The sequence below is a fragment of the Callithrix jacchus genome, chromosome 4, assembly GCF_049354715.1.
Source record: "Callithrix jacchus isolate 240 chromosome 4, calJac240_pri, whole genome shotgun sequence".
NCBI lineage: Eukaryota > Metazoa > Chordata > Mammalia > Primates > Cebidae > Callithrix > Callithrix jacchus.
Genome location: NC_133505.1, coordinates 64,592,743 through 65,692,976, shown reverse-complemented (window position 1 = coordinate 65,692,976; position 1,100,234 = coordinate 64,592,743). Strand labels below are relative to the sequence as shown.

At 38.6% G+C, this 1,100,234-nt stretch overlaps 9 protein-coding genes, 1 non-coding gene and 6 pseudogenes across 72 annotated transcripts; 6 read left to right on the top strand and 10 right to left on the bottom strand.

Annotated features, from left to right (window-relative positions):
- Positions 1 to 100,873: 100,873 nt before the first annotated feature.
- On the top strand, positions 100,874 to 135,608 carry RAB23 (RAB23, member RAS oncogene family). 3 transcript variants are annotated; one of them, XM_008994614.4, is made up of 7 exons: positions 100,874 to 101,152; positions 111,984 to 112,203; positions 115,309 to 115,394; positions 126,066 to 126,222; positions 127,849 to 127,931; positions 128,760 to 128,852; positions 132,093 to 135,608. In XM_008994614.4, the coding sequence occupies exons 2-7, from the start codon at positions 112,049 to 112,051 to the stop codon at positions 132,230 to 132,232; spliced, it is 714 nt and encodes a 237-aa protein (XP_008992862.1). In that variant the 5' UTR covers positions 100,874 to 101,152; positions 111,984 to 112,048; the 3' UTR covers positions 132,233 to 135,608. The 3 variants fall into 3 exon arrangements, with proteins under 3 accessions (XP_008992862.1, XP_008992863.1, XP_054110115.1); XM_008994615.4 differs by having other exon boundaries at positions 100,874 to 101,452; XM_054254140.2 differs by lacking the exon at positions 100,874 to 101,152 and adding an exon at positions 101,502 to 101,614.
- Positions 135,609 to 137,489: 1,881 nt separating this feature from the next.
- Positions 137,490 to 150,909, bottom strand: BAG2 (BAG cochaperone 2). The gene is made up of 3 exons (XM_002746675.6): positions 150,425 to 150,909; positions 141,049 to 141,158; positions 137,490 to 139,145 (listed from the first exon to the last, which is right to left on the bottom strand). The coding sequence occupies exons 1-3, from the start codon at positions 150,535 to 150,537 to the stop codon at positions 138,733 to 138,735; spliced, it is 636 nt and encodes a 211-aa protein (XP_002746721.1). The 5' UTR covers positions 150,538 to 150,909; the 3' UTR covers positions 137,490 to 138,732.
- Positions 150,910 to 152,895: 1,986 nt separating this feature from the next.
- Positions 152,896 to 273,689, bottom strand: ZNF451 (zinc finger protein 451). 11 transcript variants are annotated; one of them, XM_078369468.1, is made up of 16 exons: positions 273,470 to 273,689; positions 270,643 to 270,762; positions 231,724 to 231,807; positions 223,214 to 223,294; positions 199,450 to 199,575; positions 194,996 to 195,107; positions 189,373 to 189,523; positions 187,756 to 187,882; positions 180,166 to 180,319; positions 179,531 to 179,678; positions 174,384 to 175,987; positions 172,231 to 172,374; positions 171,046 to 171,176; positions 169,270 to 169,456; positions 162,304 to 162,372; positions 152,896 to 154,675 (listed from the first exon to the last, which is right to left on the bottom strand). In XM_078369468.1, the coding sequence occupies exons 6-16, from the start codon at positions 195,000 to 195,002 to the stop codon at positions 154,629 to 154,631; spliced, it is 2,769 nt and encodes a 922-aa protein (XP_078225594.1). In that variant the 5' UTR covers positions 195,003 to 195,107; positions 199,450 to 199,575; positions 223,214 to 223,294; positions 231,724 to 231,807; positions 270,643 to 270,762; positions 273,470 to 273,689; the 3' UTR covers positions 152,896 to 154,628. The 11 variants fall into 11 exon arrangements, with proteins under 11 accessions (XP_078225594.1, XP_078225588.1, XP_078225595.1 ...); XM_078369462.1 differs by lacking the exons at positions 270,643 to 270,762; positions 273,470 to 273,689 and adding exons at positions 223,768 to 223,845; positions 232,322 to 232,584; XM_078369469.1 differs by lacking the exons at positions 270,643 to 270,762; positions 273,470 to 273,689 and adding exons at positions 208,292 to 208,346; positions 232,322 to 232,584.
- LOC144582158 (cyclin-dependent kinase 4 pseudogene) lies at positions 255,351 to 256,551 on the bottom strand (annotated as a pseudogene).
- Positions 260,593 to 262,487, bottom strand: LOC144576419 (ezrin pseudogene; annotated as a pseudogene).
- On the bottom strand, positions 271,495 to 280,530 carry KIAA1586 (KIAA1586 ortholog). Its single transcript, XM_078369471.1, is given in 8 exon segments — positions 271,495 to 271,868; positions 271,871 to 271,894; positions 271,897 to 273,445; positions 273,447 to 273,730; positions 273,733 to 273,751; positions 276,274 to 276,354; positions 279,681 to 279,764; positions 280,279 to 280,530. Coding segments are annotated over 8 exon segments (2,379 nt in total). The 5' UTR covers positions 280,300 to 280,530; the 3' UTR covers positions 271,495 to 271,551.
- Positions 280,531 to 288,516: 7,986 nt separating this feature from the next.
- On the top strand, positions 288,517 to 289,773 carry LOC103792478 (transgelin-2 pseudogene; annotated as a pseudogene).
- Positions 289,774 to 296,158: 6,385 nt separating this feature from the next.
- BEND6 (BEN domain containing 6) lies at positions 296,159 to 345,070 on the bottom strand. Its single transcript, XM_035295985.3, has 6 exons — positions 344,853 to 345,070; positions 333,850 to 334,027; positions 310,028 to 310,248; positions 308,298 to 308,490; positions 307,331 to 307,467; positions 296,159 to 297,403 (listed from the first exon to the last, which is right to left on the bottom strand). The coding sequence occupies exons 1-5, from the start codon at positions 344,970 to 344,972 to the stop codon at positions 307,340 to 307,342; spliced, it is 840 nt and encodes a 279-aa protein (XP_035151876.1). The 5' UTR covers positions 344,973 to 345,070; the 3' UTR covers positions 296,159 to 297,403; positions 307,331 to 307,339.
- On the bottom strand, positions 344,931 to 369,209 carry LOC144582402 (uncharacterized). Its single transcript, XM_078370891.1, has 4 exons — positions 369,031 to 369,209; positions 368,338 to 368,985; positions 358,790 to 358,825; positions 344,931 to 345,071 (listed from the first exon to the last, which is right to left on the bottom strand). Coding segments are annotated over exons 1-4 (864 nt in total). The 3' UTR covers positions 344,931 to 345,070.
- Positions 369,127 to 874,554, top strand: DST (dystonin). Of its 50 annotated transcripts, none has more exons than XM_035295949.3 (104): positions 369,127 to 369,388; positions 369,968 to 370,002; positions 431,776 to 431,976; positions 487,376 to 487,583; positions 597,308 to 597,369; positions 629,730 to 629,819; positions 630,353 to 630,451; positions 632,112 to 632,189; positions 634,331 to 634,423; positions 663,381 to 663,547; positions 682,370 to 682,482; positions 682,582 to 682,688; positions 685,148 to 685,267; positions 687,620 to 687,715; positions 687,805 to 687,932; positions 691,179 to 691,272; positions 691,583 to 691,737; positions 693,132 to 693,594; positions 693,678 to 693,806; positions 693,962 to 694,039; positions 694,124 to 694,285; positions 694,375 to 694,479; positions 697,373 to 697,468; positions 698,366 to 698,491; positions 699,145 to 699,297; positions 699,486 to 699,640; positions 699,847 to 699,973; positions 700,432 to 700,615; positions 701,758 to 701,915; positions 702,441 to 702,619; positions 703,167 to 703,305; positions 704,098 to 704,291; positions 705,382 to 705,544; positions 706,314 to 706,397; positions 708,319 to 708,426; positions 708,937 to 709,035; positions 718,781 to 718,909; positions 721,669 to 721,757; positions 722,694 to 722,829; positions 723,923 to 729,343; positions 729,467 to 729,616; positions 729,758 to 729,973; positions 730,623 to 730,772; positions 732,356 to 732,589; positions 733,805 to 733,957; positions 735,343 to 735,576; positions 736,058 to 736,324; positions 739,508 to 740,053; positions 741,045 to 741,221; positions 748,009 to 748,132; positions 753,318 to 753,526; positions 754,138 to 754,455; positions 754,935 to 755,101; positions 757,263 to 757,419; positions 758,369 to 758,495; positions 767,933 to 767,995; positions 768,567 to 768,808; positions 769,692 to 769,821; positions 772,652 to 772,851; positions 774,305 to 774,800; positions 776,150 to 777,621; positions 792,863 to 793,024; positions 794,491 to 794,661; positions 800,906 to 801,072; positions 803,269 to 803,428; positions 803,628 to 803,954; positions 804,476 to 804,560; positions 805,642 to 805,883; positions 806,807 to 807,013; positions 816,340 to 816,459; positions 816,660 to 816,767; positions 818,189 to 818,407; positions 822,656 to 822,859; positions 824,182 to 824,413; positions 825,320 to 825,546; positions 827,302 to 827,424; positions 827,547 to 827,648; positions 828,933 to 829,034; positions 831,323 to 831,496; positions 831,787 to 831,942; positions 835,262 to 835,459; positions 835,806 to 835,934; positions 838,519 to 838,689; positions 839,631 to 839,786; positions 840,299 to 840,505; positions 843,164 to 843,283; positions 845,931 to 846,100; positions 847,406 to 847,565; positions 849,958 to 850,152; positions 850,711 to 850,839; positions 855,634 to 855,777; positions 856,790 to 856,978; positions 858,680 to 858,809; positions 860,446 to 860,609; positions 861,401 to 861,563; positions 862,389 to 862,543; positions 862,712 to 862,786; positions 863,663 to 863,680; positions 866,451 to 866,568; positions 867,875 to 867,946; positions 868,834 to 869,033; positions 869,447 to 869,557; positions 872,321 to 872,444; positions 873,304 to 874,554. In XM_035295949.3, exons 1-104 carry the CDS (start codon positions 369,208 to 369,210, stop codon positions 873,564 to 873,566), a joined length of 23,385 nt encoding a protein of 7,794 aa, XP_035151840.2. In that variant the 5' UTR covers positions 369,127 to 369,207; the 3' UTR covers positions 873,567 to 874,554. The 50 variants fall into 50 exon arrangements, with proteins under 50 accessions (XP_035151840.2, XP_078225559.1, XP_035151841.2 ...); XM_078369433.1 differs by having other exon boundaries at positions 702,441 to 702,655; XM_035295950.3 differs by having other exon boundaries at positions 369,968 to 370,029; positions 630,353 to 630,388.
- On the bottom strand, positions 378,377 to 378,483 carry LOC118153263 (U6 spliceosomal RNA). Its single transcript, XR_004742520.1, has one exon. It is a non-coding gene; the product is annotated as a U6 spliceosomal RNA (small nuclear RNA).
- Positions 419,515 to 421,511, bottom strand: LOC103792474 (mitochondrial import inner membrane translocase subunit TIM44 pseudogene; annotated as a pseudogene).
- On the top strand, positions 452,962 to 453,877 carry LOC144582156 (small ribosomal subunit protein eS1 pseudogene; annotated as a pseudogene).
- On the bottom strand, positions 457,859 to 458,670 carry LOC108591208 (large ribosomal subunit protein uL30 pseudogene; annotated as a pseudogene). The gene has a single exon (XR_013534305.1). The product of XR_013534305.1 is annotated as a large ribosomal subunit protein uL30 pseudogene (transcript).
- On the top strand, positions 531,858 to 532,357 carry LOC108591209 (large ribosomal subunit protein eL37-like). The gene has a single exon (XM_035295988.3). It carries the CDS (start codon positions 531,886 to 531,888, stop codon positions 532,177 to 532,179), a length of 294 nt encoding a protein of 97 aa, XP_035151879.1. The 5' UTR covers positions 531,858 to 531,885; the 3' UTR covers positions 532,180 to 532,357.
- Positions 788,222 to 789,607, top strand: LOC144582157 (uncharacterized). Its single transcript, XM_078369460.1, has one exon. It carries the CDS (start codon positions 788,237 to 788,239, stop codon positions 789,581 to 789,583), a length of 1,347 nt encoding a protein of 448 aa, XP_078225586.1. The 5' UTR covers positions 788,222 to 788,236; the 3' UTR covers positions 789,584 to 789,607.
- Positions 874,555 to 1,100,234: the final 225,680 nt, after the last annotated feature.

Below are 1,100,234 nucleotides of genomic sequence, written 5' to 3'. Positions count from 1 at the left end.
GTGTCTCGCTTACAAATGTGCTGGGATGAGGTTCTGGTAACCGTAGTCCTTTGGAGATCAAATAAACGCTTTGAAATGTTCACGTTTTTAGAAATGCAGAGTATATTAAAACAATATCAAGCTTCAAAGCACCTACCCAGCCTAGACTAAACTGTAGCTGGCACTGACTTTATACCAGGACCCGTTCTAAGTGGTTTACATATCAACTCATTTTATTCTCATAACTATATAAGGTAGATTATTTACCCCCACCCCCACCCCCGCGCGACAGATTCTTGTTCTGTCGCCCAAGATAGAGTGCAGTGTCGCGATCTCACCTCACTGCAACCTCTGCCCTCGTGGTTCAAGCTATTCTCCTGCCTCAGCCTCCCGACTAGCTGGGATTACAGGTGCTAGCCACCACACTCTACTAATTTTTGTATTTCTAGTAGAGATAGGGTTTCACCATGTTGGCCAGGCTGGTCTCGAACTCTTGACCTCAAGGGATCCACCCACCTAGGCTTCCCAAAGGTTATTTTATGAAACCTATTTTCTAGATACGGAAACTGATGAACAGAGAAGTTAATTGAAGTCGAAAGGACACATTATGTCACAGCCATGTTCAAACCCAGGGAAACTCTCGAGGCCCCACAGTGCTAACCATCTCACGATACCAATTCCAGTAATGTGGCAGTAATGAGGCAGAGGTTGCAGTGAGCCAAGACTGTGCCACTGCACTACAGCCTAAATAGCGAGTCTCTGTCTAAAAAAAAAAAAAAAATTAAAATTAAAAAATAAAAATAAATGACAAAGTAGCCTATGTCATTTTATGACCATCTCAAAGAAAACTGGAAATATAGGTTCATGCTTAACATACCAACCTCTTTTCTTCCTCTCTCTATCAAATACATAATGATAATTATTATCAGGTAATTATTATCTCCTGGAGCAGGTGCTAATCACCAGCTCTAGAGAAGACAACTGAAAGCATGTAAACTGCCTGAAAAAACCTGCAGCACAGACCATAAGAATACTTAAATGAATATCTGATCTCTGCATACCAAATTTAAATATTATAAATTACAAAAAATATATAAAAACTTGACCATAAAAATATAAAATTATGCAACTAAAAAATTCCTAAAAGTATTTTACAGTCATCAAACTAGGCCTTTTCAGCCTACCAAAAGTATTAACATCAAAAGGGTTAATGCCATCAGGATACAAAGAAGTTAATTCATTAGAAAAAAATCCTAAGACACAAACTGAAAAATGGGAAAAGAAGAGGAACATGTAACTCATTAAAAAATAACTACTGTTAAATATGAAACATGTTTTTATCACTGGCAGCAAAGAAATTTTCTCCTGCGAAATTGGCAAGGATTTTATAAAGAGACTACTCGATGTTGCCACCTGTTTTGCTCCTCATTGAAATCCCCGAGGCTCTTTATGATTCCCATATGGTGTAGTTCTTTAAATAATTATAGCCCTCTGCTACTGAAGTTCATTATCTTTTGGAAGATTAAGATTAAGAAATTCTGTAGTAGAGGGATGTAATTATGTCTATGAACCACTGGACAATTTGATGAAAGCTCTCCTCAGAAAAATGCACCTATAATGGATGTATACTATTTCAAGAGGTTCAAGATCACCATATGTGGCTGATTAAGAATTCCAGCACTACTAGGTTTTAAGCTTTCTTTGGATGAGCCCTTTTTTCATCTCTGTGATTCCCTAAAGTGCTTGCTACAATAATCGGCCCAATTAAAAGATGAAGTAAGCCAGGCGCAGTGGCTCACACCTGTAATCCCAGGTCTTTGGGAGGCCAAGGTGGGTGGATTACGAGGTCAGGAGTTTGAGCCTGGCCAACATGGTGAAACCCCGTCTCTACCAGAAATGCAAAAATTAGCCAGATGTGGTGGTGGGTGCCTATAATCCTAGCTATTTGTAAGGCTGAGGCAGGAAAATCGCTTGAACAGGGGAGGTGGAAGTTGCAGTGAGCCGAGATCATGCCACTACACTCCAGCCTGGCAACAAAGTGAGACACTGTCTCAAAGAATATATAAAAATAAAATGAAAAGACGAGGCCAGGCACGGTGGCTCATGCCTGTAATCCCAGCACTTTGGGAGGCCAAGACGGGCAGATCGCGAGGTCAGGAGATCAAGACCATCCTGGCTAACATGGTGAAACTCCATGTCTACTAAAAATACAAAAATTAGCATGCTATGGTGGTGGATACCTATAATCCCAGCTACTTGGGAGGCCAAGGCAGGAGAATCACTTGAATCCGGGAGGCAGAGGTTGCAGTGAGCCAAGACTGTGCCACTGCACTACAGCCTAAATAGCGAGTCTCTGTCTAAAAAAAAAAAAAAAAAATTAAAATTAAAAAATAAAAATAAATGACAAAGTAGCCTATGTCATTTTATGACCATCTCAAAGAAAACTGGAAATATAGGTTCATGCTTAACATACCAACATCTTACTAGCTACGTCACGTAATAGCTGCCTTTTCATCATATTAAAAACTGGTTTTAAGCCTCGGGGAACAAAATAGCCTGTGTTGGTCAGCTATTCCAGCATTTTTATTGTTTCCTAATGCCTCAGTTTTGGTCACTACCTCACTGTGAAAAGATTTTTCTGAATCCAGAGTCAATTGCAAAATAAACCTAAATATCACAGTAGCAGTAATTCACAATAATGTTAAACATTTCACTACCCATATTCAGTAAAATCACTGTGAGCTCTTTCATGTATTCACTTCATCTACAAAAATGGATTGACACAATGCTCAGCCCTGGCAACCAACATTCTTGTAAATTACAGACATTGACCTCACAATCATGGGGAGGAAAACATACATAAACACCTAAGTTTTACTTCCACTGAGCCATAGCATCTCAAAAACTAAGATGATTCATTCATTTCTGTGACCCCGGTGCCTGGCACTCCATGGGCCCTCAACAAATACTTATGACATGGAATTGCTGAATACTGTGAGAGATATATGAAAAAAATGCTAGGTTCAGCTTCCCCTTAAACAGACGGTTTGAATCAAATGTGACTCCAACCTATAAAACTTCAAGTTCTCATCTGAAAACTTTATACACATTCCTTCCAGAATGAGTTGGCTTCCTAGTTTAGCCTGTAATAAAGCACAGAGTACCTTCTCTGGCAGAATTTCCATGAATCATCACTGCTAAGTTCAGTGCCTGCCCTGGGCATTACCCAGCTACAGACAGACTGCCCCAGATGGCATTTATCCTGAGGTAACTCCTCCACAGCTCCAGAACTTCTGTCCCAGAAAGTGTCACACTTACATTTAAGAATTTAGTCGCCATGGTAAATCTAAATGAGTGTTCATTCCTCCTCTGCGCGGGGTGTTTCACCCTAAAAACCAAAGGTGTGGTAAGCTTCTTTACCAAGGAAGCATGCTATAAACTAAACCCCGCCAGCTGTGTTTGCCATGAAAAGCAGAGAACAGGAGGCATTTCCAGCAAGATATTGGGCCCATAAAAGCTAATGCAGAGTTAGCCAACCTCTGGCCCTCCATCCTCCCCTTTCACTGCCTACCTCTAGGAGTTAGCTGATAACCTAAAGAAAGCATTTTATTTTTTTCTCCATTTGCTTTAGATTGCTTTTGTTAGTTAAAATCAAGGAGCAGGAGAATGGAGAGAAAGCACATTTGTAAAGGGTAGTACCCTTCCTTATATTGACATTATTTGATTTGTTCCAGAAATAGTAATAAAACACTTACTAAGTGCCAGGCAGTGTTTCTATGCTGGGGATACAAGAATGATGAGAGAGACAAAAATTCCTGCCCTCATAAACTTTCTAGTGGGAAAGAGAAACAATAAACAAGTTAAAGACATAAATCATATGTTAGACAAACACTAAACAGAAAAAAAAATAATAATCAGAAAATGTGGAAAGTAGAAAAGTTCCTTTTTAAAGTTTCCTTTTTTGTTAAAGAATAAATCATAAGTGTGCTAATTACTTTGTTAAGCTGTATCCTGTGTAGCTGTTAAATATGTCATGCTTATAGGCACATGGTACATTCTGTGTCTTTGTACTTTAACCAAGGTATCTGTGCTGAACGTGCTCACAGGCATGTCTCTGCTCTCTGTTGCTTTTATCTGTTTAAAAATAGTTTTAAGTGGCCGGCGCAGTGGCTCACGCCTATTATCCCAGCACTTTGGGAGGCCAAGGCGGGTGGATCACGAGGTCAAGAGATCGACACCATCCTGGTCAAAGAGGTGAAACACCATCTCTACTAAAAATACAAAAATTAGCTGGGTAACAACAGCAGAACTCTGTCTCAAAAAAAAAAAAAAAATACAAAAATTACCTGGGCACGGTGGCGCGCGCCTGTAGTCCCAGCTACTCTGGAGGCTGAGGCAGGAGAATTGCTTGAACCCAGGAGGTGGAGGTTGCGGTGAGCCGAGATCACGCCATTGCACTCAAGCCTGGGTAACAAGAGCAAAACTCCATCTCAAAAAAAAAAAGAAAAGAAAAGAAAAAGAAAAAGTTTTAAGTTGTGAGCCAATCGGGTTTTAGTTTAAATTGTAAGGTCTGGCTCCAGCTAATGGACATCAGACACAGCAGTAAGAACAACCCCGAAATGTGTAAGAAATAAATGTGTGTGTTTCCCTTTGTTCATTGTACTCTTGTGGCAAGATGACTAGTGAGAGTACCCTTCCTGCAGTCCAGGAAGTAAAAGTTGTGTTGCTAAAAGATCCTTTGTCTCGGTGCTAATTTTTTTCTCTGGCACCAAGCATCTATTTCCAACAGAAAAGAAGGATGTAAAGTTTTTTTGTTTGTTTTGTTTTTTTAAAGACAGTGTTTCACCATGTTGGTCAGGCTGGTCTTGAACTACTGACATCAGGTGATCCGCCTCAGCCTCCCAGAGTGCTAGGATTATAGGAGTGAGCCCCCACGCCCGGCCTGGATATAAAGTTTTTAAAGGAGATATGGAAATTTTAGAAAGGATAGCCAGGAAAGGCCAGCTAAGAATATGGCCACGAAACAGAGACTAGAAGAAAACTTGGGATTTAGTCATGTGTATCTTTAGGAGAAAAGCATTTTAGGTAGATGGAAGGCTAGTCTTAATTCCATAGTATTTAAGACATCACGATACTGGTCCAAGAATAAAGTCATCAATCAACAGAACAGAATATAAAACACAAACATGGTCCCACACCTATGAGGAAACTTAGTATATGACAGATCCACTGTACAAATCAATGGAAGAAAAAGTAATGGACAATTCTAAATTGTGCAGGGACAATTGGCTATCTATAGGGAGGAAAAACGTATTCCCCACCTCTCGCTATATAAAAAAATCAATTCCAGATGATTTAAGAATTTGCATATGAAAGGCAAAATTTTAAGAATTTAAAACAAATATATAGACAGTCTTTATGGTCTTGATGGTTCAAAGAATTTATTAAGCAGGACATTAAGAAAAAGCATAACCAGTTCTGGAGATGGATAATGGTGATGGTTGCACAATAAAGTGAATGTAGTTCATGCCACTGAATTGTACACTTACAAATGGCTAAAATGGTAAATTTTGTATTATGTATATTTTAAACTTTTTTTAAAAAGGTAAAAAGACAAAGACTGATAATTTTAACTACATTAAAATTAAGAACTTAAGGGATTTTACACGGGGCGGGAGTTTCTGTTCATTTGTTTTTTTAAGACAGGGTTTGATTCTGTTGCCCAGGCTGGAGTGCAGTGATGCAGTCATCGCCCACTGCAGCCTCTACCTCCTAGGCTCAAGTGATTTTCCCACCTGTGCCTCCCAAATGGTTAGGGCTGCTGGCACATTCCACCAAGATTGGCTGTTTTTTTCTTATTTTTTGTAGAGATGGGGTCTCACTATGTTGCCCAGGCTGGTCTTGAACTTCAGGGCTCAAGCCATCCTCTTGCTTTCAGCCTCCCAAAGTGCTGAGATCACAGGCATAAGCCACCATGCTGGACTTTTTTAAAAGTACATAAAAGTTTTTAAAGTACATAAAGTTACAGTTTTTTAGTGATCCACAAATTGAGAGATGATAAAATTAACACAGACTCAAGGAACGATCCAAGATGGCCGATCGATAACAGCTCGGGATTGCAGCTCTCAGTCGAAGCGCAGAGAACTAGAGGACGCCACACTTTCAGACAAATTCTGGTTGCTCACGGAGCAGAAGATCCCCAGTGGAGGAATCACACGGGTCGCCATCCGACTCTTGTGGCCGGCGCAGCGGTTTCGCCGGCACCTGCGGCAGCTCTCAGAGCAGAGTAAACAGGGCTGGCTACCCTTCTGACCGAGGTTTAGAGGACCCACACGGGTCCCCAGCACGACTCCTGAGGCCGGCGCAGCGGCTGTGACGGCACCTCAGCGCGGGAGCTCTCAGCGCAGAGTAAACGAGACTGGTTCCCCTTCTGACTGAGGTTTGGAGCCCCGGGAAGGCAGAGTCGCCCATTACGGACACAAGAAGGAAGCCAGACAGGAGAATCCTGGGCAGAAAAGCACCATCAGTCTTAACGCCGCTGTTCTGGCCCTAGGAACTAACAACTTGGACGTCCACTCAAAAGACCTAATCTGAAAGTTGGTAATTTCAAAGATGACAGGAGGATAAATTTACAATTATGGGAAGAAACCAGCGTAAAAAGGCTGAGAATACTCAAAATCAGAACGCCTCTCCCTCTAAAGATGATCACAGTTCCACATCAACAATGGAACAAGGCTTGACAGAGAACGAGCGCATCCCAATGACAGAATCACTCTTCAAGGAATGGATAATAAGAAACTTCTGTGAGTTAAAAGAACATGTTGTAGCCCAACGTAAAGAAACTAGGAACTTTGAAAAAAGGTTTGATGAAATCCTATTGAGAATAGACAACTTAGAGAAGAATATAAGTGAATTAATGGAACTGAAGAATACAATACAGGAACTCCGAGAAGTATGCACAGGTTTAAACACTCGAATTGTTCAAGCAGAAGAAAGGATAACAGAGGTCAAAGTCCAACTTAATGAAAGAAAACAAGAAGACAAGATTAGAGATAAAAGGATAAAAAGGAATGAGTAAAGTCTCCAAGAAATGAGGAACCATGTGAAAAGACCAAATTTACATTTGATAGGTGTACCTGAATGTGACGGAGAGAATGAATCCAAGCTGGAAAATACCCTTCAGGATATTTTTCAGGAAAATTTTTCTGAACTAGCAAAGCAGGTCAATATTCAATCCCAGGTAATACAGAGAACACCACAGAGATATTCCTCAAGAAGAGCAACCCCAAGGCACATAATTGTTAGATTCACCAGGGTTGAAACGAAGGAGAAAATACTAAGGGCAGCCAGAGAGAAAGGTCATGTTACCCACAAAGGCAAGCCTATCAGACTTACAGCAGATCTCTCAGCAGAAACTCTACAAGCCAGAAGAGAGTGGGGGGCCAATATTCAACATCCTCAAAGAACAGAACCTTCAGCCCAGAATTTCATATCCAGCCAAACTAAGCTTCACAACTGAAGGAAAAATAAAATCTTTTATGAACAAGCAAGTACTCAGAGATTTTATTACCACCAGGCCTGCTTTATGAGAGCTTCTGAAAGAGGCATTACACACAGAGAGAAACAACCAGTATTAGCCTTACTAAAAATATACCAAAAAGTAAAGAGCACCAACATAAAGAAGAATTTACATCAACGAATGGATCAAACAGCCAGTTAACATCAAATGGCAGTAACCCTAAATTTAAATCGACTAAATCCCCCAATCAAAAGACGCAGCCAAAACCCAACGGCATGTTACATCCAGACCTGTTTCACATGTAAGGATACACAAAGACTCAAAACAAAGGAATGGAGAAAGATTTACCAACCAAATGGAGAGCAAAAATAAATAAATAAATAAAAAGCAGGAGTTGCAATTCTCGTAGCGGATAAAATAGATTTTAAAGCAACAAAGATATAGTGGTAAAAGGATCAATGCAACAACAAGAGCTAACGATCCTAACACCCAGATACATAGAGACTTAGATTCAATGAGACAGAAAATTAATAAGGATATCAAGGACTCGAACTCAGATCCAGAACAAGTAAACTTAATAAATATTTATAGAGCTCTCCACTTCAAATACATAAAATATACATTCTTGTCAATACCACATCACACCTACTCATAGGTTTAAATGAAGCATTGATTGGCCATTATTAATACCCCTTTTTTTTTCAGAATAAAGCAATATTTCCGTTCACCCTCTCTCTCTCTCTTCCTCTTTCTTTCTCTCCTTTACTCATTTTTTTTTTCTTTCCTTCTCTCAAAAAAAGAAATCAACTTGTAAACCTCTAGATCCAGGTCAGCAATGTCTCTCTCATTGCTTGAATTCCTTCCTTCCCTTCCCTCCCTCCCTCCCCCACTTCCTCCCTTCCTTCCTTCATTCCTTCCTTCCTCCCTCCCTTCCTCCTTCCGTCCCTTCCTGCCTTCCTCCCTTCCTCCTTCCCTCCCTAAAAAAAAAAAAAATTAACACAGAATCAGTATTAGTATAAAGATATAAATAAGAAAAAAATTAAAACAGTAGAAAAGAGAAAGAGAACCTGAACAAGTATTTCATGATGAAGGAAGTATAAATGACCAATAAATATATGGAAATATGTTTAATTACTTTACTAATTGAAAAAATGCATATTAAAACCACAATGAGATAATATTCTACAGGCTCCAGATGGATAAAAGTTTCAAAGTTTGAAAATATTGCATGATGACTAGGAACTCATATGCTATAGGTAAATGAGTTAATTGACACAACTACTTTGAAAAATGTGGCATCACCTGGTAAATTTGAAAGCATGATCCTTTGTCCCACTATCTGATTCTAGACTAAGTATATTCTCTAGAGAAAGTTTTGAGCATAGACACCAAAAAATATGAACAAGAACATTCATGGAAATATCAAAATAGTGAAACATTGGAAACCATCCATCATCAGCAATGGATAAATTGAGCCAGGAACAGTGGCTCATACCTGTAATTCCAACACTATGGGAAGCTGAGGAGGATGGAACACGAGCCCAGGAGTTTGAGACCAGCCTGAGCAACATGGAAAAATCCTTTCTCTACAAAAAATACGAAAATATTAGCTGGATGTGGTGGTGTGAGCCTGTAGTCCCAGCTACTCTGGAGGCTGAGATGGGAGGCCAGGAGGCTGCAGTGAGCCATGATCCTGGAACTGCACTCCAGCTGGGAGACAGAGCGAGACCTTGTCCAAAGAAAAGAAGGGACGGGAAGGGAAAGGAAGGGGAGGGAGAGAGAGAGAGAGAGAGAGAGAGAGAGAGAGAGAGAGAGAGAGAGAGAGAGAGAGAAAGAGAGAAGAATAAATTCTGGTGTATTCATACAGTGGAATTTTTAAGTGAAAAATTAATGAACTACTACAACTACAGTAAGCACATCAACATAGATAAATCATAGAAATACAATGTCAACTAAAAAAGCAAGTGATAGGACAGTACTGTATATGATGGATATATTGCATTTCTCACCCCATCACCTAAAACTGCTCTAGCCCCTTCCCCTGCTCTCTGTTCCTGACTAATGGACCATTTAAACAGTTTTCTGTGCTTTCTGCTTCCAGTTAGGTTTAGTCAATTGGAAGCCCCAAAAGGAAATAGGAAGAAGAGAAGAAAGTGAGATCAATATATTTATCCCCACAGCTGCCTCCCTGCAAGTCTGCCTGTGTCCCTCAACCTGTCATGCTTCTCTCAAGGTGGTGGACTCTAAAGGACTCCCTCACTTTAGGTCTGGTAACTGCTCCTTTTCTACCTTTTGGGCCTAGAGACAGTAACATATTGACTTCTAGGAAGCCCTCCTTAATTGCACTATCTATCCTTTGTGGTTCCTTACTCCCATGCCTTGGTAAATAATCTCTGCAAAAAGCCATTCTTGATTAGCTTTTTTTTAAAAAAAAAAAACTGAGTCTTACTCTGTCACACAGGCTGGAGTACAGTGGAATAATCTCGGCTCACTGCAAGCTCCGACTCCTGGGTTCAAGCAATTCTCCTGCCTCAACCTCCCGAGTAGCTGGGATTACAGGCACACACCACCATGCCTGGCTAATTTTTAGTAGAGACAGGGTTTCATCGTGTTGGTCAGTGTGGTCTTGAACTTCTGACGTCATGATCCACAAGCCTCAGCCTCCCAAAGTGCTGGGGTTACAGGCATGAGCCCTTGCACCCAGCCAAATTAGGCTATTTTGAGTATGCCATCTGTTCCTTGTTGAACCATGACTGGTACAATTCAGCATTTATATAAAAGTTTTTTTGAAAGTGGAATAATACATACTGGAGTACATACCGAAGGTGGGAAATGATCAAATACAAGATAGTGGTTAACTCTGGGAAGAAGAAAGAGGATACAGGTAGGGACGTTTCTGCCCTCTCTTTTCTCTCCCTGTTAGACCCAAGACAGAGCTAATATTATAATAGGGACTGAGGTTTCAGGGCATGGACTGCTGATGGCTCCTGCGGAGCAAATATGCTTGTTAGGTCACCTGACACTCTTGTGCATAGAGTGGAAGGGCGCGAACGCTGACAATAAGGTTCCTCTTCTTTATCTCTCTCCCTTGTCTCTGAAATTCTCTGGTGCCAAGATGCAAAGGTCTTTTTACTGAGTCAGCACCCACACCTAAATGCTTACCACAACTTGACAGTAAAATTCGTCTCTTGCAGTAATGACATGGTCCAGAGTCACCTGAACCTCCCAGACAGAATTCATCCTACCTAGAGCTTCACAGCATCCCACATGCATCTGAGAGATGGTAGTGGAAAGCATTTGGATGTACTAGTCTGGCCCTCTCACTTGGGGTAGCACAGTGGGGAGCTGAGTCTGGGCCTGGGATGGAAGGAAGAGACACACAGGATAGGAACCATATGGAGTTTAATCCAATATCTTTGCTTTGAGTTTATCCATATGGTGAGTGAGGTTAGTGGGGGTATGAAGTGACATGAATCTCACCCTGAACACAGTATTCAGCAAAACTATTCACTCTTGGTGCTATTTATAGATGCAGAGGACTAAAAAAGAGTGCAGAAAAAAAAATCTGACCTTGGTTTAGCCATGGGGAAATAATTTTCAATACCGGTATTTATGACTACCATTTGTCATTCATGGATAATGACTCCATGATCCACAGCTTCAGGCATTTCATTGCTCTATAACAGATTAACTTTTTGGCAGAACTTATTTTATTACAGTACTAATTATTCATGCCAGTTAGAGCATTCGAAGATTATAAGAAATATTTATTTTTAGTAAGAACATGACACAATTTTTTGCCTAACAATTTAGTAGAATATCCCTGATTGTTCTTTCCCTATTTGAATTCAAGCTAAACTAAAATCTGTTTGAAGACTCGCCTACCTAGAATCATCTTATTTGTGTTTAAAGGAATTGAATTAAAGAAAGGAGCCTGTTAAGAATATAAGTAACAAAGAAACTACCTTCAAATGCAATTTCACTTTATGCTCTATAATTGATGGCACTTTTCAATGTTCTGTTCTAAAATGACTTAGTTATTTCGCATGAATCCATCTTGACCCTGGCAACATCAGTTGCTCTCTGTTTGAGCTGAAACAATTCTGAATATTTGAGTTTTTAACATGGGACTGATTATTTGATCATGAGCTCCTTGAGACCAAGCAGACTATCTTACCCATTTCTGCACCCCTGCGTCAACCATAGTCCCTGACACAGACCGGACATGCCAAAGCTGTCAGCTGAACTGAATTGAATTTCTCTGTTCTTATCCCTAATTCCAGATGGTCTCCCATATACTTTATGATGTCATCCTTCAAGAAGATGTGTTTTCACTCTAGATTTTGGCTTTCCCATTGAAATTCCTGATCACAATATTTTCTCTCAGTTGGCTGTTTTTTGGAAACTGCAGTAGGTGTAAATATGATCCTGTTATGATGCCAAGATTGAATTCCAACTTGATAGGCTGATAATCACATCCAAAAGTTCGAATTCTCAGTGAGAAAACAATACTAACATTTCAGAAAATGGAAATTAGAGAATAATAATAAATCTACCTTTCTCTGACTAATCAATACTTGAAGATCAATGTTGAGAGCTATTCCTAAAGAGAGGAAAGGGACTTTCCTGATGTGTGTGGAATCACTTTCTCTGCATTTTCTTCTCTTGAAGCAACAAAATATAATCTATCACTTAGGAAACAAGTAGTAAAAACTTTCTCTTTCTAAAGGGAACATGATTTTTTCCTATGAGGTTAGTTATTTTAGGGTCAGTGCCCCAGGAGCAGTTGCGTATGTGGTTGGGACTCCACCCTGGACTTCTCACCTACTCTGCTACTCACCTAGGCATCTCCCCTACTCCTTACTTTCCAGGCATCTCTGCCCCACAAGGCCCCAGGTAATGGTCCCAAATCAAACGCTTCAGTTTCTTTCACAGGGAAGGGGTCCTTTCCCCTCCCCACTCAACAGCTCCTCCTCCTCCTCACCTAACTCACACACATAACCAGGCCACACAAGCAACTCTTAGAATCCAGGTCAGTCTTCCCCAGAGTACAGTTATGAAACGATTATGTTGTTTTGTGCTTTCTCAAGTGCAGTGATATTGTTTTTCTAGAAACTCTGATTAATGACTTTCACTGTGGGAGTTTTCTGTTTGCTGTGTAGAGTTAATCCATTTTTTTTTATTGTCTAGTTAACTCCAGATTTTTCCAATTATATTCGTTTCCTAATAAGAATAAGAATACAGTATTGGCACTTGTAAAGCACACTATAGTTTTCAAAGCAATTTGATGTATATGATTTAACCCAGGATTTCCCCAACCAATTAATTATCTGGGGTCTCTATTTTATTATAATTTCCTCTTTATTCTTTCCATTTTTTTCCATCCATTTTTATGACAAGTTTCATAAAAAGCATATCCTAGGTCATCTGGAAGACTGTTATTTCCAAATAGTACCACATATACCAGTCACTGCATGTAACCTCAGTGGGATTGGTGACACATGTGATCATCTGAAATGACACAGTTTGGCTTAGAATGTTTTGGCAAGCATAACTAGCTAGCTGATTGAAGAACTGCAGGTTCTAAAGTAAAAATGTCAACCATCACCTTGCATCATTATTGCTTTCAGTTTGGATTTTCCTCTCAACAATTATAAAGACAAAAATAGCCTGGGTGTAGAGGCTCGGGCCTATAATCTCAGCACTTTGGGAGGCTTAGGTAGGAGGATCACTTGAGGTCAGGTGTTCGAAGCCAGCCTGGCCGACATGGTGAAACCCTGCCTCTAGTGAAAATACAAAAAATGCAAAACAAAACAAAACGAAAAACCCAAAAAACACTAGCCCGGCATGGTGGCAGGTGCCTATTATTGCAGTTACTTGGGAGGCTGAGGCAGGAGAATCACTTGAACCCAGGAAGCAGAGCTTGCAGTGAGCTGAGATTGTGCCACTGCACACCAGCCAGGGCAACAGAGGGAGACTTCGTCTCAAAACAAATGAAAAATAATTTTTAAAAAATTGTTTTAAGACATAAGTGGGGTTGCCCAGGTTTTCCAGCCAGTGCTTTAATGGTATCACAAGGGAAAGTATTACTCTGATTCTGTCTCTGTATGTGCCAAATTACAATGGTATGCAAGTAGTATCCATTAAAATAAATATATTATCCAACGAAGGATTTTCCAGTCAGATTTTCTCTCTTGCATTTTGGAGTGAACAATTAAATTGGCCCACCAATCAATCGTAATGGCTCAGAACAAAATCATTTTTAAAATCTAAATAAGTAACTATGATGATGACAGTGATTCAGATGATAATCTATTGCACTAAAAAAAATCATCCCCCCCCCCGCCGCTCCCCTCCCCGGGGTGCGGGGGGAAGGGGCGGGTGGGGGGCGGCGGCGGCGGCGGCGGGGCCCGGTCCCCCGCGGGGGGGGGTGGGGGCGGTGCCCGGGCACCCAGGGGGCCGGCGGCAGCAGCGACTCTGGACGCGAGGTGGGCCCTTCCCGTGGATCGCCCCAGCTGCGGCGGCCGTCGCGGCCGCCCAGCTAGCTCCGCAGTCGCGCCTCCGCGGGCGGCGAGCGGGCGGGCGGCGGTGTCGGCGGGCAGCAGGCCCGGGTCCGTCCCCCGCCTCCCCACCGCCCGTCCGCCCCCTGTTCCCCACTCTCCTCGCTATTTTTTAAATTTTTAAAAAATTAAAAAAAAAATCATGGAAAAAAATGTGACTAAATCTTCCTATTATTAACCTCAACATATGCTCTTCAATTTCAGCAAAGCATCCTCTAACAAATAAAATTAATATTGTCAATTTTATATTTGGTTTTTATCATTTGTCTTGTATTTAATACGTAAATGTATTTGGCTTTTATGTGTCTATCTTAGCTATAACATAAAAACATAACAATGACATAAAAATCATATACATCGCCGGACTCGGTGGCTCACGCCTGTAATCCCAGCACTTTGGGAAGCTGAAGCGGGCGGATCACCTGAGATCAGGAGTTTGAGACCAGCCTCACCAATATGGTGAAACCTCGTCTTTAAAAAAAAATCATATACATCAATTATGTGTATTCTAGTAATCTATTTTCTTCTTTTTAAGGGCTTTTATACATTACTTTACATTACTCAAGTTTGAAAATGAGAATTACAAGTCTAATCCTAAAATAGGTTAACAGGAAATCTTTTGATTTATAATGCTACTCATAGAATAAATGCACCTTCAGGAACTTAAAATGGTTTTTGACAAATTTAGAAAACTTAGAAAACTATCTTCTTTTAAAAATCAATTACTACTTTCCACTTCAACAGTCATTTTATTTGAATAATGGACTCTCATTCTTGACTGAGTTATTTCAAGAATGCCCTGGCTTAGGGAGAGAAGTACTAGGCCTTTAGAGTATTTATTCTATGGAAGATAAACAATGTGTTACATAAGGCACTCTTCCAAATAGCTTAAGGTTGTTTAGAACATCCATTAACCCCAATGGAGTTACAAAATATTAGGGCAGAAAAATATGCTTTAGTAGTTATGCCTTTGAGAGGCTAGAGTCTAAATATACAAAATGTCTTAGTGATGATGTGTTATATATTTATTTCTTAACCATATGTGGATAACCACATAATTTTTTCATATCTGTTGGACACCTAATTTTAATGTACAATTTAAAACTCAGCAACTACCTTAAAATCAATTAAACCCATGGAAAAGTGCTGGGGGAAACAATGAAAAATCAAAAATGCCTTCAAATGATTCAAGTGTGTATTTAAGTGCACTTAAAGCGTCAACAGTTAAATAACCTGGAATAACTCTATCTATCTATCTATCTCTCTCTCTATCTCTCTATCTATCTCTCTATCCATATTCTTTTATATATTTTTTCAAATGTAACTCTGCTCAAAAACTAAATTAATAACAAACTTACTTGGCAGATATTAATATTTAAAAGTTTCTTTTCCTAAAATATTTCATATTTTCAGCATAAAAGGCCCAGGTGAGGCAGTATTTTATATTTGGGGGCTCAAATTTGGAAGCAAAACAGTTTAAAGTTGAAAGCAAGACGCCTGTGCGGCAAGACCGAAAGTTCTGTCTTGGCTTCTGGCCTCCCAGCCAGTAAGTAGGAATGTCTTCTGAAGTGCCATGGAGAAAGCAAAGAAAAGCGGAACCAGAATTACATCACATTCAGTCTGAACTCTTCTTGACTTCAGTACTCATAGAATCAATAATCTACAGGTTTATTGTCAAGTATATTTCTCCCATTCTGTTGTTTTTGTTGTTGTTGTTGCTGTTGCTGTTGTAACAGAGTCTTGCCCTGTCGCCCAGGCTGGAGTACAGTAGAGCAATTTTGGTTCACTGTAACCTCAACCTCCTAGGTTCAAGTGATTCTTGTGCCTCTGCCACCAAGTAGCTATGATTATAGTCATGCACCACCATGCCGTGCTAATTTGTTTTTTAGTGTGTATTTTTGGTAAAGATGGGGTTTCACCATGTTGGCCAGGCTGGTCTCATTACCTCTGCAGGTAATCCATGAGTCCCACACATTGGTGTGCCAGAATGTAGGGATCCATGAGCCCCATGTTTGGTGCCAAAATGTAGGCAGCCAGACCTACATCACCCGTGGGTACCCCAAGTTTGGTGATGACAAAGGAATGAGAGAAAGACAGATTAAGAGAAAAAGTGGGACCAGGGGACCATCACTTCATCACTCTGGAGGTGATAGTGAAGGCCCGAGCTCTGATCATCCACACTATTTATCAATTACAATCACTTTTATCTATAAGGTGGGGTGGAGTGATGGTGGGATGAATCGGTGAGCTGGAACTAGTGTGTCACCCTAAGGACTGAAGTGGTAGTTTTATCTAAAGTGGTGGTTTTAGATAAAAACAAAGAGGGATATGTTGGGAAAAACAGCAATGGAGAAAGGACTTACAGAGTGCCTACAGAGGTCTGGGTCTCAAACTCCAGACCTTAAGTGATTCATCTGCCTTAGCCTCCCAAAGTGCTGGGATTACAGGCATGGGCCACCGCTAGCTTCTCCCATTCTTAAGACTACCATAACTGACTACGATTTGAGCTCAGGGCCAACCTGGGTTTGAGCTCTGACAACAGTCTTTCCAAAGAGAGGTAGGAAGGATCACAAAAGAAGAAAAAATATCTTGTCCACACTAGGTGCTGAAGCAGTGTTATCCTGTGCTTAGGATACTCATATCTTACTTTTGTTTTTGCAACAAAGACCCGTAAGCAAAAATAAATCGTCCTAAAGCATCACGTGTTTCAAATCAGTTACCTATTTCTCCAAATCTTCTTCTCTCAAACCAACATTAATAGTAGGATGGAAAATTTAACTGGCAACTTTCCCTATCCCTTTATGATAAGAAGAAAATCTTTTGAATCAAGATACTTTAATAAAGAAATAAAGGTACATCTTGACCTACCTGTGTTGGCCTCCCAAAGTGCTGGGATTACAGGTGTGAGCCACTGCACCCAGCTGGAGACTGTAGTTTTTAAAGGACAAACCAGAACTATGCAAGTAGAGAAAATGGCAACCCAAGTTTAAACTATGGTTTATTAAAGAAAAATTAATGTCTAATTTGAAAAATGTGCTCATTAAAGTCAAATAATAAAGAAGCCAACAGCCTCATTACTCTTACCTATGGGAAGATTGAACTCAAACTAGAAGGCACACAGTAAACCATACTCAAGGGTCTGCAGCCCATCCACTACCCAGTTTTCAGATCTCTCAACATGCACACACACACACACACACACACACACGTGCATGCACACACACGAGCTCACACAGGCACATGAGACAGGACAAAAATAAATAGCAAGTACCCTTGCTCACTCAGAGCTAAAGCCCAGGGTATTATTCTATTCTAGATCTCCTCTCATGCAGAGGGGCTGAAGGTTCTCAAGAGGGGCTAAAGCTCCTGAGCTAAGATACCTAAAGCCCCAGGTGCTCGTGAGGACAGAAGGAGCATAGTGTGCAGATGCAACTAACAGAGCTGAAAAGCCAATCCAAATGGACAATGCATCTGCAGGCCTTGACCCCCGATGTAGGGAAAGTCCAACAAGGTTTAAACTTCAACACTTGTCCCTCCCATATTGTGAGCTCTTTTTGAAATTACCCTTACCCTTCAGTAAAGAACTTCATAGAGATATATAGGTGAACACAGTGATGAAAAGTTGGGGGGTCAGATGGGACGGTGTCTGCTCCATTTCTCTCTCCCTAGGTTTTAGCAGAGAAAGAACATCAACCCTTCTCTGGATCTGCCAAGTGGTGCCTATCAAAAGAAAGAGACTCATATGCTAAACCACCACCTCCATTGCCTGCAAAATAAACTAAACCTCTCTGCCCCTGAGAAGTACCTCTCCAGCAAGGTTCTGCTACGTTAGAGACACACCCTTGACTTAGGTAAAATAACTGAACAGTAGATCAGAACACAAAGAGAAAAGAGGTGGAAAACAATCTCAGCTCTCTTCTCTATATCCAAATATGAGCATCCTGGCTCATCTGTCTCCTATATCTCCTCCCTTTAATTAACTGCAAAAGAATCCGGTTCATTTTTTCACTGGGCTTAAAATATGTATCTATTCATTCATTCATTCATTTAACAAAAAATTGTTGGATGCCAAACATGGAGTAGAATGGAAAAGAAGGCAAGATAGGGATACAAGGAGCTCAAAACGTTGTCACTTTGGACATTTTAGTCCAGGTCAATTCCTAAATGCTGACCCTAGAATCGGATGGCATGGGGTCAGTCTGCTTGAAATGAGAAAAATAAAGACCATGAGTATAGAAATATAACTCAGTTCAAGGTTGGGAAAGATTGTGTTTTTTTCTGATAATAAGTCCTTTTTTTGTTAAAACATCCATTTTTTTATTAATATGAAATGGTCTAGTACGGGAATTTTTTATCAAGTTGAAAATTCTATCAGTTAATCAAACCTTTTACTTTGATAAAATCATAAAATTTGGAAACCACTCATCAAAATAATACACATTAAACCCCCAAGTAAACCTTAGCATTTTATAACAGATTATAGTTTATAAAGGGCTTTCATGTGCATTATCTCACTGGACTCTTACCTTCCCCTCAAACACACACACACACATACAGAAAAAGAGAGAGACACACAGAGAGAGAGCGAGAGATAGAGAGAGAAATTCAGGCACAGAGAGAATCGTCCACAGCAGTAGGGCCAGTAAGTACAAAGGAAAAATGAAAACTCGGGCCTTTAGATTTGAATCCTAGTGTAAGAAATAGTGTGGAGTTATAGTCGGCAGGGCCTGGTGACAGGCTGAATAAGGGAGAATAGGGTGGGGGCAGCAGGAAAAGCAAGGTGGGTAGAGAGGAGAATGAAGAATCAAAATGATTCAGGTTTTGTTTGCTTTAGGATTGGTTCTAAAGCAATTGCTTTAGAATGAATTGCTTCATTCTAAAATGCATTTTCTTTATATTATTTTAAATTATGTAGCAGTACATTCTTTTGGGCTTGAGAGTCACCTTACACAAATGAAAATAAATTCATAAAATGGTAATTTTTATTATTTATAAAAGAAGCAAATGTTTCTCATAATTTGGTGGGAGAGGGGAATGAAGGGACAGCCACTACTTTATATGAGAGTCCAATTTTGTAGCTGTTAAAACTTTGCTCTCCAGTGTGACATGCAACCCCCTTCTTTCTGCCCCGAGCCTTGCTTCCCAGGGCCGTCCCCCTGAAAGCCCAGCCTGTGCCGAGCCTTCTCAAGCTTCCATTACTCATTTCTTTGTTCTCATCATTCCCTTAGCACAGTCTGCAAATTGATATCTTTTTTAAAGCACCAATGTCGAAAATTGTTGGTGTTTTTCTGTTTGTTTTTTATTTTTGTTTTTGTTTTGAGACAGACTGTTGTTCTGCCACCACACTGGAGTGCAGTGGCACAATCTCAGCTCACTACAACCTCCACCTCCCAGTTCAAGCAATTCTCCTGCCTCAGCCTCCCAAGTAGCTGGGATTAAAAGTGTGTACCACCACATCTGGCTACTGTTTTGTATTTTTAGTAGAGACAGGATTTCACCATATTGGCAAGGCTGGTCTTGAACTTCTGAGTTTGTGATCCACTCGCCTCTGCCTCCCAGAGTGCTGGGACTACAGGCATGAGCCACCACGCCAGGCAGAATGTCTAAAGGTTTGTTATTTTTCACTTCAGAATAATAAGTGTATAAAAGGTGAAAAGTAGTTTGGGAGGTCTAGGTGGGTGGATCACAAGGTCAGGAGTTGTTCAAGACCAGCCTGGCCAAGATGGCGAAATACCACCTCTACTAAAACTACAAAATTAGCCAAGCATAGTAACAGGCACCTGTAATCCCAGCTACCAGCAAGGCTGAGGCAGGAGAATTGTTTGAAACCAGGTGGCAGAGACTGCAGTGAGCTGAGATCATGCCACTGTACTCCAGACTGGGAAACAGACAGAGTGAGACTCCATCTCAAAAAAAAAAAAAAAAAAAGTGAGAAATGACATCAAAAATTATCTACCGACCTTCAGCTATCCCCAGAGACGTCGTCCCACTGATGTCTTTTTCTGATCCATGAGCCGGGGTTGAGTTTGGTTGTCATGGTTTCTTAGTCTCCTTTAACTGGGGTAGTTCTTGAGCCTTGCTTTGCCTTTCATGCCCTTGCTATGTTTGAAGATTAGTAGCCAGTTATTCGGTAGACTGCCTATGTTTCCTCATGATTAAATTCAGACTGTGCATTTTTGACAGAATTATGTTTTTCCAAGAGAATATCTTGTGTCTTTCTCTGTACATGTATTAGGAGACATATGGTGCTGGAACATCTCACTACTGATAACAATAACTTTTGTCATTTGGTTAAGATGCTGTCTCCCAGGTTTCTCCAGTGAAAAGTTATTATTTTTCCATTTATAATTTGTGATGATCTTGAAGGGACATATTCAAGACTACGTAAACATCCTATTTCTCATCATGTGTTAGCATTATGTTAGTAGCCATTAGTGATTCTTGCTTGAAACAATTATTAATGTGACATTTGCCAAATGATATTTTTCTGTTTCCTTTTTTTTTTTTTTTTTTTTGACAGAGTCTCACTCTATTACCCAGGCTTAAGTGCAATAGCATGATCTTGATCTCGGCTCATTGCAACCTCTGCCTCCCAGGTTCAAGCAATTCTCCTGCCTCAGTCTCCCAAGTAGTTGAGACTACAGGCATGCGCCACACGCCTGACTACTTTTTGTATTTTTAGTAGAGACAGGGTTTCACCATGCTGACCAGAATGGTCTTGATATTTTGACCTTGTGATCCACCTGCCTTGGCCTCCCAAAGTGCTGTGATTACAGGCATGAACCATCCCACCTGGACTATTTATTCATTTTTGACTTCTTTCTCCAGCAATGATCCCTGGCTTTCAGGAATTATTTACAGACCTTCTTTGTCTTTTAAAATCTAAATTAGTTTGCTCAATCCTATAATACATATAAAGTAGGTTCAGAATTGCCATTTCATACCCCTGTTAAAAATAATCTTAATAACTAAAGTACAATATTTGTATGTAATTCTTTGTATACAGTTGTATTTATGTGCATTTCTATTTGTGCACAGCTTTTTGTCTTTTAGACATACATCATATAGTGAAAATATTATTTTCAAAAGTTATTGAGGTTTGTTCTTTTTCTTCTCCACAACGTTCAGAGTGGTTGTTATTCATTTGTAATATGGTTAGGTTCATTTGTTCTTGTTAGTATTCCTTTTCAGGTCCCCCCTCCCCACCCATCCCATTGGTTTCATTTATTGAATGTATGAAACATTGATATGGTTATAAAAGTCACAAAATGCTTGTGACTATGGTTTAAAAAGTCACAAAAAATGCCATTCACTCCTTCATGCCTTCCATCCTATTCCCATTCCTCTGTTCTTTTCATTCAAACTTAGAGGTAATTTTAATCTGGGTGATGGGGAGGATGGTTTTGCTCTTAGATATATTAGAAAACTAAGGAAAATGTGGAAGATTTGTGGGAAGAAGATGATACAGTCAATTTGTAAATAAGGTGCCTGTGTAGCTGTTCAAGTGGAGATAAGCATCAGCAATTGGTACTTAAGATTTGGCACTCAGGAGGGATTTAAAACAAGGAGTAAAACAGGCCCTCCTTTAGTACCTAAGAAATTTGTGTTTTCTATTACCTCCATACATTTTCTTTTTATTTCTCTAAATCAGTCCGTTGTCAAAAACAAAGCTAAAAATTATGCTTCTAACTCATTAAATCACAACACGTTGTCAAGCAAATATACAAGCGGCCTTTTTTCATGCTAAATATCTCCTTTGGCAGGAGACTCTTTCCAGAGAATCAATGCAGACTGATTCACTCCAAAATAAACCAGTGGTCAGATATTTTCAATAGAAATCGTTTATTTTTCTCTTTTTTATCAAATTCAATTCGTGCTGTTAAGAGATAATTTTACACCCATATGTAGAAGTCATTATTGGCACCAAAAACATTGGCAGTATTTTCTCCCATCAGCTGTGGGGGGAAAAACCCTTGAACAGATGACTTTTTGGGTGAAGTTTTTTAAAACAAAAAAAAAGAGGTTCCTTTTTCTGATTCTAAAAGTAATATATCCTTATTATGAAAAACAAAGTTTGTATCAAAAATGTTACAAAATATGGCTGGGCATTGTGGCTCACGCCTGTAACTCCAGCATTTTGGGAGGCTGAGGTCAGGAGTTGGAGACCAGCCTAGCCAACATGGTGAAACTCCATCTCTACTAAAATACAAAAATTTGCCGGGTGTGGCGGTGCACCTGTAATCCCAGCTACTCGGGAGGTTGAGACAGCAGAACCCCTTGAAACCTGGGAGGTGGAGGTTGCAGTGAGCCGAGATCACACCACTGCACTCCAAACTGGGCGACAGAGTGAGGCTGTCTCAAAAAAAAAAGTTATAAAATGAGTAAAAAATATGGATATTATATTATTTAAAAATAACTGCTATGAACATTTGTGTATTTTTCTCCATGTACTTTTTCAATCAATATACATAAATGCTTAAAGTATATTATTTATGTGTATGTATGTTTATATATGTGCTTAAATATATACATACACATGTATGTATAACATACATTTATTTAAATACATATATACACATATGTACTTATACATATTCATGTATATTTGTATAAATTTAATAAATGTATATAAATAATTATATATTTATTAAATACATATATACTTATACATATATGCATGTATAAATATATACATACACATGTATTTTACTATATAAACTTTTTTTGTTTTGGTTTGGTTTGGTTTCAGGTTTGTTTCTGTTTTTTGTTTTTTTTTTGAGATGGAGTCTCACTCTGTTCCCCAGGCTGGAGTTCAGTGGTACAATCTCAGCTCAAGCCAACCTCCTCCTCCTGGGTTCTAGTAATTCTCCTGCCTCTGCCTCCTGAGTAGCTGGGATTACAGGTGCACAGCACCACACCCTGCTAATTTTTTGTATTTCTAGGTAGAGATGAGGTTTCACCATGTTGGCCAGGCTGGTCTCAAACTCCTGGCCTCATGAGATCCACCCTGCTAGGCCTCCCAAAATGCTGAGATTACAGGCATAAGCCACCACACCCCACCTATAGAAACCATTAGGAATCTACTTTTGTTCATTTCAGGACATATTTGGACTTCCCACCACATCAATTAAATACAATACTACATCATCATAAAAAATTAGCTGGGTTTGGTGATGCATATGCATAGTCCCAGCTATTCAGGAGGCTGAGGCAGGAGGATCACTTCAGCCCGGGAGTTCGAGGCTGCAGTGAGCCGTGATTGTGCCACTGCTCCAAATTGGGCAACAGGGTGAGACCCTGTCTCAAAAAAAAAAGAAAAAAAAAAGCTGTAGTATTCCATTGCATGACTATACCATAATATATTTAACCAGTTTCTAATCATGAGACATTAAACTATGTCTAGATTTTCACTATCACAAACTATATTGCAATGAATATCTTTTTTTTTTTAATTTTACTTTAAGTTCTGGCATACATGTGCTGAATGTGCAGGTTTGTTACATAGAATACACGTGTGCCATGGTGGTTTGCTGCACCTATCAACTCGTCATCTAGGTTTTAAGCCTCACATGCAGAGGTATTTGTCCTAATGCTCTCCCTCTTCTTGCCCCCGACCCCTAACAGGCTCCAGTGTGTGATATTCCCCTCCCTGTGTCCATGCGCTCTCATTGTTCAACTGCCACTTATGAGTGACAACATGCAGTTTGGTTTTCTGATCCTGTGTTAGTTTGTTCAGGATGATGGTTTCCAGCTTCATCCTTGTCCCTGTAAAGGACATGAACTCATCGTTCTTTTTTAGGGTTGCATAGTATTCCATAGTGTATATATGCCACATTTTCTTTATCCATTCTGTTATCGATGGGCATTTCGGTTGATTCCAAGTCTTTGCTGTTGTAAATGTGCTGCAATAAACATATGTGTGCATGTGTGTTTATAGTAGAATAATTTAAATCCTTTGCATATATACCCAGTAATGGGATTGCTGGGTCAAATGGTATTTCTAGTTCTAGAACCTTGAGGAATCACCACACTGTCTTCCACAATGGCTCTACTAATTTACACTCCCACCAACAGTGTAAAAGCATTCCTATTTCTCTGCATTCTCACCAGTACCTGTTTCCAGACTTTTTCATTAACACCACTCTAACTGGCGTGATGAGCTTTTTTTCATATGTTTGTTGGCCACATAAATGACTTCTTTGAGAAAGTCTGTTCTTATCCTTTGCCCAATTTTGATGGAGTTGTTTTTCTCTTGCAAATTTGTTTAAGTTCCTTGTGGATTCTGGATATTAGATCTTTGTCAGATGGATAGAGTGCAAAAATGTTTTCCCATTCTGTAATTTGCCTGTTCACTCTGATTGTTTTTTGTTTTTTGTTTTGTTTTTTGCTGATCAAAAGCTTATTAGTTTAATTAGATTCCATTTGTCAATTTTAGCTTTTGTTGCAATTGCTTTTGGCATTTCAGTCATGAAGTCTTTACCCATGCCTATGTCCTGAATGGTATTGCCTAGGTTTTCTTCTAGAGTTTTTACAGTTTTAGGTTTTACATTTAAGTCTTTAACCCATCTTGAGTTAATTTTCATATAAGTTGTAAGGAAGGGGTCCATTTTCTGTTTTTTGCATATGGCTAGCCAGTTTTCCCAGCACTACTTATTAAATAGGGAATCTTTTCCCCTTCGCTTGTTTTTGTCAGGTTTGTCAAAGATGAGATAGTTGTAGATATGTGGTCTTATTTCTGAGGCCTCTGTTCTGTTCTGTTAGTCTGTATATCTGTTTTGGTACCAGTACCATGCTGTTTTGGTTACTGTACACTTCTAATACAGTTTTAAGTCAGGTAGCATGGTGCCTCCAGCTTTGTTCTTTTTGCTTAGGATTGTCTCAGCTATACGGGCTCTTTTTTGGTCCCATATGAAATTTAAAGTAGTTTTTTCTAGTTCTGTGAAGAAAGTCAATGGTATCTTGATGAGGATAGCATTGAATCTATAAATTACTTTGGGAAGTATGGCCATTTTTACGATATTGATTCATTCTATACATGAGCATGGAATGTTTTTCCACCTGTTTGTGTTGTCTCTTATTTCCTTGAGCAGTGGTTTGTAGTTCTCCTTGAAGAGTTCTTCACATCCCTTGTAAGTTGTATTCCTAGGTATTTTATTCTCTTTGTAGCAATTGTGAATGGGAGTTCACTCATGATTGGCTCTCTGTTTGTCTATTACTGTTGTATAGGAATGCTTGTGAGTTTTACACATTAATTTTGTATCCTGAGACTTTTCTAAAGCTGTTTATCAGCTTAAGGAGCTTTTGGGCTGAGGTGATGGGGTTTACTAAATACACAATCATGACATCTGCATATAGAGACAATTTGACTTCCTCTTCCTATTTCAATACCCTTTATTTCTTTCTCTTGCCTGATTGCTCTGGCCAGAACTGCCAATACTATATTGAATAGGAGTGGTGAGAGAGGGCATCCTTGTCTTGTGCTGGTTTTCAAAGGAATGCTTCCAGCTTTAGCCTATTCAGTATGATACTGACTATGGTTTTGTCATAAATAGCTCTTATTATTTTGAATATGTTCCAACAACACCTAGTTTATTGAGAATTTTTAGGAATGAAGGGGTATTGAATTTTATCAAAGGCCTTTTCTGCATCTGTTGAGATAATCATGTGGTTTTTATCATTGGTTCTGTTTACGTGATGGATTACATTTATTGACTTGTGTATGTTGAACCAGCCTTGCATCCCAAGGATGAAGCTGACTTGATAGTAGTGGGCAAGCTTTTTGATGTGCTCCTGGATTTGGTTTACCAGTATTTTATCGAGGGTTTTTGAACTGATGTTCCTCAGGGATATTGGCCTAAAATTTTCTTTTTTAGTTGTGTCTCTGCCAAGTTTCAGAATCAGGATGATGCTGGCCTGATAAATGTGAGTTAGGGAGGAGTCTCTCTTTTTCTATTGCTTGGAATAGTTTCAGAAGTAATAGTACCAGCTCCTCTTTATACCTCTGGTAGAATTCAGCTGTGAATCCGTGGGGTCCTGGGCTTTTTTTGTTTTTTCTTTTTTTGGCTGGTAGGCTATTAATTGCTGCCTCAATTTCAGAACTTGTTATTGGTCTATTCAGGGATTCAACTTCTTCCTGGTTTAGTCTTGGGACTCTTCTACATTTTCTAGTTCATTTGCGTAAAGGTGTTTATAGTATTATCTCATGGTAGTTTGTATTTCCTTTTTTTTTTTTTTCTTTTTGACACAGAGTCTCGCTCTCTCACCAGCTGGAGTGCAGTGGTGCGATCTTGGCTCGCTGCAACCTCCAGCTCCCTGGCTCAAGCTATTCTCCTGCCTCAGCCTCCCAAGTAGCTGGGATTACAGGCATGCACCACCATGCCCAGCTGATTTTTAGTAGAGATGGGGTTTCATCATGTTGGCCAGGATGGTCTCAATCTCCTAACCTCATGATCTGCCTGCCTCATCCTCTCAAAGTGCTGGGATTATAGGCATGAACTACTGCACCTGGCCAGTAATTTGTATTTTTGTGGGGTCAGTGGTGATATTCCCTTTATCATAATGTATTATGTCTATGTGATTCTTCTCTCTTTTCTTTATTAGTCTGGCTAGTGGTCTATCTATTTTCTTAATCTTTTCAAAAAATCAGCTCCAAGTTTGCAGTGAATACTTTAATATGTATATTTTTCTATGCTTGTCCCATTATTTCTATGAATTGAAATTACTGAGTCAAAAAATGTGTTTGACATTTTGATGTATTTTGACAAATTTTCTTCCAGAAAGGTGGACTATTTATTACAAATTAGTAATTTGTTACTTTTACGGAATGTCTTCATATTTACAATTTATTCATATTCAATATTTATTTTGTGTTGTTCTGGTTAAAATTAGTTTACATATGGAAAACAGATTAGGTGAATGAGGGGTGAGTGATAAGGGAGAGAGAGAGACATTTTTCAATCTATATATTTTGATATAATTTTAACTTGACAATAAAACTATGTATGTTGAGTACGTATTGCATAACTATGTACTACATGAGTAATAAAAACTGTTACGGATCAGAATGTAGACTACATCTTCAACTTTTAACAACACAGTTTAACAGTTTGATTAATAGATTTGTTTTTCTTTGTTTTGATTTGTTTGGTTTGGTTTTGCTCTTTGAGATTGAGTCTTGCTTTGTTGCCCAGGCTGGAGTGCAGTGGCACAGTCTCAGCTCACTGCAACCTCCACCTCCTGAGTTCATGCAATTCTCTTCTCAGCCTCCTGAGTAGCTGGGATTGCAGGCGCACGCCACCACACCCAGGTAATTTTTGTATTTTTAGTAGAGACAGGGTTTAACCTTGTTGGTCAGGCTGGTCTTGAACTCCTGACCTCATGATCCACCTGCTTCAGCCTCCCAGAGTGCTGAATTACAGATGTGAGCCACTGTGCCTGGCCTGATTAATAGCTTTTTGACCTGAATAGCATATAAGCACATCTGCCAAAAGTTAAACTCTAAGACCGAACTTGGCAGTTGGAGTGCAATGTAGCTGGTTTGTCTTATCTTCCATCCAAACATTTAAGTACAATAAATTTTACGCACAGGCTTAAAAGTCTCCATTAGCTGAAATAATTTTCCCAAGTAGAACTCTTACTTTTGGACACAATTCTCTCTTTTTCATGCTTTTCTTTCCCACAGAAAAAGTTTGCTCTACATCCTTTTTACCTTCATAAAACACATTTCTGTGGTTCTGTTTAAGCAGGGATATTTATGGGGAGAGTGACTGTATCATGTGTTGTCCAAATAAGCACACTTTTGAGAGTGAGAAGGATACTATAATAACGATGCTGAGATTACAAGAGTAAGCTAGAACCAAGTCATGCAAAATTAACTTAATAATCATCCTACTTAAAAGGCTTTTCACGTACTGTGATTTAAGGGGTTAGCTTTAAAAAAAATCAGTATTAAACAATGACTAGGTACTTGAAGAGTCAGAAAGAATATATGACTTATGATCTGCGTCCCGAAGGAGTTTGTCAAGCACTTGGGAAGACAGGATTAGTGGCAATAAGAGACAATATGGGAAGCATCAAGAAGGTCAAACTCAACAAATAATACCAAATACTGCTTTGTAGATGCCTTACAAATCTTTCACATACTTAAGCTATTTTTCTTGATAATGCTCAAGTGAAGTCACATATTTTTATCTCCACTTTAGTGTTGTGGCTGAAAAAAAGTGTTAGCACTTTCCCAAAGCTACCAAATTAATAAAAAATCTGACACTAAACAAAAAACTCTAACTTAACGTTACATTAGTCTTCAGTATCTGCCACCTATGTATGTGGTATAATTACATGGAAAAGTGCTTCTTTGAAATCAGAGGGTATTTAATGTTATTCTAATATTTTAAACTGTAACTGGAGTAGGAACAGAGCAGAGAGATGGATTTGGAGGTTGAGATTAGGGAAGTCAAGAACATATGCCAAGTTCAGAAATACAGATGATATAAGAGGTCAACAGGAAGGCATGTAGTTACATGTCTAGATCCACAAATCACCAGGCCCCAGGGAAGAGAAGAAAGGCCACTCCTAACAGAGGCAAGAATATGGGCAAAGATATGGTTGAGTTGTCAATCATTTCATGTGAGTGGCACTCAGACAGCATGCAAGAGTATATTATAACAGATAAATTAGATACTGAAATCTGTGTAAAACTATATTTGAGGAAAATGTGTTAAGGCTATGAAATAAGAATCAAAACTGAGGTAGACTAAATTAATAGCTGCTTATTTAAAAAAAAAAAGCAAAACAATTATCGAGTGATGATGAGAGGAGTGAGAGTGCTAGAAAAAAAGACTTTCAGATTGTTATGCCTGAGAGGATGCTGGTAAGGGACAGAAATGTGGAGGTGCATTGGGAAAGTCAGCTTATAATTCAGGTAAAGGAAGTATATTAGTTTTGTAGGACTGACATAACAAAGATTGGGTGGTTTAAACGACAGAAATTTATTTTCCTATGGTTCTGGAGGCCAGAAGTTCAAAGTCAAAGTGTTTGCAGCTTTGGTTTCTTTTGCACCCTCCTCGTTAGCTTACAGATGGCTGTCTTCTCTCTTGTATCTGCACATGGTCTTCCACCTGTGTGTGTGTGTCCTAATATCCTCTTTGCATAAGGACAGTTAGCCATATTGAATTAGGTCCCATCCACAGGACCCCGTTTTACCTTTACCTTAACTACCTCTTTAAAGATCCTATCTTCAAACATGGTCACATTCTGAGGTACTGGGAGTTAGGAATTCAATATATGAATTTGGTTGGGGGAACAGAGAGACACAATTCAGCTGGAGAGACTGAGAGGGAGGGATTGTTTCAGTGTTAGACTTTCGGAATTAGCAATGAAAGTAGGTTATTGGGTAGAACCATTTAGGAAGCAGTTTGAGATACCCAACAGATTTTACATAATAAAAGATATTAGCTGAAGCTATGAGACTCCATGACACCTCCAAAGAAAAAGCACAGAGAATTAGTAAATTCAAATGAACCAATATTTGTTTAGAGTGGGATAGTAAGGTGCTATGATCACTACTGTGAAATACATGAGAAGGGCGAAGATATTCACAAGAAATGTACAATATAATGAGAAATAAACACAGACACAACTACACAAATGGCAGAGAAGGAAAAAGGCCCCGAAACAGCACAGATGAGTGCTAAGAGTACTAGAGAAAGAGGAGGTCACATGGATGGTGAAAAGGATCAAGCAGAGGGGCTAGGACTGAGCCTTGGGGATAATTTGTTTCTCTCATTAATGGTGACCTTTGCCAGCACATGATATTTTCTTTGGACAATCTGAGAGAACTAAGTGATTCGACCCAGGACTTTAGAATCAAGCATAAATCATTTAGTACTGGCTTTGGTCAATGTCAATAAATGCTGGATCAGACTTAGGGTTAAAACTGGTCAAAATCATAAACAAATAAAAAACAAACAAAAAATAATAATAAAAACGGGTCAAAATCACAAAGAAACTCAGTTGTATGTTTTATAAACAAAAGGAGAAATGTGTGCAGATCACTTATCAATATCTTAGTGAGTGAGAGTTCGTCCGGAAGTGGTACACACAAGCTGCCCCCGCATGCAGACTGCTGTGGAGTCCTGAAAGTCCCATCTGCCCAGGAGCACCTCTCTGTGTAGAATGCTACTTTTGTCCAGGATTCCCACTCCTCCAGGGTAATGCACTCTGACTACAGGAGGCTCTTGTTCAAGTAGTGTTTCAGGTTGGGAATGTCTACGAACTCATAGTACTGTGGGGTCAGTTTTCCAGTGTAGTTAGTGGTCATTTTAAAGTATCAATGGGCCGGGCACGGTGGCTCATGCCTATAATCCCAGCACTTTGGGAGGCCGAGGCGGGTGGATCACGAGGTCAAGAGATCGAGACCATCCTGGTCAACAAGGTGAAACCCCGTCTCTACTAAAAATACAAAAATTAGCTGGGCATGGTGGTGCGCACTTGTAGTCCCAGCTACTCGGGAGGCTGAGGCAGGAGAATTACTTGAACCCAGAAGGCAGAGGTTGCGGTGAGCCGAGATGGCACCATTGCACTCCAGTCTGGGTAACAGGAGCGAAACTCCGTCTCAAAAAAAAAAAAAAGTATCAATGAAAATATGATAAAGGTAAATATATTTTGACAGAGTGATGGGAAAGAAAGCATGTAGTTAGATGCTATTGAGGATGTGGAGAAAAGGGAAACCCCCTTCACTACTGGTGGGAATGTAAACTAGTACAGTCACTGTGCAGAACAGTGTGGAGTTTCCTCAAAACACTAAAAACTAAAAATAGAACATGATCCAGAAATTCCACTACTGGGTATATATCCAAAAGAAAGGAAATACATGTATCCAAGAGATATCTGCAGTCCTATGTTTATTCACAATAGCCAGGGTATGGAATCAACCAAAGTACTCATCAATGAATGGATAGATAAAAGAAAACTATTACATATTGAATGTTACTCATGTAACATATTGAATGTTATTCATAGAAAAGAACGAAATCTTGGCATTTGCAGCAACTGCAAAATTTGCATTTGGAACTGGAGGCCATGGTGTTAAGTGAAATAAACCAAGCACAGAAAGACATTTCGCATGTTCTCACTCATATGCAGGAACTAAAAAAGTGGATCTCATGAAGATAGAGAGTAGACTGATGGTTAGCAGAGGCCAGGAGGGATGAGGGAAGAATGAGATAAAAGGGAAAAAAGAATATAAATGTATCTAATAACACTAAAATGTACACCTAAAAATGGTAAAGATGGTAAATTATATGCGGATATTTTACCTCAATATAATACCCAATATAATAAATTATATATGGATAGTTACCTCAACAACAACAAAAAATTTTTTGTAACAGTCTCACTCTGTTGCCAGGCTGGAGTGCAATGGCACAATCTTGGCTCACCGCAACCTCTACATCCCAGGTTCAAGCGATTCTCCTGCCTCAGCCTCCCGAGTAGCAGGTGTGCGCTACCACATCCAGCTAATTTTTGTGTTTTTAGTAGAGACAGGGTTTCACCATGTTGGCCAGGATGGTCCCGATCCCTTGACATCATGATCTGCCCACCTTGGCCTCCCAAAGTACTGGGATTACAAGTGTGAGCCACCACACCCAGCCAGAAAGAATTTTTTTTTTTTTTTTTTAATAAGAAAGTACATGGTTAACATCTTGGAAGCTGGGGGAAGGGCCTACAGGAACTCTCTGCATTGTCTTTGTAACTCTTCTGTTAGTCTAAAATTATTTCAAAATCACAAGTTTATTTTTTTAAAAAAAGAATACAAAGTAAGGAAATGCCCAGGAAAGAATGTTAATGAAAAAAGCAAATGTAAAGTTGTATAAAGAAAGTGACCGCAAACATATAAAAGTATGTATACCAAATATACCAAAATTGGCAGTGGTTATCTCTGTGTGGAAAAATTAAAGGTGATTTTTTTTCTTTATGCCTTTCTGTCACCTCCAAATTTTCTCCCATGAGAATTTTTTAAGTTTATAGGAGAAAGAATAAAAACAAAAACAAAAACCATTTGAAAATGCTCACTTCCTTCCCCAAGCTCCCTCAGTGTCCCTACAGACTGTTGAGGAGGCTGTTCAGATTTCTTAGCGTGGTAGGGCAAGGGGCCTCAGAACATCTGACTCTATCTCCCTCTTTGGCCTCATCTCATGCCCTCTTCACTTCTCATTGTTAAGAACTACTCACAGGCCCCAAACTTACCCCACGGTGTAGGCTGTCTTCAATCTGGAAATTCCTCCCCCAAATTTTCCCCTTGTTAAGGACTATCCCTTGTTAAGGACTCAGCCACAGGGTCAACCAGGAGGACTTCCCTGCCTCCTCTCTACCTCGTGCTACCATAGTACCAGACTTCGGCTGCTTTTTGCATTTATCACACATTGATCTGTCTCACCCACTTGTCTGTGATCCCCTTGAGCACAGGGTCTCTGTGTTATGTATTATCCAGGCTTTGGAGCCTGGCACAGTGCTAGCACATAGTAGAACCTCTACCACTTTTTGAATGAGATGAATTTCATTCACTATGTTCATTGTTTCTACTGTAGCGCCATCATCACCACTTACCCCAAACATCCCTAGATACAAAGAGAAACTTGCCATAATCTAGTCATATAGTTCTCCAAAAAGAGGGTGACCGGAGCCTGCCTAGGATAGATGGTTCCAGCAGTCATGAGTTCCTGGAAATTCTCCCAAGGACACTGCATTTACTGATCCACACAAGGTTTCTCTGTTCAAAAAGCTGAGAGAAGCTTCCCTAGTAGTAGCTCCGGAAGCTGGTGCCGTACAGCGTAAAAGCAGACTACTCCATGTGAGAATTCAAAAGGGTGTGAAGCAGAAACTTCCTTTTCCTCCCAGACTTAGGGAATGCAGTTTCCATAAGTTAAAAAAAGAAAAAAGCAGTAAAGTAAGCTGTAAAATTTTCCAGCTCTAATGTGTGGTTTCCCTCATATAAACTTTCATAAGCTCAAGTCCTTCCTTAAGACAGGACTTGGAAACATGATTTTGGAAGCCAAACTTCTAGTACCATGCCCTCAATGAACTGAGTTTAGGGTTTCACAGACCATAAATTCACCCAATTGGGTAGAAGAATGAACACCATAAACAGTCACAATCTACTGCCTTTCATGGGCGCTTCAGAGACTGTACCTCTATTATCTATCACAGTGTCATAAAATAAGCATAACATAATATTTGAATGAATAAATAGTCTTTTTTTTTTCTTATTTGCTTCATTGTTTCAGTATAAAACTGTTCCACTGATTTCCAGAGTAATGTTGATGGGAAAGATCTCCTAGTCTGTATCTTTTCTTCCCCCTTGTCTGTAGCTTTGTTCATAAACATTAGACTCGCTTTTACCTCCTCAACTGCTGGACACGCTTTCCCTCGTCCTTCATGGATTCTTTCCTGGCTGAAGGCTCTCCCTCATCCATGACTCCTCTCTTCTCTACTGTACTCTTCATGCCTTGGAAAACATGAAAAAGAAAAAAATAAAACCTAGACACATTGTGTCCTGATTGTGTTTTACATTGTGTCTCTCAGAATGTCACAGATATTTCGGTGTTTTTATCAACAAGATATTTTGGGACATAGCTCTTGTCAAAACATTAAAGTTGCAAATTTGATTATAAGAATTGTATTTCTTTTTTTTTTTTTTTGAGACGGAGTTTCGCTCTTGTTACCCAGGCTGGAGTGCAATGGCGCGATCTCGGCTCACTGCAACCTCCGCCTCCTGGGTTCAGGCAATTCTCCTGCCTCAGCCGCCTGAGTAGCTGGGATTACAGGCATGTGCCATCTACATACAGCTAATTTTTTGTATTTTTAGTAGAGACGGGGTTTCACCATGTTAACCAGGATGGTCTCGATCTCTTGACCTCGTGATCCACCCGCCTCGGCCTCCCAAAGTGCTGGGATTACAGACTTGAGCCACTGGGCCCGGCAAGAATTGTATTTCTAAAATACTTTTCAATAGAATAGTGTGTTATTCAAAATAATAAAATAGAGGCAATGAAATGAATTTCTAATAGCAACCTACTGATGGTGGGAGGACACGCAGGAGAGAAGAGGGATGGTTTTGGATAACAGACATTGCAGTGCCCCAGAGCATAAGGCTAACTTTAGGTATATGCTTCAAAGGTAGATTTTTTTTTTTTCTTTCTGACTCAGTCTCTTGCTGTCACCCAGGCTGGCGTGCAGAGGTGCAATCTCAGCTGACTACAATCTCCGCCTCCCAGGATCAAGTGATTCTCCTGCCTCAGCCTCCCGAACAGATGAGATTACATGTGCCCGCTACCACACCCAACTAATTTTTGTATTTTTAGTAAAGACAGGGTTTCACCATGTTGGTCAGCCTGGTCTTGAACTTTTGACTTGAAGTGATCTGCCCATTTTGGCTTCCCAAAGTGCTGGGATTACAGGCGTGAACCCCCGCACCCGGCCAAAACACAGAATCTTTATGCTAATGAACTGACACTGATTCTGAATTCGCATCATGGTTCTCTGAAATCAACTCACTTTCCAAGCAGAAGCAGGCTCCAACCCTTCCCACCACTCCATGGCTTCTGCTGTGTTCCCAAATTACTCTGCTTGCCTCCAAAACATTTAACTTTAAATGCCTAACTGCATATAAGGCTTTTCCCACTGAATTGTAAGATTATTGAAGACAGGGACTCATTCCACATTCCCAGCATCCAGCATTGTTTGACATAAATGAAGTGCTCAATTTGGATGTGTAGAGTAAATAAATCTCTGTCCTTCCTGAATGTCTAGCTGGGAAGTTCACACAAACAGGCTGGACACAGAAAGAATTTGCTTGCCAGACACCTAAGCTCAAGAGGGCAGATTTTGGGCTGATTTGTTCACTGTTGTGTCCTAGCACAGTGCAGAGCACATATAGTTATACGCTGAATGAATGGATGGATCTGCCCCTTTTGAAAGGATACCTTCCCATCCCATGTCATCTGATTTTCTAGCAGACACACTCTCTGACCTCTGGGTCAGCCTCTCAGCACTTCCTCTTCTTGTATTGAGTCTCGGTGATGGTGACTTCTTGTCCAAAACCGACACCCACTGGAACTCACAGATCTGTTGGTTTCTATTCTTTGTCCTTCTAAGTTGGTCTTCTCCTTCTTCCTTTTCTTCCCTCTTCTCCTCCTCCTCTTCCTCCTCTTCTTTTTTTCTTCTCCCCCATGCTTCTCTGACTTTTTTCAGACATGCAAAAAAGTATCTTGCATATTATATATCATTATATCTTTTTTTTTTTTTTGAGACAGGGTGTCACTTGGTCTCCCAGGCTGGAGTGCAGTGGCATGACCTTGGCTCACTGCAGCCTTGACCTCCTGGGCTCAAGCCATCCTCCCGCCTGAGCACCCCAAGTATCTGGGACCACATACATGCACCACCATGCCCAGCTAATTTTTTTTTTTAAAGATGGTTTTCATCATGTTGTCCAGACTGGTCTTGAACTTCTGAGCTCAAACAATTCACCTGTTTTGGCCTCCCAAATATATTATTATGTTTTAATGATCATTTCTTCATCTATCATTCAGCTTACAAATTAAGATATTACCATTATAATTGAAGCTCTTATGTATGTCTTTCCACCCATGCTTTTCCCTTCCTAAAAGTAACCACTACTATCTTTTCTTTTTGACTATTATACATGTATATATGTGTATATGGTATTGTTAGACAATTTTTATTCATTTATTTTATCTTATTTTATTATTTTTGAGACAGTCTAGCTCTGTCGCCCAGGTTATAGTGCAGTGGTGTGATCTGGGCTCACTGCAACCTCCGCCTCCCAGGTTCAAGCAATTATCTGCCCCAACCTCCCGAGTAGCTGGGATTACAGGGGCCTGCCACCATGCCCAGCTAATTTTTGTATTTTTAGTAGAGACACGCTGGTCTTGAACTTCTTGGCCAGGCTGGTCTTGAACTCCTGACCTCATGATCCACCTGTCTCAGCCTCCCAAAGTGCTGGGATTACAGGCATGAACCACCATGCCCGGCCTATTTTATTATACTTATTTTATGTTATTTAAGACAGAGTCTCACTCTGTTGCCCAGGCTGGAGTACAGTGGCACAATCTCGGCTCACTGTAACCCTCCGTGTCCCAGGTTCCTGTGATTCTCATGCCTCAGCCTCCCGAGTAGCTCGGATTACAGACATGAGCCACCACACCTGGCTAATTTTGTATTTTTAGTAGAGACGGGGTTTCACCATGTTGGTCAGGCTGGTCTTCAGCTCCTGACCTCAGCTGATTCATCCACCTTAGCCTCCCAAAGTGCTGGGATTACAGGTGTAAGCCACTGTACCTGGCCCAGTTTTTAACTTTCTATTAATTATATAATATTCTAGCATGCTACTGCTACTTGCTTATTTCTTTTCTTTGTTCAGTTTTATATTTTGGAGATTTAACCATGTGGAAACATGGAGCTCCAGTTCCTTCTTCATCACTGCTATACAATATTTCACTATATAAGATATAACAGTTGATTAATTCATTTTGCTACTAATTGATGTGTAGGCAGTTTTGCATTTTTGCTATTGCAAACACCATTGCTATGGACATTTTTGTTACCCTTTTGGTGAGAGTGAAGAGGTTCTAGTTGACCCACTGGGAAAAAATCGAATTATACTTTTTCATGAGGACTCCAACAGAGCTAGCACTCTTCAGCCACCATAGTCCCAAGAACTCAATGGCTCAAGAGTCAGCTGTGTTGGGGTAGCAATGAAAGAGGAGAGAAATGCATTTAAGTTACTATGTTTCCAGAAATTCTGTCCAAAGTCTTAACTTAAAGATGGCACAAAATTCCTCTTATGTTTCTCTAGCAGCCTGGAATCCAAGTATAGGGCTAAAGAAAGCAAATATTTGGATTCATTGAGTAGTAACTGTCCAGTGATAACATACTAACCTTTTTTTTTTGAACAGTCTTGCTCTGTTGCCCAGGCTGGAGTGCAGTGGTGCCATCTCACTGAAACCTCTGCCTCTTGAGTTCAAGTAATTCTCGTGCCTCAGCCTCCTGAGTAGCTGGGATTACAGGTGTGTGCCACCACGACTCGCTAATTTTTTTTTGTATTTTTAGTAGAGACAGGGTCTCACTCCTGGCCTTATGTGATTTGCCCACCTTGGCCTCCCAAAGTGCTGGAATTACAGGCCTGAGCCACCTCACCCAGCCAGAGTCTACTTTGAATTCTCATCTTGCTTTCTTACCTCAAAAATTGTTATTTCATCTGCTTGCATTTTTTGCACTGTTTTTGACAGAACTTTTCATCTACATCTTATCCATTCTGGGATGGTATTTGAAGACATCGCATGTATAAATGAGGGGAGGGAGTTACTATATATATATATATATATATCAACTGTAATGCCCTGAAAATCCCTGTAATGCCCGAGAACCTACTGCATTCGTGTTCTTTTTAAATGGAGAAAATATTGAATGTGATCTATTTTTCTCCAAGAATGTTATCCTTGACTCTGAGGTAGCATTTTTTTTCACCTCTTATGCATAGACATTTTGATACCATGTGATATTTTAAAAGCCATATTAGTTCTCTCAATATGAAGTCTTTACCTCTTGAGGCTCAAGTTATAGAATATTTTCTGACTTTTTAGCTCCAACATTTAATTTTCTTATCTCCTACAAGAGGTCACAAAATGTTATACAGTAAAGTAATTGGAGCACCACCTAGTGGCCATTCTGGTTACATTCCTGCTTGAAAGGAACAAAACGTGGTTTTTTGAGACATGGAGGAATATGACTAGGAAGACGTGTCCCCTCCCTTCCGCTGGAGACTGAAGTAACAATCACGTAACTCATAGAACCTTCCAGCCACCCAACACTTTAGGAATGTGCTTGGAGCTCTTCTAAATCCATCTCACTTGAACCGCAAAGCCAGAAACAACTGCCATTATTCTTTTAAAGCCCACAAAATGCTGAGTAGATTAAAAGGATTATATCTCTGCTCCCACATGCTCAATGCCCATAGTTCAACAACCTTTGTTTTCAAACAGCCCAAGCACAATTTCATTTTGAATGAATCCATGATCTTGTCTGCAACATAGTTAAAGGTAACCAGGCCAGGACGGTGGCTCACCCTTGTAATCCAAGCACTTTAGGAGACTGAGACAGGAGGGTCATTTGAGGCCAGGTGTTCCTAGACCAGCATGTGCCACCATGCCTAGCTAATTTTAAAATTTTTTATAGAGATGGAGTCTCGCAATGTTGCCCAGGCTGGTCTTTAACTCGTGGCCTCAAATGATCCTCCCACCTCCATCCCCCAAAGTGCTGGGATTGCAGGTATAAGCCACCACGCATGGTCAACCATTCTTTTTTTTTTTTTTTTTTTTTTTTTCTGAGAAGGAGTTTCGCTCTTGTTACCCAGGCTGGAGTGCAATGGTGCGATCTTGGCTCACTGCAACCTCTGCCTCCTAGGTTCAGGCAACTCTCTGGCCTCAGCCTCCTGAGTAGCTGGGATTACAGGCACGTGCCACCATGCCCAGCTAATTTTTTTTTTTGTATTTTTAGTAGAGACGGGGTTTCACCATGTTGACCAGGATGGTCTCGATCTGTTGACCTCGTGATCCACCCGCCTCAGCCTCCCAAAGTGCTGGGATTACAGGCTTGAGCCACCGCGCCTGGCCTTTTTTTTTTTTCAAGATGGGGTTTCACCATGTTGGTCAGGCTGGTCTTGAACTCCCAACCTTAGGTGATCCACCCGCCTTGACCTCAAAAGTGCTTGGATTACAGGCCTGAGCCACCACAACCAGCCGTGGTCGACCGTTCTTTTTTTTTTTTTTTTTTTTGAGACGGAGTTTCGCTCTTGTTACCCAGGCTGGAGTGCAATGGCGCGATCTCGGCTCACCGCAACCTCCGCCTCCTAGGTTCAAGCAATTCTCCCACCTCAGCCTCCTGAGTAGCTGGAATTACAGGCACACGCCACCATGCCCAGATAATTTTTTGTATTTTTAGTAGAGACAGGGTTTTACCAAGTTGACCAGGATGGTCTCGATCTCTTGACTCGTGATCCACCGGCCTCGGCCTCCCAAAATGCTGGGATTATAGGCTTGAGCCACCCCGCCCGGCCAGCGACCGTTCTTATTTATTTTGCTTTTTATTTTCCTGGCTTCTCTTCAGCACTCTCGACCATTCGTTATAGCAATGCTCTCCAAACTTTTTCATGCAGTAATGCTCATAGAAAGTAATAATATTAGTACAGTACTGGACTAAATGGATGAGATTGCTCAAAGCCAACAGGTTTTATGGAGTCTCTCAAAGAGATGCCACTGAGACTGAGCTCACTTGCCCATGACAGTAACATGCTTATAATTTATCTTTTAATGGTGTTCCACTTTTGCCAGTCTTACTTGCCCACTCCCTAATCATGCCTCCTGGGATTACCTCCCAAGTAAAGTACTTGTACCCAAATTCTTATTCCATCACAGTAAATAAGGAATACCAAAAAAAAAAAAAATGGCAAAATGACAACGAAAGTAATAACAAAGCAAAGTGAACCTTTGTGCATCAAGCTTTGCTCTAAAACATATATCAACCAATTAGGTAAAGCAGTGCAATGATGAATTAATAAAGGTAATTACTTGCCTATAATCCCAGCACTTTGGGAGGCCAAGGCGGGTGGATCACAAGGTCAAGAGATCGAGACCATCCTGGTCAACAAGGTGAAACCCCGTCTCTACTAAAAATACAAAAATTAGCTGGGCATGGTGGTGTGCACCTGTAGTCCCAGCTACTTGGGAGGCTGAGGCAGGAGAATTGCTTGAACCCAGGAGGCGGAGGTTGGAGTAAGCCGAGATCGTGCCATTGCACTCCAGCCTGGGTAACAACAGCGAAACTCCATCTCAAAAAAAAAAAAAGTAATTGCTTAAATTCTCTGCTTCACTTTGCATGTGGAAGTACTGTGTGCATTTTATTTTTTGCTTAGAATTGACTTGGCTATGCCGGCTCTCTTTTGGTTCCATATGAAGTTTAAGGTGGTTTTTTCCAGTTCTGTGAAGAAGGTCACCGGTAGCTTGATGGGGATAGCATTGAATCTATAAATTACTTTGTGCAGTATGGGCATTTTCACAATATTGATTCTTCCTAACCATGAGCATGAAATGTTTCTCTGTCTGTGTCCTCTCTTATTTCGTTGAGCAGTGGTTTGTAGTTCTCCTTGAAGAGGTCCTTTACATCCTTTGTTAGTTGTATTCCTAGGTATTTTATTCTCTTTGTAGCAATTGTGAATGGGAGTTTGCTCTTGATTTGGATTTCTTTAAGTCCGTTATTGGTGTATAGGAATGCTTGTGATTTTTGCACATTGATTTTGTATCCTGTGACTTTGCTGAAGTTGCTTATCAGTTTTAGGAGATTTTGGGCTGAGTCGACGGGGTCTTCTAAATATAGAATCATGTCATCTGCAAATAGAGACAATTTGGCTTCCTCCTTTCCTATTTGAATACCCTTTATTTCTTTTTCTTGCCTGATTGCTCTGGCTAGAACTTCCAATACTATATTGAACAGGAGTGGTGCACTGTATGCATTTTAAGAACATTCTCAGACTTATATCAAGACATTTGTCTTTCATACCTAAAGAACTAAGCTATAAAAGCTTTAATGACTTCCAGGGTCACATCTTTCACAGTAAAAGTGAAAATAGTTAAAATTCATCTAGCATGCACTATATGCCAGATCCTGTGTGAAGTGTTTTTCACCATTCCACTAATTAACAACTTTATATTATGCTAGATGTTAAGATACCCACTCCACAAATGAGGGAATTGAGCTAAAATAGATTGGTTCCAGTTGGCACCTATCAAAAACTAAAGAGAAAGCTTTGAACTAGCAAGTAGAAAGAAGCTGTGGCAACATAAACTATTTTTACCCTACAAAATATTATTCTAATAAAGTCTACATATACACTCAAAGTGAAGTAGAAGATCAGGACAGGTAATCAGATAATTCAAATGCAGCAAATTACTCATTTTCACAGCAATTCATGAAGAACATATTTGGCTGGATTATCCACATGGTTAGATGAAATCTGCACTATATATTATGTGTTAAACCTCGGACTTGGTCTTAAATAAATTGTCATTTTGGTCAGTCTTATAAGGAACTGTGGTTGCAAAAAAATTATCAAGCTGATTATTTGATTAGGCAAAACTGAAAACTCTGATATTTTTAGAGTTAACATTAACATTTCAGTAAAATGAGTTCTTCAGTCTTGACTCTGTAGGCTGTCTGGGTTGTTTCTTAGAGACAGAGATGAAATTTGCACCAAAACTCTAAATTCAGAGAAATAATCTCAAGCAAATGGCCAAGTTTTCACGTTGAGATGCTTAAACACATGAAGCTGCCCACATGAAACTGCTGTCGTCTTCCATAAAGACTTGGTTTCTGGGTTTTATTTATGTTGACTCACATTGCAGATTCTTTATATTTAGAGTAAAATGGAAATTCTTCTGTATTCTATTTAAAGTCAAGCAAATTGCAGATTTTCCTTTTGTTTCTGGGTGTCTTACTTGTTCAGGCTCTTTATCAATAGTCCTGAGCTTGGAAATTAGTTAGGTTTGGCTGTTTTTTCATTCTCCTTTTCTTACAGTATAAAAATCAGATTGTCTGACTTCATTCTGCTTTCATAAGAGAGGGCAAGAAGCTCGTTTCCTGTTAATGATGAGGTGACCGTATTTTGACAGTACATTAAAGAATAGTCGGATACTGGCAGGGGAATGTCAATTGAGGAAAAAGTGTACTCAGATTTGGAAAATGAGTCAGTGTCTAGGAACCAACTGCATTTAACACACAAAATTTGCTCCAAATGAGCAGACTGAAAATCCCTTAAGAGAAGCTACATCATAAATATGTCTAGAGTTGTCAGGCAGGGAATTCTTTATTAAAAATTCTGTTTAATTGAAGAGATACCAATTTCTGGACTATCTCTAGGAAAAATTAATAGTTTTCTAAACAAAAATACATAAATCAAATCGCTAAATGCATTCAGAACTCTTCTCTAGAACTGTCAAAGTCTACATGCCTAAGTGTGTTCTAGTAAGTGGTTGAGAGTCTACCGTAAACCAAAGCATATGGAAAAATAATCCAAACCTTTGGAGGAACAAAATTAAAATGGCACATACCAACATGACAAGCTACCAAGAGATGCACCAGAGAGACTTTATATTGAAGAGCCGACTTGAAAAAGATATTCAAGAAATCAAGATTTCTCCACTTCTTCAGCTGAATAATTAAAGTCATAGTGTCCCTTCTCCTCCACAAAAAGAAGGTAAGAATAGAATCAAAGAGGCTAACACAGACAACCTGATGGCCTTGAAAATGCTGCATAATAGCCTGAGCATTTGCCCAAATGGTTCAGTAAAAAGGTCATGTATTCACCAGAGATTAAGCTGCTTCCCCATGGACACCCAGGTCAAAAGCAATCAGGACTATTAACAGTATAGTTGTTACTAATGATAACTTTTATAAACATTTTACAGCACTGTACAGCTTACAAATTGCTTTACCATATATTAATCATATGAAAGTCATAATCTTATCAAGTAGTTAGAACAATGTATTATTATGACTACTACTATCTTACAGAAGACACCACCATCCGATTCTCTAGACAGCCCAGTTTCTCTCCTCCACCCATTACTGAGTCTTAGTCTCCAAACTGTACATCCTTAAAAGTTTTTGACTTTTACAAGCCTAAGTCATCCTTACCACATTGGTATTAGAGGGGCTGCAACTGTTTACCAGTTTATTCAACAATAAAATGATGGGGCTGGCTCTGTCATTATACTTTGTGAAATAATGGGTTGAGTATTTAAAGTGATGATGAGCACTCCAGGAGCAATGAAAAGCAGAAGAAAAATCAGTGTGATAAACCAGGAGGCCAAAATAAATGTACATCACTCCCTTGATGACAACCAGTTATTAGGCAAGAAAACTATCACAAAAATAAAATTCATGGCTTGGTGTCATTATAAATACAAACTAAAGAAGGCCTCAGGTACTGTACCACCTAGCACTGCAGAAACACTAAAATACTTCCATAGCAACTATCACTAAGGACATCATTAAGATGCTGAAAATGTAAAAGAGGAAAAAAGAGCCAATAAATGGGGACAAACAAGATTATTTCCCTGGTAGACTGAAGCCCATTGTTCACTCTCAGAAGACATAAATATTTAACCACCCGAGGCAGGCTATAACCAGCTATTTCAGCTAGCCAAACCCATCTTCCTGATATACAGTGTTTAAAAAAAAAATGTTCAACGAAGGAGTTGAAAATGCAAGGAACTCACAAGCGCATGCTCTAATCTAAAGGACTGTTTGTTAGTCAGAAGGGGAGGGTGCAAGCCTCAGCCTGGTCACTTATTACCTATAAAACTTATTTTGGGACAGGTATATATTGTCAGGAACACAAAAGTAAATGAGAAATAGATTCTGTTCTTGGACTGTTCAGTGTTGTAGAGAGAGATAAAAGATAGATTACTATAAAAGAAGCTAGATGTGACAGATGTCAGAAGAAAAATCAGATTGCTGCTGTTCAATTTTAGAATCTATCTTATTGTAGGGTGTTGTGGGTGGAACTGCATCCCCCAAGAAGGTATGTTGAAATCCCAACTCTCGGTACCCCAGAACGTGACCTTATTTGGAAATAGGGTCTTTGCAGATATAATCAAGTTAAATGAGGTTACTAGAATGGGCCTTAATCCACTATGACTGATGGCCTATTAAGAGAGGAGAATGTCACATGGAAACAGAGACACACAGGGAGAAGATGACTGTGCAACAACAGAGGCAGAGATTAGAGTGAGACAGCTTTAAGCCAGGGAACACCAAGGATTGCCGAGATCTGCCAGAAGCTAGGAAGGGGCAAGGAAGGACTCTCCCTACAGCCTTCGGAGAGACGATGGCTCTGCCAATGTCTTGATTTCAAACTTCCAGCCTCTAGAACTGTGAGAGAATGAATTTTTGTTATTTTAAGCCAGATCTTGGTACCTGATAACCACAGCCCTAAGAAGCAAATACAGAGGCAAAGAGTAACTTTATCCTACTGGGATTAGGGCCAGGTTTCTGGTAAGAGATAACATATAAATTGAACTTTGAAGAACTTAGAGCATCTAAATGGTAGAAAATGTGGTTTCCCATTTACATGATAAAAGCATTCATAATCCATTGAGAATCTACGTGTACCAGGTATTGCACTAGGAGTCATTCATACATAAACAGATTGAACTCTGGCTCATAAACAGAAGTCATCTAGACCTCACCTCCCTCCTTGACCCTCCCCCTTCTATCCCACAGTGGTTGATATGTATAAAATGTTTAGTTTAGTAAATGGAAGAGGACGATGGGTTTGGGGGTTGGGAGAGCTGTGGAAGGGAGAGGGAAAAAGGATGAAGCAGAGGGGAAAGCAGCTGTTCCCTTTCGGACCTCCTTCTAGAGAGACAATGGAAGCAGGCTCCAGAATCTCTGTGAGTTGTTTTGTTTTCATGTGAAACTAGCTAAGGAAATAGTCAAAGAGACTCTCAGAGGCACTAGGCACAAGCCCAGCGTATTTGGGGCTGAGCCAGGGAAGGCCATTCTCCTCTCTGCACCACAGAAGCCATATGGAGGCTTCCCAAAGAGCAGACTCTTTGGGAACACTAAGAGGCAACACCCTTGGCATGAGCTATGCTCTCATGATGGACAGTGACGCTGGAAGAGTTTCAGCCTTGGCAAAACCTCAGCAAGCAGCCCTACAAGCAGAAGCTGGACATGTGGGAGCTGGGACAGAGGCAAAATAACAGGGCAGAAGACTATGGCAATTGCAAAACAAAGACTGGTGAGCAAGGAAACTTCTTTGGAAACTTCTAGAAATAACTGGAAATAATTTAAAGGGAGTTCATTTCTTTCAGTCAAGTAGGAAAGGGATTTATGCCATAAAAATCGGTATGTAAAAAAAGACAACTGGCAGATGAGGCCTGGAACACATGGGTCAGGCACAGATTTCTAATATATCCAACTGAAATTCATCATTATCCCCACTTTCCACTTCACCAGCAAGAAAACAGAAGCTCGGGAGGTTAAATAACTTTCCAGACAGTAACTCGGTAAGTGATTGAATCAGAAATAAAAGCATGTTTGTCTACCAGTAAGGCCAGTACTCTTTCTACTATACCACACTGATGATCTGGGCAACAGTGGAGAAAATATGACACTTGCAAGGAACTTGGGAAAGTACACAGTAGGTCAGGGTACTAGCCAGGGTCCTGGCAGAAAACAGAACTCAAGGCAAATTGTTCAAATGAAGGGACTTTAACAAAGACACTCCTGACATAGCTGTGGGCAGGATTAAGGGAATTAGCAAGGGATATTGAGACACCCAGAGACCAGCAACAGAAGGAAACCACTCCTAGAGAGACCTAGTGAGAGCTGGTGAGACCTGGAGCCAGCAAGACAGGCCACCAGCAGGATCTAGCCTGCCAGAGAGGTGGCTCCAAAGCAGGGAGGGAGTGGGGAAAAATAAGCCAACCTTTCCTTTTACCTCCCAGTCTCCTGCTGCCATGCATTGGCTATGCCCACCTAGAAACGAGCTATCAAGGGAGCCTGGGGCAATAGGTGGCAGGAATCAGAGACTCCTGGAAACAGAAGAGGAGGAAGACATTTCCATGGAGAGAAGACAAGCTGAGGCCATGTGCTAGTCTTGTCCTGTTTTGCTCTTAGATTTATTCCCTGCCCCCATTCTACCCTGTTCTGTATCATGAGAATTACTTTTCTCTGGTTCCTTTGCCCTCTGGTTTGTGGGTCAGTTCAGACATTGGATGGCCCTGAAGAGAGAGCACAAAGGGAGAAGCTGGGGTATTTCTCCCCACTTCTCAGCTTCAGGTATTGTCTCTGGCAGCGGCCATCTCTTCTATGGATGCGCTCTTGCTCCAAGAGCTGCTGTGGTTCCAGCATCTTCCTGCATGGCCTGACTCATTATGTCCTTTAAGCTTTAGGCAGTGATAGCAGCTTCCTGCTCCTGACAATCTCAAGGATGCCCTACTCTCCCACTTTAGGCTTCTTACCTTTGTCATCTCCTGGTATTAAATCTCCTCTTTAAAATATCAAGAATATTTAGAATCCTGACCGGTAGAGGAAACTCTCACATTGGAGAGTGTCAATCTTCCCAGAAAGCATGAGGGAAATGAACATATACATCCTAGTATATCATAAATATGGAAAACTTCCATTGAATCTGTCACTGCTGTGTGCCTATTCCCTCCTCTCACTGGGGCCTCCAGTTCCTCAACCACCAGTGTTCTGGTCCACTTTTTGGCCTGGCTGGTCCTCCACACACCAGGAGATCATAAACAGTTATATCAGCAATATTAGAATTCTTGATTTTCCTGCTGACTTGTCCTTCTGCTGTAACTATTTTATCAATCCCTATCCCTGAGTACAGTAATTATTTATTTTCTTTCTTTCTGCTTTTTTTTTACCAGACAAAAGAACACTATCTGGCCAAAATGTCTTCTCCTGGATGTTTGCCTGTTCTGTTACTTATCCATTTCTTTTTTTTTTTTGCAATGGGATTTCACCGTGATGGCCAGGCTGGTCTTGAACTCCTGACCTCAGGTGCTTCACCCACCTCAGCCTCCCAAAGTGCTAGGATTACAGGCATGAGCCACTGCACCTGGCCCCATTGTATCCATTTCAAACAACCATGCCCCAACAGCTTTACCCAGAGTCCCTTGAATCTTTTCAGGTTCATGTAAACTTAAGATTGATGCAAAGGAAATCTAAGGATTGGAGACCAAAAAATAAATGTATGACATTATGCTATAATTTCACATAGATAGAATTATTTTTAAAATGAAATGGGTTCATAAAAATGAAATAAATTGCTGATAGGTAAAACCCGGCATAGAAAAATCAATATGTTATTAAAATGATTATTTGTAAAATAATTCACTGCATTTTTCACTTTAGAATACCAGACTCCCACCATGCATTTGGAATTTAATTCAATTTACAAAACTTCCATTTGCCCACAACTCTTCAGGACCTCAAGCCTTTTCCAACTCAAATATATTTCAAGGTCCAGTATCAATAGTTTAGATACAATTTAGAACATGTCAGATGAGATTTGATGTTTGCTCCACTAAACGCTTTTGTTTTTGAAGCTGGGATTCAGTTTAATCTACTTGTTAAATGCAAAGATGTGGTAGTTTGCATTATTGGTTCTGATTCTTTGTTATACTGTATCTGTGTCCTTTGCCATTGACTTCGGAGTCCCTCTCATGTTGAAGGTTAGATTTCACGGAGTAATTATCGATTAATGCTGTTGGAAACAGCCCATTTTAAGGGAGGATGAAAGAAAGATAGGACAGAGAGAAGAATTGGACTAATTTAGTTGTAACCTAGGCCTCAGCCAATCCTGTGGGAAGCTCTGGATCTATGACAGCCCTTCAGGAACATCTGAAATTGAGGCAAGGGGTCACACCTTATACTCACATCTGACCCATCACTGGATGTGGGTTGACCATGGGGGCACCCTTCGGCAAAGCAGGGCCCTTCAGCTGAGGACAATTCCTGGTGGGCAGTGAGACAGGGAATCCAAGGTGAGGGTGGAGGTGAGAGGATGGGAGTCAGTGGATTTGGTGAGCCATCATCAACAAGCAATATTCCTAGCAGCTGAGAAAGTAAGCGCCTTGGTTCTGGGAAGGGACCAGGAAGTACACCTTGGCATCCACTATATCCCACAAAGGTGAAGTATATCTCAGTTGGGCACAGTGGTGCACACTTGTAGTCCCAGCAACACAGGATGATCCCTTGAGTCCAGGTGTTTGAGGACAACCTGGTCAACAGTGAGATCCTTATCTCTTTTTAAAAAATGAGGTATGTCCCTTTGCTCTTTGACATTAGGCTCAGCCTTGTAACTTGCCTTGACCAACAGGATGAGGTAGAAATTAGTGTGCCAGTTCCAAGCCTAGGCCTTAAGAGACTTTGCATATTTCCAGTTTCCTTCTTTTACATGTCCAGGGTAACCTACTGTCCCAGAAGGAAGATGAGAGGTATATAGAGCAGAGCTATAGCCACCTAGCCCAGCCCAGATTAGATCAGCCAACCCCCCAGATGACCCACAGATACTATTGGTTTTGTGTAATGTGGTTTGTTATGCATTGATAGCAAGTCAATACAATAGGTGCTGACTCAAAAGTCAGGTCTATTCCACTGCTGTGGACTTCTGGCTTGTGACCTACTTGAAACCTTGAACGATTTTCCCAACCTTTCTTCTAAACCTCAGATTTACCCTTGATATAGAAATAATCATGTCTGCTTTATAATGTTGCTATAATATATCCATGTGTTTAGCATGGTACATGGCAACTTAGAAGCACTGAATTACTATAAGGTATAGTCATTGTTTTTATATTTTATTTTTAGGCACAAAAATCCTGTAACTAGAAGATATTGGTGGCAACGGGAAATAGCAAAGGATAGGTCAGTCCCCATTGCTTTCCAATCCTTGTGGTTGCTCCCGTCCTGCTCTCTGCCCTCCAAGAATCTAGGTTCTGTGAGCGGAGGAGATGATAGAAGTGGGTCTAGCAACTCTAGGGTAAATTGGAGTATCAGCCCTCTGAGTTCTAGGACTATTGAGCCAAAAACAGTATCGGATGGAAGACGGAAAAAAGAACAGGGGATAGATGCCTCTTAGTCTTACACTGGTTTTTTTCTGTGGGTTCTAGGCTCTTAGACTTTCTTAACTTTGCATTAGATGGTGTCCTAACATGTCAAGAATGGCCTGCAGCGGAGGAATGGGGGAATTGGGGCTGGGGCTGGGGCTGGGGGGCCCTCACTGTGCAACCACTTCAAACGTTACTGTAGGTGGAGAATTTTCACTCACTGAAATTCTACTGCCAAGTTCTGGCAGTGTGCTTGGCTTTTTTTCCTTTCCTTTTAAAGCTGACAAGGAAAAACAAAGTGCAGAAATAGTGTTAACCAAATAAAGAGACGCTATGCTTTTTTATTAACCTCATTTGCGTCAGAAAATGCATTCCCAGATGAGCCATAACTAGATGAGTGTGCACATATCCCACATCTTACAAGAGAAAGTTTTATGTTCAGCCCTCATATTTTATGACCAGTGGGTTCAGGCCATGGATCTAAAGGGACTTGAGACTGAAAATCTTCATGTCTCTACCTCCAGAATCTTCACGGTAGCACACTACTTCCAATTATGAGGTTATTTCATTTTAAACATGGGTGAAACTCACAGTCAAACCACTTGTTTCTTCACTTCCCAAATTCCTAAAACAGCCACTCTTTGTTTTTAATGGTGCTGGGGAAAAAAGAGAGAGAGAGAAGAGAAAAAGGAAAACTGCATTCCTGAAACATTACAAAAGACCAGCAGATGAGAATCAAGTGCAGCATACTGGAGAGAATCCTGGGGAAAGACTAAGGCAGGGCTGCTCAGACTTTTGCTCTGAGACAACTTAACAAAAGAGGAGAACAAAGGAATAACCCTCGGGCTATCTAGAAATATAAATGAAAATGAAAATAGCTAACATTAGGGGGCATTCACTACGAGCCACCCACTGTTCCAATATTTAACATATACTGCTCACTTCTCATGATAACTCTATGAGGCAGGTGATATTATTCCCATTTTACAAATGAGAAACTGAAACACCAAAAGGCTAAGCAACTTGCCCCAGGGCACACAGTTAGAAAAGGGAGGAGCTAGGTTCAGTCTTGCCCCAAAGCCTATGGTTTCAACCACAGGTTGCCGTGAGTAGTTTACCACCAGTTGAAAATTCCGTTAAAGTTGTACCTTAAAAATGCCTAACCTAGGGGAGGGTCAGCAGGGCAGGGTGGGGGAGTGGGGGAGGGATAACATGGGGAGAATTGCCAGATATAGGTGATGGATATGGAGGCAGCAAACCACATTGCCATGTATGTACCTATGCAACAATCCTGCATGTTCTTCACATGTACCCCAAAACCTAAAATGCAATAAAATATATTTTTTAAAAAAAAGCATTCCTGGAACTTTGCCTATACTGCTTAAAGCTCTTGCTTAACAGTTTCTTCCCATAAAGAGAAAAAAAATGCCTAAAGATATTTTATTCTGTTCCATAATATTTTCTTTTTTCTTTTAAGATAAAAAATAATTCTTTCAAAGATTTTCATCTACATTTTTCAGTGTCTTGCTTCCACTTTCTCTTGCTTTAAGGAGACACACCAGTTGTCTTCTATGCCCAAACTGAGAAGCACTGGCCCAGGGTGGCTAGCTGGCCCAAGAAAAATAAAAATAACGATGTTACATCTGTCAGAATTGATTTGGTCAATTAACGAAACAGGGTTTTTTTTATCTCAGTGTCAATGCAACTGAAACTAAAGGGTTATGGCTAAAATGGAATTGAACAAAATATGCTAATTGAGTAACTTGGCAGTAGGAAGGAGACCAGACTAGCATACCAGTTAGACAGATGAAGTTCACCATGGCTACACTCAAAATAAGCATAAGGCTTGAAAACAACGCAGAGCATCTGATGAGCAAGATATTTTTAGTTTGGACTAAGATGTAAGAACATCTGTGTGTGTGTGTGTGTGTGTGTGTGTGTGTGTGTATTTTATCATATACCCAGTTATTTTATCAGGTTTAAAACGCCAAAAATTATAACATTCATACAAATTTCAAAGATTTTAAGTATTTTTAAATTTGATCTTATAATGGAAGAAATACAATAACTACTCCCAATTACAAAACGAAGATAATACATGATAGAGCCCTGCAGGGTGATGGTGAGGGGTAAATGAGGTAGCATATGCCTGACATATGGTAGGGCCTCAGGAAACACAAGTATTATTATTTCTACCACCTTTGGCCAAAAGCAAGTTAATTGCCTTTTCCCCCCAAATATTTTATTTCTGCTGTTTTGCTGAACAATTTACATTACAAAAGGGGCAGGCATTTACCTAATCACAACTGTAATAATCAGTATGCTGATGGATAAAGCAAGACAGTATTTATACTAATGTTAAAACGTGTGGGCTGAATGAAGAGACCTCCCAAACAGGCTTTGTGTGAGCAACGCGGCTGTTTATTCACCCAGGTGTGGGCGGACTGACTCCAAAAAGAGAGTCAGCAGAGGGTGGTGGGATAGGAGTTGGTTTCAGAGGTTTGGGGTAGGCAGTGGAAAGTTATAAGAGTTACAGTTAGCCTGGCACGGTGGCTCACGCCTGTAATCTCAGCAGTTTGGGAGGCCGAGGTGGGCAGATCACGAGGTCAAGAGATGGAGACCATCCTGGCCAACATGGTGAAACCCCGTCTCTGTTAAAAAAAATACAAAAATTAGCTGGGCATGGTGGCGTGTGCCTGTAGTCCCAGCTACTCAGGAGGCTGAGGCAGGAGAATTGCTTGAACCCAGGAGGTGGAGGTTGCAGTGAGCTGAGATCACACCACTGCACTCCAGCCTGGTGCCTGGTGACAGAGCAAGACTCTGTCTCAAAAAAAAAAAAAAAAAAGGGTTACAGTTTAGAGCAGTTTTTGCAAGCTGGGAGGGTGTCGTAGGGTCTGGAATCAGGAGGTTGACCAAGGTCAGTTACAAAGTCCAATTGCCTTATCAATTGAGGTGGGAATAAGGAACAATGGAGAATGTCTCAAGTTAATTAGGTGCCACAGGGGTTGATCATTCTTCCCTTTTGTGGTTTTCCAGTTACTTCAGACTTTCTATTTCCAGGAACTCATCTGGAGTATACATGCAGGTCACAGAGGTTACCATGGCATAGTCCATGGCGCTGTCAGTCGGACTAAAAGGCCTTACATTCCTGTCTTTTTATATTAGTAATATAAAGGAAAAAGAAATGAAGAGTGGAGGGCAGTGGAACCTTAGGAAGGCCGGCACAGAGGGGTGGTGGGGGATGTTTCTCAGGGCTTCTTCTTGGGGGCCTGGGGACAGCGGGGAAACCTAAAAATGGGAAAGCATTTAGACTGCTGAGAGATATGGGGCAAAGGGTGATATTGTGGGTTTGCTAGAAGGAGCATTTGTCATATTGACTGATTGGTTATCATTTGTATATGATTTTGTAGGAATTGAGAGATTAACTGGAAAACACAGGTCCAAATAAGAGAAGGAGAAAGATAGGTTATCGGAGGACCAAGGATTGGAAGAAACCATGACTGCCAGTTCCAGAGTGTCCAGCCAGTCCAGCCAGCTCCAGAATAACCTTTTGCCTGATTAGCAGCTTTTGGGCTCTGTCTTTTATCTACTGATGGCATCATATATGAGCCCAGACTGGTTTACATAAAAACAACATTCTTTATTTAGGAACAGGTGAAGACCTCCTTTTCAGCAGTCAGTAAATCAAGACCTCTGCAGTTTGGGAGGACAGCTGCAGCTAGGGAATTTACTTGAGCTGGAAGAAGGGATAGTGATTGAGTTAATTCTGCAGCGCCAGCAGAGAAATCATTGGAGAGGCTATGGAAGGTGATGACTGACGTGGTAAGGCCAGCTATGCCTGTGCCAAGTGCAGTAGTAATTCCTAACCCTACAAGTAAGGGGATCAGTGGAATGACCCGCTTGTGTCATGTCAGGACCACAAGGGGAACAGGGAGGCTTTAGTCTTTGTTGGCAAACTGAATTTTGGGAGTAACGAAAACTAGGGTACAAGCGTCTGTCCATTTGGTAGGAAGGCAGATGTAAGCAGAAGAACAACAGAGGAAAAAAGTTCTTGGCTTAATCAGAACTGCAAGTATAAACTGAAAAGGAGGAAATCGGATGGAAATATAGGGATGCAAGTAAATTGAGTAATTCTACTAATCAACTATGGATTCCAAGCCGTATAGAGGAGGCCTTGAAGCCAAGAAGCGATCAAAGGAATCGAGGTGACCAAACGATTTCCAGACCAAACCGAGGGTCAGGCTGCTTATTCTCGCGGTCCAGCAATGAGATGCAGATGAACTGTGAAACAAGAGAGTTTATTTCTGTAACCGGGTACAGGGAGAAGGCCTGGAAAATATCACCAGACCAACTCCAAGTTACAAAGTTTTCCAGAGCTGATACACCTTTTTTTTAATACATATTACATATACTTTTTATTTATTTTTTTAATTGCATTTTAGGTTTTGGGGTACATGTGCAGAATATGCAAGATAGTTGCATAGGTACGTACACACATGGCAGTGTGTTTTGCTGCCTTCCTCCCCTTCACCCACATTTAGCATTTCTCCCCAGGCTATCTCTCCCAGCTCCCCGCCCCGCTGTCCCTCCCCTATTCCCCCCAATAGACCCCATTGTATAGTACTCCCTTCCCTGTGTCCATGTGTTCTCATTTTTCCTCACCCGCCTATGAGTGAGAATATGCGGTATTTCATTTTCTGTTCTTGTGTCAGTTTGCTGAGAATGATGTTCTCCAGATTCATCCATGTCCCTACAAAGGACACGAACTCATCATTTTTGATTGCTGCATAATATTCCATGGTGTATATGTGCCACATTTTCCCAGTACAGTCTATCATCGATGGGCATTTGGGTTGGTTCCAGGTCTTTGCTATTGTAAACAGTGCTGCAGTGAACATTCGTGGGCATGTGTCCTTATAGTAGAACGATTTATAGTCCTTTGGATATATACCCAGTAATGGGATTGCTGGGTCAAATGGAATTTCTATTTCTAAGGCCTTGAGGAATCGCCACACTGTCTTCCACAATGGTTGCACTAACTTACACTCCCACCAACAGTGTAAAAGTGTTCCTATTTCTCCACATCCTCTCCAGCATCTGTCGTCTCCAGATTTCTTAATGATCACCATTCTAACTGGCATGAGATGGTATCTCAATGTGGTTTTGATTTGCATCTCTCTAATGACAAGTAATGATGAGCATTTTTTCATATGATTGTTGGCCTCATATATGTCTTCTTTTGTAAAGTGTCTGTTCATATCCTTTGCCCAATTTTGAATGCGCTTGTTTGTTTTTTTCCTGTAAATCTGTTTGAGTTCTTTGTAAATTCTGGATATCAGCCCTTTGTCAGATGGGTAAACTGCAAAAATTTTTTCCCATTCTGTTGGTTGCCGATTCACTCTAGTGACTGTTTCTTTTGCCGTGCAGAAGCTGTGGAGTTTCATTAGGTCCCATTTGTCTATTTTGGCTTTTGTTGCCAATGCTTTTGGTGTTTTGGTCATGAAGTCCTTGCCTACTCCTATGTCCTGAATGGTTTTGCCTAGATTTTCTTCTAGGGTTTGTATGGTGCCAGGTCTTATGTTTAAGTCTTTAATCCATCTGGAGTTAATTTTAGTGTAAGGTGTCAGGAAGGGGTCCAGTTTCTGCTTTCTGCACATGGCTAGCCAGTTTTCCCAACACCATTTATTAAACAGGGAGTCCTTTCCCCATTGCTTGTTTTTTGTCAGGTTTATCAAAGATTGTATGGTTGTAGATATGTTGTGTTGCCTCCGATGCCTCCATTGGTCTATATCTCTGTTTTGGTACCAGTACCATGCTGTTTTGATTACTGTAGCCTTGTAGTATAGTTTGAAGTCCGGGAGTGTGATGCCCCCCGCTGTGTTCTTTTTGCTTAGAATTGACTTGGCTATGCGGGCTCTCTTTTGGTTCCATATGAAGTTCATGGTGGTTTTTTCCAGTTCTGTGAAGAAACTCAATGGTAGTTTGATGGGGATAGCATTGATTCTGTAAATTACTTTGGGCAGTATAGCCATTTTCACGATATTGATTCTTCCTAACCATGAACATGGAATGTTTCTCCATCTGTTTGTGTCCTCTCTTATTTCATTGAGCAGTGGTTTGTAGTTCTCCTTGAAGAGGTCCCTTATGTTCCTTGTAAGTTGTATTCCTAGGTATTTTATTCTTTTTGTAGCAATTGTGAATGGCAGTTCGTTCTTGATTTGGCTCTCTTTAAGTCTGTTATTGGTGTATAGGAATGCTTGTGATTTTTGCACATTGATTTTAAATCCTGAGACTTTGCTGAAGTTGCTCATCAGTTTCAGGAGTTTTTGGGCTGAGGCGATGGGGTCTTTTAGGTATACTATCATGTCGTCTGCAAATAGAGACAATTTGGCTTCCACCTTTCCTATTTCAATACCCTTTATTTCTTTTTCTTGCCTGATTGCTCTGGCTAGAACTTCCAGTACTGTATTGAATAGGAGTAGTGAGAGAGGGCATCCTTGTCTAGTGCCGGATTTCAAAGGGAATGCTTCCAGTTTTTGCCCATTCAGTATGATATTGGCTGTTGGTTTGTCGTAAATAGCTTTTATTACTTTGAGATACATTCCATCAATACCGAGTTTATTGAGGGTTTTTAGCATAAAGGGCTGCTGAATTTTGTCAAATGCCTTCTCTGCATCAATTGAGATAATCATGTGGTTTTTGTTTTTGGTTTTGTTTATGTGGTGAATTACGTTTATAGACTTGTGTATGTTGAACCAGCCTTGCATCCCCGGGATGAATCCTACTTGACCATGATGGATAAGTTTTTTGATGTGCTGTTGCAATCGGTTTGCCAGTATTTTATTGAAGATTTTTGCATCTATGTTCATCATGGATATTGGCCTGAAGTTTTCTTTTCTTATTGAGTCTCTGCCGGGTTTTGGTATCAGGATGATATTGGTCTCATAAAATGATCTGAGAAGAATTCTCTCCTTTTGGATTATTTGGAATAGTTTCAGAGGGAATGGTACCAGCTCCTCTTTGTGTGTCTGGTAGAATTCAGCTGTGAACCCATCTGGACCTGGGCTTTTTTTGTGTGGTAGGCTCTTAATTGCTGCCTTGACTTGTTATTGATCTATTCATAGTTTCGGCTTCCTCCTGGTTTAGGCTTGGGAGGACACAGGTGTCCAGGAATTTATCCATTTCTTCCAGGTTTACTAGTTTATGTGCATAGAGTTGTTTGTAATATTCTCTGATGATGGTTTGAATTTCTGTGGAGTCTGTGGTGATTTCCCCTTTATCGTTTTTTATTGCATCTATTTGGTTGTTCTCTCTTTTCTTTTTTATCAGTATGGCTAGTGGTCTGTCTATTTTGTTGATCTTTTCAAAAAAACAGCTCTTGGATTTATTAATTTTTTTGAAGGGTTTTTCGTGTCTTTATCTCCTTAGGTTCTGCTCTGATCTTAGTTATTTCTTGTCTTCTGCTAGGTTTTTTTTTTATCTTGCTCCTCTAGCCCAGAGCTTATACACCTTCTAAGCAATATGTTTATGTGTTACTGTGCATTCATCTAAAGACATAAGTGATTAACTTCTAATCTATAACTAAGATCTGAATCCTGAAGACCTTCCTCTGGAGCTTCAGTAAATTTACTTAATCCTAATGGGTGCAGGTGCTGGGGTGATTACCCTTGTCTCCTGCTAAATCATAGTGGTTTGGGGAGTTTCTTCAGATTCCCAATAAACTTGTTTGTGGAGGTCTGGGGAATTTCTTCAGATCCCCAATAAAACTTGTTTAATCCTAAACAGGTCCTGTTAAGAATTCCTTTATCATCTTGTCACACTTCACAATCCAGGAAAGGCCTGGGCAAAACTCTTGGTGGGCTTTTGCTACTTTCCAGACTTTGTTTAAAGGCACTAGCTCTACCAGCTTTTAATATTTAACTTAGCCACTCGGTCAGCACTGAAACAGTTGTCACAGAGGCCTGTGTTAGTGAGACCTGGCTTGCCACGAAACTGTCCTTGTGCTCAAAGAGAAGGTGATGTGGTGAGGAAGTGTGAGCACTGGAAGGATCGGAAGTTAGGGTAACAGAGAAGATGGAGTAGCAACGGAAACAGTGGACTTGTTGCCATAATACAGTCCAAAAGTGTATATATGTGGTAACTGGGCTGTTAGAGAGTGCATGGTATAGGTCATTGTCAAGGGTTGCAAAGGAAGTTGAGCATTTTCATCAGGGTAAAGAGTATTGATGTAGAACAATGATTCTCAATGTGTGGCTGCCAGGTGAGCAGCATGAAAGTCACCTAGGAACTTGTTAGAAATCCAAATTCTAGGCTCTACCCTAAACCCACTGAATCAGAAATGAGGACAGAGCTCAGAAATCTGTGTTTTAAGAAGCCTTCCAAATAATGATGTTCACTAAAGTTGGACAGCTGCTGGTTTAGAAGCTGTAGTGCTGACAGCTGAACAACAGCTCACCACCTACCCATCATCATCATCACAGCAACATCGTCACAACAATGTCTTTGGTAACCTGTGAGACTGGGATTTCAGTTAAAGCCAAAAAGTAGGAGGAGCATTAAAGTGAAAGGCTGGAGGAACACAGAAATCTATTTACAGCAGCACAGGGGTTCAGAGGCAGCCCTGAATATTGACTCTCCTCCTATCCTAGCCTTTGTGTGGGCTCAGTCTTCCTTGATAGAAACTAGAGCCAAGCACAGTGGCTCACGCTTGTAATCCCAGCACTCTGGGACGCCGAGGCAGGCAGATCTCGAGGTTAGGAGATTGAGACCATCCTGACTAACACGGTGAAACCCTGTCTCTACTAAAAATACAAAAAATTAGCTGGGCGTGGGTGGCAGGCACTGTAGTCCCAGCTACTTGAGAGGCTGAGACAGGGAATCACTTAAACCCAGGAGGTGGAGGATGCAGTGAGCCAAGATCATGCCACTGCACTCCAACCTGGGCAAGAGAGCGAGACTCTGTCTCAAAAAAAAAAAAAAAAAAAAAGAAACTAGAGACAGGAGAATATAGGGAAATAAGTTGGATTGATAATTATAATATCAATATTTCATAATAACCATGATTACACTATTGATAGCTATTTATAACTATATATACATATATATAATTAGTAACTATTAATCCAGGTTCAATCATAAAAACCACCAAGAGAATGAGTTCCATGACCTCAGTGCTGAAGGGTGGGAGCAGCCCTCTGCACAACTACAGTACCAAGTGGAACAGATACAGACACACAGACAATGATTTTCCAGTTTATCCTTAGACTTAACTAAAATTAAGCCAGTAGCATATTAACAAGTCCACAGTACCCAAGAAGCATTAAAGTTTATGAATTTAGTATAAACTTTCTGATTTACAGACCATAGTTTGTAGTCTTGCACTCATGATCTCCTCCTCTGCTCTGATCCAAACCCTTCTGAAACTGCCTCTGAGATCATTCTCTAAATGGAGCTACCATTTAGAGATACCACCGATCATGTTAGCCCTAATTTCACAGGTTACTTTGCCCCTAACTACGGTTTCATTTTTGTTTTTAACTTGCATGTTGTTTTTCTTAGGAAATTGAGGGGAGACCCCGAAGCTCAAACAACTGGGAAGGGTGCCTACAAAGTTTAATTGCAGTTGAACACTCTACTTTCCCTGGCTCAACTTCAGATTTGTTCTTGGCTCTCTGCACTCTTGAGTCACAGGAATGTAAGCACTGGGGAACCTCATCCTCTTTATCTTGTCTGCTTCTTTAAATGTTGCTCTTATTCTAATATTCTATTTCTAATAACTATGAAACCCAATACCTTTCTTTCTTTCAACAAATAGATCTCCTTTCTGATCTATACAACCCACAGTGAAAAAGGCAACAGGATAGGATGAGGCATCCATAAGGAGAGGTTTCAGGATTGAAAAAGAACACAGCTGTGGTGAGAAGGCCAGTTTGGCCAATTTGTTAACATGCATATCAGTACAGAGTTGCAGTTAAGAAGGGAAGAGCAAATCCGGGTGCAGTGGCTCATGCCTGTAATCCCAGCACTTTGGGAGGCTGAGGCGGACAGATCACCTGAGGTCAGGAGTTCGAGACCAGCCTGGCCAATATGGCAAAACCTCCTCTCTACTAGAAATACAAAAGAATAGCCAGGCATGGTGGCATGCGCCTGTAATACCAACTACTTGGGAGGCTGAGGCAGGAGAATTGCTTGAACCCGGGAGGCAGGGGTTGCAGTAAGCCAAGATCACAGTACTGCACTCCAGCCTCGGCAACAAAGTGAGACTGTCTCAAAAAGAAAAAAAAGAAAAGGCAAGAGCTTAGAAACTCAAGAGACTAAACTTCAAGAATTAGATGAACTGTGTAATCCTGGAAATACTAATAGTAACTATCTCACAGGCTTGTTGTGAGATTAAATAATTCATCTAAGAGTGGATAGCAGAGTTCCCAGTATACAGTGGGCCTCAATAAATGGTAACTTGGAGATTGCATTTCTTGTGAGTAAATGACACATTCTGTAGACCAATTAAGGACAGTGCTTATCACAGAATCAAGAGATAAATTAAGATTTCCTCTTATAAATGTAAACATATTCCTGAGGAAGGAGAGATTATTAAGTTTTGGAATAGGTTTAAAGAAGGAATAGAGTCAGCATTATATTGTGATTAATTCAAAGGGCAAATAAGACGTGGTCTTCATCCTCAATGGGGCAAGATATGAAGTTGGAAAAGCTGGAAATTAATGCTAGGCTACCATACAAGCAAGGTTAAAGTTTGCTTGATTGGATGAATCAAGGATGCAGAAATTCAGAACTCTAGAATAATTAAACAGTGTAGTTAATTAAGGACGTCTTCACCAAACGGGTGAAATTGGAAGGAAGTTTACAGTTGAATTTTAGACAGAGAGTTGATGAGCTATTATAATAACCTGGATGTTGTCCCTAAGAAAGCGGGAAATAGGCATTCTGATAAGAAAACAATAAGGCTCGTGGGAAAGAAGACGACTGGATAATTTTCTTCCAATATATGAATATCTAGTATATGAAGTAAAAATGTCTACCTAAATAACACATCTTTTGAAGGGATCTGCTCAAGTCATTTCCCCTTCTGTATAAATGGCCCCAACCAACAAAAATGGCTACTGCACACATGTTTGATGTACATACCTCTCCCTAGTTTCAAGAGAGCCAAGGGAAATCATCTGATCCAAGCTGGCCATTCAGATTTTGTCTTCTAGAAATTTGAAACTGATTCAACAAAGGAGTCAAAAACCTAGGGGATGACTGACCCACTGAATGGAAGAGACCTGAGCCACCAAATGACTGCACAGGCCGGGAATATCCCTGCCAAACTGCATTAGACTGCCACAGTAAGAAATGAACCTTATTGTGGAAAGCCACTGAGATTTGCGGGTTGTTTGTAACTGTGGTTCACCTACCTCAACTAATACAGTAAGTTAGAATATATGTCACCTCTAAGTATCTCTTCAAACGCTTAGATTTATTGATAAAAGTAAGGTTTTTAAAAATTTTTATCTATAATTTATCTGTAAATAGATCAACAAGAGAAAGAAAATTTATAACTCAGTTATAAATCTGACACAGAAATTTAGCTTCAACATAATAGGAGCCTGAGTTTGGGGGTAGGGAAGGAACAGAAAAGAAGACATGGGCTGGGAGGAAGATAATAAGAGAGAAATAAAAACAACAACAGGTTGAGTATCCCTCATTTGGAATGCTTGGGACAAGAAGCGTTTCAGATCTATGATTTTTTTCAGATTTTGGAATATTTGCATTTTCTTAGTTGAGTATCGCAAATCTCAAAACACAAAATTTGACATGCTGCAGTGAGCATTTCCTTTGGATGTCATATCAGAGCTCAAAATATTCTAAATTTTGGAGCATTTAGGATTTGGGGTTTTAAGATTTGGGATGCTCCACGTGTATTCGATGTGATGAATGAGAAGGGGAAAGAGTCAAATACTACTTCATCTTCTATCACTCTTTCCTTGTCCACCAAGTTCCAGTTGCTTTAGTGTCTTGAACACACTGAGCCATCTCCCACCTCAGGATATTTATGCACGCCCTTCCTTCTGTCTGCAGTTATTATACCCCTTCTTTTATATGGCTAATTCTTGCCTATTCTGTGGTCTCTGTACAAATGTCCCTTTCAGAAAGTTTCCTTCCTTAACTCCTCAAGCTAAATTATGTTATTTTTTATACCCCCCTGATTTTTCTCATTTTTAAAATGTATTATAAATGTATTATTATTATTAAAATGTATTATAAATTACTGCTTAATCTGTATTTATAATACATTTTAATAATAATAAATAATATATATATATGTAGGCATTTGTTTATTTGAAGTCAATTCATTCCCTTAGATTATAAGTATCATGAGACCAGGCACGGTGGCTCATGCCTGTAATCCCAGCACTTTGGGAGGCTGAGGCAGGCAGATTATGAGGTCAAGAGATCAAGACCATCCTGGCCAACATGATGAAACCCCATCTCTACTAAAAAATACAAAAATCAGCTGGGCATGGTGGCGTGCGCCTGTAATCCCAGCTACTCAGGAGGCTGAAGCAGGAGAATTGCTTGAACTCGGGAGGTGGAAATTGCAGTGAGCCAAGATTGCACCACTGCACTCGTCTGGCACCTGGCAACATCGCAAGACTCTGTCTCAAAAAAAAAAAAAAAGGTATCATGAGGATGTGGTCATGTTTCTTTTATTTTACTTTTATACCCAATTCCCAGCACAGTATCTGACACTAGTAAATACCTAACACATATATGCTGAGTAAGCGAATGAAAAAACTCCTAGATTTCAAATCTGAAGCACTAGAAAAATGACACATATTGTCTGAATCATTGTTCACATCTTGAAGAAATAGCAATACATGTAAAACCAAATAATTAAAGACTTAGGGGATGAAAAAACCAGTCAAGGAATAGCAATTGCCTCGTGCAGTGTCCAGGCACACAAGAATAGGTCAACAAACAAACACTTTTTCCATTCCTTCATCTGTTAGGATGTGTGCTCCAAACCACTAGATGAAAAATTAAAGTCACAGTGGAACTTGCACTAACACAGGAAGATGGACATTTACATACTGGTCTTCCTAACAGCAGGAAGGTCAAGAACTTGTTCGAGCAGGGTGTAGTAATGAGAGGGGTGTCAGGCTCATGGTAGAGCAGCACCCCCACCTCGCAGTCACAATATTCCATTTAAATTCTTCCCTCAGGTCTAGGTTCTTTTTTTTTGAGATGGAGTTTTTTTGCTCTTGTTACCCAGGCTGGAGTGCAATGGCGTGATCTCAGCTCACCGCAACCTCTGCCTCCTGGGTTCAGGCAATTCTCCTGCCTCAGCCTCCTGAGTAGCTGGGATTACAGGCACATGCCATCATGCCCAGCTAATTTTTTTGTATTTTTTGTATTTTTAGTAGAAACAGGGTTTTACCAGGTTGACCAGGATGGTCTTGATCTCTTGATCTTGTGATCCACCTGCCTCAGCCTCCCAAAGTGCTGGGATTACAGGCTTGAGCCACTGCGCCCGGCCAGGTCTAGGTTCTTAAACTCAGTGTGCCATCTCCAGTGTCCATCCAAAGGCATACAAAGGTTTGTCGCTCCAAGCCTTTGACTAGCACGTTAACCTGGGTGTTCCTTTTTTTTTTTTTTTCCTTTCCGAATTTCTCTCTTTACCCAGCTGGAGTGCAATGGCATAATCTTGGCTCACTACAACCTCCACCTCCCAGGTTCAAGCCATTCTCCTACCTCACCCTCCTGAGTAGCTGGGATTACAAGCGTACACCACCATACCCAACTAATTTTTGTTTTTTGGTAAAGAAGGGGTTTCACCATGTTGGTCAGGCTGGTCTTGAACTCCCAACTTCAAGTGATCCACCTGCCTCGGCCTCCCAAAGTGTGGATTACAGGCGCGAGCCATCACACCCAGCCTAACCTGGGTATTCTTTATGTCACATTACATAACCTATAACTCATCTTGGCAAACCTGGCCCTACTCAGACTGGGTGGTTTTAAGCTATTCATACCCTTAATCTAAGTTATTCATACCCTTAATCTAAGTCGGATTACTTGAAACAAGTAATCTGACTAGAAAAAGTCTTTTTTCTTCCACAACTGACCTAATATTTATAATAAAGAAAAATTGCCAAGCAAATATGTAGGGGAAAATATGCTCTTTACAGAAGCAGGGAAGGAAAGGAAAAGCCAGTTTAGGTTTTCTCTCTTTACAAAATGTTCACATTATTACATCCAAGCATGTAACATCCTAGATGCAAATGTTTCTGGAGAACAATTATTTTAAAAATTTGTGGTGTCATAGTCTAGCCTTTCAAATTCGCATGTTTTCATAATTGTCCTTTGATCAAGGTTCAAAGCTAACTGAATCTGTTTCCCCAGTATATTAACGTGGTTTCAAAAGTGTGGAAATGAGGTGGCCAGTGGTTCTGCAGAGAACAACGTGCTGAGTAAATAGACATGTGTATTGTTCGATAAATTCTGTTATTTTGAAGTAATACATTAAGGATATTAAACAGAAATCACTAACACACTGTAAGGTACCTTTCAAACACTGCATTTTATCTTAAATGGCTATTGAGGCAGGAGAATAGGATCAGGAGGCAGACAGCTCAAGGCTGATTCATGCTGACTCGGTAGCAGAGGCTACTCCCTTTTCAACTCCTCTTTCTGATGGGCAGTTGAAAAATGAAAATACCTCTGATTGGTCCCCACCTGCCTCGCAGGCCTACTGTTCATTCTTTTTTTTTTTTTTTTTTTAATAGCAAAAGTAACCAATTCATGCCTTTGCTTGCTTTAAGCTTTCTACTGTTTATTCTGATTGGCCCCCTACCGCAATCAGACTGCTGGTGAGCCACTACTTTATTTGCATAGAGTGAACCAATGGAAAACCTCTAGACGGTATTTAACCCCCAGAAAATTCTGTAACCTATGCTACTGAGCCACTTGCTCAATCCCCCTCCCACCCTTTAGAGTGTACTTCCATTTAAAATAAATCTCACGGGCCGGGCACAGTGGCTGACGCCTGTAATCCCAGCACTTTGGGAGGCTGAGGCAGTGGATCATGAGGTCAAGAGATGGAGACCATCCTGGCCAACATAGTGAAACCCCGTCTCTACTAAAAAAATACAAAAATTAAAAAACAAAAAAATGAATAAAAGACAAAAAAGATTTAAAAAAATTTTTAAAAATACAAAAATTAACCAGGCGTGGTGGTGTTCATCTGTAGTCCCAGCTACTCGGGAGGCTGAGGCAGGAGAATTGCTTGAACCCTGGAGGCAGAGGTTTCAGTGAGCCGAGATCACTGCACTCCAGCCTGGTGCCTGGTAAGGGAGTGAGACTCTGTCTCAAAAAAAAAGAAAGAAAGAAAAAGAAAAAAAAAAGAAACTCTGTCTCAAAAGAAAGAAAGAAAGAAAAATGAAATAAATCTCTGCTTTTGCTGCCTTGCTTTGTTTGTGCGTTTTGTTCAGTTATTTGTTCAAAGCACCAAGAACCTGGGCAACTAACGTCAATTGGCAAAACTTAAATGAAAGTTAAAGAACTATAAGACTAAATCTAATATTGCTCGCTAAAGACAATTAAGTAAGTTAATAGGTGTGCTTTATTGCTCTGTATAGATAGCAAAATGAACTTGAAGATCTCTTCATCATTTAAAGAAACTGGCTCAGTTTCAAACTGCTCCTACCATCTGTTTCCAGTGTTAACTCGCTAGGTGCCAAGGTACTATTATTCCCTGACCAACACTGCCATAATAATTCAAAGTCACATGTAAATACACCGGGATACATTTGGTCATGCCACATGACTATGTAACATGTAATCCAAGATCTTATGTACATTCCTTAATTCCCCCACCTGGTCTCATTTTGATCATTAGCACCTGATACAATTATTTTCTGGCTAAATTGAAAATTCTAAAGCAAAGATTGAATTATATGCTATGTTAACTAATGTACTGTACTCAGTGTCTTGACTTCTTTAGTCTCATTACTCTTTCTGGATTTCAGAATGAAACTCATGCTCACCCACTAGCCAGAGCTACAAATGTATCCAGAATGGCAGAGTTTATTTTTAAAAGCCCAAATAGTAGGATTCTCTTCTAGGGGAAATCCTTTGAGTCATACAGAAATTAGTTGCCAAAGGTTTCTAGGCCATGCAAAAGGAAGCCTCGAGATTCTTTAAATTACTACTTGAAATTTTTTAGTGTCCACAATGACCACCTAAGATAGGATTTTGATAGTCCCATGAAATACTTCCTCACACAGCCCAGCCACATAGAGCACATTTTCATCTTGTCTGCAACAGCTATAAATGTGGATTTTTACTATTTCAGCAGTTTTTGCTATTTTTCATGGATGCCTTTGACATTTATCTAGTGCTCAAAATACACCAAAAATAATTTTGCTCTGAATAAGCCTCAATTATAACTCCATAATTTATTTCATAATACTTTTTTATCTTCCTTCAAAGCTTACTCATTGATGGATAATTATTAAGCACTTTTCAAATTCCCAAAATTATGTGTGGTATGAAACAGAGCCTTGAAATTTGACAAGCCCTAAAACTCATTACAATCTATCTAGGCCAGAGAAATCATGAATAATCATATACAACTCAGTGAATGTCGCCCCTAGATGTGATGGCAATAAAGGAGGGCTAGCCTGAAAGGAATAAACCTAGTTGCCCAGCAATGTAGGAGAGATGATGGATATCCTAGGTGCAGGCAATCAAGAAACCAAGTCCAGGGAGATCATCTGGGACAGGAAGGAGCATATGAGTACTCTATGGGTGGATGCAGAAACTGACAGGTGAAAGAATCAGCAGCCAGCAGAAATGGTTATCTTGATAGACATCTGCTCAGCTCTCCTTTCAATGGTGGGCTGCCCCTCCCTGCTCAAGCTGGTTAGTTATCACAGTGTTGTCTCTTCTCTCACCATTCCCCATTCGCCTGTGTACAGGCACGGAGTTATTTAACAGACTTAGTAAGTCATAATAGCTTACACCCTGATTAGTGCTCTAGGGCTTTGAATTGTTGCAACACCATCCTGTCTTTCACTCCTGCTCCTCCCCGATCACAGATAGGATAGCTTATTTCCTGCAAATGGGAGAGGAGCTATTGGTAAGAGTTGGGCCAAAGAAAACTGAGCCAGTTACTTTCTCTTCTCAGCTGAAGCACTTCTCCAGCTGTATTTCACTAACATCCTAGGAAACTTTGACACTAGTGTAGGTAGAATAGTATTATCTCTAGTTTCATAGTTATTCTCTGTTGGCCTCTGGGAGTCTTTCACTTCAAATGTAAATAGTTATACAGGGACAAAGAGAGTTGATTCCTTTGAAACACAGACCAAGGAAATATAGTATCTTCTCACCCATAAATGGCCTGCAGAACGAATAAGACAGGTTTCTATAACATAGTTTGTTAACATTTAAATACATTGTGGGAAGAAAGCTTAGAATAAGAGAAAATAAAATAATAATTTATAAGGAACTGAAGTTTTTTACAGTGTGGAGATATATGTAGATCTGTAGATAAATAGATAGCTAGAGATGGATATGATACAGTAAGAGAGCAAGCACGAAAATAATACGACTCGGCACAAAATCAGAATTAGATTCGTATGTTTTCTACAACCAGAGCGACAATAATCATCTAATCTTTCGCAACAATTTGAAAACTGTAACTTTATATTAAAAATTCAATATACTACCATTTATAATCAGGTAATCCCAGTGCATTCTCATTCCCCAAACCCCATCCCCTGCACTACCCCACCATCATGCCCTCCACCTCCGAACTCTGGCATCAGAACCTTTACATCTGCAGGGATTCCTGATCTGATAATTAAGTTCTCACTGAGCTACTGTACGATCTCTTCCTTTCCAGAGAAGAGGAGGTATTTCTGAGTGAACAGCAATTATACAAGACCAGGAGCTTAGACTATCAAAATCCTATCTTAGGTTGTGCTCTGTCTCTAAGAGATGGAGAAAGAGATTCCAGGCTTAAAACCTACCAAACTGAAACCTGGAAGAGGGAAGACAGCAAGGCCTAAGGGGATGAAAGGTGGACAGGAGTTGCAGTTCCCTGAGCTAACTTGGCAATTTGGTTACCAAACCTCAGGCAAAGGCTGCCTTGTGAGTTTACTGGCATCTCTAGAGATGGGAAATATAACTAACCCATAAAGCATGTAAGAGATAGGCAGGGAGTGCTTCATGGGTGTATCATCAGTTCATTCTCACAAAGTCTTGAACTCAGAAAGACCTACACTATCTTGGGATAACTAATAACTTTATCTTTGATCTTGCATTTTTAGCTTAATATGACAGGATGATGAAGCATGCTCAAGAGCAGCATGGAAGTCATCGAGCAACCTGGCATCCTGGTGACTGGGCCTGGTAGCATGTCTTGGGGCAGTCCTAGGCACCATAGGCCTCCAAGGTAGGTAGGCCTGCACTCAGCCTAGACTGATGGGGGCAAATGCAGCAGCAGAAACAGTGGAGAGAGGAGGGCCTCAACGTGGGGCAGTGTTGGGATGTGTGGAGGGAGGGCAGCTCTTCCCAACCGGGAGCCATCCCTGGAGCCTATACCTGAGTCATCTGCACACATATTAACTGACTCACTAACCTGAGCAGTAACAGGAGCTGCCTGTGCTCAGGAAGTAACTTAGCAAATGTGTTTAATAATTATTACAAAATAAAAGCATATAGACAAGGCAACAAAGCATTTCAGGGAGTTTTTAGAATTCCTCAAGGAGTTCAGAATCTTTGGTTTTGAAAACTGCTTCCCTGTTGTAGAGCAAATACTCATGGGTGTAAAAATAGAAATTAAATAATTTTTTTTTTTTGAGACAGAGTTTCATTCTTGTTGTCCAGGCAGTAGTGCAATGCTGTGATCTTGGCTCACTGTAACCTCTGACTCCCAGGTTCAAGTGATTCTCCTGCCTCAGCCTCCCTAGTAGCTGGGATTACAGGCATATGCCACCATACCCAGCTAATTTTGTATTTTTAGTAGAGACCAAAACGTCAGGTGATCCACCTGCTTCAGCCTCTCAAAGTGTTGAGATTACAGGTGTGAGCCACCACACCCGGCCAACACAATTGTATTCAATGGAAAAGAACACTATTTTCATATAAAGCTTTAACTGAACCAATTATTAATGAGGAAGATAATTTTAAAAATAATTTTCCCTTATGTGAATAAAAGTTCTCTGAAGGACCAGTGCAGTGGCTCAGGCTTGTAATCCCAGCACTTTGGGAGGCCAATGTGGGCGAATCACCTGAAGTTGAGAGTTTGAGAATAGCCTGGCCAACATGGCGAAACCCTGTCTCTATTTTTAAAAAAAGTAAAAGAAAAGTTCTCTGAAAAGGAATTTGAAATAAAGAGACTTTATTCCAATGATCAGTTTGCAAACTGGGGAGACACAACCTTTGGTGAAAAATGAAGGTGCATTCCATTGAACAAAGAGAGGGTTCAAGTTCCCACCCAGGTTCCACTAAATAAAGGAGTCAAACTTGCTTAGTTCTGATTGGTTGGTGCAACCAAGTTCTGATTGGCCAATATGCCTGGTCTCTGATTGGCTGGGGCAAGTGAGTTCTGATTGGTTATTTTCTAAGCCCAAACCTAGAAGTCTCTGGCTTAATTGCAGAAAGGGAGGTCCTTGTGATACTTTTACATCTTTCTGAGAACAGAATATGTTACTGCTTCCTCATCCAGCTATGGCTGCATAATTCTGTTTTTGAGCACCTCAGTCATGAGGAGAGCATTCTATCTGTTGGCCAGGGATATACTTTAGCATGTATAATTAAAGATATGGCAATAAAATGCATACTTAGGCCTTTTGAGTTATATACAAGTCATGAAGCTACTTTCAGTTTCTCCCACAACCTCAGCGAGTTATAGGAAATGTTGGAAGAATCTTTCAAATGGCATGGCATAAATACATTTTAACTGAAAATTAAATTCAACTCAGACTTACACAAACAGATTTGTATGAAAAGCTAAATCTTGGCCAGGTGCAGTGGCTCCCACCTGTAATCCCAGCACTTTGGGAGCCCAGGCAGGAGGATCACCTGAGGTCAGGAGTTCAAGACCAGCCTGGCCAACATGGTGAAACCCTGTCTATACTGAAAATACAAAAATTAGCTGGGTGTGGTGGTGAATGCCTATAATCCCAGACACTGGGGAGGCTGAGGCAGGAGAATCACTTGAACCCGAGACGTGGAGGTTGCAGTGAGCCAAGATCATGTCATTGCACTCCAGCCTGGGTGACAAAGCAAGACTCCATCTCATTTAAAAAAAAAAAAAGCTAAATCTTTCTAGAAAAATGTTCCATGAGAATCATCAGCTGTAGATGTACTAAATTTTATATTTCAAAGTAATGACAAATTTATCCCAATGCTGTCATATTCTATGAAATACTCTTAAGGGCTTCTGTAACAGTCACATCAGCAGATCTCAAAATTCCAAAGTATTAAAAAAAACCTTTTGGGCTCTTGCATTTGCCAAGTGTTACTGGCATTACTTTCAGTTATATCAATAGAAAATAACCTTGCTAAAAGTATAAGTTTTGATAATTTAATGAATTAATTTGCAGAAATCTGAGCCAGAAAATTCTTATAATCAGCAAAGATATCACACTTATCAAGTATTATTTACTGTATTATATAAAATTATGACATCAAAAATATTATTTTGGCCAGGCGTGGTGCCTCATGCCTGTAATCCAGCACTTTGGGAGGTTGAGATGGACAGATCACTTGAGGTCAGGAGTTTAAGACCAGCCTGGCCAACATAGTGAAACTCTGTCTCTATCAAAAATACAAAAATTAACCAGGCATAGTGGTGCACGCCTATAATCCCAGCTACTCTTGAGGCTGAGGCAGGAGAATGGCTTGAACCTAGGAGGCAGAGGCTGCAGTGAGCCGAGATAGTGCCACTGCATTTCAGCCAGGGTGACAGAGTAAGACTTTGTTCAAAACACACACACACACACACACACACACACACACATATGCTGGGCACGGTGGCTCATGCCTGTAATCCCAGCACTTTAGGAGGCTGAGGCAGGTGGATCATTTGAGTTCAGGAGTTCAAGACCAGGCTGGCCAACATGGTGAAAACTCGTCTCTACTAAAAATACAAAAAAAAAAGCCGGGCACAGTGGCTTACACCTATAATCCCAGCACTTTGGGAGGCCGAGGCGGGTGGATCATGAGGTCAAGTGATCGAGACCATCCTGGTCAACATGGTGAAACCCCGTCTCTACTGAAAATACAAAAATTAGCTGGACATGGTGGTGTGTGCCTGTAGTTCCAGCTACTCGGGAGGCTGAGGCAGGAGAATTGCTTGAACCCAGAAGGCGGAGGTTGCGGTGAGCCGAGATAGTGCCATTGCACTCCAGTCTGGGTAACAACAGCGAAACTCCGTCTCAAAAAAAAAAAAAATGCAGGCGTGGTGGCACATGCCTATAGTCTCAGCCACTCAGGAGACTAAGGCAGAAGAATTGCTTGAACCCAGGAGGCGGAGGTTGCAGTGAGCCAAGATCTCACCACTGCACTCCAGCCTGGGCAACAGAGAGAGACTCTGTCTCAAGAAAAAAAAAAAAAAAAAAAAAAAAATATATATATATATATATATATATATATATAATTTTGCCATTTTAAAGTTTCTGTTGTTACTCCTGTATATCTCTACTAGTCCTAATACGTTTAACAGGTACTTAAAACATTTTTAAAGGAAAACGTTTATATTTTAGTTTCTGTAATGGCATGTTTCCCATGCTTTTTTAAAGAGGGATTCTACAGTTTTATTTTGTACCAGGTCCTACCAATTAGGTAGCCAGCTTGGAGGTAGGGCTAAGACCAGGGACTGGCCCTCTAACAATTTAATTGTCCACAGCAGCCCAGAATGTGGGAGTAATTTTGGTTTTTCTCTGGAAAATGTTAGAACAGAAAATCCTTCAGAGTGTTTCTAAAGTCATCATAAAAATGACTAAACACCAACTCTGCTTATTCATAAGTCCATCTTTGGTGACCTTATTCATATCTGTGACTAAAACAAAAACCAGAAATTAATATTCAAAATCTGAAAGTAATTAATCAAGTCAATTATACTTTGGTTTTCACAGATATTATGAAACTCAATTATTTAATTCAACAAAGTAAATAGTGTCACTGTGTCAAAGGTGTGTGAAAAATAAGGTAAAATTTGAAAATAAAAAGGATGCCGTATGGTTTAGTATGAATTTGGAGAACCACAGGTGCTTCTACTTAAGCTTTCCTAGCTTGCAAGTACCAGTAAGTAAGCTCGAAAACAGGACACCCTAAGGGACAATTATTCAGTATCAGTTTTTTGTTTTTTGTTTTTTTTGAGAGAGTATGGCTCTTTTGCCCAGGCTAGAGTGCTGTGGCCCCATCTCAGCTCACTGCAACTTCTGCCTCCCGGGTTCTTTTCTTGCTACTACAAAATTGAAACTAATTATCTACCATAACATCAAAAAAGGGTCAAGAATTTTTTTCCCTTATACTGGCTCCTAGAAATCTTATAAAGTTTCATTGTGGTAACTATATTGGTTTGATATATTTTCTTTTTTTGGGGTTTTTTTGTTTTTTTTTTTTTTTGAGACGGAGTTTCGCTCTTCTCACTCAGGCTGGAGTGCAGTGGAGCCGTCTAGGCTTACTGCAACCTCCACCTCCCCAGTTCAAGCGATTACTGTGTGTCAGCCTCCTGAGTAGCTGATATTACAGGCTGTGCCACCACACCCAGCTTATTTTTTGTATTTTCAGTAGAGATGGGGTTTTACCATGTTGGCCAGGCTGGTCTCAAACTCCTAATCTCAGGTGATTCACTCCTGAGTGAATTCACTCAGCCTCTTCCTCCCAAAGTGCTGAAATTAAAGGTGTGAACCACCATGCCTGCTGTTTTGATAGATTCTCTGTCCTGATTTTAATGTTTACCATTCTCGTTTTATCGATTTGTATATATTGTTAAATATTAAGTATTTTCATCTTTTTTGGAAGATGTAGAGGACATGTGATGTTTCTGTCTGCTCAGTATCCCTCCCCTTGCCTTATCCTTTCTTTAACAAACTGAGCCTCCCCTAGCAGTGCTGTACTGGTAAATGGTCCCCAGCTGATTTTCTGAAAGTAAAGAAAGCGTGGGCCGGGCACGGTGGCTCATCCTGTAACTCCAGCACTTTGGGAGGTTGAGGTGGGCAGATCACTTGAAGTCAGGGGTTTGAGACCACCTGGCCAACATGGTGAAACACGGTCTCCATTTAAAATACAGGCCAGGTGCGGTGGCTCAGGCCTGTAATCCCAGGTACTTGTGAGGCCGAAGCAGGAGAATCTCTTGAACTGGGAGATGGAGGTTGCAGTGAGCCAAGATCGCGCCACTGCATTTCCAACCTGTATGACAGAGCAAGACTCCCCTCAAAAAAAATAGAGAAAGCCTGATTTGTAGTATTTGTTAATTTCCAAGGTGTAAATATTCCCAATATTGCTGCTTTCAAACCGACATAAATGAACAGAGTTAGGAAAAGATGCACACAATCTGCTCTCCTGAGTACATGGAGCTGGCTCCCGCACAGCACTGTCCCTGCTTCACGTAGCTGTGGAGGGGCTGCCATGACTAGATTCTGCACCCTGTATATGTGGAAGAAAGACACAAGACAGAATTTTAAAACAAAACTTTATAGGAACTGAATTGTGTAAAGGAAGGAAGAGAGCGCTTACTTCCGAGGTTGGAGCTGGGAACCTCCCTGTCTCCCGACACACCAGAATTATGCTGGAATGTGCATTCTACTCTTGCAAGAGTTGTGGAGTGTCAGTGGGGAAGCTGCGACTGCGGGTGGAAGGGTGTAGTTGGTCCAGAACCAACAGGGAAAGGAAGATGAGCGGGCAGTGCTCTGCAGCGGGGAGAGAGTGGACCTTATGATCTTAAGTTAGCAAACTTCAAAAGGCTGTAATGAAAAGGGTGCTGATAACACGCATTTAAAAGCAGTCATGGAGTATTAGTCCAATTAAATCTACAAAAGGGCATTCAATTTTATAGAAAGGAGTAAAATATTAAGATCTATAAAAAAATCACAGTGTTTGTCCAGGAGAGTTAAGCATTTAGGACCTTTTTTGTTAAAAGAATTTTAACCTCAGAAGCATGTGACATAAAGCTTTGATGTAGATAGAAACTAATTTCTTCATCGCCTCCTGATATCAGTGGGCAGACAAGGTGAGTCAAAGTAGGCCAAGTAAATTCTCTCTGCCATGAATACAAATCCTAAGAGATTTTAAAGAATCTGAAGCCGGGCACGGTGGCTCAGGCCTGTAATCCCAGCACTTTGGGAGGCCAAGGCGGGCGGATCATGAGGTCAAGGGATCGAGAACATTCTGGCCAACATGGTGAAACCCTGTCCCTACTAAAAATACAAAAATTAGCTGGGCTTGGTGGTGTGCGCCTGTAGTCCCAGCTACTCCGGAGGCTGAGGCAGGAGAATTGCTTGAACCCAGGAGGCGGAGGTTGCAGTGAGCCAAGATTGTGCCACTGCACCCCAGCCTGGCACCTGAGCAAGACTCTGTGTCAAAAAAAAAAAAATCTGAAAAGCAGAATTGAGACAAAGTATCATTCCATATTATTTTTCACAAAAACAAAGAGGAAATGCCACGTTAAACATTGATGGGTTTGCTACATGGACACAGGGAGGGGAACAACACACACTGGGGCCTGTAAGGTGGGGGGCAGGAGAGAAAGCATCAGGTAAATAGCTAATACAAGCAGGACTTAATATCTAGGTAATGGGTTGATCTGTGCAGCAAACCACACATTCACCTATGTAACAAATCTGCACATTCTGCACATGTATTCCAGAACATAAAATTAAATACAATTAAAACAAAACAAAACATCTATGGGTTTTCTTTGCAAAGACTCTTTTAAAAAGTCATTTAAGAGCTAGTGAAAAGACAGAGTAAATCTATGATATTGTCTATCTTTCCCTTTAGAAAAGATTATTGTGATGTCATCATCAGACGGGCAGCTACAAACTGATTGTTTAAGTTTGGCAGTTTCATGATAAACTATGAGTAATACTCTGAAAATGTTCAATAGCAGAATCAGTAACTTCTTGTTAACCGTAGACAACTGGCCAAAAAATGCTGTTATTACAACCTAAACAATATAGGAATCTTGAAGGGATGTTTCTTTCCCATGTGTTAGCACTCTTCCATGTGACTTCCTCAGTCTTGTCTTCATTCATGTATTCTGAACATTTTTTTTTTTTTGAGACAGAGTCTCATTCTGTTGAAAGGCACCAGGCTGGAGTACAATGGCACAATCTTGGCTCACTGCAACCTCTACCTTCCAGGTTCAAGCAATTCTCCTGCCTCAGCCTCCCAAGTAGCTGAGACTATAGGGGAACACCACCATGCCCAGCTAATTTTTGCATTTTTAGTAGAGATGGGGTTTCACCATGTTGGCCTGGATGGTCTTGATCTCTTGACCTCATGATCCGCCCACTTTGGCCTCCCAAAGTGCTGGGATTACAGCGTAAGCCACCATGCCCAGCATATTCTGTACATTTTATTCTAGTTCTTGGTTCTCTCCTTTTATTTACATTTTAGTTAATCCAGATTGACATGCTATAAATGGATTTTCCATTTTTTTTGTCCTTAGAGTATCTGTCCTGCTTCTAGCCTCTGGAAGATTTATTTCAAATGTGATTATTATTTCAAATAATCTCAGTAAAAATGCCTCTCTCCTACAAAATCAGATACATAATTTTTGAAGTATTAGCCAACACCAAAACTTTGAAAAACTCTCCTTATCAGCTAAATGTTTACCTCATGGACGGACCATGCATAGTGACAAGAAAGCTAAAAATACAAATGTTTATGATGTATTAATTATATTAATAATATTAATTATACACTAGTAATTGTATAGATTCATTCTGTTTTCTTACTACATTTCTTTTTCTTACTACAAATGTGACTTCTATGACAGATATTTCAGTGGTTGTTATTTATAAAATAAAACAAAACCAAAAGCTTCATTGCATTCCCAATTAAATGGAAACAAATCCATTTAAACAGGGTGTCATCACCTTCATGCCATGCTGTTTAAAGATCACTCCTTAGCATCACCTTCCTAGCTAGAAAGACAGTGTTAATTGAATGCTTTGTGTCATGGAGCAAATAGAATTTGACTTTCTGTTGCAGGATGAAGGGAAAAATGTCACACAAAGTGGCCTCATTCCCTGTGTTACTGAAAATTGATCCAATTCATCAGAAAGTTTCCAAGACATCTGCAGATGTTGGCCAGGTCAGCTGTCAGAGCCACAGGAGTACAGATAAGGTGGAACCTTTGATGCACTAACTTTTGTTGCTAGCTAAGTGAATCTGTTCTGATGGGGCATTGAGCCTGTTCTGTTCCATAATCTGGTGACATTTCTCTTTTCACCAGTATTTGATACTGTCAGTCATTTCCTCCCTCTGAAACTATTTCAGTGGCTTCTGGGAATCTTGAGATGTGAAACCAGCATTCACCAGGCTCTCCTAGTTTTCCTCCAATCTCAATTTGATGCTTATTTACAGTCCTTTGCTGTTTTCCTCTCTTGTCCACAAGAACTGAACTCCATGCTAGACTGCCTTCTTTATCTATACACACTCGTTAGGTGATCTTTATGTAGCACCTACACAATAATGAGTCTCAAAAATACTTCCTACCCCCTACCTCTCTTCTGAGCCCCAGACTCACATATCCAGACTCAATATCACATATTCAATAACTCTTCTTTTTTGGGGGGCAGGGGGGAAGGAAGGGATGAAGGAAGGAAGGAAGGAAGGAAGCAGGGAGGAAGGGAGGGAAGGGAAGGAAGGAAATCAAGCAATGAGAGAGACATTGCCGACCTGGATCCAGAGGTTTACAAGCTGATTTCTTTTTTTTTTTTTTTTTTTTTGAGAAAAGGAAAGAAAAAAAAATGAGTAAAGGAGAGGAAGAAAGAGAAAGAGAAAGAGGGAGGGTGAACGGAAATATTGCTTTATTCTGAAAAAAAATGGGTATTAATAATGGCTAATCAATGTTTCATTTAAACCTACGAGTAGGTGTGACATGGTATTGACAAGAATGTATATTTTATGTATTTGAAGTGGAGAGCTCTATAAATATTTATTAAGTTTACTTGTTCCGGATCTGAGTTCGAGTCCTTGATATCCTTATTAATTTTCTGTCTCATTTAATCTAAGTCTCTATGTATCTGGGTGTTAGGATCGTTAGCTCTTGTTGTTGTATTGATTCTTTTACCACTATATCTTTGTTGCTTTAAAATCTATTTTATCCACTACGAGAATTGCAACTCCTGCTTTTTATTTATTTATTTATTTATTTTTGCTCTCCATTTGGTTGGTAAATCTTTCTCCATCCCTTTGTTGTAAATCCTTGTGTCTTTGTGTATCCTTGCATGTGAAACAGGTCTGGATGTAACATGCCGTTGGGTTTTGGCTGCGTCTTTTGATTGGGGGATTTAGTCGATTTAAATTTAGGGTTACTGCCATTTGACGTTAACTGGCTCTTTGATCCATTCGTTGATGAAAATTCTTCTTTATGTTGGTGCTCTTTACTTTTTGATATATTTTTAGAACGGCTAATACTGGTTGTTTCTTTCTGTGTGTAATGCTTCTTTCAGAAGCTCTTGTAAAGCAGGCCTGGTGGTAATAAAATCTCTGAGTACTTGCTTGTTCGTAAAAGATTTTATTTTTCCTTCAGTTGTGAAGCTTAGTTTGGCTGGATATGAAATTCTGGGCTGAAGGTTCTGTTCTTTGCGGATGTTGAAAATTGGCCCCCACTCTCTTCTGGCTTGTAGAGTTTCTGCCGAGAGATCTGCTGTAAGTCTGATAGGCTTGCCTTTGTGGGTAACCTGACCTTTCTCTCTGGCTGCCCTTAGTATTTTCTCCTTCGTTTCAACCCTGGTGAATCTAACAATTATGTGCCTTGGGGTTGCTCTTCTTGAGGAATATCTTTGTGGTGTTCTCTGTATTACTACCTGGGGTTGAATATTGACCTGCTTTGCTAGTTTAGGAAAATTTTCCTGAATAATATCCTGAAGGGTATTTTCCAGCTTGGATTCATTCTCTTCATCACATTCAGGTACACCTATCAAACGTAAATTTGGTCTTTTCACATAGTCCCACGTTTCTTGTAGACTTTGCTCATTCCTTTTTATCCTTTGTTCTCTAATCTTGTCTTCTTGTTTTATTTCATTAAGTTGGACTTTGACCTCTGATATCCTTTCTTCTGCTTGAACAATTCGAGTGTTTAAACCTGTGCATACTTCTCGGAGTTCCTGTATTGTATTCTTCAGTTCCATTAATTCACTTATATTTTTCTCTAAGTTGTCTATTCTCAATAGGATTTCATCAAACCTTTTTTCAAAGTTCTTAGTTTCTTTACGTTGGGCTACAACATGTTCTTTTAACTCACAGAAGTTTCTTATTATCCATTCCTTGAAGCGTGATTCTGTTATGGGATGTGCTCATTCTCCATCAAGCCTTGTTCCATTGTTGATGTGGAACTGTGATCATCTTTAGAGGGAGAGGCGTTCTGATTTTGAGTATTCTCAGCCTTTTTACGCTGGTTTCTTCCCATGATAGTAAATTTATCCTCCTGTCATCTTTGAAATTACCAACTTTCAGATTAGGTCTCTTGAGTGGACGTCCAAGTTGTTAGTTCCCAGGGCCAGAACAGAGGCATTAAGACTGATGGTGCTTTTCTGCCCAGGATTCTCCTGTCTGGCTTCCTTCTTGTGTCCGTAATGGGCGACTCTACCTTCCCGGGGCTCCAAACCTCGGTCAGAAGGGGAACCAGTCTCGTTTACTCTGTGCCAAGAGCTCCCGCGCCAAGGTGCCGTCACAGCCGCTGCGCCGGCTTCAGGAGTCGTGCTGGGGACCCGTGTGGGTCCTCCAAACCTCGGTCGGAAGGGGAGCCAGCCCTGTTTACTCTGCTCCTAGAGCTGCCGCACCGAGGTGCCGGCGAAACTGCTGCTCCGGCCACAAGAGTCGCGCTGGCAACCCGTGTGACTTCTCCACTGGGGTTCTTCTGCTCCGTGAGTGACCAGAATTTGACTGAAAGTGTCGCGCCCTCTAGTTCTCTGCGCTTCCACTGAGAGCTGCACTCCCGAGATGTTAGCGATCAGCCATCTTGGATCGTTCCTCAATAACTCTTCTTGAATTTCTAATATGTGTCTCAACCCCAGGTGCTGTACCAGAATGGGTAAAGACAGAATCTTGACTGGTCATGGTGGTGAATTTAATTTGCCCTGTAAATTCCTCAACAGAGATGCTGAGGAGTAGGTCAGAGTGTTGTCTAAGACAGGTTGTATTTGTATGAAGCTTATTCCATAATTATTTTTGTGTTTGAAAAACCTTCTCAGGATTTACGAGATTTGAACAGAATATGATACTGGGAGCAGGAGTTTCTAGTAACTTGTTTCTCAGGCTAACACAGATTCCTCTGTGTTCTCAGTGCAGCAGGGCTCCAAATGCTGGCTCTTACGGGGCACCCTGGTGAGTTCTTTGTAGGATTCTCAGTGGGTCTCCAGCTGCAGAATTCCCAGATATGTGAGGTCTAGCTCCAGCTTAGCATCCCCCACCAGTCATAAACTGTACAGTCCCTGCAGCCCCCGGCTGCTACAGTCCTCTTACCAATAAGCTCCCCTCCAGTGGTGTGGTGGGTGGTACAGGGGACAGGGGACCAGCACAATGGCTGCAGTTCAGCCATCTTTGGCAGTGTCCACTTGACCTGTGGTTCACTCATGCATCCTTGCAACACTAAATGCTTTGAGTGAGGGCTGTGGCCTCTGCTATTCCCTCTCTCCTCCACTAACTCATCTCCACTTCCTTTCTTCATTCAAGTAGGCACAGGGTCTCCTCTCCTTGTAGTCCCCTCAGTCTTTCTGATAATGGTTAGAGCTCCCACATTTGGTTTTGGAGAGATGGTAAGCAGCCCCTCCCCTGCCACGGAAGAGGTACCCACGGGATGGAATGCTCACTGTGGACCTCACTCTCACTGGGCTGCCACCCCTGGCCCCAGTGGCTCTCTTCCTTCTCCCAGCCTTCTGTTCATATGGGCTGGAGCAAAGTGAGGTAACTGGTTGTCATTGTGATGGTGCCTAGTAAGAAGGGGTACATATATCACACCCTAGTTGTGAAAATTCCCTCTAGGATGTGGGGTACTTAGCACCTTTTGTATTGGGCAATGGGCCTTATGCTATTTCTGGAGTGACAAGAAAATCCCATTTGTTATCCTCGTCATCCTGTACACAATTATTTCACTGAAGTGCACCAACCAAAAGTTGACCCCACTCTGCTCTGTGGCAAACGTTCGTTTTGGCAAGTGAGTCCAAAGTCATTATATGTGGCTTTTTTTGTTGAGACGGAATTTTGCTCTTGTTGCCCAGGCTGGAGGGCAATAGCGTGATCTCTGCTCACTGCAACCTCCATCTCCTGGGTTCAAGCGATTCTCCTGTCTCGGCCTCCCAAAATGCTGTGATTACAGATGTGAGCCACTGTGCCTGGCCTATCTGTGGCTTTTTAGTGGTAGAATCTCTTTGTTGTTGGTTTGGTTTTTTTGTTTGTTTGTTTGTTTTGTTTTGTTTTGTTTTGTTTTCATAACAGTGAGTTTCGTTGGGGTAAGGCGACTTTTCCAAATAAAATACATTCGTCTTGCTTCATTCAATAATTATTTGTGGAGAATCTACTCAGCTGTAGGCGTATTGCCAATCATTGGGATACAACTGTGAGCCAAAAACCACAGGGGCTTCTCCACTCTCCTTGTTTTTTTTTTTTAAATTAATTAATTAATTAATTATTTTTAAGTCAAGGTCTCGCTCTGTCACCCAGTTTGGACTGCAGTGGCACAATCATAGCTCACAGCAGCCTCCAACTCCTGGGATCACGTGATCCTCAAGTGATCCTCACATCTCAGCCTCCTCAGTAGCTAGGACTACAGGCATGTGCTACCACACCTGGCTTTTAAAAATTATTATTATATTAATTCGAGACCAGCCTGGCCAACACAATGAAACCCCATTTCTACTAAAAATATATTTAAAAAACAGCCGGGCATGGTGGCGTGCACCTGTAGCCCCAGCTCCTTAGGAGGCTGAGACAGGAGAATCACTTGAACTCAAGAAGCGGAGGTTTCAATGAGCCAAGATCACACCACTGTGCTCTAGCCTGGGCAACAGAGTGAGACTCTGCCTCAAATAAACAAACAAACAAACAAAATAGGATTTAACCTCTTCATCTGTTCCAATATTCCAATTAACATGACCTCTTAATCTTTATCTTAGAAGATCAACACCATTCCTTTCCTCTTCTTTCTTCCCCCTTTCCCATATGTACACAGCCTCCCATACTATATTCAGGCTCTCAATAGCCAAGGACCATCATTAACAAACAAACACCCCTCATCCTTGTCCTTTCCCCGTTAAAGCTTTCTTTTCCAGATCCCAGGCAGTTACTGAGGGGAAAGGGTTAGGTGGCCAATGGCCATCATCATTGGTACCTTTTTTGCCATTTGCATTCAAAGAGCCTATGCAATATTGACATTCAGAATGTGTGAAGATGTGAATGAAGAATTACAGATTGCAGATGAGTGCAGATTGAACAATAGGAACCTTCTAGGAACCACTTATCCTTCACAGGCGGCTGACCTTGGTAGATGGTATCGATAGTTTATATCAAATTGGAAAACATGGGTTTTGAAACAAGTCATATCTCATTGTTTGAGAACATCTGTGAAATTCACAAAAGATATTTAAAACATAATTTCTAGAAAATTCTTTTCCACGAGGAATTTTTCCATGTGCTTTACTCCTAAAACACAAAACTCAAGCAAACATCACTGTGAAACTGCCTGTGATTGCATCAGATACAAATCCAGATCAGATTACATCATTGCTTAATTCTAGTGTAAGGAGCCTGGACTTTTCAAGCCTCTGAATAAAGTCCAGATAGCAACATTGGTTAAAAAAAAAAAAAAGGAAAAGAAAAAAAGGAGGCACATGATATGTTACTAATCTTCCTCTGAGAGTTAAGGAAATACACACCCTGAGATGTCATACAGTAAGAACTTTAAAATTGTTTTTACCATATTAGGAGAAAAGCTTACCCTATGATTAACTAGCATGTTTTCCTTCTGATTTGGTAACCATCATATCGGTTTGGAAAACCGTGAAGCAATTTAAGTCCATCATAAGTTACCGTATTTCTGTTTTGTAGCCACAAAACATAATTTTTTTTAGTTTTAAATTATTGTTCTTAAAAATAACCCAATTCAAATCACAATAATTCCCTCACAAAACATTTTTAGTAGATAGAAAAATCAAAGCGGCTCACTGTATTCTGTTTTATTTATTTAAAAGCAATTTTTAAACACAACATAGTTTACAATTTACTGGCAGAAAATTTTTAATGCTTTATTGGAAGGTTTTAATGTGTTTTAATATTTGGGAAGTTTTTAGGTGCTTTTATTTAAAGATACTGGAAGAAAAAAGAATTATTTACTGAGCATTTGCTATATGTCAAGCTGTGTTCCAGATATTGATGCGTGTTCCAGATATTACCTCATACCAAAATATTGTACCAAACTAACTAAAGAAAAAATTTATTATTGTTAGTATCATTAATAATAGTGAGACTTTATCGGTCACTTTATGGTTTACACAGAAAATGTCAATGCAATATTGTCTTTATTTACATATTCATAGTTTAAAAAATTAAATAGTTCTGCATAGTTTATTATTAAAAGAGTAAGCTAGTAATTCCATGCCCCTCCCTGTAATTAGTTTCCAAAGATTTTCAACCTGGTTTTCTGTTTCTTTTGGTATTTACAGCCATTTCTATTCTTGTTAATGCTATTTTTTAAAATTTCTTTTTCTGTTTGCCATTCCTTCAGCAGTTTCCTGAAAACGTGTTCAGTTTTACATGTCTATCAACTTCCTATCATGATGATGAGAATCTGCTTTTTAAGAAAACAAACAAAAAATACGATCTAACTCTGTCATCCAGGCTGGAGTGAAATGATGTGATCACAGCTCACTATAACCTCAAACTCCTGGGTTCAAGCGATCCTCCAGCCTCAGCCTCCTGACTAACTGAGACCACAAGTGTGTGCCACCACATTCAACTAATTTTTCTATTTTTAGTAGAGATGGGGTCTTGTTGTGTTGCCCAGGCTGGTCTTCAACTCTTGGGTTGAGGGGATCCTCCTGCCTCAGCCTCCCAAAGCGTTGAGATTACAGGTGTGAGCCACTATGCCCAGCTTGGTGTTTTGTTATTTGCTTAGCTTTCTATCTTATATTAATTTACCATAAACTCTGCTCTAGAAATGTAAATCTTTTCTCAACATGTTTTTCAAATATATTATATATTCTATCAATTATCTCTCCTTGGAGACAGCCATTCAGGGGCCTTCTACCTCTTCTACCAATCAGGACTTGTTGCTTTCTCTGTCCCACACAGCTGCTGCCCTGGGACTTCCCTCTACCTCTCACCTGTGCTGGTCTTCTGTTTCCTGGGTCCTGCCTATTCCTCTTTCTTTGTGTACGTTCTCATTTTATCTTGTCCAGTAGCTTCCCATTAGGATCAACATCGTCTCCTTCCTGAATGCAAGCTGCTTATGGTCTGCTGGGGAGACAGAAAAGTCTAAGCCTAAAGATCCTTGATCCCCTAGATCTTCCTCCTAATACCCATCATATAACTTATACCCCTTTTATGGAGTACTTGTAATTATGTTCTTTTTGTTTTTGTTTTTGTTTTTTTTTGTTTTGCGGGGGGAGGAAGGCAGGAAGGAAGGGAATAAGGACGGTAGGGAGGAAGGAAGGGATGAAGGAAGGAAGGAAAGGAGGAAGCGGGGAGGGAGGGAGGGCGGGAGGGAGGGAAGGGAAGAAAGGAAATCAAGCAATGAAAGAGACATTGCCGACCTGGATCTAGAGGTTTACAAGTTGATTTCTTTTTTTTTGAGAGAAGAAAAGAAAAAAAAAAATTAAAAAAAAAATAAGTAAAGGAGAGGAAGAAAGAGGAAGAGAAAGAGGGAGAGTAAATGGAAATATTGCTTTATTTTGAAAAAAATTGGGTATTAATAATGGCCAATCAATGTTTCATTTAAACTAATGGGTGGGTGTGATGTGGTATTGACAAGAATGTATATTTTGTGTATTTGAAGTGGAGAGCTCTATAAATATTTATTAAGTTTACTTGTTCTGGATCTGAGTTCGAGTCCTTGATATCCTTATTAATTTTCTGTCTCATTGTATCTAAGTCTCCTATCTGGGTGTTAGGATCGTTAGCTCTTGTTGTTGCATTGATCCTTTTACCACTATATCTTTGTTGCTTTAAAATCTATTTTATCCGATACAAGAATTGCAACTCCTGCTTTTTATTTATTTATTATTTATTTTTGCTCTCCATTTGGTTGGTAAATCTTTCTCCATCCCTTTGTTTTGAGTCTTTGTGTATCCTTGCATGTGAAACAGGTCTGGATGTAACATGCCGTTGGGTTTTGGCTGTGTCTTTTGATTGGGAATTCAGTCAATTTAAATTTAGGGTTACTGCCATTTGATGTTGACTGACTGTTTTATCCATTTGTTGGTGTAAATTCTTCTTTATGTTGGTGCTCTTTACTTTTTGGTGTATTTTTAGAAAGGCTAATACTGATTGTTTCTTTCTGTGTGTAATGCTTCTTTCAGAAGCTCTTGTAAAGCAGGCCTGGTGGTAATAACATCTCTGAGTTCTTGCTTGTTCGTAAAAGATTTTATTTTTCCTTCAGTTGTGAAGCTTAATTTGGCTGGATATGAAATTCTGGGCTGAAGGTTCTGTTCTTTGAGGATGTTGAATATTGGCCCCCACTCTCTTCTGGCCTGTAGAGTTTCTGCCGAGAGATCTGCTGTAAGTCTGACAGGCTTGCCTTTGTGGGTAATCTGACCTTTCTCTCTGGCTGCCCTTAGTATCCTCTCCTTCGTTTCAACCCTGGTGAATCTAATGATTATGTGCCTTGGGGTTGCTCTTCTTGAGGAATATCTTTGTGGTGTTCTCTGTATTACCTGGGGTTGAATGCTGACCTGCTTTGCTAGTTTAGGAAAATTTTCCTGAATAATATCCTGAAGGGTATTTTCCAGCTTGGATTCATTCTCTCCGTCGCATTCAGGTACACCTATCAAACGTAAATTTGGTCTTTTCACATAGTCCCACATTTCTTGTAGACTTTGCTCATTCCTTTTTATCCTTTTTTCTCTAATCTTTTCTTCACGTTTTATTTCATTAAGTTGGACTTTGACCTCTGATATCCCTTCTTCTGCTTGAACAATTCGAGTGCTTAAACCTGTGCATACTTCTCGAAGTTCCTGTATTGTATTCTTTAGTTCCATTAATTCACTCATACTCCTCTCTAAGTTGTCTATTCTCAATAGGATTTCATCAAACCTTTTTTCAAAGTTCCTAGTTTCTTTACCTTGGGCTACAACATGTTCTTTTAACTCACCGAAGTTTGTTATTATCCATTCCTTGAAGAGTGATTCTGTCATCAGGAGGCGCTCGTTCTCCATCAAGCCTTGTTCCATTGATCCATTCCTTGAAGAGTGATTCTGTCATCAGGAGGCGCTCGTTCTCCATCAAGCCTTGTTCCATTGTTGATGTGGAACTGTGATCATCTTTAGAGGGAGAGGCGTTCTGACTTTGAGTATTCTCAGCTTTTTTACGCTGGTTTCTTCCCGTCATTGTAAATTTATCCTCCTGTTGTCTTTGAAATTACCAACTTTCAGATTAGGTCTCTTGAGTGGACGTCCAGGTTGTTAGTTCCCAGGGCCAGAGCAGCGGCGTTAAAACTGATGGTGCTTTTCTGCCCAGGATTCTCCTGTCGGGCTTCCTTCTTGTGTCGGTAGTAGGCGACTCTGCCTTCCCCGGGCTCCAAACCTCGGTCAGAAGGGAAACCGGTCCCATTTACTCTGCGCCGAGCGCTGCCACGTCGAGGTGCCAGCGGAACTGCTGCGCCGACCATGAGAGTCGCGCTGGCGACTCGTGTGTTTCCACCACTGGGGGATCTTCTGCTCCGTGAGCGACCAGACTTTGTCTGAAAGTGTGGCGTCCTCTAGTTCTCCGCGCCTTCCCTGAGAGCTGCAATCCCGGATGTTAGCGATCGGCCATCTTGGATTGTTCTCTGTAATTATGTTCTTAATGTCTGTCTTCCCTGCAGTCTCTGAGCTGTATGAGAGCAAGAATGCTGTCTTTTTTGATTGCCATTTTATGAGTTAGAGTTAGCATAGTGCATAACATTGTAGTTGTTCAAAAATATTAGTTATTTGAAGCAGCCCAAAATTTACATTGCAGATTGAGAAGTAATATAATCATGGCACTAGAAGATAACAAGTGAAGGCACTTAAGGGAGGGCTCCCTGTGGATGGTGGCATTTAAAAAAATTCCTTTTTGTTGTTGTTATTTGAAAAAAGGTCTTGCTCCATTGCCGAGGCTGGAGTGAAGTGCCGCAATCTTGGCTCAATGCAGCCTCAACCCTCTCAGGCTCAGGTGATCCTCCCCCAACCTGAGCCTCCTGAGTAGCAGGAACTACAGGCATGCACCACCACACCCTGCTAATTTTTGTATTTTTTGTAGAGATGGGGTTTGGGGTCTTGCCATGTTGCCCAAGCTGGTCTTGAATTCCTGAGCTCAAGTGATCCATCCACCTTGGCCTCTCAAAGTGCTGGGATTATAGGCATGCACACTATACCTGGCCTCAGCAAATTCTTAAAAAATATAAAAGAGGTAGTAAAATTAGGAAGAAGGAGAGAAAAAATTCCAGAAAAGAAAATAGCATGATTGGCTGGTCCAAAGGCAGTGAGTTATCTCAATTGATTGTTCACAGTCAGTTCCAGACCAAACTCCTTGCCCTACTCTTTCCCCACTTCTCACTACTACACTTGACTAGTCTTAAAAAAAAAAAAAAAGAAAGAAAGAAAAAGAAACAGCATGATCAAAGGCATGGAGACATTAAATAGCATGATACATAGTGGGAACTACAAGATCAATGTAGCAGAATAACAGGGAACACGCAGGGCACAGTGGCTCATGCCTATAATCCTAGCACTTTGAGAGGCCAAAGCACACAGATCACCTGAGGTCAGGGGTTCAAAACCAGCTTGGTCCACATGGTGAAACCCCATCTCTTCTAAAAATACAAACATTAGCCAGGGGTGGTGGTATGCACCTGTAGTCCCAGCTACTCAGAAGGCTGAGGCAGGAGAACTGCTCAAACCCATGAGGCAGAAGTTGCAGTGGGTTGAGATCATGCCACTGTACTCCATCATGGATGACAGAGTGAGACCCTCATCTCAAAAAAAAAAAAAAAAAAAAGAATAACAGGGAATAAGGGAATATATTGTGGGAAATAGAGAGACGTGAGACTAGAGGGCAAGACAAAGGCAACGTCATACCAAAAAGCTTGACAATAATATAGCAAAGAAGAGTTATTCAAGGCTCTTAAGCAGAAAATCTAGCAATTTAGAAAGATCATTCTGGCAGCAGCGTGTAGGACAAATAAGAGGTGGAGGCTAGAGGCCAAAAAAAAAAAACCCAAATTGGGAAGCTATTACACACTTGTCTAGATGAGTGAAGAGAAGATGACCAGCGAGCTACAGGGAAGGAAGAATGACGGATCAGATTTGGACATGAATTGTGAGAGTAGTGTCAAGGATGACTCCTAGGTATCTGACTTTAGCCATCAGAATTAGGTGGATTTGCCAAGTCAGTAAAGCAAGGAAAAGAGATAGATTTTATCGTAGGAGACATATTGAATTCGGGATAGGATATAATCTCCTATTGTACTATAACCATTACCATAAACTTAGTGTCTAAGACAACATGAATTCATTACTTTATCATGCTAAAGGTCAGAAGTCCAAAATCAGCCTCTCTGGCCTAAAATCAAAATGGAATTAGGGCTGCTTCTTTCTGGAGGCTCTAGAGGAGAATCCCTGTGCTTGTCTCTTCCAGCTTGTGGAAGCCACCTGCATTCCTTGGCTTGTAGCCCCCTTCTCCATCTTGAAAGCCAGCAGCACAGCATCTTCAAATCTCTCTCTCTCCCCAACTCCTGTTTCTGATCTCTGCTTCTTTGTCACATCTACTCCCCTGGCTCTGACCCTCTTGCTTCCTTCCCTCTTATAAAGACTCTTTATGATTACACAGGGCCCACCTGGATAATCCAGCACAATCTTCCCATCTCACGATTCTTAATGTAACCACATCTGCAAAGTCCTTTTTGCCATGCAAGGTACATCATAATCACAGGTTTCAAGGATAAGATGTGGACAACTTTGGGGTGGTAGAAGAGATTGGGGCATTATTTTGCCTATCACAGACACTAACGTGGCACTATGTTTGGATGAAGCACAATTGTCTTTGAATTTCATTAATCCAGTCCTACATGTAAACATTTTTTTCACTTTGTTTTTTCTCTCTCTCTCTTTTTTTTTTTTTTTTTTTTGAGATAGAGTTTTGCTCTTGTTGCCCAGGCTGGAGTGTAGTGATGCGCTCTTGGCTCACTACAATCTCAGTCTCCCAGGTTCCACTGATTCTCCTGCCTCAACCTCCCAAATAGCTGAGGTTACACGCATGCGCCGGAACGCCTGCTTAATTTTTTTGTACTTTTAGTGGAGTTGGGGTTTCACCATGTTGGCCAGGCTGGTCTCAAGCTCCTGACCTCAGGTGATCCGCCCACCTGGGCCTCCCAAAGTGCAGGGATTACAGGGGTGAGTCACCACGCCCGGCCTTTCACTTTGTTTTTGTTTGGTTTTTGAGAAGGGTCTCATTCGGTCACCCAGGCACTATAACTGATCACTGCAGCTTTGACCTCCAGGGCTTAAGTGATCCTCCCACCTCAGACTCCCGAGTTGCAATGTGTCATCACATTTAGCTATTTTTTTTTTAGAGATGGGGGTCTCATTACGTTGCCCAGGCTGGTCTCAAACGCCTTGGCTCTTACAATCCTCTGGCCTCAGCCTTTCAAAGTGCTGAGATTACAGGCATAAACCACTATGACTGGCCTTCACTTTATTTTGAGTGGATACCCATTAGTTACAGATCAAATTCATTGATTTCTAAAAAAGTAATAAAACACATCAGATACAAGTTACTAAAATTATTATTAAAGCCATAAAATTAATAATCCTCAGTTAGTAGCTATTATCTTCAACTTTTCTAATCTGGAGTTTAATTAGTATCTCACACACTGGAGAATACCAACAGTGATGCTGGTGCAATGACAATACTAAATGTGCTCTGTGTACAAAGAACTAGTATTGAAAACTTGAAAATAACACAACTTTGAGTAGAGACCCTTTTGTGTTTAATAGGTTAGGTCTATACAAGAAGAAATATATAACTACACATCTATTTTTCATTGTTTTTGCCCTTTTACAATTTTTTTTACCGTATTATCATTGAAATTCAGTAAATCCAGACACATAGCAGAGACCTTAGACCAGCCCTTACCTCCATTCCTGCCTAATGACTTTTCATCTAAACTTTCAAGGCTTAGCTGGGCGAGGTGGTACATGCCTGTAATCCTAGCTACTCAGGAGGCTGAGGCAGGAGAATTGCTTTAACCTGGGAGGCTTGAATCCTGGAGGCGGAGGTTGCAGTGAGCTGAGATCACACAACTGCACTCCAACCTGGGCAGCAAGAGAGAAACTCCATTGAGCAAAAAAAAAAGATTTAAGGCTGTGTTTGAAATAAATTTGGTCTATTCTTCCAGATATTGAGAATTACTTACCACATATGGATGTATGTAGCATTTGGCAGAAAATCATATATATATTTATTTGTACACAAAAAAATTCTGGAAGTATACATAAGAAATTGTTAGCATGGTGGCTTATGTATGTAATTCCAGTACTTTGGGAGACCAAGGTGGGAGGATCACTTGAGCCCAGGAGTTTGAGACCAGCCTGGGCAACATTGTGAGAGCCTGTCTGTACAAGAAATAGCAACATTTTTTTTTGAGACAGGGTCTCCTTCTGTCATCCAGGCTGGAGTGCAGTGGCACGATCTCAGCTCACTGCAATCTCCACTTCTCGGGTTCAGGTGATTCTCCTGCCTCAGCCTACTGAGTAGCTGGGATTACAGGTGTGCACTGCCACTCTTGGCTTTTTCTTTTTTTTTTTTTTTTTTGGTATTTTTAGTAGAGACAGAGTTTCACCATGTCGGTCAGGCTGGTCTCGAATACCTGACCTTGTGATCTGCCCGCCTCAGTCTCCCAAAGTGCTGGGATTATAGGCGTGAGCCACCGTGCCTGGCTATAAAAAATAATGATCATTTTAAAAATTAGTTGTGGTGTAGTGCTGCACACCCATGGTCCTAGCTACTAGGAAGGCTGAAGCAGAAGGATGGAATCACTTGAGCCCATGTGTTTGAGGTTACAGTGAGCTATGATGGCACAACTGCACTCCAGCTTGGGCAATGGAGTGAGCCCCTGTTAAGGGAGGAAGGGAGGAAGGAAGGAAGGGAGGGAGGGAAGAAAGAAAAGAAAGGAAAAGTGGGAGAGGAAGGGAGAAAGGGAGGGGGAAGAGGGAGGGAGGGAGGGAGGGAAGAAGGGAAGGAAGAAAAATTATTAACAAGATATTACCTCTAGGAGTGGAACAGGCATGAGGTAAGTACATATGGAGAGGGTAGACATTTACTCTTCATTTTATGCCATTTTGTGTAGAGGTTGAAGTTTCACCAGTTGCAAGTTGTAACTTTTAGAATTATAAAAGCTAGTTTAATTTTTAGAATATCACATAGTCTAGATAAAACCCAAAGATTACATATGTTCAGGAACAATGTTTTATGTATCTTTGTATCATTCATAAAGCTTGATAAATTATGGCACTCAATATGTGTTGGATGAATAAATGAAAATAAAATTCTTACTTTCAAGAATGGGAAAGAAGTAATATAAAATACATGACATTAGCCCATTTATGGAAACTCATCCCAGAAAACTTCCCTGAGACAAAATTTCAGTAAGGCCAGAACATATCTGAAATTCTTGCTGGAGATATCAATTCAAAACATAAATGCAAAATAGGCTATGACCAAGCTCCAACATGTCTGTGGTGTATGATTTCAAACAGAGGAATATGATGGTTTGCATGGAAACTAGAAAAATAAGAATTAGAAAATACATCTTTGCTAGTATTTCTCCTGCACTGGCCAGAGAAAGAGTATTCTGATTCCTGATCTGTGGCCAGCTTTTTAGGAAGAAATGCCTCTAAAATGTGGAAGAACAATTTTTTAGTACTCCTCAGTTTGCTGGAAATCTATCCCAAAAACATCCAATTCCATTTGTTTTAACTTTGTGCTCACCCGATAGCTTTTTGACTTAAAATTTTGTGTCCTAAGTGCATGCATACACCAAAAAGAAAGCATTCAGCAAAGAACAGGGAGCAGGCAAAAAGGAGGTTCTGCTGTTTGTAAGAAAGAGAAGGTGTTTTGTGACAAGTTTAAATCTGGCTATCTTGCTTGGTATATCCTATTACAGGTTAATAAACTAGCATTCTGATATATGTATATAAGCCTCTTGAAAACAGTTGGTTTCCCAGTACCTAACCATCCCTTGGTAAAATTTTAGTTTTTAAGCTTACAAATTTGAAGAACAGAATCTGGACTCTTTAATATGGCTCTGAGACTCAACATCTGTAACCATCATTAATGCAACAACGGAACAGTTGTTTTGCTTTGCAGAACTTGTTTTGTCTTGAGTTCATTCTGTCTTCCTTAAATAATGTCTCGTGAGTAAAAGAATCTTTGGAAGAAACTCAAGACAGATTATCTTCTTTAATGGAAGAATTTCTGAATCTCTGAAGACGTGGTAATGTCAAGGTTTAGCTTTCATATTTGGAAAGAACCAACTATAGCTTAGGATGAAAAGAAGAAGAGCATTTAATGCTTTGCTCAGACCACAAGTTCCATATCCATTTTCCCTAGTATTTGGCATAACTAAGTTCATTGTACTAGTGGATTTTTTTTTTCTTTTTCTGGGATTATGCTTGGAATATACTAATATTTTTAAACACTCATAGAAAATGGTGTAAATAAAATTGTTGCACATGGAAATACACATTCATAATTTTGATATATTTTGCCAAATTGCTCTCTAAAAGGGTTGATTCCATTTCCATTTCAACAAAGTATTTCCCACATCTTTCCTCTTTAAAATATTAACCTGTTCAATTTCATCAATCAGATACAAGCAAAATTGTATCCTTATTGTTTAATTTGCATTTTCTGAATTGTGATGATATTAAATACACTCGTGTGTCAATAAGCTATTATCTTTCATTTCAGTATCTGAATATGAGTGGCTTTTGCCTATTTGTTGCTTATTGACTTGTACGAGATCTTTGTATATTAAAGAAATATAGCCCTTTATCTGTTATATGTTGAGAGTATTTTTTCTCAGTTGTGATTTGTCTCTTGCACCATTATTTGTAATTCAAGGTGCATTTTTGAGATAAGTATTTACCAAGTAGAATAAAGTAATCCTTTTCCCCTCCCTACCACAGGAAGAGAAATCTAACATTGTATTTCTAATAAGGTCTGAGCTCATTATACCTTACCTAGGGGAAAAAGGAAAAAACTTTTTTAAGTACGGTCTTTCCAAGAGGATTAAGTTGGACTTTCCCATGGATGGATGGAACAGACAATGTTTTTCAAAGAAAAGTCTCCAGTGGCCTTTCTGGAAAGCTTCATTGGATATCCCCGATTTCTAGGCACTAAATAACAATAGTATACTCCAGTCATTAAGATAACCTAAAAATGTACTGACACATTTCAAATGTCCTCACCATTCTGCTCAAGAGGTGGATCCTTAGGACTAAAAAAAATTGAATTGGCAGGGCATGGTGGCTCACTCCTGTAATCCAAGCACTTTGGAGGCCAAGGCAGGCGGATCACATGAGGTCGGGAGTTCAAGACTAGCCTGACCAACATAGTGAAACCCCGTCTTAAAAAAAAAAAAAAAATTGAATTCATTTCCTAGGGATTGATTGGGGGTAGCAGGTTCCAAAAACTATAGGTATCTTTGCCTGGCTTTACCAGGGGATACAGTAGAGCCTCTGAAGGTTCTTCAGCTTCTTGGTGGTGGATACATGAACACTAACCTCCACAACCCCGGGAGTTCAGGTAAAAGATACCTATGACCAAACTGGGCATAAAGGATGTATATTTATTCAAATAGACTCAATGTACATGGGCAATTCACATCACAGTGATGATCACAACTGAGTACCAGGGGTCTTTGCCTAAGTTTTCCAAACTATGCAAGCCTCTGAAAACTCTTGTGCAACTGTGGAAAAGGGAAGGAAATCTTTAAAGACTGATATTGAGTATCTTAAAATCCCTGGTAAGTGATGTCTCAGATCTGAATTAATTTGCCATAGAAAATAAATCAAGATTCCCTGTTCCTGTAATGATGCTAACTGAACTGATAAAAACCCTCCCACCATATATGCACAGGCTTGATAAGTTTGGATAAACAGATACACTAAGGTAAACTGTAACAACAACAAAGAATACAATAGCCTAAATTGAAACAAAGAAAGGTGATGCCCCAGGGATCTTGACAGGTCAAGAAAGTGCCCTACCTGAGGGTCAAAACAGAAGGTTGAATGCTCCCAAGGGATTGAAGAGATGTCCTGCTCTAGATGAAAGAGAAGGCTGGAAGTGAGACACTGACATTAAAAACAAGGCCCTAGAATAGGTACCAATTCAGTGAAAAGGGAGCTAGAAAAATTTTGTCAAGGAGAATAGGGAAGCAGCAAGGAAGCCTACCAACCCCCAGGATTCTGAATGGGGAAATGTTTCTGGGAGGATTCAAAACCCAAAACCTATACCATGGGTGGGCATGTTTTCTGAATTTACACTACCTATGTGATGTGGGTGTTCCAAGCTAAGAATTAAAACAGCTTAATATAAAAGCTGTTCCCATATCCTTGAACATTCTGAAGCCCTGGCTTTGACAAAAGCGAATATCAAAGGCAGATATCAAGCCATTGTACAGGGGTTACACATATAGAAGTTCCACAGAAAACGCAGCCCTTGTGAAGATGACTTCACATTCCTAAATGAAAAACCACAAAAGGAGGCATGATAAGGGAGAGTCCTTGAGCACAACAAAAAAGAATTGGATATAATGGAAGAATAGCAAAGGGACTAAGATAATTAATTACGTTCAATAGAATTAAAGCAATGCAAAAAAAGATTTAAAAGCCTAGTGAATAAAATAATTTGACTACAGGAGAAAACAAATTTTAACAAAACAGAGAACATGTGGAAAATATCAAATGTAGGCCATTAGGATTATAAACTCAATGGATAAATTTAAACTGTAGAATAGAAATAGATGGAGAAGAAATTAGTAAACTGGAAGATTGCCCATTACACATAATAAAGCCAGAAAGATAGTGATATGAAAATTTTTAGAGGGGTTTAGGGTCAGCCTCTCTTAATAGGAGTTCAAGAAAAAGAAAATAGAATGGGTTAGAGGCAATATTGAAGATATAGGCCGAGAATTTTCCAGAACTGAAGAAAGACATTATTAAAGTAGCACATTAAATACTGTAGATAAAATAAAAACAATCCATACTTGGACACTGCAGAGCAGTAAAGCTGAAGGAAAACTCTAGCAAGGAGGAAAAAAAGATATATCATTGGCAATGCCATTGGCATTTCACCACTTAGAGATGAGTCAATTTGCAGATATTTCTATGCATTCCATTCCCATATAACTAGTGACTTTCAAATACTACTAATACTTTTACTAACTTTTTTTTGAGGGCTTACACTCTTCTCAGTGCTTTCACATATACTAATTCATTAAATTCCTCTAATAACCTCGGGAAGTACTTATTATCTTCATTTTACAAGTAAGGAAAACTGAGGCACTGAGAGATATAAATAACTTGTCTAAGGTAATGCAGCTAGTAAATGGTAGAGCTGGAATTCAAATACAGGGATTCTGGCTCCAAAGCCTGAGTTGTAAGAGCCCGATAACATAGGCTGGATGACTGTAAGTCACATGCCAGCTCCTATCTACCTGGGACCCTCCAATACCCCACAAAGTGCCTGTACATCATTATCACACATGTCCCATCTTTAAATCAATTCCCTGCTCTTTCCAACTACTCCCTGCCCTCAATCCATTTCTTTGGTCCCTCAGGTTGATGGCAACTCAATGTTTAAAATAGATGTTCATGAGTTCTTTCTATTTATGAGTAAATGAAATCAGAATTCAGCTGTGACAAGGGGACATCCAGTCCTAGGAGGGACTAAATTCATCTGAGAAACTGCATCTCAAACTGCCTTACACATTTCAAAGGAAAGGACTTTGTGATTTGCAAGTACATCGAACTATTCAGCCATAATTGATGCACATGTACGCTCTACAACATTATTTCCATGACCTACGAACTTCATGAAAGTAGTGAGTTTATACAACTTAATTACTGAAAAAAAATCATCATTAATACAGAACATTTTTACTTATCACCACCTGAAACTTCTTTCTGGCCTCTAACTCTAGATTTGTTAATCTTGATTCATCAATATTTAAAGTGTTTTATATATTTGTTGAGTAGAAGTGGTTAAAAAATTAAGAATTAGTCCTCTTTGCAAAAAAAATTACTTTAAGCACAAAACCTCAATTACTGATTAATGTTGAAAGGATTATATTTAAGAGGAAAAAATATTCTGTTGTGAGTATCAAGTATTTGATTATTGGCACAAGCAGAACATTTCCTCACCACTTTTTTGTGACTTAATAATTGCAAATCCAGGGAATGGGCAAGTGGATGTGTTTGAATTTATAATTATTACGAGAATTAGATTACTGTATCAAACCCACCTGTAAGGTATGTGACCTTTACCTACTTTATTTATATGTATGAATAAGGTTAATCATACAGTCCCTCCACTTATGTTCTGAAAGCACTGAGAATTATTTATTTATTTATTTTTGAAACAGAGTATCACCCTGTCTCAGCCTCCCTAGTAGCTGAGATTACAGGTATGCGCCACCACACTTGGCTAATTTTTGTATTTTTAGTAGAGACGGGCTTTCACCATGTTGGTCAGGCTGGTCTTGAACTCCTGACCTAAGGTGATCCTCCCACCTCGGCCTCCCAAAGTGCTGGGATTATAGACATGAGCCACCTTGCCCAACCTACTGAGAAGAATTTAAATTAAGGAACGGATAACAAAACATTGATTGTGAATAAGCTCTTGAAAATGCATTAACTACCAGATCACTGAAGTAAAGTGAACAAATATTCCAACAGAAGTGTGAGGAAGAATATCACACAGATGTTTCCTTATTTACTATGAGTTAAGTTCTCAAAAGTCAGAAAGCTGTCCAGACCTTTCCATTAGAAAGCCGATCTCGGTATACTAAGAGTATTTCTTTTTTTTTTTTTTTAATTTATTTTTTATTCTTTATTTTATTTTATTTTTTTAAAGACGGGGTTTCACCATATTGGTCAGGCTGGTCTTGAACTCCCAACCTCAGGTAATCTGCCCACCTTGGCCTCCAAAGTGCTTGGATTACAGGCGTGAGCCACTACACCCAGCCTACTAAGAGTATTCCAACAGAGTAAATATATATATATATATATATATATATATATGAAAAATACTTAGGCAGTTAAAAAAAAAGATTTTTGTTTTCTAATTATTCTTTGTTAGTAAGGGCCCTAAATCTAGAAGTGTATATGCTGGTACAGACTAGACCATGAGACGAGAACAATCTAGGACAAAACAAAAAGGAAGCCATAAAGAACAGATTATTCCCCAACTCACATTGTGAGGTGTTATAATTAGTTTCTTAGTGACCAATCTCAGCAAGGCAGTCATTGAAGAAACCTGTGAGTAACTCTTGACATTTCCTCTTTTTCCTATACATAGCCAAACCCTATAAGTTCTACTTCCAATATTAAAAACAAATGCACTTTTCTGTATCATGCGTGTAACCACTTCAGTCTAACTGTCCGTCATCTCTTGCCTGGACCAGCCTTCCATTGCTCTCCCATTTTCCTCTACTCTATGTTTTCCCTGGATAGCAGCCAGAGGAATTTTTAAAAACTGTCCAGTGGATCTCATAATCCTTGCACTAAAAAAATCCTTCAGTGGCTTCCCAATACACTTGAGATATAATCCAAATTCCTAACATGACCTTCAAAGTCTCCATGACCTGGCCCCTGCCTCCCTTACTACTGTTCTTTATATACTGCTTTCTACCTTTCTTCTGCACACTGGCTCTTTTTCAATTCTTCAAACCCACAGAATTGTTTGTTGCCTCAGGCCATGGTACCTGCTGCTCTCTCTGCTTAAAGTCATTTTCTGTCTATTCTTTATCTAACTCATTTATCTTTCAGATAACAGCCCAAAAATCACTATATCAGAAAGGTCTTCCCTTGGTTCTCCAACATAAATTCGGGCTCCCTCTATCACGCTTCCATCTTACCAGTTATTTACTTTCACATAATATCTAAGGGTATGTAATTACTTATTTGTGTATATGTGTGCATATGTGTGTATTCGTATACTTTTTTGGTCTCTCTTAACACATTATATGCTCCCAGAGACACAAACCATCTCCTTTTTGTCTATTACTGAGTACCCAATGTTCAGCACAGTACTTAGCACAAGAAATTTTTTTGAATGGATATATGACCTTATAAGGTGAGTAACTCCTTACTAGAGATGAGGATACTAAGACCCAAGCAACCTTTTTTTTTTTTTTGAGACAGAGTCTCACTCTGTCACCCAGGCTGCAGTACAGTGGTGCCATCTCAGCTCACTGAAACCTTCGCCTCCTGGGCTCAAGTGATTCTCCTGCCTCCTGAGTAGCTGGGATTACAGGTGTGCCCCAACATGCCCAGCTAATTTGTATATTATTAGTAGAGACGGGGTTTCACCATTGTTGGTCAGGCGAGTCTCCAACTCCTTTCCTCATGATCTGCTCACCTCGGCATCCCAAAGTACTGGGATTACAGGCATGAGCCACCGCACCCAGTCCCCAAGCAACTTTTAAGAACTGCATCAGTATTCTAATGTCTGGCTAGAAAGTACTAGAAAAAAATTTTTTTCCAGCATGTCTGTTTGATTCTGAAGAATATGGTGGTAGATTAATACTGTCTAGACAAATATGATTTCTACTAGGTTTTTTTTCAGATGCCCACATAGGCATTCACATGTATATGCAGACATATTCTAAATGGTAAAATTTTCAAGGCTTTCTTTCTTGGAAGAAAATATTTTCTGATTTTTATTTTATGGCTTTTTTCTCCACTCAGCTACAATTCATGACCATTGGACACTATTCAGCTCATTGTTCTTTCACTAAGTCAGACACAGTGAAAGAACAAGCAAGGGACCAAATGGACATTTTTTGCTGGGTCAGTGGAGGTGCTAGATTCAAACAATCATTTAATGACTACATAACTAACTTTTCAGAATGTTCTCCCTAAAATAATTTTGTGAAACTCATTTCTAGTTACCGCAAGTAAAATTTCTTTCAAAACCTTTTATGTTAATTTTTTTGCTATTTCTTCTACAGCACAGCCACATGATTTAAAAGGCCAGGTTTCCGCAGGCTTTCATTATTTCACTGCCTTCAGTGAGAGCATGAGAATCTGCTGCATCCTTGAGAGCAGCCTCAAGTCAAACAAAAAGTAGACCTTAATTGCGCTGAGCATTTCTGTTAGGGATGATAAACATTTTTTCTCCCCTCTTGTAAGTTCAGTAACAGAGGCCGGCAAATTAAATTGGCAAATGACAGATAAACAGGAGAAAAGGTTTATTTCATATGCATATGGTGGGAGGGGGGCTCCCAGAAAAGAAGTGAAAACCCAGAAAACCAGTTAGGCCTGAGAGCTTATATATCATTTTTTTTTTAAGGGTGATAAATTGTGGAGAAGTGATAAGACACAGGACAAGGGGTGGGGCTTGTGAAGGTGGTAAATTGTGAGTAAGTAAACTATTTGAGGGAAGCTACTGGAAGACAAGGGTTATTTTGCAAGGTTTGCCATAATGACTCAAGACTCTCCGTCTAGAAAGGGATGGGGAGGAGAAACGACTTCACAAAGGGAAATTTATTTCCTGCTTTTAGGCAGAAATTGGAAGAGCAGAGTGTTTCTTTTGCTCTGCTGTTTCTTAATTGCCTTCAGCTCAAAATAATCCTTATGCCAAAGTGGCATATTTTGGCGTGGCATATTCTGGATCTTCTTCAATGTCCAACAATCCCAAGGAAATGGAAAAGTGGGGAGGAAAGAAATGATTTTGGAGGAAACCCCTTTTCAGGAACTTCTTCTCAAATTGGATCGCAGAAGTATTCTGAGACCCTCTAGGATTTTCCTTTTTTCCCCCCATTTGTGTACAATATACACAAAACATAAAATTTACCATTTTAGCCATTTTTAAGTATAAACTTCAAGAATATCAAGTATATTCATATTGTCGTGCAACCATCACCACCATCTATCTCCAGACTATTTTCATCTTGCAAAGCTAAAACTACATGCATAAAACACTAAGACCCCGTTCACCACCGCCCTTCCTTCCCCACAACCACTCCCCAACCCCCAACAGTCTCTATGAATTTGACTACACTATGTATCTTATATAAGTTGCATCATACAGCATTTATCCTTTTATGACTGGCTTATTTTACTAGGTGTAATGTCTTCAAGCTTCATTTATACTGTAACGTGTCAGAATTTCCCTCTCTCTTTTATTTTTGAGACAGGATTTGCCCAGGATGGTCTTGAACTCCTGGATTCAAGTGATTCTCACAAATCAGCCCCCTAAGTAGCTGGGATTACAGGGATACATTGCCATGGCTGGGTCCCTCAATTTTTAAGGCTGGATAATATTTTATTACATGTATATACCACATTTTGTTCATCCATTCATCCATTAATGGACACTTGAGTTGTTTCTACCCTTTGGCTATTGTGAATAATGCTGTTATAAACATGGTTGTACAAATGTCTTTTTTGAATCCTTGTTTTCAATTCTTTTGGATATATACTCAGAAATAGAATTACTTAATCATACAATAATTCTTAGTATTTTGCTGTACCAACCATTTTACATTCCCACCAGCAGCACACAAAGGTTATGATTTTTCCACATCCTTGCCAACACTCATTATTTTCTGTTCTGATTTGATTATAATCATCATTCTAATAAGTGCGAAGCGGTATCTCAATCTCATGGTTTTGATTTGCATTTCCCTGATGATTAGTGATCTTGGGTCTCTTTGCATGTGCTCACTGCCCATTAGTAGATCTTCTTTGGAGAAATGTCTATTCAAGTCATTTGCCAACTTTTTAATTCTTTTTTTTTTTTTCCTTTTCTCAGAAAGGGCATCAGTACATTACTTAAGTTTAAGAGAAACTGCCAACCAAATCCTAGAGATAAATCTGTTAGGTACTTGATATTTCTTACAAATACTACTTGATATTTCTTACAAAAACTATTGCTATTATAGGTAAAACAATCTCCACTTAATTTTTAAATTTAAAAATTTTAATTTTTAAAATTATTAAGTGTGAAGTATAATTCACATACAGAAAAATATGCATAAGAGTACAGCTTGAATTTTCACAAACGGACACACATTTATAACTAGTGCCAAAATCAACAGAGAGAACCTTAGTGGTTGCTAACTGGAAGCCCATCTTCCAGTCGTTATCTCCTTGCAGTCACTATCCCCACCCACTAGGGTAGCTATTATGCTAACTTTTAGCAGCTTAGTTCTTCTGCTTTTGTACTTTATAAAAATGGACTTAATGTCACGTGCACTTTTGTTGTCTTTTTACGCTGGGAGTTAGGTTTCTGCAGTTGATCCATGTCGTTGCTTGTAATTGCAGATGGTTCTTTGCGTTGCTGTATAGTGTTTCATTACATGAACCCGGTGCAAATTCTTTCATTTATTCTATTGTTGATGGTCTTTTGGCTTAGTCTCATTTAGGGATTATTACAATAAATGCAGCTATGAACATTCTGATTCCTGCCTGTCGGTGCACCCTAAGTATTGGTTTCTGTTTGCTGTGTATGGATGCGTGGAACCGCGGGGCCATAGGGTATGCACCTTTTGCAGACAAAGCCTTTTGTTCAAAGGAGTTGTTCCAGTTTACATTCCAGCAGCAGAGAAGAATGCAGTTACTGTACATCCTGGCCAACACTTGGTATTTTACACTTTTTTTTTCTATTCTATTTTGAAATATAAAAACATATCGGCCGGGCGCGGTGGCTCAAGCCTGTAATCCCAGCACTTTGGGAGGCCGAGGCGGGTGGATCACGAGGTCAAGAGATTGAGACCATCCGGGTCAACATGGTTAAACCCCGTCTCTACTAAAAATACAAAAAATTAGCTGGGCATGGTGGTGCGTACCTGTAATCCCAGCTACTCAGGAGGCTGAGGCAGGAGAATTGCCTGAACCCAGGAGGCAGAGGTTGCGGTGAGCCGAGATCGTGCCATTGCACTCCAGCCTGGGTAACAAGAGCGAAACTCCATCTCAAAAGAAAAAAAAAGAAAGAAAGAAATATAAAAACAACTGCAGCAAAGTTGAGATTACTTTTACGGGACCTTTCCGTTTTTGGTTTGCTTCTATGAATAATTAACCATCTCAGGCTTCTATTTTGTCCAACCAATTCCTGCAGGCTGTGAGTGCGTTTTCGACTTTGCTCGACATTTTTTGCTCACTCGGCCACTTAAGATGTCATTTGGTCAAGAAAATAAGGTATGTGTCCGAAGCGGGGCAAACCCTTTGAGGACTCTGGAAGTCTGATTACTCTGTAGGCGAAACTCATACGGACAGTCTTCGGCCGATTTCTCTTTTCTAGAGTTCACGGTCTGGGAGATCCTGCTCGCCTGTGGTCCACCCGCTGCCCTCCCCGGCTCCCCTGAAGGCATCTGGAAAGCCGAGCAGCAGCCCGCCACCCGCCACCCGCCAGAACAGGGGCGGGGCGGGGCAGCGGGTCCGCACAGAGCATGCGCAGACGAAGTCCGGCGCATGCTCAGCAGCGCGGCGAGTCCACAGATGAGGGGAGTCGAGACTCTCGCGCCCCACCGCCCCCGGTGGAGCTGCTGCTGAGCCGCTCAGTCTGAGCCCTGGCTACGAATAAAGTTCGTTAAAAAATCATAATCATTCTTAAGAGAGCGAAAGACAGTGCGAGCCAGTCGCGCGGCACCGCCGGGAGAGCTGGCGCGTCGGGAGGAGGCAGTGGCGGCAGCGGTTGCGCCGCGACCAGGAGGAGCCGGTGGCGCCGGGCAGCGGGTCCGCGGCCGGCGGGGGACGGTGAGTAGCGGCTCGCGCTGCGGTGCAGCGGCGCTGCGCTCACTTCACTCGCCCTCTCCAGAGGGATGGGGATTCGTCCGGCTTCGCTGGGGAAGAGCTCGCTTCTCCCCGGGGTCCTGGGCTGTGCCTTACTCTCTGAGTGGCCAGGGGTATCGGGGGCAGGGGCCTCCAGGCCTGGCTCCCATCCCCTAGTTTTGATCGCCTAGCTCCCGCTCTCCCGCCCCTGAGCACGGATCCCAAGTTCCAGCTGGAGAAAGTGGGCGGCCGCGCCAGCCCGGCGCCCCCTCCCCGCTCCCAGCGGTCGGTACCTGGGATTGCCCCATGGGCGGGAAAGGGGTGGAGCGGGGGCGGTGCTGCGTCCCCAGTCTGGCCGAGCGTTCGGCTTTTCGCCTGCCCCCAGTCCCGAATGGGGTAGGGGCGACCCAGGCCGGCGAGAAACTAGGAAGGGCGTGAAGTGCTCAGGTTAGGTTTGACGGCGAAGAGGGTCCTCAGCCCCACCTTGGCATTTAGACTCCTCTTCTCCCTGCAGTGGGACCCCTCTTTACCCGCGACCCCACCCTTCCCTAGTTTCTTGCTTAGAGAGTGCAGGAATACGAATGAGCCAAATTGCACTATTCTATTGACACTGGTTGCTACAGTATTAACTTTACTCGGAGATCCGAGGAGCCATCGGCTTTTGCCAGGAGTAATAACTTCATTATCAGGAGCTAGTGAAGTGGCAGTAGGGCCTGAAAAGGGGTGTTAACTTCTCTAGGTCTTTATATAACTCCTAACATCTAGGTAATTTCATTGACCCTAGGAAGTTTTTCAGTATTTTTACAAATATAACCGTACTTCTTAAAGGCTGTTATGAGAACACCTTTTTATTAGTGAGTTAACTCACCCTTTTCTAATTTATTAAACTGCATTAGCAAAATTTAAAAAGTTTTGGGAAAAGGGTGTTTATATAAAGCATTACTGTCGAGGTTTTTAATTGTACTCAGAATTATGCTTATTTCTAGGAAAGTAATTGTTTTGATCTAGTGGTTTAAGTCTATAGTTTCTGAAAAGCAAAAGTCCATCTACCTGTTAAAATTTAATTTGGTTTTTTTCTTTAAATTTAAGGAAATCAATTTATTATTAAAAAATGATATGTTAAAATTTATCTTTTTTTGGCATACAGTTCTGCGAATTTTAGACTCATCTAACCACTACAAAAAGGATGTAGAACAACTCCATCAACCCCCCCACACACAAAAACCAAATGTGATCCCTTTATATCATACTCCTTACCCCTGGCAATTACTTATTTTTTTCTAGAAATAGAATCATAACAGTTGGTAATCTTTTCATATTACCTTTTTTTTTCACTCAGCGTAATGTCTTTAAGATTTATCCAAGTTTTTTCATGTATGGATAATTTTTTTATTTTTGAGTACTGTTTTATTATGTGGATATGCCACAGTTTGTTTCTACATCTGCCCATTGAAGGACGTTTAGGTTTTCAGTTTTCTGTGATTGTGAATCGATCTGCTATAAATACCATGTACAGATTTTTATATGAACATGTTTTCATTTCTCTAGGGTACTTCCAGGAGTGGCTTGCAGGGTCATATGGTAAATGTATGTTTAACTTCTGAAAGACAAACTGTTTTCTGGAGTGTGTGTCATTTTGCATTCCCACAAGCAACACGTGAGAGTTCTAGTTGCTCCACTTACTCCCAGCCTTTGCACCTACTCCCGTTTGGTAGTGTCAGTATTTTTAAATTTAGCCATTCTAATAGGTATGTAGTGGTATCTCATTGTGGTTTTAATGTGCCTTTAACTAATGGCCACAGATGTTGAATATTTTTTCATGTGTTCACTTGCCACATGGATTCTTTGGTGAAGTATCTGGCAAGTCTTTTGCCCATATTAAATTGGGCTGTTGTCTTATGTTGAGTTTTGAGGGTTCTTTATATGTTTTGGATACAAATTATATGTCAGATACTTGTTTTTCAGATATTTCGTTCCAGTCTGTCTTGTCTTTCCATTATCTTAACAGGGTGTTTCAGACAGCAGTGTTTTTAATTTTGGTGAAGTCCAGTTTATCAGTTTTTCCTTTTGTGGATCTTCTAAGTGTCATGTCTAAGAACTTTGCTCAACCCCAGGTCAGGATTTTCTCCTTCTAAAAAATGTCTTGTTAAAGTTTTCCGTTTAGGTCTGTGATCCCTTTGAATTAATTGTGTAAGGTGTGAAGGCTTACTTTTTTGCATATGGATGTCTAGTTGTTCCATCACCATTTGTTGAAAAGACTGTCTTTTCTCCATTGAATTGCTTTTGCACTTTTGTTAAAAATCAATTGGCTTTATTTGTGAGAGTCTATTTTGGGCCTCTTTTGTTCCATTGATTTACTTAGCTCTCTCCCTTTGCCATTATCACACTTTGTTAATTTAGCATTATAATGTCTTAAAACTGGGTAGGGTAATTTCCTCCAGTTTTATTCTTTTTTCAAAATTACTTGAGCTATTTTTGATTCTTTTTTTGTTTTGCTTTGTTAATCAATGAGAGCTTGTTATGTTGCTCAGGTTGGCCTTGAACTCATAGCCTCATCTCCTTAAGCGCCAGGACAACTGGCCGGAGCCACCGTGGCTCCCAGCTATTTTGATTCTTTTACTTTTCTGTGTAAAGTTTAGAATCAGCTTGTGGATACAGAAAAATTTTGCGGTGCTTTGACTGAAATTGTATTAAACCCATAGATCAATTTAGGGAGAATTGCTATGTTTACTTTGTTGAGTCTCCCAGTCCATGAACATGATATGATATGTCTTTCCATTTATTTCAGTCTTTGATTTGTTTAGTGTTTTATAGTTTTCAGCATACAGATTATGTACATGTTTTGTTACATTTATACCTAAGTATTTAATATTTTGGAGCTATTATAAATTTCATTTTAAAAAGTATTGGTTTCAAATTGTACATTGTTTGTACATAGAAATACAATTGAATTTTGTGTGTTATAAATATGTCCTCTGACTTTGCTAAACTCATTAGTTCAGAGTTTGGTTTTTAAATTTTTGGTAGATTCCTTGGGTTTTTCTACAGAGATAATCATGTCACTTGTGAAAAGAGAAAGTTTTGTTTATTTTTTTCCTAATCTGTGTTTTATTTTTTTGTTTGTTTGTTTCCTATTTCACTGACTAGAACTTCATGTATCGTGAATAGGAGTAGTAAGAATAGATAACCTTACACTGTTCCCAACCTGAAGGGAGAGCAATCTGTCTTCCAGAATTTTTATGTTACAGATGCCTTTTTTTTTTTGTTTGTTTGTGGCAGAATCTCACTCTGTCACCCAGGCTGGAGTGCAGTGGCACAATCTCAGCTCACTGCAATCTCCACCTCCCAAGTTCAGGCAATTCTTATGCCTCAGTCTCCTGAGTAGCTGGGATTACAGGCAAGCAATCCTGCACCCAGTTAATTTTTTGTATTTTTAGTGGAGATGGAGTTTTGTCATGTTGTTCTGGCCGGTCTTGAACTCCTGAACTCAGGCAGTCTCCCGGCTGAGGCCTCCCAGAGTGCTTCCTTGGCCTTATTCTACTTCTAGTTTGCTCAGAGTTTTCTCACAAATAGATGTTGAATTCGGGCGCGGTGGCTCACGCCTGTAATCCCAGCACTTTGGGAGGCTGAGACGGGTGGATCACAAGGTCAAGAGATTGAGACCATCCAGGTCAACATGGTGAAACCCCGTCTCTACTAAAAATACAAAAAATTAGCTAGGCATGGTGGCGCATGCCTGTAATCCCAGCTACTCGGGAGGCTGAGGCAGGAGAATTGCCTGAGCCCAGGAGGCGGAGGTTGCGGTGAGCCGAGATTGCGCCATTGCACTCCAGCCTGGGTAACAAGAGCGAAACTCCGTCTCAAAAAAAAAAAAAAAAAAAATATATATATATTTCTTCTACATCAATTGATACTACGTTGTGTTTTTTTTCTTGAGTTTATTAATATGGTAGATTGTACTGATTGCTTTTTGAGTATTTAGCCTTGCATTCCCAGAATAAAGTCCACTTGGTTGCAGTGTATTATTGTTTTAAACATTGCTGAATTCAGTTTATTAATACTTTGCTGAAGATTTTTACGTCTTAGTTCAGAGAGTTTATTTGTTTAATTTTCTTTTTTGTAGTGTCCTTTTTGTGGTTTGTTATCAAGATAACGCTGCCTTCATAAAAAGAGTTGGGAAGTGTTTCCTTGTCTCTTCTGGAGGAAATTGTGTACATTGGTGTTAATTTTTTAATGTTTGGTAGAATTTTTCAGTGAAACTGCCTGTCCCTGTAGATTTCTTTTTGAGTTTTTACATTACAAATTCAGTTTCCTTCATAGTTATAGGAGTATTCCAATCACCTATGTTATGTTGGGTGAATTATGGTAGTTTATGCTTTTCAAGAATTTGGTTCATTTTGTCTATGTTGTGACATTTATGTGTATAGGGTTGTTATGTTATCCTTTTGAGTCTGCAGAGTCTATGTTGCTATCCCCTGTTTCATTCCCGGTGTTGGGTATTTGTATCTTTTCTCTTCTTGGTATTAATCTCACTAAAGTTTTGTTAAATTTATTGATCTCCTCAGAAAGCCAGCTTTTTGTTTAATCAGTTTTTCTGTTTTCAATTTCACTTATTTCTGTCCTTTTTTAGTATCTTCTTCCTTGTTTACTTGCTTTGGGTTTATTTTGCTCTTCTAGTTCTTGAGGTGAGTGCTTAGATTACTGAGTTGAAACTTTTCTCCTTTTTTAAGGTAAGCATTTAGTGCTCTAAATTTTCATATTTCAGGCTGGGCACAGTGGCTCGTACCTGTAATCCCAGCAGTGTGGGAGGCCCAGGTGAGCAGATCACTTGAGGCCAGGAGTTAGAGACCATCCTGGCCAACATGGTGAAATCCTCTCTGCTAAAAATAGAAAAATTTGGGAGGCCGAGGTGGGTGGATCACGAGGTCAAGAGATGGAGACCATCCTGGTCAACATGGTGAAACCCCGTCTCTACTAAAAATACAAAAAATTAGCTGGGCTTGGTGGCGCGTGCCTGTAATCCCAGCTACTCAGGAGGCTGAGGCAGGAGAAATACCTGAACCCAGGAGGCGGAGGTTGCGGCGAGCCAAGATTGTGCCATTGCACTCCAGCCTGGGTAACAAGAGCGAAACTCCGTCTCAAAAAAAAAATAGAAAAATTAGCTCAACATGATGGTGGATGCCTGTAGTCCCAGCTATTCGGGAGGCTGAGACAGGAGAATTGCTTGAACCTGGGAGGCCAAGGTTGCAGTGAGCCAAGATCACGCCACTTCACTCCAGTCTATGTGACTGAATGAGACTCTGTCTCAAAAATATATTTTCCCATTTCAGCACTACTTTAGCTGTGCCCCACAAACTTTCACATGTATTTACATTTTCATTTAATTAGGTTTTTTTGTTTGTTTGTTTGAGACGGAGTTTCGCTCTTGTTACCCAGGCTGGAGTGCAATGGCACGATCTCAGCTCACCGCAACCTCCGCCTCCTGGGTTCATTCAATTCTCCTGCCTCAGCCTCCCGAGTAGCTGGGACTACAGGCATGCGCCACCACGCCCAGCTAATCTTTGTATTTTTAGTAGAGACGGGGTTTCACCATGTTGGCCAGGATGGTCTTGATCTCTTGACCTCATGATCTGCCCACCTTAGCCTCCCAAAGTGCTGGGATTACAGGCTTGAGCCACCGCGCCCGGCCTTTTTTAACTTTCTTTGTGACTATTTCTTTGACCCTTGGATTGTTTTAAAGTGTGTGCTTTTAGTTTCTGTCTGTAGATTTACCTGTTTTATCTTTCTGTTACTGAGTTTTAGTTTGATTCCATTGTGATCAGTGAACACATTCTATATGATTTTCATTATTTTAAGTATGCTTGAGACAGGAGTTGAGTAGATCCGGTTCCACAAGATACAAATCTTAAAGACGCCCACCGACAAAACAAGATGCATTAAAGAAGATGGTCATGCAAGTCACCTCTGGTTGTCCTCGCTGCTCATTATATGCTAACTATAATACTATATATAATAAAAGTAACTACCACCAGCACCATGATGATTTATAAATGCCATGGCAAAGTCTGAAGTTACCTTTTATGGTCTGAAAGGGAAAGGAACCCTCAGTTGTGGGAATTCTCCATCCCTTTCCCAGAAAACTCAAGAATAATCCACCCCTTGTATAGCATATATATAAAAAAAACCAAAAACATAAAAATAAGCAATCACCACCCCCTCCGGGCTGCTCTGTTTATGGAGTAGCCACTCTTTTATTCCTTTTACTTTCTTAATAAACTTGCTTTCACTTCACTCTGTCAGCTCACTCTGAATTCCTTCTGCACAAAGCCAGAAACCCACGTGGCCTCCTGGGCTGAACTCCAGTTTTGGGGTTTGCCCTGTGACATGTTGATGTTTGTTTTATGGCCCAGAATATGTTCTATCTGGGTACTTTAAAGGAAGTATAATGTGCTGCTGTATAGACAGTTCTACAAATATCAATTAAATTCTGATTTTATTGTGTTTTTAGAATTTCATTTTGATTTATCTAGTGTTTTTGAGTGTACCTGTTTGTATTGCTGTTTTAGTGGTTGTTCTTGGTATTACGTTATATACAGTCATGCATTGGTTAATGTTGGGGATGCACGTTGTGGTTTTGTCATTGTGGGAACATTCTAAAATGTACTTACACTAACTTAGATGGTATAGCCTACTACACATCTAGGCTGTATGCTATAGCTTATTGCTGCTAAGCCACAAACCTGTATACTGTTACTGTATTGAATACTTTAAGTACCTGTAACACATTGGTAAATATTTGTGTATCTAAATATATTTAAACATAAAAAAGGCACAGTAAATATATGGAATTGTAATATTAAGGGACCACTGTTATACATGCAATCCATCATTGACCAAAATGTTGGTATGTGGCACATGACTGTATATGTGATTTATCACAGTAATTTATCATTGCAGTCAATATTTTACGAATTCAAGTGAAGTGCAGAACCCTTACCTCCCTTTATATAGTCCTTTATCCTTCCGCATTTATAATTAATTGTCTTAAACATTCTCCCTATGTATATTGAACACTACCTTGGAGAGTTGTATAATTTTTTTCCAACTATGAAACATAATTTAGAACACTCAAGAGGAGAAGGGAAGTCTATTGCATTTAACAGTATTTTTGCTCTTACCATGTTCTTTCTTTTGTTCTGATATTCCAAGTTTTTCTTTTAAAAATTATTTTCTTTCTGCTTGAGAACTTCCTTTAGCTGTTCTTTTGCATTGGCCTGCTGTCAACTAATGCTCTCAGTTTTCCCTCATCAGAGATTACCTTGATTTCCTTTTCATTCCTAGAGGATATTTTCGTTGGATATATAATTTTGAGTTGACAGTTCTTTTCTTTCAACACTCAAAAAATGGCGTGCCACTTCCTTCTGGCCTCCATGGCTTCTGAGGGGAAATTCACTGCCATTCAAATTACCTTTCCCCTAAAGGTAATGCATTCTTTTTCTCTGGCTGCTTTCAAAATGTTTTGTCTTTAGTTTTCATAAGTTTGACTTTGATTTGTTTAGGTCTAGATTTTGTTTGGTTTATCCTGTTTGGGATTTACTCAGCTTTTGAATCTGTAACTTTGTCTTTTTCCATATTTGGGAAGTTTTCAGTCATTATTTCTTCAAGTTCTTTTTTATCCCTATCTTCTTTGTCGTCTCCTCCTGGAACTCCAATGACAGAAATATGTGATGTTTTGTGGTTAGTTCCACAAGTCCTGAAGCCTCTGTCCTTTATTTCAGTCTGTTTATTTGGCTTGGCTCAGATTGTTCTATGTTCAAGTTCAGTTAATTCTTTCCTCTGTCCTCTCTATTCTGCTGTTGAACCTGTCATTGAGGGTTTTTTTTTATTATGGTTATTATAATTTTCAGTTCTACTTTCCATTTTTTAATTCTTTATATCTTCTGTTTCTTTGATGAGACTCTGATTTTTTACATTTGTTCAAGTATATCTGTAATTGCTCACTGACTGCCAGTTAACTTTTTATTTTTAAAATCCTTATTAGATAAATCTAATGTCTGCCATCTCATTGCTGGTTTCATTGATTGTCTTTTGCATTCAAGTTAAGATTTTCCTGGTTCTTGGTGTGCAGAGTGATTTTTGATGAAATCAGGACATTGGGAGTGTTATGTTGTGATTCTCTGGTCTCATTTACATTCTCTTTTAGCTTGCTTCCTTTGATGTGCTCCAAAAATGGGAATGGTGGGGCACTATCTCTTTACTACCAGGTGAAGATAAAACTCCAGGTTTCCTGCTTGTCTTCCCATTGAAATTGAGTGGGCTAGGCGAGGTGGCTCCTGCCTGTAATCCCAGCACATTGGGAGGCCAAGACAGGCAGATCACTTGAACCCAGGAGTTTGAAATGCCTGGCCAAAATGGCAAAACCTGGTCTCTACAAAAAATGCAAAAATTAGCCAGGCTTGGTGGTGTGCGCCTATAGTCCCAGCTGAGGTGGGAGGATTGCTTTTGCCCAGGAAGTTGAGGTTGCAGTGAGCTGTGTTCACACCACTGCACTGCAGCCAGGACTGTAGAATGTGGCCCTGTCTCAAAAAAAAAAAAAAAAAAAGAAAAGAAAGAAAGAAACTGAGAGCGGGAAGAGCTTCTCTTACTACTGGTCACAATGACTCTCCACCGGGGCCGGCTGATACTACCTGGCTGGGAGGAGGAGTGGTACCTTGTGGTTCCCATTGAAACTGTAAGGAGTCAGCAGATGGCCTTATTACCTATGAGAGATAGTAGAAGTCCTGACTTTCTAACAGGTTTCATCTGACACCACCCCAGCAAGAAAGTGGATTACTGAATTGCTGGATGGGGTAGAAATTTTGGCTCCCACATGGTCTCCAGGGATGCCTTGGTGGTGGTTGGGCGGGGTGGGGAATGCTTTCATTTCTTCCCAGTGAGGATGAAAGTCCTCCTCAGTTGGTTTTCTCTGACACACCCCATAGAGGGAGTTGGGGTGCATCAGTATAGCCCTCACAAGGGTATAGGTGTTTTCTGTCTTTCCACTTGCTAGGCTGCCCCTTTCCTGGTCTTCTGACTCAAGAGAGTGTAGGCTTTTATGGGTTTTTGGGTTTTTTTTGTTGTTGTTGTTGGTGGTGATCTTTCCTGGTTACCAGCTTCTCTATAATCTAGTTTGGGATATATGAGGTAAAAAGAACTCAAGGAAAACTCATTACCATGTTGTTCTTTGTGTCCTGTGGTACTTTTCCACTTTTCAGTGTTTAACGTTTGTTTATATATAATGTCCAAAATGTTTAGTTATACATAGAGGAAGAAATAGGGAAAAATGTCTATCATTTCAGAAGCAAAAGTGTCTGAAGTATATATCTTTAAAAGGATAAAATGTAATAAGATTTTTGTTGTTGCCTTTTTTTGAACCTAGCAGTCTTCTTGGGTGAAGAATTGTTTAGATAGAGAACGGAAGTTGCTTTTTAGGAACTGAACCAGTGTGAGATACAGCTATCCTGGTCAGAATTTTGTATTTGACCCTGTGTTCTAGAGATTACATCTTGTGTAGGGTAGAAGGATGGTGATACTTGATGTCTAGATTGTACCCTAGACCAGGGGTCCCCACTTCCCAGGCTATGGACTGGTAACTGTTCTGTGGCCTGTTAGGAACTGGGCTGCACGGCAAGAGGTGAGTGGCTGTGAGCATTACCCCACCTGAGCCTCCGCCTCCTATTGTGAACTGTGCATGTGAGGGATCTAGGTTGCAGCATTCCTTATATCCTTATGAGAACTAATGCCTGATGATTTGAGGTAGAACAGTTTTATCCCCAAACCATCCCTCCACACCCCTCCCCCCCACCCAACCTCCTATCTGTGGAAGCTGTCTTCCTCCAAAACCAGTCCCTGATGCCAAAATGGTTTGGAACCACTGTCCTACATCATCAGATCATATACTCAGAGGATAAGATGCAGGCATCAGGCATCAGGTGTTGGTGTTTTTGTTTTTGTTTTGTTTTTTTGAGACAGGGTCTTGCTGTGTCACCTAAGCTGAAGTGCACTGGTGCAGTCATAGCTCACTGCAGCCTTGAACTCCTGGGCTCAAACAGTCCTCCTGCCTTATCTTCCTGGGTAGCTGGAACTACAGGCTTGTGGCACCATGCCTAGCTAATTTTTTTTTTTTTTTGTAGAGACAGGGTCTCACATGGTGCCGAGGCTGATCTGGTCTCACATGGTGCCCAGGCTGATCTTGAACTCTTGGCCTCAAGCAGTCCTCCTGCCTCAGCCTCCCAAAGCACTGGGATTACAGGTGTGAGCCACTGCCCCCCAGCCAAGTATTTTTTATAAGTTTTCTAGATGATTCCTAGGTATAGCCAAAATTGAGAATCACTAGCCTAGGGTAATGGCTCTTGACATTTATCTGACTATAAAATTACTTGGGATGTCTATCCATTTGGGTTTTCCAGGAAGCAAATATCAAGATGGAATTAGAAGTGTAAGAGATTTATTGGGGGAGATTCCTGAGAAGGACAAAGTAAGTGGCACCTTTAAATAATCAGGTCTCAAATCTAATGACCCTACTCATCACCTGGATGAAAGCAGATCTAGGTATTTATTGATACTTGCATGCCATGCATTGTGCTATTGATGAGGATTCATTCAAAAACGAATTGTTTTATTGTTGTACCTTTCAAAGAATTTACATTATCTAAAAAGAGTGGGAGGGGCCTCATTTATGAAAACACATCCTTACAATGCAATGTGATGATTTCTTGATAAGACAGTTTATTTTGTATATTTTTGTGTTATGAAAAAATTTCATTTTAAACCACAGATTTGCACGGGAAGATCTGATCAGCTGGAATTAGAGTTGGTACAGAAACCAATTCATCTCCAAAAATGTTGGAGGAAGATATGGAAGTTGCCATAAAGATGGTGGTTGTAGGGAATGGAGCAGTTGGAAAATCAAGTATGATTCAGCGATACTGCAAAGGCATTTTTACAAAAGACTACAAGAAAACCATTGGAGTAGATTTTTTGGAGCGACAAATTCAGTATGTACTTGGCCATTTTATTCCTTTGGCTTTGATTTGTGAACAACATCCAGGAGTCATTGGAGTAATAGTTAATTACAGTACCTTTCGAGGTGTGGCAACTAGTGGTAGTTCTCATGTGACAGTGATGGTGGTTTTCAGTTACTCATTACATATGTAACTTTATCCTTTTTTTCTTCTTTCATCTATTCCCTTCCTCTTTCATTTTTTTTTCTTTTTCTACCCCCTTCCCATTTTTTTTTTCTGTCTCATATGTGTTTTATATTTATTGGTGACATCTTGGGCACATCTTAAAAACAAATTGATGCTTGACTCCAGTGAAATTTCCAATTGCTATTTTCTTTGGAATGAAGTTATATTATGGGCTCTTTTTTTATTAGAATGTCTCTTCTCTTTTTGAAACTGGGCAAGACTATATGGAAGTTACAGAATTAATAGTTTGCTTTTACTCTAAAGAAATAAGACAAAACAGATTTGGGAGGACTAAATTTGCCTATGAAAAGGAAATCCTGCCTGCTACAGTGGCTCACGCCTGTAATCCCAGCACTTTGGGAGGCTGAGGTGGGTGGATCACCTGATGTCAGGAGTTTGAGACCAGCTTGGCCAACAGGGTGAAACTCTGTCATTACTAAAAATAGAAAAATTAGCTGGGCATGGTGGCTCATGACTGTAATCCTAGCTGCTTGGAAGGCTGAGGCAGGAGAATCACTTGAACCCAAGAGGTGGAGGTTGCAGTGAACTGAGATCAGGCCATTGCACTCCAGCCTGGTGACAAGAGGGAATCTCTGTCTCAAAAAAAAAAAAAAAAAGAAATAAAAGGAAATCCTACTTTAGGAAATTCATTTGGATTCTAAAACACATTCAGGGTAATATTTTTTTATCATTAGTCCTGAGAACTTATAAGGATATTTTAAATTGTAGCAAACTAAAATGTATTACGCAAATAAGAAGCATCACAAACCTGACTTACTGGCCGAACTTTCACATCAACAGTAATTGTGTTTATCATTTTAAAGATTAATTTCTGTTTGTATTCTATTACTCTCTTTTTAAAATTATTTCCATATTTGCTTTCTCTCTTAGAGCATATTTTAAGAACAAGTATTTTAAGTCTTGATAATGTTTGCTTTTTGTACTTATTATCTGAAACCAAATAAATATTTTAAGTATATAGTTGATCTTTATTATTTTTAGATTCTGCATATTGAAATTCACCCACTTGGTAATATTTATTTGTAATCCCAGAATCAGTATTTGGAGTACACTTGTGGTCATTTATGGACATACATAGAGCAGCAAAAAATTTAAGTTGCCCAGCATGCACTTTCCCAGCTGAGGTCATCAAACAAGTCTGCTTTCCTGTTTCAGCCCCTCATACAGTAAACACATGTCCTTTGTGTGTTCTGTTTAATGCCACATTTTTTACATGTTGTGCTTTTTCTTGGTTATTTTGCTGTTTAAGAAGGCTCCTAAGTGTCATCTGAAGTGCTGTCTAGCATTCCTATATACAGAAAGGTTATGATGTGCCTTGTGGAGAAAATGGATACCTTAGATAAGCTTTGTTCAGACATTAGTTACAGTGCTGTTGGTCGTGAATCCACTGTTAATGAATTAACAATATATATCAATAAGGTGTCTTTAAACAGAAACACACATAAAACAAGGTTACATATTGAGCAGTTGATGAAAATGTAACCAGGGATTCTCAAGAACCTAACCCTGTATTTCCCTTAGGAGCAGTGGTCAGTATTTACTAATTCAGTGTTCATATTGACATTACAGAACATAACTACTCTGAATAATGAGAATTGACTGTATGATAAAATAAAATTAAGTTTAAGGGCAACCAGGGAGCCCGGGAAGTAAATGCAATTTCTTTTTTTGAGACAGAGTTTTGCTCTGTAGCCCAGGCTGGAGTGCAGTGGCGCAATCCTGGCTCACTGCAATTTCTGCCTCCCAGGTCCCAGTTCCAACAATTTTCCTGCCTCAGCCTCCTGAGTAGCTGGGATTACAGGCCCGTGCCACAATGCCCAATTAATTTTTGTATTTTTAGTAGGGACAGGGTCTCACCGTGTTGGCCAGGCTGGTGTTGAACTCCTGATCTCGTGATCCGCCCGCCTTTACCTTCCAAAGTGCTGGGATTACAGGCGTGAGCCACCGTGCCTGGTCTTTTGGCTTTTATTTTTGAGACACAGTTTCACTCTTTCTCCCAGGCTGGAGTGCCAGGCTCAAGCGATTCTCCCTCCTCAACCTCCTGAGTAGCTGGGACTACAGGCATGTACCACCACACATGGCTAACTTTTGTATTTTTGGTAGAGACAGGGTTTCACCATATTGGCCAGGCTGGTACTCAACTCCTGGCCTCGAGTAAGCTGCCCACCTTGGCCTCACAAAGTGCTGGGATTACAGGCGTGAGCCACCACGATTGGCAGTAAATTGCTTTTTTGCCTTCTTAATCTCATTTTACACAAAGGCACCAGAACCCTTTAGAATGATGTAGGGAAAGAAGAGCAAGCATTGACCTAAGGGAATTCCCCTCCCCAAAAACGTTAGTCTTAGACCACTACTACCTATGACTGTGTCACAGAAAAAAACATGGCAGATAAATCTGAATCATATGGGGAGCTATAGCTTTGGGGGAATATTTTTTACTGTTTTACTGTTGGTAATAATATCAACCTCTTATAGAGTTTTTCAGGGTGAAACTGACAGTGTACATGTGGTTCCCTGACTTATGATGGTTTGACTTACAATTTTTCCAACTTTAGCATGGGTTTATTGAGACATAGCCCCATCATAAGTTGAGGAGCATAAGGATTTATAATAGTTCAGTTTATGTTTTTTGACTTTACAGTGGTTTGATGGGGTGTTAAATGCATTTTTGACTTAAGGATATATTTGACTACAATACTTTCAACTTACAGTGGCCTTACCAGGAGTTATAGTGCTTGTCAACCAATGGGTTTATTGGGACATAACCCATCGTAAGTCAAGAAACATTTGTGGTTTTAATATCTTTGGATTTGAAAACGAAAAATATACACAAAGCTATATTACCAAAAACATTTTCCTTTACATGTGAAATAAATGCATCTCTTGTTTTAGAGTTAATGATGAAGATGTCAGACTAATGTTATGGGACACTGCAGGTCAAGAGGAATTTGACGCAATTACAAAGGCCTACTATCGAGGTAAAACACAGGATTGATTGATTTATTTTGTTTGGGCACATCATTTTGGCTAAATAACTAACTTTGCTTTCTTTGTTTCCCACATAAGGGTTTCTCTTGAAGAATCGTTAAAATAATTTCAAAGTATTTTTTAAAACCCCAGTTCATTATTCTTTTAAAGATTTTGTATAGTGGGAAATAACACCTGGTACCATAAACAGTTTGTCTGTGCCTTAGAATTATGACTTATGTAGGCATTCCCAGACCAAATCAGGAAGAAACTGTCAAATGCCTACTTTGAACCCAAGAAAATGACTGTATAGTCAGAGAGTGGAAGCTAACATATGAAAAAGTAAAGCCCCAGCAAATAAGATGGCATATTCTTAGGACACGTGAAATGGCATGGTAAAGCCTTTTCAGTGCTATAGGAGTTCAGAGAAGTATGAGATACCTGTGAAAGGAAGGAACCATGAGTGAAGAATTTAAGGCTCCAAAATGTGGGCTGAAATTTCTTAAAAGGCTAAATGAAACTCCTGAATGGAACTTAAAAGTTTTCCTTTAACATTTTCCTATAAAATTTTGCCCTTTTCTTTTGGAATTTAAACACCATTTTCAGTGTTCCTGTAACTCAGCTGCCAATAGTGATTGAAGTGAGAGAACACAATAACAAAATCTTGATGGAATACCATATAGCATTATAGCCTGTTGATGCCAAGTAAATATTAATTGATCATTCATATTGACAAGTATTTAATACCTTGCATTTCACAGATGCTGGGGGAGATACAAAGGCACAGCCGGTATACTGATTATCCCTTCTATGACGTCCCTCTTTTCTGAACTTTTCACTGTGTTGTAATTAAAACTTGCTCCTAAAGACACAATTTCCCCTGCCACCTTCTCTAAGGGAGGCTTTTTACCCCTATTCCTGCCTACTCACATTCTATAGGACTTAAAGGATGTTGGGCAGAGAGTATCTTGTTTCTCACTACTGCTTCCAAACCATTCCTCCTCTTTTCTCCTTCAAAAACCTGGGCACCTTGCAAGTCCAGGTCATGAGATTTTTACCCACCACTAATGCCCCTGCTTGCCATGGTCCATCGACTTCCTTTATAGTCCATCACCTCCTTTCTGATAACACTGGCCTCTGGCTCAGTTTCTTCACTAAAATTGTTCGGGTTACTTTTTCAAAATTCATCCTGTTTCTTATTTCCGTGTTGTTTTCAAGGCCAACAGTTGTTTCATTACTCCAAAATCTAAACCTCTGTAGTCTCCCACTCACTGACCACTACTGCCTATGCTTGTGCTTGCTAATTTTAATACCCAAACTCTGTCTTGAAACCATCAAGAGCTTCTCTGTTCATTGACCCTACCACTTTTTAAATATGACCTTCCACATGGCTTTACTTCTTCCCTTCCTCAACTTAGTTTTTCTAGTCCTGTAAGCATTTGCTTGCAAGGACCTTTAACCCCCTGACCTGAGCTCTCTGCATAATACTTGCTCAGCAAAATGCCCAACCCAGTTAAACCCAACTGTCTACCAATCTGCATCCAAGCACCTGAACCATATAGAGAATATCAGACAACCATTAAGACTAAACTTTGAAGCTACCAGCACATGAGTGTGTACTGCTGCCAGACACTCTCAGTATTCTTTACTCAAGTCTCTGTCATTTTCCAAAAGACCTCTTTTGTGTTTTCTCTTGCCTTAACTTTGGGGATTCCTTCCTCCTCTCTACTCTCTGCTGATTTCTTTGCTTCACTCTTCTTTGAGAAAATAGATGAAATCAGTGAAAACTGTTTTAACCTTCTCATTACTAAATCACTTTCTTGGTTAAAACTCTTCAGCATCACATACACAGGACTTTACAACAGTGTTTCTCCTTGTCTGCCTAGCATCATCTGCTGATTCTTCACTTGTACCTCACCCTTGAGAAATCCCCCAATTATTTCTTTCCTTTTACACTGCCTGGAATGCTTTCTTGTCTTCCTTGACCTTCTTTCTACCTTCAAGCTTAACAGCTCAGAAGTCTCCGTGAAACTTTTTGTGGCTCTCATCCCTGAAAAGTTAATAATTTTTTAAGCTAATTCAGTATGTTTATTGCATTTATCACTCTGTAGTATTTGCATATTTATTTTCCCTAACAAATTATGAGTTACTTTAGCTTCTGGCTTATGGAGTAGTAGGGTTTTTGTCTTTGTCTCCCCAGCCCCATTGCATAGCATCTGTTGGCTCATGTGAATTCAGTTGTCTCTTAGGAGACAGTATCATTTTAGATAATTTTTTTATAAAGTAAAATTTTACTGGTTCATCACACAGTCTCATTTTACTTATCAGATGCTATAACTTTATTTGTGACCTTAAGTAATGGGTGAAATTTTGTGTGTGTGTGTGTGTGTGTGTGTGTGTGTATGGCTTCTTTGTCTTAACTTGTATTTCTATTGATATAACATTTCTTGAAAACATATCTGAAAAGTTTCCTTTAAGATAATTATCTTTTTTACTTCTTAAATACACACACACACACACACATACATTTAATACACATTTGCTGAATAAAACTTCAAATCTAGAGAAACAGTCATGGGGGCAACCATAAACACAGTAGATCCTACTTTCCTGAGGCTTCCGGTTCAGAGAGCAAATATCTTTAAGTGAAATAATTTATAAATGTGTGTGTGTATAGATAGATAGATAAGTGTATATATACATATATGTTTATATTTATAAATATGTGTATATAAACACATACACATATATATTTGTATTTATAAATATATATATAAGTTATTTCACTTAAAGATATTTGCTCTCTGAACTGGAAGCCCCAGGAAAATGGGATCTGCCTTGTTTATTGTTGCCCAGATGACTGTTTCTCTAGATTTCCAGTTTTATTCAGCAAATGTGTATTAAGTGTCTCTGTTGTTCTAGGGATATAATAAACATAGTAAACCTTGCCCTGGCTTCTTTGTCTTAACTTGTATTTATATTTATATAATAACACTTCTTGGAAATATATCTGAAAGTTTCCTTTAAGATAATTATCTTTGTTACTTCTTAAATCTCCTTTTGTTTTCCCCTTTTAAATCTACTCTTTGGTATCATAAAAATTAAAATATATTCTATCTTAGTACTTAGAATGCTAGTAGTTGAATGCTAAACAGTGCTAAAGAACAGATGATATGGAAGCAGTTATGAATTATTTTTTCAAAATCTCTTTAAACATCCTGTATTGAAAGATACAGGTTTAATGAACTGAAATAAAACGTATACCATGGAAATTCTTCTGACTTCTTCATGGAAGTCTTCTTTAATATGTCACTTTATCCAACTTGAAAGGGAATCTATGTTTGTGTGTCCTGGATTATCTGAGAAGCAATACGTGAGAATAGAACAGATATATTGAATAGCAGTACAACAGTATATGTCTCTTGAAGAAATCTATATATATGAAAGTTCCAAGTGACCATGTTAATGAATTTTTAGTACAGTTTCATATAAACACAATTTCTTCTTTTAGACAGGATTTACTACTGATTTTATTGAACCAGCTTGCTTCTTTACTGTATTTGCAAATTTATACCATATATACTTGAGAAACAGTGTGACTTTTTGAATATATATTCAAAAGTAACTTTTGAATATATAGCCTATTTTTTTCACTTTTGAAAATGTGGGATTTATTATAACAATGGCAACTAAGGTTTAATAATTATATTAACATATAAATGATCAAATAAGTTGCCTTTCTGAATTGGTATCAAGGGAACTTAACTTCCATTGCCTGCTGTAAAAAACATTTTGGTTTCTTGCTACCACTACTTACAACTGTGTTTACTGTGTACTTTAAGGCTTCCCATCCACAGTAGCTTTGGTTATTTTCTGTGGCTGGCAGTTTGGATCCTGAGCACCTGTATCATGGTGTAAGGTGGAGAATTACGTTTTTACTACCCCAAACCCTTAGAATAGATGGTATTGTTTTTTCTCCCAAAGCTCTGTCACTCAAGTAGATGGTATTTTTATCAAATTATGAATTTCATCAGCGTGGACACTGTTGATTAACAGGTCCTAAATGTACAGTTTTATTCTTGAGTAAAGATTATTTGTATTTTTTTAATGGGGTTATTACTCTACCTTCCCCACACGCTAAAAGTAAATAAATAAATATACATAACACCTAGGTGGAAACACCAAAAAGAAGTAGGATTACTTGAGATTTTTGTTATTTTCTTTTTATCTGCTGAACTTTATCCTCTAAATTCTCTGCATGAAATGTCTGTTCATTTTTTTTTTTTTTTTTTTTTTTTGAGGAAATAGAGAGGCTGGGATACTCCTTTCCAAGCTTTTGACAGTTTGATGTGGCAGTATTACTTTTTAACCAATAGGGTTATTTTTAGAGAATATATTTGACATTATGTATCTATAATTTAAAAGGCAAAACCGGCTAGGCGCAGTGGCTCATGCCTGTAATTCCAGCACTTTGGGAGCCTGAGGCAGGCAGATCACCTGCCTCAAACCAGAGTTTGAGACCAGTCTGGCCAATATAGTGAAACCATATCTACTAAAAATACAAAAAGTAGCTAGGTATGGTGGTGCACACCTGTAATCTCAGTCCTGGGGAGGGTGAGGCATGAGAATAGCTTGAACCTCGGAGGCAGAGGTTGCACTGAGCCGAGATCATGCCATTGCACTCTAGCCTGGGCAAAAGAGCAAGACTGTCCAAAAAAAAAAAAGAGCGTATCTTAGTAATTTAACTTGTTTTTAGCCAACTATATTAAAATGGCAAAGAGGGTGTGAGATACTGAGATAGGTCCTCAGTTTCAGCTTCTTTTTCTAAATGGTAAAAAATAAACATCACAATACAGTATGATTTAAGGAAGAAACAGCAATTACACATAACTCTGAAAAACAGTATATTTAACATTCTTTTATGTTTTCCCTTTGGGGTTCCATTGGAATGCTTTTGGTTGCAGACAAGAGAAAAGGAATTTCAAACTGGCTTAAACTATATAGATGGACTGATTTGACAGAAAAGTCTGGAAATAACATCCCTTTTAGTTGTTTGTTCAGCCTGTAACCTTAGTGATTCTCCTGGCCATGTCTCCTCCTTGTGTAGGGTATCTCCTCACGTTGATTTCCCTTTGGGTTGCAAGATTGTCACCAGGAGCAATGAAAGCCACATGTTTGTTTACATCCTTGGGGAGAAAGGGTTACTTCCCACAGCAGTGGTTCAGATGTCCTGAGCTTTTCTCTGATTAGACCACCCTTGATCTGATTGCAATAATGAAAGGAATGTGATTAATTGACTTGGATCACATAGTGCTCCTCACCACCACAACTCCCACCTCCAGCAGAGGATAGGTTTAGTCTACCTAAACTACATGGCTACTATACAGTGGGGGAAAGGTGTTTTTAGGGAGAGATGCCACTTAGGCAATCAGACAATATCTGCTGCTAGTACAGATTTAGATAGTACAGATTTAGGCAGTGATGTAAATAAAAGTAGGAAGAGAGGGTAGGGGCTAGAAAAAATGAAATAAGACGCAAATTTGGTGGTAGAAACACTATGCCATGGCTCACTGATTTAAATCCTAGAAATTTATTATTAATGATGCATAAAAATCAAAATTTTTAAAAGAAAAATTTTATTGTAATTCATTTAAAAGACCTATTATTCCAATGCCATTACTCAGAGGTATTATTATGGACTTGGAATGCTGGCTTAATTGTATAGTGAGACATGTTGAAACAAGACTGTCTTGTAAATAGGTTACAAAAGAACACAGATTAGGAAGCCTCCGGGATCCCAACTGACTTCTCTAAAGCTTTTTAGAACGTCTACTCCAGGCAGTAGGAAACAATGCTTTTAGTTAGTACAGAAAAATACAGACAACATAAAATAGATTTTTGTCACAGTTTTTTACTGTGACTTTGGTTTGTAGGAGAGGAAAAATACCTTTTTTCTGCTACTCTTTTGGTCCTTGATTGGGTCTCTAACAAAAAACAGATTAACAAGAGAAAAGCATGTGAATTTATTTAATATAAGCCTTCATAAAGAAATGAAGACCCAAAGAAACAGTTAAACCTGAGCATTTTTATACCAAGTTTTTAGGAAGAGTGCAAAGTCTTTGAAGAATGTGATAGGACAAAGCTAAGAGCAGTAAACTGGGGGAAACTGAGCAAGATTCACCAGCAGAGGTTCATTCAGATTCCTTTTGGTGTCCCTCTCTCTTCAGAAATGAGGATGCTCCTTTCCTCTGGGTATAGGGAGGTCACCTCTCATCTGAAGGGCTTAATGACCTCCTTCAGGTAAAAGTCAGAAAATCCTTCCTTTGGGAGGCCAACTTGGGCAAATTACTTGAGGTCAGGAGTTCAAGACCAGGCTGGTCAACGTGGTGAAAACCCATCTCTACTAAAAGTATAGAAAAATTAGTTGGACATGGTGGTGGGTGCCTATAATCCCAACTAACCAGGAGGCAGAGGCTGCAGTGAGGCAAGATCATGCCACTGCACTCTAGCCTGGACAACAGAGCAAGACTGTCTCTCAAAAAAAAAAATACAAATCAGAAAATCCTTCCTTTTATAACCTGCTTCAGAGGAGAAGGGGCTGGGGGGAGATCAAAGTGGCCCTCCTCTTTTGCTGTTTTCTCAAATTCCTTTAGCTTAAAATATTCAGTACGTCAAGGTGCCATATTTTAGGGTAGCACATCCAGAGCCCTATTACTGGTATCTCTTGGATGCGGTTCATCTTTGCCCCTATGAAATGCATGAGCATCCCTCACCCTGCCATTGAGGGAAGCACAGTTCCTTCCTGATATGGCTGTCTGCTTTTTGTCTGTTGGTTTTGATTTTTCACTCTCACTTTCAGTTATTGCATATTTCTCATGCCTGAATCAATGCACCACTAATCCAAAATGTCTCCCAGTTGCTGGAAATACATAACAGCTTCCTTAATTGGTCTTGTTGATGCCCATTCTTTAAAGTTTAAGATGAAAGAGGTGGTGACAGCACCCTCATCCATCCTACCGCACCTTTTCACAGGATAGAGCGTTTGGAGTACAGTACTTCTAAAGAAATTCTTGGCCGGGCGCAGTGGCTCACACCTGTAATCCCAGCACTTTGAGAGGCCAAGGCGTGTGGATCATGAGGTCAAGAGATCGAGACCATCCTAGTCAACATGGTGAAACCCCGTCTCTATTAAAAATACAAAAAAAAAAAAAAATTAGCTGGGCATGGTGGCGCATGCCTGTAATCCCAGCTACTCAGGAGGCTGAGGCAGGAGAATTGCCTGAACCCAGGAGGCGGAGGTTGCGGTGAGCCGAGATCGCGTCATTGCATTCCAGCCTGGGTAACGAGCGAAACTCCGTCTCAAAAAAAAAAAAAAAAAAGAAATTCTTTACAGATCCTCTTTCTTTCCAACCCCCTTCTCATATTAAAAAAAAAAAAAAAAACCTTGACGTGCTTGAGGGAGTTCGAGTTGTGTAGCAGGATTACAACCATTTGCTTTCTAAATTCTGCAAATAATCATCTGTCTCGTAAATCTTAGAATCTGGTATTTGTTACATGCTTTATTGGTACCTCAGTCAAAAAAAATTTTTTTTAAGGGGTTGGGGGGAAGTGATCATCTTTTGAGCTTTTTAAAATAAATATTAGAAACGGCTTTTTGGTCATTAGGATTTTTCCAGACATAGAAGAATCATGAGGAATCACAGTTTGACAAAGGACTTTATCTGTATGGATGGACTTTATCTGTATGATATTCAGTTAGGGGAAATGGAAACAAGCGATTATCCAACATTTGTCAGAATTACTGTAGCCATAAAAGTAATCCATAAAAAGTAATACAGTTGATTTTGGTTTCCATTTTAGTAATATATTTAGGTTAAATCAGAAAGGTGTTACAGCATTTGATATAAAGGCTTGGTATCAGGTAAACCATCCTGCTTTGGAGATTTGTATACCATTCTTTCTAGAGATTATAATTTATCTTCTTAGGACTTATTTTTGCAATTTTATTTCAGATTTTTTTATTTCCTGCAGTTCTTGTTTTTTGATTTTGTTCTTTATACTGCATAAATCTGTTTTTCTCCTGTGGTTTAATATTCATACATTCTCTTATTCTTAAGTTGAATTGCCTTTAACTTAAGCCACTTACTGTCTTAGTTTGAGCCTCTCCCTCTCCTTCCACTGTCCCACGTGGGTGGGGGTGGCTTATTTGGGACATGGTCCCAGGAAGTAGAGTGAAAGACTAGGAAAATGAGGCAAGGAAGGGAGAAAACCAATAAAGGGTTATAAATATCACTGTGGGTCACCGGGGCTCAGTTTCCCTGAGAGGCCTCAGAAGCACACCAAGGGAGGCTGAGGTATTAATCCCACCCCCCAGAGGCATTAGTCCCCCCTTGGGGATGCATCAAGACAGCCCCCAGCAGAACAGCAGACCCCCCTGCAGCATAGGCTGGAGGTAGGGCAGTAACACCTGGCACAGGAACTGCACTCCAAAGCTGCACTGAAGCGACCAAGAGGACGAGGGGAGGAGGGGATGTACATGCAGCCACAGGCATCTGTTCCAGGGTTTATTTACCTCCCTTGATTATATAAACATCTTCCCTTCTTCACACAAGCACTTTGGCACATTCCCACATTTCTTTGATCTCTCCCATTCTGTCTCCTCCTAAATAATTTTGGGATTGTTATGGACATACTTTATCTTTTGGTCTTTTATTTTTTAACTAACATTGAGCTTTTCTTAACCCTTCTTACTGCACATATCTCTGACACTGTCTGCTTGTTTGTTTTCCATCGCATATACTTCCTCTAAGAGGTTTTTTTGGTTAACTGTCTGAGACCTTGAACACTTGGAAATACCCTATTGTGCCCTCAAATTTAAATGGCAGTTAGCTGGACCTAAAGCTGTAGGCTTAAAGCTAATACATTGAGTTTTATAATAAAGAACAATTTCTTTTTTTTGAGACACAGTCTCATTCTTTTGCCTATGCTGGAGTGCAGTGGCACAGTCACAGCTCACTGCAGCCTCGTCCTTGCAGGCTCAAGCAATCCTCCCACCTCAGTCACCTGAGTAGCTGGGACTACAGCCATATGCCACCACACCTGGCTGATTTTTGTATATTTTGTAGAGATGGTATTGCCCAGGCTGGTCTCTGAGCTCAAGCGATTCATCTGCCTCGGCCTCCCAAAGTGCTAGAATTAAAGGTATGAGCCACCGTGTCCAGCACAGTTTCTTAAAATATGATTATATAATGATTTTTTATTTGTAGTAAATACAAGTTTATTTTTCAGTATACTCATGTGATCTCTTCAGTTTTATTTTTCCTTGAATTCTGACAAGGTCTCAGGGTGTCTTTGTCTCTCTCTTTCTATATTTTGCATAATTAATTATTTGGATTAAAACCTGTTTTTAGGTCAGGCACAGTTACTCACATCTGTAATTCCAGCACCTTGGGAGGCTGAGATGGACAGATAATCTGGAGCTGAGGAGTTTGAGACCAACTTGGGCAACACTGGAAGACCCCATCTCTACCAAAAAAAAAAAAAAAAATTAGCCATGCATGATAGCGTGCGCCTGTAGTCCCAGTTACTCAGGAGGCTGAAGTGGGAGGACTGATTGAGTCCAGGAGGTTGAGGCTGCAGTGAGCCATGATTGTGCCACTGCACTTCAGTTTGGGCAACAGAGTGAGACCTTGTCTCAAAAAAAAAAGCACAACAACAAAAATGAACCTTCTTTTTTTACAGTAATAGCAAACTGCTGTTTTATTCTGTGATCTTTTGCTTTCTACAGTATTCCCTCTGGTAATATGTAGATATACAGACTATTTTTGGCTCTGGAGTGTCTTAGATAGCCCAGGCACATCTTGAGTCTTAGTAGAAAACTCTTATACCAGAGGGATCTGTAAGGAAGGAATAATGGTAAGAAAATATGCCTTGATTTCAGGAAATCCTCTTGACCCCCAGGATGATATCCTCTTGTTTACATGTTTCTTTTTATCACAATACTATCTGAATCAATAGCTAATAATTTATAAAACTCCTTCTTCTAACAGGTTTAGTTTTTGATATTATCAGCCTAAAGTGACAGTTGATGGTTAAAATACTGTCAATGGATAACAGTATGGCTAGAAATTATACAGTTAAACAGGGTAAAAACTAAGTCCCCCCCCATTTTATATATATATATTTTACTCTTGGAATTGGCTCTCAAATTATGTTCCTTAGGATCACTGGTATTCTATAGAAATAAAATAATACAATTTATTTAAAAAGTGAATTGAATGAGCAAATTATGATTTCTTCTCATAAATTTTTCTTAAATCCGTGCTGAAAGAAATTAAGAAGCAAACTAACAAGAATTTGGCAACACCTAATCATTTTTAGTTTGCCATTCTCTCTAGCTTTTATAATGGAATTAAATCAGTATTTTATGGTATTCCAAAAAGAATGTGTATGGTTTTAAGGCTACTGTGACAGGTGAACATGTTTGAGATCCATTGTTTTTGGTAAAAACTGGCTGAGTTAGAAAATACAGTGTATAAGGTGAAAAGTAAAGAAGGGTGGTAGAAAGATGAGTTTAGCATTTAATTTACATAAAAGTTGTTTTGAATGGATAAAAGTTGTCCCCATTTAGCATGAGATTGTTTTATTAATGTAAATAACATTTTTATTTTGGGAACTTACAGGAGCCCAGGCTTGTGTGCTCGTGTTTTCTACCACAGATAGGGAATCTTTTGAAGCAGTTTCCAGTTGGAGAGAGAAAGTAGTAGCTGAAGTTGGAGATATACCAACTGTACTGGTGCAAAACAAGATTGATCTCTTGGATGATTCTTGTATAAAGAAGTAAGATGGCTACTTTTGGGGGAGGAGGGACAGTAATTCTATAAAGTTAAGACATTATAATTTTTGCCTAGTTTTACAGCATCTAAGAAAATTTCTATACTTAACATTTTGAAGGTTTTAAATTACTTAAAAGATTTCAATTAAAATTTCTGTTAGCTTTTCTGTGTGACTGGTTTGAGTTAAAAGATTCATTCTGATTCATAAGTAGAGAAAACTGAAGGAATAAAATTTGAAGGCTCTTTTAGAATTCTAATCTCAAGTCTTTGCACAATAAATCCAATTCTTCATGTTAAGTCAAGTCAAACCTTAATATAGTAAGAATGTTAAGAAAAGCATTCCTAGATTTTATAATATCCATAATAAATAGCTATCCTTTATTGATGAATTTTAATTAAGGGTTCAGATTCATATTGTTTTGTATAGTTAGAACTCTTAGGCTCAAATTTGTGAACAGAATTTGGCATCCAGATAATTTGTTTATAAATATTTACTTATTGCAATTATTAATATTTTTGCTAGCTTTGAAAGTTTTTGGTTTTTACCTTTTTTTTTTTGGTCTTCTGTTAGTTGTTTGTTACTGTATAACAAATTAGCCCAAAACTTTGTCTTAAAACAACAAACATCTATTATATCACAGTTTCTGTAGGCCAGGAATTTGGGAGTGGCTTAGCTGGTGGTTTTTCATGAAGCTGCAGTCAAGATGTTGGCTAGCCCTGTTCTCACAGAAAGGCTTCACTGGAGCTGGACCATCCATTTCTATGATGGCTTATTCACTCAGCAGGAAGCCTTAGTTCCTTGCCAGATGGGCCTCTCCTTGGCGCCGCTTAAGTATTCTCACAACATGGCGGCTGTTTCTGCCAGAGTGGGTAATCCAAGAAAGAGCAAGACAGAAGCCACAGTGTTTCTTATGACCCAGTCTTAGAAGTCACATACTGCCCCTTGCATTGTACATTATTGGACTCCCAAGACCAACCTTGATTATAGTGTGGGAGGAGAGTACACAAGAGGCTGAAGACAAGAAGCCAGGGAAATAGTGGAGCCTATTCCCACGGTTACTACAGGCTCTAATGATGTTAATATCAGGAGTCCACAACCAGGAATCCTGATTATCACTGAAAATAGGAGTACAATTGGAGATACTGTCATTAATATACTGACTTTGGCTTTAGGTAGCAAAACTGTTTCATGAACAGTAAGAATAAAATAAGAATTCACTGTAAGATTTTCAGAGTGTAATTAAATACAGTGTTCTTAGGCAGAGAGAAAATTAAAGTATCATAAAGAAAAGTGATATTTTCTTATTTTAGGGCTAGAGATTAATGACTATAGAAAAAATCTTCTGTTTACACATAGAGTATAATAGCTGGTGTTGATTTCTCAAGAGTAGTGAAGACTAAAAATTAGTTCAGCACTAAGTGAAAATGTAGCTTTCAACTGGTTTTACTTAACTGAGCATTGATAATCAAGCTCCTTTAAAAAGAAATACGAAAATTTTCTGAAAATCTGATCCACCTTCCCTCCCTGCCCTGCCAAACTCTATTCAGTAAATGTAATTAAAAGTGATTTTTTTTAAAAAAGCTATCAGAAGGTACCTTTGTAAAGCATTTTTCTTTAATTGCTATGCAGTGAGGAAGCTGAGGCACTGGCAAAAAGGTTAAAGTTAAGATTCTACAGAACATCAGTGAAAGAAGATCTAAATGTGAATGAAGGTAAATTGCCTTTAAAAGATATATATTGCAAAAAGAAATTTTATTCCTATGCTTTAAAAATTGTGTTTAAAAATTATATTTATAACTAGAACAAGATTTTTTTATTGGCTAACATCAAGTAGAATTTAAAGCCTTTCTACTTCTTTTTGTTAGTCCTTAATTATTTACTAATGCCCTTGAATACTTTTCATCCTGGTGAGGTTTTCCATTTTTATTATTATCGTTGAAAAATCTAAGCTATATATGTGTCAGAGTATATGCATATATGTTTTTTGTTGATAGCTGTTAAAAATAACTCAGTTGTTCTAGACCTTCATGGTAGTCGATATTCCACTAGTTACAATGACTTTAAGTTGTTTAATAATATTTCCTAATGTAAGAAAGTGAAATTAGAGAAAGATGTTCAATTAGTTTTTTCATTCTAGAATTGCTACTTATTAGGTTGCAACTAGATTTTCTCTTGGATCTCTATTTTGGATACTTTTCTTCACCTAAAGAAAGTAGACATATTTTCAAGACTGAGTCTCTTTAGCATTGTTCAGTATTAATCACTATTCGGTTACTTAAAATAGAAGAACCTATTACTGTAAGTATTATTTCACTTATTTACTAATAAAATACCATGTAATTTGTTAATATTATCATTCTAATTCTCAGATATTGCCCAAATAATTTTTAAATGTTGACTTTTTAACTAGATTATATGCTTCTAATTCTAATTTAACTTTAAATTTGTTTAGTAAGTATAAATAATATAAATTATGTGAAATAACATATTTACATGCATAAATAATTGACGTAGTTTTGGGCATTTTCTTTTTATTCCAGTTTTTAAGTATTTGGCTGAAAAATACCTTCAGAAACTCAAACAACAAATAGCTGAGGATCCAGAACTAACGCATTCAAGTAGTAATAAAATTGGTAAGTACCTAGGAAATTTTAGCCCATGTTTATTTGGTAAATTTGTTTTCCATTCATTATTATTTACTTTTTAAAAAATAAAATGTGCTCATTTCTTTCAGAAATGTGATTTAAAAGTAATTATTAAACTGACGAGTCAGTGATTATTAAACTGATAAGTGTCAGTCTCTTGTTAAAAGGTATATTGAATTAATGGGGTTTTTTTGGCCATTAAATTTTATAAATTCATTTGACAGATTAAACACAGCAGAGATAAAGACTTTTTATAAAGAGCTGTCCTTTATAAAAAGGAGCTTTATGACACTTGTTCTTCTGAATCTATACTTATACTGGCTCTTACCTTTTTCCTTTCTTACCGTCTTGCTTATTACCCATTACTGATTTTGCTTTTTCTCATGTTAAATGCTAGCAAAACTTTAGCACTCCCTGAAGAACAAGTGTGTTATGTTCTCTTTCACAGTAACTGCCTGACCGTGTTTCCCCATCTTACTTTGGATTCCAGGAAAATGACAGCCTTGCTGCCTCTAAATCTTTTGTACATTCTCTTAAAGAATTCATATCTTTCTTCCATTCCCCTTCACTACATATATATAAACAAACACATTATTTTCTGGACCTGTTTTAACTAGATTTTTTTCTGAGATCTGGCTTTTTTCCTGACTTGGCCATTTTCATTGCATAATTCCTTGCCATCAGAGAACTCAAATGCCTTGTGAACACAGGACACCTGGTGTGGTCTCCTTGACCCCACTCTTGTCTTCTTCATATCTACTGTTAAAGCTGTATCGAATAAGACTCATTGTGGAACAAAGTAAATGCAGAGTCTCTTCATTCAAACATTTAAAGATGGTTTTGCCCTTCCTTTGTATAGCCTTCTGCCCCACCATTACATATATGTATACTCCATTTACTGGTTCTCTCAGAGGTCTTGATCTTCCCTGAGTATGCCCCGTGGTTGCTTGCTTCTTCACTGTTGGTTATTTTGTTTCTTCTGTTGAGAATGACCTCTTTCCCATCTTCTGTCAAGGAACAATTCATTCCTTGAGGCCTTTTAGAAAGCTCTCAGTTGTATATCTGCCTGCCTGAAGACAGCCTCTTACTCTTATTCTGTTTTTTTAAAGAAACAGGGTCTCACTATGTTGCCCAGGCTGGTCTTGAACTCCTGGGCTCAAGTGATCCTCCTGCCTCAGCTTCCCAGTGTTGGGATTACAGGTGTGAGCCACTGCCCAGCCTCCATCTTCTCCTAAAAGAATAGACAGCTAAGTCTAGGGCATTGCCAACTGTCCAGTTCTCCCTTCTTCATGTGGTTTTTCCTTTCTGATGTATCAGATGCAATGTGTCCTTCCTTTGAACCTTCTGTAGGATTTTGTGTCTCTTTTAGACTCTTAACATGTAATGTCATATGGCATTACTTGTTTACTGTCCTATTACATTGTAAACTTCTTATGGGCGAAAATTGGTCTTAGTCACCTTTGTATCCGACAGTATCTCTGCCCTGGAATTTTGTGTGTCAGGCATGCTAAATCATTCATAAATTGGAGATTACATTTTGTGAATAGCACAGTTCAAAATGGAAACTATAAAGTTCTTTTAGCTACTCATCACTTTTATCTGTGGGCCACTTTATTACTGTTTTACTGTAAGTAGGAAAAAACCTATCTTACTACTATTAACACAATCTCATAAATAGCTGGTGTGGTGGCTTGTGCTTATAATCCCAGCTATTTGGGAGACTGAAGCAGGATTGCTTGAGGCCAAGAGTTTGAGACCAGTTTAGACAACATAGCAATAGCCTGTCTCTTAAAAACAAAAGAAAAATTAGCCAGTGGCACATTCTTGTGCCTGTAGTCCCAGTTACTCAGGAGGCTGAGGCAGGAGGACTGCTGGAGCCCAGGAATTCAAGGCTGCATTAAGCTATGATTGCACCGCTGCACTCCAGCCTGGTGACAGAGCAAGACCCCATCTCTTAAATTAAAAAAAAAAAAAAAACAAAAAAAACCCCACACAGCTCACAAATACTGTTACTGTTAACTAAGTTAGGTATTCTTGAGACAGTGATATGATGTGAAGTTAATAAGTTATTAAAATTACCATATTTACTGATTCCAGATTTCAAAAATAAATTGTCATAAGATGCAGAACAGTGTATACAATACGCCACAACTTAGGTAGAAAAGAGAATATATATGCATTTTAGCCTGTATATGCATGAACTATATCTGGAAGGATAAGAAGGAAAAGTGGTAACACATGTACCCTTAGGGGAGGAAAACTGGCAAGGGGTGAAAGTCCCGGAGAAAAAGAGCCTTAATTTGACCTCTTTTCTTGGAGTGGGGGGCACGGAATTTTGCTGTTTTGCCCAGGCTGGAGTGCAGTGGTGCGATCTTGGCTCCCTGCAACCTCTGCCTCCCTGGTTAAAGCGATTCTCCTGCTTCAGCCTGCCAAGTAGCTGGGATTACAGGCATGTGCCATCACACCTGGCTAATTTTTGTATTTTTAGTAGAGACGGGGTTTCACCATGTTGGCCATGATGGTCTGGAACTCCTGACCTCGTGATCCGTCCACCTCAGCCTCGCCAAGTGCTGGGATTACAGGTGTGAGCCACCACACCCAGCCAGGGTGACCTCTTTTATAGCCATGTGTATTAGCTATTAAATACCATGTCTATTAGCTATTAAAAATAAAAATAAAACTAAAAGCTTTAAAATCATAAATCTGTGTCCATTGACATATGAATGGATAAGCAAAACATGTTATATACCTAAAATGTAGTAGTATTTATTTACCCTTAAAAAGGAAGGAAATGCTGCAGTATTCTATGTTGGATGAACCTTGAAGACATTATACTAAGTGAAATAAGTCGGTCACAAACACTGTATTATTCAATTTATATAAGGTAGAGTAGTTAAAATCATAGAGACAAAAGATAGAATGGTGGTTGCTAAGGTCTACAGGGAGGGGGAATGGAGAGTTATTGTTTAATGGGTATCGAGTTTCAGTTTTAAAGATGAAAAGAGTTATGGAGATTGATGGTGGTAATCATTCCACAACATTGCACATGTATTTAATACCACTGAACCATATGCTTAAAAACAGATAAGATGGTGAGTTTTGTTGTATTTTAAAATTTAAAAAACTGTAAGTATTTGAAAATACTACTGATTTTACTAACAAGCTGGATGCAACAAGTGACTCTGAGGCATGTCAGTGCCAATCACTGTTTTCCCTCAATTTATACAGGTGTCTTTAATACATCTGGTGGAAGTCACTCGGGTCATAATTCAAGTACCCTCAATGGTGGAGATGTCATCAATCTTAGACCCAACAAACAAAGGACCAAGAAAAACAGAAATCCTTTTAACAGCTGTAGCATACCCTAAAATGTTTTGAGAGGAAAAAAATTGAATTTACATTGTGCAATTTAGTAAGAAACTCATCCAGCTGTCATGGTATGTTACAAGGTTTTCAGCAGTCTTTGCACCTAATGGCTCTCTGAAAGTGACAGACTTAAATATTGCTCTGCAGTGCTTTTGAGAATGTAGAGTGAGACCTTTGGTGGAAAAATTACTGCCCTGTGGAGTCCTTTAATTTTTTTTTTACATTAGATGAAGCTTCTCCAATTTTAAGAAATTTCAAAATGGGTTTTGCTAAATTTTAAATGCTGGAAAACATAAATGAAATGCCTAAATATATTATAGATTTTAATACTGTGGATCAGGAAAGATAGCAAGCATTCTTTTCCTCAAATTGGTCATCTGGCTTTTCTGCAAAATAGCATTGGATCTGAATACTTTCACAAAAGTAATACTGAAAGATTAAATCTTGCCAGACTGCATTAGTATTTTAGTACTTGTGCAATATCTGTGTCATGTAGACTGTGAGGTGTGCATGCAGATGTCTGGTACTGGAGTCAGCTGAAGGTAAGTGCAGTATTTAAGAAAATATACATTCTAATTCACTTTAAAAACCATTTACATATTATGTATATGTTTTTATTTTCAAAACTCTAGACATATATTTTGCAAAACGAGCTTGGGTTTAAAAAGTGCTTTGTGCCAAAAAATACCATACCTAATTTTTATAGTGCTTTACTATTGTTTATTGTATCTTTTAAAAGCAGTAAGCAGTTTTCCTCTGTGACAGCATAGATAAAAGAGGAGTCTAGGAATTTTAATGCTAGAGCAATCTCCTTGGTGAGCCCTTATTGCAAAATCTGTGGCATCATCACCCGTAAGTATAGTGAGCTCCTGCTGTCATTAGATCAGCCAAAGCCCCTTAAGAAGGTACACAGCACATCTGCAGTCATTCAGGAGGTCCTGTGAAGTGTGGTGCTGCATCTAACACCTTTTGCTGCTCACTAACCCAGCTTTGCACTTACAAGATTATACTAACCATTTTTTAAATGCACACAAATATTATTATTACTCTTAACCCAGATTACAGATTTTACAGTGCCCTGCAACTCAAAACCATTCTGTTTATACTTTTACATGGTACTTTAAGATGATCACTTCCAAATTTCTCTAACCTTCAGTTTCTAGAGCACTGTCTGAAGAACTGTCAGTCCCACATACGAAATCATTTCTTTTACAAAATCATTTCATATGTAATCATGTGTCAAGGCATAAATTTTGTCAGTTGAGACAGTAGCTTTCCAGCTAAGATAATTGCATGCACTCTGTTAAAACCTATTATCATTCATCAATGGCTTTATTTTTAACCTTATGAATAACCCCTTTCAATATACCTGGTTTTTATAGCATTTCAAAATATGTAAAAATAACTTCTGTTATTAGAAAATGAGTCATGAAGTCATTTTTCATTATTTGTACTAAAAAATGTTTTATGTATTCCTTTTGTGTTTTGTTTTTTAAGTCTTCCATCTGCACCCCCCTCATCCTCCTAATGCTGAGAAAATCAAATTTTCTGGGTGTGTCCTTGTTAAGTGATCAAAAGTAAATGTTCTCTTTGCCATTTTAGATTGAAAAATAAAAATATTAAAAAGTAAATTTTCGCTTTTCATTATATTGGAATGATCTGGCACCATCTATTTCACAGTAATATAAAATGTTTTTCTGTCACTGGTTGTCACCACTCGCATTGCTGACAGTGGGATAGGTGTCGGGGGCAAAACCCAGTTCTTAACAGTGGATACTGCTAATCATTCATCTTTTCCACTCTCTTCAGATGATAGTCTCTTTAATTCTTGCACAAATTAATACTTTGCAGCAAACAGTCCTTTGGTCTTTATTGGCAGAAGAATCACTTGTTATATGTGTTCTGGTTATTTTTCATATTAGTTGTGTGGATAAAAGTATGTTACCTTTCTATATTAATCTGAGGATAGCTGCAGTTACTCTAATATTTGTAATATAATTTTATGTACTTAGTTTTATTTTTTTAAACAAGAACTGAGAGTGATCTGTTATACATTTGAATTTTTAATTTGCACCGCTGTATTTTAGACCTAACCATACTCATTTAAAATAATTAAGTAGGCCTGAAAGTCAGCCACATGTTAATTACTCAATTTAATCAATTTTTAAAGCCTTCACAAATTCATAAGTTTTTTCCAACACCCTTCATTCTCTTAAATAATTTTGACCTTATGAAACCATATGTACTAAAGAAAAACTTTTTCAAGATTCCAGGTTACTGTGCATTTGTGCTGTAATCTACTTTTTCAACATTACAGCTACTCTTTTGCATACAGACATATCACTGCGGAATAACTGCCATATTTCAGAGTTCCTCAGGTTTCCTTTTCCTTTTTCAGTCTCTGTCTATGAATTAAATAGTATACAGAATAGCCCATATAAAGCAATATAGTTAAATAAAACCAGGTTAAATGATTTCCTTTGTATCTGCCCAAAGTTGATAGCACACATGTACTTTTACAAAATAAACTAAAACTACCAAAAAGAGGATGAAAACTTTCCTCATTGTGGAGTGGAGTTTTAGGTGATTGCTTTAGAAGTTGGTAATGTCGTGCTCAGAAAGAACTCTCAGTAACACATACTCCTTGGACTTGCGAGTTTTAGGAAATCGGACCTTTTCTGAAGATCTTAGAATGGGGAGTTGGCCTTAGGACCTAACCAAGTTGGTGTTGGACCCTTTTAATAGAAGATATTGTTAATTATTAACATCTTTTTCAAAACCTTTGAAATAGTTACTGGTAACCTGGTAAAATGTTCCCATTAATCTATCATTACTCTGTTTCTCTGAAAAGAAAATTAACTGATGAGGCGAAAGCTAGTTCCACGGGGCACCTACCTAATGAACAGGACTTACTCAGTTTTAGAATGTCATGTGTATTATAGTCACTCCTTAGGATTTTAGTTATAAAACACCTAAGTCTATCATCACACAGATGAATTTATTTGCTAACAAATATTTAAAGCCACAGTAGACTCTGAAATATCCAACCATCAAAATCCTGGGTAACTGGATGATTTGGCTATAATAATCTTTATTAGGTAGTGCTTCCTTTCATCTCTCTCTTGAAATGTCTACAGGAGGATGTTAGTAAATGATCTTTTAAAAATAAAAAATTTGGAATAAAAGGAAAACTGAATTTCTTCTATATTTTTGTTACTAATAAATAATGCTTTTGTAAATTTGAATGGAAAAACCACTTGTATGTATTATTTGGTTGCAATTATGTTGTCGAGCTTAATTTAAAATACAGTACTCAATAAAAATTTCATGAAGGATGAATTCCAATAATCAAAAAATAAATGCATTTCAAAGCTAAAATTTTGTGTGATATGTATGACTGTATCAACAGGATGAAACTAAATACTAAAATATATAATGTAACTTCTTTAAAGATCAAAGCGACCTAAAAATATTTCATATACTCTGCCAATATTTAATACCCTCCCTTTTACTGAAAGCAGTGTTAACAAGGAATGGCAGGACTACCTTAAAATTGTATATTACATTCTAGAAATGGTATAGAATTGAGATAGAGCAATACATACTCTATATCCACTTAATCTGTAGAAATGACAGCAGTTTAAATGAGGGTAAAAATGTGACCCAGGAGATTCATTATCATTTGAAAATAAATTATACTCCCCCCCCCATTTTTTTTGAGACAGTCTTGCTTTGTTGCTAGGTGCCAGACTAGAGTGCAGTGGTGTGACCTCAGCTCACTGCAACCTCCGCCTCCCAGGTTCAAGCAATTCTCCTGCCTCAGCCTCCCAAGTAGCTGGGACTACAGGCATGCACCACCACGCCCAGCTAATTTTTGTGTTTTAGTAGAGAAGGGGTTTCACCATGTTGGCCAGGATGGTCTTAATCTCTTGACCTTTCTATCTTCCCACCACAGCCTCCCAAAGTGCTGGGATTATAGGCATGAGCCACTGCGCCCAGCCTTACTCCTCTCATTCTTGGAAATAAAAATACACGTTAAGAATCAACACGCTGGCCAGGTGTGGTGGCTTACGCCTATAATCCCAGCACTTTGGGAGGCCGAGGTGGGCAAATCACAAGGTCAGGAATTTAAGACCAGCCTGGCCAATACGGTAAAACCCTCTCTACTAAAAATACAAATATTATCCGAGCATGGGTGGTGGGCACCTGTAATCCCAGCTACTCAGGAGGCTGAGGCAGGAGAATCACTTGAACAAGGGAGGTGGAGGATGCAGTGAGCCGAGATCACACCACTGTATTCCAGCCTGAGTAACAAAGTAAGACTTCCTCTCAAAAAAAAAAAAAAACCACACTGAGATTTCCTGCCCCTTGGATTTGGCTTTAGGTACAGAGTGCTTGGAGACACTGCAGACCAGGGACCCCAAGCAGCTTGGAAATGTGGATCATAGCTCTTCAAGTCTGTGATCAGAAATGAGTGGCCTCCAATAAAAACTCCATTGCAAAAAAATGGGAAAAACAATGCTAAGAACACCAAGGTCAAGGAGGCAGAGCCAGAGTAATTTATGGTAGAAAAAGTCCTGGACTAATGGGGAGCTGGGAGCACTAGCATTTCCCAGAGTGGAGGGGATTTGCAGATGCTGACAATATTTGAGAACTTGAAAACTTGACCATTCATTTAATTTTCAAAAAGCTGGTCAAGAAAAAAATGATGCACACAAAAAATCATTTCAGCCTGATGACAGCAAATCAGTCCGCGAACAAACCAAGTGGCTTTGCCATAGATAGAATTAATGTTTCTCATGAAATGGAAAGATTTAAATAAGGCAGAGCTGGAGCTGGCAAAGGAAGTAACATGAATGTCTTCCGATTGTAACTGCTTTTTATAAAGAGACTTAACTTGGCATTTTTGTAGAGAAAATGAAGTTCAATATTGCTTGCATTGAGAGATACATATATAAAATCAATCTGGATCCTGATTTTGTTTTTCAGTATGAATACCTACATTCAAATAAAAACTGCTGTGTTCATTTTAAAATAGTATCTGGAGAAGTGGTTGAGGTTTTTGTATATCAATAGCACTAATTACTTTGAACAAGTAAGTGTTCTTTAGTTGCCTCACTTTATCCCAAATAAAAGAAGAATCAACACACTGGTGAACCTTTTTAACAGAATGCAAAGTAAAGTGTTGATACTCCATGCTGAAAAGATTCTAGTGAAATAGCTACATTTTAATTACTGAAAAAAGTATAAAAACTGCTATAACCTTTATAAAATTTTAATACCTGTGAGGCCATTAAAACATATATACTCTTTAACCGAATATAATTCACTCCTGGGCCTTTACACAGAGAAAATCAGAAACAAAAGAAGGAAAAAGTCCTGTGTACAAAAGTATACTGCAGTAATAGCAACAAGTAGGGAACAACCTACATGTTCATAAAAGGGGAATGGATAAAGATATAACTACATAAAATAGAGCTAAGTTGGCAATTAAACAGACTTTATATCAGTATCTAACTTTTTTAAAAAGGCAAGGTACAACGTAGGAATTTTAGAGAATTGATGCATTTGAGAAAAGATGAAGCAGATATATAATTGTTCACAGTGGTAAGTTATAGGTGATTTTCTCACATTTTATGTCATAGTTTCTCATGTATCAAAAACTACATTCATATTGAGACACATAAATATATCCAGAATAATTTGGTATAGATGCCTTAACATTGCTAAATGAGACAACTCTGGAAAGATTCTTGTTTTGTGATTCCTTTTATCCTAAGCACAGTGCTTTGTTAACACTGTGTGTGTGCTGCTTGGGGTAAAGAATTTCTAGACCAGGCACTGTGGCTCCTGCCTGTAATCCCAGCACTTTGGGAGGCCAAGGTGGGTGGATCATGAGGTCAGGAGATTGAGACTATCCTGGCCAACATGGTGAAACCCTGCCTCTACTAGAAATACAAAAAAAAATAGCTGTGTGTGGTGGTACGTGCCTGAAATCCCAGCTACTCGGGAGGCTGAGGCATGAAAATAACCTGAACCCGGGAGGTGGAGGCTGCAGTGAGCTGAGATCTGCACTCCATCCGGGTGACAGAGCGACACTCCGTCTCAAAAAAAAAAAAAAAATTTCTAGTCAGCTAAATGCCCCAGGTGACTGCATGATTCCACGCTAGACCAAGTACAGGAAAAAGCAGTGATGATGTTCTTATCCCTAGCTGAGCACTTGTTTTCCCCGACAAACTGTATTCATCCACAGAATAGTGAAATAAGCTAGATCCTAGTACGAGACAAGAATTCAATCTAAAAACTCTCTAGATAGATAATTAAAATATTGCTAGTTTTGTTATTCACAAAACTGAAGATACTTGATGGAATATTTTCCTCATCTCAGACAACTTTCCGTATCAACTAAGTGGCTATACCTAACACAAAGAACTAGTTATCAATTAAAATAGTATTGTACCATTTTTACACCACTATGTGTAAATGCTCTCGGGTTTGAAGACTAATTGAATCTGCTTTCAGCATTTTGTTGCAGAGTTTTGGAACTAGCTCCTTTAGAATGCTCTAACAGCTTGATGGCCTTGTCAGAGTTTTCAATGTTTCTAAGCAGAGTCTCTAATCTCCTCTTAATTTTCTTCTGATCTTCAAGAGCACAGCCAATGACTATGGATTGAAACTTCTGATCAACTGGCCCATGTGGCACCTCAGACGAACATGCACTGTAAAGCGACATTAAATGACTCTTGGCATTTCCCAAATCATCCAGAAACTTATTGACCACCTCATCGATAATCCTTGTGGCATGCTTTAGGGATTCTTGCTGCTGGGGGTTTCTAATTGTTTCTACTGAAACTTCAACGGTGAGAGTTCTTCCCATCAAACGGTTTGCAGTCAGATTTAATTCTTCTCTTTCTCCTAAAATACGAATCAATATGAGACATAAGCTTATCCATGTCAAGAACATTAAGGCATTTGTGACTAAATTTATCAAGTACCTCTGCTATGCAATTTTTTTAAAGATAAAAACTAAAACTATAGCATATAAGATTAACTGGTGAAATGTATTAGATTACCCAAAGAGGTTGAAGAATACCATTTCCTAACAATCTTTATACATGGGATCCCAGAAGACTTCCCAAATTGGCATGTTTGCAGAAGAATTGGCAGGTATGTATTTGTAACTAGGATGGAGATCAAGTCTTAACACCGTGAGGAGTAAGCATATATAGGGTTTGTGCTGGGTAGAGCGAGGTCAGATGTCCTAGATCTCTCCATTGATCAGAATACACTGCCCCAAATTTTGGTTGAGAAAATGCAGCCATGATAGAAGATAAGCTGGCCTCAATACAGGCACTGACTTCATCTTTCTCCAGACAGAAGCAGGACAGGAGTAAGTCTTGGCCAGCACAAGGAGGAGCTCTACCAACATTTCATTATTTATATGAAAAAGTCAGCAGTCTCCTGCTTGTTCTGTTTTGTAACTTCCTAACTCATTAATCTGTGGGCAGGATAGTGTAGAGAGACTAGATCACGACCCACCACAGATGTGCCACAGTTTTGATCTGGACTTAGATTGCTTAGTATCTCACCAGCCACTCGGCTCACTAATGAAGCCTGTGGCACCAAAGGAGCCCGAGTAGGAAGTACAATGCCAATTAAAGGAAATCAAAGTGACCTATTTCAACACAGCCAGTCATGTTCTTCACATGAAAATGACAGCACAGGCCAGGTGCGGTGGCTCACGCCTGTAATCCCAGCACTTTGGGAGGCTGAGGTGGGCGGATCACCTGAGGTCAGGAGTGCCAGACCAGCCTGGCCAACATGGTGAAACCCTGTCTCTACTAAAAATGCAAAAATTAGCCGAACATGGCAGCGGACACCTCTAATTTCAGCTACTCAGGAGGCGGAGGCAAGAGAATCGCCTGAACCCGAGAGGCGGAGGTTGCAGTGATCCACGATCGCACCATTGCACTCTAGCCTGGGCAACAAGAATTAAACTACCGACTCAAAAAAACAAACAAAGAAAAGGCCGGGCGCGGTGGCTCAAGCCTGTAATCCCAGCACTTTGGGAGGCCGAGGTGTGTGGATCACGAGGTCAAGAGATCGAGACCATCCTGGTCAACATGGTGAAACCCCATCTCTACTAAAAATACAAAAAATTAGCTGGGCACGGTGGCGCATGCCTGTAATCCCAGCTACTCAGGAGGCTGAGGCAGGAGAATTGCCTGAACCCAGGAGGCGGAGGTTGCGGTGAGCCGAGATCGCGCCATTGCACTCCAGCCTGGGTAACAAGAACGAAACTCTGCCTCAAAAAAAAAAAAAAAAAAAAGCACATTTTTACGTTCATGCCTTTACGTTCATGAGGACAAGTGTCCTCATTTCCTCTACATTTTCTTTCCTGTCTTTATTTTATGCCTCAATTCATCTTTTCTTGTCTCTACTTCTCTGCTTCCACTCTCTCACCCTTTTCCTCCACTTTTCAATGTCTTGCAGTCCAGTAACTTGTAAAGAACTGAAGTTATGAGTGTGAACCTGGGATAAAACACATGGCCTTACTGCTTGGGGCCAGCTCTTCTAAGCTTGCAGGCTTTTCCCTCTCTCCCAGCTATGGGCTTGGGGTAGGGAGCATACTGCAAGAAATCTCTGAGTAAGTGGCTGTTGTAATAAACTGACAGCTGCAGCTGCTCTCTGCGGCTCACATTAAATGCTGTGGCCTAGAGCACACATACCAAAAGTCAAGCAAAAATTTACCCACACTTATCACAAACTCTTTAAAGCAGTGTAAAAGACGAGCCCCTTCTGTGGAGATGACTCTCACCGTCACTGATCTGCCTCATGTCCTGGCTGTTTTGGATACTGTGGATCATTTCCAGAAGGATTTCTTTCTCTTGCTCAACAGCAGTTGCTGCTTCTCTCAAAGCTTCAACCCTATGGAAATTGGGGAAAAAAAACCAGTTACTGTATGGAGGATGTTCTTCCTGTTAATTTTCTTTCTCTCTCATTTCAGCCCAAATCAAGTTTAAAGATCACCACTTTTCAAAAATTCTTCATTCTTGCTTTAAAATTCTTTTTCTATTTTTATCCATTTGTCTTTCTCCCATTTCCTCTCAGCTCATAAGGTAATCATTCTCTTTACTGTTTGTCTAATAGCACTTATTTTTTTTATTAGATCTGTATCATTTGTATATTTTGAATTTATATCTCATTCTGTTTTTGCTTTTTTTCACTTTGCATCCAGGTTCTTATGAGTACTTTTTTTTTGAGACAGAGTCTTGCTTTGTCACCCAGCTGGAGCACACTGACACGATCTCACTGCATCCTCCACCCGCTGGGTTTAAGTGATTCTTGTGCCTCAGCCTCCAGGCCCGGCTAATTTTTGTATTTTTACTAGAGACGGGATTTCACCATGTTGGCCAGGCTGGTCTCAAACTCCTGAACTCAAATGATCTGCCCGTTGCAGACTTCCAAAGTGCTGGGATTCAGGTGTGAGCCACCGCACCCAGCCCCCATGTGAACTTCTAATCAGTTGCTTCTAATTGCTGTATAATACCCCATGCGTACACCTACCTGATTTTTCCTCTCCACTCTCCCAGAGATGTACAATCAGGTTGTCTACCAGATTCTCATTACACTATAAATAACACTTCTATGAATAAACATCCCTTTTGGACCTTGGTGAGGATTTCCTTAGGACATATACCAGGGCAGCATTGCTGAGACACGGGGTATATGTACTATGCTTCTAACTTAGTACTACGATTATTCTGCAGAATACCTGTATTCTTCATCCACTCTCCACAGCAAAGCACAGGAGTCCTCGTATCCTTACCAGCACTCCACATTTTCCAACTTACTACCAGTCTAATAGAAATACACTGATATGTCAGTGTTAACGTGCATTTTCCTAATAATTTCAGACATCTTTTTGTATCGTTAGCCTGTTCATAGACTTTTCCTATTTTGTTTTTCTATTTGTAAACAGGAGTTACTGTCCCCTTGTTGATATGTATACTCAAGAGATTCTTATTGGACACAGATATTGCAACCATCTCTCATCCTCTCATATAGGCCCCATGTCTGGGATGTCTTACACTAAAGAGAGACATTTATTTTGAGGTGATCAAATCCATTTTTTTTTTTTTTTTTTGCTTTAAGGCTTATGCTTTCGAAGTTTTGACCTAAGGTCTTCCCCCACCCCTTGGTCATATTTTCCTACTATTAACTTTCTAGTTCTACCTTCCTTATATTTATGTCTTTAATCCACCTAGAATCAACCCTTGTATGTAGTAGTTCGGTAAGGATGTTGTTTTATTTTTTTTTCCCAAATAGCCATTTTCCCCAACATTATTTACCAAACAATCCATCTTTCCCCTAGCAAATGTATATTAAGTTTATCTCTAAAATCTCTATCTCATGCATTAGTATATTTAACTGTTCTTATACCAGTGCCCAGTTTTTTTTTTTTTAATAGCACCAGCCTCATACTACATTTTACTATTTGGTAGAGCAGGCCCCTCAATCTTCTTTAAAGATAACTTAGCTATTTATGGACTTTTATATCTCCATATAAACTCTAGGCTAAATTTATTGTGTTTCTCAAAAATCAAGAGAAATTAGACATCTTTATAACATCATTCTGTTAAAGGGCGTGATCTATGTCTCTTCATTTATTCAGATCGTCTATAGAGTTCTGATGTATTCTTCATAGTAATCTTTGTGGATATTGTTGCTGTTGTGAATTTATATTTTCTAGTTGATTTTTACTGGTTTGAGAAGTGCTGGTTTTGTAGGTTTATCTCGTCGCTGACGACCTTAATTTACATATACTCATTTTAGTGTTCAGTCTATTGATTCTGTTGGTTCTTCTGGGTTAATGATCGTATCATCTGCAGTAGTTTTTATTTCTTCCTTCCCAATCCTATTACCTTTTTTTTTTTTAAGAAAAGGTCCTCCAGTCTTCCAGTACTGTATTAAACAGTGGCAATGATGGAAGTGTCTTTGTCTTTTCCCAAGTTTAAGGGAAAGTCCCTGTGGTTTTTTTGTGTGTTAAGTCCTGTTCAAACTATAGAAGCACTACTTTCTCCACCTCCCTCAACTGCACACACATGCACTCACTATACATACACATGAATATACCCAGTCACTAAAAAGCTAAGCTGTGGAATCATGGGAGCAACATAAAAATACACATATTGTATATTTAACCTGTTCTGTACTTCCAGGGCACCTTCTTATTATGAATTACAGTAACTAAGTCACCAACTTTTGCAAAATGAAATAGTGACAGACCTATCCCCAGTATTTGGATGGTCTGAGAAAATACAAGGTCATAAAGATCTAATCCTAATTGCTGTCTTAAGTGTGCACAGAAAGAACAACTTCACCAATGTTTTAGCATGTTCAATTCCATAAAAGGATCCTCCCCTACCCCAAGCACACACATGCCTTTTCCCCCTTTGGTTACCCACCTATTATACCCCAAAATAGTACTGACAGGCTGTAAAATCACAAGGTATCTTTATTCTTCAAGATATTAAACACATGTCAATCAATGAGAGCTTGTTATGTTGCTCAGGTTGGCCTTGAACTCATGGCCTCGCCTCCTCAAGTGCCAGGACAACTGGGCGGAGCCACCGCGGCCCCCAAAACTCATGTCAAACTTTGTGTTTATAAGAGCCAGTAAAAGCAAAGAACTGGGAAGAATCTCGTGACAAATTTGGCTAGAGAACACACTCAAATTACAATATTCTACAGAGTAATAGTAATGCAAGTATCAGGCCCTATTACAGGACTATTCCCTATTTACTTAAACATTTTACATTAGCAGTCTTTCAGAAAGATAAACTAGGGCCCAGAATGTAAGAAAGAGACCGAGTTGGCAATGAATACTTATACTAAAAGCACAAATCATGACCCCAATAAGTATTTAGACAAATGACACAGGTAAATCATGTGACTGGTAAAGAGAAGATGCTGAAAGAAGAGATTAATTTTTCAACACTTTTTTGGTTTGTATTCAATTGTAAGATGACAAAGAGAGAACAATGTTATTCTGAAAAGGAAAGTTTCATTTACTAGTTATAGCAGTCAGATCATGTTGTTAACAAAATAAGATAAAAAAGACATTCTAGGAAAAAAAATAAGCCTGTCATATGAAGAAAATATTTTATCATTAAATGAGACCAAATAATTAGATGAAACTTCTAAATTTTGTGTTTTTTGGACCCTCCCCCCACCCCCAAAGGCTTTCTTTAAATATATAATAGAAATTACCAGGGCATTATCCCTATGAAAAACAGATTTCATCATTTATAGAACTTCTTATATACATTTTTATGCATACCTTTTTCATTTCATGAAAAGGCAAAATGTCATTCTTCAGAATGTAAACATCTCAGGGTTTATTTGGCAGCATGGGTTTTTCACGTCCTAGTCCCTCTTCAGGTAGCCTTCTTTCTCCCTGCCCCTTGTCTACTGGGTGATCCTTCTTCAAAACCCAATCCCTTTGGCAGGAATTGTTTCCTTAGCTTCTCCCTTCCTTTCCCATATGACAATTCATGCTTCCTTTGGCCCTGTACATTCATTTATTCTACGGACTACCTCATATCTTACATTTTTTCTTTTAAAAAGCTGAATCTAGATCTCTAGTTAATTTAAGTAACATTTGTACTGTTCATCTGCCATTGCTATCCTTAAACTCATTACGTGTCTTTTGTCTACACTTTACAATTTTCCCATTAGTTCTAGAAAATTCTTAGACGTTCTATCTTTGAATATTCCCTGACTCCCATTCTATTATTTTCTTCTGGAACTCTGGTTAGAGAAATGTTGGACCATCTCACTTTATCCTTCATGTTTCTTAATATCTCATCTGACAACACTTCTCTTGGCGGAGAGGGGCAGTTCTGTTTTTACTAACAGATCCTGGAAGCAGCTACAACTCCAAATTGGGAAAGAAGTTATCCTCACATCAAGGCTGGCCTGGGCTGGGCTCCTGGAAAACTCATGAAATCACAACTAAGTAGGCTTTGACAAAAAGAAATTTTAGTCAGAATACTCAGGAAGACAAAACCGGAGCGCAGGCATCCTCAGATAGCCCCCAAGTCTTGGGCACCTCATGAACCTCAGTATCAAAACAGAAAACTGCTGGGAGCCTTAGGAGGAGTACAACAGAAATTTTGCCCAAACTGTGGCTACTGTTAATATGTCCGCTAATAGAGAATGCAGTGAAAACTGCCGGCGCCACCACTACTAGCTGTGCAAATGGGTCAGTCGCCTATGAAACAGGATAATAAGGGAACAGTGCTTGTGACTCAATGAAGTAAAGCAGGTAGAGTTTAACAGTGACTGATAGCACTGACTAAAAACAATTACACACACAAGTTAATATGTATAATGTGTCTAGAATTGGCACTGGCAAGTATTTATAGTATGATAGCCATTATATTCTTACCATTATGAATGTGGGCTTATTAATGATGAGAATTTGTGCTTTCATAAAAAAAAGGAAAAATGGCATTTGCTCATATTGTGATTTGAAAGAAATCATTTCTAAAACAGTTTTTCTCCCCCCACAAGATGGAATCTCCCTCTGTTGTCCATGCTGGAGTGCAGTGGTGTGATCTTGGCTTACTGTAACCTCCACCTCCTGGATTCAAGCAATTCTCCTGCCTTAGCCTCCTGAGTAGCGGGGACTATAGGCTCCTGCCACCAAGCCCAGCTAATTTTTGTATTTTTAGTAGAGACGGGGTTTCACCATGTTGGCCAGGCTGTTCTCAAACTCCTGACCTCAGGTGGTCTGACCACCTCAGCCTCCCACAGTGCTAGGAGTGAGCCATTATGCCCTGCCGTTTACAGGTTCTTAAACTCAGAGTTCTGTCTCTTATTCCATACTCCTGTATCAAAAGAATGCTATAATGATCACTTTTAGGCAATGTAAAATTCTGAAGGTTTTTCCTAATCATCACCAAAGTATTACATTACATTTACTGTCAAGACACTTTGGTGTAAAGAAGGGACTGGTGTTTTTAGTGCGAAGAGCCACTCTTCAGTAGTATGTCCTTAGGCAAGCCACTTCCATCCTTATGGACCTCACTTCCCTCATTTCTAGGAGAGCCTTCCACCTACCTCAAAGGGTTTTTAAAGCTTCAAATAACAATGTATATGAAAGATGTTCTTTTCAATTACAGGCTATTATACAATATTAACTATGATGCCATCTTGTTTTGTGACTCCTGGAACACTGGCACACCCTAACATGAAACTTTAAAGCCAGACAAATGACCCTTATCACCCCAACCCCAGTTCTTCACTACCTGGGTGCAGGTTAAGCCACAGCGAATGGCTGACAGGAAGGCGGAAGGACCTGTGATGTGGTAAGTTGCGGGAAATATGTGAACACCCAATATCCCAGTCCTGACATTTTCCCCTCTGCCAGTCTCCAAAACCCACCCCACAAACATCTTCATTACCATCTTGAACTTTCTAGGAGTTACACAATGCCTAGCACATAGTATGTGTTCAGTAGACACTGAATTAAAGGCCAATTTAAACTGAATTTTTATCTCTTTCAGGAAACTCATATATTCATCGATATATCATTCCTACATTTTGAAATGTGACATTACTTAACTTCAAGAAAATTCAGGCATTAAGTATTAGAGCTTGGAAAGCCAGGCTTCCTGGCTTCAGATTTGGAGTTTACTACTCTCCAGTTGTGTGACTTTGGACAAGTCATTTAAGCTGCTAAGCCTCAATTTCTCTATCTGTAGAATGGTGATAATAGTAACTTCCACAAAGACATGGGGCCTGGCACATAATATGTGTTCATTAAATGAATAAGCATTAGCAGGTGTTTTAGAAAAAACTCTCACACTGTGTTTTTCTTCTGCTGTCACACTAACAACACAGAAGACTACTGTGAGCAAGTATGTGGGGGATTTTCCCCACCAACAAGCAGCGGACACCAGCTAAATATCCTCCAACTCAGCTCCAACACTATCTACCTGGAGACAGTGTCAGACCCCACAGATTGAAAGCTCAGTCCCCAAGACCCTACCCCCACCCCCAAAAGTTGCAAGTCTAGGCCTCCAGAACTTCTGACCCACTGGCTTCAAATTGGGGTTCCCATGTCCCCTCTTTTGGTTTAACTTCCTGGAGCAGCTCACAGAATTCAGGGAAACACTTACATTTACTGGTTTATTATAAAGAGTGTTACAAAGGATATGGATGAAAAGATGTATAAGGTGACGTACAGGGGAAGGGGCACAAAGCTTCCATGCCGTCCCTGGGCATACCACCTTCTAGGAGCTTCCACATGTCCCAGCTATCTGGAAGCTCTCCAAACCACGTCCTTTTGGGTTCTTATGGAGGCTTGCTTCATTAAATAAGCATGAATGACAACCATGTAGAAATGTGACTGGACAAAAAGGGTATGCTCTCACACTAACAGACCAAATGGGGAAACCTAGCAAGCCCTGTCTATTCAGATTCTTCCTGGCCTCCCCGTTGTCAACTCCTTCCTCCAGGGCATGGGGCAGGACCCTCTCTGGAATGAGGGTCTTTTGACCCACAATCAGACAAGGCAGGTGAAAGAAGGTCAGAGAGAGATTCTTTTCCCTGACGCCTAAAGCACCCCGACATTATAACATAAGACAGTAACAAGGGTTATGGGAGTTATTAGCCAGGAACTGTCATAGCATTTTTTATAAATTACAATAATTGTTTAAAAGTACCAATAAGTAAGATGGTTTGAGCCGATGAGGAATGCAAAACTCAGAATCTATTGAGAATTGATCATAAAAACCGAGAAAAGGGAATCACCTTTAGAAGGAAGAAATACAGAAGACAAAATGCAGTCCAAAGAAAAAAGGCTAGTGTTTAGATAAATTCCATTAGAGATAAATAAAAACCTTTAACAGTTAGTAGAACTGCTGTCAAACATTTTAAATATCATGTAGGTCAGTTCATACTCCAGGTCACAAAACATTTGGCATAATCCTATTTTCAGTTTCATAGGGAAGAAATTTCTTACTCAATTGATAGGACCAATGTGGTTAGGGAACGTTAAGTGCACACAGCTAAGTACAAACTGTAAGGTTTTATTCTACCCAGTTACACTACTTTATTACTCAACATACAATCAAACTACTAGAGCAAAATTACATAAGAGTTTCCTAGTTTCTTTTAAAAATCAACCTTGTTGTACTCATGATTCTCGTTTTAATAGTGTAGTGTTCTGTGCCATTGCCCATGTGGTTTCAAAAAAACTTTAATAGGATCAGTATTAGCATTTTTTCTCTATTTTTGCTTACCTTCAGAAATCCTTTTCAGCCAGTACTACTTTTTTAAAAAGAAGAAAAAAAGCCTACAAAAGTCTAGAACTACTAAAAAAAAAAGGCCTTGAAACAAACAGCCACATATTAATCAGACTTTTCTCAACTCAAATATTAAGCAAGTTGTAATTTAATCAGTGATGTGCAGTAATCAGAATTCATTTTACATTAATCAAACATTAGAATATAATAATCTTCAAAACCTGAGGCTTTATTTTAAAGAGGAGCACTTCAGAGTGCTTTTGTACCTACCACATGTGAGGCATTTCAAGTTGGAGGACAATGACTCCGCTTGAAGGAAGGCAGGGTGGAGTAGCATCCTCCCTATTCCTTTAGGAAAAAATCTTTTCTTTCTAAGGGAGAGCCAGAGTGAAGTGGTTGAGAACATGCCCTTAACATTCTTAAGATATGGAGAAGTGTGGGTTACTTGTTACGTGGCTCCCTAAGGAGAAACATTATCAGTTGGAGGGACTTCAAGTAACTGAAGCCACTAATTTCTGCTTTCGCTCTACTTTTCCTGGGAGTGGAATGGGTCAGGTTTGCTAGTACATAGAAAATCCATGAGGAAGCATTACTTCTCTCTTCCACTTGCCTAATTCTGAGTGGAACCCCAAAACCCGGCGTAGGGCTGAGGTTTCTCTGCTGCCATCCATGAAATTATCGTGAGTGGAGAATCTCTCCCTCTCTGGCTCTTTTCTCCCAGTAGTAACAGTAACAGTGCCTCACTAGTTAAGAGATACCGTGGTTATTGAAGTATTTTCTCGGCAAACGGACACTTCATGCTTGGGTATACTAATGGAGGGAGATAAAGACACACACAGAGTGTTTCCCCAACTTTTTGGCTCACATGCCTCTGCTCATGCACAACCTAGAGAAAAAGATGGAACCAACTCCTGTGTACAGATTCAGGGGATTGCAGGTGCCTAACACGATTTTCTTTTAACTACACTTGTTCACAAAAATTTCACAGGAACTTGAAACAAACATTCAACAGGAAGTATATAAAACTTTTCAATACACCGTTAAAGTCCTTCCATAAATCTATTAACATTAAATTGTTTCGAAATTCTACGCACGTCTACTTCTATATTACCTAATAAAATCTTAAGCAAGAAAAGGAGAAAACTACCTTTTCATGCTTTCAGGCCAGAGACTATCACTTAGTCTTCCATGCAGGGAGGTGCCCAGTACGGAGAAACTAACGGAGCGGCTGAATACCGCCAGCGAGGTTAGGGGAGACAGGGGAGGCAGCAACGTCTTCACTGCACTAAACACCCAGTAACCCTACCACCCACCCCTCACCCCTCTCTAATCTGCTCTCAATGGATCGCGGGGTTGGTTTTGTTTTTTTCCATTTTTGCTCCGAAGTGCTCTGAAGCAGGGAAACTTAATTTCACGTGAAGGGCCACTGTAAACTGCTGCCTCCTTTAAAAACGCATACGGGAAAAGAGTAAGTTAAAAACATCTGGGGCCACACAGAAGGTTCTAGAAGTTCTGCAGACCCCGGCTGCCACAGTCCTTAATCGCATGGAATCTCACCGGGACTTTTATATCCTCTGATTTTTTTTCCCACTCTCCAACACCCAGGTAAGTCAGAGTGTGGCCACTGATTACGCCCTCACAGGTTTAGCTTAAATCGAACGCGTCCTCTGTCGGACTAGGGGAGAAAATCCGAGAAACAAAACTGCTCCACGTCCATCCACCACAAATCTCAACAGGAAACTTCTGCGGCCGCCGCCTCACTGTGCCCCAGACCCCGGCCAGCCACACACGGCCTCCGTCCGCGAACCGCGGCGCAGCTAGCAGGACGCCCGAGACCGCCCGCCCGTCAGCCCGCTAGCCCGCCAGCCCGCCGCTCACCTGAGCTCCAGCTGGTCCAGGCTCTCCAACAGGCGGCTGGAGCGGTCGGCCATGGAGGAGGAGCGGCAGAAGCGCCCCTCGTTGGCTTTAGCGTTAATCTTCGCTTGAGCCATCTAAGCTTCTGACGTGGGGCAGCCGAGAGGTCACCGGCCCCTCCGGCGGCGGCGAATGGAGCGCTCCTGCGGCTGCAAGCGCTGCCGTCACTACGCGGGAGCCCGCCCTCCCCGCCTCTGACGCCCGCGGGAGCAACCCTAGAGGACCCGCTAACACCGCGGCTGCCGCGTGGCCAAACAAGGGCAGGCGCGGCGCCCGCGGGGCTCGGGGATGCCGGGCCAGCGAGGGAGCAGCCGCGGCCGGAGGAAGAGGTGCGCGGACCACGAGCGCAAGGCTCTGAGGCGCCAGGAGGGGCGCACGCAGAGACGTAGCGCTTAATGTGGTCTGCCGGGTCTGCCGCTTGTCTCGTCAGCTCCTCAGACCCAGGAACTACCCGAAGCGCGCGCGGACCCACAGACCACCCCCAGCTCCGCCCTGCGAGGCCCCGCCTCTCCGTGCAGACTAAAAGTAACCAACTCCCCCCACGCGAAGGTTCCTATCGGTCGATGGGCTGTGGGTGTATTGCTCAGTAATGGGTTCGTTTAGTTTCTCCCAGCACCCATAATTCAAAGCAAGAACAACGACATTTGAGTCCTGTGATATGGGGAGAAAACGGCCTTATGTAAAACACAAGGCAGTACAGCTTCTAGGCAGACTACACGCACCTGACCTTCCTATTACCACTCTTTCCTGAGATGAGTAATGAAAGCACCTACAGCAACTGAAGCTTTGAAAAAGAAAAAGCTATTCCATCTCTCCTTGTCTAGCTAGATGTGGGAAGCAAGGTGAATATATTTCATTTTTACCATTCTATTTTGAATTTGAGACTGGGTCTGTCACCCAGGTTGGAGTACAGTGGCACGATCACGACTTAGTGCAGCCCTGACCTCCTGGGTTCCATCGGTCCACCCACCTCAGCCTCCCAAAGTGCTGGATTACACGCTGGGCTTAATGAAGGGGTTTTTAATTTTTGCTATTAAAATTATGCCTGTTAAGTGAACCAAGATCTCGCCAACTGCTTCACACCAGCCAGGGCGACAGGGCGAGACTTTGTCTCAAAAAATAATAATGATAATACTTCTGAGTGAAATAATTGGTATTAAGGAGTCTTCAACTTTTAAAAATCTTCTGTTAACAAAAAGATGCAGAAGGCCTCTAGGTCAGGCATGAGCTGTAGTTGACAAAAGATGGAGTAGAGCTGAGAGTATAAAGACTGGACTACTTAAAAAGTGAGGCTTTGGTCCCTCTCCTGATAGCTCTATGCCTCTCATTGCAAGGATGAAAATCTACAAGGCACAGAAAATGATAGATAATAATAGTTTAAAGTTGAACCACCACCTTTAATCAAAGAGATCAAAGCAGTTTAAATACTTGAACAGAGTTGAAGCCCTTAAGGCTGGATCCCAATTCCCTCTGAACTCATTCTAAATCCTAATTAACTATTGGGGTAGGGGATTATTTGACCTTATTAAAAATACTCTGTCATGACACAAACGAAATCAAAACACATTTTGTGAGTGGTCTGAAAGCCTATCAAGTGACTTTGGAATCATCCTGAACTCTTTTTCTCTCATAGCCTACCTAGATCCAGCCTATTAGTAAATCCCATCAATTTTACCTTCAGAATCTATCTAGATTCTTCCCAATTATACCCCACCATTCTGGTTCAAGCTACCTGGTAAGATTGCACTTGGAGTACTACAATAACTTCCTCTCTGGTCTCCCTGCTTCTACTCTTGTCTCTCATGTACATATTATCTCAGTGCAGCAATTACAGCAATCCTAAATAAGGGAGATCATACCATTTATTCTCAGAAACTCTCAATGGCTCCTCACCTCAGAGTAAAAGCCAAGGTAATCAGAAAAACCTCAAGGAGTTCATTTCATATTACTCTCCTAACTCATCCTGCTTCAGCCATACTGGCCTTCCTGCTTTTCCTTTAACATGCTAAGCTCCTGTCTGCACCTTACTCTCTTCCACCTGGAACTCTCTTCCCTATATGTATTTTCATCCTCACTCCCTCCCTTCTTCAGGTCTTTGCTTAAGTTTACTTATCAGTGGGATCTTTCCTGATCACCCTATTAAAAATAGCAAGCCTCCCCTCAACTCCCTGTCCCTGCACTATGTATTCCCTTCCCTTATTTTCCTTCAGTACACATAATGCCATCAGATACGCAGTTTCATTTATTTGCTTACTACCATTGTACAACCCCTCCTTCTCCACCAGTGTGTGCTCCACAGAGGGGTAAGGGCTTTGTTTTGCTTACTGGTATATTCCAAGTTCTTAGAACAACTGCTGGCACATGGTGGGTACTCAATAAATATTTTGTGATTGAATGAATTAATGAGTGAATGATGTAATGAAAAGATAAGCATCTTTGTCAATGTTATAAGCATTTACTTTTGATGATAATTCATATAATTTTCTCTGTTACAGAGATTACATCTCCTTGTGTCTAAATTAAGGTCAAAGTATGAATTTTAAGATGATTTTTAATTATTTAACAAGTAAAAATACAATCAGTGACAATTATCAATTAAAACATTAAACAACCCAGTTACCTTTTCTTAAGAGTCATGATGATCAAACCTCTATGTACAATCTCTGGCAACAAGGTGCTGTTTCCTCTTGCCCTGCCCTGAATCTGCTTAACCACTCATCTTTCTGGGATGCCCCTTCTGCTCCTCAGTATTGTGAGCTCCTGCAGATGTGTTTAAGGTCCAGCTCAGTGACTACCTCCTAGAGCCTTGCTTGACCACTTAAACATACAAATTAAAAAGCACAATGTGGTCATTTTGGAAAGATCATTGATACATTCTGAAGCAACAATGTCTATTTAAAAAAATGCAAGCAGGGAGAAACAGAAGTGACAGATCAAGAAATTAAAAACACAAATTGTGGATGAAGACTATAAGAATAAAAAAATTCAATTTCACACTAAAATATACAGTGTTACAGAGAAGGAACAAAACTCTAGCCATGGTATCTTTTTGTCTTAAATATAAAGAAAAGCTCTATATTTATAGAAATGTTTTTAAGTTTGGTAAATAATTACTACTCAAAATTCTTAGAGATAAGACATTTCTGGTCAAATGACATGAAGCATATATACAAAGATAATATGACAAGCCCTTCTTAGTCTTCTACTTATGTAGTATTTTTTATTACTCACAATGGGGCCTCAATATTTAAAAATTAAATATGTAACACGAAATGAAGGAAACAGAATTCAGTGAATAACTAAACTGAAGATACTCCATATGAAATAAAAATTTTAAAGAGTTAAGGAAGATTATTCCTGAGCAGGCTTTCAACATTATTTCTTGAAGAGTATTATCTTTACACAAATATATAAAAAAGGACAAATATGAAAAATAGTTTTATGCAAATATTTGACACCATTCCCTTTAAACAGGAGCTCATACAAGTCACATAAAAGTCTAAGCAGGTAAAAGGAATGGAAATTGTTTCATTTAAATTATTTCTTAAAAATTAAGGTGTATTTTTTATTTTAGCAATGTGCTGCTCTAATTAAAGCAATAATTTACATCTGCACGGCACCCACAAAGAACACTGCTGATAAAATTTTAAATGTTTCTATGATCAGTTTTCATTACCCTCTTCTAATAAACATAAAGATCTCAAAGGTATAATAGGGCCACATGAGAAGTAGAATTTATGGAAAACTTGACCTATGTCATCTTTTTAATATTCATTTTCACTCCTAAAAAAATAAACTAGAATCATTTGTATAGCACAAATAAAAAGAACCAATGCTATTTGGGAAACAGCTGTCAAGAGCTTTCCTTTTTTTAAAATCCTTTAAATTCTAAATATATAAATTCAAAGTTAACTGGGAAATTGTTGCACCTATATTAGAATACATGACTTATATTTGCATGAACATGTATTCTATTCCTTCTGTACATTTTTGCACATTTAGCACAAAAATACAAAACAAAGATCAGATTTTGAACATATGAAAGCAAAAACATGTTTTCAAATACATTTGTGATAGTGGATTTCTGGTCTCCTTTAGAAAACAAACTCAAGAATTCATTATCTGAGTCTCTTCAAGGCCACTTGATGTTGTGTGGTAATATCTTTAATTACATTTCCTCAAGACTTCTTCTAATAGCTTCTTCTAATTCCACATCTGCATTAAAAAACATAGAATTTTAACACAGGGCAGAAAACTACTCAACATGTGCTTTATTTATGTAAGTTTCATCAACTGTATTCATCTTTTCAAGAAGGAAGGTAAAATCAAAATAGAAAAACACAGGCTAACTTGGCAGTTTCTCTACTAAAAAATTGAGTATTTTGAAATATGAAAATCTAGATATGATCTTGAACTTTATAACATGAACTCAGTGTGCTAAGGAACTTGCAAGTTAATTCCACTTTTAATGTACAAAGTCAACAAACTTTTAGAATTACTGACAGGTAACTGCTTGTTTCAACATTTAAAAAAAAAAATCTCTATCATTTATTTCCTAAAAGACTTGAAGTGATACATATAAGACTTTAAACTGAAACAGAAAGGCAACTCCGTGAAATGGCAAAATGTCACAGGCCATTAAAAATTTAGTTTGATTTTTAATTATACCTCAATAAAGCTGGGGGAAAATTAGCTTTAAACATCCTAGCATCTAAGATAAATAGTGAAAACTCATAGCCACATAAATGTCATCGGATAAGCATATAATATATGCTGTATGCAGATGTATGTAAACTCATTTGCAAATATTAATTAAATGCCTATTATATACCAGGAACAGCAATGTAATAGTGAACAAGACAGACATTATTGGGTTCACAATAGTTGGGTTCCATCTCCTCCCTGGGAATGATGTTAAATTCAAGAGGGTGAAATTTGGTGTCAATTTGCTTGGCTTTCATTAGCTTCTCACACCAGATTTATCGCGTCCATCTCATCCCATCTGGTCCACAGCTGCTCAGAGGCTATTTGGCTACAGGAAACAGTGATCTCTCTAAGATGCAATTGCATACTCCTCTGAATGGGGGCACAAGTGTTATGTTGTCTGTAATTTAAAGTGCTACAAGCTAGCATGAACTATCAAGTTAAATCTACACTCTAGGATCAGTTAAGTTGCCCCTAAGATGAATTAAAAGGGATAAGGAAATGCAAAGAAAAGCCAAGACACTCTTACCAAAGAAAAACAAGGGGACTACACTTGTCTAAGATATGAACACTTACTATAAAGTTACAGTAATTAATAATGTGGTACTAGTGCAAGAATAAATAGACCAAAGGAACAGCACAGTTAAGAAACAGACACTGGATTTGTAACAAAGGTAGCACTGCAGAATGACAGGGAAAGGTCTTATTAATAAACAGTAGTAGGTTAACTGATAGACCATATGGAAAAAAACATAAAATTTTACCTTTAACTGAAGGAATACACAAAAATAAGTTTGATATATATACAGATAGATATACATATATACACACATACGAAATCATCTAATACAATGTCTGTTTCACAATTAAAGTTATAAAAATTTTTGAACTAAAATTTGAAATTTGAAGTATGGTTTATAATAAATGCATATCACTTTCACATCATTATGAAGTCAAAAAATCATAAATCAAACCACTGTTAAGTACAGCAACATCTATACAAATATACCAATACATACAGTGAGCTTATATGGATTAAACTTGCCAGCTGAAAGACTCTAAAAAACAAAAACCAAGTATAATAATGTGCTGCGTTACAATGGACCACATATCCAACAGTGGTCCCATAAGATTATACTAGACCTAAAAAATTCCTGTTGCCTAGTGATGTCATAGGCATCTTCATGTTGCAGCACAACACATTACTCATGTGTTTCTGGTGATGCTGGTATAAACAAATACACTATGTTGCCAGTTGTATAAAAGTATAGTACATACAATTATGTATAGTACATACAATTATGTACAGTACATAACACTTGAAAATGATAATAAACCCTGGTACTGGTTTATGTATTTAGTATACTTTTTATTATTATTTCAGAGTGTGCTCCTACTTATATAAGTGATATTGATGATCCTGACTCTGTAGGTCTAAGCTAATATATGTGTTTGTGTCTTAGCTTTTAACAAAAAAGTTTTAAAAACAATAAAACAATTTAAAAGTAGGGAAAAGCTTATAGAATAAGGATATAAAGAAAATGTTTCTGTATAGCTGTACATAGTGTTTGTGTTTTAAGTGTTATAATAGAGTAAAAAAGTTCAACATTTTAAAGTTTATGAAGTTACAGTACACTAAGGTGAACTATTGAAAAAAGAAAATGTTAAAAAAAAGTAGTATAGCCTATTTGTACAGTATTTATAAAATCTACAGTAGGGTTCAGTAATGTCCCAGAACTTCACATTTACTCACCACTCACTCACTGACTCACCCAGAGCAACTTCCCCATCCTGTAAGCTCCATTCAGGGTAAGTACCTTCTACAGGTGTACCATTTTTAATGTATTTTTACTTCTCTGTTTAGATACACAAATATTTACCATTATGTTACAATGTCTACAGTATTCAGCACAGTAAGATGCTATACAGGTTTGTAGACTAGGAGCAACAGGCTACACGATATAGCATAGGTGACAGAGACTTTAAGCGAACTTCTTACATATGTTCAAATAGCTAAAGGAAACCAGGTAAACAATGTATGAACAAAATTAAGAATATCAGGAAAGAGAAAGAATTGTCAAAAGCCCATCAAAAAGAAACTGAGGACCTGAAAAGTACAGTAACTAAAATGAAGAATCTTTACAGGGGCTTAACAAATTTGAGCACACAAAAGAAAGAGTCAGTAAATTTAAAGATAGGACAATTTAAATTATCCAGTGTGTGTCTTGGTCTAAACAATCAACCAATCATCCAGTGTTAGGAATAGAAAGAAAAAAGAAAAATAAAGAAAAGTAAACAGAGTCCAAGGGACCTGTGGGACACCATTAAGTGAACTGACATATGCATTATAGCAGTCTAAAGAGGGGAAGTGAAATAGGACCAGAAAGAATATTTTAAGAACTAATGGTTGAAAAACTCCCACATTTGATTAAAGAGGTGAATCTACATATCCAAGAAGCTCAATGAACTATAAAGTGACCCACACTGAGACATGTTATAGGCAACTGTCAAAAGCCAAAGACAATAAAAGCAACAAGAGAGAAGCAGTTCATCACAAACAAGAGTCTTAAAAAAATTACTAGCTGATTTCTTTTTAAACAAACAAACAAACATGGAGACAAGAAGAAAATAAGAATGTCAATCAAGAATTCTGTATCTGACAAAACTATTCTTAAAGAAATTCTCAGATAAACAAAAGCTACAGAATTTACTAGGAGACCTGCCCTACAAGAAATGCTAAAGAGAATCTCTCAGATTGAAACTAAAGGACATCAGACAGTAATTTGAAGCCATATGAAAAAAATAAAGACCACCTGTGAAAAATCTTTGTTTTTTCTGTTCTGTGGCTAGGTCTATGTTTCTCTCACCTTCCTTTCTTTCTGCCTTAATTTCATTTACTTTGAGAACAGTAATTATGGCAAACAAACAAACTAAAACAACCAGTAGTAGGAGTTAGAAGACACAGGCTGGGGGCCGTGGCTCATGCCTGTAATCCCAACACTTTGGGAGACCGAGGTGGGTGGATCACAAGGTCAGATCTAGACCATCCTGGCCAACATGATGAAACACCGTCTCTACTAAAAATGCAAAAATTAGCTGAGCGAGGTGGCAGATGCCTGTAATCCCAGCTATTCAGGATGCTGAGACAAGAGAACCGCTTGGACCCGGGAGATAGAGATTATAGTGAGCTGAGATCGTGCCACTGCACTCCAGCCTGGCAACAGAGTGAGACTCTGTCTTAAAAAAAAAAAAAAAGAAGAAGAAGACATATAGAAATGGTGCCCCAATCATTTTATAACTGTAGATGTAAGGCCAAATTACTTAATGCTTAAAACACCTCAGTTTTCATATAAAAGGAAGAGAACAGTCTGACTCTCACAAGTTGTTAAGATTAAGAGCAGTTTTGACTACTCTTAATTGAAGGAATTCTTAGAGTAAGGCATATTGCTAACATTTACAGAAAGACGGTTTTGCATGGGCAATTATTTGTGTAATGCTGTCCTCTGTTTCTTCCAGCAATTTGAGTCAGAATACCTCTAGTTAGTAGGCATACCTCTAGAGTAGACCTTAGACACAGATAGAAGTGAATAATGATGATCATAATCCCATTAACAGTAGCAGCAACCAATATATACTATTTATGATATGCCATATTATTCTAGTACGGTAGGTATACTAATATTCCCTTATTTATAAGGAGGAAGCTTTAGTACAGTGAAGTTAAGTGACTTGTCCAATATTATACAACTTGTAAGCAGCAGAGCAGAGTTTTAACTTAGGTAGTATGAATCCAAAGACTGTACTTTTCACCACCACATAATGTGGCATCTGTTTCCTCTGTCAAGTATAGGAAATAGATTATATAGGATTGTTATCACTAGCCTTTGTGGTCAGAATTTGATACTGGTCTACGGGAAACAAAAAAGAATAAGACAAATCACAGCAGGAGGGGAATTACCCTAAGGCAAAAAGCCATAAGCAAATTTATCCTGTCTTCTGCCACTATTTCTCAGGTATTTATGCTGTTGTACTGGGAAAGGAAGGAATAAAAAGAGACTTAAGAGGTTGTTTAAATTTTTTTTTTTTTTTTTTTAATTTTGTTATCAGGTCTAGACTAGAACGTTATTTTGCTTCTGTGGTTCAGGATCGAACACAACATGCTATAAGAAAACAGCCTCTATCTTAATTTCCCTTATCCAGTTATAGGGAAATGGGTCCTGGTGGATCTAACACATTTTAAGTCGGTTAAAACTTTATTCATTTAACAAGCAATCATTTTGTGCCAAACACTGTGCTAGGTGCTGCTGAATTAAAGATAAATAAAACATGATCCTATTCCCCAAGAAGCTTAGTCAGTGGAGATGAAAGATGTAGAGAGAAGTATTTTAAATATTTTAAATCTACTTGATATGGTACAGGGGGATCCCAGAATAGGCAGTGGGTTGGCTGTGTCTAAAGATGGACACTCTAGGAAAGGCACTGACCACACAGTAGTGCCTACAAAAATGGCAATTCTATATGGTTCAATCTAAGAGATGAAACTCAAGTTAGCTCTTCTGGGGTGATAAGGAGGGGAAAAAAAGAAGGGTGTCAGAGAAAAGTACAAAGGAGCCCATGCTCCTTAACTTATGTGAAACACCGTGTGCTTCTCACACTTACTTTACATAAAGCAACAGGATACCAAACACAAACACACTCCTTTGTTTTTTCTTGGGATTAAAGGATTTTATCCCCACCTCTATTTTAACTATGAAAACTAGTTACAGGTTTTAAAGTATCTTTTCTTGAATCCTTTAACAATAATTCTTTTTCCAAACCAAATAGTCACAAAAATGTAACATCTCTACCTCCAAACCATAAAATGCATTACAGAGATAATATCTGGTACATATCCAGTTACATAAATCTCATATTTCCTAGGTTAGTTAGGAGCCCACAAAACTGTGACGGCTTATAACTATTTAAAGTTAGAATTTTGCCTGGCATTTTCCATGGGATGAGTCATGAGTGTCAAATAAAAGTCGCAAAATCTAAACTCTTTAGATGTTCAGCAGTGTTTATCTTTTAGTGGCCTTGATAAACAACTTAATTGGCAGTTTTTGTTCAAAACTCACAAAAATTCTTTCATTTGTTTAATTCATCATTATGTGGCTGCTAAGCATTGTGCTAGACCTTGAAAGACGAAGCTGGGAAAACAAGTTGGTCAAAAAACTTGCTTCCTTCCAATCAGGTGTAGATTTATTCCCAATTTTATTTAACCAATGAATTTGGCTGTAAGGCAGAAAGATTAGAGCCATCTACGTCATCTAATGGATGAATAATTTCTACTGCCAGACCCCATTTCCCAAACTATTAACAGCATAAAACTCTAGTATGCTCTTAGTCAAACTAATCACATTATGTGAGATCAAGGAAATGCAAACAAAACATATCAGTTGGGCCATTCTGTCTGTGTGTTTTAGTCACATTTCCGTCCCTACTTTCCAGCCTCCACATTCCCACCCTAAAATCTCCAATCATAAACACTGTATTGGAATGTACATCAACAGTCCTACTGTTTTTCTTTAATGTCAAAGATGCTAATATAATATTTTCAACTTCTCCAGTGAAGCTCAAAGTATTTTCTAAGATCTATTATCTCTTATCTCCCCAGGTTATCAAAAAGTGCAGTCTGTTATAGAAAAACCAAAGAATGGTTACAAGACACAACCAAATAACAGTACAGCTAGCAAATGATTTGAGGCCAAGTGACCCAAAAACTTCTCTTTAACCTATGGAAGGAAAGAGCTTTTCCTTTAAGAAGAGTAAAAAAGGCTGGGCGCGGTGGCTCACGCCTATAATCCCAGCACTTTGGGAGGCTGAGGCGGGTGGATCACGAAGTCAAGAGATCGAGACCATCCTGGTCAACAAGGTGAAATCCTGTCTCTACTAAAAATACAAAAATTAGCTGGGTAGGGTGGTGCGTGCCTTGTAGTCCCAGCTACTCGGGAGGCTGAGGCAGGAGAATTGCCTGAACCCAGGAGGTGGAGGTTGCGGTGAGCCGAGATCATGCCATTGCACTCCAGTCTGAGTAACAACAGCGAAACTCCATCAAAAAAAAAAAAAAAGAGTAAAAAAGAATTTTAATTTTTAGCTGGGTGTAGTGGCTCACGCCTATAATCCCAACTACTCAGGAGGCTGAGGCACAAGAATCACCTGAACCTAGGAGGCAGACGTTGCAGTGAGCTGAGACGCTCAGTGAGTACTACTGCACTCCAATCTGGGCGACAGAGCGAGACTCTGTGTGAAGAAAAAAAAAGAAAAAAACCAACTTAAAAAAAATTTATTTAAAAAGCTCATTTATATTTAGATGTAAGTGCTTGCTTTTAGAGTTCCACTGCCTACCTTTTTTTAAGACACAGTCTTGTTCTGTCAGCAGGCTGGAATGCAGTGGTGCAATCTCGGCTCACTGCAACCTCCACCTCCCCAGTTCAAGCGATTCTCCTACCTCACCCTCTTGAGTAGCTGGGACTACCGGTGTGTGCCACCATGCCCAGATAATTTTTGTATTTTTTGTACAGACGGGGGTTCACCATGTTGGCCAGGATGATCTCGATCTCCTGACCTTGTGATCTGCTCGCCTTGGCCTCCCAAAGGGCTGGAATTATAGGGATGAGCCACCGCGCCTGGCCATCCACTACCTATCTTTTAATATTCTTACTACTCAAGATAAATAAACATTAGGACATAAAAATCGTCTCCTAGCCCAGGGGTTAGCAACCTTTTTCTTTTTAAAGGGTTAGAAAGTAGTTATTTGAGGGGGGCAGGGATGGAGGGGCTATACTGTCTGCACCACACCTACTTAACCTTGCAGTTGTGGTACAAAAGCAACAGCATAAGACAATACTTAAAGAGTATGGCTGTGTTCCTAAAGATAGTGGACTGGATTTGGCCCAAGGGCCATAACTGGCTGACCCATTCTAGCCTTAAACTAGTATTATCCCAAAGTCATCTTACATGGAAAATGTAAAGCTATCCTTCAAATTGAGAAACGTTTTTAACTTGGGGGTAGAAGGGATTAAGAGGGGTGAATGGGTGAAAGACAGAGGGAAAAAAATATACACAGTCAAGTAGAAAAGAGATTAACTCTATTAGGTTACCTTCTGTGGATATAAATTCTTCTCCTATTGCAGTATTTTTGGTACCCATGTTATCATCACTGTCACATTCTGTAAAGAAGAATCAATATATGCAATTATTGTGCCATAATTTATATATTCTCAAATATTATTTACAGTAACTTCTTATACCCAAGCTTATTAATTATAATACAGTTCATTAGTGTTACACTACTTTCCCACAAAAGGTTTTTTCCAATGCTTACTAAATATTAAAAATGGTGACAAATTCTCCTGTATTTTGAAAATCATAGGCATTCACGTCTATGAAGATAACATTGGTTTTAATTAACAATGCCTCTTGCACAGCACAAACTAACTTACCTGCTGTCTTACATGCCTTCATATTGAGAGACTGAAGGCTTTATAATATGACTGAAAAGGCCCTGCAAAACTCACTTAAAATTTGAACCATGGAGCCTAAGGAGATTAATGACTAAATGTCATGTGGGATCCCCAACGAGGTCCTGGGGCAGAAAAAGGATACTGAGGCTGGGCATGGTTGTTCACACCTGTAATTTCAGCATTTTGGGAGGCCGAGGTGGGTGGATCACCTGAGCTCAAGAGTTAGAGACCAGCCTGGGCAACATGGCAAAACCCTGTCTCTACCAAAAATACAAAAAATTAGCCAGCCATGATGGCTCTCTCCTATAATCCCAGCTACTCGGGAAGGTGAGGGAGAGAATCACTTGAACCTGGGAGGTGGAGGTTGCAGTGAGCCACGACTGTGCCACTGCACTCCAACCTGAGTGACAGAGTGGGATCCTGTCTCAAAAAAAGAAAAGAAAAAGGTCACTGGGGAAAACTAAAGGTTGGAATTAGTAATAATGTTCCAATATTGGTCCATTAGTTATGACAAATGTATCACATTTAATATATAGTGCTAATAAGGGAAACAATATGGATACATGGAAACACTCTACTATCTTTTTTGTAAATTCTGAACTATTCTGAAAAATAAAGTTCACCTTTAAAAAATCTGAAACATGGTACTATCAATGACATAATACTTAGTCTGTCAATTTAACTACATTTAAATCAATATATATTGGTTTATATCAATATAATTATACAAATATACATAGATATGCATCTATATATATGTGACTTGAATCAGCACTTAAATAACTACAAGTTGTATAGACATACTTGTTTCTATGCCAACTTAAAATATACATTAAAAACAAGACCCATAAGTATCTACAAGTAAAAATTAAATCACTATATTTCACTATATTCTTCTGCTATAGAAATTTGTTGTTACAAATCATCTTTGCTATTAATTCCAGCAAAATACTTCAAATACTACAAGCAATGTTTTAGGTAAATAAAACATTACATTTATAAATTGAAGAACAAAATTAAACCTCTAAACCAGGGGTGTCCAATCTTGGGCTTGCTTGGGCCACATTGGAAGAAGACTGTCTTGGGCCACACACAAAATACACTAACACTAATGACAGCCAATGAGCTTAAAAAAAAAAAAAAAATCGCAAAAAAATAATCTCACAATGTTTTAAGGAAGTTTAGAAATTTGTGTTAGGCCACATTCAAAGCTGAACTAGGCTACATGTGGCACTGGGACTGCAGGTTGGACAAGCTTGCTCTAAACATTAAGAACAAAAGGAAAATGCCCAGGGGTTTCTGTTATTACAATTTAAAGTCAAGGTCAGTCAAAAGCAGCATGTTATAACTCATCCAAACAATTCATCAATGCATGCAATGCCTATGGCTAATCTACGAGTTTGAATAATGATAAATCCTTGATTTGTTAAGGATTAACTTGACACGAGGTTACAAATATTATTATAAAAGGTTTCTTTTGCCTTAACCCCATCAGAACAGAGAAAATCAAAAACATTCTTTCTTATTTTCAATACCTTTGCAGGGAATTAATTTTATCAGAGATTTTGATAACGGTGTCCAAAGAAACAACCTATAGCTTGATTAACAGGCTGAGGAAACAACAGGCCGACTTTTAGAATTAAGTTCAACAATTATTTTAGGTAATGCCTATTCTACAGGCCATGATGCTGCTTCAATCAGCTATACTTTCACAGCACCTAGGTTAATATTTATGCTCTATATGTACGATGGATTTAAAAATCTGCAGACACCAACCACACTTACTGCTTCTAAACCATTCATCCACAATGAAGCCACAATTAAACTGATATAAAAGTTTCAGGCTTATAAACAAGACCATCTAAGGAGCGTACAGATTCAAGAAACATTATCTTACAGTAATATCTTTTTCATTATATGTAATTTTCAAGGGAGCAAATACTGGCCCATGTAAGAAAACACTGAAAATGTTAGCTTCTATATACCGTGAAACATTTACACCGATTAAGGGAAAGGCAGAGGAAGCAATGGGAGGTGGATTTCTAGTGAATTTCTTTGAACCTGCATGTTGCAGTACTCAAATAAGCTCACTGTGGTGCTTGTACTTCTAGTGCGGACTTCTTGAGGAGCCTGTAAAGATGATGCTTACTGGTTTAATTATGAAACAAAAGATCCTAGGGAAATTGGAATGCTAATTGCCTTCCTTGGCTATGTTCAGCATATAATCACTTTACTTTTTAAAGCACCAGAACCCACAACCAAATCATTTTATCTTCTGACCCAAAAAAAGCACCTTCTTCCTATTAAAAAAAATAAATAAGTAACTTGTTTGGTACCTTTATATATACTCTGCAATGTCACTATACTGCAGCAGAACATCTCTCATTATCATCATTCTTCAAGGGCATAATTAGAGCCAGTAATTCATGCTGGGTGGCCAGCTCTACATCATGCAATCAGGTATTTGTGTCAGTGAAAGTCTCACCCACCACAGTCGTTGATACTGACGAAAAGTACTTGCTATGAGGCTGCAGGTAGATTATTTAACCTTTCTGAACCTTCCTCACTTATAAAATGGGCTAATCCAAACATTCTACTTCATAGCTTGCAAAGGGGATTAAAAAGCATGTGGAAGAAGTTCTTTGAACATATTTAAACATTTTTACACACTACAAACATAAAAAGCTGTTAGCATGGTGGCTGGCACATAGTAGGTCTTCAATAAACTACAATAAACTTTTTTCAATAAAAAAGTTCACCTTTTTCTTCTTTCAACATTTAAGTGACAAGTTATATCTGCATCTCTGAAACATGAGGCTTGAGTTGGAGAAAAGAAGTATTTGGGAATAAAATGCAGATGGTCTAAGAAAGTCTATCTGGATTCTCCGATAAGGATTACCAGAAAGGATCCATGTATCTTAAGTGTTAAGAAAGTGAGGATAAGTATAATATAAAGTAGAAATGATAAAGGATAAGAAGACCAAAAGCAGGGGGTGGGAAGGGTGGAAATTAAAGTTAACAGACTTTTTAAATGTTTCTACAAGAATATATACATATATCATAGTACAATTAAAACATTCATGTTGAAACCCTGATGCTTAGAATGAGAGAGAATTAATAGGGCAAAATCCATGACATATTTAAACCTCAAACTTAATCTAAATGTTCACCTCACTACAAGGAGTAACTTTTACCCTAACCAAGTCAAGAGACTTTTTAGTACCAGTAATAAAGCTACTTAACCTTTCTCCTCCCTACCACACAAAAACAATGCTTTAGGGCGTAATGACTGGACACTGATATACAGAACCAACAACTCTGAATATCTGTATTTCTACTGAAATAAGTACCTCCTGAAAGACTTTCAATTAACAGAGAAATCGGCAAAGACTAATTTCTCCAAGTATGAGATACCATATGATCACTGATTCTGTTTACACTACTCAAAAGATTCTTCCTATTTATACAGCAATCTTCAGTCTAATAAAAAACACTTTTTAGTCCTGCTAATAATAAATTTCTGAAAATTTACCATTATTTAAAAAATAGGAAGGAACATCATGCTTAGCTATGTGCAAGGAGTTATCCTGACATTCTTTAGTAACCAAAATTACTGAAGGCCCAACAAAAATATTTTAAAAATTATTATTAGTAGACATTGAGAGATTTACTGCATCCCATTATATATTAAATACCATTCCTTAATAGAAACTATTACTCAACTATTCACAAAGCTATCTGTTAGGAAAGGAAATGGAATAAAATGTTATCCAAGAAAATGATGTTTTTTAAATTTCGATAAAGTTCACTACAGGCAATTTGATGGTTTTAAGTCTTCCGTGAAGAAAAAATTTGGTCACCGGACACGGTGGCTCATGCCTGTAATCCCAACACTTTGCGAGGCCAAGGTGGGTGGATCATCTGAGGTCAGGAGTTCAAGATCAGCCTGACCAACATGGTGAAACTCCGTCTCTACTAAAAATACAAAAATTAGCCAGGCATGGTGGCAGGCACCTGTAATCTCAGCTACCCTTCAGGCTGAGGCAGGAGAATCCTTGAATGTGGGAGGCAGAGGTTGCAGTGAGCCAAGATCGTGCCACTGCACTTCGGCCTGGGCAACAAGAGCGGAACTCCATCTCAAAAAAAAAAGAAAGAAAAAATAATTTGGTTTTAAATCTGATAACTAAGTCTGAACTTACTATGATTCAGTGTAACATTAAAAATGTAGTGCCTAGGAATCATATTTTCTTTTTATGGTAGTAATAAAAAATAGCTATTATTTATTAAATAGCTAAAGTGCTTCATATACTATGCTAGACACTTTACATACATCACTATTACAACCATATACAAAAAAAAAATGAGGCTCCAAAAAAGTAACATGTCTGAAATCACACTGCTAGGAAACAGCAAAGTTAGCATTTGAACCAAAGCCCATATCGTTCCTCATGCAGTGCATAATCTCTGTATGTCACAAAAATTACGAAATAAAGTACGCATGTGCCTGCAAATAGTAAGTTCAAATGAGTACTGGCTATGAGTGATTAAAAAAAAAAATACCTAGGCTGGGCGTGGTGGCTCAAACCTGTAATCCCAGCCCTTTGGGAGGCCGAGGTGTGTGGATCACAAGGTCAAGAGATCGAGACCATCCTGGTCAACATGGTGAAACCCCGTCTCTACTAAAAATACAAAAAATTAGCTGGGCATGGTGGCGTGTGCCTGTAATCCCAGCTACTCAGGAGGCTGAGGCAGGAGAATTGCCTGGACCCAGGAGGCGGAGGTTGTGGTGAGCCGAGATCGCGCCATTGCACTCCAGCCTGGGTAACAAGAGCGAAACTCCATCTCAAAAAAAAAAAAAAAAAAAAATACCTAGAACGTAAGAGGCATTTGGAAGGGCATAATCAGCAGAAATTAATAACCTATATCCTACCTCCAACCTTAATATACCCATGCAAGCCTACACATATTTAGCTCTCATTCCAAACAGAATTGAAACAGAGGCAAAACCATAATTGGTTTCACATCTGGAGTTATAAAAGAAATATTCCCAAAAGCAGAAGCATAAGAGAAGGAAAGAGAGGTTGGCCTTGTGTGACAAAGGTAAAACTTTTATCTTACAGGATATGAAGCAGATGTTGAGGCCTGGGAAAGGGATGGCAAGAGTAGAAGAAAAGACAATGTTTTGTTTCTTGTGTGTTTTTTTTTTAAGTCACAGATAGAAAAAGCAAGTGAAAACAAAAATTACAGAACAGGAAGATTATACTCGATACTAAGGCATGACATAAAGACGTAAGAGTTCATTTTCCTTTTTTTTTTTTTTTTTTTGAGACAGAGTCTCAACTCTGTTGCCCAGGCTGGAGTGCAATCTCCGCTCACCACCATCTCTGCCTTTCGGGTTTAAGTGATTCGCCTTGACTCAGCCTCTTGAGTAGCTGGGACTACAGGCTCACACCACCATGCCCAGCTAATTTTTGTATTTTTAGTAGAGACGAGGGTTTACTATGTTGGCCAGGCTGGTCTCAAACTCCTGACCTTGTGAGCCGGCTGTCTCAGCCTCCCAAAGTGTTGGGATTACAGGCGTGAGCCTCTGCTCCTGGCCATCATTTCCTGTATAATCCTCCATCATGACTCTGTTTTAAAGAGTAGAAAGAGCACAGATTACTGATTCCTAACTTTGCAGAAGTGAATTGATCCACTGTAACCAGTGATCAGAGCAAAATTCTTCAGAATGGGTTTTCAATCAAAATGTGCTTCCAAATATATTGAAAGAAAAAAGTATCTAGGAGGAAAGCAGAGTTGAACAATTTAAAGGCACACAATAAAAATGCCAAAAGCCACTATTTTTCATTAAGGTAATTCATTAATATCTTCAAACCTTATTCATGAATTTAAGTTATTAGGATATTTAAACATTAATCTTTCTATCCATATTTCTTCAGAGATTATAAAAAATGGGGGTATAGCTCATTGGTAGAGCAACTGACTCAGAAATTATGAAAAACAAAAAACAAAACTTCTGAATCCTTAGAATTACATCTTTTCTTAAATACTAGGAAGTGAAACTAGACATCAGCACTCCTTTCACTGAACAATCTCACAAAGGTACAGAATAAAGTGCAAGTCCCAGCCATAAGATAGGATGTACCCACTTCTCTAAGGACCTAAAGACCTATCAGGGTTTCATTTTGTCACTGTCACCCTCTTAAATGATTGCCTTTTTCATTGCTTTCTCTGGTTTTCACCTATAATCACACTGCTTTCTAAAAAACTGAAGGTCATTTGGAATTTCAGAAACTAAGTGAAGATCTGAATTCTGAGCTTTCAAAATTGTAGTAACATACATGAATATATATTTTATATACATCAATATAGATTTTATCTACTAGATCAAAAAAAGCCTCCAGAAAATTATGATGAATTCCTCCTCCTTCTAAAACACTAAAGACTGAAAGTGAGATTTTTAAAAAGATAAGACAGAAGTAAGAGAACATGATGGTTTAGTAAGCAGGCAACAATTTACTAATGGACAGCAGTTTATTGGTTTCTCTCAGCAGTGAAGTCTCCTCCTCTTGGGCGGTTTGCACTGTGACTGCAGCTGCATACCTTTGGTGGTATCGGATATGCTATTTAACAAGGCACACATCATATCTCCCTCTAAGTGGTGAGGGTTTAATATATGAGCTGGCCTCTGAGTCTTCTTAAATTGATTCTCTAGCTCCAGAAAACCTTGATCTCCTGAGAGGATGGTGAAAGGAATTTGCTTGGGTAGTTGTTCATCTAGACGGCCAGCCTAAGTTAGAACAAATGGCACAGGTTGATAAAAAAATCAGCATGAGTTTCAAACCAACTTATCTCTATTTCACAATGAACACATACCGAGGAAGGTATATTAAGCTTGTTCCCTAGTCCCTACTAAAGTATGACATAAAGTTCTCCTTCAGCTGCGCACAGTGGTTCACGCCTGTAATCCCAACACTTTGGGAGGCAGAGGCAGGCAGATCACCTGAGGTCAGGAGTTTGAGACCATTCTGGCCAACATGGAGAAATCCTGTCTCTACTAAAAAATGCAAAAATTAGCTAGGTGTGGTGGCACGCGCCTGTAATCCCAGCTACTTGGGATCCTCCAGGCTGAGGCTAGAGAATTGCTTGAACCCAGGAGGCAAAGGTTGTAGCTGAGACTGCACCACTGCACCCCCAGCCTGGGTGACAGAGCGAGACTCCATCTCAAAAAGAAAAAAGAAAGAAACATCTCCTTCATAAATGAAATACCCCACATTTAATCAAATATAAGATGCCTTCAAATGATATGATACACAATTTTATGTGCCATGAAAAGAAAAAGCCAAAATGGAAGTCTAACAGAAGGACCTCACATAAAGTTGGAATGCTAAAGGGCCAACATATACACAATGTAAGGGTAAATAAGAAATAAATCTGCCATAGAGAAAAGGTAAGCAAGACAATTTGCATGATTCAATCTTGGCTCTAGATACAGGGAAAAAGAAATCTTTTGTTGTTTAAACCATAACCTACAGTCAACAAGTTTGGAGAGTAAATTTACATTATCAGTGTGACATGTAAGTCCTAAGCAGAGAATTTAAAGTGAGTCTCAGTTCGGTAGTTTCTCTAGGTAACTGGCAGAGGCAGAGGCAAATGCAAATTACATCTAGGCCAACAGTGATAGTTAAGGTGTCTCTTAATTTTAGAGATATCAAAATATGAAAGGGTCTTAACACATAACAAATACAGTATCAAACATATATCAAACACATATATCAAATCAGCAGGGATCAGTGGCTCATGCCTATAATCCAGCACTTTGGGAGGCCTAGGTGGGCAGATCACTTGAGGCCAGGAGTTCAAGACCAGCCTGGCTAACATGGAGAAACCCCGTCTCTACTAAAAATACAAATATTAGCTTGGCATGGTCGTGCGGGCATATAGTCCCAGATAATCAGGAGGCTGAGGCATGAGAACCATCTGAGCCCAAGGGGCAGAGGTTGCAGTGAGCCAAGATTACGCCACTGCACTCCAGCCTGGGCAACAGAGCGAGACTCTGTCTCAAAATCAAAAACAAAACAAAAAAACAGTATCATGTCTGCATTTATCCCACAAATAGTTGAGGATCCATTTTGGATAGCTGAAGGTTTGCTAGAAGTTGGGGATAAACCAATAAAAATATGCTATGGGCTCCTACACTCATAATGGTCATATGTAGAACCTGACCATTATGAGTGTAGGAGCCCATAGCATACCTAGTCATAGGTAGAACCTGAAGTACTGAAGAATGCTCTGTAACTCTCACTACAATTCAATTGGGAAAAAAAATGCAAGTGGGTCTGAGATTCACATTAGATTCTGAATAAAGCAATGACTCACATGCATACATATGGCAAAATCAGCAGCATCTTTTCTTTTACTACAGCGAGGATGAAGGAAGAAGCATCCAATCCTGTTCAGGTAATTATAAATCTTACAGTTGAGTGGAGGCTTCCAATTGGTGTTTCCTCCTATTAATTTTAGAAAAGGCAAAATTGATAATCAAACAGCGGAGGAAAGGCCAAAAATTTTACCAAGAAAAAACACATACTAGGAAAAAATTTTTCTGGAGACAAAGTACTAGATTAGCACGTGGAAGAACTCCATCCTAACATAAGCATCATCATCTTGTTGCTTTACAATCTTAAGAAAGGAGACCAACTTCCCTGAATCTGTCAACTCATCTTAAAACTCACATGGATATTAAGCAAAATCAAAAGTAATGTGTGTAAAAATTATTTGGATGGCCTTATTCTGTAAGTGTAAGCATAAGTGGTTTTTACAAATATGTCACCACCGTTCAGTACACAGAAATGTTGAGCAATCACGAAAGCTCAACTTACTAAAACAATTACACTGGTGAACTTATCCAGGTCTGTAGGTTTCCTATCTTTAATCCCAATCTTTCTCTTTACATCCTATTTCCCATCAAACAGGAACAATAGCAGATGCTCACTATACTCTGTAATCCTCTGTAAACCAAAGAAGTCTCTCCACTAGGTTTGGTCAACAATTTGTAAAGAGGTTTAGATGAAGCTGAACACTTAAGAACAGCAAGGATGAACCAAAGATGCAGTTATGCATGTTGAAAATAACATTAGTCCTGTAAGCTGAGAGGCCACATTTCGAAAGTTAACTTTGCTATTTATTAGTTTTAAAACTTCAGGGGAAAAAAATAAAAACAAAAACAAAACATCTGCTTCTTTGTATTTTAAAAGGGATAAAACCATAATAATCAGTAACCATGTTAGTATAAAGCCATAGTTCCTGACACATTTTAGGTGCTGAATAAAGGCTTTTTCAATCTCTATCAAAAGATCCACAAACTTTCAGACACCAAATAGAGTTAACATTTACCACAGAGGCATGCAGAGAAAACTATTCTAGCAGAGTAACTATAACACAAAATATTCCAATTATGTTCCTATATTCTATCCAGAAAGGTTTAAGAGAAGCCTTTTAAACTGAACTATATTCTAAGGGGTGGAAAAAAGGGTTTTCTTGTGTTTTTCTTATTAACCATACCTTGAAAGCCCCAAATAAATGTTCCTTGGTTTAGATGCCCTGGTAGATGACCAAAAAAGTTTGACCAGTTATCAAAATCTACAAAGACTATATGAGTCATGGTTCGCAGGTAATCCAAATCTGGAAGCTCAACAATTTCTTCCTCTGAGAAGACAGAAATATCAACATGAATTCAGTAAGAATTTGCTAAAATCAATCTGATTTCAAATGCAAAAGATATTAGAAGTCTAATATTAAAAAAATACTAATCTTGAATGTTACTCATTTCTATCTAAACCTTTTTGTGAAATCCAAATCTGCACATGACACTGTTTAGACTTAAATCAGATAAAAATATTCTGAACATTTCACAAATTTGATTATATATACTTCTTGCAAATATTTGCCATGGTTTCAAAGGCTTGTTAAAAAGAAGAACTAGAAAACGAAGAAAAACTAGAAGAACTAGAAAACCAAGTTTTAAGGCTTAATAAGCAAAAACTAACACCATCTATATAAAATTTCAAGGTAACCTATTAAGAACATTCTCACCACCAGAATTTGGTTCTTTTCCCAATCTAGACTGACTTATTAGTAGCCCTCTAGCTCTACTATTAAACACCCTAGAGAGCAGAAATAAGATAATCTGGAACCCTGCTGCCATAAAGTCATGCTAGAAATAGATGCCAGTGGCACAGTGACACCTCTCCCCACAAACATATCTTATTGGTTCTCTCAGATTCTTCTTTCACCTCCCGCCATGCCCTAACTCTCATTCTTTCTCCCCTTTGCATTGTTTCATACTTTTCCACTTTGACAAGGCCTTACGTTTCCTGTGGTAGCAATGCAAACTTTAAAATGTTATACTATTTTTAAAATGAATCGTTTCTACTCTAGTAGTTCCCTCAAATATACCACTGCCATTCCCTTCCACTTCTCCAAGCTACCTTACATCTTTTCTCTAACTTCTCAGTAATTGTAGATTTAGATATTCCATTTTCTATCCAATGCAGACTAACACAAATTCCTAAAAAAAAGTAAAGAAAAGAGCAAAAGAAAGGCCTAAGAAAACATAAAATGGTACAACCGTGTTTCACTATCTAGAGTAGAGTTGACTAGGCAGCTCATGATTTAATTCTTTATCACTGAAAACATGTCATGACTTAAGGTGATGTTGAGATCTACATATACTACAGAGAAAGCCTGTAAAAGTTCACTAGTTAACAGAAACATATTACCGGCCAAAATTTTCACATATTCTCATTGTACCAAAATACACTACACTGTATAACTCACTAAGAGTTAATATTTATTTAAAATAATACAGACTTCAGTCAGGTGTGGTGGCTCACATCTGTAATTCCAGCACTTTGGAAGGCTGAAATGGGAGGACTGCTTGAGGCCAGGAGCTCAAAACCAGCCTGAGCAATATAGTAAGACTTCATCTCAATAAAAAAATTTAAAAAATAAAAGAATGTGCACTTAAAGTTATACTCTAAACAAAACGAATTATACTTCTAAACAACAAGAAAAAAAACACGTAATGCTTGCCTAGACTAACTTAATCCTATCATACCGAAGAAAGTAAGTCTAGAGTATGCACAAACCAGAAAATCATATTTCAATTTTCCCCCTGGTTTCTTGCAACCACTTTAACTCTACTTCTAATTGCTATTTTAACTATATGTTAAAGCTTTGCTTCCAAGTTAATCATAACAAAAACATGTAAATGCTGAAATGATCTTCAAAATTTCTCATACTAAAAAATATAGCCAAATAGAAACAAAAATAATTCACAATTTATCTTTTTGTGAACTCAAATATTATAAGAAAAACCTAAATGACAGTAATATCTAGGATAACTTTCAAATCTAACTTTCGGAAAGACTATCAACTTCCTTCATCTTCAAAATCTCCAAACCTTTTGTAAAAGAAAACAAAATGATATCTAAAATATGTATTATTTAAAGCCAACATATACTCTTTATCTCCTTAAGTTTAGAAGTGGATAAATGTAGTAATTGGAATACAAATCCCTAAAATGTATAGTAGTAATTAACATATCCTCAAAAAGTTATCCTGTTTCTTGCTTCGAAATTGAAATGAGGTGGGTACATTGTATGTAAGTTTCAATATACTAATATGAAGTTTTGCAAAGAGCTATAAAGCCATACCTATATTCTGATAGCTTAGGTCATTCTCAACTCCTTTCTCCATGTCTAAACTTTTTGAATAGTTTACTGCCTGTTTCAGTTTTCTCTCTGCCTGTGAGGCACCAACAGAAAACTTGTACAGGCTTGATTTTTCAGATCCAAAATGAGCCACACTGGGTTTCTGCAAGAAGCAATGTTTTCTATGGAAATGCTGCTGCGCACTCTCAGGATCGTGAAATGCTTTGGTGCAGGTGCCACATTTGATTACATAATGCTGCTCCTCCTCACCACTCTTTTCTTTGTGCACTTGCTGGATATGAGTGTTCATGTCGGTTACATTCTGTCCTGTTGCTGAACATAAACTGCAGCGAAACCACAGTTTTCCTTTCTCCAACATGATTTGGAGACATCTACTATAATCTGCTTTTCTGTTGACTTTACAGATGTAACTCTCACGGCAACCACAGGTTAACTGGTTACTGGTCTCCATTACTGGAAAATCATCTTCAGTTTTAATTGAAGTTTCAGTTTTTTCTGACACAAATACATAATCTGTGCTGTGGTGCTCCTCATAATGACTCAAAAATGCTTCTTCCTCATTAAAGATAAGATCACAAAGCCCACAGAAGTATTTAATCTTTATCTCATTACCATGCTCATCTCGGCAATGTCGGTACAATGTTTCTATCTTATGAAAAGGCTTTCTGCAGTGAGCACAGCTGTATCTATGAAACTTGTGGCTTGCCAAAGACAGGCAGTGCTGTTTTACATATTCTTGGGAATCAAACATATCTTCACAAATCCGGCATTGCCATTTGCCCCTTGGAGAACTATTTGTTGGAGAATGATCAATAATAGTAATAGTTGATAAAGGCTGGTTAGCAGTCAAATGACCCAATGTTGTAGAGGATGATGGCAAAGTTTCATCTTCTACCTCATCCATCTCATAAAAATATCTGTGTCCATTATGAAATTCAGTCACATGTGCCATGATAGTATCTTTCCTTGGTAACTCCTTTTTGCATGTTCGACACCAGAAAAGAAAGTTATTTAAATGTGCCCCTCCATGAATCCGGCTCATATGTAAACGAATGACCCCTGAATCATCACACACCTTTGCACAGACCACACACTTATAACCCATTGTGTTTGCTGAGAAAACATGTTTTTCTACTGCATCTTCACTTGGGAATCGTTGATTGCATTCACAGAACCAGGTTTTAACTACTGACTTTTCTTTCTGGACACAAGCAACACCTTCATGGCTTTTATCTTTTAAATTCATCTTCTTTTTTGGAATGGCAATGCACTCCTGTGAGCTAGATTCTTTAATAGACATAGTTCTTTTAAGTGATGAAAATTTTGATTGATCCAACAATAAATGCAAGTCAGAAGAAGGATCCTTATTCCCTTCACTGCTGTGGCAATAAAGTAAGACTGATTCTTCCACCGAGTTAATGACTCGGATTTTGTGTCCTGAATTCCGCTTATGATTTTGGGTGCTGGTTTCATCCACAAAGACTTGATTGCAATCTGGACAATAACCTCTTAATATGAATTTCTCTGCAACCTGGGTAATGCTCTTCTCAGCTACGGCTACAGGACCAGCATTTCGACAACGAACTCTAAATTAGATAAAAAGAAATAGAAACTCTTTCAGAAGTATTTTCTAAATATACCATTGCTGCATTTTATTGAAAGAATTACAAAATAACCAACATATAAGTAAGCACTAAATGATATTTTTCAATAAAGATGCAGATGACATAATGATGTTTTATCATCTCAAAATATTTGAGTATTATTTACATTTTATCTATTTTTAGTTAAAATACAAAAGGCTGAAACTAGATTCAAAATTTTTTAAATTCGGGCAAATTTTAGAAAACTAAAATCAGTATCAAAAGCACTGACAGAGGACCTTATTAAACATGCAAATTATTAGACTCTCCATGGAAATTAAAATGTATGAAAGAACACTATGGTAAAATTCTAGACAACCCAGTACCTATTCTTTACGAACTGATCAATGTTGATACAAGGGTTTCGTAACCAAAACAACATGCACTGGCATAAAAACTGACACAAAGATCAATGGAACAGAACAGAGAGTCCAGCAATAAAGCCACATATCCACAAACTACTGATCTTTAACAAAAGTAAGAAAAATAAACACTGTGAAAAGGACACCTTATTTAATAAATGGTGCTGAAAAAACTGAATAGCCATAAGTATTAGAATAAAACTGAACCCATATCTCTCATCATATACGAAAATTAAGATGGATTAAAGACTAAGACTTGAAACTATAAAAATTCTAGAAGAAAACCCCTTCTGGACACTGGCCTTGGCAAAAAATTTATGAATAAGTCCTCAAACTCAAATGCAACAAAACCCAAAAATAGACAAATAGGATTAAAAAGATTAAGCATAGCAAAATAAATAATCAAGAAGCAAACAGCCTACAGAATGGGAGAAAGTATCTGTAAACTATGCATCTGACAAAGGACGAATATTCAGAATCGACTAGAAAGAAGTGGACAAAGGACATCAAGAAGTGGACAAAGGACATGAATAGCCATTTCTCAAAAGAAGACATACAACTGACCCATGAATACATGCAAAAAATACTTAACATTATTAATCATCAGAGAACTTCAAATTAAAACAACAATGCATTACACCACCTTACACCAGTTAGAATGGCTGTTATTAAAAAGTCAAAAAACAACTGACATTGGCAAGGATACAGAGAAAAGCCAACACTTACACACTGTTGGTCGGAAAGTAAATTAGTACAACCTCTATGGAAAACAATATGGAGATTTCTCAAAAAACTAAAAAGAGACCCACCCTTTGATCCAGCAGTCTCACTACTGATACCTACCTAAAGAAAAAGCAAGCATTACATCAAAAAGACACCTACACTTGTACATTTACCACAACACTATTCGCAATAGCAATAATGAATGGAATCAACCTGTTTCCATCCACGGATTATGAATAAAGAAAATATGGTATATATGCCATGGAATACTACTCAACAATAAAAAGAATGAAATCATGCCTTTTGCAGCAATGTGTATGGAACTGGAGGCCATTATACTAAGTGAAATAACTCAGAATGCCAAATACTGTACATTTTCAGTTCTAAGTGAAAGTTAAACAATGGGTACACATGGCTATAGAGAGTGGAATAATAAATAGACCTGAAAACTCCAAAAGGTGGGAGGTTGGGAAGTGGGTAAGGGTTGAAAAATAACCTATTGGGTACAATGTTCACTATTTGGATGACAGGTACATTAAAAAGCCCAGATATCACTTCACAATAAATATGTAACAAAACTGCACTCGTACCCCCTAAATCTACAAATAAAGAAATAAACATAAATAACAGATTAGTTTTATGTCAGGCAAATGTCATGACCTTAGGTACTTTTGCATTGAAGAACTAGGCTCAATAAAACCACACAGTATTTCACAAATTCACTCAAAATAAATCAACCTCTCTAGCAAAATAAAAAAATAGAACTGTGTTTCAACTGTCTCCCCTTCACTACTAAACTCCAGAGAGAACAGACCTGCTACCATTTTATACATTTAATCTATTTCAAAAGAAAAAAAATTATACAAAATATGTTCTCTAATTATTGTGAAATTAAATTGGAAATGAGGAATAATAAAAATCCCTAAATATTCATAAATTAGATACCTAAATGTAACATCTATAAACCTTTAGAAGTTAAGCAATACATATCTTTTTTGTTAGTGTGTTTCAAGACAGAGAATCTTTCTGTCACCCAGGCTGGAGTGCAGTGGCACGATCTTGGCTCACTGCAACCTCTGCCTCCCAGGTTCAAGTCATTCTCTGGCCTCACCCAACAAGTAGCTGGGATTACAGGCGTGTACCACCATACCCAGTTAATTTTTTTGTATTTTTGGTAGAGATGGGGTTTCAGCATGTTAGCCAGGCTAGTCTGGTCTTGAACTCCTGAGATCACACCACTGCACTCCAGCCTGGGCGACAAAGCAATACTCCATTTCAAGAAAAGAAGAAGAAGAAAATCAACAAATTACACTTACTGCAAAAAAAAGCTTCTGTTCATGAAAAGTTTTAATTAAAAATGTGAATATGCAAAATCAGAGCTAGGAAAATATACTCATAAATATCTGTATATTCTAGAAATTCCTATATTCTAGAATCTGACAAAAGATTCGTATCTAGAATATACAAAGAACCCCAACTCACTATTAAGAAAGCAAACAATTTAATGTTTTAAATTGGCAAAAGACTTGAACAGAGATTTCACAAAGGTAAACAGCCCATAAGCACATGAAAAAGTGCCCAACATCACTGTTCATCAAGAAAATGCATACAATAAACTGAGACACAAGAATAGGTAAAATGAAAAAGAGTGACAATATCAAATGTTAGCAAGGATGAAAAGTAACTAGAACTTTCATACCTTACCTGTAGGAATATAAACTAGTACAACTAACTTTGGATATTTAGCAGATTCTCAAGTTAAATATACATCTACTTTTGAACCAACAATTCCACTTTTCAATGTCCATCCAAGAAAAATGGAAACATATGCCCATGAAAAGACTTGTAAAAAATATTCAAAGCAGCTTTATTCATAAAAGCTATAAACTGTAAAAGCTATTAAGATGGGAATGGATGAACAAATTTTACTATATTCACACAATACTACTTTACCAATAAAAAGGAACAATGTACTAAAAACTCTAAATAAATCTCACAGATACCATGGCAATAATAAATCATACTGGAACCTTTCTTGGTTACTTGATAAATTTGGCCTTTCAATGAGATTTAATCTTTCACATGTATATGAGTTTCCATTCCAGTTAACTTAAAGCAAACATTCTACTTTAACCCTTTCCTCTCCTACTCACAGAAAACACACAGAAAAACAAACACAAAACTCAGAACTGTTAGCTTGCTTTACATTCACAGCAGTACCAACATATTCATGCTTCCAGATCTCTAACGTCTCTCAAAATGCTAAATTTGGTTAATTTCCAGGCAACTGTACATTCTCATTTTAAAAGGAGAGAAACATGGGATAGAAAATGTATTTGCTGAATCTTCTCACTGGGAAAAGCTTACCGGTATTCCTTTACAGCCCCAGACCTACACAAACCTGAAATGGGCAGTGAGCTCCATGTGGGAACGCAGTGTCTGGTGGCAGGCCACACACTTAACTTGAAATGGAACATCTTTGCACAGAGAGATTAAAAGTTTCTTTGCAAAAGATGGAAAAGATATTGGTTGTGCAATTCCTTTGTTATCTGAAAGACAAAAAAACTTAAAGTTGCAAAATATTTGAGTATAGAGTAACTCAACCTTCCTCCCCTTAGCCCCTCTCAACATTAGTTGGAGTAAGCAAAAGAAGACAGTTACTTTGGCAATAAAAATATAAGGGAAGCCACTTTTCAGCCTTAAATACAAAGAATGCCTTACTCATACTCAAATTAAAATTTGAGTCTTAAATGCCAAGAAAAAGAAAACTTCCAAAATATCATATTACAAAAACATTATCCTGAATAAATATTTGCTTCCCACGTTTCTCTTCACTCTTTAAAGTTAGCATGAATACTCATATGTATAAATAAATATTATGAATCTTTGTTTTTAAATAAGAATTCAGTCTTTTATTTTCATAGTTCTAAAACTAAGATGAGGATAAGTAATCTCAAGAATGATCTGAGAAGTATGATAAATCAGCAAAGATTAAAGTAGTTTAATAATTTTCAGCAGATGAGAATATTAACATACCACCCAGTTTGAAACTCTGATGGAAATGATTCTTTCCAGACATATGCTTCAAACACTCATCCTTGCTGCTAAAAAGAAGGAAGCAATTTGGACATGCAAAACACTGAATAATCTGAGGAAGAAGGTTGTTGTTATGTCCATCATCTGTGGCTTCCTAAAACATAAGACAAAGCTGTATTATGGACAACTAAAATCAATACTCAATTTCTTAAAACCAACTTTCAAAATTCCCTATTTATCATTTATTTGCAATATCCTGTATCAATTTTTAACATGTAAGATGTTCTTCTCTGAGTGTGAATTATGGAACTTTTATTATCACTGAGGTCCCAAATGTAAAAGGTTTAGTTTTTATCCTCAAAACCAAATTATGGCCATCTGTTGTAGTAATAAATATAGAAGAACATTTGCTTTCTATATATTTTTCATTTTTTACATACACGTTCACATGTAATATATAAATGCATAAATGTGATCACACCACACATACTTTGCCTAAAGTTGCCTTCTTCACTCTACCCTGCATTATGTATTCTTCCATAAATTTCTCCATGCTTAATCAGCTACAAAGATACATAGAAATAAGCAAGGGAAATGTCATTGTTTTATCAAATATTATTTTATAGAGTCTTCTGCCTATTAGTTTTCTCATTCCATATTATCTAAAGGAAATCTCTAAAAATCAGCTGGTACATCTGTAATTAATGCCTCTTAATGGTTGTAAACTATGCCATGGTGTGGATCTATTCAACTTAGTCAACATTTATTTCCAGTTATATTTTTAGTTTTATTGTTTTTCCCTCATTAGAAACAAGGATCTTGTAAACATCCTAAATACATATCCTTACTGGTAGGTGCTTTTTTCTCATCCTCAAGAGTGGCCCTATAGGGCTAAAGGGTATATATTGAATATTAAAAGACATTGTATGACTGGTTTTAAAAACGCTCTACCAATTCACGTATCCCCTAGTACTCAATGAGTCTGGCAATAATATATATTGCAAATCTTTTTCATTTTTGTCAGGTTAGTTTTTGTATTTTTGGTAGAGATGGCGTTTCCCCATGTTGCCCAGGCTGGTCTTGAACTTCTGGGTTTAACTGATCCACCTGCCTTGGCCTCCCAAAGTCCTGGGATTAGACGCATGAGCCACCATACTTGGCCTCCATTGCTACTTTAATTTTCATTTCCTATCCTATCTGTGAATTTGAGCATTTATTCATACATTTGTTAGCTATGTGTTCTTATGTGAATTTTTTATTTATATTCTTTAGCTTTATCTTTCAATTGTTTTGTTTTCTCTCCTTCTGATCAATTTGTATCAGTCCTTTGTTATTGAAATTAATTCTCTACCTCATGTTCCATTTTGGAAATACTTTTCCAGTATCTGTTTTGTTTATAGTCTTTCTTTCATATTTATTTATTTATTTATTTATTTTTGAGACAAGAGCTTATCCTGTCACCCAGGCTGGAGTGCAGTGATGCAATCATGGCTCACTGCACCCTTGACATCCGGGGCTCAAGCAATCCTCCTATCCCAGCCTCCCAAGAAGCTGGGACCACAGGCATGCACCAATATATCCAGCTAATTTCTTTTTATTTTTTGTAAAGCAAGGTCTTTCCACATTGCCCAGGCTGATATCTAACTCCTGAATTCTAGAGATCCTCTTGCCCTGGCCTCCCAAAGTGCTGAGATTACAGGTGTAAGCCATTACTTGGCCTATGGTCAATTTGTAAATTTGACATAGTCAAATAGGTATGTCTATTCTAGCATCTAAGTTTCTAAACCTGGTTAAGAGCCTCCTCTATGTTAAAATAGGAAATTTTAAAAGTGTAAGTATATGTATATTTGTGTGTGATTGTTATAATTTCAATTCTTGTTAATCTTTATAGTAATAGCCTTAAAAACTGTATTGTGCCTTATATTTACTATCAACACTAGAAACATCAGAATAGTTTGTGTAGTGCTTATGCAACCAGAAGAGAGATAAAAAATTTGTATTTACTTAATCCTCGTAATAACCCCATGAGGTACCACCTTCATTATTCAGAAATGAGAAAATTAAAATTTTGATAAGTGAACCAACTTATCCCTCCTATCAAGTTGTACCCCTCCCTAGAAAAGACAAACTTCCATTTAAACCCAGCTTTACAAACTTGGTTATGAATTCTATGGGGGTTTCACTAATCCCTCCCTACCACACTCCCCTTCAGTTTTAATTTGATGAGTGCCACACAGAAAAATAACACCAAGGAGGACATTTCATTCCAATTTGAAGATTCTAAATGATGAGAGCAATAAAGGCATTTACTAACCACCAATTTATACATATTTCTCCTACTCGAAGAATCCTAAATTCATAAAACCATTTTTGTTTAATTGTGAGTTATAAATGAACACACATAAAGTTGTTTAAATGACTTGCTCAACAGAACCAAAATGTGAATTCTATATAAAATTTTATTAGAATGTACCTATTCCAAAAATATCGTATTCTTGGCCAGAAGCAGTGGCTCACACCTCTAATCTCAGCACTTTGGGAGGCTGAGGTGGGCGGACTGCTTGAGCCCAGGAATTTGACACCAGCCTGGGCAACATAGTAGGACCCCATTTCTCTCTCTTAAAAAAAAAATTTATACATATATGGCATACCTGCAAATACGTTCTACAAATTGGGAGAAAAAAATGGAAAATAAGACATGGGATAAAGTGCTCAATTCCTTTTTACCTTATTTCTGGTTACATTAAAAGACCCCATATAAATTTGTACTATAAAAAAAAGTAGGGCCAGGCACGGTGGCTCATGCCTGTAATCCCAGAAGTTTGGGAGGCCGAGACAGGTGGATCATCATAACCAGCCTGGCCAACGTGGTAAAACCCCGCCTCTACTAAAAAATACAAAAAATTAGGCAGGTGCCTGTAATCCCAGCTACTTGGGAGGCTGAGGCAGCAGAATCATTTGAACCCCGGAGGCAGAGGTTGCAGTGAGCCAAGACTGCCACTGCCTGGGCAGTGAGAATCCATCTCAAAAAAACAAAAAAGAAGTAAAACCAAAAATACCACTTCACATCCACTAGAATGGCTAAGTTTTAAAAGACAGGAGTAAGTGTGGATAAGATGTGGAGAAACTGAAACCCACAAACACAGCTGGTGGGAAAGTAAAATGGTGCTGTGCATTAGACAGCAGTTTGGCAGTTCTTCAAAAAAAATTAAAAAGGTGCCATATGACCTAGCAATTTAACTCGTTAGAGGAGTTAAAACGTATGTTTACACAAAGACTTGGAAATTTGTTTACAGAAGCATTGTTCATAGTAGCAAAAAGGCAGAAACAACCCAAACGTCCATCAATTAATGAACGGTTCACTAAAATGTGGCATATATCCATACAATGAAATACTATTTGGCAATAAAAAATGAAGTACTGATACATGCTACAATATAAATAAGCCTTGAAAACATTATGGCAAATGAAAGAATCTAGTCACAAAGTCTGCATATTGTTTGATTCCTTTTATATAAAATATCCAGAATAGATAAATCCATGGAGACACAAAGTAGTTTAGTGGGTATGTAGGGATGGGGAAGATGGGTTACCAAAGGAGAAAAGTCACCTTATATATGATACAGTAGCCCTAGAAACAAAATAATGAGTGGTAGCTCCAACCAACTCACAAACGACACTGAGGTAACAAAGGAGCTTACAGTAATATATCTATGACTACTATCACAAAAGAGGGAGAAAAGCAGGATGCTGTCTGGTGATATAATAGCCATTTAATGGCTTTCATGTCAAAAGCCACTAGAAACTTACTACTCAAAGTATAATTCAATGAATGACAGCAATGGCATCACCTAAAAGCTTGTTAGAAATATGAATCTAAGGCTTCACCTGGGACATCCTGAATCAGAATCTGTATTTTAACAAAATTCCAAAGTGATTTGTGTGTACATTAAAGTTTGAGAAGGCCTAGTCTAGAGGGAAGAAATTGAAGATCAAAGAAAAAGGGGAAGGAAGCAAGGAAAACAATGCAAGTTGTGAATAATCTGACTTTCTTTCATTGGAGACTGTCATTTTACAAAACAGAATTCATACCTATAAAAAACAGCGAGGCTTAAACAATCTTCTAGTGACCTCTTCTGGTTGATTTAAAAGAAGCAATTACAACCCCCAATGCATACTAGTTTCCTTTAGGGTCCTGGTGGTGACCCAAATGCCAAGGAATAAGCAATCATTGATGGTTACAGGTCAGGCCTGAAGTGCTTTATAGAGTATTAGATTTTCTCTTAACAACTTCATACGTTAAGTATAAGGATACTATTTTGGGGATGAAGAAACTAAACTCACAGATTCAGTAACTTGTTAAGAACATGAAGCTAATAAAAGTAACAGTGGAACCCAGGTCTGTCTGACACCAAAGCCTTTGCTCTTTCTGTTACCACACTGCTTTTCACAAGGCTGAAGGTCATAAATCTACTTCCTAGAGGGAAGGCAGAAAGGAGTTCAAAACAGCATGGAATGTGTGGCTCTGAGAAAAAAGAAAAAAACAAATTAATGAAATTTGGGGAAACGAATTAGTAAAATAATTAATGTTCAAGTTAAATTACCTTCTCAATTTTACTAAAGAAAAAAGACATATACTCATTATAGCAGAGAAAACACTCAGTACATGGAATAGGGAAATGTGTCCTCAAAGAACTCTAGTTCTGAAAAAGGCAGAACATCAGTAACCTACTGCAAACACTAAAATATGAAACGCAGTTCTCTTTCACCCTTTTTTCCTTCTTTCCCCAAATCTTCCGTTTGTCATGAAAATAGATAACCCTATCATTTCTTTCTTCAACATGTCTTTTGGCTTCACTTTAAGGTCTTCATTCTGAATGCCATTACCTAAGTCAAACAATTCTCTCAGAGCTAAATTATTGCAGAAGTCATCTAAACTCGTCTCTTTGTCCGCATCTCTCAATCCATTCTGAACAATACTGATATTTTAATGCCACTCAGTTTCTTCAGTGTCTCTAAAAATAGGGGAGGAACTGGGCTCTAAAACTGAAAGTCCTTCTAGCTCTAAAAGAATAATGTGGTATTTTTATCATGTCACTGTTCTGTAACAGTTCCTTCTTGCCAATATCAAGTTTAAAATCTTGTGCCTTTATGATCATGTTACTATTTATTTTTGTTAGGAATCCCCAAGACTATCCTAAGGTTCGATGGTTTGTTAGGAGGACTCACTAGACACAGCATTTGGTGTACTCACAGCTATGATTTATTACAGTGAAAGGATACAAAGTAAAACAATAGAGGAAAAAAACTCAAAGGGCAAAAGTACAGACGAAACCAGGTACAAGGTTCCAAGAAACCTTCCCAAAGGAGTCACAAAGGACACATTTAATTCCTCTAGCAATGAGTTGTGACAACACATGTAAACTACTGTCTACTAGGAAGCTTATTAGAGATTCAGAGTTGAGAGTGTTTACTGGGGTCTGGTCATATAGGAAATCTCTGCCTAGCATGTACCCAAATTCCAGACTCCCATAAGGAAAGCAGGTATTGGGCATAAACCACACTGTACAGTATTACTGTTTGCACAGTAGGTGACTCGTATCAAGAGAATGAAAGAAAACTCTCCCAAAATCCAAGTTTTCATACACCAGCCAAGAACCAACACTGCAAGCAAGACTTTGTAAAAATAGTAGCTCAGACCTGCCATGTTAACTCTTTTCTGTACACTATCTACTCCTGCAGTCACTATTCTGTTTAGGTTCTGCAATTTTACCTAGATTTCTATCATTTTTATTTTCCATCTATCCAAATCCAATCCTGGAGAATCTCCTCTGTTCCATAAAGCTTTGCCAAATTCTCTGATACTTCTCTCTCCCTTTCTCTGAACTCCTATTTCACTTATATTGTACCACTAAGGCTTGTTCATTCTAGAGCACAAGCTCCTTGTGTTTAAGAACTATAGTTCTCCTGTACTACAGTGCCTAGTCAATGTTGAACAAGATGCAGGCTCTCAAAAACTAATGAGTGAGTGTAAAATAAAATCTGCTTCAAGATGCACATCTGTTCTAGGAATGTTCTCTAGTGCCAGAAAGAGAGGGGAGGGCTACAGAATTCAATTAGATATACTTAGAATGAAAGCTTTAATTCTCTACTGTGAACCTACACAGAATCCAAGCTACTCCCCACATTACTTTCCAGGTATAGCTCTACATAGAAGCAAATTCTGAAAACATGTTTTCTGTTTGAAAAAAACCCACTGATATCTGAAACAAATGTTTTACTATTTCAAAACCTAGTATTTACTCAGTAAATCCAATTTGATATTTACTCAACTGTCCAAATATGGATATTCTTAAGGGTTTTTATCAGAATATTTAATATGATATTATTTTTAATAACAGCAAACAGCCGAGGCGCGCCATTACACTCCAGCCTGGGTAACAAGAGCGAAACTCTGTCTAAAAAAAAAAAAAATAGCAAACAATACAGCCAACAAAAAATTTATTAAATTGATTAATTAAATACTATATTCATACAGAAGAGAACTATTCACTCATTTCAAATGTAGAAATGTATGCATTGATTCAACAAGTATTTAAGCTTTTATGTTTCCGACACACTGCTTTAAATCACAAAACAACTTAAAAACCATATCTTAAGCAAAAGCATTTATCTATATATGGAGAAATACTAAAAACACATATATCAAAATATTAACAGTGCTTATCTCTGTGAGATTAAGGGTGATTTCTTGTCTTTTTGTTAATATGATTACGAGGTCAAGAGATCGAGACCATTCTGGTCAACATGGTGAAACCCCGTCTCTACTAAAAATATAAAAAATTGGCTGGGCATGGTGGCGCGTGCCTGTAATCCTAGCTACTCAGGAGGCTGAGGCAGGAGAATTGCTTGAACCCAGGAGACGGAGGTTGCAGTGAGCCGAGATCGTGCCATTGCACTCCAGCCTGGGTAACAACAGCGAAACTCCGCCTCAAAAAAAAAAAAAATTTCCACAATGAACATACATAACTTCTGCAATATTAATAAGTCATTAAAGATATCTGCTATCAAATATGGTAAAAACCCATGAGTGTTCTGTATTACATAGATTTGCATATCCATAAATCAATTCATGCCCCTTAAGATCTAAAACTTAACTAGAATTATATAACACAGCTTTTAAAATACTAGTTATATTCCTTAAAACTAGCATTAATAAATAACTTGTCATTTACTGTATGACTCCAGCATTTCAACGAGCAGTGAAAGATAATGAACTTAAGATTAGGGTTCTGGTTCTCATCAAGTAACAACTCAGAGTCTTTAAACGAGGTAATTTAATTTCACAGAGCCACTCCATGAAAGGAAACACTTTGATGATAATCTCTAGGACTGCTGACTTTAAGGTATCAAGTTTACCTGCCTATAATAACTAAGTGGTCCAAATCATTTTATTTTCAATCAACAATCACCGTTTTGACACTTACGTATATCACTGGTAATTGCAAGCTTAAGAGCAGCATGAAAAAACCTACACTCAACTCCATGGCTATCTAGAAAAATAATACTCAATTTAGGACATGCTCTTACCTTATCAAAAAGGTGATCTCTATATTGCTGTTGAGTAACAAACTTTTTATAACATACTACACAAGCAAAGGAGCTGATGAAAGGTCCATGCAGTGAAATTGTTGGATCACATGGAGAATGATCAAACCTACTCAGCAAAAGAGAGGCAACATTAAATCCACATTCTAGGGAAACAACTATGTCACTTCATTTGTGAAGCTAAACACATAAATGCACACACTCAGAACTTTGCACTTTTCTACTAATACGAAGTAATATTCTTCATATTCAATAAATATCAAGTGGTTCCCATATGCTCAGCAATTCCCTCAGATAGTGACCAACAGTTAGCTCAAGATTTCATATGCACTAAATACCCAGTAACATATATTTAGGCATTTCTTACCAAACTGGTAAACTTCTCATTTGAAAAAATCCAGCATCTTTTACTTCTTGCCTTGGTTACCATAAGACTCACAACTAACTTTAAATTAATCACTGCAATAATAATCTCATGCTAAGATTTCTAGTACACTTGTTTCCCATAATGGCTTTTAATCCTTTTAGTGTTCATTTTTACCATTTAATAAATCTGATTATAAAGTACCTGGAGCACTTTAGTTAAGATACAGTATGCCACCATGTTCTGTTACTTCTCCTACCCCAGATCTAGCTTGGACTTCACTTAATTTTCTACAGAATGCTCCAACTCCCTCTAGAAGCTTTCTTGATAAGGTAAGACATAACTAGGGTGAGACATATTTGTAAAAGACAATGGCTTAGAGCCCCAAACTCTCAATTTCCCATCCTTCAACTATGAGAAAGGGAGGCTATGGGGATTCAAATGTTTAATACAATGTTCCCTTGATATCTACATTCTCAAGCTCCACTATTCAAAAACTCAGTAAATTGGCTAGGAGCGGTGGCTCATGCCTGTAACCCCAGCACTGTGGAAGGCTGAGGCAGGCAGATTGCAGAGACATGGCTTTGCAAAAATTAGTGGGGTGTGGTGGCGCACACCTGCAGTCCCAGCTACTCAGGAGGCTCAGGTGGGAGGATCCCTTGATCCTGAGAGGTGGAAGTTGTCGTGGACTGAGATTGCCACCAGTGCATTCCAGCCTGGGTGACAGAGCGAGATCCTGTCTCAAAAAAAAGAAAAAGAAAAACCCAAAGACCAAAACACAGCAAACTGATAAAATGGGTTTCAATAAATAGAATATTTATTATAAATTTTGCTTACATCAGTTTGCTTTTAACAGTTATTTTGTAATGCGCTATTACCTTTCTTCAGGCTAGACCAAGTATCTGTAAGTGCTTCCTGACTCTTGAAATGTACATTTATGGGCTGGATTTCTTTAAAACTAATTTATCTGAATTTTGATGTAAAAAGTCTGTTTAGAACTTTATGAGCCATATCAGGGAAAAAATAAACATTTAAAACCTATACTCATAAAGAGAGCATATCACTATAAGAATCTGACTTTACCAATGATGAAAAAATTACAAGGGCACAAAATAATTTCAGTTTGGAATATAAAGCTATGATCACAATGGCAAAAGCATATACACTTTCATTTCACAAAATCACTTCGTAGCTCATGAGACACTCAGATCCACTATTCTGAATATCCTACTTACCTTTTCAAATGTCCTAAGAGAAGGTGCCCATTGTCAAACTCCTTGTTACAGTGCATTATAGGACATAAAATTGGTTTCCCAGACAACCGCATTTGGCCTCCTCTTCGGAATGAACTTTTTGTTCCAGAATTAATTGTGCCTGTTTTGAGTCCTGCATCATCAGAATATAAGTTCTTAGGTTATTATTTCAGATACTTGTCCTTTGGGCTAGGGATCAAAATTAGGACAAGACAAAGAAAATTATAAATAGCATCAACTGGATAATCCTGTTTACGACCTCTCTTAAAAAAGCTATAATAACTTAAAAATAAATAAGTTGTGACCAAAGAAAGCCCTTAATGTTTCCAAGTAGCATTCTCTCTCTCTCTCTCTCTTTTTTTTTTTTTTGAGATGGGCATCTTGCTATATTTCCCAGGCTCAATCAATCCTCCTGCTGTCGCTCAAACTACAGGAACATACCACCATGCCCAGCTCCAAGTAGCACTCTCTAGAAGGAAAAAAAATCCTTTTCTTGAAGCTCAACAGCTAAGAAATGTTAAAGACCAAATGCATTAGAAAGTTAAGACCCTACTCCCTTATTTTTGAGCAGGTGGGACTATAGGCACATGCCACCATGCCCAGCTAATATTTTTATTTTTTGTAGAGACAAGGTCTCCCAATGTTTCCTGGGCTGGCCTCAAACTCCTGGCTTGAAGGGATCCTCCCACCTTGGCCTCCCGAAGTGCTGGGATTACAGACATGAAACACTGTGCCCAGTCAGATCTTTTCCTCTAATTCTTATTTTCTCTTTTAACTATTTTAACTGTGTTATAAATTTAGCTATATTATAGAGGGCCTGAGCTCTATGAAAATTATATGAAACAATGTAACTGGGGTAGAGAAGATAGAGTGAAGAAAGTAGGGAGGCAAGGAGGATAAGTGTGTTATTTTCTTTCTTTTTTTTTTGAGACAGAGTCTCACTCCATCACCAGGCGCCAGGCTGGAGTGTAGTGGCACGACCTCGGCTCACTGCAACCTCCGCCTCCCAGGTTCAAGCAATCCTTCTGCCTCAGCCTCCAGAGTAGCTGGGACTACAGGCGCGCGCCACCACGCCCAGCTAATTTTTTTGTATTTTTTTTTTTGTAGAGACAGGGTTTCACCATGTTGGCCAGGATGGTCTCGATCTCTTGACCTCATGATCTGCCCGCCTCGGCCTCCCAAAGTGCTGGGATTATAGGCGTGAGCCACCGCGCCCGGCCCTCTTTTTATTTATTTATTTATTTATTTTAAGAGACAGGGTTTCACCATGTGGGTCAGGCTGGTCTCGAACTCCCGATCTCAGGTGATCCGCCTGCCTCAGCCTCCCAAAGTGCTGGGATTACAGGCATTAGCCACCGCGCCCGGCAAAGTGTGTTATTTTCTGAGGAATCAAACCACTGATCAATCAGCTCCAACCTAGACATTAAGTAATACAAGTGTGAGGAATAACAAATTTATAGAACACAAAGCAGAGATTTACTTACTGTTGATACCTCTCCCCTTTCTAGTCAATCTATTTTGTCTCTTCTCTTTTTCCCTTTAAAAAGCCAATTAGGAAATAGTTTGTCTACCATTTTCTTCTCCTAATTAATTAATCCCCCACTACCCTGGTCCATTCTTCATCCTTTTCTTTCTTTATAATTTTTATCTTAAAGTCACACAACTTGTAGATGAATCCCCCAGTCAAATGCTCTCAGGGAAACTCCCAACACATGATATATGATGAAAAATTTAAAGAGTTGTATAAAAAACAATTGCAAAACAACCACAAGTATTCTGATTCACAGACAGTATTATTACTCCCTCTTTTATTACTACCTCTTGTGGACTATTTCACTCAAATGCTTTGAATATTTCATACAACAAAAACTAAATATTTATCTTTATTGAATTTTCTACAAAGCCCCTAAGCATTTAAATAGAATTATTCCTTTAGGGCAATATGACTTTTAAATCCCAAAATGGTTATATATGATTAAGGTTTTAACTGCTTTTCCCTCTTTTAGTCTTTATTGAGGAATACCTCTATCAAACTGTCAAAAAAAGTTTATAAATATGTTCTGACAACAAATAATGGACAGCATGGAATTAATCATATTTTAGTCTTAACACGACAATATACTTTTTTATCTTTAATATTCTTAATGCAGTCAGAATTATGACAACTTTTTTTTTTTTTTGAGACGGAGTTTCGCTTTTGTTAGCCAGGTTGGAGTGCAATGGTGCGATCTTGGCTTACCGCAACCTCTGCCTCCTGGGTTCAGGCAATTCTCCCGCCTCCGCCTCCTGAGTAGCTGGGATTACAGGCACGCGCCACCACGCCCAGCTAATTTTTTATATTTTTAGTAGAGACGGGGTTTCACCATGTTGACCAGGATGGTCTCAACCTCTTGACCTCGTGATCCACCCACCTCAGCCTCCCAAAGTGCTGGGATTATAGGCGTGAGCCACCACGCCCAGCCGACAACTTTTATAATTGTCCATCCACATTCCAGATGTTCCCTATTAGGACTTTTATTCAGCTATAAATAGTGGCTCTGGATAAAAATAAAGTTGGAGAAGACAATTCTTGGGTGGGGGGGGAAGTAGGCTTCGCCTACTGGAAAGGCAAAAATATGGAAATTTAAATAGCTTTTTTCCTTTTTTTTGAGACGGAGTCTCGCTCTGTTGCCTAGGCTGGAGTGCAGTGGTACAATCTTGGCTCACTGCCACCTCCAGCTCCCGGGTTCAAGTGATTCTCCTGTCTCAGCCTCCCAAGTGGCCAAGACTACAGGTGCCCACAATGCCTGGCTAATTTTTGTATTTTTAGTACAGACAGGGTTTTACTATGTTGTCCAGACTGGTCTTGAACTCCTGCCCTTGTGATCCCCTCGCCTCGGCCTCCAGAAGTGCTGGGATTGCAGGTATTAGCCACTGTGCCCAGCCAGCTTTTTTCTCATATAGTACAGATAACATTGTTTTAAAATTATAATACTAAGCATTCAAATTTATGCAAACTGGCCCAACTCTAAAGATCCATAAAGAATGGACTGTCCAACATTAGAATAATTATAAATTAGGTACTTAAATACTTCTAATTTAAAAACTGGATTATAAAAGCTTAGTATTGTATTTTGAAATAGACTAAGTCCTTTAATGCTACTGAGTAGTAGAATCTCACTCTCTATAATTAAAGAGAACAGTGATTCCTCTCTCTTTTCCCCAGCTATACTCTCTTCAAGGATCACAGCACTCTCTAAAGCCCATTTATAGAAAAGCACCATACCAAATATAGCCCAATACTACAGCAGCTGTTCAAGCAATAGATTCCAAACTTTATTTTTACATTGCCTCAGAGACCAAGCAAAAAACGCAACCTATCACACAAAAAAGAGCATACCTACAGACCTTAACTATAGGCTTAAGCTTATCAGCCATCAAAAAGCCAGGACTGAAAGGCAGAGAAAACACTAATCTTGAAAGTACCGTAAAGACACAGTTAAATAATTCAGTTGTTCCCACTTGACCTACTAAGGGAAATACATAAACAGATGCTCAATTCAATATATAATGCATTACAATATTCTGACAATCTAGAAGTCAGATAATAACCTTAAAGCGGCATATTACTGGCCCAACTACCATTCTATACAGGACTTGAAAGTGTCAGACTCATGAGATAATTTTTAGAAGAGATCTTAGAGATGATAAAGTCTTCTAGTTCTAGCCCAATTTCCTATTCACCTAGGTATCTTTCCCCAAAAGTACAGATGTCCTAGAAGAATCTCTGGAGATGATGAGGTGTAATTATCTAGGCATCTGTTTAAAGTTCCCAGAATATTCTGTTGCAGTAAAGATGACACCATTGAGCTAGTCATTAACTTCTTCCACTGAAAACTGAATGTACATGAAGAGGGATTTTTGTGCCTGAGCCTCCTGAATAGCTGGGACTACAGGCGCCCGTCACCACGCCTGGCTGATTTTTGTTATTTTGGGCTACTATGTTGGCCAGAGTAGTCTCGAACTCCTGACCTTGTGATCTACCTGCAGCAGCCTCCCAAAGTGCTGGGATTATAGGCGTGCGCCACCGTGCCCAGCCAATGAAGAGGGATTTTTAAAAACTATAAGCTTTCAATAATCACCCCAAGAGGTAAAACCATCTACCACATTTTCTATGAATCTTTTGCCAAAGTAGGTCTGGAATGCTATATAATTTTTTTGTTTAACTTAGTAACAGTCAGATTTGGAACCCAAGTTCTAGGCTTCCCTTCTGTGCTCATTATGCAAATATTTATAGCACATCTATAAAAATTCAACCAACATTTATTGAGCATCTCTATGCTGAGCATTCTTTTAAGGAATTGACATTAAAAAAGGATTAGTAAGATTTGGTCTCTGTCCCCAAGAAGTATATAGCCTGGTGGAAGACATGGATATATAAACACATCAATCCAACATAATAAATACTGTATTAGTGAAATGAATAAAGTACTGAGATCACAGATGGCTGAGCAACCAAACTTATATGGAATATAGATAGGCTTGTCACATAACTGGACATGATATACCATAACCATATTAACTCAGCAGTCCCTAATACTGTATTATTTGTTGGCCATGTATGAATCCCACAGGCAAGTAAGAAGAAAACAAAAAGGTTTTTGAGGGCAGGATGGGAGTTTGAGAAGCACAAGTGGGCTGTTAAGGAGAAAATACAGTTTCAGGGGGCGGCCAAGTGTCAAAAACATCAATTGTGTCAGGTATCAAATGGAATGAACTGCTACATACCGATAAATATACATTATTAGAATTATTTTATAAGTGGCAATTTGATTCTATTCAAAGGAAAGCCCTTGAAAAATAACTTTGGAATCCAAGATATCTAGGTTCAACAAAGTTAAGCATTACAAGCAAAGATATTTCTGATGACTTTTTGCAAGTAAACTATGTTGGATTAAATCCACAGCTAAGGTGTCTCGTGGATATCCTAACTCTTTAAAGGCTCAGTAGATATTCTTTAAGACAAGACAGAAAAGTTGTCATGGCGGTACTCTCCTACTGGCTCTTGAAAATTCTACCAAATTATCTGATGGAGGAAGTAATGTTCCACAGTAACTCTGCAAGGAATCTCAGGTCTGCAAAGAGTTAGTAATGAAGAAGCTATTCAATGCTTTGACAAAGTCTCCTATGAGGATGCTTCCTTATTAAATATCCAGATAGCCGGCACTGATGAATAAATAAGTAAACATTAATCTTCCAGATCTCACTTTAAATACCATTTCCTTAGAGAAGCTTTTTCTGACCTCAAATAATCTGTTATACACCCTCCCATGGACATATGTACTACTTCAAGCAATAACTATTAAATATATAAATGAATAAATGAGTAATTCTAATGAGCTCAGGTATGACCTCTATTGCTTATACTCAAATATACTTGTGCCAAAGAAGAAAGACAGTGGACAAAGTAGGCCATTATAAACTAGGCCATTATGAGGAGATATTAGTATCACTAAAACAAAATCTCAATACCTTATATGCTTATTAGCAACAGAATAAAACAGACTACTTTCTGCCTTAAGGCTTTGGGGAAGCTAGGTAACTTAGTGTAAGTTTTAAAGAATACCTGGCATTTTTAGCCACTGGTCCACACACAGTCTTGCTGCTTCTGTATCAGAATGTCCTCGAATAAATTCCAATTCTTGTAACCCATGAGCATGCTGAAAATCAATTTTTTCCTGAAGACATTAAGAAGAAACTCAATTAAAGTTACTACTGTTTTCCTTGAGAAAAGAATTTTTTTACACATCAGTGATCAAAAAATGCAGATAACTCTTTATCCCCATAACTCCCCATCTAGAAATTTATGCCAAAGAAACACATCAAAATAAAAATGCATGCTCTAAGATATGTATACCAATGTTATTGCACAAAATTCACTGCAACCTAAATCCCTAACAATAGGATATTGTTTAAGTAAATTATGGTATGTACATTTGATGGAAGTCATTAAAAACATTATCCAAAATTTTTCAAAGGTGTGGGATATACTTTTGAAATCAAGTCACCAAATTGCATTAAACAAATGAAGCAAAATATAAACAAAGAATAATTTCAATCCATATGCAACTATACCTGCAGAGTAAAAAAAGCCTGAAAACAGATGTATTGAAAGTTATTAAGGCTCCCTCTGGTAATTTCCATGTAAGGGATTATTTTCGTTTTTCAACTTTTATTTTTTCAAATTTTCCATATTTAATCTGAAACATACAGAAGGAGCCTAATAAATATTTGTTCACTCAGTAATACTAATAACATAACTCATTAGCACCTAATATGTGCCAGTATAAAGTATTTGTTGCCATCTAGACTAAGGGTTGGTGAACTTTTCCACAAAGGGCTAGTTAATATTTCATCATGTCTTTGCAGGCCAGAGAGTCTTTACTGCCTCTACTCAACTCTGCCATTGCAGCAAGAGAGCAGCCACAGACAACATATAAACAAATAAGCGTAGCAGTGTTCCAATAAATCTTTATTTATAGCAGGCAGCAGGCCGATGACAATGCTGAACTAGACGCTCTGTATCGCTAAAAGCCTAAATCTTTCTAGTATGTTATCCATAAAACTATTTGTATATTCTCTAATCATAATGTATATTAAAATTAATACTGGCCTCTAACCATGTGTAAGACAGTTTAAAAAAGATTTTAGATATTATTGTTCCCATTTTATGATGAAAAACCTGAGGTCAAATAAATTACCCAAGGATATATAACAATGTCAGAATTCAAACTTGGAGGCAGTCTGATTCTTGAATTCATGTGCTAATGAGTATAATCATACTGTCCCTCAAAAAGATTTACATGTACTTCAAAAGAAATCAGAGTCAGAAACACTGTATTTGTAAGATATAAACCATAATAATGTATGGCCTAGTTAGATGAAACAGGGTTTTCTACAAGAAGGATAAGTGGGGGGAAGGTGTGGATCAATATTTTAATCTGAAGAAAATCTACATAGTACAAAGTTCAAAGCACAGTCATGGAATACTACTTCTCATGAACGTTAATATGCATTACATACATTTTTTTAATTCTCTGTAATCAAATTAATTAAGTATAGAAACACTGGTTTTAAAAAAATTTTAAAGGTTACTTTCATGTAGGACTACTGAAGCCCTAACGTGCTAACTGTATTTTTCATACAAAGAATATGCAGTATTCCAACTTCATAAATCACCAAATACTTTTTCAAAGTGTATCCTACAGGATCACTATACTGAATAACATGCATTAAGAAACAAATAATAATAAAATCAAAGTTAGCCTATCCAAAGATAGCAATAGCCCTAATACCCTAAGACATCTTATGCATTAAATTGAACCGTTTTATTAAAGTTCCTTACAAGAATCCATTATAATAAAACCCTTCAATTAAAGTAATATAATTGAGATTAAATATTACTACATACCAACTACTAGCATACTTATTTTAACAATTTCCAATAATTAAAATCCAACTTTTTTTTTCAAGTTCTCTGGCCTTTCTTACAATAGAATTTGAACTCTATCAACATGAATAGTTCATGCTGCCAAAACACTTATTGAAATTATCCTAAAATTAGCCACCCTTTTTCTCTGTCACAAGCAACTTTCAAAAACTTTAGGGTTACAGCCCTTCTTGTAAGTCGTCTTAACTTGCAGAATATCAATACACAAAGCTGGCAGCTAGTCAAATGGTACAGAACATGATCTCTGAAAGTTAAGTATCAAGTGAAGATTTTGTTTTTGTTTTTGTTCTGTCTTTCTGAGACAGAGTCTCACTCTGTCGCTCAGGCTGGAGTGCAGCAGCACAATCTTGGCTTACTGCAACCTGTGCCTCCTGGGTTCAAGCATTTCTCCTCCCTCAGCCTTCCAAGCAGCTCGGACTGCAGGCATGTGCTACCATGACTGGCTAATTTTTTAAATTTTTAGTAGAGATGGGGTTTCACCACATTGGCCAAGCTGGTCTCTAACTCCTGACCTCACAGGTGATCTTGTCCACCTCATCCTCCCAAAGTGCTGGGATTATAGGCATGAGATTTTCCTTTTTTTCTTTGAAAACTCTCCATCACAAAAGATAACTTACTGCAATAATGAAGACACCAACAATTCACAAAGGCCTACAACAATTGAAAAACATTTTCTATGGTATCTAGTTCTAGCCAGAATCATCATTCACTAGAATTCTTCAAAAATTATTTCTATTTCAGTTTCATTATCTTTCTTTCCGGTTGGCTTTTTTTGTTGTTTTTTGTCATCCAGTTTAAAAAAATAAGTAATCCATAAAGGGAGTCGAGTAAGAAAAACTAAATTATGGCTGGACAGCAAGTCATCTTTTTCCTTAAAGAATGAAATCTAGGGCCGGGCACAGTGGCTCAAGCCTGTAATCCCAGCACTTTGGGGGGCCGAGGCGGGTGGATCACAAGGTCAACAGATTGAGACCATCCTGGTCAACATGGTGAAACCCCGTCTCTACTAAAAATACAAAAAATTAGCTGGGCATGGTGGCGCGTGCCTGTAATCCCGGCCACTCCGGAGGCTGAGGCAGGAGAATTGCCTGAACCCAGGAGGCAGAGGTTGCAGTGAGCCGAGATCGCACCACTGCACTCCAGCCTGGGTAACAAGAGTGAAACTCCGTCTCAAAAAAAAGGATGAAATCTAGACAAATTTATTCTTTACAACTGGTTAAACAAAAAATTTTAAATTTCAAAAAAAATATTTTCAATGTAAAGTATTACATGGGTAGAGGCCAAAGCTACCCTTGAGAAAAAACTTAGTTGTCATAATGACTATACAAGATTCTGGGCTCTAAGGAGCCGTTAAGACTGCCTGGGAAAAGAAGCTGTATCACTCAGGAAATCTGAGGGAAAGTAAGACAGTTTGCAAATGATTTCTTTGTCAAAGAGATTTGACCCATTTAAAAAACCAAACAATATGATTACAATTCTGGGTGGAGGAAAACTTCCTTAAAACTGAACAGTATTTCTGCCAGGATAAAAATAATATTGTCTGTGTATGTGTACGTGTGCGTGTGTGTGTTTGTGTGTCTATGCAATAAGCATTTTAAACATACAATTAGAATAACATAGTCTAATTTAATTGATATTACATCATAAAGTAAAAGCCCTATTTCTAAATTTAAAGACCATTTTATACCAGATTAGGAAATATCAGATAAGACGCTATACACAAATTACTTTATAATAACCAATGGAATAAGGAATCAAAAACATGCATGCTAAAATTATAAAATCATAGTGTTTATTCTGACCTGGGAGATCATCTCTGAACTGTCCATCCACAGAATAAAACCCTAAGTCCAAAACTAAGTGATCTGCTGAAATCTAAATAGCTGCTGGCCAGAGACATGATTTAAATTTCCATTTTTTTTTACTTTAAGTGTGGAGTTGTTTTACCCAATGTATCAACATTTTACTCCTAAAAGACATTTGTCAGTACTGAGGGAATTCTTTAAGTAATTTCATGTGGGGCCTTTTAAAGCAAATCAAGGTAAAAAATTACATCGTACAAGATTCTAAAATGGCTTCATTTACCACATAGCAGGTCTTCTACAAACCTGCTTCAAATTTTTTCCAAAATTTAGTAATGGATTTAATTTGGAAAGATAAGCTGAAGTTTGAGAAAGCAGTCTGGCTATATCTGGGAGAAAATAATCTTTCAACAGCTGATATCTATAAAAGCCCTGATAAACCCTTTTTCACTCTTATGATAAAAATAACCAGAAACCTGTTAATTGCTCATCTGCTTTGAGAAATCCATAATTTTTAATTATCAAAAATGAAGTACACTCAGTTAATTCTATTTTTTCCTCTTTTCTTATATAGATAGGGTAAGAATAGAACAAACTAAAAACAGATGTAAAAAGCTATTATGCATTACTATTAAATTCATGAGCTATCTAGCGTACATGCTGAGCTTTGATTAAACAATACCTTTTTTGATTAAAGGTTTCTCTTTACCAACTTTATTATAAATAATTCTTTAATTTAATAAAATGCCAGTTAAAATAGCAACATACTCTGAATGCTCTATTCTTCTCTTCTTTCTGCTGTTTCTCCACTTCAACATGGCGGGCTAGACGAGCCAGAGTTAAAGCAACTTTATCCTTCTGATGATCAATATGGTCTTTACGTTTAACATTCTTCTATAAGGGAAAAATAATTTTCATTCCTTAATTAACGAAATTAGCATTTGGATAACACACATTCATCAAACAGCTACTATACTAAAGAACCATTTACTTTAGTTATATCTATAAGAACGTATTTTGTGTATTGTGTTTTATGTGGTGTTTTGTAGGTCTGTCAGTTATCCACCAGGATCTTTGGTTTTCAAGAAGTTAGACAAACGAGTTTCTAGAACATTTATCATCTTTATTTCCTTAAAAGTTGAAGAATGAACTCTTAGATCTGTCAGAGAAGTAGGGTCATCAGGCAAAGTGCTAACCCCCAAAATTGGAGAGAGAGAGGTCAATAAAGAACATCAACTTACTAAAGCAGAAACCTTCTAGTAGGAACCTCCATAGGAAACTAAACTAATGGATGCTTGGCATGGACAAGCCTGAGATTTAAAAACTCCAGGGCCCCTCACATATGATCCCATATTAATAGATGCAGAAAAACCATTTAACAAAATCCAGCCCCCATTCATGATAAAAACTCTCAGAAAAGTAAGAATAAAAGGGAACTTTCCCTACTTTATAAAGATCATCTACAAAAAACCTGTAGCTAACGACACACTTGATGAGAAACAAAGTCTTCAGGCTAAGATACCAAACAAGGCAAGGATATCCCCTCTTGCCACCCCCAGCATTGTACTAGAATTCCTAGCTAATGAAGTAAGATGAGAAAAAGAAATAAAAGGCATACAGATTGAAAAGGAAGAAATAAACTCTTTGTTTGCATCCACGTAGAAAATCCAATATAATTAACAAAACCATTCCTACAACTAATAAGCAATTATAGCAAGGTTGCAGGATACAAGGTTAATGTCAATTGATTTCCTATGTGTCAGCCATGAACAAGTGGAATCTGAAGTTAAAAAACTACCACTTACCTTGGTACTCCCCACTAAATGAAATAGGTATAAATATAACAAAATATGCATATCTGTATGCAGAAAACTATAAAACTGATGAAAGAAATCAAAAAACTTTGTTTTATTTTAATTTTATATTCAAGAGTACATGTGTAGGTTAATTACAAGTGTACACTGCATGGTGCCAAAGTCTGGACTTCTACTGATCCCATTACCCAAACAGTGAACACAGTATTCAACAGGAAGTTTTTCAGGCCTTGTCCCTTTACCTTCTCTCTCTCCTTTTGGAGTCCCAGTGTTTATTGTTCCCAACTTACTCTCCAAGTGAACCCAAGATTTAGCTCCCACTCATAAATGAGAATATGTGATACTTGTTCTTCTGTTTCTGCATTAGTTTGCTTAGGGTAGCAGCTTCCAGCTTCATCCACGTTGCTGCACCTTTGCAGAATTTCATTCTTTATTACGGTTGTGTAATATTCTGCGGTGTACATGTACCACATTTTCTTTATCCAACCACTGATGATGGGCTCACAGGTAGATTCCATATCTTTGCTATTGTGAATAGTGCTGCTATGAACGTACAAGTACATGGTGTCTTTCTGGTGGAATGATTTCTTACTTATTTTTAAGACAGTGTCTCACTTCAACACTCAGCCTGAAGTGCAGTGGCACAATCACAACTCAATGTAGGCTTGACCTACGAGGCTCAAGGAATCCTCCCATCTTAGCCTCCTGAGTAGCTGGGACTACAGGTACACACCACCACACCTGGGTAACTTAATTTGCAGAGATGAAAGCTTGGTATGTTGCTTAAACTGGTATCAAACTGCTAGGCCCAAGTGATCCTCCTGCCTCAGTTTCTCAAAATGCTGGGATTACAAGTGTGAGCCACTATGCCCAGCATTTTCCTTTGGATACCTACCCAGTAATGGGACTGCTAGGTGGAATTGTAGTTCTATTTTTGTTTTTCTGAGAAATCTCTGAACTGCTTTCCAGAGGAGATGAACTAATTTGCATTTCCACCAACAGTGTATCAATGTTTCCTTTTCTCTACAACCTTGCCAGCATCTGTTACTTTTTCACTTTTTAGAAACAGCCATTTTGACTCATGTGAGATGGTATCTCATTGTGGTTTTGATTTGCATCTCTCTGATGATTAGTTATGTTGAGCATTTTTTCATGTTTCTTGGCTGCTTGTATGTTATCTCTTTTGAGAAGTGTCTGTTCATGGCCTTGGCCCACTTTTTAATTAAACTGTTTGATTTTTGTTGTTGTTGATTAAGTTCCTTACAGATTCTGGGTATTAGTCCTTTGCAAATATTTTCTCCCATTCTGTAGGTTGTCTCATAGCTCTGTTGATAGTTTCCTTAGCTGTGCAGAAGCTCTTTTATTTAATTAAGTCCCATTTTTCTATTTTTAATTCTGTTTTAATTGCTTTTGGGGTCTGCATCATAAACTCTTTGCCTAGGCCAACGTCTAGAGGGGTATTTCCTAGGTTTTATTCTAGAATTTTTATAGTTTCAGATCTTACATTTAAGTACTTAATCCCCTTGAGTTAATTTTTATACATGGTGACAGGTACAATTTTACACTTCTGCATGTGGTTAGCCACTTTCCCAGCATAATTTATTGAATAGAGTATCCTTTCTCAATTGTTTATTTCTGTCAAGTTTGTTGAAGATGAGTTGCTGAGTTGGTTGTGCCTGTGCTGCTTTATTCCTGGGTTCCCTAATTTATTCCATTGGCCTGTGTGCCTATTTTTATATTGGTGCCAAGCTGTTTTGGTAGCCCTGTAGTATAATTTGACATTAGGTAATGTGATGTCTCTGGCTTTGTTCTTTTTGCTTAGGAATGTCTTAACTATTCAGGCTTTTTGGTTACATATAACTTTTAGAATAGTTTTTTTTCTACTTCTGTGAAAAACAACATTGGTAGTTTGATATGAACCGTGTTAAACCTATAGGATGCTTTGGGCGGAATGGCCATTTTAAGATATTGGGTCTTCCCACCTATAGGCATAGAATTTTTTTCCATTTGTTTGTCATTTATGATTTCTTTCAGCAGTGGTTTTGTAGTTTTCCTCATAGAGATCTTCCACACCTTGGTTAGATGTATTGTTAGGTATTCAATTTTTTTGTGTGGCTATTGTAAACAGAGGTGTAGTCTCCATTCGGCTTTCAGTTTGACTGCTATTGGCATATAGAAATGATACTGACTTTTTTAGTTGATTTTGTATCAAAGAACTTCTCAAGAAGTAGACAGATACTTCATGTTCATGGACAGGAGACTCACTATTGTCAAGATGTCAATTCTCCTAACTTGATCTATATATTCAATGCAATCACAATCAAAATAGTAACAGATTTTGTGGATAACAACAAACACATTCTGAAGTATATATGCTAAGTCAAAAAATTCCTATTAGTCAACTCAGTACTGAAGGAGAACAAAGTCATAGGACTGACACAATCTGACTTCAAAACTTACTATAAAGCTACAGTAATCAAGACTGTGTGGTACTGTCAAAAGAAGGGACAAACAGTCCAGAAACAGACCCACATAAATAAAGCCAACTGCTCAATTTTGTGGTGATCTTAAAACTGCTCTTTTAAAAAAGTCTATTTTAAGAAAAGAAAAAAAAATAGATCTTCTCTGGGTTTTTTTTTTTTTTCTTTAGCTGGAGTCTTGCTTTGTGGCCCAGGCTGGAGTGGAGTGGCATGATCTTGGCTCACGGCAACCTCCATCTCCTGAGTTCAAATGATTCTCCTGCCTCAGCCTCTGAGTAGTTGAGATTACAGGTGCATGCCACCACCCACCTAATTTTTGTATTTTTAGTAGAGATGAAGTTTTCTCCATATTGGTCAGGCCGTTCTCAAACTCCTGCCCTCAGGTGATCCACCCCCTTCAGCCTCCCAAAGTGCTAGGATTACAAGCGTGAGCCACTAGGCCCGGCCTTCCCTGTATTTTTCTACCATGATGATTGGTTACAAATAAAACATCACTCTCTGGCCAATTCAGTCACATATGTACAACCCAATTTTTATCTGAAGTGGGATAGTGGTACATCAGCCAAGTCAAACAGCAGGTATGACTTCCAGAAGTAGACAGAAGTCATACTGAAGTAAGCATATATAAAAAGGCCAAATTAGTATTTTCAGTACGAGGCTACACCTTTGCAGTAGGGAATGTTTATAGGACCACTTTGGGTAGAATTAACCCCAGCTCACTTTCTGACTACTTGGACAGCGTACAGTCTTGCACCCAGGTAGTAGGTGACATTCTACTAACTTCAAAATATCTTTTTACAAGTTACAGGGCAATGAAAGTCCTTAGAAACAGCAGTCACATGAAGTTATTTTTCTAAACTTTGACCCGTTAGTACAAGCAAATCTGTCTTAAGAGCATATTAATGGTCGAGCATAGTGGCTCACATTTGTACTCCCAGCACTTTGGGAGCTAAGGCAGGATTGCTTGAGCCCAGGAGTTGGAGACCAGCCTGGCTAACAATGCAAGACCTCATCTCTACAAAAAAAGTAAAAGCTTAGCTGGGCATGGTGGCATATGCCTACAGTCTCAGCTACTTAAGCCCAGGAGTTTGAGGCTGCAATGTGCTATATGATCCAGCTGGCACTCCATCCTGGGTGACAACAAAGTGACCCTGTCTTCTAAAAAAAAGGGGGAGGGAAGGGCACATTAAATTTACTCCTTGCAAAAACAACAAAATGTAGGTACTACCTTGAAAAGGAAATTTAGTGTAGATCATAAATAAAAATTTTAAAGATGTTAGTAAAATTTTTAAATGGGCAGAGTGTGTTAACTTTCTTGACAGAGATAATACTTTTTAGGTTTTAAACTTTAACAAAAGTCATGCTTGAAAGTCCTGGTAAACTAAAAGGTCACATTAACAAACAGGTAAAGTAGACAAGGTATAAATAAATTACTGTTTACCTACCAAAACAAAAACAAACAAAAGTGACAGTAATGACAATTCTCCTACAAGGTTAAAAGAAGGGTTGACATTCCTAAATGTGCCTAAATTTGTCTGGAGACTAGAAGCTGCAGAAAACTCATCAAGCTATTATTTCAAGTTGCTACCCTTACACCAAACAAAATTATTACCTACCAAAACATTAAGTCACTTATGTAGTCATGTGGGTGTGAGGATAAAATATCAAGGGATTTTTTTGGTCCCTCTGTAATTTCATGTCACAACAACAATGTGAATATCCTAGGGACAGGAAGAAGGCCATGTTTTGGATAAATTTAGGTAATCCTAACTCAGGAAGAATTACCCTTGAATTGATGTTTCTACTATTATTTTATTTTCTCCTAGGCCATAAGAAAACAACCATTTAAAATTACTTTTGAAGTTAGTCATTCAGGAAATTGCATAATTATTCTTCTTCACGTTTACTTTAAAGCATACTTAATGATTCTGATGCAATACTTTTCATTGACCTTTCCATATACTCTTGATGCAAAGGTCAACGAAAATTAAATTCAGAAACATGGCAATGACATATCCAGTAGGAAAAAATTTCAGTAATCCACTAGTCACACAAGTATGTTCTTAAAACTTTACTCCCTTCGAATTATACTCATGTGCTATCAAAACACACGCACAATACTAGGAAGATAAGCTGTTTAGCCATTTAAACATTCATTTGGATCTCTTCAACTTTACTCTAAAATCAACCTGTAGCCTTACCATCACCTTCTGGAGGTCAAGTAAAATCTGTCGTTATTTACTACAATTATTTTTCTTATTTAGTTATTAGTCTACATATTTTATTTAACTACAAGTTGAGCTTCCCTAATCCAAAAATCTGAAAAATTGCTCCAAAATCCAAAACTCTTTGAGTGCCTGTATGAAACTCAAAGGAAACATTCCTTGGAGCATTTCAGATTTCAGATTTTCATATCAGCAATGTTCAACCAACAGCTGTAATGTAAATATTCCAAAATCCAAAAATATCTAAAATCCAAACACTTCTGTTTCCAAGCATTTCGGATAAAGGACACTCATCTTGTATATGGTTATGTCTCAATGAATTGCCTGTTATTCCCTGCTAATTCTGCCGAACTGTTTATTCTCTTTCATAACACTGAAGGGCTGAAAAAACCCACAAGCCCTAATGCTGAAAACAAAGACATCTTAGAATTGACTCTGCGCTGTCTTCTTCCATCTGACGAGAAAGTTTCTCCTATTTTTGTTCCTTCTTTAGAGCCAGGGTCTTCTGGCTGGACTCAAATCCTGGGCTTAAGCAATCCTCCCACTTCATCCTAGAGTAGCTGGGATTATAGGTACATGCAACCATGCCCACTTCTATTTTATTCTTAAAAAGGAAGAAAAAAAGGAACTCTGGCTACCAACATTGAAAGCAGATTTGGAAGAAATCTGCTAGGAATAGAGGAAAAGGAATGGTAGTAGAGAAAGCAAGGGCTTCAACTCTGAAATCTTTGCCAATTTTGAAGCTAGCACTTTAAAACTGAGAAAACAGATATATTTTTAAAAAGATGTTTTAAACTGGGAAAAGATTAGGTATATGAAGCAGACTCTATTAGTCATATAAAATTTTTCCTTTTTTTTTTTTTGGAGATGGAGCCTCGTTCTGTCACCCAGGCTAGAGTGCAGTGGTGTGATCTCAGCTTACTACAACCTTTGCCTTCCAGATTCAAGCAATTCTCCTGCCTCAGTCTCTCAAGTAGCTGGGATTACAAGTGTCCACCACCACATCCAGCTAACTTCTGTATTTTTAGTAGAGATGGGGTTTCGCCATGTTGGTCAGGCTGGTCTCAAACTCTGACCTCGAGTGATCCACCAGCCTCAGCCTTTCAAAGTGCTGGGATTACAGGCATCAACCACAGCACCCAGCCCATACAATATTTTTCCATTACAAATCTTGGGTTTAGGGGTAAAGGTTGCTGGTTAAAGGGGCCCTGAATTCTTAGCACTGAGAATTTCTACCACTCCCCTAATGCCATGATGCTGAAAGTATAATTTAATGTGAAATTATAAAATTCCAGAACTGCTTTTCTTAGACTGGATTTGTCATCTCCTATAAAGACTATAACTTGAGTTATCGCTTAGGTCTTTGGAGCTTTTCTAAGAAAGATCAGGCTTTGCCAGGCATGGTGCCTCATGCCTGCAATCCTAGCACTTTGGGAGGCTGAGGTGGGTGGATCACGAGGTCAGGAGTTCGAGACCAGTCTGGCCAATATGGCAAGACCATGTTGGCTTCTACTAAAATCTACTAAAAATACAAAAATTAGCTTGGGCGTGGTGGTGTGTGCCTGCATTCCTAGCTACTCAGGAGGATGAGACAGAATAGCTTGAATCCAGGAGGCAGAGGTTGCAGAGAGCTGAAATCACACCACTGCACTTCAGCCTGGGCAATACACAGACTCCGTCTCAAAAACGACAAAAAGAAAGGTCAGGCTTTCAGACATGACTTGAATTAACTTCTCAAGCTAGAATTCAATTGGCTCTGAATCTATGGCAAAAATAACGGGCTTTTAAGTTTCACTGTGAATAATAGCTATCCTCCTTGAAGAACTTCCTATGGTCACCTGGACTAATGTCTTTAAATAAAACACCTAATATTAAAGAGTCCATACCGACAGTAAATAAGTTATCAATGCTGGCCAATCAGTGTTGGGAAGAAGCACAGGAAAGCCTTAGGAAAAATATTGGGGAAATTGGGAGTCCTTTGTTTGCCAATATTTAGATCAATCTTTGCACCAGCAGTTTTCTTCCATACCCAGAATTGCACAGAATTAAGGAGAATGTAAAGCCAGAATAAGCTTAGACGGATTCTGGTTCAGTCATTATGAAATTCTTACATTCTTGAATATACTTGTTTACATTTTTATCCAAAATTTTACGTAAAACATTCACAGAACCAATTTCGGTCGTACCTAGAAATGATAGCCATATTCAGGATACTGGTTACACCTAAGGACACATTTCCATGAAAGTTAAGCATATTCAGGTAAAGCAACAATGCTAGAGAACAACGTTTATCTCTTATGTGTATCCAGGTAGAGTTATAGCAGAAAGTCCAAGTCTAGAAATGACAACCTGACACAAAACCCCTTCATCAATGAAATGATCACGTTAAACTTTACATTTCAATATCTCTTCCCTATTAGTACTTCTATATATAGGCTATATATCGGGGTGTGTGTGTGTGTGTGTGTGTGTGTGTATATATATACACACACGAATTGATAGATCTATTAGATTAGATAATTTTTTTCTGACAGGATCTCGCTTTGTCACCCAGGCTAGATAGCAATGGTGTGACCATAGCTCACTGCAGCCTCAACCTCCTGGGCTCACTTAAGTGATCCTCCCACTTCTGCCTCCTGAGCAGCTGGGCCTACAGGCATGTAGCAACATGCCCAGCTAGCTTTTTTTTTTTTTTTTTTCCATAAAGACAGTCTTGCAGTATTCCCAAGCTGTTGAACTCTTGGCCTCAAGCGATCCTCCCACCAAGGCGTCCCAAAGTGCTAGGATTATAGGCATAAGCCACTGTGCCAAGCAACACTCTTATTTTTTAAGTAAAAATGATCCTGTAAATATATATAAATAAAATCTAGAAGGCTATGTAAACCAAAACGTTAAGTAGTGGTTATTTCTGTCTAGACGGTTTTTTCCTTTTCTGTACCTATTCTCTAATTTTTCTACAATCAGCATATGTAATAAAATTGTTAACAAATTTTAATAATTAATGAAAAAGACTATATGAAGACGAAAATGTTAAGGATCTCAATCTTTTGTTTGGGAATATAATGAATTTGGTTTAAATCACTAATTTTACCTTATAAAAATATGTTTAATATCCATCCTCCACAATATAGACAGAAATGCTGCATCTAGAAGGAACATAATCTATTAGTAAATTGTATGTGCTTCTCTGATTTTTGTCCCTAGATGTATAATGACTGCGTTACCTTATTTTCCAAATCCAACAGAAACATATTAATCAAGAATTAAGGAAAGTCACTTTCAGTTCAACAAGCTTAATGGCTATCGGGAAAATATTTTTACACACATTTGAAGCCAAATACCATTACCATTTTAAAGCGAAAAACATTTAGCTAAAACACAAACTTGTATTATTTTTATTTACTTAAGTATATGATTTTCCTAAAAGCATGTTTGATTTTGTATTTTAAAATGTATTCAAACTACTGACGAAAGTACACTTAGTCAAATTAAAAGTTGAAACCTAAAAATACATGCTTATTCAGCTCACACAGACCTGACCTTCCTCTATTCTTGTTTGGAATGTAAATATAGAAAGTAGGATTCTTAGTTTTTCCAGTTACAAAGATAAGTTCTCTTAATTGAGTTTGACTAATTTGTTCAAGAAGAAGCTAATTAAACACTAAAATTAATTTAGCTAAATTTCTACTTGAGAAACTTCAGATGAACGCTCATAACTTCACAGGCGAACTTTCTTTTAAAATTTATCTACAAATGCCTATTTCTTGAACAATTCACTCTCGATCCTGAAAATGTCATACGGTTTAGGGAGCTCAATGCCAGGCAAAACTAACTCTGAGCTATTTATTAAAAACTTTTCTTAAAAGAGCCATGAATATATTTTTTACAAATAGTAAATTCAGGCAGATCTTTCACTTTATTCTTCATACATCACTCACCATAAAGCTGAGCCTCTGAGTAACTTCTTACTGTGCTAACTACCTAAATCAGTACATAGAAATGTTTGCAAAGATCAAATCAAAGGAAATGCAGAATTAATGGAGTGATTTTGCTTTTGCAAAGCAATTTCTAGAACACAATATTAAAAAGCAGGACTAGGTAGAGAAAATATAGTACATACACACCATGGACTACTATATGGCCAAAAAAGAATGAGATCATATCCTCTGCAGGAACATGGATGGAGCTGGAGGGCTTAGTGAACTAACACAGGAACAGAAAACCAAATATGCATGTTCTCACTTATAAGTGGGAGCTAAATAATGAGAACCAATGGGCACAAATAGGGGAACAGCAGACACTGGGCCTACTTGAGGGAGGAGAGTGGGAGAAGGGAGAAGACCAGAAAAACAATTACTATCAGTTACCTTCCTAATACCTAGGTGACAAATTAATCTGTACCCCAAACCCCCGAGACACAAGTATACCTATAAAACCAAACAAACCTGTACATGTACCCCTGAACCCAAAATAAAGGCTTAAAAAAAAAAAAAGAACAAAGAACAAAAAGCAGGGCTTCATAGAACAACTTATTTTATAATGGTTCTTAGCACTGTACTACTTTGCAGCTTAATGCTAAACAAATGACTTGTAAATCATGATTACTAATTTCTAAAAAGCACTTTAGTTCTTAACGAACCAAAAAGCTTCCAGTTTATGTTTTCTACAAAATTACTTTAACGGAAAATGAATATATTATCAATATTAAATCACTAGACCTCTCTGTGAAATGAATAATTTTGCTGCATCTACACACACATGGTGATATAACCTAGGAAGAAAGCACTCTACAAGAACATTACTACCCTGTGAAGTGACCACAACAATCCAGTTTCCTATCTGACTCACCATAGGCATATTCTAGCTACTGAAAAAGTCAGTAATAAGAAAAGATGGAATTTGTAGGAGGGAGGAAGGTAAAGAATAAGGTGAGGGTATATACACAAAACAATCCAAGGCAGAGGTTTATTTATGATCATAATATCTTCCTGAACATGAGCTGGCATAGATAATACAGAGGAGCACTAACTGGAGACTATTTCTTTCATAATCTCTACCTTCTATGTAAGGGACTCCAAGTTCAAAGAAAACTCAAAGCAACAACCAGCTGCGAAAGAATTAACTTTGCACATCATCAAAGTATCTGACTAGTGCATTTGGTTTGAACAGAATTCCTGCAACGAATGGATTACTTCACAGAAACTCAATTTCAAAGTCTGCTTATGATGACTGCCAATCCTAAAACTTCAATCCATAGTTTGGTCTGAAATTTGCACTCCGCAAAAGTTCTGTTTACCAGAAGCCCCTTCTACCCAACTTATATTCTACCCAAACCGTATCCCAAATAACACTTTGAAAAGCAATGGTTTTTCCTCAAGAATTTCATATCCAAATACGGATAAAGCAGAAGAGATAAACACAGCAAAACTGTGCAATATTTATTTACTGTCTCCAGCAGCAAAGCTTTAGAACCAGGAAAGCAGCTTTTAACAAAGCAATCTCCTTCCCACCCCAACTAGTTGTTTACAAAGTACACAGATCTTCTTTATATGAACAACTCTTAAAACATACATATAGATATACCCCATTCTGTAAAGTACCTTATTCAGTTAAGAAGGCTAGTCCCAGCAAACCTGTTAAAAAAGATTTTCCTATATTAACATTTGAGTAAATTGCCAACATCTATTTCTATAAAAATCCTTTTAGGAAAATGACTTTCATCTTCCTTCAATACAAGACCAAAAATAACAATAATAATAATAATAATACAACTTTGGAACTTATGAGAATTTTAAAATATATGACCAGGTGCAGTGGCTCATACCTACAATCCCTGCACTTTGGGAGGCTGAGGCGGGTGGATCACCTGAGGTGGGTAGATCACTTGAGGTTAGGAGTTCAAAACCAGCCTAGCCAACATGATGAAATCTCGTTATCTACTAAAAATATAAAAATTAGTCGAGCGTGGTGGTGGGTGCCTGCAGTTCCAGCTACTCGGGAGGCTAAGGCAGGAGAATCACTTGAACCTGGGAGGCGGAGGATGCAGTGAGGCGAGATCACACCACTGTACTCTAACCTGGGTGACAGAGCGAGACTTGGTCTCCAAAATAAAACAAAACATTAACTCTGAATATGAAGTGTGACAAAGCCAAAGGGAGTTACAATTTCTTTACCCTGAGTGGCACTGTTCTGCCACTGACACAGAAGGAAAAAAAAAAAGATGAACTATAGAGAAGATAAAAGTAAAAAAGGGAGTGGGGCCTGGTGTGGTTGTGGCTCACACCTGTAATCCCAGCACTCTGAGAGGCCGAGGCCGAGGATCACTTGTAGTCAGGCGTTTGAGACCAGCCTGGCCAACATGGCGAAACCGCCCCCCTCCATCTCTACTAAAAATACAAAAAATTAGCCAGGCATGGTGGCACATGCCTGTAATCCTAGCTACTTGGAAGGCTGAGGCAGGAGAATCACTTGAACCCAGGAGGCAGACGTTGCAGTCAGCCGAGATTGCACCACTACACTTAGCCTGGGCACCACAGTGAGACTTTTTTTCTTTTTTTAAGGCAAAGGTGGCCAACGGCAAGGAAAGAAACTTAAGAGAAAAAAACAAATGGGAAGTTGACAAAATGTGTTGGAGCTGCTAGAGATATTACTGGCATAAGGTCTACAACCTGGTTTCCTATCTTTATCATCTAAAGAGGATTCTGGTGATTATGAACACACTTCCAATACAACACCTCCAAATGCCAATGAAGCAATATTTTTCTAAGTATCTTTATTTTCCCCAAGTCTACCTAGAAATCATCTGTAAATCAAAACACAGGGCAATTAACTACTTTTAGCTACCGTGGAGGACACCTTTCCAGAGGTGACTGTGAACTATGCAACCATTTAACAATGAAGTGATACCACATTCCACTTCAGAGGCATTACCCTGCTAATCCTCGGAGTTGTTTTCTACCAGAACCTCAGTTCTTTCTGATTGCTTGAGCTGCCCGAGTCAGAGGTGAACTGCTGAAAGCCCTTCGTGGGCTCAGTTCTGGGAAAGAATTGTTCTGGATGTACATACTGGACTATAGTACAAAGTAACCCCTAGACAGATAACTTCTAGAGCCTTACAAGTAATGGCTACACAAACTTAGCACACTTTGAATATGTAGGAACTAATACATATTCATGGATAATTTATCACCTTTCTTTCTGTTTAGTCTCCTTCATTTCTGTTCTCCCTAAACACTATTTCTTATCATTCTGAAATCAGACACACCCCATTATGTTCACCACACTGTTGCACACTCCTGTTCCTCCACCTGAATGCCTGGCTCCTGTTTCTCTACCAGGCCAACTAACTTTTGCTTAATCATCCTCCAAAACTCAGCTCATGAACTTGGTAAGAAAAGCTTCCCTCACCCCCCTATATGGCCTTTTTTGTTCCATCACCACAGGCATTCTTCCAAACAGGACAGCTGCTCTTATACTTTATTGGTATTTATTTCTCTTGAGAATATACCATCTCTTATTAACCCTCAGTATTCTCAGACCTCTCTCAGTACCTGCCTGCGCATAGCAGGTACTGTAAAAGATGTTTGACAAAGATTGTTTTCAACAGATATAAAGTAACAAAATACCATCTATCAAAAATCATATACACATACATATACACTCTAGTTCTTCATTCTACATTCTCTTATTATTGTTTATTATGAGCATTTCTTAGCTTGTACTTGAGAAAAGAGACTATTTTACTTTAAATATATCTTTTAATGACTTAGTACACTGTTAGGCTTGTAAGATAGCCTTAAAAAACATAAAAGGGGGAATATGATAACATGGCATGAAATAAACATTTACATGCTGTCAAATACATTTTAAAATATATGTATCTATATCCAATACCATCCTACAGTTACAAGAAATCTATAAATATGAATAGAAACAGTACAATTACTTAAAAAAGGAAATCTACATCAGGCTTTAGTGTTTTCAAAGTACTTTTGGATATTACCTCATTTAAGAGTAGGAAAACTGAGGCTAAGAGAATAAGTGACTTGCTAATACTGAGGATCAAGGCCTTTGGAATTCAAATACCATGTGCTTTATACCATTCAATTTTCCTTCCATTAAACCAATAACCTCAAAATGGCAGTTTAAGAAAAAAAAAAAAGGTAAGTATATATATGAAACAAAATGAATGTAATAAGTCAGAACAAAGAAAAAACACAAGCAATAGGGTTAACATAGTGCTGAAAATGAATGGAAACAGAAACCAGTGACTATGAATCAATAATAAACAGTCCAGCACAGTGAAACCTCAGTAGAAGAACTAACAGGATAAGGTTCCTGATATGACAAGTGAAATAATCAGGATTCAGTTAATATAAGACATCAAATACTAATGGGGTGACAGTAAAGCCATAAACAAAGTTCTGAAAAGAACAAGATTGTTTATGTAAAATTAATTTACCATAGAAGATTTAAATGGGGTTTTGAAAAACACATGGAGGCAGCCTAGTATAATGTCAAATTGAGATTGGAAAAAGTCTGTATTTAAAGTCTGTATTAAAGTCAGTTCCACCACCTGAGCAAGTTGCTTAATAACTCTTTTAAGTTTCAGTTCTTCATCTGCAAAGTAACAATGAATTTCTCTCTCAAGAGTGCCTTGTAACCAGCACAGAGCCTGTACTATAGGCTATGCAAATGTAGATTCTTTCTTCTACTGTCTTTCCAGGCAGGAAGATGACAATTAGACACAAGGCTATAAACATGCTTCCAAGACCTGTTAGAATACATAGAAGTTGTTCTAAGCCATTAAAGAAAGATCAATATACAAGCCACTCTGTCTGTGCCAAGAATCTAAATGAAACTACTTATATAACTATACTCTACTGAAGGCAGAAAGGAATGGGCTGAATACCTAACAGTAGTTAAATGTAAATTAATATGTAAAAAAAATGAATTGAAAACTGTGTTTAGTGACTTGGGTAAATGTTTTTATTATTTTATCTCATCATCCACATCACTGTTACCCCACCAATCAAAAGAGGTGTTAAGGGACCACAACATGATAATTATTTAACACATTACTACGTTTATAAATCAAGGTAGTGTGAAACATAGCCATCACAAATAAAAGTAGGAGTTAACAAGAGGTCTATCAAACTGTAGCCCTTAAAAGTGAATGCCGTGATAGAGCCACTCTTATAGGTAATGAAAGAAAAAAGTACTATGATAGCTCATGGAGAAAAGATAGCATACGAAAGTTAAGTCTTACAAAAGGATTCCTAACTAAACCTATAACATAATACTTGAAGCAGTTAAGGTCAAAGTAGAATTTTTAAAAGTATCACCAAATATAAGCTATTTACTTTCATTAACCAAAGGAATATACTCAGGAATACAAGAAAACACCACCACTTGAAAGATCTCCAAAGTCCTAAAAGAAAATACAGACAACCTGAAAATTCTTATTGAATTCTTGACAAAGTATCAAAACACCCAATAGACCATTTGAAATAGTTACCTCAACCTGTAAAGCCCTTAAAACCTAGAGAAAATGGGTAAACTTTAAAATACAATATATCACAGCTATACTATAATAAATCCGTGGCGATGGGCTTCAAAATTTTACAAGATGCATATGACTCTAAACTATATATAACAAATTTGTGTGAACATGTAGAAATGAGAAAGTAATACTACCATTAAGCAAGGCAGCACTAAAAGTTGATTTAAGTTCAAAAACCAAAGTACAGTTTGAGATATTGGACTGGCTATATTTTTTTGAAAAGGGACATTAGAAGAAACTAGAAAATCTCTTCTAACAATGTTTAAGACATGGTATTTAAATATACAATACAAAGCCACATCAAAATCTTGCCTAATATACACTGATAGAATAAAAAATATAATCTACATCGAAGAGATTATGGGAAGATCAGACATTCTTTCAGAAAGAGGTGCTGAATACGGGAGAAGAAAAGGTCAAAACAAAGAATAACTGATATGCTAACAACATCAAAAGGACATGGTTGGGCTGTGACCACTTCCAGATATATCCCACAGGAAGCAAACAAAATTTCCAGTAATAAGTTATCTCAATGGTACCAAACACTTCTAAAGTTTCCATTACAACAAAAATCAAGTAAATGAAAAGACAAAGAAGTACAAATATCTCCCACTAATAAGATAAGATTTAATAAAACAATATTCTCTTCATCCAGGAAGGGAAATTTCATAAAATAATTTTTAATGGTTTATAAAACTCAATATATCTGGAAAAATAAAAAGATTTACATTCAATACAATAATCATGTTTACTAATAACTTCTACCTATATATTTTCTTAGTAAAAAATAAAGACTGGTTTGTGTATCTACTATGATAAACCATACAGAATTGATCTAGTCAATTGAATCACATGCATAAGATGCATACAGATGAGACAATCAATTACTGGACTAGCCACTAACATTAAGTACAGAATGGTAAATTCCAAAAGACAAGAGAACCTAAACAGTGCAAGACTGCGGCAAAATATGCCTCACATAAAAAAAAGATTTCACAGCCAGGCACAGTGGCTCATGCCTGCAATCCCAGCACTTTGGGAGGCCGAGGAGGGACGATCACCTGAGGTCAGGAGTTTGAAACCAGTCTGACCAACATGGAGAAACCCTGTCTCTACCAAAAATATAAAATTAGCCAGGCATGGTGCACATGCCTGTAATCCCAGTTACTCAGAAGGCTGAAGCAGAAGAATTGCTTGAACCCGGGAGGTGGAGGTTGCAGTGAGCACTCCACTGCACTCCAGCCTGGGCAAGAGTGAAATTCCATTTCAAACAAAAACAAAAACAAAAACAAACAAAAAAAAAAGGTTTCATTTATTGCAATCTTTAAACAATTTCTACAAAGATCTAATCCACAATATCAAGTCTTCATCAGAATCCTAGTCAACTAGTTGTATCTTCAAGAATAATGAACATCATGTCCATCCACCTTGGTACCCAATTTTACCAGACAATGGAATTCTGGAATGTCTTTTTCAACCTCCTTGTTTACATTACCTGAGAGGTTATCCTGGATGTATCAGGTCCTTAAGGACATTATCAATCAGGTCACTTAGGTATCACTCAGTAAATTATTAGTGTAGTATTAATACAGCATACTAAACAGTGTCCAAGTAGCCTGAAAGAGTTTATGCTCCCTTCAAAATGTCATTTTGAGGGCTAAGTAAATAAATGGAATTATACTGATAAAGAAGCTGCCACACAGTTAAAAAAAAAAAGTTTAAATGTAATTATACTGATAAGGAAGCTGTCATTCAGTCTTTTAAAAAAAAAAAGATAAAGTGTCAGTAAATTTACTGCTTTTTAAAAATGTCCTTGCTTATTCTAACCAAGTAAACACATCCACTTATCAAATATAAGTTGTGTTACCATGGCTAAAAACAAGGTTAGATATGAGACAATCAGAAAACCTAGAACATATCTACAGAAAACAAAGCTGCCTTAAGGCCCCCCCAGAATTGGCCACTCACTAATAACGAAAAGAAACTACTGTCTAGTTAGTTAAATAAGGGGGAGGAAGGTATTCTACAACCTTCTGAAATGAATCAACAGTGCTATAAAGAAAACAAATTAACATTCAGAAGGGAGTACATTTAGATAGTGCAATTGTACAAATGACACAGTAATAAAGTACAAGATTAAATCACTGTACAAAACTCACATAAATATCACCAGCAATATATGTAAGACATCAAAGTTTAAGATTTAAAGAAAAGGGTAGAATTTAAAAAGGCACTTCATATAAAAATGGAAACAGTACTTCTCTATACACAGTAACCACAAGAAACTATATTGTCTCTGTATACATTTTATATCTAATCAAGAAATAACATTTTGAAGGAAAAAGATCATTAGATACATCCTTTTTGAGAATACCAGATCATTAAACTTGCAACGATTCCGAGGCCTCCTAGAAAACCTAGAGGTATTTAAACATTAGAGGCGGGCCTAGTAGAGAATTTTGTTGCAGGCTCTGCACATGGCAGGCATAATATGAATATTTATTAACTGACTAATTAAGAGTTTCTGATTGTATTGGGGTCATCTCCCTAGACCAAATCCCCACTTTAAGTTTTATAACATTATCATCATTCAAGTATGCCAGAGATTTTTAAATAATAAAAAATAAACACATTAAGGGTATTTCTTTTGCAGTCAAGAAACTAATCTGTAGCTAAAAACTCCTCCTAATCTGCATTCTGTCCCCAACCCTATTAAACTTATCAAATCCTTTCAGAACTTGTTGGTCACCAATTTGATGTTTTCCCAATACCTTTACACTTTGAGTAAAACAGAGTATTCAGAGATACTTGGGCATATCAGTGAGAGTAACTAAGAAAGGATACTTTTACTTAATTACTGAGCAACATAAATATCACAAGAGGAAAAGAGAACAGCAACATCTTCTTACCAATATTTGAGAACTGAGGAACTGTGCAACAATGTGAATAGTCAACACTACCATAGGCTTAAAAAATGGTTAAGGTGCTAAACTTTACGTGTCTTTTTTTTTTTTTAACCACAATTTAAAAGGCGAAGGGGAGGAGAAGCACATTAAAGGGAAGTGCCAAAATAGTTTCAGACAATCACATTTTCAGGCATAACTTATTTTGGTTTAGTCTAAGGTCTGAAATAAGGGTATTTCAAAAACCACCAAGTTTATGACACAGCATCTAATTCACGGAAGGAAAAGGGGAGAAATGGAAAGTAAAGAGTCTGAAGTAGCCTTAGCTAGTAGGGAACTTGTTAGTGGCAAATCCTCTAAGATAAAACTACAGTGCCAATATCGAGAGCATATGAGATTGCTTGATTGGTGGAGTACACATAAGCTACAAAAATCTATGTATGATTTCTCAGGCCTTTGTTTCTTTTCAGGTAACCAATATTCTTCTAGAATTTGGTTTGAAAGACAGTTTGTAGAGAACATTGGCATGGACCTATTTCCACAGAAGTAGAAATAAAACTTTGTGTAAAATACAAAAGAAAATAAGGTAAATATTAACTCTTTATATGACTGGGCTAAATTTGCAAAATGACATCCTCTTTATTAAGAAAAGTTCAAGTTTAACCTACAAATAGGACAAACAAGACCAGTATCCTGAAGTTATCTGACAAAATAATTTCTTCCAAGTAGGAAAATTTATGCCTTCAACCACTGTAGCACAAATAAGGAAGAAAAGCAGATTTAAAAATGGATGCTGAATATGATTACAATGAGGCAGTAGGAATGAGCTTCCAATAAACTATTAAAAAGTATGGCACCAGAGAAAATGTCAATTACCACTGTGCAAGAACTATGGCAAGAAAAGAAACCACATAAACCATAAAATAGTGCCATATTCCATTAGTAGTATACACAAAATGTCTTGATCAAGATGAAAAAAATGCAGAAGTTACAGTATTTAAGTCTGTCAATGAAAAGAAAAACAACTGTTTTTGGCTGCAAAGTAAATAATACTAGGTGATATATTCAGACCCCTCAAACTTGACATATTCTCCTTTCTTGATGTCATACTGTGATGACATGGATCTAAGGGCTGATATATCATACATCCACTACCTTGAGTCTAAAGATAAGATACTGTGGGACATATAATTGAGGTATCTGCTGCCAGTTCCAGTACGGTGAAAAACTATTACTAGGACCAATTGGGAGCAAAAAGATAAGCCATCTATTACAGTAGGAGTCTGACTAAATTAACCAATTAACCAAGAATGTATCGCTTAAGTCTTGATTTCAGCCTTTCAAATCAATGGATATCATCACTTAGATATCCAGAAACAGAACTGTGTGGCTTGTTCTCTTCACTACATCCACAGCTATGCTTTAAATCTTAAGGATTCTCAATAAAATCTAGATGGATGGTATCCCTCTTTATTACAGTAAGAGGACAAGATTGTCAGGCATGTTTGGAATTCTTGCTCTTAAGAGTTCAGATCTGCATGCCTGGATGGTGTGTGTAACATCCTTTATTTCCAGGGCACTGATGTGCATAACTTTTTTGTACTTAGGAGTGTGATACACTATCAAGCTCAAAAGAATTACATGTTTAGAAGGTAGGTTGTTTAAGAAGGCCATCTTGGTGAAAGGCCCAGCTTATAGTGAGACTACCATGACTCAGTCATACAGCTTGATATGAGAGCTTGATAGGTCAAAGATTATTAGGATTGATGACAACGAAGAATTCTCTCACATATAGCTTTATGAGTAGTGATGGTATGGTGGCCATCAAAGTCTTGATGAAGATACTGTGCGATTTCTACAGAGATGTTACAGGTAGAAGTCTTTTTCCGATTGGTGTCCATAGTAGACCTGTGACATCTAGACATTCCAAAGGGAAGCAAATTGGATCTGGCAAAATTTGATTTGAATTCTAGTTGACCCAAAGCTTCATGGCTAATTCTGAAGTCTCACAGAGCTTGATAGTAGTATGAACTCTTGGTGAGTTGACCATCTTGACATAAAGACATTGTAACAGATGTGTCATTTTGTGAAGATCTGTCAAACTGAAGCCTAAACAAGGAAGCACTGATAACCTAAAAATGAAGGATTTACTTCTGGTCTCAGTAAACAGAGATCTAGTATTAGATTATTTCTAGATTCAAAATCTGCTAGTCCTCAGCTTACAAATAAGATTTTCCTGAGGAACAAATCTTTACATTTTTCTTTAATCACAAGAGGATTCAGATTCCTGAGTGGTCCTCCTCCAAACTTATTTTGGACCAGAAATAACGGATTAACATCTGGTCAACCCTCCTTTCAAGAAAGTCTCCACTGCTCACTTGGCCAATAAATCATGAGTTTATTATAATATTTCATTTCAAAAGTCTAGAATTCAAACATCAGCTGTGATCATTCCAGACATGCATTTAGTTTTTGAGATGATTTCCTATCTGTAGATCCTGTTTGTACAGGAGGAACAAGTAAAATAGTTAAGATCTTGGATGACTATCCTGCTGAACACAAAACAGGTTATTAATTCTTATACCCATGGCGTTCTGGAGACTCTCCCTTCTTTCTGTATCTATAGGGGTGGTTTCGAGGTTTGTACCAATCCCCTTTGGAGTATCCTCTATTGTGATAATGTGCTTTCTGATCATGACTATAAAAGTATCGATGCTGATTATAGTATTTATTGTGATCTTTATAGTCATTTTCTTTTATACTGCTCTCTTCTGCAACAACAGCTTTTACATCTTGTCCAAAAAGGGAAGTACCATCAAAGGGCAAGTGGGAGATCTTCTCCTGGGTTTTCTTGGTGAGAGATGTAAGTCGAAGCCAGGCCTGCCTTCTGTAGTCTATGGCCATGGCCATAACTCTGACTACAGAGTCCATTATGTCCCTAGTAGTACAAAGTTGCCAAAGGCCTGCATCCATACCATCAGATATAATACATCTTGCTTTTCCACGATCAAACTCTGGGTCATGAACCAGATCTTCCATGTCTTCCCAGAGTTTACGCTGATACTGAGTCATATAAGCCATGTAGCTAGCAGCTCGAGCTGCAATTGAGGCAGCATGGTAAAATCTACAACCCATGACTTCCATTTCTTTTGAGGTAGAATCTAGAGGGGATGTTGTGTTTCCTCTTTTGCTGTGTTCTAATGCTTCTACAATGGGGCCTTCAGCTGGTGGGTTTGGTTGAAAAGGAGAGGTGTCCTTGGCCACAGGATATACTCTATGTCCCATGAAGGAAGAAGGATGACAATCAGCAGGGTCTTTAAAAACCTCAGTGGTGGCAATTCTCAGAAGAGGATGTAATGGAGGAACCAAACGTTTTTTAGAGTTCACACAATCAGGTTTCCCTTCACATGATTCCGCTTCTGATTGTAATGTCACCCTTTTTATAACACCTCTTTGTTCCATTCTCTTCAAAAGACCTGTGAAACTAGATTGGCTGGGGTCAGATGGCTGCCCTTTGTCATCAGTTGTTGGTGATTTGTAATCAGTTTCTTCTTCAACTGTGGATAAACTTTCCTCCTTAGAGGTGGAGATGTCCCAAGGAACTGAGGAATTCTCATTTGGCCTAGAATGATGAAATCTAAAACAGCTCCTGGACTGCAGATCACGTATGACTCGGGACATCTCAGCTACTTGTGTCTGGAGATAGAGGATGGCATCCTGTCCATGCTGTGAAGCTGAAGAAGAATCTATATATAAATTCTCTTTGACCTCAGAAGAGGACAAAGATTCCTGGGGGACCAGAAGTGGAGATGAAGGCAGAGTGTGAAAATTCTGTGATGATTTAAGGGTCTGTGTCTCAGAGATCTTAGTATCTGAATTATTTTGATCATTTTTCTGGTTCTCCAATGGGTTCTCAACAGAGGAAGTTTGAGAAACTATCCTTTCTGGACTGCTGGAACAACTCCCAGAGAAGGAGCTGCTATCTCCAATGGGAAGAGGAACATTGCAGCTAGAGCACATTTCTGGGCGATGATTCTCAGAGGATGGCACCTTAGATTCAGGCATTCTCTGGGTTATCCACATGAACAAGAAAACCAAGGAAGAAAAAAAATATGCTTTTAATATGTTAACTTTCAAGTGCAGAGATTCATGTCCAGTAAGTAGAACTCAATTTTTTAATTATTATAATTAACAATGAAAGGTACAATCCACTCAACGTCAGCAAAAGGAATCAGAGAAGTCAAATCCACAAGCTTCACTACCCCAAAGACCCAATATGCCAATATCAACTATTGGAATTAATCTGGGACTCTGTTTACAAGAAAGGAGAGTGTAAAAACAAGCTCAGCTCATGTGGTGCTACCCTGGCCTGCCGTTTGGTCCCGTGTTAGTATAAGAATAAGTGCTGAGACCACTCATAAGAATAAAAGGAAAAAACATTCCATTCAAGATATGTAAGTTCTATTCAAAATACGCAAGAAGCTAATGATGGCAGAGAGAACTTAAGGAAAGTTCCACTGAGAAGAAAAAAAAATCTACAACTCCCCATTAGAGTCATTTTTAAGCCCCTTTGAAAATTTTGCCATTCATTCTACATGAATAACAAAATTTTCCAGTTGTAAAGTTCTACTTTATGGTGGGTACTTAAACGGAGTTATAATTTGTTACCTCATTTCACCCTCACAACAACCCTGTGAGGTAGGTATTATTCTTATTTGATTAAAAAACGGAGATTAAAAGGTTACTTAATTTATCCAAAGTCGCAGAATTTGTAAGTAAAGCTGGGACTCAAACCCAGATATTCTGATTCCAAGTCCAGGTCTCAATCCCCTGTATCACAGAGCAAGAAGCTTTGTGGCCACCTTGAACAATAAGAGATCACTAATCCAACAAGAAAACAGCCCATTAACAGAAGTTTGAGCTAAAACAAGGACAAATGAAAGGCAAGACTGTTACAAAGGGCTCAACTAGTTCAATTCTCAGAGCAAGGGAAGTATTGGTCCTAGGGTCAAACCCACAACCAGTACGTCACAGGTAAGATAACTCCAAATATGTGGGGCACAGACAAGGTTAAAGGGATGACAACTGAAGTCATATATCTCCTATAAACCCTTCTCACACTTTCCATTGCTTAAAGGATCTTTACATATCCTTTTTCCTAAGATAAAACAAATTTTCTGTGGTCATGTGGCTCTGGAACAAAAGAATCCAGTTCTATAGGGCACCTGAGGAAGAGTACAGGAAAAGAGAAGGGAAAGAGGAATCAATAAGCTTGCAGTTTTTATTCCATTTCCCTTTTATCAGATATCACCTCTAAGCCGTACCAGTTCCCAGTCATATTATCATTTTTTCATATCCTCACCCAAAGTAGAGGAAAAAAACTGGAAGTAGGAGATCTGGGCAAAGGACTCCTTTGACTACCTATTTTAGCTCATTCTAATAGAACTCACTATTTCTAAATGGCCATCACTGATTTGATAACTCTCTTTACAGAATCCCTCTTAAAAGACACAACGGAAGAAACGCAAATCAAATGTAATGTACTTACATCTGTATGAGAGGTGCTAGGCTCTTCATCATCACTGCTGACTAGATCAATGTATTCAAGAACAGGTCGTAATGGTCCTTCCTATAAAGGATCAAGCAAATTTACAAGTCATGAACAGTTATTCAAACCAAACTAGCATTTAAAACTCTAGTGTTTTTTGGTTGAGACTGCCAAGAATTACTCTGAAGAGGCAGATTTATAGATAGCAGAAAATAACCAGAACAAAAGCAGCAGAGGAAAATACGCAAAATACATAAATGTAAAATGATGACAAGGAAGGACCTAAGCCCCTGTAGAATGTGGCAGGAGAATAGCTTAAACCCGGGAGGCAGAGGCAGAGACGCTATTTCAAAAATAAAAATGGGGGCCATGTCAATTACTTAAGAAAGAAAAATTAATACAGAAACAGTACTACAAGGATACAAATATTATAATCCAGTGCTTTACACCTAGAATGGGTATCCAAAGTCTGTTAATAAGTCAAATAATTCATTTTTGAACTTGGACAAACAGCTGATCTTCATCACCCACCATTGCAGAGTCAAGCATCAAACCTGAATTCTTCTCCATTCTTTCTTTCCATCCATGCCAATTTCTTCACTGACCAGGCCTTGAATGTCAGGCTTACAAGCCTAGATTTTATTCAAAAGGCAAAGAAAATCAAAAATAATAAGAGAATAGCATAAGAACTGTGTTTCAAGAAGATCAATCACACAGAGGAGTATGGAGAACAGGGAAAGCCAGATAATTAATTAGTAAAGGCACAGGATAATGTAGAACTAATGTGATGATAGCAAGAAGAGTATGGTAGTAGACATATAAGAGAATACAAGTAAAATGGAAAACTAAAAAAGACTGATTAATTAGGCCATGTCCAGTGGCTCACACCTGTAATCCCGGCATTCTGGGAGGCCAAGGCGGAAAATCATCTGAGGTTAGGAGTTCGAGACCAGCCTGGCCAATACAGTGAAACGTCATCTCTATTAAAAATTCAAAAATTAGCCAGGAGTGGCGGTGCATGCCTGTAGTTCCAGCTACTCAGAAGGCTGTGGCAGGAGAATAGCTTAAACCCAGGAGGCAGAGGCAGAGACGCTATTTCAAAAATAATAATAAAAATAAATAAAGATTATTTAAAAAAACAAAAAACAAGGAGTCAGTTATCTGTAAGGTTTTAAGCTCAGGTGTCTACAAGAATAGTAATGCCATTAGTATAACTCTGGAAACCAGAAACAGAAAGCTGACATTCCTATGGGCTGAAGTAACAGTGGTACACAGGGGTACCTAGCAGACAGATGGAAATGCAGGCCTCTAATCTGGGAAGTACGAACATACCTGGAAATAAAAATTTGAGGGCTTTTCCCCCAGAAGACTATAAACTCTAGAACTAAACTGAACTATCATATCGTCTCAATAAAAAGCTGTCAATGTTAAATGTGGCCAGAAACACAGCAACAAGAAAATGCCACTGAATGTGGCAACCGGGTATTTTTTTAAATGTCTTTGAGAGCGCAACTTTCAAGAAAGTAGTGAGCATAGAAGTCTGGCTCTAAAACATTAGAGAATGCAGTAGAAAAGGCCATATTCTTTTGAGAAATCCAATATGTTAGAAACAAGAGAAAGGAACATGGGAGAAGAAATAACGGCTGAGGAAAGGATTTTGTAGGATTGTAGAAAGCTGACTGTTGGAGACAGAAGCTGAGATTTAGGTAATGATCTTCTTCCCTATAAGAGGCATCCAGTCTTAAAGATAGCTTCTTTCTCCCCTAGGCTATGACTTCTGCTCAACCAAGAAACTGCCATCTTTTGAGTACTAATTCAGACACCAAGATAAAACAAGAGGGCAAAATTGGGCAGAAATCTGTAACAAAAGAATTGGAATTTTTACTCCAACTGTAAAGACAGAAGCAAAAAATAAAGGATCTGACAAACCAATACTCTCCAACATATGGTCAAAAGAGCTGAATCACCTGCTTTAAAACTAAAATCTATATGTGGTAAGAATGTCAGCTGGACACAGTGGCTCACCCCTGCAGTCCCAGCACCTTGGGAGGCCAAGGCGGGTGGATGACTTGAGGTCAGGAGTTTAAGACAAGCCTGGCCAACATGGTGAAACCCGTCTCCACTAAAACTAGGACAATAAGCCGGGTATGGTGGTGGGCGCCCATAGTCCTAGCTACCCAAGAGGCTGAGGCAGAAAAATCGCTGGAGCCCAGCAGGCAGAGATTGCAGTGACTGAGATGGTGCCATGGCACTCCAGCCTGGACAACAAAGCAAGACTCTGTTATCAGAAAACAAAAAAATGAAATTGTATGTTCAATCCAAGAAGAAAATAGAGGAGATTAAAATATGACAGCTTTTCCCATTGATACAATCACCTTACTTTGTTCTCTTCAAGAAATATCCATTAGGAACCTTCATTATGGGCCCACAGAAATAGCAAATCACAAAAGTCCCCAGGGAACCAGAAATACAGAGGCAGAGTTACCATGCACAGAAAGTAAAGAGGAAATGAAAAATGACAGGATGCTATATATAAAAAGTAAAATGGACCAGAAAAAAATAAGAAAAATGGGCTAGACACAGTAGCTCACACCTGTAATCTCAGCACTTTGAGAGGCCGAGGCAGGCAAATCACATGAGGTCAAGAGTTCAAGACCAACCTGGCCAACATGGTGAAACCCCGTCTCTACCAAAAATACAAAAAATTAGCCAGGTGTGGTGGTGGGCACCTGTAATTCCAGTTACTCAGGAGACTGAGGCAGGAGAATCACTTGAATCTGGGAGGCAGAGGTTGCAGTGAGCCAAGATCGCACCACTGCACTCCAGCCTGGGTGACAAGAGCGAACCTCCATCTCAAAAAAAAAAAAAAAATGAAAAAAAGTGATCAAAAATATAATTTAAAATTAGCTACAGACCAGGTGCAATGGCTTATGTCTGTAAGCACTTTGAGAGGCCGAGGTGAGCAGATAGATCACATGAGGCCATGAGTGCGAGACCAGCTGGGCTAACATGGCAAAACCCTGTCTCTATTAAAAATACAAAAATTACGCTGGGTGTGGTGGCTCATGCCTATAATTCCAGCTGGGAGGAATGAAGTGGGTGGATCATGAGGTCAAGAGATCGAGAACATCCTGGCCAACCTGGTGAAACGCCATCTCTACTAAAAATACAAAAATTAGCTGGGCTTGGTGGTGTGCGCCTGTAGTCCTAGCTACTCAGGAGGCTGAGGCAGGAAAATTGCTTGAACCCGGCAGGCAGAAGTTGCAGGGAGCTGAGATCACACCAGTGCACTCCAGCCTAGGTGACAGAGGGGGACTCTGTCTCAAAAAAAAAAAAAAAAGCTGCAGTAGTATTCAAAGGGCAGGAGTAAGGACAGATAAGCTTATCAGAAATTTATTTTTGCGGTGAACCATTAAACTGATATGCAAACATTTTTTAACTACCAAAGAACAATAATTTCAGGATTCACACTAATTAAGAGAAAAGGAAAATATGAATAGAAAATACAGACAGGCATGGTAGTTCATGCCTATAATCCCAGCACTTTGGGAGGCCAAAGAGGGAGGATCACTTGAGTCCAGGAGTCTGGCATCACCTTAGGCAAACAAGTCAGACCTCAACTCTACAATAAAAGTTAGCTGGGAACAGTAGCGTGTGCCTGTAGTCCCAGCTATTTGGGAAACTGTGGCGGCAGAACTGCTTGAGCCTTGGAGTTCAAGAATGTAGTGAGCTATGATTATGGCACTGCACTCCAGCCTAAGCAACAGAGTGAGACCCTATCTCCTAAAAAAAAGTATCACAGAAAATCCAGCATTGAGAGAAAAAGCGTTAAGTCATTTACAATACTTATATATTCAACAAATAAATTACTGAGCTTTAAGTGACAGAGTAGAATGAAAAGAGGAATCATGCTAAAAATCACTAAAATGGCAAAAAGACTGAGTGGAAAAATAAGGACAGACATGTACTCCAAAGGAAAAGATTACTTATACACAAATAGTGTAAACTTTTAGCTAATTTTCACAGTGGATATAAAAAAACTTCCAGGAAAATGAGTGTATGGAAGTAAAACATTCAGTACTCCATTTATTTTACTAAGAATCTATAGTATTTATTGAGCCCTGTACCATGCCTTGTGCAAAGCTTTTCACGCACATTGTTTCACTTAATCTCGAAATTGCTTTGCAAGGTGAGATACTGAATTATTGCTATTATTCCATTTAACAGATGGAAAAACTGAGTGAGTTACACTTGTTTCTCTAAACGCAACTGGCTGTATAGTCACTATAATTGTGAGGTAGTTCAAAGCATAAAGATAATTTTTAAACCAATGTTTATACCTGTTTCTGAAATAACACATTTTTTCTTTCTTAAGATAAAATGGACCTCTATTGCCCCATCTCTGAATACTTTGTAACAATAATCAAAAATTACCAATTTCTCAAAAGAAGTTATGTTTACAATAAAAATATCAAGTAAAAATAATTTCTTATAATATTTATAATTACTACTTATATCTTTAACAACCATAACTGCACATGGTCCTTTAATTACAAGGTATTTCTATTTGCATTTGTTCTGTCCATCAACTAGTAAATCATCATTCTCATCCCCTGTTGTACCACTAACAAAAATTAAAGGATTCTAAACTGGGCATGGTGGAGTGCACCTGTAGTTCTAGCTACTCAGGAGGCTGAGGCAGGAGGGTTGCTTAAATTCATGACTTTGAGACTGCAGTAAGCTATGATCACAACACTGCACTCCAGCCTGGGAAAGAGTGAGACCCTGTCTCTAAGATAAAAATTAAAAATTAAATAAAAATAGAATTAAAAAGTTAAAGGATGCTATTCCAAATACCACACAACATAGGAACAGAGGCATATGTAGAAGCATGGCAAAACAGTTTAGAAAAAGTTAATCTAATATTCTTAGTTTTGAAATATTTTTAATGAAATAAAAAGCTTTCATTCCTATTATCAGAAAACTGATTCTCTAAGCCAAAACACCAATCTCCTCCTAACTGGAAAGACATGTCAATACACCAAAATATGGTCTATTATAAAAGCAGTTTACTACAACCAAAGGTTTCTCTAACACAAAGAATATGGATTTGAGCATAAATCTAAAACCCTAAATAAGTCATCATGTTTTTCCCATATAGAGAAGTTAGGTACACAGCTTACTTGCCTGACAGGCAACATTTCAAATAGTTTCCAATTGTGCCTATTTTATAGTTCAAATTTAATCCAGTATTTAAGATCTATACCATCTGGCCCATACCTCCTTCTCCCACTTTAAAAGAACAAACAAAAAAATCTTTCAGAACCACACATAATGTTCTCTGCCTTCCCATTCTAATGCCTTTCCTTGTTTCTTCTACTCAAAATGTCCTTTTAAACACATATAAATACCACTATTTATTACTACTACTAACTACTACAACGATAAACTGCAAGTCTTACGTCCTTTTTTTTAACATTACTATGTACTTTTTGTAAAATAACTTTCTAGTATCTCAAAGTACTATTTACATACTTCTCACCTCTTATTTGATCATTCATACTTAAATACTGATCCTTAAGGGTAGAATGTATAATCTTTGTAGTTCCAAGGAACTTAACCCATGGCTTTGCATATTATGAGCTTCAACACTATTTTTATCTATTGAACCAATTATAGCCCCAGGACACCCAGTGAAATAATCCTATTTTCTGCCTGACTCCCTTCTACTGCAGCTAAAGTATTAATACTCTACCCATGCAGTACTGAAGCTATTTAGGGAATTATATCCTGATTTCACGATTTTGAAATTTCCAATAATTCTATACTATATCAATAATCTTAGCTGAAACCTGAATCTCTTGTATTGTTTTGTTATCAAAATTAGGATACGTTCCCTTAGCAGTTTTTATACCTTTTTATCTAGAATAGCTCTGTGAACTATCACATAATCAGCTATTCGTTTTTTAGAAATAAATCAGATGGCCAGGTGCGGTGGCTCAAGCCTGTAATCCCAGCACTTTGGGAGGCCGAGGCGTGTGGATCATGAGGTCAAGAGATTGAGACTATCCTGGTCAACATGGTGAAACCCCATCTCAACTAAAAATACAGAAAATTAGCTGGGCATGGTGGTGCATGCCTGAAATCCCAGCTACTCAGGAGGCTGAAGCAGGAGAATTGTCTGAACCCAGGAGGCGGAGGTTGCGGTGAGCCGAGATCGCGCACCATTGCACTCCAGCCTGGGTAACAAGAGCGAAACTCCGTCAGTCAATCAATCAATCAATCAATCAATCAGATAAAATGTCTGCAATTTCAAGGAAAGACATAAAAATAGTAGTTGAATAAAGGGTATCACTAAACAGAAATAAGAACAAAAGACCTAAATGAGAAGTTTTTGTTATGGCAGCATTATGTTTCTTGATTTAGGTACTCTTTACACAGGTATACAGGCTTTGCAAAAATTTACCAAAAAAGTAGACTTATGAATTGTGCACTTTTATGTATATTTCAATAAAATTTAAATGAGAGGGCCCATTTTTCCACCTCCCCTCCATATCTATATCACTCCTTTCCTTCAGCATGTTGTGTTTAGTTCAGATTCTGTATTCTGCACCAAGTGGATTAAAAGTTGGAAAATTAGATTAGTAACAGCTATGAAATCCAAACTGTAAAAATGAAGAGGTGAATCACAACACTCACTTTTTATCTGAAGAACTCAAACTTTTTCACCTTTACTGAATAAGCATTGCTGACTGGAGGAGTCACATATAAGACAGGATTTCAAGAGAAGATTCTGTCTCTGAATATTACTTTGAAATATAATTAAGCTATTACTGTTATTTAAGTGGTGCCACTTAAATGTAAAGGGAAAATTTTTAACAGGCTTCTTTTAGTATTGTAATTGCACTTAAAACATATAATTCACTTCTCCATGTGGAGCTGTCAAACCTTTGAACCTTTATTTGGGAACAAGAGTAAGAAGCTGCATCAGCTGCATCATGTTGGATACTCAACGACTGTACATTCTTTATTCCTGCTGCAACGACATACGTGATAGTCTACATTCAAAATAAAATTTTAAATAAAAAACTCCTTTAAACCAAAGCGGAACTCAAGCCTACATTAACAAGTCACAAGCTACACTGTAATTCATTACATAAAATATTTTTCAAATCTTAGAGATTCTACTTGTGTTTCTCAAAGGGCCACAGTTCATAAAGAAGTACGTCATTCCTAGTATTATTTCTACTAAACACTATGAGATAAACACAGTTCACAAATATACCAAGGTTCAGGAAGAACCTGAAATATTTGTCCTAAAGAGCCATGCAATCTTGTTATTAAACATACTTCAGCCCATGGTGAAGGAAAGGGCAGGATATAATTCATCCCCATCCTCTACCTAAAATCTGTATAAGTTCAAAATGTAAAGGAGTACAATATACACTGGTAAAGGGAAAGAAATTCAAGAAAAGAATCTCGTGAAAGACTCCTAAACAACCCTATTAAAACACCATACAAAAATGAATTACTAAAATGGGCCTAATGCTGGGGAAGAAACTTTTAATAACCAGTTTTACATGGTTTCCCAACATCCACCACAAATGCACATCAGACACACAAAGGAAAATTCTACAGCTTAAATACCAAACTGTAACTAACTACCGCATTCCAAAAGGAGTTTAGGACAGAAGCATTTTCTGCCTAGCGAGCTGAGATACCACTTTACGCAGAGCTTTTCTAAAACTCCAATCATTATGCATGAAAATCACCCCAAAATATATCACAAAACACTCCCTTCTGCTTCAGAAACCAATGCTTTACAAAGTGTGCTCAGAAACCCGTCTGTCCCTGCATTTGTCCGAAAATGAAGATTCCTAGGCCACACCTTGAAACTCTGATTCGGTAGGTCTGCAGTGGGGTCCAGGAATCTGCCTGGTTACATTTACTAAGGCTTAAAAACTACTGTCCCAAAGGGAAGAAACTCAGAAAAATAAAGCATGTTCCCAGTGATGCAGGATTCTGCCTTATGAGCATCAATCGTACTATGCTGTAACATGATGATCTCAGAGCTCAGTGAGATCTTCAAGCTATTTGCCTTCATGTTAGCAGCATCATAACGCTAAGACTCTGGACTCTGGCAACCATTCCTGTTCTCTCTGTTTTTGCTCATCATTAGCAGCTCCTTCCTCCATGTCGCCTTTAGAAGTTACTCTTGCTTCATTTCAAAACAGCGTCTTAGAGGCCAGCATTTTATCTTAAATCTACATGAAAGGCAGGGGCGAGATTAAGTGTACAGCACGTTCTTTAGGCCATGCTCTTTGTGATGGCTGCGGGGGTGGCTCAGATACCTCTTTTGGTAAATTTCCCAATCCTGTGCCATGCTCCATAGTGTCTAGTATGTATTAGACACTCAAACATTAGTTAAATGACCAGGTGAGGTAAACTTACATGATGGCCCACCATAGTCTTTAACTCTGGGAAAAACCCAATCATCAGTTGCTACTTACACTGACAAACTGAATGTCGTCCTCAGTTTCATCCGTTTTTGACTCAGATGCCTCAGGGCCAGCTGGAGGGGCAGATTCTATTATCTATAAAAACAAGCCAAAACACGCTTATCTATTCAGCCACATAATTAGAAGAGAGCTTTTCCGAAAGGAACAATTAAAAACAAAGAGCTCTCGAGGAAAACGAATTTTCCTGAGCACAATTTCATGCAAACCCCGGTAGGAGCAGAACTCGGAGTCGGCTCTGGCCACAGCGTGTGCGGAGCTGCAGGGACCGAACGCCGAAAACGCGTTACCAGCCTCTCAGAATTCCCCTTATCAACTCCAGGAGGAGGAACGCAAGCTCACTACCGCAGGGCAATCCTGCCTTAAAACGTCGCTCAACGAACGCCGGGGCCCGTGCGGGGGGCCGGGCGGCCATTGTTGCTGCGGGTTCCTCGTTCAGACATGCACCAGGCCCCAGAGCAGGGCTCGGCCCAAGACGCTGAAGAGGTATCGCCCCGAGGCTGCGGCGGAGCACCAGGCCTCAGACCGCAGAGAACACAAACCCTTAGCGGTTCACCTCTGAGAACGCCAGGGCCCTCACTCGACTACTCACCTCCGACCCCGGGTCTCCCATTTCTCCGACGGCCGCGCTGACAGCACCACCGCGCCTGCTGTCCCTGCCGCCGTCGCCGCTGCCGCTGTCCCTGCCGCCCCGGCCGCCACGACTCCCCTTCCCGCCCTGCACTGCCTCGCGCTACCGGGACCCGCCCCTGCGTGAGCGCCGACGCCACCGGCGGAAAAAGACGCAAAACCGCTTCAAAGGAGGAGCGGCCCTCACTGGCCCGCTATCCCCCGGAGCCTCTTTCTCTCATTCTCAGGCTTCCTTCCCCGCGCCGCGCAGGATGCTGGGAATTGTAGTTCGGGTCGGCCCTGAGACCGCCCCGCGGTAAAGAACCTAGAGGTTAGGCGCATGCGTTGCGCCTAGAAGATGCCAGCTGCGGTGGCGCGAAGCCGGGGCCGCTGGGTTCTGTGGGACGGAGAAGCGCAGGGAAGATGTGGGAGGATATGAGGGTGGGTTTGAGTTGGTATTGGTTTGTTTTGGTATGGTTGTGGAGCGCAGCGCACTGATTTTTCAGTTTTAGCCCTGAAGGTGGGTGGTGGGAACGGACGCTTATTTTTTAATTTATATATTTATTCACTTTTGAGGAGAGGGGCTATGTGGAGGTTTAGCAGAATTTTAAGATCAGGAAAGAATCTGAAGTGTCCTTTCATTACTCACCTCTTCCCTAGCGTCAGTCTCCCAGGCCCTGCCAGTATTAATATACCTGAGGAAGAAAACAGGGATGATGGGAAGTCCAGGGCCAAATAGGAAAGGGAACTGAGAATCTACCTAACCTTATCACTAAACCCTAGCAGTGATATTGAAATGTGCTTTTTCAGTATTCTCAGATACACTGAGAGAATAGGAGAGATCTATTTTATAGAGGGCTGCAAGGTTAACCTTTTAACCTTTTGTGTGTTCACAGTCTATAAAATAGATCTTTCCTATTCAACTATGCATTTAATCTTTTCTCAGATAATACCTTACCAAAACACACACAGACACACGCACACCAGTCATTGTCAATAAAGTTTATGAAAAGAATTAAGTGAGAACATTATTTTAGGTGAGGCAGGTTCGCGTACCCTGGGAGGCCTCGGCGGCCTGTTCACTTAAGCCCAGGAGTTGGACACCAGCCTGAGCAACACAGGGGAACCCCGTCTCTACAAAAAATACAAAAATTAGCTGGGCGCAGTGGTCCTAGCCTGTAGTCCTAGCTGCTTAGGAGGTTTAGGTAGGATGATTGCTTGAGGCCGGGAGGTTGAAATCCAGGCTGCAGAGAGCCTAATTCATGTCACTGCACTGCAGCCTCGGTGACAGAGACGCTGTATCAAAAAAAATTAAAAAAAATTAACATCTTAGATTCCTGTTTTTGTTTGTATGCAAAACTACCATCTCATTGCCTAAGCCTGTAGTAATTATTGTTTAATATTTGATATTTCCTGCATTTCTACCAAGTGCTTTGTGACTTTACTTTCTACCTAGTAAGCTTGAGACGTGAGGAGGCCAGTTGAGAATAAGAGATCTGCATGGGTAGTTCTTCAAATGCTGTATGCAAATTAAATATTTTTAAAATGTTAATCTGTAGGCACAACTTGTATTTAAAAGATTTTCCTAGTGAGCTGTTGAGAGTTTGCTCTAATATTTAATTGGCTGAGGTAGGTGTTAATTGGTAAAATCCTTTTTTTTTTTTTTTTTTTGAGACAGAGTCTTGCTCTGCGGCCAGACGTCAGGCTGGAATACAGTGGTGTGATCTCATCTCACTGCAACCTCCGCCTCCCAGATTCAAGCAATCCTCCTGCCTCAGCCTCTCGAGTAGCTGGGACTACAGGCATGCACCACCACACCCAGCTAATTTTTGTATTTTTTAGTAGAGATGGGATTTCACCATGTTGGCAAGGATGGTCTCCATCTCTTGACCTGGTGATCCACCCGCTTCAGTCTCCCAAAGTGCTGGGATTACAGGCGTGAGCCACTGCGACCAGCCAGTAAAATTCTTGGAAAACAAACAAAAAGATGTGGCTAGACTCAAAAACGTCTCATACCATACAACTCAGTAACTGTAGTTGCAGGGATTATTCTGAAGATACATCACAGGTTTGTTTACAACAGCAAAAAGTGGAAAATATCTAAATGTCTAATAATTTGGGAATGTAATATTTAAATTTTGGTCTGTACTCTCTCAAGATAACATTATATTGTTTTATCTCCACTGAAAATGTTTACCTAATGTTTCTCAAAGCATATTTTTCAAAAATTCAAGAAATATATAGGATAATTAGAATCATGTTGTATTCATTCTTGCATTGCTATAAGAACCACCTGAAACTGGTAGTTCTTATAAAGGAAAGAGGTTTAATTAGCTCACAGTTCCACAGACTGTACAGGAAGCATGGTTGGGGAGGTCTTGGGAAACTTAAATCATGGCAAAAGGTGAAGAGGAAAGAGGAACATCTTCACATAGCCAGAGAAGGAGAAAGAAAGGAAAGCCGGCAGGTGCTACACACTTTTAAATAACCAGATATGGGAACTCACTATCAGAGAACAGCAAGGGGAAAGTCCACCCCCAGATCCAATCACCTCCCACTGGCCCCTCTCCCAACATTGGGGATTATAATTCGACCTGAGATTTGGGTGGTGACACAAATCCAAACCATATCACATGTCAAGCCATCAAGAAAAGCATCTCCGAAAGAGGAAACCTACTTAAACAGGAATAGTAATTTATTCTTTTCTGGGTGTCTGGACTATGTGTTTATAAGAAAATCCTGGCTGGGGTGGTGGTTCACACCTATAATCCTAGCACTTTGGGAGACTGGAGGATTGCTTGAGCCTAAGGGTTCAAGACCAGCCTAGGTAACTTAGTGAGACCCTGCCTCTGCAAAAAAATTTAAAATTAACCAGGCGTGGTGGTACATGATTGTGGTCCCAATTGCTCAGGAGGCTGGAGTGGGAGGACCAATTGAGCCCAAGAGGTCAAGGCTTCAGTGAACCTTGATCTCACCACTGCACTCCAACCTGGGTAACAAAGTGAGATCCTGTTTCAAAAAAAGAAAATCCTTTGAAACCCACTAAGAGAAAATCAGAGACATCCCTGTAGTTCCCAAAAGCCAGGTTTATTTAGCTTGATGTAGCAAAAGAGGAAAAAACAAACAAACAAAAAAAAAACACCAGAGGCAAAATTTAGGAATCTCCTAATCTTAGAAAGTTAAGAAGGGATTGGGTTGGGTGAATTTAAGCCAATCTTGGGAAGTGAGGGAACCAGTTAGAACTGGAAGAAGCATGGTTGTTTGCTGACTGGTTCAAGGTTCAAAATGGAGACTTTTAAACTTTCTGTGATTGAGGAATTTTTTTTGTTTTGTTTTACTTGAGCTGTGGTGAATCCATTATTTTGCTATAAGTCAAGATCTTGAAGAGGGCCCATCATTGGGTTGACAACCCTCCTAAATTTAATACTTTTAGACTTTCTCCCAAATGACATCATAGATTTCTAGATCTATATCAGTGACATTTTGTTGATAGTCTTCCTTCAACTCATCATCATAATGTTTCATGTAAGTCTAGTTTTGTTTTCAAAACTAAAATTTTTCATTAAATCTCCATTGACTTTCTTGCTGTTTGTATTGAATGGTAATAAAGAACCATCTGTCAGAACATTGGCTGCTAACAACATTTAAGACTCTAGAGACTGTGTTCTTGGCCAAGGGTATGACACCAAGAGGCAAATTAAATGCATCAATGTTTGGAACCCCTGATTAGAAACATTATCTTGGGGGCTGGGCGCGGTGGCTCACGCCTGTAATCCCAGCACTTTGGGAGGCCGAGGCAGGTGGATCATGAGGTCAAAAGATCGAGGCCATCCTGGTCAACATAGTGAAACCCCGTTCCTACTAAAAATGCAAAAAATTAGCTGGGCATGGTGGCACGTGCCTGTAATCCCAGCTACTCAGGAGGCTGAGGCAGGAGAATTGCCTGAACCCAGGAGGCGGAGGTTGCGGTGAGCCGAGATCGCGCCATTGCACTCCAGCCTGGGTAAACTCCGTCTCAAAAAAAAAAGAGACATTATCTGATACTCATAAATTTCAAAAAAGGGAAAGTTTCAGGGTTGATGTTTCCATCCTGACTAGCATGAGCCTCTAATTTATTTAAGTTGCATTCAACATGGACAGAAGAGTTCATGTATATACAGCACCAAATTTTACTATGGTTTAATAAAGCACAGATACTTCCAATGTAATTCTATTATTAAGAACCATATTTGGTTTGGATTAAATGCTCAGGTTTTAAGATGTAGAACTGGAATATTCTCATTAACAATTTCTGATAAAGTAGGAAATAGATTTGTAGGCATTTTAAAAGAGAATATTCTTCAGGGAAGAAAACGGCTCTTAGTAACCTGGTGTCATAGGCATTGCCTGGAAGTTATGGGAGCAAAATAAAGAGCATTTGATTCTGAAAAAGTATAAAGGACTAGAGCATAAGAAAAAAAAGCCTGTTGGAACATAGGACAAAAGAGAGGGTGGCACCTTTCTGTCATTGGTTCATAAGTACAAACTGCTTGACTCATTTAGAGCAAGCTATCATAATTCATTTAGAATATGGACATTTTCCCTTTCAAGCAAAATGTATTTACCTTATGAGTAAACTGATGACAGTTGTTTTTGGTGTTAGCACTAAACATTGTTGAGTAGTTTGCTACATATCCTATTCTCTTTCTAGAAAGATTTGGAGGATCACAGTTCACTATATTTGGATCATATTAATAGTATTATTCCATGTCAGACTACTGAACAAAACTGATAGTTTAACTTGTGGTAGTTAACAAGGGGTTTGAAAACACCATAGACAACCAAAAATATTAGAACCAAATTGTATTCATTAAAGGAATTGGTCTGTAGTGCAGTACGTAGGCATAATTGTAACAGTCTTATTAGAAGGTTATATCGTCTGAACTCTTTTACAATAATCTACCTGTTAAAATCATTGTCAAAACTGATTTACTGAAGAGCAACTGAGGAGGAATTTAAGACACGTATGACTAACACTTGTTACTTCCTACAAGCTAAAGGAGAGTGAAAAATACTAATAAGAAGCAAGACATCTCGGTATGATTTCACAACTGTAGAAAAGTTGCAAGAATAATATTTGTTTACCATAATTTCTGTCTGTGTACATATACAGAGACATATGTTTACATATTACTTTTTCTGAATCATTGGCAAGTAGGTTTCATGTATCATGCCTCCTTATCCCTTAATATTTCAGTATATGTTTCCTAAGAACCAGGATTTTCTTTGACATAAACAGTACTATTACCAAAATCTGGAAGTTAACTTTGATAAAATACTTTTTAAAAATCTATAGTCCTTATCACATTTTGTCAGTTGTCCAAATTCAATGTCTAGTCTAGGATCACATAATGCATTCAGATGTTATATCTTTTTATTCTTTAATTTAGAATAATTTTTCAGCCACTGTCTTTATGATATTGATGTTTTTGAAGAACCAAGGCCACTTTTTTTATAATATGTTCCTTAATTTTGCTTTGTCAGATGTTCCCTCATGATTAGATACAGGTTAGACCAGAAAAAATACTATCAGTGACATTAAATTGTTTTTTTATTATTACATGTTGAGGCACATGATGGCTATCTGCCCCTCACTGAGGATATTAATTTTAGCCAACTGGTTAAGGTGTCATCTAGTATGACCACTATGTAATTACTATTTTTCCCCTTACAACTAGTAAGTAATCTGTAAGGATATACTTTCAGGCCACACAAACATCATGTTCCTTATGAAACTTTTCCCTTAGATATATCATCCTCTGATGATTTTTGCCTGTATCAGTTTTTACTATGATGGCTTCAAGTGGTAACTGTCCAATACTACTGTTTTCTCAATGATTTCAATTGGCATTTTTCTGTAAGAAAGGCTTACCTTTTCCCTTTTTAAAATTTATTAAATATGGACTCATCAATTTCCTTTTTAACTTTTTATTATGTGATTTGACAGCATTTGTAGTGTAGATACACAGAATAACACCAATATCCTTCATTGTACATAGCTAGCAATCACTTTGCAGATATCCGTGGTTCAGAATATCAATGATAACAACTTTTCTTGTGGGTCTACTTTTTCCACCATGAGACCTATCCTACTTGTTTAAGATGTAGTTTTGCCATGCTGTATATTTATGTTCTGATTCCTTTCTTTTTCTTAAATTTCCTTTTGTAATAATTTTAGATTCACATGTAGTTATAATAACTAATAGTACTGGCCAGGCATGGTCCGCACTTTGGGAAGCCAAGATAGGCAGATCACCTGAGGCCAGAAGTTGGTGACCAGCCTGGTCAACATGGTGAAACCCTGTCTCTACTAAAAATACAAAAAATTAGCTGGGCATGGTGGCAGGTGCCTGTAATTCCAGCTACTCAGGAGGCTGAGGCAGGAGAATTGCCTGAACCCAGGAGGCAGAGGTTGTGGTGAGCCGAGATTGCGCCATTGCACTCCAGCCTGGGTAACAAGAGTGAAACTCTGTCTCAAAAAAAATATATATATACAAAAAATTTAGGGGAGGGGAGAAAGAAAGAAAGAGAGAAAGAGAGGAAGGAAGGAAGAGAAAGAAAGAATGAAGGAACAAAAGAAGAAAGAAAGAAAAAGAAAGAAAGAAAAAGAAAGAAAGAAAGAAAAGAAAGAAAGAAAGAAAGAAAGAAAGAAAGAAAGAAAGAAAGAAAGAAAGAAAGAAAGAAAGAAAGTAGGACTGTAGTACTTCTGGCTTGACAGTATGAGGAGTTCCACTGGCCTGCTCCCATGTGAAACTGATAAAAAATATTTTTAAAAATCATTTAAAGCCTATGGAAATAGTCCTAACAGGAAACAGAAAATGAAGAAACATATATCAAAGAAAGTCTGAAAATTCTGTAAGAAAGAAGAGTCTGTAGTATGTAAACCAAGAGCACTTCTTCCCACCCACTTCCCAGCTCAGCAAGACAGGGTTCACTCTAGACTGATACATATCAAGAACACAGGCCCCCTCTCTGCATTATCGCCCTTCCTCAACTTCCACATGGAGGGCCTCTTCCTGTAAAGAGCAAAACATCATTGTTTCTCATCCTGTTTTCAGCTACCTATTGCTGAAGCTAAGCATTAGGCTAATGCATTTGAGAAGTAGGGGCTCTCCTCTTCCACTGGGACAGAGGCTCTACCTTCAACTCAGCACATAGAGAATACTGAGGGCCTTAGGACCCTTGCCCAACCTGGAAAAATGATGGTTCCATGCCTTACCAGGAAAGGAAAGGCAAGAGGACCTCAGACTGCTGCTCTCAATCCTCTGCCAAGCAGTCAGCTTCCAGAGCTCCCCAAAAGAGAAGTTTAACATTGTTCCCACTTGCAACTGCAAGCTGTCCAGAGGATGCTCACTTAGATTCAAAGACACAAATAGACTAAAAGAACGGAAAAAGGCAACATCATGCAAACAGTAACCATAAGAAAGCTGGAGTGACAATACTAATGTGAGATAAAATAGGCTTTAAAACCAAAAAAGTTACTAGAAATGAAGAGAATTTTTATTTTATTTTATTCATTTTATTTTATTCATTTTGAAACAGGGTCTCTCTGCTGCAGGGCAGTGACACAATCTTGGCTTACTGCAACCTGTGCCTCCTGGGCTCAAGTCTCAATCCTCCCACCTCAGTCTCCAAAGTCACTGAGACTACAAGTGCATATCACCATGCCCAGCTAATTTTTGAATATTTTTTGGTAGATATGGGGTTTCACCATGTTGTCCAGGCTGGTCTCAAATTCCTGAGCTCAAGCAGTCTGCCCACCTTGGCCTCCCAAAATGATGGAATTACAGGTGTGAGCCACCAGACCTAGCTGAGAGTCATTTTGTAATAATGAAACAATTAACTCATCAGAAGATACACTGATTTGCACTTAGAGCACTAAAATACATGACACAAGGACTGACAGGAAGTAAGGGAGAAACAAATAATTCAACAATCATAGTTGAAGACTTTAAGAACTTATTCTCAATATAGATAGCAGCTCAGCTAGGAAACAGAAAACAAACAACACAATAAACTAACTAAAACTAATAGACATCTATAGAACACTCCACCCAGCAACACAATATACATTGTCCTCGAATGCACATGGAACGTTCTCCAGGATAGATCAAATGCTAGACCACAAAATAACAAATTTTAAAAAATAAAATCATACAGAATAGATTCTTTGACCAAAAGGGAATGAACTTAGAAATCAATACTGGGAAAGAGTTTGGGAATCTCACAAATATGTGAAAATTAAATAACATACTTCTAAATAACAAATGGCTCAAAGAAGAAAGCAAAAGAAGAATAAAAATATTCTGAGATGAATGAAAATAAAGACATAACAAAACTGATGAGATGTAGCTAAAGCAGCACTTAGAGAAAAATTTATAACTATATTAAGCATGCCTATATTAAGCATGACAAAAGTATGTGAATATACATATCAGCTTCATTTAGCCTTTCTACAACATATGTATTTCAAATGTCATATTGTACACCATAAATATATGCAATCTTTGTCAATTTAAAAATAAATAACTTTTTTAAAAGACAAAAGATCTTGAGGCTGGGTGTGGTGGCTTATGCCTGTAATCCCAGCACTTTGGGAGGTCAAGGTAGATGGATTGCTTGAGCTCAGGAGTTTGAAACCACTTTGGGCAAGATAGTAAAACTCTGTCTCTACCAAAAAAAAAACCACAAAAATTAGTCAGGCATGATGGTGCATGCCTGTAGTCCCAGCTATTCAGGAGGCTGAGGTGGGAGGGTCATTTGAGCCCAAGAGGTTGAGGTTGTACTGAGCCGAGATTGCACCACTGCACTCTAGCCGGGGCGACAGAGAGAGACCCTGTCTTAATAATAAATAAACACAAGAATAAAAGACAGAAGGTCTCCAATCAATAACCTAACATTCCAATAACCCTACAGGAGGTGGGCGAACAGAAAACTAAACCCAAAGCAAACAGGAGGAAGGGGATAGTAGAGAATACAGCAAAATTTAATAAAATAGAGAATAGGAAAGTAACAGAGAAAATCAATGATATCAAAAGCTGTCTCTTTAAAAAAATCAACAAATAGACAAAACTTTATCTGACATTGACCAAGAAGAAAAGAAGACTGAAATTACTAGATCAGACATGAAAGAGGATTCATTTCTACCAACCTTGCAGAAACAAAAAAAGATTATAAAATATACAATGAACAACTATACACCAACAATTAGAAAACTTAGACAAGATGGACAAATTCCTGGAAAGACACAAACTACAAAAACTGACTCAAGAAGAAATAGAAACTTTCATAGAGCTATCACAAGTAGAGATTCTATCAGTAATCAAAAACTTACCTATGAAGAAAAGCTGAGGCCCAGGTGGCTTCACTAATGAATTCTACCAAACATGTAACAAAAAATTAATACAAATTCTTCACAAGCTTTTCCAAAAAGCAGAAGAGCAGAAATATTTCCCAATTTTCTTTTCTTGTGATATCCTTTTCTGGTTTTGGAAGTAATGTAATACTGACTTCATTTTAACGAAGTCATTGTATTTCAAAACATCATACTGTACACCATAAATATATGCAATTTATTAATTTATGTATAAAATAAAGTAAATATTACAGTAATGACAAAACTAGAAAACGATACCACAAAAAAAAGAAAATTACAAACCAATATCTCTTCTAAACATAGGCATGAAAATCCTCAGCAAAATACTACAAAACCAAATCCAGCAAAACATACAAAACATTATAAGCCATGACCAAGTGAGAATTTTCCCAGGAATGCAATGCTGGTTTAGCATCCAGAAATCAATTAATGTAATACATTCTATCAATTAAAAATTAAAATCACATGATCATCTTAATAGATGTGGATAAAGTATTTGGCAAACTCCAACACCATTTCATGATCAAAACAGTCAATAAACTAGGAAGAGAAGGAAACTTCCTCAACCTGATAAAGGACATCTATGAAAAACCCACAGGTACCATCATATTTAATAATTAAATGCTTTCCCCCAGGATCAGGAACAAGGCAAATATGTCCTGATGCTTCTATTCAACAATGAATTGGAGGTTCTAGAAAGGGCAATTAGGCACTAAGAAGATATAAAAGGCAGTGGGGTACAGTGGTTCATGCCTGAAATCCCAGCACTTTGGGAGGCCAAAGTGGGTGGATCACCTGAGGTCAGGAGTTGGAGAGCAACCCGGCCAAAATGGTGAAAACCTGTCTCTACTAAAAATACAAAAAGAATTAGCCAGGTGTGGTGGTGGGTGCCTGTAATCCCAGCTACTTGTGAGGCTGAAACAAGAGAATCCCTTGAACCTGGGAGGCTGAGGTTGCAGTGAGCCGAGATCATACCATTGCTCTCCAGCCTGGGCAAAAAGAATGAGACTCCATCTCAAAAAAAAAAAAAAGAAAAGATATGAAAGGAAACCATATTTAAAAGTAAAACTATTCATATAAGACCTAAAAACAAGCTTCACAAGGCTGCAGGATATAAGACTAATTTATGAAAATTGGCAGGGTGTAGTGACTCACGCCTGTAATAGCAGCACTTTGGGAGGCTGAGGCAGGTGGATCACTTGAGGTCAGGAGTTCAAGACCAGCCTTTAACTCATGGTGAAATCCCATCTCTACTAAAAATACAAAAATTAGGCAGGTGCGGTGGCATGTCCCTGTAACCCAGCTACTCGGGAGGCTGAGGCAGGAGAATTGCTTGAACCCTGGAGGCTGAGGTTGCAATGGCCCAATATTGTGCCACTCTACTCCAGCCTGGGCAACAGAGTGAGACGCTGTGTCCAAAGGAAAAAGAAAAGACTAATATATGAAAATCAGATGTATTTCCATACAGTCACAATGAATAATCCAGAAGTGAAATTAAGAAAACAATTCCATTTTTAATACCATCAAAATAAATTTAAGAAAAACGCTAAATTTATACTCTGAAAAACTACAAAACATTGTTGAAAGAAATTAAAGATCTAAATAACTGGAAAAACATCTTATGTTCATGTGTCAGAGGATTTAACATCATTATATGACAATATTCTGCACAATGATCTAGAAATTCAGTGTCATCCCTATCCAAATCCCTATCAGAATAACTTCTTCATAGATATTGACAAACTGGTTCTAAAATTTATATGGAACTGAAGGGGACCCAGAATGGCCAAGACAATGTAAAATATAAAGTTGGAGGACTCACCAGTTTTAAAACTTAACTACAAAGCAATGGCAACCAAAACAGTGGTACTGACACAAGAACAGACATATATATCAATGTAATACAACTGAGGGTCTAGATATAAATCCATACATCCATGATCAACTCATTTTTAGCAAGGATGCCAAGACCATCCAATGGGAAAGAATAGTCTTTTCAACAAATGATGCTGGGAAAGCTGGACAGCCACATGCAAATGAATGAAGCTGGACCTTAGCTCACACCATATACAAAAATTATCTCAAAATGGATCAAGGACCTAAATCTAAGGGGTGAAAACTATAAAATAAAACTCTTTGAGAAAACATAGAAACATCTTCATGACATTGAATTTGGGAAATAATTTTTAGATAGGACACGAAAAGCACAAGCAACCAAAGAATAAATAAATTGCACTTCATCAAGATTTAAAACTTCTGTGCTAGCCAGGCACAGTGGCTCATGCCTCTAATCCCAAAACTTTGGGAGGCCAACGCAGGCAGATTGCTTGAGTGTAGGATTCAAGACCAGCCTGGGCAACATGGTGAAACCTTGTCTCTACAAAAAATAGCCAGGCATGGTGGTGCATACTTGTATTCCCACCTACTCAGGAAGCTGAGGTGAGATGATAACCTGAGCCTGGGGAGGTCAAGGCTGAAGTGAGCTATCATTGTGCCACTGCACTCCAGCCTGGGTGGCAAAGTGAGTCTCTGTCTCAAAAACAAAACAAAAAAACAAAGAAAAAAAACTTCTGTACTTCAAAGGATACCATCAATAAAAAAAAAAGACAACGGAGACATTATATAAAGAGACTTGTATCCAGAATATAAATAACTCTTACAACTCAATAATAAAAAGACAACCCAATTTAAAAATGGGCAAATTATCTGAATAGATATTTCTGCACAGAAGATATACAAATAGCCAATAAGCACATGGAAATATGTTCAATATCATTAGTCACTGGATAAATGCAAATCAAAACCACTATGAAATACCTCTTCACAACCACAAGGATAGCTAGAATTTAAAAATCAGGTAATCACTGGAGTTAACAAGAATGTGGAGAAATAGTAAACCTAACACACTGCTGGTGGCAATATAAAAGGGTACAGCCATTGTGGAATGCTGTTTGGCAGTTCCTCAACTGATTAAACATAGAGTTACCATATGACCTAGCAATTCACTCTAGATATATACAACATGTTCACCCAAAAATTGGTCTGTGGGCTGGATGCGGTGGCTCAAGCCTGTAATCCCAGCACTTTGGGAGGCCAAGGTGGGTGAATCACAAGGTCAAGAGATCGAGACCATCCTGGTCAATATGGTGAAACCCTGTCTCAACCAAAAAAAAAAAGAAAATTAGCTGGGCGTGGTGGCGCGTGCCTGTAATCCCAGCTACTCAGGAGGCTGAGGCAGGAGAATTGCCTGAACCCAGGAAGGGGAGGTTGCAGTGAGCCAAGATTGCATGATTGTACTCCAGCCTGGGTAACGAGCGAAACTCCATCTCAAAAAAAAAAAAACAAAAAAAAATTGGTCTGTGAATGTTTATTACAGCATTATTCATAATTGCCAGTAGGTGGAAACAACTCAAATGTCGATTAACTGATGAATAGGTAAATAAAATGTTGTATGTTCATACACAATAAAGTATTATTGAGCCTTAAAAAAGAATGAAGCCAAACTTTGGGGGGAAGATGGAGCTGTAGGACCAACTCAGGATTGCAGCTCCCAGTGAATCTGCAGAGGGTGAGTGGACGCCACATTTCCATATGGATCTTTATTGCCCACAGACCAGGAGATTCCCAGGTGTAAGAGCCCCACGGGCCACCAGCGCAGCAGTTTGGGCCGGCGTGGCTGTTTGGGCCGGCACAGCTGTTTGGGCCGAGACTGCAGCGCAGCGACACTCTGTACAAAATACACTGGTTTGGTTGCCCTGTTAAACTGGCAATTGGAGATTTCGGAAGGCAGATTAGCACATTCATCTGATTAAACGGGACTTAAACAGAAAGCCAGGCCAGGAGATTCTCGGGCAGCAACGTGGTTTGAGCTGGCGCAGTGAGTCGCTGCATGGGAAATCACACAGATCCTGGCACCCTTGCAGCAGGCAACTGGAACACCTGGGAGAGAGTCAACCATTCAACTTAAAAAAAAAAAAAAAGGCTCTGAGGCAGGGAGCCAGGTGATCAGGCTCGGCGGGTCCCACCCCCCACAAAAACAAACAAAACAGCAATTGGAAACGCTTGGGGGTTGAGAGTTTCACGGCAAGCACAGCTGAACCCAGGACAGAACAGCTCGGTGGGGGAGGGGCGTCCGCCACTACCAAGGCACGCGACCCCTACGGAGGTACTCTGCCATTGCTGACGCAGCCTGCCATTGCCGAGGCAACCCACCATAACAGAGAGAGTCCGCCACTACAGAGGTGGGCCACCATCGCCACTGCAGTTCTAACCACACCCATATAAACAGGACTACAGGGAATTACACACTGCAGCAGGGTGGAGCCCATGGCAGTGGAGCAGAGCCCACAGCAACAGGGTGGAGCCCATGGCAACAGGGTGGAGCCCACAGCAGCTCATGATAGCCACTACAGACAGGCAGTGACTAGACTGCCTCCTTGCTGGGCAGGAAAGTGCAACAGATACTCATAAATAAAGCCCTAACTCCCCGGGACAGAGCACCTGAGGGAAAAAAAAGGGGGCTTTATGAGTTCTGCTGCAGCAGACTTAAACGTACCTGCCTAATAGCCCTGAATGAACATCAGAGCTCACAGCTCAGCACTAGAGCTCCTATAAAGTACAGACTGTCTCCTCAAAGAGCTCCCTGACCCCCGTATATCCAAAGAGTCACCTCACAAAGGACTGATCAGACCGACATTCAGCAGGCATCATTCAGGGAGAAAGATAGCAGAAGAAGAATCTGGTAGCAACCCTCACGGTTCCACAGCTGCTATAGGAGTTCCCCAGGCAAGCAGGGCCTAGAGTGGACCGCAGCAGTCCTACAGCAGTGGGGCCAGACTGTTAGAAGGAAAACTAAGAAACAGAAATACTTCATCATCAACAATCTGGACGTCCACTCAGAGACCCAATCAGAAAATCAGCAACCACTCAGAAGACAGGTGGATAAATCCACAAAGATGGGAAGAAACCAGTGCAAAAAGGAGGAAAACACCCAAAATCAGAACACCTCGCCTCCTACAAAGGACCAAAACTCCTCATCAGTAAGGGAACAAAGCTGGACGGAGAATGAGTGTGATGAAATGACAGAATCAGACTTCAGAAGGTGGGTAATGAGAAACTTCCGTGAGCTAGAAGAACACGTTCTAACTCAATGCAAAGAAACGAAGAACCTTGAAAAAAGATTTGAGGAAATGATAACAAGAATGGACAACTTAGAAAGGAATATGAGTGAATTGAAGGAGCTGAAAAACACAACATGAGAACTTTGCGAAGCTTGCACAAGTTTCAACAGCCAAATCGACCAAGCAGAAAAAAGGATATCAGAAGTTGAAGATCAACTCAATGAAATAAAACAAGAAGCCAAGATTAGAGAAAAAAAGTGCAAAAAGGAATGAACAAAGTCTCCAGGAAATGTGGGACTATGTGAAGAGACCTAATCTACATTTGATAGGTGTACCTGAATGTGATGAAGAGAATGAATCCAAGCTGGAAAATACCTTCAGGATATTATCCAGGAAAATTTCCCCAACCTAGCAAGGCAGGCCAATATTCAAGTCCAGGAAATACAGAGAACACCACAAAGATATTCCACAAAAAGAGCAACCCCAAGGAACATAATCGTCAGATTCACCAGGGTTGAAATAAAGGAGAAAATGCTAAGGGCAGCCAGAGAGAAAGGTCAGGTTCAACCCAGAATTTCATATCCAGCCAAACTGAGCTTCATAAGTGAAGGAAAAATAAAATCCTTTGCAAACAAGCAAGCACTCAGAGATTTTGTCACCACCAGGCCTGCTTTACAAGAGCTCCTGAAAGAGGCACTATACATAGAAAGGAACAACCAGTACCAGCCATTCCAAAAACATACCACATGCTAAAGAGCATCAACAAAATGAAGAACCTGCATCAACTAACGGGCAAAACACCAAGCTAGCATCAAAATGGCAGTATCAAATTCACACATAACAATATTAACCCTAAATGTAAATGGGCTAAATGCACCAATCAAAAGACACAGGCTGGCAAATTGGATAAAAAGCCAAAATCCATCGGTGTGCTGTATCCAGGAAACCCATCTCACATGCAAGGATACACAAAGGCTCAAAATAAAGGGATGGAAGAAGATTTACCAAGCAACTGGAGAGAAAAAAAAAAAAAAAAAAAAGCAGGAGTTGCAATTCTCATCTCTGATAAAATAGACTTTAAAGCAACAAAGATCAAAAGAGACAAAGAAGGACATTACATAATGGTAAAAGGATCAATACAACAAGAAGAGCTAACGATCCTAAATATATATGGACCCAATACAGGAGCACCCAGATATATAAGGCAAGTTCTTAATGACTTACAAAGAGACTTAGACTCCCACACAATAATAGTGGGAGACTTTAACACTCCACTGTCAATATTAGACAGATCAACCAGATAGAAAATTAACAAGGATATCCAGGGCTTGAACTCAGACCTCGAACAAGCAAACCTGATAGACATTTACAGAACTCTCCACCCCAAATCCACAGAATATACATTCTTCTCAGCACCACATCACACCTACTCAAAAATTGACCACATAATTGGAAGTAAAGCACTCCTCAGCAAATGCAAAACAACTGAAATCATAACAAACAGTCTCTCAGACCATAGTGCAATCAAGTTAGAACTCAGAATTCAGAAACTAACTCAGAACCACACAGCTTCATGGAAACTGAACAAGTGGCTCTTGAATGGTGACTGGATAAACAATGAAATGAAGGCAGAAATAAAGAAGTGCTTCGAAACCAACGAGAACGAAGACACAACATACCAGAATCTCTGGGACACATTTAAAGCAGTCTCTAAAAGAAAATATATAGCAATAAGTGCCCACATGAGAAGAGTGGAGAGATCCAAAATTGACACCCTATTGTCAAAATTGAAAGGGCTAGAGAGCAAGATCAAATAAAACACAAAACCTAGCAGAAGACAAGAAATAACTAAGATCAGAGCAGAACTGAAGGAGATAGAGACACGAAAAACCCTTCAAAAAAATCAATAAATCCAAGAGCTGGTTATTTGAAAAGATCAACAAAATAGACCACTAGCCAGATTGATAAAAAAGAAAAAGAGAGAATAACCAAATAGATGTGATAAAAAACGATAAAGGGGAAATCACCACAGATTCCACAGAAATTCAAACCATCATCAGAGAATATTACAAACAACTTTATGCACATAAACTAGTAAACCTGAAAGAAATGGATAAATTCCTGGACACTTGTGTCCTCCCAAGCCTAAACCAGGAGGAAGCCAAAACTATGAATAGACCAATAACAAGGTCTGAAGTCGAGGCAGCAATTAAGAGCCTATCACACAAAAAAAGCCCAGGTCCACATGGGTTTACAGCCGAATTCTACCAGACACACAAAGAGGAGCTGGTACCATTCCTTCTGAAACTATTCCAAATAATTCAAAAAGAGGGAATCCTTCCCAAATCATTTTGTGAGACCAACATCATCCTAATACCAAAACCTGGCAGAGACTCAACAAGAAAAGAAAACTTCAGGCCAATATCCATGATGAACATAGATGCAAAAATCTTCTATAAAATACTGGCAAGTTGATTGCAACAGCACATCAAAAAGCTTATCCATCATGATCAAGTAGGATTCACCCCAGGGATGCAAGGCTGGTTCAACATACACAAGTCTATAAACGTAATTCACCACATAAACAGAACCAAAGACAAAAACCACATGGTGATCTCCATTGATGCAGAGAAGGCCTTTGACAAAATTCAACAGCCCTTTTTGCTAAAAACCCTCAATAAACTCAGTATTGATGGAACGTATCTCAAAATAATAAAAGCTATTTATGACAAACCAACAGCCAATATCATACTGAATGGGCAAAAACTGGAAGCATTCCCTTTGAAATCTGGCACTAGACAAGGATGCCCTCTCTTACCACTCCTATTCAATATAGTATTGGAAGTTCCAGCCAGAGCAATCAGGCAAGAAAAAGAAATAAAGGGTATTCAGGTAGGAAAGGAGGAAGCCAAATTGTCTCTATTTGCAGACGACATGATTGTATATCTAGAAGACCCCATCGTATCAGCCCAAAATCTCCTGAAACTGATAAGCAACTTCAGCAAAGTCTCAGGATACAAAATCAATGTGCAAAAATCACAAGCATTCCTCTATACCAATAACAGACTTAAAGAGAGTCAAATCAAGAACGACTGCCATTCACAATTGCTACAAAGAGAATAAAATACCTAGGAATACAACTAACAAGGCACGTAAAGGACCTCTTCAAGGTCCTTAAACTACAAACCACTGCTCAATGAAATAAGAGAGGACACAAACAGATGGAGAAACATTCCATGTTCACGGTTAGGAAGAATCAATATCATGAAAATGGCCATACTATTTTATGGCCCAAAGTAATTTACATATTCAACGCTATCCCCATCAAGCTACTGATGATCTTCTTCACAGAATGGGAAAAAAAAAAAACACCTTAAACTTCATATAGAACCAAAAGAGAGCCTACATAGCCAAGTCAATTCTAAGCAAAAAGAACAAAGCAGGAGGCATCACACTACCAGACTTCAAACTATACTATAAGGCTACAGTAATCAAAACAGCATGGTACTGGTACCAAAACAGAGATATAGACCAATGGAGCAGAACAGAGGCCTCAGAGGCAACACAACACATCTACAACCATCTGATCTTTGACAAACCTGACAAAAACAAGCAATGGGGAAAGGATTCCCTGTTTGATAATTGGGGTTGGGAAAACTGGCTAGCCATGTGCAGAAAGCAGAAACTGGACCCCTTCCTGATACCTTACAGTAAAATTAACTCCAGATGGATTAAAGACTTAAACATAAGACCTAACACCATAAAAACTCTAGAAGAAAATCTAGGCAAAACCATTCAGGATGTAGGGGTAGGCAAGGACTTCATGACCAAAACACCAAAAGCATTGGCAACAAAAGCCAAAATAGACAAACGAGACCTAATCAAACCCCACAGCTTCTGTACGGCAAAAGAAACAGTCATTAGAGTTAATCGGCAACCAACAGAATGGAAAAAATTTTTCGGTCTACCCATCTGACAAAGGGCTGATATCCAGAATCTACAAAGAACTAAAACAGATTTACAAGAAAAAAACCAGCCCATTCAAAAGTGGGTGAAGGATACGAACAGACGCTTTACAAAAGAAGACATACATGAGGCCAACAAATATATGAAAAAATGCTCATCATCACTGGTCATCAGAGAAATGCAAATCAAAACTACATTGAGATACCATCTCATGCCAGTTAGAATGGCAATTACTAAAAAATCTGGAGACATCGCCTCTCGGCCTTTTGGCTAAGATCAAGTGTAAAAATCTGGAGACAACAGATGCTGGAGAAGATGTAGAGAAATAGGAACACTTTTACACTGTTGGTGGGAATGTAAAGTAGTTCAACCATTGTGGAAGACAGTGTGGCGATTCCTCAAGGACCTAGAAATTCCATTTGACCTAGCAATCCCATGGGTATATATCCAAAGGATTATAAATCTTTCTACTATAAGGACAAATGCACGCAAATGTTCATTGCAGCACTGTTTACAATAGCAAAGACCTGGAACCAACCCAAATGCCCATCAACGATAGACTGGACAGGGAAAATGTGGCACATATACACCATGGAATATTATGCAGCCATCAAAAATGATAAGTTTGCGTCCTTTGTAGGGACATGGATGAACCTGGAAACCATCATTCTCTGCAAACTGACACAAGAACAGAAAATCAAACAACGCATGTTCTCACTCATAGGTTGGTGTTGAACAACGATAACACATGGACACAGGGAGGGGAGCATCACAAACCAGGGTCTGTTGGCGGGGAAACAGGGGAGGGACAGCGGTGGGTGGGGAGTTGGGGAGAGATAGCATGGGGAGAAATGCCAGATATAGGTGATGGGGAGGAAGGCAGCAAATCACACTGCCATGTGTGGACCTATGCAACAATCTTGCATGTTCTTCATATGTACCCCAAAACCTAAAATGCAATAAAAAAAAAAGAAAAAAAATCAGGTGGACATACTTGTATGGGTCTATTTCGGGGTTTTGTATTGTGTTTAACTGATCTCTATGTCTATATCCCCACAATACCACACAGTCTTGAGTACTGTAGCTATATGATGTCTTGAAATTGGGTAGATTGATTACTCCCACTATATTCTTCTCTTTAAAAATTGTTTCAGACCAAGCTCACTGGAAAATTATCATATTGTACACTTACAACTCATATTTCTTGTATGTGTATTTCAAGAAAATATTTGTAAATAAAGCAGCTTTAAATAGACATATGCACTCACCTTTAAGATACATTCTTACCAAAAAGAAGCAAAGTTCAGAAGTGTATATAAAATCTTACCATTTGTGAAAAATTTATGTATATAGTTATATATATAATATATACAATCTGGAAATATACATAGAAAAGTGATAGGAGTGGTTTTCTCTGGTGAGTGTCTGGGGTAGTGATGAGGGACAAACCGTTTTTCAATGTGTAACCATTTGGATTTTTTATTTTTAAAGACAGGGTCTCACTCTGCTACCCAGGCTGGAATGCAGTGGTGCCATCAGAGGTCACTGTAACCCCAAACTCCTAGGCTCAAGTGATCCTCCCACCTCAGCTTCCTGAGTAGCTGGGGCTATTAGGCACGTGCTACCAAACCCACCTAATCAAAAAAAAAAAAAAGATTTCGTCAAGACAGGGTCTTGCTATGTTGCCCAGGCTGATCTGGCATTCCTGGCCTCAAGAGATCCTCCTGCCTCCATCTCCCAAAGTTCTGGGATTGCAAGCATCAGCCACAATGCCTGGTCTACATTTTTAAAATACTTCACTATGTGCATGTATTACCCATTCAAAATTAATTAATTAGTTAAAATAATAAATTTTTATTAGCCAGCTGTGAGCCAAAATAATTTTATCAGTACATAAAAATTACTCTGAACTACTCATGGGTGTTATACTCAAATCCTATAACATACCCTATTTATTCTTTAGATTTAGTGACATGAAACAGGTTTATCGCATAACTGAGTCTGAGATGACCAGAAGCAGCAGATTAGTAGATAGGGGAGGTTTACTGGAAGCAAGTATACTCAAAGTTGCAGGAAAAGATAACAGCTGGAAAATGCGGGGTAGAAAACAAATATTTGAAACAGAAGTAATAGTCAGGCCTGTTTGGTATGGGAGCAAACAGTCCCACCTATTCAATAACTTTTGAATCTATGATACAGCAATCACTGTTCACAAGTTCAGCTTAATTCATACTAATAGAATAAAATAATGCCAAGTAAATTTTTTTAAATCATGGGGTACAGTTTCCACACTAGTGTGATCATAAAATGGAATCATGTAGAAAGCAAATGAACCTGAACATGGTACCAGGAATTTGTGCCACATAATTCCAAAGATACAGAATTTTTTGTTTCCTTTCCTCTTCTTTTCGCCTCTGGATCCTGCCACTTTTAAATCCAAGTGTCCATTTTTTTGTTCCTCTGAGGATAGAGCTTGATTGTCTACCACAAAGTTCCCAGATATTAGAATCTCAAATAACTGCCTTCTTTTTATGAGTGTATTATGAGACTTGTATGTGTGAGAGAAATGTGTGTGTGTACTTCCTGGGACATTCTAGCTTAAAGCAGCAAAAGCAAAACACAAGTCAGTGGGAAACTTGTTTAAAGAATGTCTTATATGCAGTCAACAAGTGTCAGACATAACAACCTTAAAGGCATTCCTATTCAAGTGAAGGACAAAATAAACATATTTATAACCACTACTTCTGAAGTCTACTATTTTTGAAGTAATAAGCAATGCTATGAGTTAAGAAAAAGAATACTAGTCATAAATATTAGAAAGAGAAGGTAAAATGATCATTATTTGAAAAAGAAACTTTTTCCCCTACCCAAAAAACCTACTTGAATCAAAAAAGTAACTTGGACATTTAAAAAGAAATACATAAATATATTTTTTTCTATAAAGTAATAGTCAAAAATAAAAATAATGTCCCATTTATAGTAGCAACATGTAAAATGTGAACATATAAAATACATAGAAATTAAATTAGTATGTAGGGTCTACATGAAAAAAATGCAAATATTTACTGAGGAGGAAGAAAAAGTGTATGTTAAGCTGACCTTGTTCTTGGATTGAAAAAATAAGTTTTATAAATATGTAACTTCTCCCCAGATTTGAAAATTACTTAAGTATAATTGTAATCAAAATCTTAGGAGTATTTTAAGGGTGAAGGAGATTAGAGAAAACCAGTCAAAATGACTGTAAAACTCTTCTGGACTGAGGTATGAAAACAGTCAAAATATTCTTAAAAAATAATATTGAATAATGATTAACTATCAGACGTTATAATTTATCACAAACTTCTAACAAGATACTGTAATGGCAGGATTAAAGCATGAATTTATTTCATTTCTCTCAATTTTTTATTTTGCTAAAATGAATACAAATAAATTAGTAATTCCACAAAAACAGCAGTAGAGATTTTATTGGCATCACTACCCAGGTAATTAATATGACCAGGACTGTCTGGGATATTGAGAAATTGTATAATACTAATAACTACCATTTATAGAATGATTACTCCATGCTAGGTGCTGTGCTATGCATATTACATATATAAATTCATTTAATCTACACAACAGCTTTGTAAGGTATTATGTAGTATTATCTCCATTAGACAGTTGAAGAAGTTTGGGAGACAAAAGTAGGTGGAGAAGTAGTTAATTTATTTCAGAGGGCAAAGGCAAGAAACCAGTCTGCCCCAGGGAACCCAGGAAGGACTCAGAACTATGACACCACATGCACTGAATGATGAAGGTAAGGTGCCACTTAACAAAAAGGTTGAAAAACTGCATACGCACATCTCCACATTTCTACTCACAAGACATTCTCTGCATTAAGTTCAAAGGATTCACCCATGGCCCAGGACATCATGTGCAGTTGTGAGCATGAGTGACAGAATTCATTATAAGTCTATTTTTAACAGTTCCAGCCCCCTTTTGTCTGTCTTCTGTGCAAACATTATCAGCCAGAAGAACCAAGGAAACTTGTGGAGAAACACTTAGCATAAACTATAAGACACAGTATCAGACTGATATGTAGCTATCCCAACAAAACAAATGCCCTTCTACCCAGTGACTCCCAGTGAAGCTACCCAGTAACAGGTTAAATATGAAAGAACATCCAAGGATAAAAGAGAAAGGCGTCAGAGAGGAAAGCAAATTTCAGATAACAAGAGAAAGAGATCTTAAGGGAAACAAATAATGCCCAGAAAATAATAGTTTTTAATAAAATTATTATTCTCAGAGGATAAATCAAAGGCTTCCAGAGATAAGCATAGTATTAAATGATACAATCAGAAAACAAGAAACAGCTCTTTGAAGTTAGAATTTTTTTTCTTTATTTTGTTTTTCCTGTATTAAAAAAGACCCCCAATATAAAGGTAGAGAAAGGGACACAAGGGAACATACCCCTTAGTGTTGAGAAATAGGGGGCAGAAGGAGAGGCCTCAGAAGGAGAGGTAGGAGGGGAATGTCATTAAGGCAGCAAAGTAATCTCTGTAGAAAGGTGGAGGTGGAGCCTCCACAGGCTCAGAGACGAAGGCAGTGCCGTCTCAGTGTCCAGAAGAGAAACAGCAGCTTTTCTTCCTTCCATGGCAGCCAATTCATTGCTCACTCCAGATTACCTTCCTCCTTATGTAGATAAGAGTGCTGCAGACCTCGAAAGGCAGAGATTCGCTTGTGTGGGTTAAAAGTCAGCATTTCCAGCAGCAGATGTGCTCCCAACTCCTCCATCTTAGGTACCACTGACTGCACTGGGTGGGGCCCTCTGGGGTGAAAGGCTCCACGGGGCAGAGATACATCTCGAGGCCAGTCATCCTCTGGAGGCAGTCCAATCAGGTCAGAGATTTTGCCCAACTGGTCAGCTTCAGAGTTTCTGCAGAAGAGAGGCTTTCAACGAAACCTCTCAGCAAAGATACAGCCAACAAGCCACATGTCCACAGGTGTTGCATATGTGGACTGCAGAAGAACTTCGGGAGCTCGGTACCAGAGTGTAACAACCATGGGTATAAGTGCCATCTGGTAGCTGTAGATTCTGGCCAGGCCAAAGCCAGCCAGCTTGACTGTTCTACCACTTGTCACCAGAATGTTCGCTGGCTTCAGATCTCGGTGACCGATGCAATTGGCATGAAAAAAATCTACGCCTCTTAGAAACTGTCGCATCAGATCCTTGACGGTCTCGGCTGGCAAGCCAAGTGAGGGTGCCTTGTCCAGATATGTCCTTAGATCTTGGTTCACATGCTCAAACACCAGGGTTACCTTGATCTCTTGGTCAGTTCAGGATGTGGCACAGACATCCATCAGCCGGACAACGTTGGGATGTTCAAAAGCCTCCAGTCGCCTCAGTAAGGCCACCTCACGAACTGTGCTGATGGGAAGGCCTCCTCCAGCTCCTCCATTGGGGACTCTCACACTCCTGAGGGCCACAAAGTGGCCACTGTGGCGATCACAGGTCTTGTACATTGTCCCATAGGCACCGACATCAATTTCAGCCACCTGCTCATATCGAGAGGTAGCCATTCTCATATCAAGGGAGACCCTCACGCCAGGCTGGGGTGCTGCGGGGGTGGCCCGTTATTGGGGCCACGGAGCCGGTTTCTGTGGCCCCATACACCCGAGCTCAGTCCCTGGCAGCTGGACGCAAAGGGCCTGACCATAGACACAGGCTGCAGACTAGAGAGCTAGAATTTTCTTTTTTTTTTTAACATAGGAGTCTCAATGTTGACCGCAAGCTGGAGCTGGAGTACAGTATTGAGATCTTGGCTCACTGCAACCTCCACCTCCTGGAGGTTCAAGCAATTCTCCCACTTCAGCCTCCTGAGTAGCTGAGATTACAGGCATGTACCACCACCCCTGGCTATTTTTTTTTTAAGTAGAGACAGGGTTTTACTATGTTGGCCAGGCTGGTATTGAACTTCGGACCTCAACTGATGCACCCACCTCAGCCTCCCGAAGTGTTGAGATTACAGGTGTGAGCCACCATACCCAGACAGAAATTCGAATTTAATGGCTACAATTTTAAAAGGCTGGAATTTATACGTTGAAGGAAATTTCCCAGAAACTGAAAAAAGAAATATGCATGGATTTTCATGGTAGAGAAAAGATAAGACATGTATTCAATCCATAACTGAATTCCCAGAATAACTGAAATTCAAAGATGAAAACTAGGGAGGAGAAAATCATGTAGAAACTACATAAAAATAAAATTTCTCTGAATTGAAGAATACAGGTATTCAGTTTGAAAGGGTCCATTATGTACTCAGCACAATTAATGAAAAAGATGCACAACCAGGATGGGCAATGTAGCAAGACTCCATCTCTACCAAAAAATAAAATGTTAGTCAGATGTGCCAGTGTGAGCCTGTAGTCCCAGCTACAGGGAGGCAGAGGTAGAAGGATTGCTTGAGCCCAGGAGGTCGAGGCTGCAGTGAACTGTGATCATGCCACTGCACTCCAGCCTGAGTGACAGAGCAAGACCCCAACTCAAAAAAAAAAACTCAACAGGCATTTTCATCAAATTCTAGTATATCAGATGAAAACATTGAAACAGCCTCGAGGAGCCTGGAGAGACAGCTTTTGAATAAAATGAGAATCAAAGTTGCATTAGGCTTCTGATTACCAACACTGGATATACATCTTTGTTACGAGCACATTGGTAGGTAGCCTTTCCCTCTTTCTCCTCCTCTGAGACAGTAAACAATGCAACAAAGAAAAATTAGGAACAAAATATAGAAGATTTTTTAAAATTGCCCCATTTTTTCAGCAAGTAGGTCACATAAATTCTGCAGTCAAAAGGAAAAACAATTAAAATTAAGAAAGTACAAAGAAAATATCAAAGTCCTTTATGAATAGCAAATCTGAGAGCATCAGCAAAACGATACTTCCCGAAAAGGAGGAACTTACCGAGAAATGCAAAATCTTCAATCCAAAAACCTAACAACTGAGTGAGCACAGAGCTGCAGAAGCTGAGCTTCACCAGAAGTCACGAGGTTGGAATGCAGAAAGAAAAGCACAGAGAACAGAGGGCTCTTAGCAGTACATCTCAGAAAGGTCCAGCAAAAACATACTCCCTGAGGTGAAAGGCTCACATGAAGCTGCAGGTGCTGAAGGGCCTGGGGAGTGCAGGGCTTGTGACAGACACTCTTCCAGATTCATCTCAGATCAAAGAACCAGAGAGAGCAGGGACACACACAAAAAAATTTCCCAGAAAAGCCACACCTGTCAGAATCAGTGGTCTCTATGACAATAAAGAGAAGGCCTTTGGAACATTTATAAATCCTGGAAGAAAACTCCGGGGCCTCCCACCATCCAGGAATCCATTTGCAAACTGCTGGCCCAGAAAACTGCATGCCACTAAAATATATGTTCAAGAAATGCTACAGCACAGGATCAATATAAATATTTTATAAGAAAAATTGTGAGAAAGCTGCAAAATTGACAAATGCATGAAAAACATTCACAAGAAAAACGTTGTTATAGAACAGATGAAAATGCTGACCATACATCTACCACAGAGTAAAATTCTTAATAAAATGTTCACAGGCAGAATTCATGCATTGGCTAAGGTCTGTTGGAGCACTCTGGCTTCACTACCTTTGGATTGAAAATATTCTTCCCATTCAGAGAACACAAAAATAATCATTAGTTTATTTTTATTTTATGACTTCAATTTTTCCTCTTTATTCCATCTTTAATCTTTTCTAGAATTGGTTTGAGGTAGGAATATAACACATTTTTCTCATATACCAACTATATATTTTAGAATGGGGAAATACATATCCTCAAATAAACCACTATGCATGCTTAATTGACTGGTAGAAATTCTCGGGTTTGATGCATCATTGTTATCTATATCAGCTTCTTCAGCAAGCCTGTTGCTCCCTTCGGAGAGCCCAGCAATGTTACTGATGTCTTACATAGTGCATGTCTCTGGATGCTCACCGCCAAAGTTACAGATTCTCCCACAAAATCCAACGCTATATTTAGAACTCAAGATGCTTTTTTTTCAGGTACATATAGTATCTTAAAAAGCAATTTTAAAAAAAGGGCCAATTCATAGTATTGTATTATAGTATTTGAAATATTTGTAAGTTATTTTGGGACTAGGGGGTTTTGCTTAAAAATAAAAATTGTTAATAATAGCTATTATTACTTAGAAATAACATAATCTGCATATAGGGGTGGCTCACGCCTATAATCCCAGCACTTTGGGAGGCTGAGGCAGGCGGATCACTTCAGGTTCGGAGTTTGAGACCAGCCTGACCAACGTGGTGAAATCCTGTCTCAACTAAAAATACAAAAATTAACCAAGTGCAGTAGAGCGCACCTGTAATCCAAGTTACTCAGGAGGCTGAGACAGAATAACTGCTTGAATGTGGAGAAAGAGGTTGCAATGAGCAGAGATCATGCCACTGCACTCCAGCCTGGGCAACAGAGTGAGACTCCAATTCAAAAAAAAAAAAAGAAAGAAGAAAGAAAGAAAGAAAAAGAAAGAAAAGAAAAGAAAGAAAGAAAGAAAGAAAGAGAAAGGAAGGAAGGAAGGAAGGAAGGAAGGAAGGAAGGAAGGAAGGAAGGAAGGAAGGAAAAGAATCTATATAGAGGATTCCAGCATACAAAAATGTTAAATTATTTTACATTTATCTCATGTGATTTTAAAAATACTTTTACTGGGAAAATTTATTTATTTATTTATTTGCCTTTGCAAAGCTTTTATTTCATGCCTGCAGCATGGAATCCACCTGTTCATGGCGTCTTAACTGCAAAGGAGAAAGCAGTGCACAAGAAGGAATGAAGAGTGGGCAGAAGGAACGACCTTCCAAAGCTGCTTCCCTGCAGCCTGCCAAGGCCATGGCAGAGATGGAAACAGACACGCATGAGCGAACAGTCTCATGGCTGGAGTCTAAATGGTCACAGTGGCATGTGTATATCTGACAAAATTAAAAGTGTGCATAGTCTGTTACATGCATAAAACACTAACAATAAAAATCCTGTTTACAAGTGACTGCAGCAGGCAGGTGACTCACGACTGCCCTGCCACATCACATCAAATGCCATGGTTAGAGGGTTTTCCATATGTAATTCTTATTCTGTAAAAGGTAACAAAATATACAGAACAAAACTTTCCCTTTTTAAAACTAATGTTACAAATCTGTATTATCACTTGTACATAAATACTATATAGCTGATCAATCAGGTGTATAAGTACAACAATGTAGTTTTCTAACTGTTAAGCAAAAAACCAACAAAACTAAAAATTTATCCAGGTGTCCTCCTCTGCTGCTCATGCTGATGACCACTGTGATTTCTGCCAGCTGCATGGAGTGACAGGAGGAGGGAATCGTTGTGTGTGCGAGTGCTTGTCTCATTTCTGAAATAATTTTCAACGCTCAAAGCATGTAAATATACAAAGATGGATCCTTCACAGAAATTAAAATCAAAAACCAATTTGAGCTAGTTTCAAATGCAGAGGAAGTATGGCACAGATGGAAGCCACGCCGCAGTTTCCTTTAGTGATACAGAATCTTGTGTCACACAGGCCAGCATAAAGTTTCTTACTCAGACTTTACAGGCATTTTCCGTAATTCAATCAGTCCTGCTCTCAGCACAACACAGGAGGTGATTTGAAAATAATCTCAAGAATCAGGCCTGCTTGGCACTATGATACAACTGGGGAAAACCAACCAGGGTGCCTCCCTGGTTCCCAGCCCAGAATGGTTCTGTTGGGTAATGCTTTTTACAGGAACTGGGATCTGATGAGGGAGTTCCTAGACTTGGGAGTACTAAAGACACAAGCATGACGAGGCTGGCAGCGTTGACAGCAGCGCCAACTGTGAGCGCCCCTCTGCCCACGGTCCTGGCCTGGCCACTACATGGCCTCGAACTCGTCAATGCGCTGCTTGGTGTTGCCCCGCCGGATCTGCCGCAGCGTCTTGTACTTGTCCCGGCCTTGCCTCATGTTCTCATTGTGGATGATGTCATTGTGGGTCCTCTTATTCTCATCTGGGGCCTGGGACAGCTCGCTGCTCAGCGTCAGCAGCTGCCGCTGCACACGCTCATTCTTCTCCGCTTCGGTAATACGCTTCTCCTTGTTGCGGTCATCCCGGATGCCCTCACCAGACAGCTCTGTGCTGTAGCCCATGGGCTCCACACCCTCATCCTGCAAGCTCTCCTGGACATGGTAGCTCACTGGCTCGTACACGGGGTGGTGGGGGCAGGGGTGCCATCATCACCAGGTACAGCTCCTCCTTGGTCCTCACCAGGTCATCCTGGGCTTCTTTGGCCCTGTGCTGCCACTCTTCAACCTCATCCTCCTTGCACCTCTGCGCCTCTTCCAGGAGGGCAATCTTGGCAGTGTACTCCGCAAGCTCCGCAGCCAGCTGCTCCTGGCTCTTTATCTGATCCACCGTCTGACTCTCCAGCTCCTTAGCTCGCAGTGCAGCCATGCGGTCAGCCTCTAGGTGCTCGGCCTCCTCCTGTGCCCGCTTCCTCTCCTCCTCCAGCTGCAGGGCCCTCTGAATCTGTTCTGAGAGCTCTCTCTCTGCCTTCTTGGTCTTCTCATAGTCCTGCAGCCACAGCATCAGCTCCTCCTTCTCACGCAGCATCTGCTCTTTCTCTCTCTCCAGTTTCTCTCCTTTTCTTCTCTGTTTCCAGCTGTTGCCATTCCAGCTGCTTCTGATGCTTCTCCTCCCGGGCCTGGGCCTTCATCTGACTGCACCTCGATGGTGTCGGGCTTCCTGTGGCGCATGTACAGATCATGGTTGCCCATGCAGAGCTGCAGGATCCACTTGTTAATTCTCAGGCAGGGGGCATAAAACACAAAGTCAGGTGCCTTCTTGTCTATGGGTTTAATGAAACTTTTTGTCATTGAAAGAGATGTTCCTGATTTCACTCCAAGGGAAGCCAATCTTTGGAGTTAACTTATCATCTTTTTCATAAATATTCAGTCCAAGGGCATCAACTCCAAGCCAAATGTCTGTTCCTTTCTTGTTTTTTATCTCAAAATAGTTGATTCCACACATTTCCAGGTCCTGAGCAATCTTCAGGTATTCCAACATAGCGTTATCTTTGAGCATCCCACAGTGTTCCGCATGCCACACCTGGATCCGGTCTTCCCACTGGTCCCTGGTAAGTTTGTGCTGGTCCATGACTCTTTGAGGGATCAGCCGCTCATAGCTGAGGTACCCAGACTTGTGCAAATCTTTGTTGTAGTCCCCAAACTTGGCCTGCACAGCATAGGACCCCAGGAGCACGGCAGTCTCAGGAGGGCAGTAGATCTCGTCACTAAGGATCCCTTCCTTCACTTGGAGGAAGAAAAGTTTCTGGGTGATGTCCTGGATGAGCTCCTCAGCCACATCTTCAGGGTAGAACTTGGCCTGGAACTTGAACTGGAGGGGATTCTCCTTCCTGACCTCCTGGGCAGACACCTTCTTATCCAGCTTCAGCCAGGTAGGAAATCCTTTATTATCCACATACTGGAGGCCAAAGTATCACACTTCCCAGAGACCTATAGTCTTCACCACCTGATCAGAAAGCTGTTTTCCAGTTGTATTTGGCTGGATTGCAAACTCCAGCTCTGCATCCATGGTGGTAACTCGGACATTGATTGGTTTAAGTATTTTCAGTTCTTGCTGAGTATCCTCGATGCCCGGAAACACGACTCTCCAAAAGCAGCAAAGACGCTGTCCTAACCCAGCACCTGCAGTGCTCAGTGAGCTCCCCTATTGGGAAAATTTTAAACACAAAGTAAAGCCAGGCATGGTGGCAAGTGCCAATAGTCCCAGCTACTCGGGAGGCTGAGGTGGGAGGATTGCTTGAGCCCAGTAGTTCTGGGCTGTAGTGTACTATGCCCAATCAGGTGTCTGCACTAAGTTCAGAATCAATATGGTGACCTCCTGGGAGTGGGGAACCACCAGGTTGCCTAGGTGTGAACGGGCCCAGGTCAGAAACAGAGCAGGTCAAAACTCCCAAGCTGATCAGTAGTGAAATTGCGCCTGTGAATGGCCACTGCACTCCAGCCTGGGCAACATAGCGAGACCCCCCATCTCTAAAAAAAAGAGAAAAAAGAAAAAAGCCCCTCCCTCCCCCATACCCATACTCAACAACCAGCTTAAAAAATTATCCACAATTCTTTCATTTTTCTGGTAATATTTGTTGATTACGTATTAAGCATCTAAGAATTTCTCAAGTCTGCTTTACCTCATTCAAGAATCCAAAACACTAGAAGAGGTAAGTCAAAGGCAGAGTAACTGTGAAACTTACTAATGGGTACCTTCCAAAAAAGGACCCAAGTAATATCTCTTCACATTTATATATTTTTGTTAAATTTGCAAAAAAATTTTTTTGGAGACGGAGTGTCGCTCTTCAGCCCAGGCTGGAGTGCAGTGGTGCAATCTCAGCTCACTGCAACTTCCACCTCCTTGGTTCAAGGGATTCTCTTGCCTCATTCTCTCGAGTAGCTACGACTACAGGCACATACCACCACACCCAGCTAATTTTTTGTATTTTAGTAGAGACTGTTTCGCCATGTTGCCCAGGCTGGTCTCGAACTCCTTAGCTCAGGTAATCCACCTGCCTTGACCTTCCAAAGTGCTAGGATTACAGACATGAGCCACCCCGCCCTGCCACAGAAATATTTTTACCATAATCAGTTAAGACTACTGTCTCCTTCCATTTCACCTGCACCTTCTGTGTACTTTCCCTTCCTGTTGTAACCATGTAGTGGCAGCAGACATTTCTGAGATCTTGTTAATGAGTGACTGGGATGTATTTGTATACTCTGAAATCTCTTCCATGTGTAAACTATTGCTGTCCATCTCAGTTGGGAAGTCTTCTAAGAATACTTTGGTCAATTGAAACAATATTAAGAGCAGTCACTTCACAAAAAATTGAAATGCTCTGAAATCTTGTAGTTCAGAGGTGACTCTTAAAAGAAGTTACCCGGTCGGGCGCAGTGGCTTACGCCTGTAATCCCAGCACTTTGGGAGGTCAAGGTGGGCAGATCACGAGGTCAAAAGATCGAGACCATCCTGGCCAACATGGTGAAACCCCATCTCTACTAAAAAAAATACACAAGGCTGGGCGCCGTGGCTTACGCCTGTAATCCCAGCACTTTGGGAGGCCGAGGTGGGCGAATCATGAGGTCAAGAGATGAAGACCACCCTGGCCAACATGGTGAAACTCTGTCTTACTAAACATACAAAAAAATTATCTGGGCGTGGTGGCGTGCGCCTGTAGTCCCAGCTACTGGGGAGGCTGAGGCAGGAGAATTGCTTGAACCTGGGAGGCGGAGGTTGAACCTGGGAGGCAGCAAGCCGAGGTCGTGCCACTGCACTCCAGCCTAGCACCTGGTGACGGCGTGAGACTCTGTCTTAAAAAAAAAAAAAATTAGCTGGGTGTGGTGGCGTGCCTGTAGTCCCAACTATTTGGGACGCTGAGGCAAGAGAATTGCTTGAATCTGGGAGGCGGAGGTTGCAGCGAGCCGAGATTGCACCACTGCACCCAACCTGGTGCCTGGTAACAGAGGGAGACACTGTCTCAAAAAAAAAAAAAAAAAAAAAGAAGTTTCCCTACATGTGATAATAATCCTAAAAAATTACACTGTATTAGTCATAGTTGAGAATTTGAAAGAAACCTATGTAAACTGTCAAAAATAAAAAAATCAAATTTCCATTAACTAAGCTAGAGGATACTCTAAATTATCCTTCTATTCCTCTATAGAAAATGCCATTACAGAACTGTCAGATGGAGACAATCAATGCATATATAACCAAAAGAAAACTCAGGGCCAGGCACAGTGGCTCAGCCCTGTAATCCTAGAACTTGGGGAGGCCAAGGTAGGTGGATTCCTAGAGCTCAGGAGTTCCAGACTAGCCCGAGCAACATGGTGAAACCCTGTCTCCACAAAAACATATAAAAATTGGCCCAATGTGGTGGCACGTGACTGTGGTCCCAGCTACTCAGAAGACTGAGGTGGAGGTTGCAGTAAGCTGAGATCGTGCCACTGCACTTCAGCCTTGGTGACAGAATGAGACCCTGTCTCAAAACAAACCAACCAACCAACCTAGAAAAAAATAATTATAGAGCTGTAATTAATAAAAACATCATGCCTTTTTCACATCTATATTTTGTGATATTGTTAACTTTTAAATATTGTGAAGATTACAGTGATTTCTTTCTTTTTTTTGAGACAGAGTTTCGCTGTTGTTACCCAGACTGGAGTACAATGGCATGATCTCGGCTCACCGCAACTTCCACCTCCTGGGTTCAAGCAATTCTCCTGCCTCAGCCTCCTGAGTAGCTGGGACTACAGGCGCGCACCACCATGCCCAGCTAATTTTTGTATTTTTAGTAGAGACGGGGTTTCACCTTGTTGACCAGGATGGTCTCGATCTCTTGACCTCGTGATCTACCCGCCTCGGCCTCCCCAAGTACTGGGATTATAGGCGTGAGCCACCATGCCCAGCCGTGATTTATTTTCTTAATCTAAATATTTCAAATAATTTCTAATGGTGTATTCACAATTTTGTGGGATTATTTTTCTTAGAGTGTGCCAAATTCAGTAATCAACAGGGCCCACAAAACCTGAAACTAGGCTAGGTGTGGCTCACGCCTGTAATCTCAGCATTTGGGGAGGCTGAGGTAGGATCATCACTTGAGCCTAGGAGTTCGAGACCAACCTGGACAACAGAAGAAGACCCCTGTCTCTACAAATAATTTTAAAATTAGCTGGGGATGGTGGTGCATGCCTACAGTCCTAGCTACTTGGGAGGTTGAAGTAGGAGGACTGCCCATGTCTGGGAGGTCAAGGCTGCAGTGAGCCGTGACTGTGCCACTGTACTCCAGCCTGGGCAACAGAGTGAGAACTTGTCTCAATAAATAAATACATACACACATACATGGAACCATTCAATATGCAATTATTATCCTTGCTGAAAGACAGATAAATTAACACTCAGAGACATTAATTAACTCTTCCAGGCCATCCTCATATTAAAAGGTGGAACATAATTTAAAATCACATTTTTCAGGCCAGGTGCAGTGGTTCATGCCTGTAATCCCAGCACTTTGGGAGGTCAAGGCAGGAGGATCACTTGACGCCAGGAGTTCAAGACAAGCCTGGGCAACATGGCAAGACCCAGTCTTTATAATAAAAATAAATAAACAAATCAAATTTTCAGTTCCCAAAACATTCAATAGTAATTTTGGTTATCTGTTCATAACAAACTATGACCCTGGCAATTAACTAAACCTCTTGAAATATCAATTTTACTATCTACAAAACACAGAGACCCTATTAGATCATCTTTAAATTGCCCTTTCATAACCAGGCCAGTGAGTGCTACCTTGAGTTCAGTACCAGATGGAGGGCACAGACTCATTATAACCTTAAACTATCCTGAACAAAGTGGGGAGCCAGTAAAAGCTTTTCAGTAGAGGAAAAATATGTTAGACTTCATAGACCAGCTAATCAACCACCCATTCCCAATTATTTCTCCCTTGCCTACTTCTAATACAAAAGCTATGAAAGGTAAAAGCTCACATTCCAACTTTCCCTTGCAACGAGTATGGCCATGCTGACACAGTTAAGGCCAGTGAAATATAAGTCTGCTTAGTAACGCTTCTGACAGAGCTTCTGACTTCCTGATGAATATGCAGGGTCTGACCCAGCCCTTGCCATGTTGCTTTACATTGAGCATCCCTGAAATTGTGCCAGGCATCCTGCAATTATGAGAGAAAGACCTAAATCTCTCCAGATAACACAACAATGACACTTCAGCTACTCAAGCAAAGATTGTAGCCATCCCAGATTTGCTATACAAGATTATAAATCTGTTTAAGTGATTTGAGTTTCTTGTCTAAATGTCTTCTCAATAATTTATATAAGAATAAATGTGTACTTTAGAATAGTTAATCCTTAGTATAAAGAATATGTAATATTAACAAGGGCTAAGAATGAGGGCAGAGAGACTTATTACAAAGTTATTATATTACTCTAAGCAAGAAAAATGGCAACTTAAACCAAGATAACTACAGGAAGAGAGGTGGAAGAGACAAGGCAAGGTAGATGAAGAAAAGGTTTCAAATATCTTCGACATTTCTAGTTTAGCATCAAGGGAAATGGTTGGACCATTTCTCAAAACAGGTATGATGACAGATGAATAAATTCAACTTTGGACCTATTCATTTGGTTGTGAAACTGAAGAAAAGACAGTTCACCACAGATCCTGAAGTCAAAAGTAAGGTCTAGATTGCTGAAACTTGGCTTTAAGAGTAACTATCACATAGGGTAGTGCTATCTAATACAACTACACTGCAAGCCACATATGTAATTCTAAAATAGAAATACAAGGCCAGGCGCAGTGGCTCACGCCTGTAATCCCAGCATTTTGGGAGGCTGAGGTGGGTGGATCACGAGGTCAAGAGATCAAGACCATCCTGGTCAACATGGTGAAACCCCGTCTCTACTATAAATAAAAAAATTAGCTGGGCATGCTGGCACGCGCCTGTAGTCCCAGCTACTTGGGAGGCTGAGGCAGGAGAATTGCCTGAACCCAGGAGGCAGAGGTTGTGGTGAGCTGAGATCGCGCCATTGCACTCCAGCCTGGGTAACAAGAGCAAAACTCCGTCTCAAAAAAAATAAAAATAAAATAAAATAGAAATACAGTGATAAATCACAGGCGACAAAGTAGACTCAAATATTCAAATTGTTCCAAACATAATTATCATTTTCTTTTATTTCTCATATCCACACTGAAAAAAAATCCCATTCGTCTTTTTCAAAATAATTGATTTGTCTTCAGACCAAAAGCATATCAGTTTGAAAACATTTGCCTAAGTTAGGTAAATTCAATAAATCTTATGTAAGCTCAGTTTACTGTTAACACTGAATTCAGAGTTACTGAGTATACTGAAAAGCAACCCTAAATCTAATCGATAGAGCAGTTTAAAAATTTTTCTTAGTTTTTACAGTAAATTTACATGACACTATCAAATACAATTAAAACTTCAAGCATATTGACTTATGTTAGAAAAATGAATACAATTAATCTCACTGATTTGTATTTTTAGAAGTTTTGATTTCAATATAAACTCTAGTACTTGTCTAGGTCAGGCACAAGTAAGCTTTTTCCTATCCTTGGAGCTTCAAATTTAGATCATTCATATGCCATGGGATATTGGGTAGAAAAATTAAACTGCAATTTTTGGTCTTTGATTATTAAATATTTGGCCAACATTCCTGTTACAGAAGAAAATCTTGGACTTAACAGTACAGTAAGTTTTGTAGAGCTCTTCTACAATATGACCAACTGACTGACAGGGTATATAAGATCACTAAATTCATCTCTTAATTCTTTACAGAATCCTATAAGTTGGTATTGATTTGTACCATGTATACTTACATAATGGGCACTTAACTGTACCCAACAAGTGACAATTTGTTGTAGAAACCATTTCAAAACACTGAGCAGATTTTCAAACCGTAACATTTAGTAGAATGAAGAAATAACAGAAACATCAAGTTTGTTAAAAAATTCCAATGAAATCTGACTTTTTTAACCTAACTTAGCTGGAGCATCATTTATTGTGGCAGAAAATAGTTTTTTTTCTCCACCAGCTTAAACTGTTCTAAGTAGAGATTTTAAAATAGCTGCAGTGTGTGCAGTGCTATTTTAACGTGTGCAGTGGCTCACACCTGTAATCTCAGCATTTTGGGAGGCTAAGGTGGGTGGATCATTTAAACCAGGGAGTTCAAGGCTAGCCTGGGCAATATGGGGAAATCCTGTTTCTACCAAAAATACAAAAACTAGCCAGTTATGGTCATGTCTGCCTGTAATCCCTGCTACTTGGGAAGCTGAGGTGGGAGGATGGCTTGAGGCTGGAAGCAGACGTTGCAGTGAGCCATGATCACACCACTACGGGGGCGACAAAGCAAGACTCTCCCTCAAAAAAAAATTAATTAAAAAAAAATTTTTTAAGCTACATAATTTTGACTTTTTTGTTTTTTTGAGATGAAGTCTTGCTCTGTTGCCCAGATGTGGTGCGATTTTGGCTCACTGCAACTTCCACCTCCCGGGTTCAAGCAATTCTCCTGCAAGTAGCTGGAAATACAGGTGCCTGCCATCACACGCAGCTAATTTTTGTATTTTACGAAAATACAAAAGGGTTCACTTTCTTGGTCGGGCTGGTCTCGAACCCCTGAACTCAGGTTATCCACCCCGTCTAGCCTCCCAAAGTGCTGGGATTACATGTGTGAGCCACCGTGCCTGGCCATAAATTTGATTTATGAGGCCATGAATTGAAATTATTTCTTCCACCGGGCGCGGTGGCTCAAGCCTGTAATCCCAGCACTTTGGGAGGCCGAGGTGGGTGGATCATGAGGTCAAGAGATCAAGACCATCCTGGTCAACAAGGTGAAACCCCGTCTCTACTAAAAATACAAAAATTAGCTGGGCATGCTGGCATGTGCCTGTAATCCCAGCTACTCAGGAGGCTGAGGCAGGAGAATTGTCTGAACCCAGGAGGAGGAGGTTGCGGTGAGCCGAGATCGCGCCATTGCACTCCAGCCTGGGTAACAAGAGCGAAACTCTGTCTCAAAAAAAAAAAAAAAAAGAAATTATTTCTTCAAAATTTTTAAGTCCTATGAGACACAATGTAGTGTGTTAGTGGGTAGTTTTTCATATTATAAAACTGTTTTAAAACTACAGAAGTGTACTTCTAATTTCTCAGATTTACAATCAATCTTTAATATTGCTAGGTCCTGTATTTTATAAGCAGTTGTTTGGTGCTTAACTAAAGGCCTTGTACTTTTTTTTTTTTTGAGATGGACTCTCGGTCTATCGCCAGGCTGGAGTGCAGTGGTGCAATTTCTGCTCACTGCAACCTCCACCTCCCGGGTTCAGGCAATTCTCCTGCCTCAGGCTCCCGAGCAGCAGGGACTACAGGCGTGTGCCTCCACGCCCAGCTAATTTTCTTGTATCTTAGTAGAAATGGTGTTTCACCATGTTGGCCAGGATGGTCTCGATCTCCTGACCTCCTGATCCACCCACCTCAGCCTCCCAAAGTGCTGGGATTATGAACATGAGCCACTCCGCCTGGCCAAGACCCTGTACATTTTAATAAACATCTTATTTAGGCTGGTACTCATAATTTTCTAACAATTTCCTCAACCAAAATAATTTATTTCACATTTATACATTTAAAACTAGTTCTCAGTCAGTCATGGTGGCCCATGCCTACCATCCCAGCACTTTGGGAGGCCAAGGCAGGAGGACTGCTTGAGCCCAGGAGTTCAGTACCAACCTGGGCAACACAGCAAAACCCCGTCTGTACAAAAACTAGCTGGGTGTGGTGGCATGTACCTGTATTCCCAGCTACTCAGGAGGCTGAGGTGGGAGGACTGCTTGACCCAAGAGAAAGAGGCTGCAGCAAGTGACTACAGTCCAATCTGGGTGACAGAGGAAGACCCTCCCCTCTCCCACCCACTCAAAAAAACCTAATTCTTTCATGTATGAATCTCAGATATTTTTTATCTGGCCAAACTTATAACCTTAGTTTCTTCTAAAATTGTTTTTAAAATTTTTTATTAACTCTAATTTCAGGTGACTAAATTTCATGATTATTTTTGGCATAAGAAATGTAATTTACCTAAATTCATTTTGCTCCTGCTGAAGTCTCAATTTTCCTCCTTCAATTGTTTCTTAAATAACAGCTTGTTTTGCTCTGCCACAGCAAACTGCAATTGCCATTGTCAAATCCACAACATACCTTCTTTGAGTCTGTTTGTTTACTGTTCCAGTTGTTGTACTAGGTTCTGCATCTCCACTTGATTCTTTTTCAGTATGCCTTCATTTTAAATTTAAAAATTTGCTCATATTCATGTATAAACTAGAAAAATAATTTAATCATGATTAAAATAAGTATTTCAATTGCCAGTTACAATTTACACAGGAATCACTGTAATTCCTGTTGTCTGCATAAAATATTCAGATAAACATGATGTTACATCAATTCATAGAAAAAATAATTTGCACTGAATCCATCTGCTGACAGAGGTATAATATCTATCAGCAGTAAGTTTATATTCAGTATTGGATATGACACACAAGTTTGACAGGCACACTACAACAACCAAACCTTATGCAAGGTAACAGAGTAAAATGTATTTCTGAAAAACAGCAAAGCTAAGCAAAAAAAAATTTTACATTTTCAGTTTTTATATTTAATTAAAATTAAGTAAATTAAATTTTACTTTTAGTCCTACTGAGCTGATTAGCCACATGTGGCTAGTAATTACCATACTAGATAGCACAGATATGGAAATGAGAAAAGAGCCAAAAGGCGTACAGTTTTGATTCCATTTCTCTTTTATTTGATGTAACCTCCAGGACTTAGAACTTATCTGAATCCTGTTATTTTTTTTGCATCCTTACTTAAAGTAAAACAGTACAAAATTATAAATGGTGTTTGTTCTGCACAGAACTTCATGGAATATGTATTATGACCCACTCTAGCAAACATGGGCCAATCTCTAAAAAACTATAGCTCCTAAAACCAATCTTCGAGGTTATCTTGTTAAACGCTTTTAAACAGCAACATGCTGATAAAAGTTTAACTGGCTTTCCAAAACAACAAAAAAACCCTTTATATATATATAAAGGATGTATAGTACATAATTTACAGATGATAAAAAACACATAAAATATTATATTGTAAGTTCCATATAGCCAATTGATTCTCACGGAAGACTTTTGTTGCCTTTTGCCGAACTCTTGTATCTGTAGCCAACCTGTGGTTGCAATTTGACCAAGATTTTACAAATGGTGTTGCATCCCAATCTGCTAATTCCTTCCCCAATAAATTTATTGTCATTAAATCTGATACATGATCTCTTGTTAAACTACTTCTCACCCTTGTACAAATTATGTTCATTAAATTGAAACCTCTTTCAGTTTCAGCACTATTGATTGCAATGGTGCTCTTTCTAGCTTTTGTATAGTTGTAGGAATTGAAACATTGATTTTGTATCGTCGTTTACAAATTCCCGAAAATCATTCAAATCAACTTCATATTTTAAAATTTCACACAAATGAAATAATTTTTTTGCACCAGCTATCCATGGTGAAGTTATTTCTTCATAAGGCCATGTAGAAGGTTCTAGCAAATCAAGGTAATTAAAAATACTTTCATCATGGTTTTGCTCAGATAAAAGGCATAGATTCATGTGCTGAATTATATTGTCTAGTAAGATATTCCTAGGAAGAGCATTACATTTATTGTTTTTATTAAATGGAATATCTTTAAACTTATTTGACTTGATTAAAGCTTCAATTTGAGATTCATACTTTCCAGTATGAATTTTTAAGTTTTCCAAAGCTCTTATGGTACATTTGATCAATTTTTGTGCTTTCTGAATATTAGTTGATCTTGACTGTAATGCAGTAGAAAGTACTGAAAATTCTTCAAGGATGTCAATCATTAAACCAAGGTCTTGTAAGAAATTAACGTTAGCTAATCTCTTTGCCAAACCAGAGTAAGAATGAGAAAAATGCATGTATAATACAGGATACGCATGCCATACAGCAGTAGCAGCTTGTAAACTACATGCTGCCCATTTTGGTCCCATAACCAGACCAATTTTAATAATTTCAGTTTCAAGTTCTTTAGCTACAGTTCCTAGAAGCTTGGTTTGATTTTTATTAGGTTGATGATAAATAGAATAAATTTTATCAAGAAATATTTTTAAATGATTAATTTGTTTTATTTCAGATATAGAATCATCAAGTGAGAATTGCAATCGATGATTTAAACAGTTCCAAATGATGATTTCAGGAAAAATTTCTAACAATTTTGTAGTTACTCCAGACTTTCTTCCCAGAATTGTATTAGCACCATCAGAACAAAATGCAATTAGATTTGCTTTCAAATAATCATTTGTAAAACCACAATCATTTAAAGTAGTCACTAATGTATTGAAAATATACTCTGCTGTAGTTGACACCAATTCTTTTAAAGCAACAAATAACATAGCAGGTGCAGAAGCTGACTGAATTGTGCACTGGAGATAAATCACTAGGGTGCTTTTCTTTGAAACTGTAGATGTCTCATCAATTATGATACAGATTTTGGCATTCTCTTCGATAATATTCTTAAATATCTTCATTTTCATTTCTTTTGCAATATGTTCTGCTATTCTTGTTGCACTGTAACATGTATTTAAACAATTTACCTCTGCATTTTTTTCCTGTAATTCCATTGCTCCCTCAATATCAGATAAAGGTCTATTATGTTTTACTAAACTGTAAACAGTATTGAAAACTTTTACAGTAGCATCAATGTTTTTATTATTTTGTTTATGTACGAAATTGGAAATTGAATCATTAGCTGATTCCTTTAACAAATCCTGAATTTTACCATGAGCTTTAGAAACATCATGTTCCCTAATTTTTTTTTGCAGAGAAGCTTGTCTAGTAGTTTTATTACTGCCATTAGGGGTTACTAAATATGCAATCCATTCCTTGGACACATGAATATGCTTTTCTGCTTTTGATCCTAAATGCCGAACTGTTGAAACAATCTTTACATCCTAATTTACCTTCTTTTATTTCAAGCCATTTGTACTGTTCTGTAAACATAAATGCTTGTTTTTCATTCCAACAATCTGGAAGCACAAGATTATCTATTTCTTCCTTTGATGAACATGATGGTTTTTCTTCAATGAATGGCTGTTCAATATACTGGAAATGTAGTTCCTTTGCCTTAGACAATCCGCAATGATTTTTCCCCACTTCATTATTTTCTGTGTCTGTTTTCACCTTCTTCACTTTTAAAAAATGCAAAAAATCACCCTGTCGTTTGGCATTTTAGGAAACAGAATCTGAAAAATAATTTCATATATATGTAAGTAAAATTCATAACATTTTAAGGGTCAATGTAAAAAGTTAACTTAATGAATCTTTATCTAATTTTGGAAATACATTTTAAACTTAAATATTTAACCTGATTTTCAGCTTGTATCTATAACATCAATATGATGTGGGTGGGTGTGGTGGCTCACGCATATAATCCCAGCACTTTGGAAGGCTGAGGTGGGCAGATCATGAGGTGAGGAGTTCAAGACCAGCCTGGCCAACCCCATCTCTACTAAAAATACAAAAATTCGCCAGGTGTGGTGGCATGTACCTGTAGTCCCAGCTACTCAGGAGGCTGAGGCAGCAGAATCACTTCAATATCAGGAGGTGGAGGCTGCAGGAGCTGAGATCACACCACTGCACTCCAGCCTGGGAGACACAGCGAGACTCCATCTCAAGAAAAAAAAAAATTATTTATATAAATAAATATATAAATATGTATATTTTATATATACATATATATTTATATTTATTTTAAATATGTATATATAAACATACATATTTTAAATGTATATATATATATACATATTTTTATATATATATGACTTGCTATTTCTTAAAAAACCCACTATCAGTTTTTAAAATTCTACAGCCAATAGTTTCACAAAATCTGACTATGAATTATCATTCAATTCAGCAAAAACGTTGGTCATGAGATCTGCAAATGAGTATATTATCTGCACCTCTTCATACCAAAATCCTCCCATGCTCAAGTCCCTTGTATAAAATAAGGTATTTGCACTCAACCTATGAATATGCTCCTATATACTTTAAGTCATTTCTAGATTATTTTTAATACCTAATATAATGTAAATGCCATAAAATAGTTTTTGTAATGTGTAGTTTGTTAATGTACATTATTTTTTATTATTGTACTTATTATTTAAAAAATATTTGCCATCTGCAGTTGGCTGTATCCACAGATATGGAACCCACAGGATGTGAAGGGCTGACTGAAGTAGCAATATAAAATTTGGATAATATCTTCAATTACATTAATGAATAAGATGAAAGTGAAACAATACAGGCATATATTAGAGTTTCACTCATTCATCAATAACATCAACATCTTTCTGAACTAATAAAGAGTTTCGAATTTTTTTTTTTTGAGACAGAGTCTCACTCTGTTGCCCAGGCTATAGTGCAGCGGTGCAATCTTGGCCCACTGCAATCTCTGCCTCCCAGGTTCAAGTGATTCTCCTGCCTCAGCCTCTCAAGTAGTTGGGACTACAGGAATGCACCACCACACCCAGTTAATTTTTGTATCTTTGGAAAAGATAGGGTTTCACTATATTGGGCAAGCTGGACTCGAACTCCTGACCTCAAGTGATCCACCAGCCTTGGCCTCCTGAAGTGAGGGGATTACAGGTACGAACCACCTTGCCTGACCGAGTTTTGGAATACTGCAAACCAACTTCCTCAATTTTTTGTATTTTATATAGTCTAGCAGAGACACATCATACATTGAAATTTAATCTGCATTAAGATTTTATCCTTCACTTCAAGTTTAATCAACAAATAATAAAATAAACTCTGGTTCGTATTTTATTGATCTTGATGGGGTATGTTCTTTTTTTTTGAGACGGAGTTTCGCTCTTGTTACCCAGGCTGGAGTGCAATGGCGTGATCTCGGCTCACCGCAACCTCCGCCTCCTGGGTTCAGGCAATTCTCCTGCCTCAGCCTCCTGAGTAGCTGGGATTACAGGCACACGCCACCATGCCCAGATAATTTTTTTTGTATTTTTAGTAGAGACGGAGTTTTACCATGTTGACCAGGATGGTCTCCATCTCTTGACCTCGTGATCCACCGGCCTCGGCCTCCCAAAGTGCTGGGATTACAGGCGTGAGCCACCGTGCCGGGCAGGGTATGTTCTATCATCACGCTGCAGCAGCACACTAGTATGTATTAATAGTATTTCTACCAGCAGATGCAAATAACCTCAAGTGCACAGATAGTAGGAAATAATACTATTAAGTATTACCTTAAATATAATGATCATTTATGTACTTGTGTGTTTATATACTTTAATTTTTAATAACTGCTATGTTTATAATCAGCTCACAAAATTCCTCAAAGTTTAACAATTAGTGTTGGTTTTTAGCCTTTTTTTTTTTTTGTGAGATGAAGTCTTGCTCTGTTGCTTAGGCTGGAGTGCAATGGCATGATCTTGGCTCACTGTAACCTCCACCTCCCAGGTTCAAGCAATTCTCCTGCCTCAGCCTCCCAAGTAGCTGGGATTATAGGCACATGCCACCACGCATGGCTAATTTTTTGTACTTTTAATAAAGACGGGGTTTTGCCACGTTGGCCAAGCTGGTCTCAAACTCCTGACCTCCGGTGATCCAACTGCCTTAGCCTCCCAAAGTGCTGGGATTACAGGCGTAAGCCACGGCACCTGGCCAGTTCTTATGATCCAGTTCAAGCCACCTCCAACACATTATTGCACTTAATAAGAAAACTGAAAAAATAGAAATATAATGTTCTTACATCACTATGATAGGTGGTAGGCTTTTCATCATCACCACAGGCCAGATCAATGTATTCAAGAACGGGTCTCGACAGTCCTTCCTAAAAAGGAAGTGGGTAAATTTACAAGTCATGAACAATCGTTTAAAGTAAAATTATATTAACAATCAGTGGGAGATTTTTTTAGTTGGAATTGGCAAAGATTCCTGAGAAAATCTTGCAAGTGGCACAGAATAATTAGAACCAAAAGCGGCATGGGGCTGGGAGCAGTGGCTCACACCTTAATCCTAGCACATTGGAGGCCAAGGCAGGAGGATCACTTGAGCCCAGAAGTTCAAGACCAGCCTGGGCAACATAATGAGACCCCGACTCTAAAAAAAAAAAAAAAATTACATGGGTGCAATGGCTCACACCTGTAATCCCAGCTACTTGGGAGGCTGAAGTGAGAGGATCACTTAAACCCAGGAAGTTGGGACCACAGCGAGCTATAATTATGACATCCCATTCCAGCATAGATGAAAAAGCAAGACTGTCTCAAAAAAGAAAAAAAAAGAGGCATGGGAAAAGATTCAGAGTACATGAATATGTAATAATATTCTTGCTAGTAAAAAGTAAAAAAAAAAAAAAAAAAAAAAAAGAATATGCAATAATGACAAAACCCAAAGAGCCTAAATCTATATAGAGGAATAAAACCATGTAGATTCCTTTCAAAATGGGAAATAGCACAGACATTGTATTAAAAAGATAATAGGTTTCAGCTAGGCACAGTGCCAGCCTCAGCTGCTCAGGAGGCTAAGGCAGGAGGATCACTTGAGCCCAGGAGTTCAAGTCCAGCCTGGGCAACATAGTGAAAAACTCACCCACTGGCCCTACCTCACACAAAAAAAGAAAAGATACAGATTTCATTGTACAATTTTTGTTTAACTGAAATGGTTATCAGTGATCTCTTAGATATCTGAGTTCAAAACAATGGAGTTCTTTGATAACCATGCTTTATCCTCTATATCACTATACAGCCAGACATCAAACTCTGAATCTTCTTCATCCTTTCTTACACACACACTACCCTCATCATAGATCAGGCCATAAATGCCCTAGTCAAAAGCCTAGATTTCATTCTATAGGTCAAGGAATCAATAAATAACATCAAGATGGGAACATTATTACAGCTGTTTCAAGGTTAACAACATATGAGAGTATGTGGGAAAATGCAAACAAGACAATCAATCTAGACAAATAGTAATGTGGTACAAAAACAGAGTCATGGCAAAGAGAAAGTAAATTTCTCTGTATGTGTACTGTATTTTAATAGAATTTACATCAAGATAAGAGCTCTTTTTGTACTCCCAAATCTTTTTTCATTGCTTTCTTTCAGCGTATTGTTTATTTTGGAGGCTAGGTATGTGATGAAACACAAAGAGGATTCTGTGCCACATGCAGAATGAAGGCAGGATAATCAAGATTCATATGAAAAGGCTAAGGAATCCAAACCAGAATATATTAAGAAGTAACAAACTTTTTAAAAAAAAATCTGAAGAACTGACAGAGACCTATACCCAGCAGCATTGCATTTTTTATTGGATGGTACTATAAAAAACAAAGAGAAATAAGCATATCCTGGTAGAGCCCAGTACAGGTTGGGGTTACAAAGGAAAATTGTCTCTGAATGTATGTTAAAGTAGAATTGTTATCATTGTCTTTTATGTGGCATCATTGAAATGCAACAGGGATGTTTTACTACATTCTTTCTTGTACTGCAATTACACTGTCAGCATGTAATTCACTTCTCCATATAAAAGCTGTCAAACCTTCGATCCTCTACTTTGAACAGGGTTAAAGGGTTCTATCACACTGGATATACAAAACATTGTATGAACTGATGTAGAAAGATCTCTACATTTAAAATACAATTTAAAGTAACAGTTTTAAACCTCAGCTAAACACAAGCCTATATATTAACACAGAACTTAAAATATAATGATTTATTCCTCAGGATATTACAGAAACCTATACTGATTTACTTTTCCAAACTTAATTTTGTAGATCCCTTCTATATTGCTCAATGGCACATGCATCATGAATCAGACATATGTCACTTCTACATACAGTTGCACAAAAAACTCAAGATCATCCCAATCATTCCTGTTTTTATACCAGTTAAGAGAAACCAAAATTATTTTTCCTAAAGACCCATGAAATTCTCTTCCCAAATGTTTCTTGTTACAAAAACAGACATTGCTCTTCGATTTTGAGTTATGTTGCTTACTCATCACAACAGTGCAGGCAGAGTCAGCATACAACCTCCCCTGGTACCATCAATATTTATAAAGGTTCCAAATGCCAGGAACAAAATATACACACACTATTAATGGGGAAGAATATCCAGAAAGTGACAATGTAAAGAAATTCTACACAAAACAAGAAAAACAACTTTGTTAACCAGACAATGTTTAGGGAGGAAATTTTAATTTAAAAAACAAGTAACTAACAAAGTCATCCTAAACCTACAAAAACCAAGAAACACAAAAACATTAGACACCATTAAAGAAAAATCCTACAGCTTGAATACCAAACTGTAACTAACTACCGCATTCCAAAAGAGGAGTTTAGGACAGAAGCATTTTCTGCCTAGCGAGCTGAGATACCACTTTACGCTTTTCTAAAACTCCAATCATTATGCATGAAAATCACCCCAAAATATATCACAAAACACTCCCTTCTGCTTCAGAAACCAATGCTTTACAAGTGTGCTCAGAAATCCGTCTGTCCCTGCATTTGTCCGAAAATGAAGATTCCTAGGCCACACCTTGAAACTCTGATTCGGTAGGTCTGCAGTGGGGTCCAGGAATCTGCCTGGTTACATTTACTAAGGCTTAAAAACTACTGTCCCAAAGGGAAGAAACTCAGAAAAATAAAGCATGTTCCCAGTGATGCAGGATTCTGCCTTATGAGCATCAATCGTACTATGCTGTAACATGATGATCTCAGAGCTCAGTGAGATCTTCAAGCTATTTGCCTTCATGTTAGCAGCATCATAACGCTAAGACTCTGGACTCTGGCAACCATTCCTGTTCTCTCTGTTTTTGCTCATCATTAGCAGCTCCTTCCTCCATGTCGCCTTTAGAAGTTACTCTTGCTTCATTTCAAAACAGCGTCTTAGAGGCCAGCATTTTATCTTAAATCTACATGAAAGGCAGGGGCGAGATTAAGTGTACAGCACGTTCTTTAGGCCATGCTCTTTGTGATGGCTGCGGGGGTGGCTCAGATACCTCTTTTGGTAAATTTCCCAATCCTGTGCCATGCTCCATAGTGTCTAGTATGTATTAGACACTCAAACATTAGTTAAATGACCAGGTGAGGTAAACTTACATGATGGCCCACCATAGTCTTTAACTCTGGGAAAAACCCAATCATCAGTTGCTACTTACACTGACAAACTGAATGTCGTCCTCAGTTTCATCCGTTTTTGACTCAGATGCCTCAGGGCCAGCTGGAGGGGCAGATTCTATTATCTATAAAAACAAGCCAAAACACGCTTATCTATTCAGCCACATAATTAGAAGAGAGCTTTTCCGAAAGGAACAATTAAAAACAAAGAGCTCTCGAGGAAAACGAATTTTCCTGAGCACAATTTCATGCAAACCCCGGTAGGAGCAGAACTCGGAGTCGGCTCTGGCCACAGCGTGTGCGGAGCTGCAGGGACCGAACGCCGAAAACGCGTTACCAGCCTCTCAGAATTCCCCTTATCAACTCCAGGAGGAGGAACGCAAGCTCACTACCGCAGGGCAATCCTGCCTTAAAACGTCGCTCAACGAACGCCGGGGCCCGTGCGGGGGGCCGGGCGGCCATTGTTGCTGCGGGTTCCTCGTTCAGACATGCACCAGGCCCCAGAGCAGGGCTCGGCCCAAGACGCTGAAGAGGTATCGCCCCGAGGCTGCGGCGGAGCACCAGGCCTCAGACCGCAGAGAACACAAACCCTTAGCGGTTCACCTCTGAGAACGCCAGGGCCCTCACTCGACTACTCACCTCCGACCCCGGATCTCCCATTTCTCCGACGGCCGCGCTGACAGCACCACCGCTGCCGCTGTCCCTGCCGCCGCTGCAGCCACGACTCCCGTTCACGCCCTGCACCGCCTCGCGCTACCCGGACCTGACCCTGAGTGAGCGCCGACGCCACCGCGTAAAGAGAAAACAGCTTCATAGGAGCAACGGCCCTCCCTGGCCCGCTATCCCCCAGAGCCTCTTTCTCCCATTCCCGGGCTTCCTTCCCCGCGCCGCGCAGGATGCTGGGATAGTAGTCCCGATCCTCCGCGGGACCGCCACGCGCTAAATGAAGAATGGAAAAGGACTCTGAGCTACAGTGCAGGGGTCTCTCTTCGCTGTTGCTCTAAAATGAAATAGCAGAGTTCTTTCTCTTACCTTTTTCACAGCCAAATATTAGTCTATGTAATAAATCAATGGTGATTTTAAAAAATTGTGTGATTTGCTCAGAAAATGCCCTACCAAACTCGTGGCTCAAACTTTTATTTTAATATATATACACATATGATTTTAAACATGAAGTTTATGAAGGCAAATTTGAACAGAGAACATTCTTTTAAAGGTTTTCTTTTTTTACATCAGACTAGGACCACCTGTTATTGACAAATCTGTAGTCCCAGAAAATCACCTTTATGGTTTTGACCCTGACCTACAGTGCACAAAATTATACTGCAGAGGAGCTATGAGGCATCTAACTACACAAAGGAAAACACAGACTAAGATTTTAAGGAATGGTAGAATTGGTAAAATTTAAGTGAAGCAGTGTTTTGATAGGTTCAAAACTGTATATGGCTGTGTGTAAAGGGTTCAGCATCACATATGGACTGCACAGCGAGCCAAAGTTCTTGTTAACTTCAAAACTACAAGGTTAACACATACAGAATGTTGTGCTCAGAAACCCCTCCCTATGTGTAGCTGTGCACTATGTGTGTGGATTTATTTCTGGGTACTGTATTCTGTTCCATTGGTCTATGTATCTGTTTTTATACCAGTACGATGCTGTTTTGGTTACTATAGCTCTGTAGTAGAATTTGAAGTCAGGTAATGTGATTCCTCCAGTTTTGTTATTTTTGCTTAGGTTAGCTTTTGCTATTATTATTATTGGTCTTTTGTGGTTCCACATAAATTTTAGAATTGTTTCTTCTATTGTAATAACCTACCCTGGGCTAGCATAACGGACTCCATTTTACCTGTAAACTCCAACGTGGCTTCCCCCTCCTTACTACAGCTCCTTTGGGTGCATAACTGGGTCATGCTGCACTTAGAAGCATTGAAGCCTACTGTTCCTAACACTTGTAACCATTGTAACCGCATCCTGCTTGGCATACCTCCTCCCTGTTATTATAAGAAAAAAGTTTCCCTTTGATCATTGTGTAGAAGAAGCCTGATTGCCCCCCACTTCTTGGATCACCTGGGCTGGAAGCCCCTTCCTCTAACCTGCTTTTCTGTTTCTGTAAAATTCTGCTTCAGCTAGTTACTCCCCTCCCCTACCTAAATCAAGGTATAAAAGATAATCAGGCCCTTTCCTCGGTGCTGAGAGAATTTTGAGTGTTAGCCATCTCTCAGTCACTGGCTAATAAAGGACTCTTAATTTGGAACTCAGAGTGTGGCGCGTTCCTTCTAACTCGCTCGGTTACGACACTATTTCTGTGAAGAATGTCACTGGAATATTTATGGGGATTGGATTGAATCTGTAGATTGTTTTGGGTAGTATGAGCATTTTTTTTTCTTTTTTATACAACTTTATTTTTTATTTTAGTAGGTTTTTAGGAAGCAGGTGGTGTTTGGTTACATGCATAAGTTCTTTAGTGGGGGTTTCTGAGATTTTGGTGCACCCATAACCCAAGCAGTGTACAATGTACCCAACAGCTTTAATCCCTCACCCTTTCCCACCCCTTCCCCTGAGTCCCCAACGTCCTATGTATCATTCTTATGCCTTTGTGTCCTCATAGCTTAGCTTCCACTTATGAGTGAGAACATATGATATTTGGTTTTCCATTCCTGAGTTACATCACTTAGAATAATAGTCTCCAGTTCCATCCAGGTTGCTGTGAATGGCCTTATTTTGCTCCTTTTTATGGCTAAGTATACACACACACATATTTATATATACTGATGATTGGGTTTTTTCCCAGAGTTAAAGACTATGGTGGGCCATTATATAATTTTACCTCACCTGGTCATTTAACTAATGTTTGAGTGTCTAATACATACTGGACACTATGGAATATGGCACAGGATTGGGAAATTTACCAAAAGAGGTATCTGAGCCACCCCCTAGCCATCACAAAGAGCATGACCTAAAGAACGTGCTGTACACTTAACCTCTTCCCCCACCTTTCATGTAGACTTAAGATAAAATGCTGGCCTCTAAAACGCTGTTTTGAAATGGAGCATGAGTAACTTCTAAAGACGAAGTCTTGCTCTGTCGCCCAGGCTGGAGTTCAGAGGTGCAATCTCGGCTCACTGCAAGCTCCATCTCCCAGGTTCAAGTGATTCTCCTGCCTCAGCCTCCTGAGTAGCTGGGATTACAGGCACCCGCCATCACACATGGCTAATTTTTGTATTTTTAGTGGAGACAGGATTTTGCCATGCTGGCCAGGCTGGTCTTGAACTCCTGACCTCAAACTATCCACCCACCTTGGCCTCCCAGAGTGCTGAGATTACAGGTGTGAACCACCACACCCGGCCCCTTTAGATAAACTTTCTATCCCTGTCTGTCTCTTTAGCTTTTCTTTAAGGCCAATACCTCTTAGATGTGCACTTTTGAGGCTATTTTCTAGATCTTGTAGGTGTGCTTCATTCTTTTTTATTCTTTTTCTTTTGGCTTCTCCAACCATATATTTTCATGGAATCTGTCTTCAAGTTCACTTTTTCTTTCTTCTGCTTGATCAATTCTTCTACTAAGAGACTCTGATGAATTCTTCGGTATGTCAATTGCATTTTTCAATTCCTGAATTTCTGCTGGATTCTATTTAATTCTTTCAGTGTCTTTTTTAAATTTACCTGATAGAATTCTGAATTCCTTCTCTGTGTCAGCTTGAATTTCATTCCTGAATTTCTGCTGGATTCTATTTAATTCTTTCAGTGTCTTTTTTAAATTTACCTGATAGAATTCTGAATTCCTTCTCTGTGTCAGCTTGAATTTCTTTGAGTTTTCTCAAAACAGCTATTTTGAATTCTCTGTCTGAGAGGTCGCATATCTCTGTCTCTCTGGGATTGGCACTTGCTGCCTTATTTAGTTTATTTGGTGAGGCTGTGTTTTCCAAAATATCTTGATGTTTGTTTATGTTCATTGCTGTCTTAGCATCAAAGAGTTGGGTATTTATTCTTGTCTTTGCAGTTTGGGCTTGTTTGTACACATCCATCTTGAAAAGGCTTTCCAAGTATTTGAAGGGACTTGGGTGTTGTAATCTAAGGTTTTGGTCGTTGCAGCCATATCTACATTAAGAGCCACCCCAAGACCAGCAACACTGTAGTTCTTGCGGACTCATAGAGGTACCACCTTGGTGATATTGAATAAGATCTGGAAAAATTATCTGGATTACTATACAAAGACTCTTACTCTCTTCCCTTGCTTTCTCCCAAATAAACTGAGTCTCTCCCTCTGTGCTGAACTGCCTGAAGCTGGATGAGGGATGACATAGGCAGGGCTGTGATCACCCCTGTTGGGACTGGGCTGGGTCAAACCTGAAGCAAGCAGAGTACTGAGTCTTACCTACAGCATACTGTAACCACTATATAGCTGCCTCCTATATTTACTGAAGTCTCCAGTGCTCTGTAATCAACAAGTAGTGAAGGCAGCCAGTCTTGTGTCCTTCCCTTCAGGGTGGCAAGTTCCCCTGAGCCCCACATGGATCCAGAGATGATGTCTGGGACCCAGGGACTAGATTTAGAAACCTTAGAAATATACCTGGTGGGTATTCTACTACAGCCACACTGGCACTGAAACCACAAGATTAAGTCTTTCCCACTCGTACCTCTCTTTTTCCCAGGCAGAGGAGCCTCTCCCTGTGTCCACCACCACAACGTGCCCACAGGGAGTGCTGCCAGAGTGCCACCAATGTTCCTTTAATACCCAAGGGCTCTTCAGTCAGCTTGTGGTGAATCCTGCCAGGCCTGGAACTCATCCTTTAGAGCATTGGATTCCCCTCTAGCCCAGGGCAGGTCCATCCCTGAGCTAGATATATCACCCACAAGCCAAGGCCTAGAAATGGGGACCCATGAGCCTACTTGGTGCTCTTCCTTACTGTCGTCGAGCTGGTACCTAAGCTGCAAGACAAAGTACCCTATACACTTTTCTCTCCTTTTCTCTGGGAGAAGAAGTTTCTCACTGTAGCCACCACAGCTGTGAATATGCTGGGTCACACCTGAAGCCAGCACCTCTCAGAGTCTCACCCAAGGCCCACAGCATGTACTATTTGGTTACCACTACTCACTATTCAGGGCCCAAGAGCTCTTTAGTCAGCAGGTGATGAATCTTGCCAGGACTGAGTTCTTTCTTTCAAGGCAGTGGGTCTTCTTCTGGACCAGGGTGTGTCTAGAAATTTTGTCCAGGAGCTAGGGCCTGGAATGGGGGCCTCACGACTTATACCCACTACCCTATCCTACTGTGGCTGAGCTGGTATCCAAGTTGCAAAGCAAAGTCCTCCTCACTTTTCCCTCTTCTCTCCTCATACAGAACAAAGGGGTCTCTTTTGGAGCTGCAAGCTGTGCTGCCTAGGGTTGGGGCAGGGATGATGCGAGCACTCCCTTAGCTGACCCCAGTGGTGTCTGACTTGGTCAGGTGTCCCTTAAATCCACTGGCTCCAAGCCCAGCAGAGCTCCACAATTTACCTAGAAGTTTCTGTCCTTGTGGCCTGGACAAACTTTCAAGTTTATTTAGGACTCCAGAGCACATTAGCCTGCAGCTGCGAGGCCAACCAAGGCTCAGTTCCAACTGCTGGGGTGGGTGAATACCCTCTTGCTAGGGCTTTTAAAAATGCTCGCTCTGTGGGTGCAGGCTGAGTTCTGCCACGTGTTGGCAGTGCTGAGTTCCAATGCAAAGTCCCCCAATTGCTGTGCTCTCCCTCCCCTTAAATTCGTAATTCTCTATGCCATGTAGCTGCTGCTGGTGGACGGGAAGGGCTGGTGTCAGTAATTCAAGACTGTCTTTTCTATCCACTTCTGTGCCTCTTTCAGTGATGTGAAGTGAAAACCATTTACTGTGATCATCTACCTTATTTCTGCTTCTTATGAAAGTGCTTTTTTTGTGTAGATTGGTGTAAAATTTGGTATTCCTGCAGGAAGGTAAATTGGCAGAAGCTTCTATTTGCCCATCTTGCTCCACCTGCCCCCAGATAGTATTTTTGTTTCTTCAGGAGGAGAAGGCTTCCACAGGCAGTTCTTAAAAACCAAACAAATCATTATTTCTTCCCCCCCTTTATCTCTCTCCCCCGCCACTTTTTCTGGAGTCTAAAATTTACCTCTTTGGGTACCAAAGTTTTTGTTCTTCCTTCATTATTACAAAATCTGTGTGTCCATTTCAGTAACTATAACCTCATATTTTTTCCCAATTATTTCCTCAGAGCTTTTGTCAAGAGGATGTGGGTGTTAAAGGGAGAAAAATATTTTCATAGAAAAGCATTTTTAGACAACTTAACCAGAATTAAGCCTGATATCTCCTAGGCTACCTTAAGCCAGGCTGCAGGAAAAAGAATAATGGAAAAAGAACAATGGAAAAAGAACAATGCACGAAGCCAGGTCAAAGCAAGATCCTGAACGTTCAAAATTTCAAAATAGATTTGTATAATTTCCCAAACCTTTTGTTCCAGTCATATTCAGTAACAGCCTAATAAAAATAATCCCATTATGAGGACACCTCATTATAATCACATTGTGGGGACACCAATCAAACTACTGAGAAGTATATAATAGGAAAAAGTAACAGAGTCATGTGATCAGCTCACTGTTAAGTAACTTCTGTCATAAAAGGTACAAATTGTCAGACTGCAAATAGTCTAGAAAGCGAAACACAAAAATCCAATAGCAATAGTGTATCTTCAAGAGGTGGTTGAAAGTCTGATGATTTTCAGTCAGTGAAAAATGGGGACAGATGGGAATGGCAGGGAAGGACTCCAAGCCATGTGTCCTTTCCCACCTGAAGCTTTCAGTAGGAATCAAATGTGTCAGGCAGTTATCCTCTGAAATCTGAGCAGTGTTTGCTCTTGCTTGGATGTTTTCCTCCCATACGTGTGCTGATCAGACTCAACGGCAAGACAGACCCTCTGCAGATGCCTGGTGTTCTTTAGTGTCTCTTCTCTGGTGGTCTTCTCTGTGTGCTCTAGCTACCTTGGCTTCCCTGGACTCTTAAGCCCATCTCCTTAATTTAGGGAGACCACCAGCCTATTCCTGGGTTTCTCTTCCTTTCTTCTTGGCTTAGAAACTTCCTCCAAGAAAAAGCTGGGTCAATTTTAAGGTTTTCTGTCTTCTGAGGATCACTGTCCTGCAATGTTTGACATGCAATATGTTGAGGGCTGCTATGTCATATATTTTACATAGTGTTTTAGTTCTTTCAGTTGGGAGGGTAAATCCAGTCCTTAATACTTCATCTTGATCCAAATCCAAACTCTTAGTTTGATAGTTTTCTGCCTGGAAATGAGTACTTCTTTCCTTCCGGTAGGCCTTTACTGTGTGGAGCTGAGCCAGTCTAATTAGGAGGAGGGTGAGGTGTGGAATGCATTGCAGTCATGCTTTTCTCACTGCACATCAGGCTTCAGATTTCTCTGTGCTTAGGCTGGGGGCTGGCTTACTAGAGGGTTTATCTCAACATCTACTCCAACCTCAAACTTCAGGTCTTCTCTTTTTGGTGTTCCTTAGAAGGGGCCTCTCCCCCAAATTCTTGCCCCTCTCCTAGCAGTCCAGGGGTAGATTGCCCTTATCTGTTATTTGATGCTATGTTTTTAAAGACAGGGTTTTGCTCTGTCCCCTAGGATGGAGTGCAGTGGCATCACAGCTAACTGCAGCCTTAACCACCCAGCCACAATTGATTTCTCCCACCTCAGCCTTCCAAGAAGCTAGGACCATGCCATCATGCATGACTAATTTTTGTATTTTTTAATAGAGACAGAGTTTCGCCACATTGCCCAGGCTGGTCTTGAACTCTTGAGCTCAAGGATCTGCCCACCTTGGCCTCCCAAACTGCTGAGATTACAGGGATGAGTCACCACACGTGGCTGACAGGTGGCATTCTCTATACCAATTAAGACTCTCTCAAGCAATCTGTCCCTGAGTCTCAGGGTAAAGACTTTCCTGTGATCCAGTTTGCCCCTAGCTGTAGCTATGAGTCTAACAAATGTCCTATTTCCCTACAGGGTAATTGTTTTTTCTTTTTCTCTTTCCTGCAATGGAGTTTCACCAGGGCTCTGAAGAGTGACTGAGTTTCATGCCCTTTTTCCAGCAGCTAAAGATACTTGTTTCATAGAGATACAGGGAAGACGGATCCATTGGAGGGGCTTCTTTCCTTTTGTACGGCAGCTTCTATTCTCTCCCTCTCCCAACCTTGTTTACCACTCTCCCGCCCCACCCCATCTGCTCCATAAGAGATGCTTCCTCAGCACTATCACTGCCTCCAAGAAAAGGAAAAGCAGAGCTTAGATGACAGTATGTTTGTTTACAGAAGTGTTTTCTAAATATTTTAAGTCCACTGTTGAGACTTATTGCTCAGATATAAAGATTTCTTACAAAATATTACTGCTCAATACTGATAATGCACCTGGTTATCTAAGAGCTCTTAGAAAGATGTAGAAAAAGATTAGTGTTATTTTCATGCCTGCTAAAACAGCATCTGTTCTTTAGCTCATGAATCAAGGAGTAACTTTGACTTTCAAGCCTTACTATTTAAGAAATACATTTCCAGCTGGGCGCAGTTGCTCGTGCCTGTAATCCCAGCACTTTGGGAGGCCTAGGCAGGTGCATCACTTGAGGTCAGACATTCAAGACCAGCCCGGCCAACATGGTGAAACCCCACCTCTACTGAAAATACAATAATTAGCTGGGTGAGGTGGTGGGTGCCTGTAATCCCAGCTGCTCAGGAGGCTGAGGCAGGAGAATCACTTGAACCTAGGAGGCAGAGGTTGCCATGAGCCGAGATTATGCCATTGCACTCTAGCCTGGGCGACAAGAGCGAAACTCAGTCTAAGAAAGAGAGAGAAAGAGAGAGAGAAAGAAGGAAAGAAAGAAAGAGACTTGCAGCTGCAGCCCCTGCGTTGAGTGAGTGCGCAGCTCTCCAGCCCACTTGAACGCTCCCCACAGCCACCACCAGCCATTGGAATGGCCAACAGGGGACCTGCATATAGCCTGAGCTGAGAGGTGCAGCAGAAGATTGAAAAGCAATATGACGCAGACCTGGAGCAGATCCTGATCCGTGGATCACCACCCAGTGCCGAAAGGATGTGGGCCGGCCCCAGCCTGAACGGGAGAACTTCCAGAACTGGCTCAAGGATGGCACGGTGCTATGTGAGCTCATTAATGCACTGTACCCCGAGGGGCAGGCCCCTGTAAAGAAGATCCAGGCCTCCACCATGGCCTTCAAGCAGATGGAGCAGATATCTCAGATCCTGCAGGCAGCTGAGCGCTATGGCATTAACACCACTGACATCTTCCAAACCGTGGACCTCTGGGAAGGAACGAACATGGCCTGTGTGTAGCAGACGCTGATGAATCTGGGTGGGCAGGCAGTAGCCCGGGATGATGGGCTCTTCTCTGGAGATCCCAATTGGTTCCCTAAGAAATTCAAGGAGAATCTTCAGAACTTCTCGGACAACCAGCTGCAAGAGGGCAGGAACAGGATCGGGTTACAGATGGGCACCAACCGCAGGGAGTCTCAGGCAGGTATGACCAGCTATGGGATGCCACGCCAGATCCTCTGATCCCGCCCCAGGCCTTGCACCTGCCCTCCCACGAATGGTTAATATATATGTAAATATATATTTTAGCAGTGACATTCCCAGAGAGCCCCAGAGCTCTCAAGCTCCCTTCTGTTAGGGTGCGGGTTCAGCCTGTCCTGTCACCTCTGGGGTGCCTGTTGGCAGCCCCTCCCCCCAGCTTACTGATACATTCCCTACCCCATACCCATCAAAACTGGACCAACTGGGCTCTTCTTTTCCCCTGGGACCAAAATGTAGGGGCCTCAGCACCCCCACCACCATGCCTCTCCTCTCTCCTGGCCTGCTCTGTCCCTGAGCTCTGTGACCTCCATCCATCCATAGATGGGTGTCAGTGATGCTGCCTTTGCTTTTTGATGCTGGACTCGCCCTGCTTCTACAAGCATGCTTCTCCCGCAGCTGTGGCTGGCTGCAGAAACTTAATTTATAGGGAGGAGCCTGTGGCAGCTGCTGTCCCAGCCACAGCTGCACTGACTGTGCTCACTACACATCTGTGGCAGCCTTCCCTGGCAGAGGCCCTCACGGCTTCTCATTTTCCATTCCCGTCACTGTGGCTAAGGGGTGGGGTGAGGGGATGGGGAGGGAGGGCTGTCTACCATGGTCTGGGGCTTGAGGAAGATGAGTGTGTTGATTTAAATAAAGAATTTGTCTTTTTTGAAAAAAGAAAGAGGCCGGGCGTGGTGGCTCATGCCTGTAATCCCAGTACTTTGGGAGGCCGAGGCGGGTGGATCACAAGGTCAAGAGATCGAAACCATCCTGGTCAACAAGGTGAAACCCCGTCTCTACTAAAAATACAAAAATTAGCTGGGCATGGTGGTGCGCACCTGTAGTCCCAGCTACTCTGGAGGCTGAGGCAGGAGAATTGCTTGAACCCAGAAGGCGGAGGTTGAGGTGAGCCGAGAGTGCCACTGCACTCCAGTCTGGGTAACAACAGCGAAACTCTGTCTCAGAAAAAAGAAGCAAAGAAACAAAGAAAGAAGGAAAGAAAGAAATACATTGTATAAGACTATAGCTACCATCAAGAGTGATTCCTTTGATGGATCTGGGCAAAATAAACTGAAAACCTTCTCAAAAAGATTCACTATTCTAGATACCATTATCATATGTAATTTATGGGAGAAGGTCAAAATATCAACATCAACAAGAGCTGACCCGAACCCTCATGGGTGAGTTTGAGGGTTTGGGACTTCAGCGAAGGAAGTCTCTGAAGATGTGGAGGAAATAGCAAAAGTTAAATTAATTCTAGAGTTAATTGTAATTTAGTTCTAATCTTAGTTAGAATTAGATATGGAGCCTGAAGATGGGACTGAATTGCTGTAATCTCATGATAAACCCTGAACAAATGAGTTCCTTCTTATGCATAAGCAAAGAAAGCAGTTTTTTGAGATCAAATCTATTCCTGTTGAAAATGCTGTGAACATTGTTGAAATGACAACAAATGATTCAGAATATTATATAAACTTAGCAAATGAAGCCATGTCAGAGTTTAAGAGGATTGACTCTGATTTAGAAGTAAGTCCCACTATGGTTAAAAAACTATCAAACAACGTCACATGCCATAGAGAAATCTTCCATGAAATAGTCCATCAATGTGGCAAACTTCATTGCTGTCTTATTTTGAAAAATTGCCACAGATACGTTAACCTTCTGTAACCAACATTTTGATCAGTCAGCAGCCATCAATATAGAGACAAGCCCACACACCAGCAAAAAGATTACAACTCATTGAAAGCTCTGAAAATTGTTATCACTTGTAAGCAATAAAGTTTTTTGTTTGTTTGTTTGTAGAAACAGGATCAGGATCTCATTTTGTTGTCCAGGCTGGTCTCAAACTCCTGGCTTCAAGTGATTCTCCCACCTTGGTCTCCCAAAGTGTTGAGATTATAGGTGTAAGTCACTGCACCCAGTTGCAATAAAGTATTTTTAAGTTAAGATATGTACTTTTAAAAGACATAATTTATTGCACTACAGTATAGTGTAAACATAAATTTTATTTGCACCGGGAAGCCAAAACATTCATGTGGCTTGCTTTATGGTGATATTTGCTGCATTACTGAGGTCAGTAACTAAACCTGCAATATCTCCGAGGTATGTCTGTGTTCTTCAGATGTATCATTCTCTAGAGAACCCACATCATTTTCTGGCCTTCTCTGTTTCCTTTTTGTAATCAAGTGCTTGCTCCTGAGGGGCATATAAATAAATGCACAAATTGGCTTAAATCAAGGAGTCTGAGACTTTGAGTCTCAGACGCAGTGGCTCATGCCTGTAATCTTAGCACTTTGGGAGGCCAAAGCAGGTGGGTTGCCTGAGCTAAGGAGTTCGAGACCAGCTTGGGCAACATGGTGAAATCCCATCTCTACTAAAAATACAAAAAATTAACCAGGCATGGTGGCATGTGCCTGTATTCCCAGCTATTCATGAGGCTGAGGCAGGAGAATTGCTGGAACCTGAGAGGTGGAGGTTGCAGTGAGCCAAGATCATGCCACTGCACTCCAGCCTGGGTGACAAAGTGAGACTCCACTCCACCCACCAAAAAAAACAAAAAAAAAAAAAAAGGAAAGGAAAATATGAGTGAGCAGAAGACCCACGGAATCATTTTGGAGAAACATTCAGTCCCAATGAAAGATTGTCAGTATATAATCGCTTCTTGGCCTTTTGGCTAAGATCAAGTGAAAGATTGTCAGTATAAGCTTATCTATATGGATATCGCAACAAAATAGCTGGCTTCCTATCTAATGATCCATCAGACAAAAGAAAAAACAAAAATTATAGCTATTATAGTAAGAGTGTCATGAGGAAACAGACACCAAAATAATAATAATAATAAGGAATCTTGGGTGAAACAGAGATTCAGTATGGAAAATATCTCAAAAAGCAGGACAGCAGTAATAAAAATTTTCAGAGAGTTACAGGTAATTATCTTGGTCAGCTTGAGCTACTATAACAGAATATTATAGCCTGGATGGCATATAAACAACAGAAATTTATCTTTCATTGTCCTGGAGGCCTAAGAAGTTCAAGGTCAAGTGCCAGCAGATGCAGTGTCTGGTGAGGGCCTGCTTCCTGATTTGTAGACAGCTGTTTTTTTGCTGCGTTCTCCATGGCAGAAAAGATGAGGGACCTTTCTGGGGTTTCTTTTGTAAGGGCACTAATTCCATCCACGAGGGCAAAGCCTCTTAAGGACCCCACCTCCAGATAACCCCAATTTAGGAATTATATTTTAAAGTATAAATTTGCAGAGGGATGGGGGGTGGAACACAAGCATCCAGTCTATAGCAATACAGCATGTACATATACACCTATTATTTTATGATAAAGAATAATCACTGAACAAGAAACAACCCTTGGAAGTTAGAATTTTGATGGTAAATTAAATAATTTAATAGATGGGCTTGAAAATATATAAAATGTCTGTATCTGTATCTCTATATGTCCCTGGAATTAAAGGACATAAGTATCCCATTTGAAAGGGTTCATGATGTGCCCAGTGCAATTAATAAAAAAGGATATGCAACAAAGCACAATTCCATCAAATTCTGCTATGTTGGGGGAGAGAAAATTTAAGGAGCCTCAGAAAGAATAAGGAAACATTTTCTGAATAAAACAGTGAGAATTAGAATGACGTTAGTCTTCATCATACCATAGGGTTTCCAGATTTAGTAAATAAAAGAATAGGACACCCAGTTAAATTTGAATTTCGTGTGAATATTGATTGAGTATAAGGTTGTGCCAAATATGACATGAGATATACTTATAATGAGAAATACTCATTTTTCATCTGATTCTAATTGAGCTGAGCAGTCATCTTTACCAGCAATCCTGCAGTAGCAACACTGGATCTAACTTTTCCATATGAATATGCAATTAGACTTTCATCTAAGAAATAAGAAAAAAACAACAGACGGATCACGAGGTCAAGAGATCGAGACCATCCTGGGCAATATGGTGAAACCCTGACTCTACTAAAAATACAAAAATTAGCTGGGTGCGCGCCTGTAGTCCCAGCTACTCAGGAGGCAGGGGCAGGAGTATTGCTTGAACCCGGGAGGCGGAGGTTGCGGTGAGCCGAGATCGCACCACTGCACTCCAGCCTGGCAAGACTCCATCTCCAAAAATAAAAATAAACAATGAAACTTACAAGTTTTACCTCAGAAACTCAAATTTAACTCAATCACAACATCTATATTAACCAGTATAGTAGTTTCTTTGCAAGCTGCTGCCGATATTTCTTCTTTTGGAAATCAGGAGTATATAAATAAACTCATACAGACATGAACACAGTCAAACACTATCAGAGGAATTGATATACACATAATGCTACTGAATACTAGTTGAAAAAGTGGTAAGTGCCAAAAGATAGGTTTGGATACATTGTCACGATATTAAAGATGGGAAGAGGTGAATTTGGTTTCTCAAGTTGCCCACTTAGCCCTCTTCCAAGTTGTATTTTCTTTCTTTCCTTTCCTTCCTCTCCTTACTGTTCTAAACAAAGCTTTTTAATAACTTGCACTCCTGCTCTGAAACTTGCCTTGGTCTCTTCTGCTTTATGACCCTCAGTCAGTCTTTCTTCTGAGGAGGCAAAAATTGAGGTTACTGCAGACCCCTATGGATTCACCGGTAGCAATTCTGAAAATTCCTGTGTATACAAGTTTAATAAATTTGCATGCTTTTTCTACTATTGACCAATCTGCCTCACGTTAGTGATGTAACTGCCCAGTGGGTTCACCTCGCCTGCTGCCTAGACAGAGCCGATTTGTCAAGACACGGGAATTGCTATGGCCAATGAGTAGTTCATGCAGAGCCTGCTGTGTGGGAGACCAGAGTTTTATTATTACTCAAATCAGTCTCCCTAAGCCTTTGTGATCATTTAAAGATAATTTGGCAGGTATGGGCTCAGAAAGTGAAGAGTGCCCGATGGTCAGGTTGAAGATGAAATCTTTAGGGGTCAAAGTGAGTTCTTGCTGACTGACTGGTTGAGCCAGATTGTTGGTCTGGGTGGTGTCATCTGCTGCAATGTAATGCAGGGTCTGCAAAATATCTCAACTCTGATCTTAGGTTTTGCAACAGTGATGTTATTCCCAGAAGCAATTTGGGGAGGTTCAGACTCTTGCAGCCAGAGGCTGCGTGGCCCCTAAACTGTAATTTCTAATCTTGTAGCTAATTTGTTAGTCCTACAAAAGCAGACTGGTCAACAGGCAAGAAGGGGTTTTTCAGGAAAGGACTATTATCAATTTTGTTACAGAGTTTAAACTATAAATTATTTCCCAAGTTTAGTTCGGCCTTTGCCCAGGAAAGAACAAAGACAGTTTAGAGGTTACAAGCAAGATGGGGTCAGTTAGGTCTAATCTCTTTCACTGTCATAATTTCCTCAGTTATGATTTTTGCAAAGGCAGTTTCAGTGATTTTTAGCAAATCTTTATGGGGCCAAAAACCCATGACATCCATAATAACTCACTGCAGCCTTGACCTTCTGGGCTCAAGTGATCCTCCCTACTCAGCTTCCCAAGTAGCTGAGACTACAGACATAGGCCACCATGCCCAGCTAACTTTTAGATTTTTATTTTATTTTATTTTTAAGTAAAGACAGGTCTTATGATGTTGCATGCCCAGCCAAGGGTTTTGCCCTTTGTTTATAGGTCTGAAAAAGCCTGGAATGTACAGGGCTGGGGACAGAAACCCTTCCACATTCAGCTTGGATCAGAGAACTAGAGGAAGCAGGACTGCACAAAAAAAATTCCCAGAAAACCCAGTCAAGATCACTGGTCTCTGTGACAGCAAAGAAAGGGCCTTTGCAAGGTTTAAAGCCCAGAAGAAAACCCTGGAGCCTCCTACCATCCATGAAACTTCCTGTACATTGCTGGTCCAGGAAAAATTATGTCATTAAACAATAACTGTTCAAGAAAGACTATAGCACAGCATCAATGCAAAGATTTTATAATAAAAAAATTGATAAAGCTGGAAAAATGGATAAATGCACGAAAACATTCACAAGAAAGATGATGTCACAGAACTAATGAGAATGCTGACCATGTCATATATCCATAGAGGGTAAAGTTTTTACTGAAATGATCACCTCTGTGTAGGAAAATCACAGACACACATGTAGAAACTCATGTGTTAGCACTTTTTTTCTTTGGCATTTTGGCTGTGCTACCTTTGGATTGAAAATATATTTCTTCTTCAGAAAACATAAATATATTCTTATATTTGACATTTTTTCATCTGAGTCCATTTTTTGCTTTTCATTAATCAGAAAGTTTCTATGTAATATGGTTTGAAGTAGGGATATAACAATTTTTTCCATTTATTACTTGTCTCAGTATCATTGAATAAACCTTCCTTTCCCTACTTATTAAAGATTCTGCTTTAATTATATTCTTGTCTTATACATGTGAATACATTTTACATATATATATATATATATAGAGAGAGAGAGAGAGAGAGACATGTATATGAGTTGCTTGCTGGGCACTCTCTTGGGTTTTATTAGTTTTCTCATTTTGTAACTCATTTAGAACCAATATGCAAAGATGAATCAAAAATACGTTTATTCTATTACCTATAAAGATATCACATATTTCAAAATCTGTAAGAAAAGACCATACAAGTTCCAGTTGAATGATACAGTTACATTTTGCAAAGGTAATTTTATTTACCTTTAGTCAGTAAAACTTACATTATCAAGTATCATTTTTAAGAAAGCAAATAAGATACATCTTAGTAAGATTATCCTTTTTCAATAAAAATATTAAATGTATTGACTTTTCTGGATGTTGTCTATATATCCTACGTAGCATGGCTCTTTACAAGAAAAATTAACCAGTGCTACATAGTCAAATTGTAATGGTAATGCCTTAATGCATGAGTGAAAAAGTCACCAGCCTAGAAAAAGAATTTTCCCTAATTTTTACACATTAATAAAGAAGCAAAAAAAGAATACCTTTTGTCTTTTCAATGTGATTTATTTATGCTTAAGTAAAAGTAGCAAATGTTCCTTAGGAACATGTGTTTTGTACAGTCACATTGTTAACAAGCAAGACTTATGGAACGTTTCCTGGGTCCACAATACTGAACTTTGAAACTATTGTAGCATCCTCTTTTCCAAGTTTACACATGACTTTGTGCACTGAAGAAGCATGGCTTCACATTGCAGAGTGGTCACATGTGACAATCTGACACCAAGTGAGAAGCCTTTGGATGAAGAATGTTCTATCTTTTGTTGAGTTACAAAATGGTATTTTCGTATGTGTGATTATCAAACCCATATAATTTTTTCAATTCGTTTTTCTTCTGCTACAATGAAAATAAACCAGTTAAAACTAAGCAGTATAGCAATGTAATCGACTATCTATCACATTATAAATATAGGATGTTTTAGATGATACTGACGGTTTATATTACACATCTGTATTTAACATAATTTGGGCAATACAAAGTTAGAACATATCTGGTAAATAAACAAACAAAAATAATTCCCTGAAAACTGATGCATTGTTTTAACAGTCACCAGAATTTTGGTTTATTCTTCAGAAGTGTGGTGGAACTGTCTAACATTAAAATAAAAAAATCTTGCTGTTGTCATTTTTTCATATTCCTACTTTATACATTTTTAGATAACAGACTAAATCTGTAATTTTATTGCTAAAACATTATTACTTGGTTAGACATGATTATTAGATTTTGGGCTGACTTTGTTGTTCTCATATTTGTCAACATTAATTATTTTGCTGTTTACTGTTACAAACACATGCTTATGCTGAAGATCCAAAAACTATAATGGGAAGTTATTGGTAATAATAAATGTATGGGCTGATAATAATAAATCTTATGGGCTGAAGTTTTGGCTGCAATGATAAGAGGTCTGACTACTTTGTTAAATTAACTGTACAGAGGGGTATTTGGGGATTGCGAAATGCTTATTTCCAAAGAAACCATATTGCATGCTTATTTGACTGGCAGAAATTCTCTGGTTTGATGCATCACTAGTTCTGAGGGTGGACTCTACATGCAGCTTCTTCAGCAAGCTTGTTGGTCCCTTAGGAGAGTTCGGCAATGTTACATATGTCTTACAGCCTGTCACTGCACATGTCTGTCTTTGCTCACTGCCAGGAAGTTTGCAGATTCTCCAACAAAATCCAATGTTAGATTTAGAACTGAAGGTGCTTTGTTTCAGATACCCATAATACCTATAAAAAGCAAATTTCAAAGAAATACAAATTTATGTTAACATTATCATAGTATTTTAACAGTTGTATGAGTTAATCATTTTTGTATTTACTATAAATTTGTATTAAAAATACAAATTGTTGAGGGACTTCTGGTTCTCAGATACCAGCGTAGAGGCAAGCTGGCTTCTCCTCATCACAGAAAACCTAAAACAAACATACAGTGCCAAGATTATCACCAGCAATATTCCAGAACTCAAATAAGAAGATGAGACTGTTTCCAGGACCAAAGAGAGAAAACACACACACACACACACACACACACACACACACTCCAAGCAGGTGGTGAGAGATTCAGGCTTCCTTATCCATAATATTCTCCCCGCTAGTATCCCTAGCGTCAAGCACAAGGAAATTTGCTTTCTGACTCACAGTTTCTACGCTGCAAAAAGTGAGATCAAGGTGGACAGTGAGTTTCCTCATCATCTTAAGGCACCAAATCAGAGTGCCTGTTCAGCAGCACCACACTGCAGGAGGTTTATTCCATAGGTCCCCTTAGCATGGAACCCTAGCTAGCCTTTTTACATTACCAGGATATCCTCTTTGGGACATCCCCCATTCAGGTTAGGCAGCACTCTGATTGTTGGCTAGAACTGAGGCAAACCTGGGCTTAAGGCACCAGCTAGTACCAAAAAGGAGGCAGTGACCTAGTTGGGAAAAAAGACAGAAAATCAACTGGTATATTACAAATAATCTCTAAGCAAACATATCCAATAAAAACCAAAACAAACCAGACCACAGCCTGAAATGAATAACTAGTCTTCAATGCAAAGTCATAGATGTAGATGCACAAGAAATAATAGCAAACAGGTCAAAAATATGACCTCTTCAGACAAAGCAAGAAATCAGTGACTGACCTTACTGAGATGGTCATATACGAACTCTCTGACCAAGAATTCAAAATCACAATTTTAGGGAAACTATGTGACCTCCAAGAGAACAGAAAAGCAATTCATAAATTTATCAAAGATATTTAACAAAGAGATAGGAATAATTTTAAAAATCAAACAGAAATCTTGAAATTGAGAATCATATTTGCTGAACTGAAAAATTCATTAGAGGCTCTCAACAGCAGACTATATCAAGTGGAGAAAATAATCTGTGAAATCAAAGACAGCCTCTTTGAAAGTATATAGTCAGAGGAGCAAAAAGAAATAAGCATGAAGAGGAATGAAGGTCACCTTCAAGATACAGAAATCTAACTCAAAAGACCAAATCTAAGAATTATTATTGTTCATGAGGGAATCATGCAAGAGCAAGAAGTAGAATGCTCTTTTTAAAAAATAGTAACAGAAAACTTATCAAACTTGAGGAAGAGCTAAATATCCAGGTACAGGAAGGCCAGAGAACACCAAACACATTCAAACTAAATAAGACTACTCAAAGGAAAATAATTAATTCTCAAACATCAAGGGCAAAGAAGGATTCTAAGAGTAGCCAGAGAAAAGAAGCAACTAACATTTGAAGGAACTCAAATTCATCTGGCAATAGACTTCTCAGCAGAAACCACACAGGCCAGAAGGAAGTGAAACAACAATAGTTTCAAAGTGCTCAAAGAAAAAACACTGTCATCCAAAAAAGTCATCTTTCAAATATGAAGGATATATAAAATATTTACCAGAAAAAACAAAAGCTGAGCGAATTCACCACCAACAGTCTTATCTTATATGAAATCTAAAGAGAGCCCTTCAGTCTGAAAGAGAAAAATGCTAATGTACAAGAACAAAACATCACTGGTAAAATTAACTATACAGACAAACTTAAAATTCTCTAACACTGTATTTGTGGTTTACAATCCACTTACAACACTACTACAAAGCTCAAAAGACAAATCTATCAAAACAATAATATCTACAGCAACCTATTAAAAGATAGGCAATATAGGATCGGCGTGGTGGTTCACACCTGTAATCCAAGCACTTTGGAGGCCAAGGCAGGCAGATCACCTGAGGTCAGGAGTTCAAGACCAGCATGACCAACATGGTGAAACCCCATCTTTGTAAAAAAAAAAAATAGGCAATATAAAAATATGTCTATTGAGGCAACATAAAGTCAAAATGTGAGGTGAATGGAATTAAACTGTAGACCTAAGAAAACCTTTATAAAGCTTTTTAGAACTTCTCTGTAATAAAAATTTTCATCTGTTAAAAATAATTTATGTCTATATTTTTTATAAGCTTTATAGTAACCACAATGTGAAAACCTATAATAGATTTGCTAAAAATAAAAAGCAAAAAAATTACAACATATCATCTGAGAAAATGATTTAACTGCAAAGAAAGGTAGTAAGAAAGGAAGAGAGGAGTTATAAAATAAATAAGCTATAAAATAGCAGTAGTAAGTCCTGATTAATAATACTGAGCCTGGGCCAACATAGTGAGATCCTAGTTTACTAGGTAGGTGTGGTGGAATGTGCCTGTAGTCCCAGATACTCAGAAAGCTGAGTTAGGAAGATCACTTGAGCCCAGGAAGTTGAGGCTGCAGTGAGCCATGATCACACCACTGCCTACAGAAGAATGAGACCCTGCCTTGAAGAAAAATAATAACACTGAATGTAAATGGACTCAGTTTTCCAATTAAAAGGCACAGGATGGTTGAATGGCAAAGAAAAAAGATCCAACTACATGTTGCCTATGAGAAAGCCACTTCACCTATAAAGACAACATAGATTGAAAGTGAAGGTATAGAAATAGATATGCTATACAACTGGAAACCAAAAAAGAGCAGGAGCAGTTATATCAGGTAAAACAGGCTACAAGTCAAAGACTGTAAAAAGAGACACAGGAGGTCACCATACAATGATAAAGGAGTCATTTCAGCAAGAGGATATAATAGTTAAAAATGTTAAATTCAGGCCGGGCGCAGTGGCTCACGCCTATAATCCCAGCACTTTGGGAGGCCGAGGCAGGTGGATCACGAGGTCAAGAGATCGAGACCATCCTAATCAACGAGGTGAAACCCTGTCTCTACAAAAAATACAAAAATTAACTGGGCATGGTGGTGCGTGCCTGTAGTCCCAGCTACTTGGGAGGCTGAGGCAGGAGAATTGCTTGAACCCAGAAGGCGGAGGTTGCGGTGAGCCGAGATTGTGCCATTGCACTCCAGTCTGGGTAACAACAGCAAAACTCCGTCTCAAAAAAAAACAAAATGTTAAATTCATACAACACAAGAGCGCCCAAGTATATAAAGCAAACATTCATATATCTAAAGGGAGAGACAGACTGCAATATAATAATATTGGGAAATTTAAACACCTCACTCTCAGTAATGGACAGATCATCCAGACAGAAAATCGACAAGGAAACATTTGGAGTTAAACTACACAATAGATCACGTAGGTCAAACTGATATTGACAGAATATTTCACCCAACTGCTATAAAACACAGAAAACTTTAGCACATGGCACGTTCTCAAGAACAGGCCATATTTAGGCCACAAAACCTCTCTCAATAAATTTGAAACAATAGAAATCATATCAAGTATTTTTTATGACCACAACGGAATGACACTAGAAACAGATAACACAAGGATTTCAGAAAATACACAAACACATGGAGATTAAACAACACACTCTTGAATGACCAGTGAAGTAATTAAGGAGAAAAGTTTAAAATTTCTTGAAACAAATGTAAACAGAAACACAACATTCCCAAATCTATAGAATATAGCAAAAGAAGTACTAAGAAGGAATTTTGTAGCAATGAACACCTATATCAAAAAAGTAGCAAGACTTCAAATAAACAACCTAATAGTGTACCTCAAAGAACTAGGAAAGCAAGAACAAACAAAACCCAAATTAGTAGAAAGAAATAATAAGGAGCAGAGCAGAAATAAACAAAATTGAGATTTTAAAAACCAGATCAATGAAACCAAAAGTTGGTATTTTCAGAAGGCAAGAAAATAAACAAACCATTAGCTAGACTAAGAAATTAAAAAGAGAAGTCCAAATAAATAAAATCAGAAATGGAAAAGGAGACATAATAACTGAGACCACTCAAATACAAAGAATCATTAGAGACTATTATGAAAAACTCTATGCCAACAAATTTGAAAACCTAGAAGAAATTGTTAAATTCCTGGACACACACAACCTAGCAAGACTGAACCATGAAGAAACAGAAAACCTCAACAAATCAACAGGGAGTAAAAAGTTCAAAATTATAACAAAAAGTCTTCCATCAAAGAAAAGCCTGAATCTACCAAACATTTGAAAAGACAGTAATACCAATTCTACTGTAATTATACAAAAAAAATTGAAGAGGAAGGAATACTTCCAAACTCGTTCTACAAAGTAGTATTACCGTGACACCAAAACCACAGAAGGGCACAACGAAAAAAAGAAAACTACAGGCCAATATAATTGATGAACCTGGATCCAAAAATTCTCAACAAAATACCAGCAAACCAAATTCAAAAACACATTGAAAAGATCATTCACCATGATTAAGTGGGATTCATCCCAGGAATGCAAAGATGGTTCAACACACACAAATCAATAAGCAGGATACATCACATTAACAGAACCAAGAACAAAAACCACAGGAGCAGTTCAGTAGATGCTGAAAAACATTCTATAAAATTAAACATTCCTTTATGATAACCCCCCAATAAATTGGGCATACAAGGAACATACATCAAAATAATAAAGGCCATATGTGACAAACCCACAGCTCACATTGTACTGAGTGGGAAAAATTTGAAAGTTGAAAGCCTTTCATCTAAGATCTGGAACAAGACAAAGATGCCCACTTTCACCAGTTTGATTCAACATAATGCTAGAAATCTGGCCAGAGAAATTTGTTAAGAGAAAGAAATAAAGGGTATCCAAATCGAAAAGGAAGAAGTTAAATGAGCCTTGTTTGTAGATGGTGGTTGTATACATAGAAAAACCTTAAGACTCCACCAAAAAACTGTTAGAATTGATAGACAAACTCAGTAAAATTGCAGGATACATAATCAACATACAAAGATTGATAGCATTTAGGCAGGGGTGGTGGTTCAAGCCTGTAATTCCAGAGATTTGAGAGACTGAAGCAGGTGGACTGCTTAAGGTGATGAGTTCCAGAGCAGCCTGGCCAACAAGATGAAACCCCAACTCTATTAAAAATACACAAATTGGGCCGGGCACGGTGGCTCACACCTGTAATCCCAGCACTTTGGGAGGCCGAGGCGGGTGGATCACGAGGTCAACAGATCGAGACCATCCTGGTCACCATGGTGAAACCCCGTCTCTACTAAAAATACAAAAAAATTAGCTAGGCAAAGTGGCGCGTGCCTGTAATCCCAGCTACTCAGGAGGCTGAGGCAGGAGAATTGCCTGAACCCAGGAGGCGGAGGTTGCGGCGAGATCGCGCCATTGCACTCCAGCCTGGGTAAACAAGAGCGAAACTCCGTCTCAAAAACAAAACAAAACAAAACAAAAACAAACAAACAAAAAATACACAAATTAGCTGGGTGTGGTGGCAGGTGCCTATAATCATCCCAGCTACTCAGGAGGCTGAGGCAGTAGAATCGCTTGAACCCTGGAGGAAGAGGCTGCAGTGAGCCAAGATTGCGCCATCGCCCTCCAGCCTGGGTGACAATAGCGAACCTCCATCCCCGACCCAACCCTGGTCCTCAAAAATCAATAGCATTTATATACACCAACTGAAAAAGAAATCAAGAAAGCAATCCAATTAATAATAGCTACAAAAATATATAAAAACACTAGAAATCAATTAGACCAAATAAGGAAATCATATTAGACCACGTTTTCTCAACCTCAATGCTACTGACATTTTGGGTTGGGTAATTCTTTGTTGTGAGGGAGCTTTTCCATACGTTGTAGGATGTTTAGCAGCATCCCTGGCCTCTGACCACTGGATTTCAGAAGTACCACCAGTTGTGACAATCAAAAATATCTCCAGACGTTCCTAAATACTCTGTGTTGGAGGAAGGTGGCTAAATCACACCTCCCTCCCTGTTGTCCCCACCATTTGAGTACCACTGTATTAGAACACCTATAAGTTATAATACATGTTATGTATTATATTATGCCAGAGATTATATACACTAAGGCCGCTTTGGAAATTTCAGGAGAAGGCTGTTTGGTCACTTCGTTGGATGTTATAGAGGTGATTTAATATTCCGTAAATCTCATAAATAAATTTTTCTTCAACACCTGCAAGAAAGAAGTGAAAAATGGAGACAGCCTGGAAAAAAATCAAGCTCTTGGCATGTGAGAGGTACGGGCAACTTCAGGGCAGCCATGGAAAAAAGAGAATAGATGAGAAAAGGAAGAAGGGAGGAGTTTAGGTCTTACCCTCATAGACCTAAGCCATAGCTGGGAAACGGTTGCCCTTTTAAATCTAAGCCACCAGTGACAACCTGAGCTCAGTACTGAGTGGAGGGCACAGTCTACCACAGGGACCATGCTAGAAAAGTGATTTTTCCAAAGAATAATTTTGGTAGCACGGCAGGGTGTGGGTGTGGCTTGCCTCAAACATAGTAGTCACCTTTAGGCTCATGTGAATTAAATGACTCAGAAGAGAAAAATATAGCAGCATTCCACTAGATGGTGCTGTATCTGATTAATTCATTCAGCATGTCCAAACTAGGTCGTACATGACCCTGTCTTTTCCAGCATATTTTCCTCAGTCCTTTTGCAATAATTTGACATCAGCCATACTTAAAATGAAAGACATCTGCAAATTAAAAAAATTCCATTCTAGCTAATCTCCATTACTGATTCAAAATATATGCATTTCTAGTCTAAACAAGTTGCACTGTTAAGCCAGGCTCAAGTCCAAAAGGTACAAGGTTCATAGCAAAATGTCTGTTCCTCATTTCAGTTTTAATTGAATGCCATAGCTAAGGGATATAATAACACTTCCAGTGTTAAGTACAAGCCAAACTGATATAAAAATGTCTTAACTTTCATTTCTTTAACATTTTGCTGGCTGATATAGCCAGAGATGAGTTTTGTGCCTCTCCTTAGAAGTCAGAAACATTGAAAAACAAGAGGTTAGGATATTAAAATGCTTTACAGAGCTCTGAAATATAACAGTGTGTGCCAAAAGTTAGCCACTGGGCTTGGAGGTCTGGTAACATAGCATTCAAAAAAGGAACTTGCGGCGGGGCATGATGGCTCACATCTGTAATCCCAGCACTCTGGGGGGCTGAGGAGGACAGATCATGAGATCAGGAGTTCAAGACCAGTCTGGCCAACATGGTGAAACCCCGAATCTACTAAAAAATACAAAAAGTAGCTGGGCATGGTGGCTTGCGCCTGTAATCCCAGTTACTTAGGAGGCTGAGGTAGGAGAACTGCTTGAACCCGGACCCGAGAGGTGGAGGTTGCAGTGAGCTAAGATTGTGCCACTGTACTTCAACCTGGACTACAGAGCAAGACTCCATCTCAGAAAAAAAAAGGGAATTTGCTGGTCACTGTGGGTCATGCCTATAATCCCAGCACTTTGAGAGGTGGTGGTGGGCAGATCACTTGAGATCAGGAGTTCAAGACCAGCCTGGCCAGAATGGTAAAACTCCATTTCTACTAAAAATACACTAACTAGCTGGGTATGGTAGCTGGGTATGGTAGCCGGGTATGGTGGCACGAGCCTGCAGTTCCAGCAACCCAGGAGGCTGAGGTGGGAGGATCATTTGAATCCAGGAGGTGGAGGTTGCAGTGAGCACAGATTGCACCACTACACTACTGGGCTACAGAGCAAGACTCCGTTTCAAAAAGAAAAGAAAAGGAACTTAGTTGCTGGGTGGAGTGCTTTCTGACACTTGGGGAGGCCACGGTAGGAGGACTGCTTGAGCCTGTGAGTTCAAAAGCAGCTCGGGCAATAAAGCAAGAACCCTGTCTCAAAAAAAAAAAAGGAGAACTTGGTCATTATACATCAAGGTGACTGGGTGGGTAGCCTCATGTCAAAATGGGAAGCACTAAGGGCATATTTAAGCTATTGTCTAATAATTGAAAAGTTGTGAGATCACAATCTACTGAAATTTACTATCAATTGGGAAAAAAAAGATACGGGTAACTTTATCTTCTTATTTTTTATAATTTTTTTTTTTTTTTTTTGGGAAAACAAGGCCTCACTCTGTCCCCCAGGCTGGAGCACAGTGGAACGATCACAGCTCACTGCAGCCTCAAACTCCCTCCCACCTCAGCCTCCCAGGTTACTGGGACTGCAGGTGTGCACTACCACACCAGGCTAACTTTTTTTTTTCCTGTATTTTGTACAGACAGGGTCTCGCCATGTTGGCCAGGCTGGTCTCAAACTCCTGGGCTCAACTATCTGTCGGCCTCATCCTCCCAGACCATTGGGATTATGGCAATGTGCCTCCACACCCAGCCATGTTTTCTTACTTTTAAAGTCTATCTAATAGTATGTGTGAGCCAAAGGAAAGAATTTTACTGCAGTTGTTACAAGTAGTAGTTCTTTTGTTTTTGTTTCAGGAAGATGGACATTGTTGACTCTCAGCAGAGCTGGTCTTGGTTGTGTACCAAAATAAGGGACTCTCAGGGGAGAATGCAGTGGTAGTCAGAAACGGGTAGGATGTTGGGGGCAGGGGATTACTGCATTACATTCAGCTCCACATCTCATTTAAACATGGTCAGAAGAGATGAAGGCAAGTAAAATGGTCTCAACAGTAGCTTGAGTTAGGCAGAGGACAGGCAAAATACAAGTCAAAGACAGAGGTCAAGAAAATGGAAAGAAAAGAGGGATATCCGTGGTGGGCCTTACCCTCATGTGTTACCCACATACCTCTATTAATCAATGAAAATATTAATGCAGTCATACACATGGTTTCACATATTTTCCATCAAAATGGTAGAGAGAGAGGAGGGGTAAGTACAAGTGAGCTGGCCAGGACAGTGGCTGGCAAAATTCCATTTCACAGCTTTGCCTGGGTCAAGGCCTGAATAGAAAGTGTATTTACTGCAGAAATCTCACCCCCAAAACTATTATTTTTCTTAGTATGGTGCAAGCATCTTGGTATAAATCCTTATTAAACAATAACAACTAATTTAAAAAATTAAAGGCCTGACAGGCACAGTGGATCCTGCCTGTACTCCCATCACTTTGAGGGGCCGAGGTGGGTGTATCACTACATCAGGAGTTCAAGACCAGCCTGACCAAGATGGTAAAACACTGTCTCTACTAAAAATACAAAAATTAGCTGGGCATGGTGGCATGTACCTGTAATCCCAGCTACTCAGGAGGCTAAGGCAGGGAATTGCTTGAACTTGGGAGGCGGAGGTTGCAGTGAGCCGAGATAAACCCAGTGCCCTTTAGCCTGGGTGACAGAGTGATACTCCATCTCAAAAAAAAAAAAAAAATTTAAAGACCATGAGAAGCAACATGTAGGATAGTGGAGAAGAATCCTCCATACTTCAGCCAATAGTTTGTGCAAATGTCAGAGACCATTGTTATTTGAGTTGTAAATTAGATCTCATCGACGTACCTCAGAGATTTCCCAAGGGTTTAAATCTCCTCTGTTCTAGAGAGAAATACTTCCTAAATTGTCAGGTGTCCTTCCTTTAGCTCCTTTCTATCCCCACCAAGTTAACAGGAGTTCCGTGCAGAAAATTTCCTCAGTAGAGCACATTTGGAAAACACGACATATTATATCCCTTTCTTAGAGATTTTCGTGCAAATGGGCATGTTAAAAGTGTATCAACATATCTGAGAGGTTCTGAGAAAGAAAAACTGAACCTAGCGTTTTCCAAATTTAAGCCCCGCTCCCAGTTCCCCGATTTTGCCACCAGGAATACGTCTTAGCCTTTCACAGGTCACTAGTATCTTCTAGTAGAGTAATTGGAAAATGCTATTCCACAGATAAAAGTATTACAACATTTTCTTGCCACACTGAAAGCAATGAAGATTTAAAAGACTTACCAAAAGGATCTATTTAATATCCTGAGAATTAAGATTTTTGCTTAAATTTGGCTTCTTGGTACAGTTATTTAGCTTTTGCCCTATCATTCTCCTGATTGAAACATCATCCGTATTGGGAAATAATTGTTTTGTTACTCCTGTAAAAAACCAACAGTAACACACAAGAAACTTGATGAGTCCTTTACATCTTAGGGTATGAACTGAGGTAAAACATCAAGTATTTTACATTATAATTTTGTTTCCATTTTACAAAAGCAGCCCAATCACCCATCCCATGAGATATTTAAACAGATGAGTATATAGGCAGGTTTTTCTAAGTAAAGCAGGGGCTATCAGAAGGTCTATATTATCGACTGACATTCTATGGTAGCAATTACTTCTAAGCCTCCTACTTGGTTTAAACTCTAAGTCTTCCTGCTCTAAAATGTGAGGAATGTATTTTGATCCATTTCCAGCATTAGTTGAAACAACTAAACTCTGATTGATCTTTTTCCAACTAAGAAATGACATATATAAGACTGGGATTCAGAGAATCTATATTTGTTGGATGTTGTAAAAAAATTAATTGGATAATCTATATTATATTTAAGGAGATTCATTAACTTAAAAACTATAAATAGGATAGTCAAATTAGCCTTTATCTTTCTAGAATAAAAGAAAAGAAATATAACAAAAGCAACATAGAAATTGTTATTGAAACTTTACTTTAAAAGATTGTGAAAATTTACCTTTCCAAAGCTATAAATTGTATGAATTCAAACTTTTTGGTGATATAAAACTTAGTTTTATTTTAATAACCATTTTTAGTGTAAAGTTTTTCTATAAAATTTTCCACATTTAACAAGAGCTTTAGACTATCCTGAGATTTTTTCGTTCCTAGAAAAAAGGACCATGAAAGGCTATCTTGACCTTGAGTAGTAACATGGTTTAAAATTCATATGACAATGTAATGTAATCATAGTATCACCTATAATTTCTTGAACTTCGTTCTGATTCATAGCTGGTTTTACGGCTTTGTCCCTTGAAGTAGAGGATTTTGCCCCTGTCAGGCTGTGAGTGGCCATGTATTCATTTGTGTAAAGTACTTGCATTAAATCATTAATAAACTTCTGAGGCTTGCTCTTATTACAACGGGCAATCTGCCATTTTTCAATCTGGAACTAAAAAGATAAGAAAGAGCTGAAGTTGGAAAGAGATAATGCCATATGGAAAAATACATTACTGATTGAGTTAAGGCATAAAACAATGTCAACATTTTTAAAGGTAATGTATTATATATATTTTAATATATATTTTACATTTTAATTTAATATATAGTTTACATGTCAGGGATTAGAGTTAAATGTTATCTTTGTGATACTCTTCACTATTTATGAGGCATTTGTTCCAGGGTGTATACAAATTCTTGTCACATTCAGTACAGATGTGAGCCTTTAATGCTGAAAACAAAAATTGTCACGTAAACTGGATTTGGTCCTTTCAGGCTTAGTCCCATTTAAGTGCTTCATCATAAATGTAGAAGGCAGAATAATGGCTCTCTGAAGGGTCACATCCTAATTCCTGAAACCTGTAACAGGTTGCCTCACAGGGCAAAAACAGTTCTGTAGATGTGATTAAAGTTAAGTACCCTGAGATGGGAGATTATCCTGGATTATCTAGGTGGGCTCAATCTAATCACATGAGTTCTTAAAAGCAGAAGGAAACAGAAGGGTAGATCAGAAAAAACGGAAGAAGCAGGAAAGATCTGAAGTGTGAGAGCTGTTGCTGGCTTTGAAGATGGCAGAAGTGGGCTGTGAACCAAGGGATGTGATTGCCTCTAGAAGTGGGAATGGCTTTCAGTTTACACCCAGCAAGCAAATGGGAAACTCAGTTTTACAACTACAAGAAACTGAATTCTACTAGAGCCTGGATGAGGAGGAAACAGATCCTAGAGCTTCCAGAAAGAAATGCACCTGCTAACACCTTGACTTTAGTCTAGTGAGACCTGTACCAGAATTCCGATCTATAGAACTCTAAGATAATAAATTTGGGTCATTTGAAATCATGAAATTTGTGATAATTTGTTACATAGCAATAGGTAACTGATACACTAAGATTCAAATATTTTCAGTGTTAGATTGTTAGTTAACACTTACTATTTTTGATGATATACTTTCTAAGGCTACCTGATTATAACAAACCTTGTCTTTTTAGCTTTTGTGTCTTGATTAAGTAGAAAAGTAGAGAAAGAAATATGTTCAGCCAGCATGCTGAGGCTGAAATTTACCTGTCAATGATATAAAATATATAACCCTGAATGCACAGGTGTCCTTCTGTCACTGGTTTAAGAATTTTAAAGTTTAATAACTTTATCTTTGTCCCTAATTTGCCTTTAGTTTTCTAAACTGGGTATTTGTTTCACAAATAATTAGTTTTTACTATAAAAAGACAACAGTTTGATGCCTTTGGTTCTCAGACCGATCTTGACTTCCTCAGAGAAGACCTTCTTGCTCCTCCAAAGTCAAGCCCTCCCTTTCACCAGGCTTGTTCAAGCATCTTATGCCTCTTCTTTGTGGTACTTAAGAATTTTAATACTCTTATTGCACAAAATCATTTCATCCAATAGTTATCTGATAAAACAATGATCATTTTCTACCCCTATTTAATTTTTTATTTAATCATATTCCAAAGAACAATAAGGCAAGTATCGCAACTCACCTGTTTCTCATCAGCCTGATGCTCTTCCTCAGGCTTTAAGGAAACTGGTGAACTGGAATTCGAATTAGAATTACTACACGTTGAAGCAAATGAATCTGGTGAGAAGTTGTTTGTTGCTCTCCAGAGGGTGGATGCAGATGTAGACATGGTTCCTCCACCCTTAAGCAGAGCCTCAGCCATACCAACCAGTTCTTCAAACTGCGTGACTGCTTGTGGTAACACTAAAATGACAAGAAAAAGTAAACTTTACAAATACCATCTATATTAGGTGCATATGTACATATTTTTTGTTGAGTGTATGTGCATAGAAATATGGAAACAAACTGTTGGGCCGGTGCGGTGGCTTATGCCTGTAATCTCAGCACTTTGGGAAGCCGAAGTGGGTGGATCACAAGGTCAGGAGATCAAGACCATCTTGCCCAACATGGTGAAACCTCGTCTCTGCTACAAATACAAAAATTAGCTGAGTGTGGCAGTGCGCATCTGTAATCCCAGCTACTTGGGAGGCTGAGGCAGGAGAATCGCTTGAATCCAGTAGGTGGAGGTTGCAGTGAGCCCAGATAGTGCCATTGCACTCCAGCTTGGCAACAGAGTGAGACTCTGTCTCAAATTAAAAGAAAGAAAAGAAAGAAAGAAAGAAAGAAAGAACACTGTTAACATTTGCTATCTTTGGAAAATAAACACGGCAGGAAAAGTGTTTAGAACATATTTACTTTTATTATTAAATAATTTAATAATTGCTTAATAATAACAAAGCAATGAAAAAACATTTGGTTATTGCACTTAAATATATATGCATTACTTTGTAACTAAAAAGAATGTTTTAAAAGTTGATTCCTTTTTCTAGTTGTTAGGGGTTTTATTTGAAGGTGTTGAGTTGAATCTGTTCTTTGGAGCTAGTACTGATTCTATTATCAATCACCTTCTAGAAGCTCACATTAGGCCTGTTTATGTGCCAAGATAAAACTAGCCAGTTCTCACAGATTATAATAAATTTTCTAGGACCTTCGTGTATGGTTTACAAGGGAGTCAAATTTCATCAAATTATTAAAAATGCACTGCCACAGTTCAAACCTATACTGTGAATAAAGATGAATTTTGGTAATCAGTGGATTATTTTATCTGTTCCTTTTTTAAAATGGAAATTTACACATTCAGAGGGTTCATGCCCTGTTGTTGGAGTTGGAAGAGGTCTAATTCAATTCCTCACTATATGGTTGAGGGCACAGCCTGCTGGAGAGGTGAAAAGACTCTGAAACTTTTTTAATGCTTTTCTTAAGCATATTATTGAGATATAATTTTATATTAATTAACGATGTGCAAATCAGTACATCTGGTACTATATTAAAGGTAAATCTACTAAAGAAGAAAATCTTATTTTCTGTTCTTTCAAAAACATTTATTAAGCACCTTTCATGTGCCAGACACTTATTCCATCAGTAATTACTTATTGAGCATTTAATAATATTAAATATTTATCTGGTTTCTTTTTCTCTGTGCCAGGCACTATTCTGAGATCTTAACTGATGTTCTTTCATCCAATACTCACTGTAACTTTCTGAAATAGGCATTTTCTTTACCACTAATTTCCAGATGTAGTCAACAAGAAATAACTTGTCCAGAGTCACACAGTTAGTGAAGAGAAGAGCCAAGATTCAAATTCAGACTGGCTGCCTCCCAAATCCATGTTATGCAGATTCTCAGTATTTGCCTACCACTATGCTAGGTGTGAGGGATAAAACTGGGAGCAAAACCAGATGTGGTCCACGTCCTTTTGGAGCTTACAGTGAGGTGTGAAGGGAAGACTTATTTACAAACCAGGCTGTATAGCAAGAACTTTGTCCTGCTCAAAGAATGATCTGGCCTTTGTCCCAGTTCCTGAGAAGTAACTCTTAAATTCTTGGAATTTCCTGACTGATAGGAGTGTCTTCCCCACTCACTGTGAGCTCTTGGGCCATACACTATAGTTTATGCTAATGAGCTGACTGAGGGTGGGGACAAATCACACGCAATAGCCTTAGGGTGGCAGTTGGCCACAGCCTGAAATCCCAAAAGATCAACCATATGATTTAGAGACCGGGTTCAACCACATGGGCACTCAATCAATGGTGCCTACATTAGGAAGCTTCAATAAAAAGTTTGGATAGCAGAGCTCTGGTGAGCTTCCTGGATAGACAATACTTTATGTCTATTGCCACATATAGACGCTATAGGCATAAGGCATCCTGAGACAACCAAAACCTCACACAAATGGAAACCTCCCAGACTCTGCCCTCTTTCTTTAGCTGATTCTAATTTGTATCCTTTCCTTGTTCAAGTGTTCTGTGAGTTTTTCTATTATATCAAATTACTGAATATGAGAGTGGTTTTGGGAAACTCCTGAATGTGTAGTTGGTGTCGGAAATCTTAGGCACATTTGGCAGTCTGGAAGACATGCCCTTAACTTTGCAGGGTGGTTTACTTCAGGTATATGCAAAAAAATAAAAAATCACAATTCTTAAGTGCCGAAAAGAAGAGGCATAGGTGCTTGACCCAGCCTGGGGAACGGAAGGTCTTGACGTGGGTGGGGCAAGAAGGGCTTCTCTGAGCAAGTCAAGATCGATCTGACAACTTAAGGCTGAGCAGGAATTAAATTGCTGAAGAGAATGAGGGGTCATTAGAGACATAGGAATAGCAGCTTTTTTCATATGAGGAACTGAAAGGAGGTCAAATCTACAATGTAAGATGAAAAGGGAATTTGGTATGAAGTGGAACTACAAGAATATTTACTATTTTTTTGAATTATGTTGGTACATGTTCATTGGCATACATCATTCTTGTCATTTCTGCCTGTATATCTCTATTTTTATTAATGTATTTTCTTTTACATAATTAGAACCATGCTGTATATATTGAATTGTATCATGGCTCTTTTTTTCCCAATTAAAATGATAAAGTGAATATTTTGCCCGTTTATTAAATCTTTTTAGAAAATATGAGTGTTTAAGGTCTAATTTACATATAGTCAAAGGCAAAATCTTACATGAAGTATGAGCAGAAATTATATAGGTAAAGGGTACGAGTTTGACAAGTGGATCCACTGATTTAAAACACACCTAATCAAGATATAGGACATTTCCATCCTCCCAGAATGTTCCTTTACATTTTGTCTAAATCAATCTCTGGACTTAACTCAGAGGCAATCACTAATCTGACTTCTTTAGCTGTAAATAAATTTTACTTGTTTTAGAATTCCATATAAATAAACTCAAACAGTATTTTCTCCTTTTTTTGTCTTTTTTCTCTGCATAATATTTTAAGATATTTGTGCTGTGTATACCATAATTCATTCATTTTTATTGCTAACATTCCATTACTTTATATTTAGTGTATCCATTCACCTGTTGATGGGTTATTTCCCTATAAGATACTCATGTTTGGTAACTTATTTATTTATATATTTTGAGATGGAGTCTCACTCTGTCACGCCTGCTGGAGTGTAGTGGCATGATCTCTGCTCACTGAAACCTCCGACTCCCAGGTTAAAGCGATCCTCCGGCCTCAGCCTCCCGAGTAGCTGGAATTACAGGTGTGCACCACCACACCTGGCTAACTTTTGTATTTTTGGTAGACATGGGGTTTCACCATGTTGGCCAGGCTGCTTGAACTTCTGACCTCAAATGATCCACCCACCTTGGCCGCCCAAAGTGCTGGGATTACAGGGGTAAGCCACCATGACAGGTCCTGTAACTTCTTTAAATGCTCCTTTCTATACTTGGAAATTAGGTTGCTTCCCATTCTTTTTTTCTTTTCTTTCTTTCTTTTTTTTTTTTTTTGAGACAGGGCCCTGCTGTCACCCAGGCTGGAGTAGCGTGGTGTGATCACAGCTTACTGCAGCCTTGACTTCCCAGGCTCAAACAAACCTCCCACCACAGTCTCCTGAGTAGCTGGGACTACAGGTGTGTGCTGCTGTGCCTGGCTAATATTTTTATTTTTTGTAGAAATAGGGTCTCTTTATGTTGCCCAGGTTGATCTTGAACTCCTGGGCTCAAGTGATCCTTCTAAAGCACTAGGATTACAGTGGGGAGCCACTATGCTAGGACCAATTTTTCTTTATTACAAACAAAGCTTTGATGAACCTTCTTGCATCTACATCTTCAAATGCACCTCTGATCATGTCAATGCTATAAATTCCCAAGAGCATAGTAATAGCATTAAGGGGTATAAATGCTTTCAAGATGCAATTGCTCTCTAGAAAAAATTTTCCAACTTACACTCCCACCAGCATATAAGAAATTGACCATTTCACTGCACTACCAATAACAGGTGTTAATCGGTAACAACAATCTTCATTTGTATGATAGGTTAAAATCTTTGTACGTTTTAAATTATCATTATTTATTTATTGTGAAGTTAAATATAATTTGTTTATTGATTACTTGAATTTCTTCTATCAATCATTTATTGGAGCATGGGATATTGTCACTTTTTCTATTTTATAAGAACCAAATCATTTTTTTAAAGTGGTTACAAGAGTGCCTAGCACATTATAAGCAGAATGTATTAGCTTTATTATTAACTCCCTTATATATTAAGCTTTTTTTTTTTGAAACAGAGTCTCACTCTATTGCCAGGTTGGGGTGCAGTGGCATGATCTTGGATCACTGCAACCTCCGCCTCCTGGGTTCAAGTGATTTTCCTGCCTCAGCCTCCCGAATAGTTGGGACTACAGGAGTGCACCACCACACCCAGCTAATTTTGTATTTTTAGTAGAGACGGGTTTCACCATTTTGGCCAGGATGGTCTCGATCTCTCGATCTTGTGATCCCCCCGCCTCAGCCTGCCAAAGTTCTGGAATTACAGGCGTGAGCCACCGTGCCAGGCCTATATTAAGCATTTTAACCTTTCATTTTTCTTGAGTTGCAAATAATTTTCTCAAATTGTTTATCTTTTAATTTTATGACATTTTAAACACACAGTTTAAATTTTCATTTTAGTTGAAAGTAGCAGTCCATTCATTTAGTATACTATCCATTCATTTTATACTTAGAAAGTCATTCATGATTCAGATCAGTTAAATATTCACCAATAATTTTGTATAGTTTAAATATCTTTTCACAAGTAAGCTGTTTTGCAGTATATATATTTTAAACTTTTAATGAAAATTTTAAACAGAAACAAAAATAGCAAACTATCCCATTTCAATTCATGGCAAGTCTCATTCCACTTATACTCTGACCACCCTTCTTCCCCAAATTATCTGATGCAAAGCACAGGCATCATCTCATTTTTATCTGTAAATATTTCTATAGGCATCTCTAAAAGGTATATTTAAAAATATAACTGTTAACACCACTACTGCAGCCAGAAATAGTTAACAATAGTCTTTAATATCATTTAAAAAAAAACCCTAGTCAATGTTCAAATTTCTCTGGTGGTCTTATTTTTTAACTGTTTGAATCAAGATTCAGCAAGGACTATACATTACAATCAGTTGCTGTCTCCTTCATATGAACTGTAGGTTTCCTCTCCCTTCCTGGTTTTTTCCCTTGCAATTTATTAATAGTAAAAACTGGGTCATTTGTCCTGGAGAATTTCCTATAGTTAGATTTTGCTGTGATTGCACCCTTAGGTGGTATTTAACATAATTCTCCTGTTGGCTGTATTTGATGTAGCTTGTAGTTAGATCTGAAGGCTAGATCGGATTCAGATAGTGTTTTAACTTCCATCAGGTGACATTTAGTGCCTGGTTAGCTTTTTTGTGATCTTAGCAGCTACAGATGATCATTGTGTAGATGATTCATTATGTCACAGTGGGCTGTAAAATATTGATATTCTAATTCTTTTTTTTTTTGAGACAGAGTTTCGCTCTTGTTACCCAGGCTGGAGTACAATGGCGCGATCTCGGCTCACTGCAACCTCCGCCTCCTGGGTTCAGGCAATTCTCCTGCCTCAGCCTCCTGAGTAGCTGGAATTACAGGCACACGCCACGATGCCCAGCTAATTTTTTGTATTTTTAGTAGAGACGGGTTTCAGCATGTTGACCAGGATGGTCTCGATCTGTTGACCTCGTGATCCACCCCCCTCGGCCTCCCAAAGTGCTGGGATTACAGGCTTGAGGCACCGCGAATTCTTTTCTTCTTCATTTACTAGCTGGAGTTCTACAAGGGGAAACTTCCTCTCATCAACTATTTGGTTACCCGGAAGTTCATTTCATATAGTAATGGCAAGATATGCTTGATTTTGGTTTGTATCTGCCAGTTTTCAAAATTACAACTTGGTTGTTTTCGGATGACCATTATGTTTTCTTTTTTCTTTTATTTTTTTGAGACAGAGTCGTGCTCCGTTGCCCAGGCTAGAGTTCAGTGGCACGATCTCGACTCACTGGTTCAAGCAATTCTCCTGCCTCAGCCTCCCGAGTAGCTGGGATTACAGGCGCCTACCACCGCACTCGGTTAATTTTTTGTATTTTTTAGTAGAGATGGGGTTTCACCATCTTGACCAGGCTGGCCTCGAACATCTGACCTCATGATCCACCCGCCTTGGCCTCCCAAGGTGCTGAGATTACAGGCATGAGCCACTGTGTCTGGCCACGTTTTCTTCTTTTTTGGATACGACTATGAACTCATGCATTTAAACATATATTAATACAATATGGTTCTATCTATTGTGGTTGTCATTCTTACTGATGCTCAAACTGTTCCATCTTTGGCTTGTGGGAAGCTCTTCTAGCTGATAAGTCTGCATAGTCTAACTTCGTTGCTTTCTGATATGACAAGACATTCCTGTACATTTCCTGCTCAAGCTTCTTGAGAAGTCTCATTTTGTACATTTCCTATGCAAGACATGGAGTCAGGCATTTATCCAAGGAGCCGTAGTTCCCTTTAATGGGAAACAATATTACAAGGCTGAGTCTAATTGCTAGGAGTGCTCTTGGCTATTGAGCTGTTGCTAGACCTACTCACGGACAATATTAGGAAAGACTTTTTTAAAATTTGATTTTATTTAATATTTTAATTTTTAAAAATTGGCAAATAATAATGTTTTGATACATATAATACACAGTGATCATATCAGAGCAAATAATCATATCCATTACCACAAACATTTATCATTTCTTCATGTTGGGAACATTCAAAATCCTTTCTAACTACTTGAAAATATATACTATTGTGAACTATAGCAATCCCACAGGGGTATTGAACATCAGAATTTATTCTTCTTATGTAGCTGCAATATTGTATCCTTTGATACATCTCTTCCTATCCCTCCCTTCCCCCACCCTTCCCCTTTCCAGCCTCTTGTAGCCTCTGTTCTAGCTTTTACGAGATTAATCTTTTTTAGCTTATACAAATGAGAACATGCAGTGTTTAACTTTCTCTTCCTAGCTTATTTCACTTAACATAATGATCATCCATGTTGCCAAAAATCACAGAATTTCATTCTGTTTTATGGATGAATAATACTCCATTGTGTATATATACCACATTTTCTTTATTCATCTGTTGTTGGACACTTAAGTTGAATCACAATGTTGTCTACTGTGAACAGTGCTGTCTCCATTGTGGCTGTACTAGTTTACATTCCCACCCCCAGTGTTTAAGAGTTTGCTTTTCTCCACATCCTCACCAGAATTTGTTATTTTTTTGTCTTTTTGATTATAGCCATCCTTCCCCGGGTGAGATGCTATCTCACTTTGGTTTTGATATGCATTTCCCCGGTGATTAGTAATGTTGAGCATTTTTTTCATATATGTCTTATATCATTGGTATGTCTTTGTGATCATAGCAGCCATGGATATTGAGAAATATCTGTTCAGATTGTTTGCCTATTGTTTTCTTTTTTAAGAGACAGTGTCTCAATCTGTCGCCTAGGCTGAAGTGAAGTTGTGGCAGGCCAATTCTCTCTGACAATCGCACAGATAAGCCAACGTGACAGTCACCCGGACAGGCCTGCATAGCCCTCCAGTGACACAGACAGATTTCCATAGCACTGCCTTGACACTGAGCAAATAGTTAAACCTAGGGAAATCAATGCCCAGACATCAAAGCTAGAAATGAAACATGTGATCAGTAGGAGCCTTGCATGGGCTGCTCCCTAATCTGGAGCAAGCCAAAATAATGGAGAGTCTTTGATTCCTAGTGCCAGGACCTGTATCTGGTATGAGTCAAGGTAACAGAGGCAGCTTTTTGAATAGATTCATTGGAGAGTCTTAGGCAGCTCTCTGTACCAAGCTGTAAAGGAGGTAAAATAGAAATAATCACTCCAGTACCACAGTAGACAGGCCTTGAAGTTACTGGGATCCTTTTAATCGGACTTAGCAAGCATTTTTGTCTCTATCCTTCCACTTAAAACAAAATTAGTTACCAGTAGACTTAGGCGAATGCTATATTGCACATAGGTTCGTAACCCCAACCTACAGAAGCACTAAGAAAATTGTAACACTTTGAGTTGATCTGGTGGAATTATCTCCAGCCTTCTCACTGTATCTGGTTATAGCAATAAATTCCCTTCTTTCCTAGTTTGTCTGCTTCTTGCCATTGGGCCTCAAGAAAATGCAGCCAGACCTGCCTTGGTTCTCGGAACAAAGTGACATGATCACAGTTCACTGTGAGCTCAGCAAACTCCTGGACCCAAGCTATCTTCCCTCCTCAGACTCCTGAGTAGCTGGGATTACAGGCATGAAACACTATACCCAGCTAATTAAAAAAAATTTTTTTTTTTGGTACAGATGAGGTCTTGCTATGTTGCCCATGCTGGTCTCTTACTCCTGGTCTCAAGAGATCCTCCAGTCTTGGCCATTTTTAAATCAGATTAGTTGTTTATTTTTATTTTTGCTTTTGTTGCCTGTGCTTTTGAGGTCCTATTCACAAAATCTTTTCCCAGACCAATGTCCTAGAGTGTCTCCTCAGTGTTTTCTTATAGTCGTTTTATTGTTTGGGGTCTTATATTTAGGTCTTTGATACATTTTGAATTGATTTTTTCCATAGGATGAGACATGGGATCTAGTTTCATTCTGCAAATAATTATCGAGTTTTCCCAGCACCATTTTTTTTTTTTAATTTGAGACATGGTCTCACTCCATCTCCCAGGCTGGAATGCAATGCTGTGATCATGGCTCACTGCAGCCTAAACCTCTGGGACTCAAGCAATCCTGCCACCTAGCCTCCTGAGTAGTTGAGAACACAGGTGTGTGCCACCACACAAGGCTCATTTTAACAGTTTTTGTAGAGATGGGTCTCCCTATGTTGCTCAGCGGGTCACGTGATCTTCCCCTCTCGGCCTCCCAAACTGTTAGGATTACAGGTGTGACCCACTCTACCTGGCTCCAGCACCATTTTTTGAAGAGACTATTATTTCCCCAGCCAATGTTCTATAGTGTCTTTGTAAAAAAATCAATTGACTATTGGTATATGGATTAATTTCTGAGTTCTCTATTCTGTCTCATCGGTCCATGTGTCTGTTTTTATGCCAATACCATGCAGCTTTGGCTACTCCAGCTTTGTAGTATATTTTGAGGTTGACACAGTGATACCTCCAGCTTTGTTCTTTCTGCTCAGGAATGCTTTGACTATTCAGGGTCTTTAGTGATTCCATACAAACTATAAAAAATGTTTTTTCTGTTTCTGTGAAGAATGTCATTGGTATTTTGATAGGAATTGCACTGATTCTGTAGATTGCTTTGGGTAGTAACTATAACTTTTTAAAGACAAAATTTATTATGTGTTCAAACCATTCCTTCCCATTCAAAATTAGAACATGGAGTTTTAATTTAAACTGTATAGTCGTGTTCATAGTGAGCCACTTGGTGTGAAATGAGAACGTAGCTTGGAATATCAATTTTCCCAACATGTTGTTGAGTAATTTATCCTTTTCCTGATTGACTGGCAGGACTCATTACATGACTACATAGTTTGCAGGGCCCAATACAAATTAAAAATTCAGGGCTCATTGTTCAAAACATCTAAATAATTTTAAGACGACGACAGCAGAGTCTTTAACCAATATGTGGGCCCTTCTAAGAGCAGGGCTTTGTATAACTGCAGGTCACACACCCATGAAGCTGGGACTTGTGATAGTAAACATTGTAACAGCAAATACTTGCTATGTACCAGGCTCTGTTCTGAATGCTTTACCTGTCACTCAGGTGAGTACGTTTATTATTTCCATTTTAGAGAAGAAAAAATGGAGGCACAGAGTGGTTAAACAATTTGCACAAGATACTAGGGGGTAGAGCAGGACTTGAACTCAGGTGCTTTGTTTCTCCAAATCTTTACGTTTTTCCCCAAATCTTTATGTCTTTACCCCTAGGCCATACTGCTTCTAGGATAGTTTCTTAATCATATATTAGGTTCTGTTTGGAGGATATACATTCTGTTCCATTGATCTGCTGATGCTTGCATTAGCCAGGCACTTTTAATTACTGGAACTTGATATAATTGAATATTGACAGGTTTGGCACTCATATTCTTTTTAAGAATGTTCTGCCGGGTGCGGTGGCTCAGGCCTATGATCCCAGCACTTTGGGAGGCCAAGGCGGGTGGATCACAAGGTCAAGAGATCGAGACCATCCTGGTCAACATGATGAAACCCCGTCTCTACTAAAAATACAAAAATTAGCTGGGCATGGTGGCGTGTGCCTGTAGTCCCAGCTACTCAGGAGGCTGAGGCAGGAGAATTGCTTGAACCCAGGAGACGGAGGTTGCGGTGAGCCGAGATCGTGCCATTGCACTCCAGCAACTGGGTAAAAATAGCAAAAGTCCGTCTCAAAAAAAAAAAAATGTTCTTAATTATCTTGCCCATTTATTCCTTCAGGTCAATTTTAGGATATTCGTGTCAACTTATTTAAAAAAGCAAAAACAAAAGGATCATTGGTATTTTGATTAGGATTACATTCAAATTATTGGTTACCGTGGGGATGAACTGGCATCTTCTCTTCCCATTTGTAAGTGTAACAGGTCTTTGTTTTTTTTTTTTTTTGAGACCAAGTCTTGTTCTCTCACCCAGGTTGCAGTGCAGTGGTACCATCTCAGCTCACTGCAAACACCACCCCTTGGGTTCAAGTGATTCTCCTGCCTCAACTGCCCAAGCAGCTGGGATTACAAGTGCCTGCCACCATGCCTGACTAATCTTATTTTTTGCATTTTTAGTAGAGATGGAGTTTCACCATGTTGGCCAGGCTGGTCTTGAACTCCTAATCTCAGGTGATCGATCTGCCTGCCTCAGATTCCCAAAGTGCTGGGATTACAGGGGTGAGCCACTGCGCCCAGCCCACAAGTCTTTCTATTTATTTAGGTTTGTAAATTTCTCGGTTGAGTTTTATATTTTTATTCACAGAAATAACACATTTTTTGTTGGGGGAGTTAGTAGATATTTTATAATTGCAATTAATGTGAATGATTTTTTTTTCTTTCAGGAATATAACTGGCAATTTCTTAAAGAAATTACTTATTTTAAAAAATTGGTAGCTACTAAATATTGGGCACCTATTATGTGCCAGGGATTTATTATTTTATGAGAAAAATAAGGCTTTTAGTGAAAAACATCAGCTCTTTGTCCTATTTCTCACCACCCTGATTACCTATCCAGAGGCCTCCACTTCTAATTCATTTACCTGTTCCTTCCTATTTATCTTATTGTCTTAATAATGTGCAATATACAACCATTTCTTAATCCTTTTCAGATTCTGGTAATTATTGACTTTCAACTACATAATCTGACAATGTAGCTCTCTTTCAGCTCCTTCTCCAGCCACTCAGAAACACACACACACAGAGCTCACATGTAAACATATACACAATTTTCTCCTTTTCCACCATCCTACTATAACAGAATTGCTAGTTCAAGAAATATTGTGCTTATATTATTATAGGGAGATAAATATTATTCATAATTTCTTTCCTTTAAAATATGATATTTTTCTTGGAGTTAATACTTACATCATTTTAAAAATTTTAATACTTTTTAAAAAAACGTTCTTTCAGCAATGTATCTCTAAACTTCCTGCCAGAGGTATAAAATCTATTTTTGGTATGTTTGGATATAGCATGTCATCTATCAGTTTCAAATTTTTCTTAAAAATCTCTCTCCTGGCACCCTCCATACCTGGACTAGCTTCTCCCAGGCACCATATATTGTCATTCTGGGCTTCCCATCACTATTGTTCCATGGATCCCTCTTGTCTCTCTGCTGAAATGGATCACCTGTTTTCTGGGTACCATGTCTTTCTCTTTAAAGATTTACTCTCTCATTTTGGAGGAGCACATCCTCCATTGGCTTTTGAAAAAGAAAGCATGGGAAGAACATTTTTGAAACGTTGTAAGGGTGAAATATTATTATTCTACCCTTACACTTGGTTGATAATTTCACTGGGTATAGAATTTTAGGTTTAGATTATTTCCCTCCAGAATTTTGAAGGCATTGCTAATTATCTTAGAGCTTTGAGCATTGCTGGTGAAAAGTCTCATGCCATTCTGATCCTAATCCTTATCATGTGGCGTGCTTGTTCTGAAAGCTATTGGATCTTCCCTGTGCTTCTGGGGCTCTGAAATTTCACAGTATTATGCCTTAGACAAGTCATTTTTCATTCATTATCCTGGGCTTTTGGTAGTATCTTTTTTAAAAAAAGAAACTTTTGACAGTATATTTGATACATTTAGACATAAAGGCTGATTCACTATACCTAATAATTCCTAATATTTATAATTTCGAATCACTATATATAAGTAAGGTATTTACATTGTTTTCTTGTCTCTACTGATTGCTTTTATGCTAAGCTCTTGCCTCAAAAAATAGAAAGAAAAAAGTGGTAACTATGTGAGATGATGGATACGTTAATTTGTTTGACTGTAGCAACCATTTCATTATCTATATGTATTTGAAAACATATTATAGTATACCTTATATATACGCAATAAAATTCATTTAAAAGTTTTAAACACTTAGCAAATAAATTTATCTGCATTTTAATGGTATCAATCTGGAAATTTGTGCCCTTCAGTTCTAGAAATTTAGAGTATTAATTTTAATTTTAATTTTTTGAGACAGAATCTCACTGTTGCCTAGGCTAGAGGGCAGTGGCACAATCTCAGCTCATTGCAACCTCTGCTTCCTGGGCTCAAGTGATTCTCCTGCCTCAGGCTCCTGAGTAGCTGGGATTACAGGCACGCACCACCATGCCCAGCTAACTTTTGTGTTTTTAGTAGAGATGGGGTGTCACCATGTTGGCCAGGCTGGTCTTGAACTCCTGATCTCAAGTGATTCCCCCCACATCAGCCTCCCAAAGTGTTGGGATTACAGGCGTGAGCCACCACATCCAGCTGAATATTTCTGTTTAAAACTACCCTACTCTTTTTTTCATGAATGCAGTATTTTTTCTCAGTGGAGTTTTCTTCTACTCCCTGCTTTATCTCTGTTTCTTCAGAGTTTATTTTCTTGTTTGTTTCTTTTTATCTCTGTTTTCCATGTTAGGGAATTTTCTCAAATAATCACACTCCTTCCCTCAGCTGTTTCCAGTGTCCCTGAGTTCATAGCTTTGATTCAACCTCTCCTGAGAGAAAACTTCTGGCTTCTGCTGTGACGAAGGAGTGACAATTGTAGGCTATATTGGAAGAATGTATTTGTGAATTTGTAGTCTGAAAGGGTCTTTTTCTTTTGAAATATGATCTCACTCTGTCACCCAGGCTGAAGTGTAATGGTACGATCATGGCGCATTGCAGCCATGACCTCCTGGGCGCAGGCGATCCTCCCAAGTCAGCCTTCCAAGAACTGTAGAGACCAAATCTCTACAGTTTTTACTCCCTGCATAGACAGTCTCACTATATTGCCCAGGCTGGTCTCAAACTCCTGGCGTCAAGCAAAGCTCCCGCCTTGGCCTCCCAAAGTGCCAGGATCACAAGATTGAGCCATTGTGCCTGGCTTGAAAGTGTCTTCCTGTAGGTTTTTCAATGAGTTTTCCTGTTTTCACACTACCAGTACTACCATCATCCCTTTCTCAGGTTCAGTTCCTGAAAGCTTTTGCTCTTGATGTGATTTAGCTTATTTCTTTTTAACTTCTCTCCCTGTCTCCTGCCCACATCCATCACAAATACTGAATGTTCAACTTTTTTCAGATTGTTAAGTCAGTCACCACACAGTCATCTGCTTTTCGGCTTCTAAAATGTTACTGGCATCTTTTATCTGGTGTGGTCTTGAGTCTTCTTGATCCTTGTGGTTTTATGGATTTTACTATTTATTTCTCCTACCTAACTGTAATTTTGTACCTGTTGACCAACCTCTTCCTATCTCCCTTTCCCTTACTCCTCCTGGCCTCTGGTAACCATTATTCTACTATTTCTGGATCAATCTTTTTAGGTTTCATGTATCAGTGATATCATGCAGTATTCATCTTTCTGTACTTGGCTTATTTCACTTAATGTAATGTCTTTGAGGTTCATCCATGTTGCTGCAAATGATAGGATTTCATTCCTTCTTATGGCTGAATAGTATTCCACTGTATATATATATACGACATTTTCTCCGTCCATTCATCCACTGATGGACATGTGGATTCCACATCTTGGCTATTGTGAAAAGTGCTGCAACAAACATGGGGATGCAGATATCTCTTATACATAATGATTTCCTTTACCTTGCATAAATTCCCAGTAGTAAGATTGCTAGATCATATGGTAGTTCTATTATTACTATTATTATTTTGAGACAGGGTCTTGCTCTGTCACCATGCTGGAGTGCATTGGCAGGATCACTGCAGTGTCAACCTCCCAGACCCAAGCAATCCTCCTGCCTCACCCTCCTGCGTAGTTGGGACTATAAGCATAAACCACTGTGCCTGGCTAATTTTTTACTCTTTATACTGGAGATGAGGTCTCGCCTTGTTGCCCAGACTAGTCTCCAAGTCCTGAGCTCAGGCAGTCCCCCTGCCTTGGCCTCCTTGGGCTGGATTATCACGCTCAGCCCTATTTTTAATATTTAAGAATATTAAATATACTGTTGTCACTATATTTATGGACATATTGTTGTCCATAATGGCTGTACTAATTTATATCCCATCAAGTGTATATTTCCCTTTCTCCATACCCTTGTCAGCATTTGCTATTTTCTGTCTTTTTAGTAATGGTCATTCTAACTGGGGTAAGGTGATATCTTACTGTGGGTTTCATTTGCATTTCCCTAATTATGAGTGATGTTGAGCATTTTAAAATATACTTGTTGGCCAGTTTTGTGTCTTTTTTTTTTTTTAATAGAGATGAAATCCTGCTCTGTCACCCAGGCTGGAGTGCAGTGGCGTGATCTCGGCTCATTACCAACCTCCACTGCCTGGTTCAAGCAATTCTCTTGCCTCAGCCTCCCAAGTAGCTGGGACTACAGGCTCGCTATTTTTTTGTGTGTTTGTAGTAGAGATGGGATTTCACCATGTTGGCCAGGCTGTTCCCGAATTCCTGATCTCAGGTGATCCGCCTGTCTTGGTCTCCCAAAGTTCTAAGACTATAGGTGTGAGCCATGGTGCCCAGCCTTCTGTGTCTTCTTCTTCTTTTTTTTTTTTTCTTTTATAAAGACGGCGTTTCACCATGTTGGTCAGGCTGGTCTTGAACTCCCGACCTCAGGTGATCCGCCCCCCTTGGCCTCCAAAGTGCTTGGATTACAGGCGTGAGCCACCATGCCTGGCCCTGTGTCTTCTTTTGAGAAATATTTATTCAGATCGTTTGCCCACTTTTTTTTTTTTTTGAAACAAAGTCTCACTGTTAACTCCCACTTTTAAGTGAGAACCTATGGTATTTAGTTTTCTGTTACTATGTCAATTCACTTTAGAGAATGGCCTCCAGCTCTAACCATGTTGCTGCAAAGGACATGGCTTTGTTCTTTTTTTATGACTGCATAGTATTCCATGGTGTATATGCAGCACACTTTCTTCATCCAATTCACCATTGATGGGCACCTAGGTTGATTCATGTCTCTGCTATTGTGAATTGCACTGTGATGAACATGAGAGTGCATGTATCTTTTGATAGAATGATTTATTTTCATTTGAATATATACCCAGTGATGGCATTGCTGGATTGAATGGTAGTTCTATTTTCAGTTCTTTGAGAAGTCTTCAAATTGCTTTCCTTAGTGACTGAACTAATTTACATGTCCACTGAAGTGTGTATGCATTCCCTTTTCTCCACAGCCTTGCCAGCATCTGCTGTTTTTCAAGTTTCTAATAGTAGCCGTTCTAACTGGTGTGAGATGGTATCTCACTGTGCTTTTGATTTTATTTCTCTGATGATTACTGATGTGGAGCAGTTTTTCACATGTTTGTTGGCCACTTGTATGTATTCTTTTGAGAAATGTCTGTTCATGTCTTTTGCCCATTTTAAATGGGATTATTTGTTTTTTGCTTGTTCAATTGTTTAAGTTCCTTATAGATTCTGGACGTTAGACCTTTGTCAAATGTGTAGTTTGCAAATATTTTCTCCCATTCTGCATGTTTTCTGTTTACTCTGTTGACATTTTCTTTTGACATGCAGAAGCTTTTTTTTTTTTTTTTAACTTTAGGTTCTGGGATACATGTGCAGATCATGCAGGATTGTTGCATAGGTACACACATGGCAATGTGGTTTGCTGCCCTCATCCCCCCAGTCACCTACATCTGGCATTTCTCCCCACATTATCTCTCCCCGATGTCCCCACCCCCGACTGTCCCTCCTTTGCCCCCCCAACAGACCCCACTGTGTAATGCTGCTCTCCCTGTGTCCATGTGTTCTCATTGTTCAACACCTGCCCATGAATGAGAAAATGTGGTATTTGATTTTCTGTTCTTGTGCCAGTTTGCTGAGAATGATGGTTTCCAGATCCATCCATGTCCCTACATAGGACACAAACTCATCATTTTTTATGGCTGCATAGTATTCCATGGTGAATATATGCCACATTTCCCTTGTCCAGTCTATTGTCGATGGGCATTTGGGTTGGTTCCAGGTCTTTGCTATTGTAAACAGTGCCACTATGAACATACATGTGCCTGTGTCTTTATAATAGAATGATTTATAATCCTTTGGGTATATACTCAGTAATGGGATTGCTGGGTCAAATGGAATTTCTATTTCTAGGTCCTTGAGGAAGCACTACACTGTCTTCCACAATGGTTGAACTATAATTTACACTCCCACCGACAGTGTAAAAGGGTTCCTATTTCTTCACATCCTCTCTAGCATCTGTTGTCTACAGATTTTTTAATGATTGCCATTGTAACTGGCGTGAGGTGGTATCTCAATGTGGTTTTGATTTGCATTTCTCTAATAATTAGTGATGATGAACATTTTTTCATATGTTTGTTGCCCTCATGTATGTCTTTTTTTGAAAAGTGTCTCTTCATATCCTTTGCCCACTTTTGGATGGTTTTTTTTTTCTTATAAATCTGTTTTAGTTCTTTGTAGATTCTGGATATTAGCCCTTTGTCAGATGGGTAGATTGCAAAAATTTTTTCCCATTCTATTGGTTGCCAGTTCACTCTAATGGGTGAACCATGTCCTCAGGGGAGTGGGCTGATACACCCAGCAATTTTCTTGCCCGTTTTAAAAAAATAGTTATTTGAGTTTTTGCTATTTGTTTGTCTGAGTTACCTATATTTTCTGGATATTAACCTCATGTCAAATACTGAGTTTGCAAAGATTTTCTCCATTTCATAGGTTGTCTCTTCACTCTGTTGATTGTTTCCTTTGTTGTGTAGAAGCTTTCTGGTTTGATGTAATTCTATTTGTCTATTTTTGCTTTTGTTGCCTATGCTTTTTAGGTCTTATTAAAAAAAAATCCTTTCCCAGACCAATGTCACAAACCATTGACCAGTGTCACAAACCATTTCCCAATGTTTTCTTCTAGAAGTTTCACAGTTTCTGATCTTATGTTTGTCTTTTCAGTGGATATTTAGGGTCTTAAAACATTGATTTTTCATTCTTTACTAAAGTGCTCATTACTTTTAAGAGTCAAGTAGCTTTGTTTTTCCTAGGTGTATACATGATAAATATTGATAATGTAATACCTTTTTCTTCTTCTTTTTTTTTTTTAATAGAGATGGGGCTTTACCATGTTGGCCAGGCTGGTCTTGAACTTCTAACCTCAAACAATCCACCAGTCTTGGCCTCCCAAAGTTCTGGGATTACAGGCGTGAGCCACCGTGCCCGGCCGACCTTGCTATATACTAGATATATCACTTATTTTCTTTCACAGCCTATTGTCTTGGGCAGCTGTGGTGCACAAGATCTGTATTAAATGCTTAACACATACACACAGATAGCACACACAAATGTTTGCCATCCTGAATGTCTAAAATAGCATATTCCTGCTGCCATTTTTCTTAGTTAGCAGGCTTTATAAACATAGAAACAACCCTGATTTTTAAAGAATTAGGAACATTATTGCAAACAAAGTAAATGACCAGCATGTTGTCTTCCTTTAGACCCCTTTCTTAATAGTATTATACAAGAAATTTCAACTTTCTGGTATCTTCCTAGTTCCCAACTGCAGCTTTACAAGGACACCTGCTATGATCATGCCATTAAAATTGTAAACCACTCCCTCTCCCTCAAAATATAATCCTTTTTTGCAACGTCTATTTTTTCCATAGCACCTTTTACCATCTAACATATTACACAATTTAGTTGATTATCATTTTTTATGGTTTTTAACCATCCCCTTTACACACACACACACACACTTTCTCTCTCTCTCTCTCTCTCTCTCTCTCTCTCTCTCTCTCTCCCTCCCTCCCTCCCTCCCTCCCTCCCTCCTTGAAAGCAGGAATCTTTGCCTGTTTTGTCCATTGATTTTCCTAGGTACTTAGAATAGTGCCTTTCACATGGTAGGGACTTTATAAATATTTACTAAATGAATAAATGCATCAACGAACACTGCGGTGGCCGTAGGCAGTTCTTGACTTTTTCTGTTGCCTGAAGTCGAGTCAATTGCCAACTTTACTACTTCATTTCTGGAGTTAAATTCTAGTATGTGTTTATATGGTGGGGAGATGGGGAGGTGGACAATATTAAATGCATAGTAGATTACATAGAGTTGCAAGTGCCAAAAAGGAAACAAAACACTGGAGAACAAAAACCGGGAGATGAGAGGCTAACATTTTAGATGAGAGGAAGATCAGGTAAAAGATGAATTAGCAGTGAAAATCTGAAAGAAGTGGAGGTTCAAGGCATATGGATACCTGGAGGAAGAACATTCTAGGCAGAAGGGATGGAAAGCACAGACACTGAAGATGAGATCATGTCTGATGTTTTTGGAGGAAAAGCAAGTGGTCCGGTGTGTCTGAATCACAGAGAAGGAGAGGATGGGGAGAAGAAAACAAGGCCAGAGAAGTAAATGGAGGGGAGGTGGCCAGATCATGTAAGGAAGCAAAGATCACAAAAGAACTTTAGTTTTTATCCTAAGTGAGGTACGAATCCACTGGAGAATTTTAAGCACAGGAGGACATGAACTGATTTACATTTAACAGAATCATTCTCACTGAGGTTTTGAGAACAGACAGCATAGGAACAAGAATAGAAGCAGGGATGTGGCTGGGTACAGTGGCTCACACTTGTAATCTCAGCACTTTGAGAGGTCAAGCTGGGCAGATCACAAGGTCAGGAGTTCAAGATCAGCCTGATCAATCTGGTGAAATCCTGTTTCCATCTCAAACAAACAAACAAACAAAACAACAGTAGGGATGCAAGTTATGATGCCACCTTTGTTATACAGATGAGAAGTAATGGTGGCTAGGACCAGAGTAGCAGCAATAGGGGTGGTAAAAGGTACTGAGTTTCAGAAATATTTTGAAGGAAAAGCTAGTGGGATTTGCTAATGGACTAAGTGTGTGGTGTAAAATAAATACAGAAATAGAAGATAACATGAAGATAACATCATAGTTTCTGGCTTAAGTAACTTGAACAACAAAGTGAGCACTAGCTAAGATGAGGAAGAAAGAAACAGATTGAGGGGGATGAGGAATGTGGTTTGAAACATTTTAGCCTATCAGTCATGTCAAGTATGTAGTTAGACAATGAGTTGGAGAGTCCTAGGCAGGAGACAGAAATCTGACAATCATAGTTCATTGAGTTTTTGTTTTTTCTTTGACAGAGTCTCACTATGTCACTCAGGCTAGAATGCAGTGGTGCAATCTCAGTTCACTACAACATCCACCTCCCAGCTTCAAGTAATTCTCTTGCCTCAGCCTCCCGGGTAGCTGGGACCATATGCATGCACCACCATGCCTGCCTAATTTTTGTAGTTTGAGTAGAGATGAAGTTTCGCCATATTGCGCAGGTTGGTCTCAAACTCCTGGCCTCAAGTGATCCACCCTCTTTGGCTTCCCAAAGTGCTGGATTACAGATGCGAGCCACTGTGCCTGGCTTCATTGATGGATTTTAACACCATATTATTGGAAAGGGAACATCTAGAGAACGAAGCACATCAAAAAGAGAAAAGTCCAAGTACTGAGCCAGGGGAATCATCAAATATTTAGAGGATGAGATGATGAATCAGCTAAATGGAATAAGATGGAAAGACCAGCAATACAGGAAGAAAGCTGGTGAACGTGGTATCCTGGAAAGTGGGTAAATAACCTTTTTCAAGGATGGAGAATTGTCCAAACGTGTAAAAATGCTGGTAACAGGATGTTTAAGATGATAATTGAGAAATGACTATTGAGGTTAGCAATGCAGAATATCATAATTGAACTGTGTCCCCATAAAAAGATGTGTTGGAAGACTAACTCCTATTACCTCAGAATGTGACTTTATTTAAACACAGGGTTTTTACAAATGTAATCAAATTGAAATGAGGTCATTAGGGTGGACCCCAGTATAATACGACTGGTCTTATAAAAAGGGAGAAGTTTAGGCACACAGAGAGAAGCACACAAGGGGAACACCCTGTGAAGATTGAGGTTATGCTGACTTATCCAAGGAACAATCAGGAATTAGGACGGAAACCTGAACAGATTCTTCCTAGAACCTGCAGGGGAAGCATGGCCCTGCTGACACCTTGATTTCGTAATTCCAACCTCCAGACCTGTGAGAGAATAAATTTCTGTGTTTTAGCCACCTAGTTTGTGGTACTTTGTCACTGCAGCCCTAGCAAGCTAATACATGGAGATAAATGATTGTCATGAGAAGAAAAATTACAATAAAATTAAAAGGATCTAATTGGAGAGGGATCCAGAGAGAATAACAAGGAGGAAGCTGAATAGAGTGTGTATAATCAAGACTTTTAAGGTGTTTTTTCCATAAAACGAAGGAGAAAAATAGAAGAAGGCAGAAAAGCAAATGGTCTGAAAGAGCAGTTTTTTGTTTTTTAAGTGAGTGAAATAATAGTATGTTTGATACTAATGGGAATGATTCATTAGAGAAGGAAAATTTGAACTTGCAGGAGATGGGGTAGATCTGTCTGCACGGAAGGAGACTGAGACTCACAAGGATAGGTTACTCACGAACAATAGGAAGTAAAAAGGGTACAGAAGCACAGGTGCAGGGAGATGGCAGTGGCTTCATATCCTCCCACTGCTCAGAGAAGTAAGAAATAAAGCCATCAACTGAGAGTTACAAAAACTGGAAATTGGTAGAAAGTGAAGAAAATGAAATGGCAATTTGGGAGTGTGGGAAAGAGCAGAAACTGGTCGTAGTAAGTGACAATTTTCATATGCTATTGAAACTGATTGGCACACTTTATTTAAAATTTTCTCATCTACATTTATAATCAAAATTAGCCTACAGTTTTTTGGGGGATGGGTTATGTGTCAGTACTGGGTTAAAGCATTTCTACTAATTAGCTCATTCATTTCTCATAGTAACAAGGAAATCATATATGCCTTCCTCTGCTTTTTTTTTTTTTTTTGAGACAGTCTCACTCTGTTGCCAGACTGCAGTGCAGTGGTGTGATCTCGGCTCACTGCAACTTCCGCCTCCCGGGTTCAAGCGATTCTCCTGCCTCAGGCTCCTGAGTAGCTGGGATTACAGGTACGCACCATCACACCTGGCTAATTTTTGTATTTTAGTAGAGACAGTGTTTCACCTTGATGGTCAGACTGGTCTTGAACCCCTGACCTCTTGATCCGCCTCCCAAAGTGCTGGGATCATAAGCATGAGCCACCGCACCTGGCCACTTCCTCTGCTTTTTGGATGAGGAAATTGCAGTGGGGGATAAGGACACAGTGAAGTAAGAGTTTTAAAACAAAGTTGGGATTCACACCAAGGTCTATAGCTCCAAGATTAATGCTTTTAACCAGCAATTCATGCTAACTTTATAAACTAGCTTTTCAACCTATGTTAAGTTCTAGAAGAGGTGATATAAAAATGGGAATTATCTATTCTTTGGAAATCACAAAAAACTCACTAAAAGAAAACATCAGTTTTAAAAATACAATATTTAAAATGAAGAAATAAGGCAGGTACGGTGGCTCACACCTGTAATCCCAGCACTTTGGGAGGCCAAAGCAGGAGGATGGCTTGAGGCCAGGAGTTTGAAATCATCCTGAGTAACACAGTGAGACCCTCATCTCCACAAAAAATTTAAAAAACTAGTCAGGTGTGATGGTGCACACTTATAGTCCTAACTACTCAGGAGTCTGAGGCAGGAGGATTGCTTAGGCCTAGGAGTTTGAGGTTGCAGTAAGCTATGATCTTACCATTGCACTCCATCCTGGGCAACAGAGCGAGACCCTGTCTCTATAAAACAAGTAAACAAACAAACGAAAATGAAATGAAGAAATAAAGAGGTAATGGCTTGTTAATTGAATAAACATCTTTCTATTTACATGTGGCTATTTCTACTTAAAAGAATGAAGCCTTTAATTTAATAAATATTCTTAGGAAAAGATGTGAATGATTACTATCAACCTCATTCATCACCATGTTCTATCTGTCTCTTATCACTGTTCTGTCTCCAAATACATTGCAAACCACTCTCTTTATTTTCATAAGCCATCTTTCTTAGGGTAGGCTGCCACTACACATGACTGGACTATTGCATGGCCTTTCTGTTGGTTCTGCCTCACTTTCCTGTACCGCGTGTACTCATTCTGTACACAGCAACTGGAAGAACTTATTTTCTGTGTATTTACTATTTTACAACTGAGTGCTGCCAACAAAGTAGCCTAATTATAAAATATTCAGCTGTATATAATAATGTATAGTGCTTAATTACAAATGGAAAGCATAATTTTTGAAAAATGAACACTTGAACATAACATAGGATCCTATAAAAAGGCATTAAGCCAAGTGGTTTTTAATTTGCTTATGCTGACATTTCTCCTTTTATCCTTTTTTTTTTTTCCAGCCACTGGAGTATTTCATGATCTTTCTTCTTTATATGTTTCCAGTGGAATTATTTTCCCAAGTCACTCTTCCCAACAGAAAAAAACTAAAATGTACTAAATGAACTCTAATTCCAGTAATTTCATGAAAAATCACAACAAGCTCCATTTGCCAGAGATTTCCCTAGCAGAGAGAGGTGACCTAAGTACATCATGAGCACCTTGACATATTTGTTCTTAATAATCTTTTCTCTCTAGGGCTTAGCAGTATGAGTGGCATATATTAAATGCTCACTAAATATATCTTAAACACTATTAAATGAGTACAACATTTAATATTTTGTAAGAGAGTCTAAAATTTTTTGAGCCATAAACGGGATGCTCCGATAGAGTGCTTCTGTATTTCAATTATATAATCATGTGATTTTTTTTTTCGTAAAACTATGAGTTTTGAGCTCTCTGAGGTACACATTTTCTTTTTCATTCTTGACAGCTAATTTGTAATACTTTCCACTGGTCACATACTTGCCCTTTTATCTAAAATGTCAAGTTTCTCAAAGTTTACCTTGAAGCATGACCAAAGACTGTCGAAGTCGGCTGTTTTCTTTCCGGGTGTTTGTTAGTTTTTCTTTCAGGCTTTTTATTTTGGTGCACAATTCTTCCTTTGACAATTCTGCTAAAGGCTCCTCATCCTCACTGGAGCTTTCACCAGGCAGAAAGGCATTTCCTGAATATGGGTCTCTCTAAAATAGAAGGCAGGCACAACAAAAGAAGCCTCATAGCATCTTTAATGGTTTATCCCAGGTTAACCATTGCATGTTGTTGGGACTTCATCAGACCCACGAATTTCTTGTTCTCACAGGCACCTCCTGCTACTGAGCATGAAGTGGATGTGCTGGAGGCGCCCCACAACCATGCTCCCCCAACATCCACCGTGATCCACATCCGCAGCGAGACCTCCGTGCCTGACCATGCCATCTGGTCCCTGTTCAACACCCTCCTCATGAACTCCTGCTGCCTGGACTTTATAGCGTTCTCCCACTCCGTGAAGTCTATGGACAGGAAGATGGTTGGCGACCTGACCGGGGCCCAGGCCTATGCCTCCACCGCCAAGTGCCTGAACGTCTGGGTCCTGACCGTGGACATCATCATGACCATTCTGCTTATCATCATCCCAATACTGATTTTGCAAGACTATCAATAGATCAAGAGGAATCATCTTGGCCAGGGAACCTGCTCTGCTCGTGACCTGTCTCCCACGTACTCAACCTTCCATTCCTCACCCTGCTCCGGAGCTGAGTCCTTTATCTGCCCTTTATCCTCACACACTTTTCTACAGTGGCATTCAATACAGTGCATGTGTTCCTGGTTAAAAAAAAGAAAGTAAAAACTAAAAAAAAAAAAAAAAATTTCCAGAAAGTAAAATTTTGTAGCTTCTCTTACAGTTTTCAATTCCTAGAGCCTAAATATTCTGTATTTATGTTTAAATCCTGAGAACTGATGTCATTAATATGCAACAAAAGATGTGCAAGATCCATATGAGGGAAGCAAAAAAAAAAATTGACTGAAAGATAATCTAAATTAATGTAGAGAGAATCATGTTGAAAGATAAGAAGGCTTAATTAATTTGCCATTTGTTCAATTATCAGTTTATTGTGAAACTATAATTGTGGTTCATTATTTACAAGTAATATTGTTTTTATTAGATTGCAACATTATTGGTGAAAATGGTAAAAAGTATTTGTTGAGGGTACATCAGGCATTTAGTGGTGGTGTAGGTACTTTATCTGTACCTTTATATGAAATGCCCACTTTACAAATGAGAGAATAGATTCAGAGATATTGTCATTTGTTAAAGGTCACACATCTAGTAAACACTGGAGCATGGAAGAGATCTCAAGATTGGCTCCTGTAGAATCCTTAATTTAAAAAAATGTTGATTATCCCAAAATTGAGCCATAGAATTAATATGATTTCAATAAAAATCTAACAAGATATTTTGGTAACCTAATAAATTGGTTCTAAAATTTATATGGAAGAACAAAAGGCCAAAAATATCCAAAGCAATGCTAAAGAAGTATAAGAAGAAGGGTCTTTCTTCACAAATAAAAAGGCTTATTAAAAATCTAGAGCAATTAAAACAGTAGGCTGCTGGTTCAGGGATAGACAACATGACCAAGAAATAGAAGACAGTGACCCGAGACTGGGCATGGTGGTTCATGCCTGTACTCCCAGTACTCTGGGAGGCTGAGGCAGCACGATCTGTTAAGCCCAGAAGTTCAAGGCCAGCCTAGGCAATGTGACAAAACCATGTTTCTACAAAAAATACAGTAATTATCCAGGCATGGTGGTGCACACCTGTAGTCCTGGTTACTTGGGATACTGAGATGGAAGGATTGCTTGAACTTGGTAGGTTGAGGCTGTGGTGAGCCATGATCACATCACAGACTGGAAGACAGAGCAAAACCCCGTCTAAAAAAAAAAAAAAAGAGAGAGTGCCCCAAAATAGATGCACACAGATAAAGAACTTCGACATGATAGAGGTGGCATGGCAGCTTACTGCAGAAATGGGATCTGTTCAACAAATAAAGCTTAGAAAAATTGGTTAACCATTTGGAAAAAAAAATAAAGGAAATGGATCTCTTATTACACACACACACACGCACAACTTCAGATGGGTTAAGAATGTAAACATCAAGAACAGAACTTTAAGTTTTGCAAGAAAATGAAGTGCAGGTATTTTGAACTTGGGGCAGGAAAGAATTTCTTAGGCATAAAAATCATTGATCATAATTAGAAAGATTAATACAGTCAGTTAAATGAAAATTAAGAACTTTTGTTCATTAAGGCACATTAAAGAAAGTGAAAAGACACATCACAACTTGTGGATATTTGCAATACTGTTAAGTGGCAAATCAGTAAGGAAAAAGAAGCCAGCAACTCAATGGAAAAATAGGCAAAAGACACAAACAATTTACAGAACAAAAAACCCATAGGGCTTATAAATATACAAAGGGATGCTCAACCTCATTAACAATCAGGGAAAAGATGATCCAGATGACAATGAGATATCATTTGGGGCAAAAAAAAAAAAAAAAAAAGAATGAGCTTGACAAGAGCATGGAGTAGACACAGATCAATGGAATTTCCTCATATTGCTGGTGGGAATGTAAATTGGCAAAACTACGCTGGAAAACATTTGACATTATCTTGTAAAGTTTAACATTCACCTACCCTCTGATCTTGTAATTGATTTATAGGTCTATACATAAGGGACACTTTCAACATTTGTATACAAGGAAATATGTCCAAGACTTTCAATAACAGTGTTGCTCATAATATCGAAAACCTGAAAACAGCCCAAATTCCCATTGATAGGACAATGGGCAAAGAAGTTGTGTTAGTTACAAGTTGGGATATTATACAACATTGATAGTGAATAAATTATAGCCAAAATGAACTACTCTGGTAAAATGTAGAGTGAGAAATGCAAGTTCCAGAAGTAAACATAATATGGTACACTTTTTGTAAAGTTTGAGAACAGGTAAAACTAATGATATATTATCTAGATAAATATATGATATATAATCCATAATATATATGTTTAAATAGAAATGGGTAATGAGACTACATTACAGGTGTGTATGTATATTTTTATAACACTATTTTTGTTATTATTTATTTATTTATTTACTTTTTGAGTTGGAGTCTCTGTCTCCCAGGCTGGAGTGCTGGAGTGCAGTGGCATGATCTCAACTCACTGCAACCTCCACCTCCCGGGTTCAAGTGATTCTTCTGCCTCAGCCCTCCAAGTAGCTGGGATTTCAGGCATGTGCCACCATGTCCAGCTATTTTTTTCTTTTGGTACATTTTGTAGAGACAAGGTTTTGCCATATTGCCAAAGCTGGTTTCAAACTCGTGATGTTAAGTGATCTGCTCACCTCAGCCTCCCAATGTGCTGGGATTACAGGCATGAGCCCCCACACCCAGACTATAAAGCTTTTAAAACACAAGTAAATTAAGCAAAATTGAATATGATTGCCTTTAGAATAAGGCAGGCAGGGGATGGGGTAGGCGAGGAGTCTGTAGGAAGTTATGAGTTATAATAATGTTTTAGGTCTTGGGATGGGCAGCAGATTTATTGGAGCACATAGTATTTTTTAAGTAAAAAATGAAAGCTCACTTGAGGCAATATATAGAGAATATCTATCATATCGCATTGCACATAGTAAACATTCAATAGTCATTTTTTTGGCTGTTTGCTGTGGCTCATGCCTGCAATCCCAGTACTTGGGAAGGCCAAGGCAGGTGGATCACTTGAAGTCAGGAGTTCAACACCAGCCTAGCCAATGTAGTGAAACCTTGCTTCTACTAAAAGTACAAAAAAATTAGCCAGGCATGGTGGCATGCGCCTGTAATCCCAGCTACTCTCGAGGCTGAGGCACGAGAATCACTTGGACCCGGGAGGTGGAGACTAGTCAGCCGAGATCGCGCCACTGCACTCCAGCCTGGCAACAGAGTAAGACTCTGTCTCAAAAAAAAAAAAAATCATTTTTATTGTGTTAGTATACAACATTATTTCTTTCTCTGTAATTAATCTCCTTTCTCCATTTCCATTCATATTTCCCATTTATAACCTTCTGATTGAGACTATGCTATAAGGAGGTCTCAATTTGGGGGATTATTGAATCAGAGAAGGTAGAGAACAGATTCAGTCAAAGAAAAGCATTCACATTTACCTTTTAGTTTAAAACATAGTCTTAAAGGTCAATAGCAAGACAATTATTTGAAAACATGCTTTTAAGTTGTAACATTCAAGCTGCGCTGAGAGAAAAAGATTTTCTCAAACTACCAAACTGGCATATAAATATATATATACACACACACACACATACATGCATGTATATATATACATACATATATATATATCTACAAATCTGGAAATTGAGTACAGAGTGGAATTTATAAGGATACAAACCTAGAAGTTTGTTGTATAAAATGTTAAAAATTTAACATGAGTGTAGAAGAGGTAAAAGCATGACATAAAGAAAGCCTCTACTGCCCAGGAAAAGAAAAGACCTGGTGCATAGAGGTGGAACCTGGGGAATGAGAACTTAATTGGCATGAAATCTGATTTAAATGTCTTTGCTCTTCCTGCCCTGCCCTTTAGGGGGAAAGACAATGAATTTCAGGGGTTGGGGGTATACGATAGAGACATATGGATAAACGGGCAATCCCAGAACAGCAGGCTGGTTCCTTGCTTAGTGCATTCGTAAGTTCTCTAAGGAGCCCTCATGTTCAGCATCAAGGCAACATGGTGTCTCTCTGGGCCATAGACTGGAAATGACCAAATTGGTGTCCAGACAAATGGCCCAGAGACTGCATCCAGATTTCCCAGAGGTCATAAAAACAGCTGGAGAATCCAAATGGTGCTTGTGCCCTAGTTAGGGGATAGGTAAGTTCTGGGGCAACTAATGAAATATAAACAGCTGGCCAGGCATGGTGGCTCACATTGTAATCCCAGCACTTTGGGAGGCCAAGGCAGGCAGATCACTTGAAGTCAAGAGTTTGAGACCAGCCTGGCCAAAAGGTGAAATGTGTCTCTACTGAAAATACAAAAAAATTATTAAAAAAAAATAATAAAAATTTTAAAAAGCCGGGCATGCTGGCTCATGCCTGTAATCCAAGCACTTTGGAGGCCAAGGCAGGCAGATTACCTGAGGTCGGGAGTTCAAGACCAGCCTGACCAACATGGTGAAACCCCATCTTTATTAAAAATAAATAAATAAATAAAATTTTAAAAAATAAAAAAATAAAAATTAGCTGGGTGTGGTGGCTCACGCCTGTAATCACAGCTACCTGGGAGGCTGAGGCATGAGAATCATTTGAACCCAGGAGGTGGAGGTTGCAGTGAGCAGACATCATTCTACTGCACTCCAGCCAAGGTGGCAGAGCGAGACTCCATCTCAAAAAAGAAAAACAAAAGAGAATACGAACAGCTTAATAGCTAGACAGAGAGGCCACAAGGTGTTAGAACATTATAGAGGGTGGCAGTGTGAGCTGGGATGGCAAACTTCAGCAGCAGCTACCAGTAGAATCCCCAATGGACCTGTAAGGATTGGCTCAGTGGTAACACCAAGGGATACCCTGTAACAAGGCAGGAAAATTAAAACCTCAGTAAAAGATCAAGTATCTTTCCCCAGAGGCTGAAGGTAAGACTTTGAAAAACTTGGTTCACTTCCCAAGAAAAGAAGTACAAAGTGGAAGAAGGGAAGAATTCAGAATTCATTGAGACTTAAATCCTGAAGTGACTTAAATAATAATAGCTCAGAAAGATTGTTTTACACTAGAAAATGAATAAACAAGTTTAAGCTTTTTCTTGTCTTATCAATCAATAACGGAGAATTGAAAGCCAGATGAGATCGGTTACAGAAAATACAATTAGATTTTTATATGATTTGTAGCATTTCCATTCAACCTTTAGTTTATTTTGTTTATTTAGATTTTTATATGATTTGTAGCATTTCCATTCAACCTTTAGTTTATTTATTTATTATTATTATTATTATTATTTTCTGGAAGCAGGGTCTTGCTCTGTTGCCCGGGCTGGAGTGCAGTGACACAATTTTAGCTCATATGTATATGTTTATATATTTCATTGTTATATATGTATTTGCATATATATATACATGTGCAATAATACATCTTATAGTGATGCAAATTACTAACATATGTAGACAAATAGCTAATGTACTCACATTAAATGTATAAATCCTAAAGAAAAAATGACATATTGATTAAATAGAAATAAGAAACTCTTAAAAACTGAAGACAGCCTATTGAGACCATAATCCTATGAGCAGTAATTACAATCTATGGTCTAGTTTTTGTTAGCAAGTTTTAGCAAGTTGCTACAAGAAGGACATAAGGCGAAAGCCAATCCATTTGTAAGCATCAGTGGAAGGAAATAAAGTTAATAGACTCATATTAGATTGGAAGACTATATTTATAATATCTCAAACCATAAGAGACAAATTTCTATAATAGATAACATATTTGTGCAAATCAATAAGAATTGACAGAACAGGAAATCCACCGGAATAAACCGAGAAAACAAACAGAAAACAAAAAATAGAAAAATGGACAGTGCAGAGACTGCTATCTATCTCCAGGTATCTGTTCTTCCATTCTTGTATAGTACACTAAATGTTTTTAGCTGGGCTCAAGTTGTCAGCTAAAGACTTCATTTCCCTGACTCCCAAGCAGCTCAGTGTGACTATATGACTAAGTTCCCTCCAATAGGATATGAGCAAGAGTGTTGTGGACCACTGACTTATTCATAATCTTAAAGGAACAGGCATGGCTTCTTCTGTTGGCAGAGGGGAAGGCATGATGAGAGAGTGATGATGGTCATCTTAGAGCCAGAGATAGAGGCTGTGTGTTGAGGGAGGTAGATCAACAAGGTAAGAGGGACCCTCAACATGCGGAGCTGCTATAGCACACCTAAACTGCTCGTACTATGAGGTAAGAGGGAAATAAACTTCATCCTGTATAAGCCATTTATATGTTATTTGGGTCTTTTTTACAGCCTGTGCAACATATATCACAACTAGTCCAAAACTTAGTACCCAGAAGTAGGAATATCTAAAACCTGAAATACATTTGAATTACTGAGGTCAGGTGGTAGGCACACTAGATAGCAGTTGATTCTTGGTAGACTTTGGGGCATATTTGGTACAACAGTCACCTGGAATACCTTTAAATGCAGAGCACACGCTTACTGAACCTGGAAGAATGCTGGTGTGTATCAGCTACTCCTTTTCAGTGCTGGTCAGCTTGCAAGCAGACATGGAAGGCTCTTTTAGTGCAGTATGCAATTCAAATGAACGGAAAGTACAATGATGTTCAATCTTCAACTTTTGAAAAAGCCAATTACTTTTATGTCTAAATAGCAGGAGGTAAGACTGTATCCTCGAAGCTTTCTCAAGAGTTTTCTTTAAATGTTCTTGCCAGATAATGAAATCCAGCCCAGATGTAAGCTTCAGATGCAGGGTGTTACCTTCAAGCTTTTTGTTTTGTATGGTTGTTTAGATAAATTGGAGAGAAAAGAGGCTGAACACAGATGCCATAATTGAAGAGAACAGTTTTCAGGCTTACAATCTATGATCAAATAAAATCTCTGGCTATAGTGAATTTCAATGGAACAAAAAAGAAATAAGTGGTTTAGAAAGCTATTAAGTTTTTGCTAAAGAAGTCTCAATACTGGTCTGTAAGAGCATGTGACTGTTTTACCTCTCAAGCAATCCTTGAGTTCCCCCAAACCTGCACCAGGAGATTAAAACAATGAGGTATCATTTTTGCCCATCAATTTGGCAAAAATTAGAAATCTGGATATTAATGCTAATGGTTAGGAAAGTACAAATATAGGAACCTCTTAAACACTGATGCTGGGCATGCAGACTGATATGAACACTCTTGAAAGTAATCTTATAATATCTAGTCAAGTGAACTAGAAATAAACATATACCTTAAAAGGTATAAATCACTCTCCCATGTATTATCCCAGATAAATTGTCACACAGTTTTTTTTTTTTTTCCTTTTGAGACAAGGTCTGACCCTGTCACCCAGCCTGAAGTGCAGTGGTGGGAACGCAGCTCAATGTAGCCTCAAACTCTTGGGCTCAAGCAATCCTCTCACCTCGGCTTCCCAAGTAGCTGGGACTACAGGTGTGAGTGATTGCACCTAGTTAATTATTTTTTTTTTGGTAGAGACAGAGTCTCTCTGTGTTGCCCAGGTTGGTCTTAAACTCCTGGGCTCAAGTGATCCTCCCGCCTTGGCCTTCCAAAGTGCTGGGACTATAGGCATGAGCCACCGACCCAGCCTTACACATTTTCTTAAAAGGACATGTATAAGGATATTTACTTTGTCACTTTTTGTGGTAGCAAGATGCTGGAGGTAACCTGGGTATTCATGACTGAGGAAACGATAAATAAAACATGGTACTATTCAGCAGCTAGAAGCAAGGGATCGGATGTATACATAGTAATACAGATAGATATTAAAAACAGTGCTAATTGTGTGAAAGCAAGCAAAGTGTCCATCAATGAATGAATGGATAAAGAAACTGTAGTATTAATATATTTATAAGCCCTAAAAAGGAATGAATTATCACTATTTGCCACAAAGTAGATGAGCCTGGAGGATGTTATGTTAGGTGAAATAAACCACAAACAGAAAGAAAATTATTGCATGATCTCACTTATATCTGGAATCTAAAACAAACTTTCAAATATACAGAGCTAGAGAACAAAACAGTAATTACCAGGGCAGATGGGGCTTACAGGAGAGAAAATGGGGAGATGTAAGTCAGAGGATACGAAGTAGCAGATATACAGAACAAACAAGTTTAGAGATCTAATGTACAACAGGAGGACCATAGGTAATAAAATTGTATTGTGTTTGGGATTCATGCTACATGTATAGATTTTATCTGTTCTTGTCACAAAAATTTTAAATGGGCAACTATGAGAGTGATGGATATGTTTCATTATAGTAACCTTTTACTGTCTGTATGTTTCCAATAATATGTTGTATACCTGAAATACACACAATAAAATTTATTAAAAAAAAACAGTGCTGATTGAAAATCCGAAACAGATTAAGGTCTATAACACTACTGTACTACCAAACGATGTACACATAAGGTGTTGTGTGGTTTGTATTAAATAATAAGAAAAAGATTGAAAACAACCTATATCTATCACAGGAAACCAGTTATATAAAGGATGGTGAATACACACAGTGTAACAACATGGAGCTGTAAAAGCGACAAAGCACTTTATATAATAATGAAAATATCTTCAAAATATATTAAGTAAAAAAGCAAAGTATAAAGAAATATATATGTTTAGTTAATTTTTTGCCAAAGGTGGGGCTAAGAATATACATTCATATTTGATTTATTTGAACAAAGAAACACTAGAAAGATAAACAAGAAAGCAGTAAGTGTAATTACTTGTATTGGGAGGCTGGCGGCAGGAACGGGGTAGGTGGGAGACAGGGATGTGAGGGAGACTTTTCACTGTTCACCTTTAAAAAACATTTTAAACTATAAGAATGTAAGATTTATTTAAATAATTAAGGATACATGAAATAAAACACTATATTACAGAGACATACACAAATATATGTATTACAAAAACACACAAAAAGATACAGAAATAAATATACTGATTGGCTGTCCAAAGCATAGGTGGGTAATGGAAGTGGGGAATTCAGATTTAAAAGGAAAAAATGAATAAATAAAAATAGGAGAGATGCCCTGACCAAACCAGTGATAAGGACAGGCCACAAACTGAGGTCTAAAAAGAAAAACAAAGAGTCTTAAAGATGAGGCATTGGCTGGGCACGGTGACTGATGCCTGTAATCCCAGCACTTTGGGAAGCCAAGGTAGAAGGATCACGAGATCAAGAGATCGAGACCATCCTGGCCAACATAATGAAATACCATCTCCACTAAAAATACAAAAATTGCCGGGCGCGGTGGCTCAAGCCTGTAATCCCAGCACTTTGGGAGGCTGAGGCGGGTGGATCACGAGGCCAACAGATCGAGACCATCCTGGTCAACATGGCGAAACCCCGTCTCTACTAGAAATACGAAAAATTAGCTGGGCATGGTGGCGCGTGCCTGTAATCCCAGCTACTCCGGAGGCTAAGGCAGGAGAATTGCCTGAACCCAGGAGGTGGAGGTTGTGGTGAGCCGAGATCGCGCCATTGCACTCCAGCCTGGGTAACAAGAGTGAAACTCTGTCTCAAAAAAAAACCAAAAATACAAAAATTAGCTGGGTGTGGTGGCAGGAGCCTGTAGTCCTGCCACCACACCCTACTTGGGAGGCTGAGGAAGGAGAATCACTTGAACCTGGGAGGTGGAGGTTGCAATGAGCTAAGATCATGCCACTGCACTCCAGCCTGAGGGAGACTCCGTCTAAAAAAAAAAGAGGGATTCTAATTTCTTCAGTATTTGGGGAGGAAAAATATTTTCTGACAGTTTGCTGATCTTTAATTTCTTAGACTGTTATTGAATAATAGAAGCAGGTAAATTGTCTGTTGACTATGTTTCTAATTCAACACTTCAACATTTAAAAAAAAAGAACATAAGATGGTCCAGTGGCTTACACCTGTAATGTCAGCACTTTGAGAGGCTAAGGTTGAAGGATCACTTAAACCCAGGAATTTGAGACCAGCCCAGGCAACATAGGGAGACTCTGTCTCTACAAAACATTTTTAAAAATAGAAAAAAAAGGGTGAAGGGGTGAAAGCAAACAAAACACACTGCCATGTGTGTACCTATGCAACTGTATTGCATGCTCTGCACATGTACCCCAAAACCTAAAATGCAATAAAAAAATAAGAAAAAAAAATAGGATTATATTTCCTCCATTGAATAAAAAAATAAAAAGAAGAATGAAATAATAGAAGAGGGAGAAGCACTAATAAATTATGAAAGAAATCATAAAATTATGATTGAGCCAGATAATAAAGTTGAATCAAGGTAACAAAAAACCAACCTGTCCTTTATCCATGTCACTATTTCCATTTTCTGAGTCCATTGTCTCTGTCCTTTTCCTCTTTCCTTTTCTAAAAGCTTGTGTATTGGTAATTTCATCTGTCTGCAAGATCTTCTGCATTTTCTCAATTAGTTATCAAAGGTTTTCTGATATCCTAGGAGTAGGGAATAAGCATGTAGATGATGCTATTCTGGACGTAGCTCAAAAGTTAATGTTTCCCTTAAAAACAAAAACAAAAACAGGACACATAACTTATTCACAACTGTATGTTTCGTAATGGCACTAACCACTCAGATAAACCACCTTTATTAATGTTTCCTATTCCTTCTTCCACTGATAAATTTAGTACACATTTTCATTTGATGCAAAAATCTTTCAATTTCATCATCACAAAGATTTTCATATTTTCATGACAGAGTTGTCATTTACAAAATCAAACATTGTAACATTTTTTCATCTTTTTAAGTCTTTTCTTGTCAGTAATATTATGAGGAGTCTAAAAAACAGATTAGAAACATTACAAATTTATAGAAACAATATCTCAGAGGACTGACCTTATATGTCTTTAGGAAAAAGATGTTAATAATAGATTTCATGAGAATCAAAGACTAAAATATTCCGGAGAAATCAATAACAATTTCTTGAAAGGCGTTTTCCCTGCTAAAAGTTCTTAAGTCTTGAAATGCAAGATTTTCCTTGATACAAACTGAAGAATTCTGCCATAAAAAATGGGGAAAAAAATCTCAAAGGCAATAGTACATTACATGAAGATTTTAAGGAATAATCATTTCTCAAAATCTGATAAAGTAGGCTGGGAGAGGTGGCTCACACCTGTAATCCCAGCACTTTGGAGGCTGAGGTGGGAAGACTGACCCCAGGAATTGAAGATCAGCCTGGGAAACATGGCAAAACCCCATCTCTACAAAAAATACAAAAAGTTGCTAGGTGTGATGAGTGACGTTAAATGATGAAATTTAACTTTTGCTATGTACAAATGATGCAGCATGTTAGGTCTCAGCATCCTTACTACTTATATATATTGGTTTGTTTCCATGAAAAAATATTTAATTATAGATAATAAAGCTTTAGAGAAAGGACAGAGCTTAGAAGTCTTCAAGAAATATGTAGACTGTTGGTGCCGGGCGCGGTGGCTTAAGCCTGTAATCCCAGCACTTTGGGAGGCCGAGGCGGGTGGATCACGAGGTCAAGAGATCGAGACTATCTTGGTCAACATGGTGAAACCCCGTCTCTACTAAAAGTACCAAAAAATTAGCTAGGCACTGTGGCGCGTGCCTGTAATCCCAGCTACTCAGGAGGCTGAGGCAGGAGAATTGCCTGAACCCAGGAGGCGGAGGTTGCGGTGAGCCGAGATCGCGCCATTGCACTCCAGCCTTGGTAACAAGAGCGAAACTCCAACTCAAAAAAAAAAAAAAAAAAAAGAAATACGTAGACTGTTGAACAGATAGTAACATATACTCCTTACCAAATTACACTGTTATTATTTTAGAAAATATAGTTATTTGCCTATTTTAAGTGAAAGTCATTATGATCTACTCTAAGCATAAAATATTTGGATGGTCTTACCAAAAATGCTTGTTGTGACTCTTCTTTGAAAACTTACTTGAGCCGTTCAAATACATGAACAGTGCTTGAGCTAACACAGGATTGTACTGTAAACCTCACTCACAAATATCAGACAGCCTGCCTAGTATCTATCTTTACAAATAATTTCAAAGATAGAAGCAATCAAGCCAGGTGCTGTGGCTCACCTGTAACCCTAGCACTTTGGGAGGCCCAGGTGGGCAGATTGCCTTAGCTCAAAAATTCAAGACCAGCCTGGGCAACATGGTGAAACCCCCATCACTACTAAAATACAAAAAATTAGCCGGGCATGGTGGCCCATGCCTGTTTCTCAGCTTCCAGCTACTCTGGAGGCTGAGAAACAAGAATTGCTTAAATCTGGAAGGTGGAGGTTGCAGTGAATCGAGATTGTGCCACTGCACTCCAGCCAGGGCGACAGAGGGAGACTGTCTCCAAAAAAGAAAACAAAAACAGACAAACAAAGAAACAAACAAAACCCCACAAAAGCAAAATAAAAAGCAATCAAGAGGCACAGGCAAAGTAGGAAGAGATCCAGGGAATCCCTGCCAGCTTCCTAGTTCCTTCCTTCTCTCACCATGCACTCTGTGAGGTCTCTAAATTAATGTAGAGGCCTCTAAATTAATGTAGCAGGTTACTTCACACTGTGAGAATGTCTGAGTTGTGATATATCTCTATTTTATATTTCAGAGCTGTGTAGCTTGCATGACACTCTCTAGGAAGGTATAAATCCAGATTCTAGGTATGTTTGCCATAAGCAATCCCTAACCAAGAATATACTCTTAACAGCATTCCATAAATACAACAGTAGTTGTACAATAATAGATACAATAGTAAATAGTAAATAAAATAGTAAATACATTAGTCTATTTGCAAAAACAGGGTTAATAAACTTTTTCTGCAAAGGGCTAGACAGTAAATATTTTAAGCACTGCAAGCCAGTAGGCCAAATGTAGGATATTACACAGGTATTTACATACCAAGAGAAGACGAATTTTCACAAAATTCAAAATCTAACAACTGAGTACAACTTTTTGTAAGCTAAGTTTATTAATGAAAAGAATGGAATTAACAAAAACCATCTTGCTTAACTGGGGTTCAGAGTTAGTGTTCCCTATCAACAAAATCAATTCCAAATGCTCATCTGACCTGTAATGAAATTTTACATATTTCCTCTTTGAAAATGTCTTTCACACTGATAGCTACTGGCATATATTCCATGAACTTATAATTTTCTTAATTGAAGTAAAGTTTACACAACATATAAATTCACCATTTTAACCATTTAAAAGTGTGTACATCCATTTAAAGTTCAATGATTTTTAGTAGGCTTATTATATAGTATAACCATCACCAAGAAATGCCATACGTCCCAGAATGAGCTTATAATTTTAGTTGAGCATATTAACTTATTAGAAGACTTTCAAGGAATTTATTAGATTCTTCTCTTGATATTTGCCTTTTAGCATGTCATACTTTGAAGACTAATTACTCCCAATCAAAGGTTAGGTGGAAGAGCCTCAAATTCCACAATAAAATGGATTTTGAAATATGGAAATTTATCTTGAATTTGCATTGAGATCTGAGAGGCAGTGCTGGAACTGTAATTTGAACTCAAAAACATAGCCACTGCAAGCTGAGTGCAGATGAAGATCTCATGTTTTGTTTTAACTTTTGACAATAGGGGAAGTATATAAAGTAGTTTGACATCACTTATGCATCATAAATTAGTCATTGTTAAAAGGATTTTACTTTGTCTTAAGTTTTGCTATAAGTGCTTGTTTTTATATAATTTTGTCTTCTCATTTCTTAACAATTCACTTAAGAAACATTACTAAGTCTACAACGAAAGCTTATTTAAAAAGCCATAGGAGTATGGAACAGCAGTCTCTTTCACAAAAATTTCAATCTTGGCCCCAGTGCAAATATTTGCAGTAAAACTTTGCCACTGCTAAGCTATCAAAATGCTGGGTAGTAGGGCAAGTCAGAATATTCAACTTCTATTTGAAGTTCCATGAAAAAATTCATGGAATTCAAGATAGTCAAGTCCACAAGAATGAATATTCACTGTTGACATTACTGGTTCAATAATACATGATATTTTCAGAATTGCCAAGGTGATCTCAAAATTTGGATGAAAATGTAAGAGACTCAGAATGGCCAAAACAATCTTGAAGAAGAATTGTCAAATTTATACAGGCAGAAAATAGATAAGTGATTTCTTAGGGTGAGGAGTAGGTTGGGGAGAGGCAATTGGTATAGCATTTCTTTTCTTTTTTTTAAAGATGGGGTTTCACCATGATGGCCAGGCTGGTCTTGAGCTCCTGATACATTTCTATAGCAAAATGGGGTGTCAGTTTTCTACTGAGAATCTAAGTGCTTAGAGTACTGTAGAAAGTGACATAATTGAAAAATTTATCTTCTTTTTATGTGAAAGGCAGTAACGCTCCTTACAAAAGTAAAAGATCACACATAGTGTATGAAATAAAAGTATAAAAGTCTAAAAAAAAAGTATGAAAGTCTTCCTTTCAATCTTTTTTTTTCTTTTAACATACATAATTTTTAAGAGTTATACTTCGGCCGGGTGCGGTGGCTCAAGCCTGTAATCCCAGCACTTTGGGAGGCCAAGGCGGGTGGATCACGAGGTCAACAGATCGAGACCATCCTGGTCAACATGGTGAAACCCCGTCTCTACTAAAAATACAAGAAAAGTTAGCTGGGCATGGTGGCGCGTGCCTGTAATCCCAGCTACTCAGGAGGCTGAGGCAGGAGAATTGCCTGAACCCAGGAGGCGGAGGTTGCGGTGAGCCGAGATCATGCCATTGCACTCCAGCCTGGGTAACAACAGCAAAACTCCGTCTCAAAATAAATAAATAAACAAATAAATAAATAAATAATAAATTTTTCACAACGAAACATATGGTGGCTAGGTGCCGTGGCTCACACCTGTAATCCCAGCATTTTGGGAGGCTGAGATGGGTGGACCACTTGAGCTCAGAGGTTGGAGACCAGCCTGGCCAACATGGGGAAACTGTCTCTACTTAAAAAAAAAATTAGTCAGGCCTGGTGGCACACACCGTTAGTCTCAGTCACTCAGGAAGCTGAGGCAGGAGAATCACTTGAATACAGGAGGGGGAAGTTGTTGTGAGCTGAGATCAGGTAACTGCACTCCAGCCTGGGTGATAGAGTAAGACCCTGGAGTTAAAAAAAAAAAAAGAAAGGAAAGAAAAGGAAAACAAAAAAACATATGGCAGAAGCTTTATGCCACTGGATTTTTCAAAGATTTCTTGGCTATGATACCAAAGGGCATAGGCAATAAAACAAAAAAATAGGAATATTGGACTTCATGCAAATTAAAGTTTTGTGCATCAGAAGTCACTATGGACAGAGTTAAAAAGGCAACCCATAGAATGTGAGAAAATATTCTCAAATCATGTATTTAATAAGAGATTAATAACCAGAATGCATAGAATTCTTAAAACTTAAAAAAATGATTCAAAAATGGGCAAACGACTTTTTTCCATAGAAGATATACAAACGGCCAATATCACATAGAAAGGTGCTCAGCATCACTAATCATTGGGAAATGCAAATCAAAAGTACAAGGAGAAACTACCTCATAGCCATTAGGATGGCTACAAACAAAAATACAAAATCCTAAGAATTGGTAAGGATACAGAGTAACTGGAACCCTGTGCACTATTGGCGGTAACGTAAAATGGTGTACCCACTGGTAGAAAACAGTATGACAGCTTCTTGAAAAATTAAAAATACAATTAACATATGATCCAGCAATTCTACTTCAATTCTACTTCTGGATATATACTGAAAAGAATTAAAGCACAGTCTTGAAGAGATACCTGCACACCCATGTTCATAGCAGCATTATTCACAATAGCTAAAAGGGGAAGCAACCCATGTCCATCGAAAGACAATAAATAAGCAAAATGGGACATATACATATAATGTAATAGCATTCAACCTTAAAAAGGAAGGAAATTTTTTAAAAATTAAAAAAAAAAAGGAAGGAAATTCTGATGTGCTACAACACGGATTTACCTTGAGACCATTATGCTAAGTGAAATATGCCAGTTCCAAAAATATAAATATTATATGATTCCATTTACATGAGATACCAGAATAGTCAAATTCATAGAGATGGAAAGAAGAATGGTGGTTGCTAGGGGTTGGGGGAAGTGAGGTAATAGGAATTATTATTTAAGGAGCACAGAGCTTCAGTTTTGCAAGATGAAAAGTATCCTAGAGATGGATGGTAGTGATGGCTGCACAATAATACAAAGGTATTTAATGTCACTGAACCAAACAGTTAAGGGTTGTTAAGATGGTAAATTTTATGTTATGTGTGTTTTACCACAACAAAAAACTTGGACAAAAACAAATTAGTTTACAAAAACATGGTTTTTGTATTATCCCTAGTTGTATTAAACTTTTCTCCTGCAGATATGATTTGGTTAAAGAGCAAACCCTCAAGTTTCTTCACAAACACACAATTCACTCAAGACCAACCAGATATAGACATATCAGACCTTATTTAGAATGTCTACTTTCCAGTAGATTTCAGGTCAATATGATGTTATAAATTCCATAAACGGGTGATCCAATATTAATGTTAGCTGTCAATTAGTAAATTCAGAAGGAATATTATGAATATGGCTATGTAATAGGTAGTAAAAAAATTCACTATGTGGCTATCTGCCCCCAATTTATTTATTTATTTACTAAAAGAATGCATCCTATTAATTCTCTAGATAGTTGCAGGAGATGAGATGAAACATAAACACAGCCATGATAACACTTAAAATATGTGGTTGGGGCATGGTGTGGTGGTTCACGCCTGTAATCCCAGCACTTTGGGAGGCCAAGGTGGGCGGATCACCTGAGTTCAGGAGTTTGAGACCAGCCCAGCCAACATGGTGAAACCCTGTCTTTACTAAAAACACAAAAAGTAGCCAGGCATGGTGGTGTGTGCCTGCAAACCCAGCTACTGGGGAGGCTGAGGCATGAGAATCGTTTCAAACCGGGAGGCAGAGGTTGTAGTGAGCTGAGATCACACCACTGCACTCCAGCCTGGGTGACAGAGTGAGACTCTGTCTCAAAAAAAGAAAAGATGTGGTTGGAGGAATAATATAAGCCAATGGCTTTAATTTTTTTTTGACTGTTACAGTAAAAAATACACTTTGATCTAGAAAACACACACACACACAACTAAAAATTTTAAGAAACATATTTACTCTCACTACATGCAATGCACTCTCTCAGTTTCTATTCTGTCTGTTCTGTCATTTAAAAAAGTGCTGGTCTTAGCACATTCAACTGATTTCACAACCCATTAATGGATTATAATCCACAATTTGAAAAACAATGTCCTAAGCAACATCCAAATTATGAAAAACACAGTATCTCAGATTTAAAACCTAGAAAAAGGGGAATTTTGTAACTAATGAAAGCAAATCAAAACATAAATTCTTGATGCCTTTATTTTTAATTTTAACAAATCAATCACACACCTAACACAGGAATTCAAAAGCCATCTCTGAAATACTAAAAAACAAAAGTCTGGCTCATGCCTGTAATCCCAGAACTTTGGGAGGCCGAGGTGGGTGGATCACGAGGTCAGGAGTTCAAGATCAGCCTGACCAACATGATGAAACCCCATCTCTACCAAAAAAAAAAAAAGAAAATAAAAGTCACCAAACTTAAGGAAACTAAATTAATATCAAAATATAATACAGGTGTCTCATCTGCCTTTGTATTTAAATATAAGTTCTCTATTATGAACTCAATTAAAAATTCTGAAAGGCAAGTATGGCACTACAATAAAACCTAAGTACCCTTTCATAGGTTTCAAAAGTTTTGGATTACTTTATACATATATTAGTTTTGAAATGTATAAACATAAAAGACCCCTTGAGGTACTCGGGTCAGAATATGAACTGACAACTCCCTCCTAAATGAATTTCAAAGTGGCAGGAAATTCCTGCCAATGTAATTCTAAATATCCAGTGGCTGGCTTAATGATTTCTATAAAATGGACTAGTAGCTTCTGTCCAGCTGCTTAGCAAGATGTGGTATGGAGGAGGGAAACATCTACGTTATTTCTTTTTAGTTATATATGTTCTAGAGGAAAAGAAATCAAGATTGAAATGGCTGTAAATGGCTGGGTGCATTGTGAGCACTCTAACTCTCAGACAACACTCTGCTGAGCAAAACAATGCATGGATGGCTTTCTCACCAAAGTGTTCTGATTTCCAGAGGAAAAACTACTAGGTTTTATTAATGTTCATTACATAGCATTTCACCTTACTGCTTTTACTTCATCATTTTCAAGTAACATAAATATATTCAATTTCCAAGTTGTTCTGGCAATATCATGATTAAAAACATGGTCAATATGCTTTGGGATGCTTCAATGGTGCTGCCAAACTATTATGGCATAACTTGGACTGGATTAGAGATTATGCAGGAGCCTAAGAAACATGTTTGGGCCGAGTGCAGTGGCTCATGCCTGTAATCCCAGCGATTTGGGGGGAGGCCGAGGTAGGAGGATTGCTTCAGCCCAGGAGTTTGAGATCAACCCCTAAGCAGCATCATGAGAATCCATTTCTACAAAAAATAAAAAAAATTAGCATGGCATGGTGGGACACACCTATAGTCCCAGCTACTTGGGAGGCTGAGGTGGGAGGATCACTTGAGGCCGGGAGTTTGAGCCTGCAGCAAGCTGTGTTCCTGCCACTGCACTCCAGCATGGGTACCCAGACAGAGTGAAATCCGGTCTCCAAAAAATAAAAATAAAAAAAAAAAAAGAAAAACAGAAAAAAGTAAAGAAACATTATATTTATTATTTTTGAGGCGCTATAGACCTGAATCATTTTATATTTTCCATGATGGGAAAGGAAAGAAAAACATTCTCATGTTTCTGGAGTTTGTGGATGTATTTTTACTGAAGCTAATTGAAATGAATAAGCAGTGATATCACGTGTTTTCATATGTGTAACCATTATTCAGAAAAAGAATCAATTTAGCTCCCTGTACTGCCCTATATGACATCCTCAGATCTCTCCAATCCCGCCTCTTTCACTTAATAATAAAAACATAGCTAACATTTATGAGTATTTAATATGTATAAGGTGCTATTCTATGCATTTAACCTGTACTAACTCATTTAATCCTCACAGACACCCTCTGAAGTAGGAACAGGTATTATTCACACTTTACAGATGAGGGAGCTGAGGTCCCCAGTGGAACCTGGCAACCATGCCTAGTTGGTAACCCATAAGCAGGCTGAAGAAGGGCTCAAGCCAGAACTTCGAAACTAATCATCAAGTCAGCTTTGCAACAGGCTATCAATTCCATTAATAAGATTTTGCTTTTTTCACTTCAAGAAGTCCCTTACAGGGGGCCCTCCTTGCTTAAATTTCTGCCCCGTAATACTATTCCCCCAGAGACTGGAGTCTGGCTTGCTCATCAGTGTTTATTAGACTACAGTCCGCTTAAACGCTAGAGAAGGTGATCCTTTTTCTGCCCCTCCAGATCCTTTCCCTAGCTGTCTCTATCCCGCTCTCTGAGTCTGGAGCTGGACCTGTTTGGGTTCCCTTGCTCTCTTTCCAGCTGAGTTCAGCCAATGAGTGTCCGGGCATGAGATCAGAGGGAGAGGGGAGAGTGAGTCAGGAGAATGTATCCTCCTGGCTCCCTTCCTGTGGGGTCACCTCAGATTTCATGTGCCTTTCTCCTTTCCAGTTGCAATAGCCATGCCTTTTCTCTCCTTTTGGTCCAGGGCTGGTAACATTTCCACTATGACCAGCCCTGAGGTACAACATGATCCATCATGGTTTCCCTTCACTCAGCCCATACTTACTTAAATAGTCCCTTAGTTAATAAAGTCTTTTCAAATCATGCTAATTTTAGTGGGCCATCTATTTCTTGCCAGAACTCTGACTGATACAACATGGCAGGGCTCCTCATGCCTCCTGACTGCCTGTGTGCCTATTTATTGCCAGCCAGTAGATTCCTTCTGTCGCCAGTACGTCCACCTGTTATTACCCTAAGGACATCTGATGCTGACAATGTACCTGATGTACACTTATTTGTTTACTGGGTTTTTACCATTTTATTGGATTCGGCTGGTATTTCTAATTTCCATGTTCTGACATGATCCAGTCTACCACTGACCAAGCTCTCTTTCCAGGGGAAAGGGGTTTAGAGTAAAGGAGAAAAGCTCTTCTTTTTTTGCTCTTTTCCTCATGCATGCTCTTATCTGCATTACTAGATCAATATCCCTAGCATTGCTGGTATCATTGGTTCCACATGTTAGCTTCATCATCTATACCAGAGTCTCTCTGTTGCTCCTGACCTGGCAAGAGAACCACGTGCTAAATGACTCAGTCTTTTTCTTATCGGAAATTAAAGTGTGGCTGGTTTACTTTCATCTTGATGTGTTCATGAAGAAGACTATAGCACAGAGTTAATAGCACAGAAATAAGAGGCTGGGAAAAGTGGAAGGCAATCTTCACCTACTCGACAGTGTCACTTATCCCAATCAACTGTCAATAAAAAGCCTGCAGCCACAGGTAGAACTATCTGAAAACATGCACGAGAAAGTAAATGCAAAATTCAGAGGGACTTTAAAACTTTCCTGTGGTTCTAGGGCACCTGAACATTTTCTCCTTGGCTACTATTGTGTTACTACTTGTCCCCCCAATAATTATGTGCCTTTCCCCACATTTATAAAACAAACAGGCCGGGCACGGTGGCTCATGCCTGTAATCCCAGCAGCAGTTTGGGAGGCTGAGGCAGGCAGATCACAAGGTCAGGAGTTCAAGACCAGCTGGGCCAAGACACCACCCTGGCCAATATGATGAAACCCTGTCTCTACTAAAAATGCAAAAATTAGCCCAGCGTTATGGCGGGCACCTGTAATCCCAGCTACTCGGGAGGCTGAGGCAGGAGAATTGCTTGAACTCTGGAGGTGGAGGTTGCAGTCAGATGAGATCAGGCCATTGCACTCCAGTCTGAGCGACAGAGTGAAACTCTGTGGGTCAAGACGGCCAGGGGGAGAACTATGTTAATTCTATCTAAATAATTACAAGCTTGCTTGGCTCAGAGTACACTTAAGTTTATACACCGAACTAAACTATATTATCAGTGCAGTTAATTAGAAATCAAGCAGCAACAGGAGGCCTAAGGTAAAGACCAACCAAGAGTGCAGTAACACCGGGGAACACCTCGGGGTGGTTGCAGAGCAGGGAATACTGCTCTGGTCCCACAAATGCCTTCTCAACATGGAGATCCCAGGAGGGCCTTGTAAAGAGGTTCTCAGAATATGGAGTGATTTTAATTGCTCTATGTCTTCAATGCTCAGGAGATAAAAGCCCCTTGATGCATTGGGTGTGGTCAGACCCCTTGGCTCCCCACCCGCTATACTTCTGATGTAGCCACACCCTGATAACAATCGGTGATAAACTCAGAGTACTAGCTTAGCATATCTTAGAAGGATTTTGAGTGCGGTTAAATGCTCAGGGCACTAGTTTAGCAAGTCTTAGAAGGATCTTCAAGTGCTCTCCTCCTGGCTGTCTTGCCTACTCCTTTACCATCCCCTTCCAAACCCCTAAGATCAATGAGATTATGCACATGATAAAAGTGGAGCCCAGAGCTCAGGCCGATGCAGTTCCCATGTGGTACATTCTACTCTTGTGTCTCTGTCCTTTTCTCAATCCCTCGTCACCGCTGGGACTAAGGGCACCCACGAATGGAACTGGGCTGGTATCCAAAAGACTCCAACTTGGAAAAATAAAAAACCAGGCCAGGCACAGTGGCTCAATCTGTAATTCCAGCACTTTGGGAGGCTGAGGCAGGCAGATCACCTGAGGTCAGGAGTTCAAGACCAGACCGGTCAACATGGTGAAAAGCCGTCTCTACCAAAATAAAAAAATTAGCAGGGCTTGGAGGCGAGTGCCTGTAATCCCAGCTACTCAGGATGCTGAGGCCGGAGAATTGCTTGAACCTGGGAGGCGGAGGTTGCAGTGAGCCAAGATAATGCCACTACACTACAGCTTGGGTGACAAAGCAAGACTTGGTCTCAAAAAAAAAAAAACCACAGGTGCAGAGTTTAGCCTAAAGAAGAGTAAAATCAATTAAAAGTTCTATTTCAGGAGGACTATAAGTCATATAAACCGTTTTCCATTTCACATTTTTTTGATTAATGTGAAACTTTCTATTCATCTTGAAAGGTGAGAGCAAAATGAGATTATGCTTCTTGCTTTAAATGAATGTATTCTACGATGTTAATAACTTTTAGACCAATTTTTAAAATTCACAAAATGTAATATGTAATTCCAATCCAAGAATCAATGCTTATGCATAAAAATCAGTAGTAATTCAACTCTCAAATATTAATCTAATCTCATATAATGTGAAAAGATGAGATAATTTCTTTTTGAAATATCTATCCCATTATACACTATGTTAATATTATATATCATATATATAAATTTTTTTTGCGTGACAGGATCTCAATTTGTCACAGAGGCTGGAATGCAGTGGCATTATCAAGGCTGACTGCAGCCTTGAACTCCTAGGCTCAAAAGATCCTCTGATTTTATAATGCATTTTTCTCTCTCACTGAAACTCCTAGCTCCTAACAACATCAACATATCTATTTGCTATATAATATTTCTGAACAGTTTTTTGACACAAGTCCTAGTGTTACAGGTATGAGCCACCATGCCTGGCCTAATATTGTATATTAATGAAATAACTGGTTACCATTCACTAATGTCTCCATTAACTTTGTACTTTTATACTATCAAAAGTTTAGGTCAAAATATAATCAATGTCCTGAGTCACATATTTTAGATAATTTACTTAACAAGTCATCTTAAGTGGTTTCCCTCTTGTTACTAATCATTTCTCTTCTTACTCTGATATTCTTTCTTACCACCTTGAGCATGCAACATTATAATTTTAAAAAAACAAATGATTGCCAGGTGCAGTGGCTCACGCCTGTAATCCCAGCACTTTTGGGAGGCCGAGGCGGGTGGATCACGAGGTCAAGAGATCGAGACCATCCTGGTCAACATGGTGAAACCGCGTATCTACTAAAAATACAAAAAAATTAGCTGGGCTTGGTGGCGCGTGCCTCTAATCCCAGCTACTCAGGAGGCTGAGGCAGGAGAATTGCCTGAACCCAGGAGGTGGAGGTTGCCGTGAGCCGAGATTGTGCCATTGCACTCCAGCCTGGGTAACAAGAGCGAAACTCCGTCTCAAAAAAAAAAAAAAAAAATGATCAGCTACATTACACATTTTATCAAGTTATTCCCCTATCCCTATGAAGGTCACTTAGAAAAATACATTCATATATATATTTATGAGTGACAGTGCCATCAGTAAACTCGTAGAGTAATAAAAATGGAAAGGAATGTAAAAGGCCATCTTCTTTTGGTGTATTGGCAAGTCTGGGTGTGGTTAGCCTTAGGGCAAGTCAGAACTAAGAAACCAGTTAAGGATGGAGACCGCAAGTGTTGATCAAAGAAGAAAGCTCAAGGAAATGGAATGAACCTCTCTAAGCCAGCTGAGGCCCAAGAAGCTACATTAAAGCAAGGATGGATAGATGTGTAGAGTGAGATCGAAGTATGCAACCAAACTGTGAAGTTCAGAAGTGTGAAAGACGAGAGGAGACCAGGTGAGGAGGCTCACACCTGTAATCCCAATACTTGGGAGGCAGAGGTGGGAGGATTGTTTGAAACCAAGAATCACCAGCCTGAGTAACATAGTGAGACTTCATCTCTACTAAAAAAAAATTAGCCAGGTATGGTGGTGCCCGCCTGTAGCCTCAGCTACTTGAGAGGCTGTGCCAGGAGGATTGCTTGAGCCTGGCAGACGGAGGCTACAGTAAGCTATGATCAGGCCATTACACTCCAATGTGGGTGATAGAGCAAGCCTTCATCTCAAAAAAAAAAGACAAAAAGACAGAGGAACAGGGGACTTAGCAGGGATGGCATTTTGAGACAGTGTTGTCAGTCCTTGATTCTATGGTAGAGAAGTTGTTAGAACAGTCAGCAGGACACAGAAGCTTGGGCAAATGTACATCCTGTTCACAGACGAGGGAAAGACTAAACTTGTCCTTCTATGAAGAGATACAAAGCTTAGTGAGATACTCTTTTTTTTTGGTAGAGGTACAGTTTTGCTATGTAGTTAGTTCAAGACAATCTTCCAGTCTGAAACCCTTCCAAATGTATTAGATGGTGAAGCAGATCACATAAGTATTTACAATCGTAAGTTCTACAACCAAATTGTCTGATCCATAACTCTCCAATACTTACTACCCATGTAATCTTTCTGTGCTTCTGTTTCTCCATCTGTGAAATGGAAATAATAAAGTACCCCATTATGAATTGACATGTTAGGTATATGATAATATATATTAATTATTATTAATTATAATATTAGTTGTAATAATATAACTACTACATTATTATTTTATAAGTATTTATGTTAATTATGATTATATTAATATAATTATTACCAAAATTATAATATTTTATAATTAATTTTATTAATATTGTAATTATATTAATCTATTAATAGTGGTATTTTATACCACTACTATTATATTACATTATAATAGATTACTTTAATGGTAATAAATTATGTTAATTTATTAATAGTAATATTTTTATTATTATGAAGCAAACTGAACCAGATTACCCCCAGGCAAGCTTAGGTGAAACATGTTAGAGTTGGAGAGGTGTTTGTAGTGCTGAGGGCAGGGGAGGGCTTCAAGAAACCTAGCTTATTAACCTTGAGGCTTATGTTTCTATGTTAGACCTCAATCTTTTGAAAAATATAAAGAAAAAAATGATTATAGCTTCCCGTTTTATAAAGGACAGCCATGTGGTCTCCCATAGAGCCATTTTCCCCAAGTAGGAGTCAGCCTGGACCCCCTAAGCTTCTTCAGCTTTCTGGAGATGCTGGGTCAAATTTACCCAAGTGATAGTGATTGACACATGGCAATGAAATGGTAAGGGTGAAACTACAATTTTTGAATACAAGGAGTCTTGTGAAATTGTTGGATTAGGGGGAGCGGCCTAGGTAAATTCCTCACAGGCTAAATGAGAGGACCACAGCTCTTCTGTACAAGGAAACATCTGATGTTCTGCTAAAGTGTTGGGTTGGCCTTCATAATCTGGGTAGGGGTAGCCTACGAAGAGTCAGAAGATAGAAAGAGCTGCTCAGCAAGCTCCAGCTGAAGTTTCCTTTAGGGGAAGAGCTGCAGTGCAAACGAGGCAGGGAAGCAGTGCAAATGAAAAACATGCAACAGCAATGGTTTGTGAAGTGCTGAAGAATTTTATGCCACTTGCTAGGTGTGTGGTCTTCAGGCAGTTCCTTACATCTCTAAGCCCCGAGGTTCTCATCTATGAAATAGGAATAAGAATAGTACCTACTCAGGGTTGCTGTGAGGATTGAATGAGTAAATGCACGTAAAGCACTTAGCAAAGAGTAGATACTCAATACATGCTAGCTATTACTACAAATAACTAGGTGGTATGCATTAAGGTAGCCATTTAGTAATGAGGATGACCAGTACCTGCTGTCCCACGCCTTTTGGGGAAAGGAGATAGGTGAATAATGATCATACCAATCAACTCTCAGGGTGCTGTTGGTGCCCCTTAATCTAGGCACTAAGACCTAGATTTATAACAGCTCACCAGATGGCAGCCCACCAGGACGTCTGATACACTAACTACAATCCTGCAGTGTCTTCTCAAGGTAGATTCCTGCCTCGTTACAAATGACCACAGACTGAAAGTGTGCAAAGAACAGTGCCCACTAGGCCCAGAGTGGGTCTGAGGCACCCAGGGAATTGTATTGATCTAAGGTCTGTTTCTGTGCAGAATGTTGTCACCAAACCCTTCAAGCCTAGAGGGTCAGAAGAGAAGGAATTAGAACTAACCAGACTGAGAGATCAGGATACCTCAGGAAACTGGACTTGCTCACTGGAGTGAGACAGTCACATAATGAAACAACCAGCTTCATACTGTGACAATATGTCATCACGATGATGTGTCATGGAGACCCAGTATCCTGGAAATATGGTGGTAAGGAGGGAGTTGAGGTCCACAAATATGGCAAGAGTGGTGTCATAGTCTGTTTTGTGCTGTTACAACAGAATACCACAGGCTTAGTAATTCATAATGAACAGAAATTTATTGGCTCAGTACTGGAGGCTGGGAAGTCCAATAACAAGGTGTTAGCATCTGGTGAGGGCCTTGCTGTGTCATCACATGGTGAAAGATGAAGATATGAGAGAGAGAGAGAGAGAGACGCGCGCACACACACACACACACACACACACACAGAGAGAGAGAGAGAGAGAGAGAGAGAGAGAGAGAGAGAGGGCTGAACTAGCTCTTTTATAACAAATCCACTCCTAAAGTAGCAGCATTAATCCATTCATCTCATGGCCTAATCACCTCTCAAAGGTCCCACCTCCCAATACTGTTACAACAATAATCAACTTTCGACATGAGTTTTTGCAGAGGAAAAATCTAAACTACAGCATTCCACTCCTGGTGGGAAGCTAGAAATAATGAGTAGGTGAAACTGAATAGTTGGAAGGCCGGTCTTCCCACCAGAGTACAGAATCACCCTGGTGGGATCAAGGACACCAGTTACCAGGTCTGCAGACTCCACAGCAGACTGTTGAGTGTGGGCATGGGGAAGGATTTAGGAAGAGTGGCTATATTTACCAGAATGTCTACAAGTTGCTTATGGGAACTTAATACTAATTCCTTTTGTCCTTCTTTTAGGCCTTAAGACTACAGCAATTTCTACAGACTCTGAACCAAGACCAGCTTTTAGAACTAGTGCTGTTGGCTTGGAATGGGCTTTATCCATTCAAATATCTAGCGATCAATTGGGTAGTTAATGCGTATGAAGACAGCTTAGGAATCAAGTTAGGTTTTCTTTTTTTTTTTTTTTTTTTTTTGAGACAGAGTTTCGCTCTTGTTACCCAGGCTGGAATGCAATGGCGCGATCTCGGCTCACTGCAATCTCCGCCTCCTGGGTTCAGGCAATTCTCCTGCCTCAGCCTCCTGAGTAGCTGGGATTACAGGCACGCACCACCATGCCCAGCTAATTTTTTGTATTTTCAGTAGAGACGGGGTTTCACCATGTTGACCAGGATGGTCTCGATCTCTTGACCTTGTGATCCACCCGCCTCAGCCTCCCAAAGTGTTGGGATTACAGGCGTGAGCCACCGCGCCCGGCTCAAGTTAGGTTTTCTTACCACAACAAAGGTCTATGGAAGTGGTCCTCAATTGTTAACAGTCTTCTTCTCTTGGGGTTATAAGTGACATCCCAGTGGGAGTAAGTTTAGGGGACTCATTTGTCTCTCTCCCAATATGTTTTAAAGTTGCCAGAAGACAAAGAAACTCACATCACACCATCTCCATTTAGTCTTCAGGTGGCAGCATTTACGTGCACTTGGGAGACTTACCTAAACTTTTATAGTTAAGAACAGAAAATTTCCTTTGCTAACCATAGACTGATAGTCCCCGAGACATTTCTTACAGTCTCAGGGGTACCTAGGTGCTGCTAATGTTGACAGATCAAATGATTTATACTGCGTTCAGAAGCCTCAGTACCTGTGTGGATTTGTATGATTCTGATGATTCTCACTGGGGGAAGACTCATTAAGAATCTAACGAAAGGTATGGATCATGTCCTCAAAATGAGACACAAGTTTTTACATGTAATTTCAGTCTCTAGAAAGCTATTCATGAATTCCAGTTTGAACTTCTACAGCAGAGACAGGACAGGCAAGAACAGGCTTTAGGTTTATGGCTTTCTTCCTTGAAATATAAACTCTACTATACTACATTTTAGTGTGTTTTCTCTTTGTTGCCCTGTTTTACTCCATAAAGTATTTGTGGCTACAAAGGCATTTTTAAGATGTACTTTTCTTTCTGTCCCTAGATTCATGGGACGTCCTTACATTGAGGTATCAATAACCTCTGGAAGCATATATTATTAAAACATCTTTTATTTATTTATTTATTTGGAGGCGGAGTCTTACTCTGTCGCCAGGCTGGAGTGCAGTGGCGCAATCTTGGCTCACTGCAACCTACGCCTGGGTTCAAGCGATTCTTCTGCCACAGCCTCCCGAGTAGCTGGGACCACAGGTGCGTGCCACCACGCCCGGCTAATTTTTGTATTTTTAGTAGAGACGGGGTTTCACCATGGCCAGGATGGTCTCGATCTCTTGACCTCGTGATCCGCCCGCCTCGGCCTCCCAAAGTGCTGGGATTACAGGGGTGAGCCACCGCGCCCGGCCAAAAACATCTTTTATTAATCATCAGTTACTCATCACAATTACTCATCACTCATCACTACTCTCCTAGTGACATTATTTTTTCAGGCTATGAGTGCATTGATGCATTAGCATACAACTCTATTAGCACAGAATATTTAATGCAAAAGTCCTAAATGCCAAAGAATTATTGTAAGAAATAGGGGAAATCTAGCTATGCATTGTTGCTGTAGTTTTATTATCAACACAACCTAGAACTTAATTCATAACTAATGACCAAAGTTTTATTCATCTTTTAACATTTGCTATGCAATGATAAAGTTCTTATTTTTTTCTTTTTGCTTAAGAAGTGTAGAAGTTTCAGATGTAGAATGTTTGTAACTTACACGGCAAGTATCATCTTGGATCTAGAAGGCAATACCTTCAGCTTTCAAATTTGCTTTGTAAATTGCCCATTCTTAGAAATGGTGGAAATATTTTACACCATCTGAATAATAATGAACAATATTGCTCAGTGAATTATAACTCTAGGAGCTTTATAATTTGATTTATTAACAGCTCTCAAATTTTCCATTGGGAGTTCATACAACTATGAGTAAATTTTCTGGCCAAATGACTCAGTATTTTGCTGCATGACTAATCCCACACTCAATGTGGAAACCATATAAATGAATTCTATTTGCTTGAGGATAATAAATGAGTACTTTCCAAAAACTGTCTGCAAAGCATTATATAGTAGATGAATTCAATTATATTGATATTTTTAAGCTCCCAAACTCAGCTGACTTTTTTGAAAAGTCTGTATTGCTCACATACACAAAAAGAACTCCCCCAAACCTCCCAGAATTATGGCTTCTGCAGTTTAGTAACCTGTAGAATAACAAAACCTAATTAGACTCTAAAACAGCTAAAATGTTAAAAGAACAATCTGAAATGATTCCATTTGCAATCTTTTCCTTTTGAGTATACTTCTAAATTAGTTTAAAAGTTTTTATTATGGTAAAATAAAGCTCTTTCCCCGCAAAAATTTGCTGAAAATAATATCTGGTATCACTGCAAATTATATTATTTTCCTTCCAAAAACTCAACTGTTAAGAAGAAAACAGTAATCCATCCACATGATGGTTTCCTGGATTCTGGTGGCTGGAAATCACCTCCAAATTTATTTTGGGTGAAGTACGTTCTTCCAGATGATATAGCTCTTTTACCTTTTAATACAAACACATGTAAAACTTCACCTAGAAACAAGGAGGTTACCAATCCAAAATCCGTGTGCTTTATTTCTAATAATTTATTGCTAGAGCCATTCTTACCTAAACTTCTTGTTTTCAAGGGGGTAATATTTCAATACAATGTCCTTGTGTGATTACCAACTGGGTAACTTACTCACTTCCATGTAACTTGGTAATAATCACAGACAACCTAGGCTATATTCCAAGACATTCCTTATCTTTCCCTAAAAGTCACTATGAACTTTTATAATGACTGTTTTTTTTAACACTGTGAAACCTGGTCTCTACTAAAAATACAAAAATTAGCTAGGCATGGTGGTATGCACCTGGAGTCCCAGCTACTTGGGAGGCTGAGGCAGGAGAATTGCTTGAACCCGGGAGGCGGAGGTTGCAGTGAGCTGAGATCGTGCCATTGCCCTCCAGCCTGGTGACAGAGCAACACTCTTTCTCAAAAAAAAAATAAATAAAAAAAATAAAAATCATTATTCAAGTCTGAGTATTAGTAGCCAGATTTGAGGGGAAGAAACCATAAGCACAAAGCCTCCTACCTGTTCAGGTTCAATTTTAACTCTGCAGAGTCCAAAGCAACCTGAGAGCGGAAAGAGCCCGTCTGTGAGGGGACTCAAGGTATTTTGATCAAACTGCTAAATCACATATACCCCGGAGAAAGTTCTCTTCTCCCTTATCTTTAATTATTTCTCTCCCTCTTCTGGTTCCATCTCCCAAGTTCCCTAGAAACTTATTCAAATATTCCTAGCCTGACAAAATAATCACTATTGGTCTTTATTCAAGATTTAATTGCTTTCCTATTCATCCCCTTTAGAGTTAAATTTCTGCAAAGATTGTAGACAATGGCTATCTTCTCTTTTTCATTTCTCATTCCCCCTTTAACTCATTAAAGTCTACTTTTAGCCTCTTCTGCCATGATGAATCAGTTCTCTGAAAGGTTTCCAGAGGTCTCCTAGTCACCAGTCCTCAGTCTTTGCCTTCCTTAGAGCCTCCCTTTTGCGCATCTGTTCTAAAAAGCTGCTAAACTGGAGCACTTGGCTTCGACCACTTTACTATCCTCCAGTTCACAAAAGGAGGCCGTCTCCAAAGTTCTGATAATGATTTTCTCTTTAGCATCTCCTCCTTAGTCATTTCCTCTCTTTGCATTACTCCAACTACAATGTTGATGACTCCGTATCTGTTTTCGGTTCTGACCTCTCCAGATTTCCATGGGCTTGCTGGATATTTCCACACTGATGTCCTTCTGATGCTTCCACCTCAGTGGGTATAAAATGCAGTTATCTACTTCTTCTAAATTATTCCTCTACCCTAGCTCAAAACCTGAGTTATTTTCAGTTCCTCCCTTTTTCTCAACTGGTTGCTACACAGCTTAGGGTGGAAACTTTTCTTTCTGATGTTTCTTCCTGAACCATACATTAGGAACTTGTGCCACAACTTTTTGCCTCTAGGGAAGTACTGAGGAAGATGTTTCTGCACCTTACTCACTGTTACCTTGGGGAACGGAAAGATGTCATAATGGAAAAACTGGGAGGGCCTGCTAGCCATCAGTGGGCAAGACTGACATATAAACTTCCCTTCTCACACATGGGCCTGTCTGTTGCTCACGCATGCTGTGTGCCTTATGGATTGTAAAGTGTCAGGCTCTCCTTTGCCTTTTTAGTGTTTATGCCGGAATTTGAACAGGTTGGGTTCCTTCCAGCCCTAATGTTGGGGAGGCCTGTCATACTTCAACTGTGACTGGGTGGGCATGCTGAGTGAGGAAAAGGAGTGAGAGGCCCCATTTTGGCCTTGAGGCTAAGCTGTGTTCTTCAATCTGACTTTAACTTGATAGAGTTAACACAGTATTTTAATTTCCTTATGGTTCCTTGTGTCTATTCCCAATTCGTTTGAGAATCTGAAGGGAAGAAGGACTGCATAATGCACCATCTTATACACAGGTGGTATCAGACTCTCTTAGCTACTTCCCCAACGCTTTTGTCTTCTTTTGGGTGACAATGGTAACTTACTCTCATAAAAACGTTACGAAATTATACATCTTTTCCATTACGAATTTTCATTTTTTGTATGAGATTTTGGCCATGGCTCTCCCACTCCATCCGTACCCTCAAACTTAACAATTTTTTTGTGACTTTTATACAATATTAATTATTCTTTTTTTAAAAAGCAAAAACCTACCAGGAAGAAAAGGTATAATTTTTCCTAAATTAAGTTCCAAAAAGCACTGCTTGGCTGATTTAATATTTATTGAGTTCCACAATGCATTAGGCACCATATAAACACAAAGAAAGAAGCAATTAATAATATGTATGCAATTAATAATTTGAAAAAACGATAAATTAGCAACAAACAAATCAGAAAATAACAATGGAATCAAATACTAACTTCTTTCAAGGATTTGGTTTGCTTATTATTAGTATTTTTAAAACAACAGATGGAAAGAACAGAAATGAATGCATCTAAAAAGAAATATCTATAATCCCATGGCATGGCAGTTAAGCATTTGCCTGCCAAGAGAGATAAATGACGTTCTTGTGTGCATTTGAAACTTATAAATGGCTGCAGCAAGACGCAGGATAACAACTGTGCTAAAGTAATAGCTCGGAAAACCATAATTGCTATTTAGTTGCTTTTTGTTGTTAAAAAATATAGTGTTTGTGGCAATTTGAATACTATGCTGTGTGTCTGTGTCTTTGACATGTTTCTGTTCAAGAATATGTAGGCTGTTTCAGCTCACTTACAAATTTCAGTCAATGAGAAGCATGAAGATGAGCTTCCAAAATTCTGTTAGTTATTTCCCCCAATATTTGCACAAGGTTAGTTCAGTTTTGTTGTTGTTTAAAATTACTCCACCATGCCATTGTTGAGTCAATCCGGTGGAGCATATTTCCTTTCCTCATGTGCCACGCATTGCAAGCTCTCACGATTCTCTTCAATAACCCCTGCATAATTGTTGATACACTTTCTCACTACAGTGGGCTGCGGTATCAGGAAACCTTTAGCCATATGCACATGATGCAGTGCTACCTGTCACCCCCTCTGAGTGCTAGGGACTCATGAAGCCTATGCCAGCATGAAGAGCAGCCTACATGATTCCCACCTTACACATTCAAGATTCCCACTTTACACAGTGTCTCCAAGCAAGGTCCCTTCTGTGTTCAATCTAAAACGACTGAATGAATGAGATGCAACATGTCAACAATACGAATGTTTATTTTGTTTTAGGAAACCAGCTGCAAACAAAACATCCATTGTTTTCCATGCTTATGAATTTTGGCACTAAGAGACTGCATTAAGCAATGCCTTTTTAGGTTCAATACTTAAAATATATTTAAGTAATATGTAATTACTTACTTAACGGTAATATGTTACTGGCCTTAAGGACATCAATGATTAAGCTTTTATGCAGAGTTATACAACTGGTTTTGTATAGTTAGAAAACAACACTGATTTTGAGATTACTACAAGCAAATGAAACTTTTATTCTTCCCAATTCTTTACCTGCTTTTCAAAATTTTATAATTTTTTATGACACAATTTCTTTGGTCTATTAAATATCCCCCCAAAAGAGGCTAATGCAGTCGTTATGAGAAACTCCACGAATGCAGTAAAATGTTACCTTGTCACTATAATTGCAGTTTTCTTTATGCGAGTAAATGAAACAAACAATCCAGCCCCACACGGGGAAAGCCAGCATTGCCTTGGGGGCAGCAGAACGCGGCACAGCACCCGCAAGGCCGCAAGATGCCGCAGACTGACTGCTGCAGCAGCCGCTTCCAGACCAGGTGGCCGTCCGCAGCAATTCACACTGCAGCGCTCTCCCCATACCTTCCAGGCTGGCACTGCATCAGTGATAAGTCCCCCCGCCACCAACTACTTTTGCTGGTTATGAAGAAACGTGGGGAGGGGACAAAGGGGAGACAGAGTGTGCCCGCAAGGGTGAGAGATCACTATTGCCTCACAGTCCCTAAAAAATTTCTTCCTCAAATATTTATAAGCCAAGTCCCAACTTACTTCATCTGGCAGGTCCCTAAATCTGAAATCGCCTCGCCCTTCAAATGCACTAAATGAGTCAGAGTTTTAGGGCAAACCCAGGTATACAAGATCTAAAGTGCCCAATTCTCAGTTGCGAAATAAGCACCAAGTTTGGGGCGGAAGAGTTCACCTCTGCAGACCAGAGCGTTCTACCTCGGAGCTCTCCTAGTTTAGGGACGCTTGGAGAGTGGGCCTCCCGTTCCTGGAGGATCCCAATTCCCAGAGAAGGCCTTTCCCGCTGCTCGCGCTTCAGCGCGCGAGGAACCCCCCGCAAGCAATAGCTCACCCGGCTGCATCCTTCAAAGCCCCAACCTCCGGGCGGGGCGTAGGGAGGTGGGAGGTGGGGGTAGCACCTCCGGGAGGCTCCTGCCAGCGCCTCACCGTTTTCCCCTGGCTCCTTGGCGCCCCCTGACGAGGGCTCCGCAGCAATTTGGCCAAGGGAGGCTGGTTAGGTGGAAGCCCTGGGTGTCCGGGAAGCGAGAGTCGCCCGGCCAGAGCACCCGCGGACGGCGCGGGCTGGCGGGCGGCCCCGCGGGAGGGCGCTGGGCTCTCAGGCCCTGGCGCAGCCCGCGGCCGCCGCCGAAACCGCCGCAGCCATGTCCGCGCGCCCGCGCTGCCGCAGCCCGGCCGTGATGTCATCAGCCGAGCCCCCGCCGCGGCACCCCATTCCCGCCCCCCGCGGGCCGCCGCGGCTGCAGCAGGTGCGCCTCGTCCCCGCCCCGACCCACGTGCGCCCGGCTTCTGGGATGCTGAGGTCGGCGGCGGCCGCAGGACGATGCGCGGGGCCGGGGCGGCCGCGGCGGCGGCGCTGCTCCTCCCCACTCGCCGCGTCCCCGGCGGGGCTGCGCCCGGGGGCTGCGCACGGACGGGGGCGGGGGCGCCTGGGGAGGGAGGGGAGAGGATCCCAGCCGCGGAGTCGCAGCCTCGTCGCTGTCTGCTGAGTCATGGCAAGCGCTACCCGCAGCCCTGGATCACTCGCGTAGCGCGGCTGGCGCGGGGTGCGCAGCCATTGGGCTGGGCGCGGGGCCGCGAGCGCCGGGCATGACGCGCTGAGCCGCGCTCTCCCGTGCCCGCCGTCCCGGCGTGCGCCCCGCGCGGGTGCCTGTGCCGCCGCCCTCCAGCCCCGCCGTCGAGTCGCCCCCGCCTCGCCCGCACCATGATCGCTGCGGCTTTCCTCGTCTTGCTGAGACCCTACAGCATCCAATGTGCCCTCTTCCTCTTGTTGCTTCTGCTGGGCACAGTCGCCACCATCGTCTTCTTCTGCTGCTGGCACCGCAAGCTCCAGAAAGGGAGGCATCCGATGAAATCGGTCTTTTCGGGTCGTTCTAGAAGCCGAGGTAAGACACGCCGCCACGGGTTTCTGCGGGCTACCAGCAACATTTAAGCCGATTTGGAGAGTGAAGCGCGGCTCCCTCCCTTTTCCTCGGCCTCCCCAGCCCTATCATTGCCCACTTCCCAGGCTGAGTACGTTTCTTTATTTAACACCCCTTGCCCTTTTTTGCCCTCACCTCCGCCCTCCAGTCTCCCAGATTTGAATAACCACGGCGCTGCGGAGGGCCGGGAGGGGAGGAACGAACTCAAATTTTCAGTCAGTTTGCTAAAGCCTTAGGGTAATTTGAGCGTAGTCCAGGGCTGCGGCAGCCTCGCCTTCACCCATCCTTCGCTGAGGTAAGAAAGTAAGGCATGGAAAGTTCGGGGTTCCACAACTCCCCCAAAACTTTAATGCAAACTTCTCGCGGAGAAATTACCTAGATACCGTTGGCCCAGTACTCCTCCTCCCTCCCCCAAGATGTCCCACCAAATTTGCGGCATCTGCGATGCTTTCCCGACCCTGGTCTCCCAGGTAAAACAAGAATCACTCGGCAGGTGAAGAACAAGGAGTTAAATGAAGTCTCATTTCTCTTTTTTCTCCCCAGATGCTGTTTTGAGATCGCACCACTTTCGTTCTGAGGTAATTTATTTAGCGCGCACGCTCAAGGTCAGAAGAAGTTCTCTTTCCTGAGTACCAATATTATATGCGTGTTAAGAATGACGAGTTAAGAATGACATTGAGTGACGAGCATGCTGTCCCCTAGCCGAAAGTGGCATATTTCCTTTAAGTGATTCCGTATTAGTGCCCAGCGAAGGGTTTTAGCAAATTTCTTGTGTAATGGAGCTGTTTGTTGTAGGGGACAAGGCAAACCCTGGGAGCGCTGCAGACCTTAAAAAACTTACCCACGGGGTGGATGTCACTTGAGTTGACAATTGGTAATTTGCTGGTGGAAGTGTTTTCTGGGAGCTGTCAGCTGACTGTGGTTGTACCCTTGGATAAACGAAGATGTTAGTGCAGAACAATTTGATCCATTTTCAATTTTGAAGTTTACATTTCTGTTCTCTCATAAAGCTATCCATGTTTTATTGGAGACCATCTGATGATTTTTGCAAAGCGATGATGGTAGCGTGTGATTCGTGCTTGTGCTAGTCTCCACTCTCAAAACGTGGAACATCCCTCTAGGGCAATTAACCTAATCACCGCACCCGGAACCAGCTCCTCTGAAGGAACACAAGCTCTCCCTGACCCAGCATTTCTTTAGGAGTTTTCAGGCCAACCTCCACTTATCCTAAGATAATTTTCCCTCTTTTTAGGAAAGTTGCACGTTGCCAGACTTGGAGGTTGCTGCTGGGTGCAGTTTACTCAGGTTGGCAAAGACTTCATAGTTAAATACTCTCCATTTACCTGAAGTTTTCTTACCTTTCAATAATCAGATATTTTATGGTATGCTAGATGTTTTATTGGGTTGTAGTTGCTTAACAACTTTAACTGTATTATTGAAAAATCATTAAAGTGTTTCACAGGGAGTAACTGCCTATAGCCCTGGAAGGTGAGAACTTTATTCCGTTTAAGATTCTTGAGAGGAGAAGTTAACCAGTCAGATAATCAGAGGTTCCATTCCTGGCTTTACATTAACTAACTGTTTGGTACGTCTTGGTGTCTCAGTTTACCTATATGTAAGATAGGGTCATTAGTACCTTGCAGGGTTATGGGAGGGTGGGGGAAATTACAATAAATTCTGTAAAGAAAAATCCCACTTAGTTCATAATAAGTATTCAGTATTTGGTAGCTATCATTATATTTTGTAAAGTTGAATTTTAAAATGTATAAAAATAAAAGTTAATGTTTGCAAATTTTCAAGTCTTTACTAAATTAATTAATTCAAGGTTATGGAAAACAACAAAAACTGGTACTATTGTAAAGCAACAATTTTTGAATATGTGATTTATTCAATAGAGCAACCCATTCAGATGTGATGAGAAGTAAATAATCGTCAGAGTGCAAACACCAAAATATGGAATTTTGATTTAAAAAGAGATAACCTTGGAAACGAGGCACTGGAATATTTTCAAAAAAAAAAAAAAAGGAAAAAAATGAACAAGAAAAAAAAAGAGAGATAACCAGTTCCACACATGTACATGATAGAATCAGAATAATAATCCTGTTATAGATCATTATACTAACCATCAGGGATTTCAGCTAAAGCACAAACAAAAAATGAGATACAACTATGTCTTGTTTAGTTGAATGTTTTTGTCCTGAGCTTGCTTTTGGTTAGGAAAGCTGGGGGTAGTTGTTTAATGCCTTAACTCACTTCAGAAGATTCCTGGTATAGTTTGACATCTTTGTGTGATATTTGCCTTGTTTACTAGACTGTAAGCTCCTTGAGGGCAGGACCATATCTTTTTTGTTTAGGGCTGTATCCCCACTGCTTGGCTCAGTGCCTTGTATACAGTAGGTTATTAATGAATAAATAAATATTTATTTATTTATTAAGGTGGGTTTTCACCATGATGGCCAGGCTGGTCTTGAACTCCTGACCTCAGGTGATCCACCCACCTTGGCCTCCCAAAGTGCTAGGATTACAGGGGTGAGCCACTGCGCCAGGCCCCAATAAATATTTATTGAATGAATGAATGAAAAGAAAAATCTCCTAGTGGGTAGTAGTTTTTGAAATTGGGCAAATAGAACTCAAGAATTGGGCAGAAAAGAAAAATGCACATTCTCAGGATATCACTCAGAATTCAATATTTGCTAAATCTCAACTCTTATTGGCTCTTTCCAGGCTATTAAAAACTGCCCTGGAATTTGTGCTATAAAAATATAAGTCATTAATGGAAACAAAATGGATTTGGTTTGAATTTTTTTTCTGAAAAAATTAAATGCAATATTAGTTCAATTTGTTGATGGGTTACCCATCAGCAAACTATTTTGATAAAACACTCAATGCCATTTTATAATTGAAAATTCTGGGACTGTGTTGCAAAAGAATGTCATATTTCATCACTACTTTGCTTAACACAAATGAAATATTCTCCCTTAAGGAAAACATGGGGAATATTTTTCTTTTCCCTTTTCTATCAAGATGCTGTTTTCTGCAACATTTTCTCTTTGAGAAATAGCTCTGAATTTACGTGGGTTTCAGCATATTTAAAAAAATAGAATTTGTGCAGCATAATGAATATTCTTGTTGCTTTTTATCAGTAGCTGCTGCAAAATAGTTATCCAAGAATATACTTTGATTTCTGACAAATCATAGTCATATCGAACTAAGAACTTAGTACTTTCTGTTTCTCCTTCCATTCTTGATAAGTAGATAATTCACTTTCAGCATTTCTACAATGGTCGAAGGAGGAAAATTAGTTTAAGATCTGCTGACTCACTTTAAATCATGAAAAGGCTTTGGGCTAGCCCTTGTACAGATGAAGAAGTTCAGTGAGCACTTTGCTGCTTTACTTGGCAGAAGGTATTGCTTCTGGTAAGGAAGCAGTCCAATTATACGGGAAGTTTTAGCCAGTTCCCTTTCAGGTAATCAGAGTCATACTCCTAGAGAAAAATCATGGCACCAGGACTCAGTTTGCTTTGGGGAAGTTCTACAGTGGGGAAAAAGCCACCTTCCTCGTCTGAGGAGCTCCAGCTGTTTTCTCCTCACTGAGTATATAATAAACCACATTTCTTCAGTTTCTTCCTTATGAAGCTACAAATAATGTAGATGTTTATAAGATGTTTTGGAACCATAACTGCCAACCCTTTTTATTTTCATATACTTGCAAACTTTACTACTTTGTAGTAGTCCTCAACATGTTAATATATAGCATATGAGAATGTGAATTTATTAATGCATCTAGCAAGGCCTGAACAGTGAAACTTCATTTCAGTAATAGACAGAAATATGTGTTTACTGTATGCATATTAAACACTTATATAGTGTTTTTGTTCTTGTTCTAAACAGCTAATGATGAGAAGTGATTTCATATTGATATGTAGGATAGTCTAGAAACCAAGTGTTCATTCTGGTTTCTAGAATCCAGTCATCTGGCCGGGCGTGGTGGCTGAAGCCTGTAATCCCAGCACTTTGGGAGGCCGAGGCAGGTGGATCACGAGGTCAGGAGATCAAGACCATCCTGGTCAACATGGTGAAACACCGTCTCTACTAAAAACACAAAAAATTAGCTGGGCATGGTGGTGCGTGCCTATAATCCCAGCTACTCAGGAGGCTGAGGCAGGAGAATTGCCTGAACCCAGGAGGCGGAGGTTGCGGTGAGCCGAGATCGCGCCATTGCACTCCAGCCTGGGTAACAAGAGCGAAACTCCATCTCAAAAAAAAAAAAAAGAATCCAGTTATCTAGGAAGTGGACTTTTCCTGAGGATTGATAATGCTTTATGCCATGACTTTGAACAATGGTAAACTGTTACCCTATATTCCTGTGGTGAAAAGCTGTGACAATCCTGATTTTAAGGAAATTTCAGAAAGTGATATGGGTAATTGAGGTGCCATTAGATTATAAAAAAGTGTCTTGGGAGTTCTTCAGTAGAATGGAGACAATTATAATGCCCTTTGAGACTATCCAGAGTGAATAGTGGTAAATAATCCCTATTCATGAATTCAGTGGAATAAGGGAAGCCTTGTTTGACATAAGGAAGGAGAAGAGTGTGTTCTGTATCTACCAGTTCTTGAATAAATATCTCTACTTCCTGTTTCAGGCAAATGAACCCAAAGAGTTAAGTTAAGCAGTTCCCAAAGAGTCACATAACAAGATAAGGACTGAGTAACACAATAATTCTCTGGCTACGTATCGTGTATCCTGTGGTGTTGAATCGTGTCACTCATGGCCCAGAGAATAAGATAACCAAAATTTTAACTGAAAGAAATTGAGTTTTTAGTTGATGTTTCTCGTAATACTAAATTGGCAATCCTTTAGTTTCTTTCCATTGATTATGTAAGTTATCCTCAATGAAACAATGGTCCACCCAAGCCCTCTTGTCCTCATTATGTTCCTCGAGTGTCCCTACATCAAATCAATGGAGAATGGCCAGCAAAAAAACAAATTTCACAGCATCTCATTAAATTTGCGTCTTTCATTAAGAAGTACCTAATTTAGTAGACTAGGAAAGTGATAGTTTATTATTGAGTGATTTTTTGCAATTAGGTTATCTTTATAAATAAATTCTTTGTCTGGAGTTAAGTTTTAGGTCCAAATTAATTTATACTAATTTAGTCAGCCATAACTTGTAACTGTACATATGATATAGTGTTCATTGAGTGTCATCAATTATTTTCCAAATAAACACATTTATTTTCTCTTTCTGTCTGAGGTACTATGTTAAACAACAGGGCTAACAGAGGGTTGGAGATGGAGCCCCTGCCCTTGACAGTTACTTCTAGGTCACTCCCAGTATCAGTGCTGAAATTTTATAGTTACTGGTTTTTTCTGTTATGGTAACTGAACTGTGCCGTTTCCAGCTATGAATCACAAACGTTATGAGAGCATCGGAGGCTGCTGTGTAAAAGTGTACAGCCAATACATGTGTAAAAAAGACAAATTAATCCTATTCACAGAGTTTATCATCCCAGAGTCAACAGTGCCATATAATTAACCCTTACTTGCTGACAAAATAGAAAAACAAAAAACAAAAGAAAAAACTCCCACTTTCTTTTTCACACATCCAAGCCAATTAAATTCATCTAGATTAGAATTGAAACAAAATATTTTCCAGAGAAGTTTGCATCTTTGTGTAATCTTAAGGCTCAAGTATGACTCTCTTTGAGATCTGGATGGCAAAATAGAACTAGGGTAATAACAATAAGTATTGGCATAATGTAAGGATTATAAGAATAGGAGTTCAAGGCTGGGCTTACTGGCTCCCATCTGTAATCCTAGCACTTTGGGAGGCTGAGGCAGGCGGACCATGCGGCCAGGAGCTCCAGACCAACCTGGCCAATATGGTGAAACCCAATCTTCTACTAAAAAATACAAAAATTAGCCATGCATGGTGGTGGGCACCTATAGTCCCAGCTACTCAGGAGGCTGAAGTGGAAGAATCACTTGAACCCAGGACGTGGAGGTTGCAGTGAGCTGAGATCATGCCACTGTACTCCAGCCTGGGTGACAGAGTGAGACTCCATCTCAAAAAAAAAAAAAAAAAAAAATTCAAAATCCTGGTTTTGGGTTCTAGCTCTACCACGAACTAACTGTGTCACCTTGGTCAAGTCTCTTTTGTTGTTGAGACTTAGATTTTGTATTATGACTGGTAATGTGAGGATGATCTCTGAAGCCCCTTGCAGAAGTAATAGGCCAAGTATCTACTACATACAAAGTGTCGTGCTGTAAAGGCACCAGGAAGACATCATTCTTGTCTTCTAGGTGCTTAAGGCAGGAAAAGTAAAAAATATTATTAGCATAAATACCAAATAACAAATCACATATAGAAAAGGAATGGTTGGAATAGTTCTGGTGAAATGGTTGCTTCTAGCTCAAGGGATAGGGAAGCCTTCCAAGAGGAGTGGTATTTATGCTGAAGCCTGAAGATTGTATGGTAAGTACGGTAGTCCCCTTTTATGTGTGGTTTTGCTTTCCGTGATTTCAGTTGCCCATGGCCAATTGTGATCTCAAAATATTAAGTGGAAAATTACAGAAATAAGCAATTTGTAAGTTTGAAATTGCATGCCACCCTGAGTAGCTCGATGGAACCCTGAGCTGCCCTACTACAATCCCACTTTGTCCTTCCCAACATGGGATTATGCCTTTGTCTAGCATATCCCTACTTTATACTCTGGCCTCTCAGTTGTTGGATTGACTGTATTGCCATGCTTATGTTCAAGTCACCCTTATTTTACATAATAATGGCCCCATAGAGCAAGAGTAGTGATCTGGCAATTCAGATACGCCAAAGAGAAGCCGTAAAATGTTTCCTTAAAGTGAAAAGGTAGAAGTTGTTGACTTAGTAAGGAAGGAAGAAAAATCATAAGCTGAAGTTTCTAAGATAAACCATAAGAATCAATCTTCTATCTGTGAAATTGTCAAGAAGGAAAAAGAAATTAATGACAGTTTTACTGTCATACTTTTAACTGTGCATGGTAGGTGCTTAGTTAAGATAGAAAAGACACTAAATTTGTGGGTGGAAGAGATGAATCGAAAACATATTCTGTTTGATGGCAATGTGTTACATCAGCTTTACTTAATTAAATTATACTTTATCATAGTTATGTATGTATAGGAAAAAACATAGTATGTATAGGGTTCAGTACTATTTGTGGTTTAAGGCATCTACTGGGGTCTTGGAATGGATCTGTGGGATAAGTGGGGTCTACTGTACCTGAGTAGATTCACAGAGAATGAGAGCAAAACCCCAGGTTGGTATAAGGACATGAGAATAGACAAGATTTAGGAAAGCACATACCTATTTTCAGAGCTTGGTGTACACCAATATGGTTAGAGAGAGGGACTCTTGAGTTTGCATAAAGGAATGTAGAGCTGGAGGTATACGTAGGTGTCAGCTACAATAAAAATGATTTTTGTATACACATGATAGTTGACAAAAGGCTTTGACATAACATTATTTTGTTTGAACACTTTAGAAGGGGACCTGCTATGATCGCTCTTAAGAGAAGCAAAAAATCACCTTTTGATCTCTTTTCCAGCAACCATAAGAAAACAGCCCAATTGCTCTTCTTTCACTCAGGGAGAACAAAGTGTTGTGGCCTCTGTTGCAAAAGGCCTTGGAAAATGGCCAGTTGGGGACCTTTCTGGTGACCCTGAGGCTGAGCTTTTGAAGGGTACCATGTTTTTGAGGTCCAAGGATCAGCGTCACTGGGTTATATTCTGACTGCAGACACCATCTGTCCAAGGATTTATGGCAACTTGCTTGTGTGTTTAGTGTGATCATTACAAATTTTAATACAAAGTATAATAAATTTGCAGGTAATTCATTATTGACCTTTTTATTGACTATGAAATACATTAAAGTTTAAGTATTTGAAATGTATGTAGGAACTTTTCAACTTCTTTCTTGAAAACTCCTCTCCTATAATAATTATTCCTGAATGTTTACCCCCAACTCAAGTCCTCAAATCCACTCCCTCACCTTCAGCCAGTGACCATTTATCTCCTGACCCACAAAGAATATTAATGCATCAAGTAATAGCTCCTTAAACTTCTTGTACCTACGAACTAACTGGCATCTTTGCCTTCCCTCCCGGTCCAATGAAAAATTTATCTGTTATCCACACCGATATTTCATGCTTATGTTGTGAATTCTTTTCTTCCCATCTCTTTGGGGATATTCTATTAGTCATCCCCTCTATCCTCAGTCGCTCCTTCTGTGCTGGCTCCTTTCCCTTACCTACAAACATTGTACGTGCTTCCTATTGGAAATAACAGCAATAGCACAAAACCTCCCTTTGCCACTGGTTCTTCTCTTGGCAGGAAAAGTTTCCTGAAAAAGCTTCTTTATTTGTTACCTTCTATTCCTCACCTCTCATTTATTCCTCAACTTAATATAATCTGGCTTCTGCTGCTGCTATTTAGATCACTCATACTTAGCTCACCAGTGATTTCCAAATTGCTAAATTGATTGTTTCAGTTTTTAATTTAGTTGATCTATCTAGTATTGATTCCATTGGCTACTGATTCCTTCTTGAAACTTTCTTGTTGGTTTCCAGACAACATCCTGTTAATCCCCCACCCCTTTCTGGCCCTGGCTCTCTCTGTTTCTATACTGGATCCTCTTCCTACTTAGAACTTGGTATTTCCTGTCTTGGGCCTACTTAAAAGAAGAAAACAGCTTTATCGAGATATAATTTACATACCATACGGTTCACCCATTTAAAGTGTATAATTAAGTGGTTTTCAGTATATTCACAAGGTTTTGCAACCATCATTACAATTTAATTTTAGAACATTGTCATCATCCCCAAAATAAACCTATACCCATTAGCAATTTTTCCCTATTCCCCTGCTTTCTTCACCCTTTAACTGTTGCCAGCCAGCCAGCCACTAATCTTTCTTTCTTTTTTAATGTGGAATGCTTCAGAAATTTGTGTTTCATCCTTGTGCAGGGGCCATGCTAATCTTCTCTGTATCTTTCTAATTTTAATATAGATGCTGCCTAACCAAGTACTGCTTTCTGTCTTAATAGATTTGCTGGGCTCCATTTTTGCCTATTCAGATTTTACTTGGGGAATCTCACCATACTCACTGTTTTAGTTTACCCTCATGTCATGGTTACTCTGAAATCTATCAAATTTAGACCTCACTCTTGATCTCTAGGTTCAGAGTCACCTACTTTTTCCTCATTTTCCCTGCAGATGTCCCATTGGCATCTCAAACTGAACATGTTTAGAACTGAACTCATCAGTCCTTTACCGTATCTTATGCACCTATTCTGGAGAATGGCAGTATTCTCACATCCAGTCTCCAAACCCCTGTAGTTTTTGAAACTAGGAATATCGAAGATAGAATAGATGGCTCCCTCATTCATCCTGCCCCATCTGTCTTCTCTTATTTATTTATTTATTTATTTATTTATTTATTATTTTAAAAATATTTTTCTTTTTCCAGGGAGTTTTGCTCTTACTGCCAGGCTGGAGTGCAGTGGCATGATCTCACCTCACTGCAACCTCCAGCTCCCAGGTTCAAGCAGTTCTCCTGCCTCAGCCTCCCAAGTCGCTGGGATTACAGGCATGTGCCACCACGCCCAGGTGATTTTGTATTTTTAGTAGAGATGGGGTTTCTCCGTGTTGGTCAGGTTGGTCTCAAACTCCTGACCTCAGGTGATCTGCCTGCCTTGGCCTCCCAAAGTGCTGGGATTATAGGCATGAGCCACCATGCCTGGCCTGTCTTCTCTTTTAAATATCTCTGGACTCTGCCTTAGTATTCTCATTGCTGTTTCTTTGGTTCAAGCCCTATGATAAGGCTCTGAACAGGTCTCTCTGCATCCCCTTCCCCAACCCATCCACACCAATTTAATAAAGATAATTCAAAAATACAAATTAGTTATTGAAACTTCTATCAGTTATGGAGACATTCAGATTTAAGTAATAGAAAACCCAACTGAAAATGGGTTATTAATAAACAGGGATTTCTAGTCTCTCATAACCAGAAAGCTAGAGATGGCCACAGGCTTTGCTTGAGTGGTTCTTCCATGTCATTTTTGGTATATTTGGGATAATCTGGTCATTGTCTCATGGTTGCAGGACGGTTGGTACCGTTACAGATACGGTGTCTAAACTCAAGGATGGGAGGAGGCGAAGGGGCAGAGCCAGCCATGGATATTTATCAGAAAATCTGAATATTTACCAGAAGACTCTTCAGTTAGTTTTCTACTTACCCTTCACCGGCCAGAACTGTCGCAGGCCATCTCTCACAGTAAAGGAGGCTTGGGATGTGAGGTTTTATCTTTCCTAGTGTCTGTAGTGGAGGTAGGCAAGGGAGAGTTGGGTAAGCCATATTTCTCTCCTACTTAAAGTCCTTGAGTAGCTTCCCACTTCTTTCAAGATCACAAAGTTCATTCTTAATATAACATCAAAGCGTTTCTTGTACTTATGTCCTGTGATAGGTCTAGTCTACCATTGTCCACACTTATAATTCTTCCCTTGGACCATGATCTTTTAGGATTATTGTTTTTGTCCATGTTATTTCCAACCAAGAAAGCCTCTTTCTATTTCTTTCCTCTCTTTTCCCATACACCTCCAACAAAAACAAAAATGCTCAAGCAAAAAAGGCTACCTCTTTCTTGAAAGTTGAGTTCATAAGTTATCTCCTTAAGGAAACTTTCCTGACTCCCGCCTCATAGTAACAATTTAGTATTTTTTTGTTTTGTTTTGTTATTGTGAGAGTCTTAAAGGCAGTCTAAAACCCCAGCTCTTAGTTTAGAATCGGACACATGGTGAAGCTCAGTAAATGCTGGATGAATGAATGAATATTTGAAGTTTTCTACAAGTCAGTTTAATTCTCAATTCTTATGGATTTGCTAACTTCCCCAAATATCCTTTTTCCCTCTTTTCCTTAAAGGGAAAGAGACAGATGCTTTTCACATATAATTAAATTAATTTAATTTAATTTATTTATTTGAGACAGAGTCTCTATCTGTCACCCAGGCTGGAGTGCAGTGGCACAATCTCAGCTCACTGCAACCTCCGCCTCCTATGTTCAAGTGAGTCTCCTTCCTCAGCCTTCCGAGTAGCTGGGATTATAGGCACTCACCACCATGCCCAGCTAATTTTTATATTTTCAGTAGAGACAGGATTTCACTATGTTGTCCAGGCTGGTCTGGAACTCCTGACCTCAGGTGATCCACCTGCCTCGGCCTTCCAAAGTGCTGGGATTACATGTGTAACACACTGTGCCTAGCCCCATATTTTATTTTAGACATATGGTTTTACCTTAGTTATGCCTTACCCTGTGTTTACTTCATGGACACACAGATTCAGACACTTTAGAAAAATAAAATACCCTGACTTATTTTTTAATTAAAGGGACTTTCATCCTTTGAGAGTTTTAAATTGAAGTTATTTCATGTTTTTATTTCAATTTGTAATCTAAAAATAATTCTGAATTATTTTATAACCATATTACCTTATAACCAGTACTGTCATCCAATTCCAGTTCCTGAATTTGTGTTTTACTTAGAGTCACATTAGTGCCAAGTGTTATTGCTTTAACTGTCATAAGCTTAAAAGGAAAGATCTGAGACAATTTTTATGTGGAATTTATGCCTTCATGCAAGATGAGAGTTAAATGCTGTGCTTTGGTAATCTGTTTAACTAATTTTGAGAAATGTGGTGGTATATTTGAATAAAGAGCATCAGAAATGGCAAATATTGGGCCAGGTATGGCAGCTCATTCCTGTAATCCCAGCACTTTGGGAGGATGAGGAGGGGAAATTGCTTGAGCCCAGGAATTCAAGACCAGCCAATATAGCAAGACCTTGTCTATAAAAAAAAAATTTTTTTTAATTTGGCGGGCATGGTGATGTGCTCCCGTAGTCCTGCCTACCTGGGAGGCAGAGGCGGCTGATTGCTTAAGCCCAGGAGTTCGAGGCTACAGTGAGCCATGATCATGCCACTGTACTCTAGCCTGGGCAACAGAGCAAGACCCTGTCTCTTTAAAAAAAAAAAAAAGGCAAATATTAAGGTAAATATAGAGCTCAAATTATAACATTGTCTTGTAGGATGTATAAAATATATAGATGTTTGACACCTTTAGTGTAAAGAATGGCAGGGGAGTAATGGAATTCCTATACATTTGCAAGGTTTCTACATTTTATATGAAGTGGCATATTAACTTAGGTAGAATGAAAAGTTAAGGATGCATATTTGAATTCTCAGAGCAACTAATTTAAAAAAGCAAACCCAAGAGATGAATTCAACTAGAACTTCTAAAAAATATCCAGTGACCTGAAGAAGGCAAGAAAGAGGAAATACAGGGGAAAAAAAAAACAGAAGAGATAGACTGAAAATAAATAATAAAAGTATAGGCCTACATCCAACAATGTCAATAATTACATTAAATATTAATGGACTAAACACTCCATTTATGAGACAGAGATGACCAGAATTGATAAGTAGCAGGGCCTAACTGTATGCTATTTATAAGAAATTCACTTCGAGTATAAAGACATAGACTGAAAGTGAATGGATGGAAAAAATATAAATGATGCAAATAATAATCATAAGAAGATTAGCTTGGCTATATTATATTAGGTAAAATAGATATCAAGGCAAACAGTATTAAGAGATAAAGAGGGATGTTTCACAATGAAAGGACCAATCATTCTGGAAGACATCATTATAAATGTGTATCTACCTAATATAAACATAACCTCAAAATGTATGACATAATCATTGCAAGAGTAAAGGCAGAATTAGACAATTCTGTAATCATTGTTCGTAATCAGCAAAGATTATAAGTATACCTCTCTCAGCAATTGATAGAACATCCACACAGAAAATCAGTAAAAATGTAGGTAAAGATCTAAACAACTCTACCAATTATCTTTTTTTTTCTTTTCTAGAGAGGGAGTCTTACTTTGTTGCCCAGGCTGGAGTGCAGTGGCGGGATCTCAGATCACTGCAACCTATGCCTCCCAGGTTCTAGCAATTTTCCTGCTTTAGCCTCTGGAGTAGCCAGGATTATAGGCGCATGCCACCATGCCAGGCTAATTTTTGGTATTTTAGGAGAGATGGGGTTTCGCCATGTTGCCCAGGCTGGTCTTGAACTCCTGAGCTCAGGCAGTCCACCCACCTAAGCCTCCCAAAGTGCTAGGATTACAGGCGTGAGCCACTACACCCAGCCCCAACTATCTTGACCTAACTGATACTTCTAGAAACACCACACTCATTGGCCAGGTGTGGTGGCTTAGGCCTATAATCCTAACACTTTGGGAGGCTGAGGTGGTAGGATCACTTGAGCTCAGGAGTTTGAGAACAGCCTAGGCAACATGGCAAAACCCTGTCTCTACCAAAAAAAAAAAAAAAAAAAAAATACAAAAATTAGCCAAGCTTGGTTACATACACCTGCAGTCCTAACTACTTGGGAGACTGAGGTGAGATGGTTGATTAAGTCTGGGTGGCTGAAGTTATGGTGAACCATGATAGCACCACTGCACTCCAGCCTGGGCGACAGAGCAAGACCAGCCCGGGTAACATGAATGAATTTAATTATTCATTCTCAAAATGAATAAATAAATATTTGTAAAGAAACACCACATTCACACAACTAATTCACAAAGACAGACTATATTCTGGGTCACAGTACAAGTCACAATCAATTTAAAGGACTGAAATAATACAGATAATATAAAAATCAGTAATATCTCTTAAGAAAACCTTGAATATTTATAAATTAAATAACATGCTTCTAAATAATTCATGTATCAAAAAAGAAACCATAAAGGAAATTAAAAAAAAATTTTTTTTATTTCACCTAGATTGTTTCTCAGGAGGAAATTTTTTTTTTTTTTTTTTTTTTAAATAAAAGATGGGGGTTCACCATGTTGGTCAGGCTGGTCTTGAACTCCTGACCTCTGGTGATCTGCCAGCCTCGGCCTCCCAGAGTGCTGGGATTACAGGCGTGAGCCACCGCACCCAGCCTCTCAGGAGGAAATTTAAAAATATTTTTAACTGAATGATAATGAAAATGCAGTATCTCAAAATTATGAGGTACAGCCAAAGCAGTGCTCAGAGGAAAACATATAGCTTTAACTGCTTATCTTAGAAAAGAAGGAAAGTGTAGGCCGGGCGCGGTGGCTCACGCCTATAATCCTAGCACTTTGGGAGGCTGAGGCGGGTGGATCACGAGGTCAAGAGATGGAGACCATCCTGGTCAACGAGGTGAAACCCCGTCTCTACTAAAAATAGAAAAAATTAGCTGTGCATGGTGGCGCATGCCTGTAATCCCAGCTACTCAGGAGGCTGAGGCAGGAGAATTGCTTGAACCCAGAAGGCGGAGGTTGCAGTGAGCCGAGATCGTGCCATTGCACTCTAGTCTGGGTAACAACAGCGAAACTCCGTCTCAAAAAAAAAAAAAAAAAAAGAAGGAAAGTGTAAAATCAATCAACAAAGCTTAACCTTCAGAAGCTAGGGGGAAAAAAAGCAAAGTAAGCACAAAATAAGCAGAAAGAAGGAAATAATAAAGGTAAGAGCAGACATGGATATAATTGAGAAAAGAAAACCAAATTAGACTCTTGAGTAGATCTACAAAGTTTATAAACTTCTAGATTGATCAAATCACTGGTATGACAAATGAAAGAGGGTATAACAATGGAACCCACAGTCATTAGATGGGTAAGAAAACTGGGTGCAGTGGTGCATGCCTCTGATCTCATCATTTTGGGAGGTTGAGGTAGGAGGATCACTTGAGCCCAGGAGGTGAAGACCAGTCTTGGCAACACAATGAGATCCCAACTCTCCAAAACGATAAAAAATTAGCTGGGCATGGTGGCTTCCGCCTGCAGTCCCAGCTACTCCAGAGGCTGAGGTGGGGAGGATCTTGAGTCCAGCAGTTCAAGGCTACAAAGAGCTGTGATTATGCCACTGCATGCCACCCTGGATGATAGCAAGACCCTGTCTCAAAGTAAATGAAATGAAAAAAAAAAAAGGATAAGAGAATATACTCTACAACTTTATGCCCACAGAAGGGACAAATTAGATGAAATGGATTTTTTTTTAAATATAACATTAAAATTGATAAAAAATATCAAACTAAGATGGCTTATTTTTATGAAAATAGTTCTTTTCTAGCCGGGTGCAGTGGCTCACGCCTATAATCCCAGCACTTTGGGAGGCCGAGGCAGGAAGATCTTGAGGTCAAGAGATCGAGACCATCCTGGTCAACATGGTGAAACCCCATCTCCAGTAAAAATACAAAAAATTAGCTGGGCATGGTGGTGCGTGCCTGTAATCCCAGCTACTCAGGAGGCTGAGGCAGGAGAATTGCCTGAACCCAGGAGGCGAGGTTGCGGTGAGCGGAGATCGCGCCATTGCACTCCAGCCTGGGTAGCAAGAGCAAAACTCCCTCTCAAAAAAAAAAAAGTTCTTTTCTTTGTGGACTCCTAACAGTCTTGTGGACTCCAGAGGTTTATGGACCACATTTTGAGAATTGCTGCTTTAGATGGGTACAGTTGATTGTATGTACTTTATATCACAGTGAAGTTGGTTAAGAAATATATACATAAGGCCGGGCGCGGTGGCTCACGCCTATAATCCCAGCACTTTGGGAGGCCGAGGCGGGTGGATCACGAGGTCAAGAGATCGAGACCATCCTGGTCAACAAGGTGAAACCCCGTCTCTACTAAAAATAGAAAAAATTAGCTGGGCATGGTGGTGCACACCTGTAGTCCCAGCTACTCGGGAGGCTGAGGCAGGAGAATTGCTTGAACCCAGAAGGCGTAGGTTGTGGTGAGCGGAGATCGTGCCATTGCACTCCATTCTGGGTAACAACAGCGAAACTCTATCTCAAAACAAAACAAAACAAATACATATTTATATATATACATATATTTTTATGCATATAATATATATGTGTGTATATATATATATGGGGGCACTGTGGAATTTTTTTTACTTTAAGAAATTTCTATCATTTTCAGTGTATAAAACACTGCTTGACAGTATATTGAAGACTGGCATTTTTGATAGTATGAGTAAAACATTTTTTATTCCATTTCTGCTACACTTACTTAGATAATTTTTTTTTTTGAGACAGAGTCTTACTCTGTTGCCCAGGCTGGAGTGTAGTGACGTGATCTCGGTTTACTGCAACTTCAACCTCCTGGGTTCAAAGTGATTCTCCTGCCTCAGCCTCCCAAGTAGCTGGGATTATAGACATCGCCACCACACTCGGCTAATCTTTTGTATTTTTAGTAGAGATGGGGTTTCACCATGTTGGCCAGGCTGGTCTTGAACTCCTGGCCTCAAGTGATCCACCTGTATAGGCCTCCAAAAAGCGCTGGGATTACAGGCATGAGCCACTGCACCCAGCCACTTATTTATATAATTTTTATTGTGAGAGTGATCTATACACATCTATAAAAGTAAGATAAATATTTAAAAAATGCAAACAAAATGCAAAAATAGTGAAAATGGTTTGACCAACTTATAAGGACAGCAGAAAATTTATAAGGAAAGCCTAGATATAAGGGGAACTTTCTAATCTTTATGTATGTAATTTTTCTTATCTATTTATATTTATATTTATCTACAGCTTTTTATCTACCCACCCATCTGTTCATTCACTCATCCATTCATTCATGCAACCATCCTTCCTTCTTGTGCATATTGCATCATGCCTTAGAACTACAGTCATACTAAGATCTTGAATTCTGACATGTCCTTCTCTGATCACACCCCCTTCTGTCTCTGCACCTTTTTGTGAGCTCTTAATGTGTTCCCTTCTTACCTTTGTCAGGACCAAAATCTTCTCTATGGGTCAGCCTGTCATTACCTTCTTATTTAATGTCACTTGCCAGTCTGCTCACTATAGACCCTTGGACCACCAGTTTTGAGAAACAGTTATTCTCACTTCACTCATGCAATTAATTAGTCCTTTTGCCAAACAGTGACTTTGCCAACTCCCAGACTTGGGTGAACCACATGGACTGCTTTTCTATTCTTGTGCCTGGGAGGCATATCCTCATTAGACAACTTCACAAAACACAGCCATTTGATTCCTTGTGCTGTCTAGCAGTCATCACTGCCCTTTTGTAGTGTATCATTTAGCTGCTTCCTAGTAACAAACTATTTAAAGCTTAGTAACTTAGATATTAATAATTTAGCTCACAAATCTGTGGGTTGGCGATTTGAGCTATGCCCAGTTGGGCACTTGGTCTGGTCTGAGTCAGGCCCGGCTCAGACAGCTGGAAGTCACTCATGTGTCTTTGATGAGGTCTGGCTGACTCATGGTTTTCCTCTACATGGTCTCTCCTCTTCCAGTAAGCCAACCTGGGTTGCTTCATATGTGGTTAAATTTGGATTCCAAAAGCAGCAAGAGTGGAAGTCCATGAGACCTCTTGAAGTCTGGTCTCTGGGCTACTATAGTGCCTCTACTAACATACTGTTTTGGCTAAAGCAAGTCATAGCAGGTAGAGAAGCTGAGTGCTGATGGGAGGAGTTGCCTAGTATTGTGGCCACTTTTGCAATCTACCATAGGTAATCTTTTGATTTATTTTTGGTTTGCTGCTGTCTGCTATCCCTAAAGTATTCATGGTAAGCTTCTTCTATTCTTTTCTCTGGACAGTCTTTTCTAATTTCTTGGCTTTAATATGTGTGGAAATTACTTCTATCAGACATTTTTAGCCTTAGTTTTTCTTTCTTTCTTTCTTTTTTTTGTTCGTACAAACTGTAAGAAATGGCATTAATAGGCCTTAGTTTTTCAAAAATTTCAGACTGGGTGTTGTGGCTTGTACTTGTAATCCCAGGGCTTTGGGAGGCCGACACAGGCAGGTTGCTTGAGGACAGGAGTTCAAGACCAGGCTGGGCAACATAATGAAACAAAAAATAAAAAAATTAGCTGGACATGGTGGCATGTCCCTATTGTCCCAGTTACTTGGGAGGCTGAGATAAGGAGGATCACTTGAGCCCAGGAATTTGAGGCTGCAGTGAGCTATGATCATGCCACTGCATTCGCATAGGCAACAGAGCAAGAACCTGTCTCAAAAAAAGAGAAAAAAATTGAGGTGTTTAATTTCTAGTTTTAGAATATTTTTCATCTTCCCCCAAAGATTTCTCATGCCTGTTTGCAGTCGATCTCTGTTTCAATCCCTAACCCTATGCTGCTTTCAGTATCTGTAGATAGGGCCTTTCCTGGACATTGCATATAAGCAGAATCACATAATATGTAGTCTTTCCCATCTGGCTTCTTTCATGTAGCTGAATGTTTTTGAGGTTTATCTGTGTTGTACTATGTATCAGCAGTTTGTTCATTTGTATTGCTTAATAGTATTTCATTCTGTGAATATACCGGGCGTGGTGTTAAAGGCATGTACCACCATGCCTAGCTAATTTTTTGTATTTTTAGTAGAGACAGAGTTTCTCTGTCTCTGTGTTAGCCAGGATGGTTTCTATCTCCTGACTTCATGATCCACCTCCCAAAGTGCTGGGATTACAGGTATGAGCCACCGTGCCCGGTCAACTTCTTTCCTTTTTATATGCCTATTCAGATTTTTTTTTCTTCATGAGTCACTTTGGTAATTTGTGCCTTTCTACAAATGGTTCATTTCATCTAAGTTTTCTAGTTTGCTGGTGTAAAGTTGTTTATGGTATTCTCTTTTGCTCCTTTTAATTTCTGTAGGGTTGATATTACTTTCAGATTGCCTTTTTGTTTGTCTAGCCAAAAAGTTGGGGTTTTTGTTACCCTGCCCTGTTGCACGCTTCTATGACTGCGCTTGCATCCCACAGGAAGATAAAAACCAAACATAAAGGGATAGGAGTTTGCCCTGGCTGTGGGATTGTTTAGGGGCTGTGAGAAAAGGAAAAAAATGAGTGATTTCTGCATTTTCTCTGAGTCTTTTTTTTTTTTTTTTTTTTGAGACGGAGTTTCACTCTTGTTACCCAGGCTGGAGTGCAATGGCGCGATCTCGGCTCACCGCAACCTCCGCCTCCTGGGTTCAGGCAATTCTCCTGCCTCAGCCTCCTGAGTAGCTGGGATTACAGGCTCGCGCCACCATGCCCAGCTAATTTTTTGCATTTTTAGTAGAGACAGGGTTTCACCAAATTGACCAGGATGGTCTCGATCTTTTGACCTCATGATCCACCCGCCTCGGCCTCCCAAAGTGCTGGGATTACAGGCTTGAGCCACCGCACCCGGCCTTCTCTGAGTCTTAAGAATTCCCCTTCTCACCTCTCTAGCCAGAATTACGGCACTTTTTCTGGAGTTCTATCTGCATCTCAGTAGCCATTTCTCGGTTTCAGGCTGCATTGCTGCGTTGCATTCAGTCTGGGGAATGCTGGAGGTCAAAAACGGCAGACTCACCCCTGGTTTTGATATACTTTGAATTCTGGCCTTTTTACTTCAGTTGGCCTGCTGCTGTTTACGTTTCTGAATCCTCAAGTAGCTGCTCAATGCATCCTGTTCAGTTTTACAGCTCCGTTCAATGACAGACCTGCTTATTCTACTTTATTGTAATTGGAACCATGAACTGACTTTAATTAGTCTGTCCTTTAACCACTTCAAGCCTGTTGCTTTTCTCTTTTTATTTATTTACCATTTAGAAAATCTTGTGGGATTTTGACAGTAAAATGGTAAATAAATAAATGGTAAATAAATAAAAAGAGATGGTAGAGATGTGTATTGCTATATATAACACATGAAATACCAAAGACTCCATTTATTTTACCATCATACAAATTTTCTAGGAATCAAACATCAATAGATTTTTCATTTGGAAAAGTTTCTCTTTTCTTTTTTCGTCCAGTCTCATTATTCTTTATATCTGCATTTCCCTCCAACTTCTGAACATAAAATAGATTAAGATTAAAGAACTACTTGCAGATTTTAAAGAAAACAATATGTATCTCTTCATGTTTACTGATGAGTTTACAATGAGCAGAAATTTCACATTAAGCAGTAATTAAGCAGAAGCAATAGACCATTAACAAGTTTTAAATAACTAAGTGACCTTCTTTGAAGAATCATTAAAAGAACGTTAAATAGGTATATTCCTGCTACTGCCCACTCTGCAGTGAGCTAAACACAGCAGGCAGCAGGCAGTTGCGAGAATTTCAGACTGATATAGAGTGTGACTGCCTCTTGTTTTAAAAATGGTTGTGGGGGCATCCCAAAGTGAATCCCAAATACATTCTTAACTGTTTAGACTGTCTTGAAATATTTGGATTACCTAGCTGTATGTCTGAATCATCAGCTCTTCTGGGTGGGAGATAAAATTGGGAAATTTTGGCTGGCTACTGCTATATTACAATTTCTCTAGAAACCTCAGTAAATAATGGACTCAAGCATGCCTTGAGCTGTTCTCTGAGAAACTATGGCAACGGGCCTTTTAATTAAAGCTGAAGTAGAGTGTGTAGCTTAGGAAAACAGAGATACTGCCAATTGATAGGGTGACAATATGGGAATCATCCATGAAGCTAACAAGAATTTCTTTTTTCTATTTAGTTAACCCTTTGTTACCTATGTTGTTCGAAGAAACACTAGGTAACTTTTTTAGTGGATATCAATATTTGGCTTTGGAATATGTTACAATATTTTTTAAGCAATGTATAGCTTCCTAATATTTTTTTAAGAATAATGTTAAAATTATTTTGTGTTTTTTGAATATATGTTAAAGAGACAGTTGGAAATTACTGAAAGGGTCAGCCTAGAGGCATCCTCAGTGTCAGAGGTGGGCCAATCTGGGACAGTCCACAAAAACAATGATCTCTCTATTTTGATGATGGAGACATTAGTGTGCATTCGTTCTCTCTTTCCATGTCATTCTCTCTCTCTCTCTCTCTCTCTCTCCGTGTGTGTGTATATATGTGTGAGTGTGTGTGTGTGTGTGTATGTGTGTATGTATATAGAAAAGTGTACTAGTGGGCTGATGATTGACAAATTGGTAAACTGTCTCCCTCTTGAGCTGATGCATTCACAGGCAGTGTGCTAGAATTTACAAGCCTAGACTATAACAAAAAGTTACTTACTATTGCTAGCTTTCAAAATTAAAAAAAAAAAACTAAGTGGAAAAGCAAGAGTTGTCATTTTTCCAGGGTCAAAGTATGTGTTATGCTAACAACCCCCAGTGATGGGCAGATTCTATCATCCCATTGGTGGGGGCTGAGGAGGGGGAGAATTTGAGTTTATGTCTGTTTTTTTAACATCCCATCTGGTTACTGTTCTCCTTCAGTCTTAAAAAGTGTCCCTGTTTGGAGGATATATTGCAGTCACCTGGTGAAGGCAATAGCTGGAAAGATGAGTAGCATCTAATTAAATAAAATGTTCTACTAGGGAGGCTGAGGCAGGAAGATTTTTAGGAGCCAGGAGTTTGTGACCAGCCTGAGCCACATAGTGAGACCCCCATATCTACAAAATAAAATAAAATGTAACTGTGACAAATGTAAAAGCCCCTAAGCCAGAGACAGCATAGGATCTGGCTCTTACAAAAGCCTGTTATCCGGTTTCCTTGGCTCTGGGTTTCAGTTCACTTTTTATTATACTGTTGGCAGAGTAAGCTATCTAAAATCAGATCTCATCTTCCACTCCTTTTGCTTAATGGCCTTTCCTTGCTTAATGGCTTCCTGTTGCTTACAGGATAAGCACACCCTTTCTTGGTATCAGCTTCCACATACCTCTAATGTTTACTCTAAACTCAAAGGAGACCCAGCTGTTTGGTCCCCTGACCCATTCTGTTTTCATGCCATTGCTCATGCTGGAATCCCTCTATTCTACTTTTGTTGTTGTTGCGGCAAACTCCCATTTCTACTTAAAAATGAGGATTAAACATCATTTTCTTCCTTTATCGCATATTCCTCCCTTAGTCTTCCTGGACATTCTCCCCTCTTGTTATGGAACTGAACTGGGGCCTGCTCACATTGTGCGGTAAGGCACACTGAAGTTTGCAGTGGAAGAAAGGAGGGCATTTATTGAATATTTAAGAAAGGGTGCCAAGCAAGGAGAATAGGGCAGCTTATGCTTAGGGACCCAACCTCCTCAAGTCCAGTTCTTAAAAGGCATGGTGAAATTTTAGGAAAGCGGAAGTTACAGACAAAATCATAAATCAATATGTGGAGGTTACACATTGGTTTGGCCTAAAAAGGGTGGGATATCTTGAATTGGGGGCAGGTCATAGGTTGGTTCAAAGATTTTCTGATTTGCAATTGGTTAAGGAAATTTGTTTAAGATTTGGGCCAGCAGAAAAGATTGTTAGCTCTAGTTTGTGGTGTGACTTCTTCCACACCCATCAGGAAGAAATTTAGAGCAAAGAGAAGTGGTCAGAGATCAGTCCTCAGTTTCCCCTTATCTGAGTGAGACGTTGATCACCACCTGTGGAGGTCTGTCCTGCAGACCCTGACTTAATGACTGGATGAATGAATGCACTCACACACACTAGAATACAGTGAATCTGAGTGGGCTAGGGATGATCGTCAGCTACTTTCAGAGGGCGATTGCAGCTAACTGACCACCACTTGCTGCTGCTCCTCACATTTATGCAGTATAGATTTAATAACAGAGGTTCTAAGTCAACATGCTTGTGGATAATTAACATGGTTAAAAGTGTAGTTTTACGAATGATAAAAGGTCTTGGTCCAGGGTCCCAAAATAAACACCATTAATTCCCCTTTGATCTCTCCGTGAGAGGACCATCCAGCACAAAGTTTACGTGAGTAACAAATTAGAATGGGACAAAGGAATGAGGGGTAAACAGACTTAACTGGGGAAGCTTTATTATCCTAATCTCACCTTATGACTTAAAATTCTAACATAATGAACTGGCTGCCTTCAGCTAGTTCCATTAAAACCTTTCAACCTTCCAAAAGGTTTGAGACTATAATCTTCTAACTTTCCCTACTACTTCTGTGATATTTTGCCAGCCACGAGTGAATCTCAACATCTGAGCTCTACATGCTGTTTGGTGAGGGTCGAGGTTTCTGAAAAATAACTCAGGAACATATGTTAAGATTCAGGGAGAGCTAGGTGCCTGGAAATTCCCTTGAAGGAACTAAAGATTTTCCGTTATTTCTATGCTTGGGATCCACAGACCCCTAAGAAATGTCCCTGCTCCATCTCACTCTGGGACTGGATGAGGGCACCAGATGTGGGGACTTACACACCAAGGCAGGTAGTATGTCATTTTTGTCTTGTTTGGCATCTGGCATGGAATAGGCACTTACTATTTGTTGAATATTTGACATTGGCTAAATATTTGATGTGTATAGGAATGGAATTCAAGTGAGTAAACTAATTAGAGTCACCAGGCATATCTGAGAAAACACAAAGTAGTTGAACTTTAATTCTGCTTTTTTCCTTCCTCCTTCTCTCCCACCCTTTTCTTGCCTCCCAGCTGCCCGTTCCTCCCATGCCTGTTCTGTGGCTTCCCAGAAGACCTTGGTCAAAGTATTACTTAGGTTTGCCCTTCCCTTAAATGCCCCTGTATTGTCCATTTTCATGCTACTGATAAAGACAAACTTGAGACTGGGTTTAGAAGAGTTTTTCTGGAATAAAAAGAGGTTTAATTGGACTTAAAGTTCACATGGCTAGAGAGGCCTCAGAATCATGGCAGGAGGAGAAAGGTACTTACATGGTGGTGGCAAGAGAAAATGAGAGAGAAGCAAAAGGGGAAACCCCTGATAAGACCATCAGATCTCATGAAACTTATTTACTACCATGAGAATAATCTGAGGGAAACCATCCCCATGATTCAAATTATCTCCCACTGGGTCCCTCCCACAACATGTAGGATTTATGAGAGTATAATTCAAGATGAGATTTGGGGACACAGAGCCAAACCATATCATTCCACCCCTGGCCCCTCCAAATCTCATGTCCTCACATTTCAAAACCATGCATTTCCAACAGTTCCCCAAAGCCTTAACTCATTTCAGCATGAACCCAAAAGTCTACAGTCCAAAGTCTCATCTGAGACAAGGCAAGTTTCTTCTGTCTATGAGCCTGTAAAATCAAAAACAAGCTAGTTACTTCTTAGATACAATGGGGGTACAGGTATTGTGTAAATACAGTACTTCCAAATGGGAGGAATTGGCCAAAACAAAGTTGTTACAAGGGCCCAGGCAAGTCCGAAATCCAGCAGGGCAGTCAAATTTTAAAGCTCCAAAATGATCTCCTTTGACTCAATTTCAGGTCATGCTGATGCACAGGGTGGGTTCCAATGGTCTTGGGCAGCTCCACCCCTGTGGCTTTGAAGGGCATAGTCTCCTTCCCAGCTGCTTTCACAGGCTGGCTTGTGTCTGTGGCTTTTCCAGGCAAACAGTGTAGGCAGTCAGTATCTACCATTATGGGGTCTGGAGGTCGGTGGCCCTCTTCTCACAGCTTCACTAGTTGGTGCTCCAGTAGGGACTCTTTGTGGGGGCTCCAACCCCACATTTCCCCTCTTCACTGCCCTAGCAGAGGTTCTCCATGAGTACCCTGCCCCTGCGGCAAACTTCTGCCTGGCATCAAGGCATTTCCATGTATCTTCTGAAATCTAGGCAGAGGTTTCCCAACCCCAATTCTCGACTTCTGTGCACTTGCAGGCTCAATACCATGTGGAAGCTGCCAAGGCTTGGAGCTTGCACCCTCTGAAGACACAACCTGAGCTCTATGTTGGCCCCTTTCAGCTGGAGCACCTGGGATGTTAGGGCACCAAGTCCCTAGGCTGCATACAGCATGTGAAACCATTTTCTCCTAGGGCCTGTGATGGGTGGGGCTGCCGTGAAGACCTCTGACATAGCCTGGAGACGTTTTTTCCATTGTCTTGGTGATTAACAAAAATTTTTTCAGCTGGCTTGAATTTCCCTCAGAAAATGGGTTTTTCTATACTATCACATTGTCAGGCTGCAAATTTTCTGAACTTTTATGCTCTGCCTCCCTTATAAAACTGAATGTCTTTAACAGCACCCAGATTACCTCTTGAATGCCTTGCTGCTTAGAAATTTCTTGGTCCAGATACCCTAAATCAACTCCCTCAGGTTCAAAGTTTCACCAACCTCTAGGGCAGGGGAAAAATGCTGCCAGTCTCTTTGCTAAAACATAACAAGAGTCACCTTTGCTCCGGTTCCCAACAAGTGTCTCATCTCCATCTGAGACCACCTCAGCCTGGACCTTATTGTCCATATCAGTATCAAGCTTTTGGTCAAAGCTATTCAGCAAGTGTCTAGGAAGTTTTAAACTTTCTCACATTTTCCTGTCTTCTCCTGAGCCCTCCAAACTGTTCCAACCTCTGCTTGTTACCCAGTTCCAAAGTCGCTTCCACATTTTCAGGTATCTTTTCAGCAATGCCCCACTGTACTGGTACCAATTTACTGTATTAGTCCATTTTCATACTGCTGATAAAGACATACCCAAGACAGGGAAGAAAAAGAGGTTTAACTGGACTTACAATTCCACATGGCTGAGGAGGCCTCAGAATCATGGTGGGAGGCGAAAGACACTTCTTACATGGTGGCAGCAAGAGAAAAATGAGGAAGATGCAAAAGCAGAAATCCCTGATAAAACCATCAGATCTAGTGAGACTTATTCACTCCCAGAGAATGGTCTGGGAGAAACCACCCCCATGATTCAAATTATCTCTCACTGGGTCTCTTTCACAACACCTGGGAATTAGGGGAGTACAATTCAAGATGAGATTTGGGTGGGAACACAGAGCCAAACCATATCAGCCCCTGAGCTTCCAAAATATCCTTTACCTTTCTTTCCCAAACTTCTACCCTCAACTCCAATCAAAATACCATTTCTATACTGAGAAAAGCAGTTAGATATAATTAGGGGATTATCACTTCAACCTAATTTATGCCAGGCTATATAAATGAAAGTGAGGCAGCGTGAAGTGTTTGTATTTTAAATTCCACAATATAAGTGAGTGATTTGGTGTTCAAATTTCTGACTGTGTGTATAACTTCTCTTTCACATAGTATATTAATGCCATTCTAAACATGTTTTCATGCAAGGGTTTTAGATTATGTCATGCATTCATGACAAAGGAATATTCTGCAAGCTGACTGCCTGGAACTGGTTTCAGCAACATTGCTGTCTTTGTTCAGCAGCATTTGTGCAATTATTTTAGTATTTTATTGCTTTTTCATATCTTTCTTATACAAATGAATGAACACTAGAAAAATTACTGCTAATGCTGGTATGGGAAATTAGGTCTCATACAGCTATTCACTTCACATAAAGATATTAAAAATCAGATAAGCCAGAAAGAGGAAATTTCCTAGCTTCAAGTGGATACTTTCTGAGTTTAAGCTCATCTAGAATCTGTTTCATTGGTAGGAAAACAAGGAAAAGCAAGGAACTGTATGGAATTCTGGAACTCTGTTATTGAATATTATACATAAAAAGGAAGACAAAACTAAAGATTTCTAATCTTATATTTTAGTTTCTGGGCCCTGACATCCAGTTTCTCATGAGATTCCTGTACATTTCATCGTGTGTGTGTGTGTGTGTGTGTTTTGCTTGTTTGTTGTTATTTTTGAGATGGAGTCTCACTCTGTTGCCCAGGCTGGAGTGCAGCGGCTTGATCTCAGCTTGATGCAACCTCCACCTCCCAGGTTCAAGCGGTTCTCCTGCCTCAGCCTCCCGAGTAGCTGGGACAACAGGCATCCGCCACCATGCCTGGCTAATTTTTGTATTTTTAGTAGAGGCAGGGTTTCACTGTATTAGCCAGGATAGTCTCGATCTCATGATCCACCTGCCTCAGTCTCCTAAAGTGCTGGGATTATAGATGTGAGCCACCTCGCCCGGCCTTTTTTGTGTGTTTTTAAGAAGACAGTTTATGCATAAGACAGGCTGCTGGTAAAAAGTGAGGAAAAATGCCTGAGTTTCCTTCAGGCTGTCCCTTCTTCGATGTTATTAATTCTTGCCTTAGATCTTTTCAACAGCTTGAATCTAGGTACTATCTTTGCTGCAACTATTTTAAAATAGTAGATCTCAGTTAGGGCCCTAAAAAAACAAAATATGGCATAGGCCTATGGACTAGGCACTGAGATCTGTAAGATAAGGCCAGAGGCCTGCAAACCATCATCACCTGCCTTACCTGTTGGTGTCCTTACCCATACACAACTACCAGATCCTGGAGGCCAGCTCACTTTGGGCCCTTAGTTCTGAAGGGCATGGTTGTATTAATCCAACTGAGAGGAGCTTCTGTCAGAAACTTAAACGGAATACAATCAAGTTGAATAAGACTTGTCTCTACCTTTGAGGAGTTCTCTTTTCAATTCCTTTATCTTACAGTGATGGGTGATCAGATAAGAACTGAGTCATTCATTGAATTTAGTGTTGATGCTTCTCTTCTCTTGATGCTTCTTTTCTTCTCTTCTTCTCTTGATACTTCTTTTTTTCTCTTCTTTGGCTATACCTGCATTTATCCGAGAGTTTTCTATGCGTTTTATATAGAATTAAAGGTAAATTGGGTTTATTAACATTTTATGTATGTTTTGTGTAGAATGAAAGGGTAAATTGGGAGATTAAAAATTTAGTGTGGCAGCCTTTGCTGTTATTGTTTTTATTTGTTTGATTTTTGAAAAGATAAAACATTTACATGATTCAAAAATCAAAGCATATAAAAGTATTAAAGTATATCAGTGAGAATTCTTTATTTTATTCTTGTTTTTCATTTTTGGAACAAGAAATCTCCTAAGTAATGACTATTCTTAGTTTCTCGTAAATTTTTTCATTATTTATTTTTTCATACACAAGGAAATAAAAATATATTTTATTTTCCCCTTTTTATACGGTTAGTAGTATATTGTGTACATTGTTTCGCATCTTGTTTTATTCACTTCATGTATCTTGAAGAACTTTCCATATAGAATGTTCTACTTCATTTTATAGGTACATAGTATTCCATTGGATGCATGAACATAATCAAGCTAACCACCCACCTATTAATGTATTTGGGATTTTTCTAATTTTTTATTATTACTATCAATGCTGAAATGTAAAACCTTAGCCTTTTACATGTGTGCAAATGTTATCTGTGGGATGAATTCCCAGAAGGAGAATTATGAAATCAAATGTTTACATATTTCAATTTTGGTAAATATTGTCACATGACCATTTATAATGGTTTATTCTAATTATTGAGGCTTTGTAATATGTTCTAGTCCTCCCTTATTGGTATACTCTTTTAGCTGTGTTCTTTTTATTCCCATGTGGATATTCAAATTGGGTCGTCTAATTTCCAAGGAAAAAAAGTCAGTATTTTTATTGAACATGGTAAATGTGAAAAAGGATAAATAGAATATTTATTTTATTTTTTATTTATTTTCTTTATTTTGGGAAAGGCAGCCAGTAAAAAATGGAATATTTATGATTTTGAGTTTTCATATCAGTAGGTATACTTTTCTGTTAGTTTAACTTTTCTTTTTTGGTAAAGTTCTCTCATGTATTTTCTTGCACATTTCTTGTAAAGGTTATATCTAGGATATAAAAGGTTATATCTATTTTATTTGGTTGTGATTAAAACGGGTCTTTTTAAAAATTATGTCTTCTGTTTGTAGTTTCTATATGTGAAGCTATTGGTTTCATTATCTAAAGCTTATAATCTGCTAACTTATGTTACTGTTTGTTGCGGGTTTTATTTTAGTAGAATCTCTTGGGTTTTCCAAGTATACTAACATAACATCTGCAAATAATGATTATCATATATGCTCCTTTCCAACTTTTGCCTTTTATTTATTTCTCTTGTATAATTGTGTTGGCTAGGACATCCAGCAAAATGTTAAATAATAGAAATTAGAGTGAGTACCTTTTTCTTGTTCCTGACTTTATTGGGAATATCTCTGGTGTTTCCTTAATGAACATTAAATGGGCTTTTGGCTTGAGATAAATCTGTGCTGGTCATTTAGTCTTGGTCTTCTGGCTTCACCTCCCGCTTCTATTCTATACTCCCTAGTGTTGGGGCTGGAACTCTGCAGACTACGGTTCCCAGACTCTTTTGACAGCATTCTCTGGTGTGCTCTGTCTGTAGGGGGTGCTAGAGGGAGCCCTTGGAAAGGGGAGGGAGGGAGAAGCACTTCCTGTCTCCCTTGCTCTTCCTATCAGAGGTGCCCCAGTAGGAGTATCTTACCCCTCAGCTCTATGTATGTGTTTTTCTAGATTACCAGAGCCAGCCTCATCACTCCACCTTGTAGGTACAAGCAGCAGCTAGGCAGTGTCCCCACCTCAGTGGTATGAGGCCTAGCTTAGAGGCCCTTTCCTCCTCTGAGCTCCTAAAGAACTAATAGCAGCTGAGCAGTGTCCCCTCACAGGTCTGAGCCTCAGCTTTGTGGGGCCCTTCCTTTGAGCTCCCATGATCTTGTAACCTAATCTCTTCCCTTTCAAAAAAGGAACTAGAGGTGGCAGCTGCTTCCTTGCATTTATTGTCTGTAGGTTCCTCAGTGTCCTAGTTTTGCTGTTCTAGTTCTCTAATACTGGTTGAAACAATTCCCTTTATTAAATCCCCTCTGTTGAAATATCCGATGTTCTTTCTGTTTTCCTGAAAGGACCCAATCCTGAATGACTCATGCAATCCTATTTTATTAAACATTTTTATCAAGATCATTTTGCTCATTTTTTCCTAATGTTTTTCTGTGTCAAAGGGGGTGATTGTATGGTTTTTCTTTTTAGAGTTATGAAATATAATAGGAACTTTTCTAACCTTAGACACTTCTATAATTTCTATAACAAATCTCCCTTCATTATATTGTGTTCTTTTAATCTGCTATGGATTCTACTTGCTGATATTGTAATTAGAATTTTTGTATTAATATTTATACCTGAGATTGGTCTTAATTTTTCTTTTTTGGGGAAATCCATGTCAGGTTTCTCTTTCAATGTTGTATTTGCTTTATAAAACCTTTGGATTTTACATATTTTTGCTCATCTCTGGAACAGTTCAAATAGCATTTGGCATTTAACATTTGCAGGCTTTTGTTGTTGTTTTGTCTTGTTTTTATTTTTTTAAGATTTGGTAGCATTGCTTTATGAGACTCTGGGACTGGTACTAGTTTGGTATCATGTAATGGGAAACCTATTTCATCAAACAAATACAGAAATGACTAAGATAAAATGATGTTCGCGTGTCCTGCATCAGCTGGGCTACTTCGAAAAAGCTTTTGTGGCTACCAGCATTAGTTCAGACCAAACTGTGAAATAGGCAGCATGTCTCTGGTGCCCTTTTTATCCTTTAATTATTGTACATAAGTGTCTAATTAATTCTCCCTCTTTCCTCTCCTATTCTGTTGCCAGTCTCTGCTGAAGTTACCTACTGATACTGTTTTTGGAGGTATAACTCTGCAAATAAATATTTGCATTTTCATAGCAGAATTATGAATATGCTCTTGGCAGAGTCTTGGGTCCTGATACTGTTTTGTGTCCCTTCTGCCTTCTAATTTCTTCAAGTACATGTATTCCTGAGGTGAAGCATAAGCATACCAGCTTGAGGAGAGCATATCCTCCCATTGACATACACAGACTTAATACACGCAACGCTTGGGAACCTTAGGGAGCCTCCAGCCTTCCTCTTAAAAAAAAAAAAGAGGGTCGGCTGGGAGCGGTGGCTCACGCCTATAATCCCAGCACTTTGGGAGGCCGAGGCGGGTGGATCACGAGGTCAAGAGACCGAGACCATCCTGGTCAACATAGTGAAACCCCGTCTTTACTAAAAATACAAAAATTAGCTGGGCATGGTGGTGTGCACCTGTAGTCCCAGCTACTCGGGAGGCTGAGGCAGGAGAATTACTTCAACCCAGAAGGCGGAGGTTGTGGTGAGCCGAGATTGCGCCATTGCCCTCCAGCCTGGGTAACAAGAGTGAAACTCCATCTCAAAAAAACAAAAACAAAAACAAAAAAAGAGGGTCACTAGCTAACTACCTTTAGTGTGAGTAAAAGAAAAGGTGGAATAACACCTTGTTATTGTGAACTTATCTCTAGCTGCCTAGCTCATCATTCATTTTCAGTGCCTTCATGCATCCTCCTCTCTCTGGCCAGCAAGTCTTGCCTTGACTTTGTCCCTGTTGAATCCTCACTGGTTTTAGAAGCGATGGCCTTGGCTTCCCTCACACAGTGGTTCCTCCTTCCCCTCATGAACTGACCACCTTCTCAATTTCCCCTGTCTCCTGAGCTTACTTCCATCATGTTACCATCATTACATTATTTACTTAAAAGCCTGTCTCCGTCACCAGGCTGGTTGCTACTCAGGGTGAATTGCATGTTTATTCTCTTTTGTTTCTAATGCTTAGCTCAATGCTGTATACATAATAGGTTTCAAAATATATTCGTTGAATGATTGAATAAATGAGACCCAACAAAAAGTGGAGAGAAAGAAAGATGAGTGGCAAATGGATAAATGGACTCTGTAGGAACTATGGTACCATGCTCCAGGCATGTTCAGATGCTAAAAAGTTTTTTTTAAATCCAATTATAGTATATGAAAAGTAAACATAGTGTTTTCATTCAGAGTGAACCTAATTTATATTTGATTTATGTTCACATTGTGGATGCTTTTCTGGCAATACACTTTCTAAATCTGCTTACTCAGGAGACCTGCATCAGAATAAGTTAGAAAGACAGTTGTCAAGGCTATGAAAGTCTAAAATCCTCTGATAGTTTTATAGCAATTCAGCTTTAGGGTCAGAAAATTTGGGTTTATTCTTCCTGCATCAGGAAATTATGTCCTGCTTTAGGAGATGATGATAGTAGAGATAAGGGAATCAAAGGGATTAATGAAGGATGCTAAAAATAGATTCGTTGAGAGATAAGATGACCTGAAAGCAGAGGATTAAATTGAGGGGGCTGAGGGAAATAAAGCCTATTTCCATGATGCTTCCACTTGAAAAGTATAAATATAAAAAGAGCTTGGGATTATGTTTAGCTTGAATGTTTTCCCATCTTAAGCTGCTGGAAAAATTTTAATTGGCAAGCTGTGTTTGGAAGACAAAGAGGAATTTAGAATTCTTTGGAACTGCTTTAGCCACCAAAATTATTCTGAACTATATAAACATTGTGATCCTTTTCCTACTCAAAATGTAGAGATAAAGGAAGGCCAATTTTTACCTGTAAGTCAATATGGGTGCCTATCTCTTTTCCCTGTTTCTGCCATCTCTGCCAGGGGCAGAAGGTGCATTAATTCCTGACTACTGACTTTGCCAATCTCCAGAGGGTCTAGGTGAGAAAAGTCATATACTTCCTATTAATGTTATTTTGACTGTATGTTTTTAAAAAATAATTGATTGGCCTAGCATTATTATGCTAAGAAAGCTTTTTAAATGGGCTGACCATGGAGGTACTCAAATAGATGATTTTTAATCCCCATGGAAAAAAAAAAACAACACTAATGTGATGTTAGCCAATTCCATCAAAATTTGGCATGAGATGGAATGTCCTGATCCTCTTCCTCCTATCTTATTAAAGAAATACTTTTTTTAAAGCAAGCATTTGTGGTCGGGCATGGTGGCCCACGCCTGTAATCCTAGCACTTTGGGAGGCTGAGGTGGGTGGATCACCTCACGCCTGTAATCCTAGCACTTTGGGAGGCTGAGGTGGGTGGATCACCTGAGGTCAGGAGTTCAAGACCAGCCTGGCCATCATGGTGAAACCCCATCTTAAGAAATATATATATATTTCAAAAGAAAAAAAAAGAAGTATGGACTTCTTTTGAAAGAAGAAATTAGAAATTAGAAATGATAAAAATTAGAAATGATGACTTTGTATGTTTTTAGTACCAGAAAAGACTAGCTCTCTATATATGCTTAATTTACTACCTTAGTAAAATTTTCCTCATCACAAGAGAGTATTAGTAGAAATCTAAGATGACCAAAGCTGAGAAGAAACCAATATAATTGCTTGTATCAGCAAGATACCATGCTCTCAGATTTTCTTAAGAGTATTAAAACTGTCCTCAGGCTATCTTTGAACACAGAAAAGCTGAACTGTGTGTGTATGTATATATACATACAGATAAGCATAAATATAAATATTAAAAAATATGTAACATCAGTCTCCATCCATTGGTGAGCTGGAGCTGGGTATAGATATGCATATAACTGGTTCTCTTGGGAGAGCTATCTGATAGGAAGCTGTATCAGCTAGGGATGGCCAGTTACATGCTTATCTTTCCAACTCTGCATTCAGTGATATCATGGCCACGATGGGGAGTGTTTACACCACGAATTTTGAATCTTGGCAAGCACTATGTGATGGTTAATTTTATGTGTCAACTTGGCTGGGCCATGGCGTACTGTCGCCCAGGCTGGAGTGCAATGGTGTGATCTCGGCTCACTTCAACCTCCACCTCCTGGGCTCAGGTGATTCAGTTGCCTCAGCCTCCCAAGTAGCTGGGACTACGGGCATGTACTACCACACCCTGCTAATTTTTGTATCTTTAGTAGAGATGGGGTTTTGCCATGTAGGCCAGGCTGGTCTCCAACTCCTGACCTCAAGTGATCCTCCACCTTGCCTCCCAAAGTGTAGGGATTATAGGCATGAGCCACTGCTCCTGGCCATAGGGAGGGTGTTTTGGGATGAGATTAACATTTAAATTGGTGGATTTGAGTAAAGTAGATTGCCTTCCATAATGTGGCTGGATTTTATCCAATCTGATGAAGGCCTTAATAAAATAAAAATACTGACCTTCCCCTGAGTAAGGGAGAATTTTATACTTGGTGCCTTCAGACCTCAACTGGAACATTGGATCTTCCTGCCCAATGGCCTTTGGACTAAAACATTGGCTCTACTTGTAACTCCTGAACCACTGGCCCATCCTATAGATTTGGATTAGCCAGCCTCCAGATTGTCTGACCCAGGTCCTTATCTGCTTTGTTTCTCTGGAGAACTTTAATACACTCTACATCAGGAATTTTTTTTTTCCAGAGAACCGGTTTACCAGCATCTACTGTCTCCATCTAATCTAGGAAAAAAATAAAGAACTACCCGAAAATGTACTTTCTGATCACTGTCTCTGTCAGTGATCAGAAAAGCTAAGGAAAAAAAATCAACAAGTCCCAGAAAAGAAATTCCTGTTAGGTAATCTTTTAAAGATTCAGGCAATTTCCTTCTATTCTTATTTTACTTAATTTTAAAATCAATACTTTCTCCTGAATTTAATTGAATTTTTAAAATTTAAAGGAATTTTTGATGTACCTTTCTATATAATTATTTCTCCTTTAATTTATAACTGAATTACAGTAATGAGTTCCCTATTGAATCAGCCTTGGTTTCTTGGAATATTATTATTTTAACTTACTGTGATAATTTTGGCAAGATTTTATTTCGGACTTTAAAACATGTTAGATTGATGCATAGTTTCTTTACTTGAATTTATCAAGTTTTGTTTTTAGGTTGTGCTGTCATCTTAACATGAATCTATAGGTGTTTTTGGCTTCTGGATATTAATTTTAATTACTTTGAAACAGTGAAATTTAGTAAATGCTTAACAAGCACCCACTATAATTTTTAAACTGTGAAATTAGCATTATATGTATCTGACCAGCTATACAAAACTCATCCATTTTTCTTTCAACAAAAGGTAGTAAAAATCCCAAACAATAAAGAAGAAACTACTTATTAAAAGTCATATTTACTAATCTAGCACCATAATTCCAGTCATAAAACCCCTTACACAGCTGAAAGGAGGACATGGAAGAGGTGAGGATATTGAAAATGGAAGGGTACTTCTCATATTAGGGCCCCATTTTGCTTGCTCTAAGGCAAAAAAAAAGAGGGTCTAGCAAAAAAGAAAGTCATTGAGGCTACAGATGAAAACAAAAGCTTTTGGTACAGATGCTAATGGAGGCAAGCATCAAGAACAGCAAATCAGTGTATGTATGAGGCGGTGCCTCATGAACTAGGCTCCAACCTTCTTGGCATGCAAGTCCTTTTTAATTTCAAGTTTTTTAGCCAGGTGTGGTATGGTATGCCATAGGTCTGAGCTAGATACATTCCAACCACATTGCCCAAACTAAATCAAGGCAAGAACTGAACCATGACGTAGGTAAGGTGAGGAGGGCATGAAGGGTGCTGCAGCTCCATGGCTGGCCTGATGAGAATTTTTTAAAAATCTTTTTCTATTTCTTAGAATAATCTGAAAAATATAGGAATGACCTGTTGTGGGTTAGATAGAACTTAACAGTACCCACACAGCCCTTTTTAACATAAGGAATATACTTCTGGAAATGGGTGTGCGAACTAAATCAGTGCATGGGAAAACAGAGATTTTAATAGTTAATGGGAATGGGAACTTACATATATATTTTAATGGGAGATATCTATATATATGGAGAAAGGATACATATTTATGTATATGTATATATTTAAGGAAATAGTTTCATAAATGAACAGCAATATAGTAATAATTCAGTGCTGTGGTGCAGCATTTAATGGTGGCTATGTGTCCAGAGTCTCTGTGCCTAGAACCTTTTTTCATGTTATATCTTTCTCCTACCCTCTTTTGTATCTTCTATGATTACAGTCCATTTAGATTTTTCTTCCTCTTTTATGTGTCGAAGATAAATATACGTAATAACAAAAGGATTTTTTTCTGCCAGTGGTCTTCACATTTTTGATTGCACACCCGCCAGTAAAATAAACTTAAGTATGGACACTCAAATATATATATATGTATTTATATATCAATTATATATATATACCTATTCTGAAATATTATGTAAAACAAATTTCAACATAAGAAAAATGTAGTTAAACATGCTTCATTATTTTTTTAAAAAATTGTTTAACACTATGTGACTTAGTAATTCAATGTCTGGTTTTAAGGTCAGTTTATTTTGATATTTGTTTATAGTCATTGCTATCTCAAAAAAGATTCAAATGGAAGAAACGCATTGATAATTACCCTTCCTAATCACGACATTTGTTTTTCAAGTTTATCCATTGATTATGCGAAGTTATTCAAAAATAAAATTTACTAGCAAATTTTTATCTTTCTTGGTGTCAATTGGTTTTCTTTCTTTTTTTTTTTTTTTTTTAAGATGGAGTTTCGCTCTTGTTACCCAGGCTGGAGTGCAATGGCGCGATCTCGGCTCACCGCAACCTCCGCCTCCTGGGTTCAGGCAATTCTCCTGCCTCAGCCTCCTGAGTAGCTGGGATTACAGGCACGCGCCACCATGCCCAGCTAATTTTTTATATTTTTAGTAGAGACGGGGTTTCACCATGTTGACCAGGATGGTCTCGATCTGTTGACCTTGTGAGCCACCGCGCCCGGCCAATCCCATCTCTTGAGCAGAGGAGTTCCAGATCAACTTGGGCAACATGGGGAAACGCTGTCTTTATGGAAAAAAAAAAAAAAAAGTAGCTGGGTGTGGTTGTGTGTTCCTGTGGTCCCAGCTACTCTGCAGGCTGAGGTAGGAAAATCACTTGATCCCAGGAGGTGGAGGCTGCAGTGATTGGTGATAGTGCTACTGCACTGTAGCCTGGGTGACAGACCAAGACCCTGTCTCAAAAAAAAGAAAAAAAAGAAAAAGAAAAGAAAGAAAGAAAGAAAAAGAAAAGAAAAATGCTGCTGATGGCATCTTGCTGTTACTGAAAGTTAGTAATTTTGGAAGTCTTGTCTTTCTATAAAATAAAGCTGCATAATTCCCTTTTAAATTTGGCAGTGCTTTGAAGTACTTTTTATAGACAACCAATGAAACTCTGTGATCCAAAAAATTTTTAACGGTTGCTCACTGTAGTAGAGACTATGAATTTCTTCTAAGGATTATTCTTTTCTTCTTTTTGTAATAAAAATGCCCTGGTTGTAGCTGGGCACATGGTGAGCAAGGTAGAGACTTCATTTCCCAGCTTTTCATGCACCTATGTGTGACTCTATGGCTAAGTTGTGGTTGACTGGATATAAGAGGAGGTGATATATACATATTCTAGGTCAAGTACTTAAAAGAGAGCAGCGTGCCTTCCACAGCCCCTTTCTTCTCATGCCTGGGAAGGAATGGTGGTGGTAAGCTAGCTTCAACCCTGTGGGCAAGTAATACTGGCAGGGAAGACTGAGCAGTGATACAATCGGATCTTGGGTTCTTGGATCCTTTGGATCCTGGGTTCTTTATCTTATTTGAATAGCTGTCCTTTTGGATCTCTTTGTTACAGTAGCCAGCCTGTATCTTACTATACTTTTTACCTCTGTACAATGCAGTGTAAAGAGTCTATATTTTTGTTGTTTTAATCAAAATTTTTATGTGTTTATATAATTGCTGTAAAAATAGCCACATTGATTAAGTGGTTCAGAGCAGAGTGTTTAGATATATATATCCTTTTTTTTTTTTCCTGGAGACAGAGTCTCACTCCATCACCCAGGCTGTAGTGCAGGAGTGCAATGGTATGAGCTCAGCTCACTGTAACTTCTATCTCCCAGGTTCAAGCAATAGTCCTGCCTTTGTCTCCCAGATAGCTGGGATTACAGGTGCATGCCACCATGCCTGGCTAATTTTTGTATTTTGGTAGAGATGGGTTTTCACCATATTGGCCAGGCTGGTCTCGAACTCCTGGGCTCAAGTAATCTGCCTGCCTCGGCCTCTCCAAGTGCTGGGATTACAGGTGTGAGACACCTTGTCTGGTTCAAATATATATATCTCTAAATATATGTAGGAGTTTAGTAAATGATAAAGATGGGCATTTGAAATTAATAGGCACTGATAGTTGTTAAAGTTGGGTGATGGGTACTTAGGGTTCTTTTTAAAATCTTTCTATATTTAGGAATTTTCTGTAATAAAAAGTTAACACATTCAAAAATAAAAATAAGAGTAAAATAGATTCACTGGAGAAAGGATAGTTCAATAGATGATGTCACCCATTTGGCAGGACATAAAATTAGTCGTGTCTCTCACACTGTACTTAAAAATTAATTCCAGTTAGATTAAAATGTACATATAATTAATTCCAGATGGATTGTAAGTGTACATTGAATGGATTTAAAAAAGAAATAGAAGGTATAGGAGAATGTTTTATAATTTTGCAGTTGGGAGAAGCTTTCTAGGACAAACAAAAATTTTAAAGTCAATAAGGAAAAGATTGGCAGGTTTGAATAAAAGAATTCTAAAATTATTTGCAACAAAATGAAAAGACAGATTGCAAAAGACCTGGGCAAAAATGCTTGCTGCATATATAGCAAATAAATTTTATTCATATTATATGAAAACTTCTCAAATCAATAATACATATAAGTTGTACAAAAATGAGCAAAGGATATGAACAGACAATTAAGAGAAGAAAAAAATGCCTTATAAAAACATAAAATGATTTCTAACCTTACAAATAAATAATGCAAATTAAAACTAGTTTTTGCCAATCACATAGGCAACAGATATTAAGATTTATATTATCCAGTGTTGATGGAGATAATAGAATTAAAAAGTCACTTTCATAGTGTTGCTAGAAATGTAATTTGGTACATTTTTATTTATTTACTTTTTGAGATAGAGTTTCGTTCTTGTTGCCCTGGCTGAAGTGCAATGGCATAATCTCGGCTCACCGCAACCTCCGCCTCCTGGGTGATTCTCCTGCCTCAGCCTTCCGAGTAGCTAGGACTATAGGCATGAGCCACCACGCCTGACTAATTTTGTATTTTTGGTAGAGATGGGGTTTCTCCATGTTGGCCAGGCTGGTCTCAAACTCCCGATCTCAGGTGATCTGCCCACCTTGGCCTTCCAAAGTACTGGGATTACAGGCATAAAAGCCAATGCACCTGGCCAGTTTGGTACATTTTTAGAGACAAATTTGATACCTCTAGTATCTCTCAAACTTTTTCCTATGGACTGGAAATACCACTTCTAAGAAAAGAAGATTTAGTTGAAGATATTTTGTTCATTCCACTGTTTATACTGGAAAAAAATTAAAATGTCCTAATTGCAGTCAGTAGAATAGTTAACTAAAGTATGATATATGCATAAATTGGAAAATTATTCAGTTGTAAAAAAGAGGTTGCGGTGGCTCACACCTGTAATCCCGGCACTTTGGGAGGTCGAGGTGAGTGGGTCACTTGAGGTCGGGAGTTTGAGACCAGCCTGGCCAACATGGTGAAATCCTGTCTCTACTAAAAATACAAAAATTAGCCTGTCATGGTGGCGCATGCCTGTTATCTTAACTACTCAGGAGGTTGAGGCAGGAGAATCACTTGAACCCAGGAGGTAGAGGTTGGAATGAGCCAAGATAGCGCCATGCCCTCCAGCCTGGATGACAGAGCAAGACTCCATCTCAAAAAAAAAAAAAGAATGCACTTCTAAAATGTTACAAAAAGAGTAAAGTAGAAAACATATATGTAACAATATCCCCCTTTTGTTAAATTATTTTTATAGAAGTCAGTATGATAGGCGCTAATGTCACAGTGGTTACTCTAGAGGGGTGTATTTGAAGGTACAAAACAAGGACATTCACACTTATTTATGGGGTTCAAAAGAGGGTTGTAATTATAGGTGGATTTAAGTTTCTAGTTTGTGTTTTCTGAAAATTTCAGACAAGTAGATCTTTAAAAAGGAAAAATCAAACCCAAAGCATATTGAGAATCTATTTTGTGCTCAAACACAAGTAGGAGCAATGAAGGACACAAAGAAGAAAAAGAAGCATGTCCCTTCCCTTCATATCCATGATAAGTCAAATTGTGATAAATGCTATAAAAAAGCCACATTGAAATAAACTTCTTTTAAATCAGTCTACTGGGAAAAGTCAACAGGAATCATATGATCCAGGTTAAAAAGTTAATAGCTTTTTCCTAAATAATTGCAAGAGGGTCATAGAAGGTAACAGAAATCTCTTCAAAGCTTTTAGCTATTGATCTAGATTCAATAACGTCATCTTAGGGAAAGGAGTCAATAGAAGGTGACTTCTAATGCACAGTTTATGCAGATATCCATGTAATGCATTGCCAAAGATAGAGCAGAAATGAACAGTGAAAAACGCTATAGCCACCACAAAATAGACTAGCCACAAACATTTCTCACAAACCTTTGATTAACCATCTTTGTTTAAAACCTGCATCTGTTGACTTTCCCTGCTGCCCTTTCTGTCTTTATTCAGTATAAATTATCAGAAGATTTTAGGTCATGAGAATTTGTTTTCTCCTTTCTTGCTAAGTGTGTCTTCAGAGTAAGCAGATTTTGAGAGAGAATGTGCTGCCAGAAAAGCATTTAAGACTTGAACACAGACCAAATACACATTTGATTTCTTCAAGGGCAAAGGCTTAGCCCCCAGACAGCGGGCAAGTGGGCAGAAGTGATCAGTCCTTTTTGCTGCATGTATCCTCGGTGGGCTGTTTCTGTTTCTGAGAAATATCTGGTCAGAGCAGTGTGTGCTAGGAGCCTCTGCATGTTTTTTTGTTGTTTGTTTTTTTTAGCATGCCTGGGGATTGATGCTGAGTCTTGGCAACCATCCATTTCCTGACTGCTGGTGTGGGGGCCTGGCAAATGCTGCTTCCCTACCTCAGTAATGTAGCTCACCTTTGGGACTTGAAATTCTGCCTGGAACTCCAGCCCAAAGCCTGAATAGCATTTTGTGTCTCTGTGTGAGAGACAGGATCTTGTCTCAGGGCTGGAGTGCAGTGGCCCGATCATGGCTCACTGCAGCTTGACCTCCCAGGCTCAGGAGATCCTCCTGCCTCAGCCTCCTAGGTATCTGGGACTACAGATGTGCACCACCATAGCCAGCTAAGTTTTTGTATTTTTTTGTAGTGACAGGGTCTCACTATGTTGCCCAGGCTGGTCTCGAACTCCTGGGCTCAAGCAATTGGCTCGCCTTGGCCTCCCAAAGTGCTAGGATTATAGGCATGAGCCACTGCACCAAGGCCCTGAATAGCTTTTGTTAAATTCATGCACTGGCAGGGGTGATGCTCAAAATATTTAACAATTAGTAGAAAGTGGGCACCGACCAGTCAGAACAGATGCCAACTGAAGGGCCAGTACTTTGTAGTTTCTAGATCCTGGGGGAGGTTCAGGAACTCTGGGGAGGGGGCATGCAACAGGAGGACACTCAGGGGTCTTAAGGTCTCTACCCCTTATGGCTGCCCAGGTCTTGCTCTGCTTGAACTAATCACCTAGTGTCCTAATGCTCTTGTCAGCCTGGCTTTGAGTATTTGATTCATGGGTCTTCTCATGGCTGTGTTGATGTATGAGCTCTTGGCTGTACATATTCATGGCGCTTAGCCAACTTGTCTTGTTACTTCTTCCCTATCACCTATCTGCCTGAACGATCTGAATTATCTGAACCATCTAAACTATCTGTCTTCTCCCCATCTTCCTTATGGGAGCCTACCTGAGTCATGTTAGGATTGGCTTCAATGCAGGACATTCTCAAAGAAACAGTGTTAGGATTAGTTGTACCTGAAGACAAAGATATTACTTGAGAATAGTTTACTGGAGATGCTATTGATATAGTTATAGTAAGATTAGGTTAACCACTCATTATTCCCTTGTGTAAAGTGTTAACAGTTGAGTTTACATATACATTTGGGTCTTTATTCTGTCTTCTTGTCCTCTCCTATGTCTTGAATTGTTTCTGATATACTGCCTGATACATTGACTCTTGTCTCCAAAGACTGATTTTGTAGTGGTATTGAAAGTTACTTAAGGGCCAGGCGCGGTGGCTCAAGCCTGTAATCCAGCACTTGGGAGGCTGAGGCAGGTGGATCACGAGGTCAAGAGATCGAGACCATCCTGGTCAACATGGTGAAACCCCATCTCTACTAAAAATACAAAAATTAGCTGGGCATGGTGGCGCGTGCCTGTAATCCCAGCTACTCAGGAGGCGGAGGCAGGAGAATTGCCTGAACCCAGGAGGCGGAGGTTGCGGTGAGCGGAGATCGCGCCATTGCACTCCAGCCTGGGTAACAAGAGCGAAATTTCGTCTCAAAAAAAAAAAAGAAAGTTACTTAAGGTTGCCCTTGAAATAGACTCAGTCGCCAGGCGTGGTGGCTCATGCCTGTAATCCTAGCACTTTGTGAGGTTGATGCAGGCGGATCACCTGAGGCTGGGAGTTCAAGAGCAGTCTTAACAACTCAAAATAAAAAAAATTAGCCAGGCGTGGGGGCCATGCCTGTAATCCCAGGTACTCAGGAGGCTGAGGCAGGAGAATCACTTAAACCTGGGAGGCGGAGATTGCAGTGAGCCGAGATCTTGTCACTGCACTCTAGCCTGGGCAACAAGAGCGAAACTTAGTCTTAAAAAAAAAAAAAAAAAAAATAGACTCAGCTAGGACTTTGCTGTGACTTATTGCACATTAGCACATATTTTTTTCCTTTCTTTTTTCATCTTGTTTCTTATCTTTCTTTGTTCCCTGTCTTCACTTCCTACCCACATATTTTTTGCTGCACACCCAGTGGGCTACACAGGCTCACCTGTCTCAGTAGATTTTCCTTCCTGAGTTCTTTTAGAAGCCCCTCTCATTATGATAAGAACAAAAAGGGCCTCTAAAGAGCTCAGGAAGGAAAATCAACTGAGACAGGTGCCTTCTATCTAGGCACCTTCTTATGATTAGTCTTCCTGGCCTTTGCTTAGCGTGACCATTTACTGCTTCAGAAATCTTGCTGTTTGGGCGGTATTTGGCGTCTCAGAATTTGCAGTTGGGAAGTTGTAAATGCCCCATAAAACATGCCTTTTTAATTTTATACATTCTAGCTTCTTGTCTTGAGAAGGATGTTGTCGTAGATATACATATTTTTAAACCTTGACTTTATTTGTAGACATGGTCACTAGCGATAATGTCCGTGAGTAGTATCTCAGAAAAGGCTGCATGCAGACAGATTGTGCTCACATTTAAAAAATCATCTGTAAAATCCCTTGGTCTATAATTATGAAGGCTGGGTTATGATTTGCTGGTTGCACAGCTATTTCTAGAGTCTGTCATTGCGCATGACTGTCTGTGCCTGGGGCTGTGGGCCCGTTGCTGAGAGGAGCTGAGCTCTGGCTGCCGCAAGAGCAGATTGCACTGACTGCTGCTCCTGTTTCTCAGTCAGCCTTCCTCACTTGTCCTCCTTAGCTTTGAATGGAGCTTGTTTCTCTCTAGAACTCTTGTCTATTCCCACTTTGCTTTTTCATATGGTTACTGCTGCCTGTTTTGGATGTGTATATTGCACAGTGTTTTGCCATTAACTCTCATTTTGTTTTGTATTGATGGATTTCCTGTCCTCTGGAAGCTCTTTGTTGCTGAATCTTTCTTGTCATTGAATGTTAAATATGCTTCATAAGTTATTGATGGCACTATGTAGGAAATCAGACTGTGTTTGTTTCAGGTCAGCTTCCCAGGAAAATACTTTGAGATGGAGACTACATGCAGGAGATTTACTGAGGAGTGCCCTCGGGAAAAACACTCTTAAGAGAGTGAGGGAAGCAGGACTGGGTCAGGGAGAAGTTGAATTATATTGCATATGCAGATGGCCTCAAGATCCCATGGGAAGTTTCAGAGTTATACCTAGTTGAAGCAAGCACTAGCCCTTTCCTATTGACCAGCATTGGCCTGGGGGATGGGATGTGACGGCTAGCTCTTAGGCCGGAGGACAATTCCTAGCTAAAAGCCATGCTGTTACCTTCTCAGCAACTGGCTCAAGGAATGGGGGAAAGTGTGGGGAATGCCTCATATTATCCAGACTTGTCATAGTTTTGCATATAGTGTAATTTCTACCTTACCTTTTTTTTTCTACCCTACTTTTAATTTAATTTTAATATGGATGCAATGTTGGTTCCATGCTTAATATGGGTACATGGTTGGTTCCATAAATATGCCTACAAGCAAGCCAAGCATATTTATTTTCTTTTTATGGTTCATTTTGGTACAAAACATGAAGTTGATGAATTCAGTCTAAGGATATTAGACCAATTTCAACAGAATAAACCCTGCCTTACTGAACAGCCACTGTCCATAAAAATCTGCTGTCACTCAGTGGGTGATGACTTCATCCCTAAAAACCAAAACTGACAATGGGAAGGATAAAGGGTTGAACCCTATTGTACCAAAAGCAGTAGGGTTGATTAAAATTTGTGCAGACTTTTGCCTGGCAGTTACAGTCTAAATATAAAAAAAATCATCAGATTAGAAAAATAATCCAAGTGCATCATCTATGTGTTTGCTGAAACAACGTAACAGATGCTGTTTGATCTGCTTAGAAACTACAAACAGATGGAGTAGACATGGCTGCCAGAAGGAACTTAGACTGACCTGATATTTCACAGACTAGGTTGTTGACTGAGAGTACAGATTAGCAGACCAAAACATCAAGTCAAAATTACTTTTCAGTCTGTGTTAGAAACAGAGTGTTCAGCTGGGTGCGGTGGCTCACGCCTGTAATCCCAGCACTTTGGGAGGCCGAGGTGGGCGATCGCCTGAGCTTCCCTTGCAACTTGGTGATGACCTTGTGACTGAGTTCTAGTTGATGAAATGTAAGAAATGATGTGTGCCATTTACAGGTCTGGTGTACTGAAACCATGCACATAATCCTGGCTCTATCTTCCATAAACCAGCAGAGTGGAGAGGACACTGAGGACCTAAAGAGCCATAGATGGAAGGTGCCTGGTGTTCTAAATGACTTTGTGGAACAGAGCACCACTCCTACTTGCTTATCTATGCATGACATGAGTGAGGCATGTCATGCATAGATCAGCATGATATTGCTGTGGTGTTGCTTGCTCTAGCAGTTAGTCTGCTGAGAGTTATAGTCAACCATTACCAATTTTAGGTATATGGATAAAGGCTAAGGTTTCAGCTCTGAGAGGTGAAAGGAGTGCTGTTCAGGAGAACTTTCTGTGAGAACACAACTGTTTTACCTGCATCATTCAGTAGGGTCTTTTGTTTGTTTTTGTTTTTCTGTGAATTTCACTTCTGTATAGTAGGGTCTTTACTAGCCAGATATGGTAAGAGTACTTAGAATATGGCTGGCATGCCTGAGAAGCTGAATTTTTAATTTAATTTTAGTTAATTAAAATTTAAATAAAAATATGTGGCTAGTAGCTACTCTGTTAGACAGGTCAGGATTAGAGACTGGGAAATGTCTCAGCAGTGTGCTGCGCCCCACCGCAAGCCTCCATAATAATTCCAAAGGGCCAGAGACTGTGGCTGGACTGCTGTTCTAATGGTGGAGTGAGCAGAAAGGGCTGCCCTGGAAACAGCCTGCTCTCCCAGAATTTTTGGGACAGAGGATCCATGAGTATTATGTCTGTCTTGGGAGAAAGAGCCTGGAGTCACTTTGAACCTTGTCTAGAAGGAAACCAGAAGGAGTGATGTGACCTCATTGGAATGGTATGCTTTTGTGACTAGAAGTGGTTGGGGAGACTTTTTAATTATCTGAGAATGACCAGAAAAATTATAGGATCTACACAAAATCTTACGTAGTGTTGAGAGAAAAGGCATGCCTCATTGTGGATTTCAGAGGTCAACCAGGAAAAGGAAATGTGGTTGTTTTTTGAGTGTACGCTATGATCTCTGCTTGGGCTAATCTAACATTTGTAATTAAAAAGCACTTTAAGCTGTTTTTTTTTTTTTTTTGAGTCTTACTCTGCTGCCAGGCTAGAGTGCAGTGGTGCAATCTCAGTTCACTGCAATCTCTGACTTCCTGGTTCAAGGGATTCTCCTGCCTCAGCCTCCTGAGTAGCTGGGATTACAGGCACACACCACCACCCAGCTAATTTTTATTATTATTAGAGATTTATTATTATTATTAGAGAAAGGGTTTCATTAGTGGGTCAGGATGGTCTCAATCTCCTGACGTTGTGATCCACCCTCCTTGGCCTCCCAAACTGTTGGGATTACAGGTTTGAGCCACCGCACCCAGAGCACTTCAAGCTCTTTAAAGGAGAAGATGCTGTATGTCAAGCAGCCTTAACTTCATAGTCTTCATTTAGTCTTTTCCCCACCCCCATCCAAGACTGTGTTTAGTGTCTTAGGCTTATTTGGATGCAGAATCAGAGACATACTATATTTTAAGGCATGTTGTATGTATAATTTAATAGAAATCAAAGAAAAAGATCCATACAAGGGTCTGGCTTTACATGCATAAAACTAGAAATTGATTATGGATTCAAGACCTCGCTCCTTGGGTTTCTGTTGCTGTGAGATTAAAATTAAAAAATTAAGGCCAGGCGCGGTGGCTCACACCTATAATCCCAGCACTTTGGGAGGCTGAGGCAGATGGATCATGAGGTTGAGAGATCGAGACCATCCTGGTCAACAAGGTGAAACCCCATCTCTACTAAAAATACAAAAATTAGCTGGGCATGGTGGTGCGCACCTGTAGTCCTAGCTACTCAGGAGGCTGAGACAGGAGAATTGCTTGAACCCAGAAGGCGGAGGTTGCGGTGAGCCGAGATCGTGCCATTGCACTCCAGTCTGGGTGTGCAATGCGAAACTCTATCTCAAAAAATAAATAAATAAAATTTAAAAATTAAAAATAAAGGAAAAAAGATAAACAAAAAACAACAACGAAAAACCTCATTCCTTGCACTTGTGAGATGCCATAGGAATGACCCTGTTCTACTCCACTAGCTGCTTCTTTTCTTTTAGTTCCCTTCACTTATGATTTCTGTACCCTGATACCCTCACCTGTACCAGGGCACACGGTTTCCAGAGTCCTTCTACGTCTTTGTTACTCAAAGTCTGGGCTGCAGACCAGCAACATCAGAATACCCTGGGAGCCAGTTAGAAATGCAAAATCTCAGGCCCCACCCAGACCCATTGCATTAGAATCTGCATTTTAATAGGATTTCCAGGTGATCCATGGTCATATTAAAGTTTGAGAAGCACTGATCTACAGGGTTAATTTCCTTCCTTCCTCCCTCCCTTTCTCCCTTGCATCCTCTGTGCTAAGCAGCCCAGGCTCTCAGTTTTTCTCAAAATCTCAAAGGAAAAACTCTGATAGACACAGCCTAAGTGTCAAGACCCAGCCACTATAACTGGAGGGGTGTGAGGCTATGGTACAAAACATACTTCCTAAGGCAGGACTGTGGGTAGAGACTTTTAAGAAGGAATGCTTGACATAATTAAGAGATTTTAAAATATTTTCATTTACAAAACTGCACTCAAGTTGTTGTTCACTTGCAATTTAGAAAATATCAAGTCTCTCTGCAAGTCAGAGCTTCCTACCAGCAGGGACTAATAAGCAGTTGATATAAATATCAGTCAATATGAAAGAAAGACTATATTACCAACCTGTGAAACTTTATTTAAAATAAATGTACAGGACAAGCACGGTGGCGCCTGTAATCCCAGCACTTTGGGAGACTGAGGTGGCTGGATCATTTGAGGTCAGGAGTTCAAGACCAGCCTGGCCAACATGGTGAACCCTCATCTCTACTAAAAATACAAAAATTAGCTGGATGTGGTGGTACTGTTGTACTGGCGCGAGCATAGAAAGTCAACACCAAGACAAAAGTATGCCAAAGTGCAGGGTCTTTATTGCCGGCGGCCACAGAGGACTCACCTCTCTCCAACCCGTAGCCCCGAAAGGAGGGCGTCAAGACCTTTTATACCCCTAAAACCACCTTGGGGGTGAGAGTGAGGGGCAGGGGTTAGGGGTGAGGGGCTTCAGACGTTCTGAGGGCCAGTGGATTCCATAAATCACCTCCTGGGCAGAGATGAGGGCGAGGGGCTCCGGATATTCTGAGGGCCAGGGGACTTCTGTCACTCCGATTGTTACCTAAGTGGTTCACAGAAGTCAAGATAAGCATTAGTTTACACATTGTCTGGGTAGGGTGGAAATCACAGACCTTAATTACTTATTACAAGTCGCAGGGGCCAAGATGGCGTGGGTTTGGACTGCTTGCCTGTCACATTAGGGGTCACAGAGAGCCGTTTCAACAGAAAGCCGAGGTATGGTTGAGGTATGCAGTTTATGGGGCTTTTACCATGTCACAGTATATGCCTGTAATCCCAGCTACTTGGGAGGCTGAGGCAGAATGGCTTGAACTCGGGACGTCGAGGTTGCAGTGAGCTGATATTGCACCACTGCACTCCAGCCTGGGCGATGGAGTGAGACTCCATCTCAAAATGAATAAATAAATAAAATAAATATACAGTTCAGCTGGGCACAGTGGCTTATACCTGTAATCCCAGCACTTTGGGAAGCCCAGGTGGGAGGATTTCTTGAGGCCAGGAGTTCGAGACCAGCCTGGGCAACATAGTGAGATCTTGTCTCTTTAAAATATTAAGTGGATGTAGTGGTGCACACCTGTGTTCCTAGCTGCTTGGGAGGTTGAGGAGGTCACTTAAGCCCAGGAGTTCTAGACTACAGTGAGATATGATCACACCACTCTTCTCTAGCCTGGGAAACTGAGTGAGACTTCATCTCTGTAAAATAATAAATAAAAAGAAATGTACAGTTCCATAGACTTTTCCAAAACAGACTTTTTATTGTCATCATACCTCCAGGAACCAATGTTCTATACCAAACAATGACTAGTCATTAGAAAAGATTTAAAAAGGTAATGTTTTGCCCTACTTTTCTTTATTTGCCAGGGAATACATTCTCTCTGAAAACAAAAAGATAGCTCCTAGATATATTATTATTTTTCCTAGCTGATAAAGTGGCTTCCAGGACCAATCTTTTAATGTGGGGTTATTAAAATCACAAAGGGCTAAATTGCTCTAATACTGAGGGTCCCCATGCCTATAGCACAATGGGATACAGTATTATTATGCCCAAAACTACTCACTCACCACACAGTAAGTGGCAGGACCTTTGGTTTCTTAGAGTGTACTCACGAGATGGTGGCATCAACATCGCTGGGGGATTTGTTAGGAATGCAAATTCTTAGCCCTATCTCCTACTTACTGAATCAGAAACTCTGAGGGTGTGGCCCAAAGTTTGTGTTTTAATGAGCCTTCCAGGTGGTTCTGATGCTTAGTGAAGTTTGAGAACCAGTGAGTCAGGGTAGTGCAAATTCCTATAGCAAATATATACTCATTGGCTCAAACAAAATACAAATATATTTGTTGTTGATTTAAAGGTACAGGTGTAGCTAATCAGGTTGGCAGAGTGGCCTCTTTCATGTAGTTATTTAGGAACTCGGGCTGATGGAGGCACTGCCATCTTCAATGTGTGGCTTTCATGGTTGCTTCAAAGGTCAGGCCAGTCAAAAGAGAAGAGCATGGAGAAGTGGCTGTGGGAAGTGTTTATATGCATATATGTCCAGAAATGGCTTACATATGTCCACATTTCATTGGCTAGATCTCAGTCACATGGCCTTACCTAACTGCAAGGGAGGCTAGTGTGACATGGTAAAAGCCCCATAAAACTGCATACCATACCTCGGCTTTCTAGTGAAACTGCTCTCTGTAACCCAAATGCGACAGGCAAGCAGTCCAAACCCATGCCATCTTGGCCCCTGCGACTTGTAATAAGTAATTAAGGACTGCGATTTCCACCCTACCCAGACAATGTGTAAACTAATGCTTATCTTGACTTTTGTGAACCACTTAAGTAACAACCAGAATGTCGAAAAGTCCCCTGGCCCTTGGAGTGTCCGGAGCCCCCACCCTCATCTCCGCCCAGGAATCCACTGAAATGTCCAGAGCCCCTCACCCTCATCTCCACCCAGGAGGTGATTGACAGAAACCACTAGCCTCAGAACGTCTAAAACCCCTCACCCCCACCCCCGCCCCTCACCCTCACTCCCAAGATGATTTTAGGGGTATAAAAGGTCTTGACACCCTCCTTTCGGGGCTACGGGTTGGAGAGACGTGAGTCCTCCGTGGCCGCTGGCAATAAAGACCCTGGAATTTGGCATACTTTTGTCTTGGTGTTGACTTTCTATGCTCAGCCAGGACAACACTAGGAAATGTAGTCTAGCTTGTGACCAAGAGAAAAAGGCAAACGGATGAAAGAGAATTATAAAAGAAGCCAATTATATTGAAATATAAATTATTAAAAATATTTTTGACAGCTGTAGAGGTACTTTCTAATTAATGCATTGAATAACAAGATCTAGTGGTTACAGGAAAGGAGTCCTGATTGAGACCCCAGAGAGGGTTCTTCAATCTCCCACAAGAAAGATACCACGGTGAGTCCACAGAGTAAAATGAAAGTAAGTTTATTAAGAAAGTAAAGGAGTAAAAGATTGGCTACTCCATAGAGGAGCCCCAAGGGCTACTGGTTACCCATTTTTATGCTTGTTTCTTGATTTTCTTTTTTCTGCACTTTGGTGTTTTATTCTTTCCAAGTCTCAGGCTTATGCACAGGTTGGAAGAGCATTGTTAAAATAAAAAATGGACCTAAAGTGGCTTGGCTGAGATGGCCAGTGGACCACTGAGTGGTGGGGTCCAGGTCCCACCCTGCTGCTGGGGGAGTCCCTGGAGCCTCTTGGCACTACGTGGCCTGTGTGCAGCCCGGGTGCCCAGGTCCCGGACCCCTGCAGGGCAGAGCGACAGGGCAGGGGCCGGCCCTGGGGGGAGTGTCTCCAGTCACAGGGAGAGTATCTCCAGCAGCCATCCACCACCCACTCCCCAGCCAGCTGGTCTTGCAGCTGTTCTGACAGAGCTGGGGGCAGAGCCTGCAGTCTTGTTCCCAGAGGTCTGGAGTTGCCGCAGGTGGTATCACGGTGCCTCTGCGCCTGATGACCCAGCCTGGGGTTCCCTGGCTTCTGGGCCATACTCAAGAGGATCTGCTCTGTGCTGGAGGCTGAGATGTCCAGGAGCTGCCAGGCAGCGTGGGGGTTGAGCTTGTCCTGGTCTCGGCAGAGTGCCCACACATACAGCATCCACAGCACATTGTCCGGGTTGCCCTCCACCACCTCACCTTTGGGGTTCCTGACCAGCATCACCAGCTGCGCCTGAAAGGTGATGATCAGCACCGGCCCTTGCTCCATCATCTTGCCCATGGCCAGATCAACTTTGTCGATATCTAGGATGCGAGAATGGAACTGGAGGCCCAGCGCCTTGGCCTGCTGGATGGGGTGGGCCAGCTGGCTGTAAGTAGCTTCATAGCACCAGAATGTCAGCTCTCCAGAAATCATAGCCTCCAAGACACTGGGGATGATATCATTCTCATATTGCTTCAGAAACTGGTCCTTGACGAAGGCCAGGTCCACCCGGAGGATCTCCATGAGTACCTCAGACATCTCAGTTTTTGAGAACAGGCCCCCCAGCAGGTCGGTGACCTTGTCCATCAGGGCCATGGACGCCTGGATGAGCGCATTGTCGCTTTCATCGAACTTCATCTTCATCTCGAAGAACCGGTTGAACATCAGGTTGTTCTCCTTGAAGTCCTTCCACTGCTGGTACCACCTGGAGTCCTTGTGCAGAACGACTCCCAGGGCCTCCCTCGTTTGGTTCAAACACTTTCTCTTCCTTGAACTTCCCTCCTGCAAACTCTGTCCTCTTCCGGAGTCGCTAGGGCCTTCAGTAGGGCCCTTTCTGCCCCAAGACATTGTAGTCAATTTCCTTCTTCAAGGACTCCACCCCCTGGGAGAGGGCTCTGAAGGTCGCCGTCCTGCCCAGCTTCTTCCCGCCTTTGGACATCGACTTGGCTGACTGCTTGGCGGTCTTGGCCACTTCCTCCACACCCTCCTTGATTTTCCGGCCAAGATCACTTTTACTGACTTCATGCAGGCTCTCCTTCATGGTGCCTGTCAGCTCCCCAAGCTTCTTCCGTAGCCTCTCACTTGTCCGCACGGTTTCTGACTCCATGGTTTTGTATTTCCTTCTGGCCTCCTGGAGCGTGTCTGATTCTTCCGGACTCCTGGCCTCATCTGGAATTTTTTTATACTTTCTTTCATTTCTTTGTTTTTGGCTAATTCTTGTTTGATATTATCTAGCAAGCCGGACAGAAAGCCTTTTCTGTTTCCAGAAGAATATGATTTGGACAGTGGCAGCTCTCCGTCCGGCTGGCGCATCTTATAGGTCAACCCATGGGGTAGGCTTTGGCTGGAAAGAAACTGGATTCCACCGCTGAGGCATCTCCGCCGACAGCGGCACCAGCCACTCCGCAGCGCCGCCGCCGCCATCATGTCGAAGGACGGTGTGACCTTCTCGCCGTGGGGGCCAGATTGTGTCATCTCTGTTTCTTGATTATATGCTAAACAAGAGGTGGATTATTCATGCGTTCCCCTTTAAGACCACATAAGGTAACTTCCTGACATTGCCGTGGCCTCTGTAAACTGTCATGGCGGTGGTGTGAGTGTAGCAGTGAGGATGACTGTGAGGATGACCATAGGTCACTCTCATTGTCATCTTGATTTTGGTGGGCTTTAGCCAGCTTCTTTGCCTCAAGCTGTTTTGTCGGGAAGGTTTTTATGACCCATATCTTGTGCTGACCTCCTGTCTCATCTTGTGACTTAGAATGCCTTAACCGTCTGGGAATGCAGCCCAGTAGGTCTCAGCCTCATTTTACCCAGCTCCTATTTAAGGTGGAGTTGCTGTACTTCAAATGCCTCTGAGATTGGCACATTTACTAACTACTGTGATTTTGAAGTAACAAGTATAAATAGTATTTCAAGAGATCTGCGCCACTAACAACTTTTGTATTTAAATCTATGATTACTTTTGGTGGCACAAGTCACAGGCACTACTAATGATACCAGGTTTATGGACTACATTCATAATTGAACCATATATTAATTTTCAATTGTAAGTTATTGAAAATAAAGGCATATTTTTTCTCTATCCAAGTTAATTGACTGCCTTCTTCATCTCCCTTAAATTTCATCTGTGGGTTGAAGAGCCTCTGCTGTACACCTTATTTCTAGCCTGTGATGAGGGGAACCTTTTTTTTTTTGAGACAGAGTTTTGGTCTTATTGCCCAGGCTGAAGTGCTACGGCTCAATTTCAGCTCATGGTATCCTCTGCCTCCTGGGTTCAAGCGATTCTCCTGCTTCAGCTTCCAGAATAGCTGGGATTACAGGCATGCACCACCATACCTGGCTAATTTTGTATTTTTAGTAGAGATGGGGGTTTCACCATATTGGCCAGGCTGGTCTTGAACTCCTAACCTAAGGTGATCCACCCACCTCAGCCTCCCAAAGTGCTGGGGTTACAAGCATGTGCCACTGTGCCCCGCTGTCATTTGATTTTTTTTTTTTTTTTTTTTTTGAGACAGAGTCTTGCTGTCACCTGGCTGGAGTGCAGTGGTGCAATTTCAGCTCACTGCAACCTCCGCCTCCTGAGCAGCTGGAACCACAGGCTCATGCCACCACCCCCGGCTAATTTTTTTGTATTTTTAGCAGAGACAGGGTTTCACCTTGTTGGCCAGGATGGTCTTGATCTCTTGACCTCGTGATCCACCTGCCTCAGCTTCCCAAAGTGCTGGAATTACAGGCATGGTCCATTGTGCCCAGCCATCATTTGATTTTTTTTTAATGGCATATTATATGCTTTATAAGCAGCAGTTTATTGAGCTTTATAATATTTACATATGGTAAATTTATGTCTTGTTTAATGATACACCTTAGTTCTTCACATATGATACAAAAGTAATATATATATATATACATATATGCAGATATATATGTATTTTCTTTTTTTTTAGACAAAGTCTCACTCTGTTCCCCAGGCTGGACTTCAGTAGCACAATCTCTGCTCACTGCAACCTCCGCCTCCTGGGCTCAAGCAATTCACTTGCTTCAGCCTTCCAAATAGCTGGGATTATAGGTGTGTGCTACCACACCCAGCTAAGTTTTGTGTGTTTTTTTTTTTTTGAGACGGAGTTTCGTTCTTGTTACCCAGGCTGGAGTGCAATGGCGCGACCTCGGCTCACCGCAACCTCCGCCTCCTGAGTAGCTGGGATTACAGACACACGCCACCATGCCCAGCTAATTTTTTTTGCATTTTTAGTAGAGACGGGGTTTCACCATGTTGACCAGGATGGTCTTGATCTCTTGACCTCGTGATCCACCCGCTTTGGCCTCCCAAAGTGCTGGGATTACAGGCTTGAGCCACCGCGCCCGGCCAAGTTTTGTATTTTTAATGGAGATGGAGTTTCAGCATGTTGCCCACGCTGAAAAGTAATTCTGTATTGATGCTCAATGGGTCAATGTGTTAATTTTCCATCTTTTCAGATACATCATCAACTTGACAGTAGTTTGACCTTATAAAGTAATAATGCTTACCCTAAAATGTTATTTTTTAAAATTTCTGCCTCATTCATCTGAATTGTTGATAAACATTTTCTTGTTTTAATCAGTCAACATATATTCCTGAGCACTTCCGGTCCCGTGGATATATGTAGAATATTAATTCTGAATGCATTACTGCTTTATAATCTCTTTACATAAGAGCAGAGTGGTGAAGGGCACTGGTGGAGTTAGATAAACCTGGGTTCTAATCTGGACTCTTCTAATTGCAACTTTTTGGTTTTAAGCAGATTACTTAACCCCGAAAAGCTTTCTGCAAGGCGTATACAGGTTTAGTGCCTACATGGTGCTTAGTAAATTGTTGCTATTAATATTTCCTCCCTTTTTATGCCCATCTACTCATACACAGCCAAACAGCCTGATTAAGTTGAGTATTCAACCTCCAGGGAAAATAGCTAACCACCTGCAAGCTTTAACAGAAAGTGCATGCATTAGAGATTGTTGTTTGTAGGTGACAGGACCTGACTCTGTCTGACTTAAGCCAAAGGATAATTTAATACAACTAGATTATGGAACTCACCATCAAGACCGCATGTCTGGTTAGAACAGACAAAACCAGGCAGCTTCAGAAGGTCTTTTGTGTAGCCGTTGGACCTAATGAACTCTTACTGATCTCAGTCTTTTCCTGCCTCCATGTAATATGCACAGTCCAAGCAGAGAGACTTGAATTCAGAGTCTTGCCTATGGGCCTACCCCTGAGATGTACTGGGTTATTAAGAGGGAAGATCTAGAGTGGGCTCTGGAACATCTTGATGTAACTGTGTCTGAAGACATTACTCATCACCAGGAAATGCAAATAAAAGCTACAGTGAGATATCACCTCACATCTGTTAGGATGGTTGTCATCAATAAGGCACAAGATAAAAATTGTGGATGAGGAAGTGAAGTGACTGTGTCTTCTGGGGTAAATACCTGGGTTCATTGTCTTGCGTCAAGAAAATTTAGAGCTCGGACACACTGGAGGAGTTTAGGAGCGGAGGTTTAATAGGCAAAAGGAAGAGAAAGAAAGAAAAATCTCTCTCTCTCTCTCTCTCTAGTAAGAGAGAGGGGACTTCCCAGAGGAAAAGGCTGGCAGGTGGTGGATGCGCGGAATTTTAGAGTCTGGCTTGAGGAGGTGGTGTCTGATTTTCGTAGGGCTCACAGATTGGTTTGATCAGGTGTGATGTTTACCTAGCTGCTGGGAGGGCTGGTCTCCCTACCCTAATCTTATTATGCAAATGAACTCTTTCCTTGGCCGCCGCCAGTTTGTCTGCTCCTTACTGTACACGTGGCTGGCAGAGAAGGGAAGATGGAGCCATCATTTTGAACACGTCTGGTCCAACCCAGGTAGTTCTTTTCTGCTGGCATCCACCTGCGAAAGCTCTCAGCTTGTCTATGGCTGCTGCTCGACTTTACAGGCTGCTCTTTGTTGGAAAATAATTTGGGGCTGCTTCTTATTAAAGGGAAAACCTTACTTAGGACTCTCATACCCTTACTATCTGACTAGTAATTTCTTCTTAACTCTGGTATCAGAAGGATATGGAGAAAATGGAACCCTTGTACCCTGTAGGAGGGAATGTAAAATGGTGTAGCCACTGTGCAAAACCGTATGGTGGGTTCTTATTGGAAATGGGTTTATGATGTTGGGAAAAGTCTACACAGAGGCAATGGATTACTCAGCAAGGCTTGTTTACCTCCTGCAGGAAGGGTGCAACTCTTGCCACAAGAGCACAGCTGAACAAAGACAGGGGCATTAGTTACTTTCATATAACCTGACGCAATTGCCCTACTGCTGAGTCCAGTTTCTGTTGGCCAGAACGGGACCTCACATTCTATGCTTGACCCGATTGGCTAAAAACTTGGAAATTTTCTAAAGAAGTGAAGGCAGAGGAGAACAAAGGAAAAGAGAAAGTAATTTGAGGAATTCTTAGAGAAGCGATAACATTTCCAAATAAGGAAGAGGACAATGTCTGACCTAAGACTTGCCTGGGCTTGTCCAGGCATGCCTGGGCAATTATCTAGGTTAAAGTGTAAGAACTAAGAACACGGCATGCACTTACTTCTTTATTATAGCTAACAGCTACTTTATTAGCAAAAGCTTTAAAGTAAATTAATCTTTGAAGAAACTATTATTTATTCGTAATAAACTAAGAGGAAAGCTTTGAAGAGGAACCTTTTATTTATTCTTATTTCCTACATTTCTCAAAAAGTTAAAACTAGAATTACCATATGATCCAACAATTTGCATTTCTGGCTATAAGTACAAAGGAGTTGAAGTCAGGATCTTGGGTCCAGGTGAGGTGGCTCACGCCTGTAATCCCAGCACTTTGGGAGGCCGAGGCGGGCTGATCACGAGGTCAAGACCAACGCCTGTAATCCCAGCACCTTGGGAGGCCGAGGCGGGCTGAATGGTCAAGACCAGCCTGACCAATATGGTGAAACCCTGTCTCTACTTAAAAAAAAAAAAATTACCCAGGCATGATGACAGGTGCCTGTAATCCCAGCTACTCAGGAGGCTGAGGCAGGGGAATTGCTTAAACCTGGGAAGGGGAGGTTGTAGTGAGTCGAGATCATAGCTGGTGTCGTGGCACTGCAGCCTGGGTGACAGAGTGAGATTCTGTCAGAAATAGAAAGAGAGAGAGAGAGAGAAGGGAGGAAGGAAAGAAGGAAGGAGTCAGGATCTTGAAGAGTTATACATGCTCCTATGTTCCTTGCAGCATTTTTGACAGTAGCCAATATATGGAAACAATCTAAATGTCCATGGAGAGATGAGTGGATAGAGAAAATGCAATATATATACACACAACAGAATAGTACTCAGCCTTAAAAGTGAGAGAAATCCTGGCATATGCAACAGTATGGATGAACCTGGAGAACATTATGTTAAGTGCAATAACTCAGTCACGAAAGATAAATACTGCATGATTCCACTTGTATAAGGTATCTAAGTTAGTCAAATTCATAAAATCAAAGAATAAAATGGTAGTTGCCGGGTGCTGGAGGGAAGGAGAGATAGGAAGTTGCTGTCCAGTGGGTATACAGTTTCAGTTATGCAAGCTGAGTGAGTTCTAAAGATCTGCTATACAACATTGTGCCTAGAGTTAATACTGTATTGTGCACCTAAAGGTTGAAGAGAGTAGATCTTATGATAAATGTTCCACACACACACGCGCGCGCGCGCGCACGCGCACACACACACACACACACACACACACACACACACACAAACACACTCTCATGACTGGACATCTTGAGAAATGATTATCCAAAAGGTGCGATAAATTGGGGTGGCCTAAAAATGATAGAAGTCCACTACTCAGTCTTCCAAGTGTCTATGCCCTAATAAAGAGTAACTCTTATTAGCACCTGGAAGAGCTTATAGCACCACCTACTGTTTCAAGCTAAAATTTCCTCTGTGAAAAGGCATGGCTTATTTTATATATTACTTAGGACAAGAAAGTGGCATAAATCAAGGAGCTGTAATTCTTTGTTGTTATTTAGAGAAATAAAGGTGAACACTCATTGATGAGTCCATGTTGTTTATTGGGTTTGTAATCATAGCCGTGAACTGCTGATTTGTAAATTGTTGCTGCAAGATCCAGGAAGTAAAGCAGTAGTAATAACGATAATAATATATTAAGTTCTTTTTCTATGCTGTGTACTGTTCTGAGTACCTAATGCTAATTGTCTCATTTAAACACCATCATTACTCTACAACAGATGTATTGTTATATGCATTTGACAAATTAAAAAAAAAAGCAAGGTACAGAGAAGTAATTTAGCCAAGATCACACACTTAGTAAATAATAGAGCTGGTATTAGATTTGAGCCCAGGTAATTTGACTCACTGGAGAGTAACAAACAACTCTCTCCTAATGATCGGTACCTCACATGTGTCTGTTTTCAAGACACACCAACACTGTGACTCATTTTTCTATTTCTATTTGATTTCCTTTCTGACTAGTATGAATAATACACTATGGTGTTCAAGAATATATTTTATTCACACAAGTAATATACATAGTAATTATAGTGAATGCTTATGTACTATTACATGCTAGGGACTCTTTGAAGTACTTCACCTGCATTAATTTATTCTTTTCAGTAACCCTATGATGTATTATTTTAATCCTCACTTTACAGGTGAGGAAATCATTAAATAACTGTGCAAGATCACACAACTAGGAAGTGACAAAGGCAGTATGAGAAAGCAGATCAGGGCTGGAGTCTTTGTAGTATACTACACTGCTTATAAAAAGTTATTTTAAAGGCTGGGCATGGTGGCTCACACCTGTAATCCAAGCACTTTGGAGGCCAAGGCAGGCGAATCACCTGAGGTCGGCAGTTCAAGACCAGCATGACCAACATGGTGAAACCCTGTCTTTATAAAAAAAAAAAGGTTATTTAAAAATAGTTCAAGTAAATTTGGGTATGACAGAAATCACTGAGGCAGTGCTCAGATCTGGAGAAAAAAATGTTAAGGTGGAATGAAGATGACTGAAGTTTAGGAAAGGCTGATTTAAGTGGTTTAAAATTTTTGGCCAGTGAGCTCATAAATGGACCAGAAACCTGAATTTTTTTAAAAAGGGGGAAAAAAAACTTAAAAAATATAAATTTTTTTTTGGCTAGGTGTGATGGATTCCACCTGTAATCCCAGCACTTTGGGAGACCAAGGTGGGTGGATCATGAGGTCAGGAGTTTGAGACCAGCCTAGCCAACATGGTGAAACCCCATCTCTACTAAAAATACAAAAATTAGCTGGGCGTGGTGGCACATGCCTGTAATGCCAGCTATTCAGGAGGTTGAGGCAGGAGAATCGTTTGAACCCAGGAGGGGGAGGTTGCAGTGAGCTGAGATCGCACCACTGCACTCCAGTCTGGGCGACAGAGCAAGCATCCGTCTCAAAAAAATTTTTTATATCAGAAATAATTCTTCATTGAATATCTTCCTGGGCACTCTTGGTAGAATTTCTCTAGGGTAGATACTGGGATGTGAATTCACTGAGTTATTGCTCTGCAGAATGGCTGTGCCAACATGTTTTAATCTCTGTCATTTGGTTACTTTAGGGAAGTTTTACGCAGTTTTCCTCCCTGTTTCTAGAATTTGTAGACCACTGAGGAATACTGGTCATAATACTGGTTAGGCAAGATCTGATTGCTTATTACTCATAAGAGGAGAATCTGAATTCTTACAAGAGAAATGTACTTGACTTACTCCACTATTACAGAAGCTAATATATCATCAAATATTTTGTTCATTCTACCAGAACACTGAATTTCTGAATTACAAAGAATGCCGGGGCTGTGGGAGATAATGCCACCTAGTGGCCAGACTAAATTCTGGTTCTTTAAAGTTCTTAGTCTTCAAAGTATAGAAAAATTATCAGAGAAGCTTATTAAAAAATGAGATTCTTGGTCTCACCCATAGTGGGTGTAATTCAGAAGGGAAGAGAGAGAGAGAGAGAGAGAGAGAGAGAGAGAGAGAGAGAGAAAGAAAGAATATGAATGTGTGTGTGGGGTGGAGGGGATGGGTGGTAGTGGGGAGGAGGAGGGGGACGGGCCGGAGATGGGGAATGTCCAGTAACCTGCGTATTTAAAAAGCAGCCTGTATGGTTGTTGGTTTTGATGTATGTGTCTAAACTACCCTAGAATTCAGTTCAGCATTTGGCCCAGTTCCCTCTTCTCCTTAATCCTCTTCTCCAGCAGCTGCTGTAGTACCTTCTGGGTTACGTGGGAGTGGTGGGGATGTTCTGGGACTATTCTGGGTTGAGGAGGACCAGCTGAGCTTGCACACAGGGGCGGGATGAGAACAACACTAATGTATTTGGGGATGGATTTGAAAAGCCCAAACAATGGTCATGGTTTTGCCAAATCCATTTGCATTATTTCTTCACCGATTGCTGTTGACCTCGTTGCTCCTTTTGACTCTGTGAGAAACCCCCTCCTTTTAGAAAACTCTCTCCTTCGTATCCTTCAGCCTTGTGTACAGGGTCTCCATAATTGGACTGTAGCCCATCTTCTGGCTTCCTCACTGAGAATCCCACTGTACACATTAATCTTTCACTATCCCACAGAATCATTATTATGCTTTTTCTCATACTGCTTCACCCTCTGAAATTCTTACTCCTTATTTTTTATGCCTTTACTGCAACCTTTAAGCCTTTTACAAATCTTTAAAAATTCAGAAGACACACAAACTCAGAGAAGCCCTTCTTGGAGCAGTTACTGTTTATCTCTCACTAACTTCCCACCATATTTAGTTTGTACCCTCATACCAGCACATTATCAAATAATGTTTCTTTCTTTTTTTTTTTTTTGAGATGCAGTTTCGCTCTTGTTACCCAGGCTGGAGTGCAACGGCGCTATCTCGGCTCACCGCAACCTCCGCCTCCTGGGTTCAGGCAATTCTCCTGCCTCAGCCTCCTGAGTATCTGGGATTACAGGCACGCGCCACCGTGCCCAGCTAATTTTTTGTATTTTTAGTAGAGACGGGGTCTCACCATGTTGACCAGGATGGTCTCGATCTCTTGACCTTGTGATCCACCCGCCTCGGCCTCCCAAAGTGCTGGGATTACAGGCGTAAGTCACCGCGCCCGGCCCAAATAATGTTTCTTACTGTAAATACCCCATCCATCCGCCTATCATCTGTCTATTATTTATTCATTTCTTATGTTGTTTCCTTTGCCTTCAATGTAAATTCAGTTCATTCTTCAAATACCACCCACTCAACTAAGCCAAATGTAACTCTTCTCAGTTTCATTCATTGATTTCCTTCTCTGAGATCTACTAGCACTGAGAGTCTAATGCTTTAACCACTTTAAGCCTTAATTACACATTCCCATGTGTTCATGAACTTTGTGTTAGATTTCTCTTTCTGCTCTCCAGTAGATTGTAAGCCATGAGGACCAAGACTATTTTACATAATTATTGATATTTTCCAAAATTGCATGGTTCTTCAACTGCATAATATGGCTTAGCTGAACTTGTTTCCCTGAGTTGTCCTTATACTCATCTTGCTCTAAAAGAAGAGGAAAATGACAATTTTATTGAGCACTTCCTATGTGTCAGATACCATAGTTGGAATTTTACATATGTATGTAAAATTAAAATAATTTTAAAATAGAAAAATTTTAAATAAAAAATAAAAAAATATACACATATATAGTATGTATGTTTATACCCAAATATATGTGTGTGTGTGTATATATATAGATATATATACATATATATATATTTATATATTTATTTTTTAGATGAAGTCTTGTTCTGTCGCCTGGGCTGGAGTTCAGTGGTGTGATCTTGGCTCACTGCAACCTCCACCTCCCAAGTTCAAGCAATTCTCCTGCCTCAGCCTCCCAAATAGCTGGGATTACAGGCACCTGCTACCACACCCAGCTAATTTTTGTATTATTATTATTATTTTCTTCTTTTTTTAAATTTTTATTTTAATTTTTGTATTTTTACTAGACACAGGGTTTCACCATGTTGCCCACGCTGGTCTCATCTCGAACTCATGACCTGAGGTGATCCACCCACCTAAGCCTCCCAGAGTGCTGGTATTATAGGCATGGGCCACCATGCTCGGCTGGAATTTTACATGTATTTATGTTATTTAAAACTTAAAAGCTCTGTGAGTGGAATGTTACATGTTTTATAGGTTAGAACAGTTGGACTCAGAAATATTTAATACATTCTATAGCTATAATTAAGAAGGTAGCATTGGGACCCAGGTTCAGCTGATGCCCAAATCCATACCCTTTGTTCCACCACATTAGCTCCATTTGAGTTTGGAATCCTCACTTTGTGGTGTTTTGTGGTGATGCTCTGCATTCCTGCTTTCCTTCTGCAGAAGGAGTCTCTCAGGAATGTAAAGTAGCACTTTACCCTGGAGTCATATCCCTTGCTTCTTCCTACACTCCACTTCAGGCCAAACTGGAAACACCCTTCTTCACTCACACTCTGCCTGATGCTTGGGTCAAGCAGTGTGCCCACCTGCCTTTTTTTCCTCCTTTTTTTTGGGACTGGCTTTACTCAATTCAAAATGTTTCTTAATGTAGAATAACTCTGGGCCCTGAAATAGTGGGGTGCTTTAAAGAACACTTGTGGGGAAACCTTGCTTGCATGTTGAGCCTCCTCCATGCTCACTTTGGGGGTGCACATGATCTCACTGAACAGAGTGACTTTTGGAACTCTTTGTGTAATTAGCCCTGGAGAACTTCCAAACTAACTCAGTACAAATCTGAATTTGCTTGGTTGTGTTTTCTGCCACAGGGATTCAGAGCGAGCCCTCGGCATATTAGAAGACGAGTCGCAGCGGCTGCAGCTGCCCGTCTGGAAGAAGTGAAGCCCGTGGTGGAAGTTCACCATCAGAGCGAGCAAGAAACTTCAGTGAGGAAGCGAAGAATCAAGAAGAGCAGCCGAGTCCAGCCAGAATTTTATCACTCTGTTCAAGGTGCTTCAATCAGGAGGCCTGTAAGTAGAGAACTGTCATTTATAAAAATATTAAATTCGCTGTCAAATTGTGTGGTTCTTCTTTTAGTTTAAAAACATGATCAGATTAACTTTGAATAATTGGGAGGTTATATCGTTGTCATTCCCAACAAGTGACAGTGTACTCACATGAGTTCCAGCAAGGAATATGGTTTCATAGAAGGTTCTAGGGTGGCTAGATAGCTGACAAAGAGGCAAGAGTTAGTCAGTGTCAGGCAGCTGATATGAAAGCTGGTGAGTTCCCAGCCAGGCTGGAGCTGGGGATCTAGAATGAGGATGGGGACCTAGAGTCAACAAATCTAGATGTGGTAATGAGAAAATCAGAATTGGTGAAGAGGATGACAAAAAAACCAATGTAGGGATAGGAGAAGCAGTGAAGGAAGGTGGGGCGGGAGTCTTGGGCATTAACAGTGACTGAACTCCTCCTGGAAGCTCTTGAGTTGGTAAGGCCTGTGCATTCCTCCACAGCCAGCCCAGGCTTCCGCTGTAAGTGTCTTGGCCTTATCAGGTGTGGCCTTTATATCGTTATAAGGCAGCATCATTGTCCGTTGTTAACCTTACGCCCTGTGTTTCTGTTGGCCACAATATTGCCTTTCATCAGAAGTTCAGGGCTCAACTGGGAGTTGGTCTTCACCTCCTTCTTACATCCCGAGCACACTGTTCTAAGTGCTCTGATTTTTCTTTCCTTGGTTCTGGCCCATGGGCTTTTTGCCAAGGCTGGGGTTAAGAAAATGCCATTTTAAAACTTGTAAAGTTATTTTATGACTGCAATAATTTTATGTTGCTTTGGGATTAGAAAAAAGTGCCTGTATGGTTCATCCCTATGCTGTGGGGAACCTGCTGTTCTTTCTTGTGCCAACCTAGGGAGCCGTCAAGATTTGACTTGAAAATGTTTTTGTAAATTATTGAAACAGAACTTGCCCTTCTGTGGGGGTAACTATGTGGCAGGCACATGTGGAGATTGTGAGAAGGCGAGGAGAATGTCTGACTCAGTAACCAGGCCAATGACCATGGAAAGAAGTTTAAATGCTTTTACAGAAAAGGACCTGTTAATCATAACCAATTGAAGAAAAAGTACCTCTTTAGAAATGAGACTTTATTTTTAATGATTCAATAAAACAAAGGCTCAGTAGAATTTGGTATCTACGTAGAGAATTATAAAAGGGTAGGAAAATTTATTCATTCAACAAACATGCTTTTTATACAGGAAATCAGGGACATATAGACATATGTTAACTAACAGTTACTGAGGGCTTCATGTGTAACAGGTATTATTTTATGTCACTCATTTAACAATTCTGTAAGGTAGATGTTATTACTATTTTTTTTTTTATTCTTACTACTTTTTTTGAGACAGAGTCTTGCTCTGTCACCCAGGCTGGTGTGCAATGGCACAATCTTGGGTCACTGCAACCTTCTGCCTCCTGAGCTCAAGTGATTCTCCAGCCTCAGCCTCCCAAGTAGCTGGGATTTTGGTCACCTGCCACCATGCCTGGCTAATTTTTGTATTTTCAGTAGACATGGGATTTCGCCATGTTGGCCAGGCTGGTCTCGAACTCCTGACATCTGGTGATTCTCCTGTCTCAGCCTTGCAAAGTGCTGGGGTTACAGGCGTGAGCCACCACGCCCAGCCAAGGTAGATGTTATTATTCCCATTTTATGGATAATGAAACTGAGCCCCAGAGATGATATATAACTTGCCTGAGGTTACATAGTTCTAGGTGGCCTGCCACCAGAACTCAAGCACGTACCTCTATAGTCTGTTACTTCCTGTAGTACCTGGTCGCTAAGAAATCACAGTCAAAAAAGCCGGGCGTGATGGCTCACGCCTGTAATTCCAGCACTTTTGGAGGCTGAGGTGGGTGGATCACCTGAGGTCAGGAGTTCGAGACCAGCCTGACCAATATAGTGAAACCCCATCTTTAAAAAATAAAAACTAATTAAAAAAAAAAGAAATCGCAGTCAAGTCAATCTACAGACATGCACACAAGCAATTATAATGCATGTTCTATGCTTTGAAAGTACTGTTCTAGAGTTATACACAAGGCATTATGGAATCATCTTGGATCTCCAGAAATATTTATAGATAAGCAGATACCTGAGATGAGTCCTGAGAGACAAGGAGGAATTTACCAAGTACAAAGTGGAAATAGGTATCTTGATGAGAAGAACATATGTAAAAGTGCAGACACACAGAAGGGTATGGCATTCTCAGTGACCAGCTTGAGGTGGTGCTGACAGATGAGACTGGTGGGTTGGGTAGAGGCCAGATTAGAAAGGAATTGTATATGTGTAGGTATGTGTGTGTGTGTGTGTGTGTGCGTGTGCGCGTGTGTGTATATGTATATATATACACACACACGCACACGCACACACACATATATATATACACACACACACACACACACACACATATATATATATACTTTTTTTTTTTTAGATGGAATCTTGCTCTGTCACCAAGGCTGGAGTGCAATGGCATGATCTTGACTCATTGCAACCTCCGCCTCCCGGGTTCAGATGATTCTCCTGTCTCAGCTTCCTGAGTAGTTGGGATTACAGGTGTGTGTCACTATGCCTGGCTAATTTTTGTATTTTTAGTAGAGACATGGTTTCACCGTGTTGCCCAGTATGGCCTCAAACTCCTGAGCTCAGGCAATCCACCCGCCTCAGCCTCCCAAAATGCTGGGATTATAGATGTGAGCCACCACACCCAGCCGGTAGGCTTTTATATTATGCTAAATAGTTGAACTTATTTTCTGTAATAGGGATCAATTGAAGGTAGGGAATAAGTGAATTGTTTTTCTTGCTTAGAGTCTAGCTAATTCTTGGCTTCTTCTAATCTCCTCACATGGATTGAGAAATAAGTGATTATCATCAAAGTTTAGAAACTCTCGACCATCATTATTCTCTCACAAGCCCTCTACATAACTGCCTTGGTTAATGAGACATAGTCTTTATGCCTCTGTGACTTGGAACCTGCCATCTACTTTGCCCTTGAATGTTTATCCTCATTCTTTGTTTGCCTGGTAAACTTCAGCTCACCTTTGAGACTGACTCATGCTCAGATGAGTCAGCTGAAGTCTTTAGTGATTGCTCAGATGAGTCAGGTGAAGTCTTTTCTGATCCTTCCTAGTCCTTCCTGAGTGAGGCGCCCTTAGTTTTGATCCTCAGCACTAAGTAAAAACCTCCACCAAAAAAAGAGGTCTCTGTAGTAAGACCCACGTGGGTTCAAATCCTGCACTGTGTATCTGCAGGAAACAGCACACTAAGAGGGTTTAACTGAAGAGAGTTTAATGAAGGGACAATTAACAGAAATATAGGCAGGGCTCAGGTGCTTTATCAGCCTTCAGGTGGAGACTACCTGCTTCCCACTCCTGCTTAAGGGGCAGCAGAGGGCAGTGGTCTTAATGGATCCTCGTGGGAAGAGCTGGAGCCATGCAAGAGCCCTTCCACAGGGGCAGGGCTGAGGAATGCAGCCATTGCCACAACCTAGTGAGTCAGGAGGGAGCATGGTGAATAAATATACTGCTTTCTTAGCTCCTGCTCCCAGTGGTACCTCCTGTTGATCCAACCTACCTAGAAGCCAGAAGGCAAAGGAACTTGGGTGATGCGGATCACAGCCATTAGTTTCCAGGGACTGAGCAAGGAAGGAATGGACGTATAATCCGAAAGAGTGACAGGGACAGCAGAGAATAAAAACATATCTACCTTGTGGCTGAGCGTGGTGGCTCACTCCTATAATCCTAGCAGTTTGGGAGACAGGTGGGTGGATCACTTGAGGCCAGGAATTTGAGACTAGCTTAGCCAACAGGGCAAAACCCTCACTCCAGCCTTGGTGATACAGTGAGACTGCGTCTCAAAAAACAAACAAACAAAGAAACCTGGTATTCTTTGTTAAGTTATTTCAATTATCTGAGAATCAGTATCCTCATTATAAAGTGAAATAAGAGAAAGGACACCCTTTTCAACAAATGGAAAAGGTTGGGCTAGCCACATGTAGGAGAATGAATCTGGATTTTCATCTCTCACCTTGCACAAAAATCAACTCGATATAGATTAAGGACTTAAACTTAAGTCCTGAAACCATAAAAATTCTAGTAGATAACATTGGAAAAACCCTCCTAGACATTGGCTTTGGCAAGGATTTCATGACCAAGAACCCGAAAGCAAATGCAGTAAAAACAAAGATGAATAGTTGGGACTTAATTCAACTAAAGAGTTTTTGCATGGCAAAAGGAGCAGTCGGCAGAGTAAACTGGCAACCCACAGAGTGGGAGAAAATCTTCACAATCTGTACGTCTGACAGAGGGCTAATATCCAGAATCTACAGCTAACTCAAACAGAGCAGTAAGAAGAAAACAATGCATCCCATCAAAAAGTGGGCTAAGGATATGGATAGACAATTCTCAAAAGAAGATGACACAGAAATGGCCAGCAAACATATGAAAAATGCACATCACTAATGATCAGGGAAATGCAAATCAAAACCACAACACGATACCACCCTGCTCCTGCAAGAATGGCCATAATCAAAATATCAGAAAACAGTAGATGTTGGCGTGGATGCGGTGATGAGGGAACTCTTCTACACTCCTGGTGGGAATGTAAGTTAGTACAGCCACTGTATTAGTCTGTTCTATGCTGCTGATAAAGACATACACAAGACTGGGAAGAAAAAGAAGATTTAATTGGAATTACAGTTTCACGTGGCTGGGGAGGCCTCAGAATCATGGTGAGACGTGAAAGGCACTTCTTACATGGTGGTGGCAAGAGAAAATGAGGAAGAAGCAAAAGCAGAAACCCCTGATAAATCCATCAGATCTCATGAGACTTATTCACTATCATGAGAATAGCACAGGAAAGACCAACCCCTGTGATTTAATTACCTCCCCTTGGGTCTCTCCCACAATACATGGGAATTCTGGGAGATAAAATTCAAGTTGAGATTTTGTGGGGACACAGCCAAACCATATCAGCCACTATGGGTAACAATGTGGAGATTCCTTAAAGAACTGAAAGTAGGACTACAATTTGATCCAGCAATCCCACTAATGGGCATTTACCCAGAGGAAAAGCAGTCATTATAGAAAAAACATACTTGTACATGCATGTTTATAGCAGCACAATTCACAATTGCAAAATCATGAAACCAACCCAAATGCCCATCAATCAAAGAGTGGATAAAGAAACTGTGGTGTATATATACGATGGAATACTACTCAGCCATAAAAAGGAATGAATTAATAGCATTTGCAGTGACCTGAATAAGATGGGAGACTATTATTCTAAGTGAAGTAGCTCAGGAATGGAAAACCAAACATGATATGTTCTCACTGACATGTGGGAGCTAAGCTGTGAGGACACAAAATCATACGAATGAGATAATGGGCTGTGGGGACTTGGAGAGGAAGAGTGTGAGGGGAGTGAGGGATAAAAGACAATGTGAGCCTGTGCGGTGGCTCATGCCTGTAATCCCAGCACTTTGGGAGGCCGAGCTGGGTGGATCACGAGGTCAAGAGATCGAGACCATCCTGGTCAATATGGTGAAACCCTGTCTCTACTAAAAATACAAAAAATTAGCTGGGCATGGTGGTGCGTGCCTGTAATCCCAGCTACTCAGGAGGCTGAGTCAAGAGAATTGCCTGAACCCAGGAGGCGGAGGTTGCGGTGAGCCGAGATCGCGCCATTGCACTCCAGCCTGGGTAGCAAGAGCAAAACTCTGTCTCAAAAAAAAAAAAAAGACAACAATGTGGTGCAGTGTGTACTGCTTGGGTGATGGGCGCACCAGGATCTCACAAATCACCGCTAAAGAACTTGTGTAACCAAATACCACCTGTACCCCAATAACTTACGGAAAAATAAAAAATAAAGTAATAACAGTAGCTACAACATAGAGTTGTGGGAATGAACTGAGCTGACATATACAAAGAGATTGCATGGTGATGACCTGCTTAGAATAAACAATAATTAGTAGTTTCTACCTTTTTTCCCTCCTCCTCTAGACCTTGAATTCTTTGAGGCCCATATCAAGGGGTCTAGAATATCTCCTGGCATCTGTCATTTGGCATCTCAGTGAATACTATTGACTAAGTGAGTGAACGATATATGAAATATAGCTTATGATGAGTGGTACAATTAGTGAGCATTATAGAAATTCAGAGAACAAAGAGGGTGCCCCACCCCTAAATAGGTTGGTTAGGGCATAACTATTTTATGGAAGAGTTGGTATTGAGTTGGGCTTTAAAATATGGGTAGCTAAGCCGGGCGTGGGGCTCATGCCTGTAATCCCAGCACTTTGGGACACTGAGGTGGGAGGATCACTTGAGCTCAAGAGCTTGAGACCACCCTGGGCAACATGGAGAGACCCTGTCTCTACTAAAAATTAAAAACAAATTAGCCAGGCATGGTGGTGCATGCCTGTATATTCCCAGCTACTTGAGAGGCTGAGGTGGAAGAATTGCTTGAGACCAGAGTTCCAGGCTGTATTGGGCCATGATCATGCCCTTGTATACCAGCTTAAGTGACAAAGTAAGACCCTGTCTGGAAAAAAAAAGAAAAGAAAAGGGTAGGAACTGGCTGGGCAGCAGATGCTGGGGCCAGGAAGTAGAATAAACAAAAGTGCTGAGAACTGACTGGATGTGGGGATTCATATGAGAGAAATATAAGATAAAGCTGGAAAAGTGGATTGGGGTCAACATAGATTTCAGACGACCACTGGTTTAAGCTTTCTTTTCTGTGCTTCTGAAGACACTGTAATAGGTGAATGGTGTGATCATAGCATGATTTTAGGAAGGTTAAGCATGTGCAGCATGCATCAGGAGAGCAGAACAGTTAGGTGGCTGCAGCAGCCTAGGAATGAGGTGCTTGTAACCTGAATTTGGGCCCAGTCCATGGCGCTCTGCTAACATCTGCTGATGACTGCTGGTGGGGAATCTGAGGATGGCCTCATCTTCTCCCCTGTAGGATCTGTTGGAGGAGAGAGAGATCAGAGGGCAGCAAATAGCAGTGGAGACTACTCAGTTGCTTGGGGCAGAAAACCATTCTGGGGAGTGTTCTTTTTTTTGAGACAGTTTTGCTCTGTCGCCCAGGCTGGAGTGTAGTTGCGCAGTCATAGCTTACTGCAGCCTCAACCTCCTGGGCTCAACCTTCCCACCTCAGCCTCCTAAGTAGCTTGGACTACAGGCATGTGCTAGCATGACTGGCTAATTTTAACTTTTTTTGTAGAGATGGAGTCTGTCTGTGTTGCTCTGTGTGGTCTTGAACTCCGGGCTCAAGAGAACACCTTGGCTTCTCGAAGTGCTGGGATTACAGGCATGAGCCGTCACACTCAGCTGGCATTGTTTTCCAGGGCAGATAAGGCTGACTTTCACCATGTTACTGCATCTCCTGTCACTAGTTGTCTGAGAGACTGGACATTGTCAGAGTTAGAAGTGAGAAGACTGTTGGCTTCTTGTCTCACACAATGCCTATGCAGGCTTCTAGAACCTTATGGCCTCTGCCTACATTTCTCTACTTTTAATGCTATAGATGAACTTGAACTGAGGCTTTGTGTCCTCTTCTGGATTTGGTTAGGTACAACCATTAGTGTCTGCTAGAGCCACCCTATTCAACATGTGTCCAAAGCCTATGTCTTTTCTAAACTTACTCGTTTAGAGAAAATCAGTGTAACGACATGTTGCCATGAAAGCATCTCTGATTATCACTTGGAGTTGGAGTAAAAATAAATCAGTTTTGGTGATTCAGGATTACTTGAATGACTTTATATGAAGCACTCCTGGCATGTCTAGTGGGAATCTGAATAAGAAATATGCCTGTGAGTGAGACAGACTGAAAACAGAAGTAGCTGCAAAGGAGATGAGTCAGAAAGCGTGACTACTATTTTAGCTACGTTCAGTCAGACCGTTCTCTTCAAGTGTTGTGTGGAATGCAAATACTTTAGCATCTTAGCTGTTTTAACCTATTTACTTATCCTAAATTTGTAGGTTATACCCAAATATACCTATGAGAATTTGTAATGGGGATCACTAATAAAAACTTAATAATATCTACATTTTATTTTACTCCTTGTTTTAGTTGTTTCCAAGAGTGAATAAACTAAAAATTTATCCTGATTACGTCTCGGTACATATGTATTTGGATTTATACTGTACATTAAATGTCACTAGGATGTTTAGGATGTTTTTTACCACCTTAAAACAGAAAAGATTATTAGATCCAGATCTCCATTTCTTCCTTAATATTTTCACATTGCAAAGCATTTTGTTTTGTTTCTGAATCCCAGGATTTTTAAACATCATCATCATCATCACCATCATCACAAGAACTCTTGTATTCCTGCATGTTTACCTCACTGGCAATACGTGAGCATTGTTCTCTGTACTCTTCTCTGTTTTTCTCTCATTTTGTCTGCTCAGCGATTCTCTGGGGTAGATGCTCACTTTCCTGGAGGAAACGTGTTGAAGCCGTACCGCTGGTAGATAATGGAGTTAACATTTAAATCTAGACACTTTCAACTTGAGCAGTTTTTGAGTAGGGAATGGAGAATTCCCCATAATCACGATTCTAGAGCTAGACATTTATCCTCATCAACCTTCCTCCAGTATTTTAATTACTTTGAGTCTCAATTTTCTAACTGCATAGATGATAGATATAGATGAAATCTGTGAGTTTTTAAACTATTAGCGTCAGTTAGAATCTTTCTTAAAAATGGTAAAACCGTAGGTAAACCTCAAATATGATTTTTTCCATCATTTTATTGGCCCTCTCTTTCTGTAGCAGAGCACCTAGGAGGTAGCAAGGGTCCTTTTGTCCTAGTGCCTACTCACATGAACCTGTTGATGTACAATTCTCAGGCCCGAGAAGTATTTATGTGTTCAAGATTACAGGTGGGTATGGGGAAATAACAGTTTTAGAGCATTAGGAAATAATCAAACATACTGACTCTATTTCTGTTACATCTCACTAATTCCAATTTTTTTGCACACTGCAATAGCATTACCTGCATTTCCTGGTGACTTAGGATCTCTAAGACTTTCTCACTGAGCTGAAAAAGTCTGATGAAAAATTGCTAGTGTTTCCAGGTTATTGCCCAAGTTGCAGCTTGTTCTCCCTGCTGGCAAAATCTTAGCCTGTGAGCATCTGATTTCTTGCTTTTGGGATCCCATCACCGTCAAGCAATGGGGATATTTGAGCCTGACTGTTTTGACTCAGGAGTTGGAGGACATATATTGTGTGATCCTGTTTTCTGAAATGGTAAGCACAAAGGAAGAGGCACGTTTGGATTGAGGGCTGGAAATAAAAGTTTCTGATTTGGACACATGAAGTTTGAAATATCTGTTAGATATTCCTAAGTCTGGATTTCGTGGAAGATGTGGGAATTATTTGTACGTAGGTGTTATTTTAAAAATTATTTTATTTTATATTTTTGAGACGGAGTTTCGTTTTTGTTACCCAGGCTGGAGTGCAATGGCACGATCTTGGCTCACCACAACCTCCGCCTCCTGGGTTCAAGCAGTTCGCCTGCCTCAGCCTCCCGAGTAGCTGGGACTACAGGAGCGCACCACCATGCCCAGCTAATTTTTGTATTTTTAGTAGAGACGGGGTTTCACCTTGTTGACCAGGATGGTCTCGATCTCTTGACCTCGTGATTCACCTGCCTCAGCCTCTCAAAGTGCTGGGATTATAGGCGTGAGCCACCGTGCCCGGCCCATAGGTATTATTAAATCTCTAAGACTGGGTGGGATGACCCGGAAAATGAATTTGTTAGAGGAGAAGCCAGTTGAGGTCTGAGCCTTAGAGTCTGACCAGTGGTGAGAATTTGGGAAGAGGACAGGGGTTCCCTCAAAACTTCCTACTCGTCTCTCAGAAATATAAATGCCTCAAACAGAGACGGGTCCAGGGCTCTTGACTTTCATTTGTGGATATTCGTTTTAGGCCAAGACTAGGCCACTCAAGTAGAGACTAGAGAAAATAGCAGGAAATGAAGTCCCAGACGTGCTCATGAGGTTTTCCCTTCCCTGACCTCTCTTCTACTAAACCACCACTTCTTTGACCTCGCCTTTCTTTTCCTTTTCTTGTGGGTTTCTGTTTTTCAGTCTTGAGGAAATTTTCTGTTTTTCTGGTTACAGCTTAGGTTTTTGTAAGGCTGCAGTATATTTTAGAACATTATATATTTTAATTTTTAATAATTAATATTAACCAGATTTTGTCATATTTGTAGTTGGGAACTTTCTGTGGTATAGGAAAGATTTAAACATGTATCCTTGATCTCACCGAAAATATAGCAGGGTGTTTCTGTGTTCCTTTCCTGCTTAGATTTTTAAAATGGTCTTCCTTTTCCCTTTCCTTTTCAAATATGTAGGACCAGGCAGCTTTATTTGCATAACCTCAGGACGTTTCCCCTTCTGTGGAAGGCATAACTGTACAACTCATACATTACTTTGGCTAATTAACTAGCAAATCCAAAGCTCTTAGAGGAAAGATTTGTTTCCTTTTCCCCTTCAGAATTTGAGAGAATGAATTGATTAATAAAGTCAAATTTCTTTTGCTAATTATCGGAAAAGAATTTTTTTGAATGACACCCGTTCAATGTACTACACATTGCTGTACCTCCCTTTTTAGGTTCATAACTAATGGAATTTTATAAAATATTTCATTATCAAGGTTTGCTATAATAAATTATAGTAAGGTACAGGAATAATTAATGCATGGGAATGTGCAAGATTGGTAGACTTTATTGAATGAAGAGTTTAGTCTCTATAAACAACTCACGAAACCAAGATTAACTTGGTAAAGGGATTCATGTTCTGCTTGAAGAGAAGTAAGTATGTCTTTATAACTCATGCTTCTTTTTTGAGGTCAGTATTTTGACTGAAACAAGACCTGCTGCCATTCTTATTATGTCTTTCTTGTATGTGATGGCAACCTGTTGTCTAAACAAACCAGCCAACCAAACAAACAAACAAAATCCTTAAATTCTTTAAGCTCCAAGCAAAGGAAACTTAAAACATTTAGAAAGTCACTTATACTTTGAAAATTTTCATGGACAACTGTGGATCAAAGGACTGAAAAGAAAGTCCCTTCATAGATGGTCTAGTTTATTATTTCACCTCTAAGCAATGCTTAAATTGTTCTGGTAAGATGGGTGTAGCTTCCTTTATTTTAAAGAACAGAGCCATAGCTTCCCTCATAATTCTGTTTGGAATTTAACACCCATCTCTGCCTGAAACAACTCCTTTGATCTTTGCCCTAAATCCCATGGCTTACACTTTAAGACCATTTCTTATTGTGGTATCCTCTGTGGAGAGGATGAAGCATAGCCACCTGCTACTGTGTCACTATCAGTCTTTGTGAATCAAAGAATGTTAAAGCTTGAGGGGATCTTAGAGCTTATCTGACTTAACAGTTTTTGTAATGCTAGATTCCTCTCTGCTTCAGTACTTTTAGTGATACAGTCTCCTACCATTACATAGGTCTAATGAGCAGCTAGTTAATTGTACTTGAAAATCAATAAGTTGTTTCTTTTCTAGGCTCATGATTCCATCTCTCCAAACATTTTCTCCTAAGTCGAATTCTTAATTTTTTCAAACATCACCTTTGTTTTACTCTTCTAAACCACCTCCAGGTGAGTGATAAGGGTCTGTCTGATTTATCTCAATATTCTCTCTCTCTCTCTTTATTTATTTTAGTTGTGAGATGATGAGTGTGGCTCAAAAAAAAGCAGTCTATGGGACTTGAACAAAATTTAATTTGTGCCTTGGGAGAGGAGAATTCAGTTCTGGAAATGACAGTAATGTTTCAGGAAAATTATAGCTTTGGAGTAGTACTACTTTGTAGCTATGCTTTCAAAGAATGCTTATATTCCTTATCCCATTTAATCTGAACAGACACCCTGTATGTTGAGCATGGCATATATTATTGATCCAGTTTGACAAAACTAAACCTCAGTGAGTAAGTGATTGGCTCAAGTTATATAAGGTCAGATAGAAGCAGACATCTCTCATGCTTGCAGTCTGTTGTCTTCTGTGTTTACCCTGTGTTTATTTAGTCTCTGTCTCAGTCTGTACTTAGAGAATTGGGTGAACACTTTTAGGGAGAAGAATATAAATTCCATTTGATTGGAGGAACTATTCATGGTCCCAATGTGACTCATTCCCAGGGAGTAGCTTTACATCTTTGAGTCTGCTCACAGCCTGCATTATCTGTGTTGGCCATCCTAGGGTACCAGTGTATTTGCAAGTCCACTTTGGTCTCATACTATCAAGCACATGCTACAGCCTCCACACATCCTATTCAATTACCAACTGGTAAAGTAGATAATCAACTCTGATGCTGGGGAATACTACGGGCTAATTGGCATTAACCCTTGTTACATGCAGCTCAGTATTACTAAGATGGATGAGGATCAGATACTGTCTTAGACCATCTGTGTTGCTCTTACAGAATACCTGAGACTGGGTAATTTATAAAGAATATAAATTTACTTTCCCACTGTTCTGGAAGCTAGGAAGCTCAAGATCAAGGCATCGGCAGGTTTGGTGTTTGGTGAGGTGTCATTCCTCATTGATGACACCTTGTTTCCTGCATCGTCACCTGATGGAAAGTGGGAGGCAAAAATGGCAAGAGAGAGCAAGGGAGCTCTTTGAAGAGTTTTTTTATAGTGGCATTAACCCATTCATGATGGTGAGCACCCATGACTTAATCACTTCCCAAAAGCCCCTCCTCTTAACATGGTCACATTAGGAATTAAATTTCAACACATGAATTTTGGGTGGGATGCAACATTCAAACCAAAGCAGATACCTAAGCTAATATGGTTAAAATTAAGTTTACCCACCCTCGTGCACTCCTGGTGAGAATGTAAAATGGTTTAACTGCTATAGAAAACAGTATGGCTAGGCGCGGTGGCTCACGCCTGTAATCCCAGCACTTTGGGAGGCCAAGGCGGGTGGATCACGAGGTCAAAAGATCAAGACCATCCTGGTCAACATGGTGAAACCCCATCTCTACTAAAAATACAAAAAAATTAGCTGGGCATGGTGGCGCATGCCTGTAATCCCAGCTACTCAGGAGGCTGAGGCAGGAGAATTGCCTGAACCCAGGAGGCGGAGGTTGCGGTGAGCCGAGATGGCGCCATTGCACTCCAGCCTGGGTAACAAGAGCGAAACTCCATCTCAAAAAAAAAAAAGAAAAAGAAACAGTATGGTAGGTCTTTAAAAAGTAAAAAAATAGCATTACCATATGAGCCAACAATTCCACTTCTGAATATTGAGCTCTGGCACATGAATTGTACTGCAGTTAGTCTCAACTTGAAGCAAGCCTTTTGTCCCTCACCTCGGTCATTCACTGGTTATGGGCTGCTAGGGCTGGGGGTGTGAGGAAGCTTTAGGCTAGATGAGTTGCTGAAGGAGAGGGTGGCTATGAGCCATTAGCAGCCATCACTCACAGTAGCTTATATGTGAGTCTGTTGGCCAGGTGGAAGGGATGCAGGCAGGATACCATAGAAACCATCAATCACAAGCTAGTTGGAGAAATGGCTGATTCCAGATCTGAAACAGAAAATATGGAATGAGCTTGGCATGTCTTGTCAATCCATAAAGCAAGGAAGCATCAAAGACTACTGGGATCATGTCAGGACCAGGAGTAAACTTGGAGAGGCTCCTACTGCTCAATCAATGAGAATAATGATCACGGCAGGTTGAAATACATCCATATATTGAAAATCTATGAATCTATGATATTTTTAAAAACGATTTTATTGGTGACTTTTGGAGAGTGCTAGGAAACAAACTCACTTCTAAAAAGTGGTAAAGGGAAAGAAGCAAGCATTTTCCTGTCTTTGCTTCATGGATTATTCTATATGGTAATCAAATCATTGTTGAGGGAGGAAGGAATGATGAAATTATAGTCTCACCATCTTGCAAGCCCTAATAAAATAATGAACCTAGACATTGAATACATTGCCAACACAGATGGACTAAGGCAGTATCTGATTTTCATCCATCTTAGTAATACTGAGCTGCATGTAACAAGGGTCAATGCCAATTAGCCAGCTGGTATTCCCCAGCATCAGAGTTGATTATCTACTTCACCAGTTGATAATTGAATAGGATGTGTGGAGGCTGCAGCATGGGCTTGATAGTATTAGAGCAAAGTGGACTCGCCAATACACTGGTACCCTAGGGTGGCCAATGACTGCTAACACATGAAAGAGAGACAACCACACGTATGTGCCTCCTGATGAAAGTACACAAAAGTACTTATGAAGCATTCTTTTTTTTTTTTTTTTTTTTTTTGAGACAGAGTCTCGCTCTATCGCCAGGCTGGAGTGCAGTGGCACGATCCCAGCTCACTGCAACTTCCGTTTTCCGGTTTCAAGCAATTCTTCTGCCTTGGCCTCCTGAGTAGCTGGGACCACCGGCATGCACCACCACGTCCGGCTAATTTTTTGTACTTTTAGTAGAGACAGGGTTTCACCATGTTGACCGGGATGGTCTCGATCTATTGACTTCTTGATCTGCCCACCTCGGCCTCCCAAAGTGCTGGGATTACAGGCGTGAGCCACCGCGCCGGCCAAAGTATTCTTGCTAAAAAAATTGAACCTAGGGCCGGGCGCGGTGGCTCAAGCCTGTAATCCCAGCACTTTGGGAGGCCAAGGCGGGTGGATCACGAGGTCAACAGATCGAGACCATCCCGGTCAACATGGTAAAACCCCGTCTCTACTAAAAATTACAAAAAATTAGCTGGGCACGGTGGCGCGTGCCTGTAATCCCAGCTGCTCAGGAGGCTGAGGTAGGAGAATTGCCTGAACCCAGGGGGCGGAGGTTGCGGTGAGCCGAGATTGCGCCATTGCACTCCAGCCTGGGTAACAAGAGCGAAACTCCGTCTCAAAAAAAAAAAAAAAAAATTGAACCTAAATCAGATCAAATTGCTAGTTCTAATTATAGATTTACATAAAATATAGGTGACAGAGGAATATGTTAAATGATAAGGGAAAGATAGTGAAGATACATTTAGGAAAGTTGAGGTGTGGGAAACAGTAGAACAAATACCTCCCGTTTCTTTGACAAATTATAAGAAAAAATGTGGGAATGATAGTCTGTACATGAAACAAGACTTAAAAGACCTACCAACCAAATATAACATGTATGCCTTATTTGGGTGAATAAACTGAATATAAAAAAAAGAGAAAGTGGGGGAAATTTGAACAATGAATTTTTTTTTGAGACAAGTTCTCTGTCACCCAGGCTCAAGTGCAGTGGCACAATCATGGCTGACTGCATCCTCAGCCTTCTGGACTCAGGTGATCCTCCTGCCTCAGTCTCCTGAGAAGGTGGGACTACAGGTGTGTGCCACCATGCCTGGCTAATTTTATAATTTTTTTTTGAAGAAAGACGGTCTTACTTTGTTGCCCAGGCTTGGATATTTGATAATATTAAGACACTTATAAAAACATTTTAGACTGGTAATGGTATTTTGATATTATTAAAAATAATCCCTATCTTTTAGAGATGAATATTAAAATATTAAATAATGAGGTAAAATACCTTGGATTGGCTTTAAACTCATCTGGTGGTGTAGGGGAGAAAATGTGGATGGGGTATAGTTGAAATAGCACTGACCAGGAGATGGTGATTGTTAAAGCTGGGTGTGTAAATGGCAGTTCTCTATCCTTTTCCTTTGTTGTATAAGCATAAAATTTTTCCATAATGCAAGGTTTAAGACATTAGACAAAAGAACCTTTACTTGGAAGTTTGCATCATCAACACTTTGTTTCATTAAGTCCCTCTTCTGACTCTTGTTTTCCATAGAGTAAGCCTAAATTTTTGTTAATAACAATTTGAGATTTTAGATATTTATTGTTAAAAGGTTTTTAGAAAGGCAGAGGTGGAAATATTATGCCTGTGGCCATCTTCTGATTTCTTTTTACTTCTTTTTTCCTTTTAACAAAGAACTATTTGCTTATTTGTTGGCTTTTTACTTAGAACATTTAACAAATCATATTAGTGAATGGCGTATAAAATGTGCTTATTATTTAAAACTTAAATAATATAAAATAGACAGGGATTATATAAGCATATTCTTCTGTTTTAGTATCTAGAACTGATTTTGTTCCCCCTGAGACTGCTGTTTTTGTTCTTTGCTGATTTATTGATCTGAGACTAGAATCATTGAAACAAAACTGACCTTAAAGGCAACATGCTATCACATTGCTTGACTTTGTGAAATTTTCTAGCTGCAATTCAAATGAGAGCTGGTCTAACACTTTTTTCTTAGTAGTAAAATTCTTACATTTCAGCATTACTTTATTCCAGCAAATTGCACATATATCTTTTCACAGAGCTCATGAAATTTTGATGATGGCTAAAACACAAGATATTGAGTTGCTTAATCAATCTGAGTTAATCTTTAATATTGACATCACATGCCATTATGTGACTCTCTGCTCAGGAGACGGCTTTCCACTGGTAGATTATTTGCTTTCATTTTGCTGCTCATACTTCTAATTTTCTATTGCTAAATAGGGAGGCAAGCCAGGGATTTATACATTTCTAACTCTGTACATAGCTTAATTAAGAAAGGTTGAAACTATCATTAAGATGCTTTAGAATTATCTGAAAATTTTATTTATATATTAGCCCTATTAGAAATAGGCATTATTAATTGAGAATGGAGTATAATTTTTAGCTACTTTGCCAAACACAATAAAAATAACCTATTTACTTTTTCCAAAACTGGGTAGTTGGATGTGGATATCTTTCAGAAGCAATGGGGTCCTTACAGGACGTGTGCTTTCATGCTACTAATTTTCATGACTTGCAGCCACAGAAAAATAATTATTTTTAAGTGGCCAGCATTCATGTTGGAAAATGAGCCCATTTTTCTTGGCCATCAGAATAACCATTTCCCTTGAACTGTGATAATCAGTTCTGACATACTGCTTTGAGCCTTTTCTTCTTCTGCATTTCAAGAAGGTTAAACATTATTGAGCATAAACCTTTCTCCCAGGAGTTCAGAAAGGCAAAAATTATACATTCAACCTGAACATATGCTTTAAAGTGGATTTCTGTATTCATTCAGCTCTTGGAGTTTTAACAAAGAGGTATCTGAAAAATCATTAGCCAAGTTTCTTGCACACGAGCCTCCACCTCCCTTTGCTTGGTGTTTTTTTGATCTCTGTGAAATTAAACATTAGCCACCCATTTAATAAAATGTGAATGAATTAGGCAAGCTTGATTTCTTCCACTGATGGCAAATATAGAAATTGGGATTTTTACCAATAAAGAGAAACCACTTGGATCAAATTTTCACATTGTTGATCTTCTGAGTTGCACTATTTCCTGTCTTTAAGAGTAAAAGGCTGAATATGGTTGGAGTGTTTTAGAATTCTGCAGTCTATGGCATGTTCTTGAAAACCTGGGCTTTTTAAAAGTAAAAAAAAAAAATAAACTTTTAAGTTAAAGTGGGAAATGGAGTGAAGATCAGTCAGTTGGATGTCAGGCATTGTCTGATTCTTCTGTCAGTTACTTGCTTTATATTCTAATTTTAACTTGTTTTTTATTTTTTTCTTTTTGAGACAGAGTCTTCCTCTGTCACCCAGGCTGGAGTGCCGTGGCATGATCTCGGCTTATTGCAACCTCCTCCTTCCAGGTTCAAGCGATTCTCCTGCCTCAGGCTCCCAAGTAGATGGGATTACAGGCATGCACCACCACACCTGGCTAATTTTTGTATTTTTAGTAGAGATGGGGTTTTACAATGTTGGCCAGGCTGGTCTTCAACTCCTGACCTAAGCAATCTGCCCATCTTGGCTTCCCAAAGTGGTGGGGTTACAGGCATGAGCAACGGCACCTGGCCTAATAGTTCTGCTTTCTAAGAAACACAGTAAAATTGTTCCTCCAAAGTAATTTCTTCATTTTAGTTCCTCTCTTTTTTTTTTTTTTGAGACGGAGTTTCGCTCTTGTTACCCAGGCTGGAGTGCAATGGCGCGATCTCGGCTCACCGCAACCTCCGCCTCCTGGGTTCAGGCAATTCTCCTGCCTCAGCCTCCTGAGTAGCTGGGATTACAGGCAGGTGCCACCATGCCCAGCTAATTTTTTTGTATTTGTTTTTAGTAGAGATGGGGTTTCACCATGTTGACCAGGATGGTCTTGATCTTTTGACCTCGTGATCCACCCGCCTTGGCCTCCCAAAGTGCTGGGATTACAGGCTTGAGCCACCGTGCCCGGCCGTTTTAGTTCTATCTCTTATTCTAACTTTAATAATGAGAGGAGTTATATCACTTTAGAGGAAAGAAACTGTGCTTTGTGTTCTAAACCTTAGCCCAGGGAATTGCAAAATTTCAATACATTTTTAATAATGAATCTCTAGACTATTTTTCTGAAGAGTTACTGCTTAACTTTATCTAAGAGAAAATGTAAAGTGAGAAGTCAGAGTGAAGAATGGATAAAAGGAAAATCACAGGTTCAGTTATTGTGATGAATTAACAAATTGGGTTGTATGTTACGTATCCAAAGTAACGTTCTTGATGGTCTTTTGAAAGTTATCTAGTCATTATGGGAATAGAAAGTTTAAAAATGTCTTTATTAGGCCGGGCGCGGTGGCTCACGCCTATAATCCCAGCACTTTGGGAGGCTGAGGCGGGCGGATCACGAGGTCAAGAGATGGAGACCATCTTGGTCAACGAGGTGAAACCCCATCTGTACTAAAAATACAAAAATTAGCTGGGCGTGGTGGTGCGTGCCTGTAGTCCCAGCTATTCGGGAGGCTGAGGCAGGAGAATTGCTTGAACCCAGAAGGCGGAGGTTGCGGTGAGCCGAGATGGTGCCATTGCACTCCAGTCTCCAGTCTGGGTAACAACAGTGAAACTCTGTCTCAAAAAAAAAAAAAAAGTCTTTACCATATGTTATAATAGCACCTACTTTAGCAGTGGGCTAGGTCCAGTTTAATTGTTCTTGAGCTAAGACTTAAACCTTTAGTAAACATAAACACTATCTGGGAGGGGCTAAGGGTGGGTATTCTGGAACTATACAGCCTAATGTGAATTTAAATTCTGGCTTCAGCACTTAACAGCTCAGTGCCTTTGGGCAAGTGAGTTGTTACTTAGTTTCTCGTGGCTCAGGTTCCTCCACTTTAGAATGGGGGTCATGACTTCATAGTGTTATTGTGTGGATTAATCTATTTACAGATTTGAATAAGCAAGAAAATTTAATCATGGTACACTACTTAATTCAGGAGTGAATAATATTAAGATGTAATTAACCATAATATCACTGGATATGGATTTTTGTAAAAATTCTGTAAGAAAGATACAGTCTTTATCTTAATAGGACTGAATAGATGATAACTACAATGAATAAACCTAGAAGTACCACTCTATGCATATTACTTGGAACTATTAAGACAAGATATGTAGAAAGTTGAAAGTGGTTGTCTCTGAGAAGGTGGGAGGAAAAGCAAGGGGACCACAATTTTTGTGTATAATCTATTTATTTATTTGAGTGCAAAGAGAAGGCAAACGTATTCTCTCTCACCAGTCACCATTTAACTGACTCTCTACTCCTAAGGAAAAATTCAAGGCAGGTTCTACAACTTTACTGGTCATTTTTAGATAATGGAAAGTTATTGGGTCACTGTCAATCATTAAAAATTTTAGCTCTATCTTATAATAATATAACTCCAGGCCTGGCGTGGTGGCTCATGCCTATAATCCCAGCACTTTGGGAGGCCAAGGTGTGCGGATCACAACATCAAGAGATCAATACTATCCTGGCCAACATGGTGAAACGCTGTTCCTCCTAAAAAAAAATGCAAATATTAGCTGAGTGTGGTGGCATGTGTCTGTAGTCCCAGCTACTCTGGAGGCTGAAACAAGAGAATTGCATGAACCCAAGAGGCGGAAGTTGCAGCGAGCCGAGATTGCGCCACTGCACTACAGCCTGGGCAACAAGAGCGGAACTGTGTTTCTCTCCAGTCTGGCCTTGTGACTTATTACAACTTCATATTCAATGTTAATATTTTTTCCCTTCTCTCAGCTTGAGGGAGATTCAGGCTGCAGTGGCAAAGGGCATGGTTGGATTTTTTTCTCTTCTTTCCTCATTTTCTCCTATCCCTCCCGTTGTTGCTTCTGACTGCTCTAGGATTGGCCAAGGAGAGAGGGGATTAGGGGACAAGGGCCTAGTTTTGTGCAGCCCATATAGTTATAACCTGGCAGCTGGTGTCCTCTGAATGTGTTGTGGTTCCTTTCATCTGGGAAAAGTCTTTTCTTTGCCTGTGTATTCCTGCCTTGGCCCTCTGAGCTTCTGACGGTTCATCCTCTCTGTTTGGTCCCTCCTTCCATCCATCCACAACTTCCTCTTGGATAGGATCCCTTTGAATATGAGCTTAAACTAGCTCCCTCTGTCTCTCTGGATTCATAACTGGCCTCCCAAAAGCATGTGCCGTGGAGGGGCAGCTCGATGCCAAGCAGGCCTTTTATTCTGGCCACAGTCTTCACCTTTAGAGTCTTTTGGTAAGAATCATATTCTAGTCACATGTTCCTTAAACTCCAGGAGAGACATGTTTGCATTTTAAGGCATCTCGTTGAACCACTCTGCCTTGGTTTAAGGGATAGGATATGCACACCAACCTCTCTTCTAGGTGAAATGCTCAAGGCATCATTAGCTTTCTCCAAAACAATCTCTCCTGCTAGTTTCTGGCTTTGTCTTCCTCTCATAGAGTGGTGATGGACTTATGTTGCTCTAACCTGTGTCACACTCACCTAACATGGTCCTCATAGATGGCTTAGCACAGGGCATTTCATACATTTATTGGAAAGGTTTTGTTTGTTTGTTTGTTTTTTTTAAACTTCCAATTCATTACAGGTCTATACCCGGCCCTTTATTGCATGACTGGTCTTCAGTTCACATCACGCTAGTGACGTATTATGTGAGTTCAACAGCACCTGAAAAATAGTCTGTTTGCACTTCTGCCCTTTTGGCTTTCTGAGCAGCACCATGGCGGTTGGCAAAAACAAGCGCCTTATGAAAGGTGGCAGAAAGGGAGCCAAGAAGAAAGTGGTTGATCCATTTTCTAAGAAAGATTGGTATGATGTGAAAGCACCCTCTATGTTCAATATAAGAAATATTGGAAAGACGCTAGTCACTGGGACCCAAGGAACCAAAATTGCATCTGATGGCCTCAAGGGTCGAGTGTTTGAAGTTAGTCTTGCTGATTTGCAGAATGATGAAGTTGCATTTAGGAAATTCAAGCTGATTACTGAAGATGTTCAGGGCAAAAACTGCCTGACTAACTTCATGGCATGGCTCTTACCTGTGACAAAATGTGTTCCATGGTCAAAAAATGGCAGACAATAATTGAAGCTCATGTTGATGTCAAGACTACCGTTGGTTACTTGCTTCGTCTGTTCTGTGTTGGTTTTACTAAAAAACGTAACAATCAGATACGGAAGACCTCTTATGCTCAGCACCAACAAGTCCGCCAAATCCGGAAGAAGATGATGGAAATCATGACCCGAGAAGTGCAGACAAATGACTTGAAAGAAGTGGTCAATAAATTGATTCCAGATAGCGTTGGGAAAGACATAGAAAGGGCTCGCCAATCCATTTATCCTCTCCATGATGTCTTCATCAGAAAAGTAAAAATGCTGAAGAAGCCCAAGTTTGAATTGGGAAAACTCATGGAGCTTCATGGTGAAGGCAGTAGTTCTGGAAAAGCCACTGGGGATGAGACAGGTGCTAAAGTTGAATGAGCTGATGGATATGAACCAGCAGTCCAAGAATCTGTTTAAAGTTCAGACTTATAATAGTGGCAAATAAAAAGTCTTATTTGTGCCCGGGCGTGGTGGCTCACGCCTGTAATCCTAGCACTTTGGGAGGCTGAGGTGGGTGGATCCCCTGAAGTCAGGAGTTCAGAACCAGCCTGGTTATCATGGTGAAAGCCCATCTTTATTTTTAAAAATAAAATAAAAAGTTAAAAAAAAATAGTCTGTTCAACAAGACAAGTCTATTGACCAGTTGTACTTCCAAAGCAATGTCAAGTTATTCTAAAAGTCTCTAAATACTTCCAATTTCTGTATTTATCTTCTAGCAACCCAGTAAAAACAGTTCTCAGACTGGCACTTGTCCATGGGCATATTCTGAGTTGTACTGTTTCAACACTTTCCTTTAGGATTTGGGGATAGTGGCATTCATTGTGTTGTTCCCAGCCTGTGGGATATCAGTTGAAACTGACTAAAAACTTCTAATTTGATATCCTGTTATAATTAGAATAGATTTTCATTAATTCCATGTTTATTAAGCATTTGCTACAGATCCCATAAAAACAAAAACAAATAACTTTATTTATTTACTTATTTGTTTAGAGATGGAGCCTTGCTGTGTCACCCAGGCTGGAGTGCAGCAGTGCAATCTTGGCTCACTGCAACCTCCACCTTCCAGGTTCAAGTGATTCTCCTGGCTCAACCTCCTGAGTAGTTGGGATTGCAGGTGGCTACCATCACGCCCAGCTAATCATTTGTATTTTTTTAGTAGAGACGGGGTTTCATCGTGTTGGTCAGGCTGATCTTGAACTCCTGACCTCAAGTGATCCACTCACTTTGGCCCCCAAAATGCTGGAATTACAGGCGTGAGGCACTGCACCTGGCCAAATAACTAAATATATATTGTGCTAGGAGGTGATAAGTGGTATGAAAAAAATGCTTCTGGTAAGGGGGAAGATAGTGTTGGGGTGGGATGATGGGTTTACATTGTGCAGTCAGGGAGCATTCTTTTGATAAGGTGACGTCTGATCAGAACCAGGTATCTGGGTTAGAGCCTTTTAGGCCCAAAGTTTTTTAGCATTATTTGCTTCTTTTTTTTTTTTTTTTTGAGACGAAGTTTCACTCTTGTTGCCCAGGCTGGAGTGCAATGGTGCGATCTCGGCTCACCACAACTTCTGCCTCCCAGTTCAAGTGATTCTCCTGCCTCGGCCTCCAGAGTGGCTGGGATTACAGGCATGGGCCACCGGCCTTGACTAATTTTGTATTTTTAGTAGAGACAGGATTTCTCCATGTTGGTCAGGCTGGTTTTGAACTCCTGTGACCTTAGGTGATTTGCCGATCTTGACCTCCCAAAGTGTTGGGATTACCGGCGTGAATTGGCCATTATTTGCTTCTTAATTAGTAGGCATGTTTTACTTTGATACAAATACAAGTCAATTTAAAAATGAAAGGGGAAAAATGACGGGGAGATAAAGACATGTAAAGAGCATTTGTAAATTACCCTTTAAAGCAGTTTGCCTAAGAAGAGACTAAGGAATTTAGGCAGTAAGCCAGGGAGGTCCTAGGATTCAGAAAGGTCTTTGTAAGATGAGAGACATTTGAGATATTTTAGGAAGAAGAAAAGGGGCCTTTCCTGGGCCTGGACCGAATGCAGGTGAGGGTAAGGGTAGAAGTGGATACATTTGGGGATAGCTAGAAGTTGTTACAGAAAAATAGTGCTCAGAACCCAGTTGCTGTTTGATGGTTGGACATTTGTTGAGGGATTAAGCTGCTTGGTTGAGTAGTGTTGTCAAAGCATGTTCCAGCCATTTAGAATTGGGAGTTAATGTGAATGTTTCAGCTGATCCAAGATAGAGGGTAGAATTGATAGCTCTAGAGGAGGCGGCTGGGATATTGATGTCAAGAGAATGCTTGAAATGATGCATCATGAGGCTTGAGGAGGAAGGACAGGAAATCTTAATGGCAGTCATGGTCTGACCAGGAACAGAGCATTAGAGGTCTGGATTAGTTTGAAGAGGAGTGAGAGAGCTGGAGAGCCAGAAGTTGGCAGTCACAGTGTTGGATTACAATGAGAGTTCTCAGAATTGGTTTAGTACCAGGTGATGTCATCATCCACAATGGGACCATGGCATGCTGCGAGAGAGAAGATGAAGATTATTTGAGCTCTTGAGCTCAGGAAGTGAGAACTTTTGTGGCTGAGGTGTTGGCTGGCTCATCCATATGTACGTGGAAATCTTCCAGATGACTACACTCAAAGTGGAGAAGAAGCAATAAGTCAGGTTCCAAAGTCCTCAGCAAATGAGGGGGTGTGGCCAGAGGTCAGACAGTGACAATTCAGGAAAAGGAAGACAGTAGCGTTGGATGATGGTTCCCCCTCACAGAGGAACAGGATTTCGATGAGACCTGCAGGAGAAGCAGCAGCCTTTGCTGGAGCGATGCAGAGGTATGGAGAGCAGGCACTTAACAAATACACGTGGAATGACTGAGGTAAGACACGCAGTGGAGATGGCACTTTTGTGAGGAGTTAGAGCTTCCTGACAATGAAATGAAGGTTCCAAAGGGCACCTAGAAAAGAGTTGACTAGGAGGGCAGCAGTGGATAAGCTACAGAGTAGCAAAAGGATTATAGTCTTTGAGAAGAGAGTTGCCCACAGGTCTTGAATTTGGGGTAGTGTACAAGCATGGTAGGGAGAAGTGGTATGGTGGATGAGTTCACCTGTGCTGAGATTCCAGCAGCTCTCGGGATGGAGCCAAGGGTAGCCACAGACAGCCCTCTGCCATTGACACCAATAGTCTGTAGCCTTTGCTCCTAGCTGGATGGTGTGTCCATTAGACACTTATCTGTCCTTAGGGTCCATGAGCTCTTCAAAGGCTTTTTGAGATCACTGGGACCTAAACATAAATTACTGATTCCAAAATAAGAAGCTTGGAACCTAAATTTAAAAACCATCTTTAATTAAACGACTAGTCGTAATTTCAACTGCCCAGTTGCAATTCAACTTTTATATAATTGTGCATAAGTGAAATTTAAAACTACACAAAAATGACTTTTAACAAAATATATTTTTCAAATAATAAAAGCCCTTTCAAACATTTAATGGAAAATTTATTGAACATGTCTGAGTATATGTGTAATGTGATGGGTCTTGAGTATATGTGTTATGTGATGGGACCTGTAAAAGAAATCCTATGAGAAGCTTCTTTTTCTTTTTTTTTTTTGAGACGATTCTCGTTCTGTCACTAGGCTGAAGTGCAGTGGTGGATCTCGGCTCACTGCAATCTCCACCTCCATAGTTGAAGCGATTCTCCTGCCTCAGCCTCCTTAGTAGCTGGGACTCCAGGCGCCTGCCACCACAATGAGCTAATTTTTGTATTTATTAGTAGAGTTGGAGTTTCACCATGTTGGCCAGGACGATCTCTTTACCTCATGATTTGCCTGCCTCGGTCTCCCAAAGTGTTGGTCTGTGAGTGTCTGAAAACATCTCTGGCTTAGGTTCCAAACGGAAGGTCAGTCAGAAGTTGTTCAGAAGGTATGTGTTTGTGTACGATTGAAGATGGTATTAGTAAAGATAACCAGGTCTGTAATATGACCTTGCTTAGGTGGCTGAGAAAGGGATCCACTAGTCTGAGGAATCTCTCCTTTTAAGGGTGTTAGTTTTGGCATCTACTTTTGATGATTTGGTGGCCTAATTTTATTATTTCTTCAAGAGCTCTTAAATATCACATGATTTGAGATGCATGTGGAGAAATTAGAAAGGATAGAAACTTTTCATGTGGGAAAGAAGGTAGAATTTAGAGTTGAAGAACTGGATTTAAACTGGAATAATCACTTACCTCTTTTAGCTATCATTTTCCCTTACATAGAATTAGAATGATAGCAGTGTACACTTTGTAAGATTGTTGCAGGGATTAAATGAGATACTGTTTTTGACAAGTTTTATGAGCTATTAAATGCACTACACATGTAGTTATGGTTGACAGTGGTTTTAGGTGGTGATAAGAGGGATGAAAAGAAAGTAAGACGGTGGGTTCGTGACCCCCATAGGCTCATGTGCCACCTTCATTTATTTATTTATATAAAATTGTTTTTTTGTTTTTTTTTTTTCAATTGAGAGCAGATACTGTTTATTAACTGACCAGCTTAGAAAAATAATCATGGAAGACACCTTAGTTCATTCTTCTAATAAGCCTGTTGATCTGATCCTCCCTGTTGCCTGCATCTCCACCTTCTACAAAATGGGTGGTCTTTTTCTTCATTCCGCCCCGTGGGGAAGATAATTTAAAGGGCCACAGGAAGTTATTTGCTTCTTTGAAGCGTTTTCCAACAGTATAGATCTCATGAATCAGATCCTCCATGCAGATGATGCCATATTTTCCAAGAGATCAAGCAATCAGAGCGTTATCTGTCAAAGCAATTCGCTTCTTTTTGATCTTGCCATAACCACGTTTGTAGATTAGTTCATTTACTGACTTCAGATTTGGGTACCCCCATGCAATATATGGCTCTACAATCCTCAGCATGATAATTGAAGCCTTGTTGAGCTTCACAAAGGTTCCATTGTAGATTTGACGAAGGCGAAGAAGCTGCAACACCTTTCGGACCTTTGGGCTCACACCATTGATACCTCTGATCCTGATGACAAATGCCAGTTTGGGTTCTGCAGGTACATAGAAGTTGCCAGCTTTCCTTGCCATCCTCGCCATTCGAATTTCAGTTCTGTACATCTGCCTATATTCCTTGTGATAATGCTTCTCTTTTTCATAGATAAGCTTCCGCCTTGCCTTTTGAAGCATCTTTTGGGCAAACTTCTTTCTCAAGCGCTTGATCTTCAGCTCTGCGAAATTCCTTCGCTTTTTCTTAAGGGTTTCTGGCACAGCAGGAACCTTCTTCTTCTTCTCTTCTACACCCTCCATGGTTCCAGCTGGAAAAAGAGATAAAATTGTTTTTAATTGTTTTTTTAAGAGACGTAATCTCACTCTGACACCCATGCTGGAGTGCAGTGGTGAACTCATGGCCCTCTGCAAACTTGAACTCCTGGGGTCAAGTGATCCTCTCACCCTGGCCTCTCTAATTACTGGGATTGTAAGTGTGACCCACAAGATGCAACCTTATTTTAAATTTTTATGGATACTAATAGTTGTACATATTTATGGGGTACATGTTTAAAAATTTTTTAAAATTTTTCAACAGTTGCAAGTTTAGAAGATGTTTATTTTAAGAGACAGGGTCTCTCTGTGTTGCCCAGGCTAGAGTGCAGTGGTTATTCACAGGTGTAAAGTACGCTACCACCTTGTACTCCTAGGTTCTAGTGATCTTCCCACCTCAGTCTCCCAAGTGGTAGGACTATAGGTATGCACCACGGAGCCTGGCTTACTGTGGTATTTTGAGACAGGCATAGTGTGTAATGATCAAATCACAACTGTGATATTCATCACCTCAAACATTTAGCATTCCTTTGTGCTGGTAGACATTCTACACCTTCTCGTCTAGCTAGTTTGAACTATACAATGAAGTATTAACTATAGCTGTCCTATATTGCTACCACACACTGGATCTTTTTCCTTCTGAGTGTATTTTTGTACTCATTAACCAATCTCTCTTCATCTCCCCACTGTGCCCAACCGTCCCAACTTATGGTAAACACCTTTCTATTTTCTATCTTCATGAGATCCACTATTTTAACTCCAACATGAGTGAGAACAGGCAATATTTTTTGCTTTGTGCTTTGCTTACTTCACTTAATACCTTCCAGTTCCATCTATGTTGCTGTAAATGACAGAATTTCATTCTTCCTTATGGCTGAATAATATTCCATTGTGTATATATATCACAATTTTTTTATCATTTCATCCATTGGTGGACCCTTAGGTTGATTTTTGTATCTTGCTATTGAAATGCCTCAGTACATTGGTCTGGACAGATTTCTTCAGTAAGACCTCAAAAGCACAGGAAACCAGAGCAGACTGACAAATGGGATTACATCAAGCTAAAAAACTTCAGAGGAAACAATCAACAAAGAGAAGAGACAGTCCACGGAATGGGAAGAAAAACATTTGCTAGCTATTCATCTGACAAGTGATTAATAACCAGAATATATGAGGAACAAAAAGAACTCAAGAGCAAAATAACAAATAATCTTACTAAAAAATGGGCAAAAGACCTAAATAAATATTTCCCTAAAGAAGACATAAAAATACCAACAGGCATATGAAAAGATGCTCAATATCACTAATTGTCAAGGAAATGCAAATTAAAACTATAATGGGATATTATCGTACCCTGATTAAAATGGCTATTATCAAAAAGATAATAAATGCTAGGGAGAGATTCAGGGAAAGGAGAATGCTCACTGGTGGAATGTAAATTAGTACAGCCACTATGGAAAGCTGTGCCTAGCTTAAAAAGTTTAAATTTTAAAATTCTAGTTATTTTTAACTTAATAAAAAAGTCATCATACTTTATGTAATTATTTGAAACTTGCTTTTATCACTTAATGTGTTGTTGCTAATATTTAACTATATTGTTCACTATAGTTTATTTGTTTTGACTTTTGTATGACTATACCACAGTTTGCTCATTTGCTCTCTTGTAAGTGGACATGTGTTTTCAGGCCTGTACTGTATGAGTGCCTCTCTGAGTTTTCTTGTACATGCCCCTTACTGTTCATGTGCAGTTTTTCTTGTATATATGCTTAGTGGAATTGCTGGATCATAGGGTATAGATGAAAGTTCAACTTTCGGAGATAATGCTAAACTCTTTTTCAAAATGCCTGCACCAATTTATACTTTCCTCAGCTATGTCTAAGTGAGCATGAGGAGCCATGTTATTTTCAACACATAGTAATATTAGTGTAAAAATTTTTTTCCAGTTGAACACATGCAATCTGTTAATCTCATTGTGGGCTTGATTTGCTTTACCCTGATTGTTAATGATGCCACACATCTTTTCTTTTCTTTCTTTTACTTTCTTTTTTCTTTTTTTAAATTTTTTTATTATTTAAACATTTTTTTTTCTCTCTGCACCCCCAACCCTTTCTTTTACTCTTTTTTTATTTTTTGAGACGAAGTTTCGCTGTTGTTACCCAGACTGGAGTGCAATGGCACGATCTCGGCTCACCGCAACCTCCACCTTCTGGGTTCAAGCAATTCTCCTGCCTCAGCCTCCCGAGTAGCTGGGACTACAGGTGCGCACCACCATGCCCAGCTAATTTTTGTATTTTTAGTAGAGACAGGGTTTCACCTTGTTGACCAGGATGGTGTCGATCTCTTGACCTTGTGATCCACCTGCCTCGGGCTCCCAAAGTGCTGGGATTATAGGCCTGAGCCACCGCGCCCGGCCTTATTTTACTTTTAATTGCATTTATTTTAATGCTAAATTTACTCCTGTGCCATAAGTTTTCGTTTATTCAGTTTCTTTGGGGATATCTTTTTCTTCTCGGCAATCTCCTCTTCTGGTTTAGGAAGAATTTCTTCCTTTTCAGTAAAGATCATCTCGGTGTGGCAGGGAGAGTTTATGTATGGGTTAATCCGACCATGAGCTCTGTAGGTCCAGCAGCATGTCTTAGGTGCTTTATTCACTTGGATATGCTCAATGACCAGAGACTCTACCTCTAAACCCTTACAGCATTACTCTCTGCACTTTTAAACATGTGCAGCAAAAATTCGGCACTCTTTTTGGGCCACCAAACTTGTGTCCAGCCCCATGGCTTGGCCTGGACACATCTACCAGCTCTGCCATTGAAAGGTCGAAATGTTATATACTGTTTCTGTAAAGTGATATCTTTCAGATACTTCACGGTTTTCATATATGCCTACCTTTGGGAGCCTGGGGAGTTTCATGAGTGTTCTTAAATTGAACATGAAGATTTGAACCTCTTGATTTGCATGATTTTGTGGGGTTCTCTGGGACAAATGGATAGTGAACCATTTTCACAGATTACCTCAGGCCACTTAGAGAAAGAGGAAAGAGCCCCACACATCTTTTCATATGTTCATATCTTTTCGTGTGTTTGTTAGCCATATGTGTTTTCTCTTCTGCAAAATGTCTGTCCATTTCATTCACTTTTTATATTGTTCAACACTCACCTATGAGTGAGAAAATGTGGTGTTTGATTCTCTGTTCTTATGTCAGTTTGCTGAGAATACTGGTTTCCAGATTCATCAGTGTTTCCTACAAAGGACACAAACTCATTGTTTTTTATGGCTGTATAGTATTCATTGGCATATATGTGCCACATTTTCTTTGTCTAGTCTATCATTCATGGGCATTTGGGTTGGTTCTAGGTCTTTGCTATTGTAAACAGTGCCGCAATGAACTACGTGTGCATGTGTCTTTATAATAGAATGATTTATAATCCTTTGGGTGTATATCCAGTAATGGGATTGATTGGACAAATGAAATTTCTGTTTCTAGTTCTTTGAGGAATCGCCACACTGTCTTCTACAATGTTTGAACTAATTTACACTCCCACCAACAGTGTAAAAGTGTTCCTATTTCCCCACATCCTTTCCAGCATCTATTTTCTCCATATTTTTTTAATGATCGCCATTCTAATTGGCGTGAGATAGTATCTCTCAATGTGGTTTTGATTTGCATTTCTCTAATGACCAGTGATGATGAGCACTTTTTATATGTTTGTTGGCCTCATAGATGTCTTCTTTTGTAAAGTGTCTGTTCATATCCTTCACCCACTTTTGAATGGGTTTGTTTGTTTTTTTCTTGTAAATCTGTTTAAGTTCTTTGTAGATTCTGGATATTAGCCCTTTGTCAGATGAGTAGATTCTAAAAATTTTTTCCCATTCTGTTGGTTGCCTAATGATTGTTTCTTTTGCTGTACAGAAGCTCTGGAGTTTAATTGGATTCCATTTGTCTATTTTGGCTTTTGTTGCCCATGCTTTTGGTGTTTTTTTTTTTTTTTTTTTTTTTTGAGACGGAGTTTCACTCTTGTTAGCCAGGCTGGAGTGCAATGGCATGATCTCGGCTCACCGCAACCTCCGCCTCCTGGGTTCAGGCAATTCTCCTGCCTCAGCCTCCCGAGTAGCTGGGATTACAGGCACGCGCCACCATGCCCAGCTAATTTTTTGTATTTTAGTAGGGACAGGGTTTCACCATGTTGACCAGGTTGGTCTCGATCTCTCGACCTCGTGATCCACCTGCCTCGGCCTCCCAAAGTGCTGGGATTACAGGCTTGAGCCACCGCGCCCGGCCGCTTTTGGTGTTTTAGCCATGAAGTCCTTGCCTTTGCCTATGTCATGAATGGCTTTGCCTAGGTTTTGTTCTAGGGTTTTCATGGCGTTACGTCTTATGTTTAAGTCTTTAATCCATCTGGAGTTAATTTTAATGTCAGGTGTCAGAAAGGGGTCCAGTTTTTGCTCTCTGCACATGGCTAGCCAGTTTTCCTAGCACCATTTATTAAACAGGGAATCCTTTCCACATTGCTTGTTTTTGTCAGGTTTGCAAAAGACCAGATGGTTGTAGATGTGTGGCATTTCCTCTGAGGTTTCTGTTCTGTTCTATTGGTCTATATCTCTGTTTTGGTACCAGTACCATGCTGTTTTGATTACTGTAGCCTGGTAGTGTAGTTTGAATTTAGGTAGCGTGATGCCTCCAGCTTTGTTCTTTTTGCTTAGGATTGTCTTGGCTATGTGGGCTCTCTTTTGGTTCCATAAGAAGTTTAAGGTGGTTTTTCCCAGATCTGTGAAGAAGGTCATTGGTAGCTTGATGGGGATAGCATTGAATCTATAAATTACTTTGGGCAGTATGGCCATTTTCACGATACTGATTAGGAATGTTTTTCCATCTGTTTGTGTCCTCTCCTATTTCCTTGAGCAGTGGTTTGTAGTTCTTGAAGAGGTCCTTTACATCCTTTGTTAGTTGTATTCCTAAGTATTTTTTTCTCTTTGCAGCACATGTGATGAGAGTTTGCTCTTGAGTTGGCTCTCCATTCGTCTGTTTAGGAATGCTTGTGGTTTCTGCACATTAATTTTTTTATCCTGAGACTTTGCTGAAGTTGCTTATCAGTTTAAGGAGATTTTGGGCTGAGATGATGGGGTCTTCTAAATATATAGTCATGTCATCTGCAAATAGAGACAATTTGACTTCCTCCTTTTCTAATGGAATACCCTTTATTTCTTGTTCTTGCCTGATTGCTCTAGCTAAAACTTCTAGTACTGTAATAAATAGAAATGGTGAGAGAGGGCGCCCTTGTCTAGTGCCAGATTTTAAAGGGAATGGTTCCAGTTTTTGCCCATTTAGTATGATATTGGATGTGGATTTGTTGTAAAGAGCTTTTATTATTTTGAGATATGTTCTGTTGCTACCTAGTTTATTAAGAGTTTTTAGCATAAATGGCTGCTCAATTTTGTCGAAGGCCTTCTCTCCATCTATTGAGATAATCATGTGCTTTTTGTTTTTGATTCTGTTTATGTGGTGGATTACATTTATAGACTTGCGTATGTTGAACCAGGCTTGCATCCCCAGGATGAAGCCTACTTGATCGTGATGGATAAGCTTTTTGATTTGCTGTTGCAATTGGTTTGCCAGTATTTTATTGAAGATTTTGGCATCTGTGTACATCATGGATATTGGCCTGAAGTTTTCTTTTTTTGTTGAGTCTCTGCTGGGTTTTGGATCAGGATGATGTTGGTCTCATAAAATGATTTGGGAAGGATTCCCTCTTTTTTTTGTTTGTTTGTTTTTTGAGATGAGTTTCACTCTTGTTACCCAGGCTGGAGTGCAATGGCATGATCTCGGCTCACTGCAACCTCCACCTCCTGGGTTCAGGCAATTCTCCTGCCTCAGCCTCCAGAGTAGCTGGGATTACAGGCATGTGCCACCATGCCCAGCTAATTTTTTGTATTTTTAGTAGAGACGGGGTTTCACCATTTGACCAGGATGGTCTCGATCTCTTGACCTCATGATCCACCCACCTTGGCCTCCCAAAGTGCTGGGATTACAGGCTTGAGCCACTGCGCCCAGACGGATTCCCTCTTTTTATATTGTTTGGAATAGTTTCAGAAGGAATGGTACCAGCTCCTGTTTGTACGTCTGGTAGAATTCAGCTGTGAACCCAACTGGACCTGGACTTTTTTTGGGTGGCAGGCTATTAATTGCTGCTTCAACTTTAGCCCTTGTTCTTGGTCTATTCAGGGCTTCAACTTCTTCCTGGTTTAGGGTTGGGAGGGTGCAAGTTTCCAGGAATTTATAAATTTCTTCCAGAGTTATTGGTTTATGTGCTTAGAGTTGTTTGTAGTAATCGCTGATGGTAGTTTGTATTTCTGTGGAATCTGCGGTGATATCCTTTATCGTTTTTTATTGCATCTATTTGATTCTTCTCTCTTTTCTTTTTTATTAATCTGGCTAGTGGTCTATTTTGTTGATCTTTTCAAAAAACCAGCTCCTGGATTTGTTGATTTTTTGAAGTGTTTTTTGTGTCTCTATCTCCTTCAGTTCTGCTCTGATCTTAGTTATTTCTTGTCTTCTGCTAGGTTTTGAGTTTTTTTGATCTTGCTCCTCCAGCTCTTTCAATTTTGATGATAGGGTGTCAATTTTAGATCTTTTCTCACTTCTCATGTGGGCATTTATTGCTATAAATTTCCCTCTAGACACTGCTTTAAATGTGTCCCAGAGATTCTGGTACGTTGTGTCTTTGTTCTTCTTGGTTTCAAAGAACATCTTTATTTCTGCCTTCATTTCATTATTGTGTGGGAGTCTAAGTCTCTTTGTAGGTTGTTAAGAACTTGCTTTATGTATCTGGGTGCTCCTGTATTGGGTGCATATATATTTAGGATTGTTAGCTCTTCTTGTTGCATTGATCCTTTTACCTTTATGTAGTGCCCTTCTTTGTCTCTTTTGATCTTTGTTGGTTTAAAGTCCATTTTATCAGAGACTAGGATTGCAACTCCTGCTTTTTTTGCTCCATTTGCTTGGTAAATCTTCCTCCATCCCTTTATTTTGAGCCTATGTTTGTCCTTGCAAGTGAATTGGGTTTCCTGAATACAGCACACTGATGGGTCTTGACTTTTTATCCAATTTGCCAGTCTGTGTCTTTTGATTGGGGCATTTAGCCCTTTTACATTTACGGTTAATATTGTTATATGTGAATTTGATCCTGGCATTTTGATGCTAGCTGGTTGTTTTGTCTGTTAGTTGATGTAGTTTCTTCATTGTGTCAGTGCTCTTTACCATTTTGTACATGTTTGGAGTGGCTGATACTGGTTGTTCCTTTCCATGTTTAGTGCTTCTTTCAGGTGCTCTTATAAGGCAGGCCTGGTGTTGACAAAAATCTCTCAGCAATTGCTTATCTGTAATGGATTTTATTTCTCCTTTGCTTATGAAGCTTAGTTTGGCTGGATATGCAAATTCTAGGTTGAAAGTTCTTTTCTTTAAGGATGTTGAATATTGGCCCCCAACTCTCTTCTGGCTTGTAGGGTTTCTGCTGAGAGATCTGCTGTGAGTGTGATGGCCTTCCCTTTGTTGGTAACCCAGCCTTTCTCTCTGGCTGCCCTTAGCATTTTTTCTTTCATTTCAACCATGGTGAATCTGACAATTATGTGCCTTGGGGTTGGTCTTCTTGAGGAATATCTTTGTGGTGTTCTCTGTGTTTCCTGGACTTGAATGCTGGCTTGCCTTGCTAAGATGGGAAGTTCTCCTGGATAATATCCCGAAGAGTGTTTTCCAGCTTGGATTGATTCTCTCTGTCACATTCAGGTATGCCTATCAAACATACATCTTTTCACATAATCCCATATTCTTGGAGGTTTTGTTCATTTTTTTTCATGTTTTTTTCTCTAATCTTGCCTTCTTGTTTTATTTCATTGAGTTGATCTTCAATCTCTGATATTCTTTCTTCTGCTTGGTCGATTTGGCTATTGAAACTTGTATATGTTTCATAAAGTTCTCATGCTGTGTTTTTCAGCTCCATCAATTCATTTATATTCTTCTCTAAGCCGTTTATTCTTGTTAGCATTTCATCTAACCTTTTTTCAAGGTTCTTAGTTTCTTTGCATTGAATTAGAACATGTTCTTTTAGCTCAGAGAAGTTTGTTATTAACCACCTTCTGAAGCCTGTTTCTATCAATTCATCAGACTCTCCATCCAGCTTTGTTCCCTTGCTGGTGAGGAGTTGTGATCCCTTTGGGGAGGAGAGGCATTCTGGTTTTGGGTGTTTTCATCCTTTTTGCATGGGTTTCTTCCCATCTTTGTGGATTTATCTACCTGTGGTCTTTGTAGCTGGTGACTTTCAGATGGGGTCTCTGAGTGGACGTTCTTTTTGTTGATGTTGAAGCTATTTCTTTCAGTTTTTTAATTTTCCTTCCAACAGTCAGGCCCCTCTGCTGCAGGACTGCTGGAGGTCCACTCCAGACCCTGCTTGCCTGGGGATCACCTGTGGGGGCTGCAGAATAGTAAGGGTTGCTGCCAGTTTCTTCTTCTGGTATCTTTGGCCCAGAAGGGTAACCGCCAGATGTAAGATTGAGCTCCCCTTTATGAGGTGTCTCTTTGGATATAGGGGGGTCAGGGAGCTGTTTGAGGAAATAGTCTGTCCCTTATAGGAGCTCAAGTGCTGTGCTATGAGCTCCATTGTTTTGTTCAGAGCTGCTGTGCAGGTACATTTCAGTCTGCTGCAGCAGAACTCATAACCACTTCTTTTCCCAGATGCTCTGACCTGGGAAAGTGGAGCTTTCTTTATAAGTTCCTGACATGCTGCTACCTTTTTTCAGAGATGCCCTGCCCAGCAAGGAGGTAGTCTAGTCACAGTCTGCCAGCAGAGATGTTGCTGAGCTGCCATGGGCTCTGTCCAGCTGCAGTGTAAACTTCCTTGTGGTTTTGTTTACAGAGGTGCAATTAGAACTGCCTTGATAATGGCAAACTGCCTCAGTAACAGCGGACTGCCTTGGTAGTGGCAGACTGCCTCAGTAATGGCAGACGCCCTTTACCGTACCAAGCTGGACCATCCTGGGTCCAGCTGCGCTTGCTGTGAAATTCTCAGTTCAGAGTGTTTCAGATTGCTGGTCTTTGTGGGGATGGGACCCACTGAGCCAGATCACCTGGCTCCCTGTTTCAGCCCCTTCTTTTTCATTTGAGTGGGCGGCTTTTCTCCCTGGCATTCCAGGCACCAGTTGAAATGGCTGCCCAGATCTTTGTGAGTTTTTATGCAGAGACCTGCTGTGCTGGCTGAAACAGCTGTGCTGGAAACTTGTGGTGCTTTTTGGCCTGGGTATCTCCTGGTCTTTGGGCAGTAAAAACTTGTTTGAAAATGTGGTAATCACTCACCCTCTGCTTTCTCTCTGGGGGCTGCACTCCAGAGCTGTTCCTATTCAGCCATCTTGGATCTCCTCGAGTGGTTCTTTATATATTTTGTTCACTGAATTTTAATTTATATTATTTTATTTTTCATTGCTTGGCATTTTTGATATCCTCTTATTCCTAACTTCTACTTTTGCTACTCCTTTCCCTTTATTTAAACATAAAAAATATGTTTATTTTATATGTAATATCTGATAATTAACATACCTGAAGTTTTTCCCTATAGGTTTGTCTGTTGTTTCTATAGTTTCATCAGTAGGGCCTTGTTTCATTGTATGTTTTGTGACTTTCTTGTTGCCTAGGCTGCAGTGCAGTGGCATAATCTTGGCTCACTGCAACCTCCACATCCCAGTTCAAGCAATTCTCCTGACTCATCCTCTCGAGTAGCTGGGATTACAGGCATCTGCCACCACACCTGGCTAATTTTTGTATTTTTAGTAGAGACAGGTTTTTGCCATGTTGACTAGGCTGGTCTTGAACTCCTGACAGGTGATCTGCCCGCTTCGGCTTCCCAAAGTGCTGGGATTACAGGTGTGAGCCACCCCTTCCAGCTGCTTTGTGACTTTTTATTATGAGCTTATGTTTGACTGAACTTTATCTGCAGTAATTTTAGAGGCTTGAAATGAAGGTACATTTCTCCAGAGAGAATAGTCTCTTATTTTTGCCAGGGAAATTAAAAAAAAATCTCCACTGAGTGCAGGTGGCTCACACCTGTAATCCCAGCACTTTGGGAGGCCGAGGCAGGCAGATCTCTTGAGCTTAGGAGTTTGAGACTAGCCTGGGCAACATAACAAGATGTCCTCTCTACTAAAAATCTAAAAAATTAACTGGGCGTGGTGGCGCCACCTGCCTGTAGTATTAGCTACTCGGGAGACTGAGGTGGGAGGCTCATTTGAGCCTTGGAGGTCGAGGCTGAGATTATGCCACTGCACTTCAGCCTGGGTGATAGAGCGAGACCCTGTCTCAAAAAAAAAATAAAAATAAAAATAAAATCTCAGTTTCACAGTTTTTCATACTGCATAGATTGTGTGAACTTGGGCCATAAAGTGCACAGGAGAATCAGCTTGTGGTTATGAAGTCTTTTATTCTACTCTGTCCAGCCACAAGCTTGACATGAGCAAATGTCTTTGCAATCTCAGGGTATCTTTGTTTGGTTTTTCTGGTTCATGCTTTCCCTGGCTTCATTTGTTTCTGGTTTTATTTTTGTTTTTTTTCACCAAGACCCTTTGGCGTTGTCTTCCGTCCTTTGCCTTCCGCCTTCTGTCTACTCTTTTGGCTTGGTGGTCAAATGAAACTTTAGATGAGAGGGAATCAGCCCAACATTTCTGCATTTGTGTTTTTGCTTTTCTATTGCTCTAGCCTCTGAGAATTTTTCTTATTTTCCTGCCCCTTGGCTGATACATTTAAAAATATTTTATCTGGCCAGGCGCATGGCTCATCCCTATAATCCCAGCACTTTGGGAGGCCGAGGTGGGCGGATCATGATATCAGGAGTTTGAGACCATCCTGGTTAACATGGTGAAACCTCATCTCTACTAAAAAGACAAAGAGGTAGCCGGTGGTACACGCCTGTAGTCCCAGCTATTTGAGAGGCTAAGGCAGGAGAATCATTTGAACCCGGGATTTGGAGGTTGCAGTGAGCTGAGATCGTGCCACTGCACTTCAACCTGGGCAACAGAGTGAGACTCTGTCTCAAAAATATATATATATATATTTTTATCCAGCATTTTTAGCTACTGTACAGCAGGAAGGTTTGCTAGAATGTCAAGTCTGCAATATATCTGAGAAACCCTTGCTTGTTTTTCTATGACTAAGGAGTCTCCTCAAAATAGGTCCCCTCAAGTCAGAGGCATATGTATCCCACAGTTCTAGCATTCATCCCTAGAGCCACCAAAAGTTAAAAAAAAGAATCTGTACATCATTGTCAAAGTACACCAGCCATTGTCTGCCAAGACATAGCTTTTACTCCTTACTTCTAGTATAATTTCATTTCTGCGTAGGGCTCTGCAGTACATTTAGCCAATTGTTTCTCATCTCTTGATCTTAAAGCAGATGACATAGGACCTTCATTTCCTATAGCGGGTAGAATTCATGTTTACATAGCATATTGAGATGTGCTGTAGTGACTCACTTATTTCAAGTCTCAAATTTCAGTAAATATTTGTCATTTCTGTTAAGCCAGATCAACTTCTAATTTCACAATATTTTGTTATAATTTGGAGTTGAACGTAAAACCTCAGTAGAGAAAATGTTGATGTAATATTTTTATGATAAAATCAGATAAATTATTAAATAACAGTTGTTATTGTCAAATTATTTTATTTTATTGTTGATTTATCATTGATTTTTATTTGTTGTTATTGGTAATTGACGACATTCTAAAAAAAGGTTGTAGTCTGAAATACGCTTTTATTTTTGAGAGGACAGTGAGTTATGCTATTAGGAGAAGGTGTTTTCCATCTTCATACATGTGCTAATCAATATGCAATATCTCTGACTTATTAGCATTTAAACTTAGTTCAGGGTAACTATATAAAGAGGCTCTTTAGAAGTTTGAAAATGAAACAGTAAAGATATGGAATTTGGATATCAAAAAAGCTTTAGAGATGATGGATTCATGGACAATTTAGGAGTATCGAAAGTCATCCAGCCTGAGTTGTCATTTTGAGGGAACAAGGCCCAGAACAGTGATCTGAGATGCCAAACTTTCAGAACCATGATTAGAAGCAAGACCTCATAGTTAAGAACACTCTCTTTAATGCTGCATTGTTTCCCTGTTTATAGGCCATGTTTAGCTAAGCATGTATGTTTTTATACTTACAAACTAAACAAAAATTATTTCTACTTACGTGTTTTGTAAAATGAACTGACATACCCCCATGTTTAAAATTGGTTTAGGAAACCCAGACATTTAATGTTTTTTAAAAAGCTATTTAATAATATTTGGAATTTATGGGAGTATTAAGCAGGCAACATAGCTTTCTCAAGTTTATTTCTAGAACGCAAGTAATCACCATGACTCCAGACAAACCCGTCTGTTTATTAAAGCAAAAGAATCAGGAAGTCTGAGATGTGGACGTTTCAGGACGCTAGGGAAGTGAAATGAGAGCCCTGCTTTTTATAAACAAATGACAATCGTTATTTCCTGTTTTTAAATCATTTAAAAACTGTTTTGGAACTTTATCGGCTCCCTGTAAATCCAGTGATAACCATAAATGAGACTGTAAAAGAAAGGAAGTTATAAAGACAGGCATTTCGTATCAACAGCATTTTTACTGATGCTGATCAACGATATTAACAGTAGTGGGCATTTCTGAAGCACTTCCTGTGAGTCAGGCTCTGTGCTTGGCGATGGGCATTAGGTCATTTAATCCTAACAGTAACCCTGAGAGGTAGGTATTCTTTATCAGTAAGAAAGCCAAAGCTCAAGTTTAAGTAGCTTATCTAAAGTCCTGTAGTAAAGCTGGGTCAGGAGGCACAGAGTTCTGCCAGGCTTCAGGGCCAGGTCTAACCTCAGTTCTCTGTTATTATCTCCATAGTTAGCTTGCTGAGAGCAATCTCATTTCTGATTTATGCTTAGGAGGGTTAACTGTGGGGTGTGAGACTATGTTGTGCATTAGATCTCTTGTTCTATAACAAGCTTCAGGGCAAGTATTGCAGGCAATGGTAAGTAAGATACATAAGAAACAAGGATAAATATGAAAAAACTCATATTTATTGCAGGATATTGGTACTTATTGAGCACACACATACTATGTGCTCGTTAGTACAGGTGCTTTGGCAGAATTCTTTCACTATTCATTTTTCCATTCCACAGATATTTTCTGAGCACCTGCAATGGGTTTTCCACCATGCTAGGTACTAGGGTCACAGCATGAATGAAACAAAGAACTTACTTTCCAATGGGGGAGACAGACAACAAGCAGATTAACAAGTAGTCAGATGGTAATAAGTGCTATGGGGGAAAGTGAAGCAGGGGAAGGGGCATAGAATAATTGGGGGAAGGGTAAAGTTACATAAGGCTTTTAGGGGAAGAACTTTCTTTAAAAGGGTGGCATTTGAGCAGAGACCTAATTGCACATCAAGAGGCCTTGTAGGTCCTGGTGCAGGCTTTGGATTTTACCCTGAGGGAAGTAGAAAGCCACAGAAGGGTTTTGAGCACAGGCACGATGTACTCTGATTTAGGTTTTTTAAGACTCGATCTAGCTTCTGTCTGGAGAATAGATTGTTGAGGACAAGGAGACAAGTAAGATCAGTTGGATGATATTTTGCAGTAATTGTTCAGGCAATTCCACATGTGATTTGGAATAAACTTGGTGTGGTGGTTCATACCTGTAATCTCAGCACTTTGGGAGGCCGAGGCAGGCGGATCATCTGCGGTTAGGAGTTCAAGACCAGCCTGGCCAACATAGTGAAACCCCATCTCTACTAAAAATACAAAAAAATTAGCCAGGTATGGCGGCATGCACCTATAGTCCCAGCTACTCAGGTGGTGGAGGCAGGACAATCACTGGAACCTGGGAGGCGGAGGTTGCAGTAAGTGAGATTGCACCACTGCATTCTGCACTCTAGGCTGGGCAACAGAGTGAGACTCCATCTCAAAAAAAAAAAAAAAAAAAAAAAAGGAACAACATAGCTGTAATTTATTGAATGCCTACTATGTACTTTTATTATATCATTTCAGTAATCCAGTTGAATTTAGTTATTCTTGTGTTTTAGAAGATGATAAAACTCAAAATCTCTCAGTGGCTTAGAAATGCTCTAACAGAAGCATATCAGACATTGTGGCAGCAGTTTTTGATGGCAGATCTTCGGACTCCCCTCAGGTCACATCAAAGATTATCTTCTACCCAGAGAGTCAGGAAAGCAGGTGAGAAGGTAAGGCCATCTGTCTCTATGACTCAACAGAGCGGTAATGATTAGCTTTTACTTCCATCTAGGGAAACAAGGCTGAGCATGGTGGCTCATGCCTGTAATTCCAGCACTTTGGGAGGCTGAGGTGGGAGGAGTGCTTGAGCCCAAGAGTTCCAGACCAGCCTGAGCAACATAGTGAGATAATCCCCCAGCCACTCTTCTCCCGTCTCTTCAAAAAATAAAAAAATTAGCCAGGTGTGGGTGGCACACCTGTAGCCCAGCTACTTGGGAGGCTGAGGTGGGAGAATTGCTTGAGCCTGGAAGGTCAAAGCTGCAGTGAGCTGGGATCTTACCACCACACTCCAGCCTGGGTGACAGAGCAAGACATTCTCTGTCTCTGTCTCTCTCTCGACACACACACACACACACACACACACACACAGTTCAGGAAGAGAATGAAGGATGACACAAGGGAACAGTCATATGTTCTATGGTATGCTTGTTTTTAGTGATAGAATTCATCATATTGTTTATTGTCGGAGGTAGCACACATACACACACACCACTAGGGAAGCAGAGAGGTGGATTGTCACAATTAAAGTGTTCCAGGCCATATTTCTCTTGAGCGATATTCTGAATTGGGCTAGGCTGTTTCTGTTAGGACAGACTCATTTGACTTCTTGAATTTCTGTCTCTGTGATTGTCAGAAATGGCTTCAGGAAAAATCATGAAGTAGGCAGCTTATCTTACTTCTAGGATCTTCAGTGTTCCCTTTTCATTTTATCAAAACACTTCTGTAGGGTGTACTCTGGTAGCCTTATTCATACTGAAGTATAAATGACTGATACTGTGCCACTTAGTATTTTTCTTCCACGGGTAGTTTGATTAGAAATAAAAAGCTTTAAACCAAAAGAATAGATCTGTTACTAGAAATTTAGGTGACGGTATGCAGGTGATGTGAAGGGAAGCAGATATTTTTTTTCAAGTCCTCAAAATGATATATTTTTGGTCATATAGCTATAATCATTACAATTCTAAGTACTTGATACCTAGTTTTCATTTTATCTTTTTATCTTATAATGCTATGGAAATGTATTAAGCAGTATGTGTTGAGCAGGCATCATATTACAGGATTTACATATATCATTTCATTTTAATACTCATGTCTAGTGAAGTATGTTTGATTATTCGTGTTTAGAATATCAGCAAATTAGAGAGGTTAAGTAACTTTCTTGGGTAGTACTATGGCTAGTTAATTATGCAGCTGAGTGAAGTACTCTGGCTTCTTAACTCAGCGTGGTAAATAGAAGTCCTGCATACTTTTTCCTTCCATAAAACTGTAAAGTGTGAATTATGGCAGGTGTTTCTACTTCCCTGAAATGTAGTAAAGGTGAGTGATAAGTCTTTTATCCGGTAATATGATAAGACAATTGTATTAGTTAGGACTCCCCAGAAACAGATCAATAGGATATATTAGTTACACATACACACACATACACACACACACACACACACACACACACAGAGAGAGAGAGAGAGAGAGAGAGAGAGAGAGGTTTGCTTTAAGGAATTAGCTCGGGAGATCTAAAATCTGTAGCTGATATTGCAGTCTTGAGTCCAAATTCTGAGGGCATCAGGCTGGAAACTCAGGCAAGGTCTCTACATTGTAGTCTTGAGGAAAATTCTTTCTTTGGGAAACCATGTTCTTTGCTCTTAAGGCCCTCCACTGATTGGAAAAGGCTCACCCACTATATGGAGGATAATCTGCTTTACTTGAAGTCTACTGATTTAAATGTTAATCACATTTAAAAAAATATATCTTCACAACATCTAGACTGATCTTTTACCAAAAACTGGGTACCATGGCCTAGCCAAGTTTGCACATAAAATTAACCATCACATCAGTAGCCAGGGATTTTCACTGAATAGACTTTTAAAGGTACATGGAATCTCCACCTGCCAGTTCTCTAGCTGGTTCCTGTGCTGTGGACGCAAATGCAAGGCCAGTTCAGGAAGAGAATGAAGGATGGCACAAGGAAACAGAATGTGTTCTCGTAGAACAAACCGTATGTTCTACGGTATGCTTGTTTTGTGATAGAATTCATCATGTTCTTTTATAGACACAGATGTACATTTAAAAAAATTCTTTGCTTTATTATTGTTGGAGGAAGCTGTTAGGCTGGCTTGGAAATCCCCAGTTAAGAAAGGGAGTAGAAAAAAATCCCAAGCAGTATTTCACAGTCAGGAGGGCAGCTGCAAAGGGGGGAGGAAGGTCAGGGGACTGGAATTCACAGAAATCCTAAGTGTATGTGATGACTAAGGAAGAGAGGGGTGTGGGCTGCAAAGCTGGATTACAGGCTTCTCACTGCCCTGTGATGGGCACTGTGAAAGAATGAGTGAATTTACTTCATAAATGCAGGGAACAGGTTTTACTTACAGACAATTGGAAGTCAGAAGAAATAGGGGTATTGTTATTTTTGTGTTTTTAAGTAGAACATCATGGCTCATAAAATGTTATAAGAAATATGTATAAATGGCATGATCATTATGTTCTCCAGAACAACTCCTGTGTGAAAGTAGGCAGTGCACAAGATGGTTTATATACTCTTGCTCTCTGTGTATATAAAGAAAAAGGACAAATAAAGAATGGAGTGGCTCCTTAACGCTTCATTACCAGCATGTTACCATCTAAGCAGTCCCTTGCATGATGCCGGCCAGTTGCAGCTTCTCTAAGGGGCAGGTTTCTACCAGTCACTCATGGCAGTGCTAGGAGCCAGAGCTGTAGCTGGAAGAAAATGCAGGTCTCTTGGAGGTTGGTGTCGAGCCAGCCTTGTATCTTAAACCAATTTGAGTCACCACAACTAGGAGGCTTATCAGAAAGAGCATCATCATCTCGAGCTCTCCTTGTGTGACTTGACCGGGACCCACTGATTTTCCTACTGCTATTCTCTGGCTCCCCACTGGTGTGGTTTTGCTTGACTTTTCACCTTCTCATTCCCACATGGTAAGCTACTGTCACTTCTTACCCTAGCAGCCACAGCCCTACCTTCCTCTAGCCTTGCTTTTTTTTCTTGTCTCTAAATATTTCTCAAATTCATCCTCTCCTTTCCACCCCCAATTTCAATGATTTAGTTCAGGCTCTCATCATTGATTGCTGAACTAGTACAATAACTGCCCACTATTCTGGTCTGAGTTTGAGCCCTCTACAGTCCAGGAATCATGCAGTTTTATGGGCAAACACTTATAACTCTTCAGCAACAATCCAGCTCCTACAACATGAAGTCTGGGCCCCATTGTCACACACAAGCCCTGCTGTGATCTTCATCCATCACCTGCTTTCCAGCCGCCTCTGCTGCCACTTCCACTTGATGCTCTCAGAGCACCTTGTCGTTTTCTCCCTTCTCATTCTGGGATACTAGTTGGATAACTGGAAGGCCCTAACATCTTCTCTGCCCAGACACTACCTTCTTTTCTTACCTGATGTAGAATAAGGTGGCAATGAGCAAGCAAGGAAATACATTTCTTTCTTCCCTGTATCTAGAATAATTCAAAGCAGCCTTAAAATGAGAAATGATGCTGGAGGAATGAAGTAGCTGCTGTGTTGACCCTGTTGGTGGGCTGTGTGTGTGTGTGTGTGTGTGTGTGTGTATGTGAGAGAGAGAGACAGACAGACAGACAGACAGACAGACAAAGTCGACAGACAGACACCAGACACTTGGGGCATTTTTAGCCTTGGTTGTGGCAGATCTTTCTTTCTGAATTTCTACTTATATGGGACCAAGCTCCCAAGCCAATAAATTCACCCAGCAGACATTCATCAGGGGCTCACTCCTAAGACCTGGGATTCTGAAGTACATAAGGAACAGTTGCTGCCCACACAGTGAGTTTGAATCTCAGTCTAAATACTCTGGGGTAAGATGTGTCCCTTTCTTTTTTTTTTTCAACTCATCTCAGGTTCTGACTCCCAGATCTCCATGAGGCCAGGCCTGTGCTCCCCATTTCCCCCACTTCAGAACTGTGTTAAGGTTGTGGGGTCCTGTGAGATGCATGGCAGGGTTTCGGGGAATGGGAGGGAAGATTTAGGCTTGTGGAAAAGAAAAGTCAGGTATTCTTGCAGGCTGTTTCTGCTTCCTGTCCTGCCATGTAGTTTCCTCCAGGGATAAAGCAAGGAAGTGACAAGCCCAGAGCACCTTGGGAAAGAGAGATCTATTGCAAAGATAAAATGAAATCTACCATGGCCTTTAGTGCAGATGTGGGGGCTTTGAGCCACACAATTATTCCAGGTGGATCTCAGGTGTTCTAAGACCAGGATGTACAAAAGATGTCAGGGAAAGCCAAATATTACTATGGACATTTGGAATGAACTTAGCATTTATTCCTGAGAAGAGGCTTGGTTGGATTGGTTTGCTACCATGTAATATGAAGTATCCCACCTGAGCAGAGTTCTCCACCAAGCCAGCTCAGAGGGATCAGGGAATGATCCCCAGTTCCAATCAGATGTGGCTTAAGGTAGCAGCAAAATCGTTTTTCCTTAATATACATAGAATAGCTCTGCTTTCCTCAGAAGAGGGCAGTGGGAGCGCCAGTCACTTCAAGTTTCATAGAGTTTGTTTCTGTGCAATAATAAAAGCTTTTGTTTTTAATGAAAAAGTAATTATTTCACTTAAGTAGCTACTGTTTGAAATAAAAGAGTAAGTGTGTAAAAGCTATTATCAAAAGCAATTTTCTGAAGTCTCATTAATAGAGACAGGTAATGAAAATGGAAGGCTAAAGAATAAAGGTAACTTTGCTTGTGTGTCAGTAGGGAAGAACTGAATATCTCTAATTGCTTTTTTTTTACACTAACATGTTTGTCTAAGTTTTTATTGTCTCCGGCAATGGAGACAATGAATTTACAAGAAAAAAAACCTTCTGAATTAAAAAAAGGTATGTGTTTGAAAGATACAGGGACATCTCAAATACTTGAAGGTTTAACAACCAGCTTGGGAAGGATAGATATGAAACTCATGGATTTTGTATTACAAGAGCTGTGATTAAAGTGACCCAGTTGCAATAACTTCTAGTCTCTGTCTTTGTTGTTTCATATTTCCTGAAGTGACAATTTTTTTGGCTTAGTCATCTACCTCCACATCAAACCAGTGTAAATAGACAATATCACCTAATAGCCAAAATTTATTAATGCTTCCTACATGTTGACCAAGGGTAGGTACAGGAGCAAAAACCAGCAGGGAGTCATCAGCAGTAGTGATGGGTAGGTGGGTCCAGCTCTTAGATTTGTGGAGATCCTGGGTCAGCATCTCCATGAGTCATAGAGCTTTCTTCCATTTCCTGGGCATTGGAAATGTTAACCAGGGTGTTTGGGGATAGAATAGAATGAAGTAAACACTTGGATGTCAGTAGAAACATGGAATGATCTATTTTTCTTTGTTGTCCATTTAACTGAAATATTTTGAAAGGTTTCTCTTTGTTTTGTTTTATCCCCTCTCCTCCAGTTTTCTTATTTTTAAAAATTTCATCCCTATTCTATCAATTACCGCAATCCCTACCTCTCCTCTATCTTTTCCTTTACTCAGTACAGCAATGTCATCCATCACTTAATTCTTGCCAGGGACCCTAAAGTCATATGTCTCCAGGGATCAGGTATCATACCTGTAAGGACTGTGTCAAATTGAAAATCACAGGTCCTTTACGTGTCCTTTCTTAAACCAATAGGGCCAATATTCCACATTTGATTTTTCATGTGAAATTTCCCAATTTTTACGTGTTTGTTGTTAATTTGTTTTTTAAAATGAGGTCAGCCACAGTGCATCTACAGTGATAACTCTATCAGCAGTGGATAGTTTTGGTTAGGATACTCTTAGAAGAGTGAAGTGAGGGAGCTGGGGAACTGCATCTCCAACCTGGCTTCTGAAGGGACTGCAGAGGCTTGATTTGATTTAACTTCTCTCTCCTAATTGACTTTATACTATGAACCATATTTTTGTTTATGTATTTATTACTATTCCACCAGAAGACATATTTTTAAGCCTAATAAGTGATGATAAGATGATTGATATTTAATTATAAATTGGCTACTTTGTCACTTCTGCTCTCCTAGTTAGATTTCAGGCCCTTCTTCTTTTTTTTTTTTGAGACAGAGTCTCTGTCTGTTGCTCAGGCTGGAGTGCAGTGGCACAATCTCTGCTCACCGCAGCCTTCGCCTCCCCGGTTCAAGTGATTATCCTGTCTCCGCCTCCTGAGTAGCTGGGATTACAGGTGCCCCCCATGCCTGGCTAATTTTTGTATTTTTAGTAGAGGGGGTTTCACCATGTTGGTCAGGCTGGTCTTGAACTCCTTACCTTGTGATCCGTCTACCTCAGCCTCCCAGAGTGCTGGAATTACAGAGTGAGCCACTGCACCTGGCCGAGATTTCAGGCCCTTCTATGGAAGAGGCCTATGGGTACTTAAAACATATATGTATATATATATATATATATATATATTTTTTTTTTTTTTCTTGCTTTTTCCTTCTGCTTTTAAAGGCAAGGACATATTTTTAATTAACTGACATAAACATCCATTTTAAAATTTAAGATTAAGTATTTTCTAGTATGTTTTTGGTATTTGAGTTTGTCTTCCTAATATATTTGTTTTGAGGGGCTATTTTCAGAGATGTGTTTGGTTTTCTTTTAGACAAGTTATTTAAAATGTTCTTTCTTTGGTCGGAAAGACTATTTGTAGATACTCAAATGCAAACTAGTTCTGATGTCTCTATTTCTATAATTTTAATATGATTGAATTTAGGTGGACTTGCAAAAAAAAAGTATGAAATTTTTTGAATTTTTTTTTTACATTTTTAGAAAAATTTTGTGTTTGGATACTTTGCATACTTTTTATTTTATTTGTGATCTGTTTGTGATGATTTATGGAGGTGTGGGAGCACATAGGACCAAAGAATCCTTGGGAAGAGAACACAGAGTAAGCGAAGCCTTGCCCCTTTGGAATAGGAGAGTGCTCGCTATACAAAAAGCAGTTTGGGAGTACTATAGTTGTACGTTTTTGAATGATTTTTCTTCATTGTGAGAGAGACCACACAGTTAAAGGAAAATGATGTTGAAAATTTTCTCCCTCCTCTGTCCCATCAGCAAGCTTAGTTTCCCTAGAAATACAGTACTAAGTAACAGTAACATTGTAATAGTACAATGACTATACCCTAGAAAGAGTTTGTGTTCTAAATTCCATTGTTCTTTCATAGGCTGATGAACTGGGTCTTTCCACCTAGAAAGAAACCTTTGACTTCCTTAACTCTGCCTGAAGCTTCTTCCCTTGAGTCAGAACTTAGCAGTAATCTTCCTGCTTCTTCTCCCTCCTATCCCCCTTCCTCTCACCAACACCCAGGCTCTTCTGCCTCCTGTAATTAAGGGCTCCTGCATACCTCCCCTAAAAGAAAAGAGAGCCAGCTAATGGCATCACCACTAGACCCCCTCCATGTCACTTATCACCTAAAGGTGGTTTCCAGGTGAGACTGAGAGCTATTTATTTGATAAAAGGTTTAATACCTTAATTGTTCAACAGGTTTTGAAAATTATTAACTAAAGCAAGCACAAGGTGCCCCAAATTTACCATATTTCATTTTGTCTTCAAGGAGTTAGGTACAAGTTCTTGCATCTTCCTTCACTGTTATCTTCTTCAGCCATTTATTTGTGGTAGAGGTTGTTTTCCTTGGGATCTCTAAAATTGGATAATGTCATCTTGCTTTGTGACTTACTTCTAAATAAAAAACTAGTCATATAAGGATAGTCTTGGGCCATACAATATACTTTTATACAACATCGAGGAAGTTAGTATTTGTACCTGCTTACCTAAGGGAATTTTAAAGAAAATTGTATCTTTGACTTTCCAAATTTTGGAGAAAAAGTTTTCCATTTTTGTTTATGTAAAATATCAAAATTATGTGATACTGGCCAGGCTCATGCCTGTAATCCTAGCACTTTGGGAGGCTGAGGTGGGTGGATTGCGTGAGCTCAGGAGTTCAAGACCAGCCTGGGCAACATGGTAAAACCTCGTCTCTACTAAAATACAAAAAATTAGCTGGGCATGGCAGCATGCACCTGTAGTCCCAGCTACTTGGGAGGCTGAGGCAGAATTGCTTGAACACAGGAGATGGAGGTTGCAGTGAACTGAGATCATGCCACTGCACTGTAGCTTGGGTGACAGAGCGAGACTCCATCTCAAAAAAAAAAAAGTAATGTGATACTGAATCTATCTTATATTTACTATATTGTATATTATTAATAAATGAATAGCAGAGGAATTTATTATTATTAATGTTATTTTGGGATGGAGTTTTGCTCTTGTTGCCCCAGCTGGAGTGCAATGGTGTGATCTTGGCTCACTGCAACATCTGCTTCCCAGGTTCAAGTCATTCTCCTGACTCAGCCTCCCTAGTAGTTGGGACTACAGGTGCTAATTTTTTGTATTTTTAGTAGAGAGGGGGTTTCACCGTGTTAGTCAAGATGGTTTTGATCTCCTGACCTCGTGATCCACCCGCCTCGGCCTCCCGAAGTGCTGGATTACAGGTGTGAGCCACCATGACCGGCCCTCTTTTATATTTTTCTGTCTAAAATTATGTTTAGGACTAAGACAAGCAGATCATCTTTCCTGTTGACACAGGCCACTGCCTCTAGTGCTTCTCTAAGTGTTTATGAAGAAATGTTAGGAGAAATTTCTTAGATCAAAACTACTTCGTCCTTGCAACCTGTACATGTTGATCTTGTGAGCATAGGAAGACTAAGTAACACTGAAACACATCGAAAAAGTCTTTGCTGTGGGCTGGGTGCAGTGGTTCACGCTTGTTATCCCAGACTTTGAAAGGCCAAGGCGGAAAGATTGCTTGAGACCAGGAGTTTGAGAGCAGCCTGGTCAACATAGCAAGACCACGTCTCTATAAAAATATTGAAAAATAAGACTAGCCAGGTATGGTAGCCTGTAGACCCAGCTACTCAAGAGGTTGAGGTGGGAGGATCTCTTGAGCCCAGGAGTTAAAGGCTGCAGGGAGCTATGATCATGTTTCTGCACTCCAGCCTGGGCAATAGAGCAAGACCTTATCTCTTAAAAAAAAAGAAAGACCTTGCTATTTCCCCTCAATTTTTCATTTTGAAAATATTCAGATTTACAGAAAAGTTGAAAGAGTAGACCAATGAATACTTGTTGTTAGCCTATTATCAAATTTAATAGTTTTCTTTGTTTTTATGGAAACAATAAAAATAAGTGCAGACATCTTGAGTTTCCTCAGCCTGCATCTCCTATGGATAAGGACACTTTCCTGCATATCCACAATACTATTATCGCATCTTAGAAAACTAACAAGTATTTCCTTATGTTGTCTAATAAACAATCCATGTTCCATGTTCAGATTTCCCCAAAATGTCTTTTTAGCTTTCAAAAAAGAATCCAGAATCCAGCTGAGGTTCATGAATTGGTTGTATCTCTTTTGTCTTTGTAAATCTAGAACAACTCCTCCTTTTTGGGTGTGTATGTTTCATGTATTGATCTTTTTGAAGGATCTAGGACAGTTGTCTTGTAGAATGCTTCACAATCAGAATCAGGATTGGTCTGTTTCCTCATGTGCCTTCTATTTTTTGGGGATTTTTTTGGTGAATATTTTGAAATATACATACAGAAATGCGCCTAAGTTATATGTATGTGGGTTTGTGAAAGTTTACTTTTCAGCCTCTGGGATTTTAAATTTTTGGCTGCTTTGCAAACCCTGATCTCTGCACTTGTTTCTCCATTGCCTGTAGAGAATGCTTATTGCCAAGACAATTTCCTGGCACTTTTCTACAGATCAGGGTGTTAAGGCTGGGCGGCATCCAGTTTAGGCAGTTCCATTGTGCTTATCTCAGATCCCCCACTGGGGTTTCAATTAAAGAAGTTATTGTTCAGTTCCCCTTCTAAAAATGTTGCATTATGTAATTATCCTGGCTTTAGGAGATTTGGGTTGTTTTTATACCATGTGAATGAATTGGCTATTAGGAAAGTCATTTTAAAGCTTTTGGTGATCTAATTTAATTGTGGAAACTGCTTTAATAACTAGGTTGTAGAAGACACAATGTAGCATGTCCTTGAATAATGTTTTGTTCAATATCTTTTTGTTATAATGTAGATGAGAAAAAAATCAGTTCCTGGATGGGGCTGCTGTCTGTGGAGTTTGCACTTTCTCCCTATGCCAGCACGTGTTTTCTCTGGATGCCGCGGTTTGCTCCCACATTCCAAGGATGTGCACATGAGGTTAATTGGTCCCAGTCTGAGTGACTATGGGCATTGATTATGAGTGCACCCTGCCATGAGATGGTGTCCTGTCTTATCCCCTGAGCTGCTGGGATGGGTTCTGGCCACTCTTGATCCTAAACTGTAATAAGCAGGTTGGAAAAGAAATGAATGACAAAATACAAATTATTGCAAAATAAACATTTGTAAGGTGTACAGTGATCCTACAAATGCATGACAATAAATGATGTGGTATGAAAGTGCTCAGTGGGTCCACTATATCTGTGATTGGTTTTGAACTGCATGGCGGTAGGAGGTACTCTATATTTTTTACTTTGCAAACGTTTATTCTTTGTTTTAATCTACCGCCCCAATGACTGCCATCATTTACTGATTCACAAAAATTTGGTAAATTTTGGTAAAAATCTTACTTGTTTTTATTAATCTTCTGTAAATATATGTATAGCTCACATTTATTTCAATGTTTAATATTAGGAGTGTTTTGGTCTTTATTTAGAAGTTTTGGTGATATTTTTGTGACCAGAAATATTATCTGCTGTAAGAACTTAACTCTTGTTTATATTCGCCTATGTAAAATTGGTTTCGTTATATATCATTTCACTTAAAGCAGCAGTTTCCAAGAACCTACTGATGATGTTGGGGTTTTAATTTGTAACTACCTAGTGCTTTTTTGGTTGTAGAGATCCAGCATCAGTTCAGAAGTGGCTCATGGTCATTTATGAAAAAGGACAACTGTTCAAATGTATTATGACCTAGGCCAGCTTTATCTTCACTGTCCTATTGCTCTGCCCCCTTGTTGGTATGGTCACTCCACAGTTCTTTCATGTATCTCTTGTTTTCAGCAACATGCCAAATGGAGATAACAAATAATGGTGTGAATAGGGGTCTTAACCTGGGGTCAGTGGGTCAGTGAATCCCATAAAATGATATGCAAAGTTTGTGTGTATTTACTCTTGTACTTTGTTCTGGAGAGAGGTCTTCATAGATTTCATTAACCTTTCAGGGGTGTCCATGAGCCCAAAAATGTTAAAAACACTGACTTAGTTACTTCTTCATAGAGTTTTCCATATTTTCTCTAACCCTTGACATAAATTCTTTTTGCTTTTGGTAATCTTTTTATGTATTTGTATTGGATTAAAATATTATAAGGAATAAAATTAAATTCATTTGGAATCTTAGTCATCACCCAAAGATAATCGCTATTTACATATGGGTAACTATTACCTGTACATGCATATGCACATATTTTAAGAAATCATTCTCTATGAATTACTTCTTTACTAAATATAGATCATAAGATTTTTGTTTAATTGCTATAGAGTAGACTGTGGTATCCATGTAACTATTATTTAATCAGTCCCCTCTTGATGGACATAGCTACCGTATTTGTATTTTAGTAGGAATCAAACCTTAGGCAACAATAGTAGAATACTAGATACAAACCTGGGGCTTTTGTTGGTTACAGGAGCCCTCGTCCTTTGTCCTACCTTTCCAAGCCCCACATCAAAGATTAGGCTCTGGCCTTTGGGTGAGAGAACATATTTGCTTTTCTCAAAACGAAAGGGAAGTGTAGTTCCACATTTTGCTCTAGCCCCCAAAATAGTAACATGATTTGGCCAGTCATTTCAAATCAATAAAGAATATAATAGGTTTTTTTTTTTTTTTTAGGATCAATCTACTTTAAAGCAGCTCCATTTAAATCTGTTCTCAATTTTCAGGGTTCAAGTGGTCCTACTTTTGTATAGTTCACCTTATATTTTAAAAAAGTGTTCATGAAAATTTTTGTGGGAAAAAATCCAGTACTTTAATTGTTAAGATACTTGGAACACGTAGCCTGGGAGAGGCTTTACCACATAAAAATATGTATGATTTCCCTCAGTTTTTTTGTGTATGTGCACGTGTGTGGTCTGTGTTTTCCTTTGATATATTGCTGAAAGAAGTGTTGTTGATTATCTTTTCCTCTTTTTCTTTCCTATCTGTTTACCAATGACACTACCAGATTAGAGCTTGCACCAGTCAACACCCATGGGTCCAGGGGTGATAACTGTTCCCATCTGGCTATGAGTGATTAATGGTGTTTAAGTCATGGCATAAATCACATTTCGTTGTTCAATCAGCTGAGACTCAGGCCATTAAAAAAATTTACTCTATAAAAATCAATAACCAGTGGTTTTTGGAAAGGAGCAATTCTTTAACAGTTACTCTCCAAGTCTGTCTGTTAAGATAAATAATCAAATTACTATACTCACTAAAATAGTACAGGTAACAAGAAATATAATCTCGCAGATAAAGGATGACCTTAAGTAAGGACAGATAGGAAGCCATTTTTAGGAAGACAGAAAGCAGCCAAAGAAATCCAATACCCTCTTAAAAGTCTTTAAGAATGTCACCCTTTTTTATTTCACAGAGCCAGCCAACAACAAAAGCTCAGAAAGCTCAAGATGAATTTTCAGAAAAGCATGGAAAATAAATTGGGTTGATAATAGCAGACTGTGACTGACTTAATGCCACTCACAACTCCCTATGGATTGTAGCTACAATACAGAAAATCAATTTTATTTACTTTTGCCTCAAGTTTGCCTAACACTTTATTGTCATTAGAAAAATATACATATTCTAAATAAATAAATTAGCCAAGATGATGAAATTTTATGTAAAATAAAATGGAAGATAGCTTTTTTGGGGGAAAGAATAGAAAGCTAAGTCTTAACATACCTTACTTTGCGGGAAATGTTACATGAACTTCTATGATAATGGGGTTTACACCTACTATGTACCCACAAAAAAGAAAAAAATAAAACAATGGTATTAACCATGCATAGCCACATGCCTGAACAGACTGAGATAAGGTCAGTAGTCCTGATGCAATTAGAGTTTATTTCACGTACCTTGGGTAAGTGTTTTGGGATGTGGCTCACACAGGCTGTTTGTGCTGCAGTTCCCACTGCTTTTGTGGGAAGCCCAGTGTTTTTGCTCAAATTGGAGCATGCCTCACTGATTTCTGCCTGCAACTTGCTTCTTAGGAATCCATGGCTGCAAGTTACATTTCAGGAATTTGAGTTACACCAGTTTTGCATCTTTACTGTGAGTCTCAGGGAAGTAGAATTCTCAGTAGGAAAGTTAAGACTTCCTTTTGATATATTATTATATTTATAATTTTGCAGCAGAGATAGTCAACATCCTTGTTTCATTAGTAAGCCCGTGGCTTTCTAAATAATCACAAACATAACCCAGCAAAGAAGGAAGGAATCACATCTTGTGCCTTTTCCCTCTGTGGAAGATATAACACTTTTATGCAAGACAGGACCCTGCAGATTCACTCCAGCTAGATGAAGGGAGGACTAACCTTCAGGCAAAGTGCTTTAGTAAAAGCATCATGTTTCTCATTTCACTGTGTAATGACCAGGAGCTGAGAAGAGCTCTGTTTCCTGTCACTGCACTGCATCATTCTCATTTACATTATTGGCAGCTGTTACTTTGCTGGAAGTTTAAATTATCTCAAGAACTCTAAACCGAGTTCAGATGTTTGTTTATTGGAGCTGCCATAGGCTTCTGAAAACAGTCTTTTGTGTTCTCCCAGTCTTAAGAAAAGGCTCTTCTCAGAATCAGCTCTTCCTCCCTCCTTGCTCTTTTCTGGGAACCTGCTTCAGTCTCATGAAGAAAATTAAATAAAGAGGACAGGGGCTTAAAACTGGTCGGAACGGAGTCCCCAGTGATGAGGCGACTTGCAGCGGAAAGGAGTTGGGACCCAACATCCTGCATTTGTGCTTTGTTTTCGAAACTTCGAGTTAGTTGCATTAATGAATTAACCAGCAGGCTAGTGATGGAAAATGTTTCTCCTGTCCTGCTGGGGGAGCCAAATACTATAGATTTGTAACAGGAAGGCTGTTGATTCTGGCTTCATTGTTGGGCCAGTCATTTGTGAGCTGGTGGCCGGACCACAGGCCACACACTTCTTCGGTGCAAATCTTCATGTATTGGAACTGCCTGGGTATTGTTTTTACGATTGGAATCTTGGCCAAGAAAAGATGGTGAGCCCCGGGTTTCATATTTTTGGTTTCTGTATATCCCCTCAGCCCTGAGGATGGTGTAGGATACCAGAGCTAGTTTGGGGGCAGGGAGGGCGGGGGACGTTTAAATCGACAGGCGTTTGTGAGTATTTTGCTCTTAATGCTTTCTCTGTGTCGTTCTCTGTAGAGTTCCGGGAACGCGTCCTATCGCTGCTCCATGTCTTCCTCTGCGGATTTTTCCGATGAGGATGATTTCAGCCAGAAATCTGGTTCCGCATCCCCAGCTCCAGGAGACACCTTACCCTGGAATTTGCCTAAACATGAGAGATCGAAAAGAAAGATTCAAGGGGGCTCAGTGCTGGACCCTGCCGAGAGGGCAGTGCTTAGGATAGCAGGTAAGAGCATCGGGAAGGGGATGGAGCGGGGAAGAGAGTTGCGGAAATTCACCCATCTGCCCCCTGAGGGGCCATAGCGAGGGAGCTGATGCACTGGGCAGGAATCTGTGCACAAGGTGGGGGAGGATGATGACCGTGTTTACTTTATGCCTTGTTTTACCGATAGAGCCATTTGCCCTGCCTGCTGGTGACTAAGCTGTTTGGCCCTGCCTTCTGGTTGGATGAATCGATTCCTTTGAAATGCAAGGAAATATTTACAGACATTTGGACTAAACTTTCCTATTTACTGCAGTAGTTACAGTAACATTCTGAAAGTATTAACTCCAGGGATTCCCAGTATATTTGCGGGAAGCTGGAAATGAGCAGCCTTTATTTTCATTTTTGCCCAGGGGCACTGAGCTACGCAGCTTTAACTCAAGAAGATTCTCGGTTTTTGGTACCCAGGATTGCAAAGCATATTCCAGCAACTTGGATGTTGCTTTTCTTTAAATGTAGCATCATCGTATCCATAGCAGCTTTTTGTCCTTAGTGCTTTTGAGGGTTTAGCCATCATGTATTAATTAATACATGAGACGTGGCCAGTGTTTCTGCTCTGTGTTACCCGGTGTTCCCTTGCATTGGCCCTAAAAGCTGAAGCAGAAGTGATGGCTTGTTTTACCCAGCCGAAAGATGAGAACACTGTGGAAAGCAAGCCTCCAACTCCTGCGTGGTTTGTCTGTCTGTTTCCCGTGCTTCCAGGGGTGGTTGTTCCTTTCTTCCCTCAATAGTTGGTTTTTTTTTTTTTCCTTCTTAAAAATGGTAACAGGGCAGGATGGAGTGTGTCCTTGGGGACTGTCTTGCAAAAAGGCCAGGTGTTAACTTTAAGTTTGTTTCTGCAGCCAGTGGTTCAGGGTTCCTTTCCTTCTCTCTCTTCCGCTCTTAATTCTGGGGGTCCCTTTCCACAGATTTTTTTTTTTTGCCTCCTATACTATATTGCAAAGTTGGTACTTTCTCTTCCTCCAAGGGGGCTGGAAGGCACCAGCCCAGATTCCAATCATCAAGGCAGTTGAGAACCCCCTTTTTGTCCCCCCAGTGGGATTTTCTGATTAGGGGAAAAACAAACAGCATCCAGCCTGCCGTTCTCTAGTCAGGGTTTCTGGGGCAACAGCCTTGAGCTTCTTCTGGCTTCCGCTGTGAGATGCTGGCTGGCCTCACCCAGGCCTTTGAAGAGCAAGGGATGGAGTGAGAAAGGGGAGGTGGAGGGAGGATGGAGACTGTGAGAGTGAGCAGGGGTAGCCTTGGAGAGTCAAGGCAGACCAGAAAATGTTTAGTCACTGAGGCCTGCCTCCTTGCCCTGTTGAGAACTTTCCTGCAGGTCTGAGGCTCAAGGGAGACGACTGCCTATACAGATGACACAGCCCATACCAGATGTTTGACTCAGCGGAAAGGGAAGATAGAGGAAAGGAGGGTGTGAGTGAGACGTTTCTGGGGACAGGTGGTCCACTAGGGTATCAAAATGGGATGCCTGTTCTATGTAATTTTTGGAAGGCAGAAGGTACTTCTGGACTGAGAGTTTTGGTAGTAGTGGCAGAAATGGATGTTTTGCTTTCAGTAATGAAGGAAGGAGTTACGACAGAAGGACAGGGCAGGTGTTTGTTAGGGGGAATGAGATTATATAAATTGGGAAAGACTCTATTGGGTGGGAAGTTGAGAAATTGGTGGTCCTAACCATCAGTGTACACTGCAGGTAGGAAGTAATTGAAGAACTGGATATTCTGATGCAGTGTACACAAAGGTGCTGATGCCGTTAGTAGATTGTGATTGTGGACTCACTGAGACAGGGGCTGTCGCTTGTTAATTGTAAAATGTTCACTGAGTTTGTAGGGGTAAGTGTGAAGTTGGTGGCAGTTGATGCACTGGGGACATCAAAATTCTATACTTTAAAAATTACAGCCTGGGCTTGGGGGCTCACGCCTGTAATTCCAGCTCTTTGGGAGGCTGAGGTGGGTGGATCATGAGGTCAAGAGATCAAGACCAGTCTGGTCAACATGGTGAAACCCCGCCTCTACTAAAAATACAAAAATTAGCTGGGCGTGGTGGTGTGCACCTGTAGTCCCAGCTACTTGGGAGGTTGAGGCAGGAGAATCACTTGAACCTGGGAGGTGGAGGTTGCAGTGAGCCAAGGTTACACCACTGCACTCCAGCCTGGTGATAGAGTGAGACTCTGTCTCAAAACAAACGAACAAACAAAAAAAATGAATTCTTAAAAAACAGAAAAAAATAAAATGAAACAATAAACAGTAGGGAATCGTATTATTTTTAATTAATTAATTAATTTATTTATTTATTTATTTTGAGTTGTATTCTCACTCTGTCACCCCCAGACTGGAGTGCAGTGGTGTGATCTTGGTTTACTGCAACCTCCACCTCCCAGGTTCAAGTGGTTCTCCTGCCTTAGCCTCCCAAGTAGCTGGGACCACAGGCATGTGCCACTGCACCCGGCTAATTTTTTTTGTATCTTTAGTAGAGATAGCATTTTACCATGTTGGCCAGGCTAGTCTTGAATTCCTGACCTCAAGAGATCCACACACTTGGACCTCCCAAAATGCTAGGATTACAGGCATGAGCCACCACGCCTGGCCTACGATTGTATTTTAAATAAATATTGGTAAATTGGCTTTTTCTAGGCAAATATAAACAATATTCATAGATGGAGGACAGACTTGGGGGGCCAGTCCACAAATATCTGTTTAACTTATAATGTGGCTAAATTATGAAATTCAGATGTATTACGAGTTAAATTGGCCATTGATCACCCAGTGTCAGGATGAGGGTACAGGTTATCTAGTGGAATTTGGTGCTGTGGATAGTATGAAAACATGATTGACATTTCCACTAATAATTTTATTATACATTTTCATATTGGTCCTGAAACTTACCCTCTCCCTGAAATTCATCCCTTTTAGGAAAAGAGGTGTAATTCAGAAATGGTGTGAGGTTGTCTGTAGTGGTCATTACTTAGTATAAAAGAGCTGAGAGTTTAATATTTTTATTTGTTTTTAAGGTCATAAAGATAGATTTGGTTGTGAAATTGTCTGTTGAGTCAAAAAGACGATGTGGTCTATGGGATACCTTAATTCACTCACAGTTAGCAGCTACTTATTGAGCCCCTGCATTAAAATGAAGATTAGTACACAGTTCTGCCTTTAAAAAGTCATAGTTTCAAGAGAGGTTGGTGAATGGATACAAACTTACAATTAAAAGAAATAAGTCCTAATATTCCATAGCAGAGTAGGATTTCTATAGTTAGCAATAATATATTGTGTAATTCAAAATAGCTAGAAGGAAGGACTTGAAATGTTACCAATATATAGAAATGATAAATGCTCAAGGGTTACATCAAATACTCTGACTTGATCATTACATATTCTATGCATGTAAAAAATACTTATGGGTGCCATCATTAATATGTAAAATATGTATCAATAAAAGAGAAAAGAATAAGCTGGAAAAGAAAGGTCATAGTCTAATATGACAAATGGATTTAGACAGTTACAATGTACTGTAATTATTAGTTGTTACAGAGATTAGTTATGATGGCTATAAGCGCCTAAAATTAAAAGAACCCAGAGGAAGTGTAATTAACTTGGGGGAAGAAGAGAGGCATGGGAGGTTCCTGAAAGGCTTCTGAGAGGAAGTACCACTTGAACTCAGATTTAAAGAGCTTGATAGAATTCTGGTGAAAGGGAAGCCCACTTTAGAGGGGTGGAACTACAAGAACAAAGGTAGGGACATGGGTTTAAATGGGAACTGCAAGTAATTTGTGTAGCTAAGTACAGGATTTGAAAGGAAAAGGCAGAAACTGTAAAGATGCTTGTGTGCAATCCTGAGCAATTGAACTGTTTATGTTGTAAGTACTAGAGAACCACTGAAAGATTTTTAAGCAGTCGAGTGGCATAATCAGGTTTACGGTTTGGAAAGTCATTGATGGTGTCACATGTCAAATACTTATTTGTTTATTTAAAATTTATTTATGAATTGAGAGTTTGCTCTGTTGCCCAGGATGGAGTGCAGTGGCGTGATTATAGCTCACTGCCACATCTAACTCCTGGACTCAAGGGATCCTCCCATTTTACCCTTCCCAGTAGATAGGACTACAGGTGTGTACCACCATGCTTGGTTTATTTAAAAAGTTTTTTTTTTAAATAGAGATGGGTTCTCATTGTGTTGCCCAGGCTGGAACCGAACTCCTGGGCTCAAGTGATCCTTCTGCCAACTTTGCTTTTTTTGTTTTTTTTGAGGCAGGGTCTTCCTCTGTTCCTCAATCTGGATTGCAGTGGTATGATCTCAGCTCACTGCAACCTCTACCTCTAGGGCTCAAGTGATCCTCCTACCTTACCCTCCCAAGTAGCTGGGACTAAAGGTCCCACTATGCCTGGCTAATTTTTGCATTTTTGTAGAGACAAGGTTCTGCCATGTTGCCCAGGCTGGTCTCCAAGTCCTGCACTCGAGCCATCTGGCCACCTTGTTCTCTCAAAGTACTAGCATTATGGGGCGGGAGCCACCATGTGAGTGCTTTTGTATTTGTTGTGGTTTCATCATATTAAAATCTGAGACACTAGTATGTTTACTTCTTATCTCCCAGGGTCAATGTGAGACTAGAACAATGAAATGTAAGGAAAGCGGCTTTTAAACACCCATTGTATAAAGGCTTTTTACATATGAACAATACAGATCTGCTTTTCTTAGCTGCAGGATATTGTAAGTTGGGTTTTTCAGTCATAAACTACCTGTACACATACATGGTTTGTCAGTGATAATGCTATTTTAAGAAAAGGATTTTTGTCCTATCCAAATTCTTTGAAGTTGGAATTGAAGGATCAAAGTAGAATTAGACTTGGAACTCAGGCAAACTTGGGTTTTAATTCCTCCTGTGTCCCTGACTAGCTGGGTTTACTTGGACAATTTACTGAACTTTTCTTAGCTCCAGTTTCTTTATCAAAGGGTCATGGTTGTGGTGATTAAACATAACAGTGAATGCAAACAATTTTGCAAACTCCTTGGCACATCAAATGCTCTATAAATGATAGCTTACTAATGCCCAGATGTTCTAAGCACTTAATATGGTATCCTGTTTAGACCTCCCAAGAATCCCATGAAGTAAGTACTATGCTTTTCTCCATTTTTCAGTTCATATCTGCTGAGAAAGGAAGAGAAATTTGCCAAGGTCTTAGTGTCAAGAAGTAGCAGAGCTGGGATCTGAATTCATGCAGTCTTGACTCCAAAGTCCAGGCTATTTACTGCTATGCTTTTGCTGCTTCTCTGTGGAATACACTATTATTATTAGCATATTGACTCAATGTTATGCTTCCAAGAATGCATGGGGTAAAGGCTGTTTTTAAAAACAACCCAAATGCTGTTTCTACTCATTTTGACTGGTTCCTTAAATGGATGATTTCAATTACTGTGTGTGTGCTGACTATATTCATGAAACTGGGTGCTACTGGGAGTCAGTCTCTGATGAAAGCTCAGATGTGCCTTCAGTGACTTTACTCACTGTAAAGGAGACATTTTTGAGAGACCTATGTCTCTATATGTGTGGTCCATAAATGAATGACTTTTTGGGATCTAATTGCTAACCCTTTTATTTCAAAGACAGTGTCCCATATGACACCTGGTTGTTACTTCATGAACTAATGTGCACATAAATGCATATCAAGCTGTAAGAAAACTCTGGTAACCTTAAAGAGTTGCTGGGACAAGGGTTCAAACTCAGATTATAAACCAGTGGTCAGGATAGAAAAAAGAGATGTGGTCTTGCTTTGTTTGGAATAACAAAAGTAGACCAATTGCTGACTAAGAATTAAGTGCTCCAGTTCTATCTCAAGTCAGTTTTTTTTTTTGAGTAAATAATTTTTTTTCAAGAGGAACTTATCCCCATCTAAGCATTAATGGAAAATGGTCCATATTTCACAACACCCAACGCTAAAAAAGAAATTAAAAAAATCATGGAGGGCAAAAGGTCAATATATATGAAAGGAGGAAATAGGCAAGGTAGATTTGGGTAAGAGATGAAGTTGACATAGGTCAGACCGCAACAATCAGCTGGTTTATCTAATAATAGTAGTAGCAGTGAGGTATCATCCTGTCACTGTAGTCCAGCCTGGGCGACAGGGTGAGACCCCACCTCCTAAATAAAGTAGCAGATGCAGCAGCTAATCCTTCATTTACTAAACAACTTTATGAGTTAGGCTCTGTCATCGCTGTTTTACTGATGAAGAGGGGCTCAGAGAGGATAAGTAATTTGCCCATGTGACACAGTAAGGCGTCAAGATCCTATCTACAGCAGGCTGACTTCAGTCATTACTCTTAAACACATCCATTTGCAAGCCTGGGTATCAGTTGGTTCCTCCATGGGCCCTTAAACTCACCCATTTAGTATGATACACATACATCAAATTTAAGGGAAGTGTATCCATTTTACTCAGTTTAATGGATACTAGTACTATGTGGAATGAATAAGCAGAGAGAAAGAGGAGGGTGACAAAGTAATATGAGGCTGCTGTGAAATGACAGGCCCGCCGCGGAGCTCAGCGGCAGATGCGCCGGCGGGCTCTGGGGGGCAGAAGGGAGGGACCGCAGGCTGGTCCTTGGCAGCCCCGGGGGTGGCGGGCGCTCAGGCGCAGGCGCAGGCGCGGCCCGGCTGTCAGACGCTGATGGCGTGGGGCCACCTGCAGAGGCGTCCTCACCCCGTCCCCGGGATGTCCCCTGGACTCGGACCCCCGTGCCCTCCCTGCCCTGTGCTGTCACAGACTGACCTAAATCCTCCCTTGCCAAAAAAATGGGTTGAAGAAAATATTTCCAGCCCTCGTCCCGATCATCCCTTTCCCAGGGAGAGCCGCTGGCCCCTCAGCAGGGGGCTGCGCACGGTGGTGGCTGCGAGCTGCGGCTTTGTTTCTCAGGCACCTGTTGTGGGTCCCAAATAGAAACATCGCCCTTGGGGATCCGGGACCGGGCAGCCCGTGTCCGGGGGTGGGCGTGCTTGGCTGTACCGTCCACCCGGGTGGGCGGTCCTGGGGTGGGGGCCCGGGGCGCCGTGGCTCTGCTTGGGAAGGAGGGGCCGAGCTGCGCCCGGGCCAGAGCCGAGCCAGCCGGGGCGCTGACCGCCGCGCTCGCCCCCTCCCTTCCGCCCTCCGCCCTCCTCCCTCCCTCTCTCCCCGGCGCGGGCGAGTGTCTGCAGCGCGGCGGCCAGGAAATGCCGCAGATGCGCCGCGCAGCATCCCCGGCGGAGGCAGCGCGCCGGTCCTCCCGCACCGCCGCCGCGGCCTCGGCTCGGCCCGGAGCAGACGCCCCGTGCAGGGCCAGGAGAGCGGCCAGCGCGGCCGCAGAGGGTCCGGACGCCCGCCGGCACCCGCCCGCCCTCGCCGCACTCCCGGCTCCTCCGCTTGGCGTGGCGCTGCCCGTCGCCGCCCCTACGCTCGCTGAGATTTGCCGCTGCTGAAACCCGAGAGGGACTCGGGCTCCCGGAGCCGGGCGGCCCACCCTTGGCCCGCCAGGAGGCCTGGGCGTTTCCTCTGCCGGCCCCGGCGCCTGCCGCCCCCTGCGTCCCCGCTCTGCGTCTTCGGCTTCCGCGATCTTCCCCAGCCTGCTGCTCCTTCCTCTTTTCCTGTTCCCAAGGCTGCGTCTTAAGCAGGATACTGTCCGGGGGTTACGAGGGGGACAGGGGAATTGGCCAGTCATCGCTTAGATAAACTTCAGCATGGCGGGTTACCTCTCCCCTGCTGCTTACCTGTACGTGGAGGAGCAGGAGTACCTCCAGGCCTACGAGGATGTCCTGGAGAGGTACAAAGGTATGTGGTCCCTGCCCTGGGGCTGGAGAGCTTGGCGCGGATCAGAGAGGCAACCGCTACTTTTCCTTAACCAGAGCCACCACTGCTTGGGCATGAGTAAACAGGTGTCTGGACCAGTCTTGGGAATGGACCAGGTCTTTCCGCATGGGATTTAGTACCCCTAGCCAGGGAGGATGGTGGGGTGGGCGGCAGTCTGGAGACGCCCTTAGATGAGCACTAGAGAGAGGGGAAAGGGGTTTGGTTTCCAAGAAGCACATTGCGTTTTCTCTCTCTTGTAAAAGCTCTTAAGCAGTACGCATAATCATAATTCTTCCTGGGAGGGTGGATACCGATTAATTCTTTATGGGATTACTAAGGCATTGCTGCTCCTGCTTGCCTGGGGTATTGGTTGGCTCTGTAAAAAAGGTTCAGCATCACTACATCATTTTCCTTAAAATGATCTTATTTGAAAAAGTTTGTGCCTATATACTTATTCTGATGTATTGTAAAATTTATTTTATAGCGTGATAGATAAAAGATTTTAGTTAGTGAATTCTTTGTAAATTTAAATGTAAAGAATATATTTTGAGTTTTTTTTCTGCCCATCCTTTATGTTCAGGAAATTCTATGCCAACCTGGTATTTATGTTTTAGTATAATGTTTACTTTGACTTTATAATTAAATATAATGACTAAATAGAACTTGCAGCTGTCCATTTTACAAGAGTCTTTTTGTCTCTGGAAATGTATTTTAAGTGTGTATATATTGTCTCCTTATTGTGACTGCCGGAACACTCCGCACTCAAGGGCAGTTTACAGAGGCTTAACGTATTTATAGTGAATAGTGGCCCGTTTCATAGGTTGGATTCAAATGGCTTTTTATCCTTTCAATATTGCTTTGGGTTTAGTAACCCAATGTCTGTACATTCAGTGGTATTATATGGTTAACAATGCATGTAGTTTTCTATTAGTGAAAAGTAGAAATATAAAACATTGAACTAAGCAATAAAATTCCAAATCCCCAGAAAGCTCAAATCCATTCACAGTTGTTTTCTTCTTTGTAGAATATGTTTTGTAACTGAAATTCTTGTAATCTATGTAGAATTTTGTAAACAGTGCAATGAAAATTCCTTTGTGCTAAGACTCTTATTGTGTATAATACTGCCACTGAGTGAGTGCAATGATATTTTAGGCCAAAGCACATTTGTGGCATTTGTGTGTGTGTGGGTAATAGACTCATGTTTACTTTCATCTCTCCATTTTAAAATAAGGTTTGTAATTAGTTGTCTTCAGAATTTTAAAAAGGAGAAATATTGTAATATAAACTAACAAACCTTATTGAGGAAATACATCTGTGCACTATAAAGTCAGAAACAAAAAAATCGGAAAGTTCTAAAGTACATACATTTTATACTTTTGAAAAAATTATAGCTGAATGAATTTTTGTCACATGAAGTTTTACCTAAGTGACTTGGGTGATTTCAGGTGACTGAGCATGTAAGTGCTGATTTTACTTGTCTTAAAGAAACGTATTGTTTAAGAGCTTGTCTTTGTCTTTGGAAATAAAAGAGAGTTAAAGATCTGAAGGCCAGTGTATAACACTCAGTACTGCCCTTAAACATATACATCTTCAAACATGTTGTTCAGATGTTACTGAAAAAGTGATGGGAATTTTCCTCATTTTACTTGTGGTTTTAAAATGCTTAGTTCATCAATTTGTACTTGGCTTTATAGTTGTTCTATGTTTCATTTAGTTTTGGAAAGGAAAGTAGAAGTATCGGGCAGTGTATTCCATGAAAAGCTGGAGACCTGGGAAACTTATTGTCTTCTGATGTGTTTTGAAGCCAGTTATGATTTCCCATCAGTATCCAGTACGATGACTTCACTACAGTGCTTATTATCCTGATGACTTGCTGTGGGGACTGACCTAATCAGAAAAGAATTGTAGGCTTGAATAGGGAGTGTCAGAGTACAGTTGCTCACTTTCTGAAATCATGCATTGTTCAAAACATTTTATGTTCCCATTTAAACTTGAGAGGTTATTTTGATTTTTATTTCTGACTGAGTTCCTTGGTTACAGAATTAATTTGCATACATCTAGAATATTATCAGGTTGCCAAGTTATCATATGCCTCAGCTGTTGAGTAGTGTAAGTGCTGGAGTCAGCTGGAACCAATTCAAAATCTGCCTGTTGTCAGAAATGCAGAATTGTCATAATCTATAATGTTAGGAATTATGAGCATTAGGTTTAGAAGTCGAGAGTGTTGTTAGGCCTAGTCTTCAGACCGCCTTGGGAGGACTTAAAATCAGACTCCCGGTAGAAAAACAAGAGTAGTGGAGAGTGAGCGCTAATTATTTATGGTGTAGTCAGTCTATTCTTGTGTCTTGCTTTGGTCTTTTACTTCTGGGCAAAAATAGGCAACTGTTTGCTGAATTAGAATAACACAGAAAGAGCTATTTGCTACAGAGAAGGGTGCAGTGTTCTGATTCATATTCTAGTCCTGTCACTTGTAAAATTTATTCATAGAATATTCAGGGCCATCTGATTAAAGAAAAAACATTATATTTCTTCAGCTGATACCAAACTTCAGCTGAATAAAGGCATTTATTTTTGAGTAAAACATAATTCTTTATTATCGTTTATGCTAGAAATTGTCTATGTCATAGTGGCTCTCTTTTGTATCTCTAGTAAATTATCCAGTGTATATACTGTGTAATACAAAACGTTCTTAGTAGGTTAGCTTAAAAGATATAGTAGTATCTTATTTTTCTTCTTAAGTATAAGGAGACTAACCCATATGCTGTTATCATAAATGATTAATTAGCTCTCATCTTATGAAATTCTGCTGTTAGTGTATCATTGGAAGATTTTGTTTTCCCAACACATTGTTACTTTGTAGTATAATGTTAAGTGAAAAAATGAGATAATATATGAACTCAATACATCTTATTCTATACCTCATGGATATAATTTTAAAATGTTACATTATTTTGGTCCACCAAAATGGTTATTTTTCTATTGATCTGACACTAATGAAAGTGTTGCATTTATCATTTTCTTTATGAAAGCTGAATGGGTGTTTTGATTACTTACCTATAATATCACTAACCCCTGAAAACTGCTCTTTAGGCAAAGGCAAAGTTTTCTCTGTTTTTTTTTACAAATTGCTTTAGTTTATTCTCTCATTAAGGCTATAAAATCTGCTTATGTGCATGGTGACAAAAGGAAGTACGACTACCATAATTCTTATTTTCAGTTCGGGTTTATTGCCTTTATTGATAGATGATTAGTAAAAATTCTGTCATTTTACTCTGTAAATCAGCTCTGATACTCAGTTGAGTTGAAATTGGAGTATGCAGGTTTCAGGGAATTTCTCTGCAGCATGTAATGGTCTAGCTCAGTGGTTTTCATTTGGCTTCTAGGATTCTGTAAAAACTTGATTTCACATTTTTCTGCTCATGCTGTATTCACAGGTTAACAGTTATATAATAAATGAACTTTAACTGTGCTGCATCATGATAATGTTGTATTATAGCTAGCCATAATAGTGTAAGTCTGGGATTTTTGTTTTCTTTTCAAAGTGAAACAGGCTGAATTTGCTGAGTGTTAGTTAAGATTATGTGTGACTGTTTGTAATAGGAAACAAGTGATCATGCTTAACCAAATAGATGTTTTCTTTTTCTCAGGTACTGAGAGGTCCTAAGTAGGCAGAACTAGGTCATAGGGTACCTCCATTTGCCAATAGACACTCAGATTCCTTTATTTCTGTGTAGCTATTTATAGGGTATCTTGTGGTTGTTTTGTGATCCCAAGATGACTGCTCCTCCTCCAGCCCTTGTGTCTCCATTCCAGGGGACAGCTGTTCCAGGGGCCATCTCTATCTGCAGGTAGCCTAGGAAATGTAAATTTTTAAGCTGGCTTCATTTAGTGCCTGAACAAAATTGAAGTTTTGTTTGTAAAGAATATGGAAAGACTTGCAGCTGGTTTTGCAACCAGCAGTGTCTGGCACATGGAGGGCAAAGTGTCCAAGTTAAAATTGGAAACTTAAAATTTGAATACACATTAACAATCATCACACAATATATTTGACTTCACTAAAGTTTGAGGAATATCTGAGAGCTCCATAAGGTTTCTGAGTATTTTCAAAATGATGCAGTTGAATGTTTTATGTTACAACAAGGGTTTGAAAAGTAATTTTCACCAAATAATTAGGATTAAATTGTGTTTATTGCCTCACACAATAAGGAGCATATATCAGTTCAGGAATATGGGAAATTTTAAGATATTGTTAGTGAAGTTAATTTTAAACTTCTACTGATTTTTCAGTTTATTTTGTTCTGACTTAGAGAGTTATCTCAACATTTATTTAGCCAGAGTCTTTAAAAAGAAGGCTTATGCTTTTTAAAACTTTTAATTTCTTTTCTTTTGTATTTCAACAATTTGGAGATGCTTAACTTCTGGCTTAGTAACAGTTTTAGGTAATCAATGTAAGGACAGGTGGTGAGAACAATTCATTGTCGTACTTCTATCTTGTAGTTTGACAAAGAAGTGCTTGTATTTCTGCCTTTGAGTCATATGTGTCTCAGGATCCTGGCTCTGTGGGGAGCTAGAATATTTGATCAACGCGTCTTCATGCAATTGGAGATTATGAAAATATCTGAAGCTATACAAGTGACAATAAGATGAAATATCTAGGCTGTCATGTTCATTTCTGTTTTACTTCCACAACTGAGTATAAAAGTACACAAGAATGTACCCAAATCATGTGACCTGGTGACTAATTGGGAAGAGAAGATGATTTGTAGTTTAGAATGTTTGTTATTTCATATTAATTAAACACAGATGCTTCTGTTTCACGGAAGTCTCCTCTCTATAATGACTTTGAAGAAAAAAAACAGGAAAGATTTCCTTGTCCATTTTTTATCTCTTAATATGTTAGGGATTACATTCTACTTACTTCCAAGGAGGAATTTCAGGCAATTTTTTGCTAAAGTATGTCATTGTTTCTGTAAGTGATCAGATATGACCCTTTTTTCTTATTCTTTTTTTTTTTTTTTGCTTGTCCTTTAATGCAATTTTGTTAGCTTTTGTTTTCTGACCTACCTCATCTCTCCCAAAAGAAGAAGCAAATAATTCTGCTTAGGTTGTGTGTTGCGGAAAGCTTCGTATTTAGGGTCAAATGGGATTTTACCCTGTGAGAAGGTGAAAAGTACCAGGGAGGAAAACTCCAAGAGGAGACACTAATGTGACTTTTCCATTTCATTGACATAATCACCAAAATCATTTTGATCGTTGGCTGAAATTCACGGTATGTTTCAGGTAAAGGATTGGATAGAATTTGTAGGAAGATGGATGAATGATGGATAGTTACACTGTACCAAACTGAAAACAGTCTTGAGTGCCATACCCAGGACTGAGTTTGGGCTTTATTCTTTAGGCAGTGAGAGTGACCCTTTATGATCCCTAGCAGGAAGTTAGATAGATTTTAGAGAGAGCACTCTGGCAGCAGTGTGGAAGACTGAGTTAAAAGGGAAGACTCAGGCAGGGAGACAGGTTAAATGGGTACTGTAAAATTATAGTGGTTGGAATAGAAGGTTGATTCTAGAGAAATTTTAGGAATTGTCAGGATGGCTGTAGTTGGTTCTGCATGTGGGGGCAGGAGGTGGGTGCAGCAACTTTTGTTGTTGAGGTTATGTCCAAAAAGCTTGAGGTGTTTCCTTTGTAAGTTTAAAAAAAATCTGTAGTATGTATTTATTAGAAAAGGTGTTTTTAAAATGTTTTTATTATTAGTCACCATTAGACCGTTCCTGGTAGTTAAATGGAACGAAAGCTATTTTGCTTGACCTTGGAAATACAGCAAATAGTATGCCCTAGAAAACTGCAATGCTCTCTTTAATGTAGAGGTCTCTAACACCTTATCAGTCTGCTTGTTGTGAATCCTTTGAGCATGATTAGTAGCATCTTAAAGCAGTGGACCTGTTTTCCCTAAGCAAATAAAATAATTGAATTTATATCCTTTTAAAAGATAAATATACATGATGAAAAACTTGCAATTTTTTTTTTTTTTTTTTTTTGAGACAGAGTCTCATTCCATTACCCAGGCTGGAGTATAGTGGTATGATCTTGGCTCCCTGCAACCCACACCTCCTAGATTCAAGCAATTTTTCTGTCTCAGCCTCCTGAGTAGCTGGGACTACAGGTGCCTGCCACCACACCCAGCTAATTTTTGTATTTTTAGTAGAGATGGGGGTCTCACCTTGTTGGTCAGTTTGGTCTTAAACTCCTGACCTCAGGTGATTCACCTGCCTCAGCCTCCCAAAGTGCTGGGGTTACAGGCGTGAGCCACTGCACCTGACCATATTTCAATAGTTTAAAAAATCTGTTTTTATTTCAGAAATCATCTTAATTTACTCAATGTTTATTTTCTATATAAAGTCCAGCAAATATGTAGAGTTAGTTTGGTTTTGTGTATAAAAATTTCAGTGGTTTTATGTTCATTTAAGTTCTCAGCTATCCTGCAATTTGAGCATTAAGCCTTACATTTTTAATTTCAAATTGCAAAACAGTAACAACCATTTATATGTCGACCTATGCATATGCCTGGCATGGTGCTGGGTATTGCATGTGAAATACACATATGTATATATATGTAAGTTTAAAGAATCACATAGCTATAAGTGGTAGAAATGGTATTTGAACATAAGTGTATATTTGTCTTAAACTATATATTTTGAGTATCATTATATTGACTGGGAGATGTTATAGAAATAGTTACTAAAAATATATTTATTAAGATTCTGATTTTGATTAATATTACAACTTTGTGAGATACATTAAATGAATGCATGAAATTAAGGTTAATAGTTTATAGATTTATAGATACTACTTTTGTTCAAATATGAATAGATTTTGGAAGTCAAACTATTGTTTCTTAGTTGTATTATAAATTCTAATGACTCAATAGTTATAAAAAGAAAATAAAATTTTAATATGAGCATTTCCATTGTGTATTTGGGTTGAGAAGATTTTGAAAAGAACTGTTTTTGTAAATGTCACCAATGAATATGGCCTCTTTCATACATGCCTGAAATGTTTCCTGGAAAGAATTGTCAAAGAGAGTTGACAAAGTCTTGATTTTACTCTAGTGGGTGAAAATATTTCCCAGTGAATCCTGGTATTAAAGATATTATACAAACATTTTATTGTTCTAGTGAATTAAAAATGTGCCCCTGTACTCAGTGTTATGGTTCTCCATGCTGGCCATGCCAGTGTAATGATTTGTTTTGGTGTGAAATAATACTACTTCTAGTGGGGTAGACACTGGGTTAATAAAGGTGGGATAAAATAGGGCATATGGAATATTCTTAGCAGTAGAGATTATGTAGGTAGTCAATGCATTAGGTAGACATAAGAAGTCAAGTACTGTGGCTCTTCCTACACCAGTAGGCTTTTTAAAAAATGCACACATTATTTTTTAAGAGCAGTTTTAGGTTTACAGTAAAATTGAGCAGAATGACATAGTTCCCATATACTCCCTCTTCTTCTCCCATAGTTTCTCCTATTTACATCTGGTAAATGGATCTCCTATTTACATTTGATGTGGTACATTTGTTGTAATTGATGTATTGGTAAATTGGTTAATCAGTTACATAGTTGATTACAAGATTAATAGTTTACATTGGGGTTTCCTTTGTTGTACAGTTCTATGAGTTTTGACAAATGTATAATATCATGCATCTATTGTTACAGTATCATACAGAAGAGTTTTACTGCTCTCAAATCCTCTGTGTTTGACCTGTTTGTTCCTATTCAGCTCCAGAACCCCTGACAACCACTGATCTTTTTGCTCTCTCTATATTTTATGTTTTTATAGAGTGTCATATAGTTGGAATCCTACAGTATATAGACTTTTCTCACTAGCTTCTTTCATTTAACACTATGCATTTAAGGTTCCTCCATGTCTTGTCGTGGCTTGATAGCTTATCTCTCTTTTTATTGCTAAGTATTAGTTTATTGTCTGGAAGAACCAAAGTTTACTTATCCATTCACCTACTGAAGGACATCTTGGTTACTCCTAAGTGTTGACTCGTAGGTTATGAATAGGACTGCTCTAAACAGCCGGGTGCATATTTTTGTATGGACATGTTTTCAAGTCATTTGTGTAAAGGAGTATGATTGCTGGATTGTATGGTATGTTTAGCTTAGTGAGAAACTGCTAACTTGTCTTTCAAAGTGGGTATACTGTTTTTTATTTCCACCAACAATAGGTGAGAGTTCCTGTTGCTCCACATCTTATCAGCATTTGGTATTGTCACTGTTTTATATTTTAGCCATTCAGGTAGATGTGTAGTTGTATTTCATTATTGTTTTAATTTGTAATTCCCTAAATGACATTTGGTGGTATCTTTTTATATGCTTCTCACCTGTGTATTTCCTTTGGTGAGATGTCTGTTTAGATCTTTTGCCCACTTTAAAAATTTTTTTATTTTGAGACAGGGTTTCACTTTGTTGCCCAGACTGGATACAGTGATAAAATCATAACTTACTTAACCATGAACCCCTGTCTCAGCAGATCCTCCTGCCTCATTCTCCCAAGTATCTGGGAGTACAGGCATGTACCACCATGTTGGGCCAATATTTTTATGTTATATAAAGACAGGGTCTTGATATATTGCCCAGGCTGGTCATGAATTCCTGGGCTGTAGTGATCCGCCTGCCTTGGCTTTCTCAAGTGCTGGGATTTACAGGTGTGAGCCATCATGTCTGGCCCTTTTGCCCTTTTGCCCACTTTTAAAGTGTGTGTGTGTGTGTGTGTGTGTTTTATTGTTGAGTTTTTGGAGTTTTTTTGTATATTTTGATACAGTCCTTTATCAGATATGTTTTGCAAATGATCGGTAACCTTTTTATACTATGACCTCCTTTAGACGTCTTTGAGCCCCACTGCATATTATAGGCATTGTTTAAATAAATAAGGACCTGATTACTTCCTTTCATATGTTCATAGCATTCGTAAGTACTATTTTGTTTTAGCTAAGTACACTATTTATTGTACCTGGTTTATAGAGTTGTATGTGGTGACTCTGAGTTCAGCAATCTGACAGTTTGCTTTGGTGTATCTAATATGCTGCTGCAGCTGCAATTCAGGTATCCAGTTGGTTGGCAGCTATGATGCTTTATAACACTTGAGTCTAAAATTAGTTGAACTGTTCTATTTTAAGGGTAGACTGAAATTGGTAGGCTGTGTCCTGTAAAACATGTGAAAGTTAGAAATTCTTAGGATATTGAATTACTTCTTTAGAAATGTAATCAGAAGTGGAGTTGGGTAGAAAGTTAGTTTGTGTTCATTTTTAAGAAGGTTTTGTTAGGATAATTTGATTATGGCCTGGATGTAGTGCTATGTGATTACAGTATCCACGAACACACATTTTCACTGTTGCCTCTTAGAGGTAAGATAGTGCTTTCATGTAAATGATTACATGTGATTTTAAAAATATGAGTTGAGTTAGAGCATGAACATTTGATTTTTTTCTGTTAGTGTATTTTAGAAGAGTTGCAGTTCCTAAATGTTTAGAATTTTGGAACACCATCGACTGCCTTTGGTAGAAAAAAGAGCGATTAAAGGAGTACTTGGTTATTTTTCTTATGGTCTTGCGATAACCTTACTTGTGTAACAGAAACTAGAGATTGTTGAAAATAAGGCCAGGTGTGGTGGCTCACGCCTGTAATCCCAGCACTTAATGGAGGCCAAGGTAGTTTGAACACATGAGGTCAGGAGTTCAAGATCAGCTTGGCCAACATGGTGAAACCCCATCTCTACTAAAAATACAAAAATCGGGCTGGGTGTGGTGGCTCACGCCTATAATCTGAGCGTTTTGGGAGGCTGATGCAGGAGAATTGCTTGAACCTAGGAGGTAGAGGTTGCAGTAAGCCTAGATCGCATCATTACACTCCAGCTTGAGCAACAAGAGCGAAACTCTGTCTCAAAAAACAAAACTAAACAAAAACAAAAACAGATTAGCTGGATGTGGTAATGGACACCTGTAATCCCTGCTGCTCAGAAGGCTGAGGCAGGAGATTCACTTGAACCTGGGAGGCAGAGGTTGCATTGAGCCGAGATTGTGCCATTGTACTCCAGGCTAGACAATAAGAGTAAAACTCTGACTTAAAAAGAAAATAAAGCATGTTGAAAACAGTAGATAAAAAGCAGAGTGATTCAAATCAAGAGTTTTATTTTTCATATAATAAGAATTTTATACCTCTTGAAGCAATATTTTATGCTATAGAGGCAGTTTTTTTATAGTGTTATTTGAAAATGTCTGTATTAGTCCATTTTCACACTACTGATAAAGACATATTTGAGACTGGGCTGTTTACAAAATAAAGAGGTTTAATTGGACTCACAGTTCCACGTGGCTGGGGAAACCTCACAATCATGGTGGAAGGCCAGCAGGAGCAAGTCATGTCTTACATGGATGGCAACAGGCAAAGAGAGAGAACTTGTGCAGGGGAACTCCTCTTTTTAAAACCGTCAGATCTTCTGAGACTTATTTACTATCATGAGAACATCATGGGAAAGACTCGACCCCATGATTCAATTACTTCCCACTGGGTCCCTCCTACAACACATGGAAATTCAAGATGAGATTTGGCCAAACTGTATCAGTGTCCTTCAAGCAGTCTCAGAAGCTATAACAATTTAGGAACTATATATAATATATAGTCTTTTTTTTCTTTTTGTTTTTTTTTTTTTAAGATGGAGTCATGCTCTGTCACCCAGGCTGGGGTGCAGTGGCGTGATCTTGGCTGACTGCAACCTCCGCCTCCTGGGTTCAAGCTGTTCTTCTGCCTCAGCCTCCTGAGTAGCTGGGATTATAGGTGCACACAACCACAGCTGGCTAATTTTTTAGTAGAGATGGGGTTTCACCATCTTGGCCAGGCTGGTCTTGAACACATGACCTCGTAATTTGCCTGGCTCAGCCAATGTATAGTCTTTACTTTTTCTTTGAACCTTTTTGGAAGGTCTAAAGCAGAATTGAAGGATTCTAAACCACAGAAAGCAAGATGCAAGTATGCTTTAGTTTTCTTGTGGAAAAAGAAATGTACTTATAATATCTATCCCTTTTAAAAAACTATATAGAAATTTAGATTTGTGCTTTAGTAGAAATAAAATACTGTAAATGGAATGAAATACTTTTATAATTAGCATTTTTTGAAAGCATTCAGGCAGCATTGTTCCCAACCTTTCTTATATTTCTAGTCAGAAATTAATTGGTCATATGCTTCAAGTGAACAGATTACCATCTAATATATTTTCTACTCCCTCATTCCTATCACGTTTTGTGCTCAGTCTTTACCTAGAAAAACTGGGAAGAGATGAAGTGTTTCGGACCAGGAGAAGCAGATCTTCACAATTTTGGAACATGTGGTTTAATTCCACATACTTATTGATCTTGTACATTAAAATATGCTAAGGAATCAGGGCTTACAGGAGGAAGAGGAACACAGGTTCATAGCCTCTCAAAGAGCACAGTTTGGTGAGGAAAGTGGACCAGCTCCACTCATTCATTATATGTGAGTGCTACAAAAGAAGAGTGATCTGATCATCCAGGGTTTTCACAAGCAGGGTTGGCATTTGAAGGAAGGCAGAATTAAAATGGGAGACTGGGGAGGGGAGAGGCTTTGTACTATGTGTGGGTGGATGGTGTAGACAGAGGTTTTTCTTGGGGCCACCATGCCATTTGGACAATCTGACCTTGTATTTCACCTTTTGCTTTGTAGGAAAAGTATTATCACAATAATTTAATTAGTACTTTAATATAAACAAGACAGATTTTGCTTATAGGCAATCAGTGTTTAGTTGAAGATTTTATTCTCCATTTTTAAGAACTCTGCTCTATCATGCAGATATTACAAAACCTGAGGGTTTAGTAGTGAGAAATATGTTTTGGGTATGGCTCGGCAAATGTAAAGATTGGATGTGACATGCTCTTTTAGACGGAGTCTCGCTTTGTCGCTAGGCTGTAGTACAGTGGTACAATCTTAGGTCACTGCAACTTCCACCTCCCAGGTTCAAGAGATTCTCCTGCCTTTATCTTGTGAGTAGCTGGGACTGCAGGCACACACGACTACATCCAGCTAATTTTTGTATTTTTAGTAGGGACAGGGTTTCACCATGTTGGCCAGGATGGTCTTGATCTCTTGACCTCATGATCTGCCTGCCTTGGCCTCCCGAAGTGCTGGGATTACAGGCGTGAGCCACTGCATCTGGCCAATGTGACACTCTTAATATGGTGTAGGAAACTCTCAATTAGATTGATGATCATAATTTTAGCACTTTATACTTTTTTTTACATATATGATACAATTTGATTCTTATAACGTTTCTCTGAGATAAGCAACATAAGTGTGCCAGTGCCCTTATTTTATAGGCAAGGAAATCAGGCTTCTATGATTGCATTGACAGGTGGTGGACTGGGGCTAGAATTCTGGTCTTCTGATAGCCAGTCTAGAGAACACTCTACTGTAGGTAATTGTGGCCCATCCTTATATGCAGTCAAAGTTATTCATAATATGGACCATAGGTAATATATGTGGTGAGAGGTAAATAGACTCTGTTTAAGTAAATAGCAATTGAATATTGCTATTGTTCTGGAATTACAGCCCATATTTAGGAAGAGATAAGGCTTACGTTTTGTTTAATGTGGTTTTAGGTTATCTTGTCCATAAATTTGGTGAAAAGTTCTATTTCTGACTGTAGAGGATTTAGTTACTTGAGGGAAAAACTCCATTATTATCTCTCGTTTTTGTTAATTGAAGCAGCTCTTAAAAATAGAGGGTTATACATTTAGACAGCAAAACTATCCCATTTACTAAAGATGTAATTTCTGTAGTACTCAGTGACAAAGGAGGAACCATGTAAGTACTTGGGGAAAACATGGAAAGAAAGCTTATGTCACATACTTGCTAACAGTTTTGGAAAATAAAGGAATGGACAAAAGTAGACAAAATGAGTAAAACTCTGTAGTTCCGTTATCTGTATATATTAATTTTATGACATACGTCCTTTTCCATTTATTTTTTCTCCATAATATATGACATTTAAAAATTGGGACCACTGTGTGTATAGCTCTATACCCCGCTGGTTCACTTAATATATTACAGCATTTTTTAATGCCATAAAATATTATTTCAAACCATTTTAATGACAATACATGCGTTCTTCTATATGTGGTAAATAATCTGAGAAAACATTTAAGCAATTTTGTATCCTGATAGTTTTTGGTTAATATTATTACGTTGGTATTTTTACATCTAATTCCAAGCTTCAGAGACACAGTTTTTCAACATAAGAAAGAAGTTATATGGATTATATAAGCCAATTAGCAGTTAAATATTTATAAGATAGTACCTAATTCATGATTGAGTAGATTCTTGAGTTACATATCCAATTAAGAAATTCTAATCACTCTGAATTCTAGAAATTCAACAATAAAGGAAGCAATTACTAATACTCAGGAGATCTGATTTTCATTTCTGTCTCATGCTAACTAGCTAGTCTTGGATGGCTCATAGATGAAAATGAATGATTGCCAAGGTTCTTCATCATCCTGTTATATCTCCCTTAATTAATTAATCCATTATTTATTTATTTCTGAGTGTTCTTATGTGCCAACAGCTATGTTTGGTCCATGGGGTGCTAAACCTAAAAAAATTAGTTGTCTTTTAAATTTTTTTGTTGAGTTATGAATGTATCACTTTATACTGATATGATCTGTTTGGTTACTCTTGACATCATTTTCTGACATACTTTCCATTTACTGTTTATGGCATACATCTCATTTTTTATTTTGGAAATGAACACTGTATTCACCATGTTGATGGTTTTAATTTTTTGTAGAAACTATTATTGATTCCATTTGAAAACCCTTTTAAAATGCCTTCCAGTGTTGTGATATCGTTTGCTGTCATTTTTTGCATTTGTATCACATTACTTGTACTAGGCTTCAAGACTGTATTATTTATTAATGGTATTCAATCAAGGACTATGGGGCATTGATATAACTGTAACATTAAAGTCAAACTTTGGAGGAAACTCACACTTTAAAAGTTTTTTAACTCTCCTTACATGCATTAATGATATGCAAACTTTGAGTGTGTGCAAATGGCCTCTTTTGGGAAATTTCAAAGTTGTTACCTATTTTATCACTAAGTGTTGTTCTTGCATGTCTAGGTCAGTGTTTCTTTTGTGTTTGGCTAAATGATCACCATATACATGCAGTTTTCAGGAAAGGCCTAAATGTTGTTCCCTCCAAGACTCCTTTTTCCATCTCCAGTTAATGGAAGATTTTTTAATAGCACTTTTAGTTCCACTTTAGTAGTGAACTTGAACAAACTGTTTTCTGGTTGGCCATTTCTTTCTCCAAGATTTTTAGTTTAATTTTTTTTTTGAGACAGAGTTTCGCTCTTGTTACCCAGGCTGGAGTGCAGTGGCGCGATCTCGGCTCATCGCAACCTCCGCCTCCTGGGTTCAGGCAGTTCTCCTGCCTCAGCCTCCCGAGTAGCTGGGATTACAGGCACGCGCCACCATGCCCAGCTAATTTTTTGTATCTTTAGTAGAGACGGGGTTTCACCACGTTGACCAGGATGGTCTCGATCTCTTAACCTCGTGATCCACCCGCCTCGGCCTCCCAAAGTGCTGGGATTATGGGCTTGAGCCACCGTGCCCGGCCTGATTTTTAAACCAGTGCTCTGAGTCTTGGGGGAGCTACAGCCTCAAGCTGAAGATTGTGGTCTTCAGCTTTGAAGTGGCTTCATTCGGGGGGATTAGTGAAGCTGTTTAGATTTGTTTTCCTTTCTCTTATCCTATCCGCCTCCTCTTCCCCATTAACAGAACTATAGGATACTGTTGGGTAAAAGACTATAGAACTACTCTTGGGTGGTTGTTTTTAAACCTGATTCTGCTCTCCTACCTGCCCAGCCTTTGAGAATTACCATGGCCTGTAGGGAAAAGATGTCAGCATTGTGCGTGTTGATTCTCATTCATTTCATTTTTTCCTCCAGAAAACTCAAGTCCAGAAAAGAAGGGTCAGTAAAGGAAAAAGCAAGCTCTAAACTGAGGTATCCTGATTTTTAGTTCTTCACATTGCCAAGTCTCCTTTGTTTCTCACTGGCCTATAGAAGGGGTGCGTTCACTGGCTATATGCAAGTCAATGAGAAGAAAAGGCAAGAATCTAGAAGTGAGTGGAAAAAGTGAAACAATAGCAAAGACAGAAGTAGTGATGTCGGTGTTATTCTTCACATTCAGTAAGAGGAATGCTGAGGTGTCAGTGTTACCATTGATGTTTCTGTATTTTAGGGCCATGCGTTATGATGGTGATGGTAAATTGCACACAGCAGGCTATCAGTGTTCTGAGGCTTTAAGAAATAGATTCAGACTAATATAAATTGGGATTATAACATGAAACTAAAATGTTTCCCACCTTGAAGGGTTGAATGAGGTCTGGTCGGATGTCGGGCCACATCTCCACAGCAGCCCTACTCTACGGCATATGACCCTGCAGGCGCCCCTGCCCCCTGGAACATTGAGAAGATGGAGGAGGAAGAAGCCCCGTTGTCACCACTGTTGCATGACCTTGGATTAGTGTGTTGCTATCTGACTATTTACTAGTTAACCATAAGGTCCAGGCTCCGGGCAGGCTGATCTAGACCACTAACAACCCCAGCCATCTCCCCTCCCCAAGGCCTGCATTTTGAGAATCTGCTGGATCTGGATCCTTCTCTTCCTGTCTGTTCATTCCTGCTCTGGATCAGGACTGAAAAAAGGAGAATGTGACACTATGTGCATCAGTTCTAACACAACTAGAGAGTAGATGCATCAGTGAAAGGCATGAAAGGTTTGATTTGCTCTCACCCCAAATGGGCATATGGTAGGTCTCTTTGTATGTGTATGGGTGTGAGGGATGGTGCAAAGAAGGAAAGGGGTGGTGAAAAAGGGAAGGGAAACGTATTTCATGCTGTTTCTGAGAGTTTGGGACATAGAAGCTTTTAGATGAGTTACCATTCATCTAAAATGGAGCCCAGCTAAAGAAATGGAGCCCAACTCCATTTCTCATCGTATGGGTCTTCACACATACATTTTATACTCCCCCCAACTCTTCCTCCCCTGCTCAGTTCTGTTTCTTCTGGCTGTCCCGTTGTCCTCAGTTCCCTCTATGCTAGCAGCAGGCAAATACATGGTTGGGAAGGATGTGATTTGGAAACTGTGTTTCTAATATAAACATGCCTACTGTTTATATTTATTAAATATACTTTTTATATAGCTCCAATGTTCTATATTCAATTTTTATTTTAGATTGCCTACAAAATGTCAATATATATTTTACATTGATAATGTTGTTGCTGTTTTACCATTTTTTAAATTAAAAATATAGCTGTACATTAGCCTGGATGACTAACCTTCACTTAAACAGCATTTTTAAGAGAAAATATATTATAAATTGGTTGTTTGGAACTGACAAGTGCATTTCTATAGCACAGGCCATTGGCTAATTGGAGATAAATTTTTGACAGTGGACAAATAGAAGAGATTTAAAGAATTTTTAAAAACTAGGAATAATTTTTTTTTTAAAGTTAGAAACTACTTTTCCTGTTACAATCTTCTAAAAGCATTTATTATAACATCCAGCACTGGCAAGAACATGGGGAAACAGTACTCTCCTGCACTGCTTTTGAGAGTGTGTCTTTGGAGAAAGGACATTGCTGAAGGCACATCTACTTTTTGACTCATCAGTATTTTATAATCTTTCCTGTAGGTAGAACTATAGTGCATAGATATTTATTGTGACATTGTTTATAACTGCAAAATACTGGAAACATCCTGAATGACCAGGAGTAGGGACAGTTGAATAAATTTTGATACTCAGATATTAAGCAACTGATAAGCAGTACGAGTTAAATCTCTAAATATTGACTTCTGATATCTCTGTCATATATTTTAAAGAAAAATTAAAAGGCAGATGATTATGTGTTTGGCACTCTTGTAAAAAAGAAAAAAAAATTATATGCAAACAGACAGCTATAAAAATAGAGAAACCAAATCATTAAGAGTGAATAGCTCCGGGCTGGGCGTGGTGGCTGATGCCTGTAATCCAAGCACTTTGGAAGCCAAGGTGGGTGGATCACCTGAGGTTGGGAGTTCAAGACTAGCCTGACCAACATGGTGAGACCCCGTCTTTAAAAAAAAAAAAAAAAAAAAAAGAGTGAATAGCTCCCAAGAACAAGTTTTCTTTTCATCTCTGAATCTGACATTTTAAAACAGATGTTTTTTACTTCTATAATAAATATAAATACCACCACAAATAAAGTAGCAAGTTTAAAATAATTAAATTATTAAATATTTTCATGCATATAAAATATTGCCAGTTTTTGAGAAAAGCTTCATCCATGTGATTCTGACAGATATAGTTTATAAGCAACATTGTGGGTATTAAGTGACATTGACTTAATAGACCATCTGGTACTTTCATAAACAATTTAGAGACTTAGTGTTTCTGTGGTCATTTATGGCTGAGGTAGTCCATTATGGCCCTAGCTATTATTTTCAGTATCTGATTTGATCATACACTTGCAGTCTGTCTTCCTAGGCATAGTACAATGGGACGAGAAGACACTGTGTTGAATAAGTCAGACGTGTAATGTTGGTCTCTAAGAAGTGCCATTCTAAGCCAGAGAATTCGTTAGTTTTGTTTCTTATCTAACTTTACTTTTTTTCATTCATTTATGTAATAAATTATATAAAATGTTATTGAGTACCCATGATATGTACAAAGATGTAAAAAGGTGATCTTGCTTTTCTTTAGGAGATCTCATTCTGTTGGGGAAAGCCAGCAAGGTGATCATGGGACAGTTAAGCTGCTGTATACGCAGTATGAATGAAGTACTCTAAGAGCATCTTTCTTAAACCCTTTACCTGGTGAGACCAGTGTGTTCTGTACCCATTATCTGGTTTCATAGTTTTAATTCTCCAACACTAGGGATAAATACATTTTAGTAGAGTACTGTTATAGGACAACTTCTTTTTCTGCAAATTGTAATGGAAATTAATCCCACAGCTGTAAGGAAATACCTGATACTAAGAGATGATATAGAAATAGTAGGGAGATTAGAGAAAAGCAAGTTGCATATTTGTTTATAGTATTATCAAATAGCAGAAGATGGAATACTTTTGATGTTTACAAAAGCAAGTTGGAAAACTACACAAAATATTTTTTATTTAAGTCTTTTTAATACATCTGCTGCTTATCATGGTGCTTGGCATATTTTAAATGCTCAATAATTATTTTTTTAAAAAGGTTGAATGAATGAATTTCTGCTGAGGGTTTTGGGCTGTAAGATTTTTCTGAATTCAGTTTCTTTTTTTTTTTTTTCATAAAGGCATTTTTATGGTTGGCTTATTCTGAATTCAGTTTCTTAACTAAGCTAACTCTAGAGAGTAGTTTCAGTCAAGTACACTACCTTAACTAATGTTCTCACAGCAGTTTAAAAACTGCCAAGCAGATGAAGTTTGAAGTAAGTTTTATAATTTTCAAGAAGTATACAAATTACCTTTCTTCATGCTACATAATTTCTTTATGCAGGAAGATAGGCATAATGAACTGTTGCCATAGTGAAAGACAAAAGAAATTCTGGGGAGAAGATAAGATTCAATTTAGATAAAAGTAACATAGTGTTGGAACATGTGGAGCAAAAATACTAAGGGGAAGCTCAGAATAGGAGTATGCCTTCAGACAGCAGTGGCAAAATTCACAGACAGACTTACTTAGACATTTGTTGGGAACTCAGAGAATAGTGTTGTCCTGGAGTGTTCTTTGTTTACTTTAGAGGTAGTGTAGGTGTATCACCTGTAGTCCCAGCACTTTGGGAGGTTGAGGCAGGTGGATCACTTAAGGCAGGAGTTGGAGACCAGTCTGGCCAGCATGGCGAAACCCTGTCTCTACTAAAAATACAAAAATAATTAGCCATGTGTGGTGGTGGGCACCTGTAGTCCTAGCTACTCGGGAGGCTGAGGCAGGAGAATTGCTTGAACTTGGGGCGCATAGGTTGCAGTGAGCTGAGATTGCGCCGCTGCACTTTGGGCTCTGTGACACAGCAAGACTCCTTAAAAAAAAAAAAAAAAAAAATTAAAAAATAAATAAGTGATAGTGTAGCATTTTTTTTTTCTTTTCTTTTCTTTTTTTTAGCCAGAGTTCTTTTGGCTATAGTGTAGCATCTTAAAAGTAGCTGTATATAGTTCTAGAACCTGTAAATATAAAAGGCCTAGAGATATACTGCTAGGGTCAGCATACATATAGCACCTTCAGGTAACAAGAAGTTTAATGTTACCTAGTCTCCCATTTTAATGATTTATTTGAGGATCTGGGAAATTTTTGATGCTATTAACTTTTGCTTTTTACTTCAGAGGCAATACTCTCTTGATTCTACCTACTCCTTTCTGATGGTTCTTCACCTGGCCTCATACAGTTTCCTTACATGTAATTATGTAGCACTCAGATAAGAATGGAACCCCTTGCAGATCTCTGGGATTTGCTTTTGTGCAGTCTCTTTTGGCTCTGCAAATTCTAGTTATCTTAACCTCCTCAGAGGAACTGTCTCTTCACCTGAGGGAAAACTGCTGCCTCCCTCTGGGTCCTATATCCTCCCTGGTTTGCCCTTCCTGTACTGTATCCTGGAAACTCTCCAGGCAGTAAGCTCACCTTGTCTGTTTCTCTTTTCTCAGATATGACATTCCCCTGTGCTGCCTATTGTTTAATGGCTCAAAACTGTGATTTCATAAATTTGTGGTAGAGAATAAATGTCAATATGATGCCCAGAGGTAGATTGTCGTCCTTTTCTCTTTAAATGAGACTCATAACGTACATAAAATTCCCCCTCAGTTTTCTTTAGAATTAGATAGGCTATAGAAATGTTGTGGACTTACAATCTGCAAAGGCTTTAATATACTCTCTATCCACATCTCTCTTAACAAACATGTGGATAAAGTGTATATTAAAGACTTTGATGAAAATCTTTGATGGAAGACTTTGATGGAAGTTCTGAACTGAGCTTGATGATGGTATAGCAGGGAATAAAGTGTGGTCTGAGTTCATGTATTTGCCTTTGTTTTAGGCTAACCCTAAAATATTAAAGTTGGTGTGTAGCTGGAGAATTAAGTCATGATAGGTCAGATTTCTATATTTTCTTACTAATGTGAATGTTTCTATTTATGTGATATTTAAATTTGGGCAGTTTAGTAACATTGTTATCATAGGACAGTTGGAGGAAAGATTCTTTTTGTAGTAAAAGTACATTTATTCTGAATAATAATAGGGCAGAATCATAATGCCAAGATTGTATAATTTAGCTCCTGCATTTTATTTCTGAGAAGAATTAGGCTAAGAGAGATTCAGCTCATAGAACTAGTTAGTACCAGAGTTGGAGCTGGAGCCCAGGTAGTCTCATTTCTGGTTTAACGCTTTTTCCACTTAATCATGTTGCCAGAGAAAGTCCTTGTACTCTTTAAGCCCCCATACATATGCACTATACTTCTACCTCTTGGTACTGAACATGCAGGGTGAGTCTTGAGGCCCAGCCAGCTTGCTTCTTTTCAAGCTTCATTCTGTGCTGTGTAAACATTGCCACACGTTTGATATGAATCAAAGTATTTAGCTGATCCCTCTGAACACATTATTTATGCCATATATTGTCCTAGATGCCAACAGAAGACATGCAATGAGCAATCGGAGTACTTGACCATTATTCTGAAAGTTAATATTTGTGTTTCAGCTAGAGGGATTGTGGGCCTGTTTGATATTGACTTGAGTTGTTAAGTAAAGTCAGAAGGTCAAAACAATTTTAAAAGATGTGTGGACTGTATCTGATGACAGTTTGGCACTTAGCTTTTGTCTTCTTAAGGTAGCCTCCATATTGAACCATGGCAGATTCGCCTTGTTATTTAAAAAGAATACTGAATCTGTTGGGCCTTGAAAGTTGGGAAAAGGCAAGGCCACTGTGTGGTGTAATTATAGACAAAGGTATATGGTTCTATAGGGACACATTTTGAAAGGGAATCTCAGTTTGGCAGTCCATATATAGTTTCCATATAGGAAGAAGAAGTAAAGATAACTGAAATTTAGATTTGAAACCTGTCCCCACCTTTTTTTTTTTTTTAACTGTGTAAAAGAAACTAAAAGTAAAACAAATTACAGATAATTTGTTGTAATAACCACTATAATAATAGGCAATAATGTACTGGTAAGTATTTGGCAACTAGCTATCCAGGAAAAAAAGTCTTGATTTATATTACTTGTTCATTTCCTGGTGTGAATAATTTATGGCTGATTTCAAATAACCAAGTTGATGTCACTGATTGCAGAGTTGGGAAGATATCTGCAATAGCATATCTATATCATATAGTATTTCCACTGTATGGATGGACTAGATGTAAATAAACTCAAGCAAAGATAATCATAAATGTAATAAAGAAATTAGTAAGTGATGAGTTTGAATATTTATTATCTTTGTTGTTGGTGTAATTTATTTAATTGAAGGCTTATGTAATTTAATTTTTTTTTTTTTTTTTTTTTGAGACGGAGTTTTGCTCTTGTTACCCAGGCTGGAGTGCAATGGCGCAATCTCGGCTCACTGCAACCTCCGCCCCCTGGGTTCAGGCAATTCTCCTGCCTCAACCTCCTGAGTAGCTGGGATTACAGGCACACGCCACTGTGCCCAGCTAATTTTTTGTAATTTTAAGTAGAGACGGGGTTTCACCATGTTGACCAGGTTGGTCTCGATCTGCCGACCTCGTGATCCACCTGCCTCGGCCTCCCAAAGTGCTGGGATTACAGGCTTGAGCCACCGCGCCCGGCCTGTAATTTAATTTTTAATGATGGCTTTGTTTAACAATTGGCTAACACAATTCTAAAAAGTCAACAATCCACTCTCCAGTTGTTCTGAGTTTGCTCTGGCATACTACTGAAAACAGGTAACACTTAACAGAGCATGTATGGTGCCGGCCAAGCATAGTGTAAGTGTTTTCTGTGAATTATGTCATCCTCAAAGTAATGACTTGGAGTAGGTACCTAAGTATCCTTATTTTGCAGTTGCTAAAATTGAATCACATAGTAGTTAAATAACTTGTCCGAGGTTACAGTTTGAAAGTGGCAGAGTTGGGATTCTAAACCAAGCCATCTGTTTCTAGAGCCTGTGGTCTTAACCACCTTGCCATTCTGCCTGTTGAGGTTACAGATATTCTTGAATGTGAGGCAGTAGCAGCTATGATACATTTTAAGTAAATTACTCATGCTTCAGAATTATTTTATGACTTGCTTCAATAATTGTTTGCATTTTATTTGAATTTTATTTATGACAAAATGTTACTATCCTTAATATATGAATGCTTATATAAATCAACAAGAAAAGCTATTGTCTCTTCAGTAGAAGAACAGAGCAGAGACTTCAATAGGCAGTTCATAAGAGAAGAACTAACAATGGCCAGTAAACATTGAAGGCAAGGACAGTGTCCATTTTGTTCATTGCAATATTAACCCAACCCTTGCAGAGTGCCTGACACATAGCAGGGCTCTATAAGTGACGTTTAGTACCTGTTAATTTTTTATACATTTTAGTAAAGCATTTATAAAGTTTTTTTGTCCTTTTGCTTATACTAAGCTATTTTCTAATGTTGCTTTTAAATAATTGAATTTTTAAAGAAAGTGTTTCTGATTATATGGTTAGAGACATTTTGTTATTAAAACCCCCAAGTTCAAACAAGGATGAAGAGGCCTACTAAATTATTTTTTTCTTAATTAAGAATGAGTGTATGCCATTTAGTATAATTTCACTAAGTAAAATGGATATTCTTAAACTTAAGAGAGCTCCTGAAATTATGAAAAATTTTTGTGTCATTTCTAGAACCTTTAAATTCCAAATAGTGATGTTTTAATGCATTGAGCTGTTTTATCTACAAACCTTGTTGAAGAAGTGTACCCTGTACCCAGAATTTAGAGACTAATGTTTTTCGTTTGTGGCTTTTCCCAGTTTGCCATCTCTTTCTCCTCTCTGGTAGAGATGTTTTAGCCATGTGAGAGCTCAAATATATTTCTTTCTTTCTTTCTTTTTTTTTTTTAAAGTGGGGTTTCACCATTATGGCCAGGCTGGTCTTGAACTCCTGACCTCAGGTGATCCACCCACCTCGGCCTCCCAAAGTGCTAGGATTACAGGTGTGAGCCACTGCACCTGGCCGCTCAAATATACTTCTGATGGATGTTGTGAATTATTTTGAGACATAATAAAATATATTAAAAACAGTATTTTTGTTGGAGATTAGGAATTAGAAATTTCTGAATTGGTTGGAAAGATGTGTTTTAGTTGCATTACTAGACTTGTCTTCCTTGGTATAGATAAGCAGGATCTTGCTGTAGTACTTTTTTTCTGAAGATGGAAAAGTCAATAAGGATAAAGGTGGGAAAAATGGACAAACATTAATGGAATGATGACCCAGGGTCAGACCCAGTGCTAAATGTATACATGTATTATTCATCAAAGTAAAAGCTTTCTTATTCAGCAGTTTGGAAAGAGCACTTGATGGGTGTGATAGGGAACGAGTTCCTATGGAAAATATGCAGTCCACTAAAAGGAATCATATTGCTTGAAGACATTGGTTACATATCAGAGTACTTTGAAACCTTTGGGGTCAGAACCCTTTTCTGTATTTTGGAAACATCTCAAATAAAGTTGGCCAGAAATATAAGTTCTGTTTTTGTCTGAAGTTATATTAACTTACTCTGAGTTTTATGTTGATCAGCATATATCTGACAATGCAGTATGTCTTGTACTAATTAAAAAGGAAAATCAATTATTATATATTATGTTTAGTCCATTTGGGAGATGACACACTCTTCAAATCATTGGAGCTATGAAGGATGGAGCATGAGATAGAGTAAAAGGGGTGTTTTCTATTGTAATGGTTGATGATTGTTGCCCCATTTGGTCTGTCTTATGACTTCTCATGCCATCACAGATCAATCTGTTATAAAAGATACAAGCGCTGTGCTTTACCCATGTTATAAATACTCCTGTTTCCTTTGCTGAGCCTCCAGGAGGCAGAAACCTTTCCTTCCGAACCTCAGTTTCCTCCTGCTTTCCCTCCTTCCCTTCATGATAGCAGTGGCCCTTGTTTTTAAAAAAAACTGGCATTTTTCCCCAGAAGGAAATTATATTAGTTTCCTTTGTTGGTATAACAAATAATCACAAACTTAGTAGCTGAAAAAACACATGTATTATCTTACAGTTTTGGAGGTCATTAGTTCAAAATGGACCTTACAGTTATCAGCAAAATTGTGTTCTTTCTGGAAGTTGTACGGGGATATTCATTTCCTTGCCTTTTCAGACGGGCTTCATTCCTTGGCTCATGGCCATGTCACTTCCACCACTGCTTCATTGTGCCATCTTCTGTCACTCTGATTCCCCAGTTCCCTCTGTTGGTAACCCTTGTGATTACATTGAGTCCACTTGGATAATCCAGGATAGTGCCCCCATCTCAAGATCCTTAGCTTAATTGTATTTGCAGGGTCCCATTTGCCACGTAGGGGAGTGTATTCAAAGGTTCTAAGATTAGGATATGAACATCTTTGGGGAACTGTTACGCCACTTGCCACAGAAAATTTTAGAACTTTAAGGTAAAATACCAGGTAGCACAACTTTTCCTGTATTAGTTTATCATAATGCAGACCAGAGATGGTGTCTGCAACCTTTATAAAAATCATCATGGTTTCCTTTAACACATAAAAGTATTATTTCATCAAAAATGAAGAATGACAAGTTTGGCTAATTATACTGTTTTGAATAAAAAGGGAGGGAATACTCAAAGGAAATATGACTTGACATTTTGCCATAGAGTTTTGTAATAAAATGCTAAGGCTATTGAAGCAAAACAAAACATTTTTTTCCCTTCAGAAGTATCCCATCAGAAGTCTTATTTTCATAAATTGCTTTCCCAACATCCAACCTGCATATATAAAGAACATCTTTTGTCTTCTTCATCTGAAAAGTAAGATAAAGTCATATGGCCCTTAGATTCTTTTAGAAAGGCTATATTATTTTCTTAGTTGATTTAAGTCATGAAGTTGCTTTTATTAATTGAACTTTCTATTCTTACTCATTTAAGAAAATTATAATATTAGATCAATAAGGTTATCTGAAGAAAGGCTATCATTAGAAAGGGGCATGCCAGAATGAAAAGTAATGGTCCTTGTTAATTTATTTTATAACTATTTTTAGTTCTCTCTTCCCCACATTAAAAAAAATTTGTGTGTGTGTGTGTGTGAGCACACACATGCGTGCATGTGTTTAAATGGCTTCAAACTACACCTGTTTATTATCTCACTACTTCCATGGTTCAAGAGTCTGGGCATTCCTCTGGGTGAGTTCTCTGACCAGGGTCTCACAAAGGCTGCATTTGTACTTGGTTTTTAGAACATTGTGAAATTATAATCTAGCAGGGACTACAAAGATCCTTAGTAGCAGAGAATTTTAAAATTAAATATGAACATTATTGCTACCAAGCTGTACTTGTATATGGTAGGAAGATTCTGAAGAGCGTAGAAGAAGCAAAAAAAAAAAAAAAAATTCAGCCTATTTAAAATAGCTGTCTCCTTGTACTTAGAATATATTTGTGAACATAGGAAATTTAAAATTAAAGGAAACATAGACTAACCAGAGTGCAAACTCTGAGGCTTGTTGAGTATCTCCTGCTAACTACCATCACCTCAGTCCTGCACATGATAGGGGATTCCTTTGGTGCTGTTTATTTAATAGATAAGGCTTCTTAATAAACTGCCAGGATGCTTATAATGAGCAACCAGAGCAATTACAGAAGAGTGTTGTTGCTATGCAATTGAACCATAGGCCTATAATAATACACTAGGGACAAAGATAAGTGTGCTTACACATGACAGCTTTGGGTGCTCTGCTAAATCTCTTTATTGGCTGAATCTGCATGAAGTGGATGAAGCCTATTCTTTGTGCAAAACAGGATATATTAAAGGGGCTATAAACAGATCTCACTATTCTCCTCAAAGAGTATTGAACTTCTTTTTGCATTAGTTTGGCTTTACAGGAAGCTAAAAATAAAAATACCAGGTAAGCAGCTTGCCAAGGTTCTTAAATTTTCGTCAGCTTATTAAGCCCTGTGACTTTAGATTTACCTCCTGTTACTGAACTGACTTCATTAAAGGGGGATATAAAATTGGAATTAAGTCAGCAGGCAGTTTTAGGGGAGAGATTGTGATATTAATGAGTTGAGGGAGTACCCCCTTCAGGGTATTTATTTTTCTACCCTCGAGTTAGTTGCCCCTTTGAGCAAATCTCAGAGATGAGGCATTTATTGCTAGAACAGACATTTATTGCTAGAACCCTAAAATCTCATGGAGAATGGAGGAAGAAAGAAAAGCAGAATAAATTACTCAATCTTAATTTTTTTCAGAGTCAGGGCATGAGACCGTGATCTTTCATCATTTTGTTATCAAATACCCAAATTGTATGAAGTCATCTTTGTGTTCTGAATGCCTAATGTCTATTTAGATGCTAGCAAATATTTAATAGCATCTAATGTCTATTTAGATGCTAGCAAATATTTAATAGCATCTAATGTCTATTTAGATGCTAGCAAATATTTAATAGCATCTAATGTCTATTTAGATGCTAGCAAATATTTAATAGTTGCTAATAGTAGAAACACATTTTATTTAATAGTGTTGCAGTGTTTTTCATTTAGTATAGTTGCTATTGATTGGGTCATTATTGGCTAAAATATTTCAATTAGAGTGGGAAACCAGATATTTACAATATTTTATAATCTTACAGGGTCAGCTCTTCTAGTTTAACCTTAGTTGCTACACTCCTGGTGTCCTCTGAAATGGCTCAAGCTCTGAACTTAGGGGAGGCAGAGGTGCTGGGACTTGGGCTTCAGAGGTATCTCATTATTGGGATCATCTTTAAAGGGCATGTGCACAGACCTTTCACCCAGTTCTAAAAGCGGAGTCCTTCTGTGATTTAAAAATTGCTTGAATTGGTCATAGTCCTTTTTGGAAAAAGGTGACAAACTCAAGCCAGATAAAGAAGGTGCCTAATTAATTTGCTCAGTGTGGTCATGATAGACTAAAGCTGTCCTGGCCTAGAAAAATGGAGTGGTTATAAATGCCTCAAATTTAAAATTTGTGTTTGTATACCTTTGTGTGACAGGCAACTATGAAAAGAAAAGTCTTTTGTATATACTGCACATTATAGGAGGCTGTGTGCATTGACCTTATTTATAGCTCGATTTTCTTTTATACCCTATTCTCCTCTATACTTTTCTCTTTCAGGCTTTCTGCTTGCCAGATACTCTTCTAAATGCTTTACATATGTTAAATTAATCTGCATAGTAACTCCATGAAGTAAGCATTATAGTTTTTATTCTATGGATGAGGAAATGGATGCACAGAGAGGCTGAGTGACTTGCCCAGGACCACACCAGGGGATTATAGTGAGTGGCAGAACCGTGATTCTAACCTCGGCTGTGTGGCTCTGCAGTCTTTGCCCCCTCAGGGCTTAACTACACTGTGCTGTCTCTGCCACCGTCCTGCCTCTAATTTATCTTGCTGTAATTTTGTGAGTGACTTCAAATCATTTTTCAAACATGGTGGGAGTACCACTGAATAAACGGATAAAAGCTTTCAGTGTATATTTTGCCTCTAACTCTTTTAGTTCAATAACATTTTGATTCAGCAATTAAACTTTAAAGATATCGTTAGTTATTTTGGACCAAATACACCTCTAGAGTTACCTTTGGAGTCTTCTGCCAAACATCTTAAGAGTAGGGAGTTCATTTTCATTTTTCAGGGTTCGCTTTTAATAGTTCCGTTGTGTGGTGCAATTAAGCTTTTCTTTGCTGAAGGCACAGCTGTAACTTGCTGTGACAAATGCTGTTGAAGGAAACTGCCACATTGTGAACAGGGTGAAAAAAAAGAGATGCTTCAAATTAACTGTTTTCTCTGGTCTGCCATAGACTTATTAGGAGGTTAAATCCTCCTCTGCAGGACTGTTTGTGGCAGGTGCTATTTCTGTCACCAGGACAGTCTCTGCTAATTTTTAAGGCAGCGACATCCCCAAATAGAAGCATTCTGTCATTCTCTCAGTCCTTCCATTTGTGGAAGGATTTTGATCAAAGAGTGCTTTTGCTTTTTATTTATTTAGTGAGCAGTAGCATCATATGTCATACAAAAATACCTTGTGTAATAGTAAAGTAAAATTTAATGAAGTGAAATAGTTTGTTTTCTTTGCTCATTTTCCATATACATACATTTTTTATTTTAAAAATGAAATAATATAGAAATATGTCTTCATCATGTGAACCTATATTGGTTTGTATAATAAATGTAACAGAAATAATGTATAATTCTGTTTGAATGTTGAGAACATCACAATTGCTGCATTCTTGTTTTTATTTTCTCTTTAAGAATCAGTGTATTTTTAAGTTACTGATAACAAAAAGCATGTGTAGACTTAGGAATCTCTTTACATGAGTAATGAAAGTTGCAAATTTTTATTTTATTTGACTACCTGGTAACTTTTTTTTTTTGTCATGCTTAAAATAAGATAGGTCTGTTTTAAACCTACAAGGTTCTTAATGATTGAAGTTTTAATCTCTTGGGGCATATAATCTTGGATCCCAAAGAACAGCATCATAATGAAACTCTAGTATAATAGATTAGAAAAATTTCCACAGAAAAAATAGACCTGTAAAAGCAAACAGTAAAATATTACCAACCACAAAAACTTCATTTGATTTTTGAATTTTCATTTCCCCTGCCTTTCTTATAGCATTAAGAACTGTTTTTCTGAAAGTGGGCTGGCTTAAAAGAATGTTTTTCTGAAAAGTGCATCTCAAATTTGTATTTTAATTATTTTTCGAGTAGTAGGAAACTAGTTTTTTTATTTATACTTGTTTTATTTGTATTGAAAAAGAGTAACTGTTGGTAGATAAAAGAACTCAAATATTTTTATATTTCTTTATAGTTTCTTTAGGCAAATTTGTATTTCTTAAATAACATGAGAATTGAATATGTTAAAATAGAATTTTAAAAAATATTTGCTTTGTAAGTGAACATTTTAAATTAAATGAGAATATTTACATCTAGGGTTTGTAATATGTAATATGTAAAAACATATTCTGAGGTTTGATACTCAAGACTATTTCATTTCAGTGTTTTATGGCAGAATTTGAGATTTTTAATAATGTCCCACATTTAAAACATTTGTCTGCTTCATTTAGCACAAATCTTTCAGAATATTAAAAGCTGATTTATAGTAGTTTTGATCTCTCATTCGAAATATTTTACCCCATATAAGATTTACCTTGGGTGGTTTTTTCTTCCTGTAGAATACAGTTTATGTTTCAGGGTTACTATTTTTAGATGTTTTTTTCTGAAAATTTTTATTTTAAATTTATTAGTAAATTTTCATCTTTATTAGAATTAGTTATGACCTGATTAAGACATTTCTTTAGCTACTGTCTTTTTAAGCAGCTAGAAAATCATTTGAGTTTATTTTTAAGGGAGTAATTTCAGTTTCAAACAAACAACAAGAAAAGCCTAATATAAAACTAAGTAAGCTGTTTAAAAGACATGATACCCACATTATAGAACTGTGAAGAATTTTCGTTAGATTTATATCAGTTACCATAGAATATTTGCTTCTTTTTTTTCCTTTCTTTCTTTTTGAGATAGAGTCTCTTTCTGTCACCCAGGCTGGAGTGCAGTGGTGCCATCTGGGCTCACTGCAACTTTCCCCGTCTGGGTTCAAGCAATTCTTGTTCCTCAGCCTCCTGAGTAGCTGGGACTATAGGTATTACAGGTATGCCCCACCATGCCTGGCATTTATTTATTTATTTATTGTAGAGATGAGGTTTCACCACATTGGCCAGGCTGGTCTCAAACACCTGACCTCAAGTGATCCACCCGCCTCGGTCTCCCAAAGTGCTGGGATTACAGGTGTGAGCCACTGTGCCTGGCCTGCTTTTGTCTTATCAAGGAACTTATATTTCTAATCACATTATCTTTTAGTAAAAAAAAAATGAGTGCTTTCTCTTGTTTTCAATGTGACCTTGACATTGATATATCAGATTGTGGCTGGTGAAAATGAGAAAGACCTTTGGCAGGACACCATGTGCTTACAAGGCAAGTGGGAAAATAAGGCTGACACAGTTGCATCATCAGCTGGTAGTTAACTTTAAGATTTGGCTTTTTCTTCTCCATTTTAAATGAAAGACAGTATCCAATTTACAAAAATGGATTTGCTTCAGAGTTTCTTTTTAAATGGACTTAAATAGACTTCATGTTAGCATATTTCCTTAACATGTTCTGTTAGGAAACCAAGGCATAATATTGATGACAATTTAGCATCCCGTGGTTTTACTTCATTCCATTCAGAAAGTCCAGAGCTGGATCCATGGCACACTTCCTTCTGGTAGCATGGGGAGAGGACCTGGCTTTTCTCTGGATCCCTCCCTGGTGTCAGCCAAGAGACTTTCCTGGCTTATTCTTTTCTCCACTGTCAGGGGCCTAGTACCTCCTGCTTCATCCCTCAGTTTGGGGCTGGGAACATGCTCCCCATCCTACCTTTTGTTGTTGTTGTTTTTGAGACAAGTCTCACTCTGTCACCCAGGCTGGAGTGCAGTGGTATGATCTCAGCTCACTGCAACTTCTGCCTCCTGGGTTCAAGCAGTTCTTCTACCTCAGCCTCCCAAGTAGCTGGCTAATTTTGTAGTTTTTGTAGAAATGGGGATCTGGGGTTTCAACATGTTGGCCAGCCTGGTCTTGAACTCCTGAACTTAGGTAATCCACCCGCCTCGGCCTCCCAAAGTGTGAGGATTACAGATGTGAGCCACCACACCTGGTCTTTTAATTAATTTATTTATTTTTGAGACAGGGTCTCGCTCTGTTGCCCAGGCTGGAGTGCAGTGGCACAGTCACAGGTCACTGCAGCCTTGACCTCCCAGGCTCAAATGATCCTCACACCTCAGCCTCCCAAGTAGCTGGGACTATGGGCGCATGCCACCATACCTGGCTAATTTTTGTAGTTTTTGTAGAAATGAGGATCTCACTATGTTGCCCAGGCTGGTTTTAAACTCCTGGACTTAAGTGATCCTCCTGCCTCTGCCTCCCAGAGTGCTGGTATAATAGGTAAGAGTCACCATACCCAGCTTCCTGTTCTTTTTTTCTCTCAGGCTTTTTGCTGGTCAGAACTCCTTGGAAACCTTAGGTGTTCCAGCCTGAAAGGAGGCTGTATCTTGGTTATTTATTTTTTTTTTTTTTAAATGAAGACAACATGATGTAGCAGGAGGAATAAAGCACACTTGGAGTCAGGATACCTAGAGTTATCCTGATGCTGCTTTTTTTTTTTTTTTTTTTTGCTATGAGACCTTGAGCAAATCACTTGCCTTTTAATTTTGGTAGGAATGGTGGGAATTTAGTGTATCTGATGTGTAGTTTGCATTGTTACATCTGATGTCCCTTACTGCTTTAACATTATATGAATGATCACATATTTCAGAAGGGGATTTGCAAATTATTAGGTTCTTAAAAGGTAAGAACATGTATTTTTTACATAGAATATGCAAATTTTTACACATGGTTGAACAAGAAACTCCTTAGAATTAACATGTTTATAGTTGGGTGTGTTATGAATAGCTGACGTAGCCTCAGTGTATTGCTATAAAATGCCACCATTTCTGGAAGGGTGGTAGCATGTTGTATATTAATATAATACATACATATTTTTTTGAGACGGAGTCTTGCTCTGTTGCCCAGGCTGGAGTGCTGTGGTCCGATCTCAGCTCATTGCAACCTCTGCTTCCTGGGTTCAAGTGATTCCTGCCTCAGCCTTCTGAGTACTGGGATAACAGGCACACGCCACCACACCCGGCTAATTTTTGTATTTTTAATGGAGTCCCGGTTTCATCTGTGTTGATCAGGCTGGTCTCGAACTCCTGACCTCGTGATCTGCATGCCTTGGCCTCCCAAAGTGCTGGGATTACAGGCTTGATACATATATTTTTTAAGAGATTGGTGTCATGCTCTGTCACCCAAACTGGATTGCAGTGGCACAGTCATAGCTCACTGCAGCCTTAAACTCCTGGACTCAAGCGATCTCTCCATCTCAGCCTCCCAAGAAGCTGCAACTTGCCACCATGCCTGGCTAATTTTTAAAATTTTTGTAGAGATTGAGTCTTGCTGTTTTGTCCAGGCTGATCTCAAACTTCTGGCTTGAAGCATTCTTCTACCTTGGGCTCCCAAAGTGCTGGGATTACAGGTGTGAGCCACTGCAGCTGGCCCATAAATATATTAACATTATAACTAAAATGTACTCTTTATCTGTTTACTGAAAGTACAGGTTGTCATCCTTTTATTTTTTTATAGGCTAAAACATTTAGTGCTACTAGAAGACAAAAATAACAAAGTAAAGTAATACTGATAAGTAAAAATGCTATATTTAAAATTCCTAAACATTTGCATATCAAAATTTAAATTGTTCGTATCATTTCTTAGGAGAAAATGAAGCAGAAAGATTATTTAAAAGTTATGCTCTTGTGATTGAAAATCTGTCTGAAATATATCAGTTTCTTTTCTTGTCCTAGTTCAAGGTGATAAGCATAATTAAGCTTTATTGAGTATCTTGCCACAGAGTGAATCATGAATAGTTATGTTTACTACGATTTTATCAGTGATCTGTGTGGAAGGTGGGAGATTAAATTAAATGTGTGCAAGCGCCAGTCAATGATTTATTAAATATTTTAATGCTTTGCATGTTTTCTTTCAAGTAGAATTATGAGGGATAGTATATTGCAGGCTCTAATTTCTTTTTCTTTTTTTTCCTGAGACAGAGTCTCACTCTGTCACCAGGCGCCAGGCTAGAGTGCAGTGACATGACCTCGGCTCACTGCAGCCTCTGCCTCCGGGGTTCAAGCAGTTCTCCTGGCAGGCTCTAGTTTCTTTGGTTTCTAATGTTTGACTATATAAAAATATAATCATTGTAAGATGGCAGTATTCATTATGAAATTTAATTTATGCTACCACTCAAATGGTTAGATTGTGAAATAAGGTTGCTGATGGTGTTCGAAAGTTTTGTATACCCCTTGAGACTCTAGATAGCACCCTGACTGATGCCCTAACAGAAAAAGATGCTTGGAGCATTCAGAAGTTATGCCTCAGGGAGGGGCAGCTGAGAATTGTTCCCTGATACCAGGCCCATTCCTTGAATACTTGTGACTGAGGGGATTGACTTTAGAGTGGGAGAGAGAGAAGGAATTTGGGGTGTGGTAGTATCTTGGAAGCTTAAGGAGAGTACCAGGAAGCAAATTGTAGGGCAGAAGAGGGATGAGTGCCTTTCAAGAGAGGGTGGGGAGGTTTGGGAGAAGTGAGCCGGTAGTGTAGAGAGTCCTCACACTATCCTGCCTCCCAGCTGTTCCCTTTGCCATCAGATGCTGAGTGATTTGACATTGCAGCCGACCATGGAGGGCAGCATGGGTGATTAGGGAGTCTGCACAGCCCTATGGGATTCACATTAGGCAGTCCAGTATAAGCCAGACTTAAACCAGGCCCACGCGACAAATTTGCCCACTAGCCATTATTCACAATTTACTGGTTATCACTGACTGATAAATACAGAATACCAGCAGGTGGGAGGAAATGTTGTCTAATTTCTATTATTAGCTTGTGCTCCATCTGCTGATTATAAAAGTATCACTGGTTCATGTATTTTAACCTCTCAGTTGAAGCTTACTATAGGAAAACAAATTGTAGAATACATCTTACTAGTCGTGGGAAATCAAATTTAATTTGAATAGCAATTAGTAAATAGAATGATACTTTATGCTGAACCTAAGTAGCTATGTCTATAGTTTATTAAAGAAATGTTGGTTTAACTCAATTGTGGATAATTTTATTATTTTCATTTAGGAAATAATCACAATATGTTAAGTAAATGGTAGATCATTTTTTGCCCTTTCTTCTCCATGACTTTAAAAATGAGAATAGAAAACATGAATTTTACATTTTTTCCCCACTGTATTAGGTTTTTTTAATGAATTACTGTGGTACATTTTTATTTCAAACCATTCATGTCTCTGAACCCTTTTTGTTCTCAGACTTTTTGCTGGAGTGTTTAATAACAAATATTAACTATTCCTATAGACTTTTGTATTTTTGAGAAAAAAGTAGCAGCATGGACAATTTCAGTCAATTTTTTTTTTAACAAAATACTGTTTTTCACAAGAAACCATAACAAACAGTTGCCGGACTTCATTAGGGCCTGGGTATGTGGCCCAGAAGTCATTGAGGTGTAACTTGGATGAAGTCATCATACCTCAGGGTCTGGTTCTTAGCCCAGGGAGACTCGCCCTTTCTAGGTAAACAAACAGCGAGTTACCTGATGTGTAAACCGGAACTTCAGTTTATTAACATATAATGAAAAGAATACAACAGCCAGGTAGTTTGGACATTCATGTTGGATAGAAGACTAGTGCATTTTTTTTCTATTAGAAAAGCTGTATGAGAAGCCATAGTGTGCATGGAAATGGGAGCATAGGGATTGTATTTTGACCAGCAAAAAGTTTTGTTTGGATGAAGTCCAGCTTACCAGTTTTTTTCTTTTGTGGTTCATACTTTTGACGTCATCTCTAAGAAGTTGTTGCCTAACCCAAGATTATAAAGATATGCACCTACATTTTTTTCTAGAAGTTTTGTGGTTTTATCCCTTACATTTAGGATTATCCTCTGTTTTGAATTAACTTTTGTATGTGACGCTAGGTACATATGTTAGTTATGTATGAATGTCTACTTGTTCCAGCACTATTTGTTGAAAAGACTGTCCTTTCTTCCACTGATTTACCTTGGCACCTCTGTTAAGAATCTGTTGACCTTATATTGCTGGGTCTGTCTGGACCCTATTCAGTTCCATTGATTCATGTGTTTAATTTTATGCTATTACCACACCATCTTGATGATGGTAGCTTTAAATGTTGCAATCAGATAATGTGAGTCCCGTTTTGTCCTTTTACATAATTGTTTTGGCCAGTCTATTCCTTTATATTTCCATGTAAATTTTAAAATCAGTTTTTTTTTTATCAGTTTCTATAAAAATATTTGCCATGATTTTGACTATATTTGTGTCGAGTCTAAAGATCAGTTGGGAGGCTGGACGCAGTGGCTTACACCTGTAATCCCAACACTTTGGGATGCCAACGTGAGTGGATCGCTTGAGCCCAGTAGTTCAAGACTAATCTGGACAACATGGCAAAACCCTGTCTCTACAAAAAACACTCATCTGTAGTCCCGGCTATTTGGGAGGCTGAGGTGATGGGGAACTGCTTGAGCCTGGGAAGTGGAGGTTGCAGTGAGCTGAGATTCTGCCACTTGCACTCCAGCCTGGGGGACAGAGCAAGGGAAGACCCTATCTCAAAAAAAAAAAAAAAAAAAGAAAGAAAAATCATTTGGGGAGAAATTCACAAGTAATAATATTGAGTCATTTAATCTGTGAACAAAGTATATATTTAGGTTTCCTTTAAATTTCTCTCAGCCATCTCTACAGGTATATTATATACAGTTATAGGTATATTATATAGACTCATCTCTGGGTTCAAATCATGGTTCTGCCACTTATGAAGTGACCTTGGGCAAGTTTCTTAGCTTCTCTGAGCCTCTTCTTCCTTGTCTATAAAATAGGGGTAATATCTCATTGATTTTGTCTAAGGGTTAAGTGAATTGATGTATGTTAAAGGCCTAATGTTACGCCTGGCAAAAAGTTTACTGCGCAATCCAAGTTAGTAGTTGTTATGATTATCATCATTGTCATCTTTACCATCAAGTAATGATGGCCTGTTGCACCCACGTCTGCCAAATAGTTATTCTTACCCACAATCAGATGGTTAGTAGCAGCTGCTCAGGGCTCCCTTTATGGTCAGCATCGCTGATGAACACTGCCAAACGCTTGCTCCTAGGGGCTGTCTTTTCTCTATGCCACACGGCCAGTCTCCAGCTGTAGCTGTTTACACATTATTCCTTTGGATTATGTTAATACCATTGATTAGGCCACAGCTTTCCTTTGCATTTAGTTCAGTCTTCCTTTGATTTTTCCAATATTGCTTGGAAAAGTTTGCTCTAACTTTTTGTCTGTCACTGTCTGAATCTCTCCTACTATGTGTTTATGAGTTTAATTTTCAGAGTTTTGGGCTAGCTCATAATCACCCCATTTTCCACTTGAGTATTTTGTAGATTGGGCATAACTTAAGTTTATTAAAATAACTTAAAGTGCTACACAGAATATGTATTTTAAATTTTTTCCTCATTTATGGGAAAGTGGGGGAGAAAACAGGATTTCTATTTAAAACTTTTTAGCTTTCTGGTCCCTGTCGCAGAAGCAGGATGACGAAGGGAACGTCATTGTTTGGGAAGCGTCGTAATAAGATGCACATGTTGTGCCGCCGCTGCGGCTCTAAGGCCTACCACCTTCAGAAGTCGACTTGCGGCAAATGTGGCTACCCCGCCAAGCGCAAGAGAAAGAATAACTGGAGTGCCAAGGCTAAAAGACGAAATACTACCGGGACTGGTCGAATGAGGCATCTAAAAATTGTATACCGCAGATTCGGGCATGGATTCCGTGAAGGAACAACACCTAAACCCAAGAGGGCAGCTGTTGCAGCATCCAGTTCATCTTAAGAATTTCACCGATTTAGTCATGCAATAAATATTCTGGTTTTAAAAATTAAAAAAAAAAAAAAAATTTTTTAGAAGATGAGATTTGAAAATAATTTGCTATTGACTAAATCAGATTGTTGTTACACTGTTAGTCTTAGATGGATTCAGAAAGTCCATTGTTTTGAAATCAGAACTTTGTCACTATCCCCGTCCTGATGAGGTTTTCGAGTCAGCACTCTCAGGGTCCTTCAGGGAAATCAAAGCGATTTCTCATGGAGGGATTTGGGACATCTGTGTCTATGTGGTGTCTGCATTTTTGTACAGTCATGATTTAACTTCAGAAAGAGTCTGTATTTGGGACTAAATATTCTACTCTTTTCTGAATCATCAAATTATCATTACATTATATTCGATATTGGTTTTAGAACAAAATATGCCACTTCCCAACTGTTTAAATCTGGGCAAAGCATGTATCTCATCTGTCCATCAATTTCCATATCTCCGAAATGGGAATATTTATCTGTTTTGAGGATTAATTTGAGTTATGCTCTTAGAATTGTGCCTGTAGGCACGTGGTAGATAATACATGTTAGCAGCTTATTCTAGTTCTTTGAAGAGTGACATCTCATGCTTGCTTTATTCAATAAAAGTAATTTAGCCAAATTGATGGTTTAACCAGTTGTTTTGTTATTTAATCATTCTGCTTAACTAGGAAATACTGAAGGGTTCCGCCCCCCGCCCCAAAATGTGAATCTGCTTGTTTTTACTTAAGAGCTGGTATAACTACTGTAGTAGTTCTGGGATAGTATTTTTGACTCCATGGTGATATTAATTTAAAATTTGGGGTAATAGTAAGTTCTGTTTTATTTTTTAAGATAACATGGAAATTTTGTCTTCCAATAGTGAATGTGATTTTCTAAAGACCTTGTATTTTACCTTGTTTCTACATAAACTAACTCAATCATAAGGAAGGTATTTGTTTTGCTGACAGCCACATAGGAAATCAAAACTCTTGGCTGCATCATTTGTTTCCCCAGTCCCAGATGATTCAGTTTTCTTAGAAACTGCATCATGTTCATGATTTATGAATTACGTATCAAGTTAGCTTAAGAACTCTGTCAGTTGTTTAGACCTTGTTTTAAAAGACAGAAATAATCTGAGTAATATTAATGAATAAATGATGATTTGTAGAATAAGTATATATTTAAATGTTTAAAAATAAATATGAAATTTAAAATATGGAAATGGTCTTTATATAATCAAAACAGTCATAATTTTGTGCCCTAAAGGAAATTTAACAAAGAATTCAGAATTAAAAGGCATATAACTTTTACTTCTTGTAAAGTGAATTCAAAATCACTTAAGCAGCCTCAGCTTGAAATGACACTACAGTAGCAAAACTCGCTGATTCTACTTTTTATGAATCAGTCATGAGTGAGAAGTGTTCTTGTTTGTAAGGGATTACTGATAATTATTATCAACAGAATAAAGGCTTACCCTAACAAGATCTGGGGAGGATTACAGTTTGGTTTAATACAGTTATGTACATTTCCTCTGTGGAAATGTATTTAATGGAACTGCTTTAATATGGTCGTTACAGCATTGTCTCTTCTAAGATGTGGTCTTAAAAAAATGTACTATTGCGGTGGAATTTTAGGTAACTCTGTATTGAGCTTCAGCAGATTTGAATTGTCAAAAAAAGACTAAGATATATTAAGATTTCCTTGGAGCAAGCAATATAATATTTCATGTTATTTCTTTCTCTTTAAATCAGTATATAGTATCAATAATAAATTTAAATAATATCAAAACAGTTATCTCTGTGAAACTAGGGTCATAATTATCTTAAAATTTTTTAGCATTTATTTTTAGTCTTATTTAATGACATATTTTCCTAGAACTGTATTTCAAAGTCATTGCAATAACCTGGTTTTCAGATTTGGAAATTGTCTAAATCCTTCTGATTGTGGAGTCACAGATGATCTGTCTGATTACCACGCATTCAATCCTTACGGGAAAAATCTAATTGTAGTTGGAGCCATTGGGGTGTTTTACTAATTATGTAATATACACACCTTAGTGTATCCTGCATCTTGGTAGTTTGATTTTGTAAATGAAATCTATGATTTAAACAGTATATTCAGATTTACACAGTAAAGATACCCAGCTAAATTGTCAACAGTTTGGAAGACTGAATTTGGTCACATGTTTGGTATTGAGGACTTTAGATTCAGTGAAATGATGTCATGACCCTTGACCTTTGTTCTTTGCTTTCATTTATCTGATGGGAAAGCTGCCTTCATTTCTAGCACTGTAATTCCCATTTTTGGAGATTTGGTTACAAAGAAATTGTTATCTGTGCTTTTCAGATTTTTCCATGAACTGTAGAAATTCCTGTGGCACTGGCTCTTCGGGAATTGTTTAAGCTTTAATGTAAGGCATCTTAGAATAATGTAAAAGGTCAGGGTCACCACAGTATTGAAGTATTTGAGCTCTTGGTCTGTCAGGATGGGAGTTGACTTTGTTAACCAGCTTGGTGCCTGTAAGATTCATATTCGGGGTTGTGGGAGTTGGAAAAGTGTCTCCTCATATCTTTCTTACTGAAATGGAGCTCTGCCTCTGACTGTGCAGAAAATGATTGCATGAAAAGTTTGATAATTATATCAAAAGAAAATGGTGGTGGTTAGGTTAAATGGAAGATGCTTGTACTCACCTTGTTCTGTTAAAGGTTATCCTATTTTTCTTTTTCATATTTTCAGTCTTCTTAACACTTAAGAATCTGAGGGTGTATTTAATCAATAGTGTCACTACTATAGATATTAAGAAAGAAAAAACCACTACCTATAGAAAACTAAGCAAAGTATCAAGTAAGATTGCAGCATAAATTTAAAAAGTGATTTCCCAAGGAGTAGGCTATATCCAAACACTTGGCTAATATGGTTGCCCTTGTTCTAGAGTTAATGGTAGGTATGCTATAGTGTTTTAGGAGCCCAAGGGTTTTACAATCTTGGTTCTGCCAGTTAACCTCTCTAAGATTGACTTTCCTCACCTGCAAAATATGGATAATGTCCATTTACCTGATTTTTGCGAGAATCAAATTGGATGATTTATGTAAAGCGTTTAGCTCAATGCTTAACACATTAAAAACAGCCCCCAAATGGCAGCTGTTATTGTGTAGATTTTTATCTCAGCTACGTATTTTGGATTATTTGTCAGTACTGTACTGTCTTTTAATGTATGCTATGTTCTGGGCCTTCTTAAAGTATAATGATTTCCCATTTCTCAAATTGAATTTGACCTTTTCAAAAGACTGGAATTTACTGAAGACAAGGAATTATCCAGTGCTTTATGAATGGGGATGTTTATATTGGATTGGCTGGCTGCCAGGTGGCAAACAACATTCAAAAGCAGACATAAATTTTTCCCTTCCAAGAGGCCACATGGTGCTTCTTTCCTGCGTCAGGCTCCCATGATTATCAATGGGTGTAATGTGTATAGAGCAAGGGAAAGGTCTTGCTACTAAGAAGTAGGGCACTGTGCTATATCAGATAAATTAGTACGTTCCCATGAGCTCATGCTTTGTCCTAAAAGATGTCTTTGTCTTGAGGTCCTGTTAGAATCTAGCTGGTAGTTAAGAGTCAGTATTTAATATAATTCTCAGTGGTTGAATCCTACTAGGATGTTTGTAAAAAAAAAAAAACAAAAAAAAACCAAACAAACCTAGTAGCATTAAAGCCCAAACAAAAATATTTATTAAAATCTTACATACTACACTTTGTTAAAGTGTTACTGGCTGAGTTTCCTGTTACCAAATTTAAAAGGTTGGCTTATAATTTTTCACTAAGTTTTAAGAAAAGTGGTGCTTAAATTTATAGCTAAGAAAATTTTTGCTCATTGTCCATGGATATCAGAGAATGTAATTTTTATTGTTTATAGAATTATATTATAAAAGTTATTTATTTTTCTTTTTTCTTTTTCTTTTATTTTTTTGGTCTTTTTTCTTTATATATATTATAAAATTTAAATGGGATGCTCATGTTGTTAATTCCATGTTATCGTTCATTCTCTTTATAATGCTCAGTTTTCAAGCCTGTTTTCAGATTATTTCTAAAATGTAAAAATTAAATAGATGAACGAAAAAACAAATAAGAAGTAGAAATGGTAGTAGATATTAAGGAATTAGAAATTGGCTTAAATTTCTCCCTTATTAACTGTTACATGGACAGCTGAGCGTGGTGGCTCGTGCCTGTAATCCCAGCACTTTGGGAGGCCAAGGTGGGCAGATCACCTGAGATCAGGCATTCAAGACCAGCCTGGCCAACATGGCGAAACCCCTCCTATACCAAAAATACAAAAATTACCTTTGTGTGGTGGCACGTGCCTGTAATCCCAGCTACTCAGGAGGCTGAGTCAAGAGAATTGCTTGAACCTGGGAGGTGGAGGTTGCAATAAGCTGAGATCATGCCCTTGCACTCCAGCTTAGGTGACAGAGCAAGACTCTGTCTCAAAAAAAAAGAATTATATGACTTTTATTAATAAGATTAGAACATTAAATAAATTTTATATTATCATTTCTTTAGTCTTACATTATGATTTTTTCCTTAGAGCTTCTCAAGCATCTTACTATATGTAAGTCCTTTATGAACATGTCAAGAGTCTTTGGGTTCTCCATGTAAATATAAAGATGAAGTTGTATATTTGGTGGGGTGTGGGGATGGGGAAGATAATTTTAATTCTCTCTGGACATTTTATAAGAGAAGACATTTCTGATCCTTGACTAGCTTGCGAATAATACACATTAAGCAAATATATACTCCCAGTATGAAAATAGTTTATAAGACCCTTTCATATTGTTATCTTATTAGATATTCTCAGATAGTGGTATTTCCTCATTCTATAGCAAACAGACCTGAGGATCAGAGAAGTTAAAGTTTTTGCTTAAGTTTATACAAATGACAGTCCTTAAACAAGTATCTCCTGAGTGTAAGTGAAAAACAGCCTTTGAGACTGGGGAGATAAGACAACTAAATGCATTGTAACAAAAAGAGGGTATTAATGAAAAATGGGTGAAATCCATATAAAGTCTTGAATTTTTGTTTTAAAAACATGGAAAATATTAATAATTCTTTGGGGGAACATAAAAAGTTTGAAGACAACCAAACAGATTAAAATTTTGCACGTGTGTGAGTAGATAGGAGGATTTTTTTTTTCCCTGAGACAATGTGGAGTGCATTAGTGTGATCATGGCTTATTACAGCTTTGACTTCCTGGGATCAGGTGATCCTCCTACCTCAGCCTCCTGAGTTTCTGGGGCTAAAAGATATGAGCCATCATGCATGGCTAATTTTTTGTATTTTTTTGTAGAGGTGGGGTTTCACCATGTTGCCCAGGCTGCTCTCGAACTTTTGGGCTCAACCAATCCTCCCTCCTCAGCCTCCTAAAGTGCTGGGATTATAGGCGTGAGCCACCATGCCCAGCCTTAGATAGAGTTTTATTTGTTTTTTGTTTTTTTTATCAAGTTGTTGCTATATCCATGGCATTGTAACTGTTACACTTTTGAAAACGCTTCTCTACAACTTTTTGAAACTTGCTGAGTTCCTTGAATCTTCTACAAGACAAAACTTAATTTTATATTCTAGAGAAAGGTAGCTTCTTTTTGCTGGGGATATTCTCATCCTGAGATATCAGAGGTGCCATGGAGATTGGAGATAGGAGTTTTTCATTGTACTATTGCTTTTAGTAGAGAAACTTCAAAAATAACCTGAATGTTTATCAATATTATAATAGATAAGTTTTTTTGTTTTTTTTTTTGAGATGGAGTTTTGCTCTTGTTGCCCAGGCTGGAGTGCAATGGCATGATCTCAGCTCACTGCAACCTCTGCCTCTTGGGTTCAAGCGATTTTCCTGCCACAGCCTCCTGAGTAGCTGAGATTACAGGCATGTGCCACCATGCCTGGCTAATTTTTTATATTTTTAGTAGAGATGTGGTTTCTCCATGTTGATCAGGCTGGTCTCAAACTCCTGACCTCATGATCCACCCACCTTGGCCTTCCAAAGTGCTGGGATTACAGGTGTGAGCCACCACACCTGGCCTGTAATATATAAGTTAATGATTGTATAGTTGGGCAGTTATTACTATGTACAGTTAAGAAAATGAACTAGAATTATATCAACAGCGTTAATGCAAAAAAAAAAAAATTGTAAGTAAAGTAGGTTGCCAGTTAAAAACAAACCTTTGAATACTTTTCTAAAAACGTTAACATTATACTATATGTACATGATTACAAAATCAAACAGAACAGAAGGATTTATAATGAAAATGAAGTGTTTCAATTCCTCTTCTTCCCTTTCTCTACTTAGTTCCTATGATCTATTGAAATCATGTTTAAGTGTGTCTGGTGGTTACAGGCATACCTTGGAGATACTGTGAGTTCAGTTCCAGACCTCCACAATAAAGCAGGTATTGCAATAAGTCAAGTCAGAAATTTTTTTGATTCTTCATACATATAAAATTATGTTTGTACTATACTGTAGTCTATTACATGTGCAACAGCATTATATCTAAAAGAACAATATATACACCTTAATTAAAAAGACCTTATTGTCTGGGCACGGTGGCTCATGCCAATCCCAGCATTTTGGGAGGTGGAGGCAGGCAGATTACTTGAGGTCAGGAGTTCGAGACCAGCCTGGCCAACATGGTGAAACCCTGTCTCTACTAAGAAAGTACAAAAATTAGCTGGGCATGGTGGCATATGCCTGTAATCCCAGCTACTTGGGAGGCCAAGGCAGGAGAATTGCTTGAACCCAAGAGGCAGAGGTTGCAGTGAGCAGGGATTGTGCCACTGCACTCCAGCGTAGGTGACAGAGCAAGACTCTGTCTCAAAAACAAGAAATAAATTTTAAAAACACAGAAAAGGCCTTATTTCTAAAAAAAAAAAAAAAAAAAAAAAAAAAAAAAAAGCACTAAACTTATCTGAGCCTTCATCGAGCCGTAATCTTTCATACTGGTAGAGGGTCTTGCCGCGATGTTGATGGCTGCTGACTGATCAGGGTGGTGGTTGCTGAAGATTTAGGTAGCTGTGGCAATTTCTTAAAATAAGACAACTATAAAGTTTACCATTTTAATTGACTTCTTTTTTCAAAAGTGCAGTAGCACAATCATAGCTCACTACTGCTCAGAACTCCTGGACTCAAGCAGTCCTTCTGCCTCAGCTTCTGGAGTAGCTACGATTATAGGTGCAAGCCACTGGAGCCAACCTGAGATGCTGTTTGATAGCATTTTATCCACAGTAGAACTTCTTTCAAAATTGGTGTTAATCGTCTCAAACTCTTGTGCTGCTTTATCAACTAAGTCTATATAATATTCTGAATCTTTGTTGGCATTTCAATAGTGTTTACAATGTCTTCACCAGCAGTAGATTCTGTCTCAAGAAACCACTTGCTTTGCTGATCCATAAGAAGCAGCTCCATGCTCTCCCCCTCCCTTCCCCCTCCTTTATTAAAAAAAAAAAAAAAAAAAAGAAGCAGCTCCTCATTCATTCAAATTTGCTCAGGAGATTGCAGCAATTCAGTCACATCTTCATGCTTTGCTTAGAATTCTAATTCTCTTGCTGTTACTACCACATCCGCAGATACTTCCTGAACTGAAGTCCTGAACCCTTCAAAGTCATCCATTGGGGTTTGGAGTCAGCTTCTTCCAAACTCCTGTTAAGGTTGATATTTTGACTTTCTTCCATAAATCATGAATGTTCTTAATGGTATCTAGAATGATGAATCCTTTCCAAAATATTTTCAATTGGCTTACCCAGATCCATCAGAGGAATCACTGTTGATGGCAGCTGCAGCCTTACAGATCTATTTTTTCTTTCCTTCTTGCTTGCCTGCCTGCCTTCCCTCCTTCCTTCCTTCCCTCCCTCCCTCCCTTCTTCCTTTCCTCCCCTTCCCCTTCCCCTTCCCCTTCCCCTTTCCCTTCCCCTTCCCTTTCCTTTTTTTTGATGGAGTCTCACTCTGTCACCCAGGCTGGAGTGCAATGGCGTGATCTTGGCTCACTGCAACCTCCGCCTCCCAGATTCAAGTGATTCTCCTGCCTCAGCCTCCTGAGTAGCTGCATGCCACCACGCCTAGCTAATTTTTGTATTTTTAGTAGAGACGGGGTTTCAACATCTTGGCCAGGCTCGTCTCGAATTCCTTACCTTGTGATCCACCCGCCTCGGCCTCCCAAAGTGCTGGGATTACAGGCATGAGCCACTGTGCCCGGCCCAGAATATACTTCTTAAATAATAAGACTTGAAAGTTGAAATTACTCCTTGTTCCATGGGCTACAGAATGGATGTTATGCTATTAGGAATGAAAACAACATTAATTTTCTTGTATCTGTCCATCAGAGCTCTTGGGTGACTAGGTGCATTGTCAATTGTAATATTTTTGAAAGAAATCTTTTATTCTGAGCAATCTCAATAGTGGGCTTAAAATAGTCAATAAATTATTCTGTAAACAGATAAACTGTCATCCAGGCATTGTTGTTCTATTTATAGTGCCTGGGAAGAGTAGTTTAGCCTAATTTTTTTTTTTTTTTTTTTTAGACAGAGTCTAGCTCAGTTGTCAGGCTGGAGTGCAGTGGTGCGATCTCAGCTCACTGCAACCTCCACTTCCTGGGTTCAGGCCATTCTCCTGCCTCAGCCTCTTGAGTAGCTTAGACAACAGGGGTACATCACCACACCCAGCTAATTTCTTGTATTTTTGGTAGAGATGGGGTTTACCATGTTGACTAGGATAATCTCGATCTCTTGACCTTGTGATCTGCCCACCTTGGCCTCCCAAATTTCTATTTTCAGAATGGCAAATGAGCATCAACTTCAACTTCAGCTGTATTAGCCCCTAATAAGAGGGTCATCCAGTTTTTTGAAGCTTTATAGCCAGGCTTTGCCTTCTATCCAACTATGAAAGTCCTATGTGGCATCTCCAATAAAGAGGCTTATGTTGTATAGTCTTCTGTTAGAAGACTTTGTCCACATTGATAATCTGTTGCTTAGATTTACCTTCCTCAGTGGTTTTAGACAGATTTTCTGAATAACTTGCTGCAACTTCTCTATCAGCAATTGTTGCTTCACCTGGAATCACGTTATGAGATGTCTTCTTTTCTTGAATCTTATGGACCTACCTCTGCTAGCTTCAAACATTTCTCCTTAGCTTTGTCACCTCTAGCCTCCATAGAATTAAAGAGAGTTAGGACCCTGCTCTGGGTTAGGCTTTGATTAAGGGAATATTGTGGCTGGTTTGGTCTGTCTAGACCACTGAAACTTTATCCATGTCAACAGTAAGGCTGTTTCTTATCATTTATGTATTCACTGGATTTGAATTTTTTTTTTTTTTTTTTTTTTTTGAGACGAAGTTTCGCTCTTGTTGCCCAGGCTGGAGTGTAATGGCACAATCTTGGCTCACCGAACTCCTGCCTCTGGGTTCAAGCGATTTTTCTGCCTCACTGGGATTACAGACACCTGCCACCACTTGATAAAGCCAAGTACAGTAAAATGAGATATGCCTTTACTTCTGTGTCTCTAAATGAAATGCTTATACTGTGATTTTTTAGAAAATATGTGAACTGCAGACATTTGCTGTTAATTCCTATTAAAATAGATGAGGATTTACTCTGCTGATAGTCCCCTCCCTCCCTTTCTCTCTCCTTCCTTGTTGTATTACTATAAGATATAAGAGTATTTAATTTTTTAAAATTTAAACCAGGTTGCTTATGAACATAGTGTAAAAGTGAAATAATTCTACAAAGTTTATTATGAAAATCTGCAGTTGGTTCTGTAGCCGTTCACCCCCACCACTCCCAACCATTGCTTGCATCCTAGAGACAAGCATTTCACACTGTTGGCTGTTTCTTTTGATATTTAAATCATATCACTAGATAACATATTTTTGGATCTACTTCTTGATTTTCTGTTTTATGTCCTCCCTATTAGATTTCCTCTCTGGAAGGAGAGCATTTAGCTCACTCTCACCCCTTCTACCACTAGACAGGTCATACTCTGCATTTTCTGCCTCCCAATGTAGTTACCACATTAATTTCTCTAGATCACTATTCTCTGTCACGTTATTGCAACTTAGTGAATGCTATTCGCAGCTGTGGCATGTGTAAATTATAATAATGAGTGTTTCTTGTATGACTTTCTGTGTTTGTGCTTTGTAGTTAATAACTGTCTTGCCTCTTTGCTTAGTTTTCTATGTACTTATCATAAATATATCCCAGTTGTTAAAATTTTCTCTCCAAACATTCAGACACATCAGGTATTGCATCTTTTTGGTCTTACTTGCACAGAGTCTTGTGAGCTATTCTGTTTCATTCTGTATGGTTGCCCTGTATCCCTGGGGCATAGGGAACCATCCCTCTGGGGATGCCATTGGCCTCTTTCTGTGTGAGATCCCTCTGCTGGATCCTGTGGTCTCCTCTTGGATTACAACTTGTTTTCACAATCTTCTCTAGTAGCACCATGAGGAAAGATACATGAAAGAGAAATTTTGTGTGTCCTGGAAAATTTTTTATTCATGCTCTTATACTTAATTGATACTATCTAGGTTGGAAAAAATTTTTCCTTCAGAATTTTGAAAGCACTGATTGATCTGTTGTCTTCTGGGCTTTCACTATTGCTATTACAAAATCTCACTGATCATTCTCCCTCCTCTTTCCCTCCCCATTCTTTCTTGACATTCTAAGATTGTGATTCTAAACCCTTGCCTCACTTTAGAATTACCTGGGGACTTTGGCCAAATCTTGGTATGAGAATTTCTGAAGTAATTGGTCTGGAATGGAGACCAGACATAAATATTTCTGAAAAGCTCTCTAGGTAATTCTAAGATGTAGCCAGAGTTGTGAGCCACTGTTTTAGTGTCTTGTCTTTGTCTCTAATTGCTGAAATTTGTATGAAGTGGGTCTCTTTTCATTCGTTGTGCTAGCTACTTGATTTTTCCATTAATCTGGAGCTTTATGTTAATTTTGGTAATCAAAAGATTTTACTGGATGGGTGTGGTGGCTCACACCTGTAATCCTAGCACTTTGGGAGTCCGAGGCAGGCAGAACACAAGGTCAGGAGTTCAAGACCAGCCTGACCAACATGATGAAACCCTGTATCTGCTAAAAATACAAAAATCAGCCAGGTGTGGTGGCACGTGCCTGTAATTCCAGCTGCTCGGGAGGTTGAGGCAGGACAGTTGCTTGAACCTGGGAGGCGAAGGTTGCGGTGAGCTGAGATCATGCCATTACACTCCAGCCTGGGCAACAGAGCGAGACTCCGTCTCAAAAAAAAATTATTTTCTCCAATTCTTCTAATTTATTACTTTAAAAATTTTCTATTAGTTTAAGTCCTTCTGCTTGTCTGTCTTCTGATTTTCTATAATTTTTTCCTTTTGTTTACGGAGTGAATTCCTCAGTTTGATCTTCCAACCCTTTCACTGAGTTTTTCTGTTTTATAATCCTATTTTAGTTTTTCTGAGAATTCATTTTTTTATACTCTATTTTGCTTTTATGGCATCCTGTTTATATTTAAGGATGCAGTATTTTCCCTCCTTTCTAAAGATATTAGTAATTTTTCGTTAAATTTTTATCTCTGTTCCTTGGTCTGAAATCTATTATTTGTTTTAGTCTCCTGGTTTCCTGTAAGGGGCTTTGCTCGGAAGTTCTTGGTTGCATACCTATTTAAGTTTATAAGCTAATTATGTGCATGCTATCTGTGTAGTGGACTTGTCAACCTTAGCCTTTACCATAGGATGATCAAGCTGGGTCATTGCAGTGGGGGAATCCCTGGGATCAGAATCTGAGCATCGTTTCTCTTGGGCTGGTCATATTCTTTAGGGGATGCTCTTTTCAACTCTACCTTTGGGAGCTGATTAGGCAGGAGATGGTTGGAGGATAAGTTTTAGGATGGGAAGGCATGCTTAATTTGCCTTTTCATTTGTGTCTCTTGTCTTGCAGATTAGAGGCACTCTCTCTTTTACTCTCTCCAGAGACTAAACCTCCAGCTTTCTAGAGGTTGGGCAGTCAATTAAGAGAGAGGACTCTCTTTCTTAAACTTTTCCTTTCTGTGTCAAGGCCCACTTCCCCATAGCTTCCATGGCTACCTGCTGCTGTCCTTTTCTGGTGGGGTTTTTGAGGGGTTTCAAGGTGTGAATCACATTGCTTCTCTTAGGTTTCCTGGTTGCTGGCTTAGGGGTCACCTCTCTGTTGAGTCAGGTACAATTCATTCTTTGGCTTTCCAGCTACCAAATGTTGTTCTCAAACTCCTTTTTCTTTCTCCTGTTGGTAAGTGCATATCCTAAACACAGATTTCATTACTGTGAATGTAATGTGTTTTCAGGAGAGAGTAGAGGTGAACTACAGTTCATCTGCTCTGTATAATCAGAACTGAATAATGTGATTGTGGTAAATAAAAATAAAGAGATGGTAAAAGACCTCAGATTGTCATAATGATGCTATTTTGCATGTCAGCTCTGAGGTTCAGTCAGAATACTTGGTGTGGATAATGTCTGCAGAAACCTAGTAATAACTCATGCTTGGTGTTCTTGGGTTGGTGGCAGATAATGCTGCAATCCTTTGGACCGAAAAGTTATTTAAACTCTCCTGTTGCAAAGTGGACAACCTGTATTAAAATAAAATGTTTGGTTTAGAAACCCTAAAAACATTGTGTTGGTTTCAACCAAAAAAGCTTGACTTTTCTCCTTAAATCAGTCATGACTATATTAACATTTAAAATATTGTTTTCTTGGTACCATTTACACCTCAGTGATGTCACAGAGAAAATTGAGAAATTATAACTCATTTCACTCTTTTATTCTGCATTAAAACATCGAGTTTATATTTTAAGATCTTTAATGTTTTATTTTAAGATCATTTTCTTCCTCTAGGGAATTGATAATATAACACTTTAAGGAACTTGTAATAAAAACACAGTTTTTGGATCAATTGAATATCATTACTTATTATCAGAGATAATATGTACCTTCTTCACTGCATGTTCATGTAAATTTGGAAAGCCAGTCTGAAATTTGTGTATATTTGCTGCACTAAGAGAAAACCAGATTAAAAGTTTTTATTCTACCAGAAGCGATCTTTGAAAAAATATTGCTTTTCTTTTCAAAAGTATAGTGTTCTTGTCTGTCTTAGGACCTCTTTTGTTGTTAGAATTCTCTGTGGGTTGTTTAAGAGAACGAGATTTTATTTTGAAAAACTTAAAATCTACAGAAAAGTTGAGAGAATAGTTATATAAACTTTATGTATACCCTTTGCCTTGGTTCACTGAGTGTTAACATTTTGCTGAATTTGTGTTCTCAGTTATTTTTACCATTAAAATTTAAGTTTAGATATCATGACATTTTTTCTCTAAATAAGTATTTGTGTTGTCAGAGTAAGTACATTCTCTTTACATAATCATAATACCATTTTCAACTCTAAGAAACATTCTATGATACCGTCTAATATATGATATACATTCCTCCTGGATTTTCCCCAGCCTTTAACTTCTAGCTCTTCCCCGCCCTCCAGGACTCAAGATGCAAATAAGGATTGCCAGAACGGTGCCTTATCCTGACTTTATTTATTTATTTTTTTTGAGACAAGGTCTCACTCTGTCATCCAGACTGGAGTGCAGTGGTACGATCATGGGCTCACTGCAGCTCAAGAGATGCTTCCTCCTCAGCCTCTGAGTAGCTGGGACTACAGGTGCATGCCACCATGCCTGGCCACATTTTTGTATTTTTTTGTAGAGATGGAGTTTCACCATGTTGCCTAGGCTGGTCTCAAACTCCTGAGCTCAAGCAATCTACCTGGTTTGGCCTCCCAAAGTGTTGGGACTATAGATGTGAGCCCCACACCCAGCCAACCATTTGTCTTATAGGATGTCCCACAATCTGGGTTTGTCTTATTATTTCCTTATGATTGGATTCAAGTTAGAACATTTGTGGCGAAATTATTACAGCAGTGATAGTGATTACTTCTTGTTGCAGCCTATCAGGAAGCACATATTAGTGTATTCCGTTAATAAAAGTATTGGATTTGATCACTTAGCCGGGTGTGGTGGTGTACTCTCTATTCCCAGCTACTGGGTATATTGAGGTGGAAGGATTATTTGAGCCCAGGAGTTATAGGCTAGCCTGGACAACATAGTGAGACCCTATCTCTTAAAAAAAAAATCGATTATTTAATTGAGTTGCTATCTGCTAGATCTCTTCTTTGTAAAAGAACCTGTTTTAGTATTTTTCCTCTCTTGTGATTAATGGTTAAGGTGGGAAATTTGTACAGGTTATGTTCCCCCAAAACCTTTTACCTAATAGTATTCCTTGATCCTTACCTAAATAAGTTATTAATATTTAATTGCAAAAATTGTGATCATTTCTTTCTTATTAGCTGGCATTCTTCCACAAAGAAGAGCTTTCCCTAATCTCCTCCTTTTCTCTTCTTAACTGTTATTGTTGACTCTTAAAAAAAAAAAAAAACTCAGTGTGTTAGAATTCATTATCATTGCTATTATATTTGATGTTTAAATTGTCCCAAGTTTGGCTAGTGGTAGCCTCTTGAAACTGGCTTCTGTGTCCTTTTGTCATATTCTCAGTAATCTTTAAATATTTCCTTTGCTTTTTGGTACAACAAGCTGTTTCAGGCTCACTTTGTTCTTTTCCTGCCTCAGATTTGGAATAGGTGATTTCTGTAATAATTCAGTTTTTTTTCCAGTGGTTCTTCATATTTATAAATAAAGATTTGGGCACTAGATATGTTTATTGCTGCTAATTATGACTACATCTAGGCCCTTTCAATAAGAATACCTAGGAAATAGATAGCTTTTTCTTTTGTTGTTGTTTTTTTTTTTTTTTTTTTGAGACAGGGTCTCACTCTGTTGCTCAAACTGCAGTGTAGTGATGTGATCGTCGCTCACTGCAGCCTTGACTCCTGGGCTCAGGTGATCCTCCTACCTCAGTCTCCTGAGTAGCTGGGATGAGGGGCTTGTGCCACCACATTTGGCTAATTTTAAATTATTTGTAGAGATGGATCTTCCCATGTTGCCCAGGCTGGTCTTGAACTTCTGGACTCAAGTGATCTTCCCACCTTGGCCTCCCAAAGTGTGGGGATTACAGGTATAAGCCACCATACTTGGCTAGATAGCTAATTTTTAGACCATAAATTTATTACTGATATTCCCTATTTAAATTTGATACTGTAGGGTTCTTTTTTGTTTTTGTTTTTTTTAAACCTTCTCCCATTTTATTTCCCTGGTTCTCAGCAGTGAGAACTTTGGTTCACAACTTTAATGTATTTACCTAATTGCTGTCACCTACAATATACACAATATAGTGTCTCAGTTACTATACCTATACCTTCACCAGTCTTGTTTGTTTGTTTTTTGAGATCCACCTACCTCGGCCTCTCGAAGTGCTGGGATTTCAGGTGTAAGCCACTGTGCCTGGCCCTACCAGTCTTATTTGGATTCAAAATATAGAGATTCATTCAGGCTACTGGAAAGTGATAAAAGGATAAAGGATTCATGGAAGGATACATAGTAGCTTGGATGTAAGGTAGCTGGCATCAGCTACTCTTATTCACTCACTCTCTTGGCCTTTTTTGTTGGCTTCTCTTTTTCATTCCATGTGTCTCTGCATCTTATCTCTCACCTTCAACCTTCCTAAGTGGGAAGGAGTTTATTAGGTTGATTATTCACCCTCTAAGTAGCATTTCTGTTGGACAGCTTCTGATCCAGGTATCTTGGTCTTCTTGGCCAAAGTGTGGGCAATGGGAACTTCTTCTTTTTTTTTAAGGCAGAGCCTTGCTCTGTTGCCCAGGCTGGAGTGCAGTGGTGCGATGTTGGCTCACTGCAGCCTCTACCTCCAGATTCAAGTGATTCTCCTGCCTCAGCCTCCCAAGTAGCAGCTGGGACTACAGGTGCATGCCACCATGCCTGGCTAATTTTTTGTATTTTTAGTAGAGATGGGGTTTCACTATGTTTGCCAGGATGTATTGATCTGCTGACCTTGTGATCTGCCCACCCTAGCTTCCCAAAGTACTAGGATTGCAGCCATGAGCCACTGCACCCGGCCCCAGAACTTCTTTTGTTAAAAACAACTATAAGCTTTCTTTTATTTGATCAGTATAATCTTTGGGCACGTTTAGGTTTTTATGGTCCAGTACAAACTGGTTTTCATTTTTCTTAGTACAGTGGTAGATTTCCTCTACCCTGGCATGTTTAAGGTTCATGAAGAATTTTGAAAATAAGGCAGCAAAATATATTTAACTTCCAACTGCCAGCCAGAAAACTGTGGCCTCTTTCTGAACAAATGAAACTCAGTACACATATATAGTGATTGATGACACATTCTTAGAGGAAGCCTGAAAGGAGGAAGAAGGTGTGTTTTCTCTCTGGGCTCTGAATGAGAAGATAAAGTATACAAAGTACGTAACCTGATATTTTGAGAAGAATAATAGGCTTTATGTGGGGTAGATGTTAGTAACTGAGAATTAACAAGACAGTTTTTAAAATGTAGCATGCATAGTGAAAAGAACACAAACTTTCAAATATGACAGACTTAAGGTCCGCATTTGGCTCGACTCGTTCAAACTCTGTGATACTCAACATACTCCGAGACTCAGTCTCCTCTTTTGTAAAATGGGGATGATAAGACTTACTATCTATCAACCAGGCGCGGTGGCTCACACCTGTAATCCCAGCACTTTGGGAGGCTGAGGCAAGTGGATCACCTGAGGTCGGGAGTTTGAGGCCAGGCTAACCAACATGGAGAAATCCCATCTTTATTAATAATACAAAATTAGCCAGGTGTTGTGGTACATGCCTATAATCCCAGCTAATCAGGAGGCTGAGGCTGGAGAATCTCTTGAACTCAGGAGGCAGATGTTGTGGTGAGCCAAGATTGCACCATTGCACTCCAGCCTGGGCAACGGGAGTGAAACTCCGTCTCAAAAAAAAAAAAGACTATCTGTCATAGTAAATAGTAATATAAACGAGAAATCACAGATGATTGGACAGTTAAAAAAAAAAAATATATATATATATATATATTTTACTTTCTGGCAAGACAGAAATTCCAGCTCTAGAGAAATAATGGGAGAGTCCTCAGTGTCAGCAAACAAAAGCATGTCCAGGAAGAGTAACAGAAGGAGAAGTATGACTTGAAAACCAGGGAGCAGTATATTCATGAAGATAAATGAGGGTATCCTTATCTGGAGGTGGATTGCTGAGCCTCCATGGTAGAGGCTAGAGTCTGAAATCTCATGAGGTCAGACCAGGAAGAGTTCCTGCTATGTGTGAATATTTGTAAATAAGCACAGATATTGTATATAGCAGCATTATTCACAATGGCCAATAGGTGGAAGCTAAGTGTCCATTGATGGGTGAATGGAAAACAAAATGTCATATGTACACATGATGGAGTGTCTTCTGCCTTATAAAAGAAAGGGAACTTGGATACAAGGTACAGTGTGGATGAACCTTGAGGACATTATGCTAAGTGAAATAAGCCAGTTACAAAAAGACAAATATTGTATGATTCCACTTACATGAAGCATCTAGAGTAGTCATATTCATAGAAACAGACAGTTAAAGTGGTAGTTCCCAGGGGTTAGGGGAGAAGGAATTTGAGAGTTGTTGTTTAACGAATATGGAGTTTTAGTTTTATAAGATGCAAAACATCTAGAGATTGATTGCATAATAATGTGAGTATTATAAATATACTTAATGCTAATAAACTATATTTAGAAATGGTTAAGATGGTATATTTTATGTTATGATTGTTTTACTAAAATATAAAAATCAGTGCAGAAGTTCAAAAGATATCATTTGTATAATAGAAGCGTATGCATGTGCAAATATAACTGTATATTTTTTTATTTTTTATTTTATTTATTTATTTAGGGGCAGGGTCTCACTGTGTTGCCCAGGTTGGAGTGCAGTAGTGCAATTGTAGCTCACTGTCACCTTGAACCCCTGGGCTCAAGTGTTCCTCTTTCCTCAGCCTCCCATGTAGTGGGGATACAGGTGTGCATGACAATACCTGGCTAATGTGAAAATTTTGTTTTTATAGAAACAGGGTCTGACTATGTTGCCCAGACTAGTCTCAATGATTCTCCATCCTTGGCCTTCCAAAGTGCTGGGATCATAGCTGTGAACCACTGTACCACTATATATTAATGGTTATAAAATACAAATATTTAAAAATTATTAATGTATTTTTTTTAACATGAGTGAGGATTTTAGGAATCAATGTCATGTATTTGTTGTATATTGCACCGTTTAAAACAATGTTTCTACTAAGACTAAAAATCATACAGCCTCTCTTCAGGACAAGGTACAGATTCATATTGACTCTGAAATTCCACTTTCAGGAATTATAAGGAAGCATGTGTACAAAAGTTTAACAAGTTGTGGGGGTGCAGTGGGTCATGCCTGTAATACCAGCACTTTGGGAGGCTGAAGTGGCAGATCACAAGGTCAGGAAATCGAGACCAGCCTGGCCAACATGGTGAAACCCTGTCTCTACTAAAAATACATAAATTAGCTGGGCATGGTGGCAGGCACCTGTAGTCCCAGCTGCTGGGTAGGCTGAGGCAGGAGAATCACTTGAATCAAGGAGGTGGAGGTTGCAGTGAGCCAAGATGGTGCTACTGAATTCCAGCCTGGTGACAGAGCAAGACTCCGTCTCAAAAAAAAAAAAAAGCCACGTTGGGAGGCCGAGGCGGGTGGATCGCGAGGTCAAGAGATCAAGACCATCTTGGTCAACATGGTGAAACCCTGTCTCTACTAAAAATAAAAAAAAAAAATTAGCTGGGCATGGTGGTGCGCACCTGTAATCCCAGCTACTCGGGAGGCTGAGGCAGGAGAATTGCCTGAACCCAGGAGGCGGAGGTTGCAGTGAGCTGAGATCGCAGCATTGCACTCCAGCCTGGTTAACAAGAGCGAAACTCCGTCTCAAAAAAAAAAAAAAGCTTAATAAGTTTAATATAAGCATGCGTATAAAAGTTTAACAAATGATTCACAGTACTATTTGTAGTAATAGCAAAAAGTTGGAAGCAATCATAATTGCTCAGTACTGGAGAATTAAATAGGTTATGGTGTATTTGTCAATTCATTGGAATAGAGTATTGCAGAAATATATCTTGACATTAAAAAATATCTAGACCTTTTTTTTCTTTCTTTCTTTTTTTTTTTTTGAGACGGAATTTCGCTCTTGTTACCCAGGCTGGAGTGCAATGGCGCGATCTCGGCTCACTGCAACCTCCGCCTCCTGGGTTCAGGCAATTCTCCTGCCTCAGCCTCCTGAGTAGCAGGGATTACAGGCACGCGCCACCATACCCAGCTAAATTTTTTTTTGTATTTTTAGTAGAGACGGGGTTTCACCATGTTGACCAGGATGTTCTCGATCTCTTGACCTCGTGATCCACCCACCTCGGCCTCCCAAAGTGCTGAGATTACAGGCATGAGCCGAAAAAAAGTAGCTTGCATGTATAAATAACAGAACTCATTTCTTAACTTTACGTATTATGCTGTAGCCACTGTACCAAAATGTTTCTCTTTAATTGTGCTATTTTTGTTACTTACATAATTTTGTTACTTATATAATTTGGTATTTTATAAGCTTTTGATCTTCAGAGTACTTCATGATAAATAACTTAATACTTAGGCTGGGCGAGGTGGCTCACCTCTGTAATCGAAGCACTTTTAGTTGAGGTGCTATCTGCTAGATCTCTGCATTCCAGCCTAGGTGATAGAGCGAGGTTAAGGTCAGCAGATCGCTTGAGTTTAGGAGTTTGAGACCAGCCTGACTAACATGGTGAAACCCCAACTCTACTAAAAAAAATTCAAAAATTAGTTGCTTGTGGTGGTGCACACCTATAGTCCCAGCTACTCGGAGGCTGAGGTTGGAGAATTACTGGAACTTGGGAGGCGGAGGCTGCAGTGAGACAAGATTTTGCCACTGTACTCCATCCAGCCTGAGTGACAGAGCAAGACTGTCTCAAAATAAATAAATAAATAAATAAATAAACCTTAATACTTTTTATACTTGTTATAATTAAATTTAAATGTTTTCAAAGTCTGATTTTTAAGAGTATGTACTTCATGAGGTTGTATTTTTCTTACCTAATATTCTTTTAATCAAGTTAACATTATAGTACTTACTTTCATAGAAGAAGTTATTAAACGATTTCATGTTAGAATCTAATAGCCATGGTTGTTTTAAAACAAAGTTTGGCATTTAATTGGTTATTAATCACTCAGACATAATGATTAATTACTAACTATGGTTACTGTACTTCTCAGTAAGTTTTGATATTAATTCCAAAGGATAGAAGTCTACACATTATGTTTTGCACTTTGTGTTACAATTTCATATTTGTCCATGCCAACCCTGGTGAGAATTGCAGCCTGTCTTAGCTGTTGAAGTGCTTCAGCCCATAAAATACTTCAAGCTATTTTGTATCATTTTGTATAGTGTCTAGGAATGTAGACTATTTAGTCTAGTTTGTTGGACTCAATCCTGTACTTCCAAGTGAAGTCAGGTTTCTGTTTGAGTGGTCCTGGCTGAATTACTTCATCTCTCTGAGCTTCACTTTACTTATCTGAAATAAGAGAAGAGAGGATAATAAATAGACACATCCTTATTTTTTGTGAATAGAGTATTATTCATTCCATTGTAGTGCACTTCACTATACCTGCTCAGCATGCAGAGTCTATCCTACTGACTCATGCTCTGAAGAGAGCGTAAGAATTCCCATTCCCTCATTGGTTCTCAGTTCTCTCATCCTCTGATATTTGACCATTTTTTGTGCCTCCAGTTCCTCATGTTTAAAATGAGAACAATGATTGTGCCTACTTTGTAGGGTTATTGTGAGATGAAATTATTTGCTGCATGTAAATTTGTTGAAACAGTTCCTGGCACATGGTGACTAATAATTCAGTTAATATTAGTTACTGCTATTACCTTGGTTCAGAGTATGTGATGCATGAATTTTAAAAAGGAACCACATGGCCCACATTCAGGTGATGGATGATTTTCTATCCCCTCATTGATGGACTCTCAGTATCTTTTACTCGGCACTTCCTAGGTTCATCTTGGGTTAAAAAGATACTGGGGCTGGGCGCGGTGGCTCATACCTGTAATCCCAGCACTTTGGGAGGCTGAGGCAGGCAGATCACTTGAGGTCAGGAGTTCGAGATCAACACTTGAAACCCCGTTTCTACTAAAAATATAAAAATTAGCTGGCTGTGGTGGCGGGTTCCTGTAATCCCAGCTACTTGGGAGGTTGAGGCAGGAAAATCACTTGAACCCAGGAGACAGAGGTTGCAGTGAGTCCAGATCATGCCACTGCATTCCAGCCTGGGTGACAGAGCGAGATTCCATTTCAAAAACAAACAAAACAAAACAAAACGATATTGGGACTGGGATGTCAGGAGCCTGATAGCAAGGGAAGTAATAATCAGCAAATGTAGGGCTTGGTGATAAACACATAGAAAACAGCAAGTAGGTCTTAGGGTATTGTTGTCATGAGGTGATCAGAAAGTCAAACCTTGTAAATGGGCAGGCAGATTAGTGTACAGTTCTGAAGAATGCAGGCTTACTGTCTGCTGGTAGAACAAACACACATCTATCAAATACAAGGGATGTCTAAGAAATGGGTGAACCCAAAAGCAATAAAGATTACATCTTGTACCAATTCAAGATGGAGATGAGGGAATGGATCATTGCTGGAAATAGACTGTTTTTCTTTCCCCTCAACCTCCCAAGTAGCTGGGACTACGCACACGTGCACGTATGTGGATGCACACACTAACACACATAGTTTGACTGATTACTGGCAGCTTCTCAGTTAGGTGCTGGGGACATGAAGATGTCTCCTCAGAGAGTTAACTATAATACAATGATAGTTTAATAGAATGATGATACTGATTTGTGAATGTAGATGTGATAATGTTGATATGTGAATATAGATAGAGCCTATACCTGCTCAGCTTCCCTCAAGTGTAAGGAAACAGTTATAAACAGGATCAAAAATGAGGAAGACTCTGGGCACCAGTAGGGCCTTGGACTTGTAATCCTCTTGTAATATTTCTGCCTCAATTCAGTACCATGATAACCTGGACAATTTGGATTTGTTGTTTTTTTGTTTTGTTTTGAGTTGGAGTCTCTCCCTGTTGCCCAAGCTGGACTGCAGTAGCACGATCTTGGCTCACCACAACCTCTGCCTCCTGGGTTCAAATGATTCTCCTGCCTCAGCCTCCTGAGTAGCTGGGATTGCAGGAGCATGCTACCATACCCAGGTCATTTTTGTATTTTTAGTAGAGATGGGATTTCACCATGTTGGTTAGGCTGGTCTCGACCTCATGATTTGCCCACCTTGGCCTCCCAAAGTGCTGGGATTATAGGTGTGAGCCACCGTGCCTGGCCTTAATTTATTTTTATCCTATCATGGTGTTGCTTAGGGAGACAGAGATGAATGAAAGGCTCCCAATTCCTTGATTTCATTTATGCTGCTGGCTTAAAGAGCTGTCTAGTAGAAGCACTCCTTGGATTTACTCAATCTTTGTGCGTGCGCATCATATAAAAAATTTGTAATAGTGGATAACTGAAACAAGGAATATTCACATTTAAGTTTTCTTAGACCTTCTTTGGCATTTAAAAATATTCCTTATAGGCAGGGCGCAGTGGCTCATGCCTGTGATTTCAGCACTTTGGGAGGCCAAGGTGGGTGAATGGCTTGAGCTCAGGAGTTTGAGACCAGCATGGGCAACATGGTGAAACCCCATCTCTATAAAAATGAAAAACAAAAACACCCCCAAATTAGCCAGGTGTGGTGGCATGCACCTGTAGTCCCAGCTACTTGGGAAGTGAGGTGGGAGGATGGCTTGGGCCCAGGAGGTCAAGACAGTGAGCTGTGATCATGCCATTGCACTCCAGTCTGGGCAACAAAGCAAGACTCTCTTTTTTTTTTTTTTAGACAGAGTCACGCTCCATCGCCAGGCACCAGGCTGGAGTACAGTGATGTGATCTCAGCTCACTGCAACCTCTGCCTCCTGGGTTCAAGCAATTCTCCTGCCTCAACCTCCCAAGTAGCTGGGACTACAGGCACACGCCACCACGCCCAGCTGATTGTTGTATTTTTAGTAGAGACGGTGTTTCACCATGTTGGCCAGGATGGTCTTGATCTCTTGATCTTGTGATCCACATGCCTTGGCCTCCCAAAGTGCTGGGATTACAGGCATGAGCCACTGTGCCCGGCCAACCCTGTCTTAATAGAAAATCTGGCTGGGCGTGGTGGCTCATGCCTGTAATCCCAGCATTTTGGGAGGCCAAGGTAGGCGAATCACCTGAGGTTGGAAGTTTGAGACCATCCTGACCAACCTGGAGAAACCCTGTATCTACTAAAAATTCAAAATTAGCCGGGTATACTGGCACATGTCTGTAATTCCAGCTACTCAGGAGGCTGAGGTGGAGAATCACTTGAACCCAGGAGGTGGAGTTTGCAGGGAGCCAAGATCGTGCCATTTCACTCCAGCCTGGGCAACAAGAGCCAAACTACAAACTATGTCTCAGAAAAAAAAAAAAAAAGAATTCTATGGGGGAAATGGTTCTTTCCTATTTCTAATGGTTGACTTCATATGACGGAGACCCTATATGACAGGTAATACTTATGTGTTCCTTTAGAAGTGACTGAATCTGATTGGTGAGTTTGAAATTAGAAAGTGGGTTTATTTGGATAACCCACTTTTGTCTCTTTCTTTTATGAGCAAGCTACCTGTGATTTAGACTGTTTCATCATACTTGAAGTTTTTCAGGGTCAGGCTGTCCCACTTGGATGACACTGAACTGCCTGTGACTGGGAGGGTAAGTCTTCAATTATGGGGCTTAGTGTTTGGAAACCACCTGTTGCCTATAGTAAGTAATATTCTCTAAGCTAGGTTATGTTGGTAGTAAAGTAATGTTTTGCTCCTTCATTTGCCTTTGTATTTCTCTTATCCATCTATCTAACTTATTTCTCTTATCTATTTTATCTCACTTCTCAGTTGATTCAGAGTTTGTTCAGAAATAGGGTTTCCTATTTGATGGATCTCCTTAAGCATAAATGTCTTGTACTTCCTTAGATAAAACAGAGTTAATTCAAGTGTTAAGAGCCACTGCCAAGTAAAGAATAATCAGCAGTAAAGATAAGCATTTTTATCTCTGCATGAAGAGATAAAATTATTCATTCTTATTTTCTAGCCAATTAATCTATAAAACATAATGGGCCCTGTTAGGATGACCAAACAGTATTCATGTGTATATTCCATTACTATAATTGTTAACATTTCAAATTAAGCTGTCACAATGTCTGTCTCTTCAAAAATCACTTTTCTCCCTGGCATGTTGGTGAGATTCAAGTCTTGATTTGATTGTGATGTATAAACAATTTGCTTTTGTAATGCTATTCAAAATAAAATCTCTGGCTATGATGAAGGTAGTTTAGTGCCAAAACGTTTTTTAAAGATATTTCCAAAATAAAAATAAATAATTTTGGTGTAGAGTTTGCCTTTTAAAAAATATTTTTTATTATGAATCTTAATAAGTCTGAAGTCCTGTTTTTCACACAGGAACGTTTTCAAATATGTGACCCTTTTGAAATTAAAAAAAAATTAATGACCTTTTAATTTTAGAATAGTATTAAATAGTAATGGATTTAAATTTAGGATAGATTTAAGATCTTTGCAACAGAAAAGTTGCAAAAATATTACAGATAGTTCCTGAACACTCTGTGTCCAATTTTTCCTGTTGTTAGCAACTTAAATTAGTATGTACATGTATCATAACTAATGCACCAATGTTGGTCTTATCTTTAACTGAATTCCATACTTGATTTGAGTTTTTCCCTAATGTCCTTTTTTTTTTTTCCTTCTGGCATCCTATCCAGGATACCACATTACATTTCACTGTCATGTCTCTAGTTTTCTCTGGTCTGTGACATTTTCTTAGACTTTCCTTGTTTGTGATGATCTTGCTGGGGGATGGGGGGATGGGGGATAGGGGGTTGGTTTTGAGACAGAGTCTCATTCTGTCACCCAGGCTGGAGTACAGTGACATGATCTCGGCTCACTGCAACCGCGCCTCCCAGGTTCAAGCAGTTCTCCTGACTCAGCCTCCTGAGCAGCTGGTACTATAGGCGTGCACCACCACGCCTGGCTATTTTTGTATGTTTAGTATTTACGGGGTTTCGCCATATTAGATAGGCTGGTCTCAAACTCCTGACCTCGTGATCTGCCCACCTCGGCCTCCCAAAGGGCTGAGATTATAGGCGTGAGCCACTGCACCCGGCTGATCTTGACAGTTTTGAGGAGTAGTGGTCAGGTAGTTTTGTAGAATGTCCTTCAATTTCGGTTTATCTGATGTTTTTCCTATGGTTAGATTGAGGTTATGGGTTTTTGCAAGGAAGACCAGAGAGGTGAAGTGACATTATTAACGTATCAATTAACATATCTTTTTAAATTTTATTTTATTATTATTATTATTGTTATTTTGTTTGTTTTTTCTTTTTGCTCACCTTCAGCTGTCTTGACAGAGTTATACAATTCACATATCTTATCAAGGGTAGGTGCCACCCACATGACTTGTCACTGTGATGTTAATATCCTTGATTACCTGACTGTGGTAAAGTTTGCCAGGTTTCTTTCCTTTCCCATCCTTACTTACATTATTCTTTGGAAGCAAAGCACTAAGTGCAGTCCACACTCGGGGGATGGGGAATTAAGTTTCACATCCTTGAGAGGAGAATATCTATATAAATTATTTGGATTCTTGTGCAAAGGAAATTTCTGTCTTCTCTATTTTTTTAAATTCATTCAATCACTTATGTATGCCAATATGGACTTGTGGATTTTTATACTTTGGATTATAATCCAATGTTATGTTATGATACACAAGGTTAAATCAACAAAGCAGCCTAAAATTTTGTGGATGGTAATATTTGGTTTGGTTTTAAGCTATGGGTAGGGCATGGATGGGGCAAGTTGGCTGGAACATTGTGGGTGGGAAATGACTTTTTTTAGAATGTTGGATAGGCCTCTCTGCTGTAACAGAACATTTTAATAGAGACCGTGAGGCTGAAGAGGTAAGTTTGGGTCATATGAATTCTATGTATTTTCTTTTTGAGACAGAGTCTCACTCTGTTGCTCAGGCTGGAGTGCAGTGGCACCATCTCAGCTCACTGGAACCTCCACCTCCTGGTTCAAGCAGTTCTCCTGCCTCAGCTTCCCAAGTAGCAGGGATTATAGGTGCATGCCACCACACCTGGCTATTTACAGTGTCTCACCATGTTGGCCAACCTGGTGGTGAACTCATTACCTCAAATGATCCACCTGCCTCAGCCTCCCAAAGTGCTGGGATTACAGGCATGAGCCACTGTGCCTGGCCTGAGAGAAATTCTAGAAGGATTGATCTAGGGTAGAGATGGGAAATTGGTGGCTCACAGACTGAGTCCAGACAGTAGATACATATTTTGTTCAATACAATAACAATTTTAAGCCAATATTAAAAAATTGATAAATATCATAAAAGTAGAGTTTAGGGTCTTCGTGGAAAAGCAGGTGATCTGGCAACACTGGGCCCACATACTCACATGGCAGCAGTTGGTCGGCGCTGAGCAGAAGACAGCACCCTAAGAAGGCACATTTGATATTCACCGCTGTCTTCAGCCTCCCATTGCCTCATGCTTAGTCCACTTGACATTGCCTGAACATCTCATATATATTTGAATTTGGGACTCTTTTTTTTTTTTTTTTTTGAGGCAGAGTCTGGCTCTATTGCCAGGCTGGAGTGCAGTGGTGCGATCCCAGCTAACTGAAACTTCTGTTTTCCGGTTTCCTGCCTCAGATTCCCGAGTAGCTGGGACTACAGGCATGCACCACGACACCCAGCTAATTTTTTGTGCTTTTAGTAGAGACGGGGTTTCACCATGTTGGCCAGTATGGTCCCGATCTCTTGACCTCGTGATCCTCCCGCCGTGGCCTCCCAAAGTGGGATTACAGGTGTGAGCCACCGATTACAGGTGTGTGCCAGGCCTGAACTTGGGATTCTTGACTTAGAGATATAGCGTGCAGACTTTGTGATATTTGTAACAGTAAGATACAGGGACCCAACTCTGGCTGGTTGCAGAGGAAATGAAAAAAGTGTGTGTATAGGGAGTGGTTATGTAAGATGCAGGGTGAAAGAAGAACTAAGTAAATCTGGACCAATAACTTATAAGGGTCCAAGAGGCTAAAAAAATAAAAAACTAAAAGATGACTGTATCAGTTACCTATTGCTGTGTAGCAAATTACCCCAAAACCTATTAGGTTAAAACAAGAAATATTTACTCTATCACAGTTTCTGAGGGTCAGGAATCTAGGAGTTGCTCAGCTGTGTGTTTTGGGCTCGGGGTCTCCCATCAGGTGGGAGTCAGGGTGGTGTAGTCACCTCGAGGCTCAGCTGAGATAGTGAATCTCTTTCCAGACTTACTCATATGCTTGTTGGTCCACCTCAGTTCCTTGCTTGCTGTTGGCCGGAAGCCACAGCATGCTCACCACATGACAGCATGCTTTCCCCAAAACAAGAAATCAAGAGCAAGGGAGAGTAGGCACCCAAGCCAAAGACTTTTGTCGTTTATAATACAGTCTTGAAAGTAACATCATTTTTGCTGTATAGTTGGTCACAGTGACAACCTGGTGCACTGTGAGAGGTGACTATGTAAGGATGTGCATAACAGAAAGTGAAATTCCCGGGAGTCCTCCTGGAGGCTGTCTACTGCAATGACTCTGAAGGAAGAAAATATCTGTGGCAGCAGCCTTCCTGAGGCATTTTTGCTCATGTATGAGCTTCTGTGGGATATCCTCTAATGAAAACTACTTGTGATTTTAATTGTTCTCCACTAATTGGCCCTGACTCTTGTTTACTTTTGATGTACTCTTAGATAACTTTAGAATAAAAAAATTAGCAGTTTTAAAGGTCATATAGTTCATTCCATTAACTTCATAGGCTTTAAAAATTGGGATTCCCCAAAGGTAATGACTTGATTGGAGTCACATGGGTAATCAGTTGCAGTTCTAGGAGCAGAAGGAAGAGACTTGAATCAGTGAGTGCCATTTCTGCTCTGCTATGCAGCCTCCTGCCCTGTGCTCCTCCTGTATGGGCAGTATCATCACATGAAAACATCACTTTAAGAAGCTTCTGCCTCTGATTCAGCTAATAAGTAACATGTATTTTTAATTCTTATTTTCCGTCACATGAAATACTTGAGATATTATGTTGAAACTTTATGTTTTTTATATATAAACTTGACATTTGGTTTTACCAAACGATTAAGCACTTATATAACCAAAGCCCGTGAAAGAAGCCTAAAAATACACCTGTTTTAAAAGTTGAGATTTTGACATGTCAGCTTTCTCAGCATTACTCAATCCTCATGTCTAAAATAGCCTGGACCCCACATGCTAGGGTGTTACTCTTCCATACTCTTATTTCAGTTTCCCTTTTGGAGAACCTTTTATAAGTAATGCTGGTATTCTTTTATTTTTTTCACTGGAGTATTAAAACTTTGTGTATAAGTCATTGTGCCAGTGTCTCAGAGGCCAAAGTAGTCTTAGAGGCCAATGCACATGTCTAGTGACTCTTCAATGCAATATTATAATGGGATTTTTCTCCTGGTTAGAAGTTTTTGGGCTGAGGTAAAAGGTCAGGCACTAAGTCTGTAGGTACAGTTTTGTGTACACGTACTATGTGCATTTAGAGGAAAAGCCCACAGGGTTCACCAAATTCTTGCAGAAAGCTATGATCCAAAACTGTTAATGATTTCTAGTGTTTGATGCCATTTTTTTCCCTGTAGTTGTGATTGATTTTGCCCTTCCACATGTGTACTTTGTATTCACGGCAAGCAATGTCCAGGTATTTCCAATTTTTTACATAGGAAAATGGAGCCTCATCATCTTGTCCATAAATAGTCAATAATAAAATATATACCTAAATATTTGATCCAAGTCATTTGTGTACATTTGGTGATGATTTCTGCATTTAGAAATGTTAGAAAAAATAATATTATAGCAAATTTTAATACTCTGCATTCAGTACAGGAAATTATAGTGTCTCCTTAAATGACACCACATTCTTTAACTATTATGTTACGGACAGATCCAGAATGTCAGTTGGACAACTGGTCTTTGCAGACAATTTTAGTTACATACTAGTGTGAGGATTATCATTAGCTTAAATTGGGGGCCCTGTATTAAAGAATTTATGAACTTCTAAAGTAATACTCAGGTTTCTAAGGTAATGTTTATGATTCCATTCCCTTTTAAAGAGACTTTCATAAAGGGAATAGATAAGATTACTCCTAATAATTGTATAAGCCGAGCTTTTTTTTTTTTTAAGATAAATTATTTTGGGATGTGGTAGCTCTAATGCTGTGTTTATATTGACCATAAGAGATATGACATAAATAGAGGTTTTCTTTTCTCAAACTCCTACCTTACTCCTTGATAATTTAGGTTCCTTGCTGGATTTTTCTTTGTTTTTTTTTTTTTTGTGACCGAGTTTCCTTCTTGTTGCTCAGGCTGGAGTGCAATGGTACAATCTCAGCTCACTGCAACCTCCACCTCCCGGGTTCAAGTGTTTCTCCTGCCTCAGCCTCCCGAGTATCTGGGATTACAGGCATGTGCTACCATGTCCGGCTAATTTTGTTTGTTTAATAGAGACGGAGCTTCTCCATGTTGGTCAAGCTGGTCTTGACCTCCCGACCTCAGGTGATCCATGCACCTCGGCCTCCCAAAATGCTGGGATTACAGGCGTAAGCCACCACACCTGGCCCCTTGGTTTTCATTTTTAAAGGAAGCAGGTTTTACTCTAAGAGTCCCATTTTTAAAGGTGTAGCAAAGACTAGTCTGGGAAAAATCCTGGTTCATCATTTCGAACCCTTATTATGTTACAGCACTCAGATAAATTGACTGAAGATGACAAGTTTTGGTTTATACAGTAGTGAACCTAAGCCCCCAACTCTGGGGTGGATGAATGGAATAAAATATGGCATCCCTGCTGGGCGCAGTGGCTCACGCCTATAATCCCAGCACTTTGGGAGGCCGAGGTGGGGGGATCACGAGGTCAAGAGATGAAGACCATCTTGGTCAACAAGGTGAAACCCCATCTCTACTAAAAATACAAAAGATTAGCTGGGCATGGTGGTGCGTGCCTGTAGTCCCAGCTCCTAGGGAGGCTGAGGCAGGAGAATTGCTTGAACCCAGGAGGCGGAGGTTGCGGTGAGCCGAGATCGCACCATTGCACTCCAGTCTGGGTAACAAGAGTGAAACTCCGTCTCAAAAAAAAAAAATAGGGTATCCCACACTCTGGGTTTTATTGTATTAACAGGGTTTGAAATAGGAACAATTATGATATTTTTGATTAAGTTCAGCTGATTTTCAGCTTAACTAAGTTATTTTTATTGAGTCACTGCTTTTTACAACTTGAAGATAAAATTAGGTACAAAAATTGTGTCATCCTTTATGGTGTAACACCAAGATCATGAGGCCTGGAAGTCAAACAGGCCTGGGAGTCAAATAGACCAAATGTTGAAGTCCTGGCTAAACCATTTTTAAGTGGGGACTCATGATTTGTCCTCTGTTTTTTTTTTGCCAAATTGATGGTCTCCTGGGTTCCATTGCATCATTAAACTTGCTTATCTGCTCTTTAGGAGTCTGATGTGGGGGCAGACGTTGGTTAGGTTGTAACACCGGAATGGATGCTCTGAAGGACAGATTCACATGCAATGAGAGCATATAGTGATGCTTGACTTGAAGACAGTCAGCAAAGGAACATTGATAAATAACTCTTTATCCAAAAGTTTGATGTAGCTATATTGATTTCCTTACACATGATTTTTGATTTTATTTCTACTTTTAGTATCCTTTTTGTATTTGTTATCTTAACTTCATTTTGGAAGTGGGCAGAATATGGATAATATAGTAATAAAAGTATAAGCTTTTTGAGGACAGGAATACATTTTTTTTTTCTTTTGATACAGGGTCTAAACTGGCAACTCCATTTGTCCAGGCTGGAGTGCAGTGGCATGATCTTGGTTTACGGAAGCCTTGACTTCCTGGGCTCAGGTGATTCTCCTGCCTCAGTTTCCCGAGTACCTGGGACTACAGGTGCCCACCACTATGCACGACTAGTTTTTGTGTTTTTTTGTAGAGATGGGGTTTTGTCATGTTGCCCAGGCTGGTCCTAAACTCCTGGAATGAATTAATCCACCTGCTTTGGCCTCCCAAAGTACGGGAATTACAGATATGAGCCTGACCTAATTTTTTAATTAATAGACTTTTATAGCCGTCTTGGGTTTAGAGAAAAATTAGGGAGAAAGTACAGAGTTTCTGTATCCTTCCTCTTCTCCCGTCATTTGGGTTAATGCCTTGAAGTGTAATTGCTGAATTATATGGTAAGACTATGTTCAGCTTTGTAAGAAACTACTAAAAGTGGCTGTATTGTTTAGCATTTCCACCATTAACTGAAGACAGTGTCTGTTGCTCCACCTTCTTGCCAGCATTTGGTGTTACAATCTTTTTGGATTTTAGCCATTCCAATAGATGCATTAGAGGTATCTCATAGTTGTTTTAATTTGCAGTTCTCTAATAACATATGGTGTTGAGCATCTTTTTATATGCTTATTTGCTAACTGTATACTTCCTTTAGTAAACTGTCTGTTCATATCTTTTGTCCACTTTTAAACTGAGTTGTTTGCTTTCTTATTATTTATTTTTAAGATTTCTTTGTATATTTTGGATACTAGTTCTTTATCATATATGTGATTTGCAAATATTTTCTCTCAGTCTGTGGCTTATCTTTCATTTTCTTACCAGAGTCTTTTGCAGAGTAGAGGTTTCTAATTTTAATGAAGTCCAACCTACCACTTTTTTCTTTTATGATCATAGTATTGGTATTGTAGGTAAAAATTCATCACCAAATTCAAGGTCATCTAGATTTTCTCTTATGTTATCTTCCCAAAGTTTTATAATTTTGATTCTTACATTTAATCTATGATTCATTTTGACTTAACTTTTGTGAAAGGGGTACAGTCTGTGCCTAAATTTGTATATTTTTGCATATGGATGTCCAGTTGTTCCAGCACCATTTGTTGAAAAGATTATCCATTCTCTGTTGAATTGCTTTTGCTTCTTCTTCAAAGATCACTTTACTAAATTTGTGTGGGTCTATTTCTGGGCCCTCTGTTCTGTTCCTTTGGTCAACTTGACTTTTTTTGCCAAAACCACACTGTCTTGACAACTGTAGCTTTATAATAGGTATTGAAATGGGTAGTATTAGTCCTTCAACTTGTTACTTTCCAGCATCGTGTTGTCTATTCTAGGTTGGAATAATTTTTTATACCTTTGAAATAAGCTCTTGGTAAATATACTGTGTTAAGAATCCTTTTTTCAGTACACAACAGTTATCTTTTTTTTTTTTCTTTTTGACAGAGTCTTGCTCTGTTGCCAGTCTGGAGTGCAGTGGCGTGATCTTGGCTCACTGCAATCTCTGACTCTTGGTTCAAGTGATTCTCCTGCCTCAGCCTCTAGAGTAGCTGGGATTACAGGCATGTACTACCACACCCAGCTAATTTTGTGTATTTTTAGTAGCGACAGGATTTCACCATGTTGGCCAGGATGGTCTTAATCTGCTGACTCGTGATTTGCCTGCCTTGGCCTCCGAACTGCTGGGATTACAGGCATGAGCTGTCACGTCCGGCCTCACAATAGTTATCTTTTAAAACATAAGTCGGATCTGTTATTCTTTTGCCTCAGATCCCTCCACTGGCTTCCTATTTTACTGAGAATCAAACTGAAGGCCTTCGAAATGGCCTATATGGTCCTATGGTACCTGCCTCTTCTGTTACCTCTTTAGCTTTATCTCTTAATATTCTTTTTCTTGGTCTCTTCATTTCATACCTACTGGCCTCCTTGCTCTTGTCTGAGTACACCAGGCATATCCTATCTTAGGTATGTAGCAGTGGTTGTTGGCTCTATCTCAGTGTCTTTCTTCCAGGCATCTGTATGTCTAACTCCTTCATCTCTTTGAAGTCTTATTCAAATGCCACCTTCTCAAGGGGGACTCTCTGATCATTTTATTTAAAATTCTATCTTGCCTCTCACCTGTCCCTCAACCTCCACACTCTCAATTTCTCTTAACCCGCTCTGTTTTCTTTCATAGCCATCATTACCTTGAACATCTTATAATACTTGTTATATTTATTTATTTGAGACAGAGTCTCACTCTGACACCCAGGCTGGAGTACAGTGGTGTGATCTCAGCTCACTGCAACTTCCGCCTCTTGGGTTCAAGTGATTCTCGTGCCTCAGCTTCCCAAGTAGCTAGGGTTACAGACACGCACCACCATGCCCTGCTAATTTGTGTATTTTTAGTAGAGACAGGATTTCACCACTTTGGCCAGGCTGGTCTTGAACTGACCTCAAGTGATCTGCTCACCTTGGTCTCCCAAAGTGTTAGGATTACAGGTATAAGCCACAACTCCTGGCCTACTTGTTATATTTATAATTATTGCTTGCTGTTTCTCTTTTTGTTAGAATTTAATTCCACATTGACAGGGCTCTTGTTTTGTTTACCAGTTTATCTTCAGTTCATAAAGCATAGTAGGTTTTCAATAAATAATTAATAAAATAAGTATGAATGTATAAGTTGAGACTGATAGAGCATTAGTTGTGTGAAAGAATGCTGATTCATTAGATCTTACCAGATCTTTAGCTGATGACCTTATAAGATGAACTGAAAATTGAAACCAAGCCAAGGAAATGTTTTTAGAAAATTCATTGATTTTGACAAGCTGCAGCTGCTAGTGGTAGTATAAATAGGTTTCCTTACTGTGTTATTTATGAGTAGCTTAAGGGCATCAGCCAAGTCAAAATAGAAAAAAAAGCACCGACTCATTAGATTTTTAAAGCATAGGTTGTCCACTTGTGTTTCTAGGTTAAGAGAATTGGGGTTTCCCCATATAATCAGAACTATTAAAGGTACTACAAGGCTGGGTGTAGTAGCTCATGCTTATAATCCCAGCACTTTGGGAGGTCAAGGCGAGCGGATTACCTGAGGTCAGGAGTTCAAGACTAGCCTGGCCAACATGGCAAAACCTCGTCTCTACTAAAAATACAAAAATTAGCTGGGCTGGTGGTACGTGCCTATAATCCTGGCTACTCGGGAAGCTGAGGTGGGAGGCAGAGGTTTCAGTGAGCCAGTATCATGCCACTGCACACCAACCTAGGTGACAGAGCAAGACTCAGTCTCAAAAATAAAAATAAAAAGATACTGCAAGAATTGTAGAGAAAGGCCTTGTATGTCTGATGAGAGACTGCTAGCTTTAGAAAGACAGCAGTGTTGTCTTCCCAAACAACATGATAGCCAGCATGTCAAAGCCAGATCTGTTTTACACATCTCTGTATCTAAGCACCTAGCCTGGTTAGTACTTGGCATGCAGTAGGTCCTCAGGAACTGCTTGCTGAAAGAATGCATTGTCAGTGAACAGTGGTCGCATTCATAATCTGGAAATGTGGAACATGGGAGCAAGTATACTCATGTGTTCTTGTTTTATAAGAACATGCTTTTTAAACTGTATCATAGAAATTATATTAAGCAAAGTGACTTGGATTTAAAGTCTCAGGCATGTAAGTTTTCTACAGAATATGTGTCCGTGCTTCAATTAATGAATCTTTGAAAAATAAAGCTCAGCTTTCACAGTTCGCGTGGATGCATTGGGTTTTTGGTCCCATGAGGCTGTAGTGTAAGCATCCTAAGTTGTGCGTATCACTAGCTAAGTAGGACAAATCCTTTTGCTCACATTCTCTTTGCCCACATACAGTTCGAATAAACACAGTGAACCCAAAACCAAATTTGGTAAGTCCAGGAGGAAATGCTACTTAGGTGTTTTTAGAATGTTTAGAATTTTTGAGTTTTTGTAAGGTAGAGATGCCTTTTTTTCCTGCTTAGGAAAGTGGAAGAAAAGGCTGTCATAACTCCATTCCTGATACTTGTCAGGGACCAATAACTGAAGTCTCAGTAAAATCTTTGGAGTCTTCTTCCAGATCCTAGTAATTGCTTTAACTTGGGTCTGTCTGGCAGTACCTCAAGATCTCTGTTATATCTCATAACTCATACTTCTCCATTCATCTTAACATCTCTGTTCTCTAAGCACAGATTGTGTTCTGCTGACTTTCATCACCTCTACCTCAAGACAGACCAGAAATCTCTTGAATATCTCACCTCTGTTTTTTTTACAGTCTTCTCCTTAATTATATCCTGGCATGCATATGTTTCCTGCCTTATTTCTACTGTGGTTGATTGGAATTCATTCTCTTCATTGGCAGTTCTAGTTTCTACCTAATTTCTTCCTTCAGTGACTTCTTATCATAATTCTAGATAGTAATTTGATAACACTTGCAGGTTCTTTTACTGCAGTTCGGTATTTGTTATGAAACTCAAAATATTTCAAAACATAAAATTAGGGGGCAAATGACATCTGCAGAAACTGGTAAAGAAGGTAGAGGCTTTTGAAAATATCATTGAAAGTGGTTGTTTGACATGGTGACTTTCACAAGCATGGTAGACTTTGTATAAAACCATAGGATATTAGAATTTACAGGTTATGGGGTCTCAGAGACTATAGTAAGTAATCTTACAGATAAAGAAACTGGGCCCAGTGAATAAGTTATTTCTACTCTTATGGCCATTAAGTAGCAGGCAATTATATACAGATTTCCTGAGCCTGAAGTTAGTGCCTATGGCTTCTTCCTTTTCCTGTCTCCTTTCTAATTCCTTCCTTCCTTCCTTCCTTCCTTCCTTCCTTCCTTCCTTCCTTCCTTCCTTCCTTCCTTCCTTCCTTCCTTCCTTCCTTCCCTCCCTCCCTCCCTCCCTCCCTCCCTCCCTCCCTCTCTTCTTCCCTTCCTGCTCGCTGGCTCGCTATCGCTCTTGCTCAGGCTGAAGTGTAATGGCGTGATCTCGGCTCACTGCAACTCCGCCTCTCTGGTTCAAGGGATTCTCCTGCCTCAGCCTCCTGGGTAGCTGGCATTAGAGGCATCTGCCATCATGCCCGGTTACTTTTTGTGTTTTTGTAGAGATGTTATGTCACCATGTTGGCCAGGCTGGTCTTGAACTCCTGACCTCAGGTGTTCTGCCTGCCTCAGCCTCCAAAAGTGCTAGGATTACAGGCATGCGTCACTGTGCCCAGCCTAACATCCTTCTTTGTAATGTTCTGCCCACTCCTTCTTTTTGTAGTTTTCTTTTTTCTTTCCATAAATATTTGAATGTCTTCTCTCAGGTAGACAGTGTGTTTACTGCTGGAAATACAAAGATACATGAAACAAGGTCATTGCTCTCAAGTTGTGCCATGAGTAGTTAGAGGCTAGATGAGTAAACAGACATGACCCTGCAGCCAGGGGATCCTAGGCCACTAGTGAAAAGGGATTGTAGAAAGTCAAGCAGCATATCCTGGGGCTCCAGAAATTGAAGAATATTGAAAGTGACCAAAGGAAGTGGAAAAAAAAAAAAGGATACCAACCAAGCAGAATAGCATATGTTATTTGCTGTTACAGTGGTTTGAAGGGAAAAAGTTTTGGAGAATCTACTTGTTGCTTTACTTGTTTGTGACTTGCATTTTTCAGTTTAGGGGAGCCACTGGGGAGCATAGGAAAACTGGGCAGAGAGGTTCACTGAGGCCCTTGTCTAGATAGAAGTGGTCAGACCAGGGCTCGTATCTCTTACAGAGGCATCTGAGTGTGTGTGTGTGCATGCGCGTGTGTGCATGTGCACACTGGGAAAAGGTTTTGACTGAGGAAGGGGGCTCAGAAACAGGTAGATGAATTTTGGCTGGAGACAATACTATACTTTTTATTTTAATTTTTAAATTTTTTTTAATTTTTATTTTTTTAAAGATGGGGTTTCACTATGATGGCCAGGCTGGTCTTGAACTCCTGACCTCGGGTGATCCACCCACCTCGACCTCCCAAAGTGCTAGGATTACAGGCGTGAGCCACTGTGCCCGGCCCAACAATACTATATTTAATTATTGGACTATTACTACTGACAGGTTGGACCATTGCACATTAGTCTATATATTTATAGTATGTAGTTTCATTACAGGGAACTCTCCACACTAGAGAATAGAGATATTTTAAAACCTTAGGTCATTGTGTATTTAGTCTAAGTACATTCTTAAACTGAAAACTGTAGGTGATGTAGGACTAGAGTTGCTTGTGGTATTGGACCAGCATTCCTTAAGACAAATGCTAATTTGCTAGGCACATCCTTTAGTTTTCTCCCCCCACCCCTACCCATCCATATATTTATTTACTTATTATTATTATTTTTTGAGAGAAGTCTCATTCTGTTGCCCAGGCTGGCATACAGTGACGTGATGTCAGCTCACTGCAACCTCTGCCTCCCAGGTTCAAGCAATTCTTATGCTTCAGCCTCCTTACTAGCTGGGTCTACAGGTGTGTGTGCCACCATGCCTGGCTATTTTTTGTATTTTTAGTAGAGATGACATTTTACCATGTTGGCCAAGCTGGTCTCAAACTCCTGACCTCAGGTGATCCACCTGCCTCGGCATCCTAAAAGGCTGAGATTACAGGTGTGAATCACTGCGCCTGGCCCATCCCTATGTTTTAAGAATTAATTAATCACAGAGAAAAGCTAGGGCATGCTGGACTTGATCCAGGCATAAAGAAGCATCACTTCGACTTATTAGGTATGTGATCAGGAAGACGAGGCATGAATTAATGCTTATGTGTACATGCCTGGAATATGTAAGGAGAAAACTAGAACACATGGCCATGTATGCCAAATCCTTGAGGCAAACAAGGAGAAAATACTTTCTATGAAGGTGTTTTAGCTGGGTGCAATGGCTCATGCCTGACCAACATGGTGAAACCCCATCTCTACTAAAGGTACAAAAATTAGCCGGGCATGGTGGCACCTGCGTGTAATCCCAGCTGCGGTGGGAGAATTGCTTGAACCTGGGAGGCAGAGGTTGCGGTGAGCTGAGATTGTGCCACTGCACTCCAGCCTGGGTAACGAAAGCAAAACTCCATCTCAAAAAAAAAAAAAGCGTGGTGTTTTTGTAAATTTGTTTTACCATAGTGTAGTACCCAGTGGATGTTAAAATAAGTTCTTATTGAATGAGCGCAATAAACTAATCAAGCAAAATTCACATTTTGAAATCCAAAATTATGTGTAGAGATAAAGAAAAAGATGGGGGAAAGAAATTGTTCCTTATTTACATTGTCCTTATTTCCAATAAGGAAGTTAGTGATGCATCAGGGGATGCATCACTAACTGTGAGTGCAGGCAGCTGTTCACAGTCTCCAGATAGCAACACTGGGGCTGGACTCTGGAGGAGGAGCTGCTTTTGAAGCCTACCTCTGCTTTGTAAATTTTTTGTTGGTCCTGGGCGAAGGCAGGTAGCCCATTCTGAGATGATTTCTGTAGCCCCTTCTCACTTTCAAGTTATGTGAAACTGTTTTAAAATTTCTAGATTCTTGCTGGGCATGGTGGCTTATGCCTATAATTCTAGCACTTTGGGAGGTTGAGGCAGGCAGATCACCTGAATCACCTGAGGTCAGGAGTTCAAGACCAGCCTGACCAACATGGAGAAACCTCGTATCTATTAAAAATACAAAAATTCGCGGGGCGTGGTGGCACGTGCCTGTAATCCCAGCTACTTGGGGGGCTGAGCTAGGAGAATTGCTTGAACCCGGGAGGCCTTGAATTGCTGTGAGCCAAGGTTGCACCATTCCACTTCAGCCTGGGTAACAAAAGCAAAACTGAGGCAGAAGATTGGTTAACTAATAGAAATTACTTTTGGGGTTTTGGATACTCAGCTATAAGGTGCACTAAATAACTGCTAATGTGTACTGAAAGCAAAAGCTGTATTCAGATTCATAAATCAAGTTTTTAAATACAATTATTTGGTAAAAAAGAGATTGTGAGGTAAGTTCTTCTTTTTTGACTTGAAGTATCAAGTGAATAGAAAATCTTTATCTCAGTTGTCTGAAGGAAATTTGAGCACTGTTGTGAAAATTCAAGCTTATTATTTATTTTTGTAGGTTTTTAACCTGGGGTTAAGATGCTAGGACCCAACCCTAGTCCTGTTTACTCTTTGAGGATGAGCCCCATCATCTGTAAAAAGTTGTACAAATGATTTTAATGTTGAGAAGGTCTGAGAACCACTCTACTATGCTTGTTCAATTTGTGTAGCTGAAATTTGGAGATATTTGTGGTGTTTAGAAAAATTATAGCTTGGTTAAATTTCTGTTATGAGTGATAAAAACCACAGTTACTTTTGCACCAACATAATATATGGAATGCGTTTACCTGAACACGTAGCAGCTTTCAGTAGCAGACTGCTCGGGTTTGATCCTGGCTCAGCCACTTGTTAGCTATGCTAGTTATTTCTGGCCTTATAACAATTTACACCCCCTGTCCCCAACTTAGCAGCTAAATCAGTACACTTTTAATAATTCTTTCTGTGGGCCAGGAATTTGGGAATGGCGTAGGTAGAGTAAGGTTAAAGTTAAGGTGTTGCCCAGGGCTTCGGTCCTCTGAAGACTTGACTGAGGCTGGAGGATCTGCTTCCAAGATGGTTCACTCACTGGTGGAGGGCAGGAGGGCCTCCCTTGCCACGTGGGCCCCTCCACAATGCTGTTAATAAGTGCCTTCAAGACATGGCAACTGGCTTCCCCTAGAGCAAGTGATCTAGAGAGCAAGAAGGAAGCCACACTGCTTTTTATGACCTAGTCTCAGCAGTCTAATACAGTTACTTCAGTTATATTTCATTAGTTAGAGTCCCTACATGCACAGTGATTGGAATTAGCTCTTGAGGGGAGAAGTTTCCATGTGTGGACCACCACATGAGTTGTCTGTGCAGTTTCGTTACACTTTTTTTTGTTTTTTTAATCTCAGTCTCATCCTTAAAAGGGAGATTTAATTATAATATCGACTTTATGTTGTTATTTAGGGATTTGATGACTTTAATACATGAAAAGTACTCAAAACAGGTCCTGCTATATAATAAGTGCTCAGCAAATGCTACCTTTTATTATTTTAAAGAATGTCTAATAGTATTCAAGGTAGTAATTCCTATATTGGAAGAATAAGGGAAAAATCAAGGCTGTGTTTTCAGCTACCTTCTGGGCATGAGCTGGGGGCAAATATAATACTTGCTATATTCATGATTACCTTGGCACCCAATGCCTTTATCTATGGCCTGATCAGCTTGCTTTTTACCTAACCAAATTCTGGCCAAAGGATCTGAGCTCATGAATGTCTGAAAGCTGGTACACATTAGAGTTTAAAAAGGAAGAGGATTAAGCATCATTACACAATGAGCCTTATTGGAATTTAGTGGCTGATACAGATGGAGAGACATGCAAAAAATAAAATAGGATTAAGGGATGCTGGAAACTAGTTTTAAATAAGATATATTAAAAGGCATGTTTTAATCATTTATTCTCAAAGTTGTATAATGTCCTTACCCATATTATACCAAAACATGGCTTAATCCTGTGGCATTTCTTAACAGTTCCCTCCATGGATTTACTATTAAATTATTTGCCTCTAGGTGCATATTTCGAAGTTAGATATGAGTCTTCAAATGTATTTAGAAATGTTCAGACTTGCACAGTTTTCTTTTAAACTTGTATGCTGTCAAACTTATTTTCTTTTTTGCTTTGGGGGAACATGGAGGAACCAAAGTGCACTTTACATGTTTTTCAACATTTTTTCAGTGGATATCCTATTATTTATTAATTTTAAAAATAAAAGGATTTTGACATATGCAATGCATACTATATGGTTAGACCACAAAATGATTCTATGAAACAATTAGATTTTTCAAATTTACTTAGAAACAAGAATGGTTGGTGGAAGGAGTGCTTTGCCTTGCCTAGAGTGGTATCTTTAATAGGGAGTAGCTGTTTCATTAGCGGCTTTAGGGCACACCCAGTCAGATTCACACTGTGCATCTGGAACTCTTTGTTTTCAGGCTGCAGTTCCTTGGCTGTGTCAGCATCTTTATTGTCTGAGCTCAGAAATCCCCTAGTATACCAAACCAGGAAGGGAAACTGGCAGCAGGCAAATGACTGACAAAGGGATTGTAATATATTAGAGATCTCTGATCGTCATTAAAAATTTTGAATGGAAAAAATATGCCAGAAGCTGATAATATCAAATGAATTATAGCTATAAGCTCATTCTAGTAGTTGTAAAACTAGTTTCTTGAGATAGATATTTGTGCTACTTATTGTGGTTTATTAATTAATTAATTAATTATTGGGATGGAGTCTCTCACTCTGTCACTGAGGCTGGAGTGCAGTGTTGTGATCTTGGCTCACTGCAGCCTCCGCCTCCTGGGTTCAAGTGATTCTCCTGTGTCAGATTCCTGAGTAGCCGGGACTACAGGCATGTGCCACTATGCCTGGGTAATTTTTTGTCTTTTTAGCAGAGACAGGGTTTCACCATGTTGGTCAGACTGGTCTCAAACTCCTGTCCTCAAGTGATCCACTCACCTTGGCCTCTCAAAGTGCTGGGATTACAGGCATGAGCCACTGAGCCTGGCCTGATTTGTTTTTAAGTATTGGGGCATGTAAGTATTCTTTATAAATCTGCTACAGTCACCCACAATAATAGTGGCTTAAAATGATCATTTGTATTTTCACTTAATGTAGCAGTCTGGAGGTGGGGAATACAGGATGATATGTAGCTCAGCTTCGTAAGGTCAGACAGGGCTGGTGTGATGCTCAGGGTCAGGTGCTATATGAGTTTTCAAACGTGTGTGCATTTTCTTTTCCGCTCTTCCCATTGTGCACTCTGGTTGAATTGTTTGGGCACCTGGCTCTCTTGTAACCAGTAAAATGTAGGATTGGTTGATACCACATGACTTTCATGGTTACGTCAGGGAAGGTGATGCAGCCTCTGACTCCTTGCTGGGACTGCTGCTTTTAGAACCTTAAATTACTATAGAAGTAGTTTTACTACCTTGAGGCTGTCATTCAGTGTGAAAGTCAGGCCACATGTAGATGACACCTGTGGGTGTTCTGCTTGACTGTTTCAAATGAGGCTCCAGCCAGTAGTTAGCATCAACCACCAGCCATGTAAGTGAGGATGCCTCCAGATGATTCCAGTCCCCAGTGGTCAAGCCACCCCAGCTGTTGAGTGTTACCAGTTGAGGCCCAGACATCATGAAACAGAGGCAAGCTGTCCCCCTTGTACCTGGTTTGAATTTCTGGCTTACAGAATGCTTGATATTAAAAAAGTGGTTGTTTTTCATATTTGAATTCTAGGGTAGTTTGTCACATAGCAATATTAACTGGAACAGGGACCCAGCTTCCTTTTGTCACATTGCTTTGCCATCTAGGTTGTTACTCGTAACATGTTTTTTAAGATGTTTCACCACCACATCTGCATTGCAGCCATCTGGATTGAAGAAGTCCAAAAAAAGGCACTGTATTCCCTTCAAGGGCCCTCCTGCTTCTGTTCTCATCTCAGTGGCCACACGTATTTGGAACATGGCCACATCTAGCTCAAGGAAGGCGGGGAAATGTGTATTTATTCCTTGCGTATTTGTACCTAGCTAAAAATTAGGGAATTTGTTTCTTTGAGAAAGAAGGATACAAGGATATGGGGAAAAGTCATAGTTCTGCTACAGTTGTATGACCTTGATTATACAAAGTTCTTTATTTTGTGCTGTATTAATGGTAACTGTTTCTCTTCTGGGAAATTTTCCATTTCAAAGAGCTCTCAGTAGCAGATCTGCTGGAAAACACTGTGTTTGTGGGTAGGATTAGGTTGACTGATATTGGTCCTATTTTGCAGATGAAAATGAAAGAACAGTGACTTGAAGGTTTACTTTTCTCTCATGTGAAAGAAGTCCAGCAGGAGGCAGTCCAGGACTGGCATGATTACAGCCACCTTTCTTAGAGGCTCCTTACTTCTTGCTCCTGCAGACTTAGGCTGCAGCTTTGTGGTCCTAGATGGCTGCTTGAGCCATATCCACTGGGTCTGTGTCCCCAGCCAGTAGAAAGGATGAGGGAAAGGGGTAAGGGTCTCACGCCAGTTACCTTTCACAGAAAGTTTCTAGAAGCTGCCAGATAATACCTTAGCTTTTATTTCATTTATTGGAACTTTGTTACTAAAAATAAGGCTGGGGAGATGTTTTGTTCCAGGCTTGAAACATTTAATTTATGATTGAATTTGGAAATGCAGAGAAAATATTTTATTTTATGGCTTATCTAGTCATCTTTATGAGTTTCACCTTCTGATGAGTGAGAAAATGTACTAAAATTGAATCTGATAATCTGATGTGGCAGATTGAACAGTCTCCTTAGATCTTTGTTCTGTCTTAGATAAAAATGCTTGGTTGTTGAAGGCAGCCCCTCCCTCTCTTTTTCTCTGGTTATCTAGAGGGATACTTGTAGCTTCTGCAACCTTGCATCTGCCCCATCAGAATCAGGGTTTCTATCACTAGGAAATATAGCACATCTCACAGCTGTGAGTCTACAGCTCACATCATATTCCTTACACTATCAATGTGGAAAGAGCTAAGCGGTTTGCCAGAACTTGGGCCACATTGTATATAGCACCTTAATCAGGATGGTTAGAAACTGCTCATTTAAGAATGTGATTTACGTTTGTGTTCACATATAACTTCAGCTATTCTTTCCCCATTATTATAAATACTTGGGTTTGTAGGGACATCTGATGTTTACTGGCAGATGAGATGCTGTGTACAGACTGTCATTGTTTTAGCCTCAACTCTCAAAGGCTTTCCTGAAAAAAATAAATCCCATTTCCAGTATATACATAATAGGGCCATCTGTCACTGTTTCTCAGTTGTTTAAAGTCACATTGTTCGAAGTCCTGCTTTTCTAAAAGTGTCCTTTTTTTTTTCTTCCTGGAACCATTTCTGTTCCTCTGCTTTAGAATGAAAATAGTCTGAATGAGTATTTTAGCCCTTTCTGGAATGAGACTGAGCTTGCTGCAAGGCATCTATTTATCCAGCATCACATAGAGTTGCTGAGAGCTTTTGTCTTATTAATACCTCTCTTGAGGAAAAACTATGACTCTTTGTTGTTCTCTATATGAAACCCACTTTTCTGCCCTGTGTAGTAGGCTTGAAAGATTTAATTCGTGATTGAATTTGGAAATGCAGAGGAAATATTTCCTTTTATTTTATGGCTGAGCTAGTCATCTTTATGAGTTTCACCTTCTGATGATTGAGAAAATGTACTAAAATTGAATCTGTTTCAAAGCATAGTCTGATGTGGCAAATGGAACAGTCTCCTCTGATTTGTTCTGTCTTAGATAAAAATGCTTGGTTGTTGAAGATAGCCTCCCCTCCCTCTCTTTTTCTCTGGGTATCTAGAGGGGGAGATGTGGCTTCTACAACCTTGCATTTCTGGGGAAAACACTGTGCTCATTCCTGCCAGCATATTTATCCTGACTTTTAGGACCCCTGCTTGCTGGGTGATTTGTACCCCTTTTCTGTCTTGGATGTCTGGCACGTTGTGGGTCAGCACAGTGATTCTTAAGTCAGCCACCAGTGAACTCTGGCACATTCTTGTGACTCAGGCCATGTCCCACATTGATTTGACTTCACCTTGGCTTGCCACTAGTGCTCTACACCCATCTGCAGTCTTTCTGGGATGCTTGATTGTTCCTGGCTCATGTGATCTTCTCTGCATCCCTTGCTAGAGATCCCCCTCTCCCTGCTAGGATGGCCCCTTTGGGAGGTGTCCCAGCCAGACTCACAGATACTTCTGTGTCTGGTCTGTACAAAGCAGAACCAAGGTTGGCCTTCTTTCCAGGGTACCATATAGGGAGTGGGACAAGAGCACCCTGTGCCTTCCCCTTTACTCCTTACTCACTGAATGTACCTCCTCCTCTCAGAGCCAAAGCCTGAACTGGGGAAATTGGTTTAGCTTCTTGACTCCCTGTCTTTTTCCTACATATACTGTATCATATCCTCCTTTCAGCTAGCCCTGTGGCTCTGCTGTCATCACTGGAAGTGGGTTATCTTTTCTACCCTGGAGAAGAGCTAGGTCAGGCCCCTGGTTAAAAGGAGGGAGGGAGGGGAGAAAGAAATAAAAGCAATTGGGAAAAATCCCTCCAGATAATAGTATGGCTAGCAAGGCTATGTGTCTTACTGAATAATCTGATTTTATAAACCAGAAATGGTTGTTCCTTTTTTTTTGTAGAATTTCTATAATCTCTTTTTTTAAGGCTGACAAACATGTCATGCCAAAAGGCAAAAGAGAAAATAGAAATAAATTTCAAAATATTATTTTATAATGCTTGCCTTAAGGTCTGCCAAAATTTTTGTCTTCTTAAAGTTTACATTATCAAAGTCAGTCTCTGAGCTAGTAGTGTTTAGCAAAAATAGGGGATTTGGTAATCAGAAGACCTGTGTTATGAGATCAGCGATAAGGATAAGCTGCCTTCATTGAGTAGAACCTTAGTTTCTTCATCTTTAAATGTGAATATCTGCCTTACTTACAGAGTATATGTGAGTGTAAAGTGGGGTGATTACATGAAAGTATTTTGCCAATGCAATGTGATTTTATTAATACTGTTTCCTTTTCTCACATTACGCTCATTTCCATTTATGTACTTCTGCTGCTGCTACCTACATTGTCTTCTTAAACTTTACATCATCAAAGTCAGTCTCTGAGCTTCCAGCTACCCACAACTGTACAACTCCTCCTCCGTGCCCACAGGTCTGTTACGAGTACTCAGGGTTACACTGGGAACTCTTCTCTCAGTCCTTATTCTGCATATAGCCAACCAGTTTCCTATTTAGTGTCTATAATATCTTGTTTTATTTTCTTCATTAGATTTGAAATGACTTGATGGCAAGGAATATACTTCATATATGTTTTATATATTTCAGACATTTTCTGGTATTTTTTACAGTCCCAGAGCCTACCTTGGAGCTGAAAAAAAAAAAAAAAAAGAAAAGAAATAGACGTTACCTGGTATTACTATAAGCTAGTGAAATAGAAGGGATTACATTTTCTTTATAATCCTTTTTTTTTTAAAAAAAATCTTATTTCTTTCTGATTCTGAAGAGTACCTAACTTCTGAATAACTTGTACTAACAGAAATCATTCAGGACTTAAAAACTAAAGAACATATATTTAATTTAAATACTTTATTTATATCTAGATTTGACTGTTAGAAAATATTTTTAGGTTTTACAAATTTATCTTGGAACCATGAAGTGATTTTTTTAACCACACTAAAATATTCATGGTTCAAAGATTTAATTTTTTAATTTTTTTTAACAGTTGGTTTGTTTGACTCCATCTCTAATATATGTAACATTTTTATTTTAGTGGCCACATTTACATTTACATAGCTCTTGGATCCTCTCAGGGGCTATATCTTCAGTTTCTGTAATAAAGCAGATTTTGTCTATATTTTGTTAATAAATATTTATCAGGCTGCCATGTGGGAGAAACTAGTGATAATGAAAATGTCAAATGAGCACATTTACTCTCAAGGACCTGTGGTAGATGGCATGCTAAAGTAGATTAAATTAAGTCTGGATCTCTCAGTTAAGAGTATAGAATTTAAAAAGAATCAGCCCCACAGACCCCATGGCAGAAATAAAATTCACAGAAACATTGTATAAATGCAGACAAAACTCTGCTTTTATTATGAATGTTACTTTGTTTACACTTATTAAAAGGTTAACTAAGTTACATTTTTCTTTTGTTGAATTGATTTCCTTTTATAAGTTGTACTGTCTAAGTAAGTTACTGTAAGAGATCACTTGGAATGGCATCTTTCACTATATAATTCTTCAGCTTCTTTCTCCTTCTGATTGCTAAAAGAAACAGAAAGCCATTTCTTTTGTAATTGAAAATTTCATTATCAATGGTATGAAGTGAATCTCCAAAATGACTCATGTAAACAAAAATTTCCATTTTAAGAAGCATCAATGTGTTCTTTGTTCTAGGCTACAGTTTGGAACTATGGGCATTTCACTGCCTATGCTATTAGGCTGTTACTCTAACTGGATAATTGGTTGTGTTTTAAGGGTAGAAATAACTATGACCAAGTGTCCAGTTGATGAATATGCCTCCGTGATACATGTTCTGTTGCCACTTTCAAACCTCATTTTGTTAACTTATGCTTACTCTTTTCGTTTTTTTTCCCAAATATTTTCTCTATAGAACTTTATTAACTTAATTTAAAACAATAGGTTTCTTGGAGTCCCATTGATGATTCTGTGGTTACTAAAGTAGACTGAGATTAGCAGAGACCAGAAGGATGCTTCTGATGTTGCCATTACTTAGATTCCAGGGAATATTTGAGATCAGTGCATTTAAGTCCATCAGATGGCACTAAGAAGAACTGCAGTTTTATGTTAAACATTCTCTTAGGTGTATAACATTCATCATTACCTTTCAGCCTCTAGGCAAGTGTTTGAAATGGGTACTACTACCCATATTTTACATATGATGGAAGTAAATCTTAGGGGTCTTATTAACTTGCTGTAGCCAACAGTTAGTAGCAGAGTGGGGATTTGAGGGTCTGGTATTTCTGCCTTTGAAGTTGGTGCTCTCTAAGCTGAGTTTGTAAGGAAAATGCTTCTATGCAGCCATGTGAATGTTCTGTTCACTGTTCTCTGTTGCCTTCCTGATAGACTGCCAGTTTTTTAGCATGGCGTATCTTTGTGGGCGTTTTATTCTAGTGTAGCCATTCATGACTCTGTATGCATTGCATACTACATCCATGCTTAATCACTTGAATTCTCTCACAGTTATGCCTTCTTCTACCTTATACTCCCCATATCACTGCCCTCTACATAAAACCACAAAAATACAAATCAAAGAGATGAAACAAATAGGATAAACTCAGTCTTGTTTGTAGTAAGACAAACTGCTATTATATTGGAAGGTGCCCAAACAGCCTTAGTAGGTGAGTGAATAAACAAACTGGTAAGTCCATGCAGTCAAATACCTCTCAGTAATCACAAAGAACAAATCACTGGTACATGTAACAGTGTGGATGAATCTCAAATAGATCATCCGGAGTGAAAGAAGCTAGATCCAAATGATTTCATACTTCTATTTATGTGAAACATTAGAACAAGCATAGCTAATCTATAGTGTTAGAAATCAGATTGCCTGTGGGAAAGGGATGGGTATTGATGGCAAAGAGGCATAAGATAACTTTCTTGGGGGATGAAAATGTTTTTTACCTTGTTTTGGGTGCTGGTTACAGGATGCAAACAATTGTCAAAACTTTTTGAACTGAACACTTACAATTTATTTATTTTATCTTAATTGTACCTTGATTTTTTAAAAAACAACATAAAAGCAAGCTAAGCTCCTTTTGCATAGTTTTGCACATTCTGGCTTCCTAGTCTGTCTCCCTTTGGACTAAGACAGGATGACTCATCATACTTTTTTGTGTTGCCAGTGCTTACCATTTGCCTGGTGCTTAGTGGGTTCTCAGGAGATGCTGACTGAAAGGAATGCTACCTTCTTAAAAAGGCTGGCTGTTTTTTTTTTTTTTTTAAAGAATAGTTTAGAAATACTGGAGACCCACTTGTGTGCTTGATACAGTCTTTAGAAGCATGGAAATCTAAGCTTCATAAGAGTTGTAATTCAAGCCGTTATTAACAGTTATAGAGATTTGTATGCAAAAAGTGTAGACTGAGTTTGTGTATTTTTAGTGATTTGCTTTGAGCTTTTCTAGTCAGGTGTCAGACAATGCCTGAAGTTTAAAATTCCATGATTTCCCTATTCTACCCTCCTCTCTCCTCTTTTATTTTGGAATAATTTTGGCCTGTAGCAGATCCCTGAGTCACATCTGTGACTTTTGGAGTCTTGAAAGTACTTGATTATGGAAATAAATTTTAGTTTCTAAGTTTAATCTCATAGTTAGACAGAAGCTGCTGAATGCTCACTTGGTCTATAGGTAATGGGACACATGTGGTTCCCTATTCTCTGAGGGAATCCAGTGGCTTATTATCTCTTAGGAAAAATTCCATAGCATTTTAAATGGCTGCCTGAATCTGGGACTTCAGCATTAACCCCATATGTTCAAGATGACACCAGTAGTAGAGTCATACATTTAAAAATGTGTTATACAAATTGAGAGCTTCTCAAAACAAAAATATCACAAGAATGACTGGGCTGTAAAAAAAAAAGTAGATATCTTTGAAGAAAAATTGGAAGAAAAAAGATGAAAATACAAATTACTGATAATCTTACCACCTACATTTAATTGCTAATATTATATTGGCATGTTTTCTTATAATCTTTTTTCCTAAGCATTTCCAAGCATTTTTTCCCTATTGGTGATGTCTGTTTAATCAATGCATAATCTTTTTTTTGTGGCTCTATCATAACTGACTTGATAATTTTTCTATTCTTGGATGTTTAGGTTATTTCATGTTTTTTGAATAGCTAATAATAATAGTTGAAAATATCGACTATTAACAGGCATGACTTGTATTTAATGTTAAAATAAATATTTTCTTGATTTAATCTTTGTCTGACATTGGATGTTTTTAGATTCCAGAGCCTGAAGCATTGAGGGTTAAGAGCATGGATTCTGGAGCCAAATGCCTGGGTTTAAATCCCAGGTTCTCCACTTATTTTCTGACCTTGAACAAATTACTTAACCTCTCAATGCTTCTTTTCTTAGTCTGTTACAAAGGAATAATAACCATCTGCTGTTGTGAAAAATGTAAATGCTTGGGACAGGGCCTGGCATATTGTAAGTGCTATATAAATATGAGACATTGTATTAATAGAACAGAAAACATTATGAACACTTTTAAAGCTTTTGCTGAACGTTGCCAAATTCTGGAAAGGTTTTACCAGTGGAGTCTTCCATCAGTGCTATCTCAGGGTGACTGTTTTTCCCACACAGATTAGCAAAACCTCCTCAGTATGTGTCTGTTGTTATTGGCACATCACCATTCAATCTTTCTTCTTTTTTTTTTTGTTTCACCGTATAGAATTCTGCCAGACAGTCTTTCTTCTTTATTCTGCTACCCTTGATTTTTGTTAGATAATATATCTACTCATTAATAAAAGTGTAGAAACAAAGAAAAATGCATTTCCTCTTCTTTTGCACCTTTTCTTTCTTTCTTTTTTATCTTGGGGACTAGAAGGCGACCGTGTTACTTTCTCATGAAGATAGAGAGGAGATACTGTGGAATTTGAAAGTCTGAGACAACTGTTCTCATAGTAGATAATAAAGAAGCATAGAGTATTTTTAAAATGTCTGTAAGGAGATCTGAGAAGAGTGTCCACTTCTTCAAAGTTTGCCTTTGGTTTCCAGGAAAAGCAAGTGGACAAGGCAAGAGTTTGCTAGAAAGTTGAGGTATGGAGATGGTCAACCCAAGCTGATATTTTCCCAGGGGCTAACCTGGGGGAAGTCTTTTCTCTTCTGACTACAACCAGGGCTACTTTATCTCTGTCTGTTTTACATGTTGTGTTTTGGGTAAGTATTCACTGGGAGAATGAGTCCCTATCAAAACAGGTTTGAAAATCTTTTCCCCAAGAGGAAATATGCCTCATAGAGAAGACTGGGGGCACTCCAGACACTTAACATTTAATGTGTGCTTTTCCTCTTGCTCATCTGTGCTGCTGGTGTGGCTGCAGTGAGAGGGGTGCAGTGATGGCGGTGGTAGCAGCAGAGCCCTTCTGGGATGGTGTTGGGTTACCTGGAGTGTGGTTCCTAAAGCCCACTGTGGCATGCATGGTGAGCCTGTAACTAAAGCAGTTGTCTACACCAGCTGTAAACTACACTTAAATAAGAAACTTTAAGTGGGAGGCTGTGTAATTATGAACAAACCCAGAATGAAAATTTTTTTCCAGTGGTTCAGGACAGTTGTCTTTGGTGTTCCCCACCCGTATTCCTGCTGCTGACTCACTCTGTGACTGGCCCTGTTCTATTACAGGAGTGAAAAGTGTTACGCATGTGAATCATACCTGTAATTTCCATTGCCTTAAAAAATGTGTCCTCACAACCTGAGAAAATGCTTTTAAACTTCCTGGTCAAATTAAAGAGACCAGTGATATGAAAGTAGTTACTAAGAATTCTAGATCACCTTTTTTCATGAAAAATGGAACTTCTTATATAAGTATTGGCCATGTATTAAGGTATATCTGATTTTATTCCTTAGGCCATATTCATGGTACCAGTCAATACTTACCAAGAAAGACTCTGATTATATTCAGGGTAAACAGAATTAGAGCCTTCCACTGTGTAGTAATGTAAGTGTCAGAGGAAGACAAGAACTCCCAAGCTCTTATTTTTTTTATTTTTTTGAGACAGAGTCTTGCTCTGTCATGCAGGCTTGTGTGCAGTGTCACCCAGGCTGGAGCACAGTGGCCTGATCTTGGCTCACTGCAACCTCTGCCTCCTGGGTTCAAGTGATTCTCCTGCTTCAGTCTCCCATGTAACTGGGACTACAGGTGCACGCCACCATGCCTGGCTAATTTTTTGTATCTTTGGTAGATACGGGTTCGCCATGTTGCCCAGGCTGGTCTGAAACTCCTGACCCGAAGTGATCTGCCTGCTTTAGCCTCCTCAAGTGCTGGGATTACAGGTTTGAGCCACTGTGCCTGGCCCAATCTCTTATTTTGACCTTGATTGATTTATACCATCACCTTGAGAAGAATGAAAATTTCTCTGTACCTTTTTAAATTTACAATATAGGAGACTTTTATGCAGTTTATTTAGTGAAGGGCTTGATTCCTTAACAGCCAAGGACATTTCATTTCGGTTTTTCTTTTTCTGGAATTGGTATAGTAGGAAATCACATCTGTTTATCTCATGTCCTGTCCTAGTTCCTTGATGTTGGAGACTATATGCGTTTGATTCACTGTTACCTCTTAATTTTGTGTAGTGGAAAGGCTGTTAGAATATCTGAGCCAAATGCCAGCTTTGCTGTTTCCTTGCATACAGAAACCTTGGGCCAGGTTATAGTCTTTGAAATTTAGTTAAAAAAAAATCAGTAAGAAGAGGATAATGATCCATAAATACAGCAGTAAGAGTGTTGTGAGTTGATGTGAAATTCTGTAGTGCAGTGCTTTGACTTTGATGTTTATTGCAGGTGCTTTATATGAATTTGCTGATTTAATTAAAGTGACTAGGAAGCCAGTATATTTCTTGAGAGCCTACTACATTATCTTAATAATACTGTATGAGCATATTTGGTGCTTATAACAGTACCGTGTGAATATGATTGTATTTTATAGATGAGAAAACTTGAGTTGCACAGAAGTTAAATGATTTTCCCAAGCTGAAATTGCTAGGCAGTGTTGATGCTCATATTTGAACTCAGGTTTATGCAGATTCCTTGCCTCCTACTGATTCTTAAGTCTTGTTTTTGTCCTTACCATAGCTGCCTACCAAAGTCTACCAAATGCAGTCTAGTGAAACCATATACAGGGTATGCAACCATATAAACCATAACCATATATGCAACCATATACAGGAATATATTTTCTTTAATATTTTGAAGTCTAAAGGCACCTACTTATTTAATGAACTTATGTAGGCATATGTTGTCCAGGTAGGCTATTGGTTGGGACAGAAAATAGCATAAAGGTAAGAAGAAAAAGGATTCTCTCAGAAACCAGTAAGTCATAAAATTTCAAAGAAACTTGAAAAACTGTATGTATTCCCTGTAATTTGTCGATTATATTTTTATCTGAGTTACTAGAGGTCCTGTTTTGATAATTTTTGAAGGTATCTTGTATGAATTTGATTTTTAAGGTGAACTGTTCTTTTTTCTTTACATATATGTAGTAGTTTTAATTATAAAAGTTTTCAGAACTGAAGATTTTAAATCCCAAAATTACTTAAGGTCTTCATTATATAATGGATTTACCTTACATATAAATAATGTAGAAATGATGCTTATTTAATTTATTTCAGCAAATTACATATCTGTATGCTTTGGGGAATATTCTTATTTAGATCTCTGGATCTAGAAAGAAAGGCTGATAGTTTTCTTAAGGTTAGCACTTTACAGATTAAGAGTCGCAGATGCTTTCTGTCCTTTATCAGTGACTCAGATCAGAAGTTAGATTATATATAATACTTAAATGTTGTAGCAGTATAACTGTAATTAGAAGTCTCTTTATGCTCATATGTTTTTAGGATGCTCAAGTTGAAGAAGGTAGATTCTAGGAGTTTTATATTCAATTCTTAGCCAATTGTGAGACCAGATACCAGTAAATTCCTTGTCAGAGCAGAACCTGATACTCTAGATTCCAGCCAACAACACTATTGAACCTCAGCTGCTCAGGGACTGCACTGACAGGAAGGCAGGGATCTGATGTTTGGGAGAGCAGGTATTGGCCGAGGAGGAGATACGCAACAAAGCATAGCATTTGTATAGAGAGATTTATAGCATCTACAGTTTACATCTCAGCCTACCTCGCATGTTCTACCATTCTACTCTTGTCATGTGTCTGGATTCATGACAAATGCCGACAAAACCATTTGTTTTTTTCTGTGGCAGTTAAACTTTGAACAAGTAGACTCTTCATGGAGTATAATTTCTGACTATATTCTCAGTAACTGATTCTCCTTTCAGAGACTTCCTGTGGCCTCACTATTTTGTATCTCAGATTGGGCAGCCATCCTCTGAAAAAGGTATCACCAGTTATACCTACACCTTTGCTCCACAACTCTCACCCCTCCCTTTTCTTCTCCCCTCTGCCTTCCCTCCTGCAGCCATGAGCCTAAGAGCAAGTCCAGGCCCACCTGGAATGCTTAACTCTGTCTTCAGATCAGAATCGGGTACTCTGGTCTGTCTGTGTCTCAGAATTTTTTCTATATCTTCCATAGAGTCCACCAGAATATGTAATATATAAATGAGTAAAATAATTTGAAAGACAATTTCCCCTCACAGTTATTAACAGTAACAAACAAATAAACCCTCTTTGTAACATAACCAGGCACTCAATCTAGAAATATGTAGAATGAAGCATGAAAGATACCGTCTACCAACCCCTCTCCTTACAGCTTCCTCTCTCTTCTATTGATGAAACTGCTCTTCCTCATGATATACACCTTTTACATATAGTTATTATTTTTCATTTTTCACTTATCTTGGAAACCTCTTTTATGTTACTATGTACATATTTTCCTTTATTAAAATTTTATAGGATAAGTGAAAGATGAGCTATCATTCATTCATGTAGTCTCCTGATGACTGATATTTAAATTGTTTCAAATATTTTGCTATGGTCAGCTTCTTTGTATGCTAATCATAAGCAAGTATTTGTTTCCTACAAGTAGAGTTATTGGTTCCGAAAGTATATGCATTTTAAGTTGTAATGGACCCTACTAAATTGCCCTCAAAAAAGTGTTTGTGGCCAGGCATGGAGGCTCATGCCTCTTATCCCAGCACTTTGGAAGCCAAGGCAAAAAGATTGTTTGAAGCCAGGAGTTAGAGACCAGTCTGGACAAAAAAGGGAGATCCGATCTCTAAGAAACATTAAAAAATTAGCTGGGCATGGTGGGTTCAGCCTGTAGATCCAGCTACTTCGGAGGCTGAGGTGAGTGGATCACTTGAGCCCAGGAAATTGAGTCTGCAGTGAGCTATGATCATGCCGCTGCACTGTAGCTGGATGACAGAGTGAAACCCTGTCTAGCTGGAAAAAAAATAAAAGTCTTCGCCATTTTACACACCCACATTACAGTAGCTTGGGACTACCCATTTCTTGGCATTCAGCATTATCATTCTTACAAATTTATGCCAATAAGAAATCATTTTATCTGCATTTCCTGATTACAAAGATGCTTTAGTATGACTCCATATTTATGTTGGCCATTTGCATTTCTTCTATGAATTGTATGGTCACATCATTTGTAATTTAGGAGGAGCTGTTCTTCTTTTTTCGTACTAATTAAGAAGAGTTACTACTCTATTTGGATATTCTTGATGTACGTTATATATATAACAGGTATTTTCTTCTAGTGAGTTTTTAAACGTCTGCATTGTCTGCTGTTATATCAGTGGTTTGTTAAATTTGATAGTTTTGTTTAGTTTTTTTTGGTTCATAACTTGTTTTGAAATATTCTTCCCACCAAACTATTTTAAAATTATTATTTTCTCTATTTTTAAATGGTTTTGTTTTAAAAATTGTCTTATTTCTAATATTATATAATTTCTTCATGTACTGCCAGGTAGTATAAATCCAAATATTTTACTGTAGCTGTATGTGGGACTTGTTATTTCCGTACTTCTCTGGAAATGTGCAAGAAGAAAGCTTTTCGCAAGCAGCGCCTTACAATATTTCTTTGTACATGCAGCAACATGAAATTTTTCCATTGCCAAAACAGAGGCAGACAATATTTGTTATTATGAGATCGACTGTAAGCCTTATGTATATGGGATTTTGCAGTCATGGCTAAGCTAAGATATTACTGGGAAATAACAGCATTCATATGCTTTCACCCATGGAGTCCTAAAGTATTTTGCAAACTTTTTCTTAATGATGAATAATTTCATGTGATAGTGTTGGTAGAATTTTCCTGCTAAGAACCTTCCTTTTAACAAAAGTAGGGTGGAGGGGTGAGTGGATGGGGAGTGGACTGTGGCTAAGGCTCCGAGTTATTAAATAGCTTCCTTTAAGTTTGTCCTCACACAGAGGTGTCACAGACCAGTGGATGAAAGTTGGATTGACTAGAACATGAACTTCAGTTGTAGGTCTATAAAATGGAAATAAACCATAATGATGTTTGTATGGGTAATGAATATTTGGTAAGATTTTTGAGAGTGGGAATTTTTTCCTGTTACCCATTTCAATATGTGGCAGCTACAACCTCCAGTCACCAAGTAATGTTGGCTGGGATTTCTGTGGTTGAAGGTCAGGTGAGGTAGGCAAGGGAGGTGTCATTCACTAGAGTGAGGTAGTGCTGTCAGCTAATGATTGGGTGTGAGTTGATAGCTCACAGGTCCTTTGAGATGGGATTCTACAGGGGATTGGGTGGTGATATGCAGCATCTTTGATTTGTTCTCAGCCAGCTCCCTTTTTGCCAGCTATCCATTGTTCATCTTTTTCAGGAACTGATCTTTTCAGTGATCCCAACTATTCCTTCCTTCTTTCTTCTGTAATATCAACAATCTTACAGCTGTTCACTTGCAACATTTTTACTGTATTGTACCACAGAGCTCTTTCGAAGCAGTGGTGGGGAAACTGACTGATTTTTTTTCTTCTCCCTCCATATTATTTCTACACAGCTTCAACACTTCATGTTTACATTTTTATTTTTTCAGATAGAGCCTTTTGCAAAGTATTTCTCCATCTTTTAAAATTTACCTCTGATTCTTAAACTCAGAAATCTCGTACCTGCCTTAAATTCTGATGTAACTTCTTGGTAAAGCATTGCCACTCCCCTCCCTCCACTCTTTAGAATCATTAAGCTATGGAAGGTAAATTTCATCTTCTGTGGATTCCCACCATTGACAATTGGGTCAAACCTTACTTTTTACTTTTTTTTTGTTTGACTCTTTTTTTTTAAAGTTAGAATTTTATTTTCCAAGTATGAAATTATAATATTGGGTATGCTTTTACACACTGCATTCCCTGCTTTTGGTAGCTTTCTGATCCTGGGCCGGTTGTTTAACCTGTAAGTGCCTCAATTTCTTCATCTGTAAATGGAGATAATCTCCATGGGTTGTTATGAGCATAACATATAGCATATGTGTGTTATATGTGTGTGTAACTGAGAATAACACCTGGCAAATAATTGTTCTCTAAATGTTTGCTCTTATTATTATAATCCTGGTTTCACTAAAATAGACTCAATCTTTGCTGTAGCAGAGGCAAGCGCTCTAAAGATAATTGGGAAAGGAGAGATAGGAAGAGAAGGGCTATTTAAGCAGGTACTTTGAACTTCTCAGTAGGAGCTGGTACAATTTATTCATTTACGGTATATTTAGAATAGGGTTAGAAAATCATATGAGGATATTTCAAAGCATCTTGGCAACTATTAATCCAGCAGTATTGTGTGGGTATGATTGAATGCTGGTTCTCTTTTGCTGAAATAATTAGTGATCATTTTTGTTGGTTGTTTTGGAGTTAACTGTGGGTACAGTTTCTATTCAGGAAGGTCTGTTGGTCACATGTTTCACACAAACATAGGAATGCCGAAGATAGTTGGGCTTTTGCTTGTTTAGAACAGGCATTCTCATTTCTTGACTTTTCATTATTCATTTATTCATACCTAGAAGTGGAGTGCTCCTAAACTGGAGGCACCCTGCTTTTATTGCATTATTAGATTAGGAGTTCTATTGTTTGAGGACATAAACGGTTTGGAATCACACTTAAGATCCCACTGTGGCTGTTGAATTTTAGGCTAGATTCTTTTTTTTTTTTTTTTGAGACGGAGTCTTGCTCTTGTTAACCAGGCTGGAGTGCAATGGCGCGATCTCGGCTCACTGCAACCTCCGCCTCCTGGGTTCAGGCAATTCTCCCGCCTCAGCCTCCTGAGTAGCTGGGATTACAGGCACGCACCACCATGCCCAGCTAATTTTTTGTATTTTCAGTAGAGACAGGGTTTCACCTTGTTGACCAGGATGGTCTCGATCTCTTGACCTGGTGATCCACCCGCCTCGGCCTCCCAAAGTGCTGGGATTACAGGCTTGAGCCACCGCGCCTGGCCCGGCTAGATTCTGAATCTCTACAACTTTCATTTTCACAGCTTTGAAGTGAGAACAGTGCTACCCATCTCAGAATTGTTGTGAAATCCAAATGAAAATTTATCTATAAAGTATACATAAAGAAATGCCCAAGAGTGGGTTACTTCCAGAAGGATGTGTGCCGAGCCTACAAAAGTGATCCTTCCAAATCCTGTTCCTGGCTGATGTATCAGGAATAAGTTAAACAAGTTAGGCTGGATTTTTTTTTTTTAAATTGTGGGGGAATTCTGCCTGGGGTGTTAGAAGAGAGAATGTGATGAGTTAGTTCAGCTGTGAAATCTAACATCCTATTGGTTTGCCTCATTGCAAAACATAAAAAGGGAATTACAACTCTCTTCTTTTAAAAGACTTCTTATGAACAGCTTTAAAATGAAAAGAAGAAATAGACAATTTAGTTTCTTTTTAGTAATAGCTGTATATATCCCCTGCAAAAATAACAGAGGAGTCTGGCTTTGCTAATGTTTGTTTAAAAGGAGGTGTTGACCAGTTTTCAGCTTGCAAGGAGTGTCTAGTCAGTGTTTTCTTTTCTACGTAGAAAGTTAACAGGACTCTGACACATCAGAGTTTGTACGGAGAGAGATTAGGGAAGTGCCGCACAGATTTCCTGCAGAATGATGGGGCAGCTCATGAAAAATGGTCAAGATTGGAACGCAAAGCTGGTGGGACTGATGTGCTGTATGGGTTAGTAGTATCACGTATAGTATCACTTTCATGTTTTCAGAACTGGGAAGGGAAAGTTGCACTACTTGCTTTGGTTTACATGGCGATAGCTTAGCTGACTATGGGGCACCTTTCGAAAACCTGTACTGAAATCAGGACAACTTCTGAGGCTCCCTGGAGAGAACTCCCCCACATTGTTGTCCAGAGAATGTGTATTTATATAATCTTAATACTTACTGTGTGTGTGGTACTCAGTGAGTTTAGCTTTGTTTGGATTTCACTGAAAACCAGTCAATATAGATTATAATAATCAGTGCTCTTTCTTCATTTATTTGCCCCCCCATTCTGTTATTCTCCGTCTTCAGCAGCGTTACATATTTTCAGCTGCTACACTTTATAAGGGGGATATAAATATATGTTTTTATTTAAAACTTAATCTATAAGTGAAATAATTTTCAAATAGAGGATTGTTATAAAAGTTCATTCAAAATTATTGTTCTGTTGGTTTTATAGAATTGTTTAAAATGACAGGAATGATTTTCCCTTTTTGCTACCATAGTAACATTGCCCTAAATATAAATCTCAGTGTTAGACATCTCTAACTGAAATGAAATAAAGAACCATCATGAGACTTGTAATTGGAAAATTAGATGGTGTAATCTGGAATACTCCCTTTTGAAATAACTCCCTTTTGAAATAATGTGTATGGAAAGTAGTGTGATTTAGAAAGTCTCCCCAGACTTAACTTATTCTCTGACTCTAGGCTCTCTTGAAGAAAGTTGAAGTCTTTAAAATTCACATGAACTCTTTTCTCATTACTGTAGCATTGTGGAACCTTCTCATGTTAAAAGGCTTACTTTGGTATTTGAATGGGATTCGGTTAAGTTGATCATGGTTTAAAAGAAAAGGTGTAGGTTGTAAACAGCAGCCTACACCTTTTCTTTTAAACCACGATAAATTCTGAAAACAGCATCGGAATTTATGAATTATGTGTGTTATTTAGCTTTAGTCTTTGTATCTTATGTACTTCGGTACAGATAAAAATTCCTAGATATTACCTCAGTAGTACCTACCAAATACCATGTTATTAGCAGTGCTTTTGAGCCTCTAGCATAACAACAACAACAAGAACACCTCATTGATCAAAAGAATCTTTGTTATATTATTTAAGTGAATTTATCTTCTGTACTTAGAGGTAAATCATTTGACTAAATCAGCTTTCTTAACATACCACTTGGGTAAGTAATTAGTTAATTTATCTATAGAATCTGTGTTTTACTTTATGTTCCTTGAACTGTAGGACCAGTTTTTATTCATTTAGAAAAAAAGAAATCTATTTTGTTAACCCTTTTGTACCAAAGAGGAAAAGGGTTTATATAATACACATAATACATTAAATTTATTTTGTGACTTGATATGGAGGCTCTCTTCTTGAATTATAAAGATTTTTAATGCATTATTAAAATTTTTTTTTCTTGAGGATTTAGCATCAGGGCCTTGGTTGTTAATTAATGGGAATAACATGGGTATTACCTAGGAAGCAATTTTTTTTTGTTGTTTACTCTGTTTTCTTTTTGCTGGATGCTTGGAAAAGCACTGCTGAAAATGTGATATGAGTGCTTGACTTTGGCACAGAATTTTCATTGTTTGCAACCACTTGTCCAAAGTTCACATCACATCACACAGCCAGATTTCCCAGCTCCCTGTCTGTGACTGAGATGTGGTCAGCACTTCCATTTGAAAATGACAGTGTCTTAGGGATAGTGGAAGCAACTCTGTAGGGAATCATGAGTTGGATCCTAACCAAGGCTCTCTCAATTTATATGATTAAGTCAGGGTTTCTTTTTGGTGGAGAAATTCACACATGTCTGGCTTCTGTCTTGCTGTGCTACTTGCTCTCCTTTAAGCCCTACCTGACTGCCCTGGATGAGGTTGCTTCTTCTCTTTTGTACTTGCATGCATGGTGAGTGCCATGTACTTCTCTTAGTTGGCATGCTTATCACACTGCCTTCCGTCAGGTGTCCTCTCCAGGTGATGAGTTTCAGAGACCAAAACCAGTGCTTTCTCTGCAGCCTGTTACAGGACAGTGTTACAGGACAGGGGTCCATATCCAGACCCCAAGAGAAGGTTCTTGGATCTCACGCCAGAGAGAATTCAGGGCGAGTCCATAGAGTAAAGTGAAAGCAAGTTTATTAAGAAAGTAGGCTGGGTGTGGTGGCTCATTCCTATAATCCCAGTGCTTTGGGAGGCCAAGACAGGAGGATTACCTGAGGTCAGGAGTTCAAGACCAGCCTGGCTAACATGGCGAAACCCTGTCTTTACTAAAAATACAAAACTTAGCTGGATATGGTGGTGCATGCCTGTGATCCCAGCTACTCGGGAGACTGAGGCAGGAGAATTGCTTGAACCTGGGAGGCGGAGGTTGCAGTGAGCCAAGAATAAAGAATGACTACTCCATCCACGGAGCAGCCCTGAGGGCTGCTGGTTGCTCATTTTTATGATTATTTCTTGATGATATGCTAAACAATGGGTGGATTATTCATGCCTGCCCTTGTTAGACCATATAGGGTGACTTCCTGATGTTGCCATGGCATTTGTAAACTGTCATGGCACTGGTGGGAGTGTCTTAGTGAGGATGACCAGAGGTCACTCTCATCGCCATCTTGGTTTTGGTGGGTTTTAGCCAGCTTCTTTACAGTAATCCATTTTATTAGCAAGGTCTTTATGACCTATATCTTGGGCTGACCTCTTATCTCAACCTGTGACTTAGAATGTCTTCACCATCTGAGAATGCAATGCAGTAGGTCTCAGTGTCCTTTCACCAGCTCCTATTCAAGATGGAGTTGCTCTGGTTCACACCCCTCTGATACCAGCACCACCATGGCACTAGACCCATTAAATGACCAGACAGATGCTAGGATGAAGAGTGAGTAAATGAGGGAAGTACAGAATCTGCACTTATCAGTGAAGAGGGGCTAGTTTCTGTTTCCTTGTTCTTGCTTTATGTACAAATTGGTAATTTAGGTTCATTTGGAACTGTTTAGGAATAGCAAGGTTGAAAGACATTAACGACACCGTTATTGCTTAAAGAGATGTAGTTGTATGTACTATTGTATATATGTATACAAATAAATCTACATTGTTTTCCTGAGTTGGATTGTCTTTCCTGAAATAAGATTATTTCACACAATGGGCGTCTGTTTGTTGAGTGCGTAGAGGCATTGCAGCATAGAAGCACTATGGCATCTAGTACATGGTAGACTGTACTAGATGAGGTATAGATGATACCCCTAAGGGTATCAAAATGAATGAGGTATAAATGATACCCCTAAGGGGCCACAGAGGAATTAAGAAATATTTTGGGTAATATTATTGGTTCAAAATTATAATATCATTGCTTTTGACAGCAGTTATAAGCAAAGTGCCTGGGGGTTTTACATTTGGAATCAGGTAAATATAACAATTTTAGGGTCAGGCACAGTGGCTCACCCCTGTAATCCCAGCACTCTGGGAGGCCAAGGTTGGTGGATGGCATGAGCTCAGGTGTTCGAGACGAGCCTGGGCAACATAGGGAAACCCCATCTGCAAAAAATACAAAAATTTGCCAGGTGTGGTGATGTGCGCCTGTAGTCCCAGCTCCTTGGAAGGCTGAGGTGGGAGGATCACTTGAGCCCAGGGAGGTGGAGGTTGCAGTGAGCCAAGATTGTGCCACTGCAGTCTAGCCTGGGCAACAGAGTGAGACTCTGTCTCAAGCAAAACAAAACAAAAAAAAGAAACAATTTTAGTATAAATTCTGAGCACTTATATTCAGAATTAGCAAACTTCTTTCTGGGGATGCTTTCTGCAGCCCTTTCTCCAATATTTAAATACTCAATGTTAACAAGTAGATTAGAAGTTTGGGGCACTGAAAAGGTGTTACAGACAGAATCAAAAGATAGGCTGTATATAAGTACCTTTTGTTTCTCCCTGACAGTGGTAGGAAATGGAAGGGGTTTCTTGGAGGTACTTTGGAGAAGAAATGCCTATGAAGTAAAAACTGTTATATGCCCCTCCAGCCCCGCTTCGTATTAGCATTCAAGTAGGAGAACTCACAGTGACAGTGCTGTCGCTGAGTAGTTTTACAATGAGTTGAATCTGAACAATCCATTGTATCGCTTTACTAAAATTTCTTTATTTCCTTATCTTGGACATTTGAGTTTTTTCAGAATTTTTATTTTCCTATTGTAAACGCTCTGATTTATATTCTCATAGTTACATTTTGTACATACTGTCATTATAACTTCAGCATATATTTTAGAAGTAGATTTGCTGGGAAAGGTTTTAGATATTTTGGGGGCTTTTTCTGTATAGCCACCAATTGTTGCCTAGCAATGTTGTCCGGTGGAGCTTTGTTTTAGAGCAGCGCTGTCTGACAGATATTTCTGTGATGATGGCATTATTCTATATCAAATTATTCTAAAACAGTGCTGTCCAGTAGAGCTTTGTTCTGGAGCAGTCCTGTCTGATAGAAATTTCTGTGATAATTGGAGTGTTCTGTTGGTGTGCTTTTCAATATGTTAGCCGTTAGCGACGTGACTGTCAAGCACTTGAATTGTGACTAGTGCCACAAAAAAACGGTTTAAACTTAAATAGGCATATGTGACTAGTGGATACAGTACTGAACAATGCAGGTCTAGAAAGTTTAAATTTAATTATATTTTCCTTAGCAATATGTATGTCTATTTCCTGTGTCCTTTTCAATGTGAAATTAAAAAATAAAATAAAATCTTGGCAATTAGATAGGTGAGAAAGCTTTACCTGTTATTTTATATTATTATTATTTGTTAGTGAGTTTGAGTACCTATGTGCATTATATTTTTATTGTCATTTTATTTATTTATTTTTGAGATAAGGTCTTCCTGTGTCACCTAGGCTGGAGTACAGTGGCGCCATCATGGCTCACTGCAGCCTTGACCACCTGGGCTCAAATGACCTGCTCACCCCAGTCTCTCAGGTAACTGGGACTACATGTGCATGCCACCATGTCTGGCTAATTTATTTTTTTTTGTAAATATGGATTTCATCATCTTGCCCAGGCAAGTCTCCAGCTCCTGGGTTCAATCTGCCTGCATTGGCCCCCCCCAAAGTGCTGAGATTACAGGTGTAAGCCACCGCACCTGACCCTTGGGCATTAATTTTTTAAAAATTGATTAACTGTCTGCTTTTGCCCACTTATGTATTAAGATGTTAATCTTTTTCTTTCTTATTGCTGTTTTATTTTTGTAATAACATTAGTAACATCTGTCTCATGTTGGGCATATTTTCCCCAGTTGATACATACTTTTGTTTGCATTCAAATTATTCTAGAGAACACAAATACTTTTAATAAATAAGATGAACATTTTTAAAGAAACTTGAGTTATATTATAATCGTTAATGGGGGGTTAGGGATGAAGAATGAGAAAAAGAGGCAAAGAAAGAGACCAAGATATAGCTTAACCCCAGGGAAAGGATGGAGAACATCTGAGTTGTGGTGGGAGAGGAAAGAAGACCACCAGGGAAGGAGAAAAAGGTAGCCCTGGAGGCAGGAAGGAGAGAAGGAGGAAATAAGAAAGTAAGGAATTGCTGTCTGGAGGTAGGGAGGAGGAAGGTCGTATAGTTTTGAATGCTAACTCTAGGTGTTGGATGATTATCATTCTCCTTTGAAATAATAACTTGATGAACCACAGCATTCCAATTGCTCTTTCTCCTTAAATCAGAAGAAAACTTCTCTTATTCTTGTTCGTACTATCTGTAGTAACCAGGGCAGGATAGCACTGTCCACAGTGAAGCTACATTGGGGCATTTCTTTGTTATCACACAATGCAATACAGGAATCTAGGAAAGAAATAGCATAGGCTGGGTGTGGTGGCTCATGCCTGTAATCCCAGCACTTTGGGAAGCTGAGGTGGGCAGATCACCTGAGGTCAGGAGTCCACGATCAGCCTGGCCAACATGGCAAAACCCTTATTAGCTGGGCAGGGTGGCACACACCTGTAGTCCCAGCTACTTCGGAGGCTGAGGCAGGAGAATCACTTGAGCCCAGGAGGCAGAGGCGGAGGTTGCAATGAGGCATATGTTGCAGTGAGCCGAGATCACACCACTCCACTCCAGCCTGGGTGACAGAGTGAGACTCTATATATTAAAAAAAAAAAAAAAAGCATAGTGATTCCACTGAATAATTAAGCAGAATAATTAATATTCAGCCAGAATCTACTTGTTGAGACTTTAAAGTATTTGCTGGGTAATCATGAACAAGTCTTTTATCCTTGTTAAGTCTTGGTTTCTTATTCTACAAAATGGGAGTAACACTTCCTACCCTCCCTCTTATGGCTATGAGGAGCAAATGAGGTGTACATGTGTTAAAGTGCTTTGGGAAATTCAGTGCAAGGACAAGGCTTAGGTTAGAAAACTCCATGGTGGTGGTGATGAGGCGTTATGGTACAGAGGGGCAGTTTAATGGAAGAATACTGGTAAATGCAGTACTGGGAAGAGACCAACCTGACAAACAGCTCTTTTAACACTTTCTTACAGATAGCCTGAAGTTGCCAAAATTTAACAAGAAATGTTGAATGTACTGAACCGTATCTTTTAAATATCTAATTTTTGTTTGTATTCATGATCATAAAGTTATCTATTCACATATTTTACCAAACTTATCTTCATATATATTTTTTCTTCCAGATGAACGGGACAAAGTTCAGAAGAAAACATTTACGAAATGGATAAATCAGCATCTCATGAAGGTCAGTTTTTATTTCTTTCACTTCTTGGAATTGTTCTGAATACTGCAGTTTATTTTGCAGTAATTGATTATATAGTTCTGAAGCACAGCTTTTGCATATCAGCTTGCAAGTTTAAATTCTAGAGCATTTTACATGCTTTTTAGGCATCTATAATTATTTGGGGTGTGGATTGTGGGTAATAATGGAGGTGAAAAGATATCTATGCAGTGATTACAGTGCATTCTGTGACATTAGTAAAACCTGTTATTATTGAAATCTCTAAAATCTCAGCAATTTCAGAAATCTGTAAATATTTATGTTAGTGCATGGAAAAGCTACGTTTCTTAGTAAGATTCTTTTTCTCTGTCAAGATTCAAACCAAGTTCTGGCATCAGATTTATGTGGATGACAGAAGGTTAGATGAGAATAAAGATATTGTAGGGACAGAAGTCTAGACTAACTTTACTTTTTATACTTAATTTAATCCAGTGATTGGTGCTTATGTCTAACTTTGTCTATGAAGCAGTTAGTAGTTGTGGTTCTTAAATTAATATTTGTGTACCATGGGTAATTTTGAGAATGTAAACTATCCAGAAAATAGAGACACACAAAATTGGCATATAATTTCATGGAGTTATTGGACCCCATTTAAACCCTTCTGTGGGGCCGGGTGCGGTGGCTCACGCCTGTAATCCCAGCACTTTGGGAGGCTGAGGTGGGTGGATCATGAGGTCAAGAGATCGAGACCATCCTGGTCAACATGGTGAAACCCCGTTGCTACTAAAAGTACGAAAAATTAGCTGGGCATGGTGGTGTGCACCTGTAATCCCAGCTACACAGGAGGCTGAGGCAGGAGAATTGCCTGAACCCAGGAGGCGGAGGTTGCAGTGAGCCGAAATCCCACCATTGCACTCCAGCTTGCATAACAAGAGTGAAACTCCGTCTCAAAAAAAAGAAACCCTTCTGTAAATCTTGGGTAAGGAACCCTTAGGATTTCACAGTTAACTATTGGTCACTTCCCCTCTGTCCCGCCTTTTATGGAGAGCTCTAAAGTTGAAATAGGTCATATTTCTATTTGAAGTTTTCTCATACAGAAAGATGATTTTTTATTATTACTTTTTCCTTTAAAACAATTTTTTTTACTTGATAGTAGTTTTCAAGGAATATTATTACTTTAAAAAAATTTTTTTTTTGTTTGTTTTTTTATAGAAACAGGGTTTCACCATGTTGGTCAGGCTGGTCTCAAACTCCTGACGTCAGGTGATGCACCTGCCTCAGCCTCCCAAAGATGCTAGGATTACAGGTGTGAGCCACCACACCTGACCCGAAACATTATTTTAAACATGTTTATATTCTTTTTTTTTTTTCAATTTTAATTTAAACGTGGTTATATTATTAAGCTAGCCAACAAATTTTATTTAAGCAATTATGTAGCTTAAGAGTGGTACCAATATTGTTAATAGTGTCTAATCATCTTCTATAAAAGTGATTTTTATTTCAGGGGCCTATCAGAATTACCTTAGAGGTGTGTCAGTCCTGTCTCTCTCACCACTTGACAGAACCTTTTTCTCAAATTCTGGTAATATCCCTCAAGGAGGGCAGATCACCCACTCCCTGGTTGAGAATCACAAGTGATGAAAGGCTGAGATTCTCTGCTTTAAGAGGAAATATACTGTGAATTCTGGTGCAGCATGTGGCAGTTCATCTGTCTACTCCTAGGCTTTTTTTTCATCCTGCACATACTGCCTGGGAGAGGGTCTCTTCCCTGCAGGCTAGGACAGAGGTGGATTGGGGTCAAGTTTGGGGTGTGACCTTTGGACCTTTGGAGCTGAAGACTCCAATGGGATTTTCCTGTCTCTGAGGTGGCTTTAAGGGAAACAAGCTCTTTGAAGAGGTGCCTCTTGGCTGTTGCTGACCTAAGCAGTCTTTGTAGCTGTGGAGATCTAGGGGTGGGCCTGTGAAGGGAAGCAAAGAGAGTTGCTTCATATCTTCCGTAACTGCTAAAGTTCCAGGTTGCTAATCAAGTCACAGATGCTGGCAGTGGTCACCAACGAAAAGTAGAAACATAAATGAAAATGACTCATGAGAACCATAGCTCTGGCACTAGACATATCTTTTGGGGGCCTACTGTGGGCCAAGCATGTCGCACTTGGCCGTTCATTGTATGAATGGTTCATAAATTAGATGATGGAGTATAAGGAGACTGCCTTTGCTAAATGCGTCAGAATACTACTAGTTGAGCTGTTTGAGGACAGAGGCTGTATTACTTATTCTGAGGGCCCATCATAATGCCTGGCAAGGATATTCTTGCTATGTCTGATATACATTGCATACATTAAATTGTTGAGTCCTTCCCACAACCCTTCAAGGAGGCTTAATTTAGTGATTAAATGTACATAGTCTTTAAAATCAGACAGCAAGTGATCAAATCTTGATTTTCCCGGAATATGTACCCCCCCCTTTTTTTTTTTTTTTGCAAAATGACAGCTCTCCAAGATAATAAGACTTAATTCTGCTGCAACATACTAAGAATTGGGAAAATAAGTATTTTAGTCACAGTAGCCAATAGATAGATATAAGCCAGTCTAACTGCTTAGGGTTGTAATCAAGTTAGTTTATTTCCTGAAGTCTATTATGGGTCAGAATTTAAAATTAGCTCTTATTAGATGAGGAACCACTTAAGGGAGGGAGAAAGCTGGACAATGTGATCTTGGCTAACTCACACTGCCAATTAGCTGCTTCGGTTCTGGTTCTGTTTTGTTTTAGCATCAGCTCAAGGTGAGATTTTCGTTTAATCCTGAGTTGTGCACCGAAATTTCTAATAGAGAGCTCAGGTGGGTCAGAACATAGCTTCTTATCTTTTTTTTATGTCTAGAAGTTATAGCATTAACCTCAAGTGAAGAAAAATGATTAACTATCCCAAAACTTTTTGGGGGTACCAGGCTGCTAAGGTTCATGTTGTTATTTGTTAATCAGAGAAAATTCAGTTTTTATGTGAGCTTTTCTATATTGGACCTAAAATTGATGAAAGGAATGTTGCACTAGGCGGTCAGCTTCATTTTGTCTCACTAAGAGGATTGTTGAACATTTTTGTTTTGGATGGCCGTTTGGTCATAATGCAATTAGAGGGAAATGTAAAGTAAGTTTATGAATTTTGGATAGAACATCTTAATATTAGGAGAATATTTCTTCTCTATTGGTTTTCTTATATTCTTTAGTTAGAAGTTGAATATATTCAGGGTGAAACAGGGAAAGATGAGCAGTAGGTCCTATATCTTTCTTGCTGTACCATATGCCTTTCCACATAATGATAAATATGTTATTTGAAGAGCTTTTAATAAAATGAGATCATGTTATATAAATGTTAAGGGAAAGGATGACCATGAAAAAATAAGTTGATAAAATAAAGGACTTATTGATGAATAAGGAGAGAAGAAATGGGAATAGGAGCATTCAGATTCAATCTGAATATTTCTATGTAAATTTTTATTTTGTCTTTTTAAACTGTAGGTGTAAGTAATCTTTAAATCATACGGCAGAGAAGGGAGAGGCAGGGAGATTTGGAGATGCGCACTGGATGGCCCTTAAGGAGCCCAGGGTCTGGAGACCCTTTGTTCTTAACCTTGGCTTTGTATACTCTAATAAGTTGCCTGGAGTGCTGACTCAGGCTAGCAAAATGTGTTCTCTATCTTTTAAATAATTCTTAAAAGTTTTTACCTTTTCTAAACTTTTATTTTATTTGTTAATTTAAATTTAATATCATTCACTTATTTCCCTTTGTGTTTTTTTCACCCCTGTCATGACTCCAAGAACTATTCTTGTTTGTTCTGCTCCTTTGGACAGTGAGGTGCTTGAGAGGTCAGTCCCCAAATAGGCCTTTCTTTACTGGATTTTTTTTTCATATCATAAAATGTGTATTGTGTTAATTTTGAACAAATTATCTTTGAAAGGAAAGCATCGTTTTCAGGGTTATCAGTCTGTGACATGTACACCAAACAGATGCTCAGAAGAAGCCTCACTTTTGAGGTCAGGTAAATGGGGGTGTGTCCAGGTTTTGCAATTCATTATTTGTGTAAACTTAGCCTTCTTATGCCCCCATCTGTAAAATGGTGGCAGTGCCAGGTTGGTGTAAGGATTTAAATGAGAGATTCTATCTAAGCATAAAGCATAGGACTTGGCATATCCTTAGGTACTCTATAAATGACAGCTTATGGTGTGGAAGGGTGGATTGACTTGGATGGCGTCATACAAAATTGTGAAGTTGCTTTTGGTGTCCGTCTACTTCCCTTATCTTTATCTCCTTTTATTACATCAAGTACCTTTCCTTTTAGTTTATTCATTTTAGAAAAAGATACAGTTTGGAGTTCAGAATCTTTTTGAGGAGATAGATAGATGTGTTGCCTCTCTACCTTAGAATCCTGCCGGGTCACTGAAGAATGGTTTACCTGTGGTAATCCTGTTAGCTGTGCCCTCCTTGTCCCCTGCCTACCCCTCCGCAGATTTTTAAAGCTTGATTTGGGGGCCCGGAGTCCTTTTCCTTTTTTTTTCTCCCACACATTATTCTCACAGAAAGGGAGTATGAACACTCATCATACTTCTAAAAGGTTGACAGCTTTCAGACCTCAGAGTTAATTTTACTTAGAGTCACACTTAGAGGGCATCTTCCAAATCTTCTGGTTCATTTCCCTCATTGAAAAGTAGCGGAAACTACTTTTATATACTGTCCTTAAACTGACTGTTCTGTTAAGAATGTTTTCCTTTTGATTCATCATTCTTCAGAGTACTTTTAGAAATAAAGTGCAGTTAACACACAGATTATTTACCTTGCAAATCATGGTTTCTAGGTAAATTATTGGTGTTAGAAGCATTTATGTATTATTCCTCATTGTAATTTAAACTGCAGAACTAGATAAGAGCTGGTTGTTATTGGAGTTATCTGTGTCTTCACTTAGCTAAATTTTACCTGGAGAATTGTTCCAAAATGTAAAATTGATGATATTCTCCTGTCATTTACAGCATTTATTTCTGCCTTTTCTATCTGTGACACTAGGTACTCCCTCTTTATATTAGAGGGTTTCACATAACTACTTGTTGTTACTCATCATGTGCAATTTGCTGTCTAGAAATTCATAGGACAACAATATGAGAAATGGTACCTAAGATATAAGTACTCATTTAGCTTTTGCTTTTCTCAGGGAATGGGGTGGAGGACAGAGAAAGGAAGTACTTTATTTTCTGAAGTATGTTAACAGTTATCATTAGAAGATTCCCTTCAGTCACTTAGTGGGTCTGGAATTAGAACGTGAGCCTTGACTGAGAGACTGTGTTTAGGAGGAGTAATTTAAAGGGATGAATGATTTTTAGGAGAAGATTGGAGTCCAGAGAAGTCCATATAATGTAGTTTCCTTACATAGGATCCATCTAATTGGCAATTTATGGTGGAAATATATTCTTCAATACTGATCAGCTATTTATTCCTTAATATTTGTAATAGGATATTTGGTCTAAATGTTTTTTCTTTTTTAAATTTTAATTTATTGACACGTAAATTGATTTGGAGAGGAAGAGGCCCTAGATGCCACTGTCGGACACACCCTTGTTAGTCATCTACTTGGTTACTGTGTGGGAGACACCCAACTATCACAGATTTTATCACTGTTTCATCATGACTTTGGAAAGCTTAATTTACTCATGGCATAGATATCCTTTGCCCACATAGTAAAGTCAGTGACTTCATGACTCCACCAAATCAATCACACTATTCTTTGTTTTCTGATTTGGTGGCGAGAGGAAAATGTAAATCCTCAAGTTGAGAACAAACACAGTGATATCTTTTAGACAGTAGGGGAAAAAAACCCTCTATTTTCTCTGTGTTTTGGACCAGAGGAAAACCTTGATTTTGCAATTTTACATCTGTGGGCTCAGATGAAATAGGGGAATTTTCTTTTTTTTTTTTGAGACAGAGTTTGACATTTGTTGCCCAGGCTGGAGTGCCATGACTGGTGCGATCTCGGTTCACTGCAACCTCCGCCTACCGGGTTCAAGCAATTCTCCTGCCTCAGCCTCCCGAGTAGCTGGGATTACTGGCGCCTGCCACCACACCTGGCTAATTTTGTATTTTTCATAGAGACGGGGTTTCTCCATGTCGGTCAGGCTGGTCTTGAATTCTCAACCTCAGGTGATCCACCCGCCTTAGCCTCCCAAAGTGCTGGGATTACAGTTGTGAGCCATGACGTGGGCCGAAATAGGGGAATTTTTGAAGCATCCACTTTATAAAGGACTAATGAAAAATACTGCATATTAGTATACAGTGCTGTGGGTTCTTAAAGCCTACAAATAAGGTATTTTTTTTCCAGACCTTAGATTTATGTTAGTAGTTCCTAAACTTTAGCCTTATCAAAGTCACTTGGAGGGCTTGTTAAGATTTCTGGGCCCCATCCCAAGAGCTTCTGATTCACTAGGTCTGGGATAAGGCCTAAAAACTGGCATTTCTAACAAGTTCCAGGAATTTGTATTTCTAACAAAGAGCTGATGCTGCTGAGTGGGGGCCGTATTTTGAGAATCCTGTCATAGATAAATGATATAAACACATAAATAAACATCTATTCCATTTAGCATAACCAATAAGTATTCTAATATAGTATAGACACTAATAGTAGCTGTCTTTCATTGATCCCGTACTGTATGCCCAGTTCTTTACAACACAGCTAATGTTTTGAGAGCTGACCAGGATCTGTCACTTTCATGACTGTTGTTTAATTTTCACAGCAGTCCTATGGACAGGTCCTAATTATTGTTATCCCTGTGTGGCTGATGACAAAACTGATACATAGTTTCCATAATTTCCCAAGGGCACACAGCTAGTAATTCCCAAGGCTGCTATGGAAAATAAGGCTAAGAGAGATTACCTAACTTCCCAGAGGCTGGACGGAAGTCTATTGATTAGCCTCAGTCTCCTTGACTCCAGATTTTTTGTTCTTTCTGTTATACTGAATTCTTGAGAATAGTTTTTAGTTGAGCAGGTAAAGATAAAAAAACAGAAGCTGAACTTGACATTTGGACATTGGTCTGATTCCTTTACAAATAGGACTTCACATTTAAATTATGTCTGTTATACTATAAGGATAACAGTGTATGTAGTTAAGGAAAGGTTGAATGGGTTTTGAAGACATGTCTGATTAAAGTCCCAAAGTATAAACTTAGGGGCAAATCTTGCAAATCAGGTTTTTATAAATGTGAAAAAGTAGTGGACAGCTTCAAGATTGTAAGAGATATATGAAAGAGCATGAAAGATTTTTTTTAAGATAAGTAGCAGATTGGGATTAAGAAATTAGGAATTTTTTGTTGTCATGAAAACTAATGATTTAATGGTGCTAGATTCCTTAATTTAAAAAAAGTTGAGAATAACACTGTGCTTACTTTCAACAGGGCTGTATGCTGAACTTCTAGTATAACCAGGGCTGTATTTGAAATACAGTTTTTAAGAAGTTCTCTGTTTTCATGCAGCTTGCCATTTGTTGGAGATATTAAATATATACGTGTGAAACTATTAAACAGTCATGTACAGTAGCATATGATAAAGTGCCAGAATGAGTAGGCAGACAGGGTTTTAAGAGATCAGACCCTGGAGACTTGGGGTGACTCTGAGTAGTTTGGGACTGTGTCAGGGCAGGGAGGTTGACTTAAGCTAGGTGCAGAAGAGGGTGGGGGTCATAGGGAGGCAGGTGTGCTGGACTGCTAAGGCTTGCTAGAAGGCTGTCAGGTTGGACAGAAAAAGGTGAAGACAGGTAAGAAACAGATATGATTGATTAGCCAAGGATACTATTGGAAGTTTTTGAGGACAAGAGTGAAGAATCCTACATTTCATACACAGGCATTAGGGATCTAAACTATATTGTGAATTCCATGACATGTCTGGAAAGACTGTCTTTATTTATCGACATGGGAGCTCAGTAAGTTTTCACTGGATGAGAAATCTCTAGGGAGGTGACTACTAGCTTAGTCCAGGGAATGAACTCTTCATCTTCCCTCTGCTTTGTAGCAGACTCTTGAATGAAATCAGGGAAGGCACACTTAATCAGATCTACAGACAGGAAGAATATCCTTTATAATAGATCAATGAAATTCATCCTCAGTGTAATTATAAAAGTTGGGCCTCTGGTCTCACCAAAAGGACAACATTTAGCTAAGAAAAATATAAAGTTCTGCTCAAAGGTTGAAATACCCACCTGTAGGATGCAGAAGGGCTGTCATAGCAGTAATTCATGTAATAAGACTAGGGTTTGGTTGACTTCAGATTTACAACAGTGGTGCTGCTGAATGCTGTCTTAGGCTGTGTTAATAGAGCTGAGGGTTCATAGCTCTTTTGCTATATGTAATTATGATGCCATTTTATATTAAGGACTTGAGCATCTGTGGATTTTGATATCCTCGGAGGATCCTGGAACCAATTCCCCACAGATACTGAGGGACAATGGTAGTACTAGTTTCCTGTGACTTCTGTGACACATTTACACAAACTTGTAATCTTTTTCAAATAAGGTGTAACATTCATAGTTTCCAGGGATTAGGACTTGGTATGTTTGGAGCTGCCATTCAGCTTACCATATGTATGAATAGTTACAATGACCTAACATGAAACCCTCACCAGTAGCTTCATGGGACAGGGCACTCCCTAGTCATCGTGGGATTGCCACCAAAATCATGTGGACCTTGAGTTATAATCTGCCAGAAATGAAAAAGAAATGATTGGTGTGTTGTTAGGAAGGTGAACTAGGTGGTATCTAATATAATCTTCCAAGAGCAAGATTATATCATCAAATGACAATTTTGGATGACAAGATATGTGAAAGACTACTAAGTAGGGAAAGACTAGAGATTTATTTTTGCATTTTAAACTATTTGTTTGGAAATATTTTAAACTTTAAAAAGTTGCAAACATGAAGTAGTACAAGGAACACTGATATACTCTTTACCCAGATTGAGCTCTTGTTAATGTTTTACCATGTTTGCTTTATTATTCTTTCTTCCCAACTCTGTGTGTCTGTGTGTATGTGTGTGTGTGTCTGTGTGTGCTTTTTTATGTGAACAATTTGAGGGTAAGTTATATATACCATGATCCTTTACTTCTAAATACTTCAGTATGTATTTCCTAAGAATAGGGTTATTCTCTTTTGGACCACACAGTTAGCAATTTCATTAATTTATATTGGTATAATATTTTAATGTCTATATTTCAGTTTGGTTGGTTGATCTTTTACGTAATCCTCTCTTCTTCCAGGGCAAAGACCAGTTCAGGGTCAGGTATTACATTTAGGTGTAATGTCTCTTTAACTTGTTTTATTTATTTAATTTTTTTTTTTTGAGACAGAACCTTGCTCTGTCACCCATCCTGGAGTACAGTGGCATGATTTTGGCTCCCTGCAACCTCCCTCCCGGATTCAGGTGATTCTTGTGCCTCAGCCTCCTGAACAGCTGGGATTACAGGGATAAGCCACCACGCCCAGCTAATTTTTTACATTTTTTAATAGAGATGAGGTTTCTATATATTGGCCAGGCTGGTCTTCAACTCCTGTTCTTAAATGATCTGCCTGCCTTGGTCTCCCTAAGTGTTGAGATTACAGGTGTGAGCCACCATGCTTGGCCAACCTGCTTTAATTGGGAACAGTTTTATAGCCTTTTGGAAGACTTTTATGAAACTGACATTTTTGAAGAATGCAGAACACAAATTTATTTATATAGAATGGAAAATGGATTAATGGCAAAATGTCCTTTGAACTTAAAGTTATTTAATGACAAGAAGACATACTTGTCCTTTTTTCTTAGGAGGGTCACTTAACTCATTACAGGTGATTTTAGTGTTTACTGATAAAATTGTGAACTGTGTTTTCAAATTAAGAACACCAAAATTTTATTAGTAATTTCATCCAATAACTTTAGTTTTATCTTGTGGTTAGTTTATAGTTTTCCTTTTTCTTATTCCTTATTATAATTATTACTGCCACCACTATCAATACCATTTATTGAGTGCTTATTATGTGTTTGACCCTGCACTAGATATATTACATGTATTATCTGATTTAATCCTTATTTCCAGAGAGAAAACTGAGCCTTGGGAAGGATAAATTATCTGCCCAATATGAAGTAGCTAAAATGTTGGCAGAGCTGACATTTAGTCCTTTGTCCTTCCTGGCTCCACAGAAGAAGTATAGCATGCCATTGCATTATGCCACAGTAGGAAGACACAGACTCTTGAATCATCAAGAAGTAATGGAGACAGAGAAGTAGAAAGAAAGCAATATGCCAGGGCACATGGCCTCTTTGCTTTGCTCTAATTTCTTTCAGCATTCCCTCATATACTCTGTCTTGGCTGGTATGCCCTGGCCTTCTTATGTAGCCATAAATTTCTATTTGCATTCTTCTTTAATGAATACACTATGCAAGTATTTAGAGATACAGATAAAACTATGCAAAGAAGCCAAGCAGCATTCCTGAAGGTCATGGTTTTAGCTGAAAAAGGGTAATTACTAAGGCATTTTCAAAAAAGAAAAAAAAATTACACTTTGTTCAGTGGTGCCAACATACTCTAAATCATGTTGTACAAATCTTCACATTGGAAGGGTATGCATTCTGTGAACCCAGAAAATCTGAGACAGGTCTCAGTTAACTTAGTTTGTTTTGCCAAGGTTGAGGACGTGTACCCATGACACAGCCTCAGGTGGCCCTGACGACGTATGCCCAAGGCGGTTGGGGCACAGCTTGGTTTTATACATTTTAGGGAGACATCAGACGTCGATCAATATGTGTAAGATGTACATTGGTTCAGTCCATAGAGGTGAGACCACTGAAAGTGGGGAGGTGGTTTCCAGGTTATAGGTAGATAAGAGACAAATGATTGCATTCCTTTGAGTTTCTGATTAGCCTTTGCAAAGGAGGCAATGAGATATGCGTCTATCTCAGTGAGCGGAGGGGTGACTTTGAAAGAATGGAAGTCAGGTTTGCCTTAAACAGTTCCCAGCTTCCTTTCCCTTTAGCTTTGTGGTTTGGGGGCCCGAAGATTTATTTTTGTTTTACAGTTCTGTGGTAGGAGAATTAAGGCAGAAGACTTGGTTTGTTTTTTAAAACTAACCTCTAAGCTGCCTGAGGACAGGGTTATATCTGTTATAAGAAACAATGCATCCTCAGCAACTAGCATATTGTCTGATACACTGCTGTTTTCCTCAGACCTTACTAAGGAATTTGATGTGTAATTAATGATTATGAAACTAAATAAAATTTTTTCCCCTCTCATGTAATATATAACTTCTCTGACCAAGAATTGAAAGGCTTGCTTTGGTAGGAGTGAGATAAACATTAGTCTGCAGAAAAAGAGAAATAACCTTATTGGTGACTTTATTCTTTTAAAGCTGAAAAGGCCTATTTAATTATAGAAACTGAGGCCCCAAGTCCAACAGGTTGACCAGTGGGGCCCAAGTTAGGATTCATTCTTCTGACTGCTTTCTGTGTTCTGTCCACTGGATAAACTAGTTTCTCCATTTATAGCTAGGTAGTAGGGAATTTACTCATATTCATAAGTGAGATTAATTTATTTGTCTAAAGTTGCTAATTAACTTTGCTGTACTTAATCGTTGTCCTACTGTAGATGTAGCCAGGTTTCTTTGAAGGTCTAAGATATTATTTTCTGCAGAATACAATATAAAACCCCATTTCCAGGCTCTAGTGAGGGTTTACCATATTGCAAACCTGAGGGAGAATTCAGAGACTAGTTTTGAAAAGGGCTAACAGAGGAAGACAAATAGCAAAGGAAATGAAACCTGTAATTCGAGAGGTAGAAGGCCATTTTTTCCAGGGAAGGAGCTGGACTTGCTGAGGAGTTTGGAAGTAGAGTCATTTGATCTTAATATAATATAGAAGAAATTACTGTGTTGTGAACATTTAAGAGGGCTGGCTGACTTCTAAGGGAGGCCACTGAAGCTGGGAAAACAACTGCATACTTCTAAAAGCATTGAAATTCATACCAGACTGGATGGCACAGTGCCGTTGATGTACAGTGTTAATATATTCTGATAATGTGGCTTGCTTAAATAAATTTCTATTAAAAAAATTCAAGAACTCGTGTTTGTGATATAAAAAAAAAAAACTCAGGAGGCTGAGGCAGGAGAATTGCTTGAACCTGGGAGGCGGAGTTTGCAGTGAGCTGAGATTGAGTCATTGCACTGCAGCCTGGGCAACAAGAGCAAAACTCCATCTCTTAAAAAAAAAAAAAAAAGAAAAAAAAAGTCAGTTTTGGCTGCTATATATGTACAGAGTTCTTAACATATGAATGGGAGCTTTCATAAGTCATTTTTAGAGGCCTGAAATTACATTTCCCTACATGGGTGAAACATGTTGCAATGCAGCACAAGAACTGGTCTTGTTCCCAGGCTAGCCCTCTAGATCTTATTTAATGTGTATCCTAGCTTATAGATGTCAAATTAAGTGCTTAAGAAGCCATATACTGGCCGGGCGTGGTGGCTCACGCCCATAATCCTAGCACTTTGGGAGGCTGAGACAGGTGGATCATGAGGTCAAGAGGTCGAGACCATCCTGGTCAACATGGTGAAACCTACTAAAAATATAAAAAAATAGCTGGGCATGGTGGCACGTGCCTGTAATCCCAGCTACCCAGGAGGCTGAGGCAGGAGAATTGCCTGAACCCAGGAGGCAGGGGTTGCGGTGAGCCGAGATGGCGCCATTGCACTCTAGCCTGGGTAACGAGCAAAACTCCGTCTCAAAAAAAAAAAGAAGCCATATACTGGCCAGGGCGGGCACAGTGGCTCAAGCCTGTAATCTCAGCACTTTGGGAGGCCAAGGTGGGGAGTTTGAGACCAGCCTGACCAACATGGAGAAACCCCGGAAACCCCATCTCTACTAAAAATAAAAAATTAGCCGAGCATGGTGGTGCATACTGTAATCCCTGCTACTCGGGAGGCTGAGTCAAGAGAATCTCTTGAACCCAGGAGGCGGAGATTGTGATGAGCTGAGATTCCACCACCGTTGCACTCCAACCTGGGCAACAAGAGTGAAACTTGATCTCACCAAAAAAAAGAAAAAAGGAATCCTTACACTAGAGGAGAAAGAGTGGTTCCCTCCTTTCATTCCCAAATAGATTTGAATTTCAAACCACCTAACTGCTTTTCTTTGTTCATTCCTTAAAATCACTGTCTTCTACCCCGGGACCGTGGATGTGTGTGTCCTCCTGAGGCACTCTCTTTTCCAGAGTGTTCATGTTTCATCTTGGACTCCCAGAACAGCTGATTTTAGCTAGGGCCATGAAGAAAGACTGATCGGACCCTCATTCACTGTAGTCTATGAATAATAGAGCACATTAGCTATCCCAGTGGAAAATAAATCTCCAGTGGAATGTCAAATAGAGTCCAGAAGAAAAGTCAGCTGTACATAGGAAGGTAAACAGTGTAGGAAGCTAGTCACACCTGGAGTCAGCCTCAGTGGTTAGTTATTCTAAGATATTCCTACTTTTTGCAACATCTTCTCTCGTTGTACTTTGGGACCCAGGGTAGGTGGCACAGTGTGGTGGCTAAGAGCACAGGCTCTGGACTGAGTTGCTTAGACTCACATCTTTCTTCAACTGTTTTCTAGTGGTATGCCTTTGAACCTTTCTAGGCCTTAGTTTTCTCATTTGTGAAACAGAAAAGAATAGTGCTCTCTTCCTAGGGTTATGATAGATATTACATGCAATAATGTACATACAATTTTGAACACAGTGCCTGTATTACACAGTGTGTGTGTGTGTGTATGTAACACAGGCTGTTATGTATCTTCATAGACCCTTAAGATTGTCTAAAAGCTTCAGATTTGTTCCTGTCTTCTGTACAGTAGTTGTGGTCCTGATTGCTTTTTTATGTGTTTGAGCCGTGATACTGCCTATAGATTGAAAAGAGAAGAACCCCTGTGATATGCAGCCCTGTTGGTTTTATAGTGACGTTACAATGATGCATGCCAGTTAACCAGTGAGCTCTAAATAAGGAATGTATTTTCCATGGTCTGGCCAAGAACCACTCTAACACCGGTTTTCCCCCCTTTCATGGATATGACAGTGTGAGGTGAGATGCTGTGAGTGCATGGCAGACAACCATTTGGATTATTTGTGAGCCATTGTATCACTAGTTGAGTTTAGCCTAGATAAGATAATTTGCAGAGCGGTAGCCCAATAGAGTCACAGCCGCAACATAGCATTTCAGCCTCCTGCCTGAGCCGAGATTCTAGCACTAAGGTTTTCTACAAGAGCATTAGCAGCCTTCCAGTTTTATTATTATTTTTAAACCAACAAACTCAGCAGTTTGAATCTCCAAACACCAATACTACTTATTGAATTCTTGGAAAACAGTGTAAAAATTTCTGATCTTAGGTTTCAGTACAGTTATACCAGAAGGACGTAGCCTCAGTATCCATGCATATTCTTTTTTTTTTTTTTTTCTGAGACAGAGTTTCACTCTTTTTACCCAGGCTGGAGTGCAATGGTGCGATCTCGGCTCACCGCAACCTCCACCTCCTGGTTTCAGGCAATTCTCCTGCCTCAGCCTCCTGAGTAGCTGGGATTACAGGCAGGCGCCACCATGCCCAGCTAATTTTTTGTATTTTTAGTAGAGACGGGGTTTCACCATGTTGACCAGGATGGTCTCGATCTCTTGACCTTGTGATCCACCCACCTTGGCCTCCCAAAGTGCTGGGATTACAGGCTTGAGCCACCACGCCTGGCTATCCATGCATATTCTAAAAGTAGAAATGATGCCTGTAGAGCTGTTGTCTGAGTTAATGAGTTTTAATATTATCCTTTCTTTTACCTCAGTTTGTTATTGCTCCCAAATGTCTTTTAAAAATTTTTTTTTGAGATGAAGTTTCACTCTTATTACCCAGGCTGGAGTGCAGTTGCACAATCTTGGCTCACTGCAACCCCTGCCTCCTGGGTTCAAGTGATTCTCCTGCCTCAGCCTCCTGAGTAGCTAGGATTACAGGCATGTGCCACCATGCCCTGCTAAGTTTGTATTTTTAGTCGAGATGGGGTTTCTCCATGTTGGTCAGCCTCATCTCAAACTCCCAATCTCAGGTGATCTGCCTGCCTTGGCCTCCCAAAGTGCCGGGATTACAGGCATGAGCCACCTCGCCCAGCCTCCCAAATGTCTTAAAAATCTAACTTTAATTTTTTTTTTTTTTTTTTTTTGAGATGGAGTCTCACTCTGTCGCCAAGTTGTAGTACAGTGGCACAATCTTGGCTCACTGCAACCTCTGCCTCCTGGGTTCAAGCGATTCTCCTGCCTCAGCCTCCTGAGTAGCTGGGACTCCAGGCATCTGCCAACACACCTGGCTAATATCTAACTTTAATTTTACATTAACTTAAAAAACTAAAGAAACCACATTTATGCATACTTTGATTTTACTGAGCAGTATATACAATAGAGCAGTTTTAACATGTCTTCCAGGTTGCTAAATATAATTCAAATTTAATTTCTGATTAATACTTTCTTAATCTTAAAATTAATTTTCCAGTGTTGACAAGATGAAATAAAAACATGTTTTTTAGATGAAAAACAGCGGTTTTCAAATCAGGTTCCCAGGAACACCAGTGTCGTGGGATACCCTGGGTTGGGGGAGCAGGGGAGGAAGGTTTCATTTGCCAAAAGAGTTCGGAAGGTAACATTTCCTGATTGAAGAGATTTATGGTACACATTAGCATATTAAAAGAGAAAATTCTGTGGGAGAGAACCCTGTTTATTCCAGTGCTTCCCAATTCACTTGATTTTGGATTCTTTTGTCAAAGAATGTCTATTAAGTTCCCTTTGGGAAATCCTGCAGTAGGGTTTTAAAGTGAGTGCTTTCAGGCAAATTTAATTAATTTTGTATTAATTCGAGTTACAGATCTGGATGAGGCCTAGTTAATTTGGTGGTCATTGCAAAACTGTTTTCACATAGCCCTTCTTACAGGTCAGTTCTTTTCTTTTTTTTTTGGAGTTTCAATATTCTTGCCCAAGTGCAACGGTGCAGTCTTGGCTCACTGCAACCTCTGTTCTGCCTCCTGGGTTCAAGCAATTCCCCTGCCTCAGCCTCCCAAGTAGCTGGGATTACAGGCATGCATGACCATACCGGCCTAATTTTGTAGTTTTAATAGAGACAGGGTTTCTCCATGTTGGTCAGGCTGGTCTTGAACTCCCGACCTCAGGTGATGCATCCGCCTTGATCTCCTAAAGTGCTGCAATTACAGGTGTGAGCCACCCCAGCCAATTATTTTCTAATTTAGGAAAGACTTACTCTTTCCATTCACTTGAATTATAACTGAGCTATTTCTTTAATTGTCTAAAATGTTTGTACCTGTTTATGTTGGGCCAGTCCTCCAGAATGATATAAGATGTATATGGCAGCTCTTAAATACCTGAAGATACTATTTTGTCCTTCTTCATTGCTTTTTTCTTTTGACTTGTCAGTCAGATAGTTCCATTTCCTTTATTTTAGTCTCATGTGATAAGATTTTCAATTGGCTGGGCATGGTGGCTCACGCCTGTAATCCAAGCACTTTGGAGGCCAAGGTGGGCGGATCTCCTGAGGTTGGGAGTTCAAGACTAGCCTGACCAACATGGTGAAACCCCATCTTTAAAAAAAAAGATTTTCCATCGTACATTTCTTTTTCTAACGTATTCTCTTTCAGTTTTTAAGTTTGAAATTATTAAGTCTATTGAGTTGAAGACAGAAAATGAGAAGCAAAGTCTACTGTGTAATCAGAGCTATACAATGCCCAGAGCATGGACAAAAGTTACCTGTTATGATCTCAACTATGTTTGCATTATCTTTTACCTTTCACCGCCATACCTTTATACATGTTCAGCTATTTACCTATTTACTTACCTTTACAGTGGCTTTTTGTTTCTACATTGTAGGATAATTCCTTTAGTCTTAACTACTTTAAAGTTTTTTTCTTAAAACATGTACTACTTTTATTGTAAAAAAAGAACAAGGTAATGTTACTTTGTAAAAACTTAGTCCTTCCCACTCTTAATTCGCCAGGGCAAGGCAATTGGATAATTCATCTCTTTTAAAGGAGTTAAAGACTGGTAATGACTAATGTGCTAACTCCTCCTAAGCGTATTTGCATCCTAACTAAGGAGCCTTTGTCTACAAACTATGGCAGGTGGACCAAACCCAGCCAGTTTTTTTTTTTTGGTACCGTCCTTGAGCTAAGAATATGTTTTACATTTTTAAGTAATTGAAACCAAAAGAAGAATATTTTGTACCACCTGAAAATTATATGAAACCAAAAATTCAGTGATCATAAAATTGTATTGACTCAGCCACACCCATTCATTTATGTGTGGTTACATACTATACGGCCCTCCAAGCCAAAAATACTGTCTGGCCTTGTATTGAAAAAGTTTTCTGACCTCTGCTTTAGAGTGAGGTTTTCTATATGTTTAAGGGAAAGTTTTGTGTATGTTCATCTTGAGTGGTGAAGACAGGATGGCCTTCTGTATTTTCTCTGAAGGCATTTATGACAGTGGCTTTCCTTTTCTGTGATTTTGTCCCATAACTGCTTTTCTGAATGAGCTTTTCTCTTTGGTTTATTTAACAAAATGGTGTTTGAATGGGCCAGTTCAGTATATTGCTTTACTACTTAGGCGAAATTTTATTTCTGTGATAATTCTCTTCCAGGAAAGATGTGGTCGTGAGTGATGCTCTCATTGTAAATGTGACTTCCAGATAAGAGTTGACTTACCTGTGTGTCAAGGTCGAAGCCTATGCTAATGTAAAACTGAGGAAATGTTTCCTTTATCCCTCAAATTGATCTGTTTCCTAACTAGACCACTTGGTAATCTTTTACATGTGACTTTCCATTTGCTTTTTGCTCTCTTTAAATATAACCTCCGCTTTGGTCTAGATAAAGGGTTTCATAGTGGTTCACACGGACAGATTTTCCTTATTTATTAGTATTCTGATCAGTCCTTTCACTTAATTATTTTTGATGATCTTTAGAACTATTTTTCAATAAATACAAATTATACATCCCTGTAAGTGTATTTGATTTGTATGTACTGACCCATATTGAATAGTCTAACATTCTGTCTTATATTTTGGGAACCATTATTAATTCTTGTTGAATTTTGACAGATACAAACATTTTTTCATGTGTGAACGTTGCTGCCACTCCATTTTTCAAAAGGAGTGTGTCTAAAATATTTTTTTAAATCTCAGCTTTATTGAGATAATTTACATATTATGAAATTCATTTAAGTGTTTAATTGAACAATTTTTAGTAAATTTACAGAATTGTGCAACTGTTACCATGTCCTAATTTTAGAACGTTTTCCTCATTCCAAAAAGAAACCTTGTACCCATTTGTCCTGTTTCTCCCCTATTCTCAGCTGTAGACAACAACTGATAATGTTTCCGTATCAATGGATTTGTCTTTTCTGGATATTTCACATAAACAGAGTTATATATGTTATTTTCTGTCTGATTTCTTTTACTTAGCATAATGATTTTTGTGATTCATCCACGCAGTGGTATGTCTCTTCATTCATTCCCTTTTTTGTCAAGTAGTATTCCATTCTATAGCTAGATCACATTTTGTGTATCCACTCAACAGTTGATGGCCCTCTGGGTTTTTTCTGCTGTGTGACTCGTGTGAACAATGCTGCTGTGAGCTGCATGTGCAAGACTTTGTTTAGATACATGTTTTTATTTCTTTTGCACATTTCCCTAGAAATGGAATTGTTGGGTCATATTGTAGATCTAGTTTAACATTTTAAGAAATTACCAAACTATTTTCCAAAGTGATTGCATCATTTCACCTTTGCACTAGCAATGTGTAAGGATTCTGATTTCTTTACATTCTTGTTAACACTTGACATTGTCTGTCTTTGATTAGTGCTAGCTCATTGTAATTTTAATTTTGCCGATGACTAATAATGTTGCGTTTCTTTTCATCTGCTTTTTGGCCATTTGTGCACATTCTTTGGTGAATGTCTGTTCAGATCTTTGACTATTTTTATTTTTTATTTTTTGAGATGAGGTGTTGCTCTGTCACCTAGAATATAGTGGCATGATTATAGCTCATTGCAGCCTCAAACTCCCACTATAGCCTCCCAAGTAGTTAGAGCTACAGGCACACACCGTCACGCCCTACTATTAAAATTTTTTTTTTTTTAAAGACAAGGTTTCACTATGTTGCCCAGGCTGGTCTCAAACTTGTCTCAAACAGTTCTCCCACCTTAGCCTCCTGAGTGTAACTGCCCAGTGGACTCTTCTTGCTTGCTGCCTAGATTGAGCCTATTTATAAAGGCAGGGGAATTGCAATAGAGAAAGAGTTTTATACATATAGAGCCAGTGAAACAGAAGACTGGTGTTTTATTATTACTCAAATCAGTCTTTCCCAAAATTCAGAGGCTTGGGGTTTTCAAGGATAGCTTGGGAGAAGAGAAGGAGTTGGATAGGCAATAGTTGCTTGCTGCTGCTTTGCTGAAGGGCTATCATAGGGCTGTCGGAAATGGTCCTTATGAACCTGTGAACCTGTGTGACTTCTGGCTGGAGCCACAGTAGTAATTGGTGGGTTCAGGTGGAGCCAGCAGTTGTCAGATATGCAAAAAGCCTGAAAAGACATCTGAAAAGGCCATCTTAGGTTCTGCAATAGTGAAGCTATTTGCAGGAGTAATTGGGGAAGCTGTATATCTTGTATCCTCTGGAATAATGGTGGGTAATCATTTATGTCTGTACCTTAGCAGAATTTAGGCTCTTCTCATTCCTAAGTCTGGTGGTCTCCTTTAGCTTTACAGAGGCAATTGGATTTGGGGGAATGGCTATTATCGCCTAAACCAGGGGTCCCCAACCCCTGGGCCACAGAGTAGTTTTGGTCTATGGCTTTTTAGGAACCAGGGCCACAAAAGAGGAAGTGAGTAGTGGGCAAACAAGCATTTTCACCTGAGCTCCACCTCCTGTCAGATCTGCAGTGCCATTCGATTCTCCTAAGAGTGTGAACCCTATTATGAACTGCACTTAAAAGGGATCTAGGTTGCAAGCTCCTTAGGAGAATCTAATACCTGATGATCTTAGGTGGAACAGTTTCATCCTGAAACCATCCCCCATTCTATGGAAAAATTGTCTCCCATGAAATCAGTCCCAGGCGTCAAAACTGTAGGGGACCGCTGATTTAAACTGTAAACTAAATGTCTCCCAAAGTTAGCTTGGTCCAAGTTCAGGAATAATTAAGGGCAGTTTGAAAGCTGGTCTGCCTAGTTTGGTGGGGATTGGTTAGATCAGATCTCTTCTACTACTATATTTTCTCACTCATACAGTTTTCCCAAAGGCAGTTTCATGAGTAGCTGGGATTACAGTTGTGAGCCATCACCCCTGGTTCTCTTTGCCTATGTTTAGATTGGGTTTAAATGCTCTTATTGTTGAGTTTTTAAAAAATCACATATGCTTTTGCTATCGTATATTAGAAATCTCTGTGGAACCCAAGGTCATAAAGATTTACTGCCATGATTTTATCTAACAATTGTGTAGTTTTGGCTGTTACCTCTAAGTCTGTGATTCATTTTGTGGAAAAGGTTCATACCAATGCTTTTGCCTGAGGGTATTCAGTTTCCCCAGCAATATTTGCTTAAAAAACTATCCTTCTTTTATCAAATACCAGCTGTCCATAAATGTATGGATCTATTTCTGGACTCTCTGTTATGTTCCATTGCTCTATATATTTATTTTTATTGAAAGTGTTTTGTTTTATGATTCATTATTAAGTCTTGAAATTTGATTTATTTAGACACTTCCCAGCCAGTCATTTACCAAACTAATTAGATGGGTAAGGGTTGTAGGGGTGGAGGGCAAGCTTCTGTTTTGCCCTCTTTGAAGATTTGCTGAAATGCTGACAACAGACAGATTCACAGGAGAAAAAGGCATACAGATTTATTTACACATGCATAGACTTGAAAAATCCAGCAAATATGAGGCTCAAAGAAGGGCTAAATGGTTGGGGCTTATGTACCCTCTTCACAGATTAGAGGGAAGTGGGGAGGTTGTAGGAAATTTTAGAAGGGCAACAAATGGTTTTCGGGGGAAATGGATGAGCCCAAAGAACAATGGCCTGGGACAAAGTTCCTCTGAGCTCTGGGGGAGCTGCTAGGAAGGTGAAGGGCAAAACTTGACTGTGAATAACATTTGTTTGGTTATTTCGATAAAGACTTTTAGGTAGTCTGTCTAAGCAGCCCTCAGAAGAGTAGATGAAAAGTCTGTCTGGGCATGGTGATGACTTTTTAATCTCATCTCTTTTCTGTGGTTAATCTATCCTGTTATTTGTTGAAACTCCTAGAGAGAGGTCTTAAAGCAATTGCATTTCTTTTGGACAGAAATTTCCCTAATCAGATAAGGAAAAATTCTAGAGAGCCTCCCTCCCTGCCCTTGGTGAGAAGTGGGAGAGAAACAAGAGAAGGTTAGAAAGTTAGGCACTGTGTAAGGACTTCCAATTTCTTCTGTTCAACGTGCTCAGCATGCCAGAGTACCATACTTTGGAGGTGTCATTCTCTGCACCCTAATAGGGGAAATACTTAGGAGGTTTGGCATGCAGAAGTGGACATTTCTTTTCAATGTGTTCGTCATTCAGAAGCAGTTTATTTAGCTCCAACTGTGTGGCAGGACCTGATGCCAGGCACTAAGTCCCATAGATGCCATGATGGGCCTTGGGGCAAAAACAAATCCCCTGCTAGGAAGTCATTTGATGGGATTTGTGAATCCATTTCCTGAGTTTCTGTTTTTCCCCATGATCGGGCAGGCATTCAGGAGCCTACAGCTGAGTGCATGGCTAAGGTCAAATGCAAAGTGTAGGTGACTAATCTTTTATTTATTTAGCAAAAGTTCTTTGAATATCTACTATATGAAAGGCATTGTGCCAGGCATAAGCATTTGCAGTGTATACCTAAGACAGAGCTCTGTCTTTTTGAGGGAATTATTAATACGTTTAGGTATATTGTCTACATAAAACTATTCTATAAGTAAAATGATGATTGGTGTACTGGTGGTGTAATCCACTCTGTAGTGCAGAGGAGGGAAACCATCACTGCCTGGTTGACATTAGAACTTGACCTAGGCGGAAAAATAAGATTTCAGTAACTAGAGGAAGAATGGGGCCAGGAAAGCATTTCAGGTAGAAGGAATACTGAGTATCAACAAAGTAATATGACAGCAGAGGTTTTAGAATGTGACCTCAAGTATTCAGCAGACATTTTGTTTCAAAATCTCTCTTAGCCTTCAGGAATGGACATGAAGCCCTGGTTCTCTGGGACCTGAGCATCTTGTAGTAAACCCGAAGCTGTCATGTGGCTCACTTTCAGAAGTGTGGCCTCTGATTTGCTAGGTGTTACTTGGCTCTACCCTGCTCTTGGTGAAACTTGTTACTTTAAAAGAGCTCAGATGGGCTGGAGAGAAAATAACTTCCACTTAGATTTAAGCTTCAGTAAGAGACATAAATGCAGTTCCTCTTTTGTGACACCGGGCTTTTACAACTGGGAAAACTAGTTTTTGAGTATTTGTGGTCCAGAGATCTCTGTTGCGTAGACTAGAATCTGGAAATTTGACAAACTTATGATGTCATTTAGGAAGTAATCACTTTGAAACTTTTAATCCTCCTACAGAAAGTATATTTCTGTTGCAGATTAATTTAACAAGAGTATATATGGCATCTGTCAAATTTTTAAATTAAGCAATTAAAATAAAAGAATAAACCTGTATTTATAATTCCATTCCAAACATATCAGTTCCCCAGATGTGATTTTGAGTGTTTTTATTTTAGAAAAATATGAATCCTGGTACTGGGGACCTGGAGTGTCATCTGGATATAAGGAAACATTCTTTGACAGGGAAGAGGTGTTAAGCATCAGAATGGATTGTAGCAGAGGCAGTGGTATCTCATCATCTGGGGGTGTCTTTAAAAATAGTGTTAGTGTTCCTCTCCTTGTGTCAGTTGTCTCGATCATAATCCTGGGTTATTTCAAAGGTTTAATGAGGAGGATGTAACCAGTTGTTTTCAGTTGTTTATTTGCAAGGACTGGAGAAAATGGGCCTATGTTTAAAGAGGAGTGAATTAGTTTGCATATGAAGTATCTGAAAGTATCAGAGTATTGTGAAAAACCTTAAAACTATAAAATATGCTGTGAAGAGATCCCTAGATTTTCCAAACCTTGAGACTTGAAAAAAAGAGATGAAGTAACCACTTGTGTCATGCCTATCCTAATCTGTCACCCTAGCAAATAATGCTATGAAAGGGACACCAGGAAGTGCTCATGATGGCATGACCAGAAGGTATCTGCACTCCTTGCTGGCGGCACCTTTCCTGGAGCTGTATCTATCAGTGGATTCTGTAGCTTGCCCAGCACTAACCCCGCTCCATGAGGTCCTTGCTTCCTCCCGAGTCTTTAGCCTGACTTATGTTGTAACCAGTCCAGCAAGTGGCTTACTGATTGGGTGAGGACAGAGCCGTGTAAGACATCATCCAGGAAGTAGATGAAGTTAATTTTTTTTTTTTTTTCTTTTTTGAGACGGAGTTTCGCTCTTGTTACCCAGGCTGGAGTGCAATGGCGCGATCTCGGCTTACTGCAACCTTCGCCTCCTGGGTTCAGGCAATTCTCCTGCCTCAGCCTCTGGAGTAGCTGGGATTACAGGCACGTGCCACCATGCCCAGCTAATTTTTTGTACTTTTTTTTAGTAGAGACGGGGTTTCACCATGTTGACCAGGATGGTTTCGATCTCTTGACCTCATGATCCACCTGCCTCGGCCTCCCAAAGTGCTGGGATTACAGGCTTGAGCCACCGTGCCTGGCTGAAGTTAATTTTTGAGGTTTAGGTAGTCCTTATGTGTGTGTGTGTGTGTGTTGACATTATAGCTATTTTTTCTTTTCTTTTTTTTTTTCTGAGGTGGAGTCTCTCTCTGTCCCCCAGGCTGTAGTCCAGTGGCACGATCTTGGCTCACTACAACCTCCACCTCCTGAGTTCAGGCTATTCTCTTGCCTCAGCCTCTGAAGTAGCTGGGATTACAGGCCTACGCCATCTTGCCCAGCTAATTTTTGTGTTTTTAGTAGAGACGGGGTTTCACTGTGTTGGTCAGGCTGGTCTTGAACTCCTGACCTTGTGATCTGCCCTCCCCGTGATCCGTTCACCTATGCCTCCCAAATTGCTGGGATTACAGGTGTGAGCCACCGTGCCTGGCCCTATGCCTATTTTTTCTATCAACAGCTGTGTTGTAAAAAGTCAGTAGTTTAAGTGATGCTAGTAGGGGAGAAAACAGTTCTTATTTGGGGCAGATATCTATTAAATTGTTGAACGACGGTGTTAAAGGTCAGGCATTGACAACCTATAGCTCATTTGACCTATAGCCCCAAAAGGGATGATTCAGCTCAGAAGTATTCAGGGCAATTGCCACAACCAGCACTTTAATCAGAATTGCAAAGTAGTTGAAATTTTTATTTGCCATGTCCTTATATACCTTTTCTGACGCTTCTCTACCCACTCACCAGCTGCTCAGGGTCTTTGGACTGCCTTTTACCTGGAATCATACCATGCCCTGCACTGCAGTGCTACTCCCCTACATGTTTTTCCATCTTACCATCAACCATGATTAAGATTTCTTTGAAACCAATGATAGGTAGGTATAAAGAGGAAAGTTAGTCTGGTAAAGTGACCTTGTTAGAAGCAGATGGCTTGAGGGCTTGCTGTGTCTGTCTTTGGAGCTGTCTTTTGTTGTTGTTGTTTCAAAGAAGAACAGAATGTTTTTACTTAAATACATTGCTAATTTACAATGATCAACTTCTAATTTACAATAATTCTGATGTATGAATTTGGTATAAGAGAGTTACAAGAGAGTCATTAGATGGGAGGATTTGATGAGGAAATACACACTTTCTGAACAAGTGTGAATTTTGTTCACAGGTGTAATTTAAATAAAACTAATTTAAAATTCTTTAACCTTTGCACAGTTTTAAAAATCTACAGGTTCAGGGGAAAATATGGGCAAAAATAGATTTTTTTTCCTGTTTCTTGCTAATAAAAGGGAAGATTTGAAAGGAAAGACAGAGACCTAAACCCAGACCAAACCAGAAGCAACCAACCCAAACCTCTGTTACAGAAAGAGTTACATACTTAAAAATATTTAAAAATTAAAATAGCTTTTAAAAAAGCTTTCTTGAAACCATGGTGAAACTGTATAGAAGAGAATAAAAAAGTACCTAGGTAAAATAGTGACTAAAATACTCCAAATGTTAAAGTATTTATCTGTAATATATTCATAAACGTGTTTATTTTATTTGACTACCTAGTTCCACCTTGTGGTGAGAGACTAGAAAAGGCCAGTTTTTACATTTTAATTGATTATAGGTTGACCCAAAAGCTTAAAAGAGAAGCCTTCTTTGTCAAAGAGCCAATCAGGTCCAAAGAAGTAGACACATTATTTGTACCACCTAGTGCCAATGTGAATTTTTAAAAAACTCTCTGTTATTTTATCCACTAATACCTTAAGATGTATAACTAATATCTTTATGTCATAATTTTTTTTTTTTTTTAAGATGGGGTTTCACCATGATGGCCAGGCCGTCTTGAACTCCTGACCTCAGGTGATCCACCTACCTTAGCCTCCCAAAGTGCTAGGATTACAGGCGTGAGCCACCGCGCCCCACCTATTTCATAGTTTAAAAATAACCTAAAGGAGATGAATTCTGTATGACCTTAATGTTGACTTACCATAGCACTTTAAAAAAGCATAACCACCTTTTTATCATGCCAAAGAAGATTTAGAATTTATATAGAATCTGAATTGTAGTTTTATTCTTTCATAATTCTCGAAGAAGTAGTAATGAAATAAATTTGTAATGAAAAAACAACTTTAGATAAGGCAGCTACCTAAGAGAATACAATGTTTTTGAACATGTTTTGGTGTATTTTAAAAGCATTAATTTTCTTATCAATAATCAATATGTTCATATGTTGATATTTATGTTACCTTTATTTTTTCAATTAGGCCGTCTAAAGAGGTCTCCTAGGAGAACCTGATAGCTTATTTTTCATGAACATACTTGTTTGATCTAAAAAAGAATTGCATAGAAAAATATTTTAATTCATAATTTTCACTAATGCAAACTATCCTTTTTCTCTTCACCCAATTAGTACAAGCCAGTGAGGCGATCTCATTTGGGACAAACCTTCTTTTATTATTTATGTTTCTTTCTAAAGATAGCTGATTGTTTTCCAGAATACTGTGTCCTTTAGATATAGACCTTCTTTAAGAGAGGACTGTGAACCCTTTGTGTGGCTGATGTGTTGCTCGCTGCTACAGAGCTCACTAGACGGCATGCATTTTACCCAATATTCATTAATGCAACATCTCTTCCAGTTTCCTTTTTTCCTGAGGGACCATTCCTCCATTATTGTGTACAGGTTAGGCCCTCGATTTTACCTGTGATTGATTTGTTTTTGCTTAAGATAATAGTTTATAGGGAAGCTTTTATATTGGTCAGATATTATGTCCTAATTCTGCTTAAAATTCAATAGTTTTCTTTGCTTAGGAAAAGCTCAAGCTTCTTAACCCGGCATATAAAGCCATCATGTCCTCCAGCCCATCGTTCCAGCCTTATCTTCCACTTCATGCTTCACTGAACTTTACCACTGCCTTCCTTCCTTGCAACTCACATATAGTTTTTTGTGTCCTTGCCTTTTCCTTTGTGCTTGGTCCTCCCTCCACCTGGAACATTCCCATCTTCTCTGCTGGGAGGACCACAGATTGGGTTAAAGCTCCTTATAACTTTCTGAGTATGCTCTGAATGCATTCACTTTATACTGCAATTTATTTCCTCTCAGATTATAGGCTTCAAGAGGTGGCACCGTCATTATTGATCTTTGTACCTATAGAAGTTAAAGGATACCCTGCCGTATGACAGATGGATGCTCAATAAATACATTGTGACTTGAACTGAATTGCAGCGAAACGATAATGATATGGTTAAATAATGGAAAGTAACATTTCTGGGGAATTTGTCTAGATTGACATCCACCACTGTAATATCAGATTTTTTAAAAATAAAGTTTAAATATTAAGTAAGCAGCTATATGATGATTCTCTTTTCTTCAAAGCTGAATTTGATATAGCCTACATAAAACCACACAATTATAGTTTAACAAAAGGGAAATTTTCAGTGTAGTATTTTGGATCAGTTAAGCCATTCAGGTAATACAGATCTGGTGTGATCTACTCTGTTCTCAATGCAAAATAAATTTGAAGTATTGTCCATGTCATCACCAGCATCTTGTTTAGAATTTTTGTTGCCCATAGAATGTTTTCTTTCTTGGGATATTCTTTTTTTTTTTTTTTTTTAAATTTTTTATTGGATTTTAGGTTTTGGGGTACATGAGCAGAGCATGCAAGACAGTTGCATAGGAACACACATTGGGATATTCTTTTAAGTTAAAGATTAGTGCCCCCTAGAGGTAAATTCTAGATGCAATGCTGTATACATATTTTTTTTGAAGTACTGCAAAATTCTAAGAATTGTGTGAAATACAGAAAATGCTGTATCACCCTTGTTATGTAATTCAGGTTATGTAAGTTAATCCCAGAGTATTTTATAGTGCTTTTACTTTGCTCATCACTTCCTCTAGCACTACTTATTCAGACAGTCTTTTGTCCCATAGGGAGAAAATATCCAAAAAGAGAAGAAGGAATGCTTTACTAAAAACTGAAAGTAGAATATTAGGGATAATGGCAGTTAGTGTATTCATCTGTGAAGGACAGTTACCAGGCCAAATGTCCGTGACTCACACTTGGGGTCAAAGAAAAGCTTTTCTATGTAGGCTTAACTGTTTCCTTTCCTTTCTTTTCTTTTACTTACATTTCTCAGTAGATCAGATTGAAACCCCAATTCTTTCCCCTCAGTTCATTCACGACGACCCCTGATGCGTAATGTTGATTTAAAAATTTTTAATAGCATCCTCTTTTGTTCCATTAATTTGTGCTGACGAAACTGACCCAGTATTCTAAAGCACTTAGCACAAGGTTAGGCATCTAGTAGTGACTCACAGTATGTATATTTCTGTTGATTATTGTTAGTAACGTTTACTTTTCAAAGAATGGTATCTTACATTTTCATATACAGCATTTCCGTGGACCCTCAGAATAATCAACTGAGACAGGAAAAACAGGCACTATCACGGGATAGCCAGTGTCTCTGGATTTTTTTCACGAATTATAGAAGTTAAATTAGTTTATCACTGCATTTTTTTTTCTAAAATTATTAAGAAATTAAGCCGTAAGTCTTAAGAATAGCTTTTATTTTGTACATTTTCTAAGTTGACAGGTCATTGATTTTGTTTTTTAAATGATGATAATTTGATTTAAAGATTATTGACTTTTTGTTTTCTAGGTTGATCTAGTTCTGTTTTCCAGCCTTTATTTTGCAGATAAAAAAACTGAAGCCTAGAGAGTTTAGACTGTTGGTGCAAATTCATTCATAAGGCCAGGGGCTTAATGCGTTTTGTTTTACCACAGCTTTTCTCTTTTCCTAATTTAGATTTGCATGGCATAGTATTGTTATTTCCCTTCTCTAAACATGTCTTTTAATTTTTCTTTGTACGATGGTAACAAATGACACCATCAAATGGTTTTGGAAAGTTTCCCTTGTATGGAGAGTTTTGTTCAGTATGGAAAGCAAGTTGTGAGATTGCCTTCCTATGAGATAAGTGTTCAGAATCACACCCCATCTTTAACTGTCCTGGAGTGAGAAGGACACAAGAAGTAGAATATAGAGTGCAATGTGAGTCTGGTAGGGTGTTGCATAGTAGGCCAGGGGCACAGAATTCTCAGCACTGTTAAGTCCTGGAAGGCCCTAACCCAATCATGTGCTTGGATTCTGCTGTCCTTCTGTGTACGAAGAATATCAGACATGCACAATAAAGTTATCTATTTTGAGAAATCAAGCAGGTGGCTGAGAATCAGGAGCTGCATAATATTGTTTATATAAATATAATCTTTTCGTGTTCCCATTCAGGCTCTTTTAGAGTTAGGATGCTTTCTGTTTCTTTTGGAGATACACTGAGAAGTACATATATTTAGATGCATTAATGTACATAACATTCACAAGCTTAGCTTTTCAGCCTTGTTTTGAAGTAGACCTTAGCCTTATAAATTCAAGCTTGTATCTTGGAATGAGACTGGGTGAATTCTTAGAGTACACTAATATAGGAGTCCCCAACCCCAAGACCACAGACAGGCAATGGTCCAGTCCGTGACCTGTTAGGAACTGGGCTGCAGCATTTCCACCTGAGCTCCGCCTCCTGTCAGATCAGTGGTGGCATATGATTCTCATAGGAGCACAAACTTTGTTTTCTTTTCTTTTTCTTTTTTTTGAGATGGAATCTCACTCTGTTGCCTAGGCTGAAGTGCAGTGGCATGATCTCAGTTCACTGCAACCTCCGCCTTATGGGTTCAAGTGATTCTCTTGTCTCAGCCTTCCAAGTAGCTGGGAGTACAGGTACCCACCATGCCCAGCTAATTGTTTTTGTATTTTTAGTAAAGACTGGGTTTTGCCGTGTTGGCCAGGCTGGTCTCGAAATCCTGACCTCAAGTTATCCACCCATCTCTGCCTCCCAAAGTGCTGGGGATTACAGGTATGAGCCACTGTGCCAGGCCGTGAACCCTATTGTGAACTGTGTGTGAGGGATCTATGGTGTGCTCTCCTTATGAGAATCCAATGCCTGGTGATCTGAGGTAGAACAGTTTCTTCCCAAAACTACCGTCTCCTGCATCTGTGGAAAAATTGTCTTCCATGAATTGATCTGTGAGTAGAAAATTGCAGTATTAGTACTCATTTCACTAAATGCTTATCTGTTTGTGTACATGTCATGCATGTAGTAGATATCTTCTGAAAAGGCCCTTGAAAATTGATTAATCTCTGAAATGTAGTTGAGAAGTTGAGGGAGTTATCCTTTCGTGGTATCCCAACATAGATATTCTAACTGAATGGATACTTCCTTTGTAACGTATTTGGTTATTTATAGGGTGTGTGTGTGTGTGTGTGTGTGTGTGTTTGTTTGTTTAAGATGGAGTCTCACTCTGTTGCCCAGGCACTCTGTGCCCAGTCTCACTCTGTTGCCCAGGCTCGAGCAGTGGCTCGATCTCAGCTCAGTGCAACCTCTCCCTCCTGGATTCAAATGATTCTCCTGTCTCAGCCTCCCAAGTAGCCGGGATTACAGGCACATACCACCATGCCCGGCTAATTTTTGTGTTTTTAGTAGAGACGGGTTTCACCGTGTTGGCTAGGCTGGTCTTGAACTCCTGACCTCAGGTGATCCATCCACGTCAGCCTCCCAAAGTGCTGGGATTACAGGTGTAAGCCACCGGTCCTGGCTTGTATTTACAGGTTTTTCTTAAGAAGGATTGCTTAAAGATGTTACAACATTTTTTGGGGGGAAATAAAATATTTTTAAACTTCATCTTAGTGTGATATTATCTCGTGACACCAGAGATTCAATTGCTATTCCTTGGGAATTAGAAAATCAAAATAAAATGTCAATTTGTAAACATGGAGATCTAGTTAAAAGTAATTTGACTTGCCTTTGGTTTTACTGTCATTTCAAAGGTACTATTGACATGAACAGTTACTTTGTGGTAGAGTAACTGAGCCTAAGCTAAGTACTCCTATTATTTGTAGTTAATAATGCCTAGAGGGATAATTAAATATTAAAAGGTTCTGTGACTTAGGTTAACTGTGCTAGAACACTGTCTGTAAAAGCTGGTAAATTTGATATGCAATTCCTAAGGGAACTTTTTCTTTGTCAGTCAAAAATATTTTCTGACACTAACAGAAGATACTGTAAAATGTATATATAGAGAGAGAGTCAACTAAGATAATAAGGTTTTATGGGATTTAAACTATTTTTTTGGACCGAGAGACTTATCATAAAAGTTTGCTTCCAGTTTACATTAGGTCTCTTCTTGTGCTTGTGTAGTTAAATAGTTTTGATCATAAGTTTAGATCTTTTCATTACTTTGTGCTATATGCTCACTTGACATATTGGAAGTGCAAAGGAGTTGGATTCATTTGTATACAGGGCTTGTGCCATGGGTGACTTAGGTGGGATTCTGGTTCCTGCTTCTTTCTGGCCCACTTCTTTGGCTCCTTTCATGCGAGCAGCCCCAAATCCCTAAAAGGCGAGAAAATGGAAATATGCCAGCCCACTGTGGAACAACCATCTCAATAGTCTGCTTTGACATTTGTCTGTCCAACACAAACCTTGTAGTGGCACACATGGTTACTAGAGCTATCCCTACTTGGCAGGCTGAAAAAAGCTTTTGAGAAATCTTTGATGGTTTGGGTTCTAAAATCACAGACTTTTAAATCAGACCTCTGGAATGCGGGAAGCTATTGTAGGTTGAATGTTAATTTCGTGCTAGTGCTATTAAGTTTTGAAAATCATCCATGATAAGGCCGAGCGCGGTGGCTCACACCTGCAACCTAGCACTTAGCGAGGCTGTGGTGTTCGGATCATGAGGTCAAGAGATCGAGACTATTCTGGCCAACATGGTGAAACCCCGTTCTACTAAAAATACAAAAATTAGCTGGGCGTGGTGGCACATGCTTGTAGTACCAGCTACTTGGGAGGCTGAGGCAAGAGAATTGCTTGAACCCGGTAGGTGTAGGTTGTAGTGAGCCGAGATTGTACCACTGTACTCCAGCCTGGCTACAGAGGGAGACTCCGTCCCCCTAAAAATCTTCCGTTATAGGAAGACTACTGTTGTGCAGAGGAGGGTTTGGACAGAGACCTTCTAACCTGACATGTATGGATTTAAAAAAAAATTTTGTAATAATTTTAGGCTTATAGGATGTTGCCAAAATAATATATAGAGTCTCATGTACCCATCACCCAGCTCACAACTATGAATTTTAAAAAATGTTCCTCTGTGTCCTTGATCCTGTTTTGGGCTGTAAGATCAACTGCAGGGGTGAAAACTCTACCCCCTTGTTAAGGTGGCTCTGGTCGCCATATTGGGAATCCTGAGTAAAGTCAAGGCATTGACTGTGTTTGAAGAATTGTAACCCAATGTAGTAGTCCAGGCTTATGTTTGTTCTGGTGTCTTAAAAATGTAATGATTTGAATTGTCTTTATGAATTATTAATCTGAAATTTACTGTTTTTAGTTTTTAAATTAAATTCAGTTTTTCAGTAATAAGAGAGTTTTAAAAAGTAAAAAATAGGTGCATGAATGAATACCATGTGAGGAATGTTTTTTACTTGTCTCCTTTTTATGTTTAAGGATGTTAAGGAAGATTCTGAGTTCTAGGACCCAAAATTTTGCTTTTGTCTTTGCAGGTTCGAAAACATGTGAATGATCTCTATGAAGACTTAAGGGATGGACACAATTTGATTTCTCTTTTAGAGGTTCTTTCAGGAGATACCTTGGTAAGTTTTAGCTTTCTTATTTATTTCGAAGAACGTGTAATCTTTTCTGCATATGACCAGTGTGTTTTCAATGCAGACTGTTTAGATTTTTGCAACATTCATCTTTTGAGTTGTGAATTCTGCCTGAAAAAGAAGTTCTGGTTAGATTCCTAAGCATTTTCAAACCTCAACTGATGTGAATTTGAGAGACTGAATCTGTTTGATTACTTCACTTATATAATCAGTTCTGTAATTAAAATACTGTTTTTGTTCTTGCTTCTTTTTTACCTTTGGGTTTTTTTTTTTTTTGCTTAGCAGAAGTTGGATGCATAATATAACCACATATTAAAAGACTTACAAATAGCAAGAAAATAAACATTGCTTTCTGAAAAATGGTCTAACCCATTCCGCAGGTGTCATTTCTTTTTTGTGAACATTACTTCCCCTTCTTGGTTACCTGTTCTCCTTCATTACGTTCTGTTCATGCTCTTCTTTTCATTTCTGGTCTGTCTTGTGTCTTTGCTGTCCTATCTTCTGTCTGTTATATTCATTAGCCAAGGGAGCGAGATTTTTTGAAGACCTTACGATTGGTGAGTGCAACAGAAGCATGCGAATATGAACAGCATGAGGATGTGGAGGATGAGGATAAGGGGGTAGGTGTCGCCCCCATAACTTGACTAACCTAGCCGTTCCCATGCGGTGAGCGCTAACGAAGTAACTCCTGGGTTCAGGCTCCTTTTTAGAAAAGTATAGAAAGGACCAAAACCCACAGTAAGGTGGATGTGTATGTACCAAAAAATTGGACAAAGGAAATATTTTCTCTTTTAAATTCTCTTCAGAGAGCTAAAATGATTGAATTGTTTATACATTACTGTGCACCGCATGGTAATTAAGCAGACTTAAAGTACATGATGGCATTTAAGTTAAACGATTTCATATATGTTGTATATAAACATGGAAATTTTACACCCAGTCTGCTAATTTTTGTGCAAATTCATTCAGTTTCTGAAAGTGATATTTCAAACATGGCAAAATTTATTGCTTTTTATTAAAGAACTTAAGGAAATTTTATTTAGTATTTAAGTTTCTGCTTTAAACCACACCTATTAGCAATAGGTATTTGATGGACATTTTTTACCTCTCTAATATGTCTCAAGGTATTTAAAAGGGAGATTTAAAAATCCAGTATCCCGATAGGACTCACAGAGCTGTTTAATCTCCATGGCGCTTAGTTGACTGAAGCCACCTTTGCAAGACAGACATGCTTCTTTTGTCTTCTACATACCTAGTGCTCCTCGGTTTTATTGGAAATTGTGCTTTTGTTGGATCCAGTGGGTAAATTTATCAACATTGTTTCTACTTGTTATGCAGAGCTTATTTTTCCTTCTGTGGTGTGCTGTCTGTTTTATTATGGCACCTTTGGTTTCAGCAACCTATGCGTATTGAAGAAGCCAAGCTGTCAATTGTCTTTTTTCTTTTTTCCCTTTGGAAGATTTTATGTGATAAATTTCAGCTCCATTCTTTGTATTTTTGTTAAGCATTTCTCAGCTCTGTTTCCTTATGTTTTCCTTTATGCTAACTTGTAACGTTTCTTGAGGGAAACGGCATTAAGGAAAATAGTTCTCCTTTGTCACTTTTCCTGAGACTGAGAAAATAATTGTGTCCATCCCCAAGTAGTGTAAAACGAGTATAGAGTCCTTTCTGAGGATTGTAGTGTCCAATTTTGTGAAAATGCTAAAATAAAATAAAGAGGAAATATGTATTTTTAATTGGTTTTCTCTCCTTATCATGGCTAAATAAACCTTCTCTGTCTTTCTCCTTCTTGGTGATTTTTATACTAACTGCATGCTACTTTATCTCATTTTCATTAATATGCCATATGTATGTATGTGTGTGTATATACAATTATAAAAACCCTCTTGCTAATAGTGTTCAGTAAGAAGGTAAAATGATGAACGATATTTACTTATTTTTGTGCCTCCATAGCTAAGTAATTGTAGGCTAGAATAGTTTTATTACCAAATATGAAAAGTCTGTATATTCTGTGACATTTTCTCTTTTCCTTTTGTTTAAATAAAAAATTTGTAATAAAGTACATGCTTAAATAAAATATATTTGGAAAAAAATCCCTAGTAGTTTTACATTCAATCTCAGACAATATAAGGAAATTGAAAACTTCTTAGAAAATCTTATAATGTTACCAAAACAGTAAATACTGTTGTGATATATTAAGATGAACAGAAAGTATATTAAAATTAGCATGGTCTGTGATAACAGAAACTGTTTTTTATACCTGCATTTTTCTATTCTTAGCCCAGAGAAAAAGGTCGGATGCGTTTTCACAGACTACAGAATGTACAAATTGCACTTGACTATTTGAAAAGACGCCAGGTATGATGTTTTTAAAAGACTATAATCATATAAACATATGTTACTAATACATCTATGTAGAAACATGTCAGGGAGTGACAAGGTTAAATTTACCTGTGAATTATAACCAGTAAACTTGTGCTTTGGTGAAGCAATATTTAAAAATGTGTTTAAACATTTGCTCCCAAGAAAAGGAAATTGATACTATGGATAAGCCCAGAGTAATTACAAGTGACGACATTTCCATCGGTATAAGAACTTCTGATTTTCTTTCTGTTTGATCTGGATTGCATTTGCCTAGGAAGTTAATGACATTTTAGTAGCCACAGAATATTAAGAATGCCTATGAACAGTTCTTAGTTGTGGGGAAGATTATATTTTACACTTAGTATATAAAAATACTTAATTTTCATAAAAATACTTTATATAATACTTTTAGTGTAAGCATTTTTCATACTTAGTGATAAGGCAACATTTGTTTTTTTTATAAGTAGATAATACTGGATAATGTGTGAGTAGTTAAAGATACAACAGCATATTTCTGACAATAGCCCCCAACTTAGTTGAGGTATCAGGAGAAATCTTGGAAAAGAATTAATAATATATTAGACATGATCTTGATTTGGTGGTGCTATGTATTATAGTGTCATAAGCCAAAATAGTAGTAATTTGTCAGTTACTAGAAAAAAGAAAAACAATGTAGGAGAGTTGAAAATTACTGAAGACAGTGAGAGTCGGGGGGCAACAATTTTGTTTTTTAATAGTTTGAAAAAAAGGAAGAGGCTGGATGTGGTGGCTCATGCCTGTAATCCCAGCACTTTGGGAGGCTGAGGAGGGAGGATCACTTGAGCCCAGGAAGTTGAAGATGTGGTGAGCCATGATTGCACTATTGCACTCCAGCCTGGGTAACAGAATGAGACCCTGTCTCAAAAAAGAAAAAAAAAAAAGGCAAGAGAAAAAGGGGGAGAGGTGAACACTAGCTTTTATTATTTCTTTATTATTCTTTTTCAATATTATGAACATTAAAATGCTTTTTGCTATTAAACCCTAGTAAATCATCAGTGCTTAAATATTTTAAATGTATTGGTGTTTGCTCATTATTCATCTTTCTAGTGAAAGTTTCCAGAAGGATACTTCTGAAATGTTTTCTGGCAGTATTTTGTTCAAGAAGTAAAATGTTACATATCATAGTATATAATTCTCAGTATTTAATTCATGATATTAAATTATTTTGTCCAGGAAGTGAATGTTAAAGATCATTGCATTTATTTACCTGAATGTACAGTTGGACAGTTGATAAACTTTATATATGAGTATTATATTATTTTAGAATATCTGAACAGCCTTCCGAATGCCCAGTGACTTATGTATTTATTTATGGCATATTGATAGCAAAATAATGCTTGTTATTTTAAAATATTGTAACAGAAGTTTGAGAAAGTTGTTAGAATAGTTTTAAATTTAATGGTAAGAGTAAAATAAAGTTTATTTTTAAAAGACAAAATTATTTCTAATTTTAAGATGTCACGTATTTAAGACCTCTCACTTGAGGAGTTGTATTTTTGTATTGACAAGTGAGTGCTTTTAGTACTGGCTCTAGAACAGCAGTTCCCAACCTTTTGGGCAACAGGGACTGGTTTCGTGAAAGACTATTATTCCATGAGGTCGGTGGTGGGGCAAGTGGGGGTTGTTTCAGCATGAAACTGTTTCACCTCAGATCATCAGGCATTAGATTTTTATAAGGAGTGTGCAGCCTAGATTCCTCAACTGTGCAATTCACAAATAGGGTTTGCACTCCTATAGGAAGCTCATGCTGTGGCTGATCTGACAGGAGGCAGAGCTCAGGTGGTAATACTGCCTTGCCCACTGCACATCTTCTACTGAGCAGCCCAGTCCCTATTGTATAGGTTGAGGGTTGGGTTGGGACCTCTGCTGTAGAAGACGAGACTGCAACAATACCTTCTTTTTCTTTGTTGTTATTCAATAATTTGTAAATATAAAATGATTGAGAATAAGGGTAAAACAGTATTTGGGTGACTACTGGCATTAAAATTATTCAATTTTTTTCTTTGTATAATTTAGAATTGCTTTTATGTAGGTAAAGATAACTTGTTCAGGTTTAATAAACAGTTGATTTTCTCTCTTCTTCACTTACAAAACAGGTGAAATTAGTGAATATTAGAAATGATGATATAACGGATGGAAATCCCAAATTGACTTTGGGATTAATCTGGACAATTATTTTGCACTTTCAGGTAAGCCCAGATTTTCTTAATTTCAGTATCTAATTGCTAGTTTTCAGGTGGTTCATATGAAGGGTGAATTATGCATTCATGTTCTGTGAAAGAAAAATAAATTTCAAGTTTCTTTCCTTAAATAATATATTTGAATTGTTCTTTTAAGCACCATGCTGCTTGTGAATCTGACACCTAGTTTCCTGTTCTCGATAAGCTTAGTTGTAGTTTTAAAGACAAAGTTTGTAATTTCAGAGTTGGAAGACATATTTCTTTTTATTGACTGGAGACACTTTTTTTGCTCATTGGAAAGTATTACCTGTTTTAGATACTTAAATGTTTCATCATTGGCTGGGCGCGGTAGCTCACATGTGTAATCCCAGCACTTTGGGAGGCCGAGGTGGGTAGATCACAAGGTCAGGAGTTTGAGACCAGTCTGGTCAACATGGTGAAACCCCGTCTCTACTAAAAGTGCAAAAATTAGCTGGGTGTGGTAAGAAATATAATAAAAAATTTTTAAAAAGTTTCATGATTAGTCCTTATTTAGAATGTTTTTTATTGATAGTTTCTTAGTTATGTCAATGATTTCCTTCTTTGGTAGACACTAGATGGCAGTATAATTATCCTAAAGTGATGTGAAGTGGAAGGAAAGTATTCATCTTTTATGCTGAGCTGTGCTTTCTCTCTTGAGATTTGAGGAAAGTGCATATTTATTGACTATGAATTTATTTAATAAATCTGAGCCAGTTGAGGGCCGATTTTGATTCAGTTATGGGGAAATGATACATTAAAAAAGTCTTCATTTGATTTAATGCGACTCCGAACTTTAGAACTTTCTTTAGTTTATTGACTGTTGGTCTGCTCAAGAAATGTTCTGCTACTAGAGGCTGCAGAGGGGGGAAAAGGGTGTGGGCTGAAAAATTACCTTTTGGGTAATGTGCTCACTATCTGGGTGATGGGATTATGTGTACCCCAAACCTCAACATCACGTAATATACCCAGGTAATAAACCTACACTTGTGCTCCCTGAATCTAAAATAAAAGTTCAAATTATAAAAGAAAAAAACAAAACCCAGAAATGTTCTGTGTACAGCACAGAGCGGCACTCAGTTGGCACTCAGTACATCTTACTGATTGATTACTGTACAGTGGATCTTGAAGGAGGAAAAGATAGCTTGCCAGCTTCAGAAAGGACCTGGGGCACTTTTGAAACAAGTCTGGTAAAGATTAAGAATTAAAAAAAATTAATTGGCTGAAATACAGGTTTCGTAGACAAATGGTGGAGAATAATGTACCTGGGGGTCATTGGGACTGGATAGATTTGACAGGTACTAAGAGCTATAGGAAGCAGAGTCTAGGTAGGTCTAGGACCTGAACAGGCAGTTGAATAGTTTCAGCAGAAAGACATTCATGGATACCCAGGTAATAAAAGGAAAAGATGTTAGCCAGCCAGACTACAGGGCAGCTAATACAGGTGAGTGTCCACTTAGGTGGGCTGTTAATGTCAAGAGAAGCCAGTAACCAGAACTGGAAGCCAGGACCTCAAAGGACTGAGGGTCCCCATTACTGGGGGACTCTATCATTAGGGGATCAAAGATATTGAACCTAAATGAAGGCAACAATTTGGCTTGAAGCACAAAACCAGACCTTGTTATCAAAATTGGGTAAAGTATAAGTAGAACTGGTCAAAAAGCTGATTTCATATGGAGTGCTCCAGTGGTTTTGTTGGGAATCCTTTAATTAGCCCTAAGTGGATCAGATCCTAGAGCTTTTAGTAGGGTTGAAACTGCAGGAACCCCAGATGAGAAAGTCACCAGCTGGTGAGGTAGGCTGTGTCTGAATTTTGAATGTTAAACCAAGTATCAGTGGGGAGATGGAAAGCATGCAGGCTTTGGAGGGAGGCAGAATTAAGTTTTGTTCTTGGCTCTTATTATTTATTGTTTGTTGTTTTACCAGTGGATAAGTCATCTTACTACTCTGAGCTTAAAAAAATGTGTTTCTGTTCATCACTTTCCTTTTTCTGCCCATAAATCATTTTCAATGACAGGATATGTGCTGGAGTTTCTCTGAATCCATTCTGGTTTGTAGGTGGCTCGATTCCCAAATTGATTTTTGCTCAATTAAATTTTGGTAAATTAAACAGATGCGTTTTAAGAAATAGATGCGTTTTAAGAAACAACATCTATTAATTCTATGTAAAATAGTTAGAAATGAGCAGAGTCCACAGTGAGAGAGATAAGCTATGAAGCTGAGGTGGTGATCTCAGAGTGACGTGATAAAGGTCAGGACTCAGTTGGGGATGCAAAATTGAATAGAAGAGATCACACTTTGAAGGAAGAGAGAAAGGGACTTGGACATAGGGCACAGAGGGTGAAAGAAAGACATTTGTTAAAGGTAACAAAAGTTTTTAGCCTGAGAGATTAAGAAACAGTAGACTACTGAGAGACATGGGAGTGATGGTAAGGGGAAAACCAATGATCTTCTGGGTGGCCTTGATGGGCTGGTGGGATATCCTGTGCATCTGTCTGCTGAGCAGTTGGAGGCATGAGTGGAGCTGAGAAGTCAGAGGTACAGATACAAACCTGGGGGAGTTATCACTACACAAGTGATCACTGATTTTATCAGAAAGAAGAGATCTTCAGAGGATCCAAGAGAAGAGCACAAATGGAGAATAGATGAGAGCTAAGAATAGAAATTTGGGGAAGGCCCATGGTCATGGGTGCAGGAGAAGATTCTGCTGAGAAAACAGAAAAGGAGCATTTGAAGAGTTGAATGAAGTAACAGGAAAATATACTGATGAAACCAAGGGAAGAGAATTTCAAGTAGAAAGAATGGTGAACAGTATGAAATGCCACTAGAGACTGCAAGAAAATTAAGATGGAGTACAGGTCAATAGTTTTGTTTAGAAAGAGGACATTGGAGATCCAAGCTCCTGGGAGCAGAGACTAGGAAATAACAAGCCAAAATTTGGAGAAGTGTTGGGAGATAGAAGCAGTGTATTTAGAGCTGAGTTTGAGAAAGTTTAAAGCAAAAGGCGTTCAAGAAGGAATTATACTAAAGGAGCCCTTTGGGGTTCAGCTGCCTTTGGAGGAGTGAGGAAAACTAGCCACAGAAGTACCAAAAGAAGTTTTGCTGGCCAGGCGTGGCCTGTAATCTCAGCACTTTGGGAGGCTGAGGTGGGCGGATCCCCTGATATCAGGAGTTCAAGAACAGTCTGACCAACATGGGGAAACCCTGTCTCTATTAAAAATACAAAATTAACTGGGTGTGATGGCACATGCCTGTAATTCCAGCTACTCCCGAGGCTGAGGCAGGAGAATCACTTGAACCTGGTAGTTGGAGGTTGCGGTGAGCTGAGATTACACCATTGCACTTCAGCCTGGGCAACAAGAGAGAAACTGTCTCAAAAAAAAAAAAGAAGTTTTGCTTTTAATATCCTGTGGCATAATGTTCTAGAATCTATTGTATTTTAGGGCTTTAATTATAAGATGATATAACAAATTATCACCAATATTTATAAATTAGACCAAGATCTATTTGGAATGGAACACATCTATGTTTTGGTTAAATGGAAATGTTATCTCTTATTTAAATGACTTTTTTGAGTACTACAGTACCTTGAGATAGAATTGTTTTGGTTATGCCAAGATACAAAGATTTAAACAGTGGTAATCATCCTCAGAGTGATTGAGCATTTTTCTCTATATCCTACATAAATAATGGAAGCTATTTCAAAAGACCAATTTGTTTTATTTTAACAATATTTGTTATAGCATCATGAATGGAATCTTATTTTTCAGTCAGGCTTTCTGAAGTAAGTATTCCTATATCATTAGCCATCATATGCCAGATCCAGAGATACTAAGGTAATGAAGTTAATTGTTCTGTTTATTGAGAGAGTGTACATGAAATTAACTACAACATAGGGCGATTAATATTATTGGTGATATAAATAAAAACAGAAATGTTTGGGAAAGGAGCATCATAGTGGGATTGGGATGGCTTTAGAGAATATGGGAAATTTTCACAGATATTAGAGATAGGCTTTGAAAGACTAATGCTGGTTACCAGGCGGAGACTAAGTTGGGCTATTTCTGGGAGAGGTCGCAGGGTATACGGCCTAGAAATGGACAGCTGCTTAGTTTGGCGGGTGTATGAGTTCATTTTATATTGCTGTAAAGGCATAACTGAGTCTGAATAGTTTATAAAGAACAGAAAAGAGGTTTATTGGGATTATCGTGGTTCTGCAGTCTGTACAAGAGACATGGTCCTGGCATCTGCTTCTGGTAAGGTCTCAGGAAATTTTTTAGTCCTGGTGGAAGGCAAAGTGGGAGCAGGATTGTCACATGGTGAGAGAGAGAGAGGAAGATGAAGAAGAAGGAGGAGGAGGGGGAAGGGGAGGGGTTACCAGGCTTTTTAAATGACTATTTTATTTTTTTGAGACAGAGTCTTGCTCTGTTGCCCAGGCTGGAGTGCAGTGACACAATTTCAGCTCACTGCAACCTCTGCCTCCCAGGTTCAAGTGATTCTTCTGCCTCAGCCTCCCAGGTAGCTTGGATTACAGGCATGCACCACCAAGCCCAGCTAATTTTTGTATTTTTAGTAGAGGTGGGGTTTCACCATGTTGGCCAGCTGGTCTTGAACTCCTGACCTCAGGCCATCCGCCCATCTCGGCCTCCCTAAGTGCTGGGATTACAGGTATAAGCCACATGCCTTGCCTCAAATGACTAACTCTTAAGTGGGTGAGAACTCATTACTGTGGGGATGGCACAAAGCCATTCATGAGGGAGCTGCCCCTGTGACCCAGACACCCCCACTAGGCCCATCTTCCACATTGGGAGTCACAGTTTCCACATGAGATTTGGACGGGGCAAACATCTAAACTTCATCAGCAGAGATGGAGGGAAGGATTGGGGGAGTGCAGATCACTGGTTGTCCCTCCATCTTATTAGTACAAATACCAGCCATTATACATTTATATTCTCTTGAATAATGTACTATTCATTGCCTTTGAATACACTGAAAATCAGCTTAAAAACCAAAAAAATCTGAGACCTTATTTTTACCAGTCTGTCTTCAAGGACATTCAGTTTTTGCTACTGGAGAATGTCTTCTTTTTAAATGATTAAGGAAAATTTCACAATGGAGGATTTGTTATTGATCATCTGCATTATCATTGCTAACTTGTCTATTTAATTGAATATTTTTACTTAGTAAAATAATAATGTGTTCCACCTTTTGATCAGTCTAAAGACTACCTAGTGAAACAAAATTATAATTTTTTTAGTAGTGAAATGATTTCTGCTTATGTGTAAGTCCATTTCATGCCTTCCTGTTTTTTTTTAAACCGTATCTATGACTCAGTGTTAGAAATATGCACACCTTCGATAATCAGTTTCATACTGATTTTATTTTTCCAGCAAGGCCCTCATAAAAACTGTATAATATTTAACTAGAGTATAATTGTAAAAGTCATATATAAAGTTTAACTGCCTTTTTATATATATGAATGAATGCACATGTATCTCCTTTTGCTCAGTGTTTCATGGTTTAAATTATATAATTTGTCTATTTGCTCATATTAAAGTCCTAATAATAAGGTGATGGCTTAGAAATTTGTATTATTTGAAAAGTATTATAAACTATTTTAAAAGATTGATTTTAGAGACAATTTTATTAGAGAATTCTAAGTTTTACTATGTCTCCTTCTGCCAGCTATTGAATCATCCTATTATTTTTTATGGCTTATTTTGAATAAGAGTCTTAATATAATTTACGGAGATTTTTGAGCTTTTGGTTTGTTTCTTTGTGTGCAAGTACCAAAATTAGTTGGTATTTCTTAAGAAAAAAAATTATATGGTGAAGGGTAGAGAGTGTCTGAAATTCAATTTGAAAGGCACTTTGAAAGTAAATTTGAAGGGCACTTTCCCAAATATCTCCTGACGGATATTTGCTTTCTGTTTGCTCTGATTTGTTGAACCACCAAGTTTCAAAGGTTAAGTGCAGACTTTGGTAGTGTATCTGCATTTCAGTAAACTGAAAGTTAAAAACAGTCATAATCTTCTCATACAGTAAAGCTAAGGGTTTGCCTTGAGAGCTCATCAGTGTTGTAATATGACAGTGAGCAGTAATGTTTGTTTAAGAGGATTGGTGGCCAGAAATAAGCCACGGAGTCTAATGAGACACAGGGACCGGCTGGGCAGGATGCCACAGCATTTCTTGTGTGTGCCTTTCTCATAAGCAAAATGGCCTCAGACTGAAGAGGATGGTCATGAAGTCTGTGAGAAACAGACGTCAGAGTGGAATTTTCAGATTTAATGAAGAGGATCTAAGTAAGCCCTGGATTTTGAAATGAGTGAATTTGTGGAGCTGTGATCACCTACAAATCAAATGGGGAATGTCTGTGGATGTGTAAGAGCTGAGAAAGAAGAACAATATGTAGATCCTGCCAAAACTCCTTTGAACCCTGAAAAATACTCTCCCGGAAGAAAATATTTCAGAAGAAAACCGATCAAGAAAACTGGCAGTGACAAAGAGTCAGTTGAGGAAAACAATGAAAATGAAGGCAAGAAAAGGAGCAGCAGTCAGCCTTCAAAAGAACAGCCAGCTCCTTCATCCAGGGGACTGGTACAACAGGAATCTGTTACCCCAAACTCTGCACTGGGAGATGGTATTCAGCAAAAGAAGACAGAAGTTAGAGCTGACAGTGTTAAACAGAAACTTCTGCCGAGTGCTGTAAGCAGTTGGTCTGACCATGTGAAAACTTCTCCTGCTAAAGACAGTGACATAGAAGTAAAAGTTGGTGAACTGGATGAGAGGATTTCAGAAGACAGCACTTCATATTGCACAAAGGGGAAGAAACATTTAGATGATGGCAACACAAGCGAAATAACATTCCAGGAAAAAATTGATGTTCTTTCTTTTCGAAAGGCAGCCAGCTTAAGCTCTATTCCCTCTGGTATAGCAATATCACTAGAAAAAAGTGGGTTTGCAGAAGACACATCAGAAAGTTATAGCAGTATTCAAGAAAGGCAAAACATTGAGCGATTTTGCCCTCACGAAACAGAGCATTTTCAGTTTAAAAAAAGGAGATGCCATTCCCTCTGTACTAGTGTGTTCTCTGCTTCTAAGAACACTGATGGGAATGAGGTAAGTGCAATGTGGAGTCTGAGTTCAAGTAAGTAAGTTTTCCAGGTGCTCACATCAGACTCATATCTAATTTGTTTTTTATAAAGTTATTTTTATATTATTTATGTAAAAGCTGCAGAGTTTTTGTTGCATTTTATTTATAGCCTTAGGTTTGATTCTTACGATTTTATTTTTATACTGTGCACATTATTCGATCACACATTAATCTCAAAATCCTGTACATTTTCATTATTGGTGGAAGACTTTAAAAAACACTACATTAAGAGAGTGCATATCTTTTGAATTTTTCTAGTTCGTGATTCTTGACTTTGCCTGTGGAATAGCCTGTGGAAACTTAGTTTGACTGTAGGTAAAAGTTCAGTTAGAAAATAGTCATGAGAAGACAATAGCTTTGTAACATATAATAGGATACTGTAAAATTATCAGTCAATACCGACTCACTGATTCATAAGTTTGAAAAGCCAGATTCTGTTGATTTTCATGTGCAAAAACATTCACATAATTGCTGTCAATTCTGTGCATATGTTTTGAGGGTTAGGACTCATCTTCTCTCTTCCTTTGTTAAGTTATTCTCCATCCCCAGTCTAAAATCAGAAATTGTTAGGGTAGCATGCCATAGGAATTTGAATATGACACAGACTATCAGGAAGTTGAGATCTTTTTTCTAACACTGATATTTAGCTTTAGACAAGTTACTTCTCTGGGGTCTTTAAAATATAATTAGATAGGTATTTACTTGCTTACGAAGTGTATTGCCCAAATAACCTCTATCTGTTACTACTCAGGAGTTGATGGCTTTTTCTTTAAGCTATTCCTAACTTTATCTTTTAATAAAAAATCTGAGCATAAAGAATATTTGTGATGTTAAACATTCTTGGCAAGGTCATTGTATCAATGAGCAGAGATCATTTGCATAATGATAGAATGAAGTTTTATGAGGGTTAGTGAGTGCCATCATCACTGACCTTGGTGGCTGAGTTCTCCTGAAGGTGTCCTGTTTATATACACTGCTACTCCTTGCCAGTATTATGTCATCAGTTCTGTTTATATTTTACAGTGGTTATATTTTAAAAAGAAAGCATTCAGTCTGTGTCGTTATCTATGTAGCTTGGCACAAAAGCCAGTGCAAAAGAAAACTACTTGACTACTATGTGTTAATGAATATAAGCACTTGGTTTAATTTCACATGTGTTTTCAACTGTTTTTTTTTTTTTGCATAATTTGGCTTCAATTCAGCTGTACATTTTTTCATTCATGGAAATTTTTATAATCTGTTTCCTTAGTGGTACATTAACCTTTCCTTCACTGGAAAATATATGTGGAAATAACTCATAAACTGGCCAGTCAGATTTGTTAACTGTGATGCAATGTACATAAAACCTGACATCTTCTAAGGCAAAGCCGAATGGGTAGTCATTATTTTATCTGAAGGGTTTGGCATCTCATATCCCTGCAGTTTAAATGAAGACTGTTTATTCTGTGGCACACAAGGAGTCAGAATCAACAGTTAGCTATTCCTCTTTGGACATTCTTCCTGTTACCTTGGAGGTGTTTGACTCTGTTTGCTTAATTATCTTTGGTGGGAAACTTCTGCAGAGCTCTTTATCTTGCATTGGATTCTACATTTTTCATTGGAGAATTAGTTGCAAATGAGAGCTCTCAGCCCCTTTACTGGCATTTCATCTTGGAAATGGCCCATTAACCAACATTTCTTTTATTTGTTCTTTTTCCTATCTTCTCTATGGGATCAGCTTTTGCTCTTGAGTTGTATGAAGGGTTGGACTCAACTTTTGAGTTAATTTCTAAGTAGAATAGTGTACACTTTTTTGACTTGCTCTCCCCAGTCCTGTGACAGTCATCATTCTCAGCCTACCTCCACTTCGAGTCGTTGCAGCAACATGCTGACCTAGAGTGGTCTTCCTGGCTCAAAGGCTCTGTGGAGGCCGCTCATCCAGCCCCAACTGCTGCATATAAATGTTGCATCTTTATTAGGATAAGTAGGTCAAAAAGGAGTATCTTACATTTGGGTACTGCTTGGGAATTAGAAAAATGGTTTCAAACACATTTTATCATTTGATCATCCCAACAACTGTATGAAATAGGCTAAACAGACTATGCCTCATATACAGAATGAAAAAAACAGAAACCCAAGGAGGTTAAATAAATCCTTAAGGCAACATGGTAAGTGAGATTACCTGAGTTAAATTATAGCACAGCATCCCACTTGTTTTACCTGTCAATGAAATTTAAGGGACATTGCTAAAAAGAGCAGGAATTGATGTTTTTAGTGTTATCTGTGAAGGATGTGTTATAAACAGAGGCTGCAGAAGGTGAATCATTTTGGGAGACAAGGAGTAATGAGCTCAGTGTCTGTACCTTTTTCTGGGATCTTCTGTTTGTCTAAGACTCACCTTGTACCTTATGACAAGTTTTCCTACCTTTGTCCTTGAGTTCTTTCCACAAACCTTTCTTTTTTCTTTAGTTTCACAAATCCCACCTCTTCCCAGTCTTGTTAAATTGATATTAGCAAAGATGGTTGTTTTCATCATGTATAGACTGTGGGTTCTCTAACCTGACCATATACATATAAGAGTCATCTGGAGAGATTTCAAAAAAGATAGATTCCTGGATGTCACCCATAGTTATTCTAATGTGACACATAAGGGTGAGTGCTCTGTAGGTGATTCTAAGGGTCAGGACTTCGGAGAGGGAGCTTTTTACTATTCTTATTCTACAGCAGTACTTCTCAAAACCTAGCCCCAGGGTCCCTGCAGGAGAATCCTCTAGATTGCTTATTGAAAACACCTTGCTTGAGATTTAATTTAATTTAATACTGTCATGAGACAGTATTGTATATATTTTAGGCACCTGCTTGTGTGTTTTTAGAAACACACCAAATTTAGAGAATCAGCATCACCTTAGCTTAACATTTGCCATCACATTTTCTTCTTAATGTAGGTTTTCTGATAAGCAGCGTGTCTTTTGGGCCTGGAGGACAGAAGATCCAAGTTCTTCTAGTCAGGCTTTGTCACCAGACAGCTGTGTGACTTAGGCAGTCTTCTTTATTTCTCTAGGTCTCAGTTTCGTTTTCTATAAAAGGAGGATACTGGACTAAGTGATGATTCCACTGCCAATAATAATGCTATTTGTTGAGTCCTACTATATTCCAAGCACTCCGCAACTACATTAATCTTTAGAGCAGGTCTCTGGAGTTCTGTTATGAGCTCCATCTTTATAGATGAGGAAACTGATTCTCAGGAAAGTTAAGTAGCTTGCTCAACTCACTTAAACAGTGAGTGGTACAGCTTTGATCTGACCCAAAAGTTGTCTGCTGAGCTGAGCTCTTACCCGATGCAATTTACCCTCCTTTTCCGACATACATCTCTTCCAGCTTTACATTTCTGTGAATTCATATAAATAAGTGTGTACCTTTTTGTTTGTTCAGTGTTATTACTCTTCTCTCTCTTTCCCTCTCTTCCTTTATTTCTTTATCAAACATTTATTATGTATTGAACCCAAATTAGGCACTCTGAGATAAGTAAAACATAGCTCCTTTCCTTGCACATTATATCTCATTGTTTGTTTATAAAAAATGTCAGGGACCATGGCTGTAAACTTAGTCATCTGAGAATTAGTCATCTGGGTTGATGATCAAAAATAAGTTTAACTTCTCAGCAAACCATGTGGTGGCTCTGTTAACTAATGAAAATGGAACTACATTTCTGTTCCTTTCCATCCTTTGGTGCATTGCTAATGATTAGTGCAGTGGCCTAAAGTAAAGAAGCTGAAGAGAGAAGGTTAAGAAGTGAGTGTGGCTGTTGTACACAATATGTTATCAGTCTCTGAATAAAGAAGAGTTGAATATTTTTATTACATTGGCTTTTGTATTTAAAAAGCTTTGAAAAAAAATGAAGAACCATCTCAGAATGTGAGAGGAATTACTTTCAACCTCCCTGAAATATATTTATTCATTATTTTTTTCTCTTACCAATTCTTGTATGAAGCTTAGACTATAGAATTTATGATTGGAATTCAAGGACTAGGATAAAATCTGAACGTTTTTAGCCTCGCTCCACAGATCTTGAAGGCAAAGGTCATTCATTCTATAATAGACTAATTAACTCATTTCTTGCTGAACCATTTTATCTCTTTCTTTACAAATGAAAACTCATTTATTGATTTCTCTTGACTATTTCTAGTCATTTAGATTTTATAACCGGTCTGCGAAAATAGTTTCAGAATAATTCTGTAGAATTTGGGTTCCTATCAGCATTATGTTGCCTTTCTCTGCCCTTTAAGTTAAATGAAGGACATGCACATGCTTTACAAAAAATGGTGGTTTTTTATTTTTCCTATTTAAATAAGTAAATGAGAATTTTTTCAAAGTAATCATCAATTTAGAGCATTAGCACTTGGACTTTATCAACTTTTTAATTACTTTTGTTTTCCATTTAACTCTTCCTTTTATGTAGGCAGTTTGTAACCAGTTAAACTTTTAAAAATGTGTGTGCCATCTTTGCAGTTAAAAATATTTTGTAAAGCATTTTCACATTATTTTTTTTTAAACTTGGAACAGATGCTAAAAATGTGTTGATTACATTTGTTTCTGCCAAAATAGTTTAAACGTTTTTAAGGAACTCGTCCTTGGAAACAAACATCTTGGCTTGTAAATATTTGCCTGTGTTGACAAGTTCAATATGGAATTTGCTTTTGCCTGACTGTAGTGTCAAGTGAGGTGGATAAAAGAGTTTTAGAATTATCATAACCTCTTACATACCTCCATTCACTGTGGAGCAGGCACCGTTCTCAGCTCTGTGTATGTATCTCTTAGTCTCTCACACCAAGAAGGTCCTATTATTATGCTCATTTTATAAAAGAAGAAACTGAGGTCCAAAGAAGTTACAGGGCTAGAAAATAGTTGGAACAGGAACTGAATGCCAGTTGCTGCCATCCACAGCTTTGCACCAGTCTTCCTCCCAATATTAAGCTTTTACTCTTGGAATAATGTGAGACTCGTGAGGTAGGAGAAGAATCCTGAGCTTCACCTTTTCCGACTTGCTGCTTTCATTCTTACTCATACCTGCACTCTCTCAAATAGAATGTAGTCCTTATTTTATTTTAAAAGAAACATATGAAAGGATTGAATTTTCATTTGGTAACGTTTTTGTAGCTAAACCTCTAAATCAATTGGATTTTGTGTTCTGCACAGAAGAACATTTGCCTATCATTTCTACATCCACTATGTATCCCACAAGTCAGTTTCTGCTTCTGTAGAAGCAGGTTGTCCATGGATAGGTAAAGCTCCCTCAGCAGTGTTGTGGGGAGTCACTTAGCTTGCTGGAGTAGGGGAAAGAGAACCTACAAGATGTTGAGTCAGAAGGCTTACATTTAATGCAGATCTTATTATTCCCATCCTTAAAATTGGGGTAGTTTCTTGTTTTGAGAATTAAACAAGATCACATGTGAAAAATACTTAGGAGACTGTAAAGTGCTTTATAAGTTACATCCTTTGGTCTTCTGCTTCTGGAGAAAAGAGGAAATATTTTGTGACTATCCTTTAAATAGAAATAGTTCTGTAAATTTTCAAAACTTTTTTTCTTTGAGCCAGAGTTTCATTCTTGTTGGCTAGTCTGGAGTGCAATGGTGCAATCACAGCTCACCACAACCTCTGCCTCCAGGGTTCAAGTGATTCTCCTGCCTCAGCCTTGGAGTAGCTGGGATTACAGGCATGTGCCATCACACCTGGTTAATTTTTTTTTTTTTTAAAGATGGGGTTTCACCATGTTGGCCAGGTTGGTCTTGAACTCCCAACCTCAGATGATCTGCCTGCCTTGGCCTCCAAAGTGCTTGGATTACAGGCGTGAGCCACCATGCCTGGCCAATTTTTGTATTTTTAGTAGAGACGGGGTTTCTCCATGTTGGTCACACTGGTCTCAAACTCCTGGCCTCAGGTGATCCGCCTGCCTCGGCTTCCCAAAGTGCTGGGATTACAGGCATAAGCCACTGCACCTAGCCAGTTTTCAAAACTTTTAACAGGACACTTCTTTCTTTCCTTTGATATGGAACATTCTGTATAACAAGAGTAGGCTGCCACCTTCCCTCCCACTGTGATCTTACCTCCATTCATCCTCTCATTTCTTTAGCAAATATTTACTGAGTATCTGTTATATGTCATACAGTCTGCTGACTATATTCTTCAAATTCCGTAGTTAGCTTAAAACTTTGTCAGCCCTCGTAGACAAGTAGCATGAAACTAAAATAAAAATAAAAACAAAACAACAGAAATAAAAGCCCTGTCAATCTGTTGGAATAGAAATACCCTTGCAAGAAACCATTTAAAAATATATTTAAGATTCAGTGGGTACATGTGTAGATATGTTACATGGGTTTATAGAATAATGCTGACATTAGAGCTTTCAACCTCAAATCACTTAGAATAATGGCCTCCAACTGCATCATGTTTTTGCAAAGGACATGATTTTGTTCTTTTTTCTATATTTTTTATTTTTTTGAGACAGAGTCTCATCCTGTTGCCCAGGCTGGAGTGCAATGGCATGATCTCAGCTCACTGTAACCTCCACCTCCCAGGTTCAAGCGATTCTCCTGCCTCAGCCTCCCAAGTAGCTGGGATTACAGGTGTCTGCCACCATGCCCGGCTAATTTTTTGTATTTTTTGTAGAGATGGGGTTTTATCGTGTTGGCCAGGCTGATCTTGAACTCCTGACCTCGTGGTCCTCCCACCTCAGCATCCCAAAGTGCTGGGATTACAGGCGTGAGCCACTGCGCCCGGCCTTCTTTTTCTTTTTCTTTTTAAATGGCTGTGTAGTATTCTGTGTATGGCTGTCTGTACCGCATTTTCTTTATCCAGTCCAATGTTGACAGACACCTAGGTTGATTTCCTTGTCTTTCGTATTGTGACTAGTGCTGTGATAAATATATGAGTGTACATTCTTTGTGGAAGAATGATTTATTTTCCTCTGGTTATATACCTGGTAATGGGACTGCTGGATTGAATGGTAGTTTGGCTTATAGTCCTTTGAGAAATCTCCAAACTGCATTCCACAGGGGCTGAACTAATTTGCATTTCCACTAACAGTGTATAATCATCCCTTTTTCTCTGCAACCTCACCAACATCTATTTTTTTTTTTTTGACTTTTTAAAAAATTTTTATTTTTTTGAGATGGAGTCTCACTCTGTTGCCCAGGCTGTGGTTCAGTGGCACAGTCTCGGCTCACTACATCCTCTTCAAGTGATTCTCCTTTCTCAGCCAACTGAGTAGCTGGGATTGCAGACATCCACTACTATGCCTGGCTAATTTTTGCATTTTTAGTAGAGATGGGGTTTCATCATGCTGGCCAGGCATCAAACCCCTGACCTCTGGTGATCCACCTGCCTTGACCTTCCTAAGTGCTGAGATTACAGGCATGAGCCATATAATTGACTTTTTAATAATAATTATTCTGACTGGTGTGAGACAGTATTTCATCGTGGTTCTGACTTGCATCTCTTTAAGGATCAGTGATAATTGAGCATTTTTTCATATATTTGTTGGCCACTGGTATGTCTTCTTTTGAGAAGTGTCAGCTTCATTAAAAAGTGGGCAGTGGACATGAACAGAAGTGTCATTTGCTTTTTCCTTGATTCGTTTAAGATCCTTATAGATTCTGGATATTAGTTCTTTTTCAGAAGCATAGTCTGCAAATGTTTTTTCCATTTTGAAAGTAGATTGTTAACTCTGTTGATGGTTTCTTTTGCTGTGCAGAAGCTCTTAACTAGGTCTGGAACCAATTCTTGAAGCTCATTTTGGTTATTTACACTTTGCTAGTACAGATACATTTCAAAGGCGTTATTGAGAGTAACTGATGTGAGAGAGGAAGAGAACATAATGTTAAAGGCAACTCTGTTCTTCTGTGTGGGGTAGGGGGTGGGTGGGAGCTGTTGCTTAAGGAGGTGTGGCTGGTCTAGTGAGGAAAACTTCGATGGATCCTGATATCCAGGTCATGTGAGAGATCCAGGACTGCATCTTCCTCTGAAAATGTGTAGTGTTCTTTTTATCAGCTCATTTGCCAATATTGAGGCCTAGAGGCTCCACTGAAAAGGGTTTGCCTTTAGGAGTGAGGCAAAGCCAGGGCATTCCCTTTCATGGCAATGCACACCTATCTGTATGCAGCCATTTTCCTGGCAGTAGGTGCACTGAGAGGAAGCTGGATTACCATGGCTACTGAAACAGGAAAAATTAGTCTGACTTGTAAGGGTAGATTTCTTTTCTAAACATGAAGGAGAAATGCCACTCTTATAAATCCTGTACCAGAATTTAGAAGACCTGGGTTCATAGCCTAGGCCTCCTACTAGCATGCTGTGAGACCCTGGGCAAATTACATTACCTCTTTTAGTCTCAGCTTGTTCAGTAGTGAGGCGAGGCATCTACCAAATACCTCTGCTTTCCTTCAGTTTGAATCCCCATGATTTCTTAAGCTTCATTATATACCTTTCTTTAAGTTAAATATCTGTTTCCTTAACTTAGAGATGTTGCTGTTTCTACTATTGACATAAATTATTTCGATAGTTAATTTGGTAGCACTTTGAATTATACAGTTATTTAAAAATATTTAAAAATAAAAACTGCATTATTTTCTTTGTACTGAATAATAAAATACATACTTTTTTTAAAAAGCAAATAAGCTTTTAGGGAATATCCAGGTCAACTTTGGAGTTGGCTGTTCTTGTGTACTCGGTGCATGCCATAACCATGATAGCATCTGTAAAAATAGGGTGCTTCTGTTGCCCAGTTGTCTGGTGGCATTGACTTTGCTCACAGGACTTTCACATTTACAGATTCAGCTGACTAACACGGGTGAGGCTGTTGCAATTCATTTAGCAGTAACTGGGTCATTTAGTAATAAGCTGTGAATGAAATCAATGTGCTATAAGATGAGATATGTTGGCTTGTTTTTGAAAAGACATTTTGAAGCTATATACGATGTCAAGTTCATGCAATTTTTTTAGAGAAATGATTCAGATAAACCTTAGCTTTCTTACTCAACATTAGGTTCTAATTGAGTGGTCTATAGGCTTGTGTTCCCTGTTGGACACTTTTGTGCATTGGTAAGGGTATTCTGTTATTACTGGAAAGTGAGGTTAATTGGAAACCTTTTAATTTTCTGAAATGACACAGTTTACATGGCAGGTTAAAACTCATTCATACAAAATGAAAATATGAAACGTCTGTTTCTGATTTTCTGAAATGACAAAGTTTACATGGCAGGTTAAAACTCATTCATACAAAATGAAAACATGAAACATCTGTTTCTGATCTTTCATATTTTTTCAGTTTTTAATTCTTCCTTCTTTCCTGCTCTCCTGAGTCTCCTGCTCTCCATTTATTCAGTAGATAGTTATTGAGCACCTAATACGTGCCATGTCAGGTTGAGTATGGGGAGAATGTTCCAAGGGGAGAAGTAGCTTTAACAAACTACCCTAGGAAAGAGGAACCATATGGTTCATATAGCTTGATGTCAATATGATTTGATCATAGAAGAGGAGAACTGCTTGAATCTGGATTACTGCAGAGTAAAGAACACACCATTCTGGGAATGAGAGTACAATAATCTTTGGAACTAGTTAGGAGGCTAGTTAGGAGGCTGTTGCTAATCCAGACACCGAGGCTTAGTTCCAGAAGAAGGTAGAAGAAGCCCAATATTAATCTAGGTGTATCACAACGGTGTTTCAAAACATGTTGTTGGTATTGACATTGAAGACAAGTGGTAACAATCCAGACTAGCGATAATGGTTGCTTTGACTCAAGTTTATAGTGGCAAGAGAGAAAATGGAGATATAAGACCCCATTCTTCCTATAAAAATCAATCTTAGGACAGTTAATATATCCATATTATTAGATGCGTGGATAGGTTGCCATTAAAAGTAACGGCAAAAACTGCAAATACTTTTGCATCACCTTAGTATCTTCCTTAGGGGGTGTGAGAAACTAGCAGTTGAGTGTTTTGTAGGATGAGCCAGCAAACATAAGGACATGAGGAAGATTCAGAAAAGTTGGGTTAACTCATCCTTTTATACTTTGAGAGTTCCAGTACTGGTTCCCAGACTGCAGAAGCAAAATGTCTGCTTGTTCTCTCATATTTACTGTGTCCTTTAGCTGTTTTTTGAGACTGTGGCTCACATTGCCTGATCATGCTTCATGAGGCACTTGGGCAGACCTGCACAGGGAAACAAAGCTTCTGTTGTTTTACATTGCTGACCGACCATGAGCAGGCATGTGTCTGGTGGTAGCACAGGTGGAACTATGTGAAATGGGGTCAAGTTTTCTTCCTTGGTTTGAACTTTGCCTGTCCAAATTCCCTCCCCGCAGATTCTCACCCACAGCCTCTGCACCTTCTTTTAGTTCTAATTATTGGTGTTTCAGTCATTGACTGTTGTCTAGGCTCTATCCAGAGGGAGAAGGGAAAACATGGGGTAAAGTATCAGTCTTGTGTGTAAGAGTAGAGGTAATGTGGGAAAAAGAGAAGCAGATGTAAGAAAGAGTATGAGTGTTTTTTGGTTGTTGGTAGTGATGTTTTTTAGGCTGAGCTTGTCAATATTTTTATTTCAGTTTTTGAGCTTACTTATGTGAAGTGAAAAGGTAAAATAGGCCAGGTACGGTGTTTCATGTCTGTAATCTCAGCCCTTTGGGAGGCCAAGGTAGGAGGACCGCTTGAGCCTGGGAGATACAGGCTACTGTGAGCCATGATGGTGCCATTGCACTCCAGTCTGGGTGGTACGGTGAGACTCTGTCTCAAAATAAACAAACAAAAAGATAAAGTAGAAGTGATGACTTCTTGATTGTCAAGGCCCAGAATGAGTTCACTTGGATTTATGACATAAGATGTTTTATGTATGCATGTTGACCTCCCATTATATTCTCTTTGAACTTGTAGGACAAACGCTAGGTTTTGGTTGTTTTTACACAGTGCCAAAGTAAGTGTTTTAAAAAATGTTATCAGACATGTCTTTTGTATTTTGGAAATAAGCAAACAAAATACATTTGGTTGAGTGACATTTTTATAGGTGGATTGGTTGGGGGCTGCATATCCACTCTAGGTAATAAAGCCTCTTCTCTCCCTGTGAGACCTGGAAATACATGATAAAGCAGAAGTCCTCAAGAGAATCCTGGTCTCCTTAATGAATTAATGCAGACTTTCAAGGAGTCCGACTCAATCATAAAGTTATTTGTCCAATGGATATTTTTAATGTGCCAAGTATTTTAATATGCCAAGTATATTTTTAATGTACCAAGTATCTTTAATGTGCCAAGCACTGCCCTAGTTAGACACTATAATACTAAGGTGAATAAGACATTATCTTTCAGGATGTACTGCTCACATGTTAGAGGGGTAGAAGATCTAATAACAGACAATAATGACACACAAGAGTTACTGCTATTATACAAGTATGTGTGGAGTACTTTCAAAAGCACAGAAGATGGTCAGGTGCCTTACACAGACCCCTGAAGCAGAATCAGCTGAGGTTTCCTCAAGGAGAAGGATGAGTGGAGGAGTAGCATGGAATCGGAGTTGGTGAGGTCTTTCTCTGGGTAGAGTGTCATTCATATAAATGGATTGTATCTTGTTGAAGTGCATCCTTATTGAGGGAACTAGAAGTTGTTCAGTGTGGCTGGGGCATGAGGAGTGTTTTGGGGTGGCTGTTAGAGGTCAGGGAAGGGAGATGAGCCTGCAGAGTACTGTGCTACCAACTGGATATGGGCACAGAGGTTGAAGAGGCATCAAGGATGACTCCACTGGTTTCTTTTATGTAGGGGAAACTGGATAAATGGTGGAGCCATTCTCTGAGCTAGGAATGCAGAAGGAAATATAGGAAGGAAAAAGAGAAATTAAGTTCCCAATACATTGAGTTTGAAGAGGTTGTGAGATATAGCACAGTGGTTAAGAGTATCAGCTTTGTAGCCAGAAAGATTCAACTTCAAATTTGACTTCTACCTATTAGTAATTTGGGTGAAGTTGAGCAAGTCATATCATTATTTATGTCTCTTTGTCATTTGTAAAATGATATTGTGTACTGTAAAGATTATAAGAGGTAATTTTTAATGAAGAGCTTAAGCACAGTGTCTGGGTCATGTAAGTGGTCAATACATGGTTAGTTTTACTGTTGCAGCAGAAGTGTATGGTAGGGAATTGGGTTTAGGGGGAAGGTTTGGGATGAGATACAGGGATGTGGGAGTCAACCATGTGAAGGTGTCAGTAAAAGTCATGTGGTAGAGATTATCCACGGAGAGTGAGGAGAGTGGAAGAAAGAGGCCTGAGACCTATGCCACGGGGAATAACATTAAAGGTTGAGTAACAGAGGAGTCTCTAATGAAGACTGAGAAGGATTGGCTAGAGATGCTGGAGGAAAGTCGAAGGGGCGCCGTCATGGAAGCCAAAGAAGAAAGACTGCCAATGACAGATGCCTCAGCGAGATCAGGATTAGAAAATCAAAGGATGGGAAAACAACCCTTGATCTCATCTCCATGGTGTATTTCTGTCATTGGACTGTAAGCTCCATGAGGATAGTTGTATAACCAACGCCTAGTCATGGTACAAATGGATATTTATGAGTGTTTGATGAATGAATGACTGTGAAGGAAGAGGTGATAGATGATCTCTTATAATACCATTCAACTTGTCAGCATCCCCCTACCCATTACTTGTATTAGGTTAACCATCTAATTTTCTTCTTTGTTGGAAAAATAGAGGTATGAACAAGAACTCCCTCAATTTGTCTGGTCATCTTTACTCAGACAAATTGAGGGAGTTTTACTGGAATGTTAAGAAAAAGGCCAAATCAAAATTGGCAGAAGTGTGAAGATAATAAAAACAAGAAAGTATAGATTACTTTTTAAGGTGGCTTTCCTAAGAAGAAAATGGGAGGGATGGTGATGAGTAACCAGGGAACTGAGTTCATGAAGATTATTTTTATTTTAGGATGGAAGAGACTTGGGTATTTTAAATACTGAGAGACCCACGTGAGAGGAGATTATTGATGGAATAAGATCGCTAGGAAGTAGGAGGTGAAAGGATTTAAAGCCAAAGAGGAAAGGAGGTCATGTGGGAGCAAAGTCTGTGGGTAGCAGGACAGAAGGGGGCTCTTACTTATGTGGCTGTTTTCTCAATAAAGAAGGGGATAAAGATGTGATTGTTTGCTAAACATGAAAACATAAAAGTAGAGGTGGTAGGGTAGGGAGTTTTAGACAAATAATGAAGAATTTTTATTTTTGGAGATGGAGTCTTACTGTCACTCAGGCAGGAGTGCAGTGTCATAATCATGGCTCACTGCAATCTTGACCTCCTGGCTCAGGTGGTCCTCCCACCTCAGGGGCCTGAGGAAACTGGGACTGCAGCACATGGCACCATGCCCACATTTTTTTTTTTTTAAATAGAGACAGAGTCTTCCTATGTTGCCCAGCTGGTCTTGAACTTCTGGGTTCAAGTGATCCTCTTGCCTTGGCCTCCCACAATGTTGGGATGACATGTGTGAGCCACCTCACCCAGCCAAATAGTAAAGAATTGAAAGCAGTATTGTGAGGGGTGAAAGAATTGGCCAGTTAGGACACCAGCAAGAATTGGCACATTTCTTTGAGTACCTAGCTGAGGTCGCAGACCTGGAATATGTGGTGGTAGGAGTCCACGTGGTGGTATGCTTTTCTCTGGTAGAAGTTTATAGCTTCGGGTGAAAGCCGAGAAGACAAGCAGCTGGACTGATCAGAATTAAGGTTTGGTGGTGGAGTGGTTGCAGGGTAAGGACAAAGATGTGAGGGACTTAATTAGCAAAGAAGTGATGGAAATAATAAATAATATAGTGTAAGACACACAGAGAAAGATGTCAAGATAGAAGAGAGAGCTGTAGAGGAAGAAAAATAATTTTCCTCAACCCTCATAAATTCTTAGCTGGAATGGATGCCTACAACAAAATACAGATTAGTAAGAGAGAGACAGTTCATTAACATGTATGTTTCATACATAGATGGGAGAGCCCAGGGAATGAGCAGTTCTCAGAGGTGGCTTTGAATTCCATTTTATGTAGCATCTTCAACAAAGCAGTAGAGTTTTAGAGAAATGACAAAAGAAAAATTTGAGTCTCTGGGGTCAGCAACTTGTGGAAAGGGAAAGAAATGGCAGACAAAGGCCAGTTAGTAAAGCTTGTTCATATAGATTTTTCTGTTTCTGTCTCCAGGCCTGTAACAGTCTAAAGTTACCTTCATTGGTTAACATTTGTTCTCTCTGGTAGAGGAGGTCGGGATATCTTTTGTCTTTGTAAATCTATGTTCTGCTTTTAGGCAAATGGAGGGCAGAGAGCTTTCCTGCATCAGCTGCTACTTAATTGCCTTCAGCTCAACAACCCTTTATATTTTGATGTAGCATCTTTTGGACTCCCACAGCCTACCCGTTCCTCAGTATATTTGAATTATACATAACAATAATCTTTGGTCTGTTTTTCTCTTGTTAATCTATCTTTTGTTACAGGGGTCTGTTCCAATTAATAATTTATGAGAGCTGAGGAAAACATTATTTTTCTTCCTCTACAGTTCATAGATTGGAAGAAAATGGGCATGTTAAGGAATGTGAGATGTTGATGAAGCCAGATAATTGGCTTAGCTAGAATTAGCAAAGGAAAGTGCTGAAAGAATGGGAAACTGCTGTTAGATGTTAAATACCTGAGGTAGACTAGTTCCAGTTCAAGGCAATGAGAACCAGGATGTAGGGCTATGATTGGCTGAAATGAAGAGACACAGCACTGCAGTGGGTGCTACATGGAGATGGCATTTGGATGTCCAGGCACACAACCAGGAGGCACATCTTTGGGGCACATGAGCATTGTGTTTAAGGAGAGGAAGGAGGAGAGCAGAGAGCAAGAGTGGCCTATAATGTAAAAGTGATTGTTTTGTACTTATAGATAATGATTTGAAAACCACTGGTTTTGCATCACTGGAGGAATTATAATTCACCTGTCCTGCCTGTGGGCCTAGTGGAGTCTGGGACTTGGCTGAATTATAGTTATTGTAGTGGGGGATTCTTGGGGTTCAGTAAAAAGTTAAAAACAGTTCAAGGTATTGAAGACATGAGACTTTGTTCGCCACGGGGTAGATATTTCTGGAAGTTTGGAAATGATAGCAAGCTGGGTCAGGAGAGACGAAGCCCAGATCAAATATGGGCAGCAGAGGCTCAGTGACAGGAAGAACTTGAATTTGGGCAGTAGCCAACAATGACCAGGATGCGAGGCATGAAGGCTTCAAGTTTCTGAAAGGATTTCTGGTATAAAGTATTTTGTTTGTTTTGGTTCTAGCTGACTGTTGGTGAGAAGCTGTAAGTAGCAATACTACTGCAGGTAATAAAATTGTGGTGGGGCCAGGTGCAGTGGTTCATGCCTGTAATCCCAGCACTTTGGGAGGCCAATGTGGGAGGATCATTTGAAACCAGGAGTTTATGGACAACAAAAAGACACCCCTGTCTTATAAAAAATTTGAAAGAATTACCCAGACATAATGGCACATGCTGGTAGTCCCAGCTGTTTGAGAGGCTGAGGTGGGAGGATCAGTTGAGCCCAGGAGTTTGAGAGTTTGAGGCTGCGGTAAGCTATGATCTTGCCACTGCACTTCAGCCTGGGCACAGAGTGAGACTCATCATAGATAGATAGATGATAGATAGATAGATAGATAGATAGATAGTGGTGGGAAAAGCTAACGGTTATAGAAGTGTCTATGTGGCAGGCGCTGTGATAAGTGCTTGATATGACTTTTTATTTAATCTTTAGAACCACCCATGGAGGACATTATTGTATCATCATTTACATTTTTTAAATTAATAAAAATTATATAGTTGTCATGTACCACATCTTATGAAATTCAAATAATTATTATATGTTACTTCAGTACTTACATTTTTATGGTGAAAACACTTAAAATCTACTCTTTTAGCAATTTAAAAGAATGCAATATATTGTTATTAACTATAGTCACCATGTTATATAAGAGAAACTTATTTCTCTTAATTGAAATTTTGCATCCTTTGATTGATAGCGCCCCAATCACTCCCAACCCAACCACTGCAGCCTCTGGTAACCACCATTCTACTCTCCACTTCTATGAGTTCAACTTTTTTAGATTCCACATATAAGTGAGATCATCCAATATTTGTCTTTATGTGCCTGGTTTATTTTGCTTAACATGCCCTCCATGTTCATTCATATTGTTGTTAATGATTAGATTTTTTGTTTTGTATTTTTTTTAAAGTCTGAACAGTACTTTATTGTATATATATATCACATTTTAAAAATTCATTTTTCAGTTGATGGACACCTAGACTGATTGCTTACCTTGGCCATTGTGAATAATCCTGCATTATATATGAGAGTGCAAGTATTTCTGTGATATACAGATTTCCTTTGGATATATACCCAGTAGTGGGATTGCTGGATTATATGGTAGCTCTATTTTTAAGTTTTTGGGCACCTCTATACTGTTTTCTACAATGGTTATACTAACTTACATTTACACCAACAGTGCAAAAGTTCCTTATTCTCCATATTCTCATCAACACATTTATCGGGTAGGCACAGTGGCTCATACCTGTAATCCCAGCACTTTGGGAGGCTGAGGCAGGTGGATCGCCTGAGGTCAGGAGTTCAAGACCAGCCTGGCCAATATGGCAAAACTTCATCTCTACTAAAAATACAAAAAATTAGCCAGGCATGGTGGCGGGTGCCTGTCGTTTCAGTCACTTGGGAGGCTGAGGCAGGAGAATCACTTGAACCCAGGAGGTGGAGCTTGCAGTGAGCCGAGATTGCCCCACTGCACTCCAGCCTGAGTGACAGAGCAAGACTCTGTCTCAAAAAACAAAAAACAAAAAAAAACCCACTTATTTTCTTCATTTTAGACTAGCCATGCTTACAGGTGTGAGGTGATGTCTCATTGTGGTTTTAATTTGCATTTCTTTGATGCTTAGTGATGTTGAGTATTTTTTCATATACCTGTTATCCATTTGTATGCTTTTTTAAAAGAAATGTCTATTATAATATCCTTTGTTTATTTTAAATTGAGTGTTTTGTTTTCTTATTATTGAGTTGTTTCAGTTCTTTATGTATTTTGAATATTAATTCATTATCAGATGAATGGTTTGCACATACTTTCTCCTGTTCTGCAGTTTGTCTCTTTGTTGATTGTTTCTTTGGCTGCACAGAAGCTTTGGTTTGCTATAATCTCGTTTTTCTGTCTTTGCTTTTGTTACTTCTGCTTTTGGAGTCATATCCAAAAAATCATTGCCTAGTCCAAAGTCAAAAAACTTTTTCTTATATTTTCTTTAGTAGCTTTGCAATATTAGGTCTTACATGTAAGTCTTTAATCCAGTTTGAGTTGATTTTTATATATGGTGTGAGATAAGGATCTAATACCATTCTTCTTCATGTGGATATCCAGTTTTTCAGACATTTTTATTGAAGAGACTGTTCTTTCCCCATTGTGTGTTATTGGCATTTTTGTCAAATATCAATTGACCATAAATGCATGGTTTATTTCTGGGCTCTCCATTGTTCCATTGCTCTATCTATCTGTTTTCATGTCAGTACCATGCTGTTTTCATTACTGTAGTTATGTAGTATATTTTGAAGTCGGGTAGTGTGATGCTTCCAGCTTAGTTCATTTTGTTCAAGATTGCTTTAACTATTTGGGGTCTTTTGTGGTTCCATTCAAACTGAAGGATTGTTTCTTCTATTTCTGTGCAAAGTGTCATGAGAATTTTGGTAAGAAATGCATTGAATCTATAGATTGCTTTGGCTAGTATGGACATATTTTAACAGTGTTAATTCTTCTAATTCATGAAAATGGATATCTTCCCATTTATTTATGACTTCTTCAATTTCTTTCATCAATATTTTCTTTTATCTCCTTGATTAAATTTATTACTAAGTCTTTTTTTAAAAGCTATTGTTAATGGGATTGCTTTCTTGATTTTCTTTTTGGATAGGTTGTTGTTATTATTTAAGTTTTAAAGGTAAAGAAAATGAGGCCAGACACAGTGGCTTACTCCCAAACTCCCAGTTTGGGAGGCTGAGGCAGGTGAGTCACTTGAGGTCAGGAGTTCAAGACCTAGTTGGCCAACATGGTGAAACCCTGTCTCTATTAAAAATACAAAAATTGCTGGATGTGGTGGCACACACCTGTAGTCCCAACTACTTGGGAGGCTGAGTCAGGAGGATCACTTGAACCTGGGAGGTGGAGGTTGCAGTGAGCCAAGATCCTTCCACTGCACTCTAGCCTGAGCAACAGAGTGAGATTCTGTCTCAAAAAAAAAAAAAGGGGAAAGTGGATTTTAGGAGATTATGTGAGTAGTTCGGGTCATTCATTTCATTAACTGTTAGAATTAAGATTTAAACTAAGGCAGCACGAATTAAAACCCTCTCTGATTATCACTACATTGCCTCAAGGTTTTGAAGGGAGGTGCCTTGATTACTTTCTAGAATAACCTTAATGTGGAACCACCATTAACCTGTCATTGGTGGAAGATTCAGGCTGTTTTGCTGAACATACAGATTTCACATCAGGGATTATGAATGACAACTGAAGCCTTAAACAATTTTTAGCATTTAACTCACTTTCCCTTTTAGTTTTGGTTGCAGAGTATCATGAAAAGTCTGATATTACTAGTGGCTAATGGTAACAGTCTTTTAAAAAATACCTTAAATTGCTGTAATAGGATGATGCTCAGTTTATTGGAAATAGCAGGAAAGCTGAAAATGGAGGAGTTAGAATTCAACTACTCTGCTTGTGGGCCTAGTGGAGTCTTGGACTTGGCTTAATCTTTGATATGATAAAGCTTGGTTCATAACATTTGAGTATGCATTATAGAATTATATGAATATACTTTTGAATATGCATTTTAAAAATTATAGCTTTTTAATAGTGTGAGTATGTATAACAGTCTGAAATTTTGTTTGTAACAATCTGGAATTCATCTACTGGAAACTTATTTAACAAGAAGACGTTATTTTCTCTTGTTATTTAGGCCATTTTCAGACCTCTAAATTCCTTTAACTTCCTTCCTCTGGTAAACTACTATGTAGCACTTGTACCTACTAAGCTGGTACCTTGTAGTTGAGCTTTGCTGACTTTCCTAGTTAATAGGTAATACTTTTGTAACTGACTGGTGTGGAATTGGTAGAAAACAGTCCTCGACATCCCCAGCTATCTACCTGTTTTGTCACTCTACATAGAATCTATGTGTCTCTTGAATTGTAAGGGTTCCCTAAAGCAGTTGATTTTATAATTTTTAAAGGCTTATAGAGACAAGAGGCTCAACTTTTTCTTTCCTTTTTTTGGTTTTTAAAGGGCTTTGATCTGTTGCCCAGGCTGAAGTGCAATGGCATGATCATGGCTCACTACAGCCTTCACCTGCTAGACTCAAACGATCTGCCTCAGATTCCCTAGTCACTGGGACTATGGGCACATGCTCTCATGGCAGGCTAATTTTTTTTTTTTTTTTAGTAGAAATGGGATCTCATTATGTTGCCCAGCCCAGTCTTGAACACCTGGGCTCAAGTGATCCTCTCATCTTGGCCGCCCAATGTTCTGGGATTACAGGCATGAGCCACTGTGCCCGGCGTCAACTTTTTCATTTACAGTTTCCTAGATTAGCTTCTCTCAACCCTTGTGATCATAAATATTTATTAGTTTAAGGCAGCAAATTTCAAAAACTTACTCTTTTATTCCTCTTTATTGGAAGAGAGTTAAGAAAATAATAAAGTCAAAGTTTTACTTCTCCCTTTTTCAAAAAGAGTAACAATAACTACAACCATAACATGGCTCACCTGTATTGAGCATGTACTGACTATGAGCCAGGCATTACACTGTGCTAATGTTGTTGAATTCTCACAACAGAGTATAATTATCATCATCATTTAACAAGTAAGGGAAAGGGCTTAAAGCAGTTAAGTAACGTGAGCATGTAAATAGTTGAGATGGGATTTAAACTCTTGGGATGTGCCAGAAAGGTACTGCAGCATAATTTTAGACCAGCATATCACTGGAACTTGGGCCAAAGAATATTGGTAAATTTTATCCTGTTTTTTTTTTTTTCCACATCCAAAAAAAATTTTTTTTCCTGTGTATACTATATGATGTGTTTATGTACAGAGCTCTTTTCCATGCTCTGGAGATTGACACAGATCCCTAGCAAAAATTATTAAAATTGAGACAGTTTGTTCCACTTTTAAATCCTGGCCATTAGTCAAGCAGAGTGTCTTAGACTGTGGATGAGAGTGAAGCTCCATGGGGCATGGCAGCCTCTGCTGAACACTAGAGAAGGAGAAGGAGTGTGTGAGCACATGCCGGTCCCCCCCCAACCCCCGCCGTCATTTCCAACAAGCGAAGTTGTCAGGAGCTGCCAGGCCTGGCAAGGGCTTTCACTGCCACAGCCTTCCTGCCCTGGGTCCTTGGGTTGGCCGTGCCTCTGGCTCTGTGGCAGCTGGGAGGAATAAAGGGCTTCCTGTTTGAGCCTGGCACTACCACATGTAAAAGGTTTACTTTGGAGTTTTTTTTTTAGCATGACTCTGCCTATTGTGACCTCTGATTTTTGTGTTGAGTTCATAGTCTGTTAGTAAAACTTTAGACTGAAAAGAGTCCTAAACATTATCTGCTTCTGCCTCCTTCTCATTTTATAAATAAGGAAGTTGACTCACAAACATGAAATGAATTATTCAAAGCTACTGGACTAGGGATCGGGTCTAGAAGCCTGTCTCATGACTCTATAGTCTAGTGATATTTTCCCTGTTACAGAATGATTTGTTTCTCCTATGTCTTGCTTCCCATCTCTGACTTGCTCATCCTGACCCTGGCGTGCCACCTGTCTTCTTGATCCCTTGACTGCGTCTTGCACTGATTGAGGGAACAGTTGTTGGTGGTGTTAATCCCAGCTTTGGAATTACTGTGTGACCCCTAATAAAGTCACTTTGTGCCTTAACATAATTATCAGCAGATTAAGTAGGACCCTTATCAAAGAGGTGCTCTTGGGAGAATGTAAATCATGGAAACTGGTGACCTGTTTTATCATTGTTCAGTGGAAAAGAGTTTTAGAAAATTTCATGAAAACAAAATAGAGGAGAAAAAAATCAGTCGGTAAAGGTTTCAGGTTGAGCAAGCCAAGCTAGGACTGAGAGACTTAGTGAGTTCTGGCCAAAGTATTATGTAACATAGTTAATAGGAAAGAATACTATTTCTTTCTTTGTTCTTTACCTGGTATTCCTATTGGAGCAAATTCTGCTCTGCAGGTGGTAGTGTATTCTATAGGTTTTACTGCTGATCCATTTGAACTTGGAAAAACATCTCCTTAAGTTGTTGTAGCAAATCTGATTAGGGAAGAAGAATATAGAATTTTTAATGCTGTAGAGTTTTGGTTTAGTAAAAATAGAATAGATGCTTTTAAATTGAGCACGAGTTAAATCTGACTTTTTCAATCTGTTGTTAACCCCTTGAAACTCAAATTTCCTTCATGTAAAATGGAGAAAATTTATTTTCTATATATAAAATGGGGGAAATTTATAAGGGAGAGATATGAGGGCTGAATAAAAATTATAACATAGAATAGCTAATTGTTTGATAACTTTCTATATGTAGGGCATTCTCTTAAGTCCTATACACATGTTATCTCATTCAGATTTCCCAACAACCTCATAAAGCAGGAATTGTTATATCCTAATTTTACATTTGGAAAGTGCTTGGCACATAGTAGGTTCTTAGTCTGAGTTAGTTTCCTTCCTTCCTAAAGGTTTAACACTTTCTGTTATATCTAGATATCTGATATCCATGTTACTGGAGAGTCAGAGGATATGTCTGCAAAAGAGAGATTGCTACTCTGGACGCAGCAGGCAACGGAGGGTTATGCTGGAATTCGGTGTGAAAATTTCACTACCTGCTGGAGGGATGGAAAATTATTTAACGCCATCATTCATAAATACAGGTATGGACTTTGTGGATTTTTTTCCTTATCCAACTGTAAGACTCATTTCTTTCATTTCTGAATGTTAAAAAAACCTTTTATTTTTATAGAAGCAAAAGCATGGCAAAAAATTAGAAAATACAGAAAAATTAAACTAAAAAATTGGCTGCGTGCGGAAGCCCATGCATGTAATCCCAGGAATTTGGGAAGTTGAAATGGGTGGATTGCTTGAGCCTAGGAGTTCGAGAACAGCCTTGGCATAAGGGTATACCCTCTCTGTACAAAAAATTAGCTCTGCATAGTGGCAGGCACCTGTAGTTCCAGCTACTCCAGAGGTCAAGGCTGCAGTGAGCCATGATCATGTGACTGTACTGCAGTCTGGGTGACAGGGTGAGACTCTGACTTAAGAAAATAAAAAAAAAAAATTAAAAATCACATTTCCACTACTTAGAGGCCATCATTCTGAATTGTATTGTACACACACACACACACACACACACACACACACACACACGGCTGTAATACCTCTTCAGATTTTTGCAGTAGCTCAGCAGATTGCAAACTTTGATGTGTAGAATCTGCAGGTAGATGATCAAGATTTTTACCTGTAAGGAACTGCTGAGTATGAAGTTTAGAGTTTAGTTCAGACTCGTAGCTCACAAGTTTTCAATTCATATCTCCGAGTCTAATTACTCTAGTGAGTGGGCTTAACAAATGCCAGTTTTGTGGTAAACAGTGTCCTCGTGAGAATTATAACCAACTGAATCCACATTAATACTTAATGTAGCACTTACTAAGTGCCAGGCGCTTTTCTAAGCAGTTTACATATATTAATTCATCTACTCCTCACAACATCCCTGTTGTAATCCCAGTAAACAGACAGAAACCAATACACAGTAAATACTTGCTTGCAGTCTTACGACCAGCGAGTGCAGACTTGGAACTCAAACCTAGGTGATCTGGCTCTTGAGTTCTTGTTCTTATTGCCTTATAAGAAGGTAAATTCTCAGAAAGTATTTATTGCAAAATACACTCTCTCTCTCTCTCTCTCTCTCTCTCTCTCTCTCTCTCTCTCTCTCTCTCTCTCTCTCTCTCTCTGGAGATGAAGTCTTGCTTTGTCACCCAGGCTGGAGTGCAGTGGCATGATCTTGGCTCACTGCAACCTCTACCTCCCAGGTTCAAGCAATTCTTCTGCCTCACCCTCCCAAGTAGCTGGGACTACAGGTGCGTGCCACCACACCCGACTAATTTTTGTATTTTTAATAGAGACAGGGTTTCACCACGTTGGTCAGGCTGGTCTCAAACTCCTGATCTCAGGAGATATGCCTGCCTCGGCCCCACAAAGTGCTGGGATTACAGGCTGAAAACTATACATTTCTTGATCTCAGTCATTTATTTATTTATTTTTGTTTGTTTTACAAATATTGTGTCATGTTGTTGAATAACTGGCTATATTCCTAAAGCTATGAACTCATTAAATATATAAACTATAACGTCATTAAACTAACCAATTTGATTACAGTAAAATAATTATATAGGCTAGTTAATGGTTTAATAACCTACATTGTGTTAAATGCTATACGCATGTTACCTCATTCAAATTTCCTAACAATGTCATAAAGCAGGAATTGTTATTATCCAAATTTTACAGATTAGGAACCTTAGGTTTACCAAGTTTAAACTAATAAGTTAGAGAGCTAAGACTCAAAGCCAGCTCTGTTTGACTTGACATCCCATTCTCTTCCTTTTTCTTCTTTCTTCCTTCCTTTCACTTCTCTTTCTCTCCCCTTTGTTTTTCTCTCTTTTTATTTTGGAAATTTCAACGTCTAAAGAACTATAATGACTCCTCCACATACGCACACTCAGGAGTCCCTATTTTTATTTTATTTTTTTTGAGATGGAGTTTCGTTCTTGTTGCTTAGGCTGCAGTGCGGTGGTGCAGTCTCAGCTCACTGCCACCTCCGTCTCCTGGGTTCATGCGATTCTCCTGCCTCAGTCTCCCAAGTAGCGGGGATTACAAGCACCTGATACTATGCCTGGCATTTGTGTGTGTGTGTGTGTGTGTGTGTGTGTGTTTGTGTTTAGTAGAGACGGGGTTTCACCATGTTGGCCAGGCTGGTCTCGAACTCCTGACCTCAGGTGATCCACCAGCCTCTGCCTCCCAAAATGCTAGGATTACAGATGTGAGCCACCATGCCTGGCCCATATTTTTAAACACTATATTGTATCCCTCCTTTGTGGAACAACATTTAAATAGAAGTGGGTATAGGTTGCTGAATTGAAAACAAAAACAAAAACAGAATCAACTTGCTTACACTTGTTTAAAGCACCAGGTCTTCTTGAGTGAAGGTTTAGTGATTGCAGACACAGCCATCATCATACTGCACTTTCCAGGTGACTTAAAATAATAGGCCATGAGTAGGCTTTGCTTGAAATGATAGAATCTTTGTGGCCTTTGAATTAAAAAATTTCAGTTGTGATACCTAAAGTATTTATAACAGTGTATCTTTGAAGGTGTGGTCTTCTCTCTCCTTTTAAGTTTTTTAGACAGAAGCAAAATATAGAAGCCTGCTATTCTTCTAAAATAACGTGCTTTTGGCAGGGAGGCTGAGGCAGGAGGATTGCTTGAGGCCGGGAGTTTGAGACCAGCCTGATAGTTAGACCCCATCTCTACAAAAATTAGATAGATTAGAAAAACCCCTACTTTTGAAAACAGTGGCCTCTTGGCATTGCCTCTTTGGTACTCATGAAGAATCATGCGTACAAATTGGTATGTATATGCTGTGCATTTTTTCTCCTAAGTACTTAAATATTACATTGTGTGTGTCAGAGATCCTAAAATTTCCTACAAAAGTTTCATGTCATAGAGCTCTCATTGCTTTAGGTGAGAATTTGAGCCTTTGAATTAGTTATTTGTTTTGAACTTTTATTTTGGCAGAGATATCTTTTTAGAACAATGTTTAGTTTTAACTTAGAACTTTGGTTTTCCTAGTTAATTTTCCTTTGTTAAGATTTGTGGTTAAAATACCATATATCAGGTTTGTTTGTTTGTTTGTTTATTTATTTATTTGAGACAGAGTTTTGCTCTTGTTACCCAGGCTGGAGTGCAATGGCGCCATCTCGGCTCACCGCAACCTCCGCCTCCTGGGTTCAAGTAATTCTCCTGCCTCAGCCTCCCAAGTAGCTGGGACTACAGGCATGAGCCACCATGCCCAGCTAATTTTTGTATTTTTAGTGGAGACAGGGTTTCACCATGTTGAACAGGATGGTCTTGATCTCTTGACCTTGTGATCCACCCGCCTCAGCCTCCCAAAGTGCTGGGATTACAGGCGTGAGCCACCGCGCCCTGCCCATATATCAGGTTTAAATGCTTACAGGATTTCTTTGTTGCTGAAATTCTGTTGTCGTTCTGTGGCTTGTAAAATATTATTGTGGTTTCTTTCACTAGAAGAAACTGCCATCTGTAGAACTTCATTTTTAGTTGACATCGTCGAGCCTTTCTTTACTTAAAAAAATACTGAGTACTTACCTTTGAGCATGTGAAAGAATGAAATGAATAGAGTTGAATTGCATGTATTTCTCACTGTTGACTGCCTTTACTCCAAAAGAAAAAAATAGACAAAATTATAAACAATCAAAAAATATCACCATGAGCAAATTTTTTTTTGGTATTGGACAATAATAATCACATTTAGAGAGCAGTGTCTTGACTGGGTGCCATGGCTCACGCCTGTAATCCCAGCACTTTTGGAGGCTAATGCAGGAGGATTGCTGGAGTTCAGGAGTTGGAGACAACCCTGGGCAGCATATCAAGACCCCATCTCTACAAAAAGTTTAAATGCTAGCCAGGCGTGGTGATGCACACCTATAGTTCCAGCTTCTTGGGAGTCTGAGGTGGGCAGATAGCTTGAGTCCAGAAGGTCGAGGCTGCAGTGAGTTATGACTGTGCCACTGCACTCTAGGCTGGGCGACAGGGCAAGACCCTGTCTCAGAAAAAAATGGTAGTGTACTTACTTAATATTTGTTTTTACTTTATAACTATTGCCAGAAGTTTTGTGGTGTTTTTGGATTTGTTGTGGAAACATGTCCATTAATTTGGCTTTATTTTTTGTATTTAGATCAAATATTTATAGGGATTTTACTTGGCTTTGGCAATAAAAATTATTTGAGGTGGCACAGTGGGTTTGGTTTCTCTTGGTTGCTGCAGTGGATGGAAAGAGGGATGTGGTTTTCCTTATGCAGCAGATTTGCATACTCAAACAGAATAGAAAATTTTTCTCCAGAGATTAGAAGGAAAATATATTCTTTACTTAAAAGCGAACCAGTATTATTTGTATAGATGACTTAGTAAGTTTTTTTGTGCACATCTTCTAAAGATTTAGAAACACTGATGTGAAATAGGAACAGAGTAATCACATCCTTCACATTTTGTTTTAATATAAATTATACTCTTATAAGTTATTAATCAAGTATATTAATTTGGATTGTCCAGCACATTTTTATTAGTGATTCCATATAGAATATGACTCTTGAAAAAAAAAAGAATGTTTGTTAATCCTGTAGAGTGTTTGTTTTCTAACAATTCAGTATCCTAAAATTTTCTATAGAAAATATAATTTTCTAATTTTCCTGTTTTTTGAGAGAATTAATATATGAAATAACAAGGAATTGAAATTGTTATAATAAGTGTAATTTATAGTTGTTACAGAATAAAAATGATCCATAAGGTAAAAAGTAAGTAACAATCATAAAGTAGTTAACTAAGAAATGTATGTATAATGTTGGCCATGTGTCAGTTTCTGTGTTAGCTGGTTTTTAATGTGTTAGCCTTGAAAATTGCCACAATCCTGTGTACTAGATTGTGACTCCATTCTTAAAATAATTTCAACTTTTATTTTAGATTCTAGGGGTACATGTTCAGGTTTGTTACTTGCGTGATGCTGAGGTTTAGGGTACAACTGATGCTATCACCTAGGTAGTGAGCATCATACCCAGTAGGTAGTTTTTCAGCCCTTGCCCCTGACTCCATAGTAGTTCCCAGTATCTCTATGGCGTGACTCCATTTTTATCAATAAAGAAACAGGCTCAAGGAGTAACTCATATTTTTGACATCATATACTTTTTACATAATGGAGGTGATTGCTCTAAATTCTCATTTTCATATACTTATATGTAACTACTTACATAATTTCCTTTAGGCAAACTAGATTTCAAGAAATGGAAAACTGTTGACCAGAACAATTCTGATAGTCCATTCTTGAAGATCAGTGATATTTTCAGCAAAGATATATGAAAATTATCGATGAACTCAAGAAATGACTAAATGAATAGTACCATATACAACTGACAACTAAGATCTTTGCCCCTTGTAAGAAACTAATGAGGGACAGCATTAGTTGTTTAACTTAGAGTTAGCTGTCTATGAAAATAGCATCAGCAACTCATAAGGAAAATTATAGGTAATAAAAGAACACTAAGACACTTAGAATGAGTGAGAGCAAAATCACAGTGGAACTGTTAAGTGTTTTAGTATGTCACATTATCTTAAAGAGGACGAAGAGCCTGGATTATGCAGTGGTGTAATAAGAATGATAAAGTTACATGATTCAGTGGAGCAGATTGCATGGGATGGTTCTATAGCTTCTGTTTAAATAGGTCACTGATAAATATATTATGTCTTTCTATTAAATCTCTTAGGAAATTCTGTTCATAATTTCTTCTAGGAACTTCTGTGTGTTATGTTCAGTTTTTAATGAAAAAGGTTCAAATAATAAAAAATATCACCTGTACTAGTTTCTGCTTGTTCTGTTTGTATACTTGAATTTTTTTTAGAATTTAATGCAACATTTTTTGCTAAAAAACCACAACTGGTAAGAGATCTTGGATAAATATGCCTTGCTATTGCCCCTAATCATAATTTTCAATGAAAAGACTAACAAAGAATACTGGATTTAATGAGCTTAGATCAAAAGAATGTCACAAAAACATCTGGTGTGTAAGTAGATTAAAAGCAAGAGAGGATAAAGTAGAATTAACCAAGAGCCAGTAGGCAAGGGATCCTATGAGTATCCTTTAAACACTAGCGGATTAATAAGTCACCAAGAGTTAGGGTTAATACAGAGGAGTGAAATCCCTGATGGTAGTGATTGTTTTTTTCTTCGGAAGTAGGTGTTACAAGCAGAGGGTTCAACTCTCTTTTTATTTAAGGGTTTGCTGAGGCATCAGAGCAAAATTGACTTGCTTCTTTTTGGGAGAGATAAAGCTCTCACTTCCAGCCTGAAATTTAGTCTCTGACTTGTCTGGCTTCTCTCATTCTCTCCACGTGGATAATCTGCCCTAGAACATTAATGAAAGCCAAATTCCAAAACAACAGTGCCTAACATTGCTCAGTGTGAAAACAAGTCTGCCTGAGCAGGCATGAACATGAATATGTACCTAAAGGCCAGAGAGAACAGTGCAAAATGTGCGGGAGAGCCTTGCGAATCTGAGGTGGCCCTATGGAAAGTCACTAAGTTTGACAAGACTAAAACTAGGACCGTGTGTGTTTGAAGAGATTATTTCTGCTTACTGGTTTCTGCCTGTCTTACTCTTGTCTTTCATTTGTCTCATTCATTTATTTAATTTGCCTTAAAAAAAATAAAAGTAAGAAAGCTAAATATAAATAAATAAATAATTTGCCTTTTAATGCCCCTGGCAGTCTTTTCATAGGTTTGTTTTAAATATATTAGCCAAGTGAGACTCAAAATTTTGGGAATAGGTTATATGCAGGAGCAAAGCAGTGAAATGTTTTCTAATTAAGTAGCCAGGAACTTTTCACTTGTCTGAATATGTAGTTGGATAACAATTATTTTGTCCATTGTTAGCATTTTGAATGAGAATATAATAGGGCCATCCTATTTCATTATATTAAAGGTTAAAGATGCTGTAATTGGTAAGGTTAGACTATAAAGCTGTGTCCAGAGTCATCTTGTTTAATTGTATGACCTGCAGGCTGATGATTTAGTCACATGCTTAAATTCAATCACACTTTAGAAGCTAAACTGGATTCGACTGGTTTAATACTGGGAGGAGGCCCTTTAGGGTTTGAAATGTTCCCATAGGAAGTTGGCTTAGTGTTGAGTAGGTGGTTCTTTTCCTTTAGCCTTTAGGCTGCAGAATCCAGAGGTTTGAGGGTGTGTGTATGTGTGTGTGCATACCTGGCCATGGGCTGTAGTTTGTGTGGCCACAAGCCAGACACACTAGAGCCTGAAAGTTATCAATTTTCCCAGTAATCCAGCTTGTGTAGAAAAAGTCACATTGCTTATTTACATCACCAAATGAACTCAAAATGATTGAACTCTGAGAGCAGAAATGGATGACTTCTAACCATTATCTCGTTTTTAAATTCTTGAAGAGCCAATGTACACTGCTTATAATGTAATGCATCTGTATCCAAGTGAGGTGTAAAAGTTAGTGTCTGCCTCTGGTGAACGCTTTTATTGTGTCTGTATGGTTTAACATACAATTTGGGGGATGTAATTTGGTATGTAAATATTTAGAGGAAATACCTGAATATATTACTTTCCTTTTATGTTTCTGGCCTTCTTGTCTAGATTAATTTACAGAAATTATCTGTAATATGAAGCCTCTCATTACTGCATGAAATAGACACCCCCCCCCCCAACCAAGACGGAATCTTGCTGTGTCACCCAGGCTGGAGTGCAGTGGCATGATCTTGGCTCACTGCAACCTCCACCTCCTGGGTTCAAGCAATTCTCCTCCCTCAGTTGCCTGAGTAGTTGGGATTACAGGCATGCGCCACCATGCTGTGCTAATTTTCTCTGTATTTTTAGTAGAGATGGGGTTTTACCATGTTGGTCAGTCTGGTCTCAAACTCCGGAACTCAAATGATTTACCTCCCTCAGCCTCCCAAAGTGTTGGGATTACAGGCATGAGCCACCATGCCTGGCTGAAGTAGATCTTTATAGCTGTGATAGAAGGTATAGCCCACATTCTCCTACCTTCATTTTTGAGGCAGAAAACTGAACAAGTGACACAGCCACAGTAGGAAGATGGCTTATCTGGTTGTCCTCTTCATGGGAGCCTGACAAACCTGGTTGCAGTTTTTACAGCAGGCACTTGTTACCCACAGTCCTACTTTTTCTTGTATCTGTGATTTAAAAAAAAGATTCCATATAGTATTCTATTATATGCATGTAACATTTTATTTAGAGTACCTCATTGATGGATATTATGTTGTTTCTTGCTTTTAAAACTGTCGTATTGAACTTTTTATGTGTGTTTGTGCAGGCGTGTGAATATGTCTGTAGAATAAGGTCCTGGAAGTGGAATTGCTGGGACAAAGGGAATTACCTTTAAACATTTGAGACGTACTTCTGAATTGTCTACCAAAAGAGTTGTATTGATGCATACCCCCTCTACACTGTTTCCCCTCAATGATGCCTTTGAGAAAGAAACACTTCTTAACCTGTTAATAACCTTTTAGCAGGTCTAAGCCCCATTCTTTTTTTTCTATTCTTTCTTTTACTTTGTCCTTTCATTCATAAAATTATTTTTTTTCAGCTTTTAAAGATGTGCCAGAAATGAAATGGCAGGCTCATGTTTCACTGTTTGATGTGCAAGCTGTTAGTCTAAACATGCATGTGTTATGAGTTTAGGGGGAAAAAATGACTAAGTTGACAAATTTCAGTGATGTGATTATTGAAAAGTTAGACTATCGGCTGGGCACAGTGGCTCACGCCTATAATCCCAGCACGGTGGGAGGCCGAGGCAGGTGGATCACCTGAGGTCAGGAGTGTGAGACCATCCTGGCCCACGTGGAGAAATGGCAGCTCTACTAAAAATACAAAAATTAGCCGGGCCTGGTGGCAGGTGCCTATAATCTCAGCCACTTGGGAGGCTGAGGCAGGAAAATCACTTGAACACGGGAGGTGGAGGTTATAGTGAGCCAAGATCAGGCCATTGCACTCCATCCTGGGCAACAAGAGTGAAACTCTGTCTCAAAAAAAAAAAAAAGAAGGAAAAGAAGAGTTAGAGTGGGGCTGTCTTGAAGTAGCATATGAGAGAGTGGCTATCACTATCCCAGAGATTTAGGAAGTGTGTAATAAACATGAGTTTCCCCTCCCCCAACATGCTGTCACAGATCTGCTAACAACAGGGCACTGACTGTAAAGCTTAAGGGAAGGCGGGTTTGATCAAGACTCTCCTTGCTTAGAAACTTGACAAGTCCTGCCTTATCGTGTTTCCCTTTAGCATTCTCTTCTTACCTTTCACAGGAAGATTTCTTTTACATTACAGGAGCAGCTGGTTGGTATATGTAACTCCATCTGTTTTTCTTTGATAGGTTCTTCTATTCATTTCAACACTTCTTGTATTTTGATTTGATTATTCACATTCTCATCTTAGTCTGTGAGATAAAGTAGTTTGAGATTTAGTTTTCTATCATAATAAAAATAAATTGATTTCCACTACCCCCCTTTTGGGGAGGGTATATTTATCCTTTAGTCACTAAATTTACTTAAATTTTACTTTTATTAGTTCACTAAAATAGAGCCACTGGAGGACTTACTTATCTGTCAACATCAATATACCATTCTCTGTATTCATTAAAATTTAGGCTGTTATGCGATCTGTTGTTCTTTGTGAAGCGAGAAAGCCATAATTCATTAGGTATCTTTAATTATAGAAGTTGTTAGATTGTAACCTCGAAGTACTAACAAAGCTTGCTATAAATATACTGTTTCTCATTTTTGCTGTTTACCTTGTTAATGGAGAGTCACTTTGTAGAAAAAAAAGAGTATTTGAAAAAACTCAGGCACCTAGTTTTAAGAACAAGGGAAAATTACTTTCATAGCTTGTTGCTACCTTAGGGTTCTTAATCTATGCCCAAATATGAGCATAAAGGGATATCTACACCGAGTTATGCAACTATGCATGAGTCTTCCGCAAGTGCGTATTTACTTGCTAGGGAAGAATGGAGGAACATATTACAGGGTTTTTTTTTTTTGGGCAACTGCAAGGTGAGGTGCTTTTTGCATCAATAAGAACAGTAAGGACATGCCAAGCCTGAACATGATTTAATCAAAACAGTCATCTTCAGGAATTTGTTATGGCAACTTCTCTGCTGTCATAGGATAAGTGAGGCATATTGAATGTATATTTTTATTGTGATCTTTTGAAGAGCAGATGTTAAGTGGCATGTGTATGTTCAGTCACCTCTGCGTGGGTTGTTCTGTAGTATAGAGGGTGTTCTGAAAATGGTCTCTAGGTAAATGGAGTGAGGTTTGTTTTTGTTTTGTTTTGTTTTACACTTCCACACAGTCCCTTTTCAGTTCCTTGCAAACTGCTGAGTATGTACTATTTTGCCAGCAAAGGCTGAGCCTGTAGGAACCCAGCCATGTGCTTTGTCTGTGCATGTCCCCACACAGGGAAGCACACCAGAGAAGGCCATACTTCAGGGTAGATTGATTTCATTAGAACTTCATCATCACCAGCCTCAAATGATTCTGGCCAGCAGTCCTTTTCTATCTGTGTGATTAACCCTTCTCTTCCTCACAGCACCTCCTCCCACCACCTTTTCTCACCGTTAACAGGTAGTCTAGACTCTTCCTCTCAGAGAAAATTGAAGCCAGCAAGTAGAAAGTCTGTTTTGCTGCTGACACAAACCTATCTTCATTTGCATCCATCCTCAACCTCCTGCTTCCTTTCAACACAGGAGTCCTCTCTCCGCCTATCCAAAGCCTGTCCCCTCCTGCTGTGCCCTGGATCTTATCTCTGACATTGCCTTAGAAACGCTTCTTGTATATATTCAGCTTTTTCCTTCAATACGTCTTTCTTATTGGATTTTAAGCATGCTGCAGCCTATTCTGTTAATAAAACAACAATTAACAAAAACATCTTCCCTTAACTGCAATCTTTATTGCAGCTACTACTTTATATTACTCCTTTCCTTCAAGGCCAAAGTCCTCAGAAGACTTAGCGATATCCTCCATTATCATTTCTTCGCTTTATACTCATTCCCTAACACATACTAATCTAGATTCTTACCCCATAATTTGTTAAAACACTTATTTTTGGGTCATCTGTGTAGCTGAATCCAGTGGATATTTTTCACGCCTCATCTTCCTTACATTTTAGTACTTCACCCTATTAAGCATTCTTTTCTTCTTGAAATACTCTTTTGTTTAGCTTTTATGACGCTGTACTCCCTGGTTTTTCTCCCACTTCTTGGCTGCTCCTGCTCGGTTCCCTCCGTAGACTTGGCCTCTTTCACAAGGCCAGTAAACACTAGCGTTTTTCAAGATTGCATGTTGGACTTTTTCTTTTCTCTCCGTGTTGTCTCTCATCCATGCTTACAGTCTTAATTACTGTAACCAGTGTCGTACTATAACCAGTTCTGTAGATTTGACTTTCTAAGTATCTCCTGACCTGGCCACTTTTTTTTCCACTGCTGCCACATTCTTTACAAGCCACCATGGCCACTTACCTGGATTCTGAGAGTTCTTTGACCATTTTAAATTTTTTCTCTGGCTGCCCCCAGATCTGATTATTTAATCTCTTCTAATCCTCCTTAATGCATTTTGATGGCTTCTCATAGCTCTTAGGAAAAAAGTTTACAGTCCTTTAAGGTGTTCAGGAGAGTCTGCATCATCGTGGCCCTTTGCCACACATCTAGCCCCATATCTCACCATGTTCCCCTGGCCACTGGCTTCCTGCCTTTGCACTGCTTTCCTTGTAGTCATGTGCCCTTCAACCACAGAACTCTGTATGTCTTTTTTCATCACCTGGGTGCTCTTCCACCAGGTTTTTTCCTGACCTCCCTTTGGAGCTCTGAGCTCTCCATACGCACGGTGGCTGTTCTCAGTGGCTTATTCTCTTGTAGATGGTAAATACATATTAAATATTGAGTGAATGAATAAATGAATTAACTTGCCAGTTTTTTGACTGGGAAGAATTATTTCTATGAGGCATACCTAAGATCCAAGTAGTCTTCTCTGATTACCCTTTTATGACGTTTTTATGCCAATAGATACATCTTGGTAACTCGTGCACATTGTTCTTTATGCTTAGTTTGACAGCTACTTTCACATAAATCTCTTGAGATCTTGGGTAAATCAGTTGAGTTCTTTGAACCTTATGCTACCACCAGCCCATAATGCCCTCCCTCCCATAGTCATACACATTTCCAGATGCTCCCTAGGTGATTTTTGTTCTAACTTCTGTAATTCTTGATACTCATTTTCTGCAGAAAGAACTGAGACACAGGTTGCAGGATGTCCAGAGTCAGAGCAAATTAGGACTAAATTACAGGACACCTGACTCACAGCTGTGTGCCTCATGTGGTTGTTTAGTCTTTTCTCTCAATTTAGCCTTTTCTCTCAAATATGTAGAAGTTGTCTTTAAAACATTTTAAGAATTCCCAGCTACTCAGGAGGCTGATGCAGGAGAATTGCTTGAATCCAGGAGGCGGAGGTTGCAGTGAGCTGAGATCTCATCACTGCACTCCATCCTGGGCAACAGAGCGAGACTCTGTTTCAAAAAAAAGAAAACAAAAATTTAAAGAATTATGACTGAACACAGTGGCTCACGCCTGTAATCCTAGCACTTTGGGAGGCTGAGGCAAGCAGATCACCTGAGGTCAGGGGTTCGAGACTAGCCTGGCCAACATGGCAAAAACCTGTCTCTACTAAAAACACAAAAATTAGCTGGGCATGGTGGCACATGCCTGTAATCCCAGCTACTCAGGAGGCTGAGGCAGGAGAATTGCCAGAACCCAGGAGGTGGAGGTTTCAGTGAGCCGAAACTGTGCCACTGCACTCCAGCCTAGGAGACAGAGCGAGACTCCATCTCCAAAAAAAAAAAAAGATTGTGATAAGATGCATATAAAATAAAATTTACCATCTTAGCCAGTTATAAGTTGATAGTTAAACAGCATTAAGTGTGTTCATTTGTTGTATAGCCATCACCACCATTCATCTCCAGAGCTCTTTTCATCTAGCATAACTGAAACTCTACACCCATGAAACAGTAACTCCCCATTTCTGTCTCCCCCCACCCTTTTACAACCACCATTCTTCTCTATCTTGTCTTTCCTTTTTAAGTTGAGCAACGAAACTGTGGCCCAGTGTTTTTTCGAGTCATCAGATATCTCAAATCACAAAATTTAGGTGGGTTTTTAAATCTGATTAAGGAAAAAGAATATGTGACCAAATGCTATCTTTTTCCAGGGCTTCATTATTTTACAGTGTACTCCAGAGTTGGGCCAGCATAAAATGACACACCCACCCTCCCACTTTGCTAGCACTAAATGTGTTCTTTTCCTGTATATTTAATAAAAATAAACACTGAAAAAGAGTTAAAAGGTTCACTCTCTCCTGCCGAGAGGATAAGGCAGTCGCATGTTTCTGCTTGTGGGTGCTTTTGTTTGTGGTGTTATATAATGCCTGATGACACTGTGGAACTTTTTTCCCAATACAAAATGCTTATAATCTTGAAGGAAAATTAAATAATTGTTAGAAAGAAGGGTTTTAACATTGTTTAGTTATCAAACTTGCCTAATAAGAATCACCTGATACAGGGGCGAGAAAGCTGTTAAAATGCAGATAACCAGGCCTTTATTTTTAGTCTTAATCTGGATTAGGACCCAAGTGTGGGAAACATTGGTATAGTATACATTGATGAATTCTGTTTTGGTAATAATCTGCAAGTTCATCATATTTCTTATGGTTTATTTTTTCTGAGTATGTCAAAACACACACACACACATACATACATACATACATATTACTGTGTTTCTTTATGGGGGTTACCAACATCATTATCGTTTTGCCCAGTAGTAGAAGTATAATCTGTTATGTATTTTCTTTGTTTTGTATTCTCAGCTTCATATTGGGTGTTACTGTTTAGTTCTCAGTTTATAATGCCAGGATATTGCAGAGAAATCAGGCCCTGTAGTCAGACCTGTGTTCAAACCCTGACTGCTACTTACCAGATTTGTGTTCTTGGTCAAGTTATGTAACTTACTTATGCTTTGGTTTTTTTTCCATCTGTAAGTTCAGGATAATAATACAACTTACTGCTTAGGGTCACTGAGATGATTGAGATAATGCATTAAGTCCTTTAAAGCATTGCCTGCCACAAAGTCGGTATCAGTATTTATTAGTCCCCGTTGTTTTTTGATTAATACTTTATAAGTTATCCCATCTGGCAACATTATTAGAAGCTGAAGTTGAGGGCACATGAGAGCATAAAAAGGGAGGGGACCTAGAAGCAGCAACTTCAGCTTTTATATTTCACGCCTGTTTGTTGTCCTCACTCTGTGCCTACTTTCCAAATGATTTTTTAGGAGAGAAAAGCCTTTAGGAAACCTTGAAAGGGTGTGTGCTTGTTTAGGATATGGAGAAGCTATGACATTGTAAATTTCAATGGTCCATGTAAATTTCAACAAGGTTTTGAAAACTTGAAGCCATAGATGATAGTTTTTTCAGTAGAAATTAGTGAAAAGAATAAAAACAAGCATAGGATGGAAAATATCTCCAGGAATTTGAAACACTGGTATGTCTCAGCCCCATAGCTCATTTATTTCTTTATTATTTATTTACTCCTCAAAAGTTCATGTTTTAAGTATTATGCTAGATATTGAGGATATAAACATGGACAACACGGGCTCTGCTTCAGAAAGCTCATGGTCCAATATGAGATATAGGCAAATGTATAGTTATGAAACATATGGTAAATACAGAAATGCAGGTAGCAGACAGCATTTGGGAACAGAGGAAAGTACTTCCTGGAGGAAATGATGGTGGAACAGAGTCTGCAGAAAGAATCTGAGTTGGAGGTGAGGTATGCAGTGGACATTTCTTGAGCAAAGAAACGAGGCAGGAAAAACCTGATATGTTTCTGTTTTTCTGCTGGGAAATGGGCTTTGCGCCTCTCCTTATCCCTAAGACTTATGAAAGAAAAATTTCTCAAACATAGGAAAGCAGATGCAGGGTAGCCAAAACCTTACTGTTTGTATCCACATCAATGATTATTGAGTGCCTGTTGAGAGCCAACACAATCTAACAGCCTCCATGAATTTAAATCACTTAATATTTTCATCCTTACAAAAAAAAATCCTGATTTGGACCGTGGCCATTGATATTTCCTATATCTGTTTTTTCAGCTCTTGTCACATTTTTGGTTCAGGATTTGGTAACGTTGTGTCTGCACTAAAGTAGTCTTCTCATTGCTGACATTTTTCCCTTTCTCTTAGCTGACTTTAATTAGTGTCCCCTCTGCCATATTTTAAGTACTTCTAAGTAGTTCCTTCCCAAGTATTTTGACATTGTTTCACGTTCCTTGCAGTTGAGTGTATTGGTGTTTATCATGATAAAATGTGGAAGCCTTAGGTAGTCTGTTGTGTTAATTTTTTTTTTTTTTGAGAGAGAGTCTTGCTCTGTAACCCAGGCTGGAGTGCAGTGGCACAGTCTTGGCTCACTGCAACTTCTGACTCCAGGGTTCAAGCACTTCTCCTGCCTCAGCCTCCTGAGTAGTTGGGGTTACAGGCACCTGCTACCACTGCCAACTAATTTTTGTATTTTTAGTAGAGAGGGGGTTTCACCATCTTGCCCAGGCTAGTCTCGAATCCCTGACCTCAGGTGATCTGCTTGTCTTGGCCTCCCAAAGTGCTGGGATACGCGTGTAAGCCACCACGCCCGGCATGAGTTGCAATTTTTAGTCACACTTTCAATGTCATTTTAAGGCCTTTTCTTGGTTTTATACTTCTGATTTAAATTTTATACTATCTTGTATTTTCTTTCTAAGCTACTTTTAATTGCTTATGAAAGAAAAGCTGGGATATAAATATGTTTAGAGAATTATAATTTATGATAGGGTCATTTTGCAAAGGTATTATCATAGGATGATAAAAAAGTAAAAGAACGGCTTTATTTTTTTTTCATAAAAAGACTAGCATTTATTACTTTACATGGAAAAGTAATTATATGATTGTGAAAGGTTTCCATAAAGCAGGCAAGTTACAATAGTTAATGTTCAACTATCTGAAATGTAACATGGGAACATGGTCTAATGCTCTTTGGTTAGTCAAACCTAAGATGGAAATGGAACTTCCTGTTAACGTTGTTCCCCCAAAAGAGTTACAAAGAAATAAAACCTTTAGAACAAAAGTATCTTCTATATGTGAAAAATAAATGAAGGTTTTAAGGTTGTGTTATCCCAGTGAGACTATGAAGAATGAAGGTGGTAGATAGGACACACACAGCAAAGGCCTCTTCTGGATGCTTCAGGCCGATAGAGGAAAGACTGATTTGAAAGACAAAGAGACCACCACATTGTTAGGAGGTTAGCTAGGGGAGAAATAGCACTTTGAAGATTACAGCTTATTAATACTCTCTCATAGTGTTTTTTGTTTTTTCTTTGAGAAGGAGTTTCACTCTGGTTGCTCAGGCTGGTGTGCAATGGCGAGATCTAGGCTCACTGCAACCTCTACGTCCCGGGTTCAAGCGATTCTCAGCCTCCCAAGTAGCTGGGATTACAGGCACCTGCCACCACGCCCAGCTAATTTTTGTGTTTTTAGTAGAGACAAGAGTTTTACCGTGTTGGTAAGGCTGGTCTCAGACTCCTGACCTCAGGTGATCTTCCTGCTTCAGCCCCCCAAAGTACTGGGATTATAGGCGTGAGACACTGTACCCAGCTTCATAGTGGTTGTAAAATTTTTCCCTTCTCCCTTTTTCACTTAACTAATTTTCTTTATCTGCTGTCTTTTAGTGGAGGAAAGCCATTCAGTTTTTGTTCCATTAAAGTGTTAAACTTCATGATAAAAGAGATGACTTACTCAGACTCATTGTATTCTACAGCTGCTTTTGTGTTGAAATGACTATGTCATTCTGAAGGAAGTTTTATGTTGTATTCTCTTAGTTGAAAAACTTGATTCTTCAATGACTTTATTCATTCTTTCTGGGATTACTCAGTGTTTACTTTCTTTGCTGATGACAGGGTTCTCATAATAACATGCCATGTCTTGTTCTGAGATCTGGCAGACTTAGAAAGGCTGTTTTTTATTTCCCCCAAAATGTGCAAACTTTATGGAAACAAAACAATTTTTTGATGAAAGAACTTTAGGTATTTGTTTTTGTCTAGACTGCTATACATACCTGGTTAATGATCTTGAGGTTGGCAGATTCTTCAGTATGTTTCTATGTGAATTAAAATGTTATTTTTAGAGATCTGTCATTTACCTCCATTGTTGTTAGTGGATTTATTGTTCCTATAGTAAATGGTAGGATCACTTTTGAGTGATCGTATTGGTGGCATGTTGGAAACATTAAATGATTTCCTAATATATTCCTGTAATATGAGCATTTAGGTGATGGTAACCACATTTCCAGGTTATGAACAGTGCAAAGTGATATAAAAGTGTACAATTTTCTTGAGAGGTCTGTTTGCTCACCTTAAAAAAGAGTACAAATTGCCGTTTATCTTTCTAATTAGTGATATATTTTCAAACAGCTTTTCATGAGCCGCCTGCCAAGTAGTATACAAAATAATTTGTATTTTATTTCTCCCACACTACCTTTGAGCCCTCCTACTCTTTCTGTGGTTCCTCAAATGATTATTTTGAGCAAAAAAGAATGCCTGTGGAGATTGTAGAGAGCCTTTCTTTGTAAGCTGATCAACAGGTTCTTACTCTGATTTTTTTGGGTGGTGAGTACCACTCTTTGAAGGCTTTGCTCTTTCCACATTGTTCCTGTATTCTTTTAATGCCTTGTTTTAGAGATCGAAGTTTATTGGCTGGCTTCTAGCCTTGAGTGAAGTCTCCAATGACCATATTTTGGCACTTTCTCTACAAGAAGTATTTGAGGACTCTTTTCCTTTCTCACGTAGATAGAGTGGGCTTCAAAGTTTCTGCTTCAAAGTTTGGGTGTTATGTAAGTTTCACAAATTAGAAAAATATGAAGTCTGATATGTGTGACTGTGTGTGTATGTGTGTGGGTACATGCACACATGCGTGCTTGTGAAAATATAAACTAATGCTTATTTTAGCCAGTCATTTAGGATTCAGAATACTAAGGAAGCAACCTACTTACCAACTTATGAGTAGATATTTGTTGAGGGTCTACTATACACCATTCTTTATTTCAGTAGAAGGATAAAATACAAAACTTTCTTAATACATGGTACTTGCTATCTTGGAGTTGACAGTTTGGGAGAAACGACATGTACACAGAACAGTGAATTAATAGAGCAAGGAAGTCTCAGATTATCCTAAGTGCCGCAGTGTGTGGTATAAGCTGGAAGTATGAGTTCAGGGAACAGAGACGGAAATAAGGGATAGGAAGATGAGCCAGGCCCCACAGAGGAGATGGAGCTTGATCTCTCCTTGGAAGAATGAATAGGATTATAGAAGACAAAGGTGATGTAAAAGGTTGTGGTGCAATGGGGATGCCATGCACACATCATTGAACTAAGCTACAAGCTTTTTGTCTTTGGGGGAAAAATAGTGACAGGATGCTACTTGGATTGGAAATAGGCTGTTGGAGTAGTGTAGCTTAAATCAGTTGGACGGGACAGATACTCATCTGTATTCTGGCTATGAGGTATTTGTAGACTTGTTGAAATTTATATATGTTCAAATTTTTATATTTTCCTTGTTATATTTGCTTTCAACAGAAAAGTTTCTGAGATAAGTGAGCAATGTTAAATGTTTGATGAAAGTCTCTGCATTTTAACACAGGCTTGTTTTTAATTTGAGCAGAAGTTGTTTTGTAAATGGAAACATACATAAATATAATGTTGAGCTGGTGCATGAGAAAACCTAATTAACGGAGTGAATTTTTTTCCTAGGCCGGACCTGATAGATATGAATACTGTTGCTGTTCAAAGCAACCTTGCAAATTTAGAGCATGCTTTTTATGTAGCAGAAAAAATTGGTGTTATAAGACTTCTGGACCCTGAAGGTGAGTTGTTTTCTTGATTATATGTGTATTGGCATGAAAGTCTGATCAAAAGTAGTTTACCAACATTGTGAAATGATTAATTTATGTTGCTGTTTTTAGATGTTGATGTCTCCTCACCTGATGAAAAATCAGTAATAACTTATGTTTCATCTCTCTATGATGCATTTCCTAAAGTCCCTGAAGGTGGGGAAGGCATTGGTGCAAACGTGAGTATTGATTTTTTCACACTCGAAGCTGTTGATTCAGTAATGACTAGTTGACTGCATTTATCGATAGTAATTTTTGCAGGTTTTGAATGTTGAATATGTATTTTTTTCTTTTCTTTCTTCTTCTTCTTTTTTTTTTTTTAAAGAGACAGGGTTTCACCATGTTGGCCAGGCTGGTCTCGATCTCTTGACCTTGTGATCCACCCACCTCGGCCTCCCAAAGTGCTGGGATTACAGGCTGAGCCACTTTGCCCAGCCTTGAATGTTGAATATATTTTAAAGAATTGGAGTTAATACGCTATTTGATAAATTGATAGTCTTTGTATTTCATGACATTCTACCATTAAATTTAAAGTATAACTCATTAAAAATTTTGTTTTGTTTCACAAATAAAAGAGGCTATTTATAGTTACTGGTCATTTTATAAATAAAAGCTATAACTTTCTGAAATTTAGACTTTTCCATTTTTAGCGAGGTGCTGTTTTACACTGCCATATTTCCTATCCTATAGGTATAGAATATCTCACTTTTGAAAACAATTTCAAATTTGCTACCTCATACTATCTTATGAAATAAGTTGGCTAGATAATATTTCTATGATTTAAAAGTGGGCTCCAGAGGAAAGTTATTGGATTTGGCCAAAATAGCAGAGCTACTTAATAAGCAGGGAAGGTCTCTGACACATAGCTTTGGGCTCTTTATTAGTCTACTATTTCTTAAAGGTTTGTGTAAGTCACTTCAATGACGCATTTTTTGGTGGTTATGCTAAGAAGTGCTTATGCATTTCTGGAAGAGAACAGGAAACCCTGTTTGTGTCACATATTTAGGGATGATCCCCTTCACTTGGATTTCTGCCTAGGCAAATACCTTTTTTCCCTACCTTATTTTGAAGATTTAGGAGCGTATCTTGGATTAGCTCCCTTGGATTAGGAGCTCCCTTTTCTGATCATTTCTGTCAGTTCCGTGTGCTGTTTCTAGACCTGTTTCCGTGTTCTTCCTCAGGTTCTTCTTTTCAAAGGTTTTATGCTCTTTGGATCCCTGAGTAGCCTGTTCCCGTGCTCACCACTGACGATTCATTCAGTGTTGAGCGTTGCTTCAGAATGTTTCTTTTGGCCCTCTCTTGCTTCTTCTCACTGCCTCCTTGCTGATCTGCTGCCTATCCCTACAGAGCTAGGCTGATAGCTTTCTCACAGGTTTCCATCTTCATTTTTTTCTCTTCCCACCACCTCTGTACACTGTTGCCACGTTAATCTGCCTAGAACCCGAGGTCTTTTGCTTGAAAACTTTCAGTGGCTTCATATTCCTTGCAAGGTTAAATGCAGTCTAGATATTCTAATGTTCAAAACTGCATAATTTAATTTGTTTACCTACATTTTTTAGCTAGGATTTCCCAATGTGAACTGTTTACTGGTGGTGAGGGTATTTCCATGTCATTGTCTTGACTCACATGGGACTCTCCTTTTATCCACTTTCTTGGTGCTTTTGGATTGATTTGTTTGTAAAACCTTAAGTAATGCTATAATAATTTGGTAATTTTAGAAGTTCAACACAAGTTGTCCTTGGAAAGCCCCCACTCATCTCCCCCTGTCTATAATTACTTATTGGTCATTGCAGAACTTCTCAGATACCGCCTTTCCCAGGAAGCTTCATAAACTATTTCAAGGCACAGATAGGCTTGTCTGATTCTTATCTCAACTAGCATATACTACCTGTTTCAGTTATTTCAACACTTAATTAAATACTGCTTTTCATTTTGCCTGTTTATATTATGTATCTCTCTTGCCTCCACATTTAGACAGTAACTCCTTGACAATAGGTATTATGTCTTAAAGGATTTTTTTATTATAATACTCAGCTCAACCTTTGAACATAATAAGCATTCATCAAATACTAAATTAAACAGACAACTGGCAGCCTTCCAGTTTCCTCCATTTTTAAAAAGTTTGCCTATTGAGTCCCTGGATAATCCCACCATATACATTTCCTGTAGTTTGCATACATATCTGGATTTCTACTTATTGGACAAGTCTTTTGAGGTTCAGATACACAGTGGATTTAGATCTAAAATAGTTTGCAAAGATGGCAATTAACTTGGCTTACACAAGTTGTTAGTCCCCCATCTTGAGCTCTGCTAAACACCCAAATTGACTTTGGATTTTTTCTGCTTGCTTAGATTGAGACTCAGAAGCCTTCTAAATACAGTACCCTAGGCAGCCACTTTCTTTGGATGAGAATTGGCACTCATTAAGTTAGTGTTAGTGCCCAAATGTTGATAGCATCTTTTTAAAGGTGTTTATGTGACAGGGATTGGGGCTAGGTGAAAGTAAGAAAACATTTAGCTGGTTCTCTCTGTTAGGCTTCAAATAAGTAAATTCACACATGACTTCTGACTAAATTGTCTTAGATATGAATGTTGTTTTCTATAGACATGAACCTTTTCTATCATTTGATTGTTCTAGGATGTTGAAGTCAAATGGATTGAATACCAGAATATGGTGAACTACCTCATCCAATGGATTCGACACCATGTGACCACAATGTCTGAGAGAACATTTCCTAATAATCCTATAGAACTGAAGGTCAGTGTCACTAAAGAAATTACATAGGATTGATTTGATTATAAACCCTTAAGTAATGCTGGAATAATTCAGTAATTTTAGAAGTTGAATGGCCTTGGAAAGTCATTAATAAGTAGGTAAAATTTTCATTTACTCATTTCTCTGTAATGGAGGTAGAACATTAACAATTAGAACAGAGGAACTGTAGTCTCTCAGTTTTGATTGACTGAGAGGTTAAAGGTTTAATTTGAGAGAGCCTCTGAAACTGACATTGTCAAATTGATTTTAGTACACGGGAAGTGCTTGGAGCCCCTCTTATGGCTAAGGTAGGAGGGCCCCTGGGAAGTACACACAAGTGTGGTACTGGTTGGGGAGTGTGCCTGTGGTTGAGTCCTGTTAAAAGCTGCTTCAGAGGCATCTTTTGTGCAGGAAGAGGTATATATTGTATTTTACCATGAATTTGAAAATACACGTCTGACTTCCAGTATAAGTGAATTCATGGTTTAGTAAAACATTTGCTAATACTGAAAAACTTAGGGCAAGCTCTTTGAGGCAAAGGCATTACAGTTATAAAATCCATTGTAAATATGTAAACTTATTAAAGAATAAGTTGTCTTGTTTGCATATTTGGTTTTATAATAGCAAAGTGGGCTACTTTATATCTAGAAGCTGGTAATGTGAATATTGCCTACATAGCCTTAATTTCTTGGTTTGTAGGCTTTATTTTCATTACCAGTCTGTGATAGAAAAAATTATCATAGTCCAGGGTGGGCCCTATTAGACCTATTCATTATGCTCCCGCATCTATACAGAACATCTGTGGAATGGCTTTTTCATTCCCATTGCTGCAGGGAGTTTGTCCTTGGGATGAAGTTACTTGGCATGAGATGATATGATAGCTTTTATGTGTTCTCAAGCTGTTTGTGTGATGCTTCCCTACATGGACATGAAATTTTTCAGGGCAGGAAAACTTTTCCCTACGACTACCATGTGGTGCCATGAACACTGTTTAGCACTTAGGAGCATTTGGTGCTTAATGACCAACAGACATCCTGAAACATTGCATTTTGATTTCAAAACAATTTTCAGATTTCATGTTCAAATACACTTACTTCGAAATGGATTTCTGCTGCCCAGACCCTTGGGTGAATTGTCTCATTATTGTAGATTATTAGTTACAGAAGAAGTGGTCACACAGATTACTTGCTCATGCCTAGGACAAAACATAGATTAAGAAAATACATCATTTGGAAATGCCAAATAATTGCATTAGCAGAAATTTGAATGGAATCCTTCAGAAATGTGTCATCCTTAAGACTTACAGGGTCAGCTGGGCACAGTGGCTTGTGCCTGTAATCTTAGCACTTTGGGAGACCAAGATGGGAGGATCACAGGGTCAGGAGTTCGAGACTAGCCTGGCCAATATGGTGAAACCCCATCTCTATTAAAAATTCAAAAATTAGCTTGGTGTGGTGGCAGGTGCCTCTAGTTCCAGCTACTCTGGAGGCTGAGGCAGGAGAATCACTTGAACTCGGAAGGTGGAGGTTGCAGTAAGCCAAGATTGCACCTTTGCACTCCAGCCTGGGTGACAGAGTGAGACTCCATCTCAAAAAAGAAAAATAAGATTTACAGGGTCTTGTTTTATAGCTGCATGAATTAGGGTGAAATAATTAGTACATGATTATTAAATATGAAGATGCATTATCTATATAATTTTTATGGAGGTCCCTTTTAATAAATACATTATATTTAAGAGGTTCCCAAATTAGTACATACAAACTAGATAATAATTTAATTATATGGTTGAAACTTCTGTCATAATAGCCCCATCAACTAATAGCATCTACCTTCATTAGTTTAAAAAAAAATCGTTTTAAATTGGCCAATGGGACATTGAAACCAAATGTTAGTGCTTTCTGCTAAGAAGTTTGTTTTGAAGGATAGAACCATGTAATAGAAGAGAGTGGTTTTATTTATTTCTTTTTTTTTTTTAATGGGAATTGCTTCAAATTATTTTTCCAAAGACTGAAAGCTAAAGTGCAGCCTTTGGGAAGTGCATCTTTTAAAGGGTATGTTTTCTTGTTTGGAGGATGAGAGATTTTTTAGTAGAGCACTAGTAAACACTGCATGGTTTATTATTATCCAGATCCCTCTGTGGCACTCAGTCATTGCTCACATCAATAATTACACCCTCATCAAATCTTAGATGACCCAGGTCACCAACTGGCTGGAAATTGGTATGTTTTTGTCAGTTTAACAAGGGAATCCTACTGAACGCATATGATACAGTAAATGATAAAGTGGTGGCTTAGTGAGATAGTGAAGACACAGCTTTTAAATTTGGCCCTTAATTTCTTGTCCTTTTTATTTTAGGCACTTTATAATCAGTATTTACAGTTTAAAGAAACAGAAATTCCACCAAAGGAGACAGAAAAATCAAAAATTAAACGTCTGTATAAATTATTAGAGGTAAGCTCACATTTACTTTGTATCATCAAGCATAATCTTTGTTTCATTTTTATTTTTGCTTCACATTAAAGTTTTTCTGTTTTCTCAAGATTTGGATAGAATTTGGACGCATCAAGCTCCTTCAAGGTTATCATCCAAATGACATAGAAAAAGAGTGGGGGAAACTCATTATTGCCATGCTTGAGAGGGAGAAGGCACTCCGTCCAGAAGTAGAAAGGTAGGCCAGAGGTGTTTTCTACCATGAATATAAAGTGGGGAGGGGCCTCTGTGTTCTTGTGGAAGAACTTAAACTTCTGTTTACTTGACCTTGGATAAGTTTAAATAGTTTTAAATGGTCAGTCAGTGAAGTAAGTTATATAAATGACGTAGTAGGCTGGATTGGTATGTGAAATCTCATCTAATGAGGCTTTACAGTTTTAAAACCAGCCAGAATTATCTGTAGTTTCTCATGTTGGCCTTAAGTCACCAGGGCCTGGATCTGAAAGCTTGTAGGTCAACAATGAACTGATTTTATTTCTTGTTACAATTTTGCTGTAGTACTCTTTCCATGAGGCAGTGGAAACCAAAGTCTAACTTGCCTCCATTTTAATTGTGATGGACGGCGTCTAGAACACACTCAGTAAATGTTAACTCAGGTTCCCTTTCTGCCACACTACTACAAGTGCATATACTCCATGAAATCATCACTAGCTCTTTGTTATTTTGTCTTTCACTACACCCAGTTGCCTGGAAAGGTACCCTTCAGTCTTCAGGAAATGTCTGTTGGATGACTTTGTCTTCATTACAGTCTTAACCTGGTACCTGGGAATTATGATTTGTGTTCTTCATTAGCCATGAGGTCTGTAGAACCTAGACCTTGCAGGGTCTATTAGTCCATTCTCACACTGCTAATAAAGACATACCCAAGACTAGGTAATTTATAAAGGAAAAGAGATTTAATTGACCCACAGTTCCATATGGCTGGAGAGGCCTCACAATCATGGCAGAAGGTGAATGAGGAGCAAAATCACATTTTACATGGCAGTAGGCTAGAGAGCTTGTACAGGGGAACTCCCATTTATAAAACCATCAGATCTCGTGAGACTTATTCACCACCATGAGAACAGTGTGGGGGCAATTGCTCCTATGATTCAGTTATCTCCATCTGGCCCCACCCTTGACACATGGGGATTATTACAATTCAAGGTGAGGTTTGGGTGGGGACACAGCCAAACCATATCACAGGGTAAGGCCTGTGTGGTCAGAGACACCTCTCCAGCCCCCTTGCTCTCTGCAGAGCAACCAGCTGGCTGCTTTACACCTAAACATTCTCAGATCTCTAACATTACTTTCTCAAGAAACTTTCCACAGTCTCCTAGGCTAGTTCAGATATCTTGCCTAGAACTCTCATATTTATGTGTATTGCTCTTTTATAGTGCTTATCTTGGTTGTATTTTTATATTTATTTCTGTGATTGCTTAAGGGTTGCCTGTTCCACAGATAGGAGCTCCAAGAATGTGGAGAGAAACACCTGTTTTTGCTGTCCCTTGCATTGCCAATGCTTTACACAGTGCCAGACACACAGTAGAGGTGCTCAGTATTGTCTTGTTTTCTGTGCCTCACACACTGACTTAAACATTCAACACTGTGAAATAATGCATAAAATAAATATATGAGAGCAAGTCTAACCTGTCAGTCCTTTATTAAATTGCTGATTACATTTATGTTAAAGTAGAATAATATGCCTACATAACTGGATTATTAAAACCAAAACAAGCCAGAAACATACAGGATACAGCTTTTATGGAAGAAGTAATTCTGGATGATTGAAATGAGATATTATATTAATCATCTGAAATAATGGAAGAGTATTCCAGAGGATACAGAGTAGATTTTTAGTCATTAGAACAATAGCTGAATTTTAAGATATGTTAATAAAGGAGAGTGATTGAGAGTTTGGGGCCCAGACGCCACTCAATTTTAAATGAGATTATTAGCTCAGCTTGCAAGCCGTATGATCTTAGACAAGTTATTTAACTGTCTAAGCCGCAGTTCCCTCATTTGTAAATAGGAGGTGATAGTACCTACCACATTGGGTGGTTATGAGTACCAGATGAGTTACATATCTAAAATGATTAATTTCCTGCACATAATAATTACTTAATAAATGCTAGGTGCCACTGTTACTGTTTTGAGCTCTTCTGTTCACTGACTGTATTTGATGTGGCACTCCGAAATTTCCCCTTTCTTGACCCCTCAAAAGAAAAATACCTACTCTTAGAGTGGAGATGTAACAGTAATATTGGAGGTAGGAAAATATGTAGGAGCCTGGTTGGATAAATGCCTTCATGTTTCTTCATGCACATTTTTTGGGATTGTCTATGTATTGCAAATAATAGCTATGTGGCATGGGAGTGTGTGAAAAACAAATGGGAAAGAGAGTCAGTGTTCTTATGCCATGTAATATCCCATAGAATGGAAAAACAAGCACAGACAAGTTAAATTTGGAAGCATTGCATCAGTATTCTACTGGGCACTTTATAGTAGGTTTAGAAATAACAATTCTGGGAGCATGTCATATAAAGAAAGGTAAATGGATACTTTTTCAGTTACATTAACCTAATAAACAAATGACATGGTGGTTAAAATGGAAGTGTACTTTGTTTCTCATCAAATTCAGTTGTTTTTAGGTACTTCATAATTTCTAGCTGTTTGTCTTCCTTATGTTATTCAGCACAGACCTGGTCTTTTGCAGAAGTCAGGCTATGATAGAATATTTGTGTTCTTTTAGCTAATGATTGCTATTGCCAGAATAATCTTTACTAGTTGTCCTGGGCTTCTGTAAGGCATTTGAGTTGTTTTTTAGTTGGTTGCAATTGGATGACTCTTAGTGCAAATATTTGGCATATCCTTTCCAGTGACACGCCCAATCTGCCTGCTTTGTTCGTACTTGCAGGGTTTTAATACAGGATACAAAAGGCAAACCTCAGCTAGCAAATGAATGGCTTTAGGCGAGATTTTTTTGAATAGTTATCAGCATATTATTTGCTGTGTGTTACATATGCATGTTGAAACATATTTAAGGAGCCATTAAAAGCTGTAATATTCAGCTGCCACTTTTCACCATTAGAAGTAGAGCTTCTTCCAAACCTTCTACCTTTTAGTCTGCTTTAAATGGTCAAAGGAAGAACACCGCTTCAGGAATAAAAATGCACAGTAGTTATAGTTACCGTAGCAGTGATTCTGTGTTTAGTAATACTACCAGCACTCGAACCAGTCTTGATTCGAATGAAAATCTTCTCTCGGTTCATTGTGGCCCAACACTGATCAACTCTTGCATTAGCTTCGGCAATGAATCCTTTGATGGACACAGGTATTGAATCATTGGTGTGGGATTGTGTTTTATTTTTTGATGGGAAGCATTTTTCAGAAATGGTGAGCTCTTTGACTTCACAGTTTTATTTTATTTCGTCTCATCTTTTAGGTTGGAAATGTTGCAACAGATTGCCAGCCGAGTTCAGAGGGACAGTGTCATCTGTGAAGACAAACTAATACTTGCTCGAAATGCTCTTCAGTCTGTAAGTTAATTTTAGGAGCCACTGGGGTTGTGGTAGAGGAGTCACTGTGATTTGGATGCAGTAAAACTTTTGTATAATGTTTGGTTGATTCTTAGTATGTATTCTCCTCTGAAACTTAAAGTTTGCTGAAGATCATGATTGGTATTTGCTCTCTGAGAGGCAACAAGCAGAGGGAAAACATATTTTTGAGCCAACAAGGAAAACTAAAGAAAGCCCGAGTAGGCTTCTGTTCCAATATTTGAAGTTTTGTAATTGAGGTCATCTTGAAACTTGTTTCACAGAATTAATACTGAGTTCTTTTAAAATACAGGATTCTAAGAGATTAGAATCAGGAGTGCAGTTTCAGAATGAAGCAGAAATTGCTGGGTATATACTTGAATGTGAGAACCTTTTACGCCAGCATGTAATTGATGTACAGATTCTTATTGATGGAAAATACTACCAGGCAGATCAGTTGGTACAGAGGTAAGAGTGCTACTTATTCTTTCTCTGCCCTTTTTTTGTATAACTGTTTTTCATGGGCATTTGAAATAGGAATGTAGAGTATGAAAATTTTATGAAATCTATTTTTAGCTCTTTTTTAGTTGAAAATATGTGTCACATTCTTAAATATTTTGGTGTTTTAAGTAGGTATTTGTTTTTTAAAGATTAGCAACAGAAAAAATATGTTATGGTACGCATAATACTGCTGTGGGTGCCAACTCGTTAAAATGAATACAATAAATGTATGTGTGTTACATACATCATTTACATATATTTAAAGTATTCATGAGATGTTTGAAAGATAAAAAAATGTAAGAAAATTTTTTTTTTTTTTTTTGAGATGGAGTCTTGCTCTGTAACCCAGGCTGGAGTGTAGTGGCGTGATCTCGGCTTACTGCAACCTCTGCTTCCTGGGTTCAGGCGATTCTCATGTCTCAGCTTCCCTAGTAGCTGGGATTACAGTGCCCACCACCATGTCTGGCTAATTTTTTGTATTTTTAGTGGAGATGGGGTTTTGCTGTGTTTGCCAGGCTGGTCTTGTACTCTTGACCTTAAGTAATACACTTTCCGCAGCCTCCCAAAATGCTGGGGTTATAGGCGTGAGCCACCACACCCAGCTAAAAAGTGTCCATTTATAATTCAGTTTTTAATTTTTCTGCTTATCCTATTATGAAAATGTTCATAACAAAATCTTTAAAGAAACTATGTGTATAAAAACCTTTATCACTGTGAAGTATGTGTTTGGGAATAGGTATGGAATATTTCCGGCTATGGTTTCTCTCTCTCTTTCTATCTCTGTATAAACATATAAATTCAAAACTTTTAAATTTTTGACTCAGTAATTGCACTTTTAGGAATTTATAGTAATTCTAAATATGAAAAATATATACGTAAATGTAGAAAAAAGCTTTACATTCATTTCATACGTATTTTATAATGACCAAATTTTAGAACTATCCTAATGCCAAATAACAGGAAAATGGTCATATTATGCTATAGTCATTGTATTCATTATAAATGTAGTTATAAAGACAAATGAGATTGAAAGTCCTCATAGTACAATTCTCATTGAAAAAAATCATGTTGCAGAATTTTACCCATATGATTATAATGACCTCCTCGTTTTTCTTCTTTATATTTTTTTGCAGTTTAGGCATACTGAAAGACTCAGTGAAAAATAGAGTTCCCGTATGCCCCCTTATACTTCCCTCTTCCCCTATTACTAACATCTTGCATTAGTGTGGCACATTTGCTAAAACTGATAAGCCAATATTGATACATCATTATTAACTAAAGCCTATAATTTACATTAGAGTTCACTCTTTTTAACAGGTGGCTTTTATATTGCACCTTATCCCTTTGGATTTTCTTTTCAGGGTTGCAAAACTGCGTGATGAAATTATGGCTCTAAGGAACGAATGCTCTTCTGTGTACAGCAAAGGACGCATGCTGACAACAGAACAGACGAAGCTTATGATATCAGGAATCACTCAAAGTTTGAACTCAGGATTTGCACAGACCTTACACCCTAGTCTGAGCTCTGGGCTGACCCAGAGTTTAACACCTTCCCTAACCTCTTCTAGTATAACTTCTGGCCTTTCGTCAGGGATGACTTCCCGCCTGACTCCATCTGTCACTCCAGCTTATACACCTGGTTTCCCATCAGGATTAGTTCCAAATTTCAGTTCAGGAGTGGAGCCAAATTCATTGCAAACTCTGAAGTTGATGCAGATCCGAAAACCCCTTCTAAAGTCTTCTTTGCTGGATCAAAATTTAACAGAAGAGGAAATCAACATGAAATTTGTTCAGGATCTTCTGAATTGGGTTGATGAGATGCAGGTACAAAATGTTTACTTTACCTGAGTGTTTCAGTCTTTATTGCTATCAATTTCTTTTTTAAACTTAGTATTTACTGTTTGAAGGTACAACTGGACCGCACTGAATGGGGCTCAGATTTGCCAAGTGTTGAAAGCCACTTAGAAAATCATAAAAATGTTCACAGAGCTATTGAAGAATTTGAATCTAGCCTCAAAGAAGCTAAAATCAGTGAGGTATTTGAATTTAAAATTTGTATATATTTTGTTTTAGTTTACTCTTGTTTTGCTTCTTACATAAAGACTCTGTAAATCAATAATAGATACATCAAGTGTGAGTTAGAATTCCTTCAGATTACTAACGGGAGTGTCTTTTTAATCTCATGTTATAGATTCAAATGACAGCACCTCTTAAATTAACTTATGCAGAAAAGTTGCACAGATTAGAGAGTCAGTACGCAAAACTCTTGGTAAGTTTTGTTTTTTTGATCTTCTGCTTCCCTTATCTATATTTGGCAAAAACCTGATTCTTACGATGATTTTCCTTACTAAAGAATACATCCAGGAATCAAGAACGGCACCTTGTTACACTCCATAACTTTGTAAGTCGTGCGACTAATGAACTTATTTGGTTGAATGAAAAAGAAGAGGAGGAAGTTGCTTATGACTGGAGTGAGAGAAACACCAACATAGCTCGCAAAAAAGATTATCATGCTGTAAGTGTGGTACCCTTTGTACTTGCATACTAAGGTTGCATTTTAGGGTTATATATTTTTCTAACACGCTTCTTAATTCTTTGTTGAAGGAATTAATGAGAGAACTTGATCAAAAGGAAGAAAATATTAAATCAGTTCAGGAGATAGCAGAGCAGCTACTTTTAGAAAATCATCCAGCCCGGTTAACTATTGAGGTAAGCCAGAAAGTGTGATGGTGTTGGTTAAATATTGATATGATTATTTCCCTTCAGATTCTTTTATTGCTGAGAAGTTGAAAATTATAAGCCATCAAACTTTATTTAAAACCTGCCTCAAAAATAATGTTTCTGGCAAATTGTACTTACTGCCTTCCATTCCCTGGCCCTAAGTATGTCACCCATCACTTGGAATAAAGATACCCTAGTTAGCCTCTGTGGCTGAGCAGGTGTGTTGCTGTAAATATAAAGGACCTTCTCTGTACAAGCATTGCCATGTTATTTGTTTCTGATTCTGTAATGTTGCATAAGTGACATAGTGTTGCTAAGCCTCATTTTCCTACCAAAAATGGAAGAAATTTCCTCTACTCCATAGAGTTATGATGATAAGAAGGAAATAATTTACTTTTACTGCCTAGTATAATTGTTGGTACATTATTTGTTCTAAAGAAAAGTACCAGCTATTACAGTTTAATTTAATATTTTATTTAAGCTCCGGTTTTGTGAAGTATATTGGGGCAGCATCCTGACAAGGCTTCATAATGTGCAGTGAACATTTGAAATTCAGAAGTGGAAAATTGAGATGGGATTTATCAGGTTCCCTGTGCAGTTGGGATAGTGTTTTTAATGATAAACTAGACAGAGTTAGCGACTTTCTGAATTGAGGATGGGCGTGTTATATAAGAAAGGACGTATTATCACACATTGGCAGTCAGTTGTATTATTTTGCCAGAGGGGGAAAAAATGATGCTTGTCCTTAGAGTTGTTATGCTTCAGATTCACTATTGAGGAAAGGAATCTGTTAGATTCACTGAAATCATAATAATGTGAAAGATTAGTACAATTCTAGGCTCATCAGGAAGTTTTGGGGATGTTATGTATGATCATCTTTTATATAAAATATGGTTTTGCAGCTACGTGAAATGTTACATAAGAATGTTAAAAACATAGAAGAGTAGGGGACCTCTAGGGAAAGAAAAGTAGAGTAATGGAGGGCCTGGGATGTGGTTTTGTACACTAATAAACTAAAAATAGAGTATTTCTTAGGTTAGAGAGATGAAATATGATTATAAGCCAAGAACTGTGATGGGAACCAAAATGGGAATGTCACTCTGATCACCTTTATGTAGAAATTATAATTTAATTAATGAAAAATTTCTTAAGAAGTAAAATGAAACCGTAGTCATCTTTGTGGTCCCATTGGCCTATCCAGTGTCTTGTTTGGGTACATGGATAATACTTAGTTAATTACCAACATTTTTTCATATTTTTTATGAAAAAAGAAAGCAGTAATCTAATGATGTACTAGGATACATCTTTTATAGCCAGTTTACTGAAATTAACTTAACTTGAGGTAGAATATGATCATGATATGTTGCCAGATTTTCAGTGCTACGTCATACATTCCATTCGGAAAGCCTGCCTAAGCATAGCACAGCAGGAATGAACTTTTCCAAAAGGAGGAAAAATGACACTTACTTAAAAGTCATTAAAGCATCTCGAGTGCCCTCTCCTGGAAGTCAGTGAATTGCAGCTTAAATAGAAAAGAGTATTTCATGTTTCCTTAAGGAAGTAGGTATCCTTTCTAAAATATTGTTTACCCTCATGAAAGATACACTCTGTATTAAATTAAAAGTTCAAGAAACACATTTTTAAAATAAAAGTTGCTGCTATTATCATTATAATTCCAGAATTATGCTCATTTGGGAGTATACACATTTCCTTTTCCACTCTCCCCAAACCTTTCCCCAGCAAAAAAAAAAAAAAAAAAAAGAGAAAACTACATAACCATATATTTTTGTGTTAGAAAGTATATTTTATGATCTAACACCATAAAAAATTCAGAGAAAGGAGAGATAAATGTTTCATGAAAGGAAACATATTAGAGGATTCCACAAAGCAGATGTAAGAGTTGGTGGCAAAGGAGTTAAGCGTTAGTTTTGTATAAAGGAGGGATAGCTTGTGTTTATTTTAATTGTTAAATATTTTCTCCCATAGCCAGAGTTAATTTTTTCCTTATATTTTAAGAAGACATTTCAAGAAGTTTAAAACTGAAATCAACTGGAGTAATTTAAAAATTTATATTTAAACTTTAAGACTGACTTTATACAAGTGAGAAGTATTAGATAAGAGGAGAATTTTTCCCAGCACTTTGGGAGGCCGAGGTGGGTGGATCACGAGGTCAACAGATCGAGACCATCCTGGTCAACATGGTGAAACCCCGTCTCTACTAAAAATACAAAAAAAAATTAGCTGGGCACGGTGGCGTGTGCCTGTAATCCCAGCTACTCGGGAGGCTGAGGCAGGAGAATTGCCTGAACCCAGGAGGCGGAGGTTGCAGTGAGCCGAGATCGCGCCATTGCACTCCAGCCTGGGTAACAAGAGCGAAACTCCGTCTCAAAAAAAAAAAAAAAAAAAAAGAGGAGAATTTTACTGCCTCTGCCCTGATTTCTTTTTTTTGTTTTTTTTCTTTTTTTTTGAGTTGTAGTTTCACTCTTTTTGCCCAGGCTGGAGCGCAATGGCACAATCTTGGCTCACTGCAACCTCTGCCTTGCGGATTCAAGTGATTCTCCTGCCTTGGTCTCCTTAGTTGCTGGGATTTCAGGCATGTGCCACCAGGCCTGACTAATTTTTATATTTTTAGTAGAGACAGGGTTTCATCATGTTGTCCGGGTTGGTCAGGTGATCTGCCTACCTTGGCCTCCCAAAGTGCTGGGACTATGGTCGTGAGCCACCATGCTAAGCCACTGCCCTGACTTTCGAGTCTTATTCTGCTAAAACAATTGGTCATCTATTTAGATAGCGGAGTCAGCATTTAGAAGGATCAATATCAAAAGTTATGTGTGCCTTATTTCTCTCCAGTCAGTTGTGATGCCTTCGTTTTATCTTTAAGGCCTACAGAGCAGCAATGCAGACACAGTGGAGCTGGATCTTACAGCTCTGCCAGTGTGTGGAGCAGCACATAAAGGAGAACACAGCATATTTCGAGGTATGTAAGTAGAATCATAACTTTATAGATGGTATTGTGATTTTGGCTAACTTGCAGAAATCTTTTTTATAATTTATTGTTAGGATAATAATATGCATCTGTATATATGTGTGTACACACACACACATATATATATAGATTTATATATTTATATATATAGATTTATATTGTTATCCTAACAATAAATTATGTGTGTACACACATATAGATGCATATTGTTATCCTAACAATTATGAAATGCACATTATTTTATATATAAATATATAACATATTATATAGTATGTATATAATATTTTATGTTATATATATATATATAATATAAAATAATGTGAGTTGTTTTCTTTGTAGGCCGGAAGAGTTAGTTTTGTCTTGTAAGATAGATTGAATTATTCTGTTATGCAGGAATCCTTTAAAAATCTCTTTAAGATACCATAAAATCTTTATACTATTCTACAAATGCCTCTCTTATTTAGGAACTTTTTTTTTAAAGTTTTTCCAAATCTCACCTTGAATTGTATGAAACTGTTTTCATATAGAGAATCAATCATCTATAACCATTAAACTTCTAAAAATACAGAAATTTTTAACTATTCTTGGAATTTCACTCCGACTTAAATACTATTTAAATCCTAATTTAAAACAGACCTTCAGTCAAAATTATATAGAGCCAAAACATCATATACACATAAGCTTTGAACACTTAGTATTCATTCATAACCATCCAACTTCAAGGATTTTTCTTGGTCCAAGGAAGGATGTGACTATTAAGCTATCTTGTGCATTTATTCTGTTCTCACTTACGACGGGTACACACAGGATCTTGGTATCAGACCATGACAACTGTTTGCTTTAATGGTATTTAACATACTTTAACTGCTAGGTTTCATCTTTCCTTAGTTTTTTAATGATGCCAAAGAAGCTACTGATTACTTAAGGAATCTAAAAGATGCCATTCAGCGGAAGTACAGCTGTGACAGATCAAGCAGCATTCACAAGCTGGAAGACCTTGTTCAGGAATCAATGGTACTAATACAAAACCTATGCATTTTATAAGGATGCATGAGGGATTAGATTAGTGTTTGATATGAGCAGAACTTTGTATTTTATTGCCACTCTTGATAGTTCCCACTAATTTAATTACACATTTGCACATTGAGTTTTAGTTTTCCTTTGGTATCAAATATAACAAAAGTGTTTTTTATGTGATGGATTTGATATTTTAAGATGCTTTTATAGTGCCTAATTTGTGAGTGTATCTCTGTGTTTGTGTGTGCGTGCGCATGCACCCGTGTGTTTAGTCATTCATTTCGCAAATACTTTTAAAGTTATTAATATCTTGGGCACTGTTTTAGGTTCTAGAGATACAGCAGTGAATAAAGCAGACAAGAATCTCTACCCTTGTGGTACTTACATGCTAGAGAGGGAGTTAGACAATAAACAGGATAAATAAGTAAAATTTATATAGTATGCTAGATACTGAAATGCTAAAAGGAAAAAGAAACCAAACAAACCAATGAAAGGAAGAGAGCTACAAGAGGGGTAGAGGGGGAGGATTGAAAATTTAGCTTCGGTAGTCAGAGAAGACTTTTCTGGTGAAGTTTCATTTGTGTAAAGTGCTGAAGGCATGGAGAGTACAAGTCTTTTACTTCTTAAAATTCACTGTATTTATTACTTAGGAAGAGAAAGAAGAACTTCTGCAGTACAAAAGCACTGTAGCAAGCCTGATGGGAAAAGCAAAAACAGTAATTCAACTGAAGCCAAGGAATTCTGACTGTCCGCTCAAAACTTCTATTCCAATCAAAGCTATCTGTGACTACAGACAAATTGAGGTACCTGTAACTCCTAGAAACATACCAGTTTCTGTCATTATTCATATACTTTATAAATGAGATCATGTTGCTAACTAGTGATCAAGATTTCCCCCCTCATAAACAAACAAAAAATAATCCCAGGATTGAGTGTGGAAAACAGTTAACAGTGATCTCATTGAGTTATTCTGCTCTTTATTTAAAACCAGATAACCATTTACAAAGACGATGAATGTGTTTTGGCGAATAACTCTCATCGTGCTAAATGGAAGGTCATTAGTCCTACTGGGAATGAGGCTATGGTTCCATCTGTGTGCTTCACCGTTCCTCCACCAAACAAAGAAGCAGTGGACTTTGCCAACAGGTTTGTATATTATTAGCTAAAAACATTGAGCTAGTTTTGGGGGCTCTCTGAAGGTTGAAGAAATAATCAGTATTTTGTCAAGGCCCCACAGGATCAGAAGTCTCTAGAACTACTAAACATGGGATATTTTACACAAAAAGAAAAATTGCATTGTGTTTTCAGAGGAAGTAAAAAGGATAATCTGAGTTCTCTTTCATGTATTTCAGAATTGAGCAACAGTATCAGAATGTCCTGACTCTTTGGCATGAGTCTCACATAAACATGAAGAGTGTAGTATCCTGGCATTATCTCATCAATGAAATTGATAGAATTCGAGCTAGCAATGTGGCTTCAGTAAGTATGAATCCATATGTCAACCTGGTGTGTCCAAAAATATGCGAGCATTTTTATATGTGCAGTAGAGTTTGTATTTCTTTAGAATAAGATGGAGTCCAGCAAATCCATGCTAATATTCATTCAGTGGATATTTGTTATATGCCCACAGTATGTAAAGCACTTTTTAAGAATTGAGGAAATCTGGAAATATAGATTTCATTCAATGTTTACTGGTAGATAGGGAGACAGACTGTAGTTCTTGTGGGTATAGTTGATTTCATATATTGAGTTTTGGAGACTTGTTTTTCTTTGTCTCTAAAACCTAAAATTGTTAATGAAAAAGATGGTTAATTTCAAATGTTTCTATTTATAATTATTCATGTAGAGTGGCATATGCCATACGACCAATTTGAAGTATATTCCATTCAAATCTAACTATTAATCACTTAATTACATGGATCTTTGGTCTTCTTTAGATAAAGACGATGCTACCTGGTGAACATCAGCAAGTTCTGAGTAATCTACAGTCTCGTTTTGAAGATTTTCTGGAAGATAGCCAGGAATCCCAAATCTTTTCAGGCTCAGATATAACACAACTGGAAAAGGAGGTTAATGTATGTAAGCAGTATTATCAAGAACTTCTTAAATCTGCAGAAAGAGGTAAAGCATGGGGATCCTGTCTTCTTTTTTCCTATAGGTATTTAGTTCTGGCTGTGTTTTGCTCTCACTGGGAATCTCAGTCTTGGGTATATTGTGTCACTCAGCCTATAAGATGTAGACACAATTGTTGGAACAGTAAAAGCATGCTTGAGGTAGGAAGATGCAAGAAGGTATTCATTTGTTTCCAAATGACAAATTAATAAAAGGTGCCAGCCATCTAGTACGACAAACAACAAATTCTTTTAAACATTTTCAGTATTTTGCAATGTAATGTTCAGATTGATGGCCTTTCAGTTTCAGGAAGGATTATTTTCTCATTTACCAAACTTGGATTTTATACAAGGGTTAAAGCAAAAGGTTTTTGCCTGGTTAACTTTTGTTAAATATAAAATTTATTCTGAACTTTTCTGATTTTAATTAGAGACAATTTTATTAGTAATATTCTATTTTTAAAAAATCTTAACCATTAAGACCAGACGCAGTGGCTCATGCCTGTAATCCCAGCACTTTAGGAGGCCTAGGCGGGTGGATTACAAGGTCAGGAAATCAAGACCATCCTGGCCAGCATGGCGAATCCCTGTCTCTACCAAAATACAAAAAATTGTATTTTTTGTACAATAAAAATACCGGCATGGTGGCATGCACCTGTAGTCCCAGGTACTCGGGAGGCTGAGGCAGGGGAATCGCTTGAACTCGGGAAGCAGTGGTTGTAGTGAGCCGAGCTGACGCCACTGCAGTCCAGCCTGGTGATAGCGCGAGACTCCATCTTAAAAAAAAAAAAAGAAAATCTTAAACCTTAAATATTATTTACCTACTTTTTACTTAGAAGAATTTTTATTAGATTTTTGTAATTAATTTGCAGCTAATATAATTCACATTTTTGTGAATGTGAAATAGCACTATATTACTCTGGACATCATTTAATCAGAAATTGATACTTCAGATGGCATTTGGGCATTTTTATTAATTCTTCTTCAATTTTAAGATTTATATCCTTAGAATGGGTTTGTGTTGAAGACAGGAAGCATTTGCTTGACTAGCTGTGTCCCAGTAATAATAACATTGTTATATTAAAACATGAACAGGGGCTTCTGAAAGATTGGAAACAAGGTATTTTCTAAACATTATATTTATTTTCACAGAGGAGCAAGAGGAATCAGTTTATAATCTCTACATCTCCGAAGTTCGAAATATCAGACTTCGGTTAGAGAACTGTGAAGATCGGCTGATTAGACAGATTCGAACTCCCCTGGAAAGAGATGATTTGCATGAAAGTGTATTCAGAATCACAGAACAGGAGGTGAGAGTTATAAATATATTGGGAAAAAAGATTAACTCTCTTAATGACCTTGTATATCAACTCTTGTGGCTTCTTACATGTCCAGTTTTGCAGGCTGGTCACTTTGTGAGGTCTAATTATATAATTACTGCTGATTGTAAACTAGGATTCAGTCTAGCTCTGACTCATGTAAACATGGGAATATGTACACTGTCACCCAGGTAAACATGAGAATATGTACGTGCTCACCTTTGTGATGAAGGATATAAGGACTTGTAACAAACGTCATTATACACCTGCTATGTGCAAAAGTACTAAGTTAGATGTTGAGGCTAACGAGATGGACAGTAAGGGACTTATTGATTGTAAAACTTGAATGCCACGGCTTAAGCAAGGAATATGTAGATTTCTTTGATAAAAAGCAAAGAATATGTAGATTTCTAAGTCATTGGTCATAAAGTGAAATGTGTGTTTTTAAACTGGTTTAAGAGAAACACCTCATCTCAGGCGATGGCCTGATGCCTTTGTTTGTTCTCCATTTTATAGAAACTAAAGAAAGAGCTGGAACGACTTAAAGATGATTTGGGAACAATCACAAATAAGTGTGAAGAGTTTTTCAGTCAAGCAGCAGCCTCTTCATCAGTTCCCATGCTACGATCTGAGCTTAATGTGGTCCTTCAGAACATGAACCAAGTGTATTCTATGTCTTCCACTTACATAGATAAGTATGTAACCTCTTTGTCTTCCACTTACATAGATAAGTATGTAACTGCTCTCTCAATATATAAATTGCTTAATACAGCTCTTTTATGTACTATTAATTTAAAATTTTATTTTTATTAGTGTAAATATTAAATTTTTTTGTCTTAAGAAATACATTATTTTTATTGATTGATGACACTTCTCTATGTTGATAGTTGATGTGCCTCAGAGATTAGTGAGTAATGCATGGTCTTTTCACATTTTGCATGTAATTTGGGTAGCTCAGCTGTTGTTAGCCAATGGATTTTCATCTCATACTTAAACAAGATTAGACAGAAACCATCTTATCTTGTAATCTTTTGCTGAATACCATTTGTGGGTCGGGGATGGACTGGAGTACATGCTGTCTATTAAGAAGAAAGCCAGAAAAATGTTAATTTCATAGTAAATGTGTCAGTGTTCCAAGGTGAAGAACATGTTATGTCATTTGTCATAATGGTGCTTCAAGACTATGTTATACAAAAATAAACGTTTAACAATAGATGGCTATTGTTTAATTTCCTTTTTAAGGTTGAAAACTGTTAACTTGGTGTTAAAAAACACTCAAGCTGCAGAAGCCCTTGTAAAACTCTATGAAACTAAACTGTGTGAAGAAGAAGCAGTTATAGCTGACAAGAATAATATTCAGAATCTAATAAGTACTTTAAAGGTATGAGCTTCACTTTTGGCTATTTTTAAAGATCATATTCTACAAATATTTATGTAGCACTTAGCTCAGATCTCCAAACATCACTAAATATCTTGGGTTTCTGAATGGATTCATTCCGTTTGTGTCTCTATGATCTCACAGCTTACTCTAAATAAGAATGTTCAATCATTTTAGTTGGAGCAGAGTTCTTATTTGAATTTTGAACCATTTTGACAGTAGCTTTTGATAGTCATTTCATGTTGGTAGCAAGAGGAGTCAAAGCTAAAAACTAAATTATTAGTAATAGATTCACTTGCTGAAGAAGTTATTTTAAGATATCAAGGAAGTAAATAGAGAAATTAAGAAAGGAAAAAGACTTGTAATTCATCTCATCTATTTATGTATTTCTTTAGCAAGTGGTAAAACTATTGCAAAGCAGTTATTAAAAGTTATCTCAGTGATTTTTAACGCATGTATTCCTTTTTAACAATAGAATTAGTAGGCACGTAAAAACAAAATGAAAAAGACTTACTAATGGAGGTAGCAAACTTACTTGTGGAATATATTTTATTTTGTTGATATGTAAATTGTAGTAGGCTGAACTTTATAAAATTGTCATTAAAAAATCAAAGTATGGTCAAATATTGATAATTTCTTAAGGTTTGAACTAATATAACATTTTGTATATGAAGGACATTCTTTGTCTTATTTTCTACCTGTCATTTGTAAATAATTTGTGAAATTAGGTAAATAATGTATTTACCCATTGAGTGGTTAACTTTTTTATAACTTTTACCTATTAATGTATTTTAGCAATGGAGATCTGAAGTAGATGAAAAGAGACAGGTATTCCATGCATTAGAGGATGAGTTGCAGAAAGCTAAAGCCATCAGTGATGAAATGTTTAAAACATATAAAGAACGGGACCTTGATTTTGACTGGCACAAAGAAAAAGCAGATCAATTAGTTGAAAGGTGGCAAAATGTTCATGTGCAGATTGACAACAGGTTAGTATCCTTTTTTGTCCTGTTTTGGCACAGATTTAATGCCTGTGTATGGTAAATGAGTAAAATCTAAATATATGAGGCTATATTTTTTAATTCCATAGTTAATTTGTTAATTACAATACCTCTACTTAGCTATATTTCTTTCTTACTTAGAGGACTTTAGTAAGATATTGAATTTCAAAATAAGCATTTTTCAACTCTGTTACTATTCATGTATTCTAGCATTTATGTAGTTAATCTGCTTGCCTTTTCTGAAGAAAAAAAAGCAATGTAGTTCTATAATTATTAACAGCTTATAATATTCAAATAACCATGACTTAGTAAGAGCATGAAACATGCATGTGATGGGGCTGTGTGTAGCATCTATACTGGACCTAAGAAATGCAAATAAATGGAAATGCCCTGATGTTTATTTTAATTGAAGATACAAGAATGTCAAAATCATTTATTTGCTCAGTGACTGAATTAAAAAAGGTTTTAGGGTTCATCTTGAAATAAATGAATTCTTGTCCTTTCTCATTCATTTTCATGCTTATATTAATGCAAATGCTTTTTGATACAGTACCATTCTTGAAAGTAATGTTCAAATATGTATTATCTCTGTAACAAATATGATACATAGGTTTAATGTAGTTTTTAAAGTCATAGAGACAGGTATGTAATCACACCTCCTAGAAAATACTCTCTGAGACCATGTTGAACCATTCATTGGACTACCTTCTTGTTATTTGAAAATTGAACTGCCATTTGGTACAAGCCTTAGCTATTCAAGACACCGTAATTGATAATAATTATGGTTAATTTTCTACATTTCTTGTTTTTTAACTTTAGCCCCTTGGTCTTGTCTTTAGAGTAATCACTGTCACTAAATTGCACAACTCAAAGAGCAGAATATTTATGTTCAACCCAAAGCCAATAAGGAGTTTCCTTGGAGGTGTGCCTCAGGGTGCTGCAGCCTTGAGTTCTGTATGCATACCCCTCTTGTGCTTAGTGCATTGTTGTCCAGTTATTTTGTCTCTCCATTGTCTACATCTTCTACCTTCCTGATGGATATTGTTGGACACTGACTATTTTGTTACTATTCTTTTAGGTTACGGGACTTAGAGGGCATTGGCAAATCACTGAAGTACTACAGAGATACTTACCACCCTTTAGATGACTGGATCCAGCAGGTTGAAACTAATCAGAGAAAGATTCAGGAAAATCAGCCTGAAAATAGTAAAACCCTGGCCACACAGTTGAATCAACAGAAAGTATGTAAAAATAATTCCCTCTACTGAAGTTGTGTCTGCACTTCTTCAGTCATGCTCCTCATCTTCCTTTCTATGTTGAATGAAAAAGTCACCAACTCTTTAGAGGAAGTATATCATAAATATTAAAATCATGCAACCCACACCTACATACATGACTTATTTTTATTTCTTGCAGGTAATTTTTGAAAGCATGGGTAATCAGAAAGTGGAGTGTTGGAGTGGTTTTCAAATTCCTAATGATAATTTATTTAATCATAAGTATAGATATCTCTTTGATACTCTGCTGACTGCAATAGTTTTCTGGGTTTCTAAATAAATAAAAATGGTTAGCAATGGAAAATCGAATATCACATTTGACAGAAAATTGAATGCTTTGAGATTTTTGTTCTGTCTTTAGTAGCCAGTCATTTCTAGCTCTATTTTTAGGAATAGGTGGTGGCCAAGGGCATCAAGTCTGCTTTTGAATAATTCCTCAGGAGTTTAGTATTTTCTACTTTGAAAGCTACATTGGGTTGGAATTTAGAAACTACTAAATTCCTCAGGAGTTCAGTAGTTTCTGCTTTGAAAAGCCACACGTTGGTCACTTCTGTGGTTTAATCTGAAAGTTTGTAATTTATTTATCCATAAGACAATTTGCATATTAAGTGCAAAGGGCTAAAGAGCTATACTGTGAAGTGGTGTAGTAGATATGTCTTAGTTCCTGAGCATCTTATGTAGTAGAATAGCTGAATTTCTTGTCGTTTTTCTTCTAAACTATGTATGTTTATAGATGCTGGTGTCTGAAATAGAAATGAAACAGAGCAAAATGGACGAGTGTCAAAAATATGCAGAACAGTACTCGGCTACAGTGAAGGTAGGATGATTCATTAACTTTAGTAAAATTTAATATTCAGGTGTGTGATTCTATAATGTACTTTTAAAGCCATGCAAGTCATTTCACTCAGTGTTAAAAAGTAAAAGGAATCTTCATTTGAACTCTTTTGATACTTATCTAACAATTCTTTGTGAAATCAGTCACATGACAGTCCCCCGATTCATACATCTTATCTCTCACATGTACATGCACCTCATACCACCCCCTCAGCCACCAGAATACATGTAGTTGGTTTCTTACTGCTTTTCTCACGCTCTTTTTTCTTTAATGTTGTTAGGGCATTCCATGGGAGAACTTCCAACTTTCTCACCTAGGGGACATTTTTGATGCTTTTCAGGTTATCACTGACGACTTATCAGTTTTAGCCTTCCAGATCCATGGTTCCATTGCTTAGTGGAGGAAAGGGGGGCTTCATAGGGCTACTGTATTGTTACATATATTTTCATGAGTTTCCAAACAGACTTGGGAAATTACCTGACCACCCTACATGTTTCTGATTTTGTCCCCACCTTGGAAGCATCTCCAGGATTGGATAGATTCCTAAAAATGTAATTTTGCAATGCAATCATATGTTGCTTAACAAAGGGGATATGCTCCGAGAAATGTGTTGTTAGGTGATTTTTCCGTTGTGCGAATATCGTAGAGTATACTTACATAAACTTAGATGTTACAGCTTTCTACACGATTAGGCTATATGGTACAGCCTCTGCTCCTAGACTGTAAAACTCTATAGTATGTTACTGTACTGAATAGTGTAGACAACTGTAACATAATGCTATCTATTTGTATATCTAAACATAGAAAAGGTACAATAAAAATAGGGAATAAAACCTAAAAAGTGGTGCATCTGTATAGAGCACCTATCATGAATGGAGCTTGCAGGACTGCAAGTTGTTCTGGGTGCGGTGAGTGAAGGGAAAGGCCTAGGATATTACTGTACACCTCTGTAGACTTTATAAACACTGTGCACTTAGGCTACACTAATTTATAAAAAAATTTCTTCAATAATAAATTAACATTAAATTACTATAACTTTTTTACATTATAAACTTGTAAAATTTTTTTAACTTTTTGACTCCTGCCGTAGCACTTAGCTTAAAACACATACACCTTGTACAGCCATGCAACAAAGTATTTTCTTTCTTTATATCTGTAATCTGTAAGCTTTTTTCTATTTTTAATTTTTGTTTTTTTTTAACTTTTTAAACATCTTTGTTAAAGCCTAAGACACAAACATGCACATTAGCTTGGGCCTGTGTAGAGTCAAGATCATCAATATCTCTGTCTTACACCTCCAAATCCCACGGGAAGGTCTTCAGGGCAATCACATGCATGGAGCTGTCATCTCCTGTGATAACAATGCCTTCTTCTGGAATACTTCTGAAGGACCGGTCTGAAACTTTTTTACAGTTACCTTTTTTTAGTAGTACTCTCTAAAATAACAATGAAAAGTATAGTGTGGTAAATAATTAAACCAGTAACATAGTCATTTATTATCATTATCAAGTATCATGTATTGAACATAATTGTATGTGCTATAGATCTTTGTGACTGGCAGCATAGTAGGTTTCTTTATACCAGCATCACCACAAACACCTGAGTGATGCATTATGCTATGTCATCACTAGGCAATAGGTATTTTTCAGCTCCATTATAATTTTATGGGACTACCATCATATATACACGGTCTGTCCTGGACTGAAATGTTCCCATGTGACACATGACTGTATTTTCTTTACTTGAACTTTATTTAGTGAATCTAGGTTCTAATTATTTGTATTAAATCGCTAAAATTAATTTAGTGAATCTAGGTTCTAATTATCTGTGTTAAATTATTATAGAATGAAACTCTAGTGCTTTGCTTTGCTTCCTTTTTTATCTTATTGGCTCCTTTATGCAGGACTATGAATTACAAACAATGACCTACCGGGCTATGGTAGATTCACAACAAAAATCTCCAGTGAAACGCCGAAGAATGCAGAGTTCAGCAGATCTCATTATTCAAGAGGTAATAAAAGTATGAGAGGAAGAGGGGAAGGGGCATAAGAGGAAGAACAATTTCTTTTTAAATTTTATTTTTTATTGTGGTAAAACATACATAGTATAAAACTTACCATTTTAACAATTTAAATGTGCAGTTTAGTGGCATTGCAGTATATCACTATATTGTGTAACTGACACAACTGTTTATTTGCAGAACCTTTCATCATCCCAAACAGAAAGTCTACACCCAGAGCAATATATTCTATTAAGGGGTTTTAAAAACTCTTTAAAATTTCTTATTCAGGATTAATTATTAACTGTAGAGATAAATGTACTTCATGGTGAAATTTAAAAGAGATTTATCATTTACTCTGATTTTCACAATAGTAATAAGCTCATTCCTATCATTTATTATGGGGAGTTGTGTGGTTTGCTGTCTGAAAGCCTAGTTAATATTGTAAGTATTATTCAAAGTTCATTCAACTTAGTAAGAGTAACTGGAGGTAATGCTTTTGTTATTTTTTCCTTACTGCAGTTCATGGACCTAAGGACTCGGTATACTGCCCTGGTCACTCTCATGACACAATATATTAAATTTGCTGGTGATTCATTGAAGAGGCTGGAAGAGGAAGAGGTAATCATTAGCAGTGAGCAGCCTGTAAATATAAAGGTGCTGGAGATGAGCAGGAACTACACTATAGTTTGGGAAAGCAAAACATGTTTCATGATATATTTATGTGGCTGGTAGCAGATGTACAAATAATTACTGAATTACAAAATTATAACGAAAATGACTGAAGACCTAGGATTTTTGTTTGTCTTTAACATTTACTCAAATAAAAAGTCATTCACTTCAGGACTCTACATTTTCACTTCAGGACTCTACTGTGGTAGGGTTAATGTCTAAATAAATGATGAAATTTTGGCAGTTGGGCAGACGTTTTTTCAGCTTTCTCACAACTGAGAAGTATACTTCTGAAGTGCAGTTACTGCTGTTATGTTGTCTACAGGAATATCATGTGAACACACTTGTCTTATGCATTTTAAATTAATTTGTATCTCAAGAAGTTAAAATTATTATGCATAATGTAAAGATGCTAAAGTTAGTAGATGTTTTTACAAAATGATGATATTTTTTAAGAATTTTGGAGTTTTGGGTTTTCTTTTTGTTTTTGCAAAAAGATGTAGCGCATGACATTTAAAAAGACTATTTAAATGCCATTCTGATTTGGAAAATTTCCACAGCTTTGATTCTTCATTTAAAAGTTATATTCAGAAATAGGAAGAGTGAGGAGTTATTTATAAAAGTCAATGGTCACCATAGGCTCTTGTAACTGATCTAAAAGGGAGTATGCTATGCTTTGTTATCTTGATGTACTTTCTGTTCCCTAGAACAGACAAAAATAGTAGAATGACTGTTAAAATGAATAAATGGTGGGACATTAGCCATTTTGAATTGGACTGTTGTTGAAATTCTGAAGGTGATTATGCTTAATGTAACTGTTCATATGAGAACTGGAACAGTAGTAAATATCTATTGGATGTTACTTTCTAGTTTCCTTAAAATGTGACTACTTTTTAAAACTATTTTAGTCTGTTCAGAGTTAACAGTTTTCTGCAGCTAAATCACTAACATAGCTAATTGCGAGACTTTATAACCATCTTCTTTTGTGCTTAGAAGGAGACCCAGAATACTTGTGACCATCTTCATTGCATGCATCTCTCATCTATGAAACCACATCCATAATTTTCTTATATTTTTAGTTTTTGAGAGATTTTTTCCATTTTAAATGGTATGCAAATCTTTTAAATTGTATATGCAGTAGTTAAATATAAAATAAAATAATTTAAGTTTTTATAGTACATATCTGATTATACATATATGGGTCAATTTATATGATGAAGTAGAATACTAGCAAGTGATAAAAAATATTTCAGAATGCCTACATTGTATACAAGTTATTATTGTCATCCTTTCAAATGTCAAAGATTTATGTTTAATTGAAACCAGCAAATACAGTTATGGAAGAACATGCAAAGACTATAATTTAAAATAGGTAAAAAAAAAAAAAATAACCTGCCACTTAAGATTACATTAATGGAATGTCATGTAAAAGATATATAGCTCAATTTTTAGACTGAAAAGAGTAGGGTTTCTGAAACTGAGTTTTGAAGACCTGTATGAGAAGCCTTGGTCTAAAAGCAGAATTTTCCATAATAAAAATAAAATCAAATATGGATACAAGTTAATTTCGGAAGTAATACTGATTTAGTTAAAAGGAACGTTAGTAGAATATCTGAATAGATATTAGATATGAGAGAGAGATTCTTTAATCTGTGCTGAGAACAAAACATGCTAAATATTAATCACCGTGATTAAAGGGCAAGATTGAGGAAGATTTAGAGAAAACTTAAGGAAGTTATTTTTATGTGAATAACTTTGAGATCCACAAGAAAGCAAATCAGCAATTGGACTAAGTTGTTTCCAGTAATTTTTCTCACATTCGCTAAAAAACTCAGGAGTTATCCAGGCAACATGAGATTCTTAACAAATCACTGCATTGACTCTAATTAAAACACTGAGGGTTCAACAACAGATTTTTTTTTTTTTCCTGAGGGAGTTTTTAGTTTGTTTTTAAATCTGAGCATGACCAAGAAAAAGGAATGGCTCAGAATTTTTCAGCAATAGCTAAGTTTCAGAGGAGCTTTGATAAGGAATTAAGACTCTCTTAGAAATAACCTCCTCAAGAAATATTGAAAACTTAGTATTTAAATAGATAAAATGCTGGTATGTCACAGGGTTTACCCTGATACCAAAATAAAGAAAATAGAGCGCCGAAGATAATGGATTATGAGATTTGTTTTCATCTGAATTATTATTAGAAACCTTATTTAGGCTAGCAAAGGAGACAACTGAAATTCTCATCAAAATTACTGGAGATCAAGAAATTAGAGGAAGCAAAATAAGATGTATGGTCTGTAATAGAAATTAAATTCTTGAAATTCACCAAAGCTACTCAATGAAAACAAATCTGTCTAAAAGAATTTCTCTGTTCGTGTTTACATTATTTTAATTTGGTGATCTTGAGTTGATGATACAAAACTAACAGTGTTAGAGTATTAATAAAGAGAAATTAAATTGTAATTATAAACTAATCCTGAGCATGCACTTCTATAATCAATGTAAAGTGTACTCTTCCCAGCTGACATTGATTCTGTAACTAGTAGAATAAAAAGTTTTTCTTACAGCTTTTTCTATACCTTGGAGCTAAATCCCTAACTATATATTTAAAAGCTATTATATTTAACAAATATCTTTGTATTTGTGGAGTATCTAAAGGTACTTGTCACAGTGGATTCATATGAGGCATGTCATTAACAACAGCAACAAAATCTGTGAGTATATGAAGCACATCTTTTCCAGAGCTGTCAGGACTGTAGCTGCCTTTGCATTAGCAATTCTGATTATTATAATTGTCATAATATGGCAAGTATAAACAAGTAAAGGATCCGACTTTAGAAATCTCAAGCTTTTAAATAATTTTCCTTCTTCCTAACAAGTGTTATTTCCTAACTTGTCTCTTTGTTCTAAAGTTCTGCGCTTTGCTTTTTTAACCGTAAGACATGAGAATGTAAGTATCATTTTTAATTTGTCAGGCTAGAAAATGAAATTCTTTAGCATCATTTGGTTCCTATGTGCTGGGTTTTCTTCCTTCCTCATAGGATTATGTTGCATGCAAGAGATGAGAGGGCACTGTTGTGAGAGTTTTATTTCCCACTTTGTCCCTCCCTCAATGTGAGTTTGTAAATATCTAACCTCCTTGTATCTCCCTTTCCTCTTCTGCTGTACGGTCCCTTCTTGCTATAAAATTTTAAGGTAGTTAATTTTTAAAATAAAATTATCCCTGAAGGACAAAAAGAGATTCTTCAGAAAACCTGTCATGAAGGGTTTTTTGTCCTCTCCTGCTGACTTTCTGAAGCTTTCTCTCTGAAAAAGGCGGTGGTGCTGGTGGCGGTGATAGCGCTTGTTCTGCATTTGGGTTCATCTGGTTTTGTAAGTACTTTCATGAACATTGATTCGTACTTTGTAAGATATTTTGAACAGAATGGGCTTGACACTTTCAAAACATCTTTCGTAGATTAAAAAGTATAAGGAGACTTCCGAACATGGGGCATATTCAGATCTCCTTCAACGTCAGAAGGCAACAATGCTTGAGAATAGCAAACTTACTGGAAAGATACGTGAGCTGGAAAGAATGCTGGCCGAACTGAAGAAACAAAAGTCCCGAGTAGAGGAAGAACTTCCGAAGGTCAGGGAGGCTGCAGAAAATGAATTGAGAAGGCAGCAGAGAAATGTAGAAGATATGTCTCTGCAGAAGATAAGGGCTGAAAGTGAAGCCAAGCAGTACCGCAGGGAACTTGAGACCATTGTGAGAGAGAAAGAAGCTGCCGAGAGGGAACTGGAGCGGGTGAGGCAACTCACCATAGAGGCCGAGGCCAAAAGAGCTGCCGTGGAAGAGAACCTCCTGAATTTTCGGAATCAGCTGGAGGAAAACACCTTTACCAGAAGAACACTGGAAGATCATCTTAAAAGAAAAGATTTAAGTCTTAATGATTTGGAGCAACAAAAAAATAAATTAATGGAAGAATTAAGAAGAAAGAGAGACAATGAGGAAGAACTCTTGAAGCTGGTAAAGCAGATGGAAAAAGACCTTGCTTTTCAAAAACAGGTAGCAGAGAAAGAGTTGAAAGAAAAGCAGAGAATTGAATTGGAAGCAAGAAGAAGAATAACTGGAACTCAGTATTCATGTAGAGAAAATGCATTGCCAATGTGTGGAGTCACACCGGCTACGTCATGCAGGGCAGTGACAGGCCTTCAGCAAGAACATGACAAACAGAAAGCGGAAGAACTCAAACAGCAGGTAGATGAACTAACAGCTGCCAATAGAAAGGCTGAACAGGACATGAGAGAGCTGACATATGAACTTAGTGCCCTCCAGCTTGAAAAATCATCATCTGAGGAAAAGGCCCGTTTGCTAAAAGATAAACTAGATGAAACAAATAATACACTCAGGTGCCTTAAACTGGAGTTGGAAAGGAAGGATCAGGCAGAGAAAGGGTATTCTCAACAACTCAGAGAGCTTGGTAGGCAGTTGAACCAAACCACAGGTAAAGCTGAGGAAGCCATGCAGGAAGCTAACGATCTCAAGAAAATAAAGCACAATTATCAGTTAGAATTAGAGTCTCTTCATCATGAAAAAGGGAAACTGCAAAGAGAAGTAGACAGAGTTACAAGGGCACATGCTGCGGCTGAGAAGAATATTCAGCATTTAAATTCACAAATTCATTTTTTTAAGGATGAGAAGGAATTAGAACGACTACGAATCTGCCAGAGAAAATCAGATCATTTAAAGGAACAATTTGAGAAAAGCCATGAGCAGTTGCTTCAAAATATCAAAGCTGAAAAAGAAAATAATGATAAAATCCAGAGGCTTAATGAAGAATTGGAGAAAAGTAATGAGTGTGCAGAGATGCTAAAACAAAAAGTAGAGGAGCTTACTAGGCAGAACAACGAAACCAAATTAATGATGCAGAAAATTCAGGCAGAATCAGAAAATATAGCTTTAGAGAAACAAACTATCCAGCAAAGATGTGAAGCACTGAAAATTCAGGCAGATGGTTTTAAAGATCAGCTACGCAACACCAATGAACACTTGCATAAACAGACAAAAACAGAGCAGGATTTTCAAAGAAAAATTAAATGCCTAGAAGAAGACCTGGCAAAAAGTCAAAATTTAGTAAGTGAATTTAAGCAAAAGTGTGACCAACAGAACATTATCATCCAGAATACTGAAAAAGAAGTTAGAAATCTGAATGCAGAGCTGAATGCTTCCAAGGAAGAGAAGCGACGCGGGGAGCAGAAAGTTCAGCTACAACAAGCTCAGGTGCAAGAGTTAAATAACAGGTTGAAAAAAGTACAAGACGAATTGCACTTAAAGACTATAGAGGAGCAGATGACCCACAGAAAGATGGTTCTCTTTCAGGAAGAATCTGCTAAATTCAAACAGTCAGCAGAGGAGTTTCGCAAGAAGATGGAAAAGTTAATGGAGTCCAAAGTCATCACTGAAAATGATATTTCAGGTATTAAGCTTGACTTTGTGTCTCTTCAACAAGAAAACTGCAGAGCTCAAGAGAATGCTAAGCTTTGTGAAACAAACATTAAAGAACTTGAAAGACAGCTTCAACAGTATCGTGAACAAATGCAACAAGGGCAGCACGTGGAAGCAAATCATTACCAAAAATGTCGGAAACTGGAGGATGAGCTGATAGCCCAGAAGTGTGAAGTTGAAAACCTGAAGCAAAAAATGGACCAGCAGATCAAAGAGCATGAACATCAGTTAGTGTTGCTCCAATGTGAAATTCAAAAAAAGAACATGGCCAAAGACTGTACCTTCAAACCAGATTTTGAGATGACAGTGAAGGAGTGCCAACACTCCGGAGAGGTGTCCTCTAGAAACACTGGACACATTCACCCAACACCCAGATCCCCTCTGTTGAGATGGACTCAAGAACCTCAGCCATTGGAAGAGAAGTGGCAACATCGGGTTGAACAAATACCAAAAGAAGTCCAATTCCAGCCACCAGGGGCTCCACTTGAGAAAGAGAAAAGCCAGCAGTGTTACTCTGAGTACTTTTCTCAGACAAGCACTGAGTTACAGATAACTTTTGATGAGACGAACCCTGTTACAAGACTCTCTGAAATTGAGAAGATAAGAGACCAAGCCCTGAACCATTCTAGACCACCTGTGAGGTATCAAGATAACGCATGTGAAATGGAACTGGTGAAGCTTTTGACACCCTTAGAGGTATACTCTGTTCTGAGACCTTATCAGTTACCTAATGCCAAGTTTCCTCATTTGCTTCCTTTCTCTCCTAGACTAAATTTTTAAAAAAAATTTGAATGTGATTGGCTCTTTGTAGTTCTAACAGGAAAATAATACTGTACTTTTTCTGGTAACTTACTTGAATCTTTATTATAATTTAGCCCTCTTTAATCTTTGAATGTTTGAGATTAAACATACAGATGTAATAGATACACTGTTATATCTGTGAAGATGTATTTTGAAAAATGTAACTATCAAAAAAGCTAGAAGAACCAAGCAGTTACCTTTAACTTCTAACATATTTTGTGGCTAGATTTTGTCTTAGTCTTTTTTAAAGATATAATTTTAATACCTTTATTGCCATTGAAAAATACAATTCAGACTCTGAAAATGATATTATAATACTCCCAAACCCTCCTTGGTTTGAATTTTTTTTCTTTTTGCAAATCTCATCTTTGTAGTTCAAATAATTATGTTTGGATTGAGAATGGGTAAAGTGACATAATGTTTTTGAGGTGACTTTTAATGTTTTATAAATTCCTGTTACAGATAGCTAAGAACAAGCAGTATGATATGCATACAGAAGTCACAACATTAAAACAAGAAAAGAACCCAGTTCCCAGTGCTGAAGAATGGATGCTTGAAGGGTGCAGAGCATCTGGTGGACTCAAGAAAGGGGATTTACTTAAGAAGGGCTTAGAACCAGAGACCTTCCAGAACATTGATGGTGATCATGCAAGTTCAGTCAGGGATGATGAATTTAAATTCCAAGGGCTTAGGCACACTGTGACTGCCAGGCAGTTGGTGGAAGCTAAGCTTCTGGACATGAGAACAATTGAGCAGCTACGACTCGGTCTTAAGACGGTTGAAGAAGTTCAGAAAACTCTTAACAAGTTTCTGACGAAAGCCACCTCAATTGCAGGGCTTTACCTAGAATCTACAAAAGAAAAGGTTTCATTTGCCTCAGCGGCCAAGAGAATCATAATAGACAAAATGATGGCTTTGGCATTTTTAGAAGCTCAGGCTGCAACAGGCTTTATAATTGATCCCATTTCAGGTCAGACGTATTCTGTTGAAGATGCAGTTCTTAAAGGAGTTGTTGACCCCGAATTCAGAATTAGGCTTCTTGAGGCAGAGAAGGCAGCTGTGGGATATTCATATTCTTCTAAGACATTGTCAGTGTTTCAAGCTATGGAAAATAGAATGCTTGACAGACAAAAGGGTAAACATATCTTGGAAACCCAGATTGCCAGTGGGGGTATCATTGACCCTGTGAGAGGCATTCGTGTTCCTCCAGAAATTGCTCTGCAGCAGGGGTTGTTGAATAACGCCATTTTACAGTTTTTACATGAGCCATCCAGCAACACAAGAGTTTTCCCTAATCCCAACAACAAGCAAGCTCTGTATTACTCAGAATTACTGCGAATGTGTGTATTTGATGTAAAGTCCCAATGCTTTCTGTTGCCATTTGGGGAGAGGAACATTTCTAATCTCAATGTCGAGAAAACTCATAGAATTTCTGTAGTAGATACTAAAACAGGGGCAGAATTGACTGCATATGAGGCTTTCCAGAGAAACCTGATTGAGAAAAGTATGTATCTTGAACTTTCAGGTCAGCAATATCAGTGGAAGGAAGCTACATTTTTTGAATCCTATGGGCATTCTTCCCATATGCTGACTGATACTAAAACGGGATTACACTTCAATATTAATGAGGCTATAGAGCAGGGAACAATTGACAAATCCTTGGTCAGGAAGTATCAGGAAGGCCTCATCACACTTACAGAACTTGCTGATGCCTTGCTGAGCCGGTTAGTTCCCAAGAAAGATTTGCACAGTCCTATTGCAGGGTATTGGCTGACTGCTAGTGGGGAAAGGATCTCCGTTCTCAAAGCCTCCCGTAGAAATTTGGTTGATCGGATTACTGCCCTCAGATGCCTTGAAGCCCAAGTCAGTACAGGGGGCATAATTGATCCTCTTACTGGCAAAAAGTACCGGGTGGCCGAAGCTTTGCATAGAGGCCTGGTTGATGAGGGGTTTGCCCAGCAGCTGCGACAGTGTGAATTAGTGATCACAGGGATTGGTCATCCCATCACTAACAAAATGATGTCAGTGGTGGAAGCTGTGAATGCAAATATTATAAATAAGGAAATGGGAATCCGATGTTTGGAATTTCAGTACTTGACAGGAGGATTGATAGAGCCGCAGGTTCACTCTCGGTTGTCAATAGAAGAGGCTCTCCAAGTAGGTATGATAGATGTCCTCATTGCTACAAAACTCAAAGATCAAAAGTCGTATGTCAGAAATATAATATGTCCTCAGACAAAAAGAAAGTTGACTTACAAAGAAGCCTTAGAAAAAGCTGATTTTGATTTCCACACAGGACTTAAACTGTTAGAAGTATCTGAGCCCTTGATGACAGGAATTTCTAGCCTCTACTATTCTTCCTAATAGGACATGTTTAAATAACTGTGCAAGGGGTGATGCTGGCTGGTTCATGCCACTTTTTCAGAGTATGATGGTGTTGGCTACATAGGCAGTGTGTGAATTGTGTAACATATGCTATTTCTTGAGGACCACAAATCTCTGAGTGTTCAAAATAGAGTAAGTTTTAAATGGAAAATTACAAATGATGTAATGCCCTTCAAATGGTTTCATTTAGCCTTGAGAATGGGTTTTTGAAACTTGCCCACACTAGAATTTTTTGACATAAAATATGGAATAAACTTGATGAACTCCAAGTTTATAGCATAATTTCTTCAGAACTCCCCTTGACTGAATAGATTTAAACTCGTGTTAGTTTCCATTTATTAAGTGAGAACATGCACTCACTGAAAGAGCATATCATGAAGCATTGTGGAACCAAAGAGAAAGGTGCAAATTCCTTCCGACATCCTTCAAGCTGCAGTGTTTCAGATTGCTTCAAAAAATGAAAAAGTTTTGCCTTTTTCTGTATATAGTGACCTTCTTTGCATATTAAAATGTTTACCACAATCTCTCATTTCTAGTTAAGTCTTTGCACTTGAAAGCTAACATTATGAATATGTTATGTGTTAGAGAAGGAGATGGATTTTTCTTCATTCTCTGTATTTATGTGTATAGTAGACATTCTGTATTCTGTCAGCTTTCTGTTATCTGATACCTTTCTGTCAGGACAATTATGATTGTAATGCTAATGCAAAGGCAGCAATTCAAGGATCTTCTAGTGCCTCATGAATAAAGTTGAGATTTAAAATTTGTGACATTGATGGAACAGCTGGGAAAGTAGACCATTCATTAAGGAATGTATGCCATAGCTTTCTTTGCTACCATAAACATTTTGGAGGTGCATCTGCTATGTGACATGGTAAATATGGTTAAGTGAATGAATACAATGTTTTAGTAACCTGTGTGTGATGGAAAAACATTTTTACATTCTTGTTTGCTATGGAGAGGTCAGTTTCATAGCTAAGTCATTTACTGGGTTGTGTATTTTTCTTACCACTCAACTGTCAGAAGTCACTGGAAGAAGAAAAGAAAGAGCATGTTGAAAAAGCCAAAGAATTGCAAAAATGGGTATCAAATATCAACAAGACCTTGAAAGATGGAGAGAAGGCTGGAAAACCTCCCTTCTCTAAGCAAAAGGTATTCACAGAAGTCCTGGTTTAATAATAATATCAACAGGGATGTTAACTGAGTTGACACAGTTTACCTAGCACAATGTTTAATTCTTTACCTTAATTTTCCCATTGTTATAGGCCACTATAATGCAGATCAGAAAGATGCTCAAGAAACTTGCTCAAGAAATCAAAATTAGTATGTGGCAGAAGAAGCTGTTTCATTCCAAAGAACAATATATATTGTCCTATTTTTAGTAAAGAAGTATGGTATGCTGCTTTTTCTAATAGTTAGGTCTGATTCCTGATTATTTTTGTGAGAATAGCTCAAGAGCAGTCATTCTGTTTTATGTATAGAATAAATCCATGCACTCTGCGGCATAAAGACATGCCATCTTATTCTTACAGATGTAAACAAAAAGTTTGAAGAACAATGAAAATACAAGCTAGAATATTAAGATTCTTGATTATTGACTTTAGTTGTACTTTTCTGGGTGTTTTTTTTTAAATCTCATAAGGAAGTGTCTACAGTCAACCACTGGAAATTCTAGGCACTATCTCTTATCCTAGTGAATTATTTAGTCTTATGGGCTATCTTCTGTATCCCAACTGCTTAGCATTAGTTGGATGGCTGCAGCTTGGAAGATGTTTGGGGTATCTATTGGACTGCACCACTTAAAGCTCTTAGGATGTTGGTAATTGAGGTCTAAATTTTAATAGTGCTGCCACTGGTGATAGCAGTGGGATTGCTGCTGTATTGTAAACATAAACTTCCACTAAGATAAGAAGCATTTTTCTCAAGGAATGCTTTCCCGTACTACCCTCCTACTCTTGCCTGACATTTGGAAATTTTGGGGGCTATCATCCAATCTTACATTTAGCTCCCTCTTCTAGCTCTGCATTAGTCCTCACTTGTCAGCTATTAAAATAGACATTGTTGACATGATTAAATAGGGGATAACATCAGTGTCTTATTTTGCCTGTGTTATGAGGCAAGTGTTTCTTCTTTGAGGTTCTTCCTTGGAGCAGTGTACAGAGCAGAGTATATGCTTGAAATACTGCTCAATTGAAATAAAGTTGTATTCACTCATAGTCTTACATACTGTGTGTCATATAGTGTGGAACAAACAAGATGTGGGAAAGCACTTGTATTTGATGCTTTATACCAAAAAGCTTCAAAGTGATTTCAATACATATATTTCATTTAAAATATCCTTCCCCCCCCCCTCCGCCCCGTTAAGTAGACAACCAAAATGGGGACATAAATCTTAACAAAGATTCCTTGGGAGAATAAGTTTCTTTTGAGAAATATGGATTATAAACCCTTGGTATTTTTATGTTCTGTAGTTTTATTTTCATTTTTTTAATTTAAGACAGGGACTGGACTTGCTCAGTCACCCAGGCTGGAGTGCAGTGGCATGATCACAACTCACTGCAGCTGTGACCTCCTGAGCTCAAGTGATCGTCCCCCCTCAGCCTCCCAAGTAGCTGGGACTACAGACACATGCCACCACACCTGGCTAATTAAAAAAAATTTTTTTTGTAGGCATTCTTTAGTTCTAAATTCTCTAAAACATTACTAAGGCATATTTAGACCTGGTACCCTAGATACATTTTTAATGCAGATAATGGTGTTAATTACAACTATCTAAGGACAGTTGATGGTCTCTCTATTGAAGGAAATTTTTGTTAGTGTGTCCTTCAAAAATCAATGTGGCCTCATGATTATGGCCATGAAAAGTAAACTTTAAATGGACTCTAAATAGACTTCATGGGGGAAAATATATCTTCATTGGCTCATTTCCTCTTATTTCTGCTCATTTAAAAGAATGGCAATTTCTGAAATCAGGGATTTGGAAGTGATGCACTGAGAGATTAGGAGAAAGTGTTGAGACTTCTTGCTTTTCCCCAAACAGATCAATTTTATTTCTCTGACAGATGACAGTCAGAGATGACTTTTAGAAAGTGGGTTTTAAGATTAGAAATTATTTATTTTTTAACGGTTAATTTTTTTTTTTTTTTTTAGGCAGGATCTTACCCTGTCCTTTATGTGGGAGTACAGTGGTGCAGTCTCAGCTAAGTGCACTTTTCCTTCCCACGCTCAGGCAATTCTCTTGCCTTAGTCTTCCAAGTAGCTGGGACTACAGGCAGGAGCTACCAATGCTTGGATAATTTTTGTATTTTTTGTAGAGACAAGATTTCACCTTGTTGCCCAGGCTGGTCTCAAACTCCTGAGCTCAAAGCAATCTGCCCGTCTTGGCCTCCCATAGTGCTGGGATGACAGACATAAGCCACCACTGTGAGCAAGAAATTCTTTATTCTTCATCTGCATACATATAGATTATTACTTTCACCCTATATTTTTCGGAAGGGTCATTGTATCTAGGAGCGTGGAGGAAGGAAGATGCCCTTTGGAAGTAGTGTCCCACATTCATGTGTCTTTTTGAGTACTGCAGTGCACAAGGATGACACTGGGCCAGTTCTGAGTGCCCACCTGTGGGTGGAGGCCACCTTTATCCACGGCGGGGCTAGGACAGATGCAGGAACCATATAATCTATCATTTTCTGATGAAAACAACAGCATTAAGGATAGAGAAGCTTTCTTTATGCATTATAAATAAAATATTCTCATCTAGGCCTACAGACTGCTAATAACTGATAGGTTATTCACGTGGGTCACTCAGAAAATAGACTTTGGCCTTGACTAAACGTTGATTAATTTAAAAAATATACTGTTGTTTACTCCTTTTGGAGGAAGAGTTTGAATGTGGCTTCTTTACCTTACAGATTTCCAGTGAAGAAATATCAACCAAGAAGGAACAGTTGTCTGAAGCACTTCAAACTATGCAGCTTTTTTTGGCAAAACATGGAGACAAGTATGTTAGTTGCCATTAGCTCTTTTATCCTAAGTGGGGAAGTGCTCTTAAAAACATTCAGCAAGACAGAAGTGGTAAATTTTAATTGCAGTTTTAAAAATGGGACTCGAACTAGTCATAATTAATGTAGTAATCTAAAGAGTATCAACTTAGTAATTGTCACTTTTAGCCTTTATTCCAACTTTGAAATGGGCCTATTATTCCCATGCATTACTGGTAAACGGGCTCAGAGAGGTTAAGAATTAATAGCTAGTGAGAGGTATAGTACAGACTCCATGTCAAGTCTTAAATCGAAGTAGTACTCTGAGACTTATTTTTGGAAAATATGTATAAATATCATCTTCATTTTCTTAGCTGAGACCTCTGACAGCCTCATTTCTCATATTTTGTCCCTACTTTGTGCAACAAGGCACTTTATATATTTTAATAAATGCTTTACTCAGGGACGGAATCCACCCTTTCTTTAAACCCTTTTTGGATGTCCTCCTTAGTATTACTTCATAATGACTTTATAGTATACCTTAGCAAATCAGGTTAATCCCCTTTTAAATTTCCTCTTTATTTATGCTTTAGTCTAAACAAGTTTCATCTTGAGAAATGGTACCTTTTTGTTCCTTTTCCACGTTGGGATTGACAACGAGATCTTTGCCTCAGTCAGATAACAGCAATTGCTATTTTGGAACTTTGTCTATTAAATAAGTGTCAATACATTAGTTTACACCCTTTCCTTCAGTCTTTTTCTCAGGCAAGGGAAGGATCCTTAGATATTTTTAAGGCCATTCTTATTATCATATATGGTCATACTGAGACCTGAGCAATATGTATGTGAGGCTATATTTTATTTTATGATCATGTGAGAAAGTTACTGAACCTAATACGTCATATTTATCTCTTGAGGACTTGGATTACTCTTTTTCTTGCTTCTGGTTATTTTAGAATGACAGATGAAGAAAGAAACGAATTGGAAAAACAGGTGAAAAATCTTCAAGAAAGTTATAATTTATTATTCAGTGAATCTCTGAAACAGCTACAAGAATCACAAACCACGGGAGATCTAAAGGTAGAGGAGAAGGTAATATTATTTGTTTAAACATAAGGCTGTTTCTAGAAGCTTAGTTTGATTGCATGGCTGTGAAAATCTATGTCAATAATAAAGAAATGACCCTGAATTTTGTACATAGTTAAAACGTGGATTGAGTTTATTTAAATGTTTGGAGATTCCAGTGTTGTTTATTAAATGCAATCTTACACGTGCTGATCATCAGTTTCTGTGACATCTTAATCTCTGCCTTGCATGGTAAAAGAAAAGGATCATTCATTCTTCTAACTCTTCTCTTTAAAAGCCATTCTTCTAGTATGTATAATAGGTATTTTATTATATAATATGTTGTAAAAGAGCCCGTGGGTCATCTCTAAAGGTGGCATTGATGTGTTATGGAGTTTGCTTGATTTTCAGAGATATCCATGAGACTTATTTGAGTATTACAAGGCCATACATTATAGTGAGGATGCCCTAGCATCTTCTTAAAGTGTAAGAGAAATCATTTAGAATTTGGCTGCTACTTAAACTTTTAAAACTTGACAGTGTATATCAACATGCCCAACATAATATTTAGTATTCAAAAAGTTATCTTTATATTAATTCCATTACTACTGGGAATACTTTCCACATAACTTGTCACATTTGTGGGGTATGTAACAATTTTTCTAGTTTCTTAGTTTTTGACTGTCTTCGAAGAAGTCTGTATGCTGTAAACATCAATAGCATGGGGTTTGATACACTCTTTCATGCTGCTAGACTCTAATCTCACCTAAATGCAGAAAGCATGGTTTGCCTTCTAGATATGTGTTCTGTTTTCTCACTGTCATCATCTACTTTCTTGTGTCCTCACTAACCTTGTCAATATACACGATATTAAGTTTTCAATTCACAGATGCATGTTGTTTTCAAAGCTTTTATCACATCCTGTGCTGTTGAATAGATCACTGACATAGATCACTTGTGCATTTGAACTGCCTAACATTCACAGCATTGCTACGCCTTGGTAAGTAGAGGATTTTTATGTTGAAATGTATTATTTATTTCTTAAAAAACCTAAGTTGCATGAAATTCTGCCCACCCTTGTGTAACAGACTGACCTGAGATTTTTGCATTTTTATTTCAGCTGGATAAAGTGATTGCAGGCACCATTGATCAGACAACTGGAGAAGTCCTTTCTGTCTTTCAAGCAGTTTTAAGAGGCCTCATTGACTATGACACAGGACTTAGGTTGCTCGAGACACAGCTAATGATTTCTGGTCTAATTTCACCAGAATTGAGGAAATGCTTCGACCTTAAAGATGCCAAAAGTCATGGCCTTATTGATGAACAAATTCTGTGCCAACTCAAAGACCTAAATAAAGCTAAAGAGATTATTTCTGTTGCATCACCTACCACAATTCCAGTACTGGATGCTTTGGCTCAAAGCATGATATCAGAATCCATGGCCATCAAAGTTCTTGAGATACTGCTTTCTAAAGGCTCTCTGGTTATTCCAGCCACAGGAGAACAGCTGACCCTACAGAATGCTTTTCAACAGAACTTGGTTTCCTCAGCATTATTTTCTAAAGTCCTGGACAGGCAAAATATGTGCAAAGATCTTATTGACCCCTGTACCTCTGAGAAGGTTTCTTTAATAGATATGGTACAAAGAAGTATTTTACAGGAAAACACGGGGATGTGGCTTCTACCTGTGAGACCACAAGAAGGAGGTAGAATAACATTAAAATGTGGAAGAAACATAAGCATTTTAAGAGCAGCTCATGAAGGTCTCATAGACCGTGAAACCATGTTTAGGTTGTTAAGTGCACAGCTTCTTTCTGGAGGTCTGATCAATTCTGACTCTGGCCAAAGAATGACTGTTGAAGAAGCTGTAAGAGAAGGAGTGATTGACAGGGACACTGCCAGCAGTATCCTCACATATCAGGTTCAAACTGGTGGAATCATCCAGTCAAACCCTGCCAAGCGTTTAACTGTGGACGAAGCAGTCCAGTGTGATTTAATAACTTCCAGCAGTGCTCTTCTGGTACTGGAAGCTCAGAGAGGCTATGTTGGACTCATTTGGCCCCATTCTGGTGAAATATTTCCCACATCATCTTCCTTGCAGCAAGAGTTGATTACAAGTGAATTGGCCTACAAAATCCTGAATGGCAGGCAGAAAATAGCTGCTCTTTATATTCCAGAAAGTTCTCAGGTCATTGGTTTGGATGCTGCTAAACAGCTAGGGATTATAGACAATAACACAGCATCAATTTTAAAAAATATAATACTGCCTGATAAAATGCCAGATTTAGGAGATTTAGAAGCTTGTAAAAATGCCAGAAGATGGCTCTCTTTTTGTAAATTCCAACCCACCACAGTTCATGATTATAGACAAGAAGAGGATGTTTTTGATGGAGAAGAACCTGTTGCTACTCAGAGCTCAGAAGAAACTAAAAAAATATTTCTATCTTATTTAATGATAAATAGCTATATGGATGCAAACACAGGGCAAAGGCTTTTGCTGTTTGATGGAGACTTAGATGAGGCTGTTGGCATGCTACTGGAAGGCTGTCATGCAGAATTTGAGGGAGACACAGCCACAAAAGAATGTCTTGATGTCTTAAGCTCCTCTGGTGTATTTCTTAATAATGCTTCAGGCAAAGAAAAGGATGTATGTATAGCTACACCAAGTAGTTTCAATAAATGTCATTGTGGAGAACCTGAACATGAAAAGACTCCTGAAAATAGGAAGTGTGCTACAGATGAAGAGTGTCATGAAATGGGAAACAGTGTTATCAGTAGTGCATTTTCTCAGTCAGAAACACTGGCAAATACAATGTCAGTTGATCCTAAAGTTAACAGTTCATCCATTGTGCGTGTTTCTAATCCCATATCATATTTAACGCAGACTGAACTTGTAGACATTAGCATGCTTAGAAGTGACTCTGAAAACAGACTTACAAACTGTAAAAATCAAGGTCGAGTGGAAACAAATGATCGTGCAAATGAATGTAGTCATTCTAAAGACATTCAAAACGTTCCAAGTGATTTTATAGAGAATCCTATTGTGAAATCAAAAAGGAGTAAATTTTGTGGTATGAATGAAACAGAGAATGAAGCTAATACAAACAGGAATCCACCTATCTTTGACTATTCCCCCAGGCTAAGTGCCTTGTTAAGTCATGATAAATTGAGGCACAGTCAGGGAAGTTTTAATGATACACACACCCCAGACAGCAATGGAAATAAATGTGAATCCCCTACATTATCATTCAGTGACAAAACCATGTTATCAGATCAAATAATGGGAGAAAAATTTCAAGACCAGTTTTTGGGAATTGCAGCTATTAACATCAGTTTACCAGGAGAGCAGTCTGGACAGAAATCTTTAAATATTATTTCTAGTAATCCTCAAGTACAGTATCACAATGATAAATACATTTCAAATACTTCTGGTGAGGATGAGAAAACACATCCTCTTTTTCAGCAGACACCTGAAGACAAGGAAAAGGAGTCTGAAATAGAAGAGTACTCCTGTGCTATGACTCCAGGGGGTAATACTGATAATGCCAGTGCATCTGTTATGTGTGCTACACCATTGCTTGATGAAACCATCAGTGCCAGTGACTATGAAACATCACTGCTGAATGATCAGCAGAGTGACACAGGAACAGACACTGAGAGTGATGATGATTTTTACGATACTCCCTTGTTCGAAGATGATGACCATGATTCTCTGCTTCTTGATGGTGACGATCGTGATGGTCTGCACCCTGAGGACTATGACACACTGCAAAAGGAAAATGATGAGATGACTCCTCCTGCTGATGTTTTTTATGATGTCTCAAAAGAGAATGAAAATTTCATGGTTCCCCATGGGGTACTAGGTGGTAGCTTAAGTGTGAAAGGCAAAGCACAGTGTCTTCAGGATTTTCTCAGAGATGCTGAGAAAGATGAATTAGATTCTGGTGAAAAAATGCATTTTAATACAGTTGGCTCAGATAAGGTGAATGGATTGTCACTGGGAACTGTATCAGAAAGGGAATGTGCAAATAACCTTGAAGGTAATGAATCTGACTCATTGACTGATTATGATATTGTAGGAGGAGAAGAGAGCTTCAGTGCATCGTTAAAATATGAGGACAGTGGCAGTTGGAGAGGAAGAAGGGAAGAGTATGTGACTGGACAGGAATTTCAATCTGATACTGATCATTTAGATTCTGTGCAAAGTGAAGAAAGTTATGGGGATTATATATGTGACAGTAATGATCAGGATGATGATGATGATGATGGCATTGATGAAGGAGAAGGAGGTATAGGACATGAGAATGGAAAGCCCAGGTGCCAAGATGTGGCTGAAGATACAGATATCCAGTTATGTGCCTCTATTGTAAGTGAAAACAGTGATGAAAATTTTTCGCCTAGTGAAATTAGCTTAGTTACTGAAAGAAGCAACCTTCCAGAATATACAACTGAGATTGTTGGAAAAAGCAAAGAAAATCTGTTGAATCATGAGATGGCACTTAAGGATGTATTGCTGCCTATCATTGAAGACACTGAATCTGAAAAAACTTTTGGCCCTGCAAGTATTTCACATAATAATAATATCAGTTCAACTTCTGAGTTAGGTAATGATCTACCAAACACAAAGGTTGAGTTGATTCAAGGGTCAGAATTGCCAGGATTGACTGACTCTGTGAAAGGTGAAGATCAGTATTTTAAGAATATGGCACCAAAAGTTGACTCATCTCTTGATCACATCATTTGTACTGAGCCTGATTTAATAGGAAAGCCTTCTGAGGAAAGCCATTTGTCATTGATAGGCTCTGTAACTGACAAAGATACTCAAGGAAATGGAAGTGATCTCATTAAAGGGAGAGATAGCAAAAGTGATATACTAATGGAAGACGAAACATCAATTCAGAAAATGTACGTGAGTGAAGGAGAAATGCTTGTAGAAGGTCTAGTTGAAGAAGAAAATAGGGATCTCAAATTTTTGCCTGGTAAAAATACAAGGGATAGTTTCAAATTAATTAATAGTCAGTTTCCATTTCCACAAATCACAAACAATGAAGAACTTAATCAGAAAGGAAGCCTTAAAAAAGCAACTGTAACTCTTAAAGATGAACCAAGTAGTCTACAAATGATAGTTAGTAAAAGTCCCGTTCAATCTGAGACTCTTGAAGAAATTTTTGACACATCAGTTTCCAAAGAGATTAGTGGTGGTATTACTTCAAACATTGCATTGTGGGAAGGGTATACACGTATTGAGAAAGATTTATTCACTGATGGACCTGAGAAAGAGCTTGATTTGTTTACTTATTTAAAACATTGTGCTAAAAATGTAAAAGCAAAAGATGGAGCCAAACCAAATGAAGATGCCCCAAGCCATGTTCTAATAACTGCCCCTCCCATGAAAGAACATTTACAATTAGGAGTTAATAATACAAAGGAGAAGTACACTATTACCCAAGAAGACTCACCTCCTAATGAAATGATCCAAAGTCATGATCTTTGTAGTGAAGATGGCAGCTCAGGAGGAGGAACAGAAATTTCTCAGTTCACACCAGAAAGTATTGAAGCCACACTTTCAATATTGCCTCTTAAACATTTAGAAGATGTTAGGAAAAATGACTTTCTGCAGTTGGAGCCGTTTACAAGTGGATTAGGAAATGACAACTCCAGTAACACTTTAAATACTGACTATTCATTGTTAGAAATTAATAATGAGAAAGAAAGAATTGAGCAACAGCTACCAGAAGAGCAAGCCATGTCTCGAAGACCCCAAGAAAAGGAGGTTCAAATTCCTGAATTGTCTCAGGTATTTGTTGAGGATGTAAAGGATATTTTAGACAGCAGATTGAAAGAAGGTCATATGAACCCACAAGAGGTTGAAGAACCTTCAGCCTGTGCAGACACTAAAATTTTAATTCAAAATTTAATTAAAAGGGATACCACATCACAGTTGGTAAATGAAGCATCTACTGTGCCCTGCTACTCTCAGATGAGTGACTCTTCTGGAGTTTTTCCTGTGAGTAACTCATCAGAACTAAAGGCAGAAAGTAGAGATGATCCTTTCTGTATTGAAAATCTTAAGTCTGAGCTCCTCCTTAATATATTGAAGCAAGATCAACATAGCCAAAAAATTACAGGAGTATTGGAATTGATGAGAGAATTAACTCACATGGAGTATGACCTAGAGAAAAGAGGCATTACATCTAAAGTACTTCCATTGCAACTTGAGAATATTTTCTACGAGCTACTTGCTGATAGATATTCAGAAAAAATAGAACATGTTGGAGACTTGAATCAAAAAGCATGTTCTACATCTGAGATGAAGGAAGAAAAGTCACACATTCTTGGTGATATTAAAAGCAAAGAAGGAAACCACCATTCCCCTAATTTACAAACTGTAAAAGAAATTGGACTAGAAGGCTCTACTGTGTGTGCATCAGCATTGCCAACAGATGAGAAGCTCAAGGCTTCATGTAATGATTTCCCAAACCATTTGGATTGTATTTCAGGGCCAAAAGAAATGGCTTCTGGAGATAGCTCAACTGAACAAGTAAGTTGGCTTATACATTTTATACAGAAATAGCTGCATGAACCACTGTGGAATAATCCTATACGTTTGTTTTTAAAATCTGTGTAAAGGTTATTGAGTTAAAATGTCCAAATTTGTTTTTAGTTTTCCAATGAATTACAGCAATGCTTACAGCACACTGAAAAAATGCATGAGTATTTGACATTGCTTCAAGATATGCAACCCCCCTTAGACAAGCAGGAATCTCTGGATAACAATCTGGAAGCTCTGAAGAATCAACTTAGACAGTTGGAGGTAAGAATTGTCTACTGCCTGTACAGATGGTGGTCAGCTGCTGCATGATTGGGGAAAAGAAGCAGAGCACTTCTATGTCTCATGTTCATATTTGTGTTTTTCACTAAATAGTCAATAGATCTGGGATATATTTCTTTGCAGGCATTTGAATTTGGATTGGCTCCAATTGCCGTTATTTTAAGAAAAGATATGAAGTTGGCAGAAGAATTTTTAAAGTCTCTTCCCGGTGACTTTCCCAGAGGACATCTGGAAGAATTGAGTATAAGCCACCAGAGTTTGCAGACCGCCTTCTCTTCCCTCAGCAATGTGTCTTCTGAAAAAACGAAACAAGTCATGCTTGCGATTAACTCTGAAATGGTAGGCCTAAGATGTCAAACTTTTGATTTATGAAGAAAATTTTTTTATTCGAGGATTTAGTCATAAGATGCAGTATTTTATTTTTAGAGTGTTAAACCATTAAACCAGACTCTTTTTTTTTTTTTCAAGACAGAGTCTTGCTCTGTCATCAGGCTGGAGTGCAGTGGTGCAATCTCGGCTCACTACAGCCTCTGCCTCCTGGGTTCAGGCGATTCTTCCACCCCAACCTCCTGAGTAGCTGGGACCACAGGCGCATGCCACCATGCCTGGCTAATTTTTTTGTATTTTTTTTTTTTTTTTGAGACAGAGTTTCGCTCTTGTTACCCAGGCTGGAGTGCAATGGCGCGATCTCGGCTCACCGCAACCTCCGCCTCCTGGGTTCAGGCAATTCTCCTGCCTCAGCCTCCTGAGTAGCTGGGATTACAGGCACACACCACCGTGCCCAGCTAATTTTTTGTATTTTTAGTAGAGACGGGGTTTCACCATGTTGGCCAGGATGTTCTCGATCTCTTGACCTCATGATCCGCCCGCCTCAGCCTCCCAAAGTGCTGGGATTACAGGCCTGAGTCACTGTGCCTGGCCCAGACTCATTATTTTTAAGAATTTGACACTTTTGGGAAAGACAACTGACTGTACAATTTTTTTCTAGTCTAAACTGGCAGTTTCCCATGAAGAATTTTTGCATAAACTTAAGTCATTCTCAGATTGGATATCAGAGAAGGGTAAATCTGTGAAGGATATTGAGATTGTGAATGTTCAAGATTCTGAACATGTGAAGAAACGTTTGGAGTTTCTCAAGGCAAGTATCAAAACAAAGATGACAAAGTGTATTTTAAAACCTGTGGCTTTAATATAACAAGTGTTTAGAAAATATGACTTTGCTAAGGCTACAAAGGATTATTTCCTTTCTTTGTCTCTAGAGATTTTTTTTAATTGTGTCTAACTTTTTTTATTGTACTTTGGGCTCTGGGGTACATGTGCATGTCCTGCATCCTGCAGGATTGTTGCATAGGTACATACATGCCATGGTGGTTTGCTGTCTTCATCCCCCCCATACCCTGTCGCCTATATAGGCATTTCTCCCAGTGTTATCCCTTCCCATCCTCCCCACCACTACCCCGCCTATTCTCCCTCCCCTCCCCTCCCTGCTACCTAGCCCAGTGAGTGTTGTCCGCTTCCCTGTTCCCATGTGTTCTCATTGTTCATCACCCACCTATGAGTGAAAACATGCAGTGTTTGGTTTTCTGTTCTTGTGTCAGTTTACTAGAATGATGGTTTCTAGATTTATCCATAGAGATGTTTTTTTCCTAGTTGACACAACTATAAAATAATCACAACTTTAAGGATACCATTCTGATGCTATCCCAAATGCCTTATCAAACTCTTATACCACTCACATGTTGAGGTTTTTATTTATGCATTTATTTATTTATTTATTAGTCACATAAGTATACAATAGCATAAATTAGCCATGTAAAAATCCTCATGTAAATACATAATAATATATGTAGTACAGTTAGGCATCACTTAATGATGAAGATACATTCTGAGAAATGCATTGTTAGGTGATGTTGTGTTTTGCAAACGACAAAGAGTGTTCTTACACAGAGCTGGATGGTATCCCTTATACACACCTAGGCTCTATGATACACCTGTTGCTCCTAGGCTACAAATCTGTGCAGCATGTTACTGTACTGACTACTGTAGGCATTTGTAGCATAATGGTAAGTATTTGTGTATCTAAACATAGAAAAAGTACAGGGAAACATGGCATTGTAATCTTACGGGACCATCATTGTATATGTGACCTGTCGTATGTGGCTTATGACTTCCACGTTAGTCACTTTTGGCATGCTTTTTTTTCTTTTTCCCCCCCAAATTCTTAATTTGAACAGTATTCCTCATGAACAATGATTAGGCTCCTGGCCTGAGAGTCAGAAAACTGAAATTCTGGTGTATTTCATTCATACTTCAAATCCCCCATAGTCTTATTTGTATGTTACCACAATTACATGGATGTTTTAAATGTTGGCAAGTAATATTTTAAGGTAGATATTTCTCTTCAGTGTGCTAAATATACCTAAGTTAGGCCTTTGTCTTTCATCAGAGTTACATTTTAAGTACAATGTGACAGGAAAAGATAAAATATTTTTAGAGGGGTTGTTTATCTTTTTATATAATACTAACTACCACGGTATTTAAATAATTTATCATTTATTACTAGATGATAAATAGATTTTTGATTAATAGTAAACAAATTCCATAAAACTTTCAGTCCCTGATATAAGAAGTGCATTTAAAAATATAAATAAATGTTATTATTAATATAAATGTTATCATGGCTTAGCTCTCCATTGGTAACTTGTACTGCTTTTTTCACAGAATGTATCGAAAGACCTTGGACATACCAAAATGCAGCTGGAGACGACTGCCTTTGATGTGCAGTTCTTCATTTCTGAATATGCACAGGATCTGTCTCCCAACCAAAGCAAGCAACTGCTGAGGCTCTTAAATACAACTCAGAAGGGTTTTCTTGATGTACAGGAATTAGTAACTACCCAGTTGGAACGTTTAGAGACTCAGTTACATCTAGAACAAGATCTTGATGACCAGAAGGTTTGCCTTTCTTTGTGGAGTTGTCATTCTTTGTTTTTAGTGTGAAACCATAATGTAGATACCCAACGAGTATAGTGTGACAGAAAAGATTTTCCGGAAAGGCATTAATGAATAAGATACAGTGTACATACAAATCCTACAGTGTATAACAATATTGTTTTCACTAATGATGCTATAATTTAGTTGATTTTAATTTTGATGACTCTCAGAAATACTTATTTCAAGTGAGAGTCTTGATTGCCCCCTCCCCAATAAGACTAGGATATTTGAATGCACTCAGAAATGCATTGATGAACATGTGGCTAAAGAAGGTTAAGAGTTTCGTTTTCCTGTGGGAAGCAGTACACCACAGCGATTCAGAACATGGGCTCTGGAGCTAGACTGCCTGATTTCGCATCCCAGCTATACCACTCACTCATTCTGTGAACTAGTGCAAGTCACTTAACCTCAGTTTAATCATTGCTAGATTGGAAATAACAATAGTGCTTACCTGCTGGTGTCATGAGCATTGACAAGAAAAATGTATATAAAACACTTAGTACCTTGCCTAGCACATATTAGGCTCTTAGTAAACATGATTTATCGCTATAAGATGAATAATTACTGTACGTATAGTAGGAAAATGAAAGGTACGAGTAATTAGTGTTGACTTCTTAATCTTTAAGAGGAATTAGTGAATTATATGAGTGCTATATCTAATAGCAATAATGAGCAAAGAGGTGAGAATGCACATAGACACAGTGATTAAGTAAAAATATTGCATGCGATGTTCCTTTTATTATTTCTTGAAGCACCATTGTCTCTAGCATGATAACCCATATACACATGTCAAATATGTTATCCTACAAATCACAACTAACTTCTCTTTTGATGTCCTTTTGCAGAATTAATTCTGTGTGTCGCAGGTTTCGGGAGTTTAAGAAAATGGGATGTTTCTTCCTGTTGGTCAGAAGTTCCATCTCTTACAAATATGCATGGCCAGTATTCTGTTGAGCAGTTTCATCTACACATGGTCACTTTCTTTGTATATGGGATATGCTCATATGTTCTGTCTCACCTTGCTCAGTTTGTACCCTACTGCTATCATGTTTACAGCATACTTATAAAAGCTTATTAGATGAAACTTGAAAAATGTGTTCTAATAAGAAGCTATCGCAATAGCGATTTTGCGAACACCACACATTTTTAAGATGTTTTGGATTTTCTTCACTTTAGATTGTGGCAGAGCGTCAGCAGGAGTATAAAGAGAAGCTTCAAGGGATATGTGATCTTCTTACCCAAACTGAAAACCGCCTGATTGGTCACCAAGAAGCCTTCATGATTGGTGATGGCACAGTTGAGTTAAAGAAATACCAGTCTAAGCAAGAGGTAGAATTTGGTTTTCTATCAGCAGCTCTGTGTTGATGTTAGGTTCGATTACTATCATTTGGAAATCAGTGAGGATTATTGAAAAATACCAATAATTTTAGCTGTTTAGAAGCAAGGCATACCCAGATGCCTTGGGCTTGAGCTTTAAACTGTATACTAAAAGTTAGAGTTCCAGCTTCAAGCAAGCTAGATAATTCTTTTGACTTTTTTATTTTTTGGTAAGAGATATTAAGTGGAGGAAATATTAAAGGGGGTTTGATAATGAAAATACCTGTGTGATGAATTACAATTTGGATCCCTTTAAGGCCAACGTACTTATGACTTGCAAATCAGAGGGAATAGCGATCAGTTTGGGTTCTTTTTCTTTCTTAGCTCCTTCTTACTCCATCTTTCTTGAAATTTGTTCCTTTTTACTGAAGGAAAGGGAAAAAATAAAAGTAACAACAGATAAAGATATCTTTGTTTTGGTGTCAGGAGAGAGAACATTGTCATTGTAACTAGACAGCTCTTGGTTCAGATTACAGACTTTATACATTGTTAGCTTTATAACAATCTCTCAGAGCCTCAGTTTCTTCATAGGTCATACTTTCATTATTATAAACGTTACATTATTATAAACGTTAAGTATTATATGTTAAGTCACACTAGCACAGTGAAGATCACATAGTAATGGCTCAATTAATGGGATTTCTTTCATTCAACTGCTTCTCAGACAAATTTGAAGAGGATTAAAGTATGGAAAAAACAATATTAAAACTCAAACAGTGTAATATAGATAATGAAAACTCATGATAAAAGAGGAAAAGAAGAGGAAAACTACATGGAGAAATCTAGATAAGATAAAAGCCATAATTACTGAGGAGGGATCTTAATCTTGAGCTACCTAGCAGGCAGGCAAAGAAGCAAACATTACATGTTATAGAGTTTGGTGTTTAGAAAAAGAAAGTATCTTAGTTCACTAGGAAAATTATTTCACTTTTATCCTGAGCAGTAAACACATACTTAAAAATAAAAGTTTAGGAACTGTAAATATTACCATGTATTTACAAGCCTTTGTACATGTGTTCATATAATATATAAAAATTTGGTATGTGCAAATTCGTATAGATTATATACTGAATACTTACTTGTTTTCAGTGTTTCACAGACTGCATTCGTTCATTAAACATGAAAATCCATGCTTTTCTTTAATAGCGTTTGAGTTTCAAATTATATTAAGTATTGTGATTAAAATAAATCAACTCAAATTAACATACTGAATATGTGTAATCAAACCACATCTACTAGACTCTGTCTGTACTTACCCTGTCTTTTAGAATTACAACTCTGGAAGAGCTAAATAGGTAATAATTAATAAAATACATTTTTTTCTTTTGTGTTACAAGGAGTTACAGAAAGATATGGAAGGAAGTGCACAGGCATTGGCAGAAGTAGTAAAAAACACAGAGAACTTCTTAAAAGAGAATGGTGAAAAGCTGTCACGGGAAGATAAGGCTTTGATTGAGCAGAAACTGAATGAAGCTAAGATGAAGTGTGAACAGCTTAATTTAAAAGCAGAACAGTCCAAAAAGGAGCTGGATAAAGTTGTGACAACAGCAATCAAGGAAGAAACTGAAAAGGTCCTTATTCAAATATATGGTGCACTATTCCTGTATCAAAAATCATTAGCTTAACAGCTACTTGATTTATTATTAAGTGACACCTGGTGGTAGTAAGTAAGGATTATCACTAAGGACTATTGTAAGATTCTGGGTTTCCATGTACATAACTGACCAAATACTACAAAAGATTTGAAGAGTTGGCTTTGCTTATCTTTTTCTTAATATTTAAGTGAGGTTATGAAACTTCCTCTCTGTGAAATGTGTGATCACTCGTCAATTCTAGTTAAAATTTTGGAATGTATTTTTAAGAACAATGAAAACTTAAAAGTAACTGCCTGTTGCTCTAAAGTTTAATTTCAGTATGTTAAATTTTCAGTGTGTATCGGTTTTTAGTACCCTCATTCTAATTTAAAATGATCTAAGTATTTACTTTTGGAATGTCTTAAAACTATGCCTTGGCCCACGTTCTGAATTCCTCCTGTGACCTTTCCCTGCCCAGGTTGCAGCAGTGAAGCAGCTGGAAGAGAGCAAAACCAAAATAGAAAACCTTTTGGACTGGTTGTCAAATGTTGACAAAGACTCAGAAATGGCAGGGACAAAACACAAACAGATCATTGAACAGAATGGGACCCATTTTCGAGAAGGTGATGGCAAGTCAGCAATTGGAGAAGAGGATGAAGTTAATGGTAACTTGCTGGAGACTGATATTGATGGGCAAGTTGGAACTACCCAGGAGAATCTGAATCAGCAATATCAGAAAGTTAAGGTGTGTTGTTGTAAAATCGTTCAGTTCTATTTCCGGGTCGGTGAAGAGAGAAATATACCTAGCACGTGAGTTATTTTCAAACCTTAATGATGAAAGAGATTTTTTTCCTCCTTTAATCATATCAGATAGAAATTATTATGAGAGTTCTAAGCAAGTCAAAAATAATGAGAAATAATTTGTTAGGCATTCTTCATATACGTGAAGTAGAATTATTACAAAGATTTAATAAAAATAATAGTTAACATTTGTAGAACAGTTAAACTGGGCATTCATTCTAAGTTCTTTTCATTTTAACTCATTCATCTTCCCAGTTACTCTTTGGGGTTTTTATTTTCATTTTATAGATGAGGAAACTGTAACTGACAGTTATTAAAGCAGCTTTCTCAAGTTACACATCTAGAAAGGGCTGGAATTTGGATTTAAAACTAGGCCATATGCTCACTCTGCTAAATTTGAATCTGTGTTCTAAGAGAACACCTTTTTTTGAGACAAGGTCTCACCCTGTTCCCCAGGTTAGAGTACAAGCATGGCTCACTGCAGCCTCAGACTCCCTGGCCCAGTTGATCCTCCCACCTCAGCCTCCTGAGTAGCCGGGGCTTCAGGTTTATGCTGCCATGCCTGGCTAATTTTTGTATTTTTTTGTAGTGATAGGACAACTGTAGGTTACCCAGGCTGTTTGCGAAGTGCGGGGCTCAAGCAATCTGCCTCTGTCCTCCCAAAGTGCTGAGAGTACAAGCATGAGCTACTGTGCCTGGCTGAAATTGAGCTCACTTAAGTTCTTTCTGAGCCCAGCTCATCTATTCAGTTAAGGCTATTGTTGAAAAGAGATATAAAAGCCTTTCTACAAATTTACTGCATGACATAAATTAAAGCGAACATTAATGCTGCTATAGAAGCTGAGGTGACTTCTGTAGAACCACTTTTAAAGTGTCAGTGATTTTACTTCAGTATTTGGCTTTTGACAGTTAGATGAGTGGCCATCAGAAACTTTTGCAGGTCTATTTATTTTCCTCCCACTCTTTGTCTTTGGAATCACTGGAATAGGATACTCCCTATGAGGTTCTTATAGAAAATACAAATTAAACCAGAAGAAGAATGAGAGTATTTACTGGTCACAATTTTAAGGGGCTGTTATAGGACCTTATTATGAAAAATAAGGTCTCAAAATGAAAATTCTAGTGAATTCCTAAAGGAACATTGTGAGTCAGTTACAAAGAAGTCAGGAAAGGTTAAGTTGACCAAGGTAGTGAAAAACACAGGTAGGCAGATTTAAATATAAAAATGTCACACAGGAATGCCCTTGGTTTTAGGCACAGCATGGTGTTTTCCATCTGATAATTTTACCTCAAAGAATATGGGATTCTGTGCTTTGGAAAGTCAATCTGGTAGTGTGGAGAGAGGGCCAAAGGGCCTGAGCCAAAAACTTCTGGCTTTCAGTAGTTGCCCCAAATGTCCTGGGCCAAGTCAGCCTGAGACTCCTCATCTGTAGGGAGGAAAGGATGGATCTGATCATTTACATGGTGTTCTATATGTCTGTCCATCCTATTTTGTGCAAAGCCCTTCTGGGGCGGGGGGTAGCATATTAATGTATTTCAAATACCAAAAATGCAGTCTATGGGAAGTTATTTAGTAAAAAATATTTACCATGTGCCCAAAAGGTGGTAGGCATTGTTACAGACAGTGAGGATGCCGGTGTTAATGAGCCAGTTCTGCGCTAATTGGAATCAGACTTACAAGTGAATGGCTGCCCCATAGCAGTGCTTCTAAAGAAGTCTGTTTCACAGCATAGAGTAATTTTCACTCAGCTCCTGTGTGCCAGCACTGTTGTAGGTACTTGGAATTCCACAGTGAGCAAAATAAATTCTGTGTGCCTGCCTTGCACACTAGGGAGTGAGAATGTTAGAGCAGAAATGAACTAAGTTATATGGTATGTTAGAAGTCAGTGAGCACTAAGGGAGAAGAGAAGTTAGGTAAGGGTGGTTGAGTGTGGGGTGGGGGACCCGTTTTCAGCGTTTGGAGAGGACTCAGTGGAGACAGGCACAATTAGCCAAGCAGATATCTGATGAAAGAGCTGTAGCTAGACAAAGAGCAACAGGAGGAAAAGGTCCTAAAGTGTTTACAGTGGTGGGGAGGATGGAGGTAAGTGTGGGAGCAGCAAAGAATCTGGAGGTAATAAAAAGCTCTTCAGTAATGGGACCCTGGGACCGGGTCACTGGGCTCCATGTAAGCTGTTATAAGAAATGTGGGAAATTGCTCACAAGTATTAGTATCCTTTTTGCCACACTTGTATGGCATATTGGTGTGAATGAAAGAAGATGCTTATGGCTGGAGGGACAGGGACTCCACCTCCCTGATGCCTCCCTGTTTACCTGAAGACTTTGGGAATCAGTAGCTCTGTACCCCTGTGACCTGCCTGAAGCACACCTGCCTGGGAGCCCTGCCTTCCTGTCTTCAGAGTAGATTTGAATTTCTGGCACTAAGTCGTCTCTGTAGGAAGTACTTTACATACTTGATGTCCTGTACTCCTTAAAAGCAAATCTGTGATGCGTAGGAGTTATTGTCTCCATTTTCACATGCAGGAAACTGAGGCCCAGTGAAGCTGAGTAGCTCTAGGATTCTCTTTTATTATATCTGTTTCTTTAACGTCCATTGGACTTTTCTGAATGTACAATGTTCTTGCCTAGTTATTTTTGAAATGTTTTTAAAGCCTATAAGTTACAGATTCTTTTTCCCTATTCAAAAGTGTTTCCAGGATCATTTCATAATAAAACATATTGTACTTATTTGCCCCCAAATTAGGTAAAGACATTCTTTTTTGGGTAGTTGTGAGAAAGCAGTGAATCAAATGAGATCAGATTATAGACACTTCTTGGTTAGAATTGGAATAGAAATTTGTTACATTTTTCCAAACTTCCAAAAAATGGTGTCTGTCCTATCTGATTAAGTACATAGACAAGATTGGAAATTTTCTTGAAAATAATATTAGCGTGCTCCAAATGCCTTGCTATTCTGAAATTCACCAATAAAAGGGAGGATGGTAGAACTTGAAATGGGGAATGAGAAGCAAGTTGTAGCCCTGCAGATCATTGAAACCTGTCAGTCCTGAGGTGGCAAGGAGCTCCCTGCAGCCTTGGTGTAACCCTGTTACTGACTGAAGATTACGATCAATTTGTTTTCACATAGGCCCAACACGAGGAGATAATCTCTCAGCACCAAGCAGTCATCATAGCCACTCAGTCTGCACAAGTGCTGCTTGAGAAACAGGGTCAGTATCTCTCTCCTGAAGAAAAAGAGAAACTTCAAAAGAACATGAAGGAACTGAAAGCGCACTATGAAACTGCACTGGCTGAGTCAGAGAAGAAAATGAAGTTAACTCACTCCCTGCAGGAAGAATTAGAGAAGTTTGATGCTGACTATACTGAGTTTGAGCACTGGCTACAGCAGTCAGAACAAGAACTTGAAAACCTGGAGGCAGGTGCAGATGACTTCAGTGGTTTAATGACCAAACTGAAGAGGCAGAAGAGTTTCTCAGAAGATGTTATTTCTCACAAAGGTGACTTGAGATACATCACAATTTCTGGAAACAGAGTGTTAGAAGCTGCCAAATCTTGCAGCAAGAGAGATGGTGGCAAGGTTGACAAGGATAATATTGACACTTCTGCAACCCACAGAGAAGTGCAGCACAAACTGGATCATGCTACTGATCGGTTCAGGTCTCTCTACTCTAAGGTACTGTTATTTTGGTTTTTTAAGAGGAAGGTTAATCTGTGATTATAGTTTTTACTTGGTCCTCTTTTGTTTTGGAACAAGAGACAAGAAACCTAAAATATAAAACAGGGGGGAATAGTGGTTTTAGCCTACTTCTCTCTATCTTACTAACCTGCTTTATTTCTGAACAATGTGTTTAAAGATTAGAAACTTAAAGTTACTTTAGTTTTGAGAGCATGATTTCCAGAAGGCCCAGCTCTCAAGTGCTCTAATATTCAATGTGACCACCAGATGGCGGTTGTGCATTGACTCTAAGTAGAAACAGATGCTTGCGGCCTCCCAAGTTTGGGAACTGGTTTCATCTCAGATTATCCTCTTCACAAATACTGCAGGTGTTTGTCTTATATATTTGACCAGTATATTATTTTAATATTTAATGAATAATAGACTGCGTTGCTTCTGTGGTCAAGTAAAAAGGTTTTGTTTTTTTGAAAAAAATCTAAAAGTATTTCCTGGTTTGTAATATAATCCGAACAGACTTGCCAAGTTGCATAAATGATTTAAAGACTATCATTGGTTCGTGGACTTTGCTCCATTCTAATATAGGCTCTTTGTCTTCCTTTTGGTAATTAATCTTGTGCAACATATAGAAATAATTTATTAAGCACCTTTAAACTCTTCCATCAAATTCATATCTATACACATGATGTATCAAAATCTCCTTCCTCTGATGATTGATATGTTTATTCTTCATTCCACATTAAGACTCAGCTATTGTAAATATGTTTTTGAATTGTCATAAATCCAGAACTATCTATTTTATGGTTGCTTCTTGATTCTTAGAGGGTACGTTTTCATATAAAGGAAAAAAATCTTAGTCCTACAAAGTTTTTTTAACTTTGGTGAATATCTTTTTTTTCCAGTGTACATATTTTGTATGTCCTAAGAATATTTGATGCATGAGAAAATAATGGGTTTTAATCTCCTGCCCCTTTTCTCTTTTGACTTTTAGTGCAGTGTTCTTGGAAATAATCTTAAAGATCTGGTGGATAAATACCAACACTATGAAGATGCTTCATGTGGACTTCTTTCTGGACTCCAGGCCTGTGAGGCCATGGCCTGCAAACACTTATCTGAACCTATTGCAGTGGACCCCAAAAATCTACAAAGACAATTAGAAGAGACCAAGGTAAAAAAGGAGACAGAGATCCAAATCTCCAGTAGTCTTACTGAAAGTCTTCTAATTTCCCACACTTTTGTGATAGTTTCAGCTAAGAGAGAGGAACAAATGATGTGAAAAGTATACTTCTCCCTGCAGAGGGAGTTATGACTCTATTTCTCCATAATACATTCATTTTTTTCACTGATTTTTTTTTTTTTTTGAGATGGAGTCTCACTCCATTGCACAGGCTGGAGTGCAATGGCGTGATCTTGGCTTACTGCAACCTCTGCCTCCTGGGTTCAAGTAATTTTCCTGCCTCAGCCTCCCAAGTAGCCGGGACTATAGGTGCCTACCACCACAGCTGCCTTATTTTTTGTATTTTTAGTAGAGATGGGGTTTTGCCACTTTGGCCAGGCTGATCTTGGACTCCTGACCTCAGGTAATCCACCTGCCTTGGCCTTCCAAAGTGCTGGGATTACAGGTGTGAGCCACCACACCCCACCCTCCTCATGTTTTTTTAACAGGTTTAACATTGCTGTTATAGCTTGTGACTTGTGTTCCAATGCCTCCACTCCCCAAAGAAAACTCCATATTGTCCCGGCCATTTATTTATCTTTGTACTTACCTTGTTCATTATTTTTTCCTCCATTAGAATTAAGCTCCACAAGAACAGGTGTTTTTGTCTGTTTTATTCATTGCTGTGTTCCCAGCACCTAGAATATTACCTGGCCCAAAGTTGGTACTCAATAAATATTTGTTAAAGAGTGGAGAGGTAGAAGGGAAGAAGGGATGCTACTATCACATTCAGTGTTTCTAAGGATCAGGTTTTGGGTTCTTAATGAATATTTACATGATTCACAGAGATAAACTTTAATAATTACTCCACACAGTTCTCAAAAAGTCCACCTGCTCTTACAGAAATATAGGCTCAATGTCAAAACCTCATAACTGTGGGACTTTCAGTCATACTCACACTGGCAGAGAGTCTTGAATCTGTTTTTAAAATCTGAAACATATTTTAAAATTCTAAAGTAAGGGATGAGAACTTTTGAAATATTTTATCATTATTCAATGTGACCGGTAATTTTGAGTTTAAAAGTTTCATTTCATCAGTCTGTTCTATGAGTTGATTTAGCAGGTTAATAATAGTAGGTTATTGCTGCCATAGCTGGAAAATAAACACAGAATTGCCAATTAGACAACTATCTTTCAGAATTTAATTGCATGTTATTTACAGAGTCAAAAATTGTCACTGTGCTGTAGACAAGGGAAACCGGTACCCTGATGAGCAAGCTTAAAATTAGGTATTGCCTGAGATTGACAACTTTTGGAAAGCTAGGGAAAGCTAAGTCATACCTGGGTGAAATGTGGCAGGTTAATGTCGGGCAGAGAGAAGGCCTATAAACGGGTGGGAAGCATAGGTTGAGAGCAGGGAAGGTGACAGTCGGGAGGTCAGGAGGGTGGAGGTACTGCTTCTTTCCCAGGCTGAAGAGTTTATCCAGCCCTTCACTGGACACCAGGGAGATGCCATGGGCCAGGTCAGCATCCCCAGGTCCATGCAGCCTCCCCAGGGGTTGTTTTGTTTTTTCAAATGTGCATTTTCAGTCCTGTTTTTTTTTTCTTTCTCTTTTCCACAGGGACAAGAACAAATCTATTTTGATTAAGTTTTCAGTTCCCAATTTATTATATATTCAAGGACAAGATATGTGGTGGGGCAGAGGAGTTTCTTTGATATTGAGGTCATTATTTTAGTAGGAAATGCAAATCATTTAAAATAATTATTGATTGCATATATATCATTTAATTAGGAAGTTTATTATTTTAAGTATAGAAAATACATAAAATAGAAATAACACATTTTAAGTTATATCTATGTTTGTAAAGATTATATTTCATATAAAATAATTTTTATATAACTAGAGCAAAAAAAGAAAAACCCAAAAGAATGCATTGTTCTTTTAATTAAACAGATACATGGATAAATTTTAAAATGGAAAAACCTATTTGATAATTGCTGCAGAAGAAGACTCTTTTAATCTTAAGGCAGTTAAAGAAATATGAAAAGGAAAGAGAAATCTCTAAGGAGAATGAGTTCTAATTAAGTCATAGCATAATTTTAAAAAATTAAATGTACAATTAAAATTGTTGCTGGCAATGCACATATTTTTCTCTCAGAAGGTTTCAGAATGTATCAAGGATAAATTTTTATGAGCATTAGGTAGCTTCCATTTCTTTTATGTTTATTAATATTTTGCCATTACTTTTAGCTATAATATAAACCCATGAGACTACTACAAAAAATTAGTCTTTTTATGTTTAATATATTATCTTCTACTTATATTCTTTTGTATCATAAATGTAATTTGGGGACACCCACTTCATTCATTGCATTTGAAATATTTTTGGCCAATAGCATGTTGTTATCAGCATTATTATTCAAAGAACTGTTAACTGTGTTGTCAACAGTCTGATGCTACTAGGCCATAATAACACTCCTCAAGATCCCCTTCCAGGGAAATTAGAGGATAAAATAAGATTTTAGCCCCAGAAAAAGTGTAGAAAACAGGATTTGGGGACCAGTCTCAAGTCCTGGATTTGGAACCAGCAATGGGGCCAGATAACATTGACTGACAGTGTCAGCCTTCCAGACTTGCACTGATCTCTGGGGTGATGTTAAGTCAGGAAACTTTTATGAATTGGACAAATGCCCATAAGTTTATGGACTTCGCTGTCTTCTGGTCCCAACTGGTATTCTCTTGTCGCAGATCCTTCTTTCATGTTTTAATTTCCTTGAAATCCGCTCAGAACATATAAGGTATGCATTTGAATACTGGGATGAACAATTTTGTTCCAAAATAGCACTATAAACAACTATTATTGTTAAATTAGGACCTTGATACATGCTAGGAATTAAAAATGATTACCTCTTGAATATAATTGTCAAGATTAAAGGCATGGGATATTTTGACAAGAAGAGGTAAAGAAGACATGCTTCTTTTTTAATTTGCTTCTAAGTTTTAAGCTGGTAGACAGGGCCATCTTTGGTATTGGATGTTTTAATAGAACCATGATCACTTCTACATGTATTTATTTATTCAGTAAACATTTGTATGCTGGGCTTTATGAAGGCACAAAGATGTTAAAACTCTGTCCTTGCCCTTAGTAAACTCACACCCTAAAAAAAATTTTCAGAGGGAACCCTTCACTTACTTCATCTCCTAAGTAACTATGTTGTGTGAATAAGCCGTCCCTGTGGTCTAGAATTCAGTCTGGTCACAGGTAAAAAGTTCATGTCTTGAGGAACTTTTTATACTTTCTATAATTAAACTGCTAGGATAATTTTTCCAAGAGATCCACTCTGATGAAGATTCTTTGGCATCTTGAAACTGTAGGTTCTGGTATTCTAGATCCCATGTCGGTCATGGTTTGGTGGGCCTTTTAACATATACACAGACTGCTCATATGTCATCTCAGTTTCTTGGATTATGAAGATTATTTGAGGAAATTTTTGCCATTAGCTTTAGGCATTTCAATAATGATAATAAATAGTACTGAAATAGAAGAGAACCATTTTAGATCTTACACATGATATGTTCATTTATTTACATAGTTGCTCATTTATTCCAGAAAAAAATTTTATGGAGCCTGCTATGTGTCAGGCACTGATCTAGGCACTAGTAATAGAAAGCCGAAAGGGATGACTTCTTAGTTCTCAAGAAGGCACAGATGAATCCAATATAGTCACAGGGTATTTATGGGAGTTCCTGTGGGGTATACTTACCAAAGCTAAGAGTGAGTAGAGACTTAGGGAAGGTTTTCCAGCTTAGTATTAAAGGGTGAATAAGAGCCAGGTTCGGGATGATGGAGGTAGGTTGCACAAAAAAGCTGATATGTAGAAAGGCTAAGACATTGGGTCCAGCATGAATAAATAGGTAAGAAATAGCTGTACTGTATATTTCTGGAACAGAAAGTTGAGATTGAAGATAGAATTAGGGAATAGATTTCATTGGACCTTTTATAGCATGCTCAAGTCTTGGCCTTTATTGTGAAGGGAGACTACTAAGGAATTTTTAATGGGGGTTATATTTGGCTGTTCTTGTGTTGCTGTAAAGAAATACTTGAGACGGGGTAAATTATAAGAAAAGAGATTTAATTGACTGATGATTCTACAGGCTCTACAAGGATGGCACTGACCTTGCTCAGCTTTTACTCATGGAGCAAGGCAAAGCAGGAACAGGCATGTGATATGGCAAAAGCAGAAGCAAGTAAGCCAGAGAGAGAAGTGGGGGAGGGAGGGAGAGAGGGAGAGGGAGAGGTGGGACAGTGGGGCGGTGGGGAAGTGCTACATACTTTTTAATGACCAGATCTTGCTAGAATTCACACGCTAGCAAGGGCAGCACCAAGACAATGAGGCTAAACCATTCATGAGAAATCACCTCCTACCAGGTTCTACCTTAAACATTGAGGATTAGGAGGCTGAGGCAGGAGAATTGCCTGAACCCAGGGGGCGGAGGTTGCGGTGAGCTGAGATGGTGCCATTGCACTCCAGCCTGGGTAACAAGAGCGAAACTCCGTCTCAAAAACAAAAAAAAACCATTGAGGATTGCATTTCAACATGAGATTTGGGTGGGGACAAATATCCAAACTATATCAGGGTAATATATGGTCAGATATATATTTTAGATAGAACACATTAGGAGCTAAATTAGAGAAGTGATTGGAGGCAGAAACACAGGATTCTTATTTTAGAAATCCAAGTGAGACATTATCCTGTAATGATCGAGAAATATGGAGCAAAAGTTGACTTTTAAAAAATATTAAGCAGGTAAAATTGTTGATTGATTTCTGTGTGTGGAAAAAAGCTTTAAATGGTTGATTTGCATGTGGAAAAGAAGCCTTAGGATGGAATCTAGGAGGAACTTCAGGTTTGCTACTTGGGTAGTTAAGATATACCCCAGGAGAAAGTGTAGGTACAGAGAATGAGATGATGAGTTCAGATTTAGCTTTTTTGAGGTAAAGGTGACTGCATATACTCAGATGGAAATATTCAAGAGGCAGTTGGAAAGCTAGGCCCATGACCAAGGATGAATTCACATCTACAATTGGAAATTTGGGCTTTGAAATTCCAATACAAAAGAGCAGAAGAGGAGCTTGAGTCGCTTAAGAGAAATTAAAGCCAGGCAGAGGCCTATGTAGCCAGGCAGCCCACTTTTGCAGAGATCTGTCAGAGCTGTTAGAAGTGCAGGGCCAAACTTCTGGAAGACATATCTATGGCTCCAGCTTCTACCTTTTTTTTCCTCCTTCCCATTGTTGAGCCACATCTGTTCACTCAGAGATACGCAGGGACCTCCATTCATTAAATTCAAGGACTCATTAGTCTTTCGGTTTACATTATCCTTTCCAAAGCAATGGACACTGTTAATCTTTTCCACTTCCCTCTTCCTTTAATCTTGGGGGACAGAATTATTCTGGGCCCATTTCCACCTCACCAATTAAATTTTTTTCTTCTTCTCCCCATCACTTATATATAAATATTCTCCATGATTCTTTATAATCTCCTTCTCTGACATTGCTGTGCTTCCTCGTTTAGGAGTCACATCATGTGTCTTGACTTCCAGCTCTCTATATCTATTTCCAGTTTGTATTCCAAGTCTCTGCCATTTCCCATTTTGCCATTTCTTTCTGTAGGAGGGTCCCAAAAGCACTTTGGACTCATAAATTCCAAAAAAGGCATTCCTTTACTCTAAGCTTGCTCTCACTTTTGTTTATAAATGCCACTTATTGGCTGGGAGCATTGGCTTATTCCTGTTATCTCAGCACTTTGGAAAAATCCATGCGGTGCTACAAATTTAGCCTTTCTATTGGACAGCCCTGAGCGTATGAACTCCTTACCCAGAAGCCCTGCGTAACTCCCCATTGATACGGGATAAAGTGTAAATTTCTTAGCCTGATGTATGAGGCCTTTCCAGGCCTATTTCTGTTTACTCACCCATATGCATTTTCAAACTGGATGGGACGCTCCCCTTCTACAGTGATTTTTCTGTCCTCATGTTTGTGTCTTTGGTTTGTTCTGCAGGGAGTTGTTTTCCCAAATCCACACTCCTTTAGGGCCTACTCAGTGTCACTACCATTGAGGTAGCTCTCATTTCCCTCTTATTTTGTTTTGTTTTGTCCTGCCAACTTCCAATAGCATTTTTTCATACTCACCTTTGGTATTTGCCACTTCCTGTCTCAGACTGTAAAACCCCTGAGTGTAAGCTTCGTGTTCGTTTTCATTTTAGTATGTTCACAAAATGTAGCAAGGCTTTTTGAACTTGTTATATTTTTAGTAACTTTTATTGAATTAGCAGAAATGAAAATGACTCAGTATTGAGTCAGGATCTACTGATTTGGGTGAGCTAATTAATCTCTTTACCTGGAGTCAGAAATGGTCTCAAATGTTTTCTGTTTTTTGTTTTGGTAGTAGTTAAAGTATTATACAAAGCCTAGAAGTAGGGGTGAAGGGGTAACTCAGGGTATAAAGTTAGCGGGTTGTATGATCAGGAACCAGGGAAATTATTATGAACATGTATATGTTCAAGGGTTTATTTCAAGACTGAATTTGTACTATCCAGACTGGCTCATGCTTTTGCTAATGCTACTTCATAACTGGCCTTATTCTAAGAACTCTGGAGTCAGTTGATGATGAAAGTTGATACGAAGAAAAGTTCATTCTGTCCAATTTTACTTTATCTTATTGCAGATTATTTTGTCCACATTAGAAATCTGTCATTTAGTCCTAATGAGTCTAATTGAAAAACATTTAATCTTACAGGCTCTGCAAGGACAGATATCAAACCAGCAGGTTGCTGTAGAGAAATTGAAAAAAACAGCTGAAGTACTTTTAGATGCCAGGGGATCTTTACTTCCAGCCAAGAATGATATCCAGAGAACACTTGGTAAGATAGTCATGTAGTTTCTTCCTGTCTCACAGGTACATTCTAAAGAAAGGTGTCCTGACAATATGGAGAAGAATGTGCACTAGTTGTAGATTTTGTTCTATGTGTTCTTTGTCTGTGAAATGGTGTTCCTGAATCTGGGAAAAGGCATGCCTTCTTTGGCAGGTATATGAGAATCTTAAGGGCAGAGGCTGTGTATCTTGAAAAGAGTGTATTTACATTTAAATTTGGTATTTAGAAAAGGTAACAGAAACTCACTATGTAATGTCCACCACAGGAAGTAGAACATCACAAAATTTTCTTGGTCGATGGGATTGGGCAGAGGTAGGCTTTCAACTGAAGGCCAAAATAGACTCTGGCTGGGATCTTTAACAATAGTGGGAACATGGGCTTAAGAGGTTGAGAGATATGCTTAATTAATTAATTTATTTTTAGAGACAGGGGTCACTCTGTTGCCCAGGCTGAGTGCAGGGGTGCATTCACATCTCACTGCAGCCTTGACTTCCTGGGTTCAAGCAATCTTCCCCATCTCAGCTTCTGGAGAAGTGAGGATTATGGGAATGCTCTGTCATGTGCAGCTAATTTTTAAACATTTTTTGTGGATATGGGTCTCACTATGTAGTCCAGGCTAGTCTCTGACTCCTGGGCTTAAATGATCCTCTCAAAATGTTGAGATTACAGGTGTGAGTTTCTGTACCCAGCCTGAGAGATGTGCTTTGAGAAGTCTTCCCACTTCTCTGTGTTCTAGAAGTTTTTTAGTGGCCTCACTCAAATTGAGGGTTCCAGTTACCCAGTTATCTTTAGTGATACTAGAAACTTGATTGCAGGTGTAGTGGTACTTTTGTGCCCTCATGCGTTAGATTAATGTGTTTGTTGAGAAAAGAGCTATTGTATATTGTCTTCATATCCACCCACAGTATTTAGTTTATACCAAATGTGCAGTGGATTTTCAATATACATTTTTTACTATCTTATATATGTATTTTTTGTTTTCACTGCTCTGCTTTTCATAATATTTAATGTTATTGTGTATTTCTGTGGGTGAATATGTGAAGTAAAAATATTTCACAATAGATGACTAGACATATGTTTTACCCTAAATAGAGCATGAATTAAAATCTGAGTAGGAATTTTATTTGAAGAGAGGAATGGAACTTAGCTCTTTTAGGACCACTCTCTAGAAGGGAAACTCTGTCTTTCATTCTTACATATATCCAGATGTTTTTGATTATGTGCCCCTGTCAAAATGATCTTTAGTGTGTATCTCCACGTATGCAGATATATTTATAAGTCATATGAACATGTTACTATATTATTATATATATTATCATTATAAAATATAAATGTATTGAGTTTAAAGTGTAAAATGAAAGTAGGAATGGAATTTCTAACATTTTGTTCCCCTGCAGCATCTTGTATATCCACATTAGATACCATTGCTCTGAGGACTTAAGTATAAGCATATAAAGAAGAAAGAAAGACTACCTTATTTGTATTTCTGTTATTTGAAGAGGGATTTTGATAATTTTTTTCCCATTGTTAAGTGTACATAGTTTCACGTTTGGTTGCTTAAAATACATTTGTTACATTATTTTAAGACTAAAACCTCTGACATACTTTTCTAGGAATATGTGAAACTATTTAAAGTATAGAGGAGTTTCTCTTAAGATCTTAAGGGCGCGGTGACTCACGCCTGTTATCCCAGCACTTTGGGAGGCCAAGGCGGATGGATCACGAGGTCAAGAGATTGAGACCATCCTGGTCAACATGCTGAAACCCCGTCTCTACTAAAAATACAAAAAATTAGCTGGGCATGGTGGTGCGTACCTGTAATCCCAGCTACTCAGGAGGCTGAGGCAGGAGAATTGCCTGAACCCTGGAGGCGGAGGTTGCGGTGAGCCAAGATCGCGCGATTGCACTCCAGCCTGGGCAACAGGAATGAAACTCTGTCTCAAAAAAAAAAAAGATCTTTCTGACTTCTAAGAAAACCAGTGATTTTAAAAAAACATTCTTATGGTCTATTTTTTTTACCTTTTCTAAAATAATTTTTAGTTACTAAAATCAAGAATTTACTTCAGTGACAATGTTTTATTACCAAGAAGTACAAACTAAACAGTGTCTTGGTTAGGCTATGATATCAAAAATACCATCGGCTGGGTAGCTTAAACAACAGACATTTATTTCCCATAGTTCTGGAGGCTGGAAGGCTGCGATCAGGGCGCCAGTATGGTCTGGTTCTGGGGAGGGCCCTTTTCCTGGCTTACAGATGGCCCCTATCTGGCTGGTAGAGAGCGAGGGAGAGACATCATTTCTCTCCTGTTTCTTCTAAGGGCGCTAACGCCATTCGCAAGGGCTCTACCCTTATGATCTAATTACCTCCTTAGAGAGATAGAAAAAACCTGAGTGTTTTTGCTACTTTCACACACCATTAATCAACACACAGGACACTTCTGTGACCAGATCTGTGTGAATTTCTCTCCATACATCAAACAATTATCTAGCGATACCAGCTGGATGTCCTATAATTCAGTTCAATTCAATTCAATTCAATTCTGACACTGTCTACCTGGAATTAGCTTCAGACCCTACAGGTTAAGGGGTCAGTCTCATAATGCTGCCCCCACTTCAGATACCAATCACAAGTCCCAAATTGTGACCTGGATTTCAGACTGATCAGCTATAAATTGGGGTTCCCATGACCCTCCTCAGGTTCTATTAATTTCCTAGAGTGACTTACAGAACTCAGAGAAAGACTTCACTTTCATTTACCTGTGTATTGTAAAGAATATTACAAAGGTTACAGATGAACAGCCAGATGAAAGAGATACACAGGGTGAGGTATGGGAGAAGGGGAGCAGAACGTTTATGCCCTCTGGGCATGCCACCCCCAGGACTCCATGTGTTCAGCTATCTGGAAACTCCCCAAACCAAACCTATAGGGTTTTGATGGCAGCTTCATTACATAGGCATGACTGATTACATCATTGGCCATGGGTAGCAACTGAACCTTCAGCCCTGCTTTCCTCCTCAGAGGTTGAGGAGGTGACAGTTCCAACTGTCTAATCACATGGTTGGTTCCTTGGCAACATCTCCCACTCCCCCCTGCTTCCCCTACCCTAAGACTATCCAAGAGGCCACCAGGCATCACCTTGTTTGAACAAAAAAGACCCCTCACTCAGGAAATCCCAAGGGATTTAGGAGCTCTGTCATATACTCCTATCACTCAGGAAATCACAAAGGTCTTAGGAGCTCTGTGTCAGGAACTGGGGTCAATGACCAGATACCAGAACAAGAGATTCTCTTAGTGTCTGTATTACTGAGGAAATCAGAAGGGTTTTAGGAACTCTATGTCAAGAGCTATGGTCAGAGACCAAATATTTCTTATTATATAATAATATCACATCTTCCAAAGTTCCCACCTCCAAACACCATCACATTAGGACTTAGGCTTCAATATATGAATTTTGGGGGACACAACCATTTAGTCTATAGCAAACAGTAACTCTTAAATATGTTAATTATATGAAAATAGCTGGCTTTCCTTGGGAAGTCACTTATTATGGCTGGACAGATCACTGATCTTAACTTACCCTGTTGATGCACAGTTGCCAAGTTGAGAATTTGCTAACCTGCCAACCTCAAGCTGCCATTCAGATCCTGTGCTCTTGTGACTTTCCAAATTAGAGCTCATTTTTTTCCTTCAACTTTTATTTTAGAATCAGAGGGTACATATGCAGGTTTCTTATGAAGGTATATTGTGTGATGCTGAGGTTTGGCATATGATTGAAACCACCACCCAGGCAATGAGCATAGTCTCCAATGGGGAGTTTTTCAGCCCTTACCCTCCCACCACTCTCCCCCAACTACTAGTCTCCAGTGGCTATTGTTTAGAGCTTATTTTTGAGCCCACTGCCTGTTTCCTCTGCTGATAGCATTTGGGTGCATATTAAATGCTATCTCCCTCCCCACTCAGTCTGCTGATGGGCTTCATAGTGTTTTAGTAAGAGGAGCATGATTTTCTCTTTAAATCATCTACACTTCACCTCTCACTCCAGGGAAAATTTTCAAGCTGTTTTCTCATGATGTAGCGTTAGAACAATTATATTGTTTTGTTGTATGAATTATGCTTCATGGGCCAAACACAAGCCTGTGAGAGATTTCATTTTATAGAGATGTTGCAGGACCCACAGCTTTCCTCTACCAAAGCTTTCTACAATGTATGAGACTAAAGAATTCAGAAATAATTAAAACATTTTTTTAAATTCTTGGATAATAAGTGATAAATTCACCATTTAAAACACTATTTTCCAGAGAGAAAGAGATGAATACATTAAAAACTATTGTAATTCAAACTTTTCATTGGTCTACAATATAGAATGTAGGATGTTATAATGTAGGGCTTTAGTCAAGTGGAAACTAGACCAGAAAGGGGTTTCCTTCTTTAGTGTCTTATCTTTAGAATTGAAGGTAAAGTTTATCCTCATATGAGATAGGTTAGCCTGTTAAGTTTATTTTTCTCTTTGTCTACTGTTGAACTTCTAAATATAATTAGTGTGTATTTTAGAAGCATAATCTCAACTTTAAGTGGTTTTCATTGTTGCCTATTTCTCAGTGTGTTTGCATCTGCCAGTTTCTCTGCCTTTGAGTGATTTGCTTCAATTGAGAAGTATGACAAAAGCTTTGTGTGTGTATGAGGAAGGGAGAGAGAGTAATAATTTTTATATGTAAAACTTAATTCTTCATAAATGTTTGTGACTGTGTATTGTTTTGAGAATAGCTATATGTGACTCACCTTTTTCCCTGTAAGTAATCATCAATAAGTATGGCTAATGTGAAATGTCAGATTGAGAACCAGTATTTATTTCAAAGATTTGCTGTTTGGACCACTCTTTCATCTCTCGGGGACAATTCAAATATTTATGCATCCAAAAAAATATCTTTTCAAATGCAGATGGGATAAATATTAACTTTAAAAAAATTTCAATTTTCATTTTCCATTGAACTCTTTTCCTTCTTTGTATTTTAACATTTTAGGTGGTGTTTTGATTATGCATTAGGAATTTATCATTGAACTTATTTTTAAAATTCTTGTGTAGAAATTGCATGATTCACCTTCATGTGTTTTTGAAAAGGGATAGGGCAAAGAGAACTTTGTGGTTAATATTTCCTGATGTGTTTGGAGTAGATGACATTGTTGGAAGATATGAGGATCTGTCCAAGTCTGTTAATGACCGAAATGAAAAACTCCAGATAACCTTGACCCGTTCACTGAGTGTGCAGGATGGCTTGGATGAAATGTTGGACTGGATGGGAAGTGTGGAAAGTTCTCTACAAGAACAAGGTCAAGTGCCCTTAAACTCTGCTGCTCTTCAGGATATCATCAGTAAAAACATTGTAAGTGACTTTAAAAAAAGTCCCACTTACAGTTTTTTTAAAAAACACTTTTATAAGCTCAAAGTATAGTTAGTTTAAGATAAATTTAGGGATACAAAAAAGAGGCATTTGCTGAATGTGAGTGTGGAAAGTAATGCTTGCACAAAATCGAGTGTGTAAAAGATTTTTCTGGAAAGAAGTGTAGGAAGGGCTTTGTGTACTTTTTCTTGAATATAATTCATTATGGAGGGCTTATGCATACATGGAGTCTTATCTTGTTTATCATTGTTTCAGCCAGCTGCACATGAGGTTAATCAGATCAGTCTTGTCTAGTCTTTTAAGAATTAGGGCCATGGCTAATCCCCAGGCTCCATTAGATCGTAGGGGTTGCTGAGTAGCAGCAGCCTCCTGCCTCATTTGAGCAACTAGCCAGCTGTTCTTTACTCTCCTTTGGAGAGATTTAAGATGGCATTTCTCCAGGGACAGTTCAAACGTGTCATTCAGTTTCAACTGTTAACCTCTGTAGTCACAGGTTATGCAAGCTTATATTGTTATGAATAGTCATTTAAAAAAATTGTCACATTATTTATAAACATCATTATAAAGCATATGCACTATTTGGTTTGTTTTAGATGTTGGAACAGGATATTGCAGGTCGTCAGAGCAGTGTAAATGCCATGAATGAAAAAGTGAAGAAATTTATGGAAACAACAGATCCATCCACTGCATCCTCACTGCAAGCCAAAATGAAGGACTTGTCTGCTCGCTTTTCAGAAGCAAGTCATAAACACAAAGAAAAACTTGCCAAAATGGAGGAGCTAAAAACCAAAGTGGAACTGTTTGAGAACCTCTCAGAAAAGCTCCAAACATTTTTAGAAACAAAAACTCAGGCTCTTACTGAAGTAGATGTGCCAGGAAAAGATGTTACTGAATTGTCTCAGTATATGCAGGTATGTTTTCCTCACTATGCAGGAGGCTAATCGAGTAGATTAATAGTTAAGGCAAACTCATGTACTTATTGCCGGAATTATAATTGGCAGTCATCATTTTAATAATTGCTTATGGGTTAGTAAAGATCTATGTTTTCCTCCTTTAAAAATCTCAAACCTCATCTTTTCCTTGAAGGCTTTGCTGATTGATTAGAAAGAAATACCATTCATCACACATATGATGATGGTATAAGTATCATCTTACATACCAGAAGCCACAAAGAGACGAAATGTAGAATGCATTTTAAATTACATAAGGTTTACTGTGTTCTTTTTCAAATAGCCTATTTGCATGTTTATTATCTTTAAAGTACTGGCCATAGTCCGACTTATGTGAAATTATGAATAGAGTCATTCTGATCCCATACAGACCTCTGAGTGGAATGCCATTTGAAGATCTAGCAATATTCATATTGACTAAATATCTAAATGCTTTGTAGGAATCAACTTCTGAATTTTTAGAACACAAGAAAGATCTTGAAGTTTTGCATAGTCTCTTGAAGGAGATATCCAGCCATGGCTTACCAGGTGATAAGGCTCTGGTTTTTGAAAAAACAAATAATTTGTCAAAGAAATTCAAGGAAATGGAGGATACCATCAAAGAAAAGTAAGTACCACTTTAAAAATTGTATTTTATTATATTTATATTAATTAGAGTGAGATACTTATGTAGATAACTGAACCAATTTTATAAACTTGAGAATAAACATAGAGCTACTTTATAAATGTTTTGTTATTGATTTTTGTGCTGTTAAACTTAAATACATTATTTGGTTTAATATTTAGGAGGAAAATTCAATACTTCTTACATAAAAGTGGAAAATATTGCACAAGAAAAATGATGGTGGGTAGTATATTACTGAAAATGATCTAAACTTGCTGTATTCTCTAAAGCCTTGGGCAAATATCACATTTTTATTTGCAAAGGCAGAAATAACCTTGAACAACAGCTCATGATTCTTTGCTTTCTGAGCTCAATTCAGAAACGATGTGCGATTTCCATGTGGCCCTTTAAATATAATAGTTTATTTTTTAAAAAGCAATAGATGAGATCTGAACCTGTGAAAAAACAAGAAAGAAGTGAAAGAATCTATGTTGAGCTAAAAAGCTGTGCAGGGCCTTGTGATTGAGCTTTTGTATTTCTGATCTTATGTTAGTTTAGAATATGCATCAGATTTTGCTACAGTTTATCTACAAAAGCCTCAAAACTTAGAAAAGTGATTTCTCTTCCAGTTACTCTCCTTTATTTCTTCAGAGTTCTCTACCTAAAATGTTTGAGTGCTGTCTGTACTTCTCACAGAGCTGTATGTTCCATCCTGTCATATGGTTTTTAATTCACATTGCATAGAAGAAATATTCTTGGTTTTCTTAGGTGATCTCTAGGTTGTTTCTTCTTTAAAATGGGTCCAACTTTAAAATAATGTAGTCGTCAGTAATTAGTCCAGCTGCATTTCATTCTTATCTGCCAGTGTTCTGTATGCTTGCACATTCACATGTGTCACCCACATACCAAATGTCACCATCCTCACAGTTGTTTATGAGCTGGGGATGTGCACTGCCTCCATGGGGCCAAGCATACAGAACAATCCATACAGTTCACTGTGGAGCTTCCTGAGTCATACATGAAAACTCTCCAGTCACTAGATTTCATCTCATTTTGAGAGACTTAAATCTGGACTGCCTGAAGCAGTTTATCCATCACTATGGAGCTTCCTGAGTCATATGAAAACCCTCCAGTCACTAGGTTTCATCTCATTTTGAGAGACTTAAATCTGGACTGCCTGAAGCGGTTTATCCATCCGTAAACGTGACTGTAGTATAGTGTAGGAACCACTAGGTGGCATTATGTTTTCCTCGTGTCAATGATTGTAAACCTTTCCCTTCTGATTCTGTGCCTGCTGGCATTCAGCATCACATAAAGTGGACAGATCAAAGCTCATTGAATCTAAATAATGTTAAAACTGTTTGTGTATTCTTAGAGTTTATGTAGCATTATAGAGAGTGCCATTCCATATGGGCTACAGATTTCTTGACTGGCTCCTACCTTTATCTATGAACCTTGCCTGAGAAATAGACCAATAGTTGTTTAGCTCAGGGTTCTCCTAACCCCTGAGGTACCTACCAGTCCATGACATGTTATGAACTGGGCCACATGGTAGGAGGTGAGTTGTAGCAGCAAAGCTTCATCTATATTTACAGCCGCTCTCCATCACTCACATGACTGCCTGAGCTCTGCCTCCTGTCAGATCAGCAGACGCTTTAGATTCTCATAGGACCACGAACCCTATTGTGAACTGCATGCAAGGGATCTAGGGTGCACACTCCTTATGAGAATCTAATGCCTGATGATCTGCCACTATCTCCCATCACCCCCAGATGGGACTGCCTCATTTCAGGAAAATAAGCTCAGGGCTCCCACTGATTCTACCTTATAGTGAGTCACATAATTATTTTACTACATATTGCAGTGTAATAATAATAGAAATAAAGCACACAATAAATGTAATGCACTTTAATTATCCCAAAACCATCTCCCCTACCCAGTTTGTGGAAAAATTGTCTTCCACAAAACCAGTCCTTGTTGCCTACAAGGTTGGGGACTACTGATTTAGCTGATTTCACTTGTCACGTATGAAACCTTTCCTCCTGTATCAAAGGGTTGGAGTACACATGGGAGATGTTTCTTAACATTCAGTGTAACATGAGAATAATTATTTATTTATTCTTCTTGCTGTGACTTAAATTCTTGTGTGATTTTCATTATTTAGAAAAGAAGCTGTAACTTCTTGTCAAGAGCAGTTGGATGCTTTCCAAGTTCTTGTTAAATCGTTGAAGTCATGGATGAAAGAAACAACAAAAAGGGTTCCCATTGTGCAGCCTTCGTTTGGTGCAGAGGATTTAGGAAAATCTTTGGAAGACACTAAGGTGAATCATTGTTATCTAATACTAATTTTTCATTTATCTGTGTCAGTAATGAAAGATTAAAAGACTAATGGTGGTTTTCTTTGATCTAATATCATCTAAGTTAGATCCTCATATATGTACTGTATATTTTGTTGACCTTTGGAAATCATGGCATGAGGCTTAACTAATTCATCTGAAGAAGGACATAAAGTTTTAGTTGATTTGCTTTTTTTAAAAAAAAAGATGTGCTTATGAGTTGCTGACTATTCTAGTAACCAAGTTTACTTTTCTACCAAATTTCTACTTAGTTTCAGTAATTTTTTATACCATTTCTCATCATATTAAGTAAAACATCCTCTTCACTCAGCCTTTCTAGCTTGTATATATTACTATAATGAGTATTTGGAGATAGAAGTTACTTGAATCTCCTGCATAAATAGTGCACAAGTCTTTTGTCATCTGATTCAAGTCATAGCACCTATGACCAGTATGGCACCTTTTTCCACTCCAAATCTGTGGATTTTGAAAAGTAATTGAAATGTATAAGATTAAAATACTCTGTAAAATGGAATTCTGAATTCCTATTTATTTTTATTGTTCCTGGTACCTTTTATCCTGTGACTGGTCTGTTACCTAGTACAGACTTACAGTTTTACAGACTTACAGTTGACAGTGATTTTGGAACCCATAGCAGCCAGGAATAGCCTGACTCCCACTGTGGCTAGGATTTCACTTGCCACCTATGAAACCTTTAAGGGCAGAATGGGCCATACATACCCCACTGTTAACTGAGTTAACAGTCATCTGGGCTGTGGGAACAAATAGGAATGGTGCCTTTTTCTTTCATTGACTCCCTCACAAATCAGGGTCCACAGTTATTACTCCTTTAAGATCTGTTTAAGAAATTGAATTATAATGTGCAACTTTGAAAGTATTAAGATGGCAAAATAATGTGTTTTTATATATCAAGAAATTACAAGAAGAGTGGAGTTTAAAAACACCAGAGATTCAGAAAGTAAACAACAGTGGGATCTCACTATGTAACCTAGTAAGTGCTGTGACCACCCCTGCGAAGGCAATAGCAGCAGTTAAATCAGGTATGAGCTTTATTTACATTTACGACAAAAACTGTAAGATTTGGGTTTACTCATGTCAATTTTGTATATGTTATTTTTTAAATTAATGCATAAGGTAACCTCAGAAATACAAAGTAAAAGTGACAAGAATCATGGCATCTGTAAGCACATTGCATTGGGAATGTATCTGTACTCATCAAGTTTCAAATCTTTCTTATGTTTTATTTAATTAGACTATAATTAAAATATAGCCAAATTAATATGTAACAATAAGGAATGTTGTATTGGGGAAGGGAACAGATTTTATTCAAGTCTGTTTACTTTTTACCTTAATTAAATGGAGAAATTCTATATAAATATTTAATTGTAATATTGGGTAAAGAAATGAGTCTGGGCAGCTGGGAAAGAAGTGAGGGAAGGAAACAGCTCTTTTCTATAGAGGGACACTCTCTTATTTTATTCCGTGTATTTTATTCTGTACATCATTCCCAAAGAAAACAATTATGCAGCATGTGAGCCAGCATATCTGTATCACAATCTACATCATGCTTGAGCCACTTTTCTCAATAAAATGGGAAAGTCATGTGGAAATGTTGATTCTAAAATTAATTTAAGCAAGTTATGGGTATAGTTTTTAGTTTGACACATACAGTAACAAGTTTAAAAAATAATAATAGGTGGCCGGGCGCGGTGGCTCAGGCCTGTAATCCCAGCACTTTGGGAGGCCGAGGCGAATGGATCACGAGGTCAAGAGATCGAGACCATCCTGGCCAACATGGTGAAACCCCGTCTCTACTAAAAATACAAAAAAAATTAGTTGGGCATGGTGGCACGTGCCTGTAATCCCAGCTACTCGGGAGGCTGAGGCAGGAGAATTGCTTAAACCCGGGAGGCGGAGGTTGCAGTGAGCCGAGGTGGTGCCACTGCACTCCAGCCTGGTGCCTGTTGATGGAGCGAGACTCTGTCTCGAAGAGAAAAAAATAAAAAATAATAGGCAGAAGGCAGGTCTGATATCTTTCTTCTGAGAGTTCTGAGTATCCTCTGTGGGGTATCTAGTCTGACCAGCCCCCAGCTGTACCTATTCTGATACTGATGTTCCAGCTGGGACTTTCTCAGCCAACCATTTATTCCACTCTATTAATCCTATTTCAGGGACTACCCATATTATAATGGTGTGATGATTTCTCCTTTTTCTTCTAATCAGATTTCCTGAGATACCAAGTTTTTTTTTTTTTTAGAAGAGGAAATCTATTGTGCTTTAGTTATTTTAGCTCTCCATGTCCCCTTTATATTTGCCATAAATATCAAGTGGTTTTTGTTGTTGTTGTTTTGTTTTGTTTTGCGTTTTTTTTTTTTTTTTTTTTTTTGACTCTTGGTAATTACCAAGCATGGTAGGAATTAGTCCTGAGCATCTACAGGATATTTACACTTCCATCTGAAATGCCATTGTGTTTAATTTTTTTTAAAGGGACAAACTTAAGATTCAGATACTTTAATGTTTCTGTTTAGACTTGTTCGTAAGTGGTTGATCTGAGAAATGTCTTTATGTTGTAGCAAACAGTATAACTGATATTTTAATATTCTGATTAAGGAAAAAGTACCAATGCTAGATTGTTATGTAATGAACCTAAGCAAAGGACCTTTGGTTCCCACAGTGATATTTAGTTCCCACAGTTAGATATTATTATTCCCATCAGTTTGGCTGATGCATTTGTCCAGCCGCCTGGCTAGTAATTAATGGGGCTGGAGTTTAAATTCAGGTAAGATATACAGCAAGACCTAGGTGCTGCTAATGACCGTGCTCTCTCTTAGTGTTGATATAATATGGGTTTAATAATTGATTTGTTTATTTTCATTTTCACTTTCAATGTCTTTTTTATGTCTTTAAAAAAAGTATTCTGCCTCCATTAAACTCATGACACTATGTAACTGCACCAGACAATTTTCAATCCTTAAGTAAGATAGACACTCCTTTGTCAGCCATGTATGTATTTTTCAACACTCTTATATACTGAGTACCTTCTGTGCTTCAGAACCTTTATCATTAAGATAATTATAGCAATAAAGTGAGAAGTGGCTGGCAAGATGGCTGAATAGAAACAGCTCTGGTGTGCAGCTCCCAGCGAGATCAATGCAGAATGACAGTGATTTCTGTGTTTCCAACTGAGGGACCCAGCTCATCTCACCAGTTAGACAGTGGGTGCAGCACACCAAGGGTGAGCAGAAGCAGGGTGGGGTGTCACCTCACCTGGGAAGCACAGGGGTTGGGGAACTCCCTGCCCTAGCCAAGGGAACTGAGGAGGGGCTGTGCCATGAGCAATGGTGAATTCTGGCCCAGATACTGTGCTTTTCCCATATTCTTTGCAACCCATAGACCCAGACCAGGAGATTTCCTCAGGTGCCTATACCACCAGGGCCCTGGGTTTGAAACACAAAACTGGGCAGCTGTTTGGGCAGACACTGAGCAAGCTGCAGGAGGAGTTTTTCATACTGCAGTGACACATGGAACACCAGCAAGACAGAATTGTTCACTCCCCTAGAAAGGGGGCTGACGACAGGGAGCTAAGCAGTCTAGCCCAGTGGATCCCACCCCCACAGAGCCCAGCAAGCTAAGATCCGCTCACTTGAAATTCTTGCCAGCAAAGCAGTCTGACGTTAACCTGGGTTGCTTGAGCTTGGTGGGGAGAGGGGTGTTCACCATTACTGAGGCATGAGTAGGTGGTTTTCCCCTCACAGTATAAACAAAACTCCAGGGATTTCAAACTGGCTGGAGTCCACTGAAGCTTGGCAAAGCCGCTGTAACCAGACTACCTCTCTAGATTCATTCTCTCTGTGCAGGGCATCTCTGAAAGAAAGGGAGCAGCCCCAGTCAGGAACTTATAGATAAAACTCCCATCTCCTTGGGACAGAGCACCTGGGGGAAGAGGTAGCTTTGGTGCAGCTTCAGCAGACTTAAACGATCCTGACTGCCAGCTCTGAAGAGAGCAGCAGATCTCCCAGCACAGTGCTCAAGCTCTACTAAGGGGACAGACTGCATTCTCCAGTGGGTTCCTGTGCCCCATGCCTCCTGACTGGGAGATACATCCCAGCATGGGTCGACAGACACTTCATACAGGAGATCTCTGGCTGGCATCTGGCAGGTACCCTTCTGGGACAGAGCTTCTAGAGGAAGGAACAGGCAGCAATCTCTGCTGTTCTGCAGCCTCCACTGGTGATATCCAGGCAAACACGGTTTGGAGTGGACCTCCAGCAAACTCCAGCAGACCTGCAGCAAAGGGGTCTGACTATTAGAAGGAAAACTAACAAACAGAAGAAACTAGCATCAACATCAACAAAAAGAACGTACACACAAAAACCCCATCCAATGTGTAGCAACATCAAAGATCAAAGATAGATAGTCCATGAAGATGAGGAAAAACCAGTGCAAAAAGGTTGAAAATTCCAGAAGCCAGAATGCATCTTCTCCTCCAAAGGATCACAACTGTTCACCAACAAGGGAACAAAACTGCATGGAGAATGAATTTGATGGACTGACAGAAGTAGGCTTCAGAGAGTGGGTAATAACAAACTCCTTCGAGCTAAAGGAATATGTTCTAACCCAATGCAAGGAAGGTAAGAACCTTAAAAAAAAGGTTAGAGGAATTGCTAACTAGAATAATCAGTTTAGAGAAGAACATAAATGACCTGATGGAGCTGAAAAACACAACATGAGAACTTTGTGAAGCATACGCAAGTATCAATACCAAATTGATCAAGCAGAATAAAGGATATCAGAGATTGAAGATCAACTTAATAAAATAAAGCATGAAGACAAGATTAGAGAAAAAACAATAAAAAAGAATGAACAAAGCCTCCAAGAAATATGAGACTATGTGAAAAGACCAAATCTACATTCGATTGGTGTACCTGAAAGTGATGGGGAGAATGGAACCAAGTTGGAAAACACTCTTCAGGATATTAACCAGGAGAACTTATCTGACATAGCAAAACAGGCCAAAATTCAAATTCAGGAAATGCACCAAACACCTCAAAGATACTCCTCGAGAATAGCAACCCCAAGGCACATAACCGTTGATTCACCAAGTTCGAAATGAAGGAAAAAATGCTAAGGGCAGCCAGAGAGAAAGGTTGGGTTATGCACAAAGGGAAGGTCATCAGACTAACAGCAGATCTCTCTGTAGAAACCCTACAAGCCAGAAGAGAGTGGGGCCAATATTCAGCATTCTTAAAGAATAGAATTTTCAACCCAGAATTTCATATCCATCCAAACTAAGCTTCATAAGCAAAAGAGAAATAAAATCCTTTACAGGCAAGCAAATGCTGAGAAATTTTGTCACCACCAGGCCTGCCTTACAAGAGCTCCTTAAGAAAACAGTAAATTTGGAAAGGAAAAACTGGTACTAGCCACTGCAAAAACATACCAAGCAGTAAAGACCATTGACACTATGAAGAAACTGCATCAGCTAATGGGCAAAATATCCAGCTAGCATTATAATGACAGGATCAAATTCACACATAACAATATTAACCTTAAACAGGCAAAATGCCCCAATTAAAAGAAATAGGTTGGCAAATTGGATAAAGAGTCAAGACCCATTGGTGTGCTGTATTCAGGAGACCCATTTCACATGTAAAGACATACATAGGCTCAAAGTAAAGGGATGGAGGAATATTTATCAAGCAAATGGAAAGAAAAAGAAAAAAAAAGCAGGGGTTGCTAACCTAGTCTCTGATAAAACAGACTTTAAACCAATAAAGATGAAAAAGACAAGGGCATTACGTAATGATAAAGGGATCAATGCAACAAGAAAGGCTAATTATCCTAAATATATATGCACCCAATATAGACCACCACACAATATTAGTGGGAGATTTTAACACCCCACTGTCAATATTAGACAAATTAATGAGACAGAAAATTAACAAGAATATTCAGGACTTGAACTCAGCTCTGGACCAGGTGGACCTAATAGACATCTACAGAACTGTCCACCCCAAATCAACAGAATATACATTCTTCTCAGCACCACATCACACTTATTCTACAGTTGACTACGTAATTGGAGGTAAAACACTCCTCAGCAAATGCAAAAGAATGGAAATTGTAACAGTCTCTCAGACCACAGTGCAATCAAATTAGAACTCAGGATTAAGAAACTCACTGAAAACCACACAGCTACATGGAAACTGAACAACCTGTTCCTGAATGACTACTGGGTAAATAACGAAATTAATCCAGAAATAAGTAAGTTCTTTGAAACCAGTAAAAACAAAGACACAACATACTGGAATCTCTGGGACACAGCTAAAGCAGTGTTTAGAGGGAAATTGGTAGCACTAAATGCCCACAGGAGAAAGTGAGAAAGATCTAAAATTGACACCCTAACATCACAATTAAAATAACTGCTAGAGAAACAAGGGCAAACAAATTGAAAAGCTAGCAGAAGACAGAAAATAACTAAGATCAGAGCAGAACTAAAGGAGATAGACACATGAAGAACCCTTAAAAAAAATCAATGAATTGGCTGGGTGTGGTAGCTCATGTCTGTAATCCCAACAATTTGGGAGTCCAAGGTGGGTGAGAATTATGAGATCAGGAGTTCAAGACCAGCCTGAACAACATAGTGAAACCTTGTCTCTGCTAAAAATACAAAAATTAGCTGGGCGTGGTGGTGCATGCCTGTAATCCCAGCTACTTAGGAGGCTGATGCAGGAGAATTGCTTGAACCCAGTAGGGGGAGGTTACAGTGAGTCAAGATCACGCCACTGCACTCCAGCCTGGACAACAGAGTGAGATTCTGTCTCAAGAAAAAAAAAATCCAGAAGCTGGTTTTTTGAAAAGATTAACAAAACAGATAGACTGCTACCAGACTAATAAAGAAGAAAATAGAGAAGAATCAAATAGACACAATAAAAAAATGATAAAGGGGGTAACACCACTGATGCCACAGAAATGCAAACTACCATCAGAGAGTACTATAAATACCTGTACTCAAATAAACTAGAAAATATAGAAGAAATGGATAAATTCCTGGACAAATACACTCTCCCAAGACTAAACTAGGAAGAAGTTGAATCTCTGAATAGACCAATAACAAGTTCTGAAGTTGAAGCAGCAATTATTAGCCTACCAACCAAAAAAAGCCCAGGACCAGATGGATTCATGGTCAAATACTACCAGAGATGCAAAGAGGAGCTGGTACAATTCTTTCTGAAACTATTCCAAACAACAGAAAAAGAGAGACTTCTCCTTAATTCATATTTTGAGGCCAGCATTATCCTGATACCAAAACCTGGCAGAGACACACACAAAAAAGAAAATTTGGGGCCAATATCCCTGATGAGCATCTATGCAAAAATCTTCAATAAAATATTGGTAAACTGAATCTAGCAGCACATCAAAAAGCTTATCTACCATGATCAAGTTGGCTTCATTTTGGGGGTGCAAGGCTAGTTCAACATATACAAATCAATAAATGTAATCCATCATATAACCAGAACCAATGACAAAAACCGCATGACTATCTCAGTAGATGCAGAAAAGGTCTTTGATAAAATCCAACACCCCTTCATGCTAAAAGCTCTCCATAAACTAAGTATTGCTGGAACATATGTTAAAATAATAAGGGCTATTTATGAAAAATGAACAGCCAATATCATACTGAATGGGCAAAAGCTGGAAGCATTTTCTTTGAAAACTGGCACAAGAGAAGGATGCCCTCTCTCACCACTCCTATTCAATATAGTATTGGAAATTTGGCAGGGACACTCAGGCAAGAAAAAGAAATAAAGGGTATTCAAACAGGAAGAGAGGAAGTAAGATTGTCACTGTTTGCAGATGACTTGATTGTATATTTAGAAGACCCCATCATCTCAGCCCAAAGTCTCCTTAATCTGATAAGCAACTCCAGCAAATTTCTCAGGATACAAAGTCAATGTGCAAAAATGTCAAGCATTCCTATACACCAGACAGAAAGCCAAATCATGAGTGAATTCTCATTCACAATTGCTACAAAGAGAATAAAATACCTAGGAATACCACTAACAAGGGATGTAAAGGACCTCTTCAAGGAGAACTACAAACCACTGCTCAAGGAAATAAGAGAGGATACAAACAAATGGAAAAACATTCCATGCTCATGGATAGAAAGAATCAGTATCGTGAAAATGGTCACACTGCCCAAAGTAATTTATAGATTTCATGCTATCCCCATCAAGCTTACCACTACCTTTCTTCATAGAATTAGAAAAACACTACTTTGAATTTCATATGAAACCAAAAAAGAGCCTGTATAGCCAAGACAATCCTAAGCAAAAAGAACAAAGCTGGAGGCATCATGCTATCTGACTTCAAACTATAGTACAAGGCTACAGTATCCCAAACAGCACTGTACTGGTACCATATATATAGACAGACCAATGGAACAGAACATAGGCCTCAGAAATAACACTGTACATCTACAACCATTTGATCTTTGACAAACTTGAAAAAAATAAACAATGGGGAAAGGATTCCCTATTCAATAAATGATGTTGGGAAAACTGGCTAGCCATATGTAGAAAACTGAAACTGGACCTCTTCCTTTCACCTTAGACAAAAATTAAGTCGAGTTGTATTAAAGACTTAAACATAAGACCTAAAACCATAAAAACCCTAGAAGAAAACCTAGGCAGTACCATTCAGGACAGAGGCATGGGCAAGGACTTCATGACTAACAGCCAAAAGCAATGACAACAAAAACCAAAACTGACAAATGAGATCTCTCTAAACTAAAGAGCTTCTGCACAGCAAAAGAAATTCACCAGAATGAGCAGGAATCCCACAGAATGGGAGAAAAATTTTGCAATCTATCCATCTAACAAAGGGCCAATATCCAGAATCTTCAAGGAGCTTAAACAAATTTACAAGAAAAAAAACGCCATTAAGAAGTGGGCAAAGGACATGGATAGACACTTCTCAAAAGAAGACATTTATGTGGCTCACAAACATGAAAAAAAGCTCATCATCACTGGTCATTAGAGAAATGCAAATCAAAACCACAATGAGTTGCCATCTCACACCAGTTAGAGTTGTCACCATTAAAAAGTCAGGAAACAACAGATGCTGGTGAGGATGTAGAGAAATAGGAACACTTTTACACTGTTGGTGGGAGTGTAAATTAGTTCAACCATTGTGGAAGACAGTGTGGTGATTCCTCAAGGATCTAGCACCAGAAATACTATTTCACCCAGCAATCCCATTGCTGGGTATATACCCAAAGGATTACAAATCATTCTGCTATAAAGACACATGCACACATATGTTTATTGTGGCACTATTCACGATAGCAAAGACTTGGAACCAACCCAAATGGATATCAATGATAGACTGGATAAAGAAAGTGTGGGACATATACACCATGGAAAACTATGCAGCCATAAAAAAGGATGAGTTTCCTGTCCTTTGCAGGGATATGGATGAAGCTGGAAACCATCATTCTCAGCAAACTAACACAAGAACAGAAAACCAAACACCAAATGTTCTCACTCATAAGTGGGAGTTGAACAATGAGGACATGTGGACACAGGGAAGGGATATCACATACCAGGGCCTTTTTGAATGTGGGGTGGGTAGGGAAGGGATAACATTAGGAGAAATACCTAATGTAGATAATGGGTTAATGGGTACAGCAAACCTCCATGGCACATACATACCTATGTAACAGACCTGCACATTATGCACATTTATCCCAGAACTTAAACTATAATAAAATAAATAAATAATTAAAATTTTTTTAAAAGAACCACTAAGGCTCCACTTACTGCTTTAAAATATAATTTACTAAATATTAGTCTTCCTAGAATAAAAGGAATTTATTATAAAAAACAAAGCAGGCTGGGTGCGGTGGCTCACGCCTGTAATCCCAGCACTTTGGGAGGCCGAGGCGGGTGGATCACGAGGTCAACAGATCGAGACCATCCTGGTCAACATGGTGAAACCCCGTCTCTACTAAAAATACAAAAAATTAGCTGGGCACGGTGGCGTGTGCCTGTAATCCCAGCTACTCAGGAGGCTGAGGCAGGAGAATTGCCTGAACCCAGGAGGCGGAGGTTGCGGTGAGCCGAGATCGCGCCATTGCACTCCAGCCTGGGTAACAAGAGCGAAACTCCGTTTCGCAAAAAAAACAAAGCAACTTCACAAAAATTTTTATATTTATATGATATAAACATTGAAATGGTAGTGTTGAAGACAATCATGTTACTTTAAGAATACATTTTACATAGAAGAGAGGATATTGTTTGATGTTTAAATTTTGGACCTTTATTTGATTTTGAAATGGAGTTAGTACTTTACATTTCCAAATAGCAATAACATATTTAAATGATTACTGTTTATGGGGTTTGCTTTAATGCCATCTACTATTGATGTATAGAAATACTATGAACCTCTAATTATTTTAGTGTTAATATTTTTGCAGGTGGAGCAATATTAAATGGTGAAGGAACAGCCACAAATACTGAGGAATTTTGGGCAAATAAAGGTGAATAATAATTTTAATTTGTTATCGATTAATGTAATTTGGTATGTTTTTTTTAATGAGAGAAAATCTTAGATGCAAATAGTAATTATACTGAAATTTCAAACCTGAATTACAATGGTATTTGATCTAGTAGTCACAGTCTCCATGAATATTGTATTTATATAATGTTTTATGTAGTTTTGTTTATTTGAAATTAGTAACACCAAGTTTTTAAGTTTGACCCTAGGTTTTGTTTTTTATTTTTGGTTAACGAGATATTTTATCACTTGATGTAACATTATTTAACCTAATTTGTTGAGTTTGATGCTTGAGATATTGCTAAGTAACATTTTCTGGTTTGTGTTTTTTATTACACTGGTATTATGCAATTTTCTTGAATTGTTTGTGATTAAATAGCAATGTAAGGTGATCTAGCCTTTTAGTTCTAAAAAGTTTATGACTTTATCATACTAGGCTTAATAGTGACAAAGGAGAAGTGACAAAATACTGTGTAAAACAAACTTTTTATTTCTAGACCTCTGCTCTGAATGTCCTGAAAATGTGTCAGTTTAGATGTTTTTCTTATTCCTAGGTTTAACATCCATTAAAAAGGACATGACTGATGTAAGTCATGGTTATGAAGATCTTGGCCTCTTACTCAAGGACAAAATAGCGGAACTGAACGCTAAGCTCTCCAAATTGCAAAAGGCTCAGGAAGAATCAAGTGCAATGATGCAGTGGTTACAGAAAATGAACAAAACTGCCACAAAATGGCATCAGACTCCTGCGCCTACAGATACTGAAGCTGTGAAGACTCAAGTTGAGCAGAATAAGGTACATTCTGTGGGTGCACCAATGGAAGACATGAAAGAGAATGGATTAGCATTTGGAATGGAGTTTGATAGTCAGAAGCTCTGTTCTGTTTTCTAGCTCTATAACCTTCAGCACCTAATTTGACATTTTGGTTAATGTGCCTTTCTATAGAGATTGATGATAATAGTTACTTTAACAAATTTTTTTTTGTCACAGCCACTTTATAGATTAGCAAACTGTTGGGTGTAAGCAAGTTTGCCACATTTAAATGAGTTTAAGCTTGGAGTGTTAACCAATCAACTATTGGAAAATATTTATTTAAGGGCTAAATGTATGAGGGATCTGTTCTCTGTAGTATAAAAATATGGTAGCTAATGCTTTTCTTTTCTTTAATAGATGGTATTTCTTTCTATAGCTGCCAAGGTTGGGAAAATGGCTTTATATGGTGGCAGTGATGGCAAAATTTCTACAAATTACCAACCTATGTTTGAATTCTATGTGCTGCCCCCAAAAATTGCTTCTTCACTGGTATATTATCTACTTCTGGCAGCCTTTATTAAGACTGATTTTCTTACTAATTACAGTTTAACTGATGTCATCTTGCTTTTTTCCAAAGTGGCTTGTTTGAGAATATGAAATTCTTTTTTACTAATGGGGACAAGAGTCATTATCTCCATAGTCACAGTGTTCCTCTGTGGGGATTCCTTTATCACACAGTTGAACACTAGCTAAGAAGAGAAAAGGAAAATAATTAATTACAAAATCCAGGCCCTCACCCACCACAGCATTTAACAGTAGACTTTTTTCCTCTTTTGTTCATTCTAGAGAAAAAATAATGCTCAATTGTTATTGTATTTTTGTGTTTTGCTGTTCACGTAGTTTATTATTATTTTTTCCTTTTTAGTTGTTTGAGGCAGAACTGAAGCAGAATGTAAACAAAGTACAGGAGTTGAAAGACAAATTGACAGAGCTGTTGGAGGAGAACCCGGATACTCCTGAGGCCCCCAGATGGAAACAGATGTTGACAGAAATAGGTATGTTGCATTACTTAGATGAACACCTATGAAGAAAAGTACAATCATTTTTCATTTTTATCATAATATTTATCAGAAAACAACAGGCAGAGTCACTGATTCTTGGATTTGCATTAATGTTTTAGAACCCATTTTTTGCATAAAGTGTCATTTCAAGTTATATTGTGCAGAAAATTGGCATATCTTAGGTTTTTTATGGTAAACACAGTAACTAAATTTATTTTTATGAAGAAGGTAGATACTAGTTAATGAAGTGCTGTGCATTGAGTACCTGTTTTCATTAATGTTTCTTTACTTTTTACTAGCTTTCTGGTGCTTTGTGCTTTATATATTTTTAAGCTGTATTATATTTTAAATATTCCTTTCATTCATCTGGGAAAGGTATGATCCCTTCTCCTTCATGGAGTTACTTCTGCGAGCCCTCCTGCTCCATACTTTATACTCTTCTCTTCCCAATCAACTTTTTTATCCAAAGTTATCCTCCCACCCACATCCCATCCCTGTATAAACAGGAGTATAAACTGCTCCTCATAAGTACTGCATTTTCTTTACAAGCCCTATTACCTTACCAAGTTTTATTACTACAGTGATGTAGAAAATTAGTATAAAAGGGGTAGGAAAAAAAAATAAGCATAAGAGAACAGTAATAATTTGCCCTACTTCATAGTTTGATTTGAAGAATTCAATAAGTTAATGTAAATGGCTCAAACAAATAGTACCTGACATACATTAAGTGCTATATAAGTATAGATTATGATCATAATAATTATTTTACTTTCAACTGTTTTATTATATTTATCTAAATACTGTCCTTCTTTAGCATCAGGTGTGCTATGATAAATGTAGAAATCTCTAACTACATTTTAGTTTGAAAAAGGTTACCCTAAGGGATCTTCATGTTCAAAGATACGTTTAATCCAACCATAGAGATTCCTATCAAGTTGTAATTAATTTGCCCCTAATTCAGTGGCTCTCCTCTAGGTTATTAGAATTACCTAGGGAGAGTATTAGCAAGATATTTTAGTATAGGAGTGGGAATTAGGAATATGTAGTTCAAAAAAGCTTCTTGATTTTTTGTGTTTTTCCCTCTTGATTTGTCGCTTTAATTATTTTGTTGTCAGATTGTGTTTTACCAGAAAATGTCATATAGAATGATGTTATTAGATAAGGTTTCACTGATTGTGTTCTACTATAAAGTTGTCACTTTAGTGTGTTATATTAAATGAAAACTCAAATCAACTGATCGTACCGTCAGTGAATATTTATTGAGTGACTGTGTTGAATTGCTGGAAGAAGTGCTCTGATCAGTAACTCTTAACTGCAGGGAGCTTACTGTCCTGAGGATGGAGAGAGCAGAAAAAGCTTCCTAGCAGAGGGTAAATCCAGTGGAATATAAAGGAAGGACAGGGTTGTGGTATATGGAGAAGAGGTATAGCATTGTAGGCACAGGGCGTGTGTGAGCAAAAGTCTCTTTGGACTATAAGGGTGAAATCAACAGGGCTTGATTAGAGAATTCATCTCAGAGTACAAATCCTCAAAGATTGTGGGAGGCTTCGAATGTCAGGGAAAGGTCTTCAGATTTTATCATATAGGTGATGAGGAGTTAGTTATTAAAGCATTTGAGCAGGGAAGTGACAGTTTAAAAAGTGACTTTTTTTAGGGAAATTGTTTTAGAAACAAGCGATTGCAGCTGAGAACACTAATAACAGGGATACCAGCTAGAAGACTGCTAATCTAGGTCAGTAGTTCTCCAAGTAGCAACACTTTCAACAACTTTTCCAAGTGTTACTACCTGGAGAACTACTGCTGCTACCGATCCCAGTAGTGCTCCTGGGATCAGTAGCAGCAGAATCACCTGGGAATTTTTTTTTAGAAATGCAGAATTTCAGATACTACTCCAGACATATTGAATCAAAAACTCAGGGCAGAGTCCAGAAATCTGTATTAAAGATGCCTCCAGGTGATTCTTATGTAGCTCAAGTGTGAGAACTACTGGTCTAGGTAAACCATGATGATGTTACCTCATCACCTGGATGGACTGTGTTAAATTATCACGTGACCTCTGAAAATATGTACATTTATTAGATATCAATTTAAAAATTAAAAATACTTTAAAATAACACATGATGAAGGCCAAAATGGAGTTATGGCATTGAGACTGTAAAGGAAGGCTTTAAGGTTTTATGATCAAGGATATAAGAGAGTTAGGAAGCTCATAAAAGAATTTTCTGAATTATTGCATCTTTATGACATGGGAGAGAAGATAAACTTTGAAAGAAATCTAAAAGTCATAAAACTCCACCAGTTTTGAGAGGAATATAATGAATTTTATTTTTTTAATGTTGAATTTAATTGTTGAGGCTTCCTACTGGAACTTTCCAGCAAGCTGGTTGTTAATGTGTAATTTGAATGGGAAAGAATAATTGGGGATATACAAATTTGGGAGCAATTTGCCTAGAATGGATAAGTGAAGAGTTGATATTAAAAGGATTATTGTTCATTGTCCTAGTAGGTCAGTTATAGTTTAATAAACTATAACTATAGAAGGAATGAGAGATCTCAGAATCCTGTCTGCTTTAATGAATATTCCATATTCTACAATATTTTCTAAAATCAGATTCAAAGTTTATTTTCCCTATACTTCAGTTGGCATACAACCATCAGCTTATAAAATCTTAGGTTAGACCTTTAATTAGCTATGTAACAAGAGTCATAAAAATGGAATTATAGCCATTAGATATCATTTTTGAATCATGTCATACAGTCCTCATAGATATAGTCATGTTAAATGCAAAAAAATCAAACACCAGTTTTATTTTTTTTCTTTTAGATTCTAAGTGGCAAGAACTCAATCAACTAACAATTGATAGACAACAAAAACTGGAAGAATCCTCCAACAATCTAACCCAATTCCAGACCGTAGAGGCTCAATTGAAACAGTGGCTTGTGGAAAAAGAACTTATGGTCAGTGTTCTTGGGCCCTTGTCAATTGACCCAAATATGCTAAACACACAAAGGCAGCAGGTGCAGGTGAGTATTACCTAATAACCTATCTCTTGTGCACAGCAATTTGACTTACTGAGACCAATGTTTTCATTATAAATATATTAGCGTTGGTCGTTATGTATTTTATGTAACTGCTTTGAACTATATATGTAATGTTTCAGATGCCCATGAGACACTGTCCTGATATTAGTGGGAATCCCCCAGAGAACTAAAGCTATGAGGCATTCCAGAGGCCTCCTCGAAGCCCATGAATGGGCCAAGTTTCCTGATAATTGAGTCATATTGTGGGTGGTACAGATCCTGGTAAAAGGGCCTTCTTTGAAGTATTAATGCAATTAAGTAATATCTTTATAAGAAACTAGTATATAGTTTTTACTGTTAGAAATTACTCTTTTGAGGTTTTATTTATTTTGATTGTGCTGGTAGATAATGAAACTTGTAAAACTCATGCAGTTGAGTCCTGATGGAGGGAGAGAGAACAAGAAGAGGACATAGAATAAGGGAAGCAGAGAGGGAACCCTGAAACCCAGGGTGTTTGTTAGAATAGTTACAAAGCAAATAAATCCAGATGGGGAAAAAAAAATCCAAAAATTGAGTTTCATTTTTTAATGTTAATGTTTTTATAGTCAGGTATAATAGCAGAAGCTCTGTGGTGGTTTCAGTTAGTTTTTTTTTTAATGTATGAGTACTGCGTTTAGAGCAGTGAGGCTGTTTTATAAGCTGTAAATTCAAATAAGTTTTTGTAAAAGTCAGTTGTTTGAGTTCATATCTGTTCATAATCCAAAGACAATAAAAATAAAAGATGAAAGTTGATATCTGGGGAGAAATAATTGTCACTAGTCTTGGTAGTCTTCCAGAGATAGCTAGATAAATAAAATACAGAGAAAATATGATACTAAAAGAATGAAATTTTTGGATCATTCATTTTATGAGTCAGGTTGAGCCTATACATTCTGACCGGCATGATTTGTTGGCTAAAACCTGTATAATATGGACTGTAAAATAAATCTTATATTACAAAAACTTTTGCAAATCAATGCATCATGAGTTAATATATTCTAACACCTTTATCGCTATGCATTTTCTTTCATGTAAAATTTTATAGGGTATTCCAAAAATCCTACAATGACAGAAAGATGAGTGGGTAAAAACAAATTTGGTGTAAGTGCTGTGTGAACTTGTTCAACAGCAGTGTTTCTCTTTTTATATGAAAATTTACACATGAATTTTTGTTCGTTTTGTCCAGATTTTCCCTTTAGGAGGATAGGATTAGTTTAGACAGGATATCTCTGCAAAGCACCATAGCTCTTTGGATTGAAGATAATTGCACTGGCCTGTAAGCAAAAAGTAGGAAAGTGATAACTACAAAACAAAAACTAGAGAAATAATTAACATTTCTGTCTGTTTGGACACTAAATCTATGTTTTCTACAATCAATTATGTAATACTTTGTGTTTATTTACCCTTGGTACCTTAGATTCTGCTGCAAGAATTTGCCACTCGGAAACCTCAATATGAACAGCTCACAGCAGCTGGTCAGGGCATTCTGAGCAGACCTGGAGAAGACCCTTCTTTACATGGAATTGTAAAAGAGCAACTGGCAGCTGTGACCCAAAAATGGGATAGCCTAACAGGGCAATTGAGTGACAGATGTGACTGGATTGACCAAGCCATTGTTAAAAGCACACAGTATCAAAGCCTGCTGAGAAGCCTTTCTGATAAACTGAATGACTTGGATAATAAACTCAGCAGCAGTCTGGCTGTGAGCACGCACCCTGATGCTATGAACCAACAGTTGGAATCAGCCCAAAAAATGAAGCAGGAAATACAGCAGGAAAGGAAGCAGATAAAAGTGGCCCAGACACTCTGTGAGGATTTGTCAGCACTGGTTAAAGAAGAGTACTTGAAAGCAGAACTTAGTAGGCAACTAGAAAGCATCTTAAAATCATTTAAAGATATTGAACAGAAAGCAGGTTTGTTTACTTTTAATACATGTATTTCCTGGACAGAAATAGATGTCATATATTGCCTATTTCCAAGATATTGCCAATAATCTAGGACCCCAAAGAGACTCTGCCCCACTGTGAACATCAGTGAAGAGGAGGATGAACACAGGAGTGCAGAGAACAGTTTTGTGTTCATAGGCACATGCAGTGTTATGGTCATTCTGCACACGTAATCTGTTGGCAAAATTGACCTCCTCAAGGCCTTTTAAAATCTCAAGTATCCCAACTGGTTTTTAAAAGATGTAAATGCTTTTTGCTGTGTGTCAGTCTCATTTTGCCAGTAAAAACATGACTAGTTAGTAAAAGGCTTTGCATCATCTTCTCATCTGCTGTTACTTTGTCTATCCTGTCATAAAAAGCTTTTCTAAAGAAATGTGTGAAAGAGACGCATTTGTCACTGTTTTCCTCTCTCACCGTGGCTGTAATTCTGTGGCAGATGTGTTGATATTTGTCAGAGGTAGCAGTGAGTTATCAGAATTCAGAAAGCCCTGTGAAAAAAGGTACATTTTGTTGTTAAATTTGTTCTGTTTGAAAAGTTTCTAGTTTCTTGCACCTAGTAAATACTCAGGTTATGTGTTTCAATTGATTGAATTTACTGATCACAGCAACTGTTTCAGACTTACTCCTTTATTTAACACGATATTAGCAATAGTAAATATCAGCTATTATCATTATTTTTAATGGTATGAACACTTTTGTGTTATAGGTATTAAACTATGAACTCCACATGTACTATAATTTAATCTGTGCAACACCGACTATTAATATTGTCAATTTACAGTTGTAGAAATTAGGCTTAGAGATTTGCCTGGGGTCTTCCAGCTCTGAAGAGGTTAAACCAAGATAGAAATTCTTGTGGTTTTCATGTGCTACATTATGTTGCCTCCACAATATGGAAAAGACATAGATATGAAAAAGTCATATTGATAAGAGATGGATTGTTTATCACCGTAACTGAGAACTTTGCTGTTGTCACTTCTCCGTACTGGAATGGAGATGACACTAGCATAGCAGGCAATGTGTGGCATGACCCCTCCCTGAACCTTGATGCATTTTTACTTATTCTTTGTTTTCCCCTCTCACCTATCTCCTACATCTTTTCTTGATTGCTTATTTTCTTGTTGTGCCTACCTCTTGCTTCTTTTCCCCTTTGTCAGTAACTTAGGTTCACTCATAGTTCTTATAGTCACTGCTAAAAGCCCTTGCTTGCTTTTCAATGATACTATTTATTCATTCAGACATTTTTCTTTTGGCTTTTCATAGACTAAATTAACATTTTGATATAAAATAAACGTATCTTGTGATTTTATTTCCAGAGAATCATGTCCAGCACCTTCAGTCAGCCTGTGCAAGCTCTCATCAATTTCAGCAAATGTCTAGAGATTTTCAAGCTTGGCTGGATACAAAGAAAGAAGAGGAAAACAAGTCTCATCCAATATCTGCCAAAGTAGATGTCTTGGAATCATTAATTAAAGATCATAAAGACTTCAGTAAAACTTTGACTGCCCAGTCTCACATTTATGAAAAAACCATTGCAGACGGTGAAAATCTGTTACTAAAAACACAAGGGTCTGAGAAGGCAGCCTTACAGTCACAGCTTAATATGATTAAAACCAATTGGGATACGTTTAATAAGCAGGTGAAAGAAAGAGAAAACAGGTTAAAAGATTCATTGGAAAAAGCCCTTAAGTATAAAGAGCAAGTGGAGACTCTCCGGCCATGGATAGACAAATGCCAAAACAACCTGGAGGAAATAAAATTTTGCTTGGATCCTGCTGAAGGAGAGAATTCTATTGCCAAGTTAAAGTCTCTGCAGAAGGAAATGGACCAACACTTTGGTATGGTAGAATTACTGAACAACACAGCCAATAGCTTGCTCAGTGTCTGTGAGGTGGATAAAGAAGTTGTTACAGATGAGAATAAGTCACTGATCCAGAAGGTAGACATGGTCACTGAGCAACTTCACAGTAAGAAATTGTCCCTGGAGAACATGGCTCAGAAGTTTAAAGAATTTCAAGAAGTTTCCAAAGAATCTAAGAGACAGCTTCAGTGTGCTAAGGAGCAGCTAGATGTCCATGATTCCCTGGGACCCCAGGCTTACAGTAACAAATACCTGACCATGTTGCAAACTCAGCAGAAATCACTTCAGGCCTTGAAGCATCAGGTAGATTTGGCTAAAAGACTTGCACAGGACCTTGTGGTAGAGGCCTCAGACTCAAAGGGGACCTCTGATATTTTATTACAAGTGGAAACCATAGCTCAAGAGCACAGTGAACTAAGTCAGCAGGTTGATGAAAAGTGTTCATTCTTAGAAACCAAACTTCAGGGTATTGGGCATTTCCAGAATACCATTCGAGAAATGTTTTCTCAGTTTGCAGAGTTTGATGATGAACTGGATAGCATGGCCCCAGTGGGGAGAGATGCAGAAACATTGCAAAAGCAAAAGGAAACTATAAAAGCCTTTCTAAAGAAACTAGAAGCCCTCATAGCAAGCAACGACAATGCCAATAAAACCTGCAAGATGATGTTGGCCACGGAAGAAACCTCTCCTGACCTTGTTGGAATCAAAAGGGACTTGGAGGCGTTAAGCAAACAATGCAACAAGTTACTGGACCGAGCCCAAGCCAGAGAAGAGCAGGTTGAAGGGACAATTACGCGTCTTGAAGAATTTTACAGCAAATTGAAAGAGTTTTCTGCTCTGCTCCAGAAAGCTGAAGAACATGAAGAGTCACAGGGTCCTGTTGGTATGGAAACAGAGACAATTAATCAGCAGCTTGACGTGTTCAAGGTAGGGAATTCTTCATTTTTACCAAGTGTTTCTATTGTCATTGAAGTTTCTAATTGGTATAGAAAGGAGATTGCCTATTTCATAGAACCTTGTAATAATGATTGTCATATAATATTTGAGCCAGAATGAGCATATATGGGGGTAACACACAGGCATGTGGGGCAGTTACAAGCTTACTGGAGATTTGGGCCTTTGTAGTATGAGGCCTGAGATAAAATAAGGGAGTCAAAGAGTGCTTGACAGCGTTCCAGGCAAGCCAGAAACAGACATCACAGGGTCCATTTCCGATACCATTCACAGCTGCCATCCATGGTGACCGCAGCCCTGGTTTGAACTCTACTGCAGATGTTTATCTCCCAGCATTTCCTTCAGTGGTGAATTTTCATCTTTTCTCCCCTTTCTTTTTATATTGTCTTCCCATCCTTCTTGATTTAATTTCTTCCACAGACTTTTTTCTTCTAAAAACTCCTATTTTTAAAGGCAGTATGGAGTTCCATGTTATAATCTGTGTTTCATTAAACAAAGAGCATGGGTTCGTGCCCCAGAGGATTAGAAGTTAATTATTTTTTTATTGGATGATATAAGCTCCTCAGTGCCAAGAAATAACTGCCACTCAACAGTGCTCAGTGACACTTAATGAATGAAATATTTGATAAAAATAGTGAGCCAGTTTCTGTGTCATTGGATTTGGCCTTATTTATTATAGTAAGAACAGAAGTCACATCATTATAGGGGACAAAGACAGGTTGATCTCTGGAAACAAAGGGTCCTAAATAACAAGCAATTTTCTATATGGGGCTGATATAAACCTTTAGGGTTTCCACAGCTCCTGTTATATTTATGAGGTGTGTTTTCCTGGCAAAGATATATTGCACCATTAGTGCATAAAGAATAAACTAAGAGCAAATAAAAACAATTTATAAAACCATAAATTATTTTCTTTGAGAAATGAATATGAATCAAATGGACTTCCAAATTCTATGCAGTTATATTTGATATACTCTTTCATTTGCTTATCTTTAATAACATTATTTAGGTGACTGAATGTTGAAAAATACCTTCTTTTTCTTTGTATTGTCTGTTACGGTTATTTGCGGTTTATTAAATGCCTTTGAAGCCCAGTTCCGTCAAGGCTCACAAATCTGTGTTTCCGTATTTATTTCCTGATTCTTGAAGGTGAAGGAAACGTCCTTCTGTTGACTTAACCTCCTTTATTGCTCTGTCAAATTTTTGTATTTCTGATTGGCAAAATAAAGATTTCATATGAGAGAATCCTGTATTAGAAAAACATGGTTCTGTGGCAATTGCTGCATCAAAGACTGGGAGAGATCTTGGGAGCAACTCTTCCTTTATTAGGAAAGTTTGGAATTTTCTATAGAACCCTGTCAGCATCTTAAAGATTAAATGACAGTAATCAAGCAGTGTTTATACAAAGGAAATTTAACCACATTAAGTGTTTTTGTGAGACGTAATGATTTCTCTCGGTTTCCTGTGCATTTGTGTGGAAAAAAGACCTTCATTTATCTTTGCTGCTTCTATGTAAAACAGTGGACAAAAGTAATAATACTGGTGCTGCCACTTGTGGGTGCCTTCCCCTTGGTGTTCCCAAGTACAGTGAAAAACCTGGCTCTTCAGGGTAAGAATTGAAAGGAAGAAAAAGCAAGAGATAGAAGGAACTTTCTCACCATTGTACTGAAAGTGTTTTGCAAACTGAAAAGCCCAAATAAGTAACATTACCATTAATTGCTGCAGAGATTGTCTTATTTGATTGTGAAGAAATATAGAGTGATAATTTCTCCTCAAATAAACCATTTAGCATGCTGTGTTTGTTTGCTTTCAGATTATTTGGAAAGAGTTGATTGATTTTATTGAAATTTAGCAGTAAAGAATATCATGGCCTATGTTCAGTGTCTTGAAACCCAGTGACTTTTAAAAAAAGTTTTAAACAGACAATCTGCATTTAGTATATTCCAGTGCCATAGGTAAAAAAGGACAAGAATATGATTATGGTAGCTCACATAACCACTAATTCCATTTATCTGTGTATGTGCCTGTGTATTCTTTAAAAATAGTAATTACTGCAGTTAACATTTATTGTAGGCTTACTATGTGTCAAGCACTATTTTAATTTATCTTTAATCCTGTAAAGAGTCATGAGAAGTAGATGGTACTATTATTCCCCATCTTATTATGAAGAACTAAGGCTTAAGGAGGTTAAGTGATTTGTCCAAGGTCACACAGGTAGTGTCAGAACCTGATTGTTTTGATGAAAATGACTTAATACTTTGTGTAAACTTTGTCACCCATGTTTCACATCTGGTATTTTCTCTGGGGAATTTTCTAATCATCTTTGCTGTAGCCTAATTTAGCCTGAATAGCCAGCCATTGCATTTTAATCCAAAATACCAGGAACACCCACTTCAGGAACATGTTCTATAAAACTGGATGCTATGAGACATATGAGATAAACATGTAAAACAGTCTTAGAAACTGATGTTATATAGGGGCTGTGACACAATAAGGGTGATGATGATGATGTCGATGGTGGTGATTCCAGTGATCACCACTACTGCTGCTACTGAGATGGAGCCAGATATTTCATTGCTTTAGTGATTATATCTTTCTTGGTTAAAGTAGTACATTGACTTGTTTACAATTCAGTACTTTATTTAGTTTTTGTTGGGCGTTAGGCTTTTGCTAAATATTAGTTTTAACACAATTTTTGGTAAGTTTTTTTAACTTTTTAAATGGAATGATTTTTTTTGAGTGAAAAGCTAGTTATATTTCCTAAAAGTGACACAGGAAAGAAGTGAAGGACTGAGTCTGTTTTCGTTATTGACTTTGAAATATAATCTAATTCGGCATTAATCTATCTGGTAGCTTTAGTTTAACCTAATGTCACAGATAAAATCCTATAATAGTTTTTCTTAATGCAAAATAAAGTGCCTTGTGAGCAGAACTGAGAATAATAGCTATTACCCAATTACTCAGCAGGGGATGCCTTATATTCACTGGGCCCATAATAGAGGATTTTAAACAGGTTTGATAGACTTCCCTGATTCTGTTCTTCTTTCTATAGTTTAAGAAATAGCTATTAATAGTTACTTGAGGTTTCCTAGTAAGGACAAGAACAAAATTCATTCATTCATGTTCATACCAACTCGAACATAATAATTAAAGCAAATGCTATTGTAAAGCAAATGTCCTAACTCACTCAGTGAAAACTTTTCTGAGATTTTAAAAGTAGATTGGTGTTATCTTTGTGTTAGTTAGCTTGATGTTTTAGAACTATTTTGATTGTATATAAGTTCTGTTGTACATAAGTTTTTCTACTTCCAAATAATAGTCATTGAACTAACATGTCTGAAGAGTGAGGTGTTTTCTATTCTGTTGGTTAAGTTAGAGTACGATTTTCTGCTTCCACCTCTCTGTGATTGCAGTTAAATTCTGTGCACACTGTTATAAATGGGTGGAATGAATGGCAGAGTGATTCTGTTTGTCTCTAGGTAGGAAGAAAGAAGCCCCTTTGGTGTTCCCTCAATCCCTACCTCCTATCTGAAGATTCCTAGCTCAAGATTATCTTCAAATCTAAACCACATTAAGTAATATTAACATTTCCACATTATTATTTATCAAAGGCATATATAACTGGCTGTATACAAGGAAGGCATCCCAGTGATTCCCATTATGTGATTAACAGCCAAGCAGGTCTTCTGATCATCATGAAGTAACCATTATCATCATATTGAATTGATTTAATTTCAATGAAGATCAAAGAAACTTGATGCTTTAATGAGTCCTAGCTAAATCTGTATCCTCCTCACCTCTGTCTAGGCCAAGCTAGTCCAACCCATGGCCATGAGCCACCTGTGGCCCAGGATGGCTTTGAATGTGGCCCAACACAAATTCATAAACTTTCTTAAATAACATTATGAAATTTTTTTAAAGCTCATCAGCTGCCATTGCTGTTAGTGTATTTTATGGGTGGCCTAAGACAACTCTTCTTCCATTGTGGCCCAGGGAAGCCAAAAGACTGGACACCCTTGATCTAGACCATTCTGAAAAAAATGTCTTACCTCAGACCCTGCTTACTGTTTATTTTTGGACACTCTGTTGCTGCCATAGTTTTAATTCATTTTTTCCCCACAAATGAATGAATACATCTCCAGTACAAGTCTCTCTGAAGATTTCTTTTTATTTTCAAATGGACATAGAATTAATTGAGCAGAGGATTTTTAAGCCATGCTGAAACCAGAGACAAAGAGAGGACATATGCCTAATTATACTGTAATAAATTTTCTCTGGTGCAGGTGAAGGCATTGTTTAACCCAGGCATCATTATATGAGTATTAGGTAAACTAAAATGCCAAGTAGCATGTGGCTAAGGAAGACAAGCAGTTTGAGCAGAAATTCTTATTATGGTGTTTATCAAATGATCTAAAAACAACCTCTATGATATCACTATATTTAAAATGAAATTGTCCAAAAATGCTTTAATAGTACTTTAGCCAACGACAAATTATTCTCCATTTTTTATTGACAATGAGGAAATTAGATAAAGCTGTTGCAGAAGAGGTTTTTGTAAGGGAAAATTCCTTCATAGATTGGATTTTTGTTAATGAAGCTATATTAGCAAAGGGGTTGCATGATACCTCTCTCTGGTTTTTTTAATGGTGAAAATATTTCCACTATAGACACTGTAACTAGATGCATGGCTTTTATAGGAAGGTCACATTGTTTAACAAACCCACAGCAAAGTGGCATTTAACAATTTTGGGAAGAAGGAATTCTCCATATGCTGGTCAAGAGAGAAGCCCTATTGAGGCAGAGACCACGCCTAGCTATGAAGAGATGGAGCTGATCTGCTGTGTGGTATTACTAACCCCTCTGATTTTTATCCACACAAACGAGGCATAACAGGTGGATGCCCTCTTTTTCATATAACACAAGAAATATACCATACTTCTCAGAAAGGGCTGTCAAAGGAGAACTTTGCAACAGTGGTTCTTTTTCAGTTTTGCTGCTTTCATTCCTTCATTTAAGAGTGGGTTGTCCTGAAGGCAGTTCCAGCCAGAGATTTTATAATGAAGGATTTTTTTGGTAGTTGTTATTTTGTTTTGCTTTTACCTTGATAAACCTATATTACCATTTTAGAGTGATCCAACAAAAGAACCAAACTGTGGTATTTACTGTCATTATTATAGTCCTTCCTTTGATAAAAAGAGAACTTCATAATGTATTTTATCAATATGGAAAGTTGCTTAAAGGTGTGTGTGAGAGCAAGAGACAGAGAAGAACTTGCCTTGTTGTTATGAAATTGTATATTGATTTCTTGAAAAGAATATTTGACTGGTAAATGCTTTAAAAAATATCTAGGTCTCCATTCATTAATAACAGTGTGTGATAAGGAAATGCTGTGATTTTAAATTAAGAGAAAAGCTTCTGGTGCTGCTCAAGAATTGGATACAACAAGAAAATGTCTGTGCTCAACAGATCCTATTCTCACATATCTCCAGTTGTCTTCATTTCAAGCTTAGTTTATTTCTTTTGTCAGTATTTTAATATGAAAAGTATTTCCAGATTTTGTTTGGTTTTGTTTCTCTGATGAAAACTGAATAGGGCCATTATATGTGTGCATTGCTTTTGCTTGCTGGGTAGCTTTTCTTTAAATGAACTGTTTGACATTTTATATATAAACAGAATAAATGTGAAATTTTATATATATAGAGAGAGAAATTTTATATATATATATATATATAGAGAGAGAGAGAGAGAGAGAGAGAGATCAGTTAATAAGATATATATATATATATATATAAAATCATCGCCTGTTACATAGAAGTTTTTTTCACTGTCACCAGAAAACCTCACTGAAGATATGGGAAAGGCATAGTCTTACCATTGTAGTAACTTACAGGAAGAACAGCAAGTGCTCATGAAAGAGAATAATTAAGGTTCACATCATGATAAACTCCTGTCAAGATCAGTCAGTGAATCTCTTAAGTGTTTCTAAATTGGTTTATTTTGTGGTGGGGTCAGAATATTCTACTTTCTTCTAAATATATAAACTATATTTCCATGAAATAAATAGTTATTGCATATTCATTTGATGCCTATCTTTGGAAACCTTTAGCCATTTATGTAAAGAAATTTAATAGTTTGAAACGAAAAACATAGTATGCTTTCAGTTTTCATTTGCTAATGGCTTATTTATTTTAGAAAGAACAATTGTTGCTCTTACTGACCGTTTTTGTACTTGTAGCCAACCACATATCCATGTTTGACTTCTAATCCTGATTTCAAGAGCTATCAGGCCAAGAGTTATTCATGGATAACAGTGCATTTACTTACAGACATTCTTCACTTACTGCACATTGAACTTAACCTCCAATCCTTCAACCCCAAAAACTCTGTTTCAGCTGATAAAATTGCTCTTTTCTATGAGTAAATCTAGAAATAATAAATGTGAATGATAAAATTTTCATTGTTGCACTTAGTGGGAACATTTTTCAGGGACTTTTCTTTTAAAAGATTTAATTAAACTTTAGGAATATAAAATGAGAAAATGTAATTGTTTTGCTTACAATTCAGTTATTAGTTGTACTTTTCTGAAATCATCTGCTTTAGTAGATAGTTTAGCTGGATTATATCTAATAGGCTGCATAAAGTAAGTAAAGCTACATTTTGAAAACAGCATTATGATTTCTGTATTATGAAATAATAGTGTTGCCTATTTTCAGGTCAAGGCTGCAGTGAGCTGTGATCACACCACTGCATTTCAGCCTGGGCAACAGAGCAGGACCCTGTCTCCAAAAAAAAGAAAATGTGAGGGATGGGATGTTGTGATTAATATTTAACATGGTGTAATGTATCTTGATTTTATTAACATTAGAGACTGTAACATTTATAGTAGCCGTCTAAACCAATTTTTTGGGGAAAAAAATAAACCAGTCTGGTTCTGCTCTCTATATGTGAGCTCTTACATGTTATCCAGATAAAAGACTTTGGAATGTGATTTCAAGTAAGAAAGATATATGTAAATTATTGTCACACATTTTAATTTAATGTTAACAGTACAAATTTTAACCTGAATCAGAATATAAATAAAAATCAGTTCAATAAAAAAGGAACAGTTATTAAATAAATGATACATACTTGAACATAATTAACTAGGGAATATTTTCCCATAGCACTGTTTACTTCCAAACGGACACAACCATTTTCTCATTCACATTCCCACTCTAGTGTAAGTGGTAGAAGGACAGTGGTGGCTGTGTCTTCACACCATCATTTTTCCAGTGCAAACCATGTTGTTTGGCAGACAGTGAGCACTATTTTTTTTAACCATTTAATTTATGAATGAATTATCTGTGCAGTTTTAAAAATGTACTGCCCACCTCAAATGTGAGGTTATGTGTTGCTCCTCTTAGCATTTCATAAGCCTAGAATAATATTGTGCTAATGATTCAGAGTTAGAGTCTTAAGGTGGACTGAATTAGAGCCATTCTTTATTATGAAAAGTTCTGTGAGGATTTTAGAGTGTTTAGAGAAAGGCACTCATACAGATTTCAAGGGAACTTTATTATTCATATTGCCATGAGGAAGTAGTTTTCTAGGCTTACTTATCAAGAGAGCTGCAGTTGGGAGTAAAACTCTTGGTCTCTACTATTTCTCAGCCTAGCGCCCAATCCACTGTTCAAGGATGGTAACTATGAGAACATTTTTCTTTCTCTCTTTTTTTTTTTTTTTCCTTTTTTTTTGAGACGGAGTTTCGCTCTTGTTACCCAGGCTGGAGCGCAATAGCGTGATCTCGGCTCACCGCAACCTCCGCCTCCTGGGTTCAGGCAATACTCCTGCCTCAGCCTCCTGAGTAGCTGGGATTACAGGCACACGCCACTGTGCCCAGCTAATTTTTTGTATTTTTAGTAGAGACCGGGTTTCACCATGTTGACCAGGATGATCTCCATCTGTTGACCTCGTGATCCACCCGCCTCAGCATCCCAAAGTGCTGGGATTACAGGCTTGAGCCACCGCGCCCGGCACATTTTTCTTTCTCTTATCAATGCCTCATTACAACCTGTGTGCTTGAACACCACAGAATCAGGTGCTTGTTGAAATATTTCACGTCTTGAACATGAAAAATGGGCATTGATATAGAGATGTTGATGGATATTTTGAAGTCTCTCTTTTTCTTTACAGTCATATACAGTCAACTTAATGATGGCCACATACTGAGTTGCATCTAATAATCTAATAATTGTTGAATGATTGAGTTACCAATAAAGAGTTTTAATTATGAAAAGATTTTTTTTTGAAAAAGATTTAACTCTTAGGTTTGTAGAATTAATATTGAGATGTTTTCTCATTAAAGGCACAAAAGTTTCCTCCCGCATCTTTTCTGTAAAATTATCAAAAAAGTATAAAGTTGTTTTTACTAAAACTGCCTTCTTTATTTGGAGAGAGCACATTTTTGTTAATATTCAAATGATTATTTTGTGAGATTGAAGACAGACCACTTACCTTCATTTGTAACTGTGTGTGATACTCTGATGTTTATTTTGTAAAATAGAGAATGTTTAGATTGTATTTAAATAAAACTATTAATTTTCCTACAAAGACAAAGAGTTGGCTTGCTGAATTTATTTTCAAACAGCATTTTAAAAAGGTTGTTCCATAGATAAAAATCTGTGGAGGTGATTTTGTTTATTAAATGCCTGGAGTCAGTGAGTGCCCTTGGGCCTTGTGTTAACCTCAAGAGTACTGCATGGTTATTAGTAACTACTAATATTCATGTCAGCAGTGCTGAGAGCCTCTTGCTGGTAGGAATACTTTTACTCTGGAAAACAGTTAGATTTGAACTTGGGCTTCAAACGGGAACTGCAGAACACTTTCTACTTCCAAGTGATCTGCACTTTGCATCACAGATACTGCTGAAACATCAGATTCTTCAGTGTAAAAGCGTGGTTTCAACTGAAAGATAGGGACCTATGTAGCCCCCCTCCTCCTTTCCCATTTACTATTCAAATGAGTGAGGTCTCTGGACCTTCACAAAATAATTTCTTAGTGGATCTCCCTGTGCCAGGTTCTGGCTCCACAAGCCCAAGGATCCCTTCCCATTTTGAAGTAGTCGGCCGGGTTTCCGCGGTCTTTGAACCCGAGCTGCCCCCCTCCCCAGTCGCCGGACTCGGCCTGCTTTGCGCTGATGTCACCACCTCTCGGCTTCGAGGTACCTCCCACTGAAACCGCTCGCCGGCTCCCGGGAAGAAGCGAGTAGTCAGAGGAAAGATGACTGCGAAGTTAAGTCACGGGAGGGCGTAGCACCGAAGTGGTAGAGAGAGCTGCGGCTCCCGAGCGCCCGGCAGGCCCGGGGACGCAGCAGATGGTGCCTGAAGAGAGAGGGCGTTGCAGGAAGCGCCCTGGCTGGAGAGGATGCCTGCCCGGCACCGTGCTGCCCTAAGGAGCCGCGGACAGCGCCGGAGTTCCCGGCCGGAGTTCACTTTCTGCTGCCTCCACCACCGCCTTCTCTTCTGCCCCAGCTGAAATGAAGGCCACATTGCGGCTACAGAAGTTGGTCAGTTTCAAAGGCTAGCGTACTCCCTGGGTTTTCTGCTGAATGGGAATTACGCTGCCTGTGCCTTAAAGGAAGCTGCGGAGCTCGTCGTTGTTGCATTTGCCTCAGGTGGAATAAGCCTTCCTACGGAGGACCAGATAAGAATCTTTGGAAATGGCTTTTTTTTTTTTTTTTTTTTTTTCCTGAGCGAAGCTTAATAGTACACCATGCTTTCTGTTTACTTTAAACGGTTGCTGGATTGTACTGCCCTGGGTGTCTAAAAGTCTGTCTTTTTTTTTCTTCCTTTGAGTAGTTCTGACTAGCATTGAAGAAGCTTAAAACAGGAAGAAAACCTGCCTTTTCAATCAAGTTTATTTATAGCTACTCCTCCAGAAAAAAAAGAGTAAAAGAAAAATGTAACTTTCTCATAACGTTAGGCTTAACTTATTTTCTCTGAAGATTTGTTCTGTGCCTTGATGTGAACAATACCAGGTCCCTGTGTTTGTCTTTTAAATTTCTAGAGCATGGTTTATTTACTAGAAAGATGGAGTTTTGCATGCCATCTTTAAGTGGATTACAGTTAACCAGAGCTCTGCCGAAATTAACATTCAGCCTGTTTTAACATTTTCAAATGCTTGCTCATTTGAAAATTTTAATCTGGAAATATCAGACTAAAAAGGGAAATGGACTGACGATGGAATGTTCTGAGTGTTTGAGCCACTGTTAAGTGTGTGTTTGTGTTTTTCTGTGTTTTGGAGTGTGTGAAAGGGAACTTTGGGAGGTGGGAAAGGTGGACAAAGGAGCTTTTGTTCTCTGTTATTGATGCACTTTATTGTTTAGAATCATCCTAAAATCAACCAGGTAAAAGGATAGTTGCATTTATACTGATGCACTGCTGATGACCTTAAACACCTCATATGTATATTATGACATATTGGAGCATGTGTCTTTATGCTGAAGACACTTTGTAGCTCTGTTCAGAAGTATAATTTCTTGAAAGATGCTTTATCTTATTTCTTATTTCCTGTGTCAAGAGCTGCAATATTTGTTTTAACTATCTGCAATATGGGGAAGCCACTCAGCAGACCAGACTGTTTACGTCAGAATCCCCCGTGTGTAGGGAAAGGTGAAGAAGAGGAGGACCTGAATATCGAAGACTGCTACGTCCCACAGCGGTCAATCTATGATACTGTTAGACTAAATGAACAGATAGACTCTGGTTCAAAAGGTAGCCTGTCTTCCAGGCATTTTACAGATCGAACTTTACCCTACAGTCACAGAACACTGGATGTTAGTTCTTTATGCTCTAATGGTGCCCTTACTTCTTCCAGTGTATTTGAGCTGAGAGGTCGGGAAGCTAACAAACTAGATGAAAAGATGATCTTTGATGCACTCAAACTAAATAGTGATATCATCCGAACCACAGGATTACCTAAAGCCAAATCTCATGCAGAAAAGAAAGAGCATAGACGGTCATGGCGAATGTTTGTTCCTGCCAATTTTATGGATTATGCAAACAAAAGTGAAAGCTCTTTTGTTGAACCTACTGATATGTCAGATACTGTTACCAAGGCCAGCAAGTGCAGATGGGGTACTAATTCTCTCACTTCGGAGGAGGATGACTCTGGTTTATGTAGCCCTCCAGCAGAGACGGAAGAAAAACAGGGCATTTTAACTGGAGACCAGTCACGATTTAGAAGTTTGTCTTCTGCTGAAGATATTCATGTAACAGAGCCATATAGACCATTTTTTTCTGTTAATTCCATTAGCGAACAGAAAATCCCACTACTTTCATGTCGAAGTGCCCACCCTGATGAAAACTTCAAAATGATTTTACATGATGTTTCTCCACTAGAGGAAGCAAAGCGTGTAAATGGTCAAAGGGAAATCCATGATGAAAATTGTTGCCTGCAGAATAATTTGAAAGAGAAGCCTGTGAAGTGTGACCCATTACTTACGCCAACAAATGGAGAATGTGAGCATATTTTTAACCTTGGAGAAGAGGAGAAAACATACGGACCAGGAGAATCCCAGATCACAGAACAAAGTAGGGAACTTACAAAGGATGCCCCTCAAGATTTAGATCTCTCTCACACAGATCTTGGGGAGAGTGATGTAGATTGTGGTAGCACCAGGGTAGTAGAAAATGTGACACTTTTGACACAATATGATTCAGGAGAATCTAACATTGCATCTAAAGAGGAAGTGGAGGCTCCTCTTTCTCCCCAGGAGAGGGAAATGCTCCGTATGAAGTACTCCCTGAAATTCATAGCAGCAAGAAAGAAAGCAGCACCCAGAAAAACAGGGGCCCAGGCAGGAATATTGGACACAGTCTACAATGGCTTTCAGTTGGTTCAGGTAATTCATGGAAATGTGAAACTCTGCAGTGTCAAAAGTTTGCGGTTCTGCTAAAAGTTTGTGGTTCTGTTTCAAAGTGGTCACTAGTGTTTCTAATAATAATCAAATCAACACTTTTGTTTTGCGGGTTTGACTAGCACCCTGCAAGATGCCACAGATTGATAAATTGACCATTATAACAAATTAGCCAGGGACTGTTTTTGAGAAGAATTGTTGTTCCCAGCTGTTCAGGGTCCTCTTATTGATTGTGCAGATGGTGGCCATTCCCCTTTATTTCGAAGGCCTCCACCGTGAATACACGTTAATATTAGGCTTTTACACAGATTGTGGTAGAGACAGTGCCATTTAAGGGCTGTTATATTGGATTTATTAAGCTTGAACAGGCTTGGTCATGAAGGTGCAAACATAGTATTTTATTGTTGTGGCCTGCAAACTACTCTATCCACATTAAGGACCTTTTTTAAATATTTGAAAAATTTCTCTCAGGAGCTCTGCATATGAGAGTAGAGTTACCCTGCTGTACTTTGCACGCGTTATAGCTCCCAACTTTTTGTGAGTGGTGAATGAGGTAAGAAAGTAGAGGGTGCAGCCTTGTAATAAGTAGAGGTTGTTTGCCAAGCCTGTAATTTTTTTCTTCCCACTCAGATTGAAGTTCAGCTATTTTGGTACTTTTACTGAACTCTTCTGGTAAACTTTGCCTCAGAGGTAATTTTATTTTATTTTAAGCTTCTCTTCATGCCTGTGTGCTATGGATTAGATTAGGGGGAAAGTCTCTCTTCGTAGGTATGCTGTTAACATTGAGAGATAAGGAATTTAGACAATACCAGAATGGTTTCTCTTCTCTATGAAATAATTGTTCTTGTTAGTTTTGCCCATTTTTTAGGCATGCAGTAACTGGCATGATAATTTAAAAGATTAGCAAATTAATTTTTTTCTGTAAAGGATATTTCAGTTTATTTGTAGAAAACAAATCTTAGTGGAGTGTATACTCTTTCATAGTTACCTTTTTAAATCCTTAGTGTATTTTGGTGGCACTTTAGAAAATTATCAGATTTACCTAGATCTGCTCTATACATACCCCTGAAATTAAAACCAATTTCAGAGGTTAAGGCAATTTAATAGAACATTATTATTACCTTTTTGTCCTGAAAACTATATAAGAGGGAAAAGAAAATATTTCCTTGAATCTTTATTTATAAGTTCCTGGAATTTAAAATGTGGCAGTTTTTGTATACCCCTCACCTCCTGTCCCCACTTTTTGGTAAGTAGTAGAACATATCCAAAGCTATTAGTCCTAGAGTTATAACTTAGAAGGTGGTATAGAAATGAAATAGAATTATAATGCCGAATTCTTTCTTCAACACTTTGTTGCAAGTTTCTGTTTACATGTTTGGCAAATTATATCTTTTTGCAAAACGATGGAGACTTCCTAAGTTTTTCCTCAATGATTTGGGTGAATCTTATAATTCATTTGATTATGTGTAATTGATTTTTTAAATATTTATTGTTGTTATATATAAACACCCAGTATGGAAATTGTCTATATGTACCTTCTGTGGAAAAGGCAGTATGAGTTTTTAGCTAGGGGGAGATTTTAGAGAAAATGATCATTCATTTGTTTGCTGTTCTCTAATTTACTCACTTATACAGTAACACAGGAGTATCCTGTATGCTAGGCCTTAGACCAGAGTCCGGAGGATTTGTCTCCTGCAGCCTTTACATCTTTCAAAGTTTTTTTTCATACTGTGTCTGTGATTTTTTCTTAAGTGCTATTTTAATATGTGCCTTTATTATGTTTCCATGTATTGTGATTAACTGTCCAATCATTGGTATATTTATATAGTGCCATTCAAGATAGTGACTCAGAATCTTAAACTGTGTTTCACCTTAATATCTATGTAAAACTTTCCTTCCTTAGTTCCAATAATTGATTTTCCTCATGGCGTCCTCCAAGACCTGTATTAAAAGCATATTATCTATCAAGAAGTTGAGCTAGACACGGTGGCTCACACCTGTAATCCCAGCACTTTGCAAGGCTGAGGCAGGAGGGTTGCTCAAGTCCAGGAGTTTGAGACCAGCCTGAGCAACATAATGGGACCCTGTCTCTACCAAAAAACAAACAAAAAAATTTTTTTTTATATCTAGCTGGGTATGATGACATGCACCTGTGGTCACAGCTACTGGGGAAGCTGAGGTGGGAGGATCGCTTGAGTCTGGGAGACAGAGGTTGCAGTGAGCCGTGATTGCACCACTGCCCTCCAGCATGGGTGACAGAGTGAGGCCCTGTCTCAAAAAATAATAATAATATTGATGTGTCTACTCCCAGTATCATCTGTTAAGGGGTTGATGTCATCTACCTAAGATAGAAATATAAATTTCCTTATTGATATTAATTTGGCAGATAAATATTGGATACATATTACAGGCTAGGTACCATAGTAGGCCCAGGTCATAGAACTACTGTAAGGAAAATAGAAATTTCTGCTTTCATGGAACTTGTATTTTAATCTAACACATTAAATGCTTTGCCAGTCACAGGCAACTGGGGGACTATAAGTGAGATGGGATAGGCAAGGAGGGAGAGATTGCTAGGAAATCCCTGACAGTGCAGGTATGGGTGACACTGACCATGGAGTAGCCAGCATTGCTGTGCTAGTGATGTGTGTGATCGGATCCATGGGATGAGGTCTTTGTACTTCTTGAGAGTCCACTGGCCGCTTCGCAGACATTGAGGAAGTTATTTGTGTAGGGATCCATATTATTGCAGCACATGCCTGTGTATTTTTCCTTTTCCTATCTTTTCATTTTGGCCCTCCTGCCAAGCTGTGTTTTGGCCACTTGGCTCACCTCATCCTGTCTATGATTTTCCATTTCCAACGTGAGTCTCAAGCTTCAGTTGTCAGCTAGCAGCAGCCATTCTTAGGAGAGCCTATTAGGATTGCTTTGATGATTTTGTTCTTATTTTATGTTTTTGCTCTTTAGCATTTTTTGTAAATCTTTTGCTAGAGTTAAATTGGGACAACAGAAAAGTTCTCATCCTATGATAATGAAGCAATAAAGAAAGGAGACAGGTACTGTCTTCTTGTTTTATAAGTAACTTGATTAAGTGTACTCAGAATATCATTATTTAGTATCCTCAAATGTTTTTGATATGCTAAGGATTTATATTTAGTTTCTTTCTGTTCTTCAGAAGGTAGCTATGACCTATGACTAGACAACAACAAAAATTATTTTTACCTCTGTAATAATTGATAATTTCCACAGCCCAATGCCTAAAGAAATGGTGGTTGACAGGTAATATAACTCATATAATTATTGATCTTTTAACTGCAGGTATTCCAGAAAGAAGAGATTGAACCCTTGCAAGGTAAACAGCAAGATGTAAATTGGTTAGGTCAAGGTCTTATTCAGAGTGCTGCTAAAAGCACTAGCACTCAGGGCTTAGAGCATGACCTGGATGATGTCAATGCACGGTGGAAGACTCTCAATAAGAAGGTAATTTTCTCATTCCCTACGTTGCTATTTTCGCTGATTATTATTCATGAGCATTTGTTGTGACCATGAATCATATTTATAGTAGCCAAACTTTCCTAAACATGTTTACTCTTCTATACTAACGTAAACTGGATGACTGAAACTCAGATGCCTACTGGAGATAGGTAGGGAATCTAAATGAGAGGAAGCAAACTGGGTAAGACAGCCTCTGCCTGCTGTTATCTCAGCTTTGATCAAGACATGGTCACAGATCCAACAGTGCAGGTGTGATGGGCACATGCATCTATAAGAGTACAGGTCACTACTTAGTTTCAGCAGATCATTGACATGTGGGGATATAGGCCCACTGTTGACAGATATTCTGTTTACTTTCAAAATAACCTGGAAATCTCTCTATGTGAAGCCTTTCTATTTTCAAATATTGGCAACTAATTTCACATTGTGCAAACAAAAGAAGCTATCTTTTTGTCTGTCCTGGACTAAGTCCTGCCACCCTCGTTATAGACCATCAACTTTAAATTACTTATAAGCTGTAGATCCAGGCTTTTTCTAAATTCCCATGAGAGAAAACACTAGAAATAATGCTCTGATATCTTAGGGAGATAATGCAGGCAGCTCTTATACATTGACATAAATTACCAGAATATTATTATGGGATGGCGGTGCGTATCTGGTGGTGGCAATGGTAGTTACTCTTTTTGTTTTCTTTTCATTGAAATCTTAAGCAGGTGCCAGGTCTTGAAACTACATTCCTCATTCTTTAAAGTCTGATACATATTGTAGTGCACCTTAAACTCAATTGGAATACAGTGTCAGGTAAAAATATAATCATAGCACTTATAATATCTTGCCAACTACTTTTTTCAGTCCCAAAGGAAAATATCTGTGAGACAAGCAATAGGATATCTCCATTTAGGACACAGAGACTCCATTTACTAGAAGACAAAGGACCTGGTTTGTTGAAAAAAGACTCCAGAGCTTGGAGTTAGCAGAACTTAATTGGACACTTTTGTTATTCTTGCCTACCAAAATGTATTTCTCATTCTCTCTGCTATAATAGTTCCTTTTATTCTTAGTCTTTGAAAAATTGTCTCTGATATTTATCAGAAGGAAATAAAAAGTGATACTGATAAAATGACTACTGTGTTATTCTTAAAATAACTCTAAATATTTGAATCATGCATTGCTAATCATGAATGTATTAGACAATTTGAAAATCTCAAAGATCAAATGTTCTGTGTTCACTATTTGTGATGGTAACCTTATTTTCATGCTGTCTTGCTTAAGTTTTGTCTGCTTTTCACTCCTATCCTGCCTACTATCAATATTTTGGGTAAATTTTAAGTGAAAAGGAAAAGAAAATTTGTGACCACATGGGAAAATAAGCATGTAAAGTTGTGGGCTGTGTGCAGATTTCATTATTTTGTGAAACAAGTAAATAGGTGGAAACAATTGGTGCTTTGCAGGTCGCTCAGCGAGCAGCCCAGCTGCAGGAGGCCTTGCTGCACTGTGGGAGGTTCCAGGATGCCCTGGAGTCCCTGCTCAGCTGGATGGCAGACACTGAGGAGCTTGTGGCCAATCAGAAGCCCCCGTCCGCAGAGTTCAAAGTGGTAAAGGCCCAGATACAAGAACAAAAGGTAAGTTAGTGATGCTTTTGTATTGTATTTCATATTAAATCTTATTAACAAGAGAAAAAATGCACCTTGTGACTGTTTTAATTAATAGGATAACCTAGTTAACTGGTTATTGCTACTGTAGACATTATTTTGTTAGTCATTCAACAAATGTTTATTGAACATCTCATGGGCCAGGCCTTGTTCCAGATGCTGGGAATATATCCCTGAATAAAAAAGATGAAAATTTCTCACTAAGTTCAAAGTCAAGTGGGAAGGGCATCGCAAGACTGAAAGTCAATAAGTAAAGTAAATAAGTGAATTGTGGTAAGTTGTTAAGTGATAAGTAAAGCAGGGATGGTGGAGAGGAAATCAGGAAGTAATAGAGCAGTGCTGAGGGACCCAAAGCACTTAAATGGAGGGAGGGAGGAGGTGTGTCTAATTTTGAACAGAGTCTTCAAAGAAGGTCTCACTGACAAGATGGCATTTGTATGGAAATATCATTGTTCCCTTATATATTAGGTTGATTCGTATGAAATTGTCTTTTTATGGATTAAATATTGACAGTTTCTTATGATTCAACCCATTACTGAAGAGGCAAATAATTTGATGCATATATGCTGAGGAATGTGCCATTGTGTCTTTTGACGCTACTAAAATGGGGCCAAGATGGGAAAATAAGGTCTTCAGAGGGATAATATGTACCTAAGACTGACCACGTGATGGTTTTTGTGTCCCTGATGGCAGTAGTCAGGTCTGAAGCATTTAATACCACTTTCAGTAGTAGTCAGCCAGCCATGACTTGAGATGACATGTGGGAAGGATCCTAGAGCATGGTGTACTGGGAAGTTTTCTCCCCTTTAAAACTTTAAAAAGAAGAAGGTGGATCATGTAATTAATTTAAAACTTAAAGTAATTTTTACAAATTTTACATTTTTTTTAATTTATAAGAAAGATACATTTTAAATCAACCAGACAGAAAATCAACAAGGATACCCAGGGCTTGAACTCAGACCTGGAGCAAGCAAACCTGGTGGACATTTACAGAACTCTCCACCCCAAATCCACAGAATACACATTCTTCTCAGCACCACATCACACCTACTCTAAAATTGACCACATAATTGGAAGTAAAGCACTGCTCAACAAATGCAAAACAACTGAAATCATAACAAACAGCCTCTCAGACCATAGTGCAATCAAGTTAGAACTCAGAATTCAGAAACCGACCCAGAACCGCACAGCTTCATGGAAACTGAACAACTGGCTCTTGAATGTTGACTGGATAAACAACGAAATGAAGGCAGAAATAAAGAAGTTCTTCGAAACCAATGAGAACGAAGACACAACGTGCCAGAACCTCTGGGACACATTTAAAGCAGTCTCTAGAGGAAAGTATATAGCAAGAAGTGCCCATATGAGGAGAATGGAGAGATCCAAAATTGACACCCTATCGTCAAAATTGAAAGAGCTAGAGGAGCAAGATCAAAAAAACTCAAAACCCAGCAGAAGACAAGAAATTACTAAGATCAGAGCTGAGCTGAAGGAGATTGAGACACGAAAAACCCTTCAAAAAATCAATAAATCCAAGAGCTGGTTTTTTGAAAAGATCAACAAAATAGACAGACCACTAGCCAGATTGATTAAAAAGAAAAGAGAGAACAACCAAATAGATGCAATAAAAAATGATAAAGGGGAAATCACCACAGATTCCACAGAAATTCAAACCATCATCAGAGAATATTACAAACAACTCTATGCACATAAACTAGTAAACCTGGAAGAAATGGATAAATTCCTGGACTCCTGTGTCCTCCCAAGCCTAAACCAGGAGGAAGCTGAAACTATGAATAGACCAATAACAAGGTCTGAAGTTGAGGCAGCAATTAAGAGCCTACCTCACAAAAAAAGCCCAGGTCCAGATGGGTTCACAGCCGAATTCTACCAGACACACAAGGAGGAGCTGGTACCATTCCTTCTAAAACTATTTCAAACAATCCAAAAAGAGGGAATCCTTCCCAAATCATTTTATGAGACCAACATCATCCTGATACCAAAACCCGGCAGAGACCCAACGAGAAAAGAAAACTTCAGGCCAATATCCATGATGAACATAGATGCAAAAATCTTCAATAAAATATTGGCAAGCCGATTGCAACAGCAAATCAAAAAACTTATTCATCATGATCAAGTAGGATTCATCCCAGGGATGCAAGGCTGGTTCAACATACGCAAGTCTATCAACGTAATTCACCACATAAACAGAACCAAAAACAAAAACCACATGATTATCTCAATTGACGCAGAGAAGGCATTTGACAAAATTCAACAGCCCTTTATGCTAAAAACCCTCAATAAACTCGGTATCGATGGAACGTATCTCAAAGTAATAAAAGCTATTTATGACAAACCAACAGCCAATATCATACTGAATGGGCAAAAACTGGAAGCATTCCCTTTGAAATCTGGTACTAGACAAGGATGCCCTCTCTCACCACTCCTATTCAATATAGTACTGGAAGTTCTAGCCAGAGCAATCAGGCAAGAAAAAGAAATAAAGGGTATTCAAATAGGAAAGGTGGAAGCCAAATTGTCTCTATTTGCAGACGACATGATAGTATACCTAGAAGACCCCATCGCCTCAGCCCAAAAACTCCTGAAACTGATAAACAACTTCAGCAAAGTCTCAGGATATAAAATCAATGTGCAAAAATCACAAGCATTCGTCTACACCAATAACAGACTTAAAGAAAGCCAAATCAAGAGCGAACTGCCATTCACAATTGCTACAAAAAGAATAAAATACCTTGGAATACAACTCACAAGGAATGTAAGGGACCTCTTCAAGGAGAACTACAAACCACTGCTCAACGAAATCAGAGAGGACACAAACAGATGGAGAAACATTCCATGTTCATGGTTAGGAAGAATTAATATCGTGAAAATGGCTATACTGCCCAAAGTAATTTACAGAATCAACGCTATCCCCATCAAGCTACCATTGACTTTCTTCACAGAACTGGAAAAAACCACCATGAACTTCATATGGAACCAAAAGAGAGCCCGCATAGCCAAGTCAATTCTAAGCAAAAAGAACACAGCGGGGGGCATCACACTACCGGATTTCAAACTATACTACAAGGCTACAGTAATGAAAACAGCATGGTACTGGTACCAAAACAGAGATATAGACCAATGGAACAAAACAGAGGCACCGGAGGCAACACAACATACATACAACTATACAATCTTTGATAAACCTGACAAAAACAAGCAATGGGGCAAGGATTCCATGTTTAACAAATGGTGTTGGGAAAACTGGCTAGCCATGTGCAGAAAGCAGAAACTGGACCCCTTCCTGACACCTTACACTAAAATTAACTCCAGATGGATTAAAGACTTAAACATAAGACCTGGCACCATAAAAACCCTAGAAGGAAATCTAGGCAAAACTATCCAGGACATAGGAGTAGGCAAGGACTTCATGAACAAAACACCAAGAGCATTGGCAACAAAAGCCAAAATAGACAAATGGGACCTAATGAAACTCCACAGCTTCTGCACGGCAAAAGAAACAGTCACTAGAGTGGATCGGCAACCAACAGAATGGGAAAAAATTTTCGCAGTCTACCCATCTGACAAAGGGCTGATATCCAGAATTTACAAACAACTCAAGCAGATTTACAGGAAAAAAACAAACAAGCCCATTCAAAAGTGGGCAAAGGATATGAACAGATACTTTACGAAAGAAGACATATATGAGGCCAACAATCATATGAAAAAATGCTCATCGTCACTGGTCATCAGAGAGATGCAAATCAAAACCACATTGAGATACCATCTCACGCCAGTTAGAATGGCGATCATTAAAAAATCTGGAGACAACAGATGCTGGAGAGGATGTGGAGAAAAAGGAACACTTTTACACTGTTGGTGGGAGTGTAAATTAGTTCAACCATTGTGGAAGACAGTGTGGCGATTCCTCAAGGCCTTAGAAATAGAAATTCCATTTGACCCAGCAATCCCATTACTGGGTATATATCCAAAAGACTATAAATCGTTCTACTATAAGGACACATGTACACGAATGTTCATTGCAGCACTGTTTACAATAGCAAAGACCTGGAATCAACCCAAATGCCCATTGATAATAGACTGGATTGGAAAAATGTGGCACATATACACCATGGAATATTATGCAGCAATCAGAAATGATGAGTTCGTGTCGTTTGTAGGGACATGGATGAATCTGGAAAACATCATCCTCAGCAAACTGACACAAGAACAGAAAATGAAACACCGCATATTCTCACTCATAGGTGGGTGATGAAAAATGAGAACACATGGACACAGAAAGGGGAGTACTAAACACTGGGGTCTATTGGGGGGAAAAGGGGAGGGCCAGTGGGAGGGGGTGGTGGGGAGGGATAGCCTGGGGAGAAATGCCAAATGTGGGTGAAGGGGAGAAGAAAAGCAAAGCACACTGCCATGTGTGTACCTACGCAACTGTCTTGCATGCTCTGCTCATGTACCCCAAAACCTATAATCCAATAAAAAATTAAAAAAAAAAAAAAAAAAAAAAAAAAAAAAAAAAAAAAGAAAGATACATTTTAAGTTTCCCTTTCTGTGCCTGGCTTATTTTACTTAGCATAGCTAATAATAATGTACTGTATATTTCAAAGTTGCTAAAAGAATAGATTTTAAAGGTCTTCACCACAAAAAAATGGTGAGTAGGTGGGGTGATGGATATGTTAATCAGGTTGATTTAATCATTCCACAGGGTTTACATATATCAAAGCATCAAATTGCATCCCATAAATTCAATTATTATTCATAATTAAAAATGGAAAAAACAAAAAATTCTGCACTTACCCTTAATTTTTTTTATATTTAAAACTTACTGCTTACTTTGATTTCTACATTTAATACTATCTCTCTAAAAGTTCTTTGAAAACTTCAGCATATTGGGAAGTTATACCAATTAGAAATAGGTTTAGAGGTGAGGATTAAGAAAACATAACTGGAAACACATCGCATTTGTGTGATTTTTGCATAATACAGTGTCTGCTGTTCACAGTTTAAAGTTAACTCCAGAGTAATGATGCCTAGCTAACAAAGCCTATTAATTGATTTTGCTTTTTCTCCTACAAGCTTTGTTATTAAAATGTATCAAAGTAATTAGTTCTCCTTGCTGCCAAAGCACTTGTTGTACTTTGATTATATCATGACTTTAATATATAAAAACCAGTGTCAACAGTTTGTCCTACCCTCCTCTTTAAATAAGTTCCTCTTACCTCTTGCCTTGGTGGTCTTGATCTCGAAATACCCTTCTAGCTTTTTACTTCTGGGTTACTGTCATATCATTAATCCTTAATTATCAGTCCAGATCATTAAGGAAGCAGTGAAGTACAGTGTTTCATACACTTATGCCTTCCTCATTGCTGTTAGCACAGTGGTTGTGCACAGCAGTTGCTCATGAGCAATTTGTTTGATTAGATTAGAGCCAGGTAATCCTCCATTCAGGCTTCTTAGCTTCTTATAGTGAACATTCCATTTTAGGTGCCTTGAAATGTTTAATTAGAATCAAATTGAATTTTGTTTCTGGTGGTAAATCCTGAAACATTAGTCTTATTTAGCCAGCTTTGGAGATTCTGACATCTTCCACCCTCTCTTCCTGTTAGCAATGATGTGTAAAGGCTGTTTTTGTCTGCATCCTCACACAGATTTTAGGAGCCAGTCCCACCTAGTAAAAGGAGCCAAGAGCCTCTTGTTTTAGCCTTGTTAACTTGTGAACTTGGGTTGAGTCTTAACTTCCTTGTCTATAACGGATTGTTTAACGTGGGAAAGGGTTTTGAAAACAGTAATGATTTATGGGAACCTTTTGTATTTTTACAGGGCATATAGTTGTTGAATGTTGAAGGCATTCTTATTTCATTACAATAATGATGATTTTGCACTTTTTTCTTAATTCATTGGAGTTTTCCTAAGCAGCACCTTCTACTGTATTATGCTCTATTAAAAAATTAATAATGAGTTTAGTGGCCTTACCAGTATCAGTTTTGTCCACTATGAAAAGCCCCTGCCACAATAATAATGAATCATTAAACAAATCAGTTACCTTTAAAATCCCACTTTTCAGATTCTTTCATATGTGTATACATACAAAATATATTTCTGTCATATTTAAATGTACTTAGAATACATTTTACTTTATATTCACACATTTATTCTCTTGCTCTTTAAAATATATTTACTGTTTTGTCTCAAGCTTCTCCAAAGATTATTGGATGACCGCAAATCTACGGTGGAGGTAATCAAACGAGAAGGAGAAAAAATTGCTACAACAGCAGAGCCTGCAGATAAAGTGAAGATTTTGAAACAGCTCAGTCTCTTGGATAGTAGATGGGAGGCATTGCTTAATAAAGCTGAAACAAGGTAACTTACATACTTCCAGTTCTTTCGAAAGAGTGGCAGTGGCCTCGGTCTACAAACTGACCTCTTGTATTTTGGTTATACTTTCCTTCAAATCATGATTTTCCTATGTTTATCATGTATATGAACAGGGATAGCAAAGATTGTAATGGTTCTTTCCTCATTCCTCTAGTGGTAATGACTCGTTATCGATATTTCCCAACTTTTTAAGAAAAGCATTTCCCTTGGGGGTGATTAATTCATTTATTTATTACATAGTTACTGCCTGTTTACCATGCATCAGGCACAGAGTTAGGTCTTATGTTATCGGGGTGAGCTGGGCAGATCATCTCTGCCATCAGATAGGGTATGGTCTAAGAGGGTTTATAGACATTGAGAAGTAATGATAAATGTGATGTCTCAAAGTAGAAATACAGGTTGCTGTGGGAGCATACGACAGGAAGAACCTAGTCTAGGGGTGGAAAATGACAGTTAAGTTTTACAGCTGAATGGGAGCTAGCTAGGAAACAAAGAAGGTAGAAGGGTGTGCTAACTTTGTGAAGGCTAGGAAGCCTAGAGCCTGGCTCCACTGGGTGTTTGTTTTCAACGATTTTATTACAAAAGCCCAAACCATATTTCAATACCTGCATTGATGCCACATTGATTAGCCATAGTAGTAGCTATGTTGAAGAGTAGTCATCTAGGCTGGTTGGGTTGAAAATAGAAACACTGACATGAATGAGTATGTTATATAAATTCTCACCTTTGGGAAGTGAAGAGAAGGATTTGTCTAAACTTCAAATACAGAGTATAATTAATTATGGTTTTAGGAACCATAGAATGAAATGCTCTCAAAGAGGTGAAAAGGCTCATATTGTCCTTTAATATGTTTCAACAGATTAACCCTTCTGTGTAGTGCCCTTGGAGCTGTGCCCTGGCTGCCATGGGACATACTCTTAGTAATTGTAAAAGAATAACTGAGTGAATATCTAGATCTCTGCTTTACTACAATCACTGGTCTTCTTTTCCTAAAACATTTTTCACAGACATATTACATTGAGGGATATTGGTAATAGTTATGATTCACACCTGGATTTATTGTGGACAGTTTAAATCATAGTAAATGAAATCCCATCACAGAATAGTTATTTCCACTGATTTTAGGTGATTGGATATTTGAATTTAGATAAAAGATCACAGATGGTGATAATCCAGAAGTAATTATGAATATAGTAATTTTATTCATTTTTTAGACTCAAATGTATCAACTGAAAGTTTTTAAAAATATATGTGTGTATATTGTGGTATGTTACAGAAATTATATTTAATAGTTCATGCCAATTTTCTATAATTCTCTTCTTCCTTATAGAAAGCTAATTTCTCAAAACATGTAATTCCCTGAAAATTAAACATTATAAGAAATTAAGGCAACAATATTTCTCTATCTCAGCCCTCTATGTATACAGGATTTGATACTGAATCAGGTACTCTGTATACAGACCAGCACAATAGCTTGCCCTAGATAAATACTGGGGATGGTAGAAACAGCTTTTAACTTCCTTTAGTCCTCTGCAACTGAGGGAGCATGTATCTCCAAAGTATTTTAAACTACCAGTAAAAGTCCAATGAATACTTCTCCTCTATTCATGATATTTTAAACCAAAAAATATTAATATTGATTTTTGGAAGTAAACCTGACACTAGCTTTTATAAAATAGGAATCACTATTAATTCTACTAAGCAGGGGAGGAGGAAGCTATGTATGCTCTTCAAAATTTGAAACCAATTTTGACCATTTGATTAAAAGCAATCTCAGTATCTCGTGCTTCAATTGAAATTAATATATAAAGCACTTAAAATGAGGCCTGGCACAGAATATGTGTTCAATAAATTTTACCTATTTTGTTGTTACTATTGCTGCTGTTGTTATTTTAACATTGCTGTCATTATTATAATTATAATTATTGGAAGTATGATTACAAATGACTACTTCAGACTTTCATGAGATTCAGGAACTTGAGGATGATCTGCTGTTCAACTTTAATTTTTTTTTAAACTGTTCTAACATGGTCTTTAAATGTTAAGAGATTTAAATTTTAACCTTAGATAGTTCCTATAGAAAATGTTTAGAATAGATTGCAGGAGCATGACAGAAGATTTTTCCTGAACATTTCACACATTCTTCATGCCGAAATGACCTCTATCTTGGCACGTTTATAGGAATCGTCAGTTGGAAGGTATCTCGGTGGTAGCACAACAATTCCATGAAACCTTAGAACCACTGAACGAGTGGCTTACGACCATAGAAAAGAGACTGGTGAATTGTGAACCCATAGGAACCCAAGCATCTAAACTTGAGGAACAAATTGCACAGCACAAAGTAAGATGTAAATCACACTTTAGCGAGGTTCAGTTTTTATTATGTAGTTTTGTGACATAAATTTGAGTCATGTACTATTGTTTTGTTTAATTGCAAACTAAATCCATTTCATATGTCATGCTTTAGTTATATGCATGTTTTCATTTTTATTTGTCCATTCTTTTTGTTTTTCTTGTTTGTTTTTTCAAACTTTGTTTAGGCCTTAGAAGATGACATCATCAATCACAATAAACATTTACACCAGGCTGTTAGCATTGGCCAGTCCTTAAAGGTTTTGAGCTCCAGGGAGGATAAAGATATGGTGCAGAGTAAATTAGACTTCTCTCAAGTGTGGTACATTGAGATTCAAGAGAAAAGTCACAGCAGGTCTGAGCTCCTCCAGCAGGCCTTATGTAATGCTAAGATTTTTGGGGAAGATGAAGTTGAGCTGATGAACTGGCTGAATGAAGTGCATGACAAACTGAGCAAGCTCTCAGTCCAGGATTACAGCACTGAGGGGCTATGGAAGCAGCAGTCTGAACTTCGGGTATTTTGATTTATTTTTATTTTATTTTATCTTATTTTTTCATTTCAATTGTCATTATTTCTGAGTCCTTATTTCTGTGCAATTTTATGTTTATGATGATTTTGATGAATTACTGTACTCAAAAAGACTTTGTTTATACAGATTACTTTTAATGAAGTCATTTTAAAAAAGAGATTGAATCTAATTAGCTGGATATTTCACTTTGTTATTTTATTGTACAAATTTATGAAGACCTATATTAGCCAGTACTTTAGTACATCCACAACGCCCATTTTCATAGGGCCTTAAGTGATTTTTGAAAAGGAATATGCTGTGAATTATTGTAAATGAACATAGGACATGGGGCACAGTGGTGAAAAGAAGAGGTCTAAACATGGAACCAGTAAGAATATGTGAAGATGTGAGATATTTACTCAAATATGTCTCTGTGAAATCTAATTAAAGTTCTCTGAGATTAACTAATGTTAATGCTGACTTAAATGTTTTTCCACCCCACATAAAAATGGTACCTGTGTTTTTAGGTTCTGCAAGAGGACATCTTACTCAGGAAACAAAATGTAGATCAGGCTTTACTAAATGGTTTAGAACTACTTAAACAAACCACAGGTGAGATATCTTTCAAACCAAATAATCATGTGGTCAGCATTTTACATTGTTTTCAAAATATTTTAGGGATGGGAAAAATCTAAAGCGCTTTATAATTTTTGGTCCATTCCAAGACTTTTATTCTGGAAAATACTTTGAAGACCAATCAAGGGGGTGGTTAGGATATGATCTCACTTTTTTCTCATGATCTCACTTGAGTTTTTGATGGAAGTTGTGTGTATTACTCATAACATAAAGTGCTTTGGCACAGGAGCTCATCAGAGAAGCCCAGGACAGAGTTACATTACATTTTCCACTTGTAGAAGGCAGATGAAAACGTAGGTTGTAGACAGTTTCTTTTTAAGATAGATTGCATTGCAGTGACACACAGTGTGGCTATATGCATAGGTATACACAGGCTTCATTTCTTCATGTCTGAATCACTAAGAAAACTGATACATAGTTTAGTATCTATATGAATTTTAGGACGACTCAGACAAACTAGTTTTAATGATTTCTTTGGCCGTAGGAATTTCACTATACCTATATCCAGTTCAGCAATATGTATATTTTGAGAGCAAGTACTATTCATTATGTGTTGAAGAAATTAAAAGTAGAATCAAGACCCTTGAGCTAGAAGTCTGAAGCCCAGGACACAGTTTTTCTGTGTGTCACAAAATGAGGTAGAGGCAAGTAAAGATCTGTTAGAATAGTGCAGATGAGTAATGATGAGTAACTAAGAGCAGAGAGGCTAAGTATCTTGCCCGAAGTAACCCAGCTTTTAAGCTATGTGTGAAGTCAGTATCTGAAGTCAAGCAGTTTTTAACCCATCTGCTTTGAAAACAAAGTCTTATGTAAACAGACACAAAAATACTGCTTTCCACATAACTAAAGACACTTAGCCCTTTCCAGTTTCTACATTTGTATTCAGATTTGCCTGAAATATTGGGAAAGATTAAAATCTAGAAAAGGGTTTATCCTAAGATTATCTTGAGAAAAATGTCACCTTTTGTTCCCTAGAAAATTTTTCCATAATATCTGAAGAAACCCTCCCCCACCTTTTTTTTCTTTCATAAGAAATAACGTGACTTTGAAATTTTAGGTGATGAAGTTTTAATAATTCAAGATAAATTGGAAGCCATTAAAGCAAGGTACAAAGACATTACTAAATTGAGCGCTGATGTGGCCAAGACTCTGGAACAGGCGCTGCAGCTTGCAAGGCGGCTGCACTCCACACACGAAGAGCTATGCACCTGGCTGGACAAGGTGGAGGTGGAATTACTTTCGTATGAAACTCAGGTTCTGAAAGGAGAGGCAGCAAGTCAAGCACAAGTGAGACAAAAAGTAAGCTCTGATTTCTGCATTTTTGATTAGTCTTTTATCTTTTAGGGAGTCTTACTCACACAAGAATAATACTATGTTTGTCTTATGTCATTACATATGCTGAAGGATGCCTTGGTGGGTAGAGACCCAACAGAAATTGGCAGCAGATGAACTATTTAAACTTTTAGGAGCCCAGAGATGAAAACGGTGTGTTATAATTGTTTCAAGAGTATTGTATTTGGGAGTATAGTTTATTACCCAAAGGACAGAATGATGAAAACAGAAAAAAAAGAAAAGTGATCATTTTTTCAAAGACACACATAATTTGGTTGAAATACCAATATTTCTGTAAGATAACATGGGGTGGGTTTTCTAATTATATCACAAAAGTGGCATACTGCCATGGTAATCATTCTTCTTTTCAAAAATACCAGCCTCTGTTTTTATCATCCTTGAAGTATGATCAGATGTGGGTAAAAGGGAGTTGGTGAGGTCAGGCTCACTGAGCCTGTAATGATTCTGCTGTCATGATTTAAAGCCAGTTTGTCTTCATTTTGAGGGTTACTTAATTCTGGCTTGGAATGTCTTCTTTATTTTACTTTTCTGTTACCTGATTACTTAGATATTCCCAGAAAGCGAAGAATAATACATGTTAACTTGCTTGTTTTTGCTTCTGAAATTTTAAATATTTATATTAAATTTCAAAGATAAAATCTTGCCATGTCGACAAATGAATTGTTCTTTGAACTTCTCAGGAAACACTTTTCTTTTTGCAAAATAGCTTGAAATAAAAAAGGGTTATTTAACTCAACTGAAACTAAGGGAGGGGGGAGTGGGGCAAGGCATCACATTCTTCGCCTGAAAAGGGCTTGAGCTCCAAGAACAGTTAAAGGAAAAGTCTGTTGAAGCTCTTAAGTGTCACTCACTCATTTGTATGTTTTCAGGAACTGAAAAAGGAAGCTAAGAGCCACAAAGCCATACTGGACTCCCTGAACGAAGTGAGCAGTGCTTTGCTGGAACTGGTACCATGGAGGGCAAGAGAAGGACTTGAGAAAATGGTAGCTGAGGACAATGAGCGCTACCGATTAGTGAGCGACACCATCACTCAGAAGGTAGAGGAGATCGATGCTGCGATTCTGAGATCACAGCAGGTAGGGAAAAATGGTTTGTTGTCTAGGCAATAAATTTTCTCCAGCTGTTCCCAGAGCCTTTACCTGAACAAAGATGCTGGTTAATACTGTTTCCATTCATTTGCTATGCTTCCAGAACGGAAGGGTGGATTTGAAAAGAAGTGGACTGGGCTCCTTCGACGTCTGAGCACCAGGGCAAGGCTAATCTGTACATTGTTAACAGCCATCTGCCTCATTGTTTCAGATTTATCCTTCCCGAGTCAGACATTGCGAAGATCAGCCCTACTTTCCAAACAAAATGGTTTTGTCTACACTTGTGCATATTACCGATATTAATTTTTATGTATTGACTAACTCTAATCAGTATGTGAGTAAATACTATGAATTGTTATGTAAGTCAGTATTAACTGTTCATTTACAGAAAACTGTGGCAAAGAGAACTTTTTTTTTATTAAAAGGAAGCAGTTTTATTCATAATATGAAGTCTTTTTCAGAAAATGACAGAAGAGGGAAAGATGATAGGTTCCAATTTGTCTATAACTCCTGCAGAATGTATACTCCAGAAGTTTTATAGGCATTCAGCCCTTAGCCATAGCTCCCTGGGAAGACTGTGGGCAATGAATGGGGTCCTAGAAATAGAAGTTTGCAATGTGTTGATTAACTTTAGTTGTAATTTCTGTGAATATTTACAATAAGTCATCAGACTTACTACGGAGTTTATGTGTGGGAGTAGTATGATATGGCAGTGTACTTTAGAGCAGAGCTCAGGATGGTGTACAACTAAGCTTTTACTATTACGAGCCAAAAACAAGAAGCATAAATCAAGCAGATTCTGTGGGAGCATTCAAAATTAATTTTCTAATGTTGCCATAAAAATGGAATTTATATAGTTAGTTCTAAAGCACAATGTTCCCCTTCTCGTTTTAGTGCAATGCTCTAGAATGACAACAACTGATGAAATGCAGTGATAGCAAAAGCCCTGCCTAAGAAATTTTTGTGAAGGAGGGCATTCGTGCTTGAGGAATGTATTTGCGTGACTCTTTAAACAGAGGAGTTTTATGCCTCATTATTAAAGGAAAATGAGTGTGTTTATTTGTGAAGTTTATTCAGCTATTGAAAAATATTGTATTTTTTAAATGAAATTCATTTGAACATTTCAGAACTGGCACTAAAGTCTTCTCTAAATAGCAAGAAAATTATTCTGTACTCTTGGGAGTAAGATTTTCTTGAGAAGTTGAGTATGGTTGGTTAGTTCAGTAAAGTGGGACAGTAATAAGGGCACTGTCATTGATTGAGTTTTCATTGGTTAGTCATCTCTGGTATGTGCCAAGGTCATTAACTGTGGCCAGGTTCTTCAAGGTTTTGCAGATGTTTTCCAAAGGCTTGGGGGAAAGTAAGTCAGTGTTAAGTCTTCCAGAATCCAAGACACAGATCCTTTAGGAAAATAATGATTTGGGTTTTTTTCCCCCCTCATAAAATCAATCCTTATTTAAAATTTCAAGATTTTCTCAAAGAATACAGAAAACTTCATGAAAGAAAGAGTATGTAAGCAATTTGGTCTGTATCCTTCCAGCCTTTCTCTTGAGAAAGTAGGACAATGTATATAGTAACATCCTTTTGAGAGAGAAAGGCAATGTATATAGTAAAAGTTTTACTACCAGTAGATTACACATATTAACACCATTAATATCTTCTGGTTGTTTATGTGTGTAATTTTGTCTTCATTTCCTTGAAATACCTGTAAGTGTGTCCAATGAAAATAACTCCAGTAAGCCTACATAGACACACAGGTATTTAGAGCTGCGAGGAACATGCATAGCATGCATGGGGTAAAGTGACTTGCCTGTGGTCTCACAAGCAGGAAGTGGCAAAGTAGCAACTCAAATTTCATCCTTAGCTCATTCTCCCTCACTGCTGTGCCTCTTCATAAATTATATAGAGAGGAAAACCCTCGAGGGTAGTGAACCATTTTTTTCTAAACTTCTTTAGTAATCTGAAGGTTCCATTATTACAGCAAAATAGAGGAATATAATGAGCATATTTCCAGCTATAAAGACTGTGGGGGATGCGAATGCAACACTAAAAGGATCATAAAACATGACTGTGTAGGGAAGCCTAAGAATAGAGTAGTGGATACCTGTCTTTCTGGTGTGGTAGAGACTTTGCACTTAAAAGTTTCTAAACTCATAATTTTCAAGTTTATAAAGGAGCTAATATATCACTGAAATATTTTATAAGGTTGCCCACTTATAGATGTTTGGAATTAGGACCAGAGTACAGTTTGATAAAAATGTTTGTTTTCTGTTTTACCCAATAACAATACATCCATGAAATATAAAAAGAGTGGTGAAAAAAACATATCTTTAGACCTGGATATTAGCCACATATTTTGGACTATCTGTTTTATATTGTTTAAACAAATTACCATTCTGAATCTGTTTTCCGTATGAAATATGGACATGATATGACCTGAGCTCATCTTTTTAGGCACACCTTTAGTCATATGCAATTTGTTTTATTAACTGTGACTCTTCCCAGAGACCCTTGCCCCAGCCTACCAACATCCACAAGTGATGGAGTAAGAACATGTGCCTTGAATAACACTTCACAATTTTAAAATTTATGGTTTTAATGATTTGTCCCACTTAAACCAGGAAGAGTTAAATTAGATTTCAAATGACTAGGTGCTCGTTTTCTGAGCAGAAATACCTCTTAAGATATTTCATATATTTTTTTTTTTTTGAGACAGAGTTTCGCTCTTGTTACCCAGGCTGGAGTGCAATGGCGCGATCTCGGCTCACTGCAACCTCTGCCTCCTGGGTTCAAACAATTCTCCTGCCTCAGCCTCCCAAGTAGCTGGGACTACAGGCGTGCGCCACCACGCCCAGCTAATTTTTCTGTATTTTTAATAGAGACGGGGTTTCATCATGTTGACCAGTATGGTCTCGATCTCTTGACCTCGTGATCCACCCGCCTCGGCGTCCTAATTAAGATATTTCATATTTTTTCCCAGTTTTAAGGTTGCATATATACAGATATGCATCCTTTATAATATCAACCTACTTTTTGTAATTTAACAAAAGCATAAGCATTTTGTGAATGGTCAAGCCACAATCACAGAGTGTATTGACTTTTAAACATCCGGAAGGAGATGTCAAGAAAAACATGGAAAATAATTAAAAGTGCGAAGGGGGAACAGAAGGGAACATACAGATATCTTCTAAGTAGCATATACTTTGTAACCACCTTGTGTAAATTTAGGTTTTTAAAAAATTTTGATTTGACAGGGTTAGATTTTCTTGTTAATCCTATATCACAATAACAGTTTTGAAAAGATATGCTGTTGAACTTTTATAACATGGATGTGAAGGTTCTATTTGTTATTATTTGAGAAAAATTGAACAGCCTCAGTAATGGGTGATGAGTGAGAACTTGTACCTTTGCTGATACCACCCACCAAGCCCCCAAATCTGACTCCAGATTTGCAGGCATTGATAATCTGAGAAGGATATTATTTTGTAGAATAATTGGGCTCATTCATTACTTTTAGGAAGAATCTGAATGGGACAAGGTAGCTTCGTAAATAATGATGTTGAGCTAAACTGCCTCCTTGTCATAATACATGCCATTATCCGAGTTAGAAAGTATGTATTTCTGCATTTTAAACCTACACAGAGTAGCATATCTCTGTTACTTTCTTTCTACAAGCCCTGTGGAAATGGCGAAAGACACTTTTGCTTGAAAGATGGTACAGACTTGGGTTTTGAATTCAGACTACCTTGATTCTTAAAGCCTCAGAGCAATTCATCATCCTTTGCTTCTTATAATGTACAATTATCAGTAGTTGCTAAAATATGTGTATCTCACAGGGTTTGGGAATCCCAGACATTCTTCAGCAGTTCTAATTGCTTGGCTTATGTAAGCAGGCCCGTAATAATCCTGTTATAAAGGCCCTTGGATTGGTGGTTTGGGTGCAGTTAATTCAAACAACTCATTGGGTCATTAGAAATCAGCCTGGAGAAAAATACCACCTGTTTATTTCTTTTAAAGGACCAGAAGAAAACATCTCCTACGGAAATGAGATTTGTTTAGTCCCTCCCGGTGTTGTGGATGGGAAAATATGGGCTGTGTTATAAATAATGAGAGGCAAAGTGAAAGGAAATGCTAATCAAAATAATGAGATAAGCGCCCTAGTCAGGGGAAGGGAGTAAAAAGGATGTCCTTGAGGTTAAGGTTTGCTCATCACTTTGCCTTAAACCTCTGTTAAAACCCATTATGTATTGACCGTTGTGGTAATATGTAATACTCAGGTGGTAAATGCTGAGCCTGAGATTCTAATGAAGGTGGTCTGACTTCTGGACCACCAAAGTCAGACCACCTTCGTTAGAATCTCAGGCTCAGCATTTACCACCTGAGTAATCTTTGGTAAGTTAGTTAACTTCCCTTTACCTTATTTTTCTAAACTGGAAATGGAGTTCATGGCAGTACTCACATGATACAGTTGTCAGGAATGAAGGAGGTATTGTGTATTAAGCAATTAGAACGATGTGCTCAGTGGGATGCTGGCTGTTACTGTTTTAGAGAGTGTTTTTCAGGCATATTTAGATGTAGGTACTTAAAATGTCTTGCACTCGCTTTTAGAAAATTCCTGAAATGCTAATTCAACTATAATAGATGGTAACTAGAGTTGGTGGTTAGACTCCTCTGATGCTATTAAAGTATTTCCCCAAATGCAATTATGGATGCCAAGATTATCAACATTTTATGTTGTCAGATTTTACTTCCTGTATGAGCAGTAAATAAGTTCATTAAAATTTGGCCTAGTATATTGTTTTCCATGTTGCTTACATGTAAAATGAACCATTTTTATGGTCCATTAGAAATACACATGTTAACCAGTCATTTGAGTGAGTCATAGACCTAAAATGCCTCTCCTTACTATAACTTACTTAATGTAGACTTAATGTAGATCCTGTAGCTACTCCATTTGTTGCTTAACAATATTTGCTGCTTAATAAGAAATTTCTCAAATGGCAGAAGGATAATTTCTGCTTGAAGTCTTTTTTATTTTAAAGCAAATACCCATGATCAAAGAAACATTGTTTGGGTTTCAGCTTTCCTTTTTTGGCAACTTAGAGGTTATCACCATACTGTTTACTGCTGGAAAGTTTTTTTTTTTTTTTTTTTTAATAGGGGAGACATAGTGTTAAACTAATATTAATACTTAACAGCCTGACTTTCTTTATGAGGACTCTGATATAAATACTGTCAGACTAAACACAAACAATAGGAGTGGGTGTCACTTTATTTATTTATTTTATTATTTATTTACTTTATTATTTATCAGTAGAAGAAAAAAAATCATAATCTTTAAATTTTATTCAGGTATCTTGCAGCATTTACACTCAGGTAGAAAAGCCTGGACTGTTTTTCTCAGTCTTATATTCTTTAAGTAAATCACCTCAGTTTTTACCTATAACTTCATTGTATATGCTGTCGAAAGTAACAATCCTCACAGAAGACTCTTTCACTTCTTTTTCATGGGGATTCTTTCTCCACACCCGAAGCTGCTGAATTGGTTGATGAAATGTTATTCTTTTGTTTTCATATTGATCAATAATTGCTAATGAATAACTCCATTTGAAATTAAATAACATCATAGAAATTATTGAACCAGATTAAGGTAGTTTTTTTTTTCAAATGGTTTCTTGGTTTTCTTACAATTACAGAAAGTCTGCCCATAAGCTTGACAATATTAAATTGTCAATATTAAAAAATAAATTATACCCCATGTTGATGAAGTTATAGCAAAACACTGCTTGTGGGAGTATATATTAATACATTCTATCTGAAGGGCAGTTTGGCAGTATATATCTTAAGAGAGAAAACACAAATAGGAACTTACAGGTGAGAGGTTACCCATAGAGTTGTTTTCCTTTCTTTAAAAAAAAAATTTATTTAATATATTTTCATTTAATTTTTAATTTTTATGGGCACATAGTAGAAATATATATGAGGTACATAAGTTATTTCGATACAGGCATACAATGTCTTTTTAAAATTAAACTTGTTTTAAGATCATTGTAAATTCACCTGCAGTTGTAGGAAATAATACAGAGAAATCCCATTGGATTCTTTAGTCAATTTCTTCAGTGGTAACATCTTTACAGTGAAATATCACAAGCAGGATACTGATATTGATACAGTCAAGATACAGAATATTTCCCTCACCACAAGAATCCTTCATGCTGCTCTGTGAGCCATACCCATTCCATCCCACTCTATCCTCCCTAACTTCTGTCAGCCACAAAGCTATTCTCTATTTCTATAATGTTATCTCAAGAATGTTCAAGTGTTTTTTTAGTCACAACCTCTTTCTCTTCTCCTTCTGGGACTCTGATAACATGAATATTAGGACTTTTGTGGTAGTCCCACAGGTACCTGCAGCTCTGTTTATTTTTTAATTTATTTTCTATTATTCCAGTCTGGGTAATTTCTTTTCCTTCACTGATTCTTTCTTTTGTCCCCTTCATTGAGCTCATCCACTGACATTTTTATTTCATTTATGTCTTTCAGTTCTACATTTTCATTTGGTTCTTCTTTATACTGCATATTCTTTTTATTTGCTGAGATATTCTATGTTGTTGATGAAGCCTTCTAATTTTTTGTTTCAACTATGAACATTCAGAAGTACTCATTGAAGCTTTTTTATCTTGGCTGCTTTAAAATCATTGTCAGATAATTCTAACGCGTCTTCCATTTCATTATAGGCATCTATTTGATTATGTTCTTTAATTCGATTAGAGATTTTCCTGGCTCTTATATGATGTTATGAGTGTTAGAGCTTAAGCTTTGTGTTTTAGCTGCCTTCCCCTGTTGCCACTCTGGCAGAAGAACCTGGGGGTGCTACCAGGTGAAGGAAGAAGTCCTGGTTCCCAGTTCTACCTCCGTTGACACCTAGGGGATGGCTCATCAGTTCCGCTGGGTGGGAGTGGGAGTTCCAGCTCCCTGTGTGGTCTCTACTGGTACCACAGTGCAGGTGACTGTGATGGTAACTCACTGAGTGATGGTGAAGATCCTGACTCTCCACTAGGCCTTCTCTGACATCACCCCAGAGGAGAGGAGGGAGGGACACCTCCTTACTGCTTCATGGGGGTGGAAGCCCAGTCTCCCCATATGGTCTCCACTGACATGATGGTCTGGGGCCTTGTTTTTGGGCAGAAGGGGTGAAACTTCCGGCTCCCTATTTGGCATTCTCTAACATCTCCTGGCAGGAGTGCTGGTACTGTGTCACAGCATTACAAGGGAGGAAGTGTAGGCCCCCCATTTTTCTCTTCTTGGCATGAGTGTGAGTGGAGCAGCCATTATTTTCTGTAGTGTTCGGTTGGAACAGAGTGGTTATTGTTTAAAAGTTGTCTGTTTTGCTAGACTACTCCTTTCCTGGTGCTTTGGCTAGAGAGAGCAAGCTTGTGTTGGGACTTTGTCTGTACCCATTAGTGTTGTGTGGTTGCCAGTTTCTCCAGCATCTAGTCTTAGATACGTGAGGCAAAGAGAAATTCCCAGAGAACTCACCACTGTGTTCTTCCCTGCAGCCCAAGGTCCATAGCAGTTCTGTCCTATTCTCTCTACTTTGTGGAGTCTTCTTATGTAATGCCCAGGAGTTTTAGGTGTATTTATCATGAGGAACAGAGAAAAGTTAATGTACTCCATCTTCTCATGAATTGACATAGTGTTGCAGTGAGTTTTAGAATTTTTAAAAATCTAGTTTCTTATCTCCACCCATCTCTTTCCCTGCCTACCTATTTGCCAACCCTCATTTGGATTTCCAGATTCCTTTGAAAAGTTAGAAGATCTAGCAGTACTGAACTTGAATAGCCAGAATGTCCATTCCTCATTAATTCTTCCAGCTGAGGCCATTTTAGTGATCGTTTATTGTTGGTGCTGTGGTGTCACGGGCACATTTTCTTCATTTGTGGTAACTACTTGGCCCTGGAAGGCACTGGGGTTTATCCGATGCAAGACATTGAAAATGTTCATGCTCTTTGACTTGATAGTCACTTCTGGGAATCTACACGAAGGAACTAATTAGAGATGCCAACAGAAATTTATGTACAGATGCCAGGCATGGGGATTCACACCTGTAATCTCTGCACTTTGGGAGGCCGAGGCAGGTGGATCTCTTGAGGTCAGGAGTTTGAAACCAGCCTCTCCAACATGGCAAAACCCCATCTCTACTAAAAACACAGAATTAGCCAGGCATGGTGTTGCATGCCTCTAATCCCAGCTACTCAGGAGGCTGAGGCAGGAGAATCACTTGAACCCGGGAGGCAGAGGTTGTGAGTCAAGATCGTGCCACTGCACTCCAGCCTGGGCAATAAGAGCAAAAACTCCATCTCAAAAAAAAAAAAGAAGTTTATGTACAGATATTCATTATAAGGTTGTTCGTGTAATAACAAAAATGCAGAAAGCTTAAACAAAAATCCGGGTATGCTAGATTATGATATTATTTCAAAATCATGTTTAAAGGAGTATGACGGGGGAATGTTCATAGTAAATGAAAAAGCAGGCTATAAAGCTGTTTACAGTGTCATCCCAGATATTTCTACAAATCTTTCTCTCTCGATTTTTGGAAGAAAATTCACTAAAATACCAATAGTTTAACTCTAGGTTTTAATTTTCTTCTGTATGTTTTTCTCTGCTTTATGAATTTATACTGCACTCATAAATTACTATTATGATCAGGAAAATAACATCTCTTAATATATTGAAGAATGCTCTTAAAAATGTTTTCTGCCATTAAATGAGATGCTTAAAAATTATACTTGAATTATTTAGGGGTATACTCTGCATACATAGAGATGTATATTTACACATAACATTTATAAACATAATAGTATAATAAATGGAAATACTCTATTCTTTTTCTAGGTATCATGTACTTTGATGGCAGAATGTTAGCGCACATCATAAGTGTCGAAGTGATGGGTGAAATTATTGAAAGATGGTACCTAGCTGTTGGCTTTCATAACTGTTAATTTTTTGATCGGTATTCCTGAGGTGCAAATTATTAAGACTGCCCCCAAAAAAGGCAATAGTGCTAGCTGTCCTAAAATCATTAATGTAGTGCTATCAATGCAACATGTGTTAAGAGCTTGTGTTTAATTACTCTGTGGAAAGTTTTCCTTTCTTTAAAACTTAATTATTGTCACTAATTATTTTAGGATGCATGAGGAGATAAGCTCAGAGTTTCCACTTGTGTAATAAGGATATTTCAAAGAAATGTAGATAGGTATTTTCTGGCTCTGGGAACAGGAACGTGCTGACCTAATTATTTATCTTTTGTTTAGTTTGACCAAGCAGCTGATGCTGAGTTATCCTGGATTACTGAAACAGAAAAAAAATTGATGTCTCTGGGTGACATCAGGCTTGAGCAAGACCAGACTTCTGCTCAGCTTCAAGTTCAAAAGGTGAAGAACTTGAATACATTTCCAATTGCCATATAATTTATTTGCTGGTGTGCTCCAAGTCTGTAAAACGTGCTTGTGTGATTTACTTTTTAAACCCCTCTAGTGTAACTTGGTATTTTTTAACTACTTCACCTAATTGTTTTCATTTTAGTCATATAATTTCTTGTTTTATTTTTTGTCTTTATTTTGGTAAATCACAGACATTCACCATGGAGATTTTGAGACACAAGGATATTATTGATGAACTCGTTAAATCCGGGCATAAAATCATGACTGCATGCAGTGAAGAGGAAAAGCAATCAATGAAGGTATAATCTTGTCTGTGGACTGGTAGTGGGACTCTCGAAAAAACAGCAGGTGTTGAGCTTTCAGTCCTAGGGAAACACTTTTCTGTTAGCCACAGCTGCCATTTAAGCAGCAAAAATAATTAGTTTAAATAAGGCATTTTTCAAATTTATAGAGTAAGAGTGAAAGGAATATTTCTTAAGAGAATCACTGTGAGGACAGTCTTTTTGAATAGGCACAAAGGCTATTGAAGTTTGAGACCTTGGTTAACTGGCATGCATTAAGCATTCAATTAATGTTAACTGTCTTACTACCATTATTTTCAGTCTAAATTATTGTTTTTATATGTATCAACTATTGTTTATATACTTCAGAGACATTTGGGCCTCTTAACAAATACCAAAATATGTGGTTCTCTCTAATGCTGAAATCCACTTTGTATAAAGTTACAGTAAGCTACATAGGGAAAATATGAGCTGAGTAATTAAGGGAGCATTCAGTTTGTGTAGTTTTAATTATCCTTTAAATTGGCATAAAACCAGCCACAAATAAAAATTTTCAATTCATATTTAGACATGTAAGCAGCCTAAAGAAATTGATGTATAATATTGCTTCTGGTAGGAAAGATATCTCATGGCAAAAAAATATAGGAATCTCTGTGCCTGAAATTACATTTTAAAAAGTATACATTGCTTTTAAGGTAGACCATAGATAAAATAATAGAATGTCATGATATGCACTTTGTTACTTATACTCTCTAATGGCAATTTTCTTGTTTATAGTTGAATCCTTATTATTTCTGTAAAGACTCTGATGTGAAAAATACATTGTCTTTATATAATTTCTTTGTTATTCTGTGGTTTATTGGGTTATGTTTGTGCTTTATCTTCTGCTGTTAGTTTTTGCTATGAGTTTATACCATACTCTAGATCACTGTGACCAGCCCATTAAATCAGTGTATAGCACAATGATACAACGTTCTGCTTTGATTCCTCTCTCTCTCTCTCTACACACACACACACACACACACACACGTGTATATGTATATATATGTGTGTGTGTATGTATATAATTAATTTTGTTAACTAGAAGGTTTTATAATTTCATTTGCAAAAGGTAGTCTTTATTTTTTTTTCTGCAAAGTAAATGTTGCCAGAGTCATGTGAGACTTGTTAACCTTGAAGCCATTTTAAGAATGACTGGAGAATTTTGCTTATTGTTTTTGGAGATCTCAGGTCTTATTCATAAAAATCTTGAGGCCCTTTAATTTAAAGTAAACTTTTATGCATAGAAATTATTAAAATCTGAATAGTTTTTGCGGATGCATTTGTTTAACATATATTTGTCAAATGCCCACTCTGTCCAGGTGTAGTGTTGGACAGAGCACTCTGGAGTGCTTATGCTCGTTGACCTGACCAGTTTAACATTTCATCTTCTTTTCTAGAAGAAACTAGACAAGGTACTGAAGAACTACGATACCATCTGCCAGATTAACTCAGAGAGGTATCTGCAGCTGGAACGGGCACAGTCCCTGGTTAACCAGTTCTGGGAAACATATGAAGAACTTTGGCCATGGCTGACAGAAACACAAACAATTATTTCTCAGCTTCCTGCCCCAGCCCTTGAATATGAAACTCTAAGGCAGCAGCAGGAAGAACATCGGGTAAGCCTGGTGTGAAAGAGAATATTGTATTCCCCATTGGAAGAGAATCATGATTTTTTTGACGGATTTTAGTGCTGTTAAACACTTACACGATTAAGGCATTTTAATAATACTGTGTTCTGGTCTGTATAATTTGCTTACCTCATAGTTGCTTCTTTTACAGGGTTATAGTGAGAAGACTCATGTGGATAGAATTATTGTATATGTCATTGGTTATATCACAACTTTTATAAAATTGAATGCAGTATAAACCATCTAGATAGAAAAAAATTCCCATTTAAAAATGTTACAGAAATAAGCTTTGAAGCACTTTCAACTTACACACATCGAATTGTTTTTAATTTATAGGTGTAGAATGTAAATGCAGAGCAGAAATACATGGGAGAGCTGTTATACAGACAAGACCATTGAGCTTGGAGAAAATGTGTAATATGGCCGAGTGTGGTGGCTCACGCCTGTAATCTTAGCACTTTGGGAGGCTGAGTTGGGCAGATCATGAGGTCAGGAGTTTGAGAACAGCTGACCAACGTGGTGAAACCCTGTCTCTACTAAAAATACAAAAATTAGCTGGGAGTGATGGCATGTGCCTGTACTGTAATCCCAGCTACTTGGGAAGCTGAGACACAAGAATCACTTGAACCAGGGAGGTGGAGGTTGCAGTGAGCCAAGATTGTGCCACTGCCCAATCTGCTCTGGGCAACAGAGCAAGACTCTGTCTCAAGAAAACAAAAAAAGAAAAGAAAATGTGTAATATAATGAATGTGTCAACATGGCAATATTATGAAAGCTATGAGAAGGAAAAATGATGAAGTATGAAGACACATTATTATGTACATGGGACTCTATGAAGTTCTTGTTCCTGTAAATGTAAATGAGTAAAGTAGGAAGAACACATTTACAACTACAGTTATAGTACGTTTTAAACATATATGAAGTGGCACACGAAGCCCTCTCTTTTCAGCAGTCACTTAATTGTTAATATGTCTTAAAATTTTGTAAGGGTTTATGTGAGAGAGTGTTCAAGACTGTCAGAAAAACTAGATTTCTTGCTATTTATGGATTTGTGAACCTAGCTGCTCTTTCAGATCTGGATAGCATGTACTCTGAGACTAATCATGGATGTGTGTGTGTGTGTGTGTGTGTGTGTGTGTGTGTATGTATCTATGCCTGTGCCCAAAAGAGAAAGAGAGAGAAGCAAAGAGGGAGGGAGTAAGAGGGAGAGGGAGAGAAAGGGAGGGAGCAGTTCAATTCAGGGTTTATTACATCATTGTTTGGAATATGTGACATACTTGTTAATCTTGTTTGTTTACCTTTTTGATGAATTGGCATTGAAGACTATACTCAAGTATTTATTTAGAAGAGAATTTTAGAGAACACTTTAACTTTATTTACTATAGACTGGGAATCTTATGGAGTTCTATCTAAATGATTCAGCAGAAGAAAAATAAGTATGTAGAACTGAATTTCTGTATAAAGGTTTATTTGTGGCAAAAATCTGGTGTCTACTCACTGAATTATTTTAAATATAAAATGTTTCATGGATTTCTTTGCTGAGGTGATTTGAATAGCTGCATTTTAGGCGTAGCATCAAATAGTATGGAAAGGCTTATTGATGAGCTGAAATTTTAAAAATTGAGTTTTTTGCCTTTTTGCATAATCTTTAAGCTTTCAAAACAAATTTATGATTGTTTGTATAAGGGAGGTACAAAGCTTTGTAGCCACATCTTCAGTTTGTTTAAACTAAAAGCTTTGCTGTCTCAGAATATTTGTAGCCTCCTAGGGTGGCATTTCTTCTCCAGCTCTACAGCACCGTCTCCACGTATTTTTGGGAGAAATCTAGTTCATTCTAGCCAGGAATGAAAAATGGCTCCAAGGGCCATGTTACCACATGATAGATATCTTGAAGTCACACTGGATATCTACAGCATGACTGGACTCCTATGGCAGCATGTTGCCAAGAATCATTTTGTCATGAGGCAAAAGGCATCTCCTTTTCTGATGCTCACACATACCTGAGTAGATAGCCAGTAGGTGTTCTCTTGCCTGTCATGGAATGGTTTAAAAAAGGCTCCTCAGCTGGGCACAGTGCCTCACACCTGTAATCCCAGCACTTTGAGAGACCGAGGTGGGTGGATCACCTTAGGTCGGGAGTTCGAGACCAGCCTGAGCAACATGGAGAAACCCCGTCTCTATAAAAATACAAAATTAGCTGGGCGTGGTAGCACATGCCTATAATCCCAGCTACTGGGGAGGCTAAGGCAAGAAAATCACTTGAGCCTGGGATGTGGAGGTTGTGGTGAGCACCATTGCACTCCAGCCTGGACAACAAGAGTGAAACTCCATCCCCAAAAAAAGAAGAAAGAAAAAAAAGGCTCCTCTCAGTGCTTGCCAAGTGCCAAGCCAAGTTGTCTCATAGTGGTGCTGTATAGATGAGATCCTACCTAGACTCAAAGCAACTCAAGAAATATCGGCAGAGGTCTAGGATTTTATTTGAGAGTCTCTTGATAACACTTGAGTGAAAGCTTGTTTTCCAAGCTTTCCCAAAAGAACATTGACAGTAGAACGTATGCAGTATCTTCAGTTTTCCTTTTCCATGAGATTATCTATACCTGATATGTTTACCATTACCACCTCCATTCAGTAAAGCAGCATTAAGATATCTATTATGCAAGATAAAAATAAGAAAACCTTGGCCTGGGACACCCAGGAGCTAGATTGCATGACCCTCCCATATTCTTGTGTGCTGCAGGTTACATAGACTCTTCCTTCTTTTAAAATCGAATTCATGTTTGTTTAGCCCTTTCCAAAACTATTTTGAGGCAGTCTTCCAAAAACCTTCAAAAATAGTTTATTACATTGGTGATAGTTAATGATGTAACGTGCCAGTTTCCTCAACAAGTTCTCAAAATAATGCTCATAATTGATTTTTGTAGACCCATTTGATAAAAATCTAGGTATGTGACCATCCTGGTGAATTTTCCTGGTAACTGATAGAAATTAGAGTTTGCAGCAAAAGATTGGTAGCTTATCTCTAGACTATCTTTCCTGAAAGTAAGTTTTCCCAGAGAAGCTTTTGCGAGGGGCTGAAGTTTGGAGCTACATATTTTGGTGAGGACAAAGGGCTGCTGCTCAGGGGACGTAATCAATAAGTGGTACAAATGGAAGACTCCTCAATGCTGCACAGAGTCCAGCCTCAAAAAAATCTGCACTCAAAGGCAGATCTTCCCCCTGGGGGTGGCTTTGACCCATGAAAAACTGCTCATTGAAATCCGTGGGATCCATGAAGTGTAGATATTCCAGCTTTATTCAGGCCTCCAACACATCTTCTCTATTAGAGGGAATGGGGCTTCTCTTGAATTCTGTGCCCACCCACTAGTATAAATATCATTGTATTTCTTGATTAGGTTACAAAATTATGCAACACATTCTTATGACATGCATTTTTCCATAAATACACCTTATAAATAATGCTCAGTATATAGCTGTGTATTGATAGATTGATTGCCCTTGCAGCCTGTAACATTTTAAAATAATGAATAGAAACAGATTCATTAATATGTATTGCTATATATCATTTATATGTACAATAGATTTATATATAAATATAAAATGTAATACATACATGTCCATTCACTTTATATCAGTCCACATGTACAAATGCAGTGCCTTGTGGGCTTACATCACCCTAACAGTCCTAATCTGGAGGTTTTTCTGTCCGAATTGCATCTAACTTCTATTGAGCTTCTTTCTGTTCTTTTTTCTTCCCTCCCTTCTCCCTCCTTCCCCCACCCTCCATCTTGTCTCTCTCTTTCTCTTTCTACTATTTTTGTGTATATCATGAGTGTGCAGAAAGAAGCACCATGAGATATGACTTGGTGTCTGTAAGTTGGGGACATAGTGAGTTCAGAATTCTTTTATGCAATATGACCGACCCTTGGCTAATGTTCTTGTCCAAATGTGCTGTTCTTGATATGAGATGCATAATAAACTGGGATCTGTTATTTCACTGAACCAGCATATTTGTGTGTACCCTAAAGGGACTTTGGCGTGACTAGACTGTTGTTTAATCTTTGTGTCAGGGCCCTCTCTTCCTGGCAAAGAAGTGTATGAGCCATCTTGAGTTAAATGCCTTGTGCTGGGGAGGGGTTTGTTTGGAGTTTCCTGCCAGCTGGATGCATTGCAGGTGTAGACAGCTGTAATATGGAGGTGTGACCCTGAGATACTAAAAAACTGTTTGGTTTGTTATAGCAACTGCGAGAGTTGATAGCTGAACACAAGCCTCATATAGATAAGATGAACAAAACTGGGCCGCAGTTACTGGAATTAAGCCCTGGGGAAGGCTTTTCTATCCAAGAGAAGTATGTGGCAGCTGACACCCTGTACAGTCAAATTAAAGAAGATGTCAAAAAGCGAGCCGTGGCACTGGATGAAGCCATTTCTCAATCAACTCAGGTAATTGTTTACACTAAAAATAGAATTGGGTTCTTGCAGACAGTAGAGCACAGACAGACATTTTCCTGAATCTCCTGATTAAATTTTAACTAAAATTATTTCACCACATTAACTCTGAGGATTGATGTCTGTGTCTCTCAGAGGTGATGTTTGCTTGAATCCAGCCTTTCTCTACTTATCTTTCTCTGCCTACTGATAGATATAATAAAAATAATTTTCAGTGACTTAAGAAACATGCAGTTGTCATCATTGTCCAAATATTTAATTCATTGACCATCCTGACTAGAATGCAATATTTGCCATTGGGAGAGTTAAAGGAAAGTGTTATAATAATTAATAAAACACTCTCAAGGAGGCAGTGAGAAGAAAGACAGAATGATAGGTTGAATGAAAGACAAAGAATATAAAGCTTGATATTGATGGTTTTTTCTTTTCTGAAAATACCTTTTTTCAAGAAGTTGAATTTTGAAATACCTACAGATTTTCCCATTTTCAACGTTTGGTTTTTGTTATTAGATATGGGACATTAGGGTGGGCCAATGTCACAATCCCGTGTAATGATTCCTTTAACTTTGAGTTAGTGTAGAACAACGTTCATTCATAGATATGAATGAACAAGTTTTTATAGCTTTGCTTAATTGTCTATGGAACCTTTACAAACAAAAATTTTAAATTCTCTCATGTGTCTGATTGCGTGTTTAACCATTAAGTAAATAAAAACTTCTGAAACTTGTAACTTCTGTCATGGCAGAAGTTACAACATTGGGGAGGTTTTTTCCTTTAAATTTTTAAACACTTTCAGTTCATGAAATGCATAACTTAAGGATTCTCTGGAATCTAATCAGAACTTTCCATGAATTTCACATTAAATAGTATAACTTTTCAGGATGCCAAAATAGTTTATTAAAAATGAAGTTAACAATCCATTTGAATAGACAGATATTCTACTTATTGAACTTGATTTTTAAAATTAATTTGAATTATGATAACAGGATGAAGCAACAGATAAAGAGATGCTGCTGGCCATGCCATCCTGGTCCAATTGCATATTAACATATACCATTTCTTAATGGATACACGCAACTATTCATAAGAAACTAAGTCTATATAGGTAGTGTGACACAGAGGCGCATATACCTCATGATTTTAGGCATGTCTTGACACACCAGGTGGATATAACTTTTGAATGGGTCTGTTGATAAAGAGGCTAAGATTTATTCTTTTTGTGACATTAAATTGTAAAAAATGTTTTTTCATTTAACTTTCATACTTGGTATTACAGATCTTTTTTCCCATAAAAGATCTCTTCGTTTTACTCCTAGTTCCATGACAAGATAGATCAGATCCTTGAGAGCCTGGAACGCATCGTGGAGCGTCTGAGGCAGCCACCTTCTATCTCTGCAGAGGTCGAGAAGATCAAGGAACAGATCAGTGAAAATAAGAATGTGTCGGTAGACATGGAAAAGCTACAGCCATTGTATGAAACTCTTAAACAGAGGGGAGAGGAAATGATCGCTAGATCTGGGGGCACTGATAAAGACATATCTGCCAAAGGTAATAATTTTGGAATAGGGAAACAAACTTCATTTTTCAAGTAGTTCTAAATTTGTGTGCTATTTACTCACAGTCCAATTGCATTAAAAAATGCTGCATCTTAGAAAAGGTATTGCAAATATGATGTGTTTAGGGTTGAAGGACTGTGTATGCAAATCCCTTGTTAATGTCTTCCTGTGTTTGTGAAATTAATCAATTGAATGCAAAGTGAGCCATTATACATAGACCATGTATAAAGACCATATGTTCAAAGACCATGTGTTCTCAGGCCTTTTAAATTAATGGGTTGAAACATATTGCTAATAAAGCCAAATCTAGGGTTTTTTTTCTTCAGAGTTACTAGCAGAGTTACTGACTGCTACCTTACATAGCATGCATGCTGCATCATATAGCCACAAAACTGGGATCCACGACCACAGCTAGCCATGTTTGAGATAAGAGTTGAGGGTCAAAAGGAAGAGCATGTGTGTAGTGGAAATTGACAATAAGAGTACTCTAGAAGCAAGCCCAAAATACGTACCATACATTGTTATATTCCTGGGACTGAACAGACAATTGTATTTTGATTTGGAGAACCTAAAAGTATACCTAGGTGATTATTTCACTCCCTTTCGGATTAAGGACAGCCTAAGTGAGCTTGAAACTTCATATACTTGGTTCTACTCCAAGCTTACTTTTGTCAGGAAGAACCTTGGTTTGGCAAGAATAGGAGATTAGAGATACTGTATTATCTGGCGTAGACTCTTGGACTCACTGATACCCACTGGACTGGGGTCATCCGAAACTTGGTCCAGTTTTAGATGCTTAACAAATTGGATCACTGCTTTCTGTGTGAACTGTAACATTCTGCTTTGTTGGTTACATGGGGCTAACCAATAGCCTTGTGGATGTTGTTTTGCTCCATAGCTGTTCAGGATAAGCTTGACCAAATGGTTTTCATTTGGGAGAACATACACACACTGGTAGAAGAAAGGGAAGCCAAACTACTGGATGTGATGGAGCTAGCAGAAAAGTTCTGGTGTGATCACATGTCATTGGTAGTTACCATTAAAGATACTCAAGATTTCATCCGGGACCTGGAAGATCCTGGAATTGATCCTTCAGTAGTAAAACAACAGCAAGAAGCAGCAGAGGTAAGCAGAAAATCTCATTTAAAGTTAGAAAAATAAGTTGTGTTGTAATGAAACCCAGATTTCCTGGGTAAATATTAGGGGTTATTCTGTTATAATTTATATTTGGTTCTGAAAATGGAGTGTGCAGTGCTACAGTAGGAGATAGAGTTTATAGAGTATACCCACAAATTTCACTTTGAGATTGTATGTTTAAAACAGTTTTTCAGGCCCTGCTAAACGGTGACTCATGCCTGTAATCCCAGAACTTTGGGAGACTGAGGTGGGTGGATCACTTGTGGCCAGGAGTTCAAGACCAGCCTGGCTAACATGACAAAACCATCTCTACTAAAAATACAAAAATTAGCCAGGCATGGTGGTGTGCACTTGTAGTCCCAGCTGCTTGGGAGGCTGAAGCATGAGAATCTCTTGAATCTGGGTGGTAGAGATGGCAGTGAGCAAAGATTGTGCCACTGCACTCTAGCCTGGGTGACAGAGCAAGACCCTGTCTCAAAAAACAAACAACAACAACAACAATAAAAAATTTCCCATTATCCTAACTGTTTTTGCCTTATTTCAGGGCCTCATTATCTCTTTGTTTCTTTTTAGTTTCCCAAGTAATCCAAAGTGCAGACTGTCCTTCCTTGTCTGGCCTCTGACCTTTCTGCCAGTCTTCCCTCTAGATTGGCCCTTACTGTGTTGCTGCCTAAACCCCCTCAGAGGTATCCCCTTCTGGATAAAGCTTAAACTCCCTAGAGCAGGGCATGCAGCCTTTTGCATCTCAGCCTAGCTCATGCTTATGTTTCCAAAGTTATGTTTTTCTATTTCTCCTTTACCAAGCTCCCTCCCTGCTAGTGATTAGAAAGGGTGTTTCCCAAAACAAACTGTTTTACCCTTTCTAGCATCAGTGCCTTTGCACATTGTATTTCCTCACTCCAGAATGTCCTTCCTCCCACTCTTCTGGCAAAGGCAACTCAAGCTTCAAGGTTCAGTTGGATAATTAGTCCCCATGTGAAACCTTTTTTTGTGTACTTAGCAGAGCTAGTGCAGCTAAGTGTTCCCATAATACTTTCTTCATGCAAAGGACTCTGCACATAGTATGATTTACTGTTGCTTATGCCTCTGTGTTTCCTCCTGGACTGTGGGCCCCTTGAAGGGAATAGCCATATCTATATTTCTTTGTATCCCCAGTGCCTGGTTTAGGGCTTGGTTTATGCTTATTCAGTGTTTGTTGAATGAATGAATATATTTAACCAAGAAGATGAAAGCAAAAGTAGGATACTACTTTTCTGTTATGGTATTTTTATACCTTATAGCTCCTACCTAGGGTAATGGCATAAAATGTAAATCCAAAGCTACATTATTCTAAATCTGCTAACAAATACATTAATTTGTATAGTTTTTGAATACATATTTTACTTGTCTGTTTTACATGTATAATGGTTTGGAAACCAAAATGTCTTTCTAAGCCTTATAGTATTGTTGATATTTTTAAAATTGTGTTTTGGTATTTGTTAAGGTATTCCTTATTTATCATTTCTTAAATATTATCTTTATGAGAAACATTTGGCAGTTGTTACTAGAAGGGTGCTATTTTTCTTTTAAAATATTTCTCTTCTTGTTAAAAAAATGTATTGCAGAAACTTAGAAAACAGAAAGAAGTAAAAATTATTACAATGCCACCTTCTAGAAATAACTACCATTGATATGGTTGTGTACTTTTTAAAGTTTTGATGTGGTTTTACTTAAAATTCTAAGACTGTCATTTTCTTATTCTAGGCTATAAGGGAAGAAATAGATGGACTACAGGAGGAGCTGGATATAGTTATGAACCTGGGTTCTGAACTCATTGCGGCGTGTGGGGAGCCTGATAAACCCATTGTCAAGAAGAGCATAGATGAGGTACAACCGGCTTACTTATCAGCAGGGCTTTTAAAAATTTTTTAGTTAATGAAAATGTTTTGTTAAAAGTAGTTGAAACTTCAAAATATGACACTAAAAGAGTTCTATCATACATCTCGTAGTTAAATTCAGCATGGGATTCTCTAAATAAAGCTTGGAAAGACCGGATTGACAAACTGGAGGAGGCAATGCAGGCTGCCGTTCAGTACCAGGATGGACTGCAGGTAAGGGGATCACAGTGTATGTGCTGGTCTTAGCTGGAATCATACTAATTGATGTCTACATATCGGCACCACCCTAAGACCTGCCAGTGCATATACAATTGTGGGCAAATGATTCCTGTGGTTGCCTCATGTGTCTCAGTTCATGCTTTGTCTTTTAGAAGATTACTTCTGACCTTTCAGATATGTGTAGATTTACATACACATCTAAACACATTTCTGTATACACGTCCACTGAAATTTACTTTGAAGGAAATATTTTGATTTTTTTTAAGTGAAAGTAAATGTTCCCACACAGTATTTTTTATAAATGGCTCAGCACCAGACAGTGAAATGAAACTAAATTTAAATTCTGTTCTGAGTGGAATAAGATGAAAGGAGTAAACACTATCTAAAAATATCACCAAGTTTAACTAAAGTTAGAAGTAAAGAAATTTGATTTGAAGCCAGTGTTCTCCATGTACAAAATAGATTTCTATTAGGTCATAATCTGGTGTGTAAAAAGTGTTTTCTTCTTTTCCATATTTATAATTCCTTTTAATAGTTGTTTTTCATTTCTCTTAAAGGTTTTCATTCAGTTCATTAACCATTTGTAAGGTTTGTTTTTTTTTAAATTTTAAAAATTCTCTAGTTAGTTGAGGCCAACTACGATGTATTTCTCTGCCTCCCTTAACCTTGCTCCATTTCCTCACAGGCTGGCAGGAGTTTAATCTTTCATCCTTCTTACCATATGGAAAAAGCTTAAGTATTTCCATAACACAAAGTGAATATTATTTTTAAAGCCCAGATGAGAATATCTTTTCCTTTTTCATTATGCCACTCCATTTCTATATTTGTAAAAATAAATGTCACAGCTAGGCTTTATGCCAGTTGAGAAGTTTTTTGAACTTTGGAAATATATGAAAAATTTTATTACAAATAATACTTTATTACAATTCCCCTTTCCTTTCCTTTTTTCTTCTTTGTAACCGAAGTGATAATTTACTAGTAAGGTATCAATGACAAGTAACTAACTTGGGCTCCAGCCGGTCTGTGAGACTCAGTCAAGAATCAATGGAATAAACAATTTATTTTGCAAACTTGTATGTATCTATTTCATATTTGGGGCGATCATTTTGATACATTGCTGCTTTTACTTATTTAGGTGAACAATGTTAATTTTTTGTTAAATAGTCTCATTTCGCAATATCTTTTAGATTTACAATTGTATTTTTCTGTGGTACTTGAAATTCTGTAGCAATTTCAGATGTGCTTTTGTAACAACACATGGACTAATGTGTCTTTCAGGCGGTATTTGACTGGGTAGATATTGCAGGTGGTAAATTAGCTTCAATGTCTCCGATTGGAACAGATCTCGAAACTGTCAAGCAGCAGATTGAAGAGCTAAAGGTATGTGTGGGAACCAGTTTATCAAAGACTTCCCTGCAGTTTTAAGTTCTTGATTCACATGATTTTTACATAAATTTATTTTACCTAATGTAAGTATGACAATTTAATTATAAAGCTAGCTTAATATACTTTGCACCTTCACAGACTAAGCAATATATAAGTGCTCATTAAATAAAGGAAAGAAAATGCTATTAATAGTTTTCGTTTTATAATAAATTTATAACTGTTCATTATAGAAAAATCAGAAAATACAAATAAAAAGGAGAAAAACAAATTATTTGAAGTCACCCAAAATGTTACATACCTAGAGTCAAACTTTCTTAGATTTGATTTATAGCCTTTTCAGTATCTTCATGTTAGGGAGATACGATGTGGGGTGTCTGTGTGTGTGTGTGTGTGTGGAGAGAGAGAGAGAGAGAGACATGTATTTAGATAATACTGTAAGGATTTTTATGAGTTGTTTATTATGCAGTAGTATATTGTTATCAGTATACTACAATATCATTTTTCCTCATATGTATTTTTAATGCTAATTTTTAATTTTGTGGGTACATAGTAGGGGTATGTATTTATAGGTTACATGAGATATATTGATACAGTCATGCAATATATAATAATTACATCCGGATAAATGGAGGTACCCACCTCAAGCATTTATCCTTTTTGTTACAGATAATCCAATTATACTCTTTTCATTATTTTTAAATTTACAAAAATTATTTTTGACTATGATGACTTTGTGTGCCCACGAATACTAGGTCTTATTCATTCTTTCTATTATTTTATACCCATTAACCCAATATTTTTATTTTCTTTAGAGTGTTCTGAGTAATTCATTTAGTCTAACATGTTAAAAACACATCCATGACATAATAATATTTCCCAAAATGTTAGTTTTGTAAATGTTTGTTGTTTTTCATAGCTGTCCTCTGTAATTTTTGCTTTTGTAATTCTTGATCTGCAGATGTGAAAATGGCTGGGCTGTTGACTCTTTGAATTCCTCTGTACCAATAGTCATTTATCAAAATGGGATCAGCTATTTCTTTCCTTATTTTAACTCTCCATATGCAGAGACATCACACCGTTTGCTATGAACTCTGCTAGAATTTATGTGAAATTATTATCTGGCTTTAAAATTGCAGCATTTCTATCTCTAAATGCGACATAGAATATTTCATTTAGAAACAAATTTTCTTTGTAATAATTTCATTGTTACCATCACTAGATTGAGATTTTTATTTTACTTTAATCTGCTCATGTAGCAGACACATGGTATACTTTATGTACAATTATGAGTGTGGATAATTTATTTTTGATAATTTTATATAGCTCAGTGGTTTTTATATAGCAGCCTGGTTAGAAGTGCTCACTCTGAAATCAGGTTATCTGAGTTTAGCTCCTAGTTTGTCACTTAGGGCATATAGCCTCAGAAAGGTTATCTAACTGGTCTTACTCCTATGTCTTTAGCTTAACTTAAGGATAAAATTATTTCCCTAATAAGTTGGTTGAAAGCAACTTGAACATACCAAGTGCTCACTATACCTTTGTTATTATTTTTAAGTTATTATTCATGTATTTTTGAAAAAAGTTAGGGGACTGCTCGCCATGAATTTTTTTACTATTACATATTAAAATAAATATTTTATGAAGTGACAGTTACCTATTACAAGCAACTGTTTGCTAACCTGTTGGTTGGCAAAGCCAAGATTATTAACTATGTCAGTGACTTAGAAAGTAGAAGGAGAGAGAATAGCATTCTATGTCAGCAGTGGATGAGGCATGGGAATAACTAAATATTAATAAGCACAGCACAGCTACAGAAAACATAAAATTATCAGGGGATACCAGATGTGTGTAGGTTTCAGAGCAGGAAATACTAATTTGAGTTTCTTAAGACATTTTTTGGGCTTTCATATGTGTCAACATGTATTTCATTTTCTTTTCCATAATTTCAAAACTTATTTTTCAAATGCATATAAGATATTGGAATAAGTTCAGCCTTGAAATTTAATTTTTATTGTGGAGAACAAAATGAAGTGAAATGTCAAAATTACAGATAGAAACATGTATCCATCTGAAAATATTGAATAAAGAGAAAATATTTTCCTTATTTTTTTGTCCATAATTCTTCCATTGGTGAGCCTCATGTGAGATGTTTACTTTTCATCACCTCTTTTCAGTAAGAAGTATGAATTAGAATAATGATATAACCAATGAAACCAATAGATTTTTTTGTTTGGAGTTAGTGATTTTTAACAATATTTTTTTGTGTATCTCTTTTACAATAGCAATTTAAGTCTGAGGCCTATCAACAACAGATAGAAATGGAGAGACTGAACCATCAAGCAGAGCTTTTGCTAAAGAAAGTAACAGAAGAGAGTGACAAACACACTGTTCAAGACCCATTAATGGAACTGAAATTGATATGGGATAGCCTGGATGAGAGAATCATCAACAGACAGGTAAATACCAAGACTTTTCGTAAGAAGTTATACATTTTCCATTTCAGATATTAATGTAAAATGATTATTTAAGATAAAATTAGATTTTTTTCTGCTTCTCACATGCTATTTTTAACCACAAGGAGCATCAAACTTAAAACATAGAAGGATATAATGATTAGGCTTCATTGTATATGTTTATGGACTTAGGCAGCATAAAACAATTATTTTTTACCCTCATTTTATAAATACATATCATTCATAATATCAAATTTATAAGTGGATTTTCTTCCTTCCCACTTTTTCAATAGCATAAACTGGAGGGTGCTCTGTTAGCGCTGGGTCAGTTCCAACATGCCCTGGATGAGCTCCTGACGTGGCTGACACACACAGAGGGCTTGCTAAATGAGCAGAAACCTGTTGGAGGAGACCCTAAAGCCATTGAAATTGAACTTGCCAAGCATCATGTACGTAACTCTTATTGCATATTCTGTTTCTTCTCTGTCCATTTCCAGTGTCATTAGATTTCTTGGATATATTTCTTCTTTATGTGTGTTTCAAGTTTATGATTTTGACACAAGTTCATATGTGACATTTATAACTAAAAGTTAAACTACTTTTAAAACAGTATAGTCAAAATATTTTCCCTAAAAGATTATGATCAAAATATTTTTCTCATTCAAGACAATTATCAAACAAAACAAGGATGAGCAATTTGTGCTAAAGTTTATTAAGGCTGCATGACAAACACTGAAGATTTAAATTCCTACTTATACCTCTCATTGTGATAATGTCACCTATTTTTTAAAGTTGTTAGGGATAGCCTTCAAAATCATAGGCTGAAAATGTCCTACTGCAGGTTTTATGTATATTGTCACTCTGGTCATTCATATTTCTGTGTCTCTTTCATTTATAGCTTGTTTGTCATGTCTGACATTGTTTTTTATTTTCTTGAGATGGAGTTTTGCTCTTGTTACCCAAACTGGAGTGCAATGGCATGATCTTAGCTTGCTGCAACCTCCGCCTCCTGGGTTCAAGTGATTAGCCTGCCTCAGCCCTCCCGAGTAGCTGGAATTACGGGCACACACCACCACACCTGACTAATTTTTAAACATTTTATAGTAAAGGTGGAGTTTCACCATGTTGGCCAGGTCTCAAACTTCTGACCTCAGGTGATCTGCCCACCTTGGCCTCCCAAAGTGCTGGAATTATAGGTGTGAGCCACCACACTCGGCTGTCTGACATATTTTTTTATCTATACATCTCTTGTTATGTTGAGGTTTATTTATCCCTTTGTCTGCATGTCACTCTTGTCTTTGAATTTTTGTATCTTACTCCTTTTCTTTCTGAATTAATTTTTTAAAATATTAATTATGTTTTAAGAACTTGTTATATATCCTACATTTGATTGAAAGCTTGTAAGTGGAAAAAATTTTGTCTTAAGAGATACATGCAAAGCAGTCTTAGATTGTCACCTTTGTAACACTTCTTAATAGATCATTCCCTATCCCTTCAGTCACTAGACTTAATAACACATTGTGTACAGTAGAGTTTATCCTGGCATTCAAGAATCTTTCATAGACTTTGACATTCACATTAATAGTGGTATCTTCAGAATTCTAAATCCTAAATTAAAATAAATTTTCCTTGATTATCAAATAGGAAATGTTTATTTTACATATTGATTAACATTTTTTAAAAGGTAGGTTTTAGCACTTTATGCTGTACAGTTTTTGACTCTTCTTGCTTTTGTTCTTCTTTTCATAATTCCCCACAGTAATTGTTCCCTAGTTAAAATTTTTTTTCTCTTACCTGATCTGTCTACACTGATAGTCATTGCCCAGCCATATTCGATTAAACAAATTGGATTTATTTTGCATACTTAATGTTTAGAGAAAAGCTGGTTTCATTATTTAATGTCTACATTATGTGTTTGCTTAGAGCCGTAATGACTGGTGAGACCAACTGCCTAGCAACAAAATATGTTTAGTTTCATGGTGCGAGTTTATAGCTGGATTTGCATTTTTATAAACCTATCAGTTGTCTTAAAAATAGCATACATCAGGACAGAACTTTGTATGAAATGGCAGAGGTACAATGAGGCACCCTGATGCAGTTATTTTGGTGGGCATATGTAAAGACCTCTTACTTCTGTTTATCTAATTTTGAGTGGTTTGAAATGGCTCTTTCTCTCTTTTCTCTTTTCCTTCCATTCCTTGAAGATCAAAATTAGAGGACATAAAATTTCCCAGCAGAATTGCTGAAGGAAGAGATGAATGTTTCTGTCCCTCTCCTGCTTTCTTCTCCTCCTAAGCTCTGACTTTGTAGCAGGACTCAGACCATTCAGAAGTACGAATTTTGTAGAATTCTTTTTTATATTTTGACCATGAAAACATTTAACTTTTTGATTTTGAGAGTGATCCTACTCTTAACATATCAAAATACATGCTTTCTGTAAAGATAACTTCTTACTCAGTTGGTTTTTATAGCCTTTGAAAAACACTCCCTAACCAGATGCCTTAGAATATGAGTGCATACAGTCAGAGAAATAGTGATATCAAAGGGTTACTGATCGTCACTGCAAAGCCTCCCTGGTCTGATTTCCCTCCAGATGTGTGATGTGTTACATAGTGTGGGAGATGATGTTTTTTTTCTTTACTATTGCCAAGCCTGAGTCAATGAGTACAGGGTAGGATCAGCTTTTACTAACATTAGAGGGAGGTTTCTTCTGCTTTACAAAAATGTAAGCATAGCCTCCTTGAACGGAATCTATATTACTAAAGCTACACTCATTCGGTAAAATGAATTGATTTTGTTTAACCCTAGTGTTGCTTTCTGCGCTTACCCCATTTTAGTGCATTTAAGCATTATTAATCTGTTCATATATTTCCAGTGTGTAAAGGAAGGCATTATGTGCTGGATTCTGTAGTAGGCACTTCATTATGTATATTTTCTACTAAAAGAACAACTGGATTTTAGAATGCTGGGTTTAAGTATTTCTGATATAGAGTGGAATCTTTTTCTGTTAGTTTTAGGGCCTTCCAATATTTCAACTTAGCAGTCAATTCCAGGACTCCTCCAATGAGAGAAGATATAGGAATATTTTGGAATTTTTTTTTCTCTTTCAGAATGCTAATTGTAAAATATGGTACTGTATATCTTAGATATTATTATATATTCAGTAATGAATATATAGGAGTAAAAATGTATTTTGATTTCTTGATGTGAGAATTAAACTAAAATTAGCTTGAACCCAATTGAGAAATTTTAGAACCTTTTAATTATAATCTCTAGATATTTAGTGTCATCAGTTGCAAGGGCATTCTAGTGGGAATAACTAGCAAAGTGTTCTCATACAGTCATTTCAGGGGACATCGACAGAATAAAGATACATCTAGGAAAGCTGCAAATTTAAGGGAAAGGAAGTTCATCATTTAAAAGCTTAATATTAGTCAGCCTGGGCAACATAGTGACACCACATCTGTACAAAAAATAAAATAAAATTAGCCAACCATGGTCGTGTGTGCCTGTAGTCCTAGCTACTTGAGAGGCTGAGATGGGAAGGTTGCTTGAGCCCAGGTGTGGAGGTTGCAGTGAACTATAATAACACCACTGTACTCCAGCCTGGCCAACAGAGTGAGACCACCCCATCTCTTAAAAAAAATTAAAATTCTACACATATAATATTTTTGTTTCAGGATGTTTAATAACCAGAAAGGAAAACAATTGCATTAAAGATAATATTAACATGTTACACACTAGCAAATATGGTCTTAATATTTTCAGGTGCTCCAAAATGATGTATTAGCCCATCAGTCCACAGTGGAAGCCGTTAATAAAGCAGGCAATGATCTAATTGAATCAAGTGCAGGAGAAGAAGCAAGCAACCTTCAGAACAAGCTAGAGGTTTTAAATCAACGCTGGCAAAATGTTTTGGAAAAAACAGAACAAAGGAAGCAGCAGCTGGATGGTGCCTTGCGCCAGGTGAGTAAAAGAATAAATTCTGAAAGCTTCTATAGCATTCAAGACCAAAATAGCATGGAATTCTTTTATTATTTCACAGGCTCCTGTTTAACTTTTATACCTTAAAGAGAGGAGTAAAAATAAGTGGAATAGAACAAAACAGCAGAAGAGAACGCAGCTTTCTGCTTCTTAGCATAATACTCTTATCTACTAGAGCTCTCTTGATGAAGAAAGGCAAATCTAATGGTACCTGGCTGTTCTTAAGAATGCATAGAGAAGCTTAGCAGGCTGGGATTGTTTGAAGCTTATTTCCTGCTTGAAACTGACAGTATTTATGGCCCCAACTTAAAACTCCCTCTTACTTCAGGCCAAAGGGTTCCATGGTGAAATTGAGGATTTGCAGCAGTGGCTGACTGACACAGAGCGTCATCTGTTGTCATCCAAACCTCTGGGAGGCTTACCAGAAACAGCCAAGGAGCAGCTTAATGTCCATATGGTAAGCAAAGTATTTTCTGCAGCTTTAGCTTCAGATTAACCAACTGACCATTTTGTATGGGCTCTGGTGATACGTAAATCATGGGAGAAGGTTTTAAAGGATGTAGAGTTTATGGCAGAAATCGCTATGTATGTACGCTAGAAACACACCATGTATTGATTAAAATTTTAAAGTCAGAAGCTATTCTTTATTTCAAAGGTTAGTGTGTCAGTATATGAAAAGAGGTTTTAGAATTCTAGATACTTTTTAGAAGCAAACCTTCCCCCACAAAATGATACGCTTGTATGGGCAGTAATATAAATTATAAAACTATTGTACCTTGAAATGTATTGTACCTTGAAATGTAAAGAAAAACCTCCAAAATAATCAGAATGATTTAAAATTGTTGTAATAAGCATGATTGTCTCATTTGGTTTCATGGAAAGTTGGAAAAAATACTCTTGTTCTGTTAAAAACAAAAACAAAAAACTTTCTTGTTTGATTTAATGGTGATAGAACTTTATCTTCAACTTCATACGTACCCCAAATACAGACAAGAAGAGGAGGCTTCTGTTTAATTGTTCAATCTGGAGTGTTGTACCTGTGAGCTGTTCTACCTAGATCATGTGACATAGCTCCTAAGAGGGAAGAGGAAGAAATCATGAGACTTGAAATGTGGGCTTTCTTTCACAGAAATAGGGACTGACAAATTAAATTTAGGCTACTTTGGATTTATTGACATTTTAAATTCATATTCCATTATAGTTCAGCACTAGAAGTTCTGAGCAGAAACAGTGTTTCAGATTTTGAAAAAAAGAATCCCCTAATTTTTACATTTGTTAATTTAGATCAGAAGTTATAAAAGATATTCAAATACTGATGATTATTATCTTGGGAGCTAAAAGTACAAGTACTTAGAAATTTGGCAAAAGAAATGGGTCATTGTAAATCAATATGTACACTATTTAAAAGAGATTTAATGTTTTTGTAAGATCTTAATAAAACTGTACTTATTTGAAAAAATAATTTTGCATTTGATGATTTGAAGAGGAAGTAACTATCTTGTAGATATTGTAAAGACATAAAACAGACCATGATGGTAGGTAGCATCTTACTTAATAATCACCATGAATAGTTTAATTAAGTCCTATTAATTTGGTATAGAATTTTCTAGAAATCTTTGTGGTATATTTATTATTTTAGAAAGTTATTATGTGTGTGGTTTTTTTTTTTGTTGTCGTTATTGGTTTTTAGTGCCACAGGAGACCTATATGTTTCACTGGAAAAGTAATAGACTGAATAACTTGTAAGTGCTTATCTTCCTTTTTTAAAAAACCTGAGAGACTTCCAGAGAACTTTTTACTTTCCTGGAAGTACTTGCACAGCTTTGACAGTGTCCAATAATTAGAAGTTTAATGAACTCATAAACAGATAGGTGCTTGGGATTATTTTCTAATCATGTAAGTATTTAACAAATGCTGATTTAGAAGAATATAAGAACTTGAAAGCAAAGAACTTATTTTTACAACATTTACTTTTAGAAAAATATTCCATTTTAGCTAACCGTGTTTGGGTGGGTATTTAAAATGAATTTTTGTAACCATATATAATATAATAAATTATAGAAATCTGTTTAAGTTTAAATCTGTGATTTAAAGCATTCTAAAGAGTTGTTGATATTTGTAATAACATGTCAGTGAAGATCTTTTGATTTTGTTGTGCTAGAAATGAAAAAAAGTACAAAACTTACAATATTAGTTTCTTGAGTTTTTAGCTGTATCTGAAAGTTTTGCCTTAGGATTTAAAGCTTTTAGTAGGTGATACTGTAAATATATTTAGATAAGGCTTTTTTTTTTAAGGCTTAAGAAATAAATTTTTGAGGTGTTGAAAATATTCTGGGGTTTGTGGTGATTACAAAACCTTATGAATATAATTTTAAAAACATTGAATTCTATACTTTAACATGGTGAATTTTATATGAATTATATCTCAAGTTTTGAAACTTATAAAGTTGAAAATGTAAGGAAGCCATAAAATATATACTCTTTCAGTGAGAACTATGATTTAACCCACATTGTAGTTGAATAAGTAGAATAGAACTAGTCTTAATTTTTTAAATGAGAAGTAACTTGTTTTGTTGGTCTTAAAGTTTGAATTTGTTTAAGCAATATTTTCTTATATTCTATATAGCAGATACATACAGCGTTCTAGTTAGTACAAGGAGGGATCTATGAGAACCTTGCATTTTACAGAGGAAGGAATTGAGGCTCAGAGAGGTGAAATTACTTACCCACAGTCACAGAACTAGTTAGTTACTATACAGTGAAAGCTTTCTTAACAGCATTTAAACTATTGCTTCAAACCTTAGCATGCCAGAATAAATTGATAGTGATAACACCATTTTTGAGATTTCTCAGTAGACGGTATGACTGTAGGTTGAGTTGTTGATACAACATAGTGAAATGTTTAAGTGCATCATGATTGCTCTGAGAGAGCAAAGAGAGATGAATATATGATGAGGGGCTTGGGACTGATGACCTAGTAAAACAGAACTCTTAAACTTTACTTTCTTAAAGTGATATGACCTGGGGGTATCTCAATTTAGGAAGTCTGTGCTGCCTTTGAAGCTAAAGAAGAGACATTTAAGAGTCTGATGCAGAAAGGCCAGCAGATGCTTGCAAGATGCCCAAAATCTGCAGAGACAAATATTGACCAAGACATAAATAACTTGAAAGAAAAGTGGGAATCGGTGGAAACCAAACTCAATGAAAGGAAAGTATGTACTTTGATTAATGTGATAGAATCAGTGTTTTAGTGTTTTGTTTCATGGACTTTGCCTTATTTCTGAGTTGAGGTATTCAGAGTAGAACTTTTAATGATTCATGTTTAAACATTCTTTGTATACATTTGGAGATTTCATGGGGTTAGTTGAAAATAATATTCTCTTTTAACATGAGAACAAATTTAAAGGGGTGGGATATATTTGAAAATAGGTAAAGATATAGATCAAATGTTACTCAGGTATGTTTTTAAATGTTAAGGACCACTAAAATTCTGGGTCATTAAATCTATTTGAATCTAATTAGTTTAATTTAATTTAAACAAAAGGCTGTATATATATATGGGGGGGAGGGAGAGAGGGAAAGCAAGAGAGTGAGATAATCGTTTATATATTTTTAAGGAATTACATTAAAAAATCCACGAGAATGGATTAAAATGTATGTTAAATTATGAATATGTTTTTGTTACTTTTTTAAAATCAAAAACTTACAATCTAAGAAATCTCAATATTGCTGTTTAATGCCATGAAAAAAACAGTAGACTAGGAATGCTAGATTATATGCCATCACTGATGGAGCATAAAGTATCGTTCTTACTATTTTGAGCCCCCAAATCAATTGTATGAATGTCAGTTTTCCTTTTTACAGATTCTGTTTAGTAATTATGTTCTTTGGTTAGTTTCCAAAAAGCATGCTTTAGTGTATACTAAATATTGTTTTAGTTACAATGAGATGCTGCTTACTAGGATTAAAGGGTTTTGGTGTGCCAGTATTTTAGTGAAGCCCATTACCTTTATAAGATATTTAGTTAATATATTAATAGCTATGCACAAATAAAGTGGGGATAGAAAGGAATCTGCCAGAGAACGTTTCAACTGGAACAAACAAAATAACCAAGACCCTTAAACATCGCATACTAAACAATCTGTCTTTGCAGACTAAACTGGAAGAGGCTCTCAATTTGGCAATGGAGTTCCACAATTCTCTCCAAGACTTCATCAACTGGCTTACTCAGGCTGAACAGACCCTAAACGTAGCATCTCGGCCAAGTCTTATCTTGGACACAGTCTTATTTCAGATTGACGAACACAAGGTATGTAGTGAGTCCAATAGATAGCATTCTCCTTTCAGAAACCAGGCTTTGTTTTTTGGTTTTTTGGTTTTTTGAGATGGAGTCTCACTCTATTGCCCAGGTTGGACTGTAGTGGCATAATCTTGACTCACTGCAACCTCTGCCTCCTAGTTTAAGCAATTCTCATGCCTCATCCTCCCCCCAGGCATCTGGGATTACAGGCGCCCACCACCATGCCTGGCTAATTTTTTTATTTTTAGTAGAGATGGGGTTTCACTATGTTGGCAAGGCTGGTTTTGAACTCCTGACCTCAAGTGATCTGCCCACCTCAGCCTCCAAAAGTGCTGGGATTACAGGTGTGAGCCACCTGCCTGGCTGTCAGCAGGCCATTTTAATGTCTAAAGCAAGCATTTGTTATTTTGAAAGCTTTCGTTTGTCCTTTAAAACAATTTCAGGTTTATGGTACCAAAAACGTATTTAAGATTGGTCTGATTTTCTTTTGTTTCTACTATGTCCTTTTTTTTCTGGGAAAGGTTTTTGCCAATGAAGTAAATTCTCACCGTGAGCAGATAATTGAACTGGACAAAACTGGAACCCACCTAAAATATTTTAGTCAGAAACAAGATGTTGTTCTAATCAAGAATCTACTTATCAGTGTGCAAAGTCGATGGGAAAAAGTGGTTCAACGGTTGGTAGAAAGAGGAAGATCTTTGGATGAAGCAAGGAAGAGAGCCAAGCAGGTGATAATCCTTTAGAAAAATTATCTGAACTTGTCAATAAATCACTTCTAGCTGTCGAAATATATGTTATGGACATACGTTTATTACAGGCTGTATTAGACATAAAATCATGGCATGGTGCCATGGTGGTTCTTTCCTAAAAGGGCTGTGGCCTCAGTTTGGATCATCATTTTTTGACCTGGCAGCAACTTCAGGCCCTGGGGACTAATCTTAAGAAGACTGATTATAGCTTGACTTCATAGACAGGTTATTATCATTAAGGCCCAAAAAGCAGCTTAGAATTTTTTTAAAATTGGGTTTGTTTTCTTTTTCTTTGTCCTTTTGACCTTCACTCTTATAATCAGAGTGAGACATCATACTTTATTGAATTGCTACCTTTTGTTTAGTTCCTAAGCCAGACTTTCGTCACAAGCTATCAGCGCTGAGAGCCAGGCATGAAGCCCTGTCAGCAGCTTTCTGAAGGGGCATATTCTCTGTCTCAGTTGGTGGGCACTTCTACCTCTTTGAACACTTGTTGACAGACCTACATTTCTCCTCTAATATTTTGAGCAGATTATAGAGCTCAATCTCACTTTGAAATTAATTGTGTGAATCTTTTGGGGCCACTTTAAAATTTTGTTCTAGAGAATCTCACAGATCTCACAGGGAACTCTCCTTACTCCCTTAACCTGTTATTAACATTCCGTTCTAGACTAAGCACAAAGAGGTAAAGTTATGCATCTCTGTGTGTCTTTGTACTACATGAAAGAGAGAGATGTACCTACCTTGCTTGGCAGATCAATATTTTTTTAAAAATCTTTTATTTTTACTAGAAGTTAGTGTAATATTGTAATGAAGATTTTACAGTTACTTTTTGCCTCAGTCAGCTGCATTTTTCTAGCCTTAGTGTTGTACCCCATTGTTTTGAGTTAATGCTCAATTGGGTGATGCAAAAAGATGTCATGGGAGTCAAGTGTTTCAATGTTTAATGCTAACAGTACAAATGTTTAAAGGCTTTAGAAATGACAAATTGCATTGTTATAGCATTACACACCATAGATCCCATTTTGAATGGGAGGTATGAAATGTTCAGTGTTACAAATGAGTCATCGGGATAGACTTGGTCTCTAATGTGTCTTTAAGACAGTATTAATTCTGAGCCTGACATTTTTCTGTCCACTTTATGTGGTGCGGTAGTGTAGTGCAGGCATTTCTTGAGTTAGGAACATCAATTTATAAATGTTTGTTGGATATTGGTAGCCAGCTGCTCATTTTTTTCCCTCCTTTCTCGATTTAATCAATCTTATTTTCTCATTTTGTCTAATTAACTTTAGAAATATTTGCTACTGTTTTTACTGCAAATGTATAGCATTTCCTCTATTTATATGGCTTAAAAATAGTTTCGAAAGTAGAACCAGCCTCAGAACTTGAGCATTTGTATCACTGACCTTACCATCCAATTGTTATAGCCTGTATTATTTGGAGTCAAACTACCTAACACCTTGACTAGCTGTTTCTTCAGTTTATTTCTTCTTATTCTCATATCTCCATTTTTGGCTCAGATATTGATAATATATCTCTGACTTTTCACAATTTATGTGTCTATTCTAGTTTCTATTTTTCTGTGTTTCAAGGTTGATTAAAGGTTGTGAGAGGGATATGAAGGTTTGTAATGAGATGATCTCCAGAGAGCCCTTACAGTTTTATGAGTCTGTGTCCTTAATCAGCTGTTATTGTTAACTATCTTTTTGTTATTTTATTACTCATGTGGTTTGGTATACAACAGATTTAATTTTGATTACTGAATTTTTTGTTAGGTATCTGTTCACTTAAGCTTATTGTGACAAATAATTTATGACCAATTTCACTGTTGTATCCAAAAATAGTACCTGCTGGTTCTTTATAACAAACAGAAAAGAAACTGTGGCTAAAACCAAATATCTATCTATCTATCTATCTATCTATCTATCTATCTATCTATCTATCTAGTACAAGAATGTTTGCAAGGTCCTAGATGCCAAAGAGAATAACAATTTGTTAGAACTCAAATATTGTGGTTGCTCAGACATATAAAACCAATGTGTGAGGAGGCATAGGCATTAATTTGAAGATTTTGAGAGCAGCAATAAAGCTGTTGAAATATCTTTTCATTAAATAGGAATGTGGTGGCCTCTTTTTTTTGTTTTTGCTACTTTAAAAAATCCATTTACAAGCTTTATACTTCCCCTGCCTGGTTTTTGGTCCCCTTTCTTACCATAGGGATTAAATGCCCTAAAAGTAAATCCAGACCTGTCAACAGACAGCAGTGAACAACAACAACAAAAATACTAAACATTTTCTGAGAGTTTATGTTTATTATTAAATGAGAAGAAAGTATAAGGAAGAAGTTCTTTCTGGAGCTTCTTAACTGTTTCTAGGCTCTTTTATAGCTGGTATGTCGAATGAATTAAAACAGTGACTGTGGGGCACAGCCACAAATGCCAAGCATTATCAATGCTTTTATTTGTGTGTTTTTGTAATTTGTTGATAAAAGTATTACTTTTTTCTTCTTCAGTGGAAATTTTGAAATAACAGTTTCCAGATTTTTTATTACTATTAATCTCTGTCTTAAAAATATACTAGATTTCAAGTATGATATGCTTGAAAAATTTTTGAACACAGATGTAAATTTCTTTCCAGTTCCATGAAGCTTGGAGTAAACTTATGGAGTGGCTGGAAGAGTCAGAAAAGTCTTTGGATTCTGAACTGGAAATCGCAAATGATCCGGACAAAATAAAAACACAGCTTGCACAACATAAGGTGAGTCTATAATTAAGAAAAACATATCTCCTTATATAGTTCAAGATCACTTTAAAATTCTTACTTCATCGCCTATTTGTTTATCACTAAAGAAAAAAGGATGTTCATTGTGAACCTATATTAAATTTTAAACCTGTTGCGCTTCGTGTTGGTCAGGTTGCAATATCTTTACTCTTCAGTGACCATTTTATTATGATTCCGAGGTTAATTGTTTTAAATATACAAAATAAAAACGGAAGTTCTCTAAAATCTAAAACATATAAAGGTTTTTTAATGGTTTTGAACATTGGCATTTCAATTTTTCATGACAGCTGTCTTTTCCTAAACTTTATTTCACAGACCTAATGCCACCTTGAAGGTAATTCTGCAGTAAAAAGTAATAGAGATTTTGCAATATACATTCTATTAAACAATAGAATGGGAAAAAGGGGTTGCCCATACCTAAATTCTAAATTAATATTTTATTATGTTTTTGCATGTATAAAATTCCACCCAACCTCAAAGATAACCAATGACATGTTTATAATAGACTAGAAAAGCATGTAGAACCACTGTTTTCTAAACATTTTCTACCTTTTCTATGCCTGTTTTATATATATATATATATATATATATATATGTTTGAGACGGAGTTTCACTGTTGTTACCCAGGCTGGAGTGCAATGGCGCGATCTTGACTCACCGCAAACTCCGCCTCCTGGGTTCAGGCAATTCTCCTGCCTCCTGAGTAGCTGGGATTACAGGCATGCACCACCATGCCCAGCTAATTTTTTGTATTTATAGTAGAGACGGGGTTTTACCATGTTGATCAGGATGGTCTCAATCTCTTGACCACATGATCCACCCGCCTTGGCCTCCCAAAGTGCTGGGATTACAGGTGTGAGCCACCGCGCCGGGCCGCCTGTTATATTTTATATCTTCCACATGACATCCAAAAAGCATCCCCTCTCACCCTCCGCAGCTCTTTAGAATTTGGATTTTTCTGTAATGCTATTCGTAAAGTGACCCCACCAGCCATCAGGGTGAGGATGCAGGTAAAAGAAAAGTCATTCTTGCAAAGAGTTTTACAGTTTTAGGCACATACATATAAATTATTGCTTGAAACATGATAATTTTACAAGACTGGAAAAAATGGGGGCGATATAAAATTTATCATCAGGAGGAAATCCTGGCCATCATCTTCACACAGGTGGCTGCTTCCATCAGCGGGTCTAATCCCAGGAGGTCATGATTAGAGGGATGGGAGAAAACATAGTGAGCGTTTGTTGTCTTGCTAGATGAGGACTAATGAATGGCTTGTTCTGCTGGCACCCTTTACCTGTGAGCTGCCACATTCAGTATTGGGAGCACAGTGACAGTGAACAGCACCTTTCTTCCTTCCCCTCTGATAGCAAAATGAGAGCTTTCTTCTCAAAATAGAAAGCTTTGTTTGAACTTGAGCATGGATGTTATATCATATAGTCTTATGAAAGTATATTGCATATTAAAGTTAGAGAGTCCCATATATAAGAATATCTGCCTTTTTAGAGTCTCTATTTGGCATCAGTGACCTGTTGCCAAAGTCACCATTTCTCTGAGATGCATAAGCAAGATAGTTCATTAAACCTGTTTTAAAAGTCATCTTTTTTGTTCATCATTTGGTTACTTTTATCTTTGAAAAACTTTCATTTATCCTGTATTCAAGAATAACATTATTTAATATCTGCTGTGTGAAGAAAATCTGTATAAATATCATGATTCTATAACACTGGCATTCTGTTTAGAATAACATGAAAAAATTTTTTACTGATAACAAACTGTAGAAATAATCGGATTGTAATTGTGTCATCTTCTACTTAGAAATATCCAGATGTAATTGCCTGTTACCCATGACAAACTAAATAATTTAGTCATATTAAAACATTTAAAGTATGTAGCTTTTAAAGGTAGTCAAAACTTCTTAGGTAATTATAACCTTGAGATTATCTTAGAAAATTGTACATTTGCGTAGCATTTTACTACCTAGGGTAATTTTAATTTGTTACAAGGATTGAGAATCACTGTGTTAATGTTTCGATTATATTTTGTGAGTTTGTAGGCTTCCCTTTAAGTTGACCTTTGTTCTCCTGCCTGCTATTGTATAGTCAGTAGTAGTTATCTCATTCTTTCTACTCTTCCTATTGAATACATATAAATATCTACTAGGCATAAGATGATAATGAGAGGGCTACAAAGAAAATGTCCTTGCTCTGTACAAGCTTATAATTGATTTGTGTGGAAAGACTATACAGATGCTCCTCAACTTACGATGTGTTTTTATCCCCATAAACCCACTGTAAATTGAAAATATTGTAAATAAAAAACGCTTTTAATACACCTAACATTAGCTTGCAATAAGAAAATCATCTAACACAAAATCTGTTTTTATAATAAAGTGTTGAATATCGCAGGTAATTTATTGAATACTTGACTGAAGTATGATTTCTACTGAATCCCTGTGACTTTTGTACCATGGTTAAGTTAAAAAAATCCTAAATCAAGTCATCATAAGTCAGGGACTGTCTATAATTCACCGCTGTTCATTAGGGATGCCTCTGTTAATGCCTCTTACCTATTTGTTTATTAGTCCCAAGTAGAAACGCACATTTTTTTCTTGTTAAATATATAGGAGTTTCAGAAATCACTTGGAGCCAAGCATTCTGTCTACGACACCACCAACAGGACTGGACGTTCTCTGAAGGAGAAAACCTCCCTGGCTGATGACAACCTGAAACTAGATGACATGCTGAGTGAACTCAGAGACAAATGGGATACCATATGTGGAAAATCCGTGGAACGGTAAAATGTTCTTTAAGATGGTTTGGTTACTCTGTAGACCTCTTTCAAGTACACAGTATTGGTGCTTTGCAGGGACATTTCAAGAACCTTAAATATTTGCTTTGCCTGAGGAACTTCTGTTTGTCTTAAGTGCCCCAAACAATAGCACTTGCATTCAGAAGGCTTTACTGTTCTTTATTTTTTTAACTACTCATTACATTAAGAAGTGATATCGTTGTCCAAGCTTCTGCCACCCCTGTACCTGACTACACCCACTGCTTCTGACTTGTCTTCCCACATCCACCTTTATCACTTTAACTTAATGTCTTCATAACCACTAGGATAGTCTTTTAAAAATATAAATGGAATCTTATCATTCCCCTCGTTCATGCCCTTTGGTGACTTCCTACTGGGGGCATGTGTTGAAACACAGGCTTCTTGGTGTGCTGTTCAAGGTACCATTGATCTGGCCCCAGTGCTTCTTTCCAACTCTACCCCTTTCTGAGCTCCCTCTTTCTCATTACACTTCCACAAAAACCCAAGACATATTTCAAAAATTTTAAATATTTAGGTATAATGGTAATAGAAGAGTTCAAATATATTGTACGTGTTTCCAAATTTTCCATTGATCCTTAATCTTAATGATTTTTGTCAATATCAACATTAAATAGGTTATATTCTGTGCTAGGGAACTCACAGTAAGTTCTTGTCATGTTAGTTTTTAAAAAATCTTAAATTCCTCAGCTGCAAAATGCTACATACCTTTTCCAATGTTGTATAAATGGTTTTATTTACAACATTTTTGAAAAGACAAAAAAATTAAGTCATGATAGATAGATCAATGAATGCCAGGGGTTTGAAGATGGAGGCAGGGTGTGTCTGTAAAGAGATACAGCAAGAGGGAGATTTTTGGGATGGTCGAACTGTTCTGGGTCTTGATTGTGGTGATGGTTACATGAATCTATACATGTGTTAAAATGTATAGAAGTGTATAAAAATGTCAAGTTTACCGCCTGATAATCTAAAACAAAATTTTAAAATTATGTAAACAATTTAAAAGGCTTATTTTTATGAAGAAATGTGAAGGATCCATGGTTTCCAAAGGAGGGAATTTTCTGGAACAGATGCCATGTATTTAAGGAACGAAAAAGAAAGTTTAGAAAAGTTTTGTTTTTTCCTAAGAAGAGCAAAGAAACAACGAGTACCAATATACTGTTCTTCCTCTTTAGTACCACCCAGTCAGTCTTCATCAATTAATTTTAGATGTTCAGTTATATGAGTGAGTTTTTCAGTTGCCAGGATCAATTTTTCTACCTTTTTCTCTAGACAAAACAAGTTGGAGGAAGCCCTATTATTTTCTGGGCAATTTACAGATGCCCTGCAGGCCCTCATTGATTGGTTGTATAGAGTTGAACCCCAGCTGGCAGAAGACCAACCTGTCCATGGAGACATTGATTTAGTGATGAATCTGATCGATAATCACAAGGTATTGTTATCTGGGACACTTTATTTTATATTGTTTAATTATCCTGAGTGTACAAGGAAATGTAAACTGCTTAAATTAGCCTTTTAAAATCAGGAGACTATAGATCATACTACATAACAAATTGTTGAAATATGTGTCCGTTCGAACAGAATCTGGAAGCTAACTTTAAAAGTGATGGGGAAGTATTATTTAGTGTCAGTGAAATGCTTTTGTTTTTAATTACCAGATCTAAAACCTTTTTAGAACTTGGAAAGTGGTTCCATTCTCTGGTGCTTAAAAACAGATTTCAACAATGTTTTACTGTCTTTAGTTATGCACTTAAACAATTATGTAATAAAATTTAAAATCATTCATTCAGTGACCTGACACTAAGTCATTGCATAAGTGTGTAGATTTGTGACATGATCCATGGGGTTCATGACCAACCACTTTTAAAAATACCAAATCAAAACTGTTTTAACCTTGCCCCTTAAACTATAGCAATTTATGAGTCAGCAGCATGTGCTGTAAGGGAGTTGATTATTATTTACTTCAAGAAAATTGACTTCCTTGAAATCTCCTGATATAGATGTTAAACTGTCACGTCATGCAAATCAAAGGTAATATTCAAGGTGTCCAACTAAGGGTAAGATCCTAAATTATGATCAAATGTTATAAAACATCTTAGCCTTGGAAACAATATGAAGCATAGTACCAATGCAGAATAGTTGTATCAGAGCTAGATAGTTGTATCAGTGTCATAAAAATATCTTATGACACTCTAGTTGAATTCATCTTGTATTTCCTCTCTATAGTTTTTGAGTTCAGAAAACTTATTTATAATGTTCTCTTTATACTGGTTATGCTATTTTGATCTTACCATTCTTTTTTAAATAGTCTTACTGCATTTTTATTTCTTCTTTTTTCTTTCTGTTCTATCATTATACCCATAAGAGAGTTTGTTACACTTGAAAAGTGAAACAAACTAAATAAAAAAATAATAATGTAAAACAAAAGAATAAATAAAGAACATTGGTCGGGTCTACAAAAGTTAAAAATTAAAAAAAAAAAACAAGGCTTTGCTTATATTGAAACAATGTTTTGTGCATGGTTAATACAAACTTCTCTATTTCCTGGCATTTATTCAATGAGTAATGAATAGTGTAATGTTACTTTTTACATAAATGCCATTTCTGTAAACTCACTGTCTAAATGTTTACTACTCTAGGCAATTGCCAGATCTTTTTCATATTAAAGGGCATCAAGAATGAATTAATCATTTAGCATTAGCAATACAATTGGAAGGCTCAAGAAGTTCAAGTATACAAAATGCTTTGGAAAGTCTACTGAAAACCACTGGACTAGTCCTAAGTGGAATATTTAGATACTGTACCATTTGTACATGTGTTTATGTGTATATTGGTACATATGTGTGCGTTTTTATCTGTCTATCTGCAGGGCACATCTCATTTATAACTGTTAGAGTTGAATCAAATAATTAATCACTTTGTGATAGTCTCACTTTTGTGAATTATCTATATCAGAATAGAAACCTGTAGATATTGCCAAATGGTAATATTCATTTGTGATTTTTTTAAAACATTAATTTTATTGTGACAGAATGTTGGTTGTTAATACTTGAAAGATCTAGTTGCATACACAGACTCTTGGAACAAAGATAAAGAGCACTGCACTCACTTCTTAGATCAGTCTATGGCCAAAATAAACAATTTAACTCCTGGCACATTGAAGTTTGTCAAAATTAGGCAGGAAAAGAAAAAAAGAAGTGTTCCCTCCATGGTGAAAGGATTTAAGCCTCTAAAATATGAGGTCATGAGTTAGTACCTAAGATAGTATAAAAGAGCAAGAAGTGTTATAGGATAAAGGACCATATGCCAACTTCCTGTGTAATTCCCTGCCATTATCTTAAGACCTCTGTGGTATACACATCAGGATTGCTTAGTCCTCTGTTAGCTTCTTAGATACATCTCTTAGAGTAGTGCAGAAGCCATCATGCACTTGACATTCACACTAATGATTAGAGAGGAATTGGGATATCATATTAAAGAATCATTAAGAAAAAGGAATTTGATGCATTGTTTTATGAAATTGAAATAAAGAAGGCTAGCTGCCATTATTTAGATCCAATATGTCATTTTAAAATAAGGTAATTTACCTTGTTTTCTCATGAGAATGTGACAGAACTGAACACATTTATACAAGTTCTTGATGGTGTTCAAATAGGAGCAGTGTGTCATTTATCTTCTGAAGATGCTACCAAAAATATGGTTAATAAACCGTAGGTCTGAGATATCTGTGCATGATGTTATGGGCACATATATATTTCAAACAGTATGTGTTGCTGTTTTGGTTTTGTAATTAAAATTAATTTTTCAAAATATATTCCTCTTAGGCCTTCCAAAAAGAGTTGGGGAAGAGGACCAGCAGCGTGCAGGCCCTGAAGCGCTCAGCCCGAGAACTCATAGAAGGCAGTCGGGATGACTCTTCCTGGGTCAAGGTCCAGATGCAGGAATTAAGCACACGCTGGGAGACTGTGTGTGCACTTTCCATATCAAAGCAAACACGGTTAGAAGCAGCCCTGCGTCAGGTAAAAAACCATGTGAATGAGAGCTGGGTGTAATGGGGAAAAGTATTGAAACCTCAGCAAGTAATAAACCACAAGTAATTGAAACCACAACAAGTAGTTAAAAACTGTGAGGCCCTCGTGTCTCAATCAGGACAGTCAGAAGAAGGAAATTCTAATAGCATCATTGCCTTGGTCCTTCTCCCACCCTCCCCCATGAATTTAAATTACTCCTAGAGGAAGGGGTTCTAATCTTCACAAAGAAGTGCTGCTTGAGTAATGTCTCAGCTTGGAAGTATGATGGACTGCCATTCATCTAAAATCAAGTTAAAATGGTAAATTTTTCTTCATACAGGCTTTTTTGATAATAGTAGATATTTTCTTGTAAAACACATATATCTCTATCTTCTTAATGGGAGTAATGAAACAACTTAAATTTAAGACTTTTTTTTTTTAATTGAAGGATGACTCCACTATATAATTCTGTAAATTGTGCTAACAGGCATATTTGGGGATTTTGTTTGGGGTATGTGTGTGTGTGTCTGTGTGCCTGTTTGTCTGTGTGTCTGTGTGAACTCTTAGGCAGAGGAATTTCACTCGGTGGTACATGCCCTCTTGGAGTGGCTGGCTGAGGCGGAGCAAACCCTTCGTTTCCATGGTGTCCTCCCAGACGATGAGGATGCTCTCCGGACTCTCATTGATCAGCATAAAGTGAGTAATATATAAACAGTGAGTAAAGCTAAATGAGAAAATCAAAGCAGGGAAAATAGACTCATGATTACAAATATCAGCTGCATGAATATTGTTCTTCCTGAGAAATAATTAAACGTCTGGTACGTTTGAGAGTGTACTTCTGTCCGCCTTGCTTACATACGTATGTCCCTGTGCACCCACACAAATGTATGTGTACCTCTGTCTTTTTATGTTTCTTTTTTAGGGAAGGCAGTTATTCTGTTTCCCATCTCAAGGAAGCCTATTGATTTATCCAGACTTTTTGGCTTTTGACCAAAATTGGTTGATTTTATTGCAGTTATTATGTGGGTTTCAAACATAAAACCTCTTTAATGAGCAGTTTGGCATTTATAAAATTGTACCCATAGGATTATAAATGAGTAATTTTGCCCTTTGTAAACAAGATGCACAAGTAATTTAATAACTCATCTTTAAATCTATTTTTAAGCCTTTGCTGCTTCTGTTTTTAATCAAGAGCCTTTTAAATCCTTTTTAGAAGTAACCTATAGTACATGTTAAAAGTTTTAAAAATGAATTGCATAAGCTGATATTCTGTTGAATAACTAACCAGGCCTAAATCTGGCTGTTGAGTTTTCAAATCAAGATCTTTTCTGTGGCAATGCATGAAACTTGCCAAAACCCTCAAGAGAGTGATCCGGCTATCTCTTAACAGATGTTTTTTAACCTTTGACTCAAAAAGTCAGGAATTTGAAATGGTAACACTCAATGTAGTGTTGATGTCAGCATTTCCTATTAACTTTAAAGGATCTTTTTAACACTAGTAAATAACTTTGTCTTTTGAAGTCAGGCTGGAAATACATCATTAATTCTAGTGTAGCGTGGATTACATCATCTGTAGAGACTTGTTATTTTAATTAAACCCTCTATCAAAGATGAGCTGCTGAATCTATAGCAATGAAATATTACCGTGTCATCTAAAAAGTGATGCAAGCTTGTATAGCATTTTCTGGAAGAATGAAATGCTGTATGTACCATTTAAATGTATTGAAGCTAGAATGTAAGACAGTTGCATCAAATTTATTATAAATTTTTGAGTCAGTTCAATATTTTGAAAATGAAGTTTATATTATGTTACTGCAGGCTTATCAGCTAGCATTGAGTTCCATTAACATACTTAGGTTTGGGTCTCAGAGTAGCGATAAATATTTGCTGGACACCACTTAAAGCCCATTATGCATATCTAACACCCTATGGAAAAGAGCCTACTTGTGGTATTACCACTCTCATAGCCGGACTGGGAAACCTCCAGGAGGCAGGTGTGCAGAGCAGGGGCAGTGGTTTTTACGACAAATTATTTTTAAATAGCGTAAAGTTACCTATAATTTGATAAAGAATTTCTTAATAATAATATTTTGCAGTAACACTATTCATTCTTTTCTATCTCCTCTGCTTCCCTTCACACATTTGCCATTACTAATCAAAGAAAAACATACTATTTAATTTCTTAACACCAGGACTAGAGACTTCTGAGTATAATCCAGTTTCTAAAAATGGCAAGTTCTCCCACATGAGAACAAACCAGTAAGGTAAGGTTCAGACTAGGTTAGAAGAGCATAGAATTCAGTGGAATGTTGATAGTCCAGTCCACCAAATTCTGAGTATAACCTTGGCTCCTTTAGGTGTAGAAGACATTGAACATGCGATATTTGTATCAGCTGTTCTCTGGGGAAACAGATGTTAGATTGACCTATTTTATCTTTTCCTTATAACGTTGCAGTTTTTAAATTTTTTTTTTCATTTAGGAGGATCTCTATTGGGAAGTTGATAATTTTTTCAAGTTATGATAATTAAAAAGTAGGTGTTACCAGAGTATACTGTCAACTGAACCTTGACTCCATGATAGTAAACTTGTAAATCAAAGGTCTAAAAAGCATTTATTCAGTAAATCACAAACTCTTTTGAACCAATTACTGGAAACACAAAAGTGAATAAAACATGGTCTTTTAATCTCGTAGACCCTATAGTCTAATAGACATGTGTGTAAACAGCAAAATGCCAGAGTAGGAGGTATGTCACAGAGCTGCTTCACAGAGGTTAAAGACAAACGGCCACTTAATTAGAGTTAAAACATATGAACATATTATATAAATTTAAACTTTAGATTCAGGGAGTACATGTATATGTTTGCTACATGAGTGTATTGAGTAATAGTAGGGACTGGACTTCTTTTGTACCAGTCATTCAAATATTAAGCACTGTACCCAATAGGTAATTTTTGAACCTTTAGGCCCCCTTTACCCTCCGTACTTTTTGGAGTCCCCCATGTCAATTATTTCCATCTTTATGTCCATGTGTGCCCATTGTTCAGCTTTCATTTATGCATGAGAACATGTGATACTTGATTTTCTGTTTGAGTTACTTCACTTAGGATAAGTAGCTCCATGCATGTTGCTGTGAAGTAAATGATTTCACTCTTTTTATGGCTGCATAGTTTTCCATGGTTTATATGTACCACATTGTTTTTTTAGCCAGTCAACTATTGATGGACACTTAGGTTGGTTTTATGACTTTACTATTGCGAATAGTGCTGGAATGAACATATGAGTGCTGGTGTCTTTTTTATATAATGATTTCTGTTCCTTTGGGTGGAGATACCAACTATTAGAATTGCTAGGTCAAATGGTGGTTCTAATTTTAGTGTTTAAAAATATATCCATACTGTTTTTCATAGAGATTGAACTAATTTATATTTCCATCAGCCAGCATTGAATTCCATTAACATACTTAGGTTTGGGTCTCAGAGTAGCAATAAATATTTGCTGGTCACCAACTTAAAGCCCAAGATGTATATCTAACACCCTACAGAAAGGGGCAACATTGTATAAGCACTCTCTTTTCTCAGCATCCAAATCATTTGTTGTTTTTTTCACTTTTTCATAATGGTCATTCTGACTTGTGTAATATGATAGCTCAGGGTGGCTTTAATTTGCATACCTCTGATAATTAGTGATGTTGAGCATTTTTCCTGTGTTTGTTGGCTGCTTGTATGCTTGTATTTCTTCTTTTGATAAATGTCTGTTCATGTCCTTCTCCCAGGTTTCAGTGGAATTTTTTGTTGTTTTCTTGTTTAGTTGTTTGAGTTCCTTGTGGATTCTGGATATTAGTCTTTTTTCTGAGGCATGATTTGCAAATATTTTCTCCTATTCTGTAAGTTAACTGTTTACTCTGTTGATTCTCTTTTGCTGTGCAGAAGCTTTTTTATTTAATTAAGTCCCATTTTTCTATATTTGTTTTTGTCACATTTGCTTTTGGGATTTTTGTCATAAATTCTTTGCCTAGGCCAATGTCCAGAAGAGTGTTTTCTAGGTTTTCTTTTAGTATTTATATAGTAAAACACCTATACCATTTCAAAGTGAATGCCCCTGTTCTCATAGCGTGAGTAGCATGGGCATCATCTATGTCTGCAGCCTCATTGTATAATCATGTAATCTTTCTTGGTGCAGGGGTTCAGATAGACTAGGGTGTCTGCAGATCTCTAATGTTCTATATATTTTGAAAGTGTGTTGCATTTTTAAGGGCAAAGAATCTCATTTGGTAATCACACTTTTAGAGTTCTATGATTTGTGTATCTATGAATATGGTTCTGATGGTAGAAAGTATAATTGTGTATGTGAGACATTTGTACAACCTTTATTTGAAAGATCATCCTTGAGGATGTCAAGGCTTTGTTCATTCTGCTTGTTCACGGAGACTGGCTAGAATTGCCAGAACTGCCAGAACAGAGGAGAGCGCCTCTTTCTAGTATTTTAAATGGACAGTTCTCACATGGGCTCACCTGCTGTCAGGTTCACTCTCTCCAACTTCCCCCTCACTTTGCACTGCCTGGACACTTTGGTCCCTCTCTCCCATACCCCCAAACGCTTATGTTTCTTTACCCAGCCTTTCTCTTCTCTGTACTTTTTTGTTCATGCTCCTATATTTCCTGGCATAGTTAATGCTATTTTAAATATTAACCTCCTTGTCTTATTTGTTAGAACTTATTTTTGTCAAAATCAATATTTTTTCTATCTCTAGCAATACTGTCTCTCCCGGTGCTATTCTTCATTAATAATATAATTATAATATATCTAAGTTTAGGAGAGTTGTTCTTGTATAATACATTTTTTAAAGCATGAGATATTATCCTATAAAGTTGGCCCTCTGTATCTGTGTATCAAATCATCTTCAGGTTAAAATATTCAAAAATAAAATGGATGGTTACATCTGTACTGAAGATATACAGACTTTTTTCCTCGTGATGATTCCTTAAACACTACAGTATAACAACTGTTTACAGTGATTCACATGGTATTAGGTAGTATTAATAATCTAGAGATAATAGGAAGCATAGGGGAGGATGTACATAGGTCATATGCAAATACTACATCATTTTATATCAGGCACTTGAGCATCCCTGGATTTTAGTATGCACGGTATCCTGAAACCAACTCCCCATGGATACCAAGGGATCACTGTACTTGTATTTTGAAGTACATATTAGAAAGTACTTTGTTTTCGATCTCTTGACCTTCCAATCTGCCTGTCTCGGCCTCCCAAAGCGCTGGTATTACAGGCTAGAGCCAACGCACCCAGAAAGTACTTTGTTTTCTATTTTGTCCCCTTTTCCTCCCCAATTAACAGATGATTTCCACTGTGAATAAACCAATTGAAGTTTTTGTTTATTTGTTTAATTCTGGCAGTCAAACAAATGTAACCAGAGTTTTCTTTTCAGCAAATGCCAACAGCTAATTGAAGTCTTTCTTTCTGTTGCAGGAATTCATGAAGAAACTAGAAGAAAAGAGAGCTGAACTAAATAAAGCCACCACTATGGGCGACACCGTTTTGGCTATCTGCCACCCTGACTCCATCACTACCATTAAGCACTGGATAACTATCATCCGGGCAAGGTTTGAGGAGGTCAGTATGTCTCAGATAATCTTCAGAGTAACAATAGCTTTGATAGTTGGGGTGTGGGGTGTGGGAAATTTTAGGAATTAAGATGCATTTACAGCCGTGGGAAAATGAGACCTCTACATAGAAAATGTTCTTTTAAATACACTTCTTGTATGCATTAAAGTCTCTAAAATTCACGTTTATTTAAAAGGTCAGAGGAATTTTGCAGCTATACCCCTGGAACATTAGAAGGCAAATATTTAGGCCAGGTATGGTAGCTCACGTCTGTAATCCCAGCACTTTGGGAGGCCGATGCAGGCAGATCACGAGGTCAAGAGATAGAGACCATCCTGGCCACCATGGTGAAACCCTGTCTCTACTAACAATACAAAAATTAGCTGGGCATGATGGCACTCACCTGTAGTCCAAGCTGCTCGGGAGGCTGAGGCAGGAGAATCGCTTGAACCTGGGAGGCACAGGTTGCAGTGAGCCGAGATCGTGTGGCTGCACTCCAGTCTGGCGACAGAGTGAGACTGTATCTCCAAAAAAAAAGGGAAGGCATATATTTAATACACTGTATAACATTTTGTCCTACTTCCACATTGTTTCTGTTGAATAATCCAACAGTTGAATGGTGTTTCAGAGTAGTATATACTGGTGGAGTGAATTGGTATACATAAAGTAAATTAATTCTGTATTTAATATCTTAGCTTTTTACATTTCTACTCTGTGCCACATAGAGTAAGCATACCTGATCCTTCAGAGAATGCATATTTCAACTCAAATTAGAAAACCTAAGGAAGCATGAGTGATTGACATACAGCTTTAAATTCTGACGATGATGAACATCATCGTGAGCTCTCATATCCTCCTCAAGCCAGATCTTGCTGCCGTTAATGGAGTCTAAAAAGACCAGAAGCATTATAGGTCTAGCCCAGGATGATCCTATTTACATTTAAAATTTATTTATTTTACATCAGTGTAATTATTTTACTATGTTGAAGGAAATTCAGAGAAATTTCTGTTTCTCTGACAGGTACTGGCCTGGGCGAAGCAACATCAGCAGAGATTAGCAAGTGCTCTGGCTGGGCTTATTGCCAAACAGGAATTATTGGAAGCTTTGCTGGCTTGGTTGCAATGGGCTGAAACTACACTTACTGATAAGGATAAAGAAGTCATCCCACAGGAGATCGAAGAGGTGAAAGCACTCATTGCAGAACACCAGGTAAAATAAATATAATCCTAACCCCTCTTAACCATTATCTCAGATATTTTCTTTTCTTCATTGCTGTACTTCTCAAAACATTGCTTTGTTCTTGTTATTTTCACTTCTTCAGACACCTCAGCTCCTTATAACTGTATTTTCAATTCTACAACTGCTCTAAAACCTCTCATTATAGTAACCCGCTGTGACCTTTGCAGAACTTTCCTTCTTTGTCCTCTGTGGGATTATACTCATGTGGTATTGTCTCACGTTCACTCCTGCCCTCCCTTTGCCTTCTAAATGTCAGCTCTCCTTATTCCTTATGTGTTATCATCAGCTCTCTGCTTCTCTCACTGTTCCCTCTTTTGGTGATCTCACCCACCTCCACCTCCCTGGCATCAGTGGGTACCTCGTTTGATTACTTTGTTTGCATTTTTATGTCTCTCAAGATGACTGTCAGCACTTGGAATACATCATATGAAAAAAGGAATGTGTTGTCTTTCTTAGAAAAAACACTTTTTCTATATATCCTATGTGTTTTAAACTCAAACGATGGGTGTCACACTCACTTTTATTTACTTGATTGCTCATAAGTTTGTTTAATATGCATTTACAAAGAGAAATGTTAAGTGTCGGCTCAGTTGGTTAAGCAATTAATGTTGCTATTATTGTGTGTACCTGTGTTTTAAAAGCCTAAGACATCAGTGTCTATAGTGGCGCTAAGTGTATCAGGTTATGTTCCCTGTGATCAGAGGTATTAGAGTTCTCCAGTGTGACAAATATTCCAGAAAGGTATTACTTCACTTTTCCCTTTTGTCTTGGTCTCCTTTTCCTAGTCTCTGCCTTTTCTCAGTATTTGCTGTATATTCCAAATATAGGATACCTAGTAAATAATAATAATAAGCCTAAGGAGATGAGATAAGTATTGGCAAGATAATTAAACCTTTTAAATATAATGGTAGTAAACTTTAACAGAAATAGCTTTTACCATCCTTGAAATAGCTTATTTATGCATATTTTGATACAGTCACGTTAGATGTGGATGCATTATGACATAATATATCAAAGAGCCATATTTTTTTATTGAGAGGCAGGATCTTGGTCTGGTGCCCCGGCTGGAATGCAACAGCACAGTCATTGCTCACTGCAGCCTCAACCTCCTGGGCTCAAGTGATCCTCTTACCTCAGCCTCCTCTGTAGGTGGGACTATAGGCACATGCACCCTGGCCTAATTTTTTAAATTTTTGTAAAGACAGGGTTTCACTGTGGTGCCTAATCAAAGGCATCTTAAATATTTCAAATACATAGGTGAAATGTGCTACAGAAAAGTTCTTGGAAACACCCTAGCTAACTGGTTTCTCTGTGGACAAATGCTCACTAAAGATTCTTCTGAAGAGCTTGGAAGCTTGAGTTTGGTTGGTGCACAGACAGATTATTTTATTCACGTGACTTCTCCCATGTGTCCATGCATGCAACTAAAACAAATTATTTTTGTTTTCAATTTACTGACTTTACAAGCAATAACATTTTATATTCTTTAGAAATGAGTAGGGGCTGTATTATGATGGTTTAGATTTTTTTACCCTAAAGATAAAGCATGATGATATATTCTTCTTCAGAAATAATAACATGGTTCTTTTATCCTTTTGTTTTTAGTTCATTTCTATAGATGGTTTTCCCTGGTATACTCTTATTTGATTGACATCATTTGTTTTATTTCAGACCTTCATGGAAGAAATGACCAGAAAACAGCCTGATGTTGATAAAGTAACAAAGACCTATAAGAGGAGAGCTGCTGATCCTTCCTCATTACAATCCCATATTCCAGTCTTGGATAAGGGACGAGCAGGAAGTAAGTAGTGGCCAATTTCTTTAAAATGTCAATAGTTAAGACAAGGGAACTGATTTTCTTTTATTTTGAGTTATTTAAAATTTGGGGGCAATTAGTGATTTTACATGAGCACTTGCTATCATAAAATGCTTTCTTGAAAAAACATGGTCAAGTATTATAGAAACTTACTTAAAAATAAAGAAAAAATATACCCAGGTTTCTATATGTAACTTTATTGTCTTGAAGTGAATCTTTCATAGTAGCTAGGAGAAAATTGAAAAAAATTTATAATAAGAACAGAAATCATCGCCCCCTTTGCATTGTCTCATCTTTCTTCTGTCGTATACATAACGTTAAAGCTGAACATAACAAAAATGACCACCACCTGGATAATGTCCATGACTTAGTTGTTCATTGGTGACCAGAAAATTGATAGTTTTGCCCATGTTTTTGTGATGTCAGGCTCTATTTATTTCTTGAGCTACTTTACAACCTGACATGTCATTAAAAACACTCATAATTAGCTTGGAGAATATTTAAAAGAAATACAATTCGTGTTGTATGTTTTATGCATTTCTGAATGGAAATGCATTTTGTGTATTATTGAATTTTTGAATGAAAAAGAAGTGAGTTCAGAGTTGTGGTAATTACTTATTACACAAGGAGACAAGAGCCCTATAGCCAGACTCCTTGGCTGTCTCCAGCACTTACCAAACTGAGAAACACAACCCTGGACACATTACTGAGACTCATTCTGCACCTCAGTTTTCTCATCTGTAAAAGAGGATAATTATATCCTCACTGGAATGCAGTGAGAATTAAATGAGCTAGTACTTATAAAGTGCTTACCATTCTTCCAGGCATGTAGTTAAATGCTTAACTATTTGTTGTGCTGTAAATCCCAGCAGGAACACTTAACAGTCTATATGACCATAGACCAGGAATTTTTCTAGGCCACATTTAGCCATTTAGTAAGATGAGAAAATTTGTTGAGGTCATTGTTTTGTGAAGTTGTTGAGACCTGTGGAAAACAGCCAGAAAGCAGGAGGAAACTTTGGTAAGGCAGTAAACTTGGTTTTGAGACTGTGTACAGGAAACATGCAATCTCAGTGGAAAATGGACATGGGTGAAGGCTGGGGTCCCATACACATGCTGCCATATTTTATTGGGATTTGTGAAGCATCTTGCTTTGACTCTTGTGACTGCCCAGTGTCTGCTGCCCTTATCTGCTCTCCCTTTCTGCCTTATTCTCTAGGAAGGACAGCTGGGTTTGCTGTAATGCATTGTAAGATAGTCTCACTGGCCTGGGAGATTTCCTTTAACAAAGAGGAGGATTACAGCATGCTTCATTGTCATTGAAATGGCATGAATTTTAAGCTGGAAGATGTTTTAACCATAAATTTATTGAGAGAGCTTTCCGGCATTTAAATGCCCCTGTCAAGATATATTTCTTTGAATTGTATGAACAGTGTATGATCCTTAATAAGGAAAATAGATTTGGACCTTGACATTTTACATCATCTAAATTAGGATACTTTTACTTGTACAAACCCACAATTAAGTTGATGCAGTCTTAGCTAGGAGCAAAAAAGGTCAAGCCTTCACACATTTCAGAACCCTGGAAATTGCCATCCTAACTAAAGTTCTGTCTTCACAGGAAAACGCTTTCCAGCATCAAGCTTGTATCCCTCTGGGTCACAGACACAAATTGAAACCAAAAATCCTAGGGTAAACTTATTGGTGAGCAAATGGCAGCAAGTCTGGCTTCTGGCGTTGGAAAGAAGGAGGAAACTCAATGATGCCTTGGACAGGCTAGAGGAGGTTTGGAAACTCATAACCCTCATCACTGTATTGTCATTTGCCCTCATTCATCATAACACATTGCTATTGCCAATCTTGTTTTGTTTTTTTTTAACTTTTCATAAGCACACTCTTGCTATTTGAGTACATTTTTAAATTTCCAAAATAAATACCAAAAGTATGTATGATTTAGTGAAACACTGATATGTGGGATTTGGATTTAGGGAATCAATAATAAAAAGATTATGTTTTAACAATCAGAAGCTGATTCCTTAAGAAAAAAAAATCTAACTTGACATAATGTTTGCTGGTGATGCTCCCTGGCAAATATATAATCATTTATATTTCAGATCTTTTGATTGTGTGTATTTTATTACCTAAGATTTCAAGTTTTAGATTCTTCAGTTGGGAAATTTTTCGAAGCCCTGGTGAGTTAAGAGAGTGGCTGACAGTGCAGAGGGAGGGAGAGCGAAGGGTTAGGTAAGCGCTATTGCATCGGACCTGCTACCCCAGTGAGCATGATTAGTGGTGCTACTTAGAGCCAGACCACCTTTATGACTTTGGCATTAATCAGAAATTTATAGCTTACGTTTTTAGGAGTTGTGTTTGTAAAGAAAAATCAGTAACAGCAGTGGAATACATTTTAAAGGCAAAATGTTTCTAAGTTCCTTTTGCAAGATAATACATACCTCTTTTTGAAATGGTACTATGTGTACTACGTAGAGAATCATTTAAAAAATCTATTTCATATGGTGTAACCTACAATTCTAGCACAGCTTTAACTCAACCAAAATACCTTTTGTCCTTTTTAGCTGAGGGAATTTGCTAACTTTGATTTTGATATCTGGCGCAAAAAATACATGCGATGGATGAATCACAAGAAATCTCGAGTGATGGACTTCTTCAGGAGAATTGATAAAGACCAGGATGGGAAAATAACACGGCAGGAATTTATTGATGGAATTCTTTCCTCAAGTAAGTTCCAAGACAGCTGACTGTAACTGATAGAATTTTTAAAGAAAATAAGCACACTTTAAAATTGTGGGGCCAGTAAACTTGTGTTACTAATAAAGCATTGCCTTTTAAGTTGGCTAGGAGGAAGTCACTACCTTAAAAAAGTGTATTTTGTTAAAATTTGTGGCTCTGGAGTCAGGAACACTCACAACTATGTGATCATAGACCGTTGTTCCCTTACTCCACTAAGGCTGGGAACTTGTTGGAATAACAAAGTTAATATATGATTCTTAAGGTGTTTTCTCTGTGTGTGTGTGTGTGTGTGTGTGTGTGTGTGTGTTGCCTGGCATATGTGTAATAGGAAGTCAGTACATTCAAGTCCCTTTCTTTTTCATTCTAATATACATTCTGACCTAACTTTGTCATTAGTAGAAAATTAAAACTCTGTAAAAATTCTTAAGATACTCATCACCTTCTTGTTTGAGGGCCCAATCATTTGTATGTGATTTCCCTCACAGATGTTACTAGATGTTATTCTTAAGGTACATTTCATATAAATTATTCTTTGACTCACAATTGAACCATATAAACTTGCCAGTGTTAAACATTTTTAACCTGAAAAAAAAAAAACCCAGAATTTTTATGATTCACCTAAAGAGCAATTAAAGATAAGATTATATATAGCTGTTCATTTGCTATGATGTAAATCCGTTTTTTAAAAAGGGATTTTTAACATATTTGATCACTGATGATTTAATCAGCCACATTGAGGTTAAAGTGTGTGATTGAGGTTGCCTTGAAAAAGAACTAACAAGTCACTACTTACTACTGTTTTCAAAACTTTAGAGTTTCCAACCAGTCGCTTGGAGATGAGCGCTGTTGCAGACATCTTTGACAGAGATGGTGATGGATACATTGACTACTATGAATTTGTAGCAGCCCTTCACCCAAATAAAGATGCATATAAACCTATCACAGATGCCGACAAAATCGAAGATGAGGTACTCATTATCTTTCCATTGCCTACAATACTGATAGTATGTTCTGCCAGGATATCATAAACAATTCATACAACCATTTTATTTTCACTTAATTGTTTGTCAGAGTTTTAAGGATTCTACTATGTAATACTGTCGTTAAAGTAAATATTTCATCATTGTTTTTGGCAGGTGACAAGGCAGGTAGCTAAGTGTAAATGTGCAAAGCGATTTCAAGTTGAACAGATTGGTGATAACAAATACAGGGTAAGTTTTCAAAATAACGTTGTGGTTTCTTTGAAGTATACAAATTGAAATCTGTACGTTTGATCTCCATTGTTTTCCAGGAGACTTATTCATTTATTTTTTTTAACCTCAGATCAAACTTTAATGGTATATGAAACTCTTTTAACATTTTAATTTGTAGAAAGGTAGCCTGCATTTTGCATATTAGGAAATATCTTTGACATCTACATAATGCACATTACCTTTAAAGAAAAAAATATTCACAAGAAAATACTCAAAACTCATATATTTAGGTTGCTTCATATTATATTATGATTAGAGGTAAGTTTTCAGATTTCAAACAAGAAAACTATTCTAATACAGAACCACAAAGTTAAAAATATTGACTCACTTTAATAAATATGAAAAAAGAGGGTAATGTCTTTTCTACCTGTGCAGAACTTTTTGCTTTTATTCAGAATCTCAATTAACTTGGTTCACTCTCTTAAAACAGAAGAACAGTGTGACTTCATTACTCTTTCTCTAGTTTTTTTTTCTCCTTTCGGAACATCTCTTATATGTAGTAGCTAGATAGGAAATGTGCTGAGTTTCCCCAGTACAGTGTGTTACTTATAAGTGAAACATTATTTTTATTTTTATACTTCCATATTAAAAATAAACATCAATGTATTCAAATTTTTAACTTAAATTTGAAATTCTAAGAATTTTCAAAAATATGTACAGAAAAATTACCCAATTATTTGGTTTGAAATTGGGACAACTGGGTGCCTGCACATCTCTAAACTAGATACTACATCCAGAAGCACAGAGTGTGAGAGTGTGTGCATATTCTAGAGTCATATAGAAAGTTTCCTGTTGAACTAATTGTTTCTTTCTTCCATTTTTCATTTTTATCAGTTCTTCCTGGGAAATCAGGTATAAACCAGTGGAATGTATTCTCAAGTTCCTGATGATTTTTTTTTAACTTTAATTCATAGTCATTAAAGCTTGCCATGGCCAATCTTTCCCATGCTGTCTCCCTAGCTACTACATTGTTGGTTGGCGTGGTGTTTCTGTAAGCGCTATAAGGGTCCTTGATTCAGGATTCCTTTTTGCCTTGTGTCTCAAATGAGGAGATTACTTTTAAGCAAACCAGATAATGAACTGTAGCTTGGCTTGCTACAGCATTACAGATGCAATTTTTAATTCCCATTTTTGATAAATCAGCATATATTTTATGCTGGTACTCATTGGAAAACAAATTTGATTCTCCGCACATCTCTGTTTTAGGCTCATTGGTGTTTAACTATTTAGGACATCTGGTCCACAGTAGCCAAGGAGGATCAGCCTCAGGCAGTGACAGGGGAAGACAGTCCTGAGAGATCTCCTTAGCACTCAGTGCAAGTATCAAGTTCTCTCCAAAGAATCTATTTGCCATTTGTTCTAAATCACTGATTTGGGGCTTGGCATCCCCTGAGTAGAAGTGTTAACTCAGTAGGCTTTAAATGATATCATTCCTTTTGAGGAAAGTTATTGCTGTAACATATACAGAATCTTAAAAGTCACATTTTATGCCATCTTGATCAAATGTTTATATTGGCACTTAAGTCACTATAAAATGTTTATATTGACATTTGAGTCTATATAAACTGGCTAGTGGCACTACATCATGATCAGAATTTTGAAACTAAAGACAAGAGATACTCTATTTTGATTTAAACATGTTCATGAAGCTTTTTTATTTTATTTTATGCTTTTGGTAAGAACCATGCTGTCTGTAGCATCTGATCATATTACATTAGATATGACTCTGCCACTCCATTTTAAAGCCGTATGACATCTCAAGCTTCAGGTTATCTATTACCTTCATTTATTGCAAGCAAATAATTTATTTAAAATAGAAATAGTTACTTTGAATAGATTTTTAAAACTTCCGTTAGTTATACTATAATACATAAAATGTTACTTTTCCATTCTTGCTATTTTCTGAGTCAGCAAATGGGAGAGCATCTTTTATTTGTAGAGAGGATGAGAGAAATACCTCAAAAGGTTTTACTCACTGAAAGCATAGTCAGCAACATTAGTCTATTTTCTCTTGTCTTGTTTGTTAGTTATTGGGAAAATTTAGAGAAACACTGAAGACAATGTTAGTTGTCTGGAGAATGCCTTATTAACATAGAAAATTATTTGTTTTTATTACACTTGCAATATCACCTCTATAAGGAACTTTTAGTTATTTCCTTATAACTTTTGTTTTGAGTATAATCTTGAACCAAAATATTCTAGTCCCATTATCTGGTTCCTTAAGGGTAATTTTCTTTAAATCCCCTCCTTTCCCTTTGCTTATTAGCAGCACCAAATTTTTTCTAACAAAATACATTTATGTTTTTGTTTTTAAATTTTAAGTAACATTTCAGGAACAGTCATAGGAAAGTTTAAGTCTCAATGTTTAAAAAAAAGATTTAGAAATAGTAGTTTTTAAAATTTTGATGGAAAAACACATGTGTTCCTCTTGGTGCATTTTACATGATTTCTAGGTCGTTCTGAGTTTTAGGATCTTGCATGGGATTTGGTTGGTATTGTTTTTGGGTTTTCTTCCTGAAACTCAATATTAAAACACTGAAAAGTAGCAGATTTTCTCTACTTAAAGTTTTCTGTTTATCCATAATGAGCCCAAATAATGTCACAGTTGTATGTTACCTGCTTTACAAAGAAGCCATTTATGTTTAATTGTTCATTTTGCTTTCTTGTCTGCTGGGATGGCAACCGTGAAATTCAGTCTGGTGGTTTTTATGAGTTGGACATGAACCTATTAGAAATGATTTAAAGTATAAAATCATTTCTCACAGGCTTTCAAAACATAAACCCATGATCAGATACCTGGAGTCTAGAAATTCATTTTTAGGACTTGCAGAATTTGTAGCGTATCTACATTATTGAAAATCCATTGAAAGGGAAAGAAAAAGATGATTGTTAGTATCAACAGTTACAGTACAGAGAGTATGAGAGGAACCTTTTAGATTTGGCAGCCATATCATTAATAATGTGTCATTGGCTGTTCTAATATTATAGTAATCTAAAATGGTATATTAATCCAGTCTTTAACAAATTGGTTTACCAGATCATTAGGGATGCAGAAATTTTAGTTGACTGTGAATTTGTATGAGCCATACTCACTTACTTTATTCTTCCTAAGTCAGAACTGCTCTTAGAGAAAACAAAATGTTTAGAGATTTCTCACAGATTTCAGTGGAAAACAGTTTTATTATAAGAGATAGTTTTAATGAAAAAGAATCAAAGATTATTAAATTTTTCTTAAAATCATCTTATTTTGGATAAGCCCTGGTCAAGTGGGCCAGTGCTTATTTTCATGGATGTGTTTAATTTCTAGAAACTTTTAAAAATTATTGTCTTACTAATACTGTTTCTGTCATAAGGAAAAAATTAATTTTTAGACCAAAGCTTTGAAATTATTCTTGATAACCTTTGTAATCTCTTTTTTTTTCAACCTGTTTCTTTTGGGCTAAATCAGCATGCAGCCGTCTAACACAAATCATTACAAACCTCCTTTTCTAAGATTTTACTAATCGCTATGAACTAAGCAAGAAATTAAAGTCGGTTGCTTTAGCTACTGCAAATTGCACATCATCCTGTAGTTTAGAATTATCATTGACAACTAGAAGTTCTTTCTTTCTTCACTGAACAGTTTGGAGACTCCCAGCAACTGCGACTGGTCCGGATCCTGCGTAGTACTGTGATGGTTCGTGTTGGAGGTGGATGGATGGCACTTGATGAGTTCTTAGTGAAAAATGATCCTTGCAGGGGTAAGGAGATGCTTATCATGATAACATCATGAAAGTACTTCAGTGTCACCTTATTTTCCAGCACCAAAACATACTGGGCATAATTTTGGTCATTTATTCCAATAGTGAATGTTTCACATTGGTCTGTCAGCCTAAAGTTCCCAAAGAACCTGTGGCAGTCATGTAAACCATGTTCTTCTCATTTTTTTTTTTTTTTTAATACTTTTTCTGGAGAAATACGGTGGGCAGGAAAACTAGAATCCATTTTCTTTAGGAGACTTTTACATCTATAATTTTCCAAACAATTACATCAACCAAGGAAAGGATTTTCTCAACCAAAGTAAGAGAAAAGAAAAGAAAATTGAGGTGATGAAGACTGAAAATACTGGACAATAAAACTTTAACAGTGAAAGTTTTTATGAAATGAGGGACAGGTGAGGAAAGACATAATTAAAATGTTTTAAAATAATAATTCACTGCTAACCTGACTCTTCGAAGTTGCAGATTAGAACATTAAAAATATAAACATTTAATACTATAGCTCTCTACATATCCTTCAGCCCAAGTCCTAGGTTAGCTCTTAATTTTTGTTTTCAGATCCTACTGTCAGTTTTTAAGTTCTTAACCAATTTATGTTACACCTGGTGATTTGATTGCAATTTCTAATTAGGTATCATTTAGTAGGCCCACTTTTCTTCCTCAAAATCAAAAAACAATAACATTGTTATAATTTTCTTTAACCTGTGAGTTCTCTGTAGTCCTTTTAAGCAAACATCAAATGTTTATGTCAGTGCTGCCTCCTTCGGCTACCAAGTGAGAGGCCAGGTTTCCTTCAGTTGGGCCTCTTGGTTTTGGTGATGGTGTCACCATCTGGTACACATAGACATATGTATCACAGTCATCAGGCTTCTCTGCCAAGGCCAGTATTGATTGTTATACAACCATATGCAGCAGCCGTGCTCTCTCCTGGCCAAAGACACACCTACAAGAGAAGTAAAACAAGAACAAAAGCTCCTGTTTGTTTTATATTTTGAAAATAAAATACTCTAATGTGAAATGCAACTCTGTTTATGAAGAAATTGGAATACACAGTGTTCTGTTGGGTTGCTTAGGAAGGTTAGCACGGCTGTGGCACAGTCTTCCAAATACATTGTTCTTATTGAGCCAAACCTTTGAGTGCTTCATTTACTGATGCAACTTTTCTTCTAAAATGTGTGCTAAAGGCTGGATCTGAGCACCCTTTGCATATTCAACTACTGTACTTTGTTTTCTTCTTCTGCTAACAGTATTCTTTAATGTGATTGGTATCCTGTGTCATTTTTTCTAGTTCATCATCATGGGAGTAAAATGTTACGTTCGGAATCAAACTCTTCAATTACTACTACTCAGCCTACTATAGGTTGGCAACCTCTCTCTTTGCCTCTCCCCTCTTTCCTTTTCTCTTTCCTACTTTTCCATTCTTGCTTCAGTCGTTTGTTTTAAAATAACCTGCTTCATCCATCGCGTATGGCTTAACTCATATCCAACTGAGCTGGTGCTTCCAAATTTAAATTCTGAAAATGTGATGCTCTTGGTTGTGTTCCAAATGCAGGTGTTATGAGTGATCAAACACATGCTAACACGTTGCTCATCAGGTTCTTGTTTGTGCGAGTGCCGCATCACTGATTACCTCACAGATCCTTGGGTCTGTTATTGCATGTTGGGAAAACAGTTTTTCAAGGCATAAAATAAAACTACTAGCTGCCTCATTTAAGTGAAAAATCTGGAAGTTTACATGTTGTCATCATGACTAACAAGCCATCACTCATTCTGTGTAATTCGATTGTTTAATTAATCCCAATGTTGAAGTATTGGCATTCTCTTTACCTCAATAGTACATGCAAAAGACGCAGTCCCTGCCTTACTGGTCTGTCTTCTCAGTGTGGTGAGGGGTTAATGAAACCATGTGGGCATCAGTAGCTGGTGGATTAATGATATTTTAGCATGAGCTTTCCATTTTCATGCTGACACTTTCTTTGATAGTGGTTATTCTTGCTGGCGTCTAGTGTTAGAATAAGCACACTTTATTTTTTTCTCCCCAAACTCACCTGTATCCAAAAGGAATGCATTGTAAAGTAATGCATTTAACTTTTTGTTATGCTGAGGTGGAGTTGGCATGGCAAAAAGATGTTCTTGAGATTCTCAGCGTGATCTCTGGTGCCAGGTGGTCGTTCTTCCCATAAGCGATTGAACACCTCTTCTTTTCCTTCTTTTCTTTGTGTGCATTGTTGTGTGTGTGTTATCCAGCCAAAGGAAGGACAAACATGGAACTGCGTGAGAAGTTCATTTTAGCGGATGGTGCCAGCCAGGGTATGGCTGCCTTCCGACCCCGCGGCCGAAGATCCCGGCCTTCCTCACGAGGCGCTTCACCCAACAGATCCACTTCTGTGTCCAGTCAGGCTGCACAGGCGGCCTCCCCACAGGTCCCTGCCACCACCACACCCAAGGTAGGACTTGGGGATGAAGACTTTTCCTCCCTCTTTGCAGTCAATGTCCCAAGTAGACTTTTCAATGTTCTATTTAGGGCCCTAGAATTTATAGGACCAGCTCTCTCCATTTTTGCGCCTTCTCACAATATGGGAAATGAATAATTTTTTTTTTTTTAAATAAATGCTTTTGCCTAGTGGCCCACATAGAGATGATCTATTCAGGTATCCTTTGTTATCTTCCAGATTGATTTTTCTTTTTGAAGCTTCTTTTTTTTTTTGGTGTCTATGATTTGCCATTGGATCTTTCCATTTATTTTAAACTATTCTTTTTCTTATTGTGAAATGTGACTCTTTGCTATGAATATCTCTTTCTGTGGCTTTGTTTTTTTATCTGCTATCCTTTACATTTGATTTGCCATTGTTCCATACAGATTCTCCATCCTTTAACACGCAATTATGGTAAACCATGGTTGACAAACAGCAAAATGTCAACTCCTTGTAAAGCAGCAGAGTGCTCAGACTTTCCCGTGCCATCTGCAGAGGTATCGTAAGGCCCCAGAGTCCAGTCTTAATAGTCTCCTTTAACTGAAACTGTTACCCACCCACTAATGTTGCTTCACCACTCTCCTAATATGTGTACCTTGATAACCCTATGTCTTTTTATACACTTCTATAAAATAAGCATCAACCCAGCAGCTCTTGGAAGAGGTGAGAGTAAGGGGTTTACAGAAAAGATAGTCTGCAGCTCATTAAACAGGGTCAGTTTAACCAGTCACTCCTGCAGACTCCTTTTTGTTCTCATTCATACTTAGTTCCACTTTTATCTCTTGGGACAGTAAAATATAGTAGATTATATCCAGACTTAAGTAAAATTTCTAAAATTTCTTTTAAAGCTACTAAGGATACTAGATGTAATGTGGGAAAGAAGTGCAACACATTCCCTTCAGATGGGAATAACAGGCAGTATCATTTGCAAGAGAATCACTGAAAAGAATGATGACTGAATGTTCACTGTGGGTATGGTCCTTCTGAATTCAGTTACATTTCTACCTGCCCCAAAACTGTGGGTGGGTGTGACATAAACTCTCAGTTATCAGTGCAGGGGGTCAGCGAGGTAGGCTTAGGTATGCAGAAAGTTATTTGTCATTTTTAACAGGTAATAAACATATGGATTTTTTTTAAAGATCTTAGTAACTAATTTAAGCATGCTCTAACTTTTTAATATGATTTGATATATGCAGAGAAGATATTTAGGTGATACAAAATTTGCCAAGATTAACTCATGTAGGTCATTTACATTCAACTAGAAATCACTGTATATTGTTTTAAGAAACTTCTCTGTGAAATAACAGACATAGGCACAAAATAATTAGATATTTTATAGGAAAAATCCCTAAATACCTTTTCTTGAAATTGAAGAAGGTATTCCATCTTAATGATAAAGGACATAACTTAAAGGTCAGGATCCTCAAATAAAAGTAATAAAATAACTTTTAAAAGCCCTGTTAGGCTTTTCACAACATTTTCTTATCTGTTACTTGATCTTCACATTGATAATAAGCGGTAGGCAGAGAAAATTGTGTTACCTTCATGACTCCATGGAAATCTCATTGCTGATAAGTGGGAGAATTGGAACAAAAACAACCCATTCTTTAGCATTTCCTTATTTCTTTCTCTTCATTTCCCCAAGCCCCTCATTTCCACCCCTTCTCACCAAGTGGGTGATGTTAGTATTAGATATTACCTCTAGAGATATCTGTCAATTATTAGGATCTATTGTAGCAAAAACTGAGAAAGGTTCAAACAACCTCAAGGAACATATGAACATTTCCTTTAAATATTTAAGGCTATGATGCTATGTTCAGATTTTTTTTTTTAAGTAGAAACATCCTGAAATTAAAGTCTAAGTAGTTATTTAGACTAATGCAAAATTGTGTTTCACTTCAAATAACCTGATGAAACAAAAACCAATATGTTTTTATGGGAGGGACTGTGAAATAAAATCAAAACAATGAAGGCATTCTGAGAATGGTTTTGGTCTTTCACGGTTTGAATTCTGCCACCTTGAGTGATATAATTCCTATTGTGGATTCTCACTCGCATGTGTTGCTGAGATTCTGTTTAATTAGGAATTTAGCTAGATCAGCATTCTCAGATATTGGGCAAATCATGTCCCTCCTTAGGTTCTAATTTTTCACATTTTCAAGGTTATGATTAGGTGAGTGTGAGTATTAATTGTGGTTATGTGTGTAGAAGTATTTTGAAAACTTGATCATGCTATGTATACAAATCACATAGAAATACTACACCTAAGTATATGTATAGTATACACTTATGTAGATAAATGAATATTAATATTAATCAAAGTAACTCATGAATCAGACAGTTATAACATTTTAAGCTAATAAAGGGAAAATCAATTGTTTAAAAATATACATGTAATTTATTTCAATGCATTTCCTCCAAATAGTTCTCTGGCCCTGTGTTCACTGAGGAATATTATATTACAGTCCTGATATTCCTCAAGATACTTGTTTTGTTTTACTTTGGGAGACTTTTTTAAATGTAGTGATCTGGAAAAAATGCAGTGATTGTATAATAAATCTCATAGTTATGATTGCTTTAGACATTCTCTAAAAACTCATATAAAGATTGTAAAATGATTTTCTGCAAATGTAGCCTATGTATTTTGTATGTAAAGACTGTAGAAGTGATAGAGCCAGGAATTGAAGTGATATGGTCGCAAGTTATTTAAAAACCACTTTCTTTTTCTTACTGCAGTTAAGTTTGTTTAAACAATGTCTGTATGCATTATTTATTTACTTAGCATTCCATCTCTATCTCTGCCTAGCTCCATAAAAGCAATGGAGGCAGCAGAATATCTAGGCACAGCTTTTCTCTGCTCCATACCCCCTGTATGCATGCAGTCACCATCATTTTAGCAATACACCCTTAATTCTGTAATATTCACAGATAGTCTGAAAGATACTAACATACTCACCATTTAATTTGTCTTTTTCTTCTTGCCATCACTTATGCTCAGTGGGGGCCTCCATTTTGTGTTTTCTCTTCAACCATGAATTCATATTTATTAAAGTTTCTTTTGAATTCTGAGAGAGAATAAGAAATTAGAAGAGAAAATCAAGTGAGAATCCCATGCCTTATTTAATTGAAGAGCTTCTCCCCCTCCACCTTCTAAAGAGGCATAGTAGAGAGTTTCCACCCATATGTAAAGAAGTGGGGTCAGTGGAATATGATGGTGCAGGAGCAATATTTTGAAATGTCTTGTCACTGGTTAAATACAGGGAACGCCAATACAAGGAAGCAAGCTTCGACTTCCAGGATATTTGTCAGGGAAAGGCTTCCACTCTGGGGAGGACAGTGGCTTGATAACAACTGCAGCTGCCAGAGTTCGAACACAGTTTGCTGGTAAGTGTGGTGCATTTCTTTTTTTAATGGCTTTTGCAGCATTATCATCTAAGGATTAAAGTCCCTTTTCCTCCTCATTGGACAAGATGTTACACACTGACCCTGAGGTAGTCTCAAAATGATAAGTAGCCCCAGTCCTCCAAAAGTAAGGGATAAAGTGAGTCATGGGCACAAGTGTCTAGAAGTATCAAAGAAAGATGAAAGAATTGCTGCACAACAACAGAAAATTTGCAGTGGTATTCTGCCCCTTCAAGCTGAAAGGTCTTGGCTCTTCTACCAGCTCGGAGATTGCATAGGACCCTGTTTGGGGGTGGTTGGAAAAACTCAGCCATACTGAGCCTCACGCTAGCGTATCTCACATTGCTTTGCAAAATAGTGAACCTACTAATCCCTGGGTTCTGAGCTCAGCAGGCATGAAGCCTCTTTAAAGTTTCAAATCTCATATGTTGAATTGCTATATTCTTGGAGTTACTATTCTAGGGCAAGACTTACACCTGTCTTGTTTGTTCTATGTTTGCATCATGCACATCCCTGGACACACAATGTAAACTTTAGAAAGCACAGTCTTAAAGGACAGGTATTCCTTATGTCTGTTTGCAATAAAAAGAATCCTGTTTTAAGTAGGGGAAGTTGAAACTTACCTTTTAGATAGAAATCTAGCCTTTTCTATATTATGTCTACTTAGAGTAAGCCTGCATACCCTTGCATAATAGGGAGAGGCCGTGAATCCACAGTGTTTTCTGTGTGCCTACTACACATCAGGTAAAAAAATTAACATTAAAGGTGGCATCAGGTTTCAAAAACTGGTTGCAGATAGACCCGGTAATAAGGGTGAGCTGTCTCTACCTTCTTTCCTCAGATTCCAGGAAGACTCCCAGCCGACCAGGAAGTCGAGCCGGAAGCAAAGCTGGCAGCAGAGCCAGCAGCCGCCGGGGCAGTGATGCATCAGACTTTGACATTTCAGAAATCCAGTCCGTGTGCTCAGATGTGGAAACTGTGCCTCAGACACACAGACCTACACCCCGAGCAGGTTCTCGGCCATCCACAGCAAAGCCTTCAAAAATCCCCACACCCCAGAGGAAATCACCTGCCAGCAAATTGGACAAGTCTTCAAAGAGATAGTGCAATTGGTTCTCCCAAGGCCCTTCCTTGAGCATTTATTATTTAAGTTTGAACGATGTAAAATATGATGTAGAAATTCTTGTGAAATATTGCAAGAGGCGAGTTTAAAATTCTGCAGATGGCCTTATTTGTGTATTTGTCTTTTTATTTGTATAATTTTTTTGTCAGATATTCTGGGGTTACAGTCACATCATATGTGAGGAGGAAAAGTTTAACATGAACTAACATTTCTGCACTGTAACGTGCAGGGCACACACTAAAATCAGTTACTGTACCTACAGGTAAGTCTACATCCTCTCTGATAGCCGCAGTACTCCATCAATCCCTGACATTGAGAATACCTCATGACACTTTCCTGTTTTAATGGAAACTCTGAGAAGCTGAATGATACATGCAGGGAATACTTTTTGAGACGATTTAAAAAATGGAAGACAGAAAGACAAACACATCCACACACAGTCTTTGCAGTATCTTACAGAGAACTCACGAAAGTTACTTCGAGCACTTGCCAGTACTATGATACTCAAGTACCTTGCAGCATTTCTGTGCCATTGCTTTCAGTCAGGCCAGAGGCATCCTGGATATTAGACCTATTATACTGTAAGAATATAATTATAAAGTGCATTCATATACATGTGAGGTTTTCTTTTGCTTGAGTGGACAGTAGCACCTGTATCATTGAACTCATTTTGTATCAGAGCAATTTTGCTTGCAGAAAGCTATGAAATAAAACACGTCCCTTAACTGCATTGCTATGGAATTAATTTTTTTTTCCCCAGGGAAAATTAGTGTATTTTTTTATGAGCAATATCAATTTGGAGTGACCAAAAGATACTTTAAAATGGGTTTATTTTGATTTCTCATCTGAAATAATCATGTTCTGGTATTATATCTATATTTAATAAATATATACAGTTTAATTTATTATGTATACTCACATACTATAGAAAGATATTAGTATGCATTTAATAAAACATATTCACTTGAATATATGGAATACCTGATTATTTAAAGTGAACTTCTTCTATTATTTGTTTTAAATAAAGGTTATATGTATGATATATGTTTACTAAGAAAAAAATTGGCTAAATTTGGGGGATATCAAAAACAGGGTGTTACAGTAATGTTAACCACTTAGTCAACATATATTTCTGATAAGTATCAGACATGTGGCAGCCATTGTAACTGACACTGAGACTATAAGGTTACTGCCGTCCCCTCTTCAAGAGGGAATCAGTTAATCACTAAAAAGCATGGGATGTGTGGAAGGCTTACTGATTTAATTAAGGTAATATAGTAGTATTCTTCTGACCTGTGTACACTTAAAAGTCAAATTGTAAAATTTTCCTAAATATGAAAATAGTATCAGATATCATCAGAAAGATGGCAGAGTGTTACTTTAGGCATAAAGGTCCCAACATTCTGCATAACTTTGTGAATTTGCTTTAGCAAATGTCAGTGATGGTGTTCAGACTCAAGGGAACAGTATTCTGTTTTTCCTTCGTGGCCTTTTTAATGGAGGCCAACACTGAAGAGCCTGAAGTTTCTACTGGCATAAATTAGGTGCCATTTTTAAGCTACGGTAATCCCTTCTTTGTCCAGGCATGGGTCTCAGGTGGGAGCCCTTGATGGAAAACGTAATTCTAGCCTATGAGATCACATGTTATATAGCTCATGCATTTGATTATTAACATGTCATCTTAGACGGCAATTGAAATTGTTTTTATTCCTTTTAGTGCTTTGCATATGATCACATTTCCACTTCAAAGACAAATTTAAGGCATAGATTTCTATCTCAGTCTATTTCAATGCTATGCCTCTAAAGGAGCTAGGGATTTTTTTTAAGTAGTAAAATAAGCTTTTTGAAAAAGATACGTGGTTTAAAATGTCTTAAGGAACTGCTCCCAGTTAACAGCATTTGCCCCAGGTGAGCTTTTCAAACTTTGACATGATGCCTGGTCATTTTTTCCCTCTTGATATAATAGTCCTAGCAGTATCTGACAGAGAACTCACAGAAAGTTACTTCGAGCACTTGCCAGTACTATGATATTCAAGTACCTGGCAGCATTTCTGTTTCATTGCTTTCAGTGAGGCCAGGGCATCCTACATATTAGACCTATTATATTGTAAAAATATAAAGTACATTCACATACATGTGAGATTTTCTTTTGCTGGAGTGAACAAGCAAAAGGCTGACTTCTCCAGAGTCATCCTGTTAAGTTTCAATTAATGTAGTTATTTAGTTATTCAGTTAATGTAGTAGAAACACCTCTTCCCTACCCTATACACATTCCTTCTCTTTTCTTTTTTCTCTTTTAAATTGTTTTTTTCTTTAAAAAACAGGACACTAGAGTGACACAAATTGAGTGACACTCAATTCTAAAAATCGTAATTGGAATAATTGGATCTTAAGCATTAGGGAAGCTGAATCGCAGACTTTTTTTGTCTTAAAAAATTAAAGCTCCTAATTCTCATGTACTGCTACCTTATTTGGAAATAGTGGACTGTCCTCTTTGACATCCATGCAGAAGTAGATGGACCTGGCCAAGTCTCAGATACAGGTAGAAGAGCTTGGGAAGTGACCCCATGACTGTCCGTGATTGACCTGTAGAATGAAAAGGAAGAGGGAGGTGAAGTAAGGATCTTGTTTCCTTTTTTGGATCATTTTAAAACTTGCTTTCTGCATTTGCAGTAAGGGAAATTGTAATGAGATACAGTTATCTATTCCTTTTTGACAAGGTGCTTTGAAATGCGTGTTCTTTATTGTTAAATGGTGGTCTGATACCCCCAAACTACATTTACCAGTGCGTGCTTCTCTGTGTATGATGGCATTGCCACTTTGTCTTTTAGTATAATGCTTTAGTAATTAAGGTCCTTTCAGACATGCTGGGGATTGACTTGTCAGTTACCAAAATCTGCCTGGAACAGAGTCAAGGACAAGGTGTTTGGGTAGGAAATACTTTGTATGACTATTTGAAATATCTGACTTAACCTACCAAATTCTGCAATGTTGGTTGATTTTATGTAACTCTTTTTTTTTTTATTGCATTTTAGGTTTTGGGGTACATGTGCAGAACATGCAAGACGGTTGCTTAGGTACACACATGGTAGTGTGTTTTGCTTCCCTTTTCCCCTTCACCCACATTTGGCATTTCTCCCCAGGCTATCCCTCCCCAGCTCCCCGCCCCCACTGGCCCTCCCCTTTTTCCCCCAATAGACCCCAGTGTTTAGTACTCCCCTCTCTGTGTCCATGTGTTCTCATTTTTCATCACCCACCTATGAGTGAGAATATGCAGTATTTCATTTTCTGTTCTTGTGTCAGTTTGCTGAGAATGGTGTTCTCCAGATTCATCCATGTCCCTACAAACAACACGAACTCATCATTTCTGATTGCTGCATAATATTCCATGGTGTATATGTGCCACATTTTCCCAATCCAGTCTATCATCAGTGGGCATTTGGGTTGGTTCCAGGTCTTTGCTATTGTAAACAGTGCTGCAGTGAACATTCGTGTGCATGTGTCCTTATAGTAGAACGATTTATAGTCCTTTGGATATATACCCAGTAATGGGATTGCTGGGTCAAATGGAACTTCTATTTCTAAGGCCTTGAGGAATCGCCACACTGTCTTCCACAATGGTTGAACTAATTTACACTCCCACCAACAGTGTAAAAGTGTTCCTTTTTCTCCACATCCTCTCCAGCATCTGTTGTCTCCAGATTTTTTTTTTTTTTTTTTTTTTTTTTTGAGACGGAGTTTCGCTCTTGTTACCCAGGCTGGAGTGAAATGGCGCAATCTCGGCTCACCGCAACCTCCGCCTCCTGGGCTCAGGCAATTCTCCTGCCTCAGCCTCCTGAGTAGCTGGGATTACAGGCACGCGCCACCATGCCCAGCTAATTTTTTGTATTTTTTTAGTAGAGACGGGGTTTCACCATGTTGACCTGGATGGTCTCAATCCCTTGACCTTGTGATCCACCCGCCTTGACCTCCCAAAGTGCTGGGATTACAGGCGTGAGCCACCGCGCCCGGCCCGTCTCCAGATTTTTTAATGATCGCCATTCTAACTGGCGTGAGATGGTATCTCAATGTGGTTTTGATTTGCATCTCTCTAATGACCAGTGATGATGAGCATTTTTTCATATGATTGTTGGCCTCATATATGTCTTCTTTTGTAAAGTGTCTGTTCATATTCTTTGCCCATTTTTGAATGGGCTTGTTTTTTTCCTGTAAATCTGTTTGAGTTCTTTGTAAATCCTGGATATCAGCCCTTTGTCAGATGGGTAAACTGCAAAAATTTTTTCCCATTCTGTTGGTTGCCGATCCACTCTAGTGACTGTTTCTTTTGCCATGCAGAAGGGTCCCATTTGTCTATTTTGGCTTTTGTTGCCAATGCTTTTGGTGTTTTGTTCATGAAGTCCTTGCCTACTCCTATCTCCTGGATGGTTTTGCCTAGATTTTCTTCTAGGGTTTTTATCGTGCCAGGTCTTATGTTAAAGTATTTAATCCATCTGGAGTTAATTTTAGTGTAAGGTGTCAGGAAGGGGTCCAGTTTCTGCTTTCTGCACATGGCTAGACAGTTTTCCCAACACCATTTATTAAACATGGAATCCTTTCCCCATTGCTTGTTTTTGTCAGGTTTATCAAAGATTTTATGGTTGTAGATGTGTTGTGTTGCCTCCGATGCCTCTGTTTTGTTCCATTGGTCTATATCTCTGTTTTGGTACCAGTACCATGCTGTTTTGATTATTGTAGCCTTGTAGTATAGTTTGAAATCCAGTAGTGTGATGCCCCCTGCTGTGTTCTTTTTGCTTAGAATTGACTTGGCTATGAGGGCTCTCTTTTGGTTCCATATGAAGTTCATGGTGGTTTTTTCCAGTTCTGTGAAGAAAGTCAATGATAGCTTGATGGGGATAGCGTTGATTCTGTAAATTACTTTGGGCAGTATAGCCATTTTCACGATATTAATTCTTCCTAACCATGAACATGAAATGTTTCTCCATCTGTTTGTGTCCTCTCTGATTTCGTTGAGCAGTGGTTTGTAGTTTTCCTTGAAGAGGTCCCTTACGTTCCTTGTGAGTTGTATTCCAAGGTATTTTATTCTTTTTGTAGCAATTGTGAATGGCAGTTCGTTCTTGATTTGGCTTTCTTTAAGTCTGTTATTGGTATAGAGGAATGCTTGTGATTTTTGCACATTGATCTTATATCCTGAGACTATGCTGAAGTTGCTTATCAGTTTCAGGAGTTTTTGGGCTGAGGCGATGCGGTCTTCTAGGTATACTATCATGTTGTCTGCAAATAGAGACAATTTGGCTTCCACCTTTCCTATTTGAATGCCCTTTATTTCTTTTTCTTGCCTGATTGCTCTGGCTAGAACTTCCAGTACTATATTGAATAGGAGTGGTGAGAGAGGGCATCCTTGTCTAGTGCCGGATTTCAAAGGGAATGCTTCCAGTTTTTGCCCATTCAGAATGATATTGGCTGTTGGTTTGTCGTAAATAGCTTTTATTACTTTGAGATACGTTCCATTGATACCAAGTTTATTGAGGGCTTTTAGCATAAAGGGCTGTTGAATTTTGTTGAAAGCCTTCTCTGCATCAATTGAGATAATCATGTGGTTTTTGTTTCTGGTTCTGTTTATAGACTTGTGTATGTTGAACCAGCCTTGCATCCCCAGGATGAATCCTACTTGATCATGATGGATAAGTTTTTTGATTTGCTGTTGCAATCGGCTTGCCAATATTTTATTGAAGATTTTTGCATCTATGTTCATCATGGATATTGGCCTGAAGTTTTCTTTTCTTGTTGGGTCTCTGCCAGGTTTTGGTATCAGGATGATGTTGGTCTCATAAAATGATTTGGGAAGGATTCCCTCTTTTTGGATTATTTGGAATAGTTTCAGAAGGAATGATACCAGCTCCTCTTTGTGTTTCTGGTAGAATTTGGCTGTGAACCCATCTGGACCTGGGCTTTTTTTTGTGGTAGGCTCTTAATTGCTGCCTCGACTTCTGACCTTGTTATTGGTCTATTCATAGTTTCAGCTTCCTCCTGGTTTAGGCTTGGGAGGACACAAAAGTCCAGGAATTTATCCATTTCTTCCAGGTTTACTAGTTTATGTGCATAGAGTTGTTTGTAATATTCTCTGATGATGGTTTGAATTTCTGTGGAATCTGTGGTGATTTCCCCTTTATCATTTTTTAATGTATCTATTTGGTTGTTCTCTCTTTTCTTTTTTATCAATCTGGCTAGTGGTCTGTCTATTTTGTTGATCTTTCCAAAAAACCAGCTCTTGGATTTATTGATTTTTTGAAGGGTTTTTCATGTCTCTATCTCCTTCAGTTCAGCTCTGATCTTTGTTAATTCTTGTCTTCTGCTAGGTTTTGAGTTTTTTTGATCTTGCTCCTCTAGCTCTTTCCATTTTGACGATAGGGTGTCAATTTTGGATCTCCCCATTCTCCTCATATGGGCACTTATTGCTATATATTTTCCTCTAGAGATTGCTTTAAATGTGTCCCAGAGATTCTGGCATGTTGTGTCTTCGTTCTCATTGGTTTCGAAGAACTTCTTTATTTCTGCCTTTATTTCATTGTTTATCCAGTCAACATTCAAGAGCCAGTTGTTCAGTTTCCATGAAGCTGTGCGGTTTTGGGTTGGTTTCTGAATTCTGAGTTCTAACTTGATTGTGCTATGGTCTGAGAGACTGTTTGTTATGATTTCAGTTATTTTGCATTTGCTGAGGAGTGCTTTACTTCCAATTATGTGGTCAATTTTAGAGTAGGTGTGATGTGGTGTTGAGAAGAATATATATTCTGTGGATTTGGGGTGGAGAGTTCTGTAAATGTCTATCAGGTTTGCTTGCTCCAGGTCAGAGTTCAAGCCTTGGATATCCTTGTTGATTTTCTGTCTGGTTGATCTGTCTAGTATTGACAGTGAAGTGTTAAAGTCTCCCACTATTATTGTGTGGGAGTCTAAGTCTCTTTGTAAGTCTTTAAGAACTTGCCTTATGTATCTGGGTGCTCCTGTATTGGGTCCATATATGTTTAGGATTGTTAGCTCTTCTTGTTGTATCGATCCTTTTACCGTTATGTAATGGCCTTCTTTGTCTCTTTTGATCTTTGTTGCTTTAAAGTCTATTTTATCAGAGATGAGAATTGCAACTCCTGCTTTTTTTTGCTTTCCATTTGGTTGGTAAATCTTCCTCCATCCCTTTATTTTGAGCCTTTGTGTATCCTTGCATGTGAGATGGGTTTCCTGGATACAGCACACTGATGGGTTTTGGTTTTTTATCCAATTTGCCAGTCTGTGTCTTTTGATTGGTGCATTTAGTCCATTTGCATTTAGGGTTAATATTGTTATGTGTGAATTTGATACTGCCATTTTGATGCTAAGTGGCTGTTTTGCCTGTTAGTTGTTGTAGATTCTTCATTATGTTGATGCTCTTTAGCATTTAGTGTGATTTTGGAATGGCTGGTACCGGTTGTTCTTTTCTATGTGTAGTGCCCCTTTTAGGAGCTCATGTAAAGCAGGCCTGGTGGTGACAAAATCTCTGAGTACTTGCTTGTTCACAAAGGATTTTATTTTTCCTTCACTTCTGAAGCTCAGTTTGGCTGGATATGAAATTCTGGGTTGAAAGTTCTTTTCTTTAAGGATGTTGAATATTGGCCCCCACTCTCTTCTGGCTTGTAGAGTTTCTGCTGAGAGATCTGCTCTGAGTCTGAAGGGCTTCCCTTTGTGGGTGACCCGACCTTTCTCTCTGGCTGCCCTTAGTATTTTCTCCTTTATTTCAACCCTGGTGAATCTGACGATTATGTGCCTTGGGGTTGCTCTTCTTGCGGAATATCTTTGTGGCGTTCTCTGTATTTCCTGCATTTGAGTGTTGGCCTGCCTTGCTAGGTGGGGGAAATTTTCCTGGATAATATCCTGAAGAATATTTTGCAGCTTGGATTCATTCTCTTCGTCACATTCTGGTACACCTATTAAACATAGGTTAGGTCTCTTCACATAATCCCACATTTCTTGGAGACTCTGTTCATTCCTTTTTGTGCTTTTTTCTCTAATCTTGGTTTCTTGTTTTATTTCATTGAGTTGATCTTCGATTTCTGATATTCTTTCTGCTTGGTCCATTCGGCTGTTGAAACTTGTGCATGCTTTGCGAAGTTCTCGTATTTTGTTTTTCAGCTCCTTCAATTCATTCATATTTCTAAGTTATCCATTCTTGTTATCATTTCCTCGAATCTTTTTTCAAGGTTCTTAGTTTCTTTGCATTGATTTAAAACATTTTCTTTTAGCTCACAAAAGTTTCTCATTATCCACCTTCTGAAGTCTAATTCCGTCATTTCGTCATTCATTCTCCGTCCAGCCTTGTTCCCTTGCTGTTGAGGAGTTTTGTTCCTTTGTAGGAGTCGCGGTGTTCTTGTTTTGGGTGTTTTCCTCCTTTTTGCACTGGTTTCTTCCCATCTTTGGGGATTTATCCACCTGTCGTTTGAGTAGTTGCTGACTTTTTGATTGGGTCTGAGTGGAAGCCCAGATTGTTGATGATGAAGTATTTCTGTTACTTGGTTTTCCTTCTACCAGTCTTGCCCCTCCATTGTACGACTGCTGAGGTCCGCTCCAGGCCCTGCTTGTCTGGGGTGCACCTATATCGGCTGCGAAACAGTGAGGGATGCTACCAGTTTCTTTTTCTGCTATCTTTGTCCCAGAATGATGCCTGCCAAATGTCAGTCTTCTGGATATAGAGGGGTCAGGGAGCTGCTTGAGGAGACAGTCTGTACTTTATAGGAGCTCAAGTGCTGATCTGTGAGCTCTGTTCTTCGTTCAGGGCTGTTAGGCTGCTACATTTAATTCTGCTGCAGCAGAACTCATTAAAAAAAAACCCTTTTTTTCTCAGATGCTCTATCAAGGGGGTTGGGGTTTTCTTTATGTGTTCGTTGCACTGTTCTGTCCAGCTAGGAGGCAGTCTAGTCACTATTTGCCTGCCGAGGCTCTGCCCTGCTGGTGTGAGGTCCGCCCTGTTGCTGCATGCTTTGCCCTGCTGCTGCGGTCTCTGCCCTGCTGCCATGAGCTAAGCCCTGCGGCAGAGTCTCTCTGTTTTGGCGGGTTGCCTCGGCAATGGCAGGCTGCGTCAGCAATGGGAGTGTACCTCAGTAGGGGCTGGTTGCCTCGGTAATGGCAAACACCCCTCCCCCACCGAGCTGCACCATCCTGGGTTCAGCCGTGCCCGCAGTGAAACTCTCCACTGGAGTGTTTGGAATCGCTGTTTTGTTTGTCCCACTGCCCTGGCCCAAATGCCGTTTCCCTGGAATCTCCTGGCCTGGCTCACGGTCCAAGTCCCATTCAATCAGATGGATATGCCAATCTGCCCTCTCAAGTCTCAGATTGCCGGTTCAACAGGGGACCTGGACCAGTGCACTTTGTGCGGAACGTTGTGGAGTGCCACTGTGTGGCTGCACCGGCCGCCGGCTGCACCAGCCAAAACCGCTTTGCTGGCATCCCACGTCTCTTTTATACCTGGGAATTTCCCCGTTCTGTGGGCAACAAAGATCCGTCTGGAAATGCGGCCCTGACTCACCCTCCGCGCGTTCACCGAGAGCTTCAATCCTGGGTTGTTCTCACCACGCCATCTTGAGTTGGTCTCCCTCATCTGATTTTATGTAACTCTTAATGTCTATATAGATGTTGAGTGTCTAGCTAGGATGAAGTATAACAAAAATAGATTTCTTTTTTTTTCTTGCTATTATCTCTCATGTGCTAAATTAAGAATATGTGTAAAGCAAAGTGTGTTAAGGGAATTTAATAGTTTATATTTTTATTGTACTTCATTACTGCAAATTAAAGACTGTATCAGAAAAGAAAATAAAATAGAGGTTAAGAAGTTTTCAACAGTTTCCCCCAAATAAGAATAAAACAGTTTTTTTAGAAAGTTACTAATCTTAAAGCACAGCTTTTTTGCCCCAGCACAAAGACTGGGAAATGTGGTTCCCACCGCCTTAGACTCTAACTTCTGTGCCAGTGTCCTCTAGACTTCTTCGTTGGCATCTTCTTATCAGTAAAAGTTTTTTGTGCAAACGCCTCCAATATATGTATATTAATTTATTCCAAGATATTATTTGCATGTATTTTATCATTAGCTCATTTCTCAGGCAGGGCCAACTCTAATCTTAGGATTAATCCTAAACACTAGTGTACATCCATAGTTCAAATAGTCTTGACAGTTATTTTGGCCAAGTTTTTGCCAAATCAAATGAGACTCTTTCCGGTTTAACTCCCGGCATGGCTGAGTTTTTGCCAAATCAGATGAGATTCTGGTTGAACGCCTGATGTTTAACTGCTTTGTTCTAGGAGAAGTGTTGTCTCTGCATTTTTCTTATTGTTTGCTTGTTTCTTGCATTATAAGCCTCTTAAATCCATGGTTCTGTTGCAGGGATCTGTTTAAGCCTTTTTTTTTTTTTTTTTTTTTGGTAAAGATTATTTAATTCAGAAGAGTTAATAAAAATCTGTACATTCACCCAACTTGACATAAATAAACTTCAGTGTGCTGCATGTGCTGAGAGCAAACCAAGGAGTCTGAGACCTGTTGGGACTTCCACTCTGCCCTTGGGTCACCTAAGCTACAGACCTTGAGAAGATGCAAATGACCTGGATGTCACTGGAGAGATGGTAGCAGTGTTAGTCTGTAGTAAATGCCAGTGAAGGTTAATTTCGTCTCCTTGATGAAATGTAAATATAAATAGACATTTTCTTCCAATGTCCTATGAAGTTACTTTCCATAATCTAATTTTAGGGATCATTTTCTATACTATTTTTCTTCTTTATACCTCTTCTCAATCATCTTTTTCTAGAGAATCCTTTCTCCTCTGAAAACTAGTTTTGCAAGGGCATCACACCTGAGCTACTTGATTATGCTCACAGTGATTTTTTGAAGTCCACATTTATGTGTCAATTTTGGATTATCCAGCGCTAATATCTCATATGAGGTTTTCAAGTAGCCATTGAAATAGTAAATAAACTTCATTTGAATTATATAAATAAATGAAGCTAGACAGGTTTTTATTTGTCCAGGATCACACAGCTAGAAAATGACTGAGTAGATAGATCTTTTCAGGCTGAGAACAATGATCCTTCCACTCCCTCTCACCATTATACCAGGGCTTCTGCATTATTTTCTAAAAAGGTGGCAGCTTCATAAGAAAGTCATGATCATAGCCTCTTTCAGGAAGCCATACCACATCTGGATTTTTCAGAGTGGCAAAATTTATATTAACAGTTTTAAGCTCTTCTTTAGAGCATTGGAAATGTCTTATGTTCAATAACCAGACAAATTTTCCGTTGTTTCGTGTCTCAGCCTGATCTCATTCCAAACAAGTCAGCAAAACTGATTTGCTAACTGAGGTCTGATTTGAGGCAGCTAAATATTTAATATCCTTTTCCACTTCAATAATAACAAGATGCTCAATGAGTTCCCCTGTAAAGTCGTTTCATTTAGTGACCAGAGTCCCAATTCCTCCCCTTTTACCAAATGGACATCCCAAATGACTTCCCTGAGTTAGACTTTTGAATATTCTACCTTCTGCTTAAGTTCCATGACGTAAATAGGTAAGTGCTGGAACTCTTCATTGACTATATTTCAATGTGCTATTTTAAAATTGTTATTCCCAAAAAATATATTTCAAGTGTGGAGACCTATACAATGTGACCTAACAAAAAAAGTTTCTAATCAAAGATATAAAGAGTGATGTACACTCAGATTTTCTTGCTTCATTTTTGGTCAGCTTGATACAGTGCTTGATAAGGTGGTCCTGGGCATTTATCCTGATTTTGTCATTCAAATACATTTCAAATTACGTTAGTGCTTTCATGTATGTGTTCTTTTGTTTACTCTTAGCTCTAGAATGTATCTTTTAAATATCACTTTAATATATTAGTGTTAGAAGGATCATTTGCTTTTGTGAAACCACATTTGAAAGGTACTTAATTCTGTGAAGAATTTGTATTTAGTATATTTGTATGATTTTTCTTGACTTCATTTTGAGAGTAGGATATCTTACACATTCAGTGATACATTTATTGTCAGTTTCTGATTCTAAAGCCACCTGTTAATTGCAGATAATTTAGAAAACATATAAAATACCAAGAAGAAAATTAAAACACTGATCACCTCAATATTCAGAATACATCATGGATAAATATGGAGAGTGATTGTGATTGGAAGTTTTTGATGTCATACTGAACTTTCATTTTGGTATTCCCAATTATGTTTTTAAACTAAAAGAGACCAAAGACAGTGTAAATTATTAGTAATGAGTATTTAAAGTTGGAAATAAGGTGATACTTGTGAGCTATTGCTGGACAACATTGTCGTAAAACTGTGACTTCAAACTAGTTATCTCACAGTTACAGTGGTACAGAATCTGAGCAACACCTAAGTGGGTCCTCTGCTTCAGGATCTCTTATGAGGCTGCAGTTAGGGTGCCAGCTAGGGGCCACAACCATTTCAAGGCTTATCTGGAGCCAGATCCATTTTTGAGCTCACTCATTGGTTGGTTTTTGCCAGGATTTTGTTTCTCATAGGCTGTTGGTATAAGGGCTCAGTTCCTGCTGGCTGTTGGCTGGAGGCTATCCTCAGTTCTTTGCCACATGGGCCCCTTCACCAGGGCAGCTTGTTCATCAAAGTGAGCAAGCCAAGAAGGCAGGATGAAGTTTTTTATAACCTAAGTATAGAAGTGAGCTCCTTGCCATGTTCTATTAAAGCAAATCACTAGGTTCTGTCCACATTCAAGGGCAGGGCATTACAGAAGGGCCTGATTACCAGGAGTCAGGGATCACTGAGTGCCATCTTTGAAAACTGTCTACCATAATGCTAAATCAGAAAAGCTGGACTCTAATCCCTTGAATTCTTTATGTAATGAAGACACTGGCTTAAAAACTGCTTTTAAAAAATTTCTGTAGTTCTTCCATCATTATATGGCTTAAAGCATGACACATCAAAATTCAGTTTCTGGTTTAATACAATCTAGATTGGAAGAGGAGTGTTTCTTAAAAACCTCTCTTTACCAAAGAAGTTTACTTAAAATGTTTAAAAATGAGCAGACAAAAGATTGCTATCCCAAGCCACAGGAATTTGTCTGGCATCCAGAACAACAAACAAGGTTAAAGTACAAACGAGCATCCATGACTCCCTAACAGGGTCAGTGGAGAGAGAGACGCTGGGAAGTTACCAAAGATTCTTCAAATATGGTTGTGAGGATTGATGGGATAAATGCTGTTTAGGCTGGGAACTTACTGGGTGCCCCCTCATCCTTGGTTAAATGTTGTTTTACTTTATTCCCCTTGTCTTAACACCCTTCTTTTGTTACCCTGGAGGTTCTAGGTTGCTGTCACATGGAGATAGTTGATTCTCTGCACAGGGAATATGTAATTCCCACAGTCGAGAATAAACGCTTGTTGTCATTGGCACCTAAGTACTTCTCTGGCCTTGGAGCTTCCAGGAATTAACTAGCTGGTCAGGGTTAATATCTAATTCAAGTTTTCATCCAAGGAATCCCGCATTTGCAGCATATGCGTCTTAAAAGATCCATACTCTTTTGTGAAGCAAAGGAAATAAATCTGGCAGCAGATAAAACATGCCCCTGTGGCCTCTCCCTCCTGTCTGCGTGCTTCAATATGGCTGGACATTTGGTTTGTGCCAGTGAGATTCATTTTATATTCAAAGGGACTGCTTCACAATGTTCTCTTAAAAAACTGGAATGCACAAAACACCTCATGAGCAGGGCCCTATTTTGTAGACATCAAAGTGAAGTTTATCCATGAGATTCTATGAATAATGAAGCCACACTGCTTAGAGATTTTGCAGGAGCCATCATCAGCCAACTTGCCTATGAATTACTGTTAAACAATGTATGAACAATGGAGATAGTGCTTTTCAGACCATATACATAAACCGGCTTCTAGGGGACAGAGGTAATTTCCCGTTTTATTGCTTCTGTAGAAAAGCCAAAAGAATACAGAAGCCATTTTGGACAGATAGACTCCTTTCTTCTCTCTACCTTCTCTGCTTCCCCCACCCACACATACCATTTGGTGAGTACTGAAATGAATTAGGATTTTGCAGGTCTTTCTGTGGTAGGAACCATGTTTTCTTAATTCTCAATTGACACTTTAAGAGTTACCACAAATTGCTGGTAAGGAAAAAGACTGCAAATTACATGTGGAAGGCTACACAAGAAGTAGGGGATTCCATGTTGAATAGCCCAGTTCTGGCTGCATGTAAAGCCCTCAGTCTTTCTACTGTATCATGCTACTTTCTGAATGGCTATTTTTTAGATTTATTTTGTCATGGTCCGTATCTTATTGATGAGTTTCTTGCCTTATTTGTTCCTGTTGTGAGTTCTTCAGCAATTTAACAGACACCAAAAATGTATTCTTCCTTATCCTGCTTCTTCACCACCACCGACAATAAAAAAAGCAAAGCAGGAAAGCACATATTTTTTAACATGGAATTCACCTAGTTTATGCAAAGAATACCTCCCTGACAGCTAAATGTGGGGAGAGGTTAGAAAGAGAAAAGCAGAAAATTCTTTTGAAAAGAAAGAGGTAGAAGGATTTAAAATGGCAACTGGGAAGCAACAAGAAATGTGGGTTTTTGACATGAGGTAAATTCAAAATGCATTGTTATTATGCTCAGCTTTGCAGGAAAACCTTTGGCTTTAGAGAACAATATGTTGTCAGGTCCGACTCACAGATCCTGACTCAGCAATGGATGAACAAATGCACTCAAACACAGATATCCAGTGAAAGATCAAACTAGGGGTTTGGGCAGCTTATAGACCCTGAGAAGGGTGCTGTAAAGAGTCAGCAGCCATGGCCCTCACCAGCTAGTACTGCGGGCATTTATTCAGTATAGATTTAATGACAGAGGCTTTGAGTCAACACACTTGTGGATAATTAACATGGTTGCCCTCCCTGGAGAGAGCAGTCTTACAGATGATTAAAGGCCAGGTTCTGAGGCTTAAGAAAACGAACTTATCTAAATCAGTTTCTTTACATCCCCTAGCTATCTAACTTAAGCTTTCATGCACTGGATAAGAAAGTCTGGCTGCCTTCAGCCAAATCCTATTCTGAGGCTTTTGCAAGGCTCTCTGGCCTTCCAAGAACGTCTGCATCCATTTTACGATTTTTCCCTCCACCCTGACTGAACTACAATATGTAAACACTGTTTAGGATTAGGCTGAATTATATTTTCAACAGGATGGAGGAGTCTATCTTCTGTGCCAAGAGTTGGTAATCTTGGCTTATACTTGCCTCTTATCTCTTTGATATGTGGTGCTTGAGTCTCTTAAGACCAAGAATGGCCTTAGGAGGAAAGTGCCTGTTTCTTCCCAGCCACCAGTTAGAAAGCTGTTTCAAAACCATGTTTATGACTATAAATGCCAGAGCTATAAGAGCATATGATGTGTACTTACCATCGGGCTGGTGGAAAAATATTAGGGAAGAATGATTATCTGATTGTAGTACACATTCTTGAATACATGTTTGAAAATACAAAATAAATCTTATTTTTTCTGTTGGGCTCAATATTGCAGAAACCTACTATCATTTTTGTCAATTGCCTCCTCTCTATGGCCTCTCTGGGAAGTAGATGACCAGAGGGATTGACTACACACCATTCACAATTGTGGCTGATTACAATTATCATTTTACCTGATCACTCCTGTTGCTTGTTAATGGACCTGAATGATGGTTACCAAACAATTGCTGGTAAGAAAAACCATGTTATCCCAGTGCAACTCTGCACAGTGATCTCTTTCAGTTTTTAAACCTATGATTCCTTAGCCATCCTGACTCAAAGCTTGAGTTTCTATATTAAGAAGTATTTTTAAAATAATCAGATGACAGATGAAGATTTAGAAACATGCAGAAATGATCTGGACTTGCTAGATTGTTAACCTACAAATCAAAAGTAAAATGTGCTAAGTTTTATACATTTGGGAATAGGAAAATGAAATACAGGATATAAGATAAATTTATCTGCAGCATAGGTAAGAACAAAAGGAGTTATAGTTGACAGCTCAAGTGAAGCAAGTTGGTGATGTGGCTATCAGATGATTCTGAGCTACATTAATGGAAATATAGTGCTCAGCATGGAGGTCAGAGAAGGAAGTTGTGTTCCACTGTGGTCCCTCATTATAAGCTCTGGGCAACTGGCCAGCTTCTACAGGTAAGGGACCAGAAAGCAATTCAAAACCATATTGGAAATGGACATAATGTGAAAAAATAAGGTTTTGAATTATATTATATTATTATATTTATCTTTAAATATATTAATTTTAATATAAACAACTGCAATTTAGTTATTGCTAGGAACTCTGTTTTACAAAGTAATCTACAAAGTTATATACTGCACTAACAAATCAGTGAAATCTGGTTATCATGTTAATTATCACAACTTTGGTGAATAAATTTACTTAATCTTTAAGTGGGTTAACAATAATGATTTTACAACTAATATTCATTTTTTATAAGAAGCAAACAGTCTCAAAATTAGTTACTATACTTGAAAAATATTAAAACCTCCATGTATTATAGGAACATTCTGTATTTTTAGGCAACGGATTTAGGAACCTGACTTCACAATAACCAGATACAAAATATGTACAGAATTAAATTCCATGGTAATGAGAGGGTAGCCATTCTCTATTTCTGTTATATTTCTCCTCATTCCCCAAGAAATGGATAACAGCCAGCTCAGTGGTTTGCCGTTAAGAGAACAGTCTTTTCTAGACTTCCATTAACATTCACAGTTGTGGCTGATCACAATTATTGTTTGCCCAGGCTGAATAAGATCATTTGGAGCTTATAAGACTTGTAATAATCATGGTTTTCCTGTAATGCAGGTATTAATAGACCATTTTAGAGACCAGAAAAGAAGAGGTTAAATAAACTGCCCAAGGTAACATAGAACCAAACCCAAGTCTCTCTGACTTTAATGACTCTGTAGCTGTCTTTGGATATCTGAAGGACCACCAATAGGTAGAAGACAAGTTTTTATTTCATCATAAGGAAGAAATTTTTATTCATTACACCTGTCCTTAAGATGGCTGCCTGGACATAGGCAAGGACTTCATGACTAAAACACCAAAAGCAATGGCAACAAAAGCCAAAATAGACAAACGGGATTTAATTAAACTTAAGAGTTTCTGCACAGCAAAAGAAACAATCATCAGAGTGAACTGGCAACCAACAGAATGGGAAAAAAAAATTTTGCAATCTACCCATCTGACAAAGAGCTAATATCCAGAATCTACAAAGAACTAAAGCAGATCTACAAGAAACAAACAAACCCATTCAAAAGTGGGCAAAAGATATGAACAGACACTTTTCAAAAGAAGACATTTATGCAGCCAACAAACATGAAGAAATATTCATCGTCACTGGTCATCAGAGAGATGCAAATCAAAACCACATTGAGATACCATCTCACGTCAGTTAGAATGGCGATCATTAAAACATCAGGAAACAACAGATGCTGGAGAGGATATGGAGAAAAAGGAACATTTTTACACTGTTGGTGGGAGTGCAAATTAGTTTAACCATTGTGGAAGACAGTGTGACGACTCCTCAAGAATATAGAAATAGAAATTCCATTTGATTCAGCAATCCTGTTACTGGGTATATACCCAAAGGACTATAAATTGTTCAATTATAAAGACACATGCACACATATGTTCATTGCAGCACTGTTTACAATAGCAAAGACCTGGAACCAACTCCAATGCCCATCAGTGATAGACTGAACAAAGAAAATGTGGCACATATACACCATGGGATACTATGCAGCCATAAAAAAGGATGAGTTCATGTCCTTTGCAGGGACACAGATGAATCTGGAAACCATCATTCTCAGCAAATTGACACAAGAACAGCAAACCAAACAACACATTTTCTCACTCATAGGTAGGAGTTGAACAATGAGAACACATGGACACAGGGAGGGGAGCATCATATACTGGGGTCTGTTGGCAGGAGGCTAAAGGAGGGACAGCGGTGGGGTGAGAAGGTTGGGAGAGAGAACACGGGGAGAAATGCCAGATATAGGTGATCGGGGGTGGAGGCAGCAAACCACATTGGCATGTGTGAATTTATGCAACAATCCTGCATGATCTGCACATGTACCCCAGAACCTAAAGTACAATAATGAAAAAAAGAACATTTACTTTTCTCTCTAAAGCCTGCTACTTGGAGGCTTCATCTGCATAAAACCTAGGACTCCACAACCCCTTATCATAACCCAGATATTCTTTTCCACTGATAATAACTCTTTCAACCAATTGCCAATCAGAATAAGTTTAAATCTGCTATTACCTGGAAGCCCCCACCTTACATGTATTGAGTGATGTATTATGTCTCCCTACAATGTATTAAAGCAAACTACCCTGACTATTTTGGGTACATGTAGTCAGGACTTCCTGAGGCTGTATCATGGTGTGTCCTTAACCTTTAGAAAAGTAAAATAACTTTTCTAAATGTTAAAAAAAAAAGATGAATGCCTTGAAAGTATCTTCCTTGCCAGATAAGGTACAGGACACCCAGCTAAATTTGAATTTCAGATAAATGCTATAAAAAATATTTTAAAGCATATGTCCCACATACTGCATGGGGCATTCCTATGCTAAATATTATTCATTGCTTATATGAAATTTAAGTTTAACTAGGCATCCTGTGTTTATTTTTTATTTTGAGACCGAGTCTCACTCTGTCACCCAGGCTGGAGTGAGTGGCCAATCTTGGCTTACTGCAACCTCTGCCTCCCAGGTTCAAACAATTCTCCTGTCTCAGCCTCCCAAGTAGCTGGGATTAGAGGCACATGCCCCACGTCCAGCTAATTTTTGTATTTTTAGTAGAGATGGGGGTTTCACTCTGTTGGCCAGCCTATTGTTGAACTTCTGACCTCAAATGATTTGCCCGCTTTGGCCTCCTAAAGGGCTGGGATTACAGGCGTGAGCCACCGTGACCAGTCTATCTGTATTTTTATTTGCTAAATCTGTCAGTACTACTTGGAAAAGACTGTATTTCCAGGTGCTGGTTATTGAAAACACCAATGCTCCCCCGGAGAGGTGGTACTGAGAGTCTGAGAGGGGCTGTGATTGCATCATCTTCGTGGCTGCCTCCTTTGAGTCCAGACCTGGGCTAGGTGTCAGAGGAAAATGAATGACTCCACAGTTCTTGGCTTTAAGGGACAGCAGCTCTTTAACGTCTTCTTTCCATTTCTTTTTTGTTCCTTCGGCAGGATCAGCTCACTGCTCACCAGCTCCTGGTAGGTACATGGGACCATGAAGGGTACAAAAGAGAACAACAAACGACTCCTTATTAAGATTTCTTGAACCATGTTAGTGGGGATCCTTGGAAACACATCTCTGTAAAAGACTATGTTTCAGTCAAGAATTCTAGAATTTTTCACCACCAAGATGCAGCATGTTAAATATATTTTATGTTTTGTTCCCAAAAGAATAAGGCATTGGGAGTGTTTTACTTAGAGATGGGATTTATGACAACTTCTGGAAGATCCTCCAACTCACACAAGACAAGTTAAAAGTTGGCCCTATTTTGAAGCTGATAAAACCATTGCTCTGGAAACATTTTTTTTTACTTGAAAACTTTATTAAAATAAGGATTAAACCTGGAAAAAGAGCCATGAGAATGCTAGCTCTTTGCCTAAAATCAGCAAGAAAAAGGAAACAGGGAGGAAAAGAGAGGAAAGGAAGGAAGGGAGGGAGGGAAGGGAGAGGGGAAACATTTCTTAAAGTTTCCCCTCTTTAATAAAACACTTTAGGAGAATTCTTCTTTAATGGATATCTTACAGCACATGGTATTAATGACCTTCACGTGAAATTCATAAGAAGCGGCTTCATGCTGAAAATTGACAAACAATGAAAGTTCAGCTGAGGCCCCTTTCAAATGTGGTTCTCCCACGCAGTGTGATCTGTTTACTGGAGACGGTTGTGAAGACTGTAAATACAATTCCTGTCTGGGTGCCGGAACAGAACACAGGCTGCCCAAGGTCTGAAGAATCAGTCCCGCATGTGCTCCACGGTAATTATGTGTCTGTAGACATATTTCTAGGTTACAATTGTGAGAAATGGTTGAAAATGTTCCAGTAGAGGCAGAGACCAAAACTATGATATTTTTGCCGAACCGACATGTAAGAAAATTACCCAATTTTATGAAATACTTTTGTTATTTTAACTGGTGAAAACCTGCCTTCCCTCAAAATAGATTGAAACTGAAAGAGTCTGACAATACAGGAAAGAATTTTTAAAAATACAGTCTTACAGTGGAGAAGGCTTTTCTTTTTTTTTTTGAGACAGGTCTCACTCTGTCACACAGGCTTGAGGGCAGTGGTGCAAACACGGCTCACTGCAACCTCTGCCTCCCAGGCTCAAGTGATTCTCGTGCCTCAGCCTCCTGAGTAGCTGGAACTACAGGCATGCACCACCATGCTTGGCTAATTTTTTGTATTTTTAGTAGAGATGTGGTTTTGCCATGTTGCCCAGTCTTGTCTTGAACTCCTGAGCTCAGGCAATCTGCTGGCCTTAGCCTTCCAAAGGGTTGGGATTACAGGTGCGAGTCACCAGACCTGCCCAGCCGGGAAAGCTTTTCTAGGGAAGATGCAAAATCCAGGAACCATGAAGGAAAGATAGTTAAATGTCTGCCCACCAAAATGCCACAAAGTCAAAAGACAAACTGGGGGAAATATTTACATTATAATAGCAAAGGGAAAATTTTTCCTAATGGACACGAAAATACAATTTACATTAAGTAGTATAAATGGCCCTCACTACTGAAATTTAAGAATGATAAGACCACATTTCTCCCCTAGTAGTTTGGCAAATACAGAAAAGTTTGGCTATACATACTACATTGGTGAGAAGAGGCTTCCCATGCTGTTGCCAGGAGAGCAAGTTGAAGCAACCTCTTTGGGAAACAGTTTGGCAATGTCTATCAGAGCTTTCAGTGCACATACCTTTTGACCTGGCAGTACTGCTTCTGGAAACGTATCCAACAAGAATGTGTGCTAACCTAGAACAATTTTCCTGGAAAAATAATATGCCCCTCATCAGACCCATGTTGCTTTGCCAACCAAAGCCCCAAGTGGTAAAATAACATTGCCTTGGGGAAGAAATAGAGGGAAATGCAGAGCATAAGGAAGATGTCCTTGGTTTCAAGCCGGCCAGGATGCTGGTCAAGTTGAGCTGGAGTCTAGAGCAAGTATGCAGTTTGTGAACTTAATTCCATATAGAGAGCTGGTCTAGAAGTTACTCGGGACACTGTGTTTCCATATAGAGGGAGAGGATCCCTATCACACTGAATCCTCCTGGAAAGAGTGGCATTTGAGACACTCCAGGATTCTTCCTTTATGTTTTGCTCTTTCCCCCTTGAGCGCCATGTTCCCTGCTTCTGCTGGGTGATGTGGCCTTCACTCCCTTTTGGACCATGGCTCCCTTCACATATGGCCTGCAGTTCTCCAAGCACACTCCAATTCCTCCTCTGTACTCTTCCGTCCTCAGCACGATGCTGGGCCCTGTTAGTCCTATACAAAGGTGGCTGCTCCACTCCCTCCCGCCCTGGAATTCTTAGGCACTTGCATCCCTCCTTCCTAGAAATTCAGTTTCCCTTCTCTTTTAGTTCACATTCATCTCAGCCAGATACAAATGGGAGCTGTAAACACTTGGAATGAAGCCACTGTTGATGTATCCATTAAATCCTAAGGCCCCCAAGAGGCCCAGGGAGGCTCTTGCTTCACCAGCTTCTTCTTGAATGTTGCCTCTCCTAACTTTTAAAAAATGGCTTAATATTATTGTTAATAAGCAATTCAATTATATGATTCAAAAGTCAATACTGTAAGTCATGTGTACATAAGAAGTCTTAGTTCCACCCTCTGTCTCATTTTATTCATTTTCTGTTCTTCTAATGGTTCTTGGTGTGAATGTGTATGTGTATATACACAGATAAAGTAAGTCAAAGCACAGATTATACTGAATTTTATCCCCCTTTCTTGCCCCCAAAATGTTTGAATATCATATAAACTATACTCCACCTTGGTTTTTTGCATTTAAAAATATCTGGTTATATATATTTTAAAAATTTTAGCTGTGGTAGATACACAGAACATAAAATGTACCAAATTAATCATTTTTATAGGTACAGCTCAATGATACTAAATCCATCCACATTGTTGTGTAACCATAATCACCATTGATCTTTGTAACGCTTTCATCTTGCAAAACTGAAAATCTTTACCCACTAAGCAGTAACTCCCCATGTTCTCCTCCCCACAACCCCGGAACCACCATTTACTTTCTATCACTATGGATTTGACTCCTGTAAGTACATGTATGAGTAGGATTGTACAGTATTTGTCTTTTTGTGATTGGCTTAGCATAAAGTACTTGAGGCTCATCCGTGTTATAGCACCTGTCAGAATTGTCTTCCTTTTTAAGGTTGAATATTCTGTTGTATGTCTAAGACCACATTTTCTTCATCCGTTCATCTATCAATAGTTACTTAGGTTGCTTCCACCTCTTGGCTCTTATGAATAATGCTGATATGAACATGGGTACACAAATATTTCTGAAACCGTTGAGTTCTTTTGGATATCTGCTCAGAATTGATGGCTTATATGATAAATCTTTTTTGAAGAACCTCCATACCATTTTCCCCAGTGGTGACTGTATCAACTGTATCATTTTATATTCTTGCCAATGGTGCGTAAGTTTTCAAAAATAGCCCTAGTTATTTTCTGGAATTTTTGTTTGGTTTGTTTCATTTTTGATAGTAGCCACCCTAATGGGTGCGAGGTTTCATTGTGGGTTTCATTTGCATTTCTCTGGAGTTGACTGATATTAAAAATCTTTTCGTGTGCTTATTGACCATTTTGTCCTTAGTCTTTGACTATTATAGACCTTGAATAACTCTCCAGCTTCGACAGTAACAGAAACATTTGGGCCCCCTTCTTTAGGCCACATGTCTATTTACAGTAGGGGAATACACAGGTAATATTTCATTTCCCTACTTCTTTCTGCTGAATGTGTAAAATCTTCACCTGCTTCTGAGGTTAGTTCTTGCCATTTCTACAAGCTGTAAAGACACTGCTGAATCATGGTGTCTTCACTACCTTAACTCTCTTTACTTTCTGTCTGACACACTCCTCCAGATTCCTCATTATGTGAGCACCCTAGAGAGGGAGAGACAGTAAGTTCTGGATGTCCTGAAGATATCCATTGTTCAAACAAATTCTGTCAACGAAAGGTTCGCTAATGAGGCCTGGATCTTTTGTTATCCTTCTGCTTCTCCTCCACCAGGCTTCACCTGCATCTTCCACGGGAGATGATCCATACTTCTTCCACTTTTACCAACTCTTGCATTCTGAAACTACCTAATTATGCTCCAGATAATTTGTGCTGATCTTTTCAATCTTCCTTTCTCAATATCCCTAAATCAGTGGTTCTCAATTTTGGCTGTAGATTGGCATCAGCTGGGTAGATTTAAAGACTGACGTCTAGGCCTCACCTGCAGAGGCTTTTTCTTAATTGATTTAACTGTAGCCAAAATGTGGGGATTCTAATGTGCAGCCAGTGTTAAGAACTACTGATCTAAATTTTTGGAAAAATTAATCTTATTAATGAATTTATTAATAAATCTTACTCTCTATTATAACTTAAAAGACTTGTCTCAATAGTATCTCAGTCGTATTGGGCTATCTCTGGAGTAATCACCACAGTTAGCTCTCTAAGGTTTTATCTTTTGTTAATTCTCTTTTGCATTTTAGGCTTTCTGATCCAATCACAAATCCGCTTTCCTTATTTCAGCTGTGAGAGCAGCGTGTCTCTCTTTTCACCCTTTGTATTTCTCTAGCCTGTCAGAAACGGGGTAGAAGAAAATATCTTTCCTGCTTCCCCCTAGACGCCTCCTATAAGCAGGAATACACATTGGCAAATATTTGATTCAAGGCTTGTTGAAAAACCTTTGATTTCTATGATTCTAGAATTCTACTAAAAATTATCTAAAGATATGCCAGCTGGTGTATGCTATGTTAAAGATACGTTTCTAGCTGAAGAGGCAAGATAATTATGAGACTCCCAGCAAAATGGGTAGAAACAATAGTGGGGAAGACTAGCAACTTAAAATGTGTGGAAACTAAGTCAATTTGTCTCTCTTTGGAAGCTTCAGAACCCTTTGCCCTTAGGTCAACTTATGGAATCATTCTTATTACGTACCACTTCCAGAATCTGTGACTGGTGGAATTCTCATTCCTTAAACTCAAGGTGCTTTTTAAAGCACCATTCAATTATTCTACTATAAAGAGGTAAACACAGTAAATATTTTCCTTTGATACCAGTTAGGGTTTGTGTAGATCTGCTTAGGAGGAAGACCTTTTCTCCAAAGACTTCAGTCTATAGTCCCATGAGTTGCTTGGTGAAAATTGTCTTAAGTCCCAACAGTGAGACTGCTTCTTGTTTGGGTCATACAAAGACAGGAGGTATACTAATAGACAAGCCTCTAAGCAACAAGTCATAGGGCTAGACCCTACCAAGGAGTCAGAAGTCAACATGGTTTGGTACAAACTGCAATTTATCAAGTGCAATTAACCTGCTATAACTGGAGCCCTTCAACTACCTGGAAGGAGCAAAGGGTCATCATAACCTGCCTAGTTCACAGACCCTTCCATGCTTTTGTGAGGCTTTACTTACTGTCCTTGGTTATCTAACTGTATTAGTTTACTGTTTAACTCTTCACAGTGGAATAATTAGAAGACTTTCAAGAGCATATTGAGTAGTTTTCCAGGAATCCCATTGATAAGCTTTTCCACAGCTGTCTACCTGCCGGCCCTCCTGTCCACTCCTGAACTGATCACCACTATGCCTAATGGACAACCCCTGCTCTGCAGTTTAGACACACTCAACTGCTTACCCGTGTGGCCCCAGACATTAAATTTCTGCCTCCAACTGAGCTGCTTCCCAGGACATATCACACTGTGTGTTGTTTCTCAGTACCTACTTCATTTTAATGAGCCAGCCTTGTCTCAGGCCCCAGCGTTGCCTGGCTTCATCTTGCCATAGGTCTGCAAGCTCAGGCCTGACTTCAGCTGGGTAAATAAAGATCATCAGTGTGGAGCAAGGTGTTAGAGTTCAGGTTCAAATTATGCTCTGCTACCTGCTAACAGTGAGACTTTCCCAAACCTCATTTTCCTGAGGCACAATAATTGAGAAAGAACAGTAATTACCTCATGGAATTGCTATATGAGGTTTAAATGAAATGGTTTGTGGAAAACACTTAGCACAATGCCTAACATTTTGTGAGTGCTCAGTAAGTACAATAAATGTTATCTGCATTATTTCAGTTGCAAGAAACATAAACCAACTCAGTTTAAAGAAACAGGGGGCTTGTTGAAAGGCTACAGAGAAATTTCACAGAAGTCAGTTTCTATGTAGTAAGGACGGATGGATGTCCAGGAAATGGGAAGTCACAGACAACCACTCTCTGACTCTGATTCTGTCTCTGTCATTTCTGCTTCTTGCTGCCTGTTGACATCTCTCTACTGATTCTCTGGTTACCTCTTTTCTCAGCTTACTCACGTCCTGTGGCAGAGACTGCTGGTTGTTTCCACTATCCATTCTTTATTTCTTCCTTTAACAATAGAACCTGTTTGTTTAGTTGGACACGTGGTCTCCTTGCTAAACATAACATTTTCTGGACTCCCTCGCAGCTAGGTGTGGCTACCCAATCAAGTTCTGGATTTATGTACATGTGGCATATGCAACTTTGTGGTCATAGGAAAGTGCAGCCTCCTTTCTACCTCTTTTTGACTGCAACATGGATATGGTAGTAAGTTGTTTAGGACCATGCCACCCTAACAATGAGTAGGTCAGAAGGCTAGATCCCCAGCAATGGGGAATTGCTATGTCAAGCCTGGGCTGGAGAAAAGCAATATCTCCTACCTTGTTTCAGGCATTTTATCTTGTCTTTAATACAGTGGTTGGATCTGTATCCTAACATATGAATCATTTACTCTCAAGGGCTTGGGTAGGTTTGCCATCTCTTGGCCCTAAATCAATATGACAAATGCTCCTCATTGTCCAACTGACCCAAACATTTAGTTTCATTTCCAAATTCTGATGAGAAGGAGTCTGATTGCACAAGCTCAGGCCAAGTATCTAGCCGGGTCTAATCATCTATAACTGAAAATAACTGTGGTTTTGGGGTTGAGTAAAGTGGAGGCAAGTCATGTGGTACAGAGAGCTGCCCCAACAAAAGGCTATTAATGTTGTAGTTTCACTGATAATAGGATACAGAAGAGATAATACTTACTGCCTTGCCTAAACTCATGAAGTATTACATTATACAAATACATAGAAAACAAGCTTTTGGGCCGGGCGCGGTGGCTCACGCCTGTAATCCCAGTGCTTTGGGAGGCCGAGGCGGGTGGATCATGAGGTCAAGAGATCGAGACCATCCTGGTCAATATGATGAAACCCTGTCTCTACTAAAAATACAAAAAATTAGCTGGGCACGGTGGTGTGTGCCTGTAATCCCAGCTACTTGGGAGGCTGAGGCAGGAGAATTGCCTGAACCCAGGAAGCGGAGGTTGTGGTGAGCCGAGATCGTGCCATTGCACTCCAGCCTGGGTAACAAGAGTGAAACTCTGTCTCAAAATAAATAAATAAATAAAAGAAAACAAGCTTTTGTTAGTTTTTTTTTTTTTTTAAAAAGCTTCTAGCATATGTTGTGGATCAGTACAGATTCCAGGCAACCCCATAGAACCCTTGACTTCTATAGAACTACCTAATAAAATAAAATCAACATCCTGCGCAGATAAAACTCCTGAATCATCAAAATATGCTTCAAATATGTTTATTTATTGAGTTGACAAAGCCTGAAAAGTGTACTTATATATTTTAGAAATATTTCAAGCCCAATGTTTTATATAAATTAATCAGAAAACTCAGTGTATTCAGTTACATTATACTCTGCACATCTAGGTTACCCAAGATGTTATCTGTGATGATGTTTAGCTATGACGTTGTTAAAATCTTTTTATGATATGTAACCATACTGGCTGCAATGTGTACATTTCACTTCCATAATTTCATACTTAGGTTTAAGAGTCAATACAAGGAATAATGTGAGAATACTGGGAATATTGTCTCTGAGATGTTCCTTGTCTTTAGCAGTAAAGCCATTTGATTTCTACCAAGCCTATACAGGAGCTTTTCCAAATGTGTGTTCTGCAAATCCCTGATACTCGTAGATACTCCAGGACAAAAGGAATTCCATTGTCAAATAAATTTGGAAAAGATGCTGCAGGTTGTAATTCCCTGTTGGAGACTCGTAATGCTATACATGATGAAGGCTCTGAGATGTCCAGCTGAACCAAAACATGTGACATTTGTTGAACATTGTTTAATCCCATGTTGCCTCAAAATTTTACACCTTGGGAAATGCTGTCTACATGTGTACTGCAACAGGAGGGGCAAATGCCACAGTGAGGCTATGGGTAGAATTGTAAGACACTGAAGCCCAACTAGCTTAAACAGAGATGAGGTTGCTCAAGAAAGACAAACTTTTAAGCCATGAGGAACTATATACATGTGTAAATAGAGCCAAAAAGTATGAAGAGATATATATTTTAATCTTTACCACCAGGGTTATGGCCATGCCTAAAAACACAGACATTTGTCTAATACTTTATCATTTACAGGGCAATTATGCATGTATGTAAATTACACTTAATCCTCATATTAGCCCCATAATATGAAGTATTATTCTATTTTTTAAATGAGAGAGGTGAATGTTAGAGTGGTTAGGGACTGGGCCTAGGACATGAGGGCACACAGCAAGGAAAAGATAAAGGTGAGATTACTCTGCAAAAGAAAGGCTGTCTCTAAACAAGTTTGGAGAGCCTCAAGGCACCATAGATCATCGACCATTCTAAACTGTTGTCAGTAGAAAAACTCCTTGGCCTTAGATGTCACCAAACCTATTTGCTTGCAACATATTTGTTTAAAGTTATTTTTTTCCTACATTTATTTTCTATCAACTTTCTATGGAACATAATTTGAAAATGGCTGCTCTGGATCATTGATTTCTTACTGGCCAAAGATAAGAATTATCACGGCCAGGAACTTCCCATAAATCATGGCCTATTAGTCAGACATTCCTGGAACTGGATTAAGGTTTACCTTTGTGGTTTATATAAAGAACACCCTTCCTAAGTAATTAGTATCTTCGGATCTCCTTCCCCACTGTAACTTGCCCAAATTATTCGGGTGTGACCTAGCTTATAGAGATTTATTTCTTGTGTGTGCTTTCCAAGAATGGAACCAGGTTGGTGCCTGTGCCATGGGTTGCTTAAAGCATCTGGAATCTTATTTACCTTCTGGAAAATAAATGGGAAGCATGGGTCAAACTTTAAATATGAATACTCCAGATGAAAAGAAACTGATAAGCATACCCAGATGTTAATTTAGTGAATGCATCTCATGTGATACCATGGCGATCTATGGCAAATTCCAGTGTTTGGTGGGACAGTGTGGGGAATGTTTAAAGACTTCCTGACTCCAGTTAAAAGCCAAGAGTTCTTTGTTGGAAAGGTCTTGCTTCTTTCAGTTGCCATTTTTAATTAGACCAATCTCCAGCCAATCTATAGAATTCAAAGGATTACTTACTCCAGGAAGAGTACCTAAAAGCATATTGTAAAAATGCAAAAACACAAAGACATATAAGCTACGATCTTCACCTTAAAAGCATTTTTGGAGGGAAAAGTTGATGTCATTTAACTGATTTTGATTTAAACTTTCCTCTAATTCGTATTCATTCTGGGTGGCTAACTGAATAAAAGAGAGGCAACTTTGAGTGAATATTTATACCCCTGTCTTAAGTGTTTTCAAATTAAAATCCACAGATCCATTATTTCTTCTGTTCCTTTTATGGTTTCTCTGCCATTCACAGTTGGCAAAGATAGTATGGCATATTATTAAGTCTGTCAGCTTCTATGAGCCTCAGTTTTCTCACACCTAAAATGAGAGTATTGGCCCAGAAACTGTTTAAGGTTTCCTTAGATCTATGATTTTAGTGTAGTTCCTCGCCATAGTAGATACTGGATAAATAATTGTTGAATAATTCTGTATACTTAATCACATATTTTGACCTCTATGAAGTACAATAGTTCTGCTATCTGGCAGACTCAGGTTAATACCTTGGCTCCACAATTTATTAGTTCTGCGAACTTGAGCGAATTACCCTTCCTGAGGCTTTTTGGCTATATCTATTATATGGAAAAAAGTTGCTCACCTCATTAGGTTAGTAGAGGATGAGATGAGTTGGCCTCCACCACCCTCAGGGCAATGCCTTTGATACAGCAAGCATGCAACAAATAGCTGCTGGTATTCTCACATTAATAGATGCTTATAAGAAATAAGTATCAGTAACAGTAGCTCCATAGAAATTTCCACAGGGCTAGAACCATTCTCTTTAAAGGTTCTTGTCTGCTTGAGATAGCATCCATTATGGTGAAGAATGTGTTCATATTTCAACAAATATTTGCTGAATAAAAAATAAGGTATTCATTGCTGTTCCTGCTTTTAACCCAGCTTGGTTTCAGATGAATGCTTCGATTGGCGGGTTCTTGTCTGCCTTAGATGGCATCCATGACAGTGGGGAAAGTTCTGCTATCTCCATGCTCTTAGTTCCTAGAAAATCACTTGCCTCATTGTGAATGTTCCCAAGTTCCTCATCTCCACTCCAACTTCTCCATCTCCACCCCACAGTCTCTGCCCTACCATCACCGGGCCAGCTCCTATACATTCCACTCTTGCCAGCTTTGTAACCTGCCCTTTCCTGGTCAGGGTACTTTCCGGATCAGTCACACTGTCTACGCTCTGTCCCTCTTCTCAGGCTTTCCCACTGAATGTGCGTTGCTTGACCATTTTGATTTTGACTATTTTATTCACCACTCCATCCCAAAAACATAAGCACATAACAGGTGACCAACAAATATTTGCTGAATAAACAAGTAAGGTATTCATTGCTGTTCCTGCTTTGAAGACAATTTGGTTTAAGACAAATGCTTTAAAATACTAAGATAGCCAAGTCTCAGGTCTTCATGGTGTTAGATAAGTTCCAGGATATAGATTATCTAAAGACTATGTCGTGAGCTCTCTAGCATCCTTCATGCTTATGTTTGAAAATGATTGCTGTTTTGGGAATTCAAAAGATGAAGCCACATTTTAAATTCTGACTCAGAAAGAAATGGTCAGGTTTTTCATTTTTCTATCATTTTCTACACCCTTTATCAGATATGGCACATAAGTAGTTCTCTCCAACTAATGCATTGCCTACCTGTTTTTATCATGCCTTCAAATAACAAGAGGTTGGATAAGCATTTGAACTTCAGTGGCTTGCCTCTTGCATTGTAAGGTAACCACATAGGTGCAACTTAAATTTATTCTGTACCATTTATAAACTGACAAGATGATGAACTATCCTGAGGCTGCAAAAAGTAGCTGAGAGTAAACTACAAGACAGGTCTGTTTTAAAATACAGAGTCTTCCTTACCTTTGACAAGGAGAAGACCTTTCATCTATCTGTAAGTCTGGCTCTTATGGTTGTTAAGACTGATGCTTTCTGAGGATGAGCACCACATTTATTTCATTAAAATCACCTGAAACTTCTTTTAATATCTGTGTCTAAAATATTTTCATTCTTTGGAGATTATGAAGTAAATTTATTTGAAAGCTAATTTCAAAAAACACATTTTGACTTGCCTCATCTTCATTGTAATAAATAACCTATGGAGAATCACTAATGTTATATTTTCAGATGTTCTTATCAAGATATTTAATATATAAGTAGAATTTGTCAAAACTATGAGTGGTCAAGAAAATGTTTATGCAGTGGTAAAATTTCATTTTAGCGAGAGGTCTATGCAACAGTCTGAATGGTATTATAAACCTAGAAAAAACAGCAGAGATCTTGTCCAGGAGCATTGACTTAATTTATTCACTGTTTGGTAAGTAGCTACTTTGTATTGGGCATTGCCTTGTGCTCATGACATGTAATTAATTCATGTATTTATAAATTCTTTCAAAAATATGCCTTGAGTATAGAAGTGCCAGGCACAATTCTAGATGCTTCTGATGAACAAGTCACACATGGTCCCTGCCACTAAGCAGCTTACATTATGTGATGGAGGGAGTTGTAAAATATAAATATAAAAGAAACGTGTTTCAGGCTAATCTTCTTCAAAGAGCAACATTAAGATAAATAGCAAAATTTTCAACAAAAATTATGAAACAGAAGTTAATGGAATGATATTTTAAGTGCTAAAAGAAAAAAAAACTCTGCTGGTCTAGAATTCTGTATCCTAAAAGAATTTTCAAAAATTATAGCAAACCAAAGATTTTTTTCAGTCAATTAACAAGTTGAGCAAAGTTGTCATTAGCAGAGCTGCAATATAAGAATTATTAAAGTAAGTTCTCTGGGTTGAAAGAAAATGACCCCAAAAATCTGACAGAAGAAAAGAACATTCTCCAGGATGTAATATATATGTATGATATATTACATATTTTATATATGTAATACATATATTATATATTAATAATATTTTTAATTTTTTGAGACAGGATTTTGCTCTGTCACCCAGGCTGGAATGCAGTGGCATGATCATAACTGACTACAGCCTTGATATCTCAAGCTCAAGCAATCCTCCTGCCTCAGCCTCCCTCGTAGCTGGGACTACAGGCATGTACCACCACATCCAGCTAATTATTTTTTTATTTAGTACAGATGAGGTTTCAGTATGTTGCCCAGGCAAGTCTTGAACTCATAAGTTCAGGTGTGTTTCTCTCCTTGATCACTCAAAGTGGTGGGGTTACAGACATGAGTCACTGTCCTATCCCCAATTTTTTTTTTCAAAAGACGTGTAGTATCTTTTACATTCTTTAAAGCAGAAACAACAATCATCTTGTGTAGTGTTTGTGTCATTTGTGAATGTAAAATATTAAAAACAATATCACAAAGACAGGAGGAAAGTAAATGGACTTCAACTATTTTGAAGTTTTTGCACTACCCCTGATGTGGTGAAACTACTAATCTGAGGTAAATTATACTTAGTGCAGAATGAGATGCATATTATAATCATTCAATTATGTTTTATATTCACTAGAAGCGTAATTCAAAAATGTTTAAGAACTAGCAGAAAAAGCAAAATGGAATGCTAAAAAATATTTCACTAATTAGAATTCAAGAAAGCATTATCAAAGGAACAACAAAACAGATGATTTAATAGATAAGAAAAGCAAAATAGTAGACTTACACCCAAATATATTAGTAATTACATTAAATATAAGTGGATTAAATAATATAATTGAGAGACCAAGATTGCTAGACTAGATTTTAAAAATTATCTCAAATAATTCCTGTTTGTAGATGCACATTAAATATAAGGACACAGATAGGGTGAAAGTCAAAGGGTGGTAAATGTTTACTATACAGACACTAACCAAAGAAAGGCTGACACAGCTATTTTACAAACAGACAGCATACTTAAAGACAAAGAGTAATACTAGATATATAAAGAGTGAGTTTTCATAATGATAAAAAGGGTCAATTCAAGAGGAAAACATAATTCTAAATGTATATACATCAAATAACATCTCTCTAAAATATATAAAACAAAAATTGTTTAAACTAGACAACTTCACAATCATAGATAACTCTCTCTGTAACTGGTAAAATAAGAAGACAAATAAAATTTAAGACAAATAAAACAAAGTTAAAAATAACTCTCTCTGTAACTGGTAAAATAAGAAGACAAAAAGGCAGTATCCCAAAGCTATAGCATATATTCTTTTTCAATCAGACCTGGTAAAACCCCAAAATTCTAACAGCCATAGATGGTGAGAGGGCGTTTTGACTAAAGTGTTGATGTTAAACCAAATAAAGACATCTGAAAATTGAGTTATGATAATATATTCTGGGAGTAACAAAAGCACTATGCTAAGCCTAGGGAAACCCATAAAAATGACGTGCAGCCTTTTCCTTCAATGAACTCATAGTTTAATAATAATAATAATAATAATGTTAACCAGGGTTTACATAACACTTTTTCTGTGCAAGGAACTATTTCAAATGCTTTATTTGTATTAACTGCCCCAAGAACCCATTAAGGTGGGTTATCATCTCCCATTTTACAGATGACAAAACCGAGGCACTGAGAAGCCAATCACTTTATCAAAGCTCAACACAGCTAATAAGTGCTAGAGCTGGGATGTGAACCCAGGGTTCTGATACTATCCCATGTTCTTATTTCCTTTAGCCCTCTATGACAGCAAGCACCTCTTTTCTTACTAGGATTTAGGGTTGGGTAGAAGTGCTTTGGGAAAAGGAGAATGGGAAGATTTTTCTCCCAGGATCCCTTAGGGATCCCACTTTGGAGCCCAAATTTTCATTGTAGTCAGTAAAAGAGTAGCCATCTTACCCTCCTCTTGGAGGGCTGATCAGCAGGATGTGGTCTCTGGGCCCATATTTAACCTCTAAAAGAGAGTAGGTATTCCTGAGCCAGGCATCTGCTGCACACATTAAGCTTAGATGTCATGTTTTGTTTTAGAACAAGCAATTTCTCATCCTAGAATCTCAACCCTGTACCATACAAGGATAGCTAACCAATAAATTTTCCTAAGTGAATTTTTGGGGCGGCTGGCAAATGAATCTTCCTCCTCCCCAGAGCAATAGTACCACTGGCAGCAAAATTCCCAGTAATTAGATTAATTTGCTAAATGCTACTGCAGATTCAAGGAGTATTTTAGACTTGATTTTATTTTGCCATGTATGCTTTGTTTATTTTTTTATCACTGCTGTGGTTGAATTTATTTTTCTCAATTTTGCACTGGCCATTCCTCCAAGGAGTCTGAGAGGTATCCTCTCAGTGAGAGCTTTTTGTTCATCTTTGGTTTTTGGCATAGGAATTTTTCTTTATATTTTTGCTGTAGGGTGTCTCAGCCTGGGCACTGTTGACATTTTGGGCCATATATATCTTTGTCATGGCAGCATTTTGGAATGCTTGGTGGCATTGTTGGATTTAAAGCACCTGATACCAGTACCACCTGCACCTTCAGTTGTAACACCAAAAATGTCTTCAGACAATGTCAGATGATGAGGGCTGAGTTCATGGTTCATAATAGGAAGAAAAATAAGTACAGTCATAAAGTCTTAGATATTACATTTCTACACAACCAACTCCAGTGCAAACGGCAGACACCTGCAAGCTCCTCTCACTGGATGATTGTGAGATCTTGACAGCACGTACTTACCCAGCTTCTAGTCCTGGGCTAGGCATAGTATCTTCAGAAAATATTTATTAAAGGAATTTTAAAAAGTAAATGATTAACACATAAAAACTTTAATGCCACAAGTTCAGGGTAACTGGATGTCAAATAAACCAAATAATGTGACTGGTTTGTTTAATTTTACACTGAATTTGCTGGCTTGCATTCATTCATTCGTATATTCATTTATTCTTTGCTCCGCCAATCTTGCTACATGTGAGCAACCTGGCCTAATAGTTCATGGCATGAGTGCTGGTGTTCTTTTACCTGGGTACAAGCTCTATTATTGCTACTTATTAGTTTTATGACCCCAGACAAGTTTACTGACCTTTTTCTGCCTTAGTTTCCTCATCTGCAAAACAGAGAGGATGAATATGCATCGTACATACCTTATAGAGTTACTATAAGAATTCAGTTTCTTAATATAGGTTAAGTGCTTAGACTGTTCTCAGACACCTAGTAAGTGCTGTATGTGTTTGCTATTATTATAGCTAGTTGAGAAGGTAAAGAAGGATAAAGTAAAAGATGTACATCAGAATAGCTCTAAATTGAGGCAGAATATAATATAAAGAGAAGTTCAGATTAAATGTGGCAAAGAAGCAAGATCATAGCCAATGGAGGTGTAGAGAAAGCAGAGATAGCCTTATGACAGTGGATGTTTGAGTTGGGCTTTGTGTAGGATACACAAAGAAGCAACAATAGAAGCAAAGCTGTGAGGATACATGAAGAGAATTTCTGGTGGTCCTATTGAGCTGGAATTTAGGGAGATGATGGGAAATAGGTCTGATGACTCAAGTTGGGGATTGACTGAAGGGTTTTGGAAAGTGTGAAACTTAGAAACTTAGTGGGGCTGGGCTTCGGGTTGCTGTTTCCTTACTTACTAGTTACATCCTAGGCATGTCATGAAACAGATTTTTAACCTTAAAATGGGCAATGTTTATCTTCAGAATTGTTGTGAGGATTAGTAGAAATAATAAAAAAGGAAGAGTTTAGTACTATGCCCATAAACAGCATTTATCATTATTATTATTCTGAAAGAAAGCCTGAATTGGGAAAGAGAAGGAGGGAAAAAGCAGAAGTACTTGGATAATTGTCTATGCTGATTGACCAGAGACAGGTACCTTAGACACTTTGCCAGTAACAAAGCAGGGTGGTGATGACTAGAACAAGAAGCCAGATAACACTTATTTGATAAAACAAAGTATGCCGAGTAACCGCCCCATGCCAGGCACTGTGTTACATACAGAGGATAAAACAAGTAGGATCTAGTCCCCACTTATAAGTGAGAACATGGAGTGTTTCACTTTCTGTTTCTGAGTTATTTCATTTAAGATAATGACCTCCAATTCCATCCATGTTGCTGCAAAAAAACATGATTTCATTCTTTTTCCACAACTAAGTGGCATTCCACAGTGTCTATGTCTATAGATAGAAACACATTTGCTTTATCTAATCATTTATTTATGGATGCAGATTAATTTCATGACTTTGCTATTGTAAATAGTGTTGTGATAAACGTATGAGTTCAGGTATCTTTTGGATATAATAATTTTTTTCCTTTGGGTAGATACTCAGTAGTGGGATGGCTGGATTTAAGAGTGGTTCTATTTTTGGTTCTTTGAGAAAGCTCCATACTGTTTTCCATAGAGATTTTACTAATTTACATTTCCACCAGCAGTGTATAAGCATTCTCTTTTCTCTACATCCTCACCAACATCTGTGATTTTTTGACTTTTTCATCATAGCCATTCTGACTGGTATAATATAGTGTCTAATTGTGGTTTTAATTAGCATTTCTCTGATGATCAGTGACATTGAACATTTTTTTCATATACTTATTGACTGTTTGTATATCTTCTTTTGAACAATGTTTGTTCATGTTTTTTGACCACTTTGTAATGGGAGTATTTGGTTTTTTTCTCTTGCTGAATTGTTTGAGTTCCCTGTAGATTCTAGACATTAGTCCTTTGTTGGATGCATAATTTGCCAGTATTTTCTCCCATTCTGTAGATAGTCTGTTCATTCTGTTGATTGTTTCTTTTTCTGTGCGGAGGCATTTTAGTTTAATTAAGATTCATTTGTCTATTTTTGTTTTTGTTGCATTTGCTTTTGTGGCCTAAATCATGAATTCTTTTCCTAGGCTAGTGTGTGACATGGTAAAAGCCCCATAAAACTGCATACCTCAACCATACCTCGGCTTTCTATTGAAACTGCTCTCTGTAACCCACATGTGACAGGCAAGCAGTCCAAACCCACGCCATCTTGGCCCCTGCAACTTGTTATAAGTAATTAAGGACTGTAATTTCCACCCTACCCAGACAATGTGTAAACTAATGCTTATCTTGACTTCTGTGAACCACTTAAGTAACAATCAGAGTGACAAAAGTCCCCTGGCCCTCAGAATGTCCGGAGCCCCCACCCTTATCTTCACCTCGGAATCCACTAGAATGTCCGGAGCCCCTCACCCTCTTCTCTGCCCTGGAGGTGATTTACAGAATCCACTAGCCGTTGGAATGTCTGAAGTCCCTCATCCCCATCCCCGCTCCTCACCCTCACCCCCAAGGTGGTTTTAGGGGTATAAATGTCTTGACACCCTCCTTTCGGGGCCATGGGTTGGAGAGATGCAAGTCCTCCGTGGCCGCCGGCAATAAAGACCCTGCAATTTGGCATACTTTTGTCTTGGTGTTGACTTTCTATGCTTGGGCCAGTACAGCAAATGTCCATAAAAGTTTTTCCTACGTGTTCTTTAAGACTTTTTGTAGTTTTAGGTTTTGAACTTAAGTCTTAAATCCATCTCCAAAATACCAAGTTATTTTGTTTTTGCTTTTATGTAAAGAGGCAGTGAACATGAGAGAGGGCTGGGGAGTATATGGCACTTTCAGAAAGGACAGAAAAACTTTTTAAAAATTCTTTTTCCTCATTGTATTTCACATCCAGTGTCTCAACTCCTGCGAGTGTTTTAGTCCTTCTCTTCCCTGATTCCCACCTCATTTCCAATTTGCCTCCTCTAAACCCAATGCTGCAGACTTCTTTTTTTCTCCCCACCCACCCTAGCTCAATTCTTTATTATGTGGATTGAGTTCACTTCTCCTGTCTCTCTTTTACTACTGGTTCTCTCAGTCCCTAGATTTTGTACAATCAACGACTCAGTGTTGACTAAGTCAGTCAGGATCTTTCCTCCTTAGGAATATGGGGTAGGGAGTGAGGAAGAATGGCCTCAGAATCTTATTAGAGGCAGAAGCAGAGAAAGAGCCTACAAATACACATGGACTAATGATTTTGGACCCTGTTTTAGTGAATGAATAGGAGTGGTTCTTACAAGAGTCTAACTGAATTCCCTGAATGACAAGCTTTTTTAATGCATGTGAACATAGCCTAAGGGAGCCATCTCAGTTTGAACTGCAGAATTTTACCAACACTTCTGTCTATTATTACATTGTCAGTGCTCTCTGGTGAAAGACAATTGGGAATCCACCTGCAAAAGTAAGGAAGTTTGGGTTTATCCATTTGTGGCAGTGAAGGTAATGTCACTCCATGGGAAATTGTGGGGTGTCTTGGAAAGGGGGTGTTAGAAAGGGCTTATTATAGGATTTGGGTGATTTTGGTAAGAGTTCAAGGAAGCAGGATTTTATTCTGGATTCAGATGCTGTCAGGAAGCAGAGGTAACTCCATGATTAGTGATATTAATAATTCTTTAGGAAGCCCAGAAACGTAACCTCACAATACTTTACCTGCTTACCCAGCTAACCCCTTGCTGTCACAATCTGAAAACATCAGGTAAAAGATAGTCTTAACTCATTTATTTTTGGAGGTCCTTTAAAACTATCCTCATTTTGATTCTTGACCTTTAAATAGAGAGTTAAAAATGCTATTTTCTTAGTCCAGTTAGACTTACCCAGTGAAGTGTCTGGTTTTTTGTGGAATATCTTTCCTATTTTTAATTTGTCGAAGTCACTCGAGAAAGTAATGATTTGTCTTCATGGGCTTGGCCACTGTTTGCCTCCAGACACAATTTCATGCCTTGCTGGGTAAGTCTGTGGTTGAATGGGTAGTAAATGAATTGCTTGAAGACGGTTCCATTTTTCAGGGCTCGTCTGTTTAAGAAAGCTGAATGACTTTTCTGTCATCCAGGGCACTTTGACCTAAGTAAATGTTTCATATAGTTGCTGTCATCTCAGCACATCTTCTCTTAAGTAAAAATTTTTTTTGGTGAAAATTTCCTCTTATACTTACTTCATTTGTCTATCATACTGATTCTTTAAACACCAGATTGCCAACTTAATTCTCCTCAGTGTATGATTGTCCTTTAACAAAAATACACATTATGCTTTCCACAAATAGATTATAATGGGGTGGTGTTCACTGCCCAGCATTTGACCTCCTCTTGAGCTGAGCATCCAGGGTGACTTGCCTGTCTTTGCCAAGGTTGCCTCATTTAGCTCTGCTATTCCCTGACTCATGGCCGGTGGGGGGAAATGGCTCTTGAGGAGGTTTCAACATATCCATCATATCTCCAAAGAATTATCAGCCAAGCATGGTCCTCTCAAGAGTTCAAAGACCTTCTTAGCCTTGTGGATGGACTTACAAAAGACAATAGTCTTTTAAACTTTTCTATATGCTTTTATAATTTGAAGGGTGGATCTTTTAAATAACAACTAAGAAAATGTCACAATTCTTCTGTTATCATTAGCCTTTTTTAACCAATAAACTGATCCTGTGTGACACCAAATGATTCTTTCTGGCGTCTGAGCAGGATTCCTTTCTAAAACTGTAAGAACTGCAGTTGCAAACAGGTCCTTGATGGATACTGCAGGTCAGAGCAGTTTGGCATTCACACTTGGCTTTCTAGGATCCCTGGGGTTTTGTAACTAAAGCCAACACTTATCTAGCATTCCAGCTTTCGGGGGAAATGGAAAATAGCCTACCGGCCCAAAAAGTAGGATAGGGCCTGAGCCTTTAGTGCGCTGAGGAGGACAGCCCTAATGGCCCGTCTGGTGTGAAGGGGTTCTGACAGTCCCTCAGAAGGTAGTAGGGCACTGCTTGATTTCTACTCATTTCCATATGTAACCCCAGCCAGCTACAAACAGAACAGGAGAGCACTCTTTTGCCAGGGGATGGTGTAGCACAGAGGACTTCTGCAGAGATAACATGCTCTGTCCCTGAGCATCCCGGGAAAACCCTAGCACTGAGCCTTGAAAGAGATGCCTTTAGACTCCAATCATCCAAGAAAGCTTCCTTATATTATCTAACAGGTCCAGTCTAAAAAAGTAAAGATCTTAATATCAACTAATCAGGATGCTATTATATTGGGTAAATGTCTTAGTAATTAAAGCAAACCTCGGAGAATGAAAACCATACAGAAATTTTGACAAAGAAATGTTGCTCTGTGGAGGCATACAAGGAGTAACTAGAGTGTTAAACTCAATTAGTTTTCTTTTTTTTTTAGGATTACTAATTTGAACTGACTTGGACAGGGACAATTTTTACTCTCAGAGGGAGGACTCTTATTTCTCTTCTTTACTCTCTCTGCCTCAACTGTACCCCATAACCATAGACCCCTCCACAAGTAGGTTTCAATGAACTGTGCCCAAGGAAGGGGACAGAGCCGTCAGGAGTTGCACAGCTCCGAGGCTTTCCCCGTCCTTGCTCTTGTCTCTGTTACCCCAGAAGTACGTCTGGTAAGTGATGAAGAGCAAAAACCCAGTAAAATGACAAAGCAGGCCTATTTATCTTTGGTGTTTTCTAACCCCTGGTGTCCTAAGTCTTGTCCTGACTGCTGGGATTTGGGTGGAATTTCACCTTACCCAGGCCTGTCTGTCACTGAGACCTTGTCCATTCCTCCTAAGGAAAACATTTGGTGTCTACTATTTTTAAAACCCTTTTTACCCATTTCTAAAGCAGCAAGTGGATAGGCTTAGAACTAGTGGGTACTAGGCCACCTACTCATATTTCTTACTTGAGTTAAGTATACTTTAACATGTCATATAGACAGTACTCTAGTAGTAGCTAGTTCTATCATATGCAGGATTGCCTGGAGATGAAAGACTCCTAGAAGAGGAAGATCAGGCCCAGGTCCCTCTTCAGTCCCTCTGAGGGTAGGTGCTCACCAGCTTGGTAACCTTGTTCAAGTTACCTCTACCAGCTTCTGTTTTCTCATCTTGAAATTTGGTGAAATAGTAACATATACCATTCATTGAATGCTTACTTTTTTCCCAGGCTTTTTTCTTTTTTTTTTTAAATTTTAAAATTGCAGTAGGTTTTAGGGTACAGATGGTTTTTGGTTACACGGATGAAATCTACAGTGGTGATGTCTAAGATTTTAGTGTACCCGTTACCTGAGCAGTGTACACTGTACCCAATATGTAGTCTCACCTCCCTCCCATCATTTCCCACCCCTGAGTCCCCAAAGTCCGTTTTACCACTCTCTGTGTCTTTTATTTCCATAGCTTAGCTCCCAATTATAAGTGAAAACATATGATTTTTTTTGTTTTTCATTCCTAAATTACTTCACTTAGAATAATGGCCTCCTGCTCCATCCAAGTCACTGCAAAGGACATTATCTCATTCCTTTTTATGACTGAGTAGTATTCCATTATATATATATGACACATTTTCTTTATCCACTCCTGCGTTGGTGGGCACTAAATTTGGTTCCATATCTTTGCAGATGTGAATTGTACTGCTATAGACATGTGTGCATGTCTTTTTCATACAATGATTTCTTTTCCTGGGGGTAGGTGCTCGGTAGTGGGATTGCCAAATTGAGCAGTAGATCTACGTTTAGTTTTTTAAGAAATCTCTGCACTGTTTTCCATAGTGGTTATACTAATTTACATTCCCACCAGCAGTGTAAAAGTGTTCCTTTTCACCACATCCATACTAATATCTATTGTTTTTTGACTTTTTAATAAAGGCCATTCTTACAGGAGTAAAGTGTACCTCATGGTGGTTTTAATTTGTATTTTTCTAATGATTAGTGATGTTGAGAATGTTTTCATATGTTTGTTGGCTATTTGTATATCTTTTTTTGGGAAATATCTATTTGTGTCCTTTGCCTACTTTTTAATGGGATTTTTTTTTTCCTGCTGATTTGTTTGAGTTCCTTATAGATTTGGGATGTTAGTCCTTTTTTGGTTGCATAGTTTGTGAAGATTTTCTCCCACTCAATGGGTCGTGTGTTTTCTTTGCTGATTATTGCTTTTGCTGTGTAGAAGCTTTTTAGTTTAGTTAGGTCCTATTTATTTATTTATTTTTGTTTTGTTGCATTTGCTTTTGGGGTCTTAGTCATGAATTTTTTTGCCAACACCAATGTTCAGAAGATCTTTTCTGTTGTTACTTTCTAGAATTTTTATGGTTTTAGGCCTTAGATTGAAGTATTTGATACATCTTGAGTTGAGTTTTGTATAGTGAGAGATAACCAAGGAAGTGAAAGACTGCTAAAAGGAAAACTGTGAAACACTGCCTAAAGAAATCATAGATGACACAACAACTGGGAACACAGCCCATGCTCATGAACGGGAAGAATTAATATTGTGAAAATGACCATGCTATTCAAAGCAATCTGCAGATTCAATGCAATTCCCACCTAACTATCATCATCATTCCTCACAGAATGAGGAAAAAAATCCTAAAATTTATATTGTATCAAAAAGAGCCCACATAACCAAAGCAATAAGCTCCAAACCATAAGCAATAAGCACATAGCCAAAGCCTTAAGCAAAAAGAACAAATATGGAGGCATCACAATACCCAACTTCAAATTATACTACAAGGCTGCAGTTACCAAAACAGCATGGTACTGGTATAAAAATAGGCATGTGGACTAATGGAGCAGAATAGAGAACCCAGAAATAAAGCCAACCTAGAGCCAATTGATCTTTGACAAAACATATAAAAACATAAATTGGGAAAAAAATGCCCTGTTCAATAAATGGTGCTGGGAAACCTGGCAAGCCACATGTAGAAGAATGAAACCAGATACTGTTTTAAGCATGTCATATCAATTAATTTATTGAAGCCTCACAATACACTTAATGAGAAAAGGTAACTGAGGGACAGAAAGGTTGTATACTTGCCAAAAGCCACTCACCTAGCAGGTGGAGGAGTTGGTCATCAAACCAAGGTGATCTAATTCCAGAACTCCTGTGCTTGACTGCTCCACATACTGATCCTCAATGCTGACCTTCTGCCTTGTAATACATGGAAAACACCAAAAATGGTGCCTGATGTGCAGTGGGCACTCAACAATAATATTGTTAACCTGTCTTCCTATAAGACCTGCCCCACTGAAGGTTCTGCTCTGATAATCTATTGCTTGGGCAATTTTAGCTCTCCTTTGTTGAGAGGAGCTGCATAGTAGAATCCACTGTTCTATTTAATAAATAAACAAGCAAACACAGTCATATATTCATTCAACTAACCAGATGGCATGACTATAAAGTCCTCCTTCTTCAAGGGAAGGTATAGGACAAGAATGCAATAAACCTAATAGACAATTGGGATGATAAATGTCACAGGAGTACACAGAAAACATGTTTTGGAAGTTTAATGGAAAAGGCATTCATCCTTCTGGAATCTCTTCAAAATGGGAAGTTTAAGTTCATGTGAGTCATAGGTCCTCAGAAATAGAAAGATCAAGTGGAAAAATCTGGGTCTGATACCATAGAAGTGAAAATCTTGTGACTCTGGGCTCATTACTTTACCTCTCTGAGGTGTGTGTGTGTGTGTTTTAATCTGGAAAATTTAGATAATTTTACTATCTTCTGAGAGTTGATGCAAGCATTCAAGTGAAAACAGATGTAATATGCTCCACACATAAGGAATCTGTGAGGGATGAATGGATGTGAGAAGTACCGTGCTATTTGTTGTTATGTGTTGGATTTATGGTAAATGGAAAGATCCATTCTGTTACTTGAGAAATAGTTCAAAGGAGTATGTTTTTCTTATTATGAATTAATAAATGTTCCCCATACTATTAAGCAGTAACCTATCTCAGTTTATTAGTTTTTGCATCTCGCTGCTTATAATAATTTAAACCTCCTTCCCTACTTAATGCAGTACAGAAAAACTAAGCTATTTCGTACTGATGGACCCATAACTAAATTGACATATATCAGACAACTCTATTGTGTTCCTGAGGATGTAAGCATCCTGAGGACAGGATTTTGTCTGTTTCTTTTTTCCCACTGCTGTATTCTCAGAGTTTAGAACTGTGCTTGCCTCAGATTGGGCCACAAGTATTTATTGAACAAATGAGGCAGCAGGCATGAATGCATACTCTTATATCTTTATGGAATTACTCTAAGCAGGCTACAAAGAGCTTAAGCTTATTGTTCTTTATCAGAGGAATTAAGGCAAGTGGATTAACACGTTCTTTATCAAATGAATGCCCATAAAATAATTTTGAAACTGCAAAGCACTATAGAAATAGAGAGTGTTATTTTTATTTCCCGTTAGGTAAGTGGAGGGCAAACAATAGATTCTACAGGAAGCAGCATCAGGCTTTCTGAGTTTTATTCTGAGTTTACCTAAAGAAAATGCATGTTAGCAATAACTAGAGCACTATCCTCTCTTTGAAAATTGAAAAGGATCCAAGAAGTAAAATGTAAGGAAAATCTGGCTTCTCTGATCGTTTTCTGAGTGTGTGGCAGATGTGTTTGTAATTCAGCATACTTGTTTTTCCACCAAAAGCCATTACTAATCTTTTTACAGCTCCTTACCACATTAGACTCGGTCATTCACTTTCTATCAATTCCATCTGAAGAGTCAATTTTGTCTGTTGGAAAGAAAGGAGGAAGTAGAATGACATCCCCTCAGATGTTCCAGGCAAAGTGTAGGGAGCTGGTGGGATCACTGTCCTCTACTCCTAACGTGTGTTGAGGTTTATTCTAGCAATGAGCTAAAGCCCATGGCAACCTGCCTCTGACTGCTGTGCCCCTACTGTGTATTTAGTTCATCTTAGATACCTTATTGTAATGTAAATTGAGGAAACCTAGCCCTCTGCAGAAACTCTTAAAATGTGCGGTAGCCTACTACAGATATATAAATAGTAGACTTTAATGCTGAGAATATACAGCTGATAATAAAGTTGTTTATTGCCCTATGTATTGATGATTTCAACATATTATTCACTTAGAAGTGAAATCTCTCAAGAAAATTTACATTAAGGTCTCTTGATTAGGGAGAATTATATTTTTGTGTTATATATCCTTTTCTTTTTCAACTTACATGCTCCTACTTTATCCTTATCTCTACGATTTAGGAAGCATTCTTTTTGTTTGTTTTATAAATTGTTACGTCTTTTCTTTAACCCCTCCAACACAAATGGCAATCATTGATCAACTGGTTATTGCCCACAAGCTCACTCTGTACTCACTCTGTAGGGGTGTTACTCTGTTTCATTAGTAATTATTAACTTAGTTTTCAGGAATTTTCTGAACATATATCTTGAGATGTTTCAGGAAATCTGGCCTATTTCAGATGACGTTATGGGAAGTTTTACATGTTCTGACCCTTGGGTCTGTCCCCTTTGGTTTATTTCACTGCTTATTGGCACTCTGGGATGGGGATTGTGAGAATGCTAGCAAGGAACAGAGCAGAGGCCAGAGAGAAATATCTGCTGAGTAAAAGTCCTATGGATTTACCCTCTGTCTGTGGAAAGGCTTAGAAAACTCAGCCCAAACTATCTTGGACAATAAGGGGATTCATTATTCACATTATCAGACATCTTGAGGCAGAGCAGGTTCTAGGCACAATGTATCACACTCTTTCCTTCTCTGTGATTCCTTGGCCCAGTTATCCTCTGAGTATTGGCTTTATCCTTGCGCTTGTCATAAGAGGCTGCAGCAATCCCAGGCATCATCTCCAGACATGACAGTATCCCCAGAACAAGTGTGTGTCTTTTTAAAAATTTTAAATTCAGGAGGTAGGCGTGTAGGTTCATTGCGTGGATATTTTGCATGATGCTGAGATTTGGGTTTCTAGTGAACCTGTCACCCAAATAGTGAACATAATACCCAGCAGGTGGCTTTCCAATCCTTCGTTGTTTCTAAGGGCATGTCTTTCCTTTGTAACCCCTAGCAGACCTTTCTTGGTGAGTGGGTGGCCAAAGTTGCATTGCAGGACTATTCCTAAACCAGTCAATAGTAAGCAGGATGGGATCGGTATGGTACGTTGGTGACATTTGCAGCTTTTTGAGGGAGCAGGTTAGATGAAATCAGGCACAGCAAGAATGATGGCTTCAGTGTAGGCAACCAAGAGCTTTAGCTGTACTCTTGGAGGATGATCAAGGAGAGACTTTGGAAAAACAAGAAATATAGACTGGGTTTTTGCCTTGTTCCAAGTGTATGTGGATGGGTCCAGAAGCAGAGGGCCATCTTTTGAATATGTGAAGTAAAAAGGAAATAAGGAAGGCACTAAAGCATGGGGTTACAGAGCTTAAATAAATTTGTATTCTTGACTATGCAGAAGAGTGTTCTAACTCTAAAAGCTTTGGTAGTCCTTAGCCAGCTTACAGTTAGCAACCAGTAAATACGAAAACAGAGGAAAAGCTTTGGTGGTTAGGGGACATTAATGACCTCAGTGAAAGTAGAGCTTCTGAGTTACAGAGAGTTCATCAATTGTTCCTGTCACCATTCCCCACTATTTAAAAGTATCCTTAACCCCCCACTTGCAAATTATCCTATTCTGGGTTCTGAGGTAGATTAGTTAAAAAGTAGCTGATAGAATTTAAAATAAATAACTAAAGCAGTTTGGCCTCTGATTACAGGGAAGTGGGCTGGAGAGGTGCTCCAGAGAGATGGAATGATTGGGTAGTATCCCATAATTCTGAAGAGCATGGTGAGTACCATTATGGAGAATGGTTAAAAGCCCTCTCCTCTGCACTGCTATTAGAGGAGCCGCCTCTCAAATGGTAAAGAATTTGGCTTGTTTTTTAATTATATCCCTACAATTTCATTACATGTGATTAATCAATATATAATTTATCAGAATTTGTTCTTAATTCTTCTTATTAAATTCCGTTGAGATTCTTTTGTTTTGTTTAGTTTAGTGTGGGAAGCCTCTAAACTGTAGTGAAAAATAATTTCATTAAATATTCCTGTTCACAAGCACCTTTTCTGGAAACAGCCAAGGAACTAGGGGGGCTGTGGTGAAATTCAATTGAATACAGGCCCAAATATGGAAAATCAGTACTTTCATAGCTTTTCATATTTAAAAAAGTCATTAGGAGGAAGGATAGCATTGTAATTGACCAGTTCTTAAAAGGCTGATAAATAAATGAAGTTGCTTTTCTTTTACGTGTCTGGCAAAAACTTAATTTTTTTCTTTCAGATAGGGAGGACTGCCAGTGTAACAAAAAGAGAAGCACATTTTCTTCTGCTTTTTGTGACTAATGTTATTTGGCATGCTCTAATCTGGCAGCAGGCTGTATATGAATTAGATTACTGAAGGGAGTGATTGGTGTAAAGGCTCACTCAATAGATAGTCATTGTACAACTGTGAAAGCTGGTTCAAAGCCACTCCAAACCAGCACTTTACCTAATGCTTCTTAATATGGTTCTTTTCTTTGCATGTCTTTTATAATAAGTCTCAAAAACCCCAAAATGGACCCCCACGAATGACTCAATATCTGGAAAATATGTTTTCCTGACCAATTCTGGTTTGCCTCAGTAGTGTTTTGAAGACTTTCAATGTTAACTGCAAACATTCATATAACAAATTCCACAGGGCCGTCATCATTTTTAATGTGAAAAGAATCTGGTTTTGTTTTCTTTAATCTTTTATGGCCAAATTGGGTCCAGAAGATGAAACTGTGGACCTACATTTTCTAACTAAGCAAAGTATTGCCAATGGAGAGAAAATGTGTGGAGACCCTGTACCATCAAGTTTCCTTCTTTAACTCTTGGTATGGAGGTCTATTTAATACTTGAGGGAAACACTGCCCTCTGGTCTTAATACCACTGAGAGCAGGAAATAATTTCAGAGGCTCAGAATCTGACTTTATTTGAGATCTACTGGGAACAGTAGACTTGTAGGAAAAGATATCATGGCTCATCCCTTTGCCACATGATCACAGCCAGTTTTACGAACCTCACTCAGGTGAGTAAAGAAACCCTTTTCATGTGGTTCATTTCAAGGCTTTCACATTATATCTGCATATTTATTATCTTCTCCAAAACAAAGGTTTTTATATTACGATATGTGGATGTCCAAAGCATCTGTGAATGGGTTTTGGGAAGTCTGTGGAACACTGTGGAATTCGGAATCCATTTTTCTTGGTAAAGAGACCTTAATCTACATCTGATTCTGAAACGAGTGACTGATGGTCATCCACAAAACTTCATTACCACTTCCTAAAGGCTTATATATTCAAGATATTTTGAACCCCTTTTGTAAGATTTCTCTCTCCTGTGTAGAGCTGAATACTAAATAGTGAGGAGGAGTATGTGAATTCTGAATATGTTTTTTCTTATATTTCTCTCTTTTAAGAAAGTTTCATTTTTTGAAGTTGTACACGTTTTCATAAGTAGTTTCATACCGTGTACTATAAAATTATAGCATTCCCTCATCTCATTTCTGCTTCATGTAAGTGACGACTTTCAACTTTTATAACTATTTCTTTTGGAGTTTACTACCATTATTTCTAAATAACATGATTATTTTGCTGTTGTTGGCTTTTGCAGTGTTAGCTCTTATCCACTGATATACCATTTAAAGAAAGTGAGATTACAGCTCTTTTTGTTCCCTCCCATAAAGGCCTAAGATTTTGCAGATATTGATGCAAGCATGTACACACTCAAACAACTTTCCTTCCTCCATTTTTCTAACTTATTTATTTATTTATTTATTTGAGACGGAGTTTCACTCTTGTTTTTTTTTTTTTTTTAATTTTTTATTGGATTTTAGGTTTTGGGGTACATGAGCAGAGCATGCAAGACAGTTGCGTAGGTACACACATGGCAGTGTGCTTTTCTTTCCTTCTCCCCTTCACCCACATTTGGCATTTCTCCCCAGGCTATCCCTCCCCACCTCCCCCTCCCACTGGCCCTCCCCATTTCCCCCCCATATACCCCAGTGTTTAGTACTCCCCTTTCTGTGTCCATGTGTTCTCATTTTTCATCACCCGCCTATGAGTGAGAATATGCGGTGTTTCATTTTCTGTTCTTGTGTCAGTTTGCTGAGGATGACGTTCTCCAGATTCATCCATGTCCCTACAAATGACACAAACTCATCATTTCTGATTGCTGCATAATATTCCATGGTGTATATGTGCCACATTTTTCCAATCCAGTCTATTATCAGTGGGCATTTGGGTTGATTCCAGGTCTTTGCTATTGTAAACAGTGCTGCAATGAACATTTGTGTACATGTGTCCTTACAGTAGAACGATTTATAGTCTTTTGGATATATACCCAGTAATGGGATTGCTGGGTCAAATGGAATTTCTATTTCTAAGGCCTTGAGGAGTCGCCACACTGTCTTCCACAATGGTTGAACTAATTTACACTCCCACCAACAGTGTAAAAGTGTTCCTTTTTCTCCACATCCTCTCCAGCATCTGTTGTCTCCAGATTTTTTAATGATCGCCATTCTAACTGGCGTGAGATGGTATCTCAATGTGGTTTTGATTTGCATCTCTCTGATGACCAGTGACGATGAGCATTTTTTCATATGATTGTTGGCCTCATATATGTCTTCTTTCGTAAAGTATCTGTTCATATCCCTTGCCCACTTTTGAATGGGCTTGTTTGTTTTTTTCCTGTAAATCCGTTTGAGTTCTTTGTAAATTCTGGATATCAGCCCTTTGTCAGATGGGTAAACTGCAAAAATTTTTTCCCATTCTGTTGTTTGCCGATCCACTCTAGTGACTGTTTCTTTTGCCGTGCAGAAGCTGTGGGGTTTCATTAGGTACCATTTGTCTATTTTGGCTTTTGTTGCCAATGCTTTTGGTGTTTTGTTCATGAAGTCCTTGCCTACTCCTATGTCCTGGATAGTTTTGCCTAGATTTCCTTCTAGGGTTTTTATGGTGCCAGGTCTTATGTTTAAGTATTTAATCCATCTGGAGTTAATTTTAGTGTAAGGTGTCAGGAAGGGGTCCAGTTTCTGCTTTCTGCACATGGCTAGCCAGTTTTCCCAACACCATTTGTTAAACAGGGAATCCTTTCCCCCTTGCTTGTTTTTGTCAGGTTTATCAAAGATTGTATAGTTGTAGATATGTTGTGTTGCCTCCGGTGCCTCTGTTTTGTTCCATTGGTCTATATCTCTGTTTTGGTACCAGTACCATGCTGTTTTGATTACTGTAGCCTTGTATTACAGTTTGAAATCTGGTAGGGTGATGCCCCCCGCTGTGTTCTTTTTGCTTAGAATCGACTTGGCTATGCGGGCTCTCTTTTGGTTCCATATGAAGTTCATGGTGGTTTTTTCCAGTTCTGTGAAGAAAGTCAATGGTAGCTTGATGGGGATAGCATTGATTCTGTAAATTACTTTGGGCAGTATAGCCATTTTCACGATGTTAATTCTTCCTAACCATGAACATGGAATGTTTCTCCATCTGTTTGTGTCCTCTCTGATTTCGTTGAGCAGTGGTTTGTAGTTCTCCTTGAAGAGGTACCTTACGTTCCTTGTGAGTTGTATTCCAAGGTATTTTATTCTTTTTGTAGCAATTGTAAATGGCAGTTCGTTCTTGATTTGGCTTTCTTTAAGTCTGTTATTGGTGTAGACGAATGCTTGTGATTTTTGCACGTTGATTTTATATCCTGAGACTTTGCTGAAGTTGCTTATCAGTTTCAGGAGTTTTTGGGCTGAGGCGATGGGGTCTTCTAGGTATACTATCATGTCGTCTGCAAATAGAGACAATTTGGCTTCCTCCTTTCCTATTTGAATACCATTTATTTCTTTTTCTTGCCTGATTGCTCTGGCTAGAACTTCCAGAACTATATTGAATAGGAGTGGTGAAAGAGGGCATCCTTGTCTAGTGCCAGATTTTAAAGGGAATGCTTCCAGTTTTTGCCCATTCAGTATGATATTGGCTGTTGGTTTGTCATAAATAGCTTTTATTACTTTGAGATACGTTCCATCGATACCGAGTTTATTGAGGGTTTTTAGCATAAAGGGCTGTTGAATTTTGTCAAATGCCTTCTCTGCGTCAATTGAGATAATCATGTGGTTTTTGTTTCTGGTTCTGTTTATGTGGTGAATTATGTTGATAGACTAGCGTATGTTGAACCAACCTTGCATCCCCGGGATGAATCCTACTTGATCATGGTGAATAAGTTTTTTGATTTGCTGTTGCAATCGGCTTGCCAATATTTTATTGAGGATTTTTGCATCTATGTTCATCATGGATATTGGCCTGAAGTTTTCTTTTCTTGTTGGGTCTCTGCCGGGTTTTGGTATCAGAATGATGTTGGTCTCGTAAAATGATTTGGGAAGTATTCCCTCTTTTTGGATTGTTTGAAATAGTTTTAGAAGGAATGGTACCAGCTCCTCTTTGTGTGTCTGGTAGAATTCGGCTGTGAACCCGTCTGGACCTGGGCTTTTTTTGTGTGGTAGGCTCTTAATTGCTGCCTTGACTTCTGACCTTGTTATTGGTCTATTCATAGTTTCAGCTTCCTCCTGGTTTAGGCTTGGGAGGATGCAGGAGTCCAGGAATTTATCCATTTCTTCCAGGTTTACTAGTTTATGTGCATAGAGTTGTTTGTAATATTCTCTGATGATGGTTTGAATTTCTGTGGAATCTGTGGTGATTTCCCCTTTATCATTTTTTATTGCATCTATTTGGTTGTTCTCTCTTTTATTTTTAATCAATCTGGCTAGTGGCCTATTTTGTTGATCTTTTCAAAAAACCAGCTCTTGGATTTATTGATTTTTTGAAGGGTTTTTCGTGTCTCAATCTCCTTCAGCTCAGCTCTGATCTTAGTTATTTCTTGTCTTCTGCTGGGTTTTGAGTTTTGTTGATCTTGCTCCTCTAGCTCTTTCAATTTTGACGATAGGGTGTCAATTTTGGATCTCTCCATTCTCCTCATATGGGCACTTATTGCTATATATTTTCCTCTAGAGACTGCTTTAAATGGGTCCCAGAGGTTCTGGCATCTTGTGTCTTCGTTCTCATTGGTTTCGAAGAACTTCTTTATTTCTGACTTCATTTCATTGTTTACCCAATCAACATTCAAGAGCCAGTTGTTCAGTTTCCATGAAGCTGTGCGGTTCTGGGTTGGTTTCTGTATTCTGAGTTCTAACTTGATTGCACTATGGTCTGAGAGGCTGTTTGTTATGATTTCAGTTGTTTTTCATTTGTTGAGCAGTGCTTTACTTCCAATTATGTGGTCAATTTTTGAGTAGGTGTGATGTGGTGCTGAGAAGAATGTGTATTCTGTGGATTTGGGGTGGAGAGTTCTGTAAATGTCTATCAGGTTTGCTTGCTCCAGGTCTGAGTTCAAGCCCTGGATATCCTTGTTGATTTTCTGTCTGGTTGATCTGTCTAATATTGACAGTGGAGTGTTAAAGTCGCCAACTATTATTGTGTGGGAGTCTAAGTCTCTTTGTAAGTCATTAAGAACTTGCCTTATGTATCTGGGTGCTCCTGCATTGGGTCCATATATGTTTAGGATCATTAGCTCTTCTTGTTGTATCGATCCTTTTACCATTATGTAATGGCCTTCTTTGTCTCTCTTGATCTTTGTTGCTTTAAAGTCTATTTTATCAGAGATGAGAATTGCAACTCCTGCTTTTTTTTGCTCTCCATTTGCTTGGTAAATCTTCCTCCATCCCTTTATTTTGAGCCTTTATGTATCCTTGCATGTGAGATGGGTTTCCTGGATACAGCACACTGATGGGTTTTGGATTTTTATCCAATTTGCCAGTCTGTGTCTTTTGATTGGTGCATTTAGTCCATTTACATTTAGGGTTAATATTGTTATGTGTGAATTTGATACTGCCATTTTGATTCTAAGTGGCTGTTTTGCCTGTTAGTTGTTGTAGATTCTTCATTATGTTGATGCTCTTTAGCATTTAGTGTGATTTTGGAATGGCTGGTACTGGTTGTTCCTTTCTATGTGTAGTGCCTCTTTTAGGAGCTCATGTAAAGCAGGCCTGGTGGTGACAAAATCTCTGAGTACTTGCTTGTTCGCAAAGGATTTTATTTTTCCTTCACTTCTGAAGCTCAGTTTGGCTGGATATGAAATTCTGGGTTGAAAGTTCCTTTCTTTAAGGATGTTGAATATTGGCCCCCACTCTCTTCTGGCTTGTAGTGTTTCTGCCGAGAGATCTGCTGTGAGTCTGATGGGCTTCCCTTTGTGGGTAACTCGACCTTTCTCTCTGGCTGCCCTTAGTATTTTCTCCTTTATTTCAACCTTGTTGAACCTGACGATTATGTGCCTTGGGGTTGCTCTTCTTGCGGAATATCTTTGTGGTGTTCTCTGTATTTCCTGCATTTGAGTGTTGGCCTGTCTTGTTAGGTGGGGGAAGTTTTCCTGGATGATGTCCTGAAGAGTATTTTCCAGCTTGGATTCATTCTCTTTGTCCCCTTCTGGTACACCTATCAAACGTAGGTTAGGTCTTTTCACATAGTCCCACATTTCTTGGAGACTTTGTTCATTCCTTTTTGTGCTTTTTCCTCTAATCTTGGTTTCTCGTTTAATTTCATTGAGTTGGTCTTCGACTTCAGATATTCTTTCTTCTGCTTGGTTAATTCGGCTATTTAAACTTGTGCATGCTTTGCGAAGTTCTCGTATTATGTTTTTCAGCTCCTTTAATTCATTCATATTCCTCTCTAAGTTATCCATTCTTGTTATCATTTCCTCATATCTTTTTTAAGTTCCTTAGTTTCTTTGCATTGATTTAATGCATGTTCTTTTAGCTCACAAAAGTTTCTCATTATCCACCTTCTGAAGTCTAATTCCGTCATTTTGTCACAGTCATTCTCCGTCCAGCTTTGTTCCCTTGCTGGTGAGGAGTTTTGGTCCTTTCTAGGAGGCGAGGTGTTCTGGTTTTGGGTGTTTTCCTCCTTTTTTCGGTGGTTTCTTCCCATCTTTGTGGGTTTATCCGCTTGTCGTCTGCGTAGTTGCTGACTTTTCGATTGGGTCTCTGAGTGGACACCCAGATTGTTGATGATGAAGTATTTTTGTTACTTTGTTTTCCTTCTACCAGCCTAGCCCCTTCGTTGTATGACTGCTGAGGTCCACTCCAGGCCCTGCTTGTCTGGGGTGCACCTCTAGCAGCTGTGGCACAGTGAGGGATGCTACCCGTTTCTTTTTCTGCTATCTTTGTCCCAGGATGATGCCTGCCAAATGTCAGTCTTTTGGATATAGAGGGGTCAGGGAGCTGCTTGAGGAGACAGTCTGTTCTTTTTAGGAGCTCAATTTCTGAGGTGTGAGCTCTGTTGTTCATTCAGGGCTGTTAGGCTGCTATGTTTGATTCTGCTGCAACAGAGCTCATTAAAAAAAAAACCTTTTTTTCTCCAATGCTCTGTGTTGGGAGGTTCAGGCTTTATTTTTCGATGTCCGTTGAGGTGTCCTGCCCAGCTAGGAGGCAGACTAGCCACTGTTTGCCTGCCGAGTCTCTGCCCTGCTGTTGTGTGATTTGCCCTGTTCCTGCAGGCTCTGCTGTGGTCTCCGCCACGCCCTGCGGTGGAGTCTCTTCGTTGTAGTGTGTTGCCTCAGCAACGGCAGGCTGCGTCAGCAGTGGGTGTGTATCTCAGTAGGGACGGGTTGCCTCGGCAACGGGAGGCTGTGTCCGCAGTGGGTGTGTATCTCAGTAGGGACGGGTTGCCTCAGCAACGGCTGGCTGCGTCAGCAGTGGGCGTGTATCTCAGTTGGGGTGGGTTGCCTTGGTAGTGGTGGACGCCCCTCCCCCACAGAGCGTCTCGTCTGCTCGGGATAGTTTGAAATCGCGGTTTTGTTCATCCCACTGGGTACCCCGAATGCTCTGTCCCTGCAATCCCCTGGGCTGGCCTACTGTCCAAGTCTCATTCAGTCTCAAGTCCAGCCCTCTCAAGTCTCAGGTTGCCGGTTCAACAGGGCACCCGGACAAGCGCGCCCTGTGGGGATTGCTGGGTAGGGCCGGCCGCCGCCGCCCCGGCTGCCGGCTTCGCCAGGCAGACTTACTGCCTGGCGTCCCGTGTCTTTTTTATACTTGGGGGTTTCCCCGTTCTGTGGGCAACAAAGATCAGTCTGGAAATGCAACTCCGACTCACCTCTTTGCGGATTCAACGAGACCTCCAATCCTGGGTTGTTCTCACAGCGCCATCTTGAGTCCTCTCCAAGTTTCACTCTTGTTACCCAGGCTGGAGTGCAATGGCACGATCTCGGCTCACTGTACCCTCCACCTCCTGGGTTCAGGCAATTCTCCTGCCTCAGCCTCCTGAGTGGCTGGGATTACAGGCACGTGCTACCATGCCCAGCTAATTTTTTGTATTTTTAGTAGAGATGGGGTTTCACCATGTTGACCAGCATGATCTGGATCTGTTGACCTCGTGATCCACCTGCCTTGTCCTCCCAAAGTGCTGGGATTACAGGTTTGAGTCACCACGCCCGGCCCTAACATATTTAAATAACAATATTTGGCTAGCTCAATCTTTACTGCTTACATTATTATTACTGTGTAAATTTTATTTATAGTTAGGTCATATAGTATACTATGAATAGATTTATTTTATATAACTTTGTTTCTTTTGGATCTAATAATTTTTGGTGTTCTAAAATGACAACCTGAAATAATTTTTGGTGTGTTTTTTAAATTTATCCTCCAACTCTCCTCCAGATATGTTTGTGTGTGTGTGTGTGTGTGTATATGTGTGTGTGTGTGTGTATATATATGTGTGTGTATGTGTGTGTATATGTATGTGTATGTGTGTGTGTTTGTGTGTGTATATGTGTGTGTATGTGTGTGTGTATATATATATCTGAAAATGTTCTGCTCTACCAGGCTGTCCATCACCAGCATTATTTCTTGGAGAACAGCTCCTGGCGACTTCTGTCCTGTGGCTGTTCTCTGTGCCTTTTGTCCTTGGATTTGCTTTTATCATCACCCCTGTACTCCTTTCTTCCTGTGATTGGATTCCCTGCTTGATAAATTAGTGCCTTCCTCTGTCTTGGTTTGCACATTCATTTTATTAGAACATATTCTCTGAAAACATCTAAGGAAGGCTGCATGGGTAATAGACGTTTTGAAAGTCTTCATGTTTGGAAATGTCTTATTCCTACCCTCACAATTGTTTGAGAGTTTGCCTTCTTACAGAATTGTGGACTGAAAATTATCTTCTCTCAGAAGTTTTGAAAATATCCAAACAATAGTATTTAACTAATAAAAAGTTTGATGCATATAAAATTATTGTGTAAAATAAGTGTTTTTAAAATACATTTTTATAAGTAGAGAATTATCTCTTGGCTAAATAAAACATTACTAGCAAAAGCATATTTCTAGACGTGGGCAGCAAAACAAGAAGTGATATAAAATTATATCACATAAATATTATTAAATGTTAACTGCTGCCAAGTGATAGTTTTACTCAAACATCACTGGGCTTAGTTTGTAGTGGTAATTTAGAAATAGATGTTTAGTATTATTATACTTTCAGCTCTCAAGTACATGTGCAGAACATACAGGTTTGATACATAGGTATACATGTGCCACGGTGGTTTTTCTGCATCCATCACCCCATCATCTACATTAGGTATTTCTCCTAATGCTATCCCTCCCCTAGTCCCCCACCCCCCAACAGGCCCTGGTGTGTGATATTCCCCTCCCTGTGTCCATGTGTTCTCATTGTTCAACTCCCACTTATGAGTGAGAACATGCTGCGTTTTGTTTACTGTTCTTGTGTTAGTTTGCTGAGAATGATGGTTTCCAGCTTCGTCTGTGTCCCTACAAAGGACATGAACTCATCCTTTTTTATGGCCGCATCGTGTTCCATGTTATATATGTGCCACATTTTCTTTATCCAATGTATCATTGATGGGCATTTGGGTTGGTTCCAAGTCTTTGCTATTGTGAACAGTACCACAATAAACATACGTGTGCATGTGTCTTTATAACAGAATGATTTATAATCCTTTGGGTATATACCCAGTAATAGGATTGCTGGGCCAAATGATATTTCTAATTCTAGATCCTTGAGGAGTGGCCACACTGTCTTCTGCAATGGTTGAATTAATTTACAGTGCCACCAATAGTGTGAAAGTGTTCCTATTTCTCCACATCCTCTCTAGCATCTGTTGTCTTCTGACTTTTTGATAATCACCATTCTAACTGGCATGAGATGGTATCTCATTGTGGTTTTGATTTGCATTTCTCTAATGACTAGTGGTGTTGAGTCTTTTTTCATATGTTTGTTGGCTGCCTGTCTTCTTTTGAGAAGTGTCTACTATATCCTTTGCCTATGTTTTGATGGGGTTGTTTTTTTCTTGTACATTTGTTTAAATTCTTTGCAGATTCTGGATATTAGCTTTTTGTCAGATGGGTAGATTACAAAAATTTTCTCCCATTTTATAGGTTGCCTGTTCACTCTCATGATAGTTTCTTTTGCTGTGCAGAAGCTCTTTAGTTTAATTAGATCCCATTTGTCTATTTTGGCTTTCGTTGCCAATGCTTTTGGTGTTTTAGTCATGAAGTCTTTGCCCATGCCCATGTCCTGAATGGTATTGCCTAGATTTTCTTCTAGGATTTTTATGGTTTTAGGTCTTATTTTAATTCTAATCTATCTTAAGTTAATTTTTGTATAAGGTGTAAGGAAGGGATCCAGTTTGAGCTTTCTGCATATGGCTAGCCAGTTTTCCCAATATCATTTATTAAATAGGGAATCCTTTCTCCATTGTTTGTTTTATTCAGGTTTGTGGAAGATCAGATTGTTGTAGATGTGTGGCATTATTTCTGAGGCCTCTGTTCTGTTCTATTAATCTATATATCTGTTTTGGTACCAGTACCATGCTGTTTTGATTACTATAGCCTTGTAGTGTAGTTTGAAGCCAGGTAGTGTGATGCCTCCAGCTTTGTTCTTTTTGCTTAGGATTGTCTTGGCTATGTGGACTATATGGTTCCATATGAAATTTAAAGTAGTTTTTTCCAGAAGAAAGTCAATGGTAGTTTGATGGGGATAGCACTGAATCTATAAGTTACTTTGGGTGGTACGGCCATTTTCATGATATTGATTCTTCCTATCCATGAGCATGGAATTTGTTTTTCCATTTGTTTGTGTCCTCTCATTTCTTTGAGTAATAGTTTGTAGTTCTCCTTGAAGAGGTCCTTCAGATTCCTTCTAAGTTGTATTCCTAGGTATTTATTTTTTTTGTAGCAATTGTGAATGGGAGTTCACTCATGATTTGGCTGTCTCTTTGTTATTGGTGTATAGGAATGCTTGTGATTTTTGCACATTGATTTTGTATCCTGAGACTTTGCTGATACAAATAGATTTTTAAAAAACAGTTTTCTCTAATATAATTAACAAGAGCCAAAGTAATTAAAATAACAGAACTTCTATATAATGTGCTGAACTACAGAACACTTTCTCTTGATTAAATGTGTATAACTCAACTGTAACATATTAACAGAGTTTTTAAAGGTAAATACTTTTTAAAGTACTTTAAAAGCAAACCACTTAACATATGACCGACCATTCACAGTTATTCAATGGTAAGGTGCAGTGTCAGTGAGAAGCTTAAGTATTTTTTTAAGTAGCGCATCTTTATAAAGAATATTTTTAATTTGTTTTTTTTTTTTTATAAGTTTTTGGTTTTGGTCAAATAGAAACCTCACCTCAACCTTAATCTTCTTTTTAACTTCTATACCTTCCACTGAGGAAAATTAAAATACAAATAAACCAACACTTTCTGCTGTCTTCTCTCCCATGAGTTCTCTTTAATATGTTAATATTTTGACTCTAAACTTGAAAGGGTCAGTAAAAGCAAACAGTTGGAACATCAATTTCATATTAATGTACTAAAGCAAGATACACTGAAAAGGAAAAAGTGAGTACAAAGGCCACATTTTGCACACAATGGGGGACAATGAATAGCTTTGACCTTTGGCACAGATTGATCATTAGTTTCATCTGACATTGATTTAAAATACATTTTATCCGTGTACAAACTCTCAAAAAGTTTGTATTACTCAAAAGGAAGGGACTAGTAATGGATGACAGTGGATGAAATCTAAACACAGCACACCTCTGATTACTAATGACATTCCATCAGAAAACTATCCAGTAAAGAGACAGAGTCAGAAAGTTCAGGGAGGTTCTGGGGCTTCCATTTGGGTAAAGCCACAGGGGAACCCCAGGTCTGGCATCTCAAAGACTCCATCCCCAAATGAAACTGAGGTTTATTGCTGTGGCTGATCCTTAAAATGGTTTTTGAACAGGTCTATCAAGGCTTTTAAAATGGTCTTTAAAAAGAGAGAACAATATTTTCAAATTTAATTAATAAAATATAGTGCCAGTGACACTCATTTTGTGAGTAAGAATCTTACTTGAAATCCAACAGTTGGAGCAAACAGGCTATTTTGATTTTTCTGTATGTAGCACAGTGTAACCAATATTAACTTTCTAGAAATAAACATTTTAGAAAAAAACTATAAAATGAAAATGGCTTTTAATGAGTTTGCTGCAATCATGATTTTAAAATTACTTAGTATCAGAATCCAGAGGACTTCTTAAAATGACCTCCTACCAGTTTCTGTTTTTTTTAAGCCTTCTAGGTATGACCATATACCTCATTATATTGTTTTCCACTATTTTATTTGATAAGCAAATGAGTGTATAATTTTCAGTATTGAGTGGTATCCACAAATCTTTTTCAAGGGTTGTATTCAACATCCACAGAAAGAACAAGGAAGTACAAGACTTGCAGTAGGACTGCATACTAAGGAGTGTCCTGATGCTGGTCTCAAGTCAGAGACTGGCAAGGTGTGGAGGAACCAGCCAAGAAGGCAAATGAGGAATGGCCAGCAAGGCAGAAGGAAAACCGAGAGAATTATCTTAGAAACCAAGAGGAGGGAGTGTTTTGGGAGAAAGGAACCGAATAACTATCAAATTCTGCTGCCAGATTGAATAAAATGAGGCTGACGATTAATCATTGCACTGACAAGAGAAAAGTCTGTTCTGGGCTGAAGTCTAACTGCTGTGGATTCAAGAAGGAATGAAGGCAAAAAATTGGATACAAACAGTTGGATAATCTCTGGGGTTTTTGCTGAGAGGGTGGCAGAATGATGTAGTGAGAGATGGATGGAATTTAAGGGTGTCTCCTTTTCTCCTTCCTTCTTGTTTCTTCCTCCTTCCCCAACTCCCCCCAACCCTTTTTTTGAGACAGAGTCTCACTCTGTTGCCCATGCTGGAGTGCAGTGGTGTGATTTCGGTTCACTGCAACCTCTGCCTCTGGAGTTCAAGCGATTCTTGTGCCTTAGCCTCCCAAGTAGCTGGGATTATGGGTGTACGTAGCCATGCCCAGCTAATTTTTGTATTTTTAGTAGAGAGAGGGTTTCACCATGTTGGCCAGGCTGGTGTTGAATTTCTTGTCTTAAGCGAACCGCCCACTTCAGCCTAAAAAGTGCTGGGATTACAGGCGTGAGCCGTGGTACCCGGCCCTTCTCCTCCTTTTTAATGGGGTTGCCAATGGGGATAATCTAGTTGAGAGGGGAAAATGGATTATTCAGTACCGGGACCAGACATTGCTGCATTCCTTGTTCTTGAGTAGGTGTGGGTGGGGGATGTGTGGAATCCAGTAAATGTTGAAGGAGTTGGCCTTAGATTGGAGCTGGGACCACTCATCCATTTTGGTGTTGGGGTGTGTTTGTGTGTGTCTGTGTGTGATGGAGTAGTGTTCTGTCACCAGGCTAGAATGCAGTGGCACGATCTCATCTCACTACAGCCTCTGCCTTCCAAGTTCAAGCTATTCTCCTGCCTCAGCCTCCCACATACCTTGGATTATAGATGCATATCACCACACTTGGCTAATTTTTGTATTTTTAGTAGAGACAGGGTTTTCATCATGTTGGCCAGGCTGATCTCGAAGTCCTGACCTCATGTGATCAGCCCGCCTCAGACTCCCAAAGTGCTGGGATTACAGGCATGAGCCACCATGCCCGGCCCACTCATCCATTTTTAATGTTAATAAAGGCAGAGTATGAGGATACTGATACAGGTAGGTTAGGAAATTTGATGGCAGTAGTGCATAGAGCCTCTATTCTGATTGTGTCTATTGACTTGATGAAATAAGAAGAAAGGGCATCATTTGAGGAGAAGGATGAGAATGAGCATGGAAATATTGGAGATTTGAGGAGAAAGAAGAAGACAAGAAATGTTAATCTAGAAAAATGGGACTGAAAACAAAAGAAGGAAGCGTGTCGATGCTGGAGATCTATCCTACAGGCCAAGGTGGAGTTATCGAGCACAAGCAGAGAGTAAGGCCAGTCAGCATGGTGGCCTGATGTTTTTTCTAGCCACATTCAGCTTCACAGGTGTGTGTGAGGGTGAGGGGGAGTAAGCAGAACTGGGGTTTGGCTAAGAGAGCATGACAAAGTGAGAGAGCTGAGCATGGATGCAAGAGAATGAAGAAGGACTCTGAGGGTAGGTGAACTGAGGACAGGATCTGGAACTGAGGACACTCTCTGAGGGTAGGTGAACTGAGGACAGGTAGGTGAACTGGAGGAGAGGAGCTCAAGGAGCTGAGCATACAGAGGATGGGGTAGATTAGGTACAAATTGAAATATTGAAGTGTTACAACTGGGGTAGAATTGGAGAAAGTGACCATAAGCTAGGGACTAAAATCTTCACAGCATGAGAAGCAACCCAGAGATGGAGAAGAATCTAATAAATAGAGGTGGATAATAGACTGTGAATACCTGAGTTTCAGAAGAACTGAGGGAGGTGAGGGAGGAGGGATGGATGGAAATGGAGATGGCAATGAGGAGCAGAGGGGTGGCCTTCCTTTCTTTCAGGTCCTCTGTTGTGTGGGGCTGGGAGATAAACAGACATTACTTGAACAGGGAACACAGAAATCCGTAGCTTCAGGAGAAGCCTGAAGCTTTGAGGACCGTAAGTGAAGGGAATTTCTAGAATAGAAGATGAGGATGTAGGGGTTTTGTCAGTGCTTGAATTCGTGTCTGATCCTGTATTCCAGTGGTCACAGTGGTGATTTAGGGCTAGGAAACAGAATATGATTGGGTCATTTAAGGATATATTGAACCATCAGGCTGAGATTCTTGTCTTGATCTTCTCTAGTCACTAAGGTGCAAGGCTGAGAGGTCCTGCAATGAGCACATGGCTCCATGGGACCCTCTTCAGTCTTACCTTCTGGAGACTGTGGAAGGTGATGCCAATGGCAGCAAATGGAATCTCTTTCAAAGTTGGTGTTCTTGCAGAAAGCCATGGATGATCAACAAAAACACAAAAATGATAAATCAAGCCACAACTTTTACATCAAGTATGTTCTATCCTTCTACCAGGACAACCACACCTTTATAATCACTTGGAAAGCCATACTCAAATTTAGAATTCTTGTACTCCTGAGAAGGAAAGTGGGCTTGGGACTCACTTTTTAGGTCTGTGTTATAAGGCCACTTTTCAGAACTGTGTTTTTAGAATTGTGCGTCTACACTCAGGCAAGCCTGCTGTGCCATGCAGTCTCTTTCATCCAACCTCCTAGAGACTATACGTGAGTGCTGTGATGCCAGTCCCAGGCTACTCTGGATCAGGAAGCAGGTCCAGATATCTATCTACTCTCCTTCGATCTAATTCTTCTGTTTTGAGACACACCTGAACTCTACTTGATGCGCTAACTCTTGGGCCTTCCTGCTTTCCTCTGGGTTGTTTCTGGGACTCGGAGCCCATGCTGGCTTGGTTTTCAGCTTTCACAGGTCTTTACCATTTGTTTACAGCTTCCAAAATATTTTTACTGTCATCTCTTCTACAATTCTTTGTGCCATGGGGTTTTTGAGTAAATAATTATTTTTACTGTCATTGGAATGAATTTTTGGAATATAGATAATATAAATATTATTTTACCTTGAATTATTTACCCCTGTTTTTTATTGGTGGTGAGTTTCTTATCATTCTGTTGACTATAACAAGCTACTGCATTTGTTGTCAGGGGCTATGTGTATAGGAGGATACCACAACTATTTGAGAAGAGAAATACTTGAAGTCTCTATATTTCAATACACTACACGTGTTCAAATGTTTTTCACTGACCTGGTTTACTGACTGGTTTGTTTAAGCACAGTAGTTGAGTGAGAAGGCCAAGTGTCAGATGTGGGTTGGAGGGATATGGGATCCCTCAAACTATCCAGGAAGTGTAGTGGACACTTATATTATGTAACTTCCCAGGATAGTCCACCATTTTCTGGCAATAGATTATTTTTTTAATTGGGAACCACTCTCTGTCCCCACTCTCTGTGCAAGTGTTTGGAGTGGGCCTGACTCTACTCCTGCATCTGGGGGATACACAGGACCTGGCTTGTTTGATGAATAAGTTTCACCCTCTGGCCACAGTGTTTGGTTCAAGCGTGAGCACCTGATCCAAATTACTTCAATTCAAGGCAGCACAGTCTGAGACTGTTATTGGAATTCTGCAGGAAGAAATGATATTTTTTACTATGGTTATTGAAATGACAGGCTGTAAGCCAAAGCTGCTAGTAAACGCTCCATGCGCATGTAGGTAAATGCCTATGTAAGAATAAAGAAAAGTGGGGTGGGGGCGGGGGAAAGGGGGAAGAGAGTGAGAGAGAGAGATAGAGAGATTGAGATTAAGGCCTGATGATGTTGCTTGCTGCTAAAGCTTCTGGGTAGACCAATGTCTGAAAAATGTACACTTGCACTTTTGGGTTATATGAATTTTTAAATATTTTTTTCTTGTTTAAATTAGTTTGTGTTGGGTTTCTGCTATATAAAACCATAGGGGTCGTAACAAAAGTAGAGTATATACAAAGCCTAGAATGTGTGTGAAGGGGTGTGTGTGAGAGAAATTCCAAAGAAATAATCAATTTTGCTTATTTTCCTAAGTATAATGCCATTGTGCTTTTAGAAATAGGAAAACTAAAATGTTAAGGTAAATTTGTAGTTTTTATATGTGAATAAAACAAGAACACATGATGCGAGAGGTACAAATATTTAATTAAGTTCTTTTCGGAGCCTTTGAGGATGATTTCATCTAATGCTAATGGCTCACAGGGGAGTTTCAAAGAATAGGAAAAGTGAACATTACATGATTTCACCAGATGTGGGATAAGGGAATAATTTTAGAATTTAAATAACTAAAAAGTGCCTCTGGTGTGCTTCTAATGTTTCAGTATATGCAAATTGGATTTTATATAATGCCTCTCATAATATGGCCAACAACAGGGTGAAATTGAACTTTAATTGAAAGCAGAGCTAGAGGAAAGCTGGGATCGGGAAGCGCAATTTCCAGTTCCAACAAGAAAAACATTTACACTGCATATTAAGCATAGGCCATAATTTTAAAGAGATTCAGAAATAGATCAATAGGAAGAAATTCATTTCAAAGAATACAAACAGATTAAGAGACAATAAAGTACTATATATTTGTTAATCATTCGATTTTAAGGGAAACTGTTATGCAAATTTTTTTAAATGGCCATAGCAAAGCACCTAAAAGGGAAAGGAAATAAATAATGCTAGATGGAGATGTACAGCTGATAAGAAACACTGTCCAAACAAATATCATTTTGTTTTACATAGTTCTGTGCTTCTAAGTCATTTTTCAACCACATTTTCAGTATCCTTTGCATTGAATATCTGCTTGGAATCATGATTCAAGAAAACAAGTGAATATGAAAATGCTTTGACTTCCTAGATGAAGAGCTGAAACTGTAGACTGAATTACTCCCATTGGACATATGAAGGAATGGACTTCATTGTTCTAGAGTCTGTCTTTTAATATATATATTTAACTATGTATATTCAAAATGCTGCAGAATTCTACATATTATGTATATGCATTATATATTTAATACTTTCAAACATATATAAGGTTCATAGTGCCTTTTTAATCTTTCTTTTTTATATTAAGAAGTATGCTGAAGCTATTAAAATTAACATTACTTGAGAAAAAGTGAAATGATGAATTCAATACTGTAAATTGGTGTTTCAGAAAACAATAATTAAAAATTTAAATCTCATCCAAACAGCATACCGAGAAACAGAACCAGAATCTCTCTTTCAAAGTAGCCTTATTTGGGGTTCTATGAAAGAAGTTCTTCAGTGGTTAAATTTGTACTTTTAGCAGCTAAAAAGAATAGTAGTATGGTCATAGCAATTTAGGTATGGGTTTCAATTTAATGCTGGATTGAAAAAGATAACATATGGGCAATTCTTAAAACTTTTAACCCCTTGATTCTTCAAGTTACAGAGAGTTCTGTAATTGAGCCACACAGTTGTATCTTCTGCATAATTGATTTTACTGAGTTGAAACTTGGTGTGGTGCCTAGTTTACATCAGGGATTGGTTACAAGGTGGCCCTAGGGTAACCTGCTAATATGTTTACGATAGGACTTTTAATAATCACCATAGCTAATATTTCACGAACAGTAATGACTAGCTAGTACATGGTAGATCTAAGATTTTAACCCAGGTAGTATAACTACAGGCTGGTCTCTTAACAGCTGCTCTGCTGTCAGTTCTTGATGCAACAGCTAGCATATAGAGAGTTTTTATGTGCCAGGAACTGCTCCGATTGCCTTACATGTACTAATGCATGTGTTTTTTTTTTTTTTTTTTAAATCACAGTCTTGCTATCACCCCAGTTTTACAGATGAGACACAAGTGGCTAAGTAAGAGCCAGTGAGCATTCCCTGAACTACTTTTACAATGTCCTTTCTCAAAGAAGTTTCTCTCTAGAATTAGGAGCAAAATTAGCCATCATCTGGTGAGAAACCATTTTGCTTTTACCTTAAAGACATTTCAATTCTGTTATTACTTGTTATTTTCTTTTATAGTTGTCACCCTGCCTGGAAATAGTGAGTCAACTTGGTAGCCCATTGCTAATAAGAAAATAAGATTTTATGGCTTTCTTTTCTTGAATGAATTCTATTTCTACTTCCATTTTTTCCTTTTAATGAACAGGATGACTATAAAATTTGAAAACATTGGTAATATTATTTTATCATGTAATGTAATATAACATCAGTAACAATTTAATATGTATTTGCTTCCAGACTTATATTGATATTCTAGCCTGTATTTATATCTTGGCTCACGAGGCTAATTGGCAGATGTTCTTGCAGTAGGAAATGAGGATATAAAAAATCTAGGGCATTTTTGCAGTAGCTATCCAAAAGCCTAAAAAAATATATAGCCCTTTCATCTAGAAATTTTATGTCTACAAATTGACTGAAAGAAAATAGAGACCTCTGTTCGAGGTTGTCAATCACAGAATTATCTACACAGCAAAGTTAATAATTTAAGAATCTAATAACTAACTAGAGATTGGTTAAATAAGAAATTATATATCCCCAATCCAATCCTTTAAATATATGCTGTAAAATATTCATGAATGTAGGAAAATATTGATTACTTGCCAAACTCATTCAGCCAATAAACATGTATTGAACACACAGAAGGTATGCATTTTCTTTACTAGGTATATTTCAAGATTGAGATAGGTCTATAATGTATAAAGTGTGACACTGTGGAAGCAGGTGATTAGTATTAAAAAGATTTATATGACCTTTCTCAGAGTGATTTACCCTTCCCCATTTATTTATTCAACTCTTCAGTTGCTGTTTAGTTTGTTAGGTCCCTTGGTACTTTTAAAAAATGTTCAGAACTTCTTTGACACTCCCTCCAACAAGCTGGATTCTAGTCCTCCACCACTCCCTGAAAAAATGGACTGGCTAGTGACTCTGTGTACTTCCAAGGCTGTCATGAAAGGTGTTACAGGTTCCTCTCTTTCTCCCCATCCTAGCTCTTTGTCAGCCACAAGCCTTGAGAACTGTAAGTTCACATATAAAAAGTCTGGATCTTCTGAAGCTTCCACACTGAATACACCGTGAGGAGAGGCTACACAGAGAGCAGGGGTTGCCCAAGGAAGCACAGTTGTTCCAGCCCCAGCTATTTGGGTCTCCCAGCCTAGGCATCAGGCAGGCAAGTGAGAGAGCCCTCAGATAACGCCATCCCCAGCTCTTGAGCCACTTCACAGGACATGAAGTGGAACACACGTAAGCTGTTCCCATCAAGCCCTGCTCAGATTCCAGATTTGTGAGCAAAATCAACGTTGTCGTTGTTGTTAAAGCCACTAAATTTTGAGATAGTTCCTTATGCAGACTTAAGGAACTCAAACAAGCCCTTATCTGCCAAGCAAGTTACAAACCATATGTATGATCTCTCTCTCTCCCTGCTCCCTTCATTTTATCTCTGTCTCTAAATCATGAAAAGACACTAGAAATACATAAAACAAAATGTGTGGGTAGGATTACTGCTACCTACAAATTACGGATAATTTTTGTCTATTCCTTTGTGCTTTTTTATGACGTATGCATTATCTACAGTTGGTAATACATTTCTTACTTCTATCAGTAAAGGAGAAACATAAATGAATAGCTGAAAAAATAAATAGGGAAGGATGAATTCCTTCTGAGAAAGGTCATGAAAGGCCTTCTACACTAATCACCTGTTTACACATGTGACACATTATAGCCCATCTCATTCTTGAAATATACCTGGTAAAGAAAACACACACCTTCAGTGACAGTGTGCCAAGTTCTCTGGTTTCATAGAAGCTGCATTCTCAACTTGGGAAACACAGCCTGGGAAGAGTCATGACCTGGACTCAGATGGCTTCCCAGTAACTCGTCTCTGCCAGAACTGTCATCAAACCTATTTTCACCAATATTAGTTGTGTTTTGAAAAAATTGCTGAGCTGTCTCTTGAGTTTTGAATCTTTGTAATTATGTTCCATTTCCTTCCTATAATGAGTCGTTGAAAAGAGATTTCTACGAAGCTCACAAGAATGTCTTATTAATGCCAGCATAAGCTGACCATTGATCTAAAATGTGTTTCTCAATATATCAATGCCAGGAGAACAGTGCTGGAAAGATAATTATTAGTTTTCTCTATACACATTTTAGATGTTCCATGTATGTAGGAGAAAATGGGATTATGAAAATAGCAATATTTTGTTGGCTATTTGTGCTGTGATTATATGGAGAGGTTGGTTGGTAATGACATTTGCTGTCTATTTACACATCAAATAAGGCAGGCAAACATGTTGAGGAAGCTGCTCTTAGTAGAAAATAGTTAACATTTTCATCCCCAGGGAAATATGTCATGGACGCAATAGGCCTGGATTTGGTCGAGAAGCCTCAGGCAGTTCTTGCAGTAATCTGTGAAAGTGTGTTGCATGTTATTACTGTGTCAGGATGAAGGCAAAAAGCAGACAAACAAGAGGATAAAATTTATCTTTGCTTTCAGAACCCTGGACTTCGTCCATTTTAATAACATTTGAGGCAACATTGAGCTAGTTTCTCAGCCCAGCTATAAATAGCTTGCTCTTCAGTTTGAGTACGTGCTGCAAAAGTTTTTCGGGCATCCATTGACCAACTGTACACACCCTCTTGCCATGGCAGCAGTGGTTCCCTCCCACCACTTTGTTTCCTTATATTGTAAAAATGTCAACTATAGTGAGACACCAATGCTGTGAGGAATGAGAGCATTAACTTTTACTTAGTTTGTGATTGTTCTGTGCCAGACACTAAGTGCTTTGTGTATGTTAAATCCTTAATCTTCATAATAGCTATGTAAGATAGAAACCATCATTAACCCCATTTTACAGATGAGAAAACGAAAATAAAGAGACTACACTGACCAAAATCACCCAGTAGTGGCTGAGCCAGGATTACAAAGATAGAAATAACAAAGATGCTATAGTATGTCAAGTACTTATTATGTGGCAGGATCTGGGCTAAACACTTTATGTGTATTTTTAAAAAATTCAAAACTTGGAAATAACACAAAATGATGACTGCATGTCTTTTCATGATGAAGCATTGTCTAGCAGGTCCATCCAAGGTTTATCTAATTTTCTAGGAATGTGTCTCTGTTTGACTCTCTATTTACTATTGACTCAGACCCAGATTCTATGAAATTAGATGCTAACTTGTAGATTAATGTATTTAAAATAATTTTTGGATGATAGACATCTAAATAATTTCTATAGAAATGGTAATCACAAATGTTAAGCTGTATTACTCTACAGGATATTTACCACCTTTGTGAATAATTTGGCTTTCTTATTCCAGCACTTTCTTTCATTTACTATGGGTGTCAGTCTCTCCCATACTCTCTTGAATTGTCATTGCTATCCAGCTGATTTCTCATTAATAAGTTAAATAACTCTTTGTTGCATGTTTACTATAGGTTTGGATAATCATCACATCTTTTAAATAAATCTAGGTGATTCTTATATGCAATAACTGCTTTGGTTAAAATTCCAGAGACCTGGGTTCTAGTCCTTCCATTTCTGGATAAATTACTACTCAATTCTGGGTTTAAATTTTCTCATTTATTTAGAGCAGGAGTGATGATAGTTGCCTTACAGAGAATAGAGAATTGTAGCAAGAATCTGATATCTGATCATACTGACCAATCCGCCATGAAAGTTGGTAGGGACAAGGTCCAGAAATTCCCCAAGAGGGAGTAATTGGGGGTAAGGCTTACATCATCTTCGGAAGGCAGAATGGAATTGCTGGGTTTAGAAAAAGGAATTACCCAGAGGAAATACCAAGTGTTACTTGGAAATCCACTAGAAGGATTAAAATGGTACTTCCTCTGGTAGAAGAAAGAATCAGCAGACTTAAAGATAGCTCAATAGAGATCACACTATTTGAGGAATACAAAATAATGAAGAAAAATGAAGGGTATCAGAGAAATGTGGAGCAGGCTTAAGTGCACTGAAATGTATGTAATGGGAGTATCAGAAGGGGAAGAGAGAGAAGAGGCAAAAAAAATGCAGGCAGTCCCCGATATACTATGGTTTAACTTAACAACATTTTGACTTTACAATGTAGAGAAAGCAATACCCATTCAGTAGAAATTGTACTTTGAATTTTAAAATTCTTTCTAATAACATCATTAGAATATAAGATTTATGTTAGATGATTTTGCCTAACTGTAGGCTAATGTAAATGTTCCAAGCATGTTTAAGGTAGACGAGGCTAAGCTATGATGTTCAGTAGGTTAGATGTATTAAGTAGATTTTCAACTTACATTGGGTTTATCAGGATGAAACTCCATTTTAAGTTTGGGAGCATCTGTATGCCTAGAAGTAATGGCTGGAAACTTTCCAAATCTAATGAAAAACATTAAGCTACCTTTAAGAAGCTCAATGAACCCCAAGAAGGATAAACACAAAGAGATTCACATTCAGACACATCATAGTGAAACAAAGAGATAATCTTGAAAGCAGCAAGAGAAAAATGACTTATCACATACAAGTGACTTCCAATAAGATTAACAGCTAACTTTTTGTCAGAAACAGTAAATTTCAGAAGAGAACAGGGTAACATATTCAGTGTGCAGAAGGAGAAAACTAACTTAAATTATCTTTTAAAAATGAAAGAAATCCCTAGATTAACAGAAACTGAGATAATTCATTTATAGCAGAAATACTTTCAAGACCTACTAAAGGAAGTTTTTGAGGCGGAAAGAAAATTAAACTGGAGAGTAATTTGAATTCACATGAAAAACTCAAGGAGGACTAGTAAATGTAATTATATAGGTAGCTATAAAAAAGTATGATTACATATTTCTTATTTTTTTCTCTTAACTGATTTAAAAGTTGCAATATAATTTCATAAGATCTATGAAATTATATTGTTGGGCCTATGACATATAGAGACATAATATATTTGACAGTATATTTGACACAAAGGAGAGAATGAAACTATACTGGAGTAAGAAAATGACATCATATGGTAACTCAAATCCAGAGAAAGTAAAGAAGACAGTAATAATCTAAAGTAGAATCCTATAAGTTAAGGTATATATTGTAATCCCTCTATTGAATGCTAATTAAATGACTCAAAAATATAATCTAAAAGTCATTAAAGAAATTAAAATCAAAAGTAGAAATTGTCAGACTGACCAAACACACACACACATGCACGATCCAACTCTTTCTGTCCTGAAGAAACACTTTAGATTCCAACCTAAAAATAGGTTGAAAATACAAGGATGATATATGATTTGTTCCCCCCCCTCAGAACTGCATATGTATCATTTCCTCACATCACTTATCCAACTCTCTGACATCAACTGGGTGCCCTAAAATTCGATCCTATTCTGATACTATCTATCTGGAATTAGTGTCAGATCCCACAAGTTAAAGAGCTTAGTCCCACAAGACCACTTTCACTTTAGATGCCAGCTGCAAGTGGGGTTCTCAGGTGACTCAAACTCTTGCCCAGCTGACAGCAAGTCTGGGGCTTCCCACTCTCTCAGGTTCAATTATTTGCTAGAACAGCTGTCAGGACTCAGAAAAGCACTCTACTTACTATTACAGTTTGTTATAAAGGAGACAAGTGAAAAGCCAGATACAGTGGTCCACAGGGCAGGGTCTGGAAGAGTCCCTGCACAGGAGCCACTGCCCTCATGGAGTCAGGGTGCATCACCCTTCTAGCATGCAGTTGTATTCAAACTTGGAAGCCTCTCTGAACTTCATCAGCTAGTCATCTAGGGGTTTTTTTTTTTGAAGGTATCATTCATAGTCATGATTGATGAAATCATTGGCTATTGGTGATTGAATTTAATCTCTAATTCCTCTGCCTTCCCTGGAGGTCGGGGGTGGGGCTGCAAGTTGCAACCCTCTAATTACATGATTGGTTTATCTGGTGACCAGCCCCTATCCTAAAATATCTAGGTGGCCCACTACTGCCACTACCATGAGTCGGAATAAGAATTCGGACACAAAGTCAGTAAATTCCAAAGGTTTTAGGAGATTTGCGCCAAGAATAGAGGATCAAAGACCAAGTAATTATTTTTTATTCTACCACAGATAAATACACATTCACACACACCCATAAGCACACTCACACACACCATGCAAACACAAAAGCTGAAGTATCATGAGATGTCTCATCTATACAAAGATGAAATAAATATTTCCTGCAGCATTTGCCTCTAGGATAAGAAATTCCTAGACTTTTGATAATGCTTTTTATTTTCCCTCTCACTCATTTTTGCTCTCCCAGAATCTTGGGGTTTATTTTCCTGTCTTGTAAAGTTACTCTGTCTCCCTCCCCCCACCCCGGCAAAAAAAAAAAAAAAGACATGAAAGAGAAAGTAATGGGAAACCTTTTTTTTTGATGTCAGAGGCAGTAGCATCCCCTGCAAGATTGGGTTCCTGGCATTGAAGTGGCATTGGTGCTTGTGGTTGCTGCACCGAGGTTAAATTCTTGATCCAGACGTGACAGTGGTACCCATTCTAGCATAGAAAAAAAAAGATGAAATGAAATAGACTTTTAGCAAACAATGTTGCTAGAGACAGAGAGCAACATTGAACAGTTCCCTAATACACTGCAAAGAAGAACTGGTGGGTGGGAAGAAGTGGAGAATCTGAAGTTACAATGCTTGCTTACGCCTGTATGAGTGCTTTAGGAACTGGGAAAGACCTCAACAGGAGGAGGCCCATGAGAGTAAAAAATATCCCAGGAATATGAATGAGGAAGAACAAAGTCAGGGTGAGGAAGACATATCTTGGAATCCCTTTCCCCACATACCTCATAGTTCAACCTTTAATTGGCCTTTACCATCACCTTCCTGTGAGCACTCAGTGGAAATGATCTCTTGATAGGTTGAGTTCTAGAAAAATGTACATTTTATATCTTCTAAGAACAAGATTGAGAGGACAGAAATGATTTAGTAGGATGGTAATTCCATTTAATGGTTGAATGGAATGTGTACCTCAAAGAAGGTTAAGCTAAGAAAAATGAACAATTATGAATGAAGGGGAGAAAAGCACTCAAGAAATGAAAGATGTTTTAATATAGCTATGAAAGGCAAAACATTTCAACTCTTTTGCTATTTTAATGACAAATATAATGAAACCAAAGGATTCATCAATCTTTCAAAAAACACAGTAGTTTTACAATCACACACATCACAATGGCACTATCAAACTGCATTTATTTAGGATCAACACACATTATAAAATTTTCACTTTTAATTCGGTAAAGTAGGTGCTCGTTGGGATCATATCATTTACTTTTATTCCGTGATTCAAATTAATTTCTCTTTTTTAAGGACTTGGGGTCTCACTCTCTCACCCAGGTGGAAGTACAGTGGCATGATTTCTACTGTGAATCCATGCAGCCCTGGGCTATATTTTTGTTGGCATTTTTAAAATTATCATTGTCAACCTCACTGTTAGTTATTAGTCTGTTCAGGGTTTCTGTTTCTTCCTAATTTAATCTGGAAGAGTTGTATGGTTTCAGGAATTTATCTATTTCCTCTAGACTTTCTAGTTTGTGTCTAGAGAGGTATTCATACTAGTCATGAATGGTTTCTTGTATTTCTATGATTTTGGTTGTAATGTCTCCATTTTTCTTTCTAATTGAGCTTATTTAAATCTCTCTTCTTGGTTCATTTAGCTAATGCTCTATCAATTTTATTTATCTTTTCAAATAATCAATTTTTTGTTTCATTGATATTTTGTATTATTTTGTTTTGATTTTATTCACTTATTCTCTGATCTTTGTTGTTTCTTTTCTTTTGCTAGCTTTGGGTTTGATTTGTTCTTGCTTCTTTAGTTCCTTGAGGTGTGATTTTCGGCTGTCAATTTGTGATTTTTCAGATTTGTCAATTTGTCAAGTTTGTTAATTTGTCAATTTTTTATGTAGGCATTTAGCACTGTAAACTTTCCTCTTAGCACTGCTTTTGCTGCATCCCAGGACTATTGATAATTTATGTTACTATTATGACTTATTTCAAATAATTTTTAAATTTTCATCTTGATTGTTTTGTTAAGCCCTAAGTCATTTGGGAGCAGATTGTTTGATTTCCCTGTGTTTGTATAGTTTCAAGCGATCCTTTTAAAGTTGACTTATAGTTCTATTCCACTGTGGTCTGAGAAGATACTTGATATGATTTTGAGTTCTAAAAAATTATTGATTCTTGTTTTTTGGCCTATTATATGGTCTATCATGAGAAATGTTTCATGTGTTGATGAGAAAAAAGTGAATATACTGCACTTATTGGGTAGAACTGTAAATATCTGTTAGGGTCATTTGTTCTATTTATCAAAGAATAGACTTATCAAAGAAATAAGTCTATTATTTCTTTGTTGCCTTTTTGCCTTGAAGATCTGTCCAGAGTTGTCAGTGGAGTGTTGAAGTCCCCTATTATTATTGTGGTGTTGTCTATCTCATTTCTTAAGTCTATTAGTAATTGTTTTATGAATCGGGCAGCTTCAGAGTTTGGTGTGCATATATTTAAGATTGTAATACCTTCTTTTTGAATTGATCCTTCTATTATACACAATGACTTTCTTTGTCTACATTTTTTTTTTTACTGTTGTTGCTTTAAAATCTGTTTTATCTGATGTAAGAATAGCTACTGCTTGCTTTTGGCTTCCATTTGCATGGGCTATCTTTTTACACCCTTTACCTTGGGTTTATATGAATCCTTACATGTTAGGCGAGTCTCTTAAAAACAACAGATATTTGGTTAATAATTTTTATCCATTCTGCTAATCTGTATTTTTAAGTGGAGTATTTAGGCCATTTATGTTCAAATTAATATTGAGATGTGTGGTATTGCTCCAGTCATCATGTGGATTGCTACCTAGATACTTTGTTTTCTTCCTTGTGTTGTTGTCACATAGGCCCTGTGGGTTTTATGCCTTCTAGAGGTTCTCTTCTTGCACATATTGGCCTTTTGTTTCAGAATTTAGAACTCTTTTTTAGTATTTCTTGTAGGGCTTGTCTTGTAGTGATAATTCCCTCAGCATTCGTTTGCCTGAAAAAGACTTTATTTCTCCCTGATTTATGAAAATTTTGTAAGATAAAAAAAATTCTTAGCTGACAGTTGTTCTGTTTAAGGAGGTTGAAAATAGGACCCCAGTGCCTTTTGGCTTGTAAAGTTCCTGCTGAGCGGTCTGCTGTTAATCTTATAGGTTTTCATTTATAGGTTATTGGATGCTTTAGTCTCACTGCTCTTAGAATTCTTTTTTACATTGACTTTAGATAGCCTGATGGCCATATGCATTGGCAACGTCCTCTGCAATGAATCTCCCAGGCTTTCTTTGAGCTTCTTCTACCTGGATATCTAAACCTCTAGCAAGGCCAGGGAAGTTTTTGAGTTTTCTAAACTTTTTGCTTTCTTTCTCCCTCAGGAACACCAGCTATTCTTAGGTTTGGTTGTTTCACATAATCCCATGTTCCTTAAACACTTTGAATGTTGGTTTATGTTGGTTTTCACCTTTCACTTGTATCTCCTTGAGTAGCTTCATCAACAATCTCTTGAATTTATTATCTAGTATTTCAAAGGTTTCTTCTCAGTTTGGATCCAGTGCTGGAGAGTAATGTGATCTTTTGGGCATGTTATAGAACCTTGTTTTGTCATATTGTCAAAATTATTTTCCCGATTCCTTCTCACTTGGGTAGACTACCCTTTCTAATTGTTCTTGGTTTATGTGTGATTTGATTGTGTTTATTTTTAAAATTTCCTTTTTCCCCTTAGGATATGACTTTAATGTTTATAGTTTATTGTAACCTAATTTGGCTTTTGGTGCTTTCAGAGGTGAAGAATTTGTGTGAGTTCCTTGGTTTTTTGTATAAGTCTTTGTATTATGGCTTTCTCAGATGTCGATTGTAGTAGCAATGTGCTTGGTGTGTGAGCAAGTGCACTCTATTCTATAGAGTTGGAATGGTAGAGGTTTCCTGAAGTTTATCTCATTCCCCCTGGGAATTATTTATTTTTCCCCAGCATTTTATTTACTGAAATGAATAATTCAGGTTTCAGACCAGTACGTAAGGTGCCCCTGGGTAGACTCTGATTGTGGCTAAAGCATATAGATAAATGTAATGCCTACAACCTAGATTCTTTTGTCCCATGGGATGTTCCCTTAATGTGGTGTACTCCCCTTTTCCTAGGAGTAGGAGTCCCTGAGAGCCAGACTACTATGAATGCTGCTGCTCCTCTGGATCTAGCCACCCAGTGAAGTTGCCACACTCAAGGCTAATACTGGGGAATGTCTTCAAGGGATCTAGTGATGTGACCCATCAGTAGCAGTTATCACCACCAGCACTGATGGGGGTGGCAGGGGTGACATAGACTCTGTGAGATTCCTTGGTTATAAATAACCTTAGCGTGTTGATTTTCTCAAATGACAGTTGTAGTAGTAATGAACTGGTCAAATGAACAGACTCAGAACTTCCTGATTAGCCTGGGATGTTGCCTTCAATGGTGATAACTGAGGTCATGTACAAGTTTTCTCTTTCCTGGGCACTTCATTATGCTACCTGGAGATGCTGCAATGGATCGTGTCAGTTAGCCTCCAGCCAGGAGGTGATACTTGCAAGAGAACACCAGCTGAGGTGGTAGTGGTGAGATTTGTGCTTGCCTTATGTTAGCCAGGAGAGATACTTTGGTGTTTCAGGCAATGGGCTATCCCATAGAGCTTCCAACATTTCTGTCCTTTGTGTTGAGCTGCAAAAGCAGATAGAGGGGCAAAGCCAGGTAGATGATGGGTCGGGCAAGTCCATGCTCTGGCTCTGCATGTGTAAGACAAGCAGAAACTCTAGTGGAGGTGTACAGCCACTTCTCTGGCCTCTGGTATAATGTTCCAGGAAGTAGCACTGCTGTCTCTGTTGCACAGAAGTTTACACGGAGAGTGGGGAGTAGCAGGTAGAAGTAAGCCACACTCAGCTCCCACACACTTGGCAAGGCATGCCTCATACCCACAGGGTTCCACTAACAGCAGCTAGCTAAGTACCAGGCAGTCCACGTGCAGAACTCAAAACTACCACAGGCCATAAGCTTTCCCAGTGGAAGACAGCAACCACAGCTTTCAGGCCATGCCCCTCCCAGTCTGCCACTGAGGTGATGGCACCTAGCTCCTGTATCAAGCACACTTCCCACTCACCCTCCTGGTTTTGGCCAAAGGAGTTAGAACCTACTCAAGATTATATTACGAATTTCAGTTGGGAGATTTTCTCAACCTGCAGCTGCCACAGGAGTTAGCTGTCCTACTTCTGTGAGGTTCCCTGTGGGGTAGGATTAAGAATGACTTCCGTTCATATGCATTGGAGATTGGGAATGCATGTGAGGCTCTTCTCACTGTTTCTGCTTTTATACCCGCTCCCTAAGTCAGTCCCATTACTGGGTGGGGTTTGGGCCTTCCCCTGTGGCCTGTATTGCCAGGTCTGCCAGTGGGAGTGTGAATCCTGGAGGCAGTTTATCCCTCTCTCACACTCGGGACTAGCAGTTTCTTACATGGCTCATGGTGTAGGCCGCAGCCTATCGCTTATTTCAAGGGCCTGTGGTTTCTTTCTGTTTTCCTAAGTTTCTGTGTTGCTTCTTGCTAAAACGTTCATGGCATGAATCTCTCTACATGCTATTCTGTCTTTCCAAGTGGGAGAGGCATGCTAACAATGTTGCCAAATCAGCATCTTCAGCTTTGTTGATTGTTTCCTTTGCTCTACAGAAGCTTTAGAGCATGATGTGACTCCATTTATCCATTTCTGCTTTGCTTGCCTGTGCTTTTGAGGTCTTACTCAAAAAATCTTCACCCAGAACAATATTCTGGAGAGTTTCCCCAATGTTTTCTTCATGTTGTTTCATAGTTCAAGGTCTTAGATTTAAGTCTTTAATCTATTTGGATTTGATTTTTGTACATGGAACAAGATGGGGTCAAGTTTCATTCTTCTGCACATGGATATCCAAATTTTCTAGTACCATTTATTGAGGAGACTGTCCTTTCCCCAATTACATACTTGGCGTCTTTGTTGAAAATGAATTGACTATAAATCTGTGCATTTATTTTCTGGGTTCTCTCTTCTGTTCCATTGTTGTATTTGTTTTTATGCCAATATCATGCTGTCTTGGTTACTATAGCTCTATAGTCTAATGTGAAGTCAGATAATGTGATTCCTCCAGTTTTCTTCTTTTTGCTAAGGATTGCTTTAGTGATTCTGGGTCTTTTGCGATGTCATATAAATATAAAGACTTTTTTCTTTTTCTGTGAAGAGTGTTATTTGTATTTTGACAGAGATTGCATTGAATCTGTAGATTACTTTGGGTAGTATGAACGTTTTTAACAATATTGATTCTCTCTATGAACATGGGAATATATTTCCACTTTGTGTGTGTGTATGTGTGTGTGTGTGTGTGTGTGTGTCCTCTTCAATGTCTTTTATCAATGTTTTATAGTTTTCATTGTAGCGATCTCTCACTTCATTGGATAAGTTTATTCCTAGGCATTTTATTTTATTTGTAGCTCTTATAAATGGGATTAATATCTTGGTTTCTTTTCAGATTATTCACTGTTGTTAGAAGTGCTACTGAGTTTTGTGTTTATTTTGTATCCTGCAAATGTACTGAATTTGTTTATAGTTCTAATAATAGTGTTTTGATGTCATCTTCAGGGCTTTTCAAATGTAAGAATATAGCATCTGCAAATAAGGATAAGTTGACTCCTTTGCAGTTTGGATGCCCTTTATTTTGTTCTCTTGTCTGATTGCTCTTGTTAGGACTTCTGGTACATGCTGAAAAAATAGTGGTGATAATGGGCATCCTTGTTTTGTTCCAGATCTTAGAGAAAAAGCTTTCAGTTTTTTCCCCCTTCAATATGATATGAGTAGCTCTGAGTTTGTCATACATGGCTTTTATGTTGTTGAGGCACGTTCCTTCTATACCCATTTCAGAAGGTTTTTATCATGAAGGAATGTTAAATTTTATCAAATGCTTTTTGTCATCAATTGAAATGATCATATGGGTTTTGTTCTTTGTTCTGTTGGTATTATATATCACTTTGATTGATTGGTGTATGTTGAATTATCCTGGTATCCATGGGATGATTTGCACTTGATCATGATGCATTATCCTTTTAATGTGTTGTTGAATTTTGTTTGCCAGTATTTTGTTGCATCTATGTTCATCAGAGTTATTGGCCAGTAGTTTTCTTCTTTCGTTGTGTCTTTGCTGGTTTTGATATGAGGGTAAAACTGGCCTCACAGAACAAATTTGGAAGTATTCCCTTCCTGATTTTGGGGACTATTTTGAGTAGGATTAGTGTTAGTTCTTCTTTAAGTGTCTGGTAGAATTCAGCAGTAAAACTATCAGGTCCTGGGCTTTTCTTTGGTGGGAGACTTTTTAATTACAGTTTCTATCTTATTACTTATTATTGGTCTGTTGAGGTTTTGTATTTCTTCATGGTTCCACATTGGTAGGTTGTATGTGTCTATAAATGCATCCAATTGTTTAAGGTTTTCCAACTTATTGGCATACAGTTGCTCATAATAATCCTTTGAATTTCTATGGTATTGGTTGTAATATATCCTTTTAAATCTCTGATTTTATTTATTTGGGTCTTCTCTCTTTTTTTCTTAGTCTGGCTAAAGGTTTGTCAATTTTGCTCATTTATGAAACTTTAAAAAAAAACTTTTCATTTTGTTGATACATTGTGGTTTTTTAGTCTCAGTTACATTTATTTCTACTCTGACCTTTATTATTTCTTCTGTTAATTTCGAATTTGGTTTACTCTTGCTTTTCTAGTACTTTAAGATGCGTTGTTATGTGTTTGAAGTTTTTCTGCTTTTTTGATGTAGATATCTATTGCTATACACTTCCCTCTTGGTACTGGTTTTGCTGTATCTCACAAGTTTTGATATGTTTCACAAAATTTTAAAATTTCCTTTTTAATTTTTTCATTGACCCAGTGGCCATTCAGAAGTGTAATGTTTAATTTCCATATGTTTGTCTAGTTTCCAAAGTTCCTTTGTTACTGATTTCTAGTTTTATTACACGGTGGTTAGAAAAGTTACTTGATATGATTTTTTTTTTTTTGAATTTTTTGGGACTTGTTTTGTGATCTACCATATGGCCTATCCTTGAGAATGTTCCATAAGCAGAGGAGAAGGATGTGTATTTGGCAGGTACTAGATCAAATGTTCTGTAAATATCTATTAGAACCATTTATCTTTAGTGCAGATTAAGTCTGATATTTCTTTGTTGCTTTTTTTGTCTGGATGATTGATCCAGTGCTAAAATTAGTTTGTTGAGGTTCCCAACTATTATTGTATTGCGGTATATCTCTCTCGATAGCTCTAATATTTTCTTTATATATCTGTATGCTTCAGTATTGGGTGCATATATATTTATAAGTGTAATATCTTCTTGCTTAATTGACATTTTTATCATCCTATAATGACTATAAGGACCTTATTTGTCTTCTTTTTTTTTTACAGTTGTTGTCATGAAATATATTTTATCTGATAGTACAAATATAGGTACTCCAGCTGTTTTATATTTCCATTTGCATGGAATATTTTTTGCATTCCTTTATTATCAGGCTGAAGTTTTTGCAGTATTTGTACCTGAAGTTGCTTATCAGCTTAGGGAGATTTTGGGCTGAGACGATGAGGTCTTCCAAATATACAATCAGATTGTCTGTAAACAGATACAATTTGAGTTCCTATTTACCTGTTTGAATATCCTTAATTTCTTTTTCTAACCTGATTGCTCTGGCCAAAACTTCCAATAATATGTTGAATAGGAGTGGTGAGAGAGGGCATTCTTGTCTTGTGCCAATTTTCAAATGGAATGCTTCCAGCTTTTGCCCATTTAGTATGATATTGGCTGTTGGTTTGTCATAAATAGCTCTTATTATTTTGAGATACATTCCATCAATACCTAGTTTATTGAGAGTTTTTAGTATGAAAGGTTGTTGAATTTTGTTGAAGGCCTTTTCTGCATCTATTGAGATAATCATGTGGTTTTTGTTTTTGGTTCTGTTTATGTGATAAATTACATTTATTTATTTGTGTAGCTTGAACCAGACTTCCACCTGGGGATGAGGCTGACTTCATTGTGATGGATAAACTTCTTTGTGCACTGTTGGATTTGGTTTGCCAGTATTTTATTGAGGATTTTTGCATTGCATTGTTGTTCATCAGGGATATTAGCCTTAAATTTTTTCTTTTTTTTTTTAGTTGTGTCTGCCAGGTTTTGGTATCAGAATGATGTTGGCCTCATAAAATGAGTTAGGGAGGATTTCCTCTTTTTCTATTGTTTGGAATAGTTTCAGAAGGAATGGTCCGAGCTCCTTTGTACCTTTGGTAGAATTTGGCTGTGCAACTATCTTGTTCTGGACTTTTTTTGGTTGGTGTGCTATTAATTGCTGCCTCAATTTCAGACCTTGTTATTGGTCTATTTAGGGTTTGACTTCTTCCTGGTTTAGTCTTGGGAGGGTGTGAGTGTCCAGGAATTTGTTCACTTCTTCTAGATTTTCTGCCTTATTTGCATAGAGGTGTTAATAGTATTCACTCGTGGTAGTTTGTATGTCTATGGGATTGGTGGTGATATCCCCTTTATCATTTTTTGTTGAATCTATTTGATTATTCTCTCTTTTCTTCTTCATTAGCCTGGCTAGCTGTCTGTCTATTTCGTTGATTCTTTTCAGAAAACCAGCTCCTGGAATCATTGATATTTTGAAGGGTTTTTTGTGTCTCTATCTACTTCAGTTCTGCTGATCTTAGCTATTTCTTGTCTTCCGCTGGTTTTTGAATTAGTTTTGTTCTTGCTTCTCTAGTTCTTTTAATTTTGATGTTAGAGGGTCAATTTTAGATTTCTCTGCTTTCTCTGTTGGGCATTTAATGCTATAAATTTTCCTTTATACACTGCTTTAAATGTGTCCCAGAAATTCTGGTATGTTGTGTCTTTGTTCTCATTGGTTTCAAAGAACATCTTTATTTATGTTTTCATTTTGTTATTTATTCATTAGTTATTCAGGAGCAGGTTGTTCAGTTTCCATGTAGTTGTATTGTTTTGAGTGAGTTTTTAAATCCTGAGTTCCAATTTGATTGCACTGTGGTCTAAGGGACTGTTTGTTACGATTTCCATTCTTTTGCATTTACTGAGGAGTGTTTTACTGCCAATTATGTGGTCCATTGTAGAATAGGTGTGATGTGGTGCTGAGAAGAATGTATATTCTGTGGATTTTGATGGTGTAAAATTTGTTTTTTCAGATACTAGGATTGCAACATCTGCTTTTTATTGCTTTCCATTTGCTTGGTAAATATTCCTCAACCCTTTATTTTTAGCCTATGTGTATCATTTCATGTGATGTGGGTCTCCTGAATACAGCACACCAATGCATCTTGACTTCCAATTTGTGTCTGTGTCTTTCAACTAGGGCATTTATCCCATTTACATTTAAGGTTAATATTGTTATGTGTGAATTTAATTGTACCATTATGATGCTAGCTGGTTATTTTGCCCATTAGTTGATGTGACTAGTGTCAAGGGTCTTTATAGTTTGGTATGTTTTTGCAGTGGCTGGTACCAATTGTTCCTTTCCATGTTTAGTGCTTCCTTCAGGAGCTCTAGTAAGGCAGGCCTGGTGGTGACAAAATCTCTCAGCATTTGCTTGTCTATAAAAGATTTTATTTTTCCTTTGTCTATGAAGCTTAGTTTGGCTGGATATGAAATTCTGGGTTGAAAATTATTTTCTTTAAGAATGTTCAATATTGGCCTCCAACACTCTTCTGGCTTGTAGGGTTTCTGCCAAGAGATCTGCTGTGAGTCTCATGGGCTTCCCTTTGTGGGTAATCTGACCTTTCTCTCTGGCTGCACTTAGCATTTTTTCCTTCAATTCAACCTTGGTGAATCTGATGATTATGTGTCTTGGGGTTGCTCTTCTTGAGGAGTATCTTTGTGGTGTTCTCTGTATTTCCTGGACTTGAATGTTAGCCTGCCTTGCCATGTTGGGGAAGTTCTCCTGGATAATATCCTGAAGAGTGTTTTCCAACTTGGTTCATTCTCCCCTTTACTTTCATGTACACTGATCAAACATAGATTTGGTCTTTTCATGTAATCCCATGTTTCTTGGAGGCTTTGTTCATTTCTTTTCACTCTTTTTTCTCTAATCTTGTCTTATTGCTTTATTTTATTGAGTTGATCTTCAATCTCTGATATCCTTTCTTCTGTTTGATCAATTTGGCTATTGAAACTTGTGAATGCTTCACGAAGTTCTTGTGCTGTGTTTTTCAGCTCCATCAGGTCGTTTATGTTCTTCTCTAAACTGGTTATTCTAGATAGCATTTTGTCTAACCTTTTTTCAAAGTTCTTATCTGAGTTGCATTGGGTTAGAACATGCTTCTTTAGCTTGAAGAAGTTTGTTATTAACCACCTTCTGAAGCCTGCTTCTGTCAATTTGTCAAACTTATTCTCTGTCCAGTTTTATTCCCTTGTTGGCGAGGAGCTGTGACCTCTTAAAGAAGAGGCATTCTGGTTTTTGGAGTTTTCAGCCTTTTCACATGGGTTTCTTTCTATCCCTGTGGATTTATCTTCCTTTGGTTTTTGAGGTCAATGACCTTTGAATGGGGTCTCTGAATGGACATCCTTTCTGTTGATGTTGAAACTATTTCTTTCTGTTTGTTAGTTTTCCTTCTAACAGTCAGGCCCCTCTGCTGCAGGTCTGCTGGGGTTTTCTGGAGGTTCACTCCAGACCCTCCTTGCCTGGGAATCACCAGTGGAAACTGCAAAACAGCAAACATTGCTGCCTTCCTTCCTCTGGTAGCTTCATTCCAGAGGGGTACTCACCAGATGCCAGCCAGCGCACTCCTATATGAGGTGTCTGTCGGCCCCTACTGGGAGATGTCTCCCAGTTAGGATATATGGGTATCAGGGAGCCACTTGAGGAGGCTGTCTGTTCCTTATCAGAGCTTGAATGCTGTGTTGGGAAATCTGCTGCTCTCTTTAGGGCTGACAGGCAGGGATGGTTAGGTCTGCTGAAGCTATACTCACTACTGCCCCTTTTCACAGGTGTTCTGCCCCAGGAAAGTGGGGTCTTTATTTATAAGTCCCTGATGGGCTGCTGCCTTTTTTCAGAGAGGCTCTGTCCAGTGATGACATCTAGTGAGATGGTTCCTGTGACTGCTGAGCTGTGTTAGGCTCCACCCAGTTCAGATTTCCCAGCAGCTTTGCTTGCACCGTGGGGTTGAAACTGCCTATTCAAGCCTCAGCAATGGCAGAGGCCCCTCCCTTCACTGAGCTCAAATGACGCAGGTTGAGCTCAGACTGCTGTGCTGACTGTAGGAATTTCAAGCAAGTGGATCTTAGCTTGCTGGTCTCTATGGGGATGGTACCTGCCAAGCCAGACCACTTGGCTCCCTGGCTTCAGCCCCCTTTCCAGGGTAGTGAACAGTTCTGTCTTGCTGGTGTTCCAGGTACCACTGGGGTATGAAAAAAAGACTGATGTGGCTAGCTTGGTTTCTGCCCAAAGAGCTACCTTGTTTTGTGCTGGAAACCCTGGACCCTGGTGGTTGTGTTGGTACTGGAGGGAATCTCCTGGTCTGTGGGTTGCGAAGACCATGGGAAATGGGAAAAGTGCAGTATCTGGGCCAGAGTACAGGAAACTGTCCCTAATGGCTTCCCTTGGCTAGGAGAGGGAGCTTCCCAGCCCCTTGCACTGCCTGGGTGAAGCAATGCCCCACCCTGCTTTGACTTGCCCTCCTTGGGCTGCACCCACTGTCCACCAGTCCCAATGAGATGAACCAGGTACCTCAGTTGGAAATGTGGAAATCACCTGCCTTCTGTGTCAGTCTTGCTGGGAGCTGTGCACTGGAGTTGTTCCTATTTAGTCATCTTGGAACAGTATCTGCATTTCTTATAAGATAGGTCTGATGTTGATGAAATCCCTCAACTTTTGTTTGTTTGGGACAAACAAAAAAAAAGTCTATTTTTTTTCATGTTTGAAGGATAATTTTGCTGCTACGATAATATAGGTTGGAAGATTTTTCCTTCAGATGTTGAATATGTTATCCTGCTCTCTCTTGCCCTGTAAGGCTCCACTGAAAAACATGCTGAGATGTATCAAACCTCCTTTATATGTTATTTACTTATTTTCCATCATTGCTTTAGGATCTTTTATCCTTGACCTTTGAGAGTTTGATTTTGATATGCCTTGAGTCAGTTTTGTTTGGGTTGAATCCACTTGGTGTTGTGTAACCTTCTTGTACCTAGATATTCACATCTTCCTCTAGGTCTGGAGAGTTCTGTGTCATTTTTTTGAATAAACTTCCTACCCCAAAATCTCTTTCTGCATCCTCTTTAAAGCCAGTAACTCTTAGATCTGTCATTTTAAGTCTATCTTCTTGATGTTGTAAGCATGCATTTTTAAAAACATTTTTTATCTTTTGTGTATTTTTTGTTTTGTTTTTTGAGATGGAGTCTTGCTTTGTCACCCAGGCTGGAGTGCAGTGGTGTGACCTCGGCTCCCTGCAAACTCTGCCACCTGGGTTCAAGTACTTTCTCCTGTCTCATCCTCCTGAGTAGCTGGGACTATGGGTGTATGCCACCATGCCCAGTTAATTTTCCCATTTTTAGTAGACACAGGGTTTCACCATGTTGGTCAGGCTGGTCCCTGCCTTGCCCTCTCAAAGTGCTGGGATTATAGGCAAGAGCCACCAAACCCAGCCTCCTTTGCATATTTTTATATAGGCTGTCTTCAGGCTCATTAGTTATTTTTTCTGCTTGATCAATTCTGCTGTTGAAAGACGGACACATTTTTCAGTTTGTCAATTGAATTTTTCAGCTCCAGAATTTCTTGTTGTTGTTGTTTGTATTTCAATTTCTTTGAGATTTTTTTCTGATAGAATTCTGAATTCCTTCTCTGTCTTATCTTGAAATTCATTGAGCTTCCCGAAAACAACTATTTTGAATTGTGTCTGAAAGGTCACATACCTCTCACTATGAGATTGATCACTAGTGCCTTATTTAGTTTGTTTTCTGTTGTCAAATTTTCCTGAATGTTCTTCATGCTTGTGGACATTTGTCAATATCTGGGCATTGGAGAGTTATTTATTTCTATCTTTGCAGTCTGGCCTTGTTTGTACTCATTCTTTTAGAGAAGGACATGTTCAAAGAAGATCCAATGTGGCGATTTAAGCCTGTAGTCACTGCAGCTGCAGCTGTATCAGCACTGAGGACAGAGAGGGTGGAGAGTTCCCCAAACCCAGAAGCACTGTGACTCTTGCCAACTCCTAGAGGCACAGCATCGATGGAGTTGGCTAAAATAAGGGAGCATTCCCTAGGTTACCCTGCAAAGTCTCTTGCTTTTTTCTTTCTCATTCCTCCAATCAGCAGGAGTCTCTGATCATGCCGGGCTGCCTGGAATTGGCAGAGGGGATGTAAACACTCCCATGTCCACAACAGCTGGCACTGTGCTGGGTCATACCTGAAGCCAGTGCCGTACTGGGCCTCACCCAAGACCCATGGCAACTACTGCCTGACTACCACTGATGTTTATTCAATACTCAAGGGCTCTTTAGTCAGCAGGTGGTAAATCCTGCCAGGACTAGATTCTTCCCTTCAGGGCAGTATATTTCCTTCTGGCCCAAGGCGGGTTTAGAAATACAATCCAGGAATTAAGGCTTGCAATCAGGGGCTTCAGGAATCTGCTTGGTGCTTTATTTTACTTTGGCTGAGCTGGTACCCAAGTTGCAAGACAAAGTCCTCTGTTCTCTTCCCTCTCTTTTCCCCAAGTGAAAGGAGTCTCTCTTGGAGCTGAACTGCCTCGTACTGGGGGAGGTACAATGCAGGCACTCCCTTGGCCCCTATGGCTGGTACTGCACTGGGTCATGTGCACCCAAAATCCACTGCCTTTGAGACCGCTGGCCACTAAGCCTTGCCCAAGGACTGTAGTTTTTGTGGCCTGATTCCCACTCAGATTTATTCTGGGCCACAGGTCACATGAGTCAGCTAAAGGTGGAGTCAGTCAGTACTCCTGCTGGGGATGAGAATTCCCCTCTGGCCCAGGGCTTATCTAAATGCTCTCTCCATAGGTACCAGCAGAAATATGTTGTGGATTGCGTTTCACAGGACACAACACTGTGACAGGGCCACACTGAGTTCCAGTGCAAAGTCCCACACTCACTTAGGTCTCCTTCTCCCCAGCACACAGATTCTCTTTCCACACGTACAGCACTGAGGAGGGCTGGGAGAGGGGTGGTATAGACAATGCAAGACTGTCTTTCCTACCCTATTCAATGCCTCTATCCTTGATATTATGTTAAAATCAGGTACTATGATTGCTCACCTGATTTTTTTCCTGCTTATGAAGGTGCTTTCTTGAATGGATAGTTGTTCAATTAGATATTCTTTCAGGGGGACAGTCACTGAAGGGTTCTATTTGGCCATCTTGTTTTGCCCTCCCATTGCACAGACTTTAAAAAATAATTCTCCTTGGAATCCGTATTCCCAAACAGCATGATAATTCCCTGGTACTTGACTTATAGAATGTTATGTAAAACAGGGTGACTAATATTTAGAGACTGTGATGGTTTAACTTAATTAGATTTATCAACAATTAATTTGTGAATAATTAGATTAAATTGTTTTCATTTAAGTTTTGTCCTATCTCTGCTGTCCCTGAAATCTGCGGAGCTTATCCTTAGAAGCAGTTAAGACATACAACATGTTTTAAGGAGCCTTGACTAAATTTCACTTGATAAACCCATTTGACATTTGCAAGGTAAATTCACTTTTAAAAGGGAACCTTAGTGCTGTCAAGGATTCTAGGCCAACTGGCCCAACCCTTTCATTTTATGAATGAGGATAATGGAAGGGCTTTCACTTCTCCCTTTCTTTCAGACCACCACATTCAACTGGCTCCAAATTCTTAGAGTTTTACTTTCTAAATATTTCTCCAGTTTATCTTTTTTCTCTTTCCTTACTCCCAGTTTGTTCATGAGGTCATCAGAATTAATTTGGAAAACTGGTTTTTCTACTTTTTTTTTGCTTAATTTTAAAGCCATATTACATACCACCTCCAAATTCAGTTATTTAAAAAGAAAGTCATAAAAAGATGCTCAGCGTCATTAATCACTAGGGAAATGCAAATCAAAGTCATAACAGGAGACCATTTCACACCCCCTAGGCTAGTTATAATATAACTTAAAAACAACAACAACAAGTTTTATCAAGAATGTGAAGAAACTGGAAGCCTCATACATTGTTGGTAGGAATGTAAAATGGTGAAGCTGCTGTGGGAAACAGTTTGGTGCTTTCTTAAAAAAAACTACTACATGACCCAGCAATTCCACTCCTAGGTATAGTGAGCAAAATCTGAAAACAGACCTCAAAAAACACTTGTACATAAAAGAAACTGAAAGCAAGCACCCAAACACTATGTATAGCAGCACTATTCACATTAGCCAAAAGGTGGAAACAACCCAAATGTTCATCAACGAAAGCATAGATAAACATAATGTTTCCTAGCCCTGCAATGGGGTATTATTCAACCATAAAAATGAATGAGGCTGGGCTAGGTGGTGGCTCATGCCTGTAATCGCAGCACTTGGGAGGCCAAGGTGGGGGGATCACTTGATGTCAGAAGTTTGAGACCAGCGGGGCCAGCATGGTGAAACCCCATCTCTACTAAAAATATAAAAATTAGCTGCGCATGGTGGCAGGTGCCTGTAATCCCAGCTACTTGGTGAGCTGAGGCGGGAGAATCACTTGAACCCAGGAGGCAGAGGTTTCAGTGAGCTGAGATCGCACCACTACACCCCAGCCTGGGTGACAAGAGCAAAACTCCATCTAAAAATAATAAATAAATAAATAAATAAAATAAGACAGAAGTGCTGACACATGCTACCACATGGATGAACCTCAAAAGCATTATGCTAAATGGAAGAAGCCAGATACAAAAGGTTTCATATAATATAATTCCTTTTATAAGAAATAATCAGAATTGGTAAATTCACAGAGACAGAAACCAGATTGAGGGTTGTCAGGAGCTGGGAGGAGGGCAGGAGGAGTGGCTACTTACTGGGTACAGACTCTTTTGGGGTGATAAAATGTTTTGGAACTTGATGTAGATGGTGGTTGTACAATCCTGTGGATGTCCTATTTGACATTATACAGTTTAAAACAGTTAATTTTATGTTATGTGGACTTTACCTCAATTTTTTAAAAATGTCAGAAAAAGTAGAAGAGGAAGACATAAAGAAAAGGGTCAGAGTGATACAATGTGAGAAGGACTTGAATTGCCTTTGCTGACTTTGAGCGTGAAAGGGGCCATGAACTAAGGATGGTGGCCAGGCTCTAGAAGCTGGAAAAGGCAAGAAAATGGATTCTCTCCTCAAGCTTCCAGAAAGGAAGGCAGCTCTGCCAACGCTTGGATTTTAGCCTCATGAGACCTCCTTCAGAATTCCGATTTCCAGAACTGTAATATAAGTTTGTGTTGTTTAAGCTGCTCAAACAAAATGAAGCAAAGCAGAAGACCTGTAATTCTTAGCATATGACACCTCCTCCCACCAAAGCTTTTCCAAGATACTTCATTGCTACTGAAAGACAATACACCGTGAAAGCCACACTCAGATTTGGTCCCTGCCAACCTCTCCTGAGTCTCACACGTCACTCCTGTTGGCAGTTCTACCCTCTCTAGTGCTTCCGTTTTAGCACCCTTGGCCTGATTTTCATCTACTCCTGCAGGACTCAGTTGAGACTGCTCCTCTTCAGGCGGCATCAAGTTTCCTCCCTCAGTGCTCTGTAGCATCTTGGAAGCGTCTCTATCCTTGCAAGGTTTCTATGCTGATTATGTGCTCCCAGAGGTCAATGTTTATCTTTGAAGCCTCAGGACCTGTAGCACCCTCTCCCCCAATTCCTGCAGAGGATGGTGCTTATAAAAGTTTATTGAATGAACAAGCGTACAGAATCTAGTGCATGGAAGAAAAGTAACTTATAAGAGTTATTAACAGAAGTGGGGTTAAGGCTTCTCTCCAGGCTGGTACTCTTCCCAGCTGCCTAAAAATATTCAGGAAAAACATTTTCCCTGTAATTTTATTAGATATTTCTATGCAGGATCTGTTGTTTGTGGGCCAGAATACTTAAGAAAATATTAGTCTTTCTCCTTGTATTTTTAATTTCCCCATTCCACGAGTGTAATGAAACCCATTGGTGTTTTTTTGGCTTAGAAAAAGGTTTTGTTATGCACCAGAAGCAGAAATTGTCAGTAAGAATTTCTCTTCCTGGCTTTTATTTCCCTGAAGCCCCCACTTTGACAAGTTCATGCAAAGCTTTTAAGGCCCATTAGAAAGGGACAGATTTTTTTCCACAGATCAAAATAAAAGGTCAAAGACATAAGTATTTGAGGTAGATGAAGAGGAGAAGGAAAACCCAGGCCCTATTGCATGGTCAAGGCCTATGCAATTGGAAAGACTTGGAGTGGGGAGAGGGTGTGAGGGTGGTAGTTGTGCCTTGGGCACTGTACCCCACTCATGGTGCAGAAGCAAAGAAATGCCCATTGAGGGAAGCACTGTGGGCTTGGCTAATGAGGACAATAGGGGCACTAGGGAGACACCGACTGTTGAGTGTCTTTCTCCCAATTTCCATGCACTGCCTAGTCTCTTGGATGCTGGTGTGACTATATGCTGAGAAGGGGCTTTGGAGGGATGGATGCCCACAAATTAGTGGGAAAAGGGCTAAGAATTGTACCTAGTTTAATCTATGGCAAAAAATTAAATCTGTATTTCTCACGTCTTTGAATTTGTGAACTAAGATTAATACACAAGATCCCCCTTTCCTCTGTAGCTTGATGCTTTCATCCATTAATACACACTTAAATACTGATAAGTAGATGAAAGCACCAAGCTATGGAGGAAGGGGGATTAAAATGACCCCCTCACCCTCAAATATCTCTTCTGGAGACTGCTTTAGGGCCTGAAATGATCACCTTTTGGCTTTTTAGAAACCCGATTTTAATAAAGTCACTGAAGGAAGCAAGATTATATGTTGCAAGGAGTGTTGACTAGAAAGCCAAAGACCTGGGTCAGTTCCCAAAGCACTGAAGCAGACTGTGAAGGGAATCGTGTGCCTTTGATGTTAGCCCTCTGGGTGGTGCTTCTGCCTGCTTCCTCTGCCCATCTCCAGAATAAGCTGTGTTTTCAGGCCTTTTCTTTCCTTATCAAAATCTGTAAGAATAACCTGGGCAAGTTTCAGGAGATCTACCCTGTCTCCAGGTACCTACATGAGTCAGGAGAAGGGGAAGAAACGAAAGTGACAGACGAAATCATTACGAGACATCAACACTGTAGCATGGAATAGTTCATCAGATCATCCAGTCATCTAAGAAGATATTTGCAATGCACTGAATATTTGTGTCTCCCAAAATGCATATGTTGAAACCGTAATCCCAATATGATAGTGCTTAGCAGTGGGGCTTTGGAAAGGGAATTAGGTCATGCAGGGGGAGCCCGCATCAATGTGATCAATGCCCTTATAAGAAGGGGCCAGAAAGCTAGCTAGCTGTCATTCTGCCACGTGAGGCTCTAAGGAGAAAGCATCTGTCTGGAATGTAGAAGAGGGCCCCCATCAGAACCCAACCATGCTGGCAACCTAATCTCAGACTTCCAGCCTCTAGAACTCTAAAAAAGAAAATTCTTGGCTGGGCATGGTGGCTCAGAACTGTAATCCCAGCACTTTGGGAGGCCAAGGTGGGCGGATCACGAGGTCAGGAGATCGAGACCATCCTGGCCAACAAGGTGAAACCCCTTCTTTACTAAAATGCAAAAAATGAGCCGGGCATGGTGGTGCATACCTGTAGTCCCAGCTACTCGGGAGGCTGAGGCAAGGGAATCACTTGAACCTGGGAGGCAGAGGTTGCAGTGAGCCAGGATCGTGCCACTGAACTCTGGCCTGGCGGCAGAACAAGACACTGTCGCAAAAGAGAAAGCAAATTCTTATTGTTTAAGCCACCAAGTCTATCGCAGTCTGTTATACCATCCTGCCCTGACAGTTTCAAGGGTACAATGGTTAGAAAGGAGAAATTTGTATTAATTGAGAGGAGGAGGAAGTTATTAGCAAAGGTTAGGACTGTGGGTACTGTTGAGGTATGAGTCAGGGGACTTCATGAGGAAATGTGTGGCCGCACAGTAGACTGTTCACAACCTATATGGCAGAAGCACCAGAGTCCCAGGGATAAGGAGAGGCAGTGTCTTGGTTTGGGCTGCCATAACAAAATACCACAGGCTGGGTGGCTTAAGCAACAGATATTAATTTTCTTAGAATTCTGGAGGCTGGACATTTGAGATCAGGGCACCAGCATGGTTTGTTTCTGGTGAGGGCCGTCTTCCTGGCTTCCAGCTGTTCTTTTGCAGTGACCTCACAAGCCCTTTCTTGGTTCCTGAACATAGAGGGTGACGGAGAGGGAGAGGGAGGGATCTTCCTATCTTCCTCTTCTTATAAAGCCTCCTCTCCTATCAGATGAGAGCCTCTCTCTTATGACTTCATTTAGCCACAATTACCTCCTAAGAGCCCTATCTCCAAACACAGTCCCTTTGAAGATTAGGGCTTCAACCTATGAATTTTTGGAGTGGGCTAAGGGGACACAATTTAGTTCATAGAGAAAGAAGCGGGTGGGAAGAACAGAAAACCTGTGATACTCACTTCTTCAGAACGCTTCTTCTTTAAAGAACAGCATATCCACTTCATTTTTCTAATAGAATTATGAGAATGTAGAGAGTACAGTGCTTTTGTTTTACATGAAAGGCAAGTGTTTTGTAATAACCAATGGGGAACTAGAAGGGAGGCCTTGAGCATTCCAAACACATTTCTAGGGCACCAGAACTCACAAATGTGGGATTAATCACCAGACACTGAAAATTCAATGGTACTATTGTGTCGATTACACGTAATAAAGCTCACCAGCCCTGACAGGGGTGACCTATTTACTGCCCTAGGATGCTTTTGTTAATTCTTTTTACAATTTAGCATCCATGTTATCAGGAATAATTTGCATGTAGGTCACAGATTCATATCTGTTGCTGAAGTCAAATTACTGATGAGGAGTATTGTGGTTAAGGAGAGGCTTTTGGAGGTGCCTTTGTGTGAGGGTTGCTATCAGAGTCTGAAAATCGGCCATCACCTGAGATTTGACAAGCTGAGGTGCTGGAAGTGTGACTTCCAATTTGGAGTCAGTTTGTCACCTTCAGCTTCGTTAAAATACAACTGTGGACAATCTTAGCTGATAATTGACAAAACCTTCCTCATTTTGCTAAAAGGTTGGTTCTCATTCTTTTAGGGATGCTCCCAGTCAAACTTGATTAAAGGGAAAGTTTTATAATTGTTAAAAGCAACTTCTGCAGCTTGTGTTTGGTCAAGTTTAATGTGACACCCAAAATAGAACAATATCCTTGCTGCGTGTTTTGTAAAAGGAATAGTGAAAGCTTTCATGCATTTCTTTGTAACTGAGGCCATGGGCTCATGCCATCATCAAATAAATATTTCAAGGATAAAGTGAAATAGTACCCCAGAGAGTCTAATTGCTCTCCTTTGAAGCAACAGTCATATAATCTCTTTTCCTCTCTACCAGGTGGGTTTATTCAAGTGGATGGAGAAATAGCTTGTTTCTGCTTGGGCAGAGGTCCACAAACCAGATGGCAGGTAATATCTGAATTTAGGTGTCTATTCCACTCATTCATTTTTTTCCCTTTCTAATTAAATCACAATAACCAGAGGCATATAGTAAATATAAATTTGTAAACTCAACCACATAAAAATTAAAAAAAAAATTCTTGCCCCTAAAATAAGCAAAATTAAATGGCAAATGACAAGCTGGACAAAATAATTTCATGGTATAAACAAAGAGTTAATTTCCTAAATACAGCAGATTGTCATCAGTAATGATAGTTATGTTTTATAAAGTCACTGAGAAAGCTGAATGAGTGACTACTGAACTACTGCTCCTATGGGAAATAAAGGGTTGTTTCCTGCAAGAGCCTTTGATCACAACATTTTCCTTAACCAGTCACTATGTAACCTTGTTCTGTATTTATTTCTTTTAAAGACACCTTACTGAATACACATTTTTGTTATATATTCTCTAGTATGTAATGTTCATTGGCCAACAGTGCTGTAACTCATGGCCAACAGTGCTGTAACTCATGCCTTAAGGAAGCTTGTCTAGCACATGGATTTTCTCCATAGGCACACCACAGCCTTCTTGCCCTTAGAAACACTAGATAGCTCTGAAGCACTATATTTAGGGGCCATTTTCCACAGCAAAATCGCCAGTAAAAAGCACACAAATGTGGAAAATATGGCACTAAATAGACTATGAAAAAGACACTTGTTTAAGTGTATGAGAACTGGGGAGTTACCTTGTTTGACCTCAGCTAACAAATGTTTCACTGCTTTGTGCCTGTCTGTGAGTGACCATGAAGGCCCTGTGAGTATTGATTAGAGGATGACAGATAATTTTATTGAGTAGGTTTGTAAAAATGGAATTCATGAATAATGAGGATCAATTTTGTATTTAAAGGGTTTACAAAAAACAGTATGAAAAAGACCACTTGCCCCAGTATGAAAAAGACCACTTGCCCCAGCAATCCCATTACTGGGTATATAACCAAAGGACTATAAATCGTTCTATTATAAGGACACGTGCACACGAATGTTCATTGCAGCACTGTTTGCAATAGCAAAGACTTGGAACCAACCCAAATGCCCATCTATGATAGACTGGACTGGGAAAATGTGGCACATATATACCATGGAATATTATGCAGCAATAAAAAATGATGAGTTCGTGTCATGTAGGGACATGGATGAATCTGGAGAACATCATTCTCGGCAAACTGACACAAGAACAGAAAATGAAATACTGCATATTCTCACTCATAGGCAGGTGATGAAAAATGAGAATACATGGACACAGGGAAGGCAGTCCTAAACACTGGAGTCTATTGAGGGGAATAGAGGAGGGACAGCGGAGGGGGGAGCTGGGGAGGGATAGCCTGGGGAGAAATGCCAAATGTGGGTGAAGGGGAGGAAGGCAGCAAAACACACTGCCACGTGTGTACCTATGCAACTATCTTGCATGTTCTGCACATGTACCCCAAAACCTAAAATGCAAAAAAATAATAATAATAAAAAAAGAAAAAGACCACTTGCCCAATAGAAAAATGGGCAAAGGCGATTATATTATTCCAGTTTGCACTGCTATAAAAGAATATCTGAGTCTGAATAATTTACAAAGAAAAGAGGTTTATTTGGCTCACAGTTCTGCAGGTTGTATAAGAAGCATGGTGCCAGCATCTGCTCCATTTCTAGTGAGGCTTAAGGAAGCTTCTAGTCATGTGGAAGGGAAGTGGAGCTGCTGTGTCACATGGCAAGAGAGGGAGCAAGAAAGAGGAGAGGAGGCGCTAGGATCTTTTAAACAACAAGCTCTCATGTAAACTAGAGGGGATGGCACCAAGCCATTCATGAGGCATCTACCCATGAACCAAACACCTCCTACTATGCCCTACCTCCAACATTGGAGATCACGTTTCAACAGGAGATTTGGAGGGGAAAAACACTAAAACTGTATCAGTAATGAATAGACAGGAATAGGAATAAATAGAAAGACAAATGACTCCTAAATAGATGAAAAGATGCTCAACCTCCCTCATAAGAACAATTATCACATTAAGTTAAAATTATATTAAGATGCTATTTTTAAACCTATCAGATTATCAAAGATAAAGAATTTTAATAAACTATTGAAGAGATAGTGAGGAAATAGGTAGTCTCATACTTTGTCTATGTGGGCATAAAATGATACAATATCAACACTAAATCCCATGCCCTTTCCTCTGGCCATTCCACTTGCAGGAACTTATTCTCTCTCTGTATTTGTTTCCATGCAAAATGACATGTACAGTGTTGTTCACTGCAGCATTGTTTATAAAGACAAAAGTCTTAATAACAATTTACATGGCTATCAATAACTCTGAAAGGAGTGATGATACTTTAAGCCTATAGAATATTGTACAGCTTTATAAAAGAACGATAAATCTCACAGAGTGAGATATATAATTAAAAAATATATACAGTATGTTACCACTGTGTGTGTGTGTTTACAGTTTAAAGAGCACACAAGGTCTAACATTCTTCTAATTTCCTGTTTTACTTTATTTCAGCCAAGGTTGTATATAATATTATATGACCACGTCTGGGTACTTGGGGATACCAGAGCACTCTTTTCTCTACCCCAACTCCTCTAAGTTTTTGATGTTTATATATATATATATATTTCCAGGCAGGAATGTAGGATGAGGAGAAGGTAGAAAAGAGTATGCAGCATTGCTTTACCCTACTTCTCTATATTAATCTGTATCTTATTTATATTCAGTTATATCTTCCTACTAGTGGACACCAAGCATTCCTGCCCTGGGTCTTTCATGATAAAAATCTAGGTCTTGCCTTCTCCCCATTTCATGTCAGCCTCAGGCTATTTTCAGTTGCCCCTCCTTTTTTTCCTGCTATTAAATTTATCTGACAGAATTTTGAATTCCTTCTTTGTGTTATCTTACATTTCTTTGAGCTTCCTCAAAACAGCTATTTTGGATTCTCTGTCTGAAAGGTCACATATCTCTGTTTCTCCATGATTGGTCCCTGGTGCCTTACTACATTTGGTGATGTCATGTTTTCCTGGATGGTCTTCATACTTGTAAATGGTCATCTGTCTCTGGGCATTGAAGAGTTAAGTAATTATTGTACTCTTTGCCATCTGCGCTTGTTTGTACCTGCCCTTCTTGGGAAGGCTGTCCAGAGTTTTGAAAAGTCTTAGGTGTTGTGATGGAAGCTGTATCTGCTTTAGGTGGCCTCCCAAGCCCAGTAACACTGTGGCTCTTGCAGGCTTGTAGAGCTACCACCTTGATGGTCTTCGACAAGATCCAGGAGAATTCTCTGGATTACCCAGAGACTCTTGTTCTGTTTTTTTTTTCCTTTCTCCCAAACAAAAACAAACAGAGTCTCTCTCTCTCTCTCTGTTCTGAGCCACCTGAAGCTGGGGGTGGAGTGACACAAACACCCCTGTGACCACCACCGCTATGACTGTGCTGGGTCGGACCTGAAGGCAGCACAGCACTGGGTCTTGCTCAGGGCCTCCTATAACCAGGCCCTGCCTACTGCATATGTTTCCTCCAGGCCCTGGGGCTCTACAATCAACAAGTGGCAACGCCAGCTAGGCCTGTCTCCTTCCCTTCAGGGCACCAAGCTCCCCCAGGCTCCAGGCAGGTCCAGAGGTGCCATCTGGGAGCCAGCAACTAGTCAAAACCTTGGAAATCTACCTGGTGTTCTGTTGTACTGCAGCTGAGCTGGCCCGAAATCATAAGACACAGCCCTTTCCACTCTTATCTCCCCTTTCAAAGGGCAGACGCCTCACCTGTGGCCACTGCCTCCACAGGCCCACAGGAAGACTACCTCCAAAGTTCCCTTAAAGCCTAAGCAAGGGCTTCTCAATCACCTCGTAGTGAAGCTGCCTGGCCTGGGACGCATCCGCGGTGGAATGGGCTCTGCTCTAGCCCAGGGTGGGTCCAGAAATGTCATCCAAGAGCTGAGTCCTGGAATCAGGGACCCCAAGAGCTTGCTTGGTGCTCTACCCCACTGTGGCTGAGCTGGGACCTAAGGTACAAGTCAAAGTCCACTTTTCTTTTCCCTCTGTGTTTCTCAAGTAGAAGGAGTCTTGACTTGTAGCCACCATAGCTGGGAATGTGCTGAGTCTCACCTATGGCCCTCCACTTAGTACCTGGGTATCGCTGCTGGTTATTCGGGGCCCAAGGGCTCTTCAGTTAGCAGGTGACGAGTGCTGCCAGGACCGGGCCCTTCCCTTTAAAAAAGCAGTTTCTGGCCCAGTGTGTGTCTAGGAATGTTGTTGAGGAGCTAGAGCCTGGAACACGGACCTCATGACTCTGACCAGTGCCCTATCCTGCTGTGGCTGAGCTGGTGTCCAGGATGCAAGACAAAGTCCTCCTCACTTTCTCTCTCCTTTCCCTAAGCAAAAGAAACGTATCTCATTTGGAGCTGCAAACTGTGCAGCCTGGGATTAGGAGAAGGGTGATTCCAGCATTCCCTTAGCTAGACCTGAAGCTGGCACAGCACTGCGTCTTGCTCAAGGCCTCCTGTAGCCACTTAGAGCTTCAGGTTTAGGTGGTTCAGAACACAGAGAGAGAGACTCCTGGGATTTGGGGAAGGGTGATTGCAGCACTCCCTTAGCTGCCGTAGCTGGTGTCTTACTAGATTCGTGCCTCCTTGGTCCACTGTGTCTGGGCCCAGTTCAGCCCTAGGATTTGTCTAGGAGTTGCAGCCTGGACTGCATTTCAAGTTTATTTAGACTCCCAGAGTGCTTTATTTAGCCTGCTGTGGTGAGGCTTGCAAGAACTGAAGTTCCCACCACTGAAATTGGCGATTCCCCTCTGCTAGGGCTGGTTTAAATGCTCTCTATAGGTGAATATCAGCTAAGTTTGGTTCAGATTTCCTTTCTGCTGTAACAGGACAGCACTGAGGTTCTGTTCCATATTTGCTGCACTGTCCCTTTTCCAGAGCACTGAAACACTCTCCTTTTCACCCACGCCATCACTGCTGGAGGAAGGGGGCAAATGCAGGAGTGGGGAGTGGAGAATGGGGAAGTGGGGAGGGATGGCATCTGTGATTTAAGACTTTTTTCTACCTCTGACATGCCTCTTTTAGTGATATGAAGTTAAATCCAAGTACTGTGAGTGCTCACCTGATTTTTGATTCTTGTGAAGGTGCCTTTTTTTCTATAGACAGTTATTGGTATCCTTGTATGTGGGGGGTTGATTGGTGAAGCCTTCTATTCCACCATCTTGCTCTGTCTCCCCCTTTTTTCTTTCTGTAACTATTCAAAATCTCAAGACCCCTATCCTATTTCAACCCTTCACATAAAATTTTCATAGCTCTTCACTTACTGAGAAAATTGAAGCCATAAAGTACAAAATGTCTTGACTTGTCCCCTATCTCTGAAAGATTTATCTAGATATCTACTTAGCCTTACTTTTCCCCTTATAGATGAAGGATGACGTTTCTTGATTCCAAGTTCAACTTGCTAGAGCCTGTCACTCTCTTTGTTCTCCTGCGGGTTGAAACTCCCCACTCTACTATTTACTCCCCTCTGCATATAAAGATTCTCACATTTCTCTAATTAAAAAAAAATACTCTATTTACTCTGTTACCCTCTGCATATAAGGATTCCCACGTTTCTCTCATTAAAAAAAAAAAAAAAAAAAAAAAAAACTCTCTTTACCCTGTTACCAGTCTGGTTACTGCTGTTTCTTATCCATTCTTTTCTCAGCCAAGCTTCCCAAGAGCTTGTCATCCCATCCTGTCCCCTCTTCCTCCCTTTTCTCTTCACTGTGGGATTCACAGTAAGCTGGTATCCACTCCTGGGAAACTGTTCTGACAAAAGTTCTAATTGTCTTCTCAAATATGGCAGCTAGTGGTTTTACTCCTTAAGAGACCTCTTGTTGGATTCAGAGTGTGAGCTAGCTTGTTTTTTCCTCTTAAAACCCTTTACTCCTGTGGCTTGGGTGACATCGCTCTACTTGTTTTATCCCAGTTTTTGAGTACTCCTTGTCAGAAGCCATTCTTCCTTTTACCTATTCAACATTCATGTTCTGGAGAATACGTCGGCTACCTGCAGCTCTTCTCACCCTATCATTTCCTAAACCACCATATCCACTAGTTTTATTTACTTCCAATGTGTGGATCACTAAACTTCCATCTTTAAATGTGAACCCTCCAGCAATGAACATATTTGACGTCTCCACCTGGAGGTCACATAGGCACCTGCCTGAACTGAATGCAACATGTCTGCTATCCTCATTCTCATTCAACTTGCTTTCTTCCCGCTTTAATTTCCCCATGTGCTCTCCCCGACACCCACCCCAAGCCACATGTGGTCAATAATGAAGTCTTTCAGGGAATCTTTTGATTTGATTTTGCATCAGTTGTGGTCCTGGCAGGAACCTGATGGCATGAACAAATGATGTGACTAAGGAATGTGAAAACCACTGTGTAAAGGGACTTAGTACAGAGTGTGGGCAGGGTTTAGGGAAACCGTAAAAGAATGGCACCGTGCACCGGACTAGAACAGCAGAGAGTGGCTGCCAGCCTCATCCTGACAGGGCAAAAAGAAGGGGAGGTGACCAGAACCTGGAGTCTGTGCTTGTCCGGAGAAGACTGCCCGGTGAGAGCTTTCATTGGTCCAGGAAGGAAATGGGGAAACAAATCTCAGACTTACTTTCCTCCTGTCCTCCTTCCATGGGTGCCTGTGGACAAGTTGCTGATTGAGTCTGTCCATATGGCTCAGCCTCCTTGGTTAGAGAGGTGGGTGGAGAAGTGCGGAGGGCAGATCTGGAGGGCCAAGTGGAAAATATCCAGGACAGAAATCCTTCTGCGGGAACTCAGCATACAGCTGTTACTATTTATACTAGGGTTTTGATGACCTTGATGCAATTTCATGCGTTTCCTTTTTCAGTCTCCAACATTCTTTCTCTTTCTCCCCTTCGGCGCTGACTTTCTCCCACTTTTCTTTCAAACTGCCTTTCTGCCTCTGGCTCAGTCCATATGTCCCAAGAGTTTTGGCATCATGTAAAGCTCTGCTCAGGTGTTTGGTGGGATTCCTGCTCTCTGGGACAGTGACACTAGATGAGTGTTGAAACTGTATATTTCCCTCAGCAAAGACAGATTTCCTGGCAACCTTCCACCTGGAGAATCATCTGTTCATGAGAGTCTAAAGAATCTCACCAAGTTCTAGGCGAACAGAAATGACTAGATAATTAGAAGGGAAGGAGGTAGGGATTTTGTTTAGAAACAGTGATTTCCTAATAATGCCTTAGATGTGACTGAATGTCTTTTTTAACATTTAACTAAGATATATTACAATTTCTTGTCTCCAAACCTTGGAATGTTTGGAGACAAGAAATTGTAGTAGATCTTATTTTGAGAAATTCCATACTCAGGATCTCTTTTTCTTATCACATTTCTTGGTTCTTTCACTTTGAAGTATTCTATTTTGGTAGAACAAAATAGGGGAGTTAGAATTAGCAATCAAGACATCTTCAATTATTTGCAGCTTGGCATTTGTGGCTGTCAAAAGGCTGGTAAATAGAAAATTCTCTATAAAAGGAAAATGCTTATCATGAACACTGGTTTTCTTGGGGAAATGTCACTTCATCCATTCCATAAGGTCTTTCTAAGGTGGTCTTGCATGAGCGCTATCGTCCTTAGCCATTGAAATGGATATTTCATGCAAGTTGTGCCAAAAATAACGTACCATTCCTCTAGCAACAGGTTTGGGGTAGAAGTGAGCGTGTGACCCTTAAAAGATCAATAAAAATCATTTCCTGGATTGATGTACACACTGGAAGAGACACGTTCCTTTTGAAGTTGGGTGGCTAAGTTGGGAAGGTGTGAATCTTGGGCAGGCATTTGTAGTCAGGTTCTTATTTGGAAGTTGTAGAACTCCTTTGTGGATGATTTAAGCGGGAAAGAAATTCATGAAAAGCCTATTGAGGAGGAGATCTTGGTCAAGGAAACACAATTTCATTTACACAGAAGGAATAAGTTGAAGACCCTTGTTGTAAAACACCCTGACTGGTTAATAACAATGTACTGTATTCTTGAAAATTGCTAAGACAGTAGATTTGAAGTGTTTCCAGTACCAAAAAATGTTTATGAGCTAATGCATATGTTAACTGTCTTGATTTAGTCATTTCACTATATATGCATATTTCAAAACATGTTATACCAGAGAAATATGTACAAATTTACATGTCAATTAAACATTTTTTATTAAAAATTAAGTTTTAAAATAGCTTACTAGGTAGCAGATGGAATCCCTTGGGTGGTCAGAGAATCAGGTACTATGTTCAACCAACTGGAATATGGCTCCAAATTGTGCCTCAGGACTGGTCCAGTGAGGACACCACTGCCATCATGGCTGAGCCCTGAGCTCTCCATCCCACAGAGCTGACTCTGAGCCCAGGATGCTGGACATCGCGTTAGTGCAGCAACTGCTGCTGTCGCCCCCAAAATGTGAACTCACTGGGGAGAAGGCCCCAAAGTTTCTTTTTTTTTTCTTTTGCTTTCTAGCTCCAAATTTAGGAAGACCGTGTCTGATTGGGGTAGTCTGGGTTATATGCCAGATTCCCAACTGCAAAGGAGTTTGGGAAATCAAACATCTTACCTTTTCAGTTTCTTTATGGGGAGGGCACACACCCTACCAAGACTTATGAGGCAGGAAATTCCCTAAACATAGAGAGGAGTTCCAGATGCTACAGAATGAAAGAATGACCAATACCATTACAACACTCACCTTCCCTATCATGAGAGAACTGGTCTGCAGAATTAAGCCAACATAAAGGAGGGAGAAAAGCCAAGAGATGGAGAGACAGACAAAGCCCAGATGACATTACTGAAGTCTCTGAATCTCCATGTGCCTGAGACTTTTTTCCCCCTGCTCTGGCCTTATGTAAGTTGATAAATTCCCTTTTTGGCTTTAGTTACACACTCTCTTATGAGTTGAGTGTCTGTCACTTGTAAACAAGAGACTCCTGCCTTATATGGTGCTGTGTTCATTATTAGTGTAGAATCATATTCTTGCTTCTTTATTGGGACATTTTTACAGAGTTCTCCCTGCCAATACTTTCTGAATACTCTTGACGCGTTGACACATGGACAAGCCTGAGTGAGGAGGGAGAGAACCACCCTGCTTGTCAGCCGGCCTGGGAAGTTGGCCAGTCTCTGCCTTGTCCTGTATAAATGCTTTCTCAGATCAAAATATCTAGATTTTCTCTGATGTAGCTCCTGTCTCCTGTATTTCAAGGAATATTGTTCTCAGCTAAAGAGAGCATGAAATCCGTTCTCTGTGTCCAATTGCAGGGTCAAGGTGTTTGATTTGACTGACTCTAAGATTTGTGGATTTGTACAGGAATCCATTTGTAAGCATTTGATTAGAGGCCGGCTCCTTGCTCTCCAGGAGTTGGCATATCTCTGGCCCCACTGAATTAGTGTTCTGGTGTAGGACACACTGCAGGGATTTATTCTCCGAGGGAATAAACATCTTGGAGCTGCCCCCTCATTTTCTGGGGCAGAACACGTCTTGCCTTGCCCCCTTCACCTTCCAAGCACCTCTGGCCTCCCTATTTCTTGGATCCAACCCAGTCACAAGGGGACTCACCCCAGCTCCGTGGATCAGGGACTTGGGTATTGATTCTGAAACTGCTTTCTGCTTGTCTGATCATCTTCACTTCTCTGATGGCCCAGGGAGCTGAGGCCTTTAGGGGTTTAGCCCAGGAGAAATGAATAAGAGATCAAGGTATTCAAATAACATTTGAATGGAAAGTCTAGGGTCTTCTTGGCATCCAAAATGGTATCCATTTCTCCTGAATGACTCACATACTCCTGTGGATATAGTGTTCTCTCATCTGATGTCACTGAGAGGCTGAATGGCAGATTCTACATGTCTCTGGCACGTCTTGGGTTTGTGAGGATAGGCCCCTCTATTCAAACTGTCCTTTCCTGGGTAACCCTGAGAAGTTCCAGGCTACCAGGAGCTGGTGAATAGGCAGAATAGGAAAGGCCTGGGATGTTGTGGGTGAATGGGGAGAACATGGGTTGAAGGCTGACCCCTCCTCACCTTGGTTGCCCCTGAGGTAGGGCTGGTCATCAGAATGCAGCAGATTGACTGTGATTCCTTGTCATTCAGATGAGCTGAAGCCAAACAACTCATAAGATGTGTCTTATCTTACCCTATCTCAGTGTGCACATTTAGTCCCTAAATCCTCATTCTGCATTCGGGTATTCAGTGAATCTACTGAATAAATAGCAGATGCTGAAGAACCCAATGATGATACATTTTTAACTTTTCAAACAGCAACATGATGGCATTTAACTTCTCTTGAAGCCTCCAGACTCTGGAATATATCACACTTATTGGCTGAATTTCCCTTTGAACCTGGAGTGTTTTTGGCAGACATGAGTAACTGGTGAGCAGAAGTTGTGGTCAGCATGTGGTGTAGATCCTAGAGGAAGTGAAAGCAGGTTTTTAAGATGATCATTCAATTCTTCAAGGCATTTCCTTTTTCCATAAAAAGATTATATATTAACCTGATTAGAAATATGTAAATAAGCTGCCTCCTTCCTTTTATTTTCATCTGCTGCTCTGCAAAATCCATTCTTTCTCTGGGAATGGAAGGAACTGATGTAATTGTTCTGTGCTGAAGACAATGCAGAGCTACTGGATCCTTGCCAAGTACATTTCCTGCCAGGGCCTGTTCCTGCACTCAGTTTAATTATGAGCAATTGTTTGGGCTGTGATGTGAAGAAATATTAGAGAATGGAAAAAAAGAAGAACAGAGTTCAGAATATTATGCTACAACTGATTCATGTTTTGGCAAGAACTCTTAACTAGATTTTATGCTTTCGCCTTGTGACGGTATCCTAGGGAGCAGCTTTGCCATATAAGCACATAAAGCCCAATTGTACGGTTTATTTTGAAAAGGTCCAAGTAAAAGCATTCGAAAAATGTAGGAATAGCACCAGCCATAGGGTAGAGTTCTGTGTTAATCATGTGCAGTGCCCTCATCCGAGGGACTGAGGTTATTTTAAACTGCATGTTAACACCACCTCCATTTAGCTGGTGTGTCAAATTTTACTGCTTAGTTTTCATGTATTTGACAAATCTCACATTTTACAGAGAGGCTCTGATTAATTCTCACGGTGTGCTCAGAGAGGGACGTGAAGCCAGTGGAAGTTGAACTCTGTGAGGGAGGCTGGGAACAGAGACAGGTTTTTGCAGATCAGGATCTGAATCAGGCAAACCAGGAGCCGAGCGTCCTCAAGCGGCTGCTGCTGGGAACATGAAGGCAGGCGAGGAGCTGGAGATCAGACTCCACATGGGTCATTGACCCTTTCTGTTTTTTGACTAATACAGTAAAAGACAAGTATAGAAAAGCATAACAAGAAATTTAATGTAGCCTAATAGCCCCTACCTAGAGATAATGCATATATGCCTTCGAGTCTTTTTCTAGTGTGTGTTTACACATACGTATTTTTTTTGAATAATTAAAACCATTCAGCATAAGCTGTTTTGTAAGATACTTTTTCAATTAAAATGTATTATGAGCATTTCCTTTGCTTTTCATTCAAGTGAAAGAAGTTTTAGTGGCTGGATGTGATTACCTTTAATAGCTGTACATTGACTCTGAATATCAACTGGGTTTCTATAAGTTTTTACTGTGGCTGTTTTAATTAGTGTCTGAGTATCATTGAGGTTGAGCAATTTTTCCTATTTATGGCCCTTTAGGTGATTCTTCTTTGATGAATTGCCTGTTTACATCCTTTGTGCATATTTCTATGATAGAGACATTGAATTAATTCTAATTGATTTGAAAGATCTCTGTTGAACATGTTAATTCCTTTTATTATATCTTATACAAATGTTTTTACAATTGTTTGGTTTTATATCTTCAGAATTCTTTTAAGATGGGGAGATTTACATTCTTATGCAGGCAGCACATACATCAGGGTTTTTTTTTCTTTATTTTTTCCCTGTCTTTATGTCCAGAAAAGCCTCTGGGTCTCAAAATCAGATACTTTCTGTCCATATTTTCATCTCTCATGGACACAATTTTACATTTAACACCCTCTCACATCTTAGATTTCTTTTACTGTGTGATATGTAGGAAGGTTTTCCATGGGACCCGCATTTATCTAGTATTCATTTTGTTTTAAATTGACTATGGCTATTCTCGCACTGTTATCAGACTGCTTGAACTATTATAACTTTATAATATGCCTTCATTATCTTCTAGGGTAAGTCTTCCCTCTTTTTGCTATTGTTTTCTTCTTTTAAAAGCCACCCATGATTAAAATAACATTTTTACTTAATTGTTTTCTATTGAGTTTTGTCTTTTGGCTATGGTTAGGAAAGATGACCCAAATAATTCGTTCTCGATATCAGCTAATAGTAGATACTCTGGATTCATACTTAGTATTTATTTGGATTGATTTCTAAGCAATCTGTACTCAACCTAGCTTGTTTCCAAAGATGGCAGAAAATATTGTACTTCCCATTCTACAGATAGAGTCTCAGCAAGGAGCATATTACATTTTTAATGGAGAAACTATGAGGACTTTTTTTTTACTGTAATATAAAATGAATGGTGTACCAGCGTCCAGCATGTATTTGAAGTCTGCTGTGGAAGATTAAAAATTAGAGACGATTGAAAATTTCTCTTCCTCAGCACTACTGAGAATAAGAACAGGAAATGTCCCAAGTGACACTTACAGAGAATTAATGATAGGAAGTAACCTTGAAGCCTTGTTCCCAAGAAATATAAACAAACTTTCCCTGAAAGCTGATGGCAGATAATTCTGAAACAAAGGGAATGTAAGTGATTTTTAACGGGGGTGAGGAGAAGAGATTACGGAGTGTGAACCTGGTTTCAACCATGACCAACTGGAATTTTAATCAATTAACAAAGTGGTCACTGCCCTGCATAGCCAGTGTTGTGCTCTTAACTGAGATTTTCTTCTAACTGTAGATAAATCAAGCCATTTCATATTGAGTTTTTTTTCCACTGCAATGCATGAAGCAGTGTAATCATCCACCTAAAATTATTATATGAAAGAAGTGTCATTTCAATTCTCTTTGATTTGTCCACATTCCTTAAGAACATACCTTTGATGTGCATAGGTGCTGAGATTTAAAATTTTATATTTGCCTTGTACATAAAAATTATAGTTCAACAAACAAGGGAATAATTTAAAATGGTAAGGTTGTACTGGATCAACTTATTTTAATGTTTAGAACCATTTATAAAATACAGAATTACAAATATTCTGCAAATACCCCTCTGCTTTGTTGAGTCCAAAGAGAGATTGTTGAACAATTTCTGGTTAGAGTGCTGAGATTAGCACAATTTAGAAAAGGTTAATTTTGCACAGTAGTTTAATTGGAGTAACTGTGCAAATATTTTTGGGTGTTTATGATATACCTTTAAGAATTGTTTCTTCTGGGTGCAGTGGCTCATTCCTGTTACCCCTGCACTTTGGGAAGCCAAGGTGTCAGATCGCTTTAGGCCTGGAGTTCAAGACCAAGCTGGGAAACATAAGGAAACTCCATCTCTACAAAAAATTAAAAAATAGCTGGGCACAGAGGCATGTCCCTGCACTCCCAGCTACTTGTGAGGCTGAGGGGGGAAGATCACTTGTGCCCAGGAGTTCCAGGTTGCTGTGAGCTCTGATTCCTCCATTGCACTTCAGCCTGGTTGACAAAGAAATACAAAAAACAAAAAATTGTCTCAGTACCAAGTAATAGAAAACTCTAGAAGAATGAACTTAAACAATGAGGATATTTACTAACTTACGTACCAAGGAATTCAGAGGTTGATGTTCCAGAGTGGATGAATTCAGTGGCATGGTCATTTAGAGTCCCAATTTCCGTGGCTCTGCCATTCTCAGCGTCAGAGAGGGATTGGTTATCTCCCCTTACTGTCTCAAAGACTCCTTTGTAGGCACAAAATTATACTTTAAAAGAATGGGAGTGTTTTCTCTTATTTCTCTTGAGAGAGAAGAAATTTTTTCTAGTAGTTCTCAGAAGACTATCCTTTAACATCTCACCAGCCAGATCTAAACCGATTGCTACTCCTAAACTAATCACTGGTAAAGGAAATAAACTGAACCATAGTTGGTTTAGACCCATCAATTTAGACTCGGGTCACATAGGAAAGGTGTGAACATGCAAGCAAACAGTATTGAGATTCTCCCAGCAGGGCAGAAGGGGGAGGCTATTGTGTAAAGAACAACCAGCGTCTGAGAGCGATTTCCCATGTATTATACACTCACAGTAATCAGTGAACAATGGTGTTTTATCAATTCTAAATATTTTAAAGTTGATTTTAACTAAAATGGAAAAGCTACTAAATTAACATGTTTCTATTAAAACTTGTATTTATGAGCCATTAAAACTTGTATTTATTTGTAAGATCACAGACACTTTGCATAGTCTTGGAATATTTACCCTTCTAATCAAGGTCCAACTCTGAAAAGACTGCATTTTTTTGCTAAGGAAATTCAGGTGAGGTTTAGACAGATGTGTTTTTAATAGTACAAAGGACACCCGAAAATCTTTGAACTATGGTTATCCCTTCTTACATGGCTGACCAGTTCTGTGTAGTACACAAACCGGCCCAATGGGAATGGAACCATCTTACAAGCTATTGCTGCGACAGTTACTGAAAGTGTTGCGCTCTTTTTCTTGCCATGGAACAGTTTTCCACTCGTGGAACTGTGGAAACATTCATCTGGAAGAAACTTGAATGTATCCTTTTGAGAGGTGTTGGCCTGCAGTTCAAACCAAATCCCATCAACCTAATTGCTCCCGCCACAAGGCCTCAAGAGTGAACAATGCTCCCTTTGTTTGTAACCTGACAGAGAGGGCAGGGCTCCGCAAGATATATTGCTTTCAAGAGAAGACAGAAATATGACTTTACATGACATCTTCCTCCCAGCTAGTTGCTTTTTTGGCACTACTTAGTTGTACGCTGGGATTTTTTTTGCATTTTAAAGATGTATTTGTTTTCAAATGGGAGTAGCCCATTCTCACTGCTGATTCTCAGTTTGAGAATTGACGTGATCCCAACCAGACACTCGTCAGATTTTCCTGCTGTGGTACTTGGCTGTGAAAGCTAAAAGCCAGCCCTAGTGTAAGTCCAGTGATCTCTGACTTGCAGAGAGGGTGGTTATGGGAAGAAGGAGAGCACTGCTTAGGCTCAGGCCCAGGCTCAGGCTTGGCAAGGCTGTGTTGTAATCAAGGTTTTGTACATTGAGCAAGACTGTCTCACCTTTTAGTTCTTCTCACTCGTTCCCTCCTGCTGTGGCTTCAGTGTCTGCATCCTTTGTATCCCTTTCCCTCTATCAAATGTGATTGCAGAAAAGGATTCCAAGAAACTCCATAGCATACTAGGATAAATGCTATAAGGTTAGAGACACATTTGCATTAATCTTTTCCTTGAATTTTCAAGTAAGACAAATCTCCAAGTCAAAGGCTGCATTTCTAATTGTGACATTTTGGTTTTCAATAAAAGCCAGGAAGAAAGGTTGTGTTTTTATTCTTTTTTTAGGGATTAGAATTCTTCTTGCAGTCCTAAAAATTCCTTCCATAGACTGAGGTGGCTTCTCACTTTGTAAGGGGCTACAGTGAAAGGAAAACAGGCTTGGAAAGAAGTGGTTGTTATAGATGGTGTAAAGATTCAAAGTTAAACCCATTGGATCAATGAAACTGCTCAATGTCATACCCACTTGTCAGCCTCCCAGTCTGGGAGGCATTGACTATAAGAATGATGGGAGCATTTTATTACTACATTGGAACCCACAGTTTTATAACTTTGGGAGGCCTTATAACTTCAGCACATTAGACTATTGGGAATAGAATTGAGATTAGGAATTTTAGGAAATTGCAGCCAAAGAGGAGGTGAGGCAGCTTATATTAAGACATCCTAAACAATGAAATAGCAAAACCACTAAAAAAAAAAAAAAAAAAAAAAAAAAGATTCAAGAACCAACAAGTTAAATGATAAGGGTAGAATTATACCAGAAAATTATTTATATTGAACTATTCTTTGCAGCGTATACCTTAGTGCTAAACTTAGAATAAATTGAAAGGTACACAGGCCTGCTTCTCTTCCTTGTCTAGCCATTAGCAGAGTAGAAGAATCCTAGTCCTCAGTTTTAAGAAATAATCCATTATGCAAGTTTTTATGTGGGGGAATATTGAATAATACAGAGGATAAGATGATTTATTACTGTGAGTCATTTTGGTCAAGTGTAGATAGCTATTTAATATTAACAGAGATTTGGAAATGTGGAGGAGAGGTTTGTGGTGAGCTGCAATTGCTTTTTTTCCTGATAAATTTGATTCCTGGTGGTTTAGGATTCCTGAGATTAAAGAGATTACCTTAATCCAGTTTGAGAACCCCAAGAAGTCTGTTTCCTGGACTTGCTCTGTATGAAGCAAAGCTCTGGAGAGATAACATGAGCATCCCAGAGTTGTCTCTTGGGGAAAGGATTTTACACATGCTCACAGGGCTTATAAAGCATTTAGTTCACCAGTGACTCAGGAACAAAAATGGAATCAAAATACTTTGTTGAAACTCGTATAATCCCTCTTGTACAAGCCTTAAAAGGTGCCCAATAAAAGCTATGGTAAAAGAGACTGTGTCCTCTGCATGAGAAAATAGACTGCTTAAATTTCTGAATCTCTCTTTTTTTTTAATCTGGGCTTTTTGAAGAGAGAGATAACATCTAGCAAATTGGGTAGAAAAAAAAAATCATAGCCGCTCCTTCTGTGTAGTCTTTACTGAGGGAAAAACACATTGTTGCCCTCAAGCCAGCCAAGATAAAATGAAGGGCACCAAGCTCAGCTGTCTGAGAACCAGGCAAGGATTGTGATGGGAAAAGCGGTGCAGCACAAAGCCCCTTTCACCAGCTGCCTGTGCCATTCAGATGGTTTGCTATGGATGGAGATAAGTTGGATTTATGGGAGAGGGTCTCCCCAAAGGGTCTAGCATACAATCCTCTCTCCTAGACAAACGGGAAACCTTATTCATCTGTTAACAGCATCCAGGAGAAAATGGCCCTTGAAGATGATATCTGTGAAGAAGCATTGTGTGCTAGTGAAAGAAACTATTTGTTTCCATGGATGTAGAGGAATCATTGAGGGTTTTAATTCTTGCCTGCCTCTTTTCTGAAAGGTCGCTGCCTAGGTTTTCTCATTTACAGCACCTGGCACTGCTACTCTGCCAGGATCTGTTAGTACTGGCAGGATGGTTGCCTCTGCCAATTACAAAGAATTTAACATGAATGAGGGGCTGGGGCACTAAAGAGCTCATCTTCAGCAACTCAGGGGACAACTGGGAGAGGCACACGCTCCATCAAAGATGTAGATATTTCTTTTTTCTATTTGAACAAACACTCATTATGCTCATAACGCATTAACTTGGCAGCTTTCCAGCCTATTGAATGCTTGCTGATGACGCCAGCCATCAGACTTGCTGTCCAGTGCAAACTCTGAGTTTCTCCAGGTCCGTCTGTCCCAGTAATTACCTGCGCATTGATCTGATTGTTGTTCTGACTTGTTACCTATTAGCAATTTAGGCATTCTTGCTTTTAAATCAGAGGCTCTCAGATTTCTGAAGTAGGTCTCATCCAAGGAAGGCACAGTCCCCTTGGGGGTTAATTGGAAATGTGTGGGGGGCATTTCGGGTTGTCCAGTCAGATTCTATTAGGCAGAAAGCAGTGATGCTAAGCTTCCTGAAACATGCAAGACAGACCTGTTCAATATAAGATCTCCTCACCCGAGATGTCCAAGGTGAGTGTAAATGGACCAATGTTATCCAATACCTGCCTCTCAGTCCTGACGGCCTCTCCTAGAAACTTGACTTTTCCCTGTATGAAGCAAGTCTTCTGAATCACACACTCAACTGGTAATGCCACAGGGTGATGGACCTCAAAACAGCCCCCACGATGATCTGTTGCACAACAGGGACACCTAATTGCATCTAAAGACCTGGGTTCCAGTCTCATTCTATCATTTCCTAGTGGTGTGGCCTCTGTCAAGTGACTTAGCCTCTGTAAGATTCAGTTTCCAGATTAGAAAAATGAAGGTATGAAAACATACCTCACAGGGCTGAACACATGAAAATAGACGATAACCGTGTAATCACTTTGCAGATAAAAAAGCTCCATACACCTGATACCTGTTGTGTCTCTATAACCTGTTGCTTCTGCTGTCTGCGACACTTAGGAGAACAAGGCTGAAGCCTGGTTCCCAGAAAGCTAAGGAAGTGAGCTTTAAAGCATGAATTCATCAGTTTAGAGAGGACAATTTGTGTCTCCATTTCTTGGGCACATATGTAGGACACACGTTTTGAAGGCTGTGCATAACAGATGTCAGACATTCATGTGTCTAGGAAGAATGCCCCAAAGAAGTTACGGAGTCACTGATTGTCTCTTCTGGCTCTTGGTAGTGCCTGGCCCTGATGGGGATTCAGGGTAGAGATGTTTCAAAGAAGGAGGGAGAAAGGCATAATTGTAATACACCCTAAAAATGCAAGGGGCAATGTGGAGGGTAGGGTTTTGTGCCAATTAGAAGAATTATAAAGTTTTCAAATACTCACTGGCCTGAGATCTGGGATCAAACACACAAACAGCTAGGGACTTGCACAGCAAGAAGAGAAGGCTGTTGAGGTCCTTAACAGAGGAGTCTAGGTGGAGGAGGTGGTGGGAATGGGGAGGTCTGACCCATGTAGACTGTGTGTAAATGCTGGCAGGAACTCAGGAACAAGAGGGTTGCGCCCATGTGGAAAGTAGAGAGGGTGTCTTCACGGTGGGTGGGTTGGGGGAGGAGCACATCTTTTAAGGAAAGGCCTAGAAGGAGATGTCAGAGGGGAGAGCCAAAATCAGCGCTCCTTAAACGTGGGGCCACGATTACTTTGAATAAATCTAGTAAAATGGGTTTGAACACATTTATCAGAGCCTTAGTATTTTAAACCATTCAGTCCTTTACCTACTGATCTATTTATAAATCAGGAATCCCATATTATTGGCTTGAACAAATTGACAAAATTACTTATTTAAAACTAAAAACTAATACATATTTACTGTGGAAAATTTAGAAATTAGAACTAAGCAAAAATAAGAAAACTTAAGGCGCTCAGAGTCCCACCACACACAGATAACCCTGGTTAACATTTTGGTGAGTTTCCTTTAGACACCGTCACACATTTAAAGTATAAGAAATGGGATCAAACTTTAGATATTGTTTTCACCTGCTTATACTGCTTGTGTCTCTCTAGCTTGGCTGAATTTGTTGCTTGCCGGTGGTTTGTCATCTGGCAGTTTCAGGGTGCCTCTGAGGAGGTAGAGGACGGGTTGGGGGTGGCTTGAGCAAGGGTTTCCGGGGCAAGCGCTCATTGTGTTCTGTTAACCTGGAGACCTGATTCATATCCTCTTGGTGACCAGGAAGGTGGCTGTTCCTGAGAGAAGGCCAAACAGCCAGTGAGCCAGAGGAAAAACTTACATCTATTTGAAAACAATGCCCGATATCCATGTGGATGAACCATGGACACTTTGAGCTGGGCTTCTTTACACAGGCTTCGGTAGAAATGCGACTTAAAGGAGATATTGGTTGCCTTTGTGTTGTTTATGTTGTAGAAAAGCACACACACACACACACACACACACACACACACCACTCATAACCCCACAAAGGTAACTGCTATTGACTTTAAAATTTTTTTTATGCTCGGACCTTTTGTTCTTAGTTTAAAATAATTCTATCAACCAGAGATTAATATTATTACCACTTTGGTGTTATTTTTAAAAATAAAGTTGTAGTTATTCTGATTTGCAGCTTTATTTTCTTCCTGTAGTATCCAGGCATTTTCCTTAACCCACTGGATAATCTTCTACATCATTTAAAACATGTACCTGATAGTCTATTGAATGGAAAAGAATCCTTTGACACTGGGCATTTAGGTTATTTCCAACTTATGGCTTGTTTTCAAATAATGTTTATTATATTAACATAAAATTAGGCAAATAGTTGTGCAACCTGCAAACAAAATCATGATTACTGAATACCCTGGTTATTCTTTTGTGAGACAGAGCATGACTCGGAAGAAATTCAGGAGGTGGACGTCTCGCTGTCTCTGCTTTTGAGGATGTCGTAGTCTCATCCTCTTGCTTTGCACTGTAGGGAACTGAAAGTCAACAAACCTGAATTACCTCTCCCAACCACATAAAAAGCAAATAATCAAACCTGAAGGTCTCTGGCTTCCTGTCTTACGCCCTTTATTTGGTTAATATTTAAATCCAATATTTTGCGATCTAAAAATATAAATAAGAAAAAAAGTGGGGTTGTTGCTGATAATAATTCCAGCATCCTTTCTACCTGAGACTTATAGAATCATATTTCTGTTATTCAAATGTATTGTCACTTATTTTAGGGATGGTGCCCTGCAAAGACACTGTATTTGGCGTCATCAGCCTCCACCATTTTGATTTTAAATCTTTTCAATGCTTTTTAAAATTCATGCTGGCAACGTTTTGCTAAGACATTTTTACCTGTTGCTATTGCATTGTTCCATAGCCTTCCATGTTTGTTTCTGTTTCTGCGAACTCTTGCTGCCATATCGTCACCCCGAGTCCTCAGGTTCACAGCATTTATTATGGCTTGGACTCTTTTCATATTTAATGAAAGGGCCTGTTCATATCTTTCATCAGGTTTGCAATAATCTCAGTATCATTCACATCCCTGAGTGTCTAGCATCTGTTCTCCCTGACTTTGCAATTTTGAATCCTGCTATTGTAACCTTCAAAGTGGTCCGAATCACAGCAGAGTGAAGTGGAAACAGATGCCACGCACAATGCAACTGGCTTTGCTCTTTTTATGTGCTCCACCTATTATGTGGTAGATGTGACGCAACCCTCCCTCCGCTCCCCTGTCCCTGTTAGTAGTCTAAGCCTTCTGCTTTCTCATCACCATTGTATTTGCAAGGACCTCAAATTCCAGGAGAATGATGTAAAATCCTATGAAAAAGAATCAGTGCTACAAAACCTCTCTCTGTCATTCTTTTTATGTAAAGAGAAATGTTCATTCATGTGATTATTTGCAGGGTAAATACAATTATCCAGTGATGTTTTGAGCACATCATATCTTGCTGGTTTGTCATTCTTCAGATTGCAATGACTCTATACAGAAGGAGGATCACAAATTAGATTAAGGAATATGCTTCATTTCCTTTGATTTAGGACACGAATAGGACTTCAGAGACTTCAGTAATTCTCCGTTGTCTTGCTTTTCAGACTCATAATAGGACATCAATCTTGCAAAGGATCTCTCTGCCAAAACCACTGAATTTAATTTAATAGGCTACTTGGTTTAGACTAGAAGTCTTTATCTTCCATCCTCCATTAATATATCAATCTTAAGCATGACGAAAAAATGGATGCATTACTCATAAAGGTAAAGTTTTGGATGTGCTCAGAAATGTCTGCTTTAGAATAATCAATAACAGATCCGATTACCTCATATTTTCAGGTTTAAAATGTAACTTTATTAATGTAATAACAAATTACAAGACATAAACAGAAAAAAAAACCCAAAGAACAACCTCCATCAATTTCCCTGATTTGATTCCGGGAACGGAGCTGAAGAAAGGTATTGTGAGGTGCTTTGCTGCCCTCTGGCGGGTAATCGTTTGAACAACACAGACGTGGTTTAGTCCTCGTTAGTTTTGAATGGGCCTTTAAAATCTGTTCCAATCCCCAAACTATAGGAGACAAAACAGCCCATGGGGCCCAGTGACTATTCCCAGGAAACCATAATCCTGTGGCACAGCCTAACTTGAAGCATTCTTGTCAAGCTTACTGGATAAGTATATAATTATTCATCTATCTGAAATCGTTTTCAGAAAATATTAGAAAAATTCTTCCTCAGAGTAATTTTGATATGGAATGATCTGATGTATTTTATTGTAACTTTTAGACAATGAAATTATATTTTAGAAGTGAATTCATAGTCAGTTTAAATTCTTATTAAATTCTATGAAAGTTTTTAGAAAAATTATTCAATATATTATAGGTAGAAAATGTAATATTGATAAAATAGAAAAAATTGTCATGCTTTAACCAAACATCTGCTGAATAGTTTTTTTTTCCATTGGGAAGGGAAAATACACCAAATTATACTGTTGTATAAGACAAAACTTCTATTCCTATAGCTCTATTTATCCATTGACCACAGCGTGCATTTTCATGCAATTTAAAATATTAATAAATGTGACTTTTCTTTTTCAGAATATTTGGAGATTTTAGTCTTTTTTGTTTCTTCTTTAATTTATTCTTTGAGTATCTCTCCTGACTTGGAGCCATGTTTGATAGAATTCCATATTTTAACACTAATCTTTTCTTCTGATACAATTTAAATTCCAGTGAGATTTAATTAAAACTACTAGAAGCTTAACAACATACAGAATTGAATTATGGGTGTGTATACCAGTGGCTTAGAGTTGTTTTAATTTCTCTTTCTCTTTCTGCCTCCTCACGCTGTTGAATTTTATCACTCACATAGACAAGAGATCTAGGGAAAGAGGAGAAGGGAAGATATAAATCACATTACACTTTGCAATCATTGTTTGAATATTCAAATTCAGAAGTGAAATCAATAGGTTAGAGAAGATATTTATGTTTAAATTGTAATATAGCATCATTTGTCTCAAATTCAGTTTGGGGGATTTTTTTTACATATTAAAATTGCCGATTATCTTCAAATGTTGTCTCTTGATTCAATCAGATTTGGCAACTAAAAAGTCCTAACAACAACAGCAAGAACATCTACAGCTTGTTGAGAATGGATTAGGGTGCGTCTCTGCTCTTGGCCTTCTCTATATGCATTTCCTGAATCCTAAAACCCTATCAAAAGTGACACACATCATCATTTTATGTATCCCTGAGAAAAAAGTGCAACTAAAATATTGCCAAGTGCTTTAATATCACGTAGAATTTCATAGTATATATACTGAAAGAGCTGTTTTAGGCTTAGCTAGACATAGATTCTTTCATTATACATCACTCTCATGTGTATGTAAAAAGGTAAATGCAAACAAATTGAGGTATTTCTAAATGTTTTTTGCATTCAGTCTATCTTTACTGAATCACTCTTTGATACAGAATTGTTGAGGTTCTTGTTTCTCTACCAATATTGTCTTCTGTGATTAGCACAGCATTTCTTAGAAGATGCCTGTTACCTCCCAATACCACTGATACCTCTTCTGCAAGGCTTGGTGTAGGGCATTCTTGAGATGTCAGCAGAAGGTTTCCAGAGAATCGCCAGGACCCAAATTCCTTTCTCAAATGGTTCTGAGTACTTTTTTTTTTCTTTTAATCATTTTCTATTGTTGCTGAAGATAATTAAAATTTCTCCATGGTGGAGCCCTGCTGCCCAGTTACAAAAATAATATCAATGGATCAATCTCCACAATCCTGAAGCAATCATGGCAGCTTTGATGATTTTGGTACAGGATATGGTGAAAAATGTTATGGAATTCATCTTTATCTGTCTTTCAGAAATCAGTCAGACGCCATTATATTTATGAGTACTTCCGCATATTGTGTGGTGTCGTGTGTATTTCTCTCACCTTGGCTGAAAGTTGAGTTCCAGTCATGCTGCCAAGTGTTAGTGAGTTTGCGCACGGACAGGCGACATGCCGCTGCTCTGTTGCCGATGGCAATTGTAAGCTGCTGTAGATTGTAAGATATGCTCCCATTCTGGAGACGCTCAGACATGGGGAGACAAACATTTTAGAATCAGTGAAATATGATGTGTTATTTTTAATTTCCATTCTAGCCTTGTGAGGTAGATATTGGTTTTTCTAATTTACACATTATTCAGTGAAACTATAGCACTAAAGGAAGATTTAAGAATACAGAGAACCGACTTTGCAAGAGGCATGGTTGCCTTGAGTTAGTCCTTTCTAAGCAACTGGAAGAAATGAGGAGTGATTGTTTCAGTTCGTGGGACCTGGTATCAGGTATCTTATTTACAGAGAAGTAAGTTTGTCCTATAGGTTGTCTTTAGAGGGCCCAGAAAAAAAAATACACAGGACATTGCAGAATGTGCAAAAGAACTGATAAAATGCAAACAGCCTCTGGTTTTGGTTTCTGAAAAACAAAGATGCATTTCGCAACATTTTTTCATTGTCTCCTGTACCAAAATTATCAAAGCTGCCATGATTGCTTCAGGATTGTGGAGACTGAACTCTTAATGTTATTTTTGTAATTGGGCAGCAGGGCTATTTTAATTATTTTCAGCAAAGATCTGAAAGGTTCTTCAGAGAGAAGTACTTCACAGCAGGAGCTGGTGGCTCAGAGATTCATCCTATCGAAACAAGAATGTGTCAACAAATTTTCCCGGGCGCGTGCCAAGGAAATGCCTAAGGAATTTAAGCTGTCTGCAAGTTGTCAACATCTGGCCACAAAGGATACGTTTTATGAGAAAATCATGTTGTTATTCCATAAGGCAGTCACTATTTTACGTTGGCTACATCTATATTAACAACAACCCTTCTGTTGTTAATATGAAGACACTGGGTAGAAGTAATATCTTTTTGTCCCTTTGGGGGGCAGAGGGGAGTGGGTACCCCTGGCATATAGCGGGTAGAGGCCAAGGATGTTGCTATATAACTCACAGTTCATAGGACAATCGCTGCCCCCTCTCCTCGACCCCCAACGAGGAATGATCAGGCCCAAAATGTCAACAGTGCTGAGCTTGAGACGCCTTGCTCTAGCCCGATAGTACTTCAGCTTCTACGAACTAGCGTCTCTTCTGGAAAGCCTTTTGGGTGCCTCTTGTAGGAGCTGCCTAGCATCCTATGCTCACTGCCTTCACAGGACTCATTATTCTGCTGTTGGTCTCTATTATGTCCTTAGAAACTGGCAATGTGCTTGAATACATTACATTGCTTACAAATGAATGACAGAAATTTAATTAGAACTATCTTAGGCAAAATAAAGAATCCCGGGAAATACTGAAAAGCCCAGCTTCAGCAAGGTCAGAATCCAGTTCCTCCTCAGCTCTTGCACCTTGCCCTTCCATTCTTTTTGAAGCTTCAGTTTGACAGCAGAGCCTCAGTTGGGGGCATATATGCTTAGGAGCCTAATTCGTTTTTTTCTTTCCTAATTATATGCAAGATGAGGAAAGGTCTTTATACCATTATAGAAGTTGCCAACAAGAATAGAGAGTAGTATAAGAACGCCTTTGGATCCATCACTCGGCTCCATCAACCGTCAACTCATGGTTTATCTTGCATCATTCATATCACCAGCCGCTTCCCCCATCCTTCCCAAGCCCTTGGAGAAGATTTCATCTATAAACACTTGGTTCTGAAAGACAGGGCTCTTAAAAATCACAATACCATTATCATACCTTAGAAATGAGCAATATTTCCTTAGTAACATGAAATACCCAGCAATGTTTACATTTCTCTGATTTAAAAAATTCATCCATTTAGAATTCCCAGTTTTTTTTGGAGGCAGGGTTCAAATAAGATGTATGTGTTACAATAGGTTGATAAATCTCTTTGTCTCTTTTTAATCCACCCGCTTACCCCCAACCCCATCTCTCTTTTTTCTCCTTGTAATTTCCTCACTGAAAAACCTGTTATTTGTGCTGTAGTGTTTCCTGCAGTCTGAATCTTGCTGATTGCATCCCCATGGTGTGGTGTTGGTTAATGAGCTTCTCTGTCCACTATGTTTCTGTTGGGAGTTACGTTTAGAAGTCTGATCAGATTCAGATTCAAACCCTTTGGCTGCACTATTTCATAGAGGGTGTCAGGACTTCCATCATAAGCTTTGTAATGACTGTCTCTTTTTGTGATATTAGTCAGCATTTATCCATAATTCATTAGCGATTGCAAAGTGGTGATATTCTAATCATATAATTCCTTCTTAATTAGCTGGCATAATCTATAATGAGAACTCCCTGAATCAACTCTTAACTCCCTGAATAAAGGCCCCATTATCTTCTTAAAATAATAAGTTGAGCTTTTTATCACTGTCTAGTGGTGACCAATAAGGATTACTTTATTTTTCATACACTTGAATGTGTTGGATATGTTTTATTCCATCATATTTATCATCTTATGTATTTATTTGTGAGACAGAGTCTCACTCCGTCACCCAGGCTGAGTGCAGTGGTGCGATCACAGCTCACCACAGACTTGACCTCCCAGGATTAAGCGATTCTCCTCCCAGTAGATGGGGCTGCAGGCACGCACTATCACACCATGCCATTTTTTGAGTCAGGATCTTGCTATGCTGCCCAGGCTGGTCTCAAACTCCTGGTCTCAAGCAGTCCTCCCACTTTGGCCTACCCAAGTACTGGGATTACAGGCATGAGCTACCATGCCCAGATATTGTATTTATTATTTTTGTTTTAATGCTGAAGTTAAATTGTCCCCTCTGTGATCATTGAGAATCTATTTATTCCATTGGCATTCTAAGGTAATTTGTAAGGTTATTCACATTTTGATATTAGGGCTTAACAGCCATTTGGAAGCCACTGTTAGATGACTGGATAAAGAGCCAAGTTTTTATGAACCTAATTGGTTCATAATAAACCACTCCAGGCTTAGTGTTATAAGACAACACTCGTTGTTACCGTGCATGATGCTAAGGGTTGAATGGACTGAGCTGAGGTGGTTCCTGTTCTGAAACTTCTGGATCCTGGGCCAGGAAGACTCAAATAGCTGGAAGCTGGAAGTGCTGGGGTTCTTTGGGCATATCTCTGTTTCTCTGTGGCCTCCCCATTGTGGCAGCTGCAGAATAATTGGTAGACTTTTTACATGATAGCTCAGGGTTCCAAAAGCATATGTCTCAAGATAGACGGAAGCTGTGGGAATGACCTCTTCTGATCTAGCTTCAGAAATCATGCAACATCACTTTCTATAGCACTGTAGTCCGTAGAAGTGAGCTACTAAAGCAGCCCATGTTCATAGGGAGCAAAATTTAACTCTGCTTCATGATGGGACAAATTCAAAATAATCTGTAGACATGTTTTAAAACCACTAGAGTCATGATCTGAAGATCTTTCCTTCCACCCCTCCTCCGCTCCCCTCCCCTCCCCTCCCCTCCCCTCCCCTCCCCTCCCCTCCCCTCCCCTCCCCTCCCCTCCCCTCCCCTCCCCTCCCCTCCCCTCCCTTTCCCCTCAACCTTCTCCTTTTGTGTTTCTTCTCTGTGACCCAGTGGCCCAGGCTGGAGTGCAGCAGTCCATCTCGGCTCACAGCAACCTCCACTTCCCGAGTTCAAGCAGTTCTCCTGCCTCAGCTCCCGAGTAGCTGGGATTACAGGCACACACCACCACACCAGCTAATTTTTGTATTTTTTGTAGAGATGTGGTTTTGCCATGTTGGCCATGCTGGTCTCAAATTCCTGACCTCAGGTGATTTGCCCACCTTGGCCTCCCAAAGTACTGGGATTACAATAGTGAACCATGTACCTGGCCTGAAGATCTTTAAGGCTTTTGGGTTCTTCCTAAGATAAATTCTCTATTATACTAGTGAGGATAGGAGGCAGGTCAGAATTGAAAATGTCTGTCTGCTAGCATCCTTAATGGAGGAAGGAAGGAGATTGCAGGTTGCTTGTGACCGTGTCTCGTGATTTACTATACACATCTTCACTTAATCTCCCCTTCTTCAACTGCATTTGTGTATTTCCTTAGTTGCATTCTCTGAATTCAAATGCCCTGGGAGTTATGGTCTTTTGCTGGGTTGAGCCAGGGAGTTTAACTGTTCCTCCGATCCCCATTTTCAGACCTATACCTGTCTGACTTTGTGATACTGGGTGCCTGTAAACCTTGACTCTTTCTGGGTATCCTGAAAACCTTCCTTTGCCACTCTAGATTTACACCGCATTCATCCCCCGACCCCGCCCTGGGCCTTGGAAGACTGACTGTGTGGACTACTCCATAGGCTTCCCTTACGTTCTAGCTTTTGGGATTAGTGACAGTGCTGTGCTGAGCTATAACGGAGCCTGAAGGGAAAGGAAAAATCAGTAATAGTGATCCTGCCCTTATTGAAAATTGTGATATTTTGTTCATTGTGGATTTTTGCATCAATTTTGATTTTTAAAAATAATGCATTAAAATCTGTTTTCTTTTCTGAGATAAGGTCTGACTGTGTTTCTCAGGCTGTCTCAAACTCCGGAGCTCCACTGATCTTTCTGCCTCAGCCTCCTGAGTAGCTGGGACTACAGGTGTGCACACCTGCTCCTGGCCACTAAAGTATCTTTTATATTGATTACTGAGGCTTTTGGTCCCCCTGTCTTTTAAAATTTGTGTCCAAAATGAGTGCTTCATTTACCTTACCCTAGTCCCAGCCCTGACATTTAAAATATCAGGTATTTTAAATGTGTGAGATTCTATGTCCTGTTACAATCAGCTGGAGAATGTTGATTTTTGTTTTATCCAGCAATCAGCCCTGTCAGGCTGCAAGGTCTATTTCACCTTCTTCTAGCAGGGGTTCCAGCATCAACACACACTTCAAACAGCCCTGCCTCTGGCCACCAGGATTAGTTTGGTATGTGAGCATGGAATATGTTGTGCAGCTTGGTTTTTGAGGTCTTTGCTCTGCTTCTTTGGGTACGTGATTCACATGTGCAGTTTGGGCTGATCCCAGGACTTGGGGTGGTTCACAGGCAGATTTACAATTCCCCTCTCCAAAGTCTCTCCTCTCTGAGATTTCAGCAATACTCTCCAGCTCCCAGGTCCCCATTTACTGGTTCTTCTGTCCGGAAAGATGGATTTTATCACAGTCATAGCATCAAGTACTGGTGTGCAGTGACATGTGACAGAGCCTGACCTTAGGAGAAGCTGGGAGAGACAAGAGAAAGGAAACAAATAACAACCCCCCTCCCCATACTCTCTTCACAATGGGGGCCCCTTTTTCTGTATCCCTCTCAGCATTATTCACTACATTACAAAACTATTTGTTCAATGTGTCACTTCCTTTGGCAGTAGCCTTCAAGGAATACAACCAAGGACTTAAAAGAGAGTTTAGCAGCCCGGCTAATGCCATACGGACCATGGGTTCTTTGCATCAAAGTGGGCAGCTTATTACGTGTTGAGAGTCTACAGTCCTCACTGGGTTGTAAGCTTCATGCCCGTGTGGTCACGGCTTGGTCTCTGAAGCATGGCAGAAGGCTGCACACAGAGTAGGCACGAGGCAAATATTTGGCAAATGTGAGAGAGACAGACATCAGCACCATTGCCGTTTACAGTTGACTTAGCAAATTCAGCAGTAAGCTAATATGACATTATATGAGTGTCTCTATTTGTCAGGACGGAAACAGGGACCTCTGGTAGCTGGGTTGCTGCAGGAATGGGCCGAGTCCTACGGTGCGGGCATGTTGCACTAATGCCATAACTAGGCTCTGTGCTGCTCCTCTCTAGTCCAAGGTCCTAGGTTACTAACTTGTAGAAAGTACACCCAACTGGTGGAGAGTCTCAAAATACAATTCTGGTGCATGTCAAGCAATGCTTATGTCGTCTTATTCTGTTCATAGAGCCCCTGAATCATCCGGGAGAGAGCTACTAACACTCAAGGCCCTCAGTGGAAGATCTAGAAAACAAACTCAACTAAAAAGTCAGCAGTGTTCTTTTGGGTATATTTTCCCTAAAATGAACTTTAGTTTACCTTTTGTTTATTCATTTAGTAAACACTGTTTAAAGTCTGTTTTGTGAGCAGCAACTTGTGATACCCTTCCGAGGGTTAAAAATGTCCTATTGAAAAAGCGATCATCCCTTTCCCATTCTCTCTCCCTCTCCCCAGCTAACACTCTCCTGGAGGGCAAAACCTATAATCTCCCATGGTAGTACAAGCACCTGAGAGGTCGCCAGTCCTCCGTTGTCCTCCCTGTGGCTCCTTCGCATCACCTTTTTCACCTGCCCATGCCATCATCTCGTGTAGTCTTGCCCCTGTTAAGTTTGTGGCAGGCCATGTGACCTTGCGCACACCTGCTTCTGCCCTCCAATTTGGAGTGGACCACAACTGCATACTCAAACCTAGCTGGCCAGTTAGATTCCTTCTGATAATTTTGACTTGGGGCCAAGTTCCAGATTGACTAGGCTAACATGCTGAAGTGCATTCAGAGGTAGAAGCTGCCATTTTGAGCAGACTTTTGGGAGTTGGTGGCTGATTAGTAAGGGAAGTGCACTGCTCTGTATATGCTACAGAAAGAAAAGGAAAACGGAATGCAGAGAGGATCCCAACAGAGTCTGCATCAGCCCCCAAGAGAGATGGAGAGAGAATCCTGCTTGGTTCCTAATGATGTCCCAGGCCCCCATGAGGCCACTGTTCTCTTGCCCTTGGAGTTCACAAGATGCTCAGATTCTTTATGATCAGACTCTTCGTAATGCTAATTGAGGGGATTTCTAGGTGGTTTGCTTTCTTTTAACAGCAAAATGCTCTTTGATGAAAATGACAAAACAAAAGGAAAGGCAACCTAAATGCAAGTGTAAGCAGTAATACAAAAGAAGAAATAGAAATAATTTTGATGGGTTAGTTCAAAAGACAGGCATGTTCATTTTATACCATTTATAATATTGCTGTGCTTATTTTCCTTATATTTCTAGGAATAAAAATTAAAAATCAGTGTCCTTCAATTTTAAATTATTTCATTTCTGAGTCACGATTTTAATGAATTTAAACATGTAGAAATGTATCTATTGCCACTTTGGTGATAGCTTTTAACATCTTTCTTTTTTTTTGGTCAAAAACCACTTTCTGGCAAGAATGCAACTTCAGATAATTATGGCTTTGCACTCTGAGCTTGCTTTTTTAAGTTATTTTGATGTTTGATGACTCAACATCTCAGTCTATGTGGTTAACATTTTTTTTTTTTTTTTTGCAGCGTGTCGGGGTTGGGGGGGTTCTTTATGGATTAGCCAAGATGTGTTTTAAAAAACATACCATTAAGAGAAATGCAGTTTCATTTCTTACCTCAATTCATTTTACTTCATTTGGATTGTTCAGTCTTAAGGTGTCCAACCATAAATTTCCCATCTCACTAAATTCATTTTATCAGTGCTGTAAATTATTTTCAAGGTTCATTTTCCTAGTGCCCTAGCCAAGATGAGGAAGAGGGTATTTTAAATTTCTCTTCTTCAGAAGCTATTCTTTGCTCTTTCTTCCACTTTAAGGACATTTCTCCCCCTTCAGGAGCACTCTCTAAAGGAAAGTGAATGTCCTGTCCTAAGTGACAGAGATGTGTTAGCATCTTCATCACTCAACGTGTCTAAACTTTCACTTTGAATTTTTACCCCATCTTGGTCCATCTTCTGCAAATTAAGTGGAAACACCCATCCCCTTTGCTTTTTCAGTTTCAAAGAGAAATACGTTCCTGTCTTCTCGAAGGAGGACAATTGCACTGTTACCTAATCCCAGTGTTCTGAGAGAGGGTGGCCCCAACCTGAACAGAAAAGGAGACAAATTTGCTTCCTCTTCCTTCCCTCACCTTTTGGGCTGGGATTCTTTGCTGACTTCTGTTATTGACTCTTTCTGTTCTCCCAGCGAGTTGTCTTTCTCCCTGGCCTCTTTTGTTGTCCTAGAATTCTTTCCAGCCAGCTTCCCATGCTACAAAAAACCTCTCTCGATTGAGACCAGCCTGACTGACATGGTGAAACTCCATCTCTACTAAAAATACAAAAATTAACTGGGCTTGGTGGTGGGCACCTGTAGTCCCAGCTACTTGGGAGGCTGAGGCAGGAGAATCACTTGCACCGGGGAGGCGGAGGTTGCAGTGAGCCAAGATAGTGCCACTGTACTCCAGCTTTTTTTTTTTAAGATATAAATTAAAATATTGACATTAACAAGTTACTAATTAATATGTTAACTATAAAAACCTAGAAGTCCCAGCAATTAGATTGCAAAGGATTTGGTCTCAAAGAATTCCTTATAAATGATTTTAAGGTTACATTCCCTGTTAAACTGGGACTTATTCTGCTTTAGGGATTGTGTTGCCCCACCTGTGGCCAGGATTAAAATGAGTCAGCAGCACATGAAGTTGTGGAGAGATGAGAGGTTCACATTCATTCTTATCCAAGTTTTAGCAAATAGCACCCTATTTCCTATTTAATGGAATGCAGTTTCTTCTGCAATTCTTTGGCATAATGAGGTGCTAGACTCCCCATTTCTCCCACTCAAGGAAGAGCATTTGCATTGAGCAAGTGGCCGCAGAGCTAGACTCCTTCTCAAAAATAAAGAGAAAAACACAAACAAACAAACAAAAGAACCTCTCTCTCCTTATTCTCATTCTACCAGAAATCTTACTTCTGCTGGAAAAATTTCAGATGATGTCCAGGTGGAGCTTAGCCTGTGTTTCCCCTGAGACAAAGGCTCATGTGTGGTAGCTTATGTGGAAAGTGTTCCCAGGGGACAAAAGTTGGGGTACTGGAGACAGTGAAATGAAAAAGAGGAAAGCGAAATTCAGGGGTGTGCCCTGAATTGGGATCCCACATATCCTGGAATTTTCACGTCACTCAGAATCCTTTCTCAACTCCAGCAGCCTCAGCTGTGTGCCCGTAGGTCTCTACTTCAATATGATCACCGCTCTCTCTGGATGCTTAACTTCTTAAGAAAAGAAAGCAGGTGATTCTCCATTGTGCCCTTTCTGCATGCTAAAGAGCATGACCCCACATAAGCACTCAGAAACAAGATATTCATTCAACAAATGAGTGAATGAAGAAGGCCCTCTTTTGTTGCTCCAATCCTAACAATTGTGTGACTGCATATTCTTCCTCTATATATGCTAGTCCCACCTACTCCTTTATGTAGTAATGTGAGCCACAGTGAGTGGAAAAATGAATGCACAAAAAAGGATAGAATATGGGATGGTAACATTTTGAAAATATTAAATTGATATCTTTTTAAAATTTCCTCAACTTATAATACCTCTCAGCTCCCTGTACATGGAATCAACGGGTTTTGTTATTTCTGAAAAATAATAGATACTCCTACTCCAGAGCAGAGATGTTGTGTTTTGGTTTTGGTTCTCAGAGCTGACATTCTTGAGTCTTTAGCAATACAGTGTCTTAACATCAGAAAGATATTTTCTAAATACCAAAAGTTTCCCTTTACCTGTCAAGACTCAGCCTGACTCAAATCAGAGTTTTATTGCAAGGAGTGGGTTCTGACCCTGGTTGTGTATGAGAATTACTTGGGGAGCCTTAAAAACTACTAATGCTTAGGTCTGTCTTCAAGAGACTCCAATTCAATTATCTGGTCTGAGACAGAGTTCAGGTACTACTGTTTCGCTTTTTTTAAAAAATATGTTTCCTTGGTGATTCTGATGTACAGCCCAACTGGAGAATAAGTCTGTAAACTGTACTGTTTGAAGGCTGGATGAAATGGCTTTTGGTAAGACCTCTTTCGTGCAAGAACTACGATAGAAGACCATGGCAGGGAGACTAGACAGGAGTGACTTGATTGCCTTGTGCGAGTTGAATCCTGGGTAGGGGGAAAGGGCCAGTAGGAACACCCAGAAAGGCTGGGCGATTCCTGGTGTGGGACTTAGGCATGGCTTCTCAAGTGTTTCACGGGAGACTCCCAAGCCACCTAGGGAAGCCATGAATTCCAAGTGGTGCTAAGCATAGGGCTGCCAGGAATGTCTGAAGAATGTGACTAAGTAGTTGGCTGGAAGGCAGCTCGGCAGAGCCCATTATTCTTCAGTTTGGTGCAGCGAAGGCAGCTGAGTGTTCCTGGGACCCAAGAGCGGTGCAGAAGTCGTGGTAGACTGTGAACTGGATAAACCTGGAGTTGAGATGGGGAGACTGCTGAGCACAGGGGCCTCCTGTAAGAGGCTCTGTCAGGGACTGCTGAGTGCTACAGCAAGTAGCATTGTGACACCAAAGAGACCAGGAGGGACCAGACCCTTGTAGAGGACAGAGGCTCACCCACTGGAGACCAGCAAAAACCTGAACATTGTTTTTTGTCTGAAACTCCATCCCCCACATACCCTGAGTGTAGGAATGCCTCCCCCTCCATCAGGCATGACTGTGAGAGGAGTGGTACAGCTCTCACTGGGAATTGTAATTTTGAGTGAAATTAATATTCATTCCAAAGCAACTTATGCAAATACACACTGTTTTATATCATATTGAGCTACTTTTAATTTTCATATCTGTGTTTTTCTTCTATCATTGAAAGTAGGAACAAGAAGGCAAGATAAGAAATAATAAAGAAACCTAAGTTTCTTGTATGTTTGGGCTGTGGTATGTACATTTGTGACATGCTACAAAGAATATAAAGGATGCCTTTAAATATTGACAAGGCAGAGCAAAATAATTTCTCAGTACTATTTCACATAAAGTAGCTTTTAGTACAATGGAGTGATATTCAGTAGTCAAAAAGAGACTTCTAGTTGCTGATACATGCAACAACATGAGTGGAATGCGCAAATAATGAACAAAAACAGCTAGACCCAAAAGAGTACATACTGTATCAATCCATCAATATGAATTTGAGGAACAGACAAACCAATCTATGGTAAATAGACAAACCACTGTATGGGGTTTGCTACAGAATATCAGCAATTGCTGGAGGTGGGGGTGTTTTATTGACTGAATGGGCATGAGAAATTTTCCTGGGGTGATGAGTAGGGTCTATATTTTGATGTGCAGAGTGGCCATATAGATGTGTACAAATGTGAAATGTCATTGAGTTGTCCAATTTGAAATTGTTTATGTTACTGTATATAAATTATAATTCAGCAAATACTAACAAAAGGTAGGAGGTAAATAAGAAAACAGTTCTACTCATTTTTCTCCCAAGGACTTGGGCTAAATTGTCAGAGTATAAAGCTGAGTGTTGAAAAGCAAGTGGTGACACAAAGAAATATACGTGATGCTTAAAATTACTGATGGCTGACTCACTCAGGCCCCTGAGTAACGGAGAGAGAAGACAGAAAGTTTAGACGTGAGCAATGAGGAAAATGTGTTTTACCAGAAGGCCCCTGGGCCTCCTCTGACAACTTCTTTCTCTCTCTTGGAAATTTTTAGGTCTCATTATATCACCACAGCATATTTCCATAACTCTCCTCCTGGAAGTGATTTGTTGAAAGACGCACTGGCTCCTTTAAAATAAAAACTTAGCTGTCAACACGTCCTAATGGCATTCTGGGGGAAGAAAGAATGGTGACATAAGGGGCCCGGGAAGATGCAGGGATCAGGCGTGTGTGTGTTTTGAGTCCCTGGGAAAGTTGCTTCATTTCATTGTCATGTAATGGGAAGAGCATTGGCTTTGATGTTGGAAACGTCCGAGTTCAGCCACCGACTTCTCCATTTCCCATCTGGGTGATCTTAGAGAAGCCAATTGATTTTTTCAGAACCTTTGTTTCTTCATCCATAAAAAGGAGATAATTCTCGCACAGATAGTACTATGAATATAAAATTAGATTATATATGGACACTTGGTATATGATAGACTCAACAAATGGGTATTTATTATTATTCTTAAAGGACTGCTAAAAGCCACCTACTTAAATATTTCCCTCCAGCAGTCATGGACGTTAGTTCACAGTTGTATTCTTTTGGGAGTGTCTTTCTACTCCTAACTCAGATGTTTCCTATTAGTTCCACCCAGAAGCAATCCGTGTCGCTCTTGGTAAGACATGGGGTTATAACCATCACCAGGACAAACCAGATTCTGCCTTTTGTCTCCCTCGTTACCTGGTAAGGTCTTAGAGGATAAGTTCCTTGTTCACCTGTGCATCCCACAGAGGTCCAGCACAGTGTTTCATGTAGGTAAGCACTTAACTTTTGTGTAACTTGAAGGATACTTGTATTAGTCCATTCTTACATTGCTATAGAGAACTACCTGAGACTGGGTAATTGATCAAGAGATTTAATTGGCTCATGGTTCAACAGGTTGTACAGGAAGCATGGCTAGGGAGGCCTCAGGAAACTTATAATCATGGTGGAAGGCAAAGGGGAAGCAGGCATGTCCTACATAGCTGGAGCAGGAGGAAAGGAAAGAGAAGGGAAAGGTGTTGCACACTTTAAACAACCAGATATCATGAGAACTTATTCTGAGAACAGCAAGGAGGAAATCTGCCTCCATGAGCAAATCACCTCCAACACTGGTGATTATAATTTTATGTAAGATATTTGAGCTGGGACACAAATATGGGGTAAATGAAATAATATATGAATGTGAAATCTGCTTATTAACTGAACTCTCATCCAACTTATAAACAAATGATATAAATCTTAATCTGTTACGTAAATATACACTTGATAATACATTGTTTATCATTAATGTACAGAAAAAGTTGATTTGTAGTTAGATGAATGTTGCTTTAATTTTTACTTAATTTAGACTCAATGAGACAGAAAATTAATAAGGATATCCGGGACTTGAACTCAGATCCGGAACAAGTAAACTTAATAAATATTTATAGAGCTCTCCACTTTAAATACACAAAATATACATTCTTGTCAATACCACATCACACCTACTCATAGGTTTAAATGAAATATTGATCAGCCATTATTAATACCCATTTTTAGAATAAAGCAACATTCCCGTTCTCTCTCCCTCTTTTTCTTCCTCTCTTTCACTCCTTTTTTTCTTTCCTTCTCTCCTTTCAAAAAAAATTTTTTTTACTTAAATATCTGAAGGATTTAGTTTCATGGAATTTTTTTATATGTCATTTGTTTGGAAAACATCTCTTTTTCTTGTTTGTATAGCACTGTCATGAAAGAAAATAGGACAACTGTAATCCTTTTGGAAACATTAATTTTAGAAACAGAGTTTTTGGTATTTTGATTATAACAGTAAGTTTTAAGAGATGGTTAGTATTATATGATGGCAGGCATACTGTGGGTAAATGTCCTTGGTGAAATACAACAAAAATTCAGTTGCTTTATGTTAGTGATTACAGGAAAAATAATTCTTTGATGCCTATGCTATCTACGAGTGCATTTCATTTGAGTAACATTAGCTGCAAAAAGAAAATGTAGAAAAATTTTCAAGGCAAATTTGAATTTTGAAATTGGAGTTGCTCTTCACAATGAAAAGTGGCTGAAATAGTCATGTATGATTATCCATCACTGTCTGAACTTCCTATTGGTTTACATTTTTTGTGTGTGAGACAGTGTCTTGCTTTGTCACCCAGGCTGGAGTGCAATTGTACAATTATGGCTCACTGCAGACTTAACCACCTGGGCTCAAGCAATTCTCCCACCTTAGCTCCCCCACCACTGAGTAGCTGGGACTACAGATGTATGCCACCATGTCCAGCTAATCTTTAAAATCCTTTTTTCTTTTCTTTTGTATAAATGGGATCTTGCTATGTTACCGAGGTTGGTCTCCAACTCTTGGCCTCAAGTGATCCTCCTGCTTGGGATTCCCAAAGTACTGACCTTACAGACATGAGCCACTGTGCCTGGCTTACAATCAATTATTATTGTGAAGTTGACTTTGCTTCTAAATCAGAAAGAGGCATCTGAGACAAGCTGAAGTAACTTGTAGCTCTATCCCAGCAAATGAGTAAAGAGCCACAAACAAAAACAGATTGTCATTCACCCAGCAAGAAAGAGCCACATGCGGTCAAAATAAAGTTTCATCATTTAAATTATGATGGAAGTTGACAGTTATTGCTTCCATATGTGAGAAGCATGCATTTTTAAAAGCTTGGCAATAATTATTATTGCAGGTTCTGGAGGCTTTTACAAGGACAGATGAGGAAGGCTTCTCAGGCAATGAGACAAGATGGAAAAGCCTTACCTTGCTCAGGTAAACAGCTACTCGTTTAAGCAGAAGGTAGAATGTCACTTACAGAATTGTAAGCTCTTTTGTGAATCTTTTCAAAGACCAGATACTAACATTTAGTAGCTTGCTAAAGGGCCCACGTGCCTCTCTGGGTGGTCCCTATGGGAATTACTTTTAAAGGAAATCTTTCCTCTAAACCTTGGGGTATTTCACAGGTGGGTCCCAGGATTGCAGACATCACTTTCCTGGGACTGTCTTAAGAAACAATCTGAAGTTCTACCCAGATAAAGGCAAGGATTCTACATATCAGGCAATTTCTAGCTGAAAATTGTATTTGAATTGATCAGCTATGAGTTGTCAGCAGTGGTCCCACAGTACCAAGTCACAGGAGAGTCTCTTACCTACTGACAAAGTGACTAGGATCGCAGGAAAGTTCTAGCTGGACATATTCTGCTGGATTCTTGCCCCACAAGCACACAGACCTTTCAGGGTGCTGTGTTGGAATAGAAGAAGGAAGATTCAGATCGTGGTTCTCTGAGTCTCTTTAATTTGCAGAGTTGGTCTTTACAAAGCATTGGTGTCTTCATTTCCTTTTCCATTAAAAGGAGATAACAATATTAACTTTGAATCTCTGTTTTCCAGCCCCAGTATTTACTAGGCAAGCCATTTTGTGCAAATCACATTTGAGTGTTTCTCATCTGAGAAATGGCATATATAGCTGATGGCAGAATTCTAATATATGTGAATTGTTACACGTTATGTAATGTTACATGTTATATACTGTTTACCTGTTATTTAGCATAAAGCAAGGCCTTGATTTTGTCTTCTCAGTGTAGTACCAAGAGGCCAGCACACAATTCAGTTGTCCTGTGTAATCCCTTCACCCACTCCTGTAGAGCAGTTAACTGCAGTAACAATGGCTGAGTTTCATCTTCAGGTAGGTGGGATTTTTGCAAGAAGAAACAGTATGGGAATTAGGATGAATCACATTAAAACAACAATCACTTAGATGGTCTGTTTGGAACCCAGTGGTGTAGTCACAATAATCTAGAATGTTTAGAGGAGTTTTTGTAATAGAAACCACGTATATACATGTCCAGAATCAACCTTCTATTTTCCAGAAGTTTGGCTGCTTCTGACTTACCCGCCCTTTCCCCAAGGTACAGCAGAAACCACTGCTGAATAACCACTGTTATTCCTTTTCTCAAGTTTTTATTTGCAAAAACTAGAACCACAACTTAGAATGCATAAGCAGAACTTCTGAACCAGCACCAAATACAAACTTTGTTTAGCATGAAATACAAACAGTGGAACCCAGTCACATGCTGTTTGGAACAGGGAAGGGAAAATGACCATTTTTAAAGCCAGTGGCTGTTAATGACATTTCAGTATCATTTTTTAACAAGTGTAATTTTTAAAATTTCAGAAATGTATCATTCTTTTTTGTGGGTTTTAGATTTTAAAAAGATAGATTTTTATCTTTGAGAGCAGCTTAACGTTCATGGCAAAATTGAGAGGAACGGGCCAGAGATCTTTCATATGTGCCCTGCCCCCACGTATGCACAGGCTCCCTCACTATCAACTGCCTGCACCAGAGTAGTCCATCTATTACAAGCCATGAACCTTTACTGACACATCATTATCCTCCAAAGTCAGTGGGTTTCACTTGTGGGGTTGTACATTCTATGGGTTTAGACAAATGTATAATGATGCATATCCATTATTGTAATAGCATACAAGACAGTTTGCCTGCCTGCCATAAAATCCCTGTGCTCCACCTATTCATCCCTTCCTTTCTCCTAATCCCTGACAACCACTGATCTTTTTGCTCTCTCCCTAGTTGTGCCTTTTCCAGAATATCATATAGTGGGAATCATAGAGTGGGTCTCCAGACTGGCTTCTTTCACTTTCATTTATGTTTCCTCCATGTATTTTCATGGCTTGACATTTTACTTCTTTTTATTAATGGACAATATTCCATTATCTGGATTTACCACAACAAATGTAATTATTATTCCGTCCTTGAATAATGGAGTTTATGGACATTATGTAAAAATAAATTCCATCATACCTTATCAAAATTTTCAAATGTGCTGGGAAAATTCCTTGGATTTTCTGTTTCCCACAAATGTGTTAACATAATTTTTCTTACATATTGATATTATTTTCTTTCATTCGGTTTTAAATTTCTTATTTCCAAATGTGTTCTCTCTTGTCTCCTGGAGCATGGGAGACTAATACTGGGCTCCAGCTTCCTGTCTGTAAATAGAATAATGTAGTTCCTTGGAGATGACATTTGAAGTGGCAGCCATTGCACCGACCACAGACGTGATGGCTCTATCATGCCCTGGAAGTATGTTTCACATACTCTCGAAAGTGCCTAAAGCCCCTAGTACTGTAAACATAAGGAGACGTGAATGCTGATTTTGTGTGTTCAGTCAACAAAGGGGTCTGATTTCTTTCCACTTGCTGACAACTTGGACTGCCAGGGAACATGGATTACTCGCTCCAGGAACTAACAGTTCCTCATAGAAAAATGTGCAGGTAATTTTAGACTGGAATCCAACCCAATCTAAAATTGCTTGTGGATATTAACTAATGTATCACGATTTTCAAATGACTTTAGTGTGAGAAAAATATTGGAAGACATCGTTCATTGTTAGAAAGGTGTTCAATGTTGCACTAACAGTAGGGAAATCTAAATTGCTACTTGAAAATAAACACAGCCAACAGGGAATCTCTGAATTTAAATATCTAGTGGGAAATTGATCAAATAAGTATCTTCAAATAATTATATACGAAATATTCCACTAGTCCTTAGAATTAGCTGGTCCTCCTCACCCCATCAACCAGGAGAAGCGATGAAAGCATTGAACTTGGCCTTGAAAAGTCGTGTTGCCCTTCACCAGCAGCACGACTTTGTAGCACAGCACAAAGTCTCCCTCTCCAACCTCTATATCTGTTTTGTCTCCTCCTCCTGTGCCCCTTGCCCCAAGTCCCTGCCCCGCTCCAACTTCCTCTCCTTTAAGTTTCTTTCCTCCATGTCTTTTCATGGCTCAATAGCTCATTTCAGCTCCATGATCTCCGTAGTCCTCAAGGAGAAAGACCACAGCTTTGTGTTGAGAAGGGAATGAGGAAGCCCAGCATTGGTCCCAGGTGACTGATGAACAGGCCACTGAAGCAGGAGGGGTGAGATGGGGCTCAGGAAAAATAAATCTAGATCAAATGAAAGAGGAAAAACAATGTATCTCTAAAGAAAAATATTTTTAATTAAGATGCGTTTGGCAAGTATGGTTCTAAGTTGGTGTTTTTTCCCCTCTGGGATGTTATCCAATGCTAGGAAATTGAGCCTCTCCAATTCTGACTTAGATGTCCAAACTACTAGCATAAGTAATCCCACTTTTTTCCAAAAATGTGATATTGACTGCATCATGTTATCTTTTGGAGGTTTTTCATTTGTGACTATCTGCTTGCATTTTTATATATTTTTTCTGGTATTCTGCCTATAAATTTATCCATTATATAGAAAACATTAAAGAATGATGGCAAAATTAGATTTGGAAAGTATTCTTTCAGTTGAGTTAAGGGAAAATATTTTTCTTATGACTCTGGCAGCAGCCAAAACTGGTTTAGATTCCACTCATGATGTCTGCACAAGCTTTAGCTCTCACTTTATGTAAACACTGGTGAACATAAATGCCTGGAAATCTACTATAAAGTTCAAAAGAATGTGGCTTTCCAAAGTGAACTGAGTCTTTTTAATGAAGTGTGTGCTACCTGGTGTTTTTCGTTGATTAACAGAGGGAAAACCAAAGATTTGGTAATACTGATGATCAACAACATAAATTAATATTCTAGAGCAGTGATTCAAAACTCTTTTGTTTTTAAGACTATTTCGGGGGTGGAAAACCATATGAATCCTCATTCTACCAGTAAGAGCCTAACTACAAAATAATTCCAAAAGACCGCTAGCAAAATAATAAGGCTAGTACTGCTTTTCAGACTCTGTAGGTAGGAGGTTTTTATTAAATGCAGTAATAAAATTTATATTGGATAATAAAACATAGACGTTGCCGTCTAATAAACCTTTACTATTTTAGGAAACCAGCCTGTGAACTAAACACAAGGCCCTCTGACCACCAAACAGGCTCTCATAGCCTTCAGCGAAAGCAACCTAATGAAGGAAGAGGGCTTTGGAGCCGTTCCTCTGCCACTTGATAACTGTGGTTCCTGGGGGCAAGTAATGCAGCTTCTTTAAGTTCGGTTTCCATCTGAGATGATGATGATGAAGGCTAATGTGATGTGCTGTGCTTTGTACACGCTACAGAGTCGTTCTTATTGGCTTGGGAAATGGCTACTAGAGACAAGAAATACTACTTTTCATAAAGATAATTACAAAAAAAAAGAGCTGCTAAGCAATCTTTTCAGGGCTCATAAAGAGGCATGTGAGCTGGCTCTGCCAACCCAACTCTCATGCGACCACCTTTCTCCCTGGAAGCCTATATAAGCAGGAAACAAGAAGATCGAGGGACTCATTCAAGAGAGGAATTGAGAATCCAGTATTTATAGAGAACCATTACTTTCTCCCTTCCTGTGAATGTGTCTTCTCCCACAGAAAAGTGTAGGCTCCAAGAGAATCTCTTAAAGTAATTAGAGAAGCCCCTAAGATGGAGGCCTGGCATTTGCCTGTTACACATCTGCTTATGTAGCAGGCTGGCTGATTCTGACTGAATCTTTGATTAAAAGAAGAAGAGAAGGAGAGGGAGATGGCTTGGCTGGCAAAGGCGAATGAGTTTTCAGTTGGTCCATTGGGCTCTGTTGAAGCTACCTGGGCTTAGGCTACCTTGCAGGGGCCCCACCCCAAAAGCAAGATGCTGAAGGGTGGATGACCAGGGTGAGATGGGGCAGAGCTCAGGAGGGCTCATGGTGGAGCCTTTCTCCATGATCAGAGAACTGTCCAATCAGGAAGCTCCAGTGCTCTGAGAGGTATGATGCCTTCTAGAGAGTATGAGAGCCAGCAGGTATGGAGCACTACCAGCTGGGTTAGAGAAAAGTGCCTCTTCTCCAAAGCACTGGAAGATAAATACAGTGGGGTGGCATAAAAGAAAAAACCCTCACACCTGTAATCCCAGCGTGTTGGGAGGCTGAGGTGGGCAGATTACGAGGTCAGGAGTTTAAGATTAGCCAGAACAATATGGTGAAACCCTGTCTCTACTTAAAAAATACAAAAATTAGCCAGGCATGGTGCTGCATGCCTGTGGTCCCAGTTACTCAGGAGGTGGAGGTAGGAGAATCACTTGAACCTAGGAGGTAGAGGTTTCAGTGAGCCAAGACCGTTCCACTGCACTCCAGCCTGGGAAACAGAGAAAGATTCCATCTCAAAAAAAAAAAAAAAAATAGAAGAAAGAAACCCTTTTCTTCCTCACTTTGAGTGCCATAAGCCAGGGGAAGAAATGAGCATTACAGCTAATGTAAAACTGTGTTTTAAAATTGATCTGGTCTAGGTAAGACTTTTAAATTTGAATATCTGCAAATGATCCCAAGTCAGTGGGATTGTTCCAAAATACAGTAAAAGAAAAGTTTGATATAGCACTCAAGAAAGATAGCCTATGAAGAGAAAGAAAGCCTTTCATGTTTGTATCCCACTGAGATTAGACACAATTACATATGCATTATCCCATTTTACCTTCACTAGAATTCTATGAGCTAGATGTTCTCTCCACTTCATAGATGTTAAGACTGAGGCACTGAGGGAGGCCCAAGATCACATGGCCAGGGAGTGGGATGTCTGACTCCAGAGCTGAGGCCCTAAACCAGAAACCTGGATTGGTGGTTGAGAAAAAGATTAAGAACCACAAAGGTAAAGCATTTTGATCCTGATAATTGTTAGTGTGGTATAACACTTATATAGGCCTAATGGCTGTTTACAGGTAGAACCCCTTGAAGAAATAATTTATTCTCAGAGGCACATATTCTTTCATTCTCCAGCCTTGCAAAGTAGGAGTACGACTGGAAGATCTTAGAACATTGCAAACCTTCAGCAAATGGTGGTAGTTGCTACCGATACAGCAATTTCTGTTGTTACATAGTGGAACCCTTCAGAAACCCATTGTAAATAAAAAAGGTTCATTGTACAGCAAATGCTTAAAACTAGGGGTGTCCAACATTGTCACGTCCACTCATAGTTGTCATTTTGGTGGATCAAGAAAAGTATCCAGGAAAAGTGAATTCGTAGAGCACATTTGAAAAAAGAAATGAGACAAATCTTTTGGAAGAGTAAGCTAAGGTCTGAGCTAAAAGTGGTTTCATGAAACAATTAAGGGTGGCAGGGGAAGATTCATGGACATTTACATGTGGATAAAGGGATAGAGAGTATTTACTTCATCAAAACAAAGCAACAGAGCCCATATTGGTTTTGCCAAAATAACTGGATGAAAAATGATCCACCCATTGTTTTTGGCTAGATGGTACCAAATAACTGGTTTGATGTATTTCTTTTTCCCACTGCATTGACCAAAATTTTGGTTGAGTAGACAGAACCTAAATCACAGAGCAGCGAGAATACCAGGAGGATAATTTTACAGATGCTGCTATTGGTCCTAACCATCATAGCAGTAACCTGAATTTGTATAACTCCGTAAAAAAACCTGTTTTCCCATAAATGATCTCATTTGGTTGAGACTGATTTCAATTTGTGTTCTTCAGTAATTCACTGTTATATATCATTGAGGAAAAAATGGTTGCAGGGAAAAATAGTTAATCTTGTTGGTTTTGAAGGAACTCATACGATCTCGAAGGCTGGCTTACTCTCTCCCATTTTCAGGGCTCTGGGTAAAACATTTTTAATATCAGAATATTTTCTCATCATCTGTTTTTATTCTATAATATTAATTACTTAAAATCTCCTAAAGTGAATAAAAGTATCCATGTAGATTAATTAGATTAAAAACAAAACAAACCAGGAAACTCCATATCTTCCCTTTTAACTAGAGAGGCAATTTAGAGAATCAGACTATTCTGCTTTGAATCCGCATTTGTGACTCACTGGAGGTGTGTAACCTTGAGTAGGTTACTTAACTGCTCTAGGTATGCTTCAATGTTCTAAACTTAAAGGAATTAGAATTAATTCATGGAGTACTCCAGTGTTCTCAAACTTAAGTGGAATCAGAATCACCTGGAGGGCCACTTAAAATAGATAGCTGTGCCCCAGCCCCAGAGGTCTTGATTTGGTCAGTGGGGAAAGGATTGGAGAATTTGCATTTCTAACAAGTCCCCAGTTGGGGCAGATGTACTTTGAGAAATCTGGGGGTCTTCAGTGAGTTAATTTATGTGACTAAAGTGCTTCTCAGAGAACCTAGCATACAGCAAGTGTTTTGCAAATGTTAGCTTTGTTAGCCTGGTCTGCTGTCCACATCATTGTCGTAGTTCTCTTAGTCATCATCATCACCATCATGGAACAGATGATAATGCAATGAGTCAATAGCCAAGCAGTCCTCAAACTCTCACAGTTAAAATAATACAGTAACACAAAATGGAGACTGTGTCAGCATTCCTTGGCAATGACCATGGAAGGAATTAAACTAGGTATCCATGGCAGGCCTCCCTGTAAGCAGCTCAGCCTGGCTTCTCCATCTAGTTGTGGGAACAAATAAAGCCCAAACAAATGAGAAAAGCAGAGGCCATTTATTCTGAAGGTGCTATAGCAAGGGAGTTGGCCATTGTCACTTGTGCTTTGGCAAGGATGCAAAGGCAGGCAGAGGAGTGGGAAAACTTTAAAGTGTTTAGGTATGCCTGGAAGAGTTTAGGTATGCCTCAGTAGGAGTCTGTTCACGTATCAGGGCTGTAGGAAGGCTAACTACAAGTGGGGCATCCTGTGTGATTGGTTAGAGGTGCAAATTCAGTTTTCTCTGGTTGGTCCTAAGTTGAAAGAGGGGACAAAGATTAGAGACACTGTCAGTTATAAATTAAATCCTGGCTAATTGGGGCTGATTGTTACATGAGTTGTGGTTAAGTTTCTGGGATTGTCACTAGAGATAGCAATCTGACGTCCTATAAGGCTGACTTATAGCAGGCTGATTGGGCTGTTCATTGCAGGTAAGGGGGTTGGTTTCCTTGGAAGCTTGCTGCAGGTTGTGAGTGAAAGTTCAATTTTTATATATGACCTGGCCATTGTCCATTTGTATATTGAGTCTTTCACAGTTCAGGGACAATATATAGAGAGAGGAAGTTCTGACTGCACTAATGAGTGGTCCAACTCATGTGGTACTTACAGCCCTTGTGACAGCTCATAGATTGACTCATTTTTGTATCATCTGTCATTAGCCCAGTTAGTGTTAATCTATCCAAAAAAACCCAATCCATTCTTGGCACACTAGCAAGTTGTCTTTGTCCGTTTTCTGCCACTATAACAAACCAGAGTCTGGGTGATATATAAAAAGAAGAGAAACTTATTCTCACGGTTCTGAAGGCTGGAAGTTCAAAAGCATGGTGCCAGCATTTGGAGTGGACTTTTGTGCTGCTATATTTGATGGTAGAAGGGCAAATATGCACTCAAGACAAAAGGAGCTTATTCTTTTATCAGAAGCCTCTCCCATGATAACTAACCCATTTCCACAATAATGGCTTTACCACTCATGATGGCAGAGCCCTCATGACCTAATCACTTCTTAAAGGCCGCACCTTCCAACAGTGTTATACTGGCAATTAAATTTCGACATGAATTTTGGAGGGAATATTAAAACCACAGTATAAGTCAAGACTCTGAGCCTACCAAAACCAAGGAACAGATCCTATAATTTTCTGAATGATTAGCTAATGCTCTGTGACAAGCCTCTTGTGGCTATGCAGCCATCTTTTTATGGAAAACAACCTAATCTCATTGTAGTTTAAAATTAACTTATGATTGTATTTCTTTGTATAGCTTCTTTATGCCACCAAACCAGGACTAGTAGTAATAATGCAAATTATAACTCAAAATTATTGTGTTTTCCTTGTGTACCAAGCTAAAATGTGCAAAAGTGCTTTACATATGTTATCTAACATAATCTCCACAGAAGTGCTCTAAGGTGGGAAGTATTATTGCACTAATGAGTTTCAAATTCAGTAGGTCTGGGATTGGGCAGCCTAAGAACTTGGGTTTCTACATTCCCAGTTCTTCCTGGTGCTGCTAATCTTGGGGTCCTACTTTGAGACCATGTTTCTGGAGGGCAGATGGACAAGTATTTACATAATTAGAAATTGTGATGAGTTTTACAAATAACAGAAAGGGCCCAAATTCTATTGTGTAGTCATGGAAGGCTTCTCTGAATAAGTGCCATTTTATCTACTCCCTCTTTCTGTAGTGCTTAGCCATCTGATGACTCTTTACTGAAACTCCATACTGTCATTGAAACTCAATACTGTCATATGCAAAGCATATACTGTGTCTATCTCATAAAGGACTCATAACCAGAACATATATAAAACCTTCAAAACAACAGAATAAAAAATGGGCAAAAGATTTAAACACAGATTGGATCAAAGAAGATGTACAAATGGAAAATAATCCCATGAAGAGATCCTCAACACCATTAGCCATTAAGGAAATGTGAATTAAAGCAGCAGTAACCACCACTTACCTATTACAATGGCTGCATGAAAGGTTCACCACACCAAGTGATGGCAAGGATAGGGAGGCACTGAAACTCCCACATGCTACTTGTGGGAAAGTAAAATGATACTAACATGTTGGAATATAGGTTGATAGTTTCTCAAGAAACTTAACATACATAATCAAGCCATTCAAGTCCTAAGTATTTCCCAAGAGAAGAGAAAGCATACATCCATACAAAGACATACACGTGAATGCTCATAGCAATTTTTTTTTTTTTTTTAATTTTTTATTGGATTATCGGTTTTGGGGTACATGAGCAGAGCATGCAAGACAGTTGCGTAGGTACACACATGGCAGTGTGCTTTGCTTTTCTTCTCCCCTTCACCCACATTTGGCATTTCTCCCCAGGCTATCCCTCCCCACCTCCCCCTCCCACTGGCCCTCCCCTTTTCCCCCCAATAGACCCCAGTGTTTAGTACTCCCCTTTCTGTGTCCATGTGTTCTCATTTTTCATCACCCACCTATGAGTGAGAATATGCGGTGTTTCATTTTCTGTTCTTGTGTCAGTTTGCTGAGGATGATGTTTTCCAGATTCATCCATGTCCCTACAAACGACACGAACTCATCATTTCTGATTGCTGCATAATATTCCATGGTGTATATGTGCCACATTTTTCCAATCCAGTCTATTATCAATGGGCATTTGGGTTGATTCCAGGTCTTTGCTATTGTAAACAGTGCTGCAATGAACATTCGTGTACATGTGTCCTTATAGTAGAACGATTTATAGTCTTTTGGATATATACCCAGTAATGGGATTGCTGGGTCAAATGGAATTTCTATTTCTAAGGCCTTGAGGAATCGCCACACCGTCTTCCACAATGGTTGAACTAATTTACACTCCCACCAACAGTGTAAAAGTGTTCCTATTTCTCCACATCCTCTCCAGCATCTGTTGTCTCCAGATTTTTTAATGATCGCCATTCTAACTGGCGTGAGATGGTATCTCAATGTGGTTTTGATTTGCATCTCTCTGATGACCAGTGACGATGAGCATTTTTTCATATGATTGTTGGCCTCATATATGTCTTCTTTCGTAAAGTATCTGTTCATATCCTTTGCCCACTTTTGAATGGGCTTGTTTGTTTTTTTCCTGTAAATCTGCTTGAGTTGTTTGTAAATTCTGGATATCAGCCCTTTGTCAGATGGGTAGACTGCGAAAATTTTTTCCCATTCTGTTGGTTGCCGATCCACTCTAGTGACTGTTTCTTTTGCCGTGCAGAAGCTGTGGAGTTTCATTAGGTCCCATTTGTCTATTTTGGCTTTTGTTGCCAATGCTCTTGGTGTTTTGTTCATGAAGTCCTTGCCTACTCCTATGTCCTGGATAGTTTTGCCTAGATTTCCTTCTAGGGTTTTTATGGTGCCAGGTCTTATGTTTAAGTCTTTAATCCATCTGGAGTTAATTTTAGTGTAAGGTGTCAGGAAGGGTTCCAGTTTCTGCTTTCTGCACATGGCTAGCCAGTTTTCCCAACACCATTTGTTAAACATGGAATCCTTGCCCCATTGCTTGTTTTTGTCAGGTTTATCAAAGATTGTATAGTTGTATGTATGTTGTGTTGCCTCCGGTGCCTCTGTTTTGTTCCATTGGTCTATATCTCTGTTTTGGTACCAGTACCATGCTGTTTTGATTACTGTAGCCTTGTAGTATAGTTTGAAATCCGGTAGTGTGATGCCCCCCGCTGTGTTCTTTTTGCTTAGAATCGACTTGGCTATGCGGGCTCTCTTTTGGTTCCATATGAAGTTCATGGTGGTTTTTTCCAGTTCTGTGAAGAAAGTCAATGGTAGCTTTATGGGGATAGCATTGATTCTGTAAATTACTTTGGGCAGTGTAGCCATTTTCATGATATTAATTCTTCCTAACCATGAACATGGAATGTTTCTCCATCTGTTTGTGTCCTCTCTGATTTCGTTGAGCAGTGGTTTGTAGTTCTCCTTGAAGAGGTCCCTTACGTTCCTTGTGAGTTGTATTCCAAGGTATTTTATTCTTTTTGTATCAATTGCGAATGGCAGTTCGCTCTTGATTTGGCTTTCTTTAAGTCTGTTATTGGTGTAGACGAATGCTTGTGATTTTTGCACATTGATTTTATATCCTGAGACTTTGCTGAAGTTGTTTATCAGTTTCAGGAGTTTTTGGGCTGAGGCGATGGGGTCTTCTAGGTATACTATCATGTCGTCTGCAAATAGAGACAATTTGGCTTCCACCTTTCCTATTTGAATACCCTTTATTTCTTTTTCTTGCCTGATTGCTCTGGCTAGAATTTCCAGTACTATATTGAATAGGAGTGGTGAGAGAGGGCATCCTTGTCTAGTACCAGATTTCAAAGGGAATGCTTCCAGTTTTTGCCCATTCAGTATGATATTGGCTGTTGGTTTGTCATAAATAGCTTTTATTACTTTGAGATACGTTCCATCGATACCGAGTTTATTGAGGGTTTTTAGCATAAAGGGCTGTTGAATTTTGTCAAATGCCTTCTCTGCATCAATTGAGATAATCATGTGCTTTTTGTTTTTGGTTCTGTTTATGTGGTGAATTACGTTGATAGACTTGCGTATGTTGAACCAGCCTTGCATCCCTGGGATGAATCCTACTTGATCATGATGAATAAGTTTTTTGATTTGCTGTTGCAATCGGCTTGCCAATATTTTATTGAAGATTTTTGCATCTATGTTCATCATGGATATTGGCCTGAAGTTTTCTTTTCTCGTTGGGTCTCTGCCGGGTTTTGGTATCAGGATGATGTTGGTCTCATAAAATGATTTGGGAAGGATTCCCTCTTTTTGGATTGTTTGAAATAGTTTTAGAAGGAATGGTACCAGCTCCTCCTTGTGTGTCTGGTAGAATTCGGCTGTGAACCCGTCTGGACCTGGGCTTTTTTTGTGAGGTAGGCTCTTAATTGCTGCCTCAACTTCAGACCTTGTTATTGGTCTATTCATAGTTTCAGCTTCCTCCTGGTTTAGGATTGGGAGGACACAGGAGTCCAGGAATTTATCCATTTCTTCCAGGTTTACTAGTTTATGTGCATAGAGTTGTTTGTAATATTCTCTGATGATGGTTTGAATTTCTGTGGAATCTGTGGTGATTTCCCCTTTATCATTTTTTATTGCATCTATTTGGTTGTTCTCTCTTTTATTTTTAATCAATCTGGCTAGTGGTCTGTCTATTTTGTTGATCTTTTCAAAAAACCAGCTCTTGGATTTATTGATTTTTTGAAGGGTTTTTCGTGTCTCAATCTCCTTCAGCTCAGCTCTGATCTTAGTAATTTCTTGTCTTCTGCTGGGTTTTGAGTTTTTTTGATCTTGCTCCTCTAGCTCTTTCAATTTTGACGATAGGGTGTCAATTTTGGATCTCTCCATTCTCCTCATATGGGCACTTCTTGCTATATACTTTCCTCTAGAGACTGCTTTAAATGTGTCCCAGAGGTTCTGGCACGTTGTGTCTTCGTTCTCATTGGTTTCGAAGAACTTCTTTATTTCTGCCTTCATTTCATTGTTTACCCAGTCAACATTCAAGAGCCAGTTGTTCAGTTTCCATGAAGCTGTGTGGTTCTGGGTCGGTTTCTGAATTCTGAGTTCTAACTTGATTGCACTATGGTCTGAGAGGCTGTTTGTTATGATTTCAGTTGTTTTGCATTTGTTGAGCAGTGCTTTACTTCCAATTATGTGGTCAATTTTAGAGTAGGTGTGATGTGGTGCTGAGAAGAATGTGTATTCTGTGGATTTGGGGTGGAGAGTTCTGTAAATGTCCACCAGGTTTGCTTGCTCCAGGTCTGAGTTCAAGCCCTGGGTATCCTTGTTGATTTTCTGTCTGGTTGATCTGTCTAGTATTGACAGTGGAGTGTTAAAGTCTCCCACTATTATTGTGTGGGAGTCTAAGTCCTTCTGTAAGTCATTAAGAACTTGCCTTATGTATCTGGGTGCTCCTGTGTTGGGTCCATATATGTTTAGGATCGTTAGCTCTTCTTGTTGTATCGATCCTTTTACCATTATGTAATGGCCTTCTTTGTCTCTTTTGATCTTTGTTGCTTTAAAGTCTATTTTATCAGAGATGAGAATTGCAACTCCTGCTTTTTTTTGCTTTCCATTAGCTTGGTAAATCTTCCTCCATCCCTTTATTTTGAGCCTTTGTGTATCCTTGCATGTGAGATGGGTTTCCTGGATACAGCACACTGATGGGTTTTGGATTTTTATCCAATTTGCCAGTCTGTGTCTTTTGATTGGTGCATTTAGTCCATTTACATTTAGGGTTAATATTGTTATGTGTGAATTTGATACTGCCATTTTGATTCTAAGTGGCTGTTTTGCCTGTTAGTTGTTGTAGATTCTTCATTATGTTGAAGCTCTTTAGCATTCAGTGTGATTTTGGAATGGCTGGTACTGATTGATCCTTTCTATGTGTAGTGCCTCTTTTAGGAGCTCTTGTAAAGCAGGCCTGGTGGTGACAAAATCTCTGAGTACTTGCTTGTTCGCAAAGGATTTTATTCTTCCTTCACTTCTGAAGCTCAGTTTGGCTGGATATGAAATTCTGGGTTGAAAGTTCTTTTCTTTAAGAATGTTGAATATTGGCCCCCACTCTCTTCTGGCTTGTAGTGTTTCTGCCGAGAGATCTGCTGTGAGTCTGATCGGCTTCCCTTTGTGGGTGACCCGACCTTTCTTTCTGGCTGCCCTTAGTATTCTCTCCTTTATTTCAACCCTGTTGAATCTGACGATTATGTGCCTTGGGGTTGCTCTTCTTGCGGAATATCTTTGTGGTGTTCTCTGTATTTCCTGCAATTGAGTGTTGGCTTGTCTTGCTAGGTGGGGGACATTTTCCTGGATGATGTCCTGAAGAGTATTTTCCAGCTGGGATTCATTCTCTTCGTCCCCTTCTGGTACACCTATCAAACGTAGGTTAGGTCTTTTCACATAGTCCCACATTTCTTGGAGACTTTGTTCATTCCTTTTTGCGCTTTTTTCTCTGATCTTGGTTTCTCGTTTTATTTCATTGAGTTGGTCTTTGACTTCAGATATTCTTTCTTCTGCTTGGTCAATTCGGCTATTGAAACTTGCGTTTGCTTCGCGAAGTTCTCGTATTGTGTTTTTCAGCTCCTTTAATTCATTCATATTCCTCTCTAAGGTATCCATTCTTGTTATCATTTCCTCGAATCTTTTTTCAAATCTTTTTTCAAGGTTCTTAGTTTCTTTGCATTGATTTAATACATGATCTTTTAGCTCACAAAAGTTTCTCATTATCCATCTTCTGAAGTCTAATTCCGTCATTTCGTCACAGTCATTCTCCGTCCAGCTTTGTTCCCTTGCTGGTGAGGAGTTTTGGTCCTTTCTAGGAGGCGATGTGTTCTGGTTTCGGGTGTTTTCCTCCTTTTTGCGCTGGTTTCTTCCCATCTTTGTGGATTTGTCCGCTGGTCGTCTGCGTAGTTGCTGACTTTTCGTTTGGGTCTCTGAGTGGACACCCAGAATGTTGATGATGAAGTATTTCTGTTGCTTTGTTTTCCTTCTACCAGTCTAGCCCCTTCGCTGTACGACTGTTGAGGTCCGCTCCAGACCCTGCTTGTCTGGGGTGCACCTCTAGTAGCCGTGGCACAGCGAGGGATGCTACCAGTTTCTTTTTCTGCTCTCTTTGTCCCAGGATGATGCCTGCCTAATGACAGTCTTTTGGATATAGAGGGGTCAGGGAGCTGCTTGAGGAGACAGTTTGTACTTTATAGGGGTTTAATTGCTGAGCTGTGCACTCTGTTGTTCATTCAGGGCTGTTAGGCTGCTATGTTTGATTCTGCTGCAACACAGCTCATTAAACAAACAACCCTTTTTTTTTTCTCAAATGCTCTGTGTTGAGGGGTTTGGGCTTTATTTTTGGATGTCCGATCAGGTGTCCTGCCCAGCTCGAAGGCAGACTAGCCACTGTTTGGCTGCCGAGGCTCCGCCCTGCTGTTGTGTGATTCGCGCTGTTCCTGCCGCCTCTGCTGTGGTCTCCGCCACGCCCTGCGGTGGAGTCTCTTCGTTGTAGCGTGTTGCCTCAGCAACGGCAGGTTGCGTCAGCAGTGGGCGTGTATCTCAGTAGGGACGGGTTGCCTCGGCAACGGCTGGCTGCGTCAGCAGTGGGCGTGTATCTCAGTTGGGGCGGGTTGCCTCGGCAACGGCTGGCTGCGTCAGCAGTGGGCATGTATCTCAGTTGGGGCGGGTTGCCTCGGCAACGGCTGGCTGCCTCAGCAGTGGGCGTGTATATCAGTTGGGGCAGGTTGCCTCCATAGTGGTGGACGCCCCTCCCCCACAGAGCGTCTCGGACCGTCTGCCCGGGATAGTTTGAAATCGCGGTTTTGTTCGTCCCACTGGGTATCCCAAACGATCTGTCCCTGCAATCCCCTGGGCTGGGCTACTGTGCAAGTCTCGTTCAGTCTCAAGTCCAGCCCTCTCAAGTCTCAGGTTGCCGGTTCAACAAGGCACCCGGACAAGCGCGCCCTGTGGGGATTGCTGGGTAGGGCCGGCCGCTGCCGCCCCGGCTGCCGGCTTCGCCAGGCAGACCTACTGCCTGGCGTCCCGTGTCTTTTTATACTTGGGAGTTTCGCCGTTCTGTGGGCAACAAAGATCAGTCTGGAAATGCAGCACTGACTCACCGTTTGCGGATTCAACGCGGGCTCCAATCCTGGGTTGTTCTCACAGCGCCATCTTGAGTCCCCTCCGCTCATAGCAATTTTATTTGTAATAGACCAAAACTAGAACAACCCCAATGTCCATCAACAAGTGAATGAATAAAATATTGTGATATATTTATACTGTGAACTAAGCAAGAAGCAATTAATGAACTATTGATATACATTACAGTATGGATGACTGTCAATTATGCTGTTTGGAGTAATCCAGATAAAGGTACATACTGTATGGGTTTATCTGTATAAAGTTCTCAAACACTACAAAGTAACCTATGATACAGGAAGTATACCAGCGGAGGGGGAGGGAGGGAGGGAGCGAAGAGAATTGGAAATGAAGAATTGAAAGGAACACAAGGAAACTTTTGCAGGTGATAGATATATTTATTATCATGATGTGGTGATCATTTCACAGGCATGTATATTTATCAAAACATCAAATTGTATACTTTAAACATGTATAATTTATTGTATGCCAATTATACCTAAAAAAACTGTTTCAAAAAGTTAAAAAAGAAAATACAGCACTTTCTGATATCAGAGTGGAAAGAGCTACTGAAGCATAAAGGCGGGAGAAAAAAATACAAAGAGAAAAGGTCAATAGATTTAACTAAATGAAAATTTAAAACCTATTAAACAACACAAAAAACTAAATGAAAACGACAAGTTGGTAAAATATTGGCTAGTATGTCCAGACATATCTCCTTATAATTTTTAATGCATAAAGAGTTTTTACAAAGTAATTGGTATGAGAACATACCCATCGAATAATGGGTAAGAAACATTTAATAGGCTGCTTGTAAAAGGAGAAATACTAATGGTTAAGAAATATCTAGGAGTTTTAATTTTTTTAAAAAAAGCTCACAAAAGCAAATTATAACTGAGTGGAAAGAGGGCACTCTCTATCTACTTAACTGACATGGATTTTTAAAAACACAACCCAGTGTTGAAAATGGTGACAGGAGAATAGAGTCTCCTACCGTACTCTGCTAATGGAAGGGCAAACATGTAACCCTTCTGGGGGGCAATTTGGTGGCATGTATTAAAAACCCCAATCCTTTGAGACATAAATTCCATACCATAGTAATCTATCCAGAGAAAATATTAATATGGCCAAAAAATGTTTTACCCAATTTGAAGCTAAGTTTAACCACACTATATAATTTTTTGAACACTCTCTGAATATTCTTCTGGATTTATCACATTAGTGATCCTCTAATATAGTCCTTACCAGTTGAGAATTTGCATTCTAAAACTAAAGGAGAACTATAAAACACTGATGAAAGAAATCATAGTTGAAATAAAAGTGGAAAAACAGCCCATGCCCATGGATTGGGAGAATTAATATCAAAATAACTATATTGCACAAGGGAATCTACAGATTCAACATAATTCTTATCAGATTACCAAAGTTGTTCTTTACAGTATTAGAAAAAGAATCCTAAAATTAATAGAATTAATTCTAAATTAACACCTACAGCGTTGTACAATAACCACTAGAAAAGGCAGTATACTTCAGTGTTGCTTGTCTGATAATATCACTTCTGTGTTATAATGAAAGGTTTTTTGTGATATATGAAACATTTTTTTTGTATATAAATGAGTATAGTTAGTGTTGTGGTAATGCCTGTTTTTATCTGTAAATAGTCAAGTATGTATATGAGGCACTACTTCTGATTTACTGCAGTGTTCAGTCCTAGTTTTTACTTTTATTCTTATGCATTCAGTTTTGCTTTCAATTTTATGTACCTAGTTCTGAGTTAGACCTGCAAATGTGTACAGATAGTTCATATATATATATATATATATATATATGACATTTTGGAAACCAGAAAAGTGTTCACATTTTACATTTTGGAAACCAGAAAAGAGTTCAACTAGCCAAAGCAGTCCTAAGCAAAAAGAATAAAGCTGGAGGCATCACATTACCTGATGTCAAATTATACTAACAGGCTTTAGTAACCAAAACAGCATGGGTACTTGTAAAAAACAGACACATAGATAAGTGGAACAGAAAAGAGAATGCAGAAATAAAGCCAGATACCTATAACCAATTGATCTTTGACAAAGCTGACAAAAATATACACTGAGGAAAGGACATCCTTTTCAACAAACGGTGCTGGGAAAACTGCACTGTCATATGCAGAAGAGTGAAACTGGATCCCTATCTTTCACCATATAAAAAATTAACTCAAGATGGATTAAAGACTTAAACATAAGACCTGCAGCTTTTAAATTGCTGGAAGAAAATCTAGGAACAATTCTTCCGGACATTGGCCTAAAAAGGAATTTATGACAAAGACCCAAAAAAGAAATGCAACAAAAACAAAAATTGACAAATGGAACTTAAATGAAAAAGCTTCTACACCGAAAAAAAAAATAGGCAACCTGCAGAATGGAAGAAAATATTGGCAAACTGTGCATCTAACAATGGACTAATTTTCAGAATCTACAAAGAACTCAATCCAACAAGAAAAAAAACAACTCCATTAAAAAGTGAGCAAATGACATGAGCAGACGTTTTTCAAAAGAACACATAGAAATGGTCAATAAGCATATGAAAAAATGCTCACCATCACCAATCATAAGATAAATGCAAATTAAAACTACAGTGAAATACCATCCTGCACAATTCAGAATGGCAATTATTAAAAAGTCAGAAGACAACAGATGTTGGCATGGAGAAAAGGGAATGCTTATACACTGTTGCTGGGAAAGTAAATTAGTACAGTTTCTATGGAAAACGGTATGGAGATTTCTCAAAGACCTAAAAATATGACTACTCTTTGATCCGTCAAAGTCCCACTGCTGGGTGTCTACCTAAAGTGAAAGAAACCTTAACATCAAAAGAACACCTGGACTCACATGTTCATCACAGTACTATTCACAATAGCAAGGCATGGAATCAAGCTACGTGTTCATTAATTGATGATTGGATAATGCAGGAGACTCCAAACCGTGAGAAGGTGAGAGGGAGGTGATGAAACTTATTGGGTACAATGTTTATTATCCATTTGATGGGTACCTTAAAAGTCCAAACTTTACCACTATGCAATATATCCATGTAACACATTGCCCTTGTACCCCTAAATCCATAAAAATATAACTAAAACATTTTTTTAAAAGTATTTGGCTTTATACCTGAGGAATAAAGGAATGGTTCTATGCCTGGTATTCCAGTTTTCCTGGCAGAAAAATAAAACAAAAATAAAGGAGTAGTTGCTATCCAAATATTTTTCTTGATGATTTACATAATTAAAGAACATAGTTAGTATTAAGCAATGCATTTTTAGTGTTTAAAAATTATATTCTCCCTGTGTTTATTTACCAATATTTTATTTTTGCTTCACCCTCCTGATATAGCAGTTAATTTGGTTTATACCAAAAATCCACCTTAATAATTTCCTAATTTATTTAGGATAATTCGAAATAATTTCAAAATAAGTCTAACATTTAAATAAAGGAATTATATTTTCTTAAACATGCACAGTATATTTTGAGATTGACAAAGAGAATCAACATGTGTTTCACAATTTAGCAAACCAAATGTGCTCTCAGACTTCCAGTGAATTTAAGATCTAATGGAGGTTATATTGAATATATAGGTTGAATATAAAACTTTTAAAAGGGAAGATAATTTTAGTTTTTATGCAATTAGTTTGTGGTGTGATACTTCATGGTCAAATCAGCTACAGAAAAGCTTCATTAGTAAGAGTCTTCAAAAGTTCTATGCTTGGAGAAAATTAACTTGTGGTTTTGACTGCATTCTCTATGTGTCTGTGTCATATCTTTTCCATGCTGAAATTACAGTGGTCTAGAGTATTATAAGAATCACATGCTGCTATATGAAGCTTTTATTAAACTTAGCTCAGAAATTGGAGACTACATGCTACACCTATGGTAAGGCCTAGGGGACTTTTTGAACCGTCTCTGACAGTTTGGTGCCTTCCAAGTTCGCGGCAGCCTTATCTAAACCTGTGACCAAAGTTTGTTGAACTTTCTAGGCATATTGCTACACAAACAGCTCTTGTTCCCTGCATGTCTTCAGCTGAAAAAAGATGACATTTCCTGACAAACAATCTTTTTCATTTCCTCTCACCTCTGAACTGAACTGTTGTGAAGAGGGGAGAAAATGCAGCTGCCCTACATTAACCGGGCAGCAATATACACATCTAGATAGGAAATGGTCCAATGTGGTTATGCAGATTTGGCTTTTGAATAGTCACTAATGTGAAATACATTTCCCTGACTTCCTCCACCCGTGACTTTCTCCATTCATCTTTTCCCTCTCCCACATCCCTGCAACTGGGGCAAAGCTCAAAGAACCAGGGAACCAGTGATAAAAGGAGAGTCCTCATAATTACTAAATGTGTGTACATCTGTGTAGGATTCTGTGTATACACAAAATATTTAAGGTAGTCATTAAAGTTAAACAAATTTGTCATGTCAGTAGACACATGTCATGTAAAAATCATAATGATACTAGCTATCATTTTTGAGCTTCTACTCTATGCCTCACACTGTTTAAAGCAATTTGTAAATAGATACGGCTTTTTTCACTTTTAATTTGACAAAACTGAAATTAGAGAGGCATACGTCGCTTGTCCTCTGGTCACAAAACTGGTGTGCCAAGTTGGGATTTGAAACCAGGCCTGTTCTGACCCTAAACCTAGGGGCTCTGAAATTATACGACTCTTGCTTCGGAATTTTCCAGATGAAGCAGGAGCCTTGCTGCTATTGGAGGATTTAGATTCAGCTGGTTAAGTGGTCATGGTATTAGGAGCTGCACCCTGAAAATGACTGCCTGTAAGCTCAATTAGCAGAGTTTGTCAGCTAGTATTTTTCTCCGTCTGCTATTTGGAGGCATGTTTTTTTGTTATATATTTTAAGGTAGTAAGTGGGAAGATATACTGTAACAGTAGAGTTCTATATTTACAAAGCACCTCCTTTTTGCTTTGGATGTTTGTGAATGCATCGCTGTGATCAAATTAGAAAGAAGTTTTGTTTCTGTGACTCATATTAGTGCTTTATTATAACTTGTTATTTATTGAAGTGTGTACTGGGTTTTGAGGATTTTGCGGAAAACATGACAAGCAGGGTCATGCTTTATTTATTTCCATGTATATTAAAAGACCTATATATAGATTATATAAAATCTTTATATATATGTATAAAATCAGTGAATAGTTGATGAATTGTAACACCTTTCAGTTGCTGAGTATAGGTTAAGTACTGTATTATGCCCAATCACTAGTGTGATTGGGAAGTATGTCTTACAACCAATGGCAATTAAAGAGACAATTATACTCTGGCTTTGGTAGTGCAAAAGCTATTCTGTATTGTACCTAAAGTTTTCAGTATGCATATAGTCTTATCAAATTTGAGTTAGGACAGGCTTTTAAAATATATTTAAGAGTTTTTAATGGAAAAGAACTCATATTTTAAAAATAGTTGACCTTAAAAGTATTTGCAGCTGTCACTGTAAAAAGATAAGTTTACATACTTGGTTTATATAACTATTAATTTATTTTGACTCACATAATTAAGGATCTGAGAAACAGTTCAAGAATTTTTAGGGGTAAATTGTGAGCCCCTTAAAACAAACATTTAAAATGACCCAACTCCCAAATGTATCATGGGTAGCCTGACCCCATATTTATGTGTTTGTAATCTGTCTTATGTTCCACAAAATAGCTACTTGCAATCAGACTATTATGCTAGCCTAATTGCAAACGTAACCATTTCTCAGCATGACTTTTGTCAGCTGCAGGTGTTGGGTTAGTCCCATTGTGAGATGGTTTCCTAGCGTTCTATGGATGATTGTTTCACGGCAATCCTAGCAGATAGGCACTGTGACCATCTCCATCTACATGTTGAAGAAACCTGAGCTTAGACAGGACAGTGAGTTGCCCAGGAGTATCTTACTGATGAAGTCAGGATTTGACCTCAGGTTTGTTTGATTTGTTGAGTCCAAATCTCAACCATGACTCCAAACTCGGTATGGTTCTGTGCAGTTTTCTAAGTGCCTCCTTGACTTCAGACTCCTTTCTTGCCTTGGGCTCATCTACCTGGGGCTTCTGGCTTCTAACCCGATACCTGGTAGTTTTTTTGCTTCATGTTCCCCTATACCACATGTAGGCATTTAGAAAAATGTCCGCCTGTTTGTTTCTGAATCTGTCATCTTAGTTTCTTCCATTCCCCAGGCCAAACAATTTTATTCTGTTGTCAAAATTGACTTCAGACGATGTGGTATGAGGTTTAGATTTTTATTTACTTTTGTTTAAATAAATAATATTTTATTTCTAATTTTGATATTTTATTTAATAATTTATCTCATTAAGTATTTTTAACATTTTAAATATTTAACAGTTGAAATATTTTATTTAATGAGATAATGTTTATTTCTACTCACATGTAAAACAAATTTTTGAAATCTAAGCTCATCTAAAACCAAGTTGTTGGATTTAAAAAATAATTACAGTGTTTTAGAGCATTTGACAATACATAACATTAATAGTTATAAGAATGGACTAAATCAAAGTAATAAAAGGACCAAATCAAAGTAATAAAGTTTTACATCTTCTACTGCAAATTAGAATGTTAACTTGATCATACTGGTTTACATAAAAAGGAAATAAAAATCCATTCTGAACATGCATGTGTCTCTACAAGTTATTTCCTAAATATGTAATTGCTATGTAAGATTTCCCCCTTTTCTGTTAAGATTTCCCATTTACTGAGTCCAGCTATCCAGTGGAAGTAATCCTTAGAGACAGACTTAGGTGTGAGTGTCCAGTCTTAATTAAAACAATCATTCCTATGTTGCCCACCATTGTTCCTCATCTAGTCAAGAAAGAAATCAAGATGTGTTTTTAACTGAACAGTTGAGTTGTTTATTGAACTAAGTTATTTTATTAAAGGTTTCCATAATTTCCTTCCTAACATAATCAAAAAGGTCACTTTGCTAAAAATAAATGTTTTTAAGATTTCCAAAAATTGTTTCAACTGATCACCAAGTAAGATTGTAAAATTGTCAATCAGAGAGAAAAACATGGCTGTTATTTTGATTTGTGATGCTATCTCACATTAGTGTGATACGATATCACTAAATTACATGTAGATTAGTTTTTGTCCCTCTGGCAAGATTTGAGAGCCTAATGAAATTGGAAAGAAGCTAATATTAAGTAAGAGAGAAACAATGGGTATGCTAGGGCCCGTGTTGCAGCTACTTTCTGAAGTGGGGAATATTATTATCTTCTTGCTTTTAACTAACTACCTTTTTATAATTTTCCAGGTTATTTGAATTAATATATGCAAATGACAGATTGCATTTTTAATATAGTGAATTTTAGTTAACTGAATAATTCAGTTATTTGAAATAACCTCCATTGATTACTTTCAGTATGTTCAAAAGATTTTTAAAACTTAATTATCTTTTTAATTTTGTATATGTAAACTTAATTAAAATATATAAGAAACTTTGATAATGAAATATAGATATCTAATCAAATACAACCTTAAATTAGAACCATATGTTTCCCAGATTTGTTTTGTATTAAAATTCTTAATCAGTTATAATTAATATTATGTATTAATATACATAATATTATCTGGGGAGATAAATATCTTTTCCTCTAGTTGTCTTAGGTTTTTGGCCAAAGATCCTATAACAAAAGACAGATTAACAAGATAAAAGCATGCAAATTTATTTGATTTACATTTTATGTAACATAGGAGGCTTCATATAGAATAAAGACCCTGGGAAATAGGTAAAACTTAGTATTATTATGCTAGGTTTGATGAAGAAGGAAGAGTCATGGAGAAAAGGGTATTATCTAATGGTAATTGGGGAAACCTGGCAAAGTCTGCTCATATTCTTTGTGGCCCTTCATCTTCAGAGATAAAAGTACTGTGTATATAGGAAGGCATTTTTCACATGAAGGTCTCTTGACCTGCTTTGGGGCAAGATAAGAAAATTCTTCCTAGGTTTACTGACCTATTTTAAGATAGATGGTGAGGAGAAGGTCAGAGAGACATTCCTGCACATGCTACTTTTTAAACACCTTCAGGTTAAAATACTCAATATGCCAAATTTCAGTGATTTTGGTAGTATGTTTTGAACCCCGGCAGTTAGATATTAATATAAAGTGTTTAAGTTATTATATTAATGTAATAGGAGTCAGGATCCATGGCTCTTCAGATGAGGAAGGACATCTGGTTCTGTCTAGTTTCACCATGATCAGATGTGTGCAGGGTGGGTACTACTCCCAGCCAGGTATCCAGGACCCCCCTCCACCTCATGTTCAGACTGGTGAATGCAGAGATTGCCTCCATGAGGGAGTCAGATGGGGGTGCTAGGCAGCATGTTGAGGCAGAGATGACTCTCATTCCTGCTGACAATTCAAGGCAATGCACAGGCTGCTCACTGGACCATAGAGAGAAGGGCAACTGGACACTGATTTGGTGCTCGTGCCTGTGGTGGCTGGAGACCTCTTGTCTTTACTCTGCTCCTTTCTAGATGGTTGTGGTATCTTTCATTTAGTCTAAGGGCAGGAGAGTCTGGCTCTACAAGTTTCTATCTGAGCCCCTGTGCTGTGTTATGCTTAGAACTCAAGAAGTGGGCATTGAAGGCTGTTTGGATTAAAGGAGTAAACCCTCAGAATTTGAAGGTTCATGGACACAGGGGCAGGGAAGACCATAAAGGAATGCTTTGAGTTAATATCTTACTACATTAAATTAATTTTGACCTCTGTGCTGTACTTTTACTTCCTGCATCTGTGTTTCTGTGATTATCTCCAGCCCAAGAGCACAAACCATTATTTTTATGACAAGACTACCAGGCTTTATGAGATCCCACAAAATGATTTTTTTAATAAAACACCAAAACACACTGACAAAGATTCTTTGCTTGACCAAGCTTTAGTCAGGCTTCCATGAACCCTCTCCCCATCTGTGTAGCTCCTTATATAGTTTTAGAAAGTGTTTTCTAACATTTTTACTTTAGGCTACATCATAGTAATAATTATTAAAGTCATTGAATGCTTAAGTAAATACTTATTAACTATGGTGTACTAGCAATGTACTATTGACCTATAAGCTGAGTACTTTCTGCTATTTTAGACTGGAGATTTCAGAAAGATCTACTGCTTCAAAGAGACAACATTCACCTTAAAATTATGACATCATTTGAAGCATATCTAAGAAAAAACAATGTGAATTATCTCCGAGTTTGTAGGGCCTTGAGTTTGGAAGTGTCCTGGTCTTATTTGAAAATACCATCTTCAGTTGAATATACCCTGGTGGAGAAGCCAAGGAAAGAAGCAGGGAGGGCACAGAGAAGGTTTCACACTGATGTAGGAGAGCTGATGGCTATTCGGAAGAAGGTAAAGATACCAAGTTTTAGATATATTTTGAAGGCACAACTAACAAGATTTGCTGAATGATTAGATGTAGGGTATTAGGGGAAGAAAGGAATCAAGGATGACTTTAGGGTTTTGAACTTTGGAAGGATGGAGTTGCTCTTTATTTTAACATGTAAGATTATGTGAGATATAATTTGGGGGGTAGCAGAAGGTAAGATACGAGTTTAAGATATGCATCACTTTGAGAAATTTATTAAATATCCAAATAGAAGTGTCAAGTATGTAGTTAGGCACCCAGGAGTTTAAGTTGTCAATATCTGGATGGTATTTAAAGAGGTGAGCTGAAGGAAGCCAGTAGTAACCAGGTAAAGGTAACGGGTCTAACTATTAACCTCTGTGAGGCCACAAAATTTAAGTTTAGGGAAAAATTTAGGTGGAGGAACTAGCGCAGACCGGGTCTAATTAAGGTAGAGGTGTTAAGGATCCTACTAGGCAGGACCTGAGACAGCCTGTCAGGTATATTCCATGGCTAAACTCCTAAGCTTTCATGGAGAATCCACAAAAAACTGATACTTTTATTCGATAGATCTGATCAGCTTATTCAAGAACATAATGCTCAGGCTGATCTCTCGGCCAGCTAATCTGTTTACTCAAAAATGTACAAAAACGCCAGATGCAGTGGCTCACACCTATAATTTCAGCACTTTGGGAGGCCAAGGTGGGTGAATCACCTGAGGTTAGGAGTTTGAGACCAGCTTGGCCAACATGGTGAAACTCTGCCTCTGCTAAAAATGCAAAAATTAGCCAGGCATGGTGGCAAGTGCCTGTAGTCCCAGCTACTTGGGAGGCTGAGGCAGAAAATTGCTTGAATCCGGGAGGTGGAGGTTGCAACGAGCAGAGAGCGCACCACTGCACTCCAGTGTGCTTGACAGAGACTCAGTCTAAAAAAAAAAAAAGTATAAAAAAAATCTGTTCCAGGGTGCCTGCAGTTTTTTTCTGCCTTTTCTTCCCCTCTTGACTCTGCCTACCAGATATGTGTGAAAACTTCTGCATGCAAAATAACACAGTGCCAAACAACTATCTACATGTCTCCAAGTTGTTTCCTGATAATGGAGATATGAAAAGAAGCACCAAAACTGGTTAGCAAAAGCAAAGGAGGGTGATGTCCAGAAATGAAGTGAAGCAAGTATTGAGAGGCTGGGTGGGATCAACCGGGTCAAGTGCTGTTGGAAAGTCAAGGGAGGTGAAGACTGAGAATTGATTATTTGATCAAACATTATGGTTGATTACCATGGCAAGGGCAGTTTTGGAGATGAGGCAAAAGCTTTGATGAAGTGAGTTTGAGAGAGAGAAAGAGAGAGAGAGAGAGAGCGAGAGAGAGAGAGCGAGAGAGTGAGAGAGAGAGTGTTTAGGGGGAGATGTGGGATATGAAGGAATTTTGGGCAATAGGTACAGTTTCAAGAAGTTTTACTGAAAAAATGAATTCATAGAAATAGATTAGTAGCTAGTGAGCTCAATACTAGGTATATACTTTTTTAAGATGGGAAAGTTCATAGCATATTTATATGTGGATGGGAATAGTCTATTAGAGAAGGAAAAATCTGTAGATGAAATCAGGAGAGGTGTGCTTGAGAAGGTAAGAGGAGGAGGATCCAGTGCACACGTGGAAAGATTGAACTTAGTTAAGTAAAAGAACTACTCATCAAGTGTAGCAAGCATGAAGACAGAGGATATGGACAGAGATGCTGGAAAAGTGGGTAGGGTAGTCATGGGAGAGCATGGATGTTTTCTCCTGATGGTTTATTTGATTTTCCCCTGCAATAGAAAAAGAGAAATATGGCCATCAGCTGAGAGTTAGAAGGATGGTGACGGTGTTGAAGGGTTGAGGAGAGAAAAAAATCTGAAAAGGGATTTAGAAGAATGGGAGAGTGAGTGCCCTAGGAGATATGATTGGATTTCTAGGTAGCACTAAGGGCTGGTGGATACATATTTAACTTAAGACCAGTCAGGATGGTTGAATATTTTTTAGCCACGTTCACTTTCACAGGTACAGGTATAAGAGAAAGTAGAGTTAGTTTTCATCAGAGTGGGAGTCATACTAAGAATATAAGGAAGAAGAAAGAGGTTTGAGACTGTATGCAAGAGAAAAATAATGATGCACCATGGCCATTAACATTTTTTTTTGGTGATGAAAATAATTAAAATCTACTCTCTTGGCAATTTTCTTTCTTTTTTTTTTTAAATTCCTTTTAGGTTTTGGGGTACATGTGCAGAACGTGCAAAATAATTGCATAGGTACACACATGGCAGTGTGTTTTGCTGCCTTCCTGCCCTTCACCCACATTTGGCATTTCTCCCCAGGCTATCCCTTCCCAGCTCCCCCCTCTGCTGTCCCTCCCCATTCCCCCCAATAGACCCCAATGTGTATTACTCCCCTCCCTGTGTCCATGTGTTCTCATTTTTCCTCACCCGCCTATGAGGGAGAATATGTGGTATTTCATTTTCTGTTCTTGTGTCAGTTTGCTGAGGATGATGTTCTCCAGATTTGACCATGTCCCTACAAAGGACGCGAACTCATTGTTTTTGATTGCTGCATAGTATTCCATGGTGTATATGTGCCACATTTTCCCAGTCCAGTCTATCATCGATGGGCATCTGGGTTGGTTCCAGGTCTTTGCTATTGTAAACAGTGCTGCAATGAACATCCGTGTGCATGTGTCCTTATAGTAGAATGATTTATAGTCCTTTGGATATATACCCAGTAATGGGATTGCTGGATCAAATGGAATTTCTATTTCTAAGGCCTTGAGGAATCGCCATACTGTCTTCCACAATGTTTGAACTAATTTACACTCGCACCAACTGTGTAAAAGTGTTCCTATTTCTCCACATCCTCTCCAGCATCTGTTGTCTCCAGATTTTTAATGATCGCCATTCTAACTGGAGTGAGATGGTATCTCAATGTGGTTTTGATTTGCATCTCTCTAATGACCAGTGATGATGAGCATTTTTTCATATGTTTGTTGGCCTCATGTATGTCTTCTTTTGTAAAGTGCCTGTTCATATCCTTTGCCCATTTTTGAATGGGCTTGTTTGTTTTTTTCCTGTAAATCTGTTTGAGTTCTTTGTAAATTCTGGATATCAGCCCTTTGTCAGATGGGTAAACTGCAAAAATTTTTTCCCATTCTGTTGGTTGCTGATTCACTCTAGTGACTGTTTCTTTTGCCATGCAGAAGCTGTGGAGTTTGATTAGGTCCCATTTGTTTATTTTGGCTTTTGTTGCCAATGCTTTTGGTGTTTTGGTCATGAAATCCTTGCCTACTCCTATGTCCTGAATGGTTTTGCCTAGATTTTCTTCTGGGGTTTTTATGGTGCCAGGTCTTATGTTTAAGTCTTTAATCCATCTGGAGTTAATTTTAGTGTAAGGTGTTATCTTGGCAATTTTCAAATATGCTCCAGTGACTAGACAGGGCTGGAAATTTTGTATACTCTAACCCAGTCTGCTGTTCAGAATTTTAAATGTCAAACTATTTGATCTCTTGAAATATTTCTTATAAAACTGTATTTCCTTTTTCTAAAAAATAAGAATAATTGGCTTTGGGCAGTAGTTCATGCCTGTGAGCTGAGGGCATTTTGGGAGGCTGAAGTGGATGGATCACTTGAGGCCATGAGTTTGAGACCAGCCTGGGCAACATAGCAAAACCTCATCTCTACTAATTAGCCAGGTGTGGTGGCACACGCCTGTAGTCCTGGCTACATGGGAAGTAGATGCACAAGAACCCCTTGAACCTGAGAGACAGTGATTGTAGTGATCCAAGATCACGCCACTGCACTCCAGTCTGGGTGACAGAGACAGATTCTGTCTCAAAAAAAAAAAGTCTATTTACAACTTTAAAAGGCATGTTTTTAGTTTTTCTTAGCAGGCATGCAGTAATAATTTGACTCTGTGGCACATCAAGGATATGCTCACACAATGGAAATGTAAGAATGCATTAAGTATTGTGTTCAAAAAGAAAATTGGTTAGCAATAAGTTCCAGCAAGAGATCTTTTGTGCATCATGACTGCAGTAAAAACAATATATTGCATGCTCGAAGATTGCCAAGAGAGTAGATTTTAATTATTTTTATCACAAAAAATGTTAAGTATGTGAGGCAGCACATAGTTAAGTAGCTTGGTTAAGCCATTTCACAGTGTATACATATATTAAAACATCATATTGTACAACATAAATATATAAAATTCGTACTTGTTGGTTAAAAAAAATAAAAAGAGAGAATTGGTTAGCAATGAGCGTAGGTGTGCTTTCTTCTCCCAGATTTATTGAGGTATGACTGACAAATAGAAATTGTACATATTTAAGGTGTTCACTGTGATGTTTCAACAGACACGTACTTTGTGAAATGATGACTGCAGTCAAGATAATTCAACATGTCCGTCACCTCACACAGTCATCTTTTCTTGTGGTGAAATTAGTTGAGATCCCTCTCTTAGCAAATTTTGATTATATGATACATTATTATTAACTATGGTGTGCTTTTAAGTTCATTGTCATGGGAAAGCAAGAAGGACTTGATTGACCTAACTCAGGAAATTGCAGAGATCTAAGTGGCAAAAACAAGTAGAGGAGGGGAAGAGGGAGGAGGCAGAAAAGGGGAGGAAGAAGGGAAGGAGGAAGGAAGAGGGAAGGCGAGGGAGGGATGGCAGGAGAGACGGAGAGGAAAGTCTCAAAGGAAGCTAGGAACAGCCTCTAGGGAAGAATAGAAACTGTAGTTTGGAAGTGGGAAAGATTCAACCTAAATCTAAAGATGGGCCTTTCCGTTGGTCCTTTAGAAGGAATCAGAGATCATCACTCTTTATCTTCTTTTCACGTATTTTTTCCTGCAATTAAATGACTAATTCTCTCCATACTTCTAAATGTAACTTCAAAAGTAAGATAATCTTATCGGTGTAGCTGTCATCCTTAGCCATATTTGTAGAGAACTCTTCAAGGTGCCTCATAGGTGACTGGCCAGCCTATGTGTTTGTCCGCCCTGTGGGATCAATCAAAAGGCAGGCATGTGGGCCTGAGGGGCAAGGAGGCCCTCACAGGAGGAGAACATAGTCACCCTGCTCAGGGAATAGCTCAGCGCCTCTCCGTGAGTAGATATTCCTTCAAAGGAAACAATATAGCTGTCCTGTGTTTACAATCAGACATCTGGCCGAAAAGAAAAAGTCAATGACTTATTTGAGTTTACATTCATGTATTTACCTTGTTTCTACACTGTCAAAATATCTATAGCATTTATTACAGTGACTTCACATAATTATCAGTTGCACTGATTTTTGTAAAGTTATGTAGACTGCATTTATGGTAACACCCCATAATACTGCTTATGCTCAGGGGGTTCCAGTGATTCTTGTCCACAGGTGCTCCACTGTAGGAGGAAATGCCAAGGAAGCCAAGAATCTGTGTTGCTGTTCTGCCCTCTAGTGGTTTATCCTTGGGTTTAAAGTTTCTGCACTGCATATATAGAAAAGAACCTGCTATCTCAAAATTACAAGGGAAACTGTATTTTTGTTCCATTTAGAGAATCCACTAAGAGCCGCAATATCACAATATATTTCTATTTCTTCTCATGGGAAAATCACAAATGGCACATAAAACTCTGTTAGAAAATCCAAAGTTAGAGACTATGGAAGCTGAGTGTTTTGAACTTTAGAAACTTTTTGTGTTGTTAAAATTGTATAATGTTAGGAATAGAATGAAGTTTAAGATCATTGAATTCAACCCAATCACTTTAAAGTCGAGGAAAAAAGCTCCAAGATTTAAATATCTTGGCTGAGGTGTCACAGACAATTTACAGAACTGAGCCTAGAATCCAGGTTTCCTGATTCTGGGAATCTTTCTTTTATACAGCTCACATCTTACAATTAACTTACTCTAGGGGAAGAGGGCTCAAGGTCCAAGCTGTCATTGAGAAAAAAAAGTGTGACATCTCCAACAGGAAGATTAATCTCTCTGTTGTTTGAAGGAAGGAGAAGATATATGTCCTTTTCTTTGTTAGGAAAATAATACAATTTAAAAGGATGCCTTCTTTATTGATTCCAGAGCATTATTTCTTGGCAAAGCAGAAGAGAGGAGAAAACAGACTGAATGGAACAGATGCAAGTAGAGAGGAGCTACAGGAGTCTCTTTGTCCATGTTGCTGACCTCATGTGCTTTTCTGTTCTCCAAGAATAGGTTACTAGGGTGATTTGGCTGGGGCATCTGTTCTCTTTCTATTAAGGATCCGAATGCCTATGCTATGGACTGATTTGTGTTTTCCTAATGGTTGTATGTTGAACTCAAACCTCCAATATAACTGTATTTGGGGATAGGGCCTGTAAGCAGGTAATAAAGCTTAAGGGAGGTCATAAGGGTGGAGCCCTAATCTGATAACACTGTGACCTTATGAGAAGGGAAAGGGAGAGAATAGAGAGATCTCTTTCTGATTTATGGAGACGGTGAGAAAGAACTGTCTGTGATCCAGAAGAAGAGCTCTTACCAGAACCTAACCATACTGGGACCCTGATCTTGCACTTCCAGCTTGCAGAACCATGAGAACATAAATTTCTACTGTTTCGGAGCTCATTCAATGGTATTTTGTTATGGCAGCCCAAGCTGAGATAGGTTACAGCTGGGTAGTGTGTCCCCTAGTCTAGAGACTAGTGAGCTGTTCTCACTAGAGAACGACTGACTAGTTGGTTCTCTGACTGCTCCATCCCTATCTTTTTGAGTAACCCTCACAAATAAGGAAGGACTGTTTTGTTCAGTGTACATGAGGAGTTGTGCTCCCCTGCGAGGATCTCCAGATGCCCTAGATCATTCCACTTGCCCTGTGCTTTTGCCAGTTTAATTCCTTACTAGCTATCTCTAAGCTGCTTCCTCCTCCCCGCCCCACCTTTAATTATCCCAAGAAACCAAGGGGATTTGCAATTATGGATAAATAGTCACAACAATTAAAGATATGTGCTATATGGCCAGTCTTCCTAGCGTGGAAGGCTATGGATTCAACTTCCTTACTGATATCTCTGAAACTGTTCCTACTGTTGATTTTACCCTCCTTGTAAAAGACACCAATTTCTACTGACCATCTTTCTTCCTATCCAACCCTTCCCTCTCTTTCCCCTCAAGGGCAGTGTTTCCTCCGTATGCACATCAGTGAGGCTGAGGTGCCCCAAATGGTGTCAGTCCATTGTTCTCATCCTAAATGCTTTCTCTTTTAGCAATCTTGTGTTTTATGTTTTTTTTTCTACTACCATTCATATTTTTAGGGCTTCCAAAATAGCTTTTTCTTTCATTCCTGTCCTAAAATCTCTTCTACCCTTCAATCCATGTATTCAAACTAATAGTCGTATATTATTCCTGGATTTTGTGAGCTTCGTATCTAAGTATCTGCTGGATATTTTTATCTGACCACCTGAAAGATATCTCAAACCAAACAACTTACGTATCTGCCCTTACAGTTTTCATTTACTGAATATTCTACTCAGACCTCATCATTCCCTGACTCCAAAATACCACCATGTTCCCAGTCACATATACCAGAAAGCTGGGAGTCAGCTTTCTTGATTCTTTTACTCTTCTCCCATAGCCAATCAATCATTAAATTTTATATTACCACCTAAATAATTACAAACTCCATCCCTCCTCTCCTTCCCTGCTGCTGTTTCTCTAGTTCACACCTTCTTCATTGCTTGCCTGCATTACGCTTCTAAGTAAACTCTCTGCCTGCATTGTTGAGCCACTTAAATCTTTTATGCTATGGCTAGATCAAACAATCTAAGATCAGAGACGACTGACTGCAAAGGACAGAGCTGTCTCCAAAATAAGCATATGGTCCTTATACTCTAGTCACTGCCTTTCCTTCCAGCCTCATCACCAGTCAGCTTTTCAGCATGCCACATTCCAGATTTGCTGAATAGTTTTATAGTTCCCTGCTCACACAATTCTCTTGTCAGTTCATTATGTTCTTTTCCTCCATGACTCACTACCACAAACTTTCAGCCCTCATCCTCACTGTCATTTTTTCAAGACTCAATTGAGGCATCACCCCCTCCAAAAAGCCTTCCAAATACTGAATTAGGATACGTGTTTCCTCTTTACGCTAACATAGAATCATGAACATGCCTCTGCCATTGCAAGGACCATTCTGTAGTTTCATGTGTATCTGCCTTCCTCAGAACTTCCTCAAAGGGAGTGACTGTCAAGGCTCAGCCCAGGGCTTAATGGGTCCCAAGAAGTGTTTCCAGGGAAAGCATTTAAAGATAAAGCCTCCAGTTTCAACATCTTGTGGGTCACTATTTATTTTTACAGAAATACATGTACACACATACACATATCTATTTACACACACACCTATAACCACCTTAAATAGCTGTTCTCTTCAAAAGTAAAACCCTGTTTCCCTGTTATAAAAATCTGGAGTGGTACTACAGGTCCATTTAAAGAAAAGTTACTTTGTCATGGTCCAACCCCCTCATAAGAATATGATTATAAAGGGCTCCACTAGCTTTCTTCTCAATGTTCTTCCTCCTTTTCTCTGCTTATCTGAAAAGGAACTGGAGCAGGCATTACAATTAGGAGGGCAGCACTGCCTGAGCCTGAGTGACTCCCTGCCAAGCAGCCCTGATGCGGACCACTCCCTCATTATACCAGGAACACATGTTTTCAAACAAATGCTCTGATGTAGCAACTCATATCCTGGAACTAGTTTCTACACACGAATCCAAGAATTGTAATCTCTGTTTTATACTATTTACTCACTATCTTTGTATATTCATTTTGGCCAGGAAATGGTCATTGTATTTTGTAGAACTAGCATTTTATGGGCTAATACTAAGAGTTTTGGAAGTTTTAGCTTTATGGAAATGGTGCTTTAAAAATACATTGGCATTGCACTACTGCACTACTAAATACGTGTCATATCTTTTATAAACCTATAGCTGTATATTATTTCTGGCTTTTGTGAGCTATGTATCTGTTAATTTGATACATCTGTGCCAGGGACTAAAATCTATGATTTACATGTCTACTCCTCAAGTATACTTAAGGGTCAAATAGCCAAATAGATTTCTGGTAATGAAAATAAAAATCTATCAATGTATCTATTAATGTAATAAATATGTGTTTATATCATATGTTCTAAATGTTATATAGCAATATTATGGACATTAACATCAAATACATGCATATATTAATATCTATTTCTTCATTTGGTCTGTATATACTCCTTAGCATTGGATGATAAAGCTTTTGAGTAAGATGTACTTAACTTGTCAGACAAGTTATTTGGGCTGCAATCATTTGTAAGTGGCCCCTAAATAATTTTTATAAAAATAAAAATCTCATATCAGAATATCTACATTTAAGTGACATTATTTGTAGACCTCCCCACTTTTCAGGCATCAATATGCCTTTAAGACAGTGGTTCTCAATCTTGGCTGGATATCAGCATTATCTGGGAAGCATTAAAAATACTGATATTCAAACTCTTCTCCTAGAGATTCTAATTCAACTGATTTGACCTGGGGTTTGGCATTAGTGTTTTTAACAACTCCCTAGTAGGTTCCAATGTGCGGCTGGTGTTGAGACCCCCAGCTTTAAATCTTCCTCCAGTGGCAGCCAAAAGGTCTTCCAAAGTAGTCCAAAGTAGCCATGCTGTATCTTCAGGAATCAAGTCTCATTATCTCAATTTTTGTGTCTGAGAACTTCTACTTCTTTTTGCCTTTCTGGTTTGGTGTCTTCTTCCCTAACTCTTGCTGTGCCTAGTTTAGACTCCGTTACTGATCCTGGATTTTGATACTTGACTTCATCTATCTATCTATCTATCTATCTATCTATCTATCTATCTATCTATCTATCTATCTATCTATCTATTTATCATCTATCTATCTATCTATCTATCATCTATCTATCTATCTATCATCTATCTATCTATCATCTATCTATCATCTATCTATCTATCTATCTATCTATCATCTATCTATCTATCTATCATCTATCTATCTATCTATCATCTATCTATCTATCTATCTATCTATCTATCTATCTATCTATCTATCATCTATCTATCTATCTATCTATCATCTATCTATCTATCTATCATCTATCTATCTATCTATCTATCATCTATCTATCTATCTATCATCTATCTATCATCTATCTATCTATCTGCCACCAGTCTCAGACTTTAGAGCCTGGGTACAAAGAAGAACGAGACACAGCCTTTGCCTTGGAAAAATTCACCACTGAATTATGACTACGGTCTCCCTATTAATAACCTTCTTGTGCCCTTATCTGTTGTTAATTAATGAGTACATCCATCCATCCATCCATCCATCCCTCCATCCATCTGTCCATTCATTGAAGAAGTAATAATTGAGTGCTTACTATGTTAGGCAATGTTTTAAGTGCTAGGGATGTCTAATGAACAAAGTAGACAAAATTTCATATACTTGTGAGCTTATATTCTAAAGACATTTTGAGAGGATAAGGCAATGACCTACTCAGATCCCTTCAGAGGAGACTTTTTTACTTAACTGTTGGCAGTACTGTCAGTGGACATCTTTCTGCCATCAGCCCTTTACAGGCATTGCCTAAGCTATGAGAGCTACCTGGCTTATGGTCACTGCCCCCCCAGGAGTACCTCACATCCAACAATAGAGGCAGAGATGTAAAAGTCTTGCTATTAGAGTTCAACCTTCGACAACTGTGATGGCTATTTTATTTCAGAGCTACCTCAGGGGTTGTCTGAAAAATGTTGAACCTATACTGTTCAAAGACACTCTCTAAACTCTCATGAACATTCTACTCAAGAAGTGCCATCTCAGGGTTTGCTTCTGAAGAACTCACACAGCAATAAGGGCAATCTGAGAAAGCCGAGATAAAATGGTATTCTTGAACTGACTCAATGTCCCTGCTACTAGTGGTGGGAGCTAAGGTCCTCAAAGTGGCAAAAATTAATGATCCAATTATGGAAACGCACTCGTGTGAGTCAGGGCGCTACGCCAGTGGAAGGGATACATTAGCTGGTCTTATGCGTCAGGTATTTAAAATACATCAGGGAATAGTAACTATCAGGATAGTGGTATTGGCCAGCTCTTGCTAAGCTCAACTGACATGCTATAAAAAGATAATTGAGGACTGAGCATGATTAACAAACAACTGAAGGTCAAATGGAAGTCTCTGAATCTTCTCTATACTTATGGCCTCCATCCTGACTATTATAGTAAAAATCTAAAGCATATCACATCTGAAGAGAAGGATAAAAATTAGTGCCACTCTTATGGACCTACATCAGACTGCCCAGTGGAATTTGCTGTAATGATGGAAATGTTTTATATTTACCCCATCCAGCTGAGTATCCATTAGCCACACTGAGCATTTGATATGTAGCTAGTGCAACTGAGAAACTAAGCTTTAAATCTTAATTAAATTTTTTTTGAGTAACAACACTTAATGAGATCTATCCTCTTACAAAATTTTCAGTGTGCAATATATTATTCTTAACTATAGATACAATATTGTGTGGTAGCTATCTAGAGCTTATTCATCTTGCTTGACTGAAACTTCATGTCGTTTGAGTAGCAATCCTGCATTTCCCATTTTCTGCAGCACCTGAAAACCACTATTCCATTCTGATTCTATGAATTTGACTATTTTATATACCTCGTATTAAGTAGAACCTTGCTGTGTTTGTCTTTTGGTGACTGGCCTATGTCACTTAGTCTAATGCACTGATGATTAATTTATTGTCTTAGTCCTTTTGGGATAGTTTAGCAAAAATATAACAGACTGAGTCATTTATAAAAGATAGAAATTTATTTCTCACAGTTCTGGGGGCTGGGAAGTCCAAGATCAAGGTGTTAGTGTTCAATGTCTCATGGGGTTCTCCTTGTCGCATCCTCACACGGCAGAAGATGGAAGCATTAAAACAGCCTAAGCTAGTTCTTACCAGCCCCTTTAAAAGGCGCTAGTCCCATAAAACCATAAGGGATTATTATTATTATTTTTTATTGTACTTTTGGTTCTGGGGTAGATGTGCAGATCATGCAGGATTGTTGCATAGGTACATACATGGCAATGTGGTTTGTTGCCTCCATCCCCCCGTCACCTATATCTGGCATTTCTCCCCATGTTATCCCTTCCCAACCTCCCCATCTCCCCACTGTGCCTCCCCTGGCCCCCACCAACAGACTCCAGTTTGTGATGCTCCCCTCCTTGTGTCCATGTGCTCTCATTGTTCAATACCCGCCTATGAGTGAGAACATGCAGTATTTGCTTTTCTGTTCTTGTGTCAGTTTGCTGAGAATGATGGTTTCCAGATTCATCCATGTCCCTACAAAGTACACGAACTCATTGTTTTTTATGGCTGCATAGTATTCCATGGTATATATGTGCCACATTTTCCTTATCCAGTCTATCATCGCTGGGCATTTGGGTTGGGTCCAAGTCTTTGCTTTTGTAAAAAAGTGCCACAATAAACATATGTGTGCATGTGTCTTTATAATAGAATGATTTATAATCCTTTGGGTATATACCCAGTAATGGGATTGCTGGATCAAATGGAATTTCTATTTCTAGGTCCTTGAGGAATCACCACACTGTCTTCCACAATGGTTGAACTAATTTACACTCCCACCAAGAGCGTAAAAGTGTTCCTTTTTCTCCACATCCTCTTCAGCAACTGTTGTCTCCAGATTTTTTAATGATCACCATTCTAACTGGCGTGAGATGGTATCTCAATGTAGTTTTGATTTGTATTTCTCTAATGACCAGTGACGATGAGCATTTTTTCATGTATTTGTTGGCCTCAAATATGGGATTACAGGCTTGAGCCACCACGCCCGGCCATGTTTTCTTTTGAAAAGTGTCTGTTCATATCCTTCATCCACCTTTGGACGGGTTTGTTTGTTTGTTTTTTTGTTGTAAATCTCTGTAGATTCTGAATATTAGCCCTTTGTCAGATGGGTAGATTGCAAAATTTTTTCCCCTTTTGTTGGTTGCCAGTTCACTCTAATGATGGCTTTCTTTTTGCTGTATAGAAGCTCTGGAGTTTAACTAGGTCCCATTTGTGTATTTTGGCTTTTGTTCCCAATGCTTTTGGTGTTTTAGTCATGAAGTCCTTACTTATGCCTATGTCCTGAATGGTTTTACCTAGGTTTTCTTCCAGGGTTTTTATGGTGTTAGGTCTTATGTTTAAGTCTTTAATCCATCTGGAGTTAATTTTAGTGTAAGGTGTAAGGAAGCAGTCCAGTTTCTGCTTTCTGCACATGGCTAGCCAGTTTTCCCAACACTGTTTATTAAACAGGGAATCCTTTCCCCATTGCTTGTTTTTGTCCAGTTTGTCAAAGATCAGATGGTTGTAGATGTGTGGGGTTGCCTCCAAGGCCTCTGTTCTGTTCCATTTGTCTATACGTCTGTTTTGATACCAGTACCATCATGTTTTGATTACTATAGCCTTGTAGTATAGTTTGAAGTTAGATAGTGTGATGCCTCTGGCTTTGTTCTTTTTGCCTAGGATTGTCTTGGCTATGCAGGATATTTTTTGGTTCCATACGAAGTTTAAGGTAGCTTTTTTTCCAGTTCTGTGAAGAAGGTCATTGGTAGCTTGATGTTGATAGCATTGAATCTATAAATCACTTTGGGCAATATGGCCATTTTCACAATATTGATTCTTCTTAACCAAGAGCATGGAATGTTTTTCCATCTGTTTGTGTCCTCTCTTATTTCCTTGAGCAGTAATTTGTGTTCTCCTTTACATCCTTTGTTCATTGCATTCCTATGTATTTTATTCTCTTTGTAGCAATTATGAATGGGAGTTTGCTCTTGATTTGGGTCTCTTTTAGTCTGTTGTTGGTGTATAGGAATGCTTGAGATTTTTTGCACATTGATTTGTATCCTGAGACTTTGCTGAAGTTGCTCATCAGTTTAAGGAGATTTTGGGCTGAGATGATAGGGTCTTCTAAACATACAATCATGTCATCTGCAAATAGAGACAATTTGACTTCCTCCTTTCCCAATCGAATATCCTTTATTTCTTTTTTTTGCCTAATTGATCTGGCTACAACTTCCAATACTATACTGAATAGGAGTGTTGAGAGAGGGCATCCTTGCCTAGTGCCGTATTTCAAAGGGAAGGCTTCCAGTTTTTTCCCATTCAGTATGATATTGGCTGTAGGTTTGTCATAAATAGCATTTATTATTTTGAGATATGTTCCTTTGATACCTAGTTTATTGAGAGTTTTTAGGATAAAGTGCTGTTGCATTTTGTTGAAGGCCATCTCTGCATCTATTGAGATAACCGGTTTTTGTCTTTGGTTCTGTTTATGTGGTGGATTACATTTATAGACTTGCATATGTTGAACTAGGCTTGCATCCCCAGGATGAAGCCTACTTGATCGTGATGGATAAGCTTTTGGATGCACTGTTGCAGTTGGTTTGCCAGTATTTTATTGAAGATTTTTACATCTATGTTCATCATGGACATTGGCCTGAAGTTTTCTTTTTTTGCTGGGTTTTGGTATCAGAATGACATTGACCTCATAAAATGATTTGGGAAGGATTCCCTCTTTTTGGATTGTTTGGAACAGTTTCAGAAGGAATGGTACCAGCTCCACTTTGTACATCTGGTAGAATTCGGCTGTGAACCCTAAGGACCTGGACTTTTTTTGGTTGGTAGGCTATTAATTGCTGCCTTAACTTCAGCCCTTGTTATTAATCTGTTCAGGGTTTCAACTTCTTCCTGGTTTAGGCTTGGGAGGGTGCAAGTGTCTAGGAATTTATCCATTTCTTCCAGGTTTACTGGTTCATGTGCATAGAGTTGTTTGTAGTAATCTCTGATGATAGTTTGTATTACTGTGGAATCAGTGTGATGTCGCCTTTATTGTTTTTTATTGCATCTATTTGATTCTTCTCCCTTTTCTTTTTTTTTAATTAATCTGGCTAGCAGTCTGAATATTTTGTTGATCTTTTAAAAAAACCAGCTCGTGGATTTATTGATTTTTTGAAGGGTTTTTTGTGTCTCTATCTCCTTCAGTTCTGCTCTGATCTTAGTTATTCCTTTTCTTCTGCTAGCTTTTAAGTTTTTTAAAAATCTTGCTCCTCCAGTTCTTTCAATTTTGATGGCAGGGTGTCAATTTTTAGATCTTTTCTTGCTTCTCATGTGGACATTTATTGCTCTAAATTTCCCTCTAGACACTGCTTTAAATGTGTCCCAGAGATTCTGGTGCATTGTGTCTTAGTTCTCATTGGTTTCAAAGAACATCTTTATTTCTGCCTTCATTTCATTGTTTATCCAGTTGACGTTCAGGAGCCAGTTGTTCAGTTTCCATGGTTGTGTGGTTTTGAGTGCGTTTCTTAATCCTGAGTTCTAATTTTATGGCCCTGTAGTCTGAAAGACTGCTATGATTTCTGTTCTTTTGCATTTGCTGAGGAGTGATTTTTACCTCCAAATAGTGGTCAGTTTTGGAGTAGGTGCAATGTAGTGCTGAGAAGAATGTATATTCTGTGGATTTGGGGTGGAGATTTCTGCAGATGTCTATTAGGTCTGCTTGGTCCAGATCTGAGTTCAAGTCCTGGATATCCTTGTTAAGTTTCTGTCTCATTGATCTGTCTAATATGACAGTAAAGTGGTAAAGTCTCCTACTATTATTGTGTGGGAGTCTAGGTCTCTTTGTAGGTCATTAAGGACTTCCTTTATGTATCTGGGTGCTCCTGTATTGGATATGTATATATTTAGGATAGTTAGCTCTTCTTGTTGCATTGATCCTTTTACCATTATGTAATGCCCTTCTTTGTCTCTTTTGATCTTTGTTGGTTTAAAGTCCATTTTATCAGAAACTAGGATTGCAACTCCTGTTTTTTTTGCTCTCCATTTTCTTGATAAATCTTCCTTTATCCCTTTATTTATAGCCTATGTGTGTCCTTGTGCATGAGATGGGTTTCCTGAATACAGCAAACCAATGGGTTTTGACTTTTTATCCAATTTGCCAGTCTGTGTCTTTTGATTGGGGCATTTAGCCCATTTGTATTTAGGGTTAATATTGCCATGTGTGAATTTGATCCTGCCATTTTGAAGCTAGCTGGGTGTTTTGCCCATTAGTTGATGCATTTTCTTCATTGTGTCAATGCTCTTTACCATTTGATACATTTTTGGAGTGGCTGGTACTGTACTGGTTGTTCCTTTCCTTGTTTAGTGCTTCTTTCAGGAGCTCTTGGAAGGCAGGCCTGGTGGTGACAAAATCTCTCAGCAATTGTTTGTCCATAAAGGATTTTGTTTCTCCTGCACTTATGAAGCTTAGTTTGGCTGGATATGAAATTCTAGGTTGAAAGTTCTTTTCTTTAATGATGTTGAATATTGGCCCCCACTCTCTTCTGGCCTTTAGGGTTTCTGCTGAAAGATCCACTGTGAGTCTGGTGGGCTTCCCTTTGTGGGGAACCCTACCTTTCTCTCTGGCTGCTCAAAGCATTTTTTCCTTCATTTCAACCCTGGTGAATCTGATGATTATGTGCCTTGGGGTTGCTCTTCTTGAGGAATGTCTTTGTGGTGTTCTGTATATTTCCTGTACTTGAATGTTGGCCTGCCTTGCTAGTTTGGGGAAGTTTTCCTGGATAATATCCTGAAAAGTGTTTTCCAGCTTGGATTCATTCTCTCTGTCACATTCAGGTACACCTATCAAACATAGATTAGGTCTTTTCACATAATCCCATATATCTTAGAAGTTTTGTTCATTTCTTTTCACTCTTTTTTCTCTAATTTTGCCTTCTCCTTTTATTTCATTGAGTTGATCTTCAATCTCTGATATCCTTTCTTCTGCTTGGTTGATTTGGCTATTGAAACTTGTGTATACTTCACGAAGTTCTCGTGTTGTGTTTTCAGCTCCATCAAATCATTTATATTCTTATCTAAGCTGTTTATTCTAGTTAGCATTTCGTCTAACCTTTTTTCAAGGTGCTTAGTTTCTTTGCATTGGGTTATCACATGTTGTTTTAGCTCTGAGAATTTTGTTATTACCCACCTTCTGAAGCCTGTTTGTGTTAATTCATCAGATTCATTCTCCATCCAGCTTTGTTCCCTAGCTGGTGAGGTATTGTGATCCCTTGGATGAAGAGGGGCATTTTGGTTTTTGGCGTTTTCATCCTTTTTGTGCTGGTTTCTTCCCATCTTCATGGCTTTATCTACCTGTGGTCTTTGTATTTGGTGACTTTCAAATGGTATTTCTGAGTGGATGACCTTTTTGTTGATGTTGAAGGTATTTCTTTCTGTTTCTTAGTTTTCCTTCTAACGGTCAGGCCCCTCTGCTGCAGGATTGCTGGAGGTCCACTCCAGACCCTGCTTGCCTTGGGATCACCTGTGGGGGCTGCATAAGAAAAAGGGTTGTGGATGGTTTCTTCTTCTGTTATCTTCATCCCAGAAGGGTACCCACCAGATGTCGGCCTGAGCTCTCCTTTATGAGGTATCTCTTTGGGTATACTGGGGTCAGGGAGCTGCTTGAGGAGACAGTCTGTCCTTATAGGAGTTCAAGTGCTGTGCTGGGAGCTCCGTTGTTACATGCAGAGCTACTGGGCAGGTATGTTTAAGTCTGCTGCAGCAGAACTCATAACCGCCTCTTTTCCCAGGTTCTCTGTCCTAGGAAGGTCAGGATTTATTTATAAGTTCCTGATGTGCTGCTGCCTTTTTTTCTAGATGCCCTGTCCTGCACAGAGATAGTCTATTTGCAGTCTGCCAGCAGAGGTGTTGCTGAGCTGCCACGTGCTCTGCCCAGCTGCTGTGTGAGCTTCCTTGAGGCAGTTAGAACTGCCTTGGTATTGGCGGACTGCCTCGGTAGTGGTGGATGCCCTTCACCCCACTAAGCTGAACTGTCCTGGGTCCAGCTGCATTTGCTGCCAAACACTCAATCTTGAGCATTTCAGATTGCTTGTTTTGTGGGTGTGGTACCTGCCAAGCCAGATCACCTGGCTCCCTGTCTCAGCCCCCTCCCTTTCAGTCGAATGGGTGGGTCTGTCTCCCAGGTGTTCCAGGTGCCAGTTGAAATGTCCACCCAGATTTGTGTGAGTTTCTGTGCACCAACCTGTAGCACCGACTGAAGCAGCTGTGCTGGAAACTCATGGTGCTTTTTGGCCTGGGAATCTCCTGGTCTGTGGGTAGTGAAAACTTGTTTGGAAGTGTAGCGATCACTCACCCTCTGCGTTGTTCTTCCTGGGAACTGCACTCCAGAGCTGTTCCTATTCAGCCATCTTGGGTGCTCCCCATAAGAGATTATTTATGGGCTGTTACCAGCCCTTTTATAAGGCAGAGACCTCATGACTTGATCACTCCCCCAAAGGCCTCACCTCCTGATACCACCACAATAAAGATTAAGTTTCAACACTTGAGTGTTAGGGGTCACTCACACCAAAGCATGCATATTTTCTTCTTTTAAAAGGCTTAATAGCATCTTGTTGTATTTATGTAACCAGATTTCTTTATCCATTCATTTGTGAATGAACCCTTAGGTTGTTTCCATATCTTGGTTATTGTGAATATTTGTTTTTAGTTAAAATTAAAATTAAGATAGCCACATGTGGTTCATGGCTACTGTGTTACATAGTACATATCTAAAGGATGAAGTGGTCTCTGTCATATTTCCAGTTCTTCCTTTTGAGAAAACTGTTTCTGATGTCTCTAGTTAGAAGGTAATTTTGTTCCTATCTTTATGTTTCTTGTTCCTGCTCTAACAAATGATCACAAACTCAGTGGCTTAAAAGAATGGAAATTCGTTATTTTCTGTAGGTCAGAGTCTGAAATAGGTCATATGGGCTAAGACCAAGGTGTTGATAGAGGTGTGTTTATGTCTCGAGGCTCTAGAGAAATCAATTTCCTTGCCTTTTCAGCTTCTAGAAAATGTCTGCATTCCTTGGCTTGTGGCCCCTTCTTCCATCTTCAAGGCCAGCAACATAGCATCTTCATATTTCTTTCTGACTCAGGCATTCTGCCTCCTTACAATGATTTTTTGATTCCATTGGGCCCACTTGGATAATGCAGGGTCATCTCATCTCAAGATCCTTAATTTGGACATATCTTTAGAGTCTCGTCTGCCATGTAAGGTTCCAGAGATTAGGATGTGGACAACTTTGGGAAACTGTTCCTCTGCTTACCAAACGACTGTTGCTATTTTGCCTTGCCTTGTAGTTTCTGATGTGCTTTTCTGTCCACCTACTTGAGAGTAAGAATTGGGTTTGAATGATTTTTAATTACTAGGTTAAAATTGTGGCTTTTATACCACAGATACTAAAATATGTTTGTCTGGATGAAATAAGATAAATAGAGAATTTGATAGGTTCATATTGGGTAAATAAAGTCCCTTAAGGGGGGGTCCTGATACAGCAAATTGATTATGATCATCTTCATGGATTGAAATCTTCACCAATCAATCAGCCAAGCAATGAATAAAACAGATTTTAGGGCAGTATTTATCAATCACCAATCAAATAGAGACTGAATAATTGTACCCAGGTCTATTTATTTTGGCTAATTATGTATCTTGGGGCCAAAGTCTGTTTGACTGGTTCTCTGGAAATTAAGCAAGAACAAATAATGGTAGAATGATAGTTAATGGATTATGTCTCAAGAAGAAATTCCCTACAAGGCCGCTATGACATTTTAAGATTAAAACATTATTTGATGAAGGAAGTTAATGTCTGAAAAAATGTATTAAGCATTTATATTCAATGAACGAGCAATTTACTCAGTTTTTAGAAGACATTCCAGGGCAAAAAATGTGTTATTAAATGTTTTTAAATAAGTTAAGCATTTAATAAAAACGTATTTTTCAAAATTTAGGCATTCACAAAAGTAAAGAGCATTATATAACAAACTCAGGTACCTGTTTCTCTGCTTGAACGAGCAACTGTCATCCCATGACTGTCTTGTTTTAATCTAATTCCACTCTCCACTCCTTATCCCCACTTCCAGCCTCTGCTTTGTTTATTTTAAATCAAATCCCAGAAGAATATCATTTTATCTGTACATTTAATCATTTATACACACATTTAGAAGGATCTGTTAATGAATTTCCTCATATTCATGTTGGCTTCCGTCACATTTTGGCTACTCCATAATGTTTTTGGCATTTACTGTCTTTTCTTTACCTTATGTGGAATTTTGTACTGAAGGAAAAACATAACAACTAAATATAGAAAACACTAAGCTGGCTAGCCTCGTTTAATTTTCCTATTACTTCAATTCATATTTTAGAAAACAGCTTACAAAGTGGAACTATATGAGATTGCAAGTGGAGTTAAAACAATATTTATATTTTTATTTGTGGGGAGAAAAAGGATCTCTTAACCACAGAGGAAATATGAGTAAAAATATCCAACTTCTACTCCCTTTTATTTTAGGAATATGTTAAATAATATTGAGGTAAGATGTATCATTCAGTTGTAGAAGGAACACAGAGACCTTCTGGGATTAGGGAACATTGTGAGGGAGAAAATCTCAGAATAATAATTAGGGAAGCCAGAACTTTAACTGAGAAATAAGATACTGATGAAGATGGAAGTCCAATCAGAAAATATCAGGCCATAAAAATATGATTTCATATAATATGAAATGTTCTTATGGGCATGCAAATGCCTTTTTTCATATGAGTCCGCATACAGTGATTAAAAATGACCTTTCTTAATATATTCAATATAATTTAAAAAGTGCACCTTATTAGGGTTATTGGGCTGGAGAATTACCTTACTATTATAAAATTATATAATGTTATCAAATAGTTGTTTCTGTCTTTCTGTCACTTTTAACTACCAAGAACCACAGCTAATTTGTCCATGCAATAAACCTGAGTCACAATATTTTACTCTTAAAGACATAAGTTGAAATTTTTGGGGAACAAGTAAAATCAATTTTTCAAATCCAAATTTGTCATTTGAAACTTTATCAAGCTGAATTCTGTTATGCCACTTTTCCCCAAAGCAGAAAGGTTCTATGTAGCCATTCCATTCACAGACTCAAGAATTTTTAGCTGGATAGAATATATGAAGTGATCTAATTCAGCTCTGTGTTTGAACCCTGACATCTCTGGATTAAATATGTTGCTAAAGGTCACACATCTGAAAAGCAACAGTTTGGAGACAACAAGCTGACTTTCCTGCCTTCCAGGTTTGTGTCCCTGCTTTTATAAAAGATGACTTTTTTTTGCAGGTGACACATGAAGAAAATTATTTGATTCTGTTTACTATGATTGTATAGAAATTTGTACTTTGATACTATGACTTTGAACGTAAGTTGTTTCAAAGAGTTAAATGACTTTTAAGGTCCCCTTAAGCTCTAAGACAATGATGATGTATTTGTAATCATAGGTACTAACTTGCATTTCTTAAGTGGAATAAGAAACTTTGCCAAATATTTAAAAAAGATTAAATAGAAGAAAAGGAAATTGGAATTCTGCATCTGTTGCTGTTGATGGGATCGGCAGTATGTTTACAGCTGTGCTGAGCAACAGTACTAGCAGCCATTTTTCCATTCATCACCTGTTTCTCTGAAGACTCCTTTGAACTTGTTGCCTTAATTAGAACTGGCTCTATCCTGAATATACCAACTCTTTAGATCTTGGGGCTGAGAGTGGGGTGATGTCCTTTTCCTTCCCTATTACTGTTTTGTGGATAATTTCTCCTTCATCCTGAGACCATATATCCAGCTCCCAATTACACATTATAGGGTACAGAGACAACAAACTCAACTCCTCTAACTCCCATCCTCAACCATCTCACTGTCTAATCTACTCTCTGCTCTTACTGTGTCGGTGAAAGGTACCCCAAGCTTGCAATTGCCTGAGACAGACATCTGAGAATGATACTTGATACCACTGTAACCTACCCCCATTCCATTACAGTCAAATTGTATTGATTTTAATAGTCAAATATTTCTCAAATTGTTTTGTGCTCTGCAAACCTGTTGGCTCATATTAGTTCTAGTCTACATCACCTCTCATGAACTGTGGCCACATCCTCCAAAGTATTCCCTTCACCACCTGGCTTGGCCCCTTTCAATCTGTTCGCTTGCTTGGTGACAACCATCTGTTCACTTGGTGACAACCATGTGCAAGGTTTTTTTTTTTTTTAATTTAGCATCCATATTACTATATTCCTTTCATAAAAAAATTAAACTTCAGGAAAACCAAAAAGCTTTCTCACACTAACACAACTAACACAACTCTTGAGTGTTAGAGCCAGATATTCTGGTTCCACACCAGGATTTGTCATCTTCCAGATGCCACTTTTAAGGTCTAGAGAAATATGCACCCCTAAAGAATGAACAGTGCAGAATTGAGACCCCAACCAATGGATAAAATGATAGAAGTGTACCAGCTTTTAAACCCTAACTGTAACATAATGTTCAGTGGCTTGAAGGCCAAATTGTGAGTCATAATAATGGCATTTAGATGCCATCAGTCCAGAGCGTTGTGACCTTTTGAGAACCATAACTTCATTGTGTATAACTTGTTTCTACTTTCCAATACCTCATTTTATTATTGCTGTAAATCATGCTTGTATTTTAGGGATTTTAATATTCACATTGCCATCAATAAAAAACCAAGTGATTCTTTGATCAGAGTTAGAACCATCAGTTGCCCATGAAGTCAAATAAAAAGAAGTTACAATCAGTAAAAGAGTATGGTAAATACCTATTTTTAACTACCCTTTACATAGCTTGAAATTGTTTCACAGTATGCCAGAACATCAAGCAAAGTAAAAATGTGTATGTTGGCCCAGATAAAGGGACCTGCCTGTCTTTGTAAGTCTAGAGGATTACTGATTAAATTTTAAGGTAGTGACAAGTCACCTCAAGTTTCACCTGATTTAAGCTGACGAGAAGAAACAAACAATGAAGTAATTAGAAAGGAATTCTGAGTGATGGAGGTTTTTGGGAGAAATTTGCTGAGATGAATTTGAAGGGCAGGGATTATAGAAACTAGTTCTCACTTGTCCAGGGTTTATTCATGCTGAGTAACTCATGCTCATGGCAACTTAATCTGTTTTGAGTCTTTCTTCTATTGAAGTATGTTGTCATTTTGCCCTGCATTTAATTCCCCTTCTTTAAAAATTAAAGAAAGTTTGGGCTCTCTATTGGATCTCTATGGGAGATGAGCAGTTTAATATAGCAGAAGACTGTTATTGTAAAGCTACAGCAAAGGTTCTGCTGACTGAAATTTAAATAAGTGGGTAAAGAGTTGAAGGGCCTTCAGACATCTCATGGATGGTAATGGCCTAGGTTGAGCATTATTCGGGTTGCTAGTCATGCCAATGATGAAGAATTTGAGGAAAGCAAATCATGTTAGAACACATCTTTGATAAAATGTTCTACATTTCCATTCCTGTAATCCATTTCATATATTTAATGTTTAGAGTACATCACTTCTCAAGTGTTTTATGGACACTTGCGGGTCCTTTTCTAGAAGCAAAATGTAAAACAGTCTTTTGTTACTGAAAACTCTTCTTGGTGGTTAGTATTATGGGAATTTTGCATGAATTCTTCCAGTCGCACCATGCCTGTATTGGTAGATTCCTTCCCAAATGTTTGTTCACTAATAATTCAAGACACAGCCTAAATATTTTCATAGGAGGAAGCCTGGCATAACATACAGTGTGTATGTTAACAACCCAGAGTGAATAAAACAAATTACAGAATTGCCTTTGAATGTTTATTATAGGTGGTACCTACCTGTGTATCAGGAGAAAATGAGAGGGAACATCATACTTTCAAGGTATCATTATAGGTATGAGGTAATTGGAGATACAGTTAAGTATCATGGACCATATTTTAAAGTCATTAGTAGACACAATCGTTTAAAGAAGTGATTGTGACCAGGAAGATTGGAGAATTATTTTGCTTAGAGTTTTCACTGAAGACTGAAAAACGCCCTTACTGTTTATACCTATTGCAAGTTATTTGGATTGCCTGTTTTTTATCTTCATTTAAAAATGTGATATATATTGGATATGCTGTTACTTTAAAATTTTTATGTTAGACAAAAGATGACCTACCATGTTTTGAGAATGATTTTGATTACTTTAATGCTGAAATGTACTATTTACAGTAATATCAATCAATATCTCAACAAACTAAGAATGGAGGGGAACTTACTCACCTTGATAAAGAACATCTGTGAAAACTTATAGCTAACATACTTAATGGTGAGAAACTAAATGCTTTCTCACCAAGATCAAGAATGAGGCAAGGATGTCTCCTCTCACTCCCCCTACTTAGTATCATACCGTAAGTCCTAGCTAATGTAAAAAGACACAAAACGTAAATCAGTTGATTGGGAGGGAAGAAATGAAATTGTTTCTGGATGACATGATTGTCTATGTAGAAAATCCCAATAAGCAGCCTTACTCATAGCAGCATTGTAGGACATAAGATTAATTAAAAAGTCAATCATTTTCCTATGTACCAGCAATGAACAATTGAAATTTAAAATTAAAACATGTTACCATTCAGATTAGCTCCAAAAAGAAATAAATGGCTATAAATTTTACAGACTATGCCCAAAATCTATGTGAGGAAAAGTACAAAATGCTGATGAAAGAAATCAAAGAAACTCTGAGTAAATGAAAAGATATTCCATATACAAGGATAGGAAGACTCAACATGAAGATATCATTTCCTTCTAACTTGACCTTTGGATTCAGTGGAATCCCAATTAAAATCTCAACAGTTACTTTTTGGATGTTTCTAAAGCTTATTTAAAAAGCCAAAAGACCCGGAGTAAAAAAATATTGAGGAAGAAAAGCAAAGTCAGAAGGCTGACATAACTGGACTTCAAAACTTACTGTGAGGCTGCAGTATTCAAAACAATATGGTACTGGTGAAAGAACAGACAGATAGATCAATGGAATGCAGTAGGGCGCTCAGAAATAGACTCAAATGAATATAATCAACCAATCTTTGACAAAGGACAAAGGCAATTGAAGGAAATAAAAAACTACCAAAACAATCTTTTCAACATATGGTGCTGGAATAATGGAATACCCACGAGTAAAAAAACAAAAAAACCCAAAAAGATTCCAAACACAGATCTTGCACTTTTCACAAAAATCAACTCAAAATGGATCCTAGACATGTATACAAAATGCAAAACTATAGAACTCCTGGAAGATAATATAGGAGAAACTCTAAATGACCTTGACTTTGGCAGTGACTTGTAATATACACTACCAAAAACACTATTCATGAGAGAAAAATTGAGAAGTTAAACTCTTAAAATTGAAAACTTCTGCTTTGTGAAAGACACTTTTAAGAGAAGAAAGAAACAGCCAGTGACTGGGAGAAGAATTTCTGCAACCATATCTGATAAAGAGCTACTCTCCAAAATACACAAAGAACTTCTCTTAACACTCAACAGTAAGAAAGCAAATGACCCAACTAAAATATTGACAAAAGATCTGAAGAGACACCTTACCAAAAAATAAACATACAGGAGATACTCAACATCATTTGTCATTTACAGAACTGTAAATTAAAACAATGAGCTACCACTATACACATCATACATCTGTCAAAGCCCATAGAATGTGTAACACAGAATGAGCCCTAATGTAACTCACGGACTACAGTTAGTATTGCTGTATCAGTACTGCATCTGTTGTAACAAATATATCACACCAATGCAAGATGTTAAAAACAGGTGAAAATGTATGTGTGTATATGGGCAAAGGGAATAGATAGGAATTCTCAATATTCTCTGATTAATTTTTTATAAACCTAAAGCCTAAGATTATAAACAAAAAGATGTGAAATTGCTTTTCACTTGAATATACATTGTAGAAATATGCAATGTATTATGTGCAATGTAGAGCATTATGCATTATTTCTTGACCCTTTGAAAGTTTTTAATCTATGGAATGTATTGATGGATTGATTTTCAGTTTTGACTTGAAAATAGCAAAGGTAAGCCCTCACACAATGCAGTAAATTCACAAGGGCAGTAGAGATTTGCTACTTAATTCAATCTTGCCTTTTTGTTTGATTCAGAATCAAAATATAATTGTAAGTGATAGTCCTATTTAGTATAGTAAAGTGAAGATAGGGGTTTAACGTGATTATGGTTGGTAGAGTAAGATAACAATTTGGGTCCAGTTCTGGTTCAACTAAATTGCCATTTCAAATCAATTTTCTGGTTTTATTTTAATTACATTTGACTCACCACATGCAGTTTTCACCATATGCACTTTGCAAAAAACCAGGATAAATTCCAAAAGGAGCTAGCGCATCTCAGCTGTTATAGTTCGAGTTCAGTTGCAACTTAACACAATAGAAACCTTTCTTCCTTTCATAAAAGTTTCTCATGGCTGAATGCATTTTGTATAATTAGCCAACTGTTTGGAAATTTTTATAACTTTTTCATTTATTTTAATTAAGTTTCAAAATCCAGATTATTAGCAGCCTTCATGTGTCTCATATTAAATTTTTCTTAGTAATTCTTAGATTTATTTGATAATTTTTGCTTTGAATCAGGATTTTCATAAGCTATTTTTGGCAACCAAGTCAAAGCTGCCTAAGGAAATGTGAAAGTTAGAAGAGATTTTATCTATAATCTCATGTTTTATTTCATTAATGGTTAAAATGAATACATTTATAAGACAGTTTAACATTGGGTTTTTCTTTTAATATTGGACACCAGGTCTTCTAGTTTCTACATATGGTGAGTTATACCTTTTTTGTTGTTGTCTGAAGAATGTCATAATATATTTATATGCATATTTATTCATCAGCATACTCATCTACACTAAAAGAATCCTTAATGTCATATGTCATGGAAACTTTAAGAAACCTGAAAATTTCAGAAAACATGACTCATAAAACATGTGAGAAAAAAATCCTATACACAAGAAAACAGTCGTATAAAATTATATAGTTTTGGCAAAGCTGGAATAAAAATGAGAACTTTTGAATCAAAATTACTGACACTTTTTACATTACTTAATTTCATTTCTTGTAAAAGTTAAAAGAATTCATAATGTTTAGAACTAAAAACTGAACATGCACACAGATATGGAAACTTCTGCTTTGATCATAGAGTCAGTGCAATCCAAATCTTGTTAGTGTGTTTTAAAATTATGCAGAATCTCCCTAGATTTGAAAAAAAATCACTTCCTTTTTATTTGCACGTTGATATGACCTATTCTAATGATAAAAGCATACTATATATTTTTAAACATAAAATGGAATACATATGTATATATATTTTATATTAACACATACATGAACGCATCCTACTTTAAATGAAGTTTTAATACAATTGTTAAAAGGATTGACAATTTTTAGGAATAATTATGCTTTAAATTCAAAATACTAGACTTTACAATGACAATCTAAGCTTGAGTTAGAGATCACCCACTAGGTGGCAGAAGCGTACCAGAAATATTCACAAATAGACCTTTGCCCAGGGAATGTGTTGTCAGAGGATGGATATTACCTAGGAGAATATGCTGATGTCCCTAAGAAGGTCATGCACTGACCAGTTATTTCTTCAGCTGTATGTGTTGGCACTGAGCTGCTATGTTCTCCCACCTGGTATCCCTGGTGGTGAACCAGGCACATTTGCCAGATGCCTGGTAGAGGGAGATACTCCAAGCTCTGGCTAACGGGGCTTTCTCTGTGAGAAGCTGAGGCCCCTGCATGGGAAAAAAAAAAAACTTAATGCCCGGACTTACTAGTTCCCTGGTGAGTTAAAGAACCCAGACTCTTCTTGTGGGGGGGAGGGTCCCTGTTTTTTTGATATTAATTATGCCATCTTATAAATTCAAAGTGAAGTTTTTGAATTTTACTCAGGCAATTAAGGAAGGACTCAGAAAAAGATGTTTGTAATAATTTGAAATAAAAGCAGAGCAACAGGCAAGAAGAAATCTAGCTTTAGAGATAACACCTTGACTGAACTCATTTCTTTTTCCCATTGGAAATACTCTCTATTTTTAAAGTTTTAATTTTTTGAGACAGAGTCTCGCTCTGTCACCCAGGCTGGAGTGCAGTGGTGTATCCTGGCTCACTGCAACCTCTGCCTTCTGGGTTCAAGCTATTCTCCTGCCTCAGCCTCCCGAGTAGCTCTGATTACAGGCATGTGCCACCACACCCAGATAATTTTTGTGTTTTCAGTAGAGATAAGGTTTCACTATGTTGGCCAGGCTGGTCTCAAACTCCTGACCTCGTGACCCACCTTTCTTGGCCTCCCAAAGTGCTGGGCTTTACAGGCATGGGCTACCACACTCGGCCTGAAAATACTCTTTACATGTAAGATGATAAACTGTGGTGAAGCAGTGGTTTGTATCTTCAGCATTAGGGAGCGAACTGTGAATATTTTAAAATGGGGGTTTCTGCCAAGCTACTGAATAACAGGAGTTAACTTATTTAGAAGTCAAGATAGAGTGACATCCTCTAATGCAGGACTGTTCACACTACAATGCATGTAGGAATCCCTTGGGGTTCTTGGTACAATGCAGAGTCTGATTCAGTAGCTGTGCCAGTTACAGCTAATGCCTCCCAACTCCAAACCCACCTTGTGGTATTGGAGTTAGACGCTGCAGCTCACATTTTGGCTTTCAGTCTCTTTCTAGCACCCACTATTTTGTGCTGGGCTTTCATAGTAGTGAGTGCTAGAGGGAGACTGCAAGGCCAGAAATGGGAGAAGGCACTTGCCTGCTTGCAGCTTCCGTATCATCCCAGCAATGCTTCTTCAGTCTGGCAGCTGTGGTTCCTTTCTGTGGTGGTAGCTTCCAGTTTTCAGTTTTTATCCAACACTCTCAGAATGAACTTCCCTTTGCCTCCTCAAAGACCCCAGCACTGGCCAAGAAACTGCCCCTTTCTTGGGGATCCAGCCTTTTTCTCTTGTTCCCCCGACTCTGGAGTTGGAGCTGCTTTCTGCAATTGTTACCTCCGTAATATATTGTTAGAGTTTTACTTTTACTCTTTCAATTACCTGGTTAACAACTTTATCCCTAGTTAACAGTTCTTTATATAAACTTCTCACTGTTCAGATAACTACTGTGGTTTCTTTCCCTTGCCTTGACTTTGAGTGATGCAGTAGGTCTGAGGGGCTGTAGGGGGCAAGATCCTGAATTTCTGACAAGCTCCCAGGTAATGCCCAGTTGCTGGTTCATGGATCACGTTTTTAGTGGCAAGCAGAAGAAGTGGTTCTCAACATTTGCCTGCACATTTGAATCACCTGGGAGCCTTAGGCTAATAGGAATGGCCATATGTCACCCCAAGTGAGTTTGATTTAGTTGGTTTGAGGTGTTGCCTAAGCATTGGGTTGTCATTGGGTTGTTAAAAATCTCCCTAAGTGATTCTAGTGAATCTTCGTTCTAGAGCAGTGGCTGTCAATTGGGGGGCAAATTTGTCTTCCTAAGGGGACACTTGGCAATGGCTGGAAACATTTTTGGTTGTCAGAATTAGTGGCGGGGATGCTACTGGTATCAAGTGGGAAGGGACCAGGGGTGCTGCTATGCATCCCATAATGCACAGGACTGTCCTCCATGACAAAGGATGACCCCGCACTCAAAATATCCACAGTGCTAAGGCTGAGAAACCCTGATCTAGAATATGTGGCAAGGTCAACCCAGCTTATCTCTTTATTGGTTTGCTAATTCATTTATGTATTCATTCTGTGGTGCCAAAGCCCTGTTAACCTCAATAGGGAAAGCACCATGTTCAAGAGGCTGAAGAAGGGACCTAGAGCAGGCAAGTGAGACCTGGGGTTTCAGCGGGGGCTACTTACAAGGGAGGGAGTCCAGTGGCAGAGGGCTGGATTAGAACTGCCTTATGCTCAGTGGCGATGGGCTGGACAAGGCATTCGCCTTCCTACAGTCCAGTGGTGGTGGGCTGCACAAGATAACTGCCCAGCCCAGTGGTGGTGGGCTGGGCAGGAAACCAAAACCACAACTGCTTGCAAACGTCATGCAGTTTATATAGCATTTTCACGTAATATTCCTCCCTTAATGACCTCCACCTGGCAACCTTCATTTAACCTAAAACTCAATACCTCAATCCCCTTTACAGCCTGTGTTCCACGAAAGGTGCCAGGGGCTCAGATGTTCCTAACAGATAAGGAATGACTCTCCCGGTTGACCATTTCTGGATTCCCTAACTCATAACACATATTCAGGTGCATCTGCCTATATAGAGTCATTCTAAGGGTATGGTTAAGTTATTACTATCAAGGGCGTTTATCCCTACACACATGTATCTACTGAGCATTTACCATGGGCTTTTCTAAATGCTGGAGACTACATAAAGTTTCAGAGCCAGGTATTATCATACAACCTTAGCAGGGAGACAATAGTTTTATAATATGCATTTTAGGTGAAGATGCATGCTGTTTGTTTGCTACTTATAAGTGCTGGAAATTAACTGTAGTTCATTGCTTGCCAATGTATGTACGAGCAGTAAGGATTTTCTCAGTAATCTTAGATGTTATGTACTTTGTCTCATTGTATATTATTGGAAGGAACTCTGGTGTCACAAGCATGACAGTCCAAAAGTGGAGAGAAAGCTGACATGTTTATCCAAACTCCTTTTTAGCTGCTAGCATGGTGCTCAGTGCATACCCTTAAGAACTGAGAAATTGGTTAATATCAGTAAGAATGAATGAGTGAACAGAGCAATGAATAATTGCAGCCAAGTGAGCCTGCACTGTGTCAGGTGCTTTGTTAGTCACACTTTGCCTATATTGCTTTTAGTCTCTGAAGGGGAATATTTGTTTCCATGTTCAATTTAATGCCACCAAGACTTGGAGAGGTTAACATGACAATTTTACATGGCTTAGGACTCAGGGTTTTTATCATTTGAGAAAGTGATATCCCTTTAAGAATATTAAAAAATTTCATCCCATCAGGGAAATTGTGTCATTTACAGGGGCACGGACACTGTAATACACATGTCAGAACTCTAAAATCATTGCTAATGAGTACTGATGATCCTCTTTTGTCACTGTATTGCTGGCCTTACCTCTGGCACTTTCAGCACATTATTTTCTATTACTGTGTACCCCCAGGTTTCAGGAACTGTGAGTGACAGCTGATCATTAAAGTGCTGACTGGTTCTCAGATAGCTGGCCCCCTGGCTTATTTGGTTTTGGCTTATATACTCTGAACCCCCAAACAGATAGTCAGTAACTATCATAAGCACCTGCCTTTTTAGCTTCTCTTTCTGCTCTTTCACTGGATCTTGTGTCTTGGCTAGCCCTTAGGAGGTAAGTGTGGTGTGAAAACAGGGAGTATGACCTCAAAGTTGTCAGACATTGAATCATTTTAAAATATATTCATCTCTTGAGCATAATTGCAGCAATCACTTTTTTTGATTTTGCTAAAATTGTAACTAATTTCTAATTTATTTATATTTAAAAGTTACCACAGCAATCCTAACATTTATATGCTAGGGCGGTGTTTTCCATACCAGAGTGTTGTGAAACCCTTTAGTTGGTCACACAGTCAAATAGCCAGCATTTTCTTTCTTTCTTTCTTTTTAATGAAATAAGCTGGAGTTGAATAGAAACAACCAGCATTTTGTGCAGCAAGATAAATGTTATTTCATGTAACTTTTGCTGCATGAATGTTTGTACAGGGACCTGTATTAGTTTCCTATTGCTGCTGGAACAACTTGGCAAACATATTGTGGTTTAAAACAAACAAATGTGTTACCTTATAGTTCTGTAGATTATAATTCACTAACAGGTCTCAGTGGGTTAAAATCAAGATGCTGGCTGGCCTGTACTCCTTCTGGTAGTCCTAGGGAAGAATCTTGTACTTGCCTTGTTTAGTTTCTAGAGGCTACCTGCATTCCTTGGCCTCTGACCCCCTCCCTCCATCTTCAAAGCCAGCAATAACAGGCTGAATCCTTCTCATATCACATCACTCTGATTTCCTCTGCTCTCTCTTCTACTTTTAAGAATCCTTGTAGAATTCGAGACCACCTGACTAACATGGAGAAACCCTGTCTCTACTAAAAATACAAAAAATTAGCCAGGTGTCGTGGCACATATCTATCATCCTAGCTACTTGGGACGCTGAGGCAGGAGAATCACTTGAACCTGGGAGGTGGAGGTTGTGGTGAGCCATGATCACACCATTGTACTTTAGAGCAACAAGAGTGAGAGTCTGTCTCAAAAAAAAGAAAAAGAAAGAAAGAAAGAACCGATCTGGATAATCCAAAATAGTCTCCCTGTCTCAAAGTCAGTTGATTAGAAATCTTATTTCCTATGTGTTAGTTCATTCTCACATTGCTATAAAGAACTACTGGAGACTGTGCAATTTATGAAGAAAAGAAGTTTAATTGGCTCATGGTTCTGCAGGCTGTACAGAAAGCATGGCTGAGAAGACTTCAGGAAGCTTAGAATCATGGTGAAGGTGAAAAGGAAGGAAGTGCATCTTCACATGGCAGATCAGGAGAGAATGGGGAAGAAAGAAGCACTACACACTTTTAAATAACCAGATCTCATGAGAACTCACTTACTATCATGAGAACAGCAGGGGAGAAATCTTCCCCCATGATCCAGTCACCTCCTATGGGGCCCCTCCTCGAACACTGAGTATTACAATTCAACATGAGATTTGGGTGGGGACAGAGTCAAACCATATCATCCTGTTTGCTACATCTATATAACATAACATACTCACAGGTTCTGAAGATTAGGACATAGACATTTTTGGGGAGCCATTATTTTTTCCACCACATGGCCACAGTGTAAGAGTTTGAAAAATACAACCCTATCCAATACCTGTTAGAGAAGAGAACATCCATAAACTGAATTGAGGAAAGGTCAGTTTGATACAAAGTGCACTGAGCACTGTACTATCACTGACATTCAGTTACAAATACACATGTACACACACAAACTGTTACACATAGAAACATGTGAACACACTCACACATACATGCATATGCCCACACACACCAATACCCATGAATACACACATACACTCATGTACACACATGTACACATACAAATACCCATGCATACACATATACACTCATATATGCACACACACATATATGCCCACACTTAAGCACATTTGCATTTTATTTCCCAAATAAAATTCTAAGTTCCATGAGGCTGATACCATGTAAGCTACTTCTTTTATATTCCCATAGCATTTATCATGGGGCTGAGCACATAGTAAGTACTGAACAAGTACTGTTAACTCAAAATGTTCACACAGTTTTGTGAATTGATATGCCTAAATTTCTAATTATTTTGCCCTACTTAACATCTTGATTTTTCCAACTGAAAATTGTGGATAATAACCTCTACTCTTACCTCACAGAGTTATAGTGATACTCAAAGCAGATAATCCCCAACCATATATACTGTAAAGTAATATACAAGTATGAGAAGGGGCCATAGTCTCCTAGTATTCTATAGAAATAAGCCGGGAGATAGAAAGAATGTTCATAGAGATGAAACTATCTCAAGGCAGGATTTCCGTTTTCTTCTCTGAAAAGAGTAGCTTTATTTTGTTACCTTCTTGGCTTTTATTTTATTTGAAGATAACACTGATTTGACTTTAATCTTTCGTGTATCATATTAATTGTTCTTAGGAAAACAATAAATAAAAGGTGGCAGAATTACTGCTGACATTAAGGTTTATGAGTAGATTTTCATATTAATAGAAATAAAAAATGATCAATCCTCACATTGAGGCTAAAAGATAAGAAAGATGTGATATTAATTTTGATCTGCCAATAAATGGAAGTGCTTCAAGACTACTTGACATATTTGAAGAAGGATATCTGTTTCCTGAAACAGATTGAGCTAATGATACCCAGATTTAATTAACTGGCAGTATAAAAGGCTTAGGGAAAGGCAAAAAAAAAAAAAGTGGCATTACTGTTCCCTTTCCATGCAAGAGTCAAACAGGGAATAATGTGTGGCAGGAAGAAAAGAGTAAACACATTGTGTTTGGGAGATTAGCAAAATTTATTGCAAAGACTCTGCCTTCAGGACAGGTGATTAGAAATTGATTAGAAATCTTATTTCCTATGTGTTAGTTCATTCTCACATTGTTATAAAGAACTACCTGAGACTGGGCAATTTATGAAGAAAAGAGGTTTAATTGGCTCATGGTTCTGCAGGCTGTACAGGAAGCATGGCTGGGGAGCCTTCAGGAAACTTACAATCATGGTGAAGGTGAAGAGGAAGGAAGTGCATCTTCTTCACATGGCAGATCAGGAGATCTGAAGGTGGGCTAAGGAGGGAGGGTAGAGGAGGGGTTAGAAGGATCCTGGAGGAAGGTTTTAACAAGTGGGAAGAGGTTTGCTCAATAGATAAGAAGGAGCCGTAAGACCGTGGTGGCTGAGAAAATTTTCACTTAAGTGTTAACATTACACGAGTACTTGAGAAGATTATACCAATTTAATATAATAAATGCCATTTTGGGGGCATGTTTTCTTCTTCTTGTCCTAAGAAAAAAGAAATGAAAACAGTCTAATCTCCCTTTGAAATATATTTATCCTTAATTTTTCTGTAAAGGAATTGTTTTACCTACATTTACCAAGAAAGCAAACCATTTTTGTTGTTTGAGGTAAATTGCTCAGGACAAGTTCTACTCCTGGAGTTTTATTCTGAGGACAATTCTAAGATCCTTTCCAGCCCTAAATGATATGAAGTTAATGTAATAAACAAGAACCTATCACCTTTGCTAACTGAGTGCTCTTTAAGAAAAAGCTATTTAAGATACTGATGAAATGCTTGAAAAGCCTAGTGATGGTTTCAATGAAATACAACACATTGTCACTGAGTCTTTTTCTGTACCAGGCTATCTGGTAGCTAGGTGGAAAGAAAGAAGAAGGAGCTCAGATATCAAGATGACCAATGCCTGGCACATGGCATCCATTGGTTTAAGGAATGAATGAATGATCAAGTCCCTGCTATTGATTGATTCAGTTTTCTGGGAGGGGCAGGAAGAAGTACTGGGGACATAGATACCAAAATCAACAGAGTGCAGGTAGGAAAATGCTTGAATAGAGACTAGATAAGTGGCTCTTAACATTTAGCTGCACATTTGAATCACCTGGGAGATTAAAAAGTACTAATGCCCAAATGCCATCCTAAGTGAGTCTAATTTAGTTGGTTCAAAGGCAAAGAAAACAGAGGAGAGACAACCATGCCCATGGACCCAGGAACTTGGAAAAGCAAAGCACATTTTGGAGAAGGGTAAGTTATTTGGAGTGGGTGAAGTAAAGCATGAAATAATTGCCAGAGTACAATGAGATGGATTTTATCCTATTGCCATGTGGGACCTAAGAAAGAATTGTAAGGAATGGTGTAATAAGATTTGTGTCTTAGAATGGTAATTCTGGCATGGGTGGAGGGCATGGATGGGAGGGGAAGACACTGCTGTTAGGAGGCTATTGCATTAATCCAGGTGAATGAAGGCACTGGGGATGGAGAGGAAAAGCTATAGTCAGTAGACACAGCTGTGATAGACTCATACAGTTTTGTTAATCAAATGGTATAGGCTGATAACAGAAAAAAAAAAGCAACAGGGTACCAAGATAACAGTAAGTTTTCCAGATTATGCTTTAAAGTATGAAGATTACTTTTTAACATTAATTTAAAAACTACAGGCCAGGTGCTGTGACTCATACCTGTAAACCCAGCACTTTGGGAGGCTGGGGTAGGCTAATCACTTGAGTTCAGACGTTAGTGACCAGCCTGGGCAACATGGCAAATCGACTCTACCAAAAATAGAAAACACAAAAATTATCTGGGTGTGGTAGCATGTGCCTGCAGTCCCAGCTACTTGGAAGGCTGAAGTGGGAGGATCACTTGAACTCAGGAGGCAGAAGTTGCAATGAACTGAGATGGTGTCACTGCACTCCAGCCTGCATGACAGGGCCAGACCCTGTCTCAAAAAACAAAACAAAACAAAACAAAACAAAACGACAAACATCCATATCCTTGCAATTGCAGTTTTAGTATCTGTTAATTGAGGAAATCATCCCGCTAAAGTAATTGTTTAGCTTGCCCCAGGTTGGCCACCCCTCTTATGTTTGCTGTTTGCTCTCCTGCTGGAGAGAGAGAGAGAGAGAGAGAGAGAGAGAGAGAGAGAGAGAGAGAGAGAGTGTTTGTGTGTGTGTGTGTGTGTGTGTGTGGTGTCTACAGCTACAATGCCACCCTTCATTTCTGCCATGCCGAGACTGTATCCCTTTTATACTGCAATTTTTGAGTTATGACATACTCTTTCACAAGTTTTGTTTTTAAAACTTGGTTCCTCCTCCAAATGGCTACTCATAGCTTCATGAAGTTTGCACCTGGTTTTCATTCATTCATCTCTTGGAGAATGGTGTCATTTTCTTGTTTGTGGTTCTCCCATTTATCACCAACCATCATTGCTAGTTTTCTGAGCACCAGTAACAGAAATTATTTGCTTTTGGTATATGTCTTTCTTTTAAAAAATAGTATATATTCATTGTAATTATTTTAAGAATGAAGCAAAGTTGAAATAAATAAGAATTATTCATAATAGTACTCCCTGGTGCTGTTAACTTGGTAAACTTTAAGTATGTGTTTGCTACATGCCTACATTTATTTGTTAAATTTGGAGATGGCTTTGTGCCAAATATTTGTTCTTTTCCTTTTTTTCTCTTAAACTGTATTATAAGATTTTTCTATAATGATTAAATATTTGTCAAAAAACAATTTTAATGAGTATATATTATTCTAATACATTTATTTATAGTAATTTTTTGGCCACACTTTCTTATTGGACTTTTTTTTTTTTTTTTTTTTTTACAAATAATGCTACACTGAGAACCTTGCACATAAAACTTTATGCAAGTCTTGATTCCCTTAAGATAAATAGTTAAAAGTGGAGTTACTGGGTTAAAGTGTACTTACTTTAGAAAGTCTTATACAGATTGCTAAATTACTTAAAAATTTTTTGAACATATTAATTGTGTTAGAATGTATTTTGCATATGTATTTCTACAACATCTCATACTTGTAATAGAAGTTCCTTCAATATTTTTTTAAATGTGAAGGATTGCTTCAAATAAGTACATCTATGCTGAGAAGGCCATTGAAACAATAGTAATTTAGGAGACTGTTGACACAATTTTTACAAACAAGATTCATTAACTCAAATGGCTATGAAACAGGTTTGTAATGTGATTTTTCAGTGGTGGGGGATCTTACATACTGGATAAGAAATGGTTGTTTTTGTTGGGGGACAATCTATCATCCAGGTAATGTGTGCATAGATAATATCTGTATTTGCAGGATAATTACTATTGAGTTATACATTTCTTGGAAAGCCTTACTGTATTGAAAATTGTGTAAGACAGAGGTGTCTGGATCTGATTTATTTAATACAACACTCGAGCAATGCATCTGGCAGACGTTTTCAGGCTGTGTAATGTTCTGCATGCTGTTCTGACCACAGAGGAGCTTTCCCATGGTAAGTTTATGATGGACAAACTTTGAATTATTTATATGGTGTATCTGGCATCCAGGCCTCTTCATCTGACTGAGCGTATTTCATAATAATAGAACATTATATGTTCTATTATTATGTTGGCTCTAGTCTTTGTACCTTTGTTTGTAATTTTGTTTTTTTTCTGGGAATATTTGCTATAAAATTATTTTTTCTATTTATGAAAAACTATGAGCATGAGAAAAAACAAAATCTTACATAAAAAAGGAAATTTACTACCATTCCTCACCAGGAACAAACTTCTCGTTTACCCTTTCCAGCTTAAAATTTCCCATTTTTAAAGTTATTTAGAATTTGATTAAAATCCTCATGATACTTAAAATTGTAATAGAATTTTGACGATAATTAATACAGAGGCTTCCTGAGGTGCTGTTTTAATATAGAAACATAGACTTTTGTGTATGACCATGATCAATAGTTGCTTATTTGACATATCTAAAATTTGAAGGCACCAGTGCTTTTAGTATTCCTCCAAAATGTTTAGAATGAATTATCATGTAGAAAATAGCAATTGTAAAAACCCACTCTTGACACATCATCTCTCAGCAAAGTTATTTGGTGTTGACAAAAATTTCCTAAGTTTTTCTGGAATTCACTGTTTCTCCTTTTCCAGCTTTTAGAATATATTTTTCTATCTTTCTTATAACACACCTGTTCCTTGTGGTATTGAATTATTTAATTATAGGCTTTATTTCTCTTGTCCAGGTGCTATCACATATATGCCTGTATCAGTCTTCTACCTAGTCTATGCTCAATAATACAAGGATTAGGTGTTTCTATTATTTCTTAATTTTTTAAACTGAGTTCTAGAGGCAACCACTCAACTCACAGGCCATGGATGTGCTGCTTAAGATTAGCAGCTCAAAGCTAATGGTGATAAAGAGATGGACAAATTCATCTCTTTCATCTGCTACACAAACATTCATCCACTACACAATGAGGAAGAATATCAGCAGAATTTGATATTTTATTTGTATAAAATTCTGTAAGTATTCTTGGCATCTAGAGCTCATGGAACATTTTCTGCTTGTTGGAGTTGATGAAAATAATAGTGATGGTGGTTGGGGTGATGCCCACTGACTGTTACCTCTTTGCTTTTCCTCGTTACCATACTAACTATGTATAAAAAGGACAAAACGTGTTCTCAGTACCCTCTCACAGTTTTTATTATTCATGGCTGAAATGTGAAATGGCATTGTAAACTCTAACTTTATAACTGTTATTTGATATTATCATTGTTCATTGACAGGTGATGATCTTCAAAGACACATGAAGGCTCTCATTTTCTTTTCTTCTGTCAGCCCTAACATGCTATGCTGTGGTCCTGTTTCTGAAGTCTTCCCAGTTAGGAATTAGGAATAGGAATACCTGGGGTATGAAAGCTGGAGGGAAGACAGAGGATTGAGATGTTGAGCTGTGAGGATCATAGGAAAGTGTGGTGTAGTAGAATGGACATTGGCTTTATGGTCAGGCAGATTTGGGTAAATTGCTTTTTTTTATTTTTATTTTTTGAGACCAGATCTTTCTCTGTTGTCCAGGCACAATCATGGCCAACTGCAGGCCTAACGTCGTGGGCTCAGGTGATCCTCCTACCTCAGCACCTCTGGTAGTTGGGACTACACCCAGTTATTTGTGTGTGTGTGTGTGTTTTGTAGAGATAGGGTTTCACCATGTTGCCTAGGGTGGTCTTGAACTTCTGGCTTAACTGATCTACTCACTTTGACTTCCCCAAGTGTTAGGATTTATAGTTGTGAGCCACTGTACCTGGCCAGGGTAAATTGCTTCAATCCTATAAGGCTCAGTTTCCTTACCTGTAAAGTGATGAGGATAAATCTCTTTCATACAGAAGACTGTGTGTTACATTACTGATCACTCAGTATGCAAGTCACAAATGCTTCCATCCTTCTTCCTTTCTTATATGCTCAGAGTATTTGTTGGACTTTTCTGATAGCATTTTATTCATCATAAAGACAGGTGAGCCCCTCAAGGACAGGAATGGTGTCTTGTTCGCTTTTCATCTCAAGCGGACCAGGTCAGTGCTTGGCTGAGAGTGGAGGCTCTATGAGTGACAGTTACACTCAGCTGCATTCCATTGTGCAGAGAATCCACAATAATATCAGGAATTTGGAGAATAGTTGAAAAACTTGGAAGGAAGCAGAACAGAGCAATACAATCTGGTCCTGTGCCATCTATCCAAACTTGTTTCTTGATTGTTCAGGACCTAGTCAATACTTGTTGAGGTAATAATATTAACGAGAATATTTTTAAAGGAATCTCACAGGAAAAGTTTGTGGAGCTGAAATCAGGTGATCTAGATGAGTCCTTGGTATGAACTGAACACAATAAATATTCATTGAATCAATAAAAAATGATGAAATAGTTAGATGTACAACTTGTGGGAGTAGGTAAGTAAAACATTATTTGGAAGATAATGTATATAGTGAAAGATGGTAGCTTTTTGTATTCCGTGTGTGTGTGTGTGTATGTGTGTGTGTGTGTATTTATGACAGAATGAGGAGGAGAGTAGAGGAGGGGAGGAAGTTCATTCAGATGAGCCACAGAGGGACTAGGTGATTTATCAGGCTTAACTTTCTTTCACTGCTGTTAAACATTATCCTGGATTACTGAAGGAGGTTGGTAGTCTTACAGACAAAGGGAAAGTTATCATTTGACTCACATAGTCGAGATGCAAAGCTATGACACTGCTAGACAGAAGAAGAGTTGACATCTCAGTGTTCTTGCTAGTGTATCTTTCTGGTTCACCTGCTGACAGACAATGTTGTTAATCAACATACACATTTAAGCACCTCCTTTGATTTTTGAAGTGAATAAATGAATGCAGCTTTTATTTTGCACCTGAGGTTTCTGAGTCACCCTTAAGTATTTCCAGAATTTTTCCTACACAATCCTGGAGTTATCAAATCTGACAATTGGAATGGAATGGTCCTCATGAGAGTTATATCGGAAAGGAGTGGTCGCTGTTTGATTGCCAAGAGAAAGACATTCTGGCCCCTGCTGTGGCTATCAGCAATTCCAGAAACTACAGGAGTCCCAGGCAAAGATGCCTAGCAGCCAGCTTCACCACAAACAGTGTTAGTGAGCTTTCACATTGCTATAAAGAAATACCTGAGACTGGGTAATTTACAAATAAAAGATTTAACTGGCTCACAGTTCCACAGGCTGTACAGGAAGCATGATACTGGCATCTGATTGGCTTCTGGGGAGACCTTAGAAAGCTTACAATCATGGCAAAAGACAAAGGGGGAGCAATGTGTCAAATATGGTGGGAGGTGCTGCACACTTTTAAACACCCAGATCTCATGAGAACTCACTCACTATAATGAGATCAGCACCAAGAGGGTGGTGCTAAACCATTCATGAGAAACATTTCTGTGATCCAATCACCTCCCACCAGGCTCCACCTGCAACATTGGGGACTACAATTCAGCATGAGCTTTGGGTGGGGACACAGATCCAAACCATATCACAAGCCATTGAATCCACCTCAGCCTCATTCTACGCTCACTAATCCCTAGCTCAGCCTAAGCAACTTCATTCTCATGTGTGAGCATAATTTATCTAAGGACAAGGAAATTAGAGTAGCTCATTACTCTTTGAAGAAGAAAGGTGTTTATAGAGGTGAAGGTATTTGGATAGTTAGTAGGGTGTGTGGAGGTTCCAACACAGGTTCAGTTATTCACCAGCAATGCATGTGACGTGGGAAAATTGCTGCCATCTCTGAGCCCCATTTTCTTCATCTGATTGTGACCGTGCTCCATTCAGCCAAAGAGTTGTTCTAGAGATCAGTGAAAACAGATATGAAAGAGCTTTGTAAAATATACCATGCTGTATGAATGCACAAGTATGCATATTTTATAAAATGCATATCTGAAGGAAAGGAAAAAAGGGAATGGGGATAAAGAAGCTTCTTGGGCCACATGAAGAGATTAGCTCATTTGGAGAAGGTGGGGGGGTATGCAGTGTTTATAGGCCCCACCACAGGCAACACAGAATGAGAGAGAATGAGGGGACAAAGAATGAAGCGCTTATACAAAAGAGCTGTTTATTCTCTCCTCTTCAACCCCCTACTGTCAAACCTCTTGCTCCCTTCTGGCTCGTACACAGAGATGTGTCAGCTGGAATGCTTTTGGAGATCATTAAGTGTAACCCCCAAGCAGTTATCTCACAGTTGTTTAAACATCCCACCATTTATTTTAGCCTATTCACATACACTGAATAAAGCGGGTCTAATGCTCAAGGGTGTGGTTAATGGTGGTAAGAGTTCTTATGGGAAAGGAAAGATGAGTGTTTCTGGCACTTGCTTACTTCTGTGTTTGCCAGAGAGAAAATACACAGAAACGATTCCAATCTAAGTGGCACAAAATATCCAAAGTTGTTTTGAAATAAAGACCAGATTTGAAGGAAAATCCTTGCCACTTTGAACAATATTATTATTTTATGCTTCAACAAATAAAACATGTTCCAGGAGTCTTTAATGCTGACCAAAATTATATAAAAACATATGAGAATTAACAAATTATGATTTAAGTAGGATTCCCATGCACTTGTGTAATTAGTGCTAATATTGTTCCTTTGTCAGAAATATACATATAAGTCCATGTCTTAACCACCTTTCTATCTCACTTGAATTTGCCAACTATTATTTTCATATTTGTAGTTCATGTGCTTATCTGTTATTTATTATTTGCTAGTTTCACTGAGAATGTTTAGTATCTGAATGACTTACCCCAAACATGATAAAAATAAGTGGATTTCTAAGATCAAGGAGTTAAGGACATTTAAAAAATCTGTTACACAGTGGTAAAATATCTACATGAGTTGGAATATTTTTATAAAGTATGGTGCCATTCTTAACAAAAATGACTAGTGTATTTGGTAGTTAATATCCATACATAGAGATAATAATGAAAATATCTTGTGGCTAAATGACAATAGCTGCTAGAGTGATGTATGCTACAGTAACAAACAAGTCTCCAAATGTATAATGCTTCAACTATTAAATAATTGAATTTCTCACTCACATAAAGATCAAAACAGGAAACCTTTTAAAAAATCATTTCAACTTTTATTTTAGATGCAGAGATCCATGTGCAGGTTTGTGGAGGGTTATATTGTGGCTCTATTGCATCATTGGTTGGGGGTATGATTGAAACTATCACCCAAATACCAAGTATAGTACCCCATAGATAATTTTTCAACACATACTCCTGCTCCTCCCTCTCCCCTCTGGTAATCCACAGTGTCTATTGTCCCTATATTTACGCCCATGTGTATCAATGTTTGGCTCCCACTTGTGACTGAGAACATGCAGGTTTATGATTTTGTCCCTGTGTTAATTTGCCTATGATTATAGTCTCTAGTTGTCTCTGTGCTGCTGGAAAGGACATTTCATGCATTTTTATGGCCGCATAGGATTCTGTGGTATGTATGTACCACATTTTATTTATTGAATTCACTGTTAATGGGCAACTAGATTGATTCCATGTCTTTGCTATTGTGAATAGTGCAGGGATGAACATACACATACTTTCGTCTTTTTGGTAGAATAATTTATTTTTCTTTCTGCATATACTCAGTAATGGGATTGCTGGGTCAAATGGTAGCTCTTTTTTTAGTTGTTTGAGAAATCCTCAAACTCCTTCTACAGTGGCTGTAGTAATTTGTATTCCCACTGGCCACCAACAGTGTATAAGCATACCCTTTTCCCCACAGCATTGCCAGTATCTGTTAATTTTGGACTTTTTAATAATAGCCATTCTGACTGGTATGAGATGATATCTATCTCACTGTAGTTTTGATTTGCATTTCTCTGATGATTAGTGATGTTGAGCATTTTTTTTTTATGTTTACTGGCTGCTTATTTTTTTTCATATGTTTACTGGCTACATTTTCTTCTTTGGAGAAGTGTCTGTTCATGTCTTTTACCCATTTTTAATGGAGTTATTATTTTTTTTGTTGATTTGTTTTAGTTCCTTATAAATTCCAGATATTAGACCTTTGTCAGATGCATGGTTTGTGAATATTTTCTCCCAGATTTTAGGTTGTCTGTTTATTCTATTTGTAATTTATTTTGCTGTGCAGAAGCTTTTTAATTAGGCCTCAGTTGTCAATTTTTGTTTGTGTTGCCATTGCTTTTGGGGACTTAGCCAAAAATTATTTGCCAAGGGCAATGTAGAGAAGAGTATCTCCTAAGTTTTCGTCTAGGATTTTTATAGTTTGAGATTTTATATTTAAATCTTTAATCCATCTTGAGTTTAATTTTTGTGTATGGTGAAAGGCAGGGGTCCAGTTTCAGTCCTCTGCATATGGCTAGCCAGTTATTTGAGCACCATTTGCTGAATAGGTAGTACTTTTCTAATTGATTGCTTTTGTCAGCTTAAAGATCAGATGGTTGCAGTGGGAAGCTTTATTTCTGGTTTCTCTATTCTGTTCCATTTGTTTAAGTGACTGTTTTTTTGTGCCATATTGTGTTGGGTTACTGTAGCTTTATAGTATTGTTAAATACTGCAAAGTGTTGGTTACTGTATCTTTACAGTATTGTGTTGGTTACTGTAGCTTTATAGTATTGTTTTAAGTCAAGTACTGTGATGCCTCTTGATTGATTTGTTTTGATTAGGATGGTTTTGGCTATTTGGGCTTTTTTTTTTTGGTTCCATATGAATTTTAGAATCGTTTTTTCTAATTCTGTGTAAAATGATGTTGATAGGAACAGCTTTAAATTTATAAATTGCTTTGGATAATATGGTCATTTTAATGATATTGATTTTTCTAATCTATGGGCATGGAATGTTTTTCCATTTTTTTGTTTCATCTCTAATTTCTTTCAGCAGTATTTTGTAGTTCTCCTTGTGGAGATCTGTCATCCTTATGGTTAGCTGTATCCTACGTATTCATTTTTCTTTTGTGTGGGTGGCTATTGTAAATGATATTGTGTTCTTGATTTGACTCTTTGCTTAAATATAATTGGTGCATAGAAATGCTACTAAAAATTGTACATTGATTTTGTATCTTGAAACTTTGTTAAAGTCAGTTGTCAGTTCTAGCCCTTTTGGCAGAGTATTCAGAGTTTTCTGTTTAGAATCACATCATCTGTAAAGAGAGATAGTTTCACCTCTTCTTTTCCTGTTTGGATGCCTTTTATTTCTTTCTATTGCCTTATTGCTCTGGTTAGGACTTCCAGTACTATGTAGAAGAGGCATGGTGAGAGTGGGCATCCTTGTCTTTTTCCACTTTTCAAGGGGAATACTTCCAGCTTTGGCCTATTCTGTATGATGTTGGCTGTGGATTTTCTATAGATGGCTCCTATTATTTTGACATACATTCCTTCAATGCCTACTCTGTTAATAATTTTTACCATGAAGGAATGTTGGATTTTATTGAAAGCTTTTTCTGTGTCTAATAAAAGGGGCATATGTTTTTTGTTTTTAATTCTGTTTATGTGGTGAATCACATTTATCAATTTGTGTATGTTGAATCAGCCTTGTATCCCAAGAATAAACCTTACTAGTTTGTGGTGTATTATCTTTTTGACGTGTTACTGGGGTCGGGTTTTATAGTATTTTGTTGAAGATTGTTGCACACATGTTCATCAAGGTTACTGGTGTGAAGTTTTCTTTTTTTATTGTGTCTATGTCAAACTTTTGTCTCATGTAGATTCTGGCATCATAGAATGAGTTAGGGTGGAGCCCCTTCTCTTCCTTGAATAGAATTCCATTTTTAGGAATAGTTTTAGTATGATTGGTACCAGTTCTTCTTTGTATGCCTGGTAGAATTTGGCTAGAAATCTATCTGGGTTAGGATTTTTTTAAAATTACAAATTCAGTTTCAGAACTTGTTATTTATCTGTTCAAGTTTTAACTTTCTCCCTGATTCAATCTTAGGAGGCTGTATGTTTCTGGGAATTTATATTCTTTAGGTTTTCTAATTTGTGTGCATGCAGTTGTCTACGATAGTCTCAAGAGTCCTTTGTATATTTTTGTGTGATCAGTTGTAATGTCATTTCTGTCATTCCTGACTGTGTTTATTGGGATCTTCTCTGTTTTCTTTGTTGTTATAGCTAGCAATCTATCAATTTTGTTTATTCTTTTGAAGTACTAACTTTTGGTTTCATTGATCTTTTATATGAATGTATGGATCTCAATTTTATTCATTTCTTTTCTAAGTTATTTCTTTTCTTCTGCTATATTTGGGATTAATTTGTTCTTTTTTTCTAGTTCCTCTAGGTGCAAAGTTAGATTGTTAATTTGAGATTTTTCTAACTTCTCAATGAAGGCCTTTAGCACTATAAAGTTTCCTCTTAACATTGCTTTGGCTGAATCCCAGGAATTTCAGTAAGTTGTGTCCCTATTTTCATTGATTTCAAATAAGTTTTTAATTTCTGCCTTAATTTTGATGTTCACCCAGAAATTATTCAGGAGCAAGTTTTTTATTTTCATTGTATTTGTGTAGTTTTGAAAGATCTTCTTGATATTGAATCGTATTTTTATTGTGTTGTGGTCCAAGGAAGTGATTGGTATGAATTTGATTTCTGAAAAAATCTATTGAGATTTCCTTTATGACCAAGGATGTTTTTGATCTCAGAATGTGTATTAGTCCATATTCACACTGCTATAAAGATACTACCTGAGACTGGGTAATTTATGAACAAAAAATGTTTGATTAACACACAGTTCCACATGACTGGGGGAGCCTCAGTAAATTTATAATTGAGGCAGAAGGTGAAGAAGAAGCTAGTACCTTCTTCACATGGCAGCAGGAGAGAGAGAGTACGGGGAAACTGCCACTTTTAAACCATCAGATCTCATGAGAACTCCCTATCATGAGAATAGCATGGGAAACTACCCTCATGATCCAGTCATCTCCCACCAGGCCCCTCCCTCAACACCTGGGGATTACAATTGGAGATGAGATTTGGGTGGCCACACAGAGGCAAGCCACATTGTTACACCCCTGGACCCTGTCAAGTCTCATGACCTTTTCACATTTCAAAACCAATTATGCCTTTGTAACAGTCTCACAAATTCTTAACTCATTCCAGCATTAACCCAAAAGTCCAAAGTCTCATTTGAGACAAGGCTAGTCCCTTCTGCCTATGAGCCTGTGAAATCAAGCCTGTGAAATCAAAATCAGGTTAGTTTCTTCCAAGGTATAACAGGGGTATAGGCATTGGGTAAATGTTCCCATTAATATGGGAAATTGGAAGAGAAATTGGCTAAAACAAAAGGGCCACAGGCCCCATGCATGTCCAAAATCCAGCAGGGCACTCATTAAATCTTAAAGCTACAAAATGATAATGATCTCTTTCACTCCATGTCTCACATCCAGGGAATGTTGATGCAATGGGTGAGTTCCCAAGACCTTGGTCAGCTCTGCCCCTATGACTACTTTCTTGGGTTTGTGTTGAGTGCTTGCAGCACTTCCAGATGCTTGGTGCAAGCTGTCAGTGGATCTACCTTTCGTGGTCTGGAGGATAGTGGCCCTCTTCTCAGAGCTTCACTAGGCAGTGCCCCAGTGGTGACTCTGTGCGTGGGTTCTAATCCCACATTTTCCTTCTGCAGTGTCCTAGCAGAGGTTCTCCATGAGGGCTCTGCCCCTGCGCAGACTTCTGCCTGGACACCCAGACATTTCCAAATATCCTCCAAAATCTAGGTGGACGCTCCCAAAGCTCAACTCTTGTCTCTTGTACACCCACAAGCCCAACAACATGTGGAAGCCACCAAGGCATTGGACTTCCACCTTCTGAAACAATGGCACAAGGTGTACCTTGGCTCCTTTAGGCATACCTGGAGCTGGAATGGCTGGGACGTAAGCCATGAAGTCCTGAAGCTGCTTGGATGAGTGACTCCTTGGGCCAAGCCCACGAAGCTATTTTTTCCTCTTAGGCCTTTGGTCCTGGTTGGAAGGGACTTCCATGAAGGTCTCTCACATGCTCTGGAGATATTTTGCCCATTTTCTTGGCTCTTAACATCCAGCACCTAGTTACTTATGCAAATTTCTGCAGCTGGCTTGAATTCCTCCCCAGAAAATGGGTTTTTATTTCCTACTGCATGGTCAGGCTGCAAATTTTCCAAATCTTTATGCTCTGCTTCCCTTTTAAACATAAGTTTCAATTTCAAGTCATTTCTTTGTAAATGTACATGACTGAATGCTTTCATAGTAAGTCAGGTCACTTCTTGAATACTTTGCTGCTTAGAAATTTCTTTGCCAGATACCCTAAGTCTGGTTTGCTGCTTAGAAATTTCTTCTGCCACATATCCTCTCTAAAGTTCAAAATTCTACACATCTCTAGGGCAGGGGCAAAATTCTATTAGTCTCTTTGCTAAAGCATAACAAGAGTGACTTTTGCTTTATGGTTCCCAGTAAGTTCCTCATCTCCATCTGAGACCACCTCAGCCTGGACTTCATTGTCCATATCAGTATCAACATTTTGCTCAAAACCATTCAACAAGTCTTTAGGAAGTTCCAAACTTTCCCTCATCTTTTTGTCTTCTTCTGAGCCCCCTAAACTGTTCCAACCTCTGCCTGTTATCCAGTTCCAAAGTTGCTTCCACATTTTCAGTTATCTTTATAGCAGTACCCTACTCCTGGTACAAATTTCCTGTATTATTAGTCTGTTTTCATACTGTTATGAAGAATACCATCAGAGATTGGGTTCTGCATAGATGTGGAGGTCTCAGGAAACTTACAATTGTAGCAGAAGTTGAAGGGGAAGCAGGCACCTTCTTCACAAGGCCACAGGAGAGAGAGCATGAGGGTGGAAGTACCACACTCTTAAACCATCAGATCTCACAAGAACTCCCTCACTACCATGAGAACAGCATGGGGAAACCACCCCCATGATCCAGTCATCTTTCTGGACATGTGGGGATTACAATTCAAGATGAGATTAGGGTGGGAGAAACATATTGCAATGTTTCTTGTATATTCTGTGGCTGATGGGTGGGTGTTCTGTAAATATCTATTTGGTCCAGTTAGTTGAGGGTTGGATTTAAGTCCAGAATTCCTTTGTTATTTTCTGCCTCCCTGGTCTATCTAATGCCATCAGTGTGATGTAGAAGTCTCCCATTATTATTTTATGGCTGTCTAAGCCTTTATATCTGTCAGGACAAACTTGTTTTATGAATTTGGATGCTCCAATGTCAGGTACATATATATTTACAACAGTTAAGTCTTCTTGTTGAATTGGACCTTTTATATCATGTAATGCTCTTCTTTGTCCTTATTAATTGTTGCTGGTTAAAAGTCTGAGTTAAGTGATATAAAAATAGCAATCACTGCTCTGTTTATGTTTTCCATTTGCCGGGTAGATCTTTCTCTATCTACTTTGAGCCTGTGGGTATTATTACATGTGAGATGGGTATCTTGAAGCCAGAAGATGGCTGGGTCTTTTCTTTGTATTTAGCTTGCTACTCTATGTCTTTTAAGTGGAGCAGGGACATTAAGGGGTAGTACTGATATGTGAAATTTTGATCTTGTCATTGTGTAACTGGCAGAGGTTCTCTTTATTTCTTGAATTGGCATGTTACCTCTCTAGCAAAATTAGAGAAATTTTTGTGGACTATGTCCTCAAATATATTTTTCAAGTGGCTTATTCTCTCTCTTTCTCTCTCATGAATGTCCATAAGCTGTAGGTTTGTTCTCCTTGCCTAATCTCATATTTCTCAGAGGTTTTGTTCATTTTTGAAGTTTTTAAAATTTTTGTCTGAGTTGATATGAAGAACTGATCTTTGAGCTCTGAGATTCTTTCCTCAGCTTGGTCTATTCTGACGTTAATATTTACAATTGTATTATGAAATTACTGTAGTACATTTTTCAGTTCAGAAATTTAGTTTTATTCTTTCTTAAAATGGCTATTTCATCTTTCAGCTCTTTGGTCATCTTACCAGATTCCTTGATTTAGTTTCAAATTTCTCCCATAGGTCAATGAGCTTCCTTGCCATCCAGATTCTAAATTCTTTGTCTATCATTCCATTCTGATTAAGAACCACTGCTGGGTAGCCTGTGGGCTTGTTTGGAGGTAAGGGGACACTTTGGCTTTTTGAATTGCCAGAGTTCTTATGCTAATTCTTTCTCACCTGAGAGGGCTGGTGTTCCCTAAGCTGTGGTGTAAGTTGAGTACAGTCAATTGGCTTCATTTCTGAGTACTTTCAGAGAGCCAAGGCTCAGCACAGAATCTCTGTTTGTAGATGGATTCTTGCCCTTGGTTTCTCAGGGGTGCATATTAACAGAATATTTTTGGTGTTGTGGTTTGAATTGTGATTCATTAAGTGGTGATTAAGAATAGTGGTGGGCAGACTGGCTCTTACTTAGCTACAGAGCTCTTTTGTATCTTCTTGTGTTTATAACCATGCTCTGTAGTGGGGGTTAGAGAGATATGATTCCCTTACCAGGTTTATTCCTGGGTCTTGGGAAAGCTCACTCTGATCACTGGCACCACATATATGTTTCCTTTATTAGATGTTCTGGGCTGTGGGGCTACTTTGGATAAGGGCCATGGCAGGGCAATAGTTCACATTCTTTCTGAATGGAGGCATGCCCTGCTTTTATGTTGGCCCATGAACCTCTCTGCATTTCACCCCTCTTAGTGCTCTGAGAGTGGGGGATCCTCCCCTGCTCTAGTTCTGACCAGACATCTCAGCTTGGCCTTCCAGCTTGGCACTCTAGTTTTGGGGTATTGGGAACAGTCTCTGGTTCCATTTTCTGGACCCTTGGGATCTAGCTCCTGTTGTGCTGGGGGATCCAAAGTGCTCTCAGGCCACAGGAAAGTACTCAAAGTATGTTTGCTTACTCTGTATTTTGGTCTCTCTCAGTGTGAGTGGTGCTTTCTGGCTGCATCTAATTGGCCATCTTATCCTCTCCCCCAAATAAGGAATCTTCTTAGAAAGGGGGCTGTCTTCTAAACTGTGTTTGCGGACCCAGGTTTTTTCCGTCTTGGGGCTCACTTAACTTCAACAGTGATTTCTCAAGTTGTTGGGCTCATTTCTGTCAAATTAGTAAAAAGGAGAAAGCGTGGAGGCTTATGCACAAGAAGCATTTATGAACCAGGAACATTTGATTGGCCAGAATTCAGGCAATGTCCATAGGAAGAGGAGGGAGCAGGTTTGATGAAGAGCAGGTCAGACTCTGCTATATTCTTGGAACAGTGCCTGGTACTTCATTGACTCTCAATGTGTATTGACTATTATTATTATCTTATTGAATATCAACTTACAACTATCATGACACCTTGTGTATTTTAGGTAATGAGAAGCCTACAACATATTTTGGCGAATGTCTGCCATATAGAAAATTAAGATTTATAATCTAGACTTCTGTGTGGAAGAGGAGTTGAAGAGAATGCTCATTATCTGTTCATTAGACTAAAGTCAAGCTTAAGTTAACAAGATTTTAAAAATAACTGGGCCAGGCATGGAGGCTCACACCTGTAATCCCAGCACTTTGGGAGGCTGAGGTGGGTTGATCACAAGGTCAGGAGATCAAGACCATCCTGGCCAACATAGTGAAACCTGTCTCTACTAACAATACAAAAATTAGCTGGCCATGGTGACATGTTCCTGTAGTCCCGACTACTCAGGAGGCTGGGGCAAGAGAATCAGTTGAACCCAGGAGGTGGAGGTTGCAGCGAGCCAAGGTTGCACCATTACACTCCAGCATGGGAGACAGAATGAGACTGTCTCAAAAAAGAAAAAGTAAAAAGCAAAAAAAAAAAAACAAACTATGTACGTTCTTCCCTGAGCCATTTGCTGGGAATAATGTATAGAAGTGACTGAGTCAATATGAGCTATTAGGGTTAACGGCACAAAGGAAAGAAATAGTAAAATTATTTTCTTTTCTTGAACATAATTTGAGGTAAATAATCTTCATTCAATACATTCTTTAAAGAATAAAGTGATTCTTAAAATAAGATTAGAAGAGCACCTTTAATGTCCTTTATTCATCTTCTTCAGATACTGTGAATGAAAACATTACTAAAGTGGAGAGTTTTTCTGTTTATCTGCAGATCTATTTGTTGGCCAAGACCATCTCGGTCATGGAGACCCCAACCCAGGTGGCACTGAAGGAATTAAGAAACAGACACAAAGATAGAGTGCAAAAGTGGGATCAGAGTGGGATGTCAGGGGGCTGACAGCATTTCCCAGATGAAAGCCCAGAACAGACTCTGTCCTGCGTATTTATTCTTTGTGAACAAGTGATTATTTTTAATAAGCAGGTGCTTAGTGTTTCTTCATAGAATAAAGATGGACTAAATGGGCAGATATAGTGCCTTTTCACTACTAAAATAGAAATAAGCTAGAAAGCACTCTTTGTGAGTTAGCAATGGGGACAAGGTCATATATCCTGTGTTTTGGGAACTGGTTTAACTAGTGCATGACCGGTACATATTGCTTACTATTCCAGCAGTTTTCTGCCTGGGGATGGCTTGGTGTTTCTTGCCATTGCCTCTCAGCAAACAACATATACTCCATCACACACACATCAACACCTTCTCCTAACAGTTCTATCCATCCATCTAAATGAATCTTACCAGAAAAGACATGTACTTAGGTACTTTTATTTCAAAGAACAGCAGTTATTGGGAGAGAGATCCAAGATGGCTGCTCGTTAACAGTTCGGGATAGTAGCTCCCAGTGAAAGCACAGAGAACCAGAGGACACCACTTTCAGATAAATTGTCATCACTCACGGACCAGAAGATTCCCAGTGGAGGGGCCCCATGGGTTGCCAGCGCGACTCTTGTGGCTGGCGCCGTGGTTTTGCTGGCACCTTGGTGTGGCAGCTCTTTGTGCAGAGTAAATGGGAGGAGATTCCCGGGCAGAAGAGCATCATCAGTCTTATCACTGCTGTTTTGGCTGGCGCAGTGGGTTGCTCGGATTCCAGCACTGGGAATCAATAAACTGTGCATCCACTCAGAAACCCAACTAGAAAGGTGGTAATTGTAAAGATGACAGATGAATAAATTTATAACAAAGGGAAGAAACCAGCCTAAAAAGGCTGAGAATACCCAAAATCAGAACCCCTCTCCCTCTACAGGGGATTATAGTTCCACATCAGCAACGGAACAAGCCCAGATGGAAAAGGACTGTGTGCCATTATCAGAAGTAGGCTTCAGAAGGTGGATGATAAGAAACTTCTGGGAGTTAAAAGAACTTGTTCTAACCCAATGTAAAGAAACTAGAACTTAGAAAAAAGGTTTGATGAAATGCTAACAAGAATAGACAATATAGAGAGGAATATAAATGAACTAATGGAGTTGAAAAACACAACACAAAAACTTAGCGAAATATGCACAAGTTTGAATAGCCAAATTGATCAAGCAGAAGAAAGGATATCAGAGGTTGAAGACCTACTTAATGAAATAAAATGAGAAGACAAGAATAGAGAAAAAAAAATAAAAAGGAATGAGCAAAGTCTCCAAGAAATATGGGACTATGTGAAAAGACCTAATTTATGTTTGATAGGTGTACCTAAATACGATGAAGAGAATGAATCCAAGCTGGAAAATATTCTTCAGGATATTATTCAGGAAAACTTTCCGAATTTAGCAAAGCAGCACAATATTCAACCCCAGGTAATACAGAGAACACCACAAAGATATTCCTCAAGAAGAGCAACCCTAAGGCACATCATTGTTAGATTCACAAGGGTTGAAACGAAGGAGAAAATACTAAGGGAAGCCAGAGAGAAAGGTCAGGTTACCCACAAAGGGAAGCCTATTAGACTTACAGCAGATCTCTCAGCAGAAACCCTACAAGCCAGAAGAGAGTGGGGGCTGATATTCAACATCCTTAAAGAACAGAACTTTCAGCCCAGAATTTTGTATCCTGCCAAACTAAGCTTCACAGTTGAAGGAAAAATAAAATCTTTTATGAACAAGCAAGTACTCAGAGATTTTATTACCACCAGGCCGGCTTTACAAGAGCTTCTGAAAGAAGCATTATACGTAGAAAGGAACAACCAGTATTAGTCTATATAAAAATATACCAAAAAGTAAAGAGCATCAACATAAAGAAGAATTTACATCAATGAATGGATAAAATATCCAGTTAACATCAAATAGCAGTAACCCTAAATTTAAGTTGTCTAAATCCCCCAATCTAAAGATACAGCTAAAACCTAACGATATGCTACATCCAGACCAATTTCACATCCAAAGATACATAAAGACTTAAAGGGATGGAGAAAGATTTACCAACCAAATGGAGAGCAAAAATAAATAAATAAATAAAAAGCAGGAGTTGCAATTCTTGCATCTGATAAAATAGATTTCAAAGCAACAAAGATATAGTGGTAAAAGGATCAATGCAACAATAAGAGCTAATGATCCTAACACCCAGGTACATAAGACTCATAAAGAGATTTAGACTCAACGAGACAGAAAATTAATAAGGATATCCAGGACTTGAACTCAGATCCAGAACAAGCAAACTCAATAAATAGTTATAGAGCTCTCCATTGTAAATACACAAAATATACATTCTCCACCGTAAATACACAAAATATTGATCGGCCATTATTAATACCCATTTTTAGAATAAAGCTACATTCCCGTTTTCTATCCCTTTTTTCTTCCTCTTTCTTCCTCTCATTCACTCCTTTTTTTCTTTCTTTCTTCCCAAAAAAAAAAAAGGCAGTTATTTTAGCAGCTCTGGAGATTTGCACTGCCTCTAGCAGGAGTCAGTAAAGCTTTTCTGTGAAGTGCTAGATAGTAATATTTTAAGCTTTGTAGCTCATACAATCACTGTTGCCATGCTTTCTCTGTCACAACTACCCAACTATGTCACTGCATTGTGAAAGCAACTGTAGACAATATGCAGACAGACCTCAAAAAATAAAAAAACAAAAAAAGATTATGGCTGTGTTCCAATGAAACTTTTTTTCAAAACACAGGTACAAGCCCAAATTTGGTTCAAAGGCTGTAGTTTTCCAGTCTTGGTAAACTAGTCTAGCATGTTCAGTACTTTCTAAAAAGATGATGTTTTCTAATTTTATATTAGATGTTTCTGACATTTATGAACCTCATTTATCTCCACAGAGTTTTGAATTTTACTTTTGCTTTGATTTTTGGTGGGAAGAATGATCATGACCTAAGATGACACTAATTCACTGTCTTTTGTCATCAGCATTAGTGAAACTATAAATCATAATTGTGTTAGCATGTTTTGTTAGATTACAGACCTATAAAGGCTACCGGTTACCCAGAGCAAAATTGCCTCATTAAAAGCACTGGGATAGAGGCTTTAACAACTGCTGAGGCAAGATTCAAAGGCCCTTTTAAGTTAAACTTAATGTTTAATAAACTTTAGTTGTGATTGTGTATTTACTTAATTTTTCTTCTCATAGATAGATGGAATGTAATTTTCTTACTTCTAAAGATTTTGCTCTGTAAGACTCCAGGTAGAATCAATCATTTTATTCATTATTTAATGTTTTCAAACTAGGAAGACTTTTTTTCCTAAAATGTTTCTGTCAGCAAGTGGTGTTAAATCCTCCCCCAGACAAACAAATAAATAAAAAACCTTGTGTACATGGAAGACGCACATAAAAAGCTCTAACTAAATGGTGTAGGTGAATCAAGATGGTGGGATCTGTCACCAGTGGGAACCATGGGATGCAGAGTCTTCTTTAAATAAAGGGAGTTTGAATGATGACACCTCCAGCATTTGCTTATGCACTAGGTGGTTTTGAAATAGACTTTAGACTCACTTAGCAGTGGGGTTGGGGAATATCATTGTCTGCCCTTGGATCAGGCCCTTCTGGTAAGTGAGATAGGAAGCAGGACAGGAAAGGGTTAGTTGTCTCTTTCTTAGTTGGCTCTGTTGTAGCTCTTGAGCTGTTGGTTTTTGCTGGTTTTTAGACTGACATTGACCAGACCCTAGTGATTCGAGAGTAAAAGGCATGTAAATTCTGGCTCTTCATGATGAACATGTATGTATTCTATTACCCATTCCACTCCCCACTTAGCATCTGTTCTGTACAGTGTAGCCCAGAGCTTCTTGTGTCTAGGATCCCCATCAAGATTTGTGGGACAGTCACTTGACCCATGGGGGCAAATTCACACATTCTTGATTTTCCAAGCAGCTTGAGGACTTGTATTTCCAGCCCTGTCTTAGCCTTGCCATGTCCTTTCAGCTGTCCTCTCCTCCTGCTCAAATAACCACAGTGAGAAAATCCAAAACATCTCCTTGTAAGCAGGCGTCTACTGAGATGTTGGTTTCTCCTTCTTACAGGAACCTCTACTTTCTTATAGTCTTTCTCACATTTATTTGGGAGAGGCACCTTCTCTTTGCTATTGGTGGAAGAAAGAAAAGGCCCTTCATCAATAATTATGATGACTCTTGAGCAACAGGAAAGTCTCACTCAACATACCACTTCAGTATGTTGAACTTGGTTAATGGTGATGGTAAAGGATAGCAGTGGATAGATCAGAAATATTTAGAAGATAACATTTATAGGACTTAGAGTTCAGATGATATGGATTAAATGTAGGGTGTAAAACAGAAGAACATCAGACTAGTATCATTTTGGGTTGCATGCATAATTTCAGTTTTTAATATGTTGAATTATAAGTGGCTTGTAGGCATTTTGATGGAAATATCACACTGGCAATTAGTTAAATGGGTCCCAGGTCCTACAGTAGGTATAAATTTGTGAGTCATGTGAATAAAATCTTCTAGTAAGACAGTATAGAATGAAAGGAGATTGTTTCGGATTGATTTCTGAGTGCCTAGGATTCTACATTTAATGGTTGGGTGGATAGGAATAAACAACCCAAAATGAATGAGAAGGAACCACCGTAGAAGTAGAAGGAAAACCACGGGATAATATCCAAGGTGGACAAGATGCTTAAGTCTGAGAGAAGTGGTGGGATAAGAGGAGGTTTCTGGAGGGTGACTTGTGGTTGTTCTATTTACGTTGCTCCTACTGATGCATGAAGACATTAACCAAATTGAAATATAATGGGAATGGAAGTGTTATGAAACTCTTGTCTTGTGGATTTATTTGAAATGTTTATGTTCCTAAATAAATATTTATTCTAGAAATTCGCTTCCTATGTGTGATATAAATAGTTCCAAGGAGACTTCATTTATCATAAAGACATGATAAATATGTCTTATGTGTTATGTATCATAAGGAAAACATTATAAACAGAGAAATTGTCCTATAAAAGAACATAATTTCATTGTTTATAAATGTTTTCATCTCTCTCTCTCTGTGTGTGTGTGTGTATGAGAGTGGTGGTTCTCTTTATAAAGCTAATATTATCATTTGTTTCTTCTTCTGTGGTTTCCTTATGGTGTCTTTCTATGCTGTGTGCAGGATTAATGATCAAATATCAGGAAAATGTTTAAATAACTGCTTGAATTGTATGAGGCTTATTATAGCAAGAATGTTAAACAGCTGTTTTCCGTTTCTCTTGATAGAAAACAAGAACTCAGCTTTGCATTAAGACGTACAGCCTTGGGTAACAACAAAATAGCACTTTTACCTAAAACAGAATGAATAATTGTGGGTTCTTAGAATGCCAAATAAAACACAGCTTAAGTGAGCTATGATTTGGGAATATTCTGTGGGCATTGTTATGAGTGGGACTTTCTTTTGTAATGAACACTGTTTTTGACTTCTTTTCAGCTTAAGCATCTTGTTCACCTTGACGATGGCAAGCTTCCAAAGCTTGATCCCAAGTGTGCGTTTTAAGTCTTATTTCCCACCACACCCTTATTTCCATTCTCCATTCAATACTCCATAGAGTATTTCAATACTCTGTGTAGTAAAACCACAATCTCCACATATGGCCTTGGTGTCACTGGGTCAGACCTTTCTCTAAATCTTTGGAAGATCTAGCTCAGATGTTACTTCTGCCATAAATCCTTCCAGAGTATCTTAATAAAATGTGACCTCTCCTTTATATTAATTTCTTTGGTCCTTTATGAAATACCATTGATGTAAAAAAGCTTATTCATTCATTCACTTCTTAATTAATTCATTCAACAAGTATCTATTAGGCATACTATGTGTTAGACTCTGCATTTGTGATAGGTGCTAGGTATAAAGCAGCTCTTGCTTTTATGGAGTCAGCATTCTTGCAACAGTGGAGTGGTTGGGATTGCATGGTTTAGGGCCAGTGTTTTGGGTTTGCATCCCATGTCACCTTCTGGCTGTGTAATTTTGTTCAAGATTATATATTTTTATGCATTAGTGTCTTAATGTAAAAACTGGACATAAATTACAAGAATCTGAACCAAATTATTCTGAATTTGGTTCCTCTCCAAATCTCTTGATTTCCTGTAAATTTGTAGCTTATTACAAAGCTGCATCCAGCTCTGTATTCCAGTCCCATTCTAGTATAAAATATACTAGAATATCGTGTATTCTACTATAATTTTAAAGAATAAAATACAACTTTAGATCAGATCTACAGAAGAGAAACATACCTAAATCTAATTATAATATGTTCCCTTTCTTTCCTGACACATTGCTCCCTTCTTGCCCTGCTACTTCCTGGGGGTTGTCCACTTCCTATAGGGCTAGCGTTATGCTTTTGGCTTGGGCTACATTTTCTAGGGAGCTGAGACTAAGATACCACTGGCTTATTGTGAGGATTACATATAAGGTGCTTAGAACGGTACCTGCCATGGAGTAGATGCTTCCAGCGTTTACTAGCTAGCCACTAGTAAATGCTAGCTACTGTTATTGTGGGAACAGCAAATGAGAGCACAGAGGATGGTCTGGGTTGAGAGAAGAAGGGTTATTTAAGAATTTCAAGGAAATGCTATTTAAGCCAAAAACCTTACGGTTGGGTAGAATTTCACAGGTGTACGATTTAGGGTGGGGCATATTTATGGTGATTCTTTTCTTACATATTCAAGTCTGATAAGTACATTTATTTGAAAGACAAGTTTTAATGTCTTAATGAATTTCTCTGGCTCTTGGTTTCCTTGATACCTCTTTGCCTTCACTTTTTATAGAAAATATGGAGTTGACTATAATTTCACTACAAATCTAAAGGTCTTTCAATGGTCTTGGAAGCTGTGACCTCTCAGATCTCATGCCCCATGCTCTCCCTCTCCCTCACTCTGTTTTGATCGTCCTGGCACTCACTAGTACAGCCCTGAGAAGGAGCATCTCCCTCAATTTGGCACCCTAGGCACCTCTCTTGCCTGCCCCACCTGAATCATGGTCCTGGTCCAGAAGCTAGCATTATAGTAAGATTACAAGATTAATCACTGTATTAATTAGGATAAGTCAGTGCTGAATATTTGTATCCCTCCCAAATTCTCATGTTGAAATATTAACCTCCATGGTTAAGTTATTAGGAAGTAGGGTCTGTGGGGCAATATTAGGGGATAAAAGAAAGACCCTAGCTTTGAAAAATTGAATGCATTAATAACTAAAATTTCTATCTGTTATATTCAATTGTTATTTATATATGAGTTTCTCAGAGACAGTAAGCTTATCAAAGATTCTGCTTTCTTTTCCATATTTCCTAATCCTCTTGCAGTTTTGGATAATAAAATGTGGAGAAAGTGATGTGTCATTTCAGAGCTGAGGCAGGTAAAGTCCACATTCTTCCTCTGCTGCAGTGATCAGAGACCACATCTTCCAGATGAATGGAATACAACATGAGAAAGCTCCCGCCACCCAATTCTCCAGGTAGAGCAGAGGTTCCTGCTGAACTACCTGTAATGAGAACAAGAAAAAATGCCTTGTCGATTTGAGCCTACCTTAATTTTGGGACTGATTTGTTGTTGCAGTATTTGTTCATTCAGGATACTATCACAAAAAAACCCTTAGACTGGGCACCTTAAATACGACAAACATTACCTTTTTACAGTTCTAAGGCTGGGAAATCCATAATCAAGCTGCCTGTAGATGCAGTGCCTGGTGAGGGCTTGCTCTCTGGTTCATAGACAGTGCCTTCCTGCTGTATCCTCACAAGGAAGAATGGGTCTCTTGGGTCACTTTCAGGTGGGCACTGCTCTTACAGCCTAATATCCCCCCAAAGACCTTACTTCCTAATACCATAAACATGGAGGTTGAGATTTCAACGTGTGAATTTGGGAGGGATACAACATTCAGCACTGACTTATCCTAATTAATACAGTGATTAATCTTGTAATCTTACTATAATGCTAGCTCCTGGACCAGGACCATGATTCGGGTGGGGCAGGCAAGAGAGGTGCCTAGGGTGCCAAATTGAGGGAGATGCTCCTTCTCAGGGCTGTACTAGTGAGTGCCAGGACGACCAAAGCAGAGTGAGGAGAGGGAGAGCATGGGGTATGAGATTTAAGAGGTCACGGCTTCCAAGAAAGACCTTTAGATTTGTAGTGGAATTATAGTCAACTTCTTTTCTATAAAAAGTGAAGGCAAAGAGGTGTCAAGGAAATAAGGAGCCAGAGAAATTCATTAAGACATTAAAACTTGTCTTTCAAATAAATGTATTTATCAGACTTGAATATGTAAGAAAAGAATCAAATAGTTTGGGATTCATTTTTAAGGGTTTTAAAAAAAATGTATTGATATAGCTATAAAGGGTACACACACAATGAATTAAAACAAATTGTGCTCCAAAATGTGGCTTCTTTGAATGCAAAATTGTCTTCCACTTTACTTTGTAAAAAATCCTCACTGGAGATTCCATGTTTTCTTCCTCCCTCCCTCCCACCCTCCCTCTCCCCCCCCACCTTTCTTTCCTTCCTTCCTTCTTTCTCTTTCTTTCCTTCCTTCCTTCCTTCCTTCCTTCCTTCCTTTCTTTCTTTCTTTCTTTCTTTCTTTCTTTCTTTCTTTCTTTCTTTCTTTCTTTCTTTCTTTCTCTATCACTCTCTTTCTTTCTCTCTCATTCTTTCCCTTCCTTCCCATCCCTTCCTTTCCCCTTCCCCTTCCCCCTCCCCTTCCCCTTCTCTCTCCCCCTTCCCTTTCTCCTTCCTTCCTTCCTTCCTTCCTTCCTTCCTTTATCTCTCTCTCTTTTCTTTCTCCTCTCTCTTTCTTTTCCTCTCTCTTTCTTTCTCTTTCTCTCATTCCCTCCCTCCCTCCCCTTCGCTTCCCTTCTTTCCTTTTCCCTCCCTTCTCTTCCCTTTTCCCTTCCCCTTCCCTTTCCCCTTCCTTCCTTCCTTCCTTCTCGGAGTCTTGCTCTGTTGCCCAGGCTGGAGTGCAGTGGTACCATCTCAGATCACTGCAACCTCCACCTCCTGGGTTGGACAATTCTCCTGCCTCAGCCTCCCAAATAGCTGAGGTTACAAGTGCATGCCACCATGCCAGGCTAATTTTTGTATTTTTTGTAGAGATGGGGTTTCACCAGGTTGGTCTCAAACTCCCGACCTGAGGTGATCTGCCCACCTTGGCCTCCCAAAGTGCTGGGATTACAGTCATGAGCCACTGTGCCTAGCCAGAGTCCACGTTTTCTGTAATAATATAATAGTGCCTCACATCTTTTGTTGAATTATTTTTATCCAAGCCTTTCTTGTGAGTTAAGTCCATGGTTACAGAGTTATTTAAAGTTGTATCTTGAAGGAGGATAACAAATAATGTAGGCTAAATCTAGAATCTCAAGTAATATTCTCCTGTTAAGCTGGACTCATTGTTTGGTTCCAACTCTTTCACTTTCCTTGAGTTTGAAACATGCTGTGTGTATGGAGGGGAGGTAGTGGGTCACACCTACACTCTGGGTTAGAATCCAAAGGTTAATGTGAGAAAGTATGCCATGCTTTCTCTCCTCAATAATGAGACATCTGAAAATGCTCAGAATGATTCCAGGGTATCATATTATGGCTTAGAAACTGACAAAGGCTGACCTGGCTGTGTGCCATGTATTTCTTTAAGCTCTAGTTATAAAGAGCATATATTTGAGTCTGAAATAATCAGTTTTATGAAAAATATCCGAAGTAGCAGCAATATTTTATGTCCTTTGCAGGCTGACTGTAGCTATTTGCTTTTGAGAAAAGTGCATGTCTTTCTAAGAAGCTATTAATTAAAGTATAATGCATAACTCCTGAGTGACAGGACATTTGAAAGACGCTGCCAAAAGAGAAACAATGAGATGCATTCAGAGACTATATTGGATGTGCCCAATTCTTAGAAAAATAAATGCAAGAACATCTAATCTCATCACAGTTGGATACATATGTTTTTGCAGACAGAATGTAATTTTCTAAAAGTGTCAGCTGTGTGTGTCTCATAAATACTGAAAACATATCCTAATATTTGGAATGAGCCAAGGGAAGCTATGGTGCTTTTGGTTCAAATTTAAATACATAATTAGTGACTGAGCACTCAGCGATGATGGAAATGTACGAGGATGATAGCGCCAGTGGTGTGGGGTCAGAGAGATGGATGGAAGGAAAAGCAACAAATGGAGGGTGTGGAAGGCACTCATAGTCTAAGCAGAAATGCAAGTGGCAGCATTGAAGAAGCAGTGGGGGAATGCAGTAAACTCCAGGATATGATGGTTCTGTCTCAGTGTCTGAGAGCATCACAATCCAATGCAGAATGCTTTGAGGGGTGCTAGAATGCCTTATTGTTTTCTCCCCTTCCCAAATCAGCTCTTCTACTGGCCATGTTAGGGTATCTCCAAGATTGTTCCTGAGATCACTGCTTCTGCTGAATGTTGTGTGCTCCTGTTAAAACAAAGGGGCAGTGCAAATAAGTTTGGGATACGAGGAATAAAAGTTAAATGGGTATTTTTTGTTTTGGATTTTGCAGAGTCCTTAATATGCTAATAATGAATTACGAATCTTAAGAGATGAGGTATTGTACGCAGCAGCTCTCAGAATAATCCCAGTACAGAACAGGGTTTTTTTTTTTTTTTTTTTCTTGAAATATTTCACAGGACACGTGTTTGTGAAACGCACTTGGGAAATGCTGGCTTGGATGCCTGAAAACTGCCTATCAGCTTATTATTCAACTGGGTTAAGATATTAAGATTCCAAACCTTCTTTAAAATAAACATTTCTGGAGGTCCTACAAAGTGAGCCATTATCAGTTAAAAACTTCCCAGCACTGATTCAACAGGTGACAGGTAGGTTGTTACCTGTGAGCCAATAACAGGTCTAGAGATGTGCCAATAGAGTGCATATGTGTGGGCTTTGACTGGTTAGAGGGATGCATTTGAGGCCCCCCACCAGATGCAGGCAGAGTGGAGTAGTTGGAGGTGTTATAGTGCAAGTTCGGGGGAGCTTGGCAGCATGCATTTTCTAAGTAGCTGGGCAGAGGCTGAAGGGTACCTAAACAAAGAGCACGGAGCATACTCTGACTTTGGGGCTAACATGTACGTATTTAATTTTAATAAGTATGCAACCTTGAAAATAAATAAATTATTAGCTCCTGCCTAAAAAAATGATGTTGTTTAAGAGTTATTGCTAAAAATACAGTGTGAATGTTGTCAAGAATTTCAGAAATTCCAAAGTTTCTGAGTAATGTCTAAAGAATGACAAAAAATGAATATTTTTAGTCAAAAAGGCATCCCTTAAGTATATCATTTTTATCATAAAATAAGATGTCCAAATTGTAAAAATCCTCAAAAATATAAAATATAAAGAATAAAAGAAAAATTACCCATAGTATCCATAATCTCAATCCATAAATATCTGTATCTTATTTTCTGGTTTCCATCTCTCTCATTGTATCATTTTTGACTAATTAAATAACATAAATTTTAAAAAAAATTTTCAACCATATTTTTATTTCAATATTTATCACCCAGTGGTTATTTCATTTAATCATTTTAGCTGTTTCACTTGTTTTTCTTTTTTTTTTATTGCATTTTAGGTTTTGGGGTACATGTGCAGAACATGCAAGATAGTTGCATAGGTACATACTTGGCAGTGTGATTTGCTGTCTTCCTCCCCTTCACCCACATCTGGCATTTCTCCCCATGCTATCCCTCCCCAGCTCCCCCTCCCGCTATCCCTCCCCTATTCCCCCCAATAGACCCCGGTGTGTATTGCTCCCCTCCCTGTGTCCATGTGTTCTCATTTTTCCTCACCCGCCTATGAGTGAGAATATGCAGTATTTCATTTTCTGTTCTTGTGTCAGTTTGCTGAGAATGATGTTCTCCAGATTCATCCATGTCCCTACAAAGGACACGAACTCATCGTTTTTGATTGCTGCATAATATTCCATGGTGTATATGTGCCACATTTTCCCAGTCCAGTCTATCATCAATGGGCATTTGGGTTGGTTCCAGGTCTTTGCTATTGTAAACAGTGCTGCAATGAGCATTCGTGTGCTTGTGTCCTTATAGTAGAAAGATTTATAGTCCTTTGGATATATACCCAGTAATGGGATTGCTGGGTCAAATGGAATTTCTATTTCTAGGTCCTTGAGGAATTGCCACACTGTCTTCCACAATGGTTGAACTAATTTACACTCCCACCAGCAGTGTAAAAGTGTTCCTATTTCTCCACATCCTCTCCAGCATCTGTTGTCTCCAGATTTTTTAATGATTGCCATTCTAACTGGCATGAGATGGTATCTCAATGTAGTTTTGATTTGCATTTCTCTGATGACCAGTGATGACGAGCATTTCTTCATATGTGTGTTGGCCTCATGTATGTCTTCTTTTGTAAAGTGTCTGTTCATATCCTTTTCCCATTTTTGAATGGGCTTGTTTTTTTCTTGTAAATCTGTTTGAGTTCTTTGTAAATTCTGGATATCAGCCCTTTGTCAGATGGGTAAACAGCAAAAATGTTTTCCCATTCTGTTGGTTGCCGATTCACTCTAGTGACTGTTTCTTTTGCCGTGCAGAAGCTGTGGAGTTTGATTAGGTCCCATTTGTCTATTTTGGCTTTTGTTGCCAATGCTTTTGGTGTTTTAGTCATAAAGTCCTTGCCTACTCCTATGTCCTGAATGGTTTTGCCTAGATTTTCTTCTAGGGTTTTTATGGTGCCAGGTCTTATGTTTAAGCCTTTAATCCATCTGGAGTTAATTTTAGTGTAAGGTGTCAGGAATGGGTCCAGTTTCTGCTTTCTGCACATGGCTAGACAGTTTTCCCAACACCATTTATTAAACAGGGAATCCTTTCGCCATTGCTTGTTTTTGTCAGGGTTATCAAAGATTGTATGGTTGTAGATATGTTGTGTTGCCTCCGGTGCCTCTGTTCTGTTCCATTGGTCTATATCTCTGTTTTGGTACCAGTACCATACTGTTTTGATTACTGTAGCCTTGTAGTATAGTTTGAAGTCTGGTAGTGTGATGCCTCCTGCTCTGTTCTCTTTGCTTAGAATTGACTTGGCTGGCCGGGTGCGGTGGCTCAAGCCTGTAATCCCAGCACTTTAGGAGGCTGAGGTTGGTGGATCACAAGGTCAAGAGATCGAGACCATCCTGGTCAACATGGTGAAATCCTGACTCTACTAAAAATACAAAAAATCAGCTGGGCATGGTGGCGCATGCCTGTAATCGCAGCTACTCAGGAGGCCAAGGCAGAGAATTGCCTGAACCCAGGAGGCGGAGGTTGTGGTGAGCCGAGATTGCGCCATTGCACTCCAGTCTGGGTAACAACAGTGAAAACTTCGTCTCAAAAAAAAAAAAAATAATAATTGACTTGGCTATGCGGGCTCTCTTTGGTTCCATATGAAGTTCATGGTGGTTTTTTCCAGTTTTGTGAAGAAAGTCAATGGTAGCTTCATGGGGATAGCGTTGAGTCTGTAAATTACTTTGGACAGTAGTATGGCCATTTTCATGATATTGATTCTTCCTAACCATGAACATGGAATGTTTCTCCATCTGTTTGTATCCTCTCTTATTTCGTTGAGCAGTGGTTTGTAGTTCTCCTTGAAGAGGTGCCTTACGTTCCTTGTTAGTTTTATTCCTAGGTATTTTATTCTCTTTGTAGCAATTGTGAATGGCAGTTCCTTCTTGATTTGGCTCTCTTTCAGTCTGTTATTGGTGTATAGGAATGCTTGTGATTTTTGCACATTGATTTTATATCCTGAGACTTTGCAGAAGTTGCTTATCAGTTTCAGTTTTTCGGCTGAGACGATGGGGTCTTCTAGATATACTATCATGTCGTCTGCAAATAGAGACAATTTGGCTTCCTCCTTTCCTATTTGAATACCCTTTATTTCTTTTTCTTGCCTGATTGCTCTGGCTAGAACTTCCAGTACTATATTGAATAGGAGTGGTGAGAGAGGGCATCCTTGTCTACTGCCAGATTTCAAAGGGAATGCTTCCAGTTTTTGCCCATTCAGTATGATATTGGCTGTTGGTTTGTTGTAAATAGCTTTTATTATTTTGAGATATGTTCCATCAATACCAAGTTTATTGAGGGCTTTTAGCATAAAGGGCTGTTGAATTTTGTCAAAGGCCTTCTCTGCATCAATTGAGATAATCATGTGGTTTTTGTTTTTGGTTCTGTTTATGTGGTGTCTAATATTGACAGTGGAGTGTTAAAGCCTCTCACTATTATTGTATGGGAGTCTAAGTCTCTTTGTAAGTCATTAAGAATTTGCTATATATATCTGGGTGCTCCTGTATTGGGTCCATATATATTTTGATCGTTAGCTCTTCTTGTATTGATCCTTTTAACATTAGGTAATGGCCTTCTTTGTCTCTTTTGATCTTTGTTGCTTTAAAGTCTATTGTATCAGAGACGAGAATTACAACTCCTGCTTTTTTTTGCTCTCCATTTGCTTTGTAAATCTTCCTCCATCCCTTTATTTTGAGCCTTTGTGTATTTTTGCATGTGAGATGGGTTTCCTGGATACAGCACACCGATGGGTTTTGGCTTTTTATTCAATTTGCCAGTCTGTGTCTTTTGATTGGTGCATTTAGCCCATTTACATTTAGGGTTAATATTGTTATGTGTGAATTTGATACTGCAATTTTGATGCTAGCTGGCTGTTTTGCCCATTAGTTGATGCAGATTCTTCATTTTGTTGATGCTCTTTAGCATGTGGTATGTTTTACGAATGGCTGGTACTGGTTGTTCCTTTCAATGTGTAGTGCCTCTTTCAGGAGCTCTTGTAAAGCAGGCCTGGTGGTGACAAAATCTCTGAGTACTTGCTTGTTCACAAAGGATTTTATTTTTCCTTCACTTATGAAGCTCAGTTTGGCTGGATATGAAATTCTGGGTTGAAAGTTCTTTTCTTTAAGGATGTTGAATATTGGCCTCCACTCTCTTCTGGCTTGTAGGGTTTCTGCCAAGAGATCTGCTGTGAGTCTGATGGGCTTCCCTTTGTGGGTGACCTGACCTTTCTCTCTGGCTGCCCTTAGCATTTTTTCCTTCATTTCAACCCTGTTGAATCTGACGATTATGTGCCTTGGGGTTGCTCTTCTTGCAGAATATCTTTGTGGTGTTCTCTGTATTTCCTGGACTTGAATATTGGCCTGCCTTGCTAGGTTGGGGAAGTTTTCCTGGATAATGTCCTGAAGAGTATTTTCCAGCTTGGATTTATTCTCTTCATCACAGTTTGGTACACCTATCAAACATAGGCTAGGTCTCTTCACATAGTCCCACATTGCTTGGAGACTCTGTTCATTCCTTTTTATGCTTCTTTCTCTATTCATGGCTTCTTGTTTTATTTCATTGAGTTGATCTTCGACTTCTGATATCCTTTCTTCTGCTAGGTCAATTCAGCTGTTGAAACTTGTGCATGCTTCGCGAAGTTCTCGTGTTGTGTTTTTCAGCTCCTTCAATTCACTCATATTCCTCTCTAAGTTGTCCATTCTTGTTATCATTTCCTCAAATCTTTTTTCAAGGTTCTTAGTTTCTTTGCATTGATTTAGAACATGTTCTTTTAGCTCATGGAAGTTTCTCATTACCCACCTTCTGAAGTCTGATTCTGTCATTTCATCACACTCATTCTCTGTCCAGCTTTGTTCCCTTGCTGGTGAGGAGTTGTGGTCCCTTGTAGGAGGAGAGGTATTCTGGTTTCAGGTGTTTTCCTCCTTTTTGTGCTGGTTTCTTCCCATCTTTGTGGATTTATCCCTCTGTCGTCTGAGTAGTTGCTGATTTTCTGATTGGGTCTCTGAGTGGATGTCCAGATTGTTGATGATGAAGTATTTCTGTTTCTTAGTTTTCCTTTTAACAGTCTGGCCCCTCTGCTCTAGGACTGCTGAGGTCCACTCCAGGCCCTGCTTGCCTGGGGTACACCTGTAGCAGCTGCAGAACCGTGAGGGTTGCTACCAGTTTCTTCTTCTGCTATCTTTGTCCCTGACTGATGCCTGCCAAATGTCAGTCTGATCAGTCCTTCGTGAGGTGACTCTTTGGATATACAGGGGTCAGGGAGCTGCTTGAGGAGACTGTCTGTACTTTATACTTGAGGAGACAGTCTGTACTTTATAGGAGCTCAAGTGCTGAGCTGTGAGCTCCGTTGTTCATTCAGGGCTGCTAGGCTGGTACGTTTAAGTCTGCTGTAGCAGAACTCATAAAGCCCCTTTTTTTCCTCAGGTGCTCTGTCCCGGGGAGTTAGGGCTTTATTTATGAGTATCCATTGCACTGTCCTGCCCCACAAGGAGGCAGTCTAATCACTGTCTGCCTGTAGTGGCTATCCTGAGCTGCTGTGGGCTCTGCCCTGTTGTCGTGGGCTCTGCCCTGCTGCTGTGGGCTCTGCCCTGCTGTTGTGGGCTCTGCCCTCCCACTGTGTGTAATTCCCTGTAGTCCTGTTTATATGGGTGTGGTTAGAGCTGCCGTGGTGATGGTGGCCTGCCTCTGTAATGGCGGACTCTCTCTGTTATGGCGGGTTGTCTCGGCAACGGCAGGCTGCATCAGCAATGGCAGAGTACCTCTGTAGGGGTCGAGTGCCTCAGTAATAGTGGACGCCCCTCCCCCTTAGAGATGCACCATCCTGGGTTCAGCTGTGCTTGCCGTGAAACTCTCAACCCCAGGTGTTTCCAATTGCTGGTTTGTTTTTGTGGGGGTGGGACCCACCGAGCCTGATCACCTGGCTTCCTGCCTCAGAGCCCTTTTTTTTTTTTTTTTAAAGTTGAACAGTTAGCTCTCTCCCAGGTGTTCCAGTCGCCTGCTGAAAGGGCGCCGGGATCTGTGTGATTTCTTGTGCAGCGACCCACTACACTAGCTGGAACAACGTTGCTGCCCAGGAATCTCCTGGCCTGGCTTTCTGTTTAAGTCCCATTTAATCAGATGAATGTGCTAATCTGCCTTCTGAAATCTCCAATTGCCGGTTTAACATTGCAACCAAACCAGTGTATTTTGTACGGAGTGCCGCTGCGCTGTGGCCCCGGCCCAAACAGCCACGCTGGCCCAAACAGCCACGCTGGCCCAAACAGCCGTGCTGGTGGCCTGTGGGGCTCCTACACCTGGGATCTCCTGGTCTGTGGGCAATAAAGATCCATCTGGAAATGTGGCGTACACTCACCATCTGTGCTTCCACTGGGAGTTGCAATCCTGAGTTGGTCCTACAGCGCCATCTTCTCCCCTCTCTCTCTCAATCAAATAACATAAATTTAATGATAATACTATAATTTAATGCAGGGGTTGACAAATCTGACCTGTCACCTGTTTTTGTGAAGCCCATAAGCTAAAAATGCTTTTAACATTTTTAAACTGTTGAAAAAAATTGAAAGAATATTTTATAATATTTGAAAATTACATGAATTTAAATTTCACTATTCATTAATAAAGTTTTATAGGAATATTGGTACCCACTTACTATTTTCGGTGGCTGCTTTCACAGGGCAGTGACATAGTAGTTGTAAGACTGACAGCATGGTCCGTAAAGTCTACAACACAGAAAATGTTTGCTAACTCTGATTTTACCAATCCACAATTTGGGGAATTTTGGTTTTTTTTCTTGTCCATTATAAAGAATGTGTTAATTGATATCTTGCATATAAATATTTGCCAACTTTTCTCATTCTATTGGGTATTTTCCTACAAACAGAATTACTTTGTTAAAGGGTATGAATATTTTAAGACTCCTGCTGCATAATGCCAAATTTATTTCCAAGAAGCTCAAACTGTTATGCTTGAACTAAGTTATACTCTCACCATAACCATGTGAGAGCTACAAACATTTTCCTTTGCAAAATAAGCTCCGTAGTACCCTGCCTTAAACTATTTTAAGTTCAATAATAAAACAAAGTGTTAATCATGTCCAAACTTGCTAGTAATGGGAATATTTGGGGTGAATAAGATTCACATGCTTTATGATTTTTATCTCTTTTTTCAACACATCCCTGAATTTATTCAGCTTCCGGTTTGGACACATCTTGCTGTGAGACCTCACAGAACTTGTTTACTCCCCAGACACTGTAAATCAGTGTTTAATGGAGGAATCTTTCTTTATATTATGGGAAATAAAAGATTCACCAGAGTCTGTATCTGATTTTATATACATTTAAATTTAGACCTCTGCTGTGCATTGACATGAACTTACTTGTATTTTGAATGATTGACTATGGACAAATTCTATTTGGACCTGCCTATGCTCACTTCTTTAACTGATAAATGTATTGGCCTCTTGAACAATGAAGGATTGTTCCTCTAACATTGAACGTGTTAGTTTCCCTCACGTGGGACTGCGAAGGGTATAGCAATGACCATGAAAAGGGCCTCATAAACCTCTTTGTAATACTATTTGACCAGAAAAGTGAGAGAAAGATAATTAGGCCTCAACATTGTAAGCCTATATTTTGGCCTCTTTAATGTGAACCATATTGTATAGCGTACAATTTTAAATCTCTTCCTGTTGGAAACTTTACTTTTGATACTGCACATAAGTTATGCAATTATGAGTACTTGCTTATCAAGTTTTGAATGATCTAATTTGATGTAAATTAATTTTTTTCCCCAATTGATGGGGAACTTTTTAAAAAGTAAGAAACTGTCACAAAACAATTTTT

Excerpts from the sequence above, each read along its gene's own strand:
- RAB23 (XM_008994614.4), top strand. The coding sequence starts at position 112,049 with ATGTTGGAGGAAGATATGGAAGTTGCCATAAAGATGGTGGTTGTAGGG. Across the intron at positions 115,395-126,065 it reads TACAAAGGCCTACTATCGAG|GAGCCCAGGCTTGTGTGCTC; the intron begins GTAAAACACAGG and ends GGGAACTTACAG. Across the intron at positions 127,932-128,759 it reads AGATCTAAATGTGAATGAAG|TTTTTAAGTATTTGGCTGAA; the intron begins GTAAATTGCCTT and ends TTTTTATTCCAG.
- BAG2 (XM_002746675.6), bottom strand. The coding sequence starts at position 150,537 with ATGGCTCAAGCGAAGATTAACGCTAAAGCCAACGAGGGGCGCTTCTGC. Across the intron at positions 141,159-150,424 it reads CTGGACCAGCTGGAGCTCAG|GGTTGAAGCTTTGAGAGAAG; the intron begins GTGAGCGGCGGG and ends CAATTTCCATAG. Across the intron at positions 139,146-141,048 it reads CATGAGGCAGATCAGTGACG|GAGAAAGAGAAGAATTAAAT; the intron begins GTGAGAGTCATC and ends TTCGTATTTTAG.
- ZNF451 (XM_078369461.1), bottom strand. The coding sequence starts at position 224,233 with ATGCACCGCCACTCCTGGCTAATTTTTGAATTTTTAATAGAGATGACG. Across the intron at positions 172,375-174,383 it reads CCTAAGCTATCAGAATATAG|AGGAAGAAATTGTTGAGCTT; the intron begins GTATGGCTTTAT and ends CTGTCTTCTCAG. Across the intron at positions 171,177-172,230 it reads ATTTATTTGGGGCTTTCAAG|GAGGAAACACCAATTGGAAG; the intron begins GTATGGTTAATA and ends TAAAATTAATAG.
- BEND6 (XM_035295985.3), bottom strand. The coding sequence starts at position 344,972 with ATGCAGAAGATCTTGCAGACAGATGAAATTACCAATACACAAGCTTTT. Across the intron at positions 310,249-333,849 it reads GTCTTTGGTCATGCTTCAAG|TGTTACCACAAGCAGTCACG; the intron begins GTAAACTTTGAG and ends TTGTCATTTTAG. Across the intron at positions 307,468-308,297 it reads CGAAGTTCAAGAAATTATAG|GAGTAACAAAACAATTATTT; the intron begins GTGATACTATGA and ends GGTTTTTTACAG.
- DST (XM_078369430.1), top strand. The coding sequence starts at position 369,208 with ATGATCGCTGCGGCTTTCCTCGTCTTGCTGAGACCCTACAGCATCCAA. Across the intron at positions 729,617-729,757 it reads ATCAACTTAGACAGTTGGAG|GCATTTGAATTTGGATTGGC; the intron begins GTAAGAATTGTC and ends ATTTCTTTGCAG. Across the intron at positions 869,558-872,320 it reads TTCCCGTGCCATCTGCAGAG|GGAACGCCAATACAAGGAAG; the intron begins GTATCGTAAGGC and ends GGTTAAATACAG.
- LOC144582402 (XM_078370891.1), bottom strand. The coding sequence starts at position 369,209 with ATGGTGCGGGCGAGGCGGGGGCGACTCGACGGCGGGGCTGGAGGGCGG. Across the intron at positions 368,986-369,030 it reads CCCCGCGCCAGCCGCGCTAC|ACAGCGACGAGGCTGCGACT; the intron begins GCGAGTGATCCA and ends ATGACTCAGCAG. Across the intron at positions 358,826-368,337 it reads GCTTTGAAGGATGCAGCCGG|ATGGAGAAACAGAAGCACAG; the intron begins GTGAGCTATTGC and ends TCCATTTCACAG.
- LOC108591209 (XM_035295988.3), top strand. The coding sequence starts at position 531,886 with ATGACGAAGGGAACGTCATTGTTTGGGAAGCGTCGTAATAAGATGCAC.
- LOC144582157 (XM_078369460.1), top strand. The coding sequence starts at position 788,237 with ATGGGGAAGCCACTCAGCAGACCAGACTGTTTACGTCAGAATCCCCCG.